Genomic DNA, 1,153,433 nt, shown 5'->3' on the forward strand with positions numbered 1-1,153,433 from the left:
ACTATCATATTGTGGGTTCTGTACTGTATCATGTGCAGGTGTGGTATCAACATTTGTTTCCAGACTATAAGGTAAGAAACATACAAGTTCTAATTATTAGACCATGAGGTTTAATCCCTATATCCCAAATGAAATGAGTTTTAACCAGCTTCAAACAGATAATTTCAGAGCACTATTTCTAGTTGGTGATTGTGTGATTCATAGTCACAACAATCATGTCAATTTGTGATTGTTCACTAGTATTTCTTCATACTAGTAATTTGTTTTTGTAACATAAACATTGCTGATATGACCTTGGCACGCCATTTGAAAAATTACAAGTCTACGGTACTTTTCTATCCTACCTTTTTATTTCCTGAAGTTCATATGTTTATGTTCAAAAAGCGTCATCTAACATTTGTTACTGAGCTACAGTGCTAACGTTCAAGCTGTTTTGAAGTCTGTTAGTAATCTGTTTCTGTGCTCTCAAAACTTCAGGAAACTTAACAAAAGGTGAATAAGTGGGTAGCCTATTTCTATTTCTTCATCAATTATAGAGATTGTAAAGAGGTACTGTAATAAAATTTTATGAAATCATATCCGGAAGATCTGGAAGAAAATCTTGATGAAGAATTTGTGCAATTTACTGAACTATTGAAAACTGATCTTGCTTCTCATATTGATGCCATACAAGACCTTGTAGAGATACAGTTGTTAGTTGTAGGTACTATTTGAAAACTGACAATTCTTTGGAGTTTCGTTTTCCAAACGTAAAAAATGATTTGCTCAACTATTTGTTACTTGTGGTTAATAACTGCAGTGAAGAAAGCTCATTTTCAAAACTGAAAACTCAAGAAAAGAACGAAAGAGCACCATGAGTCAAAACAGATTGAACAATCTCACTCCCTAATGAACATTGAGCATGAACTCTGCATTAAATAGACATTTCCACTATCATCAACAAATTTTTTTACTATCCTAAATCTAGGAAAATTAACTTTTAAATTGTGGTTTTGTTACTTTTGGGATTGATACGTATACTTATTTGTAAATACTTTATACGTAGAAACAGTTGTAGTGGCTTTAGACTGTAGGGGAAGGGGCATGTTTTTATATTTACTATTTAATTTTTCATACATGGTACCTCTTACAACAATGCACATTTGAATAAAATTTTGAAACTAAACCAGAAAAAAAAAAGCTTATTTCACTGCTTTATTCATTACATACAGGACGTTTAATTTACTGTAGGCTATAGCAAATGAAATTAGTGTTGAATTAGATACTTTACTTTTCAACTGAATTACTTGTCGTATATTTTAATATTCATTTCATAAAGTTGTGGCCCCTTTAAAATATTATGCTACACTAAGCCTGTCATAAATGTATCAATTTGTAACATGAAAGTACGGGACACTTTTCCTTTTTTGAGGAAATTGAAGTTACAAGTTACCTCAGGGCTGGGCACTGGGAGCTATTCCAAACTCTAAATGGGAACGCTTAATATTCATCCATCATGGCATCAACACTGTGCCGTGTTTGTCAGGGAAGAAAGGGGTTGAAAAGAAGTCATATGGATCACCGTGAGAGAGTAGAATTTGCTCTTGGTGCTCAGCCCTGAGTTACCTACTGAAAAATATATTAAGATTGAAAACAAGGGAGTTACAGTAAGTAACAAAAGAAACAACACTATTGCCTTTAAACAATGTTTATTCATGTCAATTTATTTATTTTACTTGACAATACTTTGACTTATGTTTTTTAATTTTCATTTATTGCATTTTATAGATCCAGGAATGTATTTCAAGCCTGGCGACACCAAGATACTATTTATTTAGGTCTGTTGGCGCCAGGGCACTTTTCTGATTTTCTAATGATCGTCAAATTTTGCATTCATATAAAAAGTAATATTTAATAAATATTTAGGCCTAAATAATTTCATAGTGATAACTACTCTGCAGACGTAACAACCTCTTTATCTAGATTCGAGCCCATGTATTTCGTCTGCCAATCCATAAGGAATCCAGCGGAAATCATGATGATGATGATGATGACTGCCGGTAGGCCTACTTCCGAAATCCCAGAGTCAGGACACTTTTCTGTTTAGAAATAAACCACTGCATAGATCTTACTTACATTAACATTGAAGCTTTAAGATTTGTAACAACTCAAAAGTTACACAGTTTTTTGGTGAGATGAAGTAGTGTGTAATAGTACCGTTCATACATAGTTCATTATGTTTAGTGTTTCAAAATAAAACATTTATATAGGCGTAAATTAAAATAATGATTTCCACATTGATTTATTTAGTAAATATCGGTTAAAGAAATTATTGATCTTTATATTATAAAATAAAGTTTAATTAAAATACAGAACTTTTGCGCGTTCCGACTAAAATTACAGGAACTGTCCCGTTTTCAATGGGAAGTAAGGTAAGCTTCGCCTCTACATGCTCCGCACTAGTTTAATCCGGCAGTGACGTATTCTGTATATCCAGTTCTTTTATTCGTTAAACTAAAGCATGTACTGCACGTACCCGTTTAAGCAATAGCATTAATTTAATTAACATAATTAAATAGTATATTTATCTCATATAATATGGTACAATTGTTGTATCGTATCAGTAATTCTGAAAATGTTTAAATATTTTATTTTTAAGAATTGCAGAGCATTATCAGTTAAATTTATTGTCTATGACGTAATGTCCATTAGTAAACAATATTTAAAATTTGTCAATGTCATCTAAAATAAATTATCTTGCTTTATACTTTCTAAAACAATATTGCGTTAGAAAATTTCTAACGATCTTTTTCAGTTTTTACAATGCTCATTGCCGGTACGCAGACAAGCAATGACTTCAATCAAAACGTGTTCAGGGGGTCTAAGAGCGTGTAATCCATTCAAATCTGAATTCTTTTTCTAATTATTATAATTTCTCCATGGTTGAATTGACTTTGGGATGAAGTAAAAATGTTTGCAATTATGGAATATGGATCAAAGCAAAACATAACTCTTGAATCTTGATTTATTCCAAAGATAACTCTTCTACTTTCTCTTTCTGCGCTCACGGAGACTGGAGCTGGTAAGGTGGTTTTCACCGAAGGTCATGAGAATGAACCATCTGAGTATCAAAATTTTCTGAAGAAACCAATACACATTTTGATCACGCTCTGATCACTTCATTTGTCTCGAGGTCGCTAGGACAGCCCAACATGGCGACAGTCCAATTCAGGTTGGTGTAAGAGGTAAGTTGTCAGTGATGTGAATGTCATGATTTTTTTTAAATATCTGTCAAGTGCATGTGTTCTGTGTTCGAACGTGCATTCTTTATACCGGCACATAGTGATTGTAACGAATAACTGAATTGCTACACGATTATTTTAGACATTTTTCTATTAAGCCGGTGGAGTTATATTTGCAATTTACAGAGATAACACAAAAGTGAATGCAATTGTATAAAGAGTTTAACTTTTATCTATATGAATGTGTGATCTGTATTTTGGTTAAAGTACGTCGATTAATCGAGAGAGTGGCCGGATTTAAGTTCAGATTTTTGTAGTTTGATTACCATTAGTACCGTAAATCAGTATAATGGTACCATGGTCATTGTCACATTTAACCTGATATCTTTTTCTTAAAACACTGTTTAAATTACTAATATTGCTTTGATAAAATTATTTTAAAATTTCATATATCCTCTGAACAATTATATGAACGTGTTGTTTGTTTTAAATTTGAGTTCTATTAATTTCGTATATATTTCTCATGCACCGAATAATTTATGTACATTAAGCCTATAGGCCGAATATGTCATGTTTAACAATTATAGTCTAGACATAATTTATCTATTAAGCTAAATTTGTCTTATTATTGTATTCTTTATTTCAGGAAATATGTGGAATGCTTCAAATTAACTTTGCCATATCAAGAAACAGTGGGCCATAATCTTCAATCCTCATTTGTTAAAGGCTGTGATATATACGGGTAGTGAAACAACAGATGACAGATTGTAGTGACCGCAACTGGAGTTGAGACATAAGCATGTTTTATTATAATATTCAAACTTATGGAATACTCAGATAGGCTATACCTAAGATTTTCTAATTGAAATTCCCCATGTTTATTAAAATTATTTGCAGACTTAAATCATTGTGCAGTTGCTTCCAACCTAGACATAAAATTACTGAAAAAAACTATTATTCATAGTGCCAAGTATTAGTTCTTTGCTTATAATATCTAATTCGGTTGCTTTGTGTGAAAAGTATATCCATTGATATATAAACGAACATCCAAATAGTCCATTGTTGTATATACTATTGCAAGACAATTCTTGGCCACTGTGGTGAAAACAGAGACAACAAAATATTCTCTTTCTTGAGAACATTTATGCCAAAGACTCGATTGTAACTTCAGTTCTGTATATGTGTTCTCTTCACATTTCCTACGCTTAGCCCACATTGTGTTCAATTGATAACAGAGTTGACTAGAAGGCGATGTATCATGCAATGTTCTCACCTCACATGGTAGTGCATCTGGTGGGACAACAACAGCAGCAGCAGCAGCAGCAACACCACCACCATCACCACCATCACAATACCTATTCAGACACTAATAACAACAACAATAATCGACAGAATCGCATTCTTACAAATAACTGCTATAATCACACTCCTTTTGAGCATCCATATCCCCTGGAGCTGTTACAGTTAATGGGCCTGGAAATGCCTCCAATTCGCAACCGAGGTTACAGTCATCATCCTCCGGGGGGACGAGGTGGTGGAGCTTGGAGGGATCGTGGTGCTCTTCATGGCTCTGCCTCGCCCTTAATGCCACCACCTATTCCACTGGGATTCAGACCTTTAGTTCATAATTCAACAATAAAAAGAAATTACTGGAATAAAAATAATGGAAGGTATGTGCTAATGAATTTTCGTTGTTTTATTGGTGTTGTGAACTATTAAACAATGAGAAAGATGCAATAATAAAATTTAAACTGTTAATTTACTATTTGTATGAAAGACTGTGAATTTTACGAAGTACTTTTCTTTCTGTAAAGAGTATGATTAACTTTTTTGTTTTAGTACTTTTTAGCAAATTTACTTTTTCATAAAGCCAGGTTTGTGAAATAATATACATAATGCCAGACTTTTTAGTTACAAAATAGTGATAGTTTATAAACCTTGCACACAAAAATAACAAAAAAGGAAAACAGTTTACTTGAAATGCCATATTAATGTGTTTTTCTTGATGTTATCTAGCTTATGTATCCCGAAAGATTAGAGTATTCTTTCAGTCTTCTTCAGACTAGAACTCTCATATTTAATATTGAAATCTTTATTCACAAAATAATTAAATTTCTTAAAAAGGGTGTACAAATAACACACCATAAGATGGTGTGAAGTTAAGGGTCAAGCCATGATGTTTAATCTTTTACGGAAGGAATCACTTACACACCACAATATCCTTTAGTAACACTCTTCTATACTATGGTCCAAATAAATTCACTTACGACATCACAAGCCTGAGTAGGGAGAAAACATTTTCTGTGTTACGGAAGGAATTGAAAGAGACCTGGATTAAATAGGCAAAGTAATGAAGTCAGATATCTGCTCTGTCTGTAGCTTAAAAAAATATATAGGTCTACATATATTTGAACATTTTATTATGAATGAATACATGCATATTTATTTAAATTTCAAACACACATTACAGTCATATTTTTGTTTGGGTGCATGTTTTAACGATGGAGAACTAAAATTGTAATTTAGAGTCATGTTATGGAAGGAAAAAATATCCAACCTTTCACTGAAGTGTCTGTATTTGGGGATTTGAATAATCAAAACCTTTACATTACTGGATTGCTTGAATACATATGAAAGTTTATGTTAAGCTTTCTTAATATCAACTGGAACATTAAAATAATAATGCATATGTTTTGTTTTAACACTCATGGGTTTGGAATGATACTAGTTATGTCCGTTTTTGAAATCACAGAAATATTATTCATTACATTTTGATAGGCCTACTGTGTGATTTGTGTCAATACACTTTAGTTCCTTAACTTTATATTCATAATCTTCCAGTTCTTCCTGAACATTCCATAAACAGGATCTACCTGAAGAAAGAGTCTGTGAAAAGAAAATTTTGCCAGAACATAAATATCTTCTGGAATCATTTGTGCAGTATTCATATGAATATAATTAGATTCACATTGATCAAGCGCTTCAACAAATTGTACCACTTTGCCATCACTCTTGTTCAGAGAAAAACAGGAATTCTCTGAAGCAGTAGCGTGTTATTGTTTTTAGGCACAGCAAAATGATTATTTCAGATACCATAGACTTTGTTACATTTCTCCCAACTTGATTTTAGTTTGGCTATATTTATCTCGTGACTAATGCTCTGTGGTACTTAAAGAATGTTTACTGATGGAGCCAATATATCAGTTTCATTGCTGCATTAGTGAACTCTTTAGCAGTGTTCACAGTTATTCTCTTCTGTAGCCCTGCTGTTAATACTACCCTCTTTACTTCACCACCATTGCCATCATGTTGGCCTTTCCCATGTGAAGTGCAAAAATAGCTTCTGTCTGTTGTGCAGCCAAAATTTTGTACAGGCCCAGAAACAAAATTTGAGCCACCTGAATTTTCCAAGTTTCAGTTATAGCATACTATGCTTGCTCGGTTGAGCATATAACTGGAACTTGGAAAATTCAGGTGACCTAAATTTTGTTTCTGAGTCTGTACATGAAAAAGCAAATCCCCGAAAATGAATTTGTTCTTGAATTGACTTGAAACTCCATCTGTGAAATAATGTAACTTATGTGGGATAAGTTGAAATGTAGTTTATCTCTATAAAAATTCCTTTACAGGGCTTCGTTGAACATATGAACTGATTCTTTATTATGCTGCATGGAGTCTAGTGTGATACAATACCTAGTTCAAGTGGTTTAAATTATTGTCATTGTCCCTGTTATACAACACACATAAACAATGTTACACTTGTAGAATGCCAATGAGCCTGAATGATTTCTGACTGATGACAAATACGAGCCTGAATGATTTCTGACTGATGACAAATACCGTAATTTTTTGCAAAATCCTGTAAAATGCCAGTTTCATTTGCTGGTAGATTTTTTTTTATATTTTCTTTCTCTATCCCCCACTCTTTTGTCTTCTTCCACAAATGAATAATAAAATTGAACTTTGTTCTTGCTCTGTACTCTCTAATCCTTCGTGCAGTTGATTTTGCCATATTTTAGTTACTTGACCACTGTCGGAATGAAGACATCCTCAAAGAACTTAAAATTGATCATATCGTCAATTATCTACTGTAATATAGACTCCAATGGAAAGAGCAAGTCAAAAGGATGGATGTCCCAAGAGGACGAAATTTAGGACGATCTAAAGATGCTGGCATGAGAGTATAACAGATTCACTGGGGTCTAATGCATGAAGGATGATGATGATGATGATTATTATGATGATGTTAGAAAACTCTGTATTAGGTTTACTCATATAAATAATATGGAAGACAGTGCAGGCTGGACGCAAAAAGAAGGGGAGAACAAATAAACATAAAGGGTTATATTTTACTATACATTGCCAAGTTCTTGCAACTGAAGTTATTCTGCAACAAAAATTTTCATCCTGTAACAAAAAACTTCCTTCCATAACATTAATTTTGTAAACACGTGAACTATAATATATCAGTTTTATCATCTGATAGCTCTTAATCTCAAAAAGGAGATTTAATTTACTCAAACCAGTAGTATGCATATTTTTAAAGCAACCTGAAAAATGTCTTGTAAAATGTCAGTCAATCAATCAATTTAGGGCATTTCAAAACCTAAGTGGTTTTTAGCCTCATTCACGATATATCGCCATTCATCTCTGTTCTCTGCATCTTCTTGTCGTCCTCCCACTGTACTACAAAGATTATCATATACTTGGTCCTGGCAACGGAGACGAGGTCTACTAAGAGGTCTCTTACATCTTGGAGAATAGTCGAAAGCTTTACGTAGAAGAGAGTCTTCATCACGCCGTAGAACGTGTCCAAGCCAACGCAGTCTTCGATTTTTTATTAAGGCTATTATGTCCGGATCTTTATAAATATCCCTTAGTTCCTTGTTCTTCAAAATTCTCCATGTGTTATTTTCTTGAATGGGACCAAAATCTTCCTCAAGATTTTGTTCTCAAAAGTAAAAAGGTTTTTTTTTTTTTTTTTAATCCAAGTTTCACAGGAATATAGGAGAGTTGGTAGGATTATTGTTTCATAGCATCTTAATTTTGATAATCTAGACAACAGTTTGGAACTAAGCAATTTATGAAAGGAGTAATAACACTTATTTGCCTTAATGAGTCTATGTTCAATTTCTTTCTCAAATAATCCTGTTTCATTAATTATACTTCCTAAGTCTTGTAAAATGTTACAAAAGAAAATTTAAATTTGAGGGGTTCTCTCTCGCTAATGTGTAATGAAGAATGTGATTTTCGCTTACTGCAGAAATATATTGGTGTGTTAAAGAATTGTACTCACAGCAAACGAACATTTCAATAATGTACATTTCAATTAAAAAAAATGTTTTACTGTTTTTCTTCTGTAACACTCAAATTCAAAATTATTTTGAGAATTAATGCTAACACAGCCAACTTCAAAGGGTTTACTATCTAAATAAATTAAATTTCCATGAGAGTTCAATAGTTTCAAAATCAGTGGTCATGACCCTTAACCATTTAAGAGACAGTTTGGTGTCCTTGGTCTTTTGAAGCACTTTTACTCTTGTCCAGGAACCAGAGATATTTTTCAGTGATATTAGTTCGTAATGAACTGTCCCTCTCTCTTGAAACACAATTCTTTTGATACATATTTCTGAAATAACTATTTAATAATTAATGCTTAAAATGTGTAATGAGGCAGTATTGTTAAATACGTAACTGAAGGTCTTTTTAATGATATGTTTCTTGAGAAGATGATAGCGGAGAGCAACATATTTTCACACACTTCCAATTATATATCGTCAGGTCTATAAATGTATCGTCATAATAATCACCAATGGCACAACAGCCCTCTTTGAGTCATAGGCTTCCTTTGAAGTTTCTGCTATGCTTCTGTATTTTGTACTGATTCTCTATAAATGTACCATTCCTCTATAGATATGATATTCTTAAATTTGATAGATACACCAATTTCACATTTCTGATAATCCTACTTGTCTGTGGTGTAATAATCATGATGAAGATCTGGAACATATTCTTCTATACTGTCCATCCATAAACCACAAAAGAAGTAAATTAAAATCATCAGTACCAGTTGCAGAAGACACAGCCCTGCAGTATATATTGACTATACCCCACCTCTGGCTACTAGCAACAGGCATCCATAATGAACACCAATCAAAATACCCCTCATTTCTCGTGAAAAACAACTGAATAGACTACAGTGGACTTTATGTTGTCAGCAAACAGCTGGATACATTAAGAAGATTGATTGATTAAATTTGATAGAATATTGAAAAGTCGTAGGTCCATAATTTACCTCTATCTCTCTTTTTGAGAGTTTGTGTATTTATTATTTATTTATTTTGCTAATAATTGTAACATAAAATATAATATAAACAGAATAACTTTAGCTCGCCCCTGAAAGAGTAGAACTTGTGCTTAGGAGCCAATTCCTGAATTCAAATTAAGAAGTATATAATACAATTTGTCTTATGTCTACTACTCAATAAGAATATATAAATTTAAATTTACAGTTTTTCATATCCATCCGTGGTTCAAGAATGAAAAGAGAAAATCAACGTCCTGAATTTAAAAGAAAACTTACAAATGTTTTTTTTGTAACATAATGAAAATAATAAAAGTCTATAAATTACAAATTAAACCAAACCCTTTAACTCTATTAAATATAGAGTATAATCTAAATTTAACAGAAGAAATACTGAAATCAGAAGTAAACACTGAAATAATGAAACAATTGTCTTTAGAGACAATTAATATTAGGTGCCCTCCACAAAACTGGCTTCATTTATACACCGACGGATCCTTGATCTCCAGGGAACAAGGTGCGGGTGCAGATGTTGTGTGCTGTCTCTTCTCACTTTATAGATCTCTTGGGTATGGAACAAAAAGTTTTGATGGAGAAATCATTGCAATAAGTGAAAGTCTCAGGAATCTTCTTTGCCACATCAGTATATTTAATAATGCAGTTATATTGTCAGACTCCAAAGCAGCTATTCTATCAATAATCTCTAGACACACACCTTCATCTCAAACAGCAGAAACAACTAAAATGCTCTCTCAATTAATAACACTCAATAAAAGAATTGTATTCCAATGGATACTATCCCATTGTGGAATCCTGGGAAATGAGAATGTGGATGCTTTAGCAAAGGAGGGCAGCACTGCTACTTACAGACTTGTTACTAAATCTATATATTACTCTCTGAAAAGATTGATTAAATCTGCATACTTATTCTTCAACAAACAAAATTTGATAACACAATCTCAAGAGAAAAAATGGAACTCTCCATAGTTAATTCCCGATTTACCACGCAAATCGTCTGTAGCTGCATTTAGATTGGCAACAGGCCATGACTCTGTGGCCAAGCACCTGCATAGAATTGAAATTTATCATTCCCCTAACTGCCCATTGTACAATTCAAATCAAGAAATGGATTCGGAACACCTCAAAATCTGTGCTACAGTGGCTGACCATGACAATATCTTTGAAAAATATTGGCGTGCAAGAGATCAAATGACTTTATTGTCAAATGCCTGGCATTAGAAAATAACAACAACAACAATAATTTACAATTTTTCATTTTTTATAAAATCCATACATAACTTTTTAAATTTAAAACTAGAACTATTAGAATTGACAAGATTAGTATCTTTAAATATAAATTTGTTGTATATTCTTGGGCCTAAATTACTACTATGATTAAATACTGTAGCAGTGTTGCATTTGGTTCAAACAATCTTAAAGAATTCATACCTTTTGTTTCATAACTATGAGAATACAATTCAAAATTATTTCGGACTTTTATGTATGAATTTTATTAATACAATATAATAAATTTGTCTTATTTTAAGAACATTAAAGTCTAAAAACCATTTTTAAGATGGAGAATCAGTGGGTTTATGAAGACATATTTTAATTATTTTCTTCTGTAATAAATAAAGTGGATTAAAATTGGATTTAAATAAGCTACTCCATCCTATAATTTCATACATAATTACCGATTAGAATAAAGTTAAGTATATTGTGCATAATAAACTTATTGACAAGTAATTCCTCAATAAAACAAAATAACATATTATTTTACGTAATTTATTACAAAGGTAATTAATGTGTTGATTCCATTTTAAATTATTGTCGAAAATTATACCTAAATACTTAACTTCAGAGGACTCCTTAATAATCGGACATTTACACTGTATAGGGCAACAATTAGAGTTATGTAATTTAATACTTAATATAAATGTAGGAGGTTTGTTACATTTTTCAGATAATGAGAATGGAATAATTATGGTTTTATTTTCTCTATCACTGTCTTTATGGAAAGTGTATACTTATTACCTTGATTATATCTATTATGCTCTTCAATTTAGAAAGATCATTTTTGCACAAGGTAATTCGTTAAGGTGATAGGTATAAATATATGACCCTAATTTTACACAGAATACTTTGTCAGTTTGTGACGGCAATATACACACATACAGTGTGTTTGTAGCTCTGCTTGGACCGTTCTGCTACGGCCTTGGATTGGGTGAAGATTGGCGCACCTGCCGCCAGAGTTACACTTAAACGATCGGTAAGTCATGGGTATGGAACACTAACTACTCTACTAACATTATGCTTACCTGCATCACAACAGATGTTGAAAGTGATGACTTTCAACTCGAACACATTCCCTATATCTCTGAAAACAATTCTGGTTCACTCACATAAGTTCATGTTGACTGATTGCCTGTATTTCTCTCGTGATGTTGTCCTTCAATTTATTCTTGTAACATGTGCGGATTTGATGCGTACACTTTATTCTTTAACGTTCCCCATAAATAAAGATCGCATGGAGATAGATCAGGGGAACGAGGTGGCCACAATCCTCGACTAATTATTCTGTCGCCAAACACATTTCGCAATTCATGCATAGAATTCGCAGAGGTGTGCGCTGTAGCTGAATCCAGCTGAAACCAGCCACTCAATTATTCATTTCTTGTAAGTTGCAGAAAAAAATATTTAAAATTGAAGTTACATGAACGTGTGAATCAACTGTTGTCGAAAAATATGGGACCGATAATTCTACTTGCGCTCATTGCACACCAAACCCCAACCTTTGCAGTGTGGTGAGGAACTTCATGAATAATATGGGGATTTTTGGTAGCCCAGTATCTTGTTTTGAGTAGAAACGTGACCGTGAAGATGAAACCAAGCTTCATCAGTGAAGAACGTTAAAAGTGGGTCCACATCGCCATTATGAATGGACTGCACAAACCAATTGCAATAATTAATCCTACTTACAGGATCTTGTGGTTGTAAAGCATGAACAACAGTTACCCTGTAAGGCTTAAGTTTCAGAAGTTTCGTTGCCACAAAAGCTGACGTCATGGAAATGTTAACGTCTTGTGCTAAACGTTGCAGTGATTTGTGGGGTGAATGCTCTAACCGGGCCCCTACTTCATCAAGCTTCTCTTCTGTCAGTACACGGCATTGTTGAACAGTTTCTTGTTCAAAAAAGATCCTGTATGTCTGACTTTATTGACATGGTCATGAATAGTTGACCTGCTAGAAATTCGAACACTGCAAACTGATGTTCAAATTCTCTTCGACACCTTCTTGCAGAAGAGTATTTCACGTACACATCATAGAGAAAAATACGTTTTTCTAAAGTGTACTCAACCATTATTAATAGACACTTTATCACCACGAGACAACACAATTTTACTCACAACACGCGCACAGACATCTTTCCCTCACGACAGATCCAATTCGACTGACTGGCGCGTCAGCGGTAGCTACAGCGCTACTCTGGCAGCAGGTGCCCCTATCTTCACCCAGTCCAAGCTGCTGCAGAATGGTCCGGCAGAGCTACGAACACACTGTATATATAAATACATATGTACTCACTTATGTTTATTAATATGCACAGGTATGTGCACATAATACATAGATTTATGCCAGGATCCTGGTTGTATATTCTAAAGATGTGTCTCAACCACCATCTTTCATGTTTAATGTACTATTCTCCTTTGTCAGCCTATATATCTTTCTTAAGAGTTGTCTTTCAAAGATCCAGAGTAAATTACCACATTGATTCGTGAAGAGTTCTCCTCTCACTACCACACTATTGATCTTTTAGAGTTTTGTGAAACTTACATTTTGTTTGTCCCTCTAAATATCTTGATTTCAGGTGTTTCATTAGATTACAGTTAATTTTATTAGCCAATACTAATCTTTGTTTAATATTTTTGTTAAAATTGACCCCAGATATTTAATTTATTTACCATAATTTACAAATTCTTGGTCATATGCATTATAAGTAACCCATATTAGTCACATGCCATTGGAACACTTGGCAGAAATTACACAAGCAGGTTCTATAAGTGGAAACCATTAGATGATAGTGTATGAAAAACAGAAAATTCGTTCATTAAATTCATTCCTACCTTTACACGAGAATTTGAAAATACTCTGCTTCACAGTCCAGACACAATTGGCACATGTTGAGTAAGTTTAAGGACACTTTTTGAAGTTCAGTTTGTGTAATCCTAACTGTTATTGCCCGAATAATGTCTTTTAATTCTTCGGTTGTGTATAGATTATTTTCATACACTTTCTTCAGTGTTCTCCACAGACAAAAATTGGATGATTTAAATCAGACGTTCTTGCAAACCACAATCCTCTGTTAATTGTTATTACTAAACATGTCTCTTATTGCATTCAGTGAACTTTCATACTTTCTTCTACACTTTTTAGAACTATAATGCTTCACATAAGTCGTAAATAAATACACACTGTTCTAAATTGTAGTGAACCATACTATACCGTACAATATTGAATAACTACAGAGACTGACAATTTCTAGCACATCTCACTGGAGTTAAGTTCATGGTGTCATACACTTGTAATGTGTGATTCACTAATCATATCGCCCATAAACTGACAAATGAAACCTCTCCTCTTTCGGAAAAGAAACAGACAGTAAACAAAAATATTAGAGTGACTTATAATTAGGGGGCTTTATATATTTAGTGTCTTTGTGTTGGTCTTTTTGTTATTTCCATGTCTTCTGTGATATTATTTTAAGTTATTTACATGGTCTGGGTCACATTAATTAATTTCTTTTCTGCTTCCTTTAATAAATCACCAATTCTTGCCACAATAATAGTGTCATATGTATGTATTTATTTACACTGCAAGTGGGAAAGCACCCAGTGGCAGTGGTATATACAATATTAACAATACACAGTTAAAATGATAAGCAATACACAATAAAATTTACAATAGCCTACATAATAAAATTTACAACACATATACAATTTTATACACAATACAATAAGAATACACAATACAATTTAACACAATAATAATTAAACATAAAATAAAACACCTAATTTTACAACACAACCTACATAATTATGTATAGGTCCTACATAATTTTCAATAGTCTTTCACTTTACTCTCATCTCATTCCCTGTAGTGGCACTATGACGCATTTCACTGACACTTTAGCACACATTTCACTGACACTATAGAACACATTTCATTGACGCTATAAATTATCACTGATCGGAACTGTTCACTGCACTGTAAAACCATAACTTCACTGACTCATCTCGCTTCACTGATACAATAGTTCAAATAAGTCAAATAATTGCATTCTTATGCATACTTATAAACAGAACTACATTTAAACTAAACATTTCTAGTGTAAGACCCTCTTACACGCTATTTTTAAATAATTTACAATTCAAACCAAGGAAGTAAACTCGTCAGGCTAGATAAATACATGCCACCTTAAAAAATTAAGTGTTGAATGTCACCTTAATTTTAATTTTCACTTTATACACAACTCTTTAAATTATTCTTGAATCTCCTTAAGGAAGGACAGTTCTCAAAGACCGCTGCAGGTAGGTCATTCCAATCATTTATAGTTCTATTTAAAAATGAGAATTTACCTACATCCGTTTTCTGTTTCCTACATTTGATTTTAAAATCATGATCGTTCCTACCATAGTACGTTGGCTTTTCTAACCGAGCCGTTATGTCTACCCATGCTTTCTGACCTAGATGTGCTCTATACAATGATGTTATTCTAGTTTTCCTACGTCTGTTTTCCAAAGTTTCCCATTTAAGTTCTTTTATCGTATCGTTCCCATCTTCTCTTTTACCTTTAACAAATTTAGCTGCCCTATACTGGATTCTTTCTAAGGAATTTATCTGATATATTCTATAGGGATCCCAACACGTAGTTCCGTATTCCATTAACGATCGCACTAATGTTAGATATGCTATTTCCCTCGATTTGGGGCTAGCCTTTCTCAAGATTCTCATAATAAAGTGAAGTGCCCTCCATGCTTTGCCTGTAACATTATCAACATGCTCTCCCCAAGAAAGTTTGGAGTTTAAATACACTCCTAGGTATTTACAACATTGTTCTTGCGGAATTACAACACCACTGAATTCGTAATTTAGACTAGTTTCCTCTCGGGTTTTACAAAATGTTATAGATTTACTTTTAGAACCATTTATTTTCATCCTATGCTTTAACGCCCAGTTGTAAATGTTATTCAAGTCTGTTTGAATAGCATCTACATCTGAATTATTTCTAATCTTTCTATAGATAATGCAGTCGTCTGCAAATAGCCTCACATTTGATGTAATATCCTGGCATAGGTCATTTACGTAAATTATAAAGAGTAATGGACCCAGAACGCTGCCCTGTGGCACCCCTGAACTTATATTTCCAATTTCCGATATTTCATGACCTACTCTAACTCTCTGGATTCTGCCTTTTAAGAATTCTTGGATCCATAGCACCACTCTTTTATCTATTCCTAGCCTACTTAACTTATCTATTAATATGTCATGTGGCACCAAATCAAATGCTTTCGAAAAGTCAATCACAACTGCATCGATTCTTCCGCCTCTATCTACCTCTTCAGCTAGATCCTGAACCAGCGACGTAATTTGACTATCACATGAGAAGCCTTCCCTAAAACCATGCTGGCGGTTGTAAAACCAGTCTTTCGCATTTAGAACATGACGAATATAATCCGATATCAAATGCTCCATGACTTTACATACGACAGATGTAAGGCTAATCGGTCTGTAGTTTCCGACATCTAATTTATTTCCACCTTTATGTATGGGTACCACTATAGCTGATTTCCAGTCACATGGAATAGCTGCATTGTTTATGGAAACATGAAATATACGCATTAAGTATGGAATTATGGCCTCGGAACCTAATTTAAGAATCTCTGTAGCAATACTATCTGGTCCTCGAGACTTCCGATTTTTTAATTTCGTTATTCTCTCTCTAACCCCTTTGGAAGTTATTTTGAAAGTCGAATTTGGTTCACATTCACGGTCTGTGACACAACCACTCCTATCAGCGGGATTATTATTATTATTATTATTATTATTATTATTATTATTATTATTATTATTGAAAACCGAAATGAAATAGGAATTTAATAAGTCGGCCTTTTCTTTGTCATCAGTTATACTTTCTCCGTTCTGATTTCGTAAAAGCACTACTCCTTCATTTTTCCCTTTTCTCCTGCGTACATAATTATAAAACTGTCTCCAATTGTTACTTTCATCTTCTTTTAAAATAGTTTTTAGAAAATTTTCCTGAGCTAACCTTTTTTCACACTCAAGTTTCTTAATTAATTCAACATATTTTTCCCAATGCTCATGGCTCCGTTTACGTTTGCTAAATGCGCGCCTTGTCTTTTTCTTTAAGTAGCGAATATAATTAGTGTAATATTCTGGGTCCGGATTTTTCTTAATTATTTTAGAAGGTACACATTTTACTAATGCCTCGAAAATTATACACTTAAATTTATGCCACACATTTTCCATATTTCCTTCAGTCCTTAGAAAGTCATCATGCTTTTGTCGTAGAAACGTTTGTAATTCATGGACATCGGTTTTGTTAAAATTCCAGACAGACACTGGACTTGACCTCGGATTTACTGTGTTTCCCCATAAGATTTCTAATAAGACGCTATTGTGATCACTTATTTTATGAAGACTTTCAGAGTTGACAAAGAGAGAGACGGGTCTTAGTAGGTAAACATCTAAGAGGGCATTGTCACGCGTCGGACCATTTACTACCTGCGTGAAATCTTTTCGCCAGATCAATTCATTAACAAGGGTCTGTGCATCTGAATTTGTACCTGAAATCCCGTTCCAGTTAATTTTCGGGAGGTTTAGATCCCCAGCAATTACTACGTTTCGGTCTTCTGATACTGTATTAAGATATTCATTTAGTTTGTGCAAAGTTAAATTGTTTAATTCACTGGGTGGTCTGTAACATGCTATTACATCTAAGGTTTCCAGCCCATTTCTTATCTGAACATTCAATATTTCAACTTCCTCATGTATCCACAGAAGATTGCTACTTATTTCTATCTTAGTACAAACGAAAACTCCCCCTCCCTTTTCACTTCTATCCTTTCTGAAGACTCTATAATCCGACCTAAAAATTTCCGAGTCATTTATGTCTTCCCTAAGCCATGATTCCGTCCCAATTATTACATCTGGATTATAAACATCGACCAAGTTCCAAAACGGAATAAGTTTATTTCTAATACTTCGGCAATTAACCTGCAGTAGTCTTAGTAGGCCTGTCCTTACTTGAACATTCTGAATCCCCGTGGCACCTCGCCGTCACTGCAGGTCTACGCCGCCCGCGGATAGGTGTTCGACCGCACCCCCGCTGACCGCCGGTAGTCCCACGCCCCCGCCGTCGGCTGATGGTCCTTCGGTGCCGCTGCCAGCTGATGGATCCTCGATCCCGCCGCGCCATGTTGTAGTAACTACCCGCGCGAAGAGAGATCCCATGTCTGCAGCCCCCCTCCGATTTAGGTGGATTCCGTCTCTTCCGAAGCATCTGTCGTCTATCCAGGAATTTGGATCGACGAAACGCGCACCAAGACACTCCGCTACCCATCGCCGCCTTGTGGAGGCAAATATTTGTAATGTTCTATTATTCTGCATAATTATGTTCCTTTGGTTTTTTTTCCCCCCAAATCTAACTACCTTATCCAGGCTCTAAAAAGAATACAAAATAAGGCATCCCCTTGCCTTAATTCCACTGATGTTTCAGATTGTTCATATAGATTATTTTGAACTTTAGTTCTACATTTCACTCTAAGTGGTGTACAAATTGTTATTCTAGCGAGGAAAGTAATTTAGGAGAGTCTTGAGGTCAATTAATTAGGCCCCTAATTAAATAATCTTAATTGTACATTAAAATATTTCAGTACAGTATATTACACATCTTTAGTACATTTTTCAAACATAATGTGTGTTATGGGTGGTATGTTTATGTACATAATTTGAAATGGTTAGTGACAGTCAAATCTCAAGGCAAGTGGTGTGCAGAATTAGAAGTTTAAACTTACTCACATGAAATATGGTTTTTAACTATACTAGGTGTCGTGGTCTGAGACATCCTGCTTAGGATTCGCATTACGGAATGCGTGCTGGTTCGAGAAATTTTCTCTTAAAATGTTGGCCAATGTCAGGGACTGGTGCCTACCCATCATCGTGATGCACTTGGGGAGCTACAATAGGTAGTGAAATCCAGTTGTGAAAGCTGGCTATAACAGCTGGGAGGATCATCATTCTAACCACACGATATCTTCATTCTTGTTGGATGATCATGCACCTCTGCTTCAGTATGTGAACGTGAGACCAGCAGCTGGCTGGTCAGTCTGGGCTCTTCAATAGCTGTGACACCACGGATTATTATTATTATTATTATTATTATTATTATTATTATTATTATTATTATTATTATTATTATTATTATTATTATTATTATTTAACCATACTAGAGGCCACTAAATCAGGCATATCAGAGAAATTACGCTGTTGCCAAGATTATCTAGTAGCTAGTGTAGAAATGTTCAATTGAACACACCATTTCGAAGCGCAAGGCAGTTTGTTCTCTTCTGAGCTCCTGATGTCTTCAACATTGTTCCAAAACAAATTATACTACAAGCTTCAGGAAAGACTTCATTTCAATGGTATAATTATATTTTCCATTGTAAATTTTTGGGCCCCGTATATTTTTTTCTGTGGAAAAAATGTAGAAAATCATCTGAATTAAATTTTCTGTCCGAAACATTTTTTCATGAGTCTTTTAGTTTTCCCAGAAAGTGAACCTGAAAGTGGCCATATAAATGATTTTTGGGTTGCACACAATAGCACAGGATGCAGTAAGTACTTTTATATTCCATTATTAATCTGTTTCACTTTAATAAAATATTTTTATTTGTTTATGGTTTACTACATAACTTTCTACATTTTTGGAACATAGGCCTATTTCAATGTGTGTGATCGATGTTCTCAAGGTTTTTAAGTGTTACATTAATATTTATATTTTGCTTTTCAGAGTTCTGCTTCTCACAATTAACTGCAATGAAAGCTTTATCACCTTTTTTTAATGTTTTTTTTACAACTTTTCCTTAAATACTATATATTGAGCTGTGTAATATAGGTAAAAAAAATACTGTAAAAAAAGTACGTTTACATTAAATTACAATGTATCAGGAATCAATTTCTAGCTTCAAGAGAATTTCTTAATCACTGTGGTTACTCATCTTGCTATCTGTAGGGTTGTCATTCAGATTGATGATGATGCGGGACGACGAATGTCTGTGGTCGGGCGAACCAATGAGGTGTGGGGTGAGGGGTTTTATCTTGATTGCTTTCGTCCAAGAATTATTCCTAAGCTGTTTGCAAAGACATCAGAATTGTGCATCATTTATGAAAGTTTTTGCTCAATTTTTAAAATCTTTTAACTATCTTGTACAGTATCATAAGTGCATGGGCTAAAGCATTATGCCTTGGTCTAGTATTACAGAATTAGAGCTGGTTCGAGTGTTCATGGGGAAAGAAATGTTCTCGTGAAATTTCAACCAGTGTATTGGACTGGTGCCCACCCAGCATTGTGATGAATTTGGGGAGCTACTGTGAGTAGCGAAATCTGGTTTTGTGAGACAGTTATAACAGCTGGGGTGATCATTGTGCTAACCATGTGTTAGCCACCGGCGTAACTCAGTCGTTGAGATGTTTGCCTGCCATTCTAGAGTTGCATTCGGGTGTGGGTTCGATTCCCACTTGGGCTGATTACCTGTTGGGTTAGTTGGGTTTTTCCGAGGTTTTTGCCAACCGTAAGGTGAATGTCAGGTAAATTATGGCGAATCCTCGGCCTCCTCTCGTCAAATACCATTTTGCTATCACCAGTCCCATAACTGATTAGTTGTTACAGAATTGTTAAATAACCAACTAAAAAAACCACGTGTTACTTCTGCATTAGACAGGAGTTAGCTGATAGGTTTTGGTCCTCTATGGGCTGTTGCACAAAATGTTTCGGATTTAACTGTCAGTGCAATCTTTTCGTACAGTATATCTTTTTCAAGAAATACAATTTAAATTTGTTTAAATAGTGTTGTATCACAATAAATTATTTTCTCTCTTAATTGTTGACACTACAGTTTATACTCCGAATATACTCATTAACATTCTGACTAGGATTAATACCAATATTAATATTTTTACATTAGTTCCTGTTGAATTATAAGTACACGTCATGAAATATGTACTGATCATGCTGTTCTCCATTGACTGTAACCATTGGTGAACTTTTTCATGTTGAAACTAGTGACAAAGTGTTGAATTATCTGTCACTGGATTGATTGCCTGTCTGTCGGAACTGAATAGGTATTTCAACCTTCCAGAACATGTTTATGACAATGATTATATTTGTGAATGCTTTGCATGTAAAATATGTCATTTGATTATTTGTCTGCAAATCGTTTCTTTCAATGGCAGTGGTGAAGATTTTATTTCATTTGGTTCTTAGGGATCCAGTAAAGGGCAACAATATCTTTATTTAGTCTTTTGTAGTCTAGTAAGTGACTACTACTCCTATTAGTATTTTATTCCTCGCAGATAGTACAGATTTTTTATTCATAAATGGCTATTTTATGGAGATGTCATGTTGTGTTATTAGTCTGAAAGTCGTGGTTGCCTTCTGCCTGGACTTGTTCTTGTATTTTTTCCCATGGTTTATCTACTGCCAGTTGTTTTTTCTTAACTTTCAGTGGCTCTTGATTATATTTGTTGCTTTATTATGTTCTTGTCCGGCATATTGATTGATTGTTGTAGTTTGGTTCTCTTCTTGGTCAGTTGGTCTGCCATTTCATTCCCCATTATTCTATCACATAAAGAGACCTATTGAAATTCCACAGTTTTGTGGAGGCTATGTAGAATTCTGATAATACTCTTGGTTTCTTGTATGTTTACTGCTAACTACTGTATAACGTTTGCTCTTGTTTCACCCCTCTCACATTTCTCCTTCTGTTATGTATCTGTTTGTAAGTTTATAGTACTTATTTATTATTATTATTTTATTTTTCTTAGACCACCAAGAAGTCAGCGGGATCCAACAGCAATCAACTCAGATGTAGCCTATAGCTCAAGTTCCGACTCAGGTTTTTCATCTCGATCACCTACTCCTAGTAAGCAGCAGTTACAGCAATCTACTCATTCTGACATTGGCCCTCTACAAATTACTGATGAGGAATCCGATGATATCCAATCTGGAAGTAATTCATTGGATAGTAAAGGAATTAAGTAAGTGTTCTCTTTTCATTTATTCGCAGTAGAAATTGTATTGGCATTTTAAAACAAAATTGCAGAAGGAGTATTTATATTCTGCGTAAGTAAATGGTCGAGAATATTGTAGTTTATTAGTTAATTGTAATATGCCGGAAATTCGACAGGAGGTAGTAACAATTGTATTAGCGTTGTATTCATGTTTGTCTGTACTACCTCTTTCATTCTGTCACCAAAATTGAACTATTGTCATGAGCTGGTCTGTTTTAATAGTAATTGTGAAAGAAAATTTCAGTTTACTGCAGTAAAATATACATTAGATTGCTTATATTTATCATTACCATCACTGTAACATTTCAGTTTTGTGTACATTTCAATTGAAGAGTCCAGGGGAAAAACCTGAGAAGTTACATTTTACTGTTTTTACAGGAGAACAAATTAAAAGTGTCGAGATCCATTATATTCTGTTGTCTTGGGTTATCATTCTTCAAAGTTTTCTGGACCAATCAGTGTATTATTCTGTACAATTTAATCATTCAGAACTATGCTGAGCTATCAAATGACATCGAAAACAGAAAATCGATCATTTTGGACTTATCAGGATTTTTCCCTGGACTCATCAAATTGCTAGTTCATATTATGTTAGAAGAAAAACATTCTTTTAAGGTGTACAGTGTCGGAAAGAGTTTAAGACCACACCTACAACCATTTTGTCTGCTGATATTATACGTTTTCATAATTTTCTGATCATTCTATCGTAATTTGTTAAATGTAGAAGATTTTGCTGAAGGAAACAATCTTGTAGCCGAAATGGATGATGATTTTTTTTACATTATTTTTAAGTAATTAACAAGGAACTGAACTTATTTATCAACAGTAATCTCACTAGAGGTTTTGATTTATCTAGAGAAAATCAAAACTTGAGTGGGATTTAATTGACTAATACGATTAGAAGAAAGTATATAAAGATTAGAAGAAATAAAGTACCCTAATATAGTACTCTTACTGAAATGATATTTCACTAATGTTAGCTTCACCAAAATGTTTGAATGGAGCCGCCATTTTCAGTTGACTGTCTATGCTGTAAACAAATGACGATCGCAAAGCATGTTGTATAGTACCGTAAAGAATTTGCAGTTTGAAATATTGACAAACAAAGAAACAAATGGTAGGGAGATGATAAAAATAGAAGAAAGTAAGCCTATATAAAGATTAGAAGAAATAAAATACTCTAATATAATAAAATAAATATTAATTAACTTACTAAATTCTATTTCACTAATGTTACCTTCACCAAAATGTTTGAATGGAGCAGCCATTTTCAGTCGACTATCTATGCGGGAAACAAATTACGATCGCAAAGCATGTTTTATAGTACCGTAAAGAATGTGCAATTTGAAATGTTGGCAAACAAAGAAACAAATGCTAGGGTAGTGATAAAAACAAACAAATGCTAGGGAAGCGATAAAATTAAACAAATGCTAGGGAAGTCAGGCAAGCTAACTGTTACTCTACAGTGAATGAACTCTGTGTGTCTTTACTGCTGGCTATGTTATGGAACATTTGGCAGAAGGTTGAGTACCTTTTAGATGTCTCCAGGTTAGCTCGAGGTGCACACATCGAATTGCACTGACCATTCTCCGAAACTGGAAGAGTTTTTACATCAAGTTATACAAAAAGTTATGTTATAAAACCATTATCTATATTTTAAATTAGCACTTATTTCTCGATCCCTCTAAGCGGGACACAGTGTATTATGGAACGATTTGCTGTACTGTAATATTTGATACATCATTGTTGTCGTAGCAACCCCTTCCTTCATAGACCATGATATCAAACTAGGCCCATCACTATAAATTTGATATTATTTCTTTAGTAATTGTTTTATAATGCTGTTATACAAAAGTAAAGTATGAAACACGTTTATATATTACACAGTTGTTGCACTTATCAAAATTAGAAAACTCGCTTCACTCCCTAAACATTGACTCCTGTCATAACGTATAACATTATAAACTTGTTTCGGAATATGCTATTATAGCATTAATTATTTGAAGAAATAGCATTTATTAGCTAAAATCTCTTTTGCTATTTTATGTATTTAAAAGAGGTAAATGAAAATAAGATAAATAGCTGTACCTGATTGTGATCAATGTTACAATGTTCAGTTAAATAAGTATAGTTTCAATCATATTGCCAAAAAACACAAACAAACAAAAACCTTGAAACTACAGACAAATTGCACAGTTATACATTGATGACTATCCGTTTTGCTATAACAGTACAACACTGAGAAAGAGTATCAGAGTTATACTCTCAGATGCACATGCTTTGTAGCAGATGAAAATAAAGATCAGTATTGTGCATGTGTGGTTCATGATGTGTCCTTTTTTACAAAAAGTTAGTTCCTGGCCATGTCCTGAAGAATGAAACAAAATCTGAAAAATGTATTGAAATGTAAATTTAAAAAAATGATTATACATTCTTCGAAATCTTTCAAATTTTTCTGAAAATACAATTTATTATGGTAATATCCATTAATTCGCAATAATGAAACTGGCTTCAAAGAATTGCAATGATGATGTAAAGAAAACTGAAAAAAGAGCTAAAGGCAAACTTATTTTTATGACATTTATCGAAATTGCGGTATTTTCATACCTCTAGTGACAATCCTCTCTTTAAAGCATTTCATTCAACTTCAAACACTGCTGTCTTTTCACCAATATTTTTGCGATTAGGAAAGTGCAAATTAACATAAAAATGAAACTAAGCAAAGTAAACTACAGAAAAAGTGACAGACTTCTTCACGAAAGTGTCAGTTGTGTAAATATTATAAATAAATTGGCAGACATTTCCATTTTACCACATTTTTTTGGGTTGCATATTGTTGTTATAATGTGTATTGTAGTGATGATTCAGTTGGTGTTTACCCAGCATAATCTTGTACCATGCAAGCAACAGCTAAATTATAATGGGAACTTGAAACTGCTATATTTACAGAGAACAGAGAAACGACAGTAAGGTTGGCAGCCATTGCTTCAATAGTTGATCACTTGTGCTTTATTTAAACAGTGAGCTGTATATACTGGAGGTAACATTATGGTTGAGAGAGTGAGACCATACAACTCCACAATTTGCTTCTGGCGTGTAAGATAAAATACATATGCAGCATATGTAAGTTGGCTACTAGTTTCACCTGGGGATTAGGGAAATGCCAGCCTCATTGTTTAATGCATAAGCCTGCTGCAAGTTCAGTCAATATATACTGTAGAGCTCGTTGTATTTAAACCTACCTACAGGATGAACTGTAAGTAATGTCATTAACTTCAGGGGGTTATTCTTTGAGATATTTCAAACAAAAAAGTTAAATACAATTTTCCTCGTTTTTGCTTCCTTTTCTAGATAAAAATTTATTGTTCTATGTGAAACATTTCATTGCGTGTTTTGGGAAAGTCATTAATATAATTCCCATTATGCTCAGTCAATTTAAGAGAACAGTGTATTATGATGATAAATGATTGAAAGAATTTTAGTTTTATCCTTTAAATGTGCAGAAATTTATTGGAACAAATATAACATTTTAATATTCTTTCTGAGACCGAACAAGTAAGTTGTCACTGTTGTCATGGTAATTTTTTCATGATCATACACGCTCACCTTATATTTTTCCTCCCTTTAAATATATTTTACTCTCTCCAACCCTCTGACTGCCATTTAATACTGTAGATGTTTTCATGTTAAAAAAGAAGTTTACCTTCCAGTTGTACAAGATTGATTTAAAGAAGATCTCATAAAGCTCTCTCAGTAGAGACACGCTTCTCTATGAATCCTGAAGCATGTATCTGGAGTAGGTTACTACCCATTTTTTCAACCATTCTTTTGTATGAGGGGCAGTCGAATAAAAATGGGTCAAATGCTAAAAAGTATAATGTATGTGGGTAGGCATTATCATGAAGCAGGATAATGCCGTTCGATAGCATTCCAGGGCATTTTGACTTAATGGCACATCTGAGTTTCTTTAAAGTTTCTTCATAACGCTGTGCATTGATTGTGGCCACATGCTCGAGAAATTCAACAAGCAGAGGACCCCTAGAATCAAAGAAGAATGTCAACATGACTTTACCGGAACTTGTATGTATTGCTTTGGAAATGTTTCCATTGTTGACTCTGCCATTTGCTCTTCGGTTCAAATTGTGACACCACAATTCGTCTCCAGTGACAATACGAGACAGAAATGCATACTCTTCCTCGTGGTATTGTTTCAAGTGACCCAGTGAAGCAACCATTCTGTTTTTTTTTTTTTTTTTGTTCCTCCATCAACTGAAGTGGAACCCATTGCACGCAGATTTTTCGATAATGCAGATCTTTGTAGCAATGACATGTACAGAACCATGACTTATTCCCACCAAACGACGAAGTTCTTCCACAGTGATACATCGATTTCCCCGTATATGACCATTAACCTCAGCAATAACAGCAGGAGTGATGGCACGATGAGCCTGTCCTGGACGAGCATTGTCTTGCAGTGACATGCGTCCCTCTCAGAATCTCTTGTGCCATTCCAGTACACACGAACATGGCATGCTGTGTTTGCTGTAAAGAGCAGACATGCGATGATGGATTTGTCGTCCTCCTACTCCTTCAGCAGTAAAAACTCGCACTTCACCTCACTGTTCTTCTTTACCTGCCTCCATTAGTGATGTTGGACAAACACACATATCTCTAATCTCACTTCCAGCACAATAAACGAACGACTAGTGTATAAGCAGAGGTTGTACTGTCCATTGCTCAGGAGAAGACGAGCAGAAAGAATGTGACCTTCTTGACTATCGCTGTTGATTATTATAAACATCGCTCAGATAAGCATCCCAGTAGCCAGGTTATTACTCGTGCAGGAAACATGAGTAACAATGCATATGGAAATTAAAGCTAAGTTGAACAGAAGGAGACCTAATGTTTCCGCTTACTGCAGTACAAATATTGCACGTGTTGTCGTACGTTATCTGTTCACATCCCTTCCTCCTCAGTCCGGTCTCGTCTTCTCCTGAGTCACCGACAGTAACTGCTTTCACGAGTTGCCATGAGATACCAGTTCAATCAAATTCCAGTGGTAGTTACTTGTCCGCCATGAGATATACGCATGGTGACCCATTTTCAATTGACTGCCCCTCATATATTGTTCTGGTTTCCAGCACTGTAACTGTGGACCATTTGTGTTTATGAACATCAAATATCTTCTTTGAGGAACAGCAAGAGATGATATAAGATCAGGTCAAATCTCAGTGTATAAATATAGATCTCCATGTACGAAACTTATGCATGCATATGCAATATGGCTCTATATGGACATAATTTTCTCTTTCCCATACAATTCATTAAAAATTGTAAGTTCTCATATGCCATATGGCTCTATATGGTCCCCATGACAACACTGGTTATGATACTGATTATCCTTAATTATAATAGATAATCGGGTTTACAGTACTCATATCAATTTCACAATACTACAGATGAAACAACTATAAATATAGGCCATTTGTTATCTCGTGAAACCTACATGTACGTGAAGGGAAGAAGAAAGTGAAACTTCCCTCCCTTGTTACACTTCCACTTGTAGCTCACTAGCTCACTTACCCCATCATAAGGTTCTTACTATAAGCTATGGCATATGAATTTGGTTTCATGAGATAACGAATGGTCTTCAATAAAATTATGTTTAAATAAAACTTATATTTAATTACTTGTATTTTCTATATTCACATCTCACCAGCCATATGAGCTGGCAACAGATTATGGAAGGAATAATGAAATAGTAATTAAGTTCATGGCTGTGATGCATTTTTCCGATTGTAGTCAGTAATAATAGTTTTTTGCTTGCCATTAGCTACAAGATTATCTAATAAGGCAGAAACAGCCTCAACACTGAATTTCTATATCCCTGTTACAGAAATTACCATGCAATTATTTACCCGTAATATCCTATTGTTAGACTATTTTGAAATGTATTTGCAGTTCTCTTCAAAAAGTTTAATGGTAAGTACAAAATCGTGAGACTTCGAAACATTTCTCATATTTTTCAATTGGATATTAATTAGTCAGTTATCTTAAACTGATTCTTTCAGTACTTATATATTCCTTCTTCATGTGTGAAGTTGTGCTCAGCAATTTTGTCCTGCATCATGCCCTAGTGTATAGAATTCTAAATCAGATCTAATTTTGTTTTGCTCTAGACGTCTTCATGAAGTATATGGTACACCAACACACAATAATGCTATTGGAAATGGACATCACCAGCAACAACCCCAACAGAATCAACAAGTTCAGCACCAGTATTTCCATCAACAGTCTACGCCACAATCAGTGCAGACATTATCAAGTCTTCAGTTCTGCGTAAGATCTCATTTTATAACATATCATAATATTTATTTTATACACGGTGTTAAATAACAACTCTTGAAATTTCAACATTGTAGATATTATCAGGGTTGACATGTTTAAAACAAAAAGTTTTAAATAAAGTGTTCAAAATTGTTTAAAACAATATCTGTTGATTAAAACAAGTTTCAAAGACAACATTTAAAACTATATGTTTAAAACATGTTTCTTTTTAAGACATCTTTTACAAGTTATTTCTCTTGTTTTCTGTTTTATTTCATCCTAATTGTTTACAATATAAAATCATATTTGCCTTTTATTAAGGCCTTTACAAAATTTACAGTTTAGAATTTACAGTGGTGCTCCTGACTTTATGGAGCCAAACTTTTACTTTTTTTTTTCAAACAGATATTAACCTATTATTAATAAGAAATTTTTTTTGGGATCTACAGAGGAAACAATTTGAATGCTGGTATCTGCATATAGGCCTATTGTCTAAAGCATGTCTTATTATATTTATAAGAAATCCACTGAAAATAATTTTAAGATTATTAATTATTCTCCCCCCCCCCCCTTACTTAGCTTAAAATTTCAAAATGAAAAACTGAGCTATAAAATTAAAGTTGAAAAGTACACCATAGGATGCCAATTTTTTCTGTTGTACTACAGAGTCATTAAACTACCAAACCAGTTCTACTACATGAAACATTTTGGTTGAAGAGTGCACAAAAAACACCTGCAAGTTAGGCAGCCTTTTCTATGATACAATTAATCATTTGATTGTGTTCACTCACTCAATACTCAATGGTGACGACATAAAACAGAAATCTGGATACTCATTTCGATTGGGAATGTTGTTTAATATCTGGCATTTGACAATGAAGCCATTAGCGCTCTTGCTCGCCAGTACTTTTGAATTAGGTCTTTTTCTCCAGACAGTGTGCTGCATGTGTTGCAGCTTTTCATATGTTCTTCATTCATATCAGTCTGAGTGTTGCATAGAGTGCAGGATGGTGAAGTCAGAATTCCTATTTTGTAGAGGTGGCTTGCCAAACAATCATGCCTGTAAGCAATCTAAAAGCGGCCACTGCTGTTTTTCTTGGTCCTTAAGGAACTGCATCTGAGTTGGAGAGAAGGATGTTCCATTTCTTGTCTGCAGCATGTTTTTGCAATTCTTGCGAGTATTGTTGTGAGAGTTTGATTTTATTAACCGTTTTACTAATGAAAATGGAAAATAAATATTGTTGCTCCTTTCCTTGCAAGCATGTCTGCCAGTTCATTCCCTGCAATTCCACAATGTGCTGGAATCGATTGAAAGTATATTGTTTTGTAAAGTTTTTGAAGTTGAGCTATCATCTTGTATGCTTCCTTTATTTGTGATGATTTCTTCGAGTTATTCGAACATATTGCTTGTATTGCTGCTCTTGAACCAGAGAAAATTGTTACTTTCATGAATTTGTTCAGTGGGAGTCTTAAAAGTTCTTGAAGGCTACAGATATTGCAGTTATCTCACTTCATAGTTAGTGGTATCGCGACCTTCAGAGTGATATAAGGAGAAGAAGGAACATGTTACTTCATGATTGCAAATTTGTCTTTGTGCTTCTGTTGTGTGATCCAAGTAATAAACAGTAAATCCAAAGTAATAGGTGTTTTAATTGTGCTGTCTAAATATTTAAAAAAGCGAAATTTTGGTGATGAGGATCCTCCAGTAAAAATATATATATATATATATATATATATATATATATATATTCATTTAAAAAGATGGGAACATGTGTATGTATGATTGGCTTGTGCCCACGTTTTTTCCAGTTAGTAGGATATTAATTTTATGAATTATCTTATTTAGTTTAATGAACAGCACAATAAATTCAAAAATGTCTAAAATGCCGTTTTCTCGATTTTTTTTTTAATCGGGAATTTCCCTAATTTTCACCATACTCATCTGTGTATAAACATGTTTTATATTTTAAAAAGCCCGTGCCAATTTAATCATTTTCAACAATTAAAAGATTAATCAACTCAAGATATGAAGATATAATATGATACCATTTCCACGAAAATCAAATAATAAAAGATGAGAGAGTCAAGAAAAAATGGATCAGAATCATCTTCAGTGATATACAGCCCTTTCCTCTAAACCCACTGTATGTGAAAAATGGTGGAGAGTAAAAGAGTTAATGGCTCTATTGCCAAGAACTTAGCATTAGTTAACGACGACATATTTCAAGAACACACTATTTCATGGTACTATTTAAAACTGGTATAAAAACAGTTTAAAACAAAAAAAAAAACAGTTTAAGAAACTTTTTAAAATATTTTTAAAAATTTATTTGGCCAACCCTGGGTATCATATGGGACAGCTCGTCAGCCCTGAGAAGAATGCAGGATGGTTGTATCAAATCTTACCCAGTCCATACCTTCTTGAAGTCACGCTTCTATTCCCCACCTTCCAAACTGATAACACCCACAGTAAATGAAAACATTGACTCATCACTACATTACAGAAGTCTTGCAAATCCCAGTTAGGTTCATCTTTTAATTGGTTTATTTTATGATGCTTTGTCAACTACGATGGTTATCGAGTGTTTGAGTGAAATGGAGGTGATAATGCCAGTGAAATGAGTCCAGGGTTCGACACTGCAAGTTACTCAGTATTTGCTCTCAATGGGTTGAAGGAAAACCCCGGAAAAACCTCACCAGGTAACTTATCCCAACAGGATTTGAATCTGGGCCTGCTCATTTCTTAGCCAGACATACTAACCATTACTCCACAGCAGTGGACAGGTTCATCTTTTGTTACCGTGTCAATAGATGTGGAGGGATCATTGCTGTCATCGTCATTTTCTCTATTGCCATCTATGTATGACAAAACTGCGTTATATGTAAGTAGAAACACAATTTGGTCTGAATAATTTCGAGGGATTGTTCCGGGGCTGGACATCGAACCCGGGACCAAACGTACCAACACTCTACCAACTGAGCTATCCGGGAACTCTACCAGACACCGATCCAATTTTTCCCCTCTATATCCACCGACCTCAAAGTGGGCTGACAACCATCAAGCAACCAGCATTGAGTGCACACTAACTCTGTGTGACTTAAATTGTGGTTTTCTGTTAACGAACAGTGACGTGTATTATGCAAATCAAGCTTTCAGGTATAACTCCCAGTAAAGTTGATTTGAATAATTTCAAGGGAAAAATTGTTCTGGGGCTGGGCATCGAACCCGGGACCTTTGGTTAAACATACCAACGCTCTACCAACTGAACTATCCGGGAACTCTACCAGACACCGATCCAATTGGATCCAATCAGCTTTACAGGGAGTTATACCTGAAAGCTTGATTTGCACAATTTGGTCTATCAGTCCTAATTTCTTTTACACAATTACTTATTAGTTCTAGTCCTTCAGAATGAATTGTTTCTTTTCTTTTTGAAGGACCCGTATTAATATAACATACTGGTGTTACTGTCTCAGATTGAGGCTCTGGTTGATATGTACATCTATTATCAGACAGTACATCTCACTTGACAATATGTGTCAGAGGAAGAATAATATTAAGGAGCAAATATTCAAAAGAGACTCCTTCAAATCGAATTTTATGTATGAACAAAAAATGCATTTTACTATAATTGTGTACTGACTACTTAATTATGAATATTAATCTGTTCAGAATGTAGTAAAACTAAGTATTCAAATCAAATTCAATTCTCATTGTAGAAATTTAATATAAAAGTTTGGACAGAGTTGCTTTTGATTGAACAGATTGGACCTTATTGGTATTGTTCGTCACATTGGTGGACATACTAGTACCTTTTGATTGGAGATACATGTCAAAAGATTATTGCAGTCTTTTTATGAAGTACTTTTGAAACCAACTTGACTTAAGTCAAAGAAGACTTACAAAAGCAACAAACAAAATTTCATCTCAAGAAAACAAATTATACTGACCAAATATTCATAGGCCTTTTTTAAATATGAAAACCACAAGCATCTTATAAACATCACACATTGCATTTCCCTCCTCATTTGGGACATTAGAAACAGGATTGATGAAGAGATTTTATACCACTGCAGATTTATCTCATTGTGCCAATTCTCACCAAAGCGTTTGACTAAATTTTCCTCACATCCTCTATTTTCTCTCAACTTACATGTTCAACAGGTGTGCCATACTGTACTTCCTTATTTAATTATCTTCTCTTCCATTCAACGCTCACCTTTTTTTCTGTCTCTTGATTAGCATCCTACACTCACAGTGCAATCAGATTCCATGGCAATTGAAGACCTTCCCGGAATAAGAGTGTAACTGTACATCTCGCTTGACAATATGTTGTGTCAGGACCATTCACATAATGTCACACTTAGGCATTGTAGGAACTTATGCTTTGATATAAATCTTAATTGCAATATCACTTCAGATATGTTGTTGTCGTTTCCTATGGCTTGGTGGGTTTTACTCCATTTTGCTTTGGGCATCCCAATATAGTCCTGCAATGTTGTTGTTTCGTTGAAGGATGGGATTTAATCCTTGACAGTATAGGAGGTGCTCAGCATCCATTTTCAATCCAGGTTATTTGCAAATGGTGCACTCTTCAGACTGGTAGATCTTCATACACGTGAGATGAACAGTGAGGCAATCATGTCCTCGTTCTACTCTAGCCCGCTGAGTTAGCTCTGTGGTAGTGTGTCTGCCTTCAGACTACCAGCCCGAGTTTTATTCCTGGCAGGGTCAGAGATTTTCATGTAAAATTTCTACCTTAGAACTAGGAGAGAAGGCAGTGCACAACTTCTAATCATTAGATTGTGCACCAGTGCCTGGGTTAAATCACAAATCTCTCTGCAGTGCATATGAAGGGAAAGCATATGTCACTGTTGATAGTGATTCGTCCGTCAGATGAGGATGTTGAGCCTGGCAGTCCCCTTGGTGCTATTCGAGTAGGCTACATGCCAGCACCAGGTTTTCCCTTCCTCATCTTCAGCATTCTTACCCAATCCCTACACTATACAGTACTTACACGAACACATACACATACACTCACCTTAGTACACGACATAACTCTCCACAGGTACAGCTCATGCATTTTGTCAAGACACTCGCTATGTGCAGTACGGGAACAAAGTTTCTGTGGAGGGGTAAGAGTAGAAGGGAAGGTCGGACGTGTGTCTGAGTTCAAGGCAAAAACTAACTCATTCCCCTATAATTCGTAAGTAGACTAATCCGATCTCATGCGCAATTCTGTAGGAAGAGTGATGGAGTGTCTTGACAAAATGCATGAGCTGTACACATCATGCATAGCACAGCCCGCTGAAGTGGTATGCAGTCCTGGCACCTATCCGCAATATGCGGAATCCGAATCACTCAAGTAAAGTAGGTAGGCATTGGATACACATTTTTGCTCTTAAGTTTTTCTCTTTTATAGATTTTTTTAGTAATACAGTGAAACTTCCCAATAATGGACATTGTTGGGAAGAAAAAAAAAATATGTTATTAAGAAGTGTTAACAATTTATAAATTAATATCAAAACCATTACCATTCTTTATATTCAACGCTGTACTTATTTTATATAAATTCTATATCCTCACACACACAATGCGAGATATTTCTATACAATAAATTTAAAAAATGGAATACTGTTTTGAACATTATAATAACGTAAACTGTAACTTACTGCACATTACAATGTGCATTAAAAGAAATCTATAGTTTTTGTTTCTTTTTTGGTAATCCTTGTACATTTTAACATATAATAACATAACCTGTACTGTATATTATATTGCGTATTAAAAGAAATCTGGATTTTTTTTTTTTTTTGCAGTCTTTGTACATTTCAGTTTCAATATATATCTCCTAAAAGGAAGGGTAATTTGCTTTGCCTGTCCTTTATTCAGAAGTTAACTTCTGCAGGACTTTTGTAGATGTCTGTTGTAAAGAAATGTGTCTGTTATTTGAGAATTTCCGTTATGAAAAGTTTCACTGTATTTGTTTTGGCATAGTCTGCAGATGTTAGTGAATTAGTTACGAAACATTTACTGGCTTTATTCTTGCTGTACATCATGCATTTCAAAGTACTTCCAGTGAAAATATCTCTACTTAAGAAGCTGACCAACACGAACAGAACATACGACCCCTGTTTTGCTGCGTGTTTTTTAATACTATAAATTAATTTTACTAAATATGTATGTAGCATATCTGTCATGGAATGAGTGTTAGATATAGTCACATATTATGACTGTATTAACACCAAACACGTGCTGATTAGAGAGTAATTTTCTTACAGCTCCAGTGAGCCTCTTTAACTTTGTCTTGATAATTGATTGAAAAATGTTCACTGAATTCAGTTCGTATTTGCACATTCTCTTCATCTGATGCATTATAACTCTAGACGATTACTTTCTTCATAAATTGTAGAAGCTGTTCTTTTAATAAATTGATTATCCATCACTTAGCAGACATTGTCTTTTCTCTACTGTCTCTTGGTTATTTCTTGAGAAGTAAAGTCATTTTCAGCATCTTTAAAAATTGTTCAAGTTTAATTTTGAAAATACCACAAAAAAAAAAAAAATATGCCCCTCCCCCCCAATTTGGATAGTAGTACTTATCTACTAGATAACAATTTTGTATGTGGAATGTAATCAGCATTGCTGCGATCTTATGTTGTTAGACTGTGAGAAAGAGAAAGACATTGTCTATGATAGAATAAAAGAGTGATTGTACTGCACAGATGACATAACAGCAGTGCACTGTGTATTAGTACAAGCAACTGCTGTTCCACAAAGAGAATCGTTGGGTAATATATATTCAACTGTTTATTATTATTATTATTATTATTATTATTATTATTATTATTATTATTATTATTATTATCATCATCATCATCATCCATTGTATGTGTAAAATGAACATATTAATATTATACAAATTTCTACTACCAATTAATTTTTTTTTTACTTGGTTATTTATTTAGCGATGTATTAACTACTAAATTATTTAGCGTCGATGGAATTAATGATAGTGAGATGGTATTTGGCAGGTGAGGCTGAGGATTTTCCATAGATTACCTGACATTCACCTTTTGGCTAGGGGAAATCTTGAAGCTCAGCTGTTGGATTGCTTTCAGTCTGGCGCTGAATATTGTCTTGTAATTCCTCCATGTATGGAGGTTTGATTCATACACCTTGTCTTTCAAACCACTCCACAAGTAAAGTCACGCGGCATTACAGTCGTGGATTAAGAAGGCACATATTACTAGTAAGCATACTGTCATCAAGTCCCGTGCCGTGGCGCCGTGATCTAAGGCATCCTGTCTAGGACTTGCGTTATGGAATCCGTGCTAGTTTGAGTTCTCATGGGGGAAGAAATTTTCACATGGAAATCTTATTGTGATGCACTTGGGGAGGTACGATAAGTAGCGAAATCCGGTTATGAAAGCCAGCTATAACAGCTGGAGGGATCATGTTAAACACATGATACCTCCATTCTGGTTGGATGATCGTCCACCTCTGCTTCGGCATGTAGATGTGAGGCCAACAGCTGGCTGGTCAGTCATGGGCTGTTGTGCCTCAGATTATTATTATTATTATTATTATTATTATTATTATTATTATTACTATTATTATTATTAATAATAATAATAATAATAATAATGGGTTGCTGAATCCTGTTGTAACCAACCACACAGTTTCTCTTCTTCTATTAGTCTCCCGAAAAATTCGTTCAGAATTATTTCAGTGTACCAGTGTGAATTTGTTGTCTGCATAAAAAATATTGTATTAATTATTCTCCTTGCTCTAATAGCACATCAAACACCAACATTATGTAACGGTGTTTAATGAAGGATGACTGGTTTCTTCGAACACCAGTAACGATTATTGTGACTGTTTACACACCCATTCAAGTGAAACCATGACACTCATCAGAAAAAAGAAACAAGCATTCTTGGTCTGTTAATCCTTCATTCATAAATTCAGAAACCACTTACAAACCATGTTTTTAAAACAGGATATTTTGATTGTAGAGTGTGCTTCTGTAATTCGAAAGGACTTAATTTTCACAGTAGTGTGCGCTGAAGACTCTTGATACACCCACTTGTAATGCTAATTTTGGAAGTGACTTTCACTAATTTCATCTACTTTACCTTCCCTCAATACTGTCTCCATGCTTGTATGTGTATGTGTATGTGTATGTGTCTGTGTCGGTGCACTGCATTATGGTGTGCACATTTTTTGAAACCAATCTTGTTTCAAACTTTTTAACTAACAGTTTATTCCATGTTTTGAGGGGACCTAACTGGAGGATATTTTAGTATAAACTCTTTTCTAAATGGAAAGATACATTAACATTAACCATATTTAAAAAAGGAAATAGAATTGAATGTTCAAATTATAGAGATATAAGTTTACTGAATTCTGCCTATAAAATATATTGTAACTTTTATTCTTAATAATTCACCCAACAACAATGGGTATTCCACTCAACACTGCAGCACAAAAGTCGTTATTGCACTCCACACGACGACAATGACAATGCACGACGTGTATTATTGAGAAGAACAACAATGTACTCCTAATTTCAATTAATGTTCACAATGCACTATTTGCAGAACAAAACTGTCAGTTCACAGTTCGCTTGCCTTGGCTAATTCTTCTAGCTCACTGTTCAAGTTCACTGCACATTGAACTCTGGTCTTCCGAACTGTGTCGCACTCGCTTGGCGGACACTGTCACAGTTACGGAATCACTCAAGTTCATTGCACATCGAACCAAAGTCTTCCAGATGCGGTTCCACTGCACGTCGAACTCAGGTCTTCTCAGTTGCTGTCCACCACATGTTGAACCTCAGTCTTCCAGATGCTCTCGAAGTCTTGCTTCCTTGCTTGCTTGAAGACTCACTTGTAGACTGACTTCCGAAAACTGACTCTAGCACCTTTATTTATTACACCATAACTACTGGAATCTTCGATTCGCGTGGCTTTCAGAATCTTCGAGAGAGATCCGCGTTTCAATGCTTCCTTACTTCTGTCCAATCCTAGTAGCTTTTCTCCCCCCTCCCCCTCACTCTGTATCGTGGCTAGTGTCAGGGGTTTGTGTTTCCCCGCACCTCCTCCTTGCTAGATGCACGTGCAACTCCCTGACGCAACGAGAATATTCCAAATGGCACCACAATATGCAAAAATTATATCATATAGAATGAACAAAATAGTTGAAACCATATTACAAGAAAAACAGAACGGATTCAGAAAAGGCAAATCAACTGTCGTCGATTGTGTCTTTATAATGACTCAACTGATTGAAAAAAGGAAAGAATATAATTTGCCTATATATATGTAGCATTTGTAGATTATGCAAAAGCATTTGACATTGTAAATAGAAATAAACTATGAGAAATATTCGAGATATAAGAACTTGCTAAACATCTGATAAGGTCATTTATACATTGAAACTAATTTTAGAATTGCTTGTGATGATAAATCCACCTCTGCTTCAGCGTAAGACCAGCATCTGGATGGTCGGTCATGATCCTTCATGGGCTGTCATGTTTGTGATGTTAAAATTAGTAAAAATAGGACCATACTAAACCAAGAGTTCGATAGGATTGTCCTTTATCACCTGTTTAATTTAATTTATACCTTGATCATGTCATAATAAATTGGTAAGAACAAATCAAAAAGAATAACTCTAATACATTGACAATGCTGCTTTTTTCAGACGATCAAGTGATTATGACATCAGAAAATTCTCTGCAACAGTTTCTTTATTCTCTGGATAATACCTTTTTAAAATATATATAATCTTACTATATCTATGACCAAAACAAAAATTTTAGCTTTCAAAGAAAAATGTGCACTGAGGACAAGACAATAAAATTAATAATACGATATTAGACCAGGTACAAGATTTTACCTGTTTAAGATGTGAAATAGTCAACACTACAAAACTATAAAAATAAAAATACAATGATTTAATATGTGTGTGGAACAAGTAAACTCACCTTAGTAAGGACAGCTCGAAAGGACACAATCCTTAAATTTTATAAAACTATAAAGCTTGCTATGATCTGTGGCTATTTTTGTTTTAAAAACAGAAATTTGACATAAGATAGTTCTCACATTAATTTTCGAATACAATTTTTTAGTAGTGTGAAAGATTTTAAGGTTATGAAAAAGATTTACGTATGTTTTGAATGTAAGTTCAAGTTCAAGGTTTATGTACACTGAAGTTTGTAGATATTGATGTATCCGCAAATTCACACATTGCATTGTTGATTTTGTTTCTAATTCACCAACTAGCTATGTCATTGTTGCTTTTTTATCAGATTGATGCAGTTATTCAAGCTTAATGAAGATTCTTGGAAGTTTTTTTATGTAATATTCGATTCTAAGATATTGTGTACAATGTTGTTCCTCCAAAAACATATAGCTGAATAGTATTTGTTTCCCCCCCCCCCCCCTTTATATTTATATAATTTCACTCCATGGACTATGCTTTGACTGCAGTATGTATCAGTAATGTCAGAATTTTACTTTTCTTCCAAAATATTTGGTTCAATATAAGAAAATTTTTGAAAATCTGGTGTGGCATTTTTAGTAACTACGTCATGTTTTAAGGTTAGAGAATGTTACTGTAAAGGAAATTATTTCTCCATTCGGTAACATTTGCAATTTGAAATCTGGATAACAAAATACCATTTTGCAATAACGAAAGTAAGACAGTTATTCATAGCATATTTTTATTTAAACTTAAAAAAAATTGATGGAATGTTGAAAAGTGGCATAATAATTACCGATTAGTGACTTCGTAATAAACAGGGCTCCTACAAAAGACCTTTCCGGTTTCGAACACATGTAATTTATGTTCTATGAATCTGAGGTGCATGAAAATAGTACCAACGGAAAGAGAAACTCAAAACAGTTTAGTTCCTTACCTTAAAGATGTGTAATGTGTCTCCCTTTGGTAACACAGCACACATCAAACCTATAGTCAAGTTCCACATAGGTACGCGGATTTTCTGACCCCCAGAGTCTGAGGTTATGTCTGTTCACCTTACCAGAAAGATGAAAAGTGGCTTCGTCAAAAAACACCACGGAATGAATAAATTCATCATCGTTTTCAATTAAAGTCTGCATACTTATGTAGAAATTTCTTCGTAGCACTTTGTCCTCTGGTTTTAGGGCTTGCAGCAACTGTAGTCAGTACGAAGAAATCGCAACCGCTTGCGAAGAATCTTGGCTTAAGATCAGTGCACCATTTACGATTTTGTAGGCCCACTAGGTGGATCTGCACCAAACTTTGTTTGGTAATGCTGTTGCACATTAATAACAGACTGGTTCACATGAAAATCAAGCTTTTCCAGTGTTGCCAGGTTTTTATGGAAGAAAATCCCTCAGATGGGTTGAAAAATCCCCCAAATTTAGAAAAAATCCTTTTTGGGGTGGTATGGTCTAAACTCCAAAATACGCATATTAAAAACGAATAAAAATAAAAATAATAAATTAGAACAAGACAATGTTCCTAATAAATGTCACAGTGCAACAGAGTATTCACCCTCTGATCAGCATATTATTGATGATGCTGTTCACGTTCTTCTTCTCCCTTTTCTGCAACCAGCAGCCCAGCTACATATTTTCATTGAACAGTTTCAACATTTCGTCGATGATTGGATAGTTGTAACACTTTCTGTTCATGTTGCTCATGTCAAGTTTCACCTGCACTAGAGATGACACTGTTTTTGCTGATAATTGATTTCTTTTCTTCGTTTTTATATCACTAACCATTGAAAAAATGCGCTCTACAGCTGCATTAGAATGGGGCAAAGAAAGTCAAATTTTGGCTAGTTTTCTGAAATCTTTTAACAAAAATTCAGAATTGAAATTGTGAATTCTTCTATTCGCTTCCAAAATTCTAGTACAGGCAAATTTAGATAAGCAGTTTTCTCTTCAGAAGAAAAGTAATTGGGTAAAAGACTCCATTCATTTAATACTGATTCTTGGTTTACTTTTGTCTTATATTTATCAATAATGACGTAAGTGTGATAATAGACCTTTCAACAATCTTACTGACAAGTAATGCAATTTTTGGATCTAGAAAAGTCCTATTACTCATAACATCTCGTTGATAGGGCAATCTTTTCAAGGACTCATTGAAAGCTACTTGATGGAACTCCAAACATCGTAATCTGAACTTTTACTTCGTCATCAGATGGCTTTCTTGTAAAAACAATGGTAATTCTTGGGGACATTTTTCAACTGTAATGCATTTTTTATGTGAAGGCATGGAGCTGTGTCTTTCTAATTCACTCTTACCGGCCGATAGTTCCTTTTTGCAACACAAACATTTTACTTTATAGAGATCATTAGATTTAGCCAACCAACCTTTAACATGAGGTTCCTCCAACCATGATTCAACGAATGATTGTTTCCGCCAAGATTTCTCAATTTTTAGATAACTCTTTCCTGATTTCATCTTTTTTTTTGGCGTGGACGGTCCTTCTTGAGGATCACTCATTGTACCAATAAAATAAACACACCCTTATACCAATAAAATAAACACACGCTTGAAAATATCAGTAATTTAAAACTAAGAAAATAAACAGACACTTAAAAAATATCAACTTAAAATTATGGTCATAATGTAGGCTACAATTTTCCCGGCTGTTAACACAAGAACTGAAACTACAGTAAACTTATATTCCTAACGTACTCATGTTCACAACAATCTACTCTTCACTGAAGTACTGAATTGATTTGAATATAAAGCGGGAAGACGTAAACGACAATGGTAAATGGCAGCTAACGAGCAGTAAAATTAAAAAAAGAACATAAATCTCACTGATCATTTCTATCTGAATCACTCAACTCTTTGAACTAAAATGATATGTTATGACAACCCATTGTTGACAAACCATATATTAAGCATATAATAGAGTTTTCAATGTTAAATCACTTTTATGTGCTTTTAATAAAAATTAAGAAACTCATTTTATATCTGAAAAAATAAAAATATTTTGAAAAATATTTAAAAAATGGAAAAATTGAAAAGATGTGAAAATCCCTACGCAGAGGGATAAATCCCTCAACCTGGCAACACTGATGCTTTTTTATCCTCTATAACAGTCATTTCACCTCAACACTGGACAAATTTGTTTATGATGTTCTATATGAGGCAATGTTTCCAACTAGGAAAACAATGTTGCCACTACTAAACTTTTTGAGTTTCTCTTTCCATTGGTGCTTTTCATGCACCCCAGATTCATAGAACGTAAATTACATGTATTCGAAACCAGAAAGGTCTTTTGTAGGAGCCCTAAAGGGCCACCAAGAAATCTAGAAGTAGTTAACATGAGTCATTATCCTTTATGAAGACTGCACTCCACTCTAGTATGTGTTCGATTCCACTTGGGCTGGTTACTAGTCGGATTTTTTTCCGAGATTTTCCCCAGCATTAATGTGAATGTTAGGTAATCTTATGCTGACTCAACTCCCCAAAATACCATCTTACTTTCATCATTTCACTAGATAATTTTGCAGTTGATACAGTGTCATTAAATAATCTATTAAAACATAAAAGATGTCGGTGCCATGTAAATTACACATACTGGGTAAATCAGAATAATATCGAAAAATTTTCAGAAATGTATATCCATTAATGTCTGGTTTTTTGTGCTATGGGGCAGTAAAGGTATTTATGCTGCAACTACCACCCTACAATATCAGCTGACATGACTTTTGCTGTTGTAAATGAATACACTGAAACTTCATTGTACACTGAAATAATACATAATTTAAATGCTCTAGAATAGACATATTGTTCTTAAAGCTGCTCAAAATGCTGACCATTCACTTCAGAGTACAAATAATAGTACAGTGAAACCTGCCTTTACGGTCACTTCATTTAAACGGCCACCTGGCCAAAAGGCCAATTTTCTCTGGAACCAATTGGATTTTCCATAAGATCAATACAAATTCTCTCTTTATTTAGCGGCCACCTCATGCGCCGGCCAGCGGCCGGGGTCTATTTGGATTGGAACCTGACTGTAACGGTCACTGTCCAACAAAAAATCTTTTTCACGGATACTGTCTGACCTATTTTTTCGATGGTTAGAGGATAGGAAGCAATAGCTAAGTGTACAACAGTACACTTTCCATATCTTTGGGGTTAGTTGGTTACTGTTTTATGACTCTTTTGTCACTTTCCACTCCGACCCTGCACAGCTATAAATTCTTACTCGTTTTTTAAGGATTGAAACACGGACATTTTCCATCGAAAATGTCACAGTATGTTTTAGGTAGTTAACCATTCCAATTTTTTTTTAATTTTTTTTCTCCTCATTCTATCTTTCTCTATATGGACCAGCTTTTACGAATTTTTCTTCTTTTCATTCACTTGATTCAGAGGAACTTTGAAGTTAGTGTGAGAAAGAAATCATTTCTAACAATAAATTTAGAATGGTGTTAAGTTTAGAGATGAGACGAAATATGATTGAAGAAAGTGAGAAGGGAACATCTTCGAGAAAAATTGCAGAAATATTCGAATGTGGAAGGACACAAATAAACGGTATAATTAAGAATAAAGATTAAATATTAAAAGAATGGGAGGAAAAGAGAATCTCTATTTAGTAATGTGAATGATTTCGTTTACGAATGGTTAAAGTGTGCGAGGGCGAAGAAATTGGCAATAGGTGGGCTTATGATTCAAGAGAAAGCTCTTGAAATTGCCAAAGAACTCAATGTAAGAAATTTTGTTGCTAGTAATGGGTGGTTAGAGTGCTTTAGAAAACGGCTAACATTGCATTTCGTTCTGTGTCTGGTGAAGGAGGTGACATTGCAACCAATGTTATTGAAGAATGGAAAAAATAGACTGTCTTCAATTCTTGCGGAATATCAACTCAGAAACATTTACAATGTTGACGAAACAGTTTTTTCTTCAGGGCCCTCCCTAACAAAACTTAAGTTTTAAGAAAAAGAGTATAAAGGGAGGAAGTTGGCAAAAGACAGAATAACCCTGCTCTTTTGTTTTAATGCTGCAGGAGAAAAGGAACCACTCTTAATGATAGGGAAATCATTAAAACCGAGATGTTTGAAAAATATTGACATGGGCTTATTGGAGGTGAAGTGGACTGCCAACAATAAAGCTTGGATGGCATCATCATTGTTTGAGAATTAGCTATGCAATTTCAATTCTAAGATTAAACGACAAAATCGCAATGTAATCCGTGAAATTGGTGTTTCTTCCCCCAAATACGACATCCCTTGATCAAGGTATTATCCGGTCATTTAAACTGAGATACCGCAAGCGAGTTTTGAAAAGGCTAGTTGCAAGAATGGAAAAGGCTGACATTAATATGCATGATTGTTGTATGCGTATAGTCCTAAAAAGTCAGTGAAATTCAGTATTTTCATGCTGATTCATAAAAAAACCACAACCTTAATCCAGCGGCCACCTGATAAAACGGCCATTTTACAAGGTAACTTCAGATGGCCGCTTTAGACAGGTTTCACTGTAAGTTCTTTAAAAAATTGTAGGTATATTGCGAATATTGTTAAATTCAGCGGTAATTCTGGCTGTTAGCTTCTCTTCTGTAGTGATTGGAGACTTGTACACAAGAGTTTTGACGTGTTCTGTTGAAAAGAAGAATCAGTAGATGTGAAATCTGGCAATTTGCCAGCCAGAATTTAGGATGTCCTCTATCAATCGAGCAACTGGAATATGTTGCATTTAGGAAAATCTTCACCTCATGATTATAATGTGTTGGAGCCTTGTCATTCTGAGACCACATTTCTTGACGTAGTCTCAGTGAAACCTTCTCCAAAAGTGCTGATAAAGTGTGTTCTAAGAACTGTGATCAAACTTTGAGGTGGTATAAATACAAATACGTTTTTCTGCCTTACAGCTTAAAAACCAGATGTCACTGGATATACATTCTCTATCTCAAAATACTCGTATGTTTCCTGAGTCATTACCAAAAATTGTTCTACCTTATTCTGATTCACCCTGTTTTACAGTATGTCATACATTTCACACAGTAATGAAAGTTGTTATTTTACGTACCTAGTATCAAATGAATTGTGCAAGACCACTAAACAGATACCTTTCTTTAATCATTTTAACATAAAAATCTAAAATGATTATTTCAGTTTAAAAAAAACGTTCTCTATATATGTAATATTTCCCTTTGAGATGAGAAACAGTCATCTGATTCTGATACAGATTGGACTTTAAATGAAAGTCTGCCCTCTGACTAAATTATCACTGTACATTATTTCGACAATTCATCAAGGACTTTTCCACTTCATAATTCATAGAAATAATATATTCTGTATTATATAAATATATGACTACCTTTCTCTTCTCTGTGATTCTTATAGCATGTACGCGAAAAATCGTTTGTATAGAAACATGATACCCACATGAAAATGTAGGCAGTTGCATACGTTAAAATATTAGCAAGACTAGAGTAAATCAGGCACTGGTCTGTAAAGCATGATACAGCTGTTCAAAGCTTACACAGACACATAAAATGTCGGGTCGGACTATTTTAGCAAAACAAAACAAATATAGGTGAGAATTTGGTATTATTGAGTCAACGAATATTAAATGTCTTTAATTAGTTAATGAGTGCGTGACAGTATAAAGTTACTATTGTATCATTTTCAAAAACAAGTGTTCTTTGTTGTCTTCATAGAAAGAGAAGATTCCATGGACTTCATATAATTATTGCTATGACATTTCTACTACTCTTCCTTTTTCTGGCGGACTTGGACCACCTTTAACATTACACTTTCCGTCTAATCAGGTATCAACTTTAAGAGTTTCCTACTTCTATGTTGAATAAGACTTAATGTCCACCCTAGTGAGAAATTCAAATTGGTTGATCGCGAAGTATACATAATAGATTTATGACCTGACCTCTGTACCACTTTTCTTATCCTTGGTCCATTTGATTTAAAGGCATTTTTAAAATATAAATGAAAATTGAGTTATTTAACATTAATTATTTTTTTACGAAATTTACACATGACGAATTTTGTAAAAATATTTCCAATGAGAGCAGATAAATGTAACAGTTAGTGTGTCAAGACAGGCAGTAAGATGCTTTTTGCACAGATACATTTTACCATAAAAGTTGGGCAATTGAGAGAGATTTTCACATCCATTGCTTTCTTAGATACAGAACTTCTAGTTTCTCTTTTTACAGAATTTGATAATAGACTTCCTTTCCGTGTAGATTCAAATCTTTCCAAATAATATTTATATCACATATCTGAGCAATATTTGTATTTTTCATCTAGTTATTTTATTCTTTAGAAATAGAAAATTGGTGACTTCTAATCTAGTATAGTGTTCGTTGCATATACTTACTTATGTGATAAGCAAGGGAAAAAATAAGTTTTCCAATTGCTCACAGATGTGGTTAGAATTACAGCTGTGAGAATTTGGAAGTCATATTCATTTTTCAATAAATCGACTATTGAATTTAATGTAATTGTTTGTGTGGAATAGATGTCTGACACACACAATGCTCGTAGTTACAATTTTGATATATGGGTGACAAGGACGCCCTCAGGATCCAATCGCAGTGGTAGCAAGATGGTCAGAAAATTAGAGGAAATGGATGGACGAGGAGTGAGAAAAATGAACATAAAAATAGCCAGTTCTGAAATCTAAATTACCTTGTGCACACATTCATAGTTTAAAGCACTCACTTTTGTTGAATTGTTTATCGAAGGTTTGAGAAAACATGTATCGAACACATAGAGAAAAGTAAAAAAAAAAAAAAAAAACTCATAAAAAATAAAAATCTACCCCCTGTGGATGCCCTTGATGAGTGATTCTGTAGATAAATTTTCCAAATCTGCTAAACAAGTGAATGAGAATGTTTAGATCATTCTTCTACATATACTTGATACTCATTTTCTTTCACTTGTTCTGAGCTTTGCAAGGGGTATTCCATAGATTGAAGTGGTTGTGTGCCACTTTCTCTGTGAGCTGCGCCATTTCCTCTGTGAGCAAAATTCCATCTCATTCACAGAAGGGATTAGAGAATTGGTATGACAGTGGTACATATGTCTGGATTTCAGAAGTGGGTTGTGGTAGGATGTAGAGAAATAATGACTGCATTTCATTTATTCATTATGTCTGTCTGAAAAATTTACCTTGGAAGCATCATTTTATAAGAGACTTGTTGAATAGTGTATTGGTATAAAAATTCTTAATATTTTCTCTACACTGGAAGGGGAACGAAAAATTGGAACAGTCTATAAATAAGTATTAATATTAGCGTTTTAATTATTATCTCTGAATGTTGACTTTGTGTGTTATCTTTCTTCTCTCTCTTTTTTCTTTTCAGCAACAGCAGCAAACAATACCGTCAGATTTAATTCGAAGTGAGAACTCTTATCAAAGTAAAAGGCGTTATCATTCTGGTAAACATTCTCCACCACCACCAGTACCTCCTCATTCTCATCGTACTCCACGTGGAGGACGCCGCTTGAATGGAGTCCTCCTACCTTTTTCTGGCGGACTTGGACCACCATTTTGTATTGCTGACCGCTTTCTATCCCATGCCCATCTTGTGCAAGTTACTCGCACACCACCACAACTTACAACTGGTTCTGATTGGGATAAGGTAGCAAGTGCACAACCTCTTTAGTTATATTAGAATAGCAAAAGTAAACACTTAAATATTTTTGGTGCTCTAGTATAATTTTATAATATTAATTCGTTTCTTTAAATTGTGTCCAGTAATTGCTCTTTACTGGATAATTTTATATAGATGAGTTAATATTTATTTGTCTCTGTTTTAAGCAATATGCACTTTGTTAAAGATAACCTCAGAGTATTTCAGTCTTACGAGTTTTAGGCCTTTACGACAATTACGTAGCTTACATATTATCATGTGATACTTTCTTGTTTCCTTGTTATTACGGTATTTTTTAAGTCTAACATATGGCACTATTATAATTGTTTTCTTTATTCAATATTTACAGTTATCTGAAGGCATATGGAATAAATTTATGATATATCAGCAAACAGAAGACACATACAAGAAAAAGATGATGCTTTGGAAATATCTGTACATTTTCATTAAGGTAATACATTACCATCAACTATTTACGTTACATTACATCATACCTTGTTAGTGTTCAAATGAGAACAGATGTTAACTATTGCCTGCTCTTGGCAATAAAGCCATCAAGCTCTATGCTTTAGTTGTTGGAGTTGACACTATTACTGCTGCAAATGTTAATGATGCCACTAAGCAGATGTGAATGAATTACATAGGGAAAGTAAAATGATGATGATGATGGTGATGATGATAATGATAATAATAATATACACTATATAGTATATTGAGCCTTCTAGTCTGTTTTCCCATAGATATCAGGGGCGGCTTTTGGGACAGTGCCAGTGTGCCATGGCACCACCAATGAAAGAAACAAAAAATAATATCATAAAAAGGCATCGTAATTGTTTATTTCTACATATTTTATTCGTATTTCATCTGAACGAGCCCACGCACAGATCGGGATGCATTCTTGCAGCTTTTCTCCAAACGTTGGAGCCAGTTCGGTGTGGCACTGTCTGCGTCCATATAACACTGTACAAAAGGCTACTGATTCTCTTCTGCTTACCCTTCAAAATTTTCTAGAGCTCCTTCAGTGGAGCAGCGTAACCCGGAGTGAGACTAGTGGCCAACAGGCTTGGAGCTCACATATCTAGTTTTGTACAGCCCCCAACCCCTTGCAAGGACGCATTTTGCGTACCTTTTAAATTTGTCCTCCAATTCTCTTTCGATTTTTCGATTCTACTGATTCTAGTTTATATGTGTTTCTTATGGCCGACACCGAGCTGAATTCAATTTGACTCAGTAGTTAACAATCCACCCGCTAGAACGCAGTAATGCAGAGATTTCGCTAGATGGCAGGGTTGTTGGACACATTAAAGCGCAGACTTTACAAACACACAAAGTTCTGCGCCAAATCTTAATGTAATGTTACCATTCAAAACTAATGCACACAACTTGGATTTGAATGTGTAAATGGTTATCCATTTAACTATATTGAATTCAGTGATAGTTAGTCATGGTTCTTTTTATTTTTTTATTGGGTTATTTTACAACGCTGTATCAACATCTAGGTTATTTAGCATCTGAATGAAATGAAGGTGATAATGCCAGTGAAATGAGTCCGGAGTCCAGCACCGAAAGTTATCCAGCATTTGCTCGTATTGGGTTGAGGGAAAACCCCGGAAAAAACCTCAACCAGGTAACTTGTCCGACCGGGATTCGAACCCGGGCCATCTGGTTTCGCGGCCAGACGCGCTGACCGTTACTCCACAGGTGTGGACTGGTTCTTTTTAGAAAGATAAATATTTTTTCATATTATGTAACACTATTTGTTAATTTTGTGTAATATTTGTTTTATTTTGCGGCAACTAAATATCACTATACTGTTTCTAGTGTTGATGCTTTTGTTAACAATACATGAGATCTGCGCAGGACGTGAACATGTGTTATTCAGGCCGCTGCACAGTGGGCCAGAATTCAAATCTAGCTGGAAAATATTCAATTTTTGCATGTTTTAAATAACATTTTCTCGCTATATAGTCTCGAAGTACTAAAACTGATCTTCATAAATCTGTATGCGATCAATTTATACCGAGCGAAATGCCAACAGGGCTGGCTGCTAAAAGTCGCTAAGTGTAAGAACCCGAGCGGCGAGCGCCAGACGGTTTATGGCGGTGGTGATGTGAGGGTGATCTGTGTGTTGTTGATGTGGAGAAAAGTGTCTTTCTGTGATGGAAATTTTAACAGAAGGTTCGTACTTCCTATTTCCATTATTCGTACTTTAATTGCATACGTGAAATATTGCCAGGGATGCGTTAAACATAGCTTTAAAATATTGCGGAATTATGTCTTTACTTCATTTTAAATTAGAGATATAAAAAATGTTGCACCAGGTGTCACCTTAAAATCTACACCAGATTATAAAGCAATCCTTACAGTTTATTACAAAAGTTAAGATTTGCTTGCGTTTGCTTGCCTTTTTCTTATTTTGTGTTTTTATTTCAGAGGTAGATCCCCATATCCAGTCCACTGTGACTTGGATGGACTTAATTCTCACTGATTTCGTAGTGACAAAATTAGAAATACAACATTGTTCCAAGGATATTATACGGTTTGTCGAAAAAGTTGTGCGCACATTTAGAAGTAATTTAGAAAAACGCTTGAAACAGTGCTCCATGAAAAAGGACAGGTTTTTGCGTAAAGATTCGGAATGGGTAGTGAAATCAATGGATCACGGATATCCTCCTCCCTTCCCTCGACTTTTCCCACATCCCTGGCTGATTACTCCAGACTCTTTCTTCTCTCCATTAATAAATTATTGTCAATATTTTAGTAAAACCTGAAACTTTTAACAGGGGAACTAAATACACTGTCAATTCACAGGGTTAACGACTTCAAAGCTGGGTACCTGGTTCAAATAAAGTGCACTGGTACAAAATTTAACATGGAGGCATGAGATAATTACTCTGCTTGCCATTAAAATTTCACTTTAATTCATGTGTCCCCAATTTAAAAAAAAAATATCAAAATTCCCCAAAGAGTTCTATAATAAATAAAAACTCGCCAAATGTCCAGGATTTAATTCCATCCGTTTCAGGAGTAGGTAGACCTCAAAAATTGTTTGAAGAAAGTGGCATGAAAACAAGAATTAAACATGTAGGGTACGGTCTCTGAAAGATCAGCGTTCTTAAAGTGAATTAGTTCTAGATACTCAATTATCTTTGCGGGGTTCAGGGAAAAGAGATGCAACATACGTTCTACAACAAATCACCACAAATTACTCCAAAAAAGGCATCAAAGTATAAGATAGCCTATAATAAATCTCCAACTTCACCAAGACCATATACACCAGAGAAAGCATTACAATTTTTAATAGATAACGTCACCAAACGTAAATACAATGTGCAGTGTTACCTATAGGTTTTCCCAAGAAGCCCAAGAAGCTAGAAATTAGAGCATTAGAAAGTACTGTGAAAATTATTCAAGAAAATTTTCACGAATTCAAACAATGTAGGATATCTTAAATCATCTTCTTGTAACTCCTGATCCTATCATATCAAGTACTTATCCGTTTTAAGAAAATGAGAAGAATTCCTTTCCCGCTGAAGTGCGACAAATGTTGAAGGAACTCCATACTTACAGTACAAGTGAAGACGTGCGTGTGACAAGGGGGAAGGATGATGAAGCGGACGAAGAGCAGCTGCAGGTGGAAGAGGAGGAAGAGAAAGAGGAAGGAAGATAAGGAGGACGATGACTCCTCCTATTAGAGAATAATGGAAACTATAAGTTCACGAAAAGAACAAGTGATATAATTAAGTACCTAGTAGGCTCCATGAAATAGTTATTCAAACTCGCACTCATAGCTCATTACTACGGATAACAATTCCGTACTGGCTTATTATTATTCCATAAGCTCTTAGAAATCATTATTTAGTAAAACAGAATCATTTAAAATTATATTTCATACTTATTTAATTTTTTCCCACTAGATTTGAATTCTGGCCCACTGTGCGTTGCCTTGGATTCATCAGCCTGTTCAAATGAAGTGCAAACGTGTTCATTTATTATCTATATCATTGTTCATCTCGTGTGTTTTTGCCAGTAATTTTACTAAAAGTTATTTGTATTTGACTTAACAATACTGAGAAAGTTTTGCATTATCTGAATTTATAAATTTCGTTATAAGTTTCGGAAATGTTTTTGTAACTGTTACTAGATGCATTATTAACTGCACGCCTGGTAAAATAGCTGGTTTAATTAATGTGTTTTATTTAACATAATGCAAACTTGAGCTGTGATTATTATCTTTCACTCGGGTGACTTGCATGCAACCATTTTTTTGGCACCACCACCAGAATGCCTCGCCGGCTGCCACTGAAGACATTATACACCATCAGTTAAAATTTACGGATAGGCTTCCTCCTTAAAAGATTCTGCTTGAGAAAAACAAACCGCATTTAGGTTCAGTTTTGTTATATAACAACATTAAGCTCAACTTTTGCTTCAAGATACAATGTATAAATTATCTAAGGTGTACGTAATGTATGTTTCTGTTACTGACTGAGATAAATGTTCCATTTTGTATTTGCAGAAATATAATTTCGACATAGAAGATAATTTTAGAAATTTTTCAATTAGTGAACCATACTTGGAATACCCACAATTGAGGGTACATGTATTGTGTATTTTGTATGTTTAAAGATTTACTATAATGTAGCTTTTTCCTTTCTCGTTTATCTTCTCTTACAATGAAATTCTTTTGTCAGATAACTTGATTTCCAGCTGTTTTACTCACTGGATAATTTTATTTGATCCTTTTAATGCAATATGAACTTACAAAGGAGGAGTTGCTTTATAATGACTTACTTTACATATAGAGAAACATAATATAAGGTATCAGCACAGATTATCTCTGCCGTGTGTTAAGCATGCTCTCATCAATGTTTTACAATTAAATTAATTGTACACATTTTATTACAAGAAGTTGATATAAAAATAAATGATAATTACCTTAAGATCCATGAGTAATGTCCGAACTTTCATCTAAAGCTACTGAATACACTATGAATTGGGAAATACTAGATTTTAATCGCTCATGTACCAGATATGAAATATCTTCTATTCTTCTCCCTATAGTTAGTACGATGAGACAAACTAATGTTTTCATATTGCTCCTTTTGTTCAGGAGATATAACACTCGCCACACTTATTAAACATGTTTTAACAAATTCCCCATCACTAAAAGGTTTCAATGATTGTGCGACTTCCTATGCAACTCAGTCAAGACATTCTTCTTCTCTCTATTCTGGTTAGCCTACTTAATATTTCGGTTTTTAATTTTTCAAGCTGCTCTGCATGTTCCGATCCTATAAATTGAAATAGAGAGAAATAGAAAAGATAGAGCGAATTTTTTTTTTTTTTTAATTTGTGAAAACAGAAAAATGATCTAGCTAATATTATTATTTTAGCTTATTGTGTAGGTATTAAACTTCAAACTGCGATTATTTACCTGTAATTAAGATGTGATTCTTATGATATGTATCTAATGTCTGTATATATATATATATATATATTGCTTCTGTGCGTTCCTATGACGATTTTGTTGCATAGTAAGCATATCACTTTTTCTCCGTGAGCACAACAGAAGAATCTTTCTTCCCAATCTACTTAGAATGAGTATTCAATATCGCAAAAATAATCAGTCACATCAACTAAGGGTCGCTTACAGAGGGGGTGGAAGTCGGTGGGAGGAACGTGACGTCAGAATTCTCCCTGCTACCGGATGTAATCATGATTACCAGTTTGCCCGCATCTGTCTTAGAGGCTTATCCATCAGCTCAAATAATATATTGTGATGTAATGTAACGTGTTGTAATCTAAAATAAACTCAGCAGAGGTGGAAATAAATGGGACTAACTAGAAGAGACTCTTACATCAAATGTTATTTTTGGATCCAGTATGGAATATGAGGAAATTATTTTATATATGTTCTTGTTTCAATCTGTACTTATTTCTTTCATGAAATGCGAAAATGATTTGAGGCAAACAATAATGATTCGAAGTATGTACCTCAATTGTTTGTCTTTTTTAAACATTCTGACACGACTTTATATGATTTCTCTGTTTTCGTGATAAGTTGGTGATCTCATTATCATAGTATAATTATTATTATTGTCATTATTCAATAATAGATGTTACCAGCTGAATATTAATAGTAAAACTTTAATGAGATTATAAGTTGTAATTTTACACAGAACGAATTTCTAAATTCTAAACATTCTTATGTTTTCTGAAGTCATCATTTCCGCGCTATGGACTGTACCTGGTCGGTTCCACCATGAATGGATTTGGAAGTGACAATAGTGATGTGGATATGTGCCTTCTTGTGCGACATGCTGAAATGGATCAGCGCAATGAAGCTGTTGGTCATCTTGAACAGATATTGAAGTATTTGCGACGCTGTGGTGAGTGAGCTTGGAACAAGTAAGCATAATGTATTTTAGGTTTTATTTCTTATCATGTAGAATTTTTTTAGTTACATAATGATTCTTTATTTCAATTTTTTACAACTTCACATGTTCTTTCTTTAAAAAATTGCTGAAATACAGATTTCGAGGAATCATTTCAGGACATTAATACGTAAGTATTTGGAATGTCCATATAATAGTGATTATGGTTATGATGATGCTAATTCTTTTGGTGTGTAATTCTGCTTGAAATATGGTTGCATTGAATTCTCTTTCTGACAAAATCTGTATGGCTTTCAAGTTGGTTCTTGAGACAGAAGATCAGAATAAGATAGAAGAAGAATGATTGTTAGAGGGTTAATTAGTGACATAATGAAAAAATACATGCATTAGTATTTTAAGGAATGCAGTAAGAATTGAACAGTTAGAAAATTATTAACTAACCAAAATTTAGTGCTTTAAATCGTAGAACTGTGACTAGGTTATAATGGTTTAAGAATTTCGTTGCATTTTACTCTGTAATGCACCTTGCCTTAAACACATTAAGAATAATTGTCATTCTTGTACTGTATTTCATTTCAAATATTAGTGAAACATTTAATATTGTGCTCGCAGTTTCTTGTATGTGAAAAACACTAATCCATTTCAAAGCATAATCAGAAACACATGCTTGTAACTTTGAATCTGGTCATTGCAGATATTTAGTATACATTCTTTAAAAAAAGAAAAACACGCTATTAATGAACTTCATTTCTTTGCAAGTGCTTGTGGAAGATTTTATTATGGGAAACAGGACCTGGAAGACAAATGCATTTATATAGGTGCATTTGTAGCTCGGGCGGACCGTTCCGTGGCACAGGTCGTCAATTGACGAGAAATTTTATAGACACTTCTACCATTCATGCAAGTCGTGTAAAAACTAACAAGCATGCAATCAAGTCTGTATCAGATCGATTTCTGAACTGTAATAAATTCTTATTCGGAATATGTATGGTAAGACTTTCCTGTGTTACATTTCGACATACCTCGTTTACATGTTTCGACCTATTTATGGGTCATCTTCAGAGTTCAGAACTCTGACCCATAAATAGATCGAAACATGTAAACGAGATACGTCGAAATTTAACACAGGAAAGTCTTACAATACATATTCCGAAGTGATGCAGTGTTAAAAGTTGTGTAATCAAGATGTAAATTCTTATTGTTGTGTTATATAATGCCGTGGAATGGTCCGGCCAAGTTACGAACGCACTGTATATCATGGCCTTTCTGTAGAATATGAAAGAAGTGCAAATGACACCACAATATGTCAGAATCTGTGTGGAGTTGTGCTGTGTATGAAGTATTTTATTCATATAAAAATATGCCTTTACATTCATGGTAAATCTGAGGAGAATTAATATTTTTCTTATGGGTAGTGTTTAGTAGAATGTGATATCACAAACTATCTCTTTTAATTTATTCTTTCATGTTAAACACTAATTGCTCTCTCTTAATGAGAGAGAGAGAGAGAGAGAAATTTGTAATTATACAAGTTACACTATATTTCAGGTCTCAAGAATATTTCATTATCTGTATTTCTTACTCTGCTTCTCTCAAACATTATGCTCTTTGGTCTGTTGTGGCTGTTACATCAATTTATTTTTTTTATCAATCATTTTTTTAATTCTAGTTTCAAATTGATATTACAGTAATAATTGTATTGTAATGTATTGTGGGTCCCTATCACCACAGCATGGCGTGTCCTCAGGTTGCGGATAGAGGAGACGGCCTCCAGATATGGAGGGTAGCTGCGAATATATTGAATAAGCAGTCATGGACAGCCGATAAGGGGTGGTCCTCCAGCTTGGGGTTGGGCAAAGGGCTAACAACCCATCACCGTAAAAAACAGCTTGTTACGAATCCCTACAATAAGCCTCGGAATAGGACTGATTCTCTGGCACGACCACAGCAAAGGAATAAGGTTTTGAGATTTGGCACTTGGAACGTAACTAGTCTTTATAGAACAGGAGGGGTAACTTTAGTAGCAAAAGAACTAGCTAGATATAGAATAGACTTCGTGGGAGTACAAGAGGTTAGGTTAGATGGGAATGGCATATCACAAATAGGAGATTACTTGTTGTATTATGGGGAAGGAAACAATCATCACCAATTAGGAACAGGATTCTTTGTTCATAAAAGAATAAAATCAGCAGTAAAAAAGGTCGAATTTATCATATTTAGTACTTAAGGGTAGATGGTGCGACATCATAGTTATAAATGCTCACGCCCCTACAGAAGAGAAAGACGACCATATAAAGGATAGCTTCTATGAGGAGTTGGAACATACTTTTGATCAGTTCCCTAGATATCACATGAAAATTTTATTGGGAGATAATTCAACACTAAAGTAGGACGGGAGGATATTTTTAGACCAACTATTGGAAAAGAGAGCCTACACGCAATTAGTAGTGACAATGGCGTTAGATTAGTCAACTTTGCCACATCGAAAAATTTAATTGTCAAAAGTACAACATTCCCCCATAAGGATATACATAAATATACTTGGACTTCTCCAGATGGATTGACACACAACCAAATAGATCACATCTTGATAGATAAACGGAGACATACTAGTATAGTAGATATTCGAACTTTCAGGGGTGCAGACTGTAATTCTGACCATTATTTGGTGATTGGAGAATTAAGAGAAAGATTATCAGTAGCCAAGCGAGTAGAGCAACAAGTTAATATTACTAAATTCAGTATTTTGAAATTAAAGGACGAGGAAGCTAAGCAAAATTATCAGGTCGAAATTTCGAATAGGTTTGCCACTTTAGAAAGTTCCGACGAAGTTGAGAAAGAATTAGATGTTAATAGTGTATGGGACAATATCCGAGATAATATCAAAATTGCAGCTGAGCAGAGCATAGGTTATTATGAAACTAAGCAAAAGAAACCGTGGTTTGATGAAGATTGTTGCATGGTAGTAGAAAGAAGGAAACAGGCAAAATTGAAATTTTTACAGGATCCAGTTGAGGAGAAGAGAGATAATTATTTAAATGAAAGACGGGAAGCAAGTCGTACACTTAGGAATAAAAAGAGAGGTTACTTGAAGGAAAAACTGAATGAGGTAGAAACAAATAGTAAGAATAAAAACTTTCGAGATTTATATAAGGGTATAACGGAATTTAAGAACGGATATCAGCCAAGGGTAAACGTGATCAATGATGAGAATGGTGACTTGCTTGCAGACTCTCCATCAATTCTAAACAGATGGAAAAACTATTTTGCGCAACTACTAAATGTTGTTGTTGTTGTTCTTGTTGTTGTTGTTTTCTAATGCCAGGCGTTTGACAATAAAGTCATTTGACCTCTTGCACTCCAATATTTTTCAAAGATATTATCATGACCAGCCACTGAAGCACAGATTTTGAGGTGTTCCGAATCCATTTCTTGGTTTGAGTTGCACAATGGACAGTTAGGGGACTGATATATTCCAATTCTATGCAGGTGTTTGGCCAAACAATCATGGCCTGTTGCCAATCTAAATGCAGCTACAGACGATTTTCGTGGTAAATCGGGAATTAACTGTGGATTTTGATGCAGAAGGTTCCATTTTTTCCCATGGGATTGTGTTATCAAATTTTGTTTGTTGAAGTCTAAATATGTAGATTTAATAAATCTTTTCACAGAGTAATATGTAGATTTAGTAACAGGTCTGTAAGTAGCAGTGCTGCCCTTCTTTGCTAAAGCATCCGCATTCTCGTTTCCCAGGATTCCACAGTGGGATGGTATCCATTGGAATACAATTCTTTTATTGAGTGATATTAATTGAGAGAGCATTTTAGTTATTTCTGCTGTTTGAGATGAAGGTGTGTGCTTAGAGACTATTGATAGAATAGCTGCTTTGGAGTCTGACAATATAACTGCATTTTTAAATTTAATAATAATAATAATAATAATAATAATAATAATAATAATAATAATAATGATTTATTTAACCTGGCAGAGTTAAGTAAGGCCATACGGCCTTCTCTAACACTCAACCAGGAGTAAAAACTGCGTTACAAAAACACTACAAATTTACAAAGTACACTACAATTTTACACACAAAACTGAACAAGATAATAATAATAAAATGTAAACAACAAGTAAGAAGAAATCAGACATAATATATAACATAGAGAAAGAAAGAAAAAAGCATAATAAAATGTGAACAGCAGGTCAAAAATACATGAGGCATACAAAGTATAAAAAAATAAAACAATTATTGATGATAATGATGATGATAATAATAATAATAATAATAATAATAATAATAATAATAAATAAGAATAGTAATAATAATAATAATAATAATAATAATAATAATGATAATAACAATAATAATAATAATAACAGGCCTAATAGTAATAATAATAATAATAATAATACTAATAGTAGTAATAAAATAGTGCAATACAAAGCATACAATGAATACAATATTTTTAAGTACACACAGTAAGGAAAATTATGATTATATATAGCTCAACCTATCACATTAGAGATATACAGTTATCGGAAAATATGAAAACAAAAATATAAAATAAGTTAAATATCACTAGAACATTTTAAAAAAATGTGAATACGTGGAAACATGCAATACAACACTTGTCATAATAGTAAGTTAGTTTGGCAGCTCGTCATAAGATAATTTTCTAACTTGGATTTGAAAGATTTCAATGTTCGGCAGCCCTTGACTTCAGGCGGCAGAGAGTTCCAGTGACGAGAGGTAGCAACAGTGAAAGATGAGGAATACAGAGATGATGTGTGAAGTGGAATTTCTAGCGTGTTATCGCGTTGTGATCGAGTATTAATATTATGATAGCGAGAAAGAGTATGAAAACGAGCGAATAAATAATAGGGGGATGAAGTGTGCATAATTCGATATAGGAGAGAAAGTGAGTGCAGATTTCTCCTCTCATGTAACCTAAGCCATGATAACTTCTTGAAAGAAGGTGAGATATGATCATAGTATCGAACATTACAAATGAAGCGGACGCACGCATTATGAACACGCTGTAGTTTCTGAGCGGAATCAATCCTGAGATCACTGAACAAAATGTCGCAATAATCGAAGTGAGGTAGAATGAGTGTCTGTACCAGCGTCTGTTTTAATTTAGATGGATAATGATACAATCTTTTTAGTGAATGGAGAATAGAGAATGCCTTCTTACATGTATATTTAATATGCGTATCCCAACTGAGATTAGATTTACTGATTTGGCATAGAAGATTCCTGAGACTTTCACTTATTGCAATGATTTCTTCATAAAACTTGTTGTTCCATACCCAAGAGATCTATAAAGTGGGAAGAGACAGCACGTAACACCTGCTTGTTCTCTGGAGATCAAGGATCCGTCAGTGTATAAATGAAGCCTGTTTTGTGGAGGGTATCTAATATTAATTATCTCTAAAGACAATTGTTTTAGTATTTCAGTGTTTACTTCTGATTTCAGTATTTCTTCTGTTAAATTTAGATTATATTCCATATTTAATAGAGTTAAAGGGTTTGGTTTGATTTGTAGGTTTTCTTTTAAATTCGGGATATTGATTTTCTGTTTTAATTCTTGAACAATGGCTATGAAACTTTTTTGAGTTTTCAATCTACAGAGAGGACTGTATGAATGCCAATTGTTTCCTAGTAATCTAATAAGTTTTTCATATTGAATCAGTGCTTTTTCTTCTATTGTCATTTTGATGCTGTTAATATTAGTGAGGAATCTCATAGAATCTATTGGAGTTGTTTTGATTCCACCAGTAATGAGTCTGAGAGCTTGGTTTTGAACATATTCTATTTCGTTTATGAAAGGTAAAGTAATTAAAATTTCTCCGCAGTATGTCAGCACTGGCTGTATAAACATTTTGCATGTAGTGTTCAAAGTATTCCTAGAGCATCCCCATTTCTTTCCTGCTAGTCTTTTTAGAAGGGAGAATCTTTTACGAGCTTTTTCAGAAATGTATTTCAAATGGTTGCTCCATGTTAACTTACTATCGAAAATAACTCAAGATATTTGGATTCATAAGTCCTAGGAAGGTGTTGGCCATTGTATTGGATATTGAATTCTCTTTTTCTTTTTACCAAGTGAAAATATTTGGTAGTTACTTTTGCTTAAATTGAGTGTCATCAAATTTGATGTATTCCATTCATGTAGTTGATTTAGAGCTTTAAGAGCAGAATTCTGAATTTTGTCTCTATGTCTGTAAGATCCGGAAGTCCACAAAACTATATCATCTGCAAATAGTGCTGTTTTCATGTTTGATTCCTCTAATAGGGAGGGTAAGTCATTTATATAAATATTGAATAAAGTTGTGCTGAGGACAGCACCCTGAGGTAGACCTCAATATGTTTGTCTGTAACTAGAAAGTGAGTTATTGAATTTAGTGGCAATGAATCGTTGACTAAGGAATTCTGATATCCATCTGAACATATTGCTGGAGATACCTAATTTCTGGAGTTTTAGTAATAATTTATTTCTCCAAACAGAGTCATATGCTAGCTGAAAGTCAATAAATATTGCCAAGGTATCTTCTTTCTTGCAAATCAAGATTTCAGGTATAACTCCCTGTAAAGTTGATTTGAATAATTTCGAGGGAAAAATTGTTCCGGAGCCAGGTATCGAACCCGGGACCTTTGGTTTAACGTACCAACGCTCTACCACTGAGCTACCCAGGAACTCTAACCGACACCGATCCAATTTTTCCCTCTATATCCACAGACCTCAAAGTGGGCTGACAACCGTCAAGCAACCAACTTCGAGTGCACACTGACTCCGTGTGACTTAAATTGTGGTTTTCTGTTAACGAACAGTGACGTGTATTATGCAAATCAAGATTTCAGGTATAACTCCCTGAATAATTTCGAGGGAAAAATTGTTCCGGAGCCGGGTATCTTCTTTCTTGTTAAAACTGTCTTTTATTTCTTGGCCGAGGCGTATGACTTGTTCATTGGTAGAGTGTAGTTGTCGAAAGCTGGCTTGTCTTTGTGATAAAAGATTTTGGGATTCTAAATACCAAGTTAATCTGTTGGAGATCATGGACTCCATGGTTTTTGCTATCATGCTTAATAGTGCTATTGGTCGATAACTAATATCATGAGCAGGTTTCCCTTTTTTGTGAATTGGTACAATGATTGCTTTTTTCCAAGCTGCAGGAACTGAGGTGTTCCATGATAAATTGAAAATGGATAAAAGTACAGACTTGGCTTTTTCCTCCAGATGTTTAAAAAATTGGGAATGAATGTTATCGGGGCCAGGAGATTTCTTGGTTTTTAAATTTTGTAAAGCTAGAGTTAATTCTTTGGAAGTAAAATTTTGATGAAATATTTCAGGTTTTGTACCAGTAATATTGTTTTTATTATTTTTATGTAATTCTCTTTTGATAAATTTGTCAGTTTTTTTGGTATTGGGATGCAATCTGTGAGAGTTTGAGTAGTGTTTATTAAATGCGTTTGCTGTATCTCTACTATCTGTTAGTGTTTTGTTATTATGAATAATAGGTTGGCTAGTATTTTCCTGTGTATTGGAAATATTCTTCAGAAAGTTATATGTTTTAGCGCTATCGGTTCTGTAATTAATATTTTCAATAAATTTATTGAAACATTTCTTTTTTGCTGTTATGATTGTTTTTTTAAGAATGGCAGTCTTCTTCCTCCAATCTTGAGTATCTTCTGGTGTTTTGCTATGTTCTGCTTTGGTTCTTGCTTTATCTCTATCTTGTTCCAATAAATTCAGGTTTTCTGTCCAGAATGGGGTGTATTTTTTTGGTTTTCCTCGTGGAATGTGCTTTTTTGCAATTTTAAGAAGAGATTCACAGAAATATTTGTTCAATCTATCTGAGTTTGTATTTTCCATTAGTGCTGTGTTGACCTTGAGGTGTTCGTCGAGTTCTGTTGTAAATAGTTTCCAATTCGCTTTCTTAAAGTTCCATGTTGTTTTGTTATTGTAGGGTTCTTTTCTTCGGTTTTGGTGGAGATGAATAGAAGCAATGATGACTTTATGGCCAGATTCAGGGTCTTCAATTATTTTTTTCTTGGTTTCGTGATGGATATCTGATGTTACTAGTAATAAGTCTGGATTTGTACCAGAACCAGAATAATGAATGAAAGTAGGGGGATCTTCTTTTCTGTAGATAAGTTCTGCAGTTGTAGTATTTAGGAGGTCCATGATCATTTTTCCAGGTTGGTTTACATTATCGTAGCCCCAAAGTTGGGAGTGGGCGTTAAAGTCACCAATTATGATAGTTTTAGGTTGTATATCAAACAAAGTTAGATCAAGGGGATTATTAGGTGGGTTATAGGCACTGTAGATTTTGAAATGTTGTTGATTTTTCCATACTTCAATTTTTATTAGTTCTAATTTGTCTTGATTATCCATTTCTTTTATGGCAACTACTAAATGTACATAGGCCAAATAGAAATGATCAGGACGAAATTGAAATACAAACTGCTGAGCCATTTATACCCGAACCCATGCTTTCAGAAGTCGAAATTGCGATAGAAAATCTGAAAAAGTACAAGTCTCCAGGTATCGATCAAATTCCAACAGAATTAATACAAGAGGGTGGAAGTGCATTATATAGCGAAATTTATAAACTTGTACTTGCTATTTGGGAAAAGGAAATTGTACCAGAACAATGGAAGGAGTCCATAATTGTACCTATTTTTAAAAAGGGGGACAAAACCAACTGTGGTAACTTTCGAGGAATATAACTTTTGTTGATGTCGTACAAAATTTTGTCCAATATTCTTTTGAGAAGATTAACTCCGTACATAGATGAAATTATTCGGGATCATCAGTGCGGTTTTCGGCGTAATAGATCAACTATTGATCAGATTTTTTTGTATTCGACAGATAATGGAGAAAAAATGGGAGTATAAGGGTACAGTACATCAGTTATTCATAGATTTCAAAAAGGCATATGACTCGGTTAAGAGGGAAGTATTATATGATATTCTTATTGAATTTGGTATTCCCAACAAACTAGTTCGATTAATTAAAATATGCCTTAGTGAAACAAACAGCAGAGTCCGTATAGGTCAGTTTCTATCTGATGCTTTTCCAATTCACTGCGGGCTAAAGCAGGGAGATGCACTATCACCTTTACTTTTTAACTTCGCTCTAGAATATGCCACTAGGAAAGTTCAGGATAACAGGCAGGATTTGGAATTGAACAGGTTACATCAGCTTCTTCTTGTCTATGCGGATGACGTGAATATGTTAGGAGAAAATACACAAACGATTAGGGAAAATGCAGAAATTTTACTTGAAGCAAGTAAAGCGATTGGTTTGGAAGTAAATCCCGAAAAGACAAAGTATATGATTATGTCTCGTGACCAGAATATTGTATGAAATGGAAATATAAAAATTGGAGATTTATCCTTCGAAGAGGTGGAAAAATTCAAATATCTTGGAGCAACAGTAACAAATATAAATGACACTCGGGAGGAAATTAAACGCAGAATAAATATGGGAAATGCGTGTTATTATTCGGTTGAGAAGCTCTTATCATCCAGTCTGCTGTCAAAAAATCTGAAAGTTAGAATTTATAAAACAGTTATATTACCGGTTTTTCTGTATGGTTGTGAAACTTGGACTCTCACTCAGAGAGAGGAACATAGGTTAAGGGTGTTTGAGAATAAGGTGCTTAGGAAAATATTTGGGGCTAAGCGGGATGAAGTTACAGGAGAATGGAGAAAGTTACACAACACAGAACTGCACGCATTGTATTCTTCACCTGACATAATTAGGAACATTAAATCCAGACGTTTGAGATGGGCAGGGCATGTAGCACGTATGGGCGAATCCAGAAATGCATATAGAGTGTTAGTTGGGAGACCGGAGGGAAAAAGACCTTTAGGGAGGCCGAGACGTAGATGGGAGGATAATATTAAAATGGATTTGAGGGAGGTGGGGTATGATGATAGAGACTGGATTAATCTTGCACAGGATAGGGACCGCTGGCGGGCTTATGTGAGGGCGGCAATGAACCTTCGGGTTCCTTAAAAGCCATTTGTAAGTAATTGTTTATAATCTTTTCAGTAATCTACTTATTGTGTCCATTGGTAGGTACGTGGTTCCATACTCTGTATTTCCACTTCATATCAATTGTAGCATAATTTATGTACGAGATGATGGTTTTTGGGTTAATATATTATTAATACACTTGAAAAGAATCAAATTTAGCGAGAAGTTTTTGACAAATAAAATGTTTTTGTAATTATTGTTAGAAATCTTGTTACTCTATGCCTTTGTTTAGTAAGTGATATGAACATAATTCTATGATTCTGTGAACTTTCATGTATATCTTGAGAAAGAACTTAATCATATCATGTGTAGGAGATTTAGAAGATCAAAGATATTATACAGTTCGTCATGAGTTCATTAACAGTTCTCTTGTATGAACATGATTTGAAATCCTCCATTGTGAATGGCAGTACTATATTTATGTGAGTATAGTTGCACCTTTTTCTTTTTATTTTTATTATTATTATTATTATTTTTTTAACAAAATGTCGTCCTGAAAAGTGGGATGTGTATTATATTCACACTCAAATACTCAGATACGAACAAATTTAAACTAGTGCTCAATTTATGCTATGAGATAATGGTAGGAAACCACTGACGGAAATGACCATTGTGTGTTCGTGTTTTCTCGTCTTCTTTCTGTGCACTTTTCATTCGTTAATTTCATGTCCATTTTTGACAACAATTATTATTAATATGAATATTATTTTTAACTACGGCAAAGACTTAATGACACTATTTTTCTTTTACTCTGAGACTAGGTTAAAGCACCTGACATTGCCTGGGTTTTCCTTTTTGTTTCTATTTGTAATTAAACCGATTGTTAGAGTTCGGAGATCTTGGAAATTCAATTAATGAAAACCAAAACAAATTGTCTTTACTGAGCTTTCCTCCTCACTAAAAATGAATCTTTACATTGTGTCACTTACATGTAATTTTTGTTAGAAATCTTGTTACTCTGTGCCTTTGTTTAGTAAGTGATGTGAACATAATTCTATGATTCTGTGGAGATTTAGAAGATCAAAGATATTATCCAGTTAGACATGAGTTCATTAACAGTTCTCTTGTATGAACATGATTTGAAATCCTCCATTGTGAATGGTAAGGCTTTGCATTTTTGTCACACTGAATTTATCAAGGAATATAGCCTTGTACGGAGGAGTTCAAATGTCTGGCATTCACTTCGTAAGTGGCGGTACAGTAGGCCTACAGTGAATGTAAAATATAATGGAGCAATTCATGACAACACTGCAATTCAGTTTTGATGGTTTGCACAATCGAAACGTTATGAACAAATATGTTTGCCATGCCATTGATTACAATTGAATTTGAAAATTAATAATCTGATAATAAATATATAACAGAAGTTTTATGCATATATGCAAACAATAATTTACACTTATTTATTGAAATAACTACTATTACAATGACAAAAAAATATACATTCTAAAAATATGTTACCATTCCTTACACAAAAATAATCATTTCCAAATTCCGAAATAAACAACTGCAGTGTAGATATGGATGGTAGCATTTATCTCCTGGTGCGCCTCCTCTATGACTGAACGGGATCACAATGAACTCATCGACATACAAACATACGTAATAACGTGCGCTTCTACATAACATAAGTCAGAACTCATAGAGGTCTTGTAATCTGCTTGTGCCTTTGACTGACGTCATTAATGTACCAGGAGAAACTACTCCATCCAATATAACTCTTGTGACAAACATGCGAAGCCTGCTAATGACCCTAACCAAAATGTCTGTCAGGATTAATTCAATTTAAAACAGCTGAAGATCAGGCACTGAAAAGAAAACATTTCATCATGTGCCTTACATAAGTTCAATTGTTTTTGTTTTTAATTAGTATTGTCTTGAACGTTGGCAAAACATGTATAGGACAACCACTTAGCATTGACTCAATGTTCTACATTGATCTGAAGCAATTTCATATTCATGTGTGCTCTCATTTGAAATTCAAAGGCAGCTGACAATAAATAGGGAATTCCCTTGTTCTCAGTCTGAACCCCTTGGGGTGTCATGGTGAAATAAAATTTTATTGGCCTACCAAAGAATCAACATACATACATACATACATACATACATACATACATACGTGTTCTGCTCTAGGGCAGGTCTTTCACTGCAAACCCAGCATTCTCCAGCCTGGAGTAGACTGTTCGCACTTAGCACACTCAGTGCAGCCTGACTATCAGAGAAAATATAGATATTCATGACTTGACAAGATCTTTTTTAGGTTTTCCTTAGAGCAAGCTGATATAGCAAACACTTCAGCTTGGAAAACCATTTATATTGACCAAGCGGGGTAGATATTCTAGCCCTGGGTCTTACACCATAATTCCCTACTCCAGTACCATTATCAGTTGTGAAACCATCTGTAAACCACACCGAACTACCAGGTGGAAATTGGTTAAGGTAGTCTCCCTCCCATTCTTCCCTATCAAGAATAATACAACAGGAGCGTTTACATGTTGAGCAGGAATCATACTAACTCATCTCATACCAACAACAGGATTGATATCCATTGCCATCTTCCAAATACGTGTGTGTCCAAGTGTTCCTTTCCTTCCTACCCATTGGCTAAGGTCCTGGAGTCAAGATGCAGCTAACTTGGCTGCATTTTGGATTGCGAGATCCAGAGGATGCAAACATAGCAGGCCCTCAAGAGCCCTTATCAGTGAAATTCTTATGGTTCCTGTGATACCTAAACACACAAGCTTTGTACACAATCCAACAAGGTCCTTGCTTGGAAAATCAAGGTCCTGGGACTACCATACTACTGCTGTGTATATGATCATGGGGCATAGAACAGGACAATATAACCAATAAAGAAGAATTTTTGGCTGTAGCCCCCAGGTACAACCAAAGGCTCATTTGCAGGCCCGTAAACTTTTTTGTACGATATTCGACATGAGTTTTCCAAATCAGCAGGGCATTAAGAATTACTTCTAGATATTTAACTATTCTATTTAAAACTAGATCCTTAAAAATGATAATCATTACAGGAGACTCCAAACTTCCCCACCCCCTTTCATCACGCATTCGTAATCAGGTGACTGTTGATATAGACTTTATATATATACAGAGCTGTGGGCCCCGGTAAAGTTCAACCACTGCAGGGAGGTGAAATTGTGCTTCAGAAGTAATATATTGAGTAGTTTGCAAAAGTAGTATAAAAATATTGATTCTTGCAGTCACTGAACTTCTTCCCTGCACAAGTAATTACAATTTGAGTCACCATTATTTTATCTATGGTGTTGTCTTCAGTCAGTTGTAACAAAGTAATGAAACAGGTACATATCACTTCCATAAGCAAAATATTGTTTTTTACTTTTCACAGAATTTATTGAGCAGCCAGAACTTATCCAAGCTAAAGTGCCTATCCTGAAGTTTCGTGACACACGTTACTGTTTGGAAGTAGACCTGAACTGCAACAATGCTGTGGGAATACGCAACACACATCTCCTCTACTGTTACTCCCAAAGTGAGTTTAAAACTTAGGTTTCAATGTTAGATTATACAAAAACTTTTAAATTTTAATCTCTACATTGCCCATGAAAATTAAATATTTAATTTCTATTACCATTTTACCTATAGTTGTAAGAAACGTTATGACTATCACTTAGATGAATATAAAAGCTTTTTTTTTTTATTTTATTTTGCTGCTATACAAAAATAAGTTTATACAAGTATAAACAAATACTTAGAAAAATTTATTACACAGTAACCCACTCATGCCTCTTAATAATATTTAATTATTCCCGTATTTCTTTTGAAACCACTTGATACATTACATACATGTTTACGTATATATCTTATGGTTATATTTCACTTATTGCAGTGGATTGGAGAGTTCGTCCTCTTGTTCTCATTGTCAAACTTTGGGCCCACAAACACAATATCAACGATGCAAAAAATATGACAATTTCAAGTTACTCCTTGGTGCTCATGGTCATCCATTTTTTGCAGTGTAAGTGTTTACATATTACATCAGCACTGACAGACTGCATGGAGAACAAATACTGCCCTTTTTTGCGTGAAAATATTAGATTTTACTTTATTTCTTTTGTATTATCATTATCTTTTTTGTAACTTATGCAGTCTGCCTGTTGGCTTTCTAATTGTAGTAGTTTAAAAGGAAAAAGAATAAGTTCCTCTAAATTAGGAGTTCCCTTCCTCATTTTTGTACAATCTTTGGCTAATACAATAGATTTTAATGCCTTTCCCTCAGCATTTCAATTACAGCATAGTAGACTGTAAAATGCAAGGCCTGTTAGACCCCACAGGGAATATGTATTTTTTGTTCGACTTTGTCTCAAAGTTAACCCTTCGCTCTCTTCTCATATCTTCAAGTGGTTGCGCATCTCTTACTATAAAAATGACTGCCTTATAGTGTTCCCTTTATTCCTTTTATATTGAGGACAGCCTTGTAAAATGTTGCTATGTAAGTAACATTGAAACATTTCGATAGTTTGGATTTTTTACATAATTTATTATTGACCTTTTCGATTTAATTCCTTGTTCCTTATTCATTAATGTCAAAATTTGTAAATGAAACTTCTTTGTTCTTTAGTAAATCTTTTGAGCCATGATTTGGTACACTAAAGCTTGTCAATGGATTGATTCAATGCAACTCAATGTAAAATTGTGGCAATGAGACTCTGGTGCCTGTTGCACAGCACACATTCCAGCTGGCAGCATTGTTAAACAAATGGATAACACTGTATAAGTCAATATTTTTGGGAGAGTGCACAAACTTGCTAAACTCCCCAAGTTGTTAAAATAACATTTCTACCATTGTAATATTTTAATTGATTGTGTACTTGGTTCGTGGATTCTCTGATTGATAAAATAAGAAGCTAAACTTCGATCTGTGACAGTGGTCAGTTAGGAGCAGTATTTTGAGTCATTATGATTGTCTATTTCCACAGGTGGCGTTTCACCCCCAGTATTACCATGTCTGCATGGAATGTATCAGGGTAAATTCACGCCACATTCAGACATCATGATGATTGATATCCATGAAGATTTGACACCCTTCAACTCTGATAATACGCAGACATTAGGAGAGTTGCTGCATGACTTCCTACGATATTATGTCGAATTTGAGTAAGTCATATTTTAACTCTGTGTTGAATGTGATGAGTTAAATTGTAATAGTAATTACCAAATTGGTACATGCTTGTGTGCTTGCGTACAAATATATGACATGAATCCTAACCCAATAAGAAAGTTCATTCCAGGTCAATACTTACAAAAAATACTTTCACTTCAGAAATGGACGTTGTATCTAATTTATGCATTGAAGTTCCCTTTCTCTTTTTCATTAGAATTCTTTCCAAAAAGCAAGTAGGCATTGTAAAGTGATTATGATTAGAGAGAGAGAGAGAGAGAGAGAGAGAGAGAAGGAGAGGGAGAGAGTGTTTTTTTTTATTCAGAGTTTTTCTCGTGTTGCCTGGTGCTAGCATCTTATTAGTTGAGTGTGTGATTTTATGTGAGTTTCTTTTTTTGTCAAAATAAGTGTCAAGGTGCTTGTGTTTTGGGTTCCTGAAATGTTATTTTGAACGATTATTAAGTTTCTCTCTGGTAATTTGTGACACAGTGAGAAAAACTGATATGAAATTTTTGTTGTGTTTGTTACCATATTCTCGGCGTTACACTAGCCTAATAGGTTTTGAAGAACAGCATTCATTTTTATGTTGAGCTCTTTATGAAGTTTCTGTGGTGAAGAGGTCGAGCTTACAAGATCATCTGCATACAATGCTATATTTGTATCTGGAAATTTTTGTGGTATTGGAGTGATAATTTCTTATTAGATTAAAAATAACAGTACCGTAATTTCACACAACTATGGTCCAACATCACACCACTTTTTAGATTTCCCATTGTAATTTCTAAAATATAGCTATTCGAAATATTTTTTTTTTACTGCTATCAACTGCAGAAAGCTCAGGATTTAATATCAGAAACATTTATTATTCCACATGTAGTTTATATATGGAATTTTTTTTTATAAAGTATGGATTATAGTTGTATTATAAAGTCACAACTATAGTCCATCGAATATTTCCTAATATAAATCGCTCATGTTCCGTAGTTGAGAGGATGTTTTGCAACTATGTCATACAGCAGTCAATAATTTTTAATATAAAATACAGACTGTCGGAATACAGTAAGAAAAATTCTTCATTTCTTGATTTTGACACAACTGCTTATTCTTTAAGAAAAATACAATTTGTATCAAATAATAAAATCAATGTAAAACCAAAACAAATTCAAGATAACCATTCTTAATCAAATATTCTCAAACAGGTACGTAATCAATTGGTAATTTTTTTGTTCAACTTCATAGACCCTCAAGTTCGCACATGGAAAAAGCTTTCTTTTCGTACTTTGCTGCTTTCGCTTACTCATAGATCGTTTAATATCCATTTTAGGATAAAAAAGGCAGTCTGCCTTGTTTGGCCACTTCCATAGGTTTCCAGATCTGGTCATGCATTTTAGATATATTATGCCCCTTTGGTCTCCACTTTCATAACTTTCCCAAGCCAGTATTCTCTTTCGTAATCAGAACTACAAACTCCTCGCTTGCAGGGAGATAATCATCATTCTGGACCTCATGGTTTGATGTACCTTCGCAGGTTTCTTCAATATCTGACAAGTTCAATGAAGCATCTGATGCCAAGGAATATCCACCTTCATCTTCCTCGATAGAACTCTCTACTGCCTTCGCCTTGCGAGAATCTTTCTTTCTACTCGAGCAAATTGCAATTTTTTAGGTAGATGGTAATGAACATTTTTCAATCTTCTGCGGAAATACTTTTACCTGGCTCAACATCAAGCTTCTTCTTTCTCTCTTTATTGATGTTTCTTGTTCTACTGCTTGATTCCTTGTCATTTCTATATATTTTATGAATGAGTCCGAAACCACTTTCTTCTGGGTTCCTGACGTTTGGATCAGAATATGATGGCAGGCATTCTAAAACTTTCGCTGCACAAAGAGGAAAGATTTCAGTCTTCCTGAATTCAGCTTGCAAACTGGCTTGAGACATCGGAAAAACTTTATTCAAGAGCTTAAAATAGGTTATTTTATTTAAATAATTAATTTATATATATATATATATATATATATATATATATATATATATATAATCTTATATTAATAAAACATCGACTTACCAGCAATCAATAGAAGATCCATTATAAATTATAAATACAGGACCAACAAAGAAAACATTCTCTTAAAAGTAACAAAAATAAAGTGCCTGAACAATGAAGGAAGTACATTGTTGGGGACTGTTGGCATGCTTCTTCCATCTGGTGTCGCTTTTCACTCATCAAGTATTTGTCGCCGGTGATATTTTAATGGCCCAAAACAAGCTATGTGCGGTGGTTGCATCAGATAGGTCGCATTTGGAGGCTGCAAAACCTGTGATAATTCATTCTTGTGACATTCTAAAAAGCATTCCGCCCAACGTCTTCCAGATAGGTTCTTAGTGAATTCTGGTACTTTGCGGTCTTAGCTACCTATGTAAATTTTCACAATACACCTAAGGTCGAATAAAGTTATCGGAAATCCAAAACTGGTCGTGGTTATAGCATGCTTGACGAATGCGTCACCATATGGCTTATAGGACCTTCCTGCCATCCTTCTACTGAGAATTTTATTAGACAACGCCATCAGAAACTATAAAAACATTCTGTAATGTAAGAACCGAAACCAGAATTCGGAACACAACTATGGTCTGCAAAAATGATAGGACCATAGTTGAACTCCAAGTACCATTTTCTATTATTCTTCCAATAAATATGAAAATACATATGCAACTGTAAAAATATTCCTTAATTGTATGTAAGCACTAAATTACCTGTCATGTAGACAATCAAGACTACAGAACTGCTTGTTGTGGTAACCGGTGGCCGAGAAAGTTTGCAGCTGATGAAGTAATGTGCAAAACATAACTCCAATTGACAGTTGACTTGCGAAAAAACATGGCAGTCAGGATGAGTTCCATAACCCTCACAATATTACTCTATCTGTGCTCTCTACTTCAATACTTAAGTAATCACTAAATGTCACTAGGAATTCAGATATCAATGTTTTTGTGATCGCGGGTGTTTGGACCATAGTTGTGGCTTAGGACCATAGTTGTGTGAAATTACGGTACTGGATATAAGAGTCTTGAGATAAATTACTATGGAATTGCTTGAATTTTGAGTACATGTCTCTATACTTTGTTGCATACAAACATTGGCTGAAACATTAAAATTCGCAATCAGGTGATGCAATATGAAGTAAGGAAAACAGTCTAACTTTATATGAAAAATTAAGATGGCTTCCCAAGGTTTAACTGTTTGTTATTCTTTTCGTTTATTTTATTATACTTTGTGTGGTGATTTTAATATATTGAGTATATAATAGCTTCTGGGGAAATAACAATACACCAAAGAATAATGGAGACTCAAGAAGGCTTCATTCATGGAGGTGAAAGACTTCAAAATAAACATGGAACGAATCAGAACTTTTTCCCTTTATGATGTCCTTTAGATTGTCTCAACATCAATAATGAACTGAACATTCTAGAACAACTGAATATGATATCCATCCTTACATACCTGAAAATGGAGACATAAAACTGACAGAATCACGTTAATAGAATGAATCGAACAAGAATCCCAAGACAAATCCAGCATTATATCTCTCATGGCAGATGATATATAGGACAACTGGCTAAAATGAATTGAGTCCGCAACAGACCACATGGTCTAAAGCCTGTTTAATAAGTGGTGGTGGTGGTGGTGGTGGTGGTGGTGGTGGTGGTGGTGGTGGTGGTGGTGGTGGTGGTGGTGGTGGTGGTGGTGGTGGTGGTGGTGGTGGTGGTGGTGGTGGTGGTGGTGGTGGTGGTGGTGGTGGTGGTGGTGGTGGTGGTGGTGGTGGTGGTGGTGGTGGTGGTGGTGGTGGTGGTGGTGGTGGTGGTGGTGGTGGTGGTGGTGGTGGTGGTGGTGGCGGTGGTGGCGGCGGCGGCGGCGGTGGGGACAACAAACATCAGTTGAGAAAGTTGTAACACCATCTTAGCATTTTGCTGCAGACTCTTATTGCTTGCATTTTTTGTAGTAGTTTCATTTGTCTGACTGAGTTCTAAGCTCCTTTGAAATCGGTGAAAATAGCGAGTAATCTTCTCACTCTTTTTGGTAACTGGCAGTTTTTCGGAAGTTACAGAAGACTTGCTTCTTGGTGAAGTTTATTTTTTTTTCCCCCATAATGGGCTGCAGTTTTCCTCTGCTCTTTGATATCTCCTGGGCTTGAGATATTTTCTGCTTTCTTTCTGGTTACTTGCCTTTTTGCTATTAAGTCTTTGAAATTTTTGGTCCAGAAAGGTCTGAATTTCTTGACTCTACCTCTGGAAATGAGTTTTCTTGCACTTGTTTAAAATTGTTTCACAGAATTATTTGTACACTTTATCTGGTGATGATTCCTGTAGTATCTCAAACTTAAGAGAATTTTAAATTTAGATGTTCTGTAATTTTTTCCCAATTGGCGTTCTTGATATTCCAGTAGTATTCACAGTTTCTCATTTTGCATGTGTTAATTTGTGACTATTTTGGAGGTCTATTTATCATTTTGTGATCAGTGATAGAATCATCCAGAATATGTCGAGATGATTGTGGAGCTATATCAGATGATATTAGAGTGAGGTTAGGGTTTGTTTTGATCTCATAATGGTGCAAATAGATGGCATCTCTTGGTATGGCAATTCAATATTGTGTGACTATACAAAATTGAATAATGTCGTCCCTGCTGCATGTCTATAAGAGTAATGAGTAACCCCATTGTGCAGAGTGACCATTAAAATTGACAATTACAATAGTTTTTGTGGAGATCTCAGTAAGATTCATTTGTAGATCATTTTGTGCAGAAATGTAGATTGTGTATGTTCGAAATTTTCTCGGGCTTCCAGCCAGGTCATAAGTTGGTGATCCATCGACGTTTCGAGGATGTTCATCTTCCTCATCTTCAGGGTTAAATGATATCTGAGGGTACCCAGCTCCTTAATTTATAGTGCCAGAGGGAGTCAGCCGAGGAGCTGTGCGCCGATTGGCTGTTATTAGTGCGGACCGCGGCACTAACCCTGAAGATGAGGAAGATGAACATCCTCGAAACGTCAGTGGATCACCAACTTATGACCTGGCTGGAAGCCCGAGAAAATTTCGAATTATCACGTCGCCAGGAAAGCTTCAGTAGTTATTGTGTATGTTGTCTTTATATAAATATAATTTAAGAATTTCGACTTTAACTTCATGCTGCATTTCTTCAATCATCTTACAAGAACGAGTGAGTGAATTATTGGTTCTACAAGGACACCATTGGCAATTTGTCTAGATTTAGTAGGGTGTTTATATATATGTGTGTGTATCCAATATCTACCTACTTCACTTATGTAATTGGAATTATGCATATTTCGGATGGATGACAAGACTGTGACCCATTTTCAAGTTGCACACTACTTTGATGGGCCACACTATGCATGATGTGTATCTGTAGAGAGTTATGTCATGTACCGGGGTGAATGTATGTGTAAATGTTCGTGTAGGTGTAGTATAGGGAATGGGTATTGATGATGATGAAGACGAAGGGAGGAGAAGGGGAAACCCGGTGGTGTCATGTAGTCTACTCCCACACTCTAGTACATACAGTCACGAAGTTTGAGTTGTTGAGGGTACTAGGAACAATAGACTGTGCCGGTACTTTTTCGCATTGTCTGTAATGAGGTGATAGTAGTGATCCTAGTGGTTAGCAACTATCTATGGATGCATATTCCCCATGTATTGAGCTCGTGACTGTATATATTAGACTGTGCTACTCCTGGTGAATAGCACCAAGGGGGCTGCCAGGCTTAACATCCCCATCTGATGGATGAATCACTATTAACAGTGACATATGCTTTCTCTTCATATGCACTGCAGAGAGATTTGGGATTTAATCCAGGCATATTGGTTCACAATCTAGTGATTAGAAGTTGTGCACCTCCATCTTTCCTAGTCCCAAGGTAGAAATTTTAAATGAAAATCTCTGACCTCACCGAGAATCGAACCTGGGCCAGCTAATCTGGAGGCAGACATACTATCACAGAGCTAACTCGGCGGTCCTAAGGTTTATATTGTAATTCTTGAATTAAAGTATTTTAGATAGTAGTTTTATGGACTCGGTTACTGATACAAAATTTGATCATGACTTCATAAGTTCTGTCATCTTTGTCTGAGATAGGCTTCATTTTATTGCAGGATGTTTAGTTTGTTGCTCTGAAAGGAATAGTTTGCTTTTTTACTTACTTCACACCCCTCCCCCCCCCCCCCCCATAATCTGTTACTTAAATTTGTGAAATGTGAGTGTACAGCATCGTCATCTGCTGTCAGAACAATTTTATCTTTCCTTCATTATTATTCTTTGCAAACCAATTTGTGTATGATAAATTGTGTTAGGCTTTATTTATTTGGGAGGCCGAGACGTAGATGTGAGGATAATGTTAAAATGGATTTGAGGGAGGTGGGATATGATGATAAGAGACTGGATTAATCTTGCACAAGATAGGAACCGATGGCGGGCTTATGTGAGGGAGCAATGAACCTGTGGGTTCCTTAAAAGTCATTTGTAAGTAAGGCTTTATTTATTTTTTTTTATTTACTCATATTTTTAATAGTAACTTAAATAAAATATTATACTATTTAACAAACACCTCTACAGAGAATATTGAATAGCGTAGTAATGATATATAATATTACTTCATTTCGCAAAAAATATAAACAGTTGGCTTAAGACTTCGAATTAAAAAAAAAAAGATAATTTTATTTTAGTTTCAGTCAGTATGCCATCTCTGTGCGATTGGCTTCCCGTGTACCAATAGAAGAGTGTAGAAGAGCTCGTACATACAAGAATGACCCACATCAATGGAAATATCTGTGTATTGAAGGTATAGTTTTGTTATATAAATGTAATGAGAAAATACAGAGAGTTACTATACAGGCTGGCCCCACTCCAACCTCTACCTAACAAGATCTGTTGTCGGGCAGCAAGCGGTCATATGCTGGTGTATGGAGAGGTCTGTAGACACTTACCTACACAGACCAGTCCCATTCCACCCCTTATCACTTAACTTCTTAGGGACAGGCGCTCCGCACTACTGCCATTAAGCTGATGAAACATTACTACCTGGGACCAGTCTGCATAGGAACTCTCTGTACTTAGAATAGTAATATTGAACATGGGATATGTGCTTTCTAGATAAAGCTTTAAATTCACATCATTCCCCTTGTTTGCCCACTGTATTCTTAATGGTAAAATATACTGAATAATATTTTGAGAAAGGGATATGTATAATGAGTATAGCCCAGATGTTAGGCAAAATGCCTTTTTTAAACTGAGTGTATGTATGAAAGACCTATTAGAGATAAACACGTTTCCACACATTTGGGGACAATAGGCCCAATTTTTATTTTGCCTTTTTTGCCTATTTTAGCTCCCGTTGCCTATTTTAAGGTTACATGCCTTTTTTAGCCTTTTTGCGTCATTATTGTATACTTTTTTTATTTTAATGCATTTCAAATAAACCGCACATAAATTATATCAAAAAACAAAAAAGAACGGTTGGACAATTAAAAATATATATTGACCTTGCACAAATATTTGCTGAGAATCTTATTCTCCAGCAGTACATATGTTTCCAAGAAGTCGTAAACTTTTCTCCCCTGCCAATTCCACCTTTATGTCACTTAACAAAGATGTTTGAACGGTATAACCCTCAGTGCTCAGGTCTCTTCGGGGTTTACCAGCAAAAGAAAGGGGCTGAGGGAAGTATTGAAAACAAGTCTCCAGGTCCCGTTACTGTTGTCACTTGCACGCAGAAGTCACACATACTTTGAAGTCTCTAATCCCCTCTCACACCCCTCATTTTGAGGCAATACACCCGATCTCTGAAAGAAAGTAGAGACAGTCCTTCTGAAATAAGTGTTACAACTTTGCTCCAATCACTTCAGTAGACGTAGAAAGATCTTTTTCCATCATGAAAAATGTTCTCTCTGACAGGTGGCTCACTATGACATTTGACAACTTAAAAAAGCATCTTGTTTGACATGTAACCAAGGAAAATGAGTACCGTATGGGATAGTTTATTATTTTTCTATTTTTTTTGTCTGTTTCCATGAATAATAAATGCCCATTTCACTGCCTATTTTCACTATTTTTAGTGCCTATATACCTGCCTAAGGAGGTCAAGGCTAAACTAAAAGGGCTGTATGACCACAGATGATGATGATGATATACCTGCCTATTTTAACCAAAATAAATGCTAAACATCCGGGCTCTAATAATGAGGCTATTAAAAACCTTAGTATTTTAGAATAAAATTTACCAGATAATGGTTTGCTTACAACATTGAAAGCTTTTCAGATTTAAGCCCCCTCACTATGGCAAGGTGACTGACTGCACTGTTTTGTTAAATTAAAGTTTAATGTGTTGTATAAGCAAATGCATTCATTACAAGTAATAATTTTCTCCCTTTTACCTTCACAGAACCATTTGATCTCACCAATACTGCTCGATCAGTATACGATCGTGATGTGTTTGAAAGGGTAAAGGCAGTGTTCCATGCTTCATATAACAGCCTGAAGAAAACTCGTGACATTGAAAGTATATTCCGTATAGATGAAAAGGATTAGGCCGCATCCATTTACGTGCATGAAGATTCGATTGCACCCAAACGTGAAATATATATATTGGCTCAGGTCTGCATATTTGTAGCAGAGTTGCAGTGCTCGTAAAAGGTTGTGAATGCATATAATGCATTCCTTACAATTTGTAAGGCCTCACATGTGGATGATGTGCGATTTGCTGCATTGTGTAGCATCGAGAAGTAATACAATTAAAGATATACATGTACAAGTGATATGATGGGTGATCTGCTTAGAATAGAGATGAACACAGGGTGAGTGGCAAAGCATGAACTAGTCAAAAAAAGAAAAGGAGTGTAATACTTTACTGTGATTATGGTTGCAGCTTTAAAGAAGAGAATGCATTTGAATATTTTGTTCATTTATTTATAACTCCTTTTTCCTGAAGACTGAATGACATCAGGTGGAGATTGGAAAGATTGTTGAGGCAGATATCAAAGGAAATTTTTGACTAAGGAATGTATCAAAATCGATTATTAATTTGTGTCTTTGCCGGGAGGTTAAGCATTTTAATTTTTAACAAAATATAAGTTATTCTTTGTTTTTAAAATGTTTTGTATAACACTTTTCCTTGGAGATAAATAAAATGTAAAATAAACCTAAAAAACCAAAAAATTAAAATATGGTGTCCCAGAATACTAGAGGGTACCACAAAAAAAAATTCCAGTTTGTAAATATGACAACATGCAGTAGCCAATGAGGATTAAAAAAATAACAATCATGCAGATGGAAGTTCTGATACTTTTTTAATGTCAGCAGAGTTAAGAATATTGTTATTGAAAATTCTCTGCATACTTATAAAAACTGTTATCGAATGATGTGTGTGTGAGATGCGTTGTGTGTGAGAGTCTGTTGTACTCTGGACCTTGTACAGTGTGAAGTATAAAGGAGGTGAAGAATGATTTTAAATTGTCCTTAGCATTCTTTTAAACATCTGAGAAGAAGCAAATCAGTAATCGGATGTGCATGTTCTAAGCTTGGAGAAAATTATGCAAACAAATGTGATGTTAATTTCCCCCACATTGGTGTAAACTGTGAAAAGTCTGGTAGTGGACATTTGAATGTTAAATTTGTTGTCATAACATATTAATTTTCATCATTAGTCAATAATGCAGCAAAATTAGCAATAATTATGATTATAATAATAATTGGCAAACCATTAAAGCTGCATTGCTTTTCAAGTTTCTTCTGTTAGGGGTTTTAATCTATTTGTGCTATGCATTCCTTGTAGTAATCATCAAACTAAATGTGATTTAAAAGTATAAAAATGAAACCCTGTCAGTGGCTTGCCATTTGACCAAAGTACAATATTTGTAGTTTGAGAGTGCTGTAAAGTCTTGCACGGTGATCTAGTGATTTTTCAGTCTAACATGGTGTAAAGAAATCATTTGTAAAATTTTTCTTCATAGAGACAAGCTAAGCAATATTTCAGTGAATGAAGTCAGTTGCGAATGATGTTTGTTTATCAAGATGGTGCTCAGTTATTATTTTTCTATAAAATCTGTAATTCTCTAATAATGGAATATATATGTATATATTTTAGGACTGAATTTGACTGTTAAGTACCACACATGATTTTCCACGAATATCTAGGTTGCAAACCCTTAATGTGGTTTGGAAGCAACAGTAACTGTCTTCAAGGTTTCCTCTTAATTAACAAGTCCTAGAAGCCTGTTAGTGTTACTTTTAAGTCCAAGATGATACATAGCAAAATCCTTGTTTTCATGTGTCTGATTTGGTAAACAATTTAGAATTATATTAAATAATTTGAAAAATGTCAGTAAAGTGTAAAAATATGTCTTACTTATGTAATGGTAACACTTAATTGATAATTTGCAGTGTACTTAATGTAGTTTTAAACTACCAGAATTAAAAGTGTAAACAACATAAATAAAAAATTGACTCCTAGTCAAATGAAAATAAATAATACGTAATAACGATATTGATAAATTTCTTCAGTTCTTCATGATCTTGACTGGACAAAAAAATTGCTCCAATCTGGGATCTTTGCTTTTTAATTAGTAAATACTACTACATAACTTTACTACTTAATATACTCTCAGGTTATCATTTTAAAGGAGAAGAAAATGAACTTGTGAAAGATAAAAACCATAATCAGTCTTCATGAAATCATGGTATGGAACGTTCAAGTGTCTTACATAGTCTGTATATATAAGTGCCAAAGTTTATGTTCCCCATTTAACCATTTATGAATTGATAAATTAAGGTTGCTGATAATATTGGTGGTGAAGTGTCTGTTACATGACATGTATGATGAACTCAGTCAGTTTGTCTGGTTGGGATAGATGAATATGATCTGATTTTGTTATTGGTATTCTTTTCTTGTTGTTATTTTGGTTAACTATTTTATAAATTTTAATTGAGACAATACATAGTATATAGTGGTAAATAACTGTATGATAGAGGAGTGAATGTTGTCAATACTTCAGTTGAAAGCTGATGGATGAACTCTGTTCAGAAATTGTTCATTGTAAGAGATGACTACAAACAAAATGAAAGGAAAAGTAAGGTTGTTATTGGTATGTGTTTTTGCCATTAGGAATAAATATCCATATATAAACTTTGAATGTTAAATCAGCGTGGCAAATTTATACTACCAATTTAATATTACGAGAAGAGTTTTCTGTCGCTGGACAATATGGTAATTTTCGGTAACGATGTAAACATATTGCATGGTTGTCCTTTGCAATCTGCCTAAGCATTCTCCATATGGCTATCAATCACAGTGTCATAACATTGCAGGATTATTTTGATTTCACACAAATATTAATATATGCATATATGATTTTAGAGATGTCGTTCGAATTTATTATTCTAGCAATATCCTGAACATAAAAAATTTAACTCATGACCGTGAATTTTCTTTAAAGTGAAATATATTCTTCCAATGAAGTAATGTTACCCCATCCATGTCTCTTATATATCAGTCTATATGTCTGGAAGTTTATTCTCCCTTTTTTCTCTTACCCATTCTTATAGTTCCTCATCTTCATATTTTATATCATCATTCAATCTTTCTCTCTCGTACACACATACTCCATGTACAACACTTGCCTATTTCTGAAGGTCAACCATGCAGTTTTTATGAGAGCTTGAGACTTGTCTACTGATTTGTAAGTAATTATGAAATAAAAGTTATCAGTGGTCCATGACTGTGTGATAGCTGAAAGAATATTTAATGGTTTATTGTTGCCCTTAGAAATAAGCATACTCGACATTAAACAGTTTATTTATTTTTTATTTAAGAATTTATTTTACATTTTTGTGTAATTTTTTTTTTTTTGTTCAAAAATTTATTATTCTTGGATGTCTAAAAAAATGTTAATGAGTTGTACTAACTAAGAAAGCCAGCAAGAGAATTAGAATAAAGATCATTCTAGAATATGGCTTGTCCTAGTTTCAGTACACACGTTAATCAAGCCATGACAGCTCTACATAGTAAGCAATGTAAGTTTCACTGCCAAATTGTGACTTTACTCTTCTTGTGGAATAATCAGCATAAAACCAATGTTATTTGTAATACTTATACTGATGCAGGGACTCATTTAGATAAGCCTAACAAACAAACAAATAAAGACAGTGGTATGCTTCGCTTTGTGCAAAATGAAACTGCTGTTACGTGATATTTGGAAACATTTTATGAAACATGTTGATATCTACAACTTAATGGCTGATTCAATTTTTGGTTACATTCGTTTTTAGCTTCATTCCGTGGAAATTATAATGTTCCTTGAAGAAGACACTTCGCAGGAATTGTAATTTATAACTACAGTAGTATGTTTTTGCCTTCAACTTCTTTATAACATATAAAAATGTGTTACTGAGGAGAGTATTGAAGAATGTAAACATGAACCAAGATAAAAGTCTCTAAATAATTTTCGTTGGATTTCAATAAATGTGGTTCATATCTGTAAGGTATGAGATTTCGCTAACAAAAAATTACACCTACATCTGTTTGGGGATTTCAGAATTCATAAAATGTTATTGTCAACCATGATCTCCATTCAATATGGCTAGCATAAAACTCTTGAAATTGTCAAATTCTATCTTTCTTTCTTTCTTTCTTTCTTTCTTTCTTTCTTTCGAACGGAATGTTAATTGAAAAGAAAATATTGACTATTATTTTCTCTTTTAGTTTCGAGTAATACCATCATACAAGTATCATATGCTATCTAAAGGTCGGATACAACTTTATAAAACTAGCATTTACGCTTTTTAATACTTTGCCTCGAGTTAGATGTTATGGAAGCTCTTACATATCTTTAATCTTATTGTATTGGTCCCCTTTCACTGTTGAAAATAAATTATAGACTTCTGCAGTGTAATTATGTGTGTATGTGTGTGTGGGTGTGTATAATGAAATTATTTAATAAAATAAAATATATTTCTTAGCCTGAGGCAGATAGAAGACTGCTTGCTTGTCGATTGTAAGAAGACTTGAATATCAAGTTATATTTAAAATATTATGTCATCCTGACATAACTGAATTTCCACTTTTATAAGTACTATCAAAAACATATTATGTGAAGATAAAAACATCTAAATATCCTCTGTTGTAGTGTAATGTGTTTCATTCGTTTTCAACAGTTATGAAGTTGTAGATATAAACATAAAAGCATTAAGTGTTCCAATAATAGTGTTTTTTTTTTATTATTTATTTATATAATCTAAGAAAGAATTATCATTGCTGTTTAAGGCATCACATTAAGAATTATATAATGTGAATAATTTTCTGTTTTAAGCAACAGAAATAGTTATCAGGAGAATCAGAAGTATATAAAATGTGTTCTGTATTATTTTTGTCGAGTATGAGTTTACATTTTTACCATAAATTTAGTATTTTCTGCTTATTATATGTAATATTAGCTAAAGGTGTAATAAATATGAGGATGAGTTCAATAGCACAACGAAAATAGTTCTTATAAAAACATGATTTCATATAGGTATTCTTTAACCAGAAGATAACAACAATACCGTAAAGCCCTGATCAGCATGGGTTTTTACCAATAAAACATTTTATAAAACTTTACATTTTCTCGTCTATTTTGTGTAAAAACTTTGTTCTGTCTAATAAACTCTTTAATAATAATAATAATAATAATAATAATAATAATTTTCATTAGTGCTATGATTTTTAGGGTGATTTTTAATTACATTTCTATGCCAAATTATATTTTATTTTAGTGTCTTTCTAACCTCTGTTTATAAACAGAATTCATGATATCGAGATATGGTAAAGTAATAATCTTTTGTTGGGTGCACTTTGTTTATAATAGTTTTAACTGGAGGAGGAGTGGACCAGAACTTCTAAGCACATACAATAGTACTGAAACTGTAGGAAATTAACTAATAAAATATTAAGTACGTATGATGCCAAAGTATAAATCAGATATGAAGTGTTAGCATATTAAATTTCTTCGTTGTAATTGCAGAATTATGTAACTTACATTATTTTCAAAATAATATGTAAAAATACTTTTCGAATCTAAATAGAGGATGGTAAAATTATAAATATATTATTTCTTTTGCATAAATCTTCATACATTCATTCCCTCACTCTGTCTTCATATTGAACTGTTAACTTCTTTCTTTTTCACTTCATCCCTTTCATACGTTTTCTTCTGTTTTTCCCTGTCTTCTGTCAGTCATCCCTTCATTTTCTTCACAATGATGTTATTTCATCAAATGTGTGTAGAGGTATTGTTGCATATGAAAATTTGAAATCTTTTCTACTACATTTTTTACATTGTTTTTGTAGCGTTGGTGTCTGTAACTTACCCTCTGATTTATTGCACCTTCTCTGAAACACTACTTTTGTCTCAATTAGGTAACAGTTATGTAGAAAATTATATACCTCAGAAGTTCGTTGGTATGTCAAGAATGTATGTTATCATTACAGTGCTCTAATATTGAATAATACAAAGGGAGAATTATAGTATTCCTTTCTCTTCAGAGTATCTCCTTAATAAATTAAAATAATGTAACCAGTTTTTCAAAGGTTTAAAACAATTTAGATATCTCTAGCTTCACACATGCAAACACACACACACTCTCGTGAATGCAGGTGCTCCATATTACATTGTGTGATTGGGATGTTATATGATAATGGAATGAATGTAAAGTAATTTGTAATTGGGAATGTACGAATGGTTAGAGCGACTATCATCTGTGCACTTGAAGAGAAAAATGAATTAATTTCACAGTGGTATATGAAGTCGCAATGGTGGGAGTATTTCATTCAAATCTCAAAGAAGTGTTGAAATTCTGCTACTTTTTAAATGCAACCAGTCCTAGAATTCATTCTAAATTTCATATTCGAATTTTCTTACAAAAAGAATAGAGACAAATTTAAGAAACAGTAAGAAATATACATGAATTAAAATTACATGGTCTCAGGTGTAAAAGTATGAGTGATTACAATAATGATAATTATGATGATGCTGATGATAATAGCATCATATTGTTATCATAGTTATAATTTCCACATTTGTACCAAGTTTATTCCTTCTGAAAGTTATTTTTTTTTACACACAGCAGTAGATCTACCTTTTATGATTAACTTGAGGAAATTTTTTTTGCAGCTAGTTTAATAGTACAAAATAGATATTCATAATTTTATATCTTCTCATTATTCAGTGGCGGATGGTGGGTTTGAAAGTTGAGGAGGCCAAGATGTGACTGATGAGAGTTTGCATTACATGTATTAAAAATATAAGGCCTGTAATGTACCTCATTACCAAGCGCAAAATTTATAGATTTAAGAAACTAAAATTAAGTTTTCCAATCTATGTTTTAGGATTTTTTTAGAATTTAAAATCTTATGTTTAGGAATTTATATGATTTAACCGGGGGGAAAAAAATAAAAATAAACAACATACTGTTAATATATTACAATACTCTTAGAATTACATTCAAATATCCATTATTATAGGCCTAACATTATAAATCTAAAAAGTAGCCTGATGATTCACGTGGTAATGATGGAATGTTTTGCGGAACTATTTACCAATATTAATACATATTAATAGTCTATCATGTTTATAACACTGTATCTTTATTAAATTGTTACACGTGCAAAACACCAATTTAAGTAGTGCTCCTAAATTTGAATTAGGTCTCTTTAGGCCATTTTAAGTCCTAACCTACGAATGAGGTCTTTTTAGGTCATATTAAATTTAAGAATGTTATTCATTGCTACATAAAACAAATAAGAAAAGCAATGTTTCGAGAGTAACAAGATAGCAACAAAATTGGTTTGAACCTAAGAATTCGGGGCTTTCTCATTAATATTATGAACCTAATTGTACAGCAAATTCACTCGACTATCCTCTTTCTTCCCAAGCCGATTAATTAGTAGGTCACAACACACTGAACAATTGCTACTAGAAATAGCTAGAGACAAATCTACATTTGTTTCTAAACTCTCGATATATTTAATATGCTGTATAAATAAATATATCTCGTAACACAAAAGAAAAAAATAACAGGAACACCCTCAAACAAGAGAAGAGTCTACCAATATAAAAGAAAACTTTTACACAGGGAGAGAACTAACAACACGTGACTCAATTTTCTAAAATCCAGAAGAAAGAAAGAGAGAGAGCTTGCCAATACAGCTGAAAGCAGCCGTGACTAGCAGTACAGTTGTAAGTGGTGGGTAGGATGTCTCCAAATTTGCTCCCTTCAAGCGTTCTAATTAAGTTTAAACACTCCGCTAACCAGCTTTCTTATTGGTTGAACTGGTGTTGCCATGGTTACTGGGGACACTACGGGCTGTTAGATGTCGGCTATACAGATTACAATGCTAGCTGTTACTTTTCAGTACGAATTATTTGTACTGTCTACAGTATAGCGAGCGGGGATCACCAACTGGATGTGGTTGACTTGATGTAACTTACATCTTAGCCATAGTTAATAGTAAAATTATTATAAAAGGAAAAATGTCCGTCATTTGCTATAACTTATTGATCTTAATCCAGATGGAATTAATACTGTCATATTGTGTTCACCCTTGCCTCCCCTGAAAATCTGCCATTGTATTATTACTCAAAAGAAATTACAGTTTACAAGTAGTTTAACAACACAAAATAGATCGGAATATGTATGATGAGAACTTTCTTGTGTTAAATATTATTAATGTACCTTGTTAACATGTTTTGATCTATTTTTGGTCATCTTCGGAACTGGTCGTTGTTGGTCTTAGCGCCTCTTGTTTCCTCATGGGTGCATTCGTAGTGTAGAGTCAAAGAGAGTATGTGTTTTGAAATTGAGTTGTGTGTTAAGAATATCGTTGGGGTGTGTTTTCGTGTGTCTGTATATTTAATATTGTTCTAGTGTGTTGAGTTTCTGGCTTTTTGGTTGGATGTGCAGTATTTTCATGTCTGTGTTGATGTCTCTGTAGGTCTGGTTAGCATTTGTGGTGTGTTCTGCATATGTGGAGGTGTTTTGTAATTTTGTTATGGCTGTGATGCATTCTTTGTAACGTGTTTGAAATGATCTGCCTGTCTGTCCTATGTAGAAGTTGTTGCAGGTGTTACATTTGAGTTTGTATATGCCTGTGTGGTTGTATTTGTTTGTTTGTGTTGTTTGTGTGTTGAGATGTTTTGGTAGATACAAATACAACCACACAGGCGTATACAAACTCAAATGTAACACCTGTAACAACTTCTACATAGGACAGACAGGCAGATCATTTCAAACACGTTACAAAGAACACATCACAGCCATAACAAAATTACAAAACACCTCCACATATGCTGAACACATCACAAATGCTAACCACACCTACAGAGACATCAACACAGATATGGAAATACTGCACATCCAACCAAAAAGCCAGAAACTCAACACACTAGAACAATATTAAATATACAGACACACGAAAACACACCCCAACGATATTCTCAACACACAACTCAATTTCAAAACACATACACTCTTTGACTCTACACTACAAACTCACCCACATAGGAAACAAGAGGCGCCAAGACCAACAACGACCATTCCGAAGATGATCGAAAATAGGTCGAAACATGTTAACAAGGTACGTTAATAATATTTAACACAAGAAAGTTCTCATCATACGAGGCGCATCCAGAAAGTAAGTTTCCCTATTTTAAAAAAAGAGAAAGAACACACACTTTCAGGAAAACATTTATTGGCAACAGTTACAGCAATGTTTCAGCTATTTTTCACCATAGCCACCATCAGAATTGAGACACTTGTCATATCGTGGGATCAACTTTTGTATCCCTCTGTCGTAGAACTCTGCTGCCTGTGAATGGAACCAGTGTGTGACAGACGTCTTCAGCTCTTCGTTGTTGCCAAAATGCTCACCGGAGGACAGGAATTTCTTGAGGTGCAAGAAAACGTGAAAATCGCTGGGAGCAAGATCAGGATTGTAGGGTTGATGATCAAACAACTCCCAGCCAAATTCCGTCAAAACAGCTGCTGTGCGCCGAGCCGTATGTGGACGAGTATTGTCATGGAGGAGCACAACACCTGTAGCATTCCACGCCTCTTGTTTTGAATGGCACATCGCAATTTTCGCAGTGTTTCACAGTAACGGTCAGCGTTCACTGTTTCACCTCTTGGAAGGAAGTCAATGAGCAGAATGCCCTTCCTGTCCCATAACACCGTGCACATCACTTTCCATACCGACAGCTCCTGTTTGAATTTCGTCCTGACCGGAGATCCACTATGCCACCAATGCATTGACTGCTGCTTGGTTTCTGGGGTGAAGTGCGAAATCCAAGTCTCATCATTCGTGATGATCCTGTCGAGGAACTCGTTGCCGTCATCATGATACCGTTGCAGAAATGTCAGTGCTGCTCTTAAACGTTGCATTTTGTGTTCGGGTGTCAGGTTTTTCGGCACCCACCTGGCACACACTTTTTTAAACAGCAGGTGCTTAGTGACAATCTCATGCAACAAGGATCGCCATATCTGCGGAAAATGGCTGCTCAGCTCCGTAATCGTGAAGCGACGGTTCTCCATGATGCACTGCCGCACCAGCTCAATATGATCATCATTGATGAGGGACGGTCGCCCACTGCGCTCTTCATCATGGACACTTTGACGACCTTCGGAAAACTGCCTACACCAGCGATGCACCATCTGCTTACTCATGATGTTTGGCCCATAGACCTGACAGAGCTGCCGATGAATTTCAATTGGCACAATGCTTTGTGCATTAAAGAACTTTATCACCGACCGAACCTCGCAGGTGGCAGGAGAAGGAATAAGAGCTTCCATTTCGGACCACTGCTGCCACGCTACTGGCACCAGGCGGGACCTGTCCGGCTGGCATATGATTGATACGTCATAGATCTGTTACGCATGCGCAATTGACACGGCTAATTACGTTTACTTTCAAGGGGAAAAAATCGGGAAACTTACTTTCTGGATGCGCCTCGTACATATTCCGAAGTGGTACAGTGTTAAAAGTTGTGTAATCAAGATGTATAATACAAAATAGATGTTCATGAATACTCCTAGAAGCAGACTTTCCATAAAACTGACGGAATAGTTGATTTGTGTTGTATATTAAATTGAATAGAGTTAATATTATGTTACTTCTCTGTTATATAATGGTTCAGCTGGCCAGTTATCAGCTCACTGGAGTTTTTCTATTTAGCTTTTCGATTCCCACTGTACGTAACAAATATTCTGTCATTATGATGATTTTACATCTTCATAGAATTGGTTAATTACCCCTTCCAATTGTTTTGTTAAACACAAAAGATGATACAGAAAAGGAACTTTGATAAGCTGTGAAAACTTCTGTAGAACTTATCTCCTAATATTGGGGAGCAAAAGAGGAAGGTAACTTTATTAAATCATTAGTATGAGATATCCATATCCACTTGTTAAATCGTTAGTATGATATATCCATTTGTGGGCGGTCCATGTTACAGAAAATCATAGAAGGAATTTTTTTTTTTTAAACTTGAATGAAATAGAATGAGTTCTTTTACATTATATTGGGCTAATAAGTGATATTCCTGCAATAATAATAATAATAATAATAATAATAATAATAATACGACTGCCCAGAGAAGGTCAAGGCTGACTGCTGGCCTCACATAAACTTACCTCAGTAGAGGTGAACTATCATCCAAAAAGTACATGATATTGAGTGCTTAGCATGGTGACACTCTCCCCAGCTGTTACAGCTGGTTTATGAAACTGGATTTTCACTACCTATTGTAGCTTCCCAAATTCATCACGATGTTGGGTAGGTAGTGGTCCCATACCCTGGCCGAAATTGAATGAGAAAATGTCTTCCCCATGAAGACTCAAACTACCGCTCATTCTGTAATATAAATCTAGGCATAGAGCCTTAAATGGCTTAGGCTATAATGGTAATATGCAGTGCCATAATCATAAAAATGAAAATTTCCCTCAGTGGTTATCGAGATTTATCACGAGTTTCTAGATACTGAAAAATCTAGATATAATGGAGTCCAAGAAGATGCTACCACTCCAGGAAGTATGTTATAGTAAAAATTAGATCTACACTTCATAGATAATATGCCACTTCATAACACTTCTATGCCACCCCTGTGGTATCATAGTATCTATGATTTGCGGACATGGAAAGTGGGGAGGTCACACCTGTGTGGATGTATATCAAAGTCAGATTCTTTCATTGCAACTTGCAGCTAGCAGACAAAAAGGATATTTCCCACTCTGTTAAATATTTATCATATAACTTCTATATTAGTCAATCAATCCCGCTATAACTTGTATGATTGATAGGTGAATGTCTAAGAAAGATAGAAAAAATTCGAAATTAAAATCTTTTTCGAAAAATGAAGAAAAAATACTAATTTCGAAGTGATCTGTTCAAAATAGACATTTACACTTTCAAAAGTTGGTCAGCGACAAACTTTTTTTATTTTTCACTTAGATTGGAGATCAAAGCAAGACAAATGCTGAGAAAGAATGGAAATTACTTTTAAAAGTTGTTGCTACTCATAATCTTTACTGTTTTCCAAGTAATAGCAAGTATTTTTCTTGGCAGAGTACAATATTCTGCTTGCAGAATGACTCTTTATTTTGTATGTTAAGAAAAGAATGGCAGATGTTTCCATTGCTTACTGTTTTTGAGTTAATTATCAGTTTTTAAATTTAATTAAAATATTTCTATTACATATCATCTGTGCTGATTAAACACTACTATGACACACTGTACATTGAAATTCAGAGGGATGAGAAGAATGTCACAGTAGAGTTTATATTTATTATTTGGACCAGGCTGACCGCTTGTAAATAGTTATGGTGTTGTTGTTTTCTAATGCCAGGCGTTTGACAATAAAGTCATTTGATCTCTTGCACTCCAATATTTTTCAAAGATATTATCATGACCAGCCACTGAAGCACAGATTTTGAGGTGTTCCGAATCCATTTCTTGGTTTGAGTTGCACAATGGGCAGTTAGGGGACTGATATATTCCAATTCTATGCAGATGTTTGGCCAAACAATCATGGCCTGTTGCCAATCTAAATGCAGCTATAGACGATTTTCGTGGTAAATCTGGAATTAACTGTGGATTTTGATGCAGAGAGTTCCATTTTTTCCCTTGTGATTGTGTTATCAAATTTTGTTTGTTGAAGTCTAAGTATGTAGATTTAATAAATCTTTTCACAGAGTAATACGTAGATTTAGTAACAGGTCTGTAAGTAGCAGTGTTGCCCTTCTTTGCTAAAGCATCCGCATTCTCGTTTCCCAGGATTCCACAATGGGATGGTATCCATTGGAATACAGTTCTTTTATTGAGTGATATTAATTGAGAGAGCATTTTGGTTATTTCTGCTGTTTGAGATGAAGGTGTGTGTTTAGAGATGATTGATAGAATAGCTGCTTTGGAGTCTGACAATATAACTGCATTCCTAAATTTATTGATGTGGCATAGAAGATTCCTGAGACATTCACTTATTGCAATGATTTCTCCATCAAAACTTGTTGTTCCATATCCAAGAGATCTATAAAGTGAGAAGAGACAGCACGTAACACCTGTACCGGCACCTTGTTCTCTGGAGATCAAGGATCCGTCGGTGTATAAATGAAGCCAGTTTTGTGGAGGGTACCTAATATTAATTGTCTCTAAAGACAATTGTTTTAGTATTTCAGTGTTTACTTCGGATTTCAGTATTTCTTCTGTTAAATTTAGATTATATTCTATATTTAATAGAGTTAAAGGGTTTGGTCTAATTTGTAAGTTTTCTTTTAAATTCGGGATATTGATTTTCTGTTTTAATTCTTGAACAATGGATACGAAACTTTTTTGAGTTTTCAATCTACAGAGAGGACTGTATGAATGCCAATTGTTTCCTGGTAATCTAATAAGTTTTTCATATTGAATCAGTGCTTTTTCTTCTATTGTCATTTTGATGCTGTTAATATTAGTGAGGAATCTCATAGAATCTATTGGAGTTGTTTTGATTCCACCAGTAATGAGTCTGAGAGCTTGATTTTGAACATATTCTATGTCGTTTATGAAAGGTGAAGTAATTAAAATTTCTCCGCAGTATGTTAGCACTGGCTGTATAAACATTTTGTATGTAGTGTTCAAAGTAGTCCTAGAGCATCCCCATTTCTTTCCTGCTAGTCTTTTTAGAAGGGAGAGCTTTTTCAGAAATGTATTTCAAATGGTTGCTCCATGTTAACTTATATCGAAAATAACTCCAAGATATTTGGATTCATAAGTCCTAGGAAGGTGTTGGCCATTGTATTGGATATTGAATTCTCTTTCTTTTTTACCAAGTGAAAATATTTGGTAATTACTTTTGCTTAAATTGAGTGTCATCAAATTTGATGTATTCCATTCATGTAGTTGATTTAGAGCTTTAAGAGCAGAATTTTGAATTTTGTCTCTATGTGTGTAAGATCTGGAAGTCCACAAAACTATATCATCTGCAAATAGTGCTGTTTTCATGTTTGATTCCTCTAATAGGGAGGGTAAGTCATTTATATAAATATTGAATAAAGTTATGCTGAGAACAGCGCCCTGAGGTAGACCTCGATATGTTTGTCTGTAACTAGAAAGTGAGTTATTGAATTTAGTGGCAATGAATCGTTGACTAAGGAATTCTGATATCCATCTGAACATATTGCTGGAGATACCTAATTTCTGGAGTTTTAGTAATAATTTATTTCTCCAAACAGAGTCATATGCTAACTGAAAGTCAATAAATATTGCCAAGGTATCGTCTTTCTTGTTAAAACTGTCTTTTATTTCTTGGCCGAGGCGTATGACTTGTTTATTGGTAGAGTGTAGCTGTCGAAAGCCGGCTTGTCTTGGAGATAAAAGATTTTGGGATTCTAAATACAAAGTTAATCTGTTGGAGATCATGGACTCCATGGTTTTTGCTACCATGCTTAATAGTGCTATTGGTCGATAACTATTAACATCATGAGCAGGTTTCCCTTTTTTGTGAACTGGTATAATGATTGCTTTTTTCCAAGCTGCAGGAATTGAGGTGTTCCATGATAAATTGAAAATGGATAAAAGTACAGACTTGGCTTTTTCCCCCAGATGTTTAAAAAATTCGGAATGAATGTTGTCGGGGCCAGGAGATCTCTTGGTTTTTAAATTTTGTATAGCTAGAGTTAATTCTTTGGAAGTAAAATTTTGATGAAATATTTCAGGTTTTGTACTAGTAATATTGTTTTTATTATTTTTATGTAATTCTCTTTTGATAAATTTGTCAGTTTTTTTTGATATTGGGATGCAATCTGTGAGAGTTTGAGTAGTGTTTATTAAATGCGTTTGCTATATCTCTACTATCTGTTAGTGTTTTGTTATTATGAATAATAGGTTGGCTAGTATTTTCCTGTGTATTGGAAATATTCTTCAGAAAGTTATATGTTTTAACGCTATCGGTTCTGTAATTAATATTTTCAATAAATTTATAGTTATGGTGTACATTTAGCAATTATATTGAACATTTCATTTTGAAAAAAAAAATGTGTAGGGCCTATATATAATTGGCATTTTGGCTTTCATCTTCTATTCTTGCTTTCAGTAGAGGATCCAAGTTCTCCATAAATTCCAAAAAGTTGAATAAAATGTCTCTTATTATTGCTGCTTTTAGATTCATGGCCTCTTTGACTGTTCACATACTGTTGACAAACTGTAGGAATTTAGGACTAACTGCCAATAAATAAAACTTATAACAAACTCGACTCATAATTTCAAACAAACAATGAATGATTACCTCTGAGTGAGCTTCTGGCTGATAACTCTATTATCAGGCAGTACATCTCACTTAATAATAATGTGTTAGAGCATTGTTTCCCAACCTGTGGTTCGCGAACCCCCAGGGGGTTCGCCAAAACTTTTCCGTAATGGCAGGTTTTGAGGTTAGGCCTGTTATTGTTTCCTTCATTTTTGCGGCATTGTCATAATAATAATAATAATTATTATTATTGTTATTATCATTATTTTAAAGTTAAATTAACCCTATAATGCCCCTTGTTACATATGTGTAACATCGGGAATTTATCACATTATTTCCACAATAAATTAATATTTACCGCGAATGCCTGATTCACAGTTATGTAACAATGTTAGGAATGCATTTGATTTTGCTACAATGGAAATTTAGTCTGCCAGCTTCTTTGTGTTCTAACAATACTAACAACAGTATTGCGGCCTGACTAAGGAACGGTTACGTGGCGGTCAGGCCTTTGATTTTAGATGTTACTGTGGAATTTCAACAAACTTATATTTAATTTTGTATTTTCAACAATTGCCTACTTCTTTTTTTCCTTGTGGAAAATGCAGTAAGTTGTCAGTTGTGTATCAGAATCGTTACCGTTCACATTAAAATGGATAACTGGTTGAAAAGTGGAAGTTTGAAAGGGGAACAGGGTTTAACAAAATCGCAAGTTAGTGTTGTGTCAATATTCCGACAAAAATGAACCATGTGTAAAGAAAAGAAAGTACGATGATAATTACATTAGGTTTGGATTTTCATATATAGGTGACAAGGACTGTCCAAGACCACAGTGTGTTGTTTGTGGCGACATTCTTGCTAACAGTAGTCTGAAACCTTCTCTACTTAAACGCCATTTAGAAAAGCTAACAAGTGAAAAAAATGATTTAACTACTTTTGTATCCGCTGCAAACAGTGACAATGAGAATGCTCTTGAAGCATCTTATCGTGTTAGCTACAGAATTGCTAAAACTGCAAAACATCATTCAATAGCTGAAGATTTAGTGCGGCCATTTATAAATGATGTAGTACAGTGCATGCTTGGAGAATCTTCCACAAAAAAGTCAATATGGTACCATTGTCCTACAATACGATCAACTGCCAGATTAAAGACATGGCAAATTATGTCGAAAATGAAATTTTGGAAAGAGTTCGTGCCAGTCCTCCTGTGGTTCAACTTGATTAATCGACTGATGTTGCCAATTTAACCATTTTCTTACTTCTCGTCCGTTATATTAATGGGGAGTCTGTAGAAGAGGAGCTACTATTCTGCAAACCCTTAAAAGAGAGAACTATGGGAGGAGATATATGTAAGTTAACCGACGAATACTTTCGCGAAAATTCAATAGACTGGACTCGCTGTGTAGGCATTTGTTCAGATGGTGCGAAATCTATGACAGGGTGTTATGCTGGGTTTGTTGCCAAAGTGAAATCAGTAGCGCCGAATGCTTCTTGGACACATTGTTGCATTCATAGACAGGCTCTTGTTTCTAAATCCATGCCCGATGGATTGAAATGTGTGCTGGGCAATGCAGTGAAAATAATTTATTTTATCAAGGCTCGCCCTACAAATTCCAGCATCTTTGCAGTCCTTTGTGAGGAAATGGGAAGCATTTATAAGTGTTCATTGCCTCACACTGAAGTTAGGTGGCTATCTCGAGGTAGAACTATTTCCAGACTGTATGAGCCTAAAGACGAAGTTTACGTTTTTCTCAACAGCCATGCCTTTCACCAAGCAAAGTGCATGTAAGATGAAATCTGGCTTCAGACTTCAGCTTATTTGGCAGACATTTTCTTAAAAATTAACAGTTTAAACTTATCTTTCCAGGGGTCAAATATAAACGTTTATATTGTGCAAGACCTTATCGAATCATTCATTAAAAAACTTAATTTTTGGGAAACGTGTTTCAATAGCAATCAAACCGAGTGCTTTGATACCCTTCACGACTTCCTCGTGGAAAATCATCTTTCTTTGGACGAAAATGTCAAGAACATGGTTAAAGAACATTTGAAGGGACTTGGAAAAACCTTCAGAGAATATTTCCCTGCTATGTCCAATAATAACAATTGGATTCGCAATCCCTTCGATGAGTCGACAATTTTAGACTCCACATTAAACGTAGATGAAAAAGAGCAGCTTCTTGAAATTTCCACTGATTTTCAGTTACAGAAAAGTTATAAATCTTTGTCATTAATTGGTTTTTGGTTGAGTTTAAAGAGTTCCCAGTGTTAGCGAATAAAGCCATAATGGCTTTATTACCCTTTTCATTCACACATTTGGCGAAAAGTAGTTTTCTTCATATGCCTATTTAAAAAATAAATACAGAAACAGACTTTGTGCTGAAAGTGATTTGAGACTTTATTTAACTTCTGTGGTTCCTGACTTCAAAGCTCTGTGCCATGGAAAGCAGGCGCAACCTTCTCACTGAATTCCAAGGAAGAGGTGAGTAATTGCAATGAAAACTTGTACTTACTATCGCAACTAGGCCTACACGCTGTGTAACTTTTAAGCCTTAACTAGAGTAAATATAGTTTTTAACCTTTAAGGGTTAAGTTAATTTAAGGTTATTAAACCATTTGCTTGGAATTAAATTTTATGCATGTGTACTATATGTATATTTAAAAGTCAGTGGTTCACCCAACTCAGATCGTTGTGGAAGGGGTTCGCGAGTCGAAAAATAAGTTGGGAACCGCTGTGTTAGAGGAAGAACAATTATTGTTTGTATACATATCAAGTCTGATTACTGAACTATGATACTAGGTATTATAGTTAGTGATGTATGCAGTGGAGGGTGAAAGGAACTAGCCACCCTACCCTATTATCTCCTGGTTTAGTTGCCTCACAGGTGATGCCTTGTTGGTGTTACTTATGAGGTTCCAACCAGTCTTCAGACTGCTGACTATATATACATACAGTGACAGAGACTGTATTTGTCGCAGGTACGAAAGTGTCAAGTTGCAATAATAAAAAGTCACCTCAACGGGAAAAGAGATTATAAAAACTGATGCAATGCCTTTATATTATAACTTTCTTTATATTTGATTGAATCAAAGAAGTCCTTGATAGAGATCTACTCTTGGAAAGTTAATTACGGAGTCATTATTACACACTGTTTTAAACAATTACTTTTTCGTGGAATTGATGAACAATACATAATAATTATTCATATGATATTCATTTTCATGTTGGGTGGGCTCCAAAGCCACCCTGCTTACTCCTTGTAATAGCTTTTTAATTAAATAATTGAAGAATTTACGCCAATTATATTAAAAAAGTGACTAAGATTTTATGAGCTATGTATTGTATCTCAAAAGTACTTTTGTTGGTCCATCCATATTTTTAATGCTTTCTCCTTTTACCAGTTTTTCTAAATTGGAAACCATTACGTGAGCAACACTAAGTCGAAGAGTACACTGTAAATTATAATTGGATAGTTGACTTCTTTGCCACAGTTTGTTATTTTAATTTATGATAAAAGTTGCTCGTAAATATATATGGAACCAAATATAAATATGCCATACATGGTCTTCATTACAAATCTATATAGGAGAGGAAATAATTTTCTCTGAAACTTGCACAAACTGGTTTTATTTGTATATTACCCATTCTCTAGTTACCTGTTACATTGTAGATGAATAAACTCTAATTGCAGCTCTGAAACAATCATATGAATATTGTGTACCAAATAGCTGTGAATATGACTCGGAAGATTTAAGATAAACTTGATTCAAATTCCAATCGAAAAATTCCTAATGTCGGCACGAACTCTTTAATATTTGCAGATGAAGGAGAATACTCAAGCACCTTTTTTATCTTTCGAAAATTGGAAGTAGGCCTATTAATCTGTTGGTCACTAGGCCATTGAACATATAGCTTTTGTTCTAATGCTATAATTTTGTCATACATTTCTGCAATTAACATCCCTTAATCCTAAAGGAAGAAGACCCAAAAACAGATGGATAGATGAGGTAACGATCGATTCTCAGGACTATCTTGGAACAACTGCCTGGAGGAGATTAGCACAGGACAGGGACAGTTGGAGGAAGAAAATTGAGAAGGCTAAGGCTTGGCTTTGGGCTGTGACGCCATCGTAGTAGTAGTAGTAATCCTAAAGGAATATCTCCAAGTCGTTTAAATTACTTATTAGATCTGTCCTATTATTATTAACTAGTTGACTAGTTAACCTGCAATTCACCACAGTCATCGCCCTCTTACAACCCCCCCACACACCGAATCACCACGTCTGTGTTTATATCAGTCGACCTTAAATAGACGGCTTTTACATCACAAATTTTTGAGTTGATGCTGCCTGATTTAGAGACATACGATCTTTGGAACACCACATTACATTCCCTCACACTCTCTAAAGCTCTGCTCCGAAAGGGGAAACATGCTCTGACATCATATGTTAGCCACTTGGAAATCACTGTACCAGTCCTAGACATTTTAATGCTCCACCAATAGGCCTACCATTGATGTGGCCCTTCCTATGTGACGTGACGAAGTAGTTCCATGTAATTTTAACTCCAATTTTATCTTGCAGAGCAGGTAAAGATGCTGCTACATACCTATTCTTAAACTTGCAGACGGTCTGTCAGACCATATCAACACTTGTGCGAGGTCAGCTGTGAGATTCTCAGAATCTGTTATAATAGCTTCCTTAGTGTGCTTTTGGATTTCATCTTGAAACGTACACGTATAAATTTCAGCAAAATCAGTGGAATGATGGCTCTTTCTTTAATGAATTGTGATGAGGATGGTGATATTCTATGCCTTTGCCTGCTCACGCTTCACACAGCAGTGTTGGAGGAACTAGAATTAATTATACTGTATGCTGGTGCACGTCAACCAAGGATCTTGTTTCTTCACATTTTTGGAGTTGGCCATCATTATCACATTTTCTCAAGCACACAGTGTGTAATTCAGAGAGTCTAGCCAGCCAAAAATCATTTCTCGAAAACTAATGGCTCAATGTTCATAAAATTTGGTATGTAGCTTCAATTATTGACAGTGAGTAAGTTTTTAATAATAAAAATGAAAATAGCAACTAATTTTATGAAAAATAAAATATTGTATTAATATTGCAATAACTTTTTCGATTTGAGTGAAAAATTAAATTAATGTTCATAATATGGAATACACTTGAAATTGAAAGAGTAAGATGAAGAAATATTGCTACATATTATACTCGTTCTGAAGTCAGATGCATCGCAATCAGAATCTGTATCCTCGCTGCCAGTCTCTCCTTCAGCAGCACCGAGCAAAAACTCAAGTGTGTTACGGGCCTAAGGAGGCTCGGAGAGTAACTGCAGCACTTCTCTTGAAATCGACCTCGATTTCTCTCTTAATTTCTTTAAGCTGGTGATGTAAGGATCCAAAGAAATAAGTAGCCTAAGCAAAAGATCGATATTTGTGTCTTTTCTTGATGTTTTTCTTGTGAAGATGTCTCTGAAAAGTCTATTATCTTTGTTCGTTGTTTCCTGGGCGTACTCAGTTAGTTTACCAATAGTATATGTCCTATGACCTTCTGTCCATGAGCCAAGAGCTTGTGAAGCATTGTAGGCATACAATACAATTTGTACATTCATAAATATAATTCCCTTGTCTCCCTTGCATACATGCCAAATGCCCAGTTTCAATTGCAAACCCATAGGAAAAGGTTTCTAATGTATATATACATGACTTACTAGATTTCTATCTATTCCTGTAATATATGCGGAAGTGGAAACCTCCCTGAAAAATCTTCTTGTGCCAATGTGTAACTAGACGTCAGCGAACACCAGCTGATTCATATTATGACTACTGATGATAGGACAGCTATGGTCCAGAAACATGCCTAGTCAACATATATAAATTTTAATAAAAGAGTGTTTTAATACTGTTACGTTATTTTATGTATATTTTAATATCTACACTGTGTATTAGAGAAAAATATTGTATTAAGGGGACACTCAACTTAAAAATTGGAGAAAAAGTGTCATAGAAATGAAAAATTAAATTTCTACACTAATTTACGTGACAGAACTAAATCAATACGCAGAATTCTTCCCCTATTCATTGAGAAGTCACAGTCAAATGCACAAAGCCAAAAAATAAAAAATGATAATTAAAAGTGATACTTCAATTAATGACTGATTGAAATATCACTTTTAATTATCATTTTTTATTTTTTGGCTTTGTGCATTTGACTGTGACTTCTCAATGAATAGGGGAAGAATTCTGCGTATTGATTTAGTTCTGTCACGTAAATTAGTGTAGAAATTTAATTTTTCATTTCTATGACACTTTTTCTCCAATTTTTAAGTTGAGTGTCCCCTTAACTTTCACACTTTGCATCATCCAAACACAAACTGCTTGCCTGTCTCTGCAGTGTAAATGATCTGGGAGAAATGCAACTTTCGCTCTCTTGTGAGGATCCTCTATTATGTAAGCATGTCTACACTTGAATATTATATTGTGGATTGTTATGAACACGTCTATATAAGAATAAATTTAGCATTAAAGTTGGGTGTAAAATTGATTTTTGGCTGGCAAGCTGCTTGAAATTACACACTGTGCAACGATACCAAACATTTGTCTCAAAATTACAATCACATTTTGTAAAATAGAATTCAGATTATCAGCTCATATTCTACAATGTGACTAGTGTTACATTTTAAAAAGCATTTTATTTACTATAAAATAATTTAGTATATTTTCCATTGAGGTCTGTACTTGTCTCCGTCCATAGTAGGAAGAATATGATTTTGAATTTTGAAGTCTAATTTTCAAGACAATGGAAGAAATATATTTTTTTATGACTAATGTTACAAACAAAATCACTTCAACAATATTGGAGGCAACACAATGTAAGTACAATGACAGTGTTTTTCATTTCTCCTTGGATCATATTAACTCTTATAATATTGAAAGAATTCCTGATAATAATACTTCAATTACACTACTGATTGTCTTAAGGCAAGACAAACTAAGAACTATACGATTTTAATGATAATAATAATAATAATAATAATAATAATAATAATAATAGTAATGTCTGAAAGTAGAAGACACCAATAGTTCACTTTCAGCAATTAAAACGAATTAGAGGGAATGAAATCTGAAGGAAAAACACGGAACTGAAAACAATCAACTTACCGTACCAAAGTAAATGAACCAGATGAAGAATGCAGTTTGAAAGCAAAATTTTTAATTGAACAAATCCAGACTTTCGGGAAACAAAATTGTAAATTCCATTAAATCAAACTGAAAATCTGCATACTGTTATTTAACAAGTCATCAATAAAAATCTCAATAAGAAATATGCTTGACATGTTTATAATCTTGGTATTCGATCAGTAATGCAAAATTAATCAAAGAATTTTCACGGTGCACAATCCTTAGTAAAGGAACTGTTCATCATTTAATAGAACTGCAAGGCGAACCTTACATATATACATACATACATTACATACAACTAAAAAATGGCTTTTAAGGAACCCGCAGGTTCATTGCCGCCCTCACAAAAGCCATTGATTCCTATCCTGTGCAAGATTAATCCAGTCTGTATCATCATATTCAACCTCCCTCAAATCCATTTTAATATTGTGACAGATGAGACTTGATCACGCATCCCACAGAGGGCAGGGCGCGCGTGGAAGGATCAGGCGACGCGGAAAATGAAGTTGCGCATGCATCTACTTCCTAGGGTATGTGCTGTGACGAAGGGAGAGGGGGAAGTAAAGCAGCTGGTGACTGAGGGGAGAAATCCAGAGAAGTCTAGATAGGCGCCATCTTCTCGGCATCTGTAGATTGATCGCGAAATCGTAATTTCTCGAAACTATGGTTTAGTAATAAATACAGGACGCGAGGGAAAGAGAGTTGTCAGTTTTTTGTCAGCAAGCAGTGTGTAGCAGTGAGACCGGAGTTCGACTTGAGTGTTTGTCCGCGACTGTGCGAGAGTCCAGGCAGGAGCAACGCAATTGGAAGACTTGAGTTCGAGTGCAGTGGACTGTCCCCGCAAGACCTGAGTTCGAGTGCAGTGGACTGTCTCTAGAAGGCTTGGGTTCGATATACTGTGAACTTGAGTGAATGAGCTAGAGGAACTAGCCAAGGCAACGAACTGAGAACTGACAGTTCTGTTTTGTAAATAGTGCTTTGTGAACATTAGTTAACATTAGCAGTACATTGTTGTTCTCAATAATCCGAGTGAATTGTCATTGTCGTCTGTGGAGTGCAATAACGAATACTGTGTTGCTTGTGGAGTGGAAATCCCATTGTTGACGGGAGTGTTTAAACTCAATTATAGAAAGTGATTATTGTTGAAACAATAAAGTTACATTATTGTGTTGAAACAAAAGTTACAATATTATCATCCTATCCACGTCTCGGCCTCCCCAAAGGTATTTTTCCCTCCGGTCTTCCAACTAACACAGCGGCAGAAATTGTCATGACGCTCAGAGACCCACTCTTGATCATGCTATGTATAATCTCGTAAGCAACGGTACATACAGTTACGAAGCTTGAGGTGATTTTTTTTCATTTCTCACGATTACAATGCTCCAAGCGGTTAGCAACTGGGAGTACTAGAAACAATACAGTGAGCTCTGAGAACAATAGACTATGCGATTGTAGCGACCCTAGTGGCGAGCAACTAAAGTTCAACTGTCATTGGATGCATATTCTCTACGTATTCGTGACTCCATGTACTAGACTGTGGCAATACTGCACACTGCATAGCGACGAGACGATAAAAGTCACCCTCGGCTCTCTTTTTGCGCATGCGCCATCGGTGTAGTATTTCCGCTTCCGGTGTGATGCTGGGCCTCGTTGTAAACATAAAAATTGTTTTATTCACCGCATTCTAGATTCACCTTCGTCACGATCATATGTTATTTACATTTCGGTGATACAAGTTACGTAATTATAATAATAGTGCATTGATTGATTTCACAATTATTACTCCAGCTCCTGTTATCCAAGTCAAACGTTATTTTCGTATAATTGTATTCCAGAATATTTCCTCATAAGTCTTGATAGGCTATATGTATTAAGAGTTAATTTCTGGTGGTAGTATTGATATTAAACTTGGCTAACACAATATTCCATCTACAACTTCAGAGGGGCGGCAAGAACTAGCGCTGAGGTAGTTCTGGATATTTCAACTGTAAACCAACTTACGAATCTCGTGATATGCAAATAAATATCACCAAACGTAGGTGCCAACTTCAGAGGGGCTGCAAGTCACTTTGTGTCCAAATTTATAAAACCAGGGGCATCACATCCAGTAAAATTAAGAGTGATCTCAACCTTGTTAACAATTCGAAGAGATATTCCTATGTAAATAAAGCGGCGAAACTAGCGCTGAAGTAGTTCTGGTGATTTCGGAAGTGAAAATTGTTGAATTTATAAGGGTTTCTTTTTATGTAGATACAGTTGATCGTATATGCATCATAGACAAATATATGCATGGCGTAACAAAACCTTAAACTAACCAAATCTAACCTGTCACAGATTCGTATATGCAACATGTATATAAGCGGGGAACTACTTCAGCACTAGTTTAGCCAAAAATTGAATTAATTTGTTTGAAAGATGAAGTAGGTTATAGGCCAAAGATTATTATTTGAACTCTATAGAGAGTAGTGGTTTGGTTCGACTGGAACATCTCGGAAAAAAGAAGATATATATTTTTTTATTATTACCGGTATAGACCTATATTCATTATTATTTATTATTCCACAGTTGAGTGACAAAATGGACAAGGAACCATCCAAAAGAACAAATCGGGACACCCTTAGAACAATAGCATTTTAAATATCATGGTAAATTAGGAAACATACCTCTAACTTTATGAGTTCCTGTAGGCCCTAAATGTTTTTATCCATCTAAATCACTGATAGAGGAGTCAGCTGTCGAACATGTTAGTAAAGCAATTCACAATGCCGCTATCTTTCCTGAATTTGAGATCGGTGAATCTTCACACATGCAACAGAGTGACTCCACTTCTCTATCCATGATCCACATGTTTGTAGTTCAGTTCAAATCTATGAACTATTGGGATCGAACAGTAATGGTCCTAAGTCTTACCAAGCGGAAATAACACAGAGCTAACAGTTAATTAACAGTGTATGGTAATTATGTAGTAATAATCGGCCAGGCCTCCATATTCTCGCAATAGAAGTCCAGGGCACCTTCGTTATCATATGTATTTTCTCTTATTAAATTTCGTTTGTATATGATTAACTTGTCATCCAGTATCCACTTTACACCCTGGATCTCTGTTGTAGTAAGATGATGGCCTGGCCGATACGACCTGTCGATGGTTTGTTTCTACACAATTATTAAAATATATGTATATACTTGGTAATGTATCTATCCTGGATCTCTATTACGGGAAGATGGCCTGGCTGATGATTACTACTTAATTACCCAAAATTTAAAACTAACCATTATCAACACTCGTTTTTAGGTTGATTTTTTTTGTTATGATCGTCGTCGTAGGTGTGTGCTCGTTAATTGATTAGCAACGGCTATATAACTACTGATAATGGATAAATGCTTAATAAAGAAAATTGTCCCCACTGAAAGTGCAGTGAACGGGAATACAATGATAAATTGGGTTATATTAATGACAGTGAAACTAATGGCTCATCGTCGGGTGGCGATCAAAACCTTGTAATTCCAAAACTGGAAATTTTACAAGAGAAAGATATAATATTACTGATACGATATATGTTCACTTGCTCTATTTTATGTACATGTCTTAAATGTCTGTTTAAATTCGACTGTTTACTAAATATGGTACTGCAATGTTTGCATACCACAGGCATTATTATAGAAGTTTGAAAACTAATCCATGAATCTCGAATGAAAGTAAAAGAAATCCAGTTCACAATTACTGCGGTAAATAAAACATTTTTATGCTTACAACGGGGCTCGGCGTCACACCGGAAGCGGAATTTCTTCACCGATAGCGCATGCGCAATAAAGGGAGCCGAGGGTGACTTTTATCGTCTCGTGCATAGCGTACCGGTATCCATTGAGAAGCGAGCACTGCAGTAATGTGGAATGGCATTATTCACCAACAACGTCTTTGATTCACCATAACATTTCCTTCCATATGTACATTCTGCCCCTCTACAGAAAATAAAAACGATTATTTTCCCGGACCAAAAGTACAATGCATGTTCATGTAAATAAATGCTAGTATTTACTCTGGACCGAATGAACAGGAGGCGAGGACTATGACAAGGTTATTAATAGAGAAGTTTAGATGAGGGAATAGTTAAGTGACAGGAAGAGAAATTTCCCTCCTTCAATAATGCTACAAATTTTCAAACGTTGGCGATATTACTCTTACAACTTCCAGTGATAGTCATGTACATACATACAGTCACGAAGCTTGAGTTGTTAAGGGTATTAGGAACAATAGATTGCCGGTACTATTTCGCATTGTCTGTAATGAGGCGATAGTAGCAGTCCTAGTGGTTAGCAACTACCTATGGATGCATATTCCTTACGTATTGAGCTTCACTGTGGTGATAACTTTACGCCCAAGTGTGATCTGTGGTACGCAACGTCGATTGAAGTTCAAAAATGGCGTATCGTGGAATAAGGGGATCGGATCCATTTGCATCGAAAACAACAAGAAATGAAAGGTTTGCGCAAATGTCCAAGCAAGAACAGCTTATTGAACAAAAGAAAAGGGAGATACAAGCAAAACTGGAAGACCAAAAGAAGAAAGAGACTGAAGAAGCCTTAAAGAAACTGCAAGGTGTATCTGGGAATGCAAGAGGGCAAGGAAATAAATCAAATTTTCAGAGCGGGCAACATAAAGGAGGAAGAAAACCATTTTGGAAGAGGTATGTTGTCAGTATGTACAAGAGAATTTGTATTTGTTGTAGCTATTATTTTGTGTCGCCTGTCATCCAAATAGACGAAAAGGTACCGGTATCCTATATCCTAAATGATGAGAAATAATGATACGAAACGAACTCTACTACAGGACCTTAAAACCTAATCCAATTAAGGCATTTATGCTTCATTCACTACCTCTAGAATTCAATGAAAATAAAAGAACAATTATTTACTTTCAGGGTACCGTGGGTTTACCGTATTTGGCACATATTAGTGGTAGCGTCTGATATGGCGGGGTCTTTTGCACCGTGTAGGCATGTATTTCTCTGAATATTGCGAGTTAAAGGCTAGGTTAGATTAGATAAGGAGATAACTAAGTGACATGAAGCCGAGGAATTTTATGTGGTTAGGCTATAGTAGTTTAGATGAAGGTGCAACAAAGTAACGAGACAGGGTTACAGGACATCCCATGTTAGAAATTAAAAGCGTGTTCCTTTTAACCCCATACGGGATATTCAAAATTCTGTATTTACATAACTACCGGCAGTAAAAGAATGGTCATTTTTTTTTGTAATCTCTGTTAATGTCATTTTTCTATACGGTACGGATCATATCATATGTTAAATCATCGCATTGCAGACAGAATGAAAGAATGTCAAGTGTTAGGCCTAAGTAATGCACACAACATTGTTTCTGTACGCTTTTTTTTTTTAAGTACGTTATTTTACGACGCTGTATCAATATCTTAGGTTATTTAGCGTCTGAATGAGATGAAGGTGATAATGCCGGTGAAATGAGTCCCGGATCCAGCATCTGAAGTTACACAGCATTTGCTCAAATTGGGTTGAGGGAAAACCCCGGAAAAGCCTCAACCAGGTAACTTGCCCCAACCGGGATTCGAACCCGGGCCACCTGGTTTCGCGGCTAGACGCGCTAACCGTTACTTCACAGGTGTGGACTGTACGCTTCTATAGTCTGGGTCAGCTTACTTCATACCCTAAGGGTGAAACCTAACCATTTTTCCCCATTACTACATATGCTAGTGGATTGTGGTGATTTTCTAGTTTGCAGGTTGAATTTTCTTTTGCCAACTTCGTTTCGAATTTCGATACTGACAAATACTACAAATGGTAGTGATTTTGTAACTAGTAAGTTGGCAGCTGAGACAAATATCGACAGTATTTGTCGGTACTGGAGTTCCATGAAATTGAAATTGTACTAGATTTCTGACCCTGTTACTGGAAGCTAGTGAAATTTGAACATACCAATAATTAATATCAGTATTAATATTAATATATAATAGTTATTTTATGTGTTGCGTTGTGGTTATAATTCAAGACTATAGTCAGGTAAGTTTTCGGAGTTAGTACTAATAATTTCATGTGGTCAAACAAAATACATTTTTAGGTTAGGTTTCATGAGTCAATTGTTTAGCCAAACCAATAGATTTCGTAATGCCAGACAAAATACTTATGTTGATCCTTTTCTCGTATAGTTTGCCTACGAAAACATGTTACAAATTATTGAATTATTTAGAATAACCTTTCAACATAAAGTACGGTAAGTAAATAAGTCATTTAGTACGAAGGATCGTGTGATATCTGGTAACAGTTGGCAATACTGACAAGTCGGCAATATTTGCTGTTTGGGAACTGTTCTTATGTGATCCTCACTACTGGGTGTTCAGTTCAAAATGTGTCATGGCTCGCTGTATGCCGTCATGTGGCTAGCTGATGAGCCTAGACAATTCAATCTTCCTACACTTCCGCAGAGGTGTATAACCTAAGAGGCAGAGAAGTTGCCTAGCAAGTACGGCGTTCATTCTGAAGAGTACGTACCAATACATACGATAACGCCGGTAGTGGCAGGAATGTGAACTGTTTGGAAATACGTACTGTCGGGATATGGGGAGAGGGTTAAGACGATTACTTACGTATTTGTTGACATTAACTTCGACGGTCAACATGGACACGGAGCATTTGATTTGTGTTGTGGAATGTTACCGTACGCAACCGATGATAACAAATACCACCCTGCGTACGACTTGCCGGCGCAAAACACAGTTCGAAAGAGGTTATGGTAGCACACAGACCGTACAGACCGCCATCTGTTGCTACGACGTTCAAGTTATACTGTACACGTCCTCAAGTTCAGATTGAAGAACGCCTTAAATAATAGGCAACTTCTCTAACATATCAGCTGAAACTCGCTTCAAATCAGTGACCCAACAACAGTGACGTCATGACACACTTTGAAATGAACACCCAGTATACTTGTATGCCAGTTATGAAAGATAGGCCTAATTGGAGAGAAGAAAGGAATTGGCCTAGATGTTTCACACATCTCACGAAAGATGAGGTCCAAGTTAATTTAAAGGTGAAGGCTACTTATGTCCCAGCCACTAAAGGAATTTGATAAAATACTTTGGATTTTTTTTAGTTGGTTATTTAACGACGCTGTATCAACTAGGTACTAGGTTATTTAGCGTCGCTGAGATTGGTGATAGCAAGATGTTATTTAGCGAGATGAGGCCGAGGATTCGCTATAGATTACCTGGCATTCACCTTACAGTTGGGGAAAACCTCGGAAAAACCCAACCAGGTAATCAGTCCAAGCGGGGATCGAACCCGCGCCCGAGCGCAACTTAAAACCGGCAGGTAAGCTCCTTAACCGAGCCACGCCGAATTTTATAGTACTGATTAGTAGAAATTGATGTGATCACTGGGAGAGCTATACCCAACCCATCCTAAATAAGTACCTTACTTACATACGAAAATCGTCGTGCGTGAATGTAGTGAATGAAGAATACGGCCATAGTTCGTTAATGTAACAATAGGTTTCATTGTCGCCAACATAGTAATAATACTACACACCTAATCAAACTAACCTAACCTGTCACATAATACATACCTAATCTAATCTAACCTAACCTGTTACATAATAGTAAACCTGTAGGAAAATTTTTCACGTTTAGTATAATTTCGTTTGCATGTGTTGCCAACCCTGCTACTTGTGTCGGTGGCCATCTAGTGGAAGTGGATTGTAATGCTAGGAAGAAAATATGGCGACTTTCATAATAAATACATTTAGTTCGTTCAGTGTATGTTTTGTGATAGGCTATATTAAATGTAGTGATAATTCCATATAAGCGTATATAGTACAATAAGAATTGAAATGTGTTGTGACTGTGATAAAAGTATTGAAAATTGGTTTATAGCACCACATTGACAGTGATAAAAGTGTGCTATATTTGTACAGTGGCCGGTGGATACTCTATGTTGTCTCAACATATCAGTAGAGGTACTAGGCTGTTTGTGTTATGCAGTAATATGAAACATAAATAAATTCAGTTTATAAAAATGAATACTTTTCATTAGAAATCAGTAATTTTATTGGATAAACCGTTTCAGTTGTTTTTAAATCTAAATTCCAAGTAATAAAATTACAATAAAATGAGCTTTTAATTACTAATTCAGTATGAGTGGTTTTAGATGCATACCGGTACAAAACTATGGCAATAATGTGGCGTGGTATTGTGCATAAGTATGGAGTTCTCTCAAATTATTATTTGCATTTTCCTTGTGATAAACATTACACCTTGAGGCTCGACCTGATCTCGTCCCATATTGCTGAAAATCTGATAACCCAAACTGTGACAAGGTTAGAGTGGCTTATATAAGAGGATAGGTAAGGTGAGTGGCATGAGGCCGAGGAATGTTACAAGGTTATAGTGTATTAGATGAAAGGATAGGTAAGTGATATGAGGCCGAGGAATGTGACAAAGTTAGAGTGGTTAGATAATGAGAGGATAGCTAAGTGACAGGAGACTGAAGAGTGTGACAAGGTTAGTCATAGATGTCGCAGAATAAATATGGGGAATGCGTGTTATTGTTCAGTTGAGAAGCTTTTATCATCCAGTCTGCTCTCAAAAACAGCTGAAAGTTACAATTTATAAAACAATTATATTACTGGTTCTTCTATATGGTTGTGAAACTTGGAGTCTCACTTTGAGAGAGGAACAGAGGTTAAGGATGTTTGAGAATAAGGTTCTTAGGAAAATATTTGGAGCTAAGAGGGATGAAGTTACATGAGAAAGTTACATAATGCAGACTGCATGCATTTTATTCTTCACCTGACATAATTAGGAGCATTAAATCCAAACGTTTGAGTTGGGTAGGACATATAGCACGTATGGGCGAATTCAGAAATGCACATAGAGTGTTAGTTGGGAGGCCGGAGGGAATAAGACCTTTGGGGAGGCCGAGACATAGATGGGAGGATAATATTAAAATGAATTTGAGGGAGGTGGGATATGATGATGGAGATTGGATTAATCTTGCTCAGGATAGGGACCAATGATGGACTTATGTGAGGGCAGCAATGAACCTCTGGATTCTTAAAAGCCATAAGTAAGTACATCTGTGCCCAGTAGTGATAACATTATCCTCTGCCCGCAGTCTGGTGTGTTGGTGATGCCTGGATTAGATAATATCAGTGGTAACTTTAAATCTATGACATCTGGCTTTACATATATTGCAAAAAAGGCCGTGCTGAGGATTTTTTATCATTCTCGAAAGTCCATTGTTCTCAGTAAGTTTTGAACCTTAGATAATGTATTTAATGACAAGTGTGGTAACCACTGAGGCTGACTTTATGATACATTATAAACTCTTACCTATTGTTTTTTGTTCTTGTAATATATTGGAGTACAGTGTAACACAATGCTTAATATGTCTATACCTGCAGAAATCTTTTCATGAATACAGTGCGTCAGTGGTATTTTGATGTCACCGAAAAGTTTACAGTTCATTAATATATAGTAATCTCCCCTTATCCGCAGAATCTGTATCAGTTTCAATTGTCCGCTATTATATTAATCTCAGTTTTTAAATATTGTTATCGTATAGCATCTTAATCTGAATAGTTTTTATATAAAATTTAGAATTTAGTCACATCTTGTATTCATATACTGAGGCAATATCAATCACAAACACTGTGCTTAGTGACATTATCCTCACTTATTTACTTTTCATTCTGATATGTGCACCAACAAGTGTAATAATATATAAGACATTTATTATTATTAGTTCTCCTGATGTCTTATTGTTTGTAAATTGTAAATTAAACTTTATCATAGAGATGCATGTTAACGAAATAAGACTTATTTGTAGGGTTCATTATTAATCCTCAATAGCTTTTGGATCGTATCCCCCGCAGATATGGGGGGATTGCTGTATAAATTAAATTGTTATTTTTTTGTTTGAAGACGATGTAATATTAAATAATGTGTTCAAAATCGGTATAGGCAAATACTCTCTAACAATAATACTGGAAAGCTTCCCCATTTAGCATTGCAAGCGGCGGCGAAAAGTGACTGTGCTGCTATCTAGCGGCTTGAATTGTTGATACACTCCATGCTCCGTGCTGGGTTACGTGAGGAAAAGCGGAGAGGTGTGTATGTGATGTCAATAAGAAAATATAAAGCAATAGCATTATTTAGAGTCACAGTGTTAACAACATTTTTAATTAATAAGAAGTTACAAAGTTATTGGCATAAAAATGAAATGACACAATTCTCGAATTTTCAAATGTAATTACGATTTAGTTGTGCTTGTCTTTAGAAGCTTTCATACTTCGCCTGTTTCATTTCTTAGCTAATGGCTAACCATTTTATTTTTGATGCAACAATTTATTAGTACATTAAAATATTTGTCAGTGAAGATACTGGCACAGTTGCTGCTTTAAGGATAAAGCATGTATCATGGTATCTATTACATAAAGCAGATGTGATTTTAAAATCACTGCAGGCATGGTACGTTTGATAGAAAATAACCTATGGTTTGCTTTAAATTTTTGCACATTCCTCGAATAATGAAAACCATTACAAGTGGTACTTCTGAAATTTTTACGTCAGTTGAAGTTTGTTGATTAGGTCTATTTTACCTAATTCAATATATCCCTCGAAGTTTGTGCTTTAGCATTATAAGTTATATTTTCCTTCAAAGACATTTCATCTACAACAATAATAGTTAGAATCTTTTCATTCAGTGATAGAATATCTGATTTTATTTTTAATAATGAATTGTAAAATGATGGAATTTATACTGGGGCCTATAGCAGATTCATGAAATCAATTTTGGAGAGATCTAACTGTTGATAAACATTATTTTCTTCTTAAAAATCCTTAGTCTTGAGGTGAGCAATAATGGAATGTTGCGGCAAAACTTTTGTCGTAACTAGAATACCGTCTCCACATTTGCTTCTTTTTAAGCGCACTTGGGGCTAATGAATTAATCTTAAACAGTTTTAATTAAATCAGCGTTTGAATTTGCTGTGTTCAGAGCTGTCATTTACACTTGAGAAATTTTTCGTCTTTTAGGAATTCTTGAATCGTAAAAAAATGAACTTTATTTAGTGAAATATTAATAATGCCTATAAAGTATAGGGCTAGGCAAATTATTTTGTCCGAATAACTACCTGAATCACTTATTATGAAAAAACATGAGTCCACTTTATTCACAAAATCAACAATTCACATTTTTATGTTATGCATCCCAACGCACACTGTTTGGTTAAAAAAGAAGTCAAGACTTTCAATTTTTGTATAGGGAGAAACTATAAATAAATTGTGTTTTGTATGAAGAAAGTAAAGTAGATTTATGCAGTTTGGTAACTGATTCTGTTAGCATAGAGAATATTATGTAATTGCTAATGTACTATCTAATTACATGGTAGAGAAATATCATTCGTCGTTTCTGTCTGATATCAGAGAACCCACAGCCCCCTCGAGGCAAGATCTCATACGTTTCTCTGGGGTCTTCACGGTTCTTTCATTGTGTTTTTTATTTTGACCCACATTTTTGGAAGAAGGAGCTATTAAATTTAGTGAATGAATAATTGTTACCTTAAGTCTGTTATTAAAAACAAAATATTAAAAATTAACAGTCCTACGACTGATTTGAAACTTCAGTATACCTTTCCAGTTTATTTCACTTTATTTTTACTTATTCCTGGTGTTCCAAAGTGTTAATTATTGAAGTCCGATAATCCAAAGTGATTTTTGTACAAATATTCTGTCCCTCTAATCTAAACGTTTCTTCCAGAACTGTTGACAATGTTTTTAATTAGTGTTATCATATTGCTTATGATATTGCTTGTGTTTTGTTTTTTAAAGAATTTTAGATAAGGCCGCAAATAGCGATAGTAGCTGACGCACCCTATTAAACCTCACTAACTAACGTCTAGGACTTCAGTCTTTGGCCTTTGCATTTATTTACCTATATGAGCATGGCACACCTAAAAGACAAATGCAAATAACTGTAGTAGTAGAAGCAGTAATAATAGTAGTAATAATAATAATAATAATAATAATAATAATAATAATAATAATAATAATAATCTTGTAATAGAAAAGTAACATTCTACTGGTGTTTACATGACTACACCCTGTCTCTATCTTTTGAAAATCTGATGAAAGGTCTAGCAGCTAAGCGTAGTTTCTAAAACAAATTCCACATTTAACTGACATTGTGTGCAACTAAAATGAGAATAATCCTTACGACATCACGTGTTTGTTGAAGAACAAAACTCATATCACAGTTCATCGGGCTAATCGTCACGTCATCCTCGCTGCCTACAATCCTTGCCGCTAGATAGCACTGGTGAGTCATTCGCCACTTTTACCGTGAACTTTCCAGTATTATCATTGGAGAGTATTTGGTATAGGTATTGTTGATATATGAAACATAATTAAATATGTCTGATAAATTTAACTTGCTTCATGTATTAACGTCGATGTTTTTGTTTAGCAATCAAGATCAACGATGGAAACGAGAATCTTCACACTCAGATGATACTAGCAATTCCAGTAAACCAGGATCAATGAATATATTTTCAAATGATGGAAGTTTTCTAGATCAGTTCAAGAAACTCTCGGGTGTAAAGGGTAAATTAAAATTGGATCTTTACTATTCCGAATGAGTAGAATTCTTTCTTGTGACTGAAGACATCCTTATTCATGAAATAAGACAAAAATATTTTATATATTCTTTGTTCACAGCATACAGCATGCTAAGAAATCTGTTCTCTCATATCACATTAGTTTATATGAAGTTTTTCTAGAAAAAATTTGACTTAATTTTAGTCTCTATAGAAATATTGTACGAAATGGTTGGTCATGCCTAAGACTGTATTTTTCTTTCATAAAAGTCTGTACTTATATCTATGTCATCACTATAGATTTAAAATCATTTGACTTGCCTATCATGTATTCCCCTGTGGCCGCTGCACAGACCAAGTCTGTTTGCTCATTTTCTATTTGTGCTGTCACAGTCGTGTGAAGGCATTCACTGTAAACAGCATTCTTCAACCAAGCATTTGAAACATAACACCTTTTGATGACATCTTGCTTTACGATTTCCCAAAGAGAACTGTTTAGTGTAGTGAGATCTGGGCTTCGTGGTGGCCATGGCAATGATGAAGGAAATGACGGAAAAGCAAGTTGCATGCATTTTTGCGCCATATTAAATGCTCATTTGATTGCTCATTTGCTGACAAAGGACGATAGAGTTTGACTTTCAAATCCTTCCTATTGATTCAACAGCAGCCCAAGTTTCCAATCTTGTCGACAGTTCTCCCAGTCCGATGTGCATTCTTTATAGATTCAGTTTTTCCTGTTGTAAAAGCCTTGCTTTTCCCAAGTCAATAATGTTTTTGAATCCACACTGCATTCTTGAATCGAGAAAATGCTTAAATCCGCCATATTTTAATTCATTGCTCCCTTGTTTTATAGTTGTCAGTTATTACTTTGATTGCCGAATAGTTATATATACATGAAGACATTTACGAGGTGTGTTTGAAAAGTTCGTGGCCTGATACATAGATTGCATTGAAAATGTATCAACAGTGCCGTAATTGTTAGCAGCCATTTTACATTAGTTCAGTCACGAAAAATAATCATTTTTTGTAGTTTTAATTTTGAAGTTAGTGCGCCGAACAGATTGGCAAAAATGGATAATATCGAGCTTCATGCTGTCATTAAGGGAATGAGTCCGACAGAAATTAAAGCAGTCATAAATGCTACACTGGGGGAATCTGTTCCAGCACTTTCGACTGTGAAAAAATGGGTGGAATCATTTAACTAGTCGAGAGAGTGTGGAAGACGTGGACTTCAGTAACAGCAACAAGTGAAGATATTGTATAAAAGACCACAATATGGTTTTTAAATGACTGTTGACTGAAAGTGCGGGAAGTAGCAAAATTATCCATATCTCAACTGAATGCATGCACCACTTCTTAGTCGTTATTTTGAGCATGTCTAAGGTCTCCACAAGGTGGGTTCCGTATTTGTTAATACCGAAACAAAAGCACGTCTGATTCCAAATTTCGAGGAATTGGCTCATTTCAAGAAAAATACGCCCAATTTTTTAGGCTGTTTGTGACCACTGATGAAACTGGATCCACTACTACATACCAGAAATAAAACATCATCGAAACAATGAAAGCACAGTGATTCTACGTCTCCAGAAAAGCAAAAGGTGTTCAATTGGGAGGATAAGTCATGACTTCCAAATTCTGGGATTCTAAGGGGATAATTTATGATTGACTATCTAGTAAAGGGGAGAACAATAACCAGAAAATATGATTCAAATCTTTACAAGAAGAGACGGGGTATGGCCAAAGAAAATTGTTTCATCACAACAATGTACCTGTGGTTGCTAACTACACGAACTACTGTTCAAATTGTTGCTGCATCTCCCTACTCATCAGATCTCGCACCCTCAGACTTCTTTCTTTTCCTAAAGCTCAAAACTCACTTGGCTGGGAAGAAATTTTCGTCAAATGAAGAGATATCTCAGCAAAAGGCTCCCCCCCCCCCTCCAAGATATCGCGGTATCTGTGTACAATGAGGGTATAGCAGCATTGCAACACTGGTAGACCAAGTGTGTGAATCTTAGGGGGGATTTTTGAGAAATGAAGATTGTTTCAGAATAATCCTAGTTTACTTTCTACGTAATACTGTACTATGAACTTTTCAAACAACCCTCGTATAATCTTGGAATGTAGGCTTTCATGGCCAGCGTCATAGGGATCGATGTTATCCTGGCATCGATCCCTACAACTTTCGTATATCCAGATCTATATAATCTTTTCACCCATTCTTTGTGTGTGTGCATATGTGCTCATGTCCCTCATATTGAAACTTATTTTACATGCTGAGTCCTGATAATTCATTGAGGGTGTTTGCACTGTTTGCGTATGCATGCATGTGGATAATAACAAGAGAGGGATTTGTATTTTCAATTGATTTAAAAATACGTATCACATCCCATATTAGATGTCATTCAGTGGTTTATTTTTATTCTTCTTCTATTTGTAGTGTGAGAATTTTACTACTAAATCACTGTTTGACTATATTATACAAATTACCCCTCTTTCTGCCCATTGTCTTACTAGTATAACAGTTAACAAACAAACTTGTAAGAAATGATACAACATGCATACTTTTATCTTAAAGATTTATTAGTTAGGCTTATATAAAAGTTTGTAGCTTAGTAAGATAGTTGAAGTTAGTTTTTATAATGAGGCCATTGACTAAATTTTAAAGTACCTGACAGCATTTTTATAGGCATGCTATCTTTGCTTTCGTAAAAAATGCAGTATAATAAAAATTATTTTCTAGAAGCTCATGAATTTGTCATTCAGTTTGATACTTGAAATCTGAAATTAAGTAAATAAACTCTGCTTTTATAATAGCGCCCATATGATTTACACTTGCTTACAAAGCAATGGTGCCCTGACCAGTGGATCTTTATTGAGATATTGACCAACTGCTCTTCTTACCTAAGAACAGTCTTCTGCCTGTCGACCTCAAAGACCGCCACAAATACTAATATCGAAGCTTGCTGACTGGCAAAGTTATGTCCAAGACTAAAATAACGCACTTTGGAAGTCATGGTACACAATAAAATTGTATTCATTAAAATAACCCAATCATCCAGTGCTAAAAGAATGTAGGATTAGATTGAATTGACTCGATTTACGACCAAAGTGTATAATATTTTCATGTCTTCTATCTTGGTTCTTTTCATAACAGGAGAAATACTATGTACATAAATTTTTTAATGAAAATGAGTAAATATAACAATTTCATTGTCGTTCTCACAGAACTGAATTGGGCAAAATAACATGGCATTAATACACATTTTTGCCACTTGCAAAATTAGTCGACTTAACCAGCCTCATGGGCTAGTGGTCAGAGCTCTGACTACAGTTCACAAGGTCCTGGGTTTGATTCCCAGTTAGAACACAGGAATTTTTTCTTAAAGGGGAATGTTCGTGTGTTCGTCCATGGCCTAGAAATTAGGTTAGGCTTAGGTTTAAGACCTCTCCTGGCACTTCATAATCATCCTATCTTAATATCGCAGCCTAACTCCGCCTTCCATACACCCCAACCTCAGAAGTGGGTTACAAATAAGCCATTGCCAGGAGAGACCAGAAATGTAAAATTACAACCTGGTGGCATTGGCAAAAAAAAAAAAATTAGTCGACTTTTTCACTGTAACCTAAGATGTTCTGTTATGTGAACAGATACACTGACTGATACAAAAAAATAATACTACGAGAAATATTAGTATTACTATATAAACATAGTAAAACCTTTTCTTGTTGTTTGCATTCATATTTCCGTTGAGAGCAGTATTTTTTTCTCACTCATGGAGAATTTCTTTTGTGAGAGTGCAGTTTATGCCTCTTCTAGTACACATTATGCATTCTGCAGTGTTCTTTGCAATACAGACGTGGATAAATCATTAACAAAATTGAATAATTTTGTTATGTATTTTTACAAAATTCGACTCTTGAGTTTAGATTACAGCTGCCATTTTTGCTTATTTCTATGTATATTATAATGATTGAAATAGACAAAAATGTCAATTGTAGTCTAAATTGAAGAGTCAAATTTTGTAAAAATATATCATAAAATTTTCAATTTTGCTAATAATTTGTCCATGTCTGTAAATGCAAGTAAGGAAGAGTTCTGCCAAGATTACTAGTATGAATAGTGTTAATTATCACTGGTTTAAAACGATCAATGTTCATATCTGAGTACCTATTTTCAAATTGAATTTCAAGGGAAAAATTGTTCAGGGGCTGGGTATCGATCCCTGGACCCCTGGTTGAACATACCATTGCTCTACTAACTGAGCTATCCAGGAACTCCACCCGACACAGTCTCAATTTTTCCCCTTATATTCACGCAACTTGAGTGAGCTGGCAAAATGCCAGAGACCCACTTCGAGTGCACACAAACTCTGTGTGATTTGGAATTATGGTTTTCTGTTGATGTACCTACAGTAACATATATATTATGTAAGTCTAGTTTTCAGGTAAAGCTCCCTGTGAAGCAGACTGGAATAATTTCAAGGGAAAAATTATTTTCAAATTTTTTTATGACCCTGCTGCTTCCAGCTCTAAAAGTTTTACACTAGAAATACAAATAACATTTACATTTTCATTACTTGTAAGATTCTTAAATGGAATATATTATTGTTTACATATTTTTTCATATGCTACTCTAACTTTATTTGCAGAAGTAAAGTCCAAAAAAGATGATGATTCTTCAGCTACTAATAACAACATTAATAATGAAGCAAAATCAAGTCCTTCCTCTGGTTCAGCACCAACTTCTCGCAAACGTGACTCAGGTATGGTAAAGGTTTAAAATTATTAATGAGAGGGAAGTATGATGGTGCAAAATTAAGGTAAATGTTTATGTGAAACTGTGCTTTTGGTCGTGTACATCTCTGTCATCTTTTGATAGTCTTGGGTACCATTGAGTTTCGTATTTTTACTCACTTAGCACTTTTAACTGCATTTTATTAAGTGTTTCGCCTTGAGTGAAAATGTAATGGACAGAACAATTAGTGAAATATGTATTTTGTATAAAATATTTATTTCCGAAGTTCATGGTTAAAACAAATCTATTTTTGAAAGAGAGTCATTGTTACTGAGTGTTATTTAAGAGAGATTGGATTGAAAGAAATTGTGGTATATTCTAACAAAGTCATTAATTTTTATTTTTGTTTAACAATGTTCTTAATTTTAAACAGCTGATTGTATATTTTATAACTTTCATTGGGATCAGTTATTGCAAAAATGTAGTAATTTCTTTATTATGCATTTGTTTGATTAGACACAGACTGGGGCACGTGGGGTGCATCAACTGAGAAACGACCTGAAACAGAACAAGAGCAATGTGCAGAAGAAAGTGAACTTAGCAGTACACATGATATGGATAGAAATGAAGAGAGGGACCAGGATCGGGACCAAGACAGGGACCACAGAAATGAGGAACTGCGCAACAGTGACCGTCTGGGAACATCGCACTGGTTTCAGCATGAACGCACCAACAGTGGTGCATGGCAGCAGCAGGGGCGGGATGATTCTGAAGTGGCTTGGCATGGGCAGGATTCGCCTCCATCAAGAACTGTTACTGCTAATACCACTGTCTCAACCCCGAACAGGCCTTCCTCTCCATATTCCCCATCTAGAGCAACTTTGGATAGTAAGGATATAATTTCTTCTTTAAATGTAACTTCGACCACATCTACAGGTCCTGTTCAGTACTCGCTCTCTAATATTCATCATTCTTCTCCTCTTCCTCTGCTTACACCTCCACCACAGCAACACTTTATAGCGTATTCAGCCCCACCCCCTCCCCTTCATAGTATACCTCCACCTTCCCCATTGCAACCACATTCTATTCCTCCTCCTTCTCCTATGCAACCACATACAATTCCTACTCCACCACCACTTGCTTCTACTTTGAGTATTCACCCAACTACTACCCCTATCATCCAACAGCAACTTACTACAATACAGCAACCCCCACCTACAATACAACAGCCTCCTCCAACAATACAACAACCACCTCCCACAATACAACAACCACCTCCTACAATACTGCAACAACCATCTGCAACATTACAACCACCACCTACATTACAACCACCTCCTACTACTTTACAACCAACTTCAACATCATTACCCCCACACTTAATGCAGCATCCACCACCACTCTTACAGCGTCATACAGTGCCACCACCTGGTTCTCTGAGTTCAGCACCCCCTCCTCCTACTTTGGTAACATCATTGTTGCAACATACAATTCCTCCCCCAGGCCTGCCCCCTGCTGCTTCTGCTCCTGCCCCTGCCTGCCCACCATCTGCAGCAGTCTCCGGCATCTGTGCTTCTGGAACTGGAGGTAACTAACAGACAAGCTTGACCCATGCTTGTGCTTGGGTAGGCATTTATATTTGTTATGTTCCACCGGGAATTACTCTTTCTATGGGAAGTGAGCCTGCCAAACAGAGACTGGGTGGTGCTGTGTTGATCGGAGTTTACTAGTCTCTCCAGCAGCCGTGGCAGTGATGCAGGCTGGTGGACCTAACTGTGGACAGTCTGGTGACGAATCGGCAGAAGCGGCTGCAGATGAGGCCAGGAACCATTTGGCTCGTACGGTGGCTCAGTGTGGTGATGACATAGAGCAGATCATTCTTGTTCGCAATCCAGATGATCCCACACTCTGGTAAGCATTCTTAAAATGTTTTAAATATGAGTATGTTGATTACAGGCCAGAGTATAGATGTAATAATGGCGAAAGCAAAACTTATCTGTATGTTCTTGTGCATCTATATGTCAAAGTTTGGGACGGATTTTGTTCTTGTTCGATATTTGTAGTCATGTTTCGAGGTATCAAATTTTTACTCTAACGGTGATTTCAAAAGTGAGGGTCGCGACCCCCTGGGAGATTGTGTAAGGAGTTGAGTGGAGATGCGAGATAATTTATAAAATAAAACAAAAGAACCTCATTAACATACTTTTATTTTGTATTGAGAATCATAAGCATAAACAACACTGAATAAAAAAAACTGTTTCGTTAGTTATAAATTAAAAAAATAATACGGTAAATGTGCCTGTTTTTTCAGATAGTAGCTTCTCAAATCTGGACTCTGTATTTATTACACGAACAGTGACATGATTTTAAAGTTCATGGAAATTTCTTGCTTTTGTTTTGATGGTAATTGGTAATCATAGAAGATAATCTTATTTTGCATTAATATGAGGTTGGAACTACTATCACAAATTTAGAAACTTCTGGAGGTATTCTTGCATTCTTTTGATCCAAAACTTGTCTACGCTTCACCAAAATATATATAATAAAATAAAAATAAATAAAGTTTCGTTTCAACATTCCATCGGTAGGTACATATTTCAATGAAGTTTCCTTTATATTTTCTGTAATTCCAACCAGTTGATTGCAACTGTCTAAAACAGATTCAGTATCCTTCTGTGACTCGTAGTTATTTTAAAGTTCTTTCAGAAAATACTGAAAAAGCTATTGTTGAAAACTTAATTGCATGTCCACAAAAACGAACTGTGTATTGGACTTAACATATCATATGTAGTTAAATTTTCCATGACTTTTTTTTAATACATTGGAATATCACTTGTTTTTTATTTTTTTCAAGTGATGTCGACCAGAAATTCTTTACAAATTTGTTGATTTTTATTCCTGACTTATTATGGTAACATCTTGGCCTTCAAACTCCTGTTCATAATGTTTAAGTGTTCGAAAATATCAGCAAGGAGGGCCAATATAAGAAACCGACTCGCCTTGCATGATGTAGCAGTTCATTAAAAGATTTGTTCTTAACTAGAAAATACTTTCCAACATGTTACCCCACGAAAACCATCTTACTTCCGTGTCATAAAGATTTTTGTACAACTAACCCGTATCTTTAATAAATTTTGCTGAAAATACGAGTTTGCAACGCTCTGTCTTTGATGAAATTTGTCACTTTGTATTGAATTATTATAAAAGAAATAATATGAATAATAATAATAATAATAATAATAAAAGAAAAGAAAAAACAAACACAAATACAGATCAGTTAAGAATAAATTTTATCCTGGAACAGGACGCATTTCAAATCCAACCTATGCAGTCACACTGCACACATGTCCGTTGTCATGCTTAATTGTCCGTTTACACGCTATCTTGCAACATTAATAACACGCGTCAATAAATTAACTGCCTTTATTTTGTTTTATACACATTAGTTATCACACTTGAACTTGATTCTGACATATGTACTCTAATCCAAACACCATTAAACAATGTTAACAATATTATTGACATACCCACTCAGAAAGATAATGAATGACATGTGCATGGGAAGAAAATCAGGCAATGTTGCCAGTTTCATTTGAAATAAGCCTTGCACCCGTATTTTTTACTTACATATTTCGGGCGGGAAAAAAGTATACAGGGTATTTGAGAAAATACGGTATAAGGTGCCCTTCCCCCCCCCCCATATGTACAGCACTTAAGTAATGAGAAAAGATGTAAAATTTACATTGCACATTGTATTTGTCTATAGCTCAGTTTCTAACAACTTAAACTCAGGTAAGTAATTTTATAATTTTATTGCACATGAGTTTCTTGATTGTTGCAGTATTTAATACAGCAAAGATTGTTTAAAAACAAGTAGACATAAAGTAGTTTAACATACTTTTCCACTATGGCACAGCAATGCATTTAGGTCGTCGAATTTACATTCAACTTGTATTTGCCCCCCCCCCCCTCACCAAGTATGCCTAGAGTTGGTAATGTTAACATATTCCTTGGCATGTACTGTTTTCTGGAAAAATGCTGAAACAGAACTACAAGTGTTTGTAACATATGGGTGTGCTATTGAGAAAATTTTGCAATGTCCATTTAGCTCTCTTTCATATATAAAGGAATCAGATATAATAGAAGACTACAGGCCTACACAACTTCTCAGTGATATAATTTTTCAGTATAAAGGCTGCAAGACTTTCGCCAATCTGCCACTCATGTAAAAGTAATAAGCTGAACAAACTTTTCTCCTAGAATTGTCTTTTATTTTCTCCCGATAAAAAAATGTTTGGAATAAGTCTGGTTTCATGATTTGAATAATACATAGATACCATAGAAGACACTAGTTATCTTATTACATCAGAAGCTTAAATAGCTAAAATCATTGTTAAATCATAAATTGAATTTCACTGAATTCAGCAGTTTCGATTATCAATTGATTCATATAATGAGGAAGTAAAAAAGCTTGTTTAAGTTGTAAGGCGCACTTGATGTCCTTGACATCGTCGTCATTAGCTACGTAGCTGTGATCTGATATAAGAAATGTTATCGTTATTGTTTGCAATGATGGGTGTAACATCAGTAAGGCTTTCAGCATCAAAATCAGTCTTTTATTTTCTCCCAAGATGAATGCTTGGATTAAGTCTGGCTTACTGGTAATGATTTGAGTAATTTATATAGATATTACAATTAGAGAAGACACTAGTTATCTTATCACATCAGAAATTTTAAACAACTAGTAAAATCATTGTTAAGTCGTAAATTGAATGTTACTTAATTTAGCATTTCGATTATCAATTGTTCATACAGAAAGAGAAAAAGGAATTGGTTGGGTCACTGGCTACTGAAGGATGCACTGGAAGGAATGGGAGAAGAGTTTGGGGTAGAAGAATATATCAGATGATAGACGACATTAAGATATGTGGATCATATGAGGAAACAAAGAGGAAGGCAGAAAATAGGAAAGATTGGAGAAAGCTGGGTTTGCAATGAAAGACCTACCCTTGGGCAGAACACTAAATGAAATTAATTTTTATATTTTCCTGAAGATTACATGAAGTTCTAAAAAATGCAGGACCGAAAATGGAAAAAAAGAATTTTGTGGAATTTGGAAGTCTTGAAAAGAAAATCACGAAGGATCCTTACCATAGCATTAAAGCAGTTTGTTTTCTGGAAAAATAGAAATTGGTTTGTTGGGATCATGACAAACCATAGATAGACATTCTTAACTCAGGAGTGATCGCTAGGAAAAATTGCACAGTTGATCACGCGTGAAGAATTCCATCACACTGTTTTTTCTCGAGTTTTTTTTTTTTTTTTTTTTTTTTTTTTTTTTTTTTTTTTTTTTTTAAAGGAATGTTCAAATCAGTAATGGTAATTATTGATATTTGCATTGACTGTTGTATTTATGTACAGTGAAGCAAATACAAGCAGGCTAGAATAAAAAGAATGTGGAAGTATAACAAATAATAACAAACTGAGTTACAAGACTGACAACAGTAATTGTAATCAATACTAGTAATAAAGTAGGGCTATACAAACACGATAGCATAAACAAAGAACAAAATGCAATAATTTTCACATAAGCCTTGAAGGTAACGCAAATTAACATAAACAAAACAAAATTCAATAATTTCCAAACAAGCCTATAATGAACTTTCACTCATTTCATAAGCATTCAAGAAACATAAAATAAGAAAATGTAGAAATATAAAAAATAGTGCAGTTTCAATACTGACAATAAATTGTAATCAATAGCAGTAAAGTAAGTCTACACAAACAAGAATTTAATGACGATGTAATTGTTAGTCCATAAAAATGGAAGGATTGAGCTCATCTCCAAGGAATAAGATAGAAAATTACTACTTAATTCATTTAACCATGTAAAGTAATTATTTCATACAATTAATTTTTTCGTTTCAAGTAAGAATAGGCACCACATCTCACCACTAGTGTTTACCAGTTAGATATTGTGTATTCTCTGTAACATGTATAGTCATGTCTCAAATAAAATTATATTCAGTTAATATAAGAAATCATTTTATCTCCCACTAAATATACTCAAAGACTAAGTGACAGCAAATATTGTAGAACGTTTCACAACTTGTGACTCTTTAAACAAAATTATTCACTTTCTGAAAATGGACATTGCTGCCATTGTCCTTGTTCCTCCTTTCTTCCCTCTTCCTGATGATAATCATCTTACTCAATTCATCATTAGTTTTACAAAATTTGTTTTAAATTACCATATAGGTTTATGATAAATGATGACAATGTACTTCTCAGCATATTAAATTTGTAGATGTAATAATTCTTACAGCTATGATGTCTTATTTACGAGTTATGACGATGATGATTATTATTGTTGTTTATAAAGTGACACCGTAGAATTTTGCAGGACAAATATCTTTCTGATGTCGAATACATTTCCTATACCAGAGTAAGAAGCTGTCATTTTTGCATGCAGGTTTCTCAGCGATAAGGATTGTACTGCGTATCAGCAGTACCGTCAACTAGTAGAGAAATTCCGTATGGAAATGAAGAAAACAGATGCAAAAGAGGATCCTGTCAACAAGGAAATTAAAGACGAAGTGGGAGCATGTATCAAGAAAGAAGAAAATGAGTATGGACCAGTAAGATACCAGCAAGATAACTCTTTGAGCAGTGCATCAATGAATATAGAATCAACTGATGATGATGCTATGTTAGGTTTGCAAGTTAAGCAAGAAGAATCACGAATTAGTAGACAAGATCAAGATGATGACAACTCCCATCAAAGTGAAGGTTTGTATCTTATTTTCTAATTTCTTCTACAGTTTTCTGAGAAAACCCATTAGAGTCATGGTCAGCATTGTCATAGGAAGGAATTTAATTGAAAATTTCTGTAACTGCCCTTCTCTTGATACAGTGAGAGAGTAAATACCGTGTCCTGCTCTTTGTTTTATGCAGTATAAAGATACTTGTCTGAACAATGACAGTGATTAATCCTCAGACCAAACAGTAAAGATAGATTGTACAAAAATATAGTATGTTAGCTTTCATTTGTTTATTTTTCCACGTTATGTTATTTTCGATAAAATTCTGAAATATTGTTTTGTGTTCCTATATTTGGCAGATTCCATAATTTACAAAATAAATAACATAATACAGTAGAAGCCCTATATAAAGAGGGACGAAATGCTATGGATTCTGATATAATGCAGTAAAGAATGTGTCCTCCAAGAGAATAACACCATTATTAATTTATTAGTAAAGTTCTTAATTGTAAAGATTCAGTATATTAGTTTGCAAGGACGATTCTGTATTCTACAGTTTATCACAGACCCATTTCGAGTTGAGAGGGAGTCTCATGCCATTTATAGTTTCCTATTACTGTAATTCTGCATTACTCATGTTTTGATTCTGAATAGTTTTGTGAACTGCAGGGAATTCCTAGAGGTTTAAAACCGGTTAAGTAGGCTATAAAATAAACCGTTAACCCTACAGTCAATTTTCTCAGGAAACTGTCTTCACATAGTTCTGTTTTAAGGCCCCCGTATCTGATCACTAGTTACCCTACATTGGGTCTTTAGTTCAGTGTACGTGTGATGTCCCATTGTCCCAGATAAGAAAACATTTGAAGGGTACACGGGAATAATGAACAAGGTCCATCAAAAATCGAAATTGAGTTAATAGTGCCATCTGATAGTAGAAGGGGAGTACTTTCATGTGGCTGCATTGGTTTTATGTAAGAATGAAAATTGTCCTCAGTATTCTGCGTTGAAGTTTCTGTATACTTTGGAAGAATGAACAATGTCACATCCATCCCAAGAAAGAACGAACAATGTCCATTTTAAACACAGAAACTAATGCAGACAGCCGTTACAAACTTGATCTTAGAGCCATAGCACATTGCTGGTTAGTTTATTTTTACATATGCCAATACGATCTGTATTATATAATAATAATATTATTAAATGATTGTGTGATGTTTAGCTGTTATTCCACGTGACAATAAATTATATTAATTTTCATTAGAACTACTTGTGAGCATAATACAAACAGCTGTACTATTCCAGTGTTCAGATGTCAGTGGTAGGGTATTGATTATTTCCTTTATTATAGCTACTTTTATGGTACATATTGTAGTGTTTGTGGGTAGTGCAATTTATTTTTATAATGTCTGACGTTAGTGAAAATGAATTATCCGGACCCATTTCACGTTCTGTAAATTCAAGGAAAAGAAAAGTTACAGGACGTGTTAGAGATGCATAAAATAATTCGTGCTGAGTCATATTATGGGAGAAGACTGTAAATGTTCTCGTTTTCCATGTTTTCAGAAAATAAGCCAAAGTGAAAGAAGCGATCTTATTAAATATTTCAATGAATTAGCATCATATGACACTCAAAATGCTCACCTTTCAGGACTAATTTCGGTACTTCCTGTGCAAAGAAGAAGATCCAGAAAAACACAAGCCGAAGCTGATTTTCATAATTTTTCTTACAGATATAAAATGCGAATAAACAAAGATGGGCAAAATACTGATGTTCCCGTTTGCTATAAAGCATTTATTGCTCTACATGGAATAACAGACAGACGTTTAGTCACTTTGAAAACGTCATTGGCTACTACTGGAAAAGCCCATACAGAAACAAGAGTTAAACATGGAAACAGGCCTCACCAAATGAAAGGAGAGATTTTATCTAAAATTTGTCAGCACATTCAATCACTTAGAGGTCAGAAAGTCCACTAATCTTGTCACGATAGCCGAAGGTTGTATCTTCCAGAGAACTTGAATATTTCTAAGCTGCTTAAGTTACACTTAGAAAAATTTCCTGCGAACTCAATGTCTTACGAGCAATACAGAGTAATTTTTGTCACTAAATACAACATTAGCTGACATTTCACACATTAAATCAGAAATTTCCAATGAAAAAGATGCAAGTAAATTAGATAATTTTGAGAAGGAGAAACAAAATTTGATTTGAAAGAATGAATTGCACAAGAGAAAAGGACAGAAATTTTATGAAGTAAAACGGGCTGCATGTCTAAAATCCAGGAAGTAAGAGTATAAAGAAGCTATCTGCATGGATTTCCAAAAGAATTACCAGTTCCAAACTTTTGAACTATTGAGGGCTATTATTGTCGACAGCTGCCCTTTTATTCTTGTAACATACATACGCTGTCAACAGGAAGACATGTATGACCAAAATATGTAAAGTAAAGGCTCTGATGAAGTTTGCTCTAAGATATGGCACCACTGTATGAATATTGTACCAAGCTGCGTTAGTGAACTCCATATTTTCTACGATTCTTGTTCCGGACAAAATAGGAACTTTACGGTATTTAGATTTTGTCATTATGTAGTACATACTAAGAAGAGATTGATGCTCAGTGGATCAGATTTCCCACTCGTACCTGGAATGTGACAAAAACATGGGAATTGTCAATCAGAGAGCAAGGTGTGAAGTACCCGATGACTGGAGGCAAGAGATTGCGAATTCTAGGAAGAAACCAAACCATTCATCATTGTAAACTGTAAACAGCTAAAGGCAATGTACAAGGAATTACAAATTTTGAAAAATGTTTGTTCTCCAACTGCTATAGAATATTTCAGTCTTCCTCCCATCAATGACGAGTCACAAGAAGTCAATAACAGTGAATGAGACGATTTTATAGTTCAATCTATTCATTCACAATGGAAAATTCAGTGCAATCAGATTAGTTTGTAGATTTGTTTTCCAATAATTGTTTGGAACAATGAACACTCAAAGATAAAAATATTTATAATGGATCAACAATATTTATAACCTTTAAAAAGAATACCCTACACGAAAGTAAACATGCGCTACATTGTTTGAAAATATTATGCCTGATTCCATTCCCAACAAATATTCAATTAAATTGTGACATTGTTCGTTCTTCCCGTTTATAAAATGTAGCAAAGTAGACTTTTTGCAGTTTTGCATTGTTGTAATTCATAAAATCAAAACAATATTTTGTCACATATTTGCTTTATAATGGTACATTCTTGTGTGATAAAAATAACAATAAGTTAACAATAAACTATACGTTTCAAGTCCTCAAACTTTAAATTTCATTTATCTCAAAATTATTCTAAATGGACCTTGTTCGTTATTCCCGTGTACCCTTCATTTTTCAGTGAGTCACAAACTCAGTAATTGATTATGTGAAGAACAGAGTGTGAAAGGCAAATTTGCATGTGCAGATTCCATCCCAGTAGGAACAATTAGAGGGTGGACGAAAGAACTCAGTTTTGTCACTATACAGGTCAACCTTCGATATACCACAGTTAAGCTATAGCACAGGGGTGAAGCCAGTCTCCCTACAGCTATGTTATATCGGGCTTCTACTGTACTATTCTGCCCATCAGAACCAGAGAACTTGTTTATATTGCATGTTTCTGCCTTATTCACGTTCTGCATTGAACAAATTTTACTATATATTTATCTCTAGCCAATATAATTTGGAAACAAGATTAATTTTGTATCTCAATTACCTGTTCTGTCTTTCAAAGAATTTTAATGAAATTGCCCAACAAGAACAGCAAACTTCAATGTCACAGCAATAAGGAGAAAGTAACTAAATATGACAACTTTTTTAATGTATGTATGTGACACTTCTTTTGGTTCAAGTTTTATGCAAGAATTTATGTTTTAAAAACATTTTCCTTAAATTGAATTTAATTTTGTCCATTACTTACAAATGGCTTTTAAGGAACCCGCAGGTTCATTGCCGCCCTCACATAAGCCCGCCATCGGTCCCTATCCTGTGGAAGATTAATCCAGTCTCTATCATCATATCCCACCTCAGTCCATTATTTTGCCTAATTGTTTCGAAGAGGGCATGCTAAGGTAATATGCATTCATTCAGCTTCCAGTAAGAGGTCTGGTGATGAAAGTGATGAAAGACAAGGAAGTGCATCACGTAGACGGAAACGACGTAGTCGCTGGGCCCCTGAAACTGATAAAGTGAATGTTTTATCTGGGACACCTGTGACAGGAACTGGTGGGAATAGTAATCCTGTTGCCATTGCTTTGGGAACTAGTCCAACAGGTATGTGTAAGAAAATAGTGTATATAGGATAGGTGGGAACTTCCTATTTTCCTTCATACTGATTATTATTATTTTTTTTTTGTGTGTGTGTGTGTGTGTGCGTGCAAGCGCATTGCACACCACTTCTTTGGACTACGTTATGCACAGTGTGTATCTGTGAAGAGTTATGTCGTATGCTAGGGTGAGTGTATGTTAAGTTTTCGTGTAAGTGATTACGTGAAATTGTTTTTAAGTAACTTTTTTTCCGTGTACTGGGTGTTTCAGAATTTAACCAAAGAAATTTAAGTTGTGATGAATATTTAAATACTTATATAGTCACAATCATGCCATGGTGTGAAAGAAAAACTTCACAACCTCGAGAGGGATTCGAACCTGCGATTTCTTTCATACCATGGCATGATTGTGACTATATAAGTATTTAAATATTCATTAATATGTCACATCAACAGACGTATATATGTCATCCAACATCGTAAGATGAAGTTTAAATTTAAGTTACCTGGTTGAGGTTTTTTCCCAGGTTTTCCTCAACCAATTGAAGCAGAATTGCTGAGTAACTTTCAGCATTGAACCTCGGATCCATTTTGCCATCATTAATTCAGATATCATCATCATCATCCATGCCATAGTCCATGTTAAGTTCACGGTGCAGCATACTGTACTTGTACAAGAGTGTGGCCGTTTGGCTACCCAATCATTCACAGAATAGGAGTAGTAAGCACAATTAGCCTTAGGCTGCAGTGCATTTCTTTGGGTCCTTCCTCTGTACAAGAGAAAAAAAAGGGGGGCTTGTGGAGGAATCATTGTTAAGTACTGTATTTTGAGGTAGGAAACTAGATATCTGCAGATTCAAACTTGCACGTAATGACATGAAATATTTTTAGGCCAGTACATGACTGATTGCACCTGCACGTGGTATAGTAATACAATATTGCTATGTCTTGTGGCACAGTTGGTAAACACTGTAGATGATTTCTGTCAGAGGATGAGGTCAAACATTCAAACTTCAGTAATACTGAAATAGATACAATAACGAAAATGAATGAGGGTGAAACAAAAATTAGTGCAGTGGCATTCTGTCTCATTATTTATTGGTAATTTTACAGATTATGTAGAAACTAAATGTAGAAAACACTGTTGATTAGTTCTTAAAAATTGGGGTTCATTCGATCCCTAATAAGATCCTAAACCATCCCATACTATTTAATACCTCTATTTCATTTTAATACGGGATTATGAGTATCAAATGTAATCAACTTTAACAACTTTTCATAAAAGACCCTGGATTCCTTATCGCAAATTGCTTGTCTACAACCCCTCTATAACCAGATAAATTTCTTTGACTGAATTCTGAAGCACCCAGTACACAACCATTAATGATAAATTGAGCTTTCTCTTAAAAGCAGTGTGTATTATGTGGAATTGTGCAGTAGGGCATACTGAAAAAAAAAATTCGAAATTCAAAGCTAAATGTATAGAAAGTGCTTTGTAGTCTCTACTATAAGAATTAGAAGAAAACAGATCTCTAGTTACATTTTTTTACCACGCTGCAAGTCTAAAGGTTAGCACATAAAGTAAATTTTGTATTTATTTTTTTTTATTTCCATAATACTTTGATGTATGATCAATTGGCTTAAGTCACTTTCTTTTTACAATTTTTTGTTTCTGATATCTTTTCATTTGGTATTACGAACTTGTGTCTGGGTGGAATAGAAGTCATAATAAAGTAAAACGTTCAATTTGCCTAAGTCTTATTTTCTAACATTTTGTCAGTATTAACGGTTTATTTCGACATAAGTCCTTAGTATCATCATTATAATATAATGTAATATAATGTACTGGAGAAATATTATGTTGATTTTTATGCCCCATACTTCAAATGGTGCCAATACTGTATTAATGAGGGAGCTTGTAAGATCTATATTTTTCACTGTTGTTACATTGTAGAATATCTAAGAATAGCATTAACGAGTTATTGAAAGTGTTGTAAGATGTTGTCTCGTAGAAAGAAAATTGTTCTTCCAGTACAAAAGCAAATCCACATTCACAAATGTTTTAATAGGAGCATTTTATGTAAATATATTTTTAATATAAAATGAACATATTGACTATTTCTATAGATTAGAATCAAATTAAAATTATGATTTTAGTGAGATCAATGATTCAGATATGCAACAAGAGCACATTTTTAAAAATGTTCTCTCGAACTATAGTGGACATTGTCTCTCTTTGAATCTGTTAAGCCACCCAACGAAAAATCCACACTCACCTTGCAGTTTCATTTTCTGGTGCAATTGCTTTCTCAGCCCAGAAATGCATTTCCAATAATGTGACGCATGTTAATATATATATATGCTGTCTTTGCTTTCTTAAACGAAATTATTAGAGACATAAAAAGAATCATTCAATTATGAAATACACGTATTTTCTGATGGTGCTGCTTCTCAATTCTTCTGCAAATGATATGTTGAAGAAATTAAATCTCTGCTTGAATTGAGAGACAGCCCCATCAGAAAATACATGTAGGTATTTTACACTTGGATGATTCTTTTTTCTGTCTCTAATAGTTTCGTTTAAGAAAGCATATATTTTATCGTGCGTCACATTGTTAGAAATGAAGGCATAATTGAGGACCGTTTTTGCAAAACTTGCTAACTGAAAAAACTAAATTTTACAGGAGAGACAAAACGCTATAGTAAGCAAGTTTTGCTGTATCTCTCACTTATAGCAGAAAGCAAGTTTTGAAAAAACTGTCACACTTTGACACACTACAATGAAGAGAAATAACCCAATTTTACTAAGACGCCTTGAACATCATGTAGAGGTCTGCTTTATGATAATGAATCCATCAAAATCTCAATTTTGCAAATTTTGCAGTTAGCAAGTTTTGCAAAAACGGTTCTCAATTACAAGGTTCATTGCCAAATCATCTCACTGCTGTGAAAACTGTAATTTTCTTTTTATTCCAATGGGCAGCCTGCATTTCATTTTGAAACAGCGGAATAGTTCTCCGAAAAGTCCACTTGTAGCAAGCCACATTTGTTACATGTTTGAACATACATACACTTTTCATTTGCTACATCACAAACCACTGATTCCATGTAAACTCGAAAAGTATTTATTGTAGGCAGACAAAGTTTCTGAGTAAGATATTTGGCATTACAGTGATACATATGCACCCAGACATTGTGTGGGGTTAAGCGTATAGGAAGAACGTATTTGGGACGAAAGGATGCAAATTTTGAAAGTTCTATTATATTTGTCCCTTTTTCTGCAACAAATACATTATAAGCTTCTTTAATGGTCATCACAAGATGTCTTTTCTGCATGTTTATCTTCCCAGTATCTGTGTAAATTATTAAACATTCTTTCCTTCCGGAAGCCTGTCTGCTGATATCTTCCCTGCAATAGAAATTAATTACATCATCTTCGACATCTTTGACAGGGTTTTCTATTGCAGTTACATTGCTGTCCATTATCCGTAATCCACAGGTTCTCACTAATACACCCACAACCGCACAACACCTTCTTGGACTTTGAGGTAGATTATGGAGAGCACGATGGACAGCTTTAGCCCTAGTATTAGGAATAGAATAGCTTGAAAAAGTTGGTTCTTCATTTGGACACGAGGTTGTGCTTACTGAATTACTGAGGTTATTCAATTTTTCCTGGTAGACACATTTCCATTCACATTCATATTTTCTTTGCTTTCTAATATCTCTCAGTGTCATAGTTTTCTTCTTCAGAGCCCGTGCGTGTTTCTTCCTTATTGCGTCCTTAATTTGAGCATCTTCATATTTCTCCGGCTGTTTCAGGCATTATCTATACCGCTTCATTTTCTCAGCTGGAGATATCTTTGTCATGTTGTTAAAGTACTATTAACCTGCAGTATACACTTTAACTATATGCCTGTAAGGATGATTATGATGATGATGATGATGATGATGATAATAATAATAATAATGATAATAGTAATAATAACAGTAACAATGAATTCATGGAATGGGCTTTATGATTATTGGGACATAATGGATGGGACCGTTATTCTTGTCCCATCTGTTGCAATGATTACAAATATTGTTTTGAATTTAATTAAGGTTTAGAAGGTTCATAGTATTCATTATTGAATATAGGAAGAGAATATTTTTTTTCCATTGGATAGTTGTAATAATGTGGCTTGAAACTAAATAAATTTAAACATTTGGTAACGGATGGGACATAAACTTGAGCAGATTTGGATGATCTCATAACAAAAGTTAAAACTATCGAATAAGCAATGTATTACACCTGCTTCATCCTCTTACCCGAAGGTGTGCTTTCAACCAAACCACTCACTGCTAAGTTTGCTCACAGACTGATGAGATAAGAGACACCAAAGTTCACTGCAGTTGCTTTGCTTGTTGGAATAGTATGCTTTAACTTCCCTCTCATATTCAGAACAAACTATAAACGAAAACAAGCTCTCTTCTATGCCTCGGATCTTATCCATTGATCATTATCAGACGTAAACATAGTAGACATTCATACAACAACTTCGTATGTAACATCTGATGTCATGTTTTTGGTGGGATGACCCTCAAACTTAAACTAATGAAGATAAGTTCGTGAAAAGTTGAAAACTTTAATGGTAGAATAGATCTCAACTTTACTTTTTTTGCATATTGGGTTTTTATCAGGAGTTGATATTTGAATTCCTAATCTTTGTGCCCTTTCACACTCTGCCAATTGTTCTTATGATTTTTTCACTTACCCTCAATGACTTTTCCTGCTTTTTTTATGGCTTTTTCTGAGGGAAGAATGAGACCTGCCCTTTTTGATCTCTATAGAATTCCATTTCATTGTAAATTATCATCCTGCTTTAAGAATTATGAACTTAGAATATAGTTTCTTCTTTGGAGGAGTCCATATTTTGTCACAATTCCACTGTCAGCTCCATACTATTTTCTGTGTGACAATTCCACACTTACATTGTAAATTATATTACTCTCTGCATCAAAATCCACAGTTAATTCCCGATTTACCACGAAAATCGTCTGTAGCTGCATTTAGATTGGCAACAGGCCATGATTGTTTGGCCAAACACCTGAATAGAATTGGATTATATCAGTCCCCTAACTTTCCATTGTGCAACTCAAACCAAGAAATGGATTCGGAACATCTCAAAATCTGTGCTTCAGTGGCTTGTCATGATAATATCTTTGAAAAATATTGGAGTGCAAGAGGTCAAATGACTTCATTGTCAAATTCCTGGCATTAGAAAACAACAACATATTACCAATTTGGGTATATTAAACTAAACGTGTTTCAATGCACAGACATTTTATGTTACAACTAAGTGAATCACTAATACAATGTAAGATGCCTGAACAAAATGTAAACATGCAACATTATTGTAGTCAAGACCCAGTGATCACTGATGCATCCAGAGATCATACATAGACTGTAGACTGTTCTTCTATGGCGACTGTACAGTGTATGATATAACAGTTAGTTCATGGAGACACCACCAGGGATGTCAACTAAAATGGATAGTACATATCAGGTATTAAACTATTTCGCTCCAGTGCAATATTTTCTGTTTTCTCTTGAGTTGCTACGATTGAGAAATGAATTTCACAATTCTTTTGCGTGCATTTATTCTGAAACTGTAATTTCTGAATACAAATTACTACCATACCTGTTGTAAATGAAATCATTCTGCAACGTTTCAGACGAAACACTGTAAAATTTCAATTGGTGTTGCTGAGCAGGCAATAAAATAATTTAATAAAATTAACATATGAAATTGTGTTGACTTTGTATTCAGGAGCATCATCAGGAGGCTCTCCACAGCTTTTGAGTAAAATTACACGTACAGACCCTGCACTTATTCAGTATGCTATACAAGCTTTTGGTACACGTAATTTGTCTGAGGAAGACTGGAAAAAGGCAGAAGATCATTATAAGGTAATTATTACTGCATTTTGTTACTATAGTACAACCACCCTTGCAGCTGATTTCAGAGCCTTGTTCACAATGACAGCACGATAGACTGGCAACTAAGACTTTCATGGTTCGAATCCTGCCTGTGAAGGAAACTTTTTTTTGCTCCTTATTCAAATTTATTCCCAATACTTTTCGATTGCAGCGATATTTTACTACTTAATTAACTTATTATTCTCAGAACATGAATTTTACCAGCTTATTTTCTAATGGCTTTCGAAATGGGCTACGTCAGCAGTCGAAACTACAACAATTTCAATAGATTACTTGCTATCTTGTGAATGCGCAGTGGCTCATTTTGGGGACTTTAATTATTCTGTCGGTTGGGTTTTTTTGCCACTACTATACATATAAACTTAGAACAGTAAAAAATATTTCAGCAGATGGATGCGAAGTGAAATTGTTTATGATAATACAAAGGAAGGTCAAAGTGTTTATTTAATTTTGACAGAATCAAACGAAGATTACGATTATGCATGCAGCAAGTTATATGAGTCATGGTAGGCACAATTCAGAAAGTAGACAGAGGTTATACTGTATGTCATTACTGTGCACTGCTTAAAAATCGCGTTCCCTTTTTAGGTGACAGATAATTCACATAATGGTTAATTGAGATGATGGATAATCGAGATTCTACCATAATTATATTTTTAGTGAGTTTGTTTCAGATCATAGTTTCATTAATTTTCAATCATTGTAGTGATAATAGTTGTTTCAAATGTATGCAGTTCAACAGAATTGGAACTGTATATTTCTCATGACAGACCACCAGTTACTTTAGATTGCTGTAATTAGAATTGCGAAGCCGTGTATGACATATTTCTTTTTGTCTGTTTGCATACTGGTAGCTCATATCACAGTTTAGTTCATTTGTAAGTGGTGGGTGGTGTTGTGTAAGATTGGTCTCTGTCTCTCTCGATCTTTCTTCCTCCTATCCTTTCTAGTCATTCATTTCCCCCCCCCCCCCCCCCAATAAAATTTTAAGAATGTCAGATTAAAAAGTCAACATTGTAGAATTTGAAAAATATTACTCTTTAATTGTACCATCCTCCCATAGGAAACCATACATTAGATTTTTTCATCCTAAACATCTCTGGCTCCATTCTGGATTTAAACTGACAATATTTTGTTTGACTGTTGAGCATGGAAACGGTTACACCACAAAGATTGGCATGAAGTAAAATGTTCGAAGTGGGTGTTATATCATGTACTGGAACTTCCTACCTTCAATTCCAGACAGCACTGCTGACTAATAACCTGATATCACACTTCTGTATCTAACAGTATAAATCGTATAAAACTCTTATTGCCAGTGCCATAAGAGACTCACAGTCCCACAAATATCTTTGTGGCTATCATATAATTGGCTCACAAAGAAATGAATGTAAAATATTGCCACCTTGGAGTCTTTTCGGAGTTATTTCTAGTCTGACTTTGCAGTGCATTTGTACATTTACGAGATGCACAAATTGAAAATGAACATCAATTATTAAGTCGAGTTCCCCCCCCCTCCTTTTTTACGTTAAAAACTTAAAAATATGAAAAATTATGGTATAAAAAACAGAGCTTTCATGCTTAAAATTATAACATATTTCATTATTTCTCTGTGTTATTAATGTTTGTATGCAGAAACTGGATATAATTCTTTCAACAATGTGCCTTTTTATCCGCTGTTGTCAAATGTACTATATTTTAGTGTATGTAAATATTACATTGCATCAAATCAAGTGATTAAAAAAGTGCATCTTGCATACAGATCCATCTCTTATATCAAGATATGATTCGTAAGCGGCAAGAACTGGAACGTCTACAACGAGCTGGTAAATTTAAATATGAATATGACAGTGATGAAGAAACTGATGGGGGTACCTGGGAACATCGTTTACGATTACAAGAAATGGAGGCTACACAACGCTGGGCTGAAGAATTGACCAAGAAAGCAGAAGGAAAACATCATATAGGAGACTTTCTGCCACCTGATGAACTAGAAAGATTTCTTGAAAAGGTGAGAGAAACTTTGTTTATGTTTAATACAAGAAATGTTTACTTTCATTTGACGATAATCTATACTAATTGAACTGGAAACATAGATCATTAAATTCGAATCAGTGTTGAATCTAAATGTCAGTAATAAAACATTTCTTGTTATGAAATGTCAGGTTGAATTTTCTATAATTTAATGTAGGGCTACTGTAATATTTTTCATATGGGAAGCAGTTTGCATAACATTCAGTACAAAACAATAATAATTAGATTGACGTTGCTACTGAATGTAATGGAAATAGTACCACTGTAGGTGATCTCCCAATCAGAACAGACTACTGCAGAATGATACTTCCTATCTTTATTTACGTTCCTTTTTTCTTATAATGGATGGAGGTTAGTGTGTTACGGTTTTTCAATGGCACTGTCATTACTAGGGTTCATATTAATTTTGTTGGTATGGGCAATCTCTTTCTTTGCTAAGAAATAACATCACACACAATGAATGTTTATTTTCTGATTGTTGTTTCATGCTTTCATTGTCTGGGTTCATATTGTATTGCCAGTTCATCGCTAGTAGACGAATTTTTGCATTATAAGCTTTAGTGAAAAGTTACATTCTTACTCAGTGTGACAACGCTGTACAAGCTACCTCTCTAGCCCGACTCACCTGTTGCCTCTAGAATTACATCCTGTTTCGTTGCTTTAAAACATGGAAACTAGTATAGTGGGTAACGTACCGAAGCTTGTAGTTCCTCTAGACACTATGAAGGCATTTGATTAATGAAGCGATAGTGGAATGCCAGTAGAGGAAACAGGAGTACCCTGTGCAAACCTACCACCGAACACCGTCTTTGTCCACCACAAATTCCAGTTGGACCCACCAGGATTCAAACTTGAATTACAATCATGAAAAGTCGACACTTCAATTGAGAAGTTGGTCAGTCGGTTGATTGGTTTCCAATGTGCTGTATTTTGCATTTAAGCTATTAACAGTTTAGCTCTGCAATATTTGGTGGCAGTGCAAGTCTTGGTCACTACTGCAGGGCAGACTTCCAGGTGTGATGCATCCATCTCTACTTCGCTGTTACATGAGCTGCAGTTAGCTAAGGATAAGATGCCAATTTTGTGGAGGTGTTTCGCAAGACAGTCATGACCTGTAAGTCTGAAGGCGGGATCTGATGATTTTCTTGAGGCTTGCAGTATGGAATTGCGATCTTTATATAATTTTTGCCATTTCTTGTTCTCGGATGCTTGTTTCAGCTGGTTTTCATTTGCGTGCCTGATTGTTGTGTATATTATTCTTTTGAGCAATTATTATCATAAACAAAATTCTCAATGGTCTTTGTATCCACTTACAGTTCCTACTTTCAGGTGCAGATATCCCTCCTGCCTAACCTTGGTATACTCTATTTTATTTCAAGGAGTGCAGTTCGGTGCCTCCTTTGAACACCCACTTACAGATTTATGACTTCCTACATAATCACCTCTGACAATTCCATCCTGTCCCCTCGTCCCAACATTGTATAGTTGCCATAATCCTGGTGACCTTCGAAATGAGACTGACAGGATTCTTTGAATTCGGAAAAGATGCGACAATTCTGCCTCCACGTGGATTTGATGGGAACCTGTCAATTCCTCTGAACGAGGGTTGTGATTGGTTACTGACAAGAGAAGACAAGATTTCCGTCACAGTAAGGAAGACATTTGTTTATGACAACCAGTTAGTAGTGGGCAGTAGAAGGTCTGTTGGCAAAGTCCTTTCTATGAAACTGCACTCCATGAAATAAAATAAGGTATATCCAAGAATAGGAATGATTATGAAATTTCTCTAATAGTCACCATTCTCATCCAACTTTTTGTCATCTGCTAGCCAAGAAGAATTACAAAAAGATCTTAGTTTGCCATATCCGAAAGCATTGGAAACCAACAAACTGTCAACCTATTTACAGTATGAATGTTGGCGTTAAATTTGATGAAATTCCTAGTTCGGAGGTTTAGTATAGTATCGTTCGTAATATTTTGATTTCTGTGTAAGTGAAATTACAAAGTACAGAGTTTTAGAAGAAACACGTAAAGATTGGTATTAAAAAATCTAATGTAGCCAGTTTATCATTGAATACAATATTCGAAGCTTTAAGATGAACAATACTAACCTTATTACGTATTGTTTAGCATTTAAATTTGTATATTTTTCCAGTACAATGCTCTGAAGGAAGGTCGTGAGCCAGATCTTTCAGACTACAAAGAATTCAAGCTGAAAGAAGATAACATTGGTTTTCAAATGCTTCAAAAATTAGGATGGTCTGAAGGTCAAGGTCTTGGATCTGAGGGGCATGGCATTGTTGATCCTGTTAACAAGTAAGTATCTCATTTTTATTATTGTTATTGATTATGTGCATTTGAAATGATATGAAATGTTTAATTCACCATAAAGAGCATTTGTTAATCTGCATTTGCAGATGCTAAATAAATATAATCATCAGTTGAGACTTTATACCATAATTTTGATTGTCAAACTTCAGTAACATTTGAATTGCATTCAAAAGTATTGATTACATTCTACATTTTGAAGCTTTTGTCTGATGATTTCGATCTGAAAGGTGTTTCTAATCAATTTTTTCATGCTGAATTCGAAACTGACTTCCAAACGGCCCTATCACATCAAAATTATTCACAAATCATAAAACACCAAAATATTATTATTTTTAATATACATACATGTCATGTTGATGTTTGTTAATCACGCATTAATCAGACTGAGTGATAAAAGTAGGCCTAGAACCATTAAAATAGAACATCTTACCTTGTCCATGTGTGCAGCTCAGTCTGTCTGAAATTTTCATTTCCTCCACTTTCTAACAGGAGTTCCTGAAGCACTGTCTCTCTCAATTGATCAATCGATTGACTGATGAATATGTTGCATATGTTTTTACATACAATTTGTCTTAAAGATTGCATATAGTAACATTCATCTCAATATCTTTTATTCTCTTAAATCTATAATTCGAATTAAATAATATATTTGTTTCATTTAGTAAATTTCATCATATAATATTCAGTGTTTGTAGGTACATCCAACAACATACCATAAGAATCTAATTTCCTCTGCCTGTATTCTCTATTTCTTTTGTTAAAACCTGGTCTTCAGATTCATACATTATCAATGATACTGTCGTCACTTTATATGCTTTATCATTGTTTATTTGAGGTTTTTGATTGAAGTACCGTATGAAGTTCTGTAAATTTCGACATTTACAGTTAGATTAATATGGTCAGCTACGTTGAATTACTTGCGTCATTTTCTTCAATGCAGTAAAATCCCTTGTAACTGGCATCCAATTAACTGGCAATGCCAAAATAAAGGCACTTTTGACTGGGCCAAAAAAAAAAAAGTTTAAATATGCCGTGTTGCCACAGCCTGGACCATCAATGTTGCCACATTTGGAAGTTCGCACAAACTTTCATGTTCAGTGAATATTTGAATCTAAAATTAGGGCATTATTTGTATTGTGTGATAAATAATAAGTAAATAAAATCTACACAGTTTTTATATTTACAGTCAACTCTGGATATAGTGAACTCGGTTATAGTGAACCTAAATCGCGTCCCGACCCGCATACATTGGAAAGTACATTAATATTTCCATTTATAGTGAACCTTGTATCCTAACAAATTCTTATTTGAAGTCAGACTTTCCTGTATAAAATTGAAAGAATGTGTTGAGAACAACATTCTAAGTTTCTTACTTCTTCAGTCAAAGGACAAAGGTAGGAGTAGTGATTCCTAGACAATGAGCTGTACTGTAAATCCAGGCAATGTGTGATGACGACCTTGCCTCACTCCACCATCGAAGGGTTGTCATTCTGTTCTCAGGCACTATACTCTACTGTTATTTCTAATCCTCTACCGTCAAAGGGTTGCCTTTTGTTCTCAGGAACATTTCCATTATGACATAGCATTGAAACAACAGAAAATGAAATTGGCCTTCTTTTATTAAAAGGGGACGGACATTATGTCCAGAGCATAAATGAAAATAAGACTTTGATGGTTTTCAAACTCCATCAACCCTCTCTCAGTTTCCATTAAGTGACCCGAGAAATTCCAAGCTGAGTATGCAGTCACACCATAATAGCATTTGTCATTTCTACCTGATCGTCTGTTTCTAGTGTGCAACAGTGAATGTACTGTATAAAAAATGTCGAAGTGTAAAGTGTTTTCTTTGGAAGGTAAAGCGAATATTATAAGTGACATTGAATGTGGTCTTTCGCAAGCAGATGTGGGTCGACTACATAGGTTAAGTAAATCAACTGTGAATAAGAGTGTAATTCATTCCACAAAAATTAAATATTTTATTTTCTTGTTCACAATTTCATTCATTTCTGTTGTTTTAAGGTTATGGGAGAGACACTTCGGATATAGTGAACCTAGTGTACAGTGAATGAAATATGCAAGTCCGCGAAGGTTCACTATATCCAGAGTTGATTGTATTTAGTTATGATCAAGTGATTGAGAAATAAGCTTCACATGGCTGCAGTTTTAACAATTGGCATCATAAAATATGAATAGGTATTTCCCCCCCCCCTCCCAATTATCCGGCAAAATCTCGTACCTGAAACTAGCCTTGTCCCTTTGGTGCTGGTTAAGAGGGATTCTATTATGTATGGCGAGACAGTTCCAAAAGTAAGCTACAATTACTGCCTTTCAAATTTTGTTTGTATTTACCAAATTATAACCACTCTGTTGTCATACCAGTGTTGAACAACTGCTGTAGTTGAAGGGAAAATTTGAAAATAAGTGTCAGTGTATTTCACATATAAATTATGTTTTCCAGAGCATCATCAAGACCAGAGAATCAGGGACTTGGAGTAGAACGCCCAGAAGATGTGGCACATGGTGATGACGAATATGATGCCTATAGGAAACGCATGATGCTTGCATACAGATTCCGCCCAAATCCTCTAGTGAGTATGAGAATATCTTGCAGTACTTGTAAGCTAATACATCTCGTGGTATAATAATAACAGTCTTCCTGCTACAGTATTTAAAATGATTACAAGTTCAGCAAGGTGTACAATGTATTTCAGATTGTCTTACAATTTCTTCCTACATTTTACATCTTGCATTAAAGTGTGTGTTTCTAATGCTCAATATTTAACAGTGAAGTCATTCTCCTTATTGCTTCCCAATTTTTAGATGTAAGGTACATAAAATTTTCCAGAGATTCTTGCATTAAAGTAGAGAAAGGTTTTTCTATGTACACTGTGTGCAGATAACACTAGTCGACAAATTTCAACAATTTTAACATAGACAAAATCAGATCATTATTACTAAATCGACTCTCCTGAACACGAAAATGATGGTAAAAATACTGTAAGACGTGACATTTTTGTATTACAGAGGTGTAGTAGATGTACGTGTAAAACTGATATTAGCTTTAATGTAATTGTTTTGCTTAGCAATGTAAGTAAGAGAGTACTTACTTCTGGCTTTTAAGGAACCCGGAGGTTCATTGCCGCCCTCACATAAGCCCGCCATTAGTTCCTATCCTGAGCAAGATAATCCAGTCTCTACCATCATATCCCACCTCCCTCAAATCCATTTTAATATTATCCTCCCATCTATGTCTCGGCCTGCCCAAAGGTCTTTTTCCCTCCTGCCTTCCAACTAACACTCTATATGCATTTCTGTATTTGCCCATACGTGCTACATGTCCTGCCCATATCAGATGTCTGGATTTAATGTTCCTAATTACGTCAGGTGAAGAATACAATGCATGCAGTTCTGCGTTGTGTAACTTTCTTCATTCTCCTGTAACTTCATCCCTCTTAGCTTCAAATATTTTCCTAAGAACCTTATTCTCAAACATCCTTAATCTCTGTTCCTCTCAAAGTGAGAATCCAAGTTTCACAACCATACAGAACAACCAGTAATATAATTGTTTTATAAATTTTAAGTTTTAGCTTTTTGAGAGCAGATTGGATGACAAAAGCTTCTCAGCTGAATAATAACAGGCATTTCCCATATTTATTATGCATTTAATTTCCTCCCGAATGTCGTTTATATTTGTTACTGTTGCTCCAAGATATATGAATTTCTCCACCTCTTCGACAGATATATTTCCATTTTGTACAATATTCTGGTCACGAGAAATAATCATATGCTTTTTTTTTTTTGGGATTTACTTCCAAACCTATCGCTTTATTGCTTCAAATAAAATTTTCGTGTTTTCCCTAAGCGTTTGTGGATTTTCTCCTAACATATTCATGTCAAATAGTAATAATAATAATAATAATAATAATCATAATAATAATAGTCGTAATAAATCGTGGGGTTTCTGCAAAAACCCTATAACTCCATTTTTCTAATTTCTGAGAAAAACGAAGTTAAAGTTTTAGCAATCTAAAAAAAAAAAATAGGAATATGTAAGTGCAATTATTTATTTGAAAGAAATGTTTCTAACAACACTGTCTAAATGAAATGTGGCATTCATATAACATTTCTGAACATTCAACTACATTAATTATCAATTAATGAGAAAAATATGTAAAAAATATGGACTTAGTGGACAAACAATTGAAGGGCTCTGTGCAATAAGGTGTTAACCCACACTTAGTTACTTCTGAGTTATGAGCATTTTAAAGTTTAGAAAAAGGCATAATTCCAGATATTGAAATTTAAATGCTGAAACTGCTTTCAATGTGAAGCTGTGTCTCTTAAGTTACATTTATGTAATTTTGAAAATTTTACCGAATTTGGAAGACCAATATTACAGGCTTATTTGATAATCGGGGATGTCTGTGTTGGTTAGCACCTTATTGCACCAGATGGTTGGACACTGCTTTGAGAGGGATTACGAATGAATTACAAACATAATTTTAATCTGAACACTTATACAACCTAACTAAATTAGAATTATAATAAATAATATCTGAATTTATCCTCTACACTTGGACATTCTAATTTAACGTTGTATTATACTGTGTTTACAACAAGATTTGCTTATAATAATAATAATAATAATAATAATAATAATAATAATCCGAGGCACGACAGTCCATGAAGGACCATGATCGTCCAGCCGGCTGCTGACCTCACGTCCACATGCCGAAGCAGAGGTGAACGATCATCCAACCAGAATGCAGGTATCGTGTCGTTAGCACGGTGATCCTCCACAGCCGTTACAGCGGCTTTCGTAATCAGATTTCGCTACCTATCGCAGCTCCCCTTGTGCATCACGATGCTGAGTAGGCACTGGTCCCATACACTGGCCGAAATTTAAATGGCATTACAGCAATTCAATTTTACCATGCACTATATATTATCATCAAGTATATCCACATTTTGAGGTTAATGCTCTTCACCTGCAATACCGTGAGTAACGAGATTCCTGTAGAAAACATGATGTACTGGTGGGATCTATTCCAGAAGTAACATTACATCTGCTAATTTTCGACTCTTTATAGGAAGTTGTGTTGAATATGTAGGTTGTAAATCACAAGTTGAAATTGTTGAACTATGACAACCCCATTTCTTGAGAATGAACTGAATGTAATGACAGTTCATGCTAGTAAGTGTAACCAACCTCTAAAATGCCTGGTAAAGCTGAGTCAATCTTAAACAAAGAGGCATTTGAAAATTGGAGAGGTTTCTTTGAATCTGGAACTATTTTCTTCAGTATTGAATAAGTCAAAGGACGAAAATTTTAAAGTCCAACTGATGCATCTTTGTTACTCTAAATTTCTTTTTTGTATTAGCATTTAAGATTATACAGGATGTATCAAAAGGTCAGGTCAAGCCTTAAGGAGATGATTCAGGACCCTATTTGCAACAAAAATCCTAATATATTTTTTCAATATTCATCCCCGTTTCCGAGTTTCACGAATATCACATACCGTATCTATTCCCATTTGATTCCACATCTAATGGACCTGTCTGCTTGAGAGAAGGTAGGCTAATTGTCAGTAGTCTAGAGCAGATGCTCAAAATGTCCCCCTTTCACACAAATACACACTTCAAAACGCCTTCTGACCTCTCGCTGCACATTATCCAATCTGTGCTGGTGTATCTCCATTGCAGTCGTGTTAATCTTTGCAACGAGCTCTTCAGTGCTTGCTATCTCCGTTTGGTACATTTTCTCCTTCATGGAGCCCCAGAGAAAGAAGTCCACTGGTGTTAGGTCTGGGAACTGGGCTGGCCAGGCAATGGGACCACCCCTTTGAATCCATCTACCTCGAAAATGGTGATCTAATCATTGGCGTACTGGAAGTCTGAAATGTGGTGGAGTACCGTATAGTTGATACCATAGTTGCCTGGCCAGCCCGGTCCCCAGACTTAACACCATTGAACTTTTTTCTCTGGGGCTGCAAGAAGGAGAAAGTGTACCAAATGGAGATAGCAAGCAGGGAAGAGCTCATTGCAAAGATTAACACGGCTGCAATGGAGATATACCAGCACGTACTGGATAATGAGCAGCGAGAGGTCAGACGACGTGCTGAAAGAAGGGGGACAACTGACAATTAGCCTACCATCTCTCAAGCAGGCAGGTCCATTAGATGTGGAATCAAATGGGAATAGATACGGTACGTGATATTTATGTAACTCGGAAATGGGGATGAATATTGAAAAAGTGTATTAGGATTTTTTGTTGCAAATAAGATCCTGAATCACCTCCTTAAGGCTTGACCTGACCTTTTGATACACTCTGTATATGACCAGTCTTCTGTAGTATAAACGGTGGAATAATATCTCCGAGAATACAACTCTACTGTATGTGCCAAAATCACGATCGCTCTAGTTTGAATAACTTCTTTGTTGAATAGAGAAGTATATTGTCCTTTATTTTTCCTTCTCTTGTGTTTAAAACGTTCCCAGTCTTAATGGTGACGCTTTCTTTTCCTGTTTGGAGGGAATTTGATGTGACTGATCTCAGGTTCCCTTGATATGTTTAATTCACACTGAAACAGTGGAGTAAAATAAAAATATATATATATATATAATATATATATTCATATATATGTAACTTTTATAACGTTTAACTTTGATGCAAGAAGGTGTCATCCTTCAATACTATTTTAATAATGAGGAATTAAATTAATCCTTACCCCTTCCGATGTGCCTTCATTTCCAGTCAGATATAAAATAATCGGGGTTGTCGATGCTATCATCAGTTTAGTTACTCACGTCATCGTTTCAATTAACTTATTTTTTTAGAATCTGTTCATTTGGCTACTTTCTCCTTCCAACTTGGTATAGGTTGGCGCCTTATTGCTCAAAACAAATGACTCTTAACATTGATTAGAAAAAGAATATGCATTTACTGCTGCGAAATTTATACTCATACCAGAGCCATCTTTTGACAGAAAGTGCACAATATTATTCCACGTATGTTTGTGTATAAATCTCAATTTTCACAAAAGTGAGGGTTAGCACCTTATTGCACCGAGCCCTTCAATTGTAGGATTTCTTAAAGAAAAAACAATTATTAGTACTCCCTGCCTGAAACATTATTACCACTGTTTTAAGCTCCAGGTTCAGGTACCAGGTCCTTAATTGATGCTGAGGTGGGTACTTGTTCATACCAGCTGTGGATTTCTGCTGGTATAGATCCACTTCTGCAAAGTTTCAGCAAATATCTCTCTCTCTCTCTCTCTCTTCCCCCCCCCCCTTCTGTAGGCTACTTATTGGCAAATGTTTACTATACATTTTTTTCAGCTCAGTCCTTTTATTCAATCTCTTTTGATGACCTCTTTCACTTGTATTGATAAATTGATAAGTACTTGAATGGTCATACCAATAGAACTAAGTATCAGAGTGTGCCTTACAGTACTTGAAACATCTGACCATCAGTGAACTCACTTTATTCCCTACAGTGTCTGCTGCGTTGTTTTTCAGTGCTTATTTACTTAGTTCTTTCAGGTCAATATTGAACTTTTATATCTTTTACAACAAAGGGAGATTTTTTTTATATTCTTTCCGTGAATTTGCTCTAGCAACTCGAAAAATGTTTAACCAGTCCCACATTGTATAAACTGAAATGTGTTTCTTGGCTGTTTCAGTTGAACAATGCATGGACTCAACCTCCATGAAACTATGTCCACTTTCCAAAATCAGCCACTGATGTGGCTAAGTCGTTAAGGTGCTTGCCTGCCGGTCTGAAGTTGCACTTGGGCGAGAGTTCGATCCCCACTTGGGCTGATTACCTGGTTGGATTTTTTCCGAGGTTTTCCCCAACCGTAAGGTGAATGCCAGTAATCTATGGCGAATCCTCGGCCTCATCTTGCCAAATACCATCTCGCTATCACCAATCTCATCGACGCTAAATAACCTAGTAGTTGATACAGCGTCGTTAAATAACCAACTAAAAAAATCCAAACTCTTCTTTCTGTTCTATCACCACTAAGTTAGTAGCTTGAATTAGGTACAGTCTTAGAAAATGTTTTGTCGCACAGATACTTCATATAAGTCCCAGAAAGGAGGCAGTGCGCATGATCAGACGTACAACGAAACAAAACTAATTTTATTAGGCCTACCTCAACTAGCTGTTCTCTTGTGAACCAGGTCACTCGTTCTCTGATCATGCGCACTGCCTCCTTTCTGAGACTTATAAAGTATCTGTGCGACAAAACTTTTTTCTAAGACTGCACATTAAAAGTGCTACAATATGCTGAATTCGGTTTTGTCCTCCACAATTATCTCAGAATATGGAAACCTGTTTGACTTTATCTGGAATAATATTGGTCATGAAATGCATAAGGCACGTTCCAATTTCTGTTAAAAAGCAAAACTTAATAATGTTAAACATCAGTAGTGTGATGGACTTGCAGGATTCTCCCTGTATAAGAGGCTGTAGGAAACTATATAAAAGTTATGTGAAAATCCTCTAAATGATTTTAAAGACATTGTCAATAAAATGTCATTTTAGGACTTACTGAAAACTGACCAAGACTACAACTCCAAAACTGTACCTCACAGAAGTAAGTGGATTTTCCCAGACGATGGAGCATAACATTTTACATTCAGATAACAATAACTCCATTTTCAGCAAAATTGGAGTTACAGGGTTTTCGCAGAAACCCCATGAAATACAGTAATTAAAAATCTGCACATTTTGTTAAGCTTCAGTATTGTGAAAGATGTGGCTCTCGGCAAATTACTGTTTCACATTTTTGGCTCTCCTCTAATTTCTAGTGAGTAGGACTGCTTTAAGAACTCCAGTATGCAGTAACCCACATGGTTTGCTAATTTTCTCTTTATTTAACATATTTTCATGATTAAAAAAATGAAGGGTTGTGGTATGTTTTCACACTCATATTCGTTACTAGCACATGGGACTTGACTTAAAATGCCTATTTTCATCCATGTTACAAAACCCTTGTCAACCAGTGTAATCAATGTATATGTGAGAAATAGTCTCCCATAGAGTTCCTTTCTTTACTATTGGAGTATCCTATGCTGTACAAGAATTGACATGTTTTATGGTGCCGAAATTGCAGATGAAAAATTCTGCTATCAAATGCAAGAATTGTATGTGAAGTAGCACCTATCACACGTTATGTCATAGTATAAGTGGTAATATGACTGTCAGAAGAATATGTTAACCTATTAATCCAACATTACTTAATTACATAAAAATATATTTTTTTTATTACTCGCTGGGAATAATAGTGGTAAGGATATAAAAGCACCAATCAGGTTACTATGACCCATTTTAGTTGAAAATAACAAATAGAGAAACAAAGCAATCTTTAAATATAATAGAAGGAAGAATTTTTCGTTTGATGATACTGGTTTACATGTACTTTTTTAATTATTATTTGGATTCTCATCACTGGTCTTAATTGTTCATTCTGTTCATTTACAGAACAATCCAAGGCGTCCATACTACTGAAATGGAATAGAAATACAAACGAAATAACGAAGAATGTAAAATATTACATTATTTCAACAGTACAATTGGTATAGTGTCATTTTGAATTATGATTTTCGATGTAATGTTGTTTCCTTTCTTTTCTTCATTCTATTTTTCTCCTTAACGAAATATAAAATAATGAATGACTCCTGTAAGGAATTCTATTGTCAGAAATAAGATTTTTATTTTTTATATATAACATTTATATTATACTATCGAAATTACTGAAATTTTGATGTTAATTAAAACATTGTTCAGAATGAATGTTACAGTAGATTCTTCATTACAAGTTCAGTGTTTGTACTTAAAGCAGGATCCCGTTGCAAAGAATTGAGCACAGATGATTTTAATTTTCATTTCTTTTTTTGTTGTTAGCTAGCACTTTCACTATTGTCATAGAGATTTTCAATTTTATTGTGCTTGAATATGCGAACTCCAACCTATTGTATTGATTGAAATTATTAAGCTTACAATAATAAATATACACACATATCATAGTTTTCTTTTTTTCATCATAAAGTCAGTGTCGGAATTTTTTCCTTTTTTATTGTAATTATTATTGAATATTTTTTTACACTTCATTCCAGCAGAGTTTCGAGGTGAACATATTTTAAAGGAATAAAAACTTTGTGAATTGAAGTTTGATTTCGACTTTGTATTATTCACTGTGAAAATTATTTATGAATATTTCACTATGATTTTTAATTAAAATTGAAGCTTGATTGCACATTGTTTTGTGTACGTATATTTATATCCAAACTTCATTCCACATATCATAATAGCTTTCAAATTGATGTGTGGATGAAAGTATGACTCCTGCCTTAATCCTTCTGTACAACTATAACTATGTTTACTCAGCCTTACATGCTTTTTCCTCAATCCAACTACAACTTCAACTGACGTAATTTTCATTGCTGTTGCATAATCCACTTCAGTTCTATCAACCTGTGCATTATTTATGAAATGGCCCTCATATATTCTTCTACAAAATGGTCAAATGGAAAGGGAGTGCATGTTCCACCAGCTCCTGCAGTGTACAGTAGAGTCTCGTTAATCCGAACAAAATTATTTTAAGAAAAAAAAAAAAAAAACAAATTTATTGTAATAGTACAAAGTAGCGAAAAGAAAAAAATGTATAAATTCACTTAATTTCTTTTACTTTAAAAAATTATAAAAATAGCACATTCAAGGGTACTTACAACAATTAGTGTTTTCTGTACATAATTTACACATCTATCATGCTCATAAAATCAGTAATTTTCTGTTGTAATGAAGTGAACCTGTTGGTTGTGGTTCTAAAAATAGCAACAGGGTACTCCTGTCACCATCTCTCAGCGCTCATGAATAGCATGCATTGCATTACATGAAATATTTCGGTTAATTCGAAAATCTTGTAATTCGAATAGATCTTGATCCCAATTAGTCCGGATTAAAGAGACTCTACTGTAATTATTACATTTATATCTTCGTATTCTAAATTTTTCTCTGTCATCTTTAGATGTGAAAAATAAAAAATTAGCTCTAAAAAGGAAATTTCCTTTCTTCCTCTCTTTCCTTACAGCAGGTGCTTGGCTTGCATCATTCATTGAAGTGTCCACTCTGCTACTATGATTATTCATGTTATAAAGAATTCTCAGGATATTCGTTTTATATTCTTCAAGGAGTGATGTACCATAAATCTCTCTTCCACTGTAGCATTGTGATTGGTGCACTATGGGGAAAGGGTGATATACATAGCACCAGATGATGATGATGAAGATTAATGGAGCAATGGTAGAATGTTTGTAGGACAAAAATCTACCACCAAACATAGTCTTTGTCCACCATAAATTCCAATTGGACCCACCAGACACCAGAATTCGAACCCAGTTTACCACTGCGGAAAACAATACCTTAAGTCAGCGGTAATCAGCACAATGCACCCTCGGGCTAGCGTCCCTTACCCGTGGATAAGAGACTGCACTATCGTGCATCCATCCGTGGCTGCTAGCAGGTATGCTAGCAGGTATGCTTTTTCCCTATCCCTTCTGCACAATGGTGAATATTACAATACACTGCTTACCCATTACCTATTTCAGCGATTTCTGACGACCACTGCCTTAAGTCATTCAACTAATGGTGTTTCATATCAAAATATATGTCTTTTTACTGATCGTTTGCCTATGGTGGCAAAAACAATTACAGCTTTGGCATGTCACTCATAGAACTGAGGACTCTGGGGTGATATATGTGCCACTGGATAAAAAAAAAAAATACTGGTTATTTGGTACTATCCATGGTGCACGTGCTAATGTCCTCCTCCCTCCCCAAAAAAAAAAAAAAAACAAGATTAGCAAATAATAATAATAAATATAATAATCTGTGGTGCTACAGCCCTTTAAGGATGCAGACCAACCAACCGGCTGCTGGCCTCATATCCACATGAAGAGGTGGACTCTCATCCAACCAGAATGAAGGTATTGTGTGATTAGTACAATGAATCCCCCAGCCATTATTGTTGGCTTTTGTAACCAGATTTTGCTGCTTATAGCTCCCCTAATGCATTACGATGCTGGTTCCTTCATGAGGACTCGAAAAGATTAGCAAAGGAAACAGAAATTCTTAAAAGCTATGAATGAAAAATGTAATTGCAATGCTTTTTCATTAAGAATGTGTAAAGTGAGACATACTACAGATTAATTTTCTAGAGAAAGTGGAATATGGTACCATTATAGTGTAGATATTTATTTATTTATCTAATGACTGATAAATTGATTACAGATTCATCAATCTTCAAAGAAAACAATAATTGAACAAACATTAAGAAGCAGTTTTATAGAAAAAACATCTTGTTTCTGGCTTGCCAATAGCGTTTAACTTTCGTGAGTGACTGTAGGCCAGAACATATTGAAAAGTGATGTCGGTCCATCTCTAGTATTAGAGTTACACAATTTGCAGGATGGTGTCTCCATTATCCCAAAACAAAAGAGGTGTTTTGCCAATAAATCATGCTATGTTGCTAGACGAAAGCGTGCAACTGCACTTTTTCTTGGCTGAGTTGGTATTTTCAGAATTGACTCTCTCTAGTGCTTCTCAGATGTTCTTGAGGCTAGGACTTGTAGATGTTGTGTCTTGAATTGCTCTTTTACAGCTATTTTCACAGACTGGAATGCCATTGGCTTTGAATAGGTTAATGGGAGCCGAGCTCCCTTCTTAGCCAATGAGTCTGCTTGATCATTTCCATAGATTGAGCAGTGACCAGGTATCCATTGTAGAGCAACTGTTTTATTGTTTGCTGCAAGTTCTTTTAGCATATCTTGGCAGTCTTTTATTTCTATTGAACCAGGCCAGAAAGTCTGACTGATTGATTGGATAGCCGTTTTAGAGTCAGAGAGGATAACGGCATTACTGAATTTACCTAAGTGGACTGTGAATTGTTGTAATGCGACTCTAATTGCTTGGACTTCTCCATCAAAAGCTGATGTATTCTGGCTTACAGGGATATTAAAATGAAAACAGGCTACTATATATTCCAGCTATTTTGGATCCATCAGTGTAGATGTGTAGCCAATTGGATCCTGGGTATCTGGTGTGTATAGTCTCAAGAGCCATGAGCCTTAAACTTTCCTTGTCAATCTGACTTTAAGTGAAAACTTCCTCAAGATCTATGGAGGATCTAATAGTGGAAATTTCGAAAGGGTTTTGCAGATTTAGTAATGGTTGGCTGGCTATTTTTAGATGGAGGTTTGATTTCAGCTTGTTTTCTGACTGAATAAAGCCTACTTGGGTTTTTAGAAGTCTTTCATTTGTTTTATATAACTGCTCCAAAATTCATCTGAACTCTTAAGAAGTTTTTCATGAAGGAGAAGTGCTCTTTCTTCTATATGTTTTCTCATGGGTTTCACCCGTCAGAATCAACATTGCATCCTTAGGAGTTGTTTTAACCCCTCCTGTTGGGTTTGAACCAACTCAAGCTTGTTAAATGTTTTCTCCGAGGCTGTTATGAGTGGTTCACAGCAGTAAGTAATACATGGTTCAATATATAATTTGTAGGTGGACGTTGAAGTATGCCATGCACAGCCCCACTTACTTCCTGCTAGTCTTAACATATTAAGCTCAAGATGCAATTTTTTGGGTTTGTAGCTTCCAGGTTAGCTTATTATCAAATGTCACCCCAAGATATGTGAAAGAATCAGTCTGTGAAATGGCGATACTATTATATTTAAGATTTGGAGCAATGCTTTGATGGGCAAGGGAAAAACATTGAAATTTAGTTTTCAAAAGATTAACAGTCATATTGTTTTTACAGCACCAATTTGCGAGTTTGTCTAATCCCTTATTTAATACAGTCTCACAATTTTTTGTGGCTCTATATTTCGATGTTTCTGACCAAAGAATTAAGTCGTCTGCATACATTAAGCATTTAATTCCCTTTACTGAAGTTAGATCTGCAATTAAGTCATTCACGTAAATGTTAAACAATATACAGCTTAATACAGCACCTTGTGGTACTCCAGTTTGTAGGACCTTGCAATGAGAATATGAATTCCCATATTTGACTTTACAATACCTTTCACCAAAGAAGGATTCAAACCATTTGAGCATATTTGATGCAATGCCTACCTTATATAGTTTTAAAATAAGATTTTAAAAAGAAGTCGACAAAAACCGCTGTCAAAACTTTGCTCTTATCTAAAGCATCCTTGATATGCTGGCTTAGTTTTTGATCTGTTGGCTTGTGGATCTATTTATTCGAAACCTTGCTTGTTCATTTGATGTTCAAGGTACCAATTAAACCTTTTATTCACCATTCTGTCCATAGTTTTTGCCATTAATTATTGTGTAGATATTGATGTTATTGTCTGAGCGCCAGTTTTGAAACTGCAGCATGGAACCGATAAGGGGGTGATGGCATAAGATTGTACTATACTAGGCTAAGAATATACATTGCGGCAGGAATTCGGCTTGGAAGTGATAAGTGGATAATGGTGTAAGACACAAGAGCTAATGTTTGTACCCACAATACACTCCATAGCTGGCCATGTTGAGTCACATCCCCTTGCTTCCCACTTCATATGGCACTGTTACAGAGCTAGTGCGCAGACAAAGAATTTTGTAGCAATGGATAGTGGCGGTGAAGCAGCATGTATTTTGCATTGAGGTCTAATAAAAACCAACAGCTTTGCTGATGTCCTGCATGCTTTAGAAGAGAGTATGGTTGGGGAAGAATTCTTTCATGTAAAAGATACATCAATTGGTACAACAATGACGACAAACTGGATCGTTGTAAACAAAAATCCACATTCAAAAACTGTCAAAACTCATGAGAATATTAAATGTATATAAGTCACTATAGTGTGGACTCCTACTTATTCAGTTGCAAAACTGTGTTTTCAGCAAGATGACATACAGTTCACACTGCGTTTCTGAATGTGGACACACTATAAGGATTATTTTCTGGGCGTGTAATTTATTGTTTTGGGCATACATTCTGGCAATCTCTATCCCCCAACCTTACTACTCCTGATTTATTTTTATGTGGGTACTTGAAGGAAGAGTTTTCTCTAGTAGACTCGTGACATCAACTACATGAAAGCATAAATTGACAAAATCGGTCCTCAGCTTCTTGAAAGGGTGATGGAAAGCTTCCGCAAGTGATAGACACAATGTAATGAAGAGGTTTGTAGGTATCTGGAGGACGTTATTTTTTTTTTAGAAAATAATATCCAAGAATTGTCTCCAACAATATGAAGAAACAAATTAGTTTCAGTAAAATAATTTTTGTTCATAAAAAAAAATTAATGTAACAAATTTAATGGGTCACTGAAAATGCGCCATCTTGTAGTATCATCTCCTCATATTCAGAATTGCATAATCCAAGTTATAAAAGTTTGCAAAATAGGAGTTTACATACAATATAAGAATAATATTAGACACCACTCTTACTATTACGTTTAAATGAAGGAATAGGAATGTATGTATGTGTAGGCGTGCATGCTTGTTCTATATACAGTGTGTGTATTGTATTGTATTGTATTGTATTGTATTGTATTTATTAACATTCCATGGTATTCATACATGCTTACAGCTAGAATATGGAACAAGTCAAAAAACTTAATACTATTATAAAATCTTAATTTATAGTCACAGTCTAGATGAAATATATACACACGAGATTTACAATATAGTCTATCAGTACAACACATAGTTTTAGTATCAATTTCATGAAGTGTTATTGAATGTCATGAATTCACCTACAGAATAGAAGGTGTGAGAAATTAGGTACTTCTTTAATTTGGCCCTAAATAATTTTATGTTTTGTGTTTCATTTTTTATATCGATAGGGAGGCTATTAAAAATTTTTACTGCCATATAACGCACTCCTTTTTGATAGAATGATAGACTTGCCGATGGAGTATGAAAGTCATTTTTTTGACGTGTATTTATGCTATGAACTGTTGAATTAGTTACAAAGTTTTCACGATTACATACGAGGAAGACTATTAATGAAAAGATATACTGACAAACCATGGGCATTATTTGCAGTTTTTTTTTAAATAGTCCCACACGATTCCCTAGATTTGGCACCTACTATTATTCTAATTACTCTTTTTTGTAATAGAAATATGTGTGTATGTATGTATATATATATATATGTGTGTGTGTGTGTGTGTGTGTGTGTGTAAAATATGGGAAGTAATTGTAATAGGATACTTTGGGTAGAGGAAGATTGATTCCAGAAAATCTTTAATTATAAATCTTTTATTGAATCACAACTGATAGACTTTTACCATTCTTAGGAATTAAAGTACAGTGTGTGTGCACGCGTGCCAATGCTGGACAGAAGATCAAATTATATTTCAGAGCAGTGGTGCCAACTTTTTGAAAACATTGGGTGGGCTCAAACACGTCTTGAGGTATAAGTTAATATAACTCTCATAAGTAATAAAAATAAAATGACAAATTATTATATAAGTTGGCGCCACTGTTTCAGAGCATGGAAATGCTTTGCTAAATAGTATAGTTGTAAAACATTCAACCCTTTGTTGTCTTTTAAATCTTGATAAAATGCAATAAGAAATGTTTAAAAAATTGTACCTATAAATGCTAAATATAAGAACATATCGGTCACACTACAACAAATATCCACACTATTCATTACTAACAATCTTAACATAAATATTAAGTCATGCCATAATTTTGGTCACCATGAAAATGAAAGCAATTTATTTTTATGCAAAGAGATGATGATAATTTTTTTTTCTCCTAATGGTAGGTTTACATTTCCTGCCAAAATTGGCAATTTCATCTACTTAAGGCTTGTTTAGTCTTTTGATGATTACTTGGTATTATGCACGAAAATTTTTGATATTTAAGTAATAGTTTAATTCTGTTAAATGTAATAAAGGTAATTTTATTGTTTTTTAGAATAGTTTTCTTAACATTTTCTGTTTGTGAGGGTGCTTTTGATCTATTTTAGTGCTATGATTTTTGGGAGTGGGAGGGATTTCAGCCTCGTATTAATGGCATTTCAGAACTTATTACGTGGTAGCACATGTCTGCTACTTGAACTGAATAGAATAAATCACTGACAGTTATATTTACACAAAATAAGAACACAAATTTCTACAAAAGGATTTCTGAGTGTAATCATCCAGGAAGATTAATACTGTATTGAATATGAACAGTTACTTTGAGCTTTATATAACAAATCACTTTTGGCTTCAAATGATACACAACCCATATTCTGTTTCAACTTCACAGTGTTTCTAGTTAATGTCCATTATAACATGTTTTAATGTGAGCTTGTTCATTATTACTTTTTTCCAAGAGCAATTATTCATTTAGTGACAGCATATTGATATTGTAACATGACTTAATAAGAACAGTTAATTTTGTATTGACAGTTGAAAAACTTACGTGCTCATGTTATTGTTTCATGTCTCGTGTGTAAAATATTGTTCCATTCCATACATTTTTAATCTTCCATTATATATATATATATATATATATATATTATATATATATATAAAGGTAAAGGTATCCCCGTAACATGCCATGAAGGCACTTGGGGGGGCATGGAGGTAGAGCCCCATGCTTTCCATGACCTCGGCACTAGAATGAGGTGGTGTGGTCGGCACCACGCTCTGACCGCCTTTTACCCCCGGGAAAGACCCCATACTCAATTTTATAGAAGGCTGAGTGAACCTTGGGGCTGTTCTGAAAGTTTGGCAACGAGAAAAAATCCTGTGACCACCTGGGATCGAACCCCGGACCTTCCAGTCCGTAGCCAGCTGCTCTACCAACTGAGCTACCCGGCCGCCGTATATATATATATATATACGTGTGTGTGTATTTGTAAGAAAATCTTTATAATATACATGTCTCTCACTTTGTAGTTTGTAATTATTTTCTTTGTCGTAACTCTAAACATTTAAACAATACGATGAAAAAGTAATGGAACAGAGAAAAATTCTCTCCGGCGCCGGGATTTGAACCCGGGTTTTCAGCTCTACATGCTGATGCTTTATCCACTAAGCCACACTGGTTACAACCCCGGCGTCAAATAGAATCGTCTCAGATTAAGCTCCAACTCTTGGGTTCCCTCTAGTGGCCGCCCTCTGCACTACGTCATAGATGTCTATGAACGTAGGACCAAAGTCCACACATGTGCTGAGGTGCACTCATTATGAGTGACTAGTTGGCCGGGATCCGATGGAATAAGCGCCGTCTTAAATCACGAAGTGATTTACGCATATCATATATATTATTTTAATGTACCGAAATACATATGATATTTCCATGCAGATATTCTGCGTCATCATACGATGAAAGAGTAATGGAACGGAGAAAAATTCTCTCCGGCGCCGGGATTTGAACCCGGGTTTTCAGCTCTACGTGCTGATGCTTTATCCACTAAGCCACACTGGATACAACCCCGGTGTCGAATAGAATCATCTCAGATTAAGCTCCAACTCTTGGGTTCCCTCTAGTGGCCGCCCTCTGCACTACGTCATAGATGTCTAGGAACGTAGGACCGAAGTCCACACATGTGCTGAGGTGCACTCGTTATGAGTGACTAGTTGGCCGGGATCCGACGGAATAAGCGCCGTCTTAAATCACGAAGTGATTTACGCATATCATATATAATTTTTTTAAATGTACCGAAGTACATATGATATTTCCATGCAGATATTCTGCGTCATCATACGATGAAAGAGTAATGGAACGGAGAAAAATTCTCTCCGGTGCCGGGATTTGAACCCGGTGTGGCTTAGTGGACAAAGCATCAGCACGTAGAGCTGAAAACCCAGGTTCAAATCCCGGCGCCAGAGAGAATTTTTCTCCGTTCCATTACTCTTTCATTGTATGATGACGCAGAATATCTGCATGGAAATATCATATGTACTTCGGTACATTTAAAAAAATTATATATGATATGCGTAAATCACTTCGTGATTTAAGACGGCGCTTATTCCGTCGGATCCCGGCCAACTAGTCACTCATAACGAGTGCACCTCAGCACATGTGTGGACTTCGGTCCTACGTTCATAGACATCTATGACGTAGTGCAGAGGGCGGCCACTAGAGGGAACCCAAGAGTTGGAGCTTAATCTGAGACGATTCTATTCGACGCCGGCGTTGTATCCGGTGTGGCTTAGTGGATAAAGCATCAGCACGTAGAGCTGAAAACCCGGGTTCAAATCCCGGCGCCGGAGAGAATTTTTCTCCGTTCCATTACTCTTTCATCGTATGATGACGCAGAATATCTGCATGGAAATATCATATGTACTTCGGTACATTAAAATAATATATATATATATATATATATATATATATATATATATATATATATATATATATATTTAAACAATAGCTTAGCTAGAAAGTAAGGAATATTAAACTTATGCCAGATGAGAAAGTAATATACAAACATAGACAAATTATTAGCAAAGCCGAAGATTTTTATGATATATCTTTTTCAAAATTTGACTCTTCAATTTAGACTACAATTGACATTTTTGCATATTTCTATCTACTTTAGTGATAGAAATGTGCAAAATTGTCAACTGTAGTCTAAATTGAGAAGTCAGATTTTGTAAAATTATATCATAAAAATGTCCTGCGTCATGGTCTAAGGCAACCTACCTAGGACTCGCGTTATGGAACGCTCTCTGGTTCAAGTCCTCATGGGGAAAAAAAAATTTTCTCATTAATTTTCGACCAGTGTATGGGACCGGTGTCTACCCAGCATCGTGATGCACTTGGGGAACTATGATAGGTAGCGAAATTTGGTTATGAAAGCCAGCTATAACAACTAGGGTATCATCGTGCTAACCACATTATACCTCCATTCTGGTCGGATGATCGTCTACCTCTGCTTCGACATGTGGACGTGAGGCCAGCAGCCGGCTGGTTGGTCATGGGCTGTCTTTTTTTTAGTTATTTAACGACGCTGTATCAACTACTGGGTTATTTAGCATCGAGATTGGTGATAGCGAGATGGTATTTGGCGAGATGAGGCTGAGGATTCACCATAGATTACTTTGCATTCACATTACGATTGGGGAAAACCTCGGAGAAAACCCAACCAGGTAATCAGCCCAAGCGGGGATCGAACCCGCGCCCGTACGCAACTTCAGACCGGCAGGCACGCGCCTTAATTGACTGAGCCATGCCGGTGGCTTGGGTTGTCGTGCCTCAGATTATTGTATCATAAAAATCTTCAATTTTGCTAATAATTTGTTCACATCTGTACATATCTGCCACACAGACAAACATCACACATTGTGCTTTATGATAAATCATGCAACTCTACATAATGCCATTGCTGTCAGTGTTTTGAACATATTAAAGGAATGTTACATTTCAGGCATAAATCAAGTTTTACCCATGTTTTGCCCATCAGAGATAAACGTTAAAGTGTTAAAATGGAATTGACTTTAATGTTCATAATTTGAAACTTAATTTTCACAATGCTTATAAAGTTAAAACAGAAAAACAGAAAGATGATCACATTGAGCATATACAAATTTTAGAAGCTATGCATTGGTCTCCCCTCTATTTTGAGTAAAGAACTTCAGAACATGTAACAGATATAGTAGTAGTAGTAGTGATAGTTGTAGTAGTACCTATTGCCCAGGCACATGGAAGTTTTCCATTCTCCTTGTAGCTTCCCGTATAATTTAGAGTCTGAACCCAAAGATTTGGTGCCAAAGCTGGACATTGCCGTAAATGTTCTTGATTCATCAAAGAGTCTTCTAGGTTACACAGGATGCATATTTTGGTGAACCAAAAATTCCCATTTTAAACAGGTGTTCTGCCAAACAGTCATGGCCAGTTAGCATCCGAAATTTTGCTACTGCATCATGTCGAGGAGAATCAGGTATATGTTCTTTTTCAGTAAGCAATACTGACCAAGATTTATTATTACTCTTTTCTTGAAATTTCTTTAGAATATTGATTTGAAATTGTGTTTGTATGAACAATTTGGCACTGTGATAAAATATCTTTTTCAAGGGTACTTGTAATATTTTAGTTCCTTTCTTTGCCAAACAATCTGCAATTTCATTGCCCATAATACCCCAATGGGCAGAGATCCATTGGAGATACAGGTTTTTATTTTGTTTTGCCAGTATGTGTATGGATGATTGAATTTCTGCAATTTTGGAATTTGTAGGAATATTGATTGAAGCTATGCCTTGGATTGCAAAAATTGAGTCGCTAAATATAACAGCATTTTTGAACATATTAATTTAATAAATAAGTTGTGTTAATGCCCTGTTTGATTGCTGCAATTTCTCCATTAAAGTAAGTAGAAGGACTCCCTGTAGACAAATAAATACTGTACTGAATAATTTGGAATATATTCTTCCAGCCCCAAATGGTTCATCATTTTGATATTTGGAGCCGTTTGTATAAATGTGTAACCAATCTGTGTCGGGATAGACTGTATTTATAGTTTGAAGAGCAATCTGTTTTAATTCAAGTGTAGACGATTCTTCTCGGTTCAAATCCTTAATTAAATTTGTATTATAATTTATATTGACATATAGTAATGGTGATATAGGTAATAGGAACTGTTCTGGTTTTAAATTAAAATTAAATGTATCTCTTAATTTCTGAATTGCCTGTATAAACCCATTTTCTACTTTAAATTTTCTGCATCTGAATTGGTAACTTGTCCAGTATGTATCATGTGGTAACCTTATCATTCTTTCATATTGCAATAGTGATCTTTTATGGGATAATTCTTTGTTATTATTTGCATTGCTGTTATTGGGGTAGATTTAACTGCACCAGTGATTAATCTCATAGCATTATTTTGTGACACTTCTAAATTGTCTAATTTGAAAGTAACAGATATTACTCCACTGTATTAGAAATGTATTCTGCGAAGTGATAACTTATCCTTCCCGCATATTTTCACCCAAATTCTTAAAGATTCTCTCAGATTATACAATTTCATTCATACCACTCGAAAAGTCTTACTTAAGGATATACCTTATGCTAATTTTAACTAAAATCTGTTATTTATAAATTTAATGTTAAGGTTATATTTTAAGATTTTATTTTATTGTGGTATTAACAATGCTTAATTATTACATTCTATTTATACAACAATATTTTTCTTTAATTCGTGATATTATTGCTATTAATTTCCGGATCCTCATGTTCATCCTTAATTAAGGCTGGACGATTTATTTTTCTTTAAATTTCTGTCTCTATATTATGGACATATATTAGTGCCACTGTTTTTTAAAATGTAAGTGAACATAACACAGATAATATATAGAAATATGAATATTTAATACCATTCTTATAGTTTATCAAATACATCCACTTTGCATTGAGTTTTTTATTATATCTCTGTTAATGAAATTTCTACCCTTTACTTTATTTAAAAGAATTGTCAAATTAAGTGTAGAGAGACTTAGCTCATGCCTGATGATTATATGTATGTAGCTGTTTCTGAAATGAGTGTTCATATTTAAGGAGCTATAATCGAAAACAAGAATACCGGTATGTGAAGATCCTAATTTAATCATCAGATGGCATGAATATCTAACATGCGTAAATTATGATATGAGTTTATGAAATGTATTTAAATATTTAGGTGTTCATAAAATGCACATTTGTTACACTTTGCAGCCCTTACACCAACTGCCCATCTTTACAGGAAAAAAACAAAAAAAAAAAAACAAAATCATTAAGATTTACACTACACTGACAACAGTGTTTCACAATTATTTCTCAACCAACTGCCCATCTTTACAGGAAAAAACAAAAAAAAAAAAAAACAAAATCATTAAGATTTACACTACACTGACAACAGTGTTTCACAGTTATTTCTCAACCAACTGCCCATCTTTACAGGAAAAAACAAAATCATTAAGATTTACACTACACTGACAACAGTGTTTCACAATTATTTATCATTTGTTACTTTTATTGCGATTAGCAAAATAAGAAGTTTGTTTTATATACTGGCCAACTTCTTCACTTCTCCATGATTGTGTTCGAACACTTCGTAAACCAATTTGAATTAAAAACCAAGATTGTCAAACTATTTTGTTACTGGTACTGCTCAAAATGAAATCACCTATTACCGGTACTTTAATCTTTCTTCAATAATTTGACCATTTGAACAAAATCATATATATCCAAAATCCACCATGTTGACAGTGATGTCAGTCATACGTTCCTGGTATAATGTATTGTTTTTATGAACGCTGTTCATAACAGTACTAGAAGTTACCTTTTCACCATCCTTAAATATTTCATCAAAGTCTGGTATGTTGTCTGTTTCACTGGTAAAAAGAGGTACAGCTAAGACTGCCATACCGAATCCAAATTTAGAATATTTTAGGAGATGTTCCTGTATTAAAAAATAAGAACACATTAATATACAAATAGTCCGTAGAACTGTCTTTAAAAACCAAGGAATACTTTCATAGTAAATATTTCACATCTGACTATGATGATTGGTGTATATCATATAGCTGGAAAAACACTTCTCACAAGCAGAATTAGAAAAACAGTCTAGATATACAGACATGGAATTTGTAAAATGCTAAAATACCGGTACCACTTTTCATGTGCTGTCTTCAATTCACATTGTGTTATCCTACTGCCATCAGATTCTTCATATTGAAATATCTGATAATATACCCCCAGGAGGATGAAGGTGTGTACAAATAAATGTCTTGCTGCCAAATTTCTTCATATAGGAACATACGAAAATTTAAATTAACACAATCATTCTTGTTCTTGACATGACTGTATATTAAATTTCTCATGCCACTGTCCCATCGACACTAAATAACCGAGTAGTTGATATACTTACTTATGGCTTTTAAGGAATCCGGAGGTTCATTGCTGCCCTCACATAAGCTCGCTATCGGTCCCTATCTTGTCCAAGATTAATCCAGTCTCTACCATTATCCCACCTCCCTCAAATCCATTTTTATATTATCCTCCCATCTACGTCTCGGCCTCCCCAAAGGTCTTTTTCCCTCCGACCTCCCAACTAACACTCTATATACAGGGTGTTTCCGAGGTGGTGTTACAAACTTTCAGGGATGATGGCAAAGGGCACATGTATCAATTTGAGATAAGGAACCCTGGTCTGGAAATGACCGAGTCGAAAGTTACAAGCAAAAATAGTTGTGTGGAAATGAAATAATTTTATTCCTCTGTACACCTTATTTATGTGTATTTATCTGTACATCTTACACATACTGTATTCATCTGACGTTTACGTTGTCTACTTACAGAATTCCATTCAGTTCACTGTCTGAGAGGTGGGGACAGGAAACTACATTAAAGCAATGCAGATAGCGTAATGTGTAACAGACATGGTCGGTCCTGATATGCACGTCTGTAGACAGCAGTGTATGTGTACAAGTTGCACTGTCCAGTCGATCAGTCCTAGTGAAATGGAGGAACACGAGAGCAGAATAAGCAGACCTGATTTTCGAATACGGATGAGCCAATGGGAACAGTAGACAAGCTCACAGATTGTATTGGGCCAAGTACCCATGTAGGAGACATCCGGCCCATACCATTTTTCCACGACTGTTCCAAAGGTTAAGGGAAGGAGGGCACATGGTGCGAAATTACAATTCCATTTCCACACAACTATTTTTGCTTATAACTTTCGACTAAGTCATTTCCGGACCATGGTTCCTTAACTCAAATTGATACATGTGCCCTTCGCCATCATCCCTGAAAGTTTGTAACACCACCTCGGAAACATCCTGTATATATTTCTGGATTTGTCCATATGTGCTACATGCCCTGCCCATCTCAAACATCTGGATTTAATGTTCTTAATTATGTCAGGTGAAGAATAAAATGCGTGCAGTTCTGCATTATGTAACGTTCTCCATTCTCCTGTAACTTCAACCCCTTAGCCCCAAATATTTTCCTAAGCACCTTATTCTCAAACACCCTTAACCTCTGTTCCTCTCTCAAATTGAGAGTCCAAGTTTCACAACCATACAGAAGACTTGGTAATATAATTATTTTATAATTCTAACTTTCAGCTTTTTTGAGAGCAGACTGAATGATAAAAGCTTCTCAACTGAATAATAACACGCGTTTCCCATATTCTGTATTCAATTTCCTCCAGAGTATCATTTGTATTTGTTACTGTTGCTCCAAGATACTTGAATTTTTCCACGTCTTCAAAGGCTAAATTTCAATTTTTATATTTCCATTTCGTACAATATTCTGGTCACGAGACATAATCATATACTTTGTCTTTTCGGGATTTACTTCTAAACCTCTCTACTTGCTTCATGTAAAATTCCCGTGTTTTCCCTAATAGTTTGCGGATTTTCTCCTAACATATTCACATCATCCGCATAAACAAGGAACTGATGTAACCCGTTCAATTCCAAACCCTTTCTGATAGCCTGGACTTTCCTAATGGTAACCAACTCCCAAGCTGGAGGACCACCCCTTATCAGCTGTCCATGCCTGCTTATTCAATATATTCGCAGTTTCCCTCCATATCTGAAGGCCATCTCCTCTATCTGGAACCTGAGGACGTGCCATGTCGTGGTGATAGGGACCCACAATACATGGCCGAGTAGTTGATATAGTGTCGTTAAATAAAAATAATACATTAAAATACAGGGGATGTGGGAAGAGCATTGCTCGTGTTCAGGAGTTTGTTCAACAGATGCAAACAATTAGGAAGACTACAAAAATCAGTTATTTTGTCTTAATGAAACAAAAACAAAATGTAGTAAAGACGAAATGTAGAACTATTTAGTAATTGTTAAATAATTAGTGAAGAATACAAATAATGAACAAAAGTAGAAGAAACAATGTAGAACGATAGTTAATAATTCATTATTATAATTAGTAAAAAATAAAAATAAAACTAAATTAGAAAATTATTCTATAACAAATCTATTAAGTTTTTTATACTTGTGTTTATTCAGGTTATGAACATCATGGAATTTTGTAATAAAATATTTCACAGTCTTGTATCATAACAAAACTCTGATTTGATCCAGATATTATGTAACACCTTGTTTCTTGTAAAGGAGAGGAGGCATTTTGTCTTATGTTATAATCAATTATTTCACTGTATATTCGCTTTAATGCATATAATTATGTTGTTTGAGTATTTTGTCTGTAGGTTTTTCAATTTTTCTTAACTTTTCTTTTTTTCATTTTTTAAGGCAAATGTATGCTTAATATAACATAGTCTACTGAATCTGTTAAAATGTTCACACTTTAAAATGCGCAACGTTAATTTACTTTTATTGATTTATAACAATGCCAGAGTGTGAACATCCTTTCAAAAATTTCGGAGTGCATTCAATGATTTAAATTGAAGCAGATTGAAGTTGCTGAAAGGTATGGGTTTACACAGTCAATACTTGTAAGATTCATAAAGAAATGCAAGGAAATAAAGATGAGTGTCACAAATTATAAAATTAATCCTGAATGTAAGCATTTAAAAACTGTGGCAGCAGAAGACGTTGACATTGCTGCCTTCAAGTGGTTTAATGTCTCTAGTATACCACCAGACTGTGTGATTATGCTTGAAGCAATAAGAAACACTTCTGAACACTTCTGTTGCTGAAAACCTTAAAAACCAAAAGACGGAATACAGTTACTGATTTTTTTTTAACATGCCTTAATGTTAAATGAATTTCTACATTAAATAGAGTGATCAAATGGTGAATCTTCTTCTTTTTCTTCTTCTTCTTCTTCTTCTTCTTCTTCTTCTTCTTCCCTTCAAGCATTAGGCCATATGGCCTGTTATGATCTCACAGTTGAATTTTCAATCCAGCGCCTTTTGAACGACCGAGAGATCTCTTCCCATTTGGACGATAGTGGAGCATGACTTTTGGGATTCTATCTCTACGCATGCGATGCAGATGATTTATTCAGTTCTGGTAATGTTTTACGTGATTAACTACAGGTTCTAGTTTTAATTCTTCCATTACATCTTCATTGTGTTCGTGATCGCATTTCGTATATCCCGCTGTATATATCATAAATTTCATTTCATTGGCCGTTATTCTGCTTTCGTCTTTCTTCCTCAATGTCCATGCTTCACTGCTGTAACAAAGTACAGGTCTCGCCAAGGTCTTGTATAGGCGAATTCTAGTATGCCTTTGTACTAAGGAAGGTTTCATAATGTTGTTAATTATTCCCATTGTTTTGGTGTATTTAGAAATTTTCTGTGAAATGTCTACTTCATCAAAAAAAGATAATGTGTATCCGAGATATGTAAAATAATTTACTCTTTCTAATATTTTTGAATCTAAACATATTTTGCTAGGCACAGGGTATTTTCCGCAGAAGGCCATAATTTTTAGTCTTTATTGATTTTCATATCATATTAATTCTAATTTTGTTAAAACTGAAAATAGAACAATGTAATTCATCTTCTGAGGATGCCAGCAGAGCTAAATCGTCTGCAAAAAGTAATGAATCTAGTTGTAAATGTCTATTGAGTTGTGTGTGTGTGTGTGTGTATATATATATATATATATATATATATATATATATGGTCAATTCCACGATAGGTTGGACATTGAAGTTAAAAATTAAATTTCGTGTTCAGTATATGTTCTTTATATCATTTTCTTCAGGAAAGTTCATATTTTCAGAAATTAACAGAAAAGTTCGATTTATTTAATTCATCTTTGTTTTACATACATCCGAAGTGAATATTTTTAGTGTGTACTTTTGATCTGTCAAATTTACTTTGGCAGTTTGTTGCCAAACCATAACTTAAAATTAATAAACAAGGCTGTTCTCTGTTGTAATTCTACTAACAGAAAGAGAAGACTTTAAAATCAGTGTCAATTTACTTTTATGAATGTCAGTGAGTTTAAAAATTTGCTATTTTTAAAATAAGTGTTTTTATGTAACACCCGTCACAGAATATGCTTAAAGTTACTCTCTTGCTCTCAGTTTTTGTCCTGAAGGCACCAATTTTTTAAGCAAAGTCGAAATATCATGCCAAAAGTACAGTATTTTTTAAATTTTTTTTAAACTAAAAATAACAAGTGTTTTAATGTGACGGGTGTTACAAAATTAGAGCACAGAGAACACAGGAATTCTGTATTTTGATTTATTGCAGGTAGTTCCCACAACACATTATTAAATAGGTTTCAAATGTTGGTAAATCTGAAGTTTAAGTTATCAACAGTCGTCAATACCTGTTTCCTCCAAAATCTTACTTGTCTGAAAGATTTCCCACCAAATTTACATTAAGCTGAATGTTTGGTCGAAAGTTCTGATTTACATAAAAATTATAGGCTACAAAGGTAAATGTACTTATGTTCTATTTTAGTTAATCATAGTACTTTTCTATTCTATAACATTATTTCTTGCTTACTTAACAAGGAATGAATTACTGAAGATATTAACTACTAGCATAACCTAAAAATAAATGTAGATTGAGCTGCTGCATTTTTAGGATACACGAAGCTGCATGTTAACCATGCAATTATTTATTTTAACGTTTTGAGATAGCTGGATACCGTATATATTTAATTGCAGAATGGGGAAATCAGCAGCTGAGAGGCAACCTGAATGCCCTAGGCGAAGAAAATTAAATAAAGATAAAATTCTGTGGTGTTCGAGTAAAGGGAAATAAGTAATTTTTTGTGCAGATGGAATTTTGTTCCCCAGATGAAGACACAAGTTAAATTATACAAGTTAGTGTGCAAAAATGAAAAGAATACTAGCAGTTGTTGTGTTTTGTGTAGAAAAGTATTTTCAGTAAGAGTTCCAAGTTTAAATTTCACTTATCACCAAGCTCATTTTATGACATCTCCCTTTGCCCAAACAACACAGATATGAAGACTATTTGCAGAAGGAGAGAGAGAGGGACAAGCTTAGGAGAACAAAGAAGCTATCAAGAAAAGAATTTACTGCTCACAGTAAGAAAACAAAACTGAAAGTTTAAAACTAAAGGGCAAGAAAAGCTGCATTAATAAACACTAGTGTTTTCAGTGAAACGAAATTCCAGTCACTAGGAAAAGCTGTCCAAATAGCAAAAATTGAGACAGCTCTGAGTATGATGCTGCTTAAGTTGTTGTATTTTGTTTTGTAATTACAGTTTTAGTAAAATTTATTAAATTCCATTGTGAGAAATATAAATTTATATTTAGCATTTGTTGAATTGAGCATATATAGGCCTACTAAAAAGTAAATTTATGTTAGGAACAACAGTTTAATATCAAAAGCGAATCTGTACTTCTAGCCACACTATTTTGATTTTATGGCTGTATTTTTTATTGTTTCTATTAAATATTTGTATTAATTTACTTTAGAGCGTCAGAAGTACAATTTTGAAGCTGTAAACATCATATTTGTAATTTACTAAGTGAAAGTTAACTTAAAAAAAATTGCACACTTTGAAAACATATGTCTACCATTGATATTAGGCTACCAGTACTCTTAAGTCTATGTAATGAACTACAGAAAATGTATGTTCTATGATTTGAACCAAAAAAAAAAAAAAAAAAACCAAATGTGAAATTTCTTCAGACAAGTAACACCCGTCACATAAGGTTAATTAAATTGTAAGTGTAGGGCTTAATATTTTAAATACATCCATTATATCACTCGATTCCTTGAACTTTCCTCTCACTGAAAATAGGTAACACAATTAATTCAAACTGTGAACTTCACAGAGTTATCAGTTAAACTGTATCATTAATTTATGCATGTCTTTTTCATGTTACACCCGTCACATTGTTTATTTCACTTATATCACCTGACAAATAATGGTTACAAAAAAAAAAAAATTAGTTGTGTATGACAAGCAAGAAGTGGAGATTCATTGGAGTATAAAAGAACTAGTAAAAATATTTTATTAATTATTGTATTCCAATTAAATTTCGAAGAATCTCTTTCTGAAAGTAACACCCGTCACAATGGAATTATATATATTAGGTAATTGTCTCCATTCTCTGATTATTTGATTCATATATATATATATATATATATATATATATGAGGTAATTGTTTCCATTTTCTGATTATTTGATTCATATACATAATAAATAGCAACAGTGAAAGGCCGCAACCTTGTCTTACCCCTGTATGAATTTCAGTCCATTGTGATAATTTATTGTCACACCTTACTGCAATTAGATTTGTTTTATAGATATTATATATGTTTGCTATAAGTTTTTGTGGAACATGGTCTGTGGCTAATACATTTAATAATTTATTTCTGTTCACCCTATCGATGTATGTAATGGAGGGGGAAAAGAACTGGCCACCCTACCCATCATCTATTATCTCCTGGATTAGTTGTCTCATGAGTGGTGCCTTATTGGTGTCGTAAGTTCCAACCAGTCTTCGGATTGACTAAATACACACACAAACATACATGCAGAAAATAATGTGAAAGGATATAAACACAACAAATAACTTAGAAATTTAGTATTCGAAATTTTGCGTTATGTAAAACCCATGAGCAATTTCCTTGATCGAGGTTTTACTTGTAGAGCTTAAGTATTTCTAAAAATATAAATTCTACTTTACCTTGAAAACATTTGCTGGATAGAGTTTTTGTGGATCTGAGCCAAGTTGACAGATGAAGTGTGCCAAGGTATCGTAGTATTTGGTTAGAAGATGCCTGTAGTGTTTACTTCGCAGTGTCTGATCAGTACAGCAAAAGATGAAATAAGCAATGTCAAGCACTGGTGATGCATAGCGTGACAATTGGAAATCCAGAAAAGCTACATCTGTAGGTTCAGAATCATTCTGTAATAAGAAGCACGAAATATATTGTAGTTTATTTGCTTCTTTTTATGTGGGTATTTTTATCCCTTTATAAAAAAAAACATAACAGAATTAGTTGTTGTTTAACTACGTTAAACATTAATATTTTAAAATTGGATATGCTGTACAACTCCTGCTGTATCTTGTTTACGTTTTTTATTTTCATGTATATTTTTGAAACAGTTATCACTTTTTTTTAATAACATGGTAATTAATGTTAATGTTAATGCAGTTATGATGTAATTTATAATCAAGATAGGGTTCAGACAACTTGAATAGAGAATTTATAATGGTGTTGAGGAAATATTGCTATCCAGCAGAATTTTAATTATAAATTTATAATCTTTTACGGTAGTGTTCACACAAGTTTAAAAGAGAATTTTATAATGATGTGAGAATATTGTTTGTCCGGCAGATTTTAATTATGAATTTATAAAATTTTTCATGAAAGAGAGGAAGGTAGTTTCTTTTTATCATCCCTAATTGAAGCAGTAACAGTACTGTAGTTTTATCAGCATATTTATATTTAGTTTCAAGTTTTCATTTCCATCATTTTTAAAATCACTCTCTTTTACATAGCTTCTTTCTAAAAACCAATTACATGTCATAAATAAAGTTCTAAAATTAATATAATTATGAAAGTACTCTTTTTTCTTAGAGCATAAAGTTGTTGTCTAGTGCCTTGCATTTGGCAATGAAGCCATTAGCAGTCTTAGAGCATAAAGTTACTCTGTGCTTTTTTCTGGCAGAACGTGCTGAACAGCCACTATAAAACATTCTTGTATGTATTTATTCACACTGCAAATGGGTAAATACCTGGTGGCAGTGGTAACTAATTGCACTCAGTTCTATACAGAGTTCCACCACCTTTTTCTCCAGAAGAAAAGCACTGTAGCTACTACAATTTTCAACAAGGATAAATTCTATATTCCTGTTTTTTTTTAATAATGCTGTGTTCAAAATGTAGATTAAACATTCACTTCTTTAGATCTTCAAGTAATTTATTTTACTTTTCCTTTATTTGTATCGGCTATTTTTAACTTTTAACAGAAAAATACTAGCTGCCTGAAAAGATGCTTTAAAATATTTAGGAAGTTTATTCTGTGCTCATAAAGTCAATAACATAATGTCTGATTCTACCTTAAAACAAAAATTTTTCTCCATACACTTCATGCAGCAGTTTAATGTGAACTCATTTCATAATGGACTTAACAGTGAATAAAAGTCAGATTTATCCAATATACAAAATTTCATTTTCTTCATTTACAGCAAAAATGTTGGTATATGGATAGTTCAGTTATACTATGGACATTAATGTCGTATTCAAGTAATAAAATATGTTATATTCTTTGTGGTACTTAATGTGGAATTTTGTTGGAAATTATTACTTTAAATTACAAAAGAATTAACTAATATGAGAACTGATATTTGAGTGCATGTTTTTAAGCCAAAAATTATCTAGTGGTTCATTGTATAGCTATTTCCATATTATAAAGTAAGGTAAATTTCATACAGTGTCCACACCTGTGGAGTAACGGTTGGCACGTCTGGCTGCGAAACCAGGTGGCCTGGGTTCGATTCCCAGATGGGGCAAGTTACCTGGTTGAAGTTTTTTCCGGGGTTTTCCCTCAACCCAGTATGAGCAAATGCTGGGTAACTTTCGGTGCTTGGACCTCGGACTCATTTTACCAGCATTATCACCTTCATCTCATTCAGATGCTAAATAACCTACTTTAAAACTATTCCATACAGTACCAGTAGCAAATATTTACTCTGATATGAACCGTGACATGTCTCGCTCTTTTGCAATTCATATTTGGTATTTCCAATAAGTTCGTGATTATGAAATTATATAAAGTTTATTTTTAGTCACATAACTTATCATGTGGAATTGATTATATTAACCTCTATGTTCCAAATTATTTTCTGAAGTCAAAAAATATTTTCAAGCCTCTGTATTAGTTGATACTGATCTAAATATACTATTAGAATTAAATTTTTTCAATAATTTTTATTTTACATGACATCGTTGTGACTTCTAGATAACATTGGTCGACAATGACATGATTGTAAAATAAATATTGACATCTAAAGGGCAAAATATGAACTTCAGAAGATATTAAAAAATGTAGGAAATAAAAGCCATGTTGTAACTTTAAAGTCATATTGGTCAACAATGGAAAGAACATTCCCTTTCTTGTTAAAAAAATAGAAATACTGGATGTGACTCTCATGTCACACAGGCCAATAGAGGGTTAACAAGTAACACTTTACAATGAAAGACAGACCTTTCTAACTGCTGGCTCTGTGATGTCACACATCTCTGCTCTCGAGCTCCTTGAGAGGGAAAGCATAGGTAGAAGAGCAAAATAGAGTGGCAGTGGAATGGCTGGAGATGTTTAAATAGTGGAGACCCAAAATTACCCTCCCTCACGTGCTTTACCAGCTCTGCTCTGAGAAGTGAAACATGCTCCGACATCACAGGTTGGCCAGTTGGAAATGACTGATGTATGACATGTATTGTATATCATCATAATGTGTATAAACGTTTTTGCCTGATATGGCATCTTCAGATACCTACACTAATGGCAATATCTATTATAATATTGATATCACAATAACTACGAGGCTTGGGCATAAGTCATGGCAACTATTTTTTTTGTGAGAATTCGAGCGTCAGTGGAAAATGTGAAATATACAGATGAAAGGACAAAGAATGAACGAAATTTGCGGACATTTAACAACACGCCAACATTTTGCTCCTTATGTTTATTACAGTTGTTGCCATAACATTACAGGATTCCTGTGCCATAATCATTACAGCACACATAAGGCCCTCAACGTAGCTACCCACCTTGCGATTATCCGGTATGGAAGGGCATTATTCCCGACAACTTCTACCAACTCTCTGTGGCATTCTCTAGCATTCCTCCCACAGAGAATGGCTATTTTGATATACAAGCATTGTTCAACATGGGTTACATCCATCCTGCACGGCACTACACTGACGACTGATTTAACATTACTCTCTGTTCTATTACAGACAAGCACAGAGCCATCTTGTGTTGTGGACACACACTATGACTGCATGTCTTCCATGCGACATATGACATTTTGTGATACCAACCCTTATCTTTGAAAGAAAAATAGTTACCATGACTTATGCCCCAACCCTCGTATTTTAACTCATTATTGCATTCATATGGTTTTTATACATATACTAAAATAAGACACCATAAACACATCAACACACTAACACCATAATCAGACATCTGTTACCATAATAATAGATATTGCCATTAGTGTATCTGAAGATGTCATACCAGGCGAAAACATTTATGCATATGCTGATATACAATACATATCATACATTGTAAAGTGTATTACTTGTTAATGTAATCCAGGGCTGGGTACCGAGAGCAAATCCAAACTCTAAATGGGAACACTTAATATTCATCCATCACGGCATCAACGCTGCACAGTATTCAGCGGGAAAGAAAGGGGTTAAAGAGAAGTCATATGGCTCCCCATGAGAGAGTAGAATTCGCTCTTGGTGCCCAGCCCTGATGTAATCAGTTTCACATGATAAGTTATTTGACTTCATATAATTTCATCTCTCATTCTGTCATTTAACAATTTCAGGAGTATATTTCAGGCCTGGCTGCTCCAAGGTACCATTTTTTTTTAACTTGGTTATTTAACAGCACTGTATCAACTACAAGGTTATTTAGCGTCTATGGAATTGGTGATAGCAAGATGGTATTTGGCGAGATAAGGCCGAGAATTCGCCATAGATTACCTAACATTTGCCTTACAGTTGGGGAAAACCTCAAAAAAACCCAACAAGGTAATCAGCCCAAGTGGGAATCGAATCCACACCTCAGCGCAACTCTGGATCGGGAAGGTACTATTTTCTTAGGCGTTGCAGCAGCACAAGGGCACTTTTATGATTTTGGTATTGTCGTCAAGTTTTTAGCCTATTATATTATATTATAATAAAAAGTCATATTTCATTCACATTTAAACAATTTCATAATGAGGTCTACTCCAAAGACTTATCAACCTCTATATCTAGACTCGAACCCATAGGCCTATATTTCTGCCTGACATTCCATAAGTACTCCTACGAAGATGATGATGATGATGATGATGATGATGATGATGATGATGATGATGATGACAACGAAGACAACTACTACCAGTATTACCGAAATCCTAGAGCCAGGGCACTTTTTTGTTTAGAAATAGCCTACACCACTAAATTACTGGTAATCTTACACATAAAAATGTCACAGATACAATTTCTGCCTTTTGCAGTATACCTTATTTAAAACATGAAATTTAACGAAAGAATTTTATAATAAAATAATATGAATCTAATTCACCTTGCTGAATTTGAAGAGCATATTGTTAGTCCAGCAATCTCCATGACAGATAACCGCATAAGGATCTGCTGCTGCCCCATCCACACACATTAACATATTGTCATAGAAGTTCTTCAAGAACTCATGCATCCGGGTTGTATAAATGTTGTCACCAGGTATTCGAGTCGTTAATGCTTCTTCTATTTTATCCTCATGACATTTGACATTCTCCTCGAATCCTGGTAGTAAATAACACAGTTACATTTCTAATACTGTATTCATTCAGAACTGAGTACTTAAATTTTAAATGTGGTTAGCATATAATATGAATTACAAATTAGACTTTAAGTAATTGCCTACAATTGGCACAAAAGCTGAAATGAAATTTGTTTATATAAAATCAGAGTTGGCTAATTTAAACCAATTCTGTTACTGAAACAAAAATGATTGTTTAAATTTAAACACTTTAACGGTTTATTGAGTGGCATTTGTGCAGTGTAAGTTCGTATCATTTTGCGTGTGTTGTGGTCTTCATTTGAGTGATTTGGTTTTGAACCAATGCATAAAGATGAGCGGAAGGAAAAACTATGGCTCTATTTTGATGAGATACGAAATGAGAGCAGAAAAGGATGTAGAGGCAAGTGCAAGAAATATGGGTATGAGTTAGAAGACCAAGTACACAGAATGAAGAATCATATAGAAAAATGCAAAGAAACCAGTAGTGATGATAAAGGTACCGGTATGTTATTAATTTTGTTCTATTATTTTCAGGGCTGGGCAGTATTTGAAATACATTTGTATTTTGTAATTTGTAAGGATTTTCGAAAGTATTTTGTATTTAAATACATAAAATTGATGTATTTTGTATTTCAAATACTCAAAATACTTTTTTTTTTCTTCTTGTTCTTCAAGTTTTGGATTTGGATATGAAGAATGAATTTTTGTCTTATTTGCCTACCCATTTCAGTTGTGCTAGCCATACACTTAGCTTTCTTGCCACAACTGATTTCCTGAATGCCATGAAGAAATCTCGAACAGCATCAAGGATCCATCATCCAACACTTGCTAAATGTTTAGCATTATGGAATGCGACTAGGAGACTCAAATACTCAGAAATTATATCAGATGTCTTGAAATATTCATTAAAATTTCCTTGCCTAACTCGATGGAATTCTCTTTATGACTCAATCTCTCAAATATTGCAATTCAAACACGATATAAACAGTATATGCGAAAAACTGGGATTGCCAACCTTCAAAGATGTTGAGTTTCAGTACCTTGAAGAATATTGTGCAATTCTGAATCCCATTGCCTTAGCCCTTAATTTAATGCAAAATGAGAAGACGTGCTATTACGGCCAACTTTTGTCAACACTAATTTCCCTTAAAGACAGATTACATATTCTGTTACCTAGTAATCTATGCCGTCTATTCCAAGTAACTCCAATCCTAATAAGTTCACTTTCATCAAGATATAAAATGATGTTTGATCTGCTCCCAGAAAAAAATTGAGCTATTTTGGCAGCTTGCTCCACCCATAATTGAAGATGAGATGGCTACCTGACATTTCCTCACTAAGTGATAAGAAGAGGATACAGAATATGTGTGTGAAATCAGCTGAGCAGTTGTCTGCTACATCTTTGGTCAGTTCAGACGATGAAGACGATGAAAACAATTTTTATGTTTTCAGCTCAAGTAAAACAGACTTTGAAAAGCAAAAAGAAAAGAACTTGTCTGCTGTGGAGTATGAGCTCATACAATTCTTCAATGGCAAAGGGACAACCCTGTGCACTCTAGAGAATTACCCAACAGTGAAACAAGCTTTTATAAATATAATACAAGTTTGTGTTCCTCTGCGCCTGTAGAAAGACTGTTCTGTTTTGCAGGATTTATTCATTCACAAGCAAGGGGATCCTTATCTTATGAACATTTGAGGAACTGGTTGTTTTGAAAGGGAGCAGTAATTATTCATATGTAGCATAATTTCATTGCTGACTGGGAAAAGGAAGAAGTTCAGTTACAGTGTTTATATAAAACTTCGAGGTAAAAATACTTTTAATGTTAATATAATATTTTAGATTTTCAGTAATATTCTTATTTCTTTAGGCCTATATATTGTATCGAGTATTTGAAATACAAATGTATTTTGGTTAATTTTTTTAAAGTATTTTGTATTTGTATTTCAAATACAATAATTTGAAGTATTTTGTATTTGTATTTCAAATACTTGGATGTCAGTATTTTGCCCAGCCCTGGTTATTTTAGCACTAATAGTTCCTTAGCCAAGTGCACAGAATGAAGAATCGTATAGAAAAATGCAAAAAAAAAAAAAAAAAACCAGCAGTGATGATGAAGGTATAGTATTAATTGTGTTCTATTGTTTTAGTGCTAATAATTAGCCAAGTACACGGAAACCAGCAGTGATGATAAAGGTATGTTATTACATGGTGAAGGATGGGCAGAATAGAAAAAAATTCTCTCCAGCACTGGGATTCGAACCTGGGTTTTCAGCTCTACGTGCTGATGCTTTATCCACTAAGCCACACCGGGTTCAAATTCTGATGCCGGATTGAATCCTTCTCAGTTTAAGTACTACCTCTCTGTTCCCCTTTGGTGGCCAACCCTCATGTACTATGAGTTTTGAGTCCACACCTGTGGAGTAACGGTCAGCGCGTCTGGCCGCGAAACCAGGTGGTCCGGGTTCGAATCCCAGTCGGGGCAAGTTACCTGGTTGAGGTTTTTTCCGGGGTTTTCCTTCAACCCAATACGAGCAAATGCTGGGTAACTTTCGGTGCTGGACCCCGGACTCATTTCACCGGCATTATCACCTTCATCTCATTCAGACGCTAAATAACCTAGATGTTGATACAGCGTCGTAAAATAACCCAATAAAAAAAAAACTATGAGTTTTGTTCTGTTGTTTTAGCACTAATAGTTCTTTAGCCAACTATACAGAATTAAGAATCATACAGAAAAATGCAAAGAAACCAGCAGTGATGATGAAGGTATGGTATTAAATTTTGTTCTGTTATTTTAGTACTAATAATTCCTTAGCCAAGTACACAGAATGAAGAATCATACATATAGAAAAATGCAAAGAATCCAGCAGTGATGATGAAGGTATGTTATTAATTTGTATCTGTTATTTTAGCGCTAATAGTTCTTTATTAAGTTTTCTCTCAATAAATCTCAAGTTCATAACATTCACTTCTATTGTCTTATTGGTATCAGGCTATTTTTAACTTTTAACAGAAATACACTAATTGCTATAAAATTAAATAGTGTTTTGTTATCATCCTTTAAATATTATTCTAGAAGATATAACCATATATTTTTTCTTTGCTTTACTTTTTTTTCTTCCCCCTGGACACTGTCTCAGTTAGAAGCAGCATATTAACAAGCACAGGAATATTATCGGAGCACCGTTCAAGCAAGAAAAAGAAAGTGACTTCACCTTCATTTTCATTGGATTTGTTTGTTGTGATTACCACATCTGAAGAGAAACAGTCATTAGATTTACAAGTAGCTCGATATGTAGGGTATTACCAATATTGCATTTCGCAGTGTGGAACACTCTCAGTTTTCAGCTACTGTAACAACTACACCCTGGTTATAATCTCCCAAATAGATAAGAAATTAAATGTTCTTTACTGGACACTGTTTACAACGAAGAAAAAAGCAAGTGCTCTTCGGTGTTAAACAATAAAATTGTTTGTGTAGGAATCGATGGGTGGTCTGATGTCCATAATGTACCAGTAGTGTGCTTAACAGTATCAGCAACTGAAGATACTTATTTGGTAGATGTTGTGGACACATCAGGAAATCCACATACATCAGAATACCTGGCAGAGGTGGCATCTAATAACATATAAGTATATGTGAAGAAGAGTTTTAAGTATTTCGTGCATTCAGTTGTGACTGATAATGCGAAAGAAAAAGGTGGTTTAAACAAAAAGAAAATCAGTTCTCCTTCCCCCCAACCCTATATAAAATAAATGTACTACACAGTAATTTATGTTGTTGCCACTCAGAATATTGCAGATCTTACAATAAGTAAATTATTTAAATTGAATAGGTTGTCTCTGATCATAGTATTGGTTTTATAAAGATAATGGTGCTATGTTTATGATAAATAATAGAGCCTAAGTTTTCATTCCAAAAAAATCAATTGTAAAATTATATAACACATTATTATTTTATAGCTCCATCTTAATCCAGCTATTTATATCATCTTTCGTGCATAATAATCACTGTCAGGTGATTAGATTATTGATTTAGCAAGATTGTGTATTTATAAACTGTATAATACGATAGCTCTCAAAATTTATTGTTTCACTCCAAAAGTAGATAACAAAATGTACACATACATACATATATAGTCTTGTGGATTATTTTGTTACTTTGATGCAATTTAGCCAGTAAACTATCACTATTGTTGTTTCCATTGAAATGTAAGGACACTAGATTAAGACCAACCTTTATAAGTCATATATAGTGCAGATATATTGTAATGTGGTATTTTTTTCAGAACAATAAGAAGCAATATACGGTAATATAAAAGTTCTTCGATTTTTAGCGTTTTAGTTTGTTTCTAATCACAATTTCAGTAAACATAAATTATATTTAACATCTATAAGTTTATAAATTTTGATTCAGATAATTATTATTGACTAATTTGTTTAATACTATCTAAAATTCTTTAATTATAATCTTCTTCATTGTTGTACACTGAAAACAACATGGATACTATAAACAGAAACCTACAAATAGAAAATTACAACAGGAAAAACACGATCAAGATTCAATTTGCACAATCTGCTACTAGACCATCAGCACAGGAAATTCATCAGTGGATTGTAAAGAAAATGGTAATCAACACAGATCAAGTGGACACACTACAACTGCATAACAGAGAGAGAGCAATTTATCTGAAGATAACTACAGCCACATTGTGATAAGTACCAGGGAGAAATAGAATTTCAATATGAATCAGGAGAAATAACTCACGTTAATATAGGACCACCAGACTCAGCTAGTGTTACAGTTCGAGTATTCAATCTCCCCACAGAAATTCCCAGCTCAGTTTTACAGACTGTTCTGAACAAATACGGTACCATACAAGACATTCGAAATGAAACTTGGAGTACACAATACTTGCTTCCGGTTTACAATGGAGTAAAAGCAGTACGAATGAATATCCAAAAAAATATTCCAGCAACAATACAGGTAGCTTCCTACACAGCTAACATCACTTATCCCGGACAACCTCAGACATGTTTTGTTTGCGGAGACACAACTCATATGAAACAAGATTGTCCTCAACGAACTGTATCCCTAAGATTGCAACCCCGTAACACTCCCAGATTGCTAAGTGAAGTAGTAAAGTTTAACTTACGTGAGCCATAAAACACAGATGTAAATACTGCAGTGGATGAATTTTCAGAAAACAAAAGTTTGAGAAATGATGACGAAAACAGTGATTTGCAGTGTATCACTAATGTACACGACACCATGGACACAAATACCAATGCTCCCAGTATTTCGTCTACACCTCCCACTGAAGCACTGATACGATGTAAAAGACCGATTCCACCAAGTGAATCTTCATCTAGTAATCCCCCTGCACATATAGATTCTTTGTCTGAAGTCTCTCCCTACAATACTGATGGGGAAACTACTGCCAACCCTAACAATCATTCCAAACTAAATCCACCCAGGAAAAAGTCGAAAAAGGTGAAGCCACCTACATTGGATGAACAACTACATCCAGTAAAACACATATTAGAAGCGACACCGAGTGAGTTTATTCTAAACTACACACAGCTCAAAAGTTTGTATGAAAATACAGTAGGAGTTACTGATATCCTGAAAGTTGCTTTGTCTTATACAAATGACACTGAGGGTCTAATTGAAATGCTCCAGAAACTTTACCCACACTATCAAGATAAGGGCATTAAAAATAGAACTACGAGGATCGAAAACTGTCTGCGTGCCATAATAAGTATGGAAAGTGACAACAATGGGGAAACTGATGCTGTAGACAATATTCAAACGCCAATCCATCCTTAGAATCATTCCCGTTTCATTGCTCCAGTGGAATATTAATGGGTTTTGGACCCAGTATGAGTATCTACAAAAGTTAACTACATTACATCAACCTGGTGTCATGTGTTTGCAGGAAACTAACTTTAGTAATAATTATGTCGCAAATATCAAACAGTATTCTTCATACAATAAAAATCACAATATATACCATCATGCTAGCGGAGGAGTGGCTACGTATGTTAACAACAATGTAACTAGTAAAGAAGTGCCACTTATTTCCAACTTTGAAGCAGTAGCAGTAATTGTTTTATTATGTATCGAAATATGTATATGTAACATATATCTGCCTAACAGTCAACCTATTGATTTACACAATCTGAAGGATTTAATCAATCAATTACCAAGACCTTTTATATTACTCGGCGATTTTAACGCTCATAGTACTCTTTGGGATGCTCTAATACGAATTCAAGGGGAAAAATCATAGAATCTTTGCTAGAATCCGAAGATGTAATATTACTAAATTCACTGAAACCTACATATTACAGTACTGCTCACGGAACTTCCAGCAGTATAGACCTCTCTTTTTGTACTCCAGATATTGCTCCTCTACTTTTGTGGTCTGCTCATGATACTCTTTTTGGAAGTGATCATTTTCCAATTTTGCTCGAAATTACTTCACACTTAAGCTGTAATCTCCCTATAATTAAATGGAACCTCAAGGACGCTAATTGGTCTGACTTCAGAACTGCAATTAATGGACAAATAAGTACTCTTCTTCCTCCATGTGACTTTCACACTTCATCTATTAACAAAATAATAGATGATTTTAGCGCACTGATACTCAAATCTGCAGAAAAAAATGTTACTAAAACATTAATATCATCCCACAGAAAATCTGTACCTTGGTGGAATGAATCTTGCAAATTAGCAGTAAAAAACAAAAATAGAGCGTTTTACAAATACAAACGGAAACCAACAGTAGAAAATAAGATCAATTTCCAAAAACTTCGAGCTGTAGCGAGGAAGACAATCAAAGACAGCAAAAAAGAATCCTGGTTATCTTATCTTTCATCTATGTCTCATCAGACACCTCAACATATAATATGGGACCGCTTGAGGAAAATCAGAGGTATCAACAGGAACACTTACATTAGTGCTATCTGCCAGCCCAATAGTAATGTCTTAGTAACTAATCCACAAGACATAGCCAATACCTTAGCAGATACTTTTTCCAAAATATCCAGTGACTGCAACTATGAACAAGATTTCTTACACATTAAAAACAATGCCCCTGAACTCGATCCAAATGAAATGAACTGCAATACAGACCAGAGCTTTAATGATATACTTACTCTGCGAGAAGTACAAGACACCTTGAGCCACTCTAAGAATAACAGCCCCGGACCAGACAATATTCCATATGAATTTCTAAAACAACTCCCACCGGATGGTGTTTTATATCTTTATGAAGTGTATAATTACATTTGGTCCAAACAAGTGTTCCCTGATCAATGGCGAAATGCTATTATAATACCAATTCTCAAGCCTGATAAAAACCGAAGTGCACCAGAAAATTACCGCCCTATTGCTTTGACGTGTACAATGTGTAAGTTGCTGGAGAAGATAATCAATAAACGTCTACGATGGACTCTAGAACAACGAAACTTTTTCACAACATCACAGAATGGTTTCCGACAATTTCACTCGACAATTGACTCCTTAATTACATTGGAATCCGAAATATTGAACGCCTTTCTTAATAAGCAACATCTTCTTGCAGTTAATTTAGATATTCATAAAGCATATGATATGGTTTGGCGCCAATATGTTGTGAAAGTGCTAATAAAAAACCAAATCACTGGAAACATGATTAGGTTTATCCATAATTTTCTACAAAATCGTACAATACAAGTCAAAGTTAACAGTACATTATCAAAGAAAGTTATAATAAACAACGGTGTGCCTCAAGGTTCAGTTATTAGTGTCACACTTTTTCTAGTAGCCATTAATAATATTACATCCCATGTAAGTTTACCAGCAAAAACCTGTCTATTTGCAGATGATCTCACTATCTTTTGCACAGGAAAAAACTTGACAACAACACAAGACATTATCCAATCATCAGTGAAAGGAATAGAAAATTGGGCCAAAGAAACCGGTTTTAAATTCTCAGCTAATAAAAGTGAATGCATATTATTTTCAAAACGAAATACACCACATGCCCAGCCTCAATTATATCTGAACAATAATAAATTACCAATAGTAAACACGATAAAATTCTTAGGAATTATATTTGACAGAAAGCTGACATGGGCCCCTCACTTAGCTGCTCTTAAAGAAGATTGCCTGCGACGAATTAGTTTTTTGAAAACACTTGCTGCGAGAAACTGGGGCGCAGACTATAAAGTCTTAATGTGCACTTACAGAATCCTCATTCGTTCTAAACTCGATTATGGCTGTATCGTGTACAACTCAGCAAAATCATCCTCTTTACAAAAACTTAATGTAATACAAAACTCAGCACTTCGGATTGCATTGGGTGCATTCCGAACAAGTCCAATAGCCAGTTTACAAATAGAAGCAGATGAACTGCCTCTTGATATTCGAAGAAAACAACTGAGCATTTCCTATTCTCTGAACATCATGATAAACAACAAATACATTCAGCACCCTTTTCTTCTAGACTGAAACAATACTTTAACGAAATGAATATGTCAATCCCTTCCATTTCTCAAAGAAATAAAAACACTGCCCATCCACCTTGGAGAATCATGTTACCTGAAATAAATCTGGATCTAACATATCATATTAAAACCGAAACGAACAATATTACGTATCAACAATTTTGCAGAGAACAATGGGATCAGTACCATAATTACCGTCACATATACACAGATGGATCGCAGACTAACCAAGGATGTGGATGTGCTGTAGTTTACCCTGACCACACGATGCTGTACACATTGCCATCTCTTTATTCAGTTTTCACATGCGAGTTATACGCCATCAAAAAAGCTTTAGAATATATTCTGGAAACAGAGACTGATAAATCTTATCTTCTTCACACTGATTCTCAATCAAGTTTACAAGCTCTTCAAGATATATTCTCTACAAACGCACTAATTCAAGAAATCCATCAGCTCCTCACTGACTTGATGAAACAAGGACGAAAAATAACTCTAATATGGATCCCTTCTCATCAGGGCATTCCTGGAAATGAAACTGTAGATGCCGCAGCAAAAGAAGCTACAAGACTTCCATTGCATTTTTTCACATCTATTCCTCATACAGACGCCATTAAATACATGACCAGAAAACTGCACAACCATTGGCAAACATCATGGACAGAGTCATCATCCAGCAAACTTCACGAAATAGTACAGCATTGCAGAATGAAATATCCACTACAGAATTTTAAACGTCAAGACCAAGTAATAATCACCAGATTGCGAGTTGGCCACACCAGAATTACACATTCTTATCTTCTAGACAGAACTCCTCCTCCAACATGCACCAATTGCCACATTAGGATCTCTGTACGACATTTAATTTCTGAATGTCCACTATATCACCTTCATCGAGATCAATTCCATATACCAAAAGACTTATCAACAGTTCTAAACAACCCATCATTCAGTTCAAACTTAATTAAATTTCTGAAAGCTATCAACATTTACAAATGTATCTAAATGATTATTGTAATACAGTAAACTAATGTAAACTGTAAGAATTGTTTATGTACGTATTGTCGCGATATGACTTCCTAAGTTAAAGCGACATAAAATGCGATAATGGTTGACAATCTTATATTCCCAACTGTTTACTAGTAATTAGTGATGGCTGGTAGTTGAAAAATTTGGTGGTTTACTTTCATAAAATCAGTAGATTCCATCCAGCCAGAATTATACAGTTACTGATGGTCACAACATAACATAAAACGCTCAGAAGCCAAAATATAATGTTATAAGAATAATACCCATGCTAAATCAAACCATTCTTAAAATGAGAAAATATTTAAAAGATTGTAACAGACCAACATTGCAATCTACTTTTAAAAAATTACCGTAACTCACTTATTTGTGACGAAAATCTGCACGTCTCTCCCAGTGGTGTAGCCAGCAGGTGGGTCAGGTGAGCCCAGGCCCACCCAAAAATTATGCGAATTTTTGCGTTTTTTTATGGAAAATTCTCAACATTAAAACTAAATCATGGATCCAGAGCAATAGTTACAGTCGATAGCATTAAGGTAAGAAGTAAAAAATGCGTTCATTTCTTCAAGAGCCAATTTAACTGTGTTGGGTTGGGCCTAAAAAATTGTCTGGCAGCAATAAAAAGAAGGAAGCTATGGCGGCTACTGAATTGTTACATCAGCTAGAAAAATTTGACAACTTATTTTATTTGGTATGTTTAGACGATATTCTTGCTCTTGCAAATTCATTATCGGAAGCACCTCAGTCTCTAAAAATGAACATTAGTAAATGTTCGTCCTTCATTAAGGCAATGATATAAAACTTTTCAGAGCTCTGAAACGAAAAATTCAACAATCATGCCAAGCACAAGGCTTTGTAGTCTAGCAATTCTATCCATTGAGAGGGAGAAAAGTTGGGATTTGTTGAAGGACCCATCATCAGCGATCGACAGATTCGTTGCTAGGAAATTTTGGCAGCTCCAGTTCACCTTATAAAGCGTTTGTATAGGTATGCCTTGCATGATTGTTTATCATAATTTTGCATGTTATTAAATAAGACTTCCGAGAATAAGTTTCAAGAGAGTTGATGGCAGCGGCATTGTCAGGAGATGGGCCAGGTACTTTTTCTAAACCCTGCATATCTGGCTCACTCAAAATAATTAGTCTGGCTATGCCACTGGTCTCTCCTTGTTCCTTGCGAACAACAAACAAAACAATGATTTGCTTTTTTCACACTTGCACAATCACTGAAAATTGTCGCTAAAATTTCTATTATGCATCTTAGTCTTTATTTTAACACATCCTGAAATTTCAAGGAATGAAGTTGTCTGCTAAGTTGCTTAATTAATTTAAAGTTTTTCTTCCAAAATACATGTTGAAAACTGTTGTTTTAGTAAGCAATCTACAGTTAGTTAAAATACGAAAGCCACATTCAAGCATTATCTCGCACAACACAATAGCTAGCACTAGGCTTAATTAAATATTGAAATGTGTTAGTGAGAGATGATTACACCACCAAGATAAAGTAAAGGAAAGTCTGTTTCTTTCACCAGAACAAAAGCAAGAGTGAGCGAGGGTGTTATTTTTTCTGTTTCTTGGACTCACCATCACCCCTCAGCCTCTAACCTGACTGACAGCTACTGCCCTCTGTCCTTTGTGTTGAGAACTTAGAATTTCGTTTACCAACAACTCTCAGGCTGTGCCAGAGAAACCCCCTCTCATCCCTTCGCCTTGGGAAGGGTCCTAAGATCCACTCTGTTCCCATAAGAAGTATGTTCTTTCACTCCGTTGAGTCAATTGTCAGGCTCCTGCAAATGAGTCGCGCGATTCTCTGAAGTAAACTATATTGTTACTATGAACTAGTGGACAGAGCTAAATTATTTCAACCCTTATTTCAAACAGTTTATGGATTCTAAAATTTTCGGTTGTAGCACAAACTTGCTACAACCTTAAAGTGCCATCCCTGCTACTAATATAGGCTGCACTGCATTCAGTGTAAGCATTTTAAATGCCAGTACTATATGCTTTTAAGAATTTTGTGTCTTATTGTAGAGTTGGAGTTGTTTATACAATTGAAGAGAGTAAACAACAAAAGTTAGGTTTAAGAGCCGTTTTTGTTATTTTTTAAGTACCGTAGTCAAAACAGGTTGTATATGTGAAATCCGATAAATCACAAAAGTCATACAGTAGCTTATGTTGAAATTCAAAGTGGAAGTAGGCCCTAGTTAATGCATGCCATCATAATTATGACCAGTAGTGTATGATTTTGATGGAGAAAAATGTTTTTCATGAAAAACTTTTGTTCTGTGGACTTACAACCTTTGTTGTATACATTCTTCAATTAAGTCAGTATTCACATTAAGTCTAATCATTATTCATCTAATCATTATTCACTTGAAATATGAAAATTCTGTAAGATTAATATTGGGGCAAGAAGCTAATAACAGTATATTTTTCATAGTTTTTTAATAATTAAACCAGGACTAACCTTCTCTTTTAGCAGTTGTAAACAGTGTTTCATTGACACTTTTTTTCAGAGAATTGAATTGTTCTGGTCGCTGATCCCTCATAGCAAACGAAAAGGCATGCAACTTCGCCAGTTGCTCCAACACCAGTTGACAATGGACAACACTTAAGCCAACTCTTCGATTTGCCATCTTGTATCCTTTCTCCCTCAGGTCTTCTAGGACTAATACCTCTTCCACGTCATTCACGTTCATTTCTGCAAAAATTATTTTAAATCAAATGCACTTATTTCTTGTATAACCTTTAGATTAATACAAAAAGTTTCAAAAGTCAGAAAGAATCAAAAGATCTGTGATTTGAGATTTATTCCAATGACAAAGTGTTATAATAATACATATATGATGCTGCTCCGAATAATAATAAATCTAACATTAAATGTGTTACATAACATATACATTTCATGGTGTATGACTTTTATCTCTACTTCGATTTTTTTTATCATGATTTTATTTAGATCAGAACAATGTTTCATACATACTCATAAATAAGCTCCTCTATAGCCTGCAGAATCCCTTTAACTTTCCACATAGGCATCACGGTCCCACAAGGTACCATGAGCTCAAGGGAGAGCCCACGGTACATAGCACTACCACCAGCAACTAATGACCACTTACCACAGGGTCCAAGTTCGGTGGCAGCCCACTGCCAACTCTGCATTGGTCACAAGCCCAAAATGGAGGGGGAAAAAAATGGAGATGATAAAAGAGAGAAAGTGTAGATGAAACAGAGTGTGTTGATGGAATGAAAGAGGGAAATGGGAGTGTCTGCAATGTCAAGAAGGTATAGAGTTTACTGTAATGAAGATTTTCAACAACAAGTGCAACCTCTTATTCTTTCATAAGATTGTCATGGATCATCATATGCAGTATGTTCAGAAATATGCTATACTGTAGCTGTTCATTATGTTCACGTTAATGGCTGAGATGTAATGTTATTCTTTTGTTATTTAACGATGCTGTATCAACTACTAGGTTATTTAGTGTCGGTGGAATTGGTGATAGTAAGATGGTATTTGGCGAGATGAGGCTGAGGATTCACCTTACTGTTGGGAAAAACCTTTCGAAAAACTCAACTAGATAATCAGCCCAAGTGGGAATCAAACCCATCTCCGTGTGTAACTCCGGATCAGCAGACAAATATGTGTGTGCTGCCTAAGTTATGCCAGAAGCGAAATGTAATGTTGGCAGAATAATTGAAACTCCTATAACTTATGTTATTATTATTATTATTATTATTATTATTATTATTATTATTATTATCATTATTAACGTCTGTAATTATTATATTGTAATGGTATGGTAATTGATGCCTGAGTGTCTCTTGTCTTGTTGTCTTGTGTTGTCGTAGAAGATCGTCTTGTACAATCAGGGGCACACCCAGGATTTTGGTGTTGGCGGAAGTTTCAAATATATACTGTACTTGTAATGTTATTTACCTTTAGAGCACATTTAATTTAAATATTAATTTAATTTGTTACAAATATTTTCAAAGAAAGGGTCTTACATTTACAAACACAAATATACTATGAAATAAAGGACACTAACTTACAAAATATGAGCTTATTGAAAATTTTTATTAGGTCTGTTCGCCTGCTACTTGTTCTAAAGTACGGTACTTAAATTTCATAGTATATCAAACTTTAAAAGATTGAGTTATACAGAAAGTCGCGTATATTTAAAATATAAAATCAAGCCTTCTTGCACCCTTCTAGTCACAATATCATATGACTGCCATAGATAAAAGCAGGTAACTTTGTAGATGTAACATCTGGAAAGAAATGATCTATTGATTTAAGTATTAATGATGGAAAGAGAACCCAGGCTTTGGAAAACAGAAAAAATTCAAGCTAATAATTGAAACAGTCATACGGTCATACTATGTGGACAACAGAGTTTGCCATTATGTGGTCATAAGGACCATGGTGAGTTTGATATAACTAAACCCTCAGCAGAGAAGGAAATGTTATAGCTATTCTAAGAGCTCTCATAAATGCGGGAGACAGTGTGTTTACGAACCATTTAAGGTAGAAATGCTACCTAGTAAGTTGGAATGTCCAGTTTTTATAACTTAAATTGTCGTTTGCATGAAATTCTCGTACATTTAGCGCACGAAATAACCCTGTTGCCATACCTCATACAAACCATTGAAATTCATGTGATTCTGTAATTAAAATTAAAATAGTTTGAGATGTGAACAGTGCAAGATGTTTCTCAGTTATTTCAGATGAGACTAGTGATGTGTCTTCTGTTGAACAATTTCCCTTTGTGTGCACTTATACATATATATATATATATATTACTGTAAATGTACGAAGACTAGCAAATCTTAGAATTTACTGGTAAAATCTAACATTACCGTTATAGTGTGGTAAAACCCCGAAATATCTTATTAGATGTACTGGTATACATTTTGAACTTTTACCAAGAGATATTGGTAAATCTCAGGGTTTACCGATCAGTTGTGGTAAAATCGCATTAATTTAATAAAAAATCTTTACTAAGATTTGCCGTTCTTCGCATCTTTGCAGTTTTACATATCTATTTCCGATACATCTTTTTATTGTTGTTTTAGGATTTATTTAAAAACATAAATAAAAATACCTGAGTAATGACTAAACTTATTTAAATATTTTTACATTCCAATGTGATTATAATAAACAATATTCCATATTAAAAACAGTGAAAAATATTGTAGTTTTAAGTACTGTCTGTTATAGCATTCCATACAGAAATTACCAAAGCCTTTATATTGTCTCAAACAATCCAGGTTCACAAATAAAGTAAAACAAACATTATCAATGTTAATTCTTGTTACAACAAGGTTGGCTGTTATGACATTTAGAATTACAAAACATGGAAGATGATTTACACAAACATTTTTTTATTGAACACTATTTTAAACAATTACACTTTTTGAATCCTTGTCCTCCAACGAAAAATAGTTTGCCAACCACTTCCTGTACACTAATTTCTTCTTTTCCTACTTCTTTGATGATGATACAATTTTCTTTGCAGTGGCGTATACTGGTTTAAGGGTCTGGGCTACCACTGACCCTATTATTACGCAAAATATATTTTAAAATCCCTATAATAAAATTCCTTACCTATTTATATGTGAATTCCAGACGTCTTGATTGGGACGAAAATACTTTGATGACTTCGTCATTGAAATTACAGTTGGGCCGCTTGCGAAGTTTCTGTAGAAATGACTTTTCAATGGACATCAGTGCCAAGCCGGATAAACGTTCTTGTGTATGAGTTGATCTACAGTAGGATTTTATTCTCTTCAACGCAGAAAATGTTCTTTCTACCGTTGCTGACGTCACAATTAATGTTGCCAATTTAAGGACTTCAGGAATAACTTGGTTCAGCTGGTTTTCATATATGGCAGATAATATTTCATGGATAGGTTTGTTCGAAAAATCAAAGATTTCTGCTGAATATATTACACTTAATTCATTTTTCAAACGCACTTGATCAAAGTGACTGTTATAGGACTGAAATAATTTGTTTAGTGCCTCATTCGGGAAGTTTTCTCTATAAGCAGAAAATTTTTTAGAATTTAGAAGATGTGTGAACTGAAGCTTTCCATAATCAGAAAATCTGTCAGTAATTTCCATGTGCATACGATCTAGTATGCTGTAGTACAGCTGCCTGTATTTCAATTCATCATCTCCTTTTCTTCGCTTTAATGGTGGTTCCATTGTATTGGCTGAAGAATTTTCATTTTCCATATTACTCCATATGGATGGAAACCCACTACGTCTGAACTCGGATATAGTATTTTTTAACTTCAATACCTCTTGCAAGCAGTATGCTATGTCTAGACTTTTTGTCTGAAGAATATTGTAGAGCACATCTGTATGTGCGAACACTCTAGCATAGACTTCAAGAAGAAATATATTCTGAAACTGTGTGAAAAAATACAAATATCCTTGAGCCTGCACAATTACATCATCATCATCCCAGTTTTCTTCAGAGTCATTACAAATGATATTTTCAAAAAAGCAGTCAGTTGTTCTCTGTATTCCTTCACTGTATTTACAAGCCGAGATGTAAAATCCCATCTAGTTGGTGCTACTTTTGGGAGTTTCTGTTTCATAAATTCCTTGAGTTTTTCTGATCTTTTAGGAGATGATGAGAAAAATGCAGCTAAACCCGACAGTGTTTTGAAAAAAAATGCGGCATTCTGGAATGGATGCAGTAGTTTGTTGCAAAACTAAATTGAGAACATGGCAGTAACAATGGACAAATAGTGCTTGAGGATACTTTTCTTGAACTTTTGTTTTTAAGCCATTAATATTTCCCGCCATAACTGAAGCACCATCGTATGTCTGTGCAATTAAGTTATTGCCGACATTGTATTCTGCTATAACACCTTCCACATGCTGAAACAAAGCAGCAGCAATTTTGTCCGAACTGACATTTGTGAATCCTATAAACCGTTCTTGAACATTGGCAGTACTATCGACGTATCTTAAAACAGTGGACAATTGACTCTGATTAGAGCAGTCACTTGTTTCATCAACAACAATGGCCACAAAAGGTGTTTCTTCTATTTCAGATTTTATGTTCTTTATCATAACCCCACTTATAGCAAATATTAAGTCATTCTGAATTGCAGGAGAAGTACCACGAAATACTGTTGAACTCTCAAGTTGATTGGCCAGTAAATGGTCAAATTCACTTAAGGAACTTAAATATTCAATATAATTTCCTCTATTGTCTGATTCCACATTCTCATTATGACCCCGAAAAGCCAATTCTTGTTTTCCTAGAAAGCAGACTGTGTTAATAAGACGCAGTAAAATCTCCCGATTTTTTTTTTTCACAAAATCATTGTGTTGATTGATGTGTAGAGCTTTTTGCTTATCTAGCTGTAAATCAATTCTTGTCTTCCCAAAGTTTGCAAAGTTCATGCTACTACAAATATGAGCTTTTGATTTGTCGTGTTTTAGGACTGCCGTTCGAAGGGAGTTCATATTAGAAAACCCCTCTTTTGACCACACATTAGTTTCGCGGGCTAAATAACAAACATGGCCAGCAAAATAGTTTAGACAGTTTAGAACTACCACACAACCAATTCCACTTACCATATGATGTTGAAGTGAAATGGCGTGTGTATTCACGCTGTTTTTCTTTTACGTCCATGGACAAATTTAACTCAGGAGTTGGTCTTTCCATTTTCACAATTTCAACTTTCTCGTTGTATGTACGACGGTTAAAAGGCACTTTTAATAAACCTTCTATTACACAGTCATTTTCAACACAAACCTCTCCAGAAACTTGTTCTGCCATATTTTTCACAATATCACTTAATTGGGAAATTAAAAACTTAATAATTAACAATTAATATAACTCTTAGACACTCGAACAAATCACAAATTTAAAATACTGCACTGCAAGAACGCAATCACATTGATGAGCTAGCGTACTAAGCATATTGTTGCTTCGCGCCTGCGAAGAAACCGATCACGAGAGCGGCAACTCACCCGGCCTACACTGCACGATGGAAACAGAAGGGAGAGGGGGACGGGCAGTTGTGTGACAGAACAGCATTAGCGGAATGGTCACAGGCTACCCCTCATAGCAGCGGTTTCTCCAGCGATGCCGCCTTGACAACTTGTTTCTTTTCGAGAGCAGAGAGCGCATATAAATCTAACGATTACCTTAATTTTAATTACTGTGGTAAAACTAATAATACAAAATTATTACATTATGTTATATTATAAACTTTTTCTTTTGTAATTTCCTTGGGCTACCGCCGGTAGCCCCGGTAGTCCGCAAAATACGCCCCTGTTTCTTTGCATAATGTAAATTGGTTCCTAGTGTACAATGACTTCAGTTTGCCAACTTTTTTACCAAATTGATAAAACTCGTCATCTTGAATATTTATGACCACTGTTATTATTGATTTTGTGTCAATTTTTACCTGATCTACATCCGGTACTTTGATTCTCAAACTCTGTCCAACTGAAAGTTTTGGAATTTTGTTACACGTGACTGCTTTCATTTTCTTTGCTTGCATTTGAAGACTTTCTTTGGCAGCATCTCGGAATTACTTCACTTTATTGATCCTGCAAATATGTCTGAACCTGCACAATGGAGGCAGGATTCTTCATTCTAAATTCTTTGATGTAGCTTTTACCAGCTCACATCGGTAAATCCTTAGAGTTACCAACATCTCTTGGTAAAAGTTCAAAATGTATGAACTAATAAGATAGTTTGGGGTTTTACCGCACTATAACGGTAAATGTTAGGTTATACCAGTAAATTCTAATTTTTACCAGTCTTCATACATTTATGGTAAGATATGAAATTTTTACAATTTATGCCTCTAGAGAATGTAAAATGTGAAAGTTTACACAAACAATTAGATGGAATAAAAGAGTTTAATATCAATACAGAATATCTAAGAGGTCAAGAGTACAATGGGGCCACTGCCATGAGTGGCCTAACTATTCGCCTCATGCTCGCTATAGTATGTTCTCGAGCTATCAACAGGACCATTGCAAGTGCTTTCAGTCAGAATATACAAGGCTTCCAACACTCAAAGATTGTTAAATTATAAATATCATTAAGACATCACTAAAACTGCTTGCAGAAGTGCGAGTACAAAAACTTAGCTTAAGAATGAAACATTCTTTCCATTATACTGGAAATACACAATAAAAATCTTGAAGGGCTTGAACCCTCTTAGCCCCGCCGTGGGTTCCCCACTGTGCACAATGCTACCATGTACGTAACTGGAGACTTCTGTTACTAGTTGGTGTTGGATTAAAAACCATAAAAATAGTCAGAACGGAACAGCACAAATGGTCCAGTCCTTGAAGAGTGTGTTAAATCGACAGGCTAGTTCAAAAGGGAAACTACTCAAAATTTTAAGTTTAGAAAGAACTGAATTTTAAAGCTCCAGGATGTAATAAAGCAGTGAAAGGAAAAAGGTAGTGCATAAGGCCCGTAATTTATAACCATCTTGGGTTAAGCAGTTTCCATGGATATTATATGAAATAACAGACGTTATTTTCTGTATAATATGTAAGGATTTTTTTTTTTAATTTGACACAGCAATTAAACTAGTTTTCTCAGACGTTTGTGCAGGGTCCTGCCTTCCACAATTTCAAAGAAGTTGGCGCCTATGATATTATACATTGTTATTACAATATACCTCCGCTAATTCATGTAAATTTGTGAAAATTTTCATATACGGTATCTACTTAAAAAATGGACTACAGCTTATAAATGAATTCAAATGTCCTATTTATTTTATATTTGTTAATATTCTTTCTTCTTAATTTTATTCTTTTTTTTTTATTTTCTCTCCTTACTGACTCTATTTTTGTTGTGAAAAGCTGTTTCTTGTAATATTGCAAGTATGTGAGTGTATTCGGGAATGTGTCATTATGTGTATGCATGTTGAGCAGAGGTAATGGAAAGGGAATGTAAAGTATGGTGATGTAACATATACAGAAATATAACTGATAATATGAGAAACTAAATTGCAAACGTTTTCGCCCATTCAGGCATCTTCAGGCACAATTATACAATATCTCAATATCAAACTGTGTAGCCATTACATTGGTGGTAGATAAACTGTTTAAGATTAATGATGTACAAAACATCTCTATAATTAAAATGTAATATTACAAGTCATAAAATTAAAATAATGTTAAAAACCACGTAGTGTTGTAATTAAACTTCATAATATTCTGTGGAACTCTTGTTCAGTAGAGTCCAATGAGTGATGAATTATGTGTCGTTTGAACGTGGCAACTGTATAGATCACTATAAAACATCCTATGTTTGAAGTAGTTATGTAGACGTGAGACGACCTGCTGCTGTTGGAACTGTAGCTAGTACAACACTACGTGGTTTTTAACATTATTTTAATTTTATGACTTGTAATATTACATTTTAATTATGGAGATGTTTTGTACATCATTAATCTTAAACAGTTAGCTAGTACTAGCTACAGTCCAACAGCAGCAGGTCGTCTCACGTCTACATAACTGCTTCAAACATAGGATGTTTTATAGTGATCTATACAGTTGCCACGTTCAAACGACACACAATTCATCACTCATTGGACTCTACTGAACATGAGTTCCACAGAATATTATGAAGTTTAATTACAACACTACGTGGTTTTTAACATTATTTTAATTTTATGACTTGTAATATTACATTTTAATTATGGAGCTGTTTTGTACATCATTAATCTTAAACAGTTTATCTACCACCAATGTAATGGCTACACAGTTTGATATTGAGATATTGTATAATTGTGCCTAAAGATGCCTGAATGGGCGAAAACGTTTGCAATTTGTAATTCATATATATAAAACTTAATGACCATATAATATATGTCATTATTTTACATTGATTTGTCATTTGACTGAGTAACAAATATTATATTGTGTTTATCTATATTAATTGACAATCTGAATATTTCCATCATGCTTTCTAAGAACTATTTTTGCTTGTAACCTTCGACTCGGTCATTTCCAGACCAGGGTTCCTTTTCTCAAATTGATACATGTGCCCTTCGCCATCATCCCTGAAAGTTTGTAACATCACTTCGGAAATACCCTGTATATACACAGAGTGATTCAGAACTTATGTTACAGAAGAATACAGTAGAGGGTACTAAAACAAACATTTTTCATTAAGCAATGAGTATACTATCTCGCACCAGTATGGCGCTACACTTGTTTCATTGTTGCGGCTGGTAGGCAATCATTCATTCAAGGGCCAGTGGCTTGACTCTTTGATGACTAAGCTTTCAATGAAAAACAACAGACGTCGACGCTTGATAACTTGTGCATTACAGAAAAGTTTTCAACTGACGCTCCCTTTCTTATAAACAAGGCTGGCAGCACCTGTTCAAATATGCCAGGTGTAGTATGTATGGTGTTACAGGCATTGACAATCCTTGGAAGAAGATAATCAATATGGTCTACAATGTGGCATACACTAAGATCTTCAGATGTCCCCATCAGAAGTCAAGTGGATTAAGATTAGTGATGTTGTTGGCCATGGGACTGGACCTTGATAACCAATTCGTCATCATATGTTGCCATCAGCTGTTGCCTTGACTGAAGTGCGCAGGAGCTCCGTCATGCTGGAACCATGTCCTGGTGCATACTGCAGGCAGTACCCCTTCGAATAAAATGGGCAGGATGTTTTACAAAAAATCTCTGCAATTTTCTCCCCTTAAGCAATTTGGCATGACATGTGGACTGAGTAGTGTGTCGTTAATGATGTCGCACCACACAGTGACACTAAATCGCACCTGATGATAGGTCTCACTGCAGTGGAATATGGATTTATCTGCTCCCAAATGTGCTCCATGTAAAAGTTGCTTCATCAGTGAATAGCACACAACTTGCGAACTGGGGGTATCACTGCACTTTGATATAAAAACCAAAAGCACATCAGCTAGTTCTCTCAGGCCCTAACGCTACATTTTTTTAATGTTGACTCTCTGATGACTGAGCTTTCAATAAATGTACCTAAAACATCAATGACGAATCAACGTAGCAAAGCAACAACAAACAATCACAATGTGGCAAACAGTCATAACACTAAAACAAGTGCAGTGCTGTACCAGTGCGAAATAGGACACACATTGATTAATGAAAAATGTTTATTTTAGTACCCTGTATCTACCATATTCTTCTGTAACATAAGTTCTGAATCACTCTGTATATTTGAATTGGTACATTTTTAAATTTCTAACGTAGGCATTAGACACACACACACACACACACACACACACACACACACTTTTCAACTTACTTTTTAACTCTCTTTGCCTTTCACGTACTTATTATAGCAGTAAACAACCAACGATTTCTCCAGGTTCTCTACTGTGAAACTTCTCTTATCTGTTAGAATCTGTTTAAATGCCGAAAACAATCTCTCTACATCACATGATGTGAAATTATCCCAAATTCAGTGATTGTTTCACATTTTCCATTGAGAATATCAATAATTTGGAGCATTTCTTTATAGCCAGAATTATTTTCTAACACATGCTTAAATTTTATTTTGCAGCCACTGCTTTATTTTATGATCCAGGAACTGCTTTCAGTGAGTCAACCTTTCTTACAACTGCAAGGGATTCTGTTAGAGGAGTACCCACGTTTTTCAGCATGGTGATGCTGCTCTCTGTCATGGAGAAGTTAGTAGCCACATAAGAGAGATTCAAGAATGGACATCAGGCAAGGGTAAACGTGATCAAGGATGAGAATGGTGACTTGCTTGCAGACACTCATTCAATCCTGAACAGATGGAAAAACAATTTTGGACAACTACAAAATATACATAGGCCAAATAGAAATGATCGGGACGAAATTGAAATATAAACTGCTGAGCCATTTATACCCGAACCCACACTTTCTGAAGTCGAAATTGCGATAGAAAATCTAAAAAATTATAAGTCTCCAGGTATCGATCAAATTCCAGTAGAATTAATACAAGAGGGCGGAAGTGCATTATCTAACGAAATTTATAAGCTTGTACTTGCGATTTGGGAAAAGGAAATTGTACCAGAACAATGGAAGGAGTCCATAATCGTATCTATCTTTAAGAAGGGGGACAAGACTAACTGTAGTAACTTTCGAGGAATATCACTTTTGTTGACGTCGTACAAAATCTTGTCGAATATTCTTTTGAGAAGATTAACTCCATATGTAGATGAAATTATTGGGGATCATCAGTGTGGTTTTAGGCGTAATAGATCAACTATTGATCAGATATTTTGTATTCGACAGATAATGGAGAAAAAATGGGAGTATAAGGGTACAGTGCATCAGTTATTCATAGATTTCAAAAAGGCATATGACTTGGTTAAGAGAGAAATTTTATATGACATTCTTATTGAATTTGGTATTCCCAAGAAACTAGTTCGATTAATTAAAATGTGTCTCAGTGAAACGTATAGCAGAGTTCGTATAGGTCAGTTTCTGTGAGATGCGTTTCCAATTCACTGTGGGCTAAAGCAAGGAGATGCACTATCACCTTTACTTTTTAACTTTGCTCTAGAGTATGCCATTAGGGAAGTCCAGGATAACAGAGAGGGTTTGGAATTGAACGGGTTACTTCAGCTGCTTGTCTATGCGGATGACGTGAATATGTTAGGAGAAAATCCGCAAACGATTAGGGAAAACACGGGAATTTTACTGGAAGCAAGTAAAGAGATAGGTTTGGAAGTAAATCCCCAAAAGACGAAGTATATGATTATGTCTCGTGACGAGAATATTGTACGAAATGGAAATATACAAATTGGAAATTTATCTTTTGAAGAGGTGGAGAAGTTCAAATATCTGGGAGCAACAGTAACAAATATAAATGATACTCGGGAGGAAATTAAACACAGAATAAATATGGGAAATGCCTGTTATTATTTGGTTGAGAAACTTTTATCATCCAGTCTGCTGTCAAAAAATCTGAAAGTTAGAATTTATAAAACAGTTATATTACCGGTTGTTCTGTATGATTGTGAAACTTGGACTCTCACTTTGAAAGAAGAACATAGGTTAAGGGTGTTTGAGAGTAAGGTGCTGAGGAAAATATTTGGGGCTAAGAGGGATGAAGTTACAGGAGAAAGGAGAAAGTTAGACAATACAGAACTGCATGCATTGTATTCTTCACCTGACATAATTAGGAACATTAAATCCAGACGTTTGAGATGGGCAGGCCTTGTAGCACGTTTGGGCGAATCCAGAAATGCGTATAGAGTGTTAGTTGGGAGGCCGGAGGGAAAAAGACCTTTAGGGAGGCCGAGGCGTAGATGGGAAGATAATATTAAAATGGATTTGAGGGAGGTGGGATATCATGATAGAGACTGGATTAATCTTGCTCAGGATAGGGACCATTGGCGGGCTTATGTAAGGGCGGCAATGAACCTCCGGGTTCCTTAAAAGCCAGTAAGTAAGTAAATAAGTAAGTAAGATGCATTTAAAAACCTCTCAAAATATCCATTTATGCAAAATAAAGTTGGCTTCATTCAAAATGTAAAATCCATGATCGGTAAAGATCCACTTTTACTTTTTCAATATACCAATTGCCAAATCAATAAAAATATGCAATTGCAAGAAGTTCCGCGGCCTAATCATTACCATCACCATAGTAGTCTACTTTTGAGAATTGAAACTTTTGTTTGTTCTGTCTTCATTTATGAGAACTTTGATCATATGGATCAGAGAGTGCAAAACTGATAACAACACTACAAAACATTCAGAACAGGGAACATGCACCCAGGTTTGCTGGATTTGTAACCGGGTGTGAAAATCTTGATCCAGAGTGGATGACTTATTTATATTCACACATAAAACAATAAACAGTCGATCTTACAATGAATGAAACAAGTGGAACGTGCTCTTTATTATGTTCTGCACATTAGAGTCATTCCACATGAAATCGCACAAAATTTACAAATTTTGATCTTCATATTTCTGATTGTATTTATATTTTTTTTATTATATTATAGATTTATTAATTTGTCCTACATAATAATATCTGTAATATTGACAATTAATATTTGAGGAGAAAAATTCGCTCCGGCGCCAGGGATCGAACCCAGGTCCTTGGTTCTACGTACCAAGCGCTCTGACCACTAAGCTACACCGAATTCAATCCACAGTACCGGACCGAACCCTCCTCCTTCAATGTTTCCCTTTGTGGCCTGACTCCAAGTTAGGCATATATGTTGACGTATATGTCCAATGTCAACCAAGGACCCGGGTTCGATCCCCGGCACCAGAGCAAATTTTTCTCCTCAAATATTAATTGTCAATATTACAGATATTATTCTGTAGGACAAATTAATAAATCTATAATATTCTCATAGCTGCAGTGCATATATCTGTACAGATTACTGTGCACGTAACTGCGGAATCCCGGCCAAACAAGTCACTCAGCTAAGTGCGCTCCTAGTATAATGGCAGTAGACATTGGACATATACGTCAACATATATGCCTAACTTGGAGTCAGGCCACAAAGGGAAACATTGAAGGAGGAGAGTTCGGTCCGGTACTGTGGATTGAATTCGGTGTAACTCAGTGGTCAGAGTGCTTGGTACGTAGAACCAAGGACCCGAGTTCGATCCCCGGCGCCGGAGCAAATTTTTCTCTTCAAATATTATCAATATTACAGATATTATTCTGTAGGACAAATGAATAAATCTATAATATTCTCATAGCTGCAGTGCATATATTTTTACAGATTACTGTGCACGTAACTGCGGAATCCCTGCCAAACAAGTTACTCAGCTGAGTGCGCTCCTAGTATAATGGCAGTTAACATTGGACATATACATCAACATATATGCCTAACTTGGAGTCAGGCCTCAAAGGGAAACATTGAAGGAGGGTTCAGTCCGGTACAGTACTCTGGATTGAATTCGGCGTAGCTCAGTGGTCAGAGCGATTGGTATGTAGAACCAAGGACCCGGGTTCGATCCCTGGCGCTGGAGCGAATTTTTCTCCACAAATATTAATTATATTTTTTTTACCAACTCTATGGGTCTAATAAAGTAACAAGTGTATTTTTATTTCCACCTAAGTCCACATGTTTTTAAAGTAGTGTATGTTAAAATTCGTTAAAAATATCGCACAATGCAACATTTCAAGTGTCACATTTCTGAGGACATTGATGTTAAATATTTTTAATGCATTTAAAAGCTTTACATACTGTTTTTTTGTTAAATATTTACTAACTGATTTGAATATAATTATTACAAATATCTTTTTATGATTCAATTTTTAAAAGTTAGATATCAATGTGAAATAGCGGTATTAAAAATCTAAAAAAAAAAATTCCTACTAAGTGCACTGAAGTATTCCTAAAAATACCGTTAGTATAAGATAGCATTCACTGCAAGAGAGACAAGGACAACAAGAGAAAGAGATAGTAATGCGCTCAGTATTCACATCACGCTTCTAAAGCATAGAGTTGTGCCTCCAGTTTAGTATAGAGCTCACTGAATATACCCCAAATCCTATCTTTTATCAAAGATCTTTGATAAAATACTTTATTATATTCTTTGTAAAAGAACTTTGATAGTGTAATAGCAGCCTCCTCCAATGTCATCACATGGACCTTTACCATGAAACGTTCCAAAGTGCCATTCAGCACTAATTCCATAATCGTCTTCATGTAAGCAGATATTTTGAAAATTATTTTTGTTTTTGTATTGTGAACTTGATCCATCGGAAAAGTAGATAATTTTTCTCATATCGTTGAATTCTTGTTTTAAGAAATTAATTGCTTCGGATTGAAAAAAAAAGTGAAAGGAATCGGTGTCATGTTTCATGCTTTCTGAGGTGACGACAATACTTTTGTGACGAATTTCTGTACCTTCTTTGAAATAATACTACAAAAGGAGGTATTGTGGCTTGGCAGTCGTTCCAATGCATACGTACTGAATCTTGTATTACAAAAGAATAATTTTCAGAAAAGTCTGCAATAACTATGTATTTTTCAGGTTTACATTTTCATTGCATTCCCTAAAACTTTCAGTGCGCAGCCTTCTAGCACACATGTACGCGTAGGCCTACGGCCGCAAACAGTTCATTAGTTGGGGATCGCGAGCGCTTGCATGCCTCTGAAAAATAAATTGTTGCAAATGTATGTATGCAGATCCCACATTCTTAAATGCAGTAGTTTATAGATAATACATCACGGAACAAGTCTAGGGTAAACAAGGGTGAGACGGGTCAGTTTTGAAAATACCGCTCTGTAAGCCAAAGAAAAAAGAATACTAGATTATGCGCTAGCTAGCTTTGAAATTGGGAGTCGGGAACTTCTACGATACAGAAAGGCTGGAAAGTAGTAAACAGCATTGTTTTCGGTGCGGTGTTTGAGGTAGAAAATTGTTATTGTAACAGTAAGTAGCAATGTTTTATTTAGTTTATTGAATTGTAGTGTTTATTTAATCTGCGTTTTACCAGTTATTATTGTGATATTTACATGATTTAGTAATTAAGTTGAAAGTGGGCTCTTAAACGATATGTTACCCACATGTTGAACTTCAAACACCAATCAGTATGGCAAACCTTACGATGCAAAAATATTACTGCTCTTTGGCTGATTCGGGTCACTATTTTAAGGGTGAAAAAGGTCAGGTATTTTTTAACTGATTTCATTGATATAGGGTTTATATTTGTCCTAAATGGGGAAATACAGAAGAAAGACGCAGTCTTTATGATCAGAGAAAGATATGTAGAGGGCAATAAACTTATCGTGAAGGACGAAGCCAGTACCACGCTGTGGAGCTCTTGAATGTACCACATTACGTCCTACAAAGACTTTGGATAATGAGGTCAACCAACAGGCAAAGAATAGGTGAGGACAAACCGTGTTCTCAATTGACCAAGAAAAGCAGTTTGCAAAGAGAATTCTTAGGTCTAAACTTTCAGCTTGTGGGTTTGAACTAGAATGTTCCGATGTTCGAAAAGATATTCATCATCATCATCATCATCATCATCCTCGTCGTCGTCGTCGTCGTCAGGAGATGAATCGTCAGATGAATATGAAACTGCATGTGGTTTTTGTAATGTTAAATAGAGTGATCCTGTTTCTGGAAAGTTCGGAAACTCGGTACACTGCATGGGAAAGGGGAAGGAGTAGTACCATGAAAATTGTGTTGGAACTGAGGGTAAGAAGAGATTTATTTGTGGAAGGTGTTCATTGAATAATTAAAACACGACATTTGTGTTGCTTTTGATGAAGAATTAGTATTAAATATACGGAGTGAGTCATAAGTGTGTTTGGAAAACGCGTGAGCGTGCTCCTGGATCAAAAATAAGAGCAATTCCTTATATGAAAATTTGATGGAAAATGCTTATTTATTGGAAAAATAGTGACTTTTGTTTTCATAAGTATCTAATCATATTGTTGTGTTGTTTTTGTTTTGATTTTGTACCAGTGTTTGTTTACAAACAACACAGTGACAAGACAGCAGTACATTGTTTTTGTTTTGATTGGACGCATGCATGCCAATTGATCCGTGATGATAACATGGTGTTTGAGAGAACTCGCTAGTTGTGTGTACGTCTGGCTCAGGCATGTATAAATAATGCAAGGGGACACATTCTGTAAACGTTAAATGACAAGTTTCCAAACATGTACTTGTGACAACAAAAAAAAAGGACAAAAACAAAGTATGACTATTTCTCCAAGAAATAAGCATTTTCAGTCAGATTTTCTTATAAGGAATGTTCTTATTTTCGTTTTCCAAACATACTTACGACTCACTCTGTATAATTTGTGTGGAACTGAATCTTCATAAGTACCGGTATTTTTAATTGTACAAGTTTATGAATAAAAATGAAAAGTAAGAATGTTTCCATTCGCTTTTCTTGATGACCCTACTCACCCTGGCTGCATAGGATGAAAAGGATCATGCAGTACTTTGTTTAATTTCTAAATATTCTAAATTGTTGCAGAGTTAATTCTAATATAGACATTTAGACTTGTAACTAAAACAACAATCTTTCTGACGAAGTATCACACTTTAGCTTGGTGTTAAGTTATGTGAGTTATTAGAGTAAATATGAGTTTTGACCTGTTCACTCTTGCTTACCTTTTTTTTTTTCTTCAGATTTTTAACTTGGCTTTTTAATGTAGTAATTTTGCTTTGAAAAAGAAATGATTAAAAAAAAATAGGCCAAATTTTAAATTTATTTGTGATAGGTCTAAAGTAATAAAAATATTGTATTTAGTCTTTCAAATGCGCCAAACCCCAAATCTCAACTATATGTAGACACAGAGTTCCAAGTGAGTTTATGTAACAGTGCGCGCATAATTTGCGTAATTTCAAATAGTCATAACTACACAAATAATAAGTAATAATTGTGGGAATAAAACAATACGTGTCTCCTTATTTCATGTCTGGAATTCATGAAAAAAAAATCGACCACTTACGAGAAAATCGTGTTTTGTTGCTGTGCTATTTGACGTGAAATGACTTATTAGTAGGGGGCGGATCTTGATGAAAATTCATCATCTTATTTTTCACATTAGGACGATGCCTATTAATGTAGAAATCCCTTCTATGTTAATATTAATGTAAAAAAATCATTTCTTACATTGCATTTTTTGACGTTTTTGAATAATAGGTCACTTTTATATTTTTTCGGCATTTTTTTGGTCATTTTTAATACTTTGAAGAACTTTTAGAGCATTTGGAATGCATTTTACTTTCTTCTTTATCGATAAATCATTTTCTAAGCAAATAGGTCAGTAGTAATTACCTACTGAATAAGTGAATAACAGTGAAGTTTAGAGTTTGTTTCAAACTATAAAACTTAAAGTCCAACCCTCATTCCACTGAAGGCTTCACTTCACACAACGGAAGTAATATAAAACGCTTGACAACAACTTAGTTTAAGTAAGGGCTTTGATCCCTACTGTTCTTTTGTCGGTAGGAGGGTGTCTTTAGAATTTAAGTTTGAAAGCGGGGGGGGGGGACTTTCACCGTGTCCTGAACAGGACGTTGTGTCTCCAACATGTTCGGAAGGTATGTCTACTGTAGTAAACATTATTTTTAACACAAATATTACAAGAATGCACGCTGCGCCCACCATTTGTTTTGTCATTCACACTTCCTCATCTGGAAGGTCTGGTAACAAAAGTGAAGAGCGGAAGGAGAAGATGGAGAATGAAGGCACTGGCATGGACCACCGCTGATTGAAACGCATTGTAAACCCTCATTAAAATCTATAATTTTCCCTTAAAACCTTAATTTTGTTGCATATTCTTTTCCTTTATCTTAGCCAAATTCCAGGAAGTTGCCTCTTCTCTCCCAGATTTTCAGGGCAGTCATTGAAACAAGGTGACTGATTTTTAAGAAGTTGTGGAGCGAGTACGGTGAATAATATTTAAATGTCATTTTCTTTTAATTTTATGTCATTGTTCCATTAGTTCAAGGGCATTTTAATGATCATTTTAAGTAAATTTCTAGGTCATCAACATCCGCACCCTACTCATTAGTCATGCATAATATTTTGTCATGATTCATACAGTGGTCATAATGGTTAGTGGTTATGTTACTTACCATTTACTTCAGCTAGTGCTCGGTAGCACCTTGCAGTGCATGAAAATCCATCTTCACTGTTTATTCCTTTTTCACGTTGAAACGACAGAAACTCTTGTAGAACACGGTTATAGAAATTCACTTCATTCTTGAAATAAACACTAGATTCCATTTGTTCACGACGGGCTTTCGATTGTGGCAAACATTTGAAAATAATTCTCAATGTGTCTTGATTAAATTCGTTCTTCACTCGTTTACCATCCACTTGTACTCTGTATATAGCTCCCAAATAATTGTCACCCTTATTTGAACCAACTTCTATTTTTACTTGCGGGTTAATAAACCCTTCTTCTTTTATTATGTCTTCTAATACAGCTTGTAAATATGGATTTGAAAATCGACCTTCGCCTTCCATTTTTGGATTCCGTGTGAGAGAGAATTTGCTGGAAAGATAAATGTACGCCAGCGTGATACTGAATTATAGAAGAACTTATCAGATTTTATCTTACAAATACCTTCTAATCAGCAAATCAGCATTACATTGCTATTTATTTAGTTGCATTATGTAACGAATGAAAGCTCTCCTTCAGCAGATAAACTCTTTAAAAATGAGTATCACGAAGGGTGACAAATGCTTTCTCAATATACGTTTTACACGTTTCGCAAATTAATCTCCTTTATCATCATGAGATTTACATTACTTATTACAATTTAGTACCATTTAAAAGGCACGCATAAAGGAAACCTTTTACTATGCACCGAAATATAGGTTCTCTCGTTTTTCCCTCGTCATTCCCCCAACACACCACAATTCTCACTTTCATTATCTTCACCGTCTTGACAGATAGGGCATCACATGTGTTTGCGTTACGCCGAATCGGCCGTCCGTCGTGGTGGGTATTCCTTCCGATTTGTTAAAAGATTGGGCAGATTAAATTCTAGTTGACTCATAGGTCTGGATAAGAGGCACCGAAACCAATCAGGATAGGATCTCTCCTGACGAGGATATGACGACTCATATAGATCTGTAAGGTAATGGCAAACCACCATCAGAGGTGTAATGTACTGATTTGAACGCCGAAGAGGAATGCGTAGTGTGATAGATGGTGGGGCCGGCTTAGCTGGGCAGCACAGTCGGAACGCAACTCATTTCATCACGGGTGCACAAAAAACCTATTTCGGCTGAAGTGCTTAGAGATGTTCCTTGTCTCGCCTGATAAGCACATCTATACGTCTATGCATGATCATAAGATGTTATGCTTTCGTTTTCTAGGTTGCACACAAAAGACATTACAGTATTTATAATCCCAAAAAATCTTCAGATATTTGGCGCCATTTATCAATTTTACTGTTGAAATTGATTGTGTGCGCTCTATTGTTGTTCAGACGTATTTCTTAATACTGAATTTCTTTTGTGGAAATTCACCCAAGCATAACAAAAGGAATTTATAACCAGTGACCGTTAATCCGTTAACAAGGAAAGAATTTGTACCTGCCATTTAATCTGTCTGAAGAGGCTAAAATCTTGGACTAAAATTTCAATAAATAGCAGAAGTAATTTTTTATATAAAATTATTTTTTCTTACAATATGAACTATAGGCCTACCCTATCGATTATATCAATATATTCTACTTAGAATAAAAATTACGAAGAAAATCTCGTACTGCGTACTCGTATAACGAGAAAATGTAATGCAATATACAGTATTAATATTTCTATGAAGTTAATGGTAGTAATAATCATTATCATGTTACCATAAACGTAGGCCAATTAGTTGGCAGCCATACGTTCCAAGTACAGACTCGTTAAAAGCTTTATTTTCTGCGCTCTTCCAGATCTCTTTCCCTTTTACCTCTCATATAGGCCTAGAGCTAGACGATGATCCAGAAAAATATGAAAATTCCTTTTTCCTTTGTATACCTACACAGTCTAGTATATACAGTCACAAAGCTGAATATGTAGGGAATATGCATCCATAGATAGTTGCTAACCTCTAGGATCGCTACTATCGCCTCATCACAGACAATGCGAAATAGTACCTGCGCAGTCTATTGTTCCTAGTACCCTCAACAACTCAAGCTTCGTGACTGTATAATTTACTAGACTGTGATGGCTTTACGTCATATGATGTAGATTGTGGCTAAGATGTAGATGTAGAAGAAATTATTATTCTCTCCAACTATGTCGTAACAATGTAGAAGAAAATCAAGGGATGTCCGATCTTAATCAATAATATTTATATTCATCACGGAACAAACAATAATCAACCCAATAACAGCTGAAAATAATATTCCTTTCGGCGGAGAGAGAACAGTCTATGTGTAGTATAAGAAGGCTCTGGTAGTACCAAGTAGTATTCCTTAAAATTTTTCCATTTCGAGCTGTGATTAGAGACGTAGCCTAAGCAATAATGTTGGCCAGCCTTACCAGATGGTAAATTTTATAAATTATTTTTTTGTTGCTACATAATATCTTTGAAAATTCTTATGTAAATTATTGGGATAGCAACAGTAACAATTTCGAAAAACCCCGTTCTCGGAATGCCAGCAGAATTTAATGTAAGTTTTTTTCTTATATGACATATTATGTTGCGTATTATAATTTGTAGAGTACCGTACTGCTTACGAGTAGGACATAGTTTGTCATTATAGTAGATTGTACAGCAATTTGTGCCTCAGTATTTATTTCCTTTCCTAGCATTGTTCGAATATTCTCCGATTTTGATTCAGGATTGGTTTCTCAACAGTCACATCCTTAACATACTATTGTAGTGCCATTTCTTTGACATTTAATTGTAATATGTATGGTAATAACTGTGACGCTACGAAATACCTTTGCTAAAAACGATATTTATTTTAAAGAAATTCCATAATGGCGTCGCCATTAAAGATAGGCCTAATTCCGATGTATTTTTTTTAATCGAGCTCTGTTATGAACTTGTACTCCGGCGATTAATGCTCTCGACAACACTTGCTTACTGATGAGTCCTTTATTATAAAAACTGTTATGTCGATGAATGTTTGTAGATAACTCTTAAATTTAGGAATTTGAAATTTGGTGAGGTTGGTGTTCGAACTAAATAACGACGGTTAACTTTATAGTGTTCTGCTCAGAACTCGGATTGCGTAGTCTAATTTGAATTTCTTAAATAATAACGTAAAATATAGATCTGCCTATGCATTTGACACGTATGGCTAAATTAATATATATTTTTTTACACTGCATTGTTTCAATTTTAGATCTAGGTAGCTTACAATTATTTATATCACTGTTGAGCGCCACCGGCGTAGCTCAGTCGGCTAAGGATAGTGATGGAGGAAATTAATAATTTAAATACTGATGTATTAATATTGCAATATATTGCAAACTTAATTTCGATAATCGATATATATTGCAGAAAAGATATCGATGTATGGAACGATTATCGATATATCGCTATTCTGTACGTAAATTAATAGATACCAATGCAGTTACATTTTCAGGTGTCCTGTAAGTAAAATTACTTAGCTACATTTTAATATTTAACACAGATATAATACTCTTTTCTACCTAACAACGTAGGCCTAATCATTTTTGTAAGTAAGTAAATAGGACTTGTAATTATTTTTAAAAGTAATTAAATCGTAGGCCTACTTCGAATGTTACAAGTTTCAAACTTCATAATTGATACAATCCCCCTACAGTAAGTTCCCATTGCAAGTTATTGTTGCACTCCCAACAATCCAAACAACAATGCTGATGATGATAGGAATAGAATTTTTATGCACTAAAAGATATAACGAGAAAAAAGAATGTCAGTACTAGGTTATGCATAGAAATTCTAGCCGTAAACAAATGTCATACTTGTATTAAATCCTTGTTTCTCTTTCCATTTCACAACATTTTAATTAAAAAGGGCTACTATGGCTATTTGCGCCCTTATCTAAAATTAGTTCAAAAATACAAATATACTGTAAGCTGAATGCTAACACGAAGTAAAAAAAAAGTCACATTAAAAACGAGGTACACAAAATGCATTACCAACAAGGTGATTCGTAAAGAATCATACAAATAGACAGTTCTTAGATCCTAGATAACATTAATTTCTGAACATAGAAATTAAAGTTTTGAGGTCAGACGATTCCTTTTCAGAGTGGCAGTTGCTCGTTCCTGGAGAACATTAATACTAAAACTGTAGTAGATAAACCTCACGTTCGCACACGTTCCATTTTGAATTTGGTGCTGCATACTGAACAATTTGAATTCGAATTCCAGTCCAGCTATTCTGATTGTACTGATTGCACAGTTATGCAACTATCCTTCATTAGCACCATCTCTCAGAGAATTATGAGAGTTGTGTATTGGGGATTTTGTTGTTGATAATGATAATAATAATTCCACAAAAAAAAAAAAAAACAATAAATTTATGAGAAAACCGATATATTATACGACATATTGAATCAAAATTTCGATACCGACATATCGAAACGAAAATATCAATATTTTGTAAAAACCGATACGGTATATCGTTCCCATCTCTATAGCTAAGGCACTTGCCTGCCGATCCGAAGTTGCGCTGGGGCGCGGGTTTGATCCCAGCTTGTGCTGATTATCTATAAGGCGGATATCAGGTAATATATGGGAATTTCTGCCTCATCTCGCCAAATACCATCTCGTTCTCACCAATCCCATCGACGCTAAATAACCTTGTAGTTGATACAGCTTCGTTAAATAACCCAAGTAAAAAATACTGTTGAGCTTATTAGGCATAGTTCGTTTGTACACAATCACTATCCATTAGATATTTAAGACTGGTTGTTTTTCAGTGTCATTAAAAGACAACATTTCTAGATACGAAAAAGTCGAGTTTCACTTTTTGAGGCAGTGCCCCGTGAAGGGAGAACTCACTATCCTGGTAATAAGATAGTTATGATTACAGAGTTTATTTTGATGTGAATGAAAACTGGCTACTAAATGTTGCCTGAAGTTCTCATTAAGGAGCGGGGTCCTTTTACGACGACGATCCCCAAATTAATGACAGTCGCGTATTTCTAGTTATTGTGTTGAGAACGGTAACATAATTTTGAAAACACCTGTCAATCTAAAACAACTTTCAGCGGAAATATAAAGGATTTATTATCCTATATATCTGTTGGTCATTGTCGATAGAAAGTCATTTATCTCTCAGTGTCGCACTCGCAACGCCAATGCTGAGACAAGCTACAGTAGATAATAGGAAAGTGATTTTAATGTGGAATTTTCCTTTCCTGCGTCCGAGGAAGAAATAAAGGCTAGGCTGAGCGTATTCTGCTGGTTTTCAATGTAGTTCGTGCGATTTATACTTCATAAATATACTCTGTATCAATATCTTACTAAAACTAAATCAAAATATGTAGTACTATTCATGCGATAATTGGCTCAAATTATAATTTTATCAATAATTAATTTTCCCGGTAGGCTATAAGAAACAGTCGTGAATAACCTTTGTTAAGGGGTTAGGTACAGCTTAAAGGAGTAAAATTTTGGAAATATTCAACATTTTTTTCCTCCATTACTCTATCTTGTACAATAATGAAAATTAGTATGTGTAAAACACTGTCCTTCTGCTATATGATAAACATGTTTTTACGATTAAAAAAAAACTCATAACTCAAAAAGTATCCAACATTCTGTGATGAATTTTTTGTGTGTATTTATGCATGTCATATCTACAATATGATGCAAAATCACTTCTCTACCTTTGATAGTTTGTCTGATAAAAATAAATAAGAAATAAATTCATTTTAAAAAATAGTCAAATACCTAACACAAAATAAAAACAAAAAATATTGTTTATTAAGGAATGTAGTTGAAAGAGCATGATATTGTAAACATGAGTTTCAGCAATAAAATAAAAGAGAGAGAACATGAAAAAGTTAACAAGTTTATGAGTTATGAGGGAAACGTTTCATCACTGCACAGTGAACTTTGAATATAAATATTTTTTTTAAATCGTAAAAATATATATATATATATATATATATATATATATATATATATATATATATATATTTTAAAGCAGAAGGATAGTGTTTTACACATATCAATTTTCATTATTGTACAAGATACAGTAATGGAGGAAAAAATGTTGAAAATTTCCAAAAATTTTACTGCTGTAAGCTATACCTAACCCCTTAATCGATATACAGTAGATCTACCAAAAAGTTCATAGGTTCGGATATAAGGTTTTCTCTGACAAAAGTCTCGGACTGAACATTTTCTATATTGTAATTTAGAATAATAGGAAAACATAGAAGCAAAGTGGTATGAACACATCAATTATTTCATTTGACTGTAAATGTACTGTATGTCGCCATTCCGGAAAGACTGTCCCACATATCGCTGTTGATCTATCTCCTGTGTTGGTTTCTTTCCTTTGTACAGACGATAAGGTTTGGAAAGTCCTGTTCCTCGTACTGTATAGTACGGTTCGTGTATGAGGTCTACACTTCTACAGGAAAAGTTGAAAGTAGAAAGCTGTGAATCTTCGTACTTGTATGGCTATTAATTAGTATTAGTATTGCTTTGTTTCCGTATTGCAACTCCAGTCGCACAACGCAGTAACGGAGTAGAATATTTCAACCAACTACCTTCTAACATTATTACAGTATTATTATTATTATTATTATTATTATTATTACTGTGCTGCCACGGTAGTCTACTGGCTAGAGCGCTGGATTTACAATGCTGTGGACCTGGGTTCGATCCCCGGTGTAACCCCGATTTATAACTTGTCTTGAGTACGTCCGCGGTCCAAGTAACACAGGCTTTTTCTCTGGGAGCTATAAAGTATCCCCTGTGGTATTCTTACAAATCTCCAACATCATTTATCATCTCATCGCGGGTGTAGCGTAGACCAGCCTCTTATGGCGCACCCTGAGCAATTATTATTATTATTATTATTATTATTATTATTATTATTATTATTATTATTATCATCATTGTTATTATTTTTATATACATACATACATAAGTGTTCTGCCAAAGGACAGGTCTTTCACTGCAAACCCAGCATTCTCCAATCTTTTCTATTTCTTCTTAGTCTCCGCATATTATCACTTATCTTAATGTCGTTTATTATTTGATATCTTCTTCTCTCCCGAACTCGTCTGCCGTTTACCATTCCTTCCAGTGCATCCTTCAGTAGGCAGTTTCTCCTCAGCCAGTGACCTAACCAATTCCTTTTTCTCTTTCTGATCAGTTTCAGCATCATTCTTTCTTCACCCATTCTTTCCAACACAGATTCGTTTCTTATTCTGTCTGTCCATTTCACACGCTCCATTCTTCTCCATATCCACATTTCAAATGCTTCTATTCGCTTCTCTTCACTTTGTCGTAATGTCCATGTTTCTGCCCCATACAATGCCACGCTCCACACAAAGCACTTCACTAGTCTCTTCCTTAATTTTTTTTCTAGAGGTCCGCAGAAGATGCTCCTTTTTCTATTAAAAGCTTCCTTTGCCATTGCTATCCTCCTTTTGACTTCCTGGCTGCAGTTCATGTTATTGCTTATAATACATCCTAAGTATTTGAAGCTGTCCACTTGCTTTACTACTCCATTTATAATTCGCAAGCTTACCTTCTTTATTTTTCTTCGGACAACCATGGTTATTAATTGAAGTGAATTTTTATGGCAGGCAGAGTAACTATCCCATGCCCCCATGTTTTAAATTGCTTCCAGTGCACTTCATTAGAACCAGGTACCCAGCTTCGAAGCCGTTAGCCCTGTGAACTTACAATATATTTATTTTCCCCTATTATCATAATACAGGAATGTTATCTAAGAAATTAGCAAGTTCTTTGTGATAGTAGAAGAGAAAGAGTGGGGGAAGGGAAGTGGTCCGTGGCCCATTTCTTTTAGGGCTCATCCCGGCATTTGTCTTATTGCTCAAGGGAAACCACGGAAAAACCTACAGCAGGATGAGATGTCGTGCTGACGACAAGCCAATTGGCTATAGTGGGGTCGGAATATGAGGAGGTTTTGGTTTAATCATTATTCAAAGTACAAATACATTAAAGGTACATAAAACAAATTGTTTACAATAAGAACAATGCATCTATGCTGCCAATAACGTGATGACCCTGAAACAGAGAAATAACATTATTAGTGCATTAATAGACTTGTCTGTGTGTAGAGTCAAGTGGTTATTTAGTGTTCAAGTTGGTATTCGTCTTGTACGTTGTCGTTCCAAGCTGGAGGGTGGAGTACACTCTTAGGTCTTTTATGTTTATCTAATGCAGGATTGCAATTTCCTAGTGAGGAAATTACTGGGTTTGTGCTGCTGTACGACTTGGTGTACGTGCAGAAGGCTTGATTTGAAATATATTCTTGAATTGTCGAAATTTCTAGTTCTTCATGAATCAATCTAACAGGAGTTACTCTAGGAAGTCCTGTGATGAATCTTAAAATTTTGTTTTGGAAAACTTGTAATTTTTTACGGACTGTAATAGGTGCATGTCCCCAAGCAGGACAAGCATATAGTATTACTGACCTAATTAATGTTTTATACAAAGTTAGAGCTGTGTGTATGTTTAGATGTCTGCTTTTATTTAATATTGGATAAAGCTCCACCATTCTAGAATTGGCACGTCTGAGTTTTTGTAGTACATGTTCGGAGAAGTACATGTTCAAGTACAACCATGGTCTTCGTCTTGTTTCCATTTATCTTCATCCCATACTGTTCACAGCTGTCATTTAGCTCTAGTAGCATAACGTCTCCTCTTCTGCTAACAATGCCATATCATCAGCGAATCTTATGCACTTAATTCTTCTTCCTCCTATTTTCACCCCTCCCATGTTCTGAAAACAGTTCTTCACCAAATCCTCCAAATAGATGTTGAACAGGGTAATGATAAAGTGCATCCTTGTCGTACTCCTCTTCCTATTTCACTTCCTTCAGACATTTCTTCTCCTATCTTGACTTTGACTCGTTGTTTCATATAAAGGTTACTGAACAGCCTCCTGTCTTTCCAATCCACACCTATTTTCTTCAGGATGTCCATCAGTTTGTTCCAATCCACTCTGTCAGACGCCTTTTCTAAGTCCACAAATATTATATACACTTCTTTATTTTTCTCTAGGTATCTTTTGCCGATTGTTCGTAGTAGTCCAGTTGCATCCCTTGTACCTTTTCCTTCCCTGAAGCCAAATTGCTCTTCTTCCAACTGTTCTTTCAGCTTAGCATATAAACGTTGATTCAGTATTCCCAGGAGAATCTTTGCCGATAATAATAATAATAATAATAATAATAATAATAATAATAATAATAATAATAATAATAATAATAATAATAATAATAATAATAATATAATAATATTATTATTATTATTATTATTATTATTATTATTATTATTATTATTATTATTATTATTATTATTATTATTATATATTCGTTAAACTAAATGTGTAAATATTGAAGTGATAATAATAACGCCTTATGAACTACAATACAGTCATAATAAACTCTTTTTGCCACGAAAGATACTGCATGGAAATATTTATTTAAGAAAAAGTATATCATCACTCTCGCAAGTATTTTTTCTCTCTTAAGCGATAACTTTACTTTAATTCATCGTAGGTAATTTGTGTAGATCATTTTATTCCCTAATAGCACTGTCTAACACCTGTTAAAGTTTGTAAATGCTGTATTTCGGGAACACAGGACTTATGAGTTACGTAGTTTTACTGTGCATTTTTCACATAAGAAATGTCATTGAGGTATTAGAGCCAATATCGAGCAAATAATAATTGTATGTCATTTTTCCTTGAGGGCTTCAAATAAGCTATCGCTATTTTTCGAGACAATAGCATATTCTATATAGGCTACATAATATGTACTTCTAAATATTCTGGAATGAGTTTAATATGAATAAAATCCGTCAAATATCAAGTGAGAACGCTTTACACAGACGAAAAACGATATGCCCAAAACCACTTTTTAGTATCGCAGATGAGATGTAGGCCTAGATGTATTTCCTTGAACATCACAAAACCCTCGTGCAGCATCAGTATTATACAGAGTGGGTTAAAAGTCGCTTTCCCCTAACACTTCCTCACATTTAATTACATTTGACTACACATTCCTTTACAGATTTTGTTCAAAATGGAGGCCCAGTTTCTCGATACACATTGTGTTCCTACTGTGCTTCCACCAATGTTGTAGCACAAAAACACGTTATTCTGTGGTTAATTTGCGATTCATTGCGAGGAACTAGCAGTTATTGCATAGAGTATGAAACCTAAGAACGAATACTGGGGAAAGCGACTTTTGACCCACCTTGAATACAGTAGGTATGTTGCTTCAGGAGGCTTATATCTTATAATGACAAAGAAAGAACGTGAACAGCACAAAAATTGTACCTTGGACGTACGATGATTAGCTGAATAAATATCAACGAGTCATTATTGTTGATTGCTGTTGAAATCCGTGTGAAATTTTTTTGAGGACATCTTTATGGCAATATGATTATCTTATCGGTGCTTTACAGTAAATTCATTCTTGCGTTGACTTTTATCTTATTTTTAAAGCCAAGTATATTTTCATAATATTAAATATTATAGACTATCTATAGCAACTATCTAACTCCGTGTATGATTTCATGTACTACTTGGTATGATACTAAATTTAAAGGAATCCTTTCATTTTGCGGAATAGGCCTACCGTACGTACAATTTTAAAGACTGATTCCAAAAGAGCCAACACTTTGTGAATACGGTAATTAAATTTCAGAACTCACTGAGAAAGTGCTGCTTTGTTATCCTAGATATAGACAAAAGTTTATTTTTGCTGTTTAACTTTATGTTATTTTTAATACCACAGAATTTGTGACAGAAAATATTTGAAATTATTTTATCCTGCTGCCCTTCTTACATTTATCAGACATATGCAGTTCATATTTTATACTTTAATTATATAATGCCTTATGCCTTGAAATTATTATTATTTTATTATTATTATTATTATTATTATTATTATTATTATTATTATTATTATCATCATCATCATCATCTTGTGCTGAACTGTTATTGGGCCCAGGCTGTTGTACAGCAGAATAAATATTAGCAACTAAATAAATAAATAAATTACCTCTATCGGTACGCCTACTAGACCTACTGCTAGTTAAGGCATCTATAGAGGCCAAAGAAGAACAGAAGGTTAAGACTCCCACCTTTATATACAATCGATATTAATACGAGGTGCGTTTGCAAAGTTCGTGACACAGATAGCATTGAAAATGTGTCAGCAATGCCGCCATTGTTAGCGGCCATTTCACATTAGTTAAAGTACGAAAAATCATCATTTTCTGTTGAATATATTTTGTTTAGTTTAATTTTGAAGTTAGTGCGCCGAAAAAAATGGAAAAGATAAGTAAATAATAAACACAGGAACGCCATTTTGTAGCGCTTTAGCAACAAATCTTTAGCAAGATTTGTGGCTTCTGTTGCATTCAAACAATTAAAATACGATCATTTGGTGAGAGATAATTAGTTTGGCGTATTTGTTAATTGTAATTACGAAATGGCGTTCCTGTGCTTAATATTTAATATGGAAAATATCGAGATTCGTGCTGTTATAAAATATTTCGTAAAAAAAAAAGGGAATGAGTCCAACAGAAATTAAAGCAAACATGGATGCTACATTGGGGGAATCCGCTTCACCTTTAACGACTATGAAAAAATTGACTGGACTATTTAAACATGGTCGAAGGAGTGTGGAAGACGACCGCCGCAGTGGACGTCCAGTAACAGCAACAAGTGAAGAAATCGTAGAAAAAATACAGATATTGTGTTGAATGACTATCGATTGAAAGTGCGGGAAATTAGCGAAGTTATGCACATCTCAACTGAATGGGTGCACCACATCTTAGTCAATGTCTTGGGCTTGTCCAAGGTCTCCGCAAGCTGGGTTCCACGTTTGTTAACACCGGAACAAAAGCACATCCAATATCAGATTTCGAATGATTGTCGATTTTTTGAGGCTGTTTGTGACCACTGTTGAAATCTACATCCACTACTACATATCAGAGACAAAACAGTAGTCGAAACAATGATTCTCCGCCTCCAAAGAAAGCAAAAGCTGTTCAATCGGCTGGGAAAGTCATGGCGCCCGTGTTCTGGGATTCTAAAGGGATAATCATTATTGGCTATTTAGCAAAAGGGTGAACAATAACCGGAGAATATTATTCAAATCTGCAGCAACTGAATGGGAAAATTTGTGAGAAGAGGCCTGGTGTGGCCAAGAACAAAGTGTTGTTTCATCACAATGCATCTGCTCACACGTCGACAATCGCGGTTGCTAAAGCACATGAACTACACTTCTAATTGTTGCCGCACTCCCCTCTCCCTCATACTCATCAGATCTTGCGCCCTAAGATTTCTTTCGTTTCCAAGAGCTCAAAACTCACTTGGCTGGAAAGAAATTTTCGTCAAATGAAGAGGTTATAGCAGCAGCAGAAGACTTTTTTTTTTTTTGTAGACCTCGAGAAATCTGTGTACAGTACAAGGAGGGTGTAGAAGCATTGCAGCACTGGTGGTCCAAGTGTGTGAATGTCAGGGGGAATTATATTGGGTTATAAAGATTGTTTCAAAATAATCCTAGTTTAATTCCTATGTCAGGCTATGAACTTTTCAAACAATCCTCGTAGTAGTAATGACCACCATTGTAGCTCAGACGGTAGCGCGTTTGCTTACTGATCCGTAGTTGCGTTCGAGAGTGGGTTCGATTTGCGCTTGGGCTGATCAAGTTACCTGGTTGGGTTTTTTCCGAGGTTTTCCCCATCCGTAAGGCAAATTTCAGATAATCGCATGGCGAATCCTCGCCCTCATCTTGCCAAATATCATCTCGCTATCACCAATGCCATCGACGATGAATAACCTAGTAGTAACCAAGTAAAAAAATAGTAGTAATGATGAAATAGAACAGTTTAAATTAATTTACGTAGTAATAAAGGAAATAATGTTTGACTTCAGGCAACAACTGAGCTTCTTTAAAGAAAATATTGAATTGCACACGATTATGCAATGAAACTGCAAGATGTATAATATAAATTATGACAATATGAATGCAGGATTCTTTCACTTACATTTGTATATTTTTGCGTCAGTTGACAGATGAATATGTACGAAGTATTAGGTCTACAGCATTATTTCATTTCCTATCGATTCTAATAGTTAAAAGGAGCTGAAGTAAATGGATCAAGCAAATTTCGTTTCTGAATGTGGTGCTTGCCATCTCATCTTTATCGCTCTCTTTTCAAAGTGCCACACTGGAGCTATGTAACAAAGATTTTTCACATCTCGTGACGAAAAATTCTCAGCTTTCTATACCCAATCTACAGAATTTCAGCGAACATCTAGAACAGGAGCTATTATTTTACCGTTGGTGACTTTGTAGCAGGTGTCATCTGTTGGAGAAGGTATTATTATTGCTCTCCTTTCCGAGCCCTAGTCAGAACATACGGACATTTCGTTATTTTTTTACTTGTAGGGGAAACTCGGGTAATTCCGCAGTACGGGTAATTCCGCAGTAGTGCATATATAATTTTACTGTGGCTGTACAATAGCGTGAACGTAAGTGTTGAGAGGCTGTCAACAGGAGGCATGTCCTATGTGCTATAAGACACCTCTGTCGACAATACAGAGAAACATCGAAAGTTGGCTGTTTTTCATGTTTTGCTACACAGCTGTGAAGAAAGTGAGCATTGTGACATATAAATTGTTCCTTTTATGTTACTTTCATAATGTATTTCATAATTATTTACTACTGCGGAATTAGCCAAGTCCTATTGAGGATTTATCCGAGTTGTTCTTTTTCAATTGTAATGTATGTACAACTAAATATATTTGCATTTTAATAGGTATCTTTACCTCATTTGGTAATGAAAGGTTTCGTCCATATTTACGTACCTTGATAATATTTTTCAATAAACATTTTGATAAAAATATGATAGGTTTCATAGATTTACTTCTTAATATTGCGGAATTAGCCGAGTCTCCCCTACAATATGGGTCTTAAAATACAAATTGTCCGTACAAAATATGGACGTATAGTAGTCCTACCCCCCCCCCTCCCACTCTTCTTTTTTTCTGCAGTTCACGCATAATAAGTTTTCCAATCTCTGTGGTTATACTAGCTATTAAGCTTTAGATTTATGTATTTTCGGCTTAATGTTATCGTATTTTTTCGTTTTGATAATACAAGTGAAACTATCGTAATTCAAAACGCATACTAATATTATTTTTGCTTAAAAGCCCCAAAAAATAGAAAGTAAAATAAAATAAATTTGCCTCGTTTTTATCCGAGTCGAAACTTGAAAATACAGTTTGTGCCTTGAATTTGTATTAATTTCAAAGTATAATAAATTGTGCATGAATTAAATAGCGAAACAAATCTGTGGTCAGAACATGATAACTCCAAAAAAAAAAAAAAAAAAAAAAAAAAAAAGCTGTTTTGAGATACAAGCATTTTTATTTTCATTTTTCCTTTAAAAATATAATTCTAATTTATATACAAATATAAATGAAAATAACATAGATTAGGGCACTATTTAATTATATGCATATGCTCATGCTTTTCTATAGCTTCTAAGTAGCCTATCGGTAAGTGTAGATAACAGGAAATGGCCATTTTGGAGTTATTATGTTCTGACCAAACATCACAGACATAATATCATAAAGGTTCTTTCAAGTCTAGTTTTTACTTTTTCAGGTACTGTACAAAATGTAGAGAAAATAATGTAATGCTGCAAAAAATGGTTTTGAGGTTTTCACGTGTACATACAGTAGGCTTATATTATTTTCAGCATTGTCTGGTACCGGAAAAAATGGTTTCTGACATGTAGTCTGTGTTAATCCTGTTGATTCGAAGTCGATATCCATGTTGGGAACAATAAGTGAGTGAGAGGCAATTATATCTCTTTCCTGCATTCGAACAACTGAGAATAGTAAATAACATATAGTAGGTCGTAGCAGAAATAGCGCACAATAAATTTCATTGTAGTTACAACTAAGCGCCTGTTCTGCCGCGTCTGTGGTTAATAGGCAATATTTCAAACTGGGTAGGCGGTAAAAGGTATCAGATGGATAGATGCTGATATTGATGACTAGAGACGAGAATTTCATGCACTATAAAATCCCAAAATATGCATCCATTCATGTACTATCGAACTATGGAAATGCACGATCAAGCGAAAAATACATTAAAACATGCACTTTCATTTTAGTTCCAAATTTCTTATTTCACTTGATTTTTCTTTTTTGCACAGTTAACAACTAAGACTCCTGCTCTTGCCAGTCAATATGTTTTTGTCGGCAGAGAATGACCTCTCTACATCGCAAGACGTTATGGGTGCAAACTTGAATGAACCTTTTCCTGTTACTTTTTTTTTTTTTTTTTCTTTTCCTTTTTCAGTCCTGATTCCTGAAGCTAAAATGAAGGTCGTAAAAATCGAGAAACTGAGCTGTCCACTCAAAATCATTAAAACATGGATTTAAACTTAATATAATGTATATTATATGCGTATTATGCTAAAAATTGCTTAAATATGCATTATCCCCAAAAAAGGCCAAAACATGCGAACATTCACGGAAAAAGTACACATATTTGGAACCGGTAAGTAATAAAATGGATAAATACTAAGTTTGAGCTATGCTCTATGTTCCTATAAAAACATGCATTTGCATGGAATTCTCGTCTTTATTGATGACGTATCGCAGGGATTTATGAACTGGTATAGAAAAAGGCTTCATGTCTGTGGCTACAGTACTAGAGCGCTAGCCTTCTGTCCATGCGACCTGAGGTCGATCCCCGGCCAGGTCGTGATGCAATTTCTGATGGACAAAGCAGACGTTGCAGAGGGTTTTCTCTGGGCGCTCCCGTTTTCCTCTATCAGTCCACCAATATTCCACTTCCCCCTCATTTCATCTATCATCCGCAACAGTAAAAATAAGCTGGGGTGAAGTCTTGGTACGGGTTTCCGATGTTATAAAGGAAGGGCTTGGGGCTCTAAGGCCCATCAGGCTATTCGCATGTGGACGGGACCTGGCTCTATCGAGGGGTTAGGCAGGATAGCCACCTCTCAGCGTCGGCTAATCAGGAAGGACCTGGGGCTCCGGGCCCCTGGAGCTTCTCAGCCTACTTGTCCGTGAGGTGAGACCTGGCTCTATCAGGGGCTCAGGCAGGATGGCCCACCTGTCAGCGTCGGATTCACGAATGTCACCCAGGCTACCTATCGAACTTGACCAATCATCGGATATAAGGACACACAATGAGCCAAACCGTGGTGTACGGACCCGTCCCTTGTCCAGTCCACGTAAAAGCCAAGCCAAGGTAGAGAAAAAGGAATGTAAAAGAGGTAGTTCTAACAGTTTACATAGAACAGCGATTCTGTTTTTCTTCTGGAGTGCCAGCTCCGAAACGGATCCATGATTCTAGGTACTTATTGTCCCCTTGTGCGTTCTACATATGCGACGATTGTTTCATGGTTGCCAGATGATTTCAGACCAATGTCGCCAACTATACACTAACAAGGCGCCAGAAAGTAGCCAATTATCTCTGAAGTTGATAGTGAAAGGAGTAATAAACTTAAAAAAAAAAACTACAGTGAAATTATGAACATAACCATTTATATTCATTCACAAATTTGTTATTGTTAATATTATTTAATACAAAGATACAGAATCATTAAATGGCAATATTCAGCTATGATGATGATGGTTATCTTTAATACTTGCATTTTGCTGTTTGTTCAACCTATATTCTGTTGTTTATTTGTTTACAAAATTTACATATTTTACAAATTGCTTCATTCCAATTTTTCTTAAAATCTATAGCCTCTTGAAGCCAGCCTGAAAATATTAATTTTCTGCATTAGGTGTGTCTGTAGTCTAATGGCGCATTTTAATATGGTAGTGATTTTGAATTATGACTAAATACCGGCACCGAATTTTGAGGCTTGAATATATCATTTTAATTAAACTACAGATTATCTTTAGCCTAGGTTAGCTTCTCCCACTCCTTGTTATACTTTCTACACTTCTCATATTTCGGCATCTTCTACATAAACGTTGTTATCATAGTTAAAGAAAGCAACCAAGGGAAAGAATCAGCTAATAGGCCCGCTAAATCGTTTAATTCCCGCTATTATTAATTAACGGCTTACTGCTCAACATCGTTTTTATTAAACCCGAGTCACACGGGGATAGTTTACAGGAGTCAAGTGCTTGAAGCCTCTACTTGATGCTATATGTGTGATCACACGGAGACATTAAACTTGAAACCATGCTTGAAAAAAAGCGCGCGCTGAATGTTGTATTCGTAGTGGTGTTTGAATTCTTGTATTCTGTTATAGTTAATAAAAATCAATAGTGAACAGCATTTTTAGTTTGGTGAAACTGAAGATGCCACCAGTACATATTCAGGCATGTGTGCAGCTAATTGGCTCCTTGTTATTGTATGAATTACAAAATATTCTTGAAAACAAGGAAAAGAGAACATGGGTTAATAAATGGATTCGTAGAAGAATTATGCACGGTGCATCTAATACCTTGTTGGAAGAATTAGGTGAAGAAGGTTCTGCAGAATACAGGAAACATCTCAGAATGAGTCCTGTTTTAAGGGTTTTTAACTTTTTTCGAACCACTTCTACGTTTATGTTTTCGAAACCTTGTTCCATGAGTTCACTGACTAGTTTCTGGAATAATAATTCCCGCTTGTTTTTATTGAGGTATTCTTTGTCACGTATATTCCATAGAAGTTCATACTTCTCATACACTTCCAAGAACTTTATGATATCGTTGGAATTCCACTTAGGGGCGCTCATTATTAATAATTATTAATTTACTTCGACAGTAGGCCTAAAACTACAAACTTTCTACTTGCCAAGTTGCTACAAGTTCGCATTCACACGCGGGAAGTGGTGGAGTCAAGTTGGTCACGTGACGGGAAAGTGGACACAAAAGTTGACGGGTCGTCAACTCAAATTCTGCTTGACCGCCAAGTCACAACTAGACTGCCTCGACCATATCACATGGGGAAAGTTGAAGGAAAGTCGACTTGCTCCAAGCACTTGACTCCTGTAAACTATCCACGTGTGAATTAGCCTTTAATTGTCAAAGTTTAGAAATAATGTATAGAAATGGATTTCATGTATTTTAAACTAAAAGTTTAATTGATAATAAGATCCACTTATTTTATCCATTAATGTAATATATTTATATTCATTAATTCCACTTAATTATGTTATTAAAAAATCACAAATCATACATACACGTTGTAGATCCCCGTGTCAGAGTTTGGGGAAGTTTTCTACGCAACCTTGTAGAGCTCTATATAGACAGAGTACCGCAAAGGTCGACGGTGGACCCAAGCGCTCGCTCTGTTAACATTGCTGGAATAGGGAAATTGACGCGCTCTCTCAGTTTTTATGCTGTAAATTCCATTCTAGGGCACTGATAATAATTGTAAATATACTGACATGTAGGTAAATGTCTCACGCATGATACTATGAACTTTTAAATGTAATATCTCAATTAGAAGCGTTGCAAATACATGTTATTCATGTGTCAGCTCTGGCAAGGCGGGAGAGCAAATATATAATGTAGGCGTACTGCAAGTATTATTCCATGATATGTTTTGAACTAGGAAACTCAGGCAGACCATAACACTCTTGTTTTACAAGTAGAATTTTAAGAAGTATATTATGTAGTTTGATGGCAGTTACTTACATACAATATCGAACAGAATACATGAAATAAGGTGACTGGCCTATTCAGTTTCAGTGGAACTCTTTACTTTCATAATTGTTTGCAGTATTCTCCAATAAAAGCTCAATATTTTAGTAATTTTAGTGCATTTGTTTTAAAGCAAACACAAACTTATAGATAAATAAATTAAGACATTGAAATAAAATTATTTTAAGTAAATACTCGAATATATAATTATTATAATCACGGCCATTTTCGGTCACTCTCAGTAAAATGCGTTGCCGGAAATATGTTTGTAAGGCTAGCATTAATTGTCGAGATTGATGGAAGAAGTGCGTAGCTAAAAATGCAGTTATGAGAAAATTAGTAAAAAAGAATGCACCAATAAAAAATTTAGTTAAAATTCTCATACTTTGATAAATGAATCTTTACAATAGTTCGTAGGTGAAATTACACTTTACTCAATTTTAATGGTTTAATAATAATAATAATAATAATAATAATAATAATAATAATAATAATAATAATAATAATAATAATAATAATAATGTATTAAACCTGGCAGAGTTAAGGCCGTAAGGCCTTCACTTACACTCAACCAGGATTGAAACTTGCTTACATAGTTGAACAACAACTGGATCGGAATTAAGTAATTACATATTGATACCATTTAGGTACACAATGAAATCAAGAAGCTGATGTAACCCGTTCAATTCCAAACCCTCTGTGTTATCCTGAACTTTCCTAATGGCATATTCTAGAGCAAAGTTAAAAAGTAGAGGTGACAATGCATCTCCCTGCAGTGAATTGGAAAAGTATCAGATAGAAACTGGCCTATACGGAAAAAATAGACTAATAATAATAATACATAAAATAAAACAACACAGTGGGATACATATTGATGTTAAGTGATAAATAAACAAGATTTACATGATTACACAATAAAAATAAGAAACTAAAAATAAAAATGCAGTGGAAGACATTGCATTAAATATTTGCAACGCGTTAGGTCTGGCAACTCATCATAAGATATTTTTCTAGGTACATTTAAAAGAAAATAAAGTTCGGCAGCTCTTGGCTACAGATGGCAGAGAATTCCAGTGACGAGAAGTAGCAATAGTGAAAGATGGTTTAGTAAACTAATTTTATTATTAGGACTATGGTTTCTCATTTTCTTGAGTTACGTCCTTATTCCAGTTTCAGATGCTTATTTTTAATAAAATAGAGTAATATCAAGGTTTATGACTTAGTTCGAACTATTGTTACATTCTACAGGCACCAGAGAATCATATTCTGCAGTAATTATCTGAAATAAGTACGTAACCTGACTTAGGGAGTTCTTCCATCCATAGTGTCAATTTTAACATTGTAATCATTATAATGGGACCTAAATTACTTCAAAGTTCGAACTGCCTCTCTCATTCCAACACTTCTACTACCACACTTTGCACTACTCCTCGATTTATCATGCCCTTTTAATTAATAACGAGATAATATTTTGTTTCATTTCATTTAGGAATATCTGGAATATATTAAGAGACTTATTTAGAGGATAGTTTTTAGTTACACTGGTCAATAATGTGTTGTAACTTTACATTGAAAATCTCCTCTTCGCTATGTAGCAATACATGATCGTAAAAGGGAAGAGTTTTGTTGATTACAGTATTCGGAAAGGCAGAGTCATAAAAGGAGAAGAAAAATATTGACCTTCCGTAAGCAGTAACTAAAGAGAGATGTTAAAAGGAAACTAATTTTTAGAGCTCAAGTAATGTTTTTTTCTTCTAGTGATCCTCAAACAGCCACGGTGGAAGAATGATGGACACCGAATTTCTAAAACGAAACAATGAAAGGGTCACCCAACCCACTTACCGCGTTACGAAAACAATAATTTTAAAATGGGTAACTCCTTTTTTTATATAGAATGAAAGTCTCTACTTTTCAGAAATGTTGAAGGGCAAGGTTTGGCGTTTTTCCTTCTTTTCATTGAACTTGTGAGACCGTCATGTCTCGTTTTTATGGTTTTATTTCGCTCCCAATTCTAAGAGCACGAGTAACAAAGGTTTTAGGCCTATTTTCAAGAATCTTACATGTGTCAATTTTCCTTTCAAAATAAAGAATTTTTTTGTCCTTCAGCTTTCTAAAATCCTTCTCCAGTATTACTTTGACTTTAAACGTCAGTTTTTTTTGTCTGACAGCTTCAGTCTGATAGTCACTCTCGACTCTTCTACATTAGTTTGTGTTAAGTTTGTGCGAAATGTTAAGTATACGTTTTTCGAACAGTGGAAGTGGATCCTTTTGTAGGAACAAGCGCATAGGGTTTAATGACAAAAAATGTCATTGTTAGTTATTAATATTCATCCATGTGTTTGTGTCAAAAATCTGTGTAACGTGTGTATGAAAAACCGTGTGGCTACAGTTTAAGAACTTGAAATATTAAGTTTATTAATTTTCGTACAGTGCCATTTCTATGGATCGGTGGCTAATAAAAACAATAAAGGTGACAAAGAAAAAAATCAGAATACCGTCATCGCCTTGATGTTACACCAGACAGAGAATTCAACTTTGTTCAATTTTCCCCAACTTCAGATAAATTTGTCAGACGAGGTAACAGCACCTTCATCCATGATAGAAATTATGAAGTATTATTTTCATAGCTGTGCATGCAATTACTGAAATTATAGAAATATTAGTATACAGCAGTACAGAGCTCCATTGTAAGCTTGTTCATTTTATATTACCTTTTTCTTATATAATTCGTACTTAGTATGATAATTTATTTTCTAAATGGACACGCGGTTTATCCTTGTCACCCAAATGTTTCTTCTTTTCTTATCTCTCTGCCCTTGAGGTATCCGATAAAGATGTACACCTTTCTCTTTCCTTGTGTAACATCCATATGCACAACATTGTGGCATTTTACTGCCTTTAAACTAAGAAGAAAATTGGTATTTAACTGAATTTAATGGAAATCTAATCTTTCAGGTGAAGCTCCCTGTAAAGCAGATTTGAATAATTTCAAGGGAAAAATTGTTCCGGGGCCGGGTATCGATCCCGGGACCTCTGGTTGAACGTACCAGCGCTCTACCACTGAGCTACCCGGGAACTCCACCCGACACCGTCTCAACTTTTCCCTTTATATCCACACAACTCGCGTGGGCTGACGAAACGCCAGAGACCTACAACGAGTGCACACAATCTCTGTGTGACTTGAAATTGTGGTTTTCTGTTAACGTACACAGTAACGTATATCGGGTAGCTCAGTGGTAGAGCGCTGGTACGTTCAACCAGAGGTCCCGGGATCGATACCCGGCCCCGGAACAATTTTTCCCTTGAAATTATTGAATTTAATGGTTTTCTTATGCTACTATTAGCGGGCTTTGGGTCCAGAGAAGCGCGCGAGGTCACGTGAACCAATCAGAGCGCCGCATTGTCGGCAAGCGGTAGGGAAGACAGTTGCGGTACTCTGTCTATATAGAGCTCTACAACCTTGAACCTTACTCTGCCATCTTTTGAAAATTAACGGGACTACAATAACTGACGAGTATTCACGTACTGAAGAATATTACGTACAATGGATCATATTCTTGTAAAAAATGTTTTAATTTATTTATTTTTATAATTTTAACATTAAAGACGCCAGAAAGAGGTAGCCAGGTGGCCAAGTGAAAATTTTCGTCGCCACAAGGAACATAAAAGGCGCCAGAATGGCAACAAGTAGCGACATCTGGCAACTCTGGATTGTTCCATGTCTAGCAGGTGGCTTAGGTGGCATTCGTGATTCCGGTTACCTTGGAGAGGTGGACTATTCTGCTTCAGCTCTGACATAGCTACGTTTATAGGTCCTATCGCCAGAAGAGTATTTGATAAGCCTCAGAACCCCGAGCCCAAAGCCCTCATATTATATCATTAGCAACAGGGAAACTGTACTTCTACCTCAATACTTCATCCCAGGCTATTTTTAACTATCGAATATGATAAATGAAATGAGGATATGGAGAATGTTGATAGAATGAAATAGGAAAAGGGAGTACCCCGAGAAAAAACATCTGCAGCTTATCCTTTGTCCACCACAAACTTCATTACGATCAGAACGGAATTCGAACCCGGGCGTTCTGTATGGAAGACCAGCGCGCTACCTCAGCCACAAACGCGGATAATAGGGATTTAGTTATTGTCTGTAACTACAAAGAAATTGTGCCCCATATGTATTTGTGGGGCGACCTACTGTATTTTATTTACTATTCTTGGTTCTTTAAACGCACAGAAGAAGCATTAGGAGTATAGCAGAAGATTATGTGAATAAGTATGTAAATTGTTAATAATAATCGGTGATTCAGTTGGGAGGGGGGAATACAGGAACTCGCCAAATGGACCGTTTGGCATACCTACTCATGTTTCCGACATGCATAATTTTTATTTTCCGGAACGGTATTCCGATGTGTTCCGGTCCAACTAAACCACTGTTAATAACGAAACAAATCATACAAAATGTGCATGTCCTCGTTTATAATAGGCAGGTATCCCGTCAACTCCAAAATAGCCTCAGCGTTTATTGAAATACTGTATTAAAATTGTCTTATCTGTTTTTCATATTTAATTATGAATTTAATAATGTGTTTTATTCCGTTCTTTGTCCACGCTCTAATCTTGCTCGCTGTTTTCCCCATACCATTCTTCTGAGAAACTTGTTGCGCTATATCCTGCAACCAGCAATATGACGTTTACACAGTGCATCACGTGCCAGTTGTTCATGCGACTTTGTTCTAGAAACTTGGCAACTACGTAGGAGTTACGCTTAGTCATAGTGTAAGCCCGTAGTCTGAACAACGTTCATTCAGATAACTTATAATAATGATATTCATGTCACACTCGAACTCGACACTAAAATGTAGTAGGCCCATAGTCACAGACTATGAAACAAATTACATAGGCTTAAACTTAAATATTTTATGGAAAGAAAAAAAAAATGTTTTATAGGCCCTAAACATAGCCTATACAATTAAAATAAAAAATGTCTTAACAATTTCTGATATTTATGCTGGAAAATATCCTGGATATTTTAACTTTCCTTGTAGTCCTCTTGTTCTTCCTTAAAGTTGAATTCAGACATTTTCTCTCGCGATGGATTTAGGCATATACTATTCCGATGCAAAAGAAACAATGATTCATATGTTACCTAACAATCTTTGTAAAGTGGAACATGGAAAAATGGGTGAATGAAAAAAATGAGCTTTCATTCGCTTATATTAATTTGTTTGAAATGTTAACTTACTTAGCTTCAAAATTTTAATATTGTTATATAAAACAATGTGAATATTGACGATTATTCTGTGTAAAATTGTCCCATACAACCGGTGTAAAGTATCCATTTTACATAAACCGCCTAAATTTAGTATGTCTAAAAGTATTGTAGTAATTATTCAAAGATTAAATTAGACGAATTCGTCTTCAGGTAACTTTTATAAAGCTTTTGAAAGGTCCTGATATGAATACTCTACCTGTTTTTGAAGGGCTTCGATGTCATTTTGTAAATACATTTCACAAAGTTTACGAAATGCACCGCCCCGACTACAATCGAAATACAACCAATCATATTTAGTTTTCCATCGTTTTTGATGAAGGTAACACAGATTTCACTTTCACTTTCACGTAAGACCAATTGGAAATTTTCTTTATTAAATGCAACGGATTCACTTTCAATTGGATCCTCAATAGGCTATGTTTTTTCCGAATAGATTCCGACGGGAAGAAGAAAGAAAGAGAGGAAGACCGAACTTAACCTGGACAGAAGGAATAGTCAGACCATTGAGTGAGACGTTTACAGGAGGGAGATTGGGAGAATAGAGATGAGTGGCGAGTGGCTAGGCTATAAATTCTTGAAATGGGTACAGGAAGATGTCAAAGACATTGTAAACCTGTGAAATAAATAAATAAAAATGAATAGCGTTTCTTTTTTTACCTGTTACACTGAAATATATTTTATATTTACCTTATATCCTACAATTATTTTTAATAAACAAAATTATTATATTTGTTAAACGAAACTAACATTAAAAATTACGCCAATAAAAACACAGCACACCTGACTTCTTAACCGTAACGATCAAGAATGACAATTCAAGCGGTTTAGATTTCAACCAATCAAGATCGGCTGGCATATCACCAACCTTAAAGGAAACAACTACCTGAAAATTTACATATCAGAATTTATTTCAGTTACTGAAAAATCATATCAAATTGAAATATAATACTGTATAAATTAAATTTTTAGTTTAAAAAATCCGAAATATCCGGGGAGATATTCTTGAATCGGGGGAAATTCCCCTCCCCTGAGTTACCCCCTGAATTATCACTGACCAATGACCATCATTCAGTGTTCCTGGCCAGCAAGGTAAAAACGCGTCGTATAATAGGCCTACTTATCACCAATGACATATAGTATAACGGTACATCAGATTACAAAGTGATAAAGTGTTTATTTGATTCTAGTGACTTACACGTTTTTCTAATGTATACAAGTTTTCAAATTAGGCCTAGAACATATTCTGAATAGAAAGATGACAAGGGGATTCGTAGAATCTCTATAATATAAATGCGTGGAACGTTTACGTTGTTGGTGGTTATGTGATTTCAAATAATTTTAGCTCGCCCCTTGATACGAATCTTCTCATATCATAAAACAGAGGACTTGAAATTTTAATAAAATCTTAACCAGTGCAACAAAATAAATGCAGTATTCTCTGCTCGATCACTAGGAATAATGTCTACATAATTATATATATATATATATATATATATATATATATATATATATATATATATTATACGATGGTATTAGAAACAATGTTATATTGCGGATAGCAACGGCGCATTCCTGCTAAGGAACAAAATGCATGTGTAGTAGTAGTAGTAGTAGTAGTAGTAGTAGTAGTAGTTGTTGTTTTATTTTGTCTGCCAGAGTTAAGGCCATAAGGCCTTTTCTTCCACTGAACCAGGTTTGAATAATATACATGAAATATACAGGGACATCATTTTATTTTTACTAACATTTTTAATATTAACCTGGCTATATCTTTAGAAAACCGGAAACACCGTTTGCTACCCCTTCCACGACTGGAGTTCGATGATACTGGCGTAAAGTACAAACAAATCACTTTACTAGGTATAGGAGGAAAGAAAATCAGTTCATCCATTTACGTACACTAGGAAATATCGCAATTTTAAGTTCGATAATTTTCATTAGGTTTTTGTTTAATCAAAATGCAGTACTGCATTAAGAATAAGTGTTTTTACTCACGAACTGAGTTATCCATGCGAACGTATTCATTATGCAGTGCATATTATACTGTCTACAGCACATTAGCGTACAATATAGAGAATGAAGTTAAATTGAAAAATAATCATAATATGGATATTTAAACACATTTTTGAAAATGGTGGCCGTTCATTTCGATACAGACTTCGGTTCTTTTGTGCACATTATCGCACTATAGACTATTGCATCTAATTCCAATTACCAGGTTCGTACTGTACTTCGTATCAGTAACTCATGTTGAAATAATTCTGTACCTACTTTATAAAAGAGTACCTTACGTACTGTAAATTCAATCTTCACTTCTGCCCGACCCGCACAGATAAAATTACTGAGACATGCTATCTACTGTCCGTCCAAGTGTTTATGCCGCAGGATCGTAGAAAAGGGGAAATCACGTGACAGTTAATTACTTAACGAGGCCCTTTTATTTAAATTAATTTAAACAGTTGTATAATATTACGTAAACGACCAATTCCTAACAGAAATAATGTTCCCAGAAAAGAGCTAAGACAGCCCAGTTTTTACAGAGGGGCGAGCAGAAGCAGGTGGGGGAAATCGGGATGCGACGTAGGCAAACGGACAGTACCTGTGAGAAAATATGATTCAATATTGAAAGCTCTTTCGTCACTGGAAAACATGAACATATTTCTGGAACGTACTATACTCACTAACTCAGTGCTGTTTACTATATGCGGTCTTGATTCTGTGTGGAGGAAAGTTGGAACTTCATTAGTAGAAGGGGTGGGAGTGAAGTACATTAAAAAACGCAGGTACAATAAAAACTGAAGTAATAATAAAATGATGTCCCTGTATATGTAATAGAATACAAAACAACACAAATGAAGATAGCTTAGAGATTACACAAAATATAGTAGAAAATTAGATATAATCAAGATCAGTTGCATAATATAAGGAGAATATAAAATAAAATAGAAAATTACTTCTTCTTCTTCTTCTTCTTCTTCTTCTTCCGCTTATGCTGTCAAGCGTCGGGGTAACCTCGGTCTATCCGTTTCTGCCACTTCTGTCTATAACTACTCAATCTCTAGAAAATTACATATAATCAAAATCAGTTAGGCCTACATAATATAAGAGGAATATATACACTTTATCCTCTGTTTGAGCTTCTGGCTGATATGTACATCTATTATCAGGCAGTACATCTGACTTGACGATGTGCGTCAGAGGAAGAATAATAGAATTGTTTGTATGATAACGTGTTAAAGGTATTCTTTTAAAGATTCAGGAAAATTTGCTAGGATGTACTCAGACGTAATAACAACCACACGCTTGACCTTGGCTAGAGTCCAAGGAAAATAGTAGTCTTCAAACTAAAATGTTCGACTCGATATGATCAGAGCTGTGGATATGATAACCCTGCAGAGGCCTCTGTGAAGCAGGGATATGCATGCCAGTTCAGAGTGGAATTTGTTCGTACATTATCGCGTAATTTATTATATGTGCAGGATTTGTTTCTCTTTAGTCGGTTATTTAATGACACCTTATCAACTGCGAGAGTATAGAAGCTATATAGTATTGATGAATTTTTTTATACCTGTAGCGAAATATTTTGGCAGTATGAGACTGAAGATCCGCCATGGGATAGCTGACATAGGCCTGTACCTTACATTTGGGGGAACCTCGGAAAAAATCCAACCGTGTAATCGGCAGTCTCGGAGCAGGAAACCAGTTTCTTATTCCTGAGCTATGTTAGTGGTTCAGTAGTTCTTTCAAATATTAAGACATATTATTTTGTTTTTCAATTAAATGGAATTTTCTTGTTTGGTGAAGTTTTGAATTCTATCCTTGGATTTTCTGAATTATGTGTTCTATGATTTCTCTCAATTCCTTTGGACTAGTGGTTTTCAATCTAAGGCTTCTCTCCTCAGTATTTAAACGACAGTAATGTTGACCATAATTACATGCCAAATTGATGGACTGACGGTATGAAAAATTCATGTTGATAAGTGAGGAGAAAATCGGATAGCGAGCGTCAGTGACTTGCTGATGCGCCAAAACTTCTGACGACGCAGAAAATATGCGAACCACTACTATAGATCGAGTGACATCATCTGGCCGACCATTCATCCAGCCGCAAAGTCCCAACTCGTCATTAGCTTGTTGAATTTCTCTCCGGTATCTCCAGTGTTGTCACCTAATCTCGATTAGTGGTCGACATAACATAGTTTTCACCATCTTTAATGATGATTTCATCAGACCTGGCAACACAGTAACTGACGCAGTCATGCGGTGGTAAGAATAAACATGAGTATATAGTATATACTGGACTTGTTTTTAGTAAATACTCTTGTTAGTAAAAATAAAAACATTTGAGTACCTACTCATTTGTGATTACTTACTCATAACATGGCAGCATAGTACACTTCGCACGAAAACATGACGACCTTCCCTCATCCTCTTCACCAGTTAACTGCAGGCACGCGCAAGGGATAAACCCTTAGCCGAGTTGCCAATTCTTGAAGTCATTGAGATTTGCGAACGTTTTTCAAACTGTGTTCCGTGAAACCGCGATTTTCAGCGAGACTATATTATCTTTGTAAATATACCTTAATTTATGATTACTAAAACAAAATTGGTATAAAAATGAACACTTTATATTTATATTTTCACTAACATGTTTTGCCTAAATAAACAAAGAAATGCAGAATTATATAATAAGTGTTAAATTCTCATGTTATTGAAGTTCCAGAATTTTATACTTAATGAAGGATGTAAAATTTTCGAAAACTGTGATCACTGAATAGCAATTTATAGTACAAGAGAGTAAAATTAGATGTTATCCGTTTCGCCTTGGGTGATAATTTCTACGAGCGCATAAAATCTGTTTACTCTAGTGTGCTATACAATATTTTATTCATTACTGGTATGTAAATTTAATTTTAATTTTAAATTGTAGGCCTTTTCTTTGTAATGTGTTGTTGGCGAAGAAGTTCATATATATTCATTTTAATATTGCTAATATGTTGGTTGTCATGTAGAGTGTGATTTAAAAACATTTAATTCACTGCTGTAAGTTAGAAAACTTTTGAGCACTGTTGTGAATAACGTCATTATTTAGGTTGCTAGGGACGGTGAAATAAAGACCAGTTTAGATACCAGTCACGGATAAATGTATTCTTTTTACATAATTTTTTCATAACACGAAAATCATATTAAAGCACAGAAGAATATATTTGTTTCTCTGCCAATTTAGTTGCGGATTCGATGCAAATTTTCTGTAGGCCTAAGTAACGTTATAAGATACGAAATATGATTTAATTAATTAAGGGGGCATGTACACTTCTTATAACTTAAAATTCTGATATGTAAAATATAGGCCTAATATAAAATTTAAATTGCTACACAACAATTGAAGTTCATTCAGGTAAAAGAACCTGTATTAGTTTTTTTAGTTATTTAACGACACTGTATCAATTACTAGGTTATTTAGTGTCGATGGAATTGATGATAGCAAAATGGTATTTGGCGAGATGAGGCCGAGAATTCGCTATAGATTACCTGACATTCGCCTTACTGTTGAAAACCCCAATCAGATAAATCAGCCAAAGCGGGAACTGAACCCATGCCCGAGTGCAACTTCGGATCGGCAGTCAACTCAGCCAACTGAGCTACGCCAGTGGCTCTGTATTAGTTCTGAAGTTATGCGGCATTGGTTACAATAGCTGTTAAGTGGAAAACGGCATGAGCTTTTTTTTTCTTCGCAAACTGCTTTCCTTAAAACCCCATTTCCTGGTATTTCCGAAAGTGCTGGATAGAATCGAATGAAATGTTTTCTGCGTTCTTAAACATAATGTACAAATCAGGCCAGAATATTTCCGCAAGTTTATTTGCTCTGTTCACATGCTATTCGACGAAGTAAATAACGCATAAAATCATTTATCTTACCGAATTCTGTTTTAGTTTATTTTCTCTTTAGTTGGTGAACCGTAATTCTTAATTTCTATGCCCCATATATATTTTTTTTTATCAACTCCGCCGGTTGCGTCCGATGTCAAGTGATTAAGATTTGTACTTATCAAACTGCCTTAACTTTCGATTACTCTATGGATAGAATTTCTAACGTTGGACACAATTTTAACACTTTGTTTTCTTATCTACGCTCCTCTGCAAATAAGATATTCTGTTTTCTTCGACGGTGTTATTTGTTCTTGTCGTGATGGTCCTGGATCTTCAGGTGAATCAGGAGCCTGACTGCGGATCATCTGCTCATTAATCATGGCCGGAATAAATTAGACATATTGAAGCGAACAACAGTATAAAACAACACGTCGACAAATGTCTAAAAATACACAGAACGGGTGAAAGCCATCAGGTTACTAGATTTGGCAATGGTGGGATCTATTGTATTTCTGCCACGCGACTAGGGGTTGAGTAGAGGATGGGGGTTTATGAGGGATTACCAATTCCAAGAAGAGAGGTCGTCGTGTTTTCGAGGAAAGTATAGAATATACTCAAGCGTCTATCTTGTACAGAATATAAACTCATGCTTGATAAGAATAAAAGCTAGTATATTGTCATATTTATAAGTTCGTTCTCATGTTATTCTGAGTATGGTTTGTAGCAGGCTCAATTCTGAGTATTTGTTGGTTTGTGTTCATATGGTGTAGTCACATAAACTATAAATGCTAGGGTTCGTTCGAAACCTAAGTCCCGAAATGATGACTCGAAAAAATTGTAGAGTATATTTATTATAATATATACAAAATACAAATACTGAACTCAACTGTAGAGCTGCCAGTAGCAAAAGGCGCCCCTGGTAATGAATTTCATGCTTATATTATCCGAGGAAATGAAAAACTCCGCCCTATGAGGTCATCGGCAGCCAATTAGATTCAGAACCATATGGTCATTACCTCCCCGTGAGATCATTAGCATCCAATTAGGGGTAGATGTATTTTTAACCATGACGTCATTAAAAGCCAATAGTAGGCATGTATGGATAACATCTTTTAAGTTTATCACATGAGTGCTGTTTACTCTGACCATCTTACTTGTGATGAGAGAGTTAATGTTACTGTGGCCCTCTGCGCGTGATTTAAGGTTGTTTATACACGTGCACTATAAATTACTCAGGCGGGCGACTTCATTTCCTCGTGATATTGATACAACTAGACTCAGCTTGTTCCATGAATATAATACAGATTAATAATATATAATATTAATTCTAAACACAATATTAATTCGACAGATAGGTAACCATATCTGGATGGCTTTATATATGACATTCAGTTTAAAGTTAAATTAAAAAGAAATGGCATAATTTATGAATGATGTAGTGCCTCATGGAAAAATGTAGAAAAAGACGTGAACTTCAGAAGCGTTTAACGCTTCACAAAAGTGAATGTGAAATTGGTTAACCACGTATTTGTTCTTCATAAAAAACATAACCTATAAGAATATGAATGGCTATCAAATTATAAGGTTAGACTGTATTGTTAAATATAATTAACAATTACAATATAATTAACAATTACAGTTTATTTTGTAAAATTTGAATTGCAAAATGCAATTACTTGCAACTTTAAAATTATATACCTATATGCTCCATAATAAAAAAAGTACAATTAGCATAACTGGAATTCTAGAAATGGATTGTAATCTCTATCCAACATCCCGTAATGACGATTTCCCAGTACTATTTTCTTGTTTCCTGCTTTATTAATATCACTTATCTGATTCACTCTCTCTTTCGTATTTATTTACTTACTTATTTATTCATTTATTTATTTAATTTATTTATTTATTTTTTATCTCTTTATTTATTTAATTTACTTATTTATTTAATTTATTTAATTTATTTACTTGACTTATTTTATTTATTTAATTAATTTAATTTTTTTATTTATTTAATTAATTTAATTTTTTTATTTATTTACTTAATTATTTAATTAATTTATTTAATTACTTATAGTTATTTAGTTAATTTATTTGTTTAATACATTTATTCATTTATTTATTTTATTTATTTATTTTACTACTTATTTATTTATTTATTTATCCCTTATTAAAATTTACAAAAAGCAAAACAAACCACTACAACATGTAGATAGCATGTGTAAGTCTATAAAAAATTGAGCATCACGGTGCAATGTGGTCAAAGAGGATAGGTAACATGAGTATATACTAACTTTTAAACGATCAAGAAGGCTGTAGAGATGAGTATATATTCGCGTTAGGTAGAATGTCTTTATTCTTACGAAAATGAATATGTTCTAGTGGTTACGAGTATATAATCACAGGAAGCGTTCATACTCATAAGTATAAACTTTGAGAAAATATTTAAGCTTTATTCTTACTGCCAATGAGAATCGTATTCCAGTTCCAAGTAGCTTGGCACTCCCACGCCCCAGCTGGTAGGTAATAACTGATAAGCTGATAATTGATAACTACTGCACTAGCGCTCGATTTTCTAGAGCAAAGCACAGAAGTTTTGGTAGTACAGTATTTTCGTTACTGATGGCAGTACTAGTCGTGAGACACACACACTGATCCTATTATACTTGTATTATATATGGGCCTGCATGACTCATAAAAAGGAAGCCAGAAAAGGAATGGCAGAAAAATTTCGGAAAGTTTTGTTTCAGTCAGTAGGCCTAATGAATAGTCTGATTTGTGTCCGGATTAGCTTGGCGTAAACAGCCCAAAAGAGTAGACGACCTCTTTCATCTTTTTTTTTTCTAGTGTACGGAGGAGAGACCCGAAGGCTTACAATGCAGCTTGAGGTTTATTGTGCTTACCATTCCTATTCTGTGAATAATTGGATAGCCGAACGGCCATGCTCTTGCACAAGTACAGCACGCCGCACCGTGAACTTAACCCGGGCTATGGTAGGCCTATAGGTGATTATAATGTGAATTACTGATTGCGAAATGAGTTCCGAGGTCCAACACCGAAAGTTACCCAGCAATTCTGCTTCAATTAGTTGAGGGGAAACCCCCGAAAAAACGTCAACCAGGTTACTTGTCTCAACCAGGATTTGAACCCGCTCCCGCTCGTTTCACAGTCAGACGTGCTAACCGTTACTCTATAGCGGTGAGCACCCCTCTGATCTTGCCTATCTGTCCTGATGATACAACCTTTATACAGTTCCGAACACTCAAAAGACTAATTCTGAATTGTGATACTCTAAGACTTCAAGTATGTGAATTAAAATATTTCCTTCCCTTAGTAGTACATGTCCCTAGTATACAGTCACATTATAGGTATCTATTACTGTTTTACAAATTGTTGCTCGTGCAATTATGGCGGACAGTTTTTAGAGCCTCGAATGTCCTACCAATCGTTAAATATCGAAGAGTAACGACAAGTATTTAACTTCCCGAAATGAATCCTTTCAAGCATCTATTTGTTTCAGAAAAGTATCTTCACTCATTCAAAAATAGAATTTGAACATATTTATGTTAGCTTTTTTTAATTCAGAAAAACCATATAACTCATCACTTCTTTTAACTCGCTTTTTTAACGTCATTGCTAAACTGAAACACAAGGGTTTCATCTCTTATACAGGGACATCATTTTATTTTTACTTCAGTTTTTATTGTACCTGAGTTTTTTAATGTGCGTCCTTCACACAGAACCAAGGCCGCTTGTGCAGTCAAAGTCGCCTTACGGTCATGGTAAACAGTACTGAGTTAGTGAGTGTAGTACGTTCCAGAAATATGTTCGCGTTTTCCAATGAAGAAAGAGCTTTCAATATTGAATCATATTTTCGCACAGGTACTGTCGTCCGTTTGCTTATGTTGCATCCCGGTTTCCCCGACCCGCTTCTGCTCGCCCCTCTGTTAAGGCTAATGGCTGGGCTGCCTTAGCTCGTTTCTGAAAACATTAATTTCTGTTAGGACTTGGACGTCTACGAAATATTATACAACTGTTTAAAATAACTTAAATGAAAGGACCTCGTTAATTATTAACTGTCACGTGATTTCCCCCCTTTCTACGACCCTGCGACAAAACCACTTGGACGGACAGTAGATAGCATGTCTGAGTAATTTTATCTTTTCGGATCAGGCAGAAGTGAAGACTGAATTTACAGTACGTAAGATACTCTTTTATAGAGTAGGTACAGAATTATTTCAACATGAGTTACTAGTACGAAGAACGAAACTGGTAATTGGAATTAGGTACTGTACAATAGTCTATAGTGCGATAATATGCACAAAAGAACTGAAGCCTGTATCGAAATGAACGGCCACCATTTTCAAAAATATGTTTAAATATCCATATTATAATTATTTTTCAATTTATCATCATTCTCTATATTGTATGCTAATGTGCTGTAGACAGTATAATATACACTACATAATGAATACGTCCACATGGATAGCTCAGTTCGTGAGTAAAAACGTCTTGTTGTTAATACAGTAGGGTTATTCCATAGTGACACACGTAACATTTTTTAAGTACCTAAGTATGATCTTCACAGGATATTTAATTAAATACTTAGTAATTCGTGAAAAAGACATTACTGTCTTTTAACATAAGCATTGCTAAATATAAACACAAATTCTTAATGAAAAGGAATAATTAATAATGCAAAAAATATTAAATATTGTATGGTGTGACACACGAACATTTTCTTGCCACTGGATTTATTACCAAAATGGAAAATGTTCATATTATTGTGCCAAATGACATAAATGCATTCAGTTGTTTTCCAAACAATTAAGACACTTGTGCAGTACATGTAACTGCTAAATCACGAACTTTAAAAAAATTAATAGTGCCATTATAAAACAAAATATTGCAAATATGTTGTGACACACGAACGTGACACACAAACATTTTTGTCATGTTGGTTACTAATTGTTTTAAATGCACTATAAATACATCACTTCTTGTGGAAGTTTTATACACTATGCCTATGCCTACAGTTCTTATTATACAAAACAACACTAGATTGCACTAAAATACACTTTTAAATTTAAAATATCCACGGTTGTTTACAACCATACCGTATGTGGTGATATTTCCTGTGTAATGTCATGTGTAGAATATACAAATGTGTCAGCCATTTGTGGTACTTCCCTTTCTTGGACATCACAGACACTTTAAATTCTTCGCCACCACAAGATTTTGTAACTTCACATGTAGCCTATATCTGACGTCTTTTTTTTTTACTTGGTCATTTAACGACACTGTATCAACCACTAGGTTATTTAGTGTCAATGGGATTGGTGATATCGAAATGGTATTTGGCGAGATGAGGCCGAGAATTCGTCATAGATTACCTGACATTCGCCTTATGGTTGGAGAAAACCTCGGAAAAAACCCAACCAAGTAATCAGCCCAACTTAAATTCTTGAAAATACTGTAAAAAATGTTAAAAATGTATTAATATTTATATCAATAGAAGGACTACCGGTAATATAGACTTAAAAAGGCCTAAGTTTTAGAATTGCTGAATGATACCTAGGGCGAGTTAATTAATGTTATTAAATTAAACGATTTTAAATTAATATCAGAAATTTAGTACCATTTACGTAATGTGCAAATAATTACACCAATTTATTTATACATAGGCCTAGTATGGTGGCTACGTACCTATTTACGATGTACCGGTAAATGTACTGCATAAGCTTGTTTTTTTATATGAAATAAATTACCGTAACATAACCAATTTTTGTAAGTTTTTAATTCAAGGAATTAAAAAAATAATAAATATTTTATACGAACTTTATCCATAAATTGTCTTATGCTAATTTTAGGCCTACACACTATATTTTTACAACAGCTGTTGTTTAGTCTGTCCAAAGACAGGTGTGAACCTCACAAGTGATATCAAGAAGGCACCACTTACGAGACAACTAGGCCAGGAGATAATGGGATAGCGTGGCCAGTTCCTTTCCCCCTTACAACAGTTATGGAACACATATTTTCAAGAGTGTTTAACCTACAGTTTATGTACATAGAAAAAACGCACAGGTGCGTGTGCACGCACACACAATTATCTAAATCAACAATAAGTATTTGAAATTCCACTACTAATTATGTTTAGACGTAAAGACTTCCAATAACAACAAAAATTGTAACTGGATTTTAGGATAAATCTTAGTGACACACGAACATAACATTTTTGTTCGTGTATCACAGTCATTGTGTTACGTGTGTCACGTGTTTTTCTTGTAGAATACGTACATAAATCAAAATGTTGTCCATATAAGAAGTTGATTGTCATGTGATGTATCTTACTTTTACATTTATGAAACATGAAAAAATGAAATGGTTTTGAAGAAATATAAACAAATGTCCATTTGAGCGTGACACACGAACTCTCAACCTTCCCTTGTAATAATTGCAATAAAGCACGAAATAATCATTGTATTACGGTTTATATGCGTTGTAATTATTAACGAAGGTCACTTCATTATTAATTGCATTTAACATACAGAAGTAATGATTTATTTGCATTAAATGTGCATTCAAATATGTGATTTCTAGTAGATAATTTCGCACTCTTAAACCACAGACTTCTTGGCGCTTTTTCCCCCACATACGTGTTGTTACACAATGAGTGTTATCAGATTAAAAGAATTCGGATCATAACGAAAAAAATGACATTTAACAAGCAGAGATTCGTGAGATTTTTATTTTTCGTGAAAATGTCACATTTTCGTGGAATGACCCAGTACTGTATTTTGATTAAACAAAAACCTAATGAAAATTATCAAACTCAAAATCGGATATTTCCTAGTTTACGTAAATGGATGAACTGCTTTTCTTTCCTCATATAACTAGTAAAGTGATTTGTTTGTACATATTTTACGCCAGTATCATCGAACTCCAGTCGTGGAAGGGGGTAGCAAACGGTGTTTCCGGTTCTCAACCGTTAATCCAAAGGTATAGCCAGGTTAATATTAGAAATATTAGTAAAAATAAATAATGTCCCTGTACAGGTGTGCTTGTGAAGCATAAGAATTAAGTTTTCTTATTAATCATGAAAAGATAAATGCTGAAAGAAAATAAGACGCTTTGAATTTTCATGCTGTCCATAATGACAACCCCTATTTAACTGGAAAACGGGAGAGATGTCATTATTTTATCAACTTAATTATTGTGTGTTGTAACTATGTTTGTCTTTATTAAATGCTGAACTTTCAACGGAGACCTATAGTAAAAATGTTCAATAAAATGCTCTTATAATTATAATGACAACTTTCATATTTAAAATCTCTGCAGCACTCCAAACATTGGCAGCGTACCGCCCAGGCCCAGTGTGAAGCGACCAACCGGTTGAGAAACCTGCTCTTGTAACGAATACTTTCATTGGTATCCATTTTACTTCCCCTATAGTACTGACCGTTGCTTACGGTACCGACTTACAGACCACTGCTGCGGTGTTCTTAACGAATACTGAAACGTTAATTTGAATAAGCCACCGACGTAGTTCTATCGGCTAAGGCGCTTGCCTGCCGATCCGGAGTTGCACTCGGGCGAGGGTTTGATTCCCGCTTGGGCTGATGATCTGGTTGAGTTTTTTTTTTTTTTTCAGAGGTTTTCTCCAACCGTAAAGCGAATGCCAGGTAATCTATGGTGAATCCTCAGCCTCATCTTGCTATCACCAATCCCATCGACGCTAAATAACCTAGTAGTTGATACAGCGTCATTAAATGACCAACTAAAAATAATAATTTGAATAGTCTATATAATATCTTTAATAATTTTCTAAACTTGGGAGTCACCGTCCTTATCACAATCATTAAAAACAAAACAACAACGAATTGTGGTATATTTTTACTTGAAGATTGCATAGCCTCTACTCAACTAAGAACAAGCATAGCGGAACCCAACTCAAGCTTCAATCAACAATGATTCCTTAGTTCATTTGTATTCAACCTTTTTTCTCGCCGTACCCCTAACAGACACTTTCCCACTCAAGCTTATACCCCAAAGTTGTTATGCTTAATTCAAATTATACATAATTATATATAAACTAAATTAAACTCAACAATTTATCGATTATTAAATCACCCGGTTTTAAAATATAAAAATGAGAATAATGATATTGAATACATAATTAAAAAAAACGTTACAGATATCACAAAAAATAAAAATTATCTAATTATATCATTAACTTAAATGGTTCTGAGCTGTTAACGAAATGCCTAAGATTGTTTTCTGCACGCCAGCTCCTCGATTCATGGTCGTACTGTATCTTCGTGAGTGCGAGTATCAGAGTCAGAGGTGATTCTGGATTCAAGCGGTTTCTATGTTTTGATTGATGTCACCCTACTTAAACAAATAAGTGGAGGGGAATGGCAGAAGGTGACAAATGGCACTATTCCGTCAATGACGGAAGTAGCCACGTGTGGTGCTACTTCCGTCATTGACTTCTAGCAGAATGTGGTGCCCACAAGTGGCGAGGTAACACGTTAAAGTACAAAGTGTCCAACATGCCCGACTGTCCAACAGACCCTAATTTACCCTACTCTTTGCTAGCATAACACCAAACGTTATAACCTGACAAGTTTCCGAATTTCATTTTCAATGAACTATCAACGGACATTTCTAGCAGACATCCTTCCAATATTAAAGAAGTTCAGAGGAACTGATGGCTGTGGTGGAAAACGTATTTGTAATATAATCTTGTATGTTATCTTCATTTTCAATTTCTGGAAAGTATTTAAAAAGACTGTATCCTGAGATTTTCTAGATGGTTTTTGATTATTTCCAAAATTCCATCAGCAGTACTAACTTCATTTTTTCCACTATGTTCAGAGTTGGAAAAACTGTAATGTTTCCTTTATTAATGCAGTCAATCCAATACTTTCTAATAAAACCCTTCGCTTAACATATTTTTGTCCCAATACGAGCAAATGCTGGGTAACTTTCGGTGCTGGACCCCGGACTCATTTCACCGGCATTATCACCTTCATTTCATTCAGACGCTAAATAACCTAGATGTTGATAAAGCGTCGTAAAATAACCCAATAAAAAAAAAACATATTTTTGTAGAAACCTTGGAGTTGAAGATTGAGATAATTAAATTTATTGAAAATATCCGTCAAATGAACTAGTTGACAAAACCAGCCTACATCTTCAAAATACGTCACCAGGAGAGTCAATACGCGTCTATAAACAAAAAGTTGAGTGTGTGTGTGTGTATCCCAGCTCCGCGTAAATTAAAAAACGGGAGTTCAGTGCACGTGACGATTAAATTTATCACTTTTACAGAAATGTTCAGCATTTCGTGTGAATCAGGAGTAATTTTTTTCGCGACCAAGTTTTCTCTGCGTAATGCAATGTTCCCAAATTATTTTGGGGTTAACTTCGCGAATATAAGCAACAAGACTACTTTTAGCTGCTCCATCTGTGGACACACACACCAGTCCCACGACAAATGTAATTCTAACTTTTTGAAATTATCATGAATTTAAAAAATACCCTCACCCTTTGAATGTTCTGGTAATTGTTTATATTCTAGAATTTCATCAGCAAAAGCACATTTCTTAACATCAAAATAGCGAATATACAGAGTGTTTCCGAGGTGGTGTTACAAACTTTCAGGGGTGATGGCGAAGGGCACACGTATCAATTTGAGATAAGGAATCAGGGTCCGGAAATGACTGAGTCGAAAGTTTAAGCAAAAATAGTTGTGTGGAAATGGAATTGTAATTTCGCACCACGTGCCCTCCTTCCTACAACCTTTGGAACAGTCGTGGAAAGATGGTATGGGCCGGATGTCTCCTACGTGGATACTTGTCCCGATACAAACTGTGAGCTTGTCTACTGTTCTCATTGGCTCATCCGTATTCGAAAATCAGGTCTGCTTATTCCGCTCTCGTGTACTCCTCCATTTCACTAGGACTGATCGACTGGACACTGCAACTTGTACACATACACTGCTGTCTACAGACGTGCATATCAGGGCCGACCATGTCCGTTACACATTACGCTATCTGCATTTCTTTAGTGTAGTTTCCTCTCCCCACCTCTCAGACAGCGAACTGAATGGAATTCTGCAAGTAGACAACGTAAACAAAGTCAGATGAATACAGTATGTGTAAGATGTACAGATAAATACACATAAATAAAGTGTACAGAGGAATAAAATTATTTCATTTCCACAGAACTATTTTTGCTTGTAACTTTCGACTCGGTCATTTCCAGACCAGGGTTCCTTATCTCAAATTGATACATGTGCCCTTCGCCACCATCCCTGAAAGTTTGTAACACCACCTCGGAAACACTGTATATATGTAAGTAACTCGGCATCGTTAGACACATCCACCGATTCATCAATCTGAATCGCAAATCTTCTGTCCAGTTGAATGTTTCCTACTATTTTCTCAGCAACATCTTGTGCCATGTCATAAATTCTACGCTCTACACACGTATATCCTTATTTTAAATTTTACGTACCCCCAGTTGAAACCACTGCCTTAGTTTATTAATATGAATGATGATCAATGATTTAAACCTACAGTATGTTATTTTATTAAGTATTAAGCGATGGGGACCGGCATTATCAGCTTCATCTCATTCAGACGCTAAATAACCTAAGATGTTGATAAAACGTCGTAAAATAACCTAAGTACTTACTGAAATAAAATTAAGTGATAGGTATCACCGAATAATCAATGTTTTACTGTGAAGATAGAGATATATATTTTTTGTGGCGTCACTAAAGATCGAGTAGACGCCATTTGGTGGTGGGCTATATTTATTGATCATGCTTGTCGTTGGTAGGAGGCTACGAGCTACACTCCCTCTTCTAGAGTATTTCTCAGATCCATAATATAACAAATTTTACTTTAGAACCGTGTCGGCTGAATTGGTACAGTAAAATACTGCAAATTATAAGAGTGCCGGTTCGAACCCTGACGGAGATAAATAATAATCTTTCAAATGGATTTCAGAGCATATTTTATGTGTTGATGAAAGATAGCCGCAGCCTGATGGTAACCACTAGTGCAGCATTAATGAAAGTAAAGGTCACGTTAAGGAGTTAGGTACGGCTTACAGCAGTAAAATGTTTGGAAATACAGTATTCAACATCTTTTTCCTCCATTACTGTATCTTGTACAATAATTAAAATTGGTATGTGTAAAACACTGTCAAAATAGTGGCAGACCGTGCAGTGATGAAGCGTAGACTAGGATAGACTAAATTTAGCGCGGATAATAGGTACTTATATCATTCTGAATCCCACACACCTTCATGGTCTCTACAGGGACCAGTTTTGTTTTTGTATTTATCTTTCTTTATCTTTGCATGTGCAGTACCTTTACATGTTATTACCATTTTCGCATTATTGGTAAGTTAAACGTAAGAAGGTACATCAGTAGGCATACTATAGTTTTGAATACATAAAATAATGCATGCAAGAATTAGAGAGGTTCTTGAAAACGTTATCGTCACATAATTTATTTTCTGAACCGGTTTTAATATGTATACTTATTTTATATCTCAGTAACATGTGAGTCTCTATAGTTACAAATATTTGATTAGCTTGGTCGAAATTCGTATCTGAATGTTGGTTTATGCATTTATCTATTAGTTCCCCTTGAAGAGAGGGGCACGAGTTGGGAATTGCCCTCGCACGTAGGCCACTTGAATAGTCCCACTGTACTACCTGGAATGAAATTATGTGCATGTCCTACAACTTCCCCCCCCCGCACTACAGATTCCCCTGCTGCCGTCTCCGAACTCCCCTATAGCCTACGCCATACGGAATCTCTTTACTGCAGTGGTTCCCACCCTTTTTTGACAGACGACACACTTTACTAACGTCCACGATATCGCGACACACTTATTTGTTTTTATTAATAACAATATAATAACAACAACCAGTGATTTTCTTCTGGAGGAAAAGGTGGTGAAACTGTGTACATATTTTATAGTAGACGGGGAGATGATTACTGTTCACTGCAAGGGAATTTTGTCGTTTTTATCCTCCTTTTTGTTCAAAGAAGACTTTCAAGGTCTAAGCGGAATTCAAAGAAAAATTAAATTAAAACACAGTTATTCACACATATTTCGCTTGCATGGTGAAAAATGCAAGAAAAAAGTGCCGGAACGCCGTTCCAGCGCGTTCCCCCAGAAAAAAAGCACTGATAACTTCTATGCAGTGTCGGACATCCAGTGTTGTAGATAGATCGATGTTAACACGCAACGTAAAAAAAAAAAACACCATGCAGCAACTTGAGTGGAATTAGAAAAAAAAAACAAACCTAGTATGTGTCAAAAATCCCAACCTATCAATGCTGGATGTCTGATAAAAGACTATTATGATCGTTTTTGAAAACTCACCTATTTAAATTAATGTGAAGTCTGCGCTTGGTGGGTTGCACAGAATTTCTGTATATGTGACCTTATAGTTCACAGGACACGTAGTGTTCTCCAACCAGGAGATTAACAATGAAAGATATGTGCCTACTATTGCGTCATCTATTGGAGCGAAGTAGATAGGTACATTAGATAGGTAATATTACCGTTATAACGTCAGTTTAAAAAGCATGCGCTCTCCTGCATATGTTATTTTCTGTATGGAAGGATTAAAAGACCAGGAAATTAACAGTGATCTAATTTTGTAACTAGGGTAGTATAAGATGTGTGTATCAGTGTTATCGTTTGTGCTTTGAGAGTTAGCCAATGGAGATGCGTGTACCCACGTATGTGACCGTATGACATGACATCAACATTCATTCATAGCATAACCCAGCTGCGTCTCATTTCCCTGAGACTTTCTCCTGGTTGGAGTACTACAATTCATCTTCAAGATGCAGCAGCTTGTCACTTTGTTTAGAGTTCACTATTTTCATCATAGAAAATGCTAATTCACATAAGTATGACGTTGAAAACGGCAGGTCTAAATGTAGTTTTAGTTTATTCGGCACCATCGACTGATTTGACAGAATATTTCCGCATATCAGACACTCGGGATTTTGTGTATATTCATCACCACGCCGCGTAAAACCACATTGCAAGTGTTCATCATTACATTTACGAAACGCAGTATGTTTTCGTGAACCCTGACGAGAATTTTCGCTCACATTATTTGAATTAACACTGCTGTTATCTAACTCTAACCGAAAGCTTGATTTCGAATTAAAAATTTGTCCATAACAAAATCTAAATAAAGCACTTTTCATAAAATAGTCGCACTATCACCCGCTCACACGTATATACTGAAATTGACCAAACTGTTCTGACGATTCTGTACTCTAGGGCCTATTTATTACTAAGTGGAAACAGTGAACGAATTACTAAGCATTGTTGCAGGAGTTCACGTTTCATTGGTAAAGTCTGTCTCAAAATAAAATATACCATATCAAAGACTTCGTTGTAAATAAAAAAATTCGTTGTAAAGAGACTTTCTGGATGGCATTTTTCAAATTCCAAAATTTCGCGACACACTGGTTGGGAACCCCTGCTTTACTGTACCTTTCCGCTTAGGCATCACCACGGCCTCTCAACCCCAACTTCCACGAGCTACCATGAGCCCCAGGAAAGAGTCCACCGTACGTTACACTACAACCAGTACTAATGACCACATATTAATACCACGGGATCAATTCGGTGGCGGCCTGCAACTGACTCTACATCAAGCCCGAAATTTGGTCCACCGCTGTGGAGTAACGGTCAGCGAGTCTGACAGTCAGTCAAACGAACGGGCCCGGGTTCGAATCCTGGTTGGGTTTTTTTTTTTTCCGGGGGTTTCCCTCAACTAACTGAAGCAGAATTGGTGGGTAACTTTCGACGATGGACCTCGGACTCATTTCGCCATTATTAATTCATGTATCATCATCAACCATACCATAGTCCGGGTTCAGTTCACAGTGCAGCGTGCTGTACTTGTACAAGAGCGCGGCCGTTCGGCTACCCAGTCATTCACAGAATAGAAGTGGTAAGCAGAATAAGCCTCAGGCTGCAGTGTAAGCCTTCGGTTCTCTTCTCCGTACAACAGAGAAAAGAAAACGAAATTTGAGAAAGGAACGAAGATGATGATGGTGAGAGAAGGGAGGTGTAATTGTGATGGCGAAATGATTTCGAGATCCAACGCCAAAAGTTACCCAGCAATTATGCTTCGAGGTAAAACCTCAACCAGGTAACTTGCCCCAACTAGGATTTGTGCCCGGGCTCGCTCGTTTCACGGTCGTTACTCCACAGCGATGGACTGATTTATGCATCTACTGAATTCTTCTTTTATCCTTGTAAGACGTAAAATTTGAAATTGCATGTTGATATTAGTAACAATTATTTTAATGTGAAAAACAATTTTTAGTTGTAGTGCTCATAGTAAATGAATGTTGAAATACATACCATGCACAAACTAATGGATTTTTCGTTGAGATATAATGGAAACATCCATGACGCAATCTGACTCCAATCAATACATGACAGTGGGATAGAAAGGTAGGGTCGGACGTTAGCTATAGTAGGCTGCGTTGTTATAGCTAAGTGTAGAAAAAGGAAGGAGTTTTAATTATCCCAAATTCCTTACAATCTCTAATGCTTGTGCCTACAGAGTTAAAGTCTTCCGTAAAATAGTCCTTGAAGTTAACCCTGCTTTACAAAATCTAATATTAAACTGTCGTATTTTGGTGAATTGTTACGAGTACTTGAATTATCTGATCGTTCTATAAAATGGCTTTTGTTTTACGGTACCTGGTTTATTGTCACGAATTGTTCCACTGCTGAGAATGACTCCCAATTTTCTACAGTTACCCTATCATCAGAAACGGACTTTTGGGACAAGGTGTTATACCCAGAAATGCATGATAACATTGATAACACTCACCGTGGAAACCTAAAAACGCTTTATTTCCTAAGATCATTTTTGCAAACCAGGGATTTTTCGAAGATACATTTTAGATATAATTGTCCAAATTTAAAAGGGGTTAGGTACAGCTTACAGCAGTAAAATGTTTGGAAATATTCAACATTTTTTTCCTCCATTACTGTATCTTGTACAGTAATTAAAATTAGTATGTGTAAAACACTGTCCTTCTGCTATATGAAAAAAAAATTTACGATTAAAAAATTATATATATATATATTTTTTTTTCAAAATTCAAAATGTTCGCAGTTCACTGTGCAGTGTTGAAGCGTTTCCCTCATAACTCATAAACTTGTACATTTTTCATGTTCTCTCTCTTTTATTTTATTGCTGAAACTCATGTTTACAATATCATGCTCTTTCATCTACATTCCTTAATAAATTATATTTTTTATATTTTGTGTTAGAAGAAAATACTGATATTTGACCATTTTTAAATATTTTTAATCAGACTATCTATCAAAGGTCAGAAGTGATATGGCATCATATTGTAGATATGACATGCATAAATACACACAAAAAATTTCATCACAGAATGTTGGATAGTTTTTGAGTTATGTGGGAAACGTTCCATCACTGCACAGTGAACTGAATTTTGGGGGGAAAAAAAATTTAAATATTTTTTTTAATCGTAAAAATATTTTTTTTTCATATAGGACAGTGTTTTACACATACTAATTTTTATTATTGTACAAGATACAGTAATGGAGGAGAGAAATGTTGAATATTTCCAAAATTTTACTGCTGTAAGCTGTACCAAACCCCTTAAAAGTACTTCGAAACTGACATTTAGCAGAAGATTCCGTCTTGGACTTAAACCATAATATATTTAATATATAAAATACTAAATTCTTAACGTTATGTTTTATTTAATTCTGAAATAAATTATTTACAGAATATCGATAGTATGACCGCTCATTGTCGTCAACTGTACTTATATAACTACAACGTCGTTGGTCGTCAAGTTCTCTTCTTCTTCTTCTTCTTTTTCTTCATCGTCCGTTATTTTCGAGAGATTTGGCCTTTTGATCTGTCTCGTCTTCACTTTCGTGTTTGGCTTTTCCAGGGCCGGTCCCGGGTCGATCTCTCTCTCTCTCTCTCTCTCTCTCTCTCTCTCTATATATATATATATATATATATATATATATATATATATATATGCGGCGATTGTCCAAATTCGACAGCTGGCCTGGATGCCATTCGTGAATTCGATGCTAACGGTGAGGTCATCTTGTCCCATCATTCGACGAGTACCTGATAAGCCCCAGGGCCCGGAGTCCCAAGCCCTTCCTATGACAGCATACCCGTATTGGCGTACTAGCTCCAAGACTTCACCCCAGCCTATATTTAACTATTGCATTATTACAGATAAAACGGGGGGAGACCCTCTCCCTCCAAAGTCTGCTTTGTTCACTATAAAATTCCATCACGGCCTGGCCTCAGAGATGGAACACCAGAGCTTGTGCTACCCTATTGTGAACCTACTGCTATAACTGCTATAGCTACTGCTATATAACTACGCTGATCATAGAGACGCTGACATCTCCCTGTGTAATCTTCATGCATTGTACTTATTAATTCTACCTTTTGGAACACTTATTGTAGATTCTTCATTAAAGCAGATATTGGCATTAACACAGGAGAGCAAAATAATTCAAGCGTAAATAATATTATTCTATTCTTAAACAATGCATTCAGATAATGTTGGTGCTTTGGTTTTAAAGTACGCGTAATCTTATCCATAAACGTAAGTCCCAATCTTTAGATCTGTAGTTTACTTTGTTCTATTATGGTATTATTTTCATATTGTTTAGTGTCGATTTATTTTGTTATGCTATTATTTTTTGTAATATGTTAGTATCTAGGGGTGCTATTCATAGACATTTCGCAGCACGCGCTACGAGCGTACTCAGCTAGCCCCGGCTATCCACTGGTTACCTGTACAGAATTCAAATCATATCCTATCGCTAACACTGGTTTATGAATACGGCCCCTGTTCTGTAACTTTTTGTTAAATTTTCACTCCTTGTACACTTTGTGACCTGGTAGCGTGTAAGAGAACGCCCTATGGCCTTAACTCTGCCTGTATAAATAAATAAATAAATAAATAAATAATAGTAATAAATAATAATAATAATAATTATTATTATTATTATTATTATTGTTATTATTAAGTCACCTAAGTAAGCGCTCGTAATACTCGTATCTCCTTTCAGTTGACAAAAGTCGTGTACGAAGTGAAGTTTCTATAGAGTCCAAAAGAAATATTAATTCAATCGTCCGTCCACATGAAAACTGCAACACGACAATCAGAAAATAAACAATAATATATATATATATATATATATATATATATATATATATATATATATATATATATATATACTAAATATTTTAATATGTTGATTCAAAATGCTGATTTCCTATTTTATTTTTTCTACTATAATCCATTTACTCATAGTGTTCTCCCCAAGGGCAGGTATTTCACTGCAAACCTAGCATTCTCCAGTCTTTCCTATTTTCTGTCTTCCTTTTCGTCTCCTCATATGATTCATATATCTTAATGTCGTCTATCATCTGATATATTTTCCTGCCAGAACTCTTTCTTCCTTTCTGATCAGTTTCAGGATCATTGTATTATATTTCTTATTCAGAATATTTTGTTTTTCAGGATCTTGTGGTCTGATGTTTTCAGTAATATATATCTATCAGAATTGCACATGACCAGTATTTAAGGGGGAGGAGGAAACAAGAAAAGAAGCGAAAATCAAAGGGACACCACTCGATTCCTACAAGAAAGTGACACTGCTATATCGTTATTTTTCTTGTTATGAATTGAACTATTGATCTCTGGATTGAGCTAGCAGTTACAAACCCTGCAATTGATTTATTATTATTTGTATTCCGATTGCTTCATGCAGAATAAATGAAGTTTATTTTAGAGCATGGTACTCTATTGAAGTAGTATGGAGACTTGGTATGTGATTAGACAGTACGTTCTATGGTAGCGAATTTTTCCATGAATTACCTTCTGAGAAGAAGTTAATTATTTGTTGGAATTATACTTATAGTATACTACATAAACTCCTGACAGACTAACATTATTCCCGCTAATCTCCGGCTTTTAAATTAATGATAAGTTAATTTCAGAATGGTGGAAATGTCATAGTATTATTATTATTATTATAAATAATTGATTAAATGGCGATCTTACTCGTGTTAATTGTGTAAGCATATGCGCACATACTTACACAATTAACACGAGTAAGATCGTCATTTAACCAATTATTTATATTCAAGTGTTAAAAAGATTCAGCATGGATTATTATTGTTATTATTATTATTATTATTATTATTATTATTATTATTATTACTTTCATCATCATCACATATAATTATTTATTAATAATGGAGAAAAATAACCACAACAGAGAATTTTGTAGGGTCAAAAATTAAAATCATCATACAGGACTTTCATTTCAAAACTTCCCAGTCTAAATAACTAATTATTTAAATTGAATTCAATTTAAACAAAAAACACGTCAATTTAGATATTGAGGGGGAAGTCTGAAACCAGGTTTAATTGCATTTTAGATTTCACCCTCATCCCCAGCAATCCCCACTTTGAAATTTCAAATGGCACCTCTATATTTATTTTTATACTATCTTAGATATGAAAGAGCATTCAATTGTTTATACACCTCATTCGTTTTCGCGTCTTTTGTTTTCTATAGTCGCCTGGCAACCTGTATTTTTGTTGTTATCAGTTGATTGTATGATGAAAACACAGCTTATTTTGTGTAATTTCCGAAATGTAATCAATAAGGATGATTTATGTTCTCTCTTGAATGGTATAAACCATTTTCAAATAATTTAATACACAGACAACTATTAGGCCTATATGAAATGCTCAATACGTTTTTGTAGCTTTATTCTGTTCAGCTCTAATCAACAGTAACAACAATCCAGATTGCCAGGCGACGATAGAAGACAAAAGATGCGAAAACAAAGGCATGAAATGTATAAACAATTGAATTCTTTCATATTTAAGTATAAAATTATAGGGGTGCCATTTGAAATTTCAAAGTGGGGGTGGCTGGGGGATGGAGGGGGGGGGGTGAAATCTAAAATGCAATTAAGCCTGGTTTCAGACTTAATCCTCACTATCTAAATTGACGTGTTTTTTGTTTAAATTGAATTCAATTTAAATAATTAGTTATTTAGACTGGGAAGTTTTGAAATGGTATAGATACATTTTCACTTGGAAAAATCTGCATTCATTCGACTAGCTTAAAATTATGTTTTTGATATATTCCAGTTTTCACTAATTATATAAAACAAAGACTAAAACATAACATGCGTCACATTGTAAACGTATTGATCGAAACTTACAGGAATACAAGATAAAAAACAGTAACAAGACTACGTAACATGGCATGTAGTGATTGTAGTGATCAGCTGATGTTGGTTCACAGCCTGTGTCGCTGTCCTTGGTGCAGTCAATGTTATTTTTCGCTCAACTGCGTGTTAGCTGCGTTGCCACATCTCTTTCTCAGCAACAGCTGTCGTCAGCGTCAGAGTAGTCTGTGCGATATTTATAGACCGCTTATTTTCTCACACCTGTGATACTTGTTTCCTTTGTTAAATACAAAGCAGAGGCAACAGACTGAGAAACATATGAACCAGATCGTGAGAATTAACGTTTCCTTAAACCAGTACTGTCCATTATAACATAAAAAAATTAGTACTGTCGTTTGGAATAGTTTGAAGGAGTGAGAATGATATAATCCTAAGCCACACAGACAAAATTTTACAAGAGAGCGCGTGAGTCCAATGCTAAACACTATACTTATGTCATTTGTTGAGGAACTTTTATATATTTTAATAGTGGCTTCCCCATACAGTAAGTGTAAAAAATGTACTCGCACAAAAAAACATTTTTGTTAAAAGTGTGCCTTTGGACTATCTCATTCTTACCCCTTCAATTATGAAACTGCATCTAGTAGCCTATAGTTTGTTAACAGGAAGATGTAAAGAAACGTAATATTTTTTAAAAGTAGAACGCTGTAACTTTTCTTTTCAGAGATCATCATCGTTATCTTTAAAATAAGAATTTAGAATTTAAAACGTGAGGATGGCTTTTGAGAAGCTAGTTTGAACTATAGCAAACAAATTAAAGTGGCCAGTTTTATTTGCTGATTTCGTGGACAGTTATTACTATTAGTATTACAAAATCACTATCAGTTAGAGGTCATACTATAATATACTATTTTTTTCTATGTGCGTTATTCTTTCGAATACTGTATTAGTACGAGTATTATTGGAATGTCTTCATAAAATGAAGGGAGAATTTGAAACTCCTTTGATTACAGGAAAAGGTTTCCGTCACCGTGTCCTAGTATTTTTATGTTGCCTGAATCCTCACCATCGATCCAAGCTCTGTTGCCACTTCATCATTTAAAATAGTAGGTCAATGATTGTTTCCGCTTGGAATCGAATCCTGGACCTTTTGGAACGAAAACGTTCGTTAAACTACTGGTGGGCCTCAAAGTTTATTCAGATGCATTATTTATGCCTGTGTAAATTGTTTTTGAGAATTATTCCATTTGGGTTACATATGACGATGCAACAGCGAAGTTATCTACGTATCATCAATGCAATTGGTGTCAGCGAGATGGATCCGAGAATTCTGTTATTCGCCTTATGATTGAAAAAATCTTGAAAGGTGATAGATATAACAATAATTCAGTAACAATTTATCGGGATTAGTCTTTAAAGTGGAATACAATTTATTATTTGAACAAGTTAAATTCTTCAATGCGGAACAAGTTAATTTAGTGGTATTTCTACGGCATCACATTCAACTAAGCAAAAATTAACCTATACGTTTAATTTGGGAAAAACATCTATGCATATTATATTATATTATATTATAGTGATGCATTTTTTTTTCATTACATAATTTACAATGATCTTTCCTCAAGTTCTTCTGAAGCTACTTGATTGCAAGTCCGCGCGTTTAATGTCGATAAAATGTGATATTCTGTGTTAATTTAAAACGGTACATTGATACAACGTATCCAGAATATGAAACTGATAAGCGCCTACATGACGTATGCAAAGTGGATGGTAACCTCTGCACCAAAATGAAAGTGGTAATGGATCATGAGGAGATATTTGAAATATCTAAGTAAGCTTTTTCTTTAATATTCACCGTTTTAGAGGAAATCGTTATGTTTCGATGAAGCATTTGGCAACACCATGGCTACTGCGAGCAAGCGCAGCTTGCACTTCTTACCTTCCCCTCCCCCTCTGCTGTACTCCGTCGGTGACATGACAGTGCCCTGCGTTGCAAGATTTATTTTAACATTTTTCGCAATTATTCAATTTAAATTCATGGCTAAACTGTTTAATTTGCAAAACAAGATTCAAGACATTAACTCTTCAGATTATTTTGACCTATCTGCTTGTATAGCAATCAGCCATTTCTCTCGGGCTATTACTACAACAGAGCGCTGCAAACTTTGGGCAAAGACTATTTCTTTCCTGCTTAACGGTGCTTCAGCGAAAGAAAAGTGTAATAAAAGTTTTGTTATATTTAACATGTAGAATTACCTTTTAAATATTGGTGCATCGGTCACCTTCTACTCTGTATAGGGGAATACCTTTACTCTTCACCACCATAAAATGTCCATCATATAGATTTACATTCTTACTAATAAAATCTCTTATACAGACGTTTAACTGTCACACAATCTGAATAGCTCGTGTGTAAATTCCTGACTAATAACACTACATACGTCATGTATAAAAATGCATCTGTTACACAGCTACGTCATAGTTTCGTCATTTCATTACGAAAGGTAACAGAATAACTGAGATTATTTATTGTACAGGTAGGCCTGATCGATTTTCACAGCTATTTTATTCTAATTATTTTTAGCTCTTTGTTTTGTTCTTTTGTGGTTACAAGACAACCATCATCATAAAATCATAATCGATACGAACAGTTGTTAGAGAGGCGGCTATTTTTTTTTTACCTGTATACAACTCTTAAACAGGAGGTTTCGTGTGTAACTATGGCAAAGCAATTCCCATGTATAGTTACACACTGCTTATACATATATCCATCACTTGTGCATAGTTTATTAGTAACGTTTTCTATCTCAACTCTGCATAAGTCTCGTGTAAAAATTATACACTGTTTAATATTAAGACTGTTAGTGAATATGTACAACATACATCATATAGATTTAGAATATGCACAATATAAAGAGGAAAAGTTTTAGGATACCTACCAGTACATGTGATATAGTGTGTAAATATGTATACACATATCTTTAAGTGCCAGGACTAAGATTTTTTAGGTGCGCATTTTTTTTTTTGTAGGATAAATTAGAGCTCTCTGAAAGAAACCACTGTGTGAAATGTTGCCTCCGGATGAGAATGGAGGAAATTTTGCAGCACTTTTTCCTCCCACTTTTTGGGAACTTTAACCCTTTTTCGCTTCAATCTGTCCAAAATCCCCTTTTCTGCTACTTTTCAATATTCTCCACAGCATTGCAATTTTTAATACGTATGATGGTAGTGAACGCGTAACTGAAGACAAAGCATGCTTACAACAATGATTGCCTCCAAGATCTATCTGTGAAGCAACAATGTTTTATAACGAACTTTTTTTTTATTCACTGGAACCAATAGTCTCCTGTTAGTGAATGTACTGTATATAAATTTGTTGCTTCGAGTTTAATACAAGATTTTGTAATCTCGAATCCCGATTATTCATCCTGGTTCAGGAATTCAAGCAGGATTACATTGAAACTGATGGAACTGTTGCACGATGCACTGTTTCCTCTGGTGAATGATAATGATTTATCAACAGCGGAGTTGCCCAGCATTTGCTCATATTGGGTTGAGGAAAAACCCCAGAAAAAACCTCAACCAGGTAACTTGTCCCGACCGGGAATCGAACCCGGGCCACTTGGTTTCGCAGCTAGACGCGCTAACCGTTACTCCACAGATGTGGACTTGATAATGATATAAAAAACACTATATGTAAGCTACTGCATACGGAATATAGCCTGTTTTATAGAGATATAAAGTTTCGAATTAATTGATTTCAATTTCATTAAATAGGAGAGAGAGCATTTGCTGAAATATTTGAAGGAAATAACATCTTTTTGTCACCCTCTTTTTGTGTTATTTTAGCACCTTTACCCCTCCTTTTTTCCTATGAAAATTTCCCTTAAAAATCCTAAACCTGCATTTAACTATGAAACTTCACATTTAAATTAAATTGCAAGAAGTGAATTCTTATTTCATTCTCTAACGTATAGGGTTTTTACATACGAGCTGTTTAGTCAACTGTCCGAAGACAGGTTTGAACCTCATAAGAGACACCAATAAGGCATCACTCATGAGGCAACTAAGTCAGGAGAAAGTGGGGTGGTCCGTTCCTTTCCCCCTCCATTGCATACATCGCTAACATGTTACATCCGCCACGGTGGTCTAGTGACTAGAGTTCTGACTTATAATCTGTGGACCCGAGTTCAAGCTCCGTCGTACCCCTGATTTGTAACTTGTGTTGGGCAATCCCATGGTCCAGATAACACAGGGGTTTTCTCCGGGAACTGCTGTTCCTCTGTGGCATCCCAACAAATCTCCGTCATCTCATCATGAGTGTAGCGTAGACCAGCCTCCTATGGCGCATCCTGGCCATCGGCTGTGTCGGTATATTGATGTATATAACTGGCTTCATATGGGTGAATGATGCAAGTCAAGTACCCGCCATTAACATAGTCAGAACCTTATTCAGAGGTATACATACGAGTTTAGCTATGAGATTTGTATACCTATGAAATTTGTATAGTCTATAAGTCCACTTATCGGATTATCTCATCTACAAGCTATAGAAAATGTACTAAATGTCCATACACAAATATAAGGTTATTTATAAATGTACGGTACTAAGCTTACTGAAATAGCAAATTTTCTCCTTGGGATCTGATACGGATACGAGTATACCGAAATATTTAACACGGTGGCATATTGCCAACAAGGTAAACGTCCTCGTCGTAATTTCTCTGCTGCAGTAGCAAGTTTGGAATTCACACATTTTACCTCCCTATCCTTTTCGGGACACGACTGAAATGTGAGGATTATGAATGACTAGCAGATCTAGCGGTCTGCTGGATCAATTTAGAGCAAATATAACACAAAATTTGACGTTCTTCTTATTTAACTGATTATTAACAATGCTGCATCAACTTTATGGTAAGCTAACGTCGATGGAATTGGTATTAAAGAGATCGTATTTTGGCGAGATGAGTCCTGACATTCGCTTTGCAAGTGGGGTGAAGTTAGGAGAAAGGAAAACCAACCACGTAATCAGCCCAATAGGGATTCGAATTCACGTCCGAGTGAAACTCCGGTATTTCTATTTGATTGAATATCTTTAATATTTATGGGTTTTGTTTCTTTTGTTTCTTCTTTGGTTATTTTATATAGTGAATGATTATATGAATGGCGATATACTGTACATATAAATTATTTTATTTTATTGGTTCTTACATTTATACTACCAATGATGTTTTTAATTGTTAGTCCTAATTTGATTAGAATTTTAATGGGTTGGGATGGATTAGGTTTAATTTCTTATTGCTTAGTAATTTATCAGAATATTAAGTTATATCTTATAATTAGACATCGGATTTTTAGGCACTAAAAATTGCAGTTTTAGGCGCCTAAAATAAGCTCAAAATTTGTAAAATTAGGCTCTATTTTAATGAAAATAGGCATTTTAGGCACATCAAGGTATCATACTTATTTCTTTCACTGAAATTTTTAGTTATACACTAAAATACGCACAAAAAAGTATGTTTAAACATTAAAAAAGAATACTATATTATATTTATAAACAGAGCTGCACAAATTTAATATATTGAAACTAATGAAATAATGATTATTGTTATCAAGATTACTCATTTTAAGTTATTGAAATTCAGTTCCATGCTCAGACTTTATTATAATTATCTGCACAGTACACCACCAGAATTTTTTCTAAATTCTCCACAGTTACCCTTTGCCTTTTGTCACTGAGAACCATTTTGAAAGCAGAAAAACTTCTTTCAACCGAAACTGATGTGAGAGGCGCAAATTTTAAATTAGGTACAATAGAAACATCAATACTTACTGGAACATTTACACTTTCCCCCGATATCACTCTTGATACTTTTTCCAACAATGAAAATCCTACATTCTTATTTAATACGTTGTCCCACTTATTTTTAATTTTTTTCCCAGTTTCGCCCAAAGCAGAATGTATGTTCACTTGAGCTTCCTTTACTATTGCTATTTGGCTACAAAGAGATTGTTTTTCACGTTCTAATTGTTCAATGCTTGCAGGTATGAAAGAAAAGTTTGATGTTATGTAGGCAATATCGTTTTTCACTCGTGAGTCATTCAGACAATCTTTCACTGCTTTCACACACGCTGCACTATCAGTTTCAGGTAATTTATTAATAACTGTGACCACTTCTTTAAAATACTTAGAATAATACACCACTGACTGAATCCAGGTTCCCCATCGTGTAACAACCGGCTGAGGTGGGAGTGGGATATCTGGAAAGTTCTCTCTGAATATTGAAATCCTGGATGGGGCTTTACAAAAACTTTTTTTTTGTGTTAGAAATAAACGAATTGACAAGAGGAAATTCATTGCGGATTGTTTCAGAAACCCTGTGAAGGCCATGTGCTAGACAGGTTACATGCGTGAGGTTAGGATAAAATGTTTTAAGAAGTGGAGCTGCAGCAACCATGTATGAGGCAGCATCAGTACAAAACAACAGAACTTTAGAATCGTCTATATTACCTGAGTATAAAGACTGTAGGCCTTTATTTACAAAATAAGCAATGGCTTGGCTATTCACTTTCGAAAGTTCCTTAACACATACGAGGTGTGGAATCGAAGGTCCATCAGGACTAAGTTTTCCTACTACCATATTTGCTATATACCTATTCATAGGATCTGAGGTTTCATCCACAGAGACCCATATGTAAGAATCACCTATATCCTCCCGAATGGAAGCTAAAGTTTCACTGTATATTCTAAGTAATTTTTTCTTAGGTTCGACTCAGATGGGATATTTTGTTTGCAGTATTTTTGTAAAAACTGTCTTAAAACCGGATTTTCAATTGCATTCCAGGGAATGTTAGCAGCAACAAACGCTCTGGTTAAATCAGCATAGAAATTGCTGCTGAGATTGGATGAAGTAGGCTGTGTTAGTAAAGTTTGTTGCAGTTGATTTTTCTGCTGAGCTTTAGCCTTATGAGCCGCTCCTTGCACATGCTGCTTTAGGTGGCACTTCTTTTCTTGCGAAATCTAAAAATGTAAAGTAAACTGAATTAAAATAAAATCCTAATTGTTGTATTGCCGTATTTCTATCACAAAGTTAGTGGGTTCGAACAATCAAAATTTTAATGACCTGCAAATACTTTAACTATCGGAATTTAAAAGGTTAAAGTGTAGTGGTCTTAAAAAGAATTATACCTCAGGATAGCTCAGTCAATGTATAAATATTATAGGCCTACTCATTAAAATTAATAGAATTTATATATTTCAACTATTGTTACATACCTGTTTGCTACAAATCTTGCAGAATATTATTTTTCCATCATAAGTGAATTCTGAATATTCTGTTAGCCATTGCCGGATCAATGTAGATTTTGCACTTATATTTTTCGGCATTATCGCTTTAAACTTCACAGGAAAACGTCCTACCGCTCAAAACTTCTCAACACAAATAAGGTGAGGGAAAGAGCAACTGTTAACGAGCATTCAAATGAACCGTTGTTATTGAGATTCAATTGGACAAAAATACAAAGTTCCACTTATTGTTGCATTTCCTGGTAGTGTTAACACTAGGAGGGCCATTCTTTTAAATATTTTGTAACGGTTTACTCTACTAATTCGCAGATTTACGACTTTTCATAAATATTTCAAAAACACTCTTTCTCCAAAAATTGTGATTTTATGACACTCTGAAGGGCAGTACAGCTAATCGGTTTCAGACCGAAAACAGTCATTTTTATAGTATAGTATATCTCTGAATCGGTAGCAGCACATGTTGTGATTGTTGCCTGCTTCAAAACTAAGGTTGGTTCTTTGTCGGCATTTATGCCTCCAAACATGTTAAATTCGGTGAAATCTATTGCGAGTGTCGTGAGATTCAAAACATTTTGTTTCCTTTATCAATGGTTTCATGGCCGGTGTGAAGCAAACTTTCCACTTTTTAAATGCCTTAAATTTCGCAGTGAATGCATGTATAAATTATAAAAAGTAAGAGTAAAATGCGAAACTTTACAGTGAGTTAGGCATTTTTAGGCGAATATTAACAAATTAGGCTCTAATAACCGTTTTAGGGCATTTTAGGGCACTATAAAACTCTTTGAATACCTTTCAATTTCCATGAAACACAAATATTAATAATTATTTTTACTTTTCTCCTAAAGAAACAAAATAGGCATTTGCCCTAGAATCCGATGTCTGCTTATAATGCAAGGATATATACGGCACGATTCCCAAACACCTGAATAAAGCTGGTAGCCTGAATAAATATTGTGGTGATTTATATAGAATAAACCCTACTCAATTATCTCCTGGCCTAGTTGCCTCATAAGTTAGTATCACTTGTGATGTTCAAAACTATGTTCGGACAGTTGACTAAATAACAACAAACGTAAATATATTGAACTAGAGAATGTGTGTTTTCTGTTGCTGAGATAGGGCAATCATAAACTCCTATTTCAAAGTTCTAAATTCTAAATCTAAATAGCACCTCAACGACGAAGGAAGAGGATCTCGCTCAAATTGCCATGAAGCGACGCAGCAAACTGTATGTGATAAAGGTCATACCTATTCATTCATTCATGGTTTTCTGCCCAAGGGTAGGTCTTTCACTGCAAACCTAGCATTCTCCATTCCCTCTTTTCCGCCTTCCTCTTAGTCTCCGCATTCGATCCATTTACGAGTATCTTAATGTTGCCTGTCTGATAATTATATTCTCCTGCCTCGAACTTTTCTCCCGTTCACCATTCCTTCCAGTCCATCCTTCAGTAAGCAATTTGTTCTTAGCAGTAATCCAGCCAATTTTTTTTTTCGGTTCATGATTTCTGATCAGTTACAGCATTATTCTTTCTTCACCCACTTTTTCTAGCACAGCTGCATATCTTATTTTGTCTGCCCATTTCACATGCTCCAATCTTCTCCACGTCCACATTTCAAATGCTTCTAATCGTTTCCCTTCACTTGTTCGTAATATTCATGTTTCTGCCCCATGCAATGTCACACTCCACACAAAGCACTTCACCAAACTCTTCCTTAGTTCTTTTTATAGAGTCCACAGAAGATGCTCCGTTTTCTATTAAAAGCTTCCCCAAATATTTGAAATTGATCATTTTGTTATACTGCCTCATTTCGAATTCGCGTATTTATCTTAGATTTTTCTTCCGATAAACATGGTCTTTGTTTTCTTTGCATTTATTTTCACCCCATACTGCTCACAGCTGTCATTTAGCTCCAGTAGCATATCCCTTATTACTTGTATCATCTCGTTTTTTATTAATGTCATGTCATTACACTTTATTCTTCTCCCTTCTATGTTCCGAAAACAGTTTTCACTAAATCCTCGAAGTATGTTAAACAGGGTAGATGATAAAGGACATTCTTGTTGTACTCTTCTCTCTATTCCCCTTTCCTCTGACATTCTTCTCCTTTCCTGATTTTGACTCTTTGTTTCATATAAAGATTACTGAATACCATCCTCTCTTTTCAGTCCAAACCAATTTTATTCAGGATCCTCGTAAGTGTATTCATTGTATTCCTTAATTTTGTAAAATGGCCACGAATTGAAAACTTAAAAAACTCAGACAAAATGGAACTTGCACTCAACGAGAAACTTCTATATTGCGACTGATGATGACATTACCCTTGGAATGTAGCATGTATTGCATGCCATCATCTTTAATGAATGACTCTGTGAATACCAGGGCGTTACAACATTCGCAATCGCCAACAAATCATTCGAACACAAAACTCATACTGTGACAAAATCACTATTATCTACCACAGCGATTTTTCCGGAACTGTCACAGTTCGGAGCTGTAATGGCAAAACCGTGAGTCACACCCCACCTCTATTCTGAACTCATTACATTTCTTGGCATTATTTTTCTTCGGTATTGGCAGCAACATTGTCTTCGTGGAATCTTCAGGCCATTCGCCCTTCTGATATATTTCGTTGCATAATGATCTAATTTTCTTCTTGTTTTCACCCAGGCATTTCACTAATTCAATGGGGATTCCATCAACTCCTGTTGCTTTCCCATTCTTCATTTTCAACTACTTTCTTCAGAATAGAAAATCCCTTTCCGTCTTATGATACAGCTGTTTCATCTTCTATAGCTAGGTTATCTGGACGATTCCCTGCCTTACATAGCTCTCTACATATTTCGTTCATCTGTTCAGTATATGATAAAGTACGTGGAAAATTTTCAATTTGTTTTCATACTGAACTATTTTAAATAAATAAATAAATATATATATATATATATATATATATATATATACATATACACACACCACACACATAAAACACACACACATACACACACACACTCTTGCAAGCACTCAACAAAAGAAATAAGAACAATTATAGACCAATATAATTACTTTCATGTATTTCAAAATTACTAGAAAAATGTATTAAAGTTCGATTAATGAATTATCTTGATAAACATAATATATTAAGTGATAATCAATTTGGTTTTCGAAAAACATTCAGTACAGATAATGCAATATATCAAGTTACTAAAAAAATTGTTAGAGAATTTGATCAAGGTAACAAATGTATTGGTATTTTCCTAGACATAAGAAAAGCATTTGATACAGTGAAACATGATATCTTAATTGAGAAATTAGACTTATTAGGAATCAAAGGTAATGCTTTAAACTTAATAAAATCGTATCCTAACGACAGAATTCAAATAACGAAAATTGACAATTATTCAAGTGAACCTTTAATTATTAATATAGGTTTTCTCCAAAGCACAATTCTAGGCCCTATTCTATTTTTAATATATATTAATGACTTACAACAATACAATGGTGTTCACTATTCTTATGCAGATGATACAGTTTTACTTTTTGGTGGAAAAACCTGGTATGATGCATATAATAATTCAAATAATGGACTTAAATTAATAAAAAAAATGGTTTGACATAAATTATCTTTCTATCAACGAAAATAAAGCCATAATTATCCCATTCGCATTATCTGAAAAATGTAACAAACCTCCTACATGATTTTTATGACAATAAATATAAGTACATATACATTAGAATATTGAAAAGTTACAGTGCTAGTTGTCTCTTTTCTGACCTTATATTATCTTATCGATCACTATTTCAAAGTGATTTGAAGCACTATATCATAAACAATTTTCACCACAGTGCGCCTAATAATAAACACAAGACACTGACAACCTGTAGTGTCGCTGTAATGTCACAAACAACTGTAAAGAAAAAACTTTGGGGCGCGTGAGAATGGGGCACAGTAATGATTCAGCTGATCATTTATGGTCGTTTATGCATTGCTCATAGATTTCTCAAGGGTGTGATACCTGAATATGTTTTTAATATACTATATTACGAGAAATTAGCAACAAAACTAAAGGATGCGAAATACTCTCTACAGCTCTACACGAAATAAAATATTTCTTCCAACGATTTAGATTGTGGAAAAGTCCCCATAACACTTATAGCGTTCCCTCGTGGAATGGCAATACTAATTCTTTGGCGGAGGAAAACCGTAGAGCGAGAGTCACCGTTAAGTGCTGATAAATACTTGCCGATATCAAAAGTTAACAACTTCGCCTCGGAACACCATGGGCCCATAGATTCTACGGCGAAAACGACAAAATTATATCTATCCAGAAGATCGAGATACTTATTGCGTTTAATTGTAACAGCAGATGCAGCGGCTGACCCAGCGAGTTTGGAAGTTTTGGGCAAATAAGAAGAAGCGAAGGTGTTATAACAAGTGGCATCCCATAAAACTGATTTGTCTTTGGACCATGGTGTTAAAGTTAAGCCATCTGGACGTTTGCCATCGGAACGATTTATGCCAATGGGTTCTAGAATGGTAGGAAAACCAGCGGAAATTAGGGCCCTTTTGATGATGTCGTTAATCATGACGTGTCTGGAAAACCGTCCAGAATTTTTTAGGCAACTTAATCCATGAAGGCCAGAAGAATCGACATCTGCACCACAAATACATTTGTGTGGAAAACAAATTTTAACACCAAGCCTTAAGGCAATAGCAATCTTAAAGGACGTATTATCCATTAAGGTGCCATGTTGGAAGAAGGTAAGGCTTGAAGCCAGCATCCTGATTCTTTTTCTCGTAAAGCAAGAAAACGGGCTCTGTCAAAATCTGAGGAGGAAGACGCAAAAAGGCTGTCAAAAGTTTTGGAAACAAGACCAAGATCCCAGCATTTTTGAGACTCTGGACTGTTTGGAAGATCCACAATGTGAGTAACGGACGACCATTGTTCAAAAGCCTCAGACATATGAAAGATTCTGATTTCATCACTGTGACTAGAGAGAGTAGATTTGACGAAATCCAGAGCTCCATGAGCCGAGGCTAAAAACGCAGGCACACAAATATCGCTAACATTGCGAATGCCAAGACCACCAAATGAAATAGGCAAAGTAGCGAAAGATCAAGAATGATTGTCAAGTTGGATATTAAGAATAGATTCCAAACAATCCCGCAAAATGCAATCAGCCTCTAGAAGAAGAGAGGGAAATAACCAGAGAGGGGTAGTGCGAAGGAAGTATGTTAGGCGAGGTATATGAAAGCAATTTTTTAAAAGGAAATATGCTGTATGAGTGCAAAGAGATTGCAAGCCAATAAATAAATGTTTCATAGTATCTAATTTGTCACGCATAACAACTTCCACAGCTGGCAGTAATATTGGAGAACCAAGGAGTGTCAAAGTGGAAGGAGATGAAAGTCGAATTCCAGGAGAGAGAGCATTAAAAGTTGTAAATACAGTATCATCCTGTGAGGAGCAAAAATGTAACTCGCATTTATCCGGGTTTAACTCAAGACCAATAGGTTGACAAGAATTAATAAGTGTTGAAAGGTCAGATAAGACAATATCCGGAGGACCACCTAAAATGCCATCATCCAAATAGAAGAGATTCAAAGCACTGTTTAATTTAGATACTACGCATTGAAGAGTAAGACTGAAAAGAAGGGGACGAGAGGGTCGCCTTGTTGAACGCCTGTTTGAGAGGAGATTATATCAAGATTATAATACAAGTTAGAAGGTTCCCGATAGGCTTGCCATACAAAAGCATATAATTGGGGGACACAATTTTGAACGATTTCGAGCATAGAATCGCTTCTATACAGTTAAAGGCATTTCTAAAATCAAGCTTTAATAGAACATGATTATTGTTTTTATTTATGTCTACAAAAGTTCGCACTGTGTGGATAATAGATTCGCATCCTTTAGCAACGCCAAAACCAAGCTGGTGAGGAAGTAATAAAGTACTAGCTGATTCTCTGACAGAAATGCAGGCGATTTTGGAAGTTAGTCGACGAATAGTGTTCCCAATTGCAATGGGTCGTATTCCGCCATCCTTCTTATTAATGGCTAACAGAGAGGCCCCGTATAAATGTGGGCAAATATGGCTGTTGACATTGCCTGATAGCATGAAATTAACTAATTGAGTAATAGATTGAAGGCGACGACGTCCAGAATCACCTGCAGATTTAGATGTGAGGTCCTTATAATGTTGAGGTCGGTTGCCATCAATACCAGACGCAGAACCAGTGGGAAAACTATGTATAGCTTTAAGAACCATGTCTTGAGAGACAGTCAACATAACATCTGACCCAGAAGGCGGAACGGGAAAGGAAAGAGGCCGTGAAGGTGGAGGATGTTTCAATTTTAAGGCTTCGTATGTAGCACTTGAAGCTTTGGCTATGCCATAATCAGATGAAAGGACTCGAACAGCTCCACGGATATCACCATCAGCTACCTTAGTTTCAACTAGACGAGAAGTAGAGAGAGAAAATTTATGTTTATAGGGTGTAGATTCCAGTGAGAATGTCTGAATGTTCGCTTTAATTTTTGAGATCAAAGATTTATCCGACTTCCGATTTTCTTTCACAGGAACTTTGAGAGCAATATATGCAAAGAGGAATAATTGATGCCAAGATTGGTCAGAATTGAGAGAGACACATTTATCCATAAGTTGTGCTAATTTATCAGCCGCGAAACAACGTGCACCTTTAGGAATTCGACGTAAAATGGGGATATTATTCTTACATCTTGAAAGCGTTGAAAAGAAGGTGTCTACATTAAGTATTAAATTACATAATTCTGATTGTTGTCTTATACAGTGTAAATGTCCGATTATTAAAGAGTCCTCTGAAGTTAAGTATTTAGGCATAATATTTTCGATAATCATTTAAAATGGAACCAACACATTAATTACCCTTGTAATAAATTACGTAAAATAGTATATTATTTTGTTTTATTGAGGAATTACTTGTCAATAAGTTTATTACGTACAATATATTTAACTTTATTTCAATCGGTAATTATGTATGGAATTATAGGATGGGGTAGCTCATTTAAATCCAATTTTAATCCACTTTATTTATTACAGAAGAAAATAATTAAAATATGTCTTCATAAACCTATTTATTTTCCATCTCAAAATTTGTTTCTAGACTTTAATGTACTTAAAGTAAGATGGGCATTCTTTCATAGAAGCTTATCTCCAACTATTGATATTGGCTCCTTATGACCAAATTTATTATGTTGTATTAATAAAATTCATACATAAAAATCGAAATAATTTTGAATTGTATTCTCATAGTTATGAAACAAAAGGTATGAATTCTTTAAGATTGTTTGAACCAAAATGCAACACTGTTACAGTATTTAATCATAGTAGTAATTTAGGCCCAAGAATATATAACAAATTTATATTTAAATATCCTAATCTTGTCAATTCTAATAGTTCTAGTATTAAATTTAAAAAGTTATGTATGGATTTTATAAAAATTTGAAAAATTGTAAATTTAAATTTATATACTATAATTGCACAGTAGACATAAGACAAATTGTATTGTATAATTATTAATTTCAATTCAGGAATCCGTCCCTGAGGACGAGTTCTACTCTTTCAGGGGCGAGCTAAAGTTTTTCTGTATATATTATATTTTATGTTACAATTACTAGCAAAATAATAAATAAATAAATAATTATACCACAATTAATTTGGCGGCCGGGTAGCTCAGTTGGTAGAGCAGCTGGCTACGGACTGGAAGGTCCGGGGTTCGATCCCAGGTGGTAACAGGATTTTTTCTCGTTGCCAAACTTTCAGAACGGCCCCGAGGTTCACTCAGCCTCCTATAAAATTGAGTACCGGGTCCTTCCCGGGGGTAAAAGGCGGTCAGAGCGTGGTGCCGACCACACCACCTCATTCTAGTGCCGAGGTCATGGAAAGCATGGGGCTCTACCTCCATGCCCCCCAAGTGCCTTCATGGCATGTTACGGGGATACCTTTACCTTTTTTACCACAATTAATTTAGTAAAACTACAACGACGAAGGAAGAGAATCTCGCTCAAGTTGTCGTGAAGCGACGCAGCAAACTGAATGTGATAAAGGTCATACCTACTGTATTCATTCATGGTTTTGTGCTCAAGGGTAGGTCTTTCACTGCAAACCTAGCATTCTCCATTCCCTCATTTCCACCTTCCTCTTAGTCTCCGCATTCGATCCATTTACGAGTAGCTACCTTAATGTTGTCTATCTGATATCTTCTGCTGCCTCGAACTTTTCATACATAGCCCAAATGCCACTGCCGTCATTTTTTTGTCTCAAGCCTTTACATAATCTTGCTTACTAAGTACAGTATTACATAAAGATACAAAATACATGTTTCAGTGTAATAGGTTCACTTAACTATTATTTGTTTTATTGCGAGCAGTTTCTCACGATTGTCTATAATAAAATTTCAGCGTTGTCTAGATGCCAAGAGTAGTTCAATGCCTTGACAGTGTCACTGAGGTTTGGTTCATTGTCTGTTATTGGACTACTTCCAAAACATGTTGTCAGAACATATTGTCTGGTAGAACATTATCTAATTATAATTATTTATTTACGATTACTGTACATGTAGCTTTCGTGTTCACTTTAACTCGATGCACAGATTAAACATATTGAAAATAAGATGTGTCGATAGATTTTTAAATCGGTAATTGAAAAGTAGCGAATTCAGTTACAAAATTAAACTTTTTTCAGTCAAATTATGAGAATTATAATTGAAGTGTGCTTTTTGCCCTATATGTTCCAGATTATCTTTTCGTTCATCGATGGGTTGTAGGTTTGCCGATCATTTTAATAGTAACTAAACTGAACAAGAGGGAAACTGTAAGTTTACTTCTTTCACGTGCTAAAGCTCTTTCAGTTTCCGCGCTGCTAATGGTAATAGAATTTGCGATTCTTTGCCTTTCGCTATAGTTAATGACAAAGGGGCATTGTTCTTTCCTATTAAGTTATTCTTCAGGGAATCGCGGAAATCATAATTTTATAGAAAGTCTCCAACAATTACTGCAAAAGCAAGCCGCTAAATTACTGTATTTTCAATCGATCGCTTTTGCAGAATGTATAAAGATGAGAGATGGTAAAATTAGTAAAGTGCGTTTATGTTATTGATGTTTCCTCGCGGGCTATATTAACAAAGGCCTCGGACCAAATAAGTTATAAATATTTAAGAAAAGACTCACGGAGCCCTTACGAGTTCCCTCCAGCACATCTCTGGGTTATGGTCTTTTCATTTACTGAAGTTCGAAGTTTATTACTTTTTTGTATATGAAAAATATGGTTTTCGTGCCATGTAATTAATATAATCGTGACAATTAAATTACATTAAACATTAAAATATGTCTAATAAAATTATTATTGTATGTGCCTAACCACTTTCGAGTTATACAGAATGTTTCGAACGATTTGAACAAAACTTTGACATGGAAAATGTACATAGGCATGAACATAATATTAAAAAAAAAAAAAAAACATAATACAGTTTACCGTAAAAAGTAAAAAGCCTACACTCATCTGAAAACAGAAAAGTGTGAGGCACCTAAAAATCCTTCTCCATATGACAGGATGTAAGAATATATTTCAATGGTATTTTTAACAACCTACAGGTGATGCAACGGAATAGAGAATTATGCAATACGTATTCACGTAAGTAAGTAAGTAAGTAGAGGCTGTTGCTAGCTCTTTTCTGCGGGTTCCCTAATTAAAAATTATAAGAACTTATACATTGCTTACTAGTTTCTAAGTCTTTCAAATTAAACTAATGTAATCTGCATAAACCAAACAATATTGACATGCGAACGTACCGCAATAATATTGCTACTTGAATAAAGCTATGTTGCGTAATTCCTTATTCCGTTGCATCAGCTGTAGATTGTTAAGAATAAATATATTTGAATGTCCAAATATATTCTTACATCCTGCCATAAATATTATGGAGAAGGACACTTTTCAGTTTTTCAGATGAGTGTAGGTCACCGGCATGTCCTAGGAAAATGAGCGACACTCGTACTCCGAGGCTGCGATTGGCTGTGGTTCGAATCCTGCCAGCTTGGGCTAATCATCTAGTTGGGTTCGTTCCAAGGTTTTCCCCAACTGTAAAGGTGAATGTTCCATGTGAATCCTCGGAGCTACTCGCCAAAATACTCTCGCTACGAGATTAAGCATTCTTAAATAGAATATTATACAGAGTGATTTATATAGGACTAACACATTTCTTTCTTTATTTCAAAACGAATGATGCTAGCCACAATTTGTTATAGGCATACCTCAAATGTAGAATATCTTTGGGAGATTACTAACCTCTATAACAAATGCTGAAAATTGTTTATTTATTCGGCTGGAAATTCACTTAATGACCAGTTTAAACGTCAAATTAAGCAGGAGTTTTGATTCATATATATCCATGTCTGATGAGGGATTGGAACCCACGAACCTTCGGACCGCGCCGCGGGACGCGCCAAGACTGCGTAGCTATTATAATGTTTACAGAAAGTGAAATATTTTAACGTATATCCCATTATTTAATGAGTATTAATCGAAAGTTAGTATGTCTAGTTTTTCGAAATTATACAGTTCACTCACTCATTCACTCTACTACTAGAATGTAAGTTACTACTGCTACTACTCTCACCAACATTACCACCATTGCTACTACAACAAGTAAAATAAATGATAACAAAGAGGCAAGTGTTTGATCTCTGGTAGATATTTTGAAATTTGTAGTGAACAAAGCTCCGGTGGATCAATTTTTCTTCGAGTACTTCTGTCATTTTGATTCCAACGTTGCTCCAGAATGACTACGTCATCTCACATACTCTGGATAACCATGTAATTAATGTCAATATACTTAAACATGTACATAGCATGATTATGCTATGTTACCTCCAGTTTACAGGACCAATATGAATTTCTCTTCCTAGAAAATATTTACTTAATCGCTCAGCCAACATTTCGTCTCACCTTCGTTAAGTAGGTCATCTTTCAACATTTAACGAAAGTGAAATCATCATTACGCAAATAGGCCTAAGAATGATTAACTCATCTACGTACATATTTTAGATTATTTGTATCTCGGATCAAAGATTTAAACATAGTGTTCTCTTCTCTTAAAGGAATGCTGTTTCTGTATTGATACTCTTCCACTATAAGCCAAGTTATGGTATCTATTTAGTACATGAATAAAATGAGAGCATATAGTGGATTGAAATTGAAACATCCGAAATTCTAGTAGAAGTCATACGGTTGTGTTCCTTCGAAGGACTCCACTGCTCTACAGTAGGCCTAGAAACATTTAAATCAGTTAAAACAAAAGATTTCCCACCGTTCGTCAGTTATTCAAAACACAATCCTCAGAGTTTAGTCTTCATTCTATAAATATTGTCAACTTCAAAATTTAATGTTACTACTTTTTTTTTTGTGCTAAGAGTCATCACATTCATACGCTTGACCCTGCAACGGAGTATAATATATAACGTATCTATGAAAGTTCCTGGTTGAGATTCTTCCATGGTTTTCCCTCAACCAATTGAAGCAGAATTCCTGGGTAACTTTCGGCGTTGGACCTCGGAATCATTTCACCAGCATTATCACAGCTCGGGTTAAGTTCACGGTATTTCGTGCTGTGTACATACAAGCCAAGCAGTGGTGTATTTCTAAACAAAAAAGTGCCCTGGCTCTGGGATTTCGATTGTACCCATAGTAGTAAGTTGGTATCGATGTTATCCGGCCTGCATTCGAAGAGTAGTAAGTTGTCTTCGTCGTCATCATCATCACCATAATTTTCGCAGAAATACTATGGAATGTCAGATGAAAATGCATGGGTTCGAACTTAAAGATAGAGGTTATTAGGTCTGCGGAGTAGACCTCATTACGAATTTGAGGTATAAATAAAATATGACTTTTTATGAATGTAAAATTTGACTTATAGCAATGCAACTTGAGTACCAATTAATAGTCTTCGTGATTTATAATTTAAAGATGGTCCTGTAGTACCTAATAATGTTAATAATAAACGTCCAGCAATTATATTGGCTGTATATGAAAATCATTTGAATTCCAAAAAAAAAAAAAAAAAAATACACCCCCTCCCCCATTTTCGATATAGTCTATTCACTATTGTATATATTTGGTAGTGCCCTGGACCTCTACTGCCCGCCAGGCTTGAAATTACATCCCTGCATACAAGAGCTCGGCCGTTCGGGGACAAAGTCGTTCACAGAACAGGAGTGGTAAGCACATTAATCCTCAGGCTGCGATGCAAGCCTTTGGGCCCTTTCTTCCCCCTACCAACCAAAAAAGAAAAGAACGTAAATGCAGTAATCTGCGACACGTAGGTGCTATGTGAAGAGTTTAAAAATAGATGAAAAGTTCGTTATATTCCAATGTACTATAAGCAATCCTTAATATGTCACTGACATGACACCCCTTATTTTATCACTCCGACAAGATAGCTAATACACTAAGGTTTCAGAACGAATAGCGGGAATCCAGCTTCAGTTTCGGTCAGAACATACAGTAATTTCAGAATAACTCATTGTTCCTTTTACAAAAAAATATTAGCCATAGCCTAATATACGGCATAGTGCAAGTACCGGTCGGTATATGAAAACTAATTTTATATGTACTAGGAGCAACAGATTTCCAAAACAACTTGAGATCCAACATTTCAGTCGACCTGGTTGGCGAGTTGGTATAGCGCTGGCCTTCTATGCCCAAGGTTGCGGGTTCGATCCCAGGCCAGGTCGATGGCATTTAAGTGTGCGTAAATGCGACAGGCTCATGTCAGTAGATTTACTGGCATGTATAAGAACTCCTGCGGGACAAAATTCCGGCACATCCAGCGACGCTGTTATAACCTCTGCAGTTGCGAGCGTCGTTAAATAAAAAACATAACATAACATCCAAAATTTCCCAAACCTCTAATAATATTGCGTAACTATTGAAACCTGTGATTCAAGAGAAATTGGAAATAATTTCATAGGACCATTAGTAAGCTAACAAAAATCAACAATGGATCTGATTACTTTAAGAATAAATGACCCTAATATGGAACGCAAGAAGCATTTAATATAATATTATAAGTATACATTTTTACAGTATCTATTTTGCAAGTCACTGCTGCTTAGTAAAGGTTTTTCACGAAAGATGTCGAACAGTCCAGAAAACCTTTGTCTCAAATTTCGACCAATCACATTTTACTACGTTACATTTTCAAATCAGTTTGTGTGACGTTGTAATACAATTTGCTGACTCGCTTCCGCGTCTATATGTCTTACCAATATTGCATATTAAAACTTGGTGATTTTCTAGGAGTCTTTTTCAAGGGGATTTCACACTGTGCAATTGCTGTACTTGATAAAATTGCGTCAGAATAAACGATCCAATGGCGTTTCGTCAGCAGTTGACCAATGAGATCCATCTTCTCCGGGCTATAGAAACATCGGTTCAGGCAGCCATTGTATTAGTCGAGCGTTCTTTGTGGTTGAGATAAGTTTTGAATTTGGGAGCATCTATTTTCTGAGAGTATTGTGAAGTTCTGGTTATTGGTAAGTAATGCGGTATTCAGCAGTTATTGATGAACTTTATTATACATATGCTAGAATTTCTCAACTTAATTTTGTTGTTGCTGTTAACTTTGTAATATGAGAGGTACCGTTGTGTTAGGCATAACTTAATTTTAGGGTGGGTGGATTTTTGATATATTGGGAATTTAGAGCAGGTGTTTGTGCGAAAATAATTTATATACAATGGTGGTGTACTATAATTATTAACAATAATCGTAATTAGCAGCATTGATGAATCTGAAGTTTAATATAGTATGCTTTGCGTGTACTACTTTCAAGTTGTAGTCCGCCATCTTGGTGTGATGTGGCAAACCATTGTTCTACGTTTAAAGTTCGCCTTGTGAATATTAGGGATATAAATGTATATGTTATGAACGAATGACAGATTTTAAAAGTTTGTTAGGGCCAGATTAATCTATTTAAATTTATCTTGGCTGATTCTATCATATTGCGCAATTTTACAAATGTGCAAGAGTGAAACTTATTTCAATGTTATATGAATTACATGTCTTGTGGTTTGTTTTTGGATTTCGAATTGAATGTGATGGGTAGGGTAGTTAATAAGGATTACTGGGAGAGCATATTATAAGATTTAAATTTGTGTAATAGAAGTTTTTGTTCATATTTCTTTGTACGTAGCACTTGCGCCTTACATTTACGGTGAAGGTGTAGGCCTACTTCCTTTGAATCCTTCAATGAAACTTTTTTTTTTTTTTTTAAGGTGTCAACATGCAGATTTTTGTGAAAACTCTGACTGGGAAAACCATTACACTAGAAGTCGAAGCTTCTGACACAATAGAAAACGTGAAGGCGAAGATTCAGGATAAAGAGGGTATTCCTCCAGACCAACAGAGATTGATTTTTGCGGGGAAGCAGTTGGAAGACGGTAGAACACTGTCTGACTACAATATTCAAAAAGGTACGTATGACTACAAAATATAGAATTGACAATGAGTTGATCTCAACTTATTGACCAAGCCGTAAATTGTGGCCGTTGGGCATTATATATAACATTTTGACAGGAAATATATCTTCCTTTAAGGGGAATGGATAGTGATTAGAGGTAAAAAGGATACATTTCAGAACACGGATTCCTTCCTTCCTTTCCTTCATACTTCAAAATTTCAACCTTGTGCACACAAAAATTATTGGCACTGAAAAGTGCCTTTTCGTAAGCTTGATGATGCGCATTTGCACAGTTGTACGTATTCCACTTGTCTTGAGATATCGCATTAGCAACAGAATTTTACGGCACTTTCGATCTTCCTGTGTACTACATAATTTGATTCGTTGGGTTTAACTGATGAGTTGTGGTGGGACTGTTGACTGCATTGAATAAATTATTGAAAACTATTTACTACATTGCATCATAAAATGCATATAATCACATGGGCTGGAATTACACTAATATATTATAATTTAGTTGTAGTTTTAAAATAGGACACAAGTTGGTTTCCAATGGCTTGAAATGCTTTTTGGTAGTAGTTTACCTTGTAGAGTAGAAACTGGATTCCAGTCGCATTTTGGAAATTGGTGTTGATTGCGTTTCATGATTTGCAGTGTTCAGAAGCGAAATTTTCCAATTCCACTTGGTTAAAGTAGTTAAGATGCATTTCAAAGATAAGTTCCAAAACAGTCTCTGTTAATCATGCAGATGAATCGTCTGTTCTATTCACTGTATCAAAAAAAAAAAGTTTCCAACTACTGCCTATACTTTTGTCAGATTGATCTTGGTGACTAGTTGAAACCTGTTTTTGCTTCTATTTATCATCTGTTGTATGTTAAACTTAGCTCCTATTTTCTAAGGTTAATCGTGGTGGGAATACTTGGTCTGTAATGCTTCATTTGTTGAATAGTGAGCTTTTACATGGTGTTCATTGTTCATGGTTTCGTGAGGTGGATTGTTTTTACATGGATTGAGTAAGTAGTTAAATTCTGGTTAATTGTGTAGTAAGCAAGCTTGACCAGCAGAGGTCCTAGGCACATGACCAAATATATACAATAATGAAGACTATATCGAAAATGGGGGGGGGGTAAGATTTTTTGGAATTAAAATATCTGATGAGGTTAAAACTGCATTGTGAGGTAGTTACTGCATATACCAAATTTGGAGCTCCTAAATATGTTCGACGGAAGTGCTAACAGCTTTGAAATTTTAACACTTGAATATTCATTTCCATCAGCATTGAATATCTACTTCCATCAGCATTGCCAGCTCTATGAAATTTTGTGAGATTTTATGGATACTGATTTTTCAACTGAATGTACTGATTTTTTAGATCTGATTTTATTTCAATTTTTTAAGTGAGAAACTCATTTATGCATTCCATTTTAGTAGTTTTTTCCCCTGCAGACTGTACCTTATTCTATGTCATACAGTGTTGTTGAACATTTTTAAGTCGGAGAATTGAAATGAGGAATCGGGTGCGATGCCTGCATCTGCCTGTTCCAGGTTGGATTAGTGCAGAACCAGGCTAGTGAAGTGTCAAGTGAAGAGTGATTGAGTAAATTTTACTTATCGTGCTTTGTTATAATTTTAGGTAAATCTTGTCAAAAAAAGATTGATTTTTATGGAAGATAAAAGAGCAAAGTTGTATGAAGGGTAAAAAAGATTGATTTTTATGGAGGATAAAGGAGCAAAGTTGTATGAAGGGTCATCAAAAAAGAAAAACATCTTAAAAAACTGTTCATGTTGAGAAAATTATAAGTGGCTGGCTAAGAGCTAGAAGGGCAGTTATTACTCTTCTAAAACATGCAAGTCTATTTAAGAAGTTCTACCGAAATAAAGCAGCATGAATGGAGTCTCAGAATTTTCGGATTTTATACCCAATCTATGGAATGGCACAAAAGGTTGGCAATGCTGATTTCAATTAGCCGTGCGTTTTTTTAAAGCGCTTCATGCCTTTGCTGCAGCAAAATGAGGGTCGAAAAAAAACGTAAGTAGGTCAAATGACTGCAAAATGGTGGACAATTAATATTGGCTTCTATTTCTGCCGTAATAAATTTAACCCTAAAAGAACCAAACATGTTAAATAATTTCGACTTCTATGAGAATGACATTGGATTATTATTACTAGACGATTTTGACAATAATAAACGTTGCAAAAGACCAAAACACACAATCCGCCATGATGGATCGTGCAGCAAACTCGTAAAGCGAAGTTTTGATTTGCTGCACGCTTGCTACAGCGCTGCTGCAGCGACGGTGAAGCAAATGTAATAAAAGAATGGTCTTGCTGCAGCGCTTTACGTCTTCCTTTAAAAAAAAACGCACGGTAGTTTGCAGCTTTTTACATGGTGTAGATTTCAACTCTGAACTGTTGAGGTTTCAAACTTGCTGAACTGACACTTGTTGGCAGAACATGTTGGGTTAAATCAACCCAGAATTCACTATGAAGAGGTAGCTACTATAGAGTTCTACCCTACCCCCACTTTTCGGTGATTTGCAAACTGATCACTTTCTCAAATCGAAGTACTCACTCCCCCCATCTTCTAGGTAAGATATGACCGACTGTATGTGGCGTGTGCATCTTTTAGCTCCACATATTGATTACCAAATCTCAACTGCAATGGGGACGAGGGAATTTGTCTGGAACATACTTTTTATGAATTCTTGCAATTGAAATGTTTTAATGTAACTTAGGAGTCTGGCGTTCTGTAATACAGTGCTTTACCAAGATGTCCATTCACTACTAGTGGCTGCATGGCCTACACATGCTATATGAGTTGCCCGTCTCCTGCCAAATGAACGTAATTTGCTGCAAGATATTTCATATTGAAATAAAACAATTACCTTATTTTAGTAATTGTTGGAAATGGTGACCTTCAGCATTTAAGCATGCTTGACATTGCTTCAGAACATTCCCACACACTTCCTGTAAATTTTCACTTATATGATGCACTACGTGGGTTTTGTATGGTTTTAACTTATGATTTAGTGGTGTGTTGAACTGAGCGTTTTTCACACCCCTACTCCCTGGTTAATCTGCACAAAGATTTCTAAGGGCTTTGTTTTGATCGAAAACCTATTCATCTAATGTTTACTCAGTTAAGACCCATTGATTCACTTGATGTTTCTTATTTTGAACTGAGCCTGTCTCGTTAAAATTGACCCATTGATTCACTTGATGTTTCTTATTTTGAACTGAGCCTGTCTCGTTAAAATTGTGAGTATATTTTTCTTATTTGGCACAGGACCATTGGAGAAACGTCTGAATTTATGACAACACATTCTCCACATATATTTTACGAAAGTCTTGCATATAAAAATGCATTGCTCTATACTGTACACAACATAAACGTGAACAGACGCACTGAATATTGACTTGAGTGCTGTGAGAATCTGCTGTAACTAGCAAGATGTAGAGTGCCGGAGCTCTCATCATTCCTGCCCACCAACCAGTTTTCATGGTAGTGGGGATATCTTGGTTCGAACACTGTAGTATTCTGCTTCTAATCAATCCTATCTGTGTAGTATTCTGCTGAGAAACTTTTTCGGGTTTCTGAAAGTACGTATTTAGCTACAAAATTACTTGCAACTACTTCGAGAGTTATTGCATGAATAATTTTAATCACTGATACACACATTTACATCTATTTTTAAGATCTCAGTTTTTTGTTTTTGACACATTGTCAGGCTCTTTCCACTTCAACAGTGAAAGTTTTCCTGCACGTTTATTGCGGGAAAATGACAGCTTGATTGATGCTTACTACAAAACTAAATTGTTATGTAGTAATGCTAAAGTTGGTGCCCCACAAATAGTCGAATCTGCTGGGTGTGTGCAATATGTGGCTATCTGGAAAGATGACAAAGCTATCTTTTCCCAATCAAATTTAATTTATCGAAAACCATACCGCATATTAATGTTTTAACTTTTCATACCTGTAGTTCTTCTGTATTATAAGATAACGTGCATATTTATGAAACTTGTAGGTTGGGTTACAAGTTTTGGAAACATATGTAAATGTCAGAGCAGAGAATTTGCTTTGGTGGGTGCTGTCTTTACTATCCAGTTGTAGCTCAAATTGATAGTTTCCAGTCTGAATTTAGTTACATATATTATAATTGAATACCTCCCCTGGAATAAGGGTCTAAGTACACAGGGAAACTGTGTATAATATACCCTTATTCTTGGGTGGGGCGTATTCAGTTTATGAATGTTGTGTGAATGTTTAACTTCAGGAGATAAAAGGGAAGTTTTAAACTCTGGTTTTAGCTATGTAGACACAGTGGGCCCTATTCATAGACATTCTTAATGCGGGCATTTGGTGGATGCTCAGCGAACTAACGTTTTTCGTTTTCTTAAACCAGTGTTAGCGATATGATATGAATCCTGTTTAGCACACTTGTAGCCTGGGATAGCGAAATGTCTATGAATAGCACCCAATATGTTTTTAATATTAGACTTGTGTTTGAAAGTTTAATTTGAATGTTATGTTGAAGTGAAATTTTCAATTTCAAAGGATTGGTGGTAGTCTTAGTTGTCAGAGCTGACTGAAATTCTCAAATCTGGGAAAATTAACATTGTCAGCATTCCTTCTAAAATGCTTTAAGTTTATTCATATGCACTTTAACATCGTGGTTACATTGCACAGGACAGTTTTGTATATCAGTAGGCCATCTTCACTGTCAAGTTCTGTTTCTATTGTTATGTTAGCTTGTTCTAAATTTTGATGGATGTTTAATATTTCTGTTATTGAGGTGGTGATGAATCATAGTATGTAAACTTCCAGTTCAGCATTTGTCTTTGTGATAGAAAAATCATGAAATCCCCAATCAGTTTAGCCGGCCATAGGGTTTGAACCTGGGACTTTCCTAATGAGTCTAAAACATTACTGTCTGAGGCAACTTGGTATCTTTTTCTTGCAGTTACACATTCAGTGATGTTTTTGAGAAAAATGGGCTTACTATCGAAAACAAATTATTTGCTTATAGAAAGTCTGTTAAAGTTTCCAATTCTTAGTATACTTTGTAAGCAAATGATACATGCATTATAAAATGTGTAATGCAATCTTATTGGTGGGACTAAATTGTACGAATGTAAATTACTGTAGTTACAAAATATGTAGTCTGACTGCATATGAAAGTTTTAATGCAAACTTCAGATGAATTAGGAAATGAAACTTATTGCAAGATCCTGAGAATTCGAAATTCGTTGAATTGCTTTTGTACCTTAGCCCTACAGCTTTTTAAACCTTTGTATTTTAGGCCCATAGTTCATTATTCTGTGAATCACAAATGTTTGTGGGAAATGCATGGTATGTCAGATACTAGAGATCTAGTATGTGCACTTGAATTAGGTTTGATTCTGCAGCAGTTTTCAATGGTCTGAATTGAAACCATGAACATGTGCACATAAATTCTATATACTGTAAAATCAATGTGTGCATGCTCATAATTGTTGCAAAATCAAACTGCTGCTGCAGAAACAACCTACTATTAAGATATGTGGCAAAATGGAGTTTATAAATCAGCTTAATTAGCTGTACCTTTTGTTGTGTACACAGTACACTATAGTTTTCTAAAATATTAAGGAAGGCTTTGCTGTGTTCCCTGATAGTTGGCTAGGATACTCTTCTATTTGGATTTTATTACTTTACAGAATCTACACTTCACCTTGTGCTGAGACTACGTGGAGGAATGCAGATCTTTGTGAAGACTCTGACAGGCAAAACAATTACATTGGAAGTGGAAGCATCGGACACAATTGAAAATGTTAAAGCAAAAATTCAGGATAAGGAAGGTATTCCTCCAGACCAACAGAGACTGATTTTTGCCGGAAAGCAGCTAGAAGATGGACGAACTCTTTCAGACTACAACATTCAGAAGGAATCTACCCTTCACTTGGTTCTTAGGCTTCGAGGAGGAATGCAGATTTTTGTGAAAACTCTTACTGGAAAAACCATTACACTTGAGGTAGAAGCATCAGATACTATTGAGAATGTGAAAGCAAAAATTCAAGATAAAGAAGGCATTCCACCAGACCAGCAGCGACTGATCTTTGCTGGTAAGCAGTTGGAGGATGGACGAACCCTGTCTGACTACAATATCCAAAAAGAATCTACCCTCCACCTGGTCCTGAGACTTCGAGGAGGAATGCAAATCTTCGTGAAAACCCTGACTGGGAAGACTATCACGCTTGAAGTGGAAGCTTCAGACACAATTGAGAATGTGAAAGCCAAAATTCAGGACAAAGAGGGCATTCCACCAGACCAGCAGCGATTGATCTTTGCTGGTAAGCAGCTTGAAGATGGCCGAACCCTATCGGACTACAACATTCAGAAGGAATCTACTCTCCACTTGGTTCTTAGACTCCGAGGAGGAATGCAGATCTTCGTCAAGACTCTTACTGGAAAAACAATTACTTTGGAAGTAGAAGCTTCAGATACGATTGAGAATGTAAAGGCAAAGATTCAGGACAAAGAAGGCATTCCGCCAGACCAACAGAGACTGATCTTTGCTGGTAAGCAGTTGGAGGATGGACGAACCCTGTCTGACTACAATATCCAAAAAGAATCTACCCTCCACCTGGTCCTGAGACTTCGAGGAGGAATGCAAATCTTTGTAAAAACCCTTACTGGGAAGACTATCACGCTTGAAGTGGAAGCTTCAGACACAATTGAGAATGTGAAAGCCAAAATTCAGGACAAAGAAGGCATTCCACCAGACCAGCAGCGATTGATCTTTGCTGGTAAGCAGCTTGAAGATGGCCGAACCCTATCGGACTACAACATTCAAAAAGAATCTACCCTCCACCTGGTTCTTCGACTTAGAGGAGGAATGCAGATCTTCGTCAAAACTCTTACTGGAAAAACAATTACTTTGGAAGTCGAAGCTTCAGACACGATAGAAAATGTGAAGGCAAAAATTCAAGACAAAGAAGGCATTCCACCAGACCAACAGAGACTGATCTTTGCTGGTAAGCAGCTTGAAGATGGCCGAACCTTGTCTGATTACAACATTCAAAAGGAATCTACTCTTCATCTGGTTCTTCGACTGAGAGGAGGAATGCAGATCTTCGTCAAGACTCTTACTGGAAAAACCATCACACTTGAAGTAGAAGCTTCAGATACAATTGAGAATGTAAAAGCAAAAATCCAGGACAAAGAAGGCATTCCCCCTGACCAGCAGCGATTGATCTTTGCTGGTAAGCAGCTTGAAGATGGCCGAACCCTCTCAGACTACAATATTCAAAAAGAATCTACCCTTCACCTAGTCCTTCGACTTAGAGGAGGAATGCAGATCTTCGTCAAAACTCTTACTGGAAAAACCATCACACTTGAAGTAGAAGCTTCAGATACTATTGAGAATGTAAAAGCGAAAATCCAGGACAAAGAAGGCATTCCCCCTGACCAGCAGCGACTGATCTTTGCTGGTAAGCAGCTTGAAGATGGCCGGACCCTGTCTGATTACAACATTCAGAAGGAATCTACTCTTCACCTGGTTCTTCGACTGAGAGGAGGAATGCAGATTTTTGTGAAAACACTTACTGGAAAAACCATCACACTTGAAGTGGAAGCTTCAGATACTATTGAGAATGTAAAAGCAAAAATCCAGGACAAGGAAGGCATTCCCCCTGACCAGCAGCGACTGATCTTTGCTGGTAAGCAGCTTGAAGATGGCCGAACCCTATCGGACTACAACATTCAAAAAGAATCTACCCTCCACCTGGTCCTTCGACTGAGAGGAGGAATGCAGATCTTCGTTAAAACTCTGACTGGAAAAACAATTACTTTGGAAGTAGAAGCTTCAGACACGATAGAAAATGTGAAGGCAAAAATCCAAGACAAAGAAGGCATTCCACCAGACCAGCAGCGACTGATTTTTGCTGGTAAGCAGTTGGAGGATGGACGAACCCTGTCTGACTACAATATCCAAAAAGAATCTACCCTCCACCTGGTCTTGAGACTTCGAGGAGGAATGCAAATATTCGTAAAAACCCTGACTGGGAAGACTATCACGCTTGAAGTGGAAGCTTCAGACACAATTGAGAATGTGAAAGCCAAAATTCAGGACAAAGAGGGCATTCCACCAGACCAGCAGCGATTGATCTTTGCTGGTAAGCAGCTTGAAGATGGCCGAACCCTATCGGACTACAACATTCAAAAAGAATCTACCCTCCATCTGGTCCTTCGACTTAGAGGAGGAATGCAGATCTTCGTCAAAACTCTTACTGGAAAAACAATTACTTTGGAAGTCGAAGCTTCAGACACGATAGAAAATGTGAAGGCAAAAATTCAAGACAAAGAAGGCATTCCACCAGACCAACAGAGACTGATCTTTGCTGGTAAGCAGCTTGAAGATGGCCGAACCTTGTCTGATTACAACATTCAAAAGGAATCTACTCTTCATCTGGTTCTTCGACTGAGAGGAGGAATGCAGATCTTCGTCAAGACTCTTACTGGAAAAACCATCACACTTGAAGTAGAAGCTTCAGATACAATTGAGAATGTAAAGGCAAAGATTCAGGATAAAGAAGGCATTCCACCAGACCAACAGAGACTGATCTTTGCTGGTAAGCAGCTTGAAGATGGGCGGACCCTCTCAGACTACAACATTCAAAAAGGTATGTCTATAACTATTTTCAGTTATGTTCAGATTGAGGTTCACCTAAGAGCTCTGTGTGATTATTAGGGTTTTCAAATTTTGTAAGTAGTATTTCAGTATGCCAGTTATCTTCAAATGGGGATCTATTAATTCCGAAATTAGTCCGGTGAACTTGGAGTTACAATAGGCTATCTACTTTACATTTCGCACAACTTTTATTTAATGTTACCGTGTTTTTTAATATCCTCTGGAATCTATTCCATTGTTCTGATAGAATAATTTTCATTGTGCTCTAGAATAATTTTCATCGTTCTCATACAGTAATTTTTACTTTTCAGAATCTACACTTCATCTAGTCCTGAGGCTGAGAGGTGGCATGCAGATCTTCGTGAAGACACTCACTGGCAAGACCATTACTCTCGAAGTTGAAGCTTCAGACACGATTGAGAATGTGAAAGCCAAAATCCAGGATAAGGAAGGAATTCCCCCAGACCAGCAGAGACTGATTTTTGCTGGTAAGCAGCTAGAGGATGGACGTACCCTGTCTGACTACAATATTCAGAAGGAGTCAACACTGCATTTGGTTCTTCGTCTTCGTGGTGGTCAGATTTGACTTGCCTGGAACATTCTGTATTTAAAATTTTGGTATTATGAAGTGTTGGATTACAGTTGCTGTTCTCAATTTTATCTTGTAGGTTTATTCATGAAGAGCTTTGGATATGACTTTAATTTAAAGGTGATTCATATATTTTTTGCACTGATACAATTGCTATAAAGAAATAAACGACATGCATTGATTTGGATGTTTCATTGTATATCCCTCATTTCTTCTGTTTGATATAATTAGTGTAAAGATGACGTAATTCAAATTGTACGTTAAGAAAGAGGTTGTTGTGATCAGGTCAGTGAAATGAAATTTTTTTCTGTAGAATGAGATTTGTTTGTTTAAAATTAAGTTTTCTATGCTTAAAATTGAATTTTTTTTTGTAGTGTTGTAGAAGTGTAATAATTTAGTCCCAGGGTGCAGTATACTGACTGCACTTGATGCAGATATATTTTTATGGTAGGTATGTGTAGCTATATTTTGAAGTCCTGACAGTTTCAAATTATTTAACATTTTAATCACTTCTCACATTGAAGTTGTGACAAGTTAATGCAAGAAATGTTTTTTTGCAGAGCAATTATGCACATAATTCAGGAATAGATTGTCAATGTTCAGTCAAGCAGATGGACACTTAATTGTAATTGTCATTTGTGGCATTTAACGTTAACAATCTTATTCAAATATTGAAAAATTACTTCATTGTTGACGTGACTCCATATTAGAAACCATTAAAACAGAAAGGTGCCTTTAAATACATAATTGCGAATAGGCCTATTGATTTTTGTGAAAAAATGTTCCAGTAAAACAATCTTTCCATGTATTCTGTGCAGCTTTACAGAAACTTAAACTGTAGCTTTGAAAAAAAAATCACTTTGGTTGTGCATTTCTTAAATGAAATGCTGTTGAAATGATAGATGCAGGATATTTCTCTTGAATGATAGGTTAGAGTTTATCTTAAACCTTAATGAGAATTTAAAGTTCAGACGTGCAGTTTACTGGGGTTTTTTTTTTATTTTCCCGGGGGGGGGGGGGGAGAATTGATACATTGCTGTTTCTCGAGTGTGCACCTGAAGTATGGAGTGGTCTAAAGTAGATTCATAAAGCATTGTAAATTATGCGTAGTGTTGTGGAATTCTGGTGATATTGACTTACAATAAAACAATGGAACATGTCTGAACATGTAAGGTCAGAGGACTCCAAAATGAGAGAAAAAGCAAGGTAGTACAGAATTACTGGCAACTGTTGTTACAATTATACAAGTCATTGCTAAGATGTTAAATTCTTTTAATTGGTTATTTAACGAACCTTTATCTATTAGGTTATTTAGCGTGGATGGAGAGTTGGTGTTTGGAGAGATGCTAAAGATTTGGCATAGATTATCTGATATTAGTCTTACAGTTGGAGAAAACCTCTGGAAAAAAACTAATCACATACCCTATCCAAGTGCAACTCTGGATCAGCAAGCAAATGCACTGTCACCCGAGCTACGCCAGTGGCTTTGGGAGGTTGAACTGAAGTCTTTTGTGCTTTCCTTTCACCAAAAATGATGGTATATCGTGTTACTGCTAGGAAAGGGGTTAAGCAAGCTATTTGACTTTCTGAGTGAAAGTAAAGCAAAGCTTCTTTGAAATACTTGCTTATTATGGACAGAAATGTTTTCATCTGCACTTTTATTTGACGTGTTCTTCCCAAATGGGTTATCCTAAACAAGCTATTCAACCAATTACTCCAACTTTCTGTGCTTCAGCTCCTGAACCATCACAACATCCTCAGACTTGAGTCTTCTCAAACTGACTTTTGAAAATCTCCACTTCCATTATTAGTACACTACACCCTGTCACTTCTGGATTTGAACCAAACACTTTTCTCTCTTCAACATCAGCCAATACTCTGTCCAAAGAATGTTCATCACAGTGGGCTACTTTGATTGTCAAAACCAGCACGTTTAATATCTTTGGTTTTTTCTTATTTTTAATGAATTGAAAAACAATTTTTATAGTTTTTTTTTTTGTATGTATTTTTCATTCCTATGTTTCATTTTAAAATAATTTTCTTTGATTTAAAATATTCGTTTTAATTGTATACTTAAATTAAAAATGTTTGGCAATGAAATTTTGATTACTCGAAAAGGAAAATGTAGTTTCATTGTAGGTATTTCTTAATTATAATGTGGCTTCGAAATAATATCGATTTTTCTTAGTGTGATATTTCGAATTTTTTAACTGTTAATTCAAGGTTTCATATTTGTATTTAAATTAAATATCCCCATTAAAGAAGCACATTATGTTGGTACTATGATTTAATTCATCTTGATATTTTACTTCAATGTGCTGACAATTTCTGGACAAACTTCTGGAATTATTTGTCCAATAGCCCTATTTGCTGAAGGCTTGTAAATGAATCCCCTTTACCAAGAATTATGAAGTCAGGGTGAACCTGAAATATTGATATACCGACAGTCAACCAAAATTAGCGTTTTACATACTTCGTTAATTACACAGTAATGTTCTTCAAAGGATGAATTAAGTTAGTAGGCCTCGGCAGCATAGTTTATATAGTGCTGGCCTTCTATGTTTGAGATTGTGGGTTCGATCCCAGCATTTAAGTGTGTTTAAATGCGACAGGCTCATGTCAATAGATTTACTGGTATGTAAAAGCCCCTGCAGGACAAAATTCTGGCACATCAGTGATGCTGATATAACTGCTGGAGTTGTGAGCGCCGTTAAAGCATAATTTAAATTTTTTGAATTGAGTTTAGTATAATTATACTATCCTATCTTGACTTGAGATTGGTTCTCGCATGTTGGTGGCTGCTTTTTTTTGAAGTTTGGCTCGATTTTCATCAATAATTCTTTATAATTGATGGAAATCATCAGAGTAGTCCTAAAGTTTTTGTACTAACTGCTGATTTGTTGAAATTTTGTAACAAATTACCCCCTAGCTACTTCTTGTACAGCTCTATAGGCCTACAGATGGTTACCATTTATTAACAAAGAAAAATTCGTTCATACGATAGAACCTGGGTCTACCAATTGTGTGCACTGGGCAGCCTAACCACTGAGCTATGCTGATGTTCAACCCATTGCACTGGATCGAATCCTCCTCCTTTGGTTCTTTTCCCTTAGTGGCCTTACTCCTGTTCGAACCTATACTGACATATTAGGTCAGCAGTCATCACACAAGGTGCACACTCAATTTACTGAACTTGGCGCCTAGGACTCCTACAGTATATGCACGTTAGGCGAATAATCTATATAGAGAATAATTTTTTAGTCCTACAGAATTATCTGTGGTGGTTACCATTAGAAGAGTTCAAAGGAAAAACCATCTGCTATTTTTTGTTTCACAACCCTCTGATTTACAGGTGATTGAACTTTCGGATCCAATGGATAAATCAGCTAACCCTCAGCACTACTACAGAAAAACCAGTTAATCGTCTTCATGCCCAAAGGGGAAAACAAAAATAGGCCACAGAAATTGGAAGATGACAAGAAGGCAATTATTGATCATATAAGGGTTTCAAGGGTCGTGCAAGCCACCACACTTTAAACAAGTCTTAAAAAATTTACCTACCTGAAGAATTGAATGTTAAAAAAATGTATGACATGTTCTGTGAACTCGAACCTGAAATACATCATATGAATAATACCGACAGATTTTTAATACTCGGTTTAATATAGCATTCAGCTATCCAAGGTCTGATTACATATTCTTCCTGCATTATCAATGTAGTGGCGGAGAAAGCTCACACTTCATTTGAGTCGTTTCTGGCAACTTCACTGTATCCAAACCAAAAGGATTTCCCAGTTGAAAGTACATTAATGTTAAATATATAATACGAGAGCTGTCTCTTGTAATAGATATAATTTGTAATGGTTTGGTATTGTTACATTTCGCTAATAATCCATGCATATAGCTTCTTTCTGAACATGCAAGTTTTCTTGAGTAAAAGGTTACTGCTCGTCTTAAGTGAAGCCCCTGCGAAGTCTTAAGCTGTGATGAAATTTTAATTTTTCTTCTGCAGCCAAACTATCAGCCAACTTATTTCATACTTCAACTTCAGCGGTGTATTTGTCGAGATTAAGTAAAATATTAGAATTTACATTTCATATGATATCTTGCCTTTTATAATAAACACAAATTAAATATAAAATTGTCTATATTTTGTTACAATAATACTTTAAATTTATTGTTGTGAATATGTTATAAAATACCGATCGGTGACAACAATGCACAAACGAAAACGAAACTGTGACTTTGTACTATCAATTCACCAGTATTATGATTGCCAATTGTGCGAGAGATTTCTGACAATGAGTTCGCAGACATTTGTTCATTCTTTGTGAGTGTACAAAAATCTAAAAGTAGGTTAACTAGTGTTGAAGATTCTCCAGTTGCAACATAGCAATCACTACCACCACTACTACTGATGCTATTGCTAGTGTAACCAGTACTGTGCATCTATGTGATGATCAACATACTGCTAGTACTAGTGATTAAGCAGTCAGTGAAATAGATATTTCTGATCTTGGCGATCTTATTAGTGACCCTTTCAGACCAGTCCTCTGGGAGTTTGCCCAAAGTGAATCTGCCGGTGTTAAGAGAAGTTTTACAACTTTATAGTTCCTACAGTAAATATAAATGGTTAGAATACAATGTGGAGAAAGATGCTGTATTTTGTTTTCTTTGGATTCCAATACAGAAGAATGTTCTGTTTTATTTAACGACGCTCGCAACTGCAGAGGTTATATCAGCGTCGCCGGACGTGCCGGAATTTTGTCCCGCAGGAGTTCTTTTACATGCCAGTAAATCTACTGACATGAGCCTGTCGCATTTAAGCACACTTAAATGCCATCGACCTGGCCCGGGATCGAACCCGCAACCTTGGGCATAGAAGGCCAGTGCTATACCAACTCGCCAACCAGGTCGACAATACAGAAGAAAAATAATGCCAAGAAATGTAACAAGTTCAGGACTATCAGTCTAATATTGCACTCAACGAAGATTCTCTTGCGAATACTGAATCGACATTTATATTCTAAGGTGGAAGAAGAGCAGTTTGGCTTCAAGAAGGAAAAAGTTACGAGAGATGCAATTGGACTGCTACGGACAATTGGTGAAAGATACCTAGAGAAGAATAAAGAAGTGTATGTAGTATTTGTGGACCTAGAAAAGGCTTTTGACAGAATGGATTGGAATAAACTGATGGGGATACTAAAGAAAATTGGCAAAGATGGGAAAGAGAGAAGACTGTTAAGTAATCTTTATATGAAACAAGCCAAAGTCAGGATAGGAGAAGAAATGTCAGAAGGAAGATATAGTAAAGAAGTGACTTCAGAACATGGGAAGAGTGATAGTAGGAGGAAGAATACCGTGTATAAGATTTGTTAATGATATGACGTTAGCAGAAGAGGAAATGATGCTAAAGGATATGCTACTGGAGCTAAATGACAGCTGTGAACAGTATGAGATGAAGATAAATGCAAATAAGATGAAGAGCATGGGCATAGAAAGAAAAATACAGAAGATAAACTTGCGAATTCTAAACGAGGCAGTAGAGCAAGTGGACAGCTTCAAATACTAGGGGTGTACTATAAGCAGTAAAATGAGCTTGTGGCAGGAAGTCAAAAGGATGATAGCAATGACTAAGGAAGCTTTTAATAGAAAAAGGAGCATTTGCGCACTTCTGGAAAAGAAGTAAGGAAGAGACTAGTGAAGTGCTTTGTATGGAGTGTGGCATTGTATGAAGCAGAAACATGGACATTACGACGAAGTGAAGAGAAGCAAATAGAAACATTTGAAATGTGGATATGGAGAAGAATGGAACATGTGAAGTTTATAGACAGAATAAGAAATGAAGCTGTGTTGGAAAAAGTAGGTGAAGAAAGAATGATGCTGAAACTGATCAGGAAGAGATAAAGGAATTGGTTAGGTCACTGGCTGAGAAGAAACTGCCTACTGAAGGATGCACTGGAAGGAATGGTGAATGGGAGAAGAGTTCGGTGTAGAAGAAGATATCAGATGATAGATGATATTAATGTATATGGATCACATGAAACAAAGAGGAAGGCAGAAAATAGGAAAGATTGGAGGAAGCTGGGTTTGCAGTGAAAGACCTGCCCTTGGGCAGAACACTAAATGAAATGAATGTAGACAGTTTTCGAGTTCTAGTAAAAAATGTGTATTTACCAAAAGGGCATTCGGAATTGGAAGAAAATACCAAAAGAACTAAGTTAACACACGATAAATTCATCTCATTTGTTTTCAGTTATGAAATGGACTAATATGAAACATTCTAAAGAATCAGTAATCACACAGATACCCAATTCACACAAGGATCTTATTAATAAAAATCGGGAGTATTTATTTTAAGACAATTGACATACAGAGCAGGGTTTAGGTACCAGTATAAGAGAACGTAATGAAGGTGAAGAATCATGCAATAAAGCAGGGATGTCTTGAGCTGTGAAATGAAGAGGCTTCATTCCTCCCTTACCGTGCAACGATTGAACACAGATAGCAGGCAGACCGGGCGAATAATCGTATACAAAAGCGAAACCAATGCTCTAGATAACTTTTATACATCTTACTAATTTATTAGGAGCTCATTTTAGATTTGCACTTATGAACTCTGATGAACACAGAATGTAAGTACATGAGGATGAATGATGCTGCTGCTCCTGATGATAATGGTGATATTAATAATAATAACAACAACAACAATAGCGTTTTATCTACTGGGCCATTCCATGAATGTTGTTTGTTAGTGACGGAAATACTGTCAATCATAATAATAATGTTGTTAATATCATGTTTAAAATATCAACTTAGTGTGTACTATGTGTTGTAGCAGTGCAACTTCAAGTTCAGAAACGTAAACTGTTTTGATGTATAAAATTAATTAATTTTAGCGTGACTTGAAATTTGTTCATAGTTTTTGTTATAGATTCAAAAATATCTTCTCCTCGACTTCGATAGTTTAGTGAAATGGCATCTACAAGATCTCTGTGAACGTCGAAATGTGAATTGACACTCCTTATGAATATAGCTAGCTGCACCGCATCTTTGCAGTCGGTTCTTTCATCAAGAGCTAGTGCGTAATAAGTAAAAGTTTTCTTGTTGCTATCAGTTGCCCCTCCAAGTTATCTCCCATTTCTGATATGCGTTCTGCAATAATATTACGAGACAAACATAGATTTAAAACCATTAACGTGTTCCGGACATATCTCTTTTGCAACAGCTATGAGTCAGTCTTTCACAAATTCTCCGTCAGTGAATAGCTTTGAAGCCATTGCAATAATTTCACAAATTTTGTAGCTACCACGAATCAAGGTTGTTCTACTAACACCCGATGATGAAGACGATGGAAGGTTTTCTGAATTCAATCTTGATTTTAATTCCTCTACAACCTTTTCACGAGCGGAACCGGATAACTTTTCTGGTTCATAAAGTTCAGCATGTTATGAATTAAAATGCCTTTTAAGATTATGATGACTTAGTTATCCAAGTTCCTTTTTACATATTAAGCAATGTGCCTGTCCATCCTTTAAATAAATATTTATCTATCCAGTCACTATTGAATCGTCGTTCCATGTCCATACCAGCTGCCAGAGTTTGATAAACACACTGTGTACAAAACACTACTACAGTGAGCTCAGATTGACCTTACTGTCGTTTCAGCTTTGCTACTGTAGGAAACAGTATTAATTGTTTCACAGTTTGAGAGCGCTGTTCGACATCCCTGCAATAAGGGAAACTTTCTGGAGTTATGTGAAGTTTTTTCGAAACGCAATGAACATTTCAAAAGTAAATTCAGTTGTTATAATCTGACCAGTGGTACTGTAAAGAACGAATTGTTAGAGAATGTTGCAATAAAACAGTGACTAAAATTGTTGACATTTTTGATGCAGGTTTTTATGCACTTCTTGTGGCTGAAGCTAAGTCTCATAAGTGCCAAGAGATGTGTGTATGTGTTAGATACCTTAAGGGATCAGCTGTGAAGGAAAGGCTATTAGGAATGGCAGACGTTTCAACTTCACAGAGTGCACATTCCCTATGTACCAAAATTCAGTCTTATGTTAAGAATTTGCGGATCACAGCATTAATGATTGGACAATCTTATGATGGCACAGCTGTTACGGCAGGTGTTAGTAATGGATTGCAGGCTTTAGTTCGTGAAAACCACAAGTATGCAACTTACACTGCATGGCTCACAAGTTAAATCTTGTTATAGTTTCTACTTGCAATGAAAATTATATTGCTTGTTATGGATTTAATATAATGCAGTCATTATATGAGTTTTTCTCTCATCCAGATAGGTATGTGCAATTTGTGGATGTTCAGAAAAAGCTTAAAATAAATAATGAAATCAACAAACTCATGGGCTGGGCTTGTAGAGCTGCAGCTTTGATTTCTGTTAAAGCAGTATAATATCCTGAAATACTAGCTGTGCTAAAGAATACATCTAGTAACTTAAGACACCCAAGATGTTCAGTTGCTAAAAGACTGCTACAAAATATTCAGTCCTTATGTTTCCTTGTGTTTCTGATAATATTAGAACATCATTTTTCAAATATAAATGTTATAAGTAAATCACTGCAGTGTCCCAATTCATGTATTGCTTCCTGCAATCTGGCAGTTCAAGGATCTATTAGAAATTTGGAATCAAGTAGGAATGAAAATATGTGATTGGAGATGTGAAAAGAAGTAAGGTAAAGGAGGGTAACTGTGCGCAGGCAGCCAAGTATACGCAGTCGTTTTTTTCAGCTGTTAGCATCACTGGACAACAGCTAACAGTCTAGCAGAGTAGTGTGATCTGTAAGAGATTGTGTTAACGATGTGGATACTTTATTCATACGATTAAATTATTGAAAATGGTAAGTTGATATGTTTCGCTAACTTGACTGTAATTTCACGAAGAAGTAAGATAAGGTATTGGTCACCCTGCAATAAATGTATGGAATTACTATTAACACCTTGGACAATGCTAATATTGCTGGTGAGGACGCTGTTATTCCCACCTGGAACAAGCAGCACTTATTCCATCTACACCAGACTGAATGAGACAGTACGGGAGCTGGGCAAGTTTGCGTACAATTATTGTCTTTCACCCGGCAGCTTGCGTGACAGGCTAATTTTACGGCACTTTATCTCATTAGATCTTATTTTGCTGTTCCATTACCGTTTTATATACGATGAAGATAACTGTTTGTATTTATTTCTTGTAGTTAAAGAAGACATGGGGAAGTATGAAAGGAAAACTCACTCAAAGGCAGTTTGATGAGATAAAAAGATTGATTAATGAAGGAGCTAGCCAAAGGGCTGCTGCCAATAAGAAAGACAACGCAAGAACTGAAAAGCAGCTTTCAAAATCGGGTTCTCAAGTGTTCAAAATTAAGAAAGATATAAAAAAATATGGAGGAACCCAATCGAAAACTTCACTGCACGACAGCTGACATTCGGGCCTAGCACATCCTAGTGATAAACAAACTCCATCTGCCCTCGGTGTGATGTATCTAATGAAGAAGATTGGGTACAGTGTAATGGGTGTGGCGAGTGGTGGCACGAGTTGTGCACGTCATGAACATTGCTTTGTGAGCCATGTTAATAAGTTGTTGCAATACAGGTCTGTTGTAACTCAGTGAAACTAAAGAAAACATACATTAAAAAGTGTGCACAAATAGCCGACATTCTGCATACACTTACCCGCATATGTCGTCTAAGTGTTCGCATTAGCTAACTTGTCTAAACTTGTATGCCACAATAAATTATTATCACTGTATGCAGTTTTAACAATGCATAAATATTCTTAAAGTTTCCTTGTGAATGGACACCTACTTAATGTTACAAAATAATCACAGACGACCACATTATGAGCTAATTAAAACTAAGTGCGCACAGTTACCCGCCATTACCTTACTAGAATTTTGTGCGACTATCGTATTTATAATTTCTAGTGATAGTGTTTATTTAAATATATGAACTAGTGTATTGATAACCAGAGATGGCAAGATATGGAGGCAGCAGTATTGGCAGATTACTTTCTTCAGCAAGGTAAGCTTCATATAAAAAAAGTTTCTGTTAGCACTGTTACATAGTTTTATTGATGTATGCATGTGTTTGTGTACGAGAGAGAAAAAGAGGGAGATTGTTTTTTTAAGTTATGTGCTATTATAATTTGTAGTAGACCTACAGTTCAAGCCCTATACAACTCAGTCTGAAACTGCGGATATGGATGTAACACTGTAAGAAACATGCACCCTTTATTAAATGATCATATTCCGATATAGTGTACCAAGGTCAAGTTAAGCTATAATGGGGGAAGAGGTACATGATGTCTTTCATAATCTCGTTATATTGGGATTCTATGGTTTTGCTTCCCCCCCCCCTCCCCAAGGAAACAGTTCTCTCTCCACCTATGCTTCCAGAATCGAGAAGAGCATACCTCCTTTGTATCAGAAGTACAGGCAGGTTTCACTACAGGAAAGTCCTGTTTAGACAATATATTTGAAGGGGTGAGAATGATATAGACCTGGGCCATAAAGATAAAATGTAATACGGGAGAGCATATTGAAAGTTGAGAATCCAATGCTATTATGTGCGGTATCATGATTTCTAAAGTGTGTATTTCTGTTATTTGTTGAGTAAATTTTATAATAGTTTACTAGTAGCTTCCCCATATGTGTAAGAAATGAACTCTCACAAAAAACCGTTTTTGGTAAAAGTATGACTTTGGACTATCTCATTCTCACCGCTTCATCTATACTCCGACAGATCATAGAGAAAATAGCAGCAAAGGGACAGGAAACACACCTTATTGTTTTTTTTTTTTTTTTCTTTGTAGACTTAGAAAAGGCATATGACTCAGTCTCCATCTTTACACTTTTGGAGTGTATGAGAAATATGAATATAAAATAACCGCTCATCAATCTCATTAAGATAATGTACATGAATTGTAGAGCACGTATCAAATGTGGGGAAGTCGAATCTCCAGAGTTCAGAATGTCTAAAGGGCTGAGACAAGGTTGTGGAATGTCGCCATCTTTCTTTAAGATTTACTTGGAAGCAGTGCTATTAATACAATACTTTTTGCAGACGACTAAGTGAGTATATCGCATAAAATCAAATTGCCGTGAAAATTATGATGAGAAAATTGATTGTTATACCTCAGGGGGACCTAAATATACATTTAAAAAAGACAATATCTAGTCGTTGGTGGTGGGGGTAGGTCACAGGCAAGCAGTAGATAATTCTGGGATCCATCCTTCACCAATTGTAGGTAATGAGAAAGAGGTCGACAGTTATGTAACTCAAGTCTACATTGCTATTAAACAACTCAATGGAGTACTATGGAACAGTAACATCAGACAAGAAACAGAGATGATACTTAACCTAATTGTGAAGAGTTACTTGACATATGATGGAGAACCTTGGGCATTAACAGCAAGACAGAAGAACTGCATTAAAGCTGCAGTCTGAACTTGTCTCGCTTTCAAAAGGTACAAAATTACTCCATACTGGAGAAACTGAACATCCAAGAAAACGTGGTTGATCATTTGGAATGACAAATCGATGTTTTGAGCATGTTCAATGGATGCTAGAAATACAATGACCCAAAAAGATATTAAATTGGTCTCCTCCAGGAAGAAGAAAGTCAGGACATCCTCGATTTACGTGGAGAGGAGGAGTTGCTGAGGGCATATGAGCCAGAGGACTTGAAGATGGTTATTGGAATAATGAGGTAGATGGAAAAGGGAAATCGAAGGCAACTGAAAATGGAATGCCATTAAAAGTAAAAGCAAGTCCTGTAATAACTAAGCATTTTGAAAGCTTTTAAGCTATAAAATGCCTACGGTATCTCAAGGTATTTTCGACTGGAGGTATATTTATGCAAATAATAATGAATAATTTCTTCGAGAAAAACATTTTTGGAGAAATGTTGTCTATACTATTTCATTAATCATATAGTCTTGTACCGGTACCAAAAGAAAATCATGACAAAAAATCATATCAGGCGATTTTGAATAAATCTGCATTTTCTGTTCAGTATTTCTTTTTACTAAAGATGGTTAGGGCCTATAATTTATGTGTAACATTCCCGGTTGAATTAACTTGTAGAACAAAGTAAGTCCAACAGTTTAAGAGAAATTAACGAGTTTAAAAAAGAAAAATGTATACTGTGATCTACAAAATAAATAATGAAAACTGTAAATATGTAAAGTCACTTGGTTTACATCTGGATAATAAGTTAATGTGGGAAGTTCATATATTGTCTGTGTTCAAAACTGGTTAGTAGTAATAAAACCAGGGGTCACCCTGGTACTTTTTTCTGCAATCTGGGAGCACCCTGCTTCTTTATTTTCATTTTTTAAAAATAAGTCTTAATTGCATCTACAGAACTTTGTATAAGTATGGATATGTATAATAGCAGTGGCATTACTAATAAGTAATAAATAAAAACAAAAATAATACAGTATTTAAAAGCGCATTTAAACCTACATACAATATTCCACCCTCTTATTTAACCCTTAAGTCTACATAGTTACAATACCCTATTCTTTTCCTACACCCTCTTTCTCAAACAACTTTCCTCAGTTGGCTGTAAATCTGGACATATTTGTTGGTCGGTTTGTCTTCTTTTGTGTAGTGAAGTGTGTGTGACTGTGATTCTGACTACAATAAGTGTTATATGGAAAGCTCTTGTTCTCAATAAGATGGTAATATTACATAGACCTACTGTAAATAAGCAAAAATTAAAATACCTGCCTAATACGCAGTCCCTGTTGATACGCGGTTCCTAGAAGAGGTCTTGTCGAGGTTTTACCGTACCGATAATAGTAATAATAATAATAATAATAATAATAATAATAATAATAATAATAATAATAATTTTATTCATTGATTATTATCACATTAATTTATTATTATTATTATTATTATTATTATTATTATTATTATTATTATTATTATTATTATTATTATTGTTATATTCACAATAATAAACTTTATGCGAAGTGCATTGGTATTATTTTATTTACCACTACACCCCTGAATAAAACTAAATATGTGCTTCAACCTACACAAGCTTATAACAGCATATGTGTGCGTGCATATGAAAAGGGGCTACATGGCAGCTTTTAGTTTCCGAAATAATCTCAAAAAACAAAGGGAGGGTTCAAACCAGTGAATTTTTTTTATGCCTTTGTTATGATCACATCCTAAACAAATAAGCTATATAAATATTAAAGTTCTGGGTCAACTGGATCACACTCAGATCACTGTTTATACAAAAGCAGAAAAGTGACCATTTGACAATGTGTAATGATTCGCGTGTCTAATCTCCTCACTGAGCAATTTATGGATCTGCTGCATGCTAGTGTTTAAGGATGTAGACAACATAAGCACAAGATGATGTTATGAGATCCTGTCTTCTATATTTGTAATTCTAGCCGCCATGGTGGTCTAGTGGCTAGAGCACTGGACTTATCAACCTGTGGACCCAAGTTCGATTCCCGGTGTACCCTCCATTTATAACTTGTGTTGGCAAGCTTGTGATCCAGGTAATACAGGGGTTTTCTTCGGAAGCTCCGGTTCCCCTGTGGCATCCCAACAAATCTTCACATTCATCTCATTTCGTTGGAGGTGTAGTGTAGACCTGCCTCCTATGGCGCACCCTGGGCAATAACCCTGTAGGTAAATTGGTCTACACTCTGGCTTCATATGAGTGAATGACAAAAAGTCAAGTAATCGCTATTAAAAAAAAATATTCGTAATTCTATGCTTCCCTGGGAATCTAAGCCAGTTTTCTTATTCTGTGCAGTAATACTCGTAAGTTCCAGTATATATTATTGTGTTACAGCTATTGTGATTTATTTATACAACACATACAGTTACTTTTCATCATGACAGAGAACAGTTGCATACCTGAATAAATTTTCAAATCACAATATTCACATTTAGATTTACTGTCTGAAATAGCTGATGTCATGATAGAATGTTTCAAGTGCTCCTTTGCTTGGTGAGAGTGTTTACTGTGGATACGATAGCACATGTAGCTCAAATCTTCCTTACAGGATACAAAGTAAGTCTGTTCAGTGTTGCTTGTGAGCCATTCAACACATTCGTACTGTATGTGATACCCGAAAAGGTGCAAATACAATTATATCCCTGTTACGTCACTTACTTGAAAATGTTTATTTGGTGAAGAAAATATTGAATTCCATACAGACAATTGCGTGAATAAAAATAAAAACAACACGGTACCTGACAAACAAGAATAAAAGCTGCGAATTTCCTTCCTTCCTGTAGGACACACAAAGTTCCAACCTGATCCTTTTTTTTTTTTAATTTAATAAGCTAATTTACAAACTTCATAACATATTTCGAATTACAAAATGCTTAGTTAAAAGAGTATTTCGAAAGAATGTATGTTCAACCACTGATGATATTATGAATATGACAAGAAAAAGCTGTCCATCTACTAATTCCATCGTCCTTACAGGAGTTGGAACAAAATCAGACTTAGAACTGGCAGAATAAACTATACGCAGGAGTGAGAAATACCGGATGTTTCAAAATAAATAACGGGTATTTAAGGCTTTGTAGTATTTATTACATTTAACGTACAATTATAAATAATACACCAAATGAAAGAGCAACTCAAACAGTTTTGCTACAAGTGCTCAATGTGAGCATCATTTGTCACACGGCATACATCGAGTCAATAAGCGAGTTCTTTCCAAACCTTAATCAGTGTGTCTGGAGTAAATGTTGCAACAACTGCTTCAATCCTCTGTCTTAAGTCTGGTAGGTCAGCTGGTAGCAGAGGTACATACACACGATCTTTTATGAATCCCCAAAGGTAAAAATCACGTGGCGTAAGATCTGGTGAATGTGGAGGCCATGCGAAACAAGCTCTGCCATTCGGCCCCTTTCGGTCAATCCAGTGGTTGGGTATAACATCGTTTAACCAATCGCGTACTTCCATATGCGTCTCCTTAAAATTCTCCACACAGACGTCGCTGAAATTGCTAATTCACGACTAGCCTTCCGAAGAGATTTCTTGGGGCTGCACATGAAAGACACTCTCACTCGTTCAACGTGCTTTCTAATGGCAGAGAGAGGAAACAGTTCATGCGTGTACAAAACTGTTTGAGTTGCTCTTTCATTTCATGTATTATTTATAATTGTATGTTAAATGTAATGAATACTACAAAGCCTTAAAACCCCGATATTCATTTTGAAGCATGGGGTATATACCTAATGTTGCCAAATGTTCCATTTTGAATTCAGAAAAGATTGTTCTGGTATGGTGTACACTAAAAAATTCATTAATTCAAAAGAAGTAACATACAGCATTATTAATGGTGGCTTGTACCCTGACTTCAGAGCACCTCCTGAAATTATTAAGATGAAGGACTTACGTTAGCTTGGATTGACAAGTGAGCTTCTTCGAAAAAATTAGATCTTTTGTATCCCAGAAGCAAACCATGTTGTATCTTCTCCTTTCACCTGTTCTAAGACCAGCAACTACAACACCAACCACATCAGGCATGAAAACGACTCATAAAGGCAACAGGAGGGAAGAAACGAAAACCACCAACACCAAAAAAATTCTTTCCAGAAAAGAGATTTCACCCCACCTATGACTGCTGTAAGAAGATGGAACATCAAGATCAGATAGTTAAGGGGAATACAAAGTAGGCTACCCAAAATGCAGACTTGAGCAGAAATAATATATAAGTAGACTACTGGTTGAGTTAGCCAGAGTGCGAATTAACGGGGGGGGGGGGATTTCCCCCTATTGGAAAGTTATCCCCCCCTCATAAATTGATATTAACATCCATGCCAGGGATAACTTCTATCCCCTTCACAATATATAATTGTTTTAATACGAATCCCTACACTTTATAAAGTATAAAGTAAGCAAAGAAAATAATATTGATATATTACCATCATCAGCAGGCTGACAACAATCAATAATTTAGGAATTACACATCTTATCTTAAGCCTGCTCATGGATATAATTATTATTATGATCAATTATGATCAAGATGCAAAACAAGCAACTCAGTTTGACCAAGCATTGAGCAATAATAATAATAATAATAATAATAATAATAATAATAATAATAATAATTTTATGGTATTCTGTATCTTGGATTGTACTCCCCTCCCCCCATAAGAAATCTTAATTCGCACTCTGAAGCTGTAGTTAGTGCATTATACCAGTACTTTGGCCAAAGGTCTCCAAATGGAAAAACTTATACTTGTCCATTTATTATTTCAAATATTTATTATATACTTAGTTATTTGTGAAGAGAAAAGTATTAGTAAATATGAAAAAATTGTAAACAGCGTAACTTTCCAGTAGATTAGTATTTATTTGCGTTCAAACATAACAGATCTTTTAAGGGCTGTACTGTAAAATTGACTTTTTTACATAATGAAACTTTTTGTTACCTTTAGACCTTTAAAATGCTTTGGAACCAGATTCTTCCATTTTTACTATTTCAAATACATATCAAGGAATATTAAAACACCATTAACTCAATATTCATCAAGTGATCCCTTTTCATGAGCATGTACACATTTCTCCACCAACATTCTAGTGCCAATTATGTTCAACATATGACAAAAGAAAATGTGTTGTGCTATGTAGACCTATCCTGTATTTGGTTTTCAGAAAATACTGTGTGTGGAAACTTGTCAATATCATTTTATCCAAAATTTGCGTCCTTAGCTTTTGTAATGTTTTGAGGGTCTACAAAAATTATTTAGATCTTAAATATATGAAGAGTCCACTGCAAGAATGATGGATGTCACTTTCTTGACGAAAATGAACCAACTCATGAACCATGAGAGTTATATGGCATTAACACTGATAGTCATTTTCCAGTAATGATCGGAAAATCTCAGTTAAGCTTTGAGCGCTAAGCATTTAACTTTCAATTGATTCTCCTGCAAGATGTATTCCAAATGACATCCACCATTCTTGCAGTGGACTCTTCATATCAGTTTTGAGTTGAATTTGCACATTATTGCTACTTATATTCGTCTGAAGAAAATATAATACAAAAATATTAGTAGGCTAATATTTGCATCTGGAACAGTTTGTTTGTATCATTCATCACTTATGAAATAACAAATTTAAGCATGGAAATATATAAATATGAAAATTTATTCCTGGGACTCAAATATAAATTTGAATTACCTACTCTATGGATAATTCGTTTGACATGCTAATGAAATATTTTCCCCAGTTTATGTGAACTATGTAGACTATCTATCAGGGGTGGTTATTCAGGTGAAGTACCATTTCACCTATTTATGTGTAAAACACAATTTTATCTCGTATTAATAATTAATTCTAGTTATTACCGGTTCCGTATTTCTAAAATAAAAAAAAAAAATAAGTTTTATTTTCAGTCGTTATTAAAAGTGTTTAGTTGTATAAACAGTACCTGTAACCGTCCGCTGAATAGAATAATGTGAACTGTTACGAGCGCCGAGCAGTGTCTACTGAAACCTATAATACTGTAGAGGTGAAAATATTTGGGCTCCCATTCTCATACAGCACTTGGTTTCCATGGTAACGTGACGTCACGCACTAAAGAAAGATTGTATGAGTGAAGTGCGTTTCTGAGTCTTTCAGTTACGGAGAACTGTCAGACTTGTTGTAGGTGGAGTAACCAGTTTGCAGACCTAACGGTAGAGAAGGGTTGCAGCTGGTCTCCAAGGCAGGGGGCTATTGTTGAAGAGCTGTGAAATTTTACAGTATATAGGCCTACTACCTGACTCGAGAAAAGTATCCTCATTCCTTGTGTCTATCAGCCAGCCCTGGAGCGGTAAATAAGTTGGCTATATGTTATTTTATCAGGAATGCACGCTGCAAACATTCGTAAAGTTTAAAAGTTGTTATCCGCCACGTGTATTATTTCTTCTCATGAGTTTGCCAGTTTTGTTCCAGCTCTTGTACGTGAAAGTTTAATGCGCTAAATGTATACACATGTAATTTAGTACTTATTAACTTATTTTTTAATGTATTTAGAGTCAGTGTATATTGTACTGTATGTCTAATCACTATAGTGCTATTATGCAAATACTTAAGTACCAGTACATAGAAAAATTAATAAATGAGTGCGAAATATGTATCCCGGAAATGGCACGGTTTGTAATATATTGGAAATGCCATTTTGCAGACATAAATGTGAGGGTGGAAAAGATGTTGTAAATTCTGGAAGTCCTACAGTTCCATTTGTTCTTTGTTTTAAAAAATGCTAAAAATAGAGAAGTTGTATAAAATAACTTAAATTATTCCAATGAAAGAAGCTTTTCTCTTTGAAAAATTAAAAATTTCATTTGGAATGCCACATAACAAGAGAGACGTTCATCATTAGCCCCATAGCTTTGCATAGACATATATTGTCCACCCTCAGTTGAACTGAGACATTTGATGAAGACATCATCGACAGGTTTGCTGCTTTAAAAGACAGGAGGATTGACTTTGTATGCAAGAAATTGGGTGAGTCCTGAAATAAATTAATTTTCCTGTTTGCATGTGTTCCAGAACTAGTAAAATTGTACGTAGTTTACGAATAGTAGGCCTTCTCATTATATTAGCAAAACTGTTCATGCATTTGTGTATGTGAACAGCACTTCACCTATTTTCTTTACGACGAGCCGCTACTGCTATCTATATACAGTAAAACCTGTATTAAACGACCACTGCTGGTTCCATGAAAAACTGATCTTTCAGAGGGTGATCTCTCAATAGGGGGAGTTATTTTACACAAATAATGGGTTAAAACGTATCTATGTTAATCAAATAAAAACGTAAAAAATATTGCTAATAATAAAAGCTTGAAATCAGAACTTTATTTCTTATTTTGCGTTATTTTTTCAACTTCCTCCTTTGATTCCCCTTCACAAAATCAGAAATTGAAGTCTGCTTAACATTTTTACATTTCCTTTTCACAATCTCATTTTCAAAACTATTCTTTAACATGTTAAGAAGTCCTCGATTCATACAGTCTTTCAGTAGTGCCAATTGTTGAATTAACTCAATATTATATAAGGCTTGTTCTAGTCACATTTTTTCGGATTGAAATTTTCTCTTGACTTCATCCTCGTCATCGTGGGTTGATCACTGGATTTTTCTAATGGTAGAAGGAAGAAAAAATAAATTATTGTACTGTAATTAACAAGTAACGATTTGGTTTTTAATGTACAAAACGAAAAGTAAAACCGTCATACGACATGAGAAATCTTACCTTTCAAGAAACTGTTAAATAGCAGAGCAAATAACTCTTTGTCATACCTCGGAGGCCGTTTGCAAGCAGTCATTGTACCTTTTTCGTAGCAATCCCCAACATTCCTTAAGGGATTAAGGACAGAGATGGGCATTCAACGTGAATACGGTATCACTTAACAATGTTGCCAAACATCATTTTAACTTCTAGTACTACACGAATTTCTTGGAATTTATTTAGGCTACAGTAATGTAATAAAATATTAAATTATACATTTTTAAAATACAGTATGGTCTTTGAACCTTTGGGGAGACCGAGATGTAGATGGGAAGATAATATTAAAATGGATTTAAGGGAGGTGGGATATGATGATAGAGACTGGATTAATCTTGCTCAGGATAGGGACCAATGGGGGCTTATGTGAGGGCGGCAATGAACCTCCGGGTTCCTTAAAAGCCAACTGTAAGTACAGTATGGTCTTTTAAAAGGTGTAAAATTAAGGAAATGGCTATTCAGTCACTGGTCGGTGGTCAGGAAGAGAGGTGGTCTCTAAAAAGGGGTGTGATTTACATTGATTTTATGGATTTTTAATTCGGTTCTTTAAAAAATCGGTCTTTAGGAGGAGTGGTCTCTCAATAGGGGTGGTCTTTCAGACAGGTTTTACTGTATATATATATAGAGAGAGAGAGAGAGAGAGAGAGAGAGAGAGAGATGCATCTCCTGCAGACCTCTTCTTTTTACTTCGGGTCTCTCCTCCCTACAAAAGAGAGAGAGAGAAAAAAATCAAAACAAACTTGAACTAAAACCTGGATAAGATTGTATAATGTATTGGCTCTTCTGATTTTACAATACAATTGTGAAAAGTTGACAATCAAAACAAAAGATAAAGCAAGAATAACAGCAGGCTATATATGGAACAACTACAAAACAAATATAGAAATTTTGGAAGAATTGAAAATGAGAACAGCCTTTGAACAAATTTAAAATTATAAGTCAAAGTGGATACAGCATGTCAATAGGATGCCCTGCAACAGATATCCTAGATTACTGAAAATTACATCCCGAGCTGGTAGCCTACAAGAAACCCTGGAACACCACTGAAGAGTCTTCTCGATCTCTATTATGAGACTGTAATGGACAATCTGTGGCCCAACTCCTTGGCAGCTATATGATGATGATAAGTTGCTGGTGGTAGTGCTATGTACTGTGAGCTCTCCCTGGGCTCATGGTAACTCGTAAGACTGTGGTGATGCCTATGCGGAAAGATAAAGGGATTCTGTAGGCTGTAGGGGAGTTCAGAGGCAGCCCACAGGAAATCTTGTAGTGCAGGGAGCCTTCAGCTCATGTTCCACCACTCAAGGATGACTAAAAGATGGATAGCAGCAGGTCTTTCCCAGGACACAAGGAGGTAGGAGCATGATGCCGACCACAACAACTCATTCTAGTATCGAAATCAAGAAAGCATGGAGCTCTACCTCCTTGAATCCAAGCTCCATCATGGCGTATATAAGGGATACCTTAACCTTTACTTTAATGTGAAATTAATATTCACTGTCGATATTTCGAATATAGCGCCCTATGCAGGGTATTTTGAATATTTGTAACCAGACCGAAAATGCTTTTAGGTACCATGTGTGGATTAGTAATTACGTAGGAAGCCGTGAATCTGTAAACAAATATGGCGGTGAAGGAAGATGAGTGTGTGTAAAGTTATTTGGTTACTTTTTTTTCCCCGTTTTATTTCATAAGGATTAGTGCAATTGTGAAGAATAAGGAAGATTGGTAAGTGATTTATGTTTTTTGTAGTAATGATGTTACTAGAAGATTGTGTCATGTTAAACTATTTAACAGATCGACATACGTTTTGGTTATGGTATGTAGGCCAGTCGTTGTTTGCCATGAAGTTACTGTTTTGCTTTATACGTTTGACTTTTCACATTGGAGGTAAGTTATATAATATCCCTGACAATTTAATTTCCTTCAGTTACTTTCGTTAACATATAATATGTAATGAGATTAAAAAGATTTTGATTTTATATGGTAAGTTCTATTCTATGAAGAGAAACTTGACAGTAATGAAAGCATAAATATTTTGACATTTCCTAGTGTTTGCTATGTGGTTGCAAGGAACGACAATGCTTGTATGTAATGTGTACACATTGATGAAGAGTGCATGTTCACGAAGGAATACATGAATAGTTGGTGTCGTAATTTGACAACATCAAGTCTGAATTTAAATTAGCCTATAGCCTAAGCCTAGTTGTGATTAGATTGATCTTGTCATGATCTTGTTAGTGAAAACATGATTCATGAAAATAAATCGCAAGCAGTTTTGCTAAAAATCAAAAGTTTATATACCCTATCAGTGTACTTAATAATTAATTAAAAGAGTTATTATTACTTATAGAGATATACGGTAATTTAAGTCTTCCAACTGTGGAAATAAAGATGGGCGCGTGCTAGTAGACGTATACTTCGGAAGTAAGAAACAAACTTCTTGTCAGTAAGATAGAGTATACCCTATGTCTGAGAGCATAAATACCAGTGGGTACCATGTATTTCCTTCCTTAAGTGTAAACTGAGTGTGCAATATTGGAAATGGAAATAGAGGGACTGGTAGGCGTATTTAATTTACTTATTAATGGTAACCATAACAGATAATTCTGTAGGACGAAAAAATTAATCTTTACATAATTTATTTGGAGATGAATAACCTTAAACCCACTGTATTGTGGTCTGCTTATGTATGCTACTTTCTGTTATTTTCTTTCCTAACTTTTGGCTTTATTTCTGAACATAATGCAAATATATAGTGTTAAATACAGATAGCAGTTCTTTTGCTGTATTTGATATAAATCCCGCAAATCTGTGTGTGTGAATTTACTTGAATTCATAAGTTCTTTTAATAATGCTCTACTGAATGATTAATTTTGAACCACTTGAACGGCAGTGACCACAGCCATTGTTAAGATCCAAATCGAACATCTACAATTCATTCATTCATTCATTTTATTCCATAGATCTTACATGAGCAATGAAGCTTTAAGATGTGGAACAAGTCAAAATTTTACAATATTACAATTACAATTTTTACAAATTTTTACAATTTTACAATTTAGTAATTTTCTACAATTTTTACAATTTTGTGCAATTTTTTACAATATTTTGGCGAGATGTAGTGAGATGAGGTGAGGTCCGAGGATTCGCCAAAATATTACCCGGCATTTGCCTTTTGGTTGGGGAAAACCTCGGAAAAACCCAACCAAAGGGAGTAATCAAATCAAAGGGGTTGATGCCAAGGACTCTCCATACTCCAACCCAACCCCGAACGCAGCTCTGGATCAGCAGCCCAGCGAGTCTGCTGACTGAGCTACATCGATGGCTCTACTAAAAGTATACAATACATAGCCAATCAGATTATTAAATTTACAAACGCAAACGATCATTCATCAGTTGAGCTATATGTATAATACAAAACAAGTAAGTTAATTAAATTTAAGGCATAAACAATTCAACCAGTTGTGATATACAGAAATTGATAATAGATTTCATGCAAACTACTTCAAATTACAAACACAAACAATTTATCAATAGAGCTATACAGATTACTATTCAATTTAAAGCCTATACAATTCATCGGCCAAAACTATACAAATATATATATATAAAACAAAGTAAGTAGATTAATTTAATTTACAAGCATACTTTCATTAAGCTATACAAATTTGTGCAATTAATATCAAGTAGATTATTTCAATTTATAATCATAAGCAATTCATCAGTTGAGCTATACAGACTACTATACAATTTACAGCATATACAATTCATCAGCTACAGGTTTGTCAAAGGAGAATGGAAAGGAAGATCCTAAATGTTTCACTAAGAGACAGACTCAGAAACGAGGAAATAAGAAGAAGGACAAAAATGCGCGATGTGGTAGAAAGGGCAGAAAACCTAAAATGGAAATGGGGCTGCCACGTAGCATGTATGGATCACCAGAAATGGACGAATCGCATCACAATGTGGGACCTGAGAGAAGGATGATGGCATGTGGGACGACAAAAAACCAGATGGGCGGAATACTTCAGAACCAGAGCGGGAAGTCAATGGTCGAAAGTGGCACGAGACAGAGAAGTATGGAGGCAGCTGGCACGAAACATGAATCAACAAGCACCAGATAGGACAGAAAGTCAACGACAGTGAGTGTAATTCGTGTGAAGTAATATGAGGAAGTGTGGGAGATGAGTATTGTAGAAATGATCGAAGAGGGAAGTCAGGAACAGTGAAACGAAGAAATATCAGTAATATGACCAAGCTCCCAAGGACTCGCTCACCTTAGGAGCCTACTTATGAGCAATTCCCTGTGACAACAGGAGGCCCTTGCCCTTACGGGATGTGTACGGGCTAAATTTATTATTTATTATAATTTATTAGATTATTTCAATTTATAATCATAAGCAATCCATCAGTTGAGCTATACAGACTACTATACAATTTACAGCATATACAATTCATCAATTGAGCTATACAGACTACCAATTTAATTTACAGTAGGCCTATATATAATTCATCAGTACAACTACACAGACTAGTCAATCATTTTAAAAGTATGTACAATTCATCAGCCAAACTATACAAACATATATAATAAAATTAATTCAATTTACAAACTTATTTTCGTTAAGCTATACAAAATTGTACAATTCATATGAAGTAGATTAATTCAATTTATAAGCTTAAACAATTCATCAGTTGACCTATACAGTATACTATTCAATTTACAGCACATACAATTCATCAGTTATTCTAAACAAAAATATACAATGCATAGTAAACAGATTAAGTCAATATAAAAACATATTTTAGTTGAGCTATAGAAAATTGTACATGTCATTTAAGTAGAATAATTCAATTCACAAGCATAAACAATTCATCAGTTGTGTAGAAGATATGAGTATGTAGAAATTTGATTAATTCTTTTCTAAACCTTTTCTCGTGGTTCTTCAAATCTTTAAGATAATTAGGCAGTGCATTGAAGACTGTTATACATGAATAGCGAACTCCTTTTTTAAAACAGCTTAGACTAACAGAGGGGGAGATGAAGATCTGATTTATGTCTTGTATTAAAATGATGAATGTCTTGATTAGTACTGAATTTATCTTGGTTCTTAATATACAGCATCATTAGGGAAAGAATGTATTCACAAGGTAAAGTCAAGATTTTTAAGTTTCGGAAAATATTTTTACATGATGTCCTTTTATGCACAACCGGCCATTATTCTTATAGCTTTCTTTTGTAAATCAAAAACGTGTTTAGCTTCAGACGAGTTACCCCAGAATATTAATCCATATTTCATTACAGAGTGAAAATATGCAAAGTATGACACTTTAAGTAAGTTTATATCACCAATAGTAGATAAGGATCTTAATGCATAACAGGCAGAGCTCAATTTACGAGTAATACATTCTATATGTGTTTTCCAGTTCAAGTGATTATCCAATTCTAAATCAAGAAACTTTGTGCTTATAGATTCTTTGAGATGAGTTCCATTTAATCGAATATTGTAGGAAACCTGAGCACTATTGTGTGTACTAAATTTGACTGCACTGGTTTTATCAACATTAAGTGCTAGTTTATTTGCATGGAACCATTCATTCATTCATTAGATTCAGCACTGTATTAGAAGTGTTTATAAAATGATCGTATTGTTTGCTTGAAATAATTACACTTGTATCATCTGCAAATAAAATTACATGAGATAAATTGTTTATGGTCAAGGCTAAATCATTAATATAAACTAGAAACAACAATGGACCTAAAATTGACCCCTGCGGAACACCATGTTTAATATTTCTAAGTTCTGGATAAGTAACTTTATGACTATTTGGTACATTTATTTCTACTTTTTATTTCCTATTTGATAAGTACGATGTAAACCAACCCAATATCTCATCTTTAATTCCATAAAACTTCAATTTATTTACTAATATACTATGGTCTACACAATCAAATGCTTTAGCCAAGTCACAAAAAATCCCACCTACATGTAGTTTCGAATTTAATGAATTTAGTATTTCATCCACCAAACTAAAGGCATCATTCTCTGTCGATTTTTGTTTTCTAAATCCAAACTGTTCTAAAACTAATATATTGTTGGACTCCAGATAATGATATAATCTATTATACATAACTTTCTCAAACACCTTTGAGAATGTTGTTAATAATGATATGGGTCTATAATTAGCAATGGTACATTTATCTCCCTTTTTGTATATTGGTCGGTTTCAATTTATTATTCTGATGGTCCATGTACTTTTAACCATTTATAACTTTAAAAACATTTATTTGGTTGTAAAACAAAGCTTTCCGTTCTTTGTTAATGATACAATACAATTTACATTCATTGATTAGAGTGAAATGTTTTTAAGGTTACTGAGTCATTCCGCATGAAGTATGTGTAGTATGATATGTATGAATAATGAAAAAATCAAATATGTGTTTACCAGTTTCAGAAATACGGCCATCTTAATACTGGAGGCTGCAGGTGGATTGCACTATGTAGAAATTGCGCACCAGAAACATTAAAAATTCTGAAAGTAATGCATGTAATTGAATGAAACTTTCAGGAAATTTAGTCCATACTCAAGTCTCATAGTAATAATGGTAATAAAAGATAGAGTGAAAATAATGAAATCTTATCTTTATAATAATAAAATATTTGGGTTTTGTTACAGTAAAAAGTTGCTTAATATAAATGATTGGAACATGGGTTGGGTAAGACAATAAATTTTGAGATGTTGTTGATTGTTTTCTTATAATTTGAAGAAGTTGTTGCTAAATTTTTTAACATATTTTTCACAGGAGTAAGTTATCAGTAACTTTGTCATACTAACTTACATAAAATGTTAGTTTTCTGCTATCATAGTGTGTTGTATAAGTAATATCATTGTTTATAATTAGGCGTAATGATTTATAGCTTCATAACTAAACAAAAATACATATAAGTTAGCTGACTATTTTTGTAATTTGTGATGAAAAATAACCATTTCACATTAGTATTTGAGTCCTCTTTATGAATAAATACAATAATTACAAAAGTACTTCTGTAATGACAATTATGAGAGTTCATTTATTTCTTGCATCTTTTGCGGACCTCTGGAAAAAGAACTAAGGAAGAGATTAGCGAAGTGCTTTGTATGGAGTGTAGCATTATATGGGGCACAAACATGGACATTATGACGAAGTGAAGAGAAGCGAATAGAAGTATTTGAAATGTGGATATGGAGAAGAATGAAATGTATGAAGTGGACAGACAGAACAAGAAATAAAGCTGTGTTGGAAAGAATGGGTGAAGAAAGAATGATGTTGAAACTGATTAGAAAGAGGAAAAGGAATTGGTTGAGTCACTGGCTGAGAAGAAACTGCCTACTGAATGATGCACTGGAAGGTGAACAGGAGAAGAGTTCAGGGCAGGAAATGATATCTGATGATAGACGACATTAAGATAACTTATATGGATCATATGAGGAGAAAAAGAGGAAGACAGAAAATAGGAAAGATTGGAGAAAGCTGGGTTTGCAGTGAAAAACCTGAATGAATGAATGACTTATTTCTTATGAGGCATCAAAAAACATATGTGACCCTGAATATCTATATACACCTTCATGATCCTGGAGTCAAATGAAATGTAGTAATGATTTAATCTTATGAATTACTACATATTCTTGTTTGACATTCCAAAACTGATCCTCCATACATTCTTAAGTTAGATGCCATGGAACTACTCTGCAGCACATATAAAGATCACCTTCAAATTTATACAGATGTATCTCTAAATCCTAATATGGGACATCAGGAGCAGGGTATTATATTCCAAAATATCAAGAAAGTTATTTCATACCATGTTCATCCTCCTCCAATCTTGACACTGAATTGCTAGCTATTGATACTGCTCTTCAGTGTGTTACTCAAATTTCTGAAAAATCTATTTGCATACATACCAACTCCAAGGGGGCTATATTTAATATAATTAAATATGTACCAAACCTATACGCACATAGAATTATTCCAATTCAGAAACAGCTAAGTAAACTAAAAAAAACTCCAAAAGGAAATAACATTTCAATGGATATCTGGAAACGAGAAAGTCAATAATATTTCAAAACAGGCAACATATTTGCAACCAAGACCTCTTCAAGTGATATCTCTATCCAGTGCTTTTGCTTCAGTAAAGTCTCATTTTATAAATTGGCTCTCTTCTGACAAAGGAAACATTTTATAGTCTGTACAAAAGAAACCAAATGACCTGGAAATATATAAAAACTTGCCCAGACATGTTCAAACATTTTTAACAAGAGCCAGAACAAGTCACATTGTTACACAATTGTACCTACACCGATTTCACATTTCTGATAATCCTACTTGTCTGTGGTGTAATAATCATGATGATCTGAAACACATTATTCTATACTGTTCATTCATAAACCACAAAAGAAGTGAATTAAAATCATCAGTACCAGTTGCAGAAGACACAGCCCTGCAGTATATATTGACTACACCCCAACTCTGGCTACTAGCAACAGGCATCTATAATGAACACTGATCAAAATACCCCTCATTTCTCGTGAAAAACAACTGAATAGACTACAGTGGACTATAGGGAACTTTATGTTGTCAGCAAACAGCTGGATACATTAAGAAGATTGATTGATTGATATTCTTGTTTAACAAAAAATATTTTAATTCCACGAATATCCTCTTAATGGAAATTGAAACATTTTTCAGGTGTAATAATTTGGTTCTGGTATGACCACTGAAGGTTTGCCTTGACCACAAGATGTTTTGTTGTTCTGTCAGTGGCATCACATGGGCTTTTTTCCGTGACTTATGACAAAGAAGTTCCATGCAACTCTAATACAAAAATCTTCATGATTCTAAATATTTGCAAAGAAATTCTATGCAACTCTAATATCAAAATCTTCTTCATGATTCACAATATTTGCAAATATATTCCATGCAACTCTAATACCGAAATCTTCTTCATAATTCACAATATTTGCAAAGAAATTCCATGCAATTCTATTACCAATCTTCTTCATGATTCACAATATTTGCAAAATTTTTCCTGTTATTGTACTGTTGAGCATCTCCTGTCATTGAAACACACAGTCTTCCTGATGTTGCTGTGCAAACACACAGTCTTCCTGTGTTGCTTGACATAATTCAGCATTATGTTTTGAAATATATAGAAGACAGCTGTGTCATGAGAAAGACAACAAATGATGAAGCACAATTATACAACTTTAGGAATGGAAGGTCTGTTATTATTATGCAACCACAGGATGAAGTGTCACTTGATCATTGGACCAGTGGTAGCCTTGAACAGCATCCTGCACCATAAAGGAGCAGTTTTCTGAAAAACTACAATTGCCAGGCATTCATGTTCTTGTACAGTTTCCCTTTTATCTTCTAAATATTGAGCTGGTAACTAGCAATAAAGCTGTGAGGATGACACTGAGTCACATCTGATCGACAAGATAATCAATAAACTTTTCCCTTGAGATAACAGGGCTAATTAATGTGGAACGATTTGTAGTAACTCACTGTTTATAAAATACTTTTTCTATTTTAAGGTTTTTTTTAAAAAGAACCATAGTCTAAAAAATGCAAATTTGAGATATTAAGCATGTGGTGAGCGTATTATAATGGCCATCTACTGAATTAGTTGTTAGTGGAAAAAAACATCATAGTCCTATGTTGTAGGAGTGGAAATTTTGTGTGGTTTTCATAAAAGAACCATAGTCCAAAGACTTTTTTTGTGAAAACAGTCATTATTCAGGATGGTGATAGCATTTACAAATATCTCATTCATATCATCTTGAAACATTTAATTAGCCATACAATTTTAAACTGTAGTAGATTGGCAGTATTGATTCTTATGTATGCGGCAAAAGCCACCTCATTGTAAAATACTTTAGCACATGAATTGTTTTTGTTTTTAGTTATTTAACTATGCTGTATCAACTATTAGGTTATTTAGCGTCGATGAGACTGGTGATAATGAGATGGTATTTGGCGAGATGAGGCCGAGGATTCAGTAAGATTACCTGCCATTCGCCTTACAGTTGGGAAAAACCTCAAAAAAACCAAACAAACCAAGCGGGAATCGAACCTATGCCCAAGCGCAACTTCAAATTGGGAGGTAAGTGCCTCACTTGACTGAGCAACGTCGGTGGCCGTGAATTGTTGTATTAGTTATGGAGTCATCTTTAGGTGCAGAAGTAACCCCATGGAATAAACATAAGCAACGAATGGAGAAGAAACAGGATATAATAAAGATAAAGAAGATTAAAGGAGAGGCACACTTCAGTCACAACAGAATATTTTTTTCTTAAAACAACCATTGTCCACAGTTCTTTGTATTTACATATGTATTTTTGTGAGGCATTTTAAGTTATAATGTACTTCAGTTTTCCCAAGTTTTTACAACATCTTAAGAAATGGCGTGCTGAATTTCATACTTGAAGCGTTAACAACACCCATGCCAGATAGTTTTTTGTTTCTTCTGAAAATTTATGTTTTTTGACTATGGTTGTTTTTCCAAAAAAACCCTTTAATTTGTAAACGGTCTTGGAACTGTAGCATTACTCGTACAGGCTGAGGTCAGGACCATCTTCACATTCACCTAAACAACAGTCCTCATGTTCCGTTGAGGATACCATTTTTTCAATTTTGGGTTCAAAATCATATGACATTTGTATCCATCTGATCATAAGATTATATTTAATAATAAAGAAGATTATATTACCACTATATTTACAATTACATTGAATTTATATCAATTGTTGTGCTATTTGAACTTGCCAAACAATAAAAACAAAACACTAAAATTCAGTCTTCATATGGAAAGATCATGAAAGACAATATATGATATTTACTAAATATTCATAATATATATGATATACACATTCAGGGCAGTATAAACATTTCAGTAAATATACATTGCTTCTTGTTTGTCAGTGAGAGAAAGTTCCAATTGTAGAACATTTTTCAATATTCAATTAACTCTAGAAGGAAACCGGAAAAAAAAAAAAAACACACAGGAATGTACAAGAAATAATATTCATATCATAAGCAACACTCCCATAAATTTTCAATATGTTTTATATTCTGCAACAAAACTTCTCCTTTACAAACACGTGCTATATTTCAATTTTATTCTACTTAATTTATTTCTATGATCTAACTTTGAAAAAAAAAATGAGAGAAAAAACAATATCAATATATTAAAACTTTCCTTACATCGTTGTATAATCACCAGACAGCGAATTTTCGGTCCTGATACTGAACATTAGGTGTACGTCAGTAGCAGGGAGATCATTGAATTCATTGCTAAGCTCCCTCTGTACGCCAAGGGACATGACATCTTGTCGCTTTGTAGGAAATGAAAATCCACTGTCTGATACCATACCTATTTGCCCGTGTATAGGCCACCCTTTTTTTTACCTAAAATCTAAGCAAAAAAAAAATGTGAGTGCTACTTATACTCGAGGCATTCTAAAATAGAACACATTTCTTATAAAATACAGTAACACACGGTCCCTTATTACGTATAAAAACACATACTTCAAACTCATTTGACCCATGATTTCACACACTGAACTCCCACCATTATGAACAAGGAACAATGACCAACCCTCCAACCCCTTCGTTATTATGTGGCCCAGGAACAGTAACCAGCCCTTCATCTCTTTTATTATGTGTGGTACTGCTATGTGGCTACTGTGAGCTCAGGAATTTATAGTGTCATCATACCGTATTTTCAACATACCACATGCTTGGTTTTGTCTTGCTTCTTAGGAATTCATTTTCTCCAAAAGTATTGCCTCCAAATTGAGTGCAGCCTATACACGACATGCAGCCTATACTCGGGCAAATACTGTAATCACATAGCAGATTTCAAGGAAATATCTCATAGTTCTTGAGATATTATTTTATTTCTCATCATGAAGAATTAAAGAAGAGTAAGGGTTACGAGCTCACACGTCTTTGTTTAACTATGAATATCTCCAGAATGGTAAATCTGAGGACTGTGATATTTTATCATGTTTTCTACCTCATAGTGATCTACTATTGGACAAATTTTAATCTAATTAAAAAATTATGCTGCCAGGCCATTCCATGATTATGGATGTGACATTTGCACTCAATTTTTTGTTTTAAAATTAAGTTTAATCTAATACACAATGTTTATTTTAACATACCAATTATTGGAATGTCTTCTTCTCAAGAAGAGCAAACACTTCCAACAAATACTTACTTACTTACTTACTGGCTTTTAAGGAACCCGGAGGTTCATTGCCGCCCTCACATAAGCCCGCCATTGGTCCCTATCCACTTCCAATAAATAGATTAGGAAAAATCATTATAACAAATGAAGTATTTAACTTGAAACCTTGGTTATGGGTGTGACATTTTTCGAACATAGGTTTGTGACTTTAAATTCTAATGAATTATATTGAGAGTAGTAAATATCATTATTTTTAAAAAATATATACAATTAATGAGATATCTGTTCCACAGTATTAAATTATTTTTGGATTATAATTCTTTTATATATGAATTTTTTTGTTTGTTATGGGTGTGACACAAATTTGTTACGGGTATGATGAGTGCAGCAAGGTGTTGAATTAAGTGTGTAATATGTAGGAAAAAAATACTTTATTTTACAACAGTGCCTAGATACTGCACAAATAAAGTCAGAAATAGATTTTGAAACTTATTTTTTAGTTAAGTACCTTTAGTAGGTAGGTCACACAATTACAAATCATAATCTACCATGTACTTTATAGGCTAACTCCCTTGTACAGCACTGATGAAAAATTAACACGAACAGGCTCTAGTTAACTGATATGGTTGAAATGGAAAATGTTATTTTATTATAAAGTAGGAAAACAAAATAAAAAGTAATAAAATTTAGTCAACAATTGAAGGGTTTGCAGGAAAAAACAATGAATGTCAATTCTGTTAAGGTTGATATCATTGTCTAATTCAAACGTTCACTACGAAATTTAGTGTTATTCTTATGAAAACTGGTAAAAAGGAGAATTACCACCACGAATACAGTAAACCTTTCCTTTATTTTCTATAGAAACAGCAATACATCTTGCAGTTATAGACTCAATTAGATCATTATCTAATCTTTAAGAGAAATGTGACATTCATCGTTTTTCCCTCAAACCCTTCAATTGTTGGATCTTGTTAACGATGTAATGAACCTTGAACCTTAAATTTGGTCATTCAGCTCACTGATGACATCTTTGAGTGAAGAGTACACTTCTCTAGGTTTCGATCGACTATGTCGGCTACTTCATTCCACTGTCTCTAACATATCATTCAAAATGTTTTTTTCTTTTCTTCAACCATTTTTCTTTCTTTCAAGTCAGAATCAGCCATTATTTTCTTTCTCCAAACAGGAACTCTTTCTACAGGAGGCATCTACATACAAAGATATAGATGGAAAGTTGCATTATTGTTGGATTTTATTGAATAAATCTACTCTACCTACTCTGCAATGAGCCTATTACTATTAATAAAGAGGCAACATTTTAGGCTAATGCTTAGAGCCATAGACTAAATTCCTAGAATATCAGAGAACTCCATTTAAAAAGTAACATTGATGAAACCATCGAACCGATTTATAATTTAAAGAAAAAGAATTCAGCCTCATTCTAAACTGATCCTTTTCTACATGTCTCAAAAATATAAAGTAATTTCAAATGCCTAGGTGGTTAGGTTAATCTAGGCCTACTCACACCCACAATGCAAACAACATTGCATTCGTCCTGGGCTTTTTTGTTACAGGTGTGACAGAAAATACATGATAAAAAACATTTAAAAGTTTAATTGATAGGCTATTGCATTATTTTTGGGGATGATGATGAACTCAGCCTTACTTCTACCAATTTTAACAAACTTATTAATTTTAGTTTAGTAATAAACTTAACTTACGTTAGTCACTTTTTTCGTTACGGGTTTGACACCAATGCATACCAACTTATTAAGTGCTATATTAGAAAAGAAACTTACCTCAACGATTTTTTATTGCTTGAGTGATGAGTTCAAACTATGAACAACAGCACGTGTATATAAAGTATACAATTTTAACATACAGGAAGTTAGATAGGTGTGTCAATTTGACTTTTCCTAATACAAAACCATTATACACAGACTATCAATTTGAACTACGTATAATGTCATTAAAAATACAAATTAAGTTATAATTTTGTTTTCAAAACTTGTAATATAATCTTTTTTATTACAGAATCAATTAGTAGAAATTATATGTTGTGTTGTTTAGTCAACTGTCCGAAGACAGGTTTGAACCTCACAAGTGATACCAAGAATGAACCACTTATGAGGCAACTAGGCCAGGAGATAATGAGGTAGGGTGGCCAGTTTCTTTCCCTCTCCATTGCATACATCGCCGACTAGCTATATATTACACTAGTCAGACTTCAGATGCATACAAACAATTATTCTTCCTCTGACACATATCAGAAATTATATAATGGTATATTATCTTTATTAAGATTCTGTCCATTTTTTCATGGAATGGCCCTGCCACAGTCTATCACATGATTTCATATGTTCTTGAAAACAAAATTCAAATTCTGGATTCAGTGTCAGTTTCAGAAGTTTGAGGTAATTATCGGTATTAATGTCAATTCTTTTGGTATTGATGCGGTTATCATTACTACCTGTTGTTGTTTAGTCAACTGTCCGAATACAGATCTGAACCTCAGAAGTAGTACCAAGAAGGCGTGGTGCAACTAGGCCAGGAGATAGTGGGATAGAATGGCCAGTTCCTTTCTCCTTCCATTGCATACATCGCTGACTAGCTACACGTTACACTAGTCAGACTTCAGATGCATACAAACAGTTGTTCTTCCTCTGACTTATATCGTCAAGTGAGGTGTACTGTCTGATAATAGATGTACATATCAGCCAGAACCTCACTCAGAGGATTACTAGCTGTATGCCTACTTATATTGAATTTTCTGCACTAATGTAAGTGAATTAGCCTATAACATTAAGTATACTTTAAAGAACCTAGTATATAAAATGCATTAAATGATGAACACCATGTGAAACAAGAGTTTCACTTGGTAAAACGAGCCCTTGCATTGGATTTCACTTGGAATTTTTTCAGGTTTCATAAAAAATCGTTGACAGATACAAGTACCGGTACCTGATCGAGGAAAAAAGATGACATAAATTTGGTATGATCACTAGTGATCAGAATATTTTGCTCTCAGTTCAGCTTAATATAGTTTTAATCATACAAGTAACTTAATTGTCTTGGCCTTCGATATAGTATATTTCCGATTTAGGCTATATAATAACTTCTGGGGGTGTTCATTAATCGATTATTAGAGTCAGGGTCAACATCAGTGATAGATTCAATATTTTGACTGAAGATTGCCTAGTGTGTAGAAAACTGTCTTTATGTAACTTCCCTCATGCAAGAGACAGTCATTATTTTGGGTCATTTATTTCCGAAGAACATCTATTGTATCTGAATTGTTTAGTGAATGATTATACTCTTTTACGTAAATATATAGATAAAATACTGTATAAGCTTTGTTAAAATATTTCTCTTACTATTTGTTCAAATTGTAATAAAATATTTTCACTGATAATGGTAAATAGTCAAACCTGCTATGAGGACATAATTATATAAACAACTCCACCTTTCTTAATGTAACAAATGACACACACATGCTTCAGCGTCAGGTTCTGTTGAAACAGAGCCATTTTAAAATTATGCTTGGCGACTCTGTAACATTTAACTAGTGAAAGGTATTCAGAGTGAAAGCAATGATACAGTGACAGTGATGTTATGAACATGACCAGAACAACGAGGTATTTAAAAAAAATCTACCCCGGACATTCTTTGGCCATTGAAAATCCCTTAATATGTCTAACTGGAGATCGACCCTCAATCCTTTGCAAGAAGCAGTCTACCATCAATTAACGAACAGAGTTATGTCGAGCATCACAACTGATATAGACCACCTTCTTCATTTTAGTATCGATACCAGCATGGCTGAGACAATAGCATGTCTGCCTGCTGATTTGTAGCTACTTTCGAGCATGGGTTCTATTCCTGCTTGGGCTGATTACCTGGATGGTTGTTTCCGAGGTTTTCTCTAACTGTAAGACGATTGCTGGGTAATTACATGGCAAATCCTCGACTTCATCTCGACAAATACTATTTCGATACCACCAATTCCATGTCGCTAAATAACCTGATACAATGTTGTCAAATAACCAACTAAAATTCATTTTCTTCTCCTTCCCCCCTCTCTAGTCGCAGCCTTATGCAAGGTTTGTCTTAAGTCCCTTTTCCATTCGTGCAAGCCTTATGCATGACAATTCATTTTTAAAACACTTAGGCCGAATAAGTTTTCTCAATCAGGGACACCCAAACTATGACCCACTATGGCTTCTTATATGGCATGCCTTTATTCATGTAAAATCTCAAAATTATGTATTAATTACTAACGATTTTAAAGTTTCACTTCTTGGACACGAATGTTTCAGCGGTTTTGACAGTGAAACCTGGTCTGGCTGCTCTCGGTACAGTTAGTCCATTCTTTTTATTGTCATATTGCACGAAACTATTTTCGGAAATGTTTTGACAGTGGTATTTGTAGATTTTAAATCCGATATGACCAAGTCGGCAAAGAAAACGTCCTGTAAAACTAGCAAATTCTGGAATAAAATCTAACCTTCTGAGCTGGATTGCAACATTTTAAACCCGAAAGTCATGTAGATATGAAGATCAGTACTCCAAATACCGAATTCTGCAGACAGGGCTACCACAAAGAGCTGTCACCACTTGTATGCTGTTCAATTTTTACATTAACGACTTAATTGCTGAATTAAGTTTAATTCCCAATATCAAATGTTTACTATATGCTGATGGTCTAGTCTTTTGGATCGATACTGCAAAAAGAAGAGCTATAGAAAACACAGAACGAGCACTCAATAAGGCATTATCTACCATTGTTCAAGAGTGGCACAGTTATTTGGTGTAACTTTGTATCACTTCTATCATATTTGTATACTTACCTAAAATAATGTGTATTAAAGTTGATGTTTAAAAATAAATTATTTAAGAAAACTAGTTTTTCTTGGGAAGGATAAATGCAGTAGCTTACCAATGTCCTTTTCGCATCTTAAAAGATCCCAGAGGGTGATTTGACTAATTAGGTTCTTCGGACTTCATCAAAGTTCACCGCAAAGGCTAAATATCAGTTTTATTAGAGTTTTTGACCCGATCAGCAACGAAAATCCAAATTAGTCTTTATCCGCCCCGTCATTCATTATGTAAACACATTTTTTTTTAATTTTACAAAACGAATGATTAAATTTTATTATCATTTTTCTTTATATTTTCGTTTGTAATTTCGGATTCCAGTGGTCAACCACACTTGAGGACGAATGATTTTGAATAAATCTTCGTTGTATCATACATATCATATCCAGAGGTAGGAAGTTCGTACCGAAACTTTTAAGTTGTGTGAGCTTGAACTATTACACCCCCAAGTTCAATTTGCATCCCGTGAATGCAAGAGTTGAGCGCTAGTATCTCTAATTACTCTAGTTGTTAGTATACAACCTACTGTTTCGTCTGCGAGTGAGGTCATGTTACAAGAGAGAATGCAATGAGTGAGATAATATATATAATGTGTATAGGAAATAAGGTGCATAATATTAACACTTTCATAGTATTTATATGGGTACAACACTTTCAGCACCTCCTATACATGTGTATTCACCACTAACTCATACAACTCGCTCGCACGATCAGTAAACACCTCTTTATCAGCTCAGTATTTACTCATAGGTCATAAAGGCCAAAGGAGGAGGGAATGGTAATTCACATTCTTTCCGGAAGCAGATTTAACTTGGGCGCGTAGTATATATCAACTGAATGAACAGTAAGGTAGGGTGCCCATTTATCGTCCCCCATTTAGTTTTGTCTCACCATTCATATACCATTAAAGTTGAAGACTTGAAACTAATCTAGTTAAGAACTTTCAACATTTAACTACAAGACACATAATTCGAAATTCATAAATTTGGAATCAAATTGAATATAAAACATGAAGAATGAAATTATGCAATTTTTTACATTTCAACGAAGCGGTCTAAATTTCGTCCCCTATACTTTTTAACATATTGAATGACAATTATTTCAATAGTACAATGAAATAAAAACATAGAACACCAAGAATGTCTATTAATAACTAAGAAGTCAACGTTAAGATTTCTTCTTGTCTGCTGTCGCTTTTGGTTTTCAGACTCATTAACTTTTCTTTTCTGCTGCTGTGTGAACACTATTCTTATGGGTTGTACTCGTTACCAGAAGTGCTGTACCACGCCTATTGGAAAATGATGGCTCTATCACTGGAACTTTCCGAATATCTTCTGGACTGATCACGGAATTTGAAGTTTCAGGTTCAGTTTCCTGACGTTCTGTCACTTGGGTAGGTTGATGTCGATTAGATACCAATTTGTAGCCCATCTTTTTCTCCCTAACAGGTTTTACAGCTTCTATTATGTCCTCCTTGCTCCATAGTTTCTGTTTTCCCATCTGAAGGCAACTAGAAATATAAATGACAACAGCCTTAATAAAATTACATGATATGGAAATAGCATTCCGAAATCCGTCCCGGGGACGAAATTTAGACACGTCCTGGGGGACGAAATTTAGGCATGTGCACCACAGAAGTATGGCGGCATCTCGTTCTAAGCACGCTGCAATGTCCGGTTCATTTAATATATATTCTTACACTAGACACTTTGCTCTATATATAGAAGAAAAAAATGTTATGAAAATACGTACCTTAGGCTGTGAAATACTGCTGAGAATATATAAGAAGAATAGTTTTTCACCTTCCAAATATTTAAAACTTAATAACAACGAAACAGACAATAACACTCGCTCCAACAGAAAGCACGCTTGCTATTGCATAAAGGGGGATAGTCTCTACTGACCATCACCAGGGTGCGACACATTATGGGCGAAATACTGTGGGGACGAATTTAGGCAAGGGGACGAATATTGGGCACTACACCTTAATAAAAAAGCTTTCAACGTCAACAAATCAGCAAAACAAACATGTACGATCGCATGAAACCCATAATTTGCTTCAAGAACACAGTCATTTTTGCTTTAATGACTATCGGGACTATAGGCATATATATATATATATCCGGAGGTTCATTGCAGCCGTCACATAAACTCGCAATTGGTCGCTATCCTGAGCAAGATTAATCCAGTCCCTACCATCATATCCCACCTCCCTCAAATGCATTTTAATATTACCCTCCTATCTACGTCTCGGCCTCCCCAAAGGTATCTCAAACGTCTGGATTTAATGTTCCTAATTATGTCATGTGAAGAATAAAATGCATGCAGTTCTGCATTATTTAACTTTCTCCATTCTCCTGTAACTTCATCCCTCTTAGCCCCAAATATTTTCCTAAGCACCTTATTCTCAAACATCCTTAACCTCTGTTCCTCTCTCAAAGTGAGTCCAAATTTCACAACCATACAGAAGAACCGGTAATATAACTTTTTTTATAAATTCTAACTTTCAGATTTTTTGACAGCAGACTAGATGACAAAAGCTTCTCAACCGAATAATAACACGCATTTCCCATATTTATTCTGCGTTTAATTTCCTCCCAAGTGCCATTTATATTTGCTCCAAGATATCTGAATTTTCCCACCTCTTCAAAAGATAAATTTCCAATTTGTATATTTCCATTTCGTACAATATTCTGGTGACGAGACATAATCATATATTTTGTCTTTTCGGGATTTACTTCCAAACCTATGTCTTTACTTGCTTCAAGTAAAATTCCAGTGTTTTCCCCATAGTTTGTGGATTTTCTCCTAATATAGTCACGTCATCTGCATAAACAAGGAGCTGAAGTAACCTGTTGAATTCCAAACTCTCTCTGTTATCCTGGACATTCCTAATGGCATATTCTAGAGCGAAGTTAAAAAGTAAAGGTGATAGTGCATCTCCTTGCTTTAGCCTGCAGTGAATTGGAAAAGTATTTGACAGAAACTGGCCTATATGGACTGTGCTGTATATTTCACTGAGACACATTTTAATTAAACTAGTTTCTTGGGTGTACAAAATTCAATAAGAATATTATATAAAACCTCTCTCTTAACAGAGTCATATGCCTTTTTGAAATCTATGAATAACTGATGTACTGTGCCCTTGTACTCCCATTTTTTCTCCAATATCTGTCGAATACAAAAAATCTGATCGATAGTCGATCTGTTATGCCTAAAACCACATTGATGATCCCATTAATTTCATCTACATATGGAGTAAATTTTCTCAAAAGAATATTGGACAAAATTTTGTACGACAACAAAAGTGATATTCCTTGAAAGTTACTAAAGTTAGTCTGATCCCCCTTTTTAAATATAGGTACAATTATGGACTCCTTCCATTGTTCTGGTACAATTTCCTTTTCCCAAATAGTAAGTACAAGCTTATAAATTTCGCTAGATAATGATCTTCCACCCTCTTGTGTTAATTCTGCTGAAATATGGTTGATACCTGGAGACTTGTAATTTTTTCAGCTTTTCTATCACAATTCCGACTTCCTAGTCGACTTCTGTATACCTTTTGGCCTGCATAAAGATATTTTAAGATAATTGCAACACTCAAAGGATCAATCGGTATTTTCAGTCAACATACATATGGACCGTGACTTTAATTCACATCTTCTTGACGTTACTTTGTTTATTATTATGTGTTTCAATCTATTTCAATTTGTTATTTTTCACTGCAACAACAAAAATGTTTCATTAAGCCTCAAGACATTTACTCTATATTTATTGTATCCTGGTACTCTTTGTCAATGACAACTGTGGTTAAAGGAAGAAATAAATAAATTATATATATTTGGACAGTAATTATTCTTTCACATCTCCCGAAGTCAGTTATTTCCATAATTCTGGACTGCAGCAGAGTGGTTGCTACAGGAATTGTTACAAGGGATATTGAAACGTACCAACATTATACATAGGTCAAGAAAGAATATTGTGTCTACTTGAGTCAGATTTTGAAGTAGAATGTTTGTCCTTATTGTTGTATTTCACATGCAGGAAAATATAGTCCATATGTATGTATGTATGTATGTATGTATGTATGTATGTATGTATGTATGTATGTAGCACAGTCTCCCTGAATTAATATTAGTTTTGTAGATTATATTTCCACATTACATAATTTTTAGTTAAGTATTTGTCTATTTCTTGGTATATGATTACCAGCAAATCTTGAAGTATTGCATTCAATTTCATGTGACTAGAAGATTTAAATTATGTCATGTTAAAAACCACTCACTAGACTGCACATATCCACTACGAACGTTAGCACGTAATGAAACTGCTTCTGTACTGTGTGTATTGCTGTAATGTAGTTGTGAAAGCTATCCATCCACACTTTCGCATATACTTTTGAGTTGGTATGCGAACAGACTGTGGTATACACAGAAGAGCAGCCAGTGCAATAGAGGTGGCGATAGCTATATTCATTGCTGCACGCAACCTGAAAACTGCGTTGGTATGAAATTCCTAGCAGTAATCATATAATCGTATCATATATCATATCATATCATATCATATCATATCATATCATATCATATCATATCATATCATATCATATCATATCATATCATTTATCGTATCATATCATATACCATACCATACCATACCATACCATACCATACCATACCATATCATATACTTATCATTTCATATCATATATTTATCATATATATCACATCATATATATATATATATATCATATCACATCATAAATATATATATATATATATATATATATATATATATATATATCATATCATATCACATCACATCATATCATATCATATATCATATCATATCATATCATATCATATCATATCATATCATATCATATCATATCATATCATATCACAGCGTTTCTCAAACTTTTTTGAAGTGGGGACCTCTTTTTTTAAGTGAGAACAGTTCCGCGGACCACCTTACTCTTGTTCCCTTCGAAAGCATACTAATCATTTTTGTAGCATATTTTAATACTAGTATACTTATATTTTAAAATAGAATTAATTAAAATTAAATAAATTAAATAAATTTTATATTAGTATTAACTACAGTAATTAAGCTAATGTTAATAGAAGAAAATTCATCTTTGTTTCTTTAATAATTCAAGGCTATCAGAGTTTGGATAATCTTTAACTTATTAACAAAAAAAAAAAAAATGTTAATACACACATTAATGAGATGGATGATCCTGCCGATTCTTGCACAGTTGTTCTATATTTGGATGTATGCTGGTAAGCTTAAATCGGAGATCATCACATATAGTACATCGAGTCGATTTTGGTAGCCTACTTTGTTTTTATTAGAGTTAGTGATCAAAACCCTTTCTCACACAGATACGTAGAAGCAAACTGAATTGTAATCTCTAAAGCACCATTGTACAGTTCACTATATTCTCTTTTCACTGGTGATGAGGTCCAGAAATTAACCATACCTTCCACTTCAAATTTCATTTTAAGTCCGGTGTCATTCGAAAGTTCAACTAACTGTTCTTTTCACTCAATTAAAGTTTGTTAGTTTCAATATCGCAATGAAAGTGATCACGAACCCATGAAAATTCGTCATATTTAAGTTTCAAATTGTGACCTCAGAGTTGTATTATTGGTGTATGACGTACAGTACGTGACCATTTCAATGTGCAGACTGGGTGTCAGCAAAACTATTAAGAAAGTCATAAATACATGAAAAGGTTCGATCCTCTGTTATGAATTTGGGTGCCCCTGGCTGGGTTACAGGCGCGGTGCCAGATGTGCATGGAAACGCCATGTTCATAGTGCTTTAAATCCCTCTTTTGTTGTTGAGAGTAGAGTGGGAATTCAGTAGACGGATAGGGTAATAAATTTCATAAAATGTCAGTACTGGGAGGAAAAAATGAAAGGCGATTGTCATGTGCCATTTCCAAACTCTGAGATTCTCAGTTACAGAGTGATACGCAATTCGTTTGAATTTTATTTTGTCTTCTGTCTTTTTTGAAGGACTACAAGGGCAGACCTCGAGGACCACAGGTGGTCCGCGGACCATAGTTTGAGAAACACTGTCATATCATATATCATCAAATCGTATCATACTATACCATACCATATCATATATATCATATCATATCATATCATATCATATCATATCATATCATATCATATCATATCATATCATATCATATCATATCATATCATATCATATCATATCATATATTATTGCTGGAGAACCTTTTAAGTGTAGTGAAAATATTTGTAATTTAAATTTATGTATTGTATTGATTAAGGCTGGTTGAGTGGAAGAGAAGGCCTTATGGCCTTAACTCTGCCAGCGAAAATAAAACATTATTATTATATTCATTCATTCATTCATTCATTCATTCATTCATTCATTCATTCATTCATTCATTCATTCATTTATTTTATTCCATAGATCTGACATGAGCAATGAAGCTTTAAGATGTGGAACAAGTCAAAATTTTGCAATATTACAATTACAATTTTTACAAATTTTTACAGTTTTACAATTTAGTAATTTTCTACAATTTTGTGCAATTTTGTACAATATTTTGGCGAGATGTAGTGAGATGAGGTGAGGTCCGAGGTTTCGCCAAAATATTACCCGGCATTTGCCTTTTGGTTGGGGAAACCTCGGAAAAACCCAACCAGGTAATCAAATCAAAGGGATTGATGCCGAGGACTCGCCATAGACCATCCGGCTTCAGTCCCACGGCTGTGGAAAATCTCGGAAGAAACCAAGGACCAAAGGGGGATCCAACCCAAACCCGAACACAGCTCTGGATCAGCAGCCCAGCGAGTCTGCCGACTGAGCTACATCGATGGCTCTACTAAAAGTATACAATACATAGCCAATCAGATTATTAAATTTACAAATGCAAACGATCATTCATAAGTTGAGCTATATGTATAATACAAAACAAGTAAGTTAATTAAATTTAAGGCATAAACAATTCAACCAATTGTGATACACAGAAATTGATAATACATTTCATGCAAACTACTTCAAATTACAAACACAAACAATTTATCAACAGAGCTATACAGATTACTATTCAATTTAAAGCATATACAATTCATCGGCCAAAACTATACAAATATATACAATACAAAATAAGCAGAATAATTTAATTTACAAGCATACTTTCATTAAGCTATACAAATTTTTGCAATTAATATCAAGTAGATTAATTCAATTTATAATCATAAACAATTCATCAGTGGAGCTATACAGACTACTATACAATTTACAGCATATACAATTCATCATTTGAGCTATACAGACTACCATTCAATTTACAGTAGGCCTATATACAATTCATCATACAGTATACTATTCAATTTACAGCACCTACAATTCATCAGTTATGCTAAACAAAAATATACAATGCATAGTAAACAGATTAAGTCAATATAAAAACATATTTTAGTTGAGCTATAGAAAATTGTACATGTCATTTAAGTAGAATAATTCAATTCACAAGCATAAACAATTCATCAGTTGTGTAGAAGGTATGAGTATGTAGAAATTTGATTAATTCTTTTCTAAACCTTTTCTCGTGGGTCTTCAAATCTTTAAGATAATTAGGCAGTGCATTGAAGACTGTTATACATGAATAGCGAACTCCTTTTTTAAAACAGCTTAGACTAACAGAGGGTAGATTTATTTATTTATTTAAATTTAAATGTACAGAATAAAGAATATAATTACAAAAGAAACAAGAGAAATAGAAATAAAATAATACAAGCAATATAAAAAGGAGATAAAGTAGTATAAAGGAGATACAGTAGATGAAGATCTGATTTATGTCTTGTATTAAAATGATGAATGTCTTGATTAGTACTGAATTTATCTTGGTTCTTAATATACAGCATCATTAGGGAAAGAATGTATTCACAAGGTAAAGTCATGATTTTTAAGTTTCGGAAAATATTTTTACATGATGTCCTTTTATGCACACTGGCCATTATTCTTATAGCTTTGTTTTGTAAAACAAAAACGTGTTTAGCTTCAGACGAGTTACCCCAGAATATTGTAAATTTATTCCAACTCAACAATGTAACTTTTATTGAAAGCAACAATAATAATCACTTTCTACAATTTAATTCTGCTCCCGTCAACAATGGGATTTCCACTTCACACAGTAACACAGTATTCGTTATTACACTGCATAGACGACAATGATAATTTACTTGAATTATTGAGAACAACAATGTACTGCTAATTTTAACTAATATTCACAAAGCACTATTTACAAATCAGAACTGCCAGTTCTCAGTTCACAGTTCGTTTAACTTGGCTAGTTCTTCTAGCTCAGTCATTCGAGTTCACAGTATCTCGAATCACAGATCTTCAGAGACAATCCGCTGAACTTCGAACTCAGGTCCCCCAACTGCGGTCCACTGCACTCAAACTCAGGACTTCCGGCTCCCACAGTTACGGACACAACTCAAGTCGAACTCCGGTCTCGAAGCTGGCTTCACTGCTACCCAAGGCTGGCTTGCTGTCCAACGATTACAACAACACTGCTCAAGTTCACTCGCGTGTTGTATTTCTAACTAAACCATAGTTTCTGGACAGTTCGCGATCAGTCGACAGATGCCTAGAAGATAATGCTATCCAGAGTTCTCTGGATTTCTCCCCTCAGTAACCAGCTGCTTTACTCCATCCTCACCCTTCGTCGTGTCCGCGCCTCCACCTCGTGCCCCCTCTTACGTCTGTCCCCTCCAGACCCGAGAGGCCGCAGCGAAGAAGGTGGCTGCGTCGCTCGTTTTCCTCGTGCACCTCCGACCTCTGTGGGACGCGATCGACTCCCGACTGTCACAATATTAATCCATATTTCATTGCAGAGTGAAAATGCAAAGTATGACATTTTAAGTAAGTTTATATCACCAATAGTAGATAAGGATCTTAATGCATAACAGGCAGAGCTCAATTTACGAGTAATACATTCTATATGCGTTTTCCAGTTCAAGTGATTATCCAATTCTAAACCAAGAAACTTTGTGCTTATAGATTCTTTGAGATGAGTTCCATTTAATTGAATACTGTAGGAAACCTGAGCACCATTGTGTGTACTAAATTTGACTGCACTGGTTTTATCAACATTAAGTGCTAGTTTATTTGCATGGAACCATTCATTCATTAGATTCAGCACTGTATTAGAAGTGTTTATAAAATGATCGTATTGTTTGCTTGAAATAATTACACTTGTATCATCTGCAAATAAAATTACATGAGGTAAATTGTTTATGGTCAAGGCTAAATCATTAATATAAACTAGAAACAACAATGGACCTAAAATTGACCCCTGCGGAACACCATGTTTAATATTTCTAAATTCTGAATAAGTAACTTTATGACCAGGGAAAGGATTTATATGTAAATACATATTTACTTATAAAGCTAATATAATTTATATTTTGCATTATCTTTATGTTTCACAATGTGTAGGGTTGAAAAATCCTACTTTTATTTTCCATATTTTTCCATATTTTAGAGTTTAGTACATATTTTCGTTAATTTCCATATATTTTCCATATTTCATATAAAACAGTCCATATTATATTAGGTTTAACAATAAAACAAAACAAAATTCCATTAACTTTTAAAAATACATTTCAACAATAGAGATTTAAACACATGTTCAGTAATCCCTTTAACATCAGAGTTATTTGAAAATTAGCAGTCCTATCAACAATGGGAAAGTAAGTTACAAAACTGTATTAATTTAATTTAAAATTTTTAACAGACTTCAGTTGTGCAGCTCAACAGTTAAATGCCAGTCAGAGTACACATAGGTTCAGTTTTGTAAATCATACTATAAAGACGGTAAATATGCCAAAAGTACGTCATTCAGTCAATTTAAAATCAAAACTAACAAGTTACATTTCAGAATTTAAAGAAGATGGTTTATCAACTGACAATAAAATATTATTTTGTAATTTGTGTCAGTGTGCAGTATCATCTACACAAAAGTTCCTGGTGCAACAACACATTACAACTAGTAAACATCAGGCCAACAAACAACTAAATTCCAAGCAGAGACAATTGTTTTTAACACAACCAACAACATCGAATGTAAGATCTGAGTTTAACATCGACCTGTGCCGTTCTCTCATCTCTGCTGATATTCCTCTCTACAAACTAAAGAATAAGGTCTTCAGGGAATTCCTTGAAAAATATACTCAACATACAATCCCGGATGAGTCAACACTTAGGAAGACGTATGCTCCATCCATCTACGATGAGACAATACAGAAGATAAGAGATGAAATTAAAGATAGTTCAATTTGGGTTTCCATTGATGAGACTCCCGACAAAGAAGGTAGACTTGTTGGTAATGTAGTTATCGGTTTGTTAAGTGAACAATATTCTGAACGAATTCTTTTACATTGTGATGTTCTAGAAAAGTGCAATAACAAAACTATAGTTAAACTGTTCAACGAAGCTATGGGTATCCTGTGGCCAAAGGGTATTATGTACGATAATGTGTTATTCTTTATTAGCGATGCTGCCCCTTATATGGTCAAAGCTGGACAAGCATTATCTGTTGTATATCCTAAATTGACTCATTTTACTTGTGTGGCGCATGCATTTCATCGTGTGGCAGAAGTGGTCAGAGACAATTTCCCTAAAGTAGATTTGTTGATTTCATCAGTGAAAAAAGTATTTCTCAAAGCTCCCAGTAGAGTTAACGTGTTGAAAGAAATGTACCCTGAAATTCCATTGCCACCAAAGCCAATTTTAACTAGATGGGGTACATGGCTAGAAGCAGTTGAATATTATGCCGAACATATAGACTCTATTAACAATGTTCTCCTTGCATTGGACTCTGAAGATGCAGTCTCAATTGATACTGCGAAAACAGTTACCTGTGACATAAGTGTGAAGAATGACTTAGCTCACATTCAGCATACATTTTCATGCATCATAAAAACGCTCAAAAGTCTCCAAAATAGGCACCTTTCACTATCTGAAAGTTTTGAAATTATAAATAGTACTGTGGAACAACTGAATCGTGGTAGAGGTAAAGTTGCAGATGCAGTAAGAGCTAAGGTGGACACTGTACTTTCAAAAAACCCTGGATATGAAGAACTACAAAAGGTTGTTGCTGTGATGAGTGGTGAATCAACAGTGAAGATTAACTTGGACTTATCCCCAGCAGACATTGTGAAATTGAATTATGTACCAGTTACTTCTTGTGACGTCGAACGCTCTTTTAGTCAGTATAAATCTATCCTCAGAGACAATAGAAGAAGATTCACTTTTCAGCACTTGAAAGAAATGTTTGTAACCTATTGTTATGGTAACAGACAATAAAAATTGTGTTTTGTTGAAACTACATTGGAAGATAAGGTACGTCCATTATATTTTTTGTTTAGTTTGATTAAAATGTACCAATATTTAACGTACATAGTCATTTTTTTATAATTTTAAGTCCATATTTAATTCCATATTTTGGTAAAAATCCATATTTAATTCCATATTTTGGTAAAAATAACTACATATATATTTACATATTTCATATATTTTTAGTCCATATAAATCCGTTCCCTGTTTATGACTATTTGGTACATTTATTTCTGCTTTTTGTTTTCTATTTGATAAGTACGATGTAAACCAACCCAAAGTCTCATCTTTAATACCATAAAACTTCAATTTATTTACTAATATACTATAGTCTACACAATCAAATGCTTTAGCCAAGTCACAAAAAATCCCACCTACATGTAGTTTCGAATTTAATGAATTTAGTATTTCATCCACCAAACTAAAAGCAGCATTCTCTGTCGACTTTTGTTTTCTAAATGCAAACTGTTCTAAAACTAATATATTGTTGGACTCCAGATAATGATTATAATCTATTATACATAACTTTCTCAAACACTTTTGAGAATGTTGTTAATAATGATATGGGTCTATAATTAGCAATGGTACATTTATCTCCCTTTGTCAATCATAACATATACCATATCATATATAATATCTTATCATATCATATCATATCATATCATATCATATCATATCATATCATATCATATCATATCATATCATATCATATCATATCATATCATATCTATCGTATCGTATATCATATCATATCATATCATATCATATCATATCATATCATATCATATCATATCATATCATATCATATCATATGGTATTGTATCGTATAATATCGTATCGTATCATATATCATATCATATCATATCATATGGTATTGTATCGTATAATATCGTATCGTATCATATATCATATCATATCATATATCATATCATATCATATCATATCATATCATATCATATCATATCATATCATATCATATCATATCATATCATATCATATCATATCATATATCATATATCCTATATCGTATCATATATCATATCATATCATATCATATCATATCATATCATATCATATCATATCATATCATATCATATCATATCATATCATATCATATCATATCATATCATATCATATCACGTATGGTATGGTATCGTATCATATAATTGTCATATCATATCGTGGGCTTACAAGGAAAAGGTAAAAGTCCAAAAATGCAAAAAATGAGTTATTAATGGTTATATGTACAATAAATTGCGCTTTGTCTACAGGGAAAACGAATTAAGTCTTAACTCTTATAGTTCCTTAGTAATGAAACCTTCATAAATTATTAAGTCCATTACAAATATACACAATACAAAATAAGCAGAATAATTTAATTTACAAGCATACAAGTATTAAGTGCACTTAACATCTTTTGCCTGTACACCTCAATATCACTTTCAGAATATCTGTACAGGGAGAATGATTTTAGCTCATAACCTGATCAGGTACACAGTGATCGATGTTAGTGATTAACATTGATTGCATATATTTTTCTCATAAATATGAACAATTATATGACAAGAGGAAGGAAATTATTGCAGAACAATACTGAAGCGATTACTAGTAAGGGACTCTTCTTAAAGTATACATGATAGTCAAAACAAATAAATACTGTAATTACTTTTGCATTTTGAGGTGAAGTTGCAATTTTTATGCTGTACCTAATCACTTTTTAATCTTGTTTTGGGATCCAGTAGGTTTATAAAACTATTAAATAACTTATTATAACATTAAAAACAATACCAAAACAATAAATTCTAAACGTAAACCACCTAATGACAACAAGGTAAGCTTAGTAAATATTAAAAATTTTACTGTGGAGGTTCCATTTCTTATTAAAAATGTTTGATTAATAAATTTAATTTGACATGATTTGACAGTAGAACTGTGAGAATGATGTAATCAAAAGTATAGAATTACTCGTCTTGAATGAGTGGAACTGCAGATAGGCGATATAAATTAAATAATACATAACATCTAGAATGAACATGATGATTTAATGTATTATAAAAACAATTATTATTCAGAATGCAATAAATAAAATGATCATTCACCTCCTGGAACCTCATCAGTTATAAGTGAACGAAGTGTGTTAGAGAAAATTGATAATGCTTTCGGATTTTGCAAATTTAGATTCTCATTAACATTCTAACTCTGAATATTCAGAACACAGTGAAAAATGTGCGGCACCTGGGGAATCAATTCAAGAAAGTGGAAGTAAATTGAGAAAAAGGAATCCAAGTAAATGGAAACGCAATGTGAAAAAGATTAATGTAGGGATGGCTTGACATATAAAATAAAAAATCACAAGATGCTAAAATTCCTAAAACCTCTCAATTGTAACTTCTGTGAATTTAAGTGCACTGAAAATATTTCTGAAAGTGGCGAAAGGAGGTTTGTTCAACCTGTTGGAAGGGAGAAAGACTTCATTCTCCACTGCGTCATCAGCAGCACTCGAGGAAGGAGGACGAATCATAAGAATCTTGACGAGGGCCACTATTTTTATGATTCCTCTTCCTTGTGTTTGGAAGCTGTCAGAATTGTCTTGCTTCTGGCACACAGTGTTTTCAGAAACAAATTATTCGTAAACTCTGAACCTTTTCTGTGAAAGAAATGCTTCAACCTACAGCAGGTGGCAAAAATGTTGATAAACTCTGTGTATCTGTTGTAATTTCTATGAAAATAAATAGAAGGCATTACTTTCGGAACGACCCTCGTACTTTTGTTCTTGATATCTCTATATAAATTCATTTGTTAATAATTTAGAAAATCAAATTGAAGAGGTGGATTCCAAACTGGCTTAAGTCCAAATGACAAGTTATGAGAAAAATGACGAAAAATGATAAAATAAATTTGACTCCCTAAAATTTAATACAGGGTGCCATTTAAAAAAGTGCAATTTTTTGCCACATCCTGTACATGAATCAATACTTTTGTGAGACCACAACCATAAGTTTTAGTTAGATATCTCCAACAACTTTCGTTTTTTGTATTTTCTTCATAAAATGCCCTATATAAAAATTTATTAGCAATATTCAATACTTAACTAATACACTGTTTGTCCAAGTATTGTTAGAACACTTAACGACTGTTAAACCTTCAACAGTTTGTTAAATACACTTTTTCCATTTGCTCAACACCAGTTTGGCTTAACAGATTCTTAACCGTTTGTTAACTTTAAATGAAAGGATTTCAGGCTGTTAACTCATTTAACAAACAATAATAATAATAATAATAATAATAATAATAATAATAATAATAATAATAATAATCATAATAATAATAATAGGAAATGCGCACAAGTGTGCAGAGTAGTTAGTCTATACTGAGTTCAGTCACGGTTTTGGCATTCTTCTTGCAGTTCAGAACGTGATATTTGCCACATTTTTCACCACACAGTTTGCATATGCATTTTTCGGACACTTCATGGAACCTATCTATGCCGCACACTTTATGGTGGAATCCGTGTACCGCCAGTCTGGTAACAACGTTCCTCATTTGCTGATTAGCTCCTTCCCAGCTTCTGTCGGTCATGGCACTGGTGGTGTAAAATTCCTCTTCTACTTCCTTCCTCTTCTGCAGGATCTCGATTAGTAGATTCTCGTAGGCCTCCGTAGTTGGCAGCAGCAGCGAGTGTCGCAGGTCTTCGATCAGGTAGGGTTCTCTGGTGAGCAGATATGTTAGTCTGGATGGTGTGTACCTCGACACACCGAGCACCTTCTTTAAGTAGGTTGCCTTGACGTTCTCCCAGATTTTGAGGTCTCTCTTTTTCAGGCGCTCCCATATTATATGTATTCCATACATCAGTATGGGTACTATTTTTGCCTTAAATATTTTCATCGCCGTGTCAAGGGCGAGTGACTGTATGTGGTTTACGTCATTCATTGCTCTAATTGCCGAGATCGCCTTTTGTTTGACGTGCATGTTGAACGTTGTTCCAGAAGTTTGAAAAGTCACCCCAAGGTACTTGTACGAGTTAACGACTTGTAACCTCCCGTCTCCAATCTGTATTATATCTTTCTCTGATACTCGGCCACCTTTTCTGAATATCATCTGCGCGCTTTTTTCTTTTAACAAACAGTTAAACATGGCGGATAACACCACAGCTGTTCAGGCAAAAGTTGTGAAAATAACATGTTATGTTTCTCTTTGAGGACTGTTTAAAGTAAGGGCCGGTTTCACCAAGCTTTAGTAAATCAGTCCAAATGAAACATTAACTAGTACTGAACATTAAAATATTTACACGAGTACGTTTATGTGCTCTGTCTCCGTAGACATCAAGCCGAGCAGCTATATGTGCCTCGTCGCGCTGGTTACGTCATGGCTCTCCAATGGAGCAGTCAGTAGCGAGTTGGCTTGGTAACTTAGGGGCCTGTGTTCGATTCTCGGCGATAACTTTTTTTTTTATTAACGTAACTAATTTTTATATATGTTACCTTTCTTCATTTTTTTAATTTTGTGTAGTGGAACGAATTATTTCGCAACTCTGGCTCCACTAGGAGAATTAAAAAAAAACTCTTGGGAGATCAATTTTCTTCCCGGAATAAAACAAAGATAAACAAACAAATTAAAGAAAAATAAAAGAAATACACATGTGCATCTAATACATTGTCCACATGCCACCGGTGTCTATCACTGCCTGACATTTACGCTTTACGGCCTTAACTCTGCCAGCTAAAATAAATTATTATTATTATTATTATTATTATTATTATTATTATTATTATTATTATTATTATTATTATTATTATTTTCGGAGCATTGAGTCCACCAGATCGCGGAAATAGTTCTTGTCCTTAGCGAAATCTTCCCAGGTAGCCAGAACTTGAACCTAGAACTGATCTGGATTTTGAGGTGGGTTGTCTCGATATTTGTCAATCCTCCTCTTTTTCATGCTTTTCCGTGAACCGTCTTTGAACGTTTATGGCGGTGTACGCGGGGTGATTATCCCGCTGGAAAATTAAATTTCCATCGGAAAGAAAACGATTATAAATTCCAAGAATCTAGCTCTTTCGCTTCTGTTTTAAAGCCAGCGCAAACATATCTTATCGCTAGCTATAATATAATTCTAATAAATGAAAGTTAATATACCAATTAATTTTGTTATGTTTGAATGCATATTATGTATTAATTTACTAATATTTTTTAGGTACCGGCATGTAGTTATAATAATCACTTTCATGTCTTAAAATAAAACTCAGTTGTATGTTACCTAGTTGACTAGTTTCAGCTTTGTCTCAGCCATTTTTATGATATTCTAACCTATGATCAGTTTCTTCTAAAATTTTGAGTACCGGTACCACGATCTTCGTGACGCGGTATCTTTTGTGAATTTTTGTCATTCAAATTTTCAAAATGATCGGTTTTTAAATGGTTAACATTATCTCCATTTGACTCTTAATTTTCGAGCAGTTCAAGATATAACAATTCCGCGTCGAAACGTTCCGCCATTTTATATTGCAACTAATGAATAATTGAAAATTTAAAGACGGAAATTTCTATCACTAAATTTAATTATAGTTTTACTGCTTCGTTGGGCTAAAGATGCTTGGTGAGATATAAAAATGATTTAATGAACCAGTAAATGAATTAATGAATCATTAAAACCTTAATGAAGCTTTGTGAAACCGGCCATAAGACTGGTAATATATAATTTAAAAGATATTTTGGAATATTAATATAGGGAAGATAATCTTTATAAGTCAACTGATTATTATACTGACGCTTATTTCGATGCTGAGCTATTATCCATTTAATATTGAGGAAATGTGCGATCTCAACGTGGCAAGAAATTGAAGTCAGATTTGAATATCCTACAAACAGAAGTAGGCCACTTGTTCCAATTTACCAGCTACTATTAATTCTAGATTCTATGTTACTGGCTCTTCAACTATAGCCGATGACAATAGTATTTCAAAATACGCAGTGAGTAAATAATAAAATGTTTCAGCAGCAATTGCTTCTTTAGGACGAAATTACATATAATTTATACATGGATCTGAATTAGAGAATTTTATATGATACGGAATTCTCCTCGGGGTTTTGTGTACAGTTGACTACACATACATTCGTGTAATTATTGTCACCTGGTGGTCATAATGCTGAGATTTTTCTAAAAAGAAATTCATATTTAGCATTATAAAATATAACCATACTTATAACAATTATTATTATTCAATAATAGTCAATGCAACTTTCATTTATCAACTCTGTACTGTATGAATCATGGCTACTGTAACATGTTACGATTTTACACATGTTTCATGACTTACTCTACAGTACAGAATTTAAATAATAATATCAGCCAATAAGAAGTTGTCTTATATATGCAAAATCATTACCAACTGCTGTTGAGTAGTTAGAATAATATTAACGACAGTTAAAGTTAAGTGTTGGTTATTTTAAACAAAATTATGTTGGAAAAATGGAAAACATCTTAACAAAACGTTAAAAATAAACCAGCTGTTAATTTAACATTTGTTAAGCCAAATTAAACATTACTTGGAAAAACTGGCCATGTATGTCACAATACTCAACACTAATGATACGATACGACATAATTATACGAAAAATATTATAATGGTATATCCAATACATGATGGAGAAGGATGGACAGAATAAGGAACGAAGCTATGTTGGAAAGAGTGGATGAAGAAAGGATGATGCTGAAACTGATCAGAAAGAGGAAAAGAAATTGGCTGGGCCATTGATTGAGAAGAAACTGCCTACTGAAGGATGCACTGGAAGGAATGGTGAACAGGAGAAGAGTTCGTGGCAGAAGAAGGTATCAGGTGATAGATGACATTAAGATATATGGCTCATATGCGGAGACAATAGGAAAGACTGGAGAATGCTGGGTTTGCAGTGAAAGACCTGCCCTTGGGTAGAACACTATGAATGAATGAATCCAATACATGATGTGATATATGATACATGATATGATATGATATATGAATTGATGACGCAGATTATCTGGATGGAAACATCATAATATGTACTTCGGTACATTAAATAATATGTATGATATGATATATGGTATAAGATATTATATATTTGAAATATCCATTTAATTTTACGTACAAATAGAAGTTTGACTCAGCATAAATGATGATTACTGTCTTGTAAATATTATGGTTCTTTCAAATGCTTTGATAATGTAACACAAAATAAATGTGTGTATTCATATGGAGTAGATCATGAAACAAACAAAACATTAACATACGGTAACTGTTTCAGAGAATGTTTAAAATTATAATAAATGTTCAAAATGAGAACCATTCACGACCAAACAATGCCCCAGTCTATCACGAAAGAAGTCCATTGACTTTCTCACAGTTTCAGGAGTGATCAGTTCCATCTCATTACTAATTCTTAATTTCAGATCTTCTATACTGTTCGGTCTATCATGATACACCCTGGACTTTAAGTAACCCCACAGGAAGAAATCCAATGGGTTGAGGTCAGGTGGTCTATCTGACCATTCAATGTGCCCTCTTCTTCCAGTCCATCCATCAGGGAACATTTGGTTGAGGAAATCCATTACTCTTCTACCATAATGTGGATGTGCACCATCTTGCTGAAACCGATGTTCCCATGACACACACCAGGAAACAAGTGTCTGAAAGCTGGGCTAACATCATCATGGAGAAGCTGTTGATACTCGTAATTTCCGTCTATGAAAAATGGACCAATTTTTCTGCTATCCAATGGGGATTGTGAGGATACCAATACCGACAGTTATGGCGATTGACGGTGCCACGTAGAGAGAAAGTTGCCTCATTTGAAAGTATGATACACTTCTCAAAATGTGGGTTCTGATCTATCGCCCCAATCATTGTTTCACAGAATTCATTCCTTCTATCAAAATCATCCTCATTTAACTCTTGCACAAGATGAATTTTATATGGATGCCATTTCTGTGATTTCAACAATATCTATACTGATACATGACTAACATCTTATTCAAGTGCCACCTGTCTAATTGATTTATGAGGATCTTCTTCAATGCGTAAGTGTAATTGTTTTTGGTCTTCCAGCTTTTGGTTTATTGTTGACACTTCCTACATTAAATATTTTTACTATTTTTGAAACTGTTGACTATGTTACGTCCTTATTTGCGTATACGGTACCTAATTACATCAATTACGTACCTCTTGATTTTTTTTCTGTCATAACCAACCATCATTAGGATTTCTATCCTTTCTCTTTCGGAAAGCATTGCCATGATGAACAGTTTTAAACTCAGAAATGAAAAGAAGTCATTGTTGATTTATGTTATTGTTTTGTTTGTTTCATGGCCTACTCCATATGAATATACACATTTATTTTGTGTTACATATCAAAGCATTTGAAAGAACCATAATTTTAAACATTCTCTGAAACAGTTATGTTATTGTTTTGTTTGTTTCATGGCCTACTCCATGAATACACACATTTATTTTGTGTTACATTATTATCAAAGCATTTGAAAAAATCATAACATTTACAAGAGAGATTCATCATTTATGCTGAGTCAAACTTCTATTTGTATGTAAAATTGAATGGAGATTTCAAATATGTAAAATTTAATATAGGGTGCCATTTAAAAAAAAAGTGCAATTTTTTTTGCCACACTCTGTACATGAATCAATACTTTTGTGAAAGCACAGCCATAAGGTTTAGTTAGATATCTCCAACAACTTTTATTTTTGTTTTTTTTTTTCATAAAAAGAACATATAAAGAGTTATTAGCAATTTTCCATACTTAACACACTGTATAAATTAGAACTGTTTACATAATGGATAATTGTTTTTTGTAACGACTTGATGCATCAGTTGTACGTTACTGATACGTTATTTGGGTTGTTGAATGGCATAGACTCAGTTCTTCGCAACAGCAATCTGTCGTCTCAAACGATAATTTTCTTCAGAGTGGCTGCATAAGCAACTTGGCGAAGTGCCAAGGATGCTGTTTGTGAATAGTAGGCTGCGAGGGCAAGCGAACTTTCACGATCTGGAGGGCCCTTTCTTATTGCAGAATGCGGCAGATAGACTGATTACTGAGAATAGTTCAGAAGGTTAGGAGAGTAAAAGCTATTTATAATTTGTCGACCTAACCAATGAAACTAAAATAAGCACGAAAAAGCTGTGATGTAATGTCTAAGAATTACGAATGTGTAAGTACATATAAAGTGCGCTTGTGTCCTTGTACAGACATTTACATGTTTACGTCGTTATTTTGATTGACAGGTACATAACCATTTCTTAATTACTCTATTTTAGGATACAACGCGGAAAGCGTGTGTATTTGATTCCGTAAGCTAATGTTTGGTTTGCACCACGTTATTGATTTCCTGTGTCGAAGACTGATGAGGATTACTTAATTATTTGTATCTCCTCACGTGACACATCTCTAGTAATGAATGTTTTAAATACTGATATTATTTAGTAAATATGTATTTTTAAGTAAGTTATTTTACGACGTTTTATCAACATCTTAGGTTATTTAGCGTCTGAATGAGATGAAGGTGATAGTGCCGGTGAAATGAGTCCGGGGTCCAGCACCGATAGTTACCCAGTATTTGCTCATATTGGGTTGAGGGAAAACCCCGGGAAAAACCTCAACCAGGTAACTCGGGCCACCTGGTTTCGCAGCCAGACGCGCTAACCGTTACTCCACAGGTGTGGACTGTTTAGCATATTTTCACTATATTTTTTCATGCGATTTTATCATACAGCATTTGAATCATGAGATGAAGTCTGTTTTCCTCGCGATCTGGTATCGATTATACACGACCGCTCTCCAAGATGACTCACTCTGCGACAAATCTCCTCTAAACATTTCAGTTTCTTTGTTGGTATGATTTACTGCCTTTAAATTTTTTTAAAAGAAATTGTTCAAAACCACAAATAGGCGCTGAAAGTGTAGCCGACCTTCGGAATCCGACACTGACCTTAACTCTTTAATTTCCCTGGTAATGTTACTAAGGTAGATCGCTTTCGTGCAATTGGTCATTTCGATGTCCGATAAGGTTTGTCGCATTTCGTGCTACGCAGATAGCGATCTCCCAGTGATCATATCACACTTCTCTTGGTTGGAAAATTGAACTTCCCAACCCATTAATATAATATCCCGTGATCACACATCAGATGAGGGTTGAAGACAAGGAAAGAAGCCACGCCCCTGGAAGACTCTCGTCTGCAACATTCTTATGATTTTGTACAGTATGTGATTAAATTTTGACGTCAAGTTGTAATGGAAATTATTATTTTAACATGTTAATAGCTTAGACATTAATCCCTTCAGGCCTGATGTACATTATAGTGTACATTGTTTCCTTTTTTCTTTTTTGGAATGTCTTCGATACTTTTAAATATTTTGAAAAATTCGATGTGATAGAAATGGAGAATATTATTTTTGAAACATTTCTACCTATACCTGAATTAAAAATAACATTTAAAATTTTGGGGCCCCAGGGGTCAAAATTGTCCCCAAATTTTGATTTTCTGTGAAGACTTCATTTGGGAATTTTGGATCCTCAGAATGATTATGTGACCAGTTTTTTTTTTTTTTTTTTTTTTCAATTTTGTTTAATATAAATTCAGATCTGAAGGGGTTAAAAAAAGTGAAGTTCTACCATATATACATAACTTTAATACTGACAAGTGAAATAGCTCTTCTTCTGCCTTAGGTACTTACTTAAGGAACCCGATGTTCATTGCAGTCCTGACATAAGCCCGCCATCGGTCCCTATCCTGAGCAAGATTAATTAAGTCTCTACAATCATCCCACCTCCCTCAAATCCATTTTAATATTAACCTTCCATCTACGTCTCGGCCTCCCCAAAGGTCTTTTTCCCTCTGGCATCCCAATTAACACCCTATATGCATTTCTGAACTCGCCTGTATGTGCTACATGTCCTGCCATCTCAAACGTGAGGATTTAATTTTCCTAATATGTCAGGTGAAGAATACAATGCGTGCCATAGGCGCCGACTTGTAAAATTTATTGGGAATGCTCACTTAGAAAAGGAAAGCCACATTCAAGTTTAATTTAATTTATGTTGAAACTGTTGAATGTCCTTCATTACAACAAACGGCATTGTTAGTTTATAAACATAAATACTCTGTTCATAGCCTGTTTAATCAATAATTATTTCGTTATTACTCGTAACAACACTACCATTTTTCGTTAGGATTAATAAAATCTTAACATGAAGGGTGGCCCTTTTGCGAATTACGTTTTCATAGCAAATGTCTGCCTGCGAATTTCATTTCTACTGATGAACTCATTTCCTATTTATTCAAATCTAAATGCAGAACTTCTTCTCTGTGAGAAAGAATGATAGCTTCATCATTCATTCGCTGTTGACCCATGGTAGATCTAATGTAGCTAAGATTTAAGTCTACGGAGAGAGGGGAGTGATCGCTCAGCAGTAGAGGTATTGTAAGAACTGGTATTGTAAGAACTAGTCTCATAAACTTCACAAGTTCTGGTAGCATATCACGAAGAAAAGCTTCTTTCTAAAGAAGATAAAAAACTACGAAAATCTGTGATGTGGCGCAGTTTTGATCTTGCAGTATCTAATAAGATGTCCCTGTGTAAAAGTAGCCTTTCCTAGTCCAAGTCATCTACATTAAATGAGAATTTCTTCCAGTTCCTTATCACTGTCATTCAAACCACCAATTAGAAACTTCTCAATGTTAACCAGAAAATCTGCAGTAAAAGTGTGAGTGCGACCATCCAAACAGTTCACAATATTGTCAACAACTTCGTAAAACTCTTTACGATACAAATTTTCAGGAGATGATAGTTGTAGAAACTGGGAAATCTGTATATAAATAATATTGGGGGTGCTCGAAAACTGGAAAGTCTGTATAGAAATAATATTGGGGTGCTCGGCACCCCCGAAGTCGACGCCTATGATGCGTACAGTTTCTGCGTTGTGTAACTTTCTCCATTCTCCTGTGACTTCATCCCTCTTAGCCCCAAATATTTTCCTAAGAACCTTATTCTCAAACACTCTTCCTCTCTCAACCTATTCTCCGGCCGCTCTTAATAAGAAGTAGAGGTAAACAAAAGCACGTTATAGCTAATGTATTCCACCGCAAGGAGCCGCTTTCTATGGACATTTATATTCTCGCGCCATCGGCATAAGCTGAGCTCAGTATAGACCACTGCTTACGTAATATATATGTATATTAACACTAAAAAATCAGCTCTCAATTGGTTCTTTCACAATGACAATACCGCTGCTAGGAGCGTTCGTTTGCATTATGTTACATTGGTTTCGTCCATATGTTGAATTTCTACCGAACGTTTGGCTCTATCTTCGTCTTGAGGTGAACAAAATTTAGGGCGAGAAGGGATTCTTGCTTGTTGGAGTCGTCAAGCAGATTTAGTTGTTTGCAATAATAATGATTAGTTACCTTTCTTATCCGAATTTATGTTCACCTGGAGACGAAGATAGAGTCAGTCTTCGAAACGTTGTGATTTTCTTTTCATAAATAGCAGTGGAAAAAGCCTAATTGAAAAAATTCGTCGTTGTTTTCTCCCTCGAAGTTTCTCCGCAGTGTAGTAGGTTAGACTATATATCTCTCCCGGAATTACCTTATATATATAGACGCACACATACACACACTCGTATATAAAACGAATCAGTCAGAAAACAACTGGATGTATTTGAACTAAATGCAAAAATGATCGATTATAGACAACTGTATATTCCATATAATTAGAATGATCTTACAAGAATCATCCGTAAACTTTTACGGTCAAACTAAGAAAAACTCTTATACAGACGTTTAACTGCCTTATACAGTGAACAGTTCGTTTAGTCGTGTGTAAATTCCTGACTAATAATTAGGGAAAGGAAGTTCATGCATTTGCATATTTGTTCTATATCGTTGTGTGAATATGCTGAAAAATTATCTACATGAATCAGAATCTACGGTACAATGATATTACTTTTATTGTGCATTAATGTGAATATTTTGCCTTTATTTATAAAAACATCATATTTTTAACATTTATGCAGGAAAACTGCATATTATGTATGTTTGTCTTTCCCTTATTTTTAAAAGTGTGTAACCTCGTAAACACGACTAATTGATGTTTATGAATTTTGAACGTAACGATGACGCCCTCACAGGGAGCCTTTCAAGTTAGCAATTGATATTCCTTTACTGCAGTCTTTAGCAGATTTCGATAGAACAATATCCAGTTTAACATCAGATCCAGAAAATGTAGGAGATAAAGTGAACGAGAAAACAGCAAATATTCTTTCCAAAAACCCTGCCTGTTATCAACTTCAAGAAATTCAAGATATTCTCGAATGAGAAATACCCCCAAAAACCAACAAAATTTTCTATAGAACAGTTCACAGCTTTTGTGCAAGCCCGTCTTACTTCTTGTGACGTAGAACGAAGTTTTTCGCGCTACAAAGCTATGCTGAGAGACAACAGGCGAGGAATGACAACAGAAAACATACACTGCTTAGTTGTGAACTGTAACAGCATAAATGGAGCATTCAGCAATGAGGGAAGCACTTTAAAATCAATAGATTAAACGTAAGTTACCTATACCTTATTATTCTGTTAACATAATCTCAGACTGTTAATGCATATTTTGTAGCATATTTATCTATTTTTACGGCATAAATGCATACATATTCTCCAGATTTTTAGGGCATGAACTTCCTTTCCCTGCTAATAATCAATATTATGTTATGTATTACAATACAATTGTTATAGAACTACATCATAGTTTCGTCATTATTTCATTACGAAAGGTAACAGATTAACTGCGATTCTTTATTGCATCTGGTAGTATGCTACTTTGCTGCGCTAAGTATCGATAAACTGGGCCTCATCGGCTACCACGCTGAATTTTGATCAGAGTACAGCTACATCAGTAGTATTCTAATTATTCTGTGTTCTCTGATTTGTTGTTCTGTGATCTTCATATAATGACAATCGATACGAACAGCTGTTAGAGAGTCGGCCATTTTTTCTGTGTATTCAACGCTTAAACGGGGGTTTCATGTTAATAACTACAGCAAAGCAATTCCTGTGTGTAGTTTATTTTATTTATTTTATTGGGTTATTTTACGACGCTGTATCAACATCTGAGGTTATTTAGCGTCTGAATGAAATTAAGGTGATAATGCCGGTGAAATGAGTCCAGGGTCCAGCACCGAAAGTTACCCAGCATTCGCTCGAATTGGGTTGAGGGAAAACCCCGGAAAAACCTCAACCAGGTAACTTGCCCCGACCAGGTCGAACCCGGGCCACCTGGTTTCCCGGCCATACGCGCTGACCGTTACTCCACAGGTTGGACTATGTGTAGATACACACTGCTTTATACAGCCATGGCTTATGCATGGTTTATTAAATTAGTAACGTTTTCTGTCCCAACTCTGCATAAATATCGTATAAAAATTATACACGGTTTGTTAAATATAGTAAGACCGTTAAATTATAGACCGATCGGTAGAAATGTAGCCTATAGGACGACCTGAAGGACGTTGGGTAGTTGTTACGGGCGGAAACGCCTGACGCTTAGTGGCTAATAATGATGATTATGATGATAGGCCACTAGCTAAGAAGAAACTGTCTACTGAATGATGCGCTGGAAGGAATGTTGAACGGAAGAAATGTTCGGAGTAAGGGAAGATATCAGATGATAGACAGGTACAGCTTACAGCAGTAAAGTTTTTGGAAATATTCAACATTTTTTTCCTCCTTCATTATTTCTTGTACAATAATGAAAATTGGTATGTGTAAAACACTGTTCTTCTGCTATATGAAAAAAAAATATATTTTTACGATTGAAAATAGTTATATACAGTATATTTTTTTTCAAAATTCAAAATGTTGGCAGTTCACTGTGCAGTGATGAAGCGTTTCCCTCATAATTCATAAACTTGTTAACTTTTTCATGTTCTCTCTTTTATTTTATTGCTGAAACTCATGTTTACAATATCGTGCTCTTTCAACTACATTCCATAATGAATAATATTTTTGTATTTTGTGTTAGGAGAAAATACTGATATTTGACCATTTTGTAAAATGAATTTATTTTTTATCAGACAATCTATCAAAGATAGGGAAGTGATCTTGCATCTTATTGTAGATATGACATGCATAAATACGCACAAGAAATTTCATCACAGAATGTTGGATAGTTTTTAGTTACGTGGGAAACGCTTCGTCACTGCACAGTTAACTGAATTTTGAAAAAAAAAAAAAAAAAAAAAGTAAATAGTTTTTTAAATCTTAAAGATATATATATATATATATATATATATATATATATATATAATAAAGCAGAAGGACAGTGTTTTACACATACTAATTTTCATTATTGTACAAGATACAGTAATGGAGGAAAGAAATGTTGAATATTTCCAAAATTTTATTGCTGTAAGCTGTACCTAACCCCTTAAGGTATAATGGATCGTAAGAGGAGACTAAGAGGAAGGCGGAAAATGTGAAAGATTGGCGAATGCTGGTTTTGCAGTGAAAGACCTGCTCTTTGGCAGAACATTATGAATGAGTGAATAGTAGTAATAATAATAATAATAATAATAATAATAATAATAATAATAATAATAATGATAATAATAATGAAACAACGGTGTATTCCATATAAGTGTAATGAACCCTAAATTAAATTTAGATCAATAGTAGACGTAGTGCTATTTCAAGAACTTTGTTTTGTTGTATAAATGCAGTTCGAATGGTTGAATTCTTATGAGCATGACTAATAGTTAATTAAGATCTTCATGAGACATCTATCTGAAGGTCTTAGTAAAAGTTAGTGTCAAGGACGTGGGTTGGTTCGTAACAATTTCTGCAGTAGCTCTATGGAAGGAATTTTGATAATCGTCTCCGTGTTGGTTTTGTCGAGAGGGCGTTGTCCCGGACACATCACGCCATCACGCTGTACTATTGCCTTTCTTTCTAATCCCCTTCCTACATTTCTTCCTCAATCGATCAGTCGGCCTCGTTCCCTCATGCCACTCCACTTCTATTCTCATTTCTTGGTTGAAACTACAAAACCTCCGATGGAAATGGAAAGAGAAAGGATGTAGACAGTCATCAAGAACTAGTGTAGGCGACTCCACCCTTAACCACTCACAGAAATTTAGAAATACTCTATAGTTCGTGTTCACATAACTGTGTGTCCCCCGCCTTCGTAACTCGCTTACTTGTGACATGCTTCAAACTGTGTTGTGAATAATAATTTATTTATTGCCGAAAACATGCAGTTTTGTATATTTTGTAATTAATTTATCTTCCCATAAATTGAAGCTATTCTTTCACTGTGAGGCGTAACTTGTGGCGGCGATAATGATGAGTATTGAAGTAATAAATATAGGTTATGTTGTATTTTACGGAATTGCACCTTTATTTGGAGACATTATGGGTTACATTTTGAGGATTATAATTAAAAGACAAAGTGTTTTACCAGATGAGTTACTTGCAGGATTAGCTTGCTGAGCTAATATTCCGAATATCTGGAGTTGTATTTTATAAATCGGCTAAATCGGCTTTCATGACGGATTTTCATATTATTTCTCTTAAATAACGAATACAACGATAAGATTCTACCGTTCACAAATTCATAATGATTTCAGAATAATCTGTGCTGTGTTTGATTGCTGACATCTTCAGATATGTTCTATAAAGACCTTTCGGGAGCCACCGCCGTGATCTAGGCCCTAAGGCAGTGGTTGTCAGCACTCGCTGAAATGGGTAAAGGTAAGCGGAGCCGTCCCGTTTGCCCCGTCGTGCAGCAGGAAGAGGTAGGGAGCATACTCTCTAGCAGCTACGATTGCACTTTAGTGCAGTGTGTTCTCCGCCAGTAAGGGACGCTAGCCCCAGGGTGCTCTGTACTGATGAGATGACAGCTGTCCTAGGGAATAGGGAACGGGATTTATGCTCCAATACTGCGCTCGTAAGCCGATTCCAATCCCGCTTGAGTAGATAATCTGATTAGGTTTCTCTCGCATTTAAGACGAATGTTAGTTAATCACATGACAAATCATACCCATCTCGCGAAATACCATTTCGCTGATACCAATCCTACAAACTCTAGATAACTGCGCAGTTAATAGGCTCCTACGTCTTTAAATAACCGATTAAACTAAAATAATTAAAACCCACAAATCTGATATTGTGGACAGTTCAGTTTTTAAGGTGGTTGCACTTGTTAGACGGAATTCATTTGAGGCGGTTACACTTGTTGGACGGAGTTCATAACTTGCTATGCTAGAAGAAGTCAGAATGATAACTTGAAGTGAATTTGAACGTGGGAAAAAAAAGTTCAGTAAATTTTATCTGGCATGATGTTATTCAGGAATAGAGTTCTTTTACTTGCCGTAAATGTACGACATCGGACTTTCAGTCTTACTTCCTATGCAGAGGAAATCACGGTAAGCATTTTATGGCCCTTAAAATGTACTATGTCTGTTTGAAAAGTTCATGGCCTAACATAAAAATAAATATAGAATTATTTTCAAACAATTTTAGTTCGCTCTTCGATTCTGCAAAAAAGACTTTGGCTGACAGATTCTTCGATGTCTGCAATATGCTGTTACGATAACCTCATCAGACGAAAGTTTATTTCCAGACAAGTAAATTTTGAGCTTTGGGAAAAAGAGAAACTTAAAGGGTGCTAGATCCGGCGAAAAGTGGGGATGCGACAATTCGAACCTTAGTTCGTGTAGTCTAACAATCACGATTGTGGATGTGTGAGCAGGCGCATTGTCATGATGAAACAAATCTTTCTTCTTGGTTATATCTGGTCTCTTCCCATGAATTTTCCCTTTCCGTTGTTGCTGGAGATTTGAATAGTACTCTCCGTTTATGGTTTTTCTCTTTGCTAGATTATCAATCATGATTATCTTCTTAGAATCCCAGAACACTGAAGCCACGACTTTTCCAGTCGATTGAACAACCTTTGCTTTCTTTGCAGATGGAATGTCACCATAGTTCCATTGTTTCCACTGCTTTTTGTCTCTGGCACATAGTGATGGCTCCAGGTTTCATCTGTGATCGCAAACCTCTTAAAAATCGGGTGTAATTTTTTTTTCAAATCGAGTCAGACAGTGTTTCGAAATTTGACATCGGACGTGCTCTTGTTCCGATGATAAGAAACGCAGTGTCCACCTTGTAGATATTTTGGACACATATACTTATTGGAAAAAGATGTGGCTCATCTGTTCAGTTGAAATGAGTATTACTTCACTAATTTCGCTTACTTTTAGTCAACTATTTTTCATCACCATATCGTGGATTTGGTCGATTTCCTCAGTGGCTGCTGTTACTGTCCGTCCACTGCGCTCCACGCTCTCTCCGTCATGGAAAAATAGGGCTGCCCATTTTTCACAGTCGAAAATGAAGGAACTGATTTTCCCAGTATCGTATCTATGTCTGCTTTAATTTATTTTGGTCTCATCTACGGAATGTTTAATGGTGGCAGGATATTCAAAGTTTTCCATTTTGGGCAGTAATACAAATATTCAACTACACAAAATGTATTCAGAAGAGTATTATAATTTTTCACGTATGCTCTAATGAAAGACGAACACTAACAATGATGGTACTGTTACGCGATCTCAATGCCATCTATGTGTCAGGCCATGAACTTTTCAAACAGCCCTCATATGGAGCGATAGAATGAGAATGAATTGGTAGAGTTTGGGTTAAACCACTGCCGTCTGAAACGTTATACAATGATTCAGACGGCATTAGTGGTTAAACTCAGGTTGAGGCAGGATTTACCATCTCGTTACTTTCAGGTCGGCTCCGGGGTCGACTGAGTTTCCTATGAAATTGAATACCTGACCTTTCCAGGGGAAAGAATCGTGCTCTGACCACATTACTTCCTAGTGCGTAAGTCATGAAAGTGTGGAAACTCTACATATCAATGATGTAAAAAACAAACTCAATTTTACCTTTAAGAATTCATTATCCTAAGTCAGTTTTGAACTCGCAAACCTTAGATATAATAACAAACATGAAAACTACTCGGCTACCGAGAACAGGTTTATGCTGTTAAGAGCATTGATAAACAAAATGTATCGATAACATTCTATTTTAAGAGACACCTTCAAGTTAATGATAGATTTTCTGTTCAGTAGTTACACTTGCTTTTCGGAAACTAGATTGAATTGCATTCGGTTTATTAAGATACCATTTCAAAAGAGATTGACATAGCTCGAGTTGCGATATTGCAACAACTATGTAATGTTTATGTAAAGGAGTTACGTTTGTTTTAAAAAGTCTCGAATATTTTTTATTTATACTAGTATCAGTGTCTGTTCGTAACTAAAATGACAAGGGGTTCACTACTTTTATGATATTATGTAGTTTTCCAACAATTTAAATAATATCTAATTTCTGAAGAATTAAAAAATACTACAGTTCTTTAAAGTAGATAATTACCTTAAAATGAGCATGATGATGATGATGATTAATTATCTTTGAAAGATTATAGCTATTTTTCCTTACGTTATCGTTCTGTCTTTCAATATTCTGCCACAAAGCTACATTTTAACAAAACCTTTCATAATGCTGTCACTCCAACGAGCATTATAACCACTTCTTTTCCACACCTGTGGAGTAACGGCTATAGCGTCTGGCCGCGAAACCAGGTGGTCTGGGTTCAATTCCCGGTTGGGGCAAGTTACCTGGTTGAAGTTTTTTCCGGGGTTTTCCCTCAACCCAATATGAGCAAATGCTGGATAACTTTCGGTGCTGGACCCCGGACTCATTTCACCGCCATTATCACCTTCATTTCATTCAGACGCTAAATAACCTAAGATGTGATAAAGCATCGTAAAATAACCTACTAAAATAATAAAAAAATAAACACTTCTCTTGAGTTTTATCTCCAATTTATACTACTTAGTAGCGGTGCGTCCTATGCGTTCAATGGTTCAGAGAACCCCCAGGAAAAACAATTTAATTATTTCTTATTTAGCTACAAATAATATTTTTTTTTATCTGCATTGCTTTCAGCTAGTTGGCCTAGTGTTGCAATGTTTACTTCTACTTAACAGTACCTAAATGTAGAGAAATGTGTGCATTTACCATTATTTGTAACACCGATAGATTTGTTATTATGAAGACGTAACGATTTGTATTTATACTCCATACACATTTAGAATGAATCCCACTGTAAATAAGACAAACTTATCCATCCGTAAAAACCAGATCTGTACACACCAGAACAATAAATTTGTTTTCACGTAGATTTAGATTGTACACTACTTCTCTGTGAGTAGAATGTCTTGCGGTCATTGTCACGTGGTTAATGTTCACATTAGGACCCAAACTAAGTGTGTAGAGACTATAGTTGTTTTATTCATTACTAGTGAAAGCATCATGAGTTTGAGCTGTGACGCAAAATTTCTGAGTGTTGTGTCAAAGATTGCTAAGATAATCGTCAGACATGTTAAAAAAAATAGATTAAAGGTGGCATTTCTGTTGGCCAGCTGTTTTGAATTTTTTGTTCTGAAGTTACCATCACTGAAGGATGTTGAACGCGAATATGCAAAATGAAATGTATTTCTATAGGCCTACTCTTTCGACTATTGAAGAGAAATCGGCCATAGTATTTATGACGACACATGGAATGTCGCATCGTCTTCGGAGGCACAGAGAACAAATATTTAATGCTAAATAGTTTTATGTATCTGTATTTATGAATAATCTAATGAAGCTTTATTGGTTAATTTAAATATATCACAACTAGAATTTATGAAATAGTGATATTACACTTAGGCTAAGTTTACTACATGCTATTAGGTCTATTAGTTATGATGTTATGAAGAGCCGTAAAATATCGTATGTGACTCAGCTTCAATTTTTAATGTATATGTTATTGTTACCAGTAATCGATAGCATGACGGAGAGCTAGTGAGCTTGACTTTAACATGTCGATATGATACGGACACAAAATGTCTGTTGGAAATGTCAACATTATTTTTCCACTTTGAACCATAGTGAGAAATAAACTATGTTCAGTGTCAGTACTTGCACTCTTAATGAATACTACTGTAACTGAATATAATGATTATTATTCGAATTCGGCCATGTATATAAAAAATACTGTTACCGGCGTACAAGTGTGCGCAAGAATTGTTAAAATACCCGTTACAAATGTGCACTTACAATTTAATGAAGAGGTCAGTTGCCTATACCGCACCAATTTGGAAGAATGTAGTTATTTTCTGAAACTTTGCATTTATTTTACAATTGTTAGGATATTTTCCTTGGTTCTTTCCCCAACCAAGTTTTTGTCTTTAAATTCTGAAATTGATCTTTTCTAATGTAAATTATTAGTGAGATTCTTGCAAATGGTATCAGTTAATCATTTTCGTAAGTCGTATGTAGGGATTCCAAAATAGCACCATTCGCTCTAGTAAAAGGAAATGATTAAAAGAAAAGATACACATTTAAAAAAAAAAATTCATTTTTAAGAAAACTTCCTAATTTTAATACTATCGTTTATGAATATCAAGTGCGAACAAAACAATTTTTTAAATGTCGAAATTCTGAGTGTCTTTTTACAGATGTCATGGTCAGTTTTAGCAATCTCTTCAGTATGATTTTCATACCCTAAATATACTTGTATACATTTATGTAAATTACAAGAGTAACTTAACAGTGTTACTTAAATTCCGGTCGTATACCGGTAAGTTCCAATAAATTTAAGCAATGAATTCAAACTAACTGACGTATGCAAAATAGAAAAACTTTAATGTCTTCTAGAATAATCCATACATAAGCCAATTTTTTGGTGTTTGATGGAAACAAAATAATGCCTTGAGTAATCAAAGATACTGTGGTGGTACTGATGCTGTATAAAGAACACAGGTGACGCGATTTAATAAGCGGATGCTTTTATTTATTTTTTAAATTTCTAACTCATAAACACAGATACGTATTTTGCCGTCATCTTGTAATTCAAAATTAAATTAAACTTTGAACCAAGCAGGAAATACATACATGCTGTATGTAGAAAGCTATTGCAAAATATAACTGAAATTTACATAATATGTTGTCTGTTTTCTTTGGACTTTTTGTTGTCATTGTTCAAACTCGTGACAAAAAAGAAAACGGCAACAGAGATCTATGTTGTTCTTTGTTCGTTAATTGGTATGCCTGTTCAGTTCTTGTTGAAAACTTAAAGTGGTGCAATTTGATAAGCGTTGCTTTAGTAGGAAACATTTCATACTGCTGTTTATAATGGAAAACATTTTTTTTTAATTAAGTAAACTTCATTGTACATAAATAAGTACATTATAGTTTTGAGTAACAGGAACAGAAAAAAAGAAGAAATAACTTGATTCATGTTTATGGGTATTGCCCACTGGCAATCCCAAAAAAAAAAAAAACTCTTTAGCTTCATATCACTATGCCGTTTTCTTTTTAGTCTTCTATGTGCTGGATCTTGCGATGAATTAGTGGCATTACTCGAAGTAGCGGATTCATGTAGTTTAGGAAAGAGTTGTACAGTCTGATGTAGCTCTGTCTGAGGACCTCCATCACCTCAGGAATACAGAGATCGTCGTGTAAATTCTTGTTTCTAATATATCAAGGTGCACCATACATCATCCTGAAATAGCGATTTTGCATAACCTGTATTCTACTTATTTGAGATGCAGAAGTAGAACATTCAAATATTGAACATCCATACTGCTACACAGGGCGCACAATTGAAATAGAGAGTAGATAAGTCTCTTGTAGTGTAGAGGCAATGGAGACTGTCTTGAACAATGTGTTTTAGCAGGTAGATTCTGTGTCTAATTTTTTAAATAGTAGCTGATTATGTGGTTATGCCAAGTAAGTTTGCTATCTAATATTAACCCAAGATATCTGACAGATTGAGCCATTGGTACTGCTGAACCACATAATGTTATTGGATAATTTACAGTGTTCCTTTTATAAGTAAATCTGACTAAATGTGGTTTTTGAGGATTCATAATTACTTGCCATTGCTTACACCATGTGGCAATTTTTTTTTGCAAAAAATGTTCAGTTATTCTGCTACTGATTCACAAGTACCTTTACTAAGGATAGCAACACCATCAGCAAAATGGACTATTATTAAGTGATCTTGAGATGGAAATATGTAGCCTACAGTAAGATCCGAAAGTCTTGTCACCCCCCCCCCCTATTTGTATGTTGATGTGCATCCATTTTGAACATGTCATAGTAGATGTGTGACAATGGTTGATACTTTACGTTTCAGCTTGTTAAGTGATCCAGAACATCAGTATGGGACCATCATTGTCGCGGCACAAAATGATGCGGCGCCATGTTCTGTGTGAAATTTTCCTCAGCAAAGGCGGTGTGATTTCCCTGAATGCCTTCCTAACAGCTTGCTTCAAATCTTCAATTGTCTGGTATCGATATTTCGAGACATGCTGCTTAATTATTCCCCAAAGAGAAATCACACCGCCTTTGCTGCGGAAAATTTCACATAGGACATGGCGCCGCATCATTTTGTGTCGCGACAATGATGGTGCCCATACTGATGTCCTGGATCACTAAACAAGCTGAAACGTAAAGTATCAACCATTGTCACACATCTACTATGACATGTTCAAAATGGATGCACATCATCATACAAACAAGGGGGTGTGACAAGACTTTCGGACCTCACTGTATATAGAATATAAAGTAGCAGTCTCAAAATACTACCCTGGGGTACTCCAGATTGAATAACATTTCATTTTGACTGAGCATATTCGTAAATGGAAAGCACTGAGAAAATTCCTATAGGCCTAAGTACTCGTATGTATGTTTTATACAGGATGTTACCAGTACATGACTGAAATTTATTACACCATTTATTTCATAAGTCATCATAAAACAAATTGTCGCTGACCTTTAAAACGAGAAGATTAGTAAAAATATGCCTTTTGGTATGTGAATATAATAAATAATATACATGGACATGGACTGCGGACAGTTCGCAATAACATTATTTTGAGAGTTCAGCGAATAAACAGTGTTGTACTCAAGCTTGTTCATTGTGGCATAGAAGTTAAGATATTTGTCAGCTCTCTAATACAGAAGAGGCGGAATTACTACTCGTATCCTATAGATGAATGATTGTCGTTTCTCATCAGACTTTACAGAATTGAACTGAAAATTGAATCTTCGCCACTCCGCGTTTTAAAATCAGCTTTTCTATGTCTGTGTTTTCGTAAAAATAATTTGAAGTATATGTTTTGTGCCATGTTACTTTATTATTTTTAAATATTATATGTTGAAATCATAGTTGTGGTTATAGAAATAACATCCAATAACGTAGACCCGTCCAAAAATTATGCCAAAGTTAGAATTTATTAATTATTTTGAGGAACGTCCTTGACTAATGACAACGCGTGAAATGAAATTTATACATAAAGTAAAATTAATATAGAAACAAGAAATAATCCACAAAACAAGGAAAATTCTAATAACTGAGTCTTCTCATGCTAGGTTTATCATGGTGTATTCATATGTTGGTAGGCCTGGAGTCTGGAAAGTAACTATAACGTAAAGTTCCATTTTCCGTATTGGTTTGGAATACGGAAAGAAGTAAAATTTGATGTAGTATGAAACGAAGTACGAGTATTTTAATCAAAGTGTGAAGTGACCACTGAAGATGCACACATGTATACTCTATATCGTCCCTGTCATAGAATATTAGTTTCCTCACATTCAAAAATGTTAAACACCACATGCCTTTTGCATATAAATCCAGGTTCTAATAATTATACAAGGTTATTGAGAAAAAAGTAACATTGTGGTTTTGCCGCAAGCTATAAAAATAATTATAAATTGTGCACAAAATAGAAATGAGATTTATTTAATGCGGTTGAACTGTGATTTCAAATATCTTCTTGAAAAAGCAACAAGCCTTTTCTGACTGTTCATAGAGTGTTTCAGTAAATTTGGAGGATAACTGTAGTTTGTTGTGAAATTTAATCATCAGCTCCTCGATAGTTTTGGATGATGTGAAAACATTTTTCCTGAGATAATTCCAAAGCAAAAAAAGTCTGCCGGATTGATATTGATGATTTGTTAAAATGTTTATGGTACGATTTGCTAAACATGTTACAGTAATTAACAATTGTTTTGCTGGGGTATAATAATATGACTGTTGCTTCAGTGTGATGTACGACAGCAACACTAATATATACTATAGCTTTAGACCATAATTACAGTATACATAATTTAAATTAAAGTTGAATGTTTAATCAACAGACCTCTTTCTAGGATAACGTAATTTAAAAAGGAAGTAAAAAAAAAAAAAAGAAATGAACGACAAACCTTGTTGCTATATGAATGAAAATAACGCGTTTTGTTTTCGAATAAGCATATTTCTTTAATGTTACAACAATTTCAAAATTTAAATTTCTTTTGAATAACTTGATATATTGAATTTGTCACCATGTTTTCCTAGTGATGGTTAATTGAGATCAATAGAACGACTGTTTATCCAGTTTGTATCTTTACTATTGGAAACAAAACTACATTAACTTCAGTGGTATATGTTCTTCGAATGAAATATCTCAGCAGAACTATGTAAAGAGAATTGCTTATTATCTTTTCGTTAGGTAACTGATGACATTTGGACAAAATCCCATGGTTTCTCAATGTCGCGGTCACCTATTTGTATCATTAATGAGATACACGCCTAGAACCAATAACCGTGTCATGGCAATTTGAAATATGCAAACGAGATCTAGTGCTATTGATGAGACAAAGACTATAAATCAACGATATTATACTTCTTAACTATACGGAATTGTTTCTGAATTTGGCCGAACATTAATGTTAAAGTTACCATTTATTTTTCATCTGTGTAAAATGTGTGTTACAGAATTCTCTTAGTGATGTTAGATAAGGATGACGCTGCATGGGAAGGTCTAGAAAATGTTTAATTCATAGTAAACGTACTATCAAAACTGACTTGTACGGTCTAGTCTCGTAGAGAATTAATGATAATAATATAGAAATATTAGATGTAATATATTTATTATTACGTCTATTATTATTACGTCTCCATTCATTATTATTCATTCATTCATTCATTCATTCATTCATTCATTCATTCATTTAGTGTTCTGCCCAAGGGCAAGTATTTCACTGCAGACCCAACTTTCTCCAGTCTTTCCTATTTTCTGTCTTCCTCTTTGTTTCATCATATGATCCATATAGCTTAATGTCATCTCTCATCTGATACCTTCTTCTACCCCGAACTCTTTTCCTGTTCACCATTCCTTTCAGTGCATCCTTCAGTAGGCAGTTTCTTCTCAGCCAGTGACCCATCCAATTACTTTTCCTCTTCCTGATCAGTTTCAGCATCATTCTTCCTTCACTCACTCTTCCAACACAACTTCATTTATTATTCTGTCTGTCCAATTCACACGTTCCATTTTTCTCCATATCCACATTTCAAATGCGTCTATTCGCTTCTCTTCACTTCGTCGTAATGTCCATGTTTCTGCCGCATACAATGCCACACTCTACAAAAAAAAAAAACTTTACTAGTCTCTTCCTTAGTTCTTTTTTCAATAGTCCGCAGAAGATGCTCCTTTTTATATTAAAAGCTTCCTTTGCTATTGCTATCCTCCTCTTGACTTCCTGGCAGCAACTCATGTTACTACTTATAGTACACCCCAAGTATTTGAAGCTGTCTACTTGCTCTACTGCCTCATTTAGAATTCGCAAGTTTATCTTCTGTATTTTTTTCTACGACCATGCTCTTTGTCTTATTTGGATTTATCTTCATCCCATACTGCTCACAGCTGTCATTTAGCTCCAGTAGCATATCCTGTAGTATTATTTCCTCTTTTGCTAACCAACGCTATATCATCAACAATTCTTATGCACTTTATTATTGTTCCTCTTGCTATCACTTCTCCCATGTTCTGAAAACAGTTCTTTACTATATACTTCAAGTAGATGTTGAACAGGGTAGCTGATAAAGTACATCCTTGATGTACTCCTCTCCCAATTTCACTTCCTTCTGACATTTCTTCTCCTATTCTGACTTTCACTCGTTGTTTCACATAAAGATTACTGAACAGTCTTCTCTCTTTCCAATCCACGCCAATTTTCTTTAAGATCTGCATCAGTTTATTCCAATCCACTCAGTCAAAGCCTTTTCTAGGTCCACAAATGCTTCATACACTTCTTTATTCTTCTCTAGGTGTCTACCGCCGATTGTCCGTAGCAGTCCAATTACATCTCTCGTACCTTTTCCCTTCCTGAAGCTAAACTGCTCTTCTTCCAACTGTTCATTCATCTTATAATATAAACATCGATTCAGTAGTCGCAATAGAATCTTCGCCGAGTGCGATATTAGACTTATAGTCCTGAACTCCTTATATTTAAAAAACTTGTTTAAAAAAGCAGAAAGATTACTCAACTGAAACTATTGTTTAAAGATTTCAAAGTTTTCAACATTAAACAAATTTATTATTTTATTTTATTAAAATATTTTCACAGAAATCTTAATAACTTAGAAAGGTAGCCTATATACATAAATATAGTACTAAAAATATGAATTCTCTGCGTTTATCTGAACCTAAATGTAAAACCAATGCAGCTTTTATGATAAGCATGAGTCAAGATACTAGATTATTAAACAAATTTTATTCTAAGATTATTTTAACCATTAATCCTCTCCATATTAATAAAAAAAATAAAAAATTGTATTGGATTTATAGTTTGGGTTTAAAGATATTTAACACTTTTTAATCTATAATTTAATCACTTTCAATTCTATTTTTGTTTGTATTGGAATCCCCTCCTGAGCACGAGTCTTACTCTTTCAGGTGTGGGCTAGTTTATATTATATTATACTAGCTGAAAGCACCTGGCGTTGCACGGGTTTTCCTTTCTGCTTCTATTTTTAATTTAACTGGCTATTACATTTTCGGAAATCTCGGAAACCTAGCTATAGACGACCAAAACGAAGCTAAGATGAATATTTACTTAACGTCACTTACATGAATTGATGAACTCCTTAACGAAATTCCTGCCAAGCGTTAACTCAATTTAAAACAGTTGTAAATAAGGCACCGAAAAGAAAACATGTCATCATGTGCCCGACGTTCAAGGGTTTTTTTAAATTTATATATTTATTTGTTTTTATTTTTTTATTCTGATGTAGTTAAGGCCATTAGGCCTTCTCTTCCATACCGCCAGAAATACAAATAAAATAAAAGAAAAATCAAACTATGAACAAAGTAAAACCCAACGAAAATTTGATTCCTTCTCCTCTTTCTGATTAGTTTCAGCATCGAATCAGTATTATATAATTTAATTTATATTATATATATATATATATAATTTATATTATATTTTAATTTATATTACCCCTTGACTGCTGTACACTCATTTATATCATACTCAATTTTTTTTAAATATGACTTGGAAAACTTTATCTTACAAATTCAGAACATATTATATTAATTCTTATTTTATACACAGAATATAGATACAATATAAACTTGCAATAAGTCATTTTTTTAACCTAAAGACTAATATTCTAGGAGACATATAGGTTTAACGGTATTTTAGAAATTAAGAGATTGTTATTTCCACAATCCATAACATACTACATTTGCAACGCGATTATACAGATATAATTTCGCAGTAACATATTTTCGGATGTGAACAGTATTTTGAGAGACGTATATTTTAGAATTAATACAATGTTATTTTCAGTCGCCTTACGTACATTCACATACTACATAGCAACATGACAGAAATATCATTGAATTGCTTTTTGATATGTGTAAAATCTTTTTTTTTTCACTCCCTTGTATAAAATATAGTCGAGGATATGAAAAAAACGCAGTTTTTGTGTCAATGTCTGCAACTTAGAGCTACTGTCCTTGAGCTTCATTTTAATATGACCATTACAAATGTTAGTCGCACTGAAATTGCAGTTGCTTAATATCGAATGGGTATCATAGCAATAAGTGAGATAAAAACATATTTTCTTTTCGTTTTTCCAGTTAATATTGCCACTTATATTACGTTTCGCATGAGTTCTTCATACTAATTCTTGTTGGTGCATAATTTTGGTGGGTCAATATTTCGCAATAGTACTTCTGGTTATTCAATATTAAGTAAATTATGTGGTAGCAATGCTTGTAGTATGAAAGAATTATAAAATTCAGTTGGATAAAACACAGTCTGCTCACTGTCTACAACTGCATCGAGAAATTCATAATACAGTCCTGGACTGTTCAAAGATACTTATTGCACGAATTATCTAGTTTTAGCCTTCATGATGTGTATCAACAATGTTATTTAATTTCGTGTTAGTCGTGAAAGTCGATGTTGAATACACCAGACAATAATAAAAAAACAATTGACTGTAAAAGATTGCATTTTAATATTATACATGAATGTTTGATTGTATTTATTTCTATTTTTAATTTTTTTATTAATTTAACGTACATTTGCACAATTTTAATATAGCCTGTGTTTTTCTCCTGGTTATGAAGGTTAAATGTGCAAACTTTGGCACATCGATCAAAGCGTATAGATTTGTGTAAAGAACATACATACATACATACATACATACATACATACATACATACATACATACATACATACATACATACATACATACATACATACATACTGTACATACATACATACCCACAATCAATTTTATATATTAGATTAACTTGTATTCATTTGAAATTTACTAGCAATAAAAATAAATTAAATTAATTTCTTGGCATTATTTTTCTTCGGTATTGGAATCAACATTGTCTCCGTAAAATCTTCAGGCCATTCGCCTTTCTTATATATTTCGTTGCATAATGATAGAATTTGCTTCTTGTCTTCACCCAAGCATTTCACTCATTCAATGGAGATTCCATCAACTCCTTTTGCTTTCCCATTCTTTATTTCCTTAAGCGCTAGTTCAACTTCTTCGCTTAAAATTGAAAATCCTACTTCGTCTTTTGATACGGCTTCTTCGTCTTCTGTAGCTAGGTCATCTGGACGACTCATATAATTCTTCTGCATATTTCGTCAATCCGTTTAATATTCCTTGTTTGTCTTTATTTCATTTCCGATGTTGTTCTCTATCAGCCACATGGATTTCCTGTTCTTATTAATGAAGTCCAAACATTTTACTTCGCGGCACATTAAAATCATATCTTCCTTTTCTCTCTAGATCCTCTATTTCTTCACATTTCTCTTTCATCCAGTCTTCTTTTGCTTTATCAGCTTCTCTTCTCAGTTCGTTATTTAGTTTCCTGTAGTTTTTTCTACCTTCTTCTTTGTTGATGTTTTTCCATTTTCTCCTCTCCTCCATCTTCTCCAACATTTTTCCCTGTGACCCAAGGTTTCTTAATTCTCACACCTTCTGTGTATCCTATTGTTTCTTCTGCTGTTGTCTGTGTACAACTTTTTAAATGAGTCCAGTACTCATGTCCAATGTGTATTCTAATGTAGCGGCTTTCTCTTGAAAATTTGCTTGAAATTTTCTTCTGTCCTTTTCTTCAGTTTTTCCATGTTCAATTACTTCGTAACCTGTCTTTCTCTTATCTTCTTCAGACGAATATCTACTTCGCCTATCAGCAGGACATGATCTGAGTTAATATCCGCTCCTGGTAGAGTCTTTGCAGTTTTAAAGCAATTTCGGAATCTTTTCTGTACCAGTATATAGTCTATCTGATATCTCCTTTCGTTTCTTGGGCATGTCCATATGTATCTTCTTCGTTTATGTTGTTTGAATAATGTATTTACAACAATCATTGCATTTCTTTTACAGAAATTCACCAGATATTCTCCTCTATCATTTCTTTTTCCCAATCCATATTTTCCAACTGTTCTTCCATCTTGTCCTTCTCCTACAACTGCGTTCCAGTCGTCCATTAGGATTACGCATGCTCCCTTCTCTTCTTCTTGTCATAACTTCCTTCCGCTTTCTCGTCTGCTAATTCACTATGTGGCATATAAACTTGCATTAGCACTAAGTCCATTTTCTTCCCTTGTAGTCTCACCATTATTATCCAATCATCTACATAACGCACTGATATCACTTTACAGTATGTTTCACACCTGGTCCCAGTATTACACCAACACCATGACTTCCTTCGCACTCACCATTTGAATAAAACAATCTAAATTCATCACTTACCAACTCACCACTATTTTCCCTACCCGTCCACATCTGTGGAGTAACGGTTAACGCGTCTGGCCGCGAAACCAGGTGGCCCGGGTTCGATTCCCTGTCGAGGCAAGTTACCTGGTTGAGGTTATTTCCGGGATTTTCCCTCAACCCAATATGAGGAAATGCTGGGTAACTTTGTCATTCAGACGCTAAATAACCTAAGATGTCGTAAAATAACCTACTAAAATAAAGTAAATTTTCCCACCTCACTTCTGATATTCCCATCACATCCACTTTGTTCCTTCTCATTTCCTTTCTTCAAGTTTTCCAACTTACATGCTTGCAGAAGAGTCCTTACATTCCACGTTCTAATCCTCAGTCATCTTTTCTTCTCTCTGTTGGGTTGTTTCATAATGTATCCTTCCCCGGATAGTTTACGTCCGGAATGTTTTACTGTGGAAAGACTCATCATGCCATGTTTGCAGTTTTTCTTGCAAAAGATAAATGCGGCAGCTTCCGGTTGCTTTCCGCACACCACTCTTTCTTTCGCATCTTAAAAAGATCCCAGCGTGGAGGTGAGGAGAGTGGATTTGATTAATTAAGCCCTCCGGACTTCACCGAAATTCACCGCAAGGGTTAAATATCAGTTCTATCAAGGTTTGTGACCCGATCAGAGACCGGGAAATCGCAATTAGCCTCTGCCTCCCTTTATTATTATTATTTTTATTATTATTGTTATTATTATTATTATTATTATTATTATTATTATTATTATTATTATTATTATTATTATTATAGAATAAATAGGAAACATAGGGCAGTGCTTATAATCTGCAAGAGATGGTTAATGAAGTCTTATTTTTGACTCATTTTCTTTTGAAAGAATGAGTGCGGAATATCTTGAACTGACATTTAGCAGCATTAGTATAAGGGTGTTAATAGTATTAATACAGGGCAAGTCTAGAAAAATGGAACAGCTTTACGTATTTATTATGAATAAACTATTAAAGGTAGGAGAACGTACAAGACATCAATAAATAGTATAACTCTTAGAGTTTTATTCGTACTTAATGCAACATCGTGCATCAACAATTCTGCGTGGAGATGGACACGAACATGGAGAATGAAGATTTTATAAGCCGCCTAGTTTTCTCTGACGAAGTAACATTCCATGTTAATGAGAAGGTCAATCGTCATAATGTGCGACGAGTCTCGGATAAAGAGAACCCTCATCCCATCATTGAGCATGTCCTGGATTAACCCAAGATCAAAATTTTTTGAGCGTTTTCACAAAGGAAAGTCTATAGCCCGTTCTTCTTCGATGAGGACACCGTAACTGGATTACCTATCTTCGCTTGCTGCAGCAGTGGCTAATCCCGCAGCTAGATGAGGACTCCAACAACTACCGGTTCCAAGAAGACGGGGCACCACCCCATTATCACAATGCAATGAGGCGTTACCTGAATGAATATCTGCCTCTCCGTTGGATTGGCCGGGCTACTGCCAATGACCTTGTATGTCGCAACTGGCCACCCAGGTCTCCTGACCTTACTCCCTGTGGTTTTTTTCTGTGGGGGTATGTGAAGGACACTGTGTACATGGTGCGCCTGCCACAAGATCTGCCAGAGTTACGACAACGTGTTGCCACTGCCATTGAAATCTTAGACGTAGACATGCTGTCTCGTGTGTGGCAAGAATTCGATTATCGCCTGGACATATGCTGCGTGTCACGCGGTTCTCACATTGAATGTTTGTGACTCTTTGTGATATAAGTAAAACTTTGAGAGTTGTGCTGTTTAGTGATGCCTTGTATGTTCTCCTAACTTTAATAGTTTATTTATAATAAATACGTAAAGTTGTTTTATTCTTTTAGACTTGCCCTGTAGTAGTAACTTGAGTATCTAGTAGAGTTATAACAGCAGTACTTGTGATATTAATAACTGTAGGAATGGTAGCAATAACAGATTTCAAAATTACTTTCCTGTAAATAAGTTATAATGAAATGTGCATGATTAGATTACAGAAAACTAACAGAGAATGACAAGCTATAATGTGATTAGAGTTGGCAAAAAGAAGTATTTTGAATGAAAAACTATATTATGCTTATTTTAAGTCAATATAATTGGGCAATACAATGATCTAACACTCTCCATTCGTCTTAATTAATAATGATCATATAATACGATGCACATGTAAGCTGATTTATTTTGTAAATAACTCGTCGGAACTATAACCAGAAGATATTACATAGGCGTCCGCAGAGAGCGTTTAATACTATCAAGATAAAAAATAAGATAAAGGAGTTTATGGCGTGTAAGTAACATATTTCCGTTTATTTCTCATTTTCTGTTGGAAGAAAGAACAAAGTACGAGTTGACTAATAAACGTATATTCCAGTTTTTCCGAAATCTGTGAACGTATTTCGGCACAAGCTTCTGTTTTGATGTAACAAGAAAGGCTGGTGAATGAGTGTAAAATCATAAAGATTGATTTGTGGTACTGTGTAATGTAATCGAATTATGAGTATATTTTATTGGAAGCTTTTTTCTCCGAGAATCAAATAAACGCGCCCATATGAATGCTAATAAATTAATAATGTTATGTTGAAATTATAGTTAGGGTAACGTGGTGGAAAAGGGGAAGGATATAACCCTAGTAGAAGTGGAAATTAATAAGAATTAATTCATAAAATATATAATCCTATACGCAGAAGATCCAGTAGTAAAGAAAATGGATTACAACGTACAATGTATAAGTCGATTCAAATTGCCAATGCATGTTATTCAAGGATACACTGTTCTACAATGATTTTGCTGTTTGGGAAATGTTAACTTCTTCTTAAGGATTTCGGCGTGGAAACACTGAAAATGACGTTTGTTTTACCCTATAGATTGTAAGCAAAACAAAATTTCCGAAAATATAGGTTTAGCGATAAATGTAAATGTACTACCATACATTTATATTATAAATTGTAAATCAAATTGTGAACATAATGGAATTTGCAACGTTTGACGTATTGGATAACGTTAGGAAACACGTAGTCACTGAATTTTGCGCCAGAAGGCAATAGCCTACTGGATGACATCACTAAATGCGTAGTACCGGTTGGCTGTAGTACCATCTTCGATGAGACCTGCACTTTACGGCGTCCCAGTGCCTAATCCACCAAGCGAATTATCATCCACAGATTCGGATTCACACTATAGCGACACACATGGCGTGGATGTCAACGTACAGAAAGGAAATGAGCCCCAGCTCATTACACAATCGAAATTAACTTATGTGATTTCGTGAGAAACTTGAATCTATCCAAACAATCTACGCAAGTATTAGGATCTCGACTAAAAGAGAAAGAGTTACGTGCTTATATCTCCGACTTTGTTAGGCACCGTGAACAAGAATTTATCCGATATTTTTCTTGTGAAGAAGACATAGTATATTGAAATAATGTAAATACCTCATGTTGAAACTTACAGCAAACGGGTACACCGCATAGAATGGTGGTTATTTATAGATTCAAGCAAGAGAAGTTAAGTTTGAAGGCTGTACTACTGCACAACGGAAACCAATATTTTCTGTACCAGTTGCATATTCTATGCGTTTGAAAGAGACATAAAATATGTCTATAATTTTGCAGAAAATAAAATATAGATAGCAACAATGATTCTTGTGTGGCTACCTAAAAGTGATCGATGTGTTGTTCGAATAATCAACAGGGATACACGAAATATCCGTGTTATATTTTCAAATTGGACAACAGAGAACGTGATAAACGTTTGGCACAAGCAGAATAGCCTCTAAGAACCAACCGCATTGTGGACAGTAAAATGTGCAGAACATCAGTCTTGTCGACCCCTCAAAGATACTCTTGCCCACATTGCACATAAAATTGGGGCTGATGAAACATTTGTTAAAGTTCTTGATGAGAATAGAAAATGTTTCCATTTTTTCACCGAAAAATTTCCAGCTATCTCACAGGCTGAATTGAAAGAGAGCATTTTCATCGAACCTCACATACGAAAGTTGTTCAAGGACTCGGAATTTGAACAACGCATGATAAACATTGAAAAGAAGGTGTGGACGGCATTCAGAGATGTACCGTATGTGAAAATTTCCTCGGTAACAAGAAACATCAGAATTAAAAGAGTGTCGTGTGTGAAATCCTGCAAAAGTTCAAAGAATTAGTGTGAAAATTAACCCTCAATATTAATTTCCTGTTTTTACATTTGAACAGTTTCTTCCTCACTTAGGTGATTTAAGTGAAGAACACGGTGAACTATTTCACCAAGATATCAGTGAGATGAGGCGCCGGTACCAGGGGCGATGGAGTACAAAAAATGATGGCAGATTATATGAGGAACCACAATCTTTCATAAAAGGAAATTCATTCCTTGCAACTTGAAGGAAGAGGGGGGGGGGGGAGATAAATATCTTACTGCAACATATTCTTTTTTCAACTTTTTATGACTTTCTGCGACGTCTTATGTAACTTGCTTTAATATACAAACTGCGCTTTAGGCCGAAACTTAATTTTCAAATTGTGAAAAATTCTGACGTGAAGGAAAAAACCAACAGATTCGTGTTCAGCACATTCGAATTTGTTATATCACCTATCATCCGGAAAACAGCTCTCACGAAGTTTCATTTTGTACAGTAGTGATATACAGGGTGTTAAAAATTATCCAATATTTCAGGAGGTGCTAGTATGCATCGAAACAAGAAAATAATGTCTAATAAATATGGTTCCTACAGCACATACTTTCTGAGATCTGAACACTTGTTCATAGGAGGTGCTCAATGTGATGTCCATTCATGGCAATGCATTCCTTTGCCCTTCGGTTTAAGGAATCACGCATTCTTTGAAATTTACCATAACCAAAAGTCTAGGGGATTTAGTTTTGGGTAACGAGCAGGCCAAGTTGTGGGGCCTCACTGTTCAATCCAGCGGTCCTGAAATGTCTGCGTCAGGTGTTCACGCACATTGCGGAGAAAATGTGCTTGTGTGCCGTCGTGCATGAACCATATCTGTAGTCTTTGCTAACATGGCACATACTCCATAAGAAAGTTCTGATAACGACCCCCAGGTAATCTCTGTGGTAGCACGTATGACCCTATTAATCTATCGCTAAGGACGCTTGCCCATGCGTTGATTGAGAATCGGTGCTGATGCGTTGTTTCTTCAGCTGCATGGGAATTTTCATCAGCCTACACATGCTGACTACCAAAATTCACAACACCATCTCTGCTGAACCCCGCTCATATCCGCAACCAAACTTTTGTTTTCAGTATTCCTTGCGACGTATCAGTATTCCATGCCAGGGGTGTCAACTACGGTATGATTATCTGGTAGTCTGCTGTATTTTAGGACAGAAAAATGCATTGCCATAAATGGACGTCACATTGAGCACCTTCTACGAACAAGTGTTAAGATCTCAGAAAGTATGTGTTTTAGGACCCATGTTTATTAGACATTATTTTCTTGTTTTGATACATACTATCTCCTCCTAAAATATTGGATACTTTTTTTTAACATCCTGTATATCAACAGAAAAATAGCAATAGACCTACAGTCACTGATTCTACTAGGAAACAATGTTTTAAAATAGATTAAACACTTAATTTGGTTGGGAAAATTTTTGTCACACAACAAAGAAGACATGCAGAAGAAATTCTTAAAATATCAGTTAATGTGCGACACTATGAAGAAGACATTAGACAAAAATACATGAAAAGTCGTATAATGAAAGATACAGAAAAGAATGGCGATCCCTTATCTGATGTATGGAAGAGTACTGGGTGATTACAAGAAAATTTAATGACGAAGCGATGATGCAATCTGCCGAGATGTGATTTTTAAGAGCTGTAAAAGTATGAACGCTTCTAAATCATATTAAAGTGATATACCATTGGAATTAGGAATACAATCCCTCAGTTCACAAATAAAAGAATACAGAATGAAATGGTTTCAGCATTTTTTTTTTTTTGTTGCAGAGTGTAGGAAAAAATATCCAAAATCAATGTAACAATGTAGACTAAAAGGAGTTAGAGACCCGGGAAGACCTAGAAATCGGTGGAGTGTTGAACCGTAACACACTTTTGAGTATATACCGCAAAGATGATGATTATTGAAATCATAGTTTGTATTTTGAAGTTTTATTATTCACATACGTATTTGACGATATATGTCAGAGGAAGAATAATTATTGTTTGTGTGCATCTATAGTCTGACTAGTGTAATATGTAGCTAGTTGGTTATGTGTGTAATGGAGGGGGAAAGCAACTGGCCACCTTACCCTATTATCGCCTGGCCTAGTCGCCTCATAAGTGGTGCCTTCTTGGTATCACTTGTGAGGTTCAGACCTGTCTTCGGACATTTGACTAAACAACAACAACAACAACAACAGGTAATTTTGCCTGTAGGTGGCAGCAGCATCGACGGAATATACTGTTTGCCAACGATCATAACTCTCTTTGCTCATGGTCATTGCTTACAGGTAGGTAGTAAATCGAGAGATCGAGGTGCGAATATAAATCTAAATAGGTATTTTCTGTTCCCTTTCATAAATTATAGTTCCCTGACTTTCGTATGTAGCTAACTGTAAAATCATTATTATTATTAAGTTTTTCGTAATTATTTTGTAATAAAATAGATATTAACATACTTTTAAGCATGATATAAGGTTAAATCTGTACTGTAAATATTTTGTAATAAAATAGGTATTGACGTAATTTAAAGTATAATATAGGCCAAGCCTATATCTGAGTACATATTTTCTGTCCTCTTTTTTCGAGCAATGTTCTCTCTCTCTCTCTTTTTGAAGCTTTGTGTCCTCTTTTTTTTATCGATGTGAATCTGGTCACCCTAGTCCGATATGAAGATCTGCTAGTATTCAGTGATACTTGTATAGCAATAGACATCCTTATTATTGAGAAAGACATATTTTAGAGCTGATTTTTGCGTTAATGAAGAAATGACGAAGTGATAGACAGTCATAAGAAATATCCTTCGCTGAATATCACTCTGAAATATAGACGGGTGGAATTCAGTGAGGTTGAAGGCTCGCTCCTGGCCTCACCCCTCCTCCTCATCTTTTCTTTCCTAATATTTTTTTCTGCGAAAATCGAATTAACATTACAGAAATTAAAGAACGCAGTACAGTAAATTTATGATGATGTGTCAAAGCGCATGCATACCAGCATGGGTTCATTAATTCATAATTCACAAATGGCAAAATCCATTTTGTTACGTAACTATGGTACCAGCGTCATAGTCGTTAGAAACTTTTAATTAGTGGTTTAGTCTAGATGTAGGCTACTTAAACTTAGTTAAAGTTTGATAGACGATTGATACAGGATCCATCAGCTGTCGACCTCCAAAAATGGCCTTGTCCTTGAGAACATTGGAAAGTAAAGATAGTTGTTCATTGTGCGCTGGGAGGAGTATTCCAAGAAAGCTTTTGCCATCATATGCTCGTTATTAGAATAGGAAAGCAGTGTTTGTTTTAGTCTTCGGCATAAACTAATGTACAGTATACTAAAAACTAACGTGTGTTGCTCTCTCTGCTTAACCATTAGATCGTCCATTAGGAGGTAAATATTGTATTGGAACTTGTATTGGCTTCGGCTTAAATAAATTTATAAATATGCTTGGACGTAGCAAGAGAGGCATGGAGTTACAGAGCTATCCACAATTATTGCAGTATTTATTATGTTACAACCGTTTAATTCTACCTAGAGAAGGGTTTCTCGTCGGACATGTGAAAGCTAAGTTTGGTGAGATTCATGTAGCCATTTATCTTGCCGCGTAGCCGTGTAATTGCCACTCGTCCCATACCTGAGTAATTGACATCAACATACGGATTGTTTATATGGATTTCCTATTTAATTTTTTTTTAAACAGAGCACCATTATGTTGGTATTTCTCAACAGATTAAAGAGTTAAAAAATGAAATGGTCTAAAACTTAGTACGAGTACACTATCTTGATATCGAATAGGTAGGTAAATTGGTGTTATAGAACTAACTTCAAGTGGGTGAATGACGAATAGTCAAGTACATTAGTGAAAAAAAAAAAAAAATCTTGATGCGAGGAATGGATTCCGACTATGCGCAAACGTTTTTCGCATAGTCAATAGATAACATATAATGATAGCTAATCATATTCTGCGTACTGATAACGCAAATCAAATATAAATAGCACGTTTTATATTGTTAACCTTGGTCCTATGTAAAGGAATAATCTTATCAACAATTCCTTTGAATTTGAGTCGTCTCGTGGTGATACAAAAATATCCCTACAAACATCATAGTGTGTCTTTACTCCTAATAGAGTTCAATTAGATTACTCTCAATACAGCAAAGTGGGAGAAGTTGCCGCTGTTGCACGGCGAAGTATTGAATAAACGATAAATACAGTAATTTATAGTGTTATAAAGTGGTAATAATTCAGATTATTTCTCAACATTTGGCATCATGTTGCATTAAATGTGTAGATGGGGAACAATAATAAGCATAATAAGCAACTTACTTGAATATTGGATAATTGACGCTCATGATGACGGATTTCGTAATAAACCACAGTTTATTCATCATCATCATCATCATCATCATCATCATCATCATCATCCTCGTCGTCGTCGTCTTGAACACATGAGAACTAAGAGCTTTAATGTCCTGGAAAACTCAGCAATGCAAGTGTTCGTGACTTAGCAATCTTGACTTGCATGCCCGGAGTCCCGTTTTCGCTTAGTTTTATATACGAAGGTCACTCCAAAAGAAATGCACAATATTTTTTTAATTGAATTTTTATTCTACAGTTTTGCTATTTTTGCAGAATGTAGAAGACCTACATCCTTTGGGAATAAAATGTTACTTTCACATAATTCCCGTTCCTTTCAATTGCCTTGCGCTTCCTTGGAACTAGGACCTCTATATCCGTACGGTAAAAGTCTGAACCAGCAGTTTGAGAAACTGTTTAGCAGCTTTCACGGAGTCACCATCTTAAAATATCATTCCGCAAAGGAATTCCTTCAGTTTATGAAAGAAATGATAATACCACCGTTCTAGATCAGGGCTATAAGGCGGATGTTACTTTGTTGTCCATTCAAGTTTTATGATATCGTCCGTGGTTTTGTGACCGACATGTGGCCGGTTGTTGTCGTGTAACAGCAAATATCCTGCTTCTGCCGATGTGGTCGAACACTATGCATTCGAGCTTGAAGTTTCTTTGCAATTGCCACCACTTACGTGTCAGAATAAAATTAATGGTGGTTGCGTGTGGCATGGTGTCCACAAGCAAGAGACCTGAATCGAAAAACACAGTAGCCATAACTATTCCTTCCGAAAGCGCAGTTCTGAATTTCTTCCTCTTGGATGAGTTTGCATGATGCCACTCCATTGTTTGTCTCTTCGTCTCCGGCTCAACATGGTACAGTCATGTTTCTTACTCTCACAGTTCTTGCAAGAAAGATGTCTTCACCATTCTCGCACTATTCCAAAAGTTTCCTGCACACTGCTTTTTGGGTTTATTTGTGGACTTATGTCAATATCCTTTGAACAGACCTGGTACAAGCCTTCTTCAGCCTCAATTGTTTCAATATTCTGCATACACTTGTTTCTCCTATTTCAGCTTGGAGTGACAATTGTTTCACTTTACTCGATTGTTAGACAAAACCACGTTGTTAACGCGCTATACATATTCAAGAGTTTGTGCAGTGTGCGGTCTGCCGCTGCTAGGAGAATCCCAAATATTGGCGTGTCTTCTTTCACCAGATAATCTGCTCGCCCATCGACTAACTACTGCGATCGACAGAGGCATCTCGAAACACCTTTTTCTACCTCTTGTGAATGTTTCACACTGTCTCGTTCTCACAACATAGGAACTGTATAACAGCACATTGTTTTTGACTAATGTCAAGTGCAGCAGTCATATTGAAGGAGTGCTATGACGGCCTCACTCATGGGAACGGGTTGAGTTAAATTTGAATACAAGCAGGAAGGATGCGTCTATGAACTTCATAAACTGCAAAGGTGTAGAATAAAAATTTAATTTAAAAAATGTTGTGCATTTATTTTGAAGTTACCCTCGTAATAACGCAAGTTGTAGAAATCTGTTGTCCGTTCTGTTGATGTGTCGTGGCCATTGTTGTTATTATTTTATTTCCTCAGTGAAGCTTTTGACTTCTAAAGTATTTAGCAAATTCTCGTTTCTTTTCTATCTAAACGAGTGAATCCTAGGAGAGGTTTTAAAATGTATATATGTCTTTTCGAGTTGTTTTTGTTGTATTTTGTATAAGATTCAAGTTTCGCATAAAATGTTAGGGTGGCCTTTGAAAATTGTATGTCAATGTTGTGTCAGTTGACTAAAGTTTCTTTTTATCATTCCATTTAATGTATTTTTGTGGGTTCATTGCTATACAGGCTGATTCACGAGGATTTACCGCCACTTATGGAGCTTGTTTCCGAATATATTCTGAGCAAAAAAGTCACATAAACATGTGTCTTAATCTCAATACTTTCAGAGTTACACTAATTTGAAGTTGTTTGTAACATACCATTATTCTTTAGTTTTAAGGGTAAAAGAATATTATAGATAAGGAATGAACTATTTAGAAGTATCATTTCTTTAATTTGCTAGTGTTCTGAAACTAAAAATGTGTTGCGAATTCCATAGTTGCTTCGTACAGATTTGTTTTCGATTTTTACCTACAAAATTACATTTTTCTTACGCATTTATCACAACAATTGTTACAAATCACGCTACTCTTGTAAATTCTTAAGACTGTACATTAGGTTGCATAATTAAACTGTAAAGAACCAAGTACCTAAAGTCGTATGATTTGTAACAATTGTTGTGATAATTGCGTAAGAATGATGTAATTTTTAGTTTATTGAAAACAAAATCTGCACAAAGCAATTAACAACACATCTTTAGCTTCAGAACACTAGCCAATTAAAGAAATGATACTTCTGAATAATTCATTCTTTATTTGCTTTATTCTTTTACCCTTAAAACTAAAGAAAAAAAAAGTATTTTACTAACAACTTCAAATTCTGAAAATATTGAGATTAGGACAAATGTTTATATGACATTTTTTGCTCAGAATGCCTTCGGAAATAATCTCCGTAAGTTTGATGGGGCATGTGGACGTGAGGCTAGCAGTCGGCTGGTCTGCTTCGGCCCCCTATAGGCTGTTTATGTAGGTAATTTGTTTCTGAGGTTCTCTTTTCTCGACTGTAACTTATGGTTTTAGAAATAACTTTCTTGAAACCATTTGGTCTTACATTAGTCTGTTGTACATGCATAATTTTGGTATATAAAACGTTTACTCTAGTAAGTAATGTACACACATTTCGTAACATTATCGTCATCGTAATATGCTCTGCTGTGGAGTGTCACAGACAAGTGTGTAAGAACTGGCATTGTGTCACAGGTCGAACATTTGAATTATTGTTTGTATTTCCTTTAGCTAAGCTCTGAGTACAACGCATAGGTATTTTTCTTCAACATAAATGACAAAAAGCGACGCAAACTATCGTAATTTAGTATGAGTATGAACTCACTATTTATAGCGTCGTGTAATTAAGGTTGTCTCTTCCCTTAGAGCGATCATTATTTTGTATTCGTCATTAATTGTAAAAGTTATAATTCAGTGATAAGTTATCGTATAATAATTTAATCTATTGAAGTGGAAGTAGTGTAATATAGTAGAAACAATATAACAGATTTCATTACGTGGTTTGCCATGCTTAGTTGTTTTTGGAAAAATTATACTTACGATAAACTCATATTATTTCATCTTTATTTATTCTGGCGGAGTTAAGGCCAATAGACCTTCCCTTCCACACCAGCACGTATTCATTACATACAAGAATCTTGTAGTCCACTCGGTAAGTACAGAATGCGCCAAAACCACTGTCTGCTGTATCGCATCTTATGGCTGCTTACACTCCCTGCTCAATCAGCACTTATGTGCGAGCAATAAAAAAAGTTATTTTGTTGCTAGGTGGCAGGTAGTGCCCACCGTTATTAACATTATCAGTATATGCATAGTACCCTAAAATAACTATTGTTAAGACGTCCTTAAGTACCAGAAGAGACAAGAGCTTAGGGAAACGATGGCCTAGGGCAGGTATGCTCAAAATTGTAAAAGCCCCGATTACACGGATGATGCTGCACTGCATAACCCACACTGTGTACGGACTGGGCTCCGCAACTACATTGCACTGTCCATTGCAGCACCGCCCGTAGCATAGTTCTTACACTCTTACAAATACGGATAATAAACTGAATTTGAAAAAGGAAAGAGTATACACTGCAATATTCAGTTATTACATTATTTATTATATTTAATATAGTTATGATATAATAATATCATAGATAATATCATTTTCATATTCCACCATATAGTCTACTTTGCGGTCTATTCAACATCTGCATTCTTTTCTGCAAGTAATCGGGAATCTATTTCCAACAAATTTAATGCAATGCGCTAAAGATGCTCATCTGTTAATCGGGACCTACTGTATGTTTGGATTTAGTAACCTTCATTCTCGAAAGTAATTTTTCGCACACATATGTCGAGGCGAAGGTAGCTAACATAGTGGCAACGAATAAGCTCATCTTGTAATATTTAGTTTTGTTCATTTTTGAATAATTCTGTGCTTGTCAAGTCATATTCTCTGCATTTAGTTATGAATTCTGCGTTACTTAGTAAATAAATTAACTCGTCCTGGAACTGCACTCTCACGGATTGTACTAAATTTATGAAAAGATTAACAAAAATACTAATATCACTCTCCATACGTCTAAAATCACTAAATCTATGTTCTGTGAATTCACATTTGAACTGTTGCAGTACAGAGACATAATTAACTATATTTTGTTCAGGCACCATAGATCTCTTTACAAGTTCACCATTCGTGAAGGGTTTTAGTGACTTAGCTAATTCCCAACATACTACATAGGCTAACTTGCTCCAAAACATAGACTCTGAATTGTTCGACTCTCTTCAATGTTTGGCCTTTCATGAAGTGCTTTCAATTCTTGAAGCTGTAGTGCACGTTGCATCCTTGAAAAATTATTTTATCAAAATATCTATTTCTGCTGGAATAAAATCACCACAATAACAATAATAATAGTAATAATAATAATAGTAATAATAATAATAATAATAATAATAATAATAATAATAATAATAATAATAATAATGTTGGTATTTGAAAATAGGCTATATTACAGAAAACGCTTCTCTGTCACTTCGGCATGTTCTGGGTAGCAGAGCCTACAGTATAATGTATTTTTATGTTGCTCAGTAGTATTCCTGACAGTACCTTACAATATAGTAATCACCAGGGAAAGGATTTATATGTAAATACATATTTACTTATAAAGCTAATATAATTTATATTTTGCATTATCTTTATGTTTCACAATGTGTAGGGTTGAAAAATCCTACTTTTATTTTCCATATTTTTCCATATTTTAGAGTTTAGTACATATTTTCGTTAATTTCCATATATTTTCCATATTTCATATAAAACAGTCCATATTATATTAGGTTTAACAATAAAACAAAACAAAATTCCATTAACTTTTAAAAATACATTTCAACAATAGAGATTTAAACACATGTTCAGTAATCCCTTTAACATCAGAGTTATTTGAAAATTAGCAGTCCTATCAACAATGGGAAAGTAAGTTACAAAACTGTATTAATTTAATTTAAAATTTTTAACAGACTTCAGTTGTGCAGCTCAACAGTTAAATGCCAGTCAGAGTACACATAGGTTCAGTTTTGTAAATCATACTATAAAGACGGTAAATATGCCAAAAGTACGTCATTCAGTCAATTTAAAATCAAAACTAACAAGTTACATTTCAGAATTTAAAGAAGATGGTTTATCAACTGACAATAAAATATTATTTTGTAATTTGTGTCAGTGTGCAGTATCATCTACACAAAAGTTCCTGGTGCAACAACACATTACAACTAGTAAACATCAGGCCAACAAACAACTAAATTCCAAGCAGAGACAATTGTTTTTAACACAACCAACAACATCGAATGTAAGATCTGAGTTTAACATCGACCTGTGCCGTTCTCTCATCTCTGCTGATATTCCTCTCTACAAACTAAAGAATAAGGTCTTCAGGGAATTCCTTGAAAAATATACTCAACATACAATCCCGGATGAGTCAACACTTAGGAAGACGTATGCTCCATCCATCTACGATGAGACAATACAGAAGATAAGAGATGAAATTAAAGATAGTTCAATTTGGGTTTCCATTGATGAGACTCCCGACAAAGAAGGTAGACTTGTTGGTAATGTAGTTATCGGTTTGTTAAGTGAACAATATTCTGAACGAATTCTTTTACATTGTGATGTTCTAGAAAAGTGCAATAACAAAACTATAGTTAAACTGTTCAACGAAGCTATGGGTATCCTGTGGCCAAAGGGTATTATGTACGATAATGTGTTATTCTTTATTAGCGATGCTGCCCCTTATATGGTCAAAGCTGGACAAGCATTATCTGTTGTATATCCTAAATTGACTCATTTTACTTGTGTGGCGCATGCATTTCATCGTGTGGCAGAAGTGGTCAGAGACAATTTCCCTAAAGTAGATTTGTTGATTTCATCAGTGAAAAAAGTATTTCTCAAAGCTCCCAGTAGAGTTAACGTGTTGAAAGAAATGTACCCTGAAATTCCATTGCCACCAAAGCCAATTTTAACTAGATGGGGTACATGGCTAGAAGCAGTTGAATATTATGCCGAACATATAGACTCTATTAACAATGTTCTCCTTGCATTGGACTCTGAAGATGCAGTCTCAATTGATACTGCGAAAACAGTTACCTGTGACATAAGTGTGAAGAATGACTTAGCTCACATTCAGCATACATTTTCATGCATCATAAAAACGCTCAAAAGTCTCCAAAATAGGCACCTTTCACTATCTGAAAGTTTTGAAATTATAAATAGTACTGTGGAACAACTGAATCGTGGTAGAGGTAAAGTTGCAGATGCAGTAAGAGCTAAGGTGGACACTGTACTTTCAAAAAACCCTGGATATGAAGAACTACAAAAGGTTGTTGCTGTGATGAGTGGTGAATCAACAGTGAAGATTAACTTGGACTTATCCCCAGCAGACATTGTGAAATTGAATTATGTACCAGTTACTTCTTGTGACGTCGAACGCTCTTTTAGTCAGTATAAATCTATCCTCAGAGACAATAGAAGAAGATTCACTTTTCAGCACTTGAAAGAAATGTTTGTAACCTATTGTTATGGTAACAGACAATAAAAATTGTGTTTTGTTGAAACTACATTGGAAGATAAGGTACGTCCATTATATTTTTTGTTTAGTTTGATTAAAATGTACCAATATTTAACGTACATAGTCATTTTTTTATAATTTTAAGTCCATATTTAATTCCATATTTTGGTAAAAATCCATATTTAATTCCATATTTTGGTAAAAATAACTACATATATATTTACATATTTCATATATTTTTAGTCCATATAAATCCGTTCCCTGGTAATCACTTTCCGTTTTCACCGAACGTACAACAAAAGTAGGCTTCCTCCCACACTGTATGGAATGATCGTTTGCTTACAGAAGGTTTTGACTGTGTCATTGTCCCGCACTGTTCGTGCGTTTACTAAGTACTTGAACTGCCTTCTGTAGCCATCCGTCGAGCTTCGAACGGGGAACAGCACGCTCTGCATTCGAAGGTTGTGATTACATAACGTAATCGGGAGTCAGAGAATGAGCATACCTGGCCTAGGGTGTCCGGATCCTTCCGCAGTGCTTAATAAATATTAATATTAATACTGAACTTAAAACTTAATTTTTTTCTAAGCGATACTGCATTCAAACACAAGTTCTAATTAACGGGTTGGTATCATATACATAAAGTTGTATAAGTAGGCCTATGCTTGCTTTAGGCTTTTTCTAAAATTATTATTAAAATCAATTAACGCAATAAAAATGCCTGAAACTGAAATAAAATATTTCAACAAGTTTAAACATACTTACGAAGAAATATATGCTTCCTGTAACCGAGCTAAGAGATTATTGGAAATCACGGTTCGAATTGACGACAATATGGTGGTAACTTCCTGCTTTGTAAAATAGCAGTTTCTTCCACTCCATGAAAATGTTCTACGGTCACTAGGCCTACTGTTTTGTTAAGTTCAGTATTGCCAGAAAGTAACTTCCCCATATATAAAAAGGCCCACTCGAAGTGTAATAAATTTTACGCTCATCACAAAAAAAAAAAAAAAAAAAAAAAAAAAAAAAAAAAAAAAAAAAATCCTCTCCCCGAAAAGAAATGCTGAGAAAAATACTGCAATCAGATAATTTACCCATTACCTTTGGAAATATGAAGTTACAATTCAATGTGTTTTACGAGATACAGTGTTCTGATCCTTTCTACTTCATGTTGCTGTTATACCGTGGATGATAGATAAGTTACACTTAAAATGACAAGAAATTAGCTTAATTAAGATTTTAATAAGAAAAACTTACATCATTGTAAATATATAATTAATATTGTTTAAATTAAACGTATTTTAACTCGAGTATTTCTTACTTCCAGTATATTTGAAAGAAAAAAAAAAACATAATTAAAAAACACTGTAATTACTTCTAAGATTTCAAATACAAAATTATAATAAAATTCACTCTGCACACTTAGCACAGCCAAACCAACGGCAGTTACTTGCTGCGCTCTAGCGTCGAAACTGGACAGTAATGCTCCACGCGAAACTCAATGCTAAGAAAGAAGAATGAGCAGGCAGTTACGCAGTCATAAATGCGATCCAGCAGGCAGTGGCCAAAACAAACAGTACTGATACTGAAATTACCGCTCATCTGCTGTCCACTTTCCCTAGCAATGAAATATTTTTTTTGTTGAGGACTCCATCAAGCTCACCTCCAGAACTGATCGCTAACCGCGTACCACCCATGACATTGAAATATTTATTTATTGTATATAATAGTTTGAGATATTGTGAATTCAGTGTTATATTGATTTCTGAAATAATGATTTTCACAACAGAGGAGAAGCAGTTTATTGTCGAGCATTATTTCCGGTCATACGGAGTACTGAAATTACAAACATATTCTGAAAATCAAGGTAAGTAATTATAACATGCAAGGTAACGTACGGCGGAACTTCTCGACGATAGCTAACTTTGTTGTGTTATTTGGTGCCGAATTGTTAAATCTCTCCTAGCACTGCTCTTTAACGTGGCGCAAACTCTGCCCATTCTGGCGCTCCACTACGTATGACCGGAAATAATGCTCGACAATAAACATCTTCACCTCTGTTGTGAGAACCATAACTGCATAAATCAACACAACACTGAATTCACAACATGTCAAAATATTATATGCAATAAATAAATACTTCGTTGCTAGGGAAACTTGGACAGCAGATGAGAAATAGTTTCAGTACTGTTTGTTTTGGCGCATATCCTACTTTTACTAATGTTTAATGTCGTGGTATGAAACAAGCGTGGAATACAGTGCCAATAATTTCTGTTTATTATGTTTAGAGTGGGCTTTTCAACATTCTGTGAACCTAATTTTATTTACACTCAGAACTACTTTATTTGTTAAGACGACATAACCTTCCGCAAATACAAGCGGACTCTTACATTAAAAACTGTGTTAGTTAACATGTATCGAAGATTGAGAAAAAAGCGTCCTTATTGTTGCTGCAAAGAAGACCATTCATGCTGCTATGATGTATAAGCGGTTAGATATATAATTGAATACAACTTGAAGTACCTACTTAAATTTTCTATGGACTCGTGAAAGCTGAATTTAAAGGCATTACAAAATTCTGCATTTCCTATTTCCGTTTCCCACATTTGGACAGTAATTATGAAAGAATACGTTTTCTGGTACACATTATTGAATAAAATAATCCACGTTTTTTCTCGAAATGATGTGGTTTATTTATTTTTATTGTTGTAGTCATCTTGGTATGAACCAATGTCATTTTGTGTTCCCATATCTACATTTCACACACTTTTCTGTTCTACTTGTATTATCTTAATTTATTACACAGTCATGTAAGGAAAAAAAACTGTTGAAAGTAATAACATATTATAGAATACAGTTACCTGAAATGTTTTGTTTGAATATTTTAACACGAAAGTGTTACAATGCAAAAAGATGCCACATTTTGAATTTTATTATCATAGATGTAAGAGTTGACCTGGTTGGCGAGTTGGTATAGCGCTGGCCTTCTATGCCCAAGATTGCGGGTTCGATCCCGGGCCAGGTCGATGGCATTTAAGTGTGCTTAAATGCGACAGGCTCATGTCAGTAGATTTACTGGTATGTAAAAGAACTCCTGCGGGACAAAATTCCGGCACAACCGGCGACGCTGATATAACCTCTGCAATTGCGTGCGTCGTTAAATAAAACATAACATAACAACATAGATGTAAGACCGCTTTCAAATGTCACCTTTCTTTACCGTGCTTATGCGGTGTACGTGACGTCACCGTGGATTGTAGTTGACTTACGATTATTATGGTACCACGATACCTCACCGTGGCTGCACATGTTTTCAGCCTTGACTTCGCATCGCAATGGAAAACATGGAAATCGACATAGACCGATATGTCTTGTGGAAGAAAGGCTTTTTTTGTGGGACAAAAGTCTCGAAGACTACAGCAGTCGTAATTTGACTGTTGCTACGTGTAGGGACGTGTGCTACCAACTGAATGAGGAATTTGAATCTATGAATGATAAACAAAAAAATTACTTTAAGATTATATTTTATTTTTCACGACTGCGCATTTACGAAGGAAGTACAATAATCATATCAAATTAATTTTGTTTAATTTCAAAGTAGCAGCTGAATGCAATTTTTAAAATACTACGCAAAAAGAAAGTCTTAGTTGATTTAGTGTTTTGCCCAAGGGCAGGTCTTTCACTACAAACCCAGTATTCTCCAGCTTTCCTATTTTCTGCCTTCCTCTTTGTTTCCTCATATGAGCCATGTATCTTAAAGTCGTCTATCATCTTATATCTTCTTCTACCCCGAACTCTTTTCCCGTTCACCATTCCTTCCAGTGCATCCTTCAGTATGCAGTTTCTTCTCAGCCAGTGACCCAACCAATTCCTTTTCCTCTTCCTGATCAGTTTCAGCATCATTCTCTCTTCACCCACTCTTTCCAACACAACTTCATTTCTTATTCTGTCTGTCCACTTCATACGTTTCATTCTTCTCCATATCCACATTTAAAATGCTTCTTTTCGCTTTTCTTCACTTCTTTGTATTGTCCATGTTTCTGCCCCATACAATGCCACATTCCATACTAAGCACTTCACTAGTTTCTTCCTTAATTCTTTTTCCAGAAGTCCGCAGAAGATGCTCCCTTTTTTTATTAAAAGCTTTTTTTGCCATTGGTATCCTGTTTTTGACTTCCTGCTAACAGCTCATGTTACTGCTTATAGTACACATCAAGTATATGAAGCTGTCCATTTGCTCTACTGCCTCATTTAGAATTCGCAAGTTTATCTTCTGTATTTTTCTTCCCATGACCATGATGTTCTTCGTCTTATTTCCATTTATCTTCATCCCATACTGCTCACAACTGTCATTTAGCTCCAATAGCATATCCTTCAGTATAATTTCCTCTTCTGCTAACAATGCCATATCATCAGCAAATCTTATACAATTTATTCTTCCTCCTACTATTACTCCTACCATGTTCTGAAAACAGTTCTTTACTATACAGGGTGTTTCAAAAATACGGGGCATAATTTCAGGTATGTATTTCCCACATGTAGACAATCAAAATAGTTCATCACAACATGTGTCCGGAAATGCTTCATTTCCGAGTTATGGCCTTCACAACATTGAAATTCACCGGAACGTTTTTCTTTCCGCAGGTCGTTGTCATTACAGAAGATGTTCAAAATGTCCACCTCCTGCTTGAATACACACCTCACATCGATGTCTCATTGACCTGCGAATACGATCCCAAACTCCAGGAGTATTGCGTATGTCCTCAGAACATGCCACAATTCGATTCCGAAGGGATTCCAAATCAGGCACCGTAGACGAACAAACCAATGATTTTAAATGGCCCCACAAGTAGAAATCGAGAGGGTTCAGATCAGGTGAGCGTAGAGGCCAAGCAATTGGGCCACCTCTACCTATCCATTGATCAGGAAAACTTCGATCCAAGTACCGGCGAGCCGTACGACTGAAGTGTGCAGGAGCGCCATCATGCAAGAAGTGAATGTGGTGTCGATTGATCAGTGGAGTGTCTTCTAAAATATGAGATATGGTGTTTTCCAGGACGTTTGTGTACGCCTGCCCCGTAAGTCTGTTTGATTTGAATACATGTCGCACAGTCTAACGCCTACACAACACTGAATGTAACCTTCGCCTCCGAATGAACTGTCAGAGTGCCCTCTTAATGTCTCCTTTGACGGCAACGACCTGCGGAAAGAAAAACGTTCCGGTGAATTTCAATGTTGTGAAGGCCATAACTCGGAAATAAAGCATTTCCGGACTCATGTTGTAATGAACTGTTTTGATTGTCTACATGTGGGAAATACATACCTGAAATTATGCCCCGTATTTTTAAACACCCTGTATACTCCAAGTAGATGTTGAACAGGGTAGGTGATAAAGGACATCCTTGACGTACTCCTCTCCCCATTTCACTTCCTTCTGACATTTATTCTCCTATTCTGACTTTAACTCATTGTTTCATATAAAAATTACTGAACAGTCTTCTCTCTTTCCAATCCACGCCAATTTTCTTTAGGATCCCCATCAGTTTATTCCAATCCACTCTATCAGAAGCCTTTTCTAGGTCCACAAATACTACATACACTTCTTTATTCTTCTCTAGGTATCTTTCGCCGATTGTCCGTAGCAGTCAAATTGCAACTCTCGTACCTTTTCCCTTCCTGAAACCAAACTGCTCTTCTTCCAACTGTTCTTCCATCTTAGAATATAAACATCGATTCAGTATTCGCAAGAGAATCTTCGCCGAGTGCGATATTAGACTGATAATCCTAAACTGCTTATATTTCTTGGCATTTTTTTTTTTCGGTATTGGAATCAACACTATCTACGTAAAATCTTCAGGTCATTCGCCTTTCTCATATATTTCGTTGCATAATGATAGAATTTGCTTCTTGTTTTCACCCAAGCATTTCACTAATTGAATGGGGATTCCATAAACTCCTGTTGGTTTCCTATTCTTCATTTCTTTATGCGCTAGTTTAATTTCTTCGCTTAAAATAGAAAATCCTCTTTCGTCTTTTGATACTGCTTCTTCGTCTTCAATAGCTAAGTCATGTGGACGACTCCTTGTCTCATATACTGTAACTCTTCTACATATTTCGTCCATCTGTTTAGTATTACTGATTTGTTTGTTATTTCATTTCCGATGTCCTCTATCAACCACATAGATTTCCTGTTCTTATTTGTAAAGTCCAAACATTTTACTTCGCGGTACATTAAATCTTATCTTCCTTTTCTCTCTAGAACCTCTGTTTCTTCACATTCCTCTTTCATCCAGTCTTCTTTTATTTTATCAGTTTCTCTTCTTAGTTCGTTGTTTAGTTTCCTGTAGTTTCTTCTACCTTCTTCTGTGTTGATGTTTTTCCATTTTCTCCTCTCCTCCATCTTCTCCAACATTTTCCCTGTGAAGCAATTGTGTGACCCAAGGTTTCTTAATTCTCACACCTTCTGTGTATCCTATTTTTTCTTCTGTTGGTGTCTGTATACAACTTATTAAAATGAGTCCAGTACTCATTACTGTTCTCAGGTGTGGATTTAATGTAGCGGCTTTCTCTTGAAAATTTGCTTGAAATTTTCTTCTGTCCTCTTCTTCAGTTTTTCCACGTTCAATTACTTCGTAACCTGTCTTTCTCTTATCTTCTTCAGACGAATATCTACTTCGCCTATCAGCAGGACATGATCTGAGTTAATATCCGCTCCTGGTAGAGTCTTTGAATTTTTTAAGCAATTTCGGAATCTTTTCCGTACCAGTATATAGTCTATCTGATATCTCCTTTTGTCCCTTGGTCATGTCCATATGTATCTTCTTTGTTTATGTTGTTGGAATAATGCGTTTCCAACAATCTTTGTATTTCTTTTACAGAAATTCATCAGATATTCTCCTCTATCATTTCTTTTTCCCAATCCATATTTTCCAACTGTTCTTCCATCTTGTCCTTCTTCTACAACTGCGTTCTAGTCGCCCATTAGTGTTACGCATGCTCCTTTCTTCTCTTTCTCAACCACTTCTTCTATCTTGTCATAGCTTTCTTCCACTTCCTCATCTGCTGATCCACTATGTGGCATATAAACTTGCACTAGCACTAAGTCCATTTTCTTCCTTTTTAGTCTCACCATTATCATCCGGTCATCTACATAACGCACTGATATCACTTAATCTTTGACACGTGGTCCCAGTAATACACCAACACTATGACTTCCTTTGCACTCACCATTTGAATAAAACAACCTAAATTCATCACTTACCAACTCACCAGTATTTTCCCACCTCACTTCTGATATTGCCATCACATTCACTTTGTTTCTTGTCATTTCTTCCTTCAAGTTTTCCAACTTATCTACTTGCAGAAGAGTCCTTACATTCCACATTCCAATCCTCAATCTTCTTTTCTTCTCTCTGCTTTTTTATTAGATTATTTTACGACGCTGTATCAACATCTCAGGTTATTTAGCGTCTGAATGATATAAAGGTGATAATGACGGTGAAATGAGTCCGGGGTCCAGCACCGAAAGTTACCCAGCATTTGCTCATATTGGGTTGAGGGAAAACCCCGGAAAAAATCTCAGCCAGGTAACTTGCCCCGACCGGTAATCGAACCCGGGCCACCTGGTTTCGCGGCCAGACGCGCTAGCCGTTACTCCACAGGTGTGGACTTCTCTCTGTTGGGTTGCTTCATAATGTGTCCTTCCCTAGCATCCCCTCCCCGACATCAGAATGGAGGGATAGTTTACGTCCGGAATCTTTTACCGTGTGAAGATCCATCATGCAGTTTTTCTTGGGAAAGATAAATGCGGTAGCTTCCCGTTGCTTTCCGCACACCACTCTCTCTTTCGCATCATAAAAAGATCCCAGGAGTTCCCAGCGTGGAGGTGAGGAGAGTGTATTTAATTAATTAGGCTCTCCAGGCTTCACCGAAATTCACATCTAATAACTTAGCAATTTGACATGCACAAAGGAGTTTCTTGTCACAAAATGTTTGTCTAGGATCGCTCTACAAACGTTTTAATTTGTGTGGTTGAATTCTGTGACATTCTATTAGGTTACAGTCATTTGTGTAACTTTGTACCACCTCTATCATATTTTTATACTTACCTAAAAGAATGGGTATTGAAATTGGTGTTTAAAAGTAAATTATTTAAGAACTACTTATTTTATGGGTTGAGGCATATAAACATCAAAAATCATATTTTAAATAGGCGTTTTAACAGCCAAAAGAATCAAATTATAGAAATTTTCCAAGAAATACTTCCATTCTTCACCCATGAAGTAATCTGCAAAAATATTTCTTATATCATTGGCTACAATACCTGCTCGTATTGATAAATTATAACATCTCGAATCGTGGCTATGCGTTGCACACACCGTGGATATCTCGTTAATAAACCGCGAGTTTCACGTTACTGTGTCGTAAGTAGCCACGGCAAAGAACATTATATTGTATGAAAGCGTCATAAAGGTAGTTAGCGTTTCAGAGCTACGTATCGGCTTCATCAGCAAAGAGAGGGAAAAATGGAACGTATCTGTTGCATCCGTTATCAGGAACTGCACTCCAGAACCCCATACCCACATTCTTCAATCGAGAGCTACTCTCCTGGATTCTGAAAAAATGGCTGTCGATAGCAGATACGACAGATACGTTCCTCCTATTTCTGTCTTTCCTGATTATTGCCCGTATAGCGTCCTAAAGGTAACCAGCGTTTCAGAGCTACGTATCGACTTCATCTGGAAAGGCAGGAAAAAGTGAAACGTATCTGTTGCATCAGTTATCAAGAGCTGCACTCCAGAACCCCATACCCACATTCTCCAATCAAGAGCTACCCTCCAGGATTTCGAAAAATGGCTGTCGGTAGCAGATCCTACAGTTACGTTCCACCTATTTCTGTCTTTCCTGATTATTAGCCTGTATTGCCGAACGTAGCTCCGAAACGTTTGATATTTAACCTACATTTGTGCCACGGCCTAAAGGCAAAAAAATATAGCACCAAATCAAGTACGTATATCTGGGAAGTATGTGCTGATTTCAGAATTATTGAATTTGTTGAGAAATGCAATTTGAATACGATTGTTCACGATTGTCTTAGAAGTAGGAAAGAAACGCCTTAGATGGAAACCGGGTGAACCCTCCTCATTATCCTATAAATTTGTTTCCGTTGAATATATTTGTATATAATTTATAAATTACAATAGCAAGTATTTTCACTGTCTCAAAGAAAGTTTCTGATCATTTATTGCAAAAGCAGAGGAAGGAATAAATATAAGATCATGATTCGCTAACGAATGAATGAGTTGAATCGACTGGAAGAGAAGAAAGAAGCCTGGAAGTGCTTCAAGGACGGCGTTGTACGTTTCTTGGAAACAATAAAGCAGACGACTTTATAAGGACTGCATCGAAAGAATGTAACCGTTTATCAAGAAGTGGGGTCATTGTGACCTTGATGTGATTTTTCTTAGAATAATTTAGACACTGTTAGTAACTATTACTAAGATTTCTTATACCATAGCAAAACAAATTGACCTCAGCGATGTTGGCAGATTACATTGGTCATGGTCACGGTAACAATCGAGAGACCTCCGTCATCTTTTAGAGAAAAAGAAAGCTTGTCCATATCAATACTCTACAGGCAGAATGTAGCATTCAGCATGTGAATGTGATTGTTTTACTATATATTACAATTTAATATTTCTAAAATTATAAAGACACAATATGGTAAAGAAAAGACAACAGCAAATCTGAATTTATGAATTGTTTCCTTATCTTGTACAGAATAACGTGCGAGTAGTTGATACATTTGTAAAGACAATTTTAAGTTACGTTATTTTACTTTGGTGGTACCTAAATAATACCCTAGATCATATATGTAACAGATAGGTCATCGCTATGTTAAAATCGGCAGCACTTTGAAGAGAATAACCGCCAGGATCGTCACCCGTCCGCCGTAAACGAACACGAGATGGCAGTACAGTAGCTAATCCAATTCAAATGGGAATTATGACGTGACTCCTTATGTAAAAACTAGATGGCAGCGTAGTAAACCTGACAAAAGTTGTTAACGTCAAAGCCTATAAGGCCGACCTATCTGGAGTATATATGATCTAGGGTAATACATAGAAATTTCGCTACATCTATTAAATCCCTTGAAACACTACGTTCGCTCTGAAGTAATAGTTCAGTAAACTTACGATTGGCTCGAGGAACTCAAGTTCACTAGCTTTTGCTGAAATGAAGGGTGTTACTGCCACACAAGGAAAACGTCAGTAGGTTGTTATTTTGTTTTTTGCTGGGCTCCGCAAGAAACGTACTTTTTACTTCATTTATGCCAAATATTTGAAGAAGGGAGCGTATTAGAAAGATGATCATGTGCTTCGCCTATGTACTAACTGCGGAAGCAGTTTGTTTAACCGTGCAACGAAGTTTATCTTTTCCTATCGGGCAGTCAACTTTGGGAACGGGAAGTCGCGATATGGCAAGTCGATATTTTAATGAAACCCATACCAAATATAGTGTCTGAAGAGTATAATCAAACATAACTCTATTATAGGTGCAGTCGGATAGCGATTTTCCAAGAATGATTTCTTACTAGTGTTTTACATCAGCTATTTAACGATACTGTATTAGCTTGTGGTTAGCCTATATTTATTGTCGGTGGAATTGTTGTTAGCGATTGGTATTTGACGATATGAACCGAATATTCATCAAACGATTCTGATATTCGTCTTATAATTGGTAAGAAAACTTCGGAAGAAACCTAACCTTAGATAGGTTCTTGCCATAAATGTATACCACTTTTGCAAAAAGTGAATGTGGGATAGTTATGGCGAGTACTTTTAATTTCGTTTCTTCTCATTTTATTTTGCTTAATCATTTCATACCTTTGAATACATTTTAAAATACTTTAATGATATTGACATTCCTGTTGAATTTCACATATGTTTAAACATTTTTATCGCATGTACCAAACTGCTCTTCTAGGATGTTCGTAGCTATAAGTAAAAAATGTGTTTCGACATACTTGAAATGCAGTAAAAGAGTATCCGTACCTTGGTCGTGTGAAAAAAAAATAGAAAAAGGAGCATCTTCTGCAGACCTCTGAAAAAAGAACTAAGGAAGAGACTAGTGAAGTACTTTGTATGGAGTGTGGAATTATATGGGGCAGAAGCATGGACATTACGACGAAATGAAGAGAAGCGAATAGAAGCATTTGAAATGTGGATATGGAGAAGAATGGAATGTGTCAAGTGGGCAGACAGAATAAGAAGTGAAGCTGTGTTGGAAAGAGTGGGTGAAGAAAGAATGATGCTGAAACTAATCAGGAAGCGGAAAAGGAATTGGTTGGGTCACTGGCTGAGAAGAAGGATGTATTGGAAGGAATGATGAATGGGAGAAGAGTTCGGGGTAGAAGAAGATATCAGATGATAGGCGACATTAAGATATATGGATCATATGAGGAAACAAAGAGGAAGGCAGAAAATAGGAAAGATTGGAGAAAGCTGGGTTTGGAGTAAAAGACCTGTCCTTGGGCAGAGCACTAAAATGAATGAATGAATTGTATATATTGAAGGGTAGAAAATAAGAAAGCGCAAAAAAAAGAAGAAAAGGAAAAGAGTACGGAGATTCGAACAGAGGCCTTCTCGCATATTAATCTACATGACTGTCTGTTTGTAACGCTGATACAGCTTGAACTGCAAACGAACCGCGTCTGACCCGACGACAAATGACTGACCGTCTGTATCTAGTACCTAGGTGTGTTTCAGTCTACTTGTCAAAACGTACAATTTTTTTTTTACGGGTTTCACTAAAATATCATGTTGCTTCATCATGACTTCCCCTTTTCGGCGTTATTTACATGTGCTTCAAAACAGCTTTCTGCCGCAACTTCTTGCAATTATCAAGATCGTTAGTCTGAAGGGGGCGTAGGAGCCGTGACTTTGATGCATGACCACACGGTGCGCTTCCACTGAATACCGTATAGGTTAAATGTGTAATCTTTTTTTTATACCTTTCCTTTACTTTCTGAAAACGTTTGACACAAAGTATATAGTGTTCTCTTTTTGTGACGAATGAGTTCGAAAAACAGTTCGAAATCTCACTTTCGTGTAGGTAGAACGCGACAACCATAAGGTAACTATGATTCGTCATTTTATTGAACTGCCACTTTAGCAGCAGGATTAGTGTTTCACAGGACTTAATAACAAAAAGTAAAGCTATCTCTTTAGTGGCCCCGAAAGGTCCTTATGATACACTGTGTTGAAGGCTCCCAACTGAGTTGATAACCGATACTGAGTAGCAGCAGGGATGCCAGCCTACGTGCTGTGCCGTCTTTGTCCCCAAGGAAATAATACTAGTACTCACTTTGTTAGAGGCTGAGCGAACGTTAGGACCATAATGCAAGGATTAGATCAATTATTGAGACAATCCGTGACACCATCGGGAACCAATTCCGCTACTTTCCTTCTTGCAGCGCAACGCCTTAACCACGGCGCTTTCGCTCGGCGCCTCAGGACTTAATGATGTGGGGAGTTTCCAGAATTACCGTACTACTGTAGTCTACAGGAGAAATGAAACGACGTAACGTGGATAGTTACTTTTTAGTTGGCTTTATAAATGCATCATTTATTCGTGTGCCATTCCTCATTGCCAGGCAAGAACCAGAAAATATTAAATTCTTGCTCGTCTTCATTGGCATTTTTGGGGACACGCAAATACACTACTCAAAAAAAGTTTTGCACCACCTGGATTTTGTTCAAAACAAGTTCTGCACTATCTTAATTTTGATGAAAGTGTGTGGATCACAGTTGACACACCTTATGAAAACATAACACAGATTTTTCTGTACAAACAATATTAATCAAAACAAAGGAAATTAGCTGGAAAGTGCTTCTGTGCTAATTATCGAAATCAAGCATTTCTTCCGGGAGGCTATAGTATCTTGTTACTCCACTCCTTGCGTTAGAGCATGCTTGGATTCTCCTCGGCATGCCGTCTACAGGATGGTTGTGGCATTGCTTGTCAAGCAAGTCCCACTTTTCTACAGCGGCTCTCCTGAGGGCTTGGTGGGTTTCAGCGACGTCGTATGCACGGTTCAGCATGTTCCAAGTATATTCAATTGGGTTCATTTCTGGTGACATCGAAGGCCATTCCATTCTTTGTAAAATTTAAAACTATGGTTTATTTAACGACGCTCACGAATGCAAACGTTATATCAGCACCGTCGGTGTGCCGGATTTTTTTTTCCGTTGAAATTCTTTTACGTGCCAGTAAATCTACTGACATGAGCACACTTAAATGCCATCGATCTGGGCCGGGATCGAACCCGCAACCTCGATCACAGATGTCCAGCGCTATACCAACTACAAGGTATTGACGAGACGAGCGCGGTGCACTCGCGCTTTGTCGTCTTGGAAGACAAACCCTTCACCTATATATTGGCTGTAGGGCTGAACAATGAGCTGGAGAATCCTGTCCCGGTATTGGGCAGCTCTCAAAGCACCCTCGACGACGAGGAGCAGCATCCGACATGCGTAATGATGCCTGCCCAAAACATCACTGATCCACCTGCTGGATCCGATGGACAGTATGCCTGAGTCGTGAATTGGTACCTGGTTCTCTTTACACTCTCCTACGACGTTAGTCAGGCATCACACAACTCCTGCACTCGTCGGTAAAGATGACTTTACGCCATAGATCCAGGTCCCATTGCAGGTGTTCTCTTGCCCTTCTGTTCCTGGAGCACGGTGCTGAGGTTGTAGTAGTGGTGTACAGGACGTTTACAGGCCAAATTGTCACTATGAAGTCTTTTTCTTACAGTTTTGGTCAATACAACTGTTGCAGTTACCTCCAGGAAGGCATTGTGCAGTTCCGTTGCGTTCTCCTCTCTGTTTCTACAGGGCATAACTCATAGGTATCGGTCTTCAGCTGCCGTTGTTGACCGAGGGCGACCACTGCGAGGCATGTCTTGGACATTTTTAGTAACACGATATCGTTGATATGTTCTAACACTGCCGACTTGATGCTCGCTTCGCTTCTCCTTTACCGGCCCTGACAATTCATTTTGATCCCTGTGTTAAATCTGTAATCGAGAAAATATGAAATTCCCGCCAGATGGCACTGACTCCCAAGGTTCATTGAGAAATGTGTGTATGGTTTCTTGTACGATAATAATTAGTAAAATTGCACTTCTTTCTACTGGTATGTGAGTTTTTGTGATATGCTTCAAAATTACATATTGCTGTGTACCATTGTGTACTTCGAATAGAAAAAAAGAGTGGAAGAGCAATATCATTTCACGAATTTCCGAGTGACAGGGAAAGATGATTATATTTCGTGACCAGAATATTGTACGAAATGGAAATATAAAAACTGGAGTTGTATCCTTCGAAGAGGTAGAAAAATTCAAATATTTTATTTTATGTTAGTAGGTTATTTTACGACGCTTTATCAACATCTTAGGCAATTTAGCGTCTGAATGAGATGAATATGATAATGCCGGTGAAATGAGTCCGGAGTCCAAGATCGAAAGTTATCCAGCATTTGCTCATATTGGGTTGAGGGAAAACCTCGGAAAAAACCTCAACCAGGTAACTTGCCCCGACCGGGAATCGAACCCGGGCCACCTGGTTTCGCGGCTAGACGCGTTAACCGTTACTCCACAGGTGTGGACAAAAATTCAAATATCTTGGAGCAACAGTAACAAATATAAATGACACCCGGGAGAAAATTAAACGCAGAATAAATATGAGAAATACCTCTTAATATTCGGTTGAGAAGCTTTTATCGTCTAGTCTCCTGTCAAAAAATCGGAAAGTTAGAATGTATAAAAAGTTATATTACCGGTTGTTCTGTATGGTTGTGAAACTTGGACTCTCATTTTGAGAGAGGAACAGAGGTTAAGAGTGTTTGAGAATAAGGTTCTTAGGAAAATATTTGGGCTAAGACCGATGGAATTAGAGGAAAATGGAGGAAGTTACATAACGCAGAACTGCACGCATTCTATTCTTCACCTGACATAATTAGGAACATTAAATCCAGACGTTTGAGATGGGCAGGGCATGTAGCACGTATGGGCGAATCCAGAAATGCATATAGAGTGTTAGCTGGGAGGCCGGAGGGAAAAAGACGTAGATGGGAAGATAATATTAAAATGGATTTGAGGGAGGTGGGATATGATGATAGAGACTGGATTAATCTTGCTCAGGATAGGGATCAATGGCGGGCTTATGTGAGGGCGGCAATGAACCTCCGGCTTCCTTAAAAGCAGTAAGTAAGTAAGTAAGTAAATAAGTAAGTAAGTAAGGGAAAGATGCGAAAATGCCTTAAAGTGATTTCACGCCAATAATTTGTTCCTAAAGCAACTCCCCATCTTCAGTCGTTTGTAGTTTACATTTCAGGGAAGAAGATTATTCTAATAATGGGAAATTTAGACTATTAAAACCAAATGCTGTGCCAACAATATTCCCTCATTATCCTAGGTATAAAGTGACAGATATCAGAAGACCATGACGAACAGTTACTAAAACTGATTTCCCTCCACCCAAGAAACGCAAATCTTTTAGTAATATTGGTTTTTTACACTAATTGAACAAGATGTTCCGAGTGGCTCAGCATCAGTTAATGACATTGCCTTCTTGCCAGTTGAAAATGACCATAAAGCGACGCAAACAGACGTTGTCAACGTTGTGGAGCTAAAAAGAAATAATTAACAGATTGTATGTGAAAATTAAACAACTTAATCAGGTGTTACAAGAGACAAGATGAGATAACGAAAACAACCGAAAAACTCCAACTAATTGAAAGAGATCCGTTACATAAAGAACTGGAAAATGTAAGGAAAAAGGCCGATGAAGGCAGTATTCATGCAAAATTGATTCTAGATCAGCTGCTTAATCATCGAAAGAGAATACCAAACAAGAATATATTTAGAAAATTTGTGTTCAGAAATTGAGCCGTTACTGTGTAGATGCCCTCTCTTGCAATGCCAATTTGTGATGAAGACGGCCAAAAACGACTTGCTAATATCATTACTGTGAAATTTGTTAGGCCACTTCTAGATAATATTGCAGCAGCTTTAACTCAAAAGCTTGTTCCTTCGAAGAATGCGGCTTATAATCCACTGAGTCGCAAAATCTTGAAACTATGATTCTTGAATCTGCAGTATCAAGTGGAATGTATCAGTGCAGTGAGTGAAATTATAAAACTTAGTACAAGGTATTGTAAATAATTACCCAAGTGATTACTTTGAAACATCGCATTTAACCTAGGGGTGCTACCCAGTTAATGAACTACAAAATTACGCCTCTGTCATGTAACTTAAACTGAACAGGTTACTATGTGTTACCTTCCCTGCTTTTAAACTCTCGCTTTTACCATAATTAACAGAACTAAACATAATAATACTTATTATTTTCTTATTTATTATTTACAATTGTTATTATTACTCTTTAATCATTTATTTTAATTCATATTGAGTATTTCTTCTGTGGATACCACACCTTGGCAGACAGCGCCTCGTGGTGGAATTGAGAAATTATCCAATTCCAAAATAAGATTACTATTGTCAAGGGCGTATGCAAAAAAGCGAAGTTAACATCAAGTCGGCCGTGGTTCTAACGACGTCGCTGTGGTATACGCCGACCCGGCGGGCAACTTCCTGCACTGACAACCCTTCCTGTCGCAAAGGTACGATGCTCGCACGAATAAACGTGCTGATGACCCTTCTAGGCATGTTGACAATCTGAAGAGAGCACTGTTTAATGCAGTTCAGGATTCCAGACACAGCGCACTCTACTGACATACCGAGGCCAGAATCTTTAGTTCGACTCTCAATGTACACGTAACAATCTACTATGGCAATATCAATGTGTACTGATCAAGAAAACATAAACATAAATATTAACTTACTTACTTACAAATGGCTTTTAAGGAACACGCAGGTTCATTGCCGCCCTCACATAAGCCCGCCATCGGTCCCTATCCTGTGTAAGATTAATCCAGTCCCTATCATCATACCCCACCTCCATCAAATCCATTTTAATATTATTCTCCCATCTACGTCTCGGTCTCTCCAAAGGTCTTTTTCCCTCCGGCCTCCCAACTAACACCCCATTTCTGGATTCGCCCATACGTGCTACATGCCCTGCCCATCTCAAACGTCTGGATTTAATGTTCCTAATTATGTCAGGTGAAGAATACAATGCGTGCAGTTCTGCGTTGTGTAACTTCTCCATTCTCCTGTAACTTCATCCATTTTAGCCCCAAATATTTTCCTTGGAACATTATTCTCAAACACCCTTAATCTCTGTTCCTCTCTCAAAGTGAGAGTCCAAGTTTCACAACCATACAGAACAACCGGTAATATAACTGTTTTATAAATTCTAACGTTCAGATTTTTTTGACAGCAGACTAGATGACAAAAGCTTCTCAACCGAATAATAACAGGCATTTCCCATATTTATTCTGCGTTTAATTTCCTTCCGAGTGTCATTTATATTTTGTTACTGTTGCTCCAAGATATATGCATTTTTCTATCTCTTCGAAGAACAAATAAATCTCAAATTTTTATGAATTTTTCCACCTCTTCGAAGGATAAATCCTCAGTTTTTATATTTCCATTTCGTAGAATATTCTGGTCATTAGACGTAATCATATACTTTGTCTTTTCGGGGTTTACTTCCAAACCTATCGCCTTACTTGCTACAAGTAAAATTTCCGTGTTTTTCCTAATCGTTTGTGGATTTTCTCCTAACATATTCACGTCATCCGCATAGACATAAAAAAAAAACACGCAAGATATGTGGGTGGTGCAAATTTTTTTTTTGAGTAGTGTACATATGACTTACATAAAAAGGCATTATTTATATGAGCTATTTTCTTAAAGAATGAGAATAATGCAGAATGTAAGTTGTGTACTGTAATTATTTATAGACACTGCATTGAACAGTCAAATAAAGTATTCGTAAAATTCGAATTGAGGCCTCGCTGAATAAACATAATCCATATTAAGGCCTGGTTATTAAAATTTCGTTCATTTTGAATGTAATGTAAGTTTATTTCACATATAGCCTATAGAAATGTAGAAAAGAACAACCGTAACTGTGTGCCTTTATGGCTGTTGTTACCGATAGTTTTACTTGGAACTCGAGAGAATGGGAAATGGATGGGTGCCCGAGGAATCAATTAATTAAAAAACGCACAGCGTAGCCTTCGAAAACTGTTGGGTAGTCTTTTCATAGGTGAAGTCCACCGGAGGGTACATGTAAACTCTAATTTTTGTGTAATTTAGTGCCTATGACGCAATTCGTTGTTACCAGAGGGTAGCAGCACAAGCGAGTTTTACAAAGACCCCTATATTATGAAGCATGATAGAAATAACGAACATAATAGCGCACAAATATTGAAATAACTGCACTGAATGGAAATGAAAAATCACTCGCATTCCGTTTGTACTTAAACAGCACAGTTTATGAGTTGATTATTTACTTGCACAAAGCGAGATCATTGATAAAATACCACTTTGAATTAGTTTTGATCTTTTTGTAGGACGTTATGTACGAGTAATATTAATAAGGCAGAGACCAATCCAACAGGTGTGTGAATGTGTGTTTATGTGTATACAATTTATCTTTTAGAAAATGAGATCAGATCAAAACACAGTCCGCTGTTTACAAGGTCAGTAATATTTACGAACTCTATGAAACAAGGTCGGTAAATTCATTCTCTTAATGGGTGGTTAGAAAAAAAAAGTACTTGCATTATACACTTACAGTAGCATGTATTGTACTTTCGCTAATAACAATTTGTTCACAAAATCTGGAAATCAGTCACCTCTCGCCCACGCCATAAAGTTCAGAAGTAGCGTGCATGACGTCACAGCCGCCATCACGTTTTAATAATGCCATGACATTTGTGACGGTAGCTGCTGGCTATGTCTCACAATTTCGCCCACCCCGCCCGCTTCACCTAGACCCCAGCACCCGCTGGCAAGTTTCGTGTGTATTGTTTCAGGGAATTGAAACCTACCCTTTCTTTCGTATTCGTGAAGGTTGCTTCAGTTCTGTTCCTGAAAGCATTAACATACCGGCGATGACATTAGTGGGATTTTTTTGTAGGCAATTCTTCTTCTTTTTCTTCTTCTTCTCCTCCTCCTCCTCCTCTCTTTTTTAATATATGTTGTCACATGTTGTATTCGATATCACAGCCTCAAGGAAAACCTTCGTATTCTACTTGAATGTTTTATGTGAAACTCTACGACAGTAAATTAACGAAGTATCGATTTTGAATTATAGGCAGGCATTGTTGTTATATAAACGGTCTTATATTTTTTACCAAGCGTAAAGACTAGTTTTTCGTATTTCCTCAATATTGTTTTTAAGAGTACATTAAAAGGAAATGAAACTATGTCCTGTAATGTCTCCTATTTGATGATGATGATGATGATGATGATCAGCGGCGGACTGTCACATTCGGAGTACCACTTACATAAACAGTTTTGAAGTGCTTGTACTAATGTCGTGCACTTTAAGCGCTATATTCGGTTCAAATTTACCGAGCGTGACAAGAACAAAAATCTGCTTTGAAGAAGCGGATCTGTCCAGCTCGCTCGAATTTGTTCCTTCAAGTTCGCTGACCTCTCCTACCCTATTCTCCCCTCCCATTCATTCATGCTTTTAACCGCGTAAGGATTTTATAACAAATCTTATGAAGTTTCATTCACATGTAAGGACAGGTAATTTATATTACAAAAATATGATTAAACATCCACAAAAATATACGTAGCATAGGTAAATCACATTATGTTTTAAAAAACACGGCAGTTGTTACTATACCAATTACCGACAGAAAGTAGCTATAATTACATTCTTCACATGATATTCAAATAAACCACAGTTTTTCGGTAACAATATTTGTGTGACTATACGTATGATGAAAGTATTAGCATCATACATTACAGGCGCTAAGATCGGTTCAAGTTAGTAGACTATGACAGAGTTCGATATTCGTCGATGTTCGCTCTGCAGAAGATGACCTGACGTGTTCGTTTCACCTTGTTATAAAAATATTCTCTGTACTACATTCCCTCCATGTTTTAACCGCGTAAGGATTTTAGCACATACCTTGCGATTTAGTTGTTCATATGAAATAAGACGAAGTTTGTAATGTCTCGATTGCGTCTCTCATGTTCGAAAATTGCAGGACAATTTTAAATCGCTTAAGGAATTGAGCACATTGTCGGTACTTTGCCTTTTTTTTTTAAATATATTTTGTTTGATTTATTTATACGTTTATTTTTGCGAATGTTCAATCATATTAATAACAAAAAAAAATTACCTGTACTCATTACTGTGCGTAACTTCGCAAGATATGTGCCTGATATACTTATGCAGCTGACGCATAAAAACGCAGGAAGATGAGAAACTAAGAAGAAAGGCTCCGAGAAAGGGAAATGCTGAACAATCGCAATGGGAGCTTCGGTTCTTCTACAGAGAATAAGCAAACATGAACCGAACATAAGATCTCTTACCGATTTTCAATGGACTCGGTTATTTTAGTTTACATGCTTCACTTCTACGTATTGCTTTATGCCTAAGGAGTAGGGCGAAGTTTGTAATATCTTGATATCCCTTCTCATGTTCGAACATTGCACGACACTAGTGTGTACCAAGGTCCGTCGATAAGGCAGGTCTTCGCACGCTGCCATATTTGTGCCAAATCTTAGGTTTGTTTACATTGCGCTATGGTTGGGTTGTGGAAGGAATTTGTGTTTAAATTTATGTATTTCATAAAATAAGTTTCCAAAACATATTTCGATAACTTTCGGAGAACGTTGTGCTTGACAACAGCAACCGATGGCGCAAAGATGGCGGTCATTAGTAGAATGGGATGAGAGGACCTGACTAAGAGCTGTTCGACAGCGACATCTAGAGACCTTGGTTTGTACCTGACTGTCTATTGTAAATTGAACAAATTAATAAGAGCTCTTCCGAGGCTTGAAATATTTCGAAGTCCAATCGGTTGGGAGCTCTGTGTTGATAAAGCCTTTGAAATTATTCCATTGTTTCAGTAATACTATTTTCCATATGATATAATTGAAGTTGAGTCCCTGTCTTGTAACACAAAGGCAGCCAATGTCACGGCTTTTAGTAACTTGACTCTTTACAGTTCAATTTTGCATCCTAATGCATAGTCTTAGAATTTACAAAAATGAGATGATTTGTAACAGTGCGTAAGAAAAATGTAATTTTGTAGTTTAAAAATTAAACAAGTTTTTGTACGAAGCAACTATGGAATTAACAACACATTTTTAGCTTCAGAATACTAGTCAATTAAAGAAATTATACTTCTAAATAGTTCATTTTCTAATTGTAATATTCTTTACCCTTAAAACTAAAGAATAAAAGGTATTTTTAGCAACTTCAAATTAGTGTAACTCTGAAAATATTGAGAATAGGACCCATGATTATATGACTTATTGCTCAAAATATCTTTGAAAATATGCTCCGTAAGGGCGGTAATTCCTCGTGAATATGCTTAAGTTGTCTAGAAGATCTTTGTATCCAACTTACCACCGTCGATCTCAATTCTCGCAACTTTCTACGTGATGCAAGAAGAATTCGACAACTAAGAGAACAAGAAGCAATTCTCTGGAGCCAACTTCCTCACAAAGGCAGAGGTGTCGCACTATATGGGAAATATACACTAGTGAACAAGCGCATTCGTAATCATAAGGGCTTATCGTACTCAGAATGGACATAAACAATTAAAATGACAGCAGGTATGTCTGCAGTGCGTTCCCTGCCTGGCAGATCTCAAGACGGTATCCTTTGTCGGCGTTTCCGCATAGAACACAAAACTCTTGCACATGTTTTGGGTGCCTGTCCGTATGGGAAGGTACTGCGCAACAGCAGTAACCATCACATTCGGAGCACGATGGCTAAAGCTCTAAGGGATCATAGTTATACGTCTATCAGGAGGTTTCTGTACTCGGCGCATAGATATAATTGCGTTTAAACCTAACTCCAAATCCGTAATAATCCTGCACCTACAGTCCGCTTTGTGTCTCATAGTGGCCAGCCAGAAGTGGCTAATTTTGAGAAAAAATCTATATATGACCCCACAATCGATTATTATAAACTAAAATACACTCTAGACAATTTGACAGTAACGGGGTTGGTGATTGGAGCACGGGGAAGCATTTAAATTTTTTTTGCTAATTTCTGGACATCAGTGGGATTAGATAAAGCACTCCTTCGATTGGACATTATCGCTATTAACGGGTCTGTTTCAATTTTGACAAATCATCTTTATGGGTTTAACGATTAATTTGTTTTATTTAATATTTAAGATTGTGATATGTGTAATTTAAAAATGATAGACCTCATATTTTAGTTTGTAAACAAACGTTTTCTATTCACTAAATTTAATTGTTCTGTAACACTTTGTCCTTATGGGAAGTCTGTACCAATAAACTAAATAAGTGATATTCATTAGGAAAGAAGTATTATAGGCCGTGAACTATTGTGATTATGTTTCTATTATGTTATACAGGCGATTCACGTGGAGTTACCGCCACTAACGGAACTTATTTCTGAATGCATTCTGAGCAAAAACTGTCATATAAACATGTGTCCTGTTCTCAATATTTTCAGAGTTACACTAATTTGAAGTTGTTAAAAAAACCCTTTCACTTTAGTTTTAAGGGTAAAAGAATGTTGCAAAGAGTGAACTATTCTGAAGTATCGCTTCTTTAACTGGCTAGTATTCTGAAGCTAAAAGTGTGTCTTAATTCCTTGGTTGTTTCGTACAGTTTTTTTTTTGCAATTTTACCTAAAAATTACATTATTCTTACACACTTATCACAACAATTGTTACAAATCACACGACTTCTAGCAACTTGATTCTTTATAGTTCAGTTTTGCATCCTAATGTACAGTCTTAAAGAGTTTACAAAGAATGACGTGATTTGCAACAATTTTGTGATAAATGCATAAGGAAAATGTAATTTTGTAGTTAAAGGTTGGAAAAGTTTATGTACGAAGCAACTAAGTAATTAACACATTTTAGCTTCATTTTAACGGATTATAATAATGGTGATTAAGGCGTTGATGAATCATGATATGCAAATTTACAATCCGTAATTTGACTTTGTGCCTGAGGGAAACCATTGAAAACCTCAGATTGGCCGGCCAGGGGGTTAGAACCCGGGATTTCCCGAATGCGAGTCTAGTGCGTTACCACTGTGCCACCTCGCTCACTGAAATTATTTTATATCCCGTTACTTGCAAGTAATTTTATTTAAAGTCACAAAAACTGATACGGGGGAGTACACCACAATCGTACGAATACGCCTAAGAGTTATTCCACGTCAAATCGCACAAAATTATACAAATTTTGACCTTTATATTTCTGATTGTGTTTATATTTTTTTTACCAACTCTATGGGTCTAATAAACCAACAAGTGTGTTTTTATTTCCTCCTAAGTCCACATGTTTTTAAAATATTGCATGCTAAAATTCGTTAAAAATGTCGCACAATGCAACATTTAAAGCGTCATATTTATGAGGATATTGCTGTTAAATTTTTTTTGAAAAAATGCATTTAAAAGCTTAAAGTACTGTCTACTGTCTTTTGTTAAATATTTACTAACTAATTTTAATATAATTATTACAAATATTGTTTTATGATTCAATTTTTAAAAGTTAGATATCAATGTGAAATAGCCGTATTAAAATCTAAAAAAAAAAGAAAAAAAAATACCTACTAGGTGCACTGAAGTATTCTTAATAATTCCAGAAAAAATCACAATGAGATCTCCAATAGTTTAATGGAAATTTAATTACTTACGAAACAATGTGTAGCGGTCGGTGCGGCAGCAGTGGACGGGAAGCATAGAAGCGCGCTGGGAGGTTTATCGGCGCTGGATAATCGAGTGAACGTTGCAACATTATACCCAGTACGGATCAAGTCACTCGAGGAAACACTGCTAATTTACTTGTTATTATATCTTCAAATATTTGTACATTATGCTTTTTGAACGTTTGTTTTCATTCACACTACACTTTAAATTTTCATTTGCCTACTTTCTTTCTCGAAAGAAAATTGTTTTACTAAATCTTCAGTTTCTGACAACGGAGTGAAAGAATGTAATTTTAATGAGCCAGTTATTGGTTTTAGATTGTGGTATCTGGCCTGCAAATTTTCACTGTGGTTTTTGTGTATATTCAATGGACAAAATATAGGCCTAAATGAGACGTTAGAAATGTTTTTGTGACCAATCAAACAGATTTTTTTGTGTTATAGGATTTTGTATAGGCTGGCTCTCGTGGCAAGTCTTTTAACAGTTCCTCCAATGCCATCACATGGACCTTTACCATGCGACGTTCCAAAGAAGTGTCATTCGGCGCTAATTCTGAAATCGTCTTCATGTAAGCAATTAATTTTAAAATTCTTTTTGTTTTTGTATTGTGAACTTGATCCATAGGAAAAGTAGATGATTTTTTTCATATCGTTGAATTCTTGGTTTAAGAAATTGATTGCTTCGGATTGAAAAAAGTGAAAGGAATCGGTGTCATGTTTCATGCTTTCTGAGATGATAACAATACTTTTGTGACGAAATTCTGTATCTTCTTTGAAATATACTACGAAAGGATGTATTGTGGCTTGGCATTTGTTCCAATGCACACCTTGTACTGAATCTTGTATTACAAATGAATGATTTTCAGAAAAGTCTGCAATAACTATGTAATTTTGAGGTTGTACATTTTCTTTGCATTCCGTAAAAAATAAAATATGGCCGACTTTTGAAGGGATGACGCTGCATCTTCTACATGAAAAACTTTACTTGCTAGGGAGCCTTTTACTTTTTGAAACTTTTCACGGGGTATCGTTTTTGTTGTAGTTTTCTTTTCTTGATAAGGGATTCTATTGACATCAAACTCTTGTTTAATTCCTCAATATTACTGATTTCTAGCGCTGTATCCATATAACTGCTAGAAGAAGAACTGGAATAATCACTTTCTCTGTCCGCACTTTCATTTGATTCATGTTCATTAATATCACAAGAACTACGGGCTTCACATAATTTCACCTGACCTATCCGGAAGTTGATAGATTTTTTACGGAAAGAATCACATATTCGCACATTCAAAGACTCCTTTAAATTGAGCTTTATCAATAAATCACGACTTACGCTTCTTAGAGTACTTTTCTTTTTAAAGCGTGATTAGGAATGTCAAATGGATTTAAACACTTGTTATATATTACGCGATCTTTGCTGTCACTAATGTTGTATAGAAGTCACGCCACTCCATGCAATTCAAACCCTGACTGATTATTTTTCTCTTCTATATTTTGTCTCCTGCTATCTGTTTACTGTCATAAAGTTTACTGCCTTACCCAGCCTTGCTATCGTTAAACACTTGGCTATATTACAGTATAAACATACAGCATTGTGAAGGGCTCCCCCTTTCAACTGAGCTGACAATAATAAAATAACTTTAGATAAGATATTTACTGTTTCTTAAGGTATTAATCATTTAATGAATGAATGCATTTGTTTTGTAGTGTGGCGACATCAGTTATATGCAACGGGGGATTTCGTAAAATTTTCCGTGGGCAGCCTTCTAGCCCACAGCCACAAGCAGTTCATTAGCTGGGGATCGCGAGCGCGTGCATGTCTCCGGAAAATAAATTGTTACAAATGTATGTGTGCAGATCCCACATTTCTAAATGCAGTAGTTTACAGATAATACATCAGGGAAGAAGTATATATATTTCAGATTGGCTATATAATATAGTAAATTTGCTTTGAAAAATAAATGATTAAAAAATTAGGCCAAATTTTAAATTTATTTGTGACAAGCCTAAAGTAATAAAAAGTGTTGTATTTAGTCTTTCAAATGCGCCAAACCTCAAATCTCAACTATATGTAGACACAGAGTTCCAAGTGAGTTTTTGTAACAGTGCGCGCATAATTTGCGTAATTTCAAATAGTCATAACTACACAAATAATTAATAATTGTGAAAATAAAACATTACGGGTCTCCTTGTTTGATGTCTGGAATTCATGAAAAAAAATTAGACCATTTACGAGAAGGTCGTGTTTTATTGCTGTGCGATTTGACGTGGAATGACTCATGTACAGTACAATTTCACTACTAGGAAGCCTATATTCTTACCCAGTTAAGCTGACAGAGTTGCCAAGGTACAGTACGCTCTTGGAAGGGAAATCTGAAGTGGATTTGACACACATTATTAATGGTGGACAACGAATGGTGATCTAGAGAATTTTCCATTGAGTTCCACCGGCAAGAAGGGTATGTGATTGTCCCAAGAAAATGCTGGAAAGGGGACAGGTTTCATGCCATTATTCAGATAAGTATTTGTTGCCTTTAGGAATGTAGAGGTTGCTGTCGACAGAATAAAACAGTTAATGCATGCATACATACATAATACATAAATACATACATAGTAGTATTAGTATTAGTAGTATTTATTTATTTAACCTGGTAGAGATAAGGCCGTCAGGCCTTCTCTGCCCCTCTACCAATTACAATTAAAATTAAAGTACGACAAGATTATCTGATTAATGAAAGCTAGACATTTTATCATAGAAGTTAAGAACAAAGAATATTTTTGTATTTACTGAATTACAAATTAAACCTACAATAACAAAAACCTATAGTGATGAAATTAACGGATATTGAAATATTTTGTGATAGATTAAGAGAACATACATACATACATACATACATACATACATACATACATACATACATACATACATACATACATACATACATACATACATACATACATACAGTTTCCCTAGAAAAGGATGAGACGATTTAATATTCCAAAGTCTCAGATGTAAGACACTGCGCATGATCGGAGACCAGAGCACCGATACACAAGATAACGAATATTGAGTTACTTAAATTCAGGCTATTTGGTTTGTTACTAGCATCGTTCCGAAATTCACTTCAAAAACTGCAAAAAATATGATAATATTACGTAAATAAAAGATAAATATATACATAAATCGTGTAGTTAAATCGGCAATGGACCTTCATGACTAGATCGACACTCCACACAGAAAGGAAAGCTTTCATGTCGTTTCAATAGCTCAGACGGTAAGATTTCTGCGTGTTGTGTAGAAGAGTGCGAGTTCGATTCTTAGTCTACACAACGATTTTTTTTGTCTAAATAACGTTGAAATAGCTAAGTAACGTTGAAATAGAGATTTACAAAGTCCTGAGATTAAGTGTTAATGATCGCAAACAATACAAAATTACAAGTTATAATATTATAAACGTTAATTTAATGAATGCACTTATACACACATATACAATGTAAATGCATATATATTAAAAACTAACAATTAAAATGAAATAAAAAATATATGTAATAATAGACAAACTTTTACAAAGGTTTAGAGTCTTTAGGCTAAGTCATTTGTTGAGTAATTATTACAATATTTTATTAACAGCTTTCCCATATGTGTAAGAAATGCACTCGCACAAAACAATTTTTGTTAAAAGTATGGCTTTGGATTATTTCATTCTCACCCCTTCAGTTAATTTTAACTATTTTATTTACGTGTTTGCAATAGTGTTTCATTTAATGTGCATTCAATTTTATTCATGTTATGATTGAATGAAAAAGCACTGTTGCAGTTATTGACTAATTACATATATTAATACTAATTATTAAATGCATCTGTTAAGTAACCTATTGCAGCATCTTTTGCAAAATCTTGAATGTTTAAGTTGTTAATAATATTTCTGTACTATATACTATAATACGTTAAAAGAATTTGCAATAGATTTGGGATCCTCTACTTTATAATCATTGGTTTTAATGAAAAAATATTTTATTTCTTAGGATATCTACAAGTTTAAATTTAATAATATTCCGAATAGGTTTAATTGTATTATCTGAATTTTGTACTTTTCTATTCAAATATATTCTATTTCCCTGTTTCATAATTTTTGATAAATTACACTGTATTTTTTGCAGTATTTAAGAACATGAGGATCATTACATTGCAACACATTAAATTACATATAGATTCTTCTTTTTAATACATGAGATAAGTCCCTGCGTTATCTACATGTTTTTACTTTTGAATTTTTTCACAACATTGAGTGGAGAACATCCACTGAAGTGATTATGAAATTAAGTGAAAAATTCAATACATTTACTCTTAATATCAGTAGTACCAGTATCATATATGTTTTTCCAAGATTCATTTTGTAGACATAAATGTGAATAATCACTAGATACAGCATTTACGATCCTTTCTTAGTTTTTAAATTAATATTTTGAAATTGTTCAGTAACATTGGAAACACTTAGGATTTGTTTATCATGTTCAGACAAATCATTGATTATAGGTTCTGTCGAATAGGAATTCAGTCTAATTCTGTGTACAAAACATTTATCAATGGCTGTGCTACTTCAGCTTGTATGCTGTGGGAAAATGACTCTGCGACTAAGGTTTCCAGTTTCAAGGAGTGAATTTAATTTACTTTTACGGAAAAGTTCCGAGAGAGAATCTATTTTTATGTCACTAAAGATCACAAATTCCATATGAGATTTCTAAAGTCTTTTCTTTACAAATTCAATGTTGGCTATAAATATTAATAAATAATCTAAGAAATATGAATGATTGTAGTTAGAAGTCTGATTTACATTATAAAAAGCAAGAAGTTACATTCCTCCGCAAGATTCGAACTTTCGATGTTTGGTTTTGTCGTCCAACGCACAACCACGGACCTATTCAATGCTTATGTTAATAACCTACAATTTAGCTGTAGCAATGTGGTGTCATAACTTGGGGTTTGTTTACCTAATGTAATTAGATTTAATTTGATTAGTTTCGCAACAATTGGACTTCCTGTTATATCCTGTTATTTAGATATTTAATTTAGGGTTGATTTATTAACTCTTACTATGCAAGATGCCTGTTATTTCAATAATTCTATATCACGTTAAATAGTCATTGTCTACACTAAAGTATTATCGTCTCATCGTAATGGCGAACCGACGTGACATGAGACAGCGAATTATAGCTCTAGTTGAGGCTGGATATGGGGCTAGATCTGCTGGCCGTTTGGTCGGTGTTCCTGGAAGTACAGCCGCGAGGTGGGTTCATCGTTACCAAAATTTAGGGGAGGTCGAAAATCGCCCTATTCCTGGGCGTTCGCGGATTTCTTCATTGGAAGAGGATGCTCTTTTATTCGAGACAGTTCGACAGGACCTCTTTCTGACTGCTAACGAAAGAAGAGCAGCATCTAACTTTCCCGGCTCTTCACAGACTGTGATCAGGAGGTTGAGGAACCGCGGTATTAGGAGCCGGAGGGCTGCGCAAATGGAAATATTGGGGGAAGCACAAGCTGTCGACCATCTTGCCTTCGCTACCAATCGACTGGATTTCGATTGGAGAAATGTAATTTTCTCCGACGAAACAACCATCTCGAGTGATTACGAAGGTCCTGTCCGTGTCTATCGTGAGAATGGTCTCCGACATGACCAGCGCTATGTGCACCGACGTGAAAGATCGGGACGCTTTAGCATATCGTGTTAGGGGTGGATGTCTTACGATGGACCTGGCGTTATAGAACGCATCGATGGCTGGTTTAATGCGGGAACTTACGAGCACATTCTGGAAAATATATTCCTTCCCTCCGCCCGAGAACATTTTCCCGAAGGAACATTGCTGTTCCAGCAGGATAACCATCCCGTGCACTATGCTGCAAGCATTCAAAGATGGTTTCAAAGGAGACCCGAGATCGAAATCATTAATTGGCCTCCGAAGTCACCTGATTTGAATGTCATCGAAAATTTATGGGCGAAATTGCAAAAGAGAAGGATAGCCACCTATGCCCACCGACGTCCTCGAAATCGAGACGAATTGTGGGATCAAGTTGTTGACATCTGGGAAGATCTCGCCGGGGATCAGAACTTATTCCACAATCTCGTGACATCCATGCCGGATCGACTTAGAGCTGTAATAGAAGCTGATGGCATGTGGACAAGATATTAAGTTAACAGGTCTCTTTTTGTTTCTTACGATTTTTGTTTGAGGAAGAATACTTTTATTAATTTCCAAGTAAGATTTATTTTTTTTTGACGAGGTTCAGCCCACTTGTAAGACCCAGAAATTGGGCATAAATTATTCCATATTTTTGACAAATTAGACAGTCGAGGAACTCTGAACAAATTAATTACACCTCAATAAAAAAAAGTTTTACCCGGGATCGAACACGAGACGTTTCGGTTATACAGTGGAACCGACACGCTACTATATGAGCTAACGAGACAAGACAGTGACAGCAGCACTCCAGAATGTAGATCCCTTAGCAGGCATTTGCCATTCGGTACAGAGAAGCAATGATATTTTGTGACTCGAGCTATGTTGTGAAATCCTGGCCTTAAATGGCAGTCTTCTTCGTGATCCTTATTCTGGTCCTTGTCCTTGTCGTGGTTTTTGTAACAATTCTTGTACTATTTGTCCTGGTATGTATCGTTACGTCGATATCGAGTGAACCGCGCTGTAGAACTTTAACTTCCGACGACCAAGAATCGTCTCATTCTTTTTCAGGGTAACTGTACATACATACATACATCATACATACATACATACATACAAACATACACACACAATACATTTTTAGATAATTTATTCGATGACAGAGATGAAGAAATACAGAATATAGTGTAATTATAAGTTTTTCTAAAAAATATTATCGATACCTGATAGAGTAAATATTTCCTCAGAGATTATATTGGAACAGATATGTAAGCCCCACTTAGTGTATGACCACAGTCTACTATATACAGTCACGAAGCTGTAGTTTTGAGGGTACTAGAAACAATAGACTGTGACGGTTCTATTTTGCATTGCCTGTAATGAGGCGATATTAGCGATCCTAGTGGTGAGCAACTATCTAATGTTTGCAATTTTACTACTTATTGAGCTTCGCGACTGTATATACTAGACTGTGGTATGATTATGTAATATTGGAGAATAATCTGCTGTAGAATTGTATGCAAATTGTATAACATTGCAATCGGTCAGATGACATTGACACAAAGTAGGCTATATACCGAACTCGCAATTTATGATCGTGAAATTTCATACGCTGTTGGTCGTTATTAACTATATTTCCAGCAATATTTGTGGTACATGTACATAATTATGACTATTTAAAAATAGAAACTACTGTTTTATGTAAGGAGATACTTATAATTATGCAACCACATTATTTTGTAACGTGAACTCGTACAGTTTCTGTCCTGTTTTTTAAAGTGATTTCAGCGACGCATATCGGAAAATCATAACATAGTGCATAAAGTTATCACAAGAATATTAAGTGACATCTAATATGTTTGAAATGTTTTTTTCGTGAAGGACCGTGTTAGAAATTCAAGTGTACTAGCTATTTTTAACGTCACTTCTGGAAGAAAAATGGCTTAGTAGTAATAATTGTGTATATAAAGCACAATTTTGCTACCTTTTCCTATGCCGATTTTTGAGTCTAAGGATATATAGTTTATTTCTGTACCATCATTAGATGCATGTAGTGTCTTACGAAAGAGAAATTTGATCGAAGCATGTACTTTGAATTTGTATTGAATAAGAATGGTTTAAAGTCATATACCAAAAATGCTTTAGAGAACATGGGGTTGACTTAGCTCTTCTGCAGCTGAAACCCATAGTTTTATTCTTGGCCATCGACATTGAAGTGTATCCATGTGTACTGTTACCGTTTCATGTTAAATTTGCTCAATCTAAAGAATTATAAGAAGCAGAAGAATATTGAATTTATCGTGCCCTTCACTAAGTAAGCCTCAGGATTTATCTGTATTGAGATATAGAGCTTGAAATAAGAAGAAAATCAGATAGTTAAGTAAAAATATATATTTTTTATATATCTAAATAGGACGCCTCTTTGAATTTTGAAGAAAAATGGTTAATATTGTTTATTGATTATGTCCTGTTCCTCTTGAAACGTGGACTGAAATCTTAATAAGAAAAATCTACTTCTATTGAAATCAATAAAATGGTTCACTTGATATGTTCATTTACACGAATTTTCTTTTTTAATATTCCAGTTGTTTATAATGGTAAACAGCCAAGTTTTAGAAGGACTGTTGCAAGATTGTACAGAAGAAAATAAGTGATGAACAATTTAGTTGAAACCCATGTACGTCACTTCATCTGTAAACAATGTTTCAACGAGGTATCGTGCTATTTAGTTTCCCTTCAGGCTGTTGCATTATGTAAGATCACCTTGGGCAGTAGACTCTGAAGTTTATAGCGAACTCAGCTCCTTAGTTGTATTAATATTAAATGCTTTGGGTTTTGTAGGTTATAGAAGAGAGAGACACTGTCACAGTTTCCTTGATCAAGTTTCTACCCAACTGATTATCAGTTTATATTACCTGATTAGGAATGTGCCTGTATTGTTAGAGAAATGAATATTTGATACATGTCATGTTGCTAGTACCGATACTAGTAAAATTGGTGAAAGCTATGCGCTGATTAATTATTATTCGAGTCGTCTAGAATCATAATTCACTATGTCCAAAAAATTACTTATTCTTTAATAATTCATAAACTTATATAAAACAAACTATTTTACTTAAAACAATCTTTAATATTTAGAATTATAATTAATGAGATATTTAAAATAATTATTGCCAAATGGCAATTAGTGAGATGTAAGTTTTTGCTTAGTTGCCAGAAAAACAAGTTTTTGGATATTGTGAGTTATGATCAAACATAGCATCTTGGGGACCGACTGAGGGGAACACTGTTCATGCAAGGTAACTGAATGCTGGAGCATATGCTTGTGTCTAACTGCAAGAGCAGCAGCACATGAACACAATAGACTATTTAGAGAGGAATATTATGAAATAAACAACTGTTTGTTCACCACGACACATGTATAGTTTGTAACTACCCGTCAGTACACTACTTATCTGCATGGATAGTGCATCTGTAGTAGTACATCATGACGAAGAAAAGGGATCTAAGAAGCATCAATTTGTGACAAAATTTGGAGGCGAATGTTTTGAAGTGAATGGGGAATAGGCTATATAACTTGCAAACTTTGTAGCATAAACATGCCGTATAACAATCGTCAATATATAGAGACATTGTAACACTAGAAAACACAGAAAATAGAAAACTTGCATCGAAAAACGAAAGTAAAGATCTGCCAACAGATAATTCCGTTTCAAATAAAAAATCACAATTTAAACTGGATTTGTGTGAGATTATGGTAAGGGCTCTTATGTCATTCTTTAAACTAAAAAATCTCCACATTAAAGTTTTTATTGAAAAATACACAAATAAAAAGTTGCCAATCTATGTAACATTAAGGCAAAATTATTTTAAATTACTGTATGTTACGATAACACATTACATTAAATAAGAGAGATGTATTTAGGTTATTTTCATTTTTAATATATTATTTATTTAATTTTATATAAATGTTATGTAACCCATCGTTCCTTGCTTCCACACCTGTGGAGTAACGGTCAGCGCGTCTGGCCGCGAAACCAGGTAGCCCGGGTTCGAATCCCGGTCGGGACAAGTTACCTGGTTGAGGTTTTTTCCGGGGTTTTCCCTCAACCCAATACGAGCAAATGCTGGGTAACTTTCGGTGCTGGACCCCGGACTCATTTCACCGGCATTATCACCTTCATTTCATTCAGACGCTAAATAAACTAGATGTTGATACAGCGTCGTAAAATAACTCAATAACTCGTTCCTTGCAAGAAGTGTTTATGTTCATTAGACGACCAACATAGTTGTATAATATTAAAACTCAAATATCCGTGCCTGATTCTGAACTACAAGGTCAACACACATTCAGCAGTAAACAACGCTCCTTGAGTTGATGTTTCTGTATAGGCCTACCTCCATCTTCTGCCACTAGCATCGAAGCTTCAATGTATATTCCGTGTTGCAGTCAACTTAACTCATTGGTCCCCAAGATGCTATGTCTGGTTACGATTCTAGAGGACTCATATGCGTTGATTATGGAATCAATAAGGATAAATCTTCCAAAATAGGCTCAACATAGAATGCATTTATTTGAAATAGATTGTAAGGTAAATTCTACCACAGGAATACATTTACTACAAAGTCCTCGTACGTACTTGCAGTTCCTTATGCATTTCAAAATAACCGAATACAGTAGTTCTATAGTAACAAATACATACATTATTATTTAGACTTACCGACGAATCTTTTCGAGAAGGATAATTTGTTCTTGTTATCTACGAGTAAGCCTTTTGTGTTCTCCTCGCTAGGGTTTTATTTTGTAGTATCTTTTTATATGTCTTGCGTTTATCCATTCAGTTTTCATTATTTTCCTTCTATAATTTTATTTCTGATGTCTAAGTCTTTAGGCTTATATTATTTGTAACTTTTTAAATATTTGTCTACTCTTGTGTACCTGTGCTTGTTGCTTATATTGCAATATACATTTATTCACTTTACATTGCTGTAGCATTCTGATTCCGTACTCTGAATACTTTTCATTTTTGCAGTCCATTTTTTCCCCACAGTGTAAAGACATTTTACATTTCTTCACCTGACATAATTAGGAATATTAAATTCAGACGTTCGTAATGGGCAGGGCATGTAGCACGTATGGGCGAATCCAGAAATGCATATAAAGTGTTAGTTGGGAGACCGGAGGGAAAAAGACCTTTGGGGAGGCCGAGACGTAGATGGGGGGATAATATTAAAATTGATTTGAGGGAGGTGGAATATGAAGATAGAGACTGGATTAATCTTGCACAGGATAGGGACCGATGGCGGGCTTATGTGAGGGCGGTAATGAACCTACGGGTTCCTTAAGTGCCATTTGTCAGTAAGTATTATTGTTATTAAATCCAAGTGATATTTTGTACATGAATACTGTTGCTGTTTTTCACCGATTTATACACACAAGTATACGAATAAATAGATGTAAACACACAGTACGGGTGCAGCGCGAACTGTTGACTCTCAACTTGCTCTCCGTACCAAGCGAAGCTAGTATGATCGACGTACACCTAACTTGTGTTCAAAGTAACCAAACGCTAGTTATAAGCTAAAATTTCCCACCATTTAAACTTTGAGCCAAGATTCAAACGGTGTTCACACACTTACTTTAATGTGTTTATGGTGTTGAGTTGTGTGTGAAGAGAATAGTTTTTTTCCTTCGAAATGCTAGGAATAGTTCTTGATTTCCTGCCATTAGCTTACTAATACAAAGTATTAATTACACAGTTTATTCTGCCCTCTTTACTAATAGCTGGGATATTTCTATTATTGCTGTGTACCGAAGTACATATGATATTTCCGTGCAAGAATTCTGCGTTATCATATGATGTAGGATCAGTGGAGCGGAGAAAAATTATCTCGTGCATCATATGATAACGCAGAATTCCTGCACGGAAATATCGTATGTACTTCGGTACACGGCAATAATATGATATGCGTATATAATCACTTAGTGATTTAAGACGGCACTCATTCCGTCGGATCCCGGCCACTTAGTTACTCGTAATGAGTGCACCTCTGCACATTGGTATGTTGGACATTGTGCCAAGGTCATACATCTGTGACACAGTGAATGAGGGTTGGCCACTAAAGGGAAACTAAGAGGTGGAGCTCAATCTGAGAGGATTCAATCCGGCATCGTAATTGGAATCCGGTGTGGCTTAGTGGATAGAGCTTCAGCACGTAGAGCTGAAAACCCGGGTTCGAATCCTGGTGCCGGAGAGAATTTTCCTCCGCTCCACCGATCATGCATGGGATATTTCTGTTCCTTAGAGGCTTAGGAAAGTAAATGTTGTTTAATTCGATTCACCTTCATGTACGATAAATATTTAGAAGATTATGCAATTTTTAGGTATTTGATATACTACTTTTTGTTGTTTCCAACCCTTTTTGAAGCTCTTTTTGATCTCCCTTACGCGTTGCTTTAATTTATTTTAATATGCTGTTGTACTTTTAGTTTCGGCATATAATTTTTCAAGAGTAGGGCTTATGTATTAACTTAGCCACATGTTTTGGTGATTTAGTTTAGTGATTCCATAGTAAATTCTCGCCTCATCTCGCCGAATATTATCTCGCTATCACCAATTCCATCAACGCCCAATAACCTAGGAGTTAATACAGTATCCCTAAATTACCGACTGTAATTTTAGTTTTGTGATTTAATTTTGAAAATTCTCTAGTTAGTAGATAATGTTCGTTCTTATTAGTAATATACCGGTACCATATTTATCTCACATTCCCGGGACTGGGTGGTTATCCGTTGTGTGTTTTCTAAGTAATGGCCCTACGCCATGCTGACCGCTTGGTCAGGGATGTCCGCATCGTGGATTATGTAGTGTTGGCCGAAGGAGGAAGTAAAACAAGAGAGAATAAAAGTAATATATCATGATTAGTGATTGAAGAATAAATTTGTTTTAAAATATTGATATAGTAGTATACATAGCGTTTTCATCCTTAATGAGATGATTCTTGATACTACATTTTTTTTTTCATGTTCCATTTTAGTACTATCGTAAATATATTCTTGCTTGCAATTTAACATAGTTCCCGCTATGTCGCTTTTCCATTAATTTATACATTTATTTAAGAAGATGAAGTACAGTACCCTACAACCAGACGTATGTAAAGCAAAAGGTGCTCAGTTCAATGTATCCGTGCGGGCTTTTATCGTATTTTCCAGGCTTAGACTACAGTGTAGTCTATGGTACATGCTCATACTCTGGCCATGAATATAAATGGGTAATTCAATCTGAGTGAGACCCGATGCTACAAGGCGTGCATTCACGGGTGTATTGGAAATAGGACTCCTTTCATGATGCCCTTCGTCTTTGGCGCTCCAGAGTCAACCAAGGTTTTGCAGTGAAAACGCTTATAATGTTAAATATAACGTCAAAATTTCTCTATTCAGGTTATTGTCATGAAACTCTTCAGTGTTCGGGATCGTACTCTTCACATACATCTTTCACTTTTGTTTATTACACCTTGTTTCTAAACATGGATTATTCGCATTGAGCTGCAAAAATGAACTGTCATCATGTTTGTTTAAGTTGAGTTGCAGTTGAAAGGATTAAGATATAAATTGGGTCTGGATTTTTAAAATTCTGTGTTAGCCATTTAATATGAAATCATACTTGTATGGTGTATTATTAAGTAATATCACAGTCTAGTATATACAATCACGAAGCTCAATACGAAGGGAATATGCATCCATAGATAGTTGCTAACCACTAGGATCGCTACTATCGTCTCATCACAGACAATGCGAAATAGTACCGGCACAGTCTGTTGTTCCTAGTACCCTCAACAACTCAAAATTCGTGACTGTATATACTAGACTGTGGTAATATCTCGTCCAGTATTAAATTTACATTAATACTTTTGTAAATTGTGATTGAATGTAAGTATGTAGGTACAGGTACGTAAAACAAAATGAAGGAGCCATATTGAGTAAATGTCAGTGGTGTGTGCTTTTCCCGTTAAGCTTAAAATGAGTAGGTTTACTGTTAGAATAAAAATAAATATTTCTTGTATAGATAGATAAAAATGAGCACAGTGGCTGTTCTGCAATTTCGCTGTAAAGACAGCAAGAAGCAGCATTGAAAAATACATTTTACCGGTACTTATATTGGGGATGCTTAGAATGTGTATTTATGAGAAAATTTCTAAATCGATTTTCTTTTATTTTTATTTTCTTTTTCATTCTCTTTGTCTTGAGTAGCTGCGCTACGTGGGTATCTACTTGTGGGGTCGGCCTGGTTGGCGGAGTTGGTATAGCACTGGCCTTTTATACCTGAGTTTGCGGGTTCGATCCCGGACCAGGTCGATGGCATTTAAGTGTGCAGTAGATTTAGTGGCATGTAAAAGAACGTTTGCGGAACAAAATTTCGGCACACCGGCGACGCTGATATAACCTCGGCAGTTGCGAGCGTCGTTAAATAAAATATAACATCTACTGGTGGCAGCGTTGCCAACAATTGTCACTTCAAAGTTGCCAAATAAGATGTAAGATGTCGCTAAATTCAATTTACTTACAAGTAAAAAAAAAAGCATACCGGTATCTAAAGAAACGGGTAAGATTAACAATAGCAAAAATTTATCGTAACTTTTAGAGATATAAATCATCCATATCCTCCACCTCTACATAGGCCTACTTGATAGTTATAATGGGAACATACGACAAGGCCATAACTGCAGTACTAAGTTTTTTCAGTGCAATTGAAAGTTTGCGCTGATTGTCGGACCGAACAATTTTTATCGACATGCTGCATATTATTCAGTCTTATAGTAAGAATGTTATTAAAACAAGAATGGCAGCACTTTCTCAGTGCGTTATAATTATTATTGTTCACAAGAAGTAGAGTCTTCTACTTTTTTATATAAAGTAATGAGTAACGTTTCCGAATACAAATACAGCGAATCCGGGTTCGATTCCTAGAAATACGAAGAAAAGTTAATAAATAACTTAGGTTACAAACGGTTATTAAAAAAAAAAAATATTATGTGAGATACGAACTTGAACACTTACTACATTTACAGCCCCCCCCCATTTCTCAAATAATCACAACCAGTATTGAGACATTCCAATAAACCCATCGCTTTATCAGTGTATCGAAACCTACAGCATGGAAGTTTTTGGTTCTCTCTCTCTCAGTCATATTCACGTTTTACTGTCAACCTCTTCATCATTCGCGAAATTTTTGCCATCAGTGTGAGTTTTTAGCAGTCGAAACAGGTGAAAATCGTTCTGGATCAAGTCAGGGCTGTAAGACTGTATGAAGTTTGGTACTATGACTGAAGCAGTTACCCTCTAGTCAGTTGGCCTTGATTTTTTTTTTTCAAATTGCATCCTGAAGCATTAATAGAATTTCACAGTACGATGCAGCATTCAAACACTTCGCTCCTTTAAATGGGCTCACAGCATTTATTAAGAATCTCAAAACATTGTGAGAATAATCTTTCCTGCTAATGGCGTAACCCGAAATTTTTTTGTTTGAGGTAAAGAGGAATATTTCCAGTGCAGAGAAGCACACTTTGATTGGAGTTGATAATGATGCATCCGTGATTCATTCCCAGCAAGAATATTGTTAGGCATGTCTCCTCTTTCGCTGTTTAGCGAGAGAGATTTTTACAAGGACACGTCCATTCCGTTCAATTAGTGTTCCTGATTCAGTTCTTTGGGCACCGTCTGTGCACACAGTTTCCGAAAATTCAGACGATCATGTACAGTATTATGCTGAAGGTTAAAACATGAGAACACTCTTTTGCAGTTGCTATTGCTACACTATATCGAGTTATCTCCACTCGTACCACTGTTATATCTGTCGCAACCTGAACAGGGCGACCATTCTGGTCTTCATCAGCAATTTTCGAGCACCTTGAGAAAATGTATCTACTCAGTTGTGCACTGCTTTACGCGACGAACACTTCTTACATTAGACAAAAAATTTCCATATGAATATAATTTAAAGTAAGCCCTTTTCTATAAAAAAAAAACACTACTCTCTTCGGCCATACTCTCCCCGAACACGGTCGCCCTTTTCAAATCTGAACGGAGCATGTGCATGCAATATTTAACGTCTGCTACGAGTAAGCTGGATTGTGCTGTCACGTAATGACATCTTCAGAAACTACTAACTACTATTATTAGCTATGTCGTAACTGTTTATGACCTACTTACTGATTTCCTCTCGTATGGTATTCAATCTTACAGAAACATAGTCATCATTGAAAGCATTACAGAACTTCATCAACATGATATAACTACATTGTTTATAAAATATAGTTCTCTGAAAAATGATTAATAACGTTTCCGGCTACAAGCCAAGTGAATTCGAGTTCTGTTCTTCGCAAGGAGACAATGTTTTATCCTTGTGTTGTCATGCTCAGCAGCAAAGAAATCTCAGTGGTTTGTAAAAACTTGAAGAAATCCAAAGTGTAATCCTTGTAAATTACTTACATTTATTAAATTCTACATACTTACAAATGGCTTTTAAAGAACCCGGAGTTTCATTGCCGCCCTCACATAAGTCCGCCATCGATTCCTGTCCTGAGCAAGATTAATCCAGTCCCTATCATCATATCCCACCTCCCTCAAATCCATTTTAATATTATCCTTTCAACTACGTCTCGGCCTCCCCAAAGGTATTTTTCTCTCAGGTCTCCCAACTATCACTTTATATGCATTTCTGGATTCACTCTTACGTACTACATACCCTGCCCATCTCGAACGTCTGGATTTAATGTTTCTAATTATGTTGGGTGAACAATATAATGCGTGCAGTTCTGCGTTGTGTACCTTTCTCCATTCTCTGTCTTTACTATGGTCGCGCCAAAGAATCAGTTCCATTCTGAGCCTTATGGTGGGGTTTCGTAACAAGCTGTTTTTTTTACGATGATGGGGTGTTAGCCCTTCGCGCAACCCCCAAGTTGGAGGACCACCCGTTATCGGTTGTTCATGATTGCTTATTCAATATATTTCGCAGCTACCCTCCATATATAGACACAGTCTCTTCTATCAGCAAGCTGAGGGCGCGTCATACCGTGGTGATAGGGATCCACAATACAAGGATTAAATTCTGCATATGTCTAAATAATATCTAATGGGATATTTTACTCTCTGACACACATTTGATGAGTATTAGTACTGAAATGGACTATGAACATCACTGACGTTAGTTTTGTAAATAGTTGTTGAATTTCAGTTTTGGTCATCGAATATCGGTACTAGTCAGTCAAACATTTTAAAATAATTAGCGAATTTTGTTTAATTACTGCTTGGTTAGTGTCGTCTAAATTTAATCATGAATTCATTGTAGGCAGAGACAGATAAAACGGTTCAAACATGTACGACTTCAGAACTTTTTTTCTTGTAATTAGCAAACATAATAAACACTATTCTATTACGTGCCAGTAATATGGAGGAGTTGGATACGAAACGAAAACTGACTGTAATAGGCAGAGGTAATTCCTCAAAACAGAACTCAGTATTCTTAATAAATATGATTTAGACTCGGGATAGCTTGCAATTTAGCATTATGTTCTTAAGTAACTTATGGTTATATTAGCAGAATATATTCTCCCCATGCATATATTTGACTAGTACCAGTACTATTTCCTTTAAAATCTTCCCTGCTCTCCAGGATGATTATTGATCCTATTTCGCTAACACTGAAAAACATCATAAGATTGAGTCATTTCTAAACGGTGAACTGGGGGTGAAGCATTGCCTCAGCAGTTAGTTTTGCCTGTTTGGCATAATGTGCATTTTTCAGTCTTTAATGTCTTTCACTTGAATTCAACACACGTCTTTGAAACAAAGCGTCGTTGAACGTTACGTAGTTATGAACAGCTCTCTAATGCTAATTATTCTACATTTTCGCTACATACATACATACATCATACATACATGCATGCATGCACACAAACATACATACATACATGCATACACACATACGAGTACATACATATACATACACACACGCACGCACACGCACACACATAGCACGTACAAGGAATTCAAGGAGTTCTAACAAGTTAAGATTTTGTTGTTATACATGAGTGCATAAAATAATTGGCTCATCCTTTCTCATTATACATTTCGCATAGTAGCTATTAAATCAAACTACAGTAGAGCGTCTCGTTTAGGCACAATGAAAACGTAAACAAAGTGCAGGTGACGTGTGTGGGGAGAACGAACCGTACGATAAACACGAGGGATACACAAGGTTTTAGTTACAACGTTTATGGTGGAGCATTAATTGAAATTATATTTTCCAAAAAGACACAAAACAAGAGAACACAAATTGCATAACGTTATCATATACACATTTTAACAATCAAGCAATTGTAACGTTAAAAAAATTCAGTATAACAAATACAATTTTGCTACTTATATGATGTTGCTTTCAAGAACATTTTTTACGGTCATGAATTTCATTCTCTGTATGACTAACATAATATCACAGTCTCCTGTGGCCGAATTAACGAAACTACAGTATATTGGTCTGAAGTGATAACACTATTTCCTAAACATAATTACAGTACTGTAGTTTTGTTAATTCGGCCACAGAAGACGGTGATTATGTATGTATGTATGTATGTATGTATGTATGTATGTATGTATGTATGTATGTATGTATGTATGTATGTATGTATGTATGTATGTATGTATTTTTTTTAATATTAGTTGAACGGCATGTCCCATTACAATAAAGGTAATACTACATGCCTTGCTACCTGTATGTTTACAATATAACACATGTCTCGTTTCTGTCACTCTCTAGGCGTATGTAGGTCTGTTATTCTGTATGTATGTGTATGTATGTATGTATGTATGTATGTATGTATGTATGTATGTATGTATGTATGTATGTATGTATGTATGTATTTACACTGCAAGTGGGAAAGTACATACTGGAAAGCTTGCCTGTTTAGCATTGCAAGCGGTGGCGAAAAGTGACTGTGCTGCTGTCTAGCGGCTTGGATTGTTTATACACTCCTTGCGGCGTGCTAGGTTACGTGAGGGAAAACGGAGAGGTGTTCATTTGATGCCAGTAAAAAAAATGCAAATCATAGTTGTATTTAGAGTCACAAGGTTCACAACATTTTAAATGAATAAGAAGTTACGAAGTTATTGGAATAGAAATGAAATGAGACAATTTCGTATTTTCAAATGTAATTATGATTTAGTTGTGCATGACTTTAGAAACTTTCATAAAACGCGTATTTCGTTCCTTGGCTAACGGTTATCCATTTTATTTTTGGTGTAACAATTTATTAGCACATTGAAATATTTGTTAGTGAAGATACTGTCACAATGGCTGCATTAGGGTAAAGCTTTATCTTGTATTTTTATCTTTTACATCAAGCAGATGTGATTTCAAAGTCTCTGCAGACGTGCTATCTTTTGACAGAAAATAACCTATAGTTTGTTTTAAAATTTTGCACATTCCTCGAATAATGAAAATCATTGCTTGATTTGCAAATGACACATCCGAAATTTTTACGTCAGTTGAAGTTTGTTGATTAGGCCTGTCTATGCCTAATTCAATGAATCCCTCAAAGTGTCTGTTTTAGCATTATAATAAGAATATACAATAGAATTATATACACAAAACAATAAGAATACACAATACAATTATACACAGTAATTACAATTAATGATAATACATAAAATAACCTAATTAATAAGTGAACCTAATTTTACATTACAACCTACAGTACATATATGTATAGGCCCTACATAAGTTTCACATTGGTACTGATAAATGATCTTTCATTTTATTCTCATCTCACTCATTGTACTGGCACTATGACACATTTCACTGAAACTTTAGAATACATTTCACTGACACTATATAACACATTTCACTGACACTATAGAATACATTTCATTGACACTATAAATTATCACTGATCGAAACTATTCACTGCACTGTAAAACCATAACTTCACTGACTCACCACGCTTCACTGATACAACAGTTCAAATAAGACAAATAATTACACCCTTGTTCATACTTATAAATAGAACTACATTTAACTAAACAATTATAGTCCAGGACCCTCTTACACGCTATGTTTAAATAATTTACAATTCAAACCAGGAAGTAACTCGTCAGGCTAAATAAATACATGTCATCTTAAAAAATAAATGTCACCTTAATTTTAATTTACACTTTATACACAACTTTTTAAGTTATTCTTGAATTTCCTTAAGGAAGGACAGCCCTCAAATACCGCTGCAGGTAGGTCATTCCAATCATTTAAGTCCTATTTAAAATGAGAATTTACCTACATCCGTTTTCTGTTTCCTACATTTGATTTTAAAATCATGATCGTTCCTACCTTAGTACCACAGTCTAGTATATACAGTCACGAAGCTCAATACTTACTAAATATGCAAACATAGATAGTTGCTCACCACCAGGATCGCTACTATCGCCTCATCACAGACTCTTTCCCTAGCAGACGACAAAATGTATTGTTCTTTCGATATCGTGTCCTTTCGAAAAAAATTAACACCTTCCTTCCACTATTGAAATATGAAATACATAAGGTTTATATATTATTTTCATAAAATATATATTATATTCTATAAACTCACCTTCCTGCATTTTTCGGAAGAAGGATAACTCTAACCCATTTTTCTTGCAATTTATAGTACTACCAACGTCTCCTTGTCGCATATTATTATTCAAATTATTGTATTTTAGCCATTTACAGTTATAACAACCGATAACGAACATTTCACAGTTTACATAGCTTTTCACAAAAATGCGAAATACGGCTGTTTGTTCGGGTTTTCTATTTCAGTGTATGGAGCTCAGTGAAATATTATATTATAACTTTATTGCGTATCATTGCTAAGATTTATTTAGCGTAATGTGTCCATAAGTTCCGTTTACTTCTTGTTGCATAATATGTTGCAGAAATAATTACAAAACTGTGTTATTTTAATGTGAAGAGAATTTTACATGTTAACATAATCTGTTCGCGTCAACATTTCAAGTTCAGAATGGAAGCTATTTTGAGGTTTAATAAAAAAGAATTTATATTGTGATTTCGATTTAGCACATCTACCTTCCTTAATTTTAGACAAAACATTACCATACCACTCCTATGAAATTAGTGTACGTACAATTGTGTTACTTCGTCTCTTAAGTAATAGATAAATACAATAATTCAGTACTCAATTGTAGTATTAAAATACAGAAAAATTGAATGTCCGGGATATCATACATGACATTATGCTTAATTATAATGTATAATTGCGAATTTAGGAATATAAGTTAAATATAGTAAACATAACCTATAATTTTCATATGAATGGCAAGGCATTGGATATCACTAAATTTAGGCAGAAAGGGGCAACTGGTACAGTAAACATAACCTATAATTTTAACATATCTAAATATCCGTTCGGTACAATTGAAAATTATTGAATCGTGCATAAATGAATGTACAAGAATTTCGCAATATTTAATCGAAATAAAGGCAGGTATTACACATTCGAACAACGTAATTTTCACACCATAAATAATATTACACCTTAACTCGCAAGTGAATGTCTGAAGTGTCTCATCATTGTTTTAAATTGTATTAATGGAATTACACTAAATTTTAGAGAAACATATGTTACTGTTTATGCATTCCAACTTATTTATATGGTTGAAATGCCGCCCTTCTTGAGCGGTTAAGCGAGTTACCTGGTCTGCCTTACGGCCTATATTAGATGACGATGGCTGTGGCACAGTCTATTGTTCCTGGTACTCACAGCGCTCCAAGCGGCTAGCAACTATCGCGAGAATTTAAAAAAAAATCACCCCAAGCTTCGTGACTATATATAGTAGACTGTGATAGTACGTTGACTTCTCTAACCGAGCCGTTATGTCTACCCATGCTTTCTGACCGACATGTGCTCTATACAATGATGTTATCCTAGTTTTTCTACGTCTGTTTTCCAATGTTTCTCATTTAAGTTCTTTTATCGTATCATTTCCGTCTTCTCTTTTACCTTAACAAATTTAGCTGCCCTATACTGGATTCTCTCTAAGGAATTTATCTGATATATTCTTTAGGGATCCCAACATGTAGTTCCGTATTCCATTATTATGTTAGTCATGCAGAGAATGAAATTCATGACCGTAAAAAAAATGTTAGTGAAAGCAACATCATAAAAGTAGCAAAATTTTATTTGTTATGCTGAATTATTCCAATGTTACAATTGGTTCTTTGTTAAAATGTGTATATGATAACGTTATGCAATTTGTGTTCTTTTTTTTCGTGTCTTTTTGGAAAATATAATTTCAATTAATGCTTCATCATAAATGTTGTAACTAAAACCTTGTGCATCCCTCATGTTTATCGTACGGCTCGTCCTCCCCCCACACATTACCTACACTTTATTTACGTTTTCACTGTGCCTAAACGAGACGCTCTACTGTATTTGTATACGTAGGTTTCTGCCCCTTATATTGAAAGAATTCAGTACTCGTAGGATTTCCTACATTCATCCTTGCTATATACTGTACCTGTATATGCTGGTTTGTTGTTCATTCAAGCCTGCCACGGACTGTACTGTAATATGAATTCGGCTATCTTCAAGCTAGTTACTTTGTACTTCAGCGATTCCCTAAGGGTGTTTGGACTTTTAAAGTATTATTTTTTATCCAATTTTATGTTCTGAATACATATATTGAATCCTATTTTGTTCGCAAATCTTTCTTTAAGAGGAATTATGTAAAAAACTTTTAGTCTATGCTAGATCAGTCACCACTTAATGTTATTTATTTCGTATGATTTAAAATAAATTACCATTATTTTTTTAGGAAAGATTAAACATTTTTGTTTGCACTCTTCCGTTCTCTTTTTTATATATTGACAAGAATAAAATCTAATATAACTTAGAATAAAAAAGAAACTACACAAACGCAGAGAGACTGTTTCGGTTTGTCAAACACCACTTCTCGAAATCAAGTGGTAAATATCTCAAAATAATATTTATATAGCATCACAGTCTTTCTGCGCACTTCGTATAAAAAGAAAATACATGTTTTTCTTTCCATTTCTTCGCATATCAGAAGATGGACGTTTCAATATTATTCTCATTATCGTGTTAGGTACAATGGGTTTGGATTTGTTTCGCGTATTTTTAAGCAAACGCGAATTCCATTCATATATCTAAATAAATTACTAAAGTAAAATATTTGACGTAGGCCTATATTTGAATGGAGCTTAGTTCGATTATGAGGTTTTATGGATTTTCTCACTGTCTTAGAAGAGTAGGCTATTGGTCGAGGTATGCAGTATATAATACAGTTCTTTAATGAAGTTTTTGTTGCCATGAAAGGCATAGAGACTAGTGCAAATTGTAGACCCTAGAATTCGTTGAAGCTTGTAGTTCCTCAGGCAATAGAATAGTTGGAAGAGAATATTCAGTTTTATAGTATGACTTAAAATTCAACAATTAAATATGTTAATTTTGCTCTCGATGAAAGTGAATACACGAATCGAAGCGTCATCATTCCAATTACGTCCCAATTATGAGACGTGCACTAGCAATTAGGGAGTTGTTAATGAGAAATTGGAATCTGGAATAACTGGATAGACGAAGCAAGTAATACCAATCCTTCTACCTGATCCTTAGATAAATATGACCTCAGCAGAAGTGAGTCGCAACTATAAATGACTTGTAACTAGTTAATTGAGATAACAATTGGGAGAACCGGTATCTTATTGAGAGGGAAATTCTGTAAATTACAGCTGTTGAAAATGAAGCTTCTCCATTTAGATCTGAACTGTACAGTCTTCTTGTAATAATGACACACTTATATGATGGCATTCATAGTTTGTGTATTGTAGTATCAATAGTTCGATATCAGACAGAAAAATGTTTGTGTTGTGTATTGCCTCTTTGAATTGAGGCCAGAAAGGCATCGGATCTTTCTCTAACAGAAAATACGATGTCACCAAAGTAGACTTACAAATATCCATTCTCTTGAGATTACTTGGACACATTACGTTCGGTTCCACGATGCTTCGGGATTTTATCTTATACACTGTCTTCATCTCAGCTTTACTGTTTCTATGGACTGCTTATTCAATCCGTAATATCTGTTAAGGTTTTGGTCGAAATGCACTTAGAACTTATGTTATTTTACCATTTTTTCTTCCTTAGGAGGACCCGTAGGCAAGCACCGCAGCTTTAGGCTTATTGTGCAACCTCCTTGTATTGAAATGATTTATTGAAGTCCTTAGGCTCTTCAAGCCCGTGAATCACTCCTTGATGCCATCTTATCGATTCGGCTATAGCATCCAGTTTTGACAAAGTCCACAAACGCCGCTCCGATTTCCTATTAATATGCCACCTCCTCAGATCGATGGTGTCTGTTCATAATTCACATGCTTGCGTTCTGCTGCAACCTTTGACCCGAAGATCGCGGCACAGCAGATTCCGCGACTCACCAAGGCACCATCTATCCGAGAGAGCTACACTCCCCGGTCTGCCGTAGTCCACTGTAGAAGCCCCCACGGTTCCTTAGAATTTGTGCAGCTCCCCCAGACTGATGATACCTGTAGGCGAATCTCGGAACCACGTCTGCCACGATCTCCTGGTTGACCTGAAACTATTAAGGTGATACGTGAAATTGAAGTTTATGAAGGCGAAATAGTCCCAGGTCCAATGCCGTAAGTTACCCAGCAATTCTGGGAAAATCTCGTAAAAATCCAATCAGGTAACTTGTCCCAACCAGGGTTTGAACCCGATCCCGCTCGTTTCGCGATCAGATAAGCTAACCGTTACTCCAAAGCGGTGGACTATTTTACTTATAAGTTCATTGAAAATAATAATTTCCACACCTACTAATTATAGAAACAAAAACAGATGTGTCTTCAGAGCCAGAAAAAAATCGGTATCATGAAGGCGACACGACTTTCCTTATTGTATTACAACTTGAAACATTTCAATTGTGCTGTAAGAGTATAAACAATAACCTTATTTGTAGTTAATTGTTTTAAGTATCATTTACAAAATACATAGACCCATCTAAATTAAATAATTTATCGTGCATCTAAATAATAAGATAACATTTTCATTTTGTGCATTGCACAGAAAAAGTACAGAAAAATTAAATCCTTTTTTGTCCTGTTTTTGCAACGGCTACGGTCATACATTTTTTCACAATAATTCATGTAGATGCCTTTAAGCTTTAACATATCGTTCTGAAGATTTTAATTAGAGTCATATTCTATAGCTGTATATCGTTGACTGAAGAAGTGATACCTCGTATCTGTGAATTTGCAGACAAATCAGAAAACTATTTTAGAAATTAATTTCTCTGAAAATAGACAAAATTTTTGTGTATGTTCTTCTGCTCGAGGACAAAATATTAGTTAACTGTCCAATTTTGTGAACATAATAACATAGTTTTTTTAACAATAATAATATTGTTAAAATAAACGACCATTTTTTAGATACGAGGTATCACTTCGTAGCCATCGATATATAATTATGTATATTCACAAACGGACACGCACACACACATCGTAACGGCTAGTGTTACTTCATTTTCAAACAATCGTGTCGATATCTTTGAACTCTAAATTTCTTGTGTAAAATTCTCCATTGGGGACATAATTATGTAAATACTCATAATAATTTTTTCGTAAAGAAAGTGGGCGTGAGGACATATTGCATTTAAAATAGCACTTTGTCTTATGTAAGAAGCAAACTTCTGATGATTTTTAATAGTTACACAATCTTACATAACATAATGGCCATAATGTAATAAATGTAATGATGCGGCAGTTTGTTCCACCACTAGTAGGAAGAGAAGTTGATTATTATTGTTTAAGTACGTGATTATGCTTCTAATCGAAAATTTTTAAGTTCAGAACCATTTAAACGCTCGATTTAGTTGACCTTGGAGGCAGGCTGATTTTAATTAATAATAAATGAAGAATGATTTACAGCAGAACTCGTTCCTTTTCGTTCTAAACATTTTAATTCGATGGTTTTCTCATGATGGCTGGGCAACAGATTTTTTACAACCGGCCCCTAATTTTCTAATAGTAACTAATCTCCCTTACTTGCAATCTTAGTGGAAGAGGTAGGAATTTGACAAAATCAACAAAGATAAATATAAATAATTCTGTCTGATAATAATCAATTTCCCTTACAAAAGCAGTTTTCTTTCGATATTGATTCTCATTCTAATACTAGTAATAATACTCATTCGTCGGTTTATGCTATGCACTACAGAAGCAAATCGTGTGTCAGTTCTTGAAATGGATCACTGCTGTGCCTTTTTATTTCAAATGATGATCATTAATTTTGTTTGGTAAAAATGTTTGTATTTTATGTATATGAATTCCGGATAAATTCACTCTTACTGACAAAATCCGTCAAATGGTTTAGAAGAAATCGCTGTTCAAAAAAAGCAGACTGGCGGCATGCTCAAAATAACTTTTCGATATCAGAAATCTGAAAATATGTGTTTACATGAGCGCTCCCAGTAAAACCTTCATGTTTTGGTCTTGTCCATTTATAATCAATGTCAGGGATCGATTCCGAGTTCGGCCTCTTTATCCGAAGCGTATAAATTATCATAAAAACTTTTCAAACAAAAGTTACAGGGCGCAATAAAATTTGCGTTCATACCTTATACGAGATATTTTTTCATTTACTTCTGGGAAAATGTTGTTTTGTTGACATTTAAACATCTAAAAAATACATAGAATAGTATAATGAATACTTTATCTATGGTATCGGTTAAGGATTTGCATAATAGCCTATCAGTGCGATAGAAATACTAGAATTGGTTTTGCATGGATCAGGTTAGGAGTGTGGGGGATAATATAGAAAAATGACATGTATATTATGTGACGAAATAGAAGATATAAAACATCATTGTTAACTTGTGTTAAGACGGATTGGAGTGAAGGCAGTTTTATGAAAAAGGAATGGTTCATTTTAGTGATGAAATTGTATTAGCCAAAATATCAAGAACTACAAATGAACAGATAATAAAAGCCTGAGGAACATATTTTTGGGAAGTACAAGAAAGCGAATGAGGGAAATAAACAAGTTAAAGAAATGTAAAATAAATGTTAAATTGTATGTATGTAAAGTAAGTAGACGTATAAAATTGTATGTTGATAAGTGTATGGTAGCTATGTGACCGGAGGTCAATGTTGTTATTCAGAACCGTAACGTACTGCAACCATATATGTAAAATAGCCTATCTACATCAATATAATGCATATGTAAAACAAGAAATATGTTTCTAATGTTTATAAATTTGAGATTTTGTTGAGGCATATTTAGGCCTTCTTATTTGTGTTAAAATATGGAATTTTTTAAAAAGCTATTTAGAATAGAAGATTGTAAAATAGTGAGAATAGTATCTGTTAATAGAATAAAATTCCGAGAACTATCATACGAGGACAAATTAAATTTTAGAAGTATATTTTATTCGAGAATACGCTGTGATAACAAAATAGATAACATTTTTTAAAGGAAGAAAATAATAGACTGCATGTGTCGAATTCTGAACATTTTAAGAAGATAGATTTCTATTTTTGGTTAGAAAACAATGAATTTTATATAAAAGTCTCACCTTTTCGTATTCGACCGACAACTGCATATGATGAAAACTTTTATTTTCAAGATAATTCACATCCTTTTTTTATGGCTTATCTTAGAATTTATCAACAGTAATCTCACTAGACCTTTTGATTTATCTAGAGAAAATTAAAACTCGAGTGGGATTTAATTGACTATTACACGATTAGAAGAAGGTATGTAAAGATTAGAAGAAATAAATTACTCTAATACAATAAAATATTGTCTTAAATTCTACGTCACTAATATTAGCTTCACAGGCAACAGTAAAAATGGCGGCTGAGTGAGAGAAGTGTGTGTTTTTGTTCCATTGTAAACAGTGAATTTCTGAGGAAGTCTGATACTACTGTATATAAGAGTGATTTGGATTTCAATTACAGTGTACGCACATTACGTGAGTATATTAGTGAAGCTTAGTTGACACTAACGGTGATATAATCCACGTTTTTAATTGGGAAGTAAACAGCTATGATATACATGCACATTTTTCTGGTAGTTTTGTTTACACCAACAGCGGGGATCTAGTATTCCCTGGTCCGGGAGAAAAACTGTACGTTTGTATCTGTGCTGGAGTGAGAGTAAAGCCGTATGGTAGTGGCACGTAACTTAAACTAGTGAGAAACCTTACGTGTGTGACTTAGTGACAGAAATGGCTGCGAACAATAACTTCACGGACGTGTACAGAACTGCGGAAAATGAGTTGAATAAAATTGTTGAGGTGTTGAGAAAGGACAAACGCTCTGACAAAAAATGGAGCGAGCACATTCTACAATCAGTGGATGTAATCAAGTGTGCCTTAGTTACGTACAAAGAAGAACTCGGTGCACTACAACAAGCTTTAAGATCCCCACCTTCTACAACATCATATGCCGACACTGCTAAGGTTAAAAAGGACGAACCGGTTACAAGAAATGTGGTTCATATTCTACCGAAAAACAGTGATGACGTAAGTAACTCACAGCAAACTTTGCAGCTAGTGCAAGCGGCAACTAAAGCTAACTCATTGCGTGTGGGTATCAATAAAGTTAAAAAAGTGCGTAACAACGGTGTTATAATAGAGCTGAGAAGTGACGAGGAATGCAAGATCTTTGTAAATCACGTAGAGAAAACTGCCAAACATCTAGTTGCTAAGATACCAGTGAAAAGGAACCCTCGATTAATGGTGCACGGCATAGATGTCACATTTCCAGAAGACGAACTTGTAGATGCCATCGTCGAGCAAAACCCTTTTGTGAGTCAATGCATGCAAGATAAGTCAGGAAAAATAGAAAAACGCTTTTTGCGGAAGACGAAGGACGGATTATCGCAGTATGCGGTGACTGAAGTAACACCAGACATCTACAAAGCCGTGACTCGCAGTGAAAAGCTGTACATCGGGTACAACAGATGCAGTGTGAAAAACTATATTCCTGTCACCCGGTGCTACAACTGCTGCGGCTATGGCCACGTCGCTTCGGAATGCAGAGTGCAGAAGAGATGTTCCCAGTGCGCAGAGGAGCATGAGTTAAAAGTGTGTCCCAAGGACAAAATGGAGTGCACAAACTGCAAACAGTTTAATTTTAAAATGGCAAACCGGTACAATTTTCGACCATGTGAAACAAACCATACTGCAGATTCAGAACACTGCCCGACCTATAAGAAAATAGTTGAGATCATAAAATCTAGAATCAATTATGGGTGAATTAACGATATTCCAGCAAAATTTGCATAAATCTCTTATCCCTACTCAGGAGCTACTTATCAATGCAGGGTTTATTGGGTCTGATCAATCAACAAGCACCCATGAAATAAAACTTCTATGTGTACAAGAGCCAAATGCCACACAAGATAGGGTACGAGGATTCGGGCACGCACACCAGGTGTATTATTCCTCCACAGCCAACGCGACTATCAGGGCAGCGATAATTACCAATCATGACAAAGTGCTACAAATTTCACAGTATTGCTCTCCAGACTGGGTTATTGTCTGTGTAAACTGCGGGGGGACAAATATATATATTTGTAATGTGTACTATGACCCATTGTGCGATTTTGATTGCGCTCTTAGAAAACTGGAACAGATGTATAACGAACTTAAGGGAAAACTTTTCATTATAGTAGGTGACATAAATGCTAAACATCCCGCATGGCATAGTCCTACGACTGATAACAGAGGAAACCGTTTTCATGATTTCTGTTGTTCCAAAAACTTAACCATCCTCAGCAACAGTGATACACCGACCTTCACTCGTGGACATTCAGCAAGCTACCTAGATGTGAGTGTATGTAGTGAATCACTATTTCCATTTGTAACGGATTGGGCTGTTAGCGACCTACCCACAACTTCTAATCATGCACTAATTGTGACTAAAATAAATACTAGACTCTCTACTAACCCACAACCTACCGCACACCATTTGCATTTAACTCGACGTTACAAAGCAAACAATGTTAAATGGCACTATTTTTATCGTTCAGCTAAAAAAGTACTTGCAACTGCAGCAGAACAAGTATCCTTGTGCTCGACGAGCGATTCACTTAATAGTATTATTGAAGATGTAACAATACGAACACAAAGCCTTTGTGATGCTCATCTCCCACCTTTATTACAAAGAAAAATAAAAAATTATTGGTGGACACAGAATCTTACAATTTTGAGGAAACGTCTACTGGCAAGCCAGAGAAGATTCAAAAGAACGCAATGCACACTCCTCAGGCAATCATACGAGGACATGTACAAAAGTACTAAGGCACAGTACAGAAAAGCCATATATGAAGCTAAAGTAAAGAGCTGGAAAGAATTTTGTACAATACAGACAGCTCAAAATCCCAGGTCTAATATTTATAAACTATGTAGAAATCCCGAAAATCTTAATAAAACACTTCACACCGTACAGACCGATCAAGGCTATACAAAAACTGCTGCTGAAACTGCTACTGCGTTAGGAGAAATCTTCTTCCCTTCAGACACAGTCGATAATCCCGCTCAACATATCATAAGACAAAATACCACCGCTCCTCCAAATACTGCAGATGATGTATTATTTCACGAGAAGGAAGTGGAACGTATTATCTTAGCACTCAATGACAAGAAAGCACCGGAAATGGATGCAATCTCTGCTAACATAGTGAAACATTTGCATGATACAAATCCGACTCTCCTTGTGAACATTTACAATAAATGCCTACAATTAGGAACTTTTCCGGACTGTTGGAAGACAGCAGTAGTTAAAGTTATACGTAAACCAAACGGTACAAACAAACAAAGTGCAAACAATTTAGGCCTATTAGCCTATTGCCAGTTCTCGGTAAAATCCTGGAGAAGCTTTTAATCGACAGAATAATGTATAATCTATATAACACGAGTCGTCTTAGTAGTAAACAGTTTGGCTTTACACCACAGAAGTCGGCTGAAGATGCAGTATCTCTTACGGTGAACTGGATGAAAGACATCTTTTCGCAGAAAATGATAGGTTTACTGGTTTCACTAGATGTGTCAGGAGCTTTCAATCATGCTTGGTGGCCTAAAATACTACACCAACTCAAGGAGAAAAGCTGTCCCAAAAATCTATATATACTTTTCCAGAATTTCTTGAAAGACCGCAAAGCTCAGCTAACCATATCTGATGCAACAGTCACAAAAATGTTGACAAAAGGATGTCCGCAGGGCTCAGTTTGTAGTCCAGGGCTATGGGTCATACTTTATGACGAATTACTTCAGCTGCAACTACCTCAGAACTGTGACATCATTGCATTTGCAGACGATGCCCCTACTTTTTGTGAAATCTAAATGTATAAACAGTCTTATAACCTCAGCAAACTCTGCCTTAAAAACAATCTCCAAATGGGGAGCAGAAAACAAACTAAAATTTAATCCAAGTAAGAGTAAAGCAATGCTAACCACTAGAAGACATAAGGTAGCTGCCGCACCTCCACTCATAATGGAAGGAGAAAATATTCCATTCGTCGACACACTGAACTACCTAGGAGTTATCCTTGACAAAAAGCTGACATTTAGACCGCATCTCGAGTATGTGGCAGCAAAAGCAAGCAAGCTTCTTCGAGGTCTGTCTACTGCCACCAGGCCCACGTGGGGGCTTAATTCCGACATTCTGAAAATAATATACCGAGGAGCAGTAGAGCCATTAATTCTTTATTGTGTATCGGCATTCCAGGAAGTTCTACATAAGAAATATGCCCAGAATAAACTCTTAAAGATCCAAAGAGAATATGCTCTACGAATCTGCAGAGCATACCGCACAATATCAACAGATGCGGCTCTAGTCATTGCTGGTATAGAGCCACTTCACTTGATCGGACTCTACAAAGCAGGAATAAGCGACATAAAACGGAATCGGAAGACAACATTTCAAGAATTATCCTTTGATCCACAATACAAATCACATTTTCTGGCCGCAGGACATCCGGGACTACAGCACGACTGCTATCAATCTCACAACTGTAGCGATATCCATACATATGAAATTTACACAGATGGGTCAAGAATTAACGAATGCGTTGGCTGTGCATTTGTCATCTATTGTGAGGGCATAGAAGTCCATACAAAACTCATCCGACTATCTCCCACCAACACAGTTTTTCAAGCGGAACTCTACGCTATCAAGGAAGCGGTGAAATGGTGCGCAGAACATGATCATAGTGCTCGCATCTACAGTGACTCTCAGGCAGCAATCCATGCAGTAGACAATAAATATATATTGGATCCCCTCACAATTGAAATAAGAAATAACATCAGGAATACAACGCATGTCTGTGTAAGTTGGGTTCGTGGACATGCTGGAACAACTGGAAACGAGCGTGCTGATGTGTTGGCGAAACAGGCTGCCGCTTCGGATCTGGAATATATGTACACAAAATGCCCTATGTCTTATGTGAAGAAGCGTTTAAAAGAACGTGTAATTAATCAATGGAATGATTACTGGTTCGCAGCACAAAGGGAGCCTTAACTAGGGAATTATACTTCCCTACCATATACGATAGACTAAATTCTAAATTAATGCAACCAAACTTTGTTCTTACTCAGTTCTTATCTGGACATGGCAAGTTTGGTAGCTATTTCGAAAGATTCAAGATAGAAACAGAAGGTGGAAATGTTTGTGCATGTGATGACTCCCTGCAAACAGTCCAACATTTGTTATTTGAGTGTCACAAATTTGAACTCAAACGTCTTGAACTAGTTTGTCGATTAGACAGGTGCGACACCAAGTACTCCCCACCAATACAAGTGTTCCGAAATAAATGCTGTTATCAAGATTTTATGAGATATGTAAATTACGTTCACAAAAGTTGTAATCTGAACACATGATAAAATTTGTATATATCCACTGAATTATTTTATTTTTATTTTTATTTTATTTTTTTTTTCGCCACTTGTTTTGTTTCCTGTGAGGGTGTGTTCCTGTGGTATAGTGTAGAGTCAAAGAGTGTATGTGTTTTGAAGTTGAGTTGTGTGTTGAGAATTTCGTTGGGATGTGTTTTTTGTGTGTATATTTCATATTGTTCTACTGTGTTAGTTCTGGCGTTTTTGGTTGGATGTGTAATATTTCCATGTCTGTGGTGATGTCTCTGTGGGTGTGATTAGCATTTGGTATGTGTTCTGCATATGTGGAGGTGTTTTGTAATTTTGTTATGGCTGTGATGTGTTCTTTGTAACCTGTTTGAAACGATTTGCCTGTTTGTCCAATGTAGAAGTTGTTGCAGGTGTTACAGTTGAGTTTGTATACGCCTGTGTGGTTGTATTTGTTTGTTTGTGTTGTTTGTGTATTGAGATGCTTTTGTAGAGTGTTATTTGTTCTGTATGGGATGTTGTAATTTAATTTCTTGAATGTAGGTAGTAATTATGTGCGTTTTTTTTTCCCGTATGTTAGTGTGATGTATTTTTGTGTTCTTATGTTTGTGATGTATATAATTTAAAAATTGCTTGTGACAACAATGTTTAACGGAAAACTGTGTAACGTCTTCAGAGATTTCAACCCACAGAAATTTAAACTACATTCTAGTGAATACTAGGATTAGATATTTGCTTAGGTTACAATATAGCATACATTTCATGAAACTTATTAATATAAATATAAGATTGTATTTTAGGATTTAATTTCAACTCATTCCATTTCATTCATTCATGTGTATAACGTAAAAAACTTTTTTACAGATTTGCTGAATACAGTATATAGATTTGTTAAATTGTATTAATTTCATAATTGACACGTAAGACTAATTCAATAGGAGACTTCATTAACCTATATCATATTATTATTATTATTATTATTATTATTATTATTATTATTATTATTAGCCTACTATTATGTATTTATAACCCTATCATACCTATCTCAGGTAAAATAGGGTTCTTTGTAAAATTGGAGTATAATAAATAAATAAATATTAGCTTCACCAAAACGTTTGAACGGAGTCGCCATTTTCAGTTGACTATCTATGCGGTAAACAAATAACGATCGCAAAGCATGTTTTATACTACCGTAAAAAATTTGCAGTTTGAAATGTTGGCAAACAAATAAACAAATGGTAGGGAGGTAATAAAAACAGAAGAAAGTATATAAAGATTAGAAGAAATAAGTTAGGCTACTCTAATACAATAAAATATATATTAATTGTCTTAGTAAAATTCTATTTCACTAATGTTAGCTTCAACAAAACTTTTCAACGGAGCTGCCATTTTCAGTCGACTATCTATGCGCGAAACAAATGACTATCAAAAAAGCATATTTTATAGTACCGTAAAGAATTTGCAGTTTGAAATGTTGGCAGACAATGAAACAAATGCTAGGAAGTGATAAAAATAAACAAATTCTAGGGAAGTGATTAAGTTGTAGCGATAAACAGCCATGATTGGTTGAAACATGTTCTTTCGTACCGTTTTATTGGTCAAAAGTAGTATGACGTAGTAAAAGTGTAATAGTCAGTACAAAACAAAATGATGTATATACGCCCTATATACTAAAAACTATTAATAGTTACTCTTGGTCTATCGTTATAAACAAAAGCGAAAGCTGTTACCATTGATAAGAATATGTTGTTTGATAAATAGTTACCGTACTTCATGTTTGGTGATAAAAAGTTTAGCCGATTTTGTATTGTGAATTTTTAAAGAAATTGTGTCAGGTTGAAATTCAGTTTTGATAAAATTGAGTATCGGTCGGTAATCTATAATCGGTCATTAAACGACACTGTATCAACAACAAATCATTTAGCGTCGTTGCAATTGGTGATAGCGAGATGGTATTTGGCGAGATGAAGTTGAAATTTCGTCAGGGTTTGTAATATTAACCATTGTCAGTGCTAAAGTACCTATGTTTGAAAGGATTGCCCGGCAACGCAATTTTTTGCGGGTATAGTGGATACATTGAGGTATCATTGTCCTTCGTACGCCACCGTAAAAAATGTGTTGCGAAATTTAAGAAAGGAAGAACGAAGATCAAATATGGACACTGTGTTGAAATACCTATTTCTTTTACCACTGTAGCAAATATCGATGCCGTGTATGACATGATTTTGGAGGATCACTGAAGTGGGCACAAACGTATATCAAAAGCTGAACATTTTCTATGAACTTGTTTTTCACATCGTTCATTATGATTTGCGTATGAAAAACTTACTCTAATTATGCTAAATGGGTCCCTAAATGCCGGAATGCTTCTCACGAACGATTCAGATTGACAATTTCGAAGTTGTTTTGCCGCCGTTTTGAAGAGGATTCTTCTGACATATGGGATCTTATTGTAACTATGAACGAAACATGAATCCAGCTGTATTACGATTCAAAAACAAAAGAACAACCTCCATCGAAAGAAATTTCGCGTTCAAAAATCAGAGAAAGTGTCGTCACATGTTATTTTTTTGACAAAAGGAATAATTTTATTATGGCAGTTTATTTGCACCAAGGTAAAACTGTAACGGTATTTTATTATTCTTCAATATTTAGTTAGCTAAGCTTCGTGAAGAATTTCGGAGAAACGTCTTGGAAAAATCTCCAGAGGTCTGCTGTTCTTGCAAGACAATGTACCTACTTACAAGTCCCTGATTGTCTTACAGAAAATTAATTAAGGTGACTTTGAATTGATTAAACATCCCCCACAGTCGCCAGATTTAATCTCATCAGACTATCACTTGTTTTTTAAAAATTGAAAGAAGTTTTCATTGAATGAAGCAATAAGTATCGTCGAAGATGGGTTGCAGCTCAAGAGACGCTTTTTCTGAGAGGTTTAGAATAATTGCTTTTTGACAGTTGTACTAAGTGTATAGAATTGAAAGATGATTATGGTGAATAAATAAAAAATTGTTTTGAAATGGAATAACTTTTTCCATGTTCCTTATCATATCGCCTCGAAGAAGTATACCGGAAAGTGCATTGAAATATATTTTTCTGAGAATTTGTCGAAATCTGAAGCAATTCATTAACACATGTTTTCTTACGTGTAAACATATTCTTTGTTTTCGTAATATTTACTAAAGGGGTACAGGTTGTGTACTTATTCGTAAGCGAAAAAAGATGGAGAAAGAGAAGTAGACGAGAGGAAGAAAATGAATTGGAGAATGAAGTAGAAGTACGTGCACATTTTGTCCACTGACACAAGGGAAATCGTGACTTTTTGTCAGCATGGACTACTGAGATTATTAGAGAAGATTATTTTTATTTGTTCCATCAACCATGATGCAATTTCCTTTCACCTGCCATTCCTCTACAATACGCTGCGAACCATCCAACGTGTATACGAAAGATAAATCAATTTCACTCATTGGAGTGAAACCTCTACCTGTCCATTCTTTAGTTTTCCTCTTTTCTTTGGTCTTTTTTTTTCCTCTTTTAACTTCAGCTTTTTCAAGGAGACGCCACTTCCTTTCACGGCATGACTTTGCAATTGAAGGCAAGAATAATTGGCCTCCGCTGGGTTCTCCGGTAGCGTGACGTTACATCGCACCGGTCATGACCAGGGTCCTTGCCACGCCCGGGGAGATTCGTATTTCTCAGGCGATAGCATTCTTGATCAAGTGCATATGGCTTTAAGAATAGTATCACCGCAGGATACAGAACGTAAGTGAGCCTTCTTTTTCACAAGATATTCGATTACCGGTATTATAATTGTAATTTGTGTTTCGTATGAAATGTTTTCACATGTATTTAATTGGAACATTCTTATAATGCAATATTAAGTTCGTTGTGTGAGAAGTTAAATAAAAATTGAATTCGCAAATTTATTCTAAGCCCATACGTGTGAAATTTTTATCATAGGTGATACCACGAAAAGTCTTAATTTTATGAATAAATTTACGAGCAACTTTAGTTCAGCGTGAAATTATCTAGGGAAAATCAAATCCTAGAGTAAAAGTACTTAATAGGATTATTTCACAAATAGAATAAATCATTTGTATAATTAAGTTATTATTTAATTAAGTTATTATTATTATTATTATTATTATTATTATTATTATTATTATTAAATAAGTTATCTAATTTACTAACTCATCGTACGAGATCAGTAGAACACTGCTGCTTTCCAATTTTTAATTTCATGGAAAAACTCTACAGCTATTGCGGCTATATGAAGAATAGTTTGAGCATGTTAAAAAAAATATATATGCTTTTCATTTAGCCTATAAAGGACGTATTAAGGAGTCTAATTTGTTTATGACATCCCTATTTATTTTCCATTTTTGGATTCTTCAGATATCAAAACGTAAAAATTATATTTCTTTACTATTTATAAACTATAATTTTGTAAAAGTTGCCTCAAATTTATGATCTCAATGTATGTGTAGGCATACTTAACGGTTAATGCTTCAGTATTATATAATTTTATCACTATGGGGAATGGGGGGCATGAGTTAAATAATCAAGCTTAAGCTTAAGTTGCTTGGCTTTTGTTTGCGTCAATTGATCTTAATTACTTGGGTCGTTCAATAAGTAATGCGGCACATTTTTTCTCATTCAAGGTTATTTTATTGCAATTGCAAATATAGCACGTTATTCCCCAGTTCATTGACTGCAAATAGGCCTATGTATATTTTTTCACTTCGTACAAATGTCTATTTTTTTCCACATCATTTCCATTCAAATATATGGCTTTACTCCATTTAGGTGGGAGAGCCTGTATGCCTTCACGATGCCACTCTACTGGTCTTCCTTTCAGACGACTAAACAGATGTAAGACAGATGGTTGGTACAAGATCCGGGCTGTTGGATGGATGAGGAAGGACACTATAGAAGGACCATAGCCATAGCCTATCGGTGCATTCACTTGTTGCCAGTGTCACAGCAGCATGTGGCGTTCCTAGCGTGAAATATCTGAAAACCTCGCTTCACTTTCTTCTGATGTTGACGCACTGCTTCTATCTACTGCTTTATCTCCATATACACTTTTAAGCGCCTGTGAATGTTTACAGTAGTCTCCTCCTCCGCAGAAAGAAATTTAGCCACGGCTCTATTCTTTGCACGTACTTCATGTGTAATCGCCATTTTGAAAACTATGTGCATCACTGCAACCCAACTGAAAATGATGAAACTACCTATATGAATTATGCAGAAAGGTTTAAAGATAATAATAAGAGCATGTTTTCAAATGCTCAAGCATTTTCCTGCGCCCAAATTATTTTATTTTTATAATTATATTCTTAAAGAGAAATAATCTACTTTTAAGCGGTGTATGTTTAATTGATTTCGTTTTTAAATTATGTTTTGAGGTTATGACTTATAACATCAGTGTTTCACAAATATGAATACTAGAATTATTAGCATTCTATCTTTATATTCTGGTTTTCTGTTTCGTTACTAGTGTTGGCACCCTTAGGAGAAGAGAAAACCTCACCTTCCAACAAACTTAGAAAACAACGGAATGAAAAGGCAATGCAAGAAGCCATAAAACAAGTTCGAGAAAAGTCGTGAGAAACGATTCATCTGGATTCAGTATTACGGTTGGGAAATGCTTGTTCTGTGCTTTTCTTAGTAGAGACCATTTTTACTTTTCAATTTAGTTAATCTAATAACTTGTTAATTGTATTCCATATTTGTACCTCCATTCTTATGAAGGACATATGTTAAATTTTATAACATCTTACCAACTTCAAGTCCGGTGTACCATTCACAGGGACATTTAGGGATAAACAGGATGATACTTTACGTTCAGTATTCAAAACATGTAGGTTCCAAAACGAAAAAACAAAATGGTATTCCATTAAAAATAATGAAGATAATTATTACAGTTGTCTGAACACTATTTATTGATAAAATAAATAAAATAATAAAACTGTTTAGAAACCATACATGTTTCGGGGGCTATGCTCCCCCATCTTCAGTGGTTGTACCACGACTACTGAGTCCTCTTTAAGATACGACACGCGGTAGAACATCTACACCGTAGTCGTGGTACAACCACTGAAGATGGGGGAGCATAGCCCTCGAAACATGTATGGTTTCTAACCAGTTTTATTATTTTATTTATTTTATCAATAAATAGTGTTCAGACAACTGTAATAATTATATCCATTATTTTTAATCTTCACTTATGAATACGGTTGTATTTTGACCTTTTAAGTATTTAATCATGGTATTCCATATTTGTACCTCTTTCTCTATAGTGAAAACATGTAGTTTTCCGAAAATCTCTAAGTCGATTTCCAGACTGTTACAATACTTTCTGTAATGAGAAAATAAAAACAAAGGTTAGGTTACTCATTTTTATAGGAAATTATGAAAGCGTTGTCGTAAGGTTCTTTGATTACACATCAATTGGGGGCTTGTCTGCCAGCATTATTTTTAACCGTAAATAATAGTTTTTACAGAAAAATAGTCTCTTCTTCTCTCCGTTTTCATTCTGTTGCAATGTTACAAATTAATTCGCATAAATTTCTCGTGAAACTTATCTGCACGTCAGGGGAAGAAGAATGTGGACTGAGAAGCTTCCCTCCCAAGGCTCCGCTCTTACTTGTAGCAAGCGAGCTCACTTACCCCCACCATAAGGTTCTTACTGTATGCCGGTAACGCAACCAACTAGTTTCACGAGATAACGAATGACCTGCCTTCAACTGCCTATGCCTTTTAATGTAGGCCTATCACATCACATCGCATCGAAGAAGTAATATAAAATATCGTGGGAATCAGTGTTTAAGTAGGTGGCTGTTCAAATTTTTCTTAAATAAGATCATTACGGTTTTTTTTTTCCAATAAAATTTTATTTCACATGTATGAATGCAGGATTAGATAAAATATCTCCATAGATACTGAACATGAAAAAATCTATTCAATGAGTTCGGTAATATCGCTGTACACAGACTACCTTTCCTTTATAGACGATGCTGAGTACTTTATTTTTCTGGAAGACTCGAAATTGATTTTTTTAGCATCTCAATTATTTCTCGTCACATCGTAGTATTAAAAAGAAAATTTTAGCATTAACAGTACCGGCGTTGCTTTATTATTCTGAGTTTTCAATTCTGAGAAAAAAGGTTGCAAATAGAAACTTAGTATTTGAAATGCAATTTCTACGTTCAATAAAGGGATACATGAGGGATGATAAAAAATTGTAAAAGAATAAACTATACTGAATTACTTTCTATCGAAGAAAAATAACAAAACTGGAGAGATCTTTTGAATAAATTAGAACAAGAAACATTCTGAAAGCCACCGGCGTGGCTCAGTCGGTTAAGGCGCTTGCCTGCCGGTCTGAAGTTGCGCTCGGACGCTGGTTCGATACCGGCTTGGGTTGATTACCTGGTTGGGATTTTTCCGAGGTTTTCCCCAACCTTAAGGTGAATGCCAGGTAGTCTATGCCGAATCCTCGGCCTCATCTCGCCAAATACCATTTCGCTATCGGGGCATTCCATGTCAAATCAACACAAAAAAGTGGACTTTTCAACCCGACCACCTCAGATTTTCATTAAATTTGGTAGGATGGTAAAGAACCATAAGTTAAGTAATTATGTAAAATTTTAGCCCTCAATAATGCACGATATCCCTACAGCAATTCTGTCAATACGAGAAAAAATGTAAAAATGTCGCATACTATGTCAACAAAAATAATTCATAACTTCTCTTCTAATTGAGGTAGAATCTTAAACTTGGGCTTATTTTAAAGCTAAGGGATCATACGTTTCAATAAAAATAGGTTTGCATCAAAGTAATGAATTCTTTATTGAATAATCACGTGAAACACATTTTAACATTGAATATCTATAAATGCGGGACATAAATTATTTCGCGAAAAATGTATGTTATAGAGGTAAGAGTATTCTACCCTTGGTGTAAGTTTCATTTTGGAAACGTTTCAGGAATATCAGTAAAAAAATATATCAATGTATTGGTTTGTAGCACTTAACCCCGTCTTACACCAACACTGCATGCGCACGAGTTCCTACTTGTCTGATAAGCTGCGTCATCGATCTGTCAGGCCATCATGAGTGGCAATTTATACAGTCTTCAATTTATACAAAACGTGCAACCTGTTTCAAGTGCAGTGTCGTTAGTTTTCGTAGTATGTGGTAGTTTTGTGCGATGTAATGGAGTCGCGTTTTAAGTTATAGGCCTATGTTTGCTGCAATCCCTTCGAGAAATCAGGGCACTGTAATTAGTGGAAAAATTTAAGAAGTGTTATATCGTGGATGCTTAATGTATTTCCTGATTTAAAACAGGAACAAAAGGTGTGCGCTATGTGTCGCAAAGAAATAAAAATATAATATGATGCTATTACGCAGAATCCTCATAATGACTCTAGTAATGAAGAATACGTCGACTCTACAGCAAATGTAAGTTCATTAAATACAAGTCTTTTTGACCAAGGTGTGTTCCTTATTAAACAAGAAAGGCTACAACAAGAGAAATATAAGAGACAGAAATTTGAAAATATTGTAATAGACAAAGTCTTCGATATAAAGATGCCGAGGAACCAGGACCTTTCTCATTCTGAAATTTTGTCTCAGTTGCAGGAAAATTTTCAAAATTCAGGTAAGAGTGAGAAAATCACCATTTTAACACTACTATCTAAAAGCTGCAGTGTAAATAATATAAAAAAGAGTTTCTTTCAGCTTTCGAATACATAATTCGGAAAGCCAAAGTCCTGGCAAAGGGAAAGGGAATTTTGTGTTCACCAAATCCGAAACCTGGAAAACCCTTGCTCGCGGCTGTTGCCGGTAAAGTTAAAGAATTCTGTTATTCTGACGAGATAAGCAGAATGTTGCCTGGTAAGAAATATTTGTTGTGATTAAAGAATCAGGGAGTAAATCACATGAGCAGAAATTAATTATATGCAGTGTTTAAAAATTCTATCCCTGACCAAGAAATTGTATTCTAGCTGGAGTTAGTGGACTATACTGTCTGTGTTTGTGTCCTATCAGAATGTAAAACTTATGCCGGAAGCAATTTATTAAAGTTTCAGGTCTACGTGGATTTCAAGAAAATTTTTCTTTATACTTTCCAACTTAACATTTCTTGGCTACTATGGTGTGCAATCCTCCTCATATAAATTGCTTGTTCAGGAAATGTACAGAATGTCCTGAACCATTCAAAATAAGAGAGGGTTTAGAGAAATGTTTCGTATCAAACTACAGTGAATCAGTGACCTACAAGCAGTGGATGACGACTGACCGATCAACGCTTGAGACTATAATGAAACCCACAGACAAATTTTTCGACTGTCTCTTGGAGAAACTTGGTGATTTACTGACTCACTCATTTATATCATCTGAACAAAGTAAGTTTCTACGTGATATGAAATCATTTCTACAGCCATGCCTGCTTGTTGTGTTATGCGACTTCGCTGAAAACTATTATTTCGTAATCCAAGATGAAATTCAGTCATATCACAGGACTAATGTGCAGACAACCATTCATACTTTCGTAATATATCATAACGAATCGTCATCCGATACAGTCTCTATTAAAAATCTGGTAATAATTTCACACTGCCCGAAATATGACACTACAGCTGTACGTCTGTTTCAAAAATATCTAATGGAGTCATTAAAACAAACATCTGTAATTCACCACAAAAATTATGTATTTCTCCGATGGATTCTCTGCTCAGTATAAAAATAGAAAAAAATTTCCTGAACCTCACATTACATGAAGAAGATTTTGGATTTCCAACAGAATTGCATTTTTTTGCATATCGCATGGCAAAAGAGCATGCGACGTTGTAGATGGGACACTTAAAGGTTTGCGGCTTGTGCTAGTTTGCAGAGACCATCCGATAAACAAATAACTACACCTAGGGAATTGTACGACTAGACAAGGCATCATCTCCCAAACATTAATACCGTTTATGTGACTAAAAAAGACTATACTGAAGAGGAAAAAATGCTTGCTCTTCGATTTGCAAAATCCACCGCAGTGCCTGGAACACAAGTTTCATACAGTCCTGCTGTTTAGGATGGGTATTATACTTGCTAAGCAGTTTCAAAATGCAGTTGAAACAACGCAGCATCCTGTCTGGAAAGATGATCAGGCTATTTCATCTCAGCAATGAAAGGTAAGCATTTCTTACAGAACTTCAGGTTTAACAAAATCCATGTGACAATAATTTATTTCAGGCAATAATTAAAAAAAATTCGAATTATGTACTACATGTTAAATTACATAGCGACATTCAAGAATATGATCAAATATAATTAAATACAACGAATGTGTGGGACATAATTATCGCGACTTATACGGTTAGCTTACACTTGCTGTGACATAATAATTTTTATCTTTATAACCTATGAAGATTCCAAGTTGAAACTTATCAGTTCATTATATCACTAATTGAGGCGTACTATATATATTTTTTTTCATTAAAATAGAACCCCCGCATTTTTAAATATGAATATATGAAAATTGTTTCACCATGTTTTTTTAGTGTAATTGAATACATGCAGAAAACAATATAAGTAATAAAAACTATCACATATTAAGAATGTATCACCCAATTTTTGTAAATTTATCTGGAGACGTTGTTGAGATATATAATTTTAATTGAAGCGGCGTGCTTACAAAAATGTGATTTTTCTTCATGTTTGAAACGCCACTGACAGAAAACGAAAAGCACAGGACATATGAAACTCGGCAGTTTTAGTTAGCGCGGCAGGTCAAACAAACCCTCAAATTTTGAAAGAAATCTGAGTCGGTCAGGTTGAGTGCCTTGTTGATTTGATATGGAATGACCCTATCACCAATCTCATCGACGCTAAATAATCTCGTAGTTGATACAGCGTTGTTAAATAACCAACTAAAAACATTCTGAACTATCACTGAAAGCGAGAGCAAGACACTGGAATGGCAGACCAAGAGTTTGATGGAGTTTAAGTCGGAATAAGTCCTAAGAATCTAAGATAATGGTGTTTAATTGACTATTACACTCTTACTACGTCATACTACTTTTGACCAATAAAACGGTACGAAAGGACGTATTTCAACCAATAATGGCTGCTTATCGCACAATTTTATCGCGTCCCTAGCATTTGTTTAATTTTATCGCGTCCCTAGCATTTGTTTCTTTGTTTGCCAACATTTGAAACTGCGCTGGTCTGGACGTCAAAAAAAAAAAAAAAAAAAAAAAAAAAAAAAAATATATATATATATATATATATATAATTACAAACCACTCCAGTCGATGCACAGCAGTTTCAAATATGACTCGCATTGGCATTCAAGAACAAGAATTAATAAAAATCACTGATCATACCTATGCATATTCTGAAATCCGATTTACAAAAAAATGAAGAGCACCATTCCGAAATCCTGAATAAGTTGAATACACCATGTAGGCCTAAATCAACGAGTTCCACTTCTATTACGCACACGTCCAATATAACATCAATTGAACCACCAACCACATTCAAATTTGAAAATTGTACATTCAATAATTATTCCTTTTAAAATTATTCATTCGGAAATTCTGAATAAGTTGAATACACCATGTAGGCCTAAATCAACGAGTTCCACTTCTATTACGCATACGTCCAATATAACATCAATTGAACCACCAACCACATTCAAATTTGAAAATTGTACATTCAATAATTATTCCTTTTAAAATTATTCATGTTTATTTTTTATGTCATCGTCGTTAATTAAAACTTTTCTAACACTTGTGTATATTAGTTAGGTTATGTGATATTATGGATAGTCACGTATCAGAGATTGTTTAATATTAAGATTTATTGAAAAATCATCTGTCAAGTGACGTTGATTACTGGGATTCGGATAATTGAAGTGGAATGCAACTGTTTTAATAAAAATGAAACTGAATCAACAAAGCCTTCTTGACTAGTAACATTGCCATCGTGTATAGATCGAGAACTTCTCGACGAGAAGGCGTTGCTAGTAATCATAACTCACTACTGCCATCTAGCATGCATCTAGCGTAATATTTGTAATGTTGAGATGATACAATAATACATTTGAAGACAGTTGTATTTTCGTAAGTCAATTAATATTTTATTGTATTGGAGTACTTCGTTACTTCTAATCTTTATATACTTTCTTCTAATCGTGTAATAGTCAATTAAATCCCACTCGAGTTTTGATTTTCTCTAGATAAATCAAAACGTCTAGTGAGATTACTGTTGATAAATTTTATACAGCTACATTTTAATTAAATTTTACACATGCTAAGATAACTTTTTCGGATATAGTGAAAATTGTGAGATTCGAAGAATGATCCTGACACATGCGGCTATCAGAAATAGTTTTATTGTACGAGCTGTTATCACTGCACAATAACGAATCTAACGAAATTTTTATAAAAAGGACTATTTCGGGAAGAATTCTTTATCGCCATTGGCTATAATCTAACTTTGTTTGAAATGTAGTATGTAGGTAGTTTCCATACTATCCACCAGTGTGAATAATGTTCATAATACTCGTCCAATTGTATCGAGTTACAGAATGTTTCAACACACCATTTGAAAATCAAAATTATTGGATTGAACACAATAAACTTGAAAACCTAAAATATGAACTGTTTTTAACCCCTTACCGCATGGGACAGTCTTGCACACACCGGTTTAATATTCAAATAACTTAAGTAGTTCTTTCTTTCTCAACTGATGTCACATATGGTCAAATCCATTTCTTGACAGTGTGCCATATCTGTCCCAGTATGCAGTTTGAAATATTATATGCTTATATTATAAATTATATGAATACAAAACCGGTATGTGCCATATCTGTCCCAGAATGCGGTAAGGGGTTAAGCTCATCATATTGTAAAGAGCAGTGATAGCCTGTATCGTAATTCAGTTACATTATTCATTTGATTATATAAATTACACTGTTCACGAATGCGTAGAATTTAGTATATCAATGGGCCCTCTAAACGCTAGCAATCAAAAGAAATTAGGGAAATTCCTTTTTGAAGTTAAAATTAGGTGGAAAGAGTGGATAAAAACTTCGACTGAAGTGTAATTATGGATATTGAGTACTGTATTATGTATCCGGTAGCCTATAAGCTTTGAAGAGTTTATAATGAAATATGTAAAGGTGTTATCTTGACAGAATAATTTTAGGTTGGTTATGAAGGCGGTGTGTTTACCAAATGAATAGTATGTATTAGGTAGAAATATAGAGTAGACAAAGAATGGATTACTACAAGTAATTAGAATAATTACATGAATGCAAGAAAAACGTTAATTGTTTAAAAAGATTTTGCTAACTATTTTATTGTGTGGTGATGGAGGGTTGTATGGAGGATGCATATAATCAGCCATGAATGTGGCATAAATTAGTAGGTAAATAAATAAATAAATAAACAAACAAACAAACAAACAAATAAATAAATAAAATAAATAAATGTCAGGAAAAAATAAGCAAATAAATAAATATGTAAATAAATACAATCAGTGCTATTAATTACATTTCCTGTTTGAAAACTTTGCAGACTAGTGTCATAATTTATAACAACTAATTACCATTTCTGCTGTTGGGTAGACAGTGTTATATACGAGTTAGTAAACAAATGACGTAATGACTGGTAAACTGAAGCTATCACATTCAACTCCCATTAATGTATAAAATCCTACAAATTTCGTAAAAAGCAGTTTCACGCATGTCTCGGACGTCATAACGACCTGAATCCAAGGTACTAACACTGAAGGATATGTACAAGACCAAAACTTCATTATCAACAATGTATCATATTCATTGGCAACATAGTGACAAGCCACATTTGAACTTGACTTCTTTATGAATATTTTACAAAAATCGCAGTAATTCCCTGTAACAAAATTTGTGATAGGCTTTTCAATGTCCAATAGGTCATGGCATATCAGACTTCAATTTAAAGAACATTTAAGACAGGGATGTCAAGGTCAGAGCACGTGAAAGACTTACATGCTATCAAGCGCTCATTGGTTCCAATGAATCTATTCTACAGGCAACAGCGGTGAAAAAGAAGGGGTGACCAAATGAACTCTATTGGCCTACAACTGCAAGATGAATTAAACTGCAGTTTAGTAAGAGATAATGTGTTACGCCCATACACAAAAAATAAAAGCATGTTTTGCAGCATGTACCTCTATAATAAATGCTAGTAATAATTAAATAGTAGGATATAACAAATAATAAATATAGTTTCTCTTTAACTTACGCAGTTTTAGATCATGAGGCCTATAATTAGCCTAATTATTGTTATGTAACTGTTACATAAGCATATACTACTTATATGAGTATCATCACACTTCTAGAAACAAATTTAAATTCATGACTTCTCGCGTAATTCAGAAGTGCCTTTTCTGCTTTTTGCCGACATCAGTCTTCTTATGTCCGTGAAATTTTGTTTCCGTTAGCAAAATAATTTCTAATGGAAGACCTGAATTGGCTAACATTCTAAGTCCATTAAACTAAATTTTTCAGGATCGCAAAGAAACTATCTAGGCTTGCATTATGAGTATTGAAATAAATATTTGTATGATACAAAAACACAGGTTTAGAGTCGGACTTGGGATATTCTTTTTTACAGAATGTTAGCCTATGTAAAACACAACTTGTTAGGTAAAAAGTCGAATTCGGTAAATTTTGGACTTGGGATGTTTGTCAATTTAGTTATTCAGTTGTAACTGTGTTGGTATATTTCTTTGATTTGATGAGTACGGGTTACAAAACTAATCCAACTTAGGCTGGAGCAGGTCAATTTCTTTAAGTCGCCTATGGAACTCTTCCCAGTGATATTTTAAAACATTGCAGTGTTTTATACTGTTGAGCAGGAGTTCAATTACTAAAGGTGTTGAAATCATAAAAATTGTGCTGTGACATCTGTGACATCCACAATGTAATATTCATCTGAAAGTTAATAATATCTATCAACATAAATTAATTGACTCTTTTCTTGCGATCTCAAATTCAAAACGTTCAAATGCTCGAAATATCCTTGAGAAAGTTAAGTTACTCAATCCATGTAGAGTCAACTATAGAGTATTCCACCTTAAGAAAAAAGCATTGGTCTTACGGGGCTTGGCTAGTACGCTGTTGCCGCAAGATGCCTCCGTTAGTAGAACAAGTGAGGTATAGTATCTCTATCTCACTCTCTTCCTAATACGCACAGTGTTCAAGCAAGTTTATCGCACAACATGCTGTAGGTATGTTGAGTCAGTTGAAATGATAAGAAAAAAAACTATTAATGCCACAATGATGCCTGCAAAAACACACATTATATTTTATATACATTATAACTAGACTTCGGATATTTAGGCCACTAACCAACTTTCAGACACCTCAACTAGGCTCCATAATGATCGAAAGTATGCATTAAAATACTGTTTTAGGAACCTAAAAAGTTACTGCAATTACAAATAATGGTACTAATAATAATAATAATAATAATAATAATAATAATAATAATAATAATAATAATAATAATAATAATGTCATTCATAGTGTTCTGCCCAAGGGCAAGTAGTTCACTGCAAACACAGCATTCTCCAGTCTTTCCTATTTTCTGCCTTCCTCTTTGTCTCCGCATATGATCCATATATCTTAATGTCATCTATCATCTGATATCTTCTGCCCCGATCTCTTCTCCCGTTCACCATTCCTTCCAGTGCATCCTTCAGAAGGAACTTTCTTCTCAACCAGTGACCCAGCCAATTCCTTTTCCTCTTTCTGATAAGTTTCAGCATCATTCTTTCTTCATCCACTTTTTCCAACACAGCTTCCTTTCTTACTCTGTCCATTTCACACGCTCCATCCTTCTCCATATTCACATTTCAAATGCTTCTATTCGCTTCTCTTCACTTCGTCATAATGTACATGTTTCTTCCCCATACAATACCACACTCCACACAAAGCACTTCACTAGTCTCTTCCTTAGTTCTTTCTCCAGAGGTCCTTTTTCTATTAAAAGCTTCTTTTGCTATTACTATTCTCCTTTTGACTTCTTGACAGCAGCTCATGGTACTGCTTATATTACACCCCAAGTATTTGAATAATAATGATGATAATAATAATGCTAATAATAGTAATAATAATAATAATAATAATAATAATAGTAATAATAATAATACTTTTATGTTATTGGGTTAAGAAGTGATTATAATACAGACTTAAGATTATGTGCAGCACACGTTTACCGTTATTAAATATTATGAAGCGTTTATAATAAAAATTTAAGATTATTTGCAGCACACTTTTTCCGTTATTAAATGTTACGGAGCGCTTATAATACAAAATTAAGATTATGTGCAGCACACTTTTTTCGTTATTAAAAATGTTAAGAAGCGCTTATAATACAAATTTAAGATTATTTGCAGCACACTTTTCCGTTATTAAATGTTACAGGGCGCTTATAATACAAAATTAAGATTGTGTGCAGCACACGTTTTTCGTTGTTAAAAATGTAAAGAAGTGCTTATGATACAAATGTAGTATTACGTACAGCACACTTATCCCATTATTAACTTCAATCTATAATCAAACAAGAACCTAACATACATACCTAATGCCTTTGTTGTTTTGCTGACAGTTAAATTTTGTGTACTTTTTAAAATAAGCGTGTTTTAACAGTGTGAAATCTTAGCCTTAACTGTACCAATCCTACTTGTCTGTTATGTTTTTCAGCGGAGATCTTTGGCAAGAGAGCGGAAGACTATTCCATCAATTTAGCTGTTCCCCCGTTATTCGTAAATTAAATATATGGCAATTTTAGAGGTGTAATACAATTTTAGCATACGAAATCGGTCTAGTTGTCAATGAAATTATGTTCTATGAATTAAATGAGACTAATTAATTCCCAGTTCTCAAGAAAAATACTTATAAATAGTTGCTGGAACAGCCTCCATACGTTCAATGCTATTTTCTTAAAGTGGAATTCTCTATAGTTCTGGAATGTCTTTATTTTTCTATAATGAATTGTGATAAATATTTATGTAATTCAAAATATCTGGACAGAACTTTATCTCGGCTTAACTAAGGGACATCGCAATGGTAAGAAACATCGTCAAACTGAGAATTTATGTACGAAAATCTGGACAATTTATCGATACAACTCTTAATTGACATGTAACAAGTCTGCGCCATTAGTAGCACACACTTTTGTGTGTACTTTATTCTGTAAACATAAATACAATGCTGTGAGGAAGAAACTCTACAATACATCTTCAAAGACATTTACTACTATTTAATGTCAATAAAAACAAACTAATTTGAATATATTATTTTGTAGATGAACTAATAATTTTAGGCGTTTGACACTGCTTGTCTTTGTAATTAAATATTTCCACAAACCAAACAAAGAGTATCACCTCCACTTTCATTACATAAGAAGTCAAGAGTCCAGTCAGTCTGAAACTTAAATGCACGACTTCTACCTCAATATTTAATGTACAGCTGTCAAAAAAAAAAAAAAAAGTGGCCGCACTCGTGAACAGCGAATATTTTCAAAGTCCACTTCGGGTCGCGGCGATGTTACACGATGCATGTGCTTGTACAAGCAGTTCCGGAACTATGAAAGCGTTCCATATCTGCTCCTCGCAGACCAGCGGTAGAGTGCTTGTTTAATGATTCAAAGGTTCTGGGTTCGGGCCTTCTTCAAGTTTTCATTTTATTTTTTAATCGTTCTTTAGCGATGTAAATGATATTCAAATTATCATTTATATCCAGTTATCGTTCTTGATGGATATCACGTTATTTATATTTTGTTATCGTTCTTTAGAGATATGAATAAAATTCAAGTCATCATTTGTATTCTGTTATCGTTTTATAACGATATGAATAATAATTATTACTATTGTAGCTACAGTATCTCCAATGGGGGTTAGCCCTATTTTACATATGTATGTTAGGGCTATAGTTTTATACACAAAAAAGATAAGCATAAAGAGAAATGGAAAAGAAAATTAAATTAGCTTACGCGATGTAAACAAAACATAAACAATCCGTAAATTAGTCATTGCGATTGCAAAACAAATATCAGTTATCAATTTGAAACATACAAAAACATTAACAACACACATACGTAACACTTCTATAACACAAATATGCAGCTTTCCGTACCATACATCATAAATTAATACACACTAGTCACACAGACACAATCAAACTATAATTACGACATTGCGACGACATCAAGCATCCCATAACTGACTCACATACATAACAAATCAAGCATCCGTTGCAACACATACACTTCAACATAGTAACCACACTTTTAAAAGTTACAAATTTGGCTCCAAGAAGAATAAATAGGACACTGTTACTAATTACTATTCTTCTACAATTTCTTAAATACATCTGTAATAAATCTGTGAAATTCCGATATGAATAATATTCACGTTTTTTGTATTGTTATCGTTCTTTAGCGATATAAATAATATTCAAGTTATGATTTATATTGTTTTCCTTCATTAGCATTATAAAATAATATTCAAGTTATTTTTATTGTTATTGTTCTTTCGCAATATAAATAATCTGTATTTTATGTAAGTAATTATTATAACACAAATAAACATCTTTCTTTGTAAAATAGGTTATTTTATTTAGATAATTAAATACGTATTATATAATATCTTATATTAATTAAACAAGGCGATATTTATAATTTATATTGTGTTATTGTTCTTTAGTGATACTGTATAAATAATATTCAAGTTATTTATATTGTAATCGTTCTTTAGCGATATAAATAACATAAATTTAATATTAGGTTTGGAAAAATCCAGTTGTATAATACTGCTATTAGTTTTTCTTTTTGTATTATTACTTTATACTATCTTGAACCACAATAAAATGAAAAGGAGTAACGAGGAATTGAACCTGAGACGTTGACATCTAAATTCCGACGTTCGTCCGCTGAGCTACGAGGGCAAAAGTGTGGAAACATTTTCGGAAAAATTGGCCCAATCACACTCTAAGATTTTCTAATGATTCGTAGAAGCTAGTCCAGGATGCGGGGGGCAAAGGCTAATTGAGATTTCCCGATCTCTGATAGGGTCAAACATCGTGATAGAATTAATATTTAACCCTTGCCGTGACTTTCGGTGAAGTCCGGAGGGCCCAATTAGTCAAATCCACTCTCCTCATCTCCACGCTTGGGCCCCCTGGAATTTAATAAGATGCGAAAGAGATAGTGGTGTGCGGAAAGCAACGGGATGTTACCGCATTTAGGCCTATCCTTCCCAAGAAAAACTGCAAACATGAACAAAGGAAGCTTTTAATAGAAGAAGAGGGATCTTCTGCGGACCTCTGGAAAAAGAACTAAGGAAGAGACTAGTGAAGTGCTTTGTGTGGAGTGTGGCATTGTATGGGGAAGGAACATGGACATTACGACGAAATGAAGAGAAACGAATTGAAGCATTTGAAATGTGGATGTGGAGAAGGACGATGCGTGTGAAGTGGACAGATAGAATAAGAAATAAAATTGTGTTTGAAAAAGTGAGTGAAGAAAGAATGATGCTGAAACTGATTAGAAAGATAAAAAGTAATTGGTTGGGTCTCTGGTTGAAAAGAATAATAGACGACATTAGGATATGTGGATCATATGCGGAGACTAAGAGGAAGGCAGAAAATAGGAAAGATTGGAGATTGCTGGGTTTGCAATGAAAGACCTGCCCATGGACAGAACATTTATATATGTATGTTCAGAATGCCTGGAATATCGTGTCTAAAAACAGTCGCTATTTGCAAAGACTAGTCAATTCCATGCCCACTCGACTACAAGATGATCGAGATAAGAGGAAGATAGACTAAATATTGAATTGTGGCTTTTTGTTTTGTTTTTTGAACGCTTAATTGTTTGAATGTTTTAAGGCCGACGCCAGTAAATTTGTTTTGTTTATGCCACGAAAGATATTTTTATTGAGAATAAAATCTTTTCTTTCCATTTGCAGCCACAATATCATAATGATAAAGTCATGGCATAATATATTAATGAACCTGATGTTAATTACTAAAATAATCGTAAAGGAGAAAAGAGCCATTATGTATAGTTTGTCTCTCTCAAAAACAGAACAAAAAAGAACATAAAAAGCACGTGGTTGTAGTCGAACGCAGGACCTCGTGAATAAGAGGCCTGAACGCTACCATTATGCTATCGATAACACACAGAATACTTCAATTATAACTGTAGATATCAGGCAACGTGGTCCAACAACATGTAACATCGCCTGTCTCCGAATTGTAGCGAAGATACCCGAAGGGAACTTTGTTTCAGGAGAGCGGCCACTTTTTCTTTTGACAGCTGTACAACCCTTGTGTTCACCAGTGACTTGTACCTGCGTGCCTTACTTGCTCTGAGCAGCGCATACGGGGTATGAGCACGTTTGCGCTCTCGTTGACATCACTGATTTAAGAGTTGCTCTCCTGTAAAATTTGAGTGTTGCTTGTCACTATATCCCTAAACCATTCATATGTACCCTATATTTCAGTTTCGACATTTTCAGGCTTCAAGATTTCTCTGTTCCGTCATGTCTTGCTCTCCCAATGACTCTTTGCACATTTGTATCAGTGTCTTTCGTGATCTGCCCCTCATTTTTTTCTTGTAATCTGGAAGTGTTCATCTTCAGGAGGTAGCTAAACCGTTATTGTTTTGTACAGCGTTCATAAATACAGTAATTGCACTTTATTGTTGCTCTTTATCTCTATTTTTTAATTCTAAACATTACCTTCTCTTGGGTATGTTGATGGAACGTCACCAAAAGTTTATTTCCACCGCTATTATTTGTTCCTCTCCCCATCCAGTTTTGTAGGTTATAGGCCTATATGTTATGTATAAATTATGAAATACGGGAAAATCCAGGTCTGGCCAGCCATATTCAGATGTGACTGATTATTTCGGACAGATTGATATATGATCGGAAGTACGACTTACGTCCAAGTAAACTGCTGTGTGGCCAGCTTTAAGCAGATCTGTTTAGGCAGTTCCAACTGGCCTTACATACTTCTACTCTTCATGATATTAAATTTCCAACATCTATGTGTCATTAATGTCGTTCAGCGGATGATCTGTGGTATGGCATGTATATGTGCATGAGCTTGCAGTAACAACATAGACGTACAAGTAGTCAAGATCCGACTTCAGTTCAATAATGTCTTATGTACATATCAAGTCACATGGTCTACAACATTAATCTACGTCTTAGTTATATTTCGTTTGTCGGGATGATAAATGTAAATAAAACGCCTAGAAGGGTTTGTTATACTAGTATTTTTAAGAAGAAATGTACATTCGTTTGTGTATTGAATAATTAATCATTGACGGACGGAAAGTGCATACTACTCAGTGCCAATAGCTTGTTTGAGTAAATAATCCTGGTGTGACAGTGTCTAAACGAGTGTCTGTGCCGATAACTTGTTAGAGTAAATAATCCTGGTGTGACAGTGTCTAAACGAGTGTCTGTGCCGATAACTTGTTAGAGTGAATAATCTTGGTGTGACATTATCTAAACGAGGTCGGTGCCGATAACTTGTTAGAGTAAATAATTTTTGTGTGACAGTGTCTAAACGAGTGTCTGTGCGGATAACTTGTTAGAGTAAATAAGCCTTGTATGACAGTGTCTAAACGAGTGTCTGTGCCGATAACTTGTTAGAGTAAATAATCTTGGTGTGACATTATCTAAACGAGGTCGGTGCCGATAACTTGTTGGAGTAAATAATCTTTGTGTGACAGTGTCTAAACGAGTGTCTGTGCGGATAACTTGTTAGAGTAAATAAGCCTTGTATGACAGTGTCTAAACGAGTGTCTGTGCTGATAACTTGTTAGAGTAAATAATCTTGGTATGACAATGTCTAAACAAGCGTCTATGCCGATAACTTGTTAGAGTAAATAATCCTTGCGTGACTGTGTCTATATGAGTGTCTGTGCCGATAACTTGTTAGAGTAAATAATCTTGGTGTGACAATGTCTAAACGAGTGTCTGTGCCGATAACTTGTTAGAGTGAATAATCTTGGTGTGACAATGTCTGTCTATCTTGTTAGAGTAAATAATCCTTGCGTGACAGTGTCTAAACGAGTGCCTGTGCTAATAGAATAGGTGACAATGTAGAAGCGAGTTTGTGTGCGAGAAAAATAGGTGGCAATGCCGAAATAAGTGTGTGCTCTAGCAGGAAAGATTGTCGCGATAGTTCAAAGAGTGTAGGAAAATGTAGTATGAGGAAGGAAACTACTATAGGTGTGAACTAAACTTATAACTCTTGTGGACTAGGTCATCACATGAATTCCTAACCGAGCTCTTCCTTTTCTAGGAGAACTTAACCCTTCACGGAACAAAATAGGCTTCACTCACTCACTCACTCACTCACTCACTCACTCACTCACTCACTCACTCACTCACTCACTCACTCACTCACTCACTCACTCACTCACTCACTCACTCACTCACTCACTCACTCACTCACTCATCCATATTGGAGTAGAACCAAGAGTTTCCAGTCGTGTTAATGACTTGGCTGGTTGGCTTGATTTCGAGAGCTGGATCCGAAATGAATTCATGCACGTGGGATAATCGCTAATGTGAGCCTATTGTGCGGACTGTATGCGATGATTATTTCATCCAGTGCTGACAGGTAGGCCATCCTGACTCAGCCCGTACACTACAGAGTCAGGTCTCATCCTCGAATGAGTACCTGATTACCGAAAGTACCCGAAACTCCAAGCCCTTCTATATCAGCATCGGGCCGTATCCATACTATCCTCATGACTTTACCCCAGCCTATATTTTTAAACTGTTGCAGATGATAGAATAAAAATAAATGGAGTGGAGACTGTTGGAAGAATGAAAGGAGGAAACGGGAGTACTCTAATCGATCCCTGGCCGCCTGGGTGGAGCGCTGAGCCACAGACGCGGACGACATTACTCTTATTGATTCTTTTAGTTAAAGTAGGACTGTTTGTCACATAGATATAAAAATGAAGATTCCACATGAATGTAATTACTATTAACATTTTTTTAAGTCTTAAGTGGAAGTATACGTTACATAATCCTAATGAATAATGAAATTAAAATGATCAGATAGAGCCATAATTTAATACATTATAAATGAGCCTTTGCCCAATGGTTATTTTGTTATAACTAGGCTTGTAATGTTGGGGACCAATAGAGTGCGTTACGGTCGCTTCAAGTTTGCTATCCGTTCACCAGCCATACACTAGCAGGCATAAACAGTGTACCTGCGGATAATAATGTCGAAGGTTAAGGTTCCCAGGCGCATATTTTTGCAGCGGAATTTGGTAGTGTTTTGAAGTGAATTATGTAATACAAAGATACAAGATGACAAGCAAAATTATATACAGACACTTGTAGCACAAGAAAACATACAGAACAGCTCAAATTGGTATCTAATAGGCCTAACAAAACAAACGAAATACCAGGCGATTATATTTGGAATAAGCAATCAACATTTTTCCGGGATTTGTGCGAGATGGTGGTGACTGCTGACATATCGTTATCTAAAGTAAACAATCCCCACTTTAAACATTTATAGAAAAATATATAAATAAAAAACTCACATGCCATGTTACATTGCAGCAAACATATTTAAAACTATGTTACGACAAAACATCATGTAAAATAAGGCAGACCGTTGCAGAAAATAAAATCTTTGTAATGCTATGTAGCTTACGAGTATACTTACTTTTAAAGCTGTCCAGATTTGTTTGGGTGCTATTCATAGACATTTCGTTAGCCCGCGCTACGAGCGTGCTAAACTAACCCCGGCTATTGACGGGTTACTTGTACAAGATTTATATTGTATCATATCGCTAACACTGGTTTATGAATACGAAAAACGTTAGTTCCCGGAAGCCCGGGCTAAGAATGTCTATGAATACGGCCCTTTATGTTCACCTTGTTATTCACGTAATCGATCGCAGAACCAATCGTACTAGCTCACGTCCCCGGCCTATGTACCATGCTGCAGTCAACATTTGTAATCGGTCACAAACACTATAAGTCTAGTTATAACTATTCAATAAATGAGTTCTCTTTAAAAGAACTGGAGATCATCAGTGAAAGAGATTGGGTATGAAAAACTACTCTGGAACTGTATCTATAATCTTGCGCACACCATCTGCATATCGGTTCTTCTCAATATCTTTCGGAATACATTTTTCTGTTGCAGTAGAAGGTAGTTTATATTGGCGTACCAAGTTCTTATAGGTTGAGGTGCCTATACTTTAGAGAAAAAAATATCTCCATAATATTTAATTAGTCATAATATATTAAATTAGGTTAGAAAAGTAAGATTTTCTCTCTTTATTTTTTTTGTCTAATAATCTCATATTAGCTATTGCACAACTGAAAGTCAAAATAAAACGTTAGTACTAGATGTGCCCACTTTGGAACCATTTTGTTTTTCTTAGAGAAAATATAAATTTTCTCTATTTATAAACGTTCTCGCAATACTCGTACTGTATATGCACGATTATAAAACAGTCAATTTCAATAGCTTGTACTTCATACTATTCGTAATCCTAAACGTAGCTGTAAACATTTTACGAATAGGTTTGACATCAGTGTTGTGCTGCACAGACGGAGCAATATTATCAGTTTTAAGTATACCATCAGTAGACAATAATTTTGCTAGAGCACATGTTTTAGATTCATTTATTGATACTAACACTTACTAATTTCCTTCCAGATGTTCGGGAATCACAACTTCACAACATGGAAGTGTTTGGTCTAAAGACTACGGTTCTGTGAATGTTAATAAGATACTTAATATCGACGTTCCGCAGAAGTCCCTGCGGTAACAGTGAGTGTTTAGCTCTTAATATATTCTAATTTACAGTAATTTGTTTGATTTAGAATGTATAGTTTTACAAATTAATTACCGTTGTATTGAGTTCCCGTTATAATTGTATTGCGTTTAAGCAGTTTGTTCAAGAAGGAAGAACTTTAAAGAGCGTGTTTATAAGTACAATACACCGGCTGTACAATTAAAGTAGTTACATTAAGCTTCTTGTGAGCGAAGAGCGAGGAGTTAATGGAAGTATTGATCTCTCGTGATAAGGAGTACATAAATACATTATTCATAACACACCGTTTAAAACCATAGAGAAAAATGAGTTAAACATTAATGGTGAGCACATAGGCGCCGATTTTCGAAATTCGTGGGACATTCTCATGTTTGCACCTCGGATTTTTGAGCTCGATTAGGATAGGTTGCAACAATTTATGTAAAAATCCCTAAATATATACAACACGAGAAACCCTCAAGCGATGATATTACCTAAAACTAGGTGTATTAAAGAACGTATGTTTCAGCCTGCGTTAAACGAGTTTAGTAAAATATGCGTCAAGTTGTTCGTTTAAATAGCGTCTGTGTAAAATATGTAACTATGTAACACAGTTCATATTGTATCTTTCGTTTCATTGTATAGACATACGAATACTGTCGACTTATGTAATATAAAATTTTAATGTTACTGGTCAGAATGGTCAGTGGTGTGCAAGGGATTCAATGGGACGGAAATATCACGAATTTTTTTTGTAGAAATTCCCTGTATTGTAGTCTATTTTTTTGATCGTGCTCTCTTTGTACATCTGACCTTACGAGTTTAACTATTATATTTTTCATTGTGACTTGCATAACAGAAAAAGAAATGAAATTTCACTATATATTAAACATTTTAATGCTTTCATGTTGGTTCATTTATTAAAATGTTCAAGAAAATAACACCTTCTTACTGTCTACTTATTCATGTCTGTGTGATGCAAATCAGTTACCATTGAACAATTCTTCGCTACACCGGCGTGGCTCAGTCGGTTAAGGCGCTTGCCTGCCGGTCTGAAGTTGCGCTCGGGAGCGGGTTCGATTCCCGCTTGGGCTGATTAGCTGGTTGGGTTTTTGTGAGGTTTTCCCCAACTGTAAGGTGAATGCCAGGTAACCTATTGCGAAACCTCGGTCTCATCTCGCCAAATACCATTTCACTATCACCAATCTCAGCGACGCTAAATAGCCTAGTAGTTGATACAGGTCGTTAAATAACCAACTAAAAACAGTTTTTTGCGCAATTTGATATTTGTTGTTTCGAAATAGTTCATTTATAACATCGAACTTACAAGGAAACATTCTGATGGGAGCAGATAAAAAAGTTAAATTTGGTTCTACCACCATGTTAATGTCAAAAGAAGTGCTTATACAAATTTTGGCTACTCGACCGCAATTACGAAGCTGTCCAGAAAGTGATTTTCCCTGGGACAGTTTACAGAAAAAAAAGCACAATTGCATGGAAATATTTATTGAAACAGATACAGTAATTGTTGTGCTATTTGTAAACATATCTCCCACTGGAACTAAAACTTTTGACATACCATGGGAACAATTTTTGTACACCTTTGTCGTAGAAGTCCGTCGCCTGGGATTGGAACCAGCGTTTGACAGCCGTCTGCACCTCTCTGTTGATCCCATGATATGACAAATGTCTCAATTCCGGTGGGAAATATGTTGAAAAATAGCTCAACAATTGCTGTGTCTGTTCCAATAAATTTTTCCAATGAAATTATGTTTTCTTTCTGTTAACGACCGTTAGGGAACTTATTTTTTTACACCCCTTGTAATTGCGGTCCAGTGGTCAAAATTTGTATAAGCACTTCTCTTGACATTATTGACCTGGTGAAAGAAAAAACATTAACTTTTTTATCTGCTCCTATGAGAATGTTTGCTTGTTAGATTAAAACCGATCAGTTACTTCACATAAATGTTATAAAATTATTGTAATGAGTAACTTTAGAGTTAAATAGATGATTGTCATGAGAAGTGATCCAGACGTAGTGGCACACTTCATCGATCCATACTCGTTTAAGTTACAGTAAATTTCTATATTCAATCATTTGGAAGTGGCAGATTTCTCTGAATTTTAAATGTCGCACAAATTCATCCAACTTGAATCATTGTCATATACCAGTAATTAGAATTTTTTTAGAAGATGTGTAGTCTGATGTTTGCTGGTAACTAATATAGGAATTGGCGATCTTCATCTTAAAAATAGCGAAGAAAGGTATCCTGCTCGCTGGGATCGTTACATATGGCTAGATTAAGATTTGTTTGAATATATTTCGAGCGACAAAAAGCTGGAGGGAGGAAAGTTAACAAAATGATTATTATGAACATAGCCTATAGGTGCGGACAATAACTAGAGAAAGGCAAAATATGAAATTTCATATTCTAAACCATGGATGTCCAAACGCCTATAGAACCTGGAGATATTGCACGTTAGGCATGCTCTGCTAAAGTCAATAACTTTCCATATAAAATAGAAAAACCGACCTTAAAGAATATGCGCTGCAGGTTGCTTACGCCAGGGGTTACCTCTTACGAGTTACAATTTGGACATCTATGTTCTAAATCATTTCTGCTAGCGGTATAGGAACAAGGATATTCACGATTCACTATGTGGAGAATGCAGTTATCTCCAAAAAAGTTGTCATATTTCATCATATTTTGGCAAAATTGTCATATTTCGTAAAAAAATCTTAATATTTTTTCATATTTTGCACGACTTTTTTTACCTCCGTTAAACATTTCTGCAGGGTGTTAAAAAGTATTCAATATTTTAGGAGGTGATAGTATGCATCAAAACAAGAAAAAAAAGTCTAATAAACATGGGTCCTACAACACATACTTTCTGAGATCTAAACACTTGTTTATAGGAGGTGCTCAGTGTGACGTCCATTTATGGCAATGCATTTTTCTGTCCTACAATACAGCAGACTATCAGATTATTATGCCGTAGTTGAAGGAATACTGATACGTCGCAAGGAATACTGAAAACAAAAGTTTCGTTTCAGATATGAGCGGGGTTCAGCAGAGATGGTATGGTGTTGCGAGTTTTCATAATCAGCATTTCTGGGCTGATAAAAATCCCCATGCAGTTGAAGAAATAAGGCATCAGCACCGATTCTCAATCAACATATGGGCAGGGGTTCTTGGCGATAGATTAAGGGCCATACATGCTACCACAGAGATTAACTGGGGCTTGTTATCAGGACTTTCTTATTAACGTATTGCCTACCTTGCTGGAGTATGTGCCATGTCAGCAAAGACTACAGATGTGGTCCATGTATGATGGTACACCAGCAAATTTTCTCCGCAATGTGCGTAAACACCGGACGCTGACGTTTCAGGACCGCTGGATTGATCGGGGAGGCCGCACACCTTGGCCTGTTCGTTCCCCAAACCTAAATCCCCTAGACTTTTGGTTATAAAGAACAACCAGTTCAATTTCAAAGAGTGCGTGATTCCTTATGCCGAAGGGCAGAGGAATGTATTGCCATGAATGGACGTCATATTGAGCACCTCCTACGAACAAGTGTTCAGATCTCAGAAAGTAAGTGTTTAGGACCCATGTTTATTAGTCATTATTTTCTTGTTTTGATGCATACTAGCACCTCTTAAAACAGTGATGATCAACTCGCGTATGAACGGGCACGGGCAGTGCTTGGCTGTTGCGTGCTTACTGTACCGGGCAAAGGACCGGTTTGTGACGTTGCGTTGTCGTGAGCAGAGGCGGTTCTTGCCATCCATTTAAACAAGAGATGTGAGAAGCAGAAAACACTTCAAAACGTAGGCCACACTGAAGAAATACAATTTACAGATGCATGATACAACTCACAGTAACGAATATGACAGATACGAAGAGAAGAGCGTGTAGCATTAATTCAACAATTGAAGGAAAATGAGCTAGAAGTTGTTTAAGATCACAGTGTTAGTAAATCGGCTGTGCGACTCAGTTATAAAATTTCGCTTGTAATAGTATGGTATTATAAACCTTTTAAAGATTGAAAATTTGAAGAATGTTTAATTACAACTGAAGAACTTTTCTCAAGTGTAGGAGTTTTTATCTATCAGTTTGTCTCTTTCCACCGTGATGCATCCCATCCGAGGTCTAGCCGAGGACGTTCAGATGCAACTAGTAATTATTTGTCGGTCTGTCATTTGTTGTTCTTTGGCAGTAGATGAAAATACTTATGTAAGCGATAATCTCCAACTGGTGATTTTTGTAAGAGGCGTTATTGAAAACCTTCAGATTAAGGAGAGCTCTTATATATTGTTCTCATAAAGGATAGGCCTACTGCTACTGGTTCCGATATTTTCATGTAGAGGTTGTAGAAATTATTTTGGACTTCCTTGGAATAAACTTATATCCTTGGCAACCAATGGTGCTCCTTCCATAGTTGGAAGTAAAACGGGTGTAATAAGGAATTAAGGGACGAAGTGAAAAGCGTTCATGTATCCCATGAAGTTATTTCTATTCACTGCATTATACACCAACAGAATTCATGTGCAAAACAAATCAAAATGGTGTTATAGAAGTAGCAAAGTTGGAAAAACCACCAACATAATTATATCGAAAAGTCTCGCTCATTGTAAATTCAAGTCTTTCTTGATGAATGCAATAGCGAGTATGGCGATCTGTCATATTATAGTAAAGTACGGTGACTAAGTCGTGGCAAATTATTGAATAGGTTCTTTGAACTGAGGGAGGAAACATCATCGTTCACGGAGAAAGAAGAAAAGTCTGTATCATAAGTGAAAAATGAAAAAAAAAAAAAAGAAAAAAAATGGATTTGTGAACTTGCTTTCTTAATGGAATTATCTGAATGCTTTAAATTGTTTTCTACAAGGTAACAACAAGATTATTACACAGTTATATGATAGAGTGAAGGCGTTTAATATGAAACCACCTCTAATTATGGAACGTTAGCTTAACTAAAAGGATAAGCTACAGCACATTTTTCAAAATTAACAACGATATAGGCATACTAGTTTCTTAAGACTTTGGATTTCGAAGAATATATTCACACATCATGACGATCTGCGCCAGGAATTTGATTCGAGATTTAAAGACTAGGAAAATTTTCAATTTGATTTTCGATTAATTATTATTTGTAATTAGAGCTTATTGATTTACTTTACGATAGTGAACTGAAGGACAAATATCAAAACAAAAGAAGTTATCTGACTTTTATATGAACTTTACATGTCTTAGATTTCCCCGATTGTACAGACATCCATTTCCGGATTCACATATCTGTGCGAACAGCAATTTTTTTCCTATGATGAAGATAAATAAGCCATGTCATGGAAGCCAAGTATCGGATCACAACTTAAAATATGCTGTCACATTATGCACTATACAAACAATAGTTCCAAACGTTGAGAAATTGCTGAGGGATAAGAGAATTAAACAAATCCCGTGCTAATGCCAGTGTTGAGTGGACTGAATGGAGTTAAATTTCTGCATTGCTATTCCTAGGGTTTTTATGTGTTTCGTTCAACATTTTCCTTAACAGAAGCAGTTTACACATTTACAGTAATTGTCATGTATTACCCGAATAATTGACATGAAATGTGTATTACATATCTAAAAGTAATTATAAATTTATTAACTTCTAACTTTGTTGAAAATAGGCTACAATGTTTTTTTTTTCCAAATTGCTTAAGATAGTTTATTTAGTTATTTCTATTCAGCCCGTATCTTTTATTATCAGAAAACAATCATAAACCTATGCAGTAAATTCATATTGTGGTCCCGCCGCTGAACGTCTTACCTGCCCTGTTACGACTTTCCGCGGGCGAGCGGGCAAGGTTTGTTGACGACACAGTGCTCTGAGTTGGGGACCAGTGTCCTAAAATATTGGATACTTTTTTTAACACTCTGTATAACTGTCACCGACCCGGAATTCGCAGATATTGTCAAAAGACAACAGAAATGTTTTCCAGGAAACACTTTAAATACTCAAGCTACGCATTCCATCAACAATTCGGGACACCCAAGGGTAAGAGAAATATCCAGATTCCCCTTTACAGTTACTGAACTTGTAGGGTCAATGAATTCGAGAAGCCAAAACAAAATAAGCGGTTCCTATTCCACCTTTTCTCATTCTTTCGAATCCAATGAACGTATTCCAGTGTTGTCATGTCCACCTACTTTTTAATGTTTTAAACAGGTTGCAACATAAACTTTGTTTGTTTGTTTTTTTTTTACTTCTCTTCAGTGTAAAAAATCGAGTTACCTAGGTCTTCCATTCAGGTAAGGATTTGATGATGCTGAAATATTGTTTAGTTATGATGACGTATTGTATTTTATTTGGTAGTATATTAAGTATAGACAGAACTATCATATTAATCTCTAAGGGTGCTATTCATAGACATTTCGCAGCACGCGCTACGAGAGTACTAAGCTAGCCCCGGCTATCCACAGGTTACTAGTACAGAATTCAAATCATATTCTATCGCTAACACTGGTTAATGAATACCAAAAACGCTGATAATTCACCGAAAGCCCGCGCTAAAAATGTCTATGAATACGACCCTAAGCGCTTATTTTGTAAATGATGATGTATACCTGCTCCAAATGGTTTTGGGACGATATTTAGCATAACATATAAACTGTGTGGTTATGTTAGTAGTTCATGACTTTGGAATGTTGTATGTTGGTTTTTTGATGAAGAGAATTCAAGTTTTGTTAGACTTATTTTGACAGCATTATAAAATAAAATGGAGGCAAATCTAGCTTGGTGCCATCAGAGGATCACTTGTCGTTTTAAAATGTCACCTGTACTTTGTGTACTGACAAGGAGGAACTTTTGTTTGAACGTTTAATCTGTTCGTTTGCTATGTTTATTTTATTTCATTATATTTCCTGATATTAATTTCACTTTTTTTGTTCGTTTTAGATGTTCCTCTTGTGTGATCTTTCGTGTTCTCTTTTTTAAATTTAATTTTTTGTTTTCGCTCTGTGTGTTAGTTATGCTTTGTCCGATGAGGCAGTCCCATAGTTGGGAAAGCTGAAAGAGTGTGTTTCTAAATAAATACAAATACATAAAAAATTAGTAAAATAACAGAATTCAATAGTGACATTGACTCATCTCAGTTGCCACGTAAACGATCATACAATAATTTCTTCATTTTATTTTATCTGCATTTAATTTTTGTCAGTTTCACCCAGCGTAGAAGCATTCATAAGCTTCCTATGATTTGTTTCCACAAGTTTTCAAAATTGAAAACGTGTAATCCATAGTTTAATGTGTTTGGCAGAATGACTTGGACTCTTTTCATTGGTGCGCAATATTCTCTGTCCTTATCGAGCGATTCGCTCGAGTTCTCCAAATAGTATGAGGTCTGTCATCAAGTATCCCATAAATGATTTAACATTTGGAAGGGTGCAGGTCAGTTATGGTTTAGTTCAAAGTAAGATAGTCTTTTCATCGTTGACTAGGACATTAAAACATTAATCTTTTAGTGAATCATGAATTGATATTTCTTGACCTTTTCTCGAAATTAGGTAGTATAAAATTAATTACTTCATTTTGTATCGAGAAGCCTTTTGTGACGTCCACACCTGTGGAGTAACGGCTAGCGCGTCTGGCCGCGAAACCAGGTAGCCCGGGTTCGATTCCCGGTCGGGGCAAGTTACCTGGTTAAGGTTTTTCCGGGGTTTTCCCTCAACCCAATATGAGCAAATGCTGGGCAACTTTCGATGCTGGGCCCCGGACTCATTTCACCGGCATTATCACCTTCATATCATTCAGACGCTAAATAACCAGAGATGTTCATAAAGTATCATAAAATAACCTACTAACCTTTTGTGCTGCAGTTGACTTTGTAGGAAGTATCGTTTATTTTCTCTGCATCACGTTTACGGCTATGTCTGTGACGGATTTGTCGTTGTATCTGCTGTATATTATGCAAAATATAAACTATTTATTATCAAATTAAATGTTAGCGAAACATATAAATTCGTTACAATCTTCTCAAGTATCATGTTAGAATTATTGCAAGAATTGAATGTATTTCATGTCATCTTTCTTAAGTGAACCCAATTGTTAAAAAACAAATGGTTTCGAAGCTTTGTAGGTATGTATGTATGTATGTATTTATTTTAGTTGGTTATTTAACGACGCTGTATCAACTACTAGGTTATTTAGCGTCGATGAGATTGGTGATAGCGAGATGATATTTGGCGAGATGAGGCCGAGGATTCGCCATAGATTACCTTGCATTCACATTACGGTTGGGGAAAACCTCGGAAAAAACCCAACCAGGTAATCAGCCCAAGCGGGGATCGAACCCGCGCCCGAACGCAACTTCAGACCGGCAGGCAAGCGCCTTAACCGACTGAGCCACGCCGGTGGCTACTGTATGTATGTATGTATGTATGTATGTATGTATGTATGTATGTATGTATGTATGTATGTATGTCCTTCAAAGAAGCTCTGAAATCCTAATACGCAATTCCTATTCTGGAAAAAAAAATGTATTTTTTTTTGGAAGTAGGTCCTATTTTAGACTTAGATTCTAAAATTTTCGTAGTATATATGATAATGTGAATTTAATTTTAATACTTTACTATTTATACCGGCACTGAAGTATACAACCTTAGCATCCGAGGTCTAGGTGATTATGTTATTTTATTTTTAAGCAATAAATTCGAATAATTTCGGTGAGATTATATTAAACTTCCATTATAAACATTAGGTTCCTTTGTAAATTATGCTACGTGTACTAATTATAAACAAGAGCAAAAAGTATGACTTCACCCGTCGGTACCGAATTTCAATACTTTAGGCGAGTTAATATTGAAATTATATATTCAATATGTAACCCTACATTTTAGTAAAATAATTTTTAAGAAAGTGTCCCTAGTAACTGACTGCGTGCCTGGAAGAACGTTGTATGTAACAAATTGTGTAAAGAGTATATGTTGCAATTTTTGTCTATAAGGTTTTTTTCCTTCCATCCAAATAGTGCTATGTAGTAGTGCTCGCATTCTGTAACCAATGCCTATTTCTGGCAATAAAAATGGCACATTTGTCATTTGTGAAACGTCTTCTTTTTGTTTACTGAATTGGTTAATTGCTATATACAACGTTCTAGGTATGTATTCAGTTATTGAAATAATAGTATTACATAGCAGTTACAATCGAAAAATAACTTTGCTTTACTGTTGAAGTTTTTGTGCGTTTAGTAATGTATGAAGACAGTACACATGTACACAATTTTTAGATAGTGGATTTGAGCAATTTTGTTCAGTAACTATTTATAATTATCATGTTCACATTGTTATATTATGAAGTGTTTATACACATTACGAAAATAATCGAAATACGTTAATCTTTTGCCAAAACGTCTATTCGTTTTAAATATAGATATCTATTTTAATTATGGGGAAATTAAAAGTATCAGTGCTATATTCAAATGGAAATATCCGTAGATTTGTATTCGAAATATCGCTGAGAGACAAGAAAATGTTTTTTTCCATTTCGAGTGCTCATTTCTCTAGGTTTAATGTCATAACATCGTCGTAAATTATTTTATGTTTACAGCTACACTTGCGATAAATAATCTCTACTTTCGTTTCGTCTTTCGTAGTAGTCACATCTAGCACTCCTTTTCCACAATCACGCTTCATCTTAGTACAGTCTTCATTATACAGTATATACAGAAATATTTCAAGTTATGTCCTTTTGACTTCCAGTCGTCCGCCTCAACGAATGAGCAATTGCGGGTTATAAAGCTGGCTGACTGGTGACAAGGACATTGAAACTGCCAGTAAATATAATGGGTTATGGGTCATGGTAGCCCATGCATCAATCTTCGTAGGAAGGTTGCTCAATAGGCTCAATAAAAGAAGTTATGCTCTTGACTTGCAGTTGTTTATTCTGCAGTACTAGACTACTGAGCAAAGATTTCGTCACACTAAGCTATAAGAAAAACATCAACTTTAAGGCACAATCGTGACCTCGTACCAGACTGTGAAGAGCTATTTTTTTCTCTTAAAACATTAAAATGCATTGCACAAATGAGAGTACTTACTTTATTTTCCTCTGAATCAGAGTTAAGAATTTCCTCATTCCGTTGTAAAGAAAAAGTGTATCGTTATCTAAAACTATGACAAAATAAAAATATAATATTTATTTTGATTCATTTCGATTTGATATTATGATCACTTTTAAAAGAAAACGCATGGGGTTTGAGTAAAATGTCAAATACAGTACCACAGGCTCGATTCATTTTCCCTCACGTTTTATCGTCTCTTGCCACAAAATGGAAATTGTAAGTAGAACTTCGCCTGAAAACCTATAGAATTTTAAATTGGATTTACAGAACGCTAAATATATGTACAGCCTGCGCAGTGGAACTTGAGAATGTAAACAGGCCGTAGCAGGCGTAGCCTGTTCTCTCGCCTTACGGACCATCCACACGGGTACGTAAAGAGCATGTGACCTTGCGTGACTTTGCATTCTCCAACAATCCATTCCGCAAACTTTACTATATACTACTCGTATTTTTAAGAGCGCTATTAACAGTATTGTTATCACCTAATATCGCGTGTCGACTATATATATCTAGAAGGATTTAATGTATACATACTAGTATATAATCATATTATTGTTTATACAAATTTACACCCTTACTCTAATAATAGCGTTCGCCAGTTTAAGAAACCATGGCCAATAGTCACTAGATTCGTTAGTTTATTTCCAGTAACCCAAATCATTGTCAGTTCAATTTTCGCTTTCTCTTACCCCGTATTCAGGTCAAGTAACTCGTCAGATATGACACTCCGACTACATGTCAGAGGTTTTGTTGGTTATTACAGGCGATCTTAGAGCTTCCTCATTGAGTGGCAATAATAGAGAATTCTTAGAATTGCGACGGAGAAACGGGTGTACCTCGAGAAGACTACCCACTTTTTTTTTAAATCACAAATCACCTACATTTTTAATTCGCATCTCCAGGTTGGAAACAACTAGTGTTCACGGTGTATTATGGTTGTTTTTTCCCCACAATAGTAGAACTCTGTAAAAATAATAAGAGTTTTCAAATTGTTTCCAACTTTTGTCAGCAAGAAATCCTGCCTTTTTATGTTTACTGTTATCTGTGCATTTCGAAATGGCGGCTCAAGGTCAAGTAATGGAGTGCATTTGCCACGTGTGCTTACCCCAATTCTGGACCATTCTCTAAAGTCAAATGGGACAGCCGGAATTACCAGTGCTTCAGTTCACAATTTTCAGTTGAGTGACTCGTGCGTGGTTTGTACGTTTACTTGATCCGCCAGTTCGAAATGCGCAGATAATAGTAATAAAAATGTTAATGAAGATGGAACGGGACATACAAGGAAAATTATTATTGTAGCAATAGTTTATTATTTTTTACATACTTTTTAGCTATTTTCGTTTAAGATAGGCCTAGTTGGAATTTAAAGATATATTAATATTTTTATTTTATTTTATTTTAGGAGGTTATTTTACGACGATTTATCAACATCTCAGGCTATTTAGCGTCTGAAGGAGATGACGGCAGTCTTAGAAACTTACTACCCGAAAAAAAACAGTTAACTATGACAAGGATTATATATATATATATATATATATATATATATATATATATATATATACAGTGAATTCAGAGACCGTCATAGTCATTGAGTGGACGAGTGGGGGTTGGAAGGAGCACTGTAGCATGACAACAAAACAACTTAGATTGTACACTCCAACAAAATAGTATTATGTTGGTGATTTACCTTATTTGTAAAACAAATTACAACGAATATTGGAATATTTTATATACAATATATGCACTATATACAACATGGGGTGAAGAACATACATGGTACACAATGTATAGCATAAAATATGCACATTATAGCTGATCTCTATTGACAATAGAGTTTATTTTCATTTCTTTTTCTTAGTTGATGTTTACAGCGTTACAGTGAACCACAACAGTCTTCCAGGTGTGTCAAATATCTGTTTTCTTCTCTGTAAAACATTTTTTGTACAGCGAAAAACTCCGCTCAACATCACACGACGTGATTGGAGCAAAACGAAAATATGGCATATTATTGAATTTTACTATCGGTATTGAGGAGGATTCATTATCATAAAGCACATCGATCACAGTCTTAACCTCTTTATAGTATGTAGCGTAACAAAGTGCTCCGTTCAACCAAGCTCCCCAGCGGATTATTACTGGAACGCCGGTGGCAATTTCTTGAATTTTCGGAGTCTTGAAGGGCCTTCAGAAATACATTTTTTGCAGTTTGATATCTACACTGCAAAACGAACCTCTTTTCGTCTCAGCTACCCTATGACAGCCATGAATCAAACATGTTAAATGAATGATGTCGGGATACATAGTTTTAATAACTTTGCTGGCTTTCATCATATATGGAGCCGCGTCAGTTATCAAAAGAAGCACGTTGTCCATCTTAATGCCAGTAGGCCACAGCATAGACATGGAGGGCCGTATTCATAGACATTTTTAGCGCGGGCTTTCGGTGGATTATCAGCGTTTTTCGTATTCATAAACCAGTGTTAGCGATAGGATATGATTTGAATTCTGTACTAGTAACCAGTGGATAGCCGGGGCTAGCTTAGTACGCTCGTAGCGCGTGCTGCGAAATGTCTATGAATACCACCCTCCTGATTAAGAAGCTTTACAATAGCATCATGGTTGGAGTTTTCTAATATTTCAGAAGTTAAAAGAAATTTGTCCCCAGGTCTGTCAGGTAATAGGATGCCTACAATGACATTTGCTACACTTCTGCGAGCAGAGTCGGTAGTTTCAACTACAGATATCCGTGTTTTGTTGTCTGCCACGACTTTACTTATTTTGTGCAATGTACTTTCATAGCATATTTTTAAATAGCCATTCCTTAGAGTAGTGTCAGACAGAAGTTTTCTTAGAACTATATTTCTCCATGAAAGCTTTTAAGTGGGGATTATTTACTTTATATTAGCAGAGATCAGGAAAAAATTGTGATTGTTTATTTGAAACTGGTGCAGAAACTAATTGTAACTCCTCTTTTTATTGTTCTGAAAGAAGTTTAAGATTATACGCATGTATTTTGCTATTACAATGATCCCATATGAATCGACGTTTAACCCCTCGTATCCCACATAGTGTACATGTGATGATGTGCCCATTTAACTGAATGACGTTGAACTCTAACCAGCAAGCCTGCCCAACAAGCGCCGTTGTAGCTGTGGCGCTACGGCCCTGCCAGCAGCCAAACTAATGCTCTGGACGTAGTTAACCTGAACCAACGGTATTCTGCTCGTTCTGGTATGAAGTTTCTAAGTCGGGATAAGGTGATAATGCTGGTGAAATGAGTCCGGGGTCCAGCACCGAAAGTTACCCAGCATTTACTCAAATTGGGTTGAGGGAAAACTCCGGAAAAACCTCAACCAGGTAACTTGCCCCGACCGGGAATCGAACCCGGGTCACCTGGTTTCGCGGCCAGACACGCTAACCGTTACACCTGTGGACGATATGTTAATTCTTTTAAATTTTAGTTGGTTATTTAACGACGCTGTATCAACTACTAGGTTATTTAGCGTCGATGAGATTGGTGATAGTGAGTTGGTATTTGGCGAGATAAGGCCGAGGATTCGCCATAGATTACCTTGCATTCACATTACGGTTGGGGAAAACCTCGGAAAAAAACCCAACCAGATAATCAGCCCAAGCGGGGATCGAACTCGCACCCGAACGCAACTTCAGACCGCGTCTTAACCGACTGAGCCATTCCGGTGGCTACGATATGTTAATACCAAACACTATTACAAAAGTGTGTCATTGCGAACGGTTTAGTAGTAAAAGAAACTCATTTCAAGATACGTAATTCGTAAGTGAATTTTAATTATGATTTTGTACAGGTGAAATGTATTTCTTTAATTGTCGCATATTGAGCCTCATTTCAAAAATAACATTTTCTATAGGCATACTTGTATCATGAATAAGTGCAATTTTAGTATTGTAATCGATCCTGTATTTTCAGCTCTGCCTGGACATAGTCTAAGATTATTATTATTATTATTATTATCATTATTATTATCATATTGTCATAAGATAACTATATAAGAACAGTTTATTAATACAGTGCTCTCATTTTGCGATGAAACTTATAGCGAAACCCTGGCGTACACTTTCCTGCGTGTCGTGCTTGCTCCGGCTTATGCACACGGTACAACTGTCAGAAGCAACTAACTGCTGAGATGTTTTGTAGAACTGGCTTCCCACGCTACGGTCAGAAGAGCAGGAAGTCGGAAGGCGGCGGAATGATGCGAAATTTCCTCGTAAAATGAGGGAACTGTAATGGCATATTATATTGTGGTTATAATCTATTGCTGTGAAAAAAAAATCTCAACTTGAATTTCAATCATCGTTATATAAATTAAGTTGCTTAGTTTTATTTTAAATCGTATTTCAAATTTAATCGAATTAGCAATTATTGTTATATGCAAATTGCAAGTTTTGAGCATATAAGTAAAACAATCATACTCATGTTTAAAGTCGTTTAGAAATTATCTTTAACTTTCAACATTTCAATTAATTTGAGTAAATCGTAATAAAGTCAATGAGATTCATGTGTTTAGATGTTGTTTAGATATTATCTTTGAGAAAATGTCAACATTTTAGTCAATAATAGTTGTTTAATAATTGTTTACAAGTTATCTTTAAGAAACTTTTGGTATTTAAATAATTCTGATAAAATAATCAGACTCATACTTAATAATTAGGTATTTTTAAATTATTTCCAAGAAAATGTTAACATTTTAGTTAATTTTAATAAGCAATCAGACTTATGTTCCATAGTTATTTAGAAATCATTTTCAAGAAAATTTTAACATTTTAATTAGCTGTAGTGAAGTCAATCAGATTTATGATTAATAGTTAATTAGAAATTACTTTCAAGAAGATTAACATTTTAATGAAGTTTAGCGAAGTCAATCAAACTCATGTATAATAGTTATTTATAAATTATTTTTAAGTGAATGTTGATATACTAATTAATTTTGATGAAGTCAATAGGACTCGTGTACAGTATTTCTTTAGAAATTATTTTGAAGAAATTGTTAACATATTCATTAATTTTAATGAATCGATCAGTCTCATGTTTTTTAGTTCTTATTTATAGACTGCAGTATATTATTTTTAAGGAACGTTTAATATTGTAAGTAATTAGGAATACATGTACCTATTCTCTTATATGAAGACTTTAACAAATGATGAGTCCACCGCTGTGGAGTTACGGTTAGCATGCCTGACCGTGAAACGAGCGGGCCCAGGTTCAGATCCTGATTGGGACAAGTTACCTGGTTGAGGTTTCTTCCGGGGTTTTCCCTCAGTCCATTAAGAGCAAATGCTGGGTAACTTTTGGCGTTGGACCCGACTCATTTCGTTTGCATTATCACTTTCATCTCACTCAGACGCTAGATATCCATAGCAGTTGATAAAGCGTCGTAAAATAAATTAAAAAGAGCAAATGACGACGATGGTCAATTTTTTCTACGATAGTACGTGAAGTGAGCGTTTTCAACAACAGTGCGTGAGGTGAGCATAATGTGCGCGAAGTAATAATTTGAGACTATCGAAGAAAAAACTTTCTATGATACACATTCGAGAAGTTGTATTTTGACAGTCGTGTAATTGAGAAACGAAGCTTTACCCACTTCACGAATTTGTATCAAATTACTATTTTCTACGATAGTGCATAAAGTTGCATTTTACTCACTGTTATCAGTGCCTAAAGTGAGTCTTTAAAATACTAGTGCCTGAAAATGTAAGTAATAACTTTATACACTGCTATTCATTTTACATACTGCCAAAGAAAATGCAATAGTCAATGTAATATTCCATTCAGTACGAAATTAATACATTACCTTGATCTTTCATGACGTAAATATTACACGAAACACAAACAAGTAACTAATTTAAGGTTAATATTTACATTTTAGTCTGTATTATTCTAAGGTTACAAATGTAGTAGTCATTGCTTGCATTGTATCATTCCAATCCATGGTTACTTACTTCTTTATGGTTCTGACTTCAGAAATGTAATTCAAGAACGTGTCCAGAATGCTATGTTAAAACCAGTAACTTAATAACAAAAATTTCTGGAAAGAACTAGGCACATTTACAATGAATGAAAAAGTTAAAAAAAATAACGCGAGAACGTAAACGTTACAGTAACTGCAAGCAGTTGAGTCGTCATTCAAATTGGAAATTTGACGTTACCACAAGGCCATTAAATACAGGGCCATTATTAGCATACGTCCCAGAAAAGAGCGGTCGGCCACGCCCTGCGTGATTTCCGCCGCGCGCTAATCCTTTGTCCCGCGCAATCGAGCTCGAGTAGCCATATGGCATTCAGTGTGCTTAGAAGTCGTGTAATGAAACTCTCGATTCTTCAAGCGTACAACGTTAATGTTAAAGTTTAGTGATTATTGTGTATTTAGGTAATGCCTTTGGCAACCAACTAGTAGGTGGCAGTAGAAGGTCTGTCGACAAAGTCCTTTCTGTGGACTTGCACTCCATGATAAAAAATTAACTATATAACCTCGGAGGTTGCGAACGTCGTTAAATAAATATAATTGTTAACAAACGAAACTAAGAAACAGAGAAACAAAGAGAAACAAACAAGCAAAGAAACAAAAAACAAATAAATCAAAATATAGAACTTGAATAAATAAATAAATAAATAATTAGACAGACAGACAGATATGTGACTAAAATAAATAATTACGGAAGACTGAAATCTCGTAGAGCTGGAACTTGAACCAGCCACAAAATAGTGAACTTATTAGAGCCTAACTCTCTAAAAACGCGACCTTGCCGCAACAACTTAACTATCCGACACTAGCGATATCAATAGAAGGGAGGCCCACCCCTAAATCCGCCTGCAAAGCGTTGAATACTTCCCGCATACTATGAATGTCACTTGAATTGCCTAAACAAAAACGAAAGGCTTTGGTAGGATACATTGTATGATGCACTCTACAATAGCAACAGCAACAGGATCTGAGCATTAGTTTGAATTGTTGAGCTGATGGAATGAGTATAGGAAACTTTGTAGGCCTTCAAGGGAAATTTATTAACAAATCTACTGAGGTCTAATTTGTGAAAGAGGATAAGCAAAGGAGGAAGAGAGGGAGAAAGAAAGGATAAAGACGACTAAATTCGTGATTAGATGTAAGTTATGAAATAGTGTTTTGTTGTCTGAAAATTTACCGTCTTTCGAACATTTATTTTACCCCGGAAATTGTATCTATAGGTCTACTTCATTGTTTGTTATACTTTTTTTTTCATTTTTTGCCTGTAGGAAGTACCATAACGGGAACATTCATTTCAGATAAATTTGTACCAGAATATATTTTGAACTTTTGAAAAGATTTTAAACCTACATTGCACAACCACAAACGTCTTCAGAAGTACGTTAATTTTCAAGATCACTACTGGAAGCAAAAAACTCAGTGCACACTTACAAAGTCTGTATGTGAAAAAGAAATGTACACTTACTTGCCGGGAATTTAATTTTGGCTTGAATTTTCTCTTAATTTTTTCTTTGATTTATAGAAGCAAAATGCACCTTAAATAAATAATCATAGGAATTATTTGTTTCTTACAGCCGGAATTTTGAAAGTCGCATAGCTATAACTTTAATTCTGTGTTCTCATGTCGTTTACACTTTGGAGTTACTATTTTCTTCGTTATTATTATTATTATTATTATTATTATTATTATTATTATTATTATTATTAAATTAGTGCTCATGTACTCTATGCGTCTACCATAAGACTGAAACGAAACTGCTTTTCGAAAGTTAAGCTTTATAACGAACCAATGAACTCCGACTAGCAGAAGAAACTGCTGTAGTAAACAACTTTATTGTCAGGTTATTTTCATTAGACTTTCGCAGTGCGACTCCCACATGACCACGTTGTCATATCTTCACTTAACATCTGTAAGAAGTTTTGAAACAATACAAAATGTTAGGGATAATTGGGACACAACCATTCAGACTTCATTCTGAAGGAACGGAGATATGTGCTGTCGTTGCTGATCCCGTATAAACACTCTCAAGTACAGCGAGAAAATAAAGCGCCATAAAATTGGGGATTTTAAGCTTTCGTATTAGTCGTGAAGGACATTTCACAATATTTAAGATTCCTTATTGTTTACATCTTCAAATAATGTATGTACGATGCTTCGCCTATTTTCAGGGACAGGTATTTATGGAGATTAATTTTATCATTTGTGTTTTGTAATTTTGGTGTCGGCGGAGATTGTTGGAGATTGATTTGTACTCTTGGCGGAGATTAATTTAAATTTTGGAAAATACAATTATTTTGGAATTGGAGTATTAACTCAGTATGAATATTACTTTCCAAATAATTAACATTAAAGGTCCGTTGGATTCTGGTAAAGGTGCGGTATGGCCAGTTGACAGTATTTGTTGGATTGAGACGGTATTTAACAGACATTCATTAAAAAAAAAAAAAAAAAAAAAACTTGCAGCCTTCAAATTGACGCTTTCAAATTATTAGTGAAGTGTTGAATTCTCCGTCTTTTGAGTTCAATAATGTAATCAGAACACCTGGAATACAATGTAACGTAGCCTACTTGGATATATAACAAATTCAAGTGAAAAAAAAAAATACGAAAAAAATCAGAATATGAAATTCTCTATAAAGCGACGCAATATGTTCATATTTCGGTATTCGAACTCTATTTCGCGATTTGTCGCGATTGTTTTATCCGCATATTATTAATCAGAACCACTTAAATCGTAAAGATTAGTAAAAATCTATTGCATATCTATTATGTCGTGATTTTCGCGATCTCTATAAATACCCGGCCCTGCCTATGTTACATCCATTACTCAGTCGCTTCATGACGGGATATCTCCTGATTTTGATCTCTTGTCTCAAGATAACCTTGAAAATAATTTTGCACTACTTTGGCTATTCTTTTGAACGTGGACTATTATCTTTTTACAAATTCTTACTTTTTTGTCATTTTAATGATTTCATCCCCTTTACACTTACGTGTAAACCCTAAGAGGTTAGTGTGGACAAAATTGTCTTAGTTAAACTACAGTACTTCGTTCATAATGTTTGTTGTTTAAGGTCCAATTTAAAGGATGAGCACTTTTGAAAGTCGGTGAGAAGATGCAATGGAATTGAACAATGAATAGTTAGAATTTCCTGGTGATTGAAGTAGCCTAAGGCGAGTACATGTGCCCCGAAAAACATCTTGTCTACCGCACATATTAAAATATCTACAGTGTATCGAATCCTAGCTCATTTTGCGAAAAACTACGTCAGGATCTTGGTTAATAGGATGAGAGACCTCGTACAACAGACGTGATCATTATAATTTGTTTACGTAATTCAATAATGACGAAAAATTTCATTTGCGGTATTTTTTTTGTAGAAATTTGTCTGAACTATGCCATAAATGCGAAGATATTACTATTTTGTTGTTCCAGGTTATGATGCTGAATTTTACGACTTTGCCTATGCATGTGCCACATCGGGAAATAGTTTATAAATAATCGATTAATTAGTAACACAAGAAGATGGATTGATTTTGAAATTAGCAACCCTTCAGTTACTAATAATTTCGCAAATTAAAGGAAGGTATGTTGCTTAAGGTTATGCGCCGATACAGGGTGGGTCAGGAGAATAGGTACATGATATGAGGAGTGTTAATATTTATGATTCTGAACAAAAAAGTTTCTATGAACATATGTCCTGTTCTTAACAGAATCTGACATAAGCTACTTGAAAATCACGTGCGTCAGTCTCATGTCCTTCGGCACTCACACGCGGACGCAACCAAAAGCGACATTAGGTTGTAGTAGGATCAATGAAACATATCCTGGACGTTGGATCGGTTGCGGTGGAGTCATTTCTTGACCACCGAGGTCACTCAACATTACTACATCGGATTACTGTGCGTGGAATTGGCTTAAGAGCGAAGTCTACAAGCGTAAAGTGGAAATAAGGGAGAAATTTCTCGCTCGCATTTTGCATGCTTGTGATCAAGTAAATGAATGTCCGAATCACCTCAGATCAGCAACATAGCAGCTGTCTACAAGAACGCAAATTACATTGAAGTTGACGGTGGACTTTTTGAACATGTTCTGTAAAGAAAAGTACACAATTAAACAGAACATAAGGAACAGTGTTTTAATTTACCATCACCTGCACTTTTCATGTTCCTCATTGTTTCCATTAGTTTTCTACGAAACCGTTAAGAACAGGATGTATGTTCATATAAACGTTTTTGTTCAGAATCTCCAATATTTTTACCCCTCAAACCATGTACCTTTCCTCCTGACTCACCATGTATATGTAGCTGTGTGTATGTGCTTGAGGTTAAAATGCTCATAACCTCTTTTGACTATCACTCGAAGTTTAATTTAGTAAAAGGAAATTGCCACGTTAGTGTATGGAAATTGAAGTATCTCGGAGAGTGAAAGCGACTACAATATAGGACACCAAGGTGTTAGTGCTAAATAGGTGCTCAAGAGTTGAGAATAGAAGTTGTTTGAGAATAAACACACGAGTATTAATGAAAAGTAAATATTTGCAGGGTCTGCGAGGCGATATTGAATTTGTAATCAGAGTTGCGACGCATCTTTCGACGAAGAATGTCACTAGTCCCATCAGACTTGTTTGGCAGTGAGCAGAAGTTACGTCCTGAAAACTAATCTTACTGTAATGCATGTAACAATCTTGTATTATTATAGAATTCAGTTTGTGTTGTAACTGAATAATCAAAAATAGGATCGAGGTAAATTTTTCTCAAGTTTCTGACAGGCTCCGTATTAATATTTTCTTTGAATTTGATTTATGGTAATTTCACTCTCAAGTAATTTGAAACTTCCTGTACGAAAAATCATATGATAATCAGACGTTATGTGAACTACATACCTCAGTAGTTAGAGAAGTGACCTCATTCCCAGTACGCTGATTTTTGTAACTAGATATAAGTTGAAGGGTTCAGAGCCATAGTGGGCCAAGCGCCATTTATTAAAAACGGAGAAAGCAAGGGTTAAAGTTAAGTGAATACCATAGTTTAATGAAAATTGACATATCATTAATTTTAATGTGTGTACTTTATATTACTTGTTGTATGTTTCCATTGAATTATGGTAATAACTTCATTTTAACTGTTGTTTTCTACGGTTTTAGTAAATGGCGCTTGGCAATGGCGCTTGGCCCACTATGGTTCTGAACCCTTCAGTTCTGGCTCATATAATATTTAAATATGAGATAATTATCCGAGCACTATATTTAAGATGTTAGCATTGACAGCTACATTTACACGTTACATATCTTCACATTAGTTAAATTTTTATTCAGATAATACTTCAGTATAGAATACGTAAGTACTAAACGTTTTGTTCGCAAGTGTCGCTAAAAAGTGTAAGTACAATGTAAGCCAATGAAACTGGCGGTTTTCAGATTCATGTCTTTTCGGTTGTTGTCGGGTATTTTAATTGTTACATGCAACAATCGATTCTTCTTTCGATAGCATTTGTTTGTAATGGATCGTTGGACGGTGAACAACGTGCTTTTGCTATTAAGACGCATTACAAAAATGATAGTTTAATTACTGCACAACGGATATTTCGACGTCATTCTATCCATCGCAATGATCCGATACCATTACCCCATGTAATAGAAATCTGGATTCAGAACTTTGAAGTAACTGGTTCTGCGCCAAAGAGGAATTCTCCAGGTAAGCAAAGATCTGTACGTACCCCGGAAAACATCAACGCCGTAAGAGTTGCTATGATCCGTAGTCTTTGGCTTGTCAAACACCAGTAGGCTATACGGAGAATTCTTCATAAGGACTTACACATGCATCCATACAAAATTCAAGTAGTGCGGACATTAAAAGATACTGATAAAGTAAACCGCATGACTTTTTGCCAACAATTCTTGGGTCTAAATGATAACGAAGTCATTGTCCACTATATGCTGATGAGTGATGAAGCTCATTTTCATCTCTCTGGATACGTCAATAAACAAAAGATACTGGTCACCAACTAACCCTTATGAAATGCATGAGGAACCATTACACAGTGTCAAAGTCACAGTTTCATGTGCAATAGCGTCATTTGGAATCATCGGTCCTTATTTCTTTGAAGACGATAATGAGACATCTATTACTTTAACATCACAGTGATATGTCCGAATGATTAAAGAATTTTTGTCTCCACAAATTGCCAATAATCCTCTCATCAATAGTGACACGTGGTTTCAACAGGATGGTGCGACCAATCACACGGCTAGACTTAGACTTGAAGGACGTGTGCAACAAAATGGGTCCCACCTGCGGGTTCAGAAAATAAGAATTTCATGAGGTACAGGTAAATTCTATTGTATAGGCTATACTTTAAGTGTAAAGTGAAAGTTTCGTTTCAAAGTAATCAGTGCAATAATTATTAAAGTTTTAAAATCGCCCGTTTCATTGGCTTACCTTGCATAAGATTTTCGAAGAAGAATGGCGAAGATGACGGGAGCAAAATGTTTATATATTTTATTTTTGGACACGATATATATTTTGCATTGTAGCAGGGTAGGATCACTTATTCTATATAGAGAAACTGTAGTGAAAAATTAGGTTTCGAGTTTTCCATGGAAATATATGTTTTTTCATACCCAAAACGTGGGCAAGCCCTCAAGTACAGTGGTTTAGCCTAAGCTATTGGACGGATAGGTTGTGGCATATGGCACAGAGTTAGGTTACTACAGTATACATTGATAAGACTTTTGAGAAAATGGTTAATCAGAAAGGGAGCCTGGGGACGACATTAGTATAGATTTGAAGGATGTTAGTTTTCAATTTGCTAATCCTATTGACTTCTTATTGTCCCGTAAACGAGCTCTGAATCGAGTCCTCATAAGAGACTGAATTTTATCATGAAATTTCGGCCAATGTACGAGACCGTGCCCATCCAGTATCGCGATTAACTTGGTTTCGCCATAGTGTATAGCAAACTCCTGTTTCAGAAGCAAGCTGTAACGGCTAGGGGATCATAGTGCTAACCATACCTTACTCTTATCCTTGTTGGATGATGATTCACTACTGTTCAGGCACGTAGACGTGAGGCCAGCAGTCGACTGATCGGTCTCAGCTCTCTATGGGCTGTCGCGTCAAGATTTTATTTTAGCGACTTATTATCTGAATCAGTGGAATCTGTTTTATTGTACACTATACCGTAATTAGAAATTGGAGAAATTTCCGCTTTCGATATATTGCTCAGTTAGCAATGAACATTCTTATTGCGTAATGACATGACTAATCCAGTTTTTTTATTTCGTATAAACTTGACTTATTTAGCCTGTTTTCCTCACAGTCAAGAGATAGATAGTTCCTGGTATGTACGTATATATAAAATCTTCCTGTAAAGACTGTTTAAAAATACTTTGTCTCTCCTAATCAACAACCAGGTGAACTTCTATTGATAACGTATCGATCTGAAATGTATATCTTGGACAAATACATTTTCATCTCGCCTATTATGAAAATTTATTGAATGACTTGTTCGATATTAGTATCTTCATTATCTATCAACGGAGCAGCTGGTTCATGTCGTTTATGTGGATCATGTAACTGCTATGCTAGCAAGCAACTGAAGTGCGATTTATCAAGTTTGTTTCTGAACGTACAATATCTTCAAAAACAAATCTGCAGTGATGTACCGGTACTTTAACAGAATTAGTATTCTGGTACAGTAAAAATCTGCTTGGAGATATCCTGATAGCGGACAATGAATTTTGGAATAACATGTCTCTTTGTGTTGAGCAAATATTTTGAAAAGTTAGACTTGACTCATTCGGCAGTTCGTACATAAAATATCTTGTGACCTTGAAAGGCTCTGGAAAGGCGAACTCTGAAGCGAAACGGACAGGAAGGAATCATCTTGATGTTTTTGTTAAAGATGAAAATGACAGTGCTTCTGATAATTTAATTGTTTCATGCTTAATAATAGCCTGATGACCGACAGGCCATTCAAAGGATGTCTGTGAAGATGAAGTTGAAAGTTTAATGTTTACAATATTTGATTACGAAATAATTCTGAGGACCCAAGTGAATAAGTAAAAATTCGTCATATATTATATTAATTGATATGCTTCTATGAATTGTTTATCATGTGCCACTCTGTTACAGGTGGTCGAATTGCAACACTGACTAGCATTAAGGAGTCGCGAATTGGCTACAACGCGTGTAGGGATTGTGTAGCAGTACAACGCAGCATGTTTTTGATTAGGCTATTACATAGTTGAAGCATGCGGTCGTGATGGACTGTGCTCTGCGCGACGACGTAATGTGTGGCATAGATACCTGTATTGCTCGCTCACTCTCAGTCACGCTGGAGGCCGTGCTGGAACCAGTCGGCCTGCTTTGTGAGTTACCTCGGTGCACCTGTACTCGATCAACTCACTATCACTTCCAGCAGTATAGCGGAAGCGTTCATGCAGGCTAGTCGGTTACTCTGTCAGTGAGTCCCATAGTGTGTGATTGCGTGTGTGCGTGCGTTGTTACTGTCGTGAAGCATGGTTTTATCGAGCGCAATCTTGCCAAGTGAACGAGTTGTGCGTGTGTCGTATGGTTGGTAGCTTCATCATATCTAAAGCCATATAGTAATGTAATGATTTTCTATGACTTGCTGTTTTTACATGCTGAAGCTTCGACCAAAAAAGTGTTACTAGTTTAGTGAAGTATTGTCACATTGTTGCGAGTCTCAATAGAAGTGCCTTTAATCGCTGAAGTCACAGTCGTAGTTTGTCCTCCTCTTGCCATTTTGTGTGAGGTAATGCATTGTATTACGTATGTTTCAAAGTTACTTCTGGGGATTCACACTCAGCTAAATTACACGAGAGTATGAGTTTCTAACCGAATTTCATGCCTCTCTAACCGCCGATCTTGTTCCGTATTCCTCAAATGAAGTTCCTTTCTACATTTGAAACGAAATCTCAGTAAATAATAATGGTGAACTCTTAAAGGAAATTTTACACTCTGTAACAGAAACTTCCTTTGGTAGTGAACCAAGTATCGGAAATAGGCTTCTTGGTTTTATATTTTTACAATATACTGTAGATTATTTTGCAATATAGATCGATTCACGTTGTTGCCTTAATCTTCTTGGGAGGTTACGGGTATTTACTTAGTATTAGACAAGAACTGGAAGTGCCATAATTGTTCTATTGAGCCCTCGTGTGTAACATTTCGTTCTTTTCTAACTCACCAGAAAATATAAGCTGAGGGAAAGAAATTCATGGAAGTTAAGAGACCTTGAAAAACGTAGTGCTCTACTCCAAGTTTGTTCAATAATCCTATTTTATTAACCGTCCCATCTGCGTCGTTTTCCCATGGGGTAAGTTGGTCTACATAGGGAGGGACATGTGATCTCAGCGCGTGGCTACTGAGTCGCGTAACTGATAATTTTATTATATATACTCACGTAATTTTCAGTGTTTCGAAATAATAGTTAACACTTTTTGGTGAATTAAATTATGTATTCTTTCAAAGATAATGTTACGATATCAAAAAAGTGAAATGTAAAGTAATAGCTAGTTGAAATGTGAAAACGGAAGTTTCTATAGGCTACTGTTAATTTAGTCGTAAATTTAATACTTAAAAAGTCGCGAGCCGATTCCTAGAACTAAAAAAAATATTTTACATAATGCCACACAATTATCATGTTCTTAATTTGTGAATACTTTCATTAATATATTCCATTCTGTTAACAGGTTAAGCTGCAATATAAACTTATTCTCGTGATTTTATAGAACTCTATTAAAATATTATTTTATAAATTGATTTTACGAATACCTAAACACTTTATCGTGAAATTTGTCATTACTGTTTATTGCTGAACACATGTTGGTTATGACTGGCTTGGCAGATGAAAGTAGTCAAGAACTGAAGTTCGCAGTCACTGGTCTTGTGAAGTAATGTTGTAGTGCGGGCAGCATCAAGCACGGCGGTTTTCGTGTGGTGTACGTGTAGTGCGGTTCAGTGGATTTACCCTCCATGTGCAGTGATGGGGCTACTTCAGTTTCCTGGAATCGTGCTGCTGAATGCCCAGGTAACTCCAGCTTACTTAATAATTTCAAACATTTTATAATAGCTTACCATCAAGAACGTGACTAAAGTCTACGAATTTGGTTGCAAGCATCAGCTAACATAGGAAATTCAAAGTTTTACGTTGACATTCTCCGATCGGTGAATCACACGTTATTTAATCAGGTTGGCGTTAACTCGCTACTAATGGTTGATACATGAATATTACGTTTATATACATATTTAGATAATTTAAAACAGGTCTTTCATGCGACGATATTTTTATTAAGTTAGGCAACAATAACTAAAGCTATCTAGGTTCCATTTTCTTTTTGTAGCAACACTTGTGTTATTGGCGTTATTGCCTTTGTGGAGCATGGATGTAATTGAGAAGAGGAGTTGCCAAACATAAGAAAACTATTAAAAAAACGTTCTCTTCTTTTAAGAACTATTAACATTTTATTTAGAGATCAAAGTCTTAACTTGTAACTTGCTCCTTAAATGAAAATTTGTTTAATTTGAACAGATTAATATAGACGTAGTTTCAACGACGCGTTAAGAACTTGGTAAAAGACGAAGTGTCAAGAAACATGAAATGTGTATATGTTCGCATAAACATTCAAATTCTTTATTTGTCAAAATTAGTTTATTTGCTTAATTTACTTTCCATCTTAGTTTTATGTTTAATGATATCTTCTTTTACCTTCATGAGGTTAATTACATTACGTTGTAAGATTTATATTTAATCCGCAGAAGCTTCATGGTTGTACTATGTTGCCACTGTTTTCACCCAACGAACACTTCGTGATTTACTAATAACTGCGGTTTTCGTGAAGGATTGCCATATAGAGTGGAAGTTAAGAGTTGAACGTGTATTGCTATTTTAATACTGTATATTGATGATGTCACCGGTTGTCAGAGTAATAGTTGCCATTCCCTTACTCACTGATGACGTGATGAGTAAGTTTCCCAAGTCTAAGCGCTACTGTACATGAAGACACGTAAAGAGAAAATGTATGTACTTTTTCCCTTGGCAATAGTTGAAAGCGAAGTAAAATAGTATGTCTGATGACTCTTCGTGACTTTACTGCGAACCTCCGTGACCCTGATTTGGGTCGCGATCCGACTTGGAGAACCACTCATAAAGAAATATAGCCTACATTCATATTGTTGACAAGCGGCACAAATCTTGATATTCTCTTGACTTACATAAATATAAGTTAATTACTACGGTCCTAAGAAAAGAGAACGAACGACATCGACTTTGACTGAGTCCATTCATGATTCTGTTGTTAGGTCTGTAATGTAAACAAATTCTGATGTAATTTCCACGATTAACCTTTGGTCAAAATGAAACCTTCACCTGTATTCACTCTTATATGACGATAGGCCCAAATGGTGATAGGTACGAACCAGATTTTTATGTATTATCAAGGTGTGAAATATGTACATATTTATGTGAGAAAAATAAGCTGAATATGTACCAAAATATGTAAAATCATGAAAATATTTAATATCAATATCTGGCAGGTATAGGATAGATAAGACACTCCAGTTGCGATTTCATAGAGCATCCGAATTTTTTACCGCACACTTGACATTACTATTTTTCCATCTGTAGTGAAAGCTTCGTCCATCGCAGTCCATGATTTTGTTTTTGTTGTTAGGGTTGAAGTTACAGGGGACATTTTAGTTAGTTAAAAGCAGTAGGCCTAGATAAACTCGCACTTTATACTGTAAATACTAAAACTAGAGAACTGAGTGAAGTGAATGACACAACAGTATTGCAAGCACTGTTCGCTTTACTGGATTAGAAGAAAATAAGAGGAGATGTGGGACACATGCATTTTAGCTGCTCCCTGTAAGAAACAAGGTACCTACTAAAACTTGAAACTATAGGTATTTACAAACTGTTGTTTGAAAAGTTGCATTCCTGTCTCATTCAGAAAGGTAGGATTATTCCAGCCGAGAGCCATACTTTCTAATTTCTCGGAAAATCCCATTTCCGTATAGGTCTACTAAATTAAAAAAAAGAGGTCAAGCAATAACCTGAAAAGCTATTCATTTTAATTTTTCAACAACTTTCCAGTTTGTTTCTTTAGGCCTACAGCTTTTTTTTTTTTTTTTCAAAAGTCGGCTACTTTATTATGACTCATATCAGACTTGACACGGGTTTTCCCTGGAAGGATTAGAAAGAGGGTGGGTAAGGTTGCAAATTGCATGGGAAAGCTTGTTAAGACGTGTGCAGAACAATTATAATTCGAGACAAATCATATTGTCCTCGTCCCACTCCATCGCATGAAGGCAACGCTACTTTCTGAGTGATTTTTACAATATAAGATAGTTGTATGAGAAAGGTTGCCATTTGTTCACACATATTTACAGTGGGTGGTATGGGGTGAGTACCTCTATTACTTCCTGGAACTAAGAACGTTATGTTTCGTCCCGAAATATATCCTTTCTTGGGTAGGTAAGAAGGCTTTTTAAATCTGTGTATTTCAAATTGTAAACTTCCCCAGCAGAAGTTTTTTTTCCCCTTTTAGAGAAGTAAAAATGCATAATACCCCTAAATATGTAGATTTATGTAATATCAAGCCATAATATGTAATGTGGGGTAAATATGTAAAAATATGTAGTATCAAATTTTAATATATTAATGGTAATTACAAGATTCGCGAAGATTTCTTATTTATATACGGTTAGGTTGAAAGGAATATAATATGTAATTACATAAAAATCCGGTCCCTAGTGATAGGCCTATATACTCTCACTCTGTACGCCGGTGCAGAAAAATTCGACCGACAAAATTAATGATTTAAGAGATGTGTGGCCATCAGCATAGCTCTGGAATTAGCGAGCTGAACTCGTTCTCCGATGTCTGCGTTCGTGCTTGGGTTCAAATCCCGTTTGGTCCGATTACTCGGTTGTTTTTGTAAGGTTTTCCCTTAATACTGCTACAGTACTATCACTACTACCGAAACTGCTATTGCTACTACTATTACTACTACTGCTAATACGGGGTCATACTACTACTACTGCTACTGCTACTGCTACTGGTACTGCTACTGCTACTGCTGAATTGTCGTTGACCGTATAAAGTGACGCACAAATTTCTTACTAATTTCATCAACTACAGAACAGACTGTTTGAGGACTCCTTTAATACGTTCGTGTCCGTCTGATTCAGACGCAAGACATCCAAAATTACTACTGTGTAGATTGGTCAGGGAACTTTCATGTGACATTTTACAAGCAATTGAGATGAAGATTGAAATTTTAATTTTTAATGTCTTATGGTAAATTATAAACGAGATATGGTGATACTGAAAATGTTAAATCATAGGTTTTCACTCTAATATACGTTTTCAGTATGTTTGGTTTTAAAAATTTCGTTTTAGCAATCCACCTTACTTACTTACTTACTTACAAATGGCTTTTAAGGAACCCGCAGGTTCATTGCCGCCTTTACATAAACCCGCCATCGGTCCCTATCCTGTGCAAGATTAATCCAGTCTCTATCATCATATCCCACCTCCCTCAAATCCATTTTAATATTATCCTCCCATCTACGGCGTCCCAAAAGGTCTTTTTTCCTCCGGCCTCCCAGCTAACACTCTACATGCATTTATGGATTCGCCCTTACGTGCTACATGCCCTGCCCATCTCAAACGTCTGGATTTAATGTTCCTAATTATGTCAGGTGAAGAATACAATGCGTGCAGTTCTGTGTTGTGTAACTTTCCCCCATTCTCCTGTAACTTCATCCCCCTTAGCCCCAGATATTTTCCTAAGAACCTTGTTCTCAAACACCCTTAATCTCTGTTCCTCTCTCAAAGTTTCACAATCATACAGAACAACCGGTAATATAACTGTTTTATAAATTTTAACTTTCAGATTTTTTGACAGCAGACTAGATGACAAAAGCTTCTCAACCAGCAGTCCACCTATATCTGTTATTTAGTCTGTCCTTTCCTTGTGAACTGTTTGACACAGTTCGTTCATGTTGAGTACTTATCAGTGAATTCATTCAGGTAGTTTCCATTTACATTTTTCTAGAGATACTTAAAGGTTTTGTCAACATCAGGCTCAAAATGATTTGACTAATGGTTTGATTTTAATCTTATTTACGTAAATAATGGTCTCGGGCAAAGCAGTATAGACCAGATGTGAACATGCCTCGTCGAAAAATTCTTGACGTACTTGTTTATAACATTTAATATATGTACGTAATTGAATGGAAAGCTAATCATTAAGATATCGAGGAAGAAGTCGCAGTTAGCCTCAAGCCTTTTCGGGTTCTACCTACACATGTAGATATGCTTCATTTAATCTGTATCTTATCAGGAGTACTTCGTACTAATGTTGCACACTTGTTTTGATATATATTTCCATGAAATTGCTGTTTAAATGTTACTCTGGAAATGTTCAGTGAGGAAATGTGTCTCGTTCTTAGTTTATATTAACTTCTTGAAACATCGACAAATTATAAAAGAATAAATCCCTTATTTTGCCTCATCTGTTTCGTTTGTTTAGTGTGAACTAATTGATTAGGCTATACGAATACAAAACATAATATGTTACTTATATTTTCAGTTTTTTTTTTTTGTTGGGTATGAAGGAAGGATCGTTTGAAGAAGGGAGACGTCGCACATGAATACATGACTTTGAGACCTGTGCCACGTTATAGCCGGGCAAGCTAATATCTTTACTGTTCAAGCTTGCTTGCTTTAATGCCGTCACCATATTTCATTCGGCATATCATAACGAAGCCAAAACGCTGACTTTGAGTGATTACAAGTTCGGAGCTCAATGCGTATCTTTCTTGTAAGAATTGACAGGAAGGACATCAGCGTTGATGCATGTCAGTTTTGAGTAAAGAAAACGTGAGACATGTATTTTTCTTCAAGGCCTTCGATATTTACCCTTCCTTACAACGTCTGATTTGGAATCTTCCCACATGGAGTGAAGTCACCAACGTGGGCTTCACTATGATAATCATTACTTTAATGTCTGACTTTCTTTGAAGGACGCATTGTACATACTTATGAGAATGTGAAATTACATTGTCTCTCTATAATGATGTCCAGCTAATTATAAAACAAAGTCTTCTGCTCATTATTTGCAATTTTATGACAGTTTCCTGTTCGGAGTATTAAGTGTGTAATTTTGCGACCAATGTTCATGTGATTAATAATAATAATAATAATAATAATAATAATAATAATAATAATAATAATATTAATATTATTAATAGACTAATAACTTTTTCCTTTCTATATTTTTTATCCCTTTTGTCATGCAATCTTACAAGCCATTGCAGCTTATGAGAGGGAATTTCATTGGTAATACTAGACATATTCCAATTGCGGAACTCCTTGATCTTGGGGTCGAGACGTTCAACTATTGCCGCGGAGACATCACAAGACAATCACTCAATCTCTTGGAATGAAGGTAAATCTTTGCCCATATCAGAAATAGTACCACAGACCGCCAGGTTGCAAAGCGCTTACGCTAACCATAGTGCCACAATGGCGAATAATAATACAAGTAATAATAATAATAATAATAATAATAATAATAATAATAATAATAATAATAATAATAATAATAATAATAATAATTCGTATTTGTGGATCATTGGAACTTCTTTGATTTCGTTTGAATGGGATGCAAGTATACTGAATAAAAAAGCTAGTGATTCCTGCGATTTGGGAAAGATTAATATAAAATAAAATCTAGAATAATTTTTTTTTTAAGTTTTGTTGTACTGTAAATGTTTGTAACGTATCTTTAACGTACGACAAGTACATTTTAGAAGTTCTCGTTTACTAAACAAGACAGATACTACTATCAGAATTTATCGCATCTTATTTGATTTTTTTTAAACAATAGTCGGTCTTACAAATGCATTATTATTTTTGCTTTTTATTTTAATTACAAATAAGTTTTAGGCATAATGAAAAACATTGACATAAAACATAATGAACTGTAATAATATTAAGAAGCGTTGAAATGTCAGTGGACATGCAAGAAAGAAAGATAATAAAGGAAATTACTAACGAAACAAAGGACTTGTAAAGTCAGAATTTCGCATGTTTAGAGTTGCGAATATTTTTCCGACCTCCGTTTCTTAATAATGCCAGATTTTCAGTGATCAAATTGTGTAGAGACTACTGTTTATTTTTCATTCCAATTCCGCCGTTGCTGAACTATCTCTTTATCTTAATGAACGTAAATGACCTTCAAGTTCTAAAAGGTTCGTTGAATAAAGAATTGCGAATACTTTATGAAGGTGAGATTTTATAATAGCTTCTATAAAATATGGCGTTGTTTCGTATGTGACGTAACGATTCATTTGGTTGTGTTCGTGCATGCGTGTCTTTTCGCGACTGCGACCGAGTCACGCGTAGGTCTGCTACTTCTTGCATAGGCTACTATTAGTACAATATATCGAAGCGTAGTAATCCGATACACGCAGTGTCACATAACATATTACAGTGTTACAAATACTGTTTATTTTTAAAATTGTGCTGGGAGAAGCAATTTTATTCTGTAAGCCTGAATTTGAACTGCAGCAGTCAAAATTACGAGTATACTGGAAATTTCATATGGGAAGTCCCGACCTGGAAAGGGAGTAAAATTCACTTCGAACCAGTTTTTGAGAGGTCAGAAATGTATCTGTTTTCGTAAGCGTTATCACATCTCTTGTAAGGCCTAGTAGGTTTAATTTGTTAATCCTATCGCTCGTTGGTTCTCCAGCGTGTCTGCACAATGACTGTTTCTCGTTAAGGGGACTGGTTAGTGAAGCCTGTGCGTGCGATTAAAAAATTTCAGTACAAAAGTTTAATTCACTATTTCTAGGCTTTTAGTGCTCATATTGGAATAAAAATTGTCGTGCCTGTAAGTTACAATCAATCATTCTGAAATCAGTGGTATAAAAGACAACTAATTAGTTTTGTAACCAAGTGCAAAAAAAAGGCCCTAACTGATAACCTTTTTCCCACTTTGTTAAGTGTACCTCATTCTTCAGGTGCACGTTACTTGCTACAACCTTCACTCATACACCTTGTATTTTTTAAAGTTATCTAGTAATGTATATTGCAAATTCTAAAGCAAAATTTAATCAAATATCGCACCCCTAGTGAAACAGAAAAAATATTGAACTTTGTTTAACATTTTTTTTCAATTTTTTTCAATGCATATATATTTTTTCTCTTGTTGTGTGTGTGATATTCTTAAACCCAGAGGTCTGCTATGTAGAACACAGGCTGCAGAAAACACTGTAAAAATTTCATATAAATTTATTCAGTAGTTTCAGAGAAAAATGCACTCAAGTATGAAAAAGTCAACTTATGGAAACCTGCATTTAAAAAAGAAGGATGTATGAATTATATGCACCGCCAAATTTAAAGAATCTATTTAAAGGGCTTATTTGCAGAAATACCCCCCACAATATTTATATTGTTTTAAAGAGCAAGTTTTGTATTTTTTTAAGCACAAAATAAAAAATCGGATTTTTGATCCCTAATCACTACCTGGTTCCCTTAAGTGAATTATATGAACTGGGAAATGAAGTATTTTGGAAACGTCCCTCTTTAATAATATGACTATATATATATATATATATATATATATATATATATATATATATAATAATTTCACAACAGTAAAATTGTGAAAATGGACGAAAAGACAAATGATTTGTTGAACCTGAGGTAAAATAAAATTTGTGCGTATAATATTGAAATGTTGTAGAAATGATAACAAAAAAAATGCATTTTAATAGATTACTTAAAGACAATATCAGTTGCAAGGTTATCTGACGTAGTTGGTGGTATTGGTAATAGCGGTATATAATATCGAGAATTTGTCATTGTTTAGCTTTACGGTTAGAGAAAACTTCGTAACAAACCGATCAAAGTAATCATTCCAACCAGGATTCAAATTCACATCCGAGCGTAGAGTCGCAACAGGAGACAAGCCCCTTACCCGAGAGCTACGCCGGTGACTTATAGTATATATATATATATATATATATATATATATATATATATATATATAGAGCATAGAAGATCATTCAGTAAGCAAAAATCACAAACTGGCTTTATATGAAAATAAGATGTACTGTAATTTTAATTTTTTTAGTTGGCAACTGATTGCAGCAGCGCCAGAGTTATGTTCGTCGTCATAAAAAGAACTGCTTCATATCAGTTCTGTTGAAAAACAGTAATTCTGTTGAATAGCGAAGTGTTATCACATTTTTGTTTGTGTAAGGTGTTTCTTCTGTAGACATACGTATACAGTCGTATAGGTACAATACAATATGGAAAATGTTTAAACGTAAGAATGTATACAAGTGAGCAGAGTTATTCTTCTGTTGAAGACGAGTATAATTGGGCAGGGCATAGTTGCGCCACACGGTCAGATAAAATGCAGTATATAAAAAAGGGTCCCTGTTTTGTGGGCATAGTTGCGCCCCGTTCCCATCAGGTAGAGAAAAAGGCATGGCATAGTTGCGCCCTGTTCCCTTTAGGTAGAGAAAAGGTCATGGCATAGTTGCGCCCCGATGAAATAGGTAGAGAAAGAGACACTACGGAAACTCGAGCCTCGTAATCAACCAACCTTATTGATTTCTTATTCGATTTATATTCATGATCGATACCGTTAAAATGAACACCATGAAGTTGGCAGTATTTTATTAGCTGTTTTTCTATTGCTTATGCAGTGATTATCGATAGCCTACCGTTAAAATGAACACCATGAAGTTGGCAGTACTTTATTAACTGTTTTTCTACTGTTTATGCAGTGATTATCAATAGCCTACCGTTAAAATGAACACCATGAAGTTGGCAGTGCTTTATTAACTAACATATTGGAATATGGGGCCTTAGCAGTCTTGACATTTTATTAGTGATTTTCACACCGTCTGTGACGTATAGTGAGGTTAATTTAAAATGAATGTTAAGTTTAGTGAAAAGGGTGAAGAGTTAATAATTGATAATGGTTCTAAGTTTCAATTTTCGAAACCCTGTACCGTAGGGTTAAGATATCGATGTAGAAACAAAAATGCAGTTCATTTATTGTGTGTGATCAGTAAAAAAAAAAGTGTTATTTTAAATAGCAAAATTGATCATACGCTAGGCCTACCTGATTTCAATGCAGCTATCACTGTAATATTTTTAAGTAATTTATTTATTTTATGACAATCACTTTCGTGTGTACTATGCTCATCGGGGCACAACTATGCCATGTCCATCCTGCTACCTGATTTCTTCGGGGCGCAACTATGCCATGTCCCATCTGCTACCTGATTTCTTCGGGGCGCAACTATGCCATGTCCCATCTGCTACCTGATTTCTTCGGGGCGCAACTATGCCATGTCCCATCTGCTACCTGATTTCTTCGGGGCGCAATTATGCCATGCCTAGGCCTCCCAATTGACCGCGGGGTGCAACTATGCCATACCGGGAAATTTACAATCTCCTTCTAGGGATTATATTCATTCATTCATAGTGTTCCGCCCAAGAGGTCTTTCACTGCAAACCCAGCTTTCTCCAATCTTTCCTATTTTCTGCCTTCCTCTTGTGTCTTATATGATCCATATATCTTAATGTCGTCTATCAAGTGATTTCTTCTTCCCCGAACTCTTCTCGTTCACCATTCCTTCCAATGCATCCTTCAGTAGGCAGTTTCTTCTCAGCCAGTGGCCCAACCAATTCCTTTTCCTCTTCTTGATCAGTTTCAGCATCATTCTTTCTTCACCAACTTGCCAACACAGCTTCATTTCTTGTTCAGTCTGTCCACTTCACACGTTTCATTCTTATCCATATCCACATTCCAAATGCTTCTATTCGCTTCTCTTCGTGAATCTGATATGGAGAATCCGTTTTTTTTGCAATTATCTGTAAGACCAGATGGTAGTCACTAAAGAGTATTACTGTAAACTCTGTCTAAGAATAAAGTTAAACCCGCTGTTAATCCTTAAACGTTCTGTAACCCTGTTAAAAAAATATTTACAAGTAAATTGGCTTGTAACTAACACAAATTAGAGGAATTGTGTTTCACAAAAACCTGAAATTTTATTGCTTCATAGTCATTTACTAGGGCCGTTTTCATTGTTCTATTTTATGAAAAATATTAGTAACAATTAATTTTTCTATCGTTGAAAGTATGACTATAATTCTAAATATTACTATTATGCAAATATTGTGAAGCATTAGTCTGAACTATATTTGAGCGATTTAGGTGAAGTGCAATAGAAGTGGAAGAACGTTTTACTTGAGATCGAATAATAAATAAATAAATAAATAAACTAACGAAGGAACGAATGAATGAATGAATGAACGAATGAATTAATATAGGTTGCAATTTACCGCAAATACAAGAAAAATCCCTGTCACATAGTTATCAATGAGTAACGATACATTGCTTTAGTGCTGCTATTCCAGATGTCTATAAAACCCTTGTAATTCTATCATTAAAAATCCTTGTACCTTACCATCTTTTTACAATATACCGTATGTTGTATCTATATTTTTCTCGTATAACTTATTGCGCAAATTTCCCTCAAAATAATATTAGCCCTGAACTGGCGCAGTTCCTCATGAGACAAGATGGCAAAATGTACGGTGGTTATTGCTAATAGAACCAAATAGATCTACGGTGTAACATAAATCTTGGACATAATGGTAAAGTTAATGTTTGTGTTATGATTGTTATAACTTATGGTGAAAATGTATGAATATAATCCTAAAAAATATTATAAAGAGAACTGTTGATAATATGAACTCTGTAAGGAAACACTAGTTCAAATTTCTCCAAGAAAGGTATCAGCATCGTTAATATAATTATTTACTCGTAGAATAATTTTAACCAAAATGGAAAATGTTGCGTTGTTACTATTTTCTGTTTCCAGAAGTGCTTTTAATTCTTTGTGGAGATTAGGCCTACTTATATATGTATTCATTAAATACATTACTATATTATATGATGTTGGGTACCGCGCCGTAGCGTCGAGCGTCGTGGTCAAAAACATTAGTGAATTCCGACTTCGAAAATCAACTATAAAAGCTGAGGGGGTTATCGTGCTGAACACAGGATACCTCCGTTTGGTTGAATGATCGTGAACTTCTGCTGAGGCATGTGGACGTGAGGCCGGCAGCCGGCTGATTGACCTTGGGTCTTCATGGGGTGTTTGCTCTACGGTTTGGAATGCGATATTGGATTAGTGGTTGACTACAATGTAGTCCTCATAAACTTTGATAAATTTATTATACTGATTGAGAGTTGTACATTGAAAATAAACGTTATAATTTTAGATTTATTGTTTTAGTATACATTATTTTAATGAAATATAATGCAAATTTAAAGTCAATTAACGGCCCTGTTATTATTTTTTCAACAGAAACTCAAATATAACTACCTATATTTAAAGAGACAACTTACGGCATGACTATCGATCAAACGGGTGTTAAATTTCACGCCTGAAAATGTTTTCAACAGTATACACAGTTAAAAATTACGTATTTTTTATTTGTTTCATTTTGTCACAGATGTCTTTTTCCTGTTACAAGTTTTGCTTTACTTTTCCAAATTACGAAGCCTTCCCGAATTGTAGAAAGAAATACTTAATAAAATATTTTCATTTCCTGGGGAAGCGGTGACAAAATGTCCCTCGTCCCCCAAAAGAGGAAAATTTTCCTCGGCTTAACACTTGAGATAGCATTGATAGCAAGTTCGGGGACATAAATGTAACATTATAAAAAAGGCAATATACGTAACTGATTGATTTATTTGTACGAAACACAGATGTGTGTATATATATCCAGTGCCTACCCACTTCACATGTATGATTCGGTTCCTCATGTTGCGGATAGATGGCACGAATGGCACGACTATGAGCCATTTTCAAGTTGCACACAATTTCGGCGGGCCACGCTATGCATGATGTGTACCTGTGGAGAGTTATGTCGTGTACTAGGGTGAGTGTATGTGTAAGTGTCTATAAGTATAGTGTAAGGAATGGGGAGGATGATGAAAGTGAGAAAGGGAAACTCGGTGCAGGCACGTAGCCTACTCCTGTCGAATAGAACCAAGGGGACTGCCAGGCTTAACGTCCCCGTCCGACGGACGAATCACAATCAAGTGACATATGTCTTCTCTTCATAAGCACTGTGGAGAGATTTGGGATGTAAACCAGGCATATTGGTGCACAATCTAGTGATTACAAGTTGTGCACCGCCACTTCTCCTAGTTCAGAGGTGGAGATTATACATGAAAATCTGACCCCGCCGGGAATCTAACCCGGACCAGGTAGCCTGAAGGCAGACGTGCTACCACGGAAGTAACTCGGTAGACTTGCACAGAAGTACTTTCATACATATTTTGTGAACAGACTAAAATATTAAATAGATCTAGAAAATATTTATAGAGTAAGGATTCATATAAAATAAGTTTATTGTTCATTTTCAGTTTGCTTCGCTTGATTAGCTGCATTTTATTGAATAATTCATTGAATTTCTTTTTAACATTAAGCTTAAAATATTTCTCGATTGTTCTTTTTTGCGTATAATATGTTACATGTTGTGTCTGTATTCATATTCTTTCTTTGATCGATAAGCATAATTTTGCAGTAGAAAGCTTTTCACTACTAATGCTATATCGTGTGTTAGGCCCTAAATGTAAAAGTAAACTTACTTTGTTTATGAATAGGAAAGAATAGGGATAAGAAGGCTTTCATTGCCTCTCTTCGTTTCACTCAATGCGAACAAAAATATTCCATATCCTCACGCTCTAAAGACTTTGTCAGTTTGCATTAGGAATCGCCGTTTCTTATGATTGCAGTGTTATTTGTATATAAATGTATGCAGTTGCTTTCATGAGACCAGATAGTGTACGAAGATGTTCGCAGTTGAAATCGTAGATTTTTTTATAAAACAGTTTCAGAATAGACTGACTTACAAAAACGCTTGTTTCTTGAGATCAATTTGCGCTTAAATGAGAAAACGATTTGGAAGCATTGTAAAGTTGTATTACTTTAAATTTTTCATTGTCCATGGATTTTGCTGTATTGGTAAAATTTCCATACATCCCAATTTTACGTCCAAATTCCCTAGATTTATGGGAAATTCCGTACAGTTGACACACTGATTCTTTACCTGCCATACCACAATAATTCATAGAATGCTTGCTTTCAATGACAGATTTGAAATGTTCATTATGACGTCACTTTATAACTTTAAAACTATTAACGTATTTGCTATAAAACGTTCGGAGTTTAGAAAATACAATTGGGTACATAGACTCCTCCTTAGCTTACATCCGTCCTGTTTGCGATATAACTAAAATTGCCTACGTTATTTACGCATTTCCTAACGTATAGGTATATAAAATAACAGAAGTAAGTCTAAATATTGTAACTAAGCATTGCTTCAATATAAACGCTTTATATTGCTTATAAATATACTTACATATTAGTGTATTTGTATATCCATTGACCGAATAAGTGTAGACTAATAGATTTACTTACGCTATATTATATACATTGGAAAATACGTAAATAACTTATTTTAGTTATGGTGCAAAGAGGGAGGGATGTCCGCTAAGAAGACGTCTATATACCAATGGTATTTTCTCAACTCCGAACTCTCTGTAAGAATAGATAAATAGTTTCATTGTATACAAAGAATTTTCTGCGATATAACTTATACTTGCATGCCATTGCTTGTAAACCGTAATGTCACGTTTAATAAATATGAATCATCAAAAAACGAGAATCAGCCAATATGCGAAAACCATCTTTGTTACAAAATGAGTGATTTACTGCAAATTTGTGAAAGTTTCATTGCACTTTTATATAATTTCACTTTAACATGATACTCATATCCATTTTTATGACGAGGTTCCTTATCTCTGCAGCAAATAATTCTTTACCTTGGCATCTTAACCACACCTTTTTTTTAAATTGATATGAAGTAGAGTCCTATGTGGACGAGAGTTATATAATTATTGTAGGACCTATATGTTTATTATTTTAGGGAGCAGAAAAATACAACTCCATACATTACAATAACTTTCAGTTCTGACTTGTAAATTATTACTTCATGCGTTTGTGAGATATCTTAGAACGGTGTGAACCTGCTGTGTGATAAATCTCGTCCACATAGGACTCTACTTCGCATTAATTTAAAAAAGTGTGGTTAAGATGTCAAGGTAAAGAATTATTTGCTGCAGAGTTAAGGAATCTCGTGATAAAAATGGATATGGGTATCATGTATAGAAATTCAGTGAAACTTTCACAAATTTGGAGTAAATCACTCATTTTGTAATAAATATGGTTTTCGCATATTGGCTGATCCTCGTTTTTTTATGATTAATATTTATTAAACGTGATATTACGGTTCACAAGCAATGGCATGCAAGTATAAATCTCTTAGGACATTCTTTGTATACAGTGAAACTGTGTAGATGGTGAGGTATTGTCGATTACGAATTTGGTAAAGTGTCATGTGACTAACGTTAAAAGTGCTGCCACATTTGTGCATTTATTAGACCTTTCATCCTTGACAGTCTTACTATAATTAGATCAGATATCTACTCTTTCTGTGACCACTTCCCGTCGCAAATTACGTAAGTATGACATTCGGACACCATATGGTAGCCTATATCCTGGAGTTAATTCGAGGCGACATATATTATTCTTCTTTGTGTATTGTTCTACTTAAGTCCATTATGCGTGCATTATTTCTCTTCGAAAAATAGGTTCTTTCGTCATTTGCTGGCCATTCCAGCTTTTGTCGATATAGCTGTAATTCAGTTAAAATATTTGGACAATATGTTGTAGGCCTACTGCATTATTTTGTAGAGCTTCTTACAATGATTTTCTATATCTTCTACGAAGTTTCTCGTATTTAGTATTTCTTACATCGTCATTCTGTTGATGACTCAAGTCTTATGAATTGAAGTGACGACTTTAAAAGAATTCATCTGGACTGCTTCCAAGTGCTTTCTCTCTCATTTAATAGCCTAGCAGTTTTAAGTGCCGCCTTTGTTTCGTTACGTTCTCTGATTTTCGTTGAGATTCGTTATGTTCACCAAGTTCCGGTTTATTATGTCATAACCTGCTAGGTTCAGAGATGGTATTCAGTAAACAGTTTCATTGTGAAAGGTAACCTATAATATCTCCAATTATCTTTAATTTCATTAGGACTACTCTGATTTAATTTCCACGCATTCCATTGATTTTATTTTTGTTGATATTTTTACCGCATTATATACAGGGTGATTCAAAACCTCTGCGACAAACTCTGAGGGGTGATAGATCTAACAATAAGGAGTCCTTTTTGTTAAACAACCTATGTCTTTTGACGCTTCGTTTCGAAGTTACCGTTGAAAATGTTTTTGCCCGGGCGTATGTTAATGTATGCGAATGTGTGCACCCCTCTTTGTTTGTTGAGATGTTTGTAAGAGACGAGAAGGGTTGTTGTTTGTTTACGTTTAATGTTCAATAACTTTTCCTTTCAGTTCAGTCTAATCATCAATTCAGAATGGATGTCTACACTTTTCCGAGTTAGCCGACATGGTAATGTGTTATGGGGAGACTCGAGAAAACTGAAGAAGAGCTCTCCACATGTACTAACAACAGTTTCAAAACAGAAATTGCCCTCACCGCACAATGTTTGCTCGACTTTACCAGCGCCTTCGAGACGATGAGTCTCTTCGTTCCCGGCGCATTGGTGGAAGATCGCGTAGACATCCATTCTCAATTGATGATTACACTGAACTGAAAGGAAAAGGTATTGAACATTAAACGTAAACAAACAACAACAACCCTTCTCGTCTCTTACAAACATCTCAACAAATAAACAAACAAGCAAACAGGGGTGCACACATTCGAATACATTAATCTACGCCCGCGCAAAAACATTTTCAACGGTAACTTCGAAACGACGCGTCAAAAGACATAGGTTGTGTAACAAAAAGGGTTCCTTATTGTTAGATCTATCACCCCTCAGAGTTTGTCGCAGAAGTTTTGAATCACTCTGTATTTTCACTGTAATAGTTAAATGACACTGGTTGGATGATCGCCCATCTCTGCTTCGGCATGTGGACGTGAGGCCAGCAGCCGGCTGGTCGGTCTTGGCCCTTCACGGGCTGTATCGCCATGGATTTTTTTTAAGTTAAATGACATATTCTGACACGTAATTCTTCCTTTAATCCCGAAGTTTATTATGCTTCAAATATATAGAAGATTAATACTATGTGGTTTTCTTTGCGATTCCTATAAAACTACGAGTTTAACGTTCTTGCTAAAATATTAATTAAACGAAGTGTAATAATTACACAGCGGAAAAAAGTCATTCGGATGTGAAGGTAACTACAACGCGAGTAGTTTGTCTCGTCAGAGGGTCGTTGTTTACGTAAGCACAGTAGGCATACTAGAGGTGCGTGCAGGTAAGAACTGTTTTCGAATCGATGGTTCAGAAGGTGCCTAATATTTTGTGTACTTTTCTACAAACCCTTTAAAGTGAGGATTGTCCAACGTTTTGAATCGAATATTGCAACTTATCATCATTCGACACAGATCCTGGCAAAAGTCATATTTAATATTTGAGGCGGAATTTGAACTTGAACCCTTATTTTCTTCTAAAATAGAGCAACATTTTTCATGTGTTTCTGTATATTACATTGATGTTTTATCGATTGTTTTGTTATCTTTTTAATGCACACATACATAACCGACATTTAATTGTTTCACCAGTATCATTACTAAAAATGTGGACACCATATTCTTATATTAAAGAATACACCCTATGTCTTCGACATTATGATCACTTCACCGAACACAAATGAAGAATATGTTTACGTATCTCAATGTTCTTTGTTCACGTACGGACGAGGACTGATTGAGAACCAGAGTGGCAATTGTTTTCGGTGTTCGCGTGATGCTCTCTGCGTACGGTACCGTGTTGTACCTACTTGGGAAGCGTGCACACCTCATGCCATAGTCTATGCGTACAGTACTTGTAAACCGTAAACATGACTTTTATTTGACTTTTTTTCCGTTGTCTAGTAATAATAATTTATTTTGTATACTTTTCTACAGTTATTTATAGCACTGAAATTTCTGTAAATATGATCCGTAGTAAGTCAATAATATACATATATCCATGTATATAGGTATATATTTTGTTTCAAATTATATCCTGTTTTTTTTATGGTTAGGTACGGTACGTAAAGAATTTGTACTGTGAGATTATGAACGACAAAAGTTGGTCTGAAGTAACCGAAGAATTTTCTTTAAGAAATCTGGTAATCTATTGCAAGTGAGTTAGAATTTTTAAAGCAGATCCATTTCCTGAAAATAACAAACTATTTGTAGTTTTAACGCACATAGTGTATTTAATTTTCAGTTACTTTGTTATCCGATGGATTGACAAATATTAATGCCACTTTTTTATAGGACACAGTTTTCTCTTAAAAAAGAATAGACTTAACTGGATTATGGATTTGCTAGTAAATAAAGTAGTAGGCCTACCTATCTTATACTCCAGAAGTAACACCGCCAGAAATACAATTACTCGTCGTTTAATATTAATTTGACTCTCAAGCTTTAAATTTGTACAATTCGAATTTCATGTTAGTTGTTGGGTATAAACTTGGAACGGTCTCGTTTCAAATATTACAGAATGCATAAACAAGCGTAGGAAAATAGGACGACATATTTTCCGAAGCTTGTAGTTCTTCCAGCCACCACGAAGGCGTTATTCTTGATACACCATAGGAGGCGAGCTACATAACAACATAATATGATGATTAATGGAGCAATGGTGAAATAGGGCGAGCGGGAGTACCCACGGAAACCTACCACCAAACACCGTCTTTGTCCACCACAAATTCCGGTTGTACCCATCGAATTCGAACCCGGGTTACCAGCATGGAAAGCCTACGCTCTAACCCTTCAGCTAACGGTGCGCCTTTATATTAGAAAATTATTTAATTATTAAAGAACGACTAATGTTTGGTGTCATTTATTCCTTTCGTATGTAGCTGTGATGTTTTTTGACGGTACTAAAACGCTTTAACATTGTTTCCTCGGTTTCACCTTTCTGATTTTAAGAATTTTGTTGACTTTAACACTCGACGTATGGAAGCATTTTGAAACTACATAGTCGCTTTGCAGAGTTGTTAAAGAACACTTCATACACTATGAGAAGTCTTCCATGCGTTACCCGTAGGATTACAAAACATAAAAACGTTTTGTTCAGCTTCCTGTGTATTACATCTGTTGTAAACAAAGGGAAAGTTACTATACTGCCTGGTCAGCATTCAAATAGTGACACTGCAGTAGTTGTAATAAAAATACCAACCTGGCAATTCCACTCGTACATACAGTATTACATCGCAGCCTTGCCTTCAGGCGTAGTTTCACAAGCTGCCGTTTGTGTAGTCGGAATATTATAACCTCGAGGGTTATATTAGTGGTCACCTGATTCCTCAAGGAAAGTAATAAAAGTATGGACCCGGAACATACCTGTCACGTTCAGACAGGTGGCTGGTTAGTGACATAACTGTTAATTAGTGAAGTAATGTATTTTATCCCTGTACATTGTATGGCAGTACTTCGTATTTATTCAGCCTTGTTAGTTAAATGTTACTGAATGTGTAATTCTTAGGTCGAGATATGAAAGCATGTGATTACCATGAGGAAGCGACTTGTCAGTTTCGGACTCCGATCCCAATAGACAAATTATCTGTACTCAAACGCTGAAATTATACGTTATATTTTAGGTGAATACCTTTCATGTATTTTCGAGGTTGTGTGAGGATATTTTTAGTTCTGAGGCTGGGTGAAAATAATTAATAATTAGAGAAGGTTATTAAAGTCAGAATATCTACCACCATATCTGAAGTGTAAAGAGACCAAGAGGGGTCAGTTAATAGTTAACACTACGTAGAATAATTGTCATTGCCAGTGAGGGAAGTAGGGAAAAAACCAGAGGCGGTATGCTACCCCAAGATTTTCCTCTGGCATACCTCGATTTAAAAAAAAAGCATACTCCCTCCCTTACAACATAGACATAAATGTTGTATACAATAAATTGTTTCGTGCAGTCAGTAACGCGAATCTTTGAAGCTTACGCAACACACTACATTTCTTAATAAAATAATTTCAACTTACTTCAGCTATTTACTAGTTCATTTTACAATGTCCATTGAGATATCGTTTAAAATAATGTTAAAGCTTCGAAGTGGCTTACTTAATTATAACAAAAAGTGCAACAAAAATGACACAGTCACTAAATTGGCAACAATGGTCACCACAAGCTACAGATCACAGTCTTCTATACTTGAAATACTACCGTTGTAAACATTCCAGGAGTTGAGCTTATCAATTAAGCGTGTCTAAATACACGCTGAATACAGTTCCAGAAGGCTTTAGATTTACGAAGCAAACAGATAGTACTCTTTGCTGTGAAGAAATGTATAAACAAATTTTTACGATCACATTTTTTCAGTGACGGTATGTCATTTTTCACTAACGGTATGTTTTCTGGCCATAGAAAGCAGTGGCGGAATTCCATACCGTCGCATACCGTCTCACTTCCCTCACTGGTCATTGCTTACAATTTTAATAAAGATAATCCTTTAGTACACACCATGAACTAAAAGAGACGCTAACGTTAAACTCTGGGGGTGCTATTCATAGACATTTCGCTAGCCCGCGCTACGAACGTGCTAAACTAGCCCCGGCTATCGACTGATTACCTGTACGGGATTCATATCATATCGCTAACACTGGTTTATGAATACGAAAAACGTTAGTTCGCTGATCATCCAACGGAAGCCCGCGCTAAGAATGTCTATGAATACGGCCCTGGCGTTTTAATTTCAATACGAGAACGAGACGAATGTTAAGCACAACGCTCCGATCGCTTTTATCATTGGTAAATAACCTTGGTTTTCATTTTATAGGAGGTCGAGAGGTATTCAAAATGATTATGATCAATTTATGGTGAAGAGAATATCTCTTTAGTGAATATGAAATCGAATATGGGCTTTGTTATTTCGACTATAGTCGACAGAGAATACTAATTTTTTAATAATTTCTAAATACGTTACATTAAAAGTATGTATGTATGTATGTATGTATGTATGTATGTATGTATGTATGTATGTATGTATGTATGTATGTATGTATGTATGTATGTATGTATGTATGTATGTATGTATGTATGTATGTATGTAATGTGTTTTGCAGTGGCGAAGCTCTTAACCTTTAAATTGGCAAAACTTCATTTCTCACACTAGTTTATTAAACCGTGTCGGACTGTAAAGAAAACAACTATCGCAATGTCCGTATTTTATATGTTGTACAGTATTGTAGTATTGTGAAATTTTAGCTAAATATAATTTTCCTACTAATTTTTTTCTATTCTTTTAAAATTATAGCCTATTAACCTGTTGTATCCTATAGGATACTTTGCGAATTTAAGAGTTAAGATTCTTTTGAGGCTTAGTCTACCAAAAAAAAAATTAAATTATTATAAATAGTAACATTAGGCCTATAAGTTGGTAATAACGATGTATCGTAACACTTGGTTTAACTCCAATCCTTCCACATATTAAGTTCACTGTCGACAGTCATTCCAGGATCCGAGAGTTCAGGGCGAGGCGAGGCTTGTGGCCATATCTTCGTGCTAAACGAGACTAACCTTGTAGCTTACCGTCACAATAATACGTCGCTCTATATTGGTGTTCTGTGTTGTATGATTGAGCGTTAGTTTAAACAAAAGTGCATGCATGCGCGCGCGCCGCGCGTGTGTTTTACATATTAATTTTGTGTAAAATGGCTCATACTGAAATAACATTGAGGTCATTATCATTTATTTATAGAATTGAAAGAGAAACCGTTTTAGTTAGACTATGAATCAAAATGTGCTTACAAAGATAGGAGCTCGGCACTACATTTACCTGTTAAAATAGGGGATGAAAGAAGACAAACAGGCTAACAGATTGCTCTGAGAAAAATAAATTATATTGTTATATCTGTGTTTGGGAGTGAAAATGAGTTGTGTCATCTTCTTGTAGGGTCGTGTGTCACAAAAAATATTTTGATCGAAAAATAGAGAAACATCTGCTGTATAAAAATATATGTAAGATAAGCAAATTTTTTCAGACACGTCGGATAGGTTATTTGTTGACCCTAATAGGCAGCGACCTTTTTGTCCCTTACTTCACCTTATTAGTAAGTTTTTGTAAGTGTATCGTGTTGCCGTTAGTGAATAATAACTCATGCTGTTGGATAATTGGTTTCGGAAACGGTACGGCCATCTGTCTCGTCTGTTAGTTAAGCCATATTTCGTGACGGTGTTTCATACAACATGCTCTGCAGCTATGTATGTACTTCAGTGTCCTAGTAGCAGAAGGTATCGATCGATTTTACGGAGGCGAAATTTTAACAGTGTGAGAATGTTATGTATTAGATTTATTACTTGTAATCAAAATAAATTCTTTAGCATTTGATATCATGTAGGTGCGTAAGATATTTTTATTTAGCTTTTTGTTACGTCTGTAGGATATCGAAGGTGCGATATTATGTTGCATTTAAACTTACATTTAGAGAGTACTCATATTGAATAGTCGTCATCGGTGTTCTTTTGGTTTCCATGCATGATAAGCCCGATGAATTTTCTTGCTTCTTAAGATGACTTTTTTTTTCGAAAATTATAATTTTTAGATTTACAACACGTAAATAATCTGGGGTTAGCTCTGGGATCATTTTTGTATGACTGCCTTCAAATAAATCTTTAAAAATTTCCTAACGTAGAAACTGCCATAACGATGTCTGATGCTGCAGGAGGACAAAATAGAAATTCGACGCTTCTGAAGTTTTCTGTTTGGTTTGCCAAGGTATATCAGGTTGAAATAATCCATATGTTTCCTGTTCGTGGCCATTTATTTACACAATGTGAGAGAAGCTTTGGACTCGTGAGATTTGCTATGAAAAAGAAAGAAATAATTGAGGAGCGTTTTTGCAAAAGTCGATAGATGCAGAAATTTTATAAAGTGAATTACATATGGATATCGCAAAGAGTTTGTAATACTTACTAGAGATACATACCCGTGAGTGGCAGGCAACAAAAATGTCACAAATTGAATGGGCTAGCATCCGCCATTAAAGGGAGTGTTTGCGGCGCGAAATTAGAAAACAGTACCACAATACATTGATGTAGCCTGGTGATAGACACTGTTTTAAACATCTTTTACAAAGGATGAGTCGTGATGAAATAAACATAAATGGCAGAGGAGCGCTATGTTTATTAAAGTATTATAATGATTCATCTTTGGCGATATTCTAAAAAATAAATTAAATCACCATATATACTCGGGATAAGTGTGTGAAATATTGAATAATGGCAATGTCAACATTAAATTTCAGTATTACTAGTATTGTTTTAAGGACATAATAATGGATATTTACTGTAATATTTAAAATGATCTATTTCAGTCCTTTCATGCAAAGGAAGAGGAAGGTATATGGTGCTTAGAAAATATTTAGTGTTGAAATAAGAGATCATAAAAATTCTGGAAACTGATTAAAAATATGAGAATAAATTTATAAATTTTATCATAAAACAATCTATTCATTGTGTAGTTGATGACCACCAAGTTAGAGGTCAGTACAGATTTTTTAACACAATTAGTAGCGGTAATAGTAGGCCTAGTAGTAGTGGTAATAGTAGGCCTAGTAGTAGTGGTAATAATAGACCTAGTAATAGTGGTAATAATAGACCTAGTAGTAGTGGTAATAATAGGCCTAGTAGTAATGGTAATAGGAGGCCTAGCTTTGGTAGTATTAGTAGGCCTAGTAGTAGTGGTAATAGTAGGCCTAGTAGTAGTTGTAATAGTAGGCCTAGTAGTAGTGGTAATAATAGATCTAGCAGTAGCAGTAATAATAGATCTAGTAGTAGTGGTAATAAAAGGCCTAGTAGTAGTGGTAATAGTGGGCGTAGTAGTAGTGGTAATAGTAGGCGTAGTAGTAGTGGTAATAGTAGGCGTAGTAGTAGTGGTAATAGTAGACCTAGTAGTAGTAGTAGTAATAGTAGGCATAGTAGTAGTGGTAATAGTAGGCCTAGTGGTAGTGGTAATAGTAGGCCTAGTAGTAGTGGTAATAGTAGGCCTAGTAGTAATGGTAATAGTAGGCCTAGTAGTAGTGGTAATAGTAGGCCTAGTAGTAGTGGTAATAGTAGGTGTAGTAGTAGTGGTAATAGGTGTAGTAGTAGTGGTAGTAGTAGGTCTAGTTTTTGTGGCAATAGTAGTCCTAGTAGTAGTGGCAATAGTAGGCCTAGTAGTAGTGGGAATAGTACACCTAGTAGTAGTGGTAATAATAGGCCTAGTAGTGGTGGTAATAATAGGCCTAGTAGTAGTGGTAATAATAGGCCTAGTATTAGTGGTAGTAGGCCTAGTTTCGTGGCAATAGTAGGCCTAGTAGTAGTGGTAATAGTAGGCCTAGTATTAGTGGTAGTAGGCCTAGTTTTGTGGTAATAGTAGGCCTAGTAGTAGTGGTAATAGTAGGTCTAGTTTTGGTGGTATTAATAGGCCTAGTAGTAGTGAGACCTAGTCAGTTGTAGTGGTAATAATAGGCCTAGTAGTAGTGGTCATAGTAGATCTAGTAGCAGTGGTAATAATAGGCCTAGCTAGGCCATCAGCTATATTTTCGCTAATTTCTTTGCATTTAATACAACCAAAAACTAGAAGTACATGCTGTACAAAACGGAAATTACATGATTAATTAATTTATTGTGAAACAAAACAGTTTTAGACAGATATAGTCTGCGGAGTTTCTTATGCACTCTGCTATTATAATCCACTATATTGTGATGGCACCTAACCCTTACATACATTGTTGAAATTAACCTTATAAACCTGATTAATGTGTTTCTGGAAAAAAAACTTTATCCAAGAAATATTCCGACATTCTGTAAACACATTCAAAGGAGGAACTGCATTTGGAACATTCTTCCTAATATTAAGATATGCATGCTTTCCTGAGCATCCTACAATAGTAGCTATGTTCTAACAAATATTTGCGGCGCAGTATTTCACCATTTTCTTATTATTTCCCTTCAAGTGTACTTATATTTATTCGTATTCCTCAATAAGCATGAACTGCTTGCACTCCCGGCGAAGTATCAACTCCCTTTAATGGCGGACGAACAGCGGTTCAATTTTGTACGCGAAACTAGCGCCGTTGGTGTCTCTAGTTATATATTACAAACTCTTTGGGATATCGTATGTTTTCTACCTCCGGAATCGATCTATGAAATCAGATTTACTAAAACTTGATTCATACCGTATGTAGAGACTACCAAACCTTCCAGGTTTTTTCAAAACTCGATAAATCCTGTCACTTAGTGTAATTTCTGTAAAATCTTGATTTCTGCATCTATCGACTTTTGCAAAAACGCTCCTCAATTGGAACAGCAAAACCATGGTTGAAAGCTATAGCAATATGCAGAAAACATCCTGGTAACTTTGAGATTGTAATGGATCATATTATTATAAAAGAGTGGGATGCAGCTTTAACGCCCTATTTCATGAAGACTTCATCTCCTAGACGCAAATTTACGATTGTGAAGTACGTTATAGTGAAATACAAAGTGGGTGGTACTTTTCTTTGCTCCGAAAATTACAACCCCTTGTGGATTTCCTTCAACTATTTCATCAGACTGAATAGAAATAGGTATAATGATATCAAATCTATGATTGTTTTATTCCCAACAATCATCCAAGCCAAGTTTGACGACATAAGGTCTCTATTTAAATACTTAAACGAGGACGACGCGAAATGGTTAGAATTTGTCCTCGAAGAATCTCATAACGTATAGAAAAACAAAGTAGTACAATGCCTATGCATACACAAAATTTTGTAAAATAAGTTGATTAATGAGTTATTATTATTATTATTATTATTATTATTATTATTATTATTATTATTATTATTATTATTATTATTATGAAGTCGAAATTGCGATAGAAAATCTGAAAAAGTACAAGTCTCCAGGTATCGATCAAATTCCAGCAGAATTAATACAAGAGGGTGGGAGTGCATTATATAGCGAAATTTATAAACTTGTACTTGCTATTTGGGAAAAGGAAATTGTACCAGAACAATGGAAGGAGTCCATAATTGTACCTATTTTTAAAAAGGGAGACAAAACCAACTGTGGTAACTTTCGAGGAATATCACTTTTGTTGACGTCGTATAAAATTTTGTCCAATATTCTTTTGAGAAGATTAGCTCCGTACGTAGATGAAATTATTGGGGATCATCAGTGCGGTTTTAGGCGTAATAGATCGACTATTGATCAGATTTTTTGTATTCGACAGATAATGGAGAAAAAATGGGAGTATAAGGGTACAGTACATCAGTTATTCATAGATTTCAAAAAGGCTTATGACTCGGTTAAGAGGGAAGTATTATATGATATTCTTATTGAATTTGGTATTCCCAAGAAACTAGTTCGATTAATTAAAATGTGTCTCAGTGAAACATACAGCAGAGTCCGTATAGGTCAGTTTCTATCTGATGCTTTTCCAATTCACTGCGGGCTAAAGCAGGGAGATGCACTATCACCTTTACTTTTTAACTTCGCGCTAGAATATGCCATTAGGAAAGTTCAGGATAACAGGCAGGGTTTGGAATTGAACGGGTTACATCAGCTTCTTGTCTATGCGGATGACGTGAATATGTTAGGAGAAAATACACAAACGATTAGGGAAAACACGGAAATTTTACTTGAAGCAAGTAGAGCGATCGGTTTGGAAGTAAATCCCGAAAAGACAAAGTATATGATTATGTCTCGTGACCAGAATATTGTACGAAATGGAAATATAAAAATTGGAGATTTATCCTTCGAAGAGGTGGAAAAATTCAAATATCTTGGAGCAACAGTAACAAATATAAATGACACTCGGGAGGAAATTAAACGCAGAATAAATATGGGAAATGCGTGTTATTATTCGGTTGAGAAGCTCTTATCATCCAGTCTGCTGTCGAAAAATCTGAAAGTTAGAATTTATAAAACAGTTATATTACCGGTTCTTCTGTATGGTTGTGAAACTTGGACTCTCACTCTGAGAGAGGAACATAGGTTCAGGGTGTTTGAGAATAAGTTGCTAAGGAAAATATTTGGGGCTAAGCGGGATGAAGTTACAGGAGAATGGAGAAAGTTACATAACACAGAACTGCACGCATTGTATTCTTCACCTGACATAATTAGGAACATTAAATCCAGACGTTTGAGATGGGCAGGGCATGTAGCACGTATGGGCGAATCCAGAAATGCATATAGAGTGTTAGTTGGGAGACCGGAGGGAAAAAGACCTTTAGGGAGGCCGAGACGTAGATGGGAGGATAATATTAAAATGGATTTGAGGGAGGTGGGATATGATGATAGAGACTGGATTAATCTTGCACAGGATAGGGACCGCTGGCGGGCTTATGTGAGGGCGGCAATGAACCTTCGGGTTCCTTAAAAGCCATTTGTAAGTAAGTAAGTAAGTAAGTATTATTGCTATACTATTCATTCAAATACAATGAGATTGTGAATATTTTTATGTTAATAATTTTTTCTATTTGATTATTATTTTGTAAATAGTTTTACCTTCGTTTTTCTTTCGTTTTCACATAGGTCGTATCTACTGTACTTACTATTGTGACAAAATATCGGTAGGTTTACAAATGTAATATACAGTATACATATTAGCATATTAACAAACGATGAATTTATAAAATATAAGAACTAAATCAAAATTGGGTTTGAAATGCGTACTGGTAACACAATACATTTGCAGGTCATTACGAATATCTTAAAATGCACTTTATGGGTATGTGCTGTTCTTCCGAAACCGGCCTCAATTAATTCGAGAACGCGCTTAAAACATTTCAGTAGCATAATTTTATTTATTTATTTGTTTATTTATTTATTTATCCTGGTAGAGTTAAGGCCAGGAGGCCATCTCTTCCACACTACCAGAAGTGAAATATAGGAGTATAATAGACTGCCAAGCATTTCAGACAATGGATTTCACAGGTAAGAGTTACTTGAGAGTGTAGTTGATTTTCTTAATGTAGAATATACTTGGCTGGCTAGTACACCGCTAGTGAACTTTGCAGACTCACATTAGTGAAATGGCGTGATTGATTCTCTCCAGTCTTCTTTCAAGGTCCTTTCCGTCACGAGCGAGGAATCAGCGTATGGAATGGGTTTTTCTCATTCACTCCGGTTTCACACTCTTGCTGATTAGGTTTACACTGTCATGGACGTTGTAAGCACAAACTGTTCACAACAGAACGCAAGAAAAAGCCAAAGATGTGTGTGTGTGCCTGCGTGCGTGTCCAGATATATTTTTAGACACTAAAAATTGCAGTTTCAGGTGCCTAAAATAAGCTCAAAATCTAATAAATTAGGCATTTTAGGCATATATGAAAGGCTACTTAGAAAAAAGTAAAACTGTCACAAGAACTATCTTTGTCTTTCTCGCTAAAAGTATTGCGAAGACTTTTCCTGCCGGTTTTCGATTGCTAAATTTCTTTAGACGGGGAGAACTAGAGTGTTTTAATACTTTTCATTGTTCTCTTGTTAATGGATCGTAATGCTGGTTCCATGTTTTGTCCATAGTTACAATTCGATCCAAAAAGTTAGAATAATAATCCTTTTAGAAACGGCGACAAGACGACTTGAAAATTGTTATTCTGAGCCGTTTCTGATCAGCCTTCAGACATCTGTAGGGATCCATTTAGCATATAATTTTCTTATACCCAAATCGTGATATGCTATTGAAAGATAAGTTCGTACGACATTTTGAACGTCTCTGATATACCTTTAAGGTCAGTTCTTCTGTCGTGCAAAATCATGTCATGCACGGCATCGATATACTCTGGAGTGATCACAGAAACAGGTCTTCCATCGTGGTGTAGAATTTTGATATCTGTTCTTCCTCTCTTAAATTTTGCAACCCCGAGTTTTATGGTGTTGTACGAAGGAGGATGATCCCTCAATGCACTCACCATGTCCTCACAAATTTGGTTGCCGGACGGTCCTTAAAAATTGCTACCTTATCATCGATCAGTACTCAAGTTTTATCATTATCAGACTTCAATTTTTTATCGGATATTTTTTTAATTCACAATACATTATCATAACCAAACATGGAACAATTATTTATCAAATGACATAATTATTTCCGTGGTAACCGCTTTCGCTTTTGTTTATAACAAAGGTCCAAGACTAACTTTAGGCCTACAGTATACCTCTTAATATTAATACTCGTACTTGTCACTATTTTTCGTACGACAGACATTTCGTTTTATGTTATAGAAATGAATGTAAATAATCGAATGCGCTTTTGTGATGTTTGTCAAAATCTTTTAATTCCCATACACCAGTCTTGCCATTCTCAAGACCTCTCTTCTGTAGTTGATATGAACTTATTATCCAGGTATTTCTCAGCCTTTCTCTCGCTTTTTGCCATGTGAAACTATTGCATTACTTTTTGTGACAGCCTATTGATGTCCATTTAATATGTGCAATCAGCGTAGTTCAGACGGTAAGCGTTTATGTCCACTATCCGGAGCTGCGCTTGGACGTGGGTTTGCTAACCGCTTGGGCTGATAATCTGGATGGATTTTATGAGAGGTTTTCTCCAACTGTAAGCCAAATGTGGGGTTATAATTTGGCAATTTCTCATCTCGCCAAATACCATGTCACTACTACAGATTCCATCGACGCTAAATAGCAGAATAGTTGATACAGCGTCGTTAAATAATTTAGGCTACTAATATTTTATTTTGTAAGACATAATAAAGATATTATTATTATTATTATTATTATTATTATTATTATTATTATTATTATTACCTTGTTATGTGAAGACTAAAGGAATAGCATTGATTATGAAAGTTCGATATTTTCACGGAAATATATATTTTCACAAAACCGTACCCGATAAAGCAAACTGTCTTTAGTATATCGCTTTGTGCTTTTCCTTCAGTGTACAGCTGTTTTCTCCTAAGCAGATGGTCGTACCTATGAGTAAATTCGTCGTAGCCACCGGCGTGGCTCAGTCGGTTAATGCGCTTGCTTGCCGGTCTGAAGTTGCGCTCGGGCGCGAGTTCGATCCCCGCTTGGGCTGATTACTTGGTTGGGTTTTTGCCGAGGTTTTCCCCAACCGTAAGATGAATGCCAGGTAATCTACGGCGAATCCTCGGCCTCATCTCGCCAAAATACCATCTCGCTATCACCAATCTCTTATTTAATGGCTTTTAAGGAACCCGGAGGTTCATTGCCGCCCTCACATAAGCCCGTCATTGGTCCCTATCCTGAGCAAGATTAATCCAGTCTCTATCATCATATTCCACCTTCCTCAAAGCCATTTTAATATTATCCTCCCATCTACGTCTCGGCCTCCCCAAAAGTTTTTCCCTCCGGCCTCCCAACTAACACTCTATATGCATTTCTGGATTCATCCATACGTGCTACACGCCCTGCCCATCTCAAACGTCTGGATTTAATGTTCCTAATTATGTCAGGTGAAGAATACAATGCGTGCAGTTCTATGTTGTGTAGCTTTCTTCATTCTCCTGTAACTTCATCCCTCTTAGCCCCAAATATTTTCTTAAGCACCTTATTCTCAAACACCCTTAATCTCTGTTCCTCTCTCAAAGTGAGAGTCCAACCATAAAGAGGAACTGGTAATATAACTGTTTAATAAATTCTAACTTTCATATTTTTTGACACCGGACTGGAATGATAAAAGCCTCTCAACCGTATAATAACAAGCATTTCCCATATTTATTCTGTGTGTAATTTCCTCCCGAGTATAATTTATTTTTGTTACTGTTGCTCCCAGGTATTTGAATTTTTCCACCTCTTCAAAGGATAAATTTCCAATTTTCATATTTCCATTTCGTACAATATTCTCGTCACGAGACATAATCATATACTTTGTCTTTTCGGGATTTACTTCCAAACCTATCTCTTTACTAGCTTCAAGTAAAATTCCCGTATTTTCTCTAATCGTTTGTGGATTTTCTCCTAACATATTCACGTCATCCGCATAGACAAGCAGCTGATGTAACGAGTTCAATTGCAAACCCTGTCTGTTATCCTGAACTTTCCTAATGGCATACTCTTGAGCAAAGTTAAAAAGTAAAGGTGATAGTGCATCTTCTTGCTTTAGCACACAGTGAATTGGAAACTCATCTGACAGAAACTGACCTATACGGACTGTGCTGTGCGTTTCACTGAGACGCATTTTAATTAATCAAACTAGTTTCTTGGGAATACCAAACCCAGTAATAATGTCGTATACAACTTCTCTCTTAACCGAGTCATATGCCTTTTTGAAATCCATGAATAACTGATGCACTGTATCCTTATACTCCCATTTTTTCTCCATTATCTGTCGAATACAAACTATCTGATCAATTTAGTTGATCTATTACGCCTAAAACCACACTGATGATTCCCAATAATTTCATCTACATATGGAGTTAATCTTCTCAAAAGAATATTGGACAAAATTTTGTACGACGTCAACAAAAGTGATATTCGTCGAAACTTACTAGAGTCTTCTTAAAGATAGGTACGATTATGGTCACCAATCGCATCGACGCTGAATAACCTCGTAGTTGATACAGTGTCATTAAATAACCAACTAAAAAAATCATCGTACACTGATGATGGAATTCACTCATTCTTTATCTACTCAGCTGATTTTATACTTTATTTTATTTTCGTCACTTGAGTTAAAGTACCTAGGTATTTTCTTTAGAAAATAATAAATATTAGACCTTTTCAAGTGATAGAGAAAATTTGAAATATTTGAGAGAAAAATAATTATCTATTGAGGAGGTAGGGAAGTTTAAATATTTGGCAGGAAATGTCCATATTTTCTCGAATACCACGCACACTTTTTTCCCCCAAGTGTACAAGTAAAAAGTACAGGTGCGCGGCTTATTCGAAATGAAGTTGACAACAATGTCCAATTTTCCTTCTGCGCAACTCCTAAAGTGGTAATGCATACCATTACCTTCCCACGCTTGTATTTCAGTTGTCAACATTGTTAAATGGCGTTTGGATTAGCAGTACGTGTCAGAATCAAGTTCAAGTGTGATAACTAGGGTTGCCAACACTCCCGTATTTCCCGGGATCTCCAGCATTTGCCTGTAATTTTTAACAGTCTCCCGGCACCCGTATTTTTCTTCTCTTCGAAAAATTTTCTCCCTTATTTTTACATAATATAAAAATCATTATTCTAAACATTTGATTTTGCCGTGAATGATGATTGTTTGCATTGTGAATTTTGTTGTTCAAGAGATACGTTATAATATGCAATCTTTGTAGAAGGTAATGCTAGTCAGAAATGGATTTAGTGCTCACCTGTTTACAATCAAGCAATATTAATGCCTAAACGCTCTGTTAATGCTACAAATTTGGAAAAACTGAATAATTTTGTTCTAAACATATCCAGTAGTAATGATCATACAAATGGGATGTTTTATCTCATGAACAGTAATTGGACAGATGTTCGAAACATGAACACGACACATTAAATCAAATCAGAGCTGCAAACTGCAGCCGACTTCAACTATTACGCGAGACAAAATGTGTCTCAAAATACCCTTAATTTAAGCGTAGCTGCCGAAGTGTAGAATAAAGTTGTTTTTAGTAACTGAACGGAATAATTTATCAATTCTCTATATAAAATTTTGTCGTTTCCTTAGTCTCCCGTATTTTCTTAAAAAAAAAAGTTGGCAATCCTAGTGATAATTGATAAGTGCATGGTTTGTGCGTCTTATATTTTCATTCCTGAAAATCAGTACCAATAAATCAGTGCGATTCTTTACTTAGAGCAAAAAAATCTACAATTATGTAAGATGCGGAGGAACATGGAAAAGTCTACACATTTGGAGTAACGGTTAGCGCATCTGGCCGCAAAACCAGTTGGGGCAAGTTACCTGGTTGAGGTTTTTTCCGGGGTTTTCCCTCAACCCTGCTCATACTGGGTAACTTTCGGTACTGTAACCCGGACTCATTTCACCGGCATTATAACCTTCATCTCATTCAGACGCTAAATAACCTAAGATGTTGATAAAGCGTCATAAAATAACCTACTAAAATAAAAACATGGAAATTGTGACGCGTGCAATTAATGTTGCAGGGTATCGTGTAAACTGCCGATTAAGGACAACTGACATGCGTGTAGTGCGTGTGCATGAGATGAGTTTGAAATTCGTCCTGTTCCAGGATAAAATTTATTTATTTATAGTTAACTGAACTATATCTGTGTTTAATTGTGAATACATTTGTTGGAAGTTTTATTTTTGCAACTTGTTTGTTTTATTTTATTATTATTTCATTTATTGCCTTTCAAAAATGGGATATACGACTTTTTCGTGGGCGCGGGGTATTCGAGAAAATACGGTATTGCTTATTCAATAGATAGGTGAAGTTCAAAATGTTTAACAAAATATTACCGCTGCAACATAGTATATATAGGAAAATTTAAAATATTTGTAAATGCTAATTTCTTTTAATATAGCGTAGGAGTATAAGCATTTCGACCTTGAAAACAAACAGTTCTAGACTGCATCGTGGATGTAAACACACGAACTTGCTTTGACAGTAGGCAATACGAGAGCTATTTCACAATATTTTAATGGCAACTCGTTTTTCTCCAGCGCTGTGTGTTAATTTGCAGTTGCATATCACGCACAGCGTTGACATCTTCACCGGCAATACTACTCAGTGTTACGACAATTAGGTCAATGGGTCTTTTATTGTAGGTTAGTGCCTACTAATTAATTGAATTAGAAATTTATGTGTAACGTTCAAACTTACATTTTCCCATAGGTAGTAGGCCTATATTCATACGTCAAAAATTAGTTACTCATTTTTCCCTAATATTAAAGCTTTTACATTGTGTGAGTGTTGTTTATGATGAGAGTATATGTGTAATTTGCATTGCACTATGTATTACCATGCTTATTTCACTTATGAGACGATCTTTTCTGAGTATTCTTACATCTGTACTATACATATAAATACCACTTGCAGAACAGGTGTTCTATAATAGAAGTAACAACACGTATCATGTTACTTCCGATCAAATCACACATATCTAGACCATAAGTTATAATGTTATTATTAGGCTGTCAATGTTAACTGTTATCATTATCGAATTTTACTTTCGTAATTTTAGTTATTTATTTAACACGTTGCATCAACTGCCTATTGTCTAGAGTCGGTGGAATTGTTGATAGCCATATGGAGTTTTCGTTAAATAAAACTGAGGATTCGCCATGAATTTGTCTGACATTCATCTTACAATTGGAACAACTCTAAAAAGACCAAATAGGTAATTGGTCCAAGCAGAATTCGAACCTATATCCAACGCAGCCTCGGTTCACGAGTCTGACTCGTTACCCTTGAAGTATGTCGGTGAATATAAGCGTCATCAAAATATAAGTTGCAGTTATGCCAATTTAAATCAAATAAAATTTTAATTGTTCACGTGTAAAACTTTTTGTCAATTTAAATGGAATAACATTTTGAATCGGTCACCTGTGAAACTCCTTTATTCTTTGTCACTACATATGGATATTGAATATATACAGCCTTAGACACAAAAAATGATCGGTTGCCATACGCTAAGTCTCCTTCGGAAGACTTCGGTTGATTCCGTGAGAACGTAGGTTTACATGTGAAGGAATTTCTTATGCACGAATCCGCTCTGTTCGTCCTTTCTTTTGTTTGCTTTTTCTGTCTGTTTATAGGTCAAGTGTTATGAATAATCTTTGTCTTTATATACAGCCTTAGACACTAAAAATGATCGGTTGCCATACGCTAAGTCTCCTTCGGAAGACTTCGGTTGATTCCGTGAGAACGTAGGTTTACATGTGAAGGAATTTCTTATGCACGAATCCGCTCTGTTCGTCCTTTCTTTTGTTTGCTTTTTATGTCTGTTTATAGGTCAAGTGTTATGAATAATCTATAACGAATAAATAAATAAATAAACATACATAAGGAATAGTTCACACCTGTGGAATAACGATTAGAGCGTCTGACCGCGAAACAAGGTGGCCCGGGTTCGATCCCCGGTGGGGGCAAGTTATCTGGTTGAGTTTTTTCCGGGTGTTTCCCTCAACCCATTATGAGTAAATACTGGGTAACTTTCGGTGCTGGATCCCGGACTCATTTCACCGGCAGTATCACCTTCATCTCATTCAGACGCTAAATAACCTAAGATGTTGATAAAACGTCGTAAAATAACTTACTAATAAAATAAAAATACAAGGAGTAAATTAAGTGTAAAATAAACATCCTTTTCCTAGTCGTGTGAACCAAGTGCTGCCGAAGTGGATTTAGACAAATTCACGCTACAGGAGTTCGGTCATTTTTTGTCTAAGGACAAACCTTAGACACAAAAAATAACCTATCTCCTATAATGTGAATTTGTACGTCTACTTGGGACAGCGCCTGGTTCACACGAGGAAAAATCTGTCGTATTTGTAACTATTAAGTTAGAGAATTTTTATGTTGCACCTAATTTGCCCCTTATAATAAATCTTTATTCCAATTGTTTATAACGCATTTTCTATAAACAGAAAACAAGATAAACAAAAAACAAGATTAACAAAAAATGAGTGCCACAGAGCGAAGTCTTGAACTCGTAACCTCGCGTTTATTACGCAGTCTCGGTACCCCTAGACATGGGTTCGAGTCAGCAGTATCATTTGATACATTGACAACAAATTATTAGAACTCTACCGCTGCGTAAGAAATTCGTTTACGAGTAAACTCCAGCTCTCAGGAACTCAACTGAAGTCTTCCGCAGGGGATTTAGCGTATGACATCCAGATTTTTTTTTCTGCGATGATACGAATGACAAACGTGCATAGCACACTACAACAGAAATAAATATGAATAGTAAGAATACTTAATTACTTTTTCCTCGGCATTGACTTTTGTTTATATTTAGTTACATATTATACGTATTTGTGTGCAAGTGCCGCAAATTGTTTGCACCATTGATTATAAAATTATTGGCCATATGAATGATTTAGAAATTTCACACACAATATTGTTATGAACTGTATACCTGATTGAATGCTAGCGATCGTTAGGGCGATGTGGCAGATGAAATACGATCGTAAACAGGTCACTGCGCCCAATACATGCCAAAATAAAATAATAAATTATGAATAAGGAGGTAATACTTATTTCCCCATAAGGTAATTGAGTTGCTACTTCTATGGCGTTGAACAGTATTGAAAGCTGTTAAAGAGCTTTCACAATCGGCATATGGACTAAGCGAAGTGTTAATTTGTTTAGAGTCAGTTTGATCCTTCATGTGCTGGATGCTGCAATTGAATTAGGTCTGCTGCGTGAGAATGTAGACAGCGTAATAAATGTACAAACGTGCATTCGTGTTACTATATACGCGAGTTATTCTCTTTTGCCTACTCGTGAAACTCGATGCTATGACTTCACTATCTGTTGTCTAACTTCAGCAATGTTTTATGACCCCATAACAGGCAACCACGTACGTGTTGTGTGTTGTAACTACTGCTCACTTCTAGTGGGATGTGAAGTACGACAATGCTAGAATCATACGTATTTTTGTTTATTCTGGAATCTTGCTTTTCGTTCTCAACATGTTCGCAATTCATAAGCCATGAGAAGAATAACTGTGAAAAAAAAGTATGTATTCTGTCATATATCGTAAGTTCCAGAATGTTTGTAACTGTTATCAGTTGAAATTTCTTTGCTATTCTGAATATGATTTGTCTCGAAATTGCAGCTTTCATCTTGTATTTTATTTTGTCCTTATATTAGCAGAAGTGGAGATGATACTAAGACAGTGGTGACCAATTTGTACAAGAACACTATTTACTGCATACGAGCAGATCGTCCCAATGCTTGCAATGCCAGCGTTGCTCTTTTTTGCTCGTGAGTACACGGAAATGCACACAATTATTCGTAAGAACAGCTGATTTGGTCATCACTGTGCTAAACATATGAAGAGTCCACTGCAAGAATGATGGATGCCATTTGGAACACATTTTGCAGGAGACGCAATTGAAAGTTTGAAATGCTTAGCGCTCAAAGCTTAACTGAGATTTTCCGATCATTACTGGACAATGACTATCAGTGGTAATGTCATATAACTCTCTATGTACATTCTATATGTCTTAAGCTATGCATTGTCAGTCTTGATTCATTTTCGACAAGAAAGTGACATCCACCATTCTTGCAGTGGACTCTTCATATGCTACTGGAACTAAATAGAAGGCAAACGTGTGAATTCGAATGAAACGGAAGAACAAAGCTATAGTTTCAAATACTTGGGATGTACTGTAAGTAGTAACATGAGCTGCTGCCAGAAAGTAAAAAATAAGATAGGAAGCTTTTAATAGAAAAAAGAGCATTTTCTGCGGACCTCTAGAACTAGAACTAAGTAAGAGACTAGTGAAGTGTTTTGTATGGAGTGTAACATTGTGTGGAATAGAAACATAGACATTACAACGAAGTGAAGAGAAAGGACTTGAAGATTTGAAATCGTGTTGTCTGAGACTGACACGCTTACATAGATAAAATAAACTTCTTACAGCGAGTATTTGCTCTACTTCTGGTCTGTGACCCATTTCGTGCATAGCTTAATGTTTGTGACTGTTAATTGATTCACCGTTTCCTTTCGCTTTGTCAGTATTTGTGCGTCGTAAACAGTTTGAGCCTTGTATGAATGGTGGATATTTGTACACATTATTTGCTAAATTAAACAACTAAATAGTTTGGTGAAGACCAGATTGCATCTTACTGTATTGTAATCTACCATTGTGTTGAAAAGTATGTCGTGATATTAAATTGTTTACCGATTCATATATCCTGAATTCAGATAGTCCAGAATTGTGATGTCGATCAATAAATCCGAACGTGCCATTCTGTGTTTAGAAATTCTTGTTCATTCTCTTAATATCAGATAAATACAGTAGGTCTACGTACAGTACATACGCATTATAATAATTCTTCGGCTTCAATATTCTATGAAATATGAAAAGGGCTCTCCGATACGTTATTTTCATGCATTTTAAGTAGCCTAGCCTATACTATTTACAGAACCTACCGCAGAATATGGAGTACTTTGGGATATATAGGACACTGGGTACTTCGAAGACGGGAAAAATGGAATACCCATATTGGTCGTCTGGATACAAAATAGACTTGTTCGAATCTCTCGAAATATAATTCTTCAAACTGAGGAAGGAGTATTTGCCGGTCACAGAAAAGGTGAAAAGTTAGTATATAGTGGCTTGAATAGGATTTTATCCTATTTAGACTATTTTTACTCCTGAAATAGGACTATTTGCAGCACACTATGGACCGAGAGACTATATTGTCGGTTGGATTTTTACGCCTGGGACCCGAGTAGAAATCCCGCCGAATTTAGAGCGACTCAAAATCACACTCGCTCATCCCTCCAAAAAAAAAAAAAAACATAAATAAAAAGTTATGAGTGAATATACTTATATACATAATCCTGCTGAAACATATTCATTTTATTTTATACATAATAAAGTGAATAATTCTCTCACCCTCTTAAGAAGTCTGAAGGTGACACTCGTACATTTGTAGCTTCAAAAAATCTACAAAAACCAAACAAAGTTAATATTTTAAGGGCATTCCTTGCCGTTTTAGAACAATTCTTAGCTTGCGTAGAATATATTTGACCAGTTTTCACATTAAGACTTTAATAACTGTTTAAATACTTGACCATTCTTATACTTGACCATTCTTTCTGCCGTACTTTCATCAAGTCTTGCTTAGTCTGTATGTTGCGCACACTGTCTCTTTTTTTTTTTAATTTTACCATACACATTTTCTATGACGTTAAAGTCTGGAGACTGAGGTGGTTTTTGGAGTACTTTGGGATATATAGCATATGGCTGCGAATTGTATGTGCCTTATAGTTTAGGATCATTTCTTGGTAGACTTGAATATATCACCATTTCCCGTTCTTTTTTGCTCTAATCATTTTTTATTTCAGTATGTTTAGACAAAACAATCTGACCTACTGTATAATCACTAGAAATCGGATTTATATGCACTAAAAATATCTAAAATATGCATGCATTTATGCTGTCGAAATCTTTAAAATATGCTCTATCATTTCGAAAATATGCGCTGAAAATTTTAATTTTAGGCTTATGCATTTTAGTACTTACAATGTACATTCTTCCTTAGACACCATTCTGGTCGTTGTAATTTGATTTGCAGTACACAACGATTATTTTCTTCAAATACTCGGGGGTAAGCTTATGACGTTTATCACTTAACACAAGTTTGTATGCTGAGAAGGACCTTTCCACGTCTACAGATGTTATTGAGCAAAATTTGAAAGCATTACTAGCTCTGGAGAAATTTCTTCTGGAAGCACAGTGTTTTCGCCTTGAAGATATATATCCACAAAACATAAAACTTGGTCAGGATTTCTCTCTAAAAGACTGCATAATTTACCACTTAATTTTTCTGCATGCTTTAAAGGAGCACTCTGAACTTTACTCCGAACTTCCTTGGGGATTGATGAAGATTCATGTAAAGACGAACCACATTTTTCGAGTCCTTTTTTTTTTTTTTTTTTTTTTTGGCTTCAACTATAACTTTAAAATGTGCCTTGATTACAGCCAAGTCCCTTTGCAAATATTTACTATTAAAATATTCTGTGAACGTTGAATTGACAAAGCTTCAGTTGCATTTAGCGCACCAACGAATTCTTTAACTGTGTTAAAATTATCTGAAAAAAGAGAGAGCAGCTTCAATCCACGTACCCCAGCGGATAAGTATTGGCTCTGGGAGTAATGGGAGGTCTGTAAATTTTTCTTTTTAAGCATTAACTCTGGACGGGACTCGCAAACACTCTGCTTTCAAATGTAAATAGGTAACATCCCCAGATTTTGTCAGTAGCACTCGGAGAGACTCCTTACTGGTGCCTCCACAGTAAAGACTTTATTATCTTGTCACTAATGTGTTTAAATATTAATTTTAAAATTAAAAATAAAAAAAATACATGTATTATATGCTCGAAGCATGGAAAAATGGCGAAATGTGCGGCAACATCGGAAATAGGCCTATGCAATTATATGCACTATAAAAACTTAACATGAAAAAACAGAAGAACATGAAACGTATTGCAAAAGTTAATTCCATATCAGAAGTAAAAGCAAATTAAATACGCATTTGCATGTAAATCCGATGTCTGATAATCACATTTATAAAGTGGAGGCTTACTACATCATTTGCTGACATGGAGTCCCAGATAAACACAGAGCCCTGGTTATTCTTAATTAGTAAAGCGATAGTTATTTTCTTGTTCTTGATTTGGTTTCTCCATATGCATATCTTGGCGTCTGAATCAAAGCGGTCGAACTTGCTTTCGTCTGTAAACAGCCGTTTTCCAATATTTAAAATCCTTGTTAATATGTTTTTTTGCTCACTGTAAGTTGCTTCCTAGAGAGACTGCCACGGTGACAGTTATGATTCCTTAACACATTTCTCGCAGTTTCTGATTGCATGTCTTTCCTAGACACTTTCTTGCCTTCAGAAGTGAGACAACTTTAGATTTCTTTTAGTTTCCCTAACTAAACAGTGTTCCTGCTTCTCAGATAACACTTTTCGATTAGGTTGTTGTGGTTTATTTAATATGTTATTTTCTTCCTGACAGCGACTTATAATACCTTCTATTCTTAGTATTAGGTTTGTTTAAAATTTTAACAGTCCTCTTTAAATACTTTCTTTTTTCGTATTAAGTTATATATAATCTAAACTCTTGTTGTTGGAGGTATACATATTAGTCTGTTTTTCCATCTTATCGTACACAGAAGCCAACATAATTTTATTATACCATGTAACACACTGAACACATCTGATGAATGCTTATATTTATTACGCATTAGTTCGTAAATTATGATTGAATGTAGTACAATTCAAGTGTGCAAGCTTCACTTTAAGGCTATTTTAACAGGACAACAGAATTATATATTTTATTATGTCATGACTAAAAGAGAGAATCATTTACTTTGTTAATCATAAAAGAAAATATGTTTTATTTTAATTAATATAATATTTATTATTCCCACTCCGGAATTTTTCTTCGAAGGTGTAACTATACGAGTTTAACATTAAATCACTGTAAGTTGAATTTGTGCTCGACAGAGATAATCTTGGCAAAAGTTCTCTTTGGGAACTGCGTTTTCCTGCCATAACTTTACCACATTTTTATTTACTATTTTCCATTGAATGAAATGTAGTGTATGTGGTACATGGATCTCATGATAAATGGCAGAAGCAATATAGTTACACCATTGTTCACAATTTCTCAGATGTGATGTAAGGTCTCATTGTACATTACAATATTTGAGTCCTGTCCTCCGAGTTAGCTCTGTGATAGCGCGTCTGCCTCCAGACTAACCGGTAGTGGGATAAAAGATTTTCATGTAAAATTTCTACCTCTGGACTAGGAGAGATGGTGATGCACAACTTCTAATCACTAAATTATGCATCAAATGCCTGGGTTAAATCTCAAATCTCTCCGCAGTGCATATAAAGCTAAGGCATATGTCACTCTTTATAGTGATTCGTATGTCGGATGGGGACAGTAAGGCTGGCGGCCTCTTTAGTGCTATTCGACAGGAGTAGGCTACGTGCCAGCACCGGGTTTCCCCTTCTCCCTTCCTCACCATCATCATCTTCACACAATCATTACACTTCTTGAGCGCTACTTATTTGGTCCTCAAATTTTATTAATATTATTTATCCTATTTTCTTATATTTATGTATTATTTTATTTCTATTTCTCTTGTTGTAATTGTATTTTGTAGTCTGTAGTCTTTGTAATTCTGAATAAATAAATAAATAAATAAACTTACACATACACTCACCCTAGTACGATATAACTCTTCACATATACACATCATGCATAACATGGCCCGCCAAAGTGGTGTGCAACTTGGAAATGGGTCACCTATCCGCAATATTCGGAACCCGAATCACGCAACTGAAATGGGTAGGCATTAGATACACACATATTTTGAGTCCTTAATTACACGTTTTGTTAATTTGTTTGATTTGATTAATTACATTGCCACAGAATCGACGATAATGGTAAATAAAGCTTTTACACTGTTACCGGTATATTCGAAATTCGTACTGTGTGATTGTTCTTCGCAGTTCCTGCACTTGATATGTTCATGAATGTTTGCATTGCATGGCATATATGCATATGTACTGTACACAAACACGCACGCACATACTAATTAAGAAAGACACATTTGCGAAAACGAAAATGAAATCACATCTCCATCTCAATTTGATTTAGACGTGTTAATCCGTTTTTCACTTAGGAAAATGGTTTAGGCTAGTGTAGGACTTCATTAAATAAATATTGTAAAGATTTCCTAATGAAAACTGGGAGTCATGATCAGTATGACTCATTCTTATCGTCGTATTATACATATTGAATGTAGTCCCCCCCTCCCCATTGTAGAGCACAGTCTACATGAGAGACGGAATTCCAGGAAGACAAACTTCGCATGTTTCAGTGATCGTATTAGTGACGCGGTCATGAGTAAACTATAATTTACTACAGGAAGCAGCTGGAAACAAACCGAATGTGTGCCGCGTTCAATTAGAAAAAAAGTGTAGTACTAAAATGCAAGCAAGAAAGAGAGAATAAATAATTTAAAACTATTAAGGGCATCACGCAGATCGCATCTTCGGTGAATATTTTGTAAGATTTTGCTTTGTTTCATAATTTGGAAATGGTAATTTCATTGTTTTCCATGCCGGAGGTTACATTCTAATCCCAATGAGAACAATAAAGAATTTTTTATAAGAGACATGTCATTGGATGTGCCACCAGTCTACTTATTCTCAACCATTATTTTGATGGCAGTGTTTCATGAGAATTATAGTATCCTGTTATCCATCACATCAAGTAAGGTAGGTAATTATAATGAATAGAACTTAGGAAACATACTGTATCGGTCTGGCACAAAATTTGCTGTTACAACAATTTCAGTGGCAGTGCATCGAATGATTTTAAATTCTGCACTGTAATGTTAAAATTTCTTCACAAAGGGACCTAGACTTAATCCGCACAGATGTTATGTTATTTTGAGAGAAAGCTTAGAATTATTTATTTGGGATTTAATTGAAATAAGTATGTACTTATTTTAGACGGAATTCCTATGGATGAGCATTCGATTTGATGTCTAATTAAAACAACCAGATTTGTTTTAAAAAGGCGGTTAATTTTTCAGATCACAATTTTTTTCAATGGCAGACTTAATTTTCGTATCGACTTTCGGTTGGAATCTTTATGCTACATTTCTTGACCGGTTTATTGAAAAAGTTGTGCTCAAACAGAGGGCGTTTATAAAGGAGTCAAAATAATGACATTTTTTCGAATACGAACCTGTAGTCTCCGAAATAATCCTCAGTCCATACAAGCCCATAATGTCAGGATCTACATTGCGAATGTAAATCTACCTTGCACCTTACTTCCTGTCACCACGTTCGAATGGAGAGATTTACAACTCTTTGCAACAAATTGTTCCAGAACTATTAGAAAACGTACCACCTATCGTGCGTCAACAGATGTTCACAACTCTTGCTGCACGAGACTTTCTAAATCTCTCATATCCCGGGCGTTGGATCTGATGCCTCTTGGTTACTTCTTTTGTGTACATATCAAAAAGCCTTGTTGACGAGAACTAGTGTAAGATTGAGAAACACATTTAGCCAGGATACTTTCAGCATCTGGTGTGCTTGCATTTAGGAGAGTGTGTCAAAAGTTAATACACCCATCACCGTAAAAAACAGCTTGTTACGAATCCCTACAATAAGCCTCGGAATAGGACTGATTCTCTGGCACGACCAGAGCAAAGGAATAAGGTTTTGAGATTTGGCACTTGGAACGTAACTAGTCTTTATAGAACAGGAGGGGTAACATTAGTAGCTAAAGAACTAGCTAGATATAGAATAGACTTCGTGGCAGTACAAGAGGTTAGGTTAGATGGGAATGGCATATCACAAATAGGAGATTACTTGTTGTATTATGGGGAAGGAAACAATAATCACCAATTAGGAACAGGATTCTTTGTTCATAATAGAATAAAATCAGCAGTAAAAAAGGTCGAATTTATCAGTGACAGGTTATCATATTTAGTACTTAAGGGTAGATGGTGCACATCATAGTTATAAATGCTCACGCCCCTACAGAAGAGAAAGACGACCATATAAAGGATAGCTTCTATGAGGAATTGGAACATACTTTTGATCAGTTACCTAGATATCACATGAAAATTTTATTGGGGGATTTCAACGCTAAAGTAGGACGGGAGGATATTTTTAGACCAACTATTGGAAAAGACAGCCTACACGTAACTAATAGTGACAATGAAGTTAGATTAGTCAACTTTGCCACATCGAAAAATTTAATTGTCAAAAGTACAACATTCCCCCATAAGGATATACATAAATATACTTGGACTTCTCCAGATGGATTGACACACAACCAAATAGATCACATCTTGATAGATAAACGGAGATATACTAGTATAGTAGATATTCGAACTTTCAGGGGTACAGACTGTAATTCTGACCATTATTTGGTAATTGGAGAATTAAGAGAAAGATTATCAGTAGCCAAGCGAGTAGAGCAACAAGTTAATATTACTAAATTCAATATTTTGAAATTAAAGGACGAGGAAGATAAGCAAAATTATCAGGTCGAAATTTCGAATAGGTTTGCCACTTTAGAAAGTTCCGACGAAGTTGAGAAAGAATTAGATGTTAATAGCGTATGGGAAAATATCAGAGATAGTATCAAAATTGCAGCTGAGCAGAGCATAGGTTATTATGAAACTAAGAAAAAGAAACCGTGGTTTGATGAAGATTGTTGCATGGTGGTAGAAAGAAGGAAACAGGCAAAATTGAAATTCTTACAGGATCCAGTTGAGGAGAAGAGAGATAATTATTTAAATGAAAGACGGGAAGCAAGTCGTACACTTAGGAATAAAAAAAGAGGTTACTTGAAGGAAAAACTGAATGAGGTAGAAACAAATAGTAAGAATAAAAACATTCGAGATTTATATAAGGGTATAAAGGAATTTAAGAACGGATATCAGCCAAGGGTAAACGTGATCAAGGATGAGAATGGTGACTTGCTTGCAGACTCTCCATCAATCCTAAACAGATGGAAAAACTATTTTGCGCAACTACTAAATGTACATAGGCCAAATAGAAATGATCGGGACGAAATTGAAATACAAACTGCTGAGCCATTTATACCCGAACCCACGCTTTCAGAAGTCGAAATTGCGATAGAAAATCTGAAAAAGTACAAGTCTCCAGGTATTGATCAAATTCCAGCAGAATTAATACAAGAGGGTGGAAGTGCATTATATAGCGAAATTTATAAACTTGTACTTGCTATTTGGGAAAAGGAAATTGTACCAGAACAATGGAAGGAGTCCATAATTGTACCTATTTTTAAAAAGGGGGACAAAACCAACTGTGGTAACTTTTGAGGAATATCACTTTTGTTGAAGTCGTACAAAATGTTGTCCAATATTCTTTTGAGAAGATTAACTCCGTACTTAGATGAAATTATTGGGATCATCAGTGCGGTTTTAGGCGTAATAGATCGACTATTGATCAGATTTTTTGTATTCGACAGATAATGGAGAAAAAATGGGAATATAAGGGTATAGTACATCAGTTATTCATAGATTTCAAAAAGGCATATGACTCGATTAAGAGGGAAGTATTATATGATATTCTTATTGAATTTGGTATTCTCAAGAAAATAGTTCGATTAATTGAAATGTGTCTCAGTGAAACATACAGCAGAGTCCGTATAGATCAGTTTCTATCTGATGCTTTTCCAATTCACTGCGGGCTAAAGCAGGGAGCTGCACTATCACCTTTACTTTTTAACTTCGCTTTAGAATATGCCATTAGGAAAGTTCAGGATAACAGGCAGGGTTTGGAATTGAACGGGTTACATCAGCTTCTTGTCTATGCGGATGACGTGAATATGTTAGGAGAAAATACACAAACGATTGGGGAAAACACGGAAATTTTACTTGAAGTAAGTAAAGCGATCGGTTTGGAAGTAAATCCTGAAAAGACAAAGTATATGATTATGTCTCGTGACCAGAATATTGTACGAAATGGAAATACAAATATTGGAGATTTATCCTTCGAAGAGGTGGAAAAATTCAAATATCTTGGAGCAACAGTAACAAATATAAATGACACTCGGGAGGAAATTAAACGCAGAATAAATATGGGAAATGCGTGTTATTATTCGGTTGAGAAGCTTTTATCATCCAGTCTGCTGTCAAAAAATCTGAAAGTTAGAATTTATAAAACAGTTATATTACCGGTTCTTCTGTATGGTTGTGAAACTTGGATTCTCACTCTGAGAGAGGAACATAGGTTAAGGATGTTTGAGAATAAGGTGCTTAGGAAAATATTTGGGGCTAAGCGGGATGAAGTTACAGGAGAATGGAGAAAGTTACACAACGCAGAACTGCACGCATTGTATTCTTCACCTGACAGTTAGGAACATTAAATCCAGACGTTTGAGATGGGCAGGGCACGTAGCACGTATGGGCGAATCCAGAAATGCATATAGAGTGTTAGTTGGGAGACCGGAGGGAAAAAGACCTTTAGGGAGGCCGAGACGTAGATGGGAGGATAATATTAAAATGGATTAGAGGGAGGTGGGATATGATGATAGAGACTGGATTAATCTTGCACAGGATAGGGACCGATGGCGGGCTTATGTGAGGGCGGCAATGAACCTTCGGGTTCCTTAAAAGCCATTTGTAAGTAAGTAAGTAAGTAAGTGTAATGCCTGCACTGAATGTGCTGGTCGTCAGTTCGAACCGTTTTTGATATAATACGAAATTAATGTTAAAGTTCATATGCAGTAGTTCACCGCTCTGGAGCAACGGTTAGTACGTCTGACCGTGAAACGAGAGGACTCGGGTTCAAATCCTGGTCGTAACTAGTTATCTGGTTGAGGTTTTTTCCGGAGTTTTCCCTCAACTGATTAAGAGCAATGCTGGGTAACTTTCGGCGCTGGACCCTGGAATCATTTCGCTAGCATTATCACTTTCACCTTACTCAGACGCTAGGTAACCGTAGTAGTTGATAAAGCATCGTAAAATAACCCGATTAAAAAGTTAATATAGTATTTGCCTATTTACATTTTTGCACAAATGACTATTACTTCATTGATATGTTGTCCGTTACGTAGTTCTTGACATTTGTAGGTTTTACTGACTAATTGTTCTAGCCTAGATGATAATACCCGGATTTCTCGGCCTTATAGGCTTTGACGGTAACAACTTTTGTCAGGTTTACTATGCTGCCTTCTAGTTGTTAACATAAGGAGTCACATCATAACTCCTATTTGAATTGGATTAGCGACTATACTGCCATCTCGTGTTCGTTTACGGCGAACGGATGGCGATCCTGGCGGTTGTTCTCTTCAAAGTGCTACCGATTTTAACATAGGGATGGACAATCTGTTATATATGTGATCTGGGGTTCTAGTCACACCGATCAATGTAATATCGGTTTGTCGTCTGGTCTGTAGTTTCCACTTCTAATATTCTGTCCATCCCGTCGTTTATTATGGGGTACATGAAAGAACTAATTAAAGATTGCACTTCCATGTAATACTGTAAAATTAGCTAACTGGTTCCCAGTGAGTATTGTTAATAGTGGGAAAATATGTCTCACTGAACAATGTGTTGTTGCATCATTTCTCTCACAGAAGACATAAGAATTGGGACAGTAGGAAAGGTCATGTTGCCATCAATTAATGTTACAGGAGCGTTGGTATGTCGGTACATAAAATATGTGTGTCACCCATATAAAGTATAGTAACCATAGTAGAAAGCTGAATAGTGTTAGGAAGAAAATACCGAAGTAAATATTTTTGCTGTGATGTTTGTGTTTGAAGTTTCCTGAATTGTGTAAGGTGGTGTGTTTCAATTAAGGAAAACATGAATGTCTTCATGTTTCGTTGAGTAAACTGTGCTTTAATCTATATCTCAGTATGTTTGCGTAACAATTCAGAAGATAATTTAAACGAGTTCAGATGTTTGTTGTCTCCATGATGGATGCATTCATTAAGCATGGCAGTGAAGAGATGTATCGTTTAACCACCAGTTTTAATTAAATACGTCCAGTTGCTTTAGACGTTATTTATGTAAGTAGAAAACATTTTTCTGTCAGAGTTATTTAACAATTTGCAACTTACTGCTTTTATATAGACAAACTGGCAAACAGTCATACTTATTTATTTATTTAATGTGACAGGATTAGGGCCATAAGACTTTCTCTTCCATCCTAACAAATAGCGCACATAAATATAAAAAATACAAACACCGAAAAAAATAATACAAAATAAATTAAAGCCATGTAGAGGGTCAACATGGTCAAAGAAGCTAAAAAGCACTTATTAAGGTAATACAAGAAAAAAAGATAGTTGAAATAACAAGCAATAGCAAAGATGATGATGATGATGATGATGATGATGATGATAATAATAATAATAATAGTAATAATAATAGTAATAATAATAATAATAAATACATTACATGTTAAGGGTAAAACTAACAACAGCATAATTACAATATTTATTATATTTATGTTATGAGTTAAGCCGAAGTTCGTAACCTGACAGGTGTTTAACAAGCAATTCCATGAACTAGAATGTGTTAATTTAATTTAATTTATATTTGAATATTTATATTGTCCGATAGTCTCTGACATGGCCCAGAGAGAATTCCAGAGGCGTGGAATCAATATGCTGAAATATGATGAGTAGAAGGATGTTCTGTGCAAAGGAATAGAGAGAAGGTACATGTTCCGGGTTCGAGATAGTGAAAGGTAAACTAAACGAGATGCTAGGTAAGAGGGTGTGGATGATTTTAAATAGTAATAAAAGGGAGTTGAAGAATCTTCTTTTCTTCAGTGGATTCAAACACAACAGTTCTAGTGACGGTGTTACATGATCGAATTTTTTAATGTTACAAACGAAACGAATGCAGATATTGTCTCTTTTTAAATCTCAAATGTTAAAATAATTCTTTCGCTTGTATTTTACACAAAAATAATGTTTTGCTTATATTTTGTAAGCGCCTTAGGTCATGAAAATATCTCTGACACCAATTTTGTCTGAAATGTTTTCAACTTAAGACATAATTCTGCAAATATTTATTTTTACAGAAAATTGGTCCTCTCTTTCTGTGTGCTATTTCCGTAAAGGTTAGAGTTTCGTTAATTTTGCAGAGTATATCACTTGACGCATATTAAAGTCCTAACGTCTTTGTCAGATAAAGTTTCCGATTAGCGGTTCAATTATCCGAAATATAAGTTCTACGAAACAGTCGGGTTGAAGACATTATCAACAGCGTTTTATTTGCAACTTTATAAAATATGTTTTGTAAGGAACACAACTTTGAAAGAAAACTCGTTAGTACGGATTTCGAGTAAATCACCATTCTTTGTTATTTTTCATATAAACGTTCATTAAGTTTTCGCATTTTATGTGCAATATTTGCTGTTAAATTAACTAGTACATACTTAATATGAACAAAATTCGTGTAATATTTCGGTAGAAATCACTTTTCACTGACAAAACGATAAAATATGGAATTGTTAAAATAGTTAGGGACAGTATAGGGTAAACATTGGTAATTTCGTGATAATATCATGAAAATTAATTTAAAATGCAAATGTGTCAATATATCCTTATTCCGATTTTTTCATCTAAAAGACGATAATTAGCTGTACAAATCTGGAGACATAAAAGATTGGACACGTTCTTGAACAAGTGCCAAAAACCACTTTTACAACTTAAGCAAAAAGGTTGGTTATTTCGTGATAACCTTGGTAATTTCGTGATATTACATTGACTATTTCGTTTATATGACGTCATTCCATTTTCGACCAATGAAGTGTAATGAAATTTTGAATTCCAACAAATCACAGTCAGACTTTGCGATAATTTCTGCAGCTAGATTTATCGCTATCAATTTATCGCATGGTCGTTCTTTTGTTTAGTCGTTGTCGCCAACTGTTTCCCCGTAAATTGATGATCATGAATACATTAAGATGCCACTACACGGTTAAACTTTTCTTTCAACTTTAAAGCAATGAATGCAAGATTGATATTTAATATTAATTAATGTATTTACGCAGTGAAGACCACGTTCAAAACGGCGCACCATGTAGACACAAAATCTTTATGCATCTTAATTGAACGTACCTTTTAAACTTGATTCTATTCTTCCCAGATTGCACGCATACGCGATTGGAATATTGAACTGTGTAGATGCAGCTTTAGTTCCGTTACACACTACAGCGAGAATGCGTTTGTCGAGCTATAAAAAATGCTTTCGTGTAGCACTCATTGTAAGTAACGGTCGAAACAAGGCACAGCTGACATTGGTCCTGCTTCCACAGGTAGGCCTAACGTAACCTATAAAATTGTAGCCTATAACATTTGTATTGAAATTAAACAATTAATAGACGTTCAAATTTATGTAACATCATCGCATATCAAACTCAAAGACCTTGCATAGTAATAATGTCTTTGATCAAACTGCCTTTCGTATGGCGTAATAAAATTCGTGTTTTAATTATGCCTGTCTATACAGAGATGGCTTCACTGTGTAGCAACATGTCTCGCTGTGAATACATAAGCATTGATATATAGCTGCCCCACTGTTACTGTTAAATTAAATTATGATTTCAGCAGACAATGAAAATGTATTTGTTATAATAATAAGAGAAAAGTGCAGTACATGTAATTAACAATGTTAAACCTGTATTTCGCTTTTCGCAATTGGCATTACTGAATAATAACATCGAATTTCTTTATTGCAATAATCGATATTCATCTACGAGTATTTCAACTTCACAATGTCTGAATAGGTTAAGTATTCGTTAATATACAATTATTAACATTTTGTGATCGAATTTTAGGGATATATTATTTAAATTTTTATTTTATTCACGAAATAGTCCTAATAAATGTCACTCGAGGTCTGAGATTTCGCTCGTGGATTTATCGGCAGATCTCCGACCTCTCGTGACATTACTACAGATAATTTCGTGAGAGGTAGAAGAATTGTGGAAAAATTCATTAAAGTCAAATGAAATTCTCATTTATTGTTACAAGACTTCAAACATAGTAATTCCGTCTAATATGCATAGCAAGAAAACATAGAAATATATATCAGCACATAATAAGAATGAAATCAAAGTAAAAATTGAAATTGAAAAGGGATCTTCTTTGCCATGAAAGGGTGAACACTTTTATTACGGACTTTACTATAGCCTATATTACTAGAGTAACTCCAAAAGTAATGCATAACATTTGTTTAAAAATTATATTTTTATCCTACACCTTTGCTTTTTTTCACAGAATGTAGATACATCCTTTAGGAACAAAATGCCACTTTTCTACATAATCCCCGTTCCTTTCAACTGCTTTACGTAACCTAGGAACGAGGGCCTGTAGACCAGCACGGTAAAAGTCAGGATTAACACGTCTGAGCCACTCTTTAGCAGCGTGCACAAGGGAGTCATCGTCTAACCTCCTTCCGCGAAGGGATCCTTCAGTTTACCAAAGAGGTGGTAATCGCACGGTGCCAGTTCAGGACTGTAAGGCGGATGTTTCAGTGTTGTCTATCCGAATTTTCTGATCTGGTCTGTGGTCTTGTAACTGACATATTATGGCTGTGCGTTATCGTGCAATAGCAGAACATCCTGCTTCTCCCGATGTCGTCAAACACGACTCAGTCGAGCTTGAAGTTTCTTGAGAGTTGCCACATACGCGTCAGAATTAATGGTGGTTCCGTGTGGCATGATGTCCACAAGCAAGAGTCCTTCTGAATCGAAAAACACAGTAGCCATAACGTTTCCTGCCGAAGGTGTACTTTTGAATTTCTATTTCTTTGGTGAATTTGCATGATGCCACTCCATTGTCTGCCTCTGTCTCCGGCCTAAAATGGTGGAGCCATGTTTCATCTTCTGTCACAATTCTTGCAAGTAAGTCATCTAGCACTTATCATTGACACTTAGCATGATAACAAATCAAACAGAAGCTACACTGAACTCATTGCGTCTCCCTTTCCTTTTTTGTTATCACATCTTATCTTCAGATTTCTAAAATTCTTATTGTAATACAATTTTTAAAATAGTATAAAATGTAACGCTTAATGCTCAACAAAATTTCGCCTCAAACAGCTAAGATTTCTATCAGCAAAGCTAAGCCTATATGGCGACTACAGCTGTGTCTAAAATTCCAAAACATTTCCTAAAATTTCATTAATTTATAATAAATCATAGTACCAAATATCATATCCTTACCTTTAGTAATAAGCCTGTAATGTAATTACAAACATCCACAAAATTTGTACGCCTGAGAAGTCGACGCTAACTTGCTCTCTCCAAACATAAAAGCTGACTGAAGGAGGTGCAATAATCATACAAAGCGTAGCTGTATGTTTCTGAAAACTGGACATCATATGCAATCCCTTGGCGGAAATTTGAATCTCGTAACATCATTGGTTAGTTCACGAAAGAGCAAAGAAAAAGTATCATGAAATAACCACTGCCACGAAATTACCAATGTTTACCCTACCAAAAGAAAAGCGAAACGCAGGATGCCCCACCTAAAAAAAGATATGAATGTAATTACACTCTGTTTAAAAAAATAGGTAGGTGGCTTTTTGGATATTTTGTCAACAAATTTTTTCGTCAACATTGAATTCGGAAACTCTTTTTCTGTCAACAGTCACATGACGTACAGTACACTTTTTTTTTCTACAGTCATTTTGTCTACAACGTCTTAATTTCTGCACCACTATATTTTGTAAGTATTTTTTTACAAATATTTTAATTTCGGTGGCACTACATTATTAGTCACACTTTCTTCGGTAATATTAATTTGCATATATTGCGTAATATTGCTTTTCGTTCCGGATGATTCATTTATACTTCTTCACTCGTTGAAGTTGTTGCGATTTCTTCCTGGAATATAGCAGGAGGAGGCTGTATACGTTTCTTTGGCTCTTCGTTTTATCCCTCTCATTTCTTGCACTTGATCTCTGTATGATCAGCTTTTGTGCCTATGCGGCTTTTGAGAAATGATGTTAATTGTCGTAAGCACATCAAAGTTCGTCACACATGATCCACTGCAAATTTCACGCTGGACGCATCGCCAATACTTCTTGGTTTTAATTTGGTTGCTACGACTAAAATGGTACCTATATTTGTCGAATTTAACAGAGTCCTCTTGTTAGTTGTGGTAACTATTCTAGCCATAATGAATAATGCAGCTTAAAATTTTTACTGCACCTCCCTATCCGAAAACTGAACTATATTCGTTAACTATGGCTTTGTAATTGGAATTATCGACAATATTACTAAAATATCTTACTGCCTAAATGTCAGTATAGACAAAAAAAGTACTAAAAAAACTGTTGACGAAAATGCAGTGTAGCCCAAATTTGCATGTTGGCAATATTACTGTGTTGACGAAAAACATTTGTAGACGGAAAATCTGTTGGTGAAACCTCTCCGCATCGCATTGTGCCTACATATATAAAGTCGTTAAAATTTTTATGCGAAACCGAGGAAGACTTCACACCGTTTTATTTCCCTCCATCCATCCCCGAGAAAATAATCTGAAATCGTCACTTTATGTAAAACAGAGCATTTCGCACTTCTAATTGTAAATGTCCCAGTTACAATGTTTTTTATCCTCGATTCTTGAAAAACGTGTATTCAACCTTGTAAAGTTAAAATTTCCCACACATATTTATAGAAATGAAAGTACCTAGTCCAGAAAAAAGTTAATTCTAAATTCATTTATAATTGTAATATTTTTAAACGATGTCCTGAAAAAGCTGTGATTTGCTGCATCAATACTCTCGCTGTATGTCGAACATTTAGATTTAGAAAGATACGGTTCGAGGCGAATACCTGTTCGAAATAATTTATGAGAGGTACAATAAAGAAAACATGTATTGTGTTTGCTGTGTGACGTAAGCTTTATTTATTGTTGCAGTTCTAATCTTCCTTACAATTTGTTATACATTGAGTTAGTGCGCCTATTTGTTCATAGAAATGCGTTAAGAACACAAAACGAATTGTGGCTACATATTACTCATCAAGTACCGGATGCTGTGCATCACAACTCCCCCGCACTCGAGATTGTGAAACGAACTTTGTGCGTAGGTGGTATGAGTAATCTTGCTTCATAGTTATTCATTCTTCTCACATGTATCCTCTGCATGCACGAAAATGCCTCAAAAGATTTGATTCTTAAATACCACGTATGAAGTATGCGAGTTCGTTATTATTATCATTGGATATTGGCCATAAACACGTAATTCGAGATTAACCTACGATTTTACATCTTGATTACACAACTTTTAACACTGTATCACTTCGGAATATGTATGATAAGACTTCCTTGTGTTAAATTCTAACGTACCTTGTTTATATGTTTCGACCTATTTATGGGTCATCCTCAGAACTGGTCGTTGTTGGTCTTGGCGCCTCTTGTTTTGTTTCCTGTGAGGGTGTGTTCGTGTGGTATAATGTAGAGTCAAAGAGTGTGTGTGTTCTGAAAATGAATTGTGTGTTGAGAATTTCGTTGGGGTATGTTTTTAATAAGCTTAACCCCAACACACCCCAACGAAATTCTCAACACACAACTCAATTTCAGAACACACACACTCTTTGACTCTACATTATACCATACGAACACACCCTCACATGAAACAAAAGAGGCGCCAAGACCAACAACGACGAGTTCTGAGGATGATCCATAAATAGGTTGAAACATGTAAACAAGGTACGTTAGAATTTAACACAAGAAAATCTTATCATACATATTACGATTTTACTTAATGATAGGCCTACGTTTATGTTCGTCAGATGAAATTGACATGAAAGCAGCACGTATATGTAATTTTAAAAATATAAGTCATGAAGTGAACTGAATATCATGCGGACATTAGAATGAATTTGTATTACTTTATATTGCAGTGTATTTTCTCGAATTAATTATTAATATAGGCAGATTGACAATTACCCATCTTTTATTATGTATCTGCCGGTAAGCGACCGTTAAATTTCAAGTGACTTATATTGGTCGTGGGCGTCAGAGCATTAAAAAGCACTTCAACATGCTGCTATCTCTCTTTCCCCTCATTGCAAACTGTGGCGTTGCACAGAGGCAGAGATACAATAGAAGACCTGTACGTACAATGTACTCTGTTTTTCATTTTCATTGTATAGAGTATGTGGGCTTCATTCTTCAACATTTCTACGACTTAATATTCGAATGGCAGGTTATACAGTAAACTACACTTTGTGGAAAAGCTTGTTAAAAATCTGGCTTTCATGAATTGGCCTACAATAAATTAAGTGCATTTTTTTTTGTTTAGTATTCGTATCTTCCTTTTTACAAAATATTCTACTTCTTTACGCTTTTGCTTTCGTGCTGCAACGTGGAGTGTGTTTCACGTCATACTGTCACATCTAACGTTTTATTATTACTTTCATGTCTCTTAGAGACTATTTCGTGACTCTTTTAATTCTAAAGATATCGTGTTAAACTTGTGTACTACAAATGTAGAAGTCATGTTTATTGTAAGATTTAGTATAATAGTTAACCATTGTAATGTTCTAAGTAACACATTGTGATGCTATTTGTTATTTAAATTACGTCGTAAAACACATTACTTATCATCAGTAAAAGTTTAAGACCGCATGTCGTTGTTGACGGCCTACCGGTCACATTTTTGGGCGTTGGATCAGAGATTCGTGGGTTCAAACCCGACGCAGGATGATGGATTTTAAAAGAGTGGTAAAATTCTTAGCATAGCGTCTTCTAGGAGACAATTAACGCTTGAAGACCCGTATTATATGATATTTATAACACTTAAAAGAACTCTGTTCTGGTGAAGGACTTCAGGCAAAAATTTTCAGTTATTTCTTGTCCACGTCGAATCGCTATCACCAATTATATCGACGCTAAATAATCAAGCGTCGTTAAATAACAAACTAAAAAATGAATTCTCAACGACATGTACACATATCTAGTGTATGGGCCAAGTAAAACCTTGGCAGTGTTGGACAGAAGACAGAATAAATGGATGTTATGAAGACCTCCTAGTTTCGCAATAGTTCAGTTGATAAGCAAACGTTTGTGTATCCTACCATCGGCTCGTCGTTTGGATTCGCCAGTCATAATGGGTGCAACTGACTGAGTGAACCTTCAGAGTGTACTAATTTTTCCTGAAGATTGAACTTGTACTGTATGTAGTTCCGAAGCGTTCGAAATTGCTAAGTTCCAACACACGGTTGAATACCCAATATAATCACCGTTAAAGCATAAAATCTCCTAACTATTCAGTTCTTTATTATGTGACCAAGGACATTCCTTTTCTGTAATGTATTTTCGTGAACTATCATTTTAAGACCTACGGGGGAAAAAAGCCATTTGCTGTACACGTATGTAAGGAAATAATCCTTAATCATTTTCTGTAACCCCGAAGAGTGGGATTTGTTTTCAGTTTATTATACATTATGCGAATTGTATAGTATAATTATTTTTACATAGATTCCCATGATATATATTTTTATATTGTAATCGGTTGTAATAAAATTGCATTTTATATTTATGTAAGTCGTTATTCAAAATCGATAGAAATATAGAAATTTATTAGTTGTTTGTATTAAACTTCTGACAGCTTCTGTTATTGTCAACGAATAGCACCATTAAAGAAAACAGTTGAAGAAAAATATTTGTAGATAATCCTCGCGAATGCAAGGGTGTGTTTATAATCGACTGTGAAAAGCAGGTCATTTACGGTTAAGAGGAATTAATTATGATGCAGCGAGACTTCCTAGTACCTTGAATTATCTCTGGCAACGAAGGAATTTTCCTTTGATCCCCTTCTATAATGGCTACTAGTGTCGTGCATTTCATACTCTATGTTCGGTTCAAGTTTGTCGAGCGTGACAAGAACCGAAGTCTGCTTTGAAGAAGCCGATCTGTCTCGCTCTCGCTCGATCTTGCGCCTTGTATGATCTGTGCCCTTTAAGTTCGCTGGTCTCTCCTACACTCCTCTCCCAACCCTTCATGCTTTTAGCTGAGTAAGGATTTTAGAACAAATCTTGTGAAGTTTTATTTAGGTGTAAGGAGAGGTAATTTTTATTACAAAAATATGATTAAACTTCAACAGAAATATACGCACATATAGGTACATCACATTATGTTTTTAAAATACATGACAGTTGTTACTATATCAATTATCGAAAGAAAATAGCTATAATTAAATTCTTTACATAATATTAAAAAAATCACAGTTTCTCTGTAACAATATTTGTGTGACTGTACGGATGATGAAAGTATTACAGACAATATATTCGATTGCACGAGTTTGACGAAGTTCGACATTAGTCGATGTTCGCTCTGCAGAAGAAGGCTTATCGTGTTTGTTCCACTTTGCTATAAAAATATTGGCTGTCCTCCACTCCCACCCCTTCATGTTTTAGTATAGACCTTGCGATTACCTTTTCATATAAAATAAGACCAAGTTTGTAATGTCTTGGTTGCCTGTGTCATGTTCGAACATTGCAGGACACTATTGTAAACCGTATAAGGATTTAAGCACATATCTTGCGATTATTTTTTTTATATGGTATAAGACGAAGTTTACAATGTTTTGATTTCCTCTCTCATGTTTGAACAATGCGCGTACTAGTCGGTATTTTGAACATATACTTTTTAAAATATATTTTGTTTGATTTATTTATACGTATATTTGTGTGAATGTTTAGTCATATTAATAATAAGAAAAATTACCTATACTCATTAGTCATTACCAGGGAACGGATTTATATGGACTAAAAATATATGAAATATGTAAATATATATGTAGTTATTTTTACCAAAATATGGAATTAAATATGGATTTTTACCAAAATATGGAATTAAATATGGACTTAAAATTATAAAAAAATGACTATGTACGTTAAATATTGGTACATTTTAATCAAACTAAACAAAAAATATAATGGACGTGCCTTATCTTCCAATGTAGTTTCAACAAAACACAATTTTTATTGTCTGTTACCATAACAATAGGTTACAAACATTTCTTTCAAGTGCTGAAAAGTGAATCTTCTTCTATTGTCTCTGAGGATAGATTTATACTGACTAAAAGAGCGTTCGACGTCACAAGAAGTAACTGGTACATAATTCAATTTCACAATGTCTGCTGGGGATAAGTCCAAGTTAATCTTCACTGTTGATTCACCACTCATCACAGCAACAACCTTTTGTAGTTCTTCATATCCAGGGTTTTTTGAAAGTACAGTGTCCACCTTAGCTCTTACTGCATCTGCAACTTTACCTCTACCACGATTCAGTTGTTCCACAGTACTATTTATAATTTCAAAACTTTCAGATAGTGAAAGGTGCCTATTTTGGAGACTTTTGAGCGTTTTTATGATGCATGAAAATGTATGCTGAATGTGAGCTAAGTCATTCTTCACACTTATGTCACAGGTAACTGTTTTCGCAGTATCAATTGAGACTGCATCTTCAGAGTCCAATGCAAGGAGAACATTGTTAATAGAGTCTATATGTTCGGCATAATATTCAACTGCTTCTAGCCATGTACCCCATCTAGTTAAAATTGGCTTTGGTGGCAATGGAATTTCAGGGTACATTTCTTTCAACACGTTAACTCTACTGGGAGCTTTGAGAAATACTTTTTTCACTGATGAAATCAACAAATCTACTTTAGGGAAATTGTCTCTGACCACTTCTGCCACACGATGAAATGCATGCGCCACACAAGTAAAATGAGTCAATTTAGGATATACAACAGATAATGCTTGTCCAGCTTTGACCATATAAGGGGCAGCATCGCTAATAAAGAATAACACATTATCGTACATAATACCCTTTGGCCACAGGATACCCATAGCTTCGTTGAACAGTTTAACTATAGTTTTGTTATTGCACTTTTCTAGAACATCACAATGTAAAAGAATTCGTTCAGAATATTGTTCACTTAACAAACCGATAACTACATTACCAACAAGTCTACCTTCTTTGTCGGGAGTCTCATCAATGGAAACCCAAATTGAACTATCTTTAATTTCATCTCTTATCTTCTGTATTGTCTCATCGTAGATGGATGGAGCATACGTCTTCCTAAGTGTTGACTCATCCGGGATTGTATGTTGAGTATATTTTTCAAGGAATTCCCTGAAGACCTTATTCTTTAGTTTGTAGAGAGGAATATCAGCAGAGATGAGAGAACGGCACAGGTCGATGTTAAACTCAGATCTTACATTCGATGTTGTTGGTTGTGTTAAAAACAATTGTCTCTGCTTGGAATTTAGTTGTTTGTTGGCCTGATGTTTACTAGTTGTAATGTGTTGTTGCACCAGGAACTTTTGTGTAGATGATACTGCACACTGACACAAATTACAAAATAATATTTTATTGTCAGTTGATAAACCATCTTCTTTAAATTCTGAAATGTAACTTGTTAGTTTTGATTTTAAATTGACTGAATGACGTACTTTTGGCATATTTACCGTCTTTATAGTATGATTTACAAAACTGAACCTATGTGTACTCTGACTGGCATTTAACTGTTGAGCTGCACAACTGAAGTCTGTTAAAAATTTTAAATTAAATTAATACAGTTTTGTAACTTACTTTCCCATTGTTGATAGGACTGCTAATTTTCAAATAACTCTGATGTTAAAGGGATTACTGAACATGTGTTTAAATCTCTATTGTTGAAATGTATTTTTAAAAGTTAATGGAATTTTGTTTTGTTTTATTGTTAAACCTAATATAATATGGACTGTTTTATATGAAATATGGAAAATATATGGAAATTAACGAAAATATGTACTAAACTCTAAAATATGGAAAAATATGGAAAATAAAAGTAGGATTTTTCAACCCTACACATTGTGAAACATAAAGATAATGCAAAATATAAATTATATTAGCTTTATAAGTAAATATGTATTTACATATAAATCCTTTCCCTGGTCATTACTATGCGTAACTTCGCAAGGTATGTGCCTGATATCCTTATGCAGGTAAAGCATAAGGCTCAGGGAAAGTAGGAACAAAAGGATATGGCACCGAAAATATTTAAGGAAAGGGAAATATTGAACAAACGCAAAGGGAGCTACAGTTCTACAGAGACTCGGTAAAAATGAACCGAACGTAAGGTCTCTTACCGGTTTTCCGTGGACACGGTTATTTTCGTTTTCATGCTTCACTTCCACGTACTGTTGGGATGTCTAGTGAGTAGGGCGAAGTTTGTAGTATCTTGATATCCCCCCTCATGTTCGAATATTGCACGACACTAATGGCTACATTGATTCCACGAGACAATTCATGTAGATATCTTTAAGCATCAAATGCTTGTCTTAAGGTGTTTTCATTTGAAAGCATGCGTTGTAGATGTTAATTATTACAGAAAACTTCGTATCATTTTTGCTTCACTACCGTAATGGCTGGGATTACGTCAATTTGGTACAATTTGGTAATTCATATAGGAGTAGATATCGTTAAGCCGTAAGATTTTGTTTGAATAAGTTTTCCTTCGGAGTCACAACTGTGGTAATAATCATTTGTGTAAAAAAAAAATTGCTTACATTTCAATTACCACTGTATCTTATGAGAAAATGTATGGAAGGAATGATCAGAACATTTTTCGACAAAACCAGCTTTCCGTGTTTCATTTTTCAAATAAAATTTTAATTTTCAAGTAAAAATGATATTTCACGTGCATTATTGCCTTTGAATTGACTTGTAATATTAAATATGGATAAAAGCAGTAACTAACAGGAATAATAACTGTCTGTATACGAACAAACGACAGGCCTAAAGCATTTTTTTCGTTATCAGAAATGTTAAGAACGCGTATTTCCTTGAAAACCTCCAAATTGATATTTTTCAAAATTCACAATGATTTCTCTTTATAGCAAGAAAACGAAGATTCTGGTACATGTCTCTATCTTCAAATGCTTATTGTGGATGGATCTCTCGTAATCGCAATTACAGAAGTCATTAAAGTAAATCTTTCGGTTTCTGTGTATATAAGCTGCCAAAATACTCTGTGTCGTTTTCATGATGAAAGTGAGAACTATTATTGTAATTACGTGGTGAACTTGGATTTATGGGAAATACCATTACGTGAATAGTGTAACACGCACGGAGAAAGAAGTAGGTCGACCGTCCGACCTTTCTCATACTCTGCTGCTAACGAAATTGAACTTTCTACGTGCGACTGGAACAGGTCAATAAGCGTAATCAGAAGTTTGGTAGATCGCCATATTTATATTCGTCAGCGCAGTGAAGTGACAACTTTATTATTTTTTTAATCGGAAATGACATTTAATGTAGACTATCTTAAAAATTTCAATAACATTTTGAATGAAATATTGAGTCAAAGTTGTGATAGGAAAAATAAATTTCTTAATTTTGATTGAAATAGACATTTTCAGCATATTGATACCGAACGAATGATTTTTGATACGTCCTCTGACTGTCTATATAGGCCTACAGTTCTTTTCGAAGTCTAGTAGTATCGATTATATTGAATTTATAGCGATATATTTATAATTTCCACAGTGAGACTTGTAACGAGACATAGGCCGCAGATAGTCCAACGAATAGAAGTACATAAGGGCTGTTCCATATGAAATCGATCAGTAAAAAAACCTCGCATTTTTTTATACTCTAATTTCTTCCCTATTTATACAAGGTGCTGAGGAGAGTGCATTTTAAAATATATACTATCGAAGGTCAAACGTTTTTCGTATTGTTGAGCGACAAATTTAGCGTATTTTATAAAAACAAGCCTTTTTCAGCGCTCAGAACTCTGGAACCATTTACTGCAGAACATAGAACGGGAGCACATTTTGAAGCTGACATTTGGTAGGTTATGTTAAGAAGTAATCCTTATTTTTATTGTACACAGAGAGATAGATAATCTGATTTTACTTACTTTTAGACTTTTTGTCCATTTGTAAAAATGTAAAAAAATATATTGAGAAAAAACTTTGCATTATTAAGAGGGATCCGGCATTGTTTGCTTAGTGGTATGGCAATAAGTTTCGAGGGTATTAAATAAATTATTTTCACACGCCTGGACTTGAAAACGGCGCAGTACCGCACTCACTGGCCGAGAACTGAAGATAAGGGAGCGTTGGACGTCATTTTACTCCTGTGTTTATGAAAACTTGTGATAAAGCTAGCCCAGCTATGCGCTTCTAGAGGAAACCTCACGTGTTTGTCTCCTTGCCTTGCTTACTTCGGCTAGCTCCCGTCTCACAGTCAGCTGGTTAGTTCACCCGCGTACTATTTATTTTCTTTATTTGATATTTTCAATACTTTCTTATCAATATACCATCAGTAAAAAATATGTATTTATTTGTATTTTCAATGCGGACTCTAACTATATATTTTTAAAATATTTTTTTTCTTGGCAAAGGCGTCTTAATGAGGAAAAATCTAAATTTCTTCATATCCATAAAAAATAAGAAAATCTGTTTATATGTCAATATAAACTTTAATTTCTCAGCATCAAAGTGAACCATGAATTTGATCATTGGGTGAAAGGGTTTCGGAGCTACAACAGTTTAAAGTTGCTAATTTTATGAAAATACGATAAATTTAAATATTTTTAATTTAAACACTATGAAGTTCTGATGCCTCAAACTTTGCACAAAGCATTGTATCACAGTTCTCTACGTACAAAAAAGTTTCATTGTATTTAGAAATTGTAAGGTCAATTTTCTCTATATTTCGGTCGAGTTGAGATGGAATAGCTCGTATGCTCATTTCCGCTGGAATTTTCATGAAGATTTGTGGCACGTTAAAATTTTAGTTTATAGACGAGTGTTCGGTTTACTGTTTAACACCGATTGTTGGTTTGTGTTTATATTGAGATCGATGAGAGCAGAAAAGTTTTACCTCGTTATTATTATATGAACCAATATTAAACTGTTTTGTATCAGCCGGTCTTTTAGGGTGTCATTATCAAACACTTAACTTGTGCACGCACAGCACATCACAATATTATAATTTATAAAGTAGGAAGTCAGTGCAGTACATCTACAGTGATCTTTCTTTATTTATTTTTGTGTTTTATCTCATTTCATGTTATCTTAGAAGCGAATGCGGTATATAGGAGGGTATGTTTTTGAACCAACACACTAGATATATAATATATCTAAGGTAAATATATTCACCTTTCGTATCTTCTCCATCGTGTGGTTAGCACGATGTAGGGTCAATTGGGGACGTTACAGGCTAAGTACAGCAAGGTCCGAAAGTCTTGTTATCCCCCCCCCCCTCCACTTATTTGTATGTTGATGTGCATTCATTTTGAACATGTCATAGCAAATGTGTGACAATGGTTGATACTTTACATTCCAGTTTGTTTAGTGATCAGTATGGGACCATCATTGTCGCGACACAAAATGATGCGGCACCATGTTCTGTGTGAAATTTCCCGCAGCAAGGGTGGTGTGATTTCCCTGAATGCCTCCCTAACAACTTGCTTCAAATCTTCAATTGTCTGGTATTAATGTTTCGATGCTGCTTAATTATTCCCCAAAGGAAAATCACACCACTTTTGCTGCGGAAAATTTCACACAAGACACGGCGCCGCATCATTTTGTGCCGCGACAATGATGGTTCCCATACTGATGTTCTGAATCACTAAACAAGCTGGAACGTAAAGTATCAACCATTGCTATGATATGTTCAAAATGGATGCACATCAACATACAAACGAGGGGGAGTGACAAGACTTTCGAACCTAACTGTACAAGGCAAGGAACAGTCATGGAGGTGAATCACAGTAATACAAGCTTTTACCATCCTTGATATTGAAAAAGTGGTTTTTGGCAAGTGATGTTATACAGGGTGATTCAGTGGTTATGTTATAAATTTTTAGGGATGATAGAGGAGTTATTATGAACAACTTTCATATAGGATCCTATTCCCGGAAACATTCCGTTTGGTAGTTAGTGTAACCAGCTAGGATCGATCTCAAAGCTATCCTTTTGAAGTTTCGTTGCAGACGACCTGTTCCTGCAAACGTTGGTGATTTATCATAAACATGTATAAGCTAGCTGGTATCATACAGCTCATTCATTTTGTCAAGACACTCCCCAACTCTTCCTACAGAGCAGCGCACGAGATCGGATGAGTCTACTTACGAATTATAGGTGAATGGGTTAATTTTTGCCTTGAACTCTGTAGACACACGCCCGACCTTCCCTTCTACTCCTACCCCCTATACAGAAACGTTGTTCCCGTACTGCACATCGCGAATGTCTTGACAAAATGCATGAGCTGTAAATGACATTTTTACTGATTACACCTTGTAACTTTCCTTGCAACGTACGTATATACATTTCATTTATGGAAGAGCAAAAGGAAATGGAAGGAACTCTTTCAAACGAATTGGATCCTTTTCTTCCGCCGCTGTGAGTTGGACGGTAAGTACTGTTAAGGGAACACCACTTTAGAATGTTATTCTAAAGCGCTCTGGTAATATTCGAAATTATTCATTGTTTCAGAAATTTTCCTCGGACTCCCTGGAATATGAGTGCTGATGGCGATGGCTATTTGACAAGGGAGTAATATAGGTTTATTCAAAAGTCACGAAAGATTTCAAAGTCTTCTTTGTTAAGAAGTTTATAGAAAGTTTTGTTAATGTTATTTATTTCCACTGACTTCTGTTTCATTTCTTTCACTGTTGTTACTATGGTAAATGAAACAAATAAACAACAATTCAAGCTGTTCTTTAGTGGGTAGCTTTGTCTTACAGCCGATATACCGGAAAGTAATGGTTTGCCTTTGCAAATGCGAATTGGCATTATTCAGCGTTACTATGAATTTAATATAGATAGTTCCAGTGCACTGGGATTCAGAGCTGGAAATGAACTGAGGTATGGTCTGTGCAATTTGTCGTCATTGTGGCAACTTGTAAAAAAATTGAAGAGACTGGTTCCGTGGCAGATAAAAAACGTTGTTGTAAACGAAACTCTGTAGCAAACGATGTGAATGTTATGGTTTTACATGAAGTCCTGGAAATTAGACAGAATTCAAAATGTGCCACATGCAGTGTAAATCAAGTTGCAAGGCGACAGTAGATGAGCTACTCATTAGTGTGGCGTATTCTCAGAAATTGGTTAATAGCTGAATAATAGTACAGTGGAAGCTCTTAAGTTCGACAGAAATCAAGTTCGACATCCTATAGTTCGACCGCTTACGTAGGACAATTAGACAAACCCCTATACGGGCACTAAGAAATGGGTTTCCCATTTGAATTGGAATTGGTTCTGTGTCTTTTAGTGATACTTTTGTTACAGGAAAACAGAATATTTTATTGATTAGGACATCCATATTGATCACTGATTTTAAATTAATAAACTCTTCTTTTTCTGTTTGAGAATTATGCCGTTTGTGAGACGGAACTGTCGAAACCCACTATGGTACTAGAAGCGCATACACAAGCCTGGGGGGGGGGCAGGAAATGCAAGTACAGTACTGTATTCGTTGATGGATAACCAACAAGAATTTTTATTTATTTCACCTGCCACACCCACTATTCTTATTGGACTGAACTTTCAATTCTGTTTTGTCGAACTTACGAGAGTCCACTGTAGTAATAGTAAACGAGGATTATTTGAGAACTTACTGACTCTTGCACGTTAGCCACAAGACTTATTTTGCTACGGGATAACCTTTCATAGAGGTTCTAGTTCTGGGTTTTTAACAAGCTACAGAACATTTATTCCTACCCAGGCTCCTGGAGAGGCTCCAGGTACTCCGAAGCTTCCTCCTCTCAAATCTTTCGTGACTTTTGAATAATGGTGATGTATATAATTTTAAATACTCATTTTCTAAGTAGCAAAATAAATAATAGTAAGTTATCAGCCAGTACAAAATAAGAGTAGTTGCTTAATGTGCAATTGCGCAAAATGAATTACATCGACAGAAACGGTAAAATTTATGAAGTCATATGTCTTACTTTTAGAATTATGGAACTATAAAATTACTGTTGTGTGCAACGCAGAAAGAGCACAGTTAAATATATTCATGCATTCCATTTGAATAATAGCTCAAGAAAATGAACTACACAGAGATATAGGTCTATAATTGGAAACATGATAAAAATACTGAATTATTACTACGGACAGAATTCTGTCCCAGGGCGTACGGAGGAGGTCACTATAAGAATACATAGCAAGTATAAATGACTTCAATATAGAAAAAAATGGAATAATAATAATAATAATAATAATAATAGTAGTAGTAGTAGTAGTAGTAGTAGTAGTAGTAGCAGTAATAGTAAAATATAGATGTGTTTAGTTATATGTAGTAATTCTAAACTTAAAAAATGGTAATTTAGTGTTCAACAAGACAATTTGGATGGAAAGAACTATTAACATAATGAAGGAAAATAAAATTGATATACCGGTATCAAAAATAAATATTATTCAAAAGTAATATTTCAAGAAAGATCAAGAGACGAAAAGCAGTCTTCTTGACAATCGGCTTCTGAAAGTAGTCAGTGTTTGAGAGCCCTTTACACTATGTAGGCCTACACTAAAATATTCTATTTTCATAATTACACTATCATAAAAAATGGAGGTTTATATTGATCAAACATTATTTACACTATTCTACACAGTGTACAAAATAAGTAGGCTATAGTATTATGAAATAACATACTTTGCATTGCAATACACAACACTGTGTATAAGCTTACTATTGTAAATAGTAAAAATAGCATGTCCTAGTGTACATACTGTAAATAATTTAAATTGTAAATATTAGTGTCATTATTAAAGTGGTCCATGCTTTGTTCTGTCCCACTTGACGAAATAAGAGTCGCGTGAGCCGCTAGACAAGTACTTCGCTTGCTAGATGGACGTTCGTCATCTACTTAAAAGCTCCAATAATTATTCTTAATCTTTTAGCCGCCTGGACAAAGTACGGTCCCTAATTATTAGGACGTGTAAAATTTGTTGATAAGAAATATGTATCGTCTTTATGGCACTTATTTTTCTTCAATTTAATACAATGCAATCAGAGTTATAAACAGTTACACTCTCCATTTGTTAGGTAGGGGGTAAGATTTCCTACCCGGTTGTTATTCTCACTTTTAGTCGCCTATTTTCATTCTCAAGATTGTCGTTTTAAATCATGTCCTTCGCTATGGCTAAAGTGGCTGTGTTGCCGGCAACAGATCTGGTGGATCCGGATTCGGGTTTCGGCAGGGGAGTGGATTTGTCTCTATCCCACAGGGATTGAAGTGTCTTTCTTGCCTTTGTTTTTGTCCCATTTTATCCTAAGAGATGGAGTTAGCGCAGTGCTGATCATATAACCAAGAAGATAGTTGTGAATGTCTGATGTTCGTAAATCACCGTCTATACGTGTATGTGCACGCCGCTTCCCAAGATATTTTGAATTTATGTCTAAATTATGTAATACAAGTTCGATAGTACGTTCGCTTGTTGCAGAAAACTTCGATCCATCGTGACTATAAGAATCACCAGAGAGAGACGCCGACTCATTGTACAGATAGTCAATACATGTCTGGAGACGTCAGAGTTTGCATTTTTTGTTTTAAATAGCAAAATTCATTAATTAAATTATCTCATGTAAAAGTATACAGAAAGTAAATGTGTTCTTTTGTGTACTTTGTAACGCCACCTTTTCTCCTATTAATCTTGCTATGCTTATATCTGTTACTCGTGTAATATTTCAAGCTGTAATACGATGGCTGTTGTTACCTTCTTCCGTAGCATTCATCAATTAGACATGTAGGAGGGCATTTTATTTTACCCAACCCGTTCTGCAATAGAATCAATAATGCCATAAGGAAAATATACTGCCAGTAGCTGCGAACTCGATAAAAACATAACAATAAGAGTAGGCATTGTTCATGTGCTACATAAATGTAAATAAGTGAAGATGGCGTGGGAATGACTTTTTACTTAGGCACATGTTATAGCGAATCTCATGGCTGTCCATCAATCAATATTTTTCAAAAGTCTAAGAGCCGAAGAACAGAGTTCGTCCTCACTATACCCTTGCGTGAGGTACGCTGTCCAAGCCTTCTGTTTCTTGTGGAGACGCCCATGAAACAAATTACAACTATATTAAAAATACATTGACCTTCATTTTGTCACGGTCATCGAATTTCTACGAAATCTATACACCATTACTTACTGTGTATTAGGGAGTCTTGCGGATTTATTCACATGTCAGGTTGTGTTCGATGCTCTTGTAGTTACAACGGATCCGGGGTTGGCGATTTTAAACCTGGCCGAGGGCGATGGATTTTAGAGATAGATCAAATAAAATTCTTAGCATGGCTTCGTTCGTGAGGGAATTAAAGCTTTGGATTCCATGTCATACATTTATGACACGTAAAAGAACTCTGTCTCTGTAGAGTGCTCCAGGTAAAATTGTTGGCAATTTCTCGCCCATATTCAATTTCGAAGTTTATCAGCCGCTGTGGTTCAAAATTTCGTTAAATAAAATACCATCGCTACCACCACCTTATATTCTTAGATATTATGTATGATAATTTGTTTTTGTATTTTGTTGTTATAGCCTAGTTGTATTTATGTTTGAGTTATAGGCCTAGTCACTGTTTGAAACTGTTACTATTTTTAATTTGAAGAATAATATAACCTTGTAGATTATACTCCAAAAAGAAATGTTTACCGGTATTAGTAAGGTATTTATTTGTTTATATTAATTACTAGCCATACCCGTGCGCTTTGCTGCACTTGTTAGAAATAAATATAAAGTAATTACATAATTAAAATAGAACATTTGGTCCAAGGGACATTCATGTTTGATAAAAGGATAAATCGTTTAATTTGTTACTTAATTGAAATTGTATTTAAATAATTAAAATGCGTTCATTGTGGTCCAGTGGGCACTTAATTGGTGTAAGGATAATTCCTTTAACATGTTTCTTAATTCTTATTATATGCAAATAATTAAAACAGGATCATTTGGTTCAGGGAACACCCGTGTTTGGTGCAAGGATAATTCGTTTAACATTTTTCTAAATTAGTCTTGAATGGATCCTTTAATAAATTACTCCAAATTAATGTCAATATAGAGTGGATTGTGTACGAAGATAATTTTTATGTTGGCCTGACTGTGCATATTTTTTATTTGTTAAATTTATTTATACACGCTTTAACATCTGTAGTCATGTCGCGTGTTTAAAATGTGTGGGTATATCAGTAGGCCGTTTTTACTCTTGTTCAGTTCCTGTTTCTACAGTGTGTTGTAGATGGCTTGTGTTCATGTAACTGATTGTATGATTAATATTTATTGTATTGGTAATTGAAGCGGTGATGAATCATGGAATGTAAAGTTCCAATCTGGCATTTGCCTTTATGACTAAGGGAAACCATGAAAAACCCCAGTCAGATTGGTCGGCCACGGAGTTTGAACCCGTGATCTTCCGAATAGGGGTCTCAAACTCTACCGTCTGAGCCAACTCGCTAGGTTATGCATCATTGTTTATGTAAATAAAAAAATGAAACTGAATGTGGTACATAAATATTATTTTAAGAAACACAGGAAACGAACATGGGTAAATTATGAGCACAAGAACGCCATTTCGTAACACTTCGTAAAATACCTCTGCTCCAGTGAGCTCAACGGTAAAATACTAATTTTTACTCATATGTGCTGTATTTTTGATCCATTAAAAATACTCATCTTTACGACAAAACTCTTAAAAATACTATTATGTTCTGTGGACAAAAAGAAACTGAAGTGTATAAATTAGAGTAGTTTATGTGGACCAAATAAAGTTTAAATAATCAGGTAATTCATTCATTCATGGTGTTCTGCCCAAGGGCAGGTCTTTCACTGCAAACCCAGCATTCTCCAATCTTTCCTATTTTCTGCCTTCCTCTTTATCTCCTCATATGATCCATATATCTTAATGTCGTCTATCATTTGATATATTCTTCTGCCCCGAACTCTTCTCCCATTCACCTTTTCTTCCAGTGCATCCTTCAGAAGACAGTTTCTTCTCAACCAGTGACCCAGCCAATTCCTTTTCCTCTTTCTGATCAGTTTCAGCATCATTCTTTCTTCATCCACTCTTTCCAACACAGCTACGTTTCTTATTCTGTCTGTCCACTTCACATGCTCTATTCTTCTCCATATCTACATTTCAAATGCTTCTAGTCGCTTCTCTTCACTTCGTCGTAATGTCCATGTTTCTGCCCCATACAATGCTACATTACAAACAAAGCACTTCACTAGTAATAGACTACAACAGATTACAATATTGCGAGAGAATATAGTATCAAGTTTTCTTCTATTTTAATCTTACCTCAATTCTCGATTCACTCAGGAGTTACCGTAATGGCATTATAGCATTGTGTCCATCTAGAGAAGCTTCACTTTCAAATAGTGAAGAAATTATCCAAATCGATTAAGTAGTATCTGAGATGACTTCATACAAACATAGAAACATTCTCCGTATATTGATATTGGTAAACATTTATGCATTTATATATTCCCATCATAGAATACAATAATTATGTCGATATAAAATAGTGTTAAATGAATAATATTCTCCGTTTGTTGTGTGCAAGACCGCCATAAATACACGGAGTCATTTGTTTTCATTTCATTATAGCCTATTAGTCTGAGGCGGCAATGATAAAACGTATTGTTATTTTAAAACGTGTGTATCTTGTTAAATATCAGTCCTATCGAAATGTTGCATAGAATAAAACTTATCGGAAACCAGTTTTAAAGAAACTTTTGTTACGTAATATTTTCCATGAAAATCAATAATAAGCGAGATATTTCAATTTATTTAATTCAGGCCCCCTTATAACTGCCCTTTTAAATAAAGTATTTTGAATGTCATATAGCCTAGCATCTAAGTTAGAATGAATTTACTTTATATTCAAATTTTTATATAAAAAAATTCAGCCATTATCGCATAAAAAAAGTAACAAACATCTAGACAGACAGACATACAAACAAAAATTAAAAAAACTCAATTTTTGGTCTCAGGATGGTTAATTATACATGTTAACACCAATTATTCTTGAAAAATCGAAAATTACCAGAAAAATTTTGGTTACGGATTTATTAATAGTATAGATGTGTACCAGTGAGGAATATTGTTGATACCTGATAAGTGTGTATCCAAAGCCTACCCACTTCACTTATGTGATTCGGGTTCCCCATATTATGGATAGATGGCAGAACCCATTTTCAACTTGCATACCGCGGGCCATGCTGTGCATGATGTCAGTGTATGTGTATAATTTTATTTGTCGGTATCTTAATATTCATTTTTATTATATGAGAAAGAATAGGATCTAATCGGCAAATCTTATTTCCAACACAAACCAGAAATTCAATTGAATGATTACAAAATTTACCGCCAGCAGAACACAGATATTCAGAATTACCAGTGTTCGTGTAAGTGTAATGTAGGAAATAGTTGAAGATGATGATTGAGATGAGGAAGAGAGGAGAAATCCGATACCGACACGTAGCCTACTTGTGTCGATTAGCATCCAGGGGGCCGCCAGGTTTAACGTCACCATCCGACGGACGAATCACTATAAACAGTGACATATGCCTCCTCTTCATACGCACTGCGGAGAGATTTGGGATTTAACCCAGACATATTGGTACACAATGTAGGATACGTGATGAGTTGGTATGAAAAGTCAACAAATTTACTTCGTTTACATTTTTAAACTCAAGAGAGGATCGTTCTCGCTTACAATTAAACAGCTATGCTAAATTGTCGCCATATATATAGCCTGTCTTGTCACAAATAGTAATATTATATGATGCTAATTTGAAATCTATAACTGTACTTTAATAATTATGTTATTTCGCAAGTGCAGAGAATTCAAATGCTTTAGAGCAGGCCTGCACAAGGTTTGCGCTCTCCGAGCCGGCTCACAGCTCATGAGCGGAATGCAGATATTAGCTGCGCTCTGTATAAGGGTGGACTGGAAGAAGGGGTGATCTCGTACAAAATATACACAAAATGAAGTTCAGTGTTTGCAAAACTATCTTGAACTATTATTAATTAATAAAGAAATATTCATTTTACAGAAATAATAGAAATTCTATAGCTACTTAAATGTATAATATCATTTTGTTATATTTTTATTTATCAGTACATCAAAACGAGGTTTTATGCTGTTGGCAGCTGAAAGGAACAGTAGCCTACTGATCGTAATGAAACATCAGTTACAGATGTTCGATGTCTGCCTTTATTAAAGTTGATTACAGAAAACAGTTGCTCACAAATATAAATGTTGAGCCAAACATAGCAATCATTTTCACAGCCAGCCTGTATAGTCATGTATATTATTGCTAATGTTTAGTCTTGTAAAACTCAACCAGGCTAGTAGTATTATTCAAACGATCTTTAGCCCTTAGGTCACATTGAAGATCAATAAGTTCGAGCTGTAAATCGTTAAATGTTAAATGTTATGTTCCGTCTTTTAGATTCCTACATACTGTGGTGTAGCAGTAAGTAAGCAACTTGAAACAGTTACTGAGAATAGGCCTACACACTGCACTCTTGCCTTTATAGTCCGACTGTTATACTGAACGTCTATATGATTTAGTGATATGCAAAAACAGTGTCTACTTTTGAACTCATTTTAAGACAACTTTCGTAATTTGAAGATTTATTTAAAGGAAAATTCATTTTTGACAGTGGAAAAATTTAAATTTTTTTACTACTATTTGGCCTTGTCAGTTTTCGTAACTACCTCAAATAAGATGACTGACGCCGTGTTTATCAAATGGATATTTTTATGCATAAAAGAGCGGGAAAATATACGCATTTTAAAGATACATGAGATACATGCCGTGAATTTGTTAGAGCCTTGGACTATATTGTATGATTACAATTTATTTTGTTTCTCACTTTCTCTTTCTCACTTACAAAACTAGTCCAGATGAGTCGTTTGCGTGTATTGTGTAATTCGGGTACACTCACATGCGTGATTATGTACGTTTAGCGTAATAAATAAAATATTCCCGGCTCAAAATTTCGCATTACCTCCACAGAGATTCTCGTAGAGGTTAAAGGATATATTGTCAATCTTAAAAAATATATTTTCAGTTTTCTGATTGACAACTCTGAAATTACGCATTTGTGATGATTGATATTGCAAATACTAAACATTATGGTGACTCGGTTGTTTTTATCTATTTGTACATTATTGTATGGGAAAGAATGATTTTTTTCGTCCATTTGGATCTGAGGATGAGTGATTTCTGATCCTACCGAGGGAGATGGAAAATTCGCTGAATCTCTTCGGAAGCTGAGGATCCCATGTTCTAGATCTGTCATTTGGAGTTACTGTATGATTTACCACTGAAAAAACGGATAAGAATGTGGTTTCAACAAGATGGGGTCACGGAACATTATGCTCTTTAACAGTTCGCCAGAAACTAAATGAGATGTTCGATGTGCACTGGGTTGGACGAGGTGGATCTCAGTCATGGCCTTCACACCCCTTGATTTCTTTTTACGGGGATTTGTGAAACAGTACGTTTTTCAGACAGAGCCTAATTTTATAGATGACTTGAAACAAAGGATCACTCATGTTATCCAGAACATTCCACCTGCAACACTTTCAAGCATGACAGAAGAATGTCAGGATCGAGTGAGTGATTGTCTTCAAGTAAATGGCTCACATTTTGAAAATTTGCGGTAGTGAACATACTATATAAAATTTGTATTTCCAGCTAGAGCAGCGTTGTCAGACAGACTAAACGGAGCGGAGCGCTCCACTATGACTCGTTGCGTGCTCCGGTGTTTCCACAGACATAAGCAAGTTCACGCTCCGACTGCACTCTCTAGCTCCACAACCGGTTTTGGAGCTTACAACTCTGACACTACTGTTCTCCAACCAGGAGATCAACCGTGAAAGTAATGTGCTTACTATTGCGTCATCTATTGGAGCGAAGTAGATAGATAATGTTATCGTTATAACGTCAGTTTAAAAACCATGCGCTCTCCTGCATATGTATGGAGAGATGAAAAGACCAGGAGATTAACAATGATCTAATTTTGTAACTAGGGTAGTATAAACATGTGTGTGTCAATGTTATTGTTTGTGCTGTGAGAGCTAGCGAATAGAGAAACGAGTACCCACGTGAGTGACCTTATAACATCTTATGACATCAACATTCATTCACAGCATCACCCCCCTGCATTTCATTCCGGAAAGACTTCCTCGTGGTTGGAGCACAGTAGTGAGCTAGAGTAATGTTTTCCATTTGTCAACTGGCTTCTGTGTCTCACGGTACTATTCACAATTTTCTTGAAATTATTCATTTTATCAGCGAAGGATAATAAGGACTTCTGAGAATGTAAATACAATTATTCTGTAAACACGTGTAGTATGAAATTGTCTGAGATTAAGTGAATTAATTATTTTATGTATAATGATTCAGAATACATTAACCTAGGAAACTATTCTTATTCTCAGATTAATGTTAATGTTTGATATAATGTGAATGTGTATTGAAGCAAAATACCATCTGAAGAGAATTTCAAATTGTGTGGATTTGTGTAAGCTAGTTGTTTTCTGTTTACTGTACAGTGTACATCTATCAGGAAGAAAATAATTTATATATTTGTTTACATATGAAATTTGTTCCGTATTTTGTTCATTGTGACTCTTAAGTCCTGTAACGTCCCACACAAAAATTAACTTAATCTATTTCATCATGTCCACGTCAGAAGTTTAGGAACAGCAGAAAATTAGTTTATATAACATTTATTTGACCTAAGTGTGGAGTAATGTCTGTTGCTATTTTCTAATTGATGACTTATAGCTTGTTTTGGCTCGACGTTCACTTTCGGAGTTCAAACGCTGATGTCCATTTGTTAGAAGTAAAATGTTGGTATATTAATATTTACGGCAATGTCATATCACAAACATAATTTTCCATAACTGATGCAGTTCTATAAAGTAGTTCTAGTTAATGTATCCAACAGCAACAGATAAGTTTCCTTTTTTTTTTTTTTTTTTTTGGTCTTCCCTTTTATTCATCTCCGAAACGTTGGATGGTTGTTTACAGTATATATGAGAGGACGCAAGAACCAAAGAGTATTGCACCAATTTAAATTTACTTTCGTATAACTAATAGTGTTTATCATTTTTACCAGCATTTATATACTAATTTAATTTATCACTTTCATTTAACTATTCTGCCTTCTGAAGGATGCACTGGAAGGAATGGTGAACGAGAGAAGAGTTCGAGGCAGAAGAAGATATCAGATGATAGACGACATTAAGATATATGGATCATATGAGGAGACAAAGAGGAAGGCAGAAAACAGGAAAGACTGGAGAATGCTGAGTTTTGCAGTGAAAGACCTGTCCTTGGGTAGAACACTATGAATGAATGAATGAATGAATGAATGAATGAATGAATGAATTTAACTATTAAGGTAGACTTATTAAGACAACAGAATAAGTGATCTTTTAGGTCGTACAGTTTGCCCTGGAATTAAAGTCTGTATGAAATTTTGAAACATTGGAGATGTTAGGCCTAAATTTCAATGCATGGTGTAATATTCAAAGTCACAGTCACAGAGAAAACCTATACTCTTACATTAAGATGTTAGCTTTAGGCAAGCAAGCGTCAGTCTTAAGTACCATTTGTTTACTGAAGGGCCATACGTTTTTGGCAATGATAATTATATAAACATTTCATCGAATTTCTTTGTAGTGTTTTGAATTGTACATTTACTTCATATACAGAGTCCGCCAAAAAATGTATACACTCTTTAAGAAATGAAAACTATTTATTATGTATTTGTTTTACATTTAAATACTGGTCACATATGTAGTGCTGTCTTCAGTTAAGCACATGGTTACTTCAGATGTTCATAATGTTCGCCGTTGGCGGTCAGACATATCACAACGACGAGCGGTCGCCGCAACTACGTCGGTCAATGTTTCAATGGAGATCGCTGGACTGCCGCTGTTGTCTCCTGGCGAAGGTCCTCCAGCGTGCTCGGTTTACGTCGATTGACTTGATCTTTTACAGTTCCCCGCAAGTAAAAATCCATAGGGGTTATATCTGGCGACCGTGGGGGGAACTCAATGGACCTTCTTCGTCAGTCCAGTGTCCCTGCAGATTCTCATCCAGGAAAGCTCGTACGACTAGGTGGTGGTGTGGTGGCGCCCTGTCCTGTTGGTAGAAGACCTCATCATCAGCTCCATAAAGCGCACGTACACCTGGTAAAATTGATTTGCGTAACATTTGGAGGTACACTTCTCCAGTGGCAGTATCATCAAAGAAAAAGGGTCCTACTAAGCCCTTAGATGATAGTCTACACCACACATGAACCCCTGGTAGATTGGTCGCCTTGTCCACATGAACATGCGGATTTTCTGTTTCGTACTCCCGCCTCCACTGACGCTGCACTTCAACGGCATTATCAAACCTCATAAACCACTTCAGAATGCATTTTCGCTGCTCGAACGTTAAGCGTGCTCCAGCCATTTTGTTTTCTCACCATTGTGATGAAAGTATCGACATCTGTTGAGCGAAAGACCATACTACAACAAACTTGTAATTCAAATCAGTTGACAATATCATTATCCCGATACAGTTTGACAAAGAGTGTATACATTTTTTTGGCGGACTCTGTAGACAAATCTGCTTAGGATTTAGAGAACGTAGTTTCATTCTATGATGTACTTATCTTATTGAAGGACTTGAATTTTGTGAGTGCGTTTAATACTAATATGAGGAAAGTTTTTTATATACATCATTGTTACTTCATTTCATGAACGACTGACGATTTTTGTGCATGAAAATTGATGCATCAGTAAACTGATGTTAAATTTGGATTTTAAGGCTGTGTCACAATAGGAACGTAGGTATTAAATTTTCGTAAATATATACAAAATTAGTTATAATGGTTTCATAATTTCTTGCAGCACTTGTGTCTGAGGGGACGCTAATTTTAAACACCACGTCCTTAAAAATTAGCAAGTAATTACAAAATATGATAGTATTTGATAACAGAGTGATGATTAACATGTCTAGAATACAAAAATATCTTGGATTCAATTGTAAGGTGAGAGTTTTATGTTTATATAAGCACGTAATAATATCCATTAAAGTCGAATTGATTATTTTACGACGCTTTATCAATTTCTGTGGTTATCTAACGTCTGAGTGAAATGAAGGTGATGATGCCAGCGAAATGAGTCTAGGGTTCAACGCCGAAAATTACCCAGCATGTTTTTAGTGTTTCATGGGAAAACTCCTGAAAATGCTTTAACCAGGTAACTTGTTCCAACCAGGATTTGAATCCGGGCCAGCTCATTTCATGGTCAGATATGCTGACGGTTATTTCACAGCGGTGGACGAATTAACATATTACAATCAGTTTTATGTGCTCTTTTGCAACTTAAATGAACGGTCACTGAATTTCGAGGGGTATAGGAGGAAAACGTTTGCAATATTTATTACATTGCTGATTTTAATGTAAAATGAAAATGGGAAATAATTTTAAGTGGAGAATTTATAAAAGCAATTTCCTCTGAGTGGCTGCGTAAATAAATATATATCACTAGCTTGCTTGGGAATTTTGTGGAAGTATATTTTGAATTGCATGTATACAGAGTTGCTTTCATTGCAGGATTGAAAGACGCGTTATGTCACCGGAAACAATAGCGACGGTTTTGAATAGTACTTTCAGAATATGGGAAACGCGGTAAATTGAAACTTTTGTGCGTTGCACCACTATTGCAAGGAGATAGTAGTTGCTGTGTGAAGCCGAACTAAGCTTCAACGTTTTGACGCGGTGTTTTTTCGGGTAGCTTGCGTGATATCGTTCACTCGTGTGTTGGTTGAAGTGGGAGTATAAGTAAATTATTGCGCGACGTAGCAGGTCCCATTGTTCGTGAGGTCCAAGTGTTTACTTTCGAAAGTCATATCATGATGAATGATTCATTAACAACGTGCAGATGTACAAAGGCCTCTTTGTTACTAATTCGTAAATACAGCGTCGTTTATTTGACTTCAAAGTTCAGATGCTTTAACAGTTTTTACGTGAATGTGTTTAATTTGCATGGTTGTATATCGTACTCTGCAGTATGTGTCGCAAGGGAGTTGCAGCTGTTGCCACACCCATTGTACACAGTCCCCCGATAGTGTAAAAAACACACGATCCATTCGTACCAGTCTTCCTTGTATTCGTCGTAGAAAGGGAAAATAGCACCACAAAGACTTCCTCCCTGGCGGTGAACGTTATGTGAGTTCTACAGTCATGAACACGACTGATATGAATATATAGATGCCCTCTTTAACTTATCGTTGATAATAGCATTTTGTTTTAAATTTACGTGCGATTTTACTTTTTCCTCGAAAATGACTACTTAGAACTTCACATGCGTACTATAGATCACTATAGTGATGATTGTTACGGAATTGCTGTACCTTCTACATCCGTATCTCTCTAAGACTTTGGACTAAGGCAGCTATCGTCTAATTTGTACTCACGATGACATCACTGAACGCAAGCTGCAATACACATGACGTAGTATCAATCAAGGAATATAGAGCACTCCGTTCGGATCCCAGTGGCGGACTTTCAACACAAGCATCTGACGTAGACTTCACGTTCATGATTTATAGATGGACAAATTATATTTTATTTCACCTTAATTTTTACTGTGCCACAAAAAGGTGGGAAAATACGTCACAATTTGCCACTCTTAATAAAACTTGTAAATTTTCGTCTATTAGTTATGATCTTTGTTTAGATTTTACAAGTTTTTGTTAAATTGTTCGGAAATACACTGAATGTAGAGCCAAGCGGCAGGCGACCTAAGATAGGACTATAGCTGCTTTTCTACGAAGAGCATTTTTAATAAATCTAAGCTATATTAGTCTTGGTATGTTTATAGTGCGTCTAGAGATAGAGTGGCAGTAGGGGTAGCAACTCTCGCCCAGTCCAAGGCCGCTGCGATCCACTCCATCACTAGACGCACTGTACAATGAAAACATTTTATGTCCTTACTTGTTTCCAGCTTCTGTTACTACATACACAAGTTGCTTTATATTTAGATTCTTTTCTTCTATACGTTTTCTTCTTGTTTGGAATAACTTTTTTCCTGTTGTATTTTCTTTAAGTGGAATGACATCGAGCAAATATTCTTATATGGGGAGACACTTCGTAATACCACGGATGAAAATTGCCAATTCTACTGTATCAATATCTGTTTCCACATAAAGCGAGAGAATGGTACACAAATTGATGTATATTTGATTTTATTTCTCTTTCAGCTAGTGTTTCAGTGTTGATTATATTATCGTCCTTTGTATTGTCGGTGTGGATTTCATCCTATTAAAACAGCAGATTATTCGGGATAAATAATGTTTGAAACTTTATTCAAACATGTTGTAATGGACTTTCCTTCATTATTGCACTTCAGTGATTTTGCGAATCCCAAAGCATTGACATACTTGTAACTTGCATGAAGTTTTATTTCACTGATATCGTGTTTCATCATATTATTTTAGTACTGGAACTGTTATTTGAATTTCGTTTTTTAAATGTTGTAAATGCTTCACCCCGCCTAGCCCTATGAAAAGAAAATTATTTTTATCCTGATTTTCTACTATGTATATACATTTCCGTTTACAATTAGATTGGATATGTTCATGTTTACTTATGATTTCGTGACAATCATTATGGCATGTGTTATAATTTCCGATGGTTGATAAATAAGTACCTATTAGAATTTTATAACACACGAGGTATTTACATTGTCAAACAAAGTAAATAATGTAACTTATACAAACTCTATAGGGTCTTCTCGTCCCATAAATACATTTAAGCTTCTTAACTTAAAAATAAAATAAATAATTATTTATTTATTTACTAATATTTATTGTGCTGTACAACAGCCTGTGGCCAATAACAATTCAGCATAAGATAAAAGTTAGCACAAGGTTTACAGTGAACAAGAAATAACAAAAACAGTGCATACAAATAATTATTAAAATTAGAGGCAATTACAAATAAGCAATAATGGCAAAATGAATAGATAACTGCAAAATACACGACACAGAAAAGCTAAAAAACAACACAAACGAATAAAGTTGAAATGAATGCGATTTCGATGAGTATGCTTAATATTAGAATAGCCAAACAACGAACTATACATTAAATGGATATGAATTAATACAATGTAAATTGGCAGCTTTCATGCATCTGACAACTGGAGAGAGAGATTTAGGCGTATAGGTATAAAACATTTTTTGAAATCTTAAACCATTCGAAGGGGCTCGAAGGTAGATATTGCTTATGAAGGATTCACAATCAATATCACTCTTTAAGGCCTTACAAAAGAATAAGTATTCAAGTTCAAGACGTCTAGCATAAAGGCTAGGAAAGTTAAAATATTTACAAGTACGCTCATAATTGAAAACAGATCTAAAAATCTAAAAGCACATAGGGATATAAATTTTCTTTGGATGATTTCCAATTTAACCGAATCAGTAGAGGTAATAGAATCCAGGCGACAGATGATGATGATGATGATGATGATGATGATGACAATAATAATAATAATAATAATAATAATAATAATAATAATAATAATAATAATATTCCTTGTCTAACCATTCATTCTAGCCCAGAATTAAACAGGTGCCCAACAAATATTGTTCCGCCCATTCTTCCTTAAACACACGTTTCTGAACATACGTTATAGGTTTTGATAAATAATCAACCTAATTCTAAGCAGGTAATCCGCCACTGATAGATGCTTGTGTACTGGAGACTGTTTACTGTCCTGCCCCTGCGACGTCATTATTGCTAGTGATCACGATTACATTTTTGCCGATGCCTGCTCTAAGGCTTACACACCTTAGCGGAACTTACTCTAAGCTAACATTTGTGCAGTTTCGATTTGAAAGGACTTTCATAACATTCATAACGTGTCATTAGCACGACGCTGTGCCTCTACTTAAGACAATATAGGTTGTCGCACTGACAGTATACAAACATCCATGTCCGAAGGGAATTCGAATTCATTAAATGGCTCACACGCAAGATTAAACGTGTGTGTTTCAGACTGTATACATCGCAACTGACAGACACATCCCGACAATCTTGGGCCTAAGGCGTGTATGACCGTTGTTAACGTACTGTTAGATTTTCTACGCTATGTGCCGTAAAGTGTAGGTCCGAAAGAACTCTCTTTAGAGAAATGAAGTAAACTGCTCTTAGAATATGAATGCAAGCCGTTGCAACGCGTTGGATCCGAGGTTTGCGGATTCAAATCCTGCCGAAGATGATGTATTTTAAAGAGCGAGAAAATCCTTGCAGCAATGGAAACATCTGTACCAGCGTCGTAGTATTGCCACTGAAGATGGAGGAGCATTCCTCCGAAACATGTCTGGTTTTTAACTGATTATATTAATTTTAATTTAATTTTACAAAAAGTGTTCATACAACTGTAATAAATTATTTCCTTGTATGCTTAATATCTCATTTATGAACACTGTTGAATTTGGCCTTACTTGTGTAAATTCAATTTACATACGATATTAAATATCTTCTAACAGGCACGAGAGAGATAACACATTGCTATCAGTTATCTTCATACGTAACTTTATGAACTTCGATTTATGATTAAAATAGTTCTTAATATACCAAAGAGATCGATAACAAATGGAAATGAATGAAGTGTGACACCAGTTCATTACATTACACATTATCTTAGTTCAAAAGTATTTGATTATAATATAACAAGGTCAGAAACATAGTCTACCGGTACTTGTTACCGAAATTTTCAACTTTTCTCGGAGAATAAACACAAATCAACTCATAAGTAATTCACAACCAGATATTATTCCGCCGTATCCATTACTGATTTAGTGTAGTGAGTGGAAAGAAGTGTATAAATTATCACATTAATTTAATACGTTTATTGTGTTTCCGAAACAAAGCGTAAAGTTTAATTTTATTGCAAATTTCTGACTAATAATAATTAATAAGTGCTCAGTTAATTCTAGCCTAAAGCTTAATCTGTTTTTTCGTGTATTAAATACCTGACGCAGGCGTTACGAAATTATACACGTAGTTGGAGGTGCGTTTTATCATTGTTGTAGAGCACCACTTCACATAAACTACATATAGGCCTTACGCAAGAGGTGAAAAGTTGAAAACTTATATTTTGAGAACAGAGTTTACCAGAAGTGTTATCACATTATTTCAGGTCAATATCATGATGGGAATGTTAAACGCGCATTGAAATTGTTACTGAAATGTGAATTATGAGTTAAATGATGAAAATAAAGAATTTTTTTATTAATTATGCTTCAGAAGGTCCCAATCTCTTTTAAGTAATGTTACAGCCGATAAATACGAGGGAGAGTCAAAAAGTAACCTTAATAATTGTTTTATTAATTGAATATGTACAATAAGACTTTTTAACACACACACACACATATATATATATATACATATTAAATATCAAGCATTGCTTGAATGCGTAAAGTTGGAAGAAAAATTAAACCGTAGATGCACCTTTAAGACACTTGCACAAGGTAATGATTATAACCCATAGACAGTGGCACCAACTTATATGGGCCCGTAGGGCCTGAGCCCACCCAATAATTTGTCGTCGTATTAATTTGTTATTATTATTATTATTACTATTATTATTATTATTATTATTATTATTATTATTATTATTATCGTCATCATCATCATCATCATCATTATCATCCTCAATCATTTCCTTTTCCATTCTTTGCAGGCTTAGTTACCTCATGAGTGACCCTTACTGATGTCATTTGTGAGGTACAAACCTGTCTTCGGACAGTTGACTAAACAAAAACATGATATGTGATGGTTCCTTATTGAAATCAATAAACTACAATAAGTAAAATTTCAGTAAGTAAGGATGCATTGTTGGTGTGCACTTTATTCATCTCTCCTACCGATAATCAGGTGCCACATAAGGATATTGCTGGAAAGTTAGATTTAAAATATATTTGCATCACTCCGTGCTACGTAATAGTGAGTGCACTTTCATATTATCAATGTGTCGTTAGAAAGAATTCAATTCCCCAATTTAAAATGTTTATATAATTGTAACGTTCTATTTAATTACTAAAAATAAATAGTTGTGCAGAACAGCTACGCACAAGATAATGCTGAGATTTTTTTTGTATATAGTTACTAATATGAAGAAATAAATTCACATAAAATCCAAAAGAAATTACAGGTAAATGGAACATAACCCCTTGACTTTATACTAACTACATACATTACAAAATCGTTCTTAGATATCCATTTTGTTACTTTTAGCATTCTACAGTATATTGTATAGGCCTATACTATCCAGTCACATCAATATTACGAAAAATAATACAATTAAAATGAGGATTTATGAGATTTTTTGGGAAATTATGATCAAGTGTTGAGCCCACCCAATGTTTTTAAAACGTTGGCGCCACTGCTATAGAATGAATTAACAGAAAACTGAAAGGAAATGAGGTAACACAACGATGTTACCCTGCCCCGTAGAAGAATATCTTTTGTTAAAGAATTTAACGATAAGACTAGAGAACATTATTGCAGTACGTTTTTCATGGTGAATAACCTTATTCCTTAATATTTATTTTGGTAGTATCTTATCGAAGCCAAACTGGCCCAAATTTCAATAAACATAAAAAATGCTAAACAGATTCAAACGAAGGTGAATAATTTCTTGTATTTCACGTATAAATCTCGGAATAAAAGTACAAAATATGTGATCATATCAAATCAACCTAGCCACAGACATAAATCAGTCAACTTCATGAAAATTGTTGCTGCATTAATAACAGGAAACCCTTCAAAAATGATTTATGCCGAAATTATTTCTTCATAATTGATAGCAGAGTTTGTACTCGTATGTACAGTACTTTTACAACTTGTTTGAGAACTTTTAATATGAGCGTCCTGATGTCAACAAAACCAAGAGACCTTGAGAAGACGTTTCGACAATAATATTGTAGAATTTACATTGAGGGTGGCATGCATACATTAACATTGAGTCTTAACGATCGATTTGGTGGACATTGTCGGAGAGATGAGTTGTTTGGATTATGATCGCTATTGGTATTACAGGGAGTTAATTTGAAATTCTTATAACAACAGCAGACTTCAAGGTCTAAATAAAATTAAACACCTAAAACACTGGAGCGTAAATCAAATTGACGTTCAAGCCTTTTAACTTACTTAAATTTGGAAATATTTTAATGAGTCCCGTATATTTACTTAATTGTCATATTTTTAATGAATATACGTATGGTGTTTGCTCCTAGAAAGATTAAGAACACTATATTGTCAAACTCGTATAATTTTTAATCTAAAATGTCATATATATTTAGCAAATTACTATATTCTTTGTTGAGAATAATGAAGAAATCGTAACATTTTGGTGGTGTTGGTCTTGCTTTGACTCCATCAACTGTCATCACTATCAGAGGAAAATTATTGTTAATTTCAACTTTTAAGCATTGAATGTGGACATTTATGCAGTCATGTAGAAGGAAGAAGCTGTACATGTTTTGCTGACACAACGAGTCCGAAAGTATGTTCGAAACCGATTGAATCTCTTATTTTTCCTCCAACTTTTTATGACGTTTTCGGTACCTTGTGTAATGAAAAATAATAAAAAAGGTATATTTTGTTAAAAATGTTGTACGTATTGAAAAAAATCTGTTATTGTTAACGCCTTTGTTCGTAAGCAACACACGCATTATAGGAGCTTATCGATGTTTAAGAAGTGATATCTCGTGTCTGAAAAAATGATCATTACTGCAACAAATTAACAGTTGTCAAGTTTTGATGAGATCAGATAATCAGTATATTACCGACACAAGAGATTTAGAGAGTGAACTCAAAACTAACCTCGGAAAGTTACATCTGGATAACAATTTGATCTCCCCAGACACCATTAAGAACAAAAGAGATCTAATTGACTCAAGGAACGTAAGGAAAATGTTGCGCCTTGAATAATTTAATAAATGGTATCAATTGCTACAGAAAAGTGAAGTGGTCAGCTTATATCAAGACTTCACTTCCTCAACCAGCTGCGTCAGACATCATACAGATCTTTCTAGCTCCGACTGGAGAGATGCGCTAAAGATGACCGGTAAAGGTGCGTACACACTTAGCGAACGAACAACGAACGAACGACAAACGATTGCATTCGTTGATTGAAATCGGTACGTGTGTACGTCGCAGCAAAGGCAAACCGATCGTTTGGTTTGCCTTCGGAAGTGATCCGTCGCTTGTCGGTACATCAAAGGAAGTTGGTATTCGTTGTGGACGGGATTTGCCACTAGCTTGTAGTTCGTAGCAGAACGCAGCGCTTAGTTCAATTTCACTAACAGGATGTCGAAACTGGAGTGGACGGAAGACGCTGTTATAAATCTTATTAATGCATATAGGGAGCAGGAAACTTCATGGAATCCCAAGTATCCTACTTATCACAATAAAGTAAGAAAACATGATGTTTGGGAAGCTATTGGAAAGATGTTCAGCTGCAAGATAGGCGAGTCAAACACGTGCAAAATTTGAAAATTATTTTTGTTTATTTATTTTCAGTGGATACATGATTTTGTTTATTATAGGAAGCAGAAGTCAAAAAGAAAATTGAAAATTGAATCCCTACTGACATCATTCCGGAGGGAAAGACAGAAGTCCACAAAAAGATCTGGAATGGGGAGTGATGAAGTGTACGAGTCAACTTGGTTCGCGTATAAACATATGTCGTTCCTTTTGGACAAATTCACGCCCAAAAAAAACAAAGTTCCAACCTTGTGCACACAAAATAAATTATTGGCACTGAAAAGTGTCTTTTCGTAAGCATGATGCGCATACGACAAACACAGACAAATCTCTCTTTTTAGTATTTTAAGATAATTATTGTCAGTGAGGTATCCGTATACTGAAACTTTCCCCTGGGGCCTATTTCATAAAAGTAATAATTTAATACCATTACTGAAAAGGTAATAACATTAAGTACTGCAATATTATTACTGTTCTGTTTCATAAAAGTAATAGTTAATATTATTTATTACTGTAAACGCTCATATTTTATTACTAAAATAAATAACAATATTACTAAAGTGTTTCATAAACCAGCAAAGATAATTAAATTTATTAATAATATTAACGTTAGTTCCATGACTGTATTTTAAGTAATAGTTTAATAATTTGTAAAAAGTAAATGCCAATGTAGGGTTAGATTTTGAAGATAAAACCGTGAAAACATTTGAAATGGATAATTCTGACTCAAATAGTGATGAAGAGGGAGTGTTTGTCCGACGTCCAAGAAATTTTAGACAACGAATATCCTACAACCATATGCAAGAAAGTTACGAATATAATGAAATAGTTGACCTTTCAATTCGAGAACTTTTCGCAAAAAACTCTGTTTCTTCAAGTTATTTTCACGTCTTTTCCCCATTTTAAAAAGCATCAGAGACAAAATGAATGACTAACAAAGTCCCTCTCCATACTTACAAATACTTACAAATTGTCATAGGCGCCAATGTAGATGGACCAGGCTGAAAATGAAAACTATCTTATCTAATTGTAAAAGAGGAACAATTGGAAAGGCTGAAACCTAAATTAAATTCAATTACAGTATAGAACTGTTAGAATGTAATTACTGTATATGTTACATTATTTTACCTTATTTGAATGATTGAACTTAACGTTTTTTCCCTCCTTTCTCGTCATTTTTAAAATTATAATTGTTCAGAAATATATGCTTATGGGACATTTACATCACAAAATACAGTAATATTAATATTTTCTGTACCTATTGAAATGTTTTTTCAATGCATACTTGTGACAACCTGAATCTATATACTCTTCACTAATTAACATTGTGAAGATCTTGGTGAGCCAAAATCTTTTGCAGACATATATCAACAAGTAGATCTATTACAAAATATATGGACTACTTTAAACCATCCCTATAGAGGGCATAAACTAAAATTAACTTACGAGATTTATAGGTACCGTATCTACAATTCCACATCACAATCTCTAATTAGAACATATTTGCATTTTGTATAGTCAGGTAACTTCTTGAACATACTACTTACAACATAATCAGCAATAAAAACCCATTAAGACAATTTCAGTATTTTATTAATTTCGTCATAACATTAATCTTCTACAACATCCACACCTTCAAACTCAAACACGATATTTTCTAGGAACGACTTCACCGCGTAAGTACTTATGCCGTTATTGCATTACTTATTTATTTTTGGTAAAAGAGTAATTTTTATGCGTATTTATTTTCGCTTGCACCAATAATTTTTAAGCCTTTTTATATAAGTACTTGCGCAGTATTCCGAATTATAACGGGACTTGAAAATATCTTACATAATACGCTTTGCAGGGTCCACTAACCCTGTCGTTAACACTGTCCTTAAGGCTGGTACAATATTGTCATCAAAAGTTTTCACTGCTTAACATTTTCATATGGTACTTCTTTAGATAACGAGATGCAAGTTTTATACACTCGCGCGCACACACACGCTTCTGTCACTGATACACTGTTTTTGTAATTGCAAACGTTACAACAGCAGAGACGTGAACAATTAGGAATGATAAAATCTGTTCACAATATTTTAGATTTATCATATTGTTTCTTTTACTCGTGAATCAACTGACTCAAATAACAGAAACAATAACTTCGAGTTAACAGTGATTTACAATCTTACCTGAAATAAATTGTCTCCCAAACCTTCACACATATTACGACTTACTCTGTTGTTGTTATTAAAGATAGTACTTCAAAACTTATTTCATTCAACAACTGTTGACAGAGAGAATAATATAAATAGCTCTAGAGTGCAGACCTGAGAGGATAAAAAGACCAACTTGGTTATGTTTGTCAGCCTTAACCTCAAATCATCTGGTTACTGTACGTATTTTATGACTCGTGCAAAACGTTTATGAAACAGAATTTAGTCGGTTAATAAAATTGTTTTCATGACTGTAATACTATTACTTAATATTATTACTGTGTTTATGAAACAGGCCTGCACTTGCTATAATTATATTTTCGTCTGCCTTTATAGCGGACAATCAGCGAATTTGAAGTTTTCTGACAATTTGCTGTTGATTTGTACGTCGCTTCAAACAGCGAACGAACAACGAAGTTTTGCTTCATCATTCGTTCGTTTTTCGTTCGCTATGTGTGTACGCACCTTAATGTTGCTCCTGTACGCGCTGTTCCAGGCAGAACTCAAGACAATAACCACTGTAGGCGATGCCACAGTGAGGTTGAAACTTTGGCTCATGTCTTGGGTTCATGCCCATTTGGCGAAAATCTTCGTAACAGGAGATATCACAAGATCAGGTCTGTAATCGCAACATGCCTTAAGTGCAATGGCTACACTACCTATGAAGAAGTCCATGGAATAGCGGATACCGAAAGTCATCGGCGTATTGATATTATAACATTTAAACCTGGAGAGACGAAAGGTTATATTCTGGATCCGACCATCAGATTATAGACGCATCAGAATCAACCCGAGGAGGTTAATCTAGAGAAAAGGACAATTTATGAACCAACTATCCCTTATTACAAAACATCATATAAACTCAGGGATATAGAAGTCATCGGATTAATGGTGGGCGCTAGAGGGACCATAACTAAACAATTCTTGTCATTCTCTCATAAATTTGGAGTCCCAACAACAACAATAATAATGGAAATTTCTATGATAGCCTTGAAGGGTTCTCTGCAGATTTTACAGCGACACTTGTATTTCAGTTCAAATTGAATTTTCTCATTCTGTTTATCTGTATTTTTTATTTCACTGCAAATTTTCATTATGTGAAATATTATCTACTGTAAATTTTAGTTTATTATAAACAAATTTCTTGTAAGACTTTTAAATGTCATCTTAAATGTTACTGTTTAACATTCTTTGTCTTTGGCAACCTCACCAAGTTTAGGAAGCTATATATATATATATATATATATATATATATATATATATATATAACTTATATACGTTGTTATTTAGAATATCTACATTATTATTATTATGTTCACAAAATTGCGTGGTTAAGATATATAAAAAGTTTTCTGTTTTGAGAAAAAAAATAATTTTTGTAACAGATTTTTTTAATTTAGCTAGAGATACGAGGTATCACTTCATAGCCATCGTTGTATTGCAGAACTTTAGTCTCAACAAGTCATTTGTATCTGAGTGCATGGGCATGGGCGGGGTTCTTTTTGCAAAGCAGTAGTTTTCCCGCATGTGATGTTATTACATGATGAGAAGCAGCGTCATGGGCAAACAATTAGCCGGAACCCTGCCCTCCTTCCCTTGTCTCGTGGTTACCAACTTCACAGAGACAAGGGCCTTGACTTTTAAATTAAACCTGGTGCTGCTCGGATCTCGGTACAAATGGTTAAAAAAATTCACTTCTTTACCGTCTTCACTCGGTTGATTTTCCCTTGATATTCGTGACGGTATATAAAACATTTAAATTGTATTGTTAGCAGGAAATATGATAGAGAATAGAGATACAGATACGGTGTTTACACATACATGCATATGCTCGCGCTCTTAATAAGCCATGCATATTTGGATGGTTTAAGTATGCATATATGTATATTATGTGTACATGAATTTACATACGTATGTATATTCACAACACAAAATCTGCAATGCAAGCAAATAAGATTATTGAATAACTTCTGGATCGCATATGACCACCTACAATAATATGATTATGCGAACAATTCAGAATCGTCAGTTCGATCAGTGTTGTAGCATTAGGGAAATGAATTCACGTTTAGAAACGTGCTAGAGCTTGTAAACTGTAGTAGTAGAAACCATTTTTAAATTATATTTTTGGCCAGCACTTACTGTATTTGAGTATCATAACTGTATAAATGGAAAATCTTGCGATTTATTTTTGTTTTTGTTTTTTTCGTTTACATAATATTCTTGCCTTGCCTTCACAGAATCAGTTATGACAAAAACTATTTCTCTCGTGTACGCTTTTCCGTTCCGTGCAATAATAAAAGACTTTTAAAAGTAAAGTGAGTAATAATGTGTTTTCATGACAAGACAGTGAGTGAAGGAGCATTGTGACGCCACTGACTGTTTGTTTTCCTTGTATATCGCACGCCTCGTTTCACTTCTGGCACTTGACCACAATTCACTTCTAACTAAATTTCGATTTTTTGTTGTGATCCCCTATAATTAGTATTAAAATATTTGTTTCTACACACGTGGGAAAGTGATTAATGAAAAATATAAAATAGCAACTAACACTAACGTAATACTCGAGAAAATATTTGCACAGCTTCATTTAATTTAGGATATTCCCTGTTATTATTATTATTATTATTATTATTATTATTATTATTATTATTATAAATTATTGTTAGTATTAATTATTAGTATTATTATTAATTGTATTCTAATTAATAAGTTTATTTTTGTCATTATTGAGTGTAATTAGTTACCACTGCCACCGAGTATATACCCATTGCAGTGTGAATAAATACGTACATACACATACATGTGAAGTCAAGCTTACGCGCAGATGTTGGTACTACGTACAGAATATATCAAAATTATTAGGCCTAATGCGTTGAAACACACAGATTTTAAGAAAAGTAACTCATAATTGAAATTAAAATTGAATGATGCACTAGACAAAAAAATAATATAAAACTAATAACACCAAATTCTACTCAATATGGCATTAGGTCAGTATTAGATACTGGTTCAAAATATTACAACGCCTTACCATTGGAACTAAACACTATAAAAATCATCTCAGTCAAGAAAAGGTCCAACAACATGTAGGGTAGCCTATATTTAGTAGATTTTGTCGAGTTCTTATTAATCAAACTTGAATATATATGGTAAGAATGTAACTTATAGACTAAATTTAGGTTTAAGCTTGCTAAGTTCCCATTAAGTTAAGTGGATGTGTATGAATTGTACAAATAGTATTTAGACTAGACTTAGGTTAAATTTATTAAATTCATATTATTTTACAATCTTATGTAATTCAGTATATTATATACAGCGTGTTTCTGAGGTAGTGTTACAAACTTTCAGGGATGATGGCGAAGCGCACATATATCAATTTGAGATCAGGAACCTTGGTCCGGAAATCACCGAGTCGAAAGTTACAAGCAAAAATATTTCTGTGGAAATGAAATAATTTTATTTCTCTGTACACCTTATTTATGTGTATTTATCTGTACATCTTGCACATACTGTATTCATTTGACGTTGTTTACGTTGTCTACTTACAGTATTCCCTTCAATGCGCTGTCTGAGGGATGGGAACAGGAAACTACAATAAAGCAATGCAGATAGCGTAATGTGTAACGGACATGGTCGGTCCTGATATGCACGTCTGTAGACAGCAGTGTATGTGTACAGGTTGCAATGTCCAGTCGATCAGTCCTAGTGAAAGGGAGGAGTACACGAGAGCGGAATAAGCAGACCTGATTTTCGAATACGGATGAGCCAATGAGAACATTAGACAAGCTCACAGTTTGTATCGGGACAAGTACCCACGCAGGAGACATTCGGCCCATATCATTTTTCCACGACTGTTCCAAAAGTTAAGGGAAGGAGGGCACGTGGTGCCAAATTACAATTCCATTTCCACACAACTATTTTTGCTTATAACTTTCGACTCAGTCATTTCCGAACCATGGTTCCTTATCTCTAATTGATACATGTGCCCTTCGCCATCATCTTTGAAAGTTTGCAATACCACCTCGGAAACACCCTGTACAATAATTTGTAATGATTACCGCCACAAAACAAAATATGTTTATATATACTGTTCTAGGTAGAATAATAGCTCATTGAGGGCCGTTTGAAAATAAATAAATAAATAAATAAATAAATAAATAAATAAATAAATAAATAAATAAATAAATAAATAAATAAATAAATAAGTAACTAAGTAAGTAAGTAAGTAAATGAGTAAATAAGTGAGTAAGTGAGTAAATGAGTAAACGAGTAAACAAACAAATAAATAAATAATGGGATTTTGGGAAGAAAAAATTCAGAAAGGACTACTTTTATGGAGACGTACTGTATTTTTGCTGTTATTGTTGTGTGAATAATGACGTCGCGTCGTCGAAAACATTTTTAAATGACATCATATAGTTTTTTTTCGTATAATATAAAATAACATATTTTTTATGTAATAATTAAGTTGTTCTGTACAAGAGCAAAATGGTAACAGTTTTATTGTTCATATATTTTGTTAGTGCATGTATTATGACAGCAGTTTTATTTATGAAATCAACATGAAACAAGACATTCGTAACCGAAAATGAGAGAATTGAGATTCTGATGAATATAGGATTTGAAGACAGAAGATATACAAAACAAGAGGTACATATCTTTTTATTATATCTCTGCCTGTGAGTGACCGTTAAATTTCAAGTGGCTTATCTTGGTCGAGGCGCCAGAGCATTAAAAAGCATTGCAACCTCTACTATCTCTCTTTCTCCTCACAAAAAACTGTAACATTGCACAGAGGCAGAGATAAAATAAAAGACCTGTACGCACACTTTTTAACGAAACCTTCTAATCGGCCACCTATTTCTCAGTCAACTGTGAGTAGAATAGAAGCGAAATTAAGAAAACATGAGATTCTCTTTTGGGAGAGCATGGTAATTACAACAATTTATTCTCATCTTGTCCTAACAAGGCATATACCTTAACATGTAGGTACATGGGATATAATTACTTTTAAAAAATATCCGCCTGTAATTTTAAAATAAATCTGGTGACAAAGATCCCCTTGTAACTTACCATTAAAAATGGAGAATGCCTTTGGCCAGGTAAGTTACTTCCACTATGCTCGTGCAGAGATTCTAAAACCTTAAAGGGAGCAACTGGCTATCGGGAACCGAAGGTGTGAAAGGAGACTAGCGAAGCGTGAAGAGATATGGGGAACACTTCACCTTTACAGTGAACTCACTGTATGTTAATTCACTTTTATAGATAGCTACCCCATTCTCATTGGCGATATACGTAAGCAGAAAGTTAGATATTCTTCATTCCGGGCCGAGTTTATTTTCGGCTCTGTTATGGGAGCAATACGTCTCAAAGAGACTATCAATTCTAGATGTTTATTTTTGCTTTTTGGTTTGTAAAACTAACAGTTCTCGTCGCTGTATCGGGGTAGCCCTTCACCTATAAACCGTGTATAATTAACTATTCAACTTTAGTTCATCCCAGACAGGAGGCGAATGACGCACACGCCGTGATCCAGCATTTTCGAATTAGGAGAGTTGGACGAAAGCGAATAGTTAGGATAGACGGGTTTTGAACAAGTCTGAGCTCTGTTTTGTGCTTACATGTACGGAAACACGCTTTTGTCTCTTAGCTATCTCACTAGCTTTAACAAAACGTCCGCTTTGATTATTTACCTCGTGTAAGACAGTATAAACATTCCGCCTTTTCGTTTTTCAAAGCATTAATTTTCTTTTATATTAAGCCTGTTAGATTAGTTTATTTTTCAGAAAAATATTTGTAACGTCTGATTGAGGCAGTGAACACTTTCCAGTATATTCAGTTGATATGCCGTATATCCATATTTGAATACTGTTATAAGCACAGGAAATGTGGAACAAATGTATCAGGAATAGAAAGTAGTCATGTTAGGGGTTGTGTGTTTCAAGTAGTAGTGAAGTGCTATCCCATGACCTCTCTTAAGGCTGATTCACAAAAAAAACGGAAATGAAAATTGGAAACGGAGGACGTAAAAGTGAAGATTTTTGATTCACACTAAACCGAGAACGGAAACAGCTATGCAGATCGATATGTATGTCAGTAACGATATGTAAAGTCGATATTGCGCATTCTGATGTTATATGTGTTTAATTGACCCATGACTTTCTCTCATGAGAACAAACCAGCAAAAATAAACACGGACTAACTAACTTCAGAATTTATGACACAGAATATTTAAGAATTCAATTCACGTGTTAATCTGATCACATATATACATAGCAAATATTGAACGGGATTCTACTGAATTTCCAAGTTAGTTAGAAATGATGCATGAAAAAGAAATTATGTCATGGCCTTCTTGCTACAAAATATAGGCTACGACGATCAAATAGCTTTATCATGTCTACAGAATAAATCTAGTAGGCTGTGGTCGGAAACGAGAACAGCAAAGTTGAAGCTTGCGCAACCTCACGTTCCCGTTTCTGGCTCCGGCAAGCTTGTCGTTAATTGTCAATGCTCACACTTAAATAATATACACATTTTAACAATTTTTCCATTCTCGTTGTTTTTCTGGTTCTAGTTTCCGGTTTATTGTGAACCAGCCTTTACTCAATCCTGTGTTGCAATCTGTTCAAGAAACGAGGCTCTGGGCAAGAGTTCATAATAATAATAATAATAATAATAATAATAATAATAATAATAATAATAATAATAATAATAATAATGATGGCTTTATTTAACCTGGCAGAGTTAAGGCCGTAAGGCCTTTTCTTACACTCAACCAGAATTAAAATTTACTTACATAGTTGAACATAAAACTGGATCGGAATTAAGTAATTACATACTGATACAATTTAGGTAGGCTACATAATGAGATCAAAAGAGGTAGTTACATAAAAATTTACCTCATAAAATAAAAATAAACCTAGTGGAATACATATTAATGTTGTTAGAATCAAATACGAATCACATAAAAACAAAAGGCGATAATTCAATAAAAAAATGTACACGGTAAAAATAAAAATAAACACATTAGTATACATATTAGTATTAGATTACAATTAAGTAGGATTTACATAATTAGATAAACCAGAAACCGACAATTGAATAAAATGTACACAAAAAATAGAATAGAATAATAAAAAAACAACACAGTGTGATACGTATTGGCGTTAAGTGATAAATGAACACGATTTACATTATTACACAATAAAAATAAGTAACAAAAAAAAATACAAATAAAAATAAATACAGTGGAACACATTCCATTAAATGTTTACAACGCGTTAGGTCTGGCAACTCATCATAAGATGATTATCATTATATTATAAGATCATTATATATAATATAAGCGGTTTAGGCCTAACTGTTCCGTAAAAAATGGAGGAAATGCTCATGCTGACCTGCCATAGTATGCATAAGCGTCCCCTAAGTGGTGAAGAGAGGATATGGCCGGTGGAGTTGTCTAACAATCCTCTCGGCTAGGTCATATTGACCCGCTAACTAACAGCAATTGGGGTCCTTCAAACAGTTTGGGGATTGTATGTAAATAATATTACCGCCTTAACATAACAATATGGTTCCTACATTAAAACGGTTATAATTTTTGCTACATCCCTCTCCTATATTGGAGAGCAAGGGAATTAATGCCATATTGCTAAAAATTCAGCATTATTTAACTACATATTAGGGGTTGCTGAAGTTTTTTTCTTGTCGTTTTTCCTTGTTAGTGGTGCAGATTTTGTGTTCGCTTGTTACTTAAATACAATGTATTAGGTGTATGCAACTTATTATGGTTTCTTCTAATGAATCATACCTTCGTTATGTTCTTCAGTAGACTAATTATATTTTTCATTATAGAATCAGGAACATCGTACCTGTAAGAGATTGGACTTTGAATAATGGCATTAATCTTAGCAAGGCGCAGCTTGACAGAAAGAACAGAAGGGTCACTTTAATCTCGCTATTAATTCAAAGGGTGTGTACCATCCGTTTAAAAACTAAAATATATTGTGTATTTCATTTTCGAATTTAAACGTAGCTAATAATATACATTAAGTTATAAACTTTTGATATATAAATCTAACGCGATTTTTATACCTTTTCTCGAAGAAGAGTGCTTCCAACTCATGAATTATTTAAAATGGGGTACATATTATAGCCTAAATAAATACAGTGTTATACTTAAGTAAACCAAGTACCACTTCTCTGATATTAACGTTCGAGTAATTACAACTTTGCGTTGGAGTGGCCGCGGATTTGTTTTTCATTCTCTTTTTTTTTTCAAATAAGTCATCATAGTAATGCAAGTTACACATACTGTACGATCTACTAAGAAATAAGTAGTCTATATGTAGTATCTTATTGTGAATATAGTTCAGTGCTTCAGTAACGTCATAAGTTTGGACTTCTGCCAGCCTAGACTGGTTAAAGAGTTGTTAGTGGGAGATACGCAGCATGATGATTCTCAGAAAAGAATAGGAAAATGTTTATAAAATTAATATTTCCCTCAAATCTCACTATAAACTATTTTCAGAAACAATCTTCATGCATAACTAAACCCCTATGAATATAGATTCCTGTTTGATCTTAAAGACATTTCATATTATTCCAGTGCTGAACCAGAGATTATGAGTGTCGATCTAGATATGTTACCTGTGAAAACATACTACAAAATCATAGATTAAATAGTAAACTAAGTAAATAGCGATAAGCGACTTTTCTTGCAGTGCGTCGTTAAATCTTCCGAAACGAAAAGTTGTTGCCAACTAATCTATATTCGTGATATCGGTAAGAGTCTAATACTTCCGTGCATTCTATCGTTATGTGACATGAAAGATAATGAAGTTTCTCATTATCTATCTAGGCAAGAAGAGTTCTCATATTACACTATATGTAAAAAGATGTTAGACGCTCATCCATCAAACGGATGAGCAAGATAATCAGCAATAGGATATAACGGCCAGTATAAAACGAGATGCTGTTCGCATCCCAGCTCCGTGTTTCTGAAATGTGAGGCACGAAGAGAAGGGAACGGAACGGCTAATGTATACATGCTGCTGCACGACGATTCAACAACACTTTGTAATCCTTTTTTATGGACTATATGTAGAGCAAGAAGAGTTGTATGAACGTGGGTGCAGTTTTGAATAGTACTGTATGTTGTATATTAAAAAGAAAAGTTATATTCCGTCACACTGTGAACAAAGCTTATATTCTTTTTACAGACATACGCACTCAGCAGTGCGCATGTCTTAACGCGCGATGTGGAAACTCTACTCGCGTGGTTCGCTTCTGCGCAGCATAGTGCTTCGAAGTGGAATGAGAAATTTTTTAAAACTGCTTTAAAAACTGTGGTCCACTGGCGCTTTAATTAATAAATGAATGAATTTTGCTTGTATTTCTGATTAATTTCTTTTCGTTCTGCTTACGATACTTCTCATTTTCTTTATTTTCAAACAGCTGAAGCTTCTGAGAATAGAACCGATGTTCACATGATATATTGTGGTGACAATAGTCCATAGAATTGGATCTCTAAGTGGTGTTGAATTGTCGCTAATCACTCTGTGACATGTTAAGTAAAAATATTGATTCCATTCATTGCAGCGTATATTGGAGCCGCTGCTGTAAGATAGATGAGTATATGGCTTAAATAGAAGAAGAATAAAGTGCATAAGATTTGCTGATGATATGACGTAAAAAGAGGAGATGATACTAAGGGATATGCTACTGGAGCTAAATGACAGCTATGAGCAGTATGGAATGAAGATAAATGTAAACAAGACGAAGACGATGGTTGTCGCAAGAAAAATAAAGAAGGTAAACTTGCGAATTCTAAATGAGACAGTAGAGCAAGTGAACAGCTTCAAATACTTGGAATGTACTATAAGCGGTAACATGAGCTGCAGCGAGGAAGTCAAAAGGAGGATAACAGTGGCAAAGGAAGCTTTGAATAGAAAAAGGAGCATCTTCCGTGGACCTCTAGAAAAAATAACTAAGGAAGAGACTAGTGAAGTGCTTTGTGTGGGGTGTGGCATTGTATGGGACAAAACCATGGACATTACGACGAAGTGGAGAGAAACGAATAGAAGCATTTGAAATGTGGATATCGAGAAGAATGGAGTATGTGAAATGGACAGACAGTATAAGAAATGAAGTTGTTTTGGAAGAAAGAATGATGGTGAAACTGAAAAAAGAATTGGTTGGGTCACTGGCTGAGAAGAAACTGCCTACTGAAGGATTCACTGGAAGAAATGGTGAACGGGAGAATAGTTCGGGGCAGAAAAAGATATCAAATGATAGACGACATTAAGATATGTGGATCATATGCGGAGACTAAGAGAAAGCCAGAGAAAAGGAAAGATTGGAGAATGCTGGGTTTGCAGTGAAAGATCTGCTCATGGGCAGAAGACTTATGTATGTGTGTGTGTGCGTGCGTGTGATGTAGTAGTTTGATTGTAATGGACGAGACGAGTGTGGTTTTCAAGTGAATAGTATAGACTATAGAGTATAGCCCACACTTATTAAATTCTACAAACACCGTTGATGACTTCATTGTGTATTGCGTATCATTGCCATTGAGAAAATGAACGAGTGTTACTGTAAGCAAGAACTAGTGGGTATTTATAATGTGAGAAAGTGTTGCATTTTACCGTCACTTTCTATCCTGACACCTAGGTTGTAATCGTCTCTGAGTTTATGACGTTCGGACAATTACATCCTAATGCCCGAGTGCTCCAACCTCGGTTTTATCAGTCTTTTCGAAACCGGCGTATTCCAAGGAAACTGTGCGCCATTACTTTTGCTTTCCTACAATACTGCGGTTCCCTTACCCTTGAATATATCGCGATTATTCCGTTACGAAGCAATTCCTCACTCTGCACATTTCACACTATGGCTGGAATACCATACGATCCTGGAGGATGTTATTGTTATTACTGTTCAGAGTGTCGTCATCATTTGTCTGACTCAGTGCCAGAGTTACCTAAACCACAAATGTTTTAGCAGCACATTTCTGCATAAAATGACTGTAAATTATCATTTATATGTGTGCCAAAGCAGATGTACTAGATAAATTATTAGATTAAAGTAAATGAGAAATAATTTCCAATTGAGAGCATATAGTTTTAAAAAACGAGGTCTAAGTTTAGACTTCAGTAACTTTTTTGAGTGTAATTGTGGCTTAGGCAACTCTGGCACTGAGCGACTCTTTCATGTTGTGAATGTCTTTCTGTTAATTTATTGTATGTATTTTATTTCGCATTTTTATCCTAGATCTGGCTGACCCATAATTGAAAATATGAAGACTGATGGAGTGAGTATGAAGGAGAAAGAAAACATCTGGAAAAGATTTCCCAAGAATATATAGAATAAATATAAATAGAACTTACACAGGGTTAGTAAAAAAATCCCACACCACCTAAATAACTTTTGAAGCATGTGGTTCAGTTACATGAAACTCGGTGTGCGGGGATAGTTTTTTCATGGAGCGGGGGCAAGATTTTTTTTTAGGAAAAACTTTATAGGTATATCGCGTGGCGTATTCTCTTACTATTTTCTCTGAAATGAACTATTTTCCTTACTGTAAATTGGAATAAATGTGAGTCCTTTGGTACAAATTTGATCATTTAAAAACATGAAGATTTAAACCATAATATCAGATGCTCTGAACATATCTTTTAAAGTTCCTTATTTTTCCTGAGTTTTTAAAAGTATTTTTTATTATTTTAAGTCAGTAGACCTAATAGGGCTGATATTATGGTTTAATATTTTTTGTTTTATGGTTAAGTTTACTCACTTTGCAGTAGTCTATATTGCCAGTTTCCACATATGACCTAGTTTTAACTCCTTATCCTACTTATACGGCACGCAACTTATATCTACTGGCTTTTAATATGACCTAGGTGCGAATAAATAAATAGATACACACAATTTTAGTGATAAATAAATTTTAATTTTAATTAATAAAAATATTGTACCTTTATTTACAATAGGTAACAACCGATAATGTAACAAATGGTTAACATCTTGGTTTCATTTGAGTATCATTGCCATTGAGAAAATGAACGAGTGTTACTGTAAGCAAGAACTAGTGGGTATTTATAATGTGAGAAAGTGTTGCATTATACCGTCACTTTCTATCCTGACACCTAGGTTGTTGTTAACTGGCTCATCTTTTATTTCTTAAGCTTTTATAACAATAGAATATTTTAGTATTAAAAGTACAGTCGTCACATTTCTTATATAGCAGTACTACTCACGGTTTTGTCTTAAACTAGTTGTTCTGAAAAGTTCTCCATAACCTTCCTTTGTTCCCGTTCTGTTAATGGAATTTTTATAAATTGAGGCGATAGTGAAGCAATGACATTCGAAACCTCCTCGTGTATTATCTGGCATGCTGTGGTTCTGTCAACATCACACAAATCTCCAGTCATACTTTGAAATGATCCTGTGTCATAGAATCGCGATGCTATCAGAAAGCGATTACTAGGCGGTATGAAATGGTTTTTTTTTCTTGTAACGAACTGCATTCTTTCACCAAGTAATTCTAAAATAGAACTTAGACAGGTTAGTAAAAAATCCCGCACCACCTAAATAACTTTTGAAGCATGTGGTTCAGTTACATGAATCTCGGTGTGCGGGGATAGCCGTATACTAAGAACTCAGTAATGGTATTACCGAGTTTTTTTCTACTTCCGGTTAACTCCAACTCTCTTATTTTAAATGTAATACCCAATATATTTTTATATTTTAGAATAATGCTCTTGAAGAGCTGTTCAAAAAGTACCCACACTAGATAGTTCTGTACAAATTTATTGTTGCTAAATCAAGAAAACAGAAAAGTGTAGGTCTGACGAATAATAAGAGTAAAATGCTTCTTTTGTTTACTGTGATTTGACTGTCCTTTGTTTATATTCATGGAATACGAGTAAAACGCTACTTCTATTCACTGTGTTCTGACTGACATTTCTTTGTATCCATGGAATCATGTTTATTGACACAGAAACATCTTATTTAAGGGACTGAATCTGACATCTACTGCGGTATTCCATCTGATGTTGAGCGAAAAGAAAAGAATTCTAATTTTAATAAGGTTGGCTATGGAGACAGGCAACGATTTAATCGAAAGGTGGCGAATTTGTTTAATGATATGCATCCGGATCGCAATCAAATTCCACATACAACAGTGACAAGGATCGTAAGGACATTTACTGAAACTGGACAAATTTTGCGTTAGAATCCAATATAAGGCAAAGTTCCGTGATGAAAATCCTTAAAAGTGCCAAGCAACATCCTTATAAAATTAAACTTTTGCAGGAACGTTCAGGGGACGATCCCAATAGAAGAGTGCTGTTTTGTGAATTAATGATGGAGCGAACTAACAATAATCTAGTTTTTCTTAGAGTTGTATTCTCAGACGAAGCTACATTTTGCCTGATTGGATTTGTCAACAGACACAACTGCCGATACTGGTCAGATGTAGGAAAACTACACGCAGTACCTACAAAAACTTAATGTTGTTGTTTAGTAAACTGTCCGAAAACAGGTCTGAACCCCATGATACCAAGAAGACACCACTTATGAGACAACTAGACCAGAAGATAATGGGGTAGGGTGGCAAGTTCCTTTCCCCCCCTCCATTGCATACATCGCCGACTAGCTACATATGAGGGGCTCACAACCAGAGTGGACCAAGTCCACCAGTGGTCAGTTTGTGGATTAATACAATCTCAGATGAAGAAAAGTTGGATTTATTCATTGCCGTAACAAAGCCAGGTGAAGGCTGCTAAGCATGAGCCAGGAACTTTAAGACTCAATTTCTCAAAATTATTATTGGTCCACTCTGGTTGTGAACCCCTCATATTACACTAGTCAGACTTAAGATGCATACAAACAATTCTTCCTCTGACATATATCCTCAAGTGAGATGTACTGCCTGGTAATAGATGTATATATCAGCCAGAACCTCAATCAGAAGGAAAAACTTAATGTTTGAGCTGGTATTGTTGGTGTTCACATCATTGGTCCTTTCTTCTGTAGATAAACGGTAAACGTTAATAGATATTTGGATTTGATTTAAAATCACGTAGTACTGGTTATCGCAAACTTGTTTCTACATCCAGTCAACCGTGGGCTACTCAGAAATTACATCTATTTCCAACAAGATGGGGCTTCAGCTTATGGACAGAATGTTCGTCAGCACTTAGACCAGGTTTTTCCACAACGATGGATTGGAGGAAAGGTTACATGGAGTGGCCAGTAAGACCCCAAGATCTGTCGCCTTTGGACTTCTTTTTGTGGGGCCATTTGAAGTCAATAGTATATCGAGAGATAACCAACAACTTAGAAGATCTGGAGTATCGAATAATGAAAACAGCGCAATATATTCCTAAAGCCTGGTTAAGACATTCCTTAAATGATTTCTATGATCGACTGGCACATTGTCAAGCAACTGAGAACAGACAGAACACAGAATTTAGACGTGCCCTAGCTTTGTTTTGGATTTGTTAATGAAGGAGCATTTTATTATTCGATACACTTTTCTGTTTTCTTGATTTAACAACAATAAATTTGTACCGAAGTATCTAGAGTGGGTATTTTTTGAAACGCTCTTAATGAGCATTATTCGAAAATATATAAATGTATTGGGTATTCCATTTAAAATAAGAGAGTTCTCGGTAATACCGTTATTGAGTTCTTAGTATACGGCTATCCCCATACACCGTGTTTCATATCACTGAACCACATGCTTCAAAAGTTATTTAGGTTTTGCGGGATTTTTACTAATCCTGTATAGGCCTAGTACTATTGTTATTGTAAAAACATCAGACCAAAAACATTGGCAGTCCACAAGGATCCTGAATTCTAGAAAACAATAATTTCTCAATGTTTGAAGTATAGTTAATGATATATAAATTTTGAAAAAATGTTATCAAAGTTCTATTAAAGCTGAACATTTTAATCATATCCATAAAACATTAATCAGATACACAAATTATTACAAAAATTATATAAAAAAGAAATAAAATGTATATCAGATTAAAGTATTAGGATATCTTCTTTGAAAATATAAGTCGTCAAGTTCTTCAAGTGGATCCCACGTGTCTCCTGTTGTTCTCTCATTACGCTCAAATAGCTGTTGATATCGAAGATATAACATGTAATTGTGAAGCTTTATTTTAGAAAGAAAACCGCGTTTTTCTCTCTTTAGCGCTCCCTCACAACCGGTAAACATTTTACCACGTTAAAGTGTCGGCAAGTCGAAATCAGCTTGGTGTAACAGAAGTATGACTTTACCGAGTTAAACTAATAACTTTACCGCGGTATTTGGAATTCCGAGGTTGGTACACTCTAGCATATGTTTGTTTAAGTTTTAAGGAAAACGTCACTTTAAAGTAGTCGAACTTGATTTATTTAAGCTGCAGTGCGGTAAGCAATTTGGCTGCCGGTGGCATTGACACGAAAAGGTAGCATTTCTTATATCGTGTAGCGACTCGCTAGAGCTACTCACGCAGGTTTCACATTTCCTCAAAGTGTCACGCATATATTTACTGTTATCACATTACGGCTAATTTGTCCTCAGTTTTTAATGTATGGAGCTGATCAGTAGTAGGTGAAATTAAACATGAACTTCAATATTATTAATTTGTTCTTGAAGATTGGTTGGGAATTATGTATTTTATGATTGTATCATATATGCAGAAAATGGGAACAGTATCCAAAAAGTTACTTCCAATATTATACAGTTAATAACACATTCAGTTACACAAATGAATCGTCTTTACCAGTTATAGCGATTTTCCGCAAAGTGATCGAATTGAGAATTATGTTCTGGCACCACTATTTTCCACACGTCTTTATATGGAACTGTGACTATTTAATTAGAGATATACAAAGTGTCCCAAATTGAAGTATACACATTTTGAAACAGTATTTCTCAACAACGAAATGAGACAGAAATGCGATTTTTTCGGTTTTGTATTTTTTAAGCCCGTACATGTTCAAAATGGCCCTCTTCCCCCACAGTGCCCTCCCAACAACGACGTACCAACTGCTAATGGAATATCATTACAGGCATGTTCAATCTGAACTCTCAGTTTCTCCAGTACTCGTGGTTTTGTGGCGTACACTGTGTCCTTTAGAGCTCCCCATAGGTAGAAGTCTGGAGGGGTAAATCCGGTGATCGAGGCAGGAACTTCGCAACACTTCCTCTTCGTCCTATGCAGCTCTGATTGAGTGTGCGATCGAGAAAATTCCTCACATTGACATGAAAGTAAGCTGGAGCCCTGTCTTGTTGAAGTAAAACCCATTTTCATTCTCAAAGAGGTCATTAAGACGTGGAATCGTGGTTTCTAACATTTGGAGATATTTCTCACTCCTGACAGTCCCTTCGAAGAAGTACGGCCCAATTATTCCTCTGAAAGACATATCACACCGTACTGTCACTCCTGGAAGTTTGACGGCCTTTTCTTGAAAGATGTGTCGGTTTTCGTTAGCCCAGTACACACAATTGTGCCGGTTAATTGTGCCATATAGTTTAAATGTGGCTTCATCTGACAAAAAACAATTAAGTCCAGAAAGTCTTTCCTTTCGTGACACATGTTCAAGAACCACTCACAAAATTTCAGTCGCGTATCTGGGTCATCCTCATTTAGTACGTGGACAAGTCTCGAAATGTAAGGTTTCCATTTTTGAGCTCGCAAAATTCGATGAACACTGGATTTGCTGATACCAATCTCACGAGAACATTGCCTCATTGACTTCTTTGGGGATTGTGCAAAAGCCTGCATGACTTCGCCACAATTAACTAGTATTAAGCTATTTCTCAGACCCTATTATCTCCTGGCTTAGTTGCCTCATGAATGATGCCTTATTGATGTCACAAAGTTCAAACCTGTCTCCATACAGTTTGCTAACAACAATACGGTTTCTTTACCATATTATTAAATTAATTCATGTTATATTCATTGTGTTCGAATCAGTATATAGAGCGACACTGTCATTTAACAGGTAGTAATAATTTGTATTATAATATTTTAAACTTACACTAGTTATTGAAAGCGTGATTGTAAGAGAATGATAGTGAAGCGGTATACGGGAAAGAAAGAAAACTGAAGTTGCTTTATCCGCTAATAATCTTAGGATATTTGGAGATCGAACCCTTTCTAAGTTATAATTGAGGGATTGGCTGGAAGAAGGACGTAATTCGAATTACGGCGTTTATCCGTAAAATGGCTATATTCGTTCTTTCGCGGCGTTTCTACCAACCACCACAATGTTATGCCTCTACTGCCAATAGATTGCAATATAGAGATATTATTGAATTGCGTCTGTCTTCCATCTCACTACTGTGGTTCGAGGACCGGCGAAGCTAACTGCAAGGGCGTTCGCGTTGTCTGACGAATGTTCTGATCTATCCTATCTTTCTCCTAATGGACGCGAATACAACCTTTCTGATGTTGAAAGTATCTGTGAAAATGAATTACATACGGAAAGGTAGAAAACGGAAACGGTTTAACAAACAATGAAAGAATAATCTAGCAAGCGACGACGAAATTACGGCAAAGCTTACACAGTAGATCAGGAAAAATGGTGAAAGAAATACAGTGTTACTATTTATTTTTGTCAATGGAGAATGAATATAAGGTACTAATAATACAGGCGTATGCAGTGCTATAAAATGTTAGATCCAGGCTAGCAGTCAGTCATTTAGGAACGACCATATTTCTGACAGGTTAGCAGCAAAACATTTAAGCCAGTTGCTGCCAAAAGAAATATGAGATGTATACAAAGGAACAAGCCATTTTCCATTGATTTTGGGAAACTGGACTCAAAAACCAACAGGATACATTTCTTATGGGATATTTGGAGAGGAGGACCATTAAGCAACGTCAAACAACTGTAAAACCACAGCATCGAGAATGTTCTTGGGTATACAGTATCATGACTGGGAAGAATTTTTATGCAAGTTCTTTGTTCTGTCATTGTTTAAAATATCTAAGAAACGAGTGATAACTGTACAAAATATAGTGAAACTAGATGATACTGTAATGACTGATATGAGAGACAAACACTCCAATAGGCCTCACGTCCACATCTGTGGAGTAACGGTTAGCGCGTCTAGCCGCAAATCCGAATATGAGCAAATGCTGGGTAACTTTCGGTGCTGGACCCCGGACTCATTTCACCTTCATCTCATTCAGACGCTAAATAACCTAAGATGTTGATAAAGCGTCGTAAAATAACCTACTATAAAATAGGCCTCACAAGATTCTAGATGTTGTTTATGTTAGGTTATTAGATCACTTAAAGTGTTTGTAAGCCTATATCCTAGGTACATTTAGTTAAAACGATAACGTGAAGTAAGTGGGATTAATTATTTTTAATGTTGCGATAACAATTTTATAAACGAATATATTATATATATATATATATATATATATATATATATATATATTTGTAGAACATACATTGTAATTATCTTCATTATTGTAGTATAGACCTATATATAGTTAACAGTATTGAGTATTTTCAACCCTGTTCTGTGGAAGAAAGACGTAATTTAAAAAATGAATGCTTCGTTCGCGTACAATATTTAAATATTAACCATGGAACTCATTGTAATCAGAAGAGAGTATTACCCTACAATATATATATGAATAGTGTCATATTCCAGCAAGAGATGCAGGGTACAGATAGTTTTTATTGATTATCTCAAAACTGTGTTTTCTGAGTTACGCCCTTCTTCCAGCTAACCCCTCAATCTATATGTTTAATAGCAAAATTACTGTAAAATACTACAGTTTTGCATTACGGATAATATAAATTTCTGCGTTCCTCCCGTGAATTAGTGATTTTGTTGTAACTTTCATCGAGGACGCCAAGTAAATGTGATCAAATCATACATACCAGTACAGCTTAAAGAAAATATGTACCATTGTGCTGTGAACGTTATTTCCTGTCTTAGTCTGCCGTGAATTGTGATAATACGTTTTCATTCATAATATGGGCATCATTAAAGTAATTTAAAGACGAAATGTACAGTAAAATCGTCCAATATTTAGTATTTTATCTTCACTAGGTGAGTAAAACGAAAATCAGCGGATAACCTGCGATTGCTAGTAGCAGGTGTAGCACATCAATTAAAGTCTTTGACCTAGTTTACACGACACGACACCGTACGGCCGCAGCCAGTGCTGTGAGGTTGCAGATGTATGTTTTGCTTTCTGTAGAATAATAACTTCAGATATTCTCTATTGCTACTGACCAACAACGCCGCCCGTATTTGTTTGGATTTCACAGTCGAGTCGCGAAATACATTTGCAAGTATTAATATGATATAAGTGTAAAAAATTGACATGTAGTCGAAGTTAAGTGTGATCCTGTGCATTGGAACGCGAATTTCTGAATGCCAACATGTTTCCATATGCGTGTTAAGTGAAGGAACACCCTAAAATGCGCAACCTTTGTCCGGAGAAAGAAGAATCCTTGAAGCTGCTTAGCCTATTTTCAAGAACCTGGTTGTATTGCGTCATAGTTGGAGTATGTTTATTTCTCTCCGCCCTCATGGATGTCCTTGACAATCAACAGTGACGTAATTTCTTAGATCCTTCATCTGTTGGCAGGAAGTTTTATTACCTCCTCCAGTAAAGCTAAAATTTGTTGTGTTATGCTATTTAGACCAAAACGAAAACTACATCCTTTTGTTTTGTGTTACCATAACTAGGTAATACTTATTTTTACCCAAGATTTCAGATGTGTGAGATCAGATGTAGTTTATAACTGTATAGTCTGTTTGTCCTCAATGGTCTAGTTGTTAGCATGCTTACCATGTACCCGGGAATGGCGGATTGAGACTGCCGAGGGCAGTTTTTAAGGGCTAAAAATCCTTTAGAATAGCTTTCTTCGAAATTAAAGTAAAGTTAGGGGTTCTGTATTTTCTGTGTATGGTACAATACGTCAAAAAAAACCTGTCCCTGATAAAAAAATCTCCATTTCCCGCCCACGTCATAATCAGGCAGCGCATTTTTGTTCTCAAACGTACAGCGAATGGAGTAGTTTGTTCTGGTACATCTATTACGTCATGTGGATGCATAAGCAGGGTAGAATAATTACAAGCAGGTACGAATAGACTATGAATCATAGTGCAATACAGGTACTCTATTGTCAATGTTGTATATGTAAGACACCAAGTTATGACTACATTGTGATATGATTCTAATACTAAGTTGCATTTTCATTCAGACTTTTGTGTTAATATCGTTTTAATTTATCAATGTGTTATATTGTATTTCATTTTGATGTGTATTTTGTATATATTGTGTAAAATGTAAATATTGTTAATTTGTGTATTATTGTTATTATGATTGTAACATCTTGTGTCATAGGAAGAACATTTTCTTAGCTTAAACACATTTTTACTGACAGTTATGGTAAAAGATATGAATTTCATAATCTCAGAAAAAAAAATATATATATATATATATATATTTGTTTACCGTAACGGAGCTGAGTTTATTAAATGAATTAATTGTATATATATATATATATATATATATATATATATATATATATATACTATTTATAGAGTATATACAGTTACTGTGTACCATGTTTACTATTATGTTCTATAATATATATTACATATACTACAGTAGTTCAGTATTATCATCGGTCTAATTATACTTCCTGTCATATGTAGCACTGATATTTTGTAGAGCGCTAGTTTCGCAGTGTTAGTGCGTTTATATGGTTAAAAAGTAGCTGGACAGACCATTTCAATTTAGTAGCAATCCCACTTACAGTTGTCATGCTCCATTAATTATTATTATTATTATTATTATTATTATTATTATTATTATTATTATTATTATTATTATTATTATTTACCGAACTATGTTTTACCTTTCGTAGCGTCCTAACGTAAGCATTTAAGGTTGGAGTTTAAACACTGAAACTCCAGGATATACTAACCGATAACTTTTCTAACTTGTTTGGGAACGAAAATGCGCTGCGGACATTTGAATCAAAATAGGCAGATGGATAGTATCTTATTTGTAAAAACATGTCAGGTGCAGAAAATATAATTTAAAGTGGCATTATGATGCATTTCACGCTTAAAAAAATATAAATACATCGTTAGTGATGAATTTACTCACTGTACTAAGTGAGAACGTAAGACTAAGTGGTATTATTTCAATTTGTGTTCAATGTGTTTAACAATCTAAAGTTCGATCCTGAAGCATAATATCGAGAATGAAAAGAATGAAGCCAAGATTAAGGACAAGTGTGACGGATTGCACTTTGTAGTTAAAAGATGTAGAGATGCTTGATGTATCACAGTTCATTACACCATCCATTGAAAACATTATTAAAAGAGGGGGGGGGGACAAATCTAAGACCTTTGTAAATCTGTGTTTATTTTTGGCAATAAGATATATTTATTATTTTGTATTCTGATTTTTTTTAATGTTGGCGTGTATGAAATTTTTTATTCGTTTCTGTTAAGTTAATTATTTTCACTATAATATGCTTGTTTGCTAGGTACGCTTATGTTGTTTATAAAGTTTTAGATTTACAAACTGTGATAATGTACACCATTCATTGAAAACATTATTAAAAGAGAGGGGAAAAACCAATCTAAAACCTTGATAATTCTGTGTGTGTGTGTGTGTGTTTTTTTTTTTTTTTTGCGCAATAAGATATTTTTATTATTTTGTATTCTGATTTAAAAAAAATGTAATTTATTTATTCGTTTCTGTTACGTTAATTGTTTTCACTATAATGTGATTGTTTGCTAGGTACGCTTATGTTGTTTATGAAGTTTTAGATTTACAAACTGTAATAATGTTGTTTTCTTTGACGAGAAATTTAACGTAAAAGCTGTCATTTTTTACTATAATTGTATTATTATTATTATTATTATTATTATTATTATTATTATTATTATTATTGGAAATATAAAAATTGGAAATTTATCTTTTGAAGAGGTGGAGATGTTCATATACCTGGGAGCAACAGTAACAAATATAAATGATACTCGGGAGGAAATTAAACACAGAATAAATATGGGAAATGCCTGTTAGTATTCGGTTGAGAAACTTTTATCATCCAGTCTGCTGTCAAAAAATTTTAAAGTTAGAATTTATAAAACAGTTATATTACCGGTTGTTCTCTATGGTTGTGAAACTTGGACTCTCACTTTGAGAGAGGAACATAGGTTAAGGGTGCTTGAGATTAAGGTACTTAGGAAAATATTTGGGGCTAGGAGGGATGAAGTTACAGGAGAATGGAGAAAGTTACACAACACAGAACTGCACGCATTGTATTCTTCACCTGACATAATTAGGAACATTAAATCCAGACTTTTGAGATGGACAGGGCATGTAGCACATATGGGCGAATCCAGAAATGCATATAGAATGTTAGTTGGGAGGCCGGAGAGAAAAAGACCTTTAGGGAGACCGAGACGTAGGTGGGAGAATAATATTAAAATGGATTTGAGGGAGGTGGGATATGATGATAGAGACTGGATTAATCTTGCTCAGGATAGGGACCAATGGCGGGCATATGTGAGGGCGGCAATGAACTCCGGGTTCCTTAAAAGCCAGTAAGTAAGTAAGTATTATTGTTATTATTATTGTTATTATTATTACTATTACTGTTCAAGCATAGTAAAGAGTATTGTGATATAATACGAGTAAAATAGATATGTTTAGTTACTGTTCATTTAGTTTGTTTCTCTGGTTACTGCTTATTCTATTAGTTACAATTTAATTACAATCACACAAGCAGTGGTACTACTAATAAGAAATAAGCCTGACCTTCCACCGCCGCGCCACTAACATACAGTACAACTGTAAAGTCCTAGATATACAGTGCACGTCACCACGATACCTCAGCTACTCAGCTGTCTTCCCGTACGGGCACGCTCCAGTTCTGTATTGCTTAAGCGGGGAGTATTCCTTGCCGGCCCTGATGTATACGCTGAAAAGCTAAAATTCATAATGTAATTTATGTTTTACATTAAACATAAGATTATTTTATTTATCAGATTAGTTTAGCTGTACTTTCATTTCATTTAATCATTTAATTTCTTTATTCTGTTATAATTGAACTGTTCGCATTCTTCCTTTATGAAATTGTGTAAATATATTCTTGTTATCCGTGGATGAAAATCTAGTTTTGTGCATTATAATATCTACTAGTCAATTATTGTATGTAAAGATTACACATTATTTTGTGTTTCAGGGCCATAAATTCTCTTATAATAAGGTTCAATATCAGATCGTATTTCGCGGTCTCAAGCCTGGTTGTGGACAATACAAATCTTTAGAACGGCTTTCTCTATGAAGGAAGTAAATGCGGACGTAATTTACGACATATAAATGAACCATGTCTTTGCTTGAGGAGGCTCCTGGCAGATGGTTTTGTATCAAGTTATACGCTTTACGAATAATAATCTCCACGGACCTTCATAAGTCATGAAACAGCAGAAGTCTTTTACAGAGAAAGCAGAAAATGTAAGGACGGATATATAAAGACAAAAGACTACAGTGTACGGTAGGCCTTCGAAATTATAAAACAATTTTATTAACACTATAGGCCTAATCCGGTCTTATGTATACGATTAAGGTGCTGTATGGAAGTCACTATTATGGACTTAAATTCCACGTAGGCCATGCATGTTTATTCGTTGCCAGTGTGATGTTAATGACGAGCTTGTATTGGATGACAGTGTGACAGCATGACGCCGGGCCTCGAACATAAGGCGTTTGAGAAATTCCCTCTCTCGCCTAACCCGCTCACTGAAATCTTCAGTGTTGTAGATATCACTCCCACGTAGATATTTTGCATCTCGCAAAATCATAACCTTTAACTTATAGTTTGCGAGTTTGCAAACTATCGGACGCCTCCTGTTCCAAGATCGCCCCACTCGGTGCACCCTCTCAATGTCCCACTCCCGGAGTTCGATGCCCAGTTGGGCCACTACCCGTCGCACCATGTCTTCCGACTGCTCCCACGTCTCTTTCCTCGTTCGGTACGGCGTAAATTACAATATTATTACGTCTGGACTGATTCTCCAAGAAGTCAATTTTTCCTTCTAGGATTTCAACCTTAGATGACACAGAGGCCAGCGCGGTTTCTATATCCAGAAATCTGTTTGTCATAGAGTCCACTCTAGAGAATCCTTCTCATATCTCTGCTCTAATGTCCTAGACCATCATCTTCAGTGCCTCCATTCTCCCCTTCACTAGACACACGCACCCGGCAACACGTCTGCTCTCCACCACAGCTATGGTCTGATTCTGTTGTGTTGTCTTAGATAATGGTCCCGTGTTGTGCTGACCACACGTCACAAGAGTTTCCGAGTACTGCTCCAGTATGACGAAAAAATTCGGACATGGGTGTAGACCAAGACTGAATTTTGGCTATAGATGTTAGAAGGGGAATAAGAAAAATCCTAATAAGTACGGAAAACCTAGTTTATGCTGTTTATGTAATATTACTTCAAAAGTCGGTCCTTTAATATGAAAACCATACTTCGTTAAATTTACCGCGTGACTCATCTCTCATGTGCTAATAAATTTTGCACGTTCACAGAGCACAAAGACTACTGTACAGAGATGTATTCACGCAGCTGTACTTCTCGTTTGTGTCTGGTTCTTCCTAACCAGTCACATGCCAGTGTTCACATAGCCCAAGTTAGAAAGATGATGTAAAATGTGCAGTGGACGCCACTAAGACATTTCTTTAATGAAATAGTTTCCAATTCAAGGTCTTTGTTTTATGCATTTGTTATGAGAAACGTTAATGTCGAAATTTTCAACTATTGAACTTACGGAATACTGATATTGATTTAGTGATGGAGCCTGATTGTTCAAATAGGTTCTCATTGCTGTTCACATTAATTTCAGCAAGCACAAAACTTGTGCTTTTTTTGCAAGTGATACTTCAATACAGTCTAAGTTTAAGACATGTCATATGCCTCTTTTTGCAGTGGTAACGATATTTAAACCTATATACTACGATGGTCCTCTGATTGAGGTTCTGGCTGATACGTATGTCTATTATCAGGCAGTACATCTCACTTGACGGTATGTGTCAGAGGAAGGACATTTGTTTGTATGCATCTGAATTCTGACTAGTGTATATGTAGCTAGTCGGCGATGTATGCAATGAAGGGGGAAAGAAACTGGCCATCCTATCCCATTATCTCCTGGCCTAGTTGCCTTATCTTCGGATAGTTGACTGAACAACAACATACTGCGATGGAATGCATGTTTCCTTCGTTAGAGAATAGAGATAATTAGCAGGCTGTGCGCAAATACTGCTCTTTAGAGTTCAGTTCTAATCATCATAACAATAATTGTGACAGTCATTTGTTTTTATACCGCTGTGGAACAGTAGTAGCGTATATAGCTGCAAACGAAGGAAGCTTGACGACTGTTTCAATTATTTTGGTATAAGAGATAGATGGGCGTGTTATATTTTACCGCACTCTCCACATTTTCGAGTTGGAAGGCAGTTATCGGTTTGTTTTGCATCATTAACTACTACTGTTATGACTATTACTACCACCATTATTGTTATTTAGTTATTATCATTTCTTCTCTTGAATCATAATTTGTCAGGTTACGTTTAACTTCCTTAGGAGTCGGTCCGAAGTGCGTGATTTTCTTCTACAGTATTTTCCGAAAGAATAATAATTTCAAATAATACAGCATCTTGAACTTTAAAAATGCTTTCATCGACTGGTAAATGTTCAGCGGGTGTAGGCTTTGTGTTCTAAAGTAAAGTAAAGTAAAGTACACCCAGGACTTTACAGCCCATGAAGGGTCAAGACCGACCAGCCGACTGCTGGCCTTACGTTTACATGCCCAGGCAGAGGTGGACGATCATCCAACCAGAATGGAGGTATCGTGTGGTTAGAACGATGATCCCCCCGCCGTTGTAGCTGGTTTGCGAAACCGGATTTTCGTTACCTATCGTAGCTCCCCAGTGCCTTGTGGGCACCGGTCCCATACACTGGACGAAATTTCATCGCGAGTCCCAGGCAGGATGCCTTAGATCACGACGCCACGGCGCGGGACAGCCTTTGTGTTCTAGCACCAGTAAATCAAATATAATGAGACAATATCAGTTTTCACTTGCCACATTCTGCCGACTTCATTTACAATATTATGTGCGTGTGTGTGTATATGTACGCACAGTGGCGTAACTTTTTGTAGTTGGTCCCCCCAGCAAAAATGATACCTGGGCCCCTTTTCTTACAGCATTTTTTTTCATATTGTCATAATTTTATTTTTAGATCTATTTGAATAAAACAATTTAGCATAGCAAAATACTCCATTTTTAAACAAAATTAAGTGAACAGAACTGAAAAAAATTTAAACAATATAACTACTATTTCACTAAGGCTATAATTACACAATAATACCCAAGATAAATTTAATGTGAAGCTTAGTTTAACAAGCGATTTTTCCTTCTGGCCTTTTGAGAAGCAAATTACTTGATCAAATCATGTAGATCAAGTCTTTGGGTCTTTTCACATTGAATACTTAATACATTGAGAGCACTAAGTCTTTCTTGAATCATGGTACTGGAACACTGGGATTCGTTCCACCAGAGGTAGTTTGTGTTTTGACTGTTTGGTCGAAATACTGAGTCTATTTTAGTCAATTTCGAAATAGATTTTTAAAGTTCTCTTTTCCATTTGCGTTTTTCTGCGTCACTTAAATGTTCAATAATCACTTTTAAAAGGTTTCATTGTCACAAAACACGAGGAAAATGATGAATTAAATCTAGTTACAAGCAGACGTGTTGCTATACAAAACTTCTTTTCGGTAAACGTATTATGTGTCTTTCTCGTGTTAAAGGTACATTATCTTTTACATGTTTCAGCCTGTTATCGGTCGTCTTCAGAACTGGTTGTTGCTGGTGGAGTCAAAGAGTGTGTGTGTTCTGAAATTAGTTGTGTTGAGAATTTGATTTGGATGTGTTTTTGTGTGTCTATATATTTTGTATTCTAGTATGTTTAGTTTGTAGCTTTTTGGTTGAATATGTAGAATTTCCATGTCTGTGTTGATGTCTCTGTAGGTGTGGTTAGCATTTTTTATGTGTTCTGCATATGTGGAAGTGTTTTGTAGTTAAGTTAAAACTATATTTTGCTTAATTAATTATGTAGAGTTCACAACGTTTCTATAATCGTTGCATTTGTTGGATCGTTTATAAATTTGATGTCTCGGTTATCTCGGTAGTGTTATTCTTAAAAGCTGAAGGAAGTTGATATTGTATGCACTTCAAACTGCAGGAAATGGAAACATGACGCGTTGAGCAGCGTCCTGTGATTTCACAGCTTAACGAGTTTGATAAAGGAGAGGCTTGTGTCGACTCAGGTTTCGCAATTCCCATGTAACATGATTGCGTAACGATCTTAGTCAAGGTACTCTTGTACAATACACTTCCTTGTAAGTTGTGGTTTGAATAGTGATAAGAAAATATTCGTCCAATATCTTTCCACAGACGACACTGTATCGTGTGTATACAGTTGCACAAATATGTTGGGCTTTGCGTCTTTATATGAATAGAGATGGCCATATGCTTCAAATTAATTTTTGGCAGAGATCGCCTGAACTGTATACTTGGAAAACTTCGATGAAATATCACTGTATCTTATTTTAATGTTATATTAATTTGAATTATATTATTAGTTACGCACATAATGTAATTATGTAATATAAGTTAATTTAAATTAATATACTGTATACTGACTAGTGTAATATGTAGCTAGTCGGCAATGTCTGCAATGGAGGGGGAAAGGAGCTGGCAACCCTACCCTATTATCTCCTGGCCTAATAGCCTCATAAGTGGTGACTTCTTGGTATCACTTGTGAAACTCAGAACTGTCTTCATTTATATAATTTGTCTATAGGAAAGAAGGAGGTTAAAAAGAAGAAAGAAAGACAATATAACAAAAACTGATTATCAAATTTTTCAAGTAAAATATCATGCATAAGATTGGCAGTAAACAGTAATACTTATTTACAAATGGCCTTTAAGGAACCCGGAGATTCATTGCCGCCCTCACATAAGCCTGCCATCGGTTCATCTCCTGAGCAAGATTAATCCAGTCTCTACCATTATATCCCACCTCCCTCAAATACATTTTAATATTATCCCTCCATCTATGTCTCAGTCTCCTCATAGGTCTTTTTACCCCAGTTCTTCCAGCTAACACTACATGCATTTCTGGATTCACCCATATGTGCTATATGGTCTGCCCATCTCAAAAGTCTGGATTTAATGTTTCTAATTATTATATTAGGTGAAGAATACAATGCGTGCAGTTCCGCGTTGTGTAACTTTCCCCATTCTCCTGTAACTTCATCCCTTTCAGCACCAAATATTTTCCGAAGTACCTTATGTCTCGAACTCTCTTAACCTCTGTTCCACTCTCAGAGTGAGAGTCCAAGTTTCACAAGCATGCAGAATAATCGGTAATATAACTGTTTTATAACTTAAATTAAAACTTTCAGCTTTTTTACGAGCAGATTGGATGACAAAAGTCAACCAAATAATAATAAGGCATTTTCCTTATTTATTCTGCGTTTAATATCCTCTCTAGTATCATTTATATTTGTTACTGTTGCTCCAAGATATTTGAATTTTTCCGCCTTTTCGAAGGGTAAATTTCCAATTTTTATATTTACTTTCGTACTATGTTCTTGTCACAAGACATAATCATATACTTTTGCAGTAAACATTAATACTTAACAAAACTGGATCGAATTCCAGAAAATGAAGTTGCTGGAGGAACTATCTTGTGTTTCTGTCTTATGAAGTATTTGCTTGCACTTTGCTGACCACGTGACCAAAAATCAAATTCTTTGTTACTTAATTGTGGAATGAAGAGGGAAAGGTACAGTACTAAGTAACCAGATGGTTTCTTCAGAAGGGCACAAAAGTGTTTGTGCACGCAGTAATCTGAGGAGCCAAGGAACCCAGTATTTGAATGAAGGGAACGACGCGACGTAATGGAATCGTTGCATAATGAACGCAAATTAAGTACTGAATTATTTTATATAACCGCCACGGGCACTCAGTGCTAACGCGCTGGACTTATAAGCCAGGGAGCTAGAGTTCAAATCCCGGTTGATCCATCCTGAATTCTCAAGTAACTTGTGTTGGGCAAGCCATGTAACATAGGGGTTTTCTTCGGGTATTCCGGTTACTCTGTAACATCCCAACAATTTTTCATCATCATCATCATCATCATCATCATCATCATCATCATCATCATCATCATAATAATCATCATAATCATAATCATCATCATCATCGTAATGTGGTCCCATCGTCTGCGGTGCACTCTGTTTATTCTCTGACGAACTAAGTAGTCTACGCAAGCTATGAACCTCGTTTGTTGAGTCGCGGCGAATAACGGCACATTAAGGACACTTCCATTGCATAAAAATATATTTTTTCCCCTAAGAACTTTTCTGTATCGCTAGTAAGAAAATATAGGCCTAATGCTGCAAGCAACTGTAAACAGTTTTTGCACTTATCCGATTTGTGCTGATAATGAGTGAAACATTCAAGCATGACGAATTGATGAGTGTAATTACAGACCACAATACCTTCTAAATGTATTATGCGTGCACTGTTACGCAAGTGCTATGTATTTTAAGATTCTACAAATTAGTTTTCCATTGAAATGTCTCAGTAATGTGAATGTGGTAAAGCTTTCGCTTGAAGCAATTTGTTAATTCCAAGTCCACAAGAATATAGTGGAAAAGTTATTTTGAGTTTGTTGTTCCACCATGAACTTGCGTTAATCGAGGGAGACAACCAACCGTCACTCAATAACTATGTCGTCCAATCACAGAGGTCCATTACGTCTTGCCAGATCCGTCTTGTGGCTCGTTTGAGTGTAGTGTTATTGAATATAAATGGCCCGCTTTCCCACTCCCTTCTTCGCTGCCTTCGGTTCAATTGTACTTCGGAAGCACTCGGTCTATTCCTGAGAGCTTGCTCGAATCACATTTATGGACTGCCTTCTGAAATGGAGGGGCCCGTCTGGGTAGAAGTTCGCGTACATCGTTTAATTTCTACATAGCCCTATCCTTCATGAAAAGTAATCATATATGTTACGAATTAATGCTCTGTATCTTAATGTAGATTATAAATTATGTTAGATCACATGGCTGTTATTTTTATTTCTTGTTTATCTCTTGTATAGGACCTATACGTATTCTGATATGTGCCTATGCGCACCTAGTATGACGTAAGATTGGTAAACTAACAGCTTTAATCCAGATCCATTATTTATGTTTAAAATTATACAGGAAATTATTTTTTAAGATATTTACTTAGTTTGGATTCTGTAGAAAGAGTACAGAATGCCCATTGCATGTACCACAATGAGCCAAAGTGAAAGTTTCATACATTTGTGTCATACAGTCATACACTACGTTTCAAGAATAATAGTGGTAATAATTATCTAGATCATGTGACAGTGAAGTTACTATCTTCCCTGAATAATTTTTCATCCGTTGATCCATTCCGTTCTCACTCTCGTGATAATTATTTTTAATCTGTTATTTAACGACGCCATATCTACTGAGACACCTAGCGTCGATGGAATTGATAAGAGACCGAGGAATCGCCATGGAATTATCTGACAGTCTCCTTACAGTTTGGGGGAACTTTGAAATAATCCCAACCAGGTAATCGGTTCAAGCGGCATTCGAACCCGTGTGCGCAATTCCTAAACACGAGTTCCTCTTGCTCCCTCTACGTTACTCCTGTGGCCAAATCTTAAATTAACGCTAAACATTTAAATTGGTCAGTATGGCGTTTGAGATTCTATCTAGGGCACTTCACCTAGTCTCAGTCATTGCTGGAAGTCGAACCGGGTTCTGCTAGATTTGCAGTTTTAAATGCTAGTACTTGTATAATAACACATTGTCTGATTTTAGTAAACGTTAAGCTAGAAATACAAATACTAATCAAAGTAATCTTGAACTGGTGTTTGTACGGTCCAGTATAACACCAGTTCAGTCGGTTAAAAAATGTATATTCTTAAGCGTGGTCATGTTAGCCGGGCTTAACATATATCATATTATGGTGGTAGTGGTGCGGATCAATACAAAATTAGATGTCAAAGGAATCAGACGTCCGTGCAAGAAAAGGAACTTGCAATTCACCACTACAAAAATCGAAAATCGTAGAGAAAAATTGTATAGAAAATACTGAGAATAGCCCATTAAACCTTTCAGAAACACATTAACTCAAAAGAAAATATTCTGAACAATGAAACAAAATGGCCTTACAAACTCATTTTCACAGCCCGATAAGTGGAGGATCGATCGTTGTTATATCGTGAACTAGGAGAATCGATGTTAACTTTAGAGGACTTCTTTTTCCTTTGTCATGCTTTACCTCTTTTCATACTGATTTACAATCCAACGCACTGTGGGGGAGAGGGTATGTATATTTTGATCAATGCTTGACAGACACACATTGCGGGCCTCCTTGGTCGTGTGGTCAGCGTAGAACAGAACCGTTGAGACATCACAGAGTACTAGGCCTACACCACAAGGGAGAAACACCCAGTCCCATGTACTGAAGATAAATCTCTTCAATTTTTCACGCCGGGAATCGAACCACGGACCGCTTGGATGTAGGCTAATATAGAATTGTCAGGAAATTCACACAACTGTGCGTTTGTGTTATTGAAATGTAACGAAACCAGTATAATGTTATTAATTATACAAGACTTAATTTTTATTATGGAAGTACCAGGACTTGTACTTTTTTTCTATAAACAACTGCATCCTATTCCCAGTTTTTGATGCTTTACATGTTGTAAGTTTGAGGATTTCGAAATTCTAGTTTTATTTTGTAAGTGGGAATAAACGTTATGAAATTTACCTAGAGATTTGAGTTCCACACATTTCTCTTTCTTTGTGATATAACATGAACGAATTTTGTAATATATTGGTTGCCTGTCTCATGTTCGAACATTGCAGAGCACTACCCTGTATATTTAAAAAGTGTACAACAGAACGAGGTGGCTCAGTGGTAACGCACTAGGCTCGCATTTGGGTCACAGGGTGAAACCCAGTGGCCGGCCTATCTGACTGAGGTTTTTCATGGTTTCCCTCAGGCAAATGCCGCATTGGAAATTTATATATTACAATAATTCATCACAGTCTTAATAACAATTATCATAATCATTAATAAAAATTGAAATCTGTTAAATTAAAACGAGCCATATATAGCATACGACAATAGAGACAGAATATCAACAATTGTGCATGTCTTACTGATATACAGGGTGTCCCATTTATAATATTGTGCACCTATTATAACTTTTTTGTTTAGATAGGTATTGGAATTTTTGTTTTAGAGAGTTATGTTAGAAGGAGGGGCTAACATGAGTGTAGAGATTTGGTGTATGTAACTACATTATGGTACAAGATACACGTGACGTTATCAATTTTTCAAATAGCACTACATACATTAATCATGTTACATTGATTACACACATTAAGACGAGTTAAAAAATGTATCACAATGTCACCTTCCTAATCAATAACAACAACAAAACGAAACAAAAACGTACTTCCAATGTGATAATGTTATGCTCTGAGAGTCACAGAAGATGTTCTAAATGGTGACCAATCACTTTAATGCATATTAGAAGGCGCCCCTCGTTCTAACATAACGCTCAAAAACAAAAATTCCAATACCTATCCAAACAAAAAAGTTATAATAGGTGCACAAGATAAATGGGACACCCTGTATACCCAAAGAAAGGTTCTATATGCGTCATATGTCGTAAATGTTAAAGCGTGTATAAATAAACTTATATATACATCATAACTCGCACAACACTAGTCACAAAAATATTTCTATAGGGGAACAACTTAGAAAACTCCGTCGGTCTGCACATACGTTAATCTTAAAGAGTGACATAATGTACTATTCACCTCCTCCTTCCTAATTGTCAGCCAATAGTAGCGTCTACTAATAGCAATGATGCATCAGATGACTTGTCAATCAGTAGCGACAATGGTTCAGATTAGACTCCACCTCCAACACAACGGAAAGGTTTAGTAATCTTCTACAAAGGAGTTTTCCCAGTGTTAACCTATAATTTCGAGGTTGACTAAGCTCTATGATCAAAATTACCTCATTCAATTTCAATTGCAATTATGCGTTACTTTTGGAAAACTCTGTATAATCGCAGTAATCCATAATGTGAACTTAAGGCGTGTACTTTTACTTAAAAATCTCGAAATACCCGTATGGCATGGTTGTAAGTGGAAGGGCGGCATAAACCCATTCGCACATAAGCATTCATATAGTCCCATTTTGCTGTGTATCTGCAAATTTTGACGAGAACGAGAAATGAGCGATAAATTTCTATTCAGGAACTGATTTATTTTACTTGCCGTAAATTGATGCCACGGAAGCACAAGTTTTACTTCACTTTTAAAGAAAGTCATACTAAGAATTTCTCTTGCCTTTGAAAGTCCACTGCTCTCAACCGAGTTTTAACCCCCTTACCTCTGATTTAATGATAAGCATGTAAACTCCAGAGTACTAGACCAACGAGGACGATGAATCTCCATATGGATGAGAGATTACCGATCAGTTTGAATTTCGCCGTCTTTAATTTCACAGTAGAGAGTTTTTACAGTAGAGAGTCTGAAATACTTCACTTTCCTTCGTGGTAGACCAAATGCTTTGTGTGTTCTACAATCTGCCAAGTGACGCAACGTGTATACGACTGCCACTTCTGAACGACTAACAATGGCACACTTATGTATCTATTTTTGAACCAACTGTGCCAACATCGAGTTCCTGCACCCATTCATAAACGGGAGAGTGGTGAAAAAATGTAAACAAATGATTTGTAAACATTTATCTTGTGTGCGTTGTTATCTTGCAACGTATTGCGCCCTTGAACTTTCAGTCTTATGATGGTAAGCTGAAAAAGCCGGATTTTAATGACATTCTTAAATTCATATTGATATTTTGCCATATTATAAAACTGTGAGTAGTCTATATTTCAGGAATGTGAAAGCACCTGTATTACATCCTCATAATACAAACAATACAAATTTGATAAAGTTAACTTTTAGCAAGATGAAGGACAGTCATCGCTCTTAAGGAAATGTTTTTACTTAATCGGCGTTGTATGCAATGAAGGGGAAATGGATTGGGCAACCCTACTCCATTATCTCCTGGCTTAGTGGCCTCAAGTGGTGCCTTGTTGGTATCACTTGTGAGGTTCGGACCTGTCTTCTGATAGTTGACTAAACAATAACCACGCAGTACAGGCGCTTTGACATCTCTGCCCTATATTCTTTAGAAGTTAAAAAGAGAAAAATTAATTGTGAAAATAGATTAACGGAAACAAGATTTTGATCGTTTGGCAATTCAACCTCGGCTCAAGATAAATTATTGTTTTTCGTACGAAGGAAAACAAGAGTTCTGTCACCGGATGATTATGTCAGAGTTGTGGTTGATACAGTAGTTGTGGGATAGGTTTTCTCCGTATAGTACTTCCATGTCAGTTTCCTGTGTCATTGTTCTGTTTCAGCATGCTATCTAAACGACAGTAAACAGCTCCTCTAGCTTTAAGACATCTTCACTAAAACGGGCTATATAGATGTCCAATATTGTAACTCGTACGAGGTAACCCCTGGCGTAAGCAACCCGCAGCGCATATTATTTAAGGTCGTTTTCCCTATTTTATATGGAAAGTTATTGACCTTAGCAGAGCATGCTTAACGTGCAGTATCTCCTGGTTCTGTAGGCGTTTGGACACCCAAGCCCGCTACGGAATGGAATGGAATAAAATTTTCGGGAGGGGGCACTATGGCCCTGCACTGCGACCGTTTACGATCACCTTCAAGATAGACGCATTTCCAAACCCACACCGGTTCGCTGCGTACCGAAGTTTCGAACAGGCAACCACATTCGTCCCTATGCCAGTCCCCTCCGTGCGTCGCCACAAGTGTCACTATGGATTAAAATCCCAGGCCTGACCGGGACTCGAACTCGGACCGTCTGCGTGATGGGTTGAAGTTCTGACCTCCCCAGGGGATCAAAAAAGGGTTAATGAATACTTGTGACCCTGAATATAAAACATACAAATGTGTGCGTGATGCACTGTATGTAAAATTGTGATAAACACATGTATCAACGTGTTTTGTTAGGATGGAAAGTAAATTGAGGATGTAAATAAAAAGAAAATTCGAAAAAAAAAAAAGTGGTGGAAAGCCTTCACTGGAGCGGCAGTAAAACGATAAATCTGTGTTTTGCTGGCTCTTAGAAACAACTTCTTGACCAACAGTGCACACAAGGTATTTGAAACAGATTTTGCCAAAGCGTCAGATTAAATTGTTGCCAACTTCTAGTGCCAGGATTTATTAGTTGGGTTAAGAACATGAGAGAAGTGGTAAACCGGTCGGCTTTAATCGAACGTGTTGAATGCCTCCAGAACAGTTTTACAACGCAATCATGAGTTTGTATTTGTAAAGTTCGTGCAGTCATATGTTTACAATAATCATCATCATCATCATCATCATCATCATCATCATCATCATCATCATCATCATCAAACTCAAGTTATACCTAGGTATATAAGCCTCATACCGGTCTCATGAAGGATGAAACTATAAAATCTAAGGGTTTTCTTCATATTTTTCTGTCCTCCATTTACCTATTTTTTTTTAATAACTAGCCTAGTTCCTATGGTATCGACTAGTCTCATTTCACGTACATGTTCCATTCAGTTTGTTGTTACTGCTTCATTTTGGCTATCATTCTTCTCTGGTATTTTAATACGACTGTTCATGTGGGATGTAGGCCTATATCCTGCTGTACTCGCACTTCTTAATGAAGCCAATTCTGGCATTTAAAAACGGTTCACGTTGTTTTTATTTTTCACGTAGATAATATATTTCATTAACATGTATTTCTTTATTTTATGATGTTACATTGAAGTCAACACAGTTAAATTCCAACCCTTTGTATCTTGGCTGTAATTGGATCAGACCCTTTGAAAGCTATTACTTGCGTTTGAGTTAATAATTTCATTTTATAATAAAGACGGCGGAAGTAATAGATTTTAGCAGTTTATTCCTTGGATGAAGTACAATGCATTTTAATATCATATTAGTCCATATTAGTCAAAAAGAAAAAAAAATTCTTAAAGGTTAGCACTGTTTTACTTAATAGCATAAGTACTATCCAAACTGTTCTATTTTTACTCTTATCAGGATAACTAATAAGAAATGATTTATTCCTTTGCAGCTTTTAAATAAAATGGACGGTTTTCTTGCAAATTAAATAAAAGGATTAACACGTTTAGTTATTTTCTGCCATTAGGAAGTCTAGCAAACCTGCTGTAGTGTAAGGGACGGAGTGCTGCTATTCACACCGAGTTCGTGTGTGTATCAGAGACCTGCACAAGGGTCCAGCCCATGGACTGCTTCCTCACTGCACAATCTCGCACGGAACAAGTCCGTGACGTCATCACACTGGCCGGGCTGCTTGCATATCAGTTGTTTATTAATTGAATTTGCGCGGGCTTGTGCTTGCGTGTGCGGTTCTATCAACTATCAGCCACTGTTTCAAACGTTTTTGTTTTAGTTTTTGATTTCTATTTTTCAAGATGAGTCAAAATAATGGTGCATCGCAAAGAAAATACAGTCTCTGTGATGAATGTTTCCGGGCTGAGATGCCGTGTTCTGCTGGTAGACTGGTAGAATGGTAGACCACGGCATTTCAGCCCGGAAAACATTCATCACAGACGCCGGCCGTGGAAGCACACATTCCAAAATACAGTCTCTCTAGATAAAAAGTAGTGAAGGATAAAATCGCTGGTACAGAGTTTAAAACAACAGAGTCGGATGGAAATTTAAAAAGTACCATTGGGACAATTTTTAAATCTATGTTCGACAGCAGTGGAAAATAATATAATTTTGTATGTTGTCCGGTATGCGGGGAACTGTGTGCTCATCCCACACGCGAAGCGAAAGCACAACCAATGCGCGCAAGCAGAAAAGCAGTAGAATGTAACCAAAATGGTGGGTTTTGTCAGTGCGGTGGGCTACGGTGGGCTTCGAAGCCCAGTGCGACGGACTAGGAAGCGGCCGCATCAGGCAGTGTTGGTCTTGGATGGTCTGGGCTGCTGACGCGTGCGGACTGGCAGTGCTGAGCTGTGAACTAATGTGCATTACTCTGGTGAATATTGGTAGGTGAGCTGGCGAAGCGCGGTTGCTAAACTACTTAGAGTTTAAGCCTAATTTTCTACTTAACTATGCAGATAATTACAGAACACATAGTAGGTTTGTTTATTTATATTTATATATTAATTTAATTAATTACTTAACTTATTTATAGATTTAATGTATTCTATTGTCTCCTTCAATCTTCAGAGTTGTATCACTTCCAGCCTGTTTAGGCGTACATGTAATTCTTAGTTTTATTGGAGTTGCCATACTTCAAGGTCTTATAGTGGCTATTTTTTGTGTGCATACATTTATTACATGCCTGTACATATTTAAATAATTATAATATAAATGGCAGAGACAGTCACATGTTGTGTTGAGTTAAGAAAACAATATTGTTTTAACGAATCAGAGGGCCCTTCTAAGCATTACTAGTAATTACTAAGTTGTCAAATGCCAGTCAAAGTGACCACCGACATAGCTGAGGAGTAATCGAGCCGAATTCATGCTCGATTACTCCAATTAAATCCCGCTTGGGCTCATTACCTGGTTGGGATTTTTCCGAGGGCTTTCCTAACTGTAGGGCAAATGTCTTATAATTGCATGATGGATCCTTCAACCCACCTCGCCAAATACCATCTCACTACCATCAATTCCACCGACGCTAAATAACTTCGCAATTAAAACAGCGTCCTTAAATAGCAGATTTAAAATAAAGTGCCGAAGGTACGTAATTTAAATGTTGAAATGACACCTCCATCCTTTATACAGAGTGGGACATAGGAACCAAGTGTTTTTAAAGTAATCATATGCAGTTAGTTTTTGTTTTCAACACATTTTATTCATAGAACAACGTTTGTGAGAACATACCATTTCAATAATTATGAGCGGAAAATTCATCTGGCATGTGATGTCCGTCTGTGTTGACGCATTGTTTAAGGCGCTGACGAATATTCACTTGTTCTTTCCAGGGGATCTCTGTTGATTTGGGTGATATGTTGACGTACTGTGTCCTTTAATTCATCTAATATTCGGGGCTTATCCTCGTAAACACGTGCCTTTAGGTACCCACATAGAAAAAAAATCACGTGGACAGGTCAGGGGACCGAGGGAGCCATGGAACATCACCAAATGTCGAAATGAGACGATTGGAAAACAGGAGGCAAAGAACTGCCATTGACGCTCTGGAGATATGCGCCGTGGCCCCATATTGCTGAAACCACGTATCTTGTATGGGTGTAAATGTAAATCGCCATGCAGAATCCGTCTTACCGTACGATTGCTGAGTCCAAGAGCAGCTGAATGTCTTCGAGCAGAGCGGCCTGGGCTGCGCAGTATCGCTTGTCTGACTGAAAATTTTCTGGAGTACGCACTCTGTGTTGGGGGCCGGGCGATTTATTCTTCAGTATTGCGCCTATTTTTTTAAGATTTTTTAACCCAACATAAGATTGTGTCACGCACGGGAACAGAATCATTGCGATTAATATTGAATCTGTAGCAAAACTCACGCCGTATCGAGGTCACCGACTCGCCATTTCTAACAAAACAATCATACGCAAACATGCGTCCACTGCTCCATGATGCCGACTGCAGGTGAAATGCTATGAGCCGCGGAATGGACTGTCACATGCCGCACGTCTCTCCCTTTCATAATGACCGAACACAAGCCATTTAAGAAATACTTGCTTCCCATGCCCCACCCTGTATTATTACGACTGACACGGCTTTGACATTGTAACGAAGCTACGAACATCGGTTTTAATCCACCGTAAGATGTGGACGTTTATTGTGAATGTGATATACTGTGTTGTTATGGGGTTTCCAGCACTTGTAAGTCAGTGCAGTCTAGTGTGAAATAAAAAGAAATAGAAGCTTAATTAGAAGGAAATCCTATGATAGGCAAGGGTATTTTCGATAGATATGATACCTGTATCGTGACTTGACCTTGCTCCGTGCTCACCACATGATCATGTAATCCGATACACTTCAATCTTTGTTTTAGTTGCAAAGGAACGATCTAATATGCTTGATTAATGATGTACTGTACTTGGAATTGTGTCTAATGTTTCAAGGTGAAAGGTGGATTGACAAGAGTTAATATCGTTGAGTTATTAGCCATAAAAGTTATTAAATTATCTCAATCGAAACCATTGTAAATGCTTTATTTGGATAGCGTGTTTTACTTACCAAATTATCGTTAAGCATGCTAGTCATGTAATATGATTGATGAACTCGTGAGGTTCGTTTAAATAGGTTACAGCTTCTAGATCGCAACGATGTTACAATCGAATACAATATACAGGATGAACCGTAAGTAATGTAATTAATTTCAGGGGGTTATTCTTTGAGGTATTTCAAACTAGAAATATTAATACAATTTTGCTCCTTTTTTCTTCCTCTCCGAGATAAAAATTATTTTCTATGAAACATTTCATAGCGTGTTTTGGGAAAGCCATTGAGTTAATTCCCAATATGTTCAGTCAATTTAAGGGGTTAGGTACAGCTTACAGCAGTAAAATTTTTTAAATATTCAACATTTTTTTCCTCCATTACTGTATCTTGTGCAGTGAGGAAAATTAGTATGTATGAAAAAAAAACTTTTATGATTAAAAAAAATCATTTACATTTTTTTTTTCAAACTTCAGTTCACTGTGCAGTGATGAAGCGTTTCCCACATAACTAAAACACTATCGAACATTCTGTGATGAAATTTTTTGTTTGTATTTATGCATGCCATATCTACAATATGATGCAAGATCACTTCTCTACCTTTGATAGTTTATGCGTTATGAGGGAAACGCTTCATCACTGCACAGTAAGGCGCCATTTTGAATTTTGAAAAAAATATATAAATAATTTTTTTTTAATTGTGAAAATATTTTTTTCGTATAGCAGAAGGACAGTGTTTTACACATACCAATTTTCATTATTGTACAAGATACAGTAATAGAGGAAAAAAATGTTGAATATTTCCAAAAAAATTACTGCTGTAAGCTATACCTAACCCCTTAAGAGAACAATGTATTCTGGTAATAAGTGATTGAAAGAATTTTAGTTTTGTCCTTTAAATGTTCAGAAATTTAATCTGAACAAATGTAACTTTTCGTTCTGCAAAGGAATTTTAAAATGTTACATTTATTCTGATCAAATTTCTGCATATTTGAAGGACAAAAATATAATTCTTTCAATCATTTATTATCATAATACACTGCTCTCTTAAATTCACTGGACATATTGGGAATTAAATTAATGACTTTCCCAAAACACGTTATGAAATGTTTCATATAAAACTATTTTTATCTGCGGAAGGATGCAAAAATGAGCAAAATTTTATTTAACTTTTCTGTTTGAAATATCTCGAAGAATAACTTCTGATTCAGCCTATATATTCAGAATTAATTAATAATTATTCGTCATCATAGCGCTTATTCATTTTTCTCATGACAGAACGTCTACAGATCGAGATATTAATTAAAACAGAACAATGAACAACAATGAACTTTACAAAGCTTTACGGGATACAAGACAAAATTATGTATATCTAAAGTCAGTTCCACTGCAAATGTAGAAAAAAGAAGAGGCTTCTGAAAGACAGAAAACCTCGGATGATTACATTTTTTAGTTAGTTGCGGCTCACAGTAATGAAAACAGAAATAACCTACTAGGGGAAAAAATAGTAACAAAAGCAAAAGCTCAAAATTAATGTAGCCGATTATGAAAGCGCTAAAGATGAATGTTATCAGGGATCGTATTTTTTGTGATATAAAATGGGTGATTTGATATTAAACCTATCATTACTCGTATTTTGGAAGGTATTTCTTGATATTAGGTGTCAATTCGGTGGATATTTCTAAAATAAGTTCTTTCTTTCTTTCTTTCTTTCTTTCTTTCTTTCTTTCTTTCTTTCTTTCTTTCTTTCTTTCTTTCTTTCTTTCTTTCTTTCTTTCTTTCGGGTGGGTTTTATGTAACCAAACACTTTTTTCACTTTATCCTAGACCTGAGGCGGAAAATAAAGCGGGAATTCTCGACGCCGGAGGAAGCTATTGCTTATATGGAAACATTGACTTAATCCGTCCTTCAACATGTCTGGCTTGATAGTGAAGACCGTATTTCACTCAATATATTTCCCCCACTTCCTGGTGTGACATATGATAATGATGATATTGATAATGATCTAATTGAAATTCCTCAACGGCATAGTGGTGGAATTGATGATATTTGAAGAACTATAGAACTGATAGGACCCGAGTCAGAAGATGACGCAAATACTCGTAAGGCTGGTTCACAATAAACTGGGAACGGAAACGACAACGAGAACGAGAACGAGAACGAAAATATTGTTAAAATAAATGTATTTAAATGTGAGTATTCACAATTAACTATTGTGAATGCTCACATTTAAATACATTTATTTTAACATTATTTCCGTTCTCGTTTCGTTGTCGTTTCCGTTCCCGGTGTATTGTGAACCAGCCTTTACTTCCTTCTTTGCTTCTTACTTAGTAAACGTTTTAATATGTTTACGATATGTATTATTTTATTATTAACATATTATTTTGCATCATTTCAGTAAATGTTACACCCTGTGTTATATTTTATAGGTGTAAATGATGTAAATATGTAAAAAGCAATATTGTATCAATGTCAATCTATATGTATGTAAAAATTTGTGTAGTTGTACATAAACATAATTACGTAAGTAGCTGTGCATTTACGAATGTCCCATAGGTCTTTCTTTTCCGGAAACGGGAATATTACCTTGACGACAAGTTTGTTTTCCCTTCCATTGTACCTTCCTATTTCTGTGAGTAGCTGTTTTGATGCGTTGATGACGTCGCATCTGGCGTAGGGCGATAGCGATCGGTACGAAGTTCCTAGCCCTGTTTATAACATATAATAGGCTATATGATCCCAATTTCCTATACATAGGACAGTCTTTTTCGCTCCACTTGTATGTGAAATTTGGAATTTTTATATTTTTCTGTCCTAATATAACCTAAACAAAAAAATTATATACATTAAGACCGTTTTTAATTTTATCATCATATTCTGGGTCTAAATGGGTTAATATTGAGATGTTATTGAGACATTAAAAAATTTCTTTACTTTGGAAGAGACTGTTATTTAGTCTACTGTCCGAAGTCGGGTCTGAATCTCACAAGTGATACCAATAAGGCACCACTTATGAGGCAACTGGCCAGGAGATAATGGGATAGGGTGGTCAGACTAATACTTATCTTCCCCTTTCATACCAATTGGTAATATATCCACTGTATATGGTAAGGTCACAGGACAGGTCTTGCCTCCTTTACTTATATTAACTTATATGTGATGAAGTGTTTTTTAATCTTCTAACTAGTGGCTGGATATGAAATTCCTTTATCTGCACTTCCTTTCAAAACTATGGGTCAGAATCCATTTATTGCCATTTCTGCTCAAAACGCGAGTTTCGTGATCATAATCTTTTCCGCGTTCCTCATTCTTATAATGCTTCTCTTCTGTTTTTTGTTGGAAGGAACGCTGTTGTTGAATGTTGATTTTGCCATTTCAACATTAAATCCGTTTGCAAGAATACTGCTGGGAGCAGAAGAAGTTGCAAAAGCTATTGCTCATTTGACAATTTATTGTTGCAGTTTGCGCTATGTTACTGCTACCGTAGGTGTGCCATACTCAATGGTTAAAAGGTTCAGAGAAACGCAAAGTTATTCTAGGAAGCCTGAATGTGGCCGAAAACGAAAAACTACAGTGCTGCAGGTTTTAAGAAATCGCCTTACAACCTTGCTGGGGAGGGTGGAAGCCAGAAATCGACTCAGAATGTGATGAATGTGAGCATAGGCCTACTCGTGGGGACAGTTCAGAGACCTCTAGAGAGAGTAGCTATGAAACCATGGCGATCTGCAACAGTCACAGCATGGACCTTAGACCATTGTACAGCCCGTCTTCGATTTGCCCACAAACATGCGGAAGGGAATGGCTGTTTGGAAGGCCTAATTTTCGGAATATTAATGTAAAATGTTTAATATACGTCTACAAATTTTATAACAAAACGTTTTGATACTACACTTGAAATCGGAATTATGGAGTATAGGGTAAACATTGGTAATTTCTGGCAGTGGTTATTTCGTGATACTTTTTCTTTGCTCTTTCGTGAACTAACCAATGGTGTTACGAGATTCAAATTTCCGCCAAGGGATTGCATATGTTGTCCGGTTTCCAGAAACATACAGCTATGCTTTGTGCGGCTATTGTAGCTGCTTCAGTGAGCTTTTATGTTTGGAGAGAGCAAGTTAGCGTCGACTTCTCAGGCGTATAAATTTTGTGGATGTTTGTAATTACATTACAGGCTTATTACTAAAGGTAAGGATATGATATTTGGTACAATGATATATTATATCTTAATTAAATTTTAGGAAATGTTTTTGGAATTTTAGATACAGCTGTAGTCGCCATATAGGCTTAGCTTTACTGATAGAAATCTTAGCTGTTTGAGGCGAAATTTTGTTGAGCATTAAGCGTTACATTTTATACTATTTTAAAAATTGTATTACAATACGAATTTTAGAAATCTGAAGATAAGATCTGATAACAAAAAAGAAAAGGGGGACGCAATGGGTTCAGTGTAGCTTCTGTTTGATTTGTTATCATGCTAAGTGCCAATGATAAGTGCTAGATGACTTACTGGCAAGAATTGTGACAGAAGATGAAACATGGCTCCATCATTTTGGACCGGAGACAGAGGCAGACAATGGAGTGGCATCATGCAAATTCACCAAAGAAATAGAAATTCAAAAGTGCACTTTCGGCAGGAAACGTTATGGCTACTGTGTTTTTCGATTCAGAAGGACTCTTGCTTGTGGACATCATGCCACACGGAACCACCATTAATTCTGACGCGTATGTGGCAACTCTCAAGAAACTTCAAGCTCGACTGAGTCGTGTTTGACGACATCGGGAGAAGCAGGATGTTCTGCTATTGCACGATAACGCACAGCCATAATATGTCAGTCACAAGACCACAGACCAGATCAGAAAATTCGGATAGACAACACTGAAACATCCGCCTTACAGTCCTGAACTGGCACCGTGCGATTACCATCTCTTTGGTAAACTGAAGGACCCCTTCGCGGAACGAGGTTAGAAGATGACTTCCTTGTGCACGCTGCTGAAGAGTGGCTCAGACGTGTTGGTCCAGACTTTTACCGTGCTGGTCTACAGGCCCTCCTTCCTAGGTTACGTAAGGCAGTTGAAAGGGACGGGGATTATGTGGAAAAGTGACATTTTGTTCCTAAAGGATGTATCTACCTTCTGTGAAAATAGCAAAGCTATATGATAAAAATATAATTTTTAAACAAATGTTATGCATTACTTTTGGAGTTACCCTAGTAATATATGCTATAGTAAAGTCCGTAATAAAAGTGTTCACTCTTTCAGGGCAAAAAAGATCCCTTTTCAATTTCAATTTTTACTTTGATTTCATTCTTATAATGTGTTGAAATGTATTTCTATGTTTTCTTGCTATGAATATTAGACGGAATTACTATGTTTTAAGTTTTGTAACAATAAATGAGAATTTCTTTTGACTTTAATGAATTTTTCCACAATTCTTCTACCTCTCACGAAATTATCAATGTAATATCACGAAATTACCAAGGTTATCACGAAATAACCAACCTTTTAGCTTAAGTTGTAGAAGTGGTTTTTGGCACTTGTTCAAGAACGTGTCCAATCTTTTATGTCTCCAGATTTGTATAGCAAATTATCGTCTTTTAGGTGAAAAAAATCGGAATAAAGATATATTTACACATTTTAAATTAATTTTCATGAAATTATCACGAAATTACCAATGTTTACCCTATAGGCTGTACATAAACAGGGTAATTCACGAAAATGTAATCCGCACTTTAGGAGTTAGTTCTATACGTAATGTTGAGGGGGAAAAAGGCAAAAAATATGAGTCCAATTATCATTAATTTTTATTGTAAAAATCTATACTTCGCGTCATATTGTGAACCGGGCTCGTAACTTGTTTGCGTATTTAAGACCAACAATGAGGCCTGCACAAAGGGAAGTGGGGTTCCATTGTGACATGAAGTACGGGGAAAAGATAGAATAGGTCAGATCTGGTGACATCAGCTGTCGATGATTAGACCTAAAATCAGAATTTCGGTATCTTATTTTGGAAGATACCCTTTAGAGACCAGGCGACTATGTATTAACATGATGATTATCCTCTCGCTTTTATTGTGCAGTACAGATGTTTCATTATATCTCTGCCGGTGAATGATCTTTAAATTTCAAGTGGCTTATCTTGGACGTGGGTGTCAGAATATTAAAAAGCGTTACAACCTTTTGCTATGTATCTTCCCCTGACCACAACTATGACACAAAGGCAGAGATAACAGTGATCCGATTCATTCGTCACAAATTACTCGTCATACATCTGATTCGTTACACATTACATTTTCGTCACAGGACTCATAATACACTTTTGACTCAGGATTATATGTCACACGATACTCGTTCGTAACGTTTCTATGGTATTCATTTTTATAATATCGCAAAATAATTTCTTGGTTTTTATTTGTATAACGTCAAAAAACATTTACATGGTTTTTATTTTCATAATATCCATGGTTTTATTTTTATATTATCACAAAACGTTCCAATGATTTTCATTGCTATAATGTCGCAAAACATTTCCATGGTTTTTAATTGTTTAGTACTGCAAAATGTTTCAATGTTTTTTATTTTTATATAGTTTTGTAAAACATTTCCATGGTTTTTACTTTTATAGAATCGCGAAACATTTCTATGGTTTTTATTTTTGTAGTATCGCAAAATATTTTCATGGTTTTATTTTTATAGTACCGCAAGACGTTTTCATAGATTTTATTTTTATAGTATCCAAAATGTCCGTGGTTTTTATTTTTATAGTAATCGTAAAACATTTACATGATTTTCATATTTATATTATCGCAAAACATTTCCGTGGTTTTCATTTTGATAGTATCGCAAGAAATTTCTCCTGGATGAACTGGAAATTGTTACTGATATTCATATCGAAACTTTGAACGGCGAAAAATAGATGTTCTTGTAACGAATCTGGTGTTGTGACTTAACGTACTTACGCGACGAAAAAGTCTATGACAAACAAATTATGACAAATCATTACATTGACGGAAAGTTATTGGCGAAAATCCCTAGACCCATAATAAAAGACCTGTAGAAGCTCTCCTTGTGTATCAGGCGAAAGTACAAACACGAGAACATTATTAGGCCCGAACGCTGCTGCGCTCATCAGCCGTTCCGAGCTATGAAATGTTACATTCGTGCTGCCAAGTGTCTGAGGTGGAAAAGGAAATATTTGAAGATCAGCTTTTAAGCAGAAGTACGCTTATTTTATGTTTTTAATAAGCTTTTGTGTATTTTTTTAATTATTCCCTTTAATTTTGTTCACAACCGCTTTTACTTCCTTAGACTTTGAACAGCTGTAGTTCCTTAAATATTGATAATCGGACTTAATATTCATTTGACATTTTTTCCCCTCAAAATGGCCTTTAAAACGGATTCCTAAAGCGCGGATCATTCTTCATGAATCATCCTGTATATTTTAAATATTCTTTACAACTCAACTCGAGACGTTTCAAAGGCGGGATCACGTCGGAAAGCATAATAGATTACCGAATTGAGTTACGAAATTTGCAACGAAAGAATCTTGATGTCTTTATAAGCCTTTTCATTGGTCGAGTTGAACTGAAACTACGTATTTTGTTCACAAGGTCAAAGCGGTAACAGTATCCTGCCCTTTAGACAACGTGCTGATTTTTTATGTCTAAACTGCGTCATATACATTTGAAATAACATCTTGAAACATCGTCAAGGAGAACCTATTCTGCTGTGTCCGTTATGCTTAGGTATTTCCAGAGAATGATAATACTGTAACTATAAATCACATCTCTGTTAGTGGTATGTGAATGTATGTGTGTTTATGATTGTGGTTGTATTTGCAATAACTTTCGAACAGTTAGGGACGATTTCTGTCAAGTTTTAATTTAAAATTTAACTTTAAAGCAGTGACCGTCAAAAGTTGTGTCGCGACTCATGCCCATGCTGCTTCTATTATACTCTACTCATATCCCCTTACCCCCACCCTCTTCTTACCCTGCACTATCACTCACTGCAGTGCCTGAGAAGATACCCACTCCACCCCTCTCTGTAATAGTGGTGTGTGGATTATATTTCTATTACACAATCATTTTGTAATGTTTGGCAACCAATGTTTTAAAGTGATGCTGTGACACTATAATATGTCTTATTGCCCAATTAAGACAAGTAACTTTTTTTTTTTTTTAGAGTTTCAGTGCTGTGAGTTAATGAAGCTTGATTTTGTAAGGTGATAAAATTTCAAATATATCTCTTTCCAAGTTTGATTCGTATCAGGAAAGTGAAAATTAATTCCCATCTCTGGTATTTTTATCTTATATTATGTTTATTCTTTCTTGTTTTTCGCGATGGCTATGTTACATTATCACTACATCGCTACGAAGTGCATTCATAATCTCAAAAATAGTGATACAGATCCGTTTTTTTTTATTTTTCGATAAATTGGTAGTAGTATTGGTTTCATGTAATTAATAGTTTTTGGAAAGCTGAAAGCAAAGTTATATCTGAGAAAACTAGACTTTATATTCTAGGATTGAAATAATACGATTTTAGGTAAATATATCCACACGGGGAAATGAAATGTTTAGGTACAGCGGAGCCTCAATTGTAGGTAGTTCGGTTCTGGGATGGAGCACATCGACTTAAGAGTTCAGCCATCTTACAAGGTCCGCAAGAACAATGTTCACTATTTCAGGTTCTCATTGCAGGTATATTATAATTTTACCGACAGAGAATCGAGGCAATTAGATCGCAAGAATGTAACAAATAGGTATATTTCAAAAGAAATGAATTTATTGCGGTTGAATTTAAACATCTGATAAATAAATGGACTATTATGGACTATTATTAAAACAAGGAAAAATTTTAAACTTTTGTGATATCTTTTTTCATGGAAGAACTCTGCACTCTAGAGAATTAGAAAATACTCATAAACAAAATAAAGTTAATTATTGCTTGTGCCACGGCATAAAATATGCTTCATACATACCGATCCTTTTGAGAGAGCAAAGAAAGAGCATAATCTCTCCATTCTTTATAGTTGCTCTTTTTACTGTTTTTATATTTTAAAGAACTGAACTGGAAATAGTATTAAAGTCACTGTTGCCAGTAATATTCCTCTTAATGTACTCTCTGGTACTATACATACTCTGATACTGTACTATAGCTAAACTTACCACATTTTAACCTTTCTTTAGTCCCTCTATTACAGGAAACTTAGTTTTCATCGAGTACGAATTTCTTTTTTCTTTTAAGCGTGGTTGCGCTCAATGTGAAACACCCGACTACTGCCAAGAGACAACTGTATACGAATACCTCACTTTAGTTCACTCACTCTACACTTCTACTGCCTTATACGGAAAGGGTAAACAAGACATTTTCCCTGCCTAAAATTGAGGCTCCAGTGTATATTGGAAGCACCAATAAATTGTTTTATATAAACCACGCCGTTCTTTTATTGTGAGATATTTAGCTTCCAGAACTATAGCTTTTGCAACTAAGAAAGATTTCAATAATAGCATCATAGCACAATATGGAATGACTGTTCATTATACCTCGAGAATTGGTTTACTTGAGGACATTACATCAAATGTAACTAAATATACGCAGGTTTTGGTGTTAATTTGGGAAAGTGTACTCATTTAATTTTGCGAAAATACTTGATGTACCGGCACACTTAGAATAATATCATTATTCGGTAAGGGAACAGAAAATCCCCTTTGAGCTCTCCTGAGATTTTGGTATATCTGTTTTTCATATTTTACGTACATTCTGCTTATATTGTAAACTTTTTTTTTATAAAATGTTTATTATTTTATACGCAGCGAAGTGTATTCATTGAAAGTATTTTATTTTGATTTTTTATTGATCGTTTAACCTCTCCTGTTACAGGGAAGCAACGATTATGTGGACAGCAGAACGTAGGTGCCTCCACTGAGACACTCGACAAACATTAACAAGGGATATCCCTAGGCGGGATTCAAACCTACGAATCTTGGCGTCATATATCCCGGCTAAAAGTATTTTATTAGCTAGAAGTTTTATTTCTCATAGTTCGGTACATCTAACCGACACTTTTATTTTTAGACCATGAAAATTTGTAATTCTGTTGGCCAAATGAATCGATAGCCTTATATAAGGGAATTCATGTCTTGTATGAGAATACTCTTTAGTTGCGTAATAGGCACTCTGTTGCACGGCATCTGCACACTGGATGAACTTTTACAAACGTTTTGTTCTTTCGGCGGAGCATATTACAGCCTAACATTCGCGGTATATGGTCTTGCTTTGGAAACCACGCCTGTTTCAAGTTCTTTTGGTAAAACCCTACCACTAAAATGTTTAGTAGTGACTTTCTAGGAAATATTACTAACGGTATGGAATGTTGTATGTTTGATGAGGTATGTTATATATTCATATATGTATTTACGTACGCCTTCTCGCGTATTAATGTTCATAATAAAGAAGAGTCATTTGTAGAATTCTGAAAGCATTTTATAAAACTTATCACAGGAGATTGTTTGCTTCACAAACACACCCAACACTCACACACGATTGATTTATATAATTACGTATATGAACTTGGGTACGTAATAGAACGAATTATTTTTATGAATGAATGCGCAGCCTGTTTTTGAGGTCTGAACCTTCTTACGGTTTTCAGATTTCTCTCCACTTTCCTTCTCCATTTTCAAGTGCTATGTATTTACGCTTTAATTGGAATTTGACGTACCGTACTTAGCTGAAGGGCTCATTTCAGTATAAGGGGTCATTACACAAAGTAAGCCATTTCTCGGTGTAATTCATTTTACGTATTTAATAATGAGCTAAGAGTTTTGTGAAGATCTATAGACGTGAAGGGTGACCATACAAACAAGCGATTTCTCGTTAATGCGAGAAAATGTACCGATATAACTAACACCAAAAATTTTAATCTGAAAATATTTGCTATTTTATTTTTAGCAGGTTATTCAACGACGCTGTATCAACTACTAGGTTATTAGCATCGATGGGATGGCTATAGCGAAATGCTATTTAACGAAATGAGGACGAGGATTTTCCATGGGATTACCTGATATTCGCTTTACAATTGGGGTTCGATTCTCGCTTGGGCTGATTACCTGGTTGGGTTTTTTCGAGATTTTACTCAACCGTAAGGCGAATGTCAGGTAATCTATGGTGAATCCTCGACCTCACCTCGCGAAATACCATCTATCACCAATTGCATCGATGCTGAATAACTTAGCAGTTGATGAAACATCGTTAAATAAGTGATTAATATTTCCTAAAAATGTTGAATACTGAATGGGGATCGAATGCGTCAGTAGCCCATCCTCCTATCATCGGAGGTTAATGAATTCCTCCTTACAAGTGTTCGTACCTCAGAAACAGAATCACATCTGCGGAAAATATATTGGTTGAGTATACTCCTAGATCATGGGTATACTGTATGTGGGAGCATTAAAAACCAGACACATGGCCCAATTCCGTGGCTAACGAGAAAGACAGGCAACGGCGCGACGTCACATTCTTAGTCATAACATGACCGACATTGAACAAGTTTATATGTAAATGCACGTTTAACATGACTTTAATATAGAAATGCCTTTGTTTTTAGAACTTTGAAGATGTATTTATATTAGGCGATTGTCAAGATAGCCATGACTAGACCACGATAAACACGTGACTGAAATTCGTGCCGAAACCTGTTTTCCTCATTAGCCATGGCCCAATTCGTTCTGACGTACATATATTGCATAATAACTAGAGTCCTGCAAAGCAACCCGCAACAGTGTAGGTTTGTGACGGATATAGGTCAGTGGCACCCGACCCTCTGTGAACATGCGAAAACAAAACAAAGCTGGACACTTGGAGATCGTAATGTATAGACTCGTAAAGCACGCACTCATAATATGTTTTATTTTAAGTTTGTGGTGACACGTTTTTTCATTTATTTTATTAATTCCAACCTTTAATCAAATTTAAAGTATCTTAATGGTTTTACTTGTAAAAATCGGGGGTAGACAAATTCGGTGCAGCATGTAGCCATCGCGACAAAAAACTATGTGGTGCCTGAATTGTTTATTGAATTCAGAATTTTTTAAGACTTCCATTTCTATGTCACTATGACTAGTACATAATGTTCACAAAAGCGACTGTAGGAAGAAATTCGAAGTACTTCTTAGATTAATATTGTTACATTTGTTGCGCATCTCAAGATATTTTCACTGCATAGATTCAGCTGAGAGTACAGAGCATCTATGAGAAAGTGTGTTTGCATTGCATAGATATTTCATATTGTTTAATATATTTCAGCAAAATATGTATTATTTTAGCTCGAATGGTTTTCTCATTGCTTGTGTGGGCAAAATTTGGTGGCTTCCGAAAATAAATGGGCTGAATCCTGAAAATTTTTAGTTTTGTCTAACCGTGGTAAATAAATTATCTTTTATTGCACATAAGCCGCGTTTAAATAAATAATTCGTTATTATTGTTATTAAATTCAAGTCGTATTTTGTACATGAGTACTATTCCTGTTGTACACCGACTTATAACCACGGGTACACGAATAGATGTAAACAGACAGTACTGGAGCGTGCGGGAAGAGACCGCAGCGTGAAGCTAGTATGATTGAGGTACACCTAACTTGTATTCAAAGTAGCCAAACACAGGATTAATAATATTGACGGAAGACGCGCATCGAGTACACAATGACAAGATCCCCCCCCCCAAAAAAAACTAATTTGTTTCGTTCTAGGGCCTATATTCATTCTCAATCACAGAGTCGGGGATATGATTCTGCTGAATGGTTAATAACGATGAATAAATATAGTGACATTTCTTCTGGGAAATTAAGGCATAAGATAAACGAAAATATGTTTCTTGTATCTGTTTTTACTCGATGTTTTTAAGTATTGCGATTTTTCCTTTATTTTCTTTTTTCTGAAGTTCTGAAATAATATATCTGAACATAAATACGAATTAAATGGCTTGTACAGCACATATTAATGATATTGTTCAATTAAAGTAAGAAAATACTAGTATACGTATTAAACTCCAACATTAATATGGGCAAATAAATAGAATCCTGCATTTGACAAAATAAGATATTGTTATATGCCTCTTTAACACTGTTTGAATTAATGTTTCTAGATGCATTTATACATAATAAGTTATTATTGCTGTCAGAATTGTTAACGTTATAAAGTTGTACAGTACCTACTGCAGATAGTACGAGTAGACGTGAGGAATTATTTTGACTTGTTAAAGAGGATTGCCTATTTGCATATGTCCACTATTGAAAGTATTTTAAACCTCCTGCATACGATTTCGTTATTTGCTCTTGAAAAGTTTTTCCCTATAATATAATGTACAGTAGAGAGATGTCAGTTAAGTACATTTTCACTATAGTCCAGCGGTGACCAAAACTCGACTGGCAGTGATTACACGCGAGAGAGAGTCTACTGTTCTCCAACCAGGAGATCAACCGTGAAAAGAATGTGCTTACTATTGCGTCATCTATTGGAACGAAGTAGATAGATAATATTACCGTTATAACGTCAGTTTAAAAACCATGCGCTCTCCTGCATATATTTCCTGTATGGAGAGATTAAAAGACCAGGAGATTAACAGTGATCTAATTTTGTAACTAGGGTAGTATCAATATGTGTGTATCAATGTTATTGTTTGTGCTGTGAGAGCTAGCGAATACAGATACGAGTACCCACGTGTGTGACCTTATGACATGACATCAACATTCATTAACAGCATTACCCCGCTTCGTCTCATTCCCCAAAGACTTTCTCATGGTTGGAGTACAGTAAGAAGTAAAGAGACGGGGGAGAGGTACATACATGGCATGAAAACTACAGCCAGTGGTGGTTCGTGCACTAACATTGAGTTCTTCATCAACCCCGCGCAGTTTTTCAAAATTAATAACAACTTTCATTGGACAAATTATTTCAGCCACCTTAACCATTACACTTTTATGAAGCTCTCCTTCGTTGGAACGCTTAAGAAAACGAACTATTTCGTTCGCCACTAGATAGCTGGCTTCCTGACACTTATTTATGTCATCTTTTCATGACGATGATTGAAAGCTGATTTCAGTTCTTGGAGTTTAATAGCTCCTTTCTTTACCGCACTAGCACGTAATATTCAATCAGTTTGTCTACATTATTATTATTATTATTATTATTATTATTATTATTATTACTGCTACTGATAAAGCTATCTGTATTGTTATCAGTATTATTATTATTATTATTATTATTATTATTATTATTATTATTATTATTATTATTATTATTAAATCAATTATTACAGTCCATGAGGATTTACTTGTCTAGTCCCTTTTAGAAAGAGAAAGAATACTCACCATCTCTCTCTACCCTCATTTATGGTGACGGCGGTATGGTCGACACTCCTTCCAGCGACCAGGAGTTAGCAGCGGCGGCACTCTCTTCCTCTTCAAATTCTGACTCCTCTCCGGCAGAAAGTTCCTCGTCCGTGTCCGTGTCATCCAAATTTATTACGAATCGATCGCTAATTTCGTCTACTAGTCCGTCCTCCCAATAAAATTGTTCGACTTTTTCCACGTGTTCACAGGCCTTTCTCCAATTATCTTCCGTCACTTTTGCAAGAGCGCTCTCAAACAACAATTTCACATCTTTACTTTTGAACGAAATATTACGCTTCGCAACGTCATTTTTAACCTGCCCCCATATTAATTCGATCGCGTTTAAATCACAATGGTATGGTGGCTGTCTCACTACAGTATGGGAGTGCATTGTCGCAATTTGGTCGATTTCGTATGTTTTGAAATTATCTTTTTTAGTTTTTACAAGTTCATATAATACAGGTTTCGTGGATCGTAAATCAAATTCAATGTTATTGTTACGAAGCCAGGACTGCATTTCAGATTTCGGTGTTAATGAAATTGGTGCCTTATTGAGTTCTGTTGAATGATAGGGGGCATTGTCCATTACAATGATGCTATTGAGAGGAATGTTTGGTAATACTTGATTAATGAACCAGTTCTTAAATACAGTGCTGTCCATCTCCTCGTGGTAGTCTTTAGTTGATTTAGATTTGAAAGTTAGAAGCGCGTTTGGAATGAAACCTGTCGAACATCCGGCGTGTAAAATAATAAACCGTTGACCTTTTCCTATTGGGGTTTGAAATGGGAAGTCAATTTCGTGATCATCGCTTTTCCAAACTTTGCTTTTCGTATGGGTCACATTAACCCAAGTTTCGTCTAGATAAACAACGGCGCGTCCAGTGGCGCGTAATTCTTTCATTTTTCTTAAGAATTTAAATCTCTTTAAAATAACATCTGACCTTTCCATTAAAAATTTTCTGCCTTGAGTATTTTTAACATACCTAAATTTCATTTTTTTAAGAATTTCTCTCAAACTCCATATGCTTCCAGTGAATAAGCTTTCCTTAATTAATGCGTCATTTATATCCTTCAAACTAGGCAAAAAATCAGTCCGATACAAAGAATAAATTACTCGTCTTATAGCGGCGGCAGAAAATGAGTCAATTGCAGTTTTCTGAGGGGTCCTGTTTGGGCGTTTCTTTCCTGGAGTTCGCAGAACACTTCCACTTTCTAGTGCCTCCCTTTGTTTTTTTAAAATCCTGCTAACACTACGAGACGATATACCTGTCGCTGCAGCAGTTCTTTCGATAACACTCGACACAGATATTGTTTGCTTTCCGCGTTTCAGTGCCTCATATTCTTCAGTAAAGAATTTGTGTACATTAATAACCATGTTCATACTGTCCGACTTCAAGGCTTTCCCGCGTTTTCCCATATTGCCTACCATGATTATTAAAAACAAGTGCACAACACACATTACAATGTTTAAGATAACAGGGAAACCATGCAATTCCGAAAACATTTTGTTTAAATTGTGAATTATTGTATATTATATTATATTATATTATATTATATTATATTATATTATATTATATTATATTAAATTGACACAACGAGACACACACTTACTTCACTATTCACTAAACACTACTGAATAAATGAACTCGAACAACGCCAAGACGCCACTGAGAGACCCACTAATTGGATTTGCAAAAGTGTGTTCTAGAAGGGCCAAGGGAGAAGGAGGGAAGGGAATTCCAAGAATTCTACAAAAGAAAACCTTTCCCCCCTTACATCTGTTGACAGTCGATAGACAAGGACCGCAGACAAGGATAGTAGAAATCACGCCAACTTAACCCTCATGCACTGTAGTAAGTAACTGATAATAGTTATCAAAAGATTAAAAAATACATTAAAATGGACATATAGCGTAGTAATTATTTTATCCTTCAAGAGAAGATGTAGGCCTATATATTCTGGCACATATGTAAGAATTACGGTAACACTTGCTGATAAATAATACGTGAGCGAGACAGAGAGCAATGTATAGGGAACTCCCCTTACCAGTACGAATGTCTTTGATTACACGCTGTTGTAGTCGTTTAACATTAGCATAGATATTAGATGATATGGAGTCTCGTGGTTCACATACATAATTATGAAGAATGATGTGTCACAGGTATAATAATATTCCGCCTATTACGTCTTGTTTGTTAACGTTATCGGCTGCGGTGTATGCAGCGTGTAAGGGTACACTTTTAACATTGAGTGAAGACGGTTGTGGTTTCGAATCTCGCCTACATTGTGAATGATTTTCTCTTATCAAGGCGATGTCCTGTGTTGTCTTAGGCAGAGGCTCGTCATTGTACTGACCTCGAGTGTCACTATGTAATTCGTCTAGAGTCGGTCACAAGAAAATATGAAAACTTCAAAACCTCAATATAGAAGAGATATGCGACAAACAAATAAAAAAAAAACTTTTCAGTCATTTCATGAGAACTCATAATCAGATAACATACTCACATTAATATAAACGTGGAGGTGTACACTGTAACCTACAATGCGTAATTAGTCTCCTAGCTTTCTCTGCGTGACAAATTGTACCATGTCGACCTTATAACTTTATTTGTAACACGCTGGAGTTAATTATTTATATCGACGGTCCTACATAGTGTATAATGTTCTTTTCGATACAAATTGTTAGATTTCTAAGGTATGCATAATTGGCTATTTTAAAGTTCCGATGTCATTAATAATGTAAGTCTAACTGAAACATCAATATGAGCGTTGTTTTGAAGAGAAATTAAACCACACTTTGCGATCCGTGATTCACGTTTACTCGCCTGTTAATTTTAATTAAATAGGTACTTTACTTCTACGTAATAATGAAGACAAAATTGACCATTGTCGAAGCTCATGGATAGCAAGCTGGCTCGTAATCCGAAACTGGGCTTGGGTACGGATTCAAACGGCGATTGGGCCAATTACCTAGTTTGGGTTTCCTAGAGGTTTCTTTTTTACAATTATTATAAAGCGAATGTGGGGTGATTTCATGGCGAATTCACTGTCCTACCCAACCAAAATACCATCTCAATATCATAAATTACGCCAGGGCTGGGCAGCAAGAGCGGATTCTACTCTCTCACGGGGAGCCATATGATTTCTCTTCTTTCCCTTTCTTCCCCACCGAACACCGCGCAGCGTTGATTCCGTGACTAATGAATATTAAGCCCCCCCGTTTAGAGTCTGGATGCGCTCCCGATGCCCAGTCCTGAATTACGCCGACGCTTGATAGCATCGCAGTTGATACAACTTTGTTAAATAACGATTTTAAATGAAAATTTTACAAGTATATATTAATTTAATAGATGAGGAATATTTCAAATTGGATACTTCCTCGTTCTTATCAGTAACACTACTTTGGCTACTCTTATCAGAGTGAATCAACAAAATAATATTCACATTCAGAAGTAGACTTTTCTGTGTACTACCGTGTCCTGAAACTTAACTTCTCAAATGTTTTCGAGCTACATACAAGTTCCAAAAGGTGCAGTACTACCCGAGAGTCAGCTACTCTTTTGGGTTCATTATGCTTTGTCCGGCCAAATAACTTGTATTTTAAACATACTATTAGTCTTGTTATAAGCATTACTTTTCAGATGTATATAGGAGAATATATGCCTATATTATTTAATATTTTTGTACTCATAAAAGTTAAAAATATATCGTATTCGTAGACATTCTTAGCGCGGGCTTCCGGTGGATGATCAACGAACTATCGTTTTTCGTATTCATAAACTAGTCTTAGCGATATGATATGATATATGATATGATATGATATGATATGATATGATATGATATGATATGATATATGATATGATATGATATGATATGATATGAATCCCGTACAAGTAACCAGTTGATAGCCGGGACTAGTTCAGCACTCTCGTAGCGCGGGCTAACGAAATGTCTATGAATAGCACAGTGTTTAAAAATAGTTGTAGTATCGCCCTTTGAATAGTACGTGTTAATACTAACCAGCAGACTGAGATAATTTTCTTAACAAGGAAGTTACTTTTGTATGGATTGGTTAGTTTCTTGTCATGTACTTGATCAAAGTAGTTGGCCTTGAGCCATACCGGTAGAGATCGCGATGCCAGTTTATCCAGAGAGAATACCTACTCACCATAGTTTTTATGCTTATAATATTAAAAGTACGATTACTTTATTTTAATGTTGAAGGAGGTTACTACTACTCAACCACAGTCTACTATATACAGTCGCGAAGCTCAATATGTAGTAAAAATGCAAACATGGGTAGTTGCCCACCAGTAGGATCGCTACTGTCGCCTCATCATCGCAGATCTCTCTCCTAGCAGACGACAAAATATGTTACACTTTCGTTGTCGTGTTCTTTTGGAAAAATTAACACCTTCATTCCATTATTGAAATATTAAATGCATAAAGTTAATTTATTATTTTAATTAAGTATATTAAATTCCACCATAAACTCGAAGATACCTGCAAGAAATAAGTAATATAATTTTTGTTTGTGCAAAACGAACTGAAATTTACTATAATAGCTTCACTCATTCAAGATTAGCGATAATTAACTATGAAACCAATAAATATTAATTAGCATTTCCCTTTACAACAATAATAATGGAAATATGAATTAATGGAGTAACTTACGCGTACCGGTACTTGTAGTGTAGGCTTACGTAGTTAACAAAGTGGGATGAGGTTAAGCAATAATAATCACACCAGAATTGGAAATAAAACGTGATCAATAAATTTTATTGTAACAGACTTTTTCTACGTCTCTAGTAAAGCAACAAATAAAAATAACAACAAAATTAACAGCTACAATTAAAAACATATCCTTTGAAAAAAATAGGCCTAAGCAATAATAATCCCACCAGAATTGAAAATAAAACGTGATCAATAAATTTCATTAAAACAAACTTAATTTTTCTACGTCTTAGTAAAATAACACATAAAAATAATAACAAAATTAATAGCTACAATTAAAAATATATCCTCTGAAAAAAAAAGTAGACCTAACCTTTATTTCTCTGGAAATTTAGCAGCCTAAGTGACAGAATTTTAACCGGTATCTAATGTCCTTTCGGTTAGATTGAAACATTTCATTGTGAAATTTAAGGATATACTGTAGTCTAACAGTCACAAAGAACTTCAAAATTAAGAGTTTTGTTTCTGCACAGCATTCTTGTGGAAGCCCAGGAACCTTTCTGAATCTTTCGGAAATCGGACAAAGGATAACTCTGGCCTCTTTCTCTTACTGTTGCTACAATTTATAGCACTACAAACGTCTCCTCCTTGTCCCATATTATTATTTCAATTATTATATTTTAGCCATTAACATTTTCATTACAACCAATAACGAACATTTCACAAGCATCAATGTGAAATACGCAACGAGCTAGCACTCGATCGATAGAAATACGACACAGTCCAAAGTCGACCATGGACAGTCTATTGTTTCTAGTTGCTAACCGCTTGGAGCGCTTTATCGCGAGATTTGCAAAAAAACACCTCAAGTTTCGCGACTGTATATAGTAGACTGTGACTCAACACTACGACGTAGTAGATTTATTGCGTTTACTCTCCAACTAGACACATTCTGTATTCACATAAGCTGACTACACTAAGGTTTGAGTGCCGGTATCCAATTTAGAAGGAGGCAATCCCTCTCGTTCCTAGATCAGTCCCCACCGTACGTTGGGGAAATGCTAGGAATTATAATGGAATAGAATGGAGATAGAATGGAATGATATTGATACCTAACTTGGGGAAACGGGAGAACTTCGAGAAAAACCCCAACTTCTCCGCCACAATTGTCATTCTCTTCATAGTGTTCTGCCCAAGGGCAGGTCTGTCACTGAAAACCCAGCATTTGAATCTTAAAAGATCCCAGTGGGTCCCAGCGTGGAGGTGAGGAGAGTGGATTTGACTAATTAGACTCTCCGGGCTTCACCGAAATTCGCCGCAAGGGTTACATATCAGTTCTATCAGGATTTTTGGCCCGATCAAAGACCGGGAAATCCCAATTAGCCTTTGCCCCCACAAGTGTCACTATGGATTTTTAAATGAAAAATCCAAGCTTGACCGGGACTCGAACCCGGATCCCCTGCGTACTAAAAGTATGACATATTTCTTAAGGTGATTATCTAATTAGCTTAAGGTTAATAAATATAATACAATACACTGGGTGACTTACTATTACCATCTATATACTAATTCTGCTACTTCTACGGCTATTAGGCTACTTCACCACCATTACCACCACTATGAGTTAGTTCCCTGACGAGCGTAAGGTTAGTTAGGTTGTTATCTGAGATTTTTCTCGTCCAGATAATAGATGGATACATGGTGAAACTCCCTGCAATGGGGCCTGCACAATGCCTGACTTTCACGTAAAACTTCGGTTTGTATGCGATTCTGATCGCTGAGCCATTGCCTGCTATCGTCATATGTTTCCTATCAGTTACAGTTAATGGGATTATTTTATTTATAGTGATGAATGCTGACGCAGATCTTTACCTTCGGCTATTATCGCTGTTGGTTGATTCCTAATTAAGTACGGCGATCAATTTCCCCTTCGTTAACGTTGTAATTTTTTAAATACGAAAGGAAATATTACTGTAAGTGAATAATTTTACGTATCCTAATCACAAAACCCTGCTTGACATGAGATCCAATTACTACAAAAACGCCTTCAGAAAATAATTTGTTTCAGCATGTTGCTGTAAAAGTAAATAAGAATGTTACGAGTAAGTTATTTCTCTATACTAGGATTTACCATAAATTTGCAACGCGACCCATTATGTAATATAAGCAAGATGAGCTAATGAAACGAGCGATTTTCAGATTCATGTCTTTTCAGCTGTTGTCGGGTATTTTAATACATGCATCAATCTATTGTTCATTCGATAACATTTGTTCATAATAGACGGGTGAACAACGTGCTTTTGCTATTAAGAGATATTACAAAAATAATTATAGTTTCATTGCTGCACAACGGTTATTTCGACGTCATTACAATATCCATCGCAATGATCCGATACCGTCAGCCCATGCAATAAAAATCTGGATTCAGAACTTCGAAGTAACTGCTTCTGCGTTAAAGAAGAAGTCTCCAGGTAAGCAAAGATCTATACGTAGGCCTACCCCGGAAAACATCAACCCCGTAAGAGCGTTTGCCCGTTGTCCTGCAATTTCACTTGGCTTGTCAAACACCTAGTAGGCCTATACGAAGAATTCTTCATAAGGACTTACACATGCATCCATACAAAATTCAAGTAGTGCAGACATTTAAAGATGCTGATAAAGTAAACCGCATCACTTTTTTGCCAACAATTCTTGGATCTAAATGTTAACGAAGACAATGTCCACAATATGCTGATGAGCAGGGAACGGATTTATATGGACTAAAAATATATGAAATATGTAAATATATATGTAGTTATTTTTACCAAAATATGGAATTAAATATGGATTTTTACCAAAATATGGAATTAAATATGGACTTAAAATTATAAAAAAATGACTATGTACGTTAAATATTGGTACATTTTAATCAAACTAAACAAAAAATATAATGGACGTACCTTATCTTCCAATGTAGTTTCAACAAAACACAATTTTTATTGTCTGTTACCATAACAATAGGTTACAAACATTTCTTTCAAGTGCTGAAAAGTGAATCTTCTTCTATTGTCTCTGAGGATAGATTTATACTGACTAAAAGAGCGTTCGACGTCACAAGAAGTAACTGGTACATAATTCAATTTCACAATGTCTGCTGGGGATAAGTCCAAGTTAATCTTCACTGTTGATTCACCACTCATCACAGCAACAACCTTTTGTAGTTCTTCATATCCAGGGTTTTTTGAAAGTACAGTGTCCACCTTAGCTCTTACTGCATCTGCAACTTTACCTCTACCACGATTCAGTTGTTCCACAGTACTATTTATAATTTCAAAACTTTCAGATAGTGAAAGGTGCCTATTTTGGAGACTTTTGAGCGTTTTTATGATGCATGAAAATGTATGCTGAATGTGAGCTAAGTCATTCTTCACACTTATGTCACAGGTAACTGTTTTCGCAGTATCAATTGAGACTGCATCTTCAGAGTCCAATGCAAGGAGAACATTGTTAATAGAGTCTATATGTTCGGCATAATATTCAACTGCTTCTAGCCATGTACCCCATCTAGTTAAAATTGGCTTTGGTGGCAATGGAATTTCAGGGTACATTTCTTTCAACACGTTAACTCTACTGGGAGCTTTGAGAAATACTTTTTTCACTGATGAAATCAACAAATCTACTTTAGGGAAATTGTCTCTGACCACTTCTGCCACACGATGAAATGCATGCGCCACACAAGTAAAATGAGTCAATTTAGGATATACAACAGATAATGCTTGTCCAGCTTTGACCATATAAGGGGCAGCATCGCTAATAAAGAATAACACATTATCGTACATAATACCCTTTGGCCACAGGATACCCATAGCTTCGTTGAACAGTTTAACTATAGTTTTGTTATTGCACTTTTCTAGAACATCACAATGTAAAAGAATTCGTTCAGAATATTGTTCACTTAACAAACCGATAACTACATTACCAACAAGTCTACCTTCTTTGTCGGGAGTCTCATCAATGGAAACCCAAATTGAACTATCTTTAATTTCATCTCTTATCTTCTGTATTGTCTCATCGTAGATGGATGGAGCATACGTCTTCCTAAGTGTTGACTCATCCGGGATTGTATGTTGAGTATATTTTTCAAGGAATTCCCTGAAGACCTTATTCTTTAGTTTGTAGAGAGGAATATCAGCAGAGATGAGAGAACGGCACAGGTCGATGTTAAACTCAGATCTTACATTCGATGTTGTTGGTTGTGTTAAAAACAATTGTCTCTGCTTGGAATTTAGTTGTTTGTTGGCCTGATGTTTACTAGTTGTAATGTGTTGTTGCACCAGGAACTTTTGTGTAGATGATACTGCACACTGACACAAATTACAAAATAATATTTTATTGTCAGTTGATAAACCATCTTCTTTAAATTCTGAAATGTAACTTGTTAGTTTTGATTTTAAATTGACTGAATGACGTACTTTTGGCATATTTACCGTCTTTATAGTATGATTTACAAAACTGAACCTATGTGTACTCTGACTGGCATTTAACTGTTGAGCTGCACAACTGAAGTCTGTTAAAAATTTTAAATTAAATTAATACAGTTTTGTAACTTACTTTCCCATTGTTGATAGGACTGCTAATTTTCAAATAACTCTGATGTTAAAGGGATTACTGAACATGTGTTTAAATCTCTATTGTTGAAATGTATTTTTAAAAGTTAATGGAATTTTGTTTTGTTTTATTGTTAAACCTAATATAATATGGACTGTTTTATATGAAATATGGAAAATATATGGAAATTAACGAAAATATGTACTAAACTCTAAAATATGGAAAAATATGGAAAATAAAAGTAGGATTTTTCAACACATTGTGAAACATAAAGATAATGCAAAATATAAATTATATTAGCTTTATAAGTAAATATGTATTTACATATAAATCCTTTCCCTGCTGATGAGTGATGAAACTCATTTTCACCTCTCTGGATACGTCAATAAACAAAATTTTCGATACTGGTCAGCAACTAACTCTTATGAAATGCATTGTGTGCAATAGCGTCATTTTAAAATCATCGTTCCTTATTTCTTTGATGACGATAATGGGACATCTGTAACATCACAGCGATATGTCTGAATTATTCAAGAATTTTTTTGTCTCCACAAATTACCGATAATCCTCTCATCAATAGAGACACGTGGTTTCAACAGGATGTGCGACCAGTCACACGGCTAAAACGAAATGGGTCCCTCCGGGATGTAGTGTTCAGAAAATAAGAATTTCATGAGGTAAAGATAAATGATATTGTGTATACTTTAAATATAAAGTGAAAGTTTCGTTTCGAAGTAATCAGTGCAATAATTTATTATTAAAGTTTTAAATTGTTCGTTTCATTGGCTCACCTTGTAGGCCTACTTATAAAATTTATTATTTGTCAATGCTGTGAAAATTACTACTTCTTCCATTTAGAGAAGTTTCTTTCTTTACAAATTAAAGTAATTACAAAACTCACCTTTCCTTACCATTAAATTTATTGATGGCGAGAAAACAATAGCTACAAAATGCAGTGTCTGGACGATGATTACTAGAATAAAGAAATCCTACAACGGAGCAGTTGACATGATTTCCGGCGTTGTTCATCAAGCGATGAGCGCCGTAAATAAACTGAACTCAGAGCAATACAGGACATCACATTGACAATGGAAAAATGTTCTTGTGTTGGGCGGTATTCCGCGCAGCATTAAAACAACGTTTTAGAGTATATTGGACTGTACATAAAGTAAACATAAAACTTTAAATTTAATATATGTAGCTATATGTGCTAACCAATAACAAAACAAGAAGAAAAACAATAAACAATACAAATGAAGCGAGTAAGTTTTATTTCTTACTGAGATTGAATACTTCCGCTGATCATAATAACCTGAATGGACGCTGTTGTTGTGCAAGTTGTTATTCTACAAATTATTTTAGCTTGTATGTTAGATGCTCTCAATCCGAGAACAAAATTCTGTGGCGATGTTCCAAGATGATTAAAGTCACAAAGTCAGGCTTCAAATACTACTGCGTACTGCTTGTTAAAAAGCAATAAATAATAATTAGTTGTTAACTTGTGTTGTAAAGCTTTGTTCTTAAATTTCACAAAATCTATGTACTTCTCAGTTACTCGCGCATTTTTTGGTTCAACATCATCTTAATTGGATGCTAAGTTCAACGTATTTTCATGAAAATTGTGATTACAAATAATTAACACGAACGGTACTTTTCAACACACTTGCTGTTGTTGCCCACACATTCATTTTTAACATATTATTACCTTTATCACATATATTTTATATTTTATTTGTCACTGAAACAAGACTGTTCTTCATATCAAGTTATTATTGTTATAATAGAGCCCAGATGTTTAGGAATTTATAACAGTTAAAATAGGCAGGCAAAAAATGAAATAAAAACGTTAAAAAGGCATAATATATTTTAGCAATAAATTTAAATTATATCAACATAACTCACATTTTTACTTCGTAATTGACACATTTTTACTTATAAAATACTTTTCTTTCCGTCATTAACTGTCTTTTCACAAACTTTACGTAACAAAATTGTTCCATCGGTTGTAAACACATGGTCACCAAATTCACTAGCGTAAGCGTGAAGTTTACGTTTCATATTACACCAATAGTATTAAAGCACGATTATTAGCAGATTAAGCACCGAAATAAATTATTTTTATTCACTACTGTTAGTAAAGTGTGTCATTGTTTCATATATTTCAATATTATACACATTACATTACAATTAATAAGAAAATTGCAAATAAACAAGAAATATTGCTTTAAAATGACAAAAAAGAGTATTTATTATTGCATTAGTGAGAAACACCTTGAAAAGGCAAAATAGACAAAGTAAAAATTAGACCTATCACTTTGATTTACCCCAAATCAGATTTATATCTATGAAAATAATGATTTACTTCCATCCAGTAAAAAAGGCATTTTGCCAAACATCCGGGCTCTAGTTATATACCCGTACGAACTGAGCGCGCGGGAGGCAGATTGCTCTGCGCGGGGTTAATTTTCTTCCCTTAGTACAGCCCAGTTACTCTATGGTGACAGCTCGTCGACGCGAGAGAGGAGAAGGTTCGACTGTGGGAGGGAGACCGATCCGAGACGGAGCAACGTTTCCTGAAAGGAGGGAGGGAAATACAGTCATATTAGAAATGAAGTCTCACGTTGCTCTCTCGCACGTTGCAGCGTCTGCATAATTTTGAGCTCCTGTCACTGTGTTCACTTCATACTCCGGAACAATAGTCACTAATAAACACTAAAGAAGTAAACTAACATGGAAATACAATGAGCAGCAGTTCGGAACAATAGTCACTAATAAACACTAAAGTAGTAAACTAATGGAAATACAATGAGCAGGAGTTCGGAACAATAATAAACACTAAAGAAGTAAACTAATGTGGAAATACAATGAGCAGCAGTTCGGAACAATACTCACCAATAAACACTAATGTGGAAATACAATGAGCAGCACTCGAATCACTATATTTAACAGTGAATCACTAATTAACAATGAAATATACTCATGCGGAAATATCGGTAATATTCATCAGTGCTTCACTGTTACCTTTCCCATCATCATCATCATCATCCATGTAAAAGATGGAGCGGCCTTCTTCTCTGTAATTCTTTATTTTTCTCAAATACTGCAAACTTTCGGCCCTAATGCTGTGATGCTCCATCACAATTTGGCGATTATTTTGTGTGTGTTTTTTTTTCCAATGAAAACCTAATTTCAAAATAACTTTCCTTAAAGTCAAGAGACCTCCCTGAAAGTCGATAGTCTTTCAATTTCAATAATATATATATATTTTTTAAGTGTGGGCCGCTATTTCTGTGAAATATAGAACTCGTGCTTTGGTTCGTCTTATCACAGCTTCATTAAAGTTGTCCACAGTTGATTTTGGCGCCGATTATCAATGTCTTTACTCTCCCTTACTATTTGGCTAACACAGCTCTCAGACACAGCGGTAAACTCTGCTACAAGTTTTCCAACATTTGTTACGTTTTTTCTTCCGACGCTATCTTCATAAAGAGCTACACGTTGCTCACGACTTCTCGCGACTGCGAATGCAATACCCGACCTTTCAGTTTGCTTCTAACAGGCAGCATTTTCACAAACAGAAAATAGCATTGAATGTAGACAATAAATACTACATACTAAACAATACAAAACAGAAGCACTACAACTATTTAAGTAACTAAATGAAATGTACGTAACAAACACACTAAATTGCAATATACAAGACAGTGGTGGTGTAGTACGTCCTTAGAGCGACTGTACGCCCACACTAACGGTCCCGAGATGTGACCGCTAGCGCAGCCAGGGGAAGACTAAAATGAACACCCCTTCGAACAAACAGTGAACTCGCCCAAACCACTGCGTCGCCAGGCCAGAGCTGTCACCATAAAGTAACTGGCCTGTAGAACGTACCGAAAGAGGGGTAGCAGTGCTAAGGTTGTTTACTCATAGGTTAAGTAGAGCAGCGATGCATAGAACGCTAAATGGAAATGATTCAACACAAATTACAGCTTTTCTGTCACTCCCATTCCGCAAATTCATAAAATTTGCCTCCATAATTGCATCTAAAATTAATTGGTCTTTCACATACTGCACTGTTGAAATGTATGTATAATGACTAGGATTTCTTTAGCTTTTACAATTCCTTAATCTATGAACTATGTCCGAGGATTCGTAAATTTGCAGCGAAAATTAGTATATTACGATTTTCAGCAGCACATATACATACAAAGCCAAGATTAAAGGCCAAGCTATTCGATCATGATAAGCGCTCTATGCTTAGATTTGCTTCTTTAAATAACATTTTGCGATGCGTAATAAGGCTGATGTGAGGCGGAAATCGAAGAAGAGATTCTGGCGAAATTTTATTGTAAAAGGTTTATTTTCGCATAACAGTATTGCTATTATGGCGACAGTGATGTAATACTCCAGCAGTTTCGAAAGTTATATACGTGAATGCAGTTATTTTTAAATTATTCAATCCGTATTGTAATCTACAAAATCAATAAACAAAAGTATAAAGAGTTATTGCATCTCGACTTCATAATACTAATTTTGTCTTTTGGGTTGTTCCTATTTGTACGGCTTATATATTGCTGCCAGGTAGCATGCGAAAGAATCGAAGATCGTGCGCTATTTCTTATACATCTCTGACATAGGATATCCGTCTCGCCTCCGCCTATTTTCCTTCAGCAGAATACTAAAGCAGAGGCAATCTTAGAAACACCGCCGTGACTTCCTATATTTATAATTAGGATCCGGAAGTTCATACCCTGAAAAAACAAATGAAGAGAAATTACGTTTTCCTATAGCATTACAAATGCTAATTAGGATGAACTTATATTAGGCCTATTCCTTAGAGGTTGAAATAGAGGTGGTTCCATTGTCTAAAATCAGCGAAGAGTTGCAGTTCACGACTAACGCGTGGCTGAGGTTTTCAATTGAGAAACTGTGTCTGTTGTCCCTGAAGATCTTTTGTATGGTGTAAATGTTTTTCCACGTCACACGAGGTTATTGGGAAGTATTTAAATTATGTTAATTATTGTTCCGCAGGTAGTGATAAATCTTTCCGTGCGATGGAGGTTTTTCCTTCGAGAATTTCTCGAATATTGCACACTTCTGATATCAAGGATTTTTTTAAAAATAATCCTCTTTTTTTCTTCTTTTACTTTTGCCCTCCACTGCCAGGAACAGAAATCACATTAGAATTCGTTTCGTAAAAAGTGGCTAGTGACACATGTAAGAGAGTGACAACAGTTGACAGTGACGTTATTGCTTTTTGAAAACAGGAAAAATTAGCCGATATAGACCTAAATACAAGTTTCCCTTCCGACTCATTGTTTGCCTGTATATTTTGAGCATTGTAAATGGACGAAGCTTTTACTCGAGCCCAGTGAATTAACCACCTGTTTAACTGCTTATAGATGCTGAGCATAACATAGCCTAGTTATACCCTCCAAGATAAAAGTATGCAAATACATGAACTTCCGAGCCTTTTTCATAGTCAACAATGAAAAAAGTTTAAACCTACACCTCTTCTATTTAATTTTGCGTTTATGTAGGTGTTTCTGTGCATGGATATGAATAGTTGCATTGAATAACGTATCAATAAGCGTCGTTCTCGGTAGTTTAGTGGTTACCATGCTCTCCGTTGGATGCGAAGTTCGTGGGTTGAAACTTGGCCGAGCACGATGCATTTTAACCTTCGTATCCCTATGATGGGTGTCATCACACCCCTGCTTTATTGATCAATAATATCATATGTAATTTCAGCAACACGTACTAATTAGGGTATTTTATGTCAGAAAAACATCAGTACTTTATTTTCAAATGTTACCACTCCAATTTTGTCAACAATGTGCCCAGAAATAAATTAAATTATGCTTGAAGTCCATATACACCCCTCTCAGGAACCCATGTTATAATGCTGGCGACGCTGTGGGTGCTATTCATAGACATTTTGCAGCACACGCTACGAGCGTGTTAAACTAGCCCCGGCTATCCACCTGGTTACTAGTACAGAATTCAAATCATATCCTATTGCTAACACTGGTTCATGAATACGAAAAACTCTGATCATCCACCGGAAGCCCGCGCTAAGAATGTCTGTGAATACGGCAAGTGTACTTTTCTTGCCTTCTATATAGTTATTCTGTAGTTTTCAGTGTCACTGAGCATTGTTTGAGTGTGAAGTGGAGAATGGCGATATTCTTCTGAGTTTGTTTTCATGAATCTAAGCGTCATATCCATCAGGTCTTATTATTATTATTATTATTATTATTATTATTATTATTATTATTATTATTATTATTATTTGCTACTGCAACTAGGCGATCAGAGCGAGGTGCCGATCACACCACCTCATTCTAGTGCCGAGGTCAAGAAAGCATGGAGAACTACCTCCATGCCCTTCCCAAGTTCCTCCATGGCATGTAAAGGGGATACCTTTACCTTTACCTTTTTACTACTGCAACTATTATTATTACTGTTGTAATTATGTATATATATTAAATATTTATTTATTTATTTTGTTATTTCACGCTGTATCAGCTACTGGTTATGTAGCGTCGATTGAATTTGTGATTTCGAAATAATAGGCCTATTTGGTGAGATGGTGCCGATGATTCGCCACAGATTACCTGAGGAACTTCCTTTTGGAACTATGGAAGGATCCTGCTTTGTCTCAGATGAAACAGAGAGCCGACAACTCTGTCTACTGTCAATCATACATTGAAAAGCGCGCGTATATGTGTGTGTGACAAATTTTTAAATTGAATCATCAGTAATTTAATTCTTAACTTGTTTAAATCTTGCAACAATATATACATCTACGTCTCCCCTCTCCAAGACCAAAAAAGTATTTGGGGTGTGATCACACTCTACACAGTGCTCCTCGTTAGCCTTTATGGCACAGGGAAGGAAGGTTAAAGGCAATAAATCCTTAGCATTACTGACTTCCTTCTGGAGGCCAGTAAAGCTGCGGTCCTATGTCGTAGGTTTATGTCACATAAAACACTGCTTCTGATACAGGACTCCAGGTAAAATTTGTCTGTTATCATCCACATTAAATTTTTATATTTAACGATCTGCAGTAGAAAAGCGTCGTTAAGTAACATACTAGTACTTACTGTCTCATAACAATAAGCTTCTAGGTTTGTTTAACTTCCATTGTACTTGTAGCCTCAGTCAATTAACATACCACAATTCAATATAATGCCTATCAATGGCAACGTTCAACCTTGAAGACTGTCACAAATACATAAATTCTCTACTTACAGTGTAGTTATGCGCAAATATGTTTTACGTAAATCGCTGTTCTTGAAGACTTACGGAATATAAATAAAAAAATGAAGAGGAAAATATGATCGATTATTTCTACCATTCTAGTGAGTTATTTCACGGCAAAGTTCTTCCACAACCATACATATTTCAGAATAACGTTTTACGTGTTATATATATATATATATATATATATATATATATATATATATATATATATATGTAAGGCTTATATGTTTGACCGCTTTATTTTGTGTTATGTATTTTGTGTTTGAAGCCAGTGTACGGTATAGGCCTGTATGTAGTCTGAGACTTCTCACGTTACGTTCTAGTGACACGCATACCACAGGTCTAATTTTCGTGGTAGAAAATATAAATTATTACAAAGTTTCGACTTGTGCCCTTGGTAATCATGGGAAACAGTCAACTGGTGTGGTAGGTTCTGTATTTCTTCTCTTACTCGACGGTGACAAATAAATTATTACAGAGGCACTTCAGAGGGGCGTACTTATTCCAGCGACGGAACAGAGAACTTTTCTTTTATTTCAACTTAATGAAAAGAATGTTACGAGAGCACTTGGTTGACCGTGACTTACTGACAAAGTATTTAATAGCACGTTTCTTAAATTTCATTGAATGGCTCCTCAATGCATTGTAAATGTATTGGAAGTGTATTCATATAATAAAATGTAGTCTTTCGAAAAATCTATAGTTAAAAGAATGATAGTTTCGGTAGTAGAAGTGTAAATTATTCTTAGGAGATTATAGTTTTAAATTTTCACCACACTAGTAATCATAAAGCTGCAATAGCTCAGTTGCTAAAATTATGTAATAGCTTGCCTTTGTCATTCATGGGTGTCGTGCCACGGATTTGATTAGATTTAATTTGATTTAATTTTTAGCTACGTAGTAGTATAACCTAATAAGGCACCTATACAAGAATTAGTCACGAACAAGAAAACATCAGACTTATTTTATAATATTGGAGAGTTTTTTTAACTCTATGTAGTTGTGTACCTTTCAAGGAGAATTGCCTATATAATATTATAAAATGTGATTATTTCTTTGTATATAACTTATGTATCTTAATTGCCTATTTGGTCCACACCTGTGGAGTAACGGTTAGCGCGTCTGGCCGCGAAACCAGGTGGCCTGGGTTCGATTCCCGGTCGGGGCAAGTTACCTGGTTTAGGTTTTTACCTGGATTTTCCCTGAACCCAATATGATCAAATGCTGGGTAACTTTCGGTGCTGGACCCCAAACTCATTTCACCGGCATTATCACCTTCATCTCATTCAGACGCTAAATAACCTAAGATGTTGGTAAAGCGTCGTAAAATAACCTACTAAAGTAAAAAATTGCCTATTTGTAAATCTATTTTTTAACACTAGTATTTAAATGTTTTTATTTCAACATGACATTTGCCTATGCTGCATTGTACAGTCTTTGGAATGAAATAATAATAATAATAATAATAATAATAATAATAATAATAATAATAATAATAATAATAATGTTTCCTAATGTATAGTGATGGATTTGACCAACAATAGGTAGGAACTCTTATTGTCTGGTAATAGTGACATGCGCGAAATTTTTCACAATTAATTTCTTTGTTGCATTTACTTTAAATACCCTACCATATTTAAGCAAAACAAACTCGGGAAATAACGCAAATTTCCTATTTTTGTGCGAAATATATCATTGACCGGGAAAAATATACCCCCATATCGTAAAAACTATTAAATACACACCAAATATATTCAGTATTGTTAAAAAAAACATGTTTGTGACTATTTTGTTTTAGTCAGTTTATCAATCACTTGGTAACGCCAATATTTCTGTAGTTTATCTATGGATATTGTGTACACTCACATTTACTATCTCTGAAGATATCGAAAAAAGATCGATTTCTGTAGTCTACTACAGCAAAAATTATCACATACAACATTATTCAATCTTTGCTGCAGTATGTTATGCACCAAAGACTGTATTTTGATGCGAAGAGGTTTTGGACAGACTAGTAGATGGCCACAATGAATTTTGTGTGAATTGTTTGCAGGTAGTGTGGTTCCCTACATCTAATATGGACAATGAGAGAGGCTTTTCTGAAGACACGAAAATACTGACTGACTGTCGCACAAATCTTCGTGCGGTCAATGTAGAAACCATGCTTAATTTATATTATTTTGGCTGTGCTGATATGTGATATCAGGGAAAAAAAATAATATCTAATATAACATAATATATTTAATTGACAACTTATATCACGAAATACCCACCAAATTGACAACTCATTTCACGAAATACCCACTGAAATCGTGGCAGGTTTAACACCGATATCATCCATTTTATATCACCAGAAAATGCGGTCAGTACCTGTAGGTATTTATTCTTTTAATTCTCTATAAATTCCTTTATTAAATACAGCTTTTCGAAGTTACTGATTTGACATGTGTGATAAGCAGGCTTCGGTCCTGGACACAGAAACGCATGAAGTTCAGAACGCACGGACGATAATGTTGTGTTGGTCGAGTGGAGTGGGAGATGAAGCGCGCCGTTACTTCGTGTCTGAACATGTAAACAGTCCGTCACAGTACGGCACAAATTATATTTCACTCTGTACAGAAGAAGTATATACAGTACATTCTTAGTGTAGACAATAAATGTCTACCATTAAAGTATTAACGTGAGTTGTAACCTTCAATCAGGTGTCCCTACGCCGAAGCATGTTTCACGTACCGCAGCCAAGCAGCAATACACACAACGGTAATGCACATTACGGACCCACCTGTGCTGTTGCAGTCACCCCTCCACGGGTCATGACGTCATTTATACTCCGTGTACTCTAAACTTCATACTGGTTACTCTGTGTCCCTAGGACGAAGCCTGGTGATAAGATATGTATTTTTTTTTCAGAATGTTGTACAAATATCACTCTTTTTCATATTTTATTTGAAATTGATGTGTTTCTTGCTGTTCAGTACTCTTAATGCTCGTAAATTAATTTCCGTATAACCTGCTGCAGTGACTCCCAATAGTAATAATAATAATAATAATAATAATAATAATAATAATAATAATAATAATAATAATAGTATTAGTAGTAGTAGTAGTAGTAGTAGTAGTAGTAGTAGTAGTAGTAGTAGCAGAGCAAATTAATGAAATTCAGTTTTTGATTTTTAGCACAAAATATCTTGCATATATTAGGTTCTTCGTCTAATTACCATTATTTGTTAATTTTCAGGTATTAATCTCGCCATTTTTTAAAGGCGATTAGCATAATAAATTCGCTTGACTTATACTTATTAATAGTCTTTTATAGTTGTTACGAGTAACATTGATCTTATCTTAGAATGTATTTACACATTAAATTCTTATACTCAGGTTTTGGATTGAGTTCACATTTCGTTGCTAAGTGCGAGTAGGATAGTTTCTTCTAACCGTGTTTGCCGAAATTGAGCGTGGATATATTATGTTACCAAATCGCTGCGCTATGATCGTAGCTGGCAGGTTGCGTTCCCTAAGACCTGCCAGTATCATATGCCTGTCTTCATTTTGATTTGTACATCTCACATGATCTGAACCTTGTCTTCTGGCATATTCTTGTGTATCTCTAATCCGTTTTATTGCATCATGGGCGTGAGGTGTGACAGCGTTTTGCCGTCACAGCTCCAAACTGTGAAAGCTTCGGAAAAATCGCTGTAACAAATAATAGCGATTTTGTCACAGTGTGATTTTCGGTTGAATCCTGGCGATTGTGCATGTTTCTCACCACGAGCCGACAGGTGTTTATGTTTATCGCTCTTCTGCTGTTTGGTAAACCGGTGTCATGTCTTAGAATTAGATCAATAACGTAATAGTGACTATTTTAGTGCGGTCAGTTTAAAACAGACACGCTCTGAGCTGTGTTATCGCGATGTGTGGGCGCGTATATTCGCCCAAGAATGTTTACGAATGATTAGGTGATCCATTCATGAAAGAGTATAGCGAGGACATTGCATGAGTACGACGTTTACTTTTTAGTGGAACGAAAACAAAGAAGATCCCAGTAATGTTGTCCTTCAAGTTAATCTTTTGACTTGCAGTCGTCTGGACTTTGGAGCTTTCACAATCTGTCGCTATCGCTATGAGTCACATATCGGTCGGATATGACGATTTGTCGGAGCTGTGATTTTGGAACTATAATCACAGTCGGAAACAGCGACAAACCCTTTCACAGGTCTTGAAATAACACCCCGTCACTACTTCTAGACATATTCATTGCATTGCGATGTAACGTACACTTACCCATCATCGTTTAAGGCTACAGCTCGAGTTACATCCTCGTGCCGCATTGTTTAGAAAGTAAGATGCAGCTATTATTTACACTAGAAACATATACCACAATATAAATTAAAGAAATAACCTTTAAATAAAACACGAAGAAATACTTCCTACACATGAACGGAATATTGGGAAACAACTTGTTTTGACTTCTCCATGACAACAAAATAATAATAATAATAATAATAATAATAATAATAATAATAAATAATAATAATAATAATAATAATAAAATTTGATATTATTACTAAAGCCGTGACATGTAGGCACTAAAAGCATGAAAAATAGGCAGGCAAGAAGGCTGTAGAAATGCTTGAAATATATATATTTATATGGAAACTAAAAATGCAAAATAGGCTGTTAATAGGTACTTATTACAATTCACTTATTATTTTCAAATTATTCTGTGTCATATTCTTCACAATGTACTATGATACTGTCGTCGTGAAAAAAAAAAAAATGTACTCGTACAATATATTTTTCTAAATTCTCCATTGCAAAGGATTTTCTTCCAAAGAATGTTCTTAAAAGTAGACGTAAGTGGAGCATATTTAAAGCAAGATGTGCCTCCAGTTCCTGCACCTCTTTACATAAATAGCCGCAATTTTCATTATTGTGTCCCATTCAGGATTCCGTCTTAAGATCTTTTCCATCTTCTCTGTAGCAATGTAGCAGAAGCTCCAATCTTTCGTGACATATTTCCTTAGTGTGAACTTACATTTTTGTCCTTTTAAAAAATTCTTCAGTGTTTTATTTTCAGCTTCTGAAAGTAATATTTGCTGAAATCATTGCGGTATACAATTCTGCATTGAATTTTTTCTGGCTGTCATCGTGTGATGGAAGTTAAAAAAAGGCTGTTTTTTTTTGGCAGCATTGCTTTCTTGGCTTGCTGTATTCTTATCTTGTTTCAAATTATTTTCTTTTCTCATTTAACCTGACTAAAAAAGTAAACCATGAACCGTGAATTCATGTTCTAAGTAATGAAGGATAGTTATGGAAATCACACACACAATATCAAAACCTAACAAATCTCTTTGCAGCAATATTGTCAGAAGATAACCTTGCCATTTGTAAAATCAGGATCATTTCTATCACCTGATAACCACTTTTTGAGCAACATGTCCCTAGACGATGCTTTTTTTGGCTTAAATACAGTAATTTTGTAGTCATATTCGTTTTACAATTCCTTCTTTGACAATGAAATGAATTAAAGGACCGATTTTAAACTTTCAGAAGTTAAAAGAATAAAATAGGCATTTATAGGTTTCAATTTCAGACATAGGCACTTATCATCGAAATAGCAATTTTAGGTGCTATAGAACTTCAGTATCTTAATCCTAAAGCTCTGTAATGAATATTTAATTAAAGAGCCTACAACTTAGAATAAAGGAATAAAATAGGCAAAAAGGGTAGTCACAAGTGTAATTTTCACATATAAAGGTGTCTGGAATTTTTTTTGTTCCTGATGAGAAATATGCAATTTTTAATTTGTGATTGTGTATACAAAAGCACTTATGCCTACACCATCACTGATGAGAGCGATACGACCAGACACAAACACTCATTCCTCAAAACATATAAGTACACAAATCTGTATGGACTTATAATAAACGAAATGACTGTTGCAAAAGTCACACATTGCTATAACGGATATACAAGATGGAAAATCCCCGTATCTGTGTTCCGGTATTTACATGCAAGAATCACGTATTTTCCCATGGAGATGTTGCCATTTCTCAACTGAATTAGTCGAACTTGTTACGTAATAAAGCTTAGCCTTGAATCAGTAGTTGTCATTCAGATATGGATGATTCTTCTTCTTCTTCTTCGTCTTATTATTATTATTATTATTATTATTATTATTATTATTATTACTCATTTAGTGTTCTGCCCAAAGGCAGGTCTTTCACTGCAAACCCAGCTTTCTCCAATCTTTCCTATTTTCTGCCTTTTTCCCTCCTCATATGATCCATATATCTTAATGTCGTCTATGATCTGATATCTTCTTCTACCCCGAACTCTTCTCCCGTTCACCATTCCTTCCAGTGCATCCTTCAGTAGGCAGTTTCTTCTCAGCCAGTGACCCAAACAATTCCTTTTCCTCTTCTTGATCAGTTTCAGTATCATTCTTTCTTCACCCACTCTTTCCAGCACAGCTTCATTTCTTACTCTCTCTGTCCACTCCACACGTTTCATTCTTCTCCATATCCACATTTCAAATGCTTCTATTCGCTTCGTCGTAATGTCCATGTTTCTGCTCCATACAATGTCACACTCCATACAAAGCACTTCCTAGTCTCTGCCTTAGTTCTTTTCCAGAGGTCCGCAGAAAATGCTTTTTTTCCTATTAAAAGCTACCATTGCTATCCTCCTTTTGACTTCCTGGTAGCAGCTCATGTTACTGCTTATAGTACACCCCAAGTATTTGAAGCTGTCCACTTGTTCTACTGCCTAATTTAGAATTCGTAGGTTTATCTTCTGTATTTTTCTTCCTATGACCATGCTCTTCGTCTTATTTACATTTATTTTCATCCCATACTGCTCACAGCTGTTATTTAGCTCCAGTAACATATCCTTTAGTATATTATTATTATTATTATTATTATTATTATTATTATTATTATTATTAAATTAATTAAATTAAATTAAATTACATAGTGGGCATTAGTACGCTTATTTTGACTTCATGCTGTATTTCCTTCGAACGTCTTCCTTTTCCCTACAGCATTTTGGTTTGTAATCCATAAGTATTCCATATGTTCTGTTTTTCTTTCTTTCTTAGAATGAGTGTAGTTCAATTATTGCAGTTTTAGATTTTGTCAATGACTGCTTCTACAGAGAGTCATCGAAGTGCGAACTAGGGAGTGGCATTTATAATATCACCGAGCGCGGCGCTAGTTGCGTAAAAGAAGAAATTAGAATAGATTTATTTTTATTTGGGAGGAATGCGGTCGCTAGTTTTATATCTTCTTTTTAACGCCTGAATGTATTTCCACAGATGAAAAGTTTAAATGAAAATGGACTAGCGAAGATTTCATGATAAACCATTTATTTGTGAACATTATTTATACCTCATATAAATATTATTTTCATAAATAAGAAATAGTAATATTATAAATAATTATAATAAATGAATACCTTCTATGCGAATTCGTCCAAAATAAATTACTGTATATTAGGATTACCTCATGAAATCTACAAGGGCAAGCAGTAGCTACTTTGGGAAAGATTCTCATGCTTAGTGCTTTCTTTAGTTAACTTCTCCAGTCCAGAGAACCATTTTTTGGGGGGAGGGGGAGGCAAAGCAAAACCATAGAATTCCGATGTAACGAGATTATGGGGGACATCATTTATCTCCTTCCCCCTTTGGTACAGTATACCGTAATATCATTCAATAAAGGTATTGTAAAATAAAGTAAAATAATTGTAACAAAATATACAGACCATTTTATTTTATTTTTTCCTATACGGAGAAGGGACCCGAAGGCTTGCACTACAGCCTGAGGCTTATTGTGCTTACCACTCCTATTCTGTGAATGTTTGGGAAGCCGAACGACCGCGCTCTTGTACAAGTACAGCATGCCCCACCGTGAACTTAACCAGGCTATGGTATGGGTGATGATGACATGTGAATTAATGATGGCGAAATGAGTCCGAGGTCCAACACAGAAAATTATCGAGAAATTCTGCTTCAATTGGTTGAGGAAAAAACCCAGATAAATTCCAACCAAGTAACTTGTCCCAATCAGGATTTGAACTTGGGCTCGCTCGTTTCATGGCGAGACGTGTTAACCATTACTCCACAGCGGTGGACCAATTTTACATCTACTTTATCTGTTTATTTAAAAAGCAAGATGTTGTATGAAATGTAAATTCTAATTATTTTATTTAATCTCGTCTTTAAAGTTAGGCCTACACATTATACAGGGATCAATTTTCTTTTTTCTGCATTGTTGTGCAGTATGTTATTCATGTTTCTCCAAGTCGCTGCTTGAACACCTGCAGAGTTGTAACACATGAGTACAGGCTGTTACAAAAACATTACAGTGTTTCCATTCCTCAAAATGAGGTATAGAAATTCTTATACATTCAGAAATTTAAAATAAATATTACAGTCCAGACACATGATCTGAAGACATTAATACGTCAATTTAAGCACAAAACTTAATCATAAACAAAAGCAAGAAAAATATTTTGAATTCAATATTTTCTAACGTTAATAGAAAAACAAAGAGTTCTGCCAAGTTTGGAGGGGCAGTGCCCCCGCCCCCATAACTCCGCCTATCTCGATCGTTTGCTTTTGAGGACCATTTATAACAATGTCTTCTCTGTCGTCATACTCTCCTGTGGTCGGTTCTTGGGTCCCAAGCTGTTGCTTTGTATGCTCATTTGTTGTAATCCATCCTCACTACATGGTGTGGCTATCTCCATTCAATGTTCTTAGCTTTCGTTGCGTCATCTTTGACACCTTCTTCTTCCTAAGCTCTTTGTTCTGAATTCTGTCTTTCAAACTGGCGCCTAGAATCTTCCTCTCCATTTTCCTCTGTCAGGTCTCTTAACATTTTTCTTTCTCTACTTGTTAAAGACGAGATCTGAGCTTCACGCAGCAAGATGGGGAAAATGAGGCTAATCGTTACTTTCATTATTATCCTTATGCTGAATGCACTATTTGTAAGAGTGAATTCGACTCTCCATGCTGCCGAAATGCGTCTTTGGACTTCTTTGTGGCGAGAGAAGTTGTCGAATGACACTATATGATCAAGATAACTATAAAATCAATTGTATGCATGTGATTAAATTATACAATTTGTAAATGAAATCAGTTACTTTACTTTCACGATTATGAAGATGATTTTTGTCTTCAATACATAAAACTTTAGTTTGTTTTTATTGGATAGCCTACATAATATGTACGCACGTATCGTGTAAGCCTCACTACTTCAAGAAATATCATTCTCATTTGTTAAAAATACACGTAAAACGTGTGATGAGAGAGCGTATGCACTTCGTGACACTGATTTTTATGTATTTTATCTAATCGACAAGGAATCATAAGAGCGAATAAAATAGAATTGAGAAATATAATACAGGGTTGTTTCCCATCTCTGATAACAAATTTGAATGACATCATGTGCGTCAGGAGTCACACGATAGCAGAACTGTGACGCGAGGTGACAGACCAGCAGTGAGTGATTTCTTAGTCAGAGTGCACTGCGACTCTCAGCAGAAATTTCCAAGAAAATCGAGCCTTTTTGGAAGGGATACATAACAGCCCTTTCCGATGCCAAGTACAATTAAGTGAAAATAAAAGAAGCCTGCAATAAACGAGGTTTCGTTATTTCCAAGAAAAGCATCTTCTGTGTACTTAATAAGATTGGTAAAGCTCGAATGGAATTAATTTGTATCTGGTGGGGGCGGCGACTTGTGACGGGGGGTGGATTTGCTTGCTTTTTCCACTGTGTAATTAATCTCATCCGAGCTTTACCTTTCTTATTAGGTACACACAAGATGCCTTTCTTGGAAATAACGAAAGCACGTTTTTTGCAGGCTCCTATGATTTTCACGTACTGTAACTGTACTTGACATCGGAAAGAGTTGTTGTGTACCCCTCCCAAAAAGACTCGATTTTCTTGGACATTGCTACTGTGATACACCGTGCACTCTGGTTATGAAGTCACTCACTACAGGTCTGTCACCTCTCGCCGCAATTCAGCTGTCGGTGTGATTCCTGACATACATGACGTCATTGAAATTCGTTATCAGAGATCGGAAACAACCCTGTATAACATGTTTGCTTACAAAATGCAAATGAAGATTGAAATACAATTAAACAAACCTGCTGATTTCTCTTCGATTTTTGTTCAGAAAAATCAGGATGTGTATTTCATAAAATCTTTGTGTTTTTATCTGTGACTGTTGTCTCCATCTTGTTTCGTATTGGTCATCTAATAACAGTGTTGAATTTAGACCTTTTCCTCTGGTGGGATTTATACTGTACTATAGCGGGGGAAGTGGAACCGACAGCAAGAGAAACAGTAATTCAGATTTTACGTAACAGAGGCAGTCTTGTCAAAGGCAATATAGAAAACTGGGATCAATTAAAGAAATAGAGCTTTAATTCGTTTATATTTGTTTTAAATATTATTAAATGTAAACAGGCATTAACTTAAAATGTTAAATTGTTAAATATAAAACATGGTGAATTTGAACTGTCTTTTCATAGAACCGGTCTTAAATATCCTTTTTTACTTAAAACGCCTAGTAGGCCCTCAGTAGTAATTACTTACCGCTTAAATTGGACCAATTCGTCTTCCAATAGCTTTTCTAAAGTTTTTGAAGGACACTAATAAGAATACTCCTGGTTTTTAAAGAGCTTCAAGGTCATTTTGTAATGCATTTTATACAGTTTACAAAATGCACCACACCGAGTACGACCGAAATGCAACAAATCATATTTAGTTTCCCATCGTTTTAGATATTTGATTTCGCATCCAACCATTTTATTCATTGATTCACCACTAACAGCACTAGATGAAGGTAACACAGATTGAGTTACCGGTTCACAGATTTCACTTTCACTTAGAGCCAATTGAGAATTTTCTTCATTAACTTCACGGTATGTCTTTTATTTTTAAGATAAATAAACAATTACTGTTATTTTCCATCGTATAATGATATATTTATATTTAATATAGTCTATATGCTGTTAGGATTTTAGTAAATAAAGTTATATTTGCTAAATAAAACTAACACTGAAAACTGCGCCAATAAAATCACAGCACAGCTGACTCCTTAAATGTAACAACAAAGACTGAAAATTCAGACGGTTTGAATTTTCAATTCATCAAGATCGGCCGACAAATCACCAACCTCCAAGAAAAGAACTACTACCTGGAAAACTACATAACACAAATTATTTTAGTTACCTACTGTAAATTATTTTAAATTGAAATATAATTTTGTATAAATTATACTTTTCAGTTTAAACGTGACTGAACTATGCCCGGGAGAGAAATTCCCTCTCAGATCATCCTCTGAATTCATCCCCTGATCTAACAAGGTGATAGAACTAATTTATCAACTACGACAGTGATAATCAACTCGCGTATGAACGGGCACGGGCAGTGCTTGGCTGTTGCGTGCTTACTATACCGGGCAAAGGACCGGTTTGTGACGTTGCGTTGTAGTGAGCAGAGGCGGTTCTTGCCATCCATTTAAACAAGAGATGTGAGGAGCAGAAAACACTTCAAAACGTAGGCCACACTGAAGAAATACAATTTACAGATGCATTATACAACTCACAGTAACGAATATGGCAGATACGAAGAGAAGAGCGTGTAGCATTAATTCAACAATTGAAGGAAAATGAGGTAGAAGTTGTTTAAGATCACAGTGTTAGTAAATCGGCTGTGCGACTCAGTTATAAAATTTCGCTTGTAATAGTATGGTATTATAAACCTTTTAAAGATTGAAAATTTGAAGAATGTTTAATTACAACTGAAGAACTTTTCTCAAGTGTAGGAGTTTGAATCTATCAGTTTATCTCCTTCTACCGTGATGCATCCCATCCGAGGTCTAGCTGAGGACGTTCAGGTGCAGCTAGTAATTATTTGTCGGTCTGTCATTTGTTGTTCTTTGGCAGTAGATGAAGATACTTGTGTAAGCGATAATCTCCAACTGGTGATTTTTGTAAGAGGCGTTATTGAAAACCTTCAGATTAAGGAGAGCTCTTATATATTGTTCTCATAAAGGATAGGCCTACTACTACTGGTTCCGATATTTTCATGTAGAGGCCGTATAAATTATTTTGGACTTCCTTGGAATAAAGTTATATCCTTGGCAACCAGTGGTGCTCCTTCCATAGTTGGAAGTAAAACGGGTGTAATAAGGAATTAAGGGACGAAGTGAAAAGCGTTCATGTATCCCATGAAGTTATTTCTATTCACTGCATTGTACACCAACAGAATCCATGTGCAAAACAAATCAAAATGGTGTTATAGAAGTAGCAAAGTTGGAAAAACCACCAACACAATTATATCGAAAAGTCTCGCTCATTGTAAATTCAAGTCTTTCTTGATGAATGCAATAGCGAGTATGGTGATCTGTCATATTATAGTAAAGTACGGTGACTAAGTCGTGGAAAATTATTTAATAGGTTCTTTGAACTCAGGGAGGAAACATCATCGTTCACGGAGAAAGAAGAAAAGTCTGTATCATAAGTGAAAAATGGGGGGGAAAAAAAATGGATTTGTGAACTTGCTTTCTTAATGAAATTATCTGAATGCTTTAAATTGTTTTCTACAAGGTAACAACAAGATTATTACACAGTTATATGATAGAGTGAAGGCGTTTAATATGAAACCACCTCTAATTATGGAACGTTAGCTTAACTAAAAGGATAAGCTACAGCACATTTTTCAAAATTAACAACGATATAGGCATACTAATTTCTTAAGACTTTGGATTTCGAAGAATATATTCACACATCATGACGATCTGCGCCAGGAATTTGATTCGAGATTTAAAGACTAGGAAAATTTTCAATTTGATTTTCGATTAATTATTATTTGTAATTAGAGCTTATTGATTTACTTTACGATAATGAATTGAAGGACAAATATCAAAACAAAAGAAGTTATCTGACTTTTATATGAACTTTACATGTCTTAGATTTCCCCGATTGTACAGACATCCATTTCCGGATTCACATATCTGTGCGAACAGCAATTTTTTTCCTATGATGAAGATAAATAAGCCATGTCATGGAAGCCAAGTATCGGATCACAACTTAAAATATGCTGTCACATTATGCACTATACAAACAATAGTTCCAAACGTTGAGAAATTGCTGAGGGATAAGAGAATTAAACAAATCCCGTGCTAATGCCAGTGTTGAGTGGACTGAATGGAGTTAAATTTCTGCATTGCTATTCCTAGGGTTTTTATGTGTTTCGTTCAACATTTTCCTTAACAGAAGCAGTTTACACATTTACAGTAATTGTCATGCATTACCCGAATAATTAACATGAAATGTGTATTACATATCTAAAAGTAATTATAAATTTATTAACTTCTAACTTTGTTGAAAATAGGCTACAATGTTTTTTTTTTTCAAATTGCTGAAGATAGTTTATTTAGTTATTTCTATTCAGCCCGTATCTTTTATTATCAGAAAACAATCATAAACCTATGCAGTAAATTCATATTGTGGTCCCGCCGCTGAACGTCTTACCTGCCCTGTTACGACTTTCCGCGGGCGAGCGGGCAAGGTTTGTTGACGACGCAGTGCTCTGAGTTGGGGACCACTGAACTACGATGTCCGTCCACAAACTGCGTTCAGAGTTGATGGGCTTAAGGTCGCAGTTTTTCAAAGAGAAAATAATTTTCTCTTTTCGGAATTAGTGTTTTCTTTACTTCATGTTCGATACATTTTCTGTCAGATATCACTCGACATTACTGAATTAAATAATCCAACGAACGTTCGGAGATTTCATCCTTGTTAGTGCGTTCGTTGAAATTGATGTTTCTGTGATAAAATGAATCCGTTCGAAGTAGTAAGTAATTTTCTAAATCTGAAAATAGATTTGATGATCAAGAAGCTCACAGCCGCTAAAAGTATTAACGACACTTAATAGATTACCAGAATTTATTAAATGATTATCTTATCACTATTATTAATATTGTAAATAATTTGTTGTCCAGGAAGGAAGGATGCATAAAAATAAATTCTGAAATTTCAGGAGTCATTTTATATGAGAAAAGATAGCCTATACAAATTTTGTAATTTCGTTGAAGAGTGTCAAGTTTTAATACAATTGAAGAGCTTTCTCCTAAAACGAGTTAGGTACAAAAAAAATTTCTGTATTTCTAGTATTTTTTGCAATCGTCAGAGATCTGCTGTATGTTTTCACTCAGAACTCACTTCCATGAAATAATATCGAGGAGAAAATATGGCGATTTCAAGCAAAGCAAGTTAAGTCCATTGCTGCTAGATTTCCGTGGAAACACGTTAAGTACTTCCCGAATTTGTGCAAGAAACGGAAGTCTTTTGTACCTTAACATTTCGCTGGCTAAATGTTACAAGGGCGTATGTAGTAATATTTCTGATATAGACATAGAACCTTGTAATATTGAGCCAGCGATTTGTTCAGAAAACAGAAGTCCTTTGTGCAAGCGAATTTGTTCAGGAAATAGTAGAGTATGAAAATGGCTGCTGCTAGCCAAGACATGGAGAACGACAGACGTTTTCATAGTGACAAATCGGAGGTTATAACTAGGACTCGGAAGTTGATGACCTATAAAATGACCTTAAATTTTTTAAAATATGACATTAAAATAAAAAAAGACCATGAGTTTAATAGTAAAATACAAAATAATAGTATAATTTCATATTTGGAAAATACATTCTCATCAAACACAGTCATTAACTATTGCAAAAACTTTCTCTGCTTTGTTTCTCTGTCAGCATTTTTATGTCGTCATTTTTGTGATACAATATGCTGACTGTGGTCACTGCGGCTGTAGTATTTGTTCTATTGCGTTGAATGAGAGAAAGCACATAACACAAGTGATAGGAGTGAAGGCAGATGCAAAGGAAAATTCTTTTAAGATGAAATCGAATTGCGTAAGTAAGCTGCAGTAGATTCTCGAATATAGACTAAGAGTACACCGTAAACAAATGTCCGTTCATAAACAGGAAAGGGCAAAAGTGCAACAAAAAGTAGAACATTTCCTAAAAAATGACAGACAATAAAAAGACGAAAATTGCAAAATAAAGGTAGACTATATTAGTTCGTGTTGAAGCGAAATGAGTTTGTATTGCATCCTGCATTGTCTGTGATGTCTCAGAAAAAATTGATATTTCATAAACTTCCAAGCTTTAGTTATTTCTGGCGATTCGAATTATCAACCAGAAGATATGCAGGAGACAGCAAGCAAGTATGTGGTGCGTCAAAATATTATGTTTACATGGTTCCGTGTACTGCTTGAAGTTTCGCCCTGTTATTGTCAGATGTTCCCCCTTGACCGTAGGGCAGTAGGTAGCATCTTGTTGAATGCATATCGAGGTGTATGATGAGAATTTTGTATAAATGTAAGGTATAATTTTACAAACACAAACATATTTTCTACTGTTCCTTGGATTTTGGTCAATAAAAAACATCACACAGGATTCGTAGTAATTTCTTTAGAAATGGTCCTATTAAAAATTTAGATTTTAACTGAGGATTTATTATTTTACGTATGCTGGAAACACATATTTGTGCACAACAATGAGAAACCATCAGAAACTTCCGGCATAAATAAAAACAGCATCCACAGTTTTTTGTCCTTCCTGTAAAATGATTGAAAATGGACTTAATTCGTTATGAAAGTACTAGTTTGTTGCTCATGTACGATATAGACTGAAGAAAAATTGGTGCAAAAGCGCTTCACATACGATTCTTTGGAGAAAATAAAGACACTAATCTATTTATATAAATGCCTAAGTATGTGGGAACGTTGCAAATATTCCTTTCTCTCTCTCTCTCTCTCTCTCTCTCTCTTTGTTAAAATTTCAATTAATGGATTACGTATTACATAAAATAAAATAGAACTTTCTGAACTCAACATTTTCATTGGTATCATAATGATAAAAAAAAACAGTAACACGTCTTATTGGTAGTTCTTGTTTCTTTGGCTATGTACGAATCATTGTAGGGCTATGCATATGAGGAAAGTCATTGTAAATCTTACATTACATTCTGGTTATTGTTTTTAGTTGAACTGGATCAAATTATTGAAAAATTTTTGTTTGTTCAGATTATCTAAAAAAAGATCTGTAATTCAGTATCTTATCCCAGTTTAAAAAATGAATGATTAGTGGAATTAATCCTGCGTCCTTTGTTTCTAACCTAAAATATAAACCCTCGCTCACTCAAGAAACTGAACTGAATACTCCTTGTTACTAACAAGGGAACTCTGTCACATTCCCGCCTCCAATTACCTTAATATTTTGACAGTAGTTAACATTTGGTAGGAAAAGACCATACATTGCTTATTAGGTTTCTTAATCGTTTGTAAGATATTAATTTTCTGTTAATTGTTCACGTTCTGTATACTATTAATGCGTGCTACCTATGCAAACTGTCAATCACCAATGTTTGGCGTGATGCGTGTGTATGTGCATAGTCTTGAACTTGCAACACTAAAATGTTCTGGAACCGTTGCGATTGTAGTAGGTCTGTTCTGCTAGACCAGTGATACTCACTAGAAATTAGAGAAAAGTCAAAAGTGAGAAATAGCAATTTGCCGAGAGTCGCATTGCATTTCACAGTATTGAAGCTTAAGAAAATGCGCGGATTTTCAATTATTAAATTATTTAACCTATTATTATTATTATTATTATTATTATTATTATTATTATTATTATTATTATTTCAATATAAATCAATAGAATTAACATATTAATTTTGAAGTTTAAAGGTGAACTCTGCTACTCTTCTGCAAAATCACATCAAGAAGAGCAGGTTGATTTGTTGTTTTAGTTCACCTGTTCTGTGTTTTGAATTTGGGAATTTATAAATTGAAGTGTTATACAGCTAAAAGACATTTTTTAACTCTCTACGTATATGTAAATGACTTCATTTCTATTATTTGGTACGATTCTTTTGTAAATTAGTTTTATTTACAGTGGAATACATTAGCTTCTTTCTATTCAGATATTACGGACATTTTAAACATTTTTCAATTTTTCTATTCTTGTTTCACAAGAATACCTACTTATTATCAACATTTGAATGCTCGCTATTGTAATGTCTATTAAGATAAAAACGTTTATTTCCCATTATTATGTCAAGCACATGAGATATGACACTACTTTTATATATAAAAAAACAGGCTTTGTTGAACGCCTTCACTGGCTGTAATGATGCAGGATAACCAGAGTTTTTTTTTTCCAGTTGTATCTACATTGTTACAGAAATTAAAAAATAATTCTTAGAAAAAGAATAGTAATGTAATATGAGCTCAAGAGTCACAGTAAATGTTTTTAAGAGCCTCATGCGGCCCGCGATTACCACCGCGCTAGACTCTCTTGAGACGGCAGTGTTTACATGAATGTACTGGACAGCTATGGCTCACAGACGGTGCGGTTACAATACCTACGCTACTATGGATATTCTGAAGGAAAAAGTTTCGCGTGATTTTAAATTCATCGATATAGATACTGTCATCCAGTTTTGACAGACGTTTTGCTCAACAGTTTTATGATATCCTTTTGTGATATATTCAACGTAATTTCACTGTGAATGAGGAGCAGAACCTTTGATGTGACAGTAGTGCAACAGAGAGAGGTTCTTCAGATACAGAAGAAACATACACAGAAACAACTTCCGGAGAGGAGTGCCCAAGTAGTTCAAGTTCTTACAAAATGTCTCCTAAGCATTCATGGCGAAGTATATAAATGAACAGTTTTCATAAAAAAACAATGGATTCCATATACAAAGCTGTGAAAGAAAAAAGAAGACTATGAATGCGATTGCAAGAAAATATGACATTAGTTTCGCGAGAAAATACGTCAGATTATGGACTTTAGAAACAAGACAAGTAAATACAAAAAACATAATGTTTTCAAAGTTCAGGGAGGTTGGTGATGCCGGTGGAGCGGTGCATTATTGGTATTTACGAAAATGGGCGAAAGATGGCGCTATGCGATTGGAACTGGGACTGTAGTGCATTTATAGATTCTTTTAAACGGCATTTTTAGATGACATATATTATGTAGGCCTATATACAATATACATACATACTTATGGTTTTTAAAGGCCCCGGAGGTTCATTGTCGCCCTCACATAAGCCCGCTATCGGTCCATATCCTGTGCAAAATTAATTCAGTCTTTATCATCATATCCCACCTTCCTCAAATCCATTTAATATTATCCTGCCATCTACATCTCGCCCTCCCCAAAAGTATTTTTCCCTCCGGGCTCCCAACTAACACTCTATATGTCTTTCTGGATTCGCCCATACGTGCTACATGCCCTGCCCATCTCAAATGTCTGGATTTAATGTTCCTAATTATGTTAGATGAAGAATATAATGCGTACAGTTTTGCGTTATATAACTTTCTCCATTCTCTTGTAACTTCATCCCTCTTAGCCTCAAATATTTTCCTAAGAACCATATTCTCAAACACCTTTAATCTCTGTTCCTCTTTCAAAGTGAGAGTCCAAGTTTCGCAACCATACAGAACAACCGGTAATATAACTGTTTTATAAATTCTAACTTTAAGATTTTTTGACAGCAGACTAGATGACAAAAGCTTCTCAACGGAATAATAACAGGATGACATAAAGAAAAATTACGAAGTTGCGAAACGTGATGTTGTAGAGGATATCACCATCATAGCTCCTGATTTTCTTCGTGAAATAAAACAATATATTGATAACAATGGTATTGAAGAGGATTCTGTGTTCGACACCGATCAGAGCCGTTTCGAGTACGAACTCGCTGCCAATTGCACATTATCAATGACTGGAGAGAATGCACTGAAGCCAGTGTAGTCGTTTGCGTCTGTCACACATTCCTAAAAAATACAGACACTTCTGACCATGTTAGGAAAATTAGACAAAAATTGTTTATATCCTTCCAGGAACCTGGTGGCAGATTTGGAAACGAGTTGGAGAAAGTGTTAGAGCCCATACACAACCGAAATTGTTCGTGATTGTAGTATCAGTTGTAAAATGTCCACTGATCTGATCATTTCCTCGATTTTGAATTGAATTGAATTCGTTAGCAGACCTCACCGCATCGTTAAACATGGTCACGTCGTAGTTCCTATGATAGTCACACTGTAATTTTAGGATTAATAATGTCTAAGGAAAGAAAAATTGAAATTGAACCTTGTATTTCTCAAATAACATGAAAATTCTGGCAATATATTAATAGGAGCAAAAATAACAAATATTACGAATATTCTGTGTGTTAAAGGTACATGAAAAGTATAATCCATCTCGATAAAACAAACTCATTTTCACTAAAAATGTCCAATAGAATCTTGTCTCCCAGCCCACGATTTTGCACACACTGAAAGCAGCGCGAAGATTTCTATAATAAACAACCGCCTGTCCTTTCTCCTTTAATAGACAAAAATTGAGTCTTCAGTTCTCCGCGAAGCAAAATCACTTCTTTCTTTAACTCGCCGTAACTCACAAACCAGTAAAGATTTTGAGTAGCAGCCACTTTTAAAAGCAATTTCCAATCTTTCTAAACATTTCTCTCGCTCTAACCCCCATCTAACGTGAAAAATAATAAAGTTGGTCGTTTATCAACTTTTGAGGGTGTCAATGTCTATTTTGAACGGGTCATTTTCGAAGTTGGTAATTTTTTCTCATTTCCAAAAAAGATTTTGATTCCGAAATTTTCCTATGATTTCCCTAGACATTTACCTATGAATTCTAAAAATTACAGCGCGTTGTTTGACTTTCGTAGGAGCTACGACATGATAATAATGTTTAACGGTGCGTTAGAGATAATTTTCGTCTGCTTGCTACGAACGACAACGAAAGAACCAAAATGGCAGACGATTATATCCAATATTTATAGTCTTGAGAAGTGCATAATGTCATTAGCAGCGAATGGCAAGACGCAGAAGTTTAAACGTAGCCCACCTGCAACGTGATTGGCTGCCGGAAATAAGAGCAACGCGACCGTACATTGCGAATGTGTTTATAGTGTTACATCGTCCGAAATATTAATGCTTTATTCTGTACAGTGTACTTCATACTTATGTAAATAGAAAATTGTCTTGATTTTCATTAAGGACTCGTATGGTGGAATGCGTTTTCTGCATTTTTTTTTAAACTTTGTGTGATATAAAATCTTTGACAACTAATATAATTTATTTCTTTGCATCATCCGTCGGTCTGAACAATAGCCATTTATTCACCCAGTGAGGTGAATTGGAGATTCCTTGTTATTGAATAGATATCCAACTGTATTTACAGTGTTGCAATATCGCAATATGTATTCTTGATTTTGTGCAAAATGTATTTATGTAAATATAAAATTATTTGTTGATTTTTGTAAAAAAAAATAATAGCATGATTGAGTGCTTGTCAATCACTTTTTCTTCATTTAATGTGTATAATACATACATACTGTTCCACTCTTTATATTTTTTTTTCTAGAATTTTGGTAGCCACCACAGACAGTCTGTTGCAAGACAGTACTTGATAGTAATCACTGCCGATTTTGAAAGGCTACTTCGCATGCATGCATTGTTTGGTTGATAGAGTGAAAGTTCGCATGTAGTGCTGGATATCTGTATTCTTAAATGGACCTCTGCCATCATTGCGCAAATGTAACATGAAGGGTAATTTCAGCCTCATGTTCGAGAATTTACTGAGAAAGAGCCAGTACTCTTTCGTTGGGTCGAGTGTATCAATTGTATTTTTACGCCTAGGTTGAAGGAAGTAGGCTATGCCAGTTCAACTCCGCATGTTTACCGTATTTTCAATGCCTCTGAATTCAGTGGCGCTGGAGCTGAGTTTGTCTGCTGTACGGATATTACGAGGATTAGCAAGTAGAAACGTCTCGACATGTGACTGGCTTAGTAGCTGATTCTAATTAGTGCGTGCGTTTATGTCACGACTTGGCTTCTGTGTGGGCTGGACCCGGGTTCGTACACTTAGGCACGGTTTGGCCCATTGTGCGCCCTTATATGCGATGATTGTCCAAATCCGATAGGTGGCCCGGGTGGCAATCGTAAACCCGATGCTAACAGTTGGGCCATCCTACATTAGCCCCTGATAGTGCCAGGTCACGTTTCGCGGACGAGTAGCCTAATAAGCCCCAGGAGCCCGGAGTTCCTAGCCCCACCTGATCAGCCGACGCTGACGTCACATGCCATCCTGCCTCAGTCCCTGATAGAGCCAGATCCCGTCCGCATACGAGTAGCCTGGTAAACTCCAAGGGTCCGGAGCCCTTCCTACATCATCATCGGAAATCCATATGACTCCACCCCAGCCTATTTTTATTATTGTGGATGATAGATGAAATGAAGGTGAAGGTGGAGAGAGTTGGAGTGATATAGTGAAACGGAAGTATCCCGAGTAAAACCCTCTGCACCGACCTGACCGGGAGTCGAACACATGCCGCCTGGTTGGGAAGGCCAGCACGCTAGCTCTGTTTGTGTCATTTGTAGATGCTTATTACTGGGTCACTAAAGTAACTCGCATGCCTGCCACGCTCATTCATATAATGGTTAACTTCTATTTCTGCAAAATGTCGTAATAATAACACGCCCGTTTCTTATTCAGAATATCTCGAAATCGTGATAACTTATATGAAACTAGTTATTCCTTTTAGGTTTTGTTCCAGACATATAGAACCAATATGAGTATTTATAATTTTTCGTGTACAATTTAGTCTCTTATTAATTATGTTATAGCTAAGTAATTATTAAATTGTATTTGAAATAATATGTTATCTTTTTAATATTTTTGTTAGTCCTGTTTCGATTAAACTTGTTTCTAAGTAGTAGGCCTATTCATCCTTTTCAGTGAATAAAAAGTCATCATTCTAACCTGATCCAAGTCTCGTTCAATATATAATGCTGTAGCTGACAGATAAATTGTAAAACAGTAAAATAATGGCATAATAATAGAGAGATTGTAAAAAAAGCATGGCATTCTCAGTATCTTTTCTCCAAAATTAATTTCGTCTCTACTAGGAATCAAAACTGACAAGCAAACATTCTGATGGGGGTAGATAGTTATTTTCTTTTCAACATGTTAATAATGTCAAAAGAAGTGTTTATACAAATTTTGGCACTGGACCGCAATTACGAGGGCCGTAGAAAAATAAGTTCGCCAGGGTCCGTTAACGGAAGGAAAACACAATTTCATTGGAAAACTTTATTGGAACGGACACAGCAATTGTTGAGCTATTTTTCAACATATTCCCTACCGGAACTGAGACATTTGTCATACCATGGGATCGACAGAGAGGTGCAGACGGCTGTTAAACGTTGGTTCCGATCCCAGGCGGCTGACTTCTATGACCCAAGGATAAAAAAATTGATCCCATGGTATGACAAATGTCTCAATTCCAGTGGGGGATTTGTTGACAAATAGCGCAACAATTGCTGTATCTGTTTCAATAAATCTTTCCATGCAATTGTGTTTTTTTCTGTAAATGGCCCCAGGGAAAATCACTTTCTGAACGACCTCGTAATTGCGGTCGAGTAGCCAAAATTTGTATAAGCACTTCTTTAGACAATATTAACATGGTGAAAGAAACAATTTAACTTTTTTATCTGTCCCCATCAGAATGTTTGCTTGTGAGCTCTCATCAGCCTTATATCTTTAATCAGTAGTCAGTGTATTTGGTCACATATGAAACTCCAACTGATTGCATGAGGTTTTTTTTTATTGTATCTGTTTAGTAGGTTTTTATGACGCGAAAATAATTCAGATAGTTATGGAGAACTAACAGAGTATTAGCAATTTTTTTTTACTACTAGCACTAAGTTGGAGATTTCTTTGATTTTGGGTAGAGGACATATTGTGGTGGTCAGGGTGTTTTTTTTTTTTTTTTTTTTTTGTTATTTAACATCGTTTGAACAAATTGTACATCCTTTGCTTCTGTCCTCAATTATTACTTTTACTGTCGTGAATAACAGAGAGACTCTTTCATAAATGAAAAGATAATTACAAAATGAGAAAAATAGAGATAAGGAGTCTTAAGAACTGAACACAGATAAGTTGTGCGAACGAAAGTTCGTAGCATACTACCGCAATAGTCACAAAACAGGTTTTTCTTGAAACGAAGTGTAGTTACAGTGTACGAAGTTTTACTTATCTAGTTGCTTATATACTTAACATAGATATATTTACTATCTCGTTACCCACTTTTATGGTGATTGGAGTAAGGCAGAGACCCCTTTCATGTGAGAAAATTCAAATTAATTCCGATTTTCATCCTCCGAGTTTTCTTCTATATTAATTGTAAACCCATCGCTAATTCATCTACTGATCCATCTCTCCCCCAGTGAGACTGTTCGATTTTTTATATGCTGCCAAGATTTTCTCCTATTTCCATCCATCGTTTTTCCGTCAATGTTGTGAAATATTACTTTTACACCACTTTGTTTTAATTATATACCTTTTTCGTAGCTCTGTTATTATGCCTGTATTCGTTAAAATGTATTTATGTCGGAATGATTCTGTGACAGTCGTATTACACTAAAACTATACATTTCCGTGATACAATTTACTTATAAATCTTGATGTTAAGATACAAGTTCGTATAACACAGTAAAAGCCCAATTGACATTGAAACTAAGAGCTCATAGTCATAATCATTGCAAGGATCAATGAAGAGTGAGGAAAGCAGTGAAAGGAAAAAGGCAATGCGTAAGGGCCGTAGTTTTCAACCATCTTGGGTTAAACAATTTCCATGGTTATAGTATTAAAATCAGACAATGTTATTTTCTGTAAAATGTGCCAGGATATTTTTTGAAACAGCCCTCTAATATTTCAAAGAAATCGATACCTATGAGTAATACAATAAGATAATGTACATTTGAGAATGAAGTAGCATTATTTAAAATAGCTTAAGTTTCAGGAGCAAAAATCACATATGGGGTTACAGACGTTACTAAAGAGCATAAATTATTGTTGGCTGTCTTATGCTTCTTCCTGCTCCATTTGTATGCAGGATTCAAGTTACACGCATACTCATTTTTATTTGCGATTTTTGGAACCAGCAGTGTGTTAGAACTACTCACTATAATAAAAAAGTAAGTAAATCCATGGCGCTACAGCCCATGAAGGGCCAAAACAGACCAGTCGACTGCTGGCCTCACGTCCATATGCCAAAGCAGAGGTGGACGATCATCCAACCAGTATGGAAGTATCGTGTGGTTAGCACGATGATCCCCCCAGCCGTTATAGCTGGTTTGCGAAACCGGATTTTCGCTACCTATCACGATGCTGGGTGGGCACCGGTCCCATATACTGGCCGAAATTTCATTAGAAAACTCACTATAATAAACAACCTTATATCGTAAAGAAGTCGTATTACTCTCGAAACTTTGCTTACCGGTAAGTGATCAGCCCTATAATCAATAAAAGTAATGAATTGATTGTACATAAGAATTACATTTTTACACGTAGGCAAATACAATAGATTGCTTGGATTTTGTTTATTATTTCGAGATCGAAATGAGCATTGAAAATGCTTTAAAACATTTGACATTGTCTGTTACATTAAATTTCCAAATTTAGTGTAATATCCGCGGTGTGTATCTGTTGTATTTCTACTTTAATAAGATCAATGAGAATGCCTTGAGAAACTCCGGTTACGTCACCATGGAATCCTCTGTACTGGCCGTTAGGTGGCAGGCACCTTTGTCCTACCTACGAAGTGTGCCCTGCCGTAAGTTGTGTAGTAGTGCACGGGTTTGGCCGATGTGTGGCGCACGTATTACCGTTCCCGAGGTTAGAATTGTAGAGCTACGGGCGGTCGCTATGGGAACGCGGGATACCGTGTTCACGAGACAAAATCGAAATCTTGACCTATTTTTCAGCTGTTACGTTGCTACCTCGCACTCAATCCCGACATTAGAAAAATGCGGATGACATAGTTGACAGTTCCTTCCGGAGAAAAGTCACCACTCCCACACTTTGTCAGACATTAACGAATAAAACATTTTGTGCATTCGGTGCACCATGAACTTAATGTCTTTTCACAGCGGAGATAAGAGTTCAAATTTGGCGAGTACCAGGTATTATTATTATTATTATTATTATTATTATTATTATTATTATTTCTTATCAATGTTTATTAATGTCTCACTAACATTACTATCCAACTTTCATTATTTACTTTTACTTTCATGTTGTTTTACGATCTAATATTAATGTAATAACTATTGTAAGCCTATTGTATTCAATTAGAATTAGAGTCTGGCTGGGCTGAAGAGAAGACCTACTGGCCTTAGCTTTGCCAGATTAAATAAATTATTATTATTATTATTATTATTATTATTATTATTATTATTATTATTGTTAGATAGCATTTCTTATCGAGGCCTATATTACAATGATCCGAAAGTTAACTTCAATTTCTCTACCTAACTGGCACAATCAAAATACAAAAGAGATAAAGAAAAGAAACTACAGAGTGTAAGGGGTATAAGTGCCGTTCTTTTCACAGTCGTCGGGGACGGTCTGCAAGATAAAAAAAGTTCACACAACATAGGGTCAAAACTTCATAATTTTCCAAGAAGAAAATATTTATTTCCTTATTTTACTTGCGTTATACTGCATATAGCGTTAGTAAAATTACGAAAACATGTTACAGCAGTAGGTATATCTAACAAAGAGTTAATATTAATTTAAATAAATATTTGTTGTTCTGTTACGTTTTCGTGAAATATTATAATAATGGATGCTTAAATTTGTTAATATTGTGGCATGAGAGACGTGGCAACATGGTCAGCAGAATTCATGCAGCTGACGTACAGCTCAGCGAAGTTCAAGCTCCCTGTCCATAGGTCTCCTGCCGAGCGGATGGCAGTTCCCAGTTCAGGTATTCGATAAATAACTCACAATGCCATTCACAGTCCAGGAATATTATATGTTATTAATTTATGGAAAAAGTCGTCGTAATTCAAGTGCGGCAAGAAGGATGTACTGTCAACGTTTTCCGCAAAGAAGGTTACCTAATCGGCAAACTTTTGTAGCAGTTTCTCAACGATTATTAGAAACTGGGAGTCTTTTACCCCGTTTCGAAAATCACACAACCAGAAATTTGTTTAAAACCGATACTGCTTTACGGACGCGGGAGAGATTAAAATTTTGCACTAGAAAAAAAGTTCGTGTGATTTTGTGCAGTAAACCATTATTGTTTCTTTTTTAGACGTACAATAAAAAATGGAGCAATATTTTTAAATAAAATGGAAATTTACCATAATGTTCTAGTAATGAGATTGAAAATTTGTATTTGCTGCTCTTTTATGTAAACAACAGTTGTCCTGGTCCGCCCCTGCATTAGAGCAGATCATCTGTTTTCTACCGGTATGTCTGTACTAGAGTTGAACAATGATCGAGAAAGCGAGACTAACAGCGCCCGCAAAGCCGAAAATCCGCACGACAATGTTATATACGTCGTATCGTTGTCGTAAAGACTGATTGTGAATGTTTGAAGACATCGGGACTTCGGGAGTGATCAATTCTCGAACGTCAAGCAGCCTTGAATCGCCACAGTTGCTTATGCCATATTGAACTTCTATCTACTTTGGCAACTGCTACATAAATATAAACTATCAACTAGCCTATTTCAAACATCATCTCTACCGTTCAGTGTATAATAATCCGTTCCCAATCTTTATTTAATTACTAGGCCTTTATTAAAAGGCTAGGAATTTTATTTTCTTATGTTTGAGATCAAGTGTATAGTCTCAAGTAAAAATATATTAACGATTTTTTTAACATTATGTTTTATGTTTCTTAGAAATGCAAATTTATTTGAGAATTGTTTTTTTTTCTGTTTATATAACCATAGGTAATATCATATAGAACCAGAACATTTTGATAACTAAGATACTGTTTTGTTTTGTATTTTTGTCTCAAATGTTTATAATGTTATTTATTTCAGTGGTGTATGGTATTCAAAGTTACGAAATCTTTCCACGCCGACCAAGTGCTATTTCGAGAATGATGAAGACTCGAAGCGCACGAGAGTTAGGAGACGAGACTCGAAAGACAAATGCAACGAACACAGAGAGCGAGAGTGGCAGTTAGTTCATCTCTAGTAGTCTGCGCCCGCTTGAGCTGTACTGTGTACTTGTAAACACTTTCCTCCCCATCCAGCAACGTTGTCAAATGTCTAATATTGTAAGCTTCAATATTTAGTTAAATGTTGCAATTATAAAAAAATCCTAAGGACATTTTTTCTTCCTTATGACATCAATAATCATCAGTTAAAATAATGACACTTCTACACCTTACACCTGTATTAAATTAGTTGTTTCTGTTGTATTGCAGTAGTCTATATGAATCGAAAGATGGAGTGGAGTTTGATCACAATATGAATAAAAGGAATGTAGGGTGTATCTAATAAGAACTACGTTTAGGCTTTATGAAATCGATTGAATACCAAATTAATTACAGGAACAATAACAAATACAGAAAATAAGAGAGAGAGAAGGGGGATCAGCTGTGATATGGAGACGGAACATAGCTATATATATATATATATATATATATATATATATATATATATATATATATACACGCACATACATATTACTGTTGATGGCGTTGGTTTTATTGTTGGTATGGAGCGCAAAGTGTTTAGCACGACGTACTATTTCATCTGACACAAGTAGGTGGAAATTTAACCTACATAGAGTCATTACCAATGTACGAAGATGTCGTGATTAGTTTTCAGCCCATCACAAATGGGAATAGATTTCATAATCAGCTTTAGTTTGTCTCTAAAGTTACCTTTATCTATTGTTGACAGACTTTTAAGTTTTATGGCTATGTGTATTTTTCTAAGCTAAGTGAGTTCTTAAAGTGTTGAATGCAAATCAGAAGCTGAAAAGGCCGAAATGTTGTCTCGAGATTGTCCACTATTCAGAGAGATGAAGTAGAGCATTGGAGATAGGTTACTGTGGACGAAACATTGGGACCTGAAACAAAAAATCAGCACAGTGGAAGCAACCTTCTTCTTCTAGCCCAAAATTATAGTTTCAATTTTTTTATGCAAATTTAATTCTAACATGATGTCATTATCAGTGCTGATTATATTATTCTATTCTTCTAAGTAAACTGCAACAAAGCTGAAGCTGGAGAGGCTAGGGAAGCTGAGCAAAGAAGTCTTTGTTCAACAAAGCTTCTTTAATTCAAGTGACATTACAAGAATATGGTTTGAACTATTGTGTGTTCTTATGTGACCCTCACTATACCATGCTTTGCATGCCAACTTACAAAATGTGCTTCACAAACATTCTTCTTTGACATTCGCTTACACGGAGTTGACGGTAGTGCACTTTCACTTATCTTTACTAGGTCTGTGAAACCTGGATGGATAGGTGTTCTCGCAAAGATGCAGCCTTGTTCCGCGTAACGCCTTTTAAGCCTAATTGTTTCCGTGAAATTGCAGCACAAAAAAGCATAGCGTTGATTCAGAATGCGTAGTTAGCCTATTATTATTTCTGTTCTGACTGGTTATGCATGGACTGATTACAGCTCCTCAGAGACAGCCAAGAACGAAGTTTACTTTCTTTCGCACTCTATGAATACTTGTCTGACCTGACATTTTTATTACAGAATGTTGCATTGCGTTTTATAAGCAATGTTTATTATATTTCTGTTTCAGAGCGGCCACGCCCTTGTTCAGTTCTTTGTTTTATCTTGTTTTAAAACATTCTCTTCTGTGTTTTAATTCCCGTTCCCGTAGGCATTTGTTCCTTTGTGTTGTTACAGAGGGAGATGTAATCTCTTGCTTTGTTTAGGGATACAGAGTAAATATTTACATTCCATATTAATGTGCAGTAAAACGGATAATACTCTCTATAACAACTTGAACTACATTCTGATAAATTTGTCTCGAATTTTACTGTACGACTTATTAAAACGACGTATCTGCGCTTTTTGACTTCAATCTGAAGTTGCATAATATTGGTTTGACTGTATGGGCCTATACTGTATCTAATAAATTTTTGTCTCGAATTTTACTGTACAACTTATTAAAACGACGTTTCTGCGCTTTTTGACTTCAGTCTGAAGTTGCGTAGGCCCATAATGTTGGTTTGGATGTGTAGGCATGTACTGTATCTGATAAATTTCTGTCTAGAATTTTACTGTACGACTTATTAAACGTATCTGCGCTTTTTGACTTCAATCTGAAGTTGCGTAATATTGGTTTGGATATGTAGGCCTGTACTGTATCTCATAAATTTATCTCGAATTTTACTGTACGACTTATTAAAACGACGCTTCTGCGCTTTTTGACTTCAGTCTGAAGTTGCCTAGGCCCTTAATATTGGTTTGGATGTGTAGGCATGTACTGTATCTGATAAATTTCTGTCTAGAATTTTACTGTACGACTTATTAAACCGATGTATCTGCGCTTTTTGACTTCAATCTGAAGTTTCGTAATATTGGTTTGGATGTGTAGGCCTATACTGTATCTCATTTCTGTCTCGAATTTTACCGACGTATCTGCGCATTTTGACTTCCATCTGAAGTTGCGTAATATTGGTTTGGATGTGTAGGCCTATACTGTATCTCATACATTTCTGTCTCGAATTTTACCGACGTATCTGCGCACTTTGACTTCAATCTGAAGTTGCGTAATATTGGTTTGGATGTGTAGGCCTGTACTGTATCTCATAAATTTATCTTGAATTTTACTGTACGACTTATTAAAACGACGTATCTGCGCTTTTTTACTTCAATCTGAAATTGCGTAATAATGATATGGATGTATTTACTATATAGTTCCATTTCGATCCGATTTTTAATTTAAAATATGGAACTGGTGTTTATTCCATGTGATTATGATGTTCTGTGATCTTTGTATGTCTGTACTGTATTTAAATCGTAGTTGAATGCTTCACAACACTTTCTTTTCTTGTGTTTCAGCTGAGTTGTGATCGCTAAGTGTGGTCACATGGCCGACCGCTGGCAGTCCCCGCCCCCGCCGCCGCCACCGCCGCGTCCTCCCTGCTCCCGTCTCCTGCCGCCACCGCCGCCCCCTGACACGCCCACACCAGCATCAATAGCGCCATGGCCAAGAGCGCCCATCACAAGGCGCACCCTCAAGGTATGTGTCACAGTCACAAGCCTTCCGTTTCTTCTCTATTTAGACTTCGTCAAACTAAAACGCATATGAAATGCGGACTTGAGATTTCCGGAAATCCACATTTTGCAGTACTGGAGAAACATAGATTTTTAATTTATGTTTTTTGCACTATATGTAAATCTCTTAATTCACAAAAATTAAACTGTTGACGGTTCTTTCTCTGATGATGTTATTGTTTACTAATCAGTTAATGATAATCAAAACTAAGCAAAAATATCGAAAAACTCTCTATGTTAACTCTCTCCGTAATTAACAATACAGTTGCCATCGTAATCATGAGGTCCCATGCTCCATTCCCGAGGCGAGCTATCTTGACTGCGTTTTTCCAAGTAAAAGAAAAAAAACAAAAACTTGAACCAGAGCACAGTATGATACTGTATATACATACCGGTACATGAAAAAGATATTCTTGTACTAAAAATTAATAATTCAATAGTTAATAACGACATGGACTGAGTACTTATGCGGTATTCTGAAGTCGTTCCGAAAATTCTTCGGACACAGTTTAAAATGTTACCATGCATCATTCTCAAGGAGATAATCAATGAAGTTAACTTAAATAGTGCACATAATGTCACTATGACAATTTTATATGATTGCAAGCTGTTATTGCCTCAATATTGACAAAGTATTGTCATTAAACAAAATCGAATAACTTATCTTAAAGTTCTGTTGTATACATTGTTAATCTTGTTGACTTCCAACTAACAATGACTAGTTGTTTAATGACACTGTATCAACTACTCGATTATTTAGCGTCAGTGAAATTGGTAATTGCGAGATGAGGCCGAGGATTTTCACAGATTACCTAACCTCAGAAAAACCTAACCAAGTAATCAGCCCAAACGGGAATCGAACCCACACCCGAGCGCAACTCCGGATCGGCAGGCAAGTGCCTCATCCGACAGAGCTACGCCAGTGGCTTGTGACTTGTGTAGGGGCGCTCAACTATTTCAACGAAATATGAATGAAACTAAATTTTACGGGTACCGGTATATATTATTTTAAAGATAAAAATCTGATTATTCGTCTTTGACATACTAGTTACTAATGCAGTACGTACAGCATTCGATCGTTTTCCTGACGTTAGCGGCTGATGTCTCTATTGAACTCGGACTGTGATTCGGTATGTAGAAAGTTGTTTTTACTGTAATGATTTTGGGGAAGTATCTTTTCGTACTTTTTTATTAAGCATTCCTGTAATTTATTCTCTCCTTATTCTATAAACTATGTAGTTCGAACTTGCGCAAAAATTAACACAAAATAAGCTTTAAACCCCTTTATCGCTTACAACGTAGTATTATTAATGATGCAGTTACTATTAACCCTTCTATTGCTTGATTTACGACTTAAATATCTTGAGCTTTAAATTGGAACATTATTTCAGGCTAAAGAAATGTATTTGTGTGTTTTAGAGGTTGAAAGAAAAATGGTGTGTATGTACTTGTTTTCTGTTGGAAGTACATCATCTCTTCGTATGTTCAACTATTTTAATTTATTTCTTTATTGTCCTACCATCGTGCGAAAGATCAAGATTTACTATCCGAAACGGTTGTTATACTTATAGTCGTATTCACCTCTTCCAATCAAATAGGCCTACTTTTCTGTTTGTGTTAGTTAACATCGTTAGATAAAGTATTAATTTAGCTCCGTGTAGTCTATATAACATGAATAACGTTGGTCTGCTGTGCATATAATCAAACAGAATTTAGTTTGTGTTCTTTAAACTGTGCGGTACCAGCAAAATATGTTGCATTACACAAATCAAGTGTTTCGTCATCCATTTGAATTTTTCCATGAAATTAAGGTTGTTTTGTATTCTATAAAAATATGTTTTCAGAACGAATATGTACAGTACATTGCCGTAAATTAATAAATTGTATTGAAGTATTGTGCTTCAGAAAGCTTTGAATATGATGCGATGTACTTTTCGGTTACAATTACTTTTAGAAATTACATCAAACAATAACATTACATATTGTTTTAAGTGATGTTGTGGGATTTAATCGATTAATCGATCAATTTCTGTTGTAAGATTAATCGAGTCGATTAAAATTAATCGATTGTAGTTTATATGAATTATTATTTTGTTAATACAAACTTATACAAAAAATTCCGACAATATTCCTCTCTCTGAAATTGCTTACTTAAAAGCACAATAATACTGTTATTTTCTAACTGCAAAGCAGATAGCCTGGGAAAAATCTTTGCACGAACACTTCAGAAAGAGATGGAGATATGAGGACAGTGAAATAGTCTACCTCTATTGAAAGTTGAAACATAATACGGAACCTTATTAAGTTTTATGGTTTTTCAAGAAAACTTCCACCTTGTCAGCTCACCTTCCTAGCATATGAAATACAACTTTTCTATAATTCGTCCCCCTCATCCCTTATAAAATAGCCATGTATACACTGTGTGCAAGTGAGAGCGTAACTAACTTATTCTCTTTCTAAAACCTGGTAATTCGATTACAATAGGGGCCAGTCTTCTATTTCGACTGCTGTACTTTTGCAGTTGCAGTTTCTATACTGAGTTTGTGTATGAAGGTTGTGTATTTAGTTTAATAAAGAAAAAAATCAGTTTTCTGTGTTTTGTGAAAAGTGTGAACTCTAATATGTCATATGAGAATTTGAGAGGTAAACTCGGTGAAACGTTTGGATTTAAATTGAACGATCGTGGAGAAGTGCTTGACAGAAAAAAAGTTTTTTCGTGTTTAGTGATGCATTAAACATTGTTATTAAACGCAGGGCGGCACTTAATTCGAAGCATGTGAATGCACTCACATGTTTAAAATCATGGATGAAGCAGTATTAACTAGGCAAGTCTTCATACTTTTTGTTATTTATGTTTGTCTCAAAAACTCCCGGAGAAATTGACACAATAAATTATAAGTCTCATAATAAATGTTAGTAAATAATTAAAATAGTTGTTTTGTAATATATCGATACAATATACACAGATATACAACATTTAATATTTAAGCTTTTCACCAAACACATGTTAAATTGAACAATAATTGTGTATTACAGTATATTAAAACATTTTTTTTCAAACCGATCAAAACTCGATTAATCTATTGATTAAATTGAAATAGTTAATCGATTAAATAGTTTGATGGATCAACAGCACTAGTCTTAAGTATTCTTACTATCGTTACCAGGACGTATTTGGAAAGATGGATTACTTTTACTTTCTGATACGAGATAGGCCTGCATCGTGTTTCGGATTTAACGTTTAGGAATTGAGTGTGTTCCTCATTTCATTTTACATCAATATCAAATTTCGTGAAATGGTAGTACCAGTGTTGCCAAATTGCTTAGGCTAAAATCCCTAAATTATCTCATGTTTTTACACTAGATTCCAATAAAAAATCCTTAATTTCAGAGCATAATTTTATTATAAGATTGCACAATAATCTTTGTTAACAAAACTTATAATAACAAATGTAATACAACTAAACGGTCAATATAAGCAGCTGATAGACTATTTTCGCACTCAATAGCCTTCATAAAGTACTGTCAGCTGTGGGGAACTTGCAAGTTTTTATTTCATGAGTATCTCTCTCTCCTCAATATACATTTTTGTAATGACGAAATATTAGGCCTAATATCTTCCCATACAAAGAAAACTTTAATATGAAATTTTATTTGCTTTAGCAAAGTAAAGATTAATTTAATTGTCAGAAGATTCCAAGTATGCCTACCCAAGCACACAAAAAAGTCACTGATCACAAAATCACTTCACCATAATCTCAATCCGCTTGGCCTGAATGTCTAAGTAGGCCTACATAGTAATAAACTCAATCAATACAGTTTCCCCATAACGAAGTTAGCAGAGAAAAGGGGACGTCAACCACTTACAAATACACTCATACAACTGCCTTATTCAATCACCTTCCCACGAGAAAAAGCTGCAGGTAAAGAAACCGAGGAGCAACGTCACATAATCTCTTCACTTATAGCAGTGAGGAATGTGATAAAAATGGAAAACTAGGCCTACATTTTTATTCTTGTTAGGAAATATAATTCTAAGAAAACGTTTAACTCAAATTTTAAGTACATGAAAATTAAAATAGAAAATGAAATGAAAGAGAAAATTAGTTGTAAAGGGAAATCAAGGAATCCGTGGAAACAATGAATTCAGGATAAATTATCCTTATATCCCTAAATGGCTTTCAATTTCCCTAGAACTAGGTGGCAACAATCGGTAGTACCCCAGATCACATATAGATTGCTCATTCCTATGTTAAAATCGGTTGCACTTTGAAGAGAACAACCGTCAGGATCTCCACTCGTCCGCCGTAAACGAACACGAGATGGCAGTACAGTCGCTAATGCAATTCAAATGGGAGTTATGACATGACTCCTTATGTAACAACTAGATGGCAGCATAGTAAACCTGACAAAAGTTGTTACCGTCAAAACCTATAACGGCGAGCATTCTGGGTATATATGATCTAGGGCAGTACCCAAGAGCTCATTCGTCTGACGAGTTGTTTGTTGTTGCTTTTAACTGCAGATATTTGAAAATGCTGTTCAGTTTCAAATCATTAAGCAAGAAACATCGTTTGAAAATAATAATTGCGAGTATAACTCAAGAAAATACGTGTGTGAAACGTCATAAAGCTTAGGCTACACTTCTTGGTGGGAATGTTATCTTCAAGAGATTAGATCTTTTCTTGGCATTAATTAAGAAATGACAATCAGTATTGAAGTATAATGTAATTTTTTTCCCCGAGCTGTAATCGCAAAATATGTTTCGCTCACAGGCACTTAGAACTTCAGTGCAGTAGTGCCATAACACTGAACACTCTTCATTTGGACCTTTATTTGAGACTGTTCCATGGTAAAAATACCTATAAACTACAGATTTCACTGTTGAAAGTGAAAGTGATGTTGATTGAATGAATAAAATTATAACTTCCGACAGTAATGTTACGTAACTGTGTTGCGGTTTATAGATCGTAATCAGTGTGACAGTGATGTATTGGGTATATTATTAAAAATTAATTATTCGTCATTATTACGTATTCATATTTTTCATTAATAACATCTACAGACCGAAATGTTCATTAATATTTAGATATTATTGGGACATTAAAAAAAAGTCTTTACTTTGGAAGAGACGTTGAACTAAAGGTCACACTAAACAGGTGTGAAAAGCGCACGACGGAGGAAGTTTCATAATTACCGATATGTTACTTTTAAAACTTGCGTTTATTTGTGTAAATACACCGTCGTCCAAAAAAAAAAAAACACGTAACACCATGTCTGAATATGGATATCTTTTTATATTTTTAATTCTAAGCCGCCACAGTTGTCTAGTGGCTAGAACGCTGGACTTACAATCCTGTGGACCCGGGTTCGATCCCCAGAGTACCCCCGATTTATAACTTATGTTGGGCAAGCACTTGGTCCAGATAACGCAAGAGTTTTCTCGGGGAGCTCCGGTTCCCCTGTGATATCCCAACAAATCTCCAACATCACATCTCATCGCGAGTGTAACACAGACCAGCCTCCTATGGCGCACCCTGAGCAACGACTCTGTTGGTAAATTGGTCTATACAATTGAGTATGGGTTAATTACGAACAGACATGGCGGGTACATTAATAAAAAAAATCAGTTCTAATGTATAATAATATTACGATGTTTGAGGAATTTTTAATTTCAGCAATTGTGAACATTTTGCAAGGAAACATCATTGCAACACTACCATTGTTAATCTCAGTATTGCGCATGCGTTGAATTTAACAGCACTGCAACAATTTTGTTGGGTAAAGATGTCTCTAAGTCCAGAAGATTCAGCGAAAGCCATCACACTAATAATTGATGAAGGGCGCAGCTTCCGGTATGTGGCGAGGGTCTTGCATATAAGTCTAAAAGTATCTTTCGAGCGTCATGTGCTTTCGGGAGCTTCACACGTTTCGAAGGAAACCAGGATTTGGTCGTTCAATATTCACTTACCAGGGATGATCGTTTTCTAACGATTCAGTTATTGATGCTGTAGAAGCAAGAAGTCATCTGATGGAAGTACGCCAAGTCCATGTGAGTCAAAATACATGAACATCAATTAAAGCAGTTGATCTTACAATAAGAAGATCTGCCACAAGCCCTGAACTCATTCCACAGCACTGAAAAGCCCGTCTTCAGTTCGTCCGACACTGGACTGAGGCAGAGTGGAGTAGGATGCTCTTTACTGACGAGCCAAGATTCAGGCTAAGATCTCCAGATGGAAGGGAAAGAGTGTACAGAAGATAAGGGGAACGCTACTCACTCTTCATTCTTTCTGTGAGGACACCATATGTAAGCGAGTCTATGATGGTGTGGAGTAGCTTCTGCTCTAAGGCCTATACGGAGCTCATCCTCTGCAAATCAGACATTGACGCCCCAGAGGTACAGTGAAGAGGTTCTCATAGAACATCTGATATCCTTTGCTCCATTTATCAGCTAAAATTTCGTGTTGGTTCACGATAATGCTCGTCCCCATGCAGCTCAATGTATTACACATTTCCCGGAGGGGGCAGAGATGGCTACCCTAGATTGGCCAGCACGAAGTCCAGAACTCAACCCAGTAGAGCATGTATAGGATATGCTCTGTTGTCGTACTAGGCAACAAAATTACGACAACCTGGCTGCGATGAATGGAACAGCATCCATATGCATAACCTGATACGAACCAAAAATCACTAGCATGCCGGAGAGAATGAAAGTAGTGATTGCCGCTGGAGACGGTAATACTCGGTATTGAACTGTCTACGAGCGAGTGTATACTCTCATTGACTTTTTAAATCTTGTATTCATCACTAACTACCCAGTGAAACATTATTCAGAAAACGTATGAAATGTGCAAAATTTTGGATATTAAATTATTGTATTCTTCTCACTTAAATAGTGATTATTTCTGTATTTGTTCAGTTTCAGAAACATTTTAATGCCCATAATAATAAATTGGCAATGAAGTTTTATTTTCTCTTTTTAATTTCAAATTATGTGGAAAATTTGAAGCGTTACTTTTTTTTTAGGGCAGTGAGTATTCACTTTAGATAGAACGTTAATATCATTGCTGCTGTGAAAAATAAGGAATAATTATATTTCCGCAATATATTTTGTTATAATCACCGTATAAAATATGCACACAATATGACATCTGAATTGGTGAATTTGTTTGGTTAGCATGCCTGAAAAGCATCTCAAAATTTTCCAACCTAACAATAGTTACAAAGTGACTAAATATCATGGTATCTAAACATGCGTGTGTTTGGGGAGTGAAGTGAACTTAACAGTTGGAAAATCACTAAATTTAAGCAGGTAATCAAGTAGTGGGGAAAAATGCTCAAAGTTACAACTCAGGACGTCACGCTATATGAACTGAGTGCGGGTTGCTGTAGTCTTTCTTGAGCGTTGTTCGAAAAATCGAAAAAGAGAGGAGAATTGAGGACAAATTTAAAAGGTACGCAAAACGCGTCCTTGCAAGGGGTTGGGGGCTGTAAGAAACTAAATATGTGAGCTCCAAGCCTGTTGGCCACTAGTCTCACTCCGGGTTACGCTGCTCCAATGAAGGAGCTCTAGAAAATTTTGAAGGGGAAAACCGAAAATGGACGTAACCTCTTAGGTACCACATAGGCGAGGGGGATGGAAATGTGATCAAAATGATCACGGGACGGGACGAGGAGGAGATGGCTGGTGTAGATCTGCACATTGAAATGAACTGTCATTTCACAGTGCAGAGGAGTCGAGAAGACTCTGTCGTCTGTTGTTCGATGACAAGGCAGGTGAAGACCGCCAGGAGAGACGCCGTGAATTCTTAATCTGCAAATTGAAAGGTTCCCTGTCCTTTCGCATTGCGACATGTGTGATGTTGCACATGTATTTCATAATTTATATACTCTGAACTAGGGCTTTAAGTTGTTTGTTAGAAAAAAGGGGGGCTTATGGGGAAGGGCATATAGGTCTTAGGGCTCATCCCGACATTTGTCTTAATGCCTTAGGAAAACCACGGAATAACTTAGGCAGGATGAGTTGTCTCAATATAAGAGACTAGCCAATTTGGCTTTTAGGTAATAGGTCGATTGATTTATGAATTTAGGATAGATGTAATTAATAATTAATTTTGAGTAATTAAGGGGTTTCTTGGGGATATGAGTGCAGGTCCGTGGCCCATTTCTTTTAGGACTCATCCCGACATTTGTCTTAGCGCCTTTGGAAAACCACGGAAAAACCTTAGGCAGGATGAGTTGTCTCAATTTCAGAGACTAGCCAGTTGGCTCTTAGGTAGAATGACTCTATGAATCGATGGATATTTGCTAGCCAATTGGCTCTGATAGTTCCATCGATCAACAAATTTAGATATAGTCTGGGAGGGATTTTGTTTAGCCCAGTTAATACAAGGTCATTTCAAAGCGGCTGCACTATCCAAGGAGTCTCATGGAGTCGAGTCGTGACTACCAAAACCTGGGAGTAACGCCTGCCTCCCTGTCCTCCTGTCTCAAGAGTATAGCTAATGAACCTGTCTGGTGTCTACGCCGTAACCTAGGATCCTACTGGCCGAGGCCAGATATGAGCGGGTTGGGGTTAGCACGAGCTTCCGCATACAGGTTCCTAGCCAGTCGAGCAATGAACTCGTCTATGGTTGGCAAGTCTAGTTCATCGTGGAACTTTCTTCTCGAGGCGACTCGGGGGAGATGAGTAATGAGTCGAATCACCTGGTTTTGGATAACTTGGAGTTTACGGAGATGGGACACTGCCGCAAACCCCCATGCGGGTGCGGCATAGGTAATGACAGAGCGAATGAGGGCCTTATACATGGTAAGTCCTACCCCCAGGTTGTCAGGAGTTAAGGCCGCCAGAATGGGATAGTGTCTAACTATCAGCCCGTTGGCTGGCTAGCCAACTGGCTAGTCGTTGAAGGGATTGGATGTGATCTCGGAAGGTGAGATGAGAGTCCATAATGATCCTTAAATATTTAATTTGGTTCATCCACGGCATTTCTTGTCCGAAAAGTGTGGGTGGTGGTGGTATGTCTTCGAGCCTCGCTCTTAGTGAAAAGAGTATGGCCTGACATTTCTCTACATTGACCTTGATTCTCCAGTCGTGGAACCACGGCATAGATATACAGATGACTACTTCTGCCGTGGATATAGCGAAACGGGAGGTTATTAATGAATATATTGAAAAGTATGGGACCGATAATGGAACCCTGTGGTACTCCTGCGTGAATTTCACGGGGGGTGAGAAACTAGTGCCTACATGGGTTTTGAATGTACGGCCTCGGAGGTGGTTAGAAATGAGGCGTATCATTCCATCTGGGACTCCCATGCCCAGTAACTTAACGAGGAGTCCCTCATGCCAAACCTTGTCGAATGCTCGCTCGATGTCCAGGTAAGCTGCAGCTACTACACACTTCATGCTCATAGCCCAGGTAATGTCCTCCGTCATGCGGAGTGCCTGGAGTGTAGTGGAACGACCAGGGTGGAAACCGAACTGCTCGTTCCTGATTTGGGGCAACACTACTTCAGTGAGGCGTTTATGTATGACCCGCTCCGTCAGTTTGCTGAGACAACTGAGGAGACTAATAGGCCTGTAGTTGCTTGGATTCGTCTTATCCTTTTCGGGCTTTGGAAAGAGAACTACGTGAGCCTCTTTCCAGGGAATGGGATATTGACAGGGAAGCCAAGATGTTATTAATTATCTTTGCTATGCGCTTCATAGCTGACCTTGGGAGATGCTGCAATATAATTCCTTGGATACCGTCGGCTCTTGCGGCCTTATGAGGGCCGAGGCGACGAATGAAATGGGCGACCTCGTGGGTGTTCGTAGGTCGTATCCCATTTTCCGGCTCCCTGCTAAGGAAGTCTCGAACCGATTCCTCAACAGATTTGAATGGGGCAAGTTTAAATTTTGTTCCACGGGTTGAAAAGTGGTCTCTAGAACGTCTGCCAGTGCGGTAGCCTTCTCCTCAGGAGTAAAAGCCGTGACATCTGGACCGACTACTAATGGGTGTATAAATTGAGACGGATTGGACAGAGTTCGAGATACACGCCAGACATCTGACATGTTTCTGCTGTCCATCGTCTCAACCTTGGATTTCCAAGCATCCACGACCGTTTCGTGGACCGCATCACTGATCCGCGTCATGTGCTTTCTGGAGCTTCGCACGTTTCGCAGGAAACCAGGATTTGGTCGTTCAAGATTCACTTACCAGGGATGATCGTTTTCTAACGATTCAGTTATTGATGCTGTAGAAGCAAGAAGTCATCTGATGGAAGTACGCCAAGTCATGTGAGTCAATTTTACTAGAAACGGAACGTACCCATCCTTCGAACTGGAGTAGGCTAAGTGTAAAGCGACAGAAGTCATAGCTGGTATCAATGAAGATGTACAAACTTATAATGAGACATCAGCATCAGTTATTAACCATCACATAAACACTACGACCAGTGAAACATACTTGGCATTACCGAAATAGGAAAGTATGCGAAGTAATAATCAAGGGATACATGCTAGACATTTGCCACATAATCCAAAAACTATGGAGGAGTTACAAGTTATCCCTGAAAGATTATTTTATTACAATGTCAATAAATTCAACATATTTCTAAATAAATAGTAACATAGCTCTAACAGCGTTCTTCATTATCACTTTGTACTACTAATGGTACAACCAAAACATTGGTACCAATTAGTTTGGTATGAAATATAACAGGGTACAAATAGATTGTGGTACACATTGTCTGGGACAAATTTCTACCGGGACGAATTGGATGGGACCGATTGTTGCACAATCGTAAATATAGAAATTGGCAACGGTAAAGTTGATTGCGGTCGTTCTTCGTTAGGTGCAGAGGTGCACTCATTACGAGTGACTAAGTGGCCGGGATTCACATTAGTGTGCTGGACATTGTGCACTGTCACACATCTGTGACACAGTGCATGAGGGTTGGCCACTAAAGGGAAACTAAGAGGTGGAGCTTAAACTGAGAGGATTCAATCCGGCATCGGAATTGGAATCCAGTGTGGCTTAGTGGATAGAGCGTCAGCACGTAGAGCTGAAAACCCAGGTTCGAATCCGATGCCGGAGAGAGTTTTTCTCCGCTCCACCGATCCTTCATCATACAATTATATGATTTGCCCTTCATTAGAAATAGCATAATATAATTTAAAAAAAAAGTAACTTCACTGCTTTCAATGCAGCCCCGCGCTGTAGCTTCGAGGTCTCTGGTATCATGACTTGGACCCATGTTGCGAAATGCGCGTTGGTTCGAGTTCTCATGAAATTTCGCGCAGTGTATAGGACCGGTGCCATCCCATCATTATGATGAATTTGGAGAGCTACGTTAAGTAGAAAACCCCGGTTCGAAAACCAGCTATAACGGCTGGAGGGATCATCATACTGATCCCACATCTCCCTTCTGGCTGGATGGTCGTTCACCTCTGCTGAGGCGTGTGAACGTGAGACCTCCAACCGCTTGTCGGCTTTGGTCCATCGTGGGCAGTTGGCTTCACGGATGCATAGACTTTCATCGGAACTTCTTGCTCACATTGACGATTCATCCATAATATGTCAATATGAATATGACAGTTTCTAGCAATAGTTTATACTGATACCTTTTGTGCAAGTTTAAATCACTTTAACGAACGCTTACATTAATTGATTATTTGTATTGATAGATGACACATACTAACGAAAGTGCTATAATAGAGTGGAGTAAAAAATTAAAGCTACCCCCTTCTCCCTTAGACGCCAAGAAGGCACGTAGAACTAGAATGTGGTTGTTTTGTCAGTACCACACTCCGACTGCCCTTTTAACACCGAAGAAAATCCGGAACTCAATTTAATCGGAGGCTGAATGGATACTAGGGCCGTTCTGTAAGTTTGGCAAGAAGAAAAATCCCGTCATTAAACCTGGGACCTTTCAGTCCGCGGCCAGTTGTTCTGCGAACTGAGTTACCAGTTTGTACACAAGTACAAAATTATTGTTTATTCTTTTTAATGTTTTCCCTATTTAAAAAATAGAAATAAATAAGTTACAGAGTGAGTCAAAAGTCAGAAACCATAGTGTTATTCACTTCAGTTTGTATTGTTTATATGATATGCTCAACATGGTGACCATCTTCAACAAGGCACATGTTCAGACGACGCTCATACCAATGGATTACTACCTATGGGGTCACTTGAAGGCAGTAATTTATTCCACCAAGATTCGTGACCTATATCATCTGCAAGGAAGGATAAATGGAATGTGCCACGCAAATACTGCCTGCCATAATCTTCAGCGTCTAAAGAACTGGGAGCGTCGTCTGAACATGTGCCTTGCTAAGAGAGTCATGTTGAGCATATAATATAGACCAGCGGTTATCAGCACAGTGCACCCTCGGGCTAGCGTCTCTTGCCCGCGGATAAGACACTGCACTGACTTGCATCCGTGGCTGCTGGCGGGTATGCTTCCTCTCTCTCCCTTCTGCTCGACGCTGCATATTGCGATGCACTTCCTACCCGGTTACCCATTTCAGCGAGTGCTGATATAGACATTACAAGCTGAAGTGAATAACACTATGGTTCTTGGTATTATAGACACATTGGAATGTGTTCGAAAAATGTTTGGTGTTTAGTACGAAATTATGCCCCATTTTCGCAACTTCTTCATCCAAAAGTATTCGTATGAAATTATATTATTTACGTATGAAGTAATTTGGACAAATCTGCGTGAAGTTAGTCATTTAATCTGTAGAAAAATAAATGTTGTAAGTTTATATGTTGTATTTTATGAATCGTTATACCCACGACCTCCGAACTCAATAGATAAATGTCATTCCTAACATAATTTTTACAATTCCTTTAATTAGATTTTCGTAAGATGTAATTGTTTGATGTATAATGTTTAAATGTGTGAGAAAGTAATTATATGCGCTTTTGCATGGAGCATGTATAACATATTTATAGAAACGGTGAAAGTTTTACTTAAGTTAATGATTTGCAATATGTATTCTGACATGAACGACTCTTCTATTTTTGATATTTTTAAATAGAGTATTAACATTATTGTTTTAGCCGCGCCTATGCGATTTTGAGGAAAGGTTCACACTAGAATCGTGCACAACCGGTTACGAAAAATATATATTATATATTGCTATTGAACGCATAGCGCTGTAGTCAGTATGCAAAGCTCAAACATCTCGCGGAGTGTCTCATTGTTCGGTTTATCGAATATTCGAGTTGTTTCTCACTCTTTGTGGTTGGACAACAAAGGCAAACCCTATTGAGCCATGTAGGAGTTCCAAGATCCCTTGCAAGGACGCGATTATAATCGTGTAGGCCTACCATTTAATTGATCATTCTTCCTCTCATTTCAATCAATCAATCAATCAACCAATCAATCAATCAATATTCATTTATCCATCAATTCATTCATCCATGGATTCATTAATTGGTTCATTAATTGATACATTCATTAATTGATTCAGTCATTCATCCAGGTATTAAGTTGGTATCGTCAAGAGCAAAACATGCATCGTGAAAGTACAGGCATTAGAGCTTGAGAGTACTTTTCTTTATATCTTCTTAAAAATTATTTATTAATTAAATAATAATGCATCTGCTTAGAGTAATTAAAAGGCGTTAATAGTTAACTGTTTTAGTGGTATGCATTTTGAGTTTAAAGTGTAAACGTTAATAGAATATATGTACTTATTTGCTCTTCTATTGAGTAAGTAATTTATTCTATTCTTGCATTTCTTTACACATCAGATTTCGTATTATTCATTACACTTATTTCTTTTGTTGTTACCGCTGTCCATTTGTTCATTTATATATTAGTGTAATGCCCAATAAATTATACGTCTATATTAAACAAATACATTTTTTTAATTACACAAAGTAAATTTCCTTCAATTGTTACTCTGTGTACTCAGAAAATTTCAGTGTTCTGTCTAGCCTGCAAAACATCAGGGGCAACCGGTTGAAAGTCGAACATTCGATTGGATGCTCGGCCTTGACGGATGCTCTCTGAGCGGTCGAATGAAAACCTGTTGTAAGCCTCCTTCTGCAACTTTCTATCTAGTTCACACATTGACTGTCATATGATTTTATAAATAGCACACATGGATCCTATAGATCCAAAATCTTCTATATCCACTTTCATAAATTAAAGGATTTTGACAGTAACTGGTGGCAGTTACAGAGAATTTTAAACCTAACAGTGAATTTTAACAATTACTTTGATTTAAATTTAGTGACTTTTTTAATTCAAACTAGGGTATATAAATCATTAGAATTCATTCTTAGCAAACAGTATGTGGGCATAACTCTGTTCTGAACAAAATGGTCTTTAGAGGGATTTGAATCTAGAGAATTCACATGACTGTCACATGATTTTATAAAGTGTAATTTAAGTAGCCTATAAACATATGTGAACTATTATTTTAACATCAGTTATTATTGGATCTATTGGTGGATTAATCAAACATTTTTAATAGGAAGTGAAATATCAACAGTAAAATTCTTAATATTTACCACTTTACTATCATTAGGAGGACTTCCGGCCGCGGTATTTTGACCGTGCAAAGGTAGCATAATCATTAGTCTTTTAGTTCTTTTGCTTGTTCGGTATAAGTATACTGGGCACATGAAGAATCCCTTAAACTTCAAATCACATTACATACGATTCAGATTTCGATTCATTTACGTCAGTTTGGCGGGAAGCAAATAAGCCTCCTAAGCGTCAGTATTACATAACTTTTGTTAGGAAACCCCAGTCGATACACGTCACGTGCAGGTCTTTGCTGACATTTCATACACATGCACGCCAAGGACGCCAGACTAGGCGTGTGACATGGAATGTCAACTATGAGGCACCCTTAAATAGCTTGGAGATCCAGTTTTCTTCTAGCATGTAAGGTTATTGTAGTTACTTTGAAGAACGTGTTTAAGTTTCTTTTGTCACGACTCTGTAGTAAAATGTGTAAAGAAGAAGTAAACTTTATTTTTAACACGGTAGGTAACATTTTAATAGTAAATGTTTGTTTTTTTTTTTTGTGTGAAAACTATTTTGTCTCCTCAATACAAACTTGAGTTAATATTCTTTTCTTCTGAAGAGTTTGTGTTTTGCCCTGTACGCGCTTCAGAGATCAAGAGCTACTCGTATCCTTCAAGAGGGCTTCACTCATTCCGTCTTGATGGAAAGCTCATTCTTGGAAGAGGGTGTACACTTTTCAAACTGTTGTACGAGTAATTAAAACACGATGAAAATAGACATTGCTTATGATAGATTGTAGAAGTGGTTTGAAAAGCAGAAGTTTATTCTTCCTGAAAGCTACCTAACTACAAGTTATTACACAATATGACGTAGATAATTAAAATTGTTTAACTTAACATGTTTACAAGGGATCCAATTCCGGCATTTCTCAAATCAGTCATAACTCAGAACCTACCATAATTTCTTCTAATGCTAATTTCTACGTGGTGGGAAAAACTCAATCTTTTTAATAGGTACGTTTAATACATTTCAAACCTTATAGTAGTGTAGAGATGAACAAAACTAACTGCCGTTCTCGCTCGCTGTGTTCGCTGCATTTGTCTTCCGAGTCTCGGCTCGTTATTCCCGCTGCGCTTCGAGTCTCTCTCGTCATTCTCGAAATAGCATTTGGTCGGCGTGGAAAGATTTCGTAACTTTGAATAACATACATAATTGAAATAAATAACATAAATGTTTAAATGAGACAAGACAAAACAGAACAGTATCTTAGTTATCAAAATGTTGTGGTTCTATTATGATATTACCTATGCGTTTGTAAGAAACATAAAACATGACATTAATATCTTTTTACTTGGGATTGCACACTTGATCTTAAACTTACGAAAAAAAAATCCTAGCCTTTTAATAAGGGCCTAGTAATTAAATAAAGACTGAGGAACGGATTGTTATACACTGAAAAGTAGAGATATTTCAAATAAGCTACTTGATTGTTTATACATATAATAACAGTTGCGAAAGTAGATAAAAGTTCAGTCAGGTATAAATAACTGCTGACTTCGGAACGTAATCACAATATCGAGTCTCGGAAGTCTCACAACCAGTCTTTACGTCAAGGACGCGATGTAATACAACATTGTCGTGCTGGTTTTCGGCTTTGCGGGCGCTGTTAGTCTCGTTTTCTCGATCGTTGTTCATCTCTATAGTGCACATACTCATTATAAAGTAGAAGCAGTAACTCGATTTTGAAGACTTAAGCGCATATTGAACTCAGAACTAACTTACGGTACGTACCAAGCTCGAACCGCTGTATCCCAGTGGAAGTCCCTGGTGTCCATCTAGCGAGGTTTAGGCTTCCTTACCCTGAAAATACTGGCGAAGAGTTCTCTCTTCTATTTCAAAAGATTTTGATCGTGAATTTTTATCATTCCATTGAAATACATAGGAATCGCAGCTGCGATGCGAAATGTATGCAAGTTCTTAACATCGCATTACATTACTCTATTTCTATGGAAACTCCTGATGACGTATTTTTAATAAACTATTGTTGTCTGGAAACAATAACCGTAAACTTATTCTATTTTTACTCCTCGATACTGTAAAATATGTCCCATATTTAAACAAATATTTATATTTTGAGACCCCTTCAAAGGAGTTCGAATGTTTTCACTCTCATATCAGTAGCTATGTGCAGGGTGCGAATTAACGGGGGGCGAGGATGGGGGGATTTCCCCCCAGTTGGAAAGTTATCCGACTCTCATAAATTCATATTAACATCCCTTTCAGAGATAACTTCTATCCCCCTCACAAAATATAATTGTTTTAATACGAGTATATTTTATAAAGTATAAAGTAAGCAAAGCAAATAATATTGGTGTATTATCATCACCAGCAAGCCGACAACAGTAAATTAATTAGGAATTACACATCTTATCTTAAGTCTGCTCATGGATATTATTATTATTATTATTATTATTATTATTATTATTATTATTATTATTATTATTATTATTATTATGAAGATGCAAGACAAGCAACTCAGTGCGACCAAGCGTTGCGTCGTAATAATAATAATAATAATAATAATAATAATAATAATAATAATAATAATAATAGTAATAATAATTTTATATATGGTATTCTCTATCTAGGATTGTATTCCCCCCTCATCAGAAATCATAATTCGCACCCTGGCTATGTGACAGAATTATGGAAACCTGTGATGAAAATAAATTACACTGCAATCAACCAGAATTATTCTAACTTACTCAATCGTTCATCCTCTTTGCTTAAAATATGTAATATCAATATCTGTTTGCGAAAATGATTTCAGATTCCTTACGTTGAAATTAAATTGTAACATACCGGTACCCTAGTAGAAATAGAAACGTACAAGTTAATTGGAAGAGTAGCGTTTTGTAGTTTAGAACTGAAGTTGTTAAGTCCCTTTTTGACGGTAATTCATGGACATTTCTTCAATTCAGTATTTTGGAGTAAAATGACTTCATATCACTATTAGACGAAAGTTATATAATTTTCTAAACGTCTTGAGAGCTGTTGGAATTCTTTACGTTACTAAATTAGTAACATATTCAATTATGAAGTAACGTTATCTGAACATGTATAGAATTTCAGAATCTTACACAAAAGTTACTAAGGGCTTAAAGTTTATCGTGACAATTTCTGTGGTAATGCATTGAAACTTCTCGAAATCTATACGGGTATATGAAAGTTAAATTAAAAATCGTATTCTATATTAGCCTTAACGTTACAAGTCACGGAGACATTTCTGTACTGAAGAACAATGTTATGCATGTAAAGTTGTTCGGTAACATGAATTTATCTATCTCCAGTGCGTATTGGTTTGAGATAAATTTGAATATTATTTCTGTATATCTCGATCGCTATACATTCTTTGTCTTTTCATCATTCCCTTAAAAAAATTATACTACCGCTGTTGCTCAGGGAAGAGTCTGATATTTATTAAGTGACATTAAAACGAATTTATAGAATATTACAAAGGCTGGTGTGGAGACTTGAAGCAGTACAGTTATGTGTAGCCTATAAGCATGTATTACTCGACCAAGACCAGTGGAGTCCTGCAGCTCCGAGCCGTGGCGCTACTGCTCCTGCGTTCGTAATACCGCATCGCGATAGTTCACATTACGCCCGCGGCTCCACTCGCCTCGGTCGAGTAATACTATGTATTATTATTGTATGGAAATCACCAGTTGTGTGATATTATCGTTCATCGAGTAAAACAATGGCCATCGATAGTAATTTAAATGGCTCGTTTTATTAACGAATACAAAGATTTCATTTCTCCGTGTTAAAGCGTTTCCATTTAATAACTAGTAACAAATGAACCATGAAATTAAATCAATTCCAAGTTGCTTTAGTTACTAAAATATATATCATTCATATCTCATTTCACTTCTGATCGAGGTTCTGGCTGATATGTATATCTATTATCAGGCAATACATCTCACCTGGCAATATGTATCATAGGAAGAACAATTTGTTTGTATGCATGAAGTCTGGCCACCCTACCCTATTATCTCCTGGCCTAATTGCCTCATAAGTAGTGCCTTGTTGGTATCACTTCTCAGGTTCAAAAGATCTGTCTTCAGACAGTTGATTAAACAACAACAACAACAACATATCTCATTGACCTCGATAGCAGTTGTGCAAGTACAAATTTGTTTCTCCTACGAAATATTTCATTACACAGGAGTTCTGTTTACTCTGAGGCTTTCTTAATACGAATATTTACCACAGGTAACACATAACTACCGTACATTTTCATAAGCACCATAAAAGCGATTTTCAGGATTGCAAGGATATTAATAGTTCAGCAATAATGATATACACAAGTTCAACAAATTCAGAAGTGGAAATTTGATTTTTTTAGTTGGTTATTTAACGACGCTGCATCAGCTAGTATGTTATACAGCGTCGTTGGAATTGTGATAGGCAGATAGTATTTGGCGAGGTAGAGGCCGAGGATTCGCCTTAAAATACCTGACATTCACCTTACGATTGGGGAAACCCTAAAAAAAGAAGATTATCAGTCCATGCGGAAAAAGAACTCACGCCTGAGAACAATTCCCGATCAGCAGACAAACACTCTACCGCCTCAGCTAAGCCGGTGGCTGAAATTATTATTATTATTTTTATTTTATTGGGTTATTTTACAACGCTGTATCAACATCTAGGTTATTTAGCGTCTGAATGATATGAAGGTGATAATGCCGGTGAAATGAGTCCGGGGTCCAGCACCGAAAGTTACCCAGCATTTGCTCTTATTGGGTTGAGGGAAAACTCCGGAAAAAACCTCAACCAGGTAACTTGTCCCGACCGAGATTCGAACCCGGGCCACCTGGTTTCGCGGCCAGACGCGCTGACCGTTACTCCACAGGTGTGGACAATTATTAATTGAAAATATTTCCTTGTTTACCTCTAATAATAATAATAATAATAATAATAATAATAATAATAATAATAATTGAAATTTGTTCTGATAAATAAGATGATAGGTCCTGAGATGAGAAGTTTATCTTATGATTAATTTCATCAAGTCAAGTTTGGTTATTATTTATCATAGGTATTGAAAGACTATAGTTTTAAAATATATTTCTAACCCAGTACGACTTTCTTTCTATTTTAACAATTCATAAATAAAATGTCAAGCGACATCATTCTTTCAGTATATTTATCAGGTATATTTTGTCTCTTTTTGTGTTTTCTAAACGTGTGTTGATCTTTTGCAGTAGAAATTATTTCCTTACAACATACTTTTTGTGTTTTGTATTTGAGGGCATCATCTTGCTATGGATCAAACGTAGCGTCAGGAACATAGTTTAAATACTAATACATATTTTTATACATACTGTATATCAGAGGCAGGCAAACTGTCGATCAGGCTTGCCCATGACTGATTACGTCCGTGAGCGGGCAGGCAGTGACTCCCAAACAGTCCTAAGAGTGACCCGAAAGGACTGTTGGGTTCCACCGGCTTGAGCCAGACTGCTGCTTTCAGATGCATGATAAATATGAACCAAGTCATTCACACCTGACAAGAAGCTACAGATATAGACAAACTACTGAAAACATAATTTGTTTTCTTCTGAAACGTACCGTTAATAAAGACAAAGAAAACTATTTCTCGTCAACATAATATCCATTAAATGCCAACAGTTATTATAAATTACTTGCACTTTCCTTTTCATCGTAGTAATATAAATTTAATGCAAACCATTCAAACTTTCAGCTTCATAAATGAAAAGAAATCTGTCCCTCAGAATTTAAATAGCAAAACAATATTCTGAAGAACGAAAAACTTTTATACACTTTACAGGTATTCACGAGGCTTTTAATTGTTGATAAGGAAAGAGTTGAAATAAAATATTTTTCTATAATAGTTCTTGATATTCATAATAATTGTTACCAATATCTTTTCCTCTCCTCTCCTCTCCTCTCCTCTCCTCTCCTCTCCTCTCCTCTCCTCTCCTCTCCTCTTCTCTTCTCTTCTCTTCTCTTCTCTTCTCTTCTCTTCTCTTCTCTTCTCTTCTCTTCTCTTCTCTTCTCTTCTCTTCTCTTCTCTTCTCTTCTCTTCCCTGTTTTGTTTGTTTATTTTATTTTAATAATTGATATATTTTGTCCTTCCCTTCCCTTCCCTTCCCTTCCCTGTTTTGTTTGTTTATTTTATTTAATATTTGATATATTTTGTCCTTCCCTTCCCTTCCCTTCCCTTCCCTTCCCTTCCCTTCCCTTCCCTTCCCTTCCCTTCCCAACTAGTCACAAATTACGAAATGTTACTATTTTGTTGAGTCACATGCACTTTGCAGGAATATGAAATGTATAATATTGTCTTATTACTTTATGAATTCTGTAGCGCAATAAATCGTAAAACTGTGTTTCTTTAATCAAGAATTATCTGCCGTGTTGGACCATAAGATAAAGATTTTTTGAAGTGACTAAATAGCCAACGAACTTACGTTTCAAACTAGTACTGTTTCATCTTAACCAGCGCAGACTGGCTTCCGTGAATGCAAGTCACTCTACCTTATAATACGAGCAAACAAGCAGGCTTTCTTGGGTCCCGCCTGGACTGAACCTATAAAACCCGGGCTTAATGGGTTCAGGCTAAAAGTTAACTTGCTTTGTAGCGTCACCGGAACACAAGCCTGACGGCAACCGGGTACGGGCATGAGTCTTGTGTGATTTGCCGGTCTCTACTGTATATGCATCGTGAGTCAGGACCTCTGCTGCAAACTCTGAGGAGCGATAGATCTCACAGTGGAAATCATTTTTCTTGAAACAATTCACGTTCTCTTTAGAAGCTACACGACATCGAAGAAAATACAGGTTTTAGTGACTTCCACAAATATGAAATTAATTATTCATTTATTTCTTCAAATACAGAAGGAGTTCAGAATGTCTACCCCAAACCTGATTACATTCATTACACCATCGTAGCAGTAACTGTCAGACTTTCGAACATTTCATGTCTGTATTTAGCGAAGGTTCACTGTAAACATCTGGGCTGGAATTGTTGGCGATTATCTGCTAGAATATGCCACTTTTCCGCCCCCATTTGAATGAAGGATGTACCTCTCGCGGCATGTGATTCCAGCTTGATGTCGCTCTGCTGTACTTCAAACTTGTACGAGCACATCTGAACACCTTCGGGAAGCAAAGGATAGGGAGAGCGGGACCTATTGCGTGGCCAGCACGATCACCCGTCTTAATGGCAATAATATTTTTTCTTTGGGGCATGTAAAGAGCGTCGTGTATGCCACATCAATTGACAATAGAAAGGAACTGATTGTGTGAATATTCGCTGCCTTTGATCAAATTCGACACAGACCTAAAATGTTTGACAGAGCCTAACAGTCAGTGCTAGGATGGTGTAATGACTGTAATCAGGTTCAGAATAGACACTTTGAACATCTGCATCCTGTCCACAAGAGCACTTGAAGAAATATATGAATAATTAATTTTATAATTATTGTAAATATCACTAAAACTTGTATTTTCTTCGATCTCGCGTAGTTCCTAAAAGACGCGTCATAGAACATGGGTTGTTTCACGAAAAATTATCGTTATTACGAGATCTATGGCTCCTCAGAGTTTGTCTCTTAGGTCCTGACTCACCCTGTGTGTGTGTGTGCGTGCGTGGGCGCGCTCTTCGAAGGCCAGGGCGTAATAGACCACGTCAAAACATGCTTAAATAAGAAAGAAATCAATACTCTATCTTGCAATTTTTCCAAAATGTCTGTAATGGGGCAAGTATTATTTCTGTGGGAAATGCTTCTGTATGCACGGATTTAAGTTCAGACTGTAAGTCCCACAGTAATATGTCCTCGTCGAACATCCCGTACTGCCAAATCATACTTTAGTCATTCCAAGCATCGCGCACAAAGGTTTGCTAGAATTTAGTTCAACGCCGAACTACTGTTAGGTAGTACAGCACACTTTGAAAACCGCGCCTCCTTGACGTACAACCTCATGTGCTACCTAACTTCATACAGATACGTATTGTAACATCAGTTTGAACTGGGACACTGTATAGATAACTCACAGTGCAGTACTTGAAGACAAATCAGTTACAGTTATTTTCTTCGCAATTCTTGCGATGAAGCCAAAAAATCCGACCATTTCAAGGACAGGTACATTTCGCACACATGACATCATTGTTGTGTTCTTGACATTTAACTTCAGTTAATATGCAATATGGGTCAAAAGTAACTATTACCCCATTTTACTTCTGGGTATTTAATATCTCCATAACTAATCATCATAACGTAACGGTTCTTTATGTCGAATTTCATCTTCACAATATCCTCTATCACGCTCCGATCTTCGAAGACGGCATTTAGTATTCACCCTGTATATACAGTATATAATTATAGATTGGAAGACTCGATTTGAGCGGTCACCTAGGAAAAAAAAAACATACATAATTCAACTGCAGTTTTTTTTTCTCGAATTGTACCATTTCGCAGTCTTCCCTAAATGCAGTAACAGTTTCGGTGACATTTTTGTTACAACTGCATGGTTTTGTGTATATTCGGTACAGAGTAGTAGAGATTTTGGCAAATTAAATTGCATATAACTAATGTAATCATTTATTGAATATGATATTGAGAGATGATGAAGTTCTGATATGGCGATAAATTGACAAATTACGAAATTAGTTTTGTAAGGCGAACTGAGTTGGTCACTAGCATCGTAGAACGACTCGTTACTCGAGGTTGCGCCCGGGTGTGGGTTCGATATCCATTTAGTCTGATTACTTGCTTGGATTTCTTTCTTTCTTTTCTTTCATTTCTTTCAGAGTAATTTCTCCAACTGTAAGACTAATATAAGACAATTGCAGATGAATCCTCTAACTCATACCGCCATTTCCTTCATGAGTTTCAGCGACGTAAAATAATAGCACAGTTATCAATTAACGAGTTAAAAATGGGATATTCAGAGAAGAGTCGGCCTTGTTTATCGCACATCTCACAAAATCTGATGAGGTTATTTACTGGTTTACTTCGAAATTTAAAAATGTCTGGTCTTCCCTAGACTATAAACTAAGGCCCGGTTCCATCTACAAGGGTTAAAACTTAACCTCGTGTTACACAGTTTTAACTCTACTTTTAGCTAAAATTCTGTTTCATCAATAGAAGTTAGTTTTAACACGGGGTTAAACTTGGGATTAAGTTAACTCTACTTTCAGTTGGGTTAAATGTTTAATTCGGGCTAAAAACAATATGGCTGCTGTAAATAATGTTTTATGATACAGAATTGTTCTCTTTAGATGTGTTAAATGGTGTTCTTAATATAGAGAGACCTTTGAGAAATTATTTTCAAAACCTATATGAGGAACTGTTTCTAAGCAGAGCAGTGTTTCTAAGGAGGTATACATGTAGATTGTCGAAAGCCGTGGGCAGCAAGATTGTCGAGTAAATTCACGAGAGGTTAGAATACACAACAGAGAAACAGGGCTCTCTCTCCTATGTTGCAGTTACTAGTAACATTAAAATATTATGCTAGCTATACATCAATGAGACAAAGATAATATGTAAAGTTAAAGTTAAAGAACCTTCGCGTGTTATTAATGACTTCTGTCAAATGTACCATTTTCCTAGTGTTTTGAGTGCACTTGATTGTACGTATGTAAAAAAATCTAATCCCCTAGAGGCAACAGAGTGGAGGTATATCATAACCGGAAAGGTTATTTTTCTATTAACGTTTAAATAATCTCTTATGGAAACCTCCAAATTCGGGATGTTGTAGCAAGGTGGCCCGGATCGGTACACGACAGTACTATCTTCACAAACTTTTACATTAGAACACAATTCGAAAAAGGCAAAGTGGGTATCCGTTAAGGAAATACTTGTTAACACCATATTTACATCCTCAAACAAGAACACAACACAACAACACTACAGCTCACATAAGGACACGAAATTGTGTGGAAAGAATGATCGGAGTTTGGAAAAGGCGTTTCCCATTTCTTAGCTTGGGATTTCGAAGCTAACTACAAACTACGTTGACAGTAGGCCTAATTGTAGCTACAGCAATATTACATAACATTGCTGTGGAAATCGATGAACTTACTCCAGATGGCTCGACAGTGTGTCAATATGTTACAGAGAGAAGAAGGAACAGGAATGCTATGATGTCTTTATATTTAGTTGTAATTCAATTAGCAAAGGTTTTTCTATTGCCGAAAAATTTGAGCTTCTGTTTCTCTTCCTAACCTTTTCCATTTCCTTGCTCACTGTTATGAAGTTGTGGGAGAAAACAAAAGAAACGCGCAACAAGGTGTGTTCATAAAAACAAATTTTAGTCACGGTCTAATAGATTAGTACTTTTCCTCTTTCTCTCGAGGGCTAAAGTGGTGTTAACTAACTCTCGCCGAAAAGGCTTGGTGAAACGCATTAGTCGTAAGAACGAATTAAAAATTTAACCTGAAGTTAATAAACTCAGGGTTAATATATATTTAACCCATGTTGACGAAACCGGATCTAAGAGTTATAAGAACCAACTCCAAGGATAACCGTAATTCTGTGTTTTGTGAGTTTTAGACTCTGATTTATATTTTTACACGCACTTTGAATTCTAAACTATATGGTTTTCGTTATTTCCTGTGCCCATACTAACAAACACATTTCATCTACGCTTATCAGTAATGATTTACTTACTGCCCATCACTCTCTGTAACACCTTTTCATTCGAAGCGAGTTTTGTTTCCAGCGAGCGTGTAATGCACACATCTTCACATGCATCCTCGACTTCATTGTATGCAATCTCGGGTAGAGGCCGATCAAATTACAGGAGATACGTGACATAGGTACCATCTGTTGCGTTGTACGTTTGTTTTATTGATGACTCGTGTGAGGTTTATTGTCATGATCCCTCCATTCCAGCTTTCTTATTGACTTATTCGTTTCGCAACGAACTAGAGTTGCTATCACTAAATTTCTGACATGGTATTACTGGTATAAAAAGACTGTCGTTCTCATTATTTGTTCTGTACTGTCAGACATTTATCATAAATCCAAACTGCGAACTTTTCTTTATATTCGTGATGAAATTTTAATATTTTGAGCAGAATTAAACAAAATTATAATTTTCCAAATTCGATACTATAACGGTTGCTAATTTTGTGTAAAATTTAAGTAATTATATCATGTTTGTAAGAAAATTTATCATTTTTAAATATAATTTGTCACTATCTTAGTCGTCACAGAGACATAAAAATGCATAAGTAAATTGTTATAAAATCTAAGCCTAACATTGGCCCGTTATCTCAGTCTAACCTTGTTTAATATGGAGTACGGGAAGATGGAAGATCCAGCCCGAATACGTCTATCAATTTTCATAGTACAGCTGCGTTTCTTCACTCTGGAATGGATAGATATACTACTCGTGAAGATTGGACAATTCCATAGAGCTAATTGTACAACCTCCAGAGTTTATTAATGTAAGGGGTGGATGGCTTTTAAATTTTGCCTACAGTTCTCTCATTCATAGAGCAGTGATGTCAACGAGAGCGCAAACGTGCTCACAACCCGTTTGCGCTGTTCAGAGCACGTAAGGCACGCAGGTACAAGTCACTGGTGAACACAAGGGTTGTACATTAAATATTGAGGCAGAAGTCGTGCATTTAAGTTTCAGGCTAACTAGACTCTTTATTTCTTATGTAATGAAAGTGGAGGTGATACTCTTTGTTTTGTTTGTGGAAATTATTTAGTTACAGAGACAAGCAGTGTCGAACGCTGAAATTATTAGTTCATCTACAAAATAATATATTCAAATTAGTTTGTTTTTATTGACATTAAATAGTAGTAAATGTGACTTTTAGTTATGTGAAGATGTATTGTAGAGCTTCTTCCTCACAGTATTGTATTTATATTTACATAATAAAGTACAAACAAAACTGTGTGCTGTTAATGGCTCAGACTCGTTACATGTCAGTTACTGTACTAATTGTGTCTATAAATTGTCCAGATTTTCATACATAAATTTTCAGTTTGACGGTGCTTCTTACCATTGTAATGTCCTTTGGCTAAACCAAGAAAAAATTCTGTCCAGAGTATTTTGAATTGCGTAAATATTTATCAGAATTCATTATATAAAATAAAGACATCCGTGAAATAGTTGACTCTACATGGATCGAGGAACTTAACTTTCTCAAGGATATATTCGAGCATCTGAACGTTTTGAATTTGAGATCGCAAGGAAAGAATCAATTAGTTTGTGTCGATAGATATTGTTAAAAGCTTTCAGATGAAGATTACATTGTGGATGTCGCATATCTCACAGCACAATTTTTATAATTTCAACGCCTTCAGTCATTGAACTCCTGCTCAACGGTGTAAAACACTGCAATGTTTTAAAAAATCTCTGGGAAGAGTTGCATAGACGATTTAAAGATATTGACCTGCTCCAGCCCAAGTTGGATTTGTTTTGCGATCCTTGCTAATCAAACTCAGAAACTATACCAACACAGTTACAATTGAATACCGGAATTGGCAAACATCCCAAGCCCAAAATTTACTGAATTTGACTTTTTACCTAACAAGTTATGTTTTACATAGATTATCATTCTGTAAAAAAAAGATTATCCCAAATCCGACTCTAAGCCTGTGTTTTTGGATCATACAGATATTTATTTCAATACTCATAATGCAAGTCTATATAGTTTCTTTGCGGTCCTGAGAAGTTTACTTCAAGTTCAGTGGACTTCAGGTCTTCCATTAGAAATTATTTTGCTGCAGGAAACAACATTTCACCGGACATACGAAGGCTGGTGTCGGAAAAAATCAGAAAAAGCACTTCTGAATTGCACGAGAAGTCAGGAATTTAAATTTATTACTAGAAGTGTGATAATGCTCATATAAGTAGTACATGATTATAACAGTTACATAACAATAATTAGGCTAATTATAGACCCCGTTATGTAAAACTGATTAAGTTAAAGAGAAGCTATATTTATTATTTGTTATAACCAGGGAAAGGATTTATATGTAAATACATATTTACTTATAAAGCTAATATAATTTATATTTTGCATTATCTTTATGTTTCACAATGTGTAGGGTTGAAAAATCCTACTTTTATTTTCCATATTTTTCCATATTTTAGAGTTTAGTACATATTTTCGTTAATTTCCATATATTTTCCATATTTCATATAAAACAGTCCATATTATATTAGGTTTAACAATAAAACAAAACAAAATTCCATTAACTTTTAAAAATACATTTCAACAATAGAGATTTAAACACATGTTCAGTAATCCCTTTAACATCAGAGTTATTTGAAAATTAGCAGTCCTATCAACAATGGGAAAGTAAGTTACAAAACTGTATTAATTTAATTTAAAATTTTTAACAGACTTCAGTTGTGCAGCTCAACAGTTAAATGCCAGTCAGAGTACACATAGGTTCAGTTTTGTAAATCATACTATAAAGACGGTAAATATGCCAAAAGTACGTCATTCAGTCAATTTAAAATCAAAACTAACAAGTTACATTTCAGAATTTAAAGAAGATGGTTTATCAACTGACAATAAAATATTATTTTGTAATTTGTGTCAGTGTGCAGTATCATCTACACAAAAGTTCCTGGTGCAACAACACATTACAACTAGTAAACATCAGGCCAACAAACAACTAAATTCCAAGCAGAGACAATTGTTTTTAACACAACCAACAACATCGAATGTAAGATCTGAGTTTAACATCGACCTGTGCCGTTCTCTCATCTCTGCTGATATTCCTCTCTACAAACTAAAGAATAAGGTCTTCAGGGAATTCCTTGAAAAATATACTCAACATACAATCCCGGATGAGTCAACACTTAGGAAGACGTATGCTCCATCCATCTACGATGAGACAATACAGAAGATAAGAGATGAAATTAAAGATAGTTCAATTTGGGTTTCCATTGATGAGACTCCCGACAAAGAAGGTAGACTTGTTGGTAATGTAGTTATCGGTTTGTTAAGTGAACAATATTCTGAACGAATTCTTTTACATTGTGATGTTCTAGAAAAGTGCAATAACAAAACTATAGTTAAACTGTTCAACGAAGCTATGGGTATCCTGTGGCCAAAGGGTATTATGTACGATAATGTGTTATTCTTTATTAGCGATGCTGCCCCTTATATGGTCAAAGCTGGACAAGCATTATCTGTTGTATATCCTAAATTGACTCATTTTACTTGTGTGGCGCATGCATTTCATCGTGTGGCAGAAGTGGTCAGAGACAATTTCCCTAAAGTAGATTTGTTGATTTCATCAGTGAAAAAAGTATTTCTCAAAGCTCCCAGTAGAGTTAACGTGTTGAAAGAAATGTACCCTGAAATTCCATTGCCACCAAAGCCAATTTTAACTAGATGGGGTACATGGCTAGAAGCAGTTGAATATTATGCCGAACATATAGAATCTATTAACAATGTTCTCCTTGCATTGGACTCTGAAGATGCAGTCTCAATTGATACTGCGAAAACAGTTACCTGTGACATAAGTGTGAAGAATGACTTAGCTCACATTCAGCATACATTTTCATGCATCATAAAAACGCTCAAAAGTCTCCAAAATAGGCACCTTTCACTATCTGAAAGTTTTGAAATTATAAATAGTACTGTGGAACAACTGAATCGTGGTAGAGGTAAAGTTGCAGATGCAGTAAGAGCTAAGGTGGACACTGTACTTTCAAAAAACCCTGGATATGAAGAACTACAAAAGGTTGTTGCTGTGATGAGTGGTGAATCAACAGTGAAGATTAACTTGGACTTATCCCCAGCAGACATTGTGAAATTGAATTATGTACCAGTTACTTCTTGTGACGTCGAACGCTCTTTTAGTCAGTATAAATCTATCCTCAGAGACAATAGAAGAAGATTCACTTTTCAGCACTTGAAAGAAATGTTTGTAACCTATTGTTATGGTAACAGACAATAAAAATTGTGTTTTGTTGAAACTACATTGGAAGATAAGGTACGTCCATTATATTTTTTGTTTAGTTTGATTAAAATGTACCAATATTTAACGTACATAGTCATTTTTTTATAATTTTAAGTCCATATTTAATTCCATATTTTGGTAAAAATCCATATTTAATTCCATATTTTGGTAAAAATAACTACATATATATTTACATATTTCATATATTTTTAGTCCATATAAATCCGTTCCCTGGTTATAACCTACTATTTTATAATTAATTACATTTATTAGAGGTATATGCTGCAAAACATACTTTTATTTCTTGTTTTATTGTATGAGCGTAACACATTATCTAATACTGAAGAGCAGTTTAATTCATCTTGCAGTGGTAGGCTAATAGAGTTCATTTTGCTCACCCTCTCTTTTTCACCGCTACTGCCTGCAGAATAGATTCATTGGAACCAGTGAGCACTTGATAGCTTGTAGAATCTTTCACATGCTCTGACCTTGACATACCTGATAGAGAGTGATATTTTACGTGCTTTAAATCTAAGAAATAAACATTCTTAAGGAATCCTTGCGGACGACTTTTATATCCTTAAAAATCTACTAGCCTCGGCTGAGTTTCAGTCTTCGAGTCTAGGATTTACTTGTAAGTATGGTTATAATTAGACTATCGATAACGGCTTCCACGCTGACAAACGGGTTGAATTTCTGGCGAATCCAAATTGAAATTGTGCTGAGAAATTTTGCTGAATCACTAAACAGACGTCCGAAGTAGTAGATACTGAAATGCACATGACGCGCGTTCTTACCATAGGATTCCCATGAAGATTTTTTTAACTGCGACATTTTAAAATTTTTACTTAAAAGTCCTGGGAAATTAAAAAAAATGAACATGTTAAACTTAATAAAACTGAAAATAAATCACCGCATATGTTTCATTTTAAATAAGACACTACTGATAGCATAAATTAGGCTATTCTTAAAAATAAATAAATAAAGATAAGTAAATTACGTACGTGCTTACAAAAAATGCACTTTTAAAAATACTGCCAACAGAAGGACGGAGAGAAAAAAAGAAGCATCACCATAAATATCACCAGCATCTTAATAGAAATTGGTCAACATTGTTTCATGGATTGGAATGAAATATGTAATCCACAGGCGGGTCCACACCTGTGGAGTAACGGTCAACGCGTCTGGCTGCGAAACCAGATGGCCCGGGTTCGAATCCCGGTCGGGGCAAGTTACCTGGTTGAGGTTTTTTCCGGGGTTTTCCCTCAACCCAATACGAGCAAATGCTGGGTAACTTTCGGTGCTGGACTCCGGACTCATTTCACCAGCATTATCACCTTCATATCATTCAGACGCTAAATAACCTAGATGTTGATACAGCGTCGTAAAATAACCCAATAAATAAAATCCACAGGCGGAACAATTGGAATAAATTCGGAACACGGGGACATTTTACCAAGTAATAGGACTACCCAAGGAGTGGAAAGCTTAACCTACCATCATTTTACATATTCGAGTAATAATAATAATAATAATAATAATAATAATAATAATGATAATGTTATTATCATTGTATATTGAATATTTCCCAACAAACGATATAGGTCATAGGAATAAATAAATAAATAAATAAATAAATAAATAAATAAATAAATAAATAAATAAATAAATAAATAAATAAATAAGAACAGGAAACAGTGAAAACTTTCTAATATCTGCAAAATAAATTCTGTGTAGTTCTCTATATAATGTACCGTTTGTGCAAAAATGCGAAATCTGTGGATTCTTTAATAAGTACGAGTAATTTTTTAATATAGTTCACATGCCGCCCTTTTACAGATATCGATCTTAATTTGGATTAGGCGTTTTTTTTTTCAAAATTAATGATTGAGTACCACAATAATAAAAACGAGTACAAATAATGTGGAAAAAGTTATGTTTTTTACACGTGATTTCATATGTCCTTGGTTTTTCTTCTTAACTTACTTTCGCTGGCATCAGAATGTTGATATTCAAAGGCTCAGTTAAAATTTATATTCATCATAATTATATTTTTTTATATTTCAGGATTATATCAGACATGTTTTTTCTCATTAATTGAAAGTTTCCTGTTTATGTGTGTTAATTTGGAATAGTGATGAGTTTAGCATGAATATAATACGGTGTACTCTGTCAGAAAAACATAGCTGTGATATTTTCTTTAATTTTGTTGTCAAAAAGCGGATATTTAAATTTATGTTTTTGAAAGGATACTTTTAAGAGAGATCCTACCTAAACCCATTAATGCGCTTTTTATATGGGTTGGTACCTTTTAAAATTGAAAGTACTAGCAGATGAAGGGGTTACGTTACAAATATTATCATAGACGACACTTTCATCCACTAAAAATAGACTTGCAACAGTAACATAAACCCTTCAACCTTTTTGTATTTCTAAATTCTATGACAAGACAAACTGAAATAAGGTGCCTTGTTAAAACACTAAATACCACCTGGGTCATTCCAAGCAAAAAAGTATGTTTCTGAACCATGATGTCTCAAAAGTTAAAAATATTGTAGTAGGTTATTGTGTATGTTCTAAATATGGATTTCAAGCAATACAATATTTATATCTTTCATAGTTTGGCAGCAATCAGAATTTAGAATATTGGTTCAACAAAGAACACGGTTTCATTCATTGAAGTTTTCTTATTATGTAAAGGAAGATGGAAAAATCATTTCAATGCATTTCGAAAAAGGAGAGCCTTGTTTATAAATGCCCTTAAAATGAAAAAAAAAATATATATATATATATATATATATTTTAATAATTACCCACCGTAAAATAATTTAAAAAAATATAGAACACAAAATGCAATTAATTTTTACAGACGAAAAAACATGTGTTTAATTCTTTAGGATATATTGATTCCACTGTGAAAATTTCAGAATGTTGACTTAAATATCATGTCAGTTTTTAATAAAAAATAACTCACCGGAACAAAGGAGCTCAGCAGGTAGGCTCCGTCGTACAGAATGTTACGCGATCAGGGTCAGGGAGACGGAAATTTGAGATTACTCATCGTTACGAAGTCTCGCGAACGCTACGACTGCCACACGTAGCAAGCGATTTTCAACCGTCGGAACAAAAATTAATAATTTTATTAATTTAATTATTCACAGGTTTTTTGAGAATAAAGTCATAAAACTTGGGAGATGGATTAGGAATAAGATTTTCTTTAATACGAATGAAATTCGCATGAATTTAATTTGTTGCATTCGAATATAAAACTATTTCTTTTTTTTTTCAATGAAGTGTTTTTATGAGCATGCCTTAATATTATTCAGATTAGTCTTTAAGGTATTAAAATATGGTTATTCAGGTTTACAATGGCGTCTGTTCAGTTTCGTTGACACTTCATATAGGATGTCTAGAACATTTTAAATGATGGATAACATGTAACTGCCACCCATTTTTCAGTTATCCGTATGACTAAAATATTAATGATATGGCGGTCATAGTTGGCAGTTTAATTTATTTTCATAATAACATTATTATATTAAAAGACCAAAAGAAATCATGACATCGCTGAGATATTCTTAAAATTTTGTATGGAATGATCCACCTCCATTCACTAAGGAAACTTAATTTTACAAAAAAATGTTACATAATCCCTTCATCCACTAATGCCTTCAATTCTCTTTAGATTTACAAAAACATTTAAACTTATATTTACAGCCTTCCTAAATAATCTGGAGAATGCAGCATAACCTTTTCAATTCATTTTACAACGTTTTGTTACTTTCTTCATTCCATGCAGAAATAAGAAATATTTCCAACAGGTTGAAACTCGAATCTATTTTAAGTACATCAGAAACGAAACACAACCAACAAACGAGACTATAAACACCAATTGATGAAAGGGAAACCAATATTTCTATTATGCATAAATGTGATGTATTTTACTGTACATGGTCCCTTTTTACATCTTCCCAACAAGCCAGGACTGCTGTTCAATCAAGTGTTGTGGCGTTCTACGTTACCTTTATGCTGATTACTGTGTGTCTATGTATGTAGAATAGGAGACTATTGAAATGTATAAAAATCACATGCTACCGTTTTTCATTTTTCGATTCAGATATTTTAGTCACCAGAAATAAAAGTGCGTCTTTATTATCAATTATTCAATAAATTGCGCCTTTTCTTCTTCGCAGCACGTACAATTTTTATACCTGTGGAACAAATTTAGCAATGAATGTTGTCTGTTGATATTGGGCATAAATTGACAACTAATTTTTATGCAATATAAAAGAGTTTACGTACAAATATTTAAAATTATCTTTGTATTAGTTCTCATTAAAATGTTTCCACATGATTTTTATTCAATTATTTGTCCAGATCGTCATGATTTAACACTCGATCGTAAAGAGGATTTGTGATGTATAAAGAAACTCCAATTTCCACTTCAATTTTCAAACAAAATTTAATAATAAAATATTGATCTCATCTCGAAAACTACTTAGACCTAAGAGAGAAAACCGAACATAGCTTCAGAATTTGCGCCTCAATCTATTTCAATTCCACACGTTGCTCTGCTTCATGATTAAACTTTAAAGCTTGTTTGCTACTGTAGTTTGTTTTCGCGTTTCATATTTACTTTACTCGTTTATAATTTCTATCTGCAAGTTTATTTTTGACCAGTGTAACATTTTCACTTTATATTTATACATTATATCAGTGTCTTACGCGTTACCTTGCGCATCGTGGCCAAGTTATTCAAAATACGAGTATCAATAAGAATTAAGAGAACAAAACGAGGTGCTCCATATTTAAACGTGATGGTGGTAATGATTGTGATGTTGATGACATAATGGCATTTACAGATGTAATATTGTAGGCCTATATTCATACTGCTTCGCAAGAGATAATAACAGAGTAATTATTCAGTGTACAAGCCAAACTCTTGAAACGACTGAATTAAAATTGTGAAATTTGTGAGCGACAGGTTCATCTGTTAAATGTATTCAGTTCCCTTTATATCATATCATTCGACTTACCTACTGCGGAAGAGGAGGACATACCCGTAGTCTAGTCATACGAGTGTAATGGATCCTCACGAAATGAAAACGGATATTTACTCGAGATACATTGTCAAGAAAGTGATTTGGGCGGATTGTCTAGTATTTCTGTTTCCGTGTCTTTTCACGTTTTCATTTTTGCCGCATAATAATTAATAATAATAATAATAATAATAATAATAATAATAATAATAATAATAATTCATTCATTCATTCATTTAGTGTTCTGCCCAAGAGCATGTCTTTTACTGCAAACCCAGCTTTCTCCAATCTTTCCCATTTTCTGCTTTCCTTTTCGTTTCCTCATATGATCCATATATCTTAATGTCGTCTATGATCTGATATCTTTTTCTTCCCCGAACTCTTCTCCCGTTCACCATTTCTTCCAGTGCATCTTTCAGTAGACAGTTTCTTCTCAGCCAGTGACCCAACCAATTCCTTTTCTTCTTCTTGATCATTTTCAGTATCATTATTTCTTCACCCACTCTTTCCAACACAGCTTCATTTCTTACTCTGTCCACTTCAATATTCCATTTTTCTACATATCCACATTTCAAATGTTTCTATTCACTTCGTCGTAATGTCCATGTTTCTGCCCCATACAATACGACACCCCATATAAAGCACTTCACTAGTCTCTTCCTTAGTTCTTTTTCCAGAGGTCCGCAGAAAATGCTCTTTTTTTCTATTAAAATCTTCCTTGGCCATTGCTATCCACCTTTTGACTTCTTGGCAGCAGCTGATGTTACTGCTTATAGTACACGCCGAACATTTCAAGCTGCCCACTTGCTCTACTGCCTCATTTAGAATTCGCAAGTTTATCTTCTGTATTTTTCTTCCTATGACCATGCTCTTCGTCTTATTTGCATTTATCTTCATCCCATACTGCTCACAGCTGTCATTTAGCTCCAGTAACATATCCTTTAGTATCATTAACTCATAATAATAACAATAATAATAATAATAATAATAATAATAATAATAATAATAATAATAAACATCATCATTATCCTCGTCGCCGCCGCCGCCGCCATATCTTGCTAAAGTAGACTTATCGTAATTTAAATGGGACTTCAAGTAAGGAATTGCTAGTTTTCAATATTATTATGTGATAGACTGTGTGCATGTCTATAGTTACTGATGGGCCACATAGGCCTGAGCCCATGGCGACAAATTCGTAGGGGCGGAAAATTTTTGAAAAGAAGAACTGGAGTTGAAAATCTTTTTTTTTTTTCTTACTTCGCAGGTGGCTGCTTTAGATAGCATACTGTATGTTAAATTGTTATTACCTGCCAATTTTTTACAGTTTGACTGCTAAATGTCTAAGATTTGCATTTGCGTAGAACTTTTTCGGGTCAGTGGATGTAGCGCTACGTAAATACGGGATTGACGTGTGTACTGAATCCCATGGAAACAGAAAAATATTCTGTATTAGGACTACTTCTTGTGTAATGTTACTAATGATTTTCTGACAGCAAGGAAGTAATGCAACTTCCTCCTCCTCCTGCTGCTGCTCCTCCTCCTCCTCCTCCTCCTCTTCTTCTTCTTCTTCTTCGGCTTTTGTCCTCAGGAATTCGCCGTTTTCAGCTTCCACAAATCTCGATTATTCCAATCACCAAGAATACAGGTGTAAGTCCCCTTTCACCCATGAGTTTATTGCAGGCCTGCAGAACCTGTAAGTAGGGGAAATATGACGTCAGCCTCACTCCACTTCTATTGGGGATGATCGACTTCTGAGTAGAGTTGTTTACATTCTTTGCGCGTGAAAGGTCCATCAGTGACGGCACTGTGATTTTCAAAAAGGATTGTAATAAAGTCATTGTATTTACAATGCGTTATCTCGTTGCAAGGTTTACAATATTATTCTGGATTTCCTGTCGGTAGTTTCTTTGAGATTTCTTTGCACCTAGCCTGCTTTAGATTTTCGAAAGCTTTCCTATTGTCACCTACGGAAACATAAATTTGTAGCATTGAAGTAATGAACCTTGAAAGTCACTATTCATTTCAATACAAAATGAACACAAAGAGTGATGTCCTTAATATGACAGTATATAAATAAATAATCAATATACAGTTCGTAATAATGAACTTACCCGAAAGTTCGTCTATTCCATAATTCTTAATATGGGCTTTGTTGAGATGTGGTTTAATATTGAAATTACGAGTAGAAATAAATTGGATGGGACAGAGTAAACAAGCAATTCTTTTGTCTTCTTCAGCAACAAAATAATCATATTCCCATTTCCTTCGGAAGTAGTGTTTCTTCACGGGTTTAGATTTTGCCATGCTCCAGTTCTCTTCAAACTGCAGTACGCGTATTGTGTATTCATTTATTTATATATTTATTTATTTGGCTGCAGTGCGTTACAATGTTGAATGACAGTATTGACCTTCGTTCATATACCTCGCTACACTCACTTATCAACATACAATTTATATAGGCCTATCGTCCTATTACTAGTAAAACCAGTTAGGCCTAAGTCCAGTAATGCAAGTTTTGTAAAAAAACAAGAATTAAAATTTTATTAATGCACGAAAAATCATAATAAATTCTTCATATAAAGTAATTGGTTTGTTGCCAACAACATTTCGGACTTATTCCATTTTAGTAGAGCACGGAAAGACAAGTCGGGGACTGTACTTAACTTATTTTACAAAAAAGTGGACTTAATCGGTTTTACTAGTAATGACGATATATACATAGGTAGACCTTCTTACATTATATGCACAGTTACATTTTAAAATTTATTTTACATATATTTAACTTATTTATTTTCCTCATTTGTTTTTCTCTTACTTTCCAAAGGTATGTTCCTAAGGATTTTATTATGTGTTCATTTGTAATTCTTGATAGGATATTATATACCTACCGCCGCGAGAAAGAACGTTGATGCAGCTGAGCGTAACTAGAACGCTATGACCACACTGGTAGAAAAGGTGGGTGGGGTAGAAGGAATACGAAGGCAGTCGCTCTGAGGAGCTACAGTTCTGCACGTCTGGTTTCTTGATATGACTCCTACTCCAGAACAGGTCTACCTATTCTCTTTTTCCTTTCTAGCTACCATTCCATAGTTTTCTTAGGTCATCTGCATTCTTGTAAACTTTGGACGTATCCGTACCACTATAGTGTTCTGTTTTCTAAAGTTTCTACAATGGGGCGTATAATTCTCATTTTTGCCCTAGTCTGATTATTGCATAATATATTTATACAGGGTATTTCCGGGGTGAACTTTCAGGGATGATGGCGAAGGGCACATGTATCAATTTGAGATAAAGAACCCTGGTCCGAAAATGACCGAGTTGAAAGTTACAAGGAAAAATAGTTGTGTGGAAATGAAATAATTTTATTCCTCTGTACACCTTATTTATGTGTATTTATCTGTACACCTTACACATACTGTATTCATCTGACGTTGTTTACTTATCTACTTACAGTATTCCATTCAGTGCGCTGTCTGAGGGATGGAGACAGGAAGCTACACTAAAGCAATGCAGATAGCGTAATGTGTAACGGACATGGTCGGTCCTGATATGCACGTCTGTAGACAGCAGTGTATGTGTACAAGTTGCAGTGTCCAGTCGATCAGTCCTAGTGAAATGGAGGAGTGCAAGAGAGCGGAATAAACATACCTGATTTTCGAATACGGATGAGCCAATGGGAACAGTAGACAAGCTCACAGATTGTATCGGAGCAAGTATCCACGTAGCAGACATCCAGCCCATACCATCTTTCCACGACTATTCCGGAGGTTAAGGGAAGGAGGCACGTGGTGCCAAATTACAATTCCATTTCCATACAACTATTTTTGCTTATAACTTTCGACTCAGTCATTTCCGGACCATGGTTCCTTATCTCAAATTGATACATGTGCTCTTCGCCATCATCCCTGAAAGTTAGTAACACCATCTCGGAAACACCCTGTATATTGTCGCTTCTGGTTAGTTGTATCTCCTCATGTAATTCATTTTATATGCTCTAATTTTGTCTCTGGTCTTGTTCTCACGAGGCCCCACATCTGCAGTATTGTAAAATATTCTCTTTCATTTCTTGTCTGATTTTTTTTTATTGTTGCGCATGGAGTACTTTTGTTGATACCGGAGAGAATTTTTCTCTATTCCACTCATCTTTCGTCATATGACGCAGAGTATCTGCACGGAAATATCATGTGTACTTCGGTACATCATAATAATATATATTATGATATGCGAAAAATAATCACTTAGTGATTTAAGACAGCGCTTACTACGTCGTATCCCGGCCACTTAGTCACTCATAACGAGTGCACCTCTGCACATGTATGGACGTTATGCCACTGTCATATATCTATGACGCAGTGCATGAGGATAGGCCACTAGAGGGAACCCAAGATGTGGAACTTAAACTGAGAGGATTCAATCCGACATCGGGATGGGAATCCGGTGTGGCTTAGTGGATAGAGCGTCAGCACATAGAGCTGAAAACCCGGATTCAAATCCCGGTGCCGGAGAGAATTTTTTCTGTTCCACTCAGGTTTTATCATAATTTAGTTATTTTGAGTGATAAGTTAATGAATCTTAATTATTTAGTGTGAACTGTGACTCAGAAAATAAAGTAATGAGAATAATACACAACTTTTGTCAGTATATTGCTGTGAACACCAATAGTCTAGCTTGTAGCAACAACAATTTGATAGCCAGGATCACTAAAAATGTAAAAATATTTCCATATTCTGTTTGTTGGTTAAGGTACCTCCTTGTGTTTAATAATTATTTTCTTTCAAGAAGTATGATGCAAGCGACTGCACATTTTCCTTTGTGAATCTAAACAAACTGTAGTAATCTTATTCTCGAGTCTTGACTAGTTCGCTGTACGCTTATGCCTTCCTACTCTTTTGAAAACTCTCAGTATTAATGAGGTATTATTTTAAAGCATAAACATAGTCTTTACCATATTTGAAAATTTCGTAATACTCACTAGCATAAACAAGTAAATAATTTTCTTTTATTCACATATTCTTAAGCAAGAACTGATTAAACTCAGTAAGTACTAATTACACAAATACTTTCTTAAAGTTGCAATACTTACTTTTAAGTACATACTGTTTAAAAACTAACAGTAACATTATTTGTTAATGACGAAGAAATATTCGTTTCGGCACCGAGGGTCGAATCCAAGACCCCCAGTTCTACGCACTGGATTTCTACCATTGAGCTACGCCGAGGTTCCGTCATTAACAAAATAACCATAACAGATAATTTTGTATGATCAAAAAATTAATAATCTTTACATAACAGTAATAACATTATTTTACTACTTTTTATTCACTCCACCTATTAACGTTATCATATGCTTATCATACCCAAAACTAGCCGTGCCATTAATTCTATAGGCAAATTAGAACTGGGCCTTTAATGATGCTATTTTATAGCTCCAGCATTTAATTTAGAGATGCTCATGCGCAAAAAAATTGTTTTACTTTTCTATTTACTGTGCTTGGAAGTGATATTTGAGACTGTGTAGCTGTGTACTGCCCATTAATATACAGTAAGTGTGTAAGCAGTAATGTCGTGACGTCCGTCATACTCAGCTAGACCATAAGCATGCTCCAATTTACAGTTTATAGCGATTGTGTTTCCCGGGGGAAATCCCTATTTGTACAAATAGATACGGCGCCGCCGATCGTCGCGACGCCACTCGATAAAGCGTCGGAACCAGCGATGCCGGTAAGTTTTTTTTTACACCAGTGGTGCGTGCGTCCGTCCCACCGCCAGTGCGTCAGTCTGTACGAACTGGTTGGTATTAAAATAGCGTTTATAGTAGAGATGTTGCTACTGCGTGCGTGAAGTGCGACTGGTATTTGAGTTATATCGGACATCAGGAAATGCGAATGTGAAGAGCAACAGCATAATTGTGCAGGTGTGCAGGTTAGGCGTAATTAGGTACATGAGTTAATAACTCCGTAGGATTGACTGGCTATTAGCGCCACTCGCTGATACGAATCCTTGGTGCCTGCGTCGCGTCGTTTATAATATGGTGGCCGTGAGGAACTGCAGGTTACAGCTGCTTCCTGGTCGCGGATCGCGGTTTTAATTTGCTCGGCTCCGAGTTTGTGAGGATCAGCAGCACTCACTACTGTGATGTACCCTCCTGCCAGCCGGTTCCCACCAGTATTGATTCTGCTTCTACTTGCTTTTAGCGGGCGACGACACACTGCTACACTACTTGCCGGTTTCTCTGGTGCTGGTGGCTCTTTGCTGTATGTGTGGTAGGAAGAACAAAACTGTATGGAGTCTTCGTTTCCCTTTCGTAACTCAGTGTGGTTGTGTTGTGCTGTGTAGTGATGTGGTTGCGTCACTTACAACATGCTAATGTGTTTAGGCATGAGTTTTATAATTCTCGTGCTTGACTTTACTCCCCGATTCCAGACCACGCATGGATTTTTTTTATCTTCCTCGAGATCAATAAGTATTTTGAAAGTGTTTTGAGAGGTTTTTACGGCTCAAGGAAAAGTGAAACATGGTGGCTGATGTTATAGTGAGTGCAGTAAGATGCATTTCATTATCGGCGTTGTACAATCTGGCATGAATTCTGTCTAGTAATTGCATAAATAAAAAAAATCATTAAATTTGCAGTATATTGCAGAAGAAGCTTCATGACCAGTGAAAATATTTATTATCTTGCTTAATGATTTAATGATACATTATTTTGTTAAATTATATTACAGTTTTAAATTGTCATACAATATTTCGTATAGGCCTATTTGTGTTTTTAATTAGGAACACTGCGATTATTATTTACGCATATATGGGGTCTATTATATCAGTCTAATTTGTTTTGTGCTTTATTTTTGTTTTATTTGTACGGTCGTGATTATGTTCAGTGTAAAATGGCAAATTTTATAAAGAGTAATCAATCGGGTTATGAAAATTAGGACGAATGTTATTTCCGACACTTTATTTCGAATTATATTCTTGGGTGTACAGATCCCGCTTGGACATAATATATGGACGAATATCATAAACGGGCTCATAAATATCGAAGACCAGCTGTGCTTAAATGCAGTTCGACGCTGAACGCATGTAACAGAACATCAGCGTTGCCTTTTTGTGGAGAGTGCAGATTGCTGGCATACAATGGATGCTGCTCAAATGCCGTGGTAGAGGTCAAGTGTGTTAACAGATTGTGTTGTACGTCACAGTACAGTCATCTTAAAGCACGTCCTTAAGGTTACAGTTGACGGGTGAGACATAGCTACAGCATGTTGCTAATGGTAGACTATATTCAGTGTGCGGTGAAATTTTTGTCTAACTTTTTGCACAGAAAGATTAATTTGCGGGAGGAAATGTACAATAAGGATGCTAAATACTGCGCGAGCAATCCCCACACTTGTGATACATGGTGGCTGTAAGTTTTATGTATTTTTTATATGAACATTCCTTACGTTAGGTTTCAGTGTGAGAATTACGTTGTGTACTTGCTGTCAAAAATGCAGTCATCCGAGTACGAGATGTTGCAGATGACTTCTGAGTATCCTAATTTGCTGTCTCATTTACAGCAGACATTAATTTCACTTTCCGTCACGTAACTAAACGTAATATCTCCCGTTCAAAAATATCAGTAAAAGCTGATAGACATGTATGTAGGAGGTCACAAACTTGAACTTCTTGAAATTTTCTCTGTCCATCTCTCACGTGAGTGTATACGAAAATGAATAACTTGAGATTTTTACAGATGACACTAAAGACCGATATAGACCTCACTTTCAAATCAGGGACATATATTTCTTAGCATTTGAAGGGTTAATTAGTAGCGTTTAAGCACTGTAAACGTAACAATTACGTGTTGGACGTCCATCCTTGACAAAGTGCGTTTGAAGTTTTGTGATACTGTTAGTTTGAACTCTGATTAATAATTGGAAAAAAGAACAAGTAAAAGATGCTGCATACCAAACGATGGAAGTGCGTCATGTCTCTAATTGTGAACGTAACTCTCGACCTCGTCTCGAGTGATTGCGACCTCATTAACAGTAATTGCGTATTCTTTCCAGCGAGTGTGATTCTTCCTTAGCTATTACAGACTGTAGATGATGTCACTCCAAGAGGTTCAGTGTACCAGATCAAACGATGTAATGCACTGCCTGTCGGAGAAGGTGGACTGTGGTTGCTTGGCCTTGTATCTCCATTTCTGGTGTTTGCTTGTGTGCCACATGATTCAGGAAATATCAGTGTTCACTTTCCGTGAACAATTATGGAAGGAATTTATTCAAATATTCTTAAAGACTAGAAGGCTGGAAAGACTCGAGTGCTCTTGCGTGGTTGACTCGATTACAATTTGAAATATGTGAACATAATTAAAAGTAAACAGTATTTAACTTTATTCTTATGGTCTGAAAATGACGTGCTAAAAGAAATAAGGTCCTAATATTTGACCGCAGGCCGTTTTGAAGTGCATTTCGCGCCCAATGTGCTCTCTCAAAAGGAACGGATTATAGAATAAATCGTTAGCAATGAAGAAGATAGAAGATGCATTGGAACTAGAAGTATTTGAAATTAAGGATGGAAATGGTAGTATTGAGATGACAGAAGCTGCCGACCTAGGGGAAGACGAGGACGAAGAAATGGGCACTCGCGGTCGTAAAAGACGAAAGAAGAAGCGTCGGAAATGTAAACGAAGCCCTTCTGTGACTGCCGCTGTGACGCTTGCGGAGCCAGAATGTGACGATGTGGACGGGGATCCCCGGCGCGACTCCGAGGGTCAAGGCGATGGGCAGGGCTCAAGAGGAACATCTGAGGGAACTCCTGGAAGTCGCAGGCCTACAAGTCTACGAGAATCTCTCCTCTCTGTTCTTGGAAAATTGGTTGTTTGGCGTCGGGGAGCTGCGAGGTATAGGAATAACGGCAATGGAGGAGGTACTCAGAATGCAGATTACCTTCGAGGCTTCATTCCGACTGGTGAGTCAAATTAAATTGTTTCTGTGTATTACTTATCTCTCAGTAAAATATCTTGATCTTAAATTTTTATTTTTTTTTATTACCTGGCAATTGTTATTGTTTATTATTTTAATATTGCAATGGATGTCTAGACATTTCCTTGACAATATTGTAGATGTCATATACGCAGAAGAATGAAGTGTTCAAATCATCAATTCTCAATGTATTACACTATTTTGTAAAAAGTAGCTTAATACTTCAGAATTTATATACAAATATTTAATTGTAGGATTATAATTTGTTGCAATTGTCACAGTGAAGTTGGATTTAAGTGTACGTTTCCATCAATGTTATCCTAGAATCCTAGGTTTAAAGTGAAATGCATGAATAGCTATAATAATTATTTTAGCATTATTCGTTTAAAGTATTGGGCCTTTAGATCCCTTTCCATTCTTACTCTGGTTCACAAGAAAACAATATACTGTTCAGCTTGCTTCTGTTGGTGGTGAAGTTTAAATAAATAATTAAATAAATGTGCATGGCGTAGGATTATCTAACAGAGCGAGAGAGAAAGACCCACTTAGTTCCTCTGAAAGAAAGAGAAAAAGAAGTCTACATTTGGATGCGAATCACATACATACATACATACATACATACATACATACATACATACATACATACATACATACATACATACATACATACATACATACATACATAGGGTGTGTCTGAAGGAATGTAAAATACTTAAGAATAATGTAGTTTGGGTTAATCTACATCGATTTAACCTGATAGGCTAATGTCCGAAATGTGACGGTTGGCAAGTTATTGATGGGCGAACTTCTAATGAAGAGAGATATTATAGACATAGTTCTATGTTTTAGAACATTGTGATATGATATGTTGTTGAAAATGCTGAATTTTATGTTGTTCCAATAAGTTTATTTCATAATTAAATACAAACTCAGTAACAAAATAAAGCAATCACAGCAGACAAATTACTAAGGTTGCTCTTCTTATGGATTCCATGAATTGAGGGGCTCACAACCAGAGTGGACGAAGACCACTAGTGATCAGTTTGTAAATTAATACAATTTCGGATGAAGAAAACTTAGATTTATTCATTGTCATAACAAACAAAGTCCATAACGCATTTGTTACTCCACAGAATTTCCTATGGAAGGTGAAGGTTGCTAAGCGTGAGCAGGAACTTCAAGACTCAATATCTCAGAACTATTCCAGATGGACTTGGTCCACTCTGGTTATGAACCCCTCAATTGTAAATTCATATACGGTACCGGTTCTCTTTCCGACCTCAGTGAAACACGTGATAGCTTGCCAGTTTCAGACAACATCCGGTAAACACGGGAAAACACGCAGATAGATGGAACCCTTCGATTGGAAAAACGTCGTCTGTATTTGCCAACAGCAGCCAGTGCATTGCCATCACATAATGTATAAACAAAAAGAATGTCTTTATATTTACTATGCGAATACACGAATTAAATGTCAAGTGAACGTGTATTCAGTTGTGTCCATTGTGCTGGTGTTGCGGTGCTCAGTGTGCAAATGATCTGGCGAAATATGTCAAGTATAGTATACGGAACCGCAAGACGTTCCAGTATTTCTCCTCAATGTTAGACTTCGGATATAGGTATACTAGGTTAAATCGATGTAGGTTAAAACTAGTGCTGTTGATCTATAAAAATATTTAATCGATTAACTATTTGAATTTAATCGATTAATCGATAGATTAATCGAGTTTTGATCGAGTTGAAAAAATGTTTTAATATACTGTAATACACAATTATTGTTAAATTTAACTTGTGTTCGGTGATAAGCATAAGTATTAAATGTTGTATATATATATATATACTTACTAACATATTTATTATGAGGCTTATAATTTATTGTGTCAATTTTTCCTGGAATTTTTTAGACAAACGTAATAACAAAAAGTATGAAGACTCACCTGGTTAATACTGCTTCATCCATGATTTTAAACATGTGAGTGCATTCACATGCTCCGAATTAAGTGCCGCTCTACGTTTAGTAACAATGCTTCCTGCATCACTAAACACGAAAAAACTTTTTTTCTGTCAAGCACTTCTCCACGATCGTTCAATTTATATCGAAACGTATCGCCGAGTTTACCTCTCAAATTCTCATGTGACATAATGGAGTTTACACTTTTCACAAACCACAAAAAACTGGTCTTTTTTCTTTATCAAAATAAACACACAACCTTCATACACAACTCAGTACAGAATCTGCAACTGCAAAACTACAGCGGTCGAAACAGAAGACTGGCCCCTATTGTAATCGAATTACCAGATTTTAGAAAGAGAAGAAGGTAGTTACGGTCTCACTTGCACACAGGATAGATGAGGGATGAGGGATGAGGGGGATGAATCCCAGAAAAGTATGTACAGTACTTCATATGCTAGGAAGGTGAGCTGACAACAAGGTGGAAGTTTTCTTGGAAAACCATAAAACTTAATAAGGGTTTCGCATTGTGTTTCAACTTTCAATAGAGGTAGACTAGGTCACTGTCGTCATATCTCCATCTCTTTCTGAAGTGTTTGTGCAAAGATTTTCCATAACGCTACCTGGTTTACAGTTAGAAAATAAGAGTAGGCCTACTATTGTGCTTTTAAGTAAGCAATTTCCGAGAGAGGAATATTGTCGGAATTTTTAGTGTGAGTTTGTATTAACAAAATAATAATTAATATCAACTACAACCGATTAATTTTAATCGACTCTATTATTCGATTAAATGTTTTGATCGATTAATCTTAAAACAGAAAATGATCGATTAATCGATTAAATCTCACAACACTAGTTAAAACCCAAACTACCTTATCCGGAAGTATTTTACAGTCCTTCTGATACCCTGCATACATACATGCACATAAGGTAAAAAGGTAAAGGTATCCCCGTAACATGCCATGAAGACACTTGGGGGGCATGGAGGTAGAGCCCCATGCTTTCCATGACCTCGGCACTAGAATGAGGTGGTGTGGTCGGCACCACGCTCTGACCGCCTTTACCCCCGGGAAAGACCCGGTACTCAATTTTATAGGAGGCTGAGTGAACCTCGGGGCCGTTCTGAAAGTTTGGCAACGAGAAAAAATCCTGTCACCACCTGGGATCGAACCCCGGACCTTCCAGTCCGTAGCCAGCTGCTCTACCAACTGAGCTACCCGGCCGCCATACATGCACATATAGTTACTTATTTTTTATTTCCTGATTTGTCCATAAAAAACTTAAAAACCATAGAACGTGTTAAAGAAAGAATGAAAAACAATAATTAGAACAGATAAAATTACAATTAATTAGCACCAATGAAAACTCACACGTATTTAATGTAAAATGTAAGGACAGAGGTTTGTTAAAATTCTTTTGATACATCTTTTAAAGCACCTTAAATCATTCATATTTTAAATTTGATCAGGCAAACCATAATATATTTTAAGCCGTGGTCATAAACATACATGCATACATAGACCTACATACATACATTCATACAGACAGACAGACAGCCAGCCAGCCAGCCAGACACACACACATTGCTATATGATGATTTTCTTCTCGATGTGTGATCTATTCTTTCGTTTTCCTAGTTGTATTATTAATTTTACTAATCTGTGTTACTAGCGGAGCGTGCTATGAAATAACGTACAGAATTTAAGTAGAAAATTCATGACTTTTCAGATACGAGTATTTAATGTTTTATATTTCTCTAGCAATTCGAAAGATATTTTCAGAACTTTTAGTCAGTCTGACAGAGTTCAGGGCCTTTTTTCCGATGTCGCAGTTCTATTACACAAGCATTTTGTGTGTAATTTCGCTGTGATTTGTAATAACCTTGAAGACATTATAAATAAACTAAACCTTAAAGTACGTTTCAGCTGTATATTTTTGTGGGCTTAATTTAAGTAAAAAAGATAAACAAAGATATTTTACAAACATTCTTAATATAAAAACATAAGGAAGTTACCTAATTTTGCAACTGATATGTTTGAAAGTGGAAATCGTATTCACACTCGTTATTCCTGTTTATCTCAGTTCCTAGTTTATTTCCGATTTTGAATGATTTAATTTTGAAGTCGAATGTGTACTTTAAGTGGTTATGAAGTTCTGTATCAATTTCTTTCTCATATTTACTTTGTGTTGCCCACTAATTGTCTTTCATCATATTATGGACTTGATAACGCGTTAAATGTTTAATTACTTTAGGCAGTCAAAATGAATACAGTTTCTTTGCAATTTATGAATGTGGACTAGCGAAGAACTCAAAACTTTAAAACACTTTTTATTTTTGTAGATACATAAATGTTACATATGCCAGATGTTCCCGCCCCCCTTTTGCTTTATATATATATATATATATATATATATATATATATATATATATATATATATATATATAATCGACGTGCAGCAAGTTGGGAATTTCTTGCTGTTATTAGATCAGGAAGTTGAAGCTTCATCTGTCTCTTGAAGACTAATATAGTGGTGTAGTGTCTCTTTTTTTATTTTTACATCTCGTTACATTAACATTATCAACACGTAGACTTTCCGCCGAAGAAACAGCCTGCAGGTGAGCGTGGCTGTGTCATGTCTACTTCGTCTTCAGAACTATTTCCATGTATATTAACTTCCTACCAGTCTGGAAACAGTGGACGTCGCGTATCACAAAATATGTTCGCTTTCTGATAATACTGCATTGTGGATGGTTTATATGCGTGTTACAGAAGCCTGTTTTGACAGCTCGCTTGGAGGGAGGGAGTTCCATGAACAGTCACGCTCGCAGTCTCTTGCTTGCCATGTGCGATAGGCAGCTTTGTCTCGTAAAAGCAACACGTAAATTGAGTTGCACTCCTGTGCTGCTGGCTAGCCAATGTAACTTTATGATTTAATATATAATAAATTTATAGGCTACCGGTACTTAACATATTGAATTATAGAGTTATTTAAATGCCATAGCCCATAGCAAATTTAGAACGGGAGGAATCCAAAGTCCATATAAGACAGACGTTTATTCATCGAAAGCTTACAGGATGTTACAAGACATTTCATCACTAGGACCTCAGCGTTTATGACCGAAAAATATTAGGGGGCGGGAGAAAACAAACGTTTATGATATATACATACATTCATATGAGGTATCGCCGTCCGCATGATCTTAAAAACTCATCAATGTTGTGATTCAGTGTTTAGCGCCGATGAAATTGGTGATAACGAGATCGTATTTGACGAGATGAAGTCGAGGATTCGCCACAGATTATCTGGCATTCGCTTTACAGTTGGAGAAAACCTAGGAAAACACCCAATCAGGTAGGCAAATCAGCCTAAACGGAAATCGGACCTGTGCCCAAGCGGAACACCAGATCAGCAGATTGAAGAGTGAAATAGACTACATTAAAATAAATAAAAAAACCGATTCTGCGTTTTGTAATTACGTGCATGGTTAATTAGCAAATTAGGCTGAAAGTCTGCGTTGTTTGGCAATAGCGTATCGCATTCGATTTGAACAGCAACGTTCCGTTTCTTAGTCATTGTAGTAGTGTTGCTAGACTTCCTGATGGCAGAAAATAATTATACACCCTAATCTTTTTATTTCATTCGCAAGAAAACTGTTAATTTTATTAAAAAAATGAAAAGGGATTAATAATTCGTTATCACTTTCTCTAATGACAAGAGTAAAAATCAGAATCCTAAGATAGTCCTTATCGAGTAAATCAGTGTTAACATTTAGAGAAATATTTTTTTTCTGAGAAAAATATTGGGATTAATAATTCGTTATCACTTTCTTTAATGATAAGAGTAAAAATCAGAATCGTAAGTTAGTCCTTATCGAGTAAATCAGAGTTAACATTTGGAGATTTTTTTTTCTGAGAAAAATATTGGGATTAATAATTCGTTATCACTTTCTCTAATGACGAGTAAAAAATCAGAATCGTAAGATAGTTCTTATGGAGTAAATCAGTGTTAACATGTAGAGAAAAATTATTTTTTTCTGAGAAAAATATTGGGATTAATAATTCGTTATCACTTTCTCTAATGACAAGAGTAAAAATCAGAATCGTAAGATAGTCCTTATCGAGTAAATCACTGTTAACATTATTTAGAGAAAAATTATTTTTTTTTCTGAGAAAAGTATTGGGATTAATAATAATTCGTTATCACTTTCTCTAATGACAAGAGTAAGAATCAGAATCGTAAGATAGTCCTTATGGGGTAAATCAGTGTTAACATTTAAAGAAAAAAATTTTTTTTTTCTGAGAAAAGTATTGGGATTAATAATTCGTTATCACTTTCTCTAATGACAAGCGTAAAAATCAGAATCGTAAGATAGTCCTTATCGAGTAAATCAATGTTAACATTTAGAGAAAAATTATTTTTTTTCTGAGAAAACTATTGGGATTAATAATTAGTATCACTTTCTCTAATGACAAGAGAAAAATCAGAATCGTAAGATAGTCCTTATCGAGTAAATCAGTGTTAACAGTTAGGGAAAAATTATTTTTTCTGAGAAAAGTATTCATTTGGGACTAATGTGGTATTAGAATTTTTTGTTATACTCTATTCAAGGAATAAAATCTGCGCAGCTATATTACTTCCACTCTGATTATATACACACATTCCATGTAAACACTCGCAATATGTGGCAAATTACGTAAGACACTTTTCTTATGGAGAATTAAGGAATACAGTGAACAATGATTCGTGTTAAATTATGTTAGATCAAGAAGTCAGTAATACACATGCGTGCTTCCAATACCATGCAGGGTCTTGTTATTTAATAGCACGCGACACAGTTTAAAAATAGAGTTAATAATCGGCAATTACTGGTTGTAGCTGACTCACAGTACTAACTCACTACTGACTAAATGAAGCCAATTGCCCTGTAGGGTCTGACGACTGACACAGTGTTGTGATTCAGCGTGTTCTGTAACAGAGTAATGTTAAACCGCACATACTCTTTCACATAAAAGTAACCAAATAAACTTGCTTGTTAATGTAAAGTCATAACTCTTATAAGTGCATATCTGTTTATATGGTGTGGTGACGACTATCCCACATAAATAGTCTGCTTAACTGGTGTCATTTAAAGAACTCTTTGAGTTTTCGCACTTGGTGTTGCTGTTGTAATTACCGTAACGTTTTGTGTAAAATAATACACCCTACAACTCGAAGTGGAATTATTATTGGAACATACAACTATTGATTTTTATCTAAATTTGTGTGACAAAAATTTGGTTGTAATTAATTTGGTTTAATTGTCATTATATTATACTAGTGGCTTGTGCAGCAAATGCTGGAAACTAAGTTCATTATAAGTTCAAATAAATATTTTTCAGATTTATTTTCAATGAAAAATATCAGACTTTGGAAAGTTATTTGCTTCCATAATAATGAGACATACTCCCTCTGAATGGTTTTTATGCCAAATACTTTTTCTTGAACCTGTATCCTATGTATCTTGAGTTTCAACGCGAAAACGCAAGTAACAACGTCAGAGCGATCAGAGAGTTTTTCATGTGGGAGTAAAGCAATGCTATTTCAGGTCATTGTGGATTGTAAAAGTCAAGTTTGCTATGCTTTCGAATAATAGACATATAATTTTGGTATAGCTGCTGCATGTAGAACTTGAAATGTAGAGCGTAAAATCATTTATCCTACTAAGAGATCTTGCTGAAATGATCTGGAGACTACAAAATTTTCTAGGCCTCTTATTTTATCAGTAAGTAATACCTTTTGGTCTTTCCTTAGGAACTGTAATTTTTGCGCTCTCTCGAGCCAATACTGAAGACAATGACACATATCAATATCTACACTACACCGCCATTAAGTATATGGAAAAAGACCCAACCCCACTGGGTTAATAAGTATAAAAATATTTGATTTTTAATAACAATATTATTATCTTACTTAAGTTTTGTAGTTATATATAGCAGCCACTCAGTAAATTACAGAAATGAAGATCTAAATTAAGATATTCTCTACATTTACTTACATAACCTCAAAACGTTTCACTTTCATGTCATCAATATAGCATCAATATTATGTACAATTAATGAAAAATAGACGCATCATGATATTAACTATAATAATATTTAATTTCTAATGGTAACAATGTCATCAAACCACCTCAAGTTTCGTAGATTTGAATATCCAATATACAGCTGTACTCAGAAAATTATACACTGCAGAATCAGTTTTTAATAACAAATTGAATTGAGCTCTAAATATGTCGGCAATCCTGCAGGTCATGGCCTTCGTGTAATAGCCTATTGTTTATTGCAGTGTGTGTTTTGTTCTGAAATTCAATCAAGTCGGCCGTGATTCAATAAAATTAGTGCTCAAAACTGACATCAGATGGATTTTGGAAAATAGGAAAATTATGTAGGAAAATTGACATTTCACTGAAAACTACTACTTTTCCGAAAAACTTTGGGTTCCAAGCTTCAAAATGAGGGGACATTTATTAAAATCCGTTCAGCCGTTTTCCCGTAATTTCCATTACCAGTTCAAATTATATATATAGATTTTTCTGACAGTGCAGTTAGACTTTCAGTATAGATTATAACTAGGTAACGGATTTCTAAGTGCTAAAAAGAGATATTTAGGACTTTATAAAATCCAACTTAAGGCTTTTAAAAGTTAACAATTGATAAATTGAAGATGGCCAATAGCAGGCCGTAACATGTTAGAAAAGTAATATAAAATTTAACATGTGAAAGATCTAATACGTTTTCCGAAGTGATATAGTCTTAAAAGTTGTGTAATCAAGATGTATGATAATTTTAATTTTAGTAAATATTCCATTTTTGGTCGAATTTAAGTACAAAAAATTGGTGCTGACAATGATGCTACTGAACTGAAGACTCAAATTATATCAGCGAAAGAAACTTGTTGCTGATAGATCAGTTTCATTTTGCGTATCAGGGGTGCATTGGCGTGAAAACTAATTTGTAAGCTATCGCCTAACATGAACTATCTACCACTTCTTTTATGTTAAATTGACTTTTCCAAACGAACGTCATTTCCAGGAAATTAGGTAAAACTTCATTTCTCTCCATCTAAGAACAGTATGGGACGAACTTGCCAGACCAGTCTTTGTATGTAAGATATTTTTGAATAGCTTTTTGTAGTTATCTTGACTTTTTTTTTTTTTTTTCATTTTTAGTACATGCATTTTTATTTTAAATGTACGCAAAATACTAAAAAGGTGTTTTTCAGGCACAAACATGGATTTTAGGCTTTTATAGGCGTTTATAGTCCATTTAGGGATTTTAGGTCGTTCAGAATTTTAAAAGGGGATACTATGTGCATGAAACGTAGAGATATCTGATAAACATACGTATAGAATGTAGCAAAAAATAGGTACGGAACTATAAATCTGTTCCCTAGTTATATCAAATTAAATGTGTATGTTATAATATGATCTGAGTTCATTTGAACGACTTTTAGCTCCAGGTTAAATAATGTTTCTGATTAATTCAATACATAAGAGGGTGGACCCAAAAGTAACCGGAACCGAACTGTTGCGCGCGCATGCTTTGTAGTTACGAGTTGTGCTGTTAGGTGGTGTTAGTTTGGGGTCTCCCGCGACCGTTAGTGAGCTGGCGTCAGTCTGAGTTAAGTGGTTTGTTTGTGGTGCTGTGTTGTTTGCGTTCCTGTTTCAACCTTTTGGCGATTAGTTAGATGGCCGACTACAAGGAACAAAGAGTGTGTGTGAAATTTTGTTTTCTGTTAGGGAAAACTGCAGCTGAGACCGTTGGGATGCTTCGGTAGCCTTTAATGATGATGCTTTGGAGAAATCACTGGTCTACGAGTGGTTTTCCCGTTTCAAATCTGGCAACATGTCAACTGAAGACATGCCATTCCCCGGGCGTCCTTTGACAGGAAGAAATGACGGAAACATTGCCAAAATCAAACGTGCAATTGATGACGATCGTCGAAAGACCATTGACGAAGTTTCTGAGCAAACGAACCTGTCATGGAGCACGGTCCAGCGAATTTTTTACCGAAGATTTGCACATGAGACGGGTGTCTGCAAAATTTGTTCCTCGCTTCCTCACAGATGATCAAAGAGAAAACCGCGTGAGATTTTGCTGCGATTTGAAGAGTGAAGTGCAGAACGATCCAAATTTTCTTAAAAGAATTGTGACTGGGGATGAGTCTTGGTGCTATGGATACGATCCAGAATCAAAGACAGCATCGAGCCAGTGGAAAACTCCAAATTCACCACGACCCAAGAAAGCGCATCAAGTGCGATCCAATGTGAAAACAATGTTGATTTGTTTTTTTTTTATGTGAATGGCATTGTCCACAAAGAGTTCGTTTCGCCAGGACAAACAGTGAACCAACATTTATATTTGGATGTGTTACGAAGATTACGAGAGAATGTGCGACGAAAACGGCCCGAAATGTGGAGAAATAGGAACTGGTTGCTTCACCACGACAATGCTCCAGCCCACACAGCTCTGACGGTCCGACAATTTTTCACAAACAACAACATGGTGAATGTGGCTCATCCACCCTTCTCACCCAATCTGGCTCCGTTAGACTTTTTTTTGTTTCCACGGATGAAGAAATGTCTGAAAGGAAAGCGATTCAGCGATGTGGATGACTTCAAAGAAAACACGCTAGCGGCTTTGAACAGTATCCTGCCTCAAGAGTTCCAGCACTGTTTTCAGCAATGGCAAAAGCGTTGGGTCAAGTGCATTAATGGACGTGGATAATACTTTGAAGGGGACTAAAGTACTGTGAATGTAGAGTTAAAAAAAAAAAAAAACATTCTGGTTATTTTTGGGTCCCCCTCGTACACACCGCGATTACAATTACTTGTGATAACAGTTGTGCAGAAAACTATGGCATCACAATACTCTGTAAAGGTAAAGGTCAGGCCTGCAGAACCCGTAAGTAGGGGAAATATGACGTCAACCTCACTCCACTTCTATTGGGGATGATCGACTTCCGCGTAGAGTTGTTTACATTATCTACGCGTGCAAAGGTCCACCAGTGGCGGTATGTAATTTTCAAAAAGGATTGTAATAAATTCATTGTATTTATAATGCGTTATCTCGTTTCAAGGTTTACAATTATGCTAGATTTCCTGTCGGTAGTTTCTTTGAGATTTCTTTGCTCCTAACCTGCTTTAGATTTTCGAAAACTTTCGTATCATCACCTACGGAAACATAAATTTATAGCATTTAAATGACGAACCTTGAAAGTCACTATTAATTTCAATTCAAAATGAACACAAAGAGTGACGTTCTTAATTTAACAGTGTATAAATAAATAATCAATATAGTATAGTTCGTAATAATGAACTTACCCGAAAGTTTGTGCATTCCATAATTCTTAATATGGGCATTGTTGAAATGTGGTTTAATATTGAAATGACGAGTAGAAATAAATTGGATGGGACACAGTAAACAAGCAATTCTTTCGTCTTCTTCAGCAACAAAATAATCATATTCCCATTTCCTTTGGAAGTAGTATTTCCTCACGGGTTTAGATTTTGCCATGTTCCAGTTCTCTTTAAACTGCAGTACGCGTATTTAATTATTTTTATTTATAGATTTATTTATTTGACTGGAGTGCGTTACAATGTTGAATGACAGCATTGACATCCGGTCATATAGCTATCACTCACTTATCAACTTACAATTTATTTATCATCCTATTACTACTAAAACCAGTTAAGATCAGTAATGCAAGTTTTGTAAAAACAAGAATTAAAATTTTATTAATGCACGAAAAATTTAACAAATTCTTAAAATAAAGTAATTGGTTTGTTGCCTGCATGCAACATTTCGGACTTATTTCATTTTAGTACAATACAGAGCACGGAAAGACAAGTCGGGGACTGTACTTAACTTATTTTACACAAAAAGTGGACTTAATCGGCTTTACTAGTAATAGGACGATATATACATAGGTAGACCTTCTTACATTATATGCACACATACATTTTAAAATTTATTTTACATGTCTTTTAACTTATTTATTTCCCTCATTCATTTTTCTCTTACTTTGTAAAGGTATGTTCCTAAGGATTTTATTATCTGTTCATTTGTACTTCTTGATAGCGTATTATATACCCGCCGTCGCGATAAAGAATGTTGATGCTGCCGAGCGTAACTAGAACGCCATGACCGCACTGGTAGAAAAAGTGGGTGGGGTAAGAAGGGGTAGTAAGGCAGTCGCTCTGAGGAACTACAGTTCTGCAGGTCTGGGTAAAGGTGTTGCTTTCTTGACCTCGACACTAGAATGGTCGGCCTCTTTACTTCCAGAATAGGATTTGATAGGAGGCTGTGTGGACTTCTGGGCCGTTCTCCGTATTAATTTTCTGGCAGTTTGGCAACCAGAAAATCCTGTCACCGTTCGGGATCGAACCCGGACCTCTCAACATAGTCAAGTTGCTCTACCAACTTAGCCGCCACAATACTTTGTACTACTCATACTTACTTACTTACTGGCTTTTAAGGAACCCGGAGGTTCATTGCCGCCCTCACATAAGCCCGCCATTGGTCCCTATCCGGAGCAACACCAATCCAGTCTCTATCATCATATCTCACCTCCCTCAAATCCATTTTAATGTTATCTTCCCATCTACTTCTCGGCCTCCCTAAAGGTCTTTTTCCCTCTGGTCTCCCAACTAACACTCTATATGAATTTCTGAATTCGCCCATACGTGCTACATGCCCTGCCCATCTCAAACGTCTGATATAATGTTCCTAATTACGTCAGGTGAAGAATACAATGCGTGCAGTTCTGCGTTGTGTAACTTTCTCCATTCTCCTGTAACTTCATCCCTCTTAGCCCCAAATATTTTCCTAAGCACCTTGTTCTCAAACACCCTTAACCTATGTTCCTCTCTCAAAGTGAGAGTCCAAGTTTCACAACCATAAAGAACAACCGGTAATATAACTGTTTTATAAATTCTAACTTTCAGATTTTTTGACAGCAGACTGGATGATAAAAGTTTCTCGACCGAATAATAACGGGCATTTCCCATATTTATTCTGTGTTTAATTTCTTCCCGAGTATCATTTATTTGTACTACTCATAGGCAGTGGCGGCCGGTAGAGCAGCTGGCTACGGACTGGGAGGTCCGGGGTTCGATCCCAGGACAGGACAGGATTTTTTCTCGTTGCCAAACTTTCAGAACGGCCCCGAGGTTCACTCAGCCTCCTATAAAATTGAGTACCGGGTCTTTCCCGGGGGTAATAAGGCGGTCAGAGCGTGGTGCCGACCACACCACCTCATTCTAGTGCCAAGGTCATGGAAAGCATGGGGCTCTACCTCCATGCCCCCCAAGTGCCTTCATGGCATATTACGGGGATACCTTTACCTTTTACCTTTTACTCATATGCAGTAGAATGTAGTTAATGTACTTTATAAGGTGTGAATTTATTACCATATGATTTAACATGCGATGGAGAAGTTAAATTGTTAAATTCTGTCATATAAACGAGTAACATTCACTGCCTCGTAATATGTAATTTATTCTTTTTCAAGGATGCTCCGTTTATTGATTGAAACGTACAGTTGTCATGATCGAGTTTAATATTTGGAGAGAATTTTCGCTAAAGTACTGTAGCATTATAATTACATTTATATTCTATTAGCTGCAGCTTGTTGATAACGAGGTGTAAGATAAAAATGAAGGCGTCTCAAGGACAAGTTGGACGATAGCAAGTAAGTGGCTGTCGCTATAATTAGACTCCCAGTAATTAATTGAAATTAATGTTATATTTTTAACTTCCAATATGCTACTCTTATTCTCGAGTCATTATATTTTTAACTACCCGCCCAACTCAAAATTAAAATTGAAATTAACGCATTTTGTACATTGTAACTTACACGGAGCTTCTTGCACGATATAATTTTTGCATAGCAACGTGTTTTTATTTTTGCATAGTATTTATAAAAGTAGGTAATTATTTTTGTGCGAGATCATGCGTATTTGCTTGGTTTCCGGACAAAACCAATCCGCGGAAAGTCTAAAATTCCACATTCAGTATTCCCAACCTAACACACACAACAATTTCCCTCTTCTTACCGCTTAAGTTACATATTGATTTACTACTTTAGGCTTTTAACATATTATTTTTAGAGACGTTCAATATAGTAATAATTATAAATTGGAAACTTACCACTGCAATTTCACCTAAATTCCAATGTTAATTATTGTTTCTAATATTTGCAAAAATTAAGTAAACTCTACAACTCCACTAAAGTTACTGCATTCGTGATGCAAGTAACATTAAGGAAGTCTGAAAAAATCAACAAGATTCCAGACTCATCATAGACTGGGGGGAAAAAAAGACAGACGTATATCACGGCCTGCAGTAAACACAGAAAACATTTTAAAGCAACAATGTTGAAGATTGATATTTTTGTTTTGAAAATTTGCCGTCATTGAACAGAAACCAAGATGGAGATTTCATTGCAACTAATTAGAAATTCCTCTTTCAGGTATGTAATAAACGATCTTCGCACGAACGGTATGTTTTCTTTCAGTTCTCGGAAATTAAAAAAGCTCAACTACGTTTCGCTTTTTCATACTTTTCCTCGAACATGAAAACTTCAACATACCGCTCTTGTAACGCATATTACTATTACAGGCGTTCAGTAAAATGTTATTCATTGACAGTTGCTTGCCAACAAGCAAATTTAGGAGAATGTAATGAGTAGAGCCCGGATATACAGTATAATCCATAAAATCTTAAAGTATGCACTGTAATATATAATATAAATTTAAAAAAATGACACCTCGTAAATTTTCTGACTTTTAATTGGAGTAAAAAGATGACAGTTTTAAAAATCTCAATACATGCACAATATTTTGAAATTTGTGGAAACCTTGTGCATAGCAATAAAACACAGTTCAAAACTAACTTGAGTTTCACTTTATTACTGAAGTATAACATTTCTTTTACCCACACTAAATCTAATAATTGCAGAAAACTATTGTCATCGCCATGTTTTTCGTGGTGAAGCTTTTATCTCTAACAGAAAACAGATTTTTATACATTGAGAGTGACCTCTCCACATCATGTCAAAGGTACGTGGGATAAACTTCATATTTCTTGTGTCAAATCTTCTTCTAATTCTGTTGCTTGGCCACATGAGACGTCGCTTCATCGCACAAGCATATTGGGTACGTTCTACCGCGTCAGATGTTAAAAGTGAATAAGGATTTGAACAATATGGCGCAGTGGAAACGAGCAGAAATAAAGCAAGGCTCGATATAATTCAACATATAATACAATATACTGTAATTAAATAAAAATACGAACAAGTATAAATATAATATATAATGATATAGTAATTACATAAACAATTAAGGAAAACGAATATAAGCGACAAGAACGTAATAACTGCCTATCCTGTACAGAACTGTCCTAAAGGTACATCCAACTGTGCCAAATAAAATACAGAAATCTTGCTATCGGCTTGTAATCAAGAACTAGACCTATATAAACCTGTACAGTGTTATAATAATTTTGATATTGAATCGGTAACGAGAGAAGAAGTCTTTCTATCAAGTAAAGTACAAATATCTATACATTACCACTGGACGAATCCCAAGTTACGATGACCCAAACTTGTGTTCCTAATCCGGAACATTCGAACTGAACCACCTCCCTTCGGATTACCATCACCCTTCAGAGAGTCTGTCCCACTCGCTGTCACCCTTCCGAGTGCCTGTAGCTTAGGATTTAGCTATCCAAGAAGACTAGGTTAACTCCTCTCCTCGCTTACCTATGTACCTGTTCTGCTATGATGAAACGGAATGAAAGGATCTGCCCTAAATATGCTGCTGAAAAGGTGGTGTTGACTGAATGTGAGCCAACCTCGCTGACTGACACGGCTTACACGTAACAATTAATTTGCTGTCTTACAAACAGAATGGTATCCAGAATTTTTTGCATGCACTGATTGAAGTTTTTCAGAAATACTTTTTTTTTCTGCAATTCTTTGTGTTTCAGAAATTAAAGCATAAATAACATTTTCATCTAAAGACAAGGACTCTTGAAGTGACTGTGTTTCCATTTTTTTAATTATTTCAGATAGACTGAATCATGTGATACTAAAATAAATGAGCTAAGCATAATGCCGCGTTTACACAGGGCGTGGATAATTTTCTTATTCATTAAGCTTCAGGGAATTGCTGAATATGCCATTTTTTGTATTACAAAAAAAATATACATCAGAATACTGAAATAGGAAGATATGCTTGCAATGTAAATAAATATTAAAACACGCGATCGTATGCACTAACAAATATGTAGGTATTAAGTGATTACTGTTGTTATGATAATCGAAGGAAACCATGTTTCCATATGCTAAATTAGTTTGCATACAGTATGCATTTTGCATATAAATTCGGGCTCTAGTCATAAGAGTCTGTTTAGAGCACATATTGTAGCTTTAACTTTTTCGCTATATGAGTATAGCCTGCAAGTTGGGGGAAAGTAATATAATGCTGTAAAAATGAAATACGAAGATTGAAGACTTCGTCAGCCTGTATAAAGATATATGGAGCACCTTTTTCCCTTATACATTTACACGATATCTAATAAACTGTCACTTTCTAAAATTTCCGTCAAACGTATTGCATGAATGTTTTAAGAGATGTCTCATGTAAAACAATTATAGTAAAGTACTCCTATCATCTACTAGATCGCGTATAATAACGTTGATAAAATGGCTGTAAAACATATGCTACTCATTTGAAGTTCTTATTTCATTATATGACTGGTATTTTAGTTAAAGACGCTTTGAATTATAGAGGTTATTCATTCTCGAAATTAAACGTAGGCGAGAAATGACCGACAAATTTTGGCTGGAGCCCTCTATGATGGACAGGGATATTTTTCTATACAGGGTGTTTCTTAGGTGGTGGTACAAACTTTCAGGGATGATGGCGAAGGGCACATGTATCAATTTGAGATAAGGAACCATGGTCCGGAAATGACTGAGTCGAAAGTTATAAGCAAAAATAGTTGAGTGGAAATGGAATTGTAATTTGGCACCACGTGCCCTTCTTCCCTTAACTTTTGAAACAGTCGTGGAAAAATGATATGGGCCGGATGTCTCCTACGTGGGTACTTGTACCCGATACAATCTGTGAGCTTGTCTACTATTCCCATTGGCTCATCCGTATTCGGAAATCAGGTCTGCATATTCCGCTCTCGTGTACTCCTCCATTTCACTAGGACTGATCGACTGGACACTGCAACTTGTACACATACACTGCTGTCTACAGACGTGCATATCAGGACCGACCATGTCCGTTACACATTACGCTATCTGCATTGCTTTAGTGTAGCTTCCTGTCCCCATCCCTCGGATAGCGCATTGAATGAAATATTGTAAGTAGACAACGTAAACAACGTCAGATGAATACAGTATGTGGAAGATGTACAGATAAATACACATAAATAAGGTGTACAGAGGAATATAATTATTTCATTTTCACAGTACTATTTTTGCTTGTAACTTTCGATTCTGTGATTTCCGGACCATGGTTCCTTATCTCAAATTGATACATGTGCCCTTCGCCATCATCCCTGAAAGTTTGTAACACCACCTCGGAAACACCCTGTATAATGACAGGCTTGCTAGCATTACTTCCGTCCCGTAGAAAGCTATAGGCTACAGCACTAAAGATTTTACCGCACTTTAAAATCCTTTAGCTGAGTTTGAACCCTCGAACCTAGGATCTAACAGTCAGCATGGTACCCGCTAGACACCGAGGATGACTTTTTCATGTTACGTAGATAGTACAGAGAAAGTGTTGTGATATTGCAAAATAGTGTTCAGGGATTTTTCATACAAATACGTTTTCGTTATTTTTTAAATGGAAGAAGTAGGCTATTGGTGTGACGTCTAACCTTTCGCCCGTTTGTGTACAGCCTCTTTTCCCAAATTATTCGATGAACTTCACACTCAGTATTTGCACGCCAGTTCATCCGCACGTGAACTATAACTTAATTCCTTCTTGAACAACATGAAATTATTTTAAGCCGTAATGCCAGAACGGTACAAACAATGATTTACCCAAAATCGCTTTCAACGATTAGTTTTTTTCTGTCATATAAGAAATGATGCCGAATGAAACAGCACATACTAACCTGTTTCCATTTCCACAGTAATAATTAACTGCAAAATTTTACCCAAGTCGGAAGTACTTGACTGTTCGTCATTCATCCATATGGAGCCAGTTGTGTAGACCATAGAAGGCTGGTCTATGCTACACCCGCGATGAAATGATGGAGATTTGTTGGGATTCCACGGGGGAACTGGAGCTCACGCAGAAAACCCCTGTGTTACCTGGACCACTGGCTTGCCCAACTCAAGTTATAAACTGGGGTACGCCAGAATCGAACCCAGGTCCACAGGATTATAAATCCAGTGCTCTAGCCATTAGATCACCATGACAGATTATCAAAATCTAAACAAGTTTGAATAGCATTTAAGTTTTATTCTTTACTAAATTCGAAATTTAACTTTAGGCCTACTGTTCAGATACAGAGTTTGAAAATATGGATGCATTATTTTCTAATATTAAGAGTCTGCAAATATTTGACCGTATAGTTAAATATTTTGACTGTTGTAAACATTTAAGTAGATATGGATAATTTCATTTTACTTTTAAATGTTAATTTGAGACATTTTATCTAGAAATGTTGGAATATTCGTATGTAAAATATATAAATTCTACAGTTCATCAGTATTTGTGAAATTCTCTACAGCTTATCTAATGTTACGTTCTTCTCAAAAACTATCCCTACACTTTAAACCTGTTAATAAGAGCCTAGATAATTATATACCCAGATTGCTGGACTTTATAGACTTTGACGGTAACAACTTTTGTCAGGTTTATTATGCTGCTATCTAGTTCTTACATAAGGAGTTACATCATAATTCCCATTTGAATTGCATTAGCGATTGTACTGCCATCTCGCTTTCGTTTACTGCGGACGGGTGACGATCCTGGCGGTTGTTCTCTTGAAAGTGCTGCCGATTTTAACACGGGGATAATCAATCTGTTACATACAGTAATATGATCTAGGATAAGAGACATCAGAATTTATTCGTGGGAAACATCTGGGGCCCAAATATTATTATTATTATTATTATTATTATTATTATTATTATTATTATTATTATTATTAATAATACGAGTAAATTTGCAAAGATTCGCAGTTAAACTACAGTCTAGCATATACAGTCACGTAGCTCAATACGTAGTAAATATGCATCCATAGATAGTTGGTAACCACCAGGATCGCTAATATCGCCTCATTACAGACAATGCGAAATAGCACCAGGACAGTCAATTGTTCCTAGCACCCTCATAGCTCAAGCTTCGTGACTGTATATACTAAATACTAGACTGTGGTTAAACTGTTTTCCGTCATTTTCTTAACGTGTATCTGTAAGCTCTTCTATTTCTGGTTCTTTAACTTGAAAGTATTTTCTCATTTCTACCCTATTTTATTACGACCATATGTTGCCACTGTATTGATCGTTTGAGTTATTAAATGTTCAATAAAAATATTTTCAGATCCGAATTTTAGGAACTTCGAGCTCTAGTTTCAGGTTCTGTATGTTGTTTTATTAATCCTTCTGTACAAATCTGACGCCAGCGTTAAAATTTAAAACCAATAGTCATTAGTGTGTTGAGAATTGAAAAGTTAAGGAAGGGGAGTTTTTAAGTGGAGGCGGAAGGCTGTAGGGAGCGATAAAAAGAGGAAGTGGTAATGATGGGGACATCAAGTTTTAAGGGTTATAGTGGTAAAATATGCACAAGATTACTCTTCATCTTTTATTCTAGTTGCGTGGCTGTCTGAGTGTACAAGTGAAAAAAGTTTTATGTTCGTTTGTATTGAACAACTAATACCCCGTTAGGCAGTGTGACGAATTGCGTTACTTGCAAGTTTTATTGGTAAATGTGAATTATTTCGAAAATATTGCTGAAGAGGTTGTATTATTTATGTTGAAATTTAATTGGACGAATGTTATGAAACTTTAATGGATTATTTCATAGGAGTTAAAACACCACATACCTATTGATTTTAAAATAACACTACTAGAAATCCGAGGGACATTGCTGTAATATTATATGTTATTTGTTAAATGACTGTAGCTTACTTAACATATTTATCTAAGTATTTTACCGACCGTTCAGTTTGAAATTATTTAACTCATTAACCTGATAAATATTTAGCCTATGTTCTGGCGTGCATAATTCGCCGTAGTAGGTGTATGTTTCCCTGAAGGTTGAAATGATATTGTACTTTTTTCTATGAGCGAGTATAGGCTATAGCTCATAAAATCAAATAGCGTCTTAATATAGTCGAAATGATACAGTAGCGAAATTCGTTCGCGCAAAATTGAGACAGCGATATATTTACAACATTGCGTTCTACTTGACATTTAACAGAATCAATAATTTCCTTTCTCTGATTACGCTATTTCCGATGTGATCGAAAAAGGATAAATTTTCATTGAGACATTTTAGCTTCTCTTGCAGTTTTCATTACATACAAAGCCCGATTTCATAAACAAAAGCTGTGCGCTCCCCACATAACGTCATTGCAGACGAACACGTGTTGTAGTCGTGGAGTTCGTCAGTTGAGGGCAAGAGAAAATTTTACCTGAACTGAATGCATCATTTGAGCGCGGCGGTCAGTTTTGGGTTGCATCAGTTGAGCGCGGCGGTCAGTTTTGGGATGCATCAGTTTAGCGCGGCGGTCAGTTTTGGGATGCATCAGTTGAGCGCGGCGGTCAGTTTTGGGTTGCATCAGTTGAGCGCGGCGGTCAGTTTTGGGATGCATCAGTTTAGCGCGGCGGTCAGTTTTGGGATGCATCAGTTGAGCGCGGCGGTCAGTTTTGAGATGCATCAGTTGAGCGCGGCGGTCAGTTTTGGGATGCATCAGTTGAGCGCGGCGGTCAGTTTTGAGATGCATCAGTTGAGCGTGGCGGTCAGTTTTGGGATGCATCAGTTGAGCGCGGCGGTCAGTTTTGAGATGCATCAGTTGAGCGCGGCAGTCAGTTTTGGGATGCATCAGTTGAGCGCCGCGGTCAGTTTTGAGATGCATCAGTTGAGCGCGGCTGTCAGTTTAACACGAGCCGCAGCAATTTCCCTTCCCATTTTGTAGGGACTTAGGACTCTCTGCACATTGACAGGTTTGGTTAAAAATGCTGCTCTCGTAAAAATGCTAGTATCGATAAATTGGTACTTGTCAGAATTTAAAATGCTCGTACCGATAACTTGGTACTTGTCAGAGTTTAAAATATTTGTTCCAGTACCAGTAATGGATTGTTTAATATCTAGGTCACTTTCTTGGATGACAGTAGGCCACTCTCTGTAGAAAACCAATTCTAGTAATATTTCCGCGTCTATATCTACAAAGTAATATTCTTCTATATAGGCCTACTGTTTCCTCCTTTTATATGTAGGATTGGCTCTAACAGTATTCCCGTTGTCATTCGTTTTAATATATGTGCCAGTTTGTGTCTCAATGACTTAAAGAAACAAATGTATTGTGTCTGAGGGTGAGCACTATTAAAATTCAGAGAGAACGCTTTGTGGAACGCCTCACATGCATTATTAGTTCTGTTTGATGTAACTGTATCGGACGCCCATATTTCAAGGGAAAATAACGAATCCAGTTTTATGACATTTGATACCAAATAATCAGCCCAGACTGTGATACTTTCATTAACAGGTTGGTTGCTAACTAAATCTTGAACAAATGCATCTCCGACTTCATTTTGAGAAAGAAATAAAAGACCGAATACCCAGTGCAACTATTTACCGTTATCGATATTGTTATCTTTATACTTATTAGAAAGCCCAAGGACTGAATTTTTCTCCACCAAGCCTGATTTACACTGGACACAGATTTTCTCACACGCTACGTGTCATCACTAAGCCTAAGGAAAAGTGATCACCGCATTCAACTGATGTATACCCAAAACTGACCCCGCGCTCAACTGATGAATTTTAATCCTTTTGCGATCAATTGATGTACATCCTTGTAGTCGTACGTTGCATTACGGGATGATTATAATTATTGAAAGTACTTCTCGTGCTTGTTCGCGTTACAGCACACTTGTACGATCTTAGTAGTTAATAATCTACACGCGTGAATACTTCCTTAAAATAAAAAGTAGAGAAAACTAACACTAAGCGTGTAATAGCCATTCATTATCATGATCACATAACAGAAGAATACACTCTCATTGGGCTACGCAATATAATTATAATTTTTTTGTTACATCCACCCTCGCACACAATCATTTCTGACTTTAGTTGACAGGAAAATAATTGCCCTATAATTTATACCAATGCCATATTTTAACTAAACATGTAAAAATATAGCTATTCTGCGAATGACAGATCATATTAATACCGATTAGTGGAAATTACATTGAATGCAGAACATGACAATAAATATCTCAAGGGCGACCATGTGAAGGACGTCATGACAGCTTTATTCTATTGAGAATTGAACTTTTTCTAAAATGAACTTACGTGTTACAGAATTCAACTTTCCATTCCTTTGTAACTGCCTTTATGCAGACGGTAATCGATCTGTTTCGTTAAGGACCGTATGTATTTTCAGTTTTGATTGTTATGACCTGTATGTTCTTGATTATGGAAGCTACATTAGTCTATTAAACTAGTTTCCCGAAAAGGAAACGGACCAGTCAGTCAGTCATGTCTGTGAGTTTCCTTATCAATATCAAATTGCCGATTTCTTAACTCTTAAGAGCAGGATATGGAATAATTTGTCATTCTCAGCCGAAAGCTCTTCATCTTAAAATGGAAGACTGGAAAACATAATTTCTTCTGATTTCATTAACCGAAATTTGTGAAAATTGTATATAAACGACACACTTTAGTAGGGAAAGCTTTATGTGAGAAGATTGTTATACAGTAGACTGTGTTAGAACACAATGAGGCATATTTTCTTGAGATGAGTGAGCTCTTTTGTCGAAATAATGAATCTCCAGACACTGATTAAAATGATTAAATTTATGTATGTAAACGAAAATTAATTATTTAAGATAATGTGCAGTTTATTACTAATCTATATTTTAATTGTGTATAATTCTTCTATATTCAGAAATACACTTCTTTACACCTGACAACCATTTTAGCAACATTCTCATACACATGATAGGAGTACTTTACTGTAACTGTTGTTCATGTTGTCTCTTAAAACATTCATGCAATACGTTTGACGGAAATTATAACATAAATTCTCTAAATTTCGGGAAATCCCGCAAAAATTGGGAATTCTGGCAACTCTAATAAAACGTTTTAATAATAACATTGCACAGCACAGCCTTTAAGTTTTTGAATAACACAAAATAATTAGCGCTGAAATTCTAAGAAATTGCGCAGTTTATAAAAGCCGATTACTTAGCGACGCTGCATCATCTATCCGGTTATTTAACGTCGATGAAATTGGTGATAGTTGTATTAAGCGAAATGTCTTTATATTCGTTATAGTATTACTCGACATTCATCTCTGTGAAACACCACGTCCGGTCGCTGTTTCGTAACACGATTATTTATTTATTTATTTATTTATTTATTTATTTATTTATTTATTTATTTATTCAATCATTTATTTATTTATTTCAACAAAGACTACAGAATAGAATATCAGACTACAGAATATAATTACAACAATATAAATAGAAATAAAATAATACAATCAATACAGAAAGAGGATACAATAATATTAACAAAATTTGAGGACCGAATGAACAGCGCTCGCGTTCGGTTGCAGTTCAGACACATTATCAATATAAAAAGAATATAGAAAATAAAATAAAATAGGAACTAAAATTAAAATTACAGCTACAATGAAAATTATATAATATAATATTAACATAGAGAAGAAGAATATCGTACGTAAATAAAGTAGGACAATTTATGAAAAATATATATTCCGAAATTATAGAATACAAATATAATATATGCTGATTAATTCATATACATAGGCTATAAATTTATTTAATCAAATTGAAGACATTAACACGTTTCTAATTTTCTTGTTATGTTAGTGGGTTACATGTTAGAAGTTCTGGGTGTAATTTAGCTAAAGAATTATACAACCGAGTGCCAAAATTAATACTATGCTGTAGACCAGCAGATGTGAAACATTTAGGTTTACTAATGTTGAATTATTATTTCGTCTTTTGTCATGATTATATGCCTGTAATATAAACTTATTACGATATTTATGATAAAATTTTAACAGTGTATTTATAAATTTGTTCAATATTGAATACATTAAATTCAGAATAAATAAATTTAGTTGGACTATTTCGTTTATATGACGTCATTCCATTTTCGACCAATGAAGTGTAATGAAATTTTGAATTCCAACCAATCACAGTCACACTTTGCGATAATTTTTGCAGCTAGATTTATCGCTATCAATTTATCGCATGGTCGTTCTTTTGTTTAGTCGTTGTCGCCAACTGTTTCCCCGTAAATTGATGATCATGAATACATTAAGATGCAACTATACGGTTAAACATTTCTTTCAACTTTAAAGCAATGAATGCAAGATTGATATTAATATTAATTAATATATTTACGCAGTGAAGACTACGTTCAAAACGGCGCTCCATGTAGACATAAAATCTTCATGCATCTTAATTTAACGTACGTTTTAAACTTGATTCTTTCAATATTCTTCCCAGATTGCATGCATGCGCGATTGGAATATTGAACTGTGTAGATGCAGCCTTACACTACAGCGAGAAAGCGTTTGTCGAGCTATAAAAAATGCTTTCCTGTAGCACGTAGTTAACGGTCGAAATAAGGCACAGCTGACACTGGTCGTGCTGACACAGGTAATCTAACCTATAACTGTAGCCTATAAAATACATCTTCATCTTCCAATTCCATGTCCATTGTAGGCTATCTGAAAAAAATTACATTCCTTCATTCAGATTAGATAACTGCGTTTTCAACAATTCTTCATTTAATTAATGTATTAATCAGGTTACTGTAATTATATTATAACATTTTAAATTAAATAATGATTTCAGCAGATAATGAAAATGTATTTATATTATAATAATAAGAGAAAAGTGCAGTGCATGTAATTAACATTGTTAAACCTGTATTTCGCTTTTCGCAATTGGCATTAACTGAATAATAACATCGAATTTCTTTATTGCAGTAATCGATATTCATCTATTTCAACTTCACAATGTCTGAATAGGTTAAGTATTCGTAAATATACAATTATTAATATTTTGTGATCGAATTTTAGGGATATATTATTTACATTTTTATTTTATTCACGAAATAGTCCTAATAAATGTCACTCGAGGTCTGAGATTTCCCAGATAAATCCACTCGCTACGCTCGTGGATTTATCGGCAGATCTCAGACCTCTCGTGACATTACTACAGATAATCACAACGTTTCTTCAAATAAATTTTAATTATTCGTTTTTGTAGTAAATTTAACGGACTAAGATTAATTTTTGTTGACACAATGAAATGACAATAGACCTATGACATGAAATACCAGACCATAAAGTAATTTCCTCTGGAGCTGTTTCTGGCGTTCAGTTTGCAATTAAGGGTGTCCTATGGTAACCCTGCAGCCATAAACATGTAGAAAAAATATCAGATTTCTGATGCAATATATTTCAGGATGAAAACGAGTTAACCTTCACGTTAAGATATTGATCGATTGGACATATGAGCAAGCATTGTTATGAGAGTTGCACTGCGCATCGTAATTTTAATGAAAAAGTGGTGAATATCTTTACATATCAAACTATTCAAATTACGAGTAATAGCAATGTAACCATCATTAACGAAAGCTATTGTTCGCTTGAGAGACGCAAAATTGGCACGTTTTACCTGACGTGTGTTAGAAAAGAGAACTCATAATTCTGCGATGTTCTTATTCATGTTGTTATTGACAGGACTTTGAATGGAATACATTAAGCAAACAAATTAAATGAATAGACACTGAAAGGTGAAGTATTGACACCGATTCACGTCATGCAGCCATGTGGGTTGGAACTTTGCTTTCATGGCCGCGGCAGTAAGAAAAAAATTATCGCTCGTCTTTGGCTGTTTTTTTAAGAACCCCCAAGACGGAAGACCTCCGATATTTAATGCAGTGTCGCCTTTGATACCTCGATAGTGCTACGCACAGAATTATACCGTTAATATGTAATGCGTTAATACGCAATACAATAATAGCTCATGCTATTTTTAAGTGTCCACCATTGCCGACCGCACAATGGCTATTGCGTATACGTTTAACGTCGCATGGAATCCACAGTTGTCGGTTCAAATCTCTTCTAGGATATGACTTAGTCCTATGTTAGGTCTAATCTATGTCCCATGTTGTCTTACATAGAGGCCTGTCACCGTGCTAACACTATATCATGGGGATCCTGCAGCATGTTCCTCTATTGCACATCGGAAAAATGTCAAAAGATAGAATTAGAGTAAAATCCAGTAGGGATATGCAAAACCCTCGATTGTTAGAAGAACACTATTCTTCTCTAACTTGCTTCTTTTCGTATTTATTTCATAATGGTATATACTGTAGTTGGGTCCTAAATGGAGAGGTAGTAAAAACTGCCATAACTAGGGCTAGGGTTTATATGCACAAATAAAGACTAAAATATGTACCGGTATAATAAAACAAGAAATATGCAAAAGTATGCAAAATCAATTTTTGTGAGGTTTACTATCTTTCTAAAAAAACAGAACGAGAATGATAATATTGGATATAGGGTCGTTTAGAGACATCTCAACACGCTAAGGAAAAATGCTAATTTTGGTACCAGTTTGTGCATATTTTATTCTAATTTTTCCCACTAATATGTATAGACAATGGACATGTTATGCAATTCTGGTTTTTAGGTATACCTCCTTGTGAAGCAGAATTGAATAATTTCAAGGAAAAAATTGTTCCGGCGCCGGGTATCGATCCCGAGACCTTTGGATTAGCGCACCAACGCTTTACCGACTGAGCTACTCCAGGACCTACTCCCGACACCGTCTCAATTTTTCCCTTTATATCCACATACCTCAAGTGGTCTGACAAGGCGCTAGGAACCCAACTTTGAGTGCATACAAACTCTGTGTGACTAGAATTGTGGTTTTCTGTTAACGTACCTACAGTGACGTACGAGTATATATTATGCAAATCTGGCTTTCAGGTATAGCTCCCCGTGAAGCAAATGGAGTAATTTCAAGGAAAAAATTGTTCCGAGACCGGATATCGATCCCGGCACCTTTGGCTTAGCGCACCAAAGCTCTACCACTAAGCTACCCAGGAACTACACTATTATTATTATTATTATTATTATTATTATTATTATTATTATTATTATTATGTAGCCTTTAGAATATTTGAAGTTAAGAGGGATGAAGTTGCAGGAGACTGGAGAAAGTTACACAACGCAGAACTGCACGCATTGTATTCTTCACCTGACATAATTAGGAACATTAAATCCAGACGTTTGAGATGGGCAGGGCATGTAGCACGTATGGGCGAATCCAGAAGTGCATGTCGAGATCTCCCCAAAACGCAGTGTTGAAATCTCTCCGAATTACACCTCCATTCAAAAGATGACATCACACCCGTAACAAAGATAATTGTTTGAGGATAATCACTTTAACGCCTTTACTAAGCTGTAAAATGTATATGCAATAATTTGTGCATCTACTAATATCACGCACATCCATTCAAAGTACAATGAACTAAAGATGGGATATTACATTTCTTGACCAAAAAGAAAAGAGTAGCTCACATTACTGTGAACGTATAACACGAAATTCACTTACACAGAGATTACTACCACAGTCAACACAGATCTTGTGTAGTTCAAACTTTTTTCACTAGGAACAGTATTCGCAATGGCTAATATTCTTAAAAGTGTCAAGATCTCCCAAAGCGATCCTTTGTTTACCTTACCTTTTGTGGTTTCAAAACACGACTAACAACTTTGTTTTCATACTTTGTTATTTACAAGGATATTTATGAATGCTAAAAATGATCGTTCAACATCACATGAGATTACTCGACAAATGTTTACTGTACGCATTTTATTGTGAGTTTGAAAGATCCAGGTTCAAGCAAGCCACACTTTCTTCTTTACGTTGAGCACTGTATCATGTTTAGTTTTATCTTGACAGCTTCACCACAGAACCCTTGTGAATGGGAAAACCGCACACAAAATACAACAAATTTACTCACTTCACTCTCGGTCTGAAAATACAACAAAATTACGCACTTGACACTCGGGCTGCTGGCGCGCCAACTGAGAAGTGAAACAGAGGAAAGGTGGGTAGAGGATGTTAGAGTCAAGTATAATAGTTAGGGATGTTTGGGAATGCTTATTGTTGTGCAGTAGTTCAATGAAACAAAAGCGGGGAGTAGTTGCTCTTGTCATAACTAGGGCTAGGATTCTTAGGTGAATAAATATTTTATTTGCAATGTAATAGAAACTCGTAATTGTGTTTTAAGGTGTTTTAAGTTCCGGACAAGGTCACCTGAGTATATATTTTAAATTTTATTTCACATAAAAAAACATATTTCGAATTTGTTATGTAAATACATACAGTATTTTCAAACATTCACATAAAAACAGACAAAAATTAAAATTTCATCAAATAATTCTCGATTTCAGGTTAATCATCACCCGAATGTTCAGTGCAGTTGCTTAGACGTCACAGCTGGCAACTGTTTCTCGGAATTCTCTCACCACAAGCGATAAGAGCTGACACACTAAAAAATTGTACTGTAACTAACACATAAACACTGTTGTGTCATTTAGGAGTGCCTTGTAAGTTATCATAAAGCAATTATAATAAACATCAGCTGCATTTGTTTTCGTTTCCAATCATAAACATGTCTCTGGGGAGTTCATGTTGTTTCTCAATGCCCAGGGCGTTCTTTTTCCCAGTACAAGGCAGTGTTCCGCGATAATCATCAGTCATTTGTGATAGACAACTTGAGGATGAATCTCATAGTGTACTGTAATTCTTCAGAAGTTGGCGAGACAGCATATTGTTTATATTCACATAAAATGATTGAAACATAATTAAATATTTTCCTTTTTTTGTCACATTTTCCCGATTTTTATCACATAAAAAATAAAATATATTTTCCCGATTTTTAGCGCCTAAAATTCCGAGCTCTAGTTATAGTTGTTAGAGTACACACACTTTGTTCTTTCCTTGAAGAAGTTTACAAAACAGAATTAGCAGCCAACTACTCCGTTATTAATTCATAATCAACTCATCATGAAGATGATAGAAAGTTCAGACTATGGGTACATTTGCACACGAATTTAAAACTGAAGAACAACTAATTTATTTTCAATAAGGTAAATTCAAATAATATGTAGATTTATTTATTCGTTGTATAATTTTATTATCCTGTTTTCATACATATTATATAATATATGACTATGTAATTAATGGGGGTGTGTTTTTATGATTATTATTTTACCCTGATTTCGGCGATCAGAATGATTTAATTATAGTGAATATTTCGTAAAAGCAAGCAATTTCAAGCATATTTCACACCCTAAAAAATAATAAAATAACATTTTTAAAAATTACTGTTGAAACAATCTCTTTGAAAGTAACAGAAAATTGTTTGCATTATTACTTAAATTTAATAATTTAATAATTCATAATTAAATTTCATTCGGCTGTGAGCGGATGTCGGAACTACTTTCTTGATTCTCATGAAGGCAGTTACGGGAAAGAGAAAAAATCTTTGTCTGCTTGCGCTGCTTCCTGAAAGTAGTCGCTGAAACTATGCGTACGTCGTTGTCAGATGTCACACGCATGTAATGCCGAACAATCAAGTATGTGGAAATGTTTATCCATATTTTAATTAAGAAAAATTTCACGTTTTATTTGGAAGAAAGAGTCATTTTTCGTGCGAATTCTCCATAAAACCTGTTTTTGGTTGAAAATATCGTAATTATCAAGTAATTTCGTGGATTTATATCAATTTCACGAAAATTCACTTATATATTTCACTTAATTTTGGACATTCATTAAGACATTTGTATTTTTCAAGCATAAAATCAAGTTTTTAACACATTTCGCGTATATCATTAATACTATTTAATACATATTTTATTAGATGTTTCGAATAGCCTCGCGTATACATTATGTCCCACAGTTTCTTCCTATCTACCCATCTACCCGATCAAAAGTGATGTGATTTTTCAAATTAAATTCTCTTCGTTTCTCTATTAGCCTATATGTTTTACCATAAAAATAGCATCAGTATGAGGACATCCAATTCGAAAGCCATTTTAATTCTTCCATTGTTTTAAAATTATTCATGTAATTCATTATGTTTCAACGCATTGACGCTCTTCAAATTCAGTATCGGTCTTGTAAAATAATTGATTTTGTCTAGAATTGTGGTAAACAACTGGAATGTTTTACAGCTGTACTGAACTATCTATGTTGGACGAATACAATAACTTACTTCTGATATATCTGTAGTCTTCATATTCGATATTAGAATGTTAAATTATCATTTGTTAGGCCTGTTTAGGTTTTTATGAACCGAAATTACTTCCGAGAGCTTATTTTTTGCAGTCTGTGGACACGATAATTCTTAATATGTTCAGATTTTTAAAAAACCTAACTTAGTTTTTAAGTTCTTGTTCGTATGGAGGTTATACTATATGTTTAGATGTTTATGAACTGAAATTAGTATGAAGAGTTTATTTACAATTTGTAGGTACGATTAATTCGATAGTATAGAGAAAATCTTGTAATAGAGCTATTATCGATTATTTAAATTAGTGTCGCATGATTAGAAAAAGAATTAAATCGTTTTCATTAAGTGGAGACTGTTCGTCCTATACAAGCAATGTTAAATCACTATAGTTTAGGAACAGTTTTCTCAGAAACTATTTGTGATATGTTAACCAAATTTTCTGCATTATATTTTACATTTCTGTATATATTGTCATTTTTTAGTCCTTTAAACATGAAGTGTATTTTTTATGAATTTTTTCTCCAAGAGACAAATATTTTCAACATTTTTACCCGAAATCAAAATTGAGTTATGACTATTATGGGTTCAAGAGCTTCCAAAAAAATGCCAAAAGATTGCCAGATGATACACAAACATGCTGTAAAAATTTCATGGCTCTGTGGCGTATAGCTCCTGAGAAAATTGTTCGTTAATGTCACAAAAATAACTTTGCGGAAAAACTGGATTCAATTTTCAACATGTTTGTATTTATATGTAAACCTTTTAGTTTCATATAGTGTATGCTGTATAGAAAAAGAAAAGAAGTTGCAAATTGCTCCCTGTGGCTATACACAAGAACCCCGTCCTAATCCAGAGCCTACGCCGTTTAAAGGTACCAAAATTAAACAGAAAAGAATGTAGTATTTTATAGTATAAAGAACGGAAAAAGAAATTTCAAGAATTTTTGCCTACAGGGTACCCTTAAAATGTAAAATATGCCACTTCGTAATAACATTCAGAACTGGCTGACTTTCAAAATTGAAGTTATATTAACGTTCAGCTGGTTGCATGTCGGCGATTTCTGTGTCATAGTAGAAATTATCAGGAAGGAAAGTGAACATAAATTTGATAAACGGATACATATATCTCGACTCTGTATTGACTTTCTTAATAAGCTCAGTATGTAAGAATGAAGAGACATAGTTCACGGATAGTCGTATGGAGTTTAAATCTTGGGAGCAGAGGTCATTTTGGAAGGGCAAGGCAGATGAGAGTGGGCATATACAATATCCTGCCTTTGTATTGCAGTGTTGCGTTGGCGTTGCAGAGCTTCAACTGAAGTATGACCAACACAACGTCCATGTAGTTTATTGCATTGCTAAGAAAGTATTTACAAAAAAAAAGTTGAAACTTTAAATTATTGTTGGCTTAAATTGATTACTTCGTATGTAGTTTATCAGAAAGAGGAGTTGAAAACAGATAACTTCTGCTTGAGGTGTAAAGATTTAGGATGATTTTGTGTTCAATTTTTATTCTTTTCAGTCTATCAGTTATTTAACCATGCTATATTAATTGTGTACCGGTACTTATCTGCTAAAGATGCCATTGGTGATAGCGAGATTAGTCAGATATTTCCTATCAGTATTGTGAAATCCTTGTTTCTCAGAACTCCGATATTTTCGGGGAAGCAATATAGCAATACAGATGTGTGTAAATGTGTAATTTTGAATTTATGTTGAAATTTAAGTTTTCTTAATATATTAATGTTGTTATCATATACATAGAAAGGTCCATGTATAATTTGAGAATGCGAGATTCCGCATATTTGTAACGAAACTTACGAATGCACTCTTTAACAAGTTTACAGAGTTTTTGTTACTCTAATAAGTTTCCATTAGAAAAATTCTCTGCCTTATAATAGTCTACTGCGGACATGTCAAGCGCAGACATTTCTAGCCTTTAAAAGATGTGTAACAGTGACGTAGAATTTTTTTAAGCGTATGTCTGCATGCAATTCTATAAGCGGAAAGTCTGTAGACTCCTTGTCAGAGGGTACAATATGTCCGCGCTTGACATCCCTGGTCTCCTGTATCGAAGCGTTGCGTTAGAATGACAGACACTACTGTGTCATCACACTGCACTGTTCCGCCGTAAAGGTGACTCACCTTATTTATATTGGAGGAGGTGATGTAATGCCGGATAACTTACTGCTTCCATGTGAACTGTACCTACCTACAAAATAATACAAATTTGATAAATTTGATTTCTCTGTATTTTTATATTTTAGATGGTTTTTACTTCGAATAATTTTCATATGATCATTAATATAAGCTTTCCAAGTTGCTTTTTATCATTCATCCTCTATGCCAGTGGTCGTCAGCACTCTCTGAAATGGGTAAAGGGTAAGCAGTGTATCATAATATGCACCGTCACAACAGCTGATCAGTTGCGAGTACTACGCAAACCGTCTGCCGTCTCGACAGCGATGCCAGATTTTTAGACCTTCTGTACGTGACTCGACAATCAATGATTCCAATGTTTCTTCTATCGATTAATTCGAAATCTGTGAATTTTCTAACTCCAACGTGAACATAACAAACGTTCTCTTCGTTGTTATAAAAGAAATTAAACCGTATTTTAAAAAGTATTCGTAAAATTCGCGATCGAAATGTCGGCATAAAAATATTATTTCTTCAAAAACGAGCAAAATGGTATTAGACTTTTTTGTTCGTTATATTTTAAGGAATCACATCCTACAATTAATGTGCTACCTTACCTTCTATTCTGTATACCCAAATTATCCCAACCCCCCCCCCCTCCTATTCAGTTATACCTGATATGTCAAGTGTAAAACGTTACGCGCGATTTTGAATGCGAGAAGTATTATTTGTTTCAACATCCTAGTTACCTGAAACCAATCATAACTATGACACAGTAATACTTCTTACACTCAACAATAGCTTCACAAAGTAACAATAATAATACTAAAATAACTAATCCTTGTACACGCGGTATACTTGCATAAATAGAAATCGAGCGTAACTTTGTACATTCCTGGTATATTCGCAATTAGAGAGGAAAATATGTTTCTGAAAATGTTAATATAACTGCTGCAATTAAATTGTCGCAACCAGCGTAATTAATTATTAATTTAATTAATTTCATTGTTGTGCTGACCCACGTCACTGGAATCTCACTATATATTCATATACAGTGTCATTTAAAAAGTTGAAATAATGAGCTACTGGTGAACCCCGACAGGGACATGAAAAACCCTCAATAAATACATAAATTGATTTCAACGAGATCGCAGAAACGTGGTCAGGGAAGGGTTCTGTTTTGTATTTCGATTACTAGATATCCATGCATCGTCTTCGTTGCACGTAGCGTGACCGGCGCGGCGTAGTGACGGCGTAAGGTCATTTCTGAAGTTCTATTCCGATACTGTATAATTAGCATTGGTGGTTCACAAGGTTATATCTTGAAAACCACATGCAAATAGCCATACGGAAACATGTGTTATCTTGATGTGTTAGATAGAATATACATTCTCTTTAGGGTCGTTCATGTTGGACTCTTCTAGAGCGCAGCTACTCATTATTCTTGCTCATGTAGCCTTATTAAAATTCATTTCATTTGTCTCGCTTAGCACACACACACATTTGATGATAATCAGTCTAATATATTTGGTATGAGATGGTCATAGATTTGAATTTGAAAATGAATTTGGCGCTTTATACGACTGGATCAGAAACATTGAACTTAGAGATTACTGCGTAAGATCGAGATTGTGAGCAATGGGAAGGAATATGGAGAGACAAGAAATAAGATGCGCTAACGAATTGAAGGAAAACTATGATAGCCAGTGGTCAAGGAAGGAAAATACTGCGGAAAATGGAAGATCACAGAAGCGAGATCATAAAATGAACGACAAGAAATAAGATGCGCTAACGAATTGAAGGAAAATTATGATAGCCAGTGGTCAAGGAAGGAAAATACTGCGGAAAATGGAAGATCACAGAAGCGAGATCATAAAATGAACGAAAACTTCTTCGAAGTGACTTTTATTTTTAAAATTATTATTATTATTATTATTATTATTATTATTATTATTATTATTATACTTACTGGCTTTTAAGGAACCCGGAGGTTCATTGCCGCCCTCATATAAGCCCGCCATTGGTTCCTATCCTGAGCAAGATTAATCCATTCTCTATCATCATATCCCACCTCCCTTAAATTATTATTATTATTATTATTATTATTATTATTATTATTATTATTATTATTGACCGAAAACGATGGAATAATATCCTGCCTTGTATTCGGGAGGTCCGGGGTTCGATCCCAGGGGTCGGCTATCCTGACTTTGGGTGTTTCGTGTTTCCTAATCTTTCCAGCCGAATGCTGCGATAGTACCAATTTGAAAGGATCCACGATCCGACTCCTCCCCAATCCTAATTAGTCCATCTTAAGATATATTGGCGGCCTGGGTAGCACAGTCGGTATAGCGCTGGCCTTCTGTGCTCGAGGTTGCGGGCCTAGGCGATGGCATTTAAGTGTTCTTAAATGCGACAGGCTCATGTCAGTAGATTTATTGGCATATAAAAGAACTCCTGCGGGACAAAATTCCGGCACACCGGCGACGCTGATATAACTTCGGCAGTTGCGAGTTAAATAAACCATAATTTAAATTTAAATTTTCTGAAAGCTCGTAATAATAATAATAACAATAATAATAATAATAATAATAATAATAATAATAATAATAATAATAATAATAATAACACAGATGATGTTAAACATATTATGTTTCATTTAAATTTTCAATTGAATTAGATATAGATACTGTATATTGAAGATTTGCGATGCTAAACAATAGTCCGTCATCTTGTAATATGTTAATAACAGTAACCATACCTATTTAAGTTTCAATAAATTGTTTTTGAACATGTTCATTGTTTCTATGATTGTTGTATTAAATATGCGAAAAATGTATGAGTGTAATGAAAAAGAATGACGTATATCTCAGGCGCTGAGTGAGTTTGATCAGCTGACAAGTCTAGGAATTACGTCACAAGCTCCTTCTCCGTGATTGGCTAGCCCGGATTGGAGATAACCTCTCCTCTCAAAAGGCTTGATCGCACTCGGCGAAGATTCTCCTGAATCGACGTTTATACTCTAAGGCGGAAGGAGAGATGGAAGAAGAGCAGTTTGGCTTCAGAGAGGGAAAAAGTACGATAGATACCATTATTGGACTGCTGCAAATAGTCGATGAAAGATACCTCGAGAAGAATAAAGAAGTGTGTGTAGTATTTGTGGATCAGAACATTTTTTCACAGAGTGGATTACTTTAAAGTTACAGGGATCCTGGACTAAGTAGGTGTGGATTGCAAAGAGAGGAAACTACTAGTAGTCTCTGTAATATGAAACGAATCCAAGTCAGGATAGGAGAAGAAATGTTAGAGGGAAGTGTAATAAGGAAAGGGGTGCGACAAGGATATACTTTATCATCTTCTCTGTTCAACTGTTTTCAAAACATGAGAGGATTGATAGACGAAGGAAGAAAAGTAATGTGCATTAGATTTGCTAATGGCATCTATGAACAGTATGGGATGAAGGTAAATGCAAACAAGATGAAGATCATGGTTATTGGAAGAAAAATGTAGAAGGTAAACATGCGAATTCGAAAATGAGGCAGTAGAAAAAGCAGACAGCTTCCAGTATTTGGGGTGTACTTCAAGTAGTAACATAAGCTGCTGACAGGAAGTCAAAAGGAGAATAGCAATGGCATATGAAGCTTTTAATAGAAAAAGGAACTTCGGAAAAAAAAAAAAGACTATTAAGCGATTGGTGAAGTGCTTTGTGTGGAGTATGGCATTGTATGGGTATAGTGACATAGACATTACAACGAAGTGAAGAGAAACGACTGGAAGGATTTGAAATGTGGATCTGGAGAAGAAAGCAGCATGTGACATGGACAGACAAAATAACAAATGAAGCTGGTCTAGAAAGAATGGGTGAGGAAAGAATAATGCTGAAACTGATCAGGAAAAGAAAGACGAATGACTGGATCACTGTCTAAGAAGGAACTGCCTACTGTAGGATACACTGGAAGAAATTCTGCAGTGCTTGGGAAAAGTGACATAAGTCAGTTTTCACAAACCTTTTTTGATAATTTATTGACAACTTACACTGGTTTATGAAGATTTGATTTTTTTTCTGTATGAATTATTGTAATGGGAGGAATACCTATGTATTTTTTTTTTCAAGCGAACAGATGTTCCGTAAGTTGTCAATAAATTATAAAAAAAGGTTTGTGGAAACTGACTTGTGTCACTTTTCCGGAACACTACAGAATTGTGAACGAGGAAAAGAGTTTGGGGCAGACGATGTCACATGATAGACAACCTTGAGATGTATGGATTGTGTGTGGAAACTAAGAAGGAAGGCGGAAAAGAGGGAAGATTGGATAATGCTGAGTTTACAGTGAAAAGGGCAGAAGAGGATGAGTGAAGGAATGGTTATTACTATTATTATTATTATTATTATTATTATTATTATTATTATTATTATTATTATTATTATTATTATTACGTTGCATTCGAGATAGACGGACGCGCGATTAAGTTGATAGAAATGTTGTGGACCGAAAGAATGTTGCCGACATCTCTTTTGTAAGCCACTGACTCATTAAACTTCTATACTAGCCGTCGATCACAATGTAAACATCTGAATTATACAATGAGGTTAGTTGGGGACGCTCGGGTTTTGCAGGAGCCTTTCCCCGCCAAGGGATGGCATAATCATCGGGAACAGTGCGTCCGCATTCTCAGCGCACAAGCAATGAGTGAACTGCAGTTTCGCTTTAGTTGTTTGTGTTGTGAGAAGTTGGCGGTGAAAGTTGTAATCTTAAAACTTCAAGTCAAGTTTAAAGTGCTCCGTGTAGTCTACTGTTGTAATGAGTGACTTATTGATTACGTGAACGTACTTATCTATACAATACATACTGAAACGGAAATCTTGTGCGGCGAAAAGACGCAATTTCGGGAAAAGTTTCCAGAGATAACTGTTTCAGCTTCCAGAAGAAATTTAGAAAGCTTCTCACTATTCGTGAGCTACCACAAGGGACAAAGAGTACTTTACCATATAAATGTTTACAAGTTCAGTGAACCATTAATTTTGTTTTGACAATGAAACTCCTACAAGTACAGAGCTGCAAATACATGTGATTGGTGGAAATATACCTAGTTTTAGAGAGGCAAGAAGACTTTATAAGAAGTTCATGCGGACAGGTTGTGTAAATGATGAAATGCCGAAAAGAGAACGCCGTATTCTGTTGGAAGAGAAATTAGACGAGATTGGTGAAAGATTGGAACACACCCTTCAAAAATTCCTCAGATGTTTAGCGCAGGAAACTGGAACAAGTAAAAGTTCTGCTCGTGTAGTGACAAAATTACTTAAATTAAGACCCTACAGAATGCCAGTGTTGTGCCGCATTGCTTCTCTAACACCAAATTGTTATGCGCGACAACTTAGGTCGGATGGCTTGCTGAACGAGGGCTACTGCAATCGACTCCCACTAGATACCATACTCAAACATCAGGATTTCTGACACCACCATTATAATATAATGGAAAAAGGAAGAATTGTACTTTGTTTCCAACTTTTTAGCTTTTTACTTGCTTAGCTAATTGCACTTGTTTTACTTATTATGCTACTTTTAATCAGGGTATATGAGAAATCTACTTGGTTTCTCAAATCAGATTCAAGGTTAAATTAATTACGAACAAAATTATATTTGATTTATTGAATTTACAAACAAACATGAAATATCCATAGACGAAGTTGACGCCATCACGATCTACTCCCTTGCTTCAGCCTCTTTCTCCGCTATACTGTCCCCTCATCCTCCAACAGAACATAAAATGTTCTCTTACCGGCTTCCCGGCCGTGGCGTCGAAAGAGTCGGTACACTCGGCCAATCAGGCGCGGTGGTAAAACATGCATTTCGATTAACTGATTGTCCACCATACTGGCTCATGTTTTTAATACATTACTCGTCATAATTCTGAAATAAAGCAAGTTCTGAAAAAGTGCTATATAACATTTTTCTCTTGTTTTTACCTCTACATTACATCCACGAAGTTTGTTCAGTGACTTATAAATCACCCCGTATATATAAAGCAGTTTTGGTGTTTGTGTTACTTTATTGCATGCCACATTGTTTGCAGAGCCGTCTCTTGAAGTAGTAACCTGTCACAGCTCATGCTGTGTTAATATATTTTATGGATTTTAATTATCTTTAGCATAGAACTATTAAATACTCCCTTGGTATATTTTATTATAGTAAATTATTTTACGACGCTTTATTAACATCTTAGGTTAGTTATTTAGCGTCTGAATGAGATGAAGGTGATAATACCGATGAAATGAGTTCGGGGTCCAGCACCGAAAGTTACCCAGCATTTGCTCATATTGGGTTGAGGGAAAACCCCGGCAAAAACCTCAACCAGGTAACTTGCTCCGATCGGGAATCGAACCCGGAGCACCTAGTTTCGCGGCCAGACGCGCTAACCGCTACTCCACAGGTGTGGACTCCCTTGGTATAACTTGTACTTAATATCGTATACTTAATGTATTTAAAAAAATATTAACAGTTAACGTAAAAATAAGATTATCATAACAAATGAAAAATTCTTGGGCAGACTTTTTGTATCTAGTCCGCCGAGTTAGATCTGTGGTAGCGTGTCTGCCTCCAGACTAGTCGGCCCAGGTCACTGTTGATAGTGATTCGTTCCGTCGGTGGGAATGTTAAGTCTGGCGGCCTCCTTGGTGCTATTCGGCACTAGGTTTTCCCTTCTCCCTTCCTCATCATCACTCATTTCAAACACTACACTTACACGAACACTTACACATACACTCACCCTAGTACACGACATAACTTTTCACACAGATACACATAATGTACAGTGTGACCCGCCGAAGTGGTGTACAACTAGAAAATGGGTCACAGTTCTGCCATCTATCCGCAGCATGCGGAACCCGAATCACGCAAGTGAAGTGGGTGGGCAGTGGACATACACACACACACACACACACACACACACACACACACACACACACCTTTTTGTACCTAAGTACAATCAGTGAAAACATAATTTAGGGCTGTTTTGAAGCGAGAAATATTCAGTACAAATTATAACAAGAAAATATTTAATAATTCTATGCCAAAGCTAATTATATAAAGTTCATCAAATATATTATATAATAATAATAATAATAATAATAATAATAATAATAATAATAGTAATAATATGATGAAGCAAAAGCTTGTGGCCGGGAGTGGAGTTTTAGATTAAATAATGAAAAAGTAATGTTACACGCTTATGCCTACACTAAAACTATTATTATTTTATTTAATTAATCAAGTATAAGTAAGCAAAAGTGTAAAGTGGAAAATATCAAAATAATACTACAAGAAATAATAAATGCAAGAAATACAATGAAATTATATCAGGTAATACACAGAAAAGTAGGTTAACTTGAAAGCTCAAGGGGCGATGGCCTCTTTAAACAATAATAAAATAAAATGAAAAAAAGTATTAAATAATACTTAATCGTCGTGTGTTATATTATAAACTTTTACTGCTGGGACATAGGTATTATAGTTTCATCATTGTTTCATCCTCCGAATGACAGCATTTCACTAATATTGTATAACACCGTCTTAAGTTAAAAATCTTTAAATACGTTGTCATTACATAGTTATCTCATGAAGTGTTATGAAGAATCACTGAAGATTTACATTTTACACTAGCCTAAATTATGGTTTTCTTATAAGTTACAAAACTAAATAAAGATTATTTTTCAATAAAATAGTAAATTTGACCTTTAATACGAGTACGTTGTAAGGGTTTGCCTTAATAATCGAGTTCTTTATTCCCTATTTGTTTTCCAAATTTCTTATATAAAAATCTCTTCCCCTTTTAGCAATAAATGTCGGATTACATAGGGGGGTCTTATTTTCAAATAAATATTGTATACGTCTAGTAGAGCCCAATATAGCGCTGAAATCGAGTTGCTGCTGACTTAGCAGACCGTTTCTCATCAAAAATGAGAAGGCCTTTACTTTATAAAAATTTTGTGAAAGCTGTAGAGAGTAATGCTGGTATGAGACATTTTTCTCAAATACTTAGGTTGGCTCCGCAGTTCTTATTCCATCAGTATCCTTTTAAAAATCATTCCCTCATTTCTGAATGTCATCTTGTCATTGAGAATGTTCTGTAAAATAAATCCCTACCGCAGCATGATGGAGATGGACCCTGCTCTAGAAGCTAATGTCATAACCGTCAGTGACGATCGGTTGCCCCGGACGGCCGAAGCTACTGCACTACTGGCTTGTCCGGGGATGAAAGGTGATTACTTTGAACATAGCTACGGTTGTGTTCCTTTTCTTGAAAATTTCCCCAGAGAGCTTGTTATACATCCTGACGAACACGATTCATACTTGTTCTAAGATAGAGTGCGTGTCAGAACACATCATAATAAATGTTCAGCAGCTTCAGTGGACGCTTTTAAAGTTTTAATTTTCTTATGAATTTACTCCATCTCTCAATGGTTTATATTGTTTCTCTGGATACCGACATTAGATGATATTTCTTTTATATTAGCTGCCTTGACTGGACCATAATAATGTTCAATGGTGGCATTTATTAATATAACGTACTATTTTCGGAAGTGTATTATTTTTAAGCATACAAAGAAATAATTTATTACAGTTGTATGAACACTTTTGTAAAATTAAATTAAAATTAATTTAATGAGTTAAAAACCAGACATGTTTCGGAGGAATGCTCCTCCATCTTCAGTGGCAATACCACGACGCTGGTACAGATTAGTCTCCTTTAAGCCACGATACGCGGTCGAACATCTGTACCAGCGTTGTAGTATTGCCACTGAAGATGGAGGAGCATTCCTCAGAAACATGTCTGGTTTTTAACTGATTAAATTCATTTTAATTTAATTTTACAAAAGTGTTCTTACAACTGTAATAAATTATTTCTTTGTATGCTTAATATCTCATTTATGAACACTGTTGAATTTGACCTTACTTGTGTAAATTGTATTATTTTTATTAGAAATTTTCCTCATTAGAAGATTGCCACAAGAACAAAGTATATTGTAACAATTTATTAGACTGTTCCAATGTTTCGTCAAACTTTCTTTCCATACACACACACACACACATACACACTAGGGTGGAGTGAAAAATTGATTTTACTTATATCAAAAAGCTTGGATGTGCAAACGTTGATGCAGTATGAGAATATTTACCTGCTAAATTTGTTTCTTAATGGAGTCTTATCTTCAGGTGTCACAAAAGCCCAAAGATTATATTTTTCATTATTAATATTTTAATTTTTTACATTCATTATCATTTCAAATTTCATGTTATACCTTGGGTTTTGATAACTTTAGTGGACGTGTAAATAGTAAGAAAAAAAATCTTCTCTGAAACCCAACATCCAAATGCTAGAAAAACGCTGAAAAACATAAATATGGCTACAAATTTATATCGATTAATTGGTTGTAGTTGAATTTCTGCACATTTAAAGGACAAAACTAAAATTATTTCAGTCATTTATTATCATAATACACTGCTCTCTTAAATTAACTAAGCAAATTTGGAATTAAATTAATGGCTTTTCCAAAACACGTTACGTAATGTTTCATATAAAACAATTTTTATCCGGAAAGGAAGCAAAAACTAACAAAATTGAATTGAACATTTTTGTTTGAAATTTCTCATACAATAACCCCTTGAAATTAATGACATTAGTTACGATTCACCCTTATATGTTAAAAGAGGAGACGATACTAAGGGATATGTTACTGGAGCTAAATGACAGCTGTGAACAGTATGGGATGAGGATAAATGTAAACAAGACGAAGACCATGGTTGTCGGAAGAAAAATAAAGAAGGTAAACTTGCTTGAATATAAATGAAGCACATTTTACCAAAGGACATTCTACTTAGACAAAAAATGAGCTACGGAATGTTCAGTTCCTCATGTGCACGAACCACCGCTGATTGTAGTTTTCATGCCAAGTACCTCTCCACCGTCTACGTACTTCTTAGACTGTCTCTCGTGTGTCATCACAGCCTTTTGAGTTTTGATCACCGCTGGTCTACGAAGACGACGCATACAACGAATAAAATTTCATGTCCTATGCGAGATTCGAACACACGCAATGCCAGAACTGCGCCTTAACCATGCCGGGTGTGTATTTTATTGTAAGTCTGATTGTAATCTAATACTTTTCTAATTGGTAGTATATTTAAATTGCTTTTTAATAATTTCAAATTCAGTCAGATTCATGATTACAGCGTAGCCCAACTCCTCTGAGGTGAATGATGTAGGCCAGGGGGCAGTAGGTACATTAATACCGCTTCACCGCAAATACCATTCCTTATTGAGGTAATTCTGTTGGGTTGGCAGGGGATACATCATATGTAGCTAGATTGGAATAATCAAAATGTGGTGACAGAGAAGGATCGCGTAAATATTTGATCAATATTGAATGAAGGTCCCACAGCAGGTTCGCTGATGCAGGCACAGACGAAGGAATTCCTAGTAATGAGAATACCTCTCACAGGATAATGAAGTATCCCGGCGGGTGGTGAATTAATTGAATGCTGTTCCCAAATACCTGGTGTGTAAAAAGGAAGTGCAGCAATTTACTTGTCACACATTATTTGAAGCAGTTACTGGGTACTGAAGTCTATACAGTCAACACAATTAACCAAATATTTAAAATTATGTAGATTTATAATTTGTTTTAAGTAAGTTGTGTAATCAAGATGTATTATAATTTGTTTTCCATCTCTTACTTGTAATATTATTTACTACAGCCGATCATGGTACCTTTATTGAAGTGATATTGCGCAGCTTTTACTGTGTAAAAAGTATAGTCTTGTGATCGAATCTCGGCTAAGATATTGATATTTCTTCTGTTATGGTGTGATGGCCTACGTTGTTTCGGTGAGAATCACACATAATAATACTTCGCATCGAGTGAAACCCACCGTATGTCTGTTTGACATGTGTGATTTGTGAAACATTCCGTAAAAATAATTAACATAACGTGTGCAAAATTCTTGCGTAAACGTTTTATAAGTACAATCAGTGAAAACATAATTTAGGACTGTCTCGAGGCGAGAAATATTTCAAAATTCTCTTGGTTGATAGCATGGTTAAGAAGAGGAATGTAAAATTATTCCGTAGTTTCAGCATTACCGTACTATTTTTCTTAAGAAACTCATTGAAGTAGGTGCCTTGTAATATAAGGTTAAATAAAGTATCTCAATACGCTGGAGGCACGAGTTCGAGTCTCAACGTCAGTGCTGTGTCCGTATGTGTAAATAGCTTAGGCAACTTATACATTCCCTAAATGATACTTGCAAAATTTACTGAGATCAATAAATTGCTTACTGTAGGCCTATATTCATGCTTATGCAGAACTGTTGTTAGTACCAGTATTTACCATGTCTGCCACTTCATCCGTTTTTCAAGTGTGTACGTTATATGAACGCAGAAGCGCAGTCGGAGCGGACAGGTTTTTTTGACTTCAAGATAAAGGTTCTAACAAGCAAACATTCTGGTGGGGGCAGATAAAAAAGTTAATTTTTTTTTCTACCACCATGTTAATATGTTAAAAGAAGTGCTTATACAAATTTTTTGGCCACTCGACCGCAATTACGAGGTCGTCCAGAAAGTGATTTTCCCTGGGGCCGTTTACAGAAAAAAGCACAGTTGTATGGAAAGACTTATTGAAACAGATACAGAAATTGTTGCGCAATTTGTCAACATATGCCCCACTAGAACTGAGACATTGTCATACAATGGGATCAATTTTTGTAACCTTATTTCGTAGAAGTCATCCGCCTGGGATCGGAACGAGCGTTTGACTGCCATCTCCGTCTCTCTGTCAATTGCATGATATGACAAATGTCTCAATTCCGGTGGGGAATATGTTGAAAAATAGCTCAACAATTGCTGTGTCTGTTCCAATACATTTTTCCGATGAAATTGTCTTTTCTTTCTGTTAACTACCCCTGGCGAACTTATTTTTTACGGTCTCGTAATTGCAGTCGAGTGGCAAAAATTTGCATAAGCACTTTTTTTGACATTATTAACATGGTGAAAGAAAAAAATTAACTTTTTATCTGCCCCCATCAGAATGTTTGCTTGTAAGACGGAGAAAATTCATTTTGAAACGATGCTCCTCACATTGTTTTTTTTAACGTAATGAAGAATGTTATCTAAGTTGTGTAATCAATCAATCAATTAATAATAATAATAATAATAATAATAATAATAATAATAATAATAATAATAAATAATAATAATAATAATTGGGGAACGGATTTCTAGGTACTTAAAGAGAGATATTTAGGACTTAATAGAATACAATTTAGGACTTAGGAGTTTATATAAAATTAACAATTAATCATTTTAATTTTAGTAAATATTCCATTGGTGCTGACAATGAGTGCTACTGAACCGAAGACTCAAATTATATCAGTGAAAGAGAGTGATTGCAGATTAGTTAGTTTTATTTCGCATAACGGGGGCGCAGTGACGCGAAAACTAATTTGTAAGCTCTCGCCTAACCTGAAAACCTACCACCCCTTTTAATGCTAGAATGGACTTTTTGAAATGAACTTCGTTTCCAGGAAATTGAGTAAAATATTCTTGCCTTCCCTTCTAAGACCAGTATGGGACTAAGTTCCCAGACTAGTGTCTGTCTGTAAGAGATTTTTTTTTTAAATTTAAATAGCATTTTTGTAGGTTTTTTTTTATATTTTTGCATCTTTAGTACCAACACTTTTATTTTAAATATAGGTACTCAAAATACTAAAATGGCGCTTTTAAGTCACAAACATAGGTTTTACGCATTTTTAGGAGATTATGGTTGATTTAGGCGTTTAAGATCCTATAGAATTTTAATAGGATGATCCTGTGTACATAAAACGTAGAGATATCTGAATAACAAACTTCTAGGCTAGGACCTAGCAAACAAAATAGGTACGAAACTAGAAATCAATAATAATAATAATAATAATAATAATAATAATAATAATAATAATAATAATAATAATAATAATAATAATAGTATCTATTTGACGGCTCTTTTAATTATAGAAACTATTTAGCTTCGAAATTAAAGTAAGCGAGAAATGGACTTTATTTAGCAAAGCATTGGCTTACGATGACTGCGGACCCAGGTCCCGGGTTAAAATCCCGACGATGGTTGGTTCGTATTTGTGGTGGACAAAGTCAGGGTTGTGAAGGTTTTTTTCGTGGCTTTCCTACATCATTGCACCGTCACTCTCATTCAACAAACTTTCTTTAAAAAAAAAAAGAATGGTAAGCACAATAAGCCTCACGATGTTGTGCAAGCCTTCGGATCTCTCCTTCATACAAAGGGGAAAAAAGCGACAAATGGCCGTCAAATTTTGCCAAGAGCCCTTCTTCAAAGACAGGGTTTATTTACGTTCCTTAAATCGGAACCTATAGTTTGAGTTCCCTTTAGAATGAATCCATGCTAATAATATTATTTGTCCATTACCTACTGCTCCGGGTTTGAACATGCGAACCTTGGATCTAACGGCTAGTATGATAACCTTTAAGCCCTGGTTTTTCTGAGCCAACGTATGCGACGGGCCTCGCTCAAATCCGGACAACACGAGAGATAGTTAGTGGTTTCTATAGCGAGGTGCGAGGTCTGCGCATCACACAACTATAGAAACCACTCACTGTCTCTCGTGTTGTCCGGATTTGTGCGATGCGGGCCTCGCATCTCGCACGTCGCATGCGTCGGTTCAGAAAAACCAAGGCTTTAGACAACCAAGGACGACTTAACGGCGAAATTGCGAATTTATAACATAGGTATCTACGTGTTCATTGACCACAGAATTATGAATAAACATGTTTTAACACTACTATAAAATAAACTTTAGCTGAAGAATTTTTTACATTCTAAAAACAATTAAATGTCGATAGATTTTTTGAAGATCTAGGCCTTATTCAAATACAGTCCATGTAAATCATACAATCATACGAAAAATACAACACAAATGCTTCAGAAACGTTTATTATACAAAGAAGCAATAACTGTCTTTATCGTCCAGAAGTTGACCACATTAGACCTAGATAGTGGATAATAATAGATCATCTCATAAGTAATGTCGGTTTTTAAAAGTCTGGTGTAGATGAAATTATTGGGGATATCAGTGTGGTTTTAGGCGTAATAGATCAACTATTGATAAGATATTTTGTATTCGACAGATAATGGAGAAAAATGGGAGTGCATCAGTTATTCATAGATTTTAAAAAGGCATATGTCTCGGTTAAGAGAGAAGTTTTATATGATATTGTGACAGCCACGTCGAGACTCGATCACGCGTCCCGCAAAAGGGAGGGCGCGCGTGGAAGGAACGAGGCCAGCGCCGGTGAGCACTGGGGGGGGGGACGTCCGTTGCCCAGAGGGGGAAGAAACGAAGCAGCGAGAACAAGTCTCTAGAAGCAGAAATTTCCAGGGTCGTAGTTTCTGGAAAATGTGGTTTAACTAATAAATACAGGACGCGAGGAGAAGAGAGTTCAGTTTTTGGTCAGCAAGCCAGTCAGTCCTGTGTAGCAGTGAAGCCGACTTGAGTGTGTCCGCAACTGTGGGAGCGTCCTGCCCAGTGCGGCGTATCCAGAGCCTTTGGTTCGAGTGCAGTGGACCGCAGTTGAGGGACCTAAGTTCGAAGTTCAGTGGACTGACTCTTACAAGTCCTGGGTTCGATATTCTGTGAACTTGAGTGACTGAGCTAGAAGAACTAGCCAAGGCAGACGAACTGAGAACTAACAGTTTTGTGTTGTAAATAGTGCTTTGTGAACATTAGTTGAGATTAGCAGTACATTGTTGTTCTCAATAATCCAAGTGAATTGTCATTGTCGTCTGTGGAGTGCAATAACGAATACTGTGTTGCTGTGTGGAGTGGAAATCCTATTATTGACGGGAGTGTTTAAATTAAATTATAGAAAGTGATTATTGTTGTGACAATAAAAGTTACATAATAATTTGAATAAAAAGTTACAACATTCTTATTGAATTTGGTATTCCCAAGAAACTAGTTCGATTAATTAAAATGTGTCTCATTGAAACGTACAGCAGAGTCCGTTTAGGTCAGTTTCTGTCAAATGCGTTTCCAATTCACTGCGGGCTAAAGCAAGGAGATGCACTATCACCTTTACTTTTTAACTTTGCTCTAGAGTATGCCATTAGGAAAGTCCAGGATAACAGAGAGGGTTTGGAATTGAACGGGTTACATCAGCTGCTTGTCTATGCGGATGACATGAATATGTTAGGAGAAAATCCACAAACGATTAGGGAAAATACGGGAATTTTACTTGAAACAAGTAAAGAGAGAGGTTTGGAAGTAAATCCCGAAAAGACAAAGTATATGATTATGTCTCGTGACGAGAATATTGTACGAAATGGGAATATAAAAATTGGAAATTTATCCTTTGAAGAGGTGGAAAAATTCAAATACCTGGGAGCAACAGTAACAAATATAAATGATACTCGGGAGGAAATTAACCACAGAATAAACATGGGAAATGCCTGTTATTATTCGGTTGAGAACCTTTTATTATCCAGTCTGCTGTCAAAAAATCTGAAAGTTAGAATTTATAAAACAGTTATATTACCGGTTCTTCTGTATGGTTGTGAAACTTGGACTCTCACTTTGAGAGAGGAACATACGTTAAAGGTGTTTGAGAATAAGGTGCTTAGGAAAATATTTGGAGCTAAGAGGGATGAAGTTACAGGAGAATGGAGAAAGCTACACAACACAGAACTGCACGCATTGTATTCTTCACCTGACATAATTAGGAACATTAAATCCAGATGTTTGAGATGGACAGGGCATGTAGCACGTATGGATGAATCCAGAAATGCATATAGAGTGTTAGTTGGGAGGCCTGAGGGGAAAAAGATCTTTGGGGAGGCCGAGACGTAGATGGGAAAATAATATTAAAATGGATTTGAGGGAGGTGGGATATGATGATAGAGATTGGATTGGTGTTGCTCCGGATAGGGACCAATGGCGGGCTTATGTGAGGGCGGCAATGAACCTCCGGGTTCCTTAAATGCCAGTAAGTATACCTATTTATGACGTAATATTAACAGAGGCAATAAATACAGTATAATTATTTTATATACGTAAATTATACAAGCCATGTCTCAGTCTTTCTGAAAACTTTTCGTGTTGGTTATTTTGTTACTTTACAGTTGATGTTATATAATTTAGAGTTTAGAAACGAAAGGCAAACAAGTCTATGATCAACATTAATTTTAACGACATTTTCGGAAAGTAACTGAAGATTTTTGTATCATATAAGATGTAAAAGTTCGTTAAGGATAAATTAAATACTGACACGCCAATGCATAATTAAATAGAGGACTTAAGTAAAGTTAATTTAAGGAAACTAGTAAAAAGATTCACACAAACCTGCAATTTTGACACCTTGTAATAATATTCCAACTTCACGAAGTTCCGCGTAAGAAGCAGCGAGAAGTTAGAAAACGAAGTGTTCAAACACATGCCGATGCTAGTATATTGAGATTATTATGAAAATTTTGCTTCGTAAATCCAATTAAAGTAACTATACGTTAAAACAAAGTATTTGTCCATTGTTTTGGGAAGTCTGCCTATTATTATTATTATTATTATTATTATTATTATTATTATTATTATTATTATTATTATTATTCGACTTAGTTTGTCCACCATTTCGATTTTCGAGTTTGTCCATCATTTTGATTTAGTCCAAGTGCCATGCCAAGACGTTGACTCCTTTATTGAAGATTTACATTGGGAACTTACCTCTTACCACTCATATTTCTTTGTTGCATAAATCATGACTAGAGCCCGGATTTTATGTAATGTGAAAATAAGAAATATGTAGCTAAAATGACAAAATATGCAGACAAATATTTAATAAATAAAAAATATGTAACTTAAAATCTAAGCTTTACTAGATGTATTTTTGCACACCGATAAAAAAAGTTGTAGATGCACATGTGATTCAATCTCATTTAATTATTGATTGGAGGCGCAATTAATAATTAAATATTCTACCATATTTTCTGCGGTCATTGATTGTCTCGTCAACGGCGACCGATATGTAGGAATTGCCAAGTTCAGCTGTAATCGTTTCCATTGTGTCAGCGTAGCAGGAGTTCAAATATTTTTTCCGGAGTGTTGATTCATCCGGAATATTGAAGTGTCAGTATTTGCCTAGGAATGCTTGACACTTTGGCACTCCAAGCTTATACCGTGTATGTTTGCAGCAACCATTGCCATGCACAAATCTTTATTAAATTTACTGGTAAAAGACGAAGAAGACTCCAGCACTACTTGTGAAAGAAGAACTTATTTTTTCGACGGAGCAGGTTTTTTATTTCTCACATGAAGTTCCGTTTTTAAATGAGTTTGTCACACACTTTGCACAGCACGATTTTTCCGTCACTAGTAAAGACATCATGATTGAAATCCAATCTTTCAACTTGGATGCGACTGGCGCCGTAACAGTAAACTAGCTTGATGTTAGAATAAGCTTTTCAAGAAAACTCAAAGAACTACTGTTTTCTTTCAGAGCAACTGATTGGGAATGTTTGTGTCAAACGGTCATATCCACAGGGTAATTTTTACTCTTTCCTACACCTCGCTAGCAGTACAATGACCCACCCTTCGCATTGGTATTTGTTCCTACTTTACCGTCATATCTTAAGGGATACACAAAATGTTAGCATGGCGAAGGGATGTCCATTTTTTGACAGTACGCTATTATTTTCAATTATTAAATAATTTTTATGCATTAGAGACGAAGGGACAAGCTTTATAAACAGTTTTTAAAAAGTATAACTTATGAGTCGATTCGAGGGAAAATTGGTGAAAAAAATGTGTATTCTTTCAAAATATGGAATAACCTTCAAAATATGTAATATATGCCAAAATACTTATTATGTTCCAAAATGTGTAAAAATATGTAACTTAAAATTTCGGAATATTGATCCCTTTGGTGTGATTTGCCAACATTTTAGTTTTTCTTACAACCACATAGGCCTATATGGGAACAGAATATGTAATTACATAAAATCTGAGCTCTAATCATGGTATATCGATGAAGAAATGCGAATAATTGCAGGAGAAATAGAAAACTCTAAACTAATCTGTTTCAACATCGCCTTTACTAATCTCTAACTCGTTCTTGGAATTGGCCGATTTTAATCTTTTAAGTCGGGCTTCTGGTATTTTTTGTTAAGTACATCTATTCAGTTACTCAGCTACTGTAGATTTTCAGATAAATTTACGTTTTCAGAAGGTCTCTTACCGGAAAAAGTGGTTTACGAGTATGGCATGTCGCTGTCTCTGTGTACAAGGATTTCTCCTAAAGCGTGGGATAGGTTATGTTTATAGGCCTATTCAGTAAGTACGATTCAATTTATCTGGAAATTAAATTGAACTGCTTCCTGTAAAAATAATGAATATTTATTTTAATGAAAATCACAATGTCGATCTTCTCCAAGAAGCGTCAGACGATTCTTTACCCGATGTTTTTCTTGTGTTACATAAAATAACAAATGGCTCCTCCTGCCACATAACTAAGCAAGTATTTGGGTTTCCTTTTTTTAAGGATTACCGACCGCTAGTTGCACATGGATGAATTTCCGCAGAAGCAATAAACCTATTAACAGAGATTTTTGAACAGTATGCTTAGAGTCTCATTATAAACAGCTAAAAGGCATATATTTTCGTAAGTAACGAGATAATATTGCAAATGTATATAATATAATGCACACATTTTAAATTTCGACACTCGCGAATCTAGAGCGAAAGTGGCAGTGGGCAGCGCAGCTGCATACATGCGATCATGGAAAATAAAATGTATGCACTATAAAGGCAAATAGCTTTATCATGTTAATTTGCATAATAAAGTACATGTATTATGCAAATCTATCTTTCAGGTGAAGCTCCCTGTAAAGCAGATTTGAATAATTTCAAGGGAAAAATTGTTCCGGGGCCGGGTATCGATCCCGGGACCTCTGGTTGAACGTACCAGCGCTCTCCCAACTGAGCTACCCGGGAACTCCACCCGACACCGTCACTGTGTACGTTAACAGAAAACCACAATTCCAAGTCACACAGAGTTTGTATGCACTCGATGTGGGTCTCTGGCGGTTCGTCAGCCTACGTGAGTTGTGTGGATATAAAGGGAAAAGTTGAGACGGTGTCGGGTGGAGTTCCCGGGTTGGGAGAGCGCTGGTACGTTCAACCAGAGTCTCGGGATCGATACCCGGCCCCGGAATAGTTTTTCCCTTGAAATTATTCAAAGTACATGTACTTGAGCCATTTTTTCCCGGAGGAAGGCTCCGTAGGCAAGCACCGCAGTCTCAGGCTTATTGTGCAACCTCCTTGTATTGAGATGATTACCGTATTGAAGTCCTTAGGACCACTCTTCAAGCACGTAGTTCACTGCTTTGTGCCAACTTATAGATTCGGTTATAGCGTCCAGTTCTGACTATGTCCGTAAACGCCCCTCCTGGAGGAAATGATGCTTCATTTTCGTCGATGGAGGTGTTCACAAGGTACCGTAATCGGAGTATTGTTCAAGTCTATCATCTTCGGGTTTTGTTTCATACAAATCGAAGGCAAATGAAACCCCAACGTCCTCGGGTTTTAGATACATTAGCCCAAAACTGTGTCGTAACAACTTTCCTACTTCTGAAGTCACATCTTTATATTCTGAAACCAAGCCAAACCTCTTGATGTTCGCTTAGATGTCTCACTCTTATGACCCAATATCCTTATTCGGATTAGGGAAATTTACCACTATCAGGTATGAAGGTTTGAAAGTAGGTAGTGGAATTTACTATCGTTTAAGGAATTTATATCTGCCCATTTTAAATTTGCGTTTGAAGTCACATACATTTTATAATTTGGATAAATTTCTTAATTGTGCTCTTAGTGATCTTTGGTATTAACTTTTATAATTGCTTACATTAACATTGCATATTGTACCTATAGGGTCATTCCATATCAAATCAACAAGGCGCTCAACCCGACCGACTCAGATTTCTTTCAAATTTTGAGGGTTTGTTTTACCTGCCGCGCTAACTAAAACTGCCGAGTTTCATATGTCCTGTGCTTTTCGTTTTCTGTCAGTGGCGTTTCAAACATGAAGAAAAATCACATTTTTGTAAGCACGCCGCTTCAATTAAAATGATATATCTCAACAACGTCTCCAGATAAATTTACAAAAATTGGGTGATACATTCTTAATATGTGATAGTTTTTATTACTTATATTGTTTTCTGCATGTATTCAATTACACTAAAAAACATGGTGAAACAATTTTCATATATTCATATTTAAAAATGCGGGGGTTCTATTTTAATGAAAAAATATATATGTAGTACGCCTCAATTAGTGATATAATGAACTGATAAGTTTCAACTTGGAATCATCATAGGTTACAAAGATAAAAATTATTATGTCACTGCAAGCGTAAGCTAACCGTATAAGTCGCGATAATTATGTCCCACACATTCGTTGTATGTAATTACATTTGATCATATTCTTGAATGTCGCTATGTAATATAACATTTAGTACATAATTCGAATTTTTTAAATTATTGCCTGAAATAAATTATTGTCACATGGATTTCGTTAAATCTGAAGTTCTGTAAGAAAAGCTTACCTTTCATTGCTGAGATGAAATAGCCTGATCATCTTTCCAGACAGGATGCTGCGTTGTTTCAGCTGCATTTTGAAACTGCTTAGCAAGTATAATACCCATCCTAAACAGCAGGACTGTATGAAACTTGTGTTCCAGGCACTGCGGTGGATTTTGCAAATCGAAGAGCAAGCATTTTTTCCTCTTCAGTATAGCCTTTTTCAGTCACATAAACGGTATTAATGTTTGGGAGATGATCCCTTGTCCAGTCGTACAATTCCCTAGGTGTAGTTATTTGTTTATCGGATGGTCTCTGCAAACTAGCACAAGCCGCAAACCTTTTAAGTGTCCCGCCTACAACGTCGCATGCTCTTTTGCCATGCGATATGCAAAAATAATGCAATTCTGTTGGAAATCCAAAATCTTCTTCATGTAATGTGAGGTTCAGGAAATTTTTTCCTATTTTTATACTGAGCAGAGAATCCATCGGAGAAATACATAATTTTTGTTGTGAATTACAGATGTTTGTTTTAATGACTCCATTAGATATTTTTGAAACAGATGTACACCTGTAGTGTCATATTTCGGGCAGTGTGAAATTATTACCAGATTTTTAATAGAGACTGTATCGGATGACGATTCGTTATAATATATTACGGAAGTATGAATGATTGTCTGCACATTAGTCCTGTGATATGACTGAATTTCATCTTGGATTACGAAATAATAGTTTTCAGCGAAGTCGCATAACACAACAAACTGGCATGGCTGTAGAAATGATTTCATATCACGTAGAAACTTACTTTGTTCAGATGATATAAATGAGTGAGTCAGTAAATCACCAAGTTTCTCCAAGAGACAGTCGAAAAATTTGTCTGTGGGTTTCATTATAGTCTCAAGCGTTGATCGGTCAGTCGTCATCCACTGCTTGTAGGTCACTGATTCACTGAAGTTTTACACGAAACATTTCTCTAAACCCTCTCTTATTTTGAATGTTTCAGGACATCCTGTACAGTTCCTGAACAAGCAATTTATATGAGGAGGATTGCACACCATAGTAGGCAAGAAATGTTAAGTTGGAAGGTATAAAGAAAAATTTTCTAGAAATCCACGTAGACCTGAAACTTTAATAAATTGTTTCCGGCATAAGTTTTAAATTCTAATAAGGACACAAACGCAGACAGTATAGTCCACTAACTCCAGCTAGAATACAATTTATTTGGTCAGGGTTAGAATTTTTAAACACTGCATATAATTAATTTCTGCTCATGTGATTTACTCCCTGATTCTTTAATAACAACAAATATTTCTTACCAGGCATCATTCTGCTTATCTCGTCAGAACAACAGAATTCTTTAACTTTACCGGCAACAGCCGCGAGCAAGGGTCTTCCAGGTTTCGGATTTGGTGAACACAAAATTCCTTTTCCCTTTGCCCGGACTTTGGCTTTCCGAATTATGTATTCGAAAGCTGAAAGAAACTCTTTTTTATATTATTTACGCTCCAGCTTTTACGTAGTAGTGTTGAAATGGCGAATTTCTCACTTTTACCTGAATATTGAAAAATTTCCTGCAACTGAGACAAAATTTCAGAATCAGAAAGGTCCTGGTTCCTCGGCATCTTTAATATCGAAGACTTTGTCTTTTACAACATTTTCAAATTTCTGTCTCTTATATTTCTCTTGTTGTAGTGTTTCTTGTTTAATAAGGAACACACCTTGGTCAAAAAGACTTGTATTTAATGAACTTACATTTGCTGTAGAGTCGACGTATTCTTCATTACTAGAGTCATTCTAAGGATTCTGCGTAATAGCATCATATTATATTTTTATTCCTTTGCGACACAAAGCGCACACATTTTGTTCCTGTTTTAAATCAGGAAATACATGAAGCATCCACGATATAACACTTCTTAAATTTTTCCTCTAATTACAATGCCCCGATTTCTCGAAGGGATTGCAGCAAACATAGGCCTATAACTTAAAACGCGACTCCATTACATCGCACAAAACTACTACATACTACGAAAACTAACGACACTGCACTCGAAACAGATTGCACGTTTTGTATAAATTGAAGACTGTATAAACTGCCACTCATGACGGCCTGACAGATCGATGACGCAGCTTATCAGACAAGTACGAACTCGCGCGCATGCAGTGTTGGTGTAAGACGGGTTTAAGTGCTAGAAACCAATACATTGATTTTTTTTTACTGATATTCCTGAAACGTTTCCAAAATGAAACTTACACCAAGGGGAGAATGCTCTTACCTCTATAACATATATTTTTCGCGAAATAATTTGTGCCCCGCATTTTTAGATATTCAATGTTAAAATGTGATTCACGTGACCATTCAATAAAGAATTCAATACTTCGATGCGAACCTATTTTTATTGAAACGTATGATCCCTTAGCTTTAAAATAAGCCCAAGTTTAAGATTCTACCTCAATTAGAAGAGAAGTTATGAATTATTTTTGTTGACATAGTATGCGACATTTTTACATTTTTTCTCGTATTGACAGAATTGCTGTAGGGATATCGTGCATTATTGAGGGCTAAAATTTTACATAATTACTTAACTTAAGGTTCTTTACCATCCCACCAAATTTAATGAAAATCTGAGGTGGTCGGGTTGAAAAGTCCACTTTTTTGTGTTGATTTGACATGGAATGCCCCTATACTAAGTGGCTGAAAATAAATGATTGATTAAAAACATCGATGTATTATGATATTTTATTTCTGTGCTTCATATTATATTGCAGTTATTCGAACTGTTGTAATAATGTAAATTAATATTAACACATAGTAATTATTTGTTCATGTGCAATTTTTCACGCTGGTCATTGACCGCAACTACAGTATACTGTAGTTTACCGCCAAACGATGTTAGGCGAGGCCGGTTGTAAGAGCGACTTATCCATGCATACCAAAGGTTTCCATTTAAGAAATCTTACCTTATTTACAGCAGATGTTGAAAATGATCTCCTTCGGAACTTACATGCTCTTTGACTTCGACTAATTGCAAAATCCAGCAATAAAAACGTAATTTACTGCCTTTATCTTTTTTGTTATAGTTTTAATTTAAACAATTTTTAGGCATTTCATGCTGATGGTTTAGACACTCCAATCTCCTAGGGAAGACGTTTAAGTAATTTTGTTGCTCCTAATCGTTCACCAATCTCGTCCATTTGCTGCTCTGTTAAAAATCCGTCGTTTTACATCTCGCTTATTTGTAAGTAATATTCCCGACTCTCTAAAATGTTGTACAAGCCTTCGAAAAGTTTATCTACTCGGATTATTAGGTCAGGAAATTCACCTCGAAACAGTTTTATTGTCCTACCAATTGACTCGTTTTAACAAATGTATCGTACAAAAACAGTCGTTGTAAAGAATATTTTGGTACACGGCATTTCGATGTCCTTGTTAGAAATATTGTAGGCTGGTCTATAGACTATTGAATTCTTCACACTGTAAAGAAACATTACTTATTATTTATCTAATAAAGACAGAAATACTAAAATCGTGCAACTGTAAGTTTATTCATTGAGTGTAGAACTGATTGAATACTGCTGAACAGGCGTAGCTTGGCCTTGCCGGCTGGCGACACGTTACACCCGGTAACAAATAAAGGGGGAAGCTGACTCACGAACGAATAATTTCACTGTAGATCAGTGACCGGCAAAGATTACGTCATAAAATGCAGCCCGCAATACACATGAAAGAGGACGGTAGGAGGGGAGGATACCCAAACTGCTTAACTTTGAGTGAACAATTGATGGCTAAGGGGAAGGAGGTCATACCTTACTCCTCCGTTGTGTTTGTGTATTGAGGCGTTGACTTGCAAGTTATGATTTTCTGAGGGATAGACTCTGTTCCACGAGAGAATGTGGTAGGCCTACTTGCACGATGATATATAGTGAAAGTCAATTGTTTTGAGCGATTTCGAAAGCAATTGCGTAGAGAAGACAAGAATGAGATTTCTGTACAGTTGGCGGATGCTGTGCTGAAGACGTCGGCCACATCCCCATATCGACCGAGAGTTTTCAGAACCATGCTATGTCTCGGCTCGTCGCGCCGCGCCGCGTAGCGTCGCCTGGTTGTCGCCCTGTCTTGTCTGACCGGCGCCGGCAGCTTGGGATGTTGGGGGTGAGGTCATAAGCTCACCCTCTCTAATTGTCGCTTCGGCTCCAGCAGCTTCATTTACTACCAGCCAAACACGTTAATCATTCAATGCAGATGTCATCTAGACATAAGTTCACTCTACGTGTAAGGCAGTCGACTGCTACACAATTTTTCTTGATGTTCGGTCAACATGTCGGAGAGACTGACATTACCATCTGTTAGATTAGTAACGATCCAGCGTGACTCAAATTGTTATTTAATTCAATTCAAAATATGTTTCTTCTTCGTTAGAATGAGTAATTGATTCGCAAATTTAAATTTCTTTCTGTTGTGGCGTAATTTAATGGGCGAAAGAGCTGCGATCGTGGCTTCGATTCTTATTTAAAGCATAAAATGTCGTCTTGTGATGCTCTATCTTAAGTGGAGCCAGCGTCGTATACACCCCACCTCATGGAAGTCCCACCACGTACCCGTCTAATGTCACGTCAAAAATAACTAAAGTTGGTTTAGTTCTTTAGTATAAACTCTAAATAAGTATAAAAGCCTGTAACGTATAACTTTAAACTGTTTTCTTGTTTAATGACGAGATTAAAAGATTTTCTTCAGCATTTTTAATGAGTTATGTTTAGAATATTGTCCTTTTCTGGACCACTGCTTAAGTTACAAGAGTTTATTGATAGTTAACAAAATCTCCTTGTTTTTTTTTATTTTATTACTTCCTCGGTTTTATACGGAAGTGAAATGTGGACAATCCGACATTATAAAAAAGTGTATATATTCAGTTAAAATTAAATGTTTGCGAAGAATGAAGCAAAAAATAATTGAATTAAAAATATAATCTGCAGAACACAAAGTTCAAAAGTACAAAACAACTGGATTCTACAAGTTTCAGGAACATGTATTACAAAATTACCTCTTTTCCTAACAAAATACAAGTTACAAAGACGTCCAAGTTTTGGAAGATCCCTACTACTTTTTTTTTTTAAGGAAAGGCTGAAAGAGGTCTGATTATATCTAATTTACATGGATGACGAAAAAGAAGAGTTCCTTAAAAATACATTTTTGCTGTTTATTTCAGAATAACTCCAGTCATGCAGTATCGAAAGATAAAGATAAATATTCGTTATTAGTAGGGACTATATATTTTGGGGATATGAAATGAATGAGTTCGATGTTAAACTCCCATTTTTTCGATCGGATATATCGTGAAATATGTTTCAATTAAATTTATTATGTTATGTTTAATATAAAACATTTTGTTACTTTTTCTTTTTGCTTACACACATCACATATCAGCATTGCAAAAATATAAACTAAGCATTGTTTCTATGTTATCCGCACGAACGTTTGTGAGACAGTGAGTGAGTATTTTCGTGTACTCAGAAAGCCCCTCTCACTCTCCATATTAGTTAAAGGAAACCACTATGCCAGCAAACAATTCACACCAAATTCTCTGTCTTCCTTTACTACAGTCATCTCAAACTCAATGCCACCATAAGCCTACACGTCGACCTGGTTGGCGAGTTCGTATAGCGCTGGCCTTCTATGCCCAAGGTTGCGGGTTCAATCCCGGGCCAGGTCGATGGCATTTAAATGTGTTTAAATGCGACAAGCTCATGTCAGTAGATTTACTGGCATGTAAAAGAACTCCTGCGGGACAAAATTCCGGCACATCTGGCGACGCTGATATAACCTCTGCAGTTGCTAGCGTCGTTAAATAAAACATAACATTTTCTAACATTTTTTCTAAACCTACACAGAACACGGTAACAAACTCGGGAAAGATGACGTAAAGCAGACAACAATTCAGTCGTATCTAATAGGTGAAGTCATTCAGTGTTTGTGACCGATCACATTGTCGTGTGCGAATGTAAGACCAGGAAAATTTCTTTTGTACGATTAGCTTCAGTATTTAATGACAAGCTTATAGTCTCGAACTTCGAAGATTCATTGGAACACACATTCTTTGTTGCTGTTAAAATGCAGTCCTTAATAAATTGACTCTCTGAATAAGTTCTGTGTCTTGCGACAATCATGCGCTATTTCATAACTTGCTCTCACAGCATAACACTATACACCCCCATGTTCTACGAAAACATAAAAAAAAAATGTTTAAGAAAAGAACACTAACCGAGAGGTTATTATCTCAGTTTTCACAGAATCCCGTGAAGCTTTCTCCCATTCACAAAGTAAAGGCTGGTTCATAATAAACCGGAAACGAAACAACGAGAACGAGAACGGAAATAATGTTAAAATAAATGTATTTAAATATGAGCATTCACAGTAGTTAATTGTGAATTCTCACATTTAAATACACTTATTTTAACAATATTTCCGTTCTCGTTTCCGTTCCAGATTTATTGTGAACCAGTCTTTAGTATCGACGCATAAGGTGGACCATGCTTTTCAGACCTATTTTCAAAGAAAAGAGTGCATCTTATACCACGAAAATTACGGGAATGTATAATAAACTTTAAGTAGAATGAGTAAGTTAATTATAATAAGAAGTGTATGTTGCGGAATAATTAGTCTAATGTTTATTTATATCACTGTTTTAAATTTATGGTTATCTCCTTCAAACTTCAGTATCAATTTAATAATCAATTTTATATTTCCTTGGGTCATTGAAATGCAGGTCCCGGTCATTAACATCACGTATATTAATAATACGATACATATTAGCTATGATTCTATCAAACAGATTTTTAGTTTCCTCATAAGACTGTACAACAGTAAATAGGCCTACATGTACTATCAGCACATTCCATGATCTTTAAAACTGTCCAACTACGGTAAATAGCACTTAACTTGCTGGACAAATAATTGTAATATCTCACAGCGTCAGTGAACTACTTATATCACATCTATCCACTTTTAGACACTTTACCAGAGCAACTCGTTCTCCATCAAATTCTCCAAAGTCCGCCTGGTGTTTCAACTCGTAATGTCGTTTTATAGGCTATTGTACTTTCCTATAAAGGAGCATTGTATATGATTTGCTACAAGACTACATAAGAACAGATTCTCACATTTTACGTAAATTAAAAAAAATCTATGCAAAGTAAGAGATTCAACGCGGATCATGTCTATGAATTTAGACGCAGTATTTTCTTGGACTTACGTCTCCGCCTGCCAAAGCATTGTGCTAGCATTCGGGGCACGAGACGCTCTGGGCCCGAGTTTGTGGCAAACCTGTGGCAGGTGCCACCAGTGGCCGAGCTTGACATGATTGCCCTGCTAGATCCCCGAAATCTCTTCACATAAAAAAGTAGACTATTTTTTTTACATACAGCATTATTCAATCTATACTGCATGCAGTCGACTACAGAAATCTGTTCTCGATAGTCGTAGATAGTAAAAATCAGAGCAGTGTATATTGGAGAGTACCGCATTCTTTTGGTTCGACAAATGCCGACGCGGCGGCCATATTTACTCCTGCGGAGAGACAGTTCACCGCAAGACTAGCCTAGGAACACAGGTTTCTAGTGTGATATTCCATCGTTATCTTGAAGAATGCCATGTTGTTGTGCAATTAATCAATGTGTAATCAATTGCTGTTGTACTGAATTAGCATTACAGCTTATTGTCTATGCGGGTGACATGAATATATTAGAAGAAAATACACAAACTATTAGGGAAAACACGGGAACTTTACTGAAGCAAGTAAAGCGATAGGTTTGGAAGTAGCCTATCCCGAAAAGACACAGTATATGATTATGTCTCGTGACCAGAATATTATATGAAATGGAAATATAAAAATTAGAAATTTATCCTTCAAAGAGGTAGAAAAATTATTATATCTTCAGCAACAGTAACAAATATAAATGACACTCGGGAGGAAATTAAACGCAGAATAAATATGAGAAATGCTTGTTATTATTCTGTTGAGAAGATTTTGTCATCTGGTCTGCTATAAAAAAATCTGAAAATTAGAATTTATAAAACAGTTATATTACCGGTTGTTCTCTCACTTTGAGAGAGGACCAGAGGTTAAGAGTGTTTGAGAATAAGGTTCTTAGGAAAATATTTGGGGCTAAGAGGGATGAAGTTACAGGAGAATGGAGAAAGTTACACAACGCAGAACTGCACGCATTGTATTCTTCACCTGACATAATTAGGAACATGAAATCCAGACGTTTGAGATGAGCAGGGCATGTAGCACGTATGGGCGAATCCAGAAATCCATATAGAGTATTGTTGGGAAGCCGGAGGGAAAAATACCTTTGGGAAGGCCGAGACGTAGATGGGAGGATAATATTAAAATGGATTTGAAGTAGGTGGGATATGATGGTAGAACTATATTAATCTTGGTCAAGATAGGGACCGATGGCGAGCTTATATGAGGGCAGCAATGAACCTCCGGGTTCCTTGAAAGCCATAAGTATAATGAGGTAATATTTATAATTGAAAATATCAAGATGGGCAAAAGCGGACATTGGAAACTATTCCAAAATGGTATAATACTGGCAATAAAAACAGTTCTTGATTTTCAAGAAATTGTCTTAATAAAGGGACTTCAAATATCTTATGCTAGGCAGATGCACTCAGGATGCGTTAGAAAATTTATTTTCTACTGTCCGTTCCTTAAATCCAATCCCGATGCAATAGAATTCAAAAACTGCATTACGATTCATCAGTTTTTCTAAGAAAAAAAACGAAGCCTGAAAATTACGCAGTTTGCGATTCTGAACAATTAGTTGAGTTTCTAGGTACAGATGTAAGTAAACTCGAAACAGAAAGGTCTAGTGAAGATGAATGTGAGCAAAAGAAATTTATATAGGCTAAATTGTAATTTAACTGAAAATAGAAATATTGACTTGAGTGAACAACAAGCTCTTTACTATTTGTTGGGATCAGTTTTGTTCAAAATAAAACAAAATAAGTTATATAGTATTTGTAAAAACTGTATTTCATATCTAATAACTGATAACAGGGATGAATGTATAAATTTTATTAGCATATTCGTGACTCTCAAGTCGTACAGGAACTGTCACTTGTATACCCTTGTAAGTTCGTGTTTGATATAATTCTAAATGCAGAAAAATGTGAAACGTTGGTAGAAAATATATTGACACTAAAGGATTTCAAGTCTTTATTCATTAACATTTCAACTCATACGTTCCCAATGCTTTATAATATATTTTTAAAAGTCTTATCACTATTTTAGGACTAGAATATATGTATTTATTGTTAAGAAAGTTGTATGTTATAGCAAATGTACAACAACTTGCTAAACGTGGCGGTCGAAATGTTGGTGTGAGAATTGCACTAGAAAATTGCTGATGTTATCCCTATTGAAATGGACATAACATAAATAATAAAGTGTTATCTCTCGTGAGTCATTCCACAATGACAATAATGTTTATTAATTCTTGTCTCCTGTGTTCAATAAACCACAACAACATGTATGTTATCGCCTTTAATCACCATCGTTCTAGCATTACTGCTTACGCTTCTGTGCCGAGCAAGGAGTAAATATGGCTGCCGCCGTCGAGAATGCGGTACTCTCTAAAATAACACTGCTCTGGTAAAAATGAGTATAGTGTACACAGTGTCCATAGAGAAAATATAGAAATATTGACGTTACACACCGATTGACAAATTAACTGAAACAAAAGTCACGAACATGTTTCACAACAATACCGAATTAAATTTTGGTGCATGTTTCGTGGTTTTTAGGATAGAAGGAGTGTATTTCGTGGTTATTGACATATTATATCACACAATGAACCAAATTTCGCGAGTTCGTTTTTGTTTAAATATGGTATTATAGGTATTTAAAAAAGTAAGTGTAACAAAGAAAATAATTGTGGAAAATTTAGCATGTATCGCTATTACCAAAACAGACGGTCTCTATTTATTAACTAAAGTTGTGTATCTGTTATCGCAAGTGACCATAAAGGTTTCAGGAAAATACATAGAAAAATTCCACTTTAAAGAAGAAAAACATACTATCTATGTTACAAGACTTTAATGACACAATAAAAAACTCTAAGTAGAACATAAATGATTATGCAACAGATGCAGGGGATCTTTGCAAGATATTTATGCAAATTTTAACAATGGTTTGGTATGAAATGCCAGAAGACCCTTTTTTTTTTTAGACTGGAGCTCGTACCGCGGGGCCATAAAGGAGACTCTCAATCTGGCAATCAATTAGGCCTACAGGCAATTTATAACTCTGACTGGAGAGGAATGCGTGAGCGATGTATGGTGTCCTTCTTTGCATTCATGTAGTATGATCACCACCATTCTCTTCATAGCGAACTATTGGATCAAGAAGAAGGCCTTGTTTCGCCATTCTGTTGATGGCGAAGTTCTCCGATTTTTTTTTTTAAATCTTGGTGTTCATTTCCGCATTGACATAAGCTAGGCTTTAATGTGTCGGGAAGTGTACTGTAAACAGTGTTTACGAATTTGTTAATGTGTCTGTTATTCATGTCATAATTATTCTAAAATCAATCTACACAACTTTATTTTCGGCAGTTGTTATTTTAAATTCATTCTCGCATAGGTTTAAAGAAGTTTTGTATTCGAGTGATCATTTTGTAACCAGTCACTTTCACTGATCTCGTGTTGATGTTACAGTACTTAGTATTTAATAATTTTACGAAGATACGTTCTTATTTATAATTTGGGTTAATATTAATCAGTTATTTTTATAACTTATGCACACGTTTCATCCGCGCGTAATAGGAGTCTGTTTTGCTCAAGTAATAGGAATTAGTAGAAAGGTCTCTCCTCGTCGCGTCGTTTCACAGTCGTGTGCAGAAACTTTTCACTTCCACCTCTTTAACTTGCTGGACTTCTGAACATTGAAATGTTGTATCGTACGAATAGACGTAACTCCAATTAAATTTGTAGTAATTGTGTATTACGAGAATGACGAACGGGAGAAGGGAGAGAAGAGTGAGTGGGTGTATGCGTAATATACATATTGGTGCGCGTGCGCTCGTATACTTTCGAAATCTACTGGCTACTCAGCCGATGAGATCGTGATATGGCTGTAAGTAAGAGTGGTGAAACGAGAAGGAAAAAGCAAACCGGAATACTTGCAGAAAAACCTGTATCAAAACCTCTGTCGGCCACAAATGCCATGGAATCTGATGTCTGACAGGTTGAAAATTGACCAACCAATTGAACTAAGGTGTGGCTTTTGTTGAGCAGCAGTTGGAATTTTACGAATAAATCGTCTTTATAGAGGATCATTTTTTTTTTCACAATATTCCAAATTGTGTATCGAAGTTATAATTCGTAGGCTATATTTTTAGTAGGTTGTTTTACGACCTTTATCAACAGCTTAGGTTATTTAGCGTCTGAATGAGGTGAAGGTGATAATGCCGGTGAAATGAGTCCGGGGTCCTGCACCGAAAGTTACCCAGCATTTGCTCATATTGCGTTGAAGGAAAACCCGGAAAAAACCTCAACTAGGTAACTTGCCCTGACCGGGAATCTAACCCGGGCCACCTGGTTTCGCGGCCAGACGCGCTAACCGTTACTCCACAGGTTACTCCACTGTAGGCTGTATGAATGTGTCATGTTGTCATGAAAATTCAAGTTGTCACTAGCAATAACGCGTTTCATTATTTCGTAACGATATTCGTTGATGAATAAAACCTACTTTTAACTCTTTCATAAGATACTATAGGCCTATTTACGCTGCGTTTCTGGCTACAGTACTAGAGCGCTGGCCTTCCATCCAGGCTGCCCGGGTTCCATCCCCCGTCAGGTCTGGGTGGAATTTGTGGACAAAACAGACGTTGCAGAGCGTTTTTCTTGGGGTACTCCCGTTCCCCTTTTTATCTCACCAACACACTCCACTTCCCCCTTATTTCATATATAATCTATAATAGTAAAAATAGTCGAGGGTGATTTCAGGAGGTAGTATGGGTTTTCGATGCTGATCTAAGTTCTAAGGCCATTTGGGGCTCCGGCCTCTTGGTCAGTAGCCGATGGCACTTTACCTGCAGGGTCCAAGAAGGATGGCCCGCCCACCTGTCAGCGCTGAATCATGAATGTCACCCGGACAATCCTTCGGACTTGAACAGCCATCACATAGTCACAGACAGAAGTATAAGCACTTGAGCAGAATAGAGATTTACAAATTTATATTTCACTCTGTTATACATGTTATAACATTGGAACTGAAAATAAATTAATTTTCACTCCTGTAAGTATAAAATGATATTTTAGAAATCAAATAAAAGTTAGCCTACTTTAACATAGAAAATAAAAAAAAGTCCTTTTTGTTTCTGTTAATGGTGGACACAAGTATAAGTCCAGTACAATTTTGATCAGGTTTTTTGCTTCCACACTCAAAATGATCACTCATTTAGTACTTCGTTGGCTTTCATTTTCTGTGAATAACCATTTTAAGCCTGTTTTGCATGGAACCTAAAGCTCAACAGTGACTTCAGTTCCTATTTCTCGCCAACCTTTCAGAATCATCTCCTTCAAAGAGCTTTTTTTTCTAGTAATGGCGTCTTTACGCACTCTTCTGCTCAATTCACCCCAGAGATGTTCGATGGGGTTAATGTCTGGTGATTGTGGAATTGTGTGAAGTGTATGAGGTTTTAGACAATCCACAGACTAAACATTTCGGCAGTATGTTTAGGATCGTTGTCCTGTTGGAAGTAGTACAGCCCGAGAACATAGTCACGGCCGGTATAAACACGATGCGCTCGAGCATTGGACGAGTCTATGAGGTTGCGAAACATAACCAGGGGGTGCATAGGCCAGTTTGATGCAATCGCTGATACCGTGCAGATGGTAGTCGCGCTCCCTCTCGAGAGAGTTGTACTGGCGGTGCGGAAAACAACCTGTAGTGAAATGAGTCCATTGACAAGTAAATTAAACAATAGAGTTAATGTTTTTACTCGGTCTGTAGCATTTGTTCTCTGCCGCACACATTCACTGTCCTTGTCGCACTGCCTCCAAACGTGTATAGGTCGCGCCAGGGATTTTGGCAGATGGATTTTCTTACTGTGATCTGGAGAGCGAGTTCTCACCGCTGCAAGATCGGCTGTTATCTCTGTCGCAGTGGAATGGGTAGGACATAAGAGTAAACATGCACGCCCGAGCATTTGTGCACTCTGGACAGTCACCTCCAAAAGCTAAACAAATATTACAGTAGTCTATATGTGTCTTTGGTATTCCCAAGAAACTTGTTCGATTAATTAAAATGTGTCTCAATGAAACTTACAGCAGAGTCCGTATAGGCCAGTTTCTATCTGATGCTTTTCCAATTCACTGCGGGCTAAAGCAAGGAGATGCACTATCACCTTTACTTTTTAACTTCGCTCTAGAATATGCCATTAGGAAAGTTCAGGATAACAGAGAGGGTTTGGAATTGAACGAGTTACATAAGCTTTTTGTCTATGCGGATGACGTGAATATGTTAGGAAAAACTCCACAAACGATTAGGGAAAACAAGGAAATTTTACTTGAAGCAAATAAAGCGATAGGTTTGGTAGTAAATCCCGAAAAGACAAAATATATGATTATGTCTCGTGACCAGAATATTGTACGAAATGGAAATATAATGTTATATATATGGAAATATATATGTATATGGAAATATGTTAATCCTTAGTCAATAGATAAGACTGAGTTTTACGAAATACGAACATTAAGGGATGGAAAATGGGAAGCAGTAATGATCAAAATAATTATACCGATTTATTTCTTCTAACCAGCAGACGTACAGCCTTTAAATTTAAAACAAAGATTCACTCATAAAATTGGGTTAGACTATTCATCTCATCTCTCAGAATTGTTTCTAAAATGTATTAGGAAAGTAAAAAAATTCAATTTCATGTAGGCTACTCCCTTGAAATAAGTTCAGTTTTTTTACTTCCGAGCAGAGAGGAGAGAGAAAGAAGTCGACGATTTTAAAAATTCACTAAACTATATTTAACTAGAGACGTAAAATTTAAAATGAAGGTTACTCTCTACAATATTGGTTAAACATTCTTAGATTTTTTAAATACCATATCCTAAGGTACGGTACTGATGAAAAGGCAGAAGGGAGTGAGAAATCTCATGTCATCCGATCTCGATGAAAGTCGATATCTGGGGATCTTTGCGATCACAGAATACGAATAAGGTATTATTTAGTCCGACTTTGTCCCTAAAATGGTGGAGTGGGACAAAAATGGGTGAAAAATGAAATTAGATATCTTAGGGATTTTCGAGACGAAAATTACGAATAATACAATTTGTGCGAATTCAGTATGGCAGTTTCAGTACTATGAATTATATTTAAAAAAATTAAACATCGGATATCGCACAGGTAACACATGTACAGTATTTAAGGGGGTATGTAACACCTTTTGATAGTAGGTCTATACATTTAGTAAAATCCAAAGTGTAATTTCTACATATTCTGAATGAATGTTGTGCTGGAATTGAGTATAGTCATCAGCCAATACCTCTAGATTAATAAATAACTTTTTAGAATCCATAAAGTACAGTATTTATTGTGAATGGTAATTATGTTTTTTAATTGGTGCAATTTGTGCAGGGAAAATTGGTTTGTCCGATATTTTGTACGATTTCGAATATTTTAAAATGCTTTCTTCTCTGTTCTATTCACAATGTGCGTGTGAAGAAATTATTGTCCTTGTAATATCCATTTCTATCCTATTTATTATACTCATATATAAATCTAACTTCCGCAGCATGCAATTTTACCGAATTAACCAAATTATATTTTGATTATTAAGAAGAATCGTAATTTTATTAACTTGAATTGTCGTACCACCAGTAGAAGATCCCTAGATTATTACTGGACAAATCTTGTATATTGATCTGGTAAGGGTAGGATTATATATATATATATATATATATATATATATATATATATATATGCGCAATGCAATGCTTTTTCCTTTTAATTAAGAATTAATTTAATTTAGAAAATGTAGGAGACGTATTGTAAAATCATTGCGAACGGAAGTCATTTACATTTATTAAAGGTATTCTTTGAGTAGGACTGTACCGTGGTGTGTTTCATAATAAGGATAATTGATATGAGCTGCTGTTATGAAAATATGAACGACTCAGAATGTTATCGCATCTCATTCTCGCAGCTTACACAAACAATTTAGTTGTCATACACTCCCATAACATAAATCCACTATCTCCATGTTTTACAGTGGATTGGATATTTTCCAAATCCCACTATATATTCTTTGTTCTCCATACTAAAATTCGTCCATTATTCTGAAGAATGTTAAATTTGCTTTCATGAGAAAATATAACTTTTTTTTCCACTTTTGGACACATATTCATTAGCAAACAACCTTCTCTTCTTCATATTATTTTGCTTCTTTCTTGCATGGTACCAATTTTTGTGTAGTACTCTTCTTATTGTACGGGGATGTACGTCTTTCCTAAATATTCTTTTAATTCTGTGCTATTTGGTTGAAGTAACCGTGAGATTTTGTTTAACCAGTTTCATAATCTTTCTCCTCTCCCTGTTGTCTAGCTGAGATGGCTGCCCTGTTCGCGGCTTGTCTATCAATGTTTTTGTTTTGTTGAATTTCCTGATTACTCTTCTTACAGTAAAGCGGCTTCTGTTCACAACTTTGCCTATTTCAATGTTTATGTAGGTTCATTAGAATTTCTCTTTCCTTAATTGTCAACTCTTTTCCCCTCTTTCCCATTGTTCTCTGTAATACTACAGTGTTTGTTTATGAAGTAATAGTTTGCTGGGTGTGTATTCCACAACTAAGACAGTAATGATGCCTGTTTCCTGGATTTAGTTTTGCTGTGCCTAGATTCCCTTCATACAGCGCTCCTAACAGATATTTAATGCACTATTTGCTTTGCTATTTTCATTTTGTTTTCTGTGTATGTAGTATCTTGCACAACAAAAGGGTGAAATGTCCTAACAATAAAATTATTCGAAACCACTATATACATAAGCGTTAGCATGAAGTTAATATTTGAGTTCCCTCTGTGCTTATACTTTTGTCCATGACTGTACAGAACTACACTGGGTGTGAACGTCTAAGTATAGGTATCCATCCCGGACCCAACACTCTTGAAATCATCAATAAATCAATCAATAGGCCTATTTATTTCATTTCGTTATTTTTCTTTTCATTGTGTTCAAAAGTGTAGCATTGCTTGTTTTGTGTACCGCGAAGATTAATTCCTGTAGTGGTAAAATGGAACCAAATTAACTTTGGACTTAGAAACAACATCTGTATACTATTTTTATTTTTTCGACAGCATAACATATCGAAACTGGAATGTCTGGAGCATGATATTGGAAAAGGCAATACATATAATCGGAAAAACAAATCCCCATAGCCTTGCCATCCACAAACTCCACAGAATGTGCCGCACCGAATTCTATTTCGTGAGCTGAGCCACAGCTGGGTCTTCTGTGATTGTTACAAATTATTATGAGTGATACAGAATTGTCTGAATTCGCACAGATATATTGCGGTGGTTTATTCCTAGGGTCGCGTAATGTTTTTCTGGATCTATTAACCTATACAGGATGAAAAGGATTTAGGATTCTTTTGGGAGATGAAGCAGGGCAGTGAATTAAACATAAAAGTCTACAGTAACATGAGCTGCTGCCAGGAAGTCAAAAGGAGGATAGCAATGGCAAGGAAAGCTTTTAATAGAAAAATGAGCATCTTCTGCGGACCTCTGGAAAATAACTAAGGAAAAGACTAGTAAAGTGTTTGTGTGGAATGTGGGATTTTATGAATCAGAACCATGGACATTACGACGAATTAAAAGAAACGACAAGAAGCATTTGAAATGTGGATATGAGAAAGAATGGACAAACAGAAAAAGAAATGAAGCTGTGCTGGAAAAAGTAGGTGAAGAAAAAATAATGGTGAAACTGATCAGGAAGAGAAAAATGAATTGGTTGGGTCACTGACTGAGAAGAAACGGTCTATTGAAGGATGCACTGGGAGAAACGTTCGAGGCAGAATAAGATACAACATTAAGATATATGGATCATATATGGAGGCTAAGAGGAAGGCAGAAAATAGGAGAGATTAGAGAATGCTGAGTTTGCAGTGAAAGACCTGCCCTGGAGCAGAAAACTATGAATGAATGAATCATTATGGTCTTTTGTGAAGAGGTTTTGAGAAACTTATTATTTTATTTGAATTTTGGAATGAGTATTCCAGGAAAACGAGAGACGTTGGAAGGTGATGTTTGAAGGATTTTGTAGGGCATATACTAACAAAAAATGTGTCCTTTATTGGTTTGTTGCGTGAAATCGACGGTTTGGCTGTAATTTGTTGGAATATATTATCGGTAACAAAGTGTGTGACAGAAAGATGTAGCAACCTTGGATTCAGTGACTGTCAAACAAGACGGAAGTAAGACTAGAGCGGGAAGGAGGAGGAAATGCACAACCACCATGTCCCTCTATAACGCGTTAAGTTACTGAACTTTCGTGCAGTTACGTATATAATACCGCGACTCAACCGCTACTTTTACGTGAACACGTGTTACATTGTTGCCATTTGTCAACTTTTTTTGTAAGAATATCTCAGAAACCTTGACAAACTATCATTTTTGTGTTTAATTTCTCTTTCTGATTCATCTCTTAAAAGGACCTGATTTAATTCCCTTATAGTCTATGTACAGTCTTTGACAAAAAAATTACAAGCCAAGTCCCCTTCGGAAGACTTCGGTTAATTCCGTGAGAGCTTAGGTTTACACGTGAAGGAATTTGTTATGCACGACTCCGCTGTGTTTTTTCTTTGCTTTGTTTGTTTATCGCTTTTTTTTATCTGTTTGTAGGTCAAGTGTTATGAATAATCTATAACGAAGATATTATATTCAAGGAGTAAATTAGGTGCAAAATAAACATCGTGTGAACCAGGCGGTACCCGAAGTGGACTCAGATAAATTCACGCTACAGGAGAGCGGCCATTTTTTGTGTCTGAGACTGTACATATCGTACTTTGAATTACATTCGATATTGTATTAACTTTTGAATTAGGCCTATGCTGTATGTGGAAAAACAAATGTCGAAACGCCAAGAACAAGATGAAGAAACCAGTAGTTACCGTTAGGGACGGTACGGCTATAAGGCCCACATTATTATTATTATTATTATTATTATTATTATTATTATTATTATTATTATTGCTAATATGACTGTAGTAGAAAGTTTGAGAGCGAACTGGGAAAAATAAAAAATAATTATTACCAACAGAAATATATATTTTAGAGGTTTTTTGTCAGAGTACCTAGGAAATACTGTGTTCGAAATGAAACGGTAGGACTAAGTAAGAAATAAAAACACCAAATACAATAAACTCCAGATTATCCCTTTTAATGAATGGGAAATGTTGTTTATGATTTTCGAAAATGATGAATAATCCATGGGATAGGTGTAAAAACCTCCTCTAGAAAAACATAGTAAAAGGACTTTTACTTATTAAATATACTTTATATAATAGTACCGTACGATTACCTCCAGTTTTTGCTTGTTTTTCTTGATATCGCGGGAAGTTTATGTACATCCTTGCCGCATAATTTGTTGCGACTGTAGTAGCCGATTCCCCTTTCGAAATTGTTACTTTTAATTTTTGTTTTATTACTGTTGAGGCTTTTTTTAGCCATTAAAAGTTAGCCTACGTAAAATTATATACGAAAGGAATTCGTAAAGACTGCAAGAAAGAAACTCATAAAAAATGTGCAGCTATTGTCGATGACTTACTAATAACTATGACTTCAGTTCATGTAATGTACAGTACAATTTGCTTTGCACATTAACATGAATAACCCTCAAACCGAATATTTCTTACGAATAATCTAGCTCTAGTTTACTGCAGCCTACTGAAAACGGTTTGGTCATTTTCAAAGACATTTACATTTAAAAACTGCTAAAACATTCTTGAGGATAGCAGTTTGTCTGCTGTCACTGGAAAGCAGAACTAATCCAATATTTTAAGCGGTGCGGCAACAATGAAATTAAAATAATATATTTACGTAATTTGAATATACAATTAAGTTTTCGTAAACGAAAGAAACATTATCGGACATTAGAATTTTAGAGTAGGCCTACTGAAGTAAAATCTGCAGTACACACAATTGGCACTTATATACGAGTATTTTGGCATTTTGACAGTAACAGTATACTAAATTATTAAACTTCACACAGATAGTGGATTTTTTCTTTACCTGGGAAACTTGCTGGCATGTTTCCAATGGATTATCATTTCGTTTCTAGCTACAATAAATCATTTTGGACTTGTAACAGTTTCCGCAACAAGAGAAAGTTTGTGTACGTTATTGTGTATATGCATAAAATTTGTACGCTGCTCTTTTGAATTAAGATGGTGTTTGATGTTTGAGGCAACATATGCATGTCTTCAAGTTGTCTATCAAGATAGAAAGTAGAATACTATAAAATGGTACGTCGTCTTCTCACATGAAAAATAGTCGATTCACATTTCGTTGTTAACTGTTTTCGACTGATTAATTTTATTATGTTAAAAAAGTCAACACCATGTGAGGTTATTCATATGACTTATCATTCCGATAGATTTTGTGTCCTATAAACTTGATGTGGTAAGCCTATATAAAAATCTGAAATAAAAATATTTTAACAGTATTAATTTAACTCCTGAATACAAATTGTAAATGTTTATTGTTATTTCAAGTAGTATTGTAAGAATTTTTGTTGAAGTACTCAAGTCTTTTCCAAATTCTGTATGCATCTAGATAATGTTATTTGGCTCTAAAATATATTAACATTGTTTAAAAATTTTGGGACCGTAATATTTAAATCAACGTGTTCACATTTTTTCGTATCCTTGAATTAAGTTTATCAGGTGCAAACACTTCAGCCATTCCATAAAGCATGTTTCCTTGAAATAATAATCATGCGTTAGTATAATTTTACTCTCAAATCCAGATTTTAAACATTTTCAGTGTACAAATACGGAATTAAAATTTGGAGCTAGTCTTGACGGAGTCCACCTGTATGTAGACAACATTTTCACACAACTGTCCATAAGTAGGATATTATATACAGGGGCTCTTGTTTACTGCACATGCGCAGTGTGTTGTAAGCGAAACTTACACAACAAGGCAACTCCAAATTTTATTCCCGTATCTGTACAGACTCAGAAACAAAAATTTGGGCCACCTAATTTTACAAATTTCTGATTGCGCATGTGCAGTAAACACGGGCGCCTAAATGTATGCTACTTGTGGACAGTATTGCGAAGCTTGTTGCATACATAAAGGAGAACTACTACCAAGACTCTGCCTATTTTTTAATTTCGTATCTGTACAATAACAGTCAAATTATTACTCTAATAGATTTAAGGCATTTCATTGAAATAGATACTCCTGAAAATTCGCCAAAGTTCATCGGATTCTTTATAGGTCTAAATATTACCTTACTCTAAAACATCATGTTGTAAGAATATGTTAGTGCCACGAACACAATTTCCGATGAAGTATAAAACGCTTTGGACTGACGTAAGTTTTACGAATTCCAATCTGAGTGTTAGCTAATTTATTTTCAAATAACGAACTTCCAGACATCTGGTGCATCAGTATTGAAATAATTCTAACCAAAAGGATTTAGGTTCTTTAATAAATATCCTCTGGAATGTATACATTTTCACCAATTAATATTTTGAAACTGTATACGTAGTGGTATAAATGTGTTTTGAAAAGACTGTGTATTGTCTGACTCTTACAAGAAGTTCGTGTTATTCGTTGAATTTATGCAAAACTTCTGTTTTAAATTATAAAGTATCCATTTAATATAGGTTATATACATACAAATAACTTTGCTATTATAATTTTATAACGCAGAAAATTGTAAAGAATTGTCGAAATTGTTTCAACATAGACATTATATAGGCCTATTTCACGGTATCAGTCACATTGCAAGTTTTAACGCACTGATCCGTGGAACTTTTGCACTATCGCTGTAGAATCAGGAAATCAATAGTTTATTAAATTACATGAGTGGGGTAGTAGGCGAGCAGTTGTGATTGTTCTGTGACATTCTAATCGGGTGGAATTATTTGCACACAAATTTGATTTCGAGAGTGAAGTTCCGCCTATAGGGACTTGATATGTGGTCTTTATTGTATTTATATTATCTGTTGTCTTAACTGTGGTTGCGCCATGCTCACCATATGACCAGCGATTCCTAGTATTCGTAAACAAATATCTGGTTTTCATATTATTATTAGCTATTATTATTATTATTATTATTATTATTATTATTATTATTAATTTGTTTGGAATTAATGTAATTTAAAAGTAGTCGAGTTTTAATTGGTTACTTTACACCTGATTAATGCAAATAAATTTATGAAAAGTGAATAAAGAGGAAAGAAAACGCTCACATCAACGTAATATTTAAGGAGATCATGCTTTCAAATCATATGTTAATTTTAACTTATAATTTTGTATTTTAAGACCAAATTGTCTAGCCACTGTGAAGAGTTTACATTCTGTGTAAATGAAGAGTCTCCTTATTTTTTTCGCATTATCGGTATACTGTACATATTTTAACATTGTCACATTTTAATTAACTGAAATAATAATAATTTTATAATTTTTCGTAATACCTACTACTTGGAATCATATGCTATCATTATCACTGTTTTCGTGTTTTTGTACGTGCCTGGGTGAACATAATGTAGTATGTTAGGAAGATGAAGTATTTGTAAGTTGTGCTTACTGTGCGTGTAAAAATAAATTAACATAACAGACAGAAGATTGCTCGGTCACACACCAGATGTTCCTTTTGCCTTGGTGACACTTTTTTTTCAGCTTTCCGCTTCCTGCACTCTCTCTGTACTCCGTTTAGAGTGTCCTTCAAACACACACACACTCTCTCTCTCTCTCTCTCTCTCTCTCTCTCTCTCTCCTCCGTTTAGAAGAGTATCCTTCAAATTCTGAATACCTTCTTAGCACCAAAACTAAAGCAAAGGTAAAGATAAAGTGACATCATTTTGTCTCACGTTCCACTGACCATGTTAAATACTCATACTTAATCTCGAACAAGGACTTCGCTACGTTCTCCATAGCTTCATAGCTCATTTGTTCTCAGCAAAACAATCGCCTTCATTTAACGAAAAATTATAACATTATAATTATATATAGCTGTTGTATGTCATTAACACTGACTATTACAGTTTTACTACGTCATACTACTTTTGACCAATAAAACGGTACTAAAGGACGTGTTTCAACCAATCATGGCTGTTTATCGCTACAATTTTATCACTTTCCTGTCATTTGTTTGTTTTTATCACTTTCCTCGCATTTGTTTCTTTGTTTTCCAGCATTTCAAAGTGCTAATTCTTTACAGTAGGCTACTATGAAACATGCTTTGCGATCGTCATTTGTTTCCCGCATAGATAGTCGACTGAAAATGGCGGCTTCGTTAATGTTTTGGTGAAGCTAACATTAGTAAAATGGAGTTTTAGTAACTCAATTAATATCTATTTTATTGTATTAGAATACTTTATTTCTTCTGTTTTAATCATCTCTCTGCCATTTGTTTCTTTGTTTGCCAACATTTCAAACTGCAAATTCTTTATGGTACTATAAAATGTGCTTTGCGATTATCATTTGTTTACTGCATAGACTCCGTTCAAACGTTTGATGAAGCTAACATTAGTGAAATAGAATTTTAATAAATATTTTATTGTATTAGAGTACTTTATTTCTTCCAATCTTTATATACTTTCTTCTAATCGTCTAATAGTAAATTAAATCCCATTCGAGTTTTGATTTTTTCTAGATAAATTAAAACCTCTAGTGAGATTACTGTTCAATATTTCATGTTACTGTGCAATTTATCACTTCTCCCTTACTTCATTGTTACCATTTCATAGCTTTTGAATAGTATCTGTAGTGTTCAAAAGGGTCGTTAAATAAAGAAATGATTACTTTTAAGACTTGTATCAGCCGATTGGCTAGTTAACTACTAAATGCTTTCCACAGCGAAAAGTCTGATTCAGATCCCAAAGAGTACAGGGTACTCATTTGTAGAAGGTTCATGCAGGTGAAGATAGAAATAGAAAAGTCCAGCAAATAATCTTGTTCTTATTCCTGTTGTTATTATTCTTCTGCTGTGGTATTGAATGAATTATTAGACATTAAAAGTGACGGAATTCTGTGCTCGTGTGTGCGCATTATGCAGATCCATCACTTGACTACAGAATGAATGCAACACAAGGAATAAAGATCAAGTGAGGCTAAGATTTCTCTCGCCTGAAATGGAAATTTGAATCGTGAGATTATTAGCCACATGAGATGCCATTAAATCAGGACTAGTAATTGGTGTGATAATCGATGACAGCCATTATTTCCTTTCTCTTTTCTCCTGCTACAAACATTTTGTAACCAGGAAAGTTAGAACAACCCTTAGGGAAGTACGGTAATATTAGACCTACTATCGGCCGCGATATATGCAAGGGCTAAGGTGCGTAATTTAATCGTTGCGTGGAAACTATGATGTAGGTTTGAATACCGCGTATGGCATGAAAGTTTGTCCATTTTCAATATGATGCCCTATGTCGTCTTCGGCTGAGGCCTGGGGTCGTGCTGGCTACCACTTTACGGCAGTCCCTCCATGTGTCTGCTTAGTGTGAGTTTGAAGAAACCCAAAAGAAGGAGACAAGGCTCTTCAAAGGCTGTAGAGCGATTGACTTAATTGTTTTCGTTTCGACACGCCATCTTATACTAAATTATTATTGTGGATGAAGGTAGACAAAATCCCAACATATTCAGGAGCCAACACATGTTTCAGGATGTAGCATAAGAAAATATGAGCTTACAGCCGACTGTTATCGTATAACCTACTTAATTTCACTTGGAAACTGCCATCTATCATCTGATGAAATAACGAAAACGATAGCGCTACCCCTATAATAAATTTTACAAATGTCTTAGGGACCGCATCTTATACAAAAGTGTAATAAGAGCCATGCCGACAAACATTTTTGGGTGCCATAACGACATGGCGCCTTGAATTTGTCTACTTTTGGTTATAACCGTTCAAACTTCTGGTTGTATCTCGTAAGTTTCTGTTTACAGGATACAAGAAGGGGCCTGTTCGTTGATTTCGCTTCCAAGAAACTCTTTCTGCGAAGAATATATATATATATATATATATATATATATATATATATATATATATATATATAAGTTTGTAAGCTGTCTTCCTTTGCTGTTATATATATCAACACCAAATACATTCTCATCAGAATCTCCAAGAACACAATCGTGACTACGACTACACGTGTTAGACCTGCCGCTCTATTAAGGCCACATGTGGAGCTTGTAAGACTTCCTTAAGGGATTGAGTTAGCAGTTGTTAGATGAGCGCCTTGGCTAAGCTGTTAGTGTGAGTGAGATATAGTCTATAGTATATATTGTCTATTATCGTTTTTCACGTCCGGCGTGATTTCGTATATTGGTATATCCTTAAAGTTCTATATGCACATGTAGCCTATCTCTTCTTCCCTGTAAATCAAAACCATCCCACTGATTTTTATCGTCATTGAAGTACATCGAGTTTCAACCTACGAACTTTGAATTTAATGTAGGCCTACTATGAAATTATATCATGTTGCAACTTTTAGATAAAATACGTTGAGTTATATCTAGATTTCGGTAGACTTCAGTATGAATATTCATACATTATTCAAATATTCAAAACACACTATTTGACTCCACACTAAAAAACACAAACGTACTCCCACCGGGGCGAAGACACCGGAAGACGCAAGGACCACGCAGTTCTGAAGATGGCTCCCAAGCCGAAACTAGTCAACTATAAACTTAGTTCAAGTTAACAATACTGTATATTTTTTTGTTCCTAAATACAGTAAATATTCACTTCGTGAACTTCGTCGACGTAGGTTATATACAGATAATAGTAATTAATAATAATAATAATAATAATAATAATAATAATAATAATAATAATAATAATTAATCATCATCATCATCACCATCAACATCCTGGATACAACAACCCATATAGAGCCAAGATCGATCAGCAGCTGATCTCCCCAGCCATTGTAACTGGTTCACGGAACTGGATTTCGCTACTTACTGTAGCTTCCCAAATTCTTCACGATACTGGTTGGGTGCCGGTCCAATACACTGGCTGAAATTTCATGAGAAAATTTCTTCCTCAGTAAGGTCTCGAACCAGGTCTCATTCCTTAACGCTGGTGCAGGCATGACGCCTTGGCTTACGGTGCGGGACAACAACAACAACAATAATAATAATAATAATAATAATAATAATAATAATAATAATAATAATAATATCATCTGTTCTCACTTCATTGGGAGTTGTGAAATTACAATAAAACATTAACTTAAGTGGGAATTCTTCGTCATGTGATCAGCACGGCACAAGGTACCGCTTGGACAACATAATAGTAATAATAATAATAATAATAATAATAATAATAATAATAATAATAATAATAATAATAATTTATTTTAGCTGGCAGAGTTAAAGCCGTAAGGCCTTCTCTTCCATTCAACCAGCAAAAAGTATACATACATATGTGCTTACAAGCTACAAAGAACACAGGAATTTGATTTCGATAAAAGTTACGTGTATACAAGAGTTATTTATGAATTAAACAGTAAAATACTATGAACTATTAATTAAACAATGAAATACAAACTGTGTAGCAGAATTAAACTAATATATTTAAAATAATGTTAGATAATAGGGAGAGATTATTATGAGACAATTGTGAAAATACAAGTGCTATCAGGATGCATGTCTAAAGAAAGAAGTTACTATATAGTCAGTGACCGTTTAAGTCAGTATAATTAGAGAAATTGCTAAGAAGGTTATCCTTTAAGCTATTTTTTTAATTTTTTTTTTTGTCTTGCAGTCCCTAATACTTTGTGACAAGGAATTAATTCCACTGTCGTGAGGTGGATATTGTAAAAGATGAAGAATAACAAGATGTTCTATGAAAAGGTATACTTAGCATGCCACTTATAAGTGATCTGGTAGCCTATTTACGTCGTGGTTAGAGTATAGATAAGAGAAATGAGACGAAAGGTAATTTGGTGTTGTGGTGTGCAGAATTCGAAAGAGTAAAGATAAAGAGTGTAAAGTCTACGTTCTTTGAGTCGGAGCCACGAAAGACGAACATAGGACAAACTTAAAATGAAACACGCACTCAGTTTCTTTTGAGAGAAGGTACGGTAAGTCATTGGTTTCCCTGATGGAAATCTAGCAGGGTCAGCTGAAGTTGTAGCCAGAAACTCTTCTTTTCTCTACAGCGGTGGTAGTCAGCATGCGTTGAAATGGGTAAAGGGAAGGAGTGTTTCGGAATATCCACAGTCGTGCAGAAGGGGGGGGGGAGAGCGCATACCCGCCAGCAACCACGGATGCACGATAGTGCAATATCTTGTCCGCGGGTAAGAGACGCTAGCCCGAGGGTGCACTGTGCTGATGACCGCTGCTCTGCAGCATGTCACACGCATGAACTTCTGAATTGTTTGTTTTGAAGATACAGAAGTTAAGTAAATATAGGCAGCGATAATTATAAATGTACCGTACTTTAACTTTTCTTATTAAAATCGGACTTTGTCGAAGATATTGTATTTCTTTTGTGTTACTGGTATCTTAAGCGGCGATAGATTATTTTCAATAGCAAATATTGGTAAATGATTTCACGTAGCGAAGAGGAAAACGGGCAAAAGGTTTCAACACAAAATATACTTTCTTAGTGAATTTAGTGAAGTTTTCGTTTATTGTTAGGTACCGGTGTTTTTTTTTAATTACTTTAGCTGACGTAGGTCTATATAGTCGTATAATAGTAATTTATAGTATAACAGTCTTACTAATAAGCCGTGTATAGTTTTTATACGAGACTTATGCAGAGTTGAGACAGAAAACGTTACTAATAAACCGTGAATAAGCTATGGACGTATAAACAGTCTGTAACTATACAATGGGAATTGCTTTGCAGTAGTTATATACACGAAACCCCTTGTCTAAGCGTTGTATATAGGGAAAAAATGGCCGCCCCTCTAACAGCTGTTCGTATCGACTGTCATTTTATTATGATGGTTACCTCGTAACCACAGAAGAACAAACCAAAGATCATAGAATTATTAGAATACTATTGCTGTAGCTTGTACTCTTTGACCAAAATGTAGTGTGGTAATCGATTAGAGCCAGTTGTACTATCGATATTTAACACGCCACACTAGAGCGCCCTACCGGATGCAATAGAGAACCCCAGATATTCTATTCCCTTTCATAACGAAGTAATGACGAAACTATGACGTAGCTGTGTAACAGTTATACTGTTATACACGACGTATGTAGTGATCATTAGTAAGGAATTTACACACGACGTATAAACGAGCTACTCATCGTATAAGTATAAGACAGTTAAACGTCTGTATATAGAGTTTTTATTAGTAAGACCGTAAGAGGATAGTGAAAAGTTCAGCGCCGAGGTTGATAATTTCCACGAGCGCATAAAATCTGTTTACTCACCTGTGTTATACAATATTTTATGCATTACTGATATCTAAATTTCATTACTGATACCTAAATTTAATTTTAAATTGTAGGCATTTTCTTTCTAATGTGTTACTTGTGACGAAGTTATAAATGAATGAATGTTTGGATTTGATTATTGCTAATATTTTGGGAAAGTGTTTTAATTCACTGTTCCCTGCTATGAATAAAACAACTGTTTAGGTTGCAAAGAACGGTGAAATAAAAACCAATTTAGATATCAGCCATGAATAAACTATTTTATCGTGAACCTTAGCATCAATTTTGTGTGATTCTTTTCAGCGCTATACAGGGTGTTTCCGGGTTAGTGTTACAAACTTTCAGGGATGATGGGGAAGGGCACATGTATCAATTTGAGATAGGAACCCTGATCCAAAAATAGTTGTGTGGAAATGAAATAATTTTATTCCTCTGTACACCTTATTTATGTGTATTTATCTGTACTCTTACACATACAGTATTCATCTGACGTTGTTTACTTACAGTATTCCATTCAGTGCGCTGTCTGAGGGGTGGGGACAGGGAACTACACTAAAGCAATGTGTAACGGACATGGTCGGTCCTTATATGCACGTCTGTAGCAGGGTTGTCATGTGTACGACTATAGTCGTACGCATACGACTATTTTGCCTAATTGTACAAGGTACGACCGAACTGTATGTCGTAAGCAATTTTGTACGACTATTTTACTGAAGGGACAAAATTATTTTGAAACTTATGTTGCTCTATAATTAAAATAAAATTAAAAGTTAATGCGTCCCTTTTTAGGCAAATTTTCTTCATTCAGTATGTCAATTGTCTTTGACTAATATGGAAAAGAAAATGCTTTAAAAGGATAAAAAAAGACGCTTTGAAAATCTATATGGTGCCTACGATTGTCATGCAAGTCTAATTTGTCATCTTCGGCTTTATATTTAATGTAATGCGCAGTTATGTCAAAATAATACGAGTTCAGAGATTGCTAACTTGCTTGTATGTTCACAATGGAAGTATTTTATGAATGAAACAGTATCGCAGCTAGGATTAAGAAGTCTAAACTCGCCGACATTATAGCGGTATCGGATTTGAGACGACTGCAGGTGGATTAATTTCGCGTAATTATCAACTGATGTATTGATTGATATTATCTGCCCTCGCTCTGGCCAAAGATAGTTTCTTCTGACTTTCAATACAATGTTGTTTCTAACTAAGCCTCTCGTACATGCTTTATAGTGTTGATGAAGAAATGGTGATTTGTTTGAGTGTTGAATATCATTGTGGATGTGAACAATAGTTAATAATATTCTTAATTGGAACTAAAATTTACGGTTAGAATTATATATAGATCTATGAATCACTTTTTAGGGCGTTATCTGAAATATGTCTGTACGCACTATTAATAAAAATAGTAAGGTGAGAAATGTACGACAATTTTATGCTGGAGTACGACATTTTTCATAAGTTAGTACGACGGTTGCATTTCCTTTATCTGGCAACCCTGGTCTGTAGAGAGCAGTGTATGTATACACGTTGCAGTGTCCAGTCGTGTCTAGTAAATGGAGGAGTACACGAGAGCGGAATATGCAGACATGATTTTCGAATACGGATGAGCCAATGGGAACAGTAGACAAGCTCACAGATTGTATGGGACCTAGTCCCATGTAGGAGACATTCAGCCCATACAATCTTTCCACGACTTTTCCAAAGGTTAAGGGAAGGAGGACACGTGGTGATAAATTACAATTCCATTTCCACACAACTACTTTTCTTATAACTTTCGACTCAGTCATTTCCGGACCAGAGTTCCTTATCTCAAATTGATACATGTGCCCTTCCCCATCATCCCTGAAAGTTTGTAACACCAGCCCGGAAACACCCTGTATATATACTTCTGTTATGGAGTGGAACGTAATAGAATTCGTTTTGGAAAAATGAAATGAAATGAAATTATGTTTTATTTAACGACGCTAGCAACTGCCGAGGTTGTATCAGTGTCCCGCAGGAGTTCTTTTACATACCACTAAATCTAGTGACATGAGCCTGTCGCATTTAAGCACACTTAAATACCATCGACCTGGGCCGGGATCGAACCCGCAACTTCGGGTACAGTACTATACCGACTGCGTCACCCAGGGCGACTGGAAAAAAAAAAAAAAGAATATTGTTGTAATTCGTGCCATATTGTACGAAGCCTATCTTGTCTTGGCGAATCTCGAAGAAAATCCACGAGTCATTTGAAATAAAATCTGACTATAAAACAAGAAAAAAATATGATACACGTAATGTATGAATAATATATTACAAGTAGGACATATGCAAAATATTGAAATATTTTAAATGAATTTAAAAATTAATTGTTTTACGCGCTTTGGCCGGACGTCTTAATGTAGGGTAAAGGTTGGTAATATTGTGATGTTCTTTTTGAGAATTTATTACAATTTTACTGAACGAGAGAAGGACCGGTTTTGTGCAGCAACTTGTCCACGAACATTCCCTTAATATGTTAACACAAAAAACCGATCTTCTTCTCGCTCAGTAAAATTGTAATATATTCTCAAAAAGAACTATCCCAATATTACCAACCTTCACCCTATATTGACAGATAAAAACTCGCCTCGTATTGAAGAGGTGTCATGAGTTCTATTGCAGATATACTCGTACAGCCTGTTGTGCCATGTCAAGTTCCTAGACGATAATTTCAAATAAGTCACGCAAAGTCGTAACTAGGCCTATATTTTTCGGGTCATTCCAGCAAACTAACTCGCTGTTTGTTTCTCTCCTGTTTTAGGTCGTCTGTTCTGTCCCAAGAGTCATTACATGCTCTTTCTAAACCTCACTCTCATTTTGTGAAGTTGTAATTTACGCCTCTGAAGTCACGACAGCCTCTCTATCCATCATCCATGATTATGCTAATTAAGTCTTAAAACTCGCTAGTTAACCCGTATCATATGGCAGAGTGAGTATCATGTACAAAATTATAATTGCGCAGCTTGAAAGCAACTGACAAACATACAAGAGAGGAAAAATAAACTAATATAAAATTGTCTTGCACCTATTTGGGATCAGATCCAGGATATAAGCGTAAGGAATATATTTAGTGAATTTTACTTGATGTTTCTAATGCTATTATAAGTGGAGCGGTTGTTGTTGGCCTGTACAGCACGTTGCGCAGTCGTTTAAAATGAAAAGTCGCAGAACCTAAGCTTGCAGTGAATACTCGGAGACATCCTAAACCTTCAGTTTTACAGAAAAAAATTAAATCTATTGCTTAATTTTCTGCTGATCACAAGTTTGCTATATCCACACTTGTGGAGTAACGGTTAGCGTGTCTGGCCGCGAAACCAGGTGGCCCGGGTTCGATTCCCGTTCGGGGCAAGTTAACCTGGTTGAGGTTTTTTTTTCGGGGTTTTCCCTCAACCCAACATGAGCAAATGCTGGGTAACTTTCGGTGTTGGACCCCGGACTCATTTCACCGGCATTATCACCTTCATCTCATTCAGAGGCTAAATAACCTAGATGTTGATAAAGCTTCGATAAAAGGTAACAAGGAACCGTTATGGTGATCTTACCTTTTATCAAAGCATATTTTGAAAATGATGTCCACCTTTCTGGATGGAAGAATTACATCGCTGTAGAAAATTCTGAAACTCCTTCTGCAACACTCTGTTTGTAATAATTCATCAGCAATCGCCTGATTTTATTCTCCAGCTCTTCTAGAGTATGTGGATTGTTCATACACACTTTCTGCTTTAAATTATCCTACAAATAAAACCCATAAACATTTAAATCCGGGGAACGAGCTAGCGAACGTCCGCGACTATTTACGTCAGGTATCGGCAAAATTGTAATAATTGTGATCACTAGCAATAGTGACGTCGCAGGGACAAGCAGTAAACTGTCTTTGCTTTACCCACTCCCTTCCGTCCAACTCTCCTACAACGCCGTACACAAGCATCTATCAGTGACGGGTTACCTGCTTAAATGTAGATTGCTTCTTTCTCAAAATCAACATCTGTTCGGAAACTTGTGTTTAACGAAGAATAGGAGTAACAGTATTTGTTGTGCATATAATAACAATGTAGACGCCTTGTGTGTTCTGAATTTTAATAGGTAATTATTAATCAAGCATCGAGCGACATTATAACACATGCTATAATGATTATCACGAAATCATAGGTAAGCATGCACATATCGAATCTAATTGTAAATGGAAATGATTATAGTAGAACATACCGATAAAAATAACTTTCCTTTTGTAGGAAAACGAAAATCAAATAATAATATTATTATACTAAAATATGATGAAACAAGATACGAGTGAAGGAAAATTCCATGTCAGTTATGTTATTGTTTTGGAAATTGCAATATCACTGAAGTGCAATGATGAAGAAGAGTTATTAAAACATGTTTGAATAAATTATTACGATGTACTGAAGTACATATGTTTGAATAAAGTTTATAACATTACAGTACAGTAGAGCGTCTAGTTTAGGCACAAAGTGCAGGTAACGAGTGATTGGACGAGCCGTACGATAAACAGGAGGGATGCACAAGGTTTTAGTTACATTATTTTTGGGGGAGCATTAATTGAAATTATGTTTTCCAAAAACACACAAAACAAACGAACACAAATTGCGTAACGTTATTATATACATATTTTAACATACAAGCAATTGTAACGTTGAAATAATTCAATATAACAAATACAATTTTGCTACTTATATGATGATGCTTACAAGCAGCATTTTTTACGGTCATGAATTTCATTCTCTGTATGACTAACATAATACCATCGTCTTCTGTGGCCGAATTAACAAAACTACAGTATATTGGTCTGAAGTGACAACACTATTTCCTAAACATAATGATCCCTTCTCAAAGTCCAATTTATTCAGGTAAACCAATAATAGTGAGTATGTTTTTTTCTAACTCAGTACTGCATATGCGGCCTCGGTTCTGTGCGGAGAACGGCTGGAAGTTTACTAGTAGAGGGGGTGGGAGTGAAGTACATTCAGAAACTCAGGTACAATAAAAATTGAAGTAAAAATAAAATGATGTCCCTGTATAAGCTATTTTCAAGAAAAAAAAGCTAATTATCATAAAATACTTCCTCAGGATCACAGGGTCAATGTCTGGATCCTCAGTGTTTAGCAGCAATGAAGAAGTACTTGCAGTGGCGACAATATCTTTGCTATTAGATTTATGTGAAGTACTCTGAGTCGTCATTTGATTCCTTCTTATATGCAGCGAGGGTCCCTATTTTACATTTCATATCTATTGGCAATATGTCATCTTTACAACTTTACTGTCCAACTTTCTTGATGAAGAAAATACACTGGATGATGTAATGTGTTTTGGGTTTTCAATGTTTCAATGGATCACGTGATTGACTCAGCCACGTCACCTCAGCAAGAAAGGGTAGAGTTGAGAGGGAAGCAGGATTGCCATATGTACGACTACGACTGTTTTGACTAATTGTACGAGGTACTACCGAACTCTATGTCGTACGAAATTTTGTACGACTTTTTCACTGAAGGAAATAATTATTTTGGAACTTATAATGTTGTTTTATAATTATTGAAATAAAATTGATGGTTAATTAGGCCCTTCTAGACAAGTTTTCTTCATTCAGTATGTCCTTGACTAATCCGAAAGAAACATGCTTTTAAGGGGGGGAAATGGTTTGAAACTCGATCTGGTAACTGTGCTCGCCATGCAAGTCATAATTTGCCATCTTGAGCTCTAGGTTTCACGTATACGGCGCGGTTATATCAAAGTAATACATATTTAATTTTATCAACTTCCTTGTTTGTTCGATAAATGAAGTCTTTTACCAATGAAATAGTATCGCAGCAGCATTAATAAGTCTAAACGCGCCGACATTATATAGGTATCGGGTTTGAGTCGACTGTAGATGAATTAATTTGATATAATTTTCAGCCGCAGCATTGTTAGATATTAAAATATCTGCCGCCGCGCCGGCCAAAGATCAAATTTCTGCTGACTTTAAATATAACAAAGTTGTTTCTAACCAAGCGTCATCGTGCACGCTTTACGGCGATAACAGTGTTGATGATGAAGAAGTTGGTGGCGATTTGTTTCAATCCTGAATGTCATTGTGGATGTGAACAATAATTAGTAGTAAATTCTTAAAATTTGGAACTGAAATTAACTGGTAGACATATATAATATGTAGGTTATTTTATGATTCTTTATCAACTGCGATGGTTATCTGGCGTCAATGACATGAAGGTGATAATGCTAGCAAAATGACTCCAGCGCCGAAAGTTACCCAGCATTTGCTCTTAATGGGTTGAGGGAAAACCCCGAAAACAACCTCAACCAGGTAACTTGTCTCAACCAGGATTTGAATCCCGGCCCGCTCGTGTCACAGTCAGACATACTAACCATTACTACACATCGGTGGACTAAAATTATATATATTTATTAAGAAGCTGAGAAATGTACGACAATTTTATGCTGAAGTACGACAGTTTTCATAAGTTGGTACGACGGTTGCGATTCATTTATCTGGCAACTCTGAAGGGAAGGATGATAAGCAGTTCATGTATGTTCTTGTATGATGAAACATGTTTCAACTCGTCTCTGGATTATAACATATTATTATAGTCGGAGGCACCGATTTTGGCAGATGACCTCGATGACATATCCAGTAGGCGAGCCTATATTGTTTGTGTAAGCTGCGAGAATGACATGCGATAACATTCTGAGTCGTTCATATTTTCATAACAGCAGCTCATATCAATTATCCTTATTATGAAACACATCACAGTACAGTCCTACTCAAAGAATACCTTTAATAAATGTAAATGACTTCCGTTCGCAATGATTTTACAATACGTCTCCTACATTTTCTAAATTAAATTAATTCTTAATTAAAAGGAAAAAGCATTCCATTGCGCATATATAATATATAATCCTACCCTTACCAGATCAATATACAAGATTTGTCCAGTAATAATCTAGGGATCGTCTACTGGTGGTGCGACAATTCAAGTTAATAAAATTACAATTCTTCTTAATAATCAAAATATAATTTGGTTAATTGGGTAAAATTCCATACTGCGGAAGTTAGATTTATATAAGAGTATAATAAATAGGATTGTAATGGATATTACAAGGGCAATAATTTCTTCACACGCACATTTGAATAGAACAGAGAAGAAAGCATTTTAAAATATTCGAAATCGTACAAAATATCGGACAAACCAATTTTCCCTGCACAAATTGCACCAATTGAAAAATGTAATTACCATTCACAATAAATACTGTATTTTATGGATTCTAAAAAGTTGTTTATTAATCTAGAGGTATTAGCTGATGACTATACTAAATTCCAGCACAACATTCATTCAGAATATGTAGAAATTACACTTTGGATTTTACTAAATGTATAGGCCTACTATCAAAAGGTGTTACATACCCCCTTAAATACTGTACATGTGTTACCTGTGCGATATCCGATGTTTAATTTTTTTAAATATAATTCATAGTACTGAAACTGCTATATTGAATTCGCACAAATTGTATTATTCGTAATTTTCGTCTCGAAAACCCCTAAGATATCTAATTTAAATTTTCACCCATTTTTGCCCCACTCCACCACTTTAGGGACAAAGTCTGACTAAATAATACCTTATTCGTACTCTGTGATTACAAAGACCCCCAGATATCGACTTTCATCGAGATCGGATGACATGAGATTTCCCACTCCCTTCTGCCTTTTCATCAGTACCATAAGATATGGTATTTAAAAAAAATCTAAGAATGTTTAACCAATATTGTAGAGAGTAACCTTCATTTTAAATTTTACGTCTCTAGTTAAATATAGTTTAGTGAATTTTTAAAATCGTCGACTTCTTTCTCTCTCATCTCTGCTCGGGGGGGGGGGGGAACTGAAGTTAATTCAAGGGAGTAGCCTACATGAAATTGAATTTTTTTACTTTCCTTATACATTTTAGAAACAATTCTGAGAGATGAGATGAATAGTCTAACCCAATTTTATGAGTGAATCTTTGTTTTAAATTTAAAGGCTGCACGTCTGCTGGTTAAAAAAAATAAATCGGTATAATTACTTTGATCATTACTGCCTTCCATTTTCCATCCCTTAATGTTCGTATTTCGTAAAACCCAGTCTTATCTATTGACTAAGGATTAACATATTTCCATATACATACATATTTCCATATATATAGCAGATTATATTTCCATTTCGTACAATATTCTGGTCACGAGACATAATCATATACTTTGTATTTTCGGGATTTACTACCAAACCTATCGCTTTATTTGCTTCAAGTAAAATTTCCGTGTTTTCCCTAATCGTTTGTGGAGTTTTTCCTAACATATTCACGTCATCCGCATAGACAAAAAGCTGATGTAACCCGTTCAATTCCAAACCCTCTCTGTTATCCTGGACTTTCCTAATGGCATACTCTAGAGCAAAGTTAAAAAGTAAAGGTGATAGTGCATCTCCTTGCTTTAGCCCGCAGTGAATTGAAAAAGCATCAGATAGAAACTGACCTATACGGACTCTGCTGTAAGTTTCATTGAGACAAATTTTAATTAATTGAACAAGTTTCTTGAGAATACCAAAGACACATATAGACTACTGTAATATTTGTTTAGTTTTTGGAGGTGTCTGTCCAGAGTGCACAAATACTCGGGCGTGCATGTTTACTCTTATGTCCTACCCATTCCACTGCGACAGAGATAACAGCCGATCTTGCAGCGGTGAGGACTAGCTCTCCAGTTCACAATAAGAAAATCCATCTGCCAAAATCCCTGGCGCGACCTATACGTGCTTGCCATGAATAGTTTGAGATGAATATTAATAAAGTATTTAGCTAAAGTTCATTTAAATTGGATTAAACCAACGAAGCTTCCCGCCTGCTAAGCGCAGGAAATAAGCTAGATTTTTTTTTTTTTGCCGCTGAGCTAAACATTGAAAAAAGCTAGATTTAGCTTTAAAACAACTAAATTGGCAACACTGGTATTTACATTGCTTTGAGACGGGCGGCCTTCGAGCGTTATGGAAAGGAGAAGGAAAGGAAAAGTATGCGTGACTCTCTGGAGCCACAATATCGCATCCTTGAATTGAAAAGTGGTAACATTGTTTGGCGCTGTGACTGAACAAAAACCTATAATAGTGAAATTACCTAAAACAACTAGTTTTGGCAGAGATCACAACTATTTTTGGATGAAATTGAAAAATTAGAACTATAATTTTATTACTTTAGTGAATTTTTTTTATAATTTTAACTATTTGATTTCGTGAATAATTACTGACTTGACTTTTACCCAACATTTGCTCTTAATGAGTTGAGGAAAACCCCGGAAAGAATCTCAACCAGGCAACTTGTCCCAACCAAGAACGTTGCCATGTTATACGTAGGTTCTTATTGCCGTGAAACGTGAAGCCAGCGAAGACCTTGACTCGTCGTTCAAATAAAATAATACGAGCTGTGGCTGAATATGATTTTGTGACGCTCCAGGATGTAACAAACTTGAGAAAAATAATTTATCGGAAACCAGTCTGTCTTATTGGTTAAACCAAACTCGTGGGTGGAGTCTGTTAAAATGCTGGAGAAAAAAAAATTTGAAATGCGCAGCGTTGACATTAGGAAGAGGAATTCAAATAAAGACTACGTCTTGAAAAACAAACAAAGAGTTAGAAATGATACAAATAACACTTGAGTTTCTTAAGACAGTTGGAAGAAGATGTGTGCCTGAACTACATATAAATATAAATCATAAATAATGTACTATGTCTGGCTAGAGATATGCGCTTGAAGTTTAAATAAAGTGTGATACTGTTTACATTTTGTTGATGTTGAGTTTTTCCACTGGTGTGTGGTTTATCGATGTTGAGCTGGGCTGTGTGATGAGTCGGGGTATGTGATTTATCGGGTAACACCGTTTCAGAAACACTCTATTTTCCATAACGTCATTGCACCGTTGTTCCCTTCTCATCATATCACCAACTCGAACACTTCAGAATTGTCGTTAATAAATTAACACTAATAATTCTTCTGTTAATTAAGTCTAAGGTTTTTATACTCGTATGATGGTTTCAAAATGTTATTTATAAAATTTCTTCTTAAAAGTTTAAATGACAATAAAATAATGATAATACTGAATAGATATAATTAATTTACGATACTTAACAAGAACGAGTGGACTTAGAAGAATATCTTTCATTCATATCATGTTGACGCGTCTATGGTTCAGCACTAGCGTTCTGGTCGTTCATCTAGGCAGCCGGGTTCGATTCCAGGCCTGGTCATGATGAAATTTATGGTGGACAAAGCAGATGTAGAGGGTTTTTCTCGGGGTACTCCCCTTTACTATTTAATATAAAATTTGCTCCTTCACTCAACCACAGTGACTTGAAGACTGAAAGGAAGCAGATTGAAACAGTTAAGGCACAGAGGCCCCTCCAGCTGAGTACGGTAGCCTAAATATTGTATTTCGTCCTCATAAAGATGAGTCATATAAACAAAGCAGTGTTTCTGTTTGAATGGTGAAGGTTTATTATCTCAACAGTTCCGCCTTCTCACAAGTGACCCGAAATGTAATAAACAGCGAAACATGAAAAATTCATTTCGCAATGCATGGAACTTGATTCAGTTAGTTCTGCATGTTTATGTCTTACATGAAAATAAATATTTCTCTGATAGCTCCTTGTATAACGTTGAGTATTTTTATCTATTATTGTTTTTCAAAAGTTATTTTCAGTTTGGACTGATAGTTATACAAAATAGGTAGTGAAAAACGACAAATACATACATATTATATCAGAAATCGTAATGTTGAGTGAATGCCTTTGTTCAACCATTTTAAAAATTAAAATGCGCTTTTCAAGTGTTAAACATGAAATAAATCATTTCTCAGCAACTAGGGCCTATACCACCTAAACATATGGGATTTCGACAGTCATGAAGGACACAAGGAGCTCTTTCTACAGTATAGAACATACCCTCAAGACTATCTTAGTCTTTCCGAGCGGAAAGGATTAAGTGTATAGTGGCGTGACGTTAGGTCTGAACTGGCAACTCTGGGAGGCGGAACATGCAAGCGATTGGCAAGCGCCTCTATCATAGCTCCGCCTCACTGGCCATTGAATATGCCGCCTAGTATAGAAAAAGTATAATTATTCACAAGAAGACTCGAACAGAAGAAAAGAGAAAATGATGGAGAGCACGTGATAATTGGGCTGGTTGGTTGGCCAAGTGGTGTACGTCCAGACTTCTATGTTTTCAGAAGAGCAAATTTAAAGTTTACAATTCACTGTAAATTCAGAATTGTGTATGTCTTGAGTAAATTATGGCATAGCAATAAGTGGAACATATAGGCCTACACTTTCAATTAGAAGTTATAAACCTATCTTTTAACTGTTTTAACTACCTCAAAAGTGAACTTTTCGAAGTCATGATCTCGGAAAAAATAGCGTTCCCAAATTGAAACAAAAATAAATTGGGAAAGGAAATGAGATTGAATAAAAATTGAAACCCTATTCAAAAACAGAACTCTTGTTTATTGTCAAGAAATACAAACAAAAATGAACATTGAAAAGAACAAAATGAAAATGAAAACGATGTCACCTGATATCATGGTTTCATAAACTCATTCCTCGTCATTGGAAACAGTTCAAAGATCAGAATTTAAGCCAAGAAAAAATAATGGTGACAAGGGAGTATAAACTGCAATAGGTCACCCATATCTTTTTTTCTTTGCTTCTGTGACGATGTTTATACATCAGGGTAAGTCGTTTGACGTTGATGCCGAGTCAGGCACATTGACGAGCGCCCTGTTCTGCTACGACGTTTTATCAAGTCAAGCTCTTCGAACTCAACCATTTCGTTCAGATTTTCTTTATAAAGGACAGAGGTTCCATGCGCCTTACTGTACTTGATATGACGCATTTTCAGCCAGTTGCTTTCATTTCCAGCCAGATTTTGTTTTCTCTTCGTGACACTCTTGAAGACTGTCAGAAAATCTGGATGTTTCATTTCATGAACCACAAACTTATTGGTCTTCGGGCTTCCTCCATCACGTTGTACCAATATTTTGGCACATAGCCTAAATGGTTCTATTTCTACTGGCAGTTTCAACACACCCAAAATCACCATCGTTGAAAAGGTGTGAATGTCCCGAAACCAAAAATGTTTGTTCAGTGGTTTCGATGTCATTGTCATTGAACAGAACATAACGCAGAAGTGTGAGGGCTATATTCAAATTTCGATTCTGTCCAGTACAAAAATCGGACCAATCACAATATACTTTATAGCTGGTTTATAAGACAACACTTTCTTGAAGTGAATCAGCAAGGATGAGGCAATCTCCAGAGAGCCCCGAGTCGCATTAGCTTCATCCCAACTCGCGACAATCTCCCATCACTCACTGAAAATGTGTGAAGAAAATATTTTTTGCGCGTTTCAACATTCCTAGAGCCAACATACAAGTAAAATTTGTTCACAATAGTATTAAGCACACGACTACCATCACGAGCACGATGCCTTGCAACAGATACAACGTGAATGAGCCCACACAGATACGTATTTTGTTTACCAAAGTCTCCCATTTTCCAAAATATTTTGAACAATAATTGCTTTCGTTCATCTTCTGTAAGCTTCTAAAAACACGTGCAGTCTACATTACGAAATATCTTAGGTTGTATGAGTCTACCTGAACGATCCTTGTATGATTCACCAGCGTTTTGCAAACGTTTTGTGACCTGATGTTGATCTCCTTTATAATTTCTGATTTTCTTAGACCGTGGAACTGCAGCAGTCTCATCCATATTTGTACAGTCTTTAATACATTGACCACGTTTATTTCACTCTCTGGAACACCACAACCTAATATTATGAATGTTTCACATACAGACTACGTTATTTACAGTCGTGAGCAACATGTACTTAATATGAATGGTTCATACACAGGTTACGTTATTTTATTCTTGAACAACACTTACCTAATAATACAATTTTTGCAACACAACAGAGTAAACAATGTCCACAGGCGGCGACAGCACAAAATCTGTGTGCCGATAACACTGGAAGGAGCACTTGGACGTACACTACTTGACTGCCAAGGCACTCAGCAGTTTCGTTCAGTGTAATAACATTTTGCGCTATTTGTGAGAAAACTATTGAGCTAGGACACACACTACTTGTCGGATACATAGAACTGGATGTTTAGTAACTATAAGTGATGTTAGTGCATTTTGCAATTTTTGTGACTTACACCACTTGGCAGCCAACCCGCCCAATTATATCTTATGTGACATCTCGAGATACGACACGTTTTCATGATTTACGATTTCATATGTCAGTTTCATAACAGTTGACTATCATTTTAATTAAAGAGATACATAATTGCACACACACACAGAAAGACGCATTATATTATCGATTAACTGTACTCCAAATTCCGATACATCCACGTGAAAATTAAATTTACTATTTATCGAGAGTGCTTTATTTGATAACGCACTGTTTGTAAAACCTATACTATCTCTTTGAACAGTAATTCTGTCAATTTTACGCTTCATAAATCGTATACAATACCGCATTCTTCCTATTGAGTTACTGTGTATTGCCTTTTTAGATAAATATGAATTTAGGAAGCAATGTTTTACAATGTAAAATTTAATTGATCTTTGCTTACTGGGTTTGGAAATTGACGATGTGTCGAACAGTTCGAACAAGAATAGATTATGTATCTATTTTGTACTTCTGAAAGCTCTTACAAGTACTTTTTTATAGTAATATACAATATAGTTGAATTAAGGAAATAATACGAGTATAAAAAACACCTAATCATTTATTTTAACTGAAATATGTGTTTGGGGTCCTTTCCACACCAAACATTATTACTGAATAAAGTTTAATTGGTTTTGTAGTTATTTCATAACTAAACCTTTAACTATTATCCAAATACATATGCATAACGGTTTTTTATGGAGCAATAATTGAAGGATTCAGAACCATAGTAGGGCAAGCGCCATTTACTAAAACCGTAGAAAACAAAGGTTAAAATGAAGTTATTATCATAATTCAATGGAAACATATAGCAAGTAATATAAAATATACACATTAAAACTAAATGATATGTCAATCTTCATTAAACTATGGTATTCACTTAACTTTAACCCTTGCTTTCTCCGTTTTTAATAAATGGCGCTTGGCCCACTATGGCTCTGAACCCTTCAATTGGACGGAGTTACGTAACAATAAACCGATCGACAAATCTGCTGTTGGATGGTTTTTAACCCGAAAAAAAATCAAGAATGCAATCTGCACTCTCCTGCCATTTATAACCAAAATTCGTTTATTGCATAACATTAATTACTTTGTTTATTTATTTTGCTGCGCAAAATTAAATCAGCTGCTGGTTCCGTTATTAAAAATCGGTTAGCCTTATTATTATTATTATTATTATTATTATTATTATTATTATTATTATTATTATTATTATTATTATTATTATTGTTGTTGTTGTTGTGCTTTTTTTTTGTAATAATATGAATGTTACAATACTTCTTGCATAAAACGTTTAATAAACAACCGTAAGTATTATTTATTCAATGACCAATATAACGGAAACAAGTTTTTTTAGTTAGCCTCTTACTGCATAACTCCGTCCATTAGTAAAACCCTTCGCGATAGTTATTTCTATGTGAATCGAAGAGTATTAAGATAATGAAACAACTACGGCTGAATAATTAACTGTTACATGTATAATGTGATCCGCCGCCTTGGCTTTGTGGGTAGCATATGCGCTTCTTATCCAAGCGGCCGTGGTTCGATTCCCGGAGTGAACACTGAAAGATATTTATCTTCCGTCCACGGGGCTGGGTGTTCTCTTGTCATGTGCTGTCCTGTGTCGTCTGAGCGGTGACCCTGTGCTGTGCTGACCACACGACCAGAAAGGCCCGCAATATGTGCCTGTCTAGTGTTGGTCAGAATATAATCCTCTCCACACCGCATTGGATTGTAAGTTGGTAACAAAGGAGAAGGAAAAAACATGACGAAGAAAGAAAGCGTATAATGTATATAATTTTTGGCAGTCTTTCTCTGCACTGAAAGAAATTGCATTTCTGATTACAAACCCAACAGACCTGGATTTGATTCCGGACAGATAAGCATAAATTTCTTTCTTTCTAGTAGGAAGTGAATTTATGAGCCCATCTTCTTTCGTTTGTCCTTTATGGTTTTAACCGTTAACCATGCACCAAAAAATCGCGCTAGTAACGGATGTTTTATATTGGGTCAGAATACTTACATTTTGGAAATGAACGAACCAAAAGGTAAATTTCATTATGATTATGTAATTTATCAGTTAATAATGGTACTAATTAAAAACATGCACTGAAATCATTCACTTTCTGTAACCAGTGTGTGTATATGTATATACACATATCACACACATATACATGCATACATGTGTACGGAGGGGGCGGACGGAAGTCCGTCTGCATATTATAGACCATACATGGAGTTCTTATTATGCTTACAACTCCCACAAATTAAGGATGGATGCATGGGAGATCTATGAGTGTCTTTTCACTCCCTCAGATAGTCCAGACATGGTCCTAACTGTCACCAGATTACAGAGTCCCCGAACACCAACCAAACGTCACTTGGGCAGCATCCGACTGACTTGGATGAGAGCAAGGGTCGCCACAAGTGCCCCTCGTCCAGCATCGGGAACGTATTTCCGAAATACTATTGGGTATTATCATATGATCGTTCCCATCTGGCACAAACGTTGCACAGAGTAGCAGTAAACTGGCATGTCATCGCCGAATGTCGTTGTCATCACCGAAGCTCATACATTTTGTCAAGAAATCATTATTTTTAATGACGTGAAATTAAGGGAAGAGAAGAGTGAAGTATAAAATGATATGTTTGTGGAATGAGAAATATAGTGTTGAGGAAGAACAGTGGAAAAACGTCCATTCTCTGACCTTATCCACTACAAATATTACTCCAGTCAGTGCCGAGGATCGAACCTGGGTTCGGATAAGACTGAGTTCTGACACTGAGCTGCTGGAGATACTCATTCAGTAGTCAAGTATTTTATAGACTTTTTGTGCTCAATTTGGAAGAGATCTCTTACATGGCTACTTTAGTAAAGGATCTGTACCGTCGAGTTCATAATTAGATCGTTTCGAGGGAGACTCTTGCAATAGTTATATATAAGCTTAATATTTCAGCTACGTCTAAGCTGGAATACAGTTACCTACTCTCATACTGTACCTGACGTCACAGCCCAGGGATACATCCCGTCTGATACAGCATAGAACCGCATCTTATCACGCTCACTCTAGTTTGTATTGAAGCCGGAACACGGGTCATAGTGAGTGCTTTAAACCAGTGAAATGTAAAATTCGCATTATTTACTTAACGTAACATTTGTATATGTGACGAGGTAAAATGCCGAAAACAAAAAGTTCGAAGTATGAAAGGCTGGAGGACTTAATTCAGGAGTTCGGAGCCAGTAAGTTCTGTGTGAATATGGGCAACATTGCATGTAAGTTGTGCAAAGTAGATATAAAAGTTACAAGAAAACATTGAATTGAAAGACATTGCAATACAAAAAGGCATAGAAACATGATTGAACGTAACTCAAAAGAAGCAGTAGGCCTATCATCAAATTCTGAGAGACAGTACGATAAGAAATCCATGTTTTGGGGGAATCTATGTGCCATGATGATCAAAATTCAAAGTCAATATACCGCTTAATAAATTGAACAATAAACACTTTAGAGCATTTCTAGAAAAGTACACGAAGGAACATATTCCAAGTGAGCCCCAACTCCGTCAGCACTTTCTATCCATACTTTATGGAGAAAAAATGTTTGTCACGCAGGTAGGCCCTGGCCACCTTCGGGCTGTTGCGCTATGATGAAGTCAGTAGTTGCTCTACTTTTATTTCAGGTTGGATGTATGTACTCTATGAACATGCAGTAAGAACATGTTTGTCTCTTTCTCTGCTGCATCACCTGGGTTCTACCTACTATATAGAATATTTACCCGCAACTTGAGTCTTTTGGTAGCAGAAATACTAAGCTTACTTATATGCAATAATGCTTAATGATACAATTTAAAACTCTTTCTTCTATTTTGTTACAGACACGGAGCGGCGAATCCGGGCCAACGATCGTGCTTACAACTCACAGTTTAATTATGCGGTAAGTGAGGTGTCTTTTATCTTCACTACTTCTTGCATTTTGATTCTAAATGCAAAAGATGACTTCTTTTACCTCGGATTCTTTGTAAGAGTTCATCACATTAACTTTGAAGTCGTAGAGGGGAGATGGGAGGTACGGCAGTACTAGAACTAGTAAGAATAGACATCTTCTATACTGCACACTAGTACAAGCAAGGAGGGGAAATATCTTAACATTGACATAGACACAGCATAGCCATTTCCCACCCCAACCCTAGTAGTTCGCATACTTTTTGCAATTAAAATTTAACATTTTCGGATAGTAATGTATGTATGTATGTATGTATGTATGTATGTATGTATGTATGTATGTATGTATGTATGTATGTATGTATGTATGTATGTATGTATGTATGTATGTATGTATGTATGTATGTATGTATGTATGTATGTATGTATGTACAATTTTAGAAGGAAAATATTTTGAAATCAAGTAAGAATAAAATTACACTGTGCTTTTTTTTTTTACCATGATTATACAAAGCAAGAAGGAAACGGATAGATGCCGATTGATTTCTGTGCAATGACGAACGGTAATTGGATTCTGCGGACTTCTTGCTTCAAAATTAATGTAAAGCACTTGAGTATTAGTACAGTAGGAAGCGGAACAGGCTCTTATTGTAAATGTGATAATAATCCGTGGCGCTACAGCACGTGAAGGGCCTAGACCGACCAGCCCGCTGCTGGTCTCATGCCCACATTCCGAAGCAGAGGTGGACGATCATCCAACCAGAATGGAGGTGGTGGTTAGCACAATGATCCTCCTAGCCGTTATAGCTGTGATAGGCATTTCAAATAAATATGTATCTCAACACATACTGTATTTATTTAATTATTTATTTGTTTGTATGTTTGATTGTGTGTTTGTTTGTATGTTTGATTGTGTGTTTGTTTACTATGCAATCATTGTCGACATTGTCACAAGTAATCTGCATTAATATTTCACAATTAGATAAATATTTCTGATTAAGGTTCTGGCTGATATGTACAGCTGTCAAAAGAAAAAGTGGCCGCTCTCCAGGAACAAAGTTCCCTTCGGGTATCTTCGCTACAATTCGGAGACAGGCGATGTTACATGTTGTTGGATCACGTTGCCTGATATCTACAGTTATAATTGAAGTATACTGTGTGTTATTCGATAGCATAAGGGTAGCGTTCAGGCCTCTTATTCATGAGGTCCTGCGTTCGACTACAACCTCGTGCTTTTTATGTCCTTTTTTGTTCTGTTTTTGAGAGAGACAAACTAGACATAATGGCTCCTTTCTCTTTTATGATTATTTTAGTAATTAACATCAGGTTCATTAATATATTATGCCATGACTTTATCATTATCATTATGATATTGTGGCTGCAAATGGAAAGAAAAAAGATTTTATTCTCAATAAAATATCTTTCGTGGCATAAACATAACAAATTTACTGGCGTCGGCCTTAAAACATTCAAACAATTAAGCGTTCAAAAAACAAAACAAAAAGCCACAATTCAATATTTAGTCTATCTTCCTCTTATCTCGATCATCTTGCAGTAGAGTGGGCATGGAATTGACTAGTCTTTGCAAATAGCGACTGTTCTTAGACACGATACTCCAGGCATTCTGAACATACACACATAAATGTTCTGTCCATGGGCAGGTCTTTCATTGCAAACCCAGCAATCTCCAATCTTTCCTATTTTCTGCCTTCCTCTTAGTCTCCGCATATGATCCACGTATCCTAATGTCGTCTATTATTCTTTTCAACCAGAGACCCAACCAATTCCTTTTTCTCTTTCTAATCAGTTTCAGCATCATTATTTCTTCACTCACTTTTTCAAACACAATTTTATTTCTTATTCTGTCTGTCCACTTTACACGCACCGTTCTTCTCCACATCCACATTTCAAATGCTTCAATTCGTTTCTCTTCATTTCGTCGTAATGTCCATGTTCTTTCCCCATACAATGCCACACTCCACACAAAGCACTTCACTAGTCTCTTCCTTAGTTCTTTTTCCAGAGGTCCGCAGAAGATCCTTCTTCTTCTATTAAAAGCTTCCTTTGTTCATGTTTGCAGTTTTCTTGGGAAGGATAGGCCTAAATGCGGTAACATCCCGTTGCTTTCCGCACACCACTATCTCTTTCGCATCTTATTAAATTCCAGGGGGCCCAAGCGTGGAGATGAGGAGAGTGGATTTGACTAATTGGGCCCCTCCGGACTTCACCGAAAGTCACGGCAAGGGTTAAATATTAATTCTATCAGGATGTTTGACCCGGTCAGAGACCGGGAAATCTCAATTAGCCTTTGCCCCCCGCATCCTGGACTAGCTTCTACGAATCATCAGAAAATCTTAGAGTGTGATTGGGCCAATTTTTCCGAAAATGTTTCCACACTTTTGCTCTCGTAGCTCAGCGGACGAATGTCGGAATTTAGATGTCAACGTCTCAGGTTCAATTCCTCGTTACTCCTTTTCATTTTATTGTGGTTCAAGATAGTATGATGTAATAATACAAAAAGAAAAACTAATACCAGTATTATGCAACTGGATTTTTCCAAACCTAATATTAAATTTATGTTATTTATATCGCTAAATAACGGTTACAATATAAATAACTTGAATATTATTTATACACTATCACTAAAGAACGATAACAGAATATAAATGATAAATATCGGTTTGTTTAATTAATATATTGCGAAAGAACAATAACAATATAAATAACTTGAATATTGTTTTATAATGCTAATGAAGGAAAACAGAATATAAATGATAACTTGAATATTGTTTTATAATGCTAATGAAGGAAAACAGAATATAAATGATAACTTGAATATTATTTAAATCGCTAAGAACGATAACAATATAAAAAACGTGAATATTATTCATATCGGAATTTCACAGATTTATTACAGATGTATTTAAGAAATTGTAGAAGAATAGTAAATGGTAACAGTGTCCAATTTATTCTTCTTGGAGCCAAATTTGTAACTTTTAAAAGTGTGGTTACTATGTTGAAGTGTATGTGTTGTAACGGATACTTGATTTGTTATGTATGTGAGTCAGTTATGGGATGCTTGATGTCGTCGCAATGTCCTAATTATAGTTTAATTGTGTTTGTGTGACTATTGTGTATTAATTTATGATGTATGGTACGGAAAGCTGCATATTTGTGTTATAGAAGTGTTACGTATGTGTGTTATTAATGTTTTGTATGTTTCAAATTGATACCTGATATTTGTTTTGCAATCGCAATGCCTAATTTACGGATTGTTTATGTTTTGTTTACATCGCGTAAGCTAATTTAATTTTCTTTTCCATTTCTCTTTATGCTTATCTTTTTTGTGTATAAAACTATAGCCCTAACATACATATGTAAAATAGGGCTATCCCCTTTTGGAGATACAATAATAATAATTATTATTCATATCGTTATAATACGATAACAGAATACAAATGATGACCTGAATTTTATTCATATCTCTAAAGAACGATAACAAAATATAAATAACGTGATATCCATAAAGAACGATAACTGGATATAAATGATAATTTGAATATCATTTACATCGCTAAAGAACGATTAAAAAATAAAATGAAAACTTGAAGAAGGCCCGAACCCACGACCTTTGAATCATTAAACAAGCACTCTACCGCTGGTCTACGAGGCGCAGATATGGAACACTTTCATAGTTCCGGAACTGCTTGTACAAGCACATGCATCGTGTAAAATCGCCGCGACCCGAAGTGGACTTTGAAAATATTCGCTGTTCACGAGTGCGGCCACTTTTTTTTTTTTGACAGCTGTACATCTATGTCACTTACGAGATTCAAACCTGTCTTCGGACGGTTGACTAAACAGCAACAACATTTAGGTAAATAAAATCGTGAATTTTGTATTCCACGCCATACTTACAGATTTAATGAAAGGGTTTATAGATATGCATTCATTCATTCATTCATTCCATTCATTCATTCATTCATTCATTCATTCATTCATTCATTCATTCATTCATTCATTCCATTCATTCATTCATTCATTCATTCCCAAGGGCAGGTCTTTCACTGCAAACCCAGCATTCTCCAATCTTTCCTATTTTCAGCCTTCCTCTTAGTCTATGATCCATGTAATTATCTTAATGTAGTCTATCATCTGGTATCTTCTTCTGCCCCGAACTCTTCCTGCCTACTGAAGGGTGCACTGGAAGGAATGGTGAACGGGAGAAGAGTTCGGGGCAGAAGAAGATATCAGATGTTAGACGACATTAAGATGTATGGATCATAATCGGAGACTAAGAGGAAGGCAGAAAATAGGAAAGATTGGAGAAAGCTGGGTTTGCAGTGAAAGATCTGCCCTTGGGCAGATCACTGTGAAAGAATGTGTGTGTAAATTCTTGCATATCACATTTTCTCTACGTGTACTGTTTAAAAACGTATTGGGAATATGCCTTAACTCGGATTAAAATTACAGTGAGACATTTTTCTTTTCAGATCTTGATTATCCATAATCTACCTTTTGTTTGTATGATGAATTGATTGTAAGAAATGAGCCAATGGATCTTTGCAATAGTTTGTTACAACCAAAATGTTTTCGTGCTGGAGGTTGTAGGGTCTGAAGCTTAAGTTTCCTTTACTTCTACAGCAGAGATGGGCATCGTGCCTCACTTGAGAATTTGTGCCTCACTGACCTTCACAGAGCTTATCGCTATGAGTGACATCATTTTCACAGTCCCCGTTCCTCACTCACGCAGCTCCTAGGCGTGGGCAGGTTCTATATCAGTTTCATAAGCAATATCAGTGGTGGCATAATGGGATTATCAAAGTAGTGTGTACGCGTTAGAAACCGATTATTTCATGAGAAATGGGAGGAAGAGTTTTTTTGCTGTTTAGAAGGGGAGAACATACGATGTATGTTATGCTCGAAAATCATATTAGGCATTAATAAATTTAATATACAACGACATTACTCCTTATGTCATAAAGAACATGCTGAATTAGAAGGTAAGACAAATTAAATGTTATTTTTCGTACTATTCCGAAGAAAATTTATGATCATAACATTTGCATAGTATATTAAATACGACATTATACCTTAAACACGCCGCATTAAAAGGTAGCCTATGAGGAATTAAATGTTGTTTGTACGTATTATTTCCCCCCCCCCCAAAAAAAAATAAAATGTGTGTAGAAAACGAAATATGATTTTCTGATTTTAGGTCGAGAACGTGCAAATCTATTAAGTAAACTTGAGAAACGCCAGAATATTCAAGAAAATAAACGTAGACAACGTGATGGAATATTATTGGCTAGTTACGCAATTTCTCGCCTGTGATTTAAATCAATTCAGCTACGGAGAAACAGTAAAGAGGTTTATGATTAAAGCTGCCGAATTAATTTGCCAAATTGAATAAAAGTTTTCGAGTCTCTCACGTTAACCAAGCGCTTTCCTAATAATTCGCCACTGACCGCTTTAGCGATTACGATAAGGTGACACAGGTCACAGCAGTTTATATTTCCCATCCTACTCTGCAGTCTCCTCTCCTAGCAAACAAACTATTTCAAATCGAGTGCCTCACGTAACCGAAAATTGTGCCCATGTATGTTCTACAGGAAGCTCTTGATGCTCGTGGAATCATGCATGACGAAAGACATTTAGGAAGGAAATTGAATATTATTGTGATGTACCGAAGTATACTGTATACAGTATGACATTTCCATGCAGGAATTCTGCGTTATCATATGAAGAAGGATGGGTGGAGCGAAGATCACGTAGAATTTCTGCACGGAAATATCATAATGTGTACTTCGGTACATCACAATAATATGATATGCATAAATAATCACTTGGTGATTTAAGACGGCGCTCATTCCGTCGGATCCCGGCCACTTAATCACTCGTAATGAGTGCACCTTGCACATAGTGTGTTGGACATTGTGCCACTGTCACACATCTGTGACACAGTACAAAAGGGTTGGCCACTAAAGGGAAACTAAGAGGTGGAACTTAAACTGAGAGGGTTCAATCCGGCATCGGAACTGGAATCCGATGTGGCTTAGTGGATAAAGCGTCAGCACATAGAGCTGAAAACCCAGGTTCGAGTCCCGGTGCCGGAGAGAATTTTTTCTCCGCTCCACCATCCTTCATCAAGGAAATGGAAGTTGTAGAGGTTCACTTCTGTGGTTATGGTGATCGTAGACTTTCAGTCTTCCCGATTTCAGTTACTTAACTTTAGGCCCATATGTAAGACGTTGGCAAAGTGGTGGTGGTGGAACCTGCCTCCATGTGTCTGAAGTGCGTGAGAGCGCCATTCATTGAGTTCCAGAATTTATTTCCGTATCCGTACATCTAGGTCTACAGCAATCTCTTCTAAACTATTGGTCGGATTTTCTATATATTCAATATCTTCTAGTCGATTCATCTGGACTGGTGCACATGAAATATATAATATTTTAGCAGAACATTAATAGATTTTTTGATCATATACAGAGACTGAGAGGAAGGCGCAAATAGGGAAGATTGGAGAATGCCGAGTTTGCTGTTAAGGGCCTACCCTTTGGCAGAAAACTATGAATGGAATGAATTAACATTTGAAATCGTAAACAGAAAATGGCGATAATTTCGAAATATATCTTAACGATTTTCATTGTTGTTTCTTGCATAATGTGAAGAGATGTATCGGAATAATTAATTATTATAGGGAGGATTATTTTTATTTTCATTACGAATTATTTTAAAGTCTAGCTGTGAATAAATGTGTAGTACTCAAAGGCCAATTGTTAAGAAACATGTCTTATCTTTTTTAAAAGCATTTTAAAGAAGTTCTGAAAGGTTTAGAATGAAGAGGAGAGATTTGTTCACTAACATACTTTTGATATTTGAATTCCGACTTTCGCAGAGGGGAAAATGAAATTAGAAAATATAATTCACATATAATCAGCTTATGTAAATTTGTGAAAAATTAATTACCTGTGTCTAGTTAAAACATGCAATTTTAAAATGAAGTCAGATGTTTTCACTTTGGGATAACAGAGAATGAATGGCTTGTGTGTAGTCTAGAGAACGATGGTTGTATTCGGGGTAATTTGCGTCCATATTGAATTTTTTCCTTTTAGAAATGTCATTTGTAGGGCTCGGAATTTTAGGATTTTGTAATCATCATTTTAGGCTTCATGAAGAGATGGTTTAGCCCTTTTTAGAATTTTATTTCTTCAAGCCATACTGTATTGTTTGTATTAAACTGACAAATATTTGCATTAAAGTAAGTAGGCCTACCATAACGAATGTGAACTGCAAATACTTTTTCTGTGTGATTAACGATAACCGTTTATTGAATTTAGAGCAACAAAAAAAAAAAAAAAACATTCTTAGCCACCGGCGTGGCTCAATCGGTTAAGGCGCTTGCGTGCCGGTCTGAAGTTTTGCTCAGGCGCGGGTTTGATTCCCGCTTGGGCTCATTACCTGGTTGGGTTTTTTCCGAGGTTTTCCCCAACCGTAAGGTGAATGCCAGGTAATCTATGGCGAATCCTCGGCCTCATCTCGCCAAATACCATCTCGCTATCACCAATCTCATCGACGCTAAATAACTTCGTAGTTGGTACAGCGTCGTTAAATAACCAACTAAAAAAGAAAACATTCTTCAAGAAAGTACACACCATACAAAACAAAATGCTCACTTTTTTTTTAAGATGAACTGTAGCAATGAGCAACTATGTACAGATACGGAATTAAAATTTGGAGTTACCTTATTGTATGTTTCGCTTACAACACACTGCGCATGTGCAGTAAACAAGAGCTCCTGTATATATGCTACTTGTGGACAGTCATATGAAATTGTTGCCTACATACAGGTTGACTCCTATCAAGAGACGCTTCAAATTTTAATCCCTTATCTGTACAATTCCAAATTATCTGTAGTGAAACATTTTATATTGTCCCTCAACAATTTTTTGTAGTGAGAAAAGGTTCGCTCCACACAACATGAAATCACTTCATGGATGCCACTGCTTTCGGTCTCCATGATAATTCTCCAGTTATTTCTCCTCCTTGAAGAGGTGCAGCTATGTCTTTCATCTTCGCGTATTCAGGATTCCGTTCAAGGACTTTAGAGAGCTTTGAAAGCACATCGTCCACTAGTCCTGATATTTTCTTATTTTAAACTGCTTTAATGATGTTCATTGCTTATTTAGTGGAAGGGATATACCCTCCAGGTGTTCAATGGTAGCAGGAGAGTCAGCAAAATGGGTTTTGATGAATGAAAGAGAAGTGATATTTTTTTCTATCCTGAAGAGCATTCTTGCCTTCGAGATGGAAGCAGCGTCACTGTTGACGAATTATTGCCTATGACTCTTTTATTTCCTCATGATGATCGACGTAGTAGAGTGCGCCTGACAACCACCAAGTTCCTCAACGAGTTATTTATTATTGGTTTTGATGGTAGACTTACTTCTGGTAGCATATCTTTGAATGTCTGGATATGACTACGTGATTTAAGAAAATCTTTCTCGACACAAGAAACAGTAGCATAGACCACTAAAGGAAATGCATTTGTTTTGAAAAAGGAATAATTTAATTAAATGTTCGGAACAAGCATAGGCTATGGCTACAAGTATTGTTGCAATTATGTATTTGAAAGAATTTCACCAAAATCAATGTGAAATGTTATATCTATAAAATAATTTAAACTAATTGAGAAAATACCTTTAAAGAGGTAAATATGTAATGTGCCGCCTTTCAGTACCCGCCGTAATGAAATATTTTACGATATGAAGGGGCGATTTTGAAGTATTTCTTCCTCTTTATATCATTATTGAACTGGTCTCCGATTCAAAATCTTTCTTACAGTTTTCGCTGTGTGGCACTGTTTAGCTAGGTAGCAGGATTACCAACCCTCCCGTATTTCCCGGGATCTCCCTTATTTGCCCCTAATTTTTAACAGTCTCCCGGCTCCCGTATTTTTCTCCTCTTCGAACATTTTTCTCCCTTATTTTTGTATAATGTAAAAATCATTATTCTAAACATTTTATTTTGCCTTGAATGATGATTGTTTATTATGACGAATTTTGTTGTTCAAGGGATCATTGAAATGTGCAGTCTTTGCGGAAGGTAATGGTTGCAGGAAATGGGTTTTAGTGCTCACCTGTTTAAAATAAAATAATGTTAATATTATAATCTTGAAAAAAAAACTGACTAGTTTTGTTCTAAGCATACCAAGTAGTAATGCTCATACAAAGAGGAACGTTGCATTTTTGTTCCGCCGATCTATACCAGCAAACAGTCGCGTACTGTAATTAAAAAGTTTAGTTTTATTTTCCATCAATATCACTCGTAGGCCTACATATAAATTATAGTTGCTGTTTTTCCACTGCTTAATATTTTTCTTTGCTAAAGAAACAGACCTTCAGTCAGTGGTGATAGTGATCCAATAAGCATAATATCTGTGTGAGCTTGGTCTATATATCTACTGAATGAACTGTAGTGACCGAGGTCTCAATGTCAACAAACCAGCAAAACAAAAATGTACAGTCTGGTAGTAACCAAACTTATCTTTGTGCCAATGATGCATGGCCTTAGAATCAGAAACAAAATGAACAGTTAACATTGCATAAAAAGAACAATAATTGACAATTATATCCTTCGTAATTTTCAATATAAAATAATTTACCCATATATGTAAAAATAACAAACAAAATACATAATAACATGTATCTAGCCTTGTTACAATTAATAATAATTTATATTTTCAGTTTATCAAAAATATACTTTTCTATGTTCATAAAAATAATATTGTACCCTGAAAATGTTCGTTCTGTCACAAGACGTAACTGGAGCAAATCTGAAATATTATACAGTATTCCTTACTGTATCACCAAGTGAACAACAGTTTTATGAATATAATAGTGCATTTCGTACATGGCACATTGCATTAAACCCATAATTCGACAATTCTTTTCAAGAACACTTTTCATTTTTTGTTTTAATAACTATTGGGACTTCTGCTTGAACAATAATTATTCTTTCACATCTCGCGGCGTCAGTCATTTCTATATTTCTGGACTGTAGCAGAGTGCTGCTGGAGGCAATTATTTGAAGGAATGCTGAAACATACCAACACCATACTTATTTCGATAAAAACAAAAAATCGTCTATTTTGAATGAAATTTTGAAGTAGAATGTTTCTCCTGATTGTTGTATCTCCCATGTAAAGTATTCCATATAAGTATCTCGTAGCATATCGTCCCTGAAATAATATTTCTTCCTTACATTTGTATACACATTACATAATTTCCACATAATATGAGTCTTCATTTGCTGATAAGCTTGTATGATCACCAGTAAATCTTGAAGTTTTGCATTCATCTTCGTGTGATTGGAAGATTTAAATTCTGTCATGTTAAAAATCGTTCACTAAACTGTACAACTCAACTGCAAACGTTAGCACGCAATGAAAGTGCTTCTTACTATGCATGTTGCTGAAATGTAATTACGAAAATCATCCATCCACAGTTGCGGATATACTGTGAATTGTTTATGTGACAGCTGACAACTAGTGAAATGATCTATATGCGTGGCTGCACACAACCTGATATATATTTTTTGGTACGAACTTTCTATCTCTACAAAGAATTAACACAGATATTTCTCCTTAATTTGTTTGTGATTTTCTGTTTATTAAGAATTAATTTTGATTTATTTAAAAACTACTCGCTCTTTTGTGTTTATTATCTGTCCATATACAATCCCCTGCCATTATTTTTTTTATTTTAGGGCCATTTTTTTCTGTAAATGTAAGGACATTTTATTGGTAATTTTCAGCTATTTTAGGTCTTCAACATCCGCCCCCTACTTAGCATGTTTGTAGCTGACCTTGCACTACCTTTCGTGGGCGAACGCGCCCTGCTTGACCGCTGAACTGTGCCGCTGTAAGTGAGCCCGGATAAAATTATGGCTCTATATAATTCACGTGGTAAAGCTTATTGAATTGTTACAAAATGCGTAAGCCGTATGATTAAGTACCCCCTTACGTGTCATCTTCGTGATACTTGTTTTGTAGTGACCATGACTTTCCTTCCGTCATTCCCTTCATCAGATAACGTGGCTGACATTGCGGTGGATGAACGATTTACAAATCAGAATGTAGGTCTACGTATTCATACGAAAAACATGCAGCAATCCCTACTTTTCTCGTAGGAACGTGTTTTATACTTAGTTAAAATCACTATCAACATATGTACCTGTACTGTGACATCGACTTCCCAAATGCGAGGCGCTTTTCTTGAGACTGCATCTCGTTCACGCGTCATGGTCACCGTTTAATTCCACTTTATTTCCCGAATAAAATGATCCTGAAATACTCAATGGCTAAGGCGCAACTTTGTCGCCTTGTTCAAGCCATGGTTACGGGTTCGAGTGCTACCTAGAGCATGAATGTCTGTTTACTTTGTCGATGTGGTGGTGTTCTTTGTTGTATTACCGGGTGCTTTTTTCTCGAAAACGATTTGTTTCTGAGTGTTCGCGAAAAAATTTCTAAACAAAAAACCTATATAAAGAATCGAGTTACACTTCCATTTTCGGGAAGTAAGGGTAACCCAGGATCAACTTTTAATTTTCAAATTAGAACATAGGTTACGTAAGGTATCTTTGGATAGGACTTTTAAAAAGAAATAACCTTTACTAATTTCTTTTCTAACTTTCATTCTTTTCACAATCAAAGAGAAAAGAAAAATAAATTTTAAATAAGCATCTCCGTTTTGGTTCTGCTACATGCGGTGTAAGGGTATTTGGCCGCCTCGTTCTCCTGACTTATCGCGGGATGTCTTTTATTTGTGGAAACGAATTAAAGAAATCGTCTACCAGGTACATCCAACAACAAGGGAAAGAAAGAATTAGAGCAGATTGTGGACGATAAGACAAAATTTTGCAATCTGATGGAGTCCTAAAATCCGATATTTCATTGTCAGAGATATGGAAAGCGTGTATGCGCGTGAAAATATCGAAATCTGTTTCTTAAAGCGTCACAATTTTTATTAATGTTACATAAAAAGTAAAAGTACTGCAGTAATCAAAATGTATTAATTTCTATTTCGTTCTGTGGAATTATATAAGAATCAAATTCTGCTTATATATATATATAGGGTATGTTCCAGAAATGGGTTACAAACTGACTGCGGCATTCACCAAAAGTAAGTAAAGGTAACTTCTAATAAACATATGTAAAGAAAATACTTTCAAAGTTACAGACGGATTTTTTCCATTGATGGGGTAGTAGGGTAATAAGAATTTGAAAGACAAAACTTCTTACGTTTGTGTGTTTAAATCTTTCGTTAAGAACAGAGGATACTATTTGACACTCTAACGTGTAACATGTCTTCGCAAACGTACATGTAGGTTGACTGTGTAGATCGTTCGGAATGCCATATGCTTGTGAGGTCCAGTCATTTGGCCTTATTCCGTTAGATGTTAGGGTGTGGGCACATTTTAGGTTTTGTCGAATTCAGGGTCAGTCGTTGGCAGGGAGACATTGTATCAACGAATTGTGAATCCTTATTAGCAGTTTGAGAGATATCAGAAATCCTCAGAACAAACGCGTGCTTCTCTGTGACGAGGTCTTAAACACTACCAATAACTGGAAGTTTTTTGATACAGAAATGACAGTGAAGATCTTGTAGCTTCGTATGTATTATTTGTTAGGCCTAAGCTAAGCGTTTTACCTATTTTTGTGATTACTGTCTGCTGTCAAAGTCTGTAATCCACATTTGAACAATCTGTATAAATTACCTCAACACTTGTGACATTTTTGTTACCTTCATTTCTATTATTTCTTATACAGATCATATACGAGTAACACTGGCCCTGAAAAACTGATGAGGCCATTCATTCTACACGCGCCCTAGAAAAAGAGGGGAACATGCTAATAAATTCTCATGATGTAGCAATGACAGTGAAGATCTTGTAGCTTCGTATGTATTATTTGTTAGCTCGAGGCTATGATTACTACAAGCTTTTTACTTAGGGCCTACTTTGGTGATTACTGTTTATTGTCAAAGTTTGTAACCCATTTTTCAACATTCTGTATAATTTATCTCAACACTTGTGAATGTGAGGCTATATTTTCTACAAGCTGTTTACTGCCAAAGTTTGTAACCCATTTTTGAACGTTCTGTATAATTTACCTCAACACTTGTGAATGTAAGGCTATGTTTACTACAAGCTTACTTTGGTGATTACTGTTTACTGTCAAAGTTTGTAACCCATTTTTGAACATTCTGTGAATGTAAGGCTATGTTTACTACAAGCTTTTTACTTACTTTGGTGATTACTGTTTACTGTCAAAGTTTGTAACCAATTTTTGAACATTCTATATAATTTACCTAAACATTTGTGAATGTGTTAGAAATGTGTTACCTTTTTTTCTATTATATCTTATGCAAATCATATAACGAGTAACTGACCCTGAAAACTAATGAGGCCATTCTACGTGCACCCTAGAAAAAGGGGGGGGGGGACATGATAATAAATCTTTCATGAAATATGGGCTCGTTACCTCTAACCGTCAGTGAAGGGTCTGGAGCGGTTACCATTAATAATAGCCACCACTTGTATCCTATCACTTATTATCCAAACATAAGGAAATGTGCGTGTGCAAGGGATATTTTCATATAATATTCTGGCTTCATTGTTTACAAGTTTATAACCTGTATATATATATATATATAGAAAACACGTTAGTAGTTTAACTACGCTGTGGATTTTTACAATCATTATTCATGATTAATTATTATCACAAATACGTATAGAAGTACGTTAGACTCGTATGTTTAGTCAAGCTATTAAGTTATGAAAATTAATTTACTTCTTCAGCTATGCATAAACACATAATGATTTTGAGACACTTAACGGAATATAAAAGTATAAATTCTGATTGAATTGCTATTTGTATTATCAAATTCCCAATGTGTTGTATTTGTGATAATTACAAATTAATTATGTATTTGTTTTCTCCATATTCTTCTATCACAACGTGGTAATTGAAAAACGGGTCCAGTGGTATGAAGCATGAACTGGTGCTTAGTCATGGGGTGTGATTTGAAGACCTGTGATTTTGTCGCTGTGATTGGTTTGTCACTGGTTCCGACTGTGACTATAGTTCCAAAATCACAATTCCGAGAAATCGCCATCTCAGAATGATAAATGATTCATAGGTATGACGACTGATGTACGTATATGACAGTTCCAGATTCCAAACAACTGCAAGTCTGGTAGGACAATATATCTTGGATCTAATTACGAATAATTATCGTCGCATTCCACAGTGGTCCAGGAACCCTGAAAATCTGGCCAAGGTCCTTTTCGCCTACAACGAATTAAATCCATCAGATTTTTCGGGACAAGAATAATATTTTAGGACAAAAATAAGAAGAAAAAAAAACTTACATGAATAATGATTGTAAGGGGGTACATACAGCTTCAGGCAGTCAAAAGTTTAGCATTTTGATTATTTTTTCTCAGTATATTTGATTTACAAGAAAGATTACAAAATAGGCATCTGAAAGGCCCATCAATTCTACTTTATATTAAGACTATTATCCATTTTAACTTGCCTATTAATACACGTTTTAATTTTTCAATGATGACTGCTTTCAGTTCCAAGTTCGGCGTTTTAATCCTAATTCAACTAATTTTAAACTTAAGCCAAAAGATAGGTCTAAAAATTAACTAGGGTTCCATTCAGAATTGTAAGTAAATATAAATTTTTAATCTACATTTAAAATTAAGGAACCGATTTTAAAGGTATTTTAATACTTTTTTTCCTAGACAATTTATCCAACATAATAGCATGATTTAGGTACAGATTGTAGATAGAGTTTATGTTGACACAGACAAAAAATTCAGAACTTTCGCTTAAGTAGTTTCAGACCTATAATTAACAGTGGATTTGAAAATTACAGTTGTCAGGAAAACAGTAAAATCTCTCCTTCACCATTTTTAAAAACAGCTCAGCGTTATGCATAAAAATCGTAACTTTGAAAGTACCTAATGTAGAAACTTAAATAACTTTTTAACAAAATGTAACTGAAGAGTTAAGACACGCATTAACAATTAGTAAAAAAAAAAATCAAACATTTTAAGCTGTAAAGGTGTTTCTACCCCCGTAAATATCTTTACACTTTACATAAGCCTACATTCATTCGGAATCATCTAACAGGTGAGGGCTCCTCTACCACTTTCAGGGGGCTAAGCACAGATAGAGATACTTCTTTTTCTTATGTTTTTGGGCCATCGGCTCTCTGTAGATGGAAATCTTAGGGTCGCTTGAGAACAGCAGCTGAAGGAGCATATCTATTATATTGTCCTCTCTTGAGCATTTTCGAGAATGGTGCTCTCGATACTCTTCTATGTGCTTGTTTCTCGCCTCTTGGCCTCTTCCGATAGCTGCCTAATCGGTAAAAGACGATGAGGAATTGTAGAGGACCCATGAGTCACAATTTTATGTACCAAAGCGGGCCTGTTTTGCTTCTCCCTCCAGCTCAGCTGATGTTTCCTTGTTAAGAAAAGTCAAGAGATGCTTCTTTGTGACAGTTCTGTCTCCTTTCGCCTCCCAGAGAATTTGTAGCAGCTTTCTTCTTGTCTTTTTATAAGAAATGTCTGTAAAAGATACAAAAAAACTGCAGGCCTATAGAGTAAGTAAACTGCGTGTTCGATGACGAAGCCTCGGGAATAATTTATTTTCTCGAAAACGAGCAAATATGAGCAAATTTTGTTTACTGATTCTAAAAAAGGAGGAATTGAACTCCTTTTGGAAAGAGAAACCGAAGCGGCATAGGGTGGCAGTCAAATCTCTAATAGAAATAACAAAATTACATGAAATTTTTGGACACAACCTAATCATTTATAGAACAGTAAATTTAAATTGAAACAATTCAGGGAATATAAAGAAATGTATTGAAAAAGTACTTACGGGCTTTTGAGTATTGGAACTTCGTAGTTGCTAGCTTGAAAAACAGAGATAAATTGTGGCGCTCGAACGACCTTTCACTTCTGAAGTTTCTGTCGAACTAAGGACTGGGAATTCATGACTATCCGGGTAGTTTAGAATACCCCAGGCCATTGACTCCTTGATTGTTAGCTCGGTGACATGTTTTACCACGTTCGTATTTTGAGGGTTTGGCCAGGTTTTCGGGATCTCTGGACCACTGTGCACTCTAGATGTTATTAACGAGGACAACTCTTTGAAACTGAGTATGTAATTATGCACTAGAGATGGGTAAAAAATAACACAACAGTTATTTTGGAACTGTTCCGGTCTCGGAACTGTTGCAAAAATGAACAGTAGGTCGGAACCTCCTGTTCCGAAATAACAGTGTTCCGACTCCGAGCTGCTCACTTGCCCAGCTGTTGCGGGCTCGCAGTACCGCGTTGCACAGGGTATGTTCCGACTCTCTCGGAACTGTTGCAAAAATGAACAGTAGGTCGGGACCTCCTGTTCCGAAATAACAGTGTTCCGACTCCGAGCTGCTCACTTGCCCAGCTGTTGCGGGCTCGCAGTACCGCGTTGCACAAGGTATGTTCCGACTCCGAGATAACAGTCGGAACGTCGGAGCTTGTTCCGATGAACCGACAGCTGCAGTTACACTGTTCTCGTTGTTCTTTATGTTATACTTGGAACTTCGTTGGATGAAGTTGGTACTTGAAACTCTCACGTGGTTGGAGGGGGGCGCATGGAAATTGAAATCCTTGCGGTGGCGCGAACTTTAATATCAACATTTGTAAGACTGGCCAATCATCTGTAATGTTATAGTAAGTATTTAATAATCTGTAATATTCATTCCCGCTTTATGGTTTATTTCACCATTAGTTGACTAATTCTGTTTTATAAACATTCTACAAAGTCATAAAGTACGCATACTATTATTAATTCATTGATCAGCTGATTCTATACAAAGGTTAAAGTCGTAAATGGTAATGAGTGGTTTAGTTACAATGTCTGTATGTCGTTTGTTGAGGTTAAGTCTGACAAGCACAAGTTTTTGTGCTATCTTCTCTGATATCAAAGAACGACAAAAATGTTGTAGCATTATTTGTTGGAAACTACCCATATAAGTACTGATTTGGAGAGCGAGGTTTAATGCGAAGTTTAAATTACACTTTGGTAAAGATGCGATTCCAACATTTTACTAACCCACTGCGGGGTTTCCAGGTTTCAGTACTGCCAATATATATCTTTTTTAGGTAATTTCCTAGAAGACGGGCAAAATCCAACATGGCTGACAAAAACTACCAAAACGTTCTGCCAACTATGAAGTTCAAATGTCACCAAACATTACAAAATCAAAGATGGAAAATTAAACATATATTCATATTTTTAAGAAAGAAAAAGCCTTTCAAAAAATGAAAATATGTTTAATTTTTCATCTTTGATTTTTATGGTGTTTGGTGGCATTTGAACTTCATAGTTGGTAGTACTTTTCTGGCAGTTTTCGCCCGCACTTTACCCCCACAAATCACTAAAACACAAAACAAAACAATATTTTATCACCTAATCAAACAAAATTCAATCCTCATTGACGTCTTCAAAGACAACCACTTCACTTGCATTATGCCACAGGCTTCAAGGCAATATGAACTTAAAGCATGGAGCCAACAAAGAACTAAACCACCACTTTGTCGTACAGTTAAGTTCACATAACTAAACCATGTATTTACACAAAATGAAATTCTCTTTGAACTCTTATTACACCTTAACTTGTATGGAGAATTCAATGAACAATTCCTTGGAATCACAGGAACAGTTTTCTCGTCAACAATCGATACAATTTTTATTCACCAGCGAAAGAACTGAACCAAAATCGACATAAAATGTAATACTCTGTTCTATGTTCACACATCTTTCACAAATATCATAAAATGACAAACTTTCAATAGGTTTACCCATCAGACACAATTTAACACCACTCACGTCAAACAACCAAGAACAACTTACTGACGTCATTATCCATTCAAAATTAACGAAAATTCTAGAACACATGATGACAACTATAACCATTGAAATCGAAGGAATATCATAAAATGACAAACTTCCAATAGCTTTAGCCAGCAAAACAGCATAACACCACTCACTTCAAACAACCAAGAACAATTAACAACGTCATTACCCATTCAAAATTAACGAAAATTCTAGAACAAATGACAACTATAACCAATCAAAATGAAACATCATCAATGCGACACCTCGTATAAAAACCTAGAACTAACATATAAAAGTCACTAAAAATCACTAACATTTAACTCTAAAGTAAAAAAGTTGGTAATACTTAGTACATCCAACCAGGTGCCCGTCTTCTATGAAATTACCCTTTTTTATTTATGAAATTGTAATATTTATTATTATTATTATTATTATTATTATTATTATTATTATTATTATTATAACTGCATTAAGAAAAGTAAAAATAAAAATTAATGATTTGTTTTTTTTATTATGTAATAGAGAGAAGAGACATTATATACCATATGTTTTAAATGTTATGTTATTTTTTTTAGTTGGCTACCATGTCTTTATAACTTTATGTACGAAAACAAAGTGTTCTATTCTGTCCTTGTAGTCAACAGCTGTTTAATTACTAACATTAAGCTTTTGAGTTCTGTCCGCATGCACAGCAATTTTCCAAAATCGATTCGAATGTGCATTGCAGTGCCATCTATAGATAAGAATGTGTACTATGTCATGCCTATGAGTGCTCCAGTGTGAGCAGCATGGTAAAGAGGGAGGGTACTGTACCGTTCGTTTGAACGACTCAACGACTCCGACTCATCACCACTGGTGACTGTTATTTCGGAACTGTTATTTGGAACATAGTATTTTTTCGGAACCGGAACAGTCGGAACTGTTCCGGGAAAAGAACAACTTCGCCCATCACTATTATGCACTCTTTATCGGCTATATTCTTCCACGAATGACTCATCTTCGTAAACATTCTTGAGACACATCGCAGATAACAAAGGTCAGAGGGTGTTTTGCTTTTAGTATACTGGGTGTGCTAATCACTATGGTTCATACAAGACATGGCAGCAGTATTTCAATTCAATTCGCAGATGAGCGATAAATATAAACAACTTGAGATGGGAAACATTGAAATATTTCGATTAAATATATTGCTAATTTATATAGCCCATATTGATAAAGATGATTAATTCAGAAGAATTTAACTGATTTCTGTAAAATTTCAAATGATCGAATGTTACGAATATGTGAAAGAGAATAGTGAACACAGTCACCAGTCAGAAGTAATGGCTTGGGTCTCAAAACGAAGATTTGTGTTCGGTACATTACGGGCTGTACTAGTCTTTTCATTGTAATAGGTTCCATTTGCAGGGCAATATAGTACGACCTGAAAGATCATCTACTCTGTTTACACTATCAAACTTCTATGTCACAGAATACTATAAAATTTTCGATCAAATGTATGATTTTGAGTATATTACACTATGTCAAAGCTTTTACCATATCTTTCATCACAGTTCTAATAATGAACTCACAACAGTTCTATGCTTGTTGTAACTGTAAATGCAGTAATACCGGTATATATTGCATTAAGAAGAAATCAAAGAAAAAACGTATTTCGTCGGCTCAGAGTGTAAACCTGCTAACTAATAAAAAATAAATTGACTTTGAAGCTTTAGGACCAATTCCAAAGTACAGATCTGGTCCTAAAGTTTCAGAGTTAATTTATACTCAGTTTTTTGTTTTCCCTGTAAAATTTCCTTTTTGTTACTTAGCAGGTTTACACTCTAAGTCGACGATTTGGGTTAGAGATTTGGGTAGGAAGAAATTATACAAAAGGAATCCAACATATTCTACTGAGAGAACTTCAGTGTGAAGATGTGAAGTCTATTTATACTAAATATTTAATAATGAATGATGAAACATTCCATGTGACTCATAATGTGATATTAAAAGTTTTGTTGTTTTCACAGACTATGTTTACTTAATGGCCGCCATTTTCTTTCTTCTCAGTCACAGATTTTATCAAAGGTATGATGATGGCCATAACTTTTATCATGGAACTAAGTCACAGCGAGATGTGATCAAAGATGCTATATTACACTGTAAAAGATTTTATCATATATATTTTATCAAACTTCTGTGACAGCTGTATAACCCTGAAGATGGAATCTGTGTACTGTACAGTTTCGAAACGTTGGAATGTTAAGTCCAGTAACCATAAAAGCTTAAAATCACGTTTAAAATTATACTATTCATGTCTCACATAACAATCTGAAGTTACTTGGTATGTGTTCACAGAGCAACTACATCAAGACGTCCAAGTACAGTGTGCTGACGTTCCTGCCACTGAATTTATTTGAGCAGTTCCAGCGCCTTGCCAACTTCTACTTTCTGTGCCTGTTGGTGCTGCAGGTGATACCAGCCATCAGCTCGCTAACGCCAATAACCACTGCTGTGCCTCTCATTGGTGTGCTGGCACTCACTGCAGTGAAAGATGCCTATGATGATTTTGTAAGTTCGATTGTCTGTGTGTGCTGTCTAGCATGATTTACGTGAACTCAGCTGTATTAAAATTATTTGAAGATATTATAAACTAGTAAATTTTGTAATTTCCGATATAGTAAGGGGAATGATTAAGAGAAATAGTATATGATATGCAATTGAAACCATACTATGAACTGCGATTCCCATGTTTCGGGAGTGACACGATATGGAATAATTAACATTTAAGTAGTTGCGTGGAGGTCATGTTGACCCCCAGTGTTATATATTGGTTTGTATTATTTTTACGCTGTTGCCTACATTGCCCAGCTTATCAGTACCTTCCTGAAAGAGTGTCGGCAATATGACTACATGATAACTTCCAGTCTGTCACTGTCATTTGTTGCGTTAATTTAAATTTTCTAGGCTGAGGGTTCTATTGACCCCCACGCGACTACTAATGTCATAAATTAGTCCACAATTAGTATAGTGTTATTTTTGTGATTCAATACGTTAAATCTCTTACTCTAAAAGATTATGGCAAGTAATGATGCATATGAGCTAGAAGATTTACATAGAACCAGAATATTTCATATTTTAATTCGTATTTTTAATTGGGGGTCACTCTAACACCCACGCGACTACTAATGTTACAAATCAGTCCACAAGTATTACAGTGTTACTTTTGTGGTGTATATACATGCAAATTATTACTTAAGAACATTTGGCAAGTAATGACTCATATGAGCTAGAAAGTTTATGTGGAACTATGAATTTCATATTTTAATTCATATTTTTACTCGGGGGTCACTTTGACCCCCACGCGAGTACTAATGTCACAAAATAGTTCGCGAGTACTTAAATGTTAAAGCCACGAGAGATGGAATACCAGTACCTAAAAGATAGAGAAGTTCAAGTAAAATAAAAAGTAATATCACCTATATGTCCAATTCCTTTCTTATAAAAACAAACTGTAAAACCTATGTTGTATAAAATGTTGGTAGCACAATTTGTAGAGCTGCTGGCTACAGACTGGAAGGTCCTGGATTCAATCCCAGGTGATGGCGAGATTTTCTCGTTGTAAACTTCCAGAACAGAACAGGGTGCCGACCACAACCTCATTTTAGTATCGAGGTCAAAAAAGCATGAAGCTCTACTTCCATGCCCCCCAAGCTTGTTCATATCGTATATAAGGGACACCTTTATTTTTTTTTACAGTGTATAAGTTACCAGTGGCGGTTCCTCGGGAGAGAGAAGGGAGGAACGTCCTCCTCACATTTTTCTTCTTTTGAAAGTAAATACCAAATAAAATATGTTCCTTAAAATTCGAGGAAAATTCGATAATTTTTAAGTTCACAGCTATAAGAAAATCTCGGTTGATCGAGTTTTAAACGATGCGCGCTCATGTGCTGCTAGAAAACTGTGAGAAAGATGCGAGATTGTTTGTGTGGAGGAAAGTCAATCCTTTCCTCCTTTACTACAGTTAACACACATAGAAAACAGCTCATTAATGGCCAGAGAAAGAAGCAGAGTTTTAAAGCAAGTATATGAAAAGAGAGGGAGGAGATCCTCCTCTGAATCAGCGTATGGGCGGGAAATAGTGTAGCAGACAGAAACTGACTGGTCGTGCAGCAAGCTTGCTACCGCTGCCATCTAACGATGTTGCATTCAACCAGACTATAACACATCTAGGAGGAGGCACAATAGAAACAGTTTTAACGCAAAGCTATGAAGGACACCATATAAACTTTTTTAAAATTATAAATCAAAATATATTATTCATTGCACTTTGTATAGGCAACTATTCATGGTTTGAAACTTTCGAGGATATCTGAAAGTTGAAGTTGGGTTTATATAAAACAAAGATTAAGTAGTTCTACATTAGTATCTTAGATCTTTTTGGCCCCTGAAATTCACTTCCATTCATTCTCTACTAAACAGGACAACAGCCAAGTTGTCAGTTTTGTACAAATATATTTGAAATTGAAAGTACTCCAAACTACATTATTTTCAAAAAAAAAAAAAATTAATCGGCCATCGACAGCTTTGAACAATAATGGTAGCATGACTTTACAAGAACTGACATTCTTCAAAAGCATGTGATACTGAACTTCAGTCAATCTTCTTAATGTATCCAGCTGTTTGCTGACAACATAAAGTCCATTATAGTCCACTGTAGTCTATTCAGTTGTTGTTTTTCACGAGAAATGAGGGGTATTTTGATTGTTGTTCATTATGTGATACTGAACTTGTAAAATATACATTTGGCAATGTACATGTGGCAACACAGACCACGTGGGTGGGTGCAGTGTTCTCGCTTTCCTAACAGATTATTTCCCATTCCCACTTCTGTAATACGGTTCCAGTTACGTGTTAGTTCCTGGTCTCTACCGACACGTGTGATGCTGTAGTGTGCGTGAAAAATGCTGCAAGGTTATGAATTTCTTTGTAATTGTTAATTTGTGCAATTATTCAACAATGAATGGAAGTGAAAACATTACATTTTGGACAATTTAGGAAACTCAGTTTACCAGAACAGATTATTGCTATACAAAAGGGAAGGCCAACCCCAACACTACTTGGTCTTACATATATGCATGTAGGCCAATTTGTAGCATGTTTCATTCAAGAAGGTGTTATTTTATGCTGTTAACTTCTTTCCTCCTCTTAAGAAATATGCAGGAGCCGCCACTGTAAGTTACGTAGAAACCAATATTGTACAATAAAATTTGAGTGTAAGACGTTCAGTAACATTCATTCACTGTTTTTAATTTTTAGGATAGAGATATTGCAGATTTTTCTTAAATATTCTGGTGTGTACAGGTACAGAAAATTGAAACTTTTATTTGGTCCTTTATTAATACATTGTAATTTGTTTACACTGATGATACAAAATAGGAGCATTAAGCTTAAAATTGATGCAAAAAAATTGCAATTTTAGTTACTTTTTTATATGGCAGATACTTATATAAATGCAGTGGTCAGTTTTATTTTTACAGCTAGTTTTTTATATGACAGGTACTGATACGAATTCAGTGATCAGTTTTCTTTTTATAGCTAGTTTTTTGTATGACAGGTAGTGATCAGTTTTCTTTTCCTTCATGAATAACAGTGAAAATAGTTCTACTTCGTATATATTTCTTCTCTGGAGTACTGTACATTCTTTCTTATATATAAAATTATAACTTCATTCGTTGTGCTTGTCTACATAAATCATTGTATGGATTTTTGTGAAGTAGTACTAACTGTTTTCAAAATTTTAAGAGCTATAAAATTTTGCTTGTAGCTATGAATTTCTATTTTTAGTTGTAAAATAGAAACATGCTATTTGAAAAAGAGAATAGAGGATATTGTGACAATACGACCTCTATTTTTAATTTTCCTGATTTAACAAGTCAAGAAACTCCAAAAGTATAAATTGTGTGTCTGTTTTCTTAACCATCGGGAAAAAATTATACAGATTTCTCTTTGCAATGGGCAAATTCTTTTTTATAAGTAATACAGAAAATAACATTTGAAAACATGTATAAGTATAATTTTTTTTTCTTGAAATTGATATTTTCCTTCAATGCAAGGCTTTGTATAAATTAAGTTACCTTCAGTTATTTCAGTTCCTTATAGAAATACGTTTAAAGTGCATCCTACTGAAGTTTGGCTCAGTACATCATAATTATTACATTTTTTTTTTAAGTTATACGAAATATTTGGCTTACCTTTTAATGTATTTTTTGCAGCAACGCCATATGAGTGACTCACAGGTGAATAATCGACGGTCTAAGGCATTGCGAGATGGAAGGCTAGTGGAAGAGAAGTGGGCAGAGGTGCAAGTAGGTGATGTCATTCGCATGGAAAATGATCAGTTCGTGGCAGCTGATGTATTGTTGCTAACCACTAGTGAACCCAATGGGCTCTGTTTCATCGAGACAGCAGAGTTGGATGGGTATGTATATGATGCAGTGTTATAATTAATAGATGTTCGTCAAACCCCAGATGATACATTTTTATTTCCTTAAATTCTCACGAACCATAATCTTATTATTTGCCCAAAAAGTTTTAATTATTTTTGCCACATATTTTTTTTTCTCTCGTGCTTTTGCTATATCCATAACCTATTTCACATTTACCTGTATTTAGATAATTAATCATTCACTGATTCACTATTTATTGCGAACATTTAAAATGAAAGTTCTTTGAATAATTATGTGTATGAATGAACATGTCTTTCAGCTCACTCCATTTACACATACAGAACTATGGTATAAACTATAGGTAGTTCTCACAAAATTATTGGGTACTGGTACAAATTTTGAATTACCAATACTTTTTTCTACTAATGTGACCTATTTATGTTACGATTTTTTTCCGTAGCAGTGAAACTCCTAATGAAGCTAATAGCCCTTAATTCATGTAGAAATTAATTTACCAATTTATTAGAATATTTAATTTCAATCGGAGTACAACATAGTACATATGAGATTGAGATTGTTTGACATAAATAAATAAAGATATATATATATATATATATATATATATATATCAAATTTTCACAAAGTTACACACTCAGGATTTAGGAATATTAAACATGAAGTTCTCTAAGTCCATTATTGTTTCTAGTTTATATTCATGATTTTGCCTCTACCATAAAATAATCATTTATCCCTGGTTATCTTATTTTGAGATGATACAAATATGATTATCTCAAATAAACAGTATGATTATTTTTATCTCAAATAAACAATATGATAATTTTATGAATACTAAATCTAATGAATGAATTATTTAATACAAATAAGCTAGCTCTTAATGATAAGATATATGGATCATATGCAGAGACAAAGCGGAAGGCAGAAAATAGGAAAGACTAGAGAATGCTGGGTTTGTAGTGAAAGATCTGCCCTTGGGCAGAATACTATGAATGAATGAATGAATGAATGCTGATGAAACCAGTGTAATCAAATTTGATACACTTAATAGTGCTGAATTATCTTACAATATTGGATTAAATGGAATTGGTATCAAAGAATCTATTAGCACGAAGTTTCTTGGTTTGGAATTGATTAAGCAATTAAATTGGAAAAAACACAGAATATTTATTACTCCTAAATTAAGCAATGTCTGTTATGCATTAAGATCATTATTTTCTATTGCGATCTATTTTCATTCATAGTTTTCTGTCCAAGGACAGGTCCTTCACTGCAAACACAGCATTCTCCAATCTTATCTTTTTCCTGCCTTACTCATCGTCTCCATATACGAGTCATATAACTTAATGTTATGTATCATCTGATATCTTCTTCTGCCTCGAAATTTTTTCCCATTCATCATTTCTTTCAGTAGGCAGTTCCTCCTTAATCAGTGATCCAACCAATTTCTTTTTCTCTTCCTAATCAGTTTCAGTATTATTCTTTCTTCACTACTCTTCCTAGCATAGTTTTATTTCTTATTTTCTCTGTCCATTTCATACGCTCTATTCTTCTTCTTACCCACATTTCAAATGCTTCTAGTATATTCTCTTCACTTCGTCGTAATGTCCATGTTTCTGCCACATTCTATACAAAGCACTTAATTTCTCCCGTAGTTCTTTTTCTAAAGTTCCGCAGAAAATGTTTCTTTTTCTATTAAAAGCTTCCTTTGCCATTGCTGTTCTCCTTTTGACTTCCTGGCAGCAGCTTATATTACTGGTACTACTTACAGTACACCCCAAGTATTTGAAACTGTCCACTTATTCCACTGCCTCATTTCGAATTCACACGTTTATTTTCTTTATTTTTCTCCGATAACCATGTTCTTTGTCTTGTTCGCATTTATCTTCATCCCATACTGGTCATAGCTGTCATTTAGCTCTAGTAGCATATCCCTTAGTATCATCTCCTCTTCTGCTAACAACATCATATGATCAGCAATTTGTATGCATTTTATTCTTCTTCAGTCCACTGCTCTGGAGTAACAGCACGTCTGACCGTGAAACTAGTGGTTCCGAGTTGAATCCTGGTTGGGACAAGTTACCTGGTTGAAGTTTTTTCTGGGGGTTCCCTTCAACACATTAAGAGCAAATACTAAGTAACTTTCGGTGTTGGACCTTGGACTCAACTCGTTAGCATTATCGCTTTCATCTCACTCAGATGCTAGATATCCATAAAAGTTGATAAGACGCCATAAAATAACCAACTAAAAAAATCTTCATCTTATTGTCACCCCCCTCCCATGTCCTGAAAACAATTCTTCACTAAATCCTCCAAGTAGATGTTGAACAGGGTAGTGATTAAGAGCATCCTTGGCATACTTTGCATACTTTCATTCTACATACAATTTATTATAATGGGGTAACTCATTTGAAGCTAAACAGTTTTTTAACATTTAAAAATCTTGACCTTAACATGTGAGTACATTCTTTCCGTGATGATGGTTTATGTTAAAAATCAAGTTACTTTTAATACTAATCAGAACATTCATAATTTTAATACGAGTCACAAATCAGATTTCCATAAACCCTCGGTTATAAAGAAGGTGAAATATTTAGAAGAAGAGAAAAGGAAGAACAATCTAATCTTCTTTGGTATTGAAGATCAAGTGAAAGAACAGCCTTGGGACACGTATGAAGTGATAGTGAATGTGTGCTGGAAGTGGTTAGATATTGACATTGGAAATGGACAAGTGAAAGAAGTGTATAAAATTGGAAACGGGAATAAAAGGTTCATTTTGATCAGACTGGCAAACTGGATGATTACGGAGAAGATCGTGGATAGTAAGAAGGCGTTGAAAGACTCGATTATTATTATAGAAGAAGATTTGAATACGAGGTGAGGTGTAGAAGAAATCTGTTAGTGTCATTTATGAAAGCAGCTAGGATAAATGGACATTGTAATAAATAAATTAAAGATAAATTGAAAATTAATGAGGAGTTATTCGATGTCGAATTTGTTTAGTAAACTTGTATGAGTCGAAAAATGAAGAGAATATAAATTAAAGAAAAAGAATAGAGATAAAGGAGAGAGTAAGAGAGATTGTAAATAATAGTTTAATTAATAGAAAAGTTAAAGTTGCGGAAGGCATGAGGGCAGTGACACAGGTGATTGAGATGGAAGAAGTCGGAAGAAACCATCAATGTCAGCAGATTCCATGCAGGAGATAACGAACTCTCCGATAGAGGATACATAATCAGGAAGGCGATCAGTAATGACGTCACCCCAATGTCAAGTCAGAAGTGTGTAGATGCAGAAAAGTATAGAAATAAGCAAAGTATCAAATGAAAACAGAAGTGGAAACTTTGGAGTTTAAAAGCAGAAGGGGGAAGAGAAGAATGTTAAATAAAAAAGAAGAGAATGGGAAAAGAGAAAGTGAAATGAGTAGGAGGAGAAGTATAGAGAGTGTAAATCGAGTTAAGAGTGCGAAACGAGGGGGCAGTAGGAAAGAAAAAACAGTTTATAATCTGAGGAAATGGTGTATCACTGGGATGAAATAATAGCAGGGTTAGTTATTTGATGGAAAAATGGAATTGAACTGGATGCACTTTTGCAAGGTTATGAAATTGTTTTGTTTAAACAGTGGATTCTAAGACTAAGTTATAAACAAAGTGAAACCAATATGAGTGATAATGTGATGTGTTAGAAGTTTTTAGACAGTGAAATTTAATAACAGGTTATGTTTTTCCAGAAGTAGTCAATATGGGTTAGGTCTTCTATATTAAATAAATTTGAATGTATTTATGTTATTTACAAGAAACAATTTAGTTAGTTATGAGAAAGGTGGGAGTAAAGTTGAATGAGAAAATTAGTTGAATAGTTATTAAGTGTAGCTGAGAATAAGAGAAGTGATGGATGATAATTAGGGTGATAAATTAGAAGGATGAATAAGTGAAAGTGAAGGGACGTGAAAGACATAGTTAAGAGCAGGTATTAAGGTCACGTTACTCACGTTAAGTCTGTGTTTTAAATTATAAATAGTGTAAGTAAGGGACTTTTGGCCCGAATACAGAAATGTGAAGGGTCAACAGCACCGAATATATTGAAAGAAAGATCTGTCATATCGTATCCTCTGTTATTTTCAGCTGTTACAAAAAAGGAGTTCACTATTCATTTATTAGTCTTCAATGCACTGCCTAATTATCTTAAAGCTTTCAAAGGCTAAGAATGAAAGTTTGTAACATAATAAAATTGCTCCATATTCATACGTTTTACTCAACAGATGAAATGTTTATGTTTGTAAATTGAATTAATTTGTTTACTATGAATTATCATATTTTTGTATAATTTTTAGTTGTTCCACATCTCAAAGCTACAATGATGATCTAAAATCTATATGGAATGCAGTATATGAAATGGAAAATGAAAGAGTGTACCTAGAGGGAGGTAACATATTGTGAATAACAGGAAAATGTATACTTGCTAAAGCTCTCAGATTTCGTAATTCTGTAATGACAACTCACATTACTATACACGAGGACTCGAGGAATTAATGGATTTTTTTACTTCTGTCACGTCAGTATGTATCTTGGTTTTGCTTAGAAACTTGTTTCCCCTTTTATATAATTTTCAAATAACAAAATAATTCGCAATGTTGTTGTTGCTAACCAATGCCGAGTTCTTGGCAATAAAGCCATTAACTCTCTTGTTCAAATATAGAAAATGATACAGCAAAAAGTATAATCGTTTTAAAGTAGGGATCACATTTTTCTTATCCTCTGATTGAGGTTCTGGCTGATATGTACATCTATTATCAGGCAGTACATCTTATTTGTCTTATTTGACGATATGTGTTAGAGGAAGAACATGCATCTGAAGTCTGACTAGTGTAATATGTAGTTAGTCGGCAATGTATGCAATGGAGGAAGAAAGGAACTGACCACCCTACCCCATTATCTCCTGGTCTAGTTGCCTTATAAGTGGTGCCTTCTTGGTATCACTTGTGAGGTTCAGACCTGTTTTCGAACAGTTGACTGAACAACAACAACAACAACATATTTTTATGTTATGGTGTTTATATCACCTAAACGCAACCATTAAACTGTTTGAAGGACTACACGTTCCGTTAGTTAGCAGGTCTGTAATAATTCGCAATGTAAACTCCTGATAAATTCATTAAAAAATATGTAATCTCGTGATAAATTCATTCAAAAATATGTTTTATGATATCCTCTGTTTTATGCAAAGTAAATTTTCAACTTACTATAGTTAGCTCAGAATTTACAAGATTAAGAGAATGTGTAAGGTTTTTTATCTTGTTAGAATACGTAACTTTTAACATAATAATAATCGGAAATTATTTTATCTATTTTTGTCGTTATTCAAACATTTTGTTTATTATTGTTATTTTCAATTTACAGGGAGACAAACTTGAAATGCCGCCAGTGCCTCGTGGAGACAGCAGAAATGGGTCAAGACGACTCACTAATAGGGGCCTTCAATGGGGAGATTGTTTGTGAAACTCCAAATAACCTTTTAAATAAGTTCGAAGGAACACTGGATTGGAAAGGAAAGAGGTATTGTTAATTATTTTAAGTCTGGTGGTGTCTTAAGAACATTGCACTTAACTATGTAAGTTTTTTTTTAAGAAAAAGGTATAATTTATTTCTGGTACTGCAGTAACAACATTCCCAAACTACAGAACAATCTTGTGTATTGTGAAATACAATATTTGTTTTCAAAACCTCTATGCTGGCTCATTGCTAGCACACTTAGCTTGTAAGACAGAGGCTTGAATTTATATTTGTGTTAGGCAAACCCGTAGCTAAGGCAATACAGGAGTTTTCTCTGGACTTTGGGTCCCAGCATTGACTGGATCGCACAAATGCTTCCAAATTATCGTACTTGGATCGTACACTACAAATAAAACTAGGTCTGTTTGGATTTACCTAAACCGTGTTTTAGTTAAACGATTTTCAAGTTCTTATAAGGAAATAACAGCATAAAAATTAAATATGTGTGCATAAATGATTTTAAACACCCTGTTTTCTGCTTATCTTATGACAGTACCGAGAAATGAAAGGCATAATCTTGCTGCTCAGGAGGAAGAGCAACAGAAAAATCGAACCTATATCTTTCACAGTTCGTTTCATCACCGCACAACCAATATTTACCAAAATTTAAGGATATTTTACCATAATTTATTATATATATATATTTTTTCCGTATTTTATATTGAAGTACACCGAAATAGATTTTTGGAAGTAGCGCGTACAGATACGTAATTAAAAATTGGGCCGAGTCTTGATAGAAGTCCTCCTCTATGTAGGCAACATGCTTCGCAAGACTGTCCACAAGTAGCATACATTTAGGCGCTCTTGTTTCCTGCACATGCACAATGCGTTGTATCTGGGCCTTACAAGTTAGTAAAATTAGGTGGCCCAAATTTTGTTTCTGAGTCTGTAATATAATATCTTCTAATTCCATTGCCACTGTTTCACGTCAGAACTTATGGCAATGACATCTGATTTCTTAACCCATGCACTACCACAAAACACGAATGACACAAGGGAGTAATGTTACAGATTGTTCCGTGTTCCTTTGTATGTGTACTGAATAATATGTTTATTTTCTTTTTATGTTCCTGGGTTCCCAAAACATTATCATCAACTTATTAATATGCTTACCTGACAACAGTAATATTATGTTGAGGCTATTGAGAGGATTAGAAAGAGAAGTTTGGAAATAAACGAAGGAAGAATCTTTGTCCACATCATTTTTGAATAGCCACAAGTAATATTTGATTTCTTAGCGTGCCACTATAATAATGTTTAGTCTACGAAAATAAAAGTTGTCGCCTAGACCTGGAGACAAAGAGAGCATTGTTTATAGAAATCTGTGTTGCGACAGTGGACTCTACAGCATTTATAACCAGAAGTATTACACGCAGAAACTACTTTAAATGTATAAGATAAATGTAATAATCATTGCAGAAATATATACGCATATAAAATTTCAAATGTCGTGAATTGTAACAAATTTTTAAAATCCCCTCTTTTAAATTTTTTTTTCCTATTTGCCAATAGGGTCGTACATTTTGCGTGATTTGGATTGTACGATCGTATATCGTACATGTACAAGAAAAACCGGACCGACCCTTGTAGCTAATATCAGAGTCACAGATTCAAATTTTGCTAGTCACAAAACACATCCATCTTGTATAATTAATTGTAATTATTGCATTTGTTCGATTCTTACCGTCTTTGTTTCCTTCAGTGCCTCAAACTTACAGATGAAAAAACTTTGAGAGTTTTATTTTCATCTGGCATCAATATTACATTTCTACCTCTATCCGGCAAAGATAACTGAGTATTTTTACATTAAATAGCAGTAAAGACCTTTGGTTTCACTATCCATATGGAAATTACCACAGTTTGACACAATACACAGCACAGAATTCTTTTGTATCAGCTACAAGGGTCGGCCTGGTTTTTTTGCCACTACTGTACAATCCAGATCACATTGTCAGCAACACTGCCAGCTTCCCTGCGACATCCCAACTATTTTTTAAACAATCATCATTCATTACGAATGGATCCACTGCCTGTGGTGCACTCTGGATAGTCTCTGACATGACTAGCAACATCTATGAACATGTGAGAGAGAATAACAACAATTTAAGGCCACTGTAAAAGAAAAAAAGAAAAGAGTTTTCAATAAAAACACTTACACACAAAGCTGTTATCTCTCTCTCTTTTTTTAAAATTTGTTTATGGTTGTGAATATGAGCTCAAAAAAACAAGTAAGCATAAGATGTGAGTTAGTTGTTAAATACAGAGTACATGATATCAAGACTAGTACCTACTCTGACGCATGCTTGTACCTTCAGGTTCCCACTGGATAATGACAAGGTGGTGCTGCGTGGCTGTATCCTGCGGAACACACAATGGTGCTATGGTGTTGTCATCTTTGCTGGAAAGGACACCAAACTTATGCAGAATTCGGGAAAGACCAAGTTCAAGCGCACAAGCATCGATAGGTTATTGAATTTCATAATTATAGGGGTAAGAATATGTACCAAAGCATACGTAATTTTAATTTTAAAAGGATTAATGTACAATATACTTAAACAATTATTTATTGCTACCTGCAAGTTTTAACTTATCAGCATAAACAAAATAAGTGAATCATATTAATATTCCACTGATCAAAGAATAGCATATCCATTCTTGAAATACTCTTACTTGCTTCCTCGTTTAATTGGGAAGTTACTATCTTTTAGGATTGTGTTATAAATCTTTTTTGGCATAACATTTAACTCTTATTAAATCGAACATAATTTGACAGCAGTTCATTTCTTAGGATGATATGTTGGATCGATTATTATTAATATCACCTGCTAACTTTATATTTCAGTCTGTTTTTAGAGAATGAAACAATTTCATGTTTAACAAACATTCATAATACAAAAAATCAAAATGTGAACTCACCTTCACATAGACTAATATAACTGGATGACTGACTGGCCATCAGCTGTGTAGTCAAATTTTTCATATATTTGATTATCCACAGATAGAAAAAAACTGTAATAAAATTAATATACTGAGGTTCGTAAATAATGAAGTGAAATATTGATATTGATCTTTACACTAGATCCTAGTGAAATAGGGAGGAAGAAGAAAATAGGAGGCAGAGAGAAGAACGAAATATAAGCTGGAATAAATGTAGTATGAGAAGGGAAAGTGATTGCTGTAAAAAAGATTTAAAAACAGTAAATTATGTAATTTTAAACATTTACTTATTATTTAAACACTATTTAAATATCTACCATCTGTTAGTTCCATACTTTACTTAGGTTCCTTCCAGCATTCTATTCTTACTAACATAAATATAAATATCCCATCTTACTCGTCCTACTTTACGGTATATTCTATTGATCATTATTACTCTTTCAAAATATCATACGTAAATTTTAACTGCCTATCCAATTTAAAATCACTTTACTAACATTTCCTATTTAACACTTCACACAGTTTTACTTATTGGGATCCTCTTCTTTCTAATACACGTCATCATTATAATAATCTTGCTAAATCTTGACATGAGTATCACGTTCACTTCAGTTTTATCATCCATTCCTTAACTTGGCTCTGATTGACTGGACGGTGTGACTTTTGGTGTTCCAAATAAGTACTTTAGTACGTTTCTTGGCATCTCTCAGTGCAGTCCCTACCCGGAGATCTGATTGAGGGACTATTTTACCTCCGGAGAATTTTACACTGAGGGATTCCATGTATCATAAGCAGTGAAAAATATAGTGGGACTGCGTTGGTGTTAATGCAGCTTCTGTGGGTACCTCTTTGTTACTTGTTAGCTTAAACAACAAGTTTAAGCCCCTTCACCACGACTAGCAACAGGCATCTGTAATGAACACCGATCAAAATACCCCTCATTTCTCGTGAAAAACAACTGAATAGACTACAGTGGACTATAGTGGACTTTATGTTGTCGGCAAACATCTGGATACATTAAGAAGATTGATTGATCCATTCCTTAACCTCAAGCAACACTCATGATAAACTATATCTAACAATTGAATTGGTCATTTGTAAAACCACATGAGTCACAGAAAATTAGTTTCGAGAAAAATAGAAAAAACTACCTATAGTTAATGGATTTTCTGTTAGGTCTGTGAAATTTTTACAGGAGAACCATACATTGGTATGTCTGATTACAAAAGCATTGTATCTTAATTATCTCATTTCATATCACCTTAAAATATTTTTTAATTTCTTGAACTCATGTTATTTTAACAAGTACCAATAATAACAACTCCAGTATCCTGACAAAATATGGAGTCTATTGTTTGTTATAATGTGAAATACATTATTGTACAGTTTTCAATCAATTTATATTGTTATGTTTATTTCATATTCAAAATGATTCATATCATTCACAAATTAAATTCAAAATATGATACCCGACTTAAAAAAAAGTTATTCGTGAGTAATTAATTTTCATAGCAGTGTGTCGCATGTTTAATGGCAATGCATGAGTACAGACATATCATTGGTTCACAATAAGAAAATAACATAAATTTCATATTATCCCTCCAAAAAAAGACAGTGTTTCTTGCTTTGAGATCTCTCTTCGAGAACTTTTTCTCTGTATATCATGCACTTCTACAAGTCCTTGAAGGTACACAGGTACACATCTTGTTCATTTTTGCTTTCAAATGACGTAGTTTTATTAAAATGTCTATTCTATGTGGTACAGGTACTTTCATAGATTGATTGATAGATTGATAGACTGTTGATTATTTTTTCTTCTACAGAACTCTTGGAACTACACTCACTGTCCAACACCTTGACAAAGAAGTGCATGATAGTAAATGCGTAAGAATTCAATATTTTAAGATATTATAGAATGCTTAGTAATAATCGGACTCGTGTTGTTTTGACTGGAAATGATGCCCCTGTCCATAGTGCTTCCTATAGTAATGGTAACTCATTTTCGTAAAAATGTGGACTCATGTGGTTTTACAAAATGACCGATTCAATTGTAACTACTCTCACTAATATCACCTTTCAAAACTTCCCTACATAATCTTCTAAGATTTACTTCTTTATCATAAACTTCTACCGATAGCTACATTAATTAACTAGACAATGTTTTAAATTTCCCTTCATCCATTTCAATTCTATAACTTCCTAACTGACCTCTATATCCAAGATCTTCTAAACACACTTTCACCACACGAACACGATTTACCAATAGTATATCACCAAACTACAATGTTACATATCCTTTCTGATATTTTATTTATTTCATACTGCTCATGCATCAACTTTAATTCTACCAGTCAGCGATAAAATACTGCCCTGTGGTGACGAAAGGATCCTTGTCGAATCCTGACATCTTTTCTGAAAGCTATCTGCACCTTACCTTGATCTCCTCTAAAGTTCTCTTGTTTCTGATTCTTGGCTTCTGCTTCTTGCTGACTCAGGTTGTCTAGACCATATGTTGCTGCATTGTCCTGCTCGGTCGACTACTTCACTTGGCTTAGCAGATTCCTGACTGGGTCCTGCTCGGTCATCACTTTTGTCCATCAGCTGTCTGGTCTCCGATGTTGTCTTTAATCTCGTCCATACTTCATTCTGCTGACTCAATTGTTCTTCGCCTTCATGAACCAACTTACCTCTAATCTCTTCTGGTTGTTCGCTATTCAATCTAATAGGTGACGAAATATGTACAGAATTATTTTTCTTTCTCGTTGGGTAATTTCTACCATCGGATACCTGCGATTTCTGTGAATTAAAGTTCCTATGACAATACTCTTAAGTCATACAGGTTTTCATTTATCTTTATTTTATCTTTCACTAAGATCGCAAACTGACCTCTTGATCTCACCTCTTTCATAAATTATAGTAACATCTTTCTCTTACTCTTTGTTTTCACACTGTAATCCTGCTCAAATTTTAAATTCTTACCTCTCAGCATATTCAAGTGATTCAAGATAAATATTTTTGTTCTCATACTTGTAAATTTCATTAGTATGGGACGATTTTTCCCCCTTCCAATTCTGTAGGCTTCTTCAATCTGACCATTGATCAGGTTTAGGCCAAAAATCTCATTACACAGATGAGTTACTAAATTGTATGCTTCTATTCCATTTTCATGCCGGTCTTCCTTCATTCCAAAAATAATTAAGTTTTTCTTCCTCAGTTGGAATTCGAAATGTTTTATCTTGTTCTGCAGTTGGTCGTTCTTTTATTGAAGTTTTTTTATGCTCTCAGTATTGTTCACAATTTCTTCCTTCAATCTGGATAATAATATTATATATGAATTCGAATTATTATTTAATACAACAAATTCACTTCAATTTATTAGGCTTGAAGTACAGAAATACATTAGACAATGTCAAACACTAAAATAAAACATTTAATTCATCATCATCATCCAAACAAGTATAAGACCCAAGGCCTGTTATGGTCTCAGTGAGTCATTCTCGCGGTTCTTCTTCCCCCCCTCTTTTTTTTTTGACGGCCTAAAGATCTCTTCTTTTGGGGACGGTATTGAAGCATGGCTGTTGGAAGTCTATTCCGATTCATTCGTTGGACATGATACTCGTACTTGTTTATAAACTGTGAGACTGGTTGTAATTGAAGTTCTTGCATGATATCCTCATTTCTTTTGTGGTCCAAGTGACTATATTATATATATTCTAGTGTTGCTCTCATAAATTTCATTTCACAGGCCGTTATTCTGCTCATATCAGTATTTCTCATTGTCCATGTTTCAGTTGCGTAACATAGTACAAGTCTAGCTAAGGTTTTATACAAATGTATTTTTGTGTGTCGCTGTATTAGGGAAGGCTTCATAATTTTGTTGATTATTCGTTAATTAAAATTGAAATTAAAACATTTTTGCATAGTATAAAACGGATTAGATAGTAATCAATTCTGGACTTTCTCTTTGAAAGGTCTAATGATCAGATCCTTCCACACTAAAGTAAGTCTGTTAAATAAGTATATACCCATTACTACATGACTATTTTGAGTCCGTTTAGGCATAAAAATGGTACGTCAGTATTATTGTCACTCCATAAGTTATAATTTATTATGTAATTCACCTTTAATATAATATGGTTCACTATTTTTCTTAATATGTAATAAGAGCTTCTAAAATACACACACACACACACAGATATATATATATATAAATTAAAGATAGTCCTAATTCCTTCTCGAACAAAGAGAGGTCGACAAGAACTTTTATTTGCTATAAAGCTACAAGATGTGGGCCTTTTGGCTGTTTGACTCGTGTGTCATACAGAGTCAAATGTGGCAGTGACTATTCCTTTGAGCTAATATGCAACAGTAAAATCCATAGATGGTTTTTGTTCGATTGAGAACAATTATTTATTTACTGTTCCCAATGTTCACTGCCTCCTGATGTACTAATTAATGGAGATATATATATATATATATATATATATATATATATATATATATATATATATGTTTTTGCCTCTACTTTGACCATGTCTCATTTGTGACATTTTTATTACTATGTGATTAACACTGAGGCAGATTGTGTAATGACATGTCAAGTGCATTGGCATTTGCTTTCTCCTTTTCTGAAGAATGCGTGTAATATGAGCATTCAAGTAGTTGCCATTGACCCAGGATAGGATCTTATACGAGGCGCATCCAGAAAGTAAGTTTCCCGATTTTTTCCCCTTGAAAGTAAACATAATTAGCCGTGTCAATTGCACATGCGTAACAGATCTATGACGTATCAATCATATGCCAGGCGGACAGGTCCCACCTGGTGCCTGTAGCGTGGCAGCAGTGATCCGAAATGGAAGCTCTTATTCCTTCTCCCGCCGCCTGCGAGGTTCGGTCAGTGATAAAGTTCTTTAATGCACAAAGTATTGCGCCAATTGAAATTCATCGGCAGCTCTGTCTGTCAGATCTATGGGCCGAACATCATGAGTAAGCAGATGGTGCATCACTGGTGTAGGCAGGTTTCCGAAGGCTGTCAAAGTGTCCATGATGAAGAGCGCAGTGGGCGACCGTCCCTCATCAATGATGATTGTGTTGAGCTGGTGCGGCAGTGCATCATGGAGAACCGTTGCTTCACGATTACGGAGCTGAGCAGCCATTTTCCGCAGATATCGCGATCCTTGTTGCATGAGATTGTCACTAAGCACCTGCTGTTCAAAAAAGTGTGTGCCAGGTGGGTGCCGAAAAACCTGACACCCGAACACAAAATGCAACATTTAGGAGCAGCACTGACATTTCTGCAACGGTATCACGATGACGGCGACGAGTTCCTCGACAGGATCGTCATGGGCGATGAGACTTGGATTTCGCACTTCACCCCGGAAACCAAGCAGCAGTCAATGCATTGGTGGCATAGTGGATCTCCGGTCAGGACGAAATTCAAACCGACGCTGTCGGTACTGAAAGTGATGTGCATGGTGTTCTGGGACAGGAGGGCATTCTGCTCATTGACTTCCTTCCAAGAGGTGAAACAGTGAACGCTGACCATTACTGTGAAACACTGCGAAAATTGCGATGTGCCATTCAAAACAAGAGGCGTGGAATGCTGCAGGTGTTGTGCTCCTCCATGACAATGCTCGTCCACATACTGCTCAGTGCACAGCAGCTGTTTTGACAGAATTTAGCTGGGAGTTGTTTGATCATCCACCCTACAGTCCTGATCTTGCTCCCAGCGATTTTCACGTTTTCTTGCACCTCAAGAAATTCCTGTCCTCCGGTGAGCGTTTTGGCAACGACGAAGAGCTGAAGACGTCTGTCACACACTGGTTCCATTCACAGGCGGCAGAGTTCTACGACAGAGGGATACAAAAGTTGATCCCACGATATGTCAAGTGTCTCAATTCTGATGGTGGCTATATTGAAAAATAGCTGAAACATTGCTGTACCTGTTGCCAATAAATGTTTTCCTGAAAGTGTGTGTTCTTTTTTTTTTTTTAAATAGGGAAGCTTACTTTCTGGATGCGCTTTGTATTTAACATTTTTACTTCGGAATATGTATTATATAACTTTCTCGTGTTAAATTCTATCGTACCTGGTTTACATGTGTTGACCTATTATTGATCTTCTTCAGAACTCCTGAGTTCTGAGTTCAGAGTTCTGAAGAAGACCAATAATAGGTCGAAACATGTAAACCAGGTATGATAGAATTTAACACGAGAAAGTCATATAATGCATGTTCCGAAGTGATGTAGTGTTAAAAGTTGTGTAATCAAGATGTATAACATTTTTATTCTAACTTTCCCTTTTCATTTCCACTTTATTCATTGACTTATTTTTTACCAGTTTTGTTGTGGTGTTTCAGATTGTGTTCTTCCTGCTGTCCATGTGCCTGTTCTGTATGATAGCTTGTGGGATCTGGGAGACTATCACAGGTGTGAACTTCCAGGAATACCTTCCCTGGGACACACTGGTCCCTACAGAGCCACTCAGCGGCGCAACTGTCATTGCTCTCCTTGTCTTCTTCTCCTATGCCATAGTGCTCAACACCGTGGTGCCTATATCTCTCTATGTCAGGTACAAACGAGATTGAAACTTGTTGGAGGATTATTATTATTATTATTATTATTATTATTATTATTATTATTATTATTATTATTATTATTATTATTATTATTAGGTATTTTAGAAAACTTTTTCATTTAAAATAGACGTCTTTTCACTTGGAAAATTGGAAAAAAATATATACGAGTATATCTTATTGTCTTGGTATCAATGGATTTTGCTGTATACTTTAATGAGTTGCTACATATTTGAATTAAAAAGTGAAAATAAATTAACCATAGGCAATAGAAAATATTGCTTTCAGTACTGATTCAAAATGCTAATCTACTGAATCATAAGCATCATCATCATCATCATCATCATCATCATCATAAAACCACCACCACCACCACCACCACCACCACCACCACCATCATCAAACTGAAATTTTCATAGTAATTTACATAGAAATGCCATATCTTTGGTCTTTTGGAAAGATGATCTTTATTATACAGAGAGATTTTTCCCTACCTGCGGGAAATTCACCGTCCTTTCTAGTGAACGAGAATGCTAAGATTCCCGCCACAAAGAAGCTGTAATAGTTCAGCAGGTGGATGGGCGAGAGAACAGTTGTTTTGCAAGCATTATTCATAGAGTAATTCTGACCATATGGAAGCAACATGACGCAGTCTGGCAGGAAAACAATCTATTTTCCACGTGTTATTCGTATTTATAAGAATACACCCTACTCTATTATCTCCTGGCCTAGTTGCCTCATAAGTGGTATCTTGTTGATATCACTTGTGAGGTTCAGACCTGTCTTCGGACAGTTGACTAAACAACAACAACTGTAACACCCATTTACAAAAAAGTTCACTTTGTTGTCAGAATTGCTCTGTTGCGATTCATGCACTTGCATTGTTTTATATGGCGTCAATTTCAGTAACTTTGTTGCGACTCTCGCTGATGACTTATATATACCAACCTCCTGCGCTAAACATTTGAGAAATTTTCGCAGCAAATACTCTAACCCAGCACTAATTCTGTTTAACTTTCTTCATTGAGAACTCTGCAGCGCAGCTGAAGTCTCTTATCAATTAAGAAGCCAGTCTCTCTTAAATTCGTACAGTAACTATTTCCCATATACTCGTTGAATTTGAAACCTCAGAATCTGGGAATCCTGCCTGGAATTTCCTTCTCACTGTTGCTACAGACTCTGTTTTTACAAAATTATCATATAAAAAACCTCACTGTTTTAACATGTATTTGCTACGAGCCATTTGAACTCATTCGACTGTACTGTACCTGCCAAGACGTAGGCTGAAAAACGAGTGTACAGTATACGAATAACATGGACGAAACAACTGTTTGCTCGCCAGACAGCCTCATATTGCTTCATTGTGGTGAAAATGATCTATGAATAAAACATGTTGTTCTCCTGCCTTCGCTCCTGCCTGCCTATTACTGTTTCCATGTGTCGGGAATCACATCATTCTCGTCCACTGGATGGAAGAGTGAATTCCCTGTAGGCATGGAAAACCACTGAGTAGTTCCTCTCAGCTTTCCGCACCATTGATAAAGATGACTGTGAACTATTTAAAAATAGTGGAATGATATCAGAAGAGATGGTAGTATTTGGAGAAAACCTGCCTCCAAACCATCTTTGTCTGACACGAATTGAAGTTGTATTGGGTGAAATTCGAACTCAAATCAGTACCCTATATACATACCGGTATATATTTTTTTTATTATTGTTATTTCAAAGTTAATACTGATTGTGTATATGTATTCAATCTCTCTTTTCTACGTAATTATGTTTATTATTATTTTTAAGTTCATATTTGTATACTGGTATGTATTTTTTCTGTATATGATTTGATCCTGGTTGAGTGGAAGAAAAGGCCTGATGGCCTTAACTCTGCCAGGGAAAATAAAACTATTATTATTATTATTATTATTATTATTATTATTATTATTATTATTATCCTAGCTATTTACTTAATGCCACGCCTTGCTGGATGGATACTCTTGGCTTTTAAGTAAGAATTTGTAATGTTTATGATGTTTCTCTATTGAGAGTTTATTTCGTTCAACAGTGGTTTTTATACAGTAGCATGGTTTTGATTGACCATAAATCATAATTAATATTATTGTTAGAATGTGAGAATACAGAACACTTGTTATACAGTATCTAATCTTTCTATATTGGTTTATTTCAGTGTGGAAGTTATCAGATTTGCACAGAGCTTTCTTATTAATTGGGATGAGAAGATGCACTACGAAAAGACCAATACATCAGCCAAGGCGCGTACAACCACGCTCAATGAGGAACTGGGTCAAATTGAGTACATCTTCTCAGACAAGACTGGAACTCTAACACAGGTAATATTATGTTTATCTTTTTGATGCAAGAAGAACCTGCATTTTGGCATTGACTCTTCTGCAATGTGTCATAATAATTCGTGAAAAAAGTTGGCAGGTCTTTCACTGCAAACCCAGCATTCTCCAATCTTTCCTGTTTTCTGTCTTCCTCTTAGTCCCTACGTAGGATCCTTTTATTTTGTAAATCGTGAAAAAAAAAAAAAAGTCTGTATTTAAACATGTAAATCGTGAAGAAAATTTTGAATTTAATAAACATGGAAATCATTTTATCGATCATCACATTTAGTAGCACTTTACTAATTGGATTTTGTCACTAGTACGGCACAGCTTCATTCAAATTTAACCTAGAAAAAATTTTCGCTGGCAGGAAAACGCCGACCTTGATGAGCAAACCAGTATTAATAGTTAAGAACATATATCAATATAATTAATTATTTATTCCGTCTTACAGCTTGAGCATTGGTTATATATAAAACAAAACACTTATGCTTCACATCATGTTGTATTAACGAATAGGCACCAGTGAGTTAGATGCTGTTGTTGAGAGAGGTTGATATTCATTGAATAGTGTTTCGAGCGCCATTTAAATTATTTCGCGAGTCTGTTTGTGGTAAAACTAATACTTTACAATATTCTGGTATAGTTTAGATCATGGAAGGACAGAAAAAAAAGCAGCAGTCTTGTACAAGCAAGCGAAGGATTTAATTTAAAAGGTAACGCTTACATCAAGAAGGAAGCGTCTGCTGGCAGGCCAGTGTGCCGTGTTGCCAAGTGCTGTGAGCAAACAGCAGAAGCGTCCAGCATGAGTGTTAGAACCCTGCAATGCAGTGTTTGAGAAAGGAAAATATCGGAAAACGCTTCTGGTAGTGCAGTGTTTCGTTCTCCTGGCAAAACGAGGCAAAAGGAGAAACTGGTAACTGGAATGGACGAATTCGACTATAGTAAAGTTGTGAAATTTTATGATAGGCGAACTTTCCTACCGCAAAAAAAATTGGTGTCCAGAATGAAGGAAGCGACGGGATATGAGGATAATGAATTGTCCATCCTAAGAATTTTTGAAGTCCTTGGGATTTAAATATCACAGATGTAACGACGGCAGAAAATTTCTGATGGAGAGAATGATATTTCTGCAGCGAGAATAATGTTTCTCAGAACAATGCATGAGATAAGGGCTTCAAGAATTAAAAATATTTATTACGTGAATGAAACGTGGCTTAATCAAAATCATAGTCGGAAACAAAGCTGGCAGAATAGTGACAATTCTGGAGGCATGAAGGTTCCTACTGGTAAAGGTGGCCGAATAATAATATGTCATGCTGCATCAGCCACAACAGGATTTATTCCACAAAGTAAATTAGTGTTTAGGTCTAAATCAAATACTGATTATCATGGAGAAATGAATGTGGAATGTTTCAAGATGTAGGTTACGACGCAGTTTCTTCCTTGTCTCGCACCACAGTCGATTATTGTAATTGACAGCGTCCCCTATCATTCTGTTGTAGAGAACAACCTCTGACTTTCAGTTCTATGAAGAGTGACATAATAGCCTGGTTGCTTACAAACAATGTGCCTCATTCTCATAAGCAGACACGGGTAGAATTATTGCAGTTGATGAAAATATATAAGCCCCAGATGAAGCTGTATGAACACGATGGCGTTGCGAGATGTTATGAACACAGAGTTGTTAGATTATCGTCCTATCACTGCCAATACAATGTCATTGAACTCATTTGGGCACAAGTAGAGTGATGTGTGGCTGAACATAACAAAACATTTAAAACGGCAGACATTGAAGTTTTGTTCGAGGAGGCTCTTCTTATGGATGCAACATCGTGAGAAAATTTTATACATCACGTCGAGAAGCTTCAGGAGGAGGATTATGAGAAGGAATTGCCCGTCATAACATCTTGGAGTCAGTAATCATTAATTTGGTTGATTCTGATTCAGACTCTTCAGACTCCAACGAAGAAGACGAAGATTCATAATAAATAATGAGGTAAATAGAATGTTATAAACATTTTTAAGAGTTACTTTTAGTTTCCTTTTTTATCATTTATAAATGTTCATATTCCGAATTTCGGTTTCGTATATAGCCTATATATTTCTGCCTGAAGAGATACAAAGATTCCGCAATTTTGGTGGTGTTCGTATTGATGATGTCATTATAATTGAAAATGGCGTTGAGCATATGAAAGATACCTGGTATAATTTTTGTCTGTATGTAACAAATATATTACATATTATAAATTCCACTAAAATTAGATTCAAGTATGAATATTATATATGCCTTATAGATAAAATTGCATTCTTCTCTTTACAAATCAATCAATACATAGTATTTAGACTTATTTAAGTTACCACATTTCAAACCATCTTCTTGTATTTACATCCCATTTCGATATTACAACCTTTGTCTTTAACCTGCTAACTTCACTAACGCAGCAACATTGCAGAAAGTAGCTCTTTCTCTCTCAGTGCGGCCTACTGCCAAGTTACATGACGGATACTATAGTTACGGTACTTTACAATAACCCTATGCTTAATTGCAGAAATAATTTTTTGTTTTATATATCATATATGTAATATATTAATGGTTTTCTTCAGTCTAAAGACATAACTTTCTTTCTTCAGTGATTTTGGTTCATATAAACTTTTCATTCTTTAACAATAAAAATTGAAATGGAATGGAAAACTTCCAAGTACCTGGGCAATAGATGCTGCTGCTGCTGCTGCTGCTGCTGCTGCTGCTGCTGCTGCCGCTGCTGCCGCTGCTGCCGCTGCTGCCGCTGCTGCCGCTGCTGCTGCTGCTGCTGCTGCTGCTGCTGCTGCCGCCGCCGCTGCCGCCGCCGCCGCCGCCGCCGCCGCTGCCGCTGCCGCTGCCGCTGCCGCTGCCGCTGCTGCTGCTGCTGCTGCTGCTGCTGCTGCTGCTGCTGCTGCCGCTGCCGCTGCCGCTGCCGCTGCCGCTGCCGCTGCCGCTGCCGCTGCCGCTGCCGCTGCCGCTGCCGCTGCCGCTGCCGCTGCCGCTGCCGCTGCCGCTGCCGCTGCCGCTGCCGCTGCCGCTGCCGCTGCCGCTGCCGCTGCCGCTGCCGCTGCCGCTGCCGCTGCCGCTGCCGCTGCCGCTGCCGCTGCCGCTGCCGCTGCCGCTGCCGCTGCCGCTGCCGCTGCCGCTGCCGCTGCCGCTGCCGCTGCCGCTGCCGCTGCCGCTGCCGCTGCCGCTGCCGCTGCCGCTGCCGCTGCCGCTGCTGCTGCTGCTGGATTGGCTCAGGTATCTACGATAGCTCAGAGCTTAAGTGCCCGACTAGTAATGAAAAGATCTAGTTCGTGTTTTGTACTTTTGTGGTACCTATACTATAATTGTAATGATACAGAGAAGATTAGTATGGTCTCAGCACAGGGATCAATGATAAATTAATTCGCTTGGTGTTACAAACTTCTTTCATCTTAATGTACTCATTCTTCAGTATTGTTAACAACAAAGGGAGGCTTTTTGTAAATGAAAGAACTTATTATGTAGTGTCATATACAAGTTCATAATATGAAGTCCTTGAATGATATGAATGATGCCCTATTTTATTCACTGACGTCTTTCTCTTTTCAGAACATAATGACATTCAACAAATGTTCGATAGCCGGAAAATGTTACGGTGATCTCATAGATGAAGCAACAAACGAAGTGTTAGAGATTACTGAAGTAAGTACAGTACAATAATGTTGTAATCCACACTGTACAACAGGAGACAAAAGTAATGAACTGACTCTTGGAGGTCATTGGATAGCGCAATTCACAGATAATGTCCATGAGAAGATCTAATTTTTATATTAAAGAGTGCCGGTTCAAGCCTCAGCCCCGCGGTTTTTCTTTTTTTATTTTATTTCCTGAATAACGTTAAAATGGAGTTTTACAGAGTTTTGGGATTAATGTTTCAGTTTGTTTAACAAATAATGGAATAATTATTGTCCAACTCTTATGGGTTATTATTAGACTTGACCTATATAATAATAATAATAATAATAATAATAATAATAATAATAATAATTATAGTAATTGGGAAATAGTTAATCTTCCATACCACCTCATTCTAGTGCCGAGGTCAAAGTATGGGGCTCTACCGCCATGCCCCCCCCCCAAGTGCCTTCATGGATGGTAAAGGGGATACCTTTACCTTTATTACTTTTTTATTAGTGATATCAAGATATATAGAATTTTGTTAGTGCATTTTCATTGGTATATTTTAAGCTTTTTAAAGGCATACTTGCTTGCACATTTAGTAAGTTTTTAGGGTATGAACTTTCTGGTCCTAATCCTTACAAATAGATACCAGTGCTATAAGAATAATAAACCGTACATAAAACTATGTTTAACAGAAATAGAGATTATTTATATGAAATGAAGTAGTCAAAAATATTAACGTTTTCTTGTATTTATTATAAATAATGTAGGGATACGTATTCAGTTAAGATGACTGTTTATATAGAATACCTACATATGTATTACATTTATCCAGTACTGTTTCTCTTCTAAGATATACTGATTCCTTGTTTTCTGCAATACGTGGCCTTTTCACAATAAAACCAAATAAATGTGACATTGTACTGTTTGTTTTCAGAACACACCACCTTTGGACTTTTCTTGGAATGATAACTATGAACCTGAGTTTCGGTTTTACGATTCTTCTCTGATGGATGCAGTTCGGGGGAACAGTCATGATGTGCATAGCTTCTTTCGTTTGTTGGCGTTGTGTCATACTGTTATGCCTGAAGAGAGAAATGGTATGTAAATACTTATTTATTCTTCATAGCACTAGGTGATTAGCTAATTAAAGAAAAAAACATATGATCCCTTTTGCCCATGGACAACAGAAGAATGTGTGAGCCCACAATGCAATCATCCCAAGTTCCTTCTGCGATGGGGAGATATCATTCACAAACAGTACACTATCAGTAAGAGAAATTTGCCTACTGAGACGAAAGGAGTTAGAGGTAGAATCATTTCTAACGTCTATACCGTTATTTAGTGGTAATAGGTTGGATATTTACTGTTATGTGAAATATGAAATTAATGAATAACATTAAAGATGGACAAAGAGTTAAAAATTATTATTTCTGTTGGGATTAAATTACTAAAACACTTCAATGCACTTTACTTTTTTTTTCTTTTACTAATGGTGGACAAGTATTTGAGTGTTTATCATTCACCCATGTGAAGCCAAATATGTAGACCAGTTTACCAATAGAGTCTGTGCCCAGGGTGTGCAGAAGGAGGCTGGTCTACACAACACCCGCGATAAGATGAGATGATGATGGATGCCACAGGGGAACCAGAGCTCCTGGAGAAAACCCCTGTGTTACCTGAACCACGAGCTTGCCCAACTCAAATTATAAATTGGGGGTACACCTCAGATCGAACCCGGGTCCACAGGATTAGAAGTCCAGTGCTCTAGCCACTAGACTACCATGGCGGCTACTTTACTTAATATAAACGGCTATAAACTTTTTATCTTACAAGAAAATCCAGTGTTGATATTTTATATTTGTAAATCATCTTACTACAAATGGTAATGTATGTTAACTAACATTGGTTTATTCTAGGTAAATTGGAGTATCAAGCACAATCACCAGATGAGGCAGCATTGGTGTCAGCTGCACGGAACTTTGGTTTTGTGTTCAAGGAACGTAGTCCTAATAGTATAACAATAGAGGTAAGAACAATATTGTTTTCAGATTTTTTGTCTTACTCTATAAAATAAAAGCCCAAAACAACAACTGAATAGACTACAGTGGACTATAGTGGACTTTATGTTGTCAGCAAACAGCTGGATACATTAAGAAGATTGATTGATAAAATAAAAGGCTAGATTAAAAAAATATATATTTTCCTGTTCACTAGACACACATCGACTTTTACTTCAATAAAGAATGTATGCAAATTCAACCGAAATGGCCGCCTTCATACAGCAGTCATCTCAGTAAACATTCTCCTACCCCCCCACAAACTGATTTAATTTCTATGAAATCTTTGTTGATATCCCTCAATTTCAACAGTCATGTCTGATTGAGATCAGTGGCCACATCACTTTTATAGACTCATCTCTACCATAACTTTTAAAAGTACTCTATTTTTTCTGCCCACGATATAAAAATTTACTGTTTCAAATTACAATTCTCACTAAGATACTAAATGTACTTTATCTACAAAGTAAATTTTTCCACAACAATGGATGATGTCTATATGCGCCTAATTCAAAGAATGTAATTGTTTTTTAATTATACACATTCAATGAGCTGTCTTTTAATTGAAAAACGGGAAATTGTGCAGCTCAAAGTAATGTACAGAATGTTCAGAAATTCACTGTGTACTTCCACTGTGAGCTTATAAAAATAGATGTTGAAAATGACATCCACGAGCATAGAAATATATGAAAAATTAATGCATGAGAATGTAAAAATAAGTAATGCAATATTTTATTAAACAATAAAAAATTAATTCCAGAATGTCCACGAATGAAATCTGTCTCACTTTTTTTATTATATATGGGACATGATTGTTTGGCTTCACACTATATCAAATAAATATTTTTCCTGCTCCTAATTGTTTACTTTGTAAAGGAGATAATATTATAATGGATACGACACATGTCAAGAATTGTAAAAATTTAACAACTACAGATCTGTCATGATACTGGGAAGCAAGAAGGCAAATGGAAGAACTCCAATACTCTGAGGATTAGCAACCAACCAATCAATCAACCATATCCACGAGCATCAATATAGGCCTGGACCAGTTTTATTTTATTTTCAAACACTTTCATAAATTCCTGTTGTAAAATGCTCCTTATATATGCGGTTATTGCAGAGGCCATTGATTCTTAGAGATGAACTGTTCTCAAGAAATCTGAATCAAAGTTTTATAGATTTGTCAGTTGTTTGTACAGTATGCTGTCGTATTGGAATCATGCATACTGTACTTTATTTCATCTTCAAGTTGGTCATTGAAATTGTACAGAATGTCAGAACAGTAATGTTCACTGTTGATTGTTTCATTAAAGAAAATAAAACCAACAAAGCGACACCTGGAAATGTCAACTCACACTCCAAGTTTCTGATTATGTACTAGTGTGGCATGTAAACTTTTGAGGATTATCTGATGACCATAGTAATGTGTTCTGTGAATTGAAATACCTGAGAAGGTGAAACCAAGCCTCGTCCATATAAAAGTAACATCAAGCACATTAACACTTCTCTTTCAAATGAAATTTTGAAACTATTCGCAGTAGCTTAATCACCTTTTATTCTTTTTTAACAGCTTTATGCGTTTTTGCAAGACTGAGATCGATCTCTTATTCTAACGTGTGTAATAATTTTGACTGGATCTGTATCATAGTCAGAAATATCCAGTAATTTGTCCTCTGTCAGTTTAGATAGTTTCCCACTCCATTCAATGTCTCCCACTGAGCCTTTTTCACAGAATTTATCGATAAGCACACGAACTGCATTATGATGTGGATTTGGTGTTTCTGAAAAGTTCTGCTGCATTAATTCTGTATACCTCACCTTCTTGAAACACATATTCGACAAGAAAAACACATTCTTGTATGGAAAGAATTAAAATTATGGCAGCTACTTGATAGAATGCAGCAATTGCGGGAATTATTGATGAAACTTAGACTTTCCAACAGATAAGGTTGAAAGTAATCAATATAATTTTATTCAGGAATCAACGAGGGCATCACTTTGGAATTGTAGCAACTGGAAAAAAAAAAAAGATCTCTATTTGGATCCTACGAATGCACAGTGACTTTATAAATGTTCTGTAGAAGTAGGAGAAACAAACAGCACCGAAGAATTTTTTTATAAATGTGTTCAAAATATTTGTAATGAATGTTTATTATTTTTACTGTATGTATGAGTTTGTGTGTGCACACAAAACATTCACGGCTTTTACATGAGTAGATACTTCCTTAATAAAATATATTAATTTAAAGAACATTACCAGTACTTTATTTCATGAAGGATATTGTATTGGCCCGAATGTAGTATGACTGCGAATATAATACAACTCCAAGTTTTCAGATGTTCTACATGGAGAAATAAAAATATCTCAATAGAATATAATACGACCTATACTTTGAAAATGTTATACAATGAAAAAAATTACAAATTTAAAGTTATTTTCAAGTTTCAGTTACAGTCTTTAGCAAAATCCTCTTTTAGTTATCACTTCCAGTCTACTTCTACTTCTTCTTCTTCTTCTTCTTCTTCTTCTTCTTCTTCTTCTTCTTCTTTTTTCTCTCCATCCTTCTCTTATTGCCTCATCTGAACTGGATCTGGAATCTTCTTCAGATTGGGAATCCTCCCACAAATTGTCATCCTCACTGCCATCCATGTTATTAGAAATACTGAAATTTTTAAACTTTTGACAATTGACTCACTGCTAATCCTGTTCCATGGGCCAATAATTGCACACACTTGTTTTTTTTTTTTTCAATTCGACTGTTGGGTTCAGAGCATGGTCCCTTTAAAGCAACCAGTCTTCATATTCTCTGTACAGGTTATCCCTGAAGATTTTATTAACAAAAATGTTTAGCATGTGAAGTGGAATTGTCATCTCCCTTGGGATAATGAAAAAATAAGTGTTCATTTCTACTATCTGTTTCTTGATTTTGTCAGTTGTATGACAACGAAATAAGTTAATAAAGACGTGGTTGTCATCCCCACACAACTCTAAGATAGTCAGCCACCAACTCATCAGTCAGAACTTCTCCTGTATTCGAAATATGAACCAGGATGTAATCATTCTTTAGAAGGATTTTCCGTTTTATAATTACATATACTGGCAGTCAGGTCATTCTATAAAGTAGACTTCTTTTACGACTTAAATGAGCTAGGCTATGATTATAATAGCCTACTCATACAGTTTTCAGACAGCTGTTTTTATGCAAAATAACATTGTACTAGTTTTTATGCAAAAAACATTATACTAGACTCGGACAAATAAGGTATTTCAAATAGTAATTTCAAATCACAATGATATGAATAAATGTTTTTGTTAATGTAATTGCTTCTATATAAAATATTTTAAAATATAGTACCGGTAATACATGCAATTAATTATACTTTTTACTTGGGCATAACCAGTTTATATGTAAGTGAAAACAATATTCTTCGTTCTTCATGCCATTTGCAATACAGTATAACCTCACCAGTTCGGACTCATGTGGGGGAAAATCCAGTCTGAATTAATGAAAGTCCAAATTATAGAGAATTTACTGGAACAGGATTATTTCAACAATTACAAAACTGATGATATTATTTAATTACTAACTTAGTATTTAATAATTCTATTTTACAAACATATGGATCACAAAATATTAATTAGAAAAAACGAGTCTGAAATAATTCTTTAGTCTAAGTCACTTACTGCATGGGAAGTACATACTGTAACTAGCTTTTATAAACATATGGAGTCCATACCTGTGGAATAGTGGTTAGCGCGGCTGGCCGCGAAACCAGGTGATCTGGGTTTGAATCCCATACGGGACAAGTTACCTGGTTGAGGTTTTCTTCCGGGGTTTTCCCTCAACCCAAGATGAGCAAATGCTGAGTAAATATCAGTGCTGGACCCCAGACTCATTTCACCGGCATTATCACCTTCATTTCATTCAGACGCTAAATAACCTGAGATATTGATACAGCATTGTAAAATAATTCACAAAAAAAAAGTAAAAAAAAAAAAAGTAAATATATGGAATACAAAACATTAATTAAAAATAAATGAGTTTGAAGAAGTTCTTTCGTCCAAGTCAATCACTGCAAAGGAAGTGCATACTATAACTAGCTTTTACAAAAATTTGGAATACAAAACATTAATTAAAAAAGAAATGAGTTTGAATTCCTAAGTCAAGTACTGCACAGGAAGTACTAGTGTTGGAATTTTCAGACTTTGATGTAACGAAAGAGGTAAGTGTTGTCTGGTCTCTCTACTGTGCTGTTCTTCAGGTACTTCATGACGCAGTTCTTATTGTTTGAATTAGAGTCCACAAATTCAATTAATGTATCTAAATGAATCTTATGTTGAGCAATTTGAATTTATCTCAATATTTTTCATTCCTTGCATTACTTCTATCTTCAACGTGTGGAAAATTATCTCCAAATGTCTTTCTTCTGTTAAAAAAAAAGAGTTGTCCGAATTACAGGGAGTTCACTGTATGTCATTTAGTGAATCTAAAATTTAATACTAATGCATTTTTATCTCTTTGACAGGTAATGGGGAAGAGAGAAGTTTATGAGCTGTTATGTATATTAGATTTTAACAACGTACGAAAACGAATGTCAGTAATATTAAGAAGAAATGGAAAATTAAGACTATACTGTAAAGGTGCTGATAATGTCATCTATGAACGGCTTAAAGATGGTAGTGGTGAAATCAAAGCTAAAACTCAGGAACACTTGAATGTAAGTAAACTTACCTTAAAAATGTTTCTCTTTAGGAATACTTTGAATACTTCACTCACTATCTTATTCATTTACAAATTCGTTAAGATTTTCTTTAGATGTTTTAATAGTTTCACACATACCGGCACTACTTAGAGTCACAAGTAGCAATGCATTATCCAAAAGAAAGTATTTCTGTTTAATACCTGAAGTATAAACTATGCCACATTCAATTTTTTTGACAAGTAATATTTTAAAGAAAATGTGTAATTGAAAAAAATTAGTTAAGATATGTTAGCATACATACCTTGAGCTTATATGTTAAAAAGTTTACCCTCATTCCCCAATGTCATACTTAATGACGTGTATAATATTTGCGCCTCTGTCTATTTTTTGGTGATTCTGCTAAGCTGTCCACTGCTTTTTCAATATCGAAAACATGCATTCAACCCGCAACATTGCTGATGGGAATAGATGGACGTAGAAAAAATATTTGATCAATTGAAGTAAATTTGGGGTGCTGTCGCTGGATTTACTAAATGCTCTACGCATTTCTGATTCATTAGTCCATCTTTCTTTATTAGTTCTTGGAACACTGTGTCTAATATAGTGTATTCGTTGTATAGTTCATCACTGTCAATTATCAGTTTATTTGCTTTCACGATATTTGTAAGGCCTTGAAATGTTACTGGTTTATTTAAATCTAAAGCAATGAAATGCTTGAAATGAGAGAAACCAGTCGAACCACTTTTCTAAATTAGATAAATTTCTTTGATAAACTATTAGCACAAAGACTCCTGATCTGATGGACATAAGTTCCTTAAACTTTGTGTACTTTAAACCCATCAGACCTATTACCAATTCTTAATTTTAGATTATCTTGTAATTTATTTAATATTTCATACACAGGCTGTTGATTTTGTTGACAAATTTTCCGGTAGTGATTTTTTTTTTTTTTTTTTTTTTTTTTTTACAAATTTGATACAGTTATATAAGAAAAAAATGTAACACTCAGGAAAGTGTTAACTCATTGTCATTTAGGTACTCCTGATCCTATTTTTCTGTTGTTCTAGAACAATATGAAATTTACGAACATACAAAAACATATCCACAACATATCCTGAAAACAACGGAATTTCAAAACAATATGAAATTTACAAACATACAAAAACACACCCACAGCACATCCTGAACACTCAACTCAATTTCAAAACACTAGAACATGAAATTTACAAACATGTATATACACACCTGCAGCATATCCTGAACACTTAACTCAATTTCAAAACACACACCCTTTTCGACACAATCATGATCACACCCCTCCACAACAGGAAATCGGAAGATAGCGCTAGGCTTCAGACAATAAAGAATACCACTTCGAAACTAGTCAGCCAGGTAATTTTCTAATGTTAACACAGTAAAGAAGTTATAATTTAATCAGTGAGTATAAATTTCGTTCCTTGCAGGTTTAAGCTTGTTAAATTTCCACAAAAATTGTATATATATTTTTTTTTTAACTAAAGGCGAGAACTTGGCTATTTGTCATTCACCCAAAACTGTAATTTCAAATTGTGGACTTTCTTTTTCATTGACAGTGAATAACATTCCCAGTTCAGTAAATAACATTCCCAGTTCTTAATTGATGAACTAGTGGACTTACTCGTGTTAAATATGAAATATCTGTCCGGCTTACAGCTGTTTCAGTGCTTCACACACCATCATCAGAGCCATCAGAGGCTCTGATGATGGTGTGTGAAGCACTGAAACAGCTGTAAGCCGGACAGATATTTCATATTTAACACGAGTAAGTCCACTAGTTCATCAATTAATTATATTCAAGTGTTAAAAGTGGTGTACGCAAGATTCAAAATGGGGATTCCCAGTTCTGTAAAATTGTCGCGTTTCTGTAGTTGTTTGTTGCAAGTACTATCCTACAAACGTCTAATACAAAATTATTCAGTCAGTTTTGTTATACTGCTTTTCAGCTACTTCATTTCTTGTGGAGTTTCAAATACAGTAAACAATGGCTTTAAACAAAAGAATAATTACTCTCTCTAGGAAAGAAGAATGCACATTTATACTCAGCCAGAACTTTGAGACACGTGTCTTGTATATTGCTTAGCAACCATAAATACAAGTCATATGTCCTGCAACAATTTTTCAAGTGAATATTTGTGCCAAGATAGTAGGAATAAATGATAAATTTCAAGTACTTTACCTGTGACGTGTGCCAAGGCACAGTATCAGGTACAAATCCTCATTGTGAACATAGCATATTATGTAGGCCTACCTTATGCCAACCATACTAAGCCACAACAAACACAGTGATGGAAAATTTATATTTCCCTAGCATTCGTGATTGTAACATCAATGACAACTCTATTATTATTTGTCAAGGAGAAGTATTAGCATTTTTGAACGAAACAAAGAGTAATTCACTTCAGTCCACTTAATATGACAGTTATACTTGTAGGTTCCTATGCTAATACTGACTGATAACTTTTATGATTATAGTAGACTGGCCTGTAGGCCTATATTGCTGAAACTACTTCATATGAAACAAAAGACATACAATGTTCACTGTGCTTTATGCAATCTGAAAACAACTAGCAATTTCTTTGTCAACTGATTGTTATGACTATGTACATTGAATACATAAGTAGATTATTAGTTCTTGTTATGATTATGTATATTGAATATGTGAATATTAGTTTTCTTCCATTCAACTTTTAAACTTCCAATACTGGTACTATTAAATATCAGTAAATGTAATACTGTAATATAACAATAATTAACTATGAACTAATAGAAAAAATGAAATGGAAGCAAAAAGAAATTACAAATCACCATTTTATAGTGAGAATTTTGTACTAGAAATAATTAATAGAAATTACTAATTTTCTGTTCATGTAAATATACGATGAAATACAGAAGATATATTTTTTTGTTTCAGAAATTTGCAGGCGAAGGCTTGCGTACATTGTGCCTGGCTGTGCGGGACCTGGATGAGGTGTTTTTTAATGATTGGAAACATCGACATCAGGAAGCTGCACTATCACTAGATGGTCGTGATGATAAACTTGATGCCATCTACGAAGAAATCGAGCGAAATATGACGTTAATTGGTGAGTACTTTACCTAGGTACTTAAAATTGGAATTAAATTAGAAATGAGTATTCATTTTTAAGAAAAACATTAATACATAATTAAAACAGAATCTGAAAGAAAGCAAATGACGAAACTACACAGTGTTTCAGCGTGATGTCTCACATTTTAATTCTTAGCATATAATTGGCAGTGTTTCTCAATTGGTGGGGGGAGGGGGGTCACAGGCAGTGTGTCGAAGGGTTGCCGGGGACTTTAAAATGTTATTTTTATTAATAAGAAAAAATAAATGAATAAATAAATTTAATAATAATTTAATAATCCATAAAAAATAGCACAAATATCTAGAGTTGGCCATGACAACATGCTTCTCAATCCTTAATGTGCCTCTACATTAATTATGTATTTTCAAGAAATATTCCCTTTCATTTATCTTCATTTATGTTCATGTTATAAGAAATAGTGAATTGTGTTTGTGTTCATGTTAGTGTTGTGTTCTCTCAAATATTTATTGACATCTGATCATTTTATTCATTCGTCTGTGTTTAATGATTTTCCTTAGCAATGTTTTTCCTCTGTTCCTACGTTGAATAGGAAGTTAATCTCTTGAATTTATATGTTGGAGTACATTCATTTAATTTAAATGATATAATTAAGTGTGAACTGTGATTATAGAAGTGTTAGTGAACTGAACCATTAAGTAGGTTAATGATTTATTGACATTTTCTTTGTGCAAGAGTTTATTGATTTTCATTAGCAACACATTGCTATATATTTAAGTTTTATTAATCTGATTCATATCTACGTTCATGAATGCCAGTGAATCCATTAAATGCCTGCTCTGCGATAATCCTAGAAGCTCTGAAGAATTTAGTTTAATTTTATCTGCAGATTGTAAATGTAGGTTCCATGGTAGCTGTGTCTATTTATGCAGTGATGAAGTAAAAGTTCTTGGTGAGTCTAACTCTCCCTGGCTCTGTCCATCTTGTTCATCAAAAAGTGGAACCCATAATACCTCAGCCCCTAATTATGTCGAATTAGTCTCATGCCCAATTTTCACTGGCAGTGATATTAAATCTAACAAAGGCTTGAAAGGTCTGTGAATACATTGGGCTAAGGCTCATCTCAATGAACCTCCTGATGATCTTCTATTACATTCAGAAAATACTTCATTTCAGTTTTTCCATCAAAAGGTTGCTAATTTTAAACTTAATACAAGAGTTTTAAGAGAATTCCTAAAGGAGCTAGAAGTTTTGCGGCCGAAAAATTGACTCAACTTATTGATAAATGTATTTCCGAAAATACTGAAGAATGTTGGAAAGAGCTTCTGATTTTTGCATATATCGCCCTTCAGATACCTGTTCAATCAAAGAAGAAATCTGACAAATCTTTAATGTCTAAAATCAAAGAGAACATTAATGATTTTACGCTGGAAGTTTCTCCACGTAAGAATAAGTCTACACTTTCTAGGTCACGCATTGTTGAAGCTAAAGTGGCAGACGGTGATATAAAGGAGCTATACAAGGGGCTTTAGTACAAAAACAGCCTCCATCATCACGGCCCTTGGCATTTCCAGATCCTCATACCACTGATGAAGTGTGTTTGTCAGTATCTCAAGATATGGTTTTGCAAAAAATAAAAAAACTTTCGTAATAGCTCTGCATCTGGTATTGATGGAATCCGCCCCCAACATTTAAATGATCTCACATCCAAATCTGCTGGAGATTCTGGCAGGTGACTCTTAAATGCTATTACTGGATTATGTAATCTAATGTTGGTCAGTAAAGTTAATCCTGAAATTTGTCCTAATTTATATGGAGCATCTTTAATTGTCATTGAAAAGAAAAATGGGGAGATACATCCAATCGCAGTTGGAAATATCTTTCGCATATTATCGGCTAAGTTAGCTTGCACTTCTGTTAAGGAGAAAGTTGGTCATCATTTACGCCCTCAGTAGCTCGGTTTTGGCACCCCCAAAGGATGTGAAGCCATCATTCACTTGATATGTTCATTTCTAAATCAGAACGAAGGCAGTCAAAATGTTCTACTTAAGATTGATTTTAAAAATGCATTTGATTGCTATGAAAAAGATACAGTGCTTGAACTTGTTAAGAGCAAGATCCCTCAACTCTATGCAGTCTTGTGGCAAGCATATAGAAACCCATCAAACCTGTATTACAATTTTGACATTATTTCATCGCAGACTGGAATCCAACAAGGTGATCTGATAGATCCACTGATATTCAGTCTAACCCTGAATTCTGTCATTACCCATTTTAATAGTACCTTGAACTTCTTTTACCTGGATGATGGTACTTTGAGGTGGGAATCCAATCTTGAAAAACTTATAGATTCCTGCAGATCCATTGGTTTGGTTTGGAGATTAATCCTGATAAATGCGAATTATACTTCTGTTCTACACAAGACAATACTGTAGCATCCGCATTCAATAATATGTTGTTGTTGTTTTCTAATGCCAGGTGTTTGACAATAAAGTCATTTGACCTCTTGCACTCCAATATTTTTCAAAGATATTATCATGACCAGCCACTGAAGCACAGATTTTGAGGTGTTCCGAATCCATTTCTTGGTTTGAGTTGCACAATGGGCAGTTAGGGGACTGATATATTCCAATTCTATGCAGGTGTTTGGCCAAACAATCATGGCCTGTTGCCAATCTAAATGCAGCAAAGACGATTTTCGTGGTAAATCGGGAATTAACTGTGGATTTTGATGCAGTGAGTTCCATTTTTTCCCTTGGGATTGAGTTATCAAATTTTGTTTGTTGAAGTCTAAGTATGTAGATTTAATAAATCTCTTCACAGAGTAATACGTAGATTTAGTAACAGGTCTGTAAGTAGCAGTGCTGCCCTTCTTTGCTAAAGCATATGCATTCTCGTTTCCCAGGATTCCACAATGGGATGGTATCCATTGGAATACAATTCTTTTATAGAGTGATATTAATTGAGAGAGCATTTTAGTTATTTCTGCTGTTTGAGATGAAGGTGTGTGTTTAGAGACGATTGATAGAATAGCTGCTTTGGAATCTGACAATACAACTGCATTCCTAAATTTATTGATGTGGCATAGAAGATTCCTGAGACTTTCACTTATTGCAATGATTTCACTATCAAAACTTGTTCCATATCCAAGAGATCTATAAAGGGAGAAGAGACAGCACGTAACACCTGCACCGGCACCTTGTTCTCTGGAGATCAAGGATCCGTCGGTGTATAAATGAAGCCAGTTTTGTGGAGGGTACCTAATATTAATTGTCTCTAAAGACAATTGTTTCAGTATTTCAGTGTTTACTTCTGATTTCAGTATTTCTTCTGTTAAATTTAGATTATATTCTATATTTAATAGAGTTAAAGGGTTTGGTTTAATTTGTAAGTTTTCTTTTAAATTCGGGATATTGATTTTCTGTTTTAATTCTTGAACAATGGATATGAAACTTTTTTGAGTTTTCAATCTACAGAGAGGACTGTATGAATGCCAATTGTTTCCTGGTAATCTGATAAGTTTTTCATATTGAATCAGTGCTTTTTCTTCTATTGTCATTTTGATGCTGTTAATATTAGTGAGGAATCTCATAGAATCTATTGGAGTTGTTTTGATTCCACCAGTAATGAGTCTGAGAGCTTGGTTTTGAACATATTCTATTTCGTTTATGAAAGGTAAAGTAATTAAAATTTCTCCGCAGTATGTCAGCACTGGCTGTATAAACATTTTGTATGTAGTGTTCAAAGTATTCCTAGAGCATCCCCATTTCTTTCCTGCTAGTCTTTTTAGAAGGGAGAATCTTTTACGAGCTTTTTCAGAAATGTATTTCAAATGGTTGCTCCATGTTAACTTACTATCGAAAATAACTCCAAGATATTTGGATTCATAAGTCCTAGGAAGGTGTTGGCCATTGTATTGGATATTGAATTCTCTCTCTTTTTTACCGAGTGAAAATATTTGGTAGTTACTTTTGCTTAAATTAAGTGTCATCAAATTTGATGTATTCCATTCATGTAGTTGATTTAGAGCTTTAAGAGCAGAATTTTGAATTTTGTCTCTATGTGTGTAAGATCCGGAAGTCCACAAAACTATATCATCTGCAAATAGTGCTGTTTTCATGTTTGATTCCTCTAATAGGGAGGGTAAGTCATTTATATAAATATTGAATAAAGTTATGCTGAGGACAGCGCCCTGAGATAGACCTCGATATGTTTGTCTGTAACTAGAAAGTGAGTTATTGAATTTAGTGGCAATGAATCTTTGACTAAGGAATTCTGATATCCATCTGAACATATTGCTGGAGATACCTAATTTCTGGAGTTTTAGTAATAATTTATTTCTCCAAACAGAGTCATATGCTAACTGAAAGTCAATAAATATTGCCAAGGTATCTTCTTTCTTGTTAAAACTGTCTTTTATTTCTTGGCCGAGGTGTATGAGTTGTTCATTGGTAGAGTGTAGTTGTCGAAAACCGGCTTGTCTTGGTGATAAAAGATTATGGGATTCTAAATACCAAGTTAATCTGTTGGAGATCATGGACTCCATGGTTTTTGTTATCATGCTTAATAGTGCTATTGGTCGATAACTATTAACATCATGAGCAGGTTTCCCTTTTTTGTGAATTGGTACAATGATTGCTTTTTTCCAAGCTGCAGGAATTGAAGTGTTCCATGATAAATTGAAAATGGATAAAAGTACAGACTTGGCTTTTTCCCCCAGATGTTTAAAAAATTCGGAATGAATGTTGTCGGGGCCAGGAGATTTCTTGGTTTTTAAATTTTGTAAAGCTAGAGTTAATTCTTTGGAAGTAAAATTTTAATGAAATATTTCAGATTTTGTACTAGTAATATTGTTTTTATTATTTTTATGTAATTCTCTTTTGATAAATTTGTCAGTTTTTTTGATATTGGGATGTAATCTGTGAGAGTTTGAGTAGTGTTTATTAAATGCGTTTGCTATATCTCTACTATCTGTTAGTGTTTTGTTATTATGAATAATAGGTTGGCTAGTATTTTCCTGTGTATTGGAAATATTCTTCAGAAATTTGTATGTTTTAGCGCTATCGGTTCTGTAATTAATATTTTCAATACATTTATTGAAACTGTTCAATAATATAGCTCCTGGGATTAAGATAGTATCTTTATCTAATTTGACTCTCCATGAATCTCCCATTTTTCTTCCAGCTGTAGAGTCAAGTATGCGAGAAAAACTTGAAATTATGAAGAAACTGTTTGATGATCTGCAGTCTCCACACATACAGTGTACTTTGTCTTAAAGAACTGTTATTTAATTCCTAAATTAACATATTTATTTCGCACTACCCCATTATGGCTTTTTCCATCTCTACTTCAAGAGACTGATGATCTACTGAGAAACTGTCTGGAATCGATTCTCAATGTATGTCTTGAAGACAACAATTGGATTTTAGCAACTTTGCCTATTGCCTTTGGAGGTCTTGGAATCCGGAATGTGAGTGATGTTTGTCTGCTTGCTTTCTTGGCTTCTGCATATGGAGTCCTTGATTTCGTCAAGTCCATTCTCTCAATTAACAGTGATGAAATCGGGGTTTGTTATGTCAGGCTTTGGAGAAATGATTAAGCATTACAGGAAACAACAACCTCCCAGCTTCTCCTGATATTAAAAAAACAATGGGACCATATCCATGTCTGTGATATCTACCAGAGCCTGGTAGCATCTTCATCGTCTGAGGTCATACAAACTAGATACCATGCCATTCGACAGAAGGAATCAGGGTCCTGGCTTAAAACAATACCGTCTTCCAACATTGGCACATTAATGGACAATATGTCCTTTAAAATTTCTGTGACCTTAAGACTCGGGTGCAAGAACTGTTTCCCACATAAATGTCTTTGTGGAACTGCTCTTGATGCTATGGTCACGATGGCTTAAGTTGTCCCAAAAATACTGGGAGATTTTCCAGATACTTTCAATTAAATGACATCATCAAAAGGGCACTTGTCTCTGCTGGTTTTGCATCAATCCTGGAACCTATTGGAATCAGCTGTTCTGATGAAAAAAGACCAGATGGATTGAACTTGAGACCCTGGTCTCATGGAAAATCTCTGCTATGAGATGCTACTTGTATCGACACCTTAGCACAATCCCATTTGCCTGTCACCTCCAAAGTCGCTGGTTCTGCTGCAACATCTGCAGTGAGCATCAAAAGAAATAAGTATCGGGATCTCCAGGACAGATAGTTACTTGTTCACTGGTTTTGCTGTTGAGACGTTGGGACATTGGTGCTCAGAGGCTGAAATGCTGGTTTGAGACATCGGGAAAAAAATTGCAAGCGCTCAATGAAGATTCCAGGTCGACTGACTTCCTGAGGCAAAGAATTGCTGTTGCTATTCAGCATGGGAATGCTGTCAATGTTATGGGGACATTTCCTCAAACACTGACTTTGGAGGAAATATTTTATTTTTTCAATTCCAAACATTGGCCGAATATCAGAACATGGGGTGATGGTGCATCTGGTTTCCCTGATCTGAACCTGTGTCGTGTTTCCTTTATTCTGAAAAGTAGTAGCTGATTGGAACTTTACTTCAAGTTCTTTGGATACACTGCAACTGAAAGTACGCATTGCTGCACTCCAGTCTGTGGGACACATCTGCAACTATTCTATCCATCTTCTTGCCACTGAAAGATCAGACTGTGCAGCAGTTGACTTCCTGCCTGGACGATCATAAGCGTCTAGTGCGCCAGCAAGCAGTGGCTACGTGCTCAGCTGGCATCTGGTGGGTGTACCAAAATGTTAAAAAAACTATTCTAAAAATAATTCATAATTAGTCAAGTCACAGCAACAGAAAATTAACGTATTCTACGTAGACTATACCCATGCAAAGAATTTTGTTTGCTGCAGTGTTCATTGTATGTTGAAGAAAATAAAAGCATAGCAGAAGAAAGTGCATTCTTCTTGTCATGAAGATGATGCACTGCAAGGCCAGAATGATGGTATAAAGCCTGGCATTGCCTTAGACTTGAAGTGATTATAAATTTTTACATGAAACACGTAATTCGTAAATAAACATGATGTGATGTGTTCCTGTAAATATTAAACTAGGGACATGCATTGTATTCATTAGTTTTGTTTAAGAAAAATTGTTTACATTATTGTAACTCTTATAAAAAATATCAGTCTCATAGATTGAATTTCGGACTGTGTAAATACTGCATTGTATAGTACCAGAAAAAAAAATAATTAAAGTGGTTTGTATAGATTTAAAAAAAACATCAAGGAATGATTTCCATGAAATATTATTTTTAGCAAAAATTTATAAGAAACATTTTATTTTGTTTTGTAACAGCAACAAAAGTTAGTGTGAAACTTGACACTGTTTTATTTGAACTAATTTTGTAATGTCTGGTTCAAATTTTGTAACACACATAAATAAGATCATTTTCAAGAGACATGCTTTTGTTTTTTTTTTTTTTTATGTTGATCATTGCAGAAAACTCGAGCTCGCAAAGGTACAAAGTAGCAAAGGGAGTAAGAACTCTCAAAGCTGCTGATACCAATCCACAATATTCATTCCTTCTCTGTAGCCAGAACTTGTCCAGTTCTTCACTACTGAATTGTAGTTGTAAACATTTGTCAGCAGATAACTCAATCAGCTAGTCGTGAAGTTGTGAATTCAACTTAGCCTTTTCCACAGGTCGCTCACAGAAAGGGTTTAGTATCCATCAAACCTAAATTTAAAACCACAGTAGATTAGTAGAAATATGACAAGGAAGCTTCAGCTATGTTTCTATTCCTGCAACACAAGTAAGCCACTATTATTGCATCATCAACAATGGAGACTGCGCCAAAACAGGGTAGGGTAAAGGGTCGGCTTCTTAAGTTCAAGAAAAAGGGGATCGTTGCATTGAAAAGATTGAGAGACACTGAATTAGAGGCATGAAAATATTGTAATTACTATAAACTCGATAAAAATAAGAAGCATACCTTTGCTTCTTTTTTTATCACAATACTGTAACCTACTGAAGTCAGTTTCATTATTGCAAATTAATGCTATAAATGGATATTACCACAGTAAATTGTATTTTCAGAAATTCTGAAGAATACATAACTTTTTTTATTTCAATTTGAATAGAATTTTCAGATTTTGTTTCGTTCTTCAGGGCACAGCTGGGGAATCTTCTTTATGTGGTTTGGAAAACTGAACTGTGCTTGCGCAATGCTGGTCTTTGCTTTAATCTGCTACAGAACATGTGGACCAGAGATAATAACTCCGATACTCTTTGACATGGACATGGATACTGTTCCCTGACAAGGGTGAAAGGAGGCATCAGCTGTTTGTAATATTTTTATTGTTTTAATTTGTTTTATTTTCATTTACCTCTCTCAAATACATACGTAAAATAGCAAAACAGGATTTAGCTAATAAACGCAATTTCTACAAATAATTAATGCCTTAATTTCACACTTCTATTTATAACTTTGTGGCTGTAGCGGTAGTCACATGTGAAGCGCACTCAAACTGTACACGAAATGCAGGAATCTTCTGCAGATGGCTTTGGTGTGGCTTTTAATGGCTGTTCGCACGTTAACTCGTCAATTCTTGCCACAGGCTGTGTGATCTCGTACAGAGAATAGCAGTGCATGTTTTCTGTGAAAAATTACTGACTTACCAATTCTTTTACAGCCAATGCAAAGTGCTTACTAATGGTGTTCATGATGCTCCTGATTGGAAGATGATTCTAAGGTTCGTGGCGAAGCTGGTTTATTGCTGAGTGAGGAAAGGAAGCAAACGCAACTCTTCATCAAGAGTGCTACAAAGTGTGGATGATGTTTGTGAGCAATGCTTCATTCCCCCCGGAAATCATTATGCTGATTGTAGTAGGCTATTCTGTGGAGATTTGCCAAATAGCACCTAAACAAAAATAGGACCACAGCTGTACATTCGACCTGAATGAAATCGAGCATGAACGTTATTGCACTTGGTTTCTCATCTCCTGGAATATTGACGACATGACGATGAATCTTGGCTTCATCTCTCAAGATACGTGAATTCTCAAAACACAAAGATTTGAACGTCAGAAAACTCTCATGATCTACTGGACACCACGTCATTTGCAGAAGGTAGCGTGTAGTGCACACTTTTCACTGAAAAAATCGTTGGGCCATTTTTCTTTGATGAAACTGTGAACACTGATGCATAAGGGCTATTTTCATGGCCTTCATAGAGCAATTAGACGATATCGAGCTTACACAGAGATACTTATAGCAAGATTATGGCACATGCCACATCTCCATTGAGTCTATGCCACTTATCAATAGCTTCTTCATGGACTGGGTTATCTTAAAAAACGTGTGGTTCCCCCAGGTCGTCAGACTTTGTGTGGACTTCATATAGGGCTAACTTGTGGAGACAGACTACAAAAAACAGACCATGAACCATTCAGGATCTTCGGGCAAACATAAAGATCAAAATAAACATCACAGGCATGTTGAGGCAGTATCAGAAAAATTGTGAAGCTTGCGCTGATGTGTCTTGAATAGGAGAGGGGACACTTTCAACAGTTCAACAGTTGGTATGATGCTGAGTCGTTCTCCTATGATTAAACCCTCATTTGCATATCTACACGTAGTTATCTTACTGTTTAGTTATTAAGTCGAGTGATTGACATATTTAAAAAGTGAGTGATAGACATATTTAAAAAGTGAGTAATTGACATATTTAAAAAGTGAGACTTCCCATTGAAACACTTTGTATAATAGGTGATTAACTCTGTTGAGATTATCAAGATTATCAAGTGGAAGGAATGTTTTTAACAGAAAGCTTTTTCCTTGTAGGTGTAACTGCAATTGAAGATAAATTACAGGATGGAGTGCCTCAAACCATAGCAAATCTTGCGCTAGCTGGTATTAAAATTTGGGTGTTGACAGGTGATAAGCAAGGTGAGTAAATAGAAATTTTGTAATTTACTGTGGGTGGAATCTTGTTTTAAAATTCTGGCTACTTCACTATATTTTCCATTCTACTAAGGTTTAAGCCACAGTCACATTTTGCTACTTGACTTCTAAAAATGCAACAAACTTTGAATGTAAATGTACAAAAATGCGACAACCACATTAGACTTCAGAAACGAAGATGGTAATGGAGAAAATGAAATCAGAGATGTGTTTGAACTAATCCGAATTTAAATGAAATGCTAATGGTATGGGCAATTTCAAAAAGGTATTGAGCAATAGATGTTCAGGAATTGATTTCAAAGAATTGACACAATTCATGTAAGGTTAAGTGAACAAATTCTTCTAATTGATTTTTATAATTCCATCACATTCTGTAAATTGTGAGCGAGGATTTAGTTGCATAAATCTTGTAAAAACTGGAATTAGAAACTGCCTTTCAGTAAAAAGAGTTAGCTCTCTGGTAACAATAAATCTTGAAGGGCCTTCTAGTAAAGGATTTCAATGTTTAAAGTGCCCATAAAATAATAGTACATTATGCAACGAGCCTATAATGGTAGTCATTAAGACGCGAGGATGTTTATGAAATAAGCGCGAGTTTCATAATTTTCATATGAGCGTCTTAATTACCATTATAGGAAAGTTTCATACGACTTTTTATGCTCGACCATACTTCTAACTTGAAATTATTCTTAAGTGTTCATGTTATTGTTATGTGAGTGCAATAGCCTACCTCATAAATTGTGAGACGTGCGCAGGCGCAAAAGTATTGATTTTTTCTGGGAAACGAATGTCGACGACCTTGATATACAGTAATCTAGAGAGTAAGATAAAAATTAATCTTGATATAACCTTGAAATTGAATTCGACATTGAAAAACGAGATGACAAATTGAATTTATTTGAATATTACTGGTATTTACAATTAACGCTAATTATTATACGATGAAAGAGTAATGGAACGGAGAAAAACTCTCTCCGGCGTCAGGATTTGAACCCGGGTTTTCAGCTCTACGTGCTGATGCTTTATTCACTAAGCCACACCGGATACCACCCTGGCGTCAGACAGAATCGTCTCAGATTAAGCTCGAACTCTTGGGTTCCCTCTAGTGGCCGCCCTCTGCACTACGTCATAGATGTCAATGAACGTAGGACTGAATTCCACACATGTGCTGAGGTGCACTCGTTATGAGTGACTAGTTGGCCGGGATCCGACGGAATAAGTGCCGTCTTAAATCGCGAAGTGATTTACGCATATCATATATATTGTTTTAATGTACCGAAGTACATATGATATTTCCATGCAGATATTCTGCGTCATCATACGATGAAAGAGTAATGGAATGGAGAAAAACTCTCTCCGGCGCCGGGATTTGAACCCGGGTTTTCAAGCTCTGCGTGCTCTAGTAACAGAACATAACCTTCTGCGACAGTATTGGATTTCCAGCTTCCGTGACGTTTCCCTAGTTGTCTTTCGATTGCATATCCGAGAATAATCGAAAACCTGAACTTTAATAAATAGGTGTACTTTAATGACATGCATTCAAGGACTGCTACCAGGTGTATAATTACTACATTTCGGCATGGTCGAGCATAAAATTAATAAAGTATGCAGAAACAAAAAGTTATGTAATTTGTTTCATGAAGTTTTATTACTTTCAATCCATCTTATCACACTCTAGACATCTACTTATGTAAGTAAATCATTAGACATAGATATGTTTAGAATCAATTAGGTACTGCTGAATTTACGTTAAAATACTTTATCTTTCTGCACAATTATTTATAATATTGCACGAACATTTCGCAATTTTCACAAATATTTTTCATTTGTGCATTTTTGCTTTAACCCTGCGTTCTACTCATTACTTTTTACCCCATTTTGGCGATTTTCTCAAACATTCTTAAAATATATATGGTTGTTCGTAAGTCACTTCAAACTTTAAAGCATTGTAAATAAGGTATCATAATATTTGAGAGAGGGAAGGGTAAATCATCATTGTGTTGGGCAAGCATTGGATACACACACACATTTATCAAAACAATACAGAAAATTTATTATGGCACCTGCCTATAGAAATTAGTTAAAGATACTTTTACTAATTGTAAAAACTTTGTAAAAATTAAATACGTTCATATCATAATTATTTATTTTAGTGATACTGTTTGTATCCACTATTTCTCTACTTCTTTCTGTGTGATTTCCATCCAGCTATGCTTTAGACTATCCCTTACTCTCCGGAAGTTAAGTTAGGTTGGGTTAGTTTAGTTTAGGTTAGGTTAGGTTATGTCCGCCCTGAAACCTTCCAACCACACTTTCTTGACTTGCTTTTGGTGGTGTATAATATTTGCCACAATTAAAAGTAAGACTATTTCTATTTACTTTCACTGACTGTTCACAACATCCATATACCCCCAATATTTATTATGTCGTTCACCACTTGTTCAATTACGTCCATAAACAAGAGACAAATACGGTATCACTAAAGTAAATAATTATCGTTCATATTTACTAGTAAGAAAAATTCCTTGCTGTTAACACATTTTTAACGGATGCAGTCAGCCTAAGTGCCCGTCATGCTTGTAGTTTGTGTTTACTGAATGCTTGTAGTTTGCATAGTGAATAGCACATATTTTAACAGTGTTTGTGTTTTTTGATGTACCGGAACAAGTGTTTTTTTTTTTTTTTTTTTTTTTTGAGAAAGAGGCCTATCACATATGCCAAAAGTGTGGTACCTTTTGCTGAGAACATTTTCCAATTGGCCCTCATTAGAGTAACAGTACAACATAAACTAAACAGATTTGCATAAAAATTGTCGATATTGTAAACGAAATTAAACCCAGACTTCTCGGTTGGGTTAAATTTATTTAGTTATTGTCAAGGAAGAGTTATCATCTTTAAAATAAGTTTTCATACTTATGTTTGTAGAAGAAATAAGGTTATTTAGTTATTGTGAAGGAAGAATTATCAATCTTTAAAATATCATATTTACTCGCATATAACTCTCATTTTTTTTTTTTGTACTGAAAATACATATCGGGTCTGTGTTATGTGCTGGGATTTTTGTGTGGAAAAGGTTTTGTTGAAAACAAATAATTTAAAACACATTATGTTTATTTATTCTTTTATCTGCATACAGCTAACAGATCTAATATGGTGATTGGCATCCTCACTATTCATTGTCACTGTTGCAAACCTCCGAGCTACTCTCTTCCTCATGTGTATCACATTCATTATTGTCATCAGCCCAGTGCTTAAAGTGGTTTTAAAGAAGGGTGATGGTATGCATCTGATATGAGTGGATGCAGGAAGGGGTGTGGTAGCGATAATTACAAAAGAATAAATAATTATTTAGAAAAAAATAACTTCAAAATGGAATAGGATGTAATATCGGGCATATTTAAAAACTTCATTTCTGAAAAGTCAATTACATCTTAGCATGCAACATAACTACACTACACTAATGGAAAGTTGTTCATATCTTACTACATTTATTTAAAGCAGCCATTTTCAACTGATGTGCTGTGAGAAAATGAAAATAGTTTAGGTTGTCTTGGTAAATTGGAAAAATAAAAGTGAAAAGAGTAATAAAAAAATGAGTCCACAACAGTCAACATTCAGCGAACATGGCACAACTCAGCATTCAGTAAACACATTCCCTCTAAAACCTTCAAAATTCCCCTCTGGTTGGAAACCACTGGTTTAGATTATATGAGTATACTGCGGGATTTTGAATTACAACTTTAGTGTCCCACATGTTGGGAAAGGTTTAAAAATGCTGATTTGAAAGGTAAGACACAGTTAACATTGTTTCCGGAATTCACAACAGGAGCCAATAAATTTTGAAACAGTTACTGATTTCTCACATGTCTCATAGGTCAACAGAGTATGAATCATGTCCATCCTGAATTATTAGAAGTTGTTGGGCCTTTATATAAAAAATGTATAACAATTTTCTTTTTAAAATTACCTCTGCAAGGGAGATTTATTCATAATATGTAATTAAGTGTAAATGGAATAAAATAAACTGTTGGGATGGATGACAACCTCATAGAAAGGTATATTAAATTCATATTTTATTAGTATTATTAATGGTATCCCATACTGGGTCGCTTCACATGTTTTGTATGCATACCAGGCTCATACTGATCCACTTTAAGCACTGTGTCAGGCCATACTGTGTTATCTTGATTCCCATCGAGCGCATTTGAAATGTTTTTTTTTTTATTTCAAAAAATCTTTTCGCAACGATGTCTATCGACACCATAGCCTACATCCGTATAATCCAATCACACATGAGTTCAACTGATGGTCTCTTTATTTTGCCCACTAACATCAGCTCATGTCCACTCGCCACCATCCAATCAATGTACATTTTTGTATGTTGTTCTTAAAGAGTTTGTTCTCAGAACCATTCAGTGGTTGTAGACAATATGATAGTCCGTAAGAATCACGATAAAGTCCGTTTTTATTTCTTCGAGATACTTCTTCGTGTCTTCTACCAAGTGCCCATGAAAACTGTCCCAAACTAGCATTGCCGGGCATTGAAGTAATGCCCTGGGCCATGCTCCCCACACTGTACCTACAGACCCAGTCTTGGACAAGAGATACATCCATCCCTTTTCTTGGGACCCATGCATTTATGCCTTTGCGAAAATTAACTTTAGACATTGTTTTCCTTTTAAAGATTACATACTGCAGTAATATTTTTCCGTCTGATGATATGGCAAACATGACAGTGCAATGCTAATTTTCACATCTAGTTGTACGTACAAGCATGCTCGATCCCTCATTTTTATTTATGGTGATGTTATATGGCATGCCTCATGTCGAAGTTTATCGGGATCTGATCTATGTTGTCAATCTGCGAAAGCAAGTACTGGTTTCTCTTCTGCATTGCTGTCACGTGTCAATGGAAACCTATTTCCTTGTCATTTAAGTTGCATGGCATCTTCTGGCAGAGAGATGTTCGCCATCACAAAGACAATCCATTCCTTTTCATGAATCTGCAGATCCAACTCCGGCTTACTTCGAGATCGAATTGTTGATGCCCTGCATTCTCGTCAGTTCATGAGCTTTAAAACATACCTAGCATCTCATGCCAGATACAGAAGTCATCATTTCGTAATTTGATTACATAGCGAAGAAGTTCATTTTATAATTCAGGAAACTACCCACTTTTTGGACCTCTGAATCCCTTTCGTGATTTGTTGTCGTTTCTAGCGCATCTTTCTGTTTATGCCAATAGCAAACATTAAATTCACCACCGGCAGCTCGACTGCCATATTCTTCTGCATATTTTATCACTTCAAGTTTAAAAGCAGCCATGTAACTTCCTCGTTTCTCCATACCTTAGTTTCACAAAAAAACAAAAGCAGAAATGAAAATCACTTCAGAGCAGACGAAAGTAATCACTATCACTAGATTAACGAAATGCAGTAACAAAACTAATGCTAACAATCAACGCCAAAATGAACTGTAACTTCGCGCGGATAATGTTCCTACTAGTCAGACTGGAGTGGGAGTTAAGTTATTTGGCTTGAGTCTGTGGTACAGAATTTAATTATGGTTTATTTAACGATGCTTGCAACTGCAGAGGTTATATCAGCATCGCCAGTGTGCCGAAATTTTGTCCCGCAGGAGTTCATTTACATGCCAGTAAATCTACTGACATGAGCCTGTCGCATTTAAACACACTTAAATGCCATCAACCTCGGCCGGGATCGAACTGCAACCTCGAGCATAGAAGACCAGCGCTATACCAACTATGCTACCGAGGGCAACTCTGTGGTACAGATGTTTCGTTATATCTCTGCCATTAAATTTGAAGTGGCTTATCTTGGTCATGGGCTTCACTGTATTAAAAAGCATTACAACCTTCTGTTATCTATTTTTTCCCCTCACCACAAACTGTAATGTTGCACAGAGTTAGAGATAAAAGATCTGTAGAGTGAAGATCTGCTCCTGTGAAGTACGGTTTACTTTAGATAGTTTAATATATCATTGTTGTGTTCGTACTACGTTAGCATATGTCAGGTCAGTCTTAAAGTGTAAAATGGCCTACCTCCCTGTCATGTCTCTCATTATCAGCTAGTGGGTGTAGAAGTAAAATGTCATGCGCGACTCGAGAATGAAAACGCTATGTTTTGAATGTTGCCACACTATAACAGAGATATCAGAGTCTAATGGGTGGGGGAGAGGATGTTGGTAGAGTTACCATCGCTTTCTCCCCCCACTTTTCGCTTATGGTATGCCCAAAGTGTATACACATCAAAAAAAGTTTGGAACCAACAGAGTTTTATATAATTTTCTTTCTTTAAAAGAAATTTGTGTTATTCCACTGATTGTATGGATACCTTTCCACTCTATTGAAGTTAATCATGTTGCTATGGTACGAATTTTAATAAATGAATTATTGTTTTACAGGATTATGTATAATATTGCATAATTTTATTCTATCAATATACGATATTAAATAGTTTTTCCCTTAAAATAAAGGATATTGAAGGCATTCTGACAACAAGTTTAGTATGCCTGAACACATAGCAGTAAATTATCGTGTGCACATTATCACCTTATGTGAAGAAGGACTAATACATAGGCAGATTGCCCTGCATGTTGGTTTTAGCCATAGTGCTGTTGGAAAGACCTGGAAGCATTATTTGGACACAAATGTAGTAGCAGATAGGCTCCAAGAAGGTCATTCGAAGGTAATCACTCACGCTGATGATAGATATTTGGGGTGTCTAGTTCGTAAGGAGCCATAAACCATTGTTTCAGAGCTACGAAGTGCTTTCCTTCGGACCATTGGGAAGCACATAAGCACCCAAACCATTAGAAATCGTCTTCACGAGTTGAAGATGCATGCAAGGCGACCATGGCATATACCTCCACTCAACTGCAATAATCGCACAGCTCGTTTTCGATGGGCAAGAGAGCATCAAAGAAGGGAGCAAGAGAGGTTGGGGTTCTGTGCTATTCACAGATGAGACAAGGATTTGTCTAAGACCTGATTCAGGAAGAGTTCGAATCTGAAGAGTACTTGGTTGTGCAGTACCCGTCCACCATCCCGTAGAATACTATAGGCAGGGAGGTGGAAGTATCATGTTTTGGACAGGCATAATGCATGGCTTACGAACACCCCTAGTGCCTATGATAGGCAATATGACTGCATTGAAATATTGGAGAGGGATTGTCCTAAGTCTTGTCATATCGTATAGGGAACATTTTGGTGAATATTCTATTTTTCAAGATGACAATGCCCGGCCACATCACGGAAAATAAGTAAATGAACGAATTCAGGCCGCTCGAATAACCGTATGTAATGGCCTGCTTACTCACCGGATATGAATCCCATAGAATATGCTTGGGACCAGCTCAAGAATGCCATTTACCATCGTCAATCACCTGTTCAAACCCTCCACTAGTTCAGAGAGGCTGCAATCCAGGAATGCGATCATCTAGATCAGCAGCGCCTCGACAACCTGATTGAGAGCATGCCAAGACGCATCCAGGCACTTGTCAGAACCAGAGGAGACATGACACATTACTAAAACAGTTTTTTTAAATGTCCACATTGCCAATTGCATGCAATTGAACTGACACTTTATTCTCCTTACAATACTATGTTTCTCTTTTGTTTATTTATGCCTCAATAAAAACAGTTAAAAGTAATTTTTGTTTAATATTATATTATATATGGTTAAAGTAGTCACTGGGTTTCCTTATTCAAACTCAATTAATACTGGAACATGAAAAGGCTCTTAAAGTCTGTTTGGTTCCAAACTTTTTTTGATGTGTATATTTGTTTAAAATCCATATCTCACAACTATATACTTTTTAAATATATTTCATGGTATCTTTCTAGATATTCTTGTCACACCATAATTGATATTATACAGTTGTTTAATCAGTATCCTTAATTTTCTTTTTGTATTGCAGAAACTGCTATCAACATTGGCTATTCCTGTCAACTTCTAACAGATGAAATGGCAGACATCTTCATAGTAGATGGACACACATATGATGATGTGGAAACACAGCTGGGGAAGTTTCGAGAGTCGGTTCGCAGTGCTGGATTAGGACATGGAGGTGTCCCAACAGCAGCTGCTGCATCGGCTCCCACTTCCGTCAGCATCGTCACTTTCAGGTGGGACCAGCACAGGTAGCTACAGCTAGGGCAGGCAGACGCTCGCTTGCATGCATGCTCACTCACACTTGTGCACATACCAGCCAAGCTTCAGTCAGGTATTTCTAGTGTAAGAGTAGACAGAGATTAACTTCTATCAGTGTGTTATTGGTGTGGCCTGCTGCACTTTGGAATTGGTCCATGATAGAAAAATTAACATTGGTGTTATGTAATAACAGACACTAAATCATGTGTGTTAGCACGTGTTTCTTTAGAATTTGTATGAAAGTGACAACCATAAGATACCAGTATTTACTGTAAATACTTGATTTGGTATTATTATATAAGACTTTAATGAATGTTATAAGATATGTCTATTAAGAGTATTAGTCTTGGGTTGTCAAATTCACACATACTACACGTTGCTGTTTTAGATAATGGGTTTTGTAGTTATTTGTGTGGAATTTTGTGTACTGCATGTAAATATCAGTACAAAATACTGGAAGGTGGTACTAACCAAATGGTTGACTAAAGGTAAACATTAATGCTTTCAGCTGTTTTGCTCTTATTGCTACTAATTACAAATTAGTAACTCAGCTTTAATACAGTCATGTAAATAACCCCTTGCCGAATTGATGTTGTCTTCATAAAAATAATCATAATCACAAGAAATAAGTCTAATTTCAGATTATATTTCCAGTATATATACACTCGGTACCAGTACTATGTGTAGTGGTATAGTATTTTTCTGATAAGAAGTTTTAGGCATCTTAAATTTAACTTTTTGTGAATTCTGAAATATACCCTTTTCAAGGAATGTTTATAGGTTATAAAAATGTTGAATCATACAAAAATATATTTCTTATTCTTACAGATAGTACATTGCATAATTAGCCTTAGCTAAGTTTACATTGCATAATTAGCCTTAGCTGAGTTGACAGCTTCTTAACAAAGAAACCGAATTTTGCTCTCTGATAACGTCTAGATTTCTGGTGACTGAAATGACTTTAGAGTAAATTTTCTCGAATTAATTCGATTTCGTCTATCATCTTAAAGGTAGGCGCTCACTTACCGGAAAAAAATTAGTTCATTGCATTCGAATTTTTATTATAGTATCGCTCCCTTGTCCGCATTTCCTAATTAATAATCAAATAGTGTTGTAATTAACCACTAGAGCGCATTATTTCGTTGTAGTTGAACTGAATCTGGAAATAAAATGAATAGCACTATAACTTAAATAAACTTTGAAGGATATACAGTACTTGATTAATTTAGTATTTTCCCAAACTCATCCCATATGTTCTCTCTCCATATTACATTGCTATAATTCTAATTTGATAAATTATAAAGCTCTTCATACTGTTAATAAAATAAGCTTTGTGTCGTCCATTTCATTATAGATACCTTTAATATTACCGTGATTAGAGGCCTTGCAATCGATATACTTGCCATGATATTCTGTATTTCGATCTTGGACCATATGGAAATCCGTTTAGAATTCTCTAGTCAGAATTCTGGATGGAATCTGGTCATGCAGACAGAGACGATGCGACTAAGTGAGCAATGCTTCATTTAAAATAATGCAAAGAATAAAAATCCGAACACACTGTACAGATCCATTCCAATAATTGAGCACCTACCTTTATTCAGCTGTACTTTTAGTATATCTCTACCGTACTGTAATACAATGAAGTACAAAATTCTAGAGCATAAAAAAAATATTTGATGTCACTGCAGATCAGAATATGTTTTTATTTTTTAAACATCAATAATTATTAATGATTGGATACCGGTAACATGAAAGTTTTTTAGGACTTTCTTTTAAAACATCTTAATTAGCTATACCTCTTTTTTGTTGTGAGCACTTAACACAGTAATAGTCTACTTCTTTAACTGAAATGTAAGTTTCTAATGCCTTTTATTTATATCACTTTCAGATGACATAATATCAAAATGCTTAGTCATTGTTTCTATCAAAATAATTTACCAAATTGCTTATCACAGTAAATCTGGAGAATTTAAATGTTAAAAATTACATTATCATCATATATACACACAGTATAACTTCATTAATGCGCTCGTCAAGGGACTACGGTCTTAAAGTGTTATAAGTGGGACAGCGCTACAGACGGGAAATGATTTATGAAATGGGGAAAACAATTTAGACACCACTTCATATGAAACATAGTATATTTTGTATCAGTTACAGTGCAAAATTCAAATAGGAGCTCATTTCATATGAAAAAATCTTTGATTGTTATTTGCTGTGTGTTTGTGCTACTATTATGTATATTTTTTATGTGGTTCAATAGTAACTACAGATAAATTCACTTGATACACCGCTAGCAGCAACACTAATGTAATTTTCCACTTATAAGCAGAGATTTCCGCTTTGCTGTTTTGGATTATTAAACTTATTTCACACTCCATAGAATTCAAAGGATGACTAAATTTTACAGAAAGGACAGAAATATATTCACAGGGAGACTTTTGAGTGTTAAAATATTTTCATACAAAAGAATTTACTGGTAAATACAACTTCTGAACAGTGCTGACCAGAGGTTTTTTTCAGGTAGAGGTTGAAATTTCTTTCTTGCAGTCCAATGACTCTCGGTACAGTCACAGCAACATATTTTTTCATCATGCTTTTAAAGCATTATAAGTTTCGCAATTCATATGGAATTTTGTTACTTATTTCCGATTCGAAAAAAGTGCTACAAGCGGGATTTGGAAGTGTTACAAGAGGGTAAAATTATGCAGGCCTATATATGGAGTCCACCACTGTGGAGTAACGGTTAGCATGCCTGACCATAAAATGAGCAGACCTGGGTTCAAATCCTGGCTGAGACAAGTTACCTGGTTGAGGTTTTTCCGGAGTTTTCCCTTAACCTAATAAGAGCAAATACAGGGTAACTTTCGGCATTGGATCCTGAATTCATTTTGTCGGCATTATTACTTCATCATATTCAGACACTGTATAACCATAGCAGTTGAAAAAGCGTCGTAAAATAATCAATTAAAAAATATATATATGGAATGTCCAGGGACCGTATAAAAAGAGTGTAATGAACGGGTGGCATTATAAGTAAAAGCATATTAACGAGGTTTATATATACAGTGCTTTTTTTCTGATGTAATGTGCGGCACCTTTGAATGTCTTAAAGTTGGATGAGAAGAAGGTTAAAAATGAGAAAATTCCCGTGCAGTGTACAGTAATCATCTCCCCGACTCTATAATATATTCTACACAGAATTCCACTAGCTTTTTCTGTTAAAAATATATGCTGTGCTTTCCACCATGAAGATTATATTTTCTTTCATCTCTCATATATCCCAAACACGGTCATGCAAAAATAATCTATGCCACTGCGTGGAATTTACTAAAGTAAAAAACTGCACTGTATTCGAACTACTAATTTCACTAGAATACTCTTTCATCATTTCATTCACAAGTAATTCTGGAATAATAACACTGCATAATAATTTTATTCACGCTTGCCAACATTTTATATTTTCACAGAAATTCATGGCATTACTTTAACAAATAGCACAACTACTTTTTATATAAAGTAAATTTACACGCATGAAAACAATTTCACTCTTAGTGACTAATTTTAATATGATATATTAACAAAATGAGTCGGTTTGTAAATATTGAAACTATCATAAAAGTTTCATATCTCATGAACTCTCAAAATTTGTGAATCATATTTTAAATTGTTTCATTCTAGTTTTTAAGTCTCCATTCTAGAATTGTACTACTTGCTCAAGATGTCATTGGATTCAATTGTTTAATATTTTCGGTATGAATTTAGTATTTGGAGAACAGTTTGCTTACTTTTGAGTTCTTGAATATTTTAATGTACTTCTGTTAGGTACTATTTTAAAGTTTTCACAGTCTTCTGACATGAAGTTGTATTTGATAGAAGCAATGCACAATAAAAATTGAGGTCCACATACACTAGTACCAGTATTAGCAAAAAGAAAGTTATGATGTTGCATTGCTAATTATATTTTCAGTCGACTAGGAATTGAATCATTTCAGTAGCTGCATACTGGATATAATATTTCTGGGATTTAATGTTTTTGACATCATCTCTCGTATTAATACACGTGAAATTTTCATTTTGAGATTCATTATTTTCATTATTGAAATCATTGTTATCAGTTTATCTTATTGTGGAAGAAGATTTAAGTATGTAGTCATTTATCACAATATAGTAAAGCCGTGATAAAAAAAATTCGTACTTAATTTCCTATCCTATAAAATAAAATGTTTCTTTTCTCTTGTATCTGACCCAATATAGCGTATGTTAAAATTTCTCCTCTAATAGGATCCAGAATAAAATATAATAAAACAGTAAGTAATGCTAACACTAACTCCACTAATTCAAAATTTATTATTATTTGAAATATTCTTTAAATAACAAAAGTTCTTTAGATTAAAATGCTGGGACGTAATAAGTCTAGACATTTAAGAGATATTGGTATAGTAAGAGAGGTGCAAAAGCTATATCTTCCGACAAGGTGTTAGTACATTTTTCCATGAAAAATCTATCCCGATGCTGTATAGTGATAAACTACTGTTACTTCAAAGAGACAACTGTTCATCAGGCATTCTTTCCATGAACTCTTATGTACTTCAGTTTATTCAGATTTTCTTAAAATAACAGATTAATACTTACTGTATAAGATACCGTATATTTTGAAGAAGTATCTTCTGTTCACATGCTTCCTTTAATTTATCTTCTATTGATGAAGACGTGAAATAAAAATTATTTATGATTAATTAATTAAAAGGTTAAATAACAATTAATAACCATTTATTTGTGGATCATTCACGTTTGTTAAGCACTATTACCATACCAAATCTGTCTTCGATTAAGATGAACAGCAACGAAATTTCCTTCAGTGAATCTGTATAAATCTGGATAAAAGTTTAAATTGGAACATTCAAGTTGCAGAAACTTGCAAAAAAAGTATTCTCACTAATCCACTCGTTTAGGCAATTGAAGAACATTCTACCCTTTTCCATGAAAAAGATATTAGTGCAAATACTCGTGATGTCCCACTTCGATTACTGTGATATTCTGTTTACTGACTTAAGCGTTACTCTGGTGCAGAGACTGCAACGTGTTCATAATATGTGCATACATTTCGTCTGCAATATTCGCCGGGCTGATTGCGTAACACCATCCTTCGAAATGTTGTCCTGGTTCCGTCTAGAAGATCGTAGAAAAATCCACTGTCTTTCCCTCCTCTTTCATATATTGCATTCTCCACTCCTGTCTATCTTGTGTCTCGTTTTCAAAATTTATCCACCCACCATAATCTAGACACACGATCACAACAGTCCTCAATATTATCCATTTCCTCCCACCGAACATCCTCATATTCATCTTCTTTCACTGTGGCTGTTCCTCGACTTTGGAATTCCCTACCGAGTAATGTCGAAGACTGTTAGACGTCAAACCAATTTAAGAATAGGCTAACGAAATATTTTTCAAACAATTCCCGTTAACAATAATACCGGTAGTTGTTTCAAGTTTCTCAATGTTCAGTGGTTATTATTGCAGGATAAATATTTAAATTCTCATAATTATTACTATTATTATTATTATTATTATTATTATTATTATTATTATTATTATTGTTGTTGTTGTTGTTGTTATTATTATTATCATTACTATTTTTATCAGTGTTTATTATTGTCTCACTAACATTACTTATCAAACTTTCATTATTTACTTTTACTTTTATTATTCACTTTCATTTTTTATGATCTAGATATTAATGTAATCACTACTGTAAGTCAATTGTATTCAATCAGAATTAGAGTCTGGCCAGGCGGAGGCCTACTGGCAGGGCTGGGCAAAATACTGACATACAAATACAAAATACTTCAAATAATTGTATTTGAAACACAAATACAAAATACTTTTAAAAAATTAACCAAAATACATTTGTATTTCAAATACTCAAAATACATTTGTATTTCAAATACTCAAAATACATTTGTATTTCAAATACTCGATACAATATATAGGCCTAAAGAAATAAGAATATTACTGAAAATCTAAAATATTATATTAACATTATTTTTACCTCGAAGTTTTATATAAACACTGTAACTGAAGATTCTTCCTTTTCCCAGTCAGCAATGAAATTATGCTACATATGAATAATTACTGCTTCCTTTCAAAACAACCAGTTCCTCAAATAGTTCATCAGATAAGGATCTCCTTGCTTGTGAATGAATAAATCCTGCAAAACAGAAAAGTCTTCCTACAGGCGCAGATGAACACAAACTTGTATTATATTTATAAAAGCTTGTTTCACTGTTGGGTAATTCTCTAGAGTGCACAGAGTTGTCCCTTTGCCATTGAAGAATTGTATGAGCTCATACTCCACAGCAGACAAGTTCTTTTCTTTTTGCTTTTCAAAGTCTGTTTTACTTGAATTGAAAACATATAAATTGTTTTCGTCTTCATCGTCTGAACTGACCAAAGATGTAGCAGACAACTGCTCAGCTGATTTCACACACATATTCTGTGTCCTCTTCTTATCATTTGGTGAGGCATTGTCAGGTAGCCATCTCATCTTCAATGATGGGTGGAGCAAGCTGCCAAAATAGCTCAATTTGCTTCTGGGATCAGATCAAAGATCACTTTAAATCTTGATGAAAGTAAACTGATTAGGATTGAAGTTACTTGGAATAGATGGCGTAGATTACTAGGTAACAGAATATGTAATCTGTTTTTAAGGGAAATTAATGTGGACAAAAGTTGGCTGTAATAGCACGTCTTCTCATTTTGCATTAAATTAAGGGCTACGGCACTGGGTTTCAGAACTGCACAATATTCTTCAAGGTACTGAAACTCAACATCTTTGAAGGTTGGCAATCCCAGTTTTTTCACATTTTAAATTTTTAAATTTATATATCTTCTCACCATTCGTGAGCTGCCACAAGGGACAAAGAATACTTAACCATAGAAATTTTTACAAGTTCATGAAAAACCATTGATTTTTGTTTTAACAATGAAATTCCTACAAGTACATAACTGCAAATAATTTTTTTTTTTTGAGATTAGTGAAAATATACCTATTTTTAGAAAGGTAAGTGTTACAAAAAAGTAAAGAATGCTACTGAACTTAGTTTGATTTCGAATATAGGTGATTCTTCAGGAGAGCAATTGATCCTTTCAATGCAGCTAAGGTTACAATCGGAATAATAGATGTAGGTATTCCAAGCCTCTTAAACACATCTTTCATGAAGAGAGTAGCGGGACCTCTTGCTCCAACCAGAAGTCCGATTAACACTCAAGGAGTTTTTGGATTTTCTTGAACATAAATCTCAAGCATTAGAAACAATAAAGGGTACGACTTCGATACCTGAATATAGAGTAATGTTAGATAGAGGAAAGCAAGCGAGTAAAGCAACACCAGCAGAGGTTATTTCGATACATTTGGAGCTCATCAGAGACTTGACAACAGAAGCATTTCTCGCCGCCTTACGACGATTCACAGCTAGACTTAGGTTAGGTAGCAGTAGTATACCAAATGTAAAGTCCTGGTAGCTCGTCTTGTTGAATAAAACACACGTGGACTGTAGAATAATGTGCTTTATTGTCCTTGATGTTCTAGCCGCAACAGTTCACCATCATCATGTTTGTAGACGCAATATCGCAATATTCGGAAGAATAGTTCAGCTCCTATCAGTAGATCAATCTTCCCTGGTTTGTTGAAAGTAGGATGTGCTAGTTTCATTCCAGATGGGATATGTTCCTTCTTGTATTTTACGTAGACTGCAGGCATCTTCCCCCGTGATCTTAGAAATCACTGAGAACTTTGTATCAGCTGTGAACTTTCCATCTGTTGATGATAACTGAGTATACACCGAATGCGTAGTTTTCAATGGTGTTCCATTTATTCCTTGTATAGGAATAACCCATACTGTTTATATCATGTTAGAATTGCAATATTTGAGAGATTGAGTCATAAAGAGAATTCAGTCGAGTTGGGCAAGGAAACTTTAATGAATATTTCAAGACATCTGATATAATTTCTGAGTATTTGAGTCTCCTAGACGCATTCCATAATGCTGAACATGTAGCAAGTGTTGGGTGATGGATCCTTGATGCTGTTGGAGATTTCTTCATGGCATTAAGGAAATCAGTTGTGGCAAGAAAACTAAGTGTATGGCTAACACATCTGAAATGGGTAGGCAAATAAGACAAAAGTTCATTCTTCAAATCCAAATCCAAAACTTGAAGAACAAAGTATTTTGAGTATTTGAAATACAAAATACATCAATTTTATGTACCAGTATTTAAATACAAAATACAAAATACTTTCGAAAATCCTTACAAATTACAAAATACAAAATACAAAATACAAATGTATTTCAAATACGTATTTCAAATACTGCCCAGCTTTAGCTCTGCCAGATGAAATAAATTATTATTATTATTATTATTATTATTATTATTATTATTATTATTATTATTATTATTATTATTATTATTATTATTATTATTTATTATTACAGTTATTTAAAATCTGATTAATGAGAATATTATACCACAGTTATTCTCTCCATATTCAGACATCTTTCTTAGTCGACAAAATTGAGTACTAATATGTTTTTCTTCTGTTTCTTTCTGTAATGTATTTATAAGATATAATTTACAGTCACCAGAAGTAAATAATATAGGATTAGTTGAAAATGGAATTGTTCCTATTTTAAGATTTTTTGTACATGGTTGACATTTTCGTGCAAGACATTGATGCTGCTCTGTTGGTAAACTGATCAGACTAATACTGTATACAACCATGACAAGTGTGGACATTAAAATAATATTCAACTGGGGGTGTGATTGCTGATCTAGTTTATATAATTTTCCGTACATTACTTCTCGTAATATTCATATAATTCTTGAAATATATTTTACTACTTTGATATCAATGGTAGCAAAATGACTTATTTTTATTTGCAAATGAACAAGTACATTTTTACATACCTAAATGCTAATAATATTATAATTCAATTATTGACAATCATGAGCAAAAATCTTTACAGACTGTTCTTGTTCTCATTATATTTTTTTATACAAAATTTCTTATGCGATAAAGTGAAATCAAGGATAGTAGTGCTGTTCTTAAAGTAAAAATTCGAGTTAGGAATTACTCAAGTCAGCATATTCGTTTTAGAACAAAACTTGGTAGGTTGGCGGCAGGAAAGTTTCTTTTTTAATATTTATTTGCTAACCTTGCTAAATGAAGTATTCTCCAGTCCAAAGTAGCATTAATTGTGAAACTTTACTCTAAACACAGTATATATTACTATTCATCGTGCCATTGACCATTTGGAATTTTACGTTTACATATTCAGACGAACTTATATTTTACAGTGAGTCTGAATACCAGCGTGGCCTCAGCATAGAAGAATCAGATACCAGTGGAGGATTTGCCATTGTCATTAATGGCCACTCTCTTGTCCATGCATTACACCCACAAATGGAAAAATTGTTCCTTGAGGTATCTAGCCAATGTAAGTATTGCGACAATTCGTAACCCATGAAAGTTTGTATTTTTATTATTGTTAATTAAATTGTCTTTTTATATCTCTTGAGACAGCAAACGAGTTACACTTTATTTATAATTGAGTGATCTGTCACCACAAAAAATTCGAGTTGTACATTAAATTGATTCTTATACTATTTACATTATTTGCAGTATTCGATGGCATATGGAGTGAGAAAAAAAGTGTTCTACCAAATTGCATGTAAATTGCTCATTGAACAGACAGACTAGCCTCTACTTCAGACACTTTTTCACGCACAAAATCCACTTGTGATGAGCACTTCAGACCAGCATATTTTAAAACAATGTGTTTATTGAACCTTAAAGTTTAAGTTTCATGGTTCCATAAAAAAATTATGGTTTTTTACAGCATGCTACATTGAGTTTTTTTTTTTTATAGCAAAAGAAGTGGAACAAATGGTCTAATTTTCAGAGGGAACGTAGTTTGGAATGTGAAGAATTCTTATAGGACGTCAGTCGAGTCGACTTGAAAACATATTAGAACATAGGTAAAAATTGGAAAAAATTGATCGGTGAAGATAACCTAAAAGTGATTATTTAACACGTAAAATAAAAAGGTAGAACATTTCAAAATATAATGCGAAACGTACATTTCACATCACTTAGTATATGGAAGGCATACAAAAAGCCTAAGCTAACATAACCTGCCACAGATTCGTATATAGCCTGCAAGACATACGAAAAGCCTAAACTATCCTAACCTGTTACAGATTCCTGCATTGGAGAACTTAGCAAAATTCAAGTTGGAAGTTTCAGTGTTACATGCTATAGAAAAGCCAAAATATTATATAATACATGTACCATGACATTATGTTCAACAATTTTCACGTTCTTTATAATATTATTCGCTTCCATCTCTGAGGTGAAACTGTGTTTGCTTAGTCTGATTTTTGTTCCCTGATCTTAGGCAGGCAACTGCCCATATCATAAAATCAGTTTGCTTTCAGACTTGGCTTCATTGACTCTATCTAACTTACTGAATATTTTGTGTTTATATATCTCTGAAGTTTTCACGTGTTTATAATTGGTCCTAATACAAAAAAAAAAAAAAAAATTATTCAAGGACAACGTAGATACCGTAATTTATAGTGCATAGAGCTTTTTTAATGGAATTTATCATCTGCAGAAAAATATGCAACTGTTCATTTTTCCAACGACTCTACTGCTGATACATGCTGTGTGATGTGCGTACTGTTTCGAGAATTTACAAGAAAGCAAGTACTATGTACAAGGAAAAAAAAAAAGTTCTCCAGGAAAATATCAGAATAAATCGATAAGAGTAACATTGTTAGATGATTTTTTGAAAAATGTTTTGCGTCGGATTATTTATTTTTTTATTCATTCATTCATGTATGTATTTGTTTATTATTTTTATTCATTCATTCAATTTTGAACCTGGTCATAATGGATTAGATGCAATCGTTCATTCAGTCTTGAACCGGTCATGATTATTTTATATCATGAGGAAGAAAAGTATTCATGCAAAGAATCCAACTCGCACTAAGAAAGACAGTGGTTCTCTTTCATGTATACTGTATATGAGATTTTTAAAGGCATTGGTTTTGTGTAATAAGATGATAATAGTCGGAAATTTCTAATGGAAAAAAATGATATTGTTGATGCTCGAATTAAATTTCTAAGGGAAGTTCATACCAGTAACTTATGATTCTGGAATGAACGTATAGTTTGCTATTTAGATGAAACATGGTCATAATGACATGCAGTATCCAAAAAAACTGGTTTTACTCTTGAAAGCATGATTCTGGAATGAACATATAGTTTGCTGTTTATATGAAACATGGTCATAATGACATGCAGTATCCAAAAAAACTGGTTTTACTCTTGAAAGCAAATGTCGCGAAATTCGAACTACCATTCTGAAATGAATTCTGAGAGCTTTAAAGTTTGGTTCAGAAAGAGATCTCTGAATTTATCTAGAGGAAGGATTAATAATGTTATATGGATAAAGCTAGTTGCCATTCTGTGCAGGTAAAAAGTCTCTTAGCACAAATTTCCGGAAGAATGAAATTACAGCATGGTTATTCAAGAATAAAGTAGAATTTCATCGCACAGAAACTATTTCCGAATTACTGCAGTGATTTGTATCAAAAGAATTAATGAAAACGAAATAATGCAGTGTGTACTGAGTAGTTGTATCAAATAAAAATCATGAAAATTTGTATGGACTGGACCAAATAGCAGTAAGCATGGGCCATCTTATAGTGCATTTACTTCCTTATCATTGCAAATATATTCATATTGAGATGATCTGAGCTAAAGTAAAATTCGAACAATACTTTTCATGTAGCGGACATTAAAAGAATAAATGAATGAGTCCTCGATAGTGTTATAGAAAAATTGCATTTAAGTGAAATAACCACATCATTAGTATCAACGTAATATTATAGCTGGTCTCAACACACCAGTGTGAACTCCTGTAACTCTTTTTCGGATTTTAATGTACAGACCTCTGCGAACACCATTTTGTGTATGTCTACGTGAAATACTACAACAGTGTGCTCAGTACCAAATACCAACGAATAATCCATCTAGTACTGTATAGGTTCAATTGTCTTGAATATTTCATCATCCATATTGAAATTGTTAAAGATATGAAATTATAGAGGTGCATAGTAACGTCACAGTAAAGTTAAGGTGTAATGCTACAAGCTGGAAGATGGTAGATTCAATTCCTGATGAGCTAATGGATTTATTTCCTTGATATAATCCTATGGGGTGCACTATGACACTAGGATTTACTCAGCTTCTCTAACAGAAATGAGTATCACGGATATTTCCTTGGAGGTAAAGGCAGCATGCACATAGGACCGACATTCTTACTGTCATTAGTGCCTATTGTCTGTACAGATGGGAGCTTTAACCTCGTGCCACCCTGTGGGCCTTGAGATGTGGATGACTTTACTTTATTTTATGGAATTATAAATAATGCCAGTGAAAGGGTCTTCAATGACATTGTATTTCAGTTATATTTCACAAAAAAATAGTCAGTTATAAGATAATAAGACTAAATATGCTGACCGGCAAAAAAAAGTGGAACACTTATAATAAATAGGAACAAAAGAATTTTTGAGATGTTTAACCTTTAGGAGCCGTGCGTCCATTATAGTTACCAGCTAGTATTATGGTCATGACGTGATATGTTATAAATTGTATGTTATATATATATATAAAATACGTTGATATTCTTTAATTTTATATAACATTAAGGACATTGCACTTGATTAAAACAATTTAAAATTTTTTCTTTGTAATTTTTTTTTTCTTAAAAAAGGAGCAAAATCATTTCAACTGCAGTCAACTGAAACCCCGTCAGCTTCCATGCATACCATTACACCGATTGCTTTACATGTGCCCTTCCCATCCTTTACCACAGGCTCAATTTTCTGCAGTGGCCAGGACGCAAACCTGCGATTTTAGGCGTGATATGCTGGCCAGACATATCTTTTGCGCCTTAAACCACTCAGCTAATGAAGCCAACAGGAATTTACCCGATTGTGCAGGTATACGAACCTGGGTAAGGGTTAGCCATTTGCGTGCAATATGGCATAAGTCTTTCGGTTTCTAAGGGTTAACACATTAGAACATCTCTCTGAACTGTTTGTGAAAAGAAATTGAGGATATGACCATCTTTAGGGCAGTTTATTGTACCCTAATCTCCGAAGTACTTATCTTCATGATTTTATTGAGGGTACCGCAATAAAAGCAAGAGGGATGAAGTTACAGGAGAATGGAGAAAGTTACACAACACAGAACTGCACGCATTGTATTCTTCACCTTACATAATTAGGAACATCAAATCCAAACGTTTGAGATGGGCAGGACATGTAGCACATATGGGTGAATCCAGAAATGCATATAGAGTGGTATTTGGGAGGTCGGAGGGAAAAAAAAAACCTTTGGGGAGGCCGAGACGTAGGTGGGAGGATAATTAAAATGGATTTGAGGGAGGTGGGATATGATTGTAGAGACTGGATTAATCTTGCTCAGGATAGGGACTGATGATGGGCTTATGTGAGGGCGGCAATGAACCTCCAAGTTCCTTAAAAGTAAATAAGTAAGTAAGCGCAATAAAAGCTTTTAAGGTTTACAACCTTATGATACCCTTATTGATAATCTATGGATATCGGGAAACATTTTGAATGATTCATTAAAGTTTTAGTCAGTCATGTGCTGTTGTGAGTAAAACATGCCTCTTAGCTGTGAAGATGTCACAAGGGCATTTGCTTTGGTGGAGGATGGACGCAGCCTTTGTTATGTAGTTCAGGTCATTGGAACATCATTCAGTAGCATTCACCGTGCAATGCAACGCTATAGGGAACTTCGAACATACGACAGGAGATGGGGATTAGGCTGTAGGAGGAGCACAAGTGCCAGATTTCTCACCCTGCAAGTTCTGTATGATCGCCATACCACAGCAGTACAGGCAAGAAATTGACTGGAAAATGTCAGGAATGTGAGAGTGAATGAGTGGACAGTGAGAAGGAGGTTTGCAGAAGCTAATCTTCTGTCCAGAAGACCTGCATATGGACCCCAACTCTAGCCGCAGCACAGAGAAGCGTGCCTTCGTTTCACAAAAGCAGCACCAGGGATGGACTCCAGAGCAGTGGGCCTTTGTCCTCTTCACTGATGAGAGCTGCTTTAACCTGAGATCTGCAGATGGACGACAAATGGTGTGCTTTCTTCTTGAGGACTCTGTTTGGGGGTGGCTCAGTAATGGTGTGGGCTGGCATCAGTAATGTGGCCCACATTGAGCTCATGTTCGTCAATCGCAGAACCCTCAATGTACAAAGTAGAGATGAGCATGGGCAGACTGTGGTCCTCCAACCGACTAACTGTACATCAGTAAGACCGCCAAGCCTACCCGCGATCCCCATGAACTCTTGGTTCAGTGTAGGTGCTTGATGCAATGAACTCTAGCCCACTGAGCCCGAGACCGCTGGCCCACGGAGCCCACGTAGGTCTGCCTGGAGACCGTAGTGATTCTGTCCTCTTTCATCGATTGATCTATTACTATTTACTTATATAATATTAACCATTCTTCTTGCAAATAATGCATTACAACACAATATTTCTTTACTTTATGCATAATATAGCATATTTCTGTAAATAATCTGATTCTTTACTCTTATTATTTTGAAAATAACAGTATTACCACACTAAACTTGTTCATATTCGAATGAAAAGTAAAATGTAGAAAAAAAACTCTTATTTTATACAACATTACATCAATCCTTCAATACAGAGTTAACAAATAAATGAAATGACAATTTTCTGATACTACCACCATTCATTCTCATTATTAATTGGATAATAACATATATTCATTGTTCCCAGATGTGTCATCCACATGTGTTCCGTCAATTATCTTTCGTCTACACTAATCTTTCCTCCATTGTACGTATATCTTTCTCCACTCCCTTTTCATCCACCTGTACTGTTCATCCACAAGGATTTTTAGTTCATAGGATATCACGATCGTAGAAAAAAAATAATAATAATGTTATTATTATTCCATGTTAAGTATATTCGTCTCTTCGTCAAAAGATTTACCTATAGTTATTAATGTTCTCTTTCTCCTTGTGGTTCTACCAAATACAATTTAATTTTGTAACTTATGATTCTCAAATATCAGGTTAATGTTGTTATGTTTACAATATTGTGACAGCGACGTGAGATTCGAACTCACGACCAGTAGAAGGAAGTGCTAAGTCGGCCGTGTTTTGGGTGGGTTGCGCGCGCATCTGCTCCCTGTGGCATGTGCTGTGGAGAGAAGACGGAAAAGAGCGATCGCAGTGGAGAGGAGAGGGGTCCAGATTGTTCGAGTGCTTTCTCTGGAGTGCTATCTGGACGCGCGTCGAAATATCGAGAACTCGTACTTTCCAGAAACTGTGGTGTGAGTATAAATTACGCACACGAGTGAACTTGGGACAGTTTATTCAGTAAGCCAGCCTTGTGTAGCAGTGAAGCCAGCTTTGAGACCAGAGTGCGACTTGAGTTGTGTCCGTAACTGTGGAGCCTGAAGCCCGGAATTCGAGTGCAGTGGACCGCAGTTGGGGGATCTGAGTTCGAAGTTCAGCGGATCGTCTCTGAAGGTCTGTGGTTCGAGATTCTGTGAACGCGAGTGACTGAGCTAGAAGAACTAGCCGAGACAAACGAGCTGTGAACTGAGAACTGACCATTCTGTGTTGTAAATAGTGCTTTGTAAATATTAGTTAAGATTAACAGTTCATTGTTGTTCGTAATAGACCAAGTAAATTGTCATTGTCGTCTGTGGAGTGCACTAACGAATACTGTGTTACTGTGTGGAGAGCAAATCCTATTGTTGAGTTGAAATAAATTTACACTGGTGTCAGAATCGGGACATTATCGACAATGGAGAACCTACAGCAGATCCTGGAAGCTATCGCGGAAATAAAAGCAGAAATGAAAGACGAAATGAATAAGCACATCAGTGAGTTGAAGAACGATATAAGTGAAGTGAAAACGGAGATGAAAAGTGACATAAGTGAAGTGAAAGATGACGTTACTACGCAAATTGAAAGCGTTTCGGCCCACGTAGATGGAATTGTCGCCATCGTGAAAGACGAACTTAAGGCCGATTTGGATAAACTAAACCAGAATTTTACAACTATAAACGAGACAGTAGCCGAGTTGAGACAGGATGTAGACCATTTTGACGGCAAAATTCGCGCTCTCGAACGTCGTCAAGAGGAAACGAGTGTGCTGATGGACCAACATGCTGTAGAAAATAAGCACATCCTCGCGTTGGTGGATCTCTAGGCTAGAGAACAGAAACAGATAATTGCCGAGGAAGTTCAACGGGCCGTGGAAAGATCGACGACAGAATTGAGGACCTCATGTAGTGGCCATGTGGAACCATCGCCCTCAGCCAGACATTGCAACGTCAAGACGCCGAAGTTCGACGGTACGACGTCTTGGGCGATATTTCGTCGCCAGTTCGAGGGCATCGCAAAGCACAATGGGTGGACGCCAGCAGAGAAAACCACTCAGCTCCTGGCCACGCTTCAGGGACAGGCGTCGGAGATTCTTCACAGCGTTCCAGAAGATGGGACAGCCGCTGAGATAATGGCGGCCCTGGATGGACGTTATGTGACCATCAACTTGCGGCAGCATTCAGGACCCAACTGAAAACGAGGGTCCAACAGTCAGGCGAGTCCCTACAAGAATTTGCGATGGCGGTGGAACAACTTGCCCATAAGGCCCTCAGGGGCCTACCACCTAACTTCATCGCTGGAGAGGCGGCCTACACCTTCGGCAGCGGAGTTCGATACCTTGAAATCAGACAACAGCTACTCCTGGCAGAGCATCGTACCATCAACGCAGCTCTGGCGGCGGCCCTCAGGATGGAGGCAGCAAAGTTGACGGCGAATGTCTTGACGTCGCACCGGATTAGGAGCGTCGCAGCAGCCGACGTCGAGGAGCGTCAACCGAAATCACCCGAGCGACGAAGACGAGGAGTGCCCACCTGCTGGTCCTGTGGCGAACCTGGACACCTGAGGAGGGACTGTGACCGATCTGGTCACAAACAGGAAAACTAAAAGGGGCCGATGCGATGAGGGGCACGTCGGCGCCGTCATCACCATCCCCTCGGCTGATCTTGAAGATGGTTAACAGAAGATGCGACGATGGGCTGATTGCTGACGGATGGATAAGAGGCCGCCCATGCAGAGTACTGGTAGACACTGGGGCGTCGCTCACCATCGCCAGACCGGAAGTTGTGCGTGGCCTACCTGGGAGGACACCGCTGCGCTGATATGAGCTACGTACTGCCTCAGGCGAGAGCCTGCCCATCCAGGAAGAGGTTTTCCTGGATTTGACCTTGGGAAAGAGGAGACTGGAGATGTGGGTGTTCGTCGCCAACATCACTGAAGACGTCATCCTGGGACTCGACGCCATGCGGATCTTCGATGCAACGGTGGACGTCCGGCGCCGTATCCTCCGTTTTGGTCAGGATGAAATGTTCCTGAGGGACGTCGAAGACCAACCCATGGCTAGCAGACTCACCTTGGAGAATCATGTGACAAACCCAGCAGGCTGCGAGATGGTGGTGACGGCAAGACTGGATGGACAGCGTAAGAGAAACCTGCTCCTCGATTCGCAGACAACTCTGATAGATGGTGTGTATGTGGCCAGATCCCTACTCCCGAAGCAGAACGTGGTACCGGTGAGGGTCCTGAATGTCACCAATCGGGACAAGGAGGTGCCTAGTGGAACTGTACTAGGTAGCACCGAGCCGGTGGTGTCTGTGACGTCTCTAGCAGATAACGAGGAGTATCACCGACCACGTCCAGATCTAGACCCATCACTGAAAGAGCTGGCTCGAGAATTGTCGGAGAATTTAAGCAAAGGAGAAAGAAGACAAGTCCACTATCTACTGACAGAATTTCAAGACGTGTTCAGTCTGTCTGAAAACGACTACGGGAGAACGGAGAAAGTTCAGCACCGCATCGACACCAGAAATGCTCGCCCAATCAGACAACCTCTCGACGCGTCCCTCTAGCTAAACAGAGGAAGATTGACAGCCAACTAGAGGGCATGAAAGCAAGAGGGGTCATCGAGGAATTCGACAGCCCTTGGTTATCACCTGTGGTGCTGGTGAAGAAGAAGAATGGGGACCTGCATTTCTGCGTGGACTACAGAAGACTGAATGACGTCAACACGAAGGACTGCTTTCCGCTTCCACGAATTGACGCCACTTTGGACACCCTGGCCGGAGCAGAGTGGTTCTCGACGCTGGATCTCAAGTCAGGATACTGGCAGGTGGCGCTACATCCTGAGGACAAGGAGAAAACGGCGTTCTCTACAGGCCAGGGACTATGGCAGTTCACCGTTATGCCATTCGGCCTCTGCAACGCCCTGGCTACATTCCAGAGGCTAATGCAGTCCGTAATGAGGGGCCTGACATACGACACCTGTTTGCTGTACCTTGATGACGTCATCGTGGTCGGCAAGACATTCGGTGAACAACTGTCGAACCTGAGGAAAGTGTTCGAGAGACTGCGACAAGCCAGGCTGAAGTTGAACCCAAAGAAATGTCATCTGTTCCAGAAGAAGGTCAGCTACCTGGGGCACGTAGTAGGGACCAACGGAGTGGCCACGGACCCGGAGAAGCTACAAGCCGTCAGAGGATGGCCGTGACCGAGGGACAAACAGGAGTTGCGCCGCTTTCTCGGCCTCTGCACTTATTACAGAAGGTTCGTAGCTGGGTACGCCAACATCGCTGAGCCTCTAACCCAGCTGACCGAGGAGAAACGACAATTCCAGTGGACGGACGAGGCGGAGTCATCCTTCCAGTCGCTGAAAGAGGCGCTCTGCACTGCTCCTGTACTGGGATATCCCATCCCCGGAAGGAAGTTCACGCTCGACATGGACGCTAGCAACGTAGGCATCGGCGGAGTACTCTCTCAGGAACAGGATGGGCAAGAGAGGGTGATTGCCTACTTCAGCCGAACACTATCCAAGGCTGAGAGAAACTACTGTGTGACGCGTAGAGAACTTCTTGCCATTGTGGAAGCCCTGAAGCATTTTCACAAATATTTGTATGGCCAGGAATTCCATCTGAGGACAGACCATTCTGCACTCACCTGGCTATTGGGCTTCAAGAATCTGGAGGGGCAGACTGCCCGTTGGGTTCAACGTCTGCAAGAGTACAACTTCACCTCTGAACACCGCCAAGGGAAGAAACATTCCAACGCTGATGCCTTATCACGACGCCCGTGCCCGGATGGCTGCAAACACTGCCTGAAAGTAGAAGAGCGAGATGACGCTCACGCAGTCCGAGCAATTGCCGCCCAGCCGAGCCCAGGATGGGATTACGCCGCCATAAGGAGGGAGCAACTGGAGGACCCAAACATTGGACACCTACTGCGTGATGTGGAGTCCGGCCAGAGACCAGTATGGGCCGATATCGCCAACCGTAGCACCACTTACAAGAGCTACTGGGCCTGGTGTGAATCCTTCACTGTCAAGGACGGTATCCTGAAGAGGATTTGGGAGTCGGCCGATGGAAGGACCCGCATAGAACAACTTGTCCTGCCCAAGATCAAGGTGAAGGAAGTGCTGGAGGAGACTCATGCTGGAGTGACTGGAGGCCACCTGGGAGCCAACAAGACGCTGGACAAGTTAAGACAGAGGTTCTACTGGCTACATCAGAGAACCGACACGGAACAATGGTGCCGAAGATACGACACCTGTGCAGCCAGTCGCGGACCAAGGACACGCAGCAGGGGAGCCATGCAGCAATACAACGTGGGAGCTCCTTTTGAAAGGATCGCCATCAACGTTGCTGGACCATTCCCAGTCACGGATCGCGGGAACCGCTACCTGCTAGTCGCCATGGATTACTTCACAAAATGGCCAGAGGTGTACGCGATTCCCAACCAAGAGGCTTCGACGGTGGCCGACACGCTGCTTGACAACTTCATCTGCCGATTCGGGGTGCCCCGGGAATTGCATAGCGATCAGGGGTGCAACTTTGAATCCAACCTGGTGGGAGAATTGCTCGAGCGTCTGGGGGTGCATAAAACCAGGACCACTCCCCTCCACTCACAGTCTGATGGCATGGTGGAACGATACATCAAAACCGTGGAGGAGCACCTGCGGAAGGTGGTGTCCAACCATCAGCGAGACTGGGATGCCAGAGTTCCACTGTTCCTCTTGGCCTACAGAGCTTCGGTCCACGTTACAACAGGGATGATACTGGCAAACATGGTCTTCGGGAGAGAGCTGCGCCTGCCCTGTGATCTGCTGTTTGGCACGCCACCCAGCGCCGACCAGCAAGCAACTGACTATGTGGCAGAACTCACAGAGAAGTTGAATGGAGTCCACCAACTGGCCAGAGAGCACCTTAAGATGGCCAGCGACAGGATGAAAGTGTGCTACGACAGATTAGCCAACTCTGCAGGATTCCAGGAGGGTGACCTGGTGCGGCTGTATCGACCTACCAGGACCAAAGGAAAATCACCAAAGCTGCAGCGTGCCTGGGATGGACCATACCGCGTGGTGACCCAGATCAACGACGTGGTGTACCACATCCAGCGACAACCCCGAGGGAAGATGATGGTGGTGCATCTGGACCGATTAGCAGCCTACCAAGGGACTGCCCGGGACGACCAGCCCTAAGGAGGGAGCAATGTGACAGCAACGTGAGATTCGAACTCACGACCAGCAGAAGGAAGTGCTAAGTCGGCCGTGTTTTGGGTGGGTTGCGCGCGCATCTGCTCCCTGTGGCATGTGCTGCGGAGAGAAGACGGGAAAGAGCGATCGCGGTGGAGAGGAGAGGGGTCCGGATTGTTCGAGTGCTTTCTCTGGAGTGCTATCTGGACGCGCGTCGAAATATCGAGAACTCGTACTTTCCAGAAACTGTGGTGTGAGTATAAATTACGCACACGAGTGAACTTGGGACAGTTTATTCAGTAAGCCAGCCTTGTGTAGCAGTGAAGCCAGCTTTGAGACCAGAGCGCGACTTGAGTTGTGTCCGTAACTGTGGAGCCTGAAGCCCGGAGTTCGAGTGCAGTGGACCGCAGTTGGGGGACCTGAGTTCGAAGTTCAGCGGATCGTCTCTGAAGGTCTGTGGTTCGAGATTCTGTGAACGCGAGTGACTGAGCTAGAAGAACTAGCCGAGACAAACGAGCTGTGAACTGAGAACTGACCATTCTGTGTTGTAAATAGTGCTTTGTAAATATTAGTTAAGATTAACAGTTCATTGTTGTTCGTAATAGTCCAACTAAATTGTCATTGTCGTCTGTGGAGTGCACTAACGAATACTGTGTTACTGTGTGGAGAGCAAATCCTATTGTTGAGTTGAAATAATTTACAATATGTTTGATATCTATGCACAATTTATTCTAGTTATCATTGCTTCAGGATGTAGACTACCTTTCTGACAAGGTATCTGATGTTTACATGTCCTGTGGATAACTGTAGAAACGCCGTTTGTATTTCTGAATGTCCCAGTGTTTGAATGACGTGTTCTAATGATTTTTTTGAAAAAGGAAGTGCCATCCTTCCACATAATTTATTAGTACTCTGCACTCTATTTGTCTCTTGGCCATAGACATTCCAAAGTGCGAGTGAAAATCTTGGAGATAGCCCTTTTCTGCCACTTGCTAGATGGTCAGTTGCATATATTGTTTCAATGTAAGCCAAAAGATCTTGGACATCATCTTCACAACTATCTGCTATTTGGTCTAAATTATCTTTTACATCTTCCAATGAAGTGAGAGGAAGGATCAAAAGGTGACGAAAGCCAATGCAAATTAAATCATTTAGGAAATGTTCTCGAAGTCCAAGATTTACTGTGTGACGCCAAATGTTTTAACGAAAAAGAAATAGACATCCCTTTCTCATACTATTTTGGAACGAAACTTGAGCGACATTTATTGCACTAATTTTCAATTCCACTAAGATTAATTGTAGCTTTAAATCCGAGTTTATTCCTTGTACTGTAGTTTTCAAATGCTGAAATATTCATCTTTTCTAACGGAAAGTGCATATAGGTCTATTGTATAACCGGAAAAATTTTCTCAAACGTAATTCCATTGACTATGTTTGTTTAGCTTTAAAAATTGAGGAGATATTTTATTACTTACAGACATTAGACAGCGAATAAAATGGACGTAGGTCCTAATGTAGAGTGGACGTATCTGTGAACGAAAAATTGTAGTTAAGTTGTTACTCGTGGTAGTGAATATTTCTCCTCACCGTTATAGTTATATTTTATTCTTATTGTCCTCCACATCAGTATCACTCCAGCTCTGCCTTCTATTTATTTACAAATGCTCGGTAAAAACACATTTTATAGGCAATAATAATGTTGTTTTTTAACTTACAACTGTATATTTTACATTGCTTGAAAAGAAAATACAGAACATTAACAACATTAATTATAAGTAACACAACTTGAAACTGAATTTTTATGCAGACACATTTTTTATTTGCGAATACAGTACTTCGTTCTAATAATAATTTAGCATATTTGATTTAAATACCTTTTTCCCCTTTAAGTTACTATGAAGGAAACCGTTTACTTGTTACTGTCCGTAGTAATGAATTCACAGCTCTATATCATAAGCTACCCCTTTTAGATATGCAGTGTGTTTTACTTAGCCCGCAAAGTAAGAGCAACGGACGGTACAAGCCTGCATACTATGATGACGCAACTTACAGTGGGCCTGGGATGGTCCACTGCTCATCTCTAGTACAAAGGTACATCGAAGAGAGCATGGAGAACCATGTGATGCCCTTTGCACCTTTCATTGGTCAGAACTTTATACTCGTGTATGATAATGCCCATCCACATACCACTCATTGTACAGGAAGTTGGAATACGAACCCTAGACTGGCCAGCTCATAGTCCCGACATAAATCCTATTGAGCATGTGTAGGATATGCTCGGAAGGAATGTCCAATGGCGTGTCATCAACACATTGCCTCAGTTCAGATCCTTCAACAGTTAGTGGGCAATATGCCTCAAAGCTTACAGGCTGTCATAAATGCCAGAGTTGGAAATATCCTTTTTAGTGATTAGTGACCTGAAAAGGTGCAGTGTAAACATTAACTGTTTCCATTTGCCTCAAATTGACAAAATCATGATGTGAGGTAATTTAAAAAAATTTTAAGATCTGCGAAGTTACAAAAAATTGTGAGTTACATGCATGATGGTAATAATGTTTCAGTATTTTCTATAATTAAATACTGTATGTTGTTTTCATAAAATTGTCATAAATATTGGAAGGGAAATATTTTTTATTGTAATAAATTAAGATTTTTATAAAAATTTGAAGTGTTCCATTTATTTTTCCGGTTGTACTTACATTTAAAAAATTGAACAGCTTATAAACTTAAGCTTACTTGCTCTATCATAAATTCAGGGTAAGGTAAAAGGAGTAAAATATTTGTGCGAGAAGATTTGAATAGCTGATAAGTTTAAGATTTCTTGCTCTATCAGAAATTTAGGATAAACATTTGTTATTCATTCTCTACAAGTTTTCTCCCTAATTTTCTTCTTTTTCGTATTTACGGCTTGTCAATTACAAACAGGAAATGTTATTTATTTTGTAAAATAACAATTGGTGGTAATTATTGTAATTACCTCTATTTTTAGGTAAGTCTGTGATCTGTTGTCGTGTAACTCCATTACAAAAGGCAATGGTGGTAGAATTGATTAAGAAGAGCAAAAAAGCAGTGACATTAGCAATTGGTGATGGAGCTAATGATGTGTCTATGATCAAGGCAGCCCACATAGGAGTGGGTATTAGTGGACAAGAAGGAATGCAAGCTGTCCTAGCATCAGACTACTCTATTGCCCAGTTTCGGTTTCTGGAGCGCCTGCTGCTAGTACATGGACGTTGGTCATACTATCGTATGTGCAAGTTTCTACGCTATTTTTTCTACAAGAATTTTGCCTTCACATTATGCCACTTCTGGTTTGCTTTCTTCTGTGGTTTTAGTGCTCAGGTAAGTTCTGTTATATTAACTGTTTTTAATGGGCGAGAAGGAAGTAGGGGTGACTGAAAAGACTTCATACATATTTCACAGTATCTTTATTTGTAACTCATTATTTATACAAAATAGAAGGTGTTCATTGACAGTACTTCTAAGGGATGAATCCTTGGCAAGGAAGAGTTCCCAAGCATTTTGTTCCTTTGCACTTAGATTTTGTTGTTATGAAAGTTTCATGGTGTATACTTTTGCGGTTTTGTGCTATACTCTGTTAACCCCTAATTTTAAGCTGTGCATGGTTGACCTGTTCTAAGAGACCCAACAAGCTGATTACTTAATTCAATATTTTACAAGAAAACTTGTCAAAGGTTGATCAATATTGAAAAAGATTTGTCAAAGACAGTTTTATATTGCTAAAAATTTGACATGTGCTTCAAATTCACTATAACCTATTTAGGCCTACCTACCAAATATTACAATATAAATTATGTATATTGTGAAGTGTTGAATTTGACAAAAATTTGATCGTATACAAGCAGGTTTATTCTCCATATATAATGAGGAAAATCGATCCATTGTCACCATCACAGACACATACTTGCGTAGATAGCCGTAATATTCCATCCTTTTTGCGTGTTGAAATCAATTATTATGTTCTGTTTGTAGGACCAGGTTAATTTGAGTTGTTCTTTAGATATTAATATGTCGTTTATTTGGTCTAAAAACTATAACCTGTTCTTTTACTCCTTCAAGTATAGGCCTATTCACAGTTGATGTTTAATTTAAGAACTGTGCAGTTGTACAAGAAAATATACACAGAAAAAAAATAAAAAGTGTAATGAAAGTAATTGTTACTAACATTCATTATGTGTAACAACACTAGAGTTTACTTTGAAAATGTAGTAAATAGTAGGTCTATATAAAGGCATATTGATCTACTGTATGTGGCGTACTTTGTAAAATAGAGTGGTACTGTCTACCTTCATTGATATTTACTGAGCTTAAAAGAATATATAACACAGCTTCTCACTTATCTGATATAACAATGAAGGTATAGCTAGAATTGCCAATATTGTGAAGGAAATGTTTTAAGAAAAATGTCACTTTATATACAGGTGCATTCAGTTAGTGTTAAAGACTTTCGAGGTATTCAACATGCTAACAAATTTGTTGGTTTTTTTTTTTTTTTTTCTTTTTGCATTCTGTTATAGATACAGAAATATTCAATGTTTTGGAGTGATATATTAGCTCCATCATTAGGGAAGACATGAAAAGGGAAATCTGTTACCAAAAGCTGCTGGATTAAACAGATGGTTATCCCCTTTCTTGCCTGCTGTGATGGTGGAGCCAAATGTTGGATGTTTGTATGGTGTAAAACTCCAAACATTTTGCACTAATTGCTTTCATCTACGAATGTACATTCTGATACCAAATATACAATTTAGTAAACTCATTATAATACAATTGACGTTTTTTGTTTCTGTTATATTGTTACAGACTGTGTTTGATCCAATGTTCATCTCTGTGTACAATTTATTCTACACGTCGTTACCAGTGCTGGCACTGGGTATTTTTGATCAGGATGTGAGTGATCGGTACAGTTTATGTTATCCTAAGTTATACACACCAGGCCATTGTAATTTGTTATTCAACAAGAGAGAGTTCCTGCGCAGTGCACTTCATGGCTTCTTCACATCTTGTGTCCTCTTCCTCATTCCCTACGGTAAGCATTGAATCTGTTGTTGTGCAGTATAACTATTTATCTTTCATAGAAATTAAAATTAAATATTAGGATGTATTTCATTTGAGGTGGAACCTAAGCTTTCACACAAAATGAAAACAAATCAATCTTGTAAAAGAATTTGTAGACTATTCTTATCCAATACTAAGTCGAAGATTTTCCACTTACCAATGCCAATATATAAATTACTGCCACTGCTGTCACCGCATTCAATAAGTATTAAGTTAGTCAGAGATTTTTTTGTAGGCTTTTCAACCTTTGCCTTGCTGAGATCTTCACTAAGGTCTTGCATTACCTCAGAGAGATTAGATTTCCTGATCATTCCTCAAGGAATTTCCGAGGACAAGGAAAGAGAGGCACAATAGAGGAGCCATCCTGTGAGAAGGATAAAAAATTCTGTGTTATATCAGTGATACACTGGCACATAGAATACATCATCCTATTTCGGGAATGAAACTACAGTTGAACCTCTACTACCCATGTAATGAACGGGGTGGGTTGAACGATTAATCGGAAAAATCGGATAATCCGTACCATAAAAGATTTTCATAAATTTAGTCAGAGGAAAAACAGCTGTTCGTATGCATCTGTCACCCTATCCCATTATATCTTGGCCTAGTTGCCTCATAAGTGGTATCACTTGTGAGGTTCAGACCTGTCTTCGGACAGTTGACTAAACAACAACAATCCTTACACTTTCGTAATTTCCTCAATGGTCTTGTCTTGAACACACTAGGTAGTGGATCAGAAGTTCACTGATTTAAGACTGGTTGTTAACAACGGGTTTTTAAGGGGCAAGGGAACGCCTTGTAATGACTGTCTGTGGGAATATAGGAATAGTGGAGTCTCCTGTTACAAATTTACATACTTTATGCATTTTATCCTTGATTTTTATTAAATTGCACACACCTGTGACTCCAATCTTGTATTCTGAAATAAGCCAGTTTCTTGTTCCTCAAACCGCTCAGTTATTTGCACTTTTTTATACTTAGCACAACACATTTTTTATACCTGTGCAAGACATTTTATACAGAAGTTATACAGTACAAAAACTCGAACAGTAGACCATACTGTGTAAGGGTAATGTCTTGAAAGAACACTCTCTAGAAAAGAATTGCGTGCTAATATACAGACGAAACAACAGAACCAACAGTGATCAGTGAAAGTGCAATATAGTGCAATATAGGTACAAGTGCAAGTGCAAAAGTGAAGTGAAAAGAAAACGTACCAATCACACACAAAATGTTCAGTGAATATACTGTAGTTGGAATAGCAACAAACCTGTGAAATACCCCAGAGCAACAAACACTCTCTAGGAATAGCTAGCCTAGTGAGTGCCGGCACCCGCTACTAAGTGTGTGCTCGTAAAGCTCCCCCACCTACCAGTGGGAGGCCTTAGCCCTCAAGGGATGTTATAGGCTAAATTCATTCATTCATTCATTCATTCATTCATAATGTACATTCATTCATTTAGTGTCCTGCCCAAGGGAGATCTTTCACTGCAAACCCAGGTTTCTCCAGTCTTTATTTTCTGCCTTCCTCTTTGCCTGCACATATGATCCATATATCTTAATGTCGTCTATCATCTGATATCTTCTTCTGCCCCGAATTCTTCTCCCGGTCACCTGCCATGTGAACTTTTCTTGGGAAAGATAAATGTGGTAGCTTCCTGCTGCTTTCCACACACCACTCTCTCTTTCGCTTCTTTAAAGATCCCAGGGGGCCCCAGAGTATAATGTAGAGTACTTCATATATTTCTGTAGCAAAAAGAAGAGAAAAGTGAGAGAAATCCGCCAATCGGTTAATAAGGTGATGAATAATCGGAGTTCTACTGTACTGTTGTGTTAATTTGAATATAATTAATGAAGAGCATGCAGTGTATTTTCTTTTTATATGAAGCAACATTCTGAAATTAGTCTAGCTGACAACAAATTTTTGACTATGGTTCACTCAAAGTGTACCGGTATTGTACATGTCTATTATCACTTTAATGTTGCAGAGCTCACGATTACAAACTAAATTAAATGAGTGGTCGCACAGATCTGTAGTTGCTCTCAATGGCGAAATAGTACTGAGAGAGGCTATGTAGCATGGCTAATTTTATACGCAATTTCAGCAACTCATGCCTGTAGCGAGGGAAGGTAGTGTCATTGGACGTCGTCACACAAGTTACATTGATTCATGGCCTAACTACTAATAAGATTAGCATTTGCTGTGGCTCATAGTGTTGTTACACTAAACATTTTAAATTGTGTAATTTTTTCCTTCGCCATAGATCCTTAAACAGATGCCCTATTCAGTGTGAGGAAATACGTATTCTACGTAAAAATATTTGTGTCATGCAGGTTGCCGTATTTTCTGATTCTTTTTATGTGTTCTGCAACCATTTGGTTCCTTGAAACTGCATCTACCTGATTCAATTTTCCATGTGCATATATATATATATATATATATATATATATATATATACATATGCTGTATATATTAAATATCGTCGTTGTTCCTGCAATAACTTCTATGTGACATATTTATCGATTTTCAGATTTTTACTCTATTAAATAACTTAAATAGTGATACAGCAAATAATAAAATCTCCTGTATGTAGTTATATTTCTTTCTTTCGAAAATGTAAGAATTCACAATCTCCTATGTACTACTGCCATAGAATGAATAAATGTGTTTTTCGTCCTACTGAACAATTTTATATTTTGCACATAGGAGTTATTGCAGGAACGACGACGATATCAATCTTAACTGGCTATACCAAAACAATGGCACTTTTGCTTGGGCCGAAAAAAAAATTAAATCTGCCGCGTTGCCACAGCTTGGGCTGTCGGTGTTGCCACATTAGGAAGTTCGTCATGTTCAGTGAGAATTCGAACCTTAAATTGATGTATTATTTGTGTTGTGTGATGTGATTTCATAAAGAAAATCCACGCTGGTAAGAGGGATTCTACTGTGTATGGGCTATTCCATATGAAATCGATCAGTAAAAAACCTCGAATTTTTTTTATACTCTAATTTTTTCCCTACTTATACAAGGTGCTGAGGGGAGTGCATTTTCAAAAATGTACTATCGAAAGTCAAACGATTTTCGTATTATTGAGCGACAAATTTAGCGTATTTTATAAAAACAAGCCTCTTTCAGCGGTCAGAACTCTAGAACCATTTACTGCAGAATATTGAACGAGAGCTTATTTTGAAGCTGACATTTAGTAGGTTATGTTAAGAAGTAATCCTTACTTTTTATTGTACACAGAGAGACAGATAATCTGATTTTACTTGCTTTTAGGCTTTTTGGCCATTTGTAAAAATGTAAAAAAATGCTGAAAAAAAACCTTGCATTATTAAGAGGGATTCGGCATTGTTTACTTAGTGGCTCGGCAATAAGTTTTGAGGGTATTAAATAAATTATTTTCACATGCCTAGACTTGAACGGTGCAGTACCGCACCAAGACTGCACGAACTGGCCAAGAGCTGGAGATAAGCATGCATTGGGCGTCATTTTACTCCTGTGTTTATGAAAACTTGTGATAAAGCTAGCCCAGCCATGACTGCTAGACAACACATCACGTCTTTATGTCTCCTGGCCTTGCTTACCTCGGCTAGCTCCCGCCTCACAGTCAGCTGGTTAGTTCACGCGCGTACTATTTATTTTCTTTATTTGATATTTACAATACTTTCTTATCAACGTACCACCAGTAAAAATATGTGTTTATTTGTACTTTCAATGCAGAATCTAACCGTATATTTTAAAAATATTTTTTCGTGGCCAAAGGCGTCTTAATGAAGAAAAATCTAAATTTCTCCATTTCCATAAAAAGTAAGGAAAACTGTTTACATGTCAATATAAACTTTAATTTCTCAGCATCAAAATAAACCATGATTTTGATCATTGGGTGAAAGGGTTTCGGAGCCACAACGGTTTCAAGTTGCTAATTTTATGAAAATACGATCAATTTAAATATTATTAATTTAAACACTATTAAGTTCTGATGCCTCTAACTTTGCACAAAGCATTATATCACAGTTGTCTACGAACAGAAAAAGTTTCATTGTATTTAAAAATTGCAAGGTCAATTTTCTCTATATTTCGGTCGATTTGAGATGGAATAGCCCTTATATATATATGTATGTATTTTTATTATTAACAACAGCATGCTCCATTATATCATAATTAGTACCAGTAATACTATATGCTTAGTGTGGTCATATTATATAATTTTATAACAATATTAACAACATAATATATTAATAAATTGTTTGGGTTCATAGATTTTTTTTAATATATAATTCTAAACCTCGTAGCTACTGTATATGAACAAAATCCATACAATAGTTCGGAAGAAATCGTTGCATATACACAGACGAGACAGACAATATGTCTAAAACGACTTTTTCATTATCAAGGATGCTGAAAACTTGTATTTTCGCGAAGAACTCGAAATCGATTTTGTGCAGCATCACAGTAATTTAAATAATAAGAGAGAAGAACATTCCGATAGAACCCCTTTAATCAAGAAGAGGTGATGATATCAGGGACAAGACATGTTTTGGGGGTTGGAAAGTGAGCTCTTTATCTGAGGAAACTCCCAAAGAGGGTTAGTTCTGTGTTTCGAAAAATGGATCCTACGAGTGTATGGGTAAATTATACAGTGTCTTATTTATATACTGAACATACTCGTAAACTACGCCTGGCAGTGACAGTTTCTGACCTTGTTGCAGATTTGCACAAGCACCGCTTTTACCATCTCTATTATTATATTCTTGTAATTGAGTCGAAATTGAATTGTTACTTCTTCCAGTAGCATTTCAGATAACTCTTTCTGAGCAGGTATTTGTTTAAAGCTCTCCGCAGTAAACAGTAACACAACTTCATTTGCATTCAGTTCAGCGAAGAGTGACAATTGCTTTGCCACTGAATGGACGATCGATATTCTCACTCATTTCTCGTGTGCGTGCATCTAGCCTATTTCTTTCACAACTGAAGCCATTATGCTCTGTATTGCGAATTCTCATAGCAGCTGGCCTACATCCTTTGCAGCCATGGCAAGTGGATAGTGTTGTTACTGTTAATACTTTGTGTTCAAACACGATAGTGACTCAACTAATGCATTCTCAAGATGAATTCAGTGTCCAGTTTGCTGTTAAAATTCTTCAGTTTGTATTCGACGGAAGAAGAGTGGAAAATAAAAACTTTAGGACGACCCATTCCAGCTCTAAACATAGAGCATACTATAAAAATACGATGAAAGAAGGGAGACTTTCGGCCTTATCATTTGCATTTCCAATTTCAACCACAAAGTTATCGAAGTTTATTCATAGCAAAGAACGTTGAATGTTCTTTCTTTCCAATTAGGACGAAGTGTTTTCAGAGAAAATGTTTAATACTCGTATATGCACAATATTGTTTGGTATTTTAATTGTTTATATACTTTAGTAACAGCTTATTCTGCACATAGTTATGATTTTTTCGTAATTTTGTTGTAAAAAGAAACCGCTCTTCCTCATATTTCGTTACCTTACCATACTTACTTCTTTCTGCCGAAGTTAAAATCTGTGTTGGATGATCTGAAGGCCATTTTTAAAATGCAAAATTTATAGATACAAGTCAACTACCACCTGTAAGTTATGCTATGAACCGCCACTGTACAGAAGAGACCATTTATTTTATGACTGCAACTATGCAAGTTTTTTTGACGTTTTCTGTTTGTGAAGGTGCTTTGGGTTTATCTATTTTAGTTTCTATAATTCGTAGTTATGGTAATGATTACTTTCAATCGTATGTTATATTACAATGTTAAAATTCCTAATATATTTAATTTTTTTAATCCCTTTATGTTTATTGCCTTTCTGCCCTTAATGCATCAGTGTCTTAATTCGGCTTATGACCTTTTATGCTGGTATTGATCTCCACTTAGAGGATCAGCTCAAATCCATCTCTTCCGGTTTTCTGGCTTTCTTGTAAGCCTTCATAGGTATCATAAGGACCATTCTTCACTTTTCTAAGCTGTTCACTATTTCGCAATGCTCACCCCTCAATGGTCCCATAGATTGTATTTTGAGGACCTGTTGATGTACTTATTGCGATTGTAACGAAATTTAAATTAAATAAGTAAAAACAAATTCGCAAGTGTAATATTCATGTTTAAAAAATGATTAACACATACAACTGCGAGTATTTATATTGTATTTTCTATATTGTGTGTACCTATCATAATTAGGTTTTCATGTTAATATTTTCACATATACCTCTCAGAGACACTGATTATGCATCTTATACTATTCGTCCTTTAATCTCTCAAGCCATGGCCTGGAACCATTCTGACCACATGATTGAATTATTATGATTTTAAAGAACGTTATATCAGTTGATAATCCTCATTGGAATGAGGCCAGACATTCATAAGATTCAAACCCTGAATGATGATGCAAATCATCATCATCATCATCATCATCACCACCACCACCACCACCACCACCACCACCACCACCACCACCACCACCACCACCACCACCACCATCATCGTCATTATCATCAATATTAAAAATATTGTCTAAGATGACATCTTTTTCTTAAATAGGAACATACAAAGATGGATTGTCACCAGCGGGACATGTCCTATCAGATCACATGCTGCTGGGCAGTGTGGTTGCTACAATATTGGTAATTGTTGTCACAGCACAGGTTAGTATTTCTAATAATAGTTTTGTATTTGCAAAAATTTTTAACTTTGTTGTTATTATTATTATTATTATTATTATTATTATTATTACTATTCATTTCAAGGTTTAGGCCTTAAGTCTATTCCGGTCTCACTTTTTTTTTCCATATTTTCTTGGGTCTTCCAACATTACAGTATCCTCTGGGTCGATAATCTAATATTAATTTAGGATATCTTCCATCATGCACTCTGTCAGTATAATTTACCCAGTTATCTCTGTAACGTGTTAATTTATAAGTAACTCCTTCAGTATTTAGTTCGTCTCTTATGTTATTGTTTGGGATCTTGTCTATTAACATACATCCTTTTACAGCTCTTAGGAGCCTCATCTCGCCTGCCTCAATTCTTTTCAGGTCTCTGATATTTATCTAACTTCATTACTATATCAATTCCTTTGTCATATAATATTAGTGTACCAAGATAGTTTGAAAGCTGAGACTTGATCTTCAGTTTTATTACGATTTTACTTCTAATGGGGTATTTGCCTCTAAGAGCCATTTTATTGTTATTATTATTATTATTATTATTATTATTATTATTATTATTATTATCATCATCATCATCATTATCATCGTCATCGTTATCCCATAAGTATTCTACAGTTTCCTCACAGAGCCGTCAAAGGTCACTTCTTGGTCAGATTATAAATATTAGTCGACTGAGGTGAGTGGATCCGTGGACGGAATGTGAACTATCACGATGACGCAGTACGAACACAAGAGCTGTGGAGGTAACTACAGTATAGTCTGGTGAAAATTGAAGTTCATGAGTGTCCACTGTACTTGTGATGAAGCGTAAAAGCAATGAAGTTATTCATGAATAAGCTCTGTTTATTGTTTACAATGTTATTAACATCTGTGATGAAGAGAAGAAAGAAGATCTGAAGATATCAATTTAACCTGGAGTAGGCGAGTGATTATTTGTTACTCGATTAAGAACGTTGCTCTGATACTGGTAATAAGAATTATAATTGCTTTCTTACGTTATCTGTTTAATATTCACTTTCATATCTATGTAATCCTCTTGATCGCTTCTTTCACTGACCCTGTCACACCACAAAATCTGATCTTTGCTCTTCTTTATTTTATGATATTTTGCTGTTATGAAGATAAATAAAATGTCTGCAAATCATATAGAACAGTGAAGGAAAAGTAGCTATTACCATATTATAAATATAGCTGCCACAGTGGTCTAGTGGCTAGAGCAGGGTTGCAGAACTGGGGAAAAAAGGGGTGGAAGCATGGGGAAAGAGTTCATTCCCCCATCCACAAGGCCAGAGACTTCAATGTTTCTGTGACGTTTGGCAAACATACCGGTACTGTTCTCTCTTCTCTTCTCCCTTTACAGTACAATGACGCGAGGGTTGAAGGGAAGGGATGAGTTACGTGTTCAGGCTTATGACGTGTGCTTCAATTGTAGCACAGTTTTGCATCCCTGGGCTAGAGTGCTGGACTTATAATCCTGTGGAACTAGGTTCAATCCCTGGCTTACTCTTGCTATATAACTTATGTTGGGCAAGCCTGTGATCCAGGTTACAGTGGTTTTCTTTGGAAACTTCGGTTTCCCTGTGGCATCCCAACAGATCTTCTTCATCAGTTCATCTAATTGAGAGTGTAGCAGAGACCAGTCCCCTATAGCACACTCTGGGCAACGAATCTGTGATAAATTTATTAATCTAGATAACTGGCTTCATATGGGTGAATGACGAATATTAAAAAAAAAAGGATAAATATTGCTTATATTTATAGTATAAGAAAGGAAAATAAAAATGAGCACATCTTTGTTATTCTAATTCATCTCAAGATGTGACCCAGGCACTTGGGTGACATATGCCCAAGAGTTAAGTTTGCAGATTATTTTTATAACATTGCACAAAGATCGAACACAATTACTGGGTTATAGCATCTAAGGGAGGCCGAGGCCAAGGGGGCCGAAAACGTTCAGTGGTTATTGATGCATATTTGGAAATGAGTGCGAATTACAGTTCAAGTATTTTCTATAATGCATAGCCACTCTTTTTACTCTGGCATATGGAAATCTGTTGTAATGACCGCCATCACTGGATCTGAGGATGTGGATACAATGATCCAACTGGCAATACTTCGCCCGTCGATTGCCTCAGTAACTCGTCCACAACCATACTGCAGTGACGCCATCGTTGAAAATGTGACATAGTGATTTTTATGGATGGAAACATTGTTTCTCGTGGTGTATTTTCATGTCATCAGGTTGCCAGCCGTAGTCGCAGCATATAAACAGTAAATGCACATTGAAATAAAGAAGTTTTGTATAGCAATACGTATACTTGTTACTAGATTTAAGTCATAATTTTTCTCGTGTTTTGTGACAATGAAACCTTTTAAAAGTAATTATGAACACTTAAGTGGTGCAGAAAACGCAAAAGGAAAAGAGAACTTGGAAAAATCTGTTTCGAAATTGACTAAAATAGACTCAGTATTTCGACCAAGCAGTCAAACACAAACTACCTGTGATGGAACGAATCCCAGTGTTTCAGTACCATGACTCAAGAAAGACTTAGTGCTCTCAGTGTATTAAGTATTGAATGTGAAAAGGTCCAAAGACTTGATCTACATGATTTGATTGAGTCATTTGCTTCTCAAAATGCCAGAAGGGAAAAACGCTTGTTTAACTAAACTTCACATTAAATTTATCTTGGTATTAATGTGTAATTTACAGCCTTAGTAAAATAGTAGTTACACTACTGCTCAAAAGTTTTCGATCAGCTATGAAAATAACTATATACTTTATTTCAGTGTACAAACACATCGGAAAAACTAAATAGACCAACAAAATAAATATTTTCTCTCTCTAGCATTATGATATGATAGAATATTCAAGACGAAATCCCTGTTTTAACCACAAATCTATAGTTGTGATAGGTGATCGAAAACTTTTGACTGGTAGTGTACAGCATTTACATTTTTTTCATTTCTGTTCACTTAATTTTGTTAAAAAATGGAGTATTTTGCTATGCTAAATTGTTTTGTTCAAATTAGATGTAAAAATAAAATTATGAAAATATGAAAAAAAAAAAAAATGGCACTAAGGAAAGGGGCCCAGATTATCATATTTACTGGGGGCCCCAGCTACAAAAAGTTATGCCACTGAAGTGACGAATGCGTATAACAAACAATGTAACAACAGAATATATTTTGACACTATCTGTGAATGTAATAGATTGTGTCGGACTAAAGAATATGATGATTTTCAGTGATCTGGATCTTGTTAGTAGTTACACCATTTTTCTTAAGAATATACGACAAAAAGAAATATGCTTCAGTTGTCTCCTCAACTGTCTGTACCGCTAAACAGACATGTTCGTCCATTAGCAGTACAAGTGACACTCTTGGCTGGAGGACTCCACTGCCCTCAGTCAACTAATATAAGTAATGTTCTGGCTGTACACATACACATATATCAGTAAAACTTAAAACAACGTTCGATAAGATGAGACAGCAACTATAGTCCGACCATCGGATCTGTGCCCCCCGTAAGATATGCGAACTGAACCTTAATTCCTTTTCAGCTTCGGCAGTTCATTTCTCTCCCTGTATTCCTATTTCTCTCTTTTCTATCCCTCTCGCTTTCTCTCCCCCACTACTCACAATTTTGAGCCTTCTTGCAGGACAGTTTATTTGCACTTGCAGTCCAGTGTTGTCAACTCAACATGAATACTGTAGCACGGAGTGGTGAAAAAAATATTATTCAGCAAGTAATAGCATTTTGCATAAGTCAATCAGCGTCATTAGACCTACTTAAATTAAATTATGAATAAGTAATAATTAACCTTACATTATTATAAGCAATATTCAAGAGACATGACACTGTTTGACGGAAGTTTGGCAACATCCCTATTCGGCAAGTTTCGTGGCCTGTTGTTTGACGTAGTGGGAGAGAAACAGGTGGAATGGGGTGAGTAGAGGCGTTAACTTTTCCAAGAGGGGCATAGATCCGATGGTCCGACAATATATATTTTTTGAAACAGGTATCTGCTATTCAGTTTTAATGTTTTTGAAAATTAACTTTGAATTAATAATTCAAGTTATAGACTTCATTCGATTCTTACTTACAGTTAAACCAGTTTTATAGTTTGCTACCATAAATGCAGCGGTTTTTTTATTAATACTACAGTATTTTACTAATAATTTTGATTATTTTTATTAAAAATGTGAATTTGTTAAACTAATAATTGCAATATTTTCAGATTGCTTTGGATACGTCTTATTGGACAGTATTCAATCACATCATGATTTGGGGTTCATTAATCTGGTATTTTGTACTCCAATTTTTCTACAACTACGTCATAGGTGGCCGCTATGTGGGTTCTCTGACCAAAGTAAGTTAATATATTATACAAATTGTTACTATTAACATACAACATTAATCTTTATTATTACCAGTGATTGATATAGTTCATAGTCAAAACTTAACTCAAGATTCATTCATTCATAGTGTTCTGCCCAAGGGCAGGTCTTTCACTGCAAACCCAGCATTCTACAATCTTTCCTATTTTTTGATTTCCTCTTTGTCTTTGCATATGATCCATATATTTTAATATCTTCTATCATCTCATATCTTCTTCTGTCTCAAACTCTTCTCCTGTTCACTATTCCTTCCAGTGAATTCTTTAGTAGAGAGTTTCTTCTCAGTCAGTGACCCAACCAATTCCTTTTTCTCTTCCTGATCAGTTTCAGCATCATTCTTTCTTCATCACTTTTTCCAACATAGCGTCATTTCTTATTCTGTTTGTCCACTTCACACGATCCATTCTTCTCCACATCCACATTTCAAATGCTTCTATTCTTTATTTTTCTTCCTATGACCTAACTCAAGATTATTGCAGTGAATTATTCAACTGATATGATTTTTTTTGTTAAAGGGGAACACAACACAAAATAAAAACTTTAATATTAAATGAAAGTTTCCGAATAAACATATTCAACAGTGACTCAATTTCTTTCTTCTTCCACCGCGTTTTCTTGCAATCAGCAGTAAAAGTGTTTGCATAATGTCATTGAGCTGATAATCCAAGTTTGTCATTGCTTGTGTAGTATATGCACATGGACGAGTGTAGTAATTCTGAATTTTTTTGTTACTGTGAGTTTAATTTCATTCAGATAGACTTATTGTTAATTCAGTATGCCTTCTTGTAGTGCTTTCACCAACAACCCTGATAACAAAAAGCTGGGAATATATCTTCATAGATTTCCTAATCGTAATTCTTCACAGACATGGTTTAGAAAATGGAGGTGATACTGCAAAAGAAATTTTTTTTTAATCTTGGACCTGGAGCTAGGTTATGTTCGTTACATTTAACTGACAATGACTTCGACCAGTCCCAATTATTAAAAATGAAATTTTATTAATGAAAGACGAAAAACTGTACTGTCCTTGACTAAAACCCTGGTCTGTACCTAGTGTGAAATGTGAAAATCATAATTTCAAATAAATTATTAATGACAATACTTTAAATCACTGTGATGGACCATCAACGACAAAACAGATGCGATCTGAGAAATATAAAATAAACCAGAGAAAGGAGTTAGTCAACAAATTTTAGATACCATAACTAAGAAAAAAAAAAAAAACTATAGAAGACATAGACGAACTCCCTGCTCCCTATGTCAAACCTTCCCAACATCATGAAGGAGTACAGTGTGAAATGGGTTTTGAGATGTTTCATTATTTTGCAGAATTTGCATCCTCAGTGCCTTACTCTTATTCAGATACAAACGAGACGAATTTAGATGACGATTTATATGTACTAAGTAATGAAGAAATGGGTGATTGTGAGTAGTAGTGACAATAACGATATAAGAAATGAAACTGTGGAATTACTTGATTATTTTATTGTAGCTTGGAGTAGTCCGGTACTGTGTTCGAGATTTGTGTTGTACTGTATGTAAGCAGAAAATTAAAACTATAAAACACTATACGAGAGGTACAATGCTGCATGTTAAAACTTTTTGTGAATATGGTAATATTTATGGTTGGACATCTCAGCCCATGAAGGGCAAATGACTAGAAGGAAATCTATTGATTGCGTCTGCATTGCTGCTTTCTGATATTCTTTTTACAGATTTCTATCTTTCTGTAGATCTATTAACATGACAATGATTTATAGAACAGTATTTGATCAGATTGTAAATAAGTTTGCTGCTCCAGTAATTAAGCAGCTATGAAAAAATGACAGAAAAGAAAAAAATAGAATGTATGAAGAATTCCACGAGTGATATTTGGCTAGCAGTGGATGGACAATACGACTCTCAGTCACCCGGGTATTTTGCCAAGTATATGACATAGGCCTACTCTGCCATGGATTTGCTTACGAGTCTATAGTGGACTTTGAACTAGTACAAAAGGGTATGATAAAGGGCAAGTAAGAGAGAGAGAGAGAGGCCTGTATGTGAAAAATTACCAAACAGCTGAAGGAAGAAAACTGTCCTATACAGATATTTCTCATAGATAGGCATCAAGGTGTCAGAAGTTTAATCAGGACTCAGTACCGCAGTAAAGAACACGCCTTTGATATATGGCATATGTTGAAAAACTTAACGAAGAAAATTAAAAGTGTAGAGAAAAAGTACCCTAAAATTCAAGGATGGAAGAATAGCCTTAATATAATCAATTATGGTGGGCAGCAGAGTCGTGTAATGGAAATGATTCCTTACTGATAGATAAATTCACGTCACTGCTGCACCGTATCAAAAACGAACACGAGTGAATGGAAGATGGAGAAGTAATGTGCTGTGAACACGATTCACTTAGCAAAGAAGAGAAAGCACAGGAAGAGTGGCTGAAAGAATACTCTGACACTTATTCAGTATCGAAAAAAGTCATTTTCGATAAAAACATTTCTAAACTCTTTATCCAGATTTAACTTAGGAAAGGAATGGTTTCGAGTCACGCAAAAATAAGTTTCGCTCTTCACAGTTCTCACATTATCTACTTCCACACAACAAACACACTCCACATCGGAATTAATTTCACTTCAGTGTGAACATTTACGCCAGGATTTTTGTATCTGCCCTATCTGTTACTATGATTTGAAAAACATTTTCACTCCTATTAGAACTATCTTTCAGGTCCAAACTAATGTTTGATGCCACCCGAAGCAATAATTTCACTATATCTCACGTTCCACAACAACAGCCACCTTTATCACAGTCATCTATAAACTAGCAGACAGGCTCAATGACGTCATCAATGCTGCGGTTTTCATTCATTTCTTTATGAGCATATGTTTTGAACCGAAGAGGGCCACGTTTTCACTGAATGTCTCGTAATTAATACCACTATTATAATATATGACTGATTCAATTTCTATTTTTGTGTTGTGTTTCCCTTTAAGTATTGTGACATTATTTTAAATTAATGTTGTTTCAGTTTCAGCATAATGATTGTGTTCATGTTTTCTGCTCGCCTTCTCCGTTTATTTTGGCAAACAGTTTGCTGTATTGACTATACTCGCGAGAAGGGATTGAACACCGAATCATTCCCAGTATAACATAATATCTCAAATAAGAGAAATCAAATGGTACCGGTGTTATGTAAATAGCACATATTTTTCGTTATACACTTTTATGCAGTAACTGATAAAATTGCTATTTTACATAATCTTATGTCAAATGAATTGTGTACAAACACTGTCTGACAAGTATTTTTAAAAAATCATGGTCGTTTCATTATTTCAAAACAGTTACTAAAAATTATCATTGAATTCAAAGAAGAAAAAAAAAAGGGTTGATTCTATATTTACATAATAATATTGCTTTTTGGAGTGAATAAGAGTCCTCCAAATATAACAAGTATTAACTTTAAAAGGAAGTCTGTTGCCATCGAAATGATCACTTTGCACTATTTCAGTGATTTATCAAATGCTTCTTCACTTTAGGTAGTATTCTCTTCTCTTTGTAGGCGCGTTTATTTATTCAGAACACCTTGATTTTATTTGGGGAATGTGTACAAACTACTAAAATTGAGCGGATAGCAATGACATTGACTATATCTCACGAAAAACTAGAGTTTTAAATTTTGTAAAATATTGCAAATTGTGACATTACTTAAAACGTGCGGAGAACACTGCTTTTAATTAAAAAGGATCACTCATCTGTTACATCCTCCTGTCACTTAGCTATCCCTTCATCTAACCCACTCTAACCTTTAACTCTCAATATTTATGAAAATATACGCAGATAGAGGGTAAAACACAGTGCAACACAATTCCCACTATCAGATACTACCACTAAAATGTTCTTAATATGATATATCCACAGTGTCATTAAAGTAAATAATTACCGGTATAATATATTCTGCAGACGTGCAGTGCAGTGTGCACAGAAACCAAATTCTCTCCTCTTCTGTTTTCTCCTACTAATAATAAGTTTATGACAGCGAAATAACTTCGAATTCCAATTTTATCTGATTATCTCATCACAATTCGGACATTTATATGTTTCGCACAGAACTCCATGACAAACTAAATAATTCTTCAAATTCTCAAAAACAATACAAATAGTTGTAAACTTTACCTTTCTACTTCTGCAACCTCGCAAGACTTAACTTCATGCATTGCACCTGTCTCCATGATAATAGAAGGAAAAATGACAAACTAACTCATTACTACATCACGACATCCTTTACACAAGAAACATCAAAACAAACACGTCAAATTCAGTCGCCTCCTGTTAAATTAGCTACTGAATATGGTGTGTGACAAAAAACACATAATAATTTTACATTGCTTGCCTTGTGTATTTAATTTGTTAATAATGCAGCTCTTAATTATTGTTTCATTTATTAACATAATGTTTATGTCTTTTTTTTTAATATAGGCAATGACTGAAGCAACATTCTGGTTCACGACTGTGATCACAGTTATCATTTTAATGCTGCCAGTGTTAGCCTGGAGGTTTTACTTTGTAGATGTATGCCCTACACTTTCTGACAGGGTCCGCCTCAAACAGAGGCTAGCTCAACTCAGGTACGTTACCAAACTGTATATGTGTATATAGAGGGTAGTATGTGTGTATTCGAACAATCAAAACCTATACAGTGATTATCAAATACTTGTGAAGTCAGACATACAGAGACATTATTATGATATGATGCAAGAAAATGGGGGGGGGGGGGGACTCGTGTGTGTATTCGTACAATCAAAACCTATACAGTGATATTCAAATACTTGTGAAGTCAGACATACAGAGACATTATTATGACGTGATGCAAGAAAATGGGGGGGGGGGGGTGACTCGTGGTCTACTGCTAGTGTGGTTTCTGGTGAGCGTGTAACCTATTCTCTGGCACTTGTATAATACATAACAGTACTAAAAATAAATGTTCAATAATTTGGATTTACCATGCTCACAGTTGTTGTTAAAATGGCCCCAGTTTGCTGCCACACACAACTGACATCTTCTGATAAACGAATGAACAACACTCTGAAGTTTCACATCATTGATAGCCTCGATTTCTTCTCGTATATAGTCTGTTTCTTTAAATCTTTTAGCGAGTCTTCTAATTGTTTCGGCAGAAGGTACAGTTCTGTTTGGAAACTTGCCGAAATTTACCTCTTGTTTTCGTACACGACCTTCTGCCTTTTATATACGTATTGTACATATACATACACACGTTCACACAATGAGAAATGAGTATTGTTGGTAGGCATTACCTAAATACACAATAATCACTAAACTTTATACAATAACTTTGTACACTTGACTTTTGTAATACGACTTGTGACTATAGCAAATACCATATGGTGACTGATGATCTATTACGCTGCATCTCCAAAAGCCCGCGCATTGCAGACCACTCAGGAAGTGGACCACCAGTAACCCGCGTTTTCTCACCTCACATCATAAAAATGTATCTATACAATAGGATGGAAACCACTGTCCATTATGATCAATAGTGTAACCTGTAAAACATTACCATATAGTGGCCTCATTTTGTTGAAAAGAATTAATATCTAATTAAATTTGATACAAACTCGCATCCTTCAAATTCAGATGAATTATCTCCCACATTTTAAATTTTCAGTTGACATAAAACTTGAAAAAAAAAAAAAATACGTATGTTGCATTCTTTATTCCATCCATATTGTAATCACACAACCACAGAACTGTGTTTACATTTCTCATTCGCAGCTAGTTTAGTATTTTCTGTTACTATGATTGGATGGATTTATGCAATAACAGAATAGTTCTCGCTCACTTGCTTTTCTTCTATTTCGTATTCTGCGACAGGAGACCACTACATAGTTTGTTACTACAAAATTTACATCGTATTCATTATAATGGTAAATAATGCCGTGTTTGGTATTGACATTATTTTCTTTCATGCTCAGAGTGAGTTGGATTTGAACAAAATTGATACTATGAATTTATAATTAAATTCAACTAATATCTTAAAAAAAAATGATTTTGCTGTTGCTTTATTGTTGCATAACTCTGTCCATTTTATTGTACCCTTGTTTGATTGTAGAGGTGCATGCATGTGCACATGAATCTGAGTGACGGACTATGAAATGCAAGATCTACATTTCGATCCCAAGCGAAGAAGGAAATTTTATTTTCACGAGAAGATGTTGAGACTCATTAAAGTCTGGTTCATAATAAACCGGGAATGAAAACGACAACGAGAATGAGAACATTTTTTTATGTATATATTTACACAATTAACGAGAAGCTTGCTGGAGCCCGGGGAGGGAACAGAGAGTTGGCCAAATTTTAACTTTGCTGTTCTCGTTTCCGATCACAGCCTACTAGATTCATTCTGTTTCATCATAAAGCTATTTGATCGTCGTATATTTTGTAACAAGGAGGCTGTGGCATAATATTTTGCTCATTCATTGCTTGTAACTAACGCAGAAATTCAGTAGAATCACTTTCCATACATGCTGCGTGTATATGTGACCAGACTACCACGTGAATTAAATTATTAAATATTCCGTGTCTTAAATTTCGAAGTTGGTTAACTTGTGTTTATGTTGGTTGGCTTGCACTCTTGAGAGAATGTCATTGGTCAAGTATACACAAATAACATCAGAATGCGTAATATCGAATTTACATATTGTTATTGACATACATTTCAATGTGCATAGCTGTTCCCGTTCTCGATTTATTGTGAATCAAAACTTCACATTCACGTTCTTCACTTCCCATTTTCGTTTTGGTTCTCGTTCCTTGTTTATTGTGGACCAGCCATAAGTCTTCTTTTCGATGAGCATAGGGCTTTTTTCCTAGAGTATAGGTACCATTCTTTCATATTAATCGTTCATTTTCTTATGCAAGATAAGAAATCATAGGAACACATCTCTGCCATTTCACGGCCTACACAAAAGTATTAATTTATAATCTGTGAAAACTGTTGAATTTTTAAACCCGTGGAAAAATAGAAGTTTGTATTTTTGCGTGTGCTCAGATATTCATATTCTTTTTCGTGAAAAATTAATAAAAAAACAACTTTTGGTTGTTAATATTGCTTAAAATGAATAAATAATATTAATATATATGTTAATTATTTGTTTGTATTTCTGTTTATTAAGGTCTCGGCAGTCTCAGGATGTTTTGCGCACACCATCTGCAAGACGAACCAGACGTTCAATACGTTCTGGTTATGCTTTTGCACACCAGGAAGGCTTTGGGCGTCTCATCACTTCGGGTAAAATTATGCGCAAGCTGCCACGTCCCAATGGTGGTGACTTCTTTTTCCCTTCTTTCAACAGTCATGGAAGTGGACCCTCGAATAGTGGACAAACTACAACCACATTGGATATTGGCACGAACTGAGGTTAGGACAATATCAGGCTATTTTGCCAATAATTTCTGTACATTTAAAGTTACAAACGTCCTGATCTAGTTAGAGCAAAGTACAGAAAAAAAAACTTTTGTGAAATAATGAGCAAACAGTGTGATCTCAGACGGCCATTTTCAAATTGAGCCACATGTTAGAAGAAAAATTCTAGCTACACTCTATTCCAGACTCAACATTATAGCTGAAATTTTCAAGGAAATCATTTGGCTGGAAGTGGCTTGGAATTGTACGTCAATCTAAAAAAAATAATGAAACATAACTAATAGCATGTGTCAACATGTGTAATTAACAGTACCACATACACAACCATCACTGATACTTTGTGATACGCGGTTCATATAATGCTATTTGAGTTGTGTACAAAAATATTAATCATAAACAGCACAATGAAATTTTGTCCTTACAATAGTAAACGTAATATAAAATATTCTTGTTCGGGATATTTGATTAAATCTTTTTACATCAAATCACTTAAAAGTCCATGGTACTTTACAATAAACTTCCGTGATTCAGGAAAATAAATTTAAATATAGATTAGAAAAGTGATAATATACAATGTTTAATGACTTTTCCAGATGATGTGCAAGTCATTGAGTTCTTATGCTTGCATTTCCATATTGGCTTTCTAACCCTATCTAAAGGGCCTTTTCTTAATTTTTATTCTAATACCTAAGGCTTGGGAATAATACCAGGGGGTAGTATGTTTTTTATGAAATTAAAGCAAATTAAAATTGGTACCATTATTAAGCTATTTTTATAAAACATCATTTTCATTGTGGAATGTGTAGTAATAATATGCGAAAATCTTTCTACTTAAACGAACTGAAAGAAGATTAGTGCAAAGATCTGGAATTTAGATGAAAAACATTTGATAATATATTAATATCATAATTATAAAAAGACATTTTCAAATTGCATTAAATTCGTGTTTGTGTACATTTCCATCGTGGTATAGTTATATTTGTACATGTTAAGTGTTGCATTTATTTTCGTAAAGTGACAGTGGTGCTGGTTTCCTTGAAAGATTACTACAGGGGACGACTGAATGACTGTGTAAATTATTCACAATATATAGGAAGAGCTACTACTAATAATCCTCGCTTAAAAAAACAGGTTATGCATATGAAGAGAGAGACACTGATGTAACAAACATTGTTCCTATACGTCAACAAAGAACTAATAATGTTTGAAGTTATGTCATATTAAAATATAAGCTTGGACCATTGAATATCGTCAAATTTGTTGAATTCTCCATGCCATTATAGTATTCCAGTGTGGTAAAAACATTGTGACCTCATTCAGCTTGTTCACATTGTCCATTAAAGATCGGCTTGTGAAAATGATCAAAGAGTTTAAGAAACAGGGAACCATTGGACACAAGTGTTACAGAAGTGGACAGTCCATCAGTATTGAACATAATTTGTGGCATTTACCACTTGTGCGCGATGTGTGTTTGGGAGTACATGTGTGTATGTCTGTTACCTATAATGGTGGTGATCTGATTTAATCACACAGACAATCTGCAAGGAAAACAAAAAGAAAACAACAAAAAAAATAATAAAAAAATAAAGTCATGTCTTTCTCATCTGTAAGTATACATTACATTATAGGACACGGTAATGTAATCAAATATTTTTGTAGGTTAAAAACGTGGGTTAATGTTACCGGTATTATTAATATAAATTAATTTTTCATATTTTTAAAGAACAAAATGAAGTAAATTAAGTAGTTATAAATCCAAATACAATGTGAATTAGGGAATCCTGCATCTGTAAACTGCTGGTAAAGGAGAGGTCACATCAATAATGTATACACACTGCATTAACAATGCACGCAGTGTATTACATTAGTCACACGGTCACAATGTGGCTTTGGAGTGGGGTCAGGCCCCAAGAAACCTACTTACTCTTTACTATACGTATGTTTGCATTTAATTTCCAGCTTAATACACACGTTTGTGTTATAGAAGTAGAAAACTGATCATTTTCTTGTGTTGTCAAGAGAGGACTGTTAGTCATCTGAAGAATGAGTGTTTATGTCAGTTGGACTGCTGTTGGGACCACTCAAACAAAATTACAGCTTCAATATATTGATTGGTAATTTATACTGTTATCTGTTTGCACCAATGTCTGTAATATGGCAAGATAGATATTCGTGACAATCTACAAAATTTGACAATATGAATAACTATAGGATATAATTTACAGAAGAAAATGTTCTATTATTTTATACTTGTAGGTAGTGCTTTTTCTCCTTAACTTGAAATATCTCCTTTCAGAAAATATGTGTACAAATATTTGAACTTTCCTCCTCCTTCTTTTGTTTAAGTATGTCTTGTTGAAAATGTAGTTTATATTATTTTTTTATGTTCTATTGAAAAATTATATTTATTTACAGTATCTGTTGTGTTCCCGAAAATTTGAGACAGAACTTTAAGTTTATAAGTATACACATTATAATAAAAAGTTGCACTTACGCTAAAGAATTGCAGGAAATTGACTAAACTCACCCAGGGATGAGGTATATGTAGGTTCCTGTTTTATTCAGAATTGTAAAAAAAGTTTGAAATTAAATTAATTCAAACGAAGTTGGTATGTGAAATATAATATTGTGAATTGGATTAGGAAATTTCTATACCTAAATATGGTTGACTGGTTGTAGCAACATTCCTTCAGATTACATATTTTTATATAAATGCTTACCTTTCAGTGTTGTTCTATAGTGTTTCGAAGGATTAATAGTAAATTTTCTCGTTTATGTTAAAATAATTTAAGAATCCATTATAATCTGAAGTACTTTATAATTTATCATAGGCCTACATTTCATAAAGTGTAGTCAGATACTTTTCACGTTTAAAACAACTGAAGTGATTATATGTCTTCTAGTTTGGGATAAATAACGAACTGCCTCTCTGCATACAAAACTTAACGTGTAATTCAAGAAACTGTTGTTTATAAGAAGTGTTTTAATTATTTACTCTTTAATCTGAAAATCTTGATTTAGAATTTGTATTATTTTATTACATTAAAACGTCATATAAAAGCAAAGATAACAATAACAAATTAAAATTGTTGATTTTCTTTTTCCTTCTAACTTAAAAGAAATTTGTAAACATTTTCTTTCAATCTTTCATGTGCTAAATGATAAGCACTATTTAGCTGTATCATTAGCGTATTACGTCATATACTATCACTTAAAGCTATAATGTCCATCATATTTCAGATGAAAGAAACCAACAGAACATTTGGCAGGATTAAATTTACAGTGGCAAGAAATATTATTCATCAACTGAATGTGTTCACATGTTATTACTTTGATTTTTATAAAATAGTGCACGACTAATATACTTCGAAAAATCAATAGATGCTAGCAGTTGGTTCTCTTTATACAAAACTCAGGACAGTAGCAAATGCAGCAATATAAATAGTTTGAAATTAAAAGGAACTGAAGTCTTTCTCTTTTGAATTGGAAATAAGCTCACTAACATAATACCCATTATCTTTTTAACATTTTTAATGTTAAAATAGTTCCTCCACTTTCTCCTTGCCAGGAAATCTATTTTCAATCCCTTTATCAGCTGAATCATAAGCTCCTATAGATAACATTCATCCTAAATGTTACATGTTATGATTATTTTCTTAACAGGATCACAGTGACCTGTAGTTTGTTCACAGCAGCAATAGACTGAATATTCTATATAATACATAAAACCTTGGTTTTTCATCATAAAATTGTGTCAGAATGCTCACTTCACTTTTTTCTGCTTCCAAATCTTTCATACTGTCCTAAAATACAAAATAAGTAAACAAATTGTGTCAGAATGCTCACTTCACTTTTTTCTGCTTCCAAATCTTTCATACTGTCCTAAAATACAAAATAAGTAAACAAATTATATTAATCCTCTGCAGAATAGAATATGACTGCCATATTTATTTGTTTGTGATACTTTTCCCTAAATATAGGTTAAAATTAAAAAGCTACTGTTTTCAGATGATAGGAAATAAAGTACAAAGTAGAGAATACAATAAATTCATGAATCAGAAATTTGTACTATATGTTTTATGGTTTTAATACAAAAGCTTTCAGTAGTAACAGATAGTTAGTAATCTACATTATCTGTATGTGTAATTTGTACATTATTAATTATTGATAATTAAATATGAATTACCTTTTACCATTTTCTTGAGATTTTAGAGAGACAGGTCATTTATTTTCAATAGTCGAAATAAATTATAGAAAAGCCATATGTTTGTCTACAGCATATATTTCCCTTCAATAAACATTCGTTTTCTAATTTTGCGTATAGCATTACTGCACGATTTATAAATATTACCCTGTGTTTTTATATAATTTTATTTTATTTTGTTTGTTTGGTTTTTTTTTTTACATGTTCCTAAGCAGAATCAATCATATATTGGTGAAATTTGCTCTATAAGGAAGAGCTGTTAATTCCAACTACTTCTGTAATCACTAGTGTCGAGAATTTCATTCATTCATAATGTTCTGCCCAAGGGCAGGTTTTTCACTGCAAATCCAGCATTCTCCAGTCTTTCCTATTTTCTGCCTTACAGTGTCGAGAATTATGTGCACTAAAAACCCTAAAATATGCGCTTAAAATTCCGAAATATGCACTAAAATCTGAAGAGCCAACAAACTTGGCATAGTAGAGGATCCTACGAAAAAGAAAATACTAGCCATATAATGGAAATATTCAAATTGTTAGACATAAAGAAAAGCAGTCATTTTAATTTCTTGTTATTGTCTTGACTATTGCTAATTTAATTAAACCAATTTTATATGGGGATATATGCATATATGTGCGTATTTTGAACGTTTGTGCATATTTCGACACCAAGCACATATTTCGTACATATTTTTAATGTTTATGTAGCGAAAACTATTTTTTGCTTTATGATTTCAATTTATCTATACTGGTAGGGAAAAGAAAAGTGATGGTGTAAATTTTTACATAATGTTAATAACATGCACTAAACGAAAATCATTTGAAAAAAGAGATTGTCAATTTCTGTTTCTTTTTTTCTAGGTTTGTTAATTATATCTATAATACCTAGGTATAATGTACAATGAAGTTCCATGTGGTTACTTTTATCAGTTTTTGTGAACGATTAATACAGTGCATGGTAGTCGTTGTTCATAAATAATCTGACAATAATAGACTAATGTACAGATAACTTTTTCTGAAACCACTAATAATTCGTCACCTGCAGTAATGTAGTAACAAATTCATTCAATAGTAACAATATACGTGTGAATTTACGATACTAATTAAAGCATATCATTTTACTTGTATTTAATTTTTCTAGAATTGTGAAAGTAATGATATGTTAATCACAGAATATGAAGTTATATAAATCAATATAGATATATTACTATATGTGCCGCACCGTATTTTCATAGAAAGTAAATTTCAAGAAGACCACATTGATGTTTGTACACTTAAATAGTGTTTAGTTTAGATTTCATTTAATACTAGTACCATATCTAATTTTTATACACATATCACATCTTTTGATCCTTACCATTCAAAATTAAAATATAAAAATAAAGAAGCTGAAATTGATACATCTCTTATTTCATTTTAGATCTCATGTTTTTTTTTTAATTTTGAAAGCACTACATTCTGTGTTACGCATGTTGCGAGCTCTTTTGCTTCAAATTTGATAAAGTTGACATAGATGAAATTGGTGCAGACAGTATTAGAACCTGAAATGTAGAATGCATTGAAATTATTCCTGATTTCGAAGAGATTAATATTCTTTTAATCTCTTCCAATCTTTGAAGAACAAACATTTATTAATAAGAAGGAACGACTTTTTATAGAGGAAACGATAATCTTTATTGAGTTTCATGGTCTCAGTCTAAATTGTAGGTCTCGAACATTTTAATTTAGTATTGATAGGCTTCAAAATACGTTTTTGTTATATTCTTGTAGTTATGGTAAACAGCTTAAACCGATAATTTGAATATCTTATTATGTTAGAACATTTACATCCTGCCGTGTAAATTTATATGAAGTGTACTGCACACGAAACTGCCATGATCCTGCTGTTCATTAAAATGATTTTAATTTTCTGTAGAAAGGAAAGATGTTATTTATAATTGTTGACTAAATGAAGATAGATATATATACATATATATATTGCATAGTTATTATTTTTTTTACATAGGCTTCATGGCTGTTGTTATTTGGGAACTATCTCTGTTTTGTTTCATTAAGAATTATGATTCTGTAAATGTTTCCTGTGATGCAATGGACCATTTTCATAATTATATTGTATTTGTTATATCGATATGAAGGATGAAAACAGAGATTTCCGACATTGTACCTGTCTTTGCTTAGCTAGCAAATAATTTTGCAGTGTGAATAAGGAAATATGTTGTATTTGCATGGATACATTGCACAGAGGAAACATAGTGATACATTGTATGATCACATTATAACACGAGATAGTTCTAGAATATTTTACTTTCTTTGCCTTTATCAGTATTGTTCAATCACAATAATGTACTTAGTTTTTTTTAATCCTAGAATACCGGAGCTAAACTGGGGATAAACATGTATATAAATGTCATTTATTGTACAGGTACTATGTATGAATGGGCACAGCAGTGTCACTGATGTACAGACCATGAAGATGATTTGGCACATCTAAGTCTCAAATGCTGTAAATGTTTTCTAATGGTGCTTTGAGTGATACAAAATGCAAAGCCCATTTTTCTGTGCTGTAATCCAAGTTTCATACTAATTTTTAAGTTGACAGTAAAATCTGAAGAAAAGTTGTATTTTTCGAATATGTGAATTGTGTTAATTTTTTACACTTGCCTTAAAAGCACCTTTATTCTGTAGTTATTAACTTCGATTATTTTAAGTCATTACTTATTCTCCCAGTATAACTATAAAATTCTAAAGACATACAGTGCGGATTCGATTATCGTCATTTGTGCTACTCGTCGTTTTTGCCAGTCCTGTACTGGTACAGTATATTTCACCTGGATGACTAACATTCACAAAAGCTCAAGCGTCAAGTAACACTTCCAAGTACGAGCATTTCTTTGTTTTGTTTTGTAGGCTCACTGTCCTTGTGACATGGCATCTCATGGAAACACGCTATTCGTTGTTTATTTATTAAGCTTTTTTATTGAAGTTTTATAAGCGATCTAATGGATTTAATATTTTTTTATTAAATTAAAGCAATGTGATGAATATTGTTAAGAAATATTTATTGTAATAGATAATTAATTATGTTCAAAGTTGCGATCTAAAACAAGTACCGTCATTTCCCATAACTTTGGTCCTGGAACACAACTATGGTCCATGATACAACCATTCAGAGAACATTGTGGAAGTAACATAGACCGTTCGTAGATAGCTGCAGTGACTTGACTTCAAACTACAGTACTGCAAAAACGAGATACTACGTTATGGAGTACAAAATTCGAATGGTTGTATTGTGGACCATAGTTATGGGAAATGGCAGTATGTTTATATGTGGCTAGGTTTTATTTTCAGAACGAATTGCTTCTATAATGTGGTTTTAAATTATTCTATTATCGTCATATGATAAGATGATAACCAGGGCCCGGATTTCGATGACCTAAAAGTATCTAAAAAAATAATATATAAAATGACTAAAAAAACCAATAAAATGGTCTAAAAAAGGACTTAAAAATTTTTGTCTTCATTTTAGGGTATCACAGTACAGTACAGTTCTTACTTCTGTAACATTAAAATTGAAATTAAAAACTAATATTAATTTAAACTCACGAATTTGTTTGTTCTAGGAAAGACCACATGTAAAAAATATGACCTTATTCAGAATTATTACAGTAGGTAACCATCAGCATGCGCAGGTTCTCGAAAGTTAGGGAACACCTGTTGTTGGAAAGCACATTTTTGTACTGTGAGAAACTCCTTTCCACATTCGCTGATACAACTGGAGCATACTTGAAATGCACTAAATGACTGGCAGTGAGATCTTCTTCAATGAAGGAAATATCAAATGCTTCACAAAAGTCTGTGTAAAAATCTGACAATTTATTTTCCTTCATGGATACACTTTGTTGCAGTAAAAGTTGCGTGGATTTCTTCTTACTTGCGAGTTGCACTGCTCGTATATGCTTATCGCGACCCAAATATTGTTGAACAGTGAATTTTCTTTCGGCCGATACCTTTGTTTCGCACAACTTACAAATAATACGTCACTGTCTGTAGAGAAAACATCATCTCCAAATTCAGGTTCAATCTGTCTTAAATGACAAGATTTAGATGGCTTTATTTTAGGCATGGCTGAATGAAACTAGTGAAAACTGAACACCAAACATTCCTCTCTGAAAATCTGTAATTAAATAAATCTGTGACAATGAAAATAACGAATGAAACACTTGCCATAACAGGAAGTAGCTAAAATAACTACTTTCAACATGTATGTACATTGTTGAGTGGCATATTGTTTTTTAACTACAGGCATATTGGAAACAGGATAATTAGTTGCAGCGACAAAAATAAGTATAGTTAAGACACAGACTCTCAACATGTACATTGTCTAGCCACTGATCAAACTTCCATTTATTTCGTTAGATTAAAAATATATTTTAAATAATTTAATATTTTGCAAAAAAAAAAAAAAAAAAAAAAAAACAGGAAGTAAAATGCGAAAACAATGACCAAAAAATGACTTAATACTTGAAAAAAAGGCCTAAAACTTCAAAAATATAAAATATGACGAAAAATGCAGAATGGAATTAATATTTTATAACCAGAGGTTCGTGTTCAGAATTTTAATACTTGAGAGCAATGCATACTGCATGAGGAAAAAAAAAAAAAAAATGACATGTCATCAAAATCCGGGCCTTGGTGAAAACTGTCGCACTTTTGTAGAATTAATTAACAAAGCTCCAAAGCTGGTTGGCGCAGTCGGTATAGTGTTGGCCTTCTGTGCCCGAAGTTGCGGGTTTATCCTGGCTCAGATCGATGGCATTTAAGTGTGCTTAAATGCGACAGGTCATGTTAGCAGATTTATTGGCATGTAAAAAAACTTCTGTGGAACAAAATTCCAGCACACTAGTGACGCTGATATAACCTTGGCAGTTGCAAGCGTCATTAAATAAAAAACAATTTAAATAATTTAATTTCAAAGCTCCAATGTAATACTGTGAGAATAGTGAGAAGGTTATATCACTTTTCTACGAGTTTCTGCATACCAGATTTTTACACTATCAACGTGGGTTTTTCATGACACCTGGCACCTTTATGAATGTAAATATATTAGATGGAATCCTACGCACAGCAATTAATAAAAAATCTTCAGCTTGCCTAGTATTTCTTGATGTTATTAGAGCCTTTGATAGCATTGGACATGCTCATCTAATAAATACAATTGATAATTCTGTCTTACCAGAAGCCGCAAAAAGACTATTGATCAACTTGCTTGTAGGTAACACCACGCAAATATGAACAAGCAGTGGTTACACAAGAAAAATGAGCTTATACCGTGGTGTAATGCAGGGCGACCCTATTTCACCTCTTCTATTCAATTTGGGCATAAACCACTTACTTAATGAATTGACAGAAAGGAATGTCTTTAAAAACTAGTTTTCAGTTCACCTCAGACATTGATCCCCTTACATTACTCTGCTTTGCTGATGATATTGTAATTGTTGGGAAAGACAAAGAAGCTGCTTCCATTCTTGTTACTATTGCAAGAAATAGATTTTAATATCAATACAAAAAAATCAAGCGTCATCAGTATCAACAATGGAAAACTTAAGCAAGATCAAATTTCAACTGTTGTGGGTCATATTAATAGCATCGGTGTAGACGAAGAAATTAAATATCTTGGCGCTACATTTAAAAAACACAAACATTCAATGGAAACCAAGTATTGGAAAAACTAAAGACGCACCTCAACAAACTAACCTCAAGTCATTTGCTTCAGCCACAACAAAAATTAGTCGTCTTAAACCAGTTCATCGGCCCAACTTTAATATATCCATTTCAAACTGCATCTATGGATCTGAGCCCCAAAAAATTCCTCATTAAAGCTGACAATATGATTAAAAGCGAAATAAAAGAAATATTACAATTACCAGGTGACACTCCTAATAGCATGATATATACAAGTACCAAATACAAAGGATTGTCAGTGATGTGCGCTACATGGGAAGCCTATCTGCAGCAACTCAACATCAGTAACAAACTAGAAAACCTAAGTGACAAGCACGTTAATGCTATACGAGACTACGAAACTGTAAGAACCCGTTGCTTTTTGGAATTGCAAGTGAGCAGAGATGAGGCTACAGGATCCATGAAAGAATTATTAAGGCAACATCTTCGGCACTGTGAATTTAAAACATGGTATGTATACTCCGAGAAAGGAAAAGGAGTTGTATTGTTTGAAGAAGTACCTGCAGCCAACTCGTGGATCATCAAGCATGAAGGATTATCAAGTTCTGAGTGGAGAGAAATGCTAAAAATGATTATGTTGGTGGCACCGTACGTTCTCTTCTTGGTCACTCTACAGGCACAACACTGTAGGCACTGCAGTGAGTACGAAACTTTACCACATGTGCTTGCGAGTTGCCCACAGGGAGAAGTACTCAGAATAAAACGTCACAACACCGTATGTTCTATGATCGCAGATGCACTTCGATCCAAAAATCTAGACATTCACAAGGAAGTTCATTGTATTGCTGATAGTGGGAGCAATCGTAGAATCGATATCATAGCTATAAATAGGAATAAACAGACAGCCGAAAAAAATTGATCCTACGATCAAATTTCAAATCTCAGCCACTCAACCATCTGAAGTGAATGAAGAGAAAAAGAAAATCTACGAGCCCACGATTCAGTACCTATCCGCGAAACACAACATTGAAAAAATCAGTTACCGATCTCGTCTTCGGAGTGAGAGGCACCATTCCGAAAACCTTTGTAAAGTGGAGGGAAAACTACAAGCTGAAGAGAGATCTTCAAGATGCTATCGTCACCATCATAATAAAATTTTCTGTATTGATATTTCGCCAGCATCTTTATGGTGTACACTCAATTTAAATTGTACTAGGTTCTATTTCTGCATTGCAAGGCAAACCCAAAATATCGGGTCAGACTATTAAATTAAATTAAATATTAAACTGCGAAACTTTATGCTCTAGAAACGAAAATATATGCGGTAAAAATAACACTTTGATTATCAACATAACAGATTTATTTACTTTTATTATTACACTTTTACTACGTCATACTACTTTTGATCAATAAAATGGTACGAAAGAACGTCTTTGAACCAATTATGGCTGCTTATCGCACAATTTTATCACTTCTCTAGCATTTGTTTCTTTGTTTGCCAACATTTCAAACTGCAAATTCTTTACGGTATTATAAAACATGCTTTGCGATCGTCATTTGTTTCCCGCATAAATAGTTGACTGAAAATGGCAGCTCCGTTCAAATGTTTTGGTGAAAGTAACATGAGTGAAATAGAATTTTAATAAGCCATTAATATTTTATTGTATTAGAGTACTTTGTTTATTCTAATTTTTGTATACTTTCTTCTGTTTTTATCACCTCCCTACTATTTGTTTTAAACTATAAATTCTTTACGGTAATATAAAACATGCTTTGCGATCGTCAATTGTTTACCACATAGACAGTCAACTGAAAATGCAGCTCCATTCAAACATTTGGTGAAGCTAACATTAATGAAATAGAATTTTAGTAAATCAATTAATATTTTATTGTATTAGAGTACTTTATTTCTTATAATCTTTATATACTTTCTTCTAATCGTGTAATAGTAAATTAAATTCCACCCAAGTTTTGATTTTCTCTAGATAAATCAGAACCTCTAGTGAGATTACTGGTGATAATATCATCAATCTTCATTAATTATAATTAAACGTTTTATTAAAAGTTATTTCTTCAAGTTATTCCCATCTTCTTTAGATGCATATGCATTTCATATAAATTGATAAAGTTTTTTTTATTAACTTATATATAGAAAGTGTTCCTCAACTCTCTTCTAGATTTCTGTTTCTGCATGTCGTCTGTATAAACTACCTAACTATTTTATAAATTCTAACTTTCAGGTTTTTTGAGAGCAGACTGGATGACAAAAGCTTCTCAACCGAATAATAACAGGCATTTCCCATATTTATTCTGCATTTAATTTCCTACCGAGTGTAATGTATATTTGTTACTGTTGCTCCAAGATATTTGAATTTTTCCACCTCTTCAAAGGATAAATTTCCAATTTGTATATTTCCATTTCGTACAATATTCTGGTCACGAGACATAATAATATACTTTGTCTTTTCGGGATTTACTTCCAAACTATCACTTTACTTGCTTCAAGTAAAATTCCCGTGTTTTCCCTAATAGTTTGTGGATTTGCTATAATCTAGCAGAGATTTTGTCCTCTTTTATTACATTTACTAAAGTGGTACAGTAACTTCACATTCTTTGTTCACAAAAAACACACATACACACACAATGTAGATTGTTCATGGAAGCTTGAGCGAGTACACAGCTTGTGATTCCATTCACCAAATATTAAAAGTATATTCACCTCTAAATCAGTCAGTGACATTTCCTCAAATACAACTCAATGAGAAAATAAACGCAGATGGTGAAGTCAGGTGAATGGGGAGGCCAGGAAATGTCGCCGTGCCGAGAAATTATGTACCCTGGGAACATGTGGCGCAGAACTGTCATGTAATTTTCTGCCATATGAGCCGTGGTACCATCTTACTGAAACCATACCATCTGCCTATTAATCCCACGAAGATGCCTATGCAGTTATGGTTGAAGAAATCTCGTCAGCATTTTGATGTAGCATTCACTATTCACTGTCCCAGTGTTCCTGTTCTCCTGCAAAAAATAAGAGCCTATGATCCGGAATCTAGACACAGCACACGAAACTGTAGCCTTTGCATTGTGAAGCTGCCGCTTGTGCAGTTCTTTAGGATTTTCGGGCTCCCAGTATCTAAAGCGTTGCTTATTTACATAATCATTCAAATGGAAATGCACCTCATCACTCATGAACACAACCATTTCATCTGCCAAAATGTTGAGCATTATATCAGCGAGTATCTTACATTGGGCATAGTCTCGCTAACTTAATTGCTGAACAATCATGAGTTTATAAGGATGAAACTTGGAATCTAAATGTAAGATTTGCCTCACAAAACAATCTGCAAGTCGCAGTGCTGTAGCTTGCTGTCTAGCTCAGCGTTTCTCAAACTTTTTTGAAGTGGGGACCACTTTTTTAAATCAGAACAGTTCCGCAGACCACCTCACTCTTATTCCCTTCGAAAGCAAATTTATAATTTTTGTAGCATATTTTAATACCAGTATACTTATATTTTAAAATATAATTAATTAAATTGAATTAATTTTATTTTAGTATTAACTAATTAACCTAATGTTAATAGAAGAAAATTAATTTTGTTTCTTTAGTAATTCAAGCCTATTAGAGTTTGGATAATCTTTAATTTATGAACTAAAAAAATAAATTAATGTTAGTACTCATATTAATGAGATGGATGAGCCTGCCAATTCTTGCACAGATGTTCTATATTTGGATGTATATTGGTAAGCTTAAGTTGGAGATCATCATATACATCGAGTGTATTTCGGTAGTCTACTTTGTTTTTATTAGAGTTAGTGATGAAAACCTTTTCTCACACAGATACGTAGAAGTAAGCTGAATTATAATCACTAAAGCACCTTGTACAGTTCACTGTATTCTCTTTTCACTTGTGATGCAGTCCAGAAATTAACCATATCTTCCGCTTGGAATTTCATTTTAAGTCCGGTCTCATTCGAGAGTTCAATTAACTGTTCTCTTTCACTCAATGAAAGTTTGTTAGTTTCAGTATCGCAATGAAAGTGATCATGAACCCATGAAAATTCGTCATATTTACTTTGAAAATAAGTTTAAAATTGTGACCTCAGAGTTGTAATATTGGTGTACGACGTACAGTACGTGACCATTTCAATGTGCAGACTGGGTGTCTGCAAAACTATTAAGAAAGTCATCAATACATCAGAAGGTTTGGTCCTCTGTTATGAATTTGGATGGTCCCTGGTTGGGTTACAGGCATGGCGCCAGATGTGCAGGGAAATACCATATTCATAGTGCTTTAAATCCCTCTTTTGTTGTTGAGAGTAGAGTGGGAAGTCGGTAGACAGAAAGGGTAATAAATTTCATAATATGTCAATACTGGGAGAAGAAGTGAAAGACGATTGCCATGTGTTATTTCTAAACTCTGAGATTTTAAGCTATAGAGTGATATGCAATTCGTTTGAATTTTATTTTTCTGCATTTTTTGAAGGACCACAAGGGCAGACTTCGAGGACCACAGGTGGTCCGCAGAATATAGTTTGAGAAACGCTGGTCTAGCTGATCGATGTGAACTCATAAATGCCTCTCTTACTCGCTCAATGTTTTCTGGCATCTGTACATTTCGAACATAGTCTGGTAATTCTTATTGGAAGCTGATCATGTTGATCGAAAGTTTTTTACCTATCTCGATATGGTATTGTGACTAGGAATGGCTCCGTGGCGGTCAACATTAAAATGGAGACAAAAGACACACCGTGTCTTCACAACTGAATCACCATTCTTGAAAAAGTCTCGACGATAAAAGCACGATGTTCCGCACTCCACACCTCCATGATTACACAAAATGACATGAAAAATGTTAACAAACGACGGTCAATCGATATCCATAACCCCCCATGTTGTTTAGTAAATGGCCTTCTAAAACTATCCAACTCCTTTGCCACACCTTGTATATGTAGTTAAGTATGCAAAATAAATTAATACATGCATGTACAGCAAAAACCCACGAAATATAAATTTATACAAAATAAATTAATGACGTAATAATTGAAGAGACTGAAAATTACACTTATCTGGACGTAACTCTAGATTCCAAACTTTTCTGACAGGAACACAGTCAACATACTATTGAAGAGGCTCAACAGAGGTTAGCTGTGTTAAAAAGATTGGCAGGAAGTAAATGGTGTTCATTAGTTCATTCTGGCATGTTTCAGTCCAACTAAACCATTAAAATACAGAATTTATCCAAATAGAGCCCAGACATTTCCAGTGGCATATGCAGAATTTCGTCAAAAAGAGGGTCATTTTTAAAATCATTTAGCCTACATTGTATTTAAAATTACATTTATTATTATTATTATTATTATTATTATTATTATTATTATTATTATTATTATTATTATTATTATTATTATTATCATCATCATCATTATCATCATCATCTTTATTATATCAGTAATTATGTGCCTATCATCATCATCATCATCATCATCTCCATATAATTAATTATGTGCCTATTATTATAACATATACCCAGATATCCTTATAAAAGTTTGGAACGTAATTCCTTTACAGCCATCCAATTATTAACAAATATTATCTTCTGTTTATTCTGTAGACAATGTGAAAAGGAAATGAATGAGTGTATCACCATTATTACATAATAATCATACATAAGGTTACCATATGTCAGCATTTATGTGGACATGTCCGCTTTTTGATAATAAAAATAGCCGTCCACATACATTTTTGGAAATTCTCTAATTTGTCCGCGTTTTTCATATTGAAGTTTTATTTATTCATTTTTGTTTCGTTTGGTCTCATGTTGCTGTGAGCTGTGAGAAGCATATTGCAGTGTATCTGATTGTTAAATATGTTGTTGTTGTTTTCTAATGCCAGGCATTTGACAATAAAGTCATTTGACCTCTTGCACTCCAATATTTTTCAAAGATATTATCATGGTCAGCCACTGAAGCACAGATTTTGAGGTGTTCCGAACCCATTTCTTGGTTTGAGTTGCACAATGGGCAGTTAGGGGACTGATATATTCCAATTCTATGCAGGTGTTTGGACAAAAAATCATGGCCTGTTGCCAATCTAAATGCAGCTACAGACGATTTTCGTGATAAATCGGGAATTAACTGTGGATTATGATGCAGAGAGTTCCATTTTTTCCCTTGAGATTGTGTTATCAAATTTTGTTTGTTGAAGTCTAAGTATGTAGATTTAATAAATCTTTTCACAGAGTAATACGTAGATTTAGTAACAGGCCTGTAAGTAGCAGTGCTGCCCTTCTTTGTTAAATATGTAAATGCTGTTTATACAGATACATCCTTCATTCTGTTACTGTTTTGAAAAAAAGTATTTTAAAACTAGTACTGATATTGGTACTGGTAAGTAAATTAATAAATATGTACAGACACGGAATTTAAAAAAATGAGCGGTCTTGGTAGCAGTCCTCCTCTATGTAGGCAACAAACTTCATAAGACTGTCCACAAGTAGCATACATTTAGGCGCTCTTGTTTACTGCACATGCATCTGGAACTTAGTGAAATTAGATGGTCCAAATTTTGTTTCTGGGTCTGTACATAAATTTATCATTACTGCAGTAGGAGTGTAGTTTCTATGTATGTTGAGGAATAGCAATTCATTTAAATGTCTATTTTCAGCAGAATTACCATATGAGGTATAATGTTGGGAAAAACGTTCATTTCTACATGTTGGCATAGATAGCGTAGCTAGTATTTCTATCAGTGTAAATATATTTGGCATTATGTTGGGATTACACATCCTATCTACAGCAGTGTTCGGTTGATCTACCTTCTGAAGTTTTAAGATTATTTTTCTGTATCATGATTTTAACTCATTATTCAGATCTTGCCAACCTCCCCAGTATTCTCGCAAGTCACTACTCGACATCTTGCTAAAAAATTGCAAAATTGAGCTTTACTGTCACACTTATTGATGGACACTTAACGTCAATGTAAAGTTTATATCAAAATGTTGAATTGCTAATTGGACAAAACGATAATTCCATAATGAAAATAACATTCAAACTAACAGGTGAATACCTCTCTTAAAATCGACATTGCACAATATTTCACATCTGCACTGTCAAAAGAACTTTTTCAGTATGTTGCACAAGTTAAATTTCATATGATGTCGGTTTTATTTTATTACAAGTTCGGTACTAGGTGGTAGGTCTAAAATAAAGATAGTATTGTTTTAATTCGAATGTGTCACAACACTGAGCACAGTTATTATTTTGAAGAAGGGGAAGGCGGACTATATGATATGTTTGATTGCGGTGCCTATATATAGCATTCTATTGTTAGTTGGTACAGCTTAGACTCAGTGGCGTGTACTGGTTAAAGGGTTTGGGCTACCACTGACCCTATTATTACACAAAATATATCTAACAATTACTTTAATTTTAATTACTATGGTAAAACTAATAATACAAAATTATTACATTATTTTATATTATAAACTTTTTCTTTTGTAATTTCCTTGGGCTACCGCCGGTAGCCCATGTAGTCCGCAAAATACGCCCCTGCTTAGACTGCATTATTTCATAAGCTGTTAGTTATTCGGTTGAGAAGCTTTTGTCATCTAGTCTGCTGTCAAAAAGTTTGAAAGTTAAAATTTATAAAACAGTTATATTACCGGTTGTTCTGTATGGTTGTGAAACTTGGACTCTCACTTTGAGTTTTTGGGGTTAAGAGGGCTGAAGTTACAGGAGAATGGAGAAAGTTACACAACGCAGAATTGCACGTATTGTATTCTTTACCTGACATAATTAGGAACATTAAATCCAGACGTTTGATATGGGCAGGGCATATAGCATGTATGGACGAATCCAGAAATGCATATAGAGTGTTAGTTGGAAGGCCGGAGAGAAAAAGATCTTTGGAGAGGCCGAGACTTAGATGGGAGGAAATATTAAAATGGATTTGAGAGAGTTGGGATATGATAATAGAGATTGGATTAATCTTGCACAGGATAGGAACCGATGGCGGGCTTATGTGAGGGCGGCAATGAACCTGCGGGTTCCTTAAAAGTCATAAGTAAGTTAGTCCAACTAAGACATTTCTTTAGTTTGTCCTTATGATATGCTTTTATTGTTCCTTAATATTAACATGAATAGCATTGCAAGCAAGATACAAAAAAATATTTATGTCATCCCCATCATCTTTATTCTTTTAAAAATACACGTGTCCTCATATTTTAGTTTTACGAATTCATGTCCATATTTCTAAAAAACGGCATCCACACTTGAAGTATAAAGACTGTGTGATAGAAATGGTCTGGTTTTCTCCGTATAGCATTGAAGTATAGGCATAATTCAGATATTTTTCTTTATGATTTTTGTCATAGATAATGTTACTTTTACTGTGAAAAATTAGAAAAGGGAAAATAATGTTGGATAAAAAATATATTCAAAACTGTTGTTGTCTAGTGCCTTGCATCTGGCAATGAAGCCATTAGCAGGTATATTCAAAACTAAATATGGCAATTTTGTATTTTTCCGTAGTATTAAAAAAAAAAAAAGAGTCATTCAATAAACACGGTAACCTCTCCCTCTTATGTATGCCACTGGACATTTGCGAACTTTAATAAGTAAGTTATATTATTTAAAATAAATATAAAAATAAGCCTATAGAATAAGGCAATCTGTCGGTCTTTTAATTGCCTATAGGCATATGTATTATGTAAGCTAGCAACAAAGTGCACAATTTACAAAAGTTAATTTTATGAAGAAATATCTGACTTTACAACATTTCGTTCATTTGGTGACAGTTATAAACCTGCGTAATTTCGGAAATGATTTGTTGATTAAGGAGAATTATTTTTGAACCTTATTTATATGGCAAAAGACTTCTCCCATAACATAAGTGTTTAGGAATGCATGCTTGTCAAGCCCTACAATTTGGGCTTTAATGAAATTATTGCGTATTCTTGTTAGATTGATAGAAGATTCATTTTAGAAAATAAAAAGATGAATTTTGAATAAGGTAAAAGAGAGAGGACCACCAGCATAGCTTAGTCAGTTAAGGTACTTGCCTGCCGATCCGGATTTGCGCTCGGGAATGGGTTCGATTCCAGCTTGGGCTGACTACCTGGTTGGGTTTTTCCGAGATTTTCCCCAAGTGTAAGGTGAATGTCAGGTAATATATGGCGAATCCTCGGTCTCATCTCGCCAAATATCTCGCAATCATAAATCCCCTCAATGTTAAATAACCTCGTAGTAATGATACAGCGTCATTAAATAACAAAGTAAAAAAGAGAGAGAGAGCCAGAGATATGAAGAGCTGAAAAGGGTGTGAGAGGGAGGAAAAGGGAGATGGGGACAGAGAGAGAGAGAGAGAACCAAAGTAACCTACTTTACAATAATTACTATTGTAACAATGAAGGGAGTGTAAAAAAAATTATGGTTTATTTAACTAGGCTTGCAACTGCCGAGGTTATATCATTGCAGGTGTGCCAGAATTTTGTCTGACAGGAGTTCTTTTACATACCAGTAAATCTACTGACATGAGCCTGTCGCATTTAAGCACACTTAAATACCAATGACCTGGGACAGGATCGAACCCGCAACCTTGGGCACAGAAGGCCAACACTCTATCGACTGCACCACCCAGACCGACAAGGGAGTGTTTCTGATAGGTTTCAAATAATGGAAAAAGAGAATATAAGTAGTTTCCTTAATGTAATGCCTTACGGTAAGCTATTTCTGTGTTTTTATGGAGGAGAGGTTTTCAAATGGACTTATTGTGCTTACTGCTCCTATAATAGGAACGATGTTTGTAGTCCGAACTGTGCTTCCCTAGATATTGTGACAAAGCTATGGAGTGCCATCTGTTGATTCAGCTTGCACTCATATGGTTTTGATGGAATTGCACTGCAATACCTTCTATTGCCACAAAAGAATATTGCGGCCTCCTTAAACAAATGCCATCTGTACTCGAGTAACAATACTGCTTTAAGGTTACCAGGTTTTTTTTCACAATTTCTGGGGATAGATATCGACAGACCAGTATGAAAAAATTACTTTCAACATTTCTGTTTGCCATTCACTTATATTGCTTTTGCACACTTAAAAGAATTAAAATACTTCTTCTATTTACACAGTAAACTATTCATTCTACTTAACTACTATACTTAAACTACTGGTATTTTTCAGAACTCATCTCTGAGTCTCAGTTTTGCAGCACAATCCTGACAGGTCATATTGAAGTTTGCAGCACAATCCTGACAGGTCATATTAAAGTTAGTGAACATAGTAAGAATGACTCGAACAGTTTCTAAACTCTTTCTGGATTTTTGGAATGTTTACATCATGTTCATTTAAAAAAAAAAAATCTGCACTGAAGCATTACTTCCAGGAAAACACAGAGATATTTCAATCAACTTCTGTAGTTTTGCACAGAGAATCGTTTTCTCAGAGGAAAATTTTAAAATTTCACTCCATTCTGAGCAAAGAGTAGCATTTCTTCAAACAAGAAATTTCATCAAATAAATAATTTTCAACAGCTCAAGTCCATCTATCTACAGTTGAAAGAAAACAATGGATTGTCTCTTGAGCTGTTTCTCTTTATAGAGATCTTAGCAATATATATTTCATAGATACTGGTATCTTATCATGTGAATTATTACCAAAGGCACAGAGATTGGATTTATCTGGGGACAAATTTTTAAATCCGGGGACATTTCAGAGACGAATTTTGTCCAGGGACGAAATACAAAATTGGGGGAATCTCTTGAAAACAGGGACATCTATTAACCTTATACTATAGCCACCTGCTTACAAGCAAACATTCCCATGGGGGCAGATAAAAAAGTTATTTTTTTCTCCACAATGTTAATAATGTCAAAACAAGTATTTATACAAATTTTGGCCACTTGAGCACAATTACGAGGGCTGTCCAGAAAGTGAGTTTATGTGGGGTCTTTTACAGGAAAAAAACACAATTTCATGGAAAGATTTATTAGAACAGATACAACAATTGTTGAACTATTTTTCAACATATTCCCCACGGGAGTTGAGACATTTATCATACCTTGGGATCAACAGATAGGTGCAAATGGCTGTCATACCCTGGTTCTGATCCCAGGTGACAGACTTCTACGACACAGGGATACAAAAGTTGATCCCACGGTATGACAAATATCTTATTTTCGGTGGAGAATATGTTGAAAAATAGTTCAACAATATCTGTATCTGTTCCAATAAATCTTGCTGTTGAAACTGTGTTTTCTTTCTGTAAACAGAGCCAGGGAAACTTACTTGTGCTCGAGTGCCAAACCTTGTATAAGCACTTGTTTTGACATTACTAACATGGTGGAAGGAAAAAAAATAACTCTTTATCTGTCCTCATGAGAATGTTTGTTTGTTAGCTCAGGCAGTAGGCACATGTGTCTGCTGATCATGAGCTGTGCTCGGATATAAGTTCAATTTCTGCTTGGGTTGATTACCTGGTTGAGTATTTTCCAGGATCCCCGTCCTATTCCTGATTAAATTTGTGTTGGACAAAGATGTTGCAGAGGGTTTTTCTCGAGGCACTTCCATCTCCCACTTTCATTACACAAGCACTCTCTATCTCCCCCTTATTTTATCTGTCATTACAATAACTGAGTGTAGTACAGGTCTCCAATGCTAATATAGGATTTAGGGGCTTGGGGCTCCGAGCCATGATGTTTATTAGTTACTTTTCTGGGGATGGGACCTGTCTCTGTTATGGCTCTTCCATCAGCATCAGCTTCACGAATGCCACTTAAGCAACTTGTCAAACTATAACGAGCATCGCATATATATAGAGTGAAGAATGACTCATTAAGAGCCTGAGTGTGTAAACCCATTCAGGATTCAGCCCTTGAAAAGTAAGCCAGTCTTCAGGCTCATTTCTTGATTATGAACTTCCAAAGAAAGTATTGCAATTAAATGTAACCAATGCAGCATATTCTTTGCTCTCAACTTTCATAACCACTTCTCCATTCGCCACCTCAAGTGTACAGAAGACAGTGTAGAGAATGTGCATATCATGGAATGTGTGTTTATAAATAAATACATGTTGTTGTTGTTTTCTAATGCCAGGCGTTTGACAATAAAGTCATTTGACCTCTTGCACTCCAATACTTTTCAAAGATATTATCATGGCCAGCCACTGAAGCACAGATTTTGAGGTGTTCCGAATCCATCTCTTGGTCTGAGTCGCACAATGGGCAGATAGGGGACTGATATATTCCAATTCTATGCAGGTGTTTGGCCAAACAATCATGGCCTGTTGCCAATCTAAATGCAGCTACAGACGATTTTCGTGATAAATCGGGAATTAACTGTGAATTATGATGCAGAGAGTTCCATTTTTTCCCTTGAGATTGTGTTATCAAATTTTGTTTGTTGAAGTCTAAGTATGTAGATTTAATAAATCTTTTCACAGAGTAATACGTAGATTTAGTAACAGGTCTGTAAGTAGCAGTGCTGCCCTTCTTTGCTAAAGCATCCACATTCTCGTTTCCCAGGATTCCACAATGGGATGGTATCCATTGGAATACAATTCTTTTATTGAGTGATATTAACTGAGAGAACATTTTAGTTATTTCTGCTGTTTGAGATGAAGATGTGTGTTTAGAGACTATCGATAGAATAGCTGCTTTGGAGTCTGACAATAAACTGCATTCTTAAATTTATTGATGTGGCATAGAAGATTCCTGAGACTTTCACTGATTGCAATGATTTCTCCATCAAAACTTGTTGTTCCATACCCAAGAGATCTATAAAGTGAGAAGAGATAGCACGTAACATCTGCACCGGCACCTTGTTCTCTGGAGATCAAGGATCCGTCAGTGTATAAATGAAGCCAGTTTTGTGGAGGGTACCTAATATTAATTGTCTCTAAAGACAGTTGTTTTAGTATTTCAGTGTTTACTTCTGATTTCACTATTTCTAAAGAAATACATATGATTTCATTTACGGAACTTTAATAAAATTTCTAGCCTAAGAACCATCCAAATGTTCTGATTCTTAAATTCTTGTGCCTAAGTTAATCTTGTTAAATTTATTATATTTTTAATTATATAGGCCTATTTGAACTTATTATTATACAACACCAATGGTTTTTTTGCAATTTAGCTATGTTACATATTCAGCTACAATTGGTCATTTTAACCTATTTTGAAATAGCCATTTTTATAGCTTTTGTGCCAGATATTATTTGTTTGCCAGTTTTAGCTTATTTTATAGTACAATAATTGGTAAACAGCATTTTCATGAAGCATCAGTTGGCATCCCTATACTTGCAGGAAGAGAAACAAAGCATTCAGTTCAAATTTTTGTTTTCAGATGTCGTCTTTATGGTAGACAGTGATATTGTTTTATGTAGGTAGATTATGCGTAAATACTCCGTTTCGTGCAATTACCGGTACTTTACCAGGTCCTTCTAGAAAGTATTTAGAAGGCCCTGGTTTTACTGCCTTATTTTATTTATTTTTATTTTCAGAAATTTAATGGTGCAAGTACCAGGCCACAAGTTCGTTACATAAATTATTATTTTTTTAACAGAAGTTCTAACCAACTTCTTCACCATAAACGAAGGATGATATGATGATGATGATGATGATGATGATGATGATGGTTAGATTTGGAAGTGGGTTTACCCCAATGCACGTCAGCCTGAGAGGCTTTTTGTGCTCTTTCTAATTGAGACAAGGAAATAAAAAACTCCCAAATTCCAATAAACCAAATTTTACAGGAGAGAAAGAAAACTTATCATCTGTCTTACTAACTTTAAATATTATACATTTACCTATTAATATTGTGTAAAATTACATTCTTTATCAATTAAATACTTGAAAAGCTAAATTTTTTACATTATCTTATGCTACTATTTGAAATAAACACTGCTGGAGTTAGTGGCTTTCTGACTTCCACAATGTATGAACTAAGAAAAGTGAATAAATATGAGCCACACGAAGAAAAAAGATAAGTATATCATAATTTCCTTATGAAACATTGGAATATACGAGAAAATGGAAGTTTATTATTAAGATTAACATTGCTACATTTTTTTTTTTTTTTAAACTTTCAAATATATGAGACAGAAAATCACAAATTACCATAAAGCACATCAAAATACACAAAACCACAATAGTACATTATGCAACGAGCCTATAATGAAGGTAATTAAGAAGCGAGTATGGATATTTATGAAACGAGCGCAAGCGAGTTTCATAATTTTCATACGAGCTTCTTAATTACCATTATAGGCGAGTTTCATACGACTTTTTATGCTCGACCATATTTCTAACTTGATATTATTAATTTTCTTTGTATCTGACCTTGACCAATGTCCCGTATGTTGTGAGATGTGCGCAGACGCGAAAGTATTGATTTTTTCCGAGGAACAGATGTTCACATTGACCTTGCTAGGCCATAAGAACCTACAGAGATAACATTGAAATTAAATTAGACATTGAAAAACGAGATGACAAATTGAATTTATTTGAATATTATTTACAATTAACGCTAATTATTATAGTAACAGAACATAACCTTCTGCGACAGTATTGGATTTCCAGCCTCCGTGACTTTTCGCTAATTCTCTTTCGATTGCATATCCGAGAATAATCGATACTTGCGGTTTTATAACGGTAGAAAGCTGACCTGTCATTGGCTGAACAGTTGTAACCTGAGTCGTCATTGGCTGAAAGACCTGACCTTTAATGAGTAGGTGTACTTTAATGACATGCATTAAAGATCTGCTACCAGGTGTATAATTACTACATTTCGGCATGGTCGAGCATAAACAATATTAAAATGTTAACACAGTCTGATTCATGTTACAGATTCTGTTTTTTCTCTCACTCTCATGTTCTTCCTGTCCATCTAGATTATTATTTTATTACTGTCTGCAAACAGAGTTTGGTAATACACGCTACTTTCCTCAGAAATAAACTGCATTAAATTTTGCAAGTCCTTTTGCTTTCTTCTTTCTATGGCAATGTTGAATTGTTCACTATTGATTGGGAAGATACATCTGCATTGGGTTTCTGGAAACTAAATCAACTCCATATTGTGCCTTTCATAGTCTTACTTACATGGATTTCTGAATACCGTATCACTTCACTCAGCTGGTTGAGCGATACTGTTGCCACCTACTGGGAAGTTAATCTTGGAATGCAAAAACTCTCCTATTTCATGGAGTAAGTGGAATTCTGACTTCCACGAGTTTTAAAACAATCCCCAGAATGTAGATGAATGTCGAAATTAGTGTATTCTTGCCTTCCACGCATATGTGACAAACTAAAAAGCACCATCCAGCCCATAACTCAATTTTGTCAAAAATTGGAGTTAGTGGGTTTTTGATCTCCCTGTCTCAATTACTGATTCAGAAGTCAGATTCTACATCTTCAATTAGATGTATTATCCACTTCACCAAAGCAGAGTTCACTTTTTGTTGTGGGACGGCTTCAAAGATTAGATATCTTTTCTCCTCTAAGACCTCACAATCCATTAGTGCTGTTTCATCAGCTTGTTTACATAAACGACAGGTTGGGTTTCCTGTGAACCTTCCTATTGTTTGAAAGTGTTTTCTGAAAGCACTATGCTCAGCTAGGAAGCAGATAGCTTTTTTAATGATTGTTTATTCAATCTTAATAGAGTATCGATGAGGTTTTTACTAGGCTTTCTTATTATTAGCCTGTAGAGTTTAGTTCTGGAAATCTTCCTCCATCTTTTATAAGATTAATTTGAAACCCATTTTTGTACAGTGGATTTCGCTTTTACTGCACATATTCCAAAGATGGGTTCTGATCCTATGAATGAGGTCTGAGTTTCTTTCTTGTCCAGAGTGTCAGCTATCTCATTGCCTTTATGACCAGGCACCAGGTGGGCCGAGAGTAATTGTAGTTCTTGATAACATTTCCATACCAATTTTGAATTAAATTGGTGGGAACTGAGTGCTTTAATTTGTCTATTTTCATATCCTCTTTCACAGCACAGGCTTGCACATTCTTGAATAGCAAACACTTCTGCTTGAAATATAGTGGCAAATCGGCCCAGAGTGATGCTACTGTGTGTCTTAGTCGATGCCTCAAAGATGCCTACTTCTGATTTTCCTTTTAACAGGGAGCCGTCAGTATAGAAATCTTTATAGATCTTTGGTAAAAGTGTTCTCTCTTTATGGTCGGCTCTTGGTATTAGATTGACTTTAAATGGATATGTTAATGAGATCTTGGTTGACATTAAGTCTGATCTCATTGTGAGTAAGAAATAATCCTGCACTAGATTTTTTATGGAGGCATGTTTCTTGTTAGAACAATCCCTCTTCCATAATCTACGGGCTGTAAGTCTTGCCTCTGCTAGTATGCTGAGGTCGAGAGGTGTTAGTCCCAAAAGAGCTTCTAGTACCTTCTTGGTTCTAAAAACTCCACTCATTAAGAGGCATGCTAGTCTCTCTTGTGTTTTAATTTGTAAGACTTTTATCCACCATACTAGGGATCCATATGTGATCTGTGGTTTTACCACAGACTGATAGATCCATTTAAGCATGCTACGCTTTAATCCCAAACTTTTACCCACTAGCCCTTTACAGGTCGTTAATGACCATCTAGCCTTGTTAGGATACAAGTTCTGAGGTTTTCAACAGATTTGTTGTAAATCAGCTTACCTTTGACATTTCCTAGCCCAAGAATCTGCCTCTGTCGAATCCAGGGTTCTTGGATTAGGCTGTGGTGATATTATCCCATAGAAATTTATGACAGAAGACAGCAGTTGCTGCCTTATTGTGTAGCAGATTTATTTGGAGGATTTTTATCCTCTCCATCCTTCTTACGTTCTTCTTTTTTAAGAAGAGTGAGGTTCATTTTACCCATACCTAAGAAGGCTCATGTTGGAGGCTCTTAACGCTTCAGGTAAGGAGTCGTCAATTAGGGCCACAATTATTTATCCTGAGGGATCACTTTTATTGGAACTGATGACTCTCCAATCTTTTGTGTTCAAGATTTTGTTTTGTTTGCCGAGTACTTCAAGGATTTTGGTGGGCTCATCCTTTGAGTGTACCTTAGATGTTTTGAAAAGCACCTTAGTCACTCTTAGGATCTCCCTCCTCTCTTCTGTTAGTAATTCGGCTCCCTCTCAAGGCTTCAGCTGGGGTGTGATTTCTTCTACCCATTTCCTGGTGGAGTTATTTGCACATAGCAATATATGATATGAAGTCACAAATTGTGGAAATTCACCATTGTCAAGCGTCTTAAAGTTTCTTGTCATGGCTGTTTTGTGCCACTTGATTTTGGTGCCCCCACAAACGCTCCAGAACTCTGTTTAGGTTTCATCTTCTTCCTCCATTGAGCTTTCGTCATTTTCTTCATTTGTAGTTTCTGAAGCTTTCCAGTAGCTTCTTCAAGGTCGTCTGGATTCGATTCTTGGATCCCATCCATCAACATCTTCTTCTCTTCAGAAAAAGTTATTTTTTGAACCGTAGTGTCAACAGATGTTACTGCTAAACTTGTTGCTGTAACACTTGAGGTTGTAGCCGTGACCTCAAAAGGGTCTCTTAGGGTTTTAAAGAAGTCTTATTTGACATACTTGAGCTGGTGGCATCCTTCGTGTAGCAAGGAGTGGGTATTGGCTTGGCATGCCCCAGGTATAACCCTGCCTGAGTTACCTCAGTCCGACACTTCCTAATATTTCACTTGGGCCAGGGAGTCAGGTCCTGCCTGACCCACTATACCGACGTCCCAGGAGCTCACTCGTAGCAATAGGAATCTCTGATTTCCTTATCCATGGTACACTACCCGCCGTGGCTAAGAAGAGGATGGCGAGATGAGATGTGGAGCCCTTCCATCAGCCAGGTAATGCTCGTCACTCCCAGTCTTCATTCCGCAACTCACCAGCATTACTGTGAAACACAGTTGGCTATCTGCAGTGGTTTCCCACTGGGCGATGGGGTCGCCACATTCCTACACTGGAGGATAGTGTGTTACTATTTACTATATTGTTTCCATTTTATTACTCTATGATTTCTAACATTCTTCATAGAGTTCCCTTCATAATGGATTAGGATGAGTTCTCAGAGAATTGATGAACTTTTGTCTAATTATTTGGACATAATCACCTAGACATGTCAGTTGACGTTTAGGCTATAAACAAATTTATACAGCAGTAGTTTCGTCTTCAGTGGGATGTGGCTCTTGAGTACAGGATAAAGTTACATCACTGAAATGCTTTATCTCTAGTAGTGACAATATGTTGTCTGAAAATCAGTCTTTTATTCACCAATGTATTTTGCAGACGTGCTGAATGAAATTTCTTGATCTTGTATATTTTTGTGTATACAGTGAACCGTAAGTAATGTCATAGGGAGTTATTCTTTTAGATATTTCAAACAAAAGGTTTAATATAATTTTTCTCATTTGTGCTTCCTTTTCGAGATAAAAATTCTTTTATATGAAATATTTCATAGCGTGCTCTGGGAAAGCCATAGATTGAATTTTCAATATGCTCAGTCAATTTAAGACAGCAGTACCTTCGGTCCTTGAAGTGGTGACGCTAAAATTTTGGTATTTCAAATCGGCCAAATTTTGATCTCCATTACTGGTGATTGCCTATTTGTGTCAATGCTATTCAACGCGGAAATGCAATGAGCAGACTTCGAGACTTCGGACCTAATAGAGCAGTTCAGTGGGAAATCCGCATAACAGTGTGCTGAGTACAGTGGTAAAGTGTACAGTGGGTGGGAGTACTGTAGAATGAATGCCAACAAATACGCTAAGAAAAACGCTCTGGATTTGAAGGTTCTGACGAATAATTTGGTTTTCATACAAACCCATTTTCAAACTGTGTCTGAAACTATTACACGGTTAGAAAAGTCAGAACAAGAGATGCCAGAAGCCCTCAAATTAATTTAGAAAATGACGCAGAGAATTAATGAGACATCAAGTACACCGGTTACTGAACGTGTAAAACAGAAGTGGAAATCAATGTTATGTAAAAATAACGGATATGGAACATTGTGTAACATAAACAGTAAATTAGTGGGCATAGAGTCACCCGAGAATAAAGGACTGTGTCTTAGAGACTGCAATGATGTTAGGTTTTTTTGTTTTGCTCCTATCACGTCATGCGACGTAGAGCGCAGCTTTCCACAGTACAAACTTTGGCAGATAACCGAAAAAGATTTACGTTTGAGACACTGAGAATGGATCTTGTAGTAGGTATATTGCAATTCGGTACTGTAACTGCACTTCCTAAAGACGACCAATAGGATAAATGAAAAAATTGAAATTGCTACATACTTATTTCCACCATTAACATTGTGTATAATTAAACACAAATGCTTATAAAAGACAGGAGAATAAATGCTTTTCACATTCTTTTGACATTATCATTGTGTAATGTATATTTACTTTCAGAATGTACATATGCGTTTCCCCATACTACCGTACTCTACTCTAAATAGCAACGTTGTTACCTCAACACATCTCTGTCTACCTGCAGCGAGTCAACAACCTATAATGCATGCACAGTAAACTTATCGTATTGGGTCCAAAGTCTCGAAGCCTGGCAATGATCATTTTAGGTACTTTCCCTTTAGACGAACTTTTCTTTCTCTAAAATTTATTAAATATTTCTGTAAATCTGAATTTCATAAATAAATTAAAAAAAAACGATAACAGTGTATCATGACAGTAAATGATTGAAAGAATTTTAATTTTGCCCTTCAAATGTGTAGAAATTTGATCCGAACATGTAACTTTCTGTTCTGCAAAGGAATTTTATGATGTAACACCACGTAATGGGTGGCTGGGTAACTCGGTAGAGCAGCTGGCTATGGATTGGAAGGTCCGGGGTTCGAGCCCAAGTGGTAACGGGATTTTTCTCGTTGCCAAACTTCCAGAACGGCCCCGAGCTTCACTCAGCCTCCTATAAAATTGAGTACCGGGTCTTTCTTGGGGGTAAAAGGCGGTTAGAGCGTGGTGCCGACCACACCATCTCATTCTAGTGCCGAGGTCATGGAAAGCATGGAGCTCTACCTCCATGCCCCCAAGTGCCTTCATGGCGTGTGACGGGGATACCTTTAACACCACGTAACACATTTGAAATTGGCAGAACTTTATGTTAATTGTAGGGAAATGTTGGGAAAGCTTTTGTTTCCCGTTGGTAGTTTCTGATTTAGTTTTTTTTTTCTGCCTTTGGTCAGTGTTGCTAATGTAGCGACTTTCAACTGTTTTTAGACGAGAATTACTTTAAACTTTTATATTACTTAAATAGAGATTTAGCGACTTTTTTTTAGCACTCTCTGACGACAAAAATAAAACTTTATCTCTGTTTATGATAAGTAATCTAACGACACTTGAACTACAGCTTGGCGACTCTTCGAACACTTTAGTTGGCAACACTGCGGACCACGGCGACCCGGCGGGGCTAAAATGGCGTTTACGTTGTGGAATCTATTTGAAGCCACTTTATTGTGTTTAAATGCAGTATGCATACTTCACGAGGAGAGATTTCTAGCGAAAAGTAATAATTGTCATTTCCGTAATTCGGTAGAAAGCGTTGGTTAATATGACGGACATGGGTGACATCATCGTGGACCAGTGACAGGTTAGGTTTGGTTTGTTGAGGTTTTCGGTATGCCTTGCATATAAGTTTTTTGCTAGACATATCAGAAACTTAACTTGTCATTGATTCTCTACGATGTCCGTCTATTAACCAATGTTTTCTATCGAATTACTGTTATTTCTTATATAATAGATATTTCTTGTATACTTGGTGAATAGTGCTGAACGAAAATTTGTCATAGTCCATAACCTCATTTAAGACGTGGTCAGGAAAGGTTTTTTTTTTTATGTACATAAAATGCCTTGTTTTTAGGTAAATAAGCATTTTAACACTTCACGCGTTGTTTTATTTTTCAGTGGGTTGGGGTGCGAATCAAAACATCCAAGGCTTCGGTGAGCAGCCATCTATCAAGTCACAAGTACTAAATCTTGTAAGATCAATACGCACAGTAACTAGAAGTAAGTATACTATTCTGTTGTATGCAGGTTTGTGATTGTTAACAGAGTTAAGGATGAAAATAAAGAGGTGTGTAATTATGTTCAGGTTCTGGTCGTCAAATTGCGCTTATTTGAAACAGGAAACAAGTAACATAACACATCTCTACCAATATATATAGACACACACACACACAAAGCATACCAAAAATCTGACTAAACCAAAGGTAACCTCTCACTGATCTCAGACCTTAACTTACGAAAACTTCTATCTATTAACCTTTATATCAAAAACCGTATATATTCTGTAAATACACAGGCTTTTTTTCTGGAGAAAAAAAGGTGATGGTACTCTTCTGGAGAATATATTATAGTGAACAGGAATTATTAACATATTCCTCGGTTCAGTGACGAAAAATAAAACAAAAAGGTGCGTATTTATATTCTGTAGAATTACCGTTGCATCTTAGTAAGAAATTTTGAAATATAGTAAATTCATATTACCTATAATAAATAGTTACAACAAGATAACATTTGTTAGCAGTGGCCATTTGGGAGTCTGCCAAAATCCCGGGTACCTTGTCACTCTCAACCTTCATGCATTAATATTAACATTATTGCAGCAGTTAGGCCTACCTAATGTTAAGCAGATGATGATGTCATTTGCTCTGTTGCACTCCAACAGTATTTAGCAGGCAGACTGGAAAATCGAGTAAAAGTTGGACAGCAAAGAAGATGTACTTGATCCACATTTTCATTAAGATTATAGAAAGGATATGTAGGCGATTTTGCAATACAAATTCTGTGTAAATATTTATTGAGGCAATAATGGCCGGTAAGGTGGGAGTTCAGGAATTAACTTATTTCGCAATTATTTTCCATAATTATTTGTATTATTCATCTAATGATTATGATTTTCCGATTTTGAATCGTATATCAGTTTTGCCCCATGGATGAATCACCCACCCCCTGAACAACAATTGCTCTCTGACCAACATTGTCATTCACCATGATACCAGTATTTCGTTGTGTTACCAGCACTTTTTTTTACAGTGTAATGCATATGGCCTATGCTAGCGGTAATCACACACCGCATGTAACTTGTAACCAGCATGGCAACACAACAGACAACGGACCCAAGTTTTATCAGTATACACTACAGGCTTTTTAGGCCCTTTATCATGTAATTTAAGAGCCCTCAGGTATGCTGCTCTTCGTGCAACAATGTAATTGCGTTTCATTAATATGTGCCATTTCTTTTAAACAAAACGCCATTTCTTTAATTAATTTTAAAACCTGAACTGTTTTTCCTGGAAAATTTATTTTCTTCTTCACAACTCTGAGGAGTTTTTTTATTAATAATGGAGAAACATTTGCTCTGGTGCCGGGGATCGAACCCAGGACCCTTAGTTTTATGCACTGGGTGCTCTACCACTGAGCTACACTGAGGCTTAATCCACAGCACCGGATTGAACTCTTCTCCTTAGGTTTGTTCCTTTTTTGGCCTACTACGTGTTCGACATATTATATAAATTATGTCATCATACAGGAGCGCACTCATATGAGTGACTTAGATGGCCAGGAACCAACAGTTATGTACTGTTAGACAACAATCTATGTGATATTATTAATTTTTGATCCTACAGAATCCTCTGTTGTGGTTATTATTTATTAATATCACAGAAAAATTTGCTCCAGCGCCGGGGATCAAACCCAGGACCTCCAGTTCTACTACGCACTGGGTACGCTATCAGTGAGCTACGCCAAGCTGCTCTGGATTTTCTCTATTTTTAATAAATAACCACAACAGAGAATTCTGTAGGATAAAAAGTTAATAAAATCATCACTAAGATTATCGTCTAACAGTAAGTACAGACCCAGAAACAAAATTTGGATCACCTGAATTTTCCAGTTCCAGTTATAACATATTACACATGCTCAGCACTTCAAAGCGGTGGTACACACATGATCACTTTGGCAGCTATTGAAAATCATTTTACTTCGATTGTTGTCACAAATCTCAAGGCATTTTAACAGATGCAAAGAAAAGTAGTATATTCCTAATAGTAGATGAACATTGGTAAATCTTGCAGTAAAATATAATTAGATTAAATGAAATGTAACCTGAAAAAAAAAAATCTTCCCCATCGGGATCCGAACCCTGAACCTTCAGGTCTGCGAGCAGGCACGATAGCACAGAGCTATCAGAACGATTGAATAGAAGAGTCATACTCGGGATTAACATATTATGCTGCTCGCATTCGCTTACTGAATAGCTTTTCGTCATTAATTTGACCTTACTTTTAGATTAATTTCGTGCTTCTTGCATTAGTTGTGAAAGTATACCTTATTGTAAAACTGTTAAAATAATACTGGATTGAAAACTGTTGTTAAATCGTGTGTTGTTATTATTATTATTATTATTATTATTATTATTATTATTATTATTATTATTATTGTTAGACATGTATAAACATTAATAGTCGTTATGTCGATCCAAGTGATGGAGCCACGTTCACTTTACAATGGCAGACTGGAGAGAATGGAGGCTTCAACTAATTGCTTTGATCCAAAATGGCTTTTCAGCTTCAGAGACGAGCCATAGACTGGGAGTTTCTTGTTCTTTGGCGAAAAGGTGGGTTCATTGTTAGCAGTAGGGACCGGATTTTTATGGAATTACATATTATATTCCTTTCAACCTAACCGTATATAAATTAATTACCATTAATATATTAAAATTTGATACTACATATTTTTACATATTTACCCCACATTACATATTATGGCTTGGTATTACATAAATCTACATATTTTGGGATTTTATTTATTTTTACTTCTTTAAAAGGAAAAAGAAAACTTCTGCTGGGGAAGTTTACAATTTGAAATACACAGATTTAAAAAGCCTTTTTACCTACCTGAGAAAGGATATATTTCGGGACGAAACGTAACATCTTAGTTCCAGGAAGTAAAAGAGGCACTCACCCCTTACCGCCCACTGTATATATGAGTGAACAAAAGGCAACCTTCCACTGTAAATATGAGTAAACAAAAGGCAACGTTTCTCATACAACTAATTTGTTATTGTAAAAATCAAGAAGGGAATAATCTCATACACATAAGCGGACGACATAGTAGTAGGGTCTAAAGACCTTACAAAGTTACAAGAAACAATAAACATCATGGTAAAATGGTGCAATGGAAACAAATTTGATATTTTTTATTTATTTATTTATTTATTTATTTATTTTTTAGCTAATAATTGTAACATAAAATATAAATATACAGAAAAACATTAGCTCACCCCTGAAAGAGTAGAACTCGTGCTCAGGGGCGGATTCCTGAATTGAAATTAATAAGTATACAATGCAATTTGTCTTATATCTACTAGAATATATAAATTTTAATTTACAATAAATTTTTCAATTTTTATAAAATCCATACATAACTTTTTTAATTTAATACTGAAACTATTAGAATTGACAAGATTAGGATACTTAAATATAAATTTGTTATTATTCTTGGGCCTAAATTACTACTATGATTAAATACTATAACAGTGTTGCATTTTGGTTCAGACAATCTTAAAGAATTCATACCTTTTGTTTCATAACTATGAGAATACAATTCAAAATTTCGATTTTTATGTATGAATTTTATTAATGCAATATAATAAATTTGTCTTATGTTAAGTACATTAATATAATATAAATGTGGAAAGACAGAAATGATGATACTCAGAAACGGCAGAAGAGCACCAGAAACAGTAGAAATCGTCATGAAAAACAGAAAATTAAAAATTGTACCAGACTACAAATATCTAGGCTTAACAATACAAACCAGCACAGATATTGATATTAAATATTTTCATGATTTTACATATTTTAGTACGTATTCAGCTTATTTTTCTTACATAAATAAGTACATATTTCACACCTTGATATTACATAAAAATCCTGTCCCTAGTTATCAGAATTGTGGCGAGGTTGGTAGATGTCCCGGTTCTGGATGAAGCCTTGAGTAGGGCGTGTTTTGAGGACACCTTCCACTCTGCTCGTCAACTGAAGGCATAGTGTCACTTTCTTGGCTGTTTACGAATGGTTATTAACCATCTGAGAACAGATAATATTACATGCTACTGGGCAACGACTAAAGAAAAAATGACTGAAGAACAAGTTGTAGACCTCCTCGCCTTTGTAACTGGCCTAGATGATGGTTTAGATTGGATGAAAGTCATTTTCTCTGACGAAACTGCCATCTCGACCGCTTACAGCAGTCTGTTGGAATCTATTGGGAGCCCAGCCACAGGTGTGATCCGCGATATGTAAACCGACATGGCAGGTCGGTACGCATTAGCGTGTCATGCTGGGGCTGGATATCTCGAGATGGAACAGGTGTCTTAGAGGGGATCTATAGCCGCTTGGATTCGGTGCAGTATAGACACATGTCTGGAGAATGTGTTACTTCCCATTCACCTGAGAGCTTTATCCTCAAGGAACATTATTGTTTCCAGCAGGATAAGTTTTCAGCGCACACAGTGCAGGCCTTTCAAGCCTGGTTCTTGGGGAGGCCTGAGATTGAAGTGATCGCCTGGCTGCCTAAGTCGACAGATTTGAATGTAATAGAGAATGTCTAGGCGAAGTTGAAGGCGAGGAGGCACAAATTGTTCGAAAATGAGCCCCCTTAGGAATGTGCTGTCAAGTTCTCGATGACTGGTAAGACCTCACCCAGGATTGGGGCTATTTCTGCCAGCTCGTCAATTCCATGTCTTGTAGAGTCAGAGCAGTTGCAGAAGTAGATGGGTGGTGAACAAGATATGAGGTTCACCATTTTTCTTTAATTATGAATATATTTTTTTTATTTGAAAGACAAATTGGATCTTCCAATTGATTTTTTTCTTTTTTTATTGCTCTGTGCAGGGTCAAACCAAATAAAATTCTACAAGAGATGGGAAAGAATTATTCCATATACGAAAACAAAGAAAATGAAACTTCGGTCACAAGTGTCGTAACAAAAATTCATCTAAAAACAATCCTGCCACCAATGTGATCCGAACCTTTACTCTTCTGCACGACAGTCAGATACATAACAGCCTGAGCTATTATGACGAGACAAAAACCTCTCCTTCGTGCGGCATGTCAATCTTCTCACGATCAACGGTCCGAATCCAATGTTATACTGACAGGAAACATTGTGAATTGTGCTCTGTAAGGATGTTCAAGAGTTGGCCCAAATTTTGTTTTGTACATAACTATTGGTTCCTAGCTGTCCAAGTCACTCATATGAGTGCACTTCTGTATGATGAGTGATGACTAGAGACAGGATTTCCATGCAAATGCATGTTTTTATATAAGCTTGCTACAGTTCTCAAACTTTGTAAATATCTGTTTCATGGCTTAGTGTGATTCGAAATATGTATACTAAATATGTATACATTGTCGGTGCATATTTGGATGTGTTGATCTTTTTAGTGGTAGGTTCATGCATAATGCATGTTTTTAGATTTTAAGTTTAATAATGCATATTTTGAGGTTTATGTTACATATTACGTTCATTTTTATAGTTTCATTGCATATTTTATATTAAATAGCATGATACTGCATTTTATAAATGTTGCCTCGTACAGTTTGGTATTTCTGAACTTAACAATATTTGAGTGTATGTATTGAAAAATATAAGTGACATGCTAATGGTTTGCAGGGTTTCTACCTGAGGACTTTGACCCTTACCAGCTAATCCTCTCATTGTATTGTCACATTAAAATTCCACACTCCTGTTCTATACAAGTTTTATCCTGAGGCTAAAATTTTTATTAGAAGGATGCCTCTTCTGCTCCCTCCCACACTTTGTAGGCGACAATAGCACTAACATGCTTCCCCTAACATGCCTTTAATTTGGAAAGGTAGATAGGTAGAAGGTCTGTAGTAGGCTACATGTACAGGTGTTTTGTGAATTAGCTACTGTATTTGTGTTCTGTGGTGATCTGTGAAGTGTTGTAATGCCCCCAGTTAAATGTTCGAGAAGAGATCTTGTGGCACAGTGGATCAAGGGAAAAGAATACCTTAGAAATTTGGAAAGATTGTTAGTAGTACATTGTGCCATTTGAAAATAAAATGTAAGTTTCAATTTTGAAAGTGCATATTTTCAATGTTTTTTTTCCTTCATTGTGCATATTTGGCCATTTGATAGTGCATGGATGCATGCATATTTTACGATTTGATAGTGCACGAAAATCCTGTCTCTAGTGATGACATAATATACAGGGTGGATGGTAACTTCTACACCAAAATGAAACTGGTAATAGATCATGAGGAGAAATTTTAAAAATCTAAATAAGTTTTTTCTCTAACATTCGCTATTTTAAAGGAAATTGTTATATTTCTATGAAGCATTTGGCAACATCATGGCTACTGCAAAAACTCTACAAAGCACGGCCCGCACTCCTTACCTTCCCCTCCCCCTCTACGCGACAGTGCACTGCATTGCAAGATTTATTTTAACGATTTTCACAGTTATTCAATTTAAATTAATGGCTAAACTGTTTGATATGCAAAAAAAGATTCAAGACACTAACTCTTCAGATTACTTTTATCTATTTCCTGTATAGGAATCAGCATTTCTCTCGGGACATTACCACAGTAGAGTGCTGTAAACATTGGGCAGTGACTATTTTTTCTTTTTTTAATAATGCTTCATCGAAGGAAAAGTGTAATACAAGTTTTGTTACATTTAACATGGAGTTGTAACAATTTTCCACTTTGTTCAGGTTTTTCAGTCTCTGCAGATATTGTAAACAGGCTTTTACTTTTACTTTTACCAACAGCTTTTGCAGTTCTTTTTATGTATACGGCCTTATTTAAAGGATTTAAAATTGTGATCCCCTTCTCGTTTTTTTCTGTCATACATTATTTCTTTACCATTAGTGTGGACAATTGTATACAAAGTCTTCCTCTTTTGTGGAGTTTCCATTCCATTTCCTGGAATAATTACTGGGGGTGCTGAGCACCTCCAATATTATTTATACACAGAATTTTCTAATTGAGGTTTGAATGATGGTGATAAGGAACTGGAAGAAATTCTCTAATTTTATGGTGTAGCGGTCGGCCTTCGTTGGGGCGCCGAAATATGCAGCGGTCGTCTGTCGTCGTCGTCGTTGCCCACGACGCCTTTCCTTGCCCTCGGCTGCCAGCTCAGTCGTATATGGAAAGTATCTCGAGGATGGCACGTCGATGTCAATAATTAACTATGTACACTGATTAATTTGGGCGCCAGCCTCCTCGAGATTACTCCGGTAGAGGATGAGGTCCCAGGTCAGCTGCAAAAACGGTCGGGACATGGGGTTTGGGAGACGTGCTCGTAGGTTGAAATGATGTAGGCGCACACCAGAAGTTGTTGGTAAGAACTATGAAAGCGTTTATTATTATTATTAAGTGTTCGTTTCAGATTAGCAGAAATGCGCGTCCAAGTGTATAATATCTCGCTCTCACTTCCCGCAAGTTGGTATACTAATTTCTGACTTCACGTAATTATATATTTTGTACTATAAAACACCAGTAATATAACGGACAGTTGATAACGTGATGAGAGGAAAGAATTCAGACTTATAATAATAATGCAACACACGACTTCTTACTACACCCACTAAAAAATTCTAAGTCCGTAAATTGTTATACTTCAGAGTTAGGTAGGCTACGCCGAGCATATGTGGAGTTCGACCTCTCCGTACGCTTACTATATGCCTTCTGTCTATCTGCCAAATCTACCCTCTACTTTCAACCACCAAACATACAATTTCGCCCTCCTATCTATATATCACGTGTCTCTATTAAGAATCCTGATTGGCCACGATTACACTTACGTCACTTAAGACGCGTTCTTCAAAAATTGTTCGTTAACTAGAACATCTTCTTACTTCCGGCGTCCTGACAATTCTCTGACATATACCAGATCATCTCTTTTGGAACCTGGCTTGGCGTCATCTTACTGACCACCCGCAGGCAAAGTCCATACATTCCCTCATCAGTCAACTCCACGCCTGGACACATGTTTCCTGTCCGCCTAGCTTGGCTTCGGTCTTCCTGCCCACCTGTTACTTCCGTCTCACACTCTGAAACTTCCTTTCACGTCCATGCTTACTATCCATATGAGAATATTAACACGAAATACTAATCTAATCAAAACCTCCTTATCCTGTACGAGGAACCGTCTCAATGGAGAGACTTGGACAAAGAGAGGCTACTTTTACACAGGGACATGTTATTAGATATTGCAAGATCAAAACTGCGCCACATCACAGATTTTCAGACTTTTTGATCTTCTTCGGAAAGAAGCTTTTCTTCGTGACATGCTATCACAACTTGTTAAGTTCATGTGACTAGTTCTTACAAGTTCTTGAGCGATCATTCTCCTCTCTTCATAGACTTAAATCCTACACTAGGTCTTCCATGAGTCATCAGCGAATGAATGATGTAGCTATCATTCATTCTCACAGAGAAGAAGGTCTGCATTTAGATTTGGATGAAATAGCAAATGAGTTCATCACTAAAAATGAAATTTGCAAACAGATATTTACTATGAAAACGTAATTCGCAAAAGGACCACCATTCTGTGGTGGGCTATTCCATCTCAAATTGAGACGGTTCCTCGTACAGGATAAGGAGGTTTTGATTAGATTAGTATTTCGTGTTAATATTCTCATATGGATAGTAAGCATGGACGTGAAAGGAAGTTTCAGAGTGTGAGACGGAAGTAACAGGTGGGCAGGAAGACCGAAGCCAAGCTAGGCGGACAGGAAACATGTGTCCAGGCGTGGAGTTGACTGATGAGGGAATGTATGGACTTTGCCTGCGGGTGGTCAGTAAGATAGTCAGTCCATATACGACTGAGCTGGCAGCCGAGGGCAAGGAAAGGCGTCGTGGGCAACGACGACGACGACAGACGACCGCTGCATATTTCGGCGCCCCAACGAAGGCCGACCGCTACAAATTTTTGGCGCCCAACGTGGGGCCACCGCTACATATTTTGGCGCCCAACGTGGGGCGCCAAATTTGTAGCGGTCGTCGTCGTCGTCGTCGTCGCCCACGACGCCTTTCCTTGCCCTCGGCTGCCAGCTCAGTCGTATATGGAAAGTATCTCGAGGATGGCACGTCGATGTCAATAATTAACTATGTACACTGATTAATTTGGGCGCCAGCCTCCTCGAGATTACTCCGGTAGAGGTATGAGATTCCCAGGTCAGCTGCAAAAACGGTCGGGACATGGGGTTTGGGAGACGTGCTCGTAGGTTGAAATGATGTAGGCGCACACCAGAAGTTGTTGGTAAGAACTATGAAAGCGTTTATTATTATTATTAAGTGTTCGTTTCAGATTAGCAGAAATGCGCGTCCAAGTGTATAATATCTCGCTCTCACTTCCCGCAAGTTGGTATACTAATTTCTGACTTCACGTAATTATATATTTTGTACTATAAAACACCAGTAATATAACGGACAGTTGATAACGTGATGAGAGGAAAGAATTCAGACTTATAATAATAATGCAACACACGACTTCTTACTACACCCACTAAAAAATTCTAAGTCCGTAAATTGTTATACTTCAGAGTTAGGTAGGCTACGCCGAGAATATGTGGAGTTCGACCTCTCCGTATGCTTACTATATGCCTTCTGTGTATCTGCCAAATCTATCCTCTACTTTCAACCACCAAACATACAATTTCGCCCTCCTATCTATATATCACGTGTCTCTATTAAGAATCCTGATTGGCCACGATTACACTTACGTCACTTAAGACGCGTTCTTCAAAAATTGTTCGTTAACTAGAACATCTCCTTACTTCCGGCGTCCTGACAATTCTCTGACATATACCAGCTCATCTCTTTTTGAACCTGGCTTGGCGTCATCTTACTGACCACCCGCAGGCAAAGTCCATACATTCCCTCATCAGTCAACTCCACGCCTGGACACATGTTTCCTGTCCGCCTAGCTTGGCTTCGGTCTTCCTGCCCACCTGTTACTTCCGTCTCAGATTCTGGAACTTCTTACACGTCCCACACTTACTATCCATATAAGAATATTAACACGAAATACTAATCTAATGACAACCTCCTTATCCTATACGAGGAACCGTCTCAAAATCGACCGAAATATAGAGAAAATTGCCCTTACAATTTTTAAATACAATGAAACTTTTTCTGTCCGTAGACAACTGTGATACAATGCTTTGTGCAAACTTTGAGGCATCAGAACTTCATAGTGTTTAAATTAAAAATATTTAAATTTATCGTATTTTCATAAAATTTGCTACTTTAAACTGTTGTGGCTCCAAAACTCTTTCACCCAATGATCTAAATCATGTTTATGTTCATGCTGAAAAGTTAAAGTCTATATTGACATGTAAACAGTTTTTCTTACTTTTTATGGAAATGAAGAAATTTAGATTTTTCTTAATTAAGATGCCTTTGCCCACGAAAAAAAAAATTTTTAAATATATGGTTAGATGCTGCATTGAAAGTACAAATAAACATATATTTTTTACTGGTGCAACGTTGATAAGAAAGTATTGAAAAATCAAATAAAGAAAATAAATAGTACGTGCGTGAACTAACCAGCTGACTGTGAGGCGGGAGCTAGCCGAGGCAAGCAAGGCCAGGAGATATAAACACGTGATGTTTCGTCTAGTAGCGCATAGCTGGGCTAGCTTTATTACAGGTTTTCATAAACATAGGAGTAAAATGACGCCCAACGCTCGCTTATCTTCATCTCTCGGCCAGTGCATGTGGTACTGTGCCGTTCAAGTCCAGACGTGTGAAAATAATTTATTTAATACCCCCGAAACGTATTGCCATGACACTAAGCAAATAATGCCGAATCCCTCTTAATAATGCAAGGTTTTTTTCTCAATATTTTTTTAGCCTAAAAGTAAGTAAAATCAGATTATCTGTCTCTCTGTATACAATAAAAATAAGGATTACTTCTTATCATAACCTACCAAATGTCAGCTTCAAAATGAGCTCTCGTCCAATGTTCTGCAGTAAATGGTTCCAGAGTTCTGAGTGCTGAAAGAGGGTTGTTTTTCTAAAATACGCTAAATTTGTTGCTCAACAATACGAAAACCGTTTGACTTTCGATAGTATATTTTTGAAAATGCAGTCTCCTCAACACCTTGTATAAATAGGGAAAAAATTAGAGTATAAAAAAATGCGAGGTTTTTTACTGATCGATTTCCTATGGAATAGCCAAACATGTTAAGATTTCATTAATCCTCATGGAAAATTGTGGAGTTGTTAATAATGAAATAATTGTTGATTAAACAGGCTATAAACAGAGTGTTTATGTTTACCAATGAATTAGCAGTGTCTTTGTTGTAATGAAGAAGGACTTTCAATAGTTCCAACATAAATTTTATTAAAACTTTGATGTGGTATTTACAAGTTGGTGCCTATGATTCACACCATACTTTTGCGACTCTAAATACTGCACTTTAAGAAAAATATATACAACTGACTTAGCAAAGTAAATTACGATGGTAATTTCGAACTCTCTCTATTTAACACACTGTAAATGTGCATATGCCTTACTACTTCGACAATCACAACTCAAATGTTTCAAGAATCTCTGTACACAGCCCATTGCTGACCACTACTGCTAAGAATGATGGAACCTTCATTCAGAGACACCAGATGCTCGATGGATCCCTGAAGCATTTCTGTACCACACTCATGTACCTCAATAGCAGTCACAACATTATTAGGACCAAAACTTGCCACATGTATTTAGAAAACAAACGAGTTATACAGTACCTTTTCTTGGAATAGTATTTTAATATTTTCTTGTTCAGTTTCTTACTTTAGCATTGCATTTCTGCTTTAATTTACGAGGGTTGGGGCATAAGTCATGGCAACAATTTTTTTTAAGATAAGAGTTGGTATTGCAAAATGTCATATGTCGCACGGAAGCCATGCAGTCTTAGTGTGTGTCCACAACACAAGATGGCTCCTATGCTTGTCTGTAATAGAACAGAGAGTAATATTAAATCAGTCGTCAGTGTAGCGCCGTGCAGGATGGATGTAACCCATGTTGAACAATGCTTGTATATCAAAATAGCCATTCTCTGTGGGAGGAATGCCAGAGAATGCCACAGAGAGTTGGTAGAAGCTGTTGGGAATTATGCCCTTCCATATTGGACAGTTGCGAGGTGGGTAGCTACGTTGAGGGCCTTTAGAACGGTTATATGTGCTGTAATGATTATGGCACAGGAACCCTGTAATGTTACGGCAATGACCATAATAAACATGAGAAGCAAAATGTTGGTGTGTTGTTAAATGTCCGTACATTTCGTCCATTCCTTATCCTTTCATTTGTATATTTCACATTTTCCACCCATGCTCGAATTCTCACAAAAAACAAATAGTTGCCATGACTTATGCTCCACCGCTCATACTTATTGTACGCAAGTAAGAAATTTCACAGAGATATTACATTGTAAAGAAAGAGTATTTTATTAATATATTTGTAACTTTTTAAAGAATACTTTCTTGTGAAATGCTGATAGACTGTTACATATGCATATTTACATAAAATAAGTAATTTGATGTATGTATGTCTGTATTTATTCACACTGCAAATGGGTAAATACCCGGTGACAGTGGTAACTAATTACACAATTAATAAACACAATTAATAATAACAGTATAATAAAATTAACAAGGAGCATCCTAAATTAAATGAAGCACGATCACTTAAAATAACATTTAAAGTAAATCTAGTTTGTATCTTAACACTAAGTTCGAACTAAAACCCACGAGTATGATATGTTCATACATGCACAAGTACCTTTCAGCACTATAGGCCTACTCATTTCCCTGTCAACTCACTCACTGCACTGGTACTACAACACATTTCACTGATACTATCCTGATTTCACTAACACTTCAAAAACATTTCACTGTTCAAATACGTTGCTCTACCACTAGATACTATAAAACTTCACTGACACAAACACACTTCATTGACACAACACACTTCTTCACTGATACAATACTTCAGATAACAAAACATCAATAACACCCTTTAAATAGTGTGCATAATGTACTACCGTCTATTAATAAAGTCCATAAGCCTATTTTAAATACATTTTAGGTTATTGGTAAAGCCTTTAGTAAGTCTGCAGATGAAGCATTCCAGTCCCTGATAGTACGATTGAGAAAATAAAACTTTCCAGTGTCCGTCCTCTGTCTTCTTTTCCTCAATTTTTGAGAGTGGTCATTCCTTGAAGAGTAATTTGGCGGCTGCAACCTATTTTTTATTTCTCTCCAGGCAGGCTCACCTCTGTATGTATGTTGATGTTTGTTTTCTATTTTATTTCAGTTCCACTTATTTTCCTCAACATTCTAACAATTATTGTTAAACTTATTCTTGGATGATAGTTTGAGGAATGAACTGCAACATGCGAATCTGGAGACATATGCAGTCTTGGACTCTCAATTCAACCTAAGAAACGAGAAGAATGTGAATATGAAGCATGTGATTGTGTGAATGTGGCTCCAAAACCATTCAATAAATAAATTATTTTTTCAATGCTGTTTTTTTTTCTTGCTGTTGAATGTACTGCTATATCAGCATTTATATTGTGCAACTAGATGCAGTGTTCTTTACATCTTGCATATGAAACAAATTGTATACATAAATATTTGTAAAAATTAATAAGTTTGTTAATAATATTTATTACATTCGTTTTTAGTGTTTTCTGTGGTATCTTAGAAAAAAATCATATGAAATAGTTGTTAGTATATAATAATGCAGGTATAAATTCAGGTTTTGTTTGGACCGTGTTGTCTATTGGCGAAAATGGTGAGTACTTGTACTAAATGGGGTTGTTCATAATGTACTGTATGTAAAAAAGCAATCACTAGATTACGATTACAATTATTTGTATGATGGTGCTGGTGGTGGTGACGGTGACAACAATTGAGTGTAATTTTTGTTCTCTATACAATCATTAGCATCTGTATTGAACATAGAACACAAAAGTTCAGAAACTAAGAAAGGTGTTTGAAAGATTTATAATAATGGCAAGACCTATAACGAGATTACAGCTACAATAAAGAGAAAATCAGCTGAGTTCAATACTGTTCAGCAATTTATGTATAATGCTTAATCCCAGGAAAAGTAAGCCATGCAGGTTTAGCTTAGTAGGAGTGTATTGTCGTGTGGAATTGAATGTGTTGAGATTGGTATAACGAGCATTCAGAAACTTCGTGACGTACAGAGATTCAAGTATGCAATTGGTACGTGTTGGAGGAAGAGTTTTGTGCAATAGATAAGACTATGTGATTTAGGTGTGTCCAACTTTTAATCTGTTGATAACTTGGTCTTGATGTTTGAGGTTCTGTATTGGATATTTCGTTTTGGAATTATTGTGAACAGGTTGTATATTAGAGGAAGTAAGTTACTGTTATAATGTTGCACCACAACATTCTGACAGGATAGGATCTCTTGCTTACCTGATCTAAGCGTTCCTTTGGGATTATCTTAAAAGCAAAGTTTACGAAATGTTCTCATAGTATTCTTCATTTAGAGAAAGAATTCGGCAGAGTATCGAGGGAATTGTCCCTCGTGTCGTGGTCTAAGTAATCCTGTCTAAGTCTCGTGTTACGGTCCTCATGGAGGAAGAAATTTTCTCATGAAATTTTGGCTAGTGTATGGGATCGATGCACACTCAACATTGTGATGCACTTGGGAAGCTATAATAGGTAGTGAAATCCGGTTACAAAAGTCAGCTATAACGATTGGGGGGGGGGGGGGGGATCATCGTGCTAACCACACAATACCTGGTTGGATGATCGTCCACTTCTGTTTCAGCATGTGGACGTGAGGCCAACAGCCGGCTGGTCGATCTGACAAGCAAACATTCTCATGGGGGCAGATAAAAAAGTTAATTCTTTTTTCTTCCACCATGTTAATAATGTCGAAACAAGTGATTATACAAATTTTGGTCACTTGAGCGCAATTACGAGGGCCACCCAGAAAGTGAGTTTACTTGGAGTCGTTTACACAATTAATGAAGAGTTTTATTGGAATAGGTACAGCAATAATTGTTGAACTATTTTTTAACATATTCCCCATCGGAATCGAGACATTTGTCATACTGTGGGATCAACAAAGAGGTGCAGACAGCTGTCACACTGGTTCCGAAATTTCTATTGAAATACTTCACTGTGCGTTGAACATAATGGTGCGATTTTCGAAGTGTCACATTCAGAAAATAATGGTACCATATGATTTTCCAGACTTTGTAATAAATATATGCAATAAAATACTTATTTGTATTTTGCATTAGGATTATATAAAAAAGCGTCTTGTGTTTTTGACGCATTATATTAATTACACAGAGTAATTTCTGTTTTTTATTTATATGTTTTACCTAAATGTGAAATAATTGCTGCCAGTAACAGAATTGAAAAACAGATACATGTAAGAGAAATAAAAAAAATCGCTTTTATGAAGATGACATAATTTCTCATTACATGTTGTAAATATTTCGTAATAATTCAGTTCTTTTTCATGTTACTAATAATATCATAATCGTGTTCCTATGTAAAGTGTCATTTGTCACTTCATTTTGTGTGAACAAATTTTTCAAAAAGAAAAATCATTTGATCCGACTTTCAACCAATCCCAATTTTTGCCAAGTTTTCAAATAAAGACCATATTTTTTACTAAAATTATTTCTTGTCATCTTCATCATTCCTTGATAAATTGATGAGTATGAATTAAATATGAAAAACATCTGTTCAGTGATTTAGGAGAAATTGCTACACACAGAGTTGGAATGCTGTTTCGAGGGTGTTGAAGACTTGTATTTCCATGAAAAATCTCGCAGTCGTTTTTTTTCCCCACACAGGTCTGTGATGAAAAAAAATTTAGCTGCCCTATATATGTTTTTGTATTCTGAAGCCAGAAATAACATAAAAAATGGCATGTCACGTACTATTTTTACACAAAACTATATATTATGTTTTATATTATATACCGGTACTAATGATTTTGCTGCATCCATAACCCAGTGCACTAATGTAACATTTTGTACTAACCTGGTTATGAGGATCAGAAACATAATCTGAAGGCTGTGTGATGTAGAGAATGGAAGTCCTGAAGAGTTTACCAGTTTGAACTCAATTATTTAATAAAATATTAATTAGGATTACCCAAGGGAAAAGCTGAGCTCTTTACACTCTAGATTAAAAGAAATAAATTTGCTGATACCAGGAACATTTCTTCATTGGTACAGGAGTAGGAAAAAGTAATTTACGCCGTACTCTTCGTAAGAGGGTGTCTTAGTGGTAATGCAATGATATTCCTTGTTTTTTTTACGAAAGTTTAATGTTCAATATGAAGTGGGTGAATGGAGACTTTTATCGATTCCTCCAAAAGAAGTCTGAAGGCAGTGATGAGTGCTTTTGCACAATGGCAACAAGTAAGCTTCGTTACCTGTTTGTCATTCGGAACACCTTACAGAAACTTATGAAAATCTTGAACTGGTTCTTACAAAGATAAAATATAAAGATCATAACTGGATGATCTATGGAGATCGGAGAGAGTTGTACATGCTTCTTGGTCACCAGGCTGGGTATAGGCCCTACTAAGTTTCCTATTTTCTCTGTAAATGGGACAGCAGAGCAAGAAGCAGTCATTAGGAACAAAAACACTGGCCACGAGGAACATCTCTTGAATCTCACACAAGAGGAAAAGCAACAAACGCAACTTAACATGTCCTGTGGCAAATATTAAAGGTATATTTTACAAAAACTATTAGATTGCCATAATTAACAATTCACATTTAGTCAAATGTTTTATACCACCTTTTTCTCTTTACGGTTAAAAATAAAAATTTAGATTGTACAGTACTAGTAGTTGAAGAAAATTAGATCACTGTATTCAATTGAGAGAAATCTTGCAATACATGACGGCTGCTACTGTCATCTATAGTACGAACTAGAGATAATGTTACGGCCTCGCTGGTTCTTTCTCTTTATACTTTTTATACTTCAGTTTTCAATTTATGCTGAGGCACTAAAATGACTCCCACACCATCCAATCACACATACAATATCATTAAAATATTTTTATGGGAAAACAGTTCATATCATAACTATTCACATTATTAACTAGATAGTTTTCTTCATTTGGTTATTTAACGACACTGTATCAGCTACTAGGTCATTGAACGTCAATGGGATTGGTGATAGAGAGATGGTATTTTGAAAGCTGAGGCCGAGGATTCGCCATAGATTTCTTGACTTTCGCCTTATGGTAGGGGAAAACCCAACCATGTAATTAGCCCGATAGGGAATCGAACCCGCGCCCAAGCGCAATTCCGGATCTGTAAACAAGCCCTTAGTCTTAAAATGTTAAGTCTAATCGGATTGGGGATGTTTGTTTACTAATAGGAATTGCTTGAATATTGAATTTTGGTAGATGAAATTATGTTTATTATTTGGAATTATTAAAGGGTGGATTTGGAATAGAAATTATTTCTTTTCTTGTAGTTTTAGCAGCAATAACTAAAAGAGCTCAAATTCCATTTTCTTCTTGACTTCCTGCTGCTCTGAGCTACACCATGGCATAGATATACAGACAGACAGAGGACGGACAGGCGGGTAGATAGATTTATTCGTTCCGTATAACAGATTATTGGGGTGGGATAAGGAAGTATTTTTTAAAGTTTCGGGATCTGATTTCAGAATAAGATTGCTTTCATGATTACGGAAAGTGATCATATTTGATCTAACAAAAGAACTAAGTAGGTATATAACCATTAGAATTAGGTTTTTGGATATTACACCTCGTCCTGGAACTTCACATTTCAAGGACACGGTGGAATACCCAAAAACCTAATTCTGATCACAGTCACCGTGAAAGCCTAAATACTTAGGTATATAACCATTTTTTTAAATAAAAATGTTATATTTAGCATTTTCAGGATAAAATACGTGTCGTAAAATAGAAGAATAAGAATGTCTGAAATGTATGTCTACATCTGAAGACAGAAAATACCCAAGACACAAAAAGAAAAAGGAAGAAGAATGAGCCATGTTGAAAACCATGCAAATTTATTTAGATGTCAAATGACTGAATCTTCGAGTAAGTCACTACAAAAACAATACAATTATAACGTCTGAAGTCTCTTAGATATCACGCATCACCAATAACATTAATCAGAATGGACATAACTGGGTGCATCTCATTCTACCTTTACAATACCTTAACAAAGCCACTTTCACTGATGTGTGGGTAGACTACCGTCCGAGGAGGAATCTTTACAACTTTTCCTTCAAGGTGGGACGGGAACTTGTTAAAATGCTTAATATAGCATTGGCAATAAAACAAAAACAATCTCACAACAGCACTTAGATTAGGAGCAAGGGAAGGCTTTCGATGAGTCAACATCGTCCTACTTGTGTCAGTTGTTGGTAAATAAATTGTCTCTGTGTACACATGTGCATTGCAGAAGATTACTCTACCGTCGCAACTCGTCGTGCGTGCATATGACATGCGTAGAATTTTTGTTGGCATGGGAGTGACTTACTCTGTTACGCTTGTTAGATTCCGTTATATAACTAACGAGAAGATGTCGCATCTTTGTTAACAGTCAACATACGTTTCGAAATTACTTATTTACGCGTGTAATACGTAATAATATTGCTGCTATGTGTTTACACTCCTCGTCAGTTGTTAAGAGTTACAAGATGTTCTTTACGAAATGTATCGCCAATCTATTTTCGTGACAACTATCTCAGATTCTCATTTGTTATGAAATACTACAGGAAGTACAATATGTTCAACGTATCTATACATATTTTGTTTAAGGGGTCAGATACAGCTTACAGCAGTAAAAGTTTTGGAAATATTCAACATTTTTTCCCTCCATTACTGTATCTTGTACAATAATTAAAATTGATATGTGTAAAACACTGTCCTCCTGTTATATGAAAAAAATATTTTTATGATTAAAAAAATATTTACATATATTTTTTCAAAATTCAAAATGATGGAAGTTTACTTTGCAGTGATAAAGCGTTTCCCTCATAACTCATAAACTTTTTAACTTTTTCATGTTCTCTCTCTTTTATTTTATTGCTGAAACTAATGTTTACAATACCATGCTCTTTCAATTACATTCCTTAATAAATAATTTTTTTTTATTTTGTGTTAGAAGAAAATACTGATATTTGACCTTTTTTAAATGAATTTATTTTTTATCAGACAATCTATCAAAGGTAGAGAAATGATTTTGCATCACATTGTAGATATGACATGCATTAATACACACAAAAAGCTTAATCACAGAATGTTGGATAGTTTTTGAGCTATGAGAGAAATGCTTCATCACTGCACAGTGAACTGCCACCATTTTTAATTTTGAAAAAAAAAAAATATATATATATATACCGTCGCGCGGGGTGACTTTGTGCTATGAGGGTGACTTTGTGCCATTCGCGCATTTAATAAAAAAACGTAAGGAAGTAGTCTTTGAAACCGTCACAATGTTTTAAAGACTACTAAACGTAAGGAAGTAGACTTTAAAACCTTGTCACGGTCTTAAAGAATACTTCCATACGTTTTTCGCGAATGGCACAAAGTCACCCCGCGCGACGGTATATATATATATATATATATATATATATATATATATATATATATATATATATATATATATATATATAAACAATTTTTTTAATCGCAAAAATATATTTTTTTTTTTCGTATAGCAGAAGGACAGTATTTTACACATACTAATTTTCATTATTGTACAAGACGCAGTAATGGACTAAAAAATGTTGAATATTTCCAAAATTTTACTGCCGTAAGCTGTACCTAACCCCTTAAAGTTTGTGAGGTTGGGATGGAACTGGTTACATTACAAAACACCACTGAATAATTGTTGAAATCCATTAGATTACAACGATCACAGCTTCCGTCCATGAACATGACATGACAAATTCATCATTATCGGTTTTAAATCTCGAAGGGAAAACTGAAATTGTATTATCCGTCCAAGGCGAGTGAGGGCCTGGGAGATGAGCGCGCCACTTGTTCTGTTTATGAACGATACAGTCTTGCACGCGGTACAGCCAAACTATAGTGGCAAATAAAGCACCAGATACAAACGCAACGTCATATGATGCGACCACGCGACGTATTTATCTAGATTTCATGGCACCATTTTTGCTTGGACATAAGAAAAATATCTCGTACATTAGGGTCTAATGAATAAAATTTAAAAAGTTAATAAATTATTAGTGATACACTTTGTTACACATAATTTTAGTTACTTGTTATAAATAATATATTTCACTAAACATAATATATAGCATTTCGCGATGCATTTATACTCATAAAACAAAAAAAGTATAAACTATCATTATCAATATTATACAAAAATTACGCTTTTAACATAATTCACTGCAATAATGTTTAATGTTTTTATATAGACACAATTATAGTTTCTGTCGCACCCAGAACGAAGAGAAATTGAAGAAAATTTTTATTGCAGGATAAAAAATAACACACACGGAATCAGTTGTATGTAGTAAATAATAATATTAGTCACTAAAATCATGATTTTAATTTGATTCTAATCTATAGAGCGAGTCAGTTTGGCCATTTTATATTAAAAATAGAAATACAGAAAATACTCCTATTAAAAACATTTACCCACCTTTATTGGTTTTGTACAAGATGTTAAAAATGTTACGTTTTATTTAACGACGCTCGCAACTGCAGAGGTTATATCAGCGTCGGAATTTTGTCCCGCAGGAGTTCTTTTACATGCCAGTAAATCTACTGACATGAGCCTGTCGCATTTAAGCACATTTAAATGCCATCGACCTGGCCGGGATCGAACCCGCAACCTTGGGCATAGAAGGCCAGCGTTATACCAACTCGCCAACCAGGTCGACTTTGTACAAGAAGAACCATTTTCATTCTACTATAGAAAATGTTAACAACACTTTCAATAAATCGTTAATGCTATTCTTTCATATTCTAGAATGTAACAACAGTGGACATATAAATCTTACAAGCTTCCTCATTAATACATTGTTGGCACCTGTTAGTTTAAGTACAGACGTATAAAAATCTTGAGTAGTCAACATAATATTTCTCCAATACATCATATAGTGGCCGGGATTCATTGTTACCATAACAGATTATTCTGTAAGGCCTAAAATTAATCTTTACGTAGATTCTTCGCCCAACAGTGCATATTACTGAGGAATCCCGACCACCAAGTCACTCAATTGAGTGCTCTTCTTGTATAATGGCCGTTGACTTAATACATATATGTCGAACTTGGAGTCAGGCCACAAAGGGAAAAACACTAGAGGAGAGGGATTCGATCCGGTGCTGTGGATTGAACTTCGGCGTAGCTCAGGGGTTAGAACACTTAGTGGACCCGGGTTCGATCCCCGGCGCCGGAGCGAATTTTTCTCATCAAATAACCATTAATATAGTCTAACCTAATCTATGTCAACGACGAAACAGTTCAGTAAATAGCAAATTACGATCACTTACCTCACATTAATGAAGAGTGGATACATTTCTCGCACTTCTATGAAAAAAATAATCCAAGAGTTCACAATGATCTGGATATGCCCTCTTGAACATGAACTGTGCTAAATATCCGACATCTGTAAATACAACCTCGACACAAACCACCATCACGAGACGTAGAATTACACGTTCCTTCCATCACCAGAACTAATTTCAAAGTGACAAACAAAATGAAAGCAGTCATCAAATATCGACTTATAGGCCTGCACGTCCGGCTCGCTACACGATATTGTGCGGAATTGTTAATAAAAACCTAAACTAACCAAACCTAACCTTCGAAGTCTATGCAAAATTTGTAACCAGAGCACGAAGGAAACTGATTTGATCTGGAATATACACACGCAAATAAATTCACGTAAAAATCATGTCACTACGGCATTCCATGACAGGTCAGCTTATGTGCCACAGCGAAACTGTTCCTGTCCTGTTATAAACATCAAACATAAAATGGCTGACCACCACTTCCAATCGGCCGATATCCGTAAGTACATAAACATAATAAAATCAAAATTACAGTTCTTTCCGCTCACTTTTTCTTCGTGTTTTCACATTAGAAATAATAAAAAAGTTTTAAAACATTAATTTCATAAAAAAACCAAAATCAGTACTTATAGATAATTATTACCCATTGATTTTTTATGTGGGAAATTATTGCATTAAATGTAGTAAATTGTGCTGCATCTCATTTTAAGGAAATTTGTCTCAGACTGTACGCAAGATTATAGGGTTGCATGAGGTTGTACTCTCTTTCGGTGAGACAAACTAATGCAACTTCGCCTTGCTTTGAACCTGATGTTTTATATTGGCCGTTAGTAGCCTATTACTCGACCAAGGCCAGTGGAGTTCTGCAGACCGGAGCCGTGGCGCTACTGCTCCTGCGTTCGTAATACCGCATCGCGATAGTTCACATTACGCACGCAGCTCCACCAAGGCGGTCGAGAAGGCTTAACAAAATCTCGAAAACAGAAGAGACTCTACTTCGTCTCGTCTTTTCTACCTTTTCTTTGATTCTGTTATAATTCGTCCATTAAGAGAAGGAAGACAAGAGATGATGCTAAGTCTAAAATCTGAGAGGGATTTGTCCCACAAGTAGTGATATTCGCGTATAATTAATAAAATTATCCTAGTTATGTGTAAGTGTAAGTGTGAAGCAGTACCTGCTAGGTGTAGATTTTTGCTAATTTTTTCGGCGATGAATTAAATGGAGGGGGAAAGGAACTGGCCACCCTACTCCATTATCTCCTGGCCTAGTTGCCTCATAAGTGGTGCCTTCTTGGTATCATTTGTGAGGTTCAGACTTTTCTTCGGAAAACTGACTAAACAACAATCCTATAATATTGTATGTAATATTTAAAAATTAATTGCAAGTCGGTTATTTTAACATTATGTAGACAAATATCGCATAATAAAATAAAAATATTAGCCTGAGTCCAAAACATTGATTATTATTCATTGAGTTGTAGTGACACCAAACGCGAGTACTAATGTTAGGAGATACAGCGCGAATCCGGAAGGTTTAATGAAAACAGTTAATAGGCCTATTTATGTTTATTGAAACAACTCTTCTGTACTAGCTAATACAAAAGTTCCTAGAGTATTTCATAGGAATAAAATATGAATGAGTTTAGTTTTGACAAAATTGCTAATAAATATAGGCTTATATGTTTGCTTTTAAGAATGAAACCTTTCCTAAACTAAGACAATTATTAACTTTGAACTATTAAACCTTAGTAAGATGTTAAATGACGCAAAGTTCATATAGGTAGGTTCTCTAGAAATATATTTCTGTACTACGCAATGCTATGATATTCTGAAGGACTGATAAAAGTCAACAAAGATGCGAATATGAAATCATTCCTTATAGACAGGCCGTATGTAGGCTAGAATTTTTCTCTTAAGATATGTTAAAGATGTGAATAACTTACCACTTTCATTAAATTCCAGTTGGATTGCAACTCATATTGCCCCTTTTTTCTTACTTACTTGTATAACGTATAAAACTGGATGTTTGCTTACAATTTCTCACAGAACACTATCAAAAAATTCGCGGCGGCAGCGAAAAAAACCGCGCAGGCGGCGAATCTAAATTTCAACGCTGCAGATTCGCAGCCGTCCGGCGATACATTCGCGTCGGTGTGGGCACACTCATATATAACCGCAATGTACACTGAGGCAGTGGCAACTTTGCGGAGCGAAACATTCGCCACCGGTGCGAATATTTCGCGTCGGTGTGGGGAGGCCTTAACTTAGTACTATTAGGTCTATTCTGTCAGTATAGTTCGTAGCTGCAGTAATCGGAATTGTGTTGTTACTCTTGCTACTGGTAAGCGAAGAAAATGCTTAATCAATGGACAATTTTAAATTTACGAAGAAAGTGAGCTTAAATCTGGTGAAGAGAAATGAAGATGTGCATTCGGAAAGTGTAATGCGAAAGTATATGTAGTAGGAAATAGTAACAACATTGTTAGAAACGAGTTTGTTCTTAACCACGATAAAGATGTGAATGAAGTAGATCGACAAATTGTGAGTGCTATTGCAAAATGTAAGGTAACGGAAGATATATTATCTACACGGCCGAGCAAAGTGAATCGTAATATTCTAAAAGAAATGCTTGTCTGTAATTCTCTTGACAATAATGATTTAACTCGAATAAAGAGAAACGACTATAATAAATTCACGTAGGGAAAGATATTCCAAATTACCAACAGATCGCAGTGAATCTCATGATATGATTCTTACTCAAAATGTTATAACTGGAGGCTTCGAGACTTTGGACCCGATACAATAAGTTTACTATGCATGCACTATAGGTTGTTGACTCGCTGCAGGTAGACAGAGATGTGTTGAGGTAACAACGTTGCTATTTAGAGTAGAGTACAGTAGTATGGGGAAACACACAGATATGTACATTCTGAAAGTAAATATACATTACACAATGATAATGTCAAAAGAATGTGAAAATAATTTATTCTCCTGCCTTTTATAAGCATTTGTGTTTAATTATACACAGTGTTAATGATGGAAATAAGCATGCAGCAATTTTAATTTTTTCATTTATCCTATTGGTCGTCTTCAGGAAGTGCAGTTACAGTACCGAATTGCAATGTACCTACTACAAGATACATTCTCAGTGTCTCAAACGTAAATCTTTTTCGGTTATCTGCCAAAGTTTGTACTGTAGAAAGCTGCGCTCTACGTCGCATGATGTGATAGGAGCAAAACGAAAAAACCTAACATCATTGCAGTCTCTAACAGACAGTCCTTTAATCTCGGGTGACTCTATGTCCACTAATTTGCTGTTTATGTTACACAATGCTCCATATCCGTTATTTTTACTTAAAATTGATTTCCACTTCTGTTTTACACTTTCAGTAACCGGTGTGCTTGATGTCTCATTAATTCTCTGCATCATTTTCTAAATTAATTTGAGGGCATCTCTTGCTCTGACTTTTCTAACCGTGTAATAGTTTCAGACATAGTTTGTATGAAAACCAAATTATTCGTCAGAACCTTCAAATCCAGAGCGTTTTCCTTTGCGTATTTGTTGGCATTCATTCTACAGTACCCCCACCCACTGTACGCTTTACCACTTACTCAGTACGCCGTTATGCGGATTTTCCACTGAACTGCTCTATTGGGTCCGAAGTCTCGAAGCCTGGTTATAAGTAATAAAGGTAAAGATTTTGTACAGCATAATGACAAAGCGGTTTTATAATTGAAAACCTCCCAGGAGCAAGGATGTAACCAAAAAATCTATAACACGTTCCAGGAGAAAAGAAAATAATTTCAGGCGCATATTTAGTTAGGTCTATATTTACTAGCAGAACCATTTGACTCATCAAGAATACAAGTTTACTCAGCTATTGGATGCAATAATTTATTGTTATAAATGAATGCTTCAAAATTACTTTTTCCAACCTAAGTCACATATTTAATTAATTTCACGTTACATCCTTTTCCGGGGAGTTCTTCAATAATTTTTAGTTGTCATACAAATTTGGAATTTTTAGTAAGATGTTTTTTCGGTGTATGTTGATGGGACTTTTGACTAGTGCTAAAACTTCGGTAAAACTTCGATATCTCCCCGCACCACACATGGGAGAGAAAACGGTAAAATCCAAGATCTAGTCGCTGTTTTCCAGGACCAATAATTGGAGAACGATGACGCAATATATGACGTCACGCAGGCTGCTAATACTTGAAAATATGAATTAAATCGACACTCTCACTACTTCCTCTTTTCATTCTCCCATCCTACACCATTTCGCTACCCTCCTCTTTTTCACATATTTTCTTCTACTTCTATCTTTCATTCATTATCTACCTACTTCATTTACTTTATTCTACAAACCACTTTATATTAAACTGAAATACACAACTTATCTTCGAATACGCTGGGATTCGATCCTAGGACCTTTCGCGTAATAAACCATCATCATAGTCATTATGCTACGAATTCGTTGATGACCCCCCCTCTCTCCTTAAAAATTAGCCTATACTTAGACACAATTAACATAAAATACTTCCAAAAGCATTAAATTTACAACTCCATTATTATGTAATGAAATTGAATTTATTAGTTTGCTACTAACATTCTTATATTAAAATATAGCAAATGGATCACAAACTATTTAACTTGTATTATACAAAAAAGTAATATAAATATCCTAAAGATGGCGCTACTCCACTTATCTACTATCAATTGTCTTGTTATACGTATATTAAATAGATTCACTCTTGACCACTCCCATTAGTATTCTATTAATCCTACAATGGCTAGTGCATCAAATATATATGACACATCAGAGAAGACCATAAACTCCCGCGAATTATGCAAAGCCATCGACACAGATAACGAAAGTAGTGTAAACTAGAAACTTGTATTAATTGTGGTGCTGTAGAAAAAGTAGTATGGCAGGTAAGATCGAAATATAACAATTTTCCGTACTGCCTTAAATGTAAGCAGTGTAAAACAGAGTGTACAATAACAACAAACACGTGGTTCGAAAACTATAAAATCAGCATCTTTCGAAGTTTAGCATTAGTTTACTTTTGGTTAATGGGTGTACAAAACAAGCTGATCAAATGTTTCTCGACTTCATAAGCATTAAAAAAGCATACCCGGGCTATGGACAAACACCATTAACACCCAGAACTTACACCAACACAGAAAAACGACACTGAGGTAAGTTAAATTGTCAAAATTTTATGAAAACAATTTTTGTACTTGCAATATTGTGTTTAGATATATACCTCTTACGACATCCAACTTATTGATCGGGAAAACAGCGATTCCATCTTGGATTCTACCGAGAAAATATACTGAAATCATTGAAACCTTTTTACATTCCTCGGCCTCATGTCACGTAGCTATCTACTCAACTAACCCACTAACCTTGTCATATACCTCGGCCGCATGCCACTTAGCTATCCCCTAATCTAATCCAACCATATAACCCATAACGAAATTCAAATCAAACGTCAGTCCAGTTTGTGATGTGAGAAGGTATCTAAGATTGGCCGATTTTTCTCTCAATTGTTTACTATTCGTTGCCCCATTTATAGTCACTGTATTCCTGTAGTAGGCTAGTCTATTTACTTCCCAATAAAAGTAATGATTCTTATGGGAAAGCATTTTGTGTTATTTTTCGCAAATGTGATTAGCAGTTTAATATTAAATCCGAGCCCATCACAGTACTCGTAATTTCAGATCTCCAGGCTGCTGCGAAAACAGTTTGGGCAAATTAATATTGAAATTGTAGTCTTCAGTTTCACAAAATCATTTTAATCAATTCGTGGTGAGAGAAAATTCAGGAGTTAGGCTTGATAAGTGAATATAAAAACAAGGTCTCTTGCCACAGGACAGTGGTTACACTTTGTGTTCGGGCTGCTTTGCTTATAGTTAGATGAAGTAGGGATGCATATCATCGTATGTGTTTGATCTGATGTCCATACAACCTGAAAATGAGGCCGTAATGAACTTTTCTTCTTACTTAATTAACAGTTAAATTGATAAGTATGAGACATTTCCTGCAAGCATATGGACAGCACAGTCTGCATACCCCGGTCGAACGGCGATTGGATGTGAATCTTTGCATTTCCGGTTTCAATTCCGCTCATCCATCGATATAACTATGTTTTGTGGATCAGTTAATCTTTCACCAGAGAGAGATTTAAGTAAAAATCAATAGCATCAAATACAAGAAAAAAATACAAGAAAAGAAATCTACGTTTTAAGACAAGAAGAAGACAAATTGATCGAATCAAATTCCTTAAAAGTAGGTATTTTAGCTTTTTCAAACTGTAATAGTGCTTAATAAACTCAAAATAAACTATTCGACGTGTGCTTAAGTTGTACTGTAGTCCGTGCTACCAGTACCAGTTCATTGCTTCGGTGCAGTCACCTGTTCAACTCCTCAGCCATCCAGTGCAGTTTGCATGGTGAGTGATTAAACCTTCAATTTATTTGTAGTGCAGTTTACTATTTTTCAGTGTCATTTATGATCGCCCCCTTACTATTGCAACCTCTCGCTATGTGACATCTGCATTAGTTGTTTAAGCTGGGACTGCTAACCTTCATCTCAACACGACATTCTTAAATATAATGTACAGTAATTTTTTATTATCATATCACTTTACTTTATTCCCTTACTTATATTATTCTACGACTGAGATGGGCATTTCCTTTCTCGATGTGCGAACTTTATCCCTTAGTTAAGTTTTCGAGAGACAATTAGCTTACTGAGTAAAATGTCGGGTTATTATGGTGGCAAATTGACATGAATATGCCTTGATTGTGACATGATGGATTGTTATTGAGAAATGTAGAATAAGATTAAGAAAACTGTTACAATACCTCTTTACCTACAGGCATTTCTGACTATGTGTACTATTTGCGTGTGTTTGTGTTTTGCATGTGTATGGAGTACCTGACGAAAGACTTTTTTCATGTAGACCAGCGCTGACCAAAGCGGGTGTCGTGATTACATCGTGTAATCACAGACATTCAAACGGGTACGAGGAGTTTCCTGTACATTGCTGTTGTTTTCATTCACGTACTGATGCCAAGCAGTGGCGGTATCATGTCGCTCTACAAACTCTGTCTCTACAAGCAAGTGGTTTCGTAAAGAATGAGAAGGGGAATTTTTTTTGTTGTTCTGTCTGGGAGTATAAGGGTACAGTACATCAGTTATTCATAGATTTAAAGAAGGCATATGACTCTGTTAAAAGAGAAGTTTTATATAATATTCGTATTCCCAAGAAACTAGTTCAATTAATCAAAATGTGTCTCAGTGAAACTTACAGTTGAGTCCATATAGATAGGCCATTTTCTATCTGATGCTTTTCCAATACACTACGGGCTAAAGCATGGAGATGCACTATCACCTTTACTTTTTAACTTCGCTCTAGAATATGCCATTAGGAAAGTTCAGGATAACAGACAGGTTTTGGAATTGGACGAGTTACATCAGCTTCTTGTCTATGGAGATGATCTTAATATGTTAGGAGAAAATCCACAAACGATTAGGGAAAACACGGACATTTTACTTGAAGCAAGTAAAGCGATAGGTTTGGAAGTAGATCCCAAAAAGACAAAGTATATGATTATGTCTCGTGACCAGAATATTGTACGAGATGGAAATATAAAAATTGGAGATTTATCCTTCGAAGAGGTGGAAAAACTCTAATATCTTGGAGCAACAGTAACAAATATAAATGGCACTCGGGAGGAAATTAAACGCAGAATAAATATGGGAAATGCGTGTTATTATTTGTTTGAGAAGCTTTTGTCATCTAGTCTGCTCTCAAAAAATCTGAAAGAATTTATAAAACAGTTATATTACCGGTTGTTCTGTATGGTTGTGAAACTTGGACTCTCACTTTGAGAGAGGAACAGAGATTAAGGGTATTTGAGAATAAGTTTCTTAGGAAAATATTTGGGGTTAAGAGGAATAAAGTTACAGGAGAATGGGGGAAAGTTACACAACGCAGAACTGCTCGCTTTGTATTCTTCACCTGACATAATTAGGAACATTAAATCCAGAGTTTGAGATGGACAGGGCATGTAGCACGTATGGGCGAATCCAGAACTGCATATAGAATGTTAGTTGGGAGACCTGACGGAAAAAGACCTTTGGGGAGGCCGAGACGTAGATGGGAGTATAATATTAAAATGGATTTGAGAGAGAGACTGGATTAATCTTGCACAGGATAGGGACCGATGGCGGGCTTATGTGAAGGCGGCATTGAACCTCCGGGTTCCTTAAAAACTATAAGTAAGTGTAAGTAGATCTAAGTAAGTAAGTAAAGGCGAATGTCATATTTTGATGACGAATCTCGGATTCATCTAGCCAGATATAATATTTCACTGTTACTAATTTCGATACTGGATACCCTCGCAGTTTATGAAACGACATTAAATATCCGATTTATACAAAAGGAATCATCTCGTGAAGAGCTTTATACCGGTCGCATTAACAGAACAAAGCACAGTGACATTTAGGGGTTGCTTGTCTTCCTCCTACTACCTGCAACCCCTAACTGTATCATCTTGGTTATACATCTTGATTACACAACTTTTAACAGTATTATGTTCAAGTGCCCTAAATACCATTGACCTGCTAATCCGACCAGTTAAAGCTCTTGGCGGGACGGTTCCTTCTGTTTAAAACATACTATAAGAAATAAACATGATATTTTAGGCGGACTCGAAAGGCTCATACATGACATAAAGCATTTCCCGCCTTTATTCATTGGTATGCCGTGACCAGCGAGAAAAACTTATATTGCATGTGTATCTATCTTCTCATCAGTGATTCTTTACTCTAGTCTTGTATCCTTTGTCATTTACTATTATTTAGATGAGACAATTTGCGAAAAATAATACACACGCAGTACCAATGTGGAACATGACGTGTAAGACACGGTTGTCTCTTTTGTCTCAGAGCCAATAGATCATTGTTCTCAAGAAGATTATGCGATGTTCCTAAGATTTCACTGTGCTCGTCACACAACACAATGCTTGAAAAGAAAATCATCAGTACGAAATGAGCGAAAGCGCATACCATTTATAATTCACGGACACAAGCATAAATATGCATGTTAAAAGAGCTTCCGAGAATATATATATATATATATATATATATATATATATATATATATATATATATATGGGGTGTAAGGGGTATAAGTGCCGTTGTTTTCACAATCGTCGGGGACGGTCTGCAAGATCAAAAAAATGTCCATACAACATAGGGTCAAAACTTTGTAGTTTTCCCAGAAAAAAATATTTCTTTTCTTATTTTATTTGCGTTATATTGCTTATATCGTTAGTAAAATTACTAAAACAATTACATCAGTAGGTACATCTAGCAAAGACAAAGAGTTAATATTACTTTAAATAAATATTTGTATTCTATTACGTTTTCGTGAAATTAAATAATAATGCGTGCTTAAATTTGTTAATATTCTGGCGTGAGAGACGTGGCAACGTTCAGCAGGATTCATGCAGCTGACGTACTCTGCACAGATGTACAGATCAGCTGAGTTCAAACTCCCAGTTCATAGGTCTCCTGCCGAACGGATGGCAGTTTAGTATAGGTATTAGATAAACAACTTACAATGTCATTTACAGTTCAGGAATATCATGATATGTTAATATCTTATGAAGAAATTCGTCGTAATTCAAGTGCGGCAAGAAGGATGTACAGTCAACGTTTTCCGCAAAGACAGTTATCTAATCGGCGAACTTTTGCAGCAGTTTCTCAACGATTCTTAGAAACTGGGATTCTCTTACCCCGTTTCAAAAATCGTGAACCTCAAGGACTGTGGACACGTGGAAAATCTGATAGGCTATAAATCGGTTTGTACACTTTTCAAATGCAATTTAACGAGTCTATATTGATACGAAAACAAATTGAACTTAATCACTTACGAATGGTGTATCTGTAAGAAATAATTTTTCGTCAAGTATCATGTTCTAAAATATGACAAACTGCAAACTTTAAGTTTCTTTAAAAATGATACTGCTTCACGGAAGCGGGAGAGATTAAAATTTTACATTAGAAAAAAAAACGTTCATGTGATTTTGTGCAGTAAACCATTATTGTTTATTTTTAGACTTACAATAAAAAATGGAGCAATGTTGTTAAATAAAATGGAAATTTGCCATAGTGTTCTATTAATGAGATTGAAATTTGTATTTGCTGCGCGTTTTAAGTAAACATTGGTCTGGTCCGCCCCTGCATTGGAACAGAGCATCTGTTTTGTATCGGTATGTCTGTCCCCGCTTCAGTAGTACTGTGTATCTGTAAATCCTCTCCTCCCCATCCAACAGCATTGCCAAACGCCTAATATTGTAAACTTTAATAATTCGTTAAATATTGCAATTAGAAAAAAATTGTGAGGACATTTTTTGTTCCTTATGACACGAATAATCATCAGTTAAAATAATGGCACTTATACCCCTTATACTCTGTATATGGGAGCAATAGCTCGCGTTTAAGACGTAACGCCGCAAGCCAGAAGGTCGCTGGTTCGATTTACGATGGAATCGTGGATTTTTTCATTTATCTATTCCTTCCAGCCACACTATGATCCAGGGGTATACTCAGTCTCTAACAGAAATGAGTATCAAGGGCATTTCCTTGGGGGTAAAGGCGGCATGCATATAGGATTGACATCCCTACTGCCATTAAATGCCGGTTGTTTGTAAAGGTTGGAGCCTTAACCTCTCGTCACCCTCTGGGCCGATTTGGCCTGTCATGGGGTAGCCAGAACCTCAGTCAGATGTATAGGACTAATTGAGGTGGGTTCCGGAATAAGGGCACGTAGGCTTGCCTACTGCTACAGTACAGTATGGAGGAATCTAAAAGACGGAACATAACATTTAACATTTAACGATTTACAGCTCGAACTTATTAATCTTCAATGTGACCTAAGGGCTAAGATCGTTTGAATAATACTCCTAGCTTGGTTGAGTTTTACAAGACTAAACCTCAGCAATAATATCCACGACTACACAGGCTGGCTGTGAAAATGATTGCTATGTTTGACTCAACATTTATATTTGTGAGCAACTGTTTTCTATAATCAAGTTTAATAAAGGCAGACATCGAACATCTGTAACTAATGTTTCATTACGATCAGTAGGCTACTGTTCCTTTCAGCTACCAACAGCATAAACCTCATTTTGATGTAATGATAAATAAAAATATAATAGCCACCGACGTGGCTCAGTCGGTTAAGGCGCTTACCTGCCGGTCTGAAGTTGCGTTCGGGTGCGGGTTCGATCCCCGCTTGGGCTGATTACCTGGTTGGTTTTTTTTCGAGGTTTTCCCCAACCGTAATGTGAATGCAAGGTAATCTATGGCGAATCCTCGGCCTCATCTCGCTATCACCAATCTCATCGACGCTAAATAACCTAGTAGTTGATACAGCGTCGTTAAATAACAAACTAAAATAAAATAAATAAAAATATAATAAAATGGTATTATATATTTAAGTAGCTATAGAATTTATATAATTTCTGTAAAAGAAATATTTCGTTATTAATTAATAATAGTCCAAGATAGTTTTGCAAACACTGAACGGGAATTCATTTCATAAGCACTCGTAATAGTACTTCCTTTTGTGTATATTTTGTACGAGATCGCCCCTTCTTCCAGTCCACCCTTATACAGAGCGCAGCTAATATCTGCATTCCGCTCATGAGCTATGAGCCGGCTCGGAGAGCGCAAATCTTGTGAGGCCTATTGGAGTGTTTGCCTCTCATATCTGTCATTACAGTATCACCTAGTTTCGCTATATTTTGTACAGTTATCACTCGTTTCTTAGATATTTTAAACAATGACAGAATAAAGAACTTGCATAAAAATTCTTCTCAGTCATGATACTGTATACCCAAGAACATTCTCGATGCTGTGGTTGTACAGTTGTTTGAGGTGCTTAATGGTCCTCCTCTCCAAATATCCCATAAGAAATGTATCCTGTTGGTTTTTGATTCCAGTTTCCAAAATCCTCAATGGAAAAAGGCTTGTTCCTCTGTAGACATATCATATTTCTTCCGACAGCAACTGGTGTAAATGTGTTACTGCTAAACTGTCAGAAATATGGTCGTTCCTAAATGACTGACTGCTAGCCTGGATCTAACATTTTATAGCACTGCATACGCCTGTATTATTAGTACCTTATATTCATTCACCATTGACAAAAATAAATAGTAATACTGTACTTCTTTCACCATTTTTCCTGATCTACTTGTGTAAGCTTTGCCATAATTTCGTCGTCATTTGCTATATTATTCTTTGATAGTTTGTTAAACCGTTTCCGTTTTCTACCTTTCCTTATGTAATTCATTTTCACTGATACTTTCAACATCAGAAAGTTATATTCGCTTCCATTAGGCGAAAGATAGGATAGATCAGAACATTCGTCAGACAACGCGAACACCCTTGCAGTTAGCTTCGCCGGTCCTCGAACCACAGTAGTGAGATGGAAGACGGACGCAATTCAATAATACCTCTCTATTGCAATCTATTGGAAGTGAAGACATAACATTGTGGTGGTTGGTAGAAACGCCGCCACAGAACTCATATAGCCATTTTACGGATAAACGCCGTAATTCGAATTACGCCCTTCTTCCAGCCAACCCCTCAATTGTGAAGTTATTACTTCACACACAGATTTTCTCCCACTGACTTTCAGTAGATGTTGCTTATGATTGAGCAGAATGTAAAAACATTGTGTTTTTTTACGCGACACAGCGAGAATGTCCAATTTTACCACGATTAACTCCTGAAATATAAGATGTTTAAAAAAAGTTTTCATTATTCTGAGAAGTGATAGTACTGTATTCATCAAAACAATACAAAAAGGTCTAATAAGTATGAGTCCTAAGAGATGCTTTATTCTTTCTCTCCTTCCATACAATTCCCCGGCCTAACTGGGTCGAGTGGTTAATTGCGGTTACCCATACAAGTCTTAATAGTACACTGTGTTGCTGCACATTCTGCTATCCATTCAGGTGTTGACATACGCTGTGTTGCTGCACTGTTCCATGGCCACCTATTCGGATATTGACCACATACTACATTGCTGCACTATTCTGCGAACCGGTTTGTCGAGATTACCCTACGTAGTAAATGGCGACTTTTCGTCCACTAGCCCTACCCTCTTTTCATCACCATATACACTATGCTCCATAACAACTGGGAAACTCCCATGACTAGAGTGGAATTACAGGAGTGCGGCTCTATGACCCAGCACTGCAACCTTTTACGATCTATTGCGCTAACTCTCAAGCTAGGCGCATTGCCAAACTCACACCCACTGTTCACACTTAGGTTCGCCGCGTACCTAGGTTTCGTCCCTAGGCCAGCCCCTTCCGTGCGTTGCCAGCCGGCGATCGTGGAGTGCTATGGCATGATGATTGATGACGAAATGGAGAAATATTTACGAAATTATGTAGATGCCTAATATGGGGAAACGAGAGAATCTCGAGAAAAACCCCAACTGCGACCTTGTCCGTCACAAGTGCCACTATGGATTTTTCAGTGAAAAATCCCAGGCTTGACCGGGACTGGAACCCGGACCGCCTGCGTGATAGGTTAAAGGTCTGACTACTCAGCCACCACAGGGAAAGACACTTCCATAACTATGGTGAGGATCACGTAAAAGTAGTTCCTAAAAGACTAATTTCGCCGTGTCTTCAGTGTTGCCAACTAATACTAGATATCACCAAAAGAGGGTAAAATCACAATGCCATGTACTATAATAATAATAATAATAATAATAATAATAATAATAATAATAATAATAATAATAATAATAATAATAATATAGAATTAACAATAACGATATCTTGCTTATTTACCACATCTCATCTTTATGTTGGGGAGGTGTTTTCTAAAAGGTTCAATAATTTGTGAAAGAGGATATTTTTCTTCTGGACCTCTCCCTCGTTATATTAGTAGTTAGTAGATTAGTTATGATCTAATATTAAAATGTATTTTGTCTGACAGCATGAAATTCATTACTTTGATTAAACAGTTTACGATTCAAGAGACCTAACCTAAAAATGTATTTTGTTTGATCACATAAAATAATTAATACAAATTCCGAAAACGAATGCCACTTTGAAATGTATGCTTAAGAATATTTACTCCATTATTGTAATAAAAGTCTAAACACGAAATGAATTAATTAAAATGTGAAATGGTATTTCTATCGATCACCCAAGGGCATGTCTCACAAGAAATATGTTATATTTACACTTAGCGTACCTGACTATAATCTTGAATTGTAACCACAACACAAAGCAACACATAGGCCTACAATAATTACTGTATTATGTATTAATATTAATTAATCATTAGTATGTTCAAATTTCACTAGCTTCCAATAATCGGCTCAGAAATCTAGAGCAATTTGAATTTTCAGAATTTAAACTACCGACAACTTGTCACTGCTGCCAACATAACAGTTATAAAATCACTACCAGTTGTAGTATTTCTCAGTAACGAAATTCGAAACGAAGTTGGCGAAAGAACATTAAACCTGCAAACTAGAAAATCACCATAATCCGCTAGCTTACGTAGTAATGGGGGGAAAATGGTTAGGTTTCACCCTTACGGTATTAAGTAAGCTGATCCGGACTATATGATATTTTAGTGTATTTAAAAATAGTTACGTATTTAGGCTATAGGACTGGACAAAGACTATCGTTCGGAGTAGTTGGTAATATACAGGTGCTGCATAAATTCTCAGTAACACAAAATTATGTTCTTTTTAGATGGGATCGGGACTATTTTCTGTATATTTCATTCTATAAATTTGTTGCACTCTTCAACTTGATTAAAATTATATGAACACTGAAGAACTATAGCTTTGTATTCATAGAAAAATATTTGTGGAAAGATAAATTTCAAGGAAATTTTATTTAGATTTATTCGCCATCGTCGTCCTCATTGTCACAATAAACTAAGCCTGGTCTTGTCTCAACACATACGCATACAACTTAAAGACATTGATTCTGAAAACAAAATAAACAAATCGGACAGGATACTCTTCTATTCTTCTTTGTTTCTTGCTAACATCTTACAATAATTGTTTGTGCGAAATCGTGCGTATTTGCTTGTTTTCCGCACAGAACCAATACGCGGTAAGTGTGAAATACCACATTCAGTATTCCCAACGTAACACACATAACAATTTCCCTCTTCTTACCGCTTAAGCGCGACATTCATTTTACTGCTTTAGGCTTTTAACATATTATTTTTTCAGAGACGTTTAACATAGTAATAATTATAAATTGGAAACTTATCACTGCAATTTCACCTAAATTACAACGTTAATTATTGTTTTTAAATATTTGGAAAAATTAAGTAAAGTCTACTACTCCACGAAACTTATTGCATTCCTGATACAAGTAACATTAAGGAAGCCGTGAAAAAATCAACAAGATTCCAGATGTGGATGTTATTACTGCAATATGTTATATAAATAATATTGTTAAAATATTAAAATGAAAAATGAATCATTACATAACCTTACCGTTTGTTTTAAGTTCGCATTTATAGACTGGGGGAAAAAAAAGACAGACGTATATCAGGCCTGCTGAAGTATAGTAAACACAGAAAACATTTTATAGCAACAATGTTGAAGAAAGATATTAAGTTTTCCGAAGTTGCCGTCATTAAACAGAAACCAACATGGTGATTTCATTGCAACTAATTAGAAATTCGTCTTTCAGGTATGTAATAAACGATCTTCGCACAAAATAATGTACGATACACGAGCGGTATGTTTGCTTTCATGTTCTCGGAAATTAAAAAAGCTCAACTACGTCTCGCTTTTTCAATCTTTTCCTCGACCATGAAAACGTCAACATACCGCTCTTGTAACGCATATTACTATTGTTTATCATGAGTGTATTATGATACTCATCTTTTGTTTGTTTACCATCACTCAATCTTCAGTCAATGAGCGAAGAGTGGAGCACCATATGGATATAGGTCTAGAGTCTGAAGTACAGACTGTAAAATTCATGCCATTTCAACAGTGAAGTTACTTTAACAAACCTCATAACGGTTGTCATTTTGAATGAGGTAATGTTGCATTGTACCAAAAGCTTTCGAAATATTGACCAACACTTCTAAGCGTCTTCATGGGCTTTACACACCCCACGAAAGAGAACGCCGCACACTGTCACTTTTGCTGTGTCACGGAATCAATTTTACGTAGAAGTCTTTATGAAAGTTTGTTCTGTAGTGAATTTTTTCTGTTTCATATTTGCAAGAACTCTGAGAATTGAGAATTGTAGTAGTTCTCTGGACATTTGATGAAACTACGTTCTTAGTATAACGGTTCTGCTGATGTCTGCCTACAAAGATAAGATGTATGAATGAAATTTCCCGTTTTATGATTTAATATAGACTATTAATCATGAAGATGTAACTTCCGTCTCTCGGAATGTAACCTAATCTAATCTAGTGTTCTACTCTCGAAAATTACTACAGGAAATTGTCGATGACTGGAAAATGCTTCCACGTTTTTGTATTACAGCTGCTGTGAGACGCGTTTTCTCCGCCTATTTCAAGCTTTAGATCTTTGTTTTCTTTTTCTCTGGCATTACAATAGCTTATAGATGCAGAGTAATCTTTGTAGATAAACACTTCATAATAAGCATCATGACGAGAACGTCGTCTCTCTACACCGGAGACCCAGGCTCCAATCCTGACGAATCGAAGTGAAATTTGAGGTCAACGTAAGGAGTGTTGAACAGAATTCTTTCTTCAAGTCATGTCGCCCTACAAACAAGGTAATGCTTCCTAGTTACGGCGATTATGCTTCAGGCCAGTAACCTGCATGTGTAGTAATCATTTTCCTTTCAGTTCCCAAAAGAGAACAAATCAATACTGTGACAGGACATAAGCTAGTTAATATATCCTTGGAATGCAGAAGAAGATAAGTGATGTTGAAATACATTTTCTTGAGGCAGGACTCTCCATAATCATCACTAGTCAGCCAGCCAGCTCTGTGACATATCTGTGCTTCATATCTGAGCAACCATTTGGGCTGAAAGAAATGAACTGTACACTGCAAAAAGGATGAGTAGAGTTGCCGGAACATTCAGCGTCATATGCCATTGTTGTATGAAGCTTAGAAGGCAGACCGGACCTAGCTGGTACGTAAACACAGAAACAAAGCGAATACAGTGTCATTGTACGAGTAACGAGTGTATAGTATACGTTCACATACAGGAAGAAAAGACACAATTTTATCAGAGAGTTTATTTTCATAAACTTTGAGATCAGCCTGAAATTGGTCACATGTAGCCTACTGCAAGTGTCACGACGTGGATATCCAAATGATATGTTAAATCTGGTGTTGAAAATCTTTTTATACATTTATACATTTATATTAATGTTGAGATTGTTGGGAAGATATATTCGATCACTTTTTGACTGACCGTAATGGCTTTTCCTTCCCTTGAATGATTTAATGTGGTTGAGCACACTTTCCAAGACATCATCAGGTTTTTAGTTGTGATTATTATGATGTTTGCCTCGTTGATCTTTAGGTGGCATACCTGTAGACTTGAGAGAGTTCTGTAGTATCTGAACGAGCTTGTAAGAGATCCCATGCAAGGAAATGAATGCTTTCAAACACGCTGGTATTTCTTCCATGTCAGATTTTAACACCCTTACCTTATAAGAATAATTCCTATAATGTAATTTAGCTGCTGGAAAGGAATATTTCAGAAGGTCCCTCATAAAAGGAAGTAGGCCTATAATTTCAACAGCCAATGAACTTTTGTTTTTATATGTGAATTTATTTTTTATGAATGTAGATCCTATCTAGTGTCTCTTTATTACATTACGCATTAATTGTACCAAAGCAACCTAAAATATATTAATATTTTTCCTTAAGAATTCATGCTCATTAAAGGCTTGATTTAAATAGCTATTAGGCTATATTATAACAATTTACTTGGTTTTCTTCTTTAACCCGATCATTCATTCTCTTCTCTTACATATTGTATTATTCTAGTAGTTATTAAATTAATATCGCAAATTTTATTGTATGCATTAAATAACATAGACTCTATGACTGCATCATAACAAAGTACTAATGCATTGCGAACTCTTTGCTGCGGGTTACTGAGGGAAACTCCTTGGTTGCCGCTCCTTCCTCCGCGCAAGAAAAGCACAAGGAACATCATGCGCTCAATTGCTTGTTCATCCTTCTTGCCGTGTAGTCCTCAAATGAAAAGTAAACAATAAATTGTATAATGAATCAGTATGCTCTACTTTGGCGTGGTGCACAGTTTTCCTACAGATCTAACGGATTTAAATCTGATTCGTGGCTACCGGCATAGAGATGCAAGTTTGGCAGCGAGTTTGCTTCCTGATCCGAGGCTGCGTTCGAATTCCGCTTGGGCTGATTATGCCTACCTGCTTGGGTTTTTCCTAACTGTAAGGCGAATGTCATGTAATCATATGACGAATCCTATGACTTATCTCCAGATGCATAAACACTATAGTTGATAAGCTTTTAGAAGGCACATCGGACAGGAACAAGTGGAGCTTGTCCAGGGCGACTGGCGTATGAGAGGAGTGCGACGTGGACATAGATTAATTGTATTTTCGACACTTAGCAAATTCTCTTAGTCTTCCTCTCTTTCTCTCTAGCAGTTTGACAACAACACAATAATGCAGAATGAGTATTGACTGGACATATATGCCTTCTAAAAGCATATTTCGTACAGGAGGTTAACCTCCCAGTCAGTACTGCGTCTTTAAATACTTACATACTTACTTACAAATGGCTTTTAAGGAACCCGCAGGTTTATTGCAGCCCTCACATAAGCCCGCCATCGGTCTCTATCCTGTGCAAGATTAATCTAGTCTCTATCATCATATCCCACCTCCCTCAAATCCATTTTAATATTATCCTCCCATCTACGTCTCGGCCTCCCCAAAGATGTTTTTCCCTCTAGTCTCCCAACTAACACTCTATATGCATTTCTGGATTCGCCCATACGTGCTACATGTCCTGCCCATCTCAAACGTCTGGATTTAATGTTCCTAATTATGTCAGGTGAACAATACAATTCATGCAGTTCTGCGTTGTGCAACTTTATCCATTCACCTGTAACATGGATGGGCAACTCGTGCTCACAAAGTGCTAAAAAAACCTTGAAAGAGAGAAAGACAGACGGAGCCAGCCGCAGCAGTTACAAGTTGTTTGTAGGTTCGCTGCAAAAGCAGTTCACTGCATGGTGCGCTCTGGCGGCTCATGCAGGTGGTCGTAATATCTACTCCATGATTTGAATTTCAGAATAACACATGGTACAATAATTATAGTAATTGTAGACAGACTGTACGTAAACACACATAACAAAAGTATATTATTTCCATTTACAAGTTTTTATACATTAAAAAGTATTCCTCTGGTCTCAGAAAGGTAATAGTCTGTATTCGCAAACAATCACAAATTCAAGGAAGTACAGTATTTTATACATGTCACGGCAGATGAAATAAAATTACTTCTGAGCTCTTTCTGTACATTGAAAGCTTTTACACTTCTTTTTTGTATTAAACTCTGCCTCAAGCACATACAGTATATATGGAAGCAAAGAGTATATTTGGAAATTCTGACTCAGGCAACATTACGAACAGTTCGATTCCTGATTTCCCTGAAATCTGAGTGGCATGCTGTTCTGTAGATTTATCAATTCAAGCTATAAACTTTCAGGATTTTCTATCGGCTGTAAGCCAAAAGGATTTCAGAAAAATCTCGATTCCTTGTCAATTGTCACTGTTTCTCCAAACTTACCAGTGAATTCTGCTGTAGGTCCTGAAGTAGGGTCTTATATTTGATAAGAAGATTTTCTTATCACTCTTCAAGATGGTTTATAGTCAAAGAAAGTGAAGTTGTCTCTGTTCTACATGATACTGCCACATATCCAAAATGCTCTTAGCTAGTCGATCATATAACGTGCAATTCTGTAACTCGCACGCACAACGTGCTAACGATATTTGATATCAGTCTCATCTTGTTGATATTCCATTTTTACCTTTAGCTGTTCTAAAGCAGATCTAGACAGTATTTCTTTACTAAAACCTTCACTGTGTTTATTTGTAACATAAAATGTCATACGCAAGAAAGTGTAATAGAACATAATACAAGCATTACCTCCCTTCTTAATAAAAAAAAAATCTTTCTCTTTCGACTCATCACTAAAGGGAAATGATCTGGGCGTTATATTGTTTTTCACTTAAAACGAGCCGCCACTTACTGCAGACGCGAGCGAACCGCAAGACCCGCGTACAGACTGGGTTGTGTTGACACTTTGAGAGCACGAGTTGCCCACCCATGTCCTGTAACTTCATCCCTCTTAGCTCCAAATATTTTCCTAAGAACCTTATTCTCAAACACCCTTAATCTCTGTTCCTCTCTCAAAGTGAGAGTCCAAGTTTCACATCCATACAGAACAACCGGTAATATAACTGTTTTATAAATTCCAACTTTCAGATTTTTTGACAGCAACTAGATGACAAAAGCTTCTCAACCGAATAATAACAGACATTTCCCATATTTATTCTGAGTTTAATTTCCTCCCGAGTGTCATTTATATTTGTTACTGTTGCTCCAAGATATTTTAATTTTTCCACCTCTTCGAAGGATAAATCTCCAAATTTTTATGTTTCCATTTCGTACAATATTCTGGCCACAAGACATAATCATATACTTTGTCTTTTCAGGATTTACTTCCAAATCTATCGCTTTACTTGCTTCAAGTAAAATGTCCGTTTTTCCCTAATCGTTTGTGGATTTTCTCCTAACATATTCACGGGAGAATCGAATCACTCATTATTATTATTATTATTATTATTATTATTATTATTATTACTTTATTAGTGAATGCTAATTGTCCTACATGTTAGAACACATTTTATTTGTATTTCAGGTCAATTCTGCAGCCCTTCTTGTCGAAAACTTCAATCGCTGAGCCGTAAATTGACTCTGATTTGTACCAAGATTGCTGGAAATGCGAACGTAATTCTTGGTTTCGTGCTTAGATTAGGAAATTGTGACGTGGACTTACCCTGCTTTATAATATCACACTTCTTGATATATTTAAGTCTACTAAATGGCTTCTTCCACAAACTTATAGTCCGAGAAATTAGGGACGTTGAAGATATGGTTGCCATCCGTCCGGCAAAAGGAGGACATGTTCTCTTTTTTAATCATTTTATCCTGTCCGGCAGGATTAAAAAAATTAAAATGTCTGGCATTTCGAATTTCAACTAGAATTAATATGAATATTGAATAATGTGCGATATTAAGCTTATGGATAGAATATCTAAACAAATGGTGGAAACCTATGAAAGAATTTAACTGCTTTGAATAGTTGAAGCTGGAGGACATAAAAAACATAAAATATGATGACCTATTGACATGCATTAAATTCTTACACTTTAAAAATGTCACTGTTTATGATTCTAAGCTATTTTATCCATTTTATTCTTCAATGTACAAAGATATGCCAATCAAGTTAATTTGGACAGAGATTTAAGTTTAGATAAATAATGGTGCAAATTCTTCAATTCCAATAGTTCTGCGAGCTCTCAAACTTTCTCAGAACTCTTAAAAATATGTCAGTTCTATTTCTCTATCCCAAGTCACAATAGAAGTGCTGACAGAGTATTTTCCCTAATATCTGCTCAGTGGACAAAAGAACGAAATCGCATGCTAACGGAGACAGTCAGAGGTATCATCATGGTGAAATATAATTTCAAGGACATGTCCTGTGAACAGTTCCATAGTTATTTGGTACAATATAGAAGTTGACACCTTCAGCCCTTGTGCACAAAGTGGGCTCCACCGGTAAGTAGGGTACAGATGTGATACTGATCCAGCAACTAGTGAGAAAACTAACTAAGGTGAGCCATTGTTTTTATTTTTAATTTTGTTCATACCAATTTTTAAAAAAGTCCTCCTTTTTCTGCAGTGTCTCTCTTATTTTAGATTCCATGTCCTCCTATAGAATTTCTTCTCATGGTGTTTCTCAAATGAAGTATAGCCTAAAATCTACTTCACACACATTTTAGATAAATAAATATGATTTTAGGCAAAATGTTACAGGTGTATCAATACTAGGAAAGTCTAAAGTACATTTAATATTATTAAAAACCTTGGGTGATAGAAAAATTTTGAAAACAGATCTGAAATTAGAACGAAAAATGCTATAAGAATCACGGATTCTTCAAACAAAAGAAATGTTTAATTTTGTTTGTAATGAAGTAATTGAATAAAAGTTACATTTTTGATTCGTTAAGAAAGCTTATGTTAAAATTCATCATGATATCCTTAGTATTATTTAGAGCAAATTTATTTAGTTCTGTCAAGTATATACCTACATTATAACGTTTGTGCCACGTGTCTTTAATCTCACCGGAGAATAGATAGAAGAGCCATTGAATTACTACGTATTTCTTCATTTTTGTTTGCTTCGCAGCTCTACATTCTTATTTTCCATACAAGTGCATTTGCACACTTGGAGTGACAGAAACATGATGGTTGGCTAGCCGACTGTTTTGTGTTGTAACTCACGTTTTCTCATCGTTGACACGAAAACGAGAAGTACAATGCATAAAGATGACTGTCCAGTTACTGTACTTAGGCATAAGGGAATTGGGAGAAAAAGTGATACAAGAGACGTGTATAGTTTGTTATCATTACGTTCTTTATAGGTTAATGGTTTCTTTTGCTTCAGTTTCTTTCAAAGAGAAAATGCGTGAAATGAATGCTAGGTTTTTCTCTGAACTATTATATTCGTACTTTACATTTACGAATTGATTCAATTGTGCAATCAAATTCAAGTTTCTTTATGTATAATATTGTTCAATTGCAAAGTTATGAGGCCACCGGCGTAGCTCAGTCGGCATAGGCTCTTGCCGTCTGATCAGAGTTACGCTCGATTCTCACTTGGCTGATTACCAGGTTGGGTTTTTTCGAGGTTTTCTTCAGCCGTTAGGCTAATGTCAGATAATGTATGGCGAATCGTCGGCCTCATCTCGCCAAATATCATCTCGCTATCATCAATTCCATCGATGCTAAATAATCTAGTAGTTGATATAGCGTAATTAAATAACCAATTAAAAATACGTTATGATTTATGCAAAGATTCGTGTTTAGCATCATTCTTACACTGCAGGAATTACACATTAGATTTTTCTCTTTAATACGGTGTTTAGTCAACTATCCCAAGATAGGTTTGAACCTCATAAATGACACCAATAAGGTATAACTCATGAAACAACTAAGAAAGGAGATAATGGGGTAGGGTGGCCAGTTTTTTCTCTCCCCTCCATTGCATATATCGCTGACTAGTTACATATTCCACTAATCAGGCTTATTATTATTATTATTATTATTATTATTATTATTATTATTATTATTGTTGTTGTTGTTGTTGTTGTTGTTGTTGTTATTATTATTACTACTACTACTATTATTATTATTATTATTATTATTATTATTGTTATACAAACAATTGTTCTTCCTCTGGCACATATCGTCAAGTGAGATGTACTGTCTGATAATAGATGTACATATCAGTCAGAACCTCAATCAGAAAGGTAATTCATGAAAAAATTCATGACTTTAGTAAGAGTATCAGTGCTTATTATAGACCAATAAATAACAAATGTGAAGAAATGATGAAATAAATGTTTATTTCCATATTTAGGACCAATTAATCGAAATAATGTGGTCTCTTGACCCCATATGAAGTTTTATGTTGTAGACACTTTCAGAATATTAATTGTATTCAAGTAGGCCTAAGTGACGCAATGAAAACTGCATCTTACGTTACGTGAACAGAGATATATAAATCGAATGCTCTTTAATCTTTAGAGATAATCACAATCACCTTTTGGAATTGATCTGAGAAGCTGCAATTAGCCTACTCTTACATATTGTAATCAATACATATATAAAAAAACCTGTCATTAAAGATTGAAATATTTGTAATTTATATTTTTTATTTATTTTTATATTTGAGCATTTAAAATTCAATTGAAAGCTGAATTAATTACTGATCTTAACATTCTCTATTACATTTGGATTGAGTGGAAGAACTAGAGATTTATGTTATCGTATCATTATGAGTGTCTAAGTATCAGTATTGATTAATGGAGGTTCATTAATTTCCATTCCCTCTAGATATGACTGAGTAAGATCTTTCTAGGTTATGCTAATCCCGCAGTGCTGAATATTGTATTTCTGAGATGGGAAGGTTTATTTATACGTAGGAGTTCATTACTCTTATGTTAAGGTACGTGAGAATGACGACTAGCAGTGGAATTTTGACACTCTTACTAAATACCAGGGGGCACCATCAACAGATAGTCGATAAGGTGATAATATAGAAGTCTATACGAGAATGAAGACTGGCAGAAGAATCATCTTCATATCGATCCTATTTCCAGGTACCCGTAGAGTCTGTACTTGAAAATAGGAACTGCAAGTGGACATTACAGAGGCCATTTTGAAAATTTTTATATTTCGTTAATCAGATCGATTGTAGTAAATTTATTTCACTAACTTTCGTTCGGCATAGGACCACTGTGTTCCTTTTCTTGTTTGTGAAACATGTACTATATTTTTTTATTTCGTTTCCGGTCGGATTTGAATCCTTGGATCCAGTTGCAAGCAAAGAAGCTATTAGATGACCGAAAGTAAAATTACCAGTGAGCTTATATTGACATTCCTTATAGACCCAACATTTGAATTGTTTTATATATTATGTAGGACAATGAAAACATGGAACACCCACACTCTGTGAGTGAAATGGATCGAAACCTGTATGTCCAGAAAGCTAGAAATGACTTTACAGAAACAGATGAGAACACTTTCCCTTAATCTGGAAGAAACTGAAACGCTTTCATAAGCCTAGATGAAATGAACATCGTCGCTTAATAATTGTAGTGATAGGAGGAACGTTCTTCGATAATCGCGTCCCAAGAGAGAGGAACGACTGCGCGCTCCAACCTTGGGAAGATGTTATGTCAGAGGCACTCGGGTGTTACGAAACTGGAAAATCGGATCCGACGTGCATGGACTTATATCACTCTAGTATAAACCGCCGTTGTGAGAGAAAGTGAACTCCGCGGCTGCCGGTCAGCCGGGTGACGACCGGTGTGTCCGAGATTCTCTCGTGAATATCATTATTGGTTGCCGGCTGCTGTCGTCATTAGCCTACTTGCTGCGGGGCATCCGCCTCATCCTGATGCAACACCCCATCATTCAAGTTCTTTCTCTTCTCGATGTGCTGGAGGGCATGTGAGATGCGTTTTCTATCAACAAGTAGTTTAGTTGCTCATTATGAGGCACTTTCACTACACTGATCTCCCCTTCCCGCCTCCGCTTTAAATAAAAATTAAATAAAAATAACACGCCGAGTGGTTTCCATATGGTTTTGTTCTCTGCCACAATGTTTCCGGGACTGCTTCAGACGTAGCGGTTTCTCCGCAGTACGACACGATTTCAAAAGTGAAGATTGCATTTAGATAGTCATTATGGCCGCTAGCTTTGTATAATGACACTTGCAAATACTTCTAAGTAGGACTGTAAATCACAGGCTGCTCACCAAGTTGTGCTTTGTAACTCACATTTATGGAGGGCATCATCATGAGGTCTACTTTCAATAGGTCAAAGGGCTAGGAATGAAAGGGAAATCTCCTTTCTAATAGTGATCTTTATTGCATTTGTAACCATACTCGAGTTTCTCTCGAATATTACGGGATGTCAGGTGTTAGGTTTGGGTAGGCAACTAGAAAGGATTTGGAAGAGGAAGAGGTATTAAAAGAGGCTTGTTTTTACGGTGGCGAAATGTATTTTTTCTTTATTTTTTCTAAGATTTTTCTATAAAAAGCTTTATACAAATATAAAAAATCGCGCATCCAACAATACATACAAAAAATACTGTACTGTTGAGTATCTCTAATATGTGATGTATGATTAAACATAAAAACTGAACCATACAAAGAAATCCTCGTATTATACGTTGTTATTAGAGACCCGTTTGATTCCACGAAGTATACGTTCACTGCAGAAGTTTGCGCCTCGTTCTGCTGTGATGAACTGCGCCCCGGCACCTTGACGAGTGCAGTGTCCGGACGCCCCAGACCTGCGGTGCCGCGTGCGTCGTCGTCGTTGTCGTCGTCGTCAGCTTGGTGGTAAGAGTGCTGGGTTTGCGTATTGTTTGTGCCAGCCAGCTTCCCGCGGTCCCTCATCTCTCGTAGTGATGTTTCTGCTGGCTTCTCATGAATCGGAGAGGGAACAGAAGGTACAGTTCTTGTGGGCTTGTTTAGAAGGGAGCACCGTAGGTTGAGCGGGGAGCTCCATAGCTGGATGATGGTCCCGAGGGATAGCCGCCACCGCCTGCGCCGACGCTGGTCTGTTGGTACTGGGCAACCTGGATAGCCTGGCGCACGCCCTCAAGATCGACTCCTACGACACGGGTTTGGTACGATGGAACTCCGTATTGGGAAGATGGGACTCCGTACTGGGAAGATGGGTACCCGCCGCCGCCGCCGCCGCCGCCACCGCCTCCGTGGGAGGCTGCGTTGGCTTCCTCTTGTAGGAGCAGCTGTCGGATCTTCTCCAGGAGCTGGGGTTCGACGTACTGTCCTTCGCTCGTGGAGGGGCCGGGACTTACGGAGATGTAGTTTCCGCCGCCGCTGATACCACCGAAGAAGCCGCCACCTCCTCCGCCGCCACCACCACCACCACCGCCAGCGTAGTAACTGGACGGTCTGTTGTAATTATAGCCGCTAGGAGGCTCGGCGTAGATGGTCCCGACGAGGGCAGCTGCCAGGCACTGCAACAGAACAAGAAATTGGTGTGCTGCATTTCCAATTTGTTATTTTCTTTTCCTCAATTTATCGCCAATGCTAGTGCAGGATTTGAATCGAATCTATAAGCCAAATTTTTTTTCTGGTACCAAAATGTTCTGTGTACTTGCACTGCTTGTGTACTTTGTGACCTGGTAGAGTGTAAGAGAAGGCTCTATGGGCTTAACTCTGCAAGTATAATAAATAATAATAAATAATAAATGAGATATTGTAACAATTATAATGTTGCGGAAATGAAGTTGGATAAATAGCATTTGAGTTATGAAGTATGAATTTTGTTTTCATATATGGAACACCTAATCACTACATTATTCCCGAAGCAAAACGCTTAATACAAAACAAAATACATATCGTCATTGTTCCTGCAATAACTCCTATGTGCAAAATATGAAATTTTTCAGTAGGAAGAAAAAACACTTTTATTCTTCTATGGCAGTAGTGCATAGCAGATTGTGAATTCTTACATTTTCGAAAGAAAGAAATATAATTACTTATAGGAGATTTTATTATTTGCTGTATCACTATTTGAGCTATTTAATAGAGAAAAAATCTGAAAATCGATAAATATGTCACATAGAAATTATTGCCGGAACAAAGACGGTATGAACATAAGAGTACCTAGGATAAAAGCAGTTAGATAATGGTATAACAAGATTTCGATGAAGTTAATGTCGGAAATAACTAAAGACCTAACTTTTACGACAGATTTGATTAAATCTATGTGAGAAGACTAAGTTCATTAAATCGATCTGAAAATTGTGCCGATTTCTTTCAGTGACCCTCGGCATGCAGTTCCCAATGAAGAGAACACCGCATGTATCATCAGCTGTTGAGAAGATCCACAAATTAGATCCAAGAGCGTAGTGACGGATATTCTTACTTGACGACACTATATGAAAATTTATTCTGCTGGTTTCCTTCACTTAGGTGCACTGAATTTCTTGCTGTCGTACAATCGAAATTCATTACAGGGCGAGCCCTTGTTTAATCCCGCGTTTCTAAAGCTGGTAGTCGAAATTTGCTTAGAAGCCGATTTACAAAATTTTAACACAAAATTTGTAGTCACAAAAGTCCATTATCACTTGATGCGAACTCGAGTTTCTGAGTACAGAAGCGCCGCTGGAAACTTGCGGATCGATAGTCCTTGTAGTGAAGATGTGCTTACCAGTGCCAAGGTGTTCATGATGAGTGGGGTTTAGCTCCCGGATGGTTGCTAAATGCGAGAGCTTGACACGCTAACTGATGCCTTTCCAACACTCCAAACGCTCTTTTATATCAAAATTCATTGTGCGGTGACGTCAAGATCAGAGCCCGGTCGAGGGAAATGTATGTAACTCCTTTGCTTGTATTGGGTGAAGAGTTGTTCCCCGCGAGAAAGAAGAGAGAGAGGGGTATTGTTACTCGGTTTCTTCCTCTTCGTGGGAGAGAAAGAGACGGAAGATGAAAGAAAAAGTGGAACTCATTCTGTATCAGAAAGTAGGCTCTCATCGTCGTCGCTGTCTTGTGTTCACACACGAGAGAGGGAGAGGACCGTCGAGCTTGATGCTAGGGTAGTAGAGTTCAGTAGGTAATTCGCAGCCCGAGCGAACTTGCCAGGGCCAGGGTCAGCAAATGTGCCCTTTAATGGAGAAGGGTCACACTCTCCCCTATAAAGTTGATTGGTATATGCAGTTCTCTTTGCAGTCCTGGACTGCAGGCTGCGCGTCATGTTAAACCCTGACTTTGCTTCAGATCCAGGAAGTCTCTGCTCATATACCGTCATGTTTATCAGCACAAACTTCTATTTTACAGTAATATGCTGATATCAAAGAGAGATAGTTAAAAATATTAATTTTCTAGGACTGAGCTCTTATCCAATGTGGTGGATTAAATTTTTCTCTCGAACTTCCGTGTGTACAGCGTTTATTTTTTGCAGTAATATTAACTGCAGTTTCTGCTAAGGTTTCCGCGATTTTTCTCAGTCTATTCTCGATGAATATTACATCAGAACAGCTCCTTATTTATTACAATATACCATACCATATATTATATTATATTATGAATAGGGATCCTATTTTACGATGAATAAAAGTCTTAAATTTCGGTGAAAAAAATTGGTTAATTTCTGTGTTATTTCGCACAAAAATAAAAGAAACGTAAATTCGGTTTTATTTCACATTTAAAAATTTCAACTTTCTTACTCTCGCCGTGCGAAGACATTACTAAATACTCCTACAAAGACTAGAGGTCTGTATAATCAAAGGAATCTTAAGAATCTTTGTGTAATTCAAAATTATAAACTAATAGGGTACCATAAAATATTCAGGCTGTTTCTTTCTTACATTTAAAAGTGAAGTTAGTCAAAATACAGCTTGCATATTAGATTCAAAATTATGTATTAAAATAGAATTTGAATATTAAATTCAATGTTCTGTACATCAATATCAGTGCACAGCAGATTATATTTTAAACACTTACAGTTTTTAGAAATTTCGACGATGCTTCCCAATTAAATAAAATCGTAAATCCAGCTAGCTTCAATCACTGCCACGCCTGCTAACAGTACAGCGAGCAGGGAACTTAGCTTCACCAAAGCCTATTGTATTAATTAAGCTACATATTTATGTGACTTTCAATCAATATATCTTTTGGGAACTTTAAATTTAAAATTGAGTAAAATAATAAAACATTAATTAATCTTGAAAAACACTAATTTCGAGTAAATTCGTGCTAAACAATTTCGTGTGTACAGTACACAAAATTTCGCGTTATTTCGTGAGTTTAACTTGCCATATATTGATCTGGAAGAACTCAAGACAAATATTTTGCTTTCTTCAGTTGAAAAACCGTATTTCGCAAATCCCTGGTTTGTGAAAACTAGGCATCTCTATATATGATATATTCTATCGTGTTATATATCATTATTTTAATTGATTTTAATTTTATCGACGTTGTATCAACTACGTGATTATCTAATGTCGATGGAATTGGTGTTACTGGGATGGTATACAGTTAGAGAAAATTTCGGAAAACATCCCAACCAGGCTATCAATTCAAGAGGGATTCGAAACCACTCAGAGCGTTAAAACACATCATTAAAACATTAGATTATATTTTATTATATCACTTTACATATATGATATGTATCATGTCATATCATGTAGGCTATAAACACTAGAGAGTCGATATAGCGCTGGCCTTCTGTGCTCGAGGTTGCGGGTTCGATCCCGACCCAGGTAGATGGCATTTAAGTGTGTTTTAAATGCGACAGACTTTATCAGTAGATTTACTGGTATGTAAAAGAACTCCTGCGGGACAAAATTCCGGCACACCGGCGATGCTGATTTGCGAGTGTCGTTAAATAAACCATAATTAAATCACTAGAGCCCTGCGTTTGGTTACTTTGAATACAAGCTAAGTGCACATCAATATGTTAGCTTCGGACAATTCACGCTTCAATGAACTACGCAGTATTCCCTCATGCACCGGTAATGTGTGTCTACATCTGTTTATTCATGTACCTATGTGTGAAAGTCGGTGAACAACGGGAATACCACTTGGATTCAATAACAACAGTAACAAAGTGTATATTTAAAGGCAGCTTATATAATTTTTAGTAGGGATAGACGAAACTTAAAAAAAAGAAAAGAAAATCAGGAGCCAGGCCCTTCATTTTCAGGAGCCACCGTATTTCGTTCAGACCTAAGATAAAGGTACATTTACTGCAATATATCAAACAATATTAAATATCTATGCAATGCAAACTCACGCTCTGAAGCAATGTAAGATAATATCTCGAAATTATGAATAAATTTAACGATATTAATTTAAAAACCACATTGAATTTCTTCCCACAACCGCTTTCATTAACATTTTGAATTTTTTTGAACTCAATAAACAATTTAGGCGCCACATGCAATTGAAGAGTCCACTGCAAGAATGATGGATGTCACTTTCTTGTCGAAAATGAACCAAGACTGTTAATGTATAGCTTAAGACATATAGAATGTACATAGAGAGTTACATGGCATTAACACTGATAGTCATTGTCCAATAATGATCGGAAAATCACAGTTAAGCTTTGAGCGCTAAGCATTTCAAACTTTCAATTGCTTCTCCTGAAAAATGTGTTCCAAATGACATCCATCATTATTGCAGTGGACTCTTCAATTTTTAGTTGCGATGGCTATCTGGCGCCCGGAATTTGTCTAATCCTGATTTTTACAATAAGTAAAACGCATCTAGATATTTTAGATCTAGTTAAAGTTTGGAATTAACAAATTTAAAAGTCACCGGCGTGACTTAGTCAGTTAAGGCGCTTGCCTACCGGTCTGAAGTTGCGCTCGGTCGCGGGTTCGATCCCCGCTTGGGCTGATTACCTGGGTGGGTTTTTTCCGAGGTTTTCCCCAACCGTAAGGTGAACGCCAGGTAATCTATGGCGAATCCTCGGCCTCATCTCGCCAAATACCATCTCACTATCACCAATTTCATCGATGCTAAATAACCTCGTAGTTGATACAGCGTCGTTAAATAACCAACTAAAAAAACAAATTAAAAAAATGCAAATGTCAGCACGAACTTAAAATAAAACACATCATGAGTGCGCGCTTTACAAGTCTCTACAAATTAAAATCAATGATTATAAATATTTTAAGTGTTTCAAATGAAACATTTTTACTTTTTTCTGATAAGATAGTCTACATTTTCTTCTTTCTTAATGATGTGCTCGCTACCAAGTTCTTCTATTGTAGCACTCATTTCCAACCGCCTAGCTTTGTTTTGTTTACATACATTCATTGAACAGCAGATCTGAACTAAATAGCGATGGATGGCATCAATCTATACTCCATATGTACCTACACTTTTGCGCGTTGATCGAAGCCTTTAGGTAACTAAACACAGAACTCTAATCATCACCGTTCTTAAGAAATTTTAGATCAGGTTATTTGTTTCTGAGTCTTATCTGCCAAATGTTTCAGGCATCTTCATAATGTTCTTTTATCTTCGGTAGGCCTATGATATGAAATGTGATGTAATATACGACTAAAAGTTATAAAAAAGTAAAGAAAAATTTATTCAATCATTTTAGTAAAATTTTATAGTTATTTTTCTTTTCTGTTTTTTAGTGTTGTCGAGAATAAGTATGATTGCTAGCTCTATTATAATTTATTCTTTTCATTTGTGATCTAACAACGTGCATCCAGCTGTTGTTATGAGAAATCTAATTTATTCTGTGTTTAATATTGGTATTCACTTTTATCGACGAGCCGAAGTTTCAATGTCATAAATTAATTTTACAACAGTCAAAGAATGTTCACTTCAAGTATTGTGTTTTTTAGATTTGATTATATTGAAAAATTTTATTTAATGTTCCTAATATTTGTTGAAATTTAATTATCTTGGTCAGATAATCCACTTCGCCTTTTAAAGTAACTGGCACTCATGCTTATGAAATATCTGGCTTGATGAAAGTAAATAATATTTTAATAATAAATAAAGTACAAGAAATAACCATAGAAGCATAAAGAATGAAAGAATAATTCAATAATAATTCTTTTTATAATGAGCAATGTTTCTCGTCAAGTTTCAATTTATTTAAAAACTGGAATATTTGTATATACACAGTAAATGAATTGCTAGAATAGCAGGTTTGGGTTATGGACCTATTTTCAGGTGAGGTGAAGGGAGTTTCTAAACTACTTGCAGAACAATAGTGGAACCTATCTCACATACAATTAAAATAAAACTGCTACTTTTCCCAGAATGCAAATTAGCTACAGAATTACCTACATAGTTACTCACCATGTATCATATTTAAGCTGCATTTGTACTTTCGTAGTGATGCGTTTTATAATCTGTGAGGTGAATTTACGTATAGGTCTATAGGATGTGTGAGGGTGAATTGTATTTTATATAAGATTTTTCTCCATACTCATTCTTGTTACTACAGTTGCTTTTGGTATTTTAGTTGAAATGTAATTAACAGAAGGAAATCATGACCTGCTTTGCTTTTCCGTCCTGATTTTTATGGCGATTTTGAACCAGTAAGATCTACCGGCGTAGCTAAGACGTTAGTGCGTTTCTCTGTAGATTCGGAGCTGTACTCGGGAGTGGGTTCGATTCTCTCTTTGGCTATTACAGGTTAGGTTTTTTCCCCGAGATTTTTACCAACCGTAAGGCGAATGTCAGATAATCTATGGAGAATCTTCTGCTTCGTCTCGCCCAATATTATGTCACTATTATCAATTTCATCTAAGCTAAATAACCTAGTGCTTGATACAACGTGGAGTCGCGTGGGAATCAACATGATCCCCAGTGTTATGGTTTGTATTATTTTTACGCTGTTACCTACATTATCCAGCTTATCAGTACCTTCCTGAAAGGGTGTGGGCAATACGACAACATAACTTCCAGTTTATCACTGGCATTTGTTGCGTTAATTTAAATTTTCTAGGCTGGGGGTTCTGTTGACCCCACGCGACTACTAATGTCATTAATTAGTCCACAAGCAGTATAGTATTATTTTTGTGATTCTACACGTGAAATCTCTTACTCTAGAAGATTATGGCAAGTAATGATGCATATGAGCTAGAAAATTTGCATAGAACCAGAATATTTCATATTTCAATTCGTGTTTTTAATTTGGGGGTCACTCTAACCCCCACGCGATATTAATGTTAAAAATCAGTCCACAAGTATTACATATACATGAAAATTGTTACTTAAGCACATATTGGCAAGTAATAACCCATATGAGCTAGAAAGTTTAAGTGGAACTATGAATTTTATATTTTAATTATTTGTATTTTTGCTTGGGGTCACTTTGACCCCCACGCGAGTACTAATATCACAAAATAGTTCGCAAGTACTTAAATGTTAAATAACCAGCTTAAAATAAACCAGTGATTCACATACACAAAATAACTGTACCCCCTAATTATGAACAGTATGGCGCAAAGACAACCACTTTAGAAGATATAACACAAATATATCCAGTCTCTGTGGAAGGGGAATAAAAATATTCATTTCCTTCTGGGAATCTAGCCTAGTTGTGCTAAATTTGTAGAGGAATATGTTATGACATGAGCCACAGAAACGCACACATGACAAAATAAAACATTACTCTAAATCCAGACTTTTAAGGTAATATTTGATATGAGCCGATATCGTAAGTAGTCTGAGGTTATTTTGAGACGAGTAGACCTTTAGCCACCGGCGTGGCTCAGTTGGTTAAGGCGCTTGCCTGCCGATCTGAATTTGCGCTCGGGCATGGATTCGATCCCCGCTTGGGCTGATTATCTGGTTGGGTTTTTCCGAGGTTTTTCCCAACCGTAAGGTGAATGCCAGGTAATCTATGGCGAATCCTCGGCCTCATCTCGCCAAATATCATCTCGCTATCACCAATCTCATCGACGCTAAATAACCTCGTAGTTGATAGAGCGTCGTTAAATAACCAACTAAAAAAAAAGTAGACCTTTCAATTGCTTATTATAGGACACCATCCATTTTCGATTTCACGAATTCATTTTAAGGTTGATGGACTTCAAAGATAACAAATACGAATAGGTGAAGAAATGTAGTAAAAACTTTGTGTAAGATAAATGGTCTCGGGCGAGATTTAACCTGTGTGCCCCGAATACGAAGGAGTCACGCTCATCGTGACCGAGTTCCGTGTGAGACTCCTTGACTCGTTAACAGCCGAATAAATATCAAAAGCAAATTAATACTTACAGCGTAGCAAGGAGTTTAAGATTACTTTAAGGTTTATTTATTAATCTACATCGAATGATAACAACAATAAAGAGCCAGAGTGGTTTGTCTTGGTTTCAAAAGAAACAAAAGGCGTTAACTGCTTAACAGGAACAATGTGCTTTATACAGAAAAAATGTAAGTATTTACATAGGCGTGTTTTCATGACAATATGAAAATGAATATCATTTTGCTTTTCTTAAAGACTGATTTACTTCTGTCCATGTAAAAAATTATACCGAACCGAGTGGCTACATGATGCAAGGCGGTGCGGTTCGAAAGTTCGTTGGCTCGAATCCCGCCTCGAGCATGGTTGGATGTCCTTCCTTAATGTTCTGTCCTGTGTGTATCTGTTCTCAGACTAGCAGATATCCACTTATCTGCCGATTTCTAGTGTGTGTGGTCCATAGAATCGTCTCCTCCCCTATAGACATTGGTATGCAAGTCCTACAACAGGAAATATTAAACGAAAAGGAAAAAAATCATGTGTATCAATTTCAGATGAGTTTATTTATGCATATGGGTATGAATTATTTGATATCCTAGAAGAAAAGGTTGCACATAGGCAAACAGACATACAGACGATATGTTGGGAGTTGTGACATTGGTACTCCCGAAATTAATTACTTTTTTACATTTCATTTATTTTTATTTTTAATTGGTTATTTTACGACGCTTTATCAACAACTATGGTTATCTAGCGTCTGAATGAGATGAAGATGATAAACGGCGAAATGAGTCCAGGGTACAGCGCCGAAGTTTGCTTTAATGGGTTGAGAGAAAACCCCGGAAAAACTTCAACCAGATAACTTGTCCCAACCAGGATTTGAACCCAGGCCCGTTCGTTTCACAGTCAGACATATTAACCGTTACTCCACAGCGATGAACAACATTTTATTAACGGTACGTTAAGTAAAAGAGTTGTTCTGTGAAGCGATAAATTGATAAACAAGTAGTAGTAGTAGTAATAATAATAATAATAATAATAATAATAATAATAATAATAATTATTATTATTATTATTATTATTAATTTATTTATTAACGGAGTCTTAGAAAATCTATGAAAGGCTTTAATCAGAATAATTAAGAATTTTGGGAATCTAATCCCATAACTTCAAGTACAGAGCCGAATTCTTAGTGTGTGAGGAGACAGTTCATTTTTCAGAAATTGAACGTACTATTCCTTCGCTGAACGTCACCACTTGTATGCAATAACAAACTGTATTAATGAATGAGAAAATGTCTTGACATTTGTCGTTTTCTGCCAACAGACTACTGTATCTCTTATGTTTAGATGACAGCGTATCCAATGATACCATTATACACAGAGTTAATAAAACTGCAACAGGTACAGCCGTGAGCTCATAACACAGACACACTGTTACATGAAATCACGTTGTAGGTTAGCAGGCATACGTACAGTATCTGACTTTCCATTTATCCGATCTCTGGAACTCTCATATCGTATTTTAATAACGAACCAAGACGATTTTATAATAATAATAATATGATGATTATTATTATTATTATTATTATTATTATTATTACTATTATTATTATTATTACAATTCCATTATAGCATTTATAATTATTATTATTATTATTATCATCATCATCATCATCATGATCATCACCATCATCATTATGTGAGTCTACCAGGGCTGTATCCAGTACTATCTCTTTATTTTAAGGAGACATATCAAATGGGCGCAAGTATCTTCACGTATTGCTCATTCACAGAAACTGTTACACTATTGCTTGAATAGGCATATTGAAGTAGTAGTGTAGTGGCAAGTTGATATCCCTCAAACTGATGTGTAGTTGTAGAGAAGCTATTAATTTAAAAGGCCTATATATGATAGTGATGATGATGCTACCTCATCAGATTTTTCGGATTCTCTTTCGTTTCTCTGGCAGATTATTATTATTATTATTATTATTATTATTATTATTATTATTATTATTATTATTATTATTACTAGAGGAAAGTAACCTAATGTGGGGTGGTGCTTAATATGGGGTACCTCAGAATTTTAAGAATCTAAGCTGTTTGGCGCTGATACCGTCTGCAATCTTAACAAACCACAAGGGCACAGATAACAACTTTTTCTGTGAGTGGGTCGTCATATTCCTGTGTAAGAAGACGCTTTAGTGAGTGGAAAGAAGTTGACAATTCGAACATTTTTGTTGGTAGTGACGTCTGTGTACACAAAAATAAGAAGGCAATTTTTGTTTTTAACAAATTTATGCCCAAGTGGTGGTACAAAAATCAGGCTGTCTGACGTTACTCTGTTCTTGGCTAAATCCATTCCAAAGAGTAGCTGAAAGCTTTAGTAATTCAACCTGGCCAGTTCTCTGTTATGGGGTAGGGCGGGAGACCTAATATGGAGTACCACATATTATGGCATATACATTACTACTTTAGATATATGCCTATTAAGTGCAAATGGAGCTTCATATCTGCATGCTTTCAATTGGAATCTCTATCTTCACCCGGAGATATTAAAAAAAAATAGAGAAAAAAGTGAGCTACTGAAATGTTGATAATAAACCTTGTAATCGATCGGGATTTGAATCTGTGACTTTTATTCTGAGCACCAACCGATTACAATAATTAAATAGGTACATTATTTGGTGTAATAATTGAAATTGTTGCAGTTATATGCATATTTACATTAGAAATCCCATCCCATATTAGGAAATTCTGTCACCCTATATTAGGCACTACCTCATATTAGGGTACCAATTTATCAGACATACAACGAAACAAAACTAATTCTATTACATCAACTAGTCATCTTGTGATCCAGGTCGCTCGTCGTCTGATCATGCGCACTGCCTCCTTCCTGGGACTTACAAAGTATCTGTGCGACAAAACATTTTCCTAAGACTGTACTATGTGAATAAAAGTGATTCTTAAGCATGAACTGTGAGATACACTTATAAACGGAGTAATTTGTATGCTGAAGATACGAAGTTTGATCACACCAGAATAACATTGTACACATCGATACAGTGAGACTTTCATTTCAAATGCCATTATACTCACTACTCACTACTATCTACTGTGTTTCTAGTCATTCGAGTACATTGTAATATGAATCTTGTGAAATGGACGAAATATTGTACTGAAATAGTAAATTTATACGAAATTATAAAAAAAGGGGAGTAATTAGAAATAGTTCTGTATCACACTTGTTTGAAGAAAATAATGAAAATCTGTATTAAAGGACATCATCAGATTCCATCACTTCAGAAAATCAAATTGAAATAGCTAGTTTTGAACAGGAGATTACAAGTTCTCTGCATGAAAATGAAAAATTGTCATGTGCAGGGGTTTATTCGAGACGTAGATGGGAAGATAACATTAAAATGGATTTGAGGGAGGTGGGATATGATGATAGAGACTGGATTAATCTTGCTCAGGATAGGGACCAATGGCGGGCTTATGTGAGGGCGGCAATGAACCTCCGGGTTCCTTAAAAGCCAGTAAGTAAGTAAGCAAGGGTGTATTCGTAAATAAAAAATTCTAGGGACCGCGTGTTAATTGCGTATTAGGCGGGTAGTCTAATTTTGACTTTTACAGTATACAATATCTATTATCATTTACTTATTGACTTATAACTTCCATTGACATTAATTATACCTCATTTGTAATACGTAAAAGTCATTTACAGTGCCGCTATATACTTAATTCTTTCGAAAAAAGTATTTTATAAGTTAGTTGTTTTCCTAATATGTGAATCCTTATAAGGAATACTCACATTTAAAAGACGATTTAAATATAAATTTACATCAAATAACAAATCATCAGAACAAGTGCTTACCTTTTAACACCTGTTATAATCAAAATCATAGTCGTAGAGACTTCAATGCACCAAAGAAAATAAGTGAACAGCAAAAATTTCCAGAATTACGGTTATAGGAAAAGGATATAGAGTATTGTAACTATATGTAGGCTTAAGCGTGCAGGTAAATACTGTATTATTAGTATAGATTATTATTATTATTATTATTATTATTATTATCAGTATTAACATTAGTAATGTCGCTGCTATTTACAACTTAATCCATACTTACAAAATACAAAGTTGAGTAAGAAGCAAATAAGTTATTATTTTAAACATTGAAAATAAAGAAGCAGGGCGCTCCCAGGTTGCAGAAAAAAGTACCGGTTCGACGCCCTTGCTCGATCTGGCATGTCTACACTCCTGGTCACGTGAAATATTGTCTTAATTTTATGTCAATTTATTAAATATTATTATTATGGATGCCAATGAGGATTTCTGTAACTGGTTCAAAATTTTGCAGGCTGTAGCGCATTTGGCTACTATTCTGAAATCATTTGTGAGGTCCATATTACATGGATGTACGAGTAAATGTTGACATCAAATATATATCAAATATCAAAATACTATTCCGGAATTGCGCTGAGGAGTGCGTTCAGTTTCGCTTGGCTCATTATCTGGTTGGGTTTCTCCGACGTTTATCCCAGTTGTAAGGCAAATATCAGGTAATCGTATAGCAAATCCTCGGCCTCATCTTGCCAAATATAATCTCGATATCACCAATTATGTCAATTATACATAACCTAGTAATTAACACAAAGTCATTAAATAACAGGCTAAAAAATATTGCACCTGCGATATGGGTTGACTCATGCGAGAGTAAAATCAACTCTTTTTGCTATCTTCAGGAACCGCAGTTCGTCCCAGTTTTCCAATGCCAACCCCGTAATTGAACTCTTTTTTTATTATTTAAATGAACATTCGATATCATCATTTTCATTTGTGTGTCATCTACATTTCTCTATGTTCCACTTTCGGATGTTGAACTAACAGTCAAACGGCGGTGCAGGTGTCACGCTATATAATAATAAGGTAATTGTAGACGTACCGTGTATTTATGCATATGTTGTGGTTAAAAGTCAACGTGCGAAGTCAGCGTTCGGAGAGAAGACTGCGAAGCGTGTTGTAGCAGGACCGTTGGAAACTGTGATGCGGATATGGAACTCTGGGGTCGAGACCCTTGAAGGACGTTGGCACGTACGAGCCGTCTATACTGGGCGCGGTCTTGCAGTTGTTTGGCTCCTATCGGAGCAAAGAAGTGTCTGAATACCCAATAACTTGTGAACAGTGCATAATGTAAGAGGTAAAAACATAAAGGAATTACATGGAACAACGAAATTGTTTGCATATCTCGGAATTGTATTGCGTCAGAAAATACTGAAAACATCAACTACATACATAAATCAAAGAAAGAAATATATCACATTTCATAAAGGACTGGTAAACTATTCGAAGTTTCAGTAATTCCCTCAAAATTTAAACTTAAAAGACAGGAAATGTTCCAGCTAATGTACTATCACAGTCTAGTATATACAGTCACGAAGCTCAGTAAGTAGTAAATACGCATCCATAGATAGTAGCTAATCACTAGGACCGCTAATATCACCTCATTACAGACAATGCGAAATAGTACCGGCACAGTCTATTGTTCCTAGCACTCTTACAACACAAGCTTCGTGACTATATACTAGACTGTGGTACTATCTCTTTCGATAAGAGCATCCATTTTCTTGGAAATCTATTATAAAACAGTTACTTTGTACATAATTCATCTGTTTGATGAACAATTTTAATGTTTCATGATCAAGTATGTATTCTCATAAAAATTGTTTTGTAAATAGACATGAGCTACCATTCCAATCTAGGTCAGCATGTTTAACAATTTTATCGGAATAGACAGTTTTCATCAAAGTTATTTTTATTCATACTGAACCAAATTCCGTCTTCAGAATTGAGAGTCATAACGTAGTTCTCCGAAGCCATATCATTCATAATATTAAATCCACTACCATATATTTTTTGTACGATCTTGTTTTTGTTGTATTTACACTATTGTTGTTAGGCCTTGAAAGTTAGAATTCCCACACAGAAACTTGTTGCTAGGGAAACCATTCTTCATAACATAAAACTATACTGAAGTAGACCCATTGCAGTGCGCTTTTTGTTACTTAGTTACCAATTTATTCGAGTTTAATATTGACCATAATCCATATAACTCGCTCTGCTCGTTTTTAAAACTTTTCACGATTTTTAAAAGCACTTCCCAAACTTTTATCCTAACATACTATTACTGTTGACCACATATACTTTCCAGATAGTTAATTATCCTTTATCCATAACTGCTATCTAAACTGGTCATTATTTCATCGTCCTTAACAACCTAAACAATTATACTTCGCACGAAAACATGACGACCTTCCCTCATCCCCTTCACCAGTTAACTGCAGGCACGCGCAAGGGATAAACCCTTAGCCGAGTTGCCAATTCTTGAAGTCATTGTGATTTGCGAACGTTTTTCAAACTGTGTTCCGTGAAACCGGGATTTTCAGAAAGACTAATATTATCTTTGTTAATATACCTTAATTTATAATTACTAAAACAAAATTGGTATTAAAATGAACAAACTTATTTTAAAAACACTTTATATTTATATTTTCACTAACATGTTTTGCCTAAATAAACAAAAAAAATGCAGACTTCTATGATAAGTGTTAAATTCTCATGTTCCTGAAGTTCCAGAATTTTATACTTAATTAAGAATGTTGCACTGGTAAAATTTTCTGAAACTGTGATCATTGAATAGTTATAGAATTTATAGTACAAAAGAGTAAATTTAGATTTTATCAGCTTCGCCTTAGGTGATAATTTCCACGAACGCATAAAATCTGTTTACTCTAGTATGCTATACAATATTTTATTCATTACTGGTATGTAAATTTAATTTTAAATTGTAGGGCTTTTCTTTGTACCGTGTTATTGGCGAATAAGTTCATATATATTCATTTTACTATTGCTAATATGTTGCTTGTCATGTAGAGAGTGATTTAAAAACATTTAATTCACTGCTGTAAGTTAGAAAACTTTTAAGCGCTGCTGTGAATAATGTCATTATTTAGTTGCTAAGGACGGTCTTGCTGTTGGCGATATCTCTTTCGCGTACTGTTCACATACTGTTCGGCGAAGTAAATCACGTATAGAATCGTCTATCTTGCCGAATTATGTTTTAATTTGTTTATTTTCTCTTTAGTTGGTGAACCGTAATTCTTAATTTCTATGCCCATATATCCAACTCCGCCGGTTGCGTCCGATGTTAAGTGATTAAGATTTATACTTATTAAACTGCCTGAGCTTTCCATTACTTTATGGATAGAATTTCTAACGTTAGACACAATTTTAACACTTTGTTTTCTTAGCTACGCTCCTCTCCAAATAAGATATTCTGTTTTCTTCGAACGTGTTATTTGTTGTTCTTGTCGTGATGGTCCTGGATCTTCAGGTGTATCAGGAGGCCTGGCTGCGGATCATCTGCTCCAACATTCATTAATCATGGCCGGAATAAATTAGACATATTGAAGCGCACAACGTTATAAAACAACACGTCGACAAAGACACTGAGAAGGGGTGAAACCCAACAGGTAGAGGCAATGACTGCTATATTTGGCAATGCTGGGGTCTATTGTATTTCTGCCACGCGTCTAGGGGTTGAGTAGAGGATGGGGGTTTATGAGGGATTACCAATTCCAAGAAGCGAGGCCGTCATGTTTCCGAGCCAAGTATACTTTATTCACAGCAGTAAATTGAAAGTTTTCAGCAACAATGAAATTCATAAATTCATTCATTTATAGCTTTTTTTACAAATAACACATTACAAAAAAAAGCATACAATTTAAAATTGAATTTAGATACCAGTAGTGGATAAAATAACGTATAGCACACGAAACTAAACAGATTTTATTCGATCTTGGAAATTATCGCATCTCTGCTGTTTTTCTTTATGAACCAGTACTGTTAAATTGAAAAAAAAAGAGTTACGATTACAAAGAAACAATACCTTTCAAAGTTCTATTTTAAACATGTTTGGGCTAATCTATATCTCTCCTCACATGGTTAAATTTATGATTACAATAACTTCATATTTCAAGAGTGTTTTCATCATTTGAATAAATTTAGTTTTTTTGTGCACATGTATTAGTTTCAAGACTATGTAGTGCTTATTGGGAAGCCTCATGTTTTTTATTATGGCTATTAACAGAAGTTAGTTACCGTAATTTCAGTTTCAAAATGTAAAATAACACAGTCCACATACATTTATATTTTATACTAGCCGTACCCGTGCGCTCCTCTGCACCTGTTAGAAACAAATATAAAGTAATTAGCTAATTACATAATTAAAATAGGACGTTTGATCTAGGGAACAACTTTTACAACAGCGCAAGATAATCTGCTTCGCTCATTACCCAATTTTTTTGCATTGCATTTATTGCATATATATTTTATGTATTTTAACACGATTCAATTGAGCATAGTTAAAATTTGAATTATAAAATAATGGATTGCTAAGCTAACGTACTATTACTGCATACTAAATCAATACACTCTCGTTGTTCATTAATTCTCTGAGATTAAAATGAATGAGTGTACATAAATATTATTTTAAGAAATACAGAAAACGAATGTACAAAATAGCCTATCAAATTTTCTGTGCATAAGAAGCTATTTTAATCTTACCTGTCCTCGATTTATACTCAGACATTACTGTAATAACATTATGTCCATCTAGAGAAACTACACTTTCTAATGGTGAAATAATAATTAATTATACAAATCGGTTAATTTAACTTCTGATATTACTTCATACAAACACAGAAACATTATCTGTAGTCTATGTTTAATAGCTCTCGATTGTTGATGTCCAAGGCCCCTGTTTCGATTGTTGTTGTCCAAGGCCCCTTATAGACGAAGTAATTTGTTCTTAATTCATTGCACCGTCTTAGATTGCGTTATTTTAATTTTAAAACTCATTTATCTCATTAAATATCAGTCCTATCAAAATTTTGTAAAGAATAAAACTTATCGCAAATCATTTTCAAAGAAACCCTTGTTATGTAACATTTTTCACAAAAATCAATAATAAGCGAGATATTTCGATTTATTTAATTCAGGCCCCCTTACAACCTCCCTTTTAAATAAAGTATTTTGAATGCCATATAGTCTAAAACCTAAGTTACAACGAACTTAATTTATATTCCAATTTTCATATAAATCGGTTCAGCCATTATCGCGTGAAAAGGTAGCAAACATCCAGACAGACAGACAGACAGATAGACTGACAGACAGATAGACAGACAGACAAAGAGACAGACAGATATACAAACAAAAATTTCAAAAAGCGATTTTCGGTTTCAGGATGGTCAATTATACATGTTAACACCAATTATTTTTGGAAAATCGAAAATTACCAGAAAAATGTTGGCTACAGATTTATTATCAGTATAGATTTTTAAATTGTAATAGGTGTATTTCGTTTATTTTGTTAGTGTTATATTGAATTAATTTATAGAATGTATAAATACATTGTGTGTGCATGTATGTGTGTGTGCGTGCGATGAGATATCGATACTTACGTTAGTAGGTACACTTACTCTTAAAAGGAATGAGACGACTCTTGGTCGTCGGAAGTTAAAGTTCTACAGCGCGGTTCACTCGATATCGACGTAGGCCTAACAATAAATACCATGACATATACAACAAGAATTGTTACAAGGACCACAACAAGGACAAGGACCAGAATAAGAATCACGAAGAAGATAGCCATTTAAGGCCACGATTTCACAACATTGCTCGAGTCACAAAATATCATTGCTTATCTGTACCGAATGGCAAATGCCTGCTGTGGGATCTACATTCTAGACTGCTGCTGTCGCTGTCTTATCTCGGTAGCTCATATAGTAGCGTGTCGGTTCCACTGCTTAATCGAAACGTCTCGTGTTCGATCCCAGGTAAAACTTTTTTTTTTATTGAGGTGTAATTAATTTCTTCAGATTCCTTCGACTGTCTAATTTGTCGAAAAATATGGAATAATTTATGCCCAATTTCTGGGTCTTACAAGTGGGATGAACCTCGTCAAAAATATCTTACTTGGAAGTTAAAAGTATTCTTCCTCAAACAATAATCATAAGAAACAAAAAGAGACCTGTTAACTTAAAATCTTGTCCACATGCCATCAGCTTCTATTACAGCTCTAAGTCAATCCGGCATGGATGTCACGAAATTGTGGAATAAGTTCTGATCCCCGGCGAGATCTTCCCAGGTGTCAACAACGTGATTCCACAATTCGTCTCGCTTTCGAGGGCGTCGGTGGGCATAGGTGGCTATTCTGTAGTGACATAAACATAGATTATCTTTCGGAACTTTTCCGTAAAAGTAAATTAAATTCACTCCTTGAAACTGACAACCTTAGTCGTAGCGTAATTTTTCCACCAGCATACAAGTTAAGTAGCACAGTCATTGATAAAATTGTTGTACACAGAATTAGACTGAATTTCTATTCGACAGAATCTATAATTGATGGCTTGTCTGAACATGATAAACAAATCCTAAGTGTTTCCAATGTCACTGAATAATTTCAAAATATTAATTTAAAAACTAAAAAAGGGTCGTAAATGCTGTATCTAGTGATTATTTACATTTATGTCTACAAAATGAATCTTGGAAAAACGTATATGATACTGGTACTACTGATATTAAGAGTAAATGTATTGTATCTTTCACTTAATTTCAGAATCACTTCAGTGGATGTTCTCCACTCAATGTTGAGAAAAAATTCAAAAGTAAAAAAATGTAGATAACGCAGGGACTTAAAAATCTCATGTATTAAAAAGAAGAATCTCTATGTAATGAGCTGCAATGTAATGATCCTCATGTTCTTAAATACTACAAGAAGTACAGTGTAATTTATCAAAAATTATGAAAGAGGGAAATATACTACATTTGAATAGAAAAGTACAAAATTCAGATAATGCAATTAAAGCTATTCGGAATGTTATTAAAGTTAAACTTGTAGATATTCTAAGAAAGAAAATATTTTTTCATTAAAACAAGTGATTATAAAGTAGAGGATTCCAAATCTATTGCAAATTCTTTTAACGTCTTATAGTATATGGTACAGAAATATTATTGACAACTTAAACATTAAAGATTTTGCAATTGGTTACTTAACAGTTGCATTTAATAATTAGTATTAATATATGTAATTAATCAATAACTGCAACATTGCTTTTTCATTCAATCATAACATGAATAAAATTGAATGCACATTAAATTAAACACTATTGGAAACACGTAGATACAATAGTTAAAATCAACTGAAGGGGTGAGAATGAAATAATCCAAAGCCACGCTTTTAACAAAAAGTGTTTTGTGCGAGTGCATTTCTTACACATATGGGAAAGCTACTAATAAAATATTGTAATAATTACTCAGCAAATGACATAGCCTAAGGACTCTAAACCTTTGTAAAAGTTTGTCTGTGTGGCTTAGGAATATTTTTAAATTTCATTTTAATTGTTAGTTTTTAATATATATATATATATATATATATATATATATATATATATATATGCATTTACAGTGTATATGTGTGTATATAAATGCATTCACTAGATTAACGTTTATAATATTATAACTTGTAATTTTGCATTGTCTGTGATCATTAACACTCAATCTCAGGACTTTGTAAAACTCTATTTCAACGTTACTTAGCTATTTGAACATTATTTAGACAAAAAAAATCGTTGATGTAGACTGAGAATCGAACTCGCTCTTTTCTACACAACAGGCAGAAGTCTTAGGTCTGAGCTATTGAAACGACACGAAAGCTTTCCTTTCTGTGCGGAGTGTCGATCTAGTCATGAAGGTCCATTGTCGATTTAACTACACGATTTACGTATATATTTATATTTTATTTGCGTAATATTATCATATTTTTTGCAGTATTTGAAGTGAATTTCGGAACGAAGGTAGTAACAAACCAAATAGCCTGCATTTAAGTAACTCAATATTCGTTATCTTGTGTATCAGTGCTCTGGTCTCCGAACATGCGCAGTATCTTACATCTGAGACGATTGAATATTCCTAAGTCTCAGATGTAAGACACTGCGCATGATCGGAGACCAGAGCACCGATACACAAGATAACGAATATTGAGTTACTTAAATTCAGGCTATTTGGTTTGTTACTAGCATCGTTCCGAAATTCAATTAAAGAACTGCAAAACATATGATAATATTACGTAAATAAAAGATAAATATATACATAAATCGTGTAGTTAAATCGACAATGGACCTTCATGACTAGATCGACACTCCGCACAGAAAGGAAAGCTTTCATGTCGTTTCCATAGCTCAGACGGTAAGACTTCTGCGTGTTGTATAGAAGAGTGCGAGTTCGATTCTTAGTTTACACAACAATTTTTTTTGTCTAAATAACGTTGAAATAGCTAAGTCACGTTGAAATATAGTTTTACAAAGTCCTGAGATTAAGTGTTAATGATCGCAAACAATACAAAATTACAAGTTATAATATTATAAACGTTAATCTAATGAATGCATTTATACACACACATATATACAATGTAAATGCATATATATTAAAAACTAACAATTAAAATGAAATTAAAAAAATATATAATAATAGACAAACTTTTACAAAGGTTTAGAGTCCTTAGGCTATGTCATTTGTTGAGTAATTATTACAATAATTTATTAACAGCTTTCCCATATGTGTAAGAAATGCACTCGCAAAAAACAATTTTTGTTAAAAGTGTGGCTTTGGATTATTTCATTCTCACCCCTGCAGTTAATTTTAACTATTTTATCTACGTGTTTGCATTCAATTTTATTCATGTTATGATTGAATGTATAAGCACTGTTGCAGTTATTGACTAATTACATATATTAATAATAATTATTAAATACATCTGTTAAGTAACCAATTGCAGTATCTTTTGCAAAATCTTGAATGTTTAAGTTGTCAATAATATTTCTGTACTATATACTATAATACGTTAAAAGAATTTGCAATAGATTTGGGATCCTCTACTTTATAATCATTGGTTTTAATGAAAAAATATTTTCTTTCTTAGGATATCTACAAATTTAAATTTAATAATATTACGAATAGGTTTAATTGCATTATCTGAATTTTGTACTTTTCTACTCAAATATATTCTATTTCCCTGTTTCATAATTTTTGATAAATTACACTGTACTTCTTGCAGTATTTAAGAACATGAAGATCATAACATTGCAACTCATTACATATAGATTCTTCTTTTTAATACATGAGATTTTGAAGTCCTGCGTTATCTACATGTTTTAACTTTTGAATTTTTTCACAACATTGAGTGGAGAACATCCACTGAAGTGATTATGAAATTAAGTGAAAAATTCAATATATTTACTCTTAATATCAGTAGTACCAGTATCATATATGTTTTTCCAAGATTCATTTTGTAGACATAAATGTAAATAATCACTAGATACAGCAATTACGATCCTTTCTTAGTTTTTAAATTAATATTTTGACATTGTTCAGTGACATTGGAAACACATAGGATTTGTTTATCATGGTCAGACAAGCCATTGATTATAGGTTCTGTCGAATAGGAATTCAGTCTAATTCTGTGTACAAAACGTTTATCAATGGCTGTGTTACTTCAGCTTGTATGCTATGGGAAAATGACCCTACGAATAAGGTTTCCAGTTTCAAGGAGTGAATTTAATTTACTTTTACGGAAAAGTTCCGAGAGATAATCTATGTTTATGTCACTACAGATCACAAATTCCATATGAGATTTCTAAAGTCTTTTCTTTACAAATTCAATGTTGGCTATAAATATTAATAAATAATGTAAGAAATATGAATGATTGTAGTTATAAGTCTGATTTACATTATAAAAAGCAAGAAGTTACATTCCTCGGCAAGATTCGAACTTTCGATGTTTGGTTTTGTCGTCCAACGCACAACCACGGACCTATTCAATGCTTATGTTAATAACATACAATTTAGCTGTAGCAATGTGGTGTCATAACTTGTTTATTTAATGTAATTAGATTTAATTTGATTAGTTTCGCAACAGTTGGACTTCCTGTTATATCCTGTTATTTAGATATTTAATTTAGGGTTGATTTATTAACTCTTACTATGCAAGATGCCTCTTATTTCAATAATTCTATATCATGTTAAATAGTCATTGTCTACACTAAAGTATTATCGTCATCTCTCATTTCTCATCGTAATGGCGAACCGACGTGACATGAGACAGCGAGTTATAGCTCTAGTTGAGGCTGGATATGGGGCTAGATCTGCTGGCCGTTTGGTCGGTGTTCCTGGAAGTACAGCCGCGAGATGGGTTCATCGTTACCAAAATTTTGAGGAGGTCGAAAATCGCCCTATTCCTGGGCGTCCGCGGATTTCTTCATTGGAAGAGGATGCTCTTTTATTCGAGACAGTTCGACAGGACCCCTTTCTGACTGCTAACGAAATAAGAGCAGCATCTGACTTTCCCGGCTCTTCACAGACTGTGATCAGCAGGTTGAGGAGCCGCGGTATTAGGAGCCGGAGGGCTGCGCAAATGGAAATATTGGGGGAAGCACAAGCTGTCGACCGTCTTGCCTTCGCTACCAATCGAGTGGATTTCGATTGGAGAAATGTAATTTTCTCCGACGAAACAACCATCTCGAGTGATTACGAAGGTCCTGTCCGTGTCTATCGTGAGGATGGTCTCCGACATGATCAGCGCTATGTGCACCGACGTGAAAGATCGGGGCGCTTTAGCATATCGTGTTGGGGGTGGATGTCTTACGATGGACCTGGCGTTATAGAACGCATCGATGGCCGGTTTAATGCGGAAACTTACGAGCACATTCTGTAAAATATATTCCTTCCCTCCGCCCGAGAACGTTTTCCCGAAGGAACATTGCTGTTCCAGCAGGATAACCATCCCGTGCACTATGCTGCAAGCATTCAAAGATGGTTTCAAAGGAGACCCGAGATCGAAATCATTAATTGGCCTCCGAAGTCACCTGATTTGAATGTCATCGAAAATTTATGGGCGGAATTGAAAAAGAGAAGGATAGCCACCTATGCCCACCGACGCCCTCGAAATCGAGACGAATTGTGGGATCAAGTTGTTGACACCTGGGAAGATCTCGCCGGGGATCAGAACTTATTCCACAATCTCGTGACATCCATGCCGGATTGACTTAGAGCTGTAATAGAAGCTGATGGCACGTGGACAAGATTTTAAGTTAACAGGTCTCTTTTTGTTTCTTATGATTTTTGTTTGAGGAAGAATACTTTTAACTTCCAAGTAAGATATTTTTGACGAGGTTCATCCCACTTGTAAGACCCAGAAATTGGGCATAAATTATTCCATATTTTTCGACAAATTAGACAGTCGAGGAACTCTGAACAAATTAATTACACCTCAATAAAAATAAAGTTTTACCTGGGATCGAACACGAGACGTTTCGGTTATACAATGGAACCGGCACGCTACTATATGAGCTACCGAGACAAGACAGTGATAGCAGCAGTCCAGAATGTAGATCCCTTAGTAGGCATTTGCCATTCGGTACAGTGAAGCAATGATATTTTGGAACTCGAGCTATGTTGTGAAATCCTGGCCTTAAATGGCAGTCTTCTTCGTGATCCTTATTCTGATCCTTGTCCTTGTTGTGGTCCTTGTAACAATTCTTGTACTATCTGTCAAGTTATGTATCCCTACGTCGATATCGAGTGAACCGCGCTGTAGAACTTTAACTTCCGACGACCAAGAATCGTCTCATTCTTTTTCAGGGTAACTGTACGTGAGCAGTAGTTGTGAATACTCCCATCAACTTCGTTACATAATAGTGTAACGGGAGAACATTAACTGTCAACAGTAATCTCGCTAGAGGTTTCGATTTATCAAGAGAAAATCAAAACTTGAATGGGAGTTAATTGACTAATACACAATTAGAAGAAAGTATATAAAGATTAGAAGAAATAAAGTACTCTAATACAATAAAATATTAATTGAATTATGAAATTCTATTTCATTAATATTAGATTCACCAAAACGTTTGAACGGAGCCACCATTTTCAGTTGACTCTGTGCTGTAAACAAATGACGGTCGCAAAGCATGTTTTATAGTACCGTAAAGAATTTGCAGTTTGAGATATTGACAAACAAAGAAACAAGTGGTAGGAAGGTGATAGGAAATGAATTTAATTCATATATTATTATTTCTATTTCTATCTTTTTAGTTTTTATTAGAACAGGAGAAAGTATATAAAGATTAAAAGAAATAAAGTAAACTACTCTAATACAATAAAATAGATATTCATTGACTTACTAAAATTCTATTTCACTAATGTTACCTTCACTAAATGTTTGAACGGAGCCGCCATTTTCAGTCTATGCGGGAAACAAATTACGATCGCAAAGCATGTTTTATAGTACCGTAAAGAATTTTCAGTTTAAATCTTGGCAAACAAAGAAACAAATGCTAGGGTAGTGATAAAAACAAACAAATGCTAGAGAAGCAAAAAAATTAAACACATGCTAGGGAAGCGATAAAACTGTGCGATAAGCACCCATGATTGTTTGAAATACGTCCTTTCGTACCGTTTTATTGGTCAAAAGCAGTATGACGTAGTAAAAGTGTAATAGTCAGTATAAAATTGTTTATTATATAATCCACTTATCAAAACAGTTTATATCAATAATCTAGGATGTAAACAAAGCTCTCACCATACAGTGGGCCACTCGACTCCTCACAACCCGCTTACGAGTTCGAAGCATTAATGTTTGCGTAGAAAATTGCATAATATTCAAATAAGTATTTTTCTTCAGTTTTCACCATTCCACTACAGTATTAGGCCTACTGATGATTTTAAGTTGTCTTGACAAAACTTTCCTTTTGCTTCAATAGAAATTTCCTTTTTGAGCAAGAATTTCTTTGAGTTTAATATTGGCTTAGAACAAGAATGAAGACGACATGTTTAACTCGAGGGTAAGGAGCTGGGCTTCTGATAAGAATACTCTCGCGCACGAATTCGAATTCAACGTATGCTAATTACCTTGTTTTGACTTTTTCTCCAGGTTTTACTCAACTGTAAGATAAACGTTAGGCAACAGAGATTGCGAATCTTTGGTATCACATTGGCAAAAACTCATCTTGCCATCATTAGTTCCATCGACGATAGATGACCTCACAATTGATAGAGCGTCGTTAAATAACCGTTAAAAAAAAGAGAGAAGCAAACCAAGACTCGCAAAGGATCTAACAAGTAGTTTTCTCTTTCCTTGCTTTCCCTGATAACTGATTAGATGGTATGTAGAGTATAGTTGTAATGTTAGATGTTTCTGGATCCATAACACGGAAAAAACTAACATCATTTCATGAACTTTTTTATTACATGTCTAGACAAAAATTCAGTAATATTTTCCCCAGAGTTTTTCTTCTTGCTTAGCAACTTAGTTTCTAAGGAATTTATTTGAGGTAAAAGTTGCCAATACCCAGATCAAAAATCACTGTTTCCGACACTGCTGGCAGAATAAAATTTTGACGCAATTGTTTAAGTGAGACACCACAAAAATTGGAAAATATTGCACAAGTACAGATATTCCATGAAATAGAGCACTGAATGTGGTGAAGTAATGATTTTCAAAAGCACAAGGCATTATACTGTATATCTGTTTTAAAATGTATAGACATTTTTGCGAAGGAGCATAACAGAAAAACGAACAACATAACAGGAAGGATAAGAGGTAACCATGCTTTATCTTCTCATTACAAGGGTGTCTCCCATTTTTTAGTATCTAGTTCTTGCATGTATAGCCTATTGGGAACATAAACATATACTATATACTACAGCAATTTCAGTAAAGATTGTTACTCTGTTGTAAAGTATAAAAATTGGTATCGTGAAAATGTGACATAAATTAATACGGAACTTATTGTATACGAAACAACTTTTACAATCTATTTAATTGTATAACACTTCCTTTCCCCTCCCCAAGAATAAATAGACCTATTCCATTATGTCCCCTTCCTTTACGTCTCCTCGATACGGCTTATTTATTTTTCTTTTAGTTACTGATCTTAAGCTTGCGATAAAAGATCAAATGACACAAAGAGGTTGTGAAGTAAACATTAATTTGTAGCATTTCGTGAATTTTTTTTTCTAGAATGTGAATTTCTGAACTCCCTGTAGTCTTCATTTCTATGTAGATTCCTGTGCGTCTTCTGATATTTTACCTGTTGCAACAAGGAAGAATTTTATTACATCTGTACAGTACCATGTATTAGCAATTTAAGTATACTGGCATGTAATATCAGCCATATAAGTCTATATATATATATATATATATATATATATATATATATATATATATATATATATTCCTTCAGACCTGTCTCCGGACAGTTGACTAAACAACATTGACAAATCCTGATGCTTGGTTAATTTGTCTCCAATCACAAATTTTGGACGACACATGATCTTGCTTTATATTTTGGTGCGAGTTTTGGTTGGTGTGTTATATTTTTAAATGTTTCAGTAGCATCTCTTCTCCCTTTATATCTTAAAGCAGTGATGTCAAAGCAAGCGCAATTTTCTGACCTTGACGTCGTGCGCGGGCAGCAAGCGCTAAGTATGGAAAGAGGAAGGGTTGTGTATATGAATAAGTAACCTGTTGGATTAAGAAAACAGTGGTGCACAAACTTCAAACGGAACGTGAAATTTTATGTCGTAATTTTTATATGGCTTCTTTCTGTTTAATATTATCTATATTGTCTGTAAAACAAAAGTACTAACACTGATTTCTTAATATTGCAATTGTGTTTTAAATCTTAATAACATAATAGAGAGTTAAGAAGGAATATTCACTTAAATTTCATAGTAGTATAATATTATACTGTATTAAGTGGACGAAACACATCATTCATAAAGAAAGTGATATTCCAAAGAAAGAGATTGAGTATGACATGATAAGTTGGAATTTATATTGATGGTATCTTTAGCCTTACAAAAGTAATCAATAAACTAATCAAAACAATATTACAGAACAAAGCAAAGTTACCTACGTACTGTATCTGTTTTAAGTGTAAGTAATATTACATAACAAAACTCTTATCGCATTATGCTTTTAAGGTGATATTTGTGAGCAACTTCCTATCATCAGAATATTAAATTATTGTCTCGAAATCTGCTGAAGCTATAGAGCTGACATTTTTACAACACATGGGCACGTATGGTTTGCTTATGATGTAACAGTAGTTGCTTTGTTAATTAATTTCCTTACAAACAATTTCCATGCGAATATTTTCAAAATTTTCAATACACTATCTTCACCAATACGTATATATGGTATATTAGATTTACGAAAACATTCTGTAAGGCTACTAAATAAATAGGCCTATACCTGAAAATTTCACTTTTCTATACGGAAAGTTGAGAAAATATTTCTTTTGAATAAAAAAATCAAACTTGTGAAAAATGAGCATTAAAATTAAAACTTACATTCTTCTAATGCACTTATACTTCTCAGACAAATCTAAAAATTAACATGGATACAGTTTTAATAAGTTCTCTTCCCTTTATCTATTGAATCAGTGCTGGCCATCCCTGAATATAGCTCGACCAAGCGGCATATACCACCTCTTTCGTCTGTCTCTTTCCTTTCCGCTGTAAAGCGCTCAGGCTCTCCTGGGCTCTAAAGCCCGCGCTTGCTCCTGTGGGCATCAATTGACATGCCTGTCTTAAAGCATTTCGAGTGACATATCTTAGCTCCTCTGTAATATGTTCCTCCAAGAATTTTCCTGCTTTTCTCTACCTGCTCATTTTCGAAAATTCGTGAAGGATTTGCGGGGTCGACCTCTACTTGTAGAGGGACGAAATTTTGGGACATCAGTGGACTGAATATGAAGTGTAAATCACTGTTGAAGCCAATGTAAATCATTTTTAATTAGTTAGTTAACTGTTCTGTTAATTTTTACACCACCTCCATTTCAAACTTGGTAAACAATTCAAAGATAAGATTTAACCTTAATATTGAAGATCTGGAAGGCCTGGGAGAGGTCAGGGAACTTTTCTGGTATTAAGTATAGAGCTTTCGTTGTATCTGCCATGCTCAGGGCTGTACTCTGAATCTTTCAACAATTTAAGCGTCACAGCCACCGGCGTAACTCTATCGGCTAAGGCGTTTGCTGTTGATCCGGAGTTGCGCTCGGGCGCGGGTTCGATTCCTGCTTGGGCTGATTACCTGGTTGGATTTTTTACGAGGTTATTTCCAATCGTAAGGCAAATGTCAGGTAATCTATGACGAATCCTCGGCCTCATCTCGCCAGATATCTCATTATCACCAATTTCATCGACGCTAAATAACCCCGTAGTTGATACAGCGTCGTTAAATAAATAAATAAATAAAAATAGGAAATAAAAAATAAATAAATAAGTAAATAAATAAATAAGAGCGTCGCTCTAGACAGACCACCTAAAAAAATTAAATATCTCTCAAGCCAGTGAAGAAAAATTGAATGAAACCTATACCATCAATTACACGAATAAATATATTAAATCAAAATAGGTTGGTAGGAATGCGTACAATTGCGTACATTTTTTGTAACTCAAGTTAAAATTTGGAGTGGCCCAAAAATAAGTATTTTCAAAAGCTACCGTAAAGGGCCTTATATAAATAATATAACTTAGTTATCGTACATCTGATTTTACAAATAGAAAATACATACCTTCATCTTCATTTTTCATTATAAGTTATCCAAAAATATCGATACAGAAAGTGCTTAACACAGCGAAGAAACATGATGTATAAAAGCAACTGGGCCGGGCGTGATTCATAGTAAAACATTCCCCCACTTCGCTTGAACAGAATATACACGAAAAGAGAGATAGGACGGTTTCCATAGACTTTTGTTGTGGACTGGTTTTATAACATGTTATGATAATCAAGTCATATGTTATCGATGGTGAGAAATTGTATTTTTGGCTCTATGGAATGCTCTTTTAGACCACTGTGTGTCGTGCAGAAAAGACGTGACCTGTTGGTTTTTTAGGGTGGGTATTTGTTCTGTAATGCTATTCCAGCTACCATAGTAAACACGTGCAGCATGATTCTGTGTCGTTTATGAAAGTTTGATTGTTGATCTACCCCATTCTACCCCACTAGTACATCATAGTAGTTCCTGCAATAACTCGTATGTGTAAAATATAAAATTTTTCAGTAGGAAGAAAAAACACATTTATTCCTCCTATGGCAGCCGTACATAGTAGACTGTGAAATCTTACATTTTCGAAAGAAAGAAAGAAATATAATTACATATAGGAGATTTTATTATTTGCTGTATCACTATTTAAGTTATTTAATAGAGCAAAAATCTGAAAATCAATAAATATATCACATAGAAGTTATTGCAGGAACGACGACATATATTGTCCTTTCAAGTAGCACATATCCTACATATAGCCTGCTCTTTCAAATAGCTGTGTTGTGTATGGATGTTCGATCCCTACCCTGCTTTACCCTACACATACCCTGCCCTCCTGCCCTTTCATTTGTATAGTATTTCAAAATTTCGAACCGCGCCCGCATTCTCACAAGAAAAGGTACCATGACTTATGCTCCAGCCCTCTACTTACACTTTAATTTGTTTTAGGCCTATTTCGTTAGAGATGATATCTCTTTAATATCATAAATATCTTACTTTCTTTGAAAATATGACATTTCCAGAATTTCAAACGACACGTTAAATTTTTTCCTTTTCTGTAATACCAATGACAAAATTTTCACCACTAATGCATGGTACACACTACGGCAGTGTTCGACATTTTATACCTTCAGCCGTTCTGCAGCGATCGCAGTAAACCTGCCTAGCTCATACGCCTCGTATGCTAGACGTCAACTAACGCTACCGGTACAGGTGAACTAGAGGATGAAGATTGAAAAGCTGCGTTCTACTTATACTAAATGTATAATATATTTTCCGACCGCTGCCCTACGTTCAGATATCGTCAATATTTCGATCTGTACTAGATTTATATATAAGCTTATACAGAATGTCCCAAATTGTTGTATACACTCTTTGAAATAACATTTCACAGCAAAGAAATGAGACAGAAATACGATTTTTGCGGTTATGGTTCAGAAGGCAGTGAAAAGCAAGAAAACGTGTTCATCTGTTTATAAACAAACATGACGGTGCAATTATCGTTCGATGAACGTAAGTGGATACTAAAATGTTATTGGAAAGTGGAGAATGTTGTTGAGGTTCAATGACGTTGGAGGACTGAATTTGAATCACAACCACCAATAAGGTTAACTATCACAAGAATCCGAGGCAAATTTGAAGTCGACGGAACGATACAAGATGTGTTGAAAGTGCGGTGCGGAAGAAAGAGAAGTTACACCGATAACGAGTGTGTTGATGCAGTCATGCAGGCTTTTGTACAATCCCCAAAGAAGTCAATGAGGCAATGATCTTGTGAGATTGGTATCAGCAAATTCAGTGTTCATCGAATTTTGCAAGCTCAAAAATGGAAGTCTTACATTCCGAGACTTGTCCACGCACTAAATGAGGACGGCCCAGTGATAGATAGGACAAAGCGGAGTTCCCGCCTCGATCTCCGGATTTAACTTCTCCAGACTTCTACCTATGGGGAGCTCTATAGGACACAGTCTACACCACAAAACCACAACCACTGGAGGAACTGAGAGTTCAGATTGAACATGCCTGTAATGATATTCCATTAGCAAAAAGCCAGTTGGTATGTCGCTCTGTTGTGCGTCGTCGTTGGGAGTGTACTGTGGCGGAAGGGGGCATTTTGAACATGTACAGGCTATATATATATATATATATATATATATATATATATATATAAAACAGCAGCATAACCCGGAGTGAGACAAGTGGCCAACAGGCTTGGAGCTCACATACTTGGTTTCTTTCAGCCCCGAAACCCTTTTTGAGGACGCGTTTTGCGCACCTTTCTGATTTCTCCTCCCATTCACCTCTATTTCAATTCGATTTCAATTATAGGCTATAGTCAGACTCGTGTTCTCAGGTCTGAACGACGCCAGACCTTCATCCAAGACAGCAGAGAACATTACACTGAATAAATAATCGTACTTTGAGGTTAGCACTGTGACATACATTCAGCGTCAAAGCTGCACCTTACCGTTGTGTATTCATTATCAAGCAATCGATTATTTTTTTATCAAATCGTCATGCAAATGATGATATGGGTAGCCCACACGAGAGACAACTGGAAAGCAGTAAGTGTTATTGCTATTCACGACGTGGAAAGCATGCTTGAGAAATGACTTTCCGGAAGAAGTTATTTTCCACAGATAATGTCCACAATTATGAATGGAATCGAGATGATAAATTGAACGTATAATCGGTTAATTCTTTGTATTAGACTCGCTAAATAACAGTGGAAGTTTTATGCGCTGCAGAATGATGAATCGGGTGTCTGAAATGCAGGAAGGATTGAGAGAAAGTGACCTTACTCAGCATTCCCCGCAGCTACTGGAGGAAACTCAGCTAGTAAGTGAGAAAAATTGAATGCTACAAGCAAATTATGACACACTCTATGATTATTTCAGTGTAAAATCGATTTTCTTACACACTTAACATTTTTGTGGCTTCCGGAATTATATGACAGAGGACTTGAAGGAAATTCTTGTTTCCGATAATTCTTTTTATACACAGCATTCTCAGGAGGTCTTTGTTGGTATATTTGTTCTTAGTTTCAATAATTGGGGGAGTGTATCGGTAAGATTTATGACTTCCTGAACCAAACCGTCCCCAAAAGGCTCTTTACTTCAGAAACCAATACAGTAGACCCTCGTTAATCTGAATTCCAAGGGACTGATGCCCACGTACATCAACGTCGGTTAGTGTAACCACCGGTTAAAATTGCCACCTAATCTTTGGTTAAGCATTTTTACGGTGCATTGACCTCGGTTGTGACTTAAATAGGAGGTTAACCACGGTAATCTCTAACCGGCCATAGTAGTTAAAGGAGATAACCAAGGTTAGTAGGCCAAATAGAACAAAATGGCGGCCAGATCCACAGCTCATTATTTCGAAGACGATTATTATTGTTCAGTACATGAATTACTTGGTTAGAGATTATGGTGAGCGTGAAGTTTCTTTAGTGGAAAGAGAGAATTCTTATGAGGAATTAGGTGACAGAAAATTTCAGGAGGGATTTCGTTTATCAAAATCTAGTGTCATTTCTGCTGCAACAAATGGATCACTTAAAATAACACAAACAGTCGTATTTCTCATATAGATCAGCTGCTTACATTACAGTTATTCTATGCATCTGACATTTTCTGTATTTTAAGAGGGAACATTCGTGTATCTCTTTTTCTACGCCACTGGCTGAACGAAGAAAGGTTATGGATGGATCTTAGGACAATGCACAGTTCCCTGGTATGAATGGGGTCCTGGATCATATACACACATTCGTACTAATCTTCTTCATCCTTTTCCTTTATCGAGATTCCATCTCTTATATTTAAATATAGTAATTAAGTCTATCAATACTTCAAACTTACTTTGACTGTAATCATTTTTGCATTTCATTTAAATTCTGTACGATTTTAATCTAACAGCACTGAAAAACAAAGAATTGCAACTCGCAAAACATAACAGCGCCCAAAGGTAAACAAATGCAAAGCGAAAATAAAGGACACGTTCGTTTCCATGTAGAACGGAGTAAGCGCAATCGTTTTTAGATGTTGACTATTATCTTTGCAGAGGAATGGATGCTTTCCTTTAGTCGTTTTTTAGAAACAGTGTATCATCATAGACTTTACGCTGGTTAAATGAGGTGTCAGCTAACCATGTCTAAGTAATCGGTGATTATGAATAGTGCACAGAAATTACATTTTAAGCACGGTTACTGTTTACCCGTCGTTTCGTAACCTATGATTACTGCGTTTTTAACCGATGTTGATGCACTTCGCCATGAAAAAGAGTCAGTTCCGTTTAACGAAGTTCGACCTAACGAGTTATGGTTAGAATAGATCCCTACCATCTAAAACGAATAAATAAGTCTGTTTAGTTGATTTCTGTCACTATGGGTAGTCAGCATTCATGGGTAGTTTCAAAAATACGGTGCACTCTACCCTATCAGTAAATAAGTACTTACACAATATTAATTCCTTCCGTTTTCTTAATGATTAAAAATACACTTTCCTATAAATCATATGTCCTCCAGTAAATATCCTTCTCATCTTGATTTAAACGATACAATTCCGTGACTCCTTACTTAATTAATAAATGTAATACAATGCTATAATACATACAATAGACTACAGGATTTTTAAAGGCACTGCACTGTAACAGACTGAAGTTTCAGTCAGAATGAAGTTATTTCAAACTATGGAATTTGCAACAAAGAATAATGAACATGTACATTAGAAAACTAAATAGGAACATTATTTTTTGTAGTAAAACGAAATTAGCAGTTGCTGTATGATGGACTACTGCCCTCAACATGACAGTACTTTCAAGGTTATTGGAGCTAAGAACTAAAGTTAACTCATCGGATGTATGATGATAGCACGGTAATGAAGTTGGCATACCTGAGTGACATATTTCACTTGGTTAACGAGCTCAACCTTATACTTCAAGGACCTTCAAAAACATCTTTATTTCCATTGATCGAATTAATGTTTTCAAAAGAAAACTTGATGTGTGGAAAGAAAGAATAAGAAAAAATATCAGACATGTTTTTCGAGTACACTAAAGTGCTTGAAAGTGCTGGGGGAAACACTAATGAAATTATCATAGAACATTTGGAGAAACTAAGAGAGAAATTTGAATATTGTTTTCCTCCTTCCAAAGAAAAGAATGAGTAGATTCAATTTCCATTTAACTCTAATAGTGAAACCTCTCTTCAGCCATGTGAGGAAGACAACTTGATAGAGTTATTATCTGACAGAACTCTGAAAAATAAATTCTTGGAAACATCATTATCAGAATTTTGGATAAGCGTAAGCAGAGAATATCCTTCGCTCAGCAGTGTGACAGTGAAAAAGCTTCTTCCATTCTCAGTTACCTGGTTATGTGAGACAGGCTTTTCGGCAATGGCTTCAATATGTTCAAAGGAAAGGAATCGGCTAGGGCTACAAAATCTGCAAAACTGTTTGCGACTAGATTTGAACAAAACATTGAAGTCAAGAACTGATGTTCTTGTAGAAGGATTACAAAAACAAGTATCACATCAAGTTTGTTGTAAAAGTGAAATGTTTCATTTATCATCACCAATTCAAAGATTATTATACACTGTGAACATGTCAAGAGTTTAGTACATTGCGGCATAATAATTTTTGTAACATTTATTGTTAAATCTTTATTAATTTCAAATATATTTGATTTGTAGTGTTACTTTAGTTTTAATTTTTTATGAAGCACAACTAAATACTTCAGGGAGCCGCATGAATATAATGTAACAACAAGGGGCACCATCAAAAAGGTTGAGAAACGCTGGTGTTAGGAATGGGTGAGGAAGGAAGAAGAGAAAACGCGGTGCCGGCACGTAGCGTTCTCCTGTCGAATAGTACCAAGGGTGGCCACATGAAAGGTTTATTCTCGTAACTTGTGGTACCATGGAAAGATAAGTGTAAGATGAATTTCGTGCTTCGCGGTATTCTAAACTGTCCTCGCTACATTCTCTATTTAGTGTGCCTCGAGATCTACCGGTAGCTATTAGGTTAGTTCATTTTCGGCTTTTCCTCTTCAAAATTTTCTTAAGTTCCTTCAAACGGAACGGTGAAAACGGAGTGAGACAAGTTGCCAACAGGCTTTGAGCTCACACAAATACTTCCTCATAGCCCCAAATTTCCTCGCAAAGACACGTGGTCGCGTACTTTTTATTTCTCCTCCCATTTCCCCCTTCTTTCATTGCAATTCATTGCGAGATTTTCTACACAATAATCATGGAAATATTGGGTATAACTTATGGTTATGTATACATACACTACATGAGTATGAAATAAAATACACTACTGTTGAAGAAAGTATATGAGTATATGCTGGACTGTGTAGAGCCTATATACATGAATATCGAATAAAAAACGCTAATGTTAAAGAAAGTCATGTTGCATTTTATTAGCTTCATTCGAGAATAGGCAATACTTTTTACGTAATTATCTTTTAGATTCAATACTCATTCAACATCTTTCAAGGCTCCAATTGTAAGTCGTAAGCTATTGCATGGTTAAGAAAAGAAGTTTTCTGTGTAAATATTTTATCATATACCTATTCATGTATAAATTTGTGCAATGTGTAATTTATTTCACGTTTTTAACATCGAGTAGACACGACCTTCCATTGTTAGGCAAACAGACTTGCGTCTCACTCGTGTCATTTGTTTATCTTATAACTTACTACACACAATAATATGGAAAATGTTCTTTCTATTGTATGATGGTAAAAACTTCAATATTTTCTCATTTTGTGTAGATGGTATTTATTACGAAAGAGAGTCTTGTGTTGTGCTTAAGTCTATAGACTCTTTAGCCAACTCTAAGTAAGTAGCTCTACATATGTGGAACATTCAAAATATGCAGGTTAGAGTCGGTGAGATGAAATTGCAATAATGGATCTTAAAAGAATAAAAATTACAGGTATGCACCAAATGATGTGATAATTATTCAGTACCTCATTTTGTCCAACAGAATACTAATTTACGTAGAAGTTTCAGTTTCGTTGAAATCGTACGTATAAAAATAACTTTTCTTTATGAACGTCCTCATACTATTTTTTTTTTCTGTTCCATACTATTACAATCCGTATATTTAAAGCTATCAGAACACGAAATAGGGATGGAATACGAACAGAAATTTGCTAAAATATAAAAATACAATTACAGTTGAAGAGTCCACTGCAAGAATGATAGATGTCACTTTCTTGTCGAAAATAAACCAAGACTGTCAATACATAGCTTAAGATATATAGAATGTACATAGAGATAGTCATTGTCCAGTAATGGTCGGAAAATCACAGTTAAGCTTTGAGCGCTAAGCATTTCAAACTTTCAATTGCTTCTCCTGAAAAATGTATTCCAAATGACATTCATCATTCTTGCAGTGGACTCTTCAGTTAATTTAATTAGATCTATACGAATAAAAAAAAGATCCTTCAATAATACATTCCTGGTTGAGTGTTAGAGAAGGCTATATGGCCTTAACTCTGCTAGGTTTAATAAACCATTATTATTATTATTATTATTATTATTATTATTATTATTATTATTATTATTATTATATTTTCAAGTAGTTTATTAAATTCTGTATATATATATTTATTAATAACTTATTTAATAAAATATAATATAATGGAAATAATCAGAATATTATTGGAATAACAAATAATACTAATATCGTACTTATTCAGTTTAATGATAAAATGTAGTTTGATGGACAATATTTACCTTATTCTTTACTAATATAGTGACTGAAAAAAAAGTTATTTTGATGGTGCTACATGTTTCGATTTTTTCACCAGAAACTTCCAAATTTATGCTCCATCATCAGGGAAAAGAGTAAAATTAGTTTTAAAATTTTCGTTTGGGATACACCTAATTCCTTCGTGAAAAATGTTTCATATAGTGAAAATACATCATAAGATGTTCCAGGTATGCATAAAACATTGCTAATACATTATGGAAACAAAAAAGTAAGCATTAACTACCAAATTTAAGTAAGCAATAAATACTAAGTGGCAAAAGTGAAGTTTCCCAGTAACCATTGTACTAGTATCGTGCATGTTTTTTTCCTAATTAAGCGGTTATCATATTGGTTAAGTGTTGAAAATCATTTTGTGCGAGATCGTGCGTATTTACTTGCTTTCCGCGCAAAACCAATACGCGGTAAGTGTGAAATACCACATTCAGTATTCCCAACGTAACACACATAACAATTTCCCTATTCTTACTGCTTAAGCGTCATATTCATTTTACTGCTTTAGGCTTTTAACATATTATTTTTAAAGACGTTCAATCCTAGTAATAATTATAAATTGGAAACTTACCACTGCAATTTCACCTAAATTGCACTGTTAATTATTGTTTTTAAATATTTGCAAAAATTAAGTAAACTCTACAACACCACAAAAGTTACTGCATTTGTAATGCAAGTAACATTAAGGAAGCCGTGAAAAAATCAACAAGATTCCAGACTCATCATAGACTGGGGGGGGGGGAAGACAGACGTATATCACGGCCTGCTGCAGTATAGTAAACACAGAAAACATTTTATAGGAACAATGTTGAAGATAGATATATTTGTTTTCCAAAGTTGCCGTCATTGAACAGAAACCAAGATGGAGATTTCATTGGAACTAATTAGAAATTCCTCTTTCAGGTATGTAATAAACGATCTTCGCACAAAATAATGTACGATACACGAGCGGTATGTTTGTTTTCATGTTCTCGGAAATTAAAAAAGCTCAACTACGTTTCGCTTTTTCAATCTTTTCCTCGAACATGAAAACGTCAACATACCGCTCTTGTAACGCATATTACTATTTTGTAAGTTCACTGTGTAATAACTTAGAGGGTCTTTCATAAACATAATCGAAAGGTCTTCTTTTAAGCTTGTTACTAATCACTTGCCTGTTTAGTATTGCTGCATCCACTTTATCATGATTGTGCACATCATGTCGTTCTAGACTGCCTCCGTGGTCTGTTGATCAGCATGCTGGCTTGCAGATCAGGAGGTCCCGGGTTCGATTCGGTGAATTTTTCCTGAAGAAGAATTCCCTGGGTATCTAGAGTCTGGAAATTTGTATGAATGTTAGTGTGATTGTGAGTGTGCCGGGTTAATATTAATTAACCAATCATCAAAAATATATAATACATCAGAACTGTCGCTGGGCAGTAACCTAAATACACGTTTCAGCGTCACATTGTTGACAAGTAACTCCATCTGTTAGCACAACCATAAAGCATCTAATAGAAGCTACAGAGTTACCAACAACGAAAAAAAAATGTCGTTCTACAATTTCATAGCTTCCATTGAATTTAAGAACGCTTTGAAGGATTACAACTAGAATTGCCAACTTTCTTTAAAAGAAAATACGGGAGACTTAGGAATCGACAAAATTTAACATAGAAAATTGGCAAATTGTTGACTTTATTCTACACTTCGGCAGCTAGGCCTAAGTCAAGAGTATTTTTAAACAGATTTTGTCGCGCGTAATAGTTAAATTAGACTACAGTTTGCAGTTCTGATTTGATTAGCCTAGATGTATCATGTTCATGTTTCGAACATTTGTCCAATTACTGTTCATGAGATAAAACATCCTATTTGTATGAGCACTACTACTTGGTATGCTTAGAACGAAACTAGTCAGTTTTTCCAAATCTATAAATTAACATGGTTTGATTTTAAACGGGTAAGAACTAGAATTCATTTCATTTTTAAAAGACTGCACATTTTAATGCCTGTCTCGAACAATAAAATTCATCATATAAATCATTATCATTCAAAATCAAATATTTAGAATAAATATTTTTATGTTATGCAAAATAAGGGAGAAAAATGCTCTAAGGGAAGAATAATACGGGAGCTTGGAGTCTGTTAAAAATTAGGGCAAATACGGGAGGGTTGACAACCGTAATCGCAACACACATCGCCTCTTTCGATATCGTTGGCTAAATGTTTATGGAATGAATACTTGAAATCTTCTACAGTGTTCTCATTTCACGAGGAAACTTCGCATCATTCCGCCGCCGGCCGATTTCCTGCTCTCCCGACCGCAGCGTAGGAAGCCAGTTCTACAAAACATCCCAGAAGTTAGTTCCTCAGGGTGTTATGCATTGACATTTCGCTAGCCCGCGCTACGAACGTGCTAAACTAGCCCCGGCTATCGACTGGTTACTTGTACAGGATTCATATCATATCATATCGCTAACACTGGTTTATGAATATGAAAAACGTTAGTTCGCTGATCATCCACCGGAAGCCCACGCTAAGAATGTCTATGAATACGGCCCTTTCTTAGCGGTCACCCGCGGAAAACGCAGTGCACTATACTGCTCTCGTAGCTGCTAGCGGGTATGCTCTCTATCTCTCCCTGTTGCACGACAGTGCATACGGGACGGCACCGCGTACCCATTGCACATTTCAGCGAGTGCTGACGACCACTGCTCTATAAAAAGGAAACCTGCACAAATGAAAAATAAATTTGGGAACGGAATGATTTCCTATGTAAAATAATACTTTAAAACGGAAAACTGCCTAACGCGAAAACGGAATCATTTTTGGGTACTATTTAGGGAAAAAAAAAAAAAAAAAAAAAAAAAAAAAAAAAAAAAAAAAAAAAAAAAAAAAAAAAAAAAAACTGACTAAAACAGATAATTTTAAGCGTAACTGTTGCTAAATTCTTTCAAACTATTTTTAATTTTGCGATAATACTGTACGAAGCATGACATAATTTTTTGTGTGACTGTATATACATGCAGATCTGGAAGATTTTCGCTATTGTTTGTCAGGCGTTGGAGGTGAAGCTTATCTTATCATGTCACTATTCTGTGCTTATTGTCAAGGACCCCAGCAGGATACTGACCTGTATCGCAACTTCTTCCAACCCTATTGCATTTTCTTTCATTTATTCTCAGTTTTGTGCTAACAAGCCAATACAGTGATAAAGGACAGTGCGAGTAGAATAAAATTGTGAATAATTGTAGTATAGTGTCAATTTAGTTTCACATTTCCGTTTACTTATTCTCAGTTTTGTGTTAATATGCCAGTACAGTGTTAAATAACAGTGCAAATAAAGTAAAATTGTGCGATTTAATATAAAAACCTAGATAACCAGTTCTATCATGGAAGAGTGGCTTCATAATTTTAATGGAGCAATGAAACCTCAGGGTCGTAAGGTCATACTGTTTCTAGACAATGCTACCTGCCATCCAAGAATTGCTTTGTCTAACGTGAAGTTAATCTGTTTTCCATCAAACACAATTTCAGTTACACAACCGATGGATCAGGGCGCAATTTACACTCTGAATTGATGCAGGACGCAAAGGAAATACTACAACGTTCCCTTAAAAAAAAAAGGTCGCCGCAATGCACTTTAAAAGAAATGTGGGGACCAAGAAACTAGGGCGCAGAGAGAGAGAGAGAGAGAGGCTGCAATTACGTAAGTTAATAATTATGAAAATAAAATTCACTTTGCATGTACTGTAGTAACTTTTATTTCAAATTATTTCTTCATTGTGTTCGTCCTACAATGACATATTGCAGTAGTCTATTCTTAGTTTTGCCTTTATAAAACGAAAACCTGTGAAAACCGAAGAAAAAATTCTGGAACGATCACTTTTCGTTTTAGGGAGGTTTTACTGTAGTAGGTGGTGGGAGTAATAGGAGCAGCAGCAACAGTAGTAGTAGATGTAGCAAAGTGGTTATTCAGTCGAAATTATACCTGGGCGAGTGATAACGAATAAATTTTGTCCAAAGTCCTCTGTCTGGACAGGTTTACTGTTGTGCTATAGATTGTTAAGAAAATGCTATGCCTACCTTTTAAAATTGGTGCCAATATTTTTAACAATGTTTATTTGCTTAATTTTCTAGTATATGTATTGCGATACTAGGTTGGTAAGTGCTCTACAACAGAGACGAGGGAAATTAAAAAAAAAAAAAAAAAAACGTAGTATTTTCCTTATGCATTAATTATGAACTTAACGTTTGTCATTTTGTTAATGATTTTGTGTAATTTTCTACGTGACCATGTTTTTATATTCTTTTGTTTTTTTGTTCGATACGACTGTCTTCTGTGAGTATGCATTGTTAAAATAATATTTGTATAAAAGTTTTAAATTGAAAACATATTCCGGTTATGAATTATATGAACAACAGTTTTAATTATGAAATAGGTAAGGAAATTGAAGACACGTTCAGAAAAGGATTGGAAGAATGTTTGCCTGTTAAATCTAGAGAAAGGTATGAGAAGGCATACAGTTCTTTTAAAAATGGCTAAATGATAAAAAATTAAGTATTAGTAGAGAAAACTTTGGTTCAATTTTAATGTTAATAAATTAAGTTACAGCTTGTTCTGTCACAGTTCTTGTTCTTTTTTTAATTTACAAGTGACTGTAGCTCAAGTTCATAGAGAATTTACTTACAACACAGCTGTCTTGTATCTTCAAGTATTCACTTTATTGCATGAGCAGTAAATCGTTATCGTTTTGTTTTTGTGGAACTGAAAGGAATAGCCTTCCTTCTGACTTCCTGCCATCAGTTTACGTTAACTGTCATGTATGAAATACTAGAGTACAGTATATAGGCTTTCGCAGAGCTCAAGCTCAGTCATTCATCTTGCGTACGATGTAGTTGAAAGAAGTGCACATGATGCAGAATAATTGTGGTGCAAAGTATGCTTTTCCATTGGATGAAATCCAATTAAAAAAAGCCCGAAAAAAAATTCACTGGAGACTGAGAGACACAGGTTCTACGTATATTACACAGGAACTTTATAGTACACAGACGATCAAAACGAGAACATGTCAAAGTTAGCACGAGAACGTGGGTTCCTATTCAAGAATTGCTCTGATCAATTGAATACACTCCCGGAATAAGGGTATAAGTACATAGGGAAACCATGCAACATATACCTTATTGTCCACACCTGTGGAGTGACGGTCAGCGCGTCTGGCCGCGAAACCAGGTGGCCTGGGTTCGAATCCCGGTCGGGGCAAGTTACCTGGTTGAGGTTTTTTCCGGAGTTTTCCCTCAACCCAATACGAAGAAATGCTGGGTAACTTACGGTGCTGGACTCCGGATTCATTTCACCGGCATTATCACCTTCATTTCATTCAGACGCTAAATAATCTAGATGTTAATACAGCGTCGTAAAATAACCCAATAAAGTAAATATACCTTATTCCGGGGGTATTCAATTCTCTCTATGTGTTACTGAAGTTTGATACTCTTTATAAGCCTACACATGTCAAAATGATTAATTCCATCAAAGTTAAAATTGAGAAAATAAGAATGTTCTTAAAAGAAATCCTACAATATTACCGTTTTACAGAACAGATGTTTTGAACTGCATAATTATCATTATCTAAACTAAAAATTTTAATGGCGTTGAGAACTGATAAATATTGTCCACATATTCTGGAAGTACTGAACAATAGAATCCCGGAAGATATTGCCTTCATTGCTTAAGGAAAATTGCAACGAGCGGTATGTCACATCTTATGCAGTTGCCACAAATGTTTGAAACACGTCTTCATTTTGGTCAGTAAATGATGATTCTATCATTTATACTTTAAAATAATTTACATTAGTAATGTGTGGTTTGTAGAATCACTGATAACACGCTTTTTGTAACAAGCGCATGGGAGCACATCGGCCCAATACTCAAGTTGCCGCTTCATGGTTTGGAGATAATTTACTCACGTTGATATGTTGACCTTATAAGGCTTAATTCTGGACTGGCCCAGTATCATATATAAGCAAATTTTCAATAACCTCTGTTTATATTTTTTCTAGCTGCTATTTCTATCAATAATATCATGTTACTGTAATTTTTCTGAATTTAGATTCTGTGTAAGGAAGCATTTTTGAGCATTTATAGTTCTTCTGTCAGTCATATTTAATTAATGCTACAAGGAGCTTTTTTTTTCATAATTCAATCTTGCCGGTGATGCACAATTTTGTCAGTTGAATCGTGTTTTTAAATAATAATATGAACCAACAATTATTTTGATAATAATCAGTCGATAATTTGATAACACACATTGCTTGAGATGTTATCATGAGAACTGGTTGTTAATGACGTAATTAAATTCAGTGTCTCGAGTAACACTGGCTTTTCTTTTAACGTGTCTGATCGCTCCAATGGATATTTATTGATATTGGTTAACCAATTTCTAAGAAACATAAAACATAACGTTAAATAAAGAGTTATTTTTTTACTTGAGATTATGTACTTGATCTCAAACAAACGAAAAAAAAAATCCTAGTCTTTTAATAGGGGCCTAGTAATTAAATAAAGAAATTAGGGAACGGATTACTACACTAAGAGGTAGAGATTATGTTCCAAATAGACTACTTGATTGTATATACATATATAACAGTTGCCAAAACAGATGAAAGTTCAGTCTGGTGTAAACAACTGTGACGATTCAAGGCTGCTTGACGTTCGAGAGTTGATCACTCCCGAAGACCCGATGTTTTGAACGTTTGCTTACAAGCAGTCAACGACAGGCGGGTTTTCGGCTTTGCGGGCGCTGTTAGTCTTGCATTCTCGCTCTTGTTCATCTCTATTTGTGACCCATTTTTTTTAATTGATGGTGTTAATACTTTCACTTCTCTAAAAATACATAGCAAATTCAAATAACAGCAATACAGAAAACAATGGAATAATAATAATAATAATAATAATAATAATAATAATAATAATAATAATAATAAGGAATAGTTATATGTAATAATTAGAGAGTTAAACAGATATAATTTGTGTCAAACAAGACAATGCATGTTTTTAATTTCAAACAAGGAAGTTCACACAAGTGAAGCTTCTAAAAATGACATGCATACAAGAAAAATGTACAACTTAACATATTCATCAGTTCTTATATTATATAGTAATTGGATATTTAACGACGCTGCATCAACTACTCGGTTAATCAGGTCTTTATTTCATCGCCGTAGAATACAGAGCACAGAATACATGGAGAGAGATGCTTCTGTGCGAGATTTGAATATGATGCAGAACGAGTATCTCTCCCCATGCTCACGTGTCAGCCCACTTCCATCGACAGCAGTGCAGCATGCACTCTCAGAACGGAAGGGGCAATGGTGCATGGGCAGAAAGCTGACTTTCTCCGAGCTCTCAGCATTATTATTATTTCTATGCCTCTTCCCACGCTATTTGTAGGATTGTGCTAATTTATTGTAATTTCATCGTTTTTGTTTAGTTTTCCGTATTCAAATGTAGATATATGTCTGAAAAAGCTACAGAGATGACTCAATAGCCTGTAGATTATACTGTATATGTAGTTTAATGTGAGGAACTGTACTGCAAGGTACCTTTGTTAGAAACTATGTCACTATGACCAGATTCACATAGACGAACAGACAGGGTGAGCTGTAGGTAATGTCATTAATTTCAAGGAGTTATTCTTTGAGATACTTCAAACAAAATTGTATACAATTTTGTTCGTTTTTGCTTCCTTTTCGAGATAAAAATTGTTTATATGAAACATTTTATAGCGTATTTTGAGAAAGCCATTGATTAAATTTCTAATATTCCCAGACAATTTAACAGAGCAATGTATTACGACAATAAATGATTGAAAGAATTTTAGTTTTATCCTTTAAAAATGTATAAAATTGATCCGAGCAAATGTAACTTATTGTTCTGCAAAGGAATTTTACCATGTTGTATTTGTTCGAATGAAATTTTTGCGCATTTAAAAAACAAAACTAAAATTCTTTCAATCATTTATTACAATGATACCTTGACCTCATAAACAGACTGAGCCTATTGTGAATTCAGGTAATGGCTTTCCCAAACCCGTTATGAAATGATTTTTATCTCGAAAAGGAAGTAAAAACCAGCAAAATTCTATTAAACTGTTTTATTTCAAATATCTCAAAGAATAATCCCCTGAAATTAATTACATTAGTTACAGTTCAGTCTGTATGTGCTTGGAGTATATCTCCTCTCTTTACTGGTTGAAATGTTGTTCTGACATTTGCTTAGAAGATTTCTCAGAGGAATTTTCCAGGCGTTGTCCAATGGCATCAAGAGTTTCTTCTGTGAGCACTGTACGTTGTCTTCTTCGCTTCTTATCTTGACCACATCCCGTTTTCCGAAATGTATTAACTAATTTATGAATCGTATCATAACTTGGATCACCTGGAAATTTCTCTAGAACTAATCTCTTGACAGCATGAGCGGATTCTGTACGGAAATACGAATCGTAAATAAACATCAGATGTGAAATAGAATAAGTAGGTCTATTATTTGACATGTATTATTAGCAGACTTCACGTATAGTTGCTTGCACTATTCAAACATTAACTGTGCCGCGTGAGAGTCAGGTCAAAACCAGTTAACCCCGCCCGCCCACTTCTCCGTCCGGCCGTAGGCGTTGCCTTTTCGACTGAGGAAGTTCCCGCCGCAACTCTGGTCAGAAGATAATTGGATGACCCAGTATTGTTGCCACTGCTACTACTACCACGACCGCCAACCACCTTCATGGTCATAACCATGATCACTATGACCGTTACCACGAAGTTCACTAACACAATGAAAACGACGATCATGACCCCATATTTGTGGAGTGATTTTGCCCATAAATTTCGAACTTAAAGTTACGTTACTTTGCCAAGTGTGAGATGCTTAAGTATTCCTTGTTCCGCTTAGAGGGATCGAGAAATGAGTGATAATTTCAAGTATAAATAATGGTTTTATAACACAACTTTTTACATAAGTTGATGTAAAAACACTCAGAATTTCGGAGAATGGTCAGTGCAACTCGATGTATGTGCCTCGAGTTACCCTGCAGACATCTAAACGTACTCAACCTCCTGCCAAGTATATTGCAACATTTGTGGAGTGACTAGCGCAGTTGCATTTGTAATACATCGCATTAGTTCTTCCAAAGACTCAACTCTACGACGTTGGTACACAACACCCTTCACAAAGCCCCAGAAAAAAAAAGTCAATGGGGGTCAGCTCGTGTGACCTAGGTGGCCAGACAAGAGGTCTCTCTTCCGATCAACACCCATCTGCAAAGTTTGCGTCCAAGAAATGACGCACTGCTTCATAGTAATGGGGTGGAGCCCCAAGTTGCTGAAAAACCAATCCCGGGAGGAGTTTGTCAACAACAAAGATTCTCCAATATGTCCACATACACATTCCCTGCGACTGTCACCTCAATGAAGAAGAATGGTCCAATAACGGAATGCTCTGCTGAATAGTCCAGACTTGTTTCCGCGTTAAACATTGGTGCGCATGCGAATGAACATGTAGCTGTTTTTAAACTATTATAGCATAAATTTGGACAGTTTCTGCATGTAAATCACGACAATATCTTCATCTGATTTTAAATGGTGAGCATTCATTTCTCGAGCCCTCTAAGCGGAACACAGTGTAGGTATTTGCCGTAGTCCAATTTTCGGAAGCTGACACATAAGTGCATTCATTCATTCATTCATTCATAGTGTTCTGCCTAAGGGTAGGCCTTTCACTGCAAACCCAGCATTCTCCAATCTTTCCTATTTTCTGCTTTCCTCATAGTCTCCATATATGATCCATACATCTTAATGTCATCTATCATCTGATATATTCTTCTCCCCCGAACTCTTCTCCCGTTCACCATTTCTTCCAGTGCATCCTTTAGAAGGCCTTTCTTCTCAACCAATGACCCAGCCAATTTCTTTTCCTCCTCCTGATCAGTTTCAGCATTATTCTTTCTTCACCCACTCTTTCCAACACGGCTTCGTTTTTTATTCTGTCTGTTCATTTCACACGCTCCATCCTTCTCCATATCCACATTTCAAATATTTTCAGTCGCTTTTATTCACTTCATCGTAATGTCTATGTTTCTGCCCCTATTCAATGCCACACTCCATAAAAGCATTTCTATAGTCTCTCCTTAGTTCTTTTTCTGGAGATCTGCAGAAGATGCACCTTTTTCTCTTAAAAGCTTCCTTGGCCATTGCTATTCTCCTTTTGACTTCTTGGCAGCAGCACATGTTACTGCTTATAATATACTCCAAGTATTAAAAGCTGTCCACTTGCTCTATTGTCTCATTTAGAATTTTCAAGTTTATTTTCTTTGTTTTTCTTCCTATGTCCATGGTCTTCGTCTTGTTTGCATTTATCTTCATTCCATACTGGTTACAATTATTGTAATGTAGCTCTAGTAGAATATCCCTCAGTATCATTTCCTCTTATGCTAACAGTGCCATATTATCAGTAAATCTTATACACTTTATTCTTCTTCCTCCTACTATCACTCCTCCCATGTTCTGAAAACAGATCTTCACTAAATCCTCCAAGTAGATGTTGAACAGTGTAGGTGATAAAGGGCATCCTTGACGTAATAAGTGCATTAGAATTTAAAAATGTACGCCTTTAACTTAAATAAAGAATTAAATGAACTAAGCAGACTAGTAATCCCTATGTTTGTTAGAAATTATTATTATTATTATTATTATTATTATTTGCAGAATTACTTTTTTTCGTTACGAAATAATTTTAAGCCTTTACGCTGGAAGCCGTAAAATCTGCTACAATACAGTGTATTTCTACTTTAAAAAGGATATAGACGGGTTTATTTTTAAGGAACCACAATTCCTTTTTAACCCATTTGTACGCGTGGATGAACAACTGAAAGGATTAAAATTGAAATAGATATGTCTCATTGTACTAATACTTATTTTAACATTTTATGTGCAGATATTTATAAATAAAATATTATTAAAATAATTACAATATACATAGGCTACAAGCATCTTATATCAATCTAAAAATTAATGACATATACAGGGTAAATCAAAAGATAAGATCAACTGACGAGATGATTCAGGGCGACATCTAGAAGAGGAAAGTCCTTTGTCTGTTTTATTTATTTGCAATCGTTTCAGATTTACAACAAACCATTTACTCACAACTAAGGTGACTTACTTACAATAATTACTAATTTACAATACTTTATTGGAGCAGCCGCTCAAAATGTCCTCCGTTTCCACGCAAACATGCCTGGGCGCGTTCTCTTACTGCGCTGTGCACAAGATCTAACAGCCCGTTTCGTAGTCTGATGTCTGTTGCAACTGCATTAATTCGCCGGAGCAGATGATCTCTGTATGTAATCTTCGTAGCGAACGTTTAAAATATATATATATATATATATATATATATATATATATATATACACATTTTATAAAATCCCATGCAAAGAAGTGTAGAAGCGTTAAGTCAGGGGACCATACTGGCCAATCACATTCCACGGCGTGTGTTCCATTGTCATTCCATCAATGGTAAAAATCATGATTTGTGAACAAACATAGATCAAAACAACTGACGGTAAATTAGTATTTATTTTAAGTATCATGAGATGTGAATTAACTGTTTGATCTGTTGTAACTCAGAAACGGTTTCAAAAAAATAAAACTGACAAGGGACTTTTCTGCTCTAAATGTCGCCCTGAATCATCTCCTCACGTCTGACCTTACCTTTTGAATCAACCTGTATATGTTCCTGAATCCTACAATTTATAGATGAATTCATTCAATTTTGGGTGATAGAGAATGAATTTTATGTTTATTTCAAAGAAATGGAAAGTCATCTTCTTATTTGGGTGCATATTAAATTATTTTATTCAAGCGTGACTTGTGAGTAATAGTTAAAGAAATTAAACTGTAAACAGTGATATAATTCAACTATTTTAAATAACTTTTAGTAGACTATCTGTTTCGTTTTTTATTTTTATCATTTTGTGTAATAGTATATGAAGATTGATACATGTGTGAAAAGTAACTATAGTATTGTCTTGTCACTTTGTGTATTCGAAGTATTTACATATACTGAAATATTTTTATTATCATAATTTTGTCTTAATTTACGTTGATAATGTCGTTATTTCTTTACATTAGGTGTTTTAATACTCGTATGTGCATTACTATCATCTCTAACTTCTTCTAAATGCGCACCTGATGAGTTTAGAGCTTAATAAATGAAATATATGTTTTAAGTGTTAGTACACTAGTCATTAATGTTCTTTCAGTGTAGAAGGCATAAGCAATCTTGAGAATTTTCTTCTCATACATGAAGAGAATGCCGAGAACTTTCCAGCCGGCCTTGTCTGGGTTATTGCCACTGCACGTTACAGGGGCGTAACTCACGATGCAACTATAAAGAAATCACAGCCTTTGGTTCTCACGGTGCAAGACCGAGCAATATCCTATTTTCATATTTACTAGTATGTGTTCCTCCCAGAAAGGGAAGCAACACTGGTCTAATGCAGCCATTTTCAACCGATGTGCCGCGAATGATCTGCTGGTGTGCACGGAAAATATGAAAATACTAAAGAAAAAACTTAGGAAGATAAAAGTGAAAAGAGTGGTAAAAAATGGGAGTCCAGTCATCAGCGGTACAAGTCAACATTCAGTAAACACAATGTAGGTGTGCGATCGAGTTGACAGGTCAATAAAGTTAAAATATCGTACCAACTTTGAACTGAATTGAATTTGAGTTTAAGGAAGGGGACACGATCCATCATTGCGACCTTATTGCGCTGATCCTCAAGCTGGGCGCAATTCCAACTCATACCGGCCGACTACACTAAGGTTCGCTGCCCAGGTTTCGAGCAGGAAACCCCACTCGTCTCTAGGCCAGCCCCCTCTATGCGTCGCAAGCCGAGTTCGGGAAATGCTATGGCATGATGACGAAATGGAAAAATTTGATGTTTATGGAATGACGTTGATGCCTAATATGTGGAAAAGGGAGAGCACCGAGAAAAATTACAACTGCGACATTTTCCGTCATAAGTCTCACTATGGGCCAACCTTTAAAAATATCGTATTTTGCGTACTTTCAAGAAAAAATCTCTCCTAGTTAGGAACCACTGGTTTAGATTATATGAGTGTGTCGTGGGATTTTGAATTACAATTTAGTAAGTCACATGTTGAATTCATTCATTCATTCATAGTATTCTGCCCAAGGGCAGGTGTTCCACTGCAAACCCAGCATTCTTCAGTCTCTTCTATTTTCTGTCTTCCTCTTTGTCTCCTCATATAATCCATATATCTTAATTTCGTCTATCATCTGATATCTTCTTCTACCCCGAACTCTTCTCTCGTTCACCATTCCTTCCAGTGCTTCCTTCAGAAGGCAGTTTCTTCTCAACAAGTGACCCAGCCAATTACTTTTTCTCTTTCTGATCAGTTTCAGCATCATTCTTTCTTCATCCACTCTTTCCAATATAGCTTCATTTCTTATTCTGTTTGTCCAGTTCACACGTTCCAATCTCATCCATATCCATATTTCAAATGCTTCTATTCGCTTTTCTTCAGTTCATCGTAATGTCTCTGTTTCAGCCCCCATTCAATGCCACACTCCATACAAAGCATTCCACTAGTCTCTGCCTTAGTTTTTTTTTTCTAGAGGTCCGCAGAAGATGCTCCCTTTTCTTTTAAAAGATTTATTTGCCATTGCTATTCTCCTTTCGACTTCTTGGCAGCAGATCATGTTACTGCTTATAGTACATCACAAGTATTTGAAGCTGTCCACTTGCTCTGCTTTCTCAGAATTCGCAAGTTTACCTTCTTTATTTTTCTTCCTATGACTATGGTCTTCGTCTTGTTTGCATTTATCTTCATTCCATACTGGTTAAAATTGTAATTTAGCTCTAGCAGCATATCCCTTAGTATCATCTCCTCTTCCGCTAACAACGCCATACCATCAGCAAATCTTATACACTTCATTCTTCTTCCTCCTACTATCACTCCTCCCATATTCTGAAAACAGTTCTTCACTAGATCCTCCAAGTAGATGTTGAATAGGGTAGGTGATAAAGGGCATTCTTGTCGTATTCCTCTCCCTATTTCACTTCCTTCTTACATTTCTTCTCCTATCCTGAGTTTCACGCGTTGTTTCATATAAAAGTTACTGAACAGCTTCCTCTCTTTCCAATTCACGCCAATTTTCTTCAGAATTCCCATCAGTTTAGTCCAGACCTGCAGGACTGTAGCTCCTGAGAGCGACTGCTTTCCTCCCCTTTCTTACCCCACCCCCTTTTTCTACCTGTGCGGTCATGGCGTTCTAGTTACGCTTGGCTGCATCAACATTCATTCTCGCGGCGGAAGTCGATCATCCCCAATAGAAGTGGAGTAAGGCTGACGTCATATTTCCCCTACTTGCGAGTTCTGCAGGCCTGGTTTAGTCTAATCCACTCTGTCAAACACCTTTTATAGGTCCACAAATACCACATACACTTCTTTATTCTTCACCGATTGTTCGTAGCAGTTCAATTGCATCTCTCGTACCTTTTCCCTTCCTGAAACCAAACTGCTCTTCTTCCAACTATTCTTACATATTACAATATAAACGTCGATCCAGTATTCGCAGGAGAATCTTCGCCGAGTGTGATATCAGGCTGATAGACCTGAACTCGTTACATTTCTTGGCATTATTATTCTTCGGTATTGGAAGCAACACTGTCTCCGTGAAATCTTCGGGCCAGTCGCCTTGCTCATATATTTCGTTGCATAATGATAGAATTTGCTTCTTGTCTTCATCTAGACATTTCACTAATTCAATGGGGATTTTATCAACTTCTGTTGCTTTCCCATTTCTCATTTCCTTAAGCGCTAGTTCAACTTCTTCCCTCAAAATAGAAAATCGTTTTTCTTTTGGTACGTCCGGTTCGTCTTATATATCCAAGTCATCTGGACGATTCCCTGTCTCATATAACTCTTCTACATATTTCGTCCATCTGTTAAGTATTCCTGGTCTGTCTGTGATTTCATTTCCGAGTTCATCCTCTATCAACCACATGATTTGCTTTTCTTATTTCTGAAGTCCAAACGTTTTACTTCGCGGTACATTAAATCATATCGTCCTTTTCTCTCTAGATCATCTATTTCTTTACATTTCTCTTTCATCCAGTCTTCCTTCGCCTTATCAGTTTCTCTTCTTAGTTCGTTGTATAGTTTCATGTAGTTTCTTCTACCTTCTTCTGTGTTGATGTTTTTTCCACTTTCTCCTTTCCTCCATCTTCTCCAACATTTTCCCTGTAACCCAAGGTTTCTTAATTCATACACCTTCTGTGTATCCTATTGTTTCTTAATTGTCCCAATTAAAACAAGAAGAAAGAATGTTTATAACGTGGAAATTCATGGTGCACAAAGTTGGCAATTAAAAGGTATTTTCAAAAATAAACTTTTTACATTGAAAATGGACTACTGGAGAAGATCAAAAAGAATTTCAAGAAGAGATGGGATAAGGAATGATGTAATAAGAAAGAAAATGGAAATTGAGAACGACATTGTAGAGGATATATCAACAAGACAATTAATAGGCTATAGTATGAACATGTGATGCGAATGAAAGTTTACCAAGGATGGTATATGATGGGATTCCATCAAGGAGAAGGAAAAGAGGAAAACCAATGGCAACATGGAGAAAGGACATTCTGGAAGCGACGGAAAAAAGGCAGTTAAGAGAAGGAGAATGGTTGGATAGCGGAGAGTGTGTTTTATTGCAGTATGAGAAATTGAGTGATTTGGCTGTCAGAAGATGTTAATATACATTGTAAACTGAATGCATAATAAGTAATAACATTTAAAATGTCCGTTATCATTTCTGTAATACTCTGCGCACATCGTACTCCCTAACGGTAGCGCTCCAATGTAATCCGCAATATATCATTGCTCCTTAGCGGCCGATCCAACCCGCAACATAGCACAAAACTACAAATAAAATAACTCTTAATAATGCAACATGTATAATGATCTTTAATTAATTTATTGTTTAGTTAGTTTTTTAAGGACGCTGTATCAACTACTAGGTTATTTAGCATAGATGGAATTGGTGATAACGAGATAATATTTGGCGAGATGAGGCCGAGGATTCGCCATAGATTACCTGACGTTCGCCTTACGGTCAGAGAAAACCGCGAAAGAAACCAGGTAATCAGCCCATGCGGGAATCGAATCAATGCCCGAGCTCAGCTCTGAATCAGAAGGACAGCGCCTCTTCCGACTGAGCTACGCCGGTGGCTTTTAATTTATTTCATACACATCATAACCTACGAACATTCAAAAATCTTACAATCACACAACCACCAATCACTTAAACGTTCCATGCAGTTATAGGGATTCTGTGAATCACCTACTATCTTTTTGCCGTGTCTGGAAGGAAAAATAATACTGACTGACTTGGTGGTCAGCGTGCAGTCCGCACCTCGCCGTCGGTTTACAATGTGGGTCAATTAGCATTGATTTCACTTCGCATTTAACACAGTGGCTACATCTTGTATTGTCACAAACGAAATTCGGACGTAGTGTGTGATTGTGTTTATTCGGAGAAGCACAAATAGGTCAAGGTTGTCGGCAAATATATGTGCAGCGTTAATAAACCTGACCTGAAGTTGATGATTTATTGTCTAAAATAAATACATCGGCATTGTGGAAGAGTTAGCTCTCTTGTTTGTTGAGACAGGTGAAACTCTTCCACTCAAGCAAAATATTTTTCTCAACAAGGTGGATTCGCATGACAGACAAATATTTATAATTGCTACCTTGGCAAAAGTACTAGAAGCTGCGCAAATTAGATTTTAACGGCCTTACGGCCATTATTGAGATTTTAGGTTGGATCGACAACGAAATAACATTAGCTCAAGTTTGCACATCCTGAACATGGTGGAGTCGTCATCTCAGTGCACTATGGGGCATGCACAGTTTGCTCGCTATCTCAATTCTATCCCTTAGACATCAACTGTGCAGCAGAAGTTAGGGGGGAGGGATGGAATCAGGTGATGGCAGTGGCGTCCGTTCACTTGTTCAATCCTTTTAATCAATCTCTAATAATTATAATGAAAATAAAGATGGAAGAAGCATGTACTAAATTTATTGTATGAGGAGCTGTGTAATATCCTAAGTAAATCACTTTTCAGTTTAAGACAAGTTGTATTTTTCCGATGTATTGTAACAGTTTTGAAAGTAATTAGTTCTTTTTTCATATTAAAGTAATTGAGAACTTACAGACCTATAATGCATTTTCACTGTTACAAAAAATTAAACAAATCGAATCCATTAGTAATATTTAAATCATGTGATCCTATTCCTTTAGGAAAGTGTCGTCAATAAAATAAAATTAATTATCCATTTTTATCTGACATTATATATCACAAAACTAATTATGTGTTATTATGTATAACATATGAAACATATTGTCGTTTCTGTTACATGACTAAAGAAGGCCTAAATTATTTTATTACAATGTAAATAACAAATGATAAAAATTATTTCCACTGATCATTAGCATTGGTTTCCCTGGATTTTTTAATTTGTTTTTCCCTCACTAACTGGTCAATGTTAGGTGTCAATGCTCGTGTAGAACACAATCGAAGAAGACATTGCAAATTATTATGGTCAGAAAGTTGGCTTCTGTGATGGCTTGGCTCGACACACTGCACATTGCACAGTACTACCCCCTCAGCCAGCATCTCGGCGCTCCGAATTAGTATGCAGGCCAGTTCACGATGGCTGATATAGTACATTAGTCCTATCAACAAAACTGGAGCAATTGGTATGTGCACAGGATGCACAAAGATCCTTTTCTATTCTTATATTTACAAAGAGGCCGCTGAGATCTGGGAAGATCGAAGCAACATTGGAAAGATAAGAAGTATTTTGTTATCAATGGAAACAGGCCTTAATAGTCCTAAACCTAAATTCGTTCACAATTATGATTAATATTGCAATAAATTTTAATATTAGTGCTTTGAGATTTTTTGAAGTCAGATTTAGATTCGAATAATGGTGTCTAAAACTAGTCTTCAGTGAATGTAGGGTAAAGGTTGGTAAATTGTGTTACTAATAATATTGTGATAGTTCTTTTTGAGAATTTTTTACTGAGCGGAGGAAGTTTGGTTTTTTGCGTCAACGTATTAAGGGAATGTTCGTGAACAAGTTTCTGCACAAAACTGGTTTTCTCTCGCTTAGTAAAATTGTAAAAAATTCTAAAAAAGAACTATCATAATGTTATTAGTATCACAATATTACCAACCTTTACCCTATACTAGTTCTAAAGATAACCTCCCTGATGAACTTGAATTTTAAGAGTTACAAATATAAATATATGAGGAGTACAGGTAGATGCGAGTTATATTTGTCTGGAACATTCGAGTCTCTATAGACTGGTTATGCTTACATCTTTTATAATCAAAATGGCAATGTTTGTCAAATGGCCTGAAACTTTAACTAGCATAGAAAACTTCCTCACCTAATTTAATAAAATTGTATCTTTTTATGAATTAGAAATATGGGATAATCTAATCTTTCAAAATTTCAGAGAAATATAAATATCTTTTTTTCCATTTGATGACATTGTCTGTTCCGAAATTAATTCTAACAATTTTTATTGATATATTCTGAGACTTCAACGAATGTCAGACATAGATTAAATGCCAGACTGTCTTCTTTCAGCTTGCAATGCCTACACCGTACGGTTTACAATTTAGAGTTACGAGTATTGTACTAAAAATCTGAAGTTAATGGGCATGATAGCCTAATTGTCATCTTTCTTCAATGATAGCGTGCTTTTCCTGCTTCGTCCTCAGTTTTGAAGAATATCGTGGTCTAACATTATAAACGTTCACAAGTAACAGAATTTCTTGGCCATGCAGTAAACATTACGCAGGGCCATCGCTTAAAATTAGTGTTGTGGGATTTAATCGATTAATCGATCAATTTCTATTGTAAAATTAATCGATCAAAATATTTAATCGAGTCGATTAAAATTAATCGGTTGTAGTTGATATTAATTATTATTTTGTTAATACAAACACATACTAAAAATTCCTACAATATTTCTCTCTCGGAAATTGCTTACTTAAAAGCACAATAGTACTGTTATTTTCTAACTGTAAACCAGGTAACATAGAGAAAATCTTTGCACAAACACTTCAGAAAGAGCTGGAGATATGAGGACAGTGACTTAGTCTACCTCTATTGAAAGTTGAAACATAGTGCGAAACCTTTATTAAGTTTTATGGTTTTCCAAGAAAACTTCCACCTTGTTGTCAGCTCATCTTCCTAGCATATGAAATACATACTTTTCTTACATTCGTCCCCCTCATTCCTTATAAAATAGCCATGTCTACACTATGTACAAGTGAGAGCGTAACTATCTTCTTTTTCTAAAATCTGGTAATTCGGATTTCAATAGGGGCCAGTCTTCTGTTTCGACCTCTGTACTTTTGCAGGTGCTTGCAGTTTCTGTACTGAGTTTGTCTATGATGGTTGTGTGTTTAGTTTGATAAAGAAAAAAAAATCAGTCTTCTGTGGTCTGTGAAAAGTGTAAACTCCATTATGTCATATGAGAATTTGAGCGGTAAACTTGGTGAAACGTTTGGATTTAAATTGAACGATCGTGGAGAAGTTTTTATGTGTTTAGTGATGCAGGAAACATTGTTACCAAACGTAGAGCGGCACTTAATTCGGAGCATGTGAATGCATTCACTTGTTTAAAATCATGAGTAAAGCAGTATTAACTAGGTGAGTCGTCATACTTTTTCTATTTATGTTTGTCTCAAAAATTCCCTGAGAAATTGACACAATAAATTATAAGTCTCATAGTAAATATGTTAGTAAGTAGTTAAAATAGTTGTTTTGTAATATAACTATACAATATATACATATATACAACATTTAATACTTATGCTTATCACCGAACACAAGTTAAATTTAACAATAATTGTATATTACAGTATATTAAAACATTTTTTCAACTTTATCAAATCGATTAAATTCAAATAGTTAATCGATTAAATATTTTGATAGATCGACAGCACTACTTAAAATAAGACAGGATGAACAAAGATAAGTGACACACAGCTAGAAGCGCTAGGTGTTAGGTCTCAGTGGAATGTATAGTCATATTAATTCTAAAATTAATTTTCTGATACATTTTATACTCGGCATTTAGTTGAGAAATGACACTAAATTTGCCGCGAAACATTTTTACTTGCTCATTAGAGGAAGCATTTTGGTGCTGCAAGAGATAGATTTCTAAATGTTCGGGGAAATGTTACGTTGTGAGGATAACTGATAACGAAGAGCTATTTTCGAGCAGGCTTCTGTCTGTCTGTCTGTCTGTGTACAGAAATATTTCCTTAACTATTGAATAGATTCAATATCTACACATCTATCTAAAGGGAAAGTTTTACAAAAATATAATCATTTTTAGTGAAACGTTTATAGAAATTTATTTGAGATCAAAAACCACAAAATGGCATGAACTCGAATTCCTGTTTCTCGCATAAGACGAAGAATTAAATAAAATGAGGTTGTCAGTGATTCTCAGACCTCTATGTTTTGAACAAATTTATTATTATGTTCAGAATTATTTCTGCTTTTCGTTGCGAAAATTGCAAGTCCTTAAGCCTTCAGGCTGAGCCAGATGAATTCACTATTTTTAGTGAAGATCGCCACGTTTTTATTTATTTTTTGGTTAGCATCTCTTGCCTAAAACCTACTATGCGTCAGTGAACCAAATTAGAGTCTAATGTATTTTAATATTCATTTTATTTTTATATGTCGATTTTCATAAATAAAAATAGCATTAGAGATGAATTGTTACGAAATGCGTAAAACGTAGGTTACTGTAAGAATGTGACACTTACTTACTTACTTATAAATGACTTTTAAGGAACCCGCAGGTTCATTGCCGCCCTCACATAAGCCCGTCATCGGTCCCTATCCTGTGCAAGATTAATCCTGTCTCTATCCCTCAAATCCATTTTAATATTATCCTCCCATCTACGTCTCGGCCTACTCAAAGATCTTTTTCCCTCCAGTCTTCCACCTAACACTCTATATGCATTTCTGGATTCGCCCATACGTGCTACATGTCCTGCCCATCTCAAACGTCTGGATTTAATTTTCCTAATTATATCAGGTGAAGAATGCAATGCGTGCAGCTCTGCGTTGTGTAACTTTCTCCATTCTCCTGTAAATTCATCCCTCTTAGCCCCAAATATTTTTCTAAGAATCTTGTTCTGAAACATCTTTAATCTCTGTTCCTCTCTCAAATTGAGAGTCCAAGTTTCACAACCATACAGAACAACCTGTAATATAACTGTTTTATAAATTCTAACTTTCAGATTTTTTGACAGCAGACTAGATGACAAAAGCTTCTCAACCGAATATCAACAGGCATTTCCCAGATTTATTCTGCGTTTAATTTCCTCCCGAGTGTCATTTATGTTTGTTATTGTTGCTCCAAGATATTTGAATATTTCCACCTCTTCGAAGGATAAATCTCCAATTTTTATGTTTGCATTTCGTACAATATTCTGGTCATGAGACATAATCATATACTTTGTCTTTTCGAGTTTTTACTTCAAAACCTAAAATTTCCGTGTTTTCCCTAATCGTTTGTGGATTTTCTCATAACATATTCATGTCATCCGCGTAGACAAGAAGCTGATGTAACCCGTTCAATTCCAAACTCTGTCTGTTATCCTGAACTTTCCTAATGACACATTCTAGAGCGAACTTAAAAAGTAAAGATGTTAGTGCATAGTCTTGCTTTAGCCCACAGTGAATTGGAAAAGCATCAGATAGAAACTGGCCTATACGGACTCTGCTGTAAGTTTCACTGAGACACATGAGAATGTGACGCTAATTCTTTTATTGTGGAATTCTGCAAAAACGTGTAAACTCTAAGAATTCTATGTTTATGTGCACTAAAGTTTCAATACCAATCATAAAATAAAGTATTTTCAATTACTTATATGATAGTTACGTTACATAATCATTTATATTTTAACGGAACAAGTTTCATTTTGAGTGTTGCTTCAAGAACACAGTTATAATATTGCATACAGAAAATACTGTATGGATAAACTGTCGGTACTTTATGTAATTTTACCCAAATTGCATACTAAAGTAGTAAAGTAGGCCTATCCTACATGGATTATTTCTTTGGGCTTTGTAGCAGCGCTGTAGCCTATGCATAGTCCCTCTCCGGACCACTTAACAATAATGTGTTTGTTTGAAACCACACCTGCGAAAAACTTTCGACCTTGGTATGAAGCTTGACACCATTCTCCAGGTACTCGATGTCAAGAGGGCTCAAGTTGTATGACCTTTCGTACAAAACTTGTTCGTAGGAAAACGAATAAAACACAGAGTAACAATATGAATAGCACGTCTTACGCACTCACTTTCCATAAGTTTATGTGCGTAGAAAATGAAACAATGAAGCGACGTTAATAGTAGATAATTGTCTTCATTTAATAGATGCATTAACATGTGAAATAGTAATTATCTTATAATATACAGGAATAATGAAGAAAGAAACGTAGAAGTGAACCCTTCACCTGCAACTTCAGGACACTCCGCTTCGATTCTGAAGAGGTTGCAAGAAGTTACTCCGACTAGTTCGTTTATATGACGTTATTCCATTTTCGGCCAATGAAGTGTAATGAAATTTTGAATTCCAACTAATCACAGTCATACATCGCGATAATTTCTGCAGCCCTATTTATCACTATCAATTTATCTTATGGTCGTTCTTTTGTTTAGTCAATGTTGCCAACTTTTCCACGTAAATCGATAAGCATGAATCCATTGTACTAAATAAAGTGGGAAATTCTACTTCCACATCTACATCTTCAACTTCTAATTCCATATCCATTGTATCTAAAGAAAATGGCACTCCTTCATAACAACTGTTCATTTAATTAATGTATTAATCAGGTTATTTGTAATTATACTGTAAAATGTTTAATTTAAATTATGATTTCAGCAGATAATTTCTGTTATAATAACAAGAGAAAAGCGCAGTACATGTAATTAACATTTCTAAACCTGTATTTCGCTTTTCTCATTATTGGCATTACTCAATAACATTCAATTTCTTTATTGCAGTAATCGCTATTCATCTATTTCGACTTCATAATGTCTGAATAGGTTAAGTATTCATAAATATACAATTATTAATATTTTGTGAGCGAATTTTAGGGATATATTATTTACATTTTTATTTTATTCACGAAATAGTCCTAATAAATATCACTCGAGATTTATCGGCAAACCTCAGACCTCTTGTGATATTACTATAGATAATACATGATAACGGATGGCAATGAAAGAGGGGAAATTGGAAGAGGAACATTTGAAATGTACGCGATAGCGCGTTCTTGCAAGTAAATTTGGGGTTGTGAGGAAGTATCTAAGATACAAACCTGTTGGTCTCTTGCCTCACTGCGTTTTCCACAAGGAAGTTAAGAGAATTTTGAAAGGAGAAAGGCCGAAAATGGACGTAGTCTAATAGCTACCACATGAAGGGGAGGGATAATTCATTTATTTTAATCGGTTATTTAACCACGCTGTATCAACTTAAAGCTATCGAGCGTGGGCGGAAATGGTGATGGAGAGATGGTATTCAGATACATCAATCTGAAGATTCGCTCTGGAATTACATGATATTCGTCTTTCAGTTGGGGAAGACTTGAGGAAAACCTAACCAAATAATCAACTCAAGCGAGATTCGAACCCACGCTCGAGAGCTGTTTCGAGACACAAGTCGAGCCGGTGGCTGCGATAATCGTAATGCACTATTAGACTCACATGTAATAACACTTGTTATAATGTTTTTCATACGACTTAGTTCATACGTCTCATCTTCTTCGTGACTACAATAAGCATGTAATATTTAACTTACCATAACTAACGGCGACTGAATCTTAACATTACAACCAGGCAACGTTACTTAAGCACAAATGGCTTGTGATGTTCTGTACGGCTAAAATACTGTTATCTCCATTAGTTAAGTCACATAAAAAGGAGTATAGCATTTGTACAGTACGTGAACGGACTGTCGCATTTCGCTAATGACGACGATGGTCTATGGCATCTGTGGAATATAATTTTTTAAATTTATTTTCATAATTTTGAAACATTAGTTTCTATAATCTAGTACTTTTTGCAAAGCAAGAAGGTATCCTTTCAATAATAATTTGTCTATGGCATGTGTAGATTCTTCTTCGACTTCAACGCAGCGTGAATGCCGTGGGTTCGAATTCCACCTAGAATACAAATGTTTTGTCTACTGCCAATGCAATATTACGTGTTGTCCTAGATTAGATATGTTCAGCGCGGGAATTTCTAGCCTTTGAGCATATTCCGAATCTCAGCGCTGAGCAATCTGATGGCATCACTGTGTTCCGAATTTCAACGATGACGTCACTGATTCTCCACCCGTGTCGCACCGGTTCCATCAGCTTGCAGAGGTGGTGGCAGTCTCCATCAGTGAATCTGATTGGTTCTTGTATAGGGCTTGAATTAGCAGACGAATGACATCGTGCACTGTTGTGTCATGGCGGTGTGTTCTGCTTTGGTTCTGCTGTACTGTTTGCAATGAGCACAACGTAAAAACAATATGTTAATGGCTTATGAGCGAACATGTCAACGGACCAGTTATTACTACTGGTTCAAGAAATAAATTGTTTATGCTTTTTTTTCTTTGAACGAGATGACAGTACGGAAATTTCGCAAAATTTAGAGTAGCACAAACAACAACTTGTATCGCCGCCATGATAGTCATCGAACCTTCCAGCAGTTTTGTTCCTATTTCGCTTCAGCTTGACGTCATTGTTGTCCACCGGTCCGGTGAGATTCGGAATACGGTGTTTAAACGAGGTGCAACAGTGACGTAGAATCTCAGAATCGCATGAAGGTACACGCTTAAGAGTTATTCTACATCACTCTTGAACAATGTTTAAAGGCTAGAATTGCCCTAGCTGAACATGCCTGTCTTGGGTGAAGACTCGGCGTTTTACCGATTCTCATATCACTGAATTCTTATTATGTGTTTGTCTGTTAGGTTTAGAAAATATAAATTTATGGACTGACGTCAAATTTCTTCAAGATCTGTAAGCACCATTAAATACAGAAACAGTAGCTGATAGTGATGAGTAGGGCTTGGAAGTTGAGGAAAAATATTTTTTATTTTTTAGAGAGAGTCTGAAGACATTGTAGGCCAGAAAATTGTGGATTTTATTTGTTCTTTTTTGCCTTTTTCGGTGTATTTTGGCTTACCGATCCTTTTTTTTTAGCCTTTTTTAAGGTCTTAATGGCTTTTTTTTGCGACTTCAGCTTCATTCGACTACATTTTTACTATCATTTTTACAATTCAAAAATCCACCACGATATCTCACTTGCTTCAAGTATAGAAGTTTCTCGATGTTTCGCAACGTGCTGTCAGAAAACCGGCGATCCTTTACACCTAAGAACCTGAAGATGACTATTATGATATACTGTAATGCTAAGTGAGGTAAGATTTCCGAAGTCCAATTTCTGTAACCCTAGTGTGGTTAAGCCAAATATGATTCTAGTTATATATTAATTTCAATTTATTTCTCCAGGATGTCGATTGCGGTTTCGCTGAATTCATTCTAGGTGCAAAAATAGTTCATTCTAAATTCTCTAAGTAGTTTTCTTAACAAATACGGAATTCCTTTTTCAAATTATGTTAATCTAAGAAGTATATAATGTCTGAAAGAGGAAACATTTCATTCATATAGTTTTTTCGCACTGTATGTTGAATACCACCAGAATTTTGCATTTTTGGAACATTATACTCATTAAATATGTAATTGAAACTGAAATTATCAATTAATTTAGATCACCTTTTCACGTCCTTTTTTAGTCTTTAGATCCTTTTTAGGATATCTTTAGGTCTTTCTAAAGGTCTTTTTAGGCAATTTATAGGTCTTCAACTTTCGAGCCCTAGTGATGAGGTATACCATTGGTGTAATTTCGACTTAAAGTCTGTTCAGTTTCCATGCGTGCAGTTGGGCATTAAAATAAATCCTATCTCACATAATGCCCTCAGAGCCGATTGGGCCATCACACAGCCAATTGTTAGTCTTCTAAATTGAGACAACTTATCCTGCCTGTGATTTTCCTAAGTCGCTAAGACAAATGACCCTGAAAGAAATGGGCCATAGCTCTACATCTCACCCCAACACAACTTTCCGCTGTTTCCAGATTAAAGTCTTTTGTAATCGGAGCCTTGGCTTTCGCATGATATCTTCGGTACGAGTTTACTCGAGTGTCATTTGCAAAGCGGAAGGGCTCGGATCCCTTCTTTTGTGAGGACTGCGGCGCCCTCTCTCCCTACTCGCTGAGCAGCCTTTCAACATCTTCGGTGGTCCTGTCCTGTTGCTCTTCTGTCGCGCTTTGTCCCCTCTTATGTGTAGCTATTAGTTTACTTCCATCTTCGGCTTTTGTCTTCAAAGTTCTCTAATGTTCCTTCATAAGGAACGCCGAAAATGAAAGTGAGACAAGTGACCAATAGGCTTGGAGCTCATACAGACACTTCCTTTCAGCCCAAAATTCCCTTGCAAAGACGCTCAATCGCGTGTATTTAAATTGTTTTTCTTCCATTTTCTCTCCTTTCATTGTCTTGTCATTGATATGCGGTCTTTACAGTTCCGAAGGTTATGAAGACATTAACAAATTAGTTAAAGAAAAAAAATAACATTATGAAAGTTCAAGCTGTAACATGATCATTTCCAAACCTTGTTTGCAATTATAAATAATTCAAAGCGGATTTATTTGCAAAGAGGAAAAGGATTAGTTTGGAAACTAAGGAAACAGAGTATATTATATCCTAATTATCCATACATAACCTAATATGGAGATTATGTAAATATATTACGTAATTTATAACATTAATTGACTACTTATTACGTCATTTTTAATTACGACAATGCAAATAAGCCTGATGGAACAATGCACACAGCGAATGGCATTACCACTATCGATACTGTTTGAAAGAGGATTAGATACATTAGAAATACAAGTATCTGAAGTATCTATATGCAGGGCCGCCGACAGAATTTATGGGCCCTATGCAATACTGTACTCGGACCCCCGTTGAAAAAAGTATCAATTGCAAGTTACCAGTTATTCTAACCTTAATAATTATTTGCAAAATAAATAAAAGATAACCTCATACACAGATAAGAACTTAAAAATATACACTTTTATTACGTTGAAAACTTTTAGCAAAACTTCACATTAGCACAATACATTATATTCATAAAACATTATTCTTAAACACCTGTATTATCTAACTTGCAATCCAACATAACAAACAACAACTATCCTTGACTTCATTGATGCAAAATCATCAATTATGTCATCAAAATTTAAAGACCTAGCAAGATCGCTCTCCAGACTAAGGAGCCAAGCAAGGAGTCGTTCTTGACACATTGTTTATTTTATGTTATGTTATGTTTTATTTAACGACGCTCGCAACTGCAGAGGTTATATCAGCGTCGCCGGATGTGCCGGAATTTTGTCCCGCAGGAGTTCTTTTACATGCCAGTAAATATACTGACATGAGCCTGTCGCATTTAAGCACACTTAAATGCCATCGACCTGGCCCGGGATCGAACCCGCAACCTTGAGCATAGAAGGCCACACATTGTTTATCTGAATACATTTTTTTATTTCCTTCATTTTGCTGAAGGATCTTTCAGCATCAGCAATTGTCACAGGAATTGTATAGAATATTGTAATGGTTATGCAATTATTTGGAAATAAAGTATCCAGTTTTAATTCCCTCAGATTATTTAGGAGATTCATAGGTTTCAGTGGGGTTGGCCCTAAATTAGAGGTATGAATTGATTTTAAATATTTCGGCTCATCACTGATCTCTTTATTAATATCTTCATAATATTTTCCACCCAGTCTAGCATCCATATTAATATCTTCCAATTTTTTCTGTCTCTCTTTGTGCTTCTCAGCTCCTGACTTATGCCTGTACTTGTCCAGTGTGCAATTAAACTATAACCAGTGACACTAATGAACAGAATTTATTAGACAAACAACAACGAAAAGACGAAAGTTTCGACACGAAAGATACAATGTACTGAAAGAGAAAGGTATCCTGCGACTTCGGTTTGAGAGAGTCCACTTCCACTAGCATATTGTGTTGGGTCAGCGGGAGTTCGGTAGTTTGAAAAGGACATCCTCGACTTCATCTCGCCAAATATCATCTCGCTATCACACATCTCATCGACGCTAAATAATCTAGTAGTTGATACAGCGTCGTTAAATAACGAACTAAAACTAAAAAAAAAAATAATTGAACGTGTTCAGTACATGCGACGAGAACATAGTTCAGGCAAATGCCGGGGCCCTCAATTGTCGTGTCGGTGAACGTTAATGCGGGAAACCGATATTCTATTATATAAAAGTCAAATATTTCATATGAAGTGGTAATTTGTATTAATTCTACTATTGTTCAGTTAATATGTCAAATTTATGTAACAAATATTCTTACAAAATTTTTTAGCACCCGTGTGTATCTACGAATAATTACTCGTGATAATAAAAAGTAATCAGACTCACTTAATCTGACAGGCCCTTATTGCTCACGGGCCCATAAGCACTCACCCCCTTTGCCCCCCCCTTGTCGGCGGCCCTGTCTATATGTATCGTACTTCATTTATCATAGACGTATTTTGTCTAATTTACCGCAAACTGAAAATGTTGTGGAAATTTAAAATGCAACAAAGTTTTGTAGAAAATATACGGAGTTTTAAAGTGTTATGTTTTCTGTAGTAATTGTACGAGTGCTGGTTCATCTTAGTGATAATTTCACAAGTCCGAAGACCCAATAAGATGAAACCACGAGTGAAATTTAATAAGATTATTCAACGAATAAAATTAAATATTTTACAAAACCGAATTACTTACGTAAATGATAATACTTATTATAAAACAACGATAAGACATTGTTTCTTTGTAATGAAGTTAAAAACAAACTACAGTCAACTCCGGTTATAGTGAACCTCTGCGGACCAGCATATTTCGTTCACTATATCCGAGGTTCACTAAAACCGAGGTATCTGTTTTTATACTACTGACGTTGCTATACATACAGTATTAATGCCCGTTTGGGACAGACCACGTTCAATATCAGTATTAATGTACTTTTTATCTTCCAACTTAAACACTTCACGCTTCGACATCCTGATGTTCACAGTTCGAAACTTGAATCTAATCTGGCCGCGTAGTTAGTAGGCACTGACCGATTTCGCACCTCTTTCCACTAGAAGTATGCCACTCTGTACTCGACCTTGGAATTTCCCCGGAAGATGCGGGAGGAAGGGTTGAGGACCATTATAGTACTGTAATCCTTCTTGTATTTACCCTTTGGTCATCACTCTACTCCCTTTTACAAAAGAAAATACTTTCTCTTCCTATTCTTCTAATAAAGTGGTCAGAACTAATCCTGCCTTTATCCCTCACTGCGAACACTATTCTCTTTAACATGTTTCAAGCTGTCCAGGAAGCTGAACGAGTCCTTTATCTTTCAATGCACTTAAGGAGTAGAAGGTTTGAGGTTTTGTTCTGAACATATTCCTGGAAGTTTATAGGAGAAAGGGTTTCCTAAATTACCATTTTGGCCGTTTTAAAATTACATTTTCTTGGGAAATTCTAGTTTTAGGTTCACTATAACCGAAGCGAGGGTTCACTATAAACGGAAATATTAACGTACTTTTTAATGTATGCGGGTTGGGACCAACGATTTAGGTTCACTATATCTGAATGTTCATTATAACCGAGTTTACTATATTCAGAGTTGACTGTACTATCTATTATGGCATACTAAATACCATTCCCAACTACTCAGAGCGGAAATACGAAACAACAATAATAATTATTAACCTCAAAAGTAAGACAAGCTGAAATATTACATTAACAGAATGAAAACACGAAAGATTTTTACAGACATTTATTTATTATTTGAAGTTGTAGTTATTGAAAACGCAATTTTCAAAGTTAAATTTTATTGGCATTTTTTTTTCTGTGATTGACACTGAAGTGGACTGGACTGAGCTGGAGGTAGAGGGCGTTGCAGTGGGATGAGTAGAATTTCGTAATTTCTCTACGATCGAACTCGCCATGTTTGAATTTGCCTCTAGGAGAGAGTGATGATGTAATCACTGCTGCATACTAATGCAGTATTGCACGAGGCGTCTTACCAAGACACACAATTGTGATTGGTTGATTTTGAGATGGTTCTGAAACGCTATTGACCAGTATCGCAAATTCGTCCTATAAGTTGAATAGTCATAATAAGTACACCCGATTGTCGCGGCATTTTTTTTATTTATACTTATAGGCTTTATAGAAATATAGTTGTCAAGCTCAGAAGGAAAACATTATTTTTCTTAATTTGTATTTATTATACGGATGACGTCTCGTTTAATACACAGTGGTAGAACGTACAGATAAGATTCAGCTTAATTTCTCGCTAGGGAATAGAGAAAATTGTTAATTTTTTACTCCTGTTCGAACTTACCATGTGAACTGCAACTGAGTACCCGTAACTCAGTATGACTTTTATTCTTTAAATTCCCATATCTCCAATTCCACTTTCTTGAGTAATTAGGATGATAAAAGTGCCAGACTTACAATAGTAACAGAATGAATACATAAAGATCTCATTTGTATGCTGGGAAGTGAAGCCACAATACACATTACGAATTCCCCGTCTAATAAAACGAGTTTCAGCTAGAATTGTGGTGGATAATAGAACAATGAATGCGATTATTCTGAAAGCAGCGAGTTAGGTTTCGCAGGCATAAAGCGTGTAACACAATGGAACGGGAGTCTCGTATTCAATTCCACTGCCAGACGGCAACATTCACAATGGGACACAAAAACTGTGTTAGTGTGTGCTTAACCTTTGCATGAAACAATGTCCGAGAGAAAGGAACAGCACAGCTTGCAGTTGGTTACGAAGCAGTTGTCATTACAGTTGTCATTTTCGTCATCGTAAACTTTTCGATTTAATCTCTTGAGGAAGATTCTGAGGAATGCAGAGAAAAAAATTACGTTTGATATAATCATTTAACACAGTAGTTCCCAAACTTTTTCAATATATTTATTTGCGACCCCCCCCCCACCCTCACTGCTGTACCGGTATTTAATTCCATTAAAAAAATATAAATACCTGTAAAATCGAAAAAGACAATTTTACTTAAAACCATTGGATACTACCCTAGATCATAATATATACCCAGATTTCTCTGCGTTATAGGCTTTGACAGTAACAACTTTTGTCAGGTTTACTATGCTGCCATCTAGTTGTTACATAAGGAGTCACGTCATAACTCTCATTTGAATTGCATTAGCGACTGTACTGTTCGTTTACGGGGGACGGGTGGCGATCCTGGCGGTTGTTCTCTTCAAAGTGCAACCGATTTTAACATAGGAATGAACAATCTATATGTGATCTAGGATATCACCCAACTTCTAATGTACCGATAAATGCAAAACAAAACTTGGAATATGTAAATCAATTTTTCAATTCTCTTTGGCTTCTTAGGATGGCCTTCCTTTACTGATATAGGTTATTTTTCGACGAATACTTAAAACACTTTGAACTGTAGTTTGCAAGACCAAGATGTTGACATATTAACATCCAGAGATGCAATCGGTGATTTATAAGGAAGCTTGGTTTTTGGTCGACATCACTTGTCAAAAAGAAATTTTATTCATTCCGGTGTGTTGAAGAACTCATGGAAAGTTTGTGATAGGCTACAACAAATACTGAGTTTGTTTTTGCGTGCATACAGCTAAGTTTGAACAATTTGAAATAACAGTTTTTTTTATATATTTTTCAGAAGAACTCAAAACAAAATAAATACATAAAACAGTCACAAATGGATACTGAATTTGGTTTTTAGACAATTGCATTCAACTAGCTGAAATTCAGTAATAAGAAAAGACTCGTTGAAATATGTACCTACTGATGGAATATTCAAACTTTACTTTTTATTTCGCAGAGCTTTAAACAGTGTTGGATCAAAAGAATATAAGAATAGCTCCAGATTAAAATAAGTTTTTGAATTTTTTATAGCATTTGCAAACTCGTATTCATGCAAATTAAGTTTCTCGCCATAATTGTCATAGTAATAGAAGCGAAAAATCCTTAAAATTTAAAATGCTTCCAATGTGTGTGTGTCGAATATAGAGTTTGAGAAGCTACCATCTCCAAACAGGCATAGTTATCACATTAATTATTTTTTACACAATACATTCTTTTTATTTTTATGTTCAAGATTGTTTATGTTTCTAAGTACGAAATAAATGTGCTATTAATAAGGCTTTTTTTGTAAACCATGTCGCGATCCCCTCTGCTCTTCACACGACCCCCCAGGGGGTCGCGACCCACACTTTGGTAACCACTGATGTAACATTATATCGTGGAGTGGAAGATTGAAGAAATGTCAGTTTTGAATCGAATCAAAGATGTCAGGTTAGACATATTAGACGTGTGAGTGAAGTCTGAATTAATATTATCTGCCTCCCCCGCTCTTAATGTCTGTCTTGAACGTCCGATTCTTCCACAAATTCACAATTTTAAGTTCGCAGAATGTTACATGTTCTTAATTTATTACTGTTTATAATTTCTTCTCTATTTCATCTCTTCAATTCACTATTTTGTTTGTTTGTTTTTTCTTTCTTTCTTTCTTTGACAGGAAAAGCACTAAGGGACACAAAAATTAAGTTTTATAAGACGACAGTACCAATGCTGACTTACGAGTCAGAGAATTGGGCATTAAATATGTCAGGAAAGAGAAAGATAGAGCCGACAAAAATGAGATTTCTAAGAGCGGTATCTGGATACACACGACAAGATGAAATTAGCAACCTTACAATAAGGGAAGAATTAAACATTTTTAATCGAGAACAAATGATTAGTGCCAGAAAGAAAAAAATGGAGAGATTACATTTTACGAATAGGTCCAGAACGATTAACAAAACAGGTGATGTTGTGCGGAAATTAAAAAAAATTCCAGTTATAACATAATGTGCATGCTCAGTGCTTACAAATTTTGTTTCTGGGTCTGTACAGGCCATTTAGGAAGTGTGATGTGGGTCGTCCTAGAAGAAGGTGGAGGGATAATCTTGTGTGATCGGAACTGACCTCAGGTCCGCCTTGTTGTGGATGATTATAATACTGAAAGAATGCATTTTGGAATGTTAAGCAAAAGCATTTTCAATACCAGTCAAAATTAACTGCAAGTTTTCAAATGATGGAAGAACTCTGCAATGTTGTATCGGCTATTTAATGGTGCTATACTAATTACTCGATTGTCTGGGGTCGATAAGATGATGAAAGCGAGATGGTATTTTGGCGAAGTGATTCGGAGGATTCGTCATGGCATTACACAACATTCGCCTTACAATTTGGAAAAAATTCTGAAAGAGAAACAACTTTTCAATCAGACCTTAAGAAATCCGAACGGAGCATGGGTGCTGCTGGTAACTCCTAGGTGACGTCAGGCATTGGTAAATTAGCGTACACAAATATTATTATTATTATTATTATTATTATTATTATTATTATTATTATTATTATTATTATTGTATAGAAAGTGTGATTATTTCTCTCTCCATCTCACGTCCTTTCTTTTTTTTGTTGTCCCAATCGCAAGTACTAGCTGACGGCTTCTTGTCGATAAAGAGACCAGATATCATTTGTGGGAACGTTCTGTAAATATGATACAGAATGATTGTGCATAAGATTTTTCCGTGTCATGTAGCTAGTCGGTGATGTATGCAATGGAGGGTGAAAGGAACTGGCCACCCTACCCCCATTATCTCCTGGCCTAGTTGCCTCAGACCTGTCTTCGGACAGTTGACTAAACAACAACATGAATTATTCTCATAATTGTCAATATCAGCGGCTTCCAGCTAAACCCAGTGTTGTTTTACAATCAGTAAAAATTGATTTCTATTGCTTGTTGTTGTTTAGTCAACTGTCCGAAGACAGGTCTGAACCTCAGAAGTGATACCAAGAAGACATCACTTAAGAAGAAATAGGCCAGGAGATAATGGGGTAGAGTGGCCAGTTCCTTTCTCCCTCCATTACATACATCGCCGACTAGCTACGTATTACACTAGTCAAATTTCAAATCAATATAAGCAATTGTTCTTCCTCTGATACATATCGTCATGTGAGGTGTACTGCCTGATAATAGACTGAATTCTATAATGCGGGTATATTTATGTACGATTGGCGACACTGACTATTATCTTCGCCATCTGTTCATAGAAGTAATAACTAAAAAAAGCCACACTTACACCAACAAATTATTGATTAGTAGGGTCAGATATCTTTGAACGTCAGTGTACATGTTTATAAATACTGTATAAGACTAATCATCAGCACTAAATTATGCAATGGCCATTCACAGAGAGTATTACAGCATACCTTACTATATATATTGCAATATGAACCATTCGATTGTTTATCATGTTATTTTCTTAAGTAGACTGAACATGTAGTTTTTCTTAGGTTATAGTTTTTCAGTTTGGTTGTATTAGATACATACGCTATTTCACTTCTGGTGCTTGCTGTTCTTCTTCCTATATAAGGATCGATCTCGACTAACCTGTTCCGAGCCTAGGAGAACTAATTAGCTTATTACACAATTTTTAATTTTTTCCCCTTCAAGCATTTTCTAGACTGCGTGTGACTACGATAACAGCACTTGATACATAACATAATTTGAAAGTCTTTGATTTAATATTAACAAAATGTTTGTTTGACTGTTAAAATGAAGGCGACGATGTTATAATAGTTCCAATAATATCATAAATTTTAAGTCAGCTTCAGAAGACGATATTCAAACTCTTACTACTGTTGTGCGTAGCCAACAACATTATTCTGTAAATAACGAAGAACGTTTCACGCCTACTCCTATTGAAATTTATACCGTCATATATCAATTTCACGCAGGTCCACTATTTACTTAATGTAGCCATAAACCGAAGGAATGATGACAGCAGATAACATACAGCATTTACTGTACCTTGCCAATTTTCGTTGACTTGTAAAACTGAAAACCTTGTAAGTGTGCTATGTAACGAGAAAAAAATAGTCGTCAGAACTAAAAAATCAACCTATGTAATTGATATGCATAAAAACCAATTATTTAAATAAGTGAACGTATTATTGAGCTAGATATTAAATTAAATATTTTGTTCAGGTTCACAAATGTAAGTAAAACAGTTACTCGTAAAATCGAGGCAAACGTTACAAATTCAGTTGAGAGGCAGAGTACGGCAAACTTGAAGCAGGAGGAAATCAACAAATATTTTTCGAGACTATAATCTTATAATCATTAAGTTTTAAAAGAGCGGAAATGTAACAATGGGTGAATAGTAGTTAGATTTATTTTGAATAAACTTTTTTATTATTGTATTTATTCAGCTGTCCCGCGAAAATCGGGACGTCTGGGATCCCCATGTTATATAGGGTTATATTTTATAGCCGTTATTATTTTTATTTTATATAGATGAAACTGCGTTCTAATGGCAGACATAGGTAAAAAAATGATTTTTAGGTAGAAAATGCGATTTTAGATACTATCCTGTTGGCTCGTTACCAGATAACATATGCAGAAAGAGAAGCTCAATTACATATGAGCACTCTAAAACTCAATAAAATAATGCCAAGGTTTAATTTTAAAGTAACAGTAGAAAGGCCTTTTGGGAAAAAAAACAGATAAGAAAAAATATTAAATAATTAAAAAATCCAAAGTTTTAACTATTTGGGCTGCCAGATACTCATATCTTACGTTAATTACAGAGATTTAAACCAGAGAATCTTTGAGTTCCAATATACTGCATGTATGCAACGGCAAAAGGACTTTAAAAGTAAATCAAGAAAATACAAGATTTAAAAAATGCATAAAGTTATGGAAGTTCCCATGATTATGTATGGATCTAAAAATTATTGTGCTATGACTAGAAAATACAGAAGATTAGTAGATTCGTCTGAATTGAAGTTGTTGAAATATACCACTGGTAATGTCCTAAGAGATCAAACTCCTAATCATGTTATAAGAGAGCTACTTAATATATTTGGTTTAAACGGTAAAATAAAATAAAAAACAAACATAAATGGTGGAACAGAACACAAAAAAAGATGCTACGAGATTAAAAAACAAATATATCAATACAGACCACAAAGGTGTCGCGATGTGGGAAGACCCAATGGGAGGCTGAATTATTCTGAGGCGGAACATGCATTAAAATGGCCTGTCTTTATGGTGATGATGATGATGATGATGACGACGACGACGACGACTACGACAATGTCATTGACATTACAAAAAGAAAAATCATGAAGTAGGCAATCGAAATATGTAATTAATCCAACTGCTATTTTGGTCACATTTGTTGTTTTTTTCTCTCAATTCTACTAATTTGTTTTCCTTTTTAATGAAATTAGAGATTTTGAAGTTCACTATCTATACTACTCGCGGTATATCTTAAGCGATAGCGACCGTTGGATTTGAAGTGATGGTACCTACTGCGCATGATATCTACATTATAGCTATAGTTACTAACATCAGTTGTATTAGATGAGGTATATTATCGAAGTTTTTAGTTTGCCATATAGGAACACCCGTTCTTACCTAATTATAACGTCCACTAAAGTCACACAGCGCTCAATTACAAGCTTATCTTGAGATATGTATAGTAAAACCTGCATTGAACGACCACTGCTGGTTCCATGAAAAACTGGTCTTTCAGAGGTGTGGTCTCTCAATAGGGGGAGTTATTTTACACAAATAATGGGTTAAAACTCATCTATGTTAATCAAATAAAAACGTGGATAATATTGCTAATAATAAATCATGAGTTTATTTCTTATTTTACGTTATTTTTCCAATTTTCTCCTTTGATTTCCCTTCACAAAATCATAAATTGATCTCTAACTTTTTTACATTTCCCTTTTAAAATCTCATTTTCAAAACTATTCTTTAACATGTTAAGAAGTTCATTTATATGTTCTCGATTCATACAGTCTTTCAGTGGTGCCGATTGTTGAATTAACTCAATATTACATAAGGCTTGTTTTCTAGCCGCAGGTTTTCGGATTGAAATTCTATCTTGACTTCATCCTCGTCATCAGTGGGTTGATCATCGGATTTTTCTAATAGGTAGGAGGAAGAAAAAATAAATTATTGCACTATAATTAACAAGTAACGATTTGATTTTTAATGTACAAAACTAAAAGTAAAACCGTCATACGACATGAGAAATCTTACCTTTCAAGAAACTGTTAAATAGCGGTGCAGATAACTCTTTGTCATACCTCGGAGGACATTTGCAAGTGGTCATTGTACCTTATTCGTAGCAATCCCAACATTCCTTAAGGGATTAAGGACAGAGATGGGCATTCAACGTGAATGCGGTATCACTTAACAACGTTGCCAAACATCATTTTAATTTCTACAACTTTTCCAGTTATATTTCAGAAAATATCAATTTCATTTCTGAAATTATCAAATGTGTTTCAGATTAGTCAATTTAATTTCAGAAATTATCAGTTGTATTTCAGATTTGTCAATTGTATTTCAGATGGTATCAAATGTATTTCAGATTTGTCAATTGTATTTCAGATGGTATCCAATGTATTTCAGAAAATAAGCAATGCCTTTAAGATTACATAGTCACTTTTATTTCACAAAATAACAAATGTAGATCTACTTGAGATGTTAACATATAAAAAAAATGGAAAATGGATTTAAAAAATCCTCAACTATATTGCATTTTAGCGTCCGACAGGCATATTCTCCATAGCTAGAGCTGCAGCTTGATGAATTGGACTGTGTTGTACTGCGCGAGCACAATCACCACCAACAATATTATGTGTGTTGCTTCATCAATTTTACTCTCTACTGTACAGTAGATAAATTAGCCTACAACACCAGGAGCTATGACGTCAGGAATTCCAAGATGGGTTTTTTACATACGTCTTCACTTTACACCTCTCGATTGGATTTAACATTGGAGAATAAGGTGCCAACCGTAACTTCTGAAATACAAATGATAGTTTCTGAAATGCAATTGACAAATCTGAAATACAATTCATATTATCTGAAATTGAATTGACTAATTTGAAATAAGAGTACAAATGATATCATCTGAAATTAAATTGACAAATCTGAAATACAATTGATGTTTTCTGAAATACAGTTGATACTATCTGAAATTGAATTGACTAATCTGAAATACGAATGATGTTTTCTGAAATACAGTTGATACTATCTGAAATTGAATTGACTGATCTTAAATACAAGTGATATCACGTGAAATTAAATTGACTAATCTGAAATACAATTGATGTTTTCTGAAATACAGTTGATACTATCTGAAATTGAATTGACTGATCTGAAATACAAATGACAAATCAGAAAAACATTTGATATTTTCTGAAATACAACTGGAAAAGGTGTAGTACTATACGAATTTCTTGGAATTTATTTAGGCTACAGTAATATAAAATACTAAATTGTAAATTTAAAAAATACAGTATGGTCTTTTAAAAGGGGTAAAATTAAGGAAATGGCTATTCAATCACTGGTCGGTGGTTGGGGAGAGAGGTGGTATCTTAAAAGGGGTGTGATTTACATTGGTTGTTGGATTTTTAATTCAGTTCTTTAAAAAAATCGGTCTTTAGAACGAGTGGTCTCTCAATAGGGGTGGTCTTTCAGATAGGTTTTACTGTACCTAGATACATTACTTATAAAACATATTGCATGGCGCCGTATTGATAATTGCTATAAAATATTATTACTATGAATCCAATTGATTTGTTAATTGTTTAACAAATGTTAGTGCACCGTTTTTCTATGCCGAAGAACCATATTCATATCCCGCGTGTAAGTGAAATATGAGACGGACAAAGAAAGCGGCGAGGTACTTTTTCTCGGGATAATCACGTTTCTTCACATTTTTGCATTCACTGTCACTCTGGCTCGTTACACCGTTAACTTGATGTTGCGGCGTAATGTGGGAGGTTGGTTGAAAGTGTACGCATTTCCTATGGATATCTTAACATGACGTTACACTCCACCGCCCAGATCACGGAAAGCTTTACGTAATTGATGATTGTGATGTAAGAGAATTGGACGATAATAAAGTGACGGGCGATCGCTTTCGAGGTGTAATACGACCCAGAAAATGGGTGGATGATCTCTCACACGTAACACTGCCATGTCCTTTCACCCTTCACAGTCCAGAGCTTCCTCCCATTGTTATGAAGTGACATTGTTTGTGCATGCAAGTGGAGCGGCGGGTGAAGGCACTTCATTCACAACACGGCGCAGTTGACGCAGGAAGATTAGACAGTATAATTACACCTTGTTGGATTATTCACGTATTAACTTTGGAAACAACGGGGGCAACACACTTCTTTCTTTTAATTACATAAGCACTTATTTCAGCTATGACAATTACGAGTACTGTGAAGTGACAGTTCAGTATAAATTAAGATTACTTCTTCTGGTTTGTAAATTAAAATGTCTCGAAGGCTTGTCATTATGATTAATTTCGACTGAAAAAGGAGAAGGAACAATATTTTTATTAAACACAGTACTTGCGAACGAAATAATTAAATAAGAATATTAGGAAATTCTGCATGAAGAGAGTATTATTTTTCCTCTCCACCACCACCACCACCACCACCACCACCACCACCACCACCACCACCACCACCACCACCACCACCACCACCACCACCACCACGGTCTAGAAATAAGGAATGAGATTCGTATTCCGAGATTACATTCGTACGTGAGTTCGAATCTCGCTTGGCTTGATTACTTGTTTAATTATAATGTCCTCCAATGTAAGAAAACTGTTAGATAATTCAATGACAAATCCTCGGACTCACTCATTATCACTAATTTTACAGTTAGATAACCGTACATTGTTTATAGTAGGAGTAGGACTACCTCTGATTGAAGTTCTGGCTGATATGTACAGTAGGCCTACATCTATTCTCAGGGAGTATATCTCACTTGACGGTATGTGTCAGAGGAAGAACAATAATTGTTTGTATGCATCTGAAGTCTGATTAGTGGAATACGTAGCTAGTCGGCGATGTATGCAAAGGAGGGGGAAAAGGAACTGGCCACCCTTCCCCATTATTTCTTGGCTTAGTTGTCTCACGAATGGTCCTTTGTTGGTATCGCTTGTGAGGTCCAAACCTGTCTTCGGATAGTTGACTAAATAATAATAGTAATAGTAATAATAATAATAATAATAATAATAATAATAATAATAATAATAATAATAATAATAATAATATTTAAAGAGGGCAAGTGCGGAGCATCGGTTCTTGCCCTCTTTAAATATGGCTGAAACGTGCAGGTCTGCAAATGTTAAATGTAATGTAGGATTAGAAGTTTGCAATTACCGAGATTTCAGTCAAAAATTGTAAGGAAGATCGATGTCTGTTCATGATACTAGGTGCATCGTTTAAAAATGTATTTCGTAAAATTGTCAAATTCCATTAAGCCATATTGGACTGTACAGCACAGTTCTTTCACTTTCAACTAAGTAAATAATGCATATTTATCTCTTCGCAAAAAAAAATGTAATGTTAATATTTGTTGATTTATATATATATATGTATATAGGACTTTGTTCTTAGGCTAGAAGGGACATTATGCAGTGCTCACATGTAGAACGAACACGTTAATTTTTGTTGTGTAGAGAAAAGTTTAAAATCAGCTGCTTAACTAAATTGTTTCGATTGATTTTAATTGGCACATTCTGGGATTAAATTCGCAGAGTTGAAGATGTAAGTCTCTTATATAAATAAAACATTATTAGTCTTTAATTCTTTGTAACTACTGGGTGTTCAGTTCAAAATGTGTCTTGGCTCGCTGTATGCCGTCATGTGGCTAGCTGATGAGCCTAGAGAATTCAATCTTCCTACACTTCCGCAGCTCAGGTGTATAATCTAAGAGGCAGAGAAGTTGGCTAGCAAGTACGGCGTTCATTCTGAAGAGTACGTGCCGATACGTACGGTAACGCCGGTAGTGGCAGGAATGTGAACTGTTTGGAAATACGTACTGTCGGGATATGGGGAGAGGGTTAAGACGATTACTTACGTATTTGTTGACATTAACTTCGACGGTCAACATGAACACGGAGCATTTGATTTGTGTTGTGGAATGTTACCGTACGCAACCGATGATAACAAATACCCTGCGTACGACTTGCCGGCGCAAAACACAGTTCGAAAGAGGTTATGGTAGCACACAGACCGTACAGACCGCCATCTGTTGCTACGATGTTCAAGTTATACCGTACACGTTCTCAAGTTCAGATTGAAGAACGCCTTAAATAATAGGCAACTTCTCTAACATATCAGCTGAAACTCGCTTCAAATCGGTGACCCAACAACAGTGACGTCATGACACACTTTGAAATGAACACCCAGTAGTATCCCGTTTTATCCAACTTGCATTGCATATGTGAATTGAATATGTTCTCGCTATGACAACCAACAATGACAGTGGTTAGGAAGAAGAGGATGAAGACAACGACGAATTCTCTAATTTAAAACCTGAAGAGGGATGATGAAATAAGTGTATTCAATGCCAAGAATGGGCTCATCAGGCGTGCAGTGGCATAGAATCGGAAGACTGCGAATAATTCTACTGTAGCTTTTTTAAATGAAAAATTCTGCATTAGGACTATGAATCAATGTCAACAAACAGGATCGACCTTACGTATAATAATTTGATATTCTTCATTGAAGCATTTAAGTTTTGCATCACCTGTACAAGTGGTATTTACACTCCACTTCAAGAAATATCCATAAAACATTTGAAAGCTATCCTTTTAACTGTCTGAAAAACGTAAACAATGTTGAGAAACAGTAGAAGTCTATCCTAGAAACCGACTGAAAAAGTAAACAGATGTAAACAGAAGTGCAAGAAATCTCATCTCTCAGCGAATAACTCAGGGTAAAAGTTTTATTTCATTCTAAAGAGATTGAACAATAGCAAGGCGGTCAATTATGAACTTCAACCGTGCGAGGATTGTTTCTCTATGTCAGGAAGGACTGTCTTCAAGGGAAGTAGCGAGCTGCTTAGGATTGAACCAGAGTGATGTGGTACGAACCTGGAATCGCTTCCGAAACCCAGATATTGTCGACGACATGTCTCGTAGTGGTCGTCCACGTGCAACAACAGAATGTGATTACCGATATCTGCGAATTATTGCCACGAGAAACGCTGAGAATACTGCTGGCATGATTAACAATAACTTTCAAACTGCGACAGGGAGATGCGTATCCAATCAAACTGTACGAAACCGATTACATGATAGCAGACTGCACTCCAGACGTCCATGGCGAAGCCCAACTCTTACACCTAGGCACCATGGACAACGTTACACCTGGGCAAGAAATCATCACCAATGGACTGTACAAAACTGGCAGAAAGTTCTATTCACGGACGAATACCGAATATGCCTTGTGCCAGATAATCATCGACAATGTGTTTGGAGAGAATCAGGTAATGCTGCACGACTCAGACACCCCTACAATCAAATGCAGCAAGGTAGTGGGTCAGTGATGTTTTGGGGTGGCATTATGTGGGGTCGCGGACAAAATTGATGTCGATCCAAGGAATGCTGAGGGCTCCACAGTATAGGGACAACATTCTTCAAGCCATAGTAGCACCGTTTAATCAGCACTCCGCGAAAGGATTCATGTTTATGGACGATAATTCCAGAATCCATCGTGCGGCTGTTATCAATGACATTCATAATCGTGAAGGAATTGCCAGGTTTGAATGGCCCGCATGTTCTCCAGACATGAATCCAATTGAGCATGTCTGGGTTCAACTAAAGAGAGCCATTCTTGCGCGCCCTGACCCCTCACGCAATCTCGAAGACCTATGCAGAGTTGCTGTAGAAGAATGGGACAGAATGGATCAACAGTTGATAAATGTGGTGTTAGTATGCCACGAAGAACCCAAGCATTATCAATGCAAGAGGAAGCACTACTGTTTACTCCAGCCAATACTCAATTTCCATTTGGCCATCCATACCATTGCTATAATTTTATCAACAACTGTTAAAAATAAATACATTTTCATTCCTTAGCTTTCCTTCTTTTTATCTTTTATTGAAGGTCTGGTTGACAGGTGATGCAAAACACTTTTTGGTGTGTTTATTATGCATTATAATAAAAACACACACATTTTTTCAGTTCCTTAACAATATTTTCTTTATTTTAAATAAGTATCCTGTTTTACCCAACTAGTCGGCCAAAACGGGATACTTGCGCACTTTCCAAGAAAATTGTTTTCCCAGTTTAGCTATATCATTAGAAGAGAAAATCAAAATGTATTCTGAAAGTACATAGGATAGTGGATTCATAAGTAAAAATTGAATTGTTTCCTATCACTTCAACAGGAAATATACAAGATTCCGTGTTAAGTATCCCGTTTTGACCAACTCTCCCCTATATATATATAATGTTCCAGAAAGCGGATTATAATAATACTAAATCCCTTCACGCTCTACTTTGCTTTTAAGACGAGAAAGAATATTTTCCATTCATAATTTTATCAGATTGATTTAAATAATGTGAAAGGATATATTAATCAATATTCAGCGTCTAATTTCCAAGAGAGAGCGGATGCATAAAGTCAAATATGATATAATATTTCCTATTCAGATATAATTCCTCGAAGATAATTACCCTATATAATTAACTGTTGGTTTTATTGCATTACGAAGTTAACTAATACACTTTGTAGGCAAATAAAACTGTTTCCTTTGTTGTGCAGGGAAACACACAGACGAAGGAAGTTGTACTTTTACATTCATTGATTGCATTTCTTTATTTATTTTTAATTTAAAGGTTAGATTTATAGCCCCTTTCTTCAGCTGTACAGTCGTACAAGATTTCGATATGATTTTTACTCTCACATTATACGAAGAGTAAAGAGAGAATGTGTTGATGCTGCAATAATATATTTTGAGAATAATTTCATAAGAATATTTATTTTACACCACTTATAAGGAAAAGTATTGATTCCTTAACAATTATTGTTGTATCATGGTAAAACTGTACGAGATATGGAATTCATTACCACCTACAGTAGTTCTTGAAGAAAACTCAAATGATGAGAATGAAACCTTTAACTTGTCGAGTTCTCACATGTAAATTAGCGACTACCACGATTCCGTGTCAGAGAATTTGCACTTCCTCTTTAGTGAACAACTTGTAGATTACTTTCAAATCACATCTATAGCTTATTCAACACGCGAGTTGATAAATAATTGACTGAGTCATTCTACATAATTTATATTTATTTTATTTTTATGCATTGTGATTCTGAAAAAATCCATTTCGTGATTTTTACAGAAATACACGTACCTACTCAGTAGGCTATTCCTGGTATCAAAAATTTGATGTAACTCTTAACGTCTTCCCGGTTCTCTATCTACAGTGGTGTTTTTTTTAATTATTGTGTCGGTTTGTGTTCCATATTTAATATCAACGATTGAATTATCCGGAAATTATGCACGTGAAATATATTACGTATCAGAAAATTAATAGCGGTCAACTCCGAAAAATATGAGACGATTTTGTTGGTGCTTCTATTATGTGGAATAATATGATAGCTGAGCTGTCTCATGTGAAGCAAAATGTTCTGAGGTCATTTAATTATTATTATATACAATGTACGGAATTACTTGTAATTTTCGTTGCAATTTCAGTCTAAGTTGTTATCCCTTTGACCGACTGATAGGAAAGGTAAAGATTGAAAGAAATATCTATCACTAGTTGTAACTACATTTGTTTTTAAAGGATTACTGGTCGCTTGCTGTAACCTTTATTTTGTTAAGCGTGTATGAATTTTTACAGAAATTATGTTTAAAAATTAAGAATATTTTAATCAGTCATATAACTTTTAAATGCTGATATTATTGAAAAGAAGTACCTATGACGTTAGAATAGTATATAGTATAAGTATTATGAAATTACTTTATAACGTTATACCTTACTGCATGAGGTAATAGGCCTATACAGGAAACGAGCTTCGTTCGTTTTCCACTTTTTATGAATGCGAGAACTGTACAGGTAACGTTATAAAAAGATTTCATACAATATTTTATTACAACAGAGTTAACAAAGACGAAACAGGTATATAAGATATCAAATTTCTAATCAGTTGTTCTGAAAGGAAAGTAAACAATGTACGAGGGTTGTTTGAAAAGTTCATCGTCTGACATAGAAACTAAACTATGATTATTCTGAAACAATCTTTATTTCTCAACATAATCCCCCTTCAGATTCACACACTTGGTCCACCGGTGCTGCAATGCTACTATATACTATCCTCCTTGTACACAGATTCCTAGAGTCTGCTAAACTCTTCATTTGGCGAACATGTACTAAACATTTGTAATTCTGCGACAATACCACCCTTATGGCGGCAGACATTGTACAAGTGTTTATAGCATTTTTAACTACATCAGATTTTTAAATCTGCCAGTCCTAAGACTGGAAGAAAGTGGGAAGGGACTTGTTCACTTGTCTTCCTACAAGTCGCAGTTAACATGATCCCCAGGAGGGCGTAGTAAATGTTTCTGTCGCAATTTATATAGCCTACTCTCCGTGAAAGTGCGGATGATGTATAAGTCGCAATTTACATGCCCGATTTCAACTTATCTACGGTTAGATCACAATTTACTAAACCTGGTTTTTCCTGACTAAAGTATGGGACATTTTGTACAATACGAGACACCTGACGACCCTACTTTATAGGTATATTGTTATAGCTGAAGATACGGATATAAAATTTTCTCAGAATAGTAATTACATACTCGTATTATGATCTCTGTAGTTTTGTATGTAACTTTTGAACAAATAAAGAAAGCAGGAATATAACTGAACGGGATAACAACAGAATTCATGCTAATTAACAAAAAGTAAAGTAAAGGAAAATGTTTCGGAGTATGTTAATATTGAAGAAAATCTCACATTCTTAATTGACTTCGGTACGAGATGGAGATGATATGATTAGCACCACGCTCCCGCCGCCTTTACACCACTGGAAAGAACGGGTGCTTAATTTGACAGGAGGCTGAGTGTACCTGGAGCTGTCGGAAGTTACAATGGCGCGAAAAATCCTGCCACTTTCCGGGCGCGAAGCCGGGACCTTCCATTCCGCACTCCGTTGTTCTACTAACTCAGCTAGTACGGCTGAAGTTACGTAGCAAATATAATAAAAATTATACACTTTACATGTAATCTTGAAAGACAGCTGTCGTGTTACTGAAAGTTTGAAAATTTAAAATGACCCTAAGTAAATCACATGGAATTACTATTTTCTTGATCTTCTCTTGCTCCAATTCATAGAGTGGGCTATCTACTTCTTCCTGTTCGGCTTCATTAAGTATCTTCTCATCTTCTTAAAGATATATCTGTTCTGCATGTTACTTTATAATTAAGAATATGTTAAGGACTTCAGGGCGGCCGGGTAGCTCAGTTGGTAGAGCAGCTGGCTACGGACTGAAAGGTCCGGGGTTTGATCCCAGGTGGTGACAGGATTTTTTCTCGTTGCCAAACTTTCAGAACGGCCCCGAGGTTCACTCAGCCTCCTATAAAATTGAGTACCGGGTCTTTCCCGGGGGTAAAAGGCGGTCAGAGCATGGTGCCGACCACACCACCTCATTCTAGTGCCGAGGTCATGGAAAGCATGGGGCTCTACCTCCATGCCCCCCAAGTGCCTTCATGGCATGTTACGGGGATACCTTTACCTTTTTTTAAGGACTTCAGTTTCGTCCATTCCTTACAAATGTCTTAACTAGTTTGGTCCATTGGATTTTATATTTGCATTTAAAGAAATGTGCAGGATAATGATATTCTTTTTGAGGCGCTACGCCATAATATAAACGTTTAAGTCCTTTCATCGGACCAACACTAGAATCTCTTACATGGCGGGCCTCTCTGACCGTGTGGGCAGCACAATGCAAGGCCACCGCAGTAACATTACATGACAAGTATAAGACGAGGGATAAGCACTCAGTTCCATGGAGTAGAATTAAATCTCTGTCCACACCGACAATCGAAACACGGAACATTTGTTGGGAGGTGGACGTTCTATTCACTGAGCCATGAGAGACGAGATGATGAACCGAAAAACAAAAATATGGCAGACACATCACTCAACTTGTGGGTGGAAGATGAGCGCACTAGCGTGGAACCAAGACGCGACTATGTTGGAGTCTGTTGTGCAGTAGTAAACAGTGTGGAAATCAATGTAGAAATGTATAATCTTAATTTCCTATTTCCCAGTGAAAAAATCCAATATAATTTCTGTTACATAAGTAGCAAATTTACATGACTGCTCTTTTTACAACATCCTCGCATTCTCATTATTTCTGCTCTAGTAGTCATAGAATTTTCATATATCCATCTTATCCTTACGACGCGACGTACTGATTTCCATACCAAGTCCAGTGCCAACAAGAAGAAAGTAAAGAAATGACAAATGATGCACAAAAAAAAAGTTTGGATAAAAATGGCAACGAAAGAAAAGAAGGAAAGAAGGAAAAACGCAGAAAAGAGAAGAAATACTGGAAGAAGGAAAGAAAGAAAAAGAAGAAAAGTCTAAGGTGTTATAGAAAGAAGAAATTGGAGGAAGAAAGAATGAGGATGAAAGAAACAATGAATTAGGCCTACATTTAATCACTGAGGACCTGTATTATTGTTGAGTCAATACAGAAGTTAGTAGTTAGCGAAGAAATCTGGTTTCAGAAGTCAAATAGTTTGTATTCTTTTGACTATCCACATATCGTCGGCTTACTCCTAAAACCACTTAAGTCAAATTTTCCCGGAATGTCGAAATCTGTGTATATTTTAAAAATGCATTTGTTGATAATACCTCTTAAGCCTACAAGTGTTTTTATATTTTAAAAATAACAAATGCATAACAATAATTGTTAGCTGGGGTATAAAATGAATAAGAGGTTATTTTTCTCTCTTGTACTATTTCCTCAAACGTAGTTACTCGTACATTGTTTAAAAGTAAACCAAAAATATTCTTTTAGTTATAAAGAAAGTAACTGAAGGGACAAATAAGAAAAAAACACCATCATCAATAATGTGGGTTATGTTTTTGGAATCATTTTCGAACTGTCATGGCTGGATATTTTAATTTTTTTTTTTTTTTTTTTTTTTTTTGTAAATTCCAATATAATGCTTTAACCACTGAATACTTCAGAAAATAAACACAACAGAAAATATAGAGGCAATATTTAACCTAGATCATATCTTCGTAAATCTTTATTACAATATTATTTTTAGCATTGATTCTATAGGAGCCAAACATACACGTTTCAACATATTCATGAGTCCGTTACGTAAGGCCAGCATAACAACAAGCAACTAATAAACATACCTATAAATCATAGCTGTGGCTTTCGCGAAACTAAAATTAGGCGAAGAAATCGACATAATGTTTGCTTTTTGCAATAGGGCCTTACTTACTTATGGCTTTTAAAGAACCCGGAGTTTCATTGCCGCCCTCACATAAGCCTGGCATCGGTCCCTATCCTGTGCAAGATTAATCCAGTCTCTATCATCATATCCCACCTCCCTCAAATACATTTTAATATTATCCTCCCATCTACGTTTCGGCCTCCCCAAAGGTCTTTTTCCCTCCGGCCTCCCAACTAACACTTTACATGCATTTCTGGATTCACCCATACGTGCTACATGACCTGCCTATCTCAAACGTCTAGATTTAATGTTCCTAATTATGTCAGGTGAGGAATACAATGCTTACAGCTCTGCGTTGTGTAACTTTCTCGATTCTCCTGTAACTTCATCCCTCTTAGCCCCAAATATTTTCCTAAGCACCTTATTCTCAAACGCCTTTAACCTCTGTTCCTCTCTCAAAATGAGAGTCCAAGTTTCACAACCATACAGGATAACCGGTAATATAACTGTTTTATAAATTCTAATTTTCAGCTTTTTTGACAGCAGACTAGATGACAAAACTTCTCAACCGAATAATAACATGTATTTCCCATATTATTCTGCGTTTAATTTCCTCCCGAGTGTCATTTATATTTGTTAGTATTGCTTCAAGATATTTCAATTTTTCCACCTCTTCGAAGGATAAATTTCCAATTTTTATATTTCCATTTCGTACAATATTCTGGTCACGAGACATAATCATATACTTTGTCTTTTCGGGATTTACTTTCAAACCTATCGCTTTACGCCTACATTTCTAATTAAGTGTTTGATTTACAAATAACATAAAGAAACTACAATTGGTTTCACAGTAAATTTCCAATTTTTTTTTCTGCCAATATTATCAGAAAATTGTATTTTTAGTTTTACAGTGAATTTCCGTAAAATTCCAAATTACTGTTTGTTTATTCTTTTATGTTGGTAAATTTAATTTGTTCTCGCATACAAATTCGAAATAACTCTTTGGTAATCAATAATGTCAGGAAACTTCATTTGAATTTACAATAAATTCTCAAATAACTGTTCTAACTATAATAAAAGCAGTAAATTATCAAATAACGCCTGTTTACATCGCAAATAATTCATACAGACTGTGTTTGGTTTTCTAATACATCCTCAAACATTCGTTTGCTTCACCAATAATGTCAACAAATCGTATTTAGTATGATTTGAGACTTTCACAATAATCATTCTAGTGTGAGATTTATGAGTATTTGCACCATGTCATATATGTAGAGACATCCAACATTTCGGAGTTACATATCGTCTGCAGGTAATGAAAATATAAAATGGAAAAATAAAATTACTATTAGGCTACTTGGTCTGTTCCATTTCAGGAAGTTTTGTAATTAAGTAAGTTTCCCAGGTTATTGATTTTGCTAAGTTCTATAGTCTATTGTACTGATGATAATAATAAAGTTTCTCAGCTGATTGTTTTTGCTAAGTTTTATAATTGTACTGATAATAAGCAAGTTTTTCAGCTTATTAATTTTACTAAGTTTTATCTTGTACTGATAATAATCAAGATTTTCAGCTGATTGCTTTTGCTAAGTTTTATAATTGTACTCATAATAAGCATGTTTTTCAGTTTATTGATTTTGCTAAGTTTTATAATTGTACTGATAATAATCAAGTTTTTCAGCGTATTAATTTTGCGAAGTTTTATGATTGCTAGTTTTTCGGCTTATTAATTTAGCTAAGTTTTATAACTACAAGTTTTTCAGCTTATCAGTTTTTCTAAGTTTTATATAAGCAGGTTTTTTCATCTTGATTTTCCTACGTTTAATAATTGCACTGATAACAAGCAAGTGTTCTCAGCTTACTGATATTGCTAAGTTTTATATTGTACTGATAATAAGTAAGTTTTTTAAGTTTATTGATTTTGCTAAGTTTTGTAATTGTACTGATAATAATCAAAATTTTTAGCTTATTAATTTTGCAAAGTTTTATGATTACAAGTTTTTCAGCTTATTAATTTTTCTTAGTTTTATATTGTACTGATAATAACAAGTTTTTTTCAGCTTATTGCTTTTGCTAAGTTTTATAATAATTGTGCTAATAATAATTATCACTCATTACTTATCCTGATCGATGGCTGAGCTACTTGCGCTCAAATAGGCACCATTTACAAAACATATACTTTTTGTTTTGCATAATAATAAGAAAACTGCACACTTACAATTCAAAATGGATCATAATTTAAAAATAAACTTTACCTGAAAGATAAATACACGGAATATTATTCTCAGACAATCATAGAGCATATACAATACAATGTATAATTTCGCTCCTTTCTTTGTGTGGATGGGTGAATGAATTGTGAATGGTTGTAGAAATAAGGCGGCGGGGGGGGGGGGGGTCCACAGATTTAGTGAAGTCCGGGAGTAACGAACCATACACCCTTAGCCAACAATAAATAACTATTTTAAGTGATAGCCATACATCAGCCCCATGTGAAGCAAATAGTGTTGTGGAAATTTAGATTAGATTAGCAAAAAGAACTCTTTGATATTTATTTTAGGAATTTTCAATCTAGAAGACTTACTAGCTGACTTATCGGATCTGCAATTTCAATATGAGTTGTAAAATAGATCAGTAAAGTTCTTAGAAAATTATATTCGTCAGTGTTTATTTCTCAATCCACATTAATGTTTCGTAAAACAAACGTAACTATGGCGCTTGTTTTGGAGTCTGTATTGAGATAACCATAAAAGGTTAGACGACTTGATGACATGTTCAATTATCTGAAGGCTAATAATCTTGTCAGATCTTGAAAACGCAAGCAAGGGAGCGAAGGAAATAACTTTTTTTTTAGGCGGAATATTTTCCGGAGAAAATATAGCGGAAAATTTTCTTCTGATAATAGTGTTATATCGTGAGACTCCTGTAAGAAAATGGAGACAAAATTGTCAGCAGTGATAAAATTTTATCCAAAGAATTTTAAATTGCACAAATTGGACAACTCTGGATGACATAGAATGTCAGTCTGCTGCAATGTAATGTTTTCTGTATTATCATTGTAACTATAACCCTTTTCATGCGGCTTAGTGCGTACTTCTCATCTTCGTCGCGGTTACAGTATTTTGTCTGGGCGCATGTAATATTTAATTTACTATAACTAACAGTTACTGAGTCTTAACATTACAACTAGGCAACGTCCCCTTAAGCACGAATGGCTCGTGTTCTGGGCGGCTAAAAAGCCTCAACCTCCATAAATTAAGTTGCATGAAAAAGGGTTTAACAAGCAATAAAATGCTATAGTCTGTCCCCTCTTAGTTTGCGTTCTAATATAAACATTAAACACGTAATAGTGACCACAAGACATCCTTCTCATAGGGGAGTAATATACAGACCCAGAAACAAAATTTTCTGAGTTCCAGTTTCTGAGCATGCGCAGTATGTTATAACTGTAACCAGGTGGCCCAAATTTTGCTTCTGGGTTTGCACAGTCAAAATACATGTGTGTGTATATATATATAATATATATATATATATATATATATATATATATATATATATATATATATCATTACTTATATTTGATCTGGTATGTATAAGTCTGGTTTTTTGGGAATGGATTCAATTTGCTTTCCTTACATTAGAAACAGATCCAATTCCATGAAAAATTATTGTAAGTAATACATTAGCAGAACATGTGAATTCATTTAATTATTTAGGTTATAATTTATCATACTTAAATGATGATGGTCCCGCGCCGTGGCGTCGCGGTCTAAGGCATCCTGCCTAGGACTCGCGTTACGGAATGCGCGCTGGTTTGAGTTCTCATGGGAGAAGAAATTTTCTCATGAAATTTCGGTCAGTGTATGGGACCGGTGCCCACCCAGCATCTTGATGCACTTGGGGAGCTAGGATAGGTAGGGAAAATCCGGTTCAGCAAACCAGCTATAACGGCTGGGGGGATCATCGTGCTAACCACACGATACCTCCATTCTGGTTGGATGATCGTCCACCTCTGCTTCGGCATGTGAACGTGAGGCCAGCAGCCGGCTGGTCGGACTTGGCTCTTCAGGGCTGTAGCGCCATGGATTTTTAAATGATGATGATATGACTAACACAATTTCTAAATTTCTAAAAATTACCGAAACTATTAACAATATATTCAAACCACCCAAAGTACAAAGACATACAAGGCTGAATATATAGACTATAAAACCCTTGCACGACCAGTTCTACAGTGAGGGTCACATAAGAACAGTTCCTAAACACAAAATATTGCCGTTTTGTCTGTGTTTCCAACTGTTACCAGGTATAACCATATGAAATAGGCTATAATCACGATCCTATGTACTGAATGACTTATTTACTTACCGTATTTTACCTTTATGTTGGAAGGTGATTCTAAATAATTCAATAATTTGTAACATATTTTCGTAGGCAAATTATACTATAAAGGAATCAACATGTTAGGTATTTTGTCTGGCAATATGAAATGCAATGGTTTGACTAAACAATTGATTAACGAGACCTAACCTAAAAATGTATTTTGTTTGACCACATGAAATTATTAGTAGGCTACTAACTCCGAATACTACCATGAAATGTATGCTTAAGAATACTTACTCCTAATAATTTTGCTATTCTAGTTATAATATTGCTGTCTCCGTGAGCATAATTCCTTCTTCTTTAGCTTCTTTTGGTTAAATCTGAAAGAACAGAACCCCAGTAGGGGAAGTTATCCCCACTGTCGCAGCACACTTTACACTTCCTTGGTGGAGTCGCTGCCATGCTTGTTCCTCTCTTTGACATTATTGTAATAAAAATCAACACACGAAAGAAATTAATTAAAATGTGAAATGGTATGTCTATCACCTGCATTATACACCCAAGAATGTTATATTTATTTACACTTACCTGGCTATAGTCTTGAATTGTAACCACAACGCAACACAACAAAATAACTATTATGTATTAATATTAATACTGATATTAATTATTAGTATGTTCAAATTTTGCTAGCTTCCAGTAACCGGCTCAGAAACGTAGTACAATTTCAATTTCATGGCACTCCAGTACCGACAACTGCCAACATAACAGTTACAAAATCACTAGCATTTGTAGTATTTGTCAGTATCGAAATTCGAAACGAATTTGGCAAAACAAAATTCATCCTGCAAACTAGAAAATCACCATAATCCAGTAGCATATATGAGGGGCTTAGAACAAAAAGCAGGTAAGTGACGGAAACCTAGTTTTGAGGAAATTACAGTTAAAGTTCTACATGCAACGGAATATTATACACTAGTTTGGTGAAATGATGCCCATATAGCAGCACTGCACAGTGTGATCACTTACCTGATTTTATCCCAAAGAAACATCCTTTTGGGCTATCACAACACGCACTTACCTAATTTTTTTAAATAATGTCACTTACCTGCTTTTTGTTCTAAGCCCCTCATATAGTAAAGGGGGGAAAAGTGGTTAGGTTTCACCCTTAGGGTATGAAGTAAGCTGTTCCGGATTCTAGTTTATTGCAGCAAGGCATGGACGATAAAGAAATGTGATGAAAGATGGTTAACAACAGCCTAAATGCGGACTTCAGGATATTCATTACTTGACCCTATCGTTAATAATTATTAATTATCTACAGCATTATAGACTGCAATGAAAAGAGATGGATCGTACTAGATGGCCTAAACAAATCTTATCTTATGTCCCAAGAGGGCAAGAAATTTAGGGCGACCTATAAAACGCTGACACGAGATCGCAACAGATCCACTGGAGTCTAATACACGAAGGTTCATGATGATGATGATGATGATGATAATGATGATAATGATGATGATGATGGCATTGGGACCCATTCTAAGAGTGAACAGAGTGTAAGTTATGGGTAAACAATAATTTATAACGACTTTATGAAGAAATATATGTAACAGAGAAATAATTCCCACATTTGGCCTATAGATAGACAATTAAAATTAAAACTACAGTCGCGCTCAAACCTCCTGACGTTTGCAGGTGTGTCCGCTTATCGGCGATAGCCAATAGCGGCAGTGCTGCGTTGCAACATATGGGCACGCAGACTCGCCGCTTAGTAAGCCTCAAGATAAAATAACAAGTGCGCTCGGAAAATTGGTATGCTGTAGGGACCCTGCATGTATATATGATGAATGTTTAATATTTTCTGAACACAATAAAAATCACATTTCTACCCCCCCCCCCCCACTAGTGGTCCAATTTTATGGGTTAATACAGTAAAACCCCGATAAGACGCTGTTCAAGGGACCGCGTGTAAACCGCGTATTAACCGGGACCGCGTATTAGACGGGTATACTAATTTTGACTTATATACAGTATCTATTAGCATTTCTCTTTATTGAAATACATGGTTCATGAAAGGTAATACAGTATTATTCCATTATATAATTACTGTACTGTACATCAAATACATTTACAATATGTACTGTACTTATTTCTTTCGAAAAAAGTCATTTATAGTTGTTTGCCGTGTGCATGTTCTCCAAGTCCTCATGTTCACTACACTTCACTTTCCTGCGCTTACATCCTCCGACATCGCAGCTGTAGTGATTGAGTCGCAATTTTTTATTATCGTCCTTAATGTCGATGATAGGATTTCTAATGAATCACAGAGTTGTTTCTGATTAAGAGTACTGTTTTCATCGTACTTTCGTAAAATTTTCAATTTTTCCGACACAGAAAGTGCCTTTCGTATAACACTCATTGTAATCAGTTCACACTCATAGACACTTCAATACACTAAAAGACAACAAACTGACCAGAAAAAATTTCCATTCAGTGGCCAAAATGTTTCATTGCTGTTACAGTACATTGCTGAAAATTACATCGAAAATATTCCATAAAAATAGCGCATTATGCTGGACTTAAGCGCAGCAAACGGGGTATTTTATAAAGGCGTTATATATGAAATGTGCAGGCATATAATAACCGATATTTTTGCAAGAATAATATGCTTTCGCAGCATGGATATAATGCTATTTAGGGCCAAGTCAATTCATTTGTACAGAAAATTACTATTTCAAATTAAGCCTATCATTCAATTTATTTTATTACACTGCGCCTTTGTGTTATTCGACAACTTTATTAACCCTAATAAAAGTAAAACTATTACAAAAACTGATATAAACTCAGTGAGTATGATTATTTATTTACGTCTAACTCAACTAATTTTTCTATATTTTGTGACTTTTAATTTCAATGGATGCAATATGATGATAATATGTATTATTATTATTATTATTATTATTATTATTATTATTATTATTATTAAGAAGCCTTCTGCATCTCCCTATCAAACCAATCTCAGTAAAGGGTCGCGCTCCACAGCTTTAAAACTACTGCCGCTGAGAAACAGACGGAGAGAGTAGTCGCGCTCACATGTTACTGGCGCTCGCGAAACGTCAGGAGGTTTAAGCGCGACTGTAATATTAAAAATAAATAAATAAACAACAAAATGGTAAATGGTTTGAACTCTGACTTTCGTTTTAAGTGAACTTAAGGATAGTTTCAACTACGATCACAAGAGGATAATTTATTTTCAAAACACAGTATTGACACATTGTGCAGTTAAACATTCTTCGAGCGAAATTTAATCACTTCCATTAACATTTTCGTTTCGATTTTCATCCAGGACTCACACGATGTAGTCCGTGTTCTCGATTTTTGGAATAGTCTGTCTGTAGCTCCAAAATGATGGATGTGTCTACAACTGTATCATAGCGCAATTGCCCGAAAGCCTCTCTCTAAATCTTATTTGATTTCAAAGTTTTTTTTTTAATAACAATATTTCTTCCGTCAATAATATCAGGAAATTGTATTTTTTTAATGCACATTCTTTTTTCATACCAAATTACGTTTTATACTTGCCGCCATTTTATTTGCCCTTTTCGGTGAGGAGAGAGGTCGATTAGAAGTGAGGCATATTGCGCATGGGAAAGCGTCAACAAAGTGAATGAACTTCTCCGTTGCTTAGTTGTAGGTCGCCTGACCCCAGAGCACTGCTAATGCTGTGATTGTGTTGCTGAACCTCACTTCCTCGTAGGTATCGTTCTTCTCCTCTGTTGTTATTAATTTGAGGTTTGAAGAATCCCCGCACTCTCACTCTCACTTTAGTAAGTCGAGTCGGGCGGACAAGTGGTCCCTCGCTCCCTCGCTCGGTCACTGGGGCTGCAGTTCAAACTGCGGAAGTGCTAAGTAACCAAGTCTGCTCTTCTGTTTTCTCTTCTCCCTCATGCAACGCAAATTAAATGTTGCACTACACGGACTACAGCGCAGAATGCAGAATATTTCCGGATCATCTGCCTGACAGGTTCCTCTCCCATACATCTTACTACATCTGTTCCATTCATTTTACAAGTTCTAGTAGTTGTACCGTAGCTTGCGTTTTCACTGTAGCTCAAGTACTGTTCGACCGAGTGATTATAGGTTCGTTCCAACAAGAGGTTCATGGATCAGTTCATGTATGTACGGTTCCTATACTATCTTATGCGCATGCGCTAGTTGAGCATCTTCTATGGGATTCAGTGTATTCCGAATCTCACCGGATCGGTGGACAACAATGACGTCACGCTGCAGCGAAATAGGAAGAAAACTTCTGGAAAGTTCGATGGCTATCATGGCGGCTGTACAAGTTGTTGTCTGAGCTACGCTAGCAAGATTTTGCGAAATTTCCGTACTGTCATCTCGATCAAAGAAAAGAGAGCGTAAGCAATTTATTTCTTGAACGGGTAGTAATAACTGGTCCGTTGACATGTTCGCTCATAAGCCATTAACATATTGTTTTTACGTTGTGCTCATTACAAACAATACAGCAGAACCAAAGCAGAACACACCGCCATGACACAACAGTGCACGATGCCATTCGTCTGCTAATTCCCGCCCTATACAAGAACCAATCAGATTCACTGATGGCGGCTGACGGAGACTGCCACCACCTCTGCAAGCTGATGGAACCGGTGGAGTATCAGTGACGTCATCGTTGAAATTCGGAACACAGTGATGCCATCAGATTGCTCAGCGCTGAGATTCGGAATACGCTTATTGAAACTGGACTCTCACTTTGAGAGATGAACAGAGGTTAAGGGTGTTTGAGAATAAGGTTCTTATATAAATATTTGGGGCTAAAAGGGAGAAGTTCCAGGGGAATGGAGAAAGTTACACAACGCAGAACTGCACGCATTGTATTCTTCACCTGACATAATTACGAACATTAAATCCAGACGTTTGAGATGAGCAGGGCATGATGTAGCACGTATGGGCGAATCCAGAAATGCATATAGAGTGTTAGTTGGGAGGCCGGAGAGAAAAAAGACCTTTGGGGAGGCCGAGATGTAGATGGGAGGATAATATTAAAATGGATTTGAGGGAGGTGGGATATGATGATAGAAACTGGATTAATCTTGCACAGGATAGGGACCGATGGCGGGCTTATGTGAGGGTGGCAATGAACCTCCGGGTTCCTTAAAAGCCATTTATAAATATGAAAGTAACATTTGTATATGTAATCAACCTGTGCTTGTAATTTGCACATACTGAGCTAAGTTCTATCGTATTTTTGGAGCTATGGGGGTTGCAACATTTCATGCAAATGCTGCTTTCATAACGTATCTTCTATAAATATTGTAATTCACCGTTGATATTAAGTAGCAATCATTTAACCTTCTCTGTTTATAAAATGTTTCCCTTTTTAAACCAGTTGTTCGACGTTTATTAATTATCCACTTGTACCTTATTGAGATAGGCCCTCCTGTTATATTAATATTTTGATAACAAATTTAGAGAATATATTTCTTTAATTTATCCATTTCTATTTGGATGAAATAAATCCACACCTGGAATAATTTATTGTCTCTAAATTTAAACTGCTGAAAAGTGTTAGACAAATTAAGATTTTGTAAAGAAAGTGTAGATATTTATTTAACGAACAGTTATTTATTCCAGTAGGTAAATATCATAAAATTTCTACAGATAATACGACTGTACATAATCAAGAATTATACTCAAAATATTTATGATATCCTCCACCTCACTATAGTAAACTTGTAAATATTTGGCTGGGTAATGCTGGAACATAGACTTAGATCTAGATCCTAAAATGTTGCATATAAGAATATTTATTTGTTTGACAAACTTTTAATGCGCGTAGGGTTATACAAATGAGCGTACACATTCCTTAGTTTGAGGTTAACGTGTTAGAAATAAAATTAAAGTTCTCAAATCAATGCAATTGGATTTATCCACTCAAATTTTATAACATGATCAAGATCGTTAGAGTGAAATCATGCTTATACCAATTTTTGTCTTGTTATAAATGCTGTTTTAATCTCCGTAATAAATGATACACTTAACACTATTCAAAAAGTACCAGTATCCTTACGTTGTGACCCAGGGTATAACTACCCTGTAGCATTTTCTCTATTGATCTCTGATCTATGATCATATTAAGAAATATTTAAGAAATATTGTAACGCGTTATAAAAGCCTCGAAAAGGTAGTTAGTAAGTTGTGAAGAATGTATTGTCTGGCAGGAAGGGAATTAGTTGACATAGCTATGAACTCTTGTAAGAAGACATTGACACGCACATGGATACGAATCACAGTTCTCGATAAGTATATTCATTTATGCGGCCGGGTAGCTCAGTTGGTAGAGCAGCTGGCTACGGACTGGAAGGTCCGGGGTTCGATCCCAGGTGGTGACAGGATTTTTTCTCGTTGCCAAACTTTCAGAACGGCCCCGAGGTTCACTCAGCCTCCTATAAAATTGAGTACCGGGTCTTTCCCGGGGGTAAAAGGCGGTCAGAGCGTGGTGCCGACCACACCATCTCATTCTAGTGCCGAGGTCATGGAAAGCATGGGGCTCTACCCCCATGCCCCCCAAGTGCCTTCATGGCATGTTACGGGGATACCTTTACCTTTTTTGCCACATCAAAGTAAGGTGAACACGTATGGTCGTATTTAATTCTAATTGGCTATCGATAACGAAATGTTAACACAACTGTTTTCCTGAGGAGAATTACATTGTTTTCACTTATGAAGTTATTGCTGTTAAAGAAATCCGACATGCTAATTTGTATTCTGTCTTAATTATGATACTATAGTTTTCCTTAAGGTATAAATATCGTAAGATTATTTTTCCCACTGACGGTGAGATGAGGTTGTTGAGAATACAACACCAGTTGCTTTAATCGCGAAGGTTATTGGAGGATTAATTATTGGACTATTATTAGGATTTGACAAACATGGATTGCAGAAGATATTTCAAGAAGGTTCTGAAAAAATTATGATATAAGGTGACAGACACAAGAATGAAGATATTTATGTTATATAAGTAATCTTTCATATTTGTAAATTAAATAAATCAAGAATACTTTTGTTTTTAATTAATTTAATATTGAATCTGAATTAATAAACGAAGTGTATTTCCTATATATCCTGGTTAAAATTAGCATAACAAGTAAAACAAGTGATATTAGCCAAATTAAATATGATGAGTGAAATTAACTAAACGAGTAAAGTCTACGTAAAGATGACCGTAATAACCATAAAACAAGTAAAGTGTTAAGAAAGTTGGAAACAAAGTACAATCATTCTTTTTGCATTACAAAATATTATAATGGTGGTGTCAGAAATTCTGATAAGTTTGATAACTTTGGTGGGAGTCGAACGCAGTAGCCATCCGTTCTGCAAGTCATTCGACATTAAGTATAAGGTAAAGCTTACTTGTGTGCAATAAGAAACTCGCACATCAAAAATTGGTGTTCAGAAGTGCGACGTCACAACAATTTGGTGTCAGAGAAGCAACACGGCACAGCACTTGTATTAAAAAATAAAAGTGGATCTATAACGAGCTTTCAAGTGTTGTCGTAACAATTTAACATTAAAATGGGACACACTCACGGACAGAAGAACGCGAATTCGATTATGTGCATTGTTCAAAACATACAGAGGTGAGCCTGCCTGGAAAGAAATAAAAAATAGGTTGCAGCCGCCAAATTACTCTTCAAGGAACGACCACTCCCATAAATTAAGGGAAAGTTTTCTTTCCTCAATCGTACTATCAGGGAATGGAATGCTCTACCTGCACACTTACAAAGGCTTTACCAATAACCAAAAATGTATTTAAAAATAGGCTTAAGGAGTTTACTAATAGACGGTAGTATATTATGCACACTATTTTGTTGTTTTAAAAGTACAGTGAGTAAGCAGAGAAACATAGTCAATCTTCAGTGATTTATATTGGGTGTGCAGTGCATTGTAGTGAAAGTGCACTGAGCTTGAAGTAAATTCTGAGAGTTACAATGACATAGAAAAGAGATTGATTTACAGTGAAAGGGTGTGAGTTATAGTGAACGTGCTAAAATAGCTTGCAATAGGATCTAGGCTAGAGATTTTGAGGTTAATATAGTAAGTAAGATTCTACGGAATAATAAGGATGTAACTGATGTTTTGTTATCTGAAGTGATGTATCAGTGAAGAAGTGTGTTGTGTCAGTGAAGCTTTAGAGCTTATAGTGGTAGTGCAAATTATTTGAACAGTGAAATGCCTTTGAAGTGTTAGTGAAATCAGGATAGTATCAGTGAAATGTGTCGTAGTTCCAGTACAGTGAGTGAGTTGAGAGCGAAATTAATATAGTGCTGATAGGTACTTGTACAGTATGAACTTAGCATATATACTCGTGGGTTTAATTTCGAACTTAGGGTTAAGAAACTAATTAGATTTACTTTAAATGTTATTTTAAGTGATCGTGCTTCATTTAATTTAGGATGCTCCTTGTTAATGTTATTATACTGTTATTATTATTATTATTATTATTATTATTATGATTATTATTATTAATTGTGATTATTGAGTGTAATTAGTTACCACTGCCACTAAGCATTTACCCATTTGCAATGTGAATATATACATTCACATACACATAATTTTTATGTAGTAGTTTTAATTTACTTACAAAAATTTTGGGTGCGTAAAGCTATTTTAATTTAAATCTCTGTATAATTGTTTCCCTTAAGAAATATTGAAGTTAGTTAGTCATTTTGTACACCTTTAATAGGTCTACTCATAATCCAACATGCTAATAATATTTCAATCCTGCTTTTAATGCTTTGTGTGATAGTTAATTTGGTATAATGCAATTGAACGCGAGTATGTATTTATGGAATTAAATTGAAAGAAGGAAAGCTACTGGTTTCTCCAAAGAAATCTAATCACGGCTACAGAGGTCAATGTTAAATGACAAGCCATTCAACTCCGGGTTGCACGCTCGTGGGCCGCAGGGTCTGAACCCTAGACTTGAAGACTGTAATGACGCGGAAGTAATAAGAGAGTTTAGATGCCATATGAAACATGAATGTTTCTCATCGCTCTTCAAGATGAAGATTCCTTTCATCTCGTGAAAGGAACCCGGCGACTTTCCACGGTGTATCTCCATATTGATAGTAATATCATAACTGTGGTCTCTAGGCTGACCGTGTCTCTGGTCTCTTTCTCTTGTCATCACTTTAATGAACCATCTGGAACTTCCTGAAGTTTATGGTACACATAAGAGATTATGAAAATGTGTCCCATAGTACTTAGATTCTCAGAGATTGTGTTGGCAATTAAGTCTGATTGTATCTTCTTTCAATCAGGCAGTTCCAACTATATCATAGCAGGTAAATGACGGAATTCCTGTGACTTACAAAGAACAAGACAATATAGAGCATCCCAAAGACAACGAACAAAATTCATGCCTTAATGTGAGTATAAACAAGACTAGGTGCGCTGTATGCAACTGTTAATGTAATTGGAAATTCTTCGATCAATAAATATGAAAAATCGAGATATTGATTTAGACTCTGTATCATCCATAGCCGTGAAACAAAGAATTCATATATGCAATTAAATAAATAGGAGTATGCTAGATTTCACTTTCTCAAATTCTCTTTGGGCACAAGTGTCATGAGATCTTTGATCTGTCGGAGAAGTAGTCCGTTCTCTTTGAGGAGAAGCTTCAACATTAATAACTGAGCAACGGTCGACTTCCTCATAACTTTTCTAACATCCTTTCTTATTATTAAATTCCACTGTTAATATTGCCACTAGCGCTGCTGGCCCATTTTCGGCGGCTTCTGTGCAGTGGTGTGTAGACAATAATGTTCACCGGTTAGACTGGCCTGCACAGAGTCCTGATCTCAATCCCATTGAGCACCTTTGGGCGAATTGGACCGGCGATTGAGGTCTCGGGAGATGAGGCTAACTTCCATTGTCCAACTGAGTGCCATGTTGCAAGAGGAATGGTGACGCATTCCAGTGGATATCCTACACGAACTAGTGGAGAGCATTCCTGACAGTGTGGCTGCTGTTATAGCAAGAAGAGATGGTACCACGAGATACTAAAGGGGCAAAAACAGTGTCCAATTACTTTTTGGTAGATAGTGTACTTTATTCAAAAGTTGATGTCAATTTCAATAATTGAATAGCTCAAATCAATAAGTGACCAAGTAACAAAGACCAAGTTTTGAGAAAACTTAAAAAAAAAAAAAAAAAAAAAAAAAAACGAATTGCAATGTTAATTTTTCGTTTAGTCTCTTTAAAAAATAACTTAGTGCTTCGGGACAAGCTCAATATGATGACAATACTGCTTTATTTCTTTGCTATTCAAATTTTCGGAAACATTTAATTTATTTTAATAACTTGGTTAGTTATTGACTTTAGTTGTCACTTGGCTATGTCTTGTTTTAACTACAAGAATTTTTCAAACGTTTCACAAAATACTATTTCCTCTTGTTTCTCTTTTCTTTTTGGTAGTCTATTCTAATTAACATGTTTATTTATATTTTTATTCAAATAATATAATACAGTTACATTCACAATGAAATATTCTCAAATCAAATTTATCTTATTGTTTCTTTCATTCTTCACATTCCTAATGAAACCTTAATAATAGAACAAAACATATCGGTACTAAAGAAACTAAATGCAATGTATATTTCTAAAAAGTTTGTGAAGATAAATCACTTGGCCTTGCCAAAGTAGCAACAGTGATTCAAGGAGACCTATTATTTTTCAAAGGTCATCGATATTATCATCTGCTAAGGGCTCAATGACTGTTGTCTTTACAGCATTATGGAAACCAATTTAATCAGGATTGAGTATTTATAAAGTTTTTAATATCCTTCAACTTTTCTTTTCATGGGGACAGTAACGGGAGCAGGATAAATCTGATTTTGAGGAATAATTAAATCTTTGAAAGTAACACCACCCTGTGGTAAATTAAGCGTAGACCACACATTGCTAGAGACTACCTGAGATACTTGAAAGCAGTTGCTTTCTTTGGTGTTAACAAATCTTTTATATTTTGTACTAGACTTATGGCAAGAAGTGTCCAAATGTCACGTACATGGTCTATGTTACTGCCTTGAGGTTAATTTTCATTGCCTTACAAATGTGATCTAAGAGTTCAAACTTGGGGGTTTCTTGCCATGATATGATGCCCATCTACCTATAGAATGAAATTTGTAAAAAAAAAAAAAAGTATCAGTAAATTTGTAAAAAAGTGTCACTAAGGCACTTATTGACCTGGAATATTCAATTACTGTTGGTTACTTATTCAATGCGATATAAAAGGCGAACAACACTTCGCTAAACGAATTTTTGTCTATTGGTGGATACACCAACATAAGAAATATATAACAGCAAGCGTGTTCTTCATTCACTCCGCGCGCTACTGTCATATGCCTTGATTGTAACAGGTACCTCCTATACGAATGTTCAAACCCATAACACCAATGCCGTGTGGTAGAGTGAATATTTGCTCATTTTAGACTTACTAATTCATGTATCCGGGGAATGTGATAATGGACAATAGATTTCTGTATCAGGAAATAATGCATATGCGTAGGATTTTGATAGTGGAAGGAGGATCTTCCAGGAAATCTGCCTCAGCACAGTATTTGCCCACACTAAATGCAAACTTGTAGTCTTCATTACTGTATTCGTGCCCTATTCTTTAAAGTGGTCTGTTCACCAATCCAACGACGGTAAGCAACATCGAAATTTTTCACGAACACACGAATTTATTGACAAAAGCAACAAACTGAAATAAGTTGTTTCTTCAAGAAATTTGCTCACACGGCCATTCCCTGTTTCTGGGCAGCTATTGTATATACTTGGCAGATGCGTACTTTCTCGACTCGAGTTTCACAGATCTCGTGAACGTGCGACCTGCAACACGGTAAGTCGCGCTCATCATCCTCTCTCTTGCTTTTGACCTCAATTCAGCCTCAACGCCTGGTCACTCACTCACAGGTAGGCTACTGCAAATCAAAAGCTCGACCTAGTGAAGCCCATTACCACTTTGATGTAATAAGAGAGTGTAGTAAGACCTATGCACATATGCATCATCACTAGCATATCTCAAGGACTTAGTCCTTTGGTCGTATCGCAGAGATTATGCACCATCATGAAAATACACAGTCGACTGGAATCTAGTCATGTGATCAATGTAAAAGAAATAAACTCACAGTTCGAAACAATATGAAACAGCACACGGAAAAAATCCTCCTGTACGGTATAATCCTAAATCCTCTTCGAGGTCTTTTTCTCTGAGTTTATACTCGTAAAATTATATATATAAAGAAGAAACAGTCTGTCATTATGATTAACGACATGGTCATTGACATTATCATAACTATCACCATGCTGGCCATATCTACGATGATGAAGGTGCTACTTTGACATTGCGTAGGGAACATGGGCGCGTGTTCGAATCCCATCTCAGGTATGAATGCCTGATGTCAGTATGATTATCCTGCGTTGTAACGCTGATTCTTCGCCAAGAGAATCGTGCGATGTCTCAAATGTGTAAAGCTGAAATTACCTGAAAAAGAAAAGATAGAAAAAGGTTATTATTATTATTATTATTATTATTATTATTATTATTATTATTATTATTATTATTATTATTATTATTATTCCATCTATTGTGGGTCCCTATCACCAAGGCATGGCGCGTCTTCAGGTTGCGGATAGAGGAGACGGCCTGCAGATATGGTGGGTAGCTGCGAATATATTGAATAAACAGTCGTGGACAGCCGATAAGGGGTGGTCCTCCAGCTTGGAGGTTGGGTGAAGGGCTAACAACCCATCACCATAAAAAACAGCTTGTTACGAAACCTTACAATAAGCCTCGGAATGGGACTGATTCTTTAAATCCAGACGTTTGAGATGGGTAGGGCATTTAGCACGTACGGGTGAATCCAGAAATGTATATAGAGTGTTAGTTGGGAGACCGGAGGGAATAAGACCTTTGGGGAGGTCGAGACGTAGATTTGAGGGAGGTGGGATATGATGATAGAGACTGGATTAATCTTGCACAGGATAGGGACCGATGGCGGGCTTATGTGAGGACGGCAGTGAACCTGCGGGTTCCTTAAAAGGCATTTGTAAGTAAGTATTATTATTATTATTATTATTATTATTATTATTATTATTATTATTATTATTATTATTATTATGTTACTTTCTTTCTCCATCTTTAAACTGGACAATCTAGTTTGATTTCTATGTCTTCTTCTCCTCTGTATATGTCTCTTCTCTGCATCTCTCATGCTGTTGCATAAAGCCATCATTTTCCGTCCTGCTCGCTACCCTATCACACGGTCTTGTTTCTAGAACACAGATATTTATTGGCTGCATTTTATACGGTCATTAATATCGTCACACTTTGCTTTTTGATGTAAATGCGACGATATTAAATGACCGTATATTCGGCCTATACTAGTAGAAAATTAAAAGATTTTGTGAAACGAAAATGGTATAAAAATCATACCCGATAAACTCAACAATTGAAACTATTTCAACATTATACATATGAAGAGTCGGAATAATAATAATAATAATAATAATAATAATAATAATAATAATATTATTATTATTATTATTATTATTATTATTATTATTATTATTATTATTATTATTACTTGAAAAGAATGATGCTGAAACTGATCAGAAAGAGGAAAAGAAATTGGCTGGGACACTTGTTGAGAAGAAACTGTCTTCTGAAGAATGCACTGGAAGGAATGGTGAATCGGAGGAGAGTTTGGTGCAGAAGAAGATATCAGATGACAGACGACATTAAGATATATGGATCATACGAGGAGACAAAGAGGAAGACAGAAAATAGGAAAGACTGGAGAATGCTGGGTTTACAGAGAAAGACCTGCCCTTGGGCGGAACACTATGAATGAATGAATACTTGGAAAAATTACCTAGGTTGCAATATATTAAAAAATTATATTCAGTTGTGCTTTGACACGAATGAGAAACCAATGCGTGCACAGTACAATGCGTAATTAGTTAATACAAGCTGACATTATTCACAGATGGATAAATAACAATAATAATATTTATAGTGTTATTCTTATGTACTTATATAGATCTGCAGTATACCAGTTAAGTGCTAATATAATTTGTGCTCAGACAGTTCTTTAATTGTCCTCTTATTAATACATTCTGTTTTAACGCATTGTTATTATTATTATTATTATTATTATTATTATTATTATCATTATTAATGGAGAATTGACTTTTTTCATATTTCATTTCTTTCATTACACACATATATAATAGCAAATGGTATTTACTTATCTAAATTCCACTACCCCATTTCCTACTGCCAAACAATCATAGAAATATCCTCAAAACCTCTATCACAGCGTTTCTTAAACTATGGTCCGCGGACCACCTGTGGTCCTCGAGGTCTGTCCTTGTGATCCTTCAAAAGAGATTGAAGAAAAAATAAAATTCAAACAAACTGCGTATCACTATCACACTATAGCTTAAAATCTCAGAGTTTGGAAAAGATACATGGCAATCGAATTTCACTTTTTCTCCCAATACTGACATTTTATGAAATTTATTACCCTAACCGTCTACCGACTTCCCACTCTACTCTCAGCAACAAAAGAGGGATTTAAAGCGCTATGAACGTGGTGTTTCTCGTCATCTTTTCCCTGCACATCTGGTGCCGCGCCTGTAACCCAACCAGGGACGACCCGAATTCATAACAGAGGACCAAAGTACCGAATCTTAATTCAATTTTAAAATATAAGTATACTGGTATTAAAATATGCTACAAAAATGATAAATTTGATTTCGAAGGGAACAAGAGTAAGGTGGTCCGAGGAACTGTTCTAGCTTTAAAAAGTGGTCCCCACTTCAAAAAAGTTTGAGAAACGCTGCTCTATCACTTTTTAGTTTTATCTACGGTTCATACGAATGTTGCTCCTACGGTAGTTCAATGTTAGACAGTGGACGTAATAGTTTGTGAACTCGGGTTAGATCCCCGGCGTTGATTGGAGTAATTCGGAGGATGTGAGATTGCGTGATATACATAAAAAGAACAAATTCTCGGGATATATATATATATATATATATATATATATATATATATAATAGAATTTACTTATTAGGTTAAATGTAATATTCACACCTTTCCCCCTTTTTTCCTATAAAACTAGGTTAGATACCTGTTTAAATATAAAATCCAAGGTATGTAACAGACGACATGTACAGGATGAGATATCCCTAGAAAATCTGCTTAGATACTGTGTTTTCTACTACAACTTCCCTTTTTGGACTATATGGCTAAATTTAAATATAAACAAGAGCAATTTTATGCGTTATGAAAAATTTAACACTCCAGATCTAGCAAGTTCTTGCGAGAGCAAGTCTGGTCGTCAATTCTGAAACCGGTTAGTGATGCTAATATAGCTGATGCGTTGAAGTAAGATTTATATGTAGAAGTGAGGCAGTTGTACGATATGTTGATTTAATCTGAGTTCGTTCGGGTTCACGAATAGTTGGAAAGCCTTGTTCAGAATATGACCGGATGTTACACGGTATACAGATAAAGTAGAAGCCAAGCATGACCAAGTTTTGCGTGCAAAGTGGTGCATGAATAGACGAGTTTCTTCATTTCGTGTTATCTCGTACAATAAATAACTTAAGACGTGATCAACAGAGCACATTCTACTGTTTGTTCTGACATTAAATATTATGGACAGTTTTCTTTTTATGCAATATAAGTAAAGACCGTTTTCTTAGACCAACAACAATGAATGAGTATGTGTGCAAGAGATACATATTACGTCACGTGTCCGTCGGCAGACATCCTGTTCACAAACACAAGTAACACGCAATACATGGCCACTATAAAACAGGTTCCTTACTCCTAAACAAGTACAGTATGCTTCAGTTTAGTAATGTTTATGTTAGCCTATTATGGACTACTAGTTGAAATAAAGGGCCTAAACAGGTGCGAAAGTACAGAAGTGAATAGATGAATTAGGAAAACAGCATGTCCGTGTAAGTGCGACATAATTGTGTGTAATTTATGTAAGATTAACAATCTGTTCTAAAAGATGGTATTTACAGCAGCACTATAACTAGAAAAACATATAAACCACTTGAAATTAATAGAAAGAAGTGAGTCTGACTCTGACGACCTACATTCAACTGATAAGTACCAGCGGATGAATTTAACAGAGATCTGTATGAAATGATAGTGCAGGATAACATTAAACAAAATTCAGGACAAGCACTTTAAAAAATGTTGTTGAAAAGTACACTTGTACACAAGGGCAGTACTTGTGTTATAGTACTATCGCTATTTTAAGCTAAATTTTACAGCAGAGATTATTGTAATATAGGCTTAAACATTTCAATAAGAGAAGTGCCTGCGAAACAGTAAAATTTTAATTTAAAAGTTCACAGCAAAGACTATGTTCATTCTATCGTAATATAGCCTACACCACAGCCCTACTCTTGAAATCTTTATTTTATATGCGTACTGTGGTTCTTGTCCTTAATGTGGAACTTCAAGTAGTAGGTCTACCTAGTGGCTAAGATTCTGGTCTCTAACTATAAGTAGTCATATTCCCTCAATGAAACGCTAGCGTTTCTGGTTCAAATTGAATAAGCAGAGTTGGATTTGTAGTATAAGATGGATAAGTATTTCAATTCTGTAACTGATTATTTTTGACACTTCTAGAGATGATAACTGAGACCTACAGACTTGTTATTCTATTAGGCTATTCAATTTCTGATAAGAGATACCTGTGACAATATGGCGGACAAGAATGATGACCAAAACAGAGATTATTTTTTTTACAAAGACAAGCTGGTTTACCTAGAATTATTATACTTTAATTTGTAAACAATGTTCTACGTTCTCGATCGGGTTTGAATTTCGAAGCTTGGTTTTAGTTCGGAGTACGATACCCATTCTTGTCTGTCGTGTATTGTCTTAAATAGCAACCTTCCTACCATGCTAGTCTTATGGCCGGGATCTATCTGCATGAAAACAGATATTGTCCATACACTATGTATAATTAGAAAGCGACTTTGCAAAAAAAGTGTAACTCATTACGAAATATTTAATATTGTTAATTATTATTTTCACCCTTATACTATATCTACCCGTTGGTGGCGTGTGAGTTTCCCAACTAAGCTGTCTTAAGTTTGACTCCCGGCATGAACAATGGAAGACATTTTGGTGGCTCAGAACCAGACTGTTCCAAGTCCATTTTACTATTTTTTTTCAGGAGAGCTATTTTAAGCTCCTGACATTCAAATCTTCATTAAACAATTTGGAATAGCTTCATAGCAACCTTATGAAGAGGAATATTATAATTTTGTTCGATTCACGCATGCTGTCAAGGACATGGAAGACAATGAAACACAGATTTCTTTCTTATACAAATTTGGACTTAGAACAGTCTGGTTCTCAGCCATCGATTTATCTTCCGTCCACGGGATTGGTTGTTTATCCGTTGTCTTGAGGTTGTCCTGTGATGTCTCGCCGCGGCCCTGCGATATGCCGAACCCATGACCATGTAGGCATGCATATGTAAGATGTCTAGTGTACGATCAAATGAATCTCTCTCCCCTGTCCGCAGTGTATGTAAATGGGATAAAAGGAGACTTTAAATGAAGTAAGAAAGAAATAGTTATATAGAAGGAGTTTTATCTCCATTTCACAGAACTTGCTGTTTGCCCCTTTTCTTGTATTTTTCCCGTGCTGTCTCCGCGATGACCTACGTCTTGCTGATTACATGATCAAGAAGGTCAGCAGTATAAATACATCTTGTGTTGGCTTGAAAGACTTGTCCTGTAAGTTGGTATGAAATAAGGAGGTAAAACAGGCAAAGAAATGTTCCATTTGACTATTCTCTAAATGTGATGGTACTATGTGTATGGGTATATACAGTATATAGATAGTCTTCAATGTTAATTATACAGGTTTACAATATGAAGCAAATTTTAATCGCCATAGGTGAAACTAGACTTTTCTAGATCATTTTTTCACGGTGATTACGGAGATGTCTTCAGTTTTGTTCCATCACTTAGAGATTTTGAAATAGAACTAATACACAAAATTCATTATTACACATAGAAGCAGCAAGTATATAGTAACATAAATACTTGATAACATCTGATAAAAGAGAACTTGACACACGTATTATGCCTATAGATATTAATTGTTACGTTACTGAACTTACATTAATATTATTTTATAAATAACAAAAAAGTACATAAAGTTAGAAATGCTTAGCAGATGATTGTCTTTTGTGAACTTTCCCTGAGTCATCATGACATAACATCCAGCAATAATCCGTCATCATAGACTCAATCCAGAAGCCATCAACTTAATGTCTCGGTGAAATCTTTCACCCACCTCGTCACTAATATCACCAGGGTTTGTTGGTAAAAAAAATCTCTAAATGCGAATGAAGAAAATGAAGTTTCAATTATCTTCAACAACCCATTGTTTGTAGCCAGGAGACTTGTATTGCCTATAAAGTTCATGTGAAGCTACTTGAAGCTTTTGCAATTTTTTATTTCCATAGCATTCAAAGTATTTTCAACCATCTCTTCCTGCTGTAGCTCTCTTCTCTGCGGTCCTATTGAAACGCCTTCTTTTAATTTCGCAGCTGAGATATAACTGCCTAGATTTTTCACACAGATACAAGAATCCTCTTGAATTTCTCTTCCCAAGTGTTCTAACAAAGCTTATAGCCAAGCCAAGTTTTATATGTAGAGATGGAAGCAGCATCTTTTCTTGTTGGACATTCATTTCTCCTAGGTTATAAGTGGCTCTTGGCGTCCAAGCATGTCTGATGTAATGTTCTTCTGCATTTTTACTGTCTCATAGGTACAGGAAGCAGCACAATTTTGCAAAGCCTCTTGGATGTGTTATGTTTTATTTAACGACGCTCGCAACTGCAGAGGTTATATCAGCGTCGCAGCCTCTTGGATGTCCATCAAAAGACCAAAGATATTTAAATCTCCACAGAGTTATTACTGGTGGAGACTGTATTGAATAGCTTCTTGTACAACATTAATATTTTCATTACTCTCTTTTAAATAGAGTGGCAATGGAAACAGAAGGTTATACATTTCCATTGTGCAAAAGAACTGCTTTCAAACTTCGCTGGAAAGAGTCAATAAACAGTCTCCAATCTGATGCATTATGCTGATGTTTCAGTTTCTCAAACATACCATTCACATAATTACAGAAGATCATCAGACCTTCTAAAGAAAAAGAAGGTTTATAAAATCAAGGCCATCGTTCTGTAATGGCAGATTCTGACATCTTTATCCAGAAGATCTTTTCCTTTAGTCTGGAAGCTAGCTCTTTCGATCGAAGAATAGCTATCATTATGACAGTTCGTATTTTAGAAGCTGCTGCTCTGAACAATTTTGTAGATGCTTGGCAGTACCAAATCACTCAGATTTTTTAAACCTAGATATTCCTCGGCGTCCTCTTGTTCTTACGTCTTCAATTTTCGCTGTATATAATCAGTAGGAATGTAACTTCGGACACTGAATATAGGCTATGAAGTTAACTACGTCGCGTGTTATACAAGTCATGTTGTTCACATCAACTCAAGGTAGTACGGGGATTTCTACTGAGCACTGCTATGCTTGAATCAATATATTGCTCCGTATAGTTAGGTGACTGAAACAAATAGATTATAACACATATTTACGAAAGCGACTTTAATCATTCTCTCAGTTGTATAAAATGGTGATAGATTTTAAATAAAAATGAATTGTGTACTTTAAGTGTCACTAATTTTGTTGGAATGTACAACTGTGTACATTCGTAAAGTGCCAAACCTGTTCGATTGCCACTGCAACAATATTTCTACTAAGAGAATATTGTTTAGACATCACACAGTGTTAGTGTTGCGAATTTGAAATAGTTTATATTTATTATAATGTTGTGTATTATCTTGTGTCTGTTCACTATTTAATTCATATTGCACTTCACAGTCTTTCGAATGTGCAGGATTTTTTTTCAAGAACACTCCTCAGTTTTAGTTTAACCCTTTTATTGTTATCAACAGCTGGTCGTATAGAATTTAAAATTCTGACATAGAACGAGGGTAAGTATTGTGTACGCATGGTTATTGGAGTCGACAATTTTCTAGACGTATACTTTTCAATCAAGTGTTTACAATGTGGATTCTCAAGTTTATGGATCGGAATATTCGCACATTATCAACATCAGACACAAGTCATAACAAAAAGTGGACTGATCCGAAATCAAATTAGCAAACAATTTCAGATGTTCGGTGTGTCTTTTAGCGTTACAATCTTTTTTGCAAATCACGATGCTTTTTAATTTTTATGTCCAACTTGCATATTTCGTACCATAATAATATCATATCCGGATGAAAAATAATCATATCCGGATTTTTTTACAAGCACAGACAAAGTTACAGATATTATTGATGAAATTTTAATATATCTTCACAGTACCTACCTTCACTAGATCACAACTGAACTCCTGACGAAAAGTTCACTTAAAAAATAGACATGCTGTGTCGAAACAACCTATTAGAATGGAGTAAACAATACAAACTCCGCACTCATTAAACTCCGAATGAACAGAGCTTCCTTCACGTGATGTCTTTCATTTCGCTGAGGAACCTGAAGGTGCATCAGTAAAGTAAGAAGCTGACGTCATCCTATATCCTGTGTTCTTTAAACCTGCTATGACTGATTATTAGGCAATGAAGTTGAGACACCAAAACATTGCCTAATAATCAGTCATAGCATGGAGAATAGAACTCTGCGCATGATGTGTCCAAAATACTGCAGTTTTTTTTATTTTAAAACATTATTCCCTCTTTTTATATTATACTGTACCATACTATAGCTGCATGATTTTTTTCATGAAATTTCGGCCAGTGTATGAGACCGCTGCCCCTAGCATCATGATGCATTTGGGAAGCTACAGTGAATCGCGAAATACGATTTTATAAGCCAGCTATGACGGTCGAGAAAATCATCGTCCAAACCACATGTTACCTCCTTACTGGCTGGATAATTGTTCACCTTCGCTGAGGCAAGTGGACGTGAGGCCATCAGTCGATCTATGTTGCCGAACAGAAAGAAAAGTTCTATGTCAAAAATGTCAAAATTATTTATATCTTCTAATGGAAAAAATAAATTATTGAGCTAATATAATTCATATGCATATTTTACGTCCAATTAAAAAGTTTGATAAATTAATAATCAGAAAACACTTTATACCTATGAAATTCTTCCACGATCATAAATCATCATTCTGTCTTCTCACTGTTTATAGCCTATATTATTAAATAAAAATGAAAAACTGAACATATGACACGATAGGCCTATTAGTATTCTATTAGGTCCAATGTCGTAAGGTTATGCTGTCGTTGTGTAATGTGAACTGAGCTTCTGATCTGCGAAACAAGCGAAGACATCAAATTAACTAACCGTGTTCCAGTCCGTTCCAAGGTCGTCCGAATCTCTTATTGTTGCTAGAAGAGTCCGTTCACCGCTGTCCTGCTTAAGTGTAGCGGTAATTATTCTGCACTCTCTCTTGTAGTACCGTGCTTGATAATTAAATTTACGTCAGAAAACTAAACGTCACGGTCTGCCATATATATGACTCACAGGTCTGAATTCGTATTTGCCAATGTTCGTTGTTCCATCAGTTGTGCTATTAATTGCATTCATTATTATGACAGACAGTAGGCTACGAACCGAGTATTTATAAGAAAAACTTGCTTCTGTCTGATTCTGAGTACTGTTCAGTTGAGAACGTTGTTTCTTTGCAATCAGTGCCGTAAATTGATTTTATATATGACGTATGAACTTAGGGCGAGGGAGGGTAGGAGGTCCCCATTGGGTGAACGGGTGAGGGGTCACATGCGGCCGGTGGGCTGGTACACCCTCATCCTCATTCATCCCATAAATTCGGTGTGCACAATAGGCCTCAGTATGGCCGACGGGCAAAGGGTCATCCTAACCCGCCCGTAGCCACCGTGACCTAACCTAACCTAAGATAAATATTTTCACGGACGTATACGTTTGAGCATCCCTGACACCGAAAATGTACATTTAACGCAATTTCAAAAATCGGCAGACGATTTCTTCTTAGAGTTATATCACTCTAACTAAATCGACAAATGAAACTGTAAAGTTACAAGTAGTATCGAAGAAAAATGATCTCCTAAGAGAAATTGGTTATTATGTACCTACAATATTACTTGTAATTTATCTTTGAGAATTTTCTAAGAGGAAATGATGTTGTCTGTAAATTATTCTGCATATACAATCAAAATTATATTAATTGCTACGTTATAAATCCCTCAGACCAAACAGGGAGGTAGGAAAGGATAGCAGATGTCTTATTATTGTTACCGTTCCTTGTAAACTCATTTGTTACGTGTGAGTGAACAAATGAAGCAAATTATAATGCATTCTACAATAATTATATCTCTGTTTTAAATTCCGATTTTTTTAAAATAGGAATATATTAGGGATCTTTACAATATTCGAGTAGCGATTTAATGTAAATTTGTGAAAAATTACTGGCATACGAATGCTGAAAATTAAGTACTGTTTCCATTTTGATAAGGATTTTATGTAGAAACTTATGCACAAGTTACGTTTACAGTGTTGAACTGCAAACTGATACAGCTTTTTTACGTAATATCCTAGGGACCTAGACGATTTACGCACTTATCCCATCGTGGCACAAGCTTGAAGATCCCCCCTCTGTAGAAGTCCGGCCCTTGATGTTCCAACCAATCTTGGACAGCATCCTGTAAGAGTCGTATCATCCAGAAACCGTCTTACACCAAGGTGTTTCTTCAGTGGCCCAAACAAATGAAAATCCGATGGAGCTAAATCCGGGCTGTAAGGAGGATGCTCCATAAACTTACAGTGAAATAACTGCAAAAGTTCCTGTGTTCGCTGTGCAGTGTGGTTTATGGTATTATTGTGAAGAAGATAAAAACCTCTTTAAGCCATCTTTAATCGTTGTAATGTTGCACAATACCAGTCAGCTGTATTTCAGCTGTAATCTTTGTTCCAGCCTCCATAAATCGAGGTGAAGTAACGTTGGATCATAAGTAGTGTCCTTGATCTAGGGTAATGTATAGGCCTACACACAGAAAAAAGTTACTCATAATTTCCCATAGCGTGCAAGAAACTGTTATTGAGAGAAATTTAGTTAACGATCAGCACTCATATGTCTCCTTAGGCCTATATCGTACAGTGAAGTCAAAATAATGTCTTACTTTTGGGATTATAAATTAACCCTTTCTTGTGAGAACTTTCGTTCAACTTATTAGGTAGGCCTACATATTGAATAAATTTATTTACAATATGTACATTTTTTGAATAATATTTCAAGAAAATATACGAAGAACAATAATAGTATCCCCAATCTGTTAAAGGAACTGAATGAATTGTTACGATATTCGAAGAACTTATAATGAAAAAGTAAGTTTTATTTACGCAGAATACCGTCTGTATTCAGTTATAGTAGCCTCTGTGATCCAACAGAATACCGTCTGTATTCAGTTATAGTAGCCTCTGTGATCCAACAGAATACCGTCTGTATTCAGTTATAGTAGCCTCTGTGATCCAACAGAATACCGTCTGTATTCAGTTATAGTAGCCTCTGTGATCCAACAGAATACCGTCTGTATTCAGTTATAGTAGCCTCTGTGATCCAACAGAATACCGTCTGTATTCAGTTATAGTAGCCTCTGTGATCCAACAGAATACCGTCTGTATTCAGTTATAGTAGCCTCTGTGATCCAACAGAATACCGTCTGTATTCAGTTATATTAGCCTCTGTGATCCAACAGAATACCGTCTATATTTAGTTATAGTAGCCTCTGTGATCCAACAGAATACCGTCTGTATTCAGTTATAGTAGCCTCTGTGATCCAACAGAATACCGCCTGTATTCAGTTACAGTAGCCCCTGTGATCCAACAGAATACCGTCTATATTCAGCTATAGTAGCATCTGTGATCCAACAGAATACCGTCTGTATTCAGCTATAGTAGTATCTGTGATCCAACAGAATTCTGTCGATATTCAGTTATAGTAGCCTCTGTGCTCCAACAGAATACCGTCTGTATTCAGTTATAGTAGCCTCTGTGATCCAACAGAATACCGTCTATATTCAGCTATAGTAGCCTCTGTGATCCAACAGAATATCGTCTATATTCAGCTATAGTAGCCTCTGTGGCCCAACAGAATATCGTCTATATTCAGCTATAGTAGCCTCTGTGGTCCAACAGAATATCGTCTGTATTCAGCTATAGTAGCCTCTGTGATCCAACAGAATACCGTCTGTATTCACTTATAGTAGCCTCTGTGATCCAACAGAATATCGTCTATATTCAGCTATAGTAGCCTCTGTGATCCAACAGAATACCGTCTATATTCAGCTATAGTAGCATCTGTGATCCAACAGAATATCGTCTATATTCAGCTATAGTAGCCTCTGTGGTCCAACAGAATATCGTCTATATTCAGCTATAGTAGCCTCTGTGATCCAACAGAATACCGTCTGTATTCACTTATAGTAGCCTCTGTGATCCAACAGAATACCGTCTATATTCAGCTATAGTAGCCTCTGTGATCCAACAGAATTCTGTCGATATTCAGTTATAGTAGCCTCTGTGATCCAACAGAATACCGTCTGTATTCAGTTATAGCAGCCTCTGTGACCCAACAGAATATCGTCTATATTCGGCTATAGTAGCCCCTGTGATCCAACAGAATACCGTCTGTATTCACTTATAGTAGCCTCTGTGATCCAACAGAATACCGTCTGTATTCAGTTATAGTAGCCTCTGTGATCCAACAGAATACCGTCTGTATTCACTTATAGTAGCCTCTGTGATCCAACAGAATATCGTCTGTATTCAGCTATAGTAGCCTCTGTGATCCAACAGAATACCGTCTCACAGTGGTTCATTTTCCCAATTTCTTGACCAAAACCTCTAGAGATGTTTGAATTAATTTGAACGTAACAAAGTCGAAACATATCGTAAAAGGAACATAATTAAGAATTAAATATCGACTAAATTCACATAAATAGCTATAGTAAATGCTTTTTTGGCGTGGATGATCATTTCATTGCTTCTTAGAATATTCAAAGTTATAGTATATTTTATCTATATATACATATATGTATATATTATATGTATAATATGTGTATAGTACAGTAATTCTTTCACTCGCTGTCGGATATAAGGGAGTCATCTTCATCAGAGCCCTGAGTGGACACATCTAAATGTGTAGATGCATCTGGAGCTGACAGAAGTTATATTACATCTGCACACAAACGCTTCAGTTTCTTTCTTGGGACTTTCAATATTCTTTATGAAGTATGGTCCAACAATGCCTGCAGATCACTTTCAGCAGAATTTTCTCTTATTTGAATGGCAATGGTATCGGAATAGCATGTCTTTTGTGCTTCTAGCACCGTTCTGTATTGCTGGAAAATTTAGGCGTTGGATGTTTAGCCTCGGACCTAATCTGGTTAGACTGGAATTTTGTTAATATAACTTCAACTAGAATGGACAATGCTTTTACTCCAGATAAAGGCATACAACGCTCTGAACTTAATTTAGAAGCTTTGCTGCATTTTGACGTACTGGTTGGTGTTGAAAATTGTACATCTTTTATTGCAACAGCAGTATAAATCTCTCCTGCTTCACGAAGACTCATTTGTGTGGCATATGCGAGTTCTGAAGGACCTACGTATTGTCTTAATCCCTGTGCTTTTCGTCTTTTATAACGTTCACCACTTTATTAAATTCTAATAATGGACGCTCGACTCTCTGTTGTGTTTCAGTAACGCATATTGGAACACTCGTAGATTTTCAAGCCGTTTCTTATTCTGTGGTAGGAATCTTTCAACTTCATATTTGACCGTTGCCATCTGGTTTTAAAATTATATATTAAATGTTTTAATACATTCTTTAGTTCATTGAATGGTGCTGCAGGGAAATCGGTTTTGATTCTAATGCGTTCTCTTAAATAATCACACTTTTCTTCAAAATTAATTGATGAACGTACTGTAGTATAGTAATCAATTCACGCCTAGTGAGGTTTATATGTTGACTTTCATATTCTGAAAGGAATTACAGAAATAATTAAAATTTTAATAAATTGATGAAGGATTAATATACGACACAACAATTTTTGTGGCAACGTAAATTTCATAGGTAAACAAAATGAAATAATGCACAAGAAAGCTAAAGGTTTTACTTATTCTTCGACATTGGAACCAAGTCTCTCGACATATTTCTCCCATCGTGACCTTGTTCATAAAACTCCGTTTTTGGGCGCATAACCACCTGCGCACGGCTGATTTCACTTCTTCATTCGAACCGAAGCGTTGTCCTCCTAGGAATTTCTTCATTGTTCCGAAGAGGTGAAAGTCAGACGGTGCAAAGTCTGGACTGTAGGATGGGTGATTGCCGCCTTAATGATGCCTCTGACATTGGGTGGTGTTGCAGCGGTCACCGTTCGGACGGAACGCTCTTCGTCGGCGGACTCCTTCGAAGAACCTGCACCACCTGGAGATGTTGCTATGGTCCAGACAATCAAGCGCCGCACACCTCCAATATTTCCCTGAGGATTTCACTCCAATGTTTTGTTTTTCGCAATAAAAAGAACTACACCTCGCTGCCCTTCACAAGTGAACGATGGTAGAAAACGCGACATTTTTATTCAGTAGTTACAGCTCGTTTCGCCAGGGTGACGTCCAATCGAATCATTGCTGTATGTAGTGCAAGATTTAAACTAACTATCTGCCAAATTTGAACGTCCTACCCAAAATAGTACTCCGTTAGATAATTGTTGTGCGTTACCTTCCGATCTTCCCCTGTATTACAACGCAAAGACGCTGTGCGCACTTCAAAACTAAATTCGAGCTAGTGGGCCCAGTGGCAGTTAGGGGCAGACTTTCTTTATTGGTACGTGAAAAGCATCCTCATAGGTATGATTTGTAATGAGAAACTTGACAGGACCTCGCAGGACCGATAACTTTTAACCTCCGTGAATCCGCCGCTTTCACATTTTCAACCACAATTAACATGATTATATTATTTAATATCTAAACGCCGTTAGTTAACTAGATAATTAATTAAAACTATGATAAAATATTCTACACACTTCCAGGAATCGAATCCATGCTTCAGGTTTTAGTTTCACACTTATACAACTTATTTATAACACTTCAAAAACGACCTTTCTTTCACCACGCAAACTCAGCAACTGCACTGTCCAAGAGAGACGCATTTTCAGCCATGTATTTACAAGCACAGGACTGGAGATGGGAGATAAGATATACGATGTCTACATGCCCTGTCCTTCCTCTTCAACTTAAGACAACAACAAACCCTCCACTATATGTTTCAGTTTTGGAGTTTTGGCCAGGAATTCGGGAAAATGAACCACTGTGCGTCTGTATTCAGTTCATGTCAATCCCTTTTACGATTTACTTATAACTTAAATCAAACATCGTATCCATTGCTGTTGATAGCTCGGAAAGCTTAAAAGTAGCATATGACTGCACATGTAGACAACTGAGATGTCTTCGTTTAGATAAATGTGTGATGTAGCCCTGAGACGAGGTGAAGGTTCGTGGGAGATATGGAGGTGGAGCTCCATGCATCCATGACCTCGGCATTAAATGAGATGATGTGATCGGCACCACGCTCCGACTGCCATTTTACCATCGTAAAATACACGGTACTCAATTGGACAGGAGATTGAGTGAATCTCGGTGACGTTCTGGAAGTTTTATAACGAAAAAATTCCCGCCACTATCCCGGTTCTTCCAGTCCTTACTTGGTTGCACTATCAACTGAGCTACCCAACCACCACGCGTTAGTCTGTACTCCCATCACATTTTACTTCCTTTTCATGGTGGGAAAACAGAAGAAGACTGTACAGTAGTTATGATATTAAAAAACAATTCGAAGGAGACTGTACAGTAGTTATGATATTAAAAAACAATTCTAAGGAGACTGTACAGTAGTTATGATATTAAAATAAAAATTAGAAGATTGTATAGTAATTATGATATTAAAATAAATATTAGAAGAAGACTGTACAGTAGTTATGATATTAAAATAAAAATTATAAGAAGACTGTATAGTATTTATGGTATTAAAATAAAAATTAGAAGAAGACTGTAAGGTAGTTATAATATTAAAATAAAAATTACAGGAAGACTGTACAGTAGTTATGATATTAAAATAAAAATTAGAGGAAGACTGTACAGTAGTTATGATATTAAAATAAAAATTATAAGAAGACTGTATAGTAATTATGATATTAAAATAAAAATTAGAAGAAGACTGTACAGTAGTTATGAAATTAAAATAAAAATTATAAGAAGACTCTATAGTAATTATGATATTAAAATAAAAATTAGAAGAAGACTGTACAGTAGTTATAATATTAAAATAAAAATTAGAGGAAGACTGTACAGTAGTGATGAGATTAAAATAAAAATTAGAAGAAGACTGTACAGTAATGATGATATTCAAATAAAAATTAGAAGAAGACTTTACAGTAGTGATAATATTAAAATACAAATTTGAAGAAGACTGTACAGTAGAAAAATTAGAAGAAGACTGTATAGTAATTATGATATTGAAATAAAAATTAGAGGAAGACTGTATAGTAGTTATGATATTAAAATAAAAATTAGAAGAAGACCGAACAGTAGTTATGATATTAGAATAAAAATTAGAAGAAGACTATACAGTAGTGATGATATTAAAATAAAAATTAGAAGAAGACTGTATAATAGTTATGATATTAAAATAAAAATTAGAAGAAAACTGTACAGTAGTGATGATATTAAAATAAAAATTTGAAGAAGACTGTACAATAGTTATGATATTAAAATAAAAATTTGAAGAAGACGGTATAGTAGTTATGATATTAAAATAAAAATTAGAGGACGACTGCACAGTAGTTATATTAAAATAAAAATTAGGGGATGACTGTATAGTAGTTATATTGAAATTAAAATTAGAAAAAGACTGAACAGTAGTTATGATATTGAAATAAAAATTAGAGGAAGACTGTTTAGTAGTTATATTAAAATAAAAATTAGAAGAAAACTGTTCAGTAGTGATGATATTAAAATAAAATTTAGAGGAAGACGGTATAGTAGTTATGATATTGAAATAAAAATTAGAGGAAGACTCTATAGTAGTTATATTACTCGTAAAATAAGAATTGTAATAAGACTGTATAGTAGATTTGATATTAAAATAAAAATTAGAGGATGACTGTATAGTAGTTATATTAAAATAAAAATTAGAAGAAGACTGAACAGTAGTTATGATATTAAAATAAAAATTAGGAGAGATTGAGAAATTGGGGACGGGATATGCCTATTCGGTAAGGAATTGTGAAATGGAAATAAATAGAAGTAGATATAAATTTAGTAGCAAATTTATTCATGATTTTCGAAAATCCGTGCAAGTTCTCATCGGTAATTTACTGTTCCTAATTAAAGAGCTTTCCATATCGTTACATTTTCCACTTATAAGTTTGTGTTGTTTTGTACATTTGTCACTGAACTATTTTAAATTCTATCACTTTTCTTGCTCTTCATCCTTCACCTCTTTCTAATTTTCTTTCCTTAATGCTTCTTATTTTTATTAATTTATCATTTTTCTTCATTATTTTCATCGTCCTTTCTATTTTTTTCTCTTCTTGCTGTTTTTCATATCTTCTGCCTTCTTATCCTGACTCACTTTACCTCTCCCTATATTATTTTCTCCGTCTTTCTCCTCCTCTTGCTTGTACTTCTGAAACTACCTTTTCTTCTCTTTCTTCGGCTTCAATCGTTAGATTCATTCCTTCGTTCGCCCACTTTGAGATTACTCATTAACACTGTGCACTGATGATAACTAGAGTCTGGACTTTTATGTGATATTGGCCTTAAAATTATGTAACTATAAACATCAAAATATGTACTAAATATGTAACATCAAGTTGAACAGGGATTTAAAAATACATTGTTACTTATTTCAAAAAATATTTTTATGTTAACTAAATAAGATTAATTTCTTACAAATTACACAATTCTATATACCATGATGTAATTTTTGATGCGCTTTTAAAGTTATTCAAGGCATGAAGCACAATGTACCACAAAATATTCCTCCATATTTTCAGCAGTTGAAATTTCGTCGTTGAGTGAATAGTATGTTCTTATGCATTGAAAATGATCTCTCGACACCGCATGAGGTTATTGGTGCATATTTAGACAAATGGATGTGGCTGACAGCAATGTCTTCTAGAGGGTTCCGCATTTTATCAATGAAGATTTGGATAACAGTAAATAAACTGTAGTAACCCCGATTTATTCCAAGGACTGATTCGAATTTTTTCACGACTACCTAAGTGGCTGTCTTGTTCTGAGTGCTGAGCTATGTATACCATTATATGCTGACTGTTTTAAGTTTGAAAATGTATAACTATTTTTATAATTTCGTTTTAGTTTATGCTGAAACATTGATTAATTTTCTTTACAAAGCATTTAATTAAACAACATTTGGCATGGGTGTTAATTTTGTGTAAAAATATATAATCACTTAAACATTAGTGTTGAGCGAAACATGTAAAAATATGTAGTATTAAAATTAAATATATGGTCTTAGTAGCCTAATTCGCCAAACTTTTAGTTTTTAGACGGATGCATACTAAGAAAAAAAATATGTAATTACATAAAAATCCGGACTCTAATGCTAACAAGCAGAATCCCCCGCTCATGAGGTGAGCAAGAATACCTTCCGAGATCATATGGGAAAAGCACAAGGTAGGGAGTAGAGAACCAAATTCTTTGTATGAAGCTCCTATCACCTTGGCGGAAATGAAAATCGGGGTCGCTAGACTGTCCACTAGTAGTGCTAACACCCAGCCGTGCAGAGAATAGAGTTCTTGTCCATAAGGCGACATTTTTGAAATGTAGGAGACAATCTCATCATCGTTGATAAATGAGATCATTTACCAATAGCAACAAAGTGGAAGTAGCTAGCTGTCTTCATCTTAAGTATAATTTGAAACTCCTGGATATTTCTAGGAAGCTAAATTTGAGGACTTATCAATTTCTTTATTTGTAAGTATAAATCGTTGGCTAGATTTTGAAAGGTTGTGCTTCTCTTCTATTATTAGCGAAATGAATATTATTGCAGGAAATGTTTTAAATCAGTATATGAGAAAGACTATGGAAATTTATTCACTTTCCTTTTCCTGTGACATACACTCGCAGCGATGCAAATACATAATTTGTTGCTTATAACCAGACAATTGTTTCTGTAGATTGTATTGATTGGAACAATGCTGCTGACCTTATACAGTCAGTGACCGATTTTGTGAAATGCCAAAATAATTTATAGTCTTTAAACAATGTGATATTAGGCACGGGAATCTTGTTGTTGCTGCAATCTTCGCGTAGGGTGTGGAGCTTTAATATCATCGCGTTAGAATTGAAAATTCAAACACCGAGGCTACGATATCCAACGGGTTTCGCAACGCAAGGAGTAATTGCCGCAGACATAACTACTAGTACGCGGAGACCTGTATAAATCTTATTTATAGACTGTACCTCAGACTGCTTCTTCCTACAAGGAGGTATTCTCTTGCAGTTATGAACAGTGATTGCAGGTTTATCTAAAATTTTGTCAATCCCTTGCGCGACAACACATGGAGAGCCAAGGATAATATAATGGTTGTTGTTGTTAGTCAATTGCTCGAAGATCTCACAAGTGGTACCACAATGCACCATTTATGAGGCAATTAAGCTTGGAGATAATGGGCTAGGGTGGCCAGTTTCATTCCCTTTAATATAATTGTTAGTTATTTACAATTTCATATTCGTGTGTAATCTATTATGGTAATATAATAATAAATTATTAAAAAAAAAGAAGGAAATTAAATACCTACAAGTAAAATTTATGAAAAAAGATAAAGGTTACAAAACAGTGTGCTTGTACTACTTTCCTGCCGAGTGGTTATGTTGCAGGGTCGGCGAAACGGGGTAGTTACGTGACATTTATTATTATTTATTGTCGCACCATCGGATCTGTACCCCTTCAGCGCTGTCGTCGTTCTTGGAAAAGTTAATGCCTCTACTCACCCCATTCCACCCGTTTCTCTCCCACTACGTCAAACAGCAGGCCACGAACCTTGCCGAATAGGGATGTTGCCAAACTTCCTTCAAACAGTGTCATGAATATTTCTTATAATAATGTAAGGTTAATTATTACTTATTTAATTTAATTTAAGTAGGTCTAATGACGCTGATTGACTTACGATTGTTTGCAGATAATTATATAATTACAGTGGATATTTATTGGTTAAATTAAAATTACATCAGAAACATCATCGCTTTGCCAGCATTTTTTAACAGTATAATGTGGATGTATCCATGTTTCGTCTAAATACACAATATACTTTCCTTCTCTGCGAAATGCGAAATTTTCTTAAATAACTGGCCCTCCATGCTACAATATCATTTTTTCAATCAAACTACATTTTGTATTTCTACATTTTGTAAATCTAAATCCCATGTCTCGAATCACTTTCCGTAGCGTTTCTCTCCCTCCTTGGATATTATTGCTTCTCTCGCAACCTTCAATAATTTCTCCAATGTCGGAACTTCTTTCTGCATGGTATAACATTCTTGTATCTTTCTTCTTAAAATACATCTGTCCATATCATCTACAAGAATTAAAGGTTCCCTTGGTCTGTTCTTCCCTGGTGATTCTAGCTTTTCATCTCCTGCACAGACTCCCTCTCTCCGATTTTCTTTATTAAACGCTCTGACCTGTCTATATAAATTACATAACAAAGTTGTATTATATTAGTATTAGTTAAGTAAGTAATTTTAATACGTAATCAATTGAAATAAAATAAGCCTCACATGTGATCGCAGCCGCTCTTTTCGTTGCCTGATTTATAGGAAACAAATATTGACCTGTTTGTTTCTCTTCATCGCAAAATGCTATTACTTGCTTAATAATATTTCTTTCACCACTCCGTGCTACAGTATTCATGTTGAGTTGACAACACTGGACTGCAAGTGCAATTAAACTGTCCCGCAAGAAGGCTCAAAATTGTGAGTAGTGGGGGAGAGAAAGAGAGCGGGATAGAAAAGAGAGAAATAGGAATACAGGAAGAGAAATGAATTGCTGAAGCTGAAAAGGAATTAAGGTTCAGTTCGCATATCTTACGGGGGCACAGATCCGATGGTCGGACTATACTTAGTTTACGGGACTCTTTTCTTTAAATTATTTTAAACAGTTGTATAATACTATATAGACTTCTAATTCCGAACAGCAAATAATTTCAGGAAAGAGCCTAACACCCCAGCCACTAGCCTTTGCAGAGAGGCCAGCAGAAACGGGTGGGGGAAACAAAATCGACATAACCAATCCATCGGAAAGTACTCGGTGTATGTCTTCAGCGATAGCGACTTATACATTGAAAGTGGATAGTGCTTATTGCACATACGTTACACTGATACCTACAGTCTAGCTACAACTTACCTATCAGTTTTATCAGATGAAGTATTATGTGATCAATTTTTGTAGTTTGGTAAATAATTACTACAAAACACATCGTAACATTTTAATAAGTTTGTAAAATCACAAACAACGGAAGAATTTATAAGAACATCAATATTAAAATCTGCACATATAATTATATTGAAATTAAACAAGATGAGATATTGCAAAGCGGGCTAGCGGCGTGGTAGAGGGCTGGCCTCGCATTCGGGAGGTCCGGGGTTCGATCCCAGGGGCCAGCAATCCTAACTGAGGTTTTCCATGGTTTCCTCAGTTATTTCCAGGCAAATGCCGGGATTGTACCTCTTGAAAGTCCTGCCATGGACGACGATCCTTCCCTTAATCCTTTCATATGTGTGAGTGAATGAAGTGTAATGTCTTAAATGTTTGTGCTGTATCGGAGGTGGCCCTGGCATTGAGCTGATCCCTCATCCGGGGAGGCCCTCCATGTCCTTGTGTGGTCAAAAAAGTTTGCATGTGATCCATAGCTTAATACCTCTCCCGACAGGTCGCGGCCCTGTAAGGCCCGGGTGGCGTGGGTCATGTAAATGCACCTAGAAGGGAGAGGTTAAACTGAGAGAATGAAAGAAAGAAAGAGATATTGCAACATTTTAGCCAATAATGAAAGAAAAATCATCATGTCTCCGTGAGGAGAACGATATAAACACACAATTATTAGTATTAGTAGTCTTTTTTTCTCTTCATATTCGTTTAAAGCACAGTAAGACTGAGTTTTTGGCCAAAATGGCAGAAATAAATATTTTTGTTCTTTTTATGTAAGCAGTTACTTTATGTATTTATTTAATATTTGTTCTATATTTACCCTCCGCCCGCCATTTTGAGAGATCTGGCGGCAATTTTTAAAATGCTACGCGCATCTCTTTTAAACCTAACACACCCACTAAAAATTGCGTTTTCTGAAAACTACGTTTTTAGTCAAAAAGGTTCCCGGCGGCTTACATTTGTTCCGATTTGAATGAAACTTTGCAAGAATACTCAGCATACTCTAATATACAAACCTGTGCATAGAATCGGCTCTTCGCTGAAAACTTTTCATGATATGAATTTTTAACTTTTAAAAATGAAATAAAATAAAATTATCAAGCAAAAATTAGCATTTCTATAAAAAAATGTTATGTCATTAATCAATGCTCGAATTTAAAAATCCAAGCGTAGTTTTCTTAATCATGAAATGTAAGTCCTTCACAGAAAATTTTTAATATGCAATAACAATCCTGAAGCCGTCAGGGATGTTTTGAATATACCCTACGCATAATTTAATATAATTTAAATTAGTGAAAATTGACATCTAAGAAACTAATGTATAAAATTTGATTAAATTTGGTAATATTATTTAAGTGTACAGATAAAATAAATCCACCTAATTTGAAATGAAAAACTTTAGAAGTTTAAAAAGTCAGGCGTAGTGTCCCTTAATTGAAGACATCTATATCCACTCGCTAAATTCTTGTTAAGTTTTTCGAAGGACTTGCTATGTTGTAGCTGCAACGTCCTTTCAAATTTTCTAAATGCAATTCAGCTTTGTTATTTATGTTCTTACAATTAGCCCGACCTTGTCACCTGTTTCTGATTCTTCGTCACGTGTTCATTTATCGCCATTTAATACGCGTAGGTAGTCAGTCAGGGACAACACCAGTTATAAGCGAACGTTTATAGCTCATTACTATCTTTTTGAATGGGGACATTTTGTCATGATGGAAGAGCCTGCTGCGTACGTCAGCTGGAGGAAGGCCGATACATGTCTGAGAACATCTCGGTGAAAGGCAGTCCTTGATAGTTGTTTCCAGACCTGCTTTAAATTATATATATATTATAACCCCCTTTTCATTAGGGACACTACACCTTGTTTATTTCAATTCATGACGCAATTACAATTTCAACTCTCTGCATTGTTTACATATTTCAAACGAGCTATGCAATTTCTGAGAATATGAAAGACTCTGAGTCATTAGTCATTACATTACGTTCACTGAAAATGTATTTAACTCCTGCAGAAACAGCTGTGTTCTGTTGTTCTGGGACGTAAGTGCATATGTGCTGTGTTACACTAACAACGTTATATTGATTGTCCTCTAAGATTGTGAAGTTTCTAACTATAAATCCAGAGGAACCGCAATCAATTCCTAACACGAGAAAGAAATGTTTTATCTTCCTACCATTGGGGCTAGATGTTTGTTCCTTGTCTTGTGTATACTCTTTGTTGTGTCATGATCTTACATTGCACAGTGGGACAGAACGAAAATCTAGCTGGGAAAAAATTAATACTTCTCTTCTATACAACATATATTCATGTAATTTTGTATAGGAGTTGCAAGTAGCGTATAGACTATGTTTTGTGTACAAACATTGATTACGTTTGAGAGGAACTACCACTTTATAGGGAGTTTATTTAGACAAAATTAATAATTTCTCTTCGATTTAATGGATTTTATGAATATTTATACATAAGTTACAGATAGCTTATTTTTCAAGTACAGATTCTATTACATTTATGTAGCAGGAACTAGCCCTTTATATGGGGTGGTTTTGGACAAAATTAGCAACTTATCTCCTATCTAACAGAATTTTATGAAACTTTGTGTAGAAGTTATAGATAGCATATATTTTCTTGTGTATAAACTCTGACTACGAGTGTATAAAAGAAACCACTCTTTTATGGGGGTGCATTTAAACGAAATAAAATGTATGATTTCTCCCCTATCTAACATCTATCTAACATATTACTATGAAACTTTACATAGAAGCTATAGGTAGCATATATTTGTTGTGCACAAACTATGATTACGTTTGTAAGCTACCTGTAACTTTTGTGGAAAGATTCATAAAAATCTGTTAGAGAAGTTATTAGTTTTGTTTAAATACACCCCTACAAAGGGGTAGTTCATTTTGTACAAAGGTAATTCGAGTTTGTACACAAAAATGTATGCTACCTGTAATTCCTATAGAAAGTTTCATAAAATCTGTTAGATAGGAGAGAAGTTCTTACATTTTTTCCAATGTACCCCATAAAATGGGTTAGTTTCTCTTATTCAAACGTAATCAGAGTTTGTACACAAAAACTGTATGCTACCTTTAACGTCTGTGTTAAGTTTCATAAACATCTGATGGAAAGTAGAGAAGTTGCCAATTTTTTCCAGCTAGATTTACGTTCTGACCCGCTATGCCTGTCCTAAAAAAAGTATTTAAATGAGCTGAGAAACATAGAGGCAAAATAAAATTACGTAAGGGTACAAATCCTCCCTCAATTTAACATCTCCATTCAGCAAACAATACACTTTGTTAGAAATTGATCGTTTTTTATATTGAACTCTTTTCATCTTTTGTCGAATTCACAATTGAAAACACTTAATTTGTTTTTTATTCTCTCCGACATTCTTTGAAAACAGTTTTCAAGGTTATACTTTTGTACAACATAGTCGAATAATGCTTCACTAGATGGTTAGGATGCAAAACCACTTCGAAAAGCTTTTGTCTTTTCACAACTAGACGCAGCGTTTGCGCCATTACGTTTTTCGAAAAATATTTTTTCTCAGAAAAGCACAATTAGGCACAAAATCTGAAGAATGGAAATTAAAGAATAGGTCCTACACTTATGACTACACAATGGAACTAGAAAAGAAACGCAGAACTAAAAGATATTTTGATTGTATGCGACTTTAATTAAATTTAATATAATAGTTAATTTTATAAGGGTCACAATAAACTTAATATAACATGAATAATAGTAGACACGCATTTGTTCTAATTATGAAATGCAATAGTACATACCCATTACTACAATCTAATATCATGATGAGAATACATGGTTTTTTCTTCACCTAGTAATCACGAGGAGAAGAGGAGAATCTCTTGCAAAATGTCGCGTGAAAAGCAGGGTAATGGTAGCAATAATATCATCATAACTTAGCACATGCTGTTATCTTCCCACATGACAGAGGATGCAATTACATACATAGATCCGTGAACCTCGAAGAGTGTCTGTCAGACAAAACAAACAGAGTTTAAAGTGTTGTCTGTCAACTGTGATAAGCGATTTTTTTCTAGCTAGATTTGATTCTTGGCCCATAGTGCATCGTGCTAACCACATAATCAGGATATCCCACTACTGATGAGTGTATTATATTGATTTAAAATCGCTCAATTATAAGGAAGGAATGTGCGAAGATTGACGATTATGGTTATGATGAATTAATATTACTTTGTCAAATTAGGAAAAAAAGAAATTGATTATTGTTTATTTTCATACCCACATAACTTTTTACCGGTTAAAGTTAGGGTAAAAAATCACCATTGCATTTGTCTTGAAATTACAGTTTTATTTTATGTATCGCTTCACTCCATTTCCATCTAAACTTTAAGAATTGAATTCAAGACAGCAGCCATTCTTCGTTATATGTTCTATTCCCATTTGAATTCGAATTTCAGTCCTCCTTATCAATTTGTTTAAACAGCTGTGTAGGTATTACATCTTAACATGCTTCAAATGAACGTGACATAATTTGAAAATTGATGATTTAGTGGACATAATTTCGTCTGTAATTTTTTTTAATATGGGTACGAACATTGTATTAATTTTCAATGTTTTTATTAAAAACACGAAATAAATACAGGTACAATACAAGCCGGAGTGGTATGAATACCAGATTCCGAGAAACTGCACTCAGCTCCTTTCTGCTTCACCGCCCGTAACAGCTCCAGTCTATGTCTAGGTCAACAGCATGTCGCAGCAGATAACCCATAACTAACATGGATTTCGCGTTTACAAGTATCGTATGGAAAGATTTATGCGTTCTGTGATGCATTTACACTCTTATAACCAGGGAAAGGATTTATATGTAAATACATATTTACTTATAAAGCTAATATAATTTATATTTTGCATTATCTTTATGTTTCACAATGTGTAGGGTTGAAAAATCCTACTTTTATTTTCCATATTTTTCCATATTTTAGAGTTTAGTACATATTTTCGTTAATTTCCATATATTTTCCATATTTCATATAAAACAGTCCATATTATATTAGGTTTAACAATAAAACAAAACAAAATTCCATTAACTTTTAAAAATACATTTCAACAATAGAGATTTAAACACATGTTCAGTAATCCCTTTAACATCAGAGTTATTTGAAAATTAGCAGTCCTATCAACAATGGGAAAGTAAGTTACAAAACTGTATTAATTTAATTTAAAATTTTTAACAGACTTCAGTTGTGCAGCTCAACAGTTAAATGCCAGTCAGAGTACACATAGGTTCAGTTTTGTAAATCATACTATAAAGACGGTAAATATGCCAAAAGTACGTCATTCAGTCAATTTAAAATCAAAACTAACAAGTTACATTTCAGAATTTAAAGAAAATGGTTTATCAACTGACAATAAAATATTATTTTGTAATTTGTGTCAGTGTGCAGTATCATCTACACAAAAGTTCCTGGTGCAACAACACATTACAACTAGTAAACATCAGGCCAACAAACAACTAAATTCCAAGCAGAGACAATTGTTTTTAACACAACCAACAACATCGAATGTAAGATCTGAGTTTAACATCGACCTGTGCCGTTCTCTCATCTCTGCTGATATTCCTCTCTACAAACTAAAGAATAAGGTCTTCAGGGAATTCCTTGAAAAATATACTCAACATACAATCCCGGATGAGTCAACACTTAGGAAGACGTATGCTCCATCCATCTACGATGAGACAATACAGAAGATAAGAGATGAAATTAAAGATAGTTCAATTTGGGTTTCCATTGATGAGACTCCCGACAAAGAAGGTAGACTTGTTGGTAATGTAGTTATCGGTTTGTTAAGTGAACAATATTCTGAACGAATTCTTTTACATTGTGATGTTCTAGAAAAGTGCAATAACAAAACTATAGTTAAACTGTTCAACGAAGCTATGGGTATCCTGTGGCCAAAGGGTATTATGTACGATAATGTGTTATTCTTTATTAGCGATGCTGCCCCTTATATGGTCAAAGCTGGACAAGCATTATCTGTTGTATATCCTAAATTGACTCATTTTACTTGTGTGGCGCATGCATTTCATCGTGTGGCAGAAGTGGTCAGAGACAATTTCCCTAAAGTAGATTTGTTGATTTCATCAGTGAAAAAAGTATTTCTCAAAGCTCCCAGTAGAGTTAACGTGTTGAAAGAAATGTACCCTGAAATTCCATTGCCACCAAAGCCAATTTTAACTAGATGGGGTACATGGCTAGAAGCAGTTGAATATTATGCCGAACATATAGACTCTATTAACAATGTTCTCCTTGCATTGGACTCTGAAGATGCAGTCTCAATTGATACTGCGAAAACAGTTACCTGTGACATAAGTGTGAAGAATGACTTAGCTCACATTCAGCATACATTTTCATGCATCATAAAAACGCTCAAAAGTCTCCAAAATAGGCACCTTTCACTATCTGAAAGTTTTGAAATTATAAATAGTACTGTGGAACAACTGAATCGTGGTAGAGGTAAAGTTGCAGATGCAGTAAGAGCTAAGGTGGACACTGTACTTTCAAAAAACCCTGGATATGAAGAACTACAAAAGGTTGTTGCTGTGATGAGTGGTGAATCAACAGTGAAGATTAACTTGGACTTATCCCCAGCAGACATTGTGAAATTGAATTATGTACCAGTTACTTCTTGTGACGTCGAACGCTCTTTTAGTCAGTATAAATCTATCCTCAGAGACAATAGAAGAAGATTCACTTTTCAGCACTTGAAAGAAATGTTTGTAACCTATTGTTATGGTAACAGACAATAAAAATTGTGTTTTGTTGAAACTACATTGGAAGATAAGGTACGTCCATTATATTTTTTGTTTAGTTTGATTAAAATGTACCAATATTTAACGTACATAGTCATTTTTTTATAATTTTAAGTCCATATTTAATTCCATATTTTGGTAAAAATCCATATTTAATTCCATATTTTGGTAAAAATAACTACATATATATTTACATATTTCATATATTTTTAGTCCATATAAATCCGTTCCCTGCTTATAACTAATGCAACATGTTGCTGATTCATTAGTCGACGTTGCGTTACTCACGTCGTGCCTAGTGCATTGTATATTAAATTTGATGTAGCTGAGATGAGAGGCATAATTTTCTCAGACACCACACATCCTGGTTGCGCTTTTCTAACATATTGCTATTAATGGACAAAAGAGCTACTTATAATCCTCTCAATCAATTTAGCTTTCTCCAATTGTATGCCCACCTTTCACTGCTTAAAGTTAAAAGTTTAGGCAAGTCAAGGTTCGAATCCCGATGTCTCTGATAGATGACACTGCTCATCTTCGATTGAGAAGACAAGTCCTAAGGCCTCTTACCTACTGGTTGAAACAAACGCAATATCAAACAAAACATATACAGTCAACTCTGGATATAGAGAACCCGGTTATAGTGAACATTCGGCTATAGTGAACCTAAATCGTTGGTCCCGACCTGCATACATTAAAAAGTACGTTAATATTTCCGTTATAGTGAACCTTCGATTGGTTATAGTGACCTTAAAAATTGAAGTTACAAGAGTTGTATCCTGATAAATTCTTATTTGAAGTCAGACCTTCTTGTATAAAATTGAAAAAAATGTGTTGAGAACAACGTTCTAAGTTTCTTACTCCTTTAGTCAAGGGACAAAGGTAGGATTAGTGATTCCTAGACAATGAGTTGTACTGTAAATCTAGGCAACGCGTGACGACCTTGCCTCATTCCATCGTCGAAGGGTTGCCATGCTATTCTCAGGCACACTATTCTACTGTTATTTCTAATCCTCTACTGTCAAAGAGTTGGCTTTTGTTCTCAGGAACAGTCGACTTGGTTGGCGAGTTGGTATAGCGCTGGCCTTCTATGCCCAAGGTTGCGGGTTCGATCCCGGGCCAGTTCGATGGCATTTAAGTGTGCTTAAATGCGACAGGCTCATGTCAGTAGATTTACTGGCATGTAAAAGAACTCCTGCGGGACAAAATTCCGGCGACGCTGATATAACCTCTGCAGTTGCGAGCGTCGTTAAATAAAACATAACATTTAAAACATTTCTCAGGAACATTAATATTATGACGAATATCATTGAAACAACAGAAAATGAAATTGCCTTCTTTTATTAAAAGGGGACGGACATTATGTCCAGAGCATAAATGAAGGTAAGATTTTCATTGCTTTCAAACTCCATCAACCCCCTCCCAGTTTCCATTAAATGACCCGGGAAATTCCAAGACTGAGTACGCAGTCACACCATAACAGCATTTGTCATTTCTACCTGATCAGTCCGTTTCTAGTGTTCGAACAGTGAATGTACTGTATAAAAATGTCGAAGCGTAAAGTGTTGTCTTTGGAAGATAAGGCGAATAGTATAAGGGACATTGAACGTGGTCTTTCGCAAACGGACGTGGGCCATCAGCATAGTTTAAGTAAATCAACTGTGAGTATAAGTATAGAGTATACAGTGTAGTCCATTCCACAAAAATGAAATATTTTAATTACCGTATAGTATTTTATTTTATTGTTCACAATTTATTTCATTCCTGTCGTTTAAGGTTAGGGGAGAGACACTTCGGATTTAATGAACCTCGGATATAGTGAGCGAAATATGCAAGTCCACAGAGGTTCACTATATCCAGAGTCGACTGTAGTTGCAAGGTGTGCTTTGGCCGCCGCAAATTCTATCACGACCTGGCCGGAGGATCGAATCCGGGTCACCTGGATGGAAGGTCAGCGCGCTAGCACTGTAGTCACAGACGAGGCTCGCGAGAGGGGTACTATGACCCAGCACTGCGACCTTTTATTAGCTCTTGCACTAACCCTCAAGCTAGGCGCATTCCCAAAAATGTATAGTGACACTTGTGACGGACAAGGTCTCAGTTGGGTTTTCATTTCCTGGATTTTCCCGTTTCTCCATGTTAGGCATCTGCATCATTGTCACCATTTCTCCATTCCGTCATCACGATACAGCATTCTTCGAACGCCGGCTGGCGATGCACGGAGGGGACTGACTTAGGGACTAGTGGAATTACCTGCTCGAAACGTGGGTACACAGCGAACCTTAGTACAGTAGAGCGTCTTGTTCAGCCACAATAAAAACGTAAACAAAGTGCAGGTAACGTGTGAGGGGAGGACGAGCCGTACGAAAAACACGAGGGATGTACAAGGTTTTAGTTACAACATTTATGACGGAGCATTAATTTAAGTTATATTTTCCAAAAAGATACAAAACAAAATAACAAAAATTGCATAACGCTATCATCCTACACATTTTAACAAACAAGCAATAAAATTGTAAAGTTGAAATAATTCAATATAACAAATCAAGTTTTGCTACTTATAAGATGTTGCTTTCAAGCACCGTTTTTATGGTCATGAATTTCATTTTCTGTATGTCTAACATAATATCACAGTCTTCTGTGGCCGAATTAAGAAAACTACAATATACTGATCTGAAGTGACAACACTATTTCCTAAACATGATTATCTCTTCTCAAAATTTAATGTATTCAGATACAGTTCAGACCAATATACTGTAGTTTTGTTAATTCGGCCACAGAAGACCATGACATTATGTTAGTCATACAGAGAATGAAATTCATGACCGTAAAAATACTGTTTGAAAGCAACATCATGTAAGTAGCAAGATTTGATTTCTTATATTTAATTATTTTAATATTACAATTGCTTGTTTGTTAAAATGTGTATTTGATAACGTTTTCAATTTGTGTGTTTTTGGAAAATATAATTTCAATTAATGCTTCGCCATAAATGTTGTAACTAAAACCTTGTGCATCCCTCGTGTTTATCGTACGGCTCATCCTCCCCACAGACGTTACTAGCACTTCATTTACGTTTTCACTGTGCCTAACTACTTCTTTAACATCTCAAAATCATAAACCTCAGATATTATGTATAACTGAACATCATATGAAGCAACAGGAAATATTACAACTGTCTTTATTTTGATATTTATTAGGTTCTCATTTCTGTAGACATCTCTTCCATCAAAATCAAAACTCGAATGGGATTTCATTGACTATTGCACGATTAGAAGAAAGTACAGTATATAAAGAATAGAAGAAATAAAGTACTCTAATAAAATAAGATATTAATTGACTTACTAAAATTCTATTTCACTAATGTTAGTTTCACCAAAACGTTTGAACGGAGCGCCATTTTCAGTTGACTGTCTATCCAGTGGTCGTTAGCACTCGCTGAAATGAGTAAAGGGTAAGCGGAGCCGTCGTGCAGCAGGAAGAGGCAGAAAGCATAACGCTAGCAGCTACGAATGCATCATAGTGCAGTGTGTTCTCCTCGGGTAAGAGACGCCAGTCCCAGGGTGCTCTGTGCTGATGACCGCTGCATGCAGTAAACAAATGACGATTGCAAAGCATGTTTTATAGTACTGTAAAGAATTTGCGGTTGGAAATGTTGGCAAACAAACAAATGGTAAGGAGATGATAAAAACAAAAGAAGGTATATAAAGATTAGAAGAAATAAAGTACTCTTATACAATAAAATAGGTATTAACTGACTTACTAAAATTCTATTTCACTAATGTTAGTTGCACCAAAATGTTTGAACGGAGTCGCCATTTCAGTTGACTATCAATGCGGGAAATAAATGACGATCGTAAAGCATGTTTTATAGTACCGTAAAGAATTTGCATTTTGAAATGCTAACAAAGAAACAAACAAACAAACAATGCTAGGGAAGTGATAAAATTGTAGTGTTTTATACATTAAGTAATAGAATTAATAATTATCTCTCAATGTATTTTCAAGGCACGCAAACATCGCAGAGACGAATGCAGACGTCTTCGGTTCCCTGCTTCTCATACAAATCAATACTAATAGATAAGTTCCTCTCTAAAGCTGTAAAACTGAACTTTCTCCAACGTGCGGCATGTTCTCGAACCGCATTGAAGTAGAGATGGGAACGAAATATCGGTTTTTACGAAATACCGATATTTTCGTTTCGATATAGCGATATATCGATATCGAAATTTTGATTCAATATATCGTATAATAGGGTAAACATTGGCAATTTCGTGATAATTTCATGAAAATTAATTTAAAATGCAAATGTGTAAATATATCCTTATTCCGATTTTTTCATCTAAAAGATGATAATTTGCTGTACAAATCTGGAGACATAAAAGATTGGACACGTTCTTGAACAAGTGCCAAAAACCACTTTTACAACTTAAGCTAAAAGGTTGGTTATTTCGTGATAACCTTGGTAATTTCGTGATATTACATTGATAATTTCATGAGAGGTAGAAGAATTGTGGAAAAATTCATTAAAGTCAAATGAAATTCTCATTTATTGTTACAAGACTTCAAACATAGTAATTCCGTCTAATATTCATAGCAAGAATACATAGAAATACATATCAATACATAATAAGAATGAAATCAAAGTAAAAATTGAAATTGAAAAGGGATCATCTTTGCCCTGAAAGGGTGAACACTTTTATTACGGACTTTACTATAGCCTATATTACTAGGGTAACTCCAAAAGTAATGCATAACATTTGTTTAAAAATTATATTTTTATCCTACAGCTTTGCTATTTTCACAGAGTGTAGATACATCCTTTAGGAACAAAATGTCACTTTTCCACATAATCCCCGTCCCTTTGAACTACCTTACGTAACCTAGGAACGAGGGCCTGTAGACCAGCATGATAAAAGTGTGGACCAACACGTCTGAGCCACTCTTTAGCAGCGTGCACAAGGGAGTCATCTTCTAACCTCGTTCCGCGAAGGGATCCTTCAGTTTACCAAAGAGATGGTAATCGCACGGTGCCAGCTCAGGACTGTAAGGCGGCTGTTTCAGTGTTGTCTATCCGAATTTTCTGATCTGGTCTGTGGTTTTGTGACTGACATATTATGGCTGTGCGTTATCGTGCAATAGCAGAACATCCTGCTCCTCCCGATGTCGTCGAACACGACTCAGTCGAGCTTGAAGTTTCTTGAGAGTTATCACATACGCGTCAAAATTAATGATGGTTCCGTGTGGCATGATGTCCACAAGCAAGAGTCCTTCTGAATTAAAAACACAGTAGCCATAACTTTTCCTACCGAAGGTGCACTTTTGAATTTCTATTTCTTTGGTGAATTTGCATGATGCCACTCCATTGTCTGCCTCTGTCTCCGGTCCAAAATGGTGGAGCCATGTTTCATCTTCTGTCACAATTCTTGTAAGTAAGTCATCTAGCACTTATTATTGACACTTAGCATGATAACAAATCGAACAGAAGCTACACTGAACCCATTGCGTCCCCCTTTTCTTTTTTGTTATCAGATCTTATCTTCAGGTTTCTAAAATTCGTATTGTAATACAATTTTTAAAATAGTATAACATGTAACGCTTAATGCTCAACAAAATTTCGCCTCAAAGAGCTAAGATTTCTATCAGTAAAGCTAAGCCTATATGGCGACTACAGATATATCTAAAGTTCCAAAAACATTTTCTAAAATTTCATTAAGATATAATAAATCATTGTACCAAATAGCATATGCTTACCTTTAGTAATAAGTCTGTAATGTAATTTCAAACATTAACCAAATTTATACGCCTGAGAAATCGAGCTAACTTGCTCTCTCCAAACATAAAAGCTCACTGAAGCAGCTACAATAATCACACAAAGCGTAGCTGTATATTTCTGGAAATCGTACAACATATGCAATCCCTTGGCGGAAATTTGAATCTCGTAACACCATTGGTTAATTCACGAAAGAGCAAAGAAAAAGTATAATGAAATAACCACTGCCACGAAATTACCAATGTTTACCATATATCGGTTTTCTCATAAATTTATCGATTTTTTTGCGGAATTATTATCATTATCAACAACAACAAAAACCACACTAGACAACTCCGATAATTCCCGAAAGATGGCGCTAATGAAGGTGAACAGTTACATAATTGTGCAACATCACTCAATACCTTGTTCTAATTAGCTGGACTGGAATTCGAGTTCAAACTGTTTAATATGCAGCACCAAATTCAAAATGCAGCGTATGCGAACGAGAGACAGACAGGAAGTTTATCTACAACTGTTTTAATATTGTTATTAATGTTCTCCAAGGCAGGAGCAACTCCCACCCTCAAAGGGAACCGTCTGACCTCAAAACGGGTATCAAAACTTTTATTTCTATATTCTGAAATGGAAAGAGAAACAAGGATTTAATACCGATGTGACATTTTTTTACATCTATGATTTCTATGCACAACCTAATACTGACATTCTGTTTTCTTATTACATCTTTTAGTCCATAAAAATTCTGTCGCTATCATCACCACCATTGTTGTTTGGAATGTTAGAGTACTAACTTGCAGTGGGAACTTACTATAGAAGAATTGTATCTAATCAACTGTGAAGTTTGTTAAAACTTGTAACATTCTAAGTACGGTTTACTTACATTTAAAAATAATTACAAATTCTGTTTACTTACATTTAAAAATGATTACGTTGTTAGGTAGAAAAGATCATGATATGTGTCCTGAATTGAATCCTATATAACATTAGAATAATTGTATCGTCTTCCAATATCAAATACTCAACCATGTAGAGTTCACTTAACTCTTTCCCACTATGCCATTTAAGCTCCCTTGCCTCAACCATAATTTTGATTTAGGTTGAGCCTTTATGGTATTGAAAATGTATTGTTTACATTTATGCTTTTGACTGTTATGATGTTAATTTCAATGGTAAAAAGGAATATTAAAATTTAAAGAATTTTATTGTAATACAGTAAATGTACACCTGAAAATGCAATCTGCTTACGGAATAGCGATATATCGATAATCGTTCGATATATCGATATATTTTCTGCGATATATATCGTTTATCGAAATTAGGTTTGCAATATATTGCAATATCAATATATCGGTATTTAATTTATTTCCTCCATCATTACATTGAAGTTCTGACACTAGTGACTTATTCTTAACTTCTTAAGCAATATGAAACTGAAACTTAATTTTTTAAATTACTCTATTCGTCCGTTAGACATAAACCTCAATTTCTTCGAATGTAATTCAATTTCTTGAATCGACTACTGTGTTCTATTATATTCCGTTTTTTATAATATTATTCACCTATCATGTATGAAATATTTATATTTCTTCCACAGGGATGAAGAGACATAAAAAGAAGAAAAATATTATTATGATTATGTGCAACACCCATGTCGTTCTCGTGATCTAATGGTTGTCATAAATCGCAATGAAAGAAGAGAAATGTGAGGCAAATAATTAAAATGTACGCATCGCACATCCCTGCAACGACGTTTGGGGCTGTGAGGAAGAATCTGTGTGAGCTCCAAGCTTGGTGGCACTTGTCTTACTCCGTTTTTCACCGTTCTTCTGAAATAGCTTAGGAGAATTTTGAAGTGAAGACTCCGAAAAAGATAGTAACATAATAGCTATCACATGAGGAAGAGAAAAGTTGTACATGCCTTGGAAAAATTAATCACCTGAATCACAAGCACGAATATCTGAAATCGGACAAGGTACCTTGAAAGGAGCACCTCATAAGTCGAGTAAGAACCTATAATTTTACCAAGTATTTTAATATAATGGGAGTAATTAATTACTTCACATTGAATTTAGTATGTATTTTTTTTACAAAAATAAGTAGAAAATCAAAATATCGCAATGTTTGTAAAATTATATTAAAGTATAGACTATCTGGCAAATAACGGTAGCTCACTGTTCAACTCACAAGCAACATTCCCTGAGGGCAGATAAAAAAGTTATCTTTTATTCTTGCTCCATGTTAATAATGTCAAAACAAGTGCTTATATAAATTTTGGCCACTCGAGCGTAATTACGAGGGCCTCCTAGAAAGTAAGTTTCCCTGAGGCCGTTTACAGAAAGAAAACACAATTTCATGGAAAGATTAATTGAAACAGATATAGATATTGTTGAGTTATTTTTCAACATATTCTCCACCGAAAATGAGACATTTTTGTATCCCTGTGTCGCAGAAGTCTGCCGCCTGCACCTCTCTGTTGATCCCACGGTGTGAGAAATGTATCAGTTCCGGTGGGGAATATATTAAAAATAGCCCAACAATAGCTGTTTCTGTTTCAATAAATCTTTCCATGAAATAATGTTTTCTTTCTGTAAACGGCCCCAGGGAAACTTACTTTCTGGGGGGGGGGCCTAGTAAGTGCGCTCGAGTCGTCAAAATTTGTATAAGCATTTGTTTTGACATTATTAATACTTATGATAAAATAAAAAATAACTTCTTTATCTGCCCCCATGAAAATGTTTGCTTGTCAGTTGCCTAAATCGTTATTCTGAGATTATTCAGTTAAATAAACTTCCAGTCTTGTTGAACTTAGATGTTTGGTTGTATAAAAACTAATTCGAAATTATTGTGTCTTGCTATAAGGTCAAATCTAAATGACAATTTTTCTCAATTGAAGATGATTTTAATTTAGTTAAATAATGAACTAATGTTACTGAAGCAAAATAGTGGATGAAGTTTTGAAGATTATTTCATTTGTGTTATATGTACAGAAAGTCTCAACTATTATTTTGCGTATAATAAATTATAATATAGGCGCTCACTTACCGGAAAAAAAAAATTCGTTCGTTACGTTCAAAGTTTTTTATTGAAGTATCGCTCACTTGTCCGAATTTCCGAATGAATCATGAAATAGTGTTGTAATTTACAGCTAGAGCGCATTATTTCACTGTAGTGTTCTGAACTAAACCTGGAAATGCAATGAATAACTCTGTAACTTAAACTATGAAGGACATAGCCTATCTGGTTAATTTAGTATTTTCCCAATCTCATCCCATATGTTCTTTCTCCATTTTATATTGCTATTTCTAATTTTATAAATTATAACGCTCTTCATACTTACTTACAAATGGCTTTTAAGGAACCCTCAGGTTCATTGCCACTCTCACATAAGCTCTCCATCGGTCCCCATTGCTAGATAAACAGTGGTTACTCACAGTTACTTTCCATATTCACACAATTGTCGCGTAAAATATACATTTAATAATGTACCCATAACCAACCTAGTGATGATAGAAAAGCATTGGTTCATAAAAAAAATTAAACTCATTCCGCACATATAATTTATAGCACGTTTTTATTAAATATGCATAATTTTCTAATATATTTTGTATGTAGCCTTTAATTATTTTAATAATTTATTTTTTATTGATGGTTGTTTTAAATTTCAAATTTGTTTATTGCAATATGTTCAACATGGATCTACTTATTTTTACTTAGATATCTACTTATTAGTCTGATGATGCCCATAATAAGAGCGAAAACGTTCACTATTATTCACTAGCAAAAAACCTTTTTGATATTTTGCTACAATAAATAAGTCAAAGACTGAACAATCAAGACTTCACAGTTTCGTATTATGATTATGTTCGATAAAGAAAAATAAATTGAAGTTTAATAATAATAATAATAATAATAATAATAATAATAATAATAATAAATGTAGTAATAATAATAAATATAGTAGTAGTAGTAGTAGTAGTAGTAGTAATAATAATAATAATAATAATAATAATAATAATAATAAAATAATCGTTTTCCACAGAAAAATTGTTTTCCTTGCTCATTTAACAATTTGGTAGTATTTTAAGTTAACCGTACTGTATTCTTTTACTTCTGGTGATAGTTAAGTTGTTATAAAACGTAGGATATGTTGATTTGGAACCATATAGACCAGCGTTTCTCAAACTATTTTTAAATGGGGACCACTTTTTAAAGTCAGAACAGTTCCGCGGACCACCTTACTCTTGTTCCCTTCGAAAGCAAATTTATCATTTTTGTAGCATATTTTAATACCAATATACTTATATTTTAAAATTGAATTAAGATTCGGTACTTTGGTCCTCTGTTATGAATTCGGGTGGTCCCTGGCTGGGTTACAGGCGCGGCGCCAGATGTGCAGGGAAAATATGTAGAGAAACATCACGTATATAATGCTTTAAATCCCTCTTTTGTTGTTGAGAGTAGAGTGAGAAGTCGATAGACGGGTAGGGTAATAAATTTCATAAAATGCAGTACTGGGAGAAAAAGTGAAATTCGATTGTCATGTGTCATTTCCAAACTCTGAGATTTTTAGCTACAGTGTGATACGCACAGGTGGTCCGCGGACCATAGTTTGAGAGACACTGATCTAGACATCTAAGTGCCTCTTCGTTATGTAACTTACACAAACACAGACCCTTATTTCCTTGATTTTCAAAGCCTTCTATTGCGTAGCTTACATTCACTGCAGCACTTAAAATATAGTTCACGTGTGATGCAAGTCGCAGGCAGTGTAACACGAGTATCAGGGCGTGCTTATTATTGTGCTCGCGGAGTGTTGTTCTTCGTTTATGGCGAGGGTCTTGAGAACAAGTGTGGGAAACGGAATGGTGCACAAACCTGCACAAAAGTATAAGCATATCCTGCTGTTAATGTTAACTGTGTTTTTTTTTAATGCTTACTGTTATCTCTTTCCATATAATATATTTTAGACTCGTTCCATAACTTTCAAGGAAAAAGAAGTTTATGATGCTTATTATATTCATTGTTATATATTTAATGATATACGAATGTGCTTTCCATATCTTTGAGGATTGATAATGTAGTCAAAATATTGTCTTTTAACTGTTAACCGAAAAGTACCGTACTATCCTGTATAATAGGTATAATCAATACAAGAGAGTAAAAAATAATAAGCAAAAATAATTGGTATAGAAGTATAGGCTTAATTGAATGCTGGAAAAGCCAAATGTACTAAGTACTAAATCCATGTTTTTGAGATAATCTGTAGTAATGTCAAGAGAGGTCTGAGATTCGCCGATAAATCCACGAGGAAGCGAATGGATTTATCTGGAAAATCTCAGACCTCGAGTGACATTTATTAGGACTATTTCGTGACTAATAAAAATGTAAATAATATATCCCTAAAATTCGATCACAAAATATTAATAATTGTATATTAACGAATACTTAACCTATTCAGACATTGTGAAGTTGAAATACTCGTAGATAAATATCGATTACTCCAATAAAGAAATTCGATATTATTAGTCAGTAATGCCAATTGCGAAAAGCGAAATACAGGTTTAACAATGTTAATTACATGTACTGAACTTTTCTCTTATTATTATAACACAAATACATTTTCATTATCTGCTGAAATCATAATTTAATTTAACAGTAACATTGGGGACAGCTATATACTAACGCTTATGTATTTACAGCGAGATACATTGCTACACAGTGAAGCCATCTCTGTATAGATAGGCCTAATTAAAACACGAATTTTATTACGCCATACGGAAAGCAGTTTCATCAAAGACATTATTACTATGCAAGGTCTTTGGGTTTGATATGCGATGATGTTACATAAATTTGAACATCTGACTTCTATTTATTGTTTAATTTCATTCACGAAATACAAATTTTATAGACTACTTATTATAGGTTAAGTTGCCTGTGGTAACAGGACCAATGTCAGCTGTGCCTTATTTCGACCGTTACACACAATCAGTGCTACGCGAAAGGTTTTTATAGCTCGACAAACGCATTCTCGCTACAGTGTGTAACGGAACTAAAGCTGCAT

At 35.4% G+C, this 1,153,433-nt stretch overlaps 6 protein-coding genes, 1 long non-coding RNA gene and 1 other non-coding gene across 17 annotated transcripts; 6 read left to right on the forward strand and 2 right to left on the reverse strand.

Moving 5' to 3' along the window:
• The first annotated feature begins 3,045 nt into the window (after positions 1-3,045).
• Positions 3,046-83,966, forward strand: LOC138698086 (poly(A) RNA polymerase gld-2 homolog A-like). Of its 3 annotated transcripts, XM_069823789.1 has the most exons (13): positions 3,055-3,224; positions 3,868-4,891; positions 21,649-21,861; positions 28,074-28,233; positions 44,904-45,014; positions 46,569-46,847; positions 47,209-47,310; positions 53,083-53,251; positions 66,665-66,808; positions 67,166-67,294; positions 68,256-68,433; positions 75,178-75,293; positions 76,892-83,966. In XM_069823789.1, the coding sequence occupies exons 2-13, from the start codon at positions 4,473-4,475 to the stop codon at positions 77,035-77,037; spliced, it is 2,166 nt and encodes a 721-aa protein (XP_069679890.1). In that variant the 5' UTR covers positions 3,055-3,224; positions 3,868-4,472; the 3' UTR covers positions 77,038-83,966. The 3 variants fall into 3 exon arrangements, with proteins under 3 accessions (XP_069679892.1, XP_069679890.1, XP_069679891.1); XM_069823791.1 differs by lacking the exon at positions 67,166-67,294 and having other exon boundaries at positions 3,046-3,224; positions 76,892-82,468; XM_069823790.1 differs by lacking the exon at positions 44,904-45,014 and having other exon boundaries at positions 3,061-3,224.
• Positions 83,967-103,664: 19,698 nt separating this feature from the next.
• On the forward strand, positions 103,665-148,471 carry LOC138698088 (uncharacterized). Its single transcript, XM_069823792.1, has 12 exons — positions 103,665-104,135; positions 111,939-112,075; positions 116,721-116,834; positions 117,323-118,393; positions 118,537-118,717; positions 123,279-123,595; positions 127,686-127,868; positions 133,675-133,814; positions 135,607-135,855; positions 138,034-138,194; positions 140,668-140,797; positions 147,697-148,471. Exons 1-12 carry the CDS (start codon positions 103,870-103,872, stop codon positions 147,721-147,723), a joined length of 2,976 nt encoding a protein of 991 aa, XP_069679893.1. The 5' UTR covers positions 103,665-103,869; the 3' UTR covers positions 147,724-148,471.
• Positions 148,472-159,153: 10,682 nt separating this feature from the next.
• Positions 159,154-204,143, reverse strand: LOC138698089 (uncharacterized). Of its 2 annotated transcripts, none has more exons than XM_069823793.1 (5): positions 203,686-204,142; positions 185,587-185,820; positions 173,385-173,602; positions 168,760-168,981; positions 159,154-161,602 (listed from the first exon to the last, which is right to left on the reverse strand). In XM_069823793.1, exons 1-5 carry the CDS (start codon positions 204,077-204,079, stop codon positions 161,378-161,380), a joined length of 1,293 nt encoding a protein of 430 aa, XP_069679894.1. In that variant the 5' UTR covers positions 204,080-204,142; the 3' UTR covers positions 159,154-161,377. The 2 variants fall into 2 exon arrangements, with proteins under 2 accessions (XP_069679894.1, XP_069679895.1); XM_069823794.1 differs by lacking the exon at positions 159,154-161,602 and adding an exon at positions 168,329-168,582 and having other exon boundaries at positions 203,686-204,143.
• Positions 168,838-177,248, forward strand: LOC138698090 (uncharacterized). The gene is made up of 3 exons (XR_011331694.1): positions 168,838-168,964; positions 173,932-174,096; positions 177,083-177,248. It is a non-coding gene; the product is annotated as an uncharacterized lncRNA (long non-coding RNA).
• A 69,430-nt stretch (positions 204,144-273,573) lies between the features above and the next one.
• On the forward strand, positions 273,574-284,094 carry LOC138698091 (polyubiquitin-A). The gene is made up of 4 exons (XM_069823796.1): positions 273,574-273,732; positions 274,472-274,669; positions 280,353-283,316; positions 283,636-284,094. The coding sequence occupies exons 2-4, from the start codon at positions 274,480-274,482 to the stop codon at positions 283,908-283,910; spliced, it is 3,429 nt and encodes a 1,142-aa protein (XP_069679897.1). The 5' UTR covers positions 273,574-273,732; positions 274,472-274,479; the 3' UTR covers positions 283,911-284,094.
• Positions 284,095-304,810: 20,716 nt separating this feature from the next.
• On the forward strand, positions 304,811-939,517 carry ATP8B (ATPase phospholipid transporting 8B). 7 transcript variants are annotated; one of them, XM_069823801.1, is made up of 25 exons: positions 483,953-484,200; positions 484,841-484,966; positions 485,343-485,680; positions 673,040-673,220; positions 814,831-814,889; positions 835,200-835,412; positions 839,117-839,322; positions 844,705-844,860; positions 847,173-847,347; positions 854,153-854,364; positions 856,551-856,713; positions 860,312-860,404; positions 861,321-861,483; positions 862,303-862,412; positions 866,974-867,165; positions 870,101-870,272; positions 880,070-880,174; positions 888,128-888,350; positions 897,724-897,863; positions 912,063-912,415; positions 913,898-914,123; positions 920,726-920,829; positions 925,092-925,223; positions 929,722-929,870; positions 932,436-939,517. In XM_069823801.1, exons 4-25 carry the CDS (start codon positions 673,184-673,186, stop codon positions 932,677-932,679), a joined length of 3,627 nt encoding a protein of 1,208 aa, XP_069679902.1. In that variant the 5' UTR covers positions 483,953-484,200; positions 484,841-484,966; positions 485,343-485,680; positions 673,040-673,183; the 3' UTR covers positions 932,680-939,517. The 7 variants fall into 7 exon arrangements, with proteins under 7 accessions (XP_069679903.1, XP_069679904.1, XP_069679902.1 ...); XM_069823802.1 differs by lacking the exons at positions 483,953-484,200; positions 484,841-484,966; positions 485,343-485,680 and adding exons at positions 304,811-304,933; positions 459,415-459,528; XM_069823800.1 differs by lacking the exon at positions 484,841-484,966 and having other exon boundaries at positions 483,953-484,402.
• On the forward strand, positions 860,042-860,148 carry LOC138698993 (U6 spliceosomal RNA). Its single transcript, XR_011331990.1, has one exon. It is a non-coding gene; the product is annotated as a U6 spliceosomal RNA (small nuclear RNA).
• Positions 939,518-1,011,415: 71,898 nt separating the features above from the next.
• Positions 1,011,416-1,013,405, reverse strand: LOC138698093 (uncharacterized). The gene is made up of 2 exons (XM_069823805.1): positions 1,013,267-1,013,405; positions 1,011,416-1,012,067 (listed from the first exon to the last, which is right to left on the reverse strand). The coding sequence occupies exons 1-2, from the start codon at positions 1,013,282-1,013,284 to the stop codon at positions 1,011,555-1,011,557; spliced, it is 531 nt and encodes a 176-aa protein (XP_069679906.1). The 5' UTR covers positions 1,013,285-1,013,405; the 3' UTR covers positions 1,011,416-1,011,554.
• Positions 1,013,406-1,153,433: the final 140,028 nt, after the last annotated feature.

The sequence above is a fragment of the Periplaneta americana genome, chromosome 4 (assembly GCF_040183065.1).
Source record: "Periplaneta americana isolate PAMFEO1 chromosome 4, P.americana_PAMFEO1_priV1, whole genome shotgun sequence".
NCBI classification, from domain to species: domain Eukaryota; kingdom Metazoa; phylum Arthropoda; class Insecta; order Blattodea; family Blattidae; genus Periplaneta; species Periplaneta americana.

What these genes read in the sequence shown, in the direction of transcription:
- LOC138698086 (XM_069823789.1), top strand. Translation starts at nt 4,473, where the DNA reads ATGTATCATGCAATGTTCTCACCTCACATGGTAGTGCATCTGGTGGGA. An exon ending in TATCAAGTCTTCAGTTCTGC is followed by an intron (nt 28,234 to 44,903) that starts GTAAGATCTCAT and finishes TTGTCTTCATAG; the next exon opens with AAAGAGAAGATTCCATGGAC. An exon ending in ATCTGTACATTTTCATTAAG is followed by an intron (nt 47,311 to 53,082) that starts GTAATACATTAC and finishes TGTTTTCTGAAG; the next exon opens with TCATCATTTCCGCGCTATGG.
- LOC138698088 (XM_069823792.1), top strand. Translation starts at nt 103,870, where the DNA reads ATGGCGTATCGTGGAATAAGGGGATCGGATCCATTTGCATCGAAAACA. An exon ending in AGAAAACCATTTTGGAAGAG is followed by an intron (nt 104,136 to 111,938) that starts GTATGTTGTCAG and finishes GTTTTTGTTTAG; the next exon opens with CAATCAAGATCAACGATGGA. An exon ending in CTGTGCTTCTGGAACTGGAG is followed by an intron (nt 118,394 to 118,536) that starts GTAACTAACAGA and finishes GGAGTTTACTAG; the next exon opens with TCTCTCCAGCAGCCGTGGCA.
- LOC138698089 (XM_069823793.1), bottom strand. Translation starts at nt 204,079, where the DNA reads ATGGAAGGCGAAGGTCGATTTTCAAATCCATATTTACAAGCTGTATTA. An exon ending in TGCTCTTCAAATTCAGCAAG is followed by an intron (nt 168,982 to 173,384) that starts GTGAATTAGATT and finishes TTCTTATTACAG; the next exon opens with AATGATTCTGAACCTACAGA. An exon ending in ATCCAGCAAATGTTTTCAAG is followed by an intron (nt 161,603 to 168,759) that starts GTAAAGTAGAAT and finishes TTTTTAATACAG; the next exon opens with GAACATCTCCTAAAATATTC.
- LOC138698091 (XM_069823796.1), top strand. Translation starts at nt 274,480, where the DNA reads ATGCAGATTTTTGTGAAAACTCTGACTGGGAAAACCATTACACTAGAA. An exon ending in TGACTACAATATTCAAAAAG is followed by an intron (nt 274,670 to 280,352) that starts GTACGTATGACT and finishes ATTACTTTACAG; the next exon opens with AATCTACACTTCACCTTGTG. An exon ending in AGACTACAACATTCAAAAAG is followed by an intron (nt 283,317 to 283,635) that starts GTATGTCTATAA and finishes TTTACTTTTCAG; the next exon opens with AATCTACACTTCATCTAGTC.
- ATP8B (XM_069823797.1), top strand. Translation starts at nt 716,246, where the DNA reads ATGAAGAAGATAGAAGATGCATTGGAACTAGAAGTATTTGAAATTAAG. An exon ending in CTGGATTGGAAAGGAAAGAG is followed by an intron (nt 844,861 to 847,172) that starts GTATTGTTAATT and finishes TTGTACCTTCAG; the next exon opens with GTTCCCACTGGATAATGACA. An exon ending in CTAATAGTATAACAATAGAG is followed by an intron (nt 862,413 to 866,973) that starts GTAAGAACAATA and finishes TCTCTTTGACAG; the next exon opens with GTAATGGGGAAGAGAGAAGT.